Source organism: Pleurodeles waltl, chromosome 11 (genome assembly GCF_031143425.1).
Source record: "Pleurodeles waltl isolate 20211129_DDA chromosome 11, aPleWal1.hap1.20221129, whole genome shotgun sequence".
In the NCBI taxonomy this organism is placed as follows: domain Eukaryota; kingdom Metazoa; phylum Chordata; class Amphibia; order Caudata; family Salamandridae; genus Pleurodeles; species Pleurodeles waltl.
Window position 1 is genome coordinate 803,132,965 of NC_090450.1, and position 965,764 is coordinate 804,098,728.

The 965,764-nt window shown below is 44.7% G+C and overlaps 2 protein-coding genes across 3 annotated transcripts; one reads left to right on the forward strand and one right to left on the reverse strand.

Moving 5' to 3' along the window:
• Positions 1–18,562: 18,562 nt before the first annotated feature.
• On the reverse strand, positions 18,563–158,265 carry CFAP73 (cilia and flagella associated protein 73). The gene is made up of 8 exons (XM_069214556.1): positions 158,085–158,265; positions 106,034–106,139; positions 69,612–69,716; positions 67,490–67,690; positions 50,877–51,098; positions 23,982–24,140; positions 23,111–23,224; positions 18,563–20,892 (listed from the first exon to the last, which is right to left on the reverse strand). Exons 1-7 carry the CDS (start codon positions 158,141–158,143, stop codon positions 23,132–23,134), a joined length of 945 nt encoding a protein of 314 aa, XP_069070657.1. The 5' UTR covers positions 158,144–158,265; the 3' UTR covers positions 18,563–20,892; positions 23,111–23,131.
• Positions 158,266–206,082: 47,817 nt separating this feature from the next.
• Positions 206,083–864,745, forward strand: RASAL1 (RAS protein activator like 1). 2 transcript variants are annotated; one of them, XM_069214557.1, is made up of 21 exons: positions 206,083–206,634; positions 244,487–244,543; positions 412,191–412,304; positions 425,428–425,489; positions 437,714–437,843; positions 474,787–474,868; positions 607,586–607,741; positions 623,469–623,560; positions 703,914–704,031; positions 704,894–705,047; positions 735,729–735,793; positions 739,608–739,720; positions 741,452–741,644; positions 750,007–750,144; positions 751,409–751,553; positions 780,261–780,433; positions 786,849–786,986; positions 810,975–811,110; positions 814,603–814,723; positions 838,432–838,511; positions 863,712–864,745. In XM_069214557.1, exons 1-21 carry the CDS (start codon positions 206,570–206,572, stop codon positions 863,849–863,851), a joined length of 2,472 nt encoding a protein of 823 aa, XP_069070658.1. In that variant the 5' UTR covers positions 206,083–206,569; the 3' UTR covers positions 863,852–864,745. The 2 variants fall into 2 exon arrangements, with proteins under 2 accessions (XP_069070658.1, XP_069070659.1); XM_069214558.1 differs by lacking the exon at positions 814,603–814,723 and having other exon boundaries at positions 206,436–206,634; positions 863,712–863,892.
• The last annotated feature ends 101,019 nt before the right edge of the window (positions 864,746–965,764 follow it).

Sequence of the window (965,764 nt, forward strand, 5' to 3'; positions counted from 1 at the left end):
TCAGGAAGGCTGATTGCAGCCAGGTGCAGAGAAATTAGACAGAGAAAGGGGCTGCAACTGCCATGAAACGTCCTCGTCTTGAACAGAAACTACAGTCCAATCCCTCACACCTGCCATCTACCAAACACCAGTGGTCAGGAAGAGCTAATCAGCAATCCTTTGCTAGCAAGGTCCTGGTTGAATTTCTGTAGGTAGCCATGTCTCTTCACTTCAGTGTCTGGGTCCATACAGTCCAGCCACAGGAATACAGGTAATACACTCCCACTGGCTGGGGAACCTGTCCTCATCGTCCATTTTGTGCCAGGCTAATCCACGGGCATCCAAAATAGATCCCACTGGCTTCAGTACTCAGGCTCATACGATAGGATCCTACTACCAGATACCATACATGTGGTACATACTCACTGCATATACAGGCTCGTAATATGCACACAGGATGTCTGCCCCAGATTCTGAGTTTCAGACAGCAGTGGAACTTTAAGCAAAAGAAGTCAGTAGCTTGTGCTCTCGTTGACTCCAAGAGAAAACGTCTCCCGACACTAAAGACTCACAACACACAATTCGCTACCACCTCCGCATTATGTAATACACCCAGGGTATGGAGAGTAGAATACTGCCCCTTATGAGAGCACCCATAGTGCTCCCCTCAAGATCACAGAACAAGTTGTGGACTTTGCATTACCAGGGACAGACCTAGGCCTCTGTGTGTATGCTAGATTAGCATGATTCCAAGGCCAAAAAAGAGTCAGGATACCAGTTTCCCAGGCAGTTGGGCATTCTGGGCAGGGGTGCATTATCATTTACCTTGGAGGGGGCATTCCCTTCCCAACAAATACCCAGGCTTAGGAAGGGAAATGTTACCAGGTCTCCCGTTTTTGTATTACAGAACGATAAGAAGAAAGTTTACAGCACAACAATGTATGACAACCTGTTTCTTTTTTTAATAGTTTTATTGCTGTTAAGCATACGGGCAAAACATTGAATATGTACTCAATTAGAGTGCACCTGTCAAGGAGCCTGATAAATGCATGATAAGGGGATGGCTTTCTAAATGGACTATATTCAGTTAGAAATTACATAAACCAGTCATTTTTCATTGGACAGTATCACGAGTTAAATTCTTGCCTATTAATCTGTCTTTAAATTGCGTTAAATATTGTTAATACTGTAAGTTAATTGCTAATATTGACTTTACCTTGTTATGTGAAGTAAGGTTTTGCTGGGATGTCAGTTTGGGAGTAATATGGCATCCTCCTGAGGACTGATGGCACACTTAAGGCATGTTGGAAAGCAAAAGACAACTATGAAAAAAACAATTACCTGGATTGTGACTGTGCATCTTGAGAATACTCAAGATTCACAGGTTTTGCATTATTCCTCCATCTAATGATTGGGTTCAGAAAAGCATCTTGTGGACATGAATAAAGAATAGTCTTCAGCTACAAGTAGGTAACCATTCCCCTTTAAGATGTGACTCTGTTGTACACCAATGGCAAAACGTACCCTGCTTATTGTAGAGGGTGTGAGAAGTGTGGAGTAGTAAATCTGTTTTTCAGTATTATTTGCCCCTCTGTGACATTTTGCTTTGCTTCAACATCTACACATTACTGTGTGTGTGTGTGTGACCGAGTCATCATTTTCAGTGAAGGCTAATAATCGACTTTATTTCCTTGTAAAACATGCTCTAGGCCTAGAGGGTTGGGTTTTATCAGTCAAAGAGTAAAACAACGAAATACACTACAAAAACAAATATCAGTTTTTCTTTTGAAACAAGCTTCTCAAGTACTCACTGAGCATAGGAAACATAGAGCTGATGTGCATTTTGTATTTTCCTACTCAAAAAGATTTTGCAGTGATTTACTCTTGTAGTACTTCTGGCTTACTTTTGGAATTCAGGCGTATGTCGGGATACTTCATCAGTAAATCCTACCTCCCTTTTGCAAGGTTTTCTGAAGAGGGTCCAGCGTGTTTACTTTTGTCTGTGAATTGCATGAGAGCTAATTTAACACTCACTTCCCCTTCTACCACAGGCTGTGGCCTAAGAAAGTAGGATAGTAAGTGAATTGATTAAATAATGTGGAAAAGAGAGGCTGATTTTGGAATATACTTTGGATGCCTGTGAAGAACCACCTTTTCTTTATGCACTCATAACTAGTTTCATTTTGCTCCCCTTCTTAGTTATGGTATAGCCACTAACATGCCCACCTTTATTGTCACATAATTAAGGGAGGAGGTGTGCACAAGCTAAACAGGAAGTTTAATCAAACAGGTTAAGGTTGCATAAAGGAGGTGGGAAGACTCATTTTACTCCTGCTACAAAAGTCTGAATGCCTGATATGTAGTTTAGAAAAGGGATGTCCTGTCTTCAGATCTGCTGAAAGTTTTGAACAGAGCTCAGATGTGTGTGTAGATGAAATATCAAAGTTTGTTTGGTATAAATGGCTGAAACGTCAGTGGTATTTTACTTGACTTCATGACAGAAAGTGGTTCCATTTTGGCAGCATAGCAGGTCTGTGTTGGTGTCTGGCATACGTCTCCCATGTCCATGTATGTTTCTGCGTGATTCAGATACCTGAACTTTTACTGCTTCAGGAGCCAAACTGCCATACGTAGTGACTTGGGGTGGTAGTCCCGACTTCTCTTTGGTGCATTGTGAGAGAATGCTGCACAGGCCTCGTATTCGTGAGTGCCCTCGACATGGCTGCCACACACATGCAGGTGCAATGAACATCAGAAGCATATCAGTTTACCTGCACTTGGCGACCAAGTTATCGGTGAAATCTTGGGAGCAGGCTAAGATATGTAAAGATACTACCAAATTATTCTACATTTACAGGTATCTGGTGGGGCACTTTTTTGTTTTTTTGTTTCTTGAGAATGTTCAGTGTGTGAAAATATTGTCAACCCCTGTTTGTTCTAATGGGCTATCACAGTACCGTGTTCTTGATTGGAAACTGCCAAATTGGTTGGACCTGCTGGGGGACCCTGCCCACAGTAAGAATTTTCACAAACTGTCACCAACGATGTGTTTGGACCACCATTGGTTCTAGGTCAGTAGTTTGTACTACAATTGTTTGTAATACAATTGTATTTTGTAAGTTTGCGCTGCTTTTGCGTCAATAAATGGCACAAATGCGGCACTAAAAAAAGTATAAATATAGGCCTTAGTGTCTTATTGCACTTGAATTGCAGCAAAAAGATGCCTTTAGCGCAATTCTGACTATGGTGCCTCGTAATACTTTAAGCAAATGATACTGCAAAAGTTGTATTTTTTGTTACAGCTAAGAAAATGTCACAATCAACACATGGACATTTTCAGACGCTGACATTTTTAATTCCTAGTCTGGCTCGAAGGCATTTTGGCATGGAAGATAATGTCTTTTTATGATCCGCTGTGATCTTTCCGCACCGTTTTTTGGTACCACCATACGAGGATCTCTTTTGTGTTTCAGTGCCAAGGATTACCCATGGCCTTGTAACCCATTCCTAGCTTGTCCTTTAACTATTTCAATATTATTGTCTGAGTGGACTGTCCTTTTAAAACATTGGAGGACTGGGGTGCACTGGTAAAATTCAATTCACTTTTGGATCCTGAACTCTGTGTCCAGTTCCTCATCGGTATCTAAAATCTGTTGTGGTTCTGCCAAATCAGCCTGCCCAGTGTCTGAGGCTTCCTCATCAGTCCTGACACCTATGTCCTGTGATGCTGGACACAGAAACCTGTGCTCCACTTAAATCCAATCCTGCCAACTTGGCATATAAAACATAATTTCTCTTTCACACGTTTCAGTCACAAAGCTTCTCAAGCATGACTGTGGTCAAAAGGAAGATATAAATTACACATAAAAGCAACAGATACCGATGGTGACTGCATGTAGAAAATATAGGCCATCCTGTCCATAACAACTTTGAAAATCCCAGTAGAAATCACAGAAAATATAAAAAAGGAATTGCAATCGTTCTGTACAACCTGTACCGCTCTGATTCCGTAAGTCTACAGCACCTAAGGAGACAAGGCTTTAGTTCTTAAGTACAGCTTACTCTAAGGATGCCACTATCATCTTCTGTTTGTCTGAAAAATAAGCTTTTCTAAGCTCAATAGGTTTATGTTGCAAAGCAAGATGGGACCCTCGGATCACTCGTTGTCCGTTTCCTGCCAGCAAGAAGTTTGTTCTTGATTATTTTATAAGTTTGATAGATAGTTTTCTGAATCTGTGGGAGGGATGATTGGTGTTTTTAAAGGAAAATAAAACAGTGGGTAAGCAACAGTCTGTTCTCATGCACAAAAAGGACACTGGGTCAGCACTGTATTCTAAGTTACCACAAAGGGATGATAGATTAGTCTCATGGAAGACACTCAATGGTGCTATTCTGTTGTTTTGGAACACTGAACTGCCCCGTCTGTAGAACTAATAGAAGGTTGATGGGCTTTATTAGAGAATATGAAGGAATTGACAACTGTGTCCTAAATTGTCGGGAAAGTGTTGAGACCTAGCTGGGACTTTGACTCAGTGAATCATGAGTTTTCACATTCACAGCATCACGTTTACAGTGTATATAGTGCCCATGCGCAGAACTATCCCTGAAGTAGATATCTGAGATCTTTTTGGTCTCCGAAGTTGGAAAATTATATGTTATGCAGTTAGGGATCATATAGGTAACCCAAAACTAACATCCATGGTATTTTCTCCTGGCAGTAGAATTACTTTGCCAATCGAAGTTCTTGGTGATTGTGCGTAGTAGCGACAGAACTGGTTTCGCTTCAAGAGTACTTGTGAAGAAATTATTTTTGGCTTACGCGAACTGTGGGATGAGGTATACAAGGATCTGTTGAGGAAAAAAAAAGACAAGAAATTAAATAACTTGCCTATTATTTCTGCAGTTCAGACCATGCCTGAAACTGCTAATAGATCTTTGTGTGAGTCATTACTTTTTCACACCCTCCCCTAATGCACCACACCGTTCACTGTAAGAATGTGTTAAAAAGTTGGGAATGGGGCCATGAACCTTTAAATTTGAAGAGCACTCACCTTAGCGGGTATGCATCCATTGGCTTCTGAAGAGTTCTCTACATGATGTGATTCAGTGTGGACTTATGAAACTGAAATACTGGTGAAAATGGAGCTTCGAGGTGGAGACATGAAAGTGTAGTGTTACCCAAAGTGCAGCTTTGTTTCATTCTGCTACAACCCAAAAACAAGTTCTCTAGCAACAGATCTTAAATAACATCACTTATCACACTACATGAGGTATTCAAGATGTGGATCCAAAGTTGATTTAAAATAGCTGCATGAAAGTAACACATTTAGGCCTATATTTATACTTTTTGACGCAAAACTGCACTAACGCAGTTTTGCGCCAAAAAAATTAGCGCCGGCTAACGCCATTCTGAAGCACCATGCGGGCGCCGTATTTATTGAATGGCGTTAGCCGGCGTTAGCCGACCGGCGCTGCCTGGTGTGCGTGAAAAAAAAACACGTACACCAGGCAGCGCCGGCGTAGGGAAAAATGGCGTTTGGGCGTCAAAAATGGGGCAAGTCAGGCTGAGGCAAAAAAATCGTCTTAACCCGATTTGCGCCATTTTTTTTGGGCGCCCAGACGCCATTAACATGACTCCTGTCTTAGCAAAGACAGGATTCATGCCCCCTTGCCCAATGGCCATGCCCAGGGGACTTCTGTCCCCTGGGCATGGTCATTGGGCTTAGTGGCATGTAGGGGGGCACAAATCAGGCCCCCCTATGCCAAAAAAATAATAAAAAAAAATACTTACCACAACTTACCTTTTCTTCCCTGGGATGGGTCCCTCCATCCTTGGGTGTCCTCCTGGGGTGGGCAAGGGTGGCAGGGGGTGTCCCTGGGGGCTTGGGAGGGCACCTCTGGGCTCATTCTGAGCCCACAGGTCCCTTAACGCCTGCCCTGACCCAGGCGCTAAAATCCGGTGCAAATGCGGGTTTTTTAGTCCCGCCCACTCCCGGGCGTCATTTTTGCCCGGGAGTATAAATACGACGCATATGCATCGCAGTAATTTTTTAAGACGGGAACGCCTACCTTGCATATCATTAACGCAAGGAAGGTGTTCACGAAAAAAAATTACGCTAACTCCATGAACTTTGGCGCTAGACGCGTCTAACGCCAAAGTATAAATATGGAGTTAGTTTTGCGTCGAATTTGCGTCGAAAAAAACGACGCAAATTCGGCGCAAACGGAGTATAAATATGCCCCTTAATGCAATAAGCGGTTCACTGCATTATATATGGCCTTTTGGTTGTTCGGGGTCTAACCTATGGCCTCCAGGAGCCATCTTCAGATGCTTTCCACAGGTAGTGTGTTAAGTGTTAGAAAGACATTGCCGATCTGATTAGCTGGCAAGATTCTACAAATTTGCCCGCTGAAATTATTATAGGGGGTAATTTCCTGGGACTCACTGGGAGTGTTTTCCTTAAGGGGTCTTTCCTTTCGATTTTACTTCCTTATAAGGATGCCGGGGAAGCCTGGGTATGACACCAGCTTAACTGCAACATTTATTTTGGATTATTTTGTCCATTTCATGTCAGGGAAGCTAGACTTTCAACCTTAAAAGGGTTCAGTGGGACCTGGAAAGTGTGATATATTGTGTTGTTTCTGCCACACAAATCTGTAAGGTCACGTCAGAGCACTGAAGAAGGTGTGGCAGGATAAAGGTGAGTTTTGCAGTCCTCTTGTCAGAAATGCCACCATCACACCAGACAGAGCAATAGTGATTTGTGATGAGCTGTTCGTAAGCTCTTAACAAGTAGGGAGGGAGGATGAAGATGTATTTGGGAGAGGAAGGAGATGACAAGGCTAGAACAGGAAAGCCTGTTGGGGTGGCAAGAGATGACAGTGAGTGGGATCACTGGACGACAGAGTTAGAAATCATTCTACAGAAGATACTAGGGCAGGGCAAGCAAATGTGAGAATGCTGCTTCCTCTATCTCCACAATGTCTACAGCCAGAAGTTTTTGTAGGCTTTGTTTAATTAGCAGATGCCTTTACTTGAGTTCCCCCAGCCAGAGGGTAAGGGGTCATCACTTCCCCGATGTCAGGGCTATGGGTGACCAAGGTGTCTGGTTTAGAGGGGAACCCTCCAAAGGTCGTCTTAGCACCACCAGTTGCTTACGGCATTGTGGTCTGAAGAGCTCAATGTAAGTTGCCTAGCTGTGTGCTCTAGCGAGGCCATGAGCTGAGAGCTTCCTCAGGGGTTTAGCTTGCATTTGAGAAACGTTGAAGGCTCAAAACCGTGCCTGTTTCACTTTAGGAACTCTGGGGTACATGTAGATTTGCAACTCCCATGCCTGTCAGATTGCTGGTGCAATGAAAAGCGAGCCCAGTTTTGCAGTGCAACCTAAATAACATAACTGGCTACAAGTTGGCTGTCGCTATCGGGAACTTATTATCAGTTGGCCTGAGATGTTCTAAAGACCCTCTGCAATTCTGAAAAGTACTAAAAACGTACTTGTTAAACACCACCTCGGGTAATATCCTTCAGTGACCCCTGCTGCTTCTCCTTTTACCGTGGCTTCCTTTTAGCACTTCCTTAGCCTCCCCCATGGCTCCGTGGTTTCACTCCATACTTCATTTTATTCCTGTCCTAGTCTCCTCCAGTACACTAGCCCTCTCTCTCTGTAGAAAGTTAGTTCCCCACTCCCCTCATCAAAGTCTCAAACTACATATTTCCCTTTTTAAATCTCGCTCATGCACCCCTTTTCATGTTATGCCATTGCAAAAATACCTGTGTCAACCTTGCTTATACAAACCTAATGGCTTTAGTTATTGTCAACTCCAATCATTGCCCTTCTACCCCTATCTCAAATGTACTACTTGCCCCCACAGCTTATAGCCTGCTCTGTTCATATTATTCACTAAGTTCATCCCTCAATACTCTCTCCCAAGACTGTTTCTGGATTGGTTTTTTTACGATCTGTTGTCTTTCTTGTTCAATCAATCAATCAGTTTTTGTAAAGTGGGGCTACTCACCTGTGAGGGTCTCAAGGCGCTGGGAGGGAGGGACGGGACCTCATCTTAAGAGCCACGTCTTGAGGTTTTTCCTGAAGATGGTGAGCGACAGGCTTTGTCTGAGGTGCAGGGGGAGGTTGTTCCAGCTCTTTGCTGCAATGTAGTTGAAGGATCATCCTGTGACTGTAGTTTTGCAGATGTGAGGGATGGTGGCCAGGGCCATCTGGGCAGAGCGGAGAGATCTGGCGGGGTGTGGAAGGAGACACAGTGGTTCAGGTAGGCTGGTCCTGCGCGGTGTATGGCCTTGTACGTGTGGGTGAGTAGATTGAAGGTGATTTGTTTCTCGACTGGTAGGCAGTGGTGGGTCCTTAGGTGTTGAGAGATGTGTTTTTGGCGAGGGAGGTCCAGAATGAGTCTGGCGGCAGCATTCTGGATGAGTTGTAGTTTTCTGATGTTTCTAGTTGAGGCGCCGGCGTAGAAGGCATTGCCGTAGTCGAGCTTGCTAGTGAAGGCATGGATGACTGTCCTGCGACAGTCTGCTGGGATCCATCTGAAGGTCTTCTGAAGTTTGCGGAGTGTGTGCCAGCAGGAGGAGGCGACTGAGTTTACCTGGCATGCCATGAATAGGGAGGAGTTGAGGATGATTCCTAGGTTACGTGCATGCTCAGTCGGTGTGGGGTGCGCTGAGGGATGCTGGCCACCAGGAGTCGTCCCAAGCTGAGGTGGTGTTTCCGAAGACGATGAGCTCAGTCTTGTCGGAGTTGAGCTTGAGGCTGCTTTCTCTCATCCAGGTGGTGATGACTTCCATTCCTGAGTGGAAGTTCCTTTTGGCAGTGTCAAGGTGTTTAATGAGGGAAATGATGAGTTGTGTGTCATCGGCATTTGACACAATATTCAAATTGTGGCTTCTGACGATAGCAGCGAGAGGGGCCATGTATATGTTGAGCAGTGTGGGACTCAGTGAGGATCCTTGGGGGACTCCGCAGTTGAGTTCTGTGGATCTGGAAGTGTAGGGCAGCAGTCTGACCCTCTGCGTCCTCCCAGAAAGGAAGGAGTAGATCCATTCCAGGGCTCTTCCTTATATTCCTATGTCGCGGAGTGCTGTGCGGGACTGTTTCGAATGCTGTTGAGAGGTCAAGGAGTATGAGCGCTGCGGTGTGGCCGCGGTCTAGAACTAATCGGATGTCGTTGGTGGCTGCCAGGAGGGCTGTCTCCGTGCTGTGGTTTCTGTGGAAGCCAGACTGGGAGCTGTCGAAGGAGTTGTTGGCCTCGATGAAATTCCGTAGTTGTACGTCGATTGCTTTCACCAGTACTTTGGCGGGGTAGGGTAACAGCGAGCTGGGCCGGAAATTCTTTAGTTCTGATGGGTCGGCCAAAGGTTTCTTCAGGAGAGGGCGTATTTCATCATTTTTCCAGTCCTCAGGGAAGGTGCCAGTGTTGATGGAGCAGTTGATTGTGTTCCGGAGCTTGGGGGATGCGCTGGCTCTGATGTATTTGTGGTGCGGGCAGGGGCCCGTGGGGGCTCCGGAGTGGGTGCTGTTTATGATGCTGACTGTTTCCTCTGTGGTGAGCGTGGACCAGCTGTGGATGGTCTGGGTGGATTCTGGGGGTGGGGGTGGGTTAGTCACAGGTTCTGGTGCCAGAAGTTTCTGGGAGGAAGCTGTTGTAGATGTTCTGGATCTTGTGGTGGAAAAAGGTGGCGAGTTTGTCACAGAGGTCCTGTGATGGGGGTTGCTGGTGGCTTCGGAAGGGGGGTTCTGCGAACTTGATGACTGAGAAGAGTTCCTTAGAGTTGTGTGCAGAGGAGTTGTTGCGCTACCGGAGTACGCTTGATCAATTTATGTAAGGAGATGACATAAGCCTCCTTGTTATTCTGATACACTGCACGAGCACACCTCTTCGACCGAGTTGTGTTTTATAAAAAATAAAAAATAAAGTAAATCAATCAGACAAGCCTTCCTGTAGGTGGTACTTGAAGCTGTTTGTACTTAACACCTTTATATGTTGGGTTTCCTGGCTGTCTTCTATGCAATGCATGTCTCTTCTGATGTAATGTGCCCATGCACAACAATACCCCACTACCACCCAGAAAGAAACATGTCACCTTTTTTAACACCATTGCCTTTTGAGGAATACAGTGCCTGTATTTCTTCTATCCTAACCACATTTCTACGGAATGTAAAATCTACCTGTCTTTTTCTACAAGACGGGCAGAAGAGATTCACATAGTTGGATATGGGTGGAGTCTTTGATGAGGAATCTTCCATGGCTGTGGTGGTAGCTTCCTCGTGTATCACCCCGCGAAGTACACAACCACTAGAATGGAGCACGTCTTAATGACTTTGAAGAGCTGTATGAAAGTTAGGTTCTTGAGAGCTGATGACAGCTCTTCTACGCCTTCACTGTCAATCAGATATGTTTCCGTTCTTGCATTGTTCAAAGTGTTCATGTCAATGGATAAAAAAAAAAGCTGCATAACTTTTATCCTTGACCAGAGCTCATTACTCTTACTAAATGTCTCATCAGGAAGGGGTACATTTACCAACCATTCATGGCCTTGATCTCTAGTCCAGTTCGCAAACCCCATCATTAGTTATAGGAAAATCCAGGCTTGGAGAAAAGAGAAACCACAACCTTGAAGTGAGTTGCACTGCTGCCGGAACAATTTTCAAAGTGGGGGAATAATAGGTGTGTAAAGACCTAAGTCAATTTTACTTGTTTAATCAAACTTTGAATGAGTTAAAGGATGAGTGATTGCAATGGGTATGAATCCTGGTACTATCAGAGTGCACACATTTCTACAGTGGGTACATTAGTTCAATGACATGTCTAGCTGAGATTAAGGAATACTAGATGCAGGCACTGTTGTCCACATTTCCTGCAATGTGGAGGAGATTGTGACCAATAAGCCATGCCCTGATTAACTTTTTTTAATACAGTTTATTGGTTTTACATTGTAAGATCCACATCACAGTCAAGTGACATACGTGTTACATTTATATCTACTAAGAATTGCATTCTACTTTCTCGTATTTCCTCATTTTGTACCATGTTTAATTGTCCATGCCAGTTCTTTATAACAAACAGTTATATTGGTGAATAAAGAAACAGAAAGAGAAAACCTGCGAAATTTAAGGGTCTGGTGCTTGTGTGGTTACTATAATCTGGTATTTACATGTTTGACAATCATCATATTTTCCGTTTAGAGGGTGACTAAACATCACCGGCAACTATGCCTGGCACCAGTGTTCGATTTCACTACAATGAGGGCAATTGGTCTTTTTTTGCAAATATCTTCTTTCCTCCTCGTGTCATAGCAGGGCAATGCTTTCGCTCCTACACTTGTCTCCACCACCCTCCTCCATTTAATGTATGGGAAGGGTTAATAATTTTCCAGTGCAAGACTGTGGTCCTTATCGCCAACATTAGGACCAAGCAGAGAACAATGTTACCAGCCTTTTACAGACCTAATAAACATTATAGCAACATTCTGATGTTGATTATCTGTGGGTGACTATAGGACCTGTTTCGTTCAACAGGGAAAAAATTTTTCTTTGCTAAAAGAGTGTCTCTGAATACAAAAGCCTGCCCACCTCTGATGATAGCATTTGACTTATTTTTTAAAACATTCCTATAGTAAAAACACAAGGGCCCCTGCCATTAAGTTCCTGTTAGTATAATGAACGTTCTTCAGAGTCTCTTTGCCGTTTAGGCTGCTTTGGAAGTCCAGAGGAAATATACAGATCCCCAGCCTTGAATTCTCCCTTCATCGAAAAGCATTGCCCTTGTTGGGATTCCTCTGTGTTCCTGGTAAAGTACTAAACCTGCCAATCACCTTTGTGCCATTGCTTAGGGTAGGTGAGGGGCTTTGATGACTTTACATCTGTGCCATTCACCAGTAAGTTCTGAAAACAGCTACTTTTCACTCTTCTCCCAAACTTTGCTTGCTTCCAGAAAAAAAAAACTAAAGTTCACCTGTTCTAACTATATATATTTACATATAAATAAATAATTCAAAAGCTCCAAAATAAGATTCAATAAATTACACAAGACTGTGTTAAGGTAGAACAAATATTGACTCCCAAATGGGTGAAAAGCTGAAAGCATTTTATCGCTGGCATCGGACCAGTACATCTCAGTGTCCCTGGATCCGTCAGCCAAAGAACATCAAATATTGTTTAAAGAAGACTTCACAGCAACCAACAATGTGTAGATTACACTATGAGAACTCCCTGTTCTGAGGAGTCCCTGAATGTCTTATTTGAAGGGTGTAGAATAACGTTGTGTAGGCAATTCATAAACTGCATAACCGAGACAAGAGGGTCACCTTGCACAACCAGCCAGCACTGTCTGCCATTCACTGCCAGAGTACTGTGCTGAATTCTGCTGCTGGTGCACAAAGCAATTCGGGAAAAAACACAACTTCACTGATATATCTCAGAAGACGACCAGGGTCCCATCTTATTAAAATCTGTTTTTTTCTTTTTTGCACTTTAACAGTCACAGAAGCCAAGGCAGTGAGCACAGCAAGAAGCATATGGATTACAAACTCAGAAAAGCTGTTGCATTGCTCATTTAACTAGACTTGTAGGACCAGCCCATCTAATTAAGAAAAACTATTGAAGTAATCAAAGTCATAACATCTTAGGATGGCACATGGGCGGGTCATGTGACTCCCCCCCCCCCCCCCCCCCCAATGCTGTGGTTCAGCCATTTAAATGAGGGTAGCACAGCATTTTACAAAACATCAGCTCACTTTTCAAAGGTAGACAGAGATACTCTCCATTGGTGTGTAGATCTCCCTATGGTACAGCATAGGAAAGAGGTTACACGTTTGTTAAAGTATAAAAAATAGTAAAAATATATTTAAGGTAAATATTAACTTAATATTGTAATGAATATTTGTTTTGAATATACTAAAATAGAAAAAGGTCCTAAATTTTAAATAAAAAAAAATCCCATCTAAAGTATAACATGTATATTTATTATGTACCAAAATATTGAACGTTATCTGCAGAATTTATTCAAGTTAAACTATTTTTAAATTTAAAAAAACAAATGAATGATTATGTTTTATTTATATATCATTTTTAACATTGGATTAAATGTATGATATGTTTAAATGTTAAACACCTTTTATTTAATTTAGCATTAGTTCCTATTAGATTTTTTAAGTTCCTGCCACCATAATTTTCCATAATTTTCTATGCAAGGGTGTTGCAGTACCAGTGGTGGGCCATGTGTGGCTGGACTTACTACAGAGGATTTTTATAACAGTTTTGGTTCCGTTGTGGCTGTAGCAACTACAGAAATGCAGTTTGTGAATAACGCCGGGATACTCTTTTCTGTATGGGTGAATCTCCCATTCTAAGCCCCTCTCTAGCCCCTTCCCTAACACATCCCTTTTAGTAGTAAGTATTTCCCATTTTTAGCAACATGTTTTGTTTTTGAGGAAGACCTTCAAAATTCTGCTGGCCTGATGTAGCCATTTTCCAGCCACTCCACCCTGGCCTTCCTCCATACTTACTACTAAAAATTATACCTACATGTATGGTGATCTCTGCACATAAAACAAAGGAGATGCAGAGGCCTTTTACCTCTCCATGCAGGTGTTTGTAGTACATTAGTAATACTATTGAGGTACTACTAAAAGTACCACAAAATTGAGTTTGTGACCTTAAAGAAGATCACCACAAAGACTAGCAGTGACACCTCCATGGGAGCCCTTCTGTAATAACGGAAGTCTCAAGCCGTAATAGGCGAATAGAAGATCGTTTATTTCAGTATGTAGGGAGAAACAGCTCAGCCATCCATCTCCTGGTTCTTTCCAGTTCTTCTCCGCCACCCAAGGAATCTCGCAACCAATATTCTACGCTGGATGACATCAGTATAGAATACTACATACCCCCTCCTTTCAACACACATTGTTAAGTGAGCTGTCACTGTAAGAACTAAAGGAAAAACTCCTTTTTACAATAGATATATGCACTAGACATAAGAGAGAGAATGAACCTGAAAACTGGGATTAGAAATACCAAAAGAAAACACATAAAATAGAAAAATTAAACATAGTCCTTTAAGTAAGCTGGACTTTGCACCTTTCTGTCAGACCTTCTTGGCGATACACTGTCTCTCTTTTTGTTGGAGACACTGTCTTTCACTTTCCGTGAGTTAACCTTGTCCTTCATTTCAGTATCTTGTAAGATTTCGCCTTTATACAAGACCACTCTGTTGAGGTTCCACACACGATGATCCGGTTAATACTGAGAGAAATTCTACTCCAGAAAAATGGTTCCTAACATGAGGAATCCTATTGATACACAAAAATAAAGATGCAAAAAAGAAATACAGAGCAGAAAAGAAAAAAAGGAAACCAATAAAGTATCAACAAAGATGGGTACAAAGGCGGAAAACAACAAACATGAAATAGAAAAAGCAAGAAACGGTCAGCCAACAAACACCAATTTCAAAGGCACCACCCAATGATATATACATTTACATATTTTTATTTCAAAAATGTAATTATATAAATATACAATATAATCTATAGAAATGATGTGAAAATTATAAATATAAATCCTGGGACACAAAACATAAAAAATAGTATAGACCACTAACACTCCACAGGCACACCTAAAACAACAATTATATAGCCCAGACAACTTAATATACAGCAAAGACAGGGAACATAGTTGGGGCTGGACAACTTAAATAGCAAGCCACTCCCTATATAAACAAGCTATGACGGTACAAAATAACAGTAAGGATCCGCCAAATAATGTCCATATAATGTCTTGTTTGATGTCACTGTGCACCTAATTTATTTAATGGTGCCTAGTGAAAAAAAATCATTTTCTATCGATAGGTTATAACAATCTGAACCTCATTATGAAACGGGGACTGGCAGATAGAGCCATTATGTCTTAATTTTCAACTTGTCCAAATATAACAGGGACTTGGTCCGGGTCAACACATGCCGCCGCGTGTTTCAGTGAAGCGTGACCCACTCAAGGGTCACCCACCTTCCTCAGGGCACATATATTTCACATTAATAAGATTTTTCCCAGGAGGATAATAATCAGCTTTCACACTTATACCGACAAGCACTTCCTGCTTTCCACCGAGGCTATTGAGCCTTTGCTCCTGATTGTATGGAGTGGGGTTCCTGGTAAATAATCCAACCCAAATGCCTCCTTATGCACACTCATCCAAAATATAGCGCTGAAGGGACAAAGTCCCCATTCGGTCACCTTCCTGGTTTTGTTCTGCGGTTTGTAGCCGGATCCATAACTACTGCGGGGGTGTTTTATGAAGCCAATCCTATAAGTGCCGTGCATCTAAACTGGCACGCACGGAAAAATGGGTCTTAAGTACAAAATAATCTCCGGCACCTGCTATTCAGCATCCACACACGATGATCATCAGTTCTAATGGCATTGGTGAAAACCTTGATAACTTTCATTGATTTCGACAGTTTGTTTCCACACACCTGTAAACCACGACGTTTTATCCTAACCAAATCACCTACATTTACCTTAGTCACCTTAACAAAAGGTTTCACCCAAGAAGGTTCTAGAACAGTGTTGGGCTGTCTTCCACGAAACAACACAAAAGGGGACATACCCGTGGTTGTATGAGGTGTGAACCTGTATACCCCAATTTTTTTGATGACTTCTTCCTGCCAATTTCGGTTGTTATTTTTAGCTAAAGCAATGGTCTCTTTCAGCAGCCGATTAAACCTTTCTACCACTCCATTGGATTCAGGATGATATAGAGCACACTTTTTGTGTATAATTCCACAATCATGAAGAAACTTCTCCATTTCCTTAGAAATTAGTTATACTCCATTGTCCGTAAGTAATGTTTCAGGGATACCTTCTCTTATAAAAGGATCCCTTAGAAAATTAATAACATGATGTGTTTAAATGCCTCTGGAGAAGCATATTTCAGGCCAATGGGAGAACATATCTATTGCTACAATGACATAACTTTCCTGACCATCTCCATGTATGGGTCCTAAAATGTCTAAAGCAATATCTTTCCACGGTTTATTAGGTTGATTCCTAGTTATCATAGGTTGTGTTCTTGGTTTCAAGCTTTTCTCACTTATAGCACATTGCATACATTCCCTCACCAGACGTTCAATTTGTGTGTCCATCCCTGGTCACCAATAACTGGATCGTAACCTCTCCTTAGTTTTGATATGCCCAATTACATCTATGATCTAGATTCATTAATTCCTCTCTTAATCCGACCGGAGGAATTAGTCTACTGCCACGTAACAGCAAACCATTATTGGTTGCTAACTGATCCTTGGCCAACCAAAAATCTTTACACATTTCTCCACCCTGTTGTTTGTATTTACAGTCATGACTAATGACATCTATCACTTTTTGTAAGGTTGGATCTTCCTTTACTTCCTCACGCCACCTGTTTTCTGATATTATTTCATAATCAAGTTCACAAACAAAATCTGTGTAGTCGTCGATAGAATCACTATCTTCATTAGTCTTGTTCTCATGCACTAACCTAGATAAAGTATCCGCAATCACATTTTCAACCCCAGGGATGTACTTTATATTGAAATTATACTCCTGTAAGCTAACCACCCATTTAGAAATTCAAGATGAAATTGAGTCAATACCCTTCTTATTGAATATTTCACAGAAAGGTTTGTGATCTGTCTTTACAGTAAATGCAGTCCCCCACAAAATGTCTTTAACTTTTTAATAGCCCAATGTACAGCGAGGGTTTTTCTTTCAATCACAGAGTACTTGCATTCTGAACCTTTGAGACTCCTAGACAAAAACATTATGGTATTTTCAGGACAACACCCTCCCTGCTGTAAGACTGCCCCAAGACCTTTGAAACTGGCATCAGTGGTAATGATAGAACTATTTTGGGGTCACAATTCTTAAGTTTGGGTGCCAGAGCTAACTTGCATTTGATTGCATCAAATTATTCTCCACACTTATTATTCCATACAAAATTGCTACCTTTCTTCAGGAGACTCCTCTTGTTGTGTGTAACCTCTGCAAGGTTTTTAACAAATTTGTGATAATACTCTACCATTCACAGGGAGGGCATAGGTCTTCTTTAGTAGTGGGAGGAACCATTTCTTGAATAGTATTTACAAGATCAGCCTTCAGAATAACACCCTCACCTGTTATAGTGTGGCCCAAATAATCAATGGTGTTTGTGCCAAACTTGCATTTTTCCAATTTCACAGTAAGATCATGATCACACAACCTACTCAAAACTTGTCTGACTCTTGAATCATGTTCAGTTTTATAAACTCCATACATCAAAATGTAATCTTGATATACACAGTATCCCGAAGTTCCCAATACTTTCTCCATAACCCTTTGAAAAACAGATGCAGCTGATATCAACCCAAAAGGAAGTCTGGTATATCTGAATGTTCCAAATGGTGTTATGAATGAAGTAACATCCATTGACATTTCATCTAGCTGTATCTGATGATAGACTGAGGCAAGGTCAAAGGTACTGAATAGCTTTGCATCTCCTTTCATCATCAACAATTCAGAAATATTGGGTAATGGATATCTAAATACTAAAACACATTTATTCAATTGCCTGAGGTCAATGCATAATCTTAGAGATCCATTGGATTTCCTGGCAGCAACAACAGGAGCTAACCAAGCAGTACTTTCAACCTCCTCAATTATCCCTTGATCTTTGAGTTTGTCCCATTCATTTTGCATTTCTTCTTTTATGTTCATAGGAACTGCTCTTACTTTACTACAAAAGGGAACTGTATTGGGAATAAGTTTGATTTTGTGCTGATAACCCTTTAAACAACCCAACCCATTCCTTAAAACACTTGGAAACTCACAATATAACATCTGTTGCAGATCTGTATCTGTCTCGGTATTACCGTATTGATAGAACTAATGCTTTTCAACATAAAGGGATTTTCACTATTTGGATCCAACATGACACCTAAATCATTTTGATGCCACCAGCTTATAATGCTATCACCCTTCTTGGATACAAATATCTTGCCAGAAATATAGCAATCTTTATATTCAATTAATCCTACAAAATATCCATGTAGATCTATCAACTCACCACCATAAGCACATGGTCTGATGTCAGGTTTAAGTATTGTTACAGTACCCTTCAGCTGATCCCTAAAGACGTTGTTAGATATGATTGTAATCTTAGATCTGTAATCAAACAGAACCTTGGTTCTTTTCCCTTCAACATGAATGAAGTCTAAAGGACCAACATTGTTCCCATTCCCTACTTGTAGAACAATTTGCCCACAATCAAAATCGGTAGTGCATGGATCTTCATTATCACTTACATGAATCTCTTAAATCTTCTGTTTTGTTTTCCTCAATCTAGATACTGAGAAGAATATGTCCCTGTTTCTTACAGTACGTACACACAGCTTTTAAAGCAGGACAAGGACTACAAAGAATAAAACCTTTAAACTGAAGTAGGTAAAATAGCACTATATACTGTGCACATTAAGGTGCTGTCATATATTGACTAGAGTCAAAATAATTAAGTATTAGAGGCTGTGCACATCAGCGATGTGCTAATGCAGATAACCAACAACTGGAAGCTGCGCACATCAGCGATGTGCCTTTAATATGGGAGCTTATTTATGATGAAGCTACGCACATAAGCGATTTGTTATTTCTGAAAATCAATTTTGAAAAGCTTGCTGAAGAAAGCACAAACAAGCGTTGAATAAAGAAAGGAAACGCTTGCTTTCCTTAATCTTGCGGAAAGAAACAGATTCGGCAACTCTGAAATCAGCGTCTAAAGACATCTTGAGGCAACAGTGATTCAATTGAGGGAGACGCTGACGCTGAGATGACTCCACGGAAATGAAGAGTGTATCTAGAAACAAAGATGTATCCAAACAAAATGTTTGGGACGTGCTGACGTAATGACATCCACAAGTAAACAACTCCAGGCAACAGTGATGGTGAACGAAGGAGACACTGATGCTGAGATGACTCCACAGCAACCAGAGAGTGTCCCAAGCAACAAAGACGTATCCAATCAAAACCTGTGGGCGTAACAACATCCTAAAAATATACAAAGAAGTATGCGCAAGGAAAAATCCTCGTGACACCCCAACTGACAAAAATACACAACACGGGACCAAAACAGTAAGAAGTGGTAAATAGTTAACGTCCCACCAATCGTACAATAAAAAAAATAATTATCCAGAGAGTCTCTATGCAATGAAGACTCAAGGAATTAAGTCTTTTTTTCGGATGAAAGAGACTCACCAAGATGACCTTCTATCTATAAGTGTCCGGTAGCAGTTGAAGGGTGTTGAGCTGTGAAACTTTTGATAAAGATCCCAGTTGTCGCCATTGTAATAATGGAAGTCTCAAGCCGTAATAGTCGAATAGAAGATAGTTTATTCCAGTATGTAGTGAGAAACAGCTCAACCATTCATTTCCTATTTCTTTCCAGTTCTTCTCCGCCACCCCAGGAATCTCACAACCCATACCATTCTACGCTGATGTCAAGGATGACATCAGTATAGAATACTATACCTTCCACAAGCAGTAACAAAGCAGGTGATGTGTTCCCTGTTTACACACCCTCCAATGGCTTGGATGTCAGTATTGTTACAGTAACTGAAGAAAAATGGAGTGATGCAAAGTAAACCTCACAATAATCTTTTGAAAAGTCTCCACTGAACACACAAATCAGGTAAAGTTTGCAGGATTTGTTTAAGTACTAATCTTCACAACCAGCTGGGCTGACAACAGTGAGCAACTGCCTCTCATTTTTCCAAACATAACGCCCATGCATTCCATGACATTGTTATGGTTGTCTCTGTGGCCATCGCCAGAATTCTACTTCAGAACCCAATACCTTTACTTTACATAGGGTGATCTTCAGCATTCAAAATGTCTGTCTGTTAAAAATGGAAGATCACATTTTAATGTATGAGCCTGGTTCATACATTCTAGCCACATATTCTGCTCTAGAGGAAAACCTTAAAATTCTCGAAGCCTGATGTCCACAGGCCTCTTTGTTGTATGAAATTCCCACCTCCAAACTAAATTCCATAAACACCCTGACAGCTGGGGGGTCCAGACTCTGGGGGAGGGACATCTATGTAGGTTGTCCTTGAACCGGTCCTTTCTATCAGAATTAAACCAGTACAAACACCCATTCTAGGGATTGCATATTAGATGAAATCAGCAAGGGCATGGTTGCAAATTATATTTTAATGATATCCACACTGTTGTATAATGACTGCTACCATATTATTTCCATTTTCGTATTACTGTAAATAATGGGCTGCTCTCACCTCGTTGTATGGTATTTAACTAATTGACCTTTGGTAGACACCTGGCTCAGTTGGTCCTGCCAAGACTCAAACCTGTGACCTGTAGGACACATGCACCGATGTCAGTAGCTACTGCTTCAATCATGCCTTCTGGGTTTGAGTTTTCGTACTGGGTGACTTCCTGATCCACACAGACAGCAACAAAGACGTGTCCAATCAAAATGTGTGGGCGTACTGGGTGACTCCCTGATCCACACAGACAGCACAACCATTTACTGCAAATAGAGACTAAAAGGCATAAAGGCCATTTCCCTCTCCAAAAACAGAGAAACTCTGGTTTTAGAAGCTAATCACACAAATGTCTCTTATAGGATACCGTAGCCCATTTTTGCCTCTGGTAGCCTGTAAGGCAGTGGGTATTTTAGTTTCCTAGAAAATCTTCCCTAGCAACAAGGATTTTTCCAGTGAAGAATGTGGGCCGCAGCAGGAGGTTAAGCATTTGACGTGCTTGATTCCTTGCTTGCACTGTTATCTGCTAGACCCTAAGTTGTACATGTTTAGGTATGAGGTTTCCAATTGTCAGCCGTTTCAAGGATGCTGATCACACATGGCTAATATTGATGGAACTGCAAGAAGAAGAAGAAGAAAAAAGATGGAGTCAAAAAATGTGGTTAACATACTTCAACGGTATTTACCACTAAGTTTATGAATTGTACACAGACGTACATTAAGCTTTACTCTAATCGCTAACTGTTACTCTATCCTTTCCTCTAACCCTAATCTTTTTTCCCCCCTCACACCATGTTGCCATTTTACCGGTGATACCTTCTGCCCATCTATTTGTGCGGTCTTCTTTCACAGTCACTTACAACTTTAATTACTCTAATCTTGTTCCTAACCCAACACCTTTAATTAACCCAAGCTAAACTAACCAGCACCAAGGGTGTGGCCAAACAAACATTGTGTAAAATGCTCAATCTCAGAACTCCCCACCGGCTGCTCTATCTCATAACCATCCGTCCACTGGCATGGCCAGAAACCACACGGCCCAAAGCGCCTGCCTGTATCTGAAGGATTCAGATATTTTAACTGGAATATGGAAGGGGATGAGAACCCGGAGACTGCTGAAATTGGAATGCTGAACCGCTGTGTGGGCACTGACAAGATGGAGGTGAGGGCAGTGGTGTGCCAGAACTCCTGAAACGACCCCCAAGGTCTCACTGGCTGGGCAGCACCTTGATGCTGAAAGCGGGGTGTTTCTGTAAGAAGGCGGATTGCTAGGGTAACCTGGGGCATTGGGGTGGTGATGCTGAACTGGCATCAAGTGTATGATTCACGCAGCATGACAGTGTTTGACTCTTTGCAGAGGAGTGCTGGAAGGTGGGAGCAGCAACCCTTTTGGGCACGCTCGCCTGGGGCCTGACCAACCTACAGTGGTAAAATGGAGATGAGCAAGGACTGTGCAGAGGAATCTGCTTTGGAAGTTGGGTGGGGAACTGTGCCACCCTCTGCGTGAGGAAGGAACCCCCCATTTGCTCAGTGGTGGGGTGGCAAGCTTGGGCAGCGGGACTGAAAGACGCATAGTGGCATTTTCACAAAAGTTACTTTACACAGGAGTAAATCTACACATGCATATTTACTCTTAGTCTTTGTAGTAAATTTACTACTTTTTGCAAGTTTCCATTTCCAAATTTACTTTTACTATGAAGTGTAGGGTTACATGTCTCTGCCCTCTGCAACACGGAGTTGAGCCACATTTATGAGTGTAAAATTACCAGAGCCAAAAAAAGGCCCAGAGTCGGTACAGCACAACACATGGCCAACCGCTGGTACTGCAACAACCCCCCATGGAGAAAAAAAAAAGAGGCATGACTTAGGGCTTGATTATGACCTTGACGGATTGGATACTCTGTCACAAACGTGACGATATTCCAATGCTGTTTTACAAGTTCCATAGGATATAATAGAAATTGCAACACGGCAGGCGGGATATCTGTCACGTTTGTGACGGAGTATCTCATCCAGCAAGGTCGCAATCAGGCCCTTAAACTAGAACCCCACTTCAATTAATGGCAACATAAAATAATTTATCTAGATTTTTAAAAAATATATATAAATAGAATGTAATGATAAAAATATGTATAAATAAAAAAAAATATTATTTTATGATAAAACATCTTAACTTTTTAAATTTAAAAATAGGTGTAAGTATTTTTTTTTAAATGTAATTACATTAATTTAAATTAATTCTATACATAACTTTTTGGAATTTTTAATAGATAATAATTAAATTCAAACATTTTACTTTAGGTGGGATTTTTTAAAATAAATCTTTAATCCGTAGCTGTGCAAATAAAACAGCTTCAAAAACAACATGAAAACAATGTATTTTAGTAACCCAGCCACCTCAATAGAAAAAAACTCAAACTTCAACCAATGTGGTGAGAGTGAACTGATCTCCACTTCCCAAGAGAGCTCAGAGTTCTATGACACTAATGTCAAAAGATATAAACAGTAAAAGCCTCTGATAAGGTAGGATGCGGGGTCAAATGAGACTTTATGAAAACTACCAAACCTGGAGAACTGTAGTTATTTCTTACAAGAATGGAGACTGTAGGCTTAGCCAGAGATAATCTTTTTTTTACCACAACCTGCCAATTGGCTTCAGAATTCCTGCAGCACAAAAATGTGCCCTAAACGCTAATCATATTGATTGTGTGCCACATATCTCACTAATTGTTCTGCTCCCACATATATCACTCATCCCCCTAAGCAGTGGTTTAGCGTGTGGGTAGTGACAGACCTGTATGACAGGGAACACTGACCCACCAATGAGTTTCTCACCTTAACTGAGGAAGGTTGGAGTCAGTTGGCAGTGGAAAGGGCTTGTCTGGATGCAGTTTCTGCTTTTCGTAGGTCTGCAAAGATATCTATCAAATCTCCTAAACATATCCGAATCTGTGAAAGACAGGAAATCACAAAATATGAGATCTGACTGACTGTAAACAGATATGTCCTCTTAAGGCATATACTGAGCAAAGAGGACAGGAGGTTGAAAGGGAAAATAAGCTACTTTAAAGTAGAAGCACCAAAAAGGGGATGGTTGGCTGCTGGAGTGCTATAGGAAATGGTGATGAATGTGAATTATGGAAAATGCATACGCTGATTGCGAGAGAGCTTTCAGTAATGGTGCAGGGGTGCTGCAGTGGGAGACGTATGGAATGCAGAAGGAGCGCTGGCTATGAGGAGGAGATGGAGAATGGTGCAGAAATGCTGACTTTGAATAAGGAATGGTGCAGTGGCATAAGGTATATGGGATCTGTGTGGAATAGTACAGGAACACGGATTACGGGGGATTGGAGGGTGTTGCAGGAATTCTGACTGTATGAAGTTGACAGGAATACAGTAGAATTTTAGGCTGTGTGGGGCTTTAGGGAAGGGTGTAGATTCTTTGACTGTGAAAAGCTGTGGAAGATTTTGCAGGAGTACTGACTATAATAAAACAACACGGAACAGCAAATGTGCACTGGCTGCAGGGGACCATAGGAAATAAAGCAGGTACACAGAGTGTGGCAGAACTGTAAAAGCTGTACAGGAGCACAGGTTGTCGTGGGAATATAGAGGTTTGTACTGAAATGCTGGTTGTGATGAGCTGTGTGCTGCATCTTTATGCAGTCTGGCTATGCTGAGCTAAAAAGTATAATTGTGCTTTAACCTTGTCCAGTTGACCCTCTGTGTCTTCCATTGGGATGATTGCGTGTAGATGCATCTGCTTGGTGAGGATCTGGAATAGATTGTAGGTAGCCATCTTGACCAGTCCAATTGTGAGCGTCTTTTGGGCTGCAGTGTTCTGGATATGGGTCCAGTTTGATTCCTAAAGCAAATAATGGAAGAAAGATGTCCACCCTCCATGTAAGATTATTTACAATCACTGAACCATTAACAACTTTTCACTGATCTCTCTTGTCTTGCCAAAGTGGAACCTTTTGTCTTCAACAGTCAGTAAGTATTTGTTTATCATGAATTATCACTGCATTTGCTCAGGCTAGGATTTTAGCACATGTGGCAGCCATGCTAAAATTTCAACTTACCTCAGGCCAATGGCCATAGAATGTTTCATGACAAACACTATTTCTATCATAGATAAATGTACTAGCTCGTCAGTTGTGCAACAATCCTGTACTACAATCAGTGCCCTGGAATAATACATGGCAGGGCTATCAGTGAGATTGTATCTGCGTGCCTAGTATCATCTGGGCAGCATTAGGGAGTTGTGGCATATGCATGAATCTGTACTAGTAGAGTTGACTGCATTGAACGGGGAAACTTCCACTGCTATATGGACTTTTTAGCATTTCAGTTCCAGCTCAATATGAGCAAGAGAACTGCTTTATCTGGATGGTGTGCTGTGGTATATTGGCATTTCTGCCTCTAGATGCAAAAAAGACATAGGTAACCATCTCTTGCTCACTGGGTTGAGGAACAAAGATAACTACTTAGTGTAGAAAGTTGCAGCACACCATCAATAGCAGCTTCACCTTTTCCATGTGTCTTCTTGTGCTTCGCATTCATAGCTAGGAATAGTGCTTTGGTTTGAGACCATTAGCCAAGCTGATAAAGATAGGGAATAAACTCCATAGGGTGTGTGCATGGTCACGACTTTGTGTTTGCAAGATAATTCAGTTAGTTCTTGTGAGGGCCGTAGTGCATTGGAGTTTAATTAACAATCCTACTTAATGGTGCAATGACACAATATTGAAGGACACAATATCGATATCAAAAATACTGGAAATTAAATATTGTTAAAAATATCACCTTCCTGTACTTAACTAATAAAACCACAAATTAAGAACACAATATCGCTGTTAAAAATATCGCTTTATAAACATTTAAATTTAATAAAAATATCGCTTTATACATGTAACGAAAACAAAAATATAGGAACTTTTAAATAAGCATATGACTACTCAAGAAAATTCCCTCACACAATATAGACCTCAAGAATATCACCAAAAGAATTACATTATCATTAATAAACATAAAAATAACTTTTTACGTCAAACAAAACATTAAAATAAACATTAACTCCTGACGCCAGGAGCCGCCTGATGCAATAGTGCTCATGTAAGTCGAACGGCTTCCGGTTGTCCATGCACATGGCACACCAGAGGGATTTCCTTTCTAAAACAGCCTCGGGAGCTGTGGAATAGCTCCCCCAGCTCCACAGGCTATTCTGGGTTTTCAGTGAAATGATGAACAGTGTGCGTGACACACTGCATCATTTCACTGAAAATAAATGTGAAATGAACAGATCGTCTTATTTCACTTTAAATGCCTCAGTGCTCAGGGGGCTATGTCAGTTCCCGATCACCGAGGCAGACGGGAGAGGTATCATTGGAAAGTGGAGAATCTCCCCTTTCCAATGGTACAATCCTTAGTGGATCTCTGCTGGGAATCGCTTCAGGAGGGCGATCACCAAGCAGGGATCCACCCACTAGACACTAGGGAGGGGGAAGCGGCCCCTTGGGCAAGGGCTTTTGCTCCCTCCTTTATATTTTGGGCATATTCAGTCTTTCTGCCCCGATAGGCCCTGACCTGCCCTGGGGGAGGGAGTTAGGGGCTAGAAAGCCCACTAGGAACCAGGGATTAATGTTTTATATATATCTAGGGGGGGGGGGGCTGCTCTGGATGGGCATTGTAATGCCCCCACCAGTCTCAAACATTTGCACAGTCTTTCTGCCCCCCCCCCCTGGGGGGGGGTAGATGGGGGCAATAACCCCTGATCTGCCTCCCTTCCCCAGGGGCTGAAAGCCCACTAGGCACCAGGGATTTCGTTTTAATTCATTTAGTGGTGGGGGCTGCCCAGAATGACCATTTTGATGCTCCCCACCCCTCTCTCCCAAACAATTAGCACAGTCTGATGGGGCAACAGTCCACAATCAGCTCCTCCCCCCTCTAGAGGGGAAAGGGGGGCAGAAAGCCCACTAGGCACCAGAGATTATTTTTTTCATCTAGGGGCAGGGGCTGCCCAGAATGGGCAATGCAATGCCCTCCCCTCCCCCTCAAAAAAATCAGCACAGTCGTTCTGCCCCCTCTGGGAGGGCAGATTATGGCAATAGCCCCGCCCCCCCCGTGCCTCTGGGAGGGGAGAGGGGAGAACAGAAAGCCCACTGGGCACCAGGGAATTTGTTTTCGTAGTGTAGGCGTAGATGTTGCCCAGAATGGGCATGGCAATGCCCCTCCCCCCAAAATAAATGGGCACAGTCTTTCTGCCCCCAGGATGGGCAGAAAGCCTATTAGACATCAGAGAAGCATTTTTCTAAAATTAGAGGTGTGGGGGCTGCCCACCACCATGGACATGGTTATGCCCCCCCTCCCCAACTGAAGGGGGCAACAGTCTTTCTGCCACCCGCGGACTAAAGCATCTCATCCCAACGGCAAGCAAAAGGACATTTAACTTTTTGGGGGTATGAATTTACATATGGAACAAGAAAGCTTGGCTAACTCCCAATATCCTCCCACTTGCACTGGTGTGCGGCTGCACTTTCTGGACTTGGGTAGGCTGCCACCTGGAAAAACCTACTAAACCCATACACTTCTGAAAACTAAACATCTGGGGAGTCCCGGGTGGCATGCTTCACATACACCATTTTCTTACCCACAATATCCTGCAAAACTCCATCTTTGCCAGAAAATCTGTCATTTTCTCTACATTTCTATGATGAAAACTTCTGGAATCCCCAGGAATCCACAAAATTCCGACCTTCCAGCTTTGCCCCAGCTGTACTGATAAAAACTTGCTCCATTAGTGAGAGTGCCCAAAGCAGAGTCAGCCTAAAACATATGAAAACATCTTGCCCTTTTGGACCTGCTTTGGTTCCCCCTCAATTTATAAACATATTTGGCCCTTCCCTGTCCCAGGCACTTGGCCTACCTACATAAGAGACATATCATTTTTCTTAGGAGACTGAGTGGATCGCTGTGTGATAGGAAATTTGTGCAGGGGCAGTGATCCCACAGAGAAATATGAGGAAAATATGATTTTGTACCTAAATGTGAGGTTTTCAGGGGATTCTGGGTAAGAAAACATTGGGGGATCCATACAAGCCACACCTCCCTGGACTCCCCCGCGTGTCTAGTTTTAAGAAATGTCTGGGTTTGGTAGGTTTCCCTCGATGGCCTCCTAGCCTAGGACCAAAACCCAGGTGCCCCTCTTACAAAAATGGGTAGTTTTGTGATAGATAATTTTGATGTGTCCACAATAAGTTTGGCCTTCATTATGGCGGGCACTTGGCCCACCCATACATGTGAGGTAGCATTTGTATCAGGAGACTTGGGAGAATTCTGGGTGGTAGGAAATGTGTGGCTTCCCTCAGATTCTAAAACGTTCCATCACAGAAATGTGAGGTAAATGTGTTTCTTAGACACATTTTGAAGTCTGCACAGGATTCTGGACAACAGAACCTGGTGAGAGCCAGACAAGTCTCCCCATCCTGGATTTACCTAGGTGTCTAGTTTTAAAAAATGTACAGGTTTGCTAGGTTTCCCTAGGTGCCAGCTGAGGTAGGGCCAAAAAACCACAGCTACCCACTTTGAAAAAACCAGGCCAGTTTTTCCAGGAAAAATGTGATGTATCCATGTTGGGTTTTGGTCCGTTTCCTGCCGCAGGCACTAGGCCTACCCACACAAGTGAGGTACCATTTTTATCTGGAGACTTAGTGGAACACAGAATAGTAGAACAAGTTCTATTACCAATCGTCTTTCTCTGCATTTTCGCCTTCCAAATGTAAGACAATGTGTTAGAAAGAAGTCATTTTGAGAAATGCCCTCTAATTCAAATACTAGTAAGGGTAACCCCAAATTCAGAGATGTTCAAATAACAACTGCTTCTAAACTCCATATCTTGTGCCCATTTCGGAAATATATAGGTTTCCAATATACCCATGTTTCAATCTTTATATTTTACTAAATGAATTACTGGTTACCTGGGACACAATGAAAAACCATTGCAAGGTGCAGCTCGCTTACTGGCTCTGGGTACCTAGGGTTCTTGGTGCCCTACAAGCCCTACATATCCCCACAACAGAAGGGTCCAGCGGATGTAACAGATTATTGCTTTAAAAAATCTTCCACAGTTGGAAGAACATATAAATGAAAATGTAGACACAAATAGCTGATTTTTTCAACTCAATTTCAATTTATTTTTCTTCAAAACTTGGTTTCTCCTGAATTCTGAATTTTATCTACTTTTTAGAAATGTATAGCTGTCCAGGACCCACCATTGGTTTCACACCTATTTCTACCACTAACTGGAAGGAGGTTGAAAGCACAAAAAACAGAAAAAAATGGGGTATGTCCCAGTAAAATGCCGAAACTGTGTTGAAAAATTTGGTTTTCTGATTCAAGTCTGCCCGTCCCTGAAAGCTGGGAAGATGGTGATTTTAGCACTGCAAAGTCTTTGTTAATGCCATTTGCAGGGAAAAAAACAGATGTTTTCTTCTGCAGCACTTTTTCCCCATTTTTCCCCCAAAAAAACAAAATTAGCTGTACTTTAGCTAATTTCTCGGTCCCCCTCCAGGAGAACCCACAAACACTGGGTACTTTTAAAATCCCCAGGATATTGAAAGAAAGGACGCAAATTTGTCCTGGATGACTTATGAGGACAAATGGTATGGGGGCCTAAGTGCAAGCTACCCCAAACAACCGCAAAAAGGCTTAGCCCGGGGGAGGCCTAGCAGCAAAAGCGTTGAACACCATATACTCGTTTTAACAATAAAGAAAATTACATCAGCAAATTAATTGTAAAATCACCCCAAATCAAAATATAATTTAATAAATAACAACATGAGTTAAAATATTTGTATGAACTACAAACATTTATACAACCATCTAAATACTAATACATACACATGTAAATATATATATGTGTGTGTGTGTGTAGTCACAACTAGGTAACTATAGTTAGGACCTAGTTTCTATAGAAAATTCGTTTTTTGACTTGCCTACATCTTTGGGGCCACTTGACAAATCTTCACAAATTTTCCAAAAACATTAGACAGCCACATCAGCTGCTGATCAAAAAAGATACATTTCCAATGTTAATTCCCATAGGGATTTTGAGCAGGTCTTCAGCCCAAACCACTGGACGGAATTACACCAAATGTGGCAGAAAGGTAGCTCTTGGCCCAGAAAGCCTTTGTGCTATTTGGTGTAAATCCATTCAGTAGTTTTCGATAAATTAAATAAAATCAAAATTTGTATATATAGGGATGCCGAGGCCCTGCAAACCCTCCTGATCTTGTGATCTGATTGGATGCCAACACTTCAGCAGGGAAGTGTTAGCAGCCATGTTGGGACTTAGCCAAGTCCCTGAAAAAAATTATGACAAAAAACAAAATGGGCCAGAGTAAAGTCACCCAGACCCCTTTAATCTGGTGCTGGATCCCATAGAGACCCCCCAGGGCTTAAAAAGCATTTATTTTTTTATTTTTTGGTGCAGACCTGCGGGAAAAAAAAAAAAAAAACAAACAAAAAAAAAAAAAAACCCAAGCACTTGTTTTGTAAAAGGCCCCCGGGTGTGCCAGGTACCAGGGGCAATTACATTTTGAATGGGGCAGAAGTACAAATCAAATGCGGGGGTGCTCCTTGCCCCCTCACCCCCCCAAGCCCCAGGGACCGCCACCTCCCTGGAGCACAAATTAAGAATGAATGGGGGGGGGGGCAGCTCAGCCCCCCGCACACACGGGGACCACTACCTCCACAGGGCAGAACTTTAAATGGAATGCGGGGGTGGCTTACCCCCCCAGCCCCGAGGACCACCACCTCCCTGGGGTACAACTATAAATAGATTGCAGGGGGCGGTGATCAGTGCCCCTGCAGCCACGGGGACTGCCACTTCTGCAAGGCTACTTTTAAAAAAAGCTATGGGGTTAGTTTCAGAGCCCCGGGCCATGGGGCCCACCACATCCCCAGGGCTATTCATTGGAGGACGGCCATGCAGCCCCCCTCGAGGAGAGCCACAGATTGAACTAGAGACCCCCCCTCTGGGCTGGCTCCTGCTATGTTCAGGGGTGCCCACCCCTGGGACATAGCTGTTTGCTCTGACTTGGCGGGAACTTTGAAAGCTCCCACCAAGTCAGGGCAAACACTCCACTCGCAGCAAGTGAGAGCTGTCAAGTGAGAGCTGTCAAACAGCTCTCACTTGCTGCGAGCCTAGTTTTTTTCTGGAAACACAGGAAACACTGATCTCAAAGAGCAGCGCCCTCTCCATGACAGCAATGCCGGCTCCCACAGGAGGTGGACAGCCGGCTGGGACCGGGGCGTCATTCATTTTTAGGGCCGCATCAACACAGGGACCCATTTTAAGGAGCCACTTCTTTTGAGTGTCGAGGGACTAAAACTAAGATGATGGGCCCTGGAGTTGGGGATGATATTGAACAGTATGGGTGGGATCACCAATGAGGAAATAGATGCACTACAATAACCACAATGCCTTTCAAGAAGCAGAGAGTATAAATAGTAAGGGCAGAGAAGGGACTCATCCAATTTCAAATCTATCCACTTTGAAAAAGACGGCTGTCAAAACGCGTCAGTGGCAGCATAATAAACAATATGGATATTTTGTGATTTTTGGTAATAAATTGTGGAATGTGAACCTCTGGGAGTGGGGCGTTTTTGTTGGTTGTTGCATATATATATATATATATATATATATATATATATAAACAATGAAAAGAACTTCCACAGAAGGACGCACACTCGGGAAATCCCAGAAATTAATTAGAGTATTTAATTCACACACTACGCGTTTCGGCTGTCAAGCAGCCTTGATCACGTGTATATACATACATGTGTGTGTGTGCGTGTATGGATAAATCTAAAAAATATATATATATATATTTTATATTTTTATAGGGAACCCGGCATACCAATTCTTCGTAATGTGCTGCTTTAATGGCACAAACCACATGACACATTTTGGATAACAGTAGACTTTGTCAAGTATATATATATATGTCAAAATACAATTTTAAAGTATTGAGCTACATGTTAAACATTATAAATAAAACATAGATGAATGTTTACCATATCAGGCCATAACTGAAATAAAACCAAACCAAAACAGACCTTACCAATAGAATTATACTATAAACAAAATTAACTAATAAAATCACTCAAACAATTCAACAATTCCATCAAAAATAAAAAAGCACACAAATTTCATCAACTTAATACTCCCAAAACGACAAAAGCTGCAAGAAAGCAAACCTGAAAACAGAAATAAATATATATCAACAACTACCTTGCAAACTAAGTACAACTCCTCTTTAAATCAAAAGTCACTTCTAATTCAAATTAAAATTTTAAAATAACAAATAATTAACAAGACCCTTTGCAATTTCGTTCTCTTTACATCTACTTACTAAAAGAAAATACTGCAACAAAGAGTTAGGCTACTGAAAACAACACCGATAACAAAAAAGAAAAAAGACATACAAAGTGAGTATATGTAAATTGTTATAAAACAGAAACTCTCCCTAAAAACGAACAAAATAAAACCTAAATACTTCAACCTCCACAAACCACCAAATAAACTTTTAAAATTAAACTGATGGGCTGTTGGTTCTGGTTTCGATCACACCTTCTCCTCTTTAGTTATTTTGGTTACCCGCTCCACATTACAACACCCCAAATGGAAAAGCTGCAAAAAAGTGTGAAACACCTAAGAAGGACATACATGTAGGTATAAATATGAAACCTAGTAGCATAATTTTAAATGTGAATAACAAATGTATAAATAATTTTACATTTTAATTCTTTATACAACTGCACCATTTCAGAGAATATAACAGAAAGAGCAAGATATATAACATCACAAAAAGGAAAGGAATTACTAAATCACATGTGCTACACCTACAACCAAGAAAGTACATTGACAGAAACTGTGAATAAGAAATATTACTCTAACACATACTATGGAAGGGCCACAACAAAAGATGATATTGTGATTAATGTAAGGGATGACAACCACCCCCCAAATGTGATACAAATAGAAGCAAGGGTGATACGGCAGGATATAAGAGAGGCAAGCACTAGCTCCCAGAAGTCCACAACAAACATCCTAAAAGATATACTCCTTGGAGTCCCTAAACACATCACAAGCCAACTACCTCCTATACCCACTGTAAAGTGTTTAATTGCACAAACTAAAAAAGCAACTAGTGATACACCTCCTGGCCCTAAAAGATACCAAGAAATTGAAATACTTGAACACTTAAAAATCACTCATAATGAGGAACCCTTCTAGTTATGTGACAACCTAATAAATGATAGACGAATCCTAACATTTTCTACTGAAGATCACCTACTAAAGCTAAGCCACTGTCAAACATGAATGATAAATGGAACCTTCAAAAGGAGCCCAAACCATTCACTCGGATATATACCATAGATGGTGAATATCACAACTCAAATATCCTTTTTATGTATACTCAACTACCAAATAAACAAAGTGTCACTTACTACAAACTCTTACCACTGCAATCTTGGCAGTCCGACTGCCAGATTATGATGGTGGCAGTCGGACCGCCAGAAGATCGTCGCCATTGCCAGGATCATGGATCCCGACGGTTTGGCAGTGGTACAAGTCGTGATCAAGCACAGCGGACAGTGCAGAGGACCCCTGTCAACAAACCCAGAATAAGCACTGTCTGCCATGGCAGACAGAGTGAGCATTCTGAGTGTGCTGGCAGCACCAACAGTGCAGTGGGATTGGCCTCGACTCTCCCTGAGAGCCAAAGCCAATACCCCTGCACTGTTTCTGCTGGTCAGCCCGGTGGGAAGTCATAATATGGCAGTAGGAAGGCCGCAGGCCTGGCAGCCACCTCCCCACCACCATACTGAGGGTCTGGCGGTCAGACCTCCAAAGTTGTAATGAGGCCTTATGTCTTCCAATCCACACTATGCAGAACCCAACCTATACTTTATAAATGTACTGAAGCCCTACAACAAACGCAAAGCTACCAGCAACACGATTGGAGCAATCCGTAGCCCAAATTGCACCTAAACTTAACAAACAAACTAAAATAATGTATGACATGATACAATTTAAAGTAAAACTCTTTGTAAACAACAAAGGAATTGATTACTTAGAAATAACAGCCAGAAGTATATTATAAAATAAATAATAACCTACAAATCTTTCCAAAAATGAATAACATACATAATCTTAACCAACCTTACAAATCATATTTATGAAAATAATAATGTTTTATTAGAACTATCAAAACATTAAATAAAACTCAAATTTTAAATAAGACTGATATAATAAAATTATATATATATATATATATATATATATATATATATATATATATATATATATATATATATATATTATTTATGTAAAAAATCTAATTGTCACCAACCAAAAACCTCAAAAAGCCAACTCAATTCACTTTGAATAATAATTACAACTCATACAAAACACAGCCCAAATAACAATCGCCCAAATAACAATCACATAAAACATAAGTGATAAAATATATAATTTCCCACCCAAAACAAAAAAAAATAAAAAAAATATGACTTCCTGTCCTACACCTGCAGATCATCCTTTGTATCCACATAGTCAAAGTATGATCCACCTAAAACTGGAAAAATATTTTCCAAAAATCCCCCAAAAGTGCATAAATAAAACCAATCCAATAGCGATCCATTGAACCAATGCACGTTATCCAGGAAACATAAAAAACCTGAAAAAAGTGTTTAAAAAAAGAAACGCTCCTGGAAATCCCAAAAACAGAAATCAAAGTTAAAAATATTGGTTTATTAGAAACCCAATCAAAAAAACACTATGGGCCTGATTATGACTTTGGCGGTTGGACAGCCAGACCACCATGTTGGCGGTCCTGAACAGAATGCCATGCCGGCAGTCCCGCAGACCACTGTATTACGAGTTACACAGGCAGCACTGCCTGCAAAAAACGCAGACCGCCAGCGGTCCAGCAGCCTGGATATAGGCGACCGGACCTCCAGCGCTGTCAGCGCTACAGCCAACCACTGAGCATATTACCATCACACAGTCACAGTTGCGGTCCCCTCATCAGCCAGTGGTGGTCACCCACAGCGGTCCGCGGTCATCAACGTAACGGACAACTGCACATTGGATCAATTAAAAAACAACACAGCTGACACACAGCGGCCAAGGGGACACATCTGCAAAAGACACTATAAAACACCACAGACCACAATCCTTTGCATTTCCACTGCAAGACATAGAAGCCAAAGCACCTTTTTTGTAGAGTACATAGATTAGGCACCCCTTTTTTCCAGGATCTCATAGAACACCCTGCACACACTTTTGTCCATTCACCCCCATTTGACCTCCTCTGTTAAGTAAGTCCATGTCACCCTTTTTTTTTCCAACCATGTCATGTTCTAAAATACCAATTTTTCTGAAGATGAGTTAAGAGTCATGGTGGATGAAATCATAAGAGAAGAGCCACAATGGGTTGGAGCAAAAGTCCAGCACACTTCTCTTAGTAGGAAAATTGCATTGTGGGTCAGGATTGTCGATAGAGTGAATGCTGTAGGCATCACCCTGTGCACCAAGGAAGACATCAGGAAGAGGTGGAACGACCTAATGGGCAATGTCCGTTCCCTGGTCTTCAGGTAGCAGCTGCAGGCCAAGAAGACTGACGGTGGTCTTCCCAGTGCCTCATTAATACTCTTTTCCTGGAAGGAGAAGGTCTTGGCCATCCTGCATCCCCAGGGCTTGACAGGAATACCTGGGGGAGTGGATTCTGGCAAGTTACAACAAAACAATTTCACAAAAATGCAACATCATGCATGCTCACAGCTCCTCTTTACCCACTGTCTTGATCATGTACCTCACCAACATTCAATATCCAGAGTATCTAAGTTTAAACACTGTCACTGTTTATCATTGGACCCAACATCACACTCACCAAGGCCCATCATATGACATATGTCCAGCTGGGGCCTAGAATTCTCACAATAACAAAAACACATTCCAGGAATCCTGGTATGTCCCAAAATGTAAACGTATGCTCAAACCTAAATGCAGCCTGCATACAGATACTAATACACAACAGTTGTCAAGTGTTAGGGAGTAGAAAGACTGACGTGACAGCAACTCCCTGCAGGCCCTGTTTCTGGACTCCAACCATCAGCCTAGTGGTCACATGCCACAATACATCTGTAAGTAAACTCACAAATGTAGTTTATTCACCTGGGGGGAGAACATTTGTCAAGTGTGTGAGTAGAGAGAGTGACCTCACTGCAACTCCCAGCAGGCCCTGTTTCTGTAACCCCAACCTCCAACCCAGTCGTCACTTGTCCAAGAACCCCTGTTTGTCAACTAAAAAATGAGGTTTACTCACCTGGGAGTGATCAAGTACAGATCATGCTCAGTTCAGAAATGTGTCGGTCTACCTAAATTCAGCTTGACTTGCCATGCTAAGAGGATGCTAGTGAGGACAGGAATTACACCTTACCAAGTGTGTACAACAGTATTCATAAGGCCGCAAGAAGAATCACCAGATTAGCAACAGCAGCACACACACATTGACACAGCACTGTGCACATGATGACTCCAGTCACATATACAACAAAATCCTGGGTCTGCCTGCATCCCACTCAACTGGGCCTCTGAATGGTCAAAGCCAATATCATGACTCTCCACTGTGTTGGCTGCACTGGTGATAAGATGTCATTCTCAGGCCACCCTCAAAAGTGCAACTGTTCTGCACATCTCAGCAGTTGCTTGAGTCAAATTGGGCTGGCATGCTTCACACGTCATGTCAAATCATCCAATAACATGGTTACTGGCCACAACTGGATTAACTACAACTTAACTCTGTCCAAGATCTCTGCTTACTGTAACATGAAACCGCTGGAGGTAGATGTCACAATACAACCAGTAACAATGTACATTTTACATCAACAGGTGGATGTGCCGCGATGCACAGAGAGGCCATGGAACAGACTGCCACTAACCCCATGGATGAAGCCCTAAGTGACGTTGACAGTCTTCGACATCTGGATGTGGAGGACAGTTCTGGTCAAATGGCAACAGTGAATCTCACTGTGCCCACAACTTCACCTCCCAGCCCTGTTGCCTTAACATCCCAAGCAACCATTCGCCCCCCCCCCCATACCTGTGTCCCTAGCACAATGTCCACAATCTTTTGCCCCCCAGTCCTGTATCCCGAGGTGCAGCACAACACATCGGACAATGAGGGCCTAAGAACTAGTCAGAGAGGGCACCCAGTTGCAAGGCACAGGCCCGTGGGGGGAGGATGTGGGGGGAGGATGTGTGGGATGGATGCTGTGGGCCAGCAGGGTGAGGCCACTGGGGCAGCAATGCTGTTGGCAAGGACACCATCAGCCACGTCTTTGGGGTCTATCAGGATTCCCAAGGTATGAAGGACCAGGTGTTGACCGAACTCCAGGAAATCAAGCATCTATAGAGGGAAATGCATAGGGACATACGGGAACAGATGGAGGCCCACAATACCAACATGGCCTTTCTAACAGGGGTGTTGAGGGACATACAGACACCTCTAAGCAGGGTTTTTCAAAATCAGTCTACCCCTTCCTTTGGCTCATCAACAGCAGGCCCATCAACATTGGTGCCACCCAATGGAAGGGAGGCCTTGCAAGAGGAAAAACAAGCCACAGACACCCCTGCCTCTATTGCAACAGATCACCCCCCATGCAAGCAGGGATGTCCAGCAAGGAAATCAGGAGGTGCGAATGGCAAGACATCCACCACTGCCAGTAATAACACTCTTCCTTAAGGACCTCCTTTGTGTGTTACACATTCACTCTGGACTGATCCTGAACCACCTACCATTTCCATTAGGAGGAGTACTCTGGACTTTTGACTCCCAGTGGTGTGGCACATACTCCAATGATTTTATTCACCATGACTGACCACTTCACATTTGAAGTTTTTGCTTAGTTATGTCACGTATATTTTCTGTAAGTCATAGCTGCACAATAAAATCACCCTTCACTGACTCATTGTCTGCTGATTTTCATTTCAAGTTTAGCCATGTAGATATGTCAGACCATGTGAACCATGTAATGATGATCCAAGATACTTGTTCAAGATGGGATATGTTGCATGCCCAGCTCAGGATTACAATCGTCCCACACAAACACATACATACAAGTGTCTGCTCAAGCTAAACAAAATGTATTACAGTATTCAGCACATAGGCTTTCAGTATGTCTGAACTACTGGAAATCATGAATAATTGGCTCATACTGAGTAAATGAACATATTGACAGGTACAGACCCCCAGACCACGGAAGGAATGGATTTGTCAGACATTGTCCTGTAGAATAGGCAAACATTGATGTTGTTGACATCATCGGCTTGAGCCTTATTACATACCACACCAAAGTAACTCAATATCACATTTTCCAAGATACAGACAGATGGCAGTACAAAAGTCCCTGATCACAGGGCCATCATGATCCAATGCCCATGCATCTGGTGTTATGACACAAACATATGTCAGTGTTGTGGCACAGGCACTGTGGCCTACAATGATGAAACACATTTACAGCTACATACAGGTCATACAAAAAGAGTGTTTAGTCAATGTGAAGGATAAATGACTTGGCCGAAAGCTAAGACTACATATTTTCTGACCACATGATGGCACACATTATGCATCAGGCCCACCACAGCACATAGAGAAGGTCCAATGGGAATTTGTGACCTTCCACCCCAACACTGTGCAAGCTGTCTTGGCACAGGTCTCAAAAACCCAAAGTCTGTGACCTACATTACCTGGAACAATCCTTGTCCACTTTGTATGTCGGAACAGCATCACAAACTTGCCAATCTCACAACTTTGAAATGCCCACATGAAGATGTCATGGTGCAAGTACCTCTACAACGAACAAATCAAGGAGTATTTGCTTGAAACCATACATATGACATAAGTCACATAGCAAGCATCTGGAAAACAAAGTACATTGCAAGGAAACGGACACAAAGAAAGCAACATCATCAAGGTGGGGATGTGTCACACCCTATTTTGGCAAGCAGCCTTTGACTGATTATTGCAGAGTATCAGCTCCCTAGCTGTATCCAAACTACTCAACTCCATATATTCTCACACTTACAGTTCATTGCACAGTCACAGCCATGACATCACATGACATACTTGCACTCACGAGAAGTGAGATCTTCTCACAAGTCAGCCACTTCCTCTTCACCACTATCATCCTCACTTGGCATTTCAGATTTCCCACCCAGGGGCAATGCATGCTCCCCCTCCTCTGAGATGTACGTGACATTCCTCTGCAGGGCGAGGTTATGGAGCATGCAGCATGCCACAGTGATCTGACACACTTTCCCGCATGAGTAGAAGAGGCACCACTAGTCTTTCCGGACAGCGGAATATGGCCTTCAGGAGCCCAAAAGCCCGCTCCACTGGCCGTCATGTTCTTTCATGGGCCTCATTGAAGTGGACATCCCCTGGCATAGTTGTATTCCTCAGTGGCATCAACAACCAAGGAAGGTTTGGATATGCTGAGTCTCTTGTTAAGGAATGGGTCACGAGTGCAACAATGAGTCAGTGACTTCATGATTTTAGCACCTGACATTAATCACACACAATAAGGACAGATTTGACTTACCAACCAGCCAGGCCCTCTCTTGGTACAGTTGTGACATCAGCTGGGATATGGTGCAATTCCGCATTATGAAGGAATCATGGGCTGAACCAGGATAACAGGCACACACATTTGAGATGTAGAGATCCGCCAAACAGACTACTTGCATGTTGATTGAATGGAAGTTTTTCCTGTTGTGCCAGACCTGTTCAGTGGCCTGCGATTGCACCAAGCCAACATGCGTGCCCTCAATTTCCCCCACACACATGTGGAAGGCGGGCAAAACCATAAAAGTTAGCCTTCGCATTGGCCAAATCATCATGTCTGGGGAACCTGATATAGCTGTTAATGTGTTCCAACATTGCTGAGAGGAAATCCTTCAACACCAGACTGAACACAGGTTGGGACATACCAGCAGATAGGGCCACTGTACGATGGAGGGACCCTGTGGCCAGGAAGTGCCATACTGACATGACTTGTACAATGGGTGATATGCAGGTTGGATTGCTGTTACCTGGCATCAGATATGGGTCCAACAGACGGCATGAGTCCACTATTACTTGCCTATTAAGGTAATCTAACCAGATTACATGGCCTTCCTCCATGGTCTGAAGTTCTAGCAGTGGGTGGTAGACAGGAGGTTGCATCATCCTCCCTCTCCCAGGGTACCTATGTGCGACAAGACATGACTTATAACATTAGTCAGTGTGTCCATAGCAAGATACATGATGCATGCCAACAATATCATGTGACAATGCATTTCTGACTGGATAGACATGACTCACAGTTCACATCCCAGCTGGCAAGTACACAAGAGTCACATGTGACCCCCATGGTTGTCAACACGTGTCCACAACACGGATTCGGGTGAAACCCAACTATCTGCTACACAACTGTCCCTCGGAATGTGATTGTATTTTCTGACTGCCAAAAATACCGTCAGCGGTGGTGGACCATGCACTACTGTCATATGTCATCTCTACCCTGAAACACGTTACACTGGTGGTTGTGTAGAAGGACCTACATAATGAGACAGAATAAGGATGTTTGTGATGATCCAACACATATATTTTAGGTGTAACTTAGTTTACGAAGCCACATACGGTATTTCAGACTGCCAAGTTGTCGGATGCCTGACCTACTCCACTGGACATTAGGAACCGCACGCGACCGCCAGCCGAAGTTGTCTGCGTGGTAGGTGGTTTCAACTGCTGGGGGACACAGCCATAGGCCAAATTTGTCTGTGACAGTCGCGGCCCAATGGCTGTGTCTGTCGGCGGGGATGACCGCGTATGTGGCGGACATAACCACCATGTTGTGCAAAATCAGTCACTTGACTCCCGACACTGCTGCCAGCAACACCTCCACTACTTGAGATACTGTATGCCACCTCTGGGAGCAACTATGCCACGTCCAGCAGGTGAAAGGGCCCTTGCCTCCCCTCCAGAGGAGCTGGAGAGGCTTGTGAATCAGATCCTTCCCCTGTATGGACACCTTTATGGCTCACCAGAGGAGCAGTTAAGTACCTCATGTGCATAATTGACTGTTCAAAACCATCCTTTACCTCCTCACAGGCTACAATCCGCCCCTGTGTGTCAGTTAGACTTCTTGTGTGCCTATTGGTGCAGCCTGTGTGGCATCAATGTGATGTACATAATGCAGATATTGGTGACCAGTACTATATGTTGTGTTCATTCACATTGGGTTGTGTGATGTTATTTGGGAGCCTAGATCCTCCTTGTGTTGGATGCACATATTTAGGTAAGGAGACTTTACTGCCATCCAGTGACATTTCTTTGGTTATGATGGTTGTAAATGTTAGACAACATGTATGTGCATGACAGCGTGACCAGTGTATGCATCTTGTCTAAGTCAATTGAGGATCTTGTAAGCAATGTGTATAATGCCACAGATCTTTCAACCCACATTTGGCATTGCCAAACTGTTGTCTGGAAGGCATATCATGATTCACTCTGCCCTTCAGGTGGCCACATTGGCGATGACCACATGATGTACGGTCATGCATGGAAGTGATGGAAATATGAGTGGCATGTAGGTTCTCTATACTCAGCCTGCAAAGATCAGGGCCTGTCAAATGTATCTCCCAGTATGGGACATAGTCCAGGCTGTGGGAGAGTCACTGTGGCTATGCAACTGTGGCACAGTGCCCACTCCCTGTACACTAGCAGATCCTGTCTTGTGGCCAATACGAGGCTCTAGTTGCAACTCTTGCCCTGAATGCCTCAGTCCATTGACTAGATTAGGAACGGGTACAGAGGTAAATTCCAGAACTAGTCCATATGTGCATTTTGCATTATTCTCAATGTGTGTCTTTGACTCATGACAGGGCTCTTACTCCCACAGCTCTTTTATCACATTCACAGAAGTCATATGTGTCCGGTACAGGCTTATTGTACAAATGACCCTGGGGGTCCACAGCCGGCAGAACACCCCCTGCCGCAAGAGGTAGGAGGACCTGAGACACTGGACTTGGAAGGTCACGGAGGTCCAGCTGGGGCTGTCCTCCCAACATGGACAGGGCACACATTGGACTATCACCCCTCTATTTTGCATTTTAGTGGTAGAAAACAACTTTGCACTTGTATAGTGCACTACTCACCCGTCAGGGTCTCAAGGCGTTGTACCCATACCACTGTGGAACCCCTCCCGGCTTTTACCTGTGAGGCACCCACTCCTGGACAGCTCCAGGGTGAAGCCAGGCATCCAAGCACTGTGAGGGCCGTTGTGGAGATTAAACAAGCTATTGCCCAGAGTTACAGAGTGGGACCCATTAAATAGATTAGGCACTGAGGCGAGAATTATCTGGTCCAAGGGAATTGAGCCCAAGACCCACCGAGGTGGGAATTGAACCCTGGTCCCCAGCCAGATCTCTGCATCTCTGCCGCTCTAACCGTTGTGCCACACTTCTCCAGGGGTGGCGTATCCGGACCTTGATGGGCGTATGACGGAAACACAGCAGCCACAAGGGGTGAGTATAGGGCATATTCTTGCCTGTCACATTGCAAGGTTGATGTGTCCTGAGATCTCTCCCTGACGATAAGGGATGAGCCATGTGTGACACAGTCGATGAAGAACTGTTTGTGTAGATAGGTAATGTGGTGCATACTAATGTGCCTTGCCTATTGGACCAGGGACCTAGAACACAACTGTGTACAATCCACAAACAGTTTGCTTTCCAAGGCCAACACATGGCTGTGTACATTGATCAATCAAGTAATGTTTGTTGTTATAGTGGAAGTAAATTATACGCTACAGAACACTACCCCTTAATGTTACAGGTCAAAGAAAAAGAAGTGATGAATCACTGTCCTCAACAATGTGTCTGGTCAAATGAAGAAATTGGCACACCTGCCACCCAGAGGCCACTTGTCTTCAGTGTGTGACAAGTGCTGGTGCCTCACTGCTGTCTGTAATGTGAAAATGGCCATCATACATGTGACAGAGCATACATTGTTCTTTGGGTCAGAAACAGATCAATACTTTCCCTTGGTAAGTGGGGAATGTCCATTGACATGATTTATCTGCCATCACTGTTACCAACATTCCTTGTGCCAACATGTTAGCATGTGTCCCTTTCTCTTTTGACAAAATGTGTAAATTGCGGTTTCATGCATGGTCTACTTATGTTTATGGGATTATTTCTGTATTCCTTCACATATATGTGCATGACTACTTGTGTTTGGAATAGGACATTTGCAATGAGGCTATATTTCATGTGGTGCTACAGACAGGAGAGTGTCACCATGCTCACACATGCGCTCACCCGTCAGCATGTTATTTGGCAGGTACAACTGCAATTACAATGAGGGACATGACAGATGGGACTAGAGATATTACACACAATGATGTGGCATCATGTGGAAAAGTGCACCTCATATGTAATGAGGAAGGTTTGTTAGCTGACTGCATACATCATGGAGTGACTTTCAGTTATTTTGGAATCATTTGTGGTTGGGTACAACCATTCATCCACAGACATCTGGGTTTGCAGGACCAAAATGGAGGCAGCGATGTAGCTTCTCACTGGGCAACATATTGAGGGTCTGCTACAAGTACTTGTAAATCTCTGGGCATCTCCAACATACAAATGACAAATGGTGTCTACTGATACAATCAGAGTATGTCATTTTACCGGGCGTCGGACATTAGTGGTGATTTTCCTGGAGCTTCCTGATTCATTGTGTTGTGGATTTTGTGGTAGTGAATGTGTCAATGTTTGAGAATGATTCTGACTGTGGACATGACATGTACTTGGTACCCGGAGCGTGACCCCCATCTTATGTGGATGACCGCGCAATGATGTGTTGTTGAGCTTCATGGCACAGGTAGGCATGTGTACTTATCATTGGTTGCGTTCACGGGGCGTGGCAGGTAGCAGCAGGACGTGTGTGATTGGCTCCATGGCGGCAGAAGACTGTAACGCTGCCTGCGGGTGGGTTGCTCCCTTTATACTCTCCGTTTTCACCTGCTGAAACGTGGTGGTTGGGCCACCATGGTCACGTTGGCGGTGTCCAACACCATAATGTGTCTGGCAGAAACACTGGCTCCTTTGGCCTGTTTGTTCTGCCTCATCACTGAAGCAGTCTGCACTGCCTGGCAGTGGCAGCGGGAACCACGGCAGTCTTTACTCCCTGGGACTGCCAATATCGTATTACAGTACTCGGACCACCAAGCCGGTGAGGGTCAGACAACCAAGCTGATGACAGTGAGACTGCTGCCAATGGCGGTGCATGGACTGCCAAAATCGTAATCAGGCCCTAAATCCAAATGCCGTAGGACATGTTCGTAAAGTAAACCGAACACAGACCGGCAAAAAAAGTACAATCAAGAACTACATATACATTACACTTAATTGTCAAAAAGCAAGTAACATAAAGCAATACAACATAATTTATTCATACATTATGAAAACATTGTACGAAACCTAAACCAGCACTGTAGTGAAAAACACTACAATCACTACAACTAAACTTACTAAAACCCACACATACGACTATAACTAACCTCTAAACCTCCCTCCTATGCCCCCTGCCTTAAAAACTCTATATCTGACGAACAGCAGCATCTTTCTGACACGTGTATCCTGGAAAATAGACTAAAAATGAGACAAGCAGATCACAAAATATAAGATAGCAGTAAAAAAACAGGCTGCTAAATGAAACTAACAAAAAGACTATCTCCTCATAGGAATAAATGGTAATAAAAGTTTACAATGTTTAAAAAATATATTCAAAGTTCTAAAAATGTATTATATATGTAAGGTATGTTAAAATGTTCTTAAAATATAATAAAATTGTAAAGTATAAATTAAAAAAAATAGAGAAAAACTATTATGTAATATATACAGAAAAAACTATGTAAAATTATGTTAATGAATGTATAAAAAAAAGTTAAACTACAGAAAAATACCTGAAAAATGTACAGCATACAATACTATTTAAATATGATTTACATTGTTTATTTAGTAACAAAAACATATTAGAATTGTTTTAATTATCAATATATTAAAACAATTATAACTAGAACTATATACATAAAAAATGTAAGCACTTACTTTAAATTATCTTTACAAAATAAAGAAAAATTAAAAAAGTATTACATATCTTTATTCTATGAAAACATGTGAATAACAATGTTATTTGTTACAACTATACAGCCAGGTGCTATCTTAATTATCATGCTAAACATTAACAATAATAACTAAACAACATAACCTACTCCTACTACATACAACTAAATTTTAACAAAGGAATTTGACATTAAAATGGTTAAATTAAATATTCCCACTCCAAAGTAAACTATTTTGGGGAAGGTACTGGACACTAAATGGGTGACATTTACTTTTCACACTCCAATTTAAACATTTTAGGGAAGGTAATGGACACTAGAGGTGCAACATTTACTATTCTCAATCTAATCTAAATCATTTTGGGGAAGGTGTTGGACACTATAAAGGAGGCATTTACTATTCCAACTTCAATCTAAACCATTTTGGTGAAGGAGATGGACACTAAATGGGAGACATTTCCTTTTGCCACTCCAATCTAAACCATTGTGGAAAAGGTGTTGGACATTAGAAGGACAACATTTACTATTCCCACACCAATCTAAATCATTTTTGGGAATATGTTGGCCACTGTGGGGTGACACTTACTTTTCCCATTCCAATCTAAACAGTTTTGGGGAAGGTGTTGGACACTAAAAGGTTTATACACACAAGCAATGCTCTATACTCACACATCATTTTTTTGTGTACAAATAAAATAAAAAGTACTAAGAAAACATAATAACTGAAATTAAGAACCTATATTTTAAAAATTAAACATTAACATACAAAGTAATATGTCAATCACTATATAAACATAATATATTATTATTTATTTACAACATAACATAAAAAATAAAAACATAATCCAAATTTAAACATTTTTGAGTATATACAAAATAAAACATATTTCTAACAATATAATACATATAAATTATATTACATTTTAAATAATAAATATTTGAATACACACACCCAACAACAGAACCTATTATATTACTGAAATAATACAAATGTCATTATTAAATGTTTTATATTAAAATGTAAATAACTAAACCTATTACATATAAAAACACAAATACATTTTACATAATAAATCATACCTATTTCTATTCTCATAATTTAACTATACTGAATTTCAAATATTTCATAAAATTTAAATAATTTAAAACAATTTATTAACAATTACATAATTTTCAACATTTAAAAAGACAAAAGCATGTTGTAAAATGTCCAATAAAAAGTTAATAGGACATTTAATAAATTCAAAATATGTAATAAAACTAAATTTTTCAAAATGTTTAAATGTAAATGTAATACATTTTTACCTGTTCCACATTTCCTGTAATTAAAATAACTTTTATTATATGCAATAAAATATATTTTTTAATTTAATATAATTTATCAGAACATTAAAATAATTATGAAATGTATTAATTTGCATATCACTGAAGAATAACACTGCATTTAAATTTAAATTTTTACTTTCAACTATCAACTGACCCTAAGGGCCTAAAAACGCAACATCCCACTACTAAAAAAAAAAAAGATATATACATTAGCTGGCACATTAATATGCCAAAAATAAACATTTCAAAAGTTTATAAATTAATAAATTTGTGGGTTTTACTAAACCCACAAATGAAAAAATAAACACACAAAATGAAACACACTACAATAAATACATATAAAATCACACTTACAAACAATATTATATACAACAATATTTTCTAACAACAATATTAAAAACAGCAATTAAACCAGTATTCTTACTTTCGATATTCGTGCTCATGTTAATTTTGCCTTCTTGATATTCTTGACGCAATATATTTGTATCACAATATATTTTATTCAATATTTTGTCCAAACATCTGATTAATATGAGCTAAAGTAAGTCTTCAAGCTGTAGCTATCTATGTATGTGGACACCCTGAATCATATGTTAAAAAGAAAGTGTTCTTTATATTTCTGGTGTGTTAAGCAAAACCTTCAATGTTTGGCTGAGTGACCCAGTGCCTGAGGGTTGGTTACCTGTATAGTTATTGTTTTAGAAAAATTAGCACATTAATCAGTCTTACAAGAACCTCTTGGTAAAAAAAAAAGTCAGGCTTTGCTACATTTTACACTAGCATTTTAATGAAAACTATTTGGTTTAACAGTCACTGAAAAGGTAATTCAAACGAGTATTTGTACAGTGAAGTTCCCCCTTTGTTTCCAATAATTTGTTAAGTATTTTCACTATCAAATATTGTTTTGTACATACTTTGAAACCTACCCCTCAACTCAATCCCTGCTGTAACCTTTGACTCTCACGCAAACCCTAACCCTAGCCTAACTTAATCCTTGTTCTAAACCTAATCTTGACCATAAACCTTCTCATACTTTCTTTTTATTCAACATTAACCTGTACAATGAAACTAACCTAAATTTGGTACAAGTGCTAACCTTGACACCTAACTTATACTAACACTAATCTTTACCCTGCCTCTTTGACATTGTTTCTAATTCTAACCTTACTCTAAAACTGGACCTACTGCGCTCAGGATCCTGACATTCTCCTCAATCCTAATGTTAACCTCATATTTCACTGTTTTCACTCAAATTTCAGTTTCATTTATGTCTCTGATTTGTATATCTCTGAATTTATCAATTATATTGTTTATCGATTAAGTACTTTTATTGAACTGAAGGTATCACTTGAAATGTTCTTGGATAATATGAAGGGATCACATCCATGGTTAACTCAGATTTGGCTGGGTCAGAGTGATTCAGAAGAGAGATGATGGGGTTGCATCCACAAATTTGGATGCCTGCTGAACGCACCTCTGATTCCAGATAATCATGTTAAGGAGCCGTCCTAAAGTAATAAGTGGTGAGATGCTTTCCAATGTCCCTGTGAAAAATACTACTTAAATTAAGCTTCTAGAAGATTCTTAGTGCCACAGTTTTGTGACTATGGAAATTAAGGGTTCAGTGGTCCAGTTATGTTTTTCTCTAGGAGATAGAGAAATATAGAGAAACTGGCATCATTTCCCACATTTCAAAGGAGCCCGAAGAGGCAATTTAAAGCAAATGGAAGAGAAAGAGGCCATGGTCCTGGCTAGATAAGCACCCTCGCCCATGCCTCATCTTACAAGGAGTGTCCCTCATTTGTCAAATTAGGAGATATTGCTCCAACAAGAGTACATTTCCTGTGAGTTCTAGCTTGTGAGCAGAGACTTTGCTTCCTGAAGTGCACTGTCAACGTACAATGGGTTTTCCACCTAAATGACTCTTAACATAACTTTGAAAAGTGCAACCCTCTTAACTACTACTAGAGGCCCTCCCACATTATGCAGTATAATGCAAACTTTCAAATGTGCATGCTGAGGTAGGAATACTTAGGCCGAGTGGAGACTGCCACAGTTATTTGAAGATACCCACAAATATGTCTCTGCAAGCAGCATTGACATGATATTTAACTATTATAAATGAAGGAGTTGGTTTGTCGCTACCAGATGTAGATGGCATGTGCCTATGTGACATCTGGAATCATGATATTAGTGGCTGGGTTTAAAAATAGTAACTTGTGGTAGTACCCAGGAATTATTCAGATGCCACCACCTCATTTAAGGTATTTATTCCAGACTACATGAAAAAGGGAGCAAATAGATTACAATATGCTAAATATTAAAGCCAAGCATGCATGACTAAAGACAAAGAAAATGGTGCTGTGTGCAGTTCCAGGTAGCATCCACACATGTATGTCTGTGCAGGACAGTTCCCGCAGGTTCCAAATTACTGGATGGGAATTCACCAAGAGTAAAAGTGGGCTTTTCTGGATTAGAGGCAATTGGAGCAGTAATCAGGCCTATCCTGAAAAATGAGATCTTAACATCTTTAATAAACACAGACTATGAAAGCTCAGTACGTAAGGAAAGTTTAAGAGAATTTCAAGATTTAAAACTCCCCATAAAATAAACTCCTAGTGTTGAACATTTAAAATGCAAAATACCCCAGACACTGTTGAGTTCATCGTTTTAACTGGTTAGAGAAATGTACATTTGTTTCAGAGATTTGTATATAAATACATTTATTTGAAATCAGCACCTTGAAGTTTATGGATACATACCCCAAGTGCATGTTCTTTAAATAATCTAGCTTTGAGTTAACAGTATATTCAACTTATATTTGGCTTAAAGCAGAGCAAAAAATGTGGATGATTTTCCTTAAAGTAAATATGTAGTAGAAAATATTATTATAGACATAGTGATATAACAGACAGATAGGCTCTAAAATACTTATATTTTTTTTTTTTTTTACTTTATAGATTGTTTAACTTGTATCTGATGACCTCATTATGAGTGTGGCAGTCCGAGGACCGCCACACTCATGTTGACAGTCAGACCACTACACTATGGGTGGTTCCTGCTGCCCAATTAGAACCCTGGCAGGCGGACCTGCCAGGGGACAGCCATCCCCGCCGGGAACAAGGTTCCCAACAGCATAAAGGCAGTCAGAGTTATACTCAGCCAGGGTAGTGCTGAACTCAGTGCTGCCTGGCTGATTACAACTCCCCTCACCATCAGCTTTTCCATGGTGGTTTGGCTAATATGGAAAGACTGGCGGTGAGGGTATGCTGGGCACCCCCCACCCAGCACCACTGCTTGTCAGCACCCTCTATGCTACGAGATAGCAAGCGGTCCCTTTAAGGGAGCCGAGTGCTCTCTTGTAGCACTGTTCCTCCCAGTTTGACCATCGGGAACGCTCTACTGCAGTGTTCTGGCCGGTCAGACTGGTGGGAACATTGTAATAGTGCAAAGGGAGACGGACGTTTAGCAGTCCTCTGGTGGGACTGCTAAACTCGTCGTGAGGCAGTAAATCTTATGGCAAAACAATCCACTTAGGTGGGCTATTATTCAGGGAAAGTTTTGTTGGTGAATATGAGCACCTAGAATGAGTTCTGGTCCACCCGGCTTTAGGTATTAGTCATGTTTCTGCACACATTATGCTATTAGTTTGGTGTCCAAATTAATTCAGTTCACATTGATCAGGCCAAATCTCTATTTCAGAGATAGATGATAACGTAAATATTTCCCTATTAGCAGCTTTTTGCAGTTTATGAGAGCACGAGGGCCCAAAACAAAGAAATCTAAGTTTCACAATCATATGTTCTTATGATTTAACTAGGTGGGGACCAATATGGTTCCTAAAATAGAGGCTGTATGAAATACACTCTTGATAGGGGCACTTTAAAACTCCAGATTAAAGAACGTTCAGCATATCGAGTCTACAGTCTTCATCCGTACGAAATACTGTGCTTATAAAATATTGTGTGCCTACATTAGAGCAAGGAGGGTGTGCTGTATATGAGCCGTTTCTCAGCCCAGAGCTCTGCTTGGAGAAATTGTAAGTCTTATTGTGATGCTATACTCCAGAGATAAACTACAAGGAATACTGGTAAAGCGGCTTTTAAGTATGCACAGTTACATCTCTCTGTTTGTTATCCCGAACGCGTTAGGTCCTTAAAGTCAGGAATGCTGGGGCACATTGCGAGTTTGGCGGTCCCAACACGAGACTGCCAAACTTGCGGGGAGGATGCCACTGCCACTGCGGTGGCGGCCCCACCCTATTACAAGATTTCCGCCAGTCTGGCCTGGCTGACAAGTGGAAACCTTGAAATAGAGCGTTCCCGCCGGTCTCACCGACAGGAACAGTGCTATGAGGTAGCACTCAGCTCCCTTAAAGGAGCCGAGTTCTATCTTGCAGCACAGAGGGGGCCGGCCAGCACCCTCTGAATGCACACTGTCTGCTTGCAGACAGTGCACATTCTGAAGGCGCTGGGCAGGGGGGCCCCTGTGGCCTTCTGCACTTGTTCTCCGCCAGCCTTTTCATGGTGGGGAAACAACCATGGAAAGGCTGGTGGAGAACAAGGTTGTAATCAGCTAGGCGGCGCTGGGGTAAGCGCCGCCCTGGTTGATTTCAACCAGGACCACTGTCACCCTGTCGGTATCATTGATCCTGGTGGAGACGGAGGCCTGTTGGAGGGTCTGCCTGCCAAACTCGTTATGTGGTGATCAGACTGCCACAGCCACATCAGTCCGACTGCCACTGCAAAGCTGGCAGTCTTGTGGCCATAAGCCTCGTAATGAGGCCCGCTGATTCAAAAACTGGCAAAATGTTGAGTTGAGAAAGCCAAGAGATACCTCTATATACGTGTATTATTACTGGTAGGTATTTGTATTGAAGGAGCTATGTTTGGTAGGTATTTTTAGTGTAAACAGTTAACTCTGACTGGGGCCCAGAGTGCCTGGACTATTCCTTCAGAAATGCCTTCTCCCTTACACAGAATACCATTCAAAAAATAAAACCACATTGACTCAACTGACTAATATTGCCTTGACATACCAGTTGAATAAGCTTGCCACGTGCGGTCTCCAGCCCAGTCTGCAGCGCTGCCAGTTCATTGTTATCCTGCAAGATCTCGCTGTGTTTCTCCTCCACATACTTAAACAGCATGGCGCGCTCATTCTCCATGGCTTCCTGGTTTACTATCTCGCGCCGCAGCAGGTTGGCTTGAGTGGCAACTAGGGTGTTAAACCGGTCAATCATTTCCCGCACCTCCTGGAACTGAAAGAGTTACAATATTATAGACTTCTGTGCCTGCTCATGCTGTCGGCAATGAATAGGTATTTCTCTAACACGTAGAAATACCTCAAAATACCTCAAACAGCCAACAAGTGAAGATAAAGGAGTGTACAGCAAAGAAGACAAAGGTTTTGGTGGTGGTGGGAGTGGACAGAAGGACCAAATGCATGTGAGCAACCAGGGAGACAGAAGGTACTGAGGAGGCCTGGCCTAGAACAGGCAGAATTTGGAAAACAAAGAGCCCTAGATGAAATGGGGTGACTGGAATTGGGAGACATAGACCTTAGCGTGGAAGAGGGATCAGGACAGCAGCTGCATGGATGTAAATGGTAGGTTATATTACGAAGGAGGGTGGTGGGAGGTATGCCAAACACTCAGAGTGTGACAGAAAGCACACTGGCAGGGGCTGTCTGGTAGCAGAGGGTGCCAAGGACAAGCGGGGTGGAGATGCCTAAGCAAAGGGCAAATGAGAAGGGGAGCTTATGCAAGGTGCATGAGGGACGTTATATGTCAAAATATCGAATTTTCTAAATCCACCAACAAAACTATTGAACAAGAATATTGACTTCCACTAGATCATCAAAGTATGCATACATAGGTATATACTGATTTACTATTCTTAACTCTACATCTGCCTAGCATGGTCATATATGTCTTACTTTGACACGATAATGGTAGTCGATAATTCAGTACTGTTGTTGGTCGATACAGAAAACTGGATAACATGGTAGAACTTCAAGGGCATATTGTTTAGGTAAGGATGAGAAAGTAGGAGCAGAAAGCAGCAGCAACGAAGAATTGCATTTGAACACTCATACAGCATTGCTTGAAGGGATATCAGTTGTAGGGCTGTATAACCTCCTCCTAGGGCAACCCTTCAGTCTGGAGAAGTTTCACTGGGAAGCTGCTTACTTGCAAAATGCCTAAAAGGAGCATATACTCAGGGGCAGATTTAAGAGCCCCTAACGCCACCTTAGCACCTCCATAGCATCCTTTTTTTTTTTTACACTAAGGCAGTGCCAAACTGGCATTTTCCCTGCACCATATTTACAAAGTGGCGCAATGCATGCGTTACCGCGTTAGAGAGGCCTAAAAAATTGCACCATTTTTTTTTGGTACTTTTAACGCCTGTTCAGAGCGTTAAATGGGGCCCTATGTACTCTGCAGGAGTACTGCCAACATTTTGGAGCTACTCCTGCAGAGTACATCAATAGCATAAAAAACATGACGCTATTGCCCCCTACCCTGCTACGTGCAGCGCCACTTTCCTTAAATCTGCCCCTTAGTTTGTTTTGCCTTTTTCTCAGGGTGATCACAACTAGCATTCATTCCATACAGAATGTAGAATGAGTGTGTATGCGTCAATATAACTAACCTGTTTTTCATTTATATTCATGACAGTTTCCATGGATCCTGTATTTGAAGATGAAAATATTGAGTATTCTTTGCTTAATGCAATATCTGTATCTATTTATACGCCTGTGAGAGGTCAAGTCCCATCTACTACCAAAAAAGCTCAAGGAGCTCTAAAGAGAAGGGCTATAAAAAAACACCAGTGCTTACTTTGTAACTACATAAATAAGTGCAGGGTTCATAGTTTCCCTCCAGATCCTGCTGCCAGAGCTTCGGAATGCTGGGGGTTGCTGAATCCCAAGGTTGGTTAGTTTCTACTTCATGCCTCTATCTTCCACCATTCTGCACATCCTGTCTCTTTAGCTCACTCTTGAATGCTCTAATTCATTCCTGCTTTCTTTCTGTGCCACCGTTTTCCTCTCTATCTCCTCCTCCTTCTTTCACCCGTTTCTGCTTTTCGCTCTTGTTGTGGGTCAAATTCTAATAAAAATAAGCTTGGGTCACATAAGAGTGTGGGCGCCCACCAGCTGCACAAATTACGCACAGGAAGCAAAAACGAGTAAGGGCATGACACAATTCAGAGAGAGTAGCACTAAGCAACTAGTACATTTGCGACAATGTCAAACATGCTCTTGTTACTAAGAAAGATAAAGGAGGAGCTGTAGAGGGGGAGAAGTAAACTAACTTAGCTTTAGAGACTAGAGCCATAACTGAGAAAATGCGAGAGAGCTTAAATCATAGAGAGGCAGGGAAACCACACAGTCAACATCCCAGAGAAAATATTGTAAACAAATTTGGTTATTAAGGAGAATACTTAGCTTGTGACATATTTTTCTGAGCAGACACTAGTTGTTGCACGTATCTGCCAGGAGACCTAGACAAGCGATCGGCCATTTTGGAAAACTTTGAAACTAACAAGAACCACATATTCATGTGTCCCTCGCCTGTCTGCGCTATTTGAGACCTGCAGAGTTCAGGCCTCTGGAAGAACGGGGGTGACTTACAATTGACAGAAATACCACCAGCCGGCATGAACAACAGACATTTAGGTGTTGTGTAAATTCCACTGCACTATCAATAGCAAAATACACTCATCAAGAGCTACCGCACATCATCCTACAATGCCCATAGATCTGCTCTGGAACTGCCAAACAATAAACATTGACTAGCCATGCTTGTCACACATCGCATCATGTCTGTTCTTGGCCTGAAGACCTGTTGTAAGCCTATAATACAATAGCCAGAAAGTAGTGTGCTTACCTGCCATATCTAGTGCAAAGTCTCAGTCCCACAATGGCAAGTACCTTCCACTGAACCGGCAAGCAGCTTTGCCAAGTATTAGGACAATGAAAAGATGTATGCTCCGGTCCACTGCCAGGGGAACCAATAGGAGTCAGGCAGAGACACAACGTAAATAAAGGGTCGAGATGAAAGAGAAAGGGCGAGAGAACGAGGCAGAGATGAAAGAGTGAATGAGGCAAACGGGAGAGAAGGACAAGGGTCAGAGATAGATATGGGGTACAGTTTAGAGTCGGGGCCAAGAGACAATGAGGGGATAACAGGAAGTGAAGTAAGGATGGGAGAAATGGTAATACTGGCATAAAAGAGGAGAGAGCAAGGCTGAGGTAGATAAGTAAGCATTAAACGAGGATGGGCAGTGCTGAGAAAGATAGCATGAAACATTATGCATCAGTCAGAGGAGGAGTCGGTAACAGAGGCAGTGACGTATATTCAGTGAGGAAAGTGGGCACATTTGGTAGAGATAAGAGTGATAGAATAAGAAACTGAACCAAACTTAAGTTGGCTGTTCATGAGACTAATACATTTATATATGGATGTGTTCTTTAGAAAACATGCTGCAACCTGGGCTTCCCGTCCTGGTAATTCAACTAGAATCAGAATATTCCTGGGGAGAAATTGCCTCCAGACGTGAACCTCATAATTCCTAAATCTGACTTTGTTCAGTTGCTCTTGAGGAGTGCACTAATTCAAGAATATACAGGGGCATCTCCTATGATTACATGGCCTTTCAAGATTGCTTTTAATTCACTATACATCATTCATTGAGTGCTCCTGATGTAACACCTTATTTTTTCAACAATGCAATCCTATACTAAAACTCGGTGTGAACTCTCTATTTAGCAGACCAGAAACAGGTAACTTTACCTCAATTCAACAAGCATTAGAAGTGGCCTCTTTTACATACTGTCTAATCACCTGCTATATATATGAAACAACTTAATGTTCTCTTTCTTTTTACACAATTTTCTGGTAAATGCTGGTATGCTTCGGCAAGAGTTGTGTCCTGTGGGGGTATACATGTGCTTTATAAGTCACACCTAACCTAATCCCTCCAAAGACTGCAAAAGGGAACACTTTGAAGAAACCAGGATCGATTGATGCGGTGAAGCAGGGCACCTCTACAGGGCTTGTTGAGGTGGTGTTTAAGGGGATAAATATTGTTATATTGATCATATGACAGAGGTGACTTTAACTGTTTACACTTACATCGGTGGCACAAGAAAAAATTCTGGTCCTCCCATTCAGCAAAAAATATTATCCTTATGTACCACCAATCCGATTTTAAATCTGCCATAACGGTGCAGTAACCAATAAATAAGTTTCATTCATCACGACTAGGTCTTAGACAAAAGGACACAAAGCCTTGCTCTCCTAGTTCAGCCTGATTTATCAAGACAAACCCACAGCTGTTGAATAATCTCAAATAAGGTGCAGTGCATAAAATGATGCATGAATTAATGCAGGTGGAAAAATCAAAAGAATTAGAACTGGAGATATTTAGGAGCATATTTATATGCCCCTTGCACCGCCTTAGCGCCGCCATAGCATCCTTTTTTTTTATGCTAAGGCGGCGCTAAGGTGTACTCTTCCCCCCACGCAAGATTTACAAAGTGGTGCAATTCATGCACTGCGCCACTTTTGCACCACATTATCCCTGCTTCAGGCATAATGTATGCAAGGGGGGTGTTCCCACGCAGGGAGGCCAAAACAAAAGGGCAAAGTGAAATTGACTAGATTTCACTGCGCTATATTTTCAGTCATTTTTAAGGCCTGCTCAAGGCAGGCATTAAAATGATGCACCCATTACAATCAATGGGTCTCCCTGTGCTTTGCTGCACTAGCGTCAACATTTTTGATGCTAGTGCAGCAAAGCACAACAGCAGCATTACAAATTCTGATGCTGTTGTGGTAACGACCGCCATGGTGCGCTGTATTGTAAACCATGGTGTCGTTAGTTGGGGCAAGGGTGACGCAAGAAAATAATTTCTGTGAATCTTAAGGCTCGGGTTGAGATTTCCAACTTCTGGTCTGGTCTGTAGTTTTTCATGGATTCAAAAGCCCCTTAAAGTCCCACAAACGGAGCCGCTTCTGACATGGCGTTTTGGGGGGCAGGGAACCGGTTCCTCTGTTAGAACTAAACCTAAGATCCTATTATATACACAAATTGGACAAATGGTGGGTGCGTTGTTCTATTCTGAAGCTGATCCTATTTAATTTCTGACTATGTGAAAAAAAACGTTCAAAATGGTAACTGTGGCATAAATCCTGTTATCCTCATGAATAGGGATTCAGCTCTGTTTTGGCTCTTTTGGCACAAGTCGGCCCTCACACATAGCTCTCACGTGGTGCCTTTTTACAGTATTATTCATTAGTTTTTGTCTGGAAACCTGCATGTCGCACATCAAAGTAGAAAACAACTATAAAGAAAAATTCACTAAGCCCAGAGGCAAACACCCTGCAACCGGCATGCTGGGAAATTCACAAAGCCCTTGCATTTGCCATCTTTGCACAGCAGTGTTCAAGATGGTTAACTCTGAGGCAAATTCCGCTACTATAGCTTTGAATAGGGGAACAGCTGTGGGTTGCAAGCTAACAAGCTGGCCATTTAACATCTGTATCTGAGAGTAACATACAATGTTCCTTCCGTTTGTGTCAGGATTTGTTTTTGGACCGTTTTTATTGAAGATACAATATCGTAATAAATTACTGAAATCTAAGCAGAATTGTTATTTATAATAATGACATACGTCAATCCCATCATACATTAATCAGGATGTGCAGAAGTGAACTGTTCATACCTTCATCAACAAAAACAACAACATAATAGATAGACCATCATGTGGTGAGCTTTCGCCCACCATGTTCAGATATAACTTCTCCTCATTCTAGTCTGGGTCACAAGCATGTTCTAATATCACATTATTACCTCAACTTGCGGTGGTAAATAGGGCGGGGGGGGGGCACTCACTTGAGATGTTCTAGAGTGTGTTGTGTTCTGGTCCAACAATAAATGGTCCTTAGTGATCACCCAGAGGGTCGGCAGGTGCCGGTGGGTGAAGGTTTAAAGCCGATAACAGTGTTTCCCAGTCAGTGGCTATAGGGTATTTTCTAAGGCTCCTAATCTTTTCACGTCTCAAGGATATAGTTTCCAGTCTGCCCCACTTAAGTGTTGCTGCCTGCCAGTTGGCTATGCTGGGTAACACCTGAGATTTAAAATTCATAGATATAAGTCTGCGGGCCACTAGTAGCGCCAGGTAGATGAACTTGTTGCTGGCCTTGGCAACCGATGATCTATGAAAGAGGCCAAGCAGCGACGCCTCCATCAGGGGCAAGTCCAAACGCCCTGTCACCCATTCTATTTCGCTGTGTATCTGGGCCCAATAATCTTTTACTATCGGACAGTCCCAGAACATATGATTCATGTCAGCCCCTGGCTGTGAACACCATGGGCGTGTTGACGGGGAACCAAACGTGATATAGGGAAGCACACCGTGGGCATGTTGACGGGGAACCAAACATGTGATATAGGGAAGCGGGCGTGAGGTACGGTCTGTGCAGAATGTTATGTTGAATGTGCATTACGTGACGCCTGTCTGGGGTATGCAAGGACTTTCTCCCACTCGTTAGCGGTGAGCTCTTTGCCTAGGTCTCTTTCCCATCCTCTCCAGGCTGCATTAGCCACATTATAAACTTGCGCACTTCACCCATCATATATAGCACCTGTATTAGTGGATGGGGTCTGGTTCTATATCAGTGATGCCCCATAGTTGGGGTGCCTCTGCTAGCAGACGCACATGTGCTAGAAAGTGACCCTCAGCTAATCCATATTCATTCTGCATCTGTTCATACGTCATGAGCATGCCCTCCCGGAACAGTGCACCTAGGTTGTCCACACCAGCCTCGGAACATTTATTCAGCCCCATCTCACCTAGTATCCAATGAAAGGTAGGTATCGATCACAGCAGTATGTCTGGCGAGTAAAATGGCATTTTTGGTGTAAGTTGCAGGCTTCTGAGAAAACTCTCATATGCAACCTGCAGCAAGTTATTTGTCGTTGGAGGGTGTGTGTTTGTGGCAAGAAAACACGTTGAAGCTCTCCTTGTGCCTGCACCAGGGTAAGAGGGCCTCATTCTTTAGTGCATCGTCCCGCCAACCAATATGTGGGCCACTGTAGCTGCGCTGCCAAATAGTAATATTCGAAGTTGGGGGCACCTAGACCACCCTGTGTGACAGCGAGTTGTAATTTAGGGAGCGCTATCCGGCATCTACCCCTATTGCATATAAAGGAGCCTAAGGTGGAATGTAAGGCATGGAAGGTAGATCAGGGTATGCTCAGTAGTAGATTTTGGAAGAAATATAACAGGCGGGGAACATAACAGTTTTTGCCAGGGTCACTCTACCTTGGACCGAAAGAGGAAAAGTGCTCCAGAAGGCCATCTAGGGCTTTAGAGAAGATACTGCTTTCATGAAATTACCATCTAATAAATCCTTCTTGTCAAGATAGATGTTGATACCCAAGTATCGGAACTTATGTGTTTCCCATTTCAGTGGGTGTCCTTCTATAAAAAAAAGTCAAGTGGAGGCAATGGGGGAGTAGGGGGAATAAGCAAGACTTTGCCCAGTGCACACGTAGGCCAGACGACTTGTGGAACTCTTGCATAAGTGTTTGTACTGAGGCGAATCCCTGGCAGATGTCCCGTAGATAAATCAGGACATCGTCCGCACACAATGAAAGTGTGTGAATTTCACCTGATACCAGGATGCCTTACTCTCCTTCCAACAACTGGCATAGGTTTTGGGCCATTGGTTCTATGGCTGGGGGAGAGGGGGGGGACAGTGGGAAGCCCCGTCATGTTCCTTTCTTTATTTGAAATGAGGGAGAGATATAGCGTCCAATCTGAACCCTCACCAATGGTTCTACATATAGCAATCTTACCAAAGCCTGTAGCCTCCCTGTGATCCCAAATGCAGTCACTGTGGAGAAGAGCTATCCCAGTGCACGGTGTCGATCATTTTTATTGAGATCAATTACCAAACATGCAGAGAACAGCCAGTGGGGTGGGGCCTGCTATAGCACTCTGTACAGTTTGCGGATGTTCAGAGTAGTCGCTCTCCCAGGGATAAACCTGTTTTGGTCCACATGTACCAGTCTTCCCATGAGCCCCTGTAGTCAGCCCACTAAAATCTTACTCAGTATCTTGTATTCAGAGGATAACATGGATAGCAGGCAGTAGGAAGCCAGATCTTCCGGATCCTTGCCTGGTTTAGGAAGGGAGACTAATAAGGACTCCCACATGCTCTGTGGTAGATGACCCTCTTCAGCCGTCAGTTGGTAGAGTTTGAGCAGTTTGGAGGCAAGCTGGGAGCCCATCTAGTCCCGGTGTTTTATTGGTTGCCGCTCCCCTAATCAAGCCCCCGATTTCCTGTAGTTTGAGAGGGGCCTTTGAGGTCCTCCCTTCCTGATGGGGTTACAATAGGGAGATTGACATCCTGCAAGAAACTGCGTATGCTGTCCCGTCTGTCAATCTGTGGAGGATCTTATAACATTTGATAGTGTGCTGTGAATGCCTCATGTATGTGTACCTGCTGGAGGGTTTGCTCTGTTGAGGAGATGCAGATCCATACGATGGGTGAGGGGGGGTTGGCACTCCGTTTGTGTCAGGATGACTGCAAAAAAAGGTACATGGTACTCTCCCCCTTGGCCTTAATGTGGCTTCAAGTAAACATCATTTCAAATGTAAATCCTTAACAGACAAAGCCTGCTATTAAATGCACTATTACCCAATTCAAGGAGAAAAAAGACAGGGTCCTTGATCTGAGAGTGCATAACATAAAAAATTGCCCCATCCTGATGGACTGAACAAACTTGTATATTTCAAAGAACAGTGTCTAGATCTCATGTGCATCAATTGCTAGACCATGCATGGCCTCAGTGTCACGTCTGCTACAAGTATAAATTGAAAGCCCAGGAACAAAGAGCCTGAAACCCATAAACAACCACATTAGCCTCTGCTTAGGCCCAAGTATTCTAGTTGGGATCATAAAACAATACTGGAGCACATTAATAATTTGTTTAAATAACACTGTTTGAGGCCAATTAACCAGAAACATCAGTCCATAAGTCCAAGGTCATGTGATATACTTTCATCATCTTTATTGTGTTTACACGCTTCCAACCAAGAACATGATCATCACATGACACATGTTTCGTCCCCAGTGGGACTTTTTCAAGGCGTGTGACTACAAACTATTTGAGTGCCAGAGTACAAGTTTCTTCTTGTCGCTCATGGGCCCACATTTCATTTTTCGAAGGATAGGGCAGAGCTTATCTGGGCTCTCTACACCGGTGTTGCCCATGACTGAATAGCAACACCTCTCCATTGTGAGCTTCAAAATATTGCTGATAATATTAATGATAAACAGATGAGGACGACTACATTTGTTATTAGGAAGAATGCAACAGTCCAATATGCCACAGGATGGATCACCTGGAAGAAACTTGTACTCTGGCACCTATATCATCTTACTTCATCTATTATTTTTAGAGTTTGTTGATGTTTGATCAACAAATTGTTGGAGTGTTCCAGTATTGTTTTATGAGTTAGTGAGTAATACCACTGACCTGGTCAGTGCACTGCTCTGCCTCCAGTGGCTCTACCTGGTAAGTAGAGCCCTCATCCCTCGCTCCTCTGAACTCCTGACCCCTGCCAGGAGTTCGAGGCCCTCCTCCAGTCGCATGCTTCTGCCTGCATCTCAACCCTGGTGTCTAGTGGGAGAGCTCTGCTTTCCTACTAGGCTGCCCTCTGCCTCTCTCCTCCTTTTTTCTGCTTTGCTCTCCGTTCTGCTTTCACTTCTGTGTCTGTCCCTTTCTGTGCTCCTTTTGCCCTCTGCCTCTCTCCTCCTATTTTCTGCCTTGCTCTCCATTCTGCTTTCACTTCTGTGTCTGACCTTTTTTGTGCTCCTTTTGCCCTCTGCCTCTCTCCTCCTATTTTCTGTCTTGCTCTCCGTTCTGGTTTGCTCTCCGTTCTGCTTTTACTTCTGTGTCTGTCCCTTTTTGTGCTCCTTTTGGTTCGCATTCACTCTTCCCCGTTTTCCTCTCACTCCGCTCTCCCCCGCTGCTGCTGCCCCGCCCCCCCCTCTCTTGCTGCACTCTCGCTGCTGCTGCCCCTGTGGCTCTGCCCCCTTTTTCACCCCCCCGCTCAAGCCTCCCAGTTGTCCTCTCCTCCCCCTCACCTCCCTACTTAATGGCAGCCGCTGTGCGGCCGTGCCGCTGATGCGCCAAAGGCAAGCCCGTCTGCCCCCGTCCACACCTGGACCAGACCCAGCACCAGAACCCCTGGCTCTTGTCCCCCCCACTGCTGCTACGCACATCTTCACTACGACGCCACCACCCGCCGACCCTTCTCCTGCCAGAACTGCACCTTCACCAGCGTCCACGCCAACGACCCTCCCACCAAGGCAGGACGCAACCATCTCAGATGTATCCTCCTCAACACCTGCTTCGTCCACAAGCATGCAGTAGAGCTATGGAATCTACTCGACTCAGCCTCCCCAGATGTCGCCTTCCTGACCGAGACCTGGATGAACCCCTCCTCAGCGCCTGACATCGCCATAGCCATCCCAGACGGCTACAAGACCACCCGCAGGGACCGCTCCACCAAACCAGGAGGAGGCATCGCTATCATCCACAAGAACACCCTCTGGATCATGACCAGCACCGAAGACAACCTCAGCACCGCCAAACACCTGCACTTCCAGATCCACACTGACCGAAACACCACCCTCTGAGGAACACTCGTCTACAGGCCCCTGGCCCCCGACAGCAGTTCAGTGACTCCATCGCCGACATCATCAGCACGCACACTCTCGCATCCACTGACTACATACTCCTCGGGGACTTAAACTTTCACCTCAAGAACACCAACGACAACACCGCCACCCTGCTCGACAACCTCTCCCACCTCGGCCTCAAACAGCTCGTCACAACACCAACCCACTCAGCAGGACACACACTCGACCCTATTTTCTCCACCAGCAATCACGTCTCCTTCAGCCACACCACTGAACTCCACTGGACAGATCACCGCTACATCCACTTCTCCTTCAAGAAACCCACAACACACCACCACCCACAACGGATCCCCCACTGCAGTTGGAACAAGATCACCGAAGACCAACTTATTGCAACCCTCTCCCGGAACCGACACTGACGCTGCTGCCGGCAACTTCAGGCAATGTATCAACACCTGTGCCAATACTCTCGCCCCGATCAAGAGTCCCTCCAACATACACACCGACAGAAGGCCCTTCTGGTTTATCGCTGACCTCCACAAATCTAAGCAAACCTGCCGCAGACTCGAAAGAAAGTGGCGCCAAGATCAGACTCTGGACAACCACACAGCCTTCAAAAACGCCGTCCGCAGACACCACCAACTCATCCGAACCGCCAAGAGAACCACCTAAAAAGACTGAATCAAACAACAACGCACAAAGCCACAGGGAGCTCTTCAACATCGTGAAGGAACTCTCCAACCCCAGCTCCAACACCAATGACATCCTGCCATCTCAAGACCTCTGCGACTCCCTAGCCTCCTACTTCCATCGCAAGATTGCAGACATCCACAACAGCTTCAGCAACCAGACCCCTCCGGCAACCACCAACACCACAGATTCACCTCCGACCAACCTCCGTTGATACCCCCGTCAACGACACCATTGAAATCATGAACACTATCCACTCTGGCTCACCATCTGACCCCTGCTCTCACCCCATCCTCAACAAAGCAAGCTCCGTCATCCCCCCGTAACTATGGAAGATCATCAAGAGCTCCTTCGAGTCCACCACCTTCCCGAAGAGCTGGAAACATGCCGAGATCAACACCCTCCTGAAAAAACCCTAAGCGGACCCAAAGGACCTTAAGAACTTCTGGCCTATCTCCCTGCTCCACTTCCCGGCAAAAGTCACTGAGAAGGCTGTCAACAGACAACTAACCTGCTTCCTCGAGGAGAACTGCGCCCTTGAACCTTCCCAATCCGAATTCCACAGCAACCACAGTACCGAAACTGCCCTCATCGCCGCCACCAACGACATCAGAACCATACTGGACAACAGCGAAACCGCGACCCTCATCCTCCTGGACCTCTCAGTCGCATTCGACACCGTCTGCCAACACTCCCTACGCTCACGCCTCAGCAGTGCAGGAATCTGCGACAGAGCCCTGGACTGGGTCACCTCCTTTCTCACCGGCAGAACTCAGCGAGTCCGCCTCCCCACATTCCGCTCGGAGGCACCAAAATCATCTGCAGCGTTACCCCTTGGTTCGTCCCTCAGCTCGACCCGCTTCAACGTCTACATGGCCCCGCTCCCTAACACCACCCGATCCCACAACCTCAACATCATCTCATACGCTGACGACACACAGCTGACCCTCTCCCTCACCAAGGACTCTGCCAAGACCAACCTCCTCAAAGGAATGAAAGCCATCGCCGAATGGATGAAGAACAGCTGCCTCAAACTCAATTCCGACAAGACAGAAGTCCTCAACTTCGGCTCCACTCCCTCCGCATGAGATGACTCCTGGTGGCCTGCCACTCTCAGAGTCGATCCGACTCCCACTGATCACGCATGCAACCTAGGATTCATCTTCTACTCCTGCTTAAACACCCTCTGCATGCTCCGAAAGATCTACAAATGGATCCCCACCAAAACCAGAAGAACAGTCACCCAAGCCCTCGTAAGCAGCAAACTGGACTACGGCAATGCCTTCTATGCAGGAATCATGGCCAAACTCCAGAAGAGGCTGCAACGCATCCAGAACGCCTCTGCATGCCTCATCCTGGACATCCCCCACCACTGCCACATCACAACCATCTGAGAGACCTGCACTGGCTCCCAGTCAACAAGAGATTCACCTTCAAACTACTCACCCACGCTTACAAAGCACTGCACAACACTGGACCAGAATACCTCAACAGACGGCTCTCCTTCTACACCCTGACCCGGCATCTCCGCTCTGCCGACCTCGCGCTTGCAACCGTCCCACGCGTCTGCAGAACTACAACCAGCGGCAGATCATTCTTGCACCTCGCAGCCAAGACGTGGAACACTCTTCCCACCCACCTGCTTCAGACCAAACACCTCCATACCTTCAGGTAACTTCTCAAGACCTGGCTGTTCGAGCAATGGCAGCACCTCCCCCCAGCCCATCCCCCCAACCTCAGTGTCTTGAGACCCTCACAGGTGAGTAGTGCGCTTTACAAATTCCTGATTGATTGATTGATTTGTTATACTTTGGAGTAACACCATCATTGCCCTTACAGATGGTGAGGGGATACTGTGGTAGCACCAGTCTTTGAACAAGTATTCTTTCTGTAGACGTTCTACCCTGACTATTTGAGTACTGTGTGACATCCTTCAGTTAACAAAGCTACCTATCTGTATTTAACATAATCTAGTAGGGATGTCCCAGTAAAACTCCTGGTATTTCAGGATATCTTTATAGTAAATTGAATTTTGTTAATTGTGGACTTGTAGAAACAAACTTTACTCACTTATATAAGACCAAAGTCCTCATAAATCGGCCTTAAGTTCCCAGGACCCCTCCAATTGAAACTGATTTTTATGATAGGCCCACCACACCATCCTGAAGCAACAGGTATGTAACCCATGGCTTCCTTCAGCCTGTTTTTCATCCTACAAGTCTACGCTGTCATAAGGTCAAGTTATACCAAATTAGGCAGCTCCCTCCTTCTGTCTCACAGGGTAGCACTTTTCTCTGCAGTATCTATATTATGACTTAACTAACTAGATAGGTTCTTTGCCAGACTTCCTGCAACCATGTAGAAGTAACTTCAGCAGGCTCCAAAACATGCAGCCACCCTCATCTCTGGCCTAGTGCGCTCCACCTCTTTCTTTCCCGCAATTAAGAACTTGCACTGGCTGCCAACGAAAGAACGTAAAATGAAATTCATAAACCTTAGCTTAGTTCTTATATCTGTATATGTCAATGTACTTTGATGCCTAATGAATGCTTAACCTTTGCAACAATAAATCAGATGACCAAGGTCGGCCTCCTAAACATCTTACTGGCCTTGGATCAACATCCTCTTGGGACTCACTTTGGCATTTTGAGTCCTCATGCCCAGTCCGTGGAAGTCTCCCCATGTCAATGTAAGCAATGATAAACAACGGACATGCACCAGAAAATATAAAGTAATATATTCTATTTGCCTTACACTGTCCATGAGATATGCACCTATTTTCTGGATTGGCTAACAGAGGAAAATGTTTTGTGCTGTATGCTTTCCCTATCAGACTCTTCATCCACACCTCCTTTCTTTTAGTATCCCACCCACTATCCACTGTCTCTAAACTCCTTGTGCTACAGAATTAAGCAAGAAAACAAGGAACTAAAAATGTAAGGCTACTGGGGCCAATGTGCAGGTAGGCCACACAGTATCTTTTAAAGTGTGTAGATGCTGCAGAGGGTGGTGGGACTAGGGATTTGCGAGAAAGAAGAGCTCTCCTCCTGGGTTCTTTTCACCAAACCCTGATATGCTTTGTACCTGGCTCATCTTTTCAGCCCATTTACCCACCTAAAGATGAAATATTCCTATTTTTTCATTGAGGGAGTCTGCTCCTCTCAAAACCATTTGGTCCCTTTGGTTTGATGTACGAGTTGATCCTGGCTGGCTAATGTGCAAACAGCCGAACCCTCATCAGAAGGAAAATACTTATACACTCATTTATTCCAAACACCCCACTTGGTCTTTGGTGGAGCAATGCTTTTAATAAGTGATTCAGATGACAGTTCCAAGAGGTCCATTCGATATAATTTTAAAACAGCTGCTGAATAGATGTAAATACTGTGACACAGCTGCACAAAAAAGGGAGAGGGTGTATTTCTTATAACATTCCATCTGTAATGGTATGCTATCACACCAATGGGGGAGAGGGTTCGTGTGGGATTTTTGGTGTGTGTGCGTGTGTGTGTGTGGGTGGGTGAGGGGGGTGGCGTAGATATGAAGGATGTGAAGGTGACTAACACCAAGGACACTAAAATTTTGTGAATTGCAAAAATATAGCTTGCACAGAGTCAAAAACACCTACCAAATATCTATTACACACACACAACCATTTCTTCCTGTGGCTAAGAACACTATCAAGCATTTGCCCACAAGTATTATAGGACGGAGGTACAATAGTATTTAACCTTGTCCTCCAACAGGGAGTTTTAGCTTGGCTGGATTTAGGAATTTGAAATAGGTTGAAATATATGAAACATAGATATTTTGAAAGTAGATGTTTTAGGTCTATGTTCACGCAGCCTGTATTTTCAACTTGAACCATGAATGGGTGGAGGAGACGAAAGCTACAGTAAAGGTGGATGACTAGGAAGGCCAAAGGACGGTATAGTGTTGAGGTCAAAACACCACTGCAGAAGGAGAAATTGGACCAATGACACTGTGGGAGGAGAACAAACACAGAGCTAAAAGAGTGAAAGAAAAGGCATTGTTAAGGACCAAGAGCCAGATGTATCATTTATTCAAATAGCGATTACCTAATTGCGATTATCTGTGAATCGCAATTACTTAATCGCTATCTGAATGTATGAAACTACTCCAGGAGTTTCGTTTTGTGATTCCCAATGGCTCGAAAATCGACCTACCTCATTAATATTCACGAGGTAGGTTGCAATATGCAACCCATTGTGAATGGCTATAATCACAGGAATGTCTGTAATTGCTTTTAAATAAAGCAATCTTTTTTTTTTTTAAATGCAGCCCGTTTTCCTTAAAGGAAAATTGGATGCGTTTAAAAAAGAAAAATGAAAACTTTTCTTTCCATTTTTTAGAGAGTAGGCAGTGGTCCGTGGGACCATTGGCTGCTCTTAAAAAATGTTTTTGCATGCATTCACAAAGGGGAAGGGGTCGCTTAGGGACCCCTTCCCGTTCGCGAATGGGTTACCACCTACTTGAAGTAGGTGGTAAAAAGCGAATGTTTTGCAACCGCATTTCGGTCACTAAACATTGCTACACACTGCTGCGATTCGGTATTAGGAAGGGATGCTCTTGACACGACCCTTCCTAATACCGAGTCTGTAAGCAGTCGGAATTCCAATTTGCGATTCGGTAACAAGTTACCGAATTGCAAATCAGACTTCATACCTAGCAAAATGCATTTTTGCAATCACAAATGGCGATCTGGCCCCAAAAGACTTGATGGGAGACCATGGCCACCCGCAAGACTATTGGCACAAGAGAGTGGATGAGAGGAAAGTAACAGTTAAAGGGCAGAAGGGCAGGCAAAAGCTGCCGCTGTGGGTACAGAGGATAAGAGCACAGTAAGAGAGAGACATGGCACAGGAAAGGGAAAAAGGAGAGAAGAAGGACAGTCCAATTGAGGATGACCAATGAGAGGGAACAAACAAGTGGCAATGAGACAAGTGATTCAGTGAAGAGGAGACAAAAGGCATGGTGGAGGTGTGGACTAAAGGCACGGTGGAGGAGAGACCAGAGGTGCTGTGGAAGAGGATTTTTAACCTGAAGAATGGGAAATAATTATCAAATCATGAGGAGACTTTCAATGTTGAAAGTACTGCAAGACTAAGGTCACAGTGTGGGTGGAGGGTGGAAGGACTGCCCAGAGCTAGTGGTCTTCTTTGGGACACTGAGTAATGAGTAGGGTGAGAACAGATGGCATGAAGAAGGCACCTCACCTCATCTGATTTTTCGAGCACGCGCTCCAGATACTTCTGGAACACAGCGTGCCTGGACATGCGCTGCTGAAGTCGCTCCTTCTGCTCGGCTAGATGTGTGATCTCCTGTTGTATCCGTATGGCCTCTTTCTCTTTTTGTCCAGTCAGCTGGCGCTCCTCATTGGCTTTCCGCACAGCACGGTTTCGCTTTGAGTCATTTTCCTGCACAATTCAAAGAAACCATGCATGAGGCCAACACAACCCAATGCTCCTCACATTCAAATCAGCTTTCTGCCGCAAGATGGGCCATGTTGTTGAAAGAGATGCCATTGGGGGATCTGGCTTCAGCTTGTAAGTCCTGCTGTTGATCATGTACTTTCACCCGTGATAATACCTTGAAGACCTTGTTGGTCGCAAGGCCATCTCTAAAATGCCTGTAGCCTTTCCATTTGTTCTTCCTGTTTTGGGATTCTTAGGAAACCTAATATGGATTATAATGTTTTGAGACTTTTGTAATTAGAGAATAACGTCCATTATAACAGATTAACAGCATCTGATACGCCATCAACTTTTACCTCAATGCAGGCCTAATTACAAGCTGCGCACAGTACATTTTTTAAAACTGTATGATAAAATCTGTATATAACTAAGTTAATCTAATGACATAAAATAAAAGCAAGCAAACAACTCTTGTAGGGTATTTAAGTAGATAATAATTAGAGATGAAGCTCAACCCTGAACAAAGGTAGAGCGATACATAAGTCAGCTGTAGCTGTACATACTTCTCATGCCAGCTATTTGAATACGATGAGAAACACAAGCTGAACACAGCACTCAGCAAGAGATCAGAAACAACATAAATGGGTCACGTGGCAAGCCTCAGAGGAGAAAGGAAGCCCAGGACAGATTAGCAGCAGACATTGAGCAACTGACAGATCACAAAGGCAACACAAGAACCTAGGGACAGATCCCAGACAGGAAACGGAAAACAGTGGCAGATAAGAAACACAGCTCAGGAGCCAAGAAGCAGCCCAATAGCTTGACACAGAACCTAGTGGCAGATTACAAGTAAGAAACAGGACCTAGCCATGGATCATGGAGAGGGTTGCCATTTTCCACAGAATAATATACCAGCCATTTGTGCATGTTTTAGAGTTCTGGAAAAGCTGGGATATAGTACTGGAACAACAGTTTGTGCAAATGCATCTGTATTCTATTTAACACTGCATTCTGCCTCTATTTTCTTCAAAACAAATGAGGAACAACCTAGACATTATTAAACTTCTTTTCATGTGCTTCCAACCTATATTTATTTCTTTCAGCTTATATTACAGTGGGGAAATTCTGGAATGTAATGTGTTTTCTGATATTTTGCTGTTGTTGGTATGGCAATACGGGCCTGGCCAATAAAATACTGGTTGGGTGGCAACCCCCCAGTCACAGACCAGGCATGGCTGCTCAGTAAAGGGTAAACAGGAGTTCAGTGATTGATATGTAGTAGAAAACAGGGGTCAGCGACAGAGCAGAAGCAGCAGAACAGGACTTAGTGACAAACTGTATGCAGGACACAGAAATCTACGGAGAAATCCCAAAAGGCAGGAGATAAGCAGTATGCAGAAACAAGGACGCAGAAGTCAGGGGACAAGCAACAATAACCAGAAAACTGGTTCAGTGGCAGATCATAAGCAGCGCAGATAAGCAGTGATGAATAACATGCAGGACAGAGGAGCCGCAGCACATAACACCACAAGCAGAACACCAGACCAAGTGACAGATCATAAGCAGGAAAGTCAAGCTGTGGAAGAGGTCACAAGCAGGACACTGGAATCCATGCATATATCACAAGCTCCAGGGCACAAAAGCACAGTTATTGATGCTGATCGCAAGCACAATACAGGATCTCAACAACATACCACAAGCATGACACAGGAGCCCAATGACTAATCACAGGTGGTACACAGAAGCCCATGAACAAATCACAAGAGCCAAGTGAAAGCTCACGGGTGGGACACAGGAGTCCTGCCACACATCATAAGCAGAACAAGGGTACTTGGAGATAGATCAGAAGCAGGACACGTGGACAAGAGAAGATCCCTTTAATTTGTTAGACGTACCCACCCACTTTGATGCTTAGAATACATACTTTGAGGAATCGGTCGAATTTGAAGATGGAGTCCTTAAGCTGTTCTTCCTTGTGTTCCAGCTCCTCCCGGCGCTGCTGAATACTTTCCATTTTCATCTGGAATTCCTAGAGGGGACAAAAACACCCTAGAAAAACGTTCTAGTATCCCTTCATGTCTTCACTTCATATTTCTATAAACATCAGGCTTTGAATTTGCCCTCTACATATCAGACCAACCAAAACACTCTTCGACATCTGCTAAGATTTCCATAAAAAGGTTCTGCATCTTCTTCATATTTCCTTACAAACATCACAGATTTTCTGATTATTTCAGTTAAAAATGATATGTGGTATAATCATGGTAGTCATTTCTGTGCCTCCACAAAACAAATGATTTCTTGTATATATGCCTGCTAGGTTGGTACTCCCTAGCACAGTAGCACTGGTCCAAAGTGCTCCTGACCTCATAATTTTTAGATGACCCGGCATGCTCCCTACCCAGGAGATTGATTCTGAGTCTTACCAGGTACCCTAGATAATTTTGATGGTGAACTGATGACCAGCAGAGTATTCAACTTTATTGGGAGATGGGGATCGCTCCGAAGAGGTACTCCATTCCCATTCCTCGACCATGACATGACTAACAGTGGTGGCAGCTTATAGCTGTGGAATACAGGACTTTTTCCTGCATCCCTAGTTGAGTAGGATGATGCCTGCTGGCACTCCCAAGTAAAGCCAGGTAGTTTACCATCACTGCAAATTTGCACTTTCAAGTGCAAGTATTCCAGGCTTACTCCTGGATGTAGGCAGTAAACGAGGAGTACTACAAGAGTAAGACACAGCAAAATCTTTGTAAATCAGGTCCTATGTCTACTAAGCTCCAATGCAGTGTTAACTATCTTCTCCAAAACATCCTTCAGTACTTGACTTTTTGCTATCTCTATCATCTCAGTCAAAGCCTAAAAATGAGGTTACTGGCATTGACTAAGCTCACAGTAGTATCTGATTTCTAATTTTCTAGGGATAAAAGGCAATATTCAATACATGGATGCCTCAATATTGCTAGGCCCCTGGAGTATTGGCCCGACAGTCACCATAAATTTCTACTTTATATGTATTCCTGTAACAAACACAACATTTTATGCATTATCCACAACAAATCACTGAGTCCCCTACACATGACAAAATCAATCAGATTTGCGTACATAACCAAGAACCAATCAAAATCTTATGGCATAGTTCCAACACAAACCAAACTTTCGACTATATTTCTTCAAATATGTACCCCAGGGGGCAAAGCCAGGGCTGAGAAAAATGGTGGTATCCAGACAGAGCTCCTTGACAATCACAAGCTGCAGGCTAGATACACAGGAATCAAATTCATGGAATAACTCCACAACAACTGTTTCAGAGACATGAACTACACTATGTGGATGTGGCGGGGAAAGAGGAGTCCACAGGCAAGCTGAAATGATAACGGACTGGAGATGGTGCAGAAAGCAACTAGTGACCAAACAGACGAGGGGAAAGTATCTAACGCTGGGGAGATAGCACTACTGGACCCAAAATTCCCAAGCAACATTACTAAGTGATGAAAACGAGTTTCAAATAAAAGGAAACTTGAGAAAAGGTAAATGCTTCCAAAAAGGAGCAAAAAGGCTCTTCAAACTGTGATCATATTGGAAGAGGGGAATTAGAATGTCTCTACATTTCTGATAACAATATACATTAATGCGAACATTACTAGTGGAGATCATAGGCAGGGGGTGGCCATTATATAATGGTGAATTGTATTATATTTTTACCTAGTAAAGAACGGCGCAAAACTAAGTGAATAAGAATTAATAACCAAGCACCGGATTTATACACGTGTTGTCTCTGAACAATGACTTGTGTGAACAATAACCAGACTTGGAACCGAGGAACTATTTGCACATAACAGTCAAAGCATCAGCTGCGGCCCATCCTTTAGGGCGGAGGGGCCACGCCCCCCCACCTTTTGCCCCCCATGAAGAGCGTCTGTCTGTCAGTCTGACCTTTGTTCAGCCTGACAGACACTCTTCATGTTCAGGCCAGGCAGCCAGGAGCAGACATGTGCAATTTGCGCACACTCCTGGCTGCCTGAGCTGAACTTTGCTGGACTGAGGAGATCACAGCTCCTATGGGCGTGACCTCCTCAGCCCAGCAAAGGTGCCTCGAGGCCCTCCCCTGGGTGACGAGGAAAGCGTCACCAATTGACACTCTCCCTGGGCGCTTCAGTTTAAGCCCTGAAGTGCCCAGGGCGAGTGTCAATCAGTGACACTTCGTCACAGAGTAGGGTGGGGTCAGCAGTCTCACTGACCCCATCCCACTCTGTGACGAGGCTGGGACTGCTCCCTTCCCTCATTGGCTGACCTAAGGTCAGCCAATGAGGGAAGGGAGCAGTCCCAACCCTCCTGGGACCTGGAAGCCGAAGATAAGTGTGTGTGTGTATGTGTGTGATGTTTCAAATTGAATGTTTGGTGCGTGCATGTTTGAATGGTATGAATGTTGTTAATGGATGTGCGTGCGTGCGTGTGTGAAAGAATGAGTGTGTGTGATGTTTTAAAATGAATGTTTGGTGCGCACGTGCATGTTTGAATGGTATGAGTGTTGTTAATGGATGTGCGGGCGTGCGTGTCTGTGTGTGAAAGAATGTGTGTGTGTGTGTGTGTGTGTGTGTGTGTGTGTGTGTGCGCGCGTGTGTGCCCCACCCGCCCCCCTGGCTCCTAAAGCTACAGGCCGCCACTGCAAAGCATACATATTTCCATAGTGCTGGGAAACAGTTTGATAATCACTGAACCTGCATTATTAATCAAAGTAATTTGCTGAATTAAAGCTCTCAATGTCTAGAGCAAAATATGTGAGACAGCTACTCTTCTTGGAAGCTGTAGAAATAAACCCAAACAAGACAATAAAAAAGGCAGAACCAGCATCAATTTCTGCTTCATCATTGGATGAAAAATAGAGCGGCTACAAGATCCGTATAGACAGTGGTAACTCAAACAGGCTTGGAAGTACAATCATTACTAATAGAAATCACTTCTTTTAAAAAAAAAAAAAAAAAACACAGTTTCAAGGATGGCTAAATATCTCAGGGTCTAGCTGGCTAATCCTTTGGATATCGGACTCATTGATCTCACCAAACATCCAAGGTATATATACCCTGTGATATTTTTATTGTAGATCTGGATCCTTTCTTTAATCCAGTAATACCTTATCTAAGAACTCCAACTAATGGTGAAGTATGCCAGGGTGGCATCTAGGTTACCCATGTATCAATGTAGGCACTGTTTGTGTGAGTATAATGACAGACCAAGCATTGATAGAACCCTGGAAACTAATGAACCCTTTAGAAAGAGAATACACTACCACCTCATGCGCACACAAACATGTTTGAGGATTGACTTGTTCTAATGTGCACAGATCTAAACAGGGGGCTTTTATCAGTTTTGATTGTTTCCACTCAGTAGTGTATCAGATGACAACCTGATAAACATCCACCTAGAACTACAGTACATTTATTAGCACCATCATTGGGCCAGTGGTGCATGTGGATAGCCAGGTAAGGGGATCCACAAGATCTATGTCTTTTTTAAAAACATATGTATAGAATACCGAGGGATCGGTGACATCAATACAGACCCTGACGACAGGAGGAAAAACATATGGCAAAATGCTAAGAGTGAGAAAACCAAGCTGGAAACACTAGAACAAAACTCCACCCCACTTACAACACTTCATCTATTCAAGACACACTGAGAGCATTGCCTAAAGCAAAATACAAATTAAACCCATTGTACACTGAATGCAGAAAGAGCAAAAGTACGAAACATATTAGCCACACATTTTAAAGATGCAGAATCAATCGCTTTGAACAATCTTCTCACTGAGAGATGACCAAGATAAGGTATTATTTGACCTGACATTGTGAATGAATTCACCTGCTATTATAATTACTATACACTTCAGAAAATCCAGACTCATTCAATGAAGAAATTCAATTTATGCAAGACCCTAACTCAGCATGCTTTGAGAATGAACAAAGAGAAATTCCAGAGTGGTAAATATCGGATGACAAAATTAATGGCATGGCCTCGGGAAAGGTGAAAGGTGACAATAGCCTCCATGTGGAATTGTATCAAATTAACAAACCTGTGATGGTACCACTGTTAGCCAAATGTTTTAGAAAGGACTCTGGATTTCTGAAAGCTACACAACTACTAGACATTGCCATACTTCAAAATTGCAACATACAGGGCATTTGAACAGCAGGGTAGGAAAACATGGTCAGAGAAACTAAAATTCCTTTGGTAGACAAAATGACAACCAAATTCTCAAAATGATCCAAACTGCAGTTATCCCTATAGGCAGAACAAGGGTAACATAAATTAACTTATCCCCAGACAGTGGGAACGGTACCCTCGACAATACCAATAGACCTGGTGAGTCTGTAGAGAGTAGTAGCAAGACCATTATAATGTAAGAGCTGAACCATACTGAAAAGCCTAATACTGCATGCAGATACCACGGCAGGGAGCTGAAACCCCCTACACAAGGCTATATTGAGTAACCCATCAGCTGGCACCGGCAACGGACATCTTAAAGACATATAGTGAAACTCTCAAGTGGGAACACATAGGGAGACATGTTAGACAAAACTGGGTGTTCTACACAAAACACTCACCAATGAAGAATAGAAACAACTCTGTATTACCCTCTTCACAACACACATGGACAACGGTCAATAAATTGATAACATCCAGAGCAGAGCTACCCTCCAAAGCCCCAATGTAGAACAACAGAGCATTTGGAATTCAGGAGAGGGATAATGATTGGTCCTTATAGAAGGGGAAAGGCTTGAAAACCCTAGATGATCTCATATCAGAGGACAGGGTTAGTACGTACCAAGCATTAAGACAAGTGTTTGTTTTACCACAATTCCAACACTGGAGATATCTCAAATCATCTCATTGTCGTAAAGAGATATTGGTAACAAAATATTCCAAGATTTCCTATTCTGTTCCTATTTCTATTCTATTTACAAACTTGGAAGGAATATAGGAGGACATAAGTGTGTCATTATTCAATACTGTAGACAAAATCTTTTGTAAATATTTAACTAGTTTATGCCATTGGTGGGAAATGCAACCCGCCTCTCAGCGGCAGATTTATCAATATTTGAATGTGTAATGCAACATGACAACTTGCTCTGCTGTGCTGTGTTAAATGAACAGGGCAGGAATTAACCATATTTACCAAGATATGGCATATTTCTGCTCTCTCACTGATCTGGTGCACTATGTGCTGTCTAACGCCAATGCAGGCACCCTTGTGCCATGTTGATAGAGTGCCTGCTTTGCAGGTAGGATTGTTTTTGTGCAGGAAGGGTCACCATCCTGCACAAAAACAACCCTTAGAGACGTTTACCTCTAAACAGGAAACAACGAGGAGAAATTAAGATATCTCTCCATGCTGTGAGGTGTATATTTTTGATGCATTCCCAGGTTTACTACTTTTGGTAAATCTGGGAATGCACCAAAAAGCATGGGTAGGTGTGTGGGAATACCCACTCTCCACCCATATAATGACTTCCTGGCACAGAGTAACACAATGCTGCGACTTGTGCCACCTTGTATTACTCCTGATTTTTACAAGGAAAAAACTGATGGAGGAGCATGAGAAAATCCTGGGAGAAGCACATCTCTAATATAGCTGTTTTAAATTCTTCCACTGGTGGTACTGGTTGCCAGCAGGACTGCAAAAACATGAATTAACCTAGACTCAAAGTGCAGAATATGTGGAGAGTTGGGACGTGACGGTCTGTGGGAATGCATTTTAGCAAATTAATGGGTAACAATATGAAACGTGAAGAAAACAGAAATAGACACTAAATAGACACTAACATCCCTCTGAATGCCAGAGTAGCATTGCTACTCACCATATCGGATGTTCTGTTATTACCCTTCCATAGTAGAAGATGGTTACCCACAGCACTAGCAGTGGCAGAAGCAGAGTTTCTGCATCACTGGGAAACAGCAATAGCACCGCCATTTAAGAAATGGTTAGAAGGCATTGATGACGTGGCCTTGTACGAGAAAGCAATCTGTAAGTTAAATGACCAAATGTCACAACGTGAAGACGTGTGTGGTAGATTCCTCAAGGAATAATTACACATGGAAAACTTAAGCCATAAACTTAAATCTATACAATTCAACAAATCTATAATTGTGCAAAAATCGCCGCTGCCACACAACCCCATACATCCACTGGCCCTGACTATAGTAGCACATCACCAGGAAAAAGGGCAATGCAGGTCTCTTCTCTGCCTGTAGTACTCAACCAGGAACCCATCAAGGCCTGGTGCTTTCCTGGCATTTAGCTTTGCAAGAGCATCTCCCACCTCCTGTAGGAGGCTGGACTGGCTTGTAGTGAGTACCAAGGGGTACTTACACCTTGCACCAGGCCCAGTTATCCCTTATTAGTGTATAGGGTGTCTAGCAGCATAGGCTGATAGATAATGGTAGCTTAGCAGAGCAGCTTAGGCTGAACTAGGAGACGAGTGAAGCTCCTACAGTACCACTAGTGTCATATGCACAATATCATAAGAAAACACAATACACAGATATACTAAAAATAAAGGTACTTTATTTTTATGACAATATGCCAAAAGTATCTCAGTGAGTACCCTCAGTATGAGGATAGCAAATATACACAAGATATATGTACACAATACCAAAATATGCAGTAATAGCAATAGAAAACAGTGCAAACAATGTATAGTTACAATAGGATGCAATGGGGGCACATAGGGATAGGGGCAACACAAACCATATACTCCAAAAGTGGAATGCGAACCACGAATGGACCCCAAACCTATGTGACCTTGTAGAGGGTTGCTGGGACTATTAGAAAATAGTAAGGGTTAGAAAAATAGCCCACCCCAAGACCCTGAAAAGTGAGTGCAAAGTGCACTAAAGTTCCCCAAAGGACATAGAAGTCGTGATAGGGGAATTCTGCAGGAAAGACACAAACCAGCAATGCAACAACAATGGATTTCCAGTCGAGAGTACCTGTGGAATAAGGGGACCAAGTCCAAAAGTCACAAGCAAGTCGGAGATAGGCAGATGCCCAGGAAATGCCAGCTGTGGATGCAAAGAAGCTGCTACTGGACAGTAGAAGCTGAAGGTTCTGCAGGAACGACACGGGCTAGAGACTTCCCCTTTGGAGGATGGATCCCCCACGCCGTGGAGAGTCGTGCAGAAGTGTTTTCCTGAAGGAAAACCGCCAACAAGCCTTGCTAGCTGCAAATCGTGCGGTTAGGGTTTTTGGATGCTGCTGTGGCCCAGGAGGGACCAGGATGTCGCCAATTGCATCTGGGGACAGAGGGGGCGTCGAGCAAGACAAGGAGCCCTCTCAGAAGCAGGCAGCACCCGCAGAAGTGCCGGAACAGGCACTACGAAGTGGAGTGAAACGGTGCTCACCCGAAGTCGCACAAAGGAGTCCCACGTCGCCGGAGGACAACTTAGGAGGTTGTGCAATGCAGGTTAGAGTGCCGTGGACCCAGGCTGCACTGTGCACAAAGGATTTCCGCCGGAAGTGCACGGAGGCCGGAGTAGCTGCAAAAGTCGCGGTTCCCAGCAATGCAGTCTGGCGTGGGGAGGCAAGGACTTACCTCCACCAAACTTGGACTGAAGAGTCACTGGACTGTGGGAGTCACTTGGACAGAGTTGCTGGATTCAAGGGACCTCGCTCGTCATGCTGAGAAGAGACCCAGGGTACCGGTGATGCAGTTCTTTGGTGCCTGCGGTTGCAGGGGGACGATTCCGTCGACCCACAGGAGATTTCTTCGGAGCTTCTAGTGCAGAGAGGAGGCAGACTACCCCCACAGCATGCACCACCAGGAAAGCAGTCGAGAAGGCAGCTGGATCAGCGTTACAGAGTTGCAGTAGTCGTCTTTGCTACTTTGTTGCAGTTTTGCAGGCTTCCAGCGCGGTCAGCAGTCGATTCCTTGGCAGAAGGTGAAGAGAGAGATGCAGAGGAACTCGGATGAGCTCTTGCATTCGTTATCTAAAGAATCCCCAAAGACAGAGACCCTAAATAGCCAGAAAAGAGGGTTTGGCTACTTAGGAGAGAGGATAGGCTAGCAACACCTGAAGGAGCCTATCAGAAGGAGTCTCTGACGTCACATGCTGGCACTGGCCACTCAGAGCAGTCCAGTGTGCCAGCAGCACCTCTGTTTCCAAGATGGCAGAGGTCTGGAGCACACTGGAGGAGCTCTGGGCACCTCCCAGGGGAGGTGCAGGTCAGGGGAGTGGTCACTCCCCTTTCCTTTGTCCAGTTTCGCGCCAGAGCAGGGCTGAGGGGTCCCTGAACCGGTGTAGACTGGCTTATGCAGAAATGGGCACCATGTGTGCCCATGAAAGCATTTCCAGAGGCTGGGGGAGGCTACTCCTCCCCTGCCTTCACACCATTTTCCAAAGGGAGAGGGTGTAACACCCTCTCTCAGAGGAAGTCCTTTGTTCTGCCATTCTGGGCCAAGCCTGGCTGGACCCCAGGAGGGCAGAAACCTGTCTGAGGGGTTGGCAGGAGCAGCAGCTGCAGTGAAACCCCGGGAAAGGCAGTTTGGCAGTACCCAGGTCTGAGCTACAGACCTGTGGGATCAGGGGATTGTGAAACAAAGAGGAGAGGGACCGGGAGATTATCTGGTCCAGTGTACAGTCTCCCAATAATCATATAACAAACAAAGGTACACTGTTCCACACGTGTTCAAATGACCAAGGGCACCTGGGGTGTCAGGAGCAAGAGCCCTCAAGCATCACAATGGATGACTGGCATCATCATTGGGAATTGCTCCTCGCCAGGCCGGCGCTGCAACGCCTGACGGGCTCCCCTAAAAAGGGAGGCACTCAGCCGTACTGTTCTGATGGTAGCTCGTAAATTTGACCTAATCAGACAGATATGCCTATATTCAGGCACCAGCATACGCTCGGAGAGAATGGAATGTAAGAATAAAATTGGTTATTCATCCCAAAAATATTTCATAACTTTAATCAATATACTAGGATGAAGACCAAGATTAAAATCAAGAAGGAAGTAATAAACTGAGTGTTGATGCTCAATTACTCTCAAAGAGCAACAAACTGACGGGGACTATAATTATAATAGTGCCCTCAAGTTAGGGTCGATATGTTTCGCGTCAGGCGGTCCCAAAGGATCCAGTGACGCTTCATCAGGACCAATAGAAAAAAAATTTTTTAACAATTCTTCTCCAATTCAAAAAAGTGGAAGGTGACGAAAATTATATATATACCGGTCACTTACATTTCAAGTAAACTGGCTACGTCACTGTCAGGTCGCCCTAGGGGACAGAAAAGGGTTTTTTCAAAAAACAAAAGTATATACATACACCTAGTAATACCTCTTATTGTGAATATCAAGGTGTAGTTGTACTATCCTCATAAGGTGGATCAAACAGTCATTAATGTAAAAAAACAGGCTTACCATCCCCCAATCAGGAAAGGGTTCCTTGAGAGGCACGTTTCGGGGACTTGGAAACACACTGCCTATTGGTAAATATAAGTCAACAACAAAGACCGAATTTATCATATGAATAATTTACATGGATCGTGTGGGTGGTACCATGTGCTCTATTGATAATGCACCAAATTAGTGAGACCTGATAAGTGCCACACACAACAGCATGAGTAACAAAACTAATTGGTGCGTCAAATTGTATTAATAGGTAACATTAAATCAGGTACTCCGTTCGAGATTAGCAAAAGCCAGTGAAACACCATAAGTGCCACAAAAGGAAAAGTAGGTGTCAAGAAATGTGACTACACTAGTGTACTCAAAAATTTGTTAACTGGCGTCTCTGCATAGTAATGGCAGTTATGTCAGGTTACTTGCAAAATACAGGAGCACTAAAATAAACGATGTGCCAGACAGTAAATCAGAGCAAGGCGATATTGTTTATCGGCGTATCTGTGCTCGAAAAACGGGCTATCGAATCACACAACGTAACTCACGTATATATCCAGGTCCGTCGCTGGGGACCTACCCTCCGACACGGCGTCTCGCACAAGTGAGAGGCGGGCGCCGTCGGAGCTCTTCAAAAAGACGCTACGGACCCGGAAACGACTCTGTTTCCATAGGTCACGTGCGTCTAAAGTCGTGGAAAGGAAAGAAGGACTCCGGAATCCACAATCAACACTAAAAATGGACTAACAATGTCGTACTTTAGAAAGATCACTGACTACTCTGTCTTAAACCTAATTAAGTTAGCAGACGCGTATCTCCTTTTCCAATTACAGGTGCAGGTCCTCAAATTTTACAAAAAAAAAAAGTCGGGGAGGAGTAAAATTCGTAAGAACTAAGATTTGAAGTTCTAAAAAGGGAAGTGTTGTCAGGTCTGTAGTAACAGAGATGTAATGTAAGCTAAATATAAATTGTCAGTAAAAGAGTCTGATTAGATGATGTGAGTCTGTTGTGGTTAGCTTAAAAGCCAAATCATGCCTGTGAAGTCCAAGGTATATCGTCGTTCAGACCATGTGAGTTAGTGCCTAATTTAAAAACCCATCTTTGTTCAGTTCTGAAAAGATGACCAGTGTCGCACGGGCGGACTTTAGGTGCCTCTATTACCACCCACCACATGTCATCAGGCGTGTGTTTAGCCTCCAAAAAGTGCTCACTAAGTTTAGTAGTGATTCTGTTACAACAAATGTTACTCCTGTGTTCGTTGATACGGGTTTTGACTGGTCTTGATGTCATACCAATGTAACGTAAATCACAGGGGCATGTGATCATATAGACACAGTTCCTGGTGTTACAATTGGTATGTTTCTTGAGGTGCCAGGTCCCAATAGGATTTAAATCTAATGATGTGAGATGTTTGGTAAGGGCACAGACGTTACAATTACCACAAGGGTGGTGGCCTTTAACAGGAGGAAGGTCCCATAATGTTTTCTGCGTCGGGACATCAAGCGCAGGTTGTGGACGGGTATGTATTACCATGTCCTTAATATTTGACGTGCGTTTGAATGCAAAAAGCGGTCTGGAGATATTACAACCACTGCTGGTCAAAATAGGCCATCGTTTGTTAATCAATCTCTTAATAGAGTTGGATAGGGGTGTGAAAGTGGATACACACGTTATCCTGGTTTGGGGGTTCTTGTCACTGTTCATTAGTAAGGCTTCCCTATTATTATTCCTAGCCCTTTTGCGTGCTTGGTTAATTAATCTTGAAGGGTAATGTCGTTCCAAGAGTTTCTCCTGAAGAGAATCAGCCTGATGGTTGAATTCATGGGATGAACTACAGTTCCGTCTGAGTCGTAGGAATTGTCCTACTGGTAGATTATCTCGTAGAGCTTGTGGATGATGACTTTCATATAACAAAAGCGAATTACGGTCAGTGGGTTTATGATAAACTGTGGTGGTCAATTTACCATTGTCAATTGTAATCATTAAGTCTAAAAAGGGTAACTGAGTGGCGGATACAGTAAATTTCAAGAAAGGGTCAAGTGTGTTAATCCATGACGTGAAATGTTCAGTCGTGGACAACGGCCCTTGCCAGACAATTAAAATATCGTCGATGTAACGACGCCACAACTTTATGTGATCCTGGTAAATGTTCTGAGGAGAAAGAATAAACTTCTTTTCAAAATCATACATGTACAAACAAGCTAGGCTAGGGGCAAAAGTACTACCCATTGATGTCCCTCGGATTTGATGATAGCACTGGTCCTCAAATTGAAAGTAATTTTCTGTCAAGGCCAGTCTAGCGCAGTGCATAATAAAAGAGACCGGGGTGCCTCCCTTTTTAGGGGAGCCCGTCAGGCATTGCAGCGCCGGCCTGGCGAGGAGCAATTCCCAATGATGATGCCAGTCATCCATTGTGATGCTTGAGGGCTCTTGCTCCTGACACCCCAGGTGCCCTAGGTCATTTGAACACGTGTGGAACAGTGTACCTTTGTTTGTTATAGGATCATGGGATTGTGCCAACTATGCCAGGATGGCATAGAGGGGGCAATTCCATGATCATAGACATATTACATGGCCATATTCGGAGTTACCATTGTGAAGCTACATATAGGTAGTGACCTATATGTAGTGCACGCGTGTAATGGTGTCCCCGCACTCACAAAGTCCGGGGAATTGGCCCTGAACAATGTGGGGGCACATTGGCTAGTGCCAGGATGCCCACAAACTAAGGGGCATATTTATACTCCGTTTGCGCCAAATTTGCGTCGTTTTTTTCGACGCAAATTCGGCGCAAAACTAACGCCATATTTATACTTTGGCGTTAGACGCGTCTAGCGCCAAACTATGAGTAAAGAGCGTCATTTTTTTGCGTGAACGCCTTCCTTGCGTTAATGATATGCAAGGTAGGCGTTCCCGTCCAAAAAACTGACTGCGACGCAAATGCGTCGTATTTATACTCCCGGGCAAAAATCACGCCCGGGAGTGGGCGGGCCAAAAAACCCTGCATTTGCGCCGGATTTTAGCGCCTGGGTCAGGGCAGGCGTTAAGGGACCTGTGGGCTCAAAATGAGCCCACAGCTGCCCTCCCATGCCCCCAGGGACCCCCCCTGCCACCCTTGCCCACCCCAGGAGGACACCCAAGGATGGAGGGACCCATCCCAGGGACATTCAGGTAAGTTCAGGTAAGTATATATATTTTTTTTTTATATTTTTTTTTTGGGGCATAGGGGGGCCTGATTTGTGCCCCCCTACATGCCTCAATGCCCAATGACCATGCCCAGGGGACATAAGTCCCCTGGGCATGGCCATTGGGCAAGGGGGCATGACTCCTGTCTTTACTAAGACAGGAGTCATGTAAATGGCGTCTGGGCGTCGTTAAAAATGGCGCAAATCGGGTGGAGGCGATTTTTTAGCGTCAACCTGACTTGCACCATTTTTAAGACGCCCTAACGCCATTTTTCCCTACGCCGGCGCTGCCTGGTGTACGTGGTTTTTTTCCACGCACACCAGGCAGCGCCGGTCTGCTTGCGCCGGCTAACGCCATTCAATAAATACGGCGCCCGCATGGTGCTTCAGAATGGCGTTAGCCGGCGCAAAAATTGTTGACGCTAAACTGCGTTAGCGCAGTTTAGCGTCAAAAAGTATAAATACGGGCCTAAGTAACTTAGCACCCAACCTTTACCAGGTAAAGGTTAGACATATAGGTGACTTATAAGTTACTTAAGGGCAGTGTAAAATGGCTGTGAAATAACGTGGACGTTATTTCACTCAGGCTGTAGTGGCAGACCTGTGTAAGAATTGTCAGAGCTCCCTATGGGTGGCAAAAGAAATGCTGCAGCCCATAGGGATCTCCTGGAACCCCAATACCCTGGGTACCTCAGTACCATATACTAGGGAATTATAAGGGTGTTCCAGTATGCCAATGTAAATTGGTAAAATTGGTCACTAGCCTGTTAGTGACAATTTGTAAAGAGAGAGCATAACCACTGAGGTTCTGGTTAGCAGAGCCTCAGTGAGACAGTTAGGCATCACACAGGGAACACATACCTATAGGTCACAAACTTATGAGCACTGGGGTCCTGACTAGCAGGGTCCCAGTGACACATAACAAACATACTGAAAACATAGGGTTTTCACTATGAGCACTGGGCCCTGGCTAACAGGATCCCAGTGAGACAGTGAAAACACCCTGACATACACTCACAAACAGGCCAAAAGTGGGGGTAACAAGGCTAGAAAGAGGCTACTTTCTCACACCTCCTCGAGAATCAGGGGTGCCTCAAGGGCCTCTATCTGGACCACTGAGAGCGCGGATAGAGGGATGGCTCGAAGGAGGGGGTCCTCCAACTCCGCAGGGAGCAGTGGGGCCTGTACGTACAGTGTTTGGTAATAGTCTGCAAAGACTTGTGCAGTATGCCCCATGGAGGTCTGCAACTGCCCTCTGCCTTCCAGTATCTCCGACACAATCCTGGTTGCCTGGTAACCCATAACCAACCAGTGGAGGAGCTTGCCCGACTTTTCTCTGTGCTCATAGGGCAGATGGGTCATGGCTCTCCAACACTATCTACCCAGAGCATCAGTGTGTTCTTCAGTAACCATGAGAGAGCTGGACCTACGGAGGCTTGGCAAACCCAGTGTGATATACTCTACTGAACCCATAATGGCCTAGGAAGGGGCAGTGGGTACAATTAGGTGGATTTCCTGGAGCATTAGCATGTCTGGGCCGGCCCATTCGGCACATTGCAGGACTGCCGTCCAGTTGATACGTTCTAAAAGACCATTCACATTCCATGAGAGAAGCGTGATAATGGATGTAGCAGTCTTCAGGAGAACAAGCATGTGGCTAGAGCACAGTGAAATAGAGTAATCTTGGATAGGCAGGTGCATGTGCAACATTTGCTATGTGGCGAGCAGTTGTAATCTGGTTGTCCATATTGCGAAGGTCTTGATGAAGCAAAGTGACATCTATGCGGATTTCACCAATCTGGGTTAAGACTGCATCTTGGGAGGCCTCAATAGCCTGGAGAATCGCAGCTGAGTCCTTGAGGTCCACCGGTCTCATAGGCGCCACCGCCGGGGTGGGCATCCCCACAGGGGCTTGAGTTGTTATTGTATATTTGTCCATCTTGACCTGGTCAGCGGAGCCCTTATCTTTCCCCAGAGGATGTGGATTGCCAGGAGCATCTTCAGTGAGCAACAGCCATCTTAGTAGCTATGCAAAGCACCCCCATGCACAGTCTTGTCATCAATGATGCAATTTCAGATGTTGCACTGATGTTCACAATGATGTGATAGAACATGTCAATACTGATGTAATATGTAGGGTAACTGGCAACTCACATATTCCATGTTTAATCATATTACAAAAGACAAAATACTCTTATAAATCACTCATGCCCACCAACCCTCCAAAATATATCAGTCTTGCCAACCCAATTGCATAGCACACTTTACAGCTTCGTCCACCTTCTTTCCATAAATTACATCCTTGGGAGCCGCGCTGACATGAATCACCGACCCACCAGCCTTGTTGTCATAGATCACAACTGTGACATCGTTTCCGTAAATGATAGCCCGCCAGTTTTGTTCCCATAAACTGGAGCCTACCTTCACTGTATGACATAATTTACATGCTTGTGCGCATCAACCACACTCACCAGCTCAGATCAAGGCTTCAGCCACTTCGTACCATCTTAGAAAACCTTGTTCTTACAAATCACAACCTTACCAACAAAGTACATGGAAGCCCCTCTACTTGCATAAATTACTGCCTCGCCTGTCTTTCTACTACGAAATCACAGCTTTTCCCGCCTTGTTCTCATAACAAATCACAGCCTATGTCTTATTCTGATAGCAAATCACCTCTCCTGCTTCATTCCCATAACAAACTACAAATATTTTGCCTTATTCTGAAAGCAAATCACATCCTTTTCTGTCCTATCCCAATAACAAAGCACTACTCGTTATGTCTTATTCTCTCACCAAACTAAAGCCTTTTGTGTCTTATTCTCATTATAAAATGTGCCCTATTGCAGTTTATGTTCATGTGGTTCTTTTGTATTTTGTTGTCGAAAAATAGTCTCCAGGTTGTCATAGAAACAACACCACATTCCTACCCTGATTACCTTCAGCCCCGACTTCCTGCCCTCACCACCTTCCATCCGTCAGCTCATCCTCCTCAGCACACCACCCTCCACCCATCAGCCATGCGGTCCCACTCACCATCCTCTCCCATCAGCCCCGTGTACCTCCCCTTGCCACCTGCCCACGTCAGCGCCGTTTTCTTACCTTCACAACGTTACGCATGTTTATCGACAACAAAAATACAGATCTGTCAAATATCGTGGCAAAAGTATCGACTTTCATCACATCATGAAAGTAAGTATATATAAGTTTCGATCTGCTATTCTTGATTCCAAGTCACTTAAGCATATATTCCTCCTAAAGGTAAATATTTGTTTAATTAAATACAGTGAGCTCATACTTATCTATATATACTTCCCTTCACAATATTGTGTTTTTTCGCTTATTACCATCTATCCATCAGTCCTGTCCTCCTACCCCACGACCTGCCACCCCGTTACCCGTATCTGCTTCCCTTCACATCAACGCACCCTACTGCCTGTCTTCCTAGACCTCACTTGAGGCCTTCTAAACCCTCCTTCCCTGCCACTAAACAGCCCTATTCCTAACCGTGACCCACACGCCCTGACATCCTACTCAGTGCCTGTCACCCATCAGTCTTTCCTCCCTATACGTACAAGCTGCCACCCATGAGGACTGCAAGCCTGCCCTCACCGCCCATCGCTCAGCAGGACTGCCATCGTGTCCTCGGTCCTGGTCACCTGTCCCTGCTTTAACTACCGCCCGCCTATCGTCCCTGCTGTCCCACGATGGCTACAATTCAATGAACAATTACGATTACTCCTAATTCCCCCAAAGCAACAGTTGACTTTGCATGGTGTGCGATAGAAGTGTATGCAAAATAAATATTTCGCGTTAATGTGTTTGCACTCAACAAATGTTTTATATGGATAAACCAAAATAAAAGCAGGAGTCCAGATGCGATGTGGTGGAGGTATTAATTCCCAGACAGCATCTGCGCCTCAGTCCCTCAGAGAGCAGCAGCTCAACTGTCATAACTGTCAAAAAGAACAATGGTTTTAACAATCCAAGGGAAGGTAGCAACAGGCAAGGAAAAGAAATGAGGTTGGAAGAGATCAAGAGGGAGGGAATACAATTTACGAGAGGAGCGAGAAGGAGTGCACTGGTGTGTGTGTGTGTGTGTGTGTGTGTGTGTGTGTATATATATATATATATATATATATAAACTACTACTGAAAAAGGAAAGGTAAAAGGGGGGTTAAGTGAAAATGTCAGTTACAAATGTACTATTTTAAACGAACTAAACCACTGAAATTCTCCAGTTATCTAAAGTAACTATAACTCCTGCCCTTAAGTAACTATAACTTGCGCCCCTGCCATGCAGCCTTTTTTTATAACCAATTTTATTGCATTTCATTATAAAGAACAACCACTGACCAGCCCTTGTCACAGACCCTACTCAAGCCACCACCCTCACCCTCTCACCAGGATTCCGCTCATCGCCCGTCCCAATCCAGCTCATTACACAGCCCCAATCGCTGTAACCAAACCTGAATGCTCCCTCCACACCTCCCAAATCTTCCGATGTTTCCTGGGGGGAGTCCCTGTACAAATACCTTACTTCTTCCAGCTTGGCACACCAATCCATTTCTCATCACCAGGCCTGTATCAATGGGGATCGGGGATGATTCCAATGGTATACAATGTCCCTCTTGGCAAAATGTCAAGTGAATGTCTGTTCCGTCCTGGAACAGCCCACCTCATCTAGTATATCCAACAAGGCCATCCTAGGAAACAGGCACAGGTTAGTTCAAAGTACCTCGGACAGTTCCTGCTCTCTCTTGCCAGTAAGTAGCGATACATGGTCTGGACCACACCATATGATAGCAATCTGCACCTAGCTCCCCACATCGGAAACAACTAGAGTCCGGACGCACCTCGAATCTACACAGCCAAAGTGGCGTGTAGCGTGCGGTGCATAGGTAGTTGAACTGTATCAATCACAGTCTTGCCAAAATGGTCAGGGTCCTCTGCACCATTTGGGCATCCCTTGAGTCAGCTTCATCCGGGATACCCACACAGGTTTCTCATGCGGTCTTAACAGTGGAGAATCTATCAGAGACGTTCTGTATCAGTGTCTTATGTAGCTGTGAAAGCCCACCCTTCACCAGATGACCCATAAGAAGCTTGGCCCCCAAAGGACTGAACTCAGAGATGTCTTGCAGCTCTGGGGTTATGTGCTGCCAGCTCGTGGCACAGGTGAAGGTATTTGTGAAATTACGCATCGGCCCGAGAAAACTGAACCTGTAGCCCTTGAAACAAGCTTATGGACGAGCCCGCCTAGACATCTCCCAAGTGGAAGATGCCAATCCTACTCCATTTGGCGAACCCTCCAATTGAGCTGTGTGGTGTAGCAAGTGCCCTTCCAGGGCGGGGTAAGCTCAGTGACCCTCCCTCCCCAACCCAATAACCAATTCGCCCGTTTCTATATCGTGAGGACTACTCTGGTAGGGGCCGGTAAGGTATGTGGTATCATGCCTCCATAAAGTATGTGCATGATGTTATCCAGACCCAGTAGTGCAAGCTCAGAGATACACGCAGGTCTCCTTATCCTCCACTGACGCAATCATTATTAACAATCAGCTGGGACGTCCAATAGTACATCCTGACACCTTCCACGCCAAGTCCCCCATCATATGTTGGTTGACAACATTTATCAATGGCAATGCAGGGGCGGCCCCCTTTCCACAGAAAAGAGAAAATCATGGTTGTAATGTTTCGGAACCAGGCATCTGGAATCTGAAGATGAAAATTTTATAGGGTATGTATGAGATGAGGGAGGGTCTTCATCTTAAAAACGGCCAGCTTGCCAGCACTGAGATTGGGAGATCAGTCCACCGCCGGAGATCCTGTTCAGCCCTTGTCACCAGAGGTCACAGATTAAGGCTCCAGGTCTGGTTTGGCTCCAAGCAAATACAGAACCCCCCACCAGATATTAGAAGATGTGCTGTGACATTTGGATATTTCTCCTTCTTTGTCCCAAGTCCGCACCCGGGCTGACCAGCACAAAAAAGCAACTTGGACCAGCTGGGGTGCAGGCTGGAGGTCTGCCCGAAGAGTTTGGGAATGCACAATGCTCCAGAGCCCGACTCCTGTGGATGTGCTATGTATAGTCAGGGCCACTGGAATTATGCGGCAGGAGAAGGCCAAATTATGCTGCATGGTTGAGTAAATTATGCAGCAAGAAAAGGCAATTTATGCTGCATAATACAGCACATTTGGTAATAGTATTACTTCAATATTTGGTTGATTTTAAACTTGGTAACACTTCCTGGGTGTTGTTTGCACCTCATTGGTACCAGTTTAATACCCAAATATAGTAATAAGCAACTAAAAGGTGAAAGGTCCAGTTTTGCAAAGGGCCTTCCACCGTGCGTAGAGATGCTTTGTCACATCTTTTGTAACTTTTGAACCGATTGAGCTACCAGCAAACATTTTTTTTGTTAAAATATGCGGATTATGTGGCAGATGATAGATAATATGGCAAATTCAACAAATCTATAATTGTGCAAAAATTGCCGCTGCCACACAACCCCATACATCCACTGGCCCTGACTATAGTAGCACATCACCAGGAAAAAGGGCAATGCAGGTCTCTTCTCTGCTGGTAGTACTCAACCAGGAACCCATCAAGGCCTGGTGCTTTCCTGGCATTTAGCTTTGCAAGAGCATCTCCCACCTCCTCGAGAATCAGGGGTGCCTCAAGGGCCTCTATCTGGACCACTGAGAGCGCGGATAGAGGGATGGCTCGAAGGAGGGGGTCCTCCAACTCCGCAGGGAGCTGTGGGGCCTGTACGTTCAGTGTTTGGTAATAGTCTGCAAAGACTTGTGCAGTATGCCCCATGGAGGTCTGCAACTGCCCTTTGCCTTCCAGTATCTCCGACACAATCCTGGTTGCCTGGTAACCCATAACCAACCAGTGGAGGAGCTTGCCCGACTTTTCTCTGTGCTCATACGGCAGATGGGTCATGGCTCTCCAACACTAGGGGGCTTCCTCAAGAGACAGCTGATGGAGAGAGGCTCTATCCGGCTAAAGCTGCCAGAGTGGTCAAATTCATGTCCAGAACATATTGGCGTTCCAGTGTCAGAATCTGGGACCCAATCCTCGGAATGTGAGCTTGCTTCGCCCTCTCCTGGGCCCATATATTGGCCTCTGCTCTCCACCTGATTGGGGCCTTACCTGCCTCCCAGGGCGTAGCTACAGAGAACACCGTACCGTGGTTCATATGGAAATAAGCCACAATCTCAGTGTCCCGCAAGACAGTGTACTCAGAGTCATTCAAATACCAAACATAAAGCTCCATATAGGCCTTCTTTTTGATTCTGTGGATGCAAACCTAAGCTTAACAGGAGAGTGATTGGAAATACCCCAGGGACGAATTTCGACCTGGGTCACATGGGAGAACCCCGTGGACGGTAGGAGGATGAGATCAATCCAGACAAGAGTTTTGTAGGCTGCAGAGGTAATGGGTATATTCTTGGGCACAGAAATACCTTGCCCTCTAGACGTCGCATAGTCCTAGAGTCTTCACCCAATCCTGGAGTGCTTTGGTCATGCCAAGCCTGTGGAGTGTTGGCCCTGCAGTTGAGTTGATGGTAGGATCTGGGACTGCGTTGAAATCTCCTGCTATCATCATAGTCTCATGAGAGAATGCAGTGTGGCAGGAAAAAAGTGCCTCGCTGGAGCTTGTGAGGTAACACAGACACTAAGCGGCTTCCCTTCCATCAAGCCCTCCAGCCCGACATATCTACCCAGAGCATCAGTGTGTTCTTCAGTAACCATGAGAGAGCTGGACCTACGGAGGCTTGGCAAACCCAGTGTGATATACTCTACTGAACCCATAATGGCCTAGGAAGGGGCAGTGGGTACAATTAGGTGGATTTCCTGGAGCATTAGCATGTCTGGGCTGGCCCATTTGGCACATTGCAGGACTGCCGTCCAGTTGATACGTTCTAAAAGACCATTCACATTCCATGAGAGAAGCGTGATAATGGATGTAGCAGTCTTCAGGGGAACAAGCATGTGACTAGAGCACAGTGAAATAGAGTAATCTTGGATAGGCAGGTGCATGTGCAACATTTGCTATATGGCGAGCAGGTGTAATCTGGTTGTCCATATTGCGAAGGTCTTGATGAAGCAAAGTGACATCTATGCGGATCTCACCAATCTGGGTTAAGACTGCATCTTGGGAGGCCTCAATAGCCTGGAGAATCGCAGCTGAGTCCTTGAGGTCCACCGGTCTCATAGGCGCCACCGCCGGGGTGGGCATCCCCACAGGGGCTTGAGTTGTTATTGTATATTTGTCCATCTTGACCTGGTCAGCGGAGCCCTTATCTTTCCCCAGAGGATGTGGATTGCCAGGAGCATCTTCAGTGAGCAACAGCCATCTTAGTAGCTATGCAAAGCACCCCCATGCACAGTCTTGTCATCAATGATGCAATTTCAGATGTTGCACTGATGTTCACAATGATGTGATAGAACATGTCAATACTGATGTAATATGTAGGGTAACTGGCAACTCACATATTCCATGTTTAATCATATTACAAAAGACAAAATGCTCTTATAAATCACTCATGCCCACCAACCCTCCAAAATATATCAGTCTTGCCAACCCAATTGCATAGCACACTTTACAGCTTCGTCCACCTTCTTTCCATAAATTACATCCTTGGGAGCCGCGCTGACATGAATCACCGACCCACCAGCCTTGTTGTCATAGATCACAACTGTGATATCGTTTCCGTAAATGATAGCCCGCCAGTTTTGTTCCCATAAACTGGAGCCTAGCTTCACTGTATGACATAATTTACATGCTTGTGCGCATCAACCACACTCACCATCTCAGATCAAGGCTTCAGCCACTTCTACCAACTTAGAAAACCTTGTTCTTACAAATCACAACCTTACCAACAAAGTACAGGGAAGCCCCTCTACTTGCATAAATTACTGCCTCGCCTGTCTTTTTACTACGAAATCACAGCTTTTCCCGCCTTATTCTCATAACAAATCACAGCCTATGTCTTATTCTGATAGCAAATCACCTCTCCTGCTTCATTCCCATAACAAACTACAAATATTTTGCCTTATTCTGAAAGCAAATCACATCCTTTTCTGTCCTATCCCAATAACAAAGCACTACTCGTTATGTCTTATTCTCTCACCAAACTAAAGCCTTTTGTGTCTTATTCTCATTATAAAATGTGCTCTATTGCAGTTTATGTTCATGTGGTTCTTTTGTATTTTGTTGTCGAAAAATAGTCTCCAGGTTGTCATAGAAACAACACCACATTCCTACCCTGATTACTTTCAGCCCCGCCTTCCTGCCCTCACCACCTTCCATCCGTCAGCTCATCCTCCTCAGCACACCACCTTCCACCCATCAGCCATGCGGTCCCACTCACCATCCTCTCCCATCAGCCCCGTGTACCTCCCCTTGCCACCTGCCCACGTCAGCGCCGTTTTCTTACCTTCACAACGTTACGCATGTTTATCGACAACAAAAATACAGATCTGTCAAATATCGTGGCAAAAGTATCGACTTTCATCACATCATGAAAGTAAGTATATATAAGTTTCGATCTGCTATTCTTGATTCCAAGTCACTTAAGCATATATTCCTCCTAAAGGTAAATATTTGTTTAATTAAATACAGTGAGCTCATACTTATCTATATATACTTCCCTTCACAATATTGTGTTTTTTCGCTTATTACCATCTATCCATCAGTCCTGTCCTCCTACCCCACGACCTGCCACCCCGTTACCCGTATCTGCTTCCCTTCACATCAACGCACCCTACTGCCTGTCTTCCTAGACCTCACTTGAGGCCTTCTAAACCCTCCTTCCCTGCCACTAAACAGCCCTATTCCTAACCGTGACCCACACGCCCTGACATCCTACTCAGTGCCTGTCACCCATCAGTCTTTCCTCCCTATACTTACAAGCTGCCACCCATGAGGACTGCAAGCCTGCCCTCACCGCCCATCGCTCAGCAGGACTGCCATCGTGTCCTCGGTCCTGGTCACCTGTCCCTGCTTTAACTACCGCCCGCCTATCGCCCTGCTGTCCCACGATGGCTACAATTCAATGAACAATTACGATTACTCCTAATTCCCCCAAAGCAACAGTTGACTTTGCATGGTGTGCGATAGAAGTGTATGCAAAATAAATATTTCGCGTTAATGTGTTTGCACTCAACAAATGTTTTATATGGATAAACCAAAATAAAAGCAGGAGTCCGGATGCGATGTGGTGGAGGTATTAATTCCCAGACAGCATCTGCGCCTCAGTCCCTCAGAGAGCAGCAGCTCAACTGTCATAACTGTCAAACAGAACAATGGTTTTAACAGTCCAAGGGAAGGTAGCAACAGGCAAGGAAAAGAAATGAGGTTGGAAGAGATCAAGAGGGATGGAATACAATTTACGAGAGGAGCGAGAAGGAGTGCACTGGTGTGTGTGTGTGTGTGTATATATATATATATATATATATATATATATATATTACTGAAAAAGGAAAGTTAAAAGGGGGGTTAAGTGAAAATGCCAGTTACAAATATACTATTTTAAACGAAATAAACCACTGAAATTCTCCAGTTATCTCAAGTAACTATAACTCCTGCCCTTAAGTAACTATAACTTGCGCCCCTGCCATGCAGCCTTTTTTACAACCAATTTTATTGCATTTCATTGTAAACCCTACTCAAGCCACCACCCTCACCCTATCACCAGGATTCCACTCATCGCCCATCCCAATACAGCTCATTACACAGCCCCAATCGCTGTAACCAAACATGAATGCTTCCTCCACACCCCCCAAATCTTCCGATGTTTCCTGGGGGGGAGTCCCTGTACAAATACCTTACTTCTTCCAGCTTGGCACACCAATCCATTGCTCATCACCACGCCTGTATCAATGGGGATCGGGGATGATTCCAATGGTATACAATGTCCCTCTTGGCAAAAGCGTGGTCAATCCCATAAATGTCTGTTCCGTCCTGGAACTGCCCACCTCATCTAGTATATCCAACAAGCCCATCCTAGGAGTCAGGCACAGGTTAGTTCAAAGTACCTTGGACAGTTCCTGCTTATTAACAATCAGCTGGGACGTCCAATAGTACATCCTGACATCTTCCATGCCAAGACCCCCGTCATATGTTGGTTGACAACATTTATCAATGGCAATGCAGGGGCGGCCCCCTTTCCACAGAAAAGAGAAAATCATGGTTGTAATGTTTCGGAACCAGGCATCTGGAACCTGAAGATTAAAATTTGATAGGGTATGTATGAGATGAGGGAGGTGTGACCAGGTGATTCAATGAGGACACAAAGTCAGCGGATTGCTGGTTCAGGTGAGTTTTATTTTATTGTTATCCGTGGTGTTGAAGATAAGTATTCGATAGTATCCAGTCCTGTTCTGGTAACCGCTACGCTTCAGTTCTCCTTTCCATTTCGCTCTTCTTCCAGGGCTCCCGGGAGGCACATGGGAGGAAACACAAGATAAAGCACCAGTAAGTTGCTTATCCTATTTATCTCGTTCCACCCTCTTTCTGTCTTCCCTTTTCCCTTTTGGTCTATCTTCCTCTTTTCCCTTACTTTTCCTGTCCTTGCTTTCTTGTGGGTTTATATTTGTCTCCCCCCCCCCTTCTCCTGTTTCCTTCATTCTTTTCTTGTTGCCTGTTTCCGGGTTACTCCTCTGTAACCTCTCTCTCTCTTTTCCAGTCTTCCTGTGCTCCTGTTTTGTGCCTCTTCTTTACCGCTTTTGGTACTCTTCGTAGCTACCTTTATCTGGTCCCTCTCTTTCTCTCTGTCAGCCTCCTTTTTAGTGTTCTCTGCCTGTCGTTTTATTTTCTTTATTTTTCCTGTTTTGGTTTTCCTTTTCTCTATTGTAATACCCCTTCTGTTTGGGCGTACCGTGTTTCTCCCTTCCTTCTTCCCTCCTTCTCCTCCCTCTATTCCTCCCTCTAGTTCTGTCCAAAACCCTCCTCCCAGCCACCCTTGCCTTTCCCCACCCAGCAAAGAGGACGCATCTAGAATGGCCACGCTTCTCCTGAAGTGTGGCTGGAAAGTTTGCAGGGCGCCTCCTGCGCCGCTGGCACCACCTTGGATTCTTCCGGGCCACTATCCGATTGCTCCTCAAGTCTGCTTGGCTCCTGATCACTCTCTTGTTGTTGCTCGAATCCTCTGTCGTCACCACTCGTTTCTCCTGCTCCTCTTTCTCCTCCCTCCTCGGACGCCCGCGCTCTCATTTCTTTTATTGTCCGGAAAGCGCGCCGTCTCTGCCGCTGCTCATCTGGCCCCGGAAGTCGAAGGGGATTGGTTACCGATCCGTCCCCTTCCGGGTTAGAGGTGGCAGTGTCAGCCCGTGCGGCCTCCTCGGACGGGCCTGTTGTCAACAGCCCGTCACAGGAGGATCTTCATCTTAAAAACAGCGATCTTGCCATCACTGAGATTGGGAGATCAGTCCACCGCCGGAGATCCTGTTCAGCCCTTGTCACCAGATGTCACAGATTGAGGCTCCAGGTCTGGTTTGGCTCCAAGCAAATACAGAACCCCCCACCCCCAGATATTAGAAGATGTGCTGTGACATTTGGATATTTCTCCTTCGTTGTCCCAAGTCCGCACCCGGGCTGACCAGCACAAAAAAGCAACTTGAACCAGCTGGGGTGTAGGCTGGAGATTTCCCCGAAGAGTTTGGGAATGCACAATGCTCCAGAGCCAGACTCCTGTGGATGTGCTATGTATAGTCAGGGCCACTGGAATTATGCGGCAGGAGAAGGCCAAATTATGCTGCATGGTTGAGTAAATTATGCAGCAAGAAAAGGCAATTATGCTGCATAATACAGCACATTTGGTAATAGCATTACTTCATTATTTGGTTGATTTTAAACTTGGTAACACTTCCTGGGTGTTGTTTGCACCTCTTTGGTACCAGTTTAATACCCAAATATAGTAATAAGCAACTGAAAGGTGAAAGGTCCAGCTTTGCAAAGGGCCTTCCACCGTGCGTAGAGATGCTTTGTCACATTTTTAGCAACTTTTGAACCGATTGAGCTAGCAGCAAACCTTTTTTTTGTTAAACTATGCGGATTATGTGGCAGATGATGGATAATATGGCAAATTCAACAAATCTATAATTGTGCAAAAATCGCCGCTGCCACACAACTCCATACATCCACTGGCCCTGACTATAGTAGCACATCACCAACAAAAAGGGCAATGCAGGTCTCTTCTCTGCTGCCGGTAGTACTCAACCAGGAACCCATCAAGGCCTGGTGCTTTCCTGGCATTTAGCTTTGCAAGAGCATCTCCCACCTCCTCGAGAATCAGGGGTGCCTCAAGGGCCTCTATCTGGACCACTGAGAGCGCGAATAGAGGGATGGCTCGAAGGAGAGGGTCCTCCAACTCTGCAGGGAGCTGTGGGGCCTTTATGTAGAGTGTTTGGTAATAGTCTGCAAAGACTTGTGCAGTATGCCCCATGGAGGTCTGCAACTGTCCTCTGTCTTCCAGTATCTCTGACACAACCCTGGTTGCCTGGTAACCCATAACCAACCAGTGGAGGAGCTTGCCTGACTTCTCTCTGTGCTCATAGGGCAGATGGGTCATGGCTCTCCAACACTAGGGGGCTTCCTCAAGAGACAGCTGATGGAGGGAGGCTCTATGCAGCTAAAGCTGCCAGAGAGTGGTCAAATTCATGTCCAGAACATATTGGCGTTCCAGTGTCAGAATCTGGGACTCAATCCTCAGAATGTGAGCTTGGCCTCTACTCTCCACTTGATTGGGGCCTTAACTGCCTCCCAGGACGTAGCTACAGAGAACACCGTCCCTTGGTTCATCTGGAAATAAGCCACAATCTCAGTGTCCTGCAAGACAGTGTACTTTGAGTCATTCAAATACCAAACATAAAGCTCCATATATGCCTTCTGTTGGATTCTGTGGATGCAAACCTAAGCTGAACAGGAGAGTGATTGGAAATACCCCAGGGAATAATTTTGACCTGGGTCACCTGGGAGAACCCCGTGGACGGTAGGAGGATGAGATCAATCCAGACAAGAGTTTTGTAGGCTGCAGAGGTAATGGGTGTATTCTTGGGCACAGAAATTCCTTGCCCTCTAGATGTTGCATAGTCCTAGAGCCTTCACCCAATCCTGGAGCTCTTTGGTAATGCCAAGCCTGTGGAGTGTTGGCCCTGCAGTTGAGTTGATGGTAGGATCTAGGACTGCGTTGAAATCTCCTGCTATGACCATAGTCTCATGAGAGAATGCAGTCAATATAGTGTGGCAGGAAATAAGTGCCTTGCTGGAGCTTGTGGGGTAACATAGACACTAAGGCCCATATTTATACTTTTTTAGCGCCGCATTTACGTCGCTTTTTGACGCAAAATCGGCGCAAACTTACAAAATACAATTGTATTTTGTAAGTTTGCGCAGATTTTACGTAAAAAAACTGCGCAAATGCGGTGCTAAAAAAGTATAAATATGGGCCTAAGCGGCTTCCCTTCCATCAAGCCCTCCAGCCCGACATATCTACCCAGAGCATCAGTGTGTTCTTCAGTAACCATGAGAGAGCTGGACCACCGTAGGCTTGGCAAACCCAGTGTTGTATACTCTATTGAACCCATAATGGCCTAGGAAGGGGCAGTGGGTACAATTAGGTGGATTTCCTGGAGCATAAGCATGTCTGGGCTGGCCCATTTGGCACATTGCAGGACTGCCGTCCAGTTGATACAGTCTAAAAGACCATTCACATTACATGAGAGAAGCGTGATAATGGATGTAGCAGTCTTCAGGGGAACAAGCATGTGACTAGAGCACAGTGAAATAGAGTAATCTTGAATAGGCAGGTGCATGTGCAACATTTGCTATATGGCGAGCAGGTGTAATCTGGTTGTCCATACTGCGAAGTTCTTGATGAAGCAAAGTGACATCTATGCGGATCTCACCAATCTGGGTTAAGACTGCTTCTTGGGAGGCCTCAATAGCCAGGAGAATCGCAGCTGAGTCCTTGAGGTCCACCGATCTCATAGGCGTCCCCGACGGGGTGGGCATCCCCACAGGGGCTTGAGTTGTTATTGTATATTTGTCCATCTTGACCTGGGCAGCGGAGCCCTTATCATTCCCCACAGGATGTGGATTGCCGGGAGCATCTTCAGTGACCAACAGCCATCTTAGCAGCCATGCAAAGCACCCCCATGCACAGTCTTGTCATCAATGATGCAATTTCAGATGTTGCACTGATGTTCACAATGATGTGATAGAACATGTCAATACTGATGTAATATGTAGGGTAACTGGCATTGCATTCCAAGGCCGCGAGTTATAGTTACTTTAGGGAATGAGCTATAGTTATTTGAGGTAACTATCACCGGTGAATTTCATTGTTTTTTTTTTTCTTCTAAAATATTAACATCCATTTATCCTTTATTTTTTTCTATGTAAGTAAGATGCGCATTGCTGTGTGCTGCATGGCTTGGGTGCAGGGCCTTCAGCTGTGGGGAGCATATGGCCAGGTCCTTTGTCCAACCAATTGCTGGCACCCAACTTCTCCCTTCACACTGCCTTTGGCCTGCGGCCAGGCCCTGCAGCCAGCCCCCTACACGCTCCCTAGCTCCTGCTGCTCTCAGCCAAAGGTGCAGATGGTTGCAGGGCCGTGCACTGTGTGGGTTGAGTGCAGGGCCTTCGGCTGTGGGCAGCCTATGACAAGGCCCTTTGTCCAACCCCTCGCTCACACCCAACTTCTCCCTGCAGACTGCCTTTGGCCTGCTGCCAGGCCTTGCACCCAACCCCCTGCAAGCTCCCTAACTCCAGCTGCTCTCAGCCAAAGGTGCAGATAGATGCAGAGCCTGGCTGCACTCAGTTAGACTTGCTGACACCGTCAAAGGATCACAACACCAAAATATAAAACGCAAGACTAGTGGCCTTATCAAAGGGTGAGCATATCAACATATATAAAGTAGATGTATCATCTTTGTTCAGAAGTCACCAATAACTTAAAAAAACAACCACAAGAGGGACTTGCACTCCAGCTGAATAGCGTAGAGCTCCAGCTTAGGTTTCTTTCGAAAAATATGGTAAATTATCCCAGGGTCACAGATTTAATGACCCAGGAGACTTACTGCTTTTTATCATTGATTGGGGGGGGGGGGACTGCTGCACTTCCTGCAACCCCCCACAACATAAAAATATATGGTGGTGCCCTTTCTCTTCTAGGGGCACTACCAGCAAGAAAATATTTATTTAAAAATGCCCTATTCCTGTATTCAGCATAAAAGGTCAGATCCTCTTTTTGCTGCATATTGTTTCCTAAGGTACTTCTATCTTTGAAGGAACTTTTCACAGACAGAATTTCCTTCAAAGATATGGGGTCTTAATTATAGCCCACAGGATTTATATCTGGTTGCTGAAGTGAATATTTTACCTCATCAAAATGTGCATGGAAACTGTCATTGTCAATGAAAGTGGATGGTGAACATGAGTCAGCAAAAACATAGATTTTTTGGGGGGCAGTATCTAACTTAATTTCACAACTTGGTAGCATTACCTTCTCATCTTTGATATTCACTTGGAAAACAAATGTATCTTGATCTTCTTGATTGTTCTCTATAGTATTTGTAGTTTTGTGGCCCCAATGTCCCTGCACGCATGCAAAAGGACTTCTCCTGCTGCACTTCCTTGCATTGTTTGCAGGACAATTTGGGTTGTTGGCTAAGTAACCAACACTACTACATCTGAAATACTTATACTTGTTCTCTTGATCCGTTCCTTCCATACTACTGATATGTATATATTTTTTTCCCTTGAAGTCAATATATTTAATGTGTTGTTTGCCTTCATTCACTTGGTGTTAAATAGTTAGTTTCCTTTCTTTTACACATTCAGCTGTATGCTTCACACTCTTAGCTATATCAACAGAATCTTTTACGTTAGGATTCTTAGCTAAAAGTTTTTTTTCTGAATTCTAGGGTTGTTAGTACAAAACACTAGTTGATTTCTTATGAGAGAACCAGACAAGTCCCCAAATTCACAAGTGTTGGCTAATTATTTTAACACAGTAATATAATTCACTTATTTGTGAAGTTTGCCTTGGGTTCCATTAAAATGTGTATGCTTTTCCAATGCAACGTTAATTTTTTCTACATATTCCTCTTCTAATTGTTTGAGCGGATTCAAATACACATCAATGTCACATGAAGCTCTTCATCTTCTGAATCAGGAAGCTTGTCAAACACGTTTGTACCTTCAATTTGCAAAATATGTAATAATATGTGTTGTTTTCTAGTAGGCGAAAATGAATCACATCCAATAACAACGATTAGATATGAATCATACAATTTCATCCATTATTTCCACAATAATGTTGGTTCACCTCAGAGAGAAATGGAGGAGGTTGACTCATACTTGCTGCAGCCATTATAACAATACAATGTAATGCACCAATAAATGTTAAAAATGTAAAAAGTAAATACTAATAATGTATAGATATATATTATAGTACACAAGATATTAAACAAAGATACAGCATGCCACAGCATAAAATATGTCAGCAGTACAAATTGCATGGCAAGATTGTGAAAAACATATTGATTAAAATAAAGCAGATAATCAGATACCCAAAGTCTTACTGTTCGTCCTGAAAGATGTACTAGCATTGCAGATGTAAAAATGTTGTATTCTTCCAGTTCCAGTGTGCGGTAACAGGGAAGATACGGTGAAAGAAGTAAAAGCAGGTGCGGCCCGTCCTTTATGGAGGAGGGGCCACGCCCCCCCACCTTTTGCCCCTCATGAAGAGTGTCTGTCAGGTTGAACAAAGGCCAGCCTCACAGACACTCTTCATTTTCAGGTCATGCAGCCAGGAGTGAGACATTCGCGATTTGCGCAGACTCCTGGCTGCCTGAGCTGAACTTTGCTGGGCTGAGGAGGTCACAGCTCCTATGGGCGTGACCTCCTCGGCTCAGCAAAGGTGCCTCGAGGCCCTCCCCTGGGTGACGAGGAAAGCGTCACCCATTGACTTCGACCTGGGCTCTTCAGGTTTAAGCCCTGAAGCGCCCAGGGCGAGTGTCAATCAGTGACACTTCGTCACAGAGTGGGGTGGGGTCAGCAGTCTCACTGACCCCATCCCACTCTGTGATGAGGCTGGGACTGCTGCCTTCCCTCATTGGCTGACCTAAGGTCAGCCAATGAGGAAAGGCAGCAGTCCCAACCCTCCTGGGACCTCGAGGCTGAAGGTAAGTGTGTGTGTGTGATGTCTTAAAATGAATGTTTGGTGCGTGTGTGCATGTTTGAATGTTATGATTGTTGTTAATGGATGTGCGTGCGTGTGTGTGTGAAAGAATGAGTGTGTGTGATCTTTTAAAATGAATGTTTGGTGCGTGCCTGCATGTTTGAATGTTATGAGTGTTGTTAATGGATGTATGTGCGTGCGTGTGTGAAAGAATGAGTGTGTGTGTGATGTTTTAAAATGAATGGTGTGTGCGTGCATGTTTGAATGGTAGGAGTGTCGTTAATGGATGTGCGTGCGTGTGTGTGAAAGAATGAGTGTGTGTGTGAACTTTTAAAATGAATGTTTGGTGTGTGCGTGCATGTTTGAATGTTATGAGTGTTGTTAATGGATTTGCGTGTGCGTGTGTGTGTGTGAAAGAATGAGTGTGTGTCTGTGCTTCCCGCCCGCCCCCCTCCCACTTAAAGCTGCCGGCCGCCACTGAGTAAAAGGCACTGTAAAGAAAACTGAAAGTAATTATTCCCCTATCGGTGAAAGGAGAGCGGTAGTCTGCTGTGGTTTCACTGATTGTAAATTGCTGATTGACAAAAGTGTGGAAAAAAGGAACGAAACAGTAATCGCCTTCCCGAAGGCGCGAAACAGCGTTAAACATTATTAATACAACTGAAGGTCGCAGCGTGCTCTAACTGAACCGCAAAGTAACACCCAATGTTGAAGGATGCACGTGACAGCAATCCTACAAAAGCATAACTTATGTTGAGTAAATAGTAAGGAAACTGCCACAATAAGTGCGGAGAGCGCACACACAAAATACACTCATAAGATGTGAGCAGAAGCAGAAGAGTCCAAATCTCTTCACTGTGTCACTGAGCACACGACAAGCCGGGCACTGAGAAGGCACCACACCAAAGAACATACAAAATCATGAATGCTACTAAACCAGCAGCAGTTGCGGACTCGGCTTCAAACAGCACACGCAGAGCCAGTTTTACTAATGCACTCAGATATTCACATAAAATACAGATCTGCTCTTTGTAGCAGGCATATTAACCCTCAGTGCAACTTTATTGCAAGTCAAAACTGCAACAAACAAAACTCTGATCTAACAAAACTCTGATCTCTCTCTCTCTAGCAGGAGCATTAATCACATGAGATATCATGGCATTTTTATTGCTACCTTAAAGCGGGATGCGCAAGGGACTCTTGATTGGGTGCTTTTAAATCGTGTATTATTGCTCAATATAGCGCTTCCCCCCTGATGTCAGTGCCCCACTCCAGGATGGCACCGAGTGCTGGTAGACCAGTCGCTCTGCCCTAAAGCCGGCCCTGACTGCACACGCAATGGACCGCGCCCTTAAATGTCACAGAAGAGTTTCAGCAGAGCAACGGCACAAAGGACACGAGAGCCAAAATAGGTCCCAAAGCTGCGAAAAGGAACTCGTCTTCGTTTGTCATCAGACTGGGTACTAGTCAGTAAGAAATCCACAAAGGAATAACCTTGTAAATCGGAAGTGGGCTTAATAGGCTTCACAGTACTGTCAGCGTAAGCCTCAGGAGTAATGTTACCGCAGCTGAAATCTCGTTACCATTGTTATATTGATAAAACCAAAATGAAAGCAGGAGTCCAGATGCGATGCGGTGAAGGGATTTATTCCCAGACAACATCAACGCCCGCCTCAATCGCTCAGAAAACAGCAGCTCGACTGTCAACTGTCAAACAGAACAACAGTCCTAACATTCCATAGGAAGGGGACAATTGGTAAGAGGAGGAGGTTGGAAGAGACCAAGAGGGATGGAATAAAATTTACCAGAGGGGCAAGAAGGAATCTATCTATCTATCTATCTATCTATCTATCTATCTATCTATCTATCTATCTATCTATCTATCTTATTTTTGTACTGATGCAACTATAAGTCGCATCCTCAAGTAACTATAACTTGTGCCCTCCCCATTCACAATGTTGTCATAAATGATGTCCTTTCATATAACATCAGTGATGTTATTAATGCTGTCACTGAACATGTCATGAGAGATATATTACGTGAGGGTATAAGCAGTACATGACCAGGGCACGAGTTATAGGTACTGTAATATCACTTTAATCTTTCCTTTTTCAGTTAATTTTCTAAGGATTATTTAACTACCTAACTATAACCTTTGGTTTTTTGAGTGAATTTCTGTTTTTAATTGCCTTCAGTGAATTTCTATTTTTTTTTCATGTAAGTCACTGTCAAAATACAAAAGACTGGGTGAGACGGGTCAGCCCACAACAATGACAACATTTTTAGGTTTCACCTGCACAGCACGTGAAAAATCTTATGTTACTAAAAAAAATCTTTAAAAGGACTTGGAAACCACTCCTTACTTACCTGAACCTCCCTTTTGTTGATTCAAGCTCCAATGTCACTTGAATTTACTTGCTTTTTATTGGATAGCAGGTCACTTCCTTCTCTTCTGTTCTGCTTTCTGTGCTGCTTCTGCCGTCATGTGGAGCATGGCCGAAGTACACCTTCTGGTGTTTGGTGATTGGTTACTTGTTAGTGTTTGTATACGAAAAGATGAACTGAACGCAAGTCAATTCACATTGAAATGTGTGTAAACATGTCGGCCATCTTGCAGTGGAGTATTGAGTGCAGATGTAAAGCAAGCAACGAGTAGGCTCATTATGTTGCGTTTTTCATTAATTAATAATTACATATCTGATGAATAACAGTCGTAAATATTAAACATATTTGTGTGCTCATTTCTTAAATTACCACTCACTCATTTTTTAAAGGACGTTTTATTTTGAATTGTTATTCTCTCAGTAACGTAACAGGCAGTCACAAGTGCAGTTATCTTGCAGGCACTAGGGTCATGATTTGAATGGTGCAGCAGGTGCAGTGGCACCAGGCCCAAAAGTGGCGAGAACTCCTCTAAACACCAATTATTGATAAATGTTACCACTAAACAGGCAGTCAAAAGTGCATTTATCTTGCAGGCACCAGGGTCATGGTTTTAATGGTGCAGTGGCACTGGTGCCACAAGATGTCATAACCCCTCTAAACACAGATTATTGCTAAATTTTACTTCTAAGCAGGCAGTCACAAGTGCAATTATCTTACAGGCATTAAGGTCATGATTTGAATGGTGCAGCAGGTGCAGTGGAACCAGGGCCAAAAGTTGTCATAGCTCCTCTAAACACCAAATATTGCTATATTTTATTACTAAATAGGCAGTCACAATAGGGGTTACCTTGCAGTTAAAAAGGGCATGATTTGAATGGTGAAGCAGGTGCAGTGGCAATTTAATTACTGCACATTAAAATACTCTAATACAATGCCATATTACATTAGGTACAAATTACGAGCCCGGAACCCTGGGATATTAATACAACATACATCACAACATAAACAACTAGTACAGTTCATCAAATTTGAAACAAACATTATTATAACCTTTTTCTGCTATTTATAATCCAGTTAGTAAGATAGAAATCAAAAGAAAAAATAAAGGTGAAACCTCCTGGCTTTGCCAATGCTTCTTACTGTTGGGGACCATCTGGGAGCAGTTTTTCTCTCTGCTTCTGCCAGATGGGAGCAATCCTATGTTCTCTACCTGGAAGAGCGCAGGCTGGAAGAGTCTTTCTGCTCCTGCTGGGTAAGAGATCCGAATTCTTCCTTGCCCGTGCTGTTGTGGGCAGCGAACAGTGTTCTGGCTACCCTCAGACACCAACAGTGAGCCAGCCCCAGGGGACTGAGTCCCCAGGGCCATACCATGGCTCATGGAGAGGGGTCCACGACCCCTCCACAAAATATAATACGGCGGACACCATGGGGTTGGGGTACCTGGGGCTGCATGTTCTCTTCCAATTAAAATGTAATCAGCCCCAGGGGATGGGGCCCCGGGGCCTTCAAATGACTTGGGGAAGAGGGCTGCGCATGCCCCTCACCATAAAAAATATCACCTCAGGGGATGGGATTCCCTGGACTGTAAATGGCTCAGGGAGGGATGGGCCGCACATCCCTCTCTCCCATTTAAATAAGTTCCGCTGACGCCCCCCCCCAATACTCACCCCAGCGGGCATCTACTTCAAAAGGCTGCCTTTTTTATTTTACTGGGGATCAGTACACTATCCATGGTACAGTTAAAAAAGAGGTTTGCAAAGGACTATATGGCATTGACAGCTGAAAGATGTATCTTTATTGAGAAAAACTGCTACTCAAGTTTGGAAGAAGAAAACAGGCAAAGCAGTGCTGCTTCCTGTCATTTCTTTTGGTTGACATTTTTCTGAGGCAGTAAGGGCCTGATTTAGAATTCGGTGGATGAATTACTCCAGCACAACCCTGACAGATATCCTGTTCGCCATTTTACAAGTGCTTTTATCGAATTGCACTTGCAAAACAGTGGATGGGATATCTGTCACATGTCTGATGAAGTAATACATCTGAGGAACTCTAAATCAGGCATTTAATGCAGAACCTTTTCCATCTAAATGAATGAGGCGCCCTGGTGGAACAGCATGTGGCCTCTCTTAAAATGTCCATGCAGTCTTGTGGGAGGAAGAAATGACCACACTGGATAGGTTCAGGAGTTTGCTACCCAGCTGAATGATAGAAGGTTCAAGTGTAGGATCCAATCCTTGAACTGACCGTTGAAGAAAATCCTGTCAGCAAGGTAGCCTTTTGTGAGGATGTTCTGACAGGTGAAAAGTATCTGTGAACCACCATTTTCTTAGCCATTCTTGCCAATGAGGATCATTCTGGTCTTGTAATAAGTCAATTTCACAATGACTGCTGGAATCAAGAAAACTAAAGGAAATTTCCCTGACCAGTCCATCAAAACAGCTTTCCCCTTTAACTCTTGATGGCATTTTCGTGAACCGGCAATTGGAAAGAAAGTCTGTGCATTTCTTGTTCGCCGCATTTCTAAAGATGTCTGAAGAAAACCCTATTCGAAGATGACACTTTTTAAGATCTCGTTGTTTAGAGCCCACTTGTGATAGTCCTGAAACTGCTGCTCAGAGCATCAGCTTCTGCATCAAACTCTCCTAGGAGGCTGACTATGGCTATTCGTGGTCAGCAGTCACATTCAACTTGCTTGGGCCTGCAGAGATAAAACCTTGAAAGAAATAGTGGATAAAATCCCTATATTTCACAAACATGCTGCCACTACTGCCATGCCCTCTGAGAAACTTCTCGGGTGCACGCAAGGTGGCCATATTTGAATGGGCTTCCAACCTATTCTAAGATGACCACTGGAGCCTGAGCATATGTACGTATGAACACACAAGGGTGGTGTAAATCTTTGTTACAAAAAAATTCAAAGACTTCTGCCTGTACATACATGCACACACCTGTGCTTGCACGGGTGGCCACTTAATTATTTTTTTTAATAAAGATTAACAAAAGGATTAAAAAACATTGGCAAAGCCAAGAGGCTGGTAGCCAATGGCAGATCTGTTTGCTTTACCCGCCTGTTTCAAAACCTATATCCACATTTTTCGCTACTTCAAATAATCTCTTTCTACGCAGATCTAATTCATATCAAAGTATTTGAATTAATAAACCATTACCACTTACCTCTTTCTGAGCGAGCAGGGCCTGCTCCACTTCGGCCATTTCTCGCCTCTTTTCCAGCATACGGGTGGCAGGAGTTAGGAAGTCATCTTCTCTCTCTGGCATTTTTCTAGAAGATAGGAGGAAATATAATGTTAAGTTTTATTCTGGTCCTCAACTTGTTTGTTCTGATTAGTGGTAGAATTGAAGCTTGTGTTCATTATTGACTTAGTGAAGGTGTGGCGTTGCAGTATTCCATTTCAGAGGCACACCATATGGAATACCACAGGGTGGTGCAACACACACTTTTATTTAGTCAGATGGCTTATTATTGGAATATCTAGGGTACATCTGGCGAACACATCGGTTATGTGCTTTGTAAAATGAAACATAGGCCAATGCCTCTTGGCATGAAGGGCTGTGTGGTTTGTGTTGGTCTGTTGAGTAGTGTGTCCCTGTATATGTGTCCACACCTATATGCCTCCCTGACTCTTTGTTAATATTTTTATGTCCTACTGGCTCCCTGTTCCTTTTGCCGGACTCCTTGTCTCAATGTATTATTGTTCAAAAACCTTTGTCCATGTCTCCATGGCCCAATCATGTCAACTTGCCCCCATGTGCCCCTGTTCCGTATCCCAAAGTCCATTTCTTCCTCTTTTAGTGTTTTTTTGTTAAATGTTCTTATTTGGTTTTCTTCTTGCACAACATAGGAAGATACAAGTATATATCATACTATGTGAAGTTTCAATACTGATGTTGTGAGAAGGGTGGAGCTTTCTGGTTGTAGAAGTCAGGGGGAATAACAAGGGCTCAGGAGGAGAGAACAGGGGAGAAAGAGGGGGCAAGGACGCAGGCTATTGAGCCTAGTTAAGGAGTTCAGACTTCGGAGCAATTTTCGGCCCATGCTCGGTGCACCTGCGCCCAGGAAGGTGGACTGAGGAGCATATGCATGTTGAAGGAAGCACAGGTGATCCACTGTGAGGGTGTTGCACCTGTGGCAACTATAGGTGTTCAATATGGTTAGTAAGAAAACATGCGCTGGCGGGCATCGCTGGAAGCATCAGGAGGCAGAACAAGCATTTGCAATGCAAAAAGTCTCGCATTTGCTTGAGTTAGAGCTACTGGCATTGTAAATTCATAACTGGACTTTTGTTGCCACATAAATTGGTCAACCCTGCCTCATCATTTAATCTTTTCCTGCCATATAATTCCAGTGGCCCTCCATATAACTAAAGCACTTCCATTTACCTTCTTCCTCTAGCTGCAATAAAAAATAAAAATGTTGCCATTTAGCATCCTAAATTTAAATTTGCCATGCTAATTCCACTAGAATTCCACTTTCACCACTCCATCATCAGGCATCAGAGTTGCTGGCTGGCTAACACAATTCCCCCAAAAAAGACACAAGACAGCCACGGAGGAGTAACAAGAGAAATAAACTAGACGGGTCACCCAAACATATCAAGAGTGTTCAAACATTCATAAGGTGATAAGGATGTTAAATTGGCCTGAATTATAGTCATAATCGTATTAAAGAGAGATTATTAAAACATTTACAAGTATCATATAAACCTTTACCAGAAACAAACTTTTGGCATTAGGCTGTAATGCTCAAAACAGCCCCTCGAGGGCATCATAATAAAAATATCATTTGTAAGAAACAAGGTCAAGTAGCCATATTGTGAGCCCTAAGAGGGGATAACCCCATGAAAAAAATAAAGGATAAAGTAATGCAGTGTAACTATATGCTTAGTCCCATTTTTAGGGCTAGAAGGCCTACTCCAATGTTATTAAAAACAAGGCATTTAAAAGAAAACTTCTCGCAGCTGTAAAATAAAGTTTGCAGCCATGAGAAAGTTTAAAAGACACTGAATGATGGGAGGGATTATTATTTGGGGGTAAAACGTCTCCCATCTGTAAAACAAAATTTGTAGCCACGAGAAAGCTTAAAAGACACTGAATGGTGGGAGGGGTTATTATTTTGGTGTCCCCAATAACCTAGTGTGGGGACCCAGAGATGATGTAGACAGGAAGAGCGTTTTGAAGGTAGTCCCATTGTCCTAGGACAACCACACACTGAGTTAGGAGGAAAAATGTTTTGTAAAAGTAATGCCCTGCAAAGCATTATGAAGCGAGTTATTGTGCCACAAATATTATAGTATGTTGGCTGCAATGCTCAGAACAACTCCTACAGGACACCACAATAACCATGTCATGTAGTCAGACCTTAGAGAACATAACCACATGAAAAATGAATGGGAGAAAGTAATGCAGTATAACTATATATTTAGCCCATAAAGGGCCTAGTGCGTTACATATTTTCAAGGCTAGCAGAACTATCACAATGATATTACAAACAATGCCCATAAAGCATTACTTTTCCCAGCTGAAAAACAAAAGTGCCAGCCACAAGAAAGCTTAACAAGATAATGAATAGTGGTAGGGTTTATTATTTTATAGTCCCCACTAACATAGTGTGGGGACCCAAAGATGATGTAGACAGAAAGAGTATGTTGTTGTCAATGCTTTGAAAGTGGTCCCATTGTTCTAGGACCACCACAGGCTGAATTATGAGCAAAGATGTTTTGTAAAAGTATAGCCCTGCAAAGCACTATGGGACATGTTTCCGTGCCACACATATTGTAATATGTTAATTTGACTGTAATGCTTACAATGAAAAACAGCATTTGTAAGAAACATGGCCATGTAACTGTATAGTTAGCCACTAGAGGGCATAACCACACAAAACAAATGGCAGAAAATAATGCAGTACAACATTATATTTAGCTCCTAGAGGGCATAGTACATTACACATATTGACGGCTAACAGGCCTATAGCAATGATATTATGAAGAAGGCCTTTAAAACACAACCTACTCTCAGCTGTAAAACAAATGTACCAGCCATGAAAAGGGTTAAACAGACACTTAATGGTGGGAGGGGTTATTATTTTGTGGTCCCCACTAGCATAGCGTGGGAACCCAAAGATGGTGTAGACAGAAAGAGTATGTTGTTGTCAATGTTTTGAAGATGGCCCCATTGTCCTAAGACCACCACAGGCTGAGTTATGAGCAAAAATGTTTAGTAAAAATAATGCTCTTCAAAGCATTATGGGACAAGTTTCCATGCCACAAACATTTTTATATGTTGATATGACTGTATTGCTTAGGACAGCCCCTAGAGGACCCCACTATAAAAATAGCATTTGTAAGAAATAGGGTCATGTAACTGTATAGTTATCCCCTTGAGGGCATAACCACACAAAACAAATGGCAGAAAGTAATGCAGTGCAACCATATATTTATCCCCTAGATGGCATAGTACCTTACACACATTCAAGGCTAACACACCTATAGCAATGATATTACAAAGAAGGGCCTTAAAGCACAACCTACTCTTAGCTGTAAAACAAAAGTCCCAGCCATGAGAAAAGTTAAACAGACATTGAGTGGTGGGAGGGGTTATTATTTTGGGGTCCCCACTAACCCAGTGTGGGGACACAAAGATGATGTAGACAGAAAGAGTATGTTGTTGTGTTGTTTTGGTGGTGGTCCCATAGTCCTAGGACTGCCACTGGCTGAGTTATGAGCAAAAATGTTCTGAAAAAGAATGCTTGCAAAGCACTATGTGACGAGTTTCCCCAAGTGCAGTGAACATTGTAGTATCAATCAATCACTTGTAAATCGTGCTACTCACCCGTTAGGGTCTCAAGGCACTGGGGGAGGGGCAGGGGTTGCTACTGCTCGAATAACCAGGTCTTGAGGCATTTCCTGAAGGTCAGGAGGTCCTGGGTCAGTCGTAGGTTGACGGGGAGGGAGTTCCAGGTTTTGACGGCGAGGTGTGAAAAGGATCTGCCGCCGGCTGTGGTACGATGGATGCGGGGAATGGTGGCGAGGGCGAGGTTGGCGGAGCGGAGTTGGCGGATGGGCGCGTGGAAGCTGAGTAGCTCGTTGAGGTAGGCAGGGCCTGCGTTATGGAGAGCTTTGTGGGAGTGGATGAGGAGTTTGAAGGTGATCCTCTTGTTGACGGGGAGCTAGTGTAGGTCTCTGAGGTGGGCTGAGATGTTTCGTGGCGTGGGATGTTGAGGATGAGGCGTGCAGAGGCGTTCTGAATACTTTGCAGTTTCTTCTGGAGCTTGGCCGTTGTTCCAGCGTAGAGCGCGTTGCCGTAGTCCAGTCTGCTGCTGACGAGGGAGTGGGTGACCGTTCTTCTGGTTTCGATGGGGATCCATCTGAAGGTCTTGCGAAGCATGCAGAGGGTGTTGAAACAGGAAGATGAGACGGCGTTTACTTTCTTGGTCATGGTGAGTGCAGCAAGTGCCAGGAGAGCCGCTTTCGCTTTGGGGATTTCAGTTTTGGTAAAGCATTCACCAATTTCAAGTTTTTAAGGGGAGAGCCACAAGAAATGACTCCAATTAAGTAAATGTGACGAATATGACCAGCGCTGCAATTTCACTGATCAAGTACACACTGTTGTACCTGTTAGTGCTGTGAGCGCCATGGCTCCCATGCAGCACGAAGGGAAGAGACAAAATAAATAGTTCTCCCACGCTGAAGTATATCGGTAATGGTGCAATAATACATGTAAGAGGGGCAGTCTGCAAAGCGTGACAAAAACAGCCTCAAGGTGGGACAAACGTATATCAATTACCAATGACATCAAGTGATTTTTTTAAAGGCAAGTCCATGAACGAGGTAAAGTGATGGGTGTGAGGTGGGCGTGATTAAAAGCCCACAATATTCATAACAGGTCAAAGCTCTTGCGCGCTCGACCTAAAAAAAGGGTTCCCTGCACGATTTAAACAGGGTAGTGGTGGCGCGCAGTTCAGGGACAACTTAAGGATTCTGAATGCCCTGTGCCAAACGTATTTTGGAGGCTCCTGCTCGTAACAGCTTTGAATTTACAATCCAATTTCAACTCTTTCATGCCCTCTTTGGCCAGGTCACCAACAGTACACAAGCACACTCCTCCAAATTCTAAATGTGTTTACATCTAATATTCAGGGACACTGATGTGTGTTTTCAATATTGTAACAAAGCAGCAGCTCACTAATGTACTGTAAATAATCTCTTGTACAACCTTCCCATTTCTGTATGTGAGGCCCTATTTTGATATAAAATAAACTTTTTTTTATGGATATTTCATGAAACACAAACACATTTCTCTGCAAAATGTCTGCAATACACTCTTGCACACCACCCACAATAAACATAAATTAAAGGAAAACAGTATTTAAAACTGTTCAAGATTTATTCAAGGTAATAATGACAAGACTCTGTAGAACAGAGCTGGCTCTAACAAGGAGTCACCTGAAAGGCTGGGGCCATGGGCCAGAGCCCACTTTGCCATTACCTTAAAACGTCTCTAAATGCGGGTTTACCTAGGGGTGCAGTGAGGAATGGGTAGAATTATCATTCACCACCCTTTGGGGCAATATGGCGTCAATTCCATGGCGTATTCCCGGAGCCTCCGGGATTCTTCTCTACGCAGCGTAGTACTCCTGCCCTCTGTTTCACAGAGAGCGGGAAGCAGCCTAGGGCACAAACGTCCAGGAGTATACCGGTGCTAAACCAATCACCTGTGCGAATTGAGTAGTCACCGCGGCCCAATACTGCGATAACGAGCCACACGCCCACAAGATGTTGAAAAGGTCTGTGTCTATAGCATGGGATTGAGGAAAGGATGCATCCGTCCATGGGAAGTACCCTTTGATGTTTCCCGGAGTGAGGTAAGCTCTATGTAGAATAAAACGCTACAGACGTTTAAACCTAGTGTTGCGGGAAACCGTGGCCGGGTATGCCAGCTCCCTGTCCCATGGTTAATCCAGGAGAGGTCGTGCCAGCTCTTCCTTCCATTTCTCGCGAAGGGCTGTTAGTGGCATTTAGCTGTGCTCCTGAGGGGTCTCCGACAGCCAGCTGAGAAGGCGGCGGGAGTTCTCCAAAGTGTGCAGGTATTGAAGGAGCTTGTGCAAGGGGGGTTCCGCATCTGTGGTGCCTCAGGTGGTGCACAGTGCATAGGAGAGGGAGTGATGTTTTAGAAATTACCCCTCACTGAATTTTGCAGGGCTCTACAAGTTCAGTGTTCTATGGCCTCAAGGTACCACCATGAAATAGGTCACTCAGGGTGGAGACCCCTCCCCCGCCCACCTGCCATTTCGCTAAGGTTGGCGAACCACCAGCTCACCCACTGCAGCTGGGATGCTAAGTAGAAGTGGCCATAGTATGGAGCACTATAACCTCCTCACACCTCCCTAAATAGAGCGCAGCGTCCTGCCCCTCTGCACTTTCTGCCTGGCTCACAAAATGGATGTTGTTCCAGTGAGAGCATCCTTCAGCGTACTTCGCCTGTCCCGCAAAGTGCCGGGCCCAGTTCTGCAAGTCTGTGAGCAGCTGTTGCATTTCTATTGATTTCGGCCTGAACTCCGCAATGTATATCTCTGTACTTAATGCTCTGTCAGCTAGCTGACTGTGATCATCCCAGAGCAGACCCGGGTTCACAAGCACAGCATCTATACTCCGCTCTATTGTTGTTTTGGAGTGCTCAATAGCAGCCAAGATGGAGTCTGATGAAGCAAAATGTATTTGCTGACAAAATGCTTACATTAACAAAGTGCAAAGCTTATGTTTAGGAAGAAAAATATTAATAAGTGCAAAAATGTGTAGTATGTAATTATACTTAAATGCTATAGGCCTGAAAAACGAATAAAAGTGTTGACTTAAGTTAGCCTGTCAATGCCATGTTAACTGAAGCATAATGCATTAACACTGAAAGGACTGTATTTCATATTGAATCGTTTTTGCAAGATGTTTTTCTTGTCTTTACTGCATATGTTGATACTTCAGAAGTATCTTTTAGCTAGTGAACAGACATTTGTTTTGTATTAGACCATGGGTACTCGCAAACGTTTTCCCAGATGCCACAAAGTTTGGTTTGTAATATGACCGAGGGCCGCATTGATGCTAGAAGGGTGGTGGGCGGCGTGGACGGTGGGGGGGGAGGGAGGGCTTGTGGCAGTGGGGGGTGTGCAGTATGGTGGTGTAGGAGAAGCGAAGCATATACATCTAGTGTCTAAAATGCATAATGTGAAACCAGAAAACCTGCTGTAAATCCTGGCTTCCCCCTTTTACCAAAATGTGTGATCCTAGACAATTCTTTTATTTCACTTTCCCTCCTTTTTCTTCATTAGTGCATATAAAGGAATCTCAAAATACATGACTTCAGGATGTGCGCTGTGCAAAACCTTCTCCTGTGTTTGCTTTAATAAACTATAATAATGTTCATGTGTTATAGAAATCCATGCCACCCAAAGAGTGAATATGAAAACCAATTTGCCTCTTAGTTCAGTGTTGGCATTGTTTTCAGGGCGGGGGGGGAATGAATGTTTCTGGATTTATGTTTGAAAATCATCACTTAAAAAGAAAATGCTTCTCCATGCACTGATATAATCTGATGTACTATGTTGAAACGACTCTGCATGTTAATGATAAACAGGTTTAGATTTTTGAAGAGCCCTTATTATATTTTTACAATTTTGGTGTAGCATGTCTTTAAAAATGAAGGTGTTCCAACAGGTGCTGGACATCGTAGTTACTTACTTTCTTTGCCTCCGATTAACATTTAAATAAAGGCTTGCCTTTTATTTAACATATTTTTATTCATTATGCTGAGCTGAGTAAACAGCAGCCCAGTCCTGCTGTTGAGCAGTGGGCCGCATGTAAAGGTCAGGAGGGCCGCATGCGGCCCCCGGGCCGTACTTTGAGTATCACTGTATTAGACAAATTATAGTAAGGGTCTCATAAGGAGGAGAGGCAGTGGGAGGAAGAACGAGTCATGAGAAGCACATTCTAGACCACAAGAAATCAACAAAGCAACTTTTCAAGGTCTAATGTCTAAAGACTATTATACCAGCCTGTGAAAGAAGGAAGTTTGCCTTTTCCCAGGAGTTTACTGAAATTCTATTGAAGGATTCAAGCGACAAAAGAAAATAATGTTGCAACATAGAATAATGTGTGTTACTGTGTGTTCTTAGAGTAGCGAGGAGACTAGGAGATTCCTTCCCAGACATTCTGACAGAAGACTCATCTTTGAGATACTTTTTTAATTTACCTCACTTTTATTGATTGCCGATTTAAGAGCTAAGAATACTTTCAAGCTTGACATGCAGAGACTTTATGCTTATGCAATTGATTGCTCTCATTGGTACTCTTTATGTATGGGTATTTAACTGACAACTTTTCTCTCTCCTATACAATTCTAATTTACATTAGAGAATTTTCTTTCATGGAACACGCTTGCTGTGTTATTACAATATTAACTGTAATTTTAACTAATATTGTATTCTATTTTATAATCAAATATCGATTGATGGATTATATTAACTTTCAATGCTGAGATCTAAAGATTAATACTTAGTTAATGAATAAATGATGAAAACTAAAAGAACTGAAAATAAAACATTTTAACTCACACTAATTATCTTTATTGACTGAGCTAAATGTCTAGTAAATGTTGCTATGAATTTATGCACGTGATCGTTCCTTATTTCTTTTCATTGACATTCAAAAGGTCCATAGACCATTGGCGGGGATTACTAAATGATTACACCAAAATATTGAGGTATAGAAAACCCTGCTACCTCAAGCCTAGCCTGTCTGAGGCATTCATGAGGGTGGGTGGAGGCGCAGGAGGTCTCAGATGTTTCAGATGCAGTCACAGAGCGAAGCTTCCCCATGGCAGCAGGCTCGCCAAGGTAAATGAGTCCACCAGCCAAGCAGAAAAAGATGGACTGGACAGTCTAGCCAGGGCCTGTTTACCAGTGCTACCTCGCAAGCAGTCACGCCTGTAGCACAAGCAGCCTGAGTCCCTAGGAGTATCCCTACTCCAATAAGCACAGCAGGAAACTCAGGTGATCAAGGGCAGCATACAGAGGTTCAGTGGAGTGCATTCCAATTACGAAAGGCCAAGGGCTGTCGTCTCAAAGGATTCCACCCAAGGGTGTTCAGGTTCTGCTCCAGGGGAAACAGATAAGTCTGTGGTGAGAGGAGCAAGGAGGCAAAACCACCCAGTCAGGGGTCATGCTGCTCAAACAGGGAGCTCCAGAATGACGAGGGTCCACAGCACCAATGGCTGGCAGCTGCGGTGGGGTCCAGCAATTAGCAGTCCACAGGCCTGTTATTCCAAAGGTTGTGCATGGGTGCCCAAATCAGTGCATTCCCTCCCCAGGACCTCCTGCCTGGCGCCCTAGAGCGAGGAGCCACTCACCTTTCATATGCAGGGTCTTGGTATGGTGTGATGAGGTCAGCCACACCTGTCACCCCAGGTTTCCACCCGGAGTGGTGGCGATGTCCCAGCATGGCAGTGTCCCCAGCCTGCCACTGTGGGTCAACCCCAGCACCCTGTACGTCAGTAGGGGCCGCAGATCCTCTCCCTGAGGGGTGTGGCAAATCAGGACGAGTCTGGGTCTCTGCCTGGCCACAACCCAGTGCGAGGTTTCTCAGGCTTATGAGCCCCCCCAGATCATGCGGCTCAGACCGGCCCTGGACGAGGAGAAAGTCAAGGTTAAGGGTGTCTCGAGTGAACACCCACATCTGGAGTGTACAGCTGCAGGTAGGATGGCGCTCCAAATGCCAGGATAACACTGGATAATATGGCGTTTGAGCGGAGCTGAGAGAGTACGTGTTTGCCATATTTGCTCTTGTATCCACGTCCCCTGGTCTTCCTCTTCTAGTATTTGTGTCTACCAGTCACCCAATTCCTTGTTGTCTTGTCCAAGTTTGTCTTTACTGTCCCTGTGTTGCAAAGATTTTGTCCAGATGTCTGGATCTACCTATAATAATGTTTGCAGGTTGTTTCTCCTGTGTTTCACAGCTTCTCATCTGAAGTACATGGTGATGTCAACCTGCCACCATGTCTCTCAGTTCTTCATTCGAAAGTCCTTAAATTGGGATAGAAGACTTCTGTGTGGATATGAAAAGCCGTGCCGCCCTACTCTGTTCATTTTGTGATCAGCTTTATGTCCTCCTAAGTCGACTGAGTTTACATGCTAACCTGATTTTCCATTAAGAATATTTTTGGGAAATACTAGCACGCATCAACACATTTTACTTAAAGAGGCTTCAAAGAAATAGTACCTACAATTTCACAGTAGCGAAACTTTTATTTCCTAGTTGCATTTTTTTCTGAACATTTTATTTTAAAAGCAAAAAATCTTGCTTACAAGCTTCTGCAAACATTTGCATCTAATCAGAGAGCATTCTGGGAGCATTATACTTAGCCTCACATTGTTTAGCATTTCAAACATCTATGTACACTTTTTTTTTTTACTGGAACCACTGTCAGTAGTGCAGTGTGACCTTAAAACATTTATTTAATAATGAAGGCTTTCAATTAATGAACCATAAGTACAAGTTCGAACAGCATTACCATATGGACATGAATTAACTCAACTGCAGACTGTTCCCCTCTCTGTAAGCTGACAGCTAAAGGGTTTGTTCTGCAGAGGGTTGGGCCTACTTGTCCAAAGGACAAAATAAACATGAAAACCTGTTGCCCTTGAACCCAAACAAGAGGTCCCAAGCATCAGGCGATAGGAATTCCACATCCCTGTGTGAGTGAGTCTGTGAACCTGAGTGGGCCTGTGAATGGGTGCACGAATGTCTGAGTGAATTAGTGAGTAGGTGCATGAGTGTCTAAGTGGGCCTGTGAATGTCTGAGTGGGTCTGTGAGTGGGTGCATGAGTGTCTGAATACAGCTATGGGTGTGTGAGTGTCTGCGTGGGTGTGTCAGTAGCTGCATGAGTGATTCGACCACAAAGGAATCTCACCGGCCCTTTTGTCCAACAACAGTCCGCAGTTTTACACAAGTGGAGTTCTTTCTGCCTCTTTGAGTAAATGTTCAGTATGTATTCTACACTACAGCTGTGTAATGGAGAACAAGGAAATGCCACCAGTGAGTGACCTTGTGTGCATTTTGGCAATATGATTGTTCTTGGAACGTCTTTATCTTGAAATATGTTATATCATGAATCCTCCTATGGAGAGGCCAACAAGACTACAAAGACGTAAATCTCCACCAGACGAGGGTCCATCCTGTTGTCTCTATGACATAAGTGTTTCTTTGTTTTGTGGAGAAGTCCTCATATCCCTCAGCATCAAGAACATGCCACCAAAATTGTTAATAAACGCACAGGGGGACCTCTTGGTAAGCTATACATCATCTTGGCAGGAGGCAGGAAGACCTTTGCATACTACTAGGGTGGACAGTGCGGGTCCAAGCGAGCATAGCTTTCAGGTGATTTGCACATTTGTATACTTAAGCAATTTAAAAGGATAAGCATGGACTCTAGGAGAGGAGGGACATGTGCTCGGCCACGGGGACCCCATTCCCCAGGGCCCAGCCTTCATTCTATAGGGGAGGGAGCCACACAGCTCCCATCCCAGGGGCGATTTTGACCCCGAAAACACCATTCCCAGGGCCCGGCCATGTCTCCTGGGTGCCCCCCAGGCAGCCAGTGTGCAATGGGACCGCAGGGGAAGCCTCAAGGCCCTGCAGTCCCAGCTGGCTTCCCACCTCCTGTGGGAGCCAGCACTGCTCTTGAACACAGGAAGTAGCTAAACATGCAGCTCCCTGTGTGTAAGAGCAACCGTTTCATCTCGTTCCCTGCCCGTATCTCTGTGGACAGGGAAAGAGATGAAGCCTCTGCTTCCAGCGGGTGACAGTACTTTGACAGTTCTTGCCTGCTGGAAGCAGAGTATCTGCTGTGAAAGCTCCTTCCAACCCAGAGCAAACAGCTATGTCCCGGGGGTGGGCACCTCAGGACATAGTAGGAGTAGGCAATGGGGATGGCGGTCCCCATGGGCCATTACTGGCTCCACGAGGGGGCTGCGCAGCCCCCATCCTTCCTTTAATTGAGCCCCGGGGAGGTGGTGGTCCCCAGGGATGAGTGCCCCTCCCCCCGTGTACCGCCAAGAGATATCGGTCTTCAGATCTGTGGGAGAGGCCATACGGGCCTCCCCCATTACAAATAAACATTTTGCCTCGGGGAGGTGGTGGTCCCTGGGGCTAATTTAAGCCCTAGGAGGGAGGTCCCATAAGCCCTCAATTCCCCTGGGACCTGGCCTTCCCAGGGGCAAAATAAGAAAAAGGAACCGGAGACTGCTCTTTTTTGTAAAAAAAATCTCAGAAAAATGAGATTTTTGTGAGTTTTTAAAAAAAAGAAATAGTTTTTAGCCCTGGCGCGGTCTGTGAGGGACCCCCCTAGAACAAGGGTAAGGGCTCAGGGTGACTCTACCCTGAGGCCGAGTCCCAAGATGGCAGCCAACACTTCCTTGTTGAATTGTTTGCAGGGTAGGGGGGCAGCATCCACCCCTGCATATAATAGAAACTTAGACCCTGGGAGGTGGCGGTTCGCAGAGCTAATCTAAGCCCAAGGAGGGGGACCCTGTGCACCCCCCTCCTCTTTAAAGCCCCCAATAACCCCGGGACCGGCCCACCCTGAGGCTAAATAAAAGGACGAGAGACCACCTTTAAAAAAATATATATATCTCAAAGGCATCCACTGATCCATCTGGGGATTTTACTGAGATTGTTTAAAAAAAACAAATGCTTTTTAGCCCAGGTGGGGCCCCTTTGGGACCCCTGAACCAAGGCTAGGGGCTCAGGGTGTCCCTACCCTGGTTCCTTTTCTTTTTTTCAAAATCTTTTTTGTGGGACTCGGCTGAAGCTCTCGGCCGTGGGGACCCCATCCCCCAACGCCCACGCATCAATCTAAAGGGAGGAAGCCACGCAGCCACCCTCCCAGGGCTGATTTTGGCCCCAAAGACCCCATCCCCCGGGTCCCGACCATGTCTCCTGGGTGCCCCTAGGGCACCCAGTGTGGAATGGGACTGCAGGGGAAGCGTCGAGGCCCCCGAAGTCCCAGCTGGCTCCCCGCCTCCTGCGGGAGCCAGCACTGCTCTTGCACACAGGGAGTAGCTAAAGATGCAGCTCCCTGTGTGCAAGGGCAACCGCATCATATCATTCTCTGCCCGTATCTCTGCGGGCAGGGAAAGAGATTAAACCTCTGCTTTCAGCAAGTGGAAGAAGAGTATTTGCTGTGAAAGCTCCTGCCAACTCAGGTGGGCACCACAGGACATAGCAGGAGCAGGCCCTGTGGGTGGCAGTCTCCATGGGCCATGACTGGCTCCATGAGGGGGGCTGCGCAGCCCCCATCCTTCCTTTAATTTAGCCCCTAGGAGGTGGTGGTCCCCAGCGCTTTACGCCCCCCCTTAATTGCAATCAATTGCCCCTGGGAGGTAGCGGTGCTCAGGTCTGTGAGAGAGGCCGTATGGGCCTCCCCCATTACAAATAAACATGTTGCCTCAGGGAGGTGGTGGCCCCAGAGCTAATTTAAGCCCTAGGAGGGAGGTCCCATAAGCCCCTAATGCCCCTAGGACCTGGCCTTCCCTGGGCAAAAATAAAAAAAAGGACGGGAGACTGCCCTTTTTTTTTTAAATCTCGGGAAAACGGGCAGATTTTTCGGATTTTTTTTAAAAAAAGGAATGCTTTTTAGCCCTGGCGGGGTCCTTGAGGGACCCCTAGAACAAGGGTAAGGGCTCAGGGTGACCCTATCCTGAAGCCGAGTCCCAAGATGGCTGCCAACACTTCCTTGCTGATTGCTTGCAGCCAATCAGATGTAAGCATGGGGACAGCTGGATCTGTGGAGGATCTGCGTCCCTAGATATTTATATTTTCTGCCCTTTGATATCTCCAAAACTACTGAACGGATTTACACCAAATCACAAAAGCACAATCTGTGCAACAAGATCTTGCCTCCTGTCAAATTTGGTGTCATTCCATTCAGCTCTTTGGGGTGAACCCGTGTCTAAACACTCAATGGAAAAATGAATGGGGAAAACGTGTTTTGTACCCCTCCTTTTGTCTCGGCCCCCGCTAGATGGATCACCTCAAAACTGTTGAGACAGCAACTGAACCGACAAGATTTGAAAATGTCTTGAAGATTTGTCAAGCGGCACCAAAGTAATTAACTAAACAAGCAATGCTCTTCCTATGAAAACTTGGTCCTAACTATAACTACCTACTGATTGTCATTGAACAAGCATTTTTTGAGTTGCCTATATCTTTGGCACCGCTTGATGAATCGTCACAAATATTTTCAAAAAAAGTGCTCCCTAGAATCGTGTTGTGCATGGAAAGTCTTGGGGTGATCCGTCAAGCAAGAAAAAGGAGGGGGGTCACAAAACATACATTTCCCATGTTAATTCCCAAAGACTATTTAGACAGGAACTCCAAACTGCTGGATGGAATTACACCAAATTTGGCAAAAAGGTAGCTCTTGGTCCGCAGATGAGCCTTTTTGGTGTAAATCCATTCAGTAGTTTAGGAGAAATTAAAAGAAAATCAAATTTGGATATCTAGAGTCGCTACAACCTCGTGAATACTGACGATCTTGTGCAGGGTTCTGATTGCCTGCCACCACTTCCTGACAGCTCCCACCAAGCAAAACATAACTCCACTTTCTGCAAACAGGAGGTGTCAAACAGCTCCCGCCTGCAGAAAGTGGAGGTTTCATCGGTGTCTGCGTGCAGGGAAACAGATGAAAAAAATGCTTCCACAAGCAGGGAGCTGCTATTTCAAGCAGCATCTTGCTTGCAGGAGCAATGACAGCCCCCGCAGGAGTCGGTAGCAGGCTGGGACCGTGGGGTATTAAGGCTCACTCCTGCATTTGCCCCAAATAAAAAAATAAAAAATCATGGTGGAACTGCAGATTTGCGGTTCCACCTTGAACATTATCTAATGAAGATGCTTGAAGAACAATCACATTGACAAAGTTACGCATACACAAGGTCAATGGAGTCATTTGCTCGCCGTCCTTTAAGCAGTAGTGTAGGAGATTCACTATACATTTACCCAAGGAGGTAGCACTCACTAAAAAGCCAGTAGAAAGTATTCCAGTTGGGTAGACATTTTGCAGAAAACAGTGGCCTCTGCTTGGATAAATACATAGGGCAGGATTCATTCTGGCATGATGCTCATTTTACAGAATTTAAACCTCACCGGCAAGCACTTACACTTACAAACAAAGCAGATGCCCATTTCTGTAAAGTATTAATCACTTTAACTTTGTGTGCATGGCCAAGGCAAAGCAATGTGTGTTTACTCTGCATTACAACCGTGAAAATGTATCTGTAATTCTTCATGGAGGTATTTGCATCGTTGCCTTTTTTGAAAGCAATATCACATGTAGTGTATGTGACGAGTGGGTTCTTTTTTGTCAACTGCTGCTGAGACCCAACTCCGCCGACGCATGGTTGGGTGGTTATAGGCGGTTGGCCCTAGGACCTTGCTGCAGGCCAGGTCCTGCGGCCAACCACTGCTGCACACGGCCAAAGGCCATGCGCGGCAGTGGTTGAATTAACATATAGTAATTACAATTACTTTACACAAAAAACATTTAAATTCACTAAAAAAACAAAGGTTACAGGGACGTTACAATTAGGAGAGAGAATTGAAAAAAACATTGAAATTCACTTAAAAAAACAAAGGTTTTAGGGGCGTTATAGTTAGGCTCACATTTTAAACGTACAAAACCATGAAAATTCACCTGTTATAGTTAGTCATCTCAAGTAACTATAACTCATGCCCTAAGTTAACTAAAACTTGTGCCCTCGCCATGCACTGCTTATTACCCCACAAATTACATCTCTCACAACATCTTGATGACATCATTAATACTATCAATGTAATATTTGAAGTAAAAAAAATTACAAAAAAACTGTGCATGGCGGGCGCAAGTTTTACCCACACAAAACCATAGAAATTCAGAAGTTATAGTTATCCTTATAGTTATACTGACGTTAAGAAACTATAACTCGTAGCCTAAATTTACCTTCCAGCATGAGTTATAGATACTTTAGAGGTAAATATAACTATAACTGCAGAAATTCTATGGTTCTGTGTGGGTAAAATGTGAACCTAACTATAACATCCTTGTAACCTTTGTTTTTTTTAATGTAAAGTAATGTATAAATACAGTACATTAATTCAACCACCACCGTGCCAGGTGGAGGTTGGCCATAGTGCCTGGCTTGCGGCAAAGCCCCGCTGCCAACCCAACTCATGCACACAACCCCTCTGGCCGTGTGCGGCAGGGGTATGGTGTGTTAGTTTTTTTGCCCACTGGCCATTGGATCCGCCGGTACTCGGATCCACAAAGGATCTGCATCCCTAGATATCTATATTTCTTTTCCTTTAATCACTCCAAAACTACTGAACAGATTTGCACCACATAACAATAAGAGATCCTTCTGGACCAAGATCTAGCTTTCTGACAAATTTGTTGTAAATCCGTTCACCGGTTCAGGCTGTAGTTGTGTTAAAAAATGGCAAAATCCCCATAGACACTGCATGGAGAAAAAGGTGTTTTGGGCCACCTCATTTTCTGAGCCTCCACTTGACAAATTATGCCGAAGCTTTCCAAACAGCAGCTGACTTAATTAGCACCGAGTTTTGAAAGTTTCGGCAAGCAGCACCTAAGTTATTAGCAAAACAAAAAACTCTTCGTCCATGGGAAAAGTTGGTCCTAACTATAACTACCTACTGGCTATCGGCAGTAGGATATATATATATATATATATATATATATATATATATATATATATATATATATATTTATTAATTCAAAATAACGTTGCCTTCACACCAGCCACATACTACTGACGGTGAGCCACAGGCAGGGCGGCGACCCCTCGTAAATCCTTCAAACGTTGTCCAAACATTACAAGACCAGAATCCCGCGACGAAAAACAACGAGCCGTGACTCCATGCAAAATCGTGTTTTTACTTAAACAAAAGAAATCCTCTAACGCGTTTTGGAGCGCTAGCTCCTTGTTAACAGGTCAAAGCAAATGTGCTGACAACGTTTGAAAGATATATATATATATTTACTAAAAAAACAAAGTTCACAGGGACGTTACAGCTAGGTTCTGAATTTACTCGTACAAAACCATAGACACTCAGCAGTTATAGTTCCTTCAAGTAACTATAACGTTATAGAAGTTGTCATGACTGCTGTAATATCTGGGGTAATTAGCAGTGCATGGCGAGGGCAGCCAACTCCCTATACCACTATAAGAACCCGACCCTGCGCTGCGCAAGGCCTGCGGCCAACCTCTAGAACCACCCAACCCTGCGCTGCGCATGGCATTCGGCTGTGCGCAGCGGGATATGGCCGCAGGGCCTGGCCTGTGGCCAGTCCCTGCGGCTGCCCCATTAACAATCCAACCCTGCACAGCCCCCCTGCCTGGCTGATCTCGGAAAGGGGGGGCTGCATGGCCCCCTTTCCCAGAGCCAATATTGGCACTGTGAGCCGCATCCCCCTGGGCCGGCGATGTGACCTGGGTGCCCCCAAAGGCACCCAGTCACAATGTTAGGGACCGTGGGGGGAGCCTGAAGGCTCCCACAGTCCCAGCTGGCTCCCTGCCACCTTAATGTTTGCCCAGGGCAGGGCCATGCAGCCCCCGCATACAATTAAATATTTGCCCTGGAAAGGTGTGGTCCCCGGGGCTGGGAGGTGTGTGGACCCCTCATACAATTACAGAAATGGCCCCGGGTAGGTGGGGGTCCCAGGGGCTGCCGGGGGAGGGGGTGGGGGGGTGCTGCACTGCCCCTGCATAAAATTACAGAAAAGATCTGTACAAAGCCCAGGAGGGGGACCACGTGCGTCCTCCTTATTTATCACAAGTCCCCGGGAAGTGGCCCACCCGGGGGCTTTAGAAAAAAAAAGCCCAGGAGCGCGCACTTCTTTTTTTTCCCTTTTTTGCAACAAATTAAAAAAAATAGCTTTTTTGCCCTGGTGGGGTTCCTCTGGGACCCCAACACTAGAGCTAAGGGGTCAGGGTGTCTCTACCCTTGTCAGTTTTCCTTTTTTTTTTTTTTCTTCACACTTTTTTGAGGGACTCGGCTCCCAACACTTCCTGGTTGAAGTGCTGGCAGCCAATCAGAGCTGTGCATTTCCCTGCACAAGCTCTTCATTATTCGCAAAGTCATCGGGGAGGATCCATGGCCCTAGATATACAAATGTATTTTCCCTTTAATATTTCCAAAACTACAGGACGGATTTACATCCCCCGTTTCTCGGCCTCTGCTTGACAAATCACCCTGAAACTTTCGGTGTGCAAACTGGGACACTTTTTTGGGAACATTTTGTGAAGATTTGCCAAACGGTGCCAAAGATATAGGCAAGTCAAAAGCGCTTTTTCTATGGAAACATGATCCTAACTATAACTACCTAGTGGTGACTGCTGCTAGGTAATACATTCATATATATATATATATATATATATATATATATATATATATATATATATATATATATATACACACACACACACACACACACTGAAAAAAACAAGGTAAGATGGACGGTATAGTTAGGCTCACTTTTCAAACTTACAAAACCATAGAAATTCACCTGTTATAGTTAGAGTTACTTCAAATAACTATAACTAGTGCCCTGAGGCAACTATAAGTCGCACACCCGCCATGCACAGTTTTCAGATCAATAACTTTACTGCAAATTTTGTGATATTATCAATGATTGCATAGAAGATGCAATTAATGATGTAATATGTGGGGTAATTAGCAATGCATGGCAAGGGCGCGAGTTATAGTTACCTTAAGGCACAAGTTACTTGAAATTACTCTAACTATAACTGCTGAATTCCTATGGTTTTGTATGTATGAAATGTGCACCTAACTATAACGTCCCTGTAATCTTTGTTTATTTCAGTGAATTTCTATGTTTTTTTTTAACATTAATGAATGTAATTACTTTACATTAATCCAACCACCTTCAGGCTCTGCGGGCAACCCCCCGTAATCACCAAATCGCGCGCTATGCACGGCCTTTGGCCGTGCATGACATAAAATGTCCGCAGGGCCAGGCCCTTCGGACTCACCCCTATAACCACCCAACCCCATGCCACTCATGAAGTGCTTCTTTGTTTGGTGGATATGTGATCATATTCCTCTTCATCAAGAATGCCTCTTCAAAATTGGCAGGAAACACCCTCAGGGAGCCTTTTTAGTAAGCTGTCCATCATCCTTGGAAAATGGCAGGAAGACGTTCCATACCACTAATGTATATCGGGTGGGGCCAAAAGGGAGAGGATTCTATGCCATTTTACATACTTGTAGTTTTTAAAAGAGAGAACATGATCTCTGGTCTCAGAAGCATATGTCAAGAAAGAACCCAAGCCTCACAGTCACTACATAAGATATTGTGCTTGAAAAAAGCAAGGATGCAAACACCTCAATCAAGGAATAAAGATAATTTTTCTAGATCGAAATGCAGAGGAAAAACATTTGCTTTGCCTTGACCACATACAAGAAATTAGGATGACTACTACTTTACAGAAGTGGAGCTTAAACTTGGGCATCTCTGCAGTTTAATTTCTATGAAATGCTTCCTGCCAGAATAAATCCTGCCCTGAAGGTCACCTTTATTTTTTAAACATCTGGGGGACCATGGGGGGAGCCTCAAGGCCCCCACCATCCCAGCCAGCTCCCGCCTCCTGCAGGAGCTAGAACTGCTCTTGCACGCAGGGAGCTACTGCAAATGCAGCTCCCTGCATGAAGGAGCAATACTTTTGTCTCTTTCCCTGCCCACAGGCCTGCGGTCAGGAAAAGAGATTAAATCTCCACTACCAGCAAGTGGGAGCATTTTGATAGCTGGAAGCAGAGTATTTGCTTTTGCTTGGCTGGAGCTGTCACAGCTCCTGTCAAGCAAAAGCAAACAGCTATCGCCCATGGGTGGGGACCTCAAGAGATAGCAGGAACCAGCAGACCTGAGGTTGGTGGACCTCAGGGCCATAAATGGCTCCAAGAGGTGGGCTGCATGGTCCTGGTCTTTGTTTTGCATGGGCCAGCACAAGGGAGGTGGTGGCCGTATACGGCCTGAGAAGGGGGGTTGCGCGCCCCTCCCCTTCATGTTTTAAAATTAGGATTTGGCCCTGGGGAAGTGGTGGTCCCTGGGGCCAAGGGTCCGAGTGACCCCCCTAACCCCCCACCTTATCCTTAACTTCACTTCAGGGAGGTGGTGGTCCCTGCGACATTTGAAAGCCATGCAGCCCGCCTTCCTTTTTGACAAAAAGTCCCAGGAGGGTGGTAGTCCTCAGGACCTGCGGGGTCTGTGCACCCCCCCATATATTTTTTACATGTAGACCCAGGGAGGTGGTGGTCCCTGGGGCATTTAAAAGCCCACAGAGGGGGGCCTTGTGCACCTCATCCAATTGTTAATAAACTGTGCATTCTCCCAGGACCTGGCTCACCCAGGGGCGAAATTAAAAACAACCGCAAGAGACTGTGCTTGTTTTTTTAATTTTTTTTGTTAATTCACAGCAAAACTTGTGGATATCTGTGAATTTCACTGTGAATTTTAAAAAATGCTTCTTTGCCCTGGCAGGGTCCCATGGGAACCACAGGGCCAAGGCTAGGGGGGGTAGGGTATTCCTACCCTGCCCCCTTTTCCTTTGTTTACATTTATTTTTGGGAATCAGTTGAAACTTCCTTGTTAGAGTGCTGGCAGCCATTCAGATCTCCACACGAGACAGAGTATTTGAGAATTCATCGAAGCCCTAGATATACAAATGTGGATTTCCTTTAATTTCTCAAAAACTACTGAACGGATTTAAACCAAGTTACAAAAAGGGTGCTTTCTGGACCAAGAGCGACCGCCCTGACAAATTTGGTGCAATTCCGACCAGAGGTTTATGCTCTAGTGGTGTCTAAAAGCTCTATGGGAGGAGATGCCTATAGGGAACTGTGGAGACCGCACCTTGCTCTCCTGTCTAGAGACTTCAGAGATTTGACTTGTCCTAAATACCTGTGACTACTCCATCTTCTAGAGGAGTATCACCGGCCCTCACTGAAGCAGTTATCCTTACAACTACAATAGATTCAGCTTGAGTCCAAAGTTAATGACCTCACGTGGCATAAGTACCCTGGGAGAGAGAGATGGGTGGCAGGGAGGGAGGGAGGTAGGTGAATATATGGGGAGGGGGTGGGTTGCTTCAACTCCTGTTTTATGTTCCTCGTGCTTTTGCTACCGCTTGCCTCACTGCACTCCACCGGCCACTGGTTGTAGGTGGGTATATGTGTATCTGACAAAACCACTTAATAAAACAGAGTTAAACCATAAAATCGCTAAGGGAATCAACAAGGGAAATACACTTTTTTTAAACCCACTCGCCCCCTTTTTCTCAGCCCTGCATGCGAGATCGCGCCAAAACGTTTCATGCACAACAAGACCCAACCTGACACTTTCTTTGGAACATTTCATGAAGATTCATCAAACGGCACCAAAGATAAAACCAAATCAAAAAACACTTTTCCTAAGGAAACTAGGTCCCAACTACACTACCTACTAGGTAACATATATATTTAAACGTATATATATGATATATTGGTAGTAGATCTAAAATATTTTGGTAACCCATTATTGAAAACTCAATATTAAGGTAGTGTACCACAGATTTTTATTTACAGTGTCATGCTGAAACTGCGTTTCTAAACCTACTCCCTCAGACAGCCTTGTCTGCCTTATTTCGCTATCCCCGGAGAGTAAAGGGCCGAAAGAAAGTGACTTGGATATCCAATTAGAGGGCAATAGATGCATTCTCAATTGGCAGATTTCCTAACAGGTTCGTGGTGCTTCTAAAAGGCTGGCAGGGCAGGAGGAGTGTCAGTCACACAGTATGCGAATTTTTAGTGTGAGGCAGAAGATAAGAACAGAGCTCCAAGGTGACGTTCGTGTCTTCTTAAAAGCATAATCACTTCTACTGCTAGCTTCCTTAAGGTTTTAACACTCAGCTCTACATGACCGGATCATGGCAGCAACTACAGGCCCATTCATAGCACTTACATCCCAGCCTAACTCGTTTCCTGCATTCGTGTCCCCTCAGGCTACACCAGGCTAAAGTATGATCCTGGGACACCCGATGTACAAACTGAATGGGAACAAGTCATCCACAGCAATGCAGGAAGAATGAGTACTAGATGCTCGCAGAGGCCATCCCTTGTTGTGTGGATTCTGTCAGATCCTATGACTGATTTAAGCTCCAGAACTGGTCGTGAGCTTCATCACTCTTTGTGCACAAGGCTCCTCTGTCATACATTCAAGACAAGGCTGTAGATCTTGGTGGGCGGAGTAAAGGCAGTCGGGGTGGCGGAGGATTACGTCCACAATCCTGCCTTTACTTCGCCCACCAAATGTGAAGTTCATAGACAGACCTGCGGTGAACTCCGTATGAAACACTGTCATGGCGCCTTCACACAGAGCCTTTTAAAAAGTTTGATGTGTGTCCGTCATTGGTGACAGTGTTTACACCAAATGTTTAAAAGATTTTTATTTTCCAAAAACAAACTCCAAAGATTGTTTTAGGAAAAGAAAAAATGAATGGCCGCATCACCATGGGAGTTTTCTCCTATAGTGCAGGGGTTGGGGGCGGGAGTGTAATTGTTTTATTGATACTGTCCCTTGCCACCAGGATATTGCTAGCAGTGATGGACAGAAAAAAAGTAATCCAACTGCCCGCTCTAAATAGCGCGGATAGTCAGATGGCTTACCTGTCAGAGAATCCTCCCTTGGGAGTTGGAGGACGGTTTATGCTGACGGAGTAAATTTTAATTTGTTGGAAACCTGGTGGTCTATCCAACTCAAAATACTGTGGGTGGATCTAGAGTTTGATGGATAGCATGCTCCATTGCTCTTGCAATAGAGTACCCTGTCTGGCAAACTCTAGATCGGCCCAAAAATCACCACTCACTGAACTGCACAAACATCCAGCCACATCTATGGTAAAAGAACAGTCATATGTGCTCTCTGTGCATTCTCCATAGCAAGACAACACCGATTCTTCCTCCCCAACGTTCCTCCACCTGCAGGTTTCCATCTACCTTCATAAGGACATGCAGCTGATTTAATTTCTCTCAAACTGAAAACTACTTGCTGCAGCCCCACCGCTACAACCCTGCTGCAGCCCCACCAATGGAACCCTGACGCAGGCCTGCTGCTAAAACCCTACTGCAGGGCCAAAACTAGGGCATTTATGTAACTCTCACTGCAGCTCCACCAGTAGGCCTATGCGGCAGCCACACAGCTATAACGCTGCTGAGCTCCACCGCTAGAAAACTGCTGCAGCCCGATCGCTAGAATCCTGCTGCAGCCCCACTGCTAGAACCCTGCTGCAGCCCCACTGCTAGAACCCTGCTGCAGCCCAATCGCTAGAACCCTGCTGCAGCCCCACTGCTAGAACCCTGCTGCAGACCCACCGCTAGAACCCTGCTGCAGACCCACTGCTAGAACCCTGCTGCAGCCCAATCGCTAGAACCCTGCTGCAGACCCACTGCTAGAACACTGCTGCAGACCCACCGCTAGAACCCTGTGGCACCCCGATCACTAGAATGCTGCTGCAGCTCCACTGCTAGAACACTGCTGCAGACCCACCGCTAGAACCCTGTGGCACCCCGATCACTAGAATGCTGCTGCAGCCCCACTGCTAGAACCCTGCTGCAGACCCACCGCTAGAACCTTGTGGCACCCAGATCGCTAGAATGCTGCTGCAGCTCCACTGCTAGAACACTGCTGCAGCCCGATTGCTAGAACCCTGCTGCAGCCCAATTGCTAGACCCCAGCTGCAGACCCACTGCTAGAACCCTGCTGCAGCCCAATCGCTAGAACCCTGCTGCAGCCCAATCGCTAGAACCCTGATGCAGCTCAATCGCTAGAACCCTGCTGCAGACCCACTGCTAGAACCCTGCTGCAGACCCAGCCCTAAAACCCTACTCCAGCCCTAGGACATTTCCATAACCGTTACTGCTAGAATCCTGCTGCAGCCCCTCCCCTAGAACCCTGCTGCAGCCCCAGTGCTAAAACCTAGGGCATATCCATAACCCTCACTGCTAGAACCCTGCTGCAGCTCCACCGCTAGAACCCTGCAGCAGCCCGATCGCTAGAACCCTGCTGCAGACCCACTGCTGGAACCCTGCTGTGGACCCTCTGCTAGAACCCTGCAGCAGCCCGATCGCTAGAACCCTGCTGCAGACCCACTGCTAGAACCCTGCTGCAGCCCAATCGCTAGAACCCTGCAGTAGACCCTCTGCTAGAACTTTGCTGCAGCCCCAGTGATAAAATCCTACTGCAGCTTCGCCACTAAGACATTTCCATAGCCCTCACTGCTATAACCCTGCTCCAGTCCCACTGCTAGAACCCTGCTGCAGCCCCAGTGCTAGGGCATTTCCATAGCCCTCACTGCTAGAAGCCTGCCGCAGCCCCTCCTCTAGAACCATGCAGCAGCCCCTCCAGTAGGACAGTTGTGTGACGCTCACTGCTGGAACCCCGCTGCAGACCTACCACTAGGTACGTTTTGTCACCAACATTGCTAGAAAGCTGCTGCAGCACCAATGCTAGAGCCCTGCTTCAGTCCCATTGCTAGGGTACTGCTCCAACCTCCACTGCTAGTACCCTTCTGCGGCCCCTGCTTCTACATCTATATACAAGGCCCCATTCTGCCCTCTCATAATAGCCTTCATCCTACTTCAGGTTTCCACCGCTTCCACCATCATAAGGTCACACAGCCAATATAATTTCTCTCAAACTGAAAACTACCTGTCACCTGCTGCAGCCCGGCTGCTTGAGCCCTGCAGGAGTTCCACTGCTAGGTCTCTATTGTAGCCACACAGCTGGATCATATCCCTAGTCCTCACTGCTAGAACCCTGTTGAAGCCGCACCACTAGGACCCTGCTAAAGCCCAACCACGCTATGGCATCACCGCTAGCACATTTCCATATCCCTTACTGTTAGAACCCTGCTGCACCACCCGTGCTAATCCCCTGATGCATCCCCACTGTAAAACCCTGATGCAGCCACACCACTAGCACACTTCTGTCTGTCACTGGCAGCGCCCTGGTGCAGCACCAGTGCTACAATCCTGCTAGAGCCCTATGTCTAAGGCGCTGCCCCGGCCGTCAGTGCCACTGCCTGCTACATGCACCTTCTTCCAAACCAGTACATAAGCCTTGTTCTGTGTCCAGGGAAGAGGGTGCACTTGGTAAAACATGACCATGCATTGTCTTGGGGATATACACAAGTATTTTCAATTGGGGATCAGTCACCTCTACCTGTGAAAGTAGGATGATCCATAAATCGCCAGACATGGAGGCTAAAAGGTGTTGGCTACTTTTGAGAAATGGAATACAACTGGCTAGAGAAATTAGGTGGATTTTGGAGTCATCCGTATCAGGAAAAAAAATGTGGTATTTCTCCCATTCAAAAAACCCCACCAATTAAGATACAGTTTAAGGAATACACATATGTATTGCTCTTTTATAACAAGGATATTTTGAATAAATGCCAATGAAGCTATCCGAAACCAGTCTGGGTTGCTTGTGTTACGGTTCAGGGGTGACCTGTCCTAGAAGTTTGGGACGTACTGTTCTCATTGGAGAAGGACCAAGACTGATTTGCATATGGCTAGTGTCTGTCTGAGGTGGGTTAGTGTGCAAAAAAACTAAATGGACTGGGATGTGGCCTGAGTAATTAACTGTGGCTGAGAAAAATGCACACACCTGCCCATCATTTTTTGTATGTCTGAGAGCTTTAGAAGCAAAACATCAATTTGTCTTTCCCTGATTAAGAAAAATTAAGAACAGAAATCTCAGCTTTTCAGGCACTGCAGCATGAAATTACTTAAATAATTGGTTGATGTGAGAGCTTTAGCAATCTGTCTGCAGCTTTCGAGCTGAAAATTGAACTACCAGCAGGGCAATTCCATCCTTTCATTTGAGATCAATAAAGCGAGCATCAACTAATTGGGATCCTTGTAACACCTGTTTCTATCACTGTAAAAGTGCAAACAAACCTTTCTTACTAGGTATGGAAAACAAATGTATTTAGAAATATTTGTAAGCCGTGTGCCCGGTGGCTGGGCTTGTTGACCCACTGAATAGTAAAACCCTGTCAACTTTGTCAGATATCTTTAATATTTATTACGGCCATGCACATCAGGGGTTGTCTGCAGCCCAATCTAACGTGGGCAGCTAACTACTGCTGAACATGACTTTCAGCTTTGCAAACTAGGGTTGGTAGCAGGTTCTAGCTTTCAGAGCCTGCTCCCAGCACCAAAAGGTGGTGCACCTGGGTGGCTGACCACTGCTGCAAATGCCCTTTGGCCCTGTGCTGAACCCCTAGGGTCAGCCAACCTGTACCAAGCACAGATTCAGGCTGTGTGCATTTTAGGTTGACCATACACAGTATAAGGCAAACCACTTCTCTCCATGTGGACAACCTTTGACCGACCTCAGGTAGCTTTGAAGGTCCTAGGAGTTAGTACATACAAGCTCTTAATTATTAAGTTTTGCTTGTGCTTCTTTAAAGCACAGCTTTCTTAAAATTAATTTAGTCGTTTTTTTAAGGAGATTTTAAGGCCTTATGTCAAATCATAACCATAACGTTACTTTAACTATGTTTTGCCAGTGAATTTCTTGATATTCCTTACCAAATTTTGAAACAAGACAGAAAGCAAATCCTCTTGGGCACAACACCTTAGTCCATAAGCTAAGGAGGTTGGCTGCAGGGCTTAGCTTTCAGCCAAGCCCTTTGAATAACTTACAATGGATGGCCAACCTAGGTCCTGCACCCGCAGGTAGCCCACTGATGGTTACCAGCCCCTGGGGTGCACAGCCTTTGGCCAGGCAGGTCCTGCATCCAATTCCCAGGGTCAGCCAATCTCTGCTGTGCATGGCTTTCAGCTGTGCGCAGTTTTTTTGGGGGGAGGGGGGTTTGGTGAATTTTAGGTTTTTGGGTGATTTTACTATATTTCGGTGCAACCAAGGGGGCAAACAGCCACTTATTAAATTTTGACAATTTTTTTCTTACTCGTTGATTTTTATTTGTAGTGGGCCTCTGCATTCTCATTCCCATTGCTAGGATCATTCTCTGTGCACCAGATATTCATTTTGCACTCGATAAGTAGATTTCAAAGATGCTCGGATGAGAGTTGTTCCCTCCTATTTCCTGCAGTACCTCTACTGGAACATTTTGGGGTCTTTCTGCATCTTGGCTTACACCATTTTACGGTCGAAGTGCCAAAGAAGTACAGACCTCTCAACCTTGTGATTACCTGTTCGCAAAGCTTGCAGGGGACCCTCCTGGATTCAGTGTTTCTTTCCCAGAGATTAATAGAAAACCCCCAATTGAGAAAAAATCCCTGGCAAGCTTTTCTGGTTTCCCAATGCAAACAACGTCTTCCTCTGGAGAAACATATTATGGGTCTAAAATCGTCCATTGAGCTTTGGCAGCCATGGGGGAGACATGCATTATATAGGTTACTTCAACTATGAACTGCACGTCTTGCTCTTCACAAAATGGTGAGCGGGCCTCCTTTTCCTAAGGAACAGGTATTTTTTAAAATAGTTGAGTGATCTATGACGTTTCAGGCAATGAAAACACCATAACGCTCCTAAAATGTAATTCTCTTAAACTTGCCAAAAAGTCTGTGAGCTTTAGAAGACGTCCTGCACTCGATGAAGGACGTGCTGGGTCTGTAGACTAGAACTTCAGGTCGTGGACTGTGAGCATTTTTACAAGGTTTCAGTTGACCCACAATGCTCCCACACAAAAACAGTACACCCCAACCCACTCCTAAGCCACAACATTAATGAAAATCTAAAGTATTGTTATGTTTGAAATAGCATTCAAACATGCATATAGTCTGCAGGCTTGATATCACGTCAGAGGACTCCACACACCTAAAGAACGAGTGTAGTCTTCAAACCCTACAAACTGTGGCCCGGACCCAACGTAAGTCCAGAAGTCTCATAGCTCACTAACATTGTACAGAATCCGTTAACTGTCACTCAAGGACGATTTTCAAACTAATACTTCATATAGCTCTATTTTTTAAACATTCCACACCCATTCAACCAGTTTTGTAGAAACAATTCCTCTAAAGCTACAGAACGGATTTCAACCAAACCAAGCAAAGGCACTCCTCTGAGTAAAGTTGTAGTTTTATTCCAAGTTTACTGTCATTCCATTCATTGTATTTACTGTAGTGAAGAGCAAAGTTTCCTATGTGAGTAAAAATGGGAAACACTGCTTTTTTGGACAACACACCTAAAACATTCTCCAGCCTCCATATGGACGGATCTGCACAAAATGTGCCATATTGAGGAAAACTGAATCAGTGGTTTTACATTTGTTGGAGAACATTTAGTACATATTTGTCAAATAGTGGCAGAATTCTTAGCAAATTATCAAAACAAACAGGGTTTCAACGGAGATTGGCCTTACCATAATTACAGAGTCGCTATCGCTGATTCTATTATATGTAGCCCAATTGAGATCTCTCGTTCTGTCTGATTTAGCAGACACCCATTTTTCCCTCTATTAGAGCATATTAGATATACTTTTTGTTATCGGGTCTAAATATTGAAATTACTTTTGTACTTTTATACTTCTGTTGCACACTGTCATTTGCCTCATGCACACTGCACTTTATGATTTTATCCGTAATTCCTTAGAAAACAAACTGCTACACTGCCTTTAAAGATTGATGTAAGAAGTGGCCACCTGATTGGTTAGTTTGCTTCTGATCTTTAGTCCTTTTATTTTTGGTCATTGGCAGGTACCATCTTAGTAGGGGCCTTTGATGGGCTAGTTGTGCAATGTGCCGATTTTCAAAGCAATATTTAAGCCAGCAGCTGCCCTTTTTTTTCTTAACCAAAGCCCTGGGACACCCTTTTTGAGGGTAAGCGGTTTGCGCTATATAAATATTCTTCATTATCATCATCTCTGTCTCTAATTTTATATATATATATTAGGTGCAGAGAGAGAAACGCCAAACAAAGTGTTTTATATATATATATATATATATATATATACATACACACACACACACATACACACACACACACACGTATATAATGAAAAAAGAAAAGTTAAGGGTAAGTTATAGTTAGGAAAACGTATTTTCCCTATACAAACTAAGTTTAAACTACACAAACTTTAAGAATTCTGAAGTTATACTTATAACTTTCATTTACAATTATCCACTACTTTCAAATTATTATAAATAGCGGACTTCATCATTACACACTCTTTTCAGCTTGTTAACAAGGCAACACTAATTATAACCCACCAGTCTACCATGCACTGTGTTGTGAGAAAGTGGTAAATTTTGTTATGTATGCTATGATTTCACATGCTATAGTTGATGTAGTCAGCAAGGGTATAAACAGTGCATGGAAGGCATGAGATGGTTAATGTAGTGTGGCGAGTGAGGTGACAAGACTGTGTTCGAAGGTGCCCAACTTCTAGTAATTTGAAGGTGGTGAGTAAATTATTAATTGAAATTATAATTACAGCTTTACAAGTTTTAAGTTGAGTTTGTATCGATAGAAAACATAAGGTATTTCTAAATATAAATTATCCTTAAACTTTGTTATTCAATTGTAAGTCAATGGGTTTTATTTTTTACTAAGAATGTGTTTCAAATCGTAGCGTGGAGTGTTATTGATTGGAGTGTCGTAAAATGGAGAGTAATACAGTAAAGTGAAGGACAGTGTCGTAGAGTCTAGTGTAGTAGAGTGGAGTATTATAGAGTAGAAAAGAGTGGGACACCCCTTCCTATTTGCGAGTCGCAGCCTCAAATTGCGAGTCGGTACCGACTCGCAATTTAAGGTTGTGCATTGCGTTAAGCCTTTTGCGCCTCGCAAACTGCGTTATTCGCAGTTTGCGAGGCGCAAAAGGCTTCCTACATCTGGCCTATAGAGTTTAGCAGAGTGTTGTAGAGCAGTGATTCCCAACCTGTGGTCCGGGGACCCCTGGGGGTCCGCAAACCCACCTCAGGGGGTCCGCAACTCTTTAGAAAGTAAAATAATATTAACAGATTAGGTCCACAGCTTTTAGTAATGACTCAGTGGGGGGGGTCCCTGGATTCCAATAATGATTCAGTAGGGTTCCCCGGGTTCCGGTGATGATAAAGTGGGGGTCCACGGAAGTGAAAAGGTTGGGAACCACTGTTGTAGAGTGTAGTGGCACAGAGTGGAGTTCAGTGGAGTAAAATGTCGTATAGTTGAGTGCTGTTGAGTGTAGTGTTGTGTAAGAGTGGGTGATAAATTGTGCTCCGCCGGGCGAGTTGGTGGAATTTTGCGCACTCCACATTCTGGCCACATTCCACCAACCGCCGCATGGCTGAGTTATTTCTCGCACGCAGTTCGCCAATCGTAACTTGGCGAGAATAAGTGTCCTCAAGCGTGATTTTCGGGTTGCAGAGATGGCATCTGGTGAGATTTTCCCATCTGAAGCGGTGGCGTACAGTGCTGGAAACTGTTGTAGAGTGGAATAAAGTGTTGGACAATGGAGTGTATGGGCATAGAGTTGAGTTCAGTGTATGGGGACAGAATGGAGCAGAGTCTAGTAGAGTGGCAAAGAGTGCAGTAGAATTTTGTAGAATGGAGATATATAGAGTGGAGGAGAGTACACTGAAGTGGCTTAGAGTGGAGTAGCATTGAGTGGAGTAGCATTAAGTGGAAATGCATAAAGTGGATTAGCATAGACTGGAGTGGCATACGGTCGAGTGACATAGTATGTAATAACATATAGTGTTGTGACATACAGTGGAGAGGTGTAAAGTGTAATGGTGTACAGTGTAGTAGCCTTCAATGGAGTGGTATACAGTGAAGTGTGGACTGGAGTGATGCACTGTGGAGTGGCGTAGAGTGTAATAGCATACAGTAGAGTGGCGTGCATTGGAGTGGGGTAGAGTGGAATACCATATAGTAGGGGGGGCAAAGACTGAAATTGCATACAGTGCAATTGTATAGAGTGGAGTTGCATATGGTAGAACAGCGTACAGTAGAGTACAGTGGAGTGGTGTAGAGTAGAAAAGCATAGATTGGAATAGCGTAGAGTGGAGTGGCGCAGAGTGGAAGGGGGTAGAGTGAAATAGTGAAATAGTATTTAGCAGAGTGGAGTCCAATGGACTAGTGTAGAATGCAGTGGTGTAGAGTGGAATGCTGTACACTGGAGTAGCGTAGAGTGGAGTAGCGTAGAGTGGAATAGCGCAGAGTGGACTGGTGTACTGTAGAGTGGCATAGGCTAGAACAGCATATAATGGAGTAGAGTACAGTGCAGTGACGTACAGAAAAGTGGTGTAGACTGTAACGGCATGCACTGAAATGGAGTAGAGTGTAATAGCATACAATGGAGTGGCATACAGTGGAGTAACATCCATTGGAATAGAGTAGAATGAAGGGGTTGCGAGGAATGGCATACTCTGGAGTGGCATAGAGTGTAGTAGCGTATAGCAGAGTAGCATATAGTGGAGTGACATACACTGAAGAGGCATAAAGTGGAGTTGCATACAGTGAAATAGTGTACAGTGGGCTGGCATATAGTGGAGCTGTGTACAGTGTAATAGCATGGAGTGTAGTGGCGTAGAGCGGAGTGTTGTACAGTACAGTGGTGCAGAGTGTAATAGTGTATAGTGGAGTAGCGTGCAGTGGAGTAACATGTAATAGAGGGGTGTAGACTGGAGTGGCGTATAGTGGCGTGGGGTCGAGTTTAATAGCACACAACAGAGTGGCTTACATTGGAGTAGTGTCCAATTATTAGCGTAGAATGAAGTGGCACAGAGTGGAGAGCCATACACCGGAGTGGGGTAGAGTGGACTATTGAACAGTGGAGTGGCATCCAGTGGAATAGTGTACAGTGGAGTCTTGTAGAGTGGAGTGACATACAGTTGATAGAGCAGAGTGGAGTGGCATACAGTAGAATGGTGTACAGAGGAATAGTGTATCAAGGAGTAGCATTCAGTGAAGTGGCATACAGTGGAATGATGTGGACTGGAGTGGCGAAGAGTATAGGTGCGTACAGTGTAAGAGCATAGAGTGTAGTGATGTACAGTGATGTTACGTAAAGTGTAATAGCTGAGAGTAGAGTGGGGCAGAGTGGAGTCTTGTATTCTGGAGAGGCGTAGAGTGGAGTGGCATAGAGTGGAATAGCATATAGTGGACTGGTTACAGTGGTGTGGCATACGGATGTATGGGAAATTTAGCAGGAGTGTATATTATGGTGTGCAGAGTAATGCAAACCAGTGAATTGTTCGGACTTGTTTTTTCTCCAGATTTACCAATCAACACAAGGGCCACGCATGGTGCCTTCCTTTACTTTGTAAATCAGACTTAAGTATTGTAGTGCCCATGTGACACCATGCATGATGCAAGGTTGTCGCAATCCAATAATACAGCTAGGCCTTAGCTATATTTTGGGCTATGGTATACCGTGATAACTGTGCAGTATACCGTGGTGGTACATGGCAAAGACAAGCAACACAAAAGGATGATGGACTTTTCAACACTCACCAAACACTCACCCCTTTCACAGATCTGGATTTAATCCATTGTTCTTTTGCTCACTATGCCACCCCAGTTTGGATAAAGCCATACGCAAATCAGTCTTGACCATGCTCCCCATGAGACAGTTCACCCTGAACTGCCAGGCCAGGTCCTCCCTGGACCGGAAACAAGCATCATGGCACTGGTTTTGGGGTATCACCTCTCATCAGCCAGACTAGCTTGAATCCAGTGGCACAGTGATCAAGGGACCCACATCTGGGCATACCCTGGCCACCTAGGGCAACCTTTTTAAATCAAAAGGATGATGGATGGGTGCTGAAACTTTTCAAACACTCACCCTCAGTCACAGATCTGGGTTTAATCCATCGTTCTTTTGAGCACCATGTCACCCAAGTTTGGACCAAGTCATATGCAAATCAGACTTGACCCTGCTCCCCATGGGAGCAGTCCAGCCTGAACTGTCAGATCCTCCTTGGACTGGAAACAAGTATCCTGGGACCGGTTTCGGGGTATCACCCATCAGCCAGGCTAGCCATCATTTTGTTGTGTTGACATGGCAATGACAAGCAATTATATAATTGGGTAATTGCTGTTTTTAGAGAAAGAAAAGCAACCCTTATTGTTTGTGCTACACTTTGGCTGGGTTCATTGTTAGGGCCTTAGCTATTGGTAAATAGTAGGTCCCCAACTATTCCCACTTTATTAACGTTTATTAAAGTTTGTGACACCCATATGTTGTTAGCTTCTTAGCTGTTTATATGTGTCTGTTCCATTTACAAATTGGGATTGTTAGAAATGGGGTTTCTGGTTGGCTAGGGTATGTACCTAAGCCAGGCAGAACCCACCCACTTTAGTCAGGGTGAGGGAGTTACACACCCCCTTGGTAGCTTGGTACAAGCAGTCAGGCTTATCCCAGCAAATATATGGCACATCATAAAAAGTAGCAGGTTAATATGACATTCCAGCATGTCCATAAAAGGAACATCAGGACAAAACAGGCAAAGCATGAGCAGCAAAAAATATCAGTTTAAATGCCACCAAAAGTACCTGTCTTTTTATGACAAAGGCACCTACAGTGCCATGAAGAAAAATGGGGGCCCGGTGGGGCGGGGAGCCTCCGATGAGGCCTCCTCCCCACCCATCCTGCAAATTGGTACCTGGGGCTACGATGGAGCGGGGAGACCTTCGATGAGACCTCCACTCTGCCTGGCCGGTTCTGGGCCTTGGACTCGCCCGCACCCGACCTGGTGCAGCCCGCCCCGGACGCAGCGGTGATTGGTCCTAAATGAGGACCTTCTTGTGCCCCAGGGGCACTCCTCTGAGCGTGCTATGCCCCGGGGGCACCGATAGGAGCGCGCTCAACGCAATCTCACTTTGTTCGTGCCCCAGGGGCACAAAACATCACGGTTCGCTTACGCTTTGACAAAACAGCCCACCTGGGCTGTAGTGGAGAAATTCCTTTGCCTGCAAGTGCTCCGGCGAGCGCTCACAAGGTGCTTTAAATAAAACAAGGGAAGCACTTCTCAAGATGCTTTGGCCACTAAAGTTGAGTGCTCACAAGGTGCTTTCTAGGGCAACATGACAAGCGCTCACCAGGTGCTATACTCCACAAGAGAAAAAGCAAGCTGGCAGTCGCAGGGGTCAGGGGCCACAGCACCCAGCCCCTGGAGGACACAAAAGATGGAGAACAGGGAGGCAGTGCCCAGCAGCAGGCCAGCACAAAGGGGATGCAGACAGTGGCACCTCCTTTAAGTGACCCAGCAGGTCATAGGTTAGCACAGCAGCAGCAGTCTAGGGCGGTTCCAGGTGAGCCCTCCAGCAACATTCTGTGTCCAGTAACAAGCTTATTAAAGCCCAGAGTGTCTCCAAACTGTACTTATACTCAGTTTTACAAGGGTTTAACAAAGAGGGGGAGAGGAGGTTCCAACCAGTTACAACTGGTTCTGGGAGTGCCCCCATTCTCCTCCAGCAAAGACTCCAAACATCAGTTGGGGGTAAACAAGCCCTTTGTATGAGGCCAGGGCACAGCCTTTACAGATGCAAGTGAGCCCCGCCTCCTCTTCTCTCAGCCCAGGAAGACCATTCAAAATGCAGATGCACCTCTGTGACACCTCCACCCTCCCTGTGCACAGGCTGTCTGAAAAGTATGCACAAAGCCCAACTGTCACTCTGCCCAGACGTGGATTGGAGTCAAGCTGCAAAACACCAGAGTCATAAGCACAGAGAAATGCTCTCTTTCTGGAAGTGGCATTTCTTTAATGATAATAAAAAAAATCCACGTACACCAGTAAGGAGCATTTCTCACTACCATTACAACCATACCAAACATGCCTATGCTACCCCTCATAAATCAGACAATACCCCCTAGACATAAGGCAAGGCATTTCCAATGCAATCCTATGAGAAGGCAGCACTCACAGCAGTGAGAAACCAAATAGGCCGTTTGTCACTACCAGGACAGGCCATGCAACCAGGCACCTGTCCTGCCTTCAACATACATAACACCCTGCCCATAGGGCTAGCTAGGGCCTACCTTAGGGGTGACTTACATGTAGTAAAAGGGGAGTTCTGGGCCTGGCAAGTAAATTTAGATGCCAGGTCCCTGTGGCAGAAAACTGCACATGCAGGCCCTGCACTAGCAGGCCTGAGACAGGTTTGAAATGTTACTTCTGTGGGTGGTGCAAGCAGCACTGCAGGCCCACTAGTAGCATTTAATTTACAGGCCCTGGCTATAGGGATACCACTGTACAAGGGACTTACAGGTAAATTAAATGTGCCAATTAAGTATAAGCCAATCATACCAACTTTAGAAGGGAGAGCACCTGCACTTTAGCAGTGATCAGCAGTGATAAAGTGCTCAGAGTCCTAGAGCCATCAGCAAGAGATCAGAAAAAATAGGAGGAAGGAGGCAAAAAGTCTGGGGATGAAGCTGCAAAAAGGGCCAGGTCCAACAAGGATCATGGGCATACCAGAAGTGGTGCGAGTTATGCATGTGTGTTGTGTACATTAATGACCATAACATGAATTTCAGTGGTTTTACGTGTTTTAACCAGAATCATAACTCAATTTTAAACTTTAGTTTTTTTCAATGAATTCTACTTTTTTTATTGGTGTACTTCATTTCCAAAAACAACTGCCCGAGGCCAAGTCCTACAACCAAACCTTTGTGGATGTTCACAGGGAGGAAGTTGGTGGATTGGGTGGAAGCAGTATTAGCAACCCCCCGCTGGCACTCAAACCCTGCTGTACAAGGCCTTCAGCTGTGGGATTGGTGTTGGTCCTGTCTGGTGACCCAGCTCTCTGCCAACCAGCTGCAGGCACTCAGCCCAAGCAGCTCATGGCCTTTGGCCATGCCTAGCAGTGATGAGGCTCCCAGTCCACTGAGCGTGCCCAAACCGAGCTGTGTACGGCTTCTGACAGCACCCAGCATGGGTGGCCATCCCAGTTTTGTGCCCATGCGCAGAAGAAATTGGCTAGAGGGTATAGCCTCTGCCCAAAACCGGCCGCAGCTGACCTACCCCTTCACCCATTCACTAATGTCCAGTTAGCAGCCACTGTGTACCACTGCTAGCTTGTGCAGTGAGGGATGGCCCTGCACCCAAGCTATCACTGGAGGCCAACCCCTCCTGTTTTCATGGACTTCGGCCGTGCGCAGGATGTCTTTTAATTTTTGTTTATGGGAAAATAATGTATTTTTGTTTTAACAGGAAAATAATTATCTAATATTTTCATTTGTCATATTTAGGCTGAAACAGTCTATCAACATAAAATGGGTGCTTTGTCTTGCACTTAAAATGCCTGGTGCTGGATCGCATTTTCATGAAAATCACGTTCTTGTGCTATGAGCCTATTCTTGGAGGAGTTTTTGGTGTTTTTTCCATGCCCCTGTGTGCCTCCGAGCACCACTCTTGGGGTCCGGCACCTCACCTAGTGTCTTCCCTTGGTTGTGAAAGCTTTTTTCCACTACATGAAAACACTTTTTCCCTGCCCTCCCCAGCCAATCCAGAAAAAAAATCTAAATATGAATCATAGAATTCATAAGCCATCACTCGCAATATTTCAAGCTGCTTGGAAACATTTTTAAAGGTTATTTTCTCAAAAACAATTGAATGCATTTCAACAAACCAATTAAAGCAAGCTTTATGATACAGTTCTACTTTTCTATGTGTGAGCAAAATGTCCTTCTCTTTTAAAACCTCCCACACAATTAAAGCTTTTCCCATGAACTGATCTGCACAAAATGTAGCATTTTGGACCTTAGCTGACCGTCTTAGTGACTTGCAAATGTTGTGCAAATCCGTGCACTGGGTAAAAATTTACAAGTAAGTCAAAAAATACCTTTTCAAAGGAAAGAGCATCTAAATCATACTAAGTTGCAACCACCACTGTGTCTTATATGTGTATTACACTGTGGCAGTTGAGACTGCTCGGTTATAGTTAGGTCAGAGTTTCCATAGGAAAAGTGTTTTTTATTTCACTAAATACTCTGGTGCTGTTTGATGAATGTGCATATAACTGTCCCAAAACAAACCTCGGCCACTTTAGCTCCTCCATGGAAAGGTATCAAGCTAATCCATCAAGTCGAGCCCAAGAAAAAGTTGAGAGGGGTCCCAACAGAGTGATGTATCATTTTAATTCCCATAGAAAATTGATACTGTGGGACCAAAATAAAAAATAGTCTGACCAGACTGAATGAGTTTTGTCTCCTGTCGGCCATTTGTGTACACTGGTATTGAAATGATCTCATCGGCTGGTCGCAGGATCAGAGACAATGTTGTAGCTGCCATTACAGAATTTGAGGACTCGACCAAAGGTCTTGCAAAGCAGGGGTTACCCTGCTCCAAGGGGCAGGGTGCAGATCTGGTGGCCACCACTTCTGTGTATGGCTTTTGACTGCACACCATTCGCAGCAGGTTAGGTCTACAGCCTGGCCTCAGGCCAGTTTCTACCGTAAACCCCTGCTGTACAGGGTTGGCCATACACACTGGATGTTGGCCCCTCAGTGGGGGGTTGGGAGTAGGCCCTAGCCACAGCAAATACCTGTAGCCAAACGTTGTTGTGCAGAGTCTTCTGCAATGTACAGCAGGAGTTACCTGCTTTCTCGTTGTATTGTTTGCAGGTTGATCAAGAAGATTGGGCATGTGTTCAACTTACAATATGATCAAAAACACAGAAAATCAATGAAAAAATCAAAGTTAATATGATGTTATAGTGAGGAATAGTAATAAGATCCTAGCCTGTGTTAATAAAACCAGAAATTCACTGAAAAAATATTAAAGGTTAAAGTCAGGTGTTGAAATGAGATAAGAACTAACATTTAAAAAATGAAAAATCAATGACCTGGCAGCATTGGGCAAAAGCAATCAGGGTTTTTGAGGACCCTCTTTCGGGAGACAGGAGAAGTGCAAATGGATCTAAGTGGCTCCACTTCTGTGTATCTCAGAGCTTCCGGTTCCAGATCAGAGTGAACGCACTTGTGTGCGAGCGTGTCGCGGACCCCCTTGCCCGTAGTAACTGTTGTGTCAGCTGGCCTGGGCCGCACACCCCTTGAGGTTCCTGAGCAGCCCGAGCTGCATACCTCCAGCTTGCTTACCATTGCATGCATGGAGGAGGAGCTGAGAACAGGCATGATTCAGCAGTCACCAGCAGCTCGTGCTCCAACCTCCAAGGATAATTGAGGCTCGTCGAGGCAAGGATAGGCAGTGTGCTCACCAAATGACTTAATAAGGAGATCCGGTAAGAGCCGCTAGGGGGCTTGTGGGGAGGCTAGCAGTGGTTTAGGTCCCACTGCACGTTGGCTGAGTCCCAAGACTTCAGAAGCCGCCTGATCAGGTCTAGGTGCGGCTTGCAGGCTGGGAGAGCTCCCTTCCCTGCCCACCTACCCCTATGCTGTCAGAGAGGAACTGGTTTCAGCTCGCCTTACTTTTTGGTCCAGTGCACTGTCCAGCACGCTTGCATGCCTGTAGTCAGCTTCAGGGTCCCCAGCGTGTGCCAACTGCCTTAAAACCAATCAATATCTACTGATACAATTACCTTCAGGAGCGGTCATCAGAGCACAGCAGGCAGCCAAGCAAGGAGGGTGAGGGGTGATACAGCACGATGAGAGGCCCCCAAGTGCAAAAGGCTGGTAATCTCTTCTCAGCTAACTACTACTATTATTACACAAACAATCCAATCAGAAGAAGGGTACAAGAAAGGTGCCATTCTCTCCCAGGCAGTAGGCCCTAATTATAGAATACTTAAAAGGAAGCATGCTACCTGGTCTAAATCCACCACTCGGGGGGAAGGGTCTCCGACCCCTGCAGCCAACCATAGCATCCGAAACACACTGAACTATCAGACTGCCGCTCAGACACGCCCACCCCTGAAGACACCCCCCAAAGCAGCAACTGCAGGCCTCATCATGCAGTTTTGCACACCTTACGTCTGGGATTGCCTCACCTCTCACTGCCTGCTCCCGTCATTAGCTACTCCACTGGGAAAGGGTCAGCTTTAATTTCAGTAAGTCGCCCGCCCAGCACGGCCAGTGAGCCTCCAATGATAAACACAGGTCCCACTCCTGCCCAGGGCTGAGCAGCACCTCAACAAGTTACTCTACGGACCCCTGGCAACCTCATAACATAACTACCAATACCTTGGCCAAGGAGCCCCAGAGGGAGACACAACCAGTCTCAGAATTGGTGCAGGGCATTGCAAGTACCCCACAACATGCCCAGGTTATCACTGCACAAATCCACCAACAGCTTATCCCCCAGGCCTTCACTCAGGTAAGTTCCCCAGAGTTACTTACAACCAGTCCCCTCAAGCCCGGGGCTCTCACCCGGTCTCTAGATCCAGGGGCCCTCCAGCATCCTTTATTCACAAACTGTAGTCTAAAGTTGAAAGAACTCTGGAACTCACTCTGAAGTTGTTTAGAACTCCTGAAGGAACTAGTCAAATTTCCCCTGGAAATCAAGACATCAACAGGATGGAAGACCTCCAACTAATCTCCATCAGTGAGGCATTAAACTCCATGGCCAGAGCATTGTTATGGCAATCCACCAAATGGAGTTGCAGCTAAATCTCCCACAATCAATCGCACTGCGCTTAGTGGATGTGAACTACAAAGTGAATCACATTGAGAATAAAACTCGCTCTAGTCAAGAAGAATGGTCGTGTACTTGCTCATGCACAGCCATCATTGATAAATGGGCAACATTTCCAACGGTAGTAGCTGAACAAGCTAGCCTCAATCAGGGGCAAAGGAAGTTCTTCCACAGTTAGCAGACAACAGCTAAAAGAGTGGCATCTCTGCTAATTACTCAATCCAAGCACCCCTCAGCATCAAATGGTCCTTTGATGGACCAGCTGTTTCCGATCTTTTATTGCCAGGCCAGGCCATAACATTAAAATAGCCTCAGTGGCAGGGGACCTAATGCCAAAAACTCCATTAACACTAATGTCAAAAGAAGGGCAAAGAGCTGGCACAACAAGCTTGGCCACTGTTAACACACCACTTTCACGGACAAGAAGAAAGAGGGACGACACTGGCAACCAGGCCGCAATGCCTTGACACCAAATACCATTCCCATCCACAGCTAACAGGAGAACACAAGGCAACCAAATCAGGGAGGCCAGCTTCAGTACACACCTAACAATAATTGCCTGGAATGTGGCTAGCCTCAAGAAACTCAGATATGTTGATACAGCCCTCAACTACCTCCACAACGGTGACAAACCATGTCTTCAGGAGACCTGGTCCACAGAACCTACGCCGCTTCCAGGATACTATGAGATGTTCGTTCCTACAACAAAGCATAATATATTTGGCCGTCCATCTGGCAGTCTCTCCATTTTCATCTAACACGCCCAGAAAACAGACGCCATTGAAATCCATATCAATCTGCCTGCACTCCAAGCGCTGCTCATTAAAGCGATAAGGAGCAAACGTAAGCCTGTCTGACTTCTGTTGATCAACTGCTATGTTAACGCAGCCCAGCATGTAAATTAAAGGCCTTAACCTCTCTTGCATCCAAAATCAGAGAACTTCTGAACAAAAAAGTCTCCTATTTCCCCATAATCAATAGAGACTTTAAAATCAGGACTCTGGGCAAGTCTTACAGAAACTACAGGCTCCCCACAGAAATTGCATCCCTATAGAGCCCTTTGGATACTCACAGACTATCCTCCACGCAATCTCTAAAAGAAGAACACAATCCACTTTGGCAACCCTTACCAACTTACAAGAATATTCTCACCATCGATTACATCTTCATTAGAGAATTGCTGTCTACCAATCTATGCAACTTTTAGGTGGATGACATGGGCGAGAGTGATCATAGGGCCCTGGCTGGCCCATACGATAGGGGTACTAGATACCTGGCGGTGGGGGAGGAAGGAAGGCCCTTGTTGCCACAGGGAATTCTGGAGTATGTGATGCCGCAGTCGGCAACCCCGTGTGTCACATCTGAGGCCTGATTGAGTAGGCACCTACTCTATGGATACGGATCCCTTGATGGGGACTAGACCTGAGTGGACTCTACACCACACCAAAGGGCCTCAGTCAAGGGATCGGCGTGGAGCTGGGCAGGTACCTCCCTAAGTATGTCCTCAAGTAGGGGTGGACCACTACAGGGGGAGCCCCTACTGACAAGTGGGGAACTGTTTTATTGATACGTGGCCGTGGGCCATCAGTATCAGCCCCCTGTGTGGGCACGGTGGAGATGCAGGTGCGGGTGCTCCCCATGTGGGGACTCTCCACGCTGACCAGCGTGTGGGACACCAGCCATGGTTGGATCCTGAGTGTGCGTTAGGCCTGGAGGGCCAGGTAAAATAGGGGCTCAGTACATCCAAGCCCGTACTGGCATACCCACACACTTGAGACCGTACCCCCCGTGTGGTGCATTGCCGCAGTGTCCCAGAAGGTGCCTAATGACACTGGGGCACCATACGACCCAAGAGCTTAGGAGCTCAGAGCACTTACCCTCTGTCAATGCAGAATAAAAGTGCCCACTTCATCCATATGAATTAGAGACTGGCACCGGTACCCGTATGTGGGTTTCAATACCCATGCTGGGCCAGGTATGGATGGGGGTTGGCCCTTCCGACCCGGGTGTCCATGTTTAAGACCAGGTGGGGTGGGTCCTATGTGAATACGCACATGGCCAAAGTGACCTCGGTGTGCGTATTTATGCACGAGTATTTCATGATAGAAACAGAGCCTGAGGGCTTAGGCCAACCGAGGTGCACAAGCACTGTGATGGTGGCTGTATCAGAACTGCCACCTGTTTTGGCAGGGTGGTGCGTGCGCCAGGGCAAGAGTGCCCAGGAAGTGACAAACACCCATGTGTGTTCACACTGCCCATGATACCTGCTCTACCCATACAGTGATATGGGACAACGAGGCTTATTGCAATAATGGATTGCAGGGGGAGCAGAACTCAGGATGACAAACCTGAGATGTTGGTAACAGTAGTTTTATCATCACTGTCCAAGAAGTGTCACTTTTATGAAGTGGCATTTCTAGGCCATGGGACGGTCCTGGTGCCCTGTAATTTAAGCTTCCTTCCATAGATCCTGGGGGAAGAGCACATCTGCACATTCCCCAGGTGACCGCTAATAAACCCAGGCATCCAGAACGATAGATCCCCGCCATTTGGGGCCTGGTGGGATAGATGGGGGGAGAGGTTGCAACATTTGACCTCCTGGAGCCAGAGCTGGCACCCATAAAGATAAAGATCTGCATTCCAGGACCCCAGGGTAGACAAGGGAGATATATAGGGGAAACATCTGTGTTTCAAAGCAATACCCTTTGAACCACCCCCCACTTCAAAGATTTTATCTAGTATAAGTAGGGATACTCAAAGTTTGCAACTTGGTGTGCCATCGACAGATACGTGGGACCAGTATACCTGGACCGCATTGGCGCCCTGTCAGAGGAATCTGGGTGCCCAGGAGAATAATTGTCCAAGGAGAGGGGATCTGCACGCCCTTCCCGATTAGAGACTGGCCTGAGGATGACTGCCTGCTGCTGTGTGGCATCCTGGAGTGGCTCTCCAAGGGGAGGTTGGCTTGCCCCCTGGTCTCTGGGGAGGTCTCAGGGACATCAAAGATGTCAGAGAGGGATCTACATCATGATCGGTAATATCTGGAGAGCAGTGCCCTCTGTTGGCGCATATGTCATGCCAGACTACACCTGGCAGGAGCCATGTGCGTGTGGACCAAGAACTAAGTCTGGAGACCGGGCGCACCAGGTGCGGGGTAGCAATGTACTGCTCACGTTACTGGTGCGTGGCCCTTTAATGTGGGGACCACTTTGCTCCGAGACGGCTTGTGAAATGAATGGATTACTGTTGCAGAACACTTCTGGGGGCTCATTGAGGTCAAGTGGGAAGCATTTCTCTCGTGTGACCCTTGGCTGCATGCTCATTGTGTGCTGTGCTCGTTCATTGGTTGGAACCTTTGGAGGTGTGGGTACAACCCAAGGAGTACTTTACTTGGCCTAGTATTGCACAATGGAACTTGCATCTAGTGTGTTCACCTGTACAGTCCAGTACGGCTAAGGGCATAGCGTACTGGGCAGAGTACCTCAATCCAGAGGGGTATGGAAACCAAGTCCCGCGTGGACCCAGAAGGTCTGGTGCAGTTCAAGTCATCACGCACCAGACTAGTGCCTCCTGTCAAGGAGGTACGATGCTGGTAGTTGGTTGAAGAAACCTGGTGATGTCCAGGAACCCCAAGTTATCGGATCCATGACATTACCTTCTTTTTGCGAGGGTACAGCACTAAGAACTTTCTACATTGGAGCAAACCTGTCTGGGCCACTGGAAGTTCAGGGGCACCAGACAGAGGGGGTTATTCTAACTTTGGAGGAGTGTTAATCCGTCCCAAAAGTGACGGTAAAGTGACGGATATACCACCAGCCGTATTACGAGTTCCATAGGATATAATGGACTCGTAATACGGCTGGTGGTAAATCCGTCACTTTTCCGTCATTTTTGGGACGGATTAACACCTCCTCCAAAGTTAGAATAACCCCCAGAGTGTCTCCAGTCCAGAGACACAGACCTGGTAACTTGTAGTGCACAACCTGAAATGTCGAGGGCAGGTCGAGTCAATGCACCCTGACGGCATCTCTCCATTCCAGAGGTGATGAATGTGGCTATTATTTGGTAACACTGGATTGTCTGGCGGGGCTGGGCACCTCAGAGTCTATCGGTTAGCCCCAGTGACCATCCCCCTTTGTTATGCAGACCTTTAAGTGAACTTCCTTTTTAAGTGTTTGAATGTCTCCTTTCTAATTGACTGGCTGTTGTCCTTCTGGTGCCCCACCTTGATCCCCACATCTGGGGAGTTGTGACATAGCTGTGAGCGGCTGGGTACCCAGGGGAACGTCACTATAATTTTAGGGGTTGTGTTGGGGCGAGGTTAACTGGAGGCTAGTTGGCAGGTGGAGAGCAGGCTGGGACCCAGAAGGTTTGCAAGCATCTGGGCATCCACTTGCCAGTTATCAGGGCATCGCATTCGGGTGCTGCAAGCGAGTGCATACAAGTATGTACCTGCGCCAACTGATACCAAGGCTGCGGGACTAGGCATAGGGCGGATGTGAGGGAGTGAGTCTGAGAGAGAATGGGTGAGTGCTGGGGCAGCACTGTGGTGTTGCTGGGTACTCTGTTTCTGCCAGGGAGTTCATAAGTTTAGCATCACAATTTACTAGCACAGCTGAGGCCGTGGGTCTAGGTGGAAGTGTGGTTATACTGTGAGATACATCTTGCTGCTACTATCAGCCCTGGGGCGCACCATATATTGAACGTGTTACACTCACCGTGGGTAACCTGAGGGCAGGCTTAGTGCTGACAGCTGGTGGGCACCATATATGGGTGTGGGGAGGGAATGTGTGGTTTCCTCAAATATATATACAGTGATCAATATTTAATGCGGTTGGACCTATTATCATGTGTTGCGTTGTTCTTTGAGATTCACGCCCAGGTTTACATGTAATAGCATTGTGATTAATGTGCTCATTGACATTTACGCGGAGATCACATTGTAATCAACTTGTGTTAATCATGTTTTTGTATTGAATGCAATTTTTCTATACATACAATCAGTGTGAAGTCTGTTTTTGGGGTCGTTCAGCTGGGGTGTTGTGGGAACGTGCTGTGATGTTGCTTTACACATTGACTCCGAGATAAGCCTGACTGCTCCATGCCAAGCTACCCAAGGGTGAGTGCAGATTATCTAGCAGGTGTACTTGACCACCCGGGACAAAAGAGGCACAGTCCACCTGGCTGAGCATAGGCTTTAGCCAACCGAACCGAGTTGACCCCAACAGCATGGATCGCAACTAAAGAGTTAGCCCCTAAAACATTCAGCATAACTAGCCCACAGGAGCACTGGGAGGAACTTGTCACCAAACTCCAACAGGCACTGGGGAGAAGACCTGGGATCCCCTTGAGAAGGAACCTCCTCCGTCAATTATCTCCCCAACTCATTCCAAAAAAGAAGATTCTTGCAAGCAAGTGCAGTCTCGGAATGGCCCTGAGGGCCCGAGGTAGAGGCGGCAAAATCAACCAAGGTCAATCTATCTTATCCCTTAGAGCAGCCCACAGACAGACTGTCTGGCAGCAAAGAATCAAGAGTACTGAAGCAGAATGGTTCAAGATCTTTACTCTCCTAAAAGAAAAGAGCCACGCCAGACTCTAAAGGTACATAAATAACCTCAGCAATTCTGCCCAGGCCAAGGAGAATGGCATGGCGGAATGGGTGTGAGTGAACTATGTTAAACAGTTATACACCAAGGCCTCGGTGCAGCAACCACTTTCCTCAACCTATCTGCCACCCGAGACTGCCCTGTTCATCAAGCCATTTTTTTCCAGAGGCCTCAGTAATGGGCACCATCAACAAAATGAAGAACGACAGGGCCACTGGGCTAAACATGATCTCTGCTGCAGTCTTCAAAACTGCACCCGCCTTTTGGGTGGGGCTATTCACACCACAGTTCAACCAAGTTTTTGCTACCACAATTATTCCAAACTCATGGAGAGGGTCAATCCTTCTCCCAATCCATAAAAAAGGGAGACTGCACCAACCCGGCAAATTACCAGCTCATCGCTTAACTGGATTTAGAGGCAAAAGCTTACACCTGACTACTGGAAGAGTTAGAAGTTTGGGTACAAGAGAACAGTATCCTCCCTTTTTTACAATCCAGCTTCCAGCCTGAAAGTTCCACAACGGACAACATCATAGCCTTGACTCATCTGTCACCTTGAGCCACATGGCACAAGCAACTCCCATTATTCTGCTGCTTCATGGATTATAGTGCAGCTTTTGACTCGGTGGACCGGGGAAAGATGTAGGAGAAGCAAACTGCATTGGGGATTTCCGCCCAGCTCCTCAAAGTCATTAAATCTCTATACCAGGTGACCGGGGGTCAGATAAAAACGCCCCAACACAGCCACTTTAAGAGTGCCCACTGATAATGGCCTCAAGCAAGGTTGCGTGTTGGTCCCTCTACTTTTTAATCTTCACACAGCCGACCTGGGCAAAGCACTGGAAGGTGCCAGTTTATTACCTCCAAAGCTGGACAAGGTGCGTCTCCCAATCCTGCAGTATGCTGATGACATTGCTATGATGGATCACTCCAGAGTCGGCTTGGAGAGAGCTCTTAGGGCCCTCCATAGCTACAACCAAGGGAAAAAACGTGTGGTGAACCAGGGAAAGACCAAAGTTGTCATTTTTGTTAATTACCCACACAAGAGATGGGCCCAATGGCAGCTAGAACTAAAAATAACCACAACTGCACGCTACAATTGCTTAGGCGTCTGGCTCTCTGATGGGGCTAAACCGGGGGTTCATCTAAAACAACTCAGAAGCAAGGGGACTGGGGTCATTTTATAGCCTGAAAGCTCTCAATCATCTCCTGCACAGTCCAACTGCGCAACCAATGTCAAAAGTCCTGAGAGGAATGTTGATTCCAGCTTTAAACAACAGTGATTTAGCCTTCCCCAGTACATTGGACACTCTCCTTATGCCCTTTCAAATCTCAGCATACAAAAACTTTTTTCACACTCCTCTGCAGGCCATAGGAGCAAGCATGAGATTGGAACTAGGCCTCAGGAATGTGGACCTTATATGCCTCGGGAAACTAGTCAAGTACCACATCAGGATTCTGCGGGCCCCAGATACCACCCTCAAAAGAGAAATTAAAACAATCTTCGAGGAGGAGGGCACCCCATGGCACCTGCAGATCGCAGTGACTACCAGCTGCTTGGAAGTTGAGACCGTGAGTTTGCATTATCAGGATATTCCTCTTGAAGCCCGGATGAAAGCAGTGAATAGGCAGGTCATGAAAATCTCATTCAAACGTGTTATTGTAAGAATCCACCATGGAACCCCTCTTGCAGCACTGGATGCATCTCACACTCTGGGGAAGGCCATGATGTATTTTCAGCAAACCCTTTCTGCCCAAGCATGAAGGAAATTCATTTACATGAAGCTTGCTGCTCTGCCAATCAGGCCTGGGCATAGCACACTGAAGCAACATCTTGCTGAATATGCAATTATCTCAGAGAATCCTGGCTAACCCTGCTGTGTGGCTGCCCCAAATTCACCAGTGATCAACACCATCTCTTAGTCCCTTTATGCTGGGCCAATGGCATCAGAATCTGTAGAGAGGTTTCGGGCCTGTGTTTTACCACCCACTCACCACAGACCGTTGCCAGGCTGGGGAAACGAACAGACAGGATAGGAACTGCACTTCTTAGCCCACAAACAGGGTGAGACCTGCCTAGACACCGCAGTATAGGCTGGGCACAATGTCTAACCGTCAACTTACCTTGAATCACTGCCAGGCCAGGGAAACCCCTCAACTGTTTCCAATCTGTTTTTACCCAACACATCAACTGGGAGCAAACTGCTGCACTGTGAGATAACAGACCCTCCCTCCTTTGTTTCTTGGGGCCAAAAATTCAGCTTGCCAAACATTAAATTGATACAAGTTAAGTTAGCCCAGCATAGCAGACCTGGCGCATTCGAACACTAGAACTTTGCCCCCACACCTCTAAGGACTTTTATCACAGTTCTCTAATGCTATCACTTTTCTTTTAAGCAATGTTTTTACAGGATATATCTTTTTGTCTAATTTTAAACCTTTTCTATTATGGTATACATAAATTGTTGAGCTCTGAAGTTTGTATGTAATGATTTTAAGTAACTAATCATGAATAAACAAATTAATCACTGACACTTGCAAGTTATAATTTAGCAAACTAATTTTACCTTGCTTCCCTGTCATTCACCGCTCATGACCTCACAAATATCTCATGGCAATGTTAAAAAACATTATTGATTTCATCAGTGATGACATCATACAATCATTGCAAAAGTGTTCTAAAGGATTTGTGGACTCCAAGTAGTTCAACAAGCTACACCTGTGCCCAATTGTATATCACCAATCAAGTGATAGTGAACATAATCGTTGTCCACATATGAGACATTTAACATATGTGCCAACCCTCCCACATTTGGCAGATGTTACCCTCTTTTTAACGGTTATTCACCCACTTAATAAACAAAATGCTTCCATAGACCTTAATGGGGTAACCAAAACTTGAACACCCTCCAAAAAAGTTAGTTTTCTATTCACCTTAATGGAATCGCCCTCTTAAAGACTTCACATGATTCACAAGTGAAGAGGCTGACATGTATAAACCATCCACTGATAAGACACCTTCAGCAGGACACTCTAGAGAGCCATTTGTAGTTTGGTGAAACACATCACTTATTACACCATTGATGACATTTGAAATCTATGGCAATACAAGTTATACTTAGGTCATTTAAGTAAGACTGGTGAATTTCAGTGTTTTTTTCTGTTTTAAACATTTTTTGTTAATAAGAAGAACTTTGTATAGCTCTACTTTAACCTTTGTTTCTTTCAGTTAATTTCAAAGGGTTTATCATGTTATAATCCTACTACCTTACTTTGTATAGCTACAATTTAGACTGTTTCTTTTTTTCAGGGAATTTCTATTTTTTTAACATAAAGTAATGTCTTAAGATGATACATCTGTGCACAACCCAAAGCAGGCAGCCGATTGCGCCTTGCGCGGTTTAGGGTTTCCTGCAGGATCTGGCCTGCGGCCAAGCCCTACATCCAGCACTCACTACCAACCAATATAGGAGGGAGTTAGCTGCAGGGCCTGGTTTGTGACCAGGCCCTGTGCACAACCCCCGCTAGCGGACAAACCTGCCTCCATGCACAGCCTCTGGCCCTGCCATGCCATGCATGGTAAGAGGATGGCTGCAGGGCCTGGCTTGTGGCCAAATCCTGCGCTCAACCCCTCATGTGCAGTTGACATCCCCTCAAGCAGCTAACCAGCCACAGACCCTTTCCTCTCCCTACTCCACATATTTTTCTGTTCCAGGGTGACCTTTATAGGAGGACCATACAGGGCTCCCACACTGGCTCCCATGGGGAGAGTCAAGCACACGGGCAAGAGAGAGCAAAATGTTGGAGGGAGCACATGAGGAAGACGGCTAGAAAACATATTCACTCTCATGAAGAGCTTAAACAAAAACAAAAAAGTAGTTCCCTACAAAAAGAGAGCTGTGGAAGCACAGAAGCCAGTTAATCAAAAAGATAGTAAAGAGGCAATGTTCCATGAGAGAGACAAACGCAAGATTGACAAGCTGGGACATTAAAAACTATTGAATAAGAAGTAGACAAATGAGAGTGACAGTGAAGCCAGTACATATGAAAATGTACTATCTATTAGGCTCAACCTAAAGAGAGCAAAGCTCCACCCATTCGGTGTATTCATTTACATATTGAGGCTGTTTCTTTTCAAAGTGTGTTTTTTGCGTTATCTGTTTCTTTCAGGTTCCATTGTTCAAAGTGACTGCTTCTGCAAATCCTCAAGAGTGAGGAAGCAAAGAGCGCTTGTGGAAGAAAGATATTTGTTTTGCAGTGCTTGGTAAACAACAGGCTCTACGCTGCTGGAAACCTAGCTCTCAGCAAGTAGGGCCAAAGGTTAAATCCAATGTGCATCATATGGGATCTGTACTAGCAGGACAGAAGAAGGCTTACAACTATGCAGTGAAAACAGGAAGGAGTATCAGAAGTTTAGGTGAAGCTGCGAGGCATGGCATAAAAGGAAGAGGATAGCTGAAGGCCTCACATGAGCCTTCCTATAGTATGCATCTACCATCTTTCTCCTTGTTGTAGATTTACCAACATCCCCACTATTTGTTCCACTATGGAGCCTTTATTGCCTCCTAGTTTTTTTAAGCCCTTTACCCTTTCCTGCTAGTAGTGCAACCTTGCTCATCCACCACTTGCAGTGGGGTGCACTACTGCCTGCATAGTATTGCACAGTGTACATCATACTCACTGCTAATAATAACATACAGCCACATACATTCTTTTTTGAAGTAGTGTAAACCTTCCCATTCCCCGTAAAAGTCAGTACTCTTTCCCCCCTCCTTCACAGCAGTGAACACCCTTCAAAAAAGTAGGGGGGTCGGAGGCTTAATGGTCCAGTGTATACCCTCCAGTGAATATAGTTATATAATACAATACACTGTTCCAAGAAAGAGAAAGAGAAAGAGAATACTAGGGAGTCCTAATTAATAGGAGCAAGAGTCCTCACACACCCTATTGGGTGTCATGCTTCATCATCGGACGGCTCCTCGTCAGACCGGCTCTGCAATGTCTGACGGGCTCCCCCCGAAGGGGGGCTCTTTGCCGGAGATCTTTTCTCCATGATGCCACAGAACCCAATTATGGGTCCGAAGGGAGAGAGTATCAGAGTGCAGGAGTCTATTTTTTGTTTTTTCTATTGGAGAAGTGTAATGATATACTAGGTCCTGAAGAAGCGTCATAGGATCCTTGTGGACCGAAAGAGACGCGAAACATGTCGACCTCATCTCGAGGAATGTCTGGTAACTACTGACTTCCTCCACGCCTTATCAAGTTTCTAGTGAGTGTTTGGGCATTATCTCTATCTCACTCAATTGTTATTTTTTAATCTTGGCCATTACCCAACATCAATTAATAAATGAACATTTAGTGAGGGTTCTGAGCCAATTTTATTTTTATTGGATCTCTCCTCTCTCCCTTCAGACCCATAATTGGGTTCTGTGGCATCATCGAGAAAAGATCTCCGGCAAAGAGCCCCCCTTCGGGGGGAGCCCGTCAGACATTGCAGCGCCGGTCTGACGAGGAGCCGTCCGATGATGAAGCATGACACCCAATAGGGTGTGTGAGGACTCTTGCTCCTATTAATTAGGACTCCCTAGTATTCTCTTTCTCTTTATCTTTCTTGGAACAGTGTATTGTATTATATAGCAGTGAACATCCTTCAGTCCCCCCCCACCCCTTGCAGTAAAGCACACCCACCGAAACCAGAAGAACAGTCACCAAAGCCCTCATAGGCAGCAAACTGGACTACGGCAATGCCCTCTACGCAGGAACCACGGCCAAACTCCAGAAGAGGCTCCAACGCATCCAGAATGCCTCTGCACGCCTCATCCTGGACATCCCCTGCCACATCACAGACAACCTGAGAAACCTACACTGGCTCCCAGTCAACAAGAGAATCACCATCAAACTCCTCACCCACGCTCACAAAGCACTGCACAACACCGGACCAGAATACCTCAACAGACAGCTCTCCTTCTACACCTCGACCCCGCATCTCCGCTCCGCCGCCCTCGCAACCGTCCCACGCGTCTGGAGAACTACAACTGGCGGTAGATCATTCTCGTACCTCGCCGCCAAAATGTGGAACACTCTTCCCACCCACCTGTGCCAGACCAAAGACCACCTTACCTTCAGGAACGTTCTCAAGACCTGGCTGTTCGAGCAGTAGCAGCACCTTCTCCCCTCCTTCTCCATACACCCCCTCCCACCCTCCTCAGCGCCTTGAGACCCTCATGGGTGAGTAGTGAGCTTTACAAATTCCTGATTGATTGATTGACACCACCTTTGTCGCTTCTTGCTGTGGGGTACCCTTGTGGTGGGGTACACTCCATTATTGTAGGGCGTACATATTATCTGTTTCTTGAAATAGTGTACACCTGATGCTTGTAGCAATGTTTACAGTAGTGTGACCACCCTTATATGTCTCCTTTTGGTAGTGTACACAGCGGTCATTCCAAGGGCCCTCGTGTAAGGAGGTCACTTCATGGGGGAGAGAGCCTGTGCCTCCGACACGCTCCAAAAATACACAGACCTCGCCCCATGGAGAGCCCCTGTTTCAGGATAAAGTACATTCCTGCAGAGATCACCTCTGTAGCTAGCATCCCCTATAGTTTCGCAGAGAGAGGCACCTATTTAGAAGGCCGTTTCCCTCAGTAGTGCGCGCGCAACCTTTCTCCTGTACTTAGTAGCACACTCTCCTGCATCACAATGGAGCGCTTATGTGCTGTGCCCATCGTCTTCAGGGGCGTAGTTACCATAGGCGTAGCGGACTCAGAGGCACCGGGGCCTAGATCCCAATGGGACCCATAGAACCCTGACAAAACGCAGTGAATTGGGGCCATTTCCCTCAAAGTAGCGAGCAAGCAAGCACTGTCCTGCAGAAACGACCAGAACTGTGAGCTCTACTTTTGTAGTAGATCTGTCCCCGCGCCTCCTTCCCACGCCTCCCAGAAGAACACCCCACTCTCTCCTCTTACACTAGCAGCTTGTCCTCCAGGGCGGTGCGGAAGTACTCTTCCATGTTGAGACGTGCCATGGTGCTGGTTGAGGGTCCAGGCTTAGGGTGCACAGGGGCGGCGCGTGGGACTCGAGCCGAGCAAGGCAGTAAGTAGCGAGCTCTGCTTTAGTCACCATGGAGGCGCCGGGCCGCATTCTGTTGCCAGGGAGATGCGTCCGGGATGCGGAGGCGGGGCTAACGGGGAGAAGGGAGGGATGGCAGAAAGGATCAAGCAAAATGAGAAAAGAGCCGACAGGGGAGTAAAGGAGGAGTGGGGGAAAAGGGAGGGATAACGAAAGGAAGGGAACGTTGGAATTAAGAAGATGAAGGAAGGAAAGGGGGAGCAGTGAGCAATTAAACAAAGAAAGGCAGACGCCAGTGAAATGACTTAAAAGGATAAAAGAGGTGGAGCTCATGGAAGGTAAACATTAAGAAAGGGACAATGAAATAGAGGCGGCAAAAATAAAACGGTGAAGGAGAAACAGAAGAACGGTGAGACAATTAAAAGGAAGAGCGTAGGTATGAAGCATAGAAAGACTGAGAGAAAAGCAGCAAATATAGGACAACAAATGGGGAGAGAGTACATGGTCACATATGATAGAAGAAGACATGAAGGGAAGACAAACGGAAAAAAACTGTTTGGGAAAAAACAGGTATGAAGGAGGCATGGAAGGATTAAATGGTGAAATAAGCAGAGTGGATTAAAGATAGCTGGGAGACTGCTAGAGAGAAAGGAAAGAGAAGAGTCGGAAAAGTAGAAAGAAACATTCAAACATAGAAAGAAGAGAAGAAAAATAGCTGAGAGAAAAGGAGCCGAAAAAAGAAAATAAGAAAGGCTCAAGAGTAGAAGCAAACGAGCGAGGCAAAGCTAAAAAAGAAGCACTAGAACATAAAGAGCAAGAATGAGAGAAGAAAAGTGTACGATCGATGAGGAAAGGCAGAAGGAGGAATAGACGGCCGAAAGGAGAAAGGGGCAGGAGATTAGAAAAAGAAGGGCAAACGATGAAGAAATGAAGAGAGAAATAGAGAGAGGATGACTCCGTTGGGGAAGAGGCGCCAGAAAGAAAAAAGAAGGTAAGTTCCAACAGGTGGGGAATAGTGAAGAGGACTTGAAAAAACAAGAGAGCGATGAAAGGAATAGGAAGGTGAAAGGGAAGGGAAGAAAAGTGTCTTTCAAGGGCTTTAAAGTATGCCGGGTCCCTCCAGGTCCCAGACTCAGTAGTAATTATGAATGGACATTGAAACTGGTCCCTATCGAGCCCTGTATTCATGTCCATAATGTCAAACCAAGCGATCACAATGCAATCGGTCTCACATTTGTGAAAGTTAGAGCTCTTGGAGTTGAAAATGCCATTTTTTAAACTTTTGTTTTTTTGTATGCAGTGGTGTGAGAATATTTGCATAGCTCAATTGCCATTCATATGGCATTGCGGTGTAGGAGAGCCAGAAAATGGGAAATAAGTTATGAAAGAGAGGAGACAAGAGTAATATGCTGGTTGAGAAAAAAAAAACAAGTAACATCCTGGAAAAAGCAAACACTCATAGAGAATGCAAGATTAAGTAAAGCATGTGAAATGTAAGCAGAAACAACATGGTTATGTTAACGCTTTTACACTTATAATATGCTGGCTGAAAAAAACATGCAACATTTATGTTCTAATGTGCATGAAGCAGGGACAGGGTGCAGTACCACATGCTGTCCCTAGGTGTCCCTTGGTAACTCTTTTGACCACACAAGGTACTGCACCCTGCAATGGTGAATTGAATACATCCCCAATAACTTTCAGGCGCTGTGCTGAAAAATTAAGCACACCCGTTTTGTGAAAAGTTTTACACTGTGCCTTCAAGTTATGAGGGAGTGGAGACAAGAGTAATATGCTTGCTGAAAAAAGCAAACACTCATAGAGAATGCTAGATTAGGTAAAGCATGTCAAATGTACGCAGGAACAACATGGTTATATTAGCTGAGAACAAGAATGCTGTGGAAATAAAAAAGGAAGCTTCGCCGAACACGAGCATGATACCAAGAAAAAAAAAGTCCCCCAAAGAACAGATAAACATGACAACGCGTAATTATACAGCAGTTAGTCCCTGCTACCAAAGAGAACACACATTTGCAATGCAACAGGTCTTGCATTTGCTTTAGTTGGAGCTATTGGCATTGTAAATTTATAACTGGACTTTTCATGTCACATAAATTGATTAACCCTCCCTTATAATCTTTGTCTTTTCCTGCCACATAATTTCAGTGGTGCTGCATAGAACTCCATTTATTACTAAATCAATACATTCACCAACCTGCAATCCAAGAACACACCCTTAATAATCCAGCCTCAAATTAATGATCAGTGGAAGGATTAACATTCAAAATAAACGGTCTGGGGAAAATCTAATACAATGGTACGAGGCCTGACTAGCAAAGTAACATTTTCACAGACACCTGTTTTTTTTTTTTAAATAAAAACCTCCCGCTCAATTCACCAGTACCTGCCCCTTGAAACACTGCAGAATCCCTGTGAACAAAACGGTGTAGAAAACAGATATCAGCCACAAAGTATAGATTCCAGCGAACAGCTGAACCATTAAGCTACAAAGTTCTGTGTACTGAACACCCTGGGCATGTGGGCAGAAGTACTTCATTAAAGAAAAGCCTAGCTTGGCACTTGGCGGATAGCAATAGGTGCTAGTAGTAATTTAAGTAACTGTAAATACAAAACAAAAAGATAGCCCAAAAAATGCACTTTATCACATTGTCACTCAAGTTAACCATTCTCATAAACAGGAACAAATCCTGAACTCACAAACAAGAATACAAGAACGATGCACCAAGACAGGGTAGACTGGAGACCAAAAGGCACCAATCGAGTGGATGAAGTAGCAACTAACAGCACACTTAGTAATTCCTCAAATAGGAGGCTGAAACAATACAAAAGAAATTCAATTAACTAGGAAGGGAGGGAGAATACAGGAGACATCGTTTACCAGATGCAACCCACGTATATGAATCATTGAGCGTTCACTCTTCAACAAGCATGTTCAAGGTTAACAAACACTGTAATCAATTTGACATTTCCCCCATATTTCAATAAAACTAAAGGCTCCATAAAAAGGCAAATACGGCTTTTGTACAAAATGCCTTTTACATGGTGTGGTTAAGCATACCATGGATAACCCACCAGAGGGCAATATTGAACAAGATACATGAGCAAAGACGCTACTCGGAAACAGCAGTCAGTGGGCATTGCCCACGGTTAACGCTCTCTGTGTGAAGAATGGGTATACTAATAACTCACACATCAGTACAGCCACGCATGAGAATACCAACAGCGCCTGAAAAAAACTTTTCAGGCCTGCCAATTATCTTTAAAAATTGTCTACATAAATATGCCAACGCAGACCAGATTTCTCTTTAGATCCAAAATAAAGCGTGTCATTTCTGTATATGGAAAGAGTAGAACAATCACCTTTTCCTTGTTTTCTTCGTCCCTCTCTTAGTGGCGTTGCCCCCCTTTTTCTTGATGTCTAATCCCATTCCATCTCTTTCAGGGATCGCAATTGGAGATTGAATTGGCAGTTTAAAACTGCACACACAGACACTGCAGTGGAAGGTCTGAGCCATGTTTACAGGGCTACTAATGTGGGTGGCACAACCAGTGCTGCAGGCCCACTAGTAGCATTTGATTTACAGGCCCTGGGCACCTCTATTGCACTTTACTAGGGACTTACTAGTAAATCAAATATGCCAATCATGGATAAACCAATCAACAATACAATTTACACAGAGAGCATATGCACTTTAGCACTGGTTAGCAGAGGTAAAGTGCTCAGAGTTCAAAAGCCAACAAAAACAGGACAGAAAAAATAGGAGGCAGGAGACAAAAAGATTGGAGATGAGCCTGTAAAAGGAAAAAAAGTCCAACACAACCCCTACCAGCCTAGAGCCAGGGGAGACCAATCAATACCTTGATGGACTTTCCTGATTGGGGCGATAGAACAGGGACGAGGCCCACAACAGCAGGGGAATGTTCCAGTTCTACACCTTCCTGACTCCAGTTGGATCCCTCTGTCCATACTCTCAGGGCTCACTAAGCTTACCTGTGGGGAACCCTTCTCCTCACCTGCAGACACTATCTGTGCAGCACCTAACCGTACTTTGCTCACAGAGGTATCCCAGGGGGCAGATAGTACCACCAGGGCCAACACAGTGGTGTGGCCCACTCCACCTCCAGGGTGTGACTCTTGTCTTCCCCCCCAGGGGCAATTCTGTCCACCAGGACAGCAAGCCACAGTTGCCACTGACAGCTGTCAGGGATGAGAGCCAGGCCTCAGGCCTCTCAAGGCTCCCCAACCACTGTGACTGTGGAGAGTGGGGGCGGTAGCCCCAGGTGTCTGGCACCCTTTGACCACTCTCCCTTCCACCAGGTCGGGGATGACAGTCTGATCCTGGTCATCCCCTCTGGGGCTCTGAACCCTCCCTCTAAGAGGGGCACCCCCAGCATCCAGAATTGTCAGAATGCTTGTAGAAGCAGACCTGTGCAATTCTCCCGCCAGTGCAGGGATATCAACCTGCAACCGATCTTCCAACCTTGGGTCTGTACCTTCAGGTTGGACCAGGGCCAGACGCGAGGCTTCCCTCCCCCTGCCCTTCCTCCTGGGGTCCTGCCCCCCCCCCCCAACTGGGAGTGGCCCCCCCAGAATACAACACGGTAGGCTACTAGTAAATCAAATATGCCAATCATGGATAAAACAATACAATTTACAAAGAGAGCATATGCACTTTAGCACTGGTTAGCAGTGGTAAAGTGCTCAGAGTTAAAAAAGCCAACAAAAACAGAACAGAAAAAAATAGGAGGGAGGAGGCAAAAAGATTGGAGATGACCCTGTAAAAGTCCAACAGAGATGAAAAGCACAAGCCTGCTGATCATAATGGTTCCTCTTTTGGAGGCGTATGCAGCGCTTACACTGAAGATGCCATTTAGCTGGTGCAAATCCATCGTTTATGGTTAACAGCTCCACAACAATGTATTATCAAGCTTGGTAACGGGGGGAGTGGCTATGGAGGTGGAGCCGTGATAAACTACAACACCAATGTCTGCAATAGTAAAATCTTGTACAACTAAGCCTTTGCAAAGCAATCAGCATGTTTTTTTAAGGTCCGGATTCTGTGGTTTGGGCATAGTGTAAGGGCGCGGCTGCCATATGTAAACATAAAGCGCAGCGTGCTACGCTGCAACAATTAAAGGAGCTGGAATGCCTCATGTGCTCCATGGAAAGCTGTTCAAAGAGGGAGAAGGTGTGGCGCAAGGACTAGAGGTGCCGACTTTGGAACTGAGAACCTGGGTTTGAGTCACGGTGTCTGCTCTAAGTTTATTATCCTTTCCTTGTTAAAGGGGCAGGGCATGTGGGATGACGAGCACTGAAGTGAGTACACTGTGCACTCCCCTCAGAGCGCATGTGTGTTTGGCCGGCCATCTCGAGCCAACCAAACACACATGTGCATTGTGCTCTCTTCAGCCCAGCACTGTGTTGCCGGGCTGGAGATAGCAGGCACAGGCTCTCAGTCTGCCTGGGAGTGCCCTGGCTGGCGCGCTCAGCCAATCCTAATGTTGCTGGGAGCTTGTGCCTGCCTGGCCTAGTACGGAGGCGACGGAGGATCAGTGGTCCAGGTGTAATTTTTTTAATAAAAAAAAAATGTTATTAATGTCCCACTGGGCCCCTCCGCACACCTGTAATCAACGTGAGCCACAACTAAGAAATTCAAGAGCGATAGGAAGGGGGTCAAAGTGAACTGAAGGGAAACGATAGGAGGAGGGAAGCTTGGTTGGAAAATAAGGAAGATAAGGGCAGGGAAGTCAAAAATAAGAAAAAAAGAGAGGAGAGAACTAAAGGAAGGACAAAATAGAGGAAGAAAGACACGTAGAAAATAGATAGGGAGAAGAAGAAGAAAGAAGACTGCACTTTCAGTCTTTCCTCCCTTGTTCTTGTTTGTTCCCACTTCCCCTGGAGTTGTATCAGACGCTTTGGCTCCTTCCATTTCTTCTCATTAGGCTGTTCGCTGGCAGAGCTCTCGCTAATAAATGCCTCTCTAAATTGCCTGTGTAAGGTGCCAGTGCTGCTTCTGTCTGACTAACCAGAAACTCGTCGTCAAGGCCTCATACTGTTTGTATCAGCAGCTTTCTCACAATCTGCCACGCACAGAGATTACTCAGACAGTTTCTGAGGGAGGGATGCGTGTCTGTACAAAGAAGGGGGCCTCGACGTGTGCTGAGAAGTACCCATCCATTGAAAACACAGGTGCACGCATCCGGTCCAGCAGTCCTGCACTCTGCTTCAGCACTGCTAACATACATAGCTCCTTCCAAATGACATGCAGAGCTTAATTTATACAAGAATAAATTACGGCGACCACTGTTGTGCTCAGAACCTTGTGGCCTCCGCCAACGAATATCAGGGCTGCTGAATACCATGACTTTGTAGTCTTGATTCCACCCCGTGCCTCTTTCATCCACCACTATCCACTCCCACCCTTTTATCCCACTCTTACAAGTTCTTTTTCTTCCTTGATTTTTCCCTTAGAAGCTGGTTTTCCATCTTTTTCTTCCATCTTCTTTCCCCCTTTCATGTCTTTCTTCCTCCTTTTTTCAAGTTTAAAGAAAATTTGTATTTGGTAGCTGATGCAATTATACTACAATAACACACAATGATGTGCAACAATTTAATTATCAGAGTAATATAATAAGAAATGAAAAAAAGAAAGAATGACACAGCAAAGCAAAAAGGGATTTAAATACAACTGTAACGTATTAAAATTACATAATTACTATATCATTGCTAACAGCAACGAAAAATATATATTAATAATAACGTGGTAAGAAAAAACTGTACAAATATCAACTGCACATAACATTAGTAAAAAGTCATGGAGGCTTGTTTATCTCTTCAATCCAAGGATTATGCAAATTTGCGAGTTTTGCAGAAGAGTCTGGAAAAGTTGTCACAGAATGTCTCTTTTAGTAGCAAGAGATATCGGGTTGGAATACGCTCTATCAAGTCTGTGATTATAGCAAATACCATATCACCAGGATTGGAAAGATTTAGTAGAAAAATCTTTACAGGCTTTAGTAATTTGCTTATAGGCAACTGAAAGAAGTAAATCTAGAACGTTAACCTTAGCCGAAAGAGAATACAGTCGCCTGTGACACTTCCTAGTAATATATTTTTAAAAATAAAGGGGATTTCGGTGTGAAACATTGATAAGTAGAAGGACAATCAAATATCATATGTTTTAGATCAGAGAAAGTCGCATTGCATGACCAATAAGATGAGGGATTGTTTAGATTGATCCTATGTAGAGTGGCTGGGTTATTCAAAAGTCTACTGTAAATAAAAAATAAAGTTTGTGTGGTTAAGCCAAATCTTGTTCCACAAACCAATTGAAAAAGAGATGTTTAAATCACGTTCCCATTGTGCATTGTAATTCAACATATGTCTTTACTTGGTCATCTGAGGAAGTGATTATTTTATTGTAAATTAGGGATGCCCGTGGAAAGGATAACAATGACATAGCTAATTGAGGGATAGAAGCAGAGGAGATGGTATTGTGGGGAAGTTGTTGATCGGATGTATGGATCACAGAAATTAATGACGTACATTTAGTGTAATATGAAGAAGGAAAAAAGAACGTAATTGAGCTTGCGGGAAGGGAAGACAAGAACTGTTATCAAGGAATTGGTGTATTGCAATTCCTTCAAATGCCAATGCTTAAAAAAACAAAACAGTTTGTTTATTTTAAATTGTTTGTTATGTCATATTGAGGAGCGAAGAAATTCTTCTCCGCCAGCATAGTAGGACATGAAAATAGGGTGTAGAAATTTACGTGCATTATTTTAGAATAGGGAGGGACATAGAGAAAGATTTCTGGGTAAAAGATAAGAATTCTCAAAAAGAAAAAGGATGAAGAAAGAAGTTCTCAAGATCTACTCATAGAAGAGGCGAGGTAGAATCAACTTAAGATAGAGAAAAAATTTGAGAAAAAATGCTGTATGATAAGAACGAAAATTGGGAAAATGAATTCCTCCCATATATTTTAGGACGTTTTAGTTTTGAAGGGACATTGTGAGAAGCAGACTCTTTATATAGTATGCAAAAATGAGGTATAGTGTGCAAAGAGTCCAGGGGTTCCTTTACTAGGGAACAGGGGCTTGCTTTAGCAATCCCAAGGTGCTCTTTTAGGGTGTAGTGTGGTCGAGGAGCCTTAAGCTTACCAGTTAGACATTAGGCACACAGTCAATAAAAGAGACAAGTATCTTTATATATATTTAGGCACCAGAATCAATACGATAAGGTAAGTGCATTTTGCAAGAGAAATACTTTCAGGTTTCAAAACTTGACAGTGCCTTTTTTAGAGGCGGCAATGTTATACTATGGCGGAAAAACAAAAGCTACATACAGGTATAGTACATCGACTTATGGGACCAATCATGTGGACTTAAGGTAAGTGTGGGGTGAGGTCCAAGTTAGCACCAACAACTCACCTTGAATGACACTGGGGTGGCTGGGTGCAGAGGGGCTTTTCAGTGCCGGGTGCCCAATGTTATCCAATCGGGGAAAAACATGTCCTGCAGCCGGGCACTTCACATCGACTTATGGGACCAATCTCCTGGACTTAAGGTAACTATGGGTAAGGCCCAAGGCAGCACCAACAGGCCACCTTGGGTGGCACTGGTGCAGCCGGGTGCAGATGTGTATTTAGCGTTGGTTGCCCAATGTTGGTCAATGGGGATCCGTCCTGTTAAAAAGAGGCTGCAGGCTTGGACTGGGAGGCCTATCGGGCTGAATAAGCAAGGGGGCTCAGATCTCAAAATGCTCCGGGATGTGGGGACACCTTAGATCCTCTTCTTCATGGGGCAGGGGCAACACTGTGCAGAGGTGTCTTAAGGTGTGGGATTGTTGTCACTGGGAGCACTCACAGTCGAGGGGGTCTGCATACAGAGGCTGCAGGTGGCGTCAGTGAGTCTCATGCGGGCCGGAGGACCACGCTGGCACCATTAGCTCACTTGAGCTCGGGCTAGGCGGCACAGGTGCAGTGTTACTTTCTGGTGTCAGGTTTTGGCAGTCCGGAGTCCTCTCAGGTCCTTTGGGGTGCCTGCAGGATGTAGGAAAGAGCTCTGCTGCTCCACAGGAGTTCCTGGGTCTTTGTTGAAGGCAAGCAGTCGTCCCAGGCTTTTGCAGGCATGACAGCTTGTAGGAGGAGACGACTTGCACAATTTGATGGGGAACAGCAGACAGGTTGGCAAGCCTAGTGCCAAGTTAGTTGCTTCTTCCTCAGTCTTTGCTTTTGCGGTTCTTGAGTGTCCTTCTTCTAAATCAGGTCAGCAGGAATCTGATTTCCTGGTTCCAGGGGCTCCCCTAAACACTGAATTTAGGAGGATTTAGGGGACAGTAGGGTAGTAGTCAATGGGCTACTCACCCTTGGGGTCACTATACTCCCTATGTGACCACTTCCCGTGGGAAGTGGGCATAATCCGGTCTCAGAGATCCTAATTTTGCCAACACCAAGATGGCAGATATCTAACTGCTGTGTCCACATCAGACAGCTCACTTTAGGGGTGGGACTGACCTGAGGGATCGGAACACTTGTCTGAATACTACATTTTCCACCTGTGTGCCAAATGGGCCCTGGGGCAGGAGAGTCAGCATCTCCCACCTGAGAGAAGCCAGATCTGCATACCAAGGGCGGTGGGCTTCTTTGAAGCCCCCTGCCTTGGAATGCAGATTTGGAGGTCATCTTGTTGGGAGGGGTGTGTTAACATCCTTATCAGAGAAGGCTTTGTTCCTGTCCTCCCTAGAGCAAAGGCTCTCACCCTTGAGGGTCAGAAACCTGTCTGTTGGTGGCAGGCTAGTTAAAACTAGTCGGCCAGCACATGGGTAGAGGGTAGGTTTTCAGGAGGCACCTCCTAGGTGCCCTCTAGGTGCATGTATTAATAAATCTATCACTGGCATCAGTGATGGTTTGTTAATACGAGATGTTTGATACCAAATATCCATATTTTCAGTGAAGCCATCATGTAGCTGGGAAACTTGTACTAACCAGTGTTCAGCACGTGTACTTAAAATGGCTTCCCTGTTCACACACTCTGTCTGAGAATCGACAAAGACATAGCAGGGGCATATCTGATCTTGCAGATATGTCCTCACATGTATGAGTTTGATGCTGGATCTCTTAGAGTGGCACAATTTATGCTGCAGCTCTTAGCTTAGGGACCGTCCATGGTGGGCATGTGTCAGATAGCTCCTAGCTATTCTAGCACCCATCCAGGGGGGAAGCACTGGCACTCGCTGAGTGGGCCACCACCCTACACCCCCCCACCAGGGATGGCAGCAGAAGTGCTTCCGCAGCCACCCCCTCCCCCCGGTGATCTGATGACATCAGCATGCATGCCTCCCGCTGGCGTCATCAATGCAGACCAGAGGAGCTGGAAGCCATTTGCTTCCAGTGTCGGGAGGAGAAGGAGGTACATTTTTCCTCCTGGGACGGGTGGAGGGTTTCAAAGAGGCACCAACGGAAAAGAAAAAAGTTTATGTTTCCACCAGTGTCTCTTTGAAATGTATTCCTGCTGCACGATTGTGCATGGGGTCATGATCATGCAGCAGTAATGCCCATGGGCCACAAATGATTTATATGTGCCTGATTTACTTTATGTTTTGGTGAGTGGGGAGCGGCCCCTTGGGTAACGATTGCTCCCTTTTGCGGGGCAAGCATTTTGGCTGTTGCTGCCCCCTTTGGGGCACATCGGCCATTGTTTTAGGCCAACCTGCCCTCAAATAGGTCAGAAACCACTAGTCCACCAGGGAAAATAATTTTGGAGATTTTGGGGAGCGGTCGATTGGGCAAAGGTCACTCCGCTTTAGGGGCCAATTTATTTTGGGCGTTTCTGCTCCCCATGGGAGCAGATCGGCCATTTTTTAGGCCCATCTGCCCCCTGGGGTGGGGGGGGGAGGGGGGTGGCAGAGATCCATTAGACCACCAGGGAATTTACTTTTTGACATTTTGGGGAGTGGCCCCTTAGTAAGGGTTGTTCCCCAGCAATTTATTTTGGCTATTTTTGCCCCATTTGGGGGCAGATAGACAATTTTTTAGCCCCATCTCGGGGTAGAAAACCACTAGACACCAGGGAAAGTTTCTGAATGTTTGGCTGCCGGTGTGTGTGGAATGGTGCTTGCCTGGAGGGGTGTGTTTGTTTCGGAGCATCATTGGAATTTGTAATCATAATGTCTTGGTTTTCCTTTTTATTCCAGTGCAAAGCTTTTGACTCCTTTGATGTGACTCCTGCTTGCTGTTCAGACAGTAGTAGGTCTGCAGTTTGCATAGTTCCATGTGTTTGGTAAGAAAAACATTTTAGTACTGTTTACTCCAAATTAATATATTGCCATGCATGAATGAGTTTTTTGTAAATAGTGTAATCATAGCAGTATATTTAGCTTATGTTTCATTGTGTTTGAAATTCTCCTTGGATTTGTACACGTTGTGTATTGTGTTGTCTTATGTGTAATTTTATTTTGTTTTTCCCTTTTACTGGGATCGGTGCTTGCTGTGTCTGTGCAGAGTAGGCACTGGTGAGTCTAGCTGTCTCTGGCAAGTGAGTGGTATCGTTTTTGAGTATATAGGTCTTTGCCATAAAGCTGCACTGTTTATTACTTATTTTACACAGTGTTGGTTGTTGTTAACTTAATTTTGAAGTTACTTTTATTAGTAAGGATTATTGCTAGCCGCAGGATTACCGCTCAGCAAGTTGGTGGTATGCTTTTTGAATCTTCCTCTGATAATGATTATGAGACTGAATCTGCATCTGAAACAGAGGAGGAAGTGCAGTGAATTTTCTGTCCGAGAGGAATCATCCGATGATGAAGTCACTCTCAGTGCAGAGGAAGTGCCTGTTTTCGAAAAGGGCACTGATGTGCCGAAAGTGTAGCAAAAGGCATCTGGATTGCAGCCTGGGGCTGAAAGGTTTACCATTGGAAGAGCTGAACTCTGGGTTGCCCCAAATATGGTGCAGCCAGTGTTGCCTGTCTTTACTGGTGTCACAGGGTGTAGAGTGAATACTGAAAAAAATTGCCTATACATTTCTTTATGGATGAAGTATTTTTGGATGAGATTGCTGAACAGACTAATTCGTATGCCGAACAATATTTGAGGGACAACAATGCCAGATTTTAGCTCCGCTTTGTAGCTACCTGGTGGACTCCCACAAATCTGGATGAGCTGAAGAAGTTCTTGGGTTTAACTATTTGATGGGCTTGATTAGGAAGCCGTCCCTGTCTTCATACTGATGTACAAGTCCTTTGATGGCAACGCCATATTTCCTGCAATCATGAGTCATGATAGGTATTTGCTTCTGCTTTGGATGCTACATTTTGTTGATAATGCTTCAGTGTTAACACAAGATCACCCTGGTTGTGAATGTCTTTTTAAGATTTGGCCCGTCCTTGATCACTTTGTAGATCAATTTTCAGAGATCTACACTCTGGGAAAAGATATAGCTGTGGATGAGTCTTTGGTTCTTTTCAAGGGCTGTTTGTTTTTTGGGCAGTACAAGAGGGCACGTTATGGAATTAAGGTGTGTCTGAGAGTAGTACAGGATATGTCTATATTTTCACTCGCAGGGATTCCACAAAGATCCACCTGGTTGTCTGTCCACTTGTGAAGTTAGTGAGAAAATTGTGTGGGAACTTGTTAGAGGACTTTTTCACAAAGGTCACCATTTGTACATAGATTGCTTCTACACTTGTGTGCAATTGTTCAGGGAATTGTTCAAAGTGGACACTGTAGCACAGTCCACTCTAACTGTAAAGGTTATCCAAAGGAGCTTGTTTGTAAAAAAACTTGAGAGGAGACAGTGCAGTGCCTTGTGTGATTATGAACGTCTAGCTGAGAAATTTGCAGACAGGAGAGATGTCTCCATGTTCACTACCATCCATAATGAAAGTACTTCACCTGGGACTATTTGGGGTCAGGTTGCTGAAGTGTGCAAGCCTGTGTACATTTTAGACTACAATAAGCACATGAGTGGTGTTGATAGAGTAAATCAGAGATTGGTAACTCACACTGCTGTTCGTAAGGTTTACATTTGGTATAAGAGGTTGGCTATCTATCTTTTCTATTTAGCAACCTTTAATGCTTTTGTTGTGTTCAAGGATTGTTTTCCAGAGTCAAACATGACATTTGTTCAGTTTCAAGCGTCTGCGATAGGCAACCTTGTTGTAGTGGAACAGGCACGTGTTCCTAGAGTTCGAGTGGTGGAGGATGTGGATAGACTGAAAGATTGCCACTTTGCTGATTATATTACTCCCATGCCCCAAAAAAACCCAATCCCTGTAAGGGATGTAGAGTTTTTATGCGAAGAGGCATGCCAAAGAAGAGTCGTATGCACTACCCTGAGTGTCCTTCTAAACCTGGCCTGTGTGTGCCTGCCTGTTTTAGATTGTACCACACGCAAAAGAGTTTTTGGGAGCACCCATGAGATTTGTCTGGTCTGCATCGTTTTATATTTTTTGTTCAGTTTCATGGTCGGCATTAGTGTGATGTATTTAGTTTGAGCGGTTGTGTTTGTAGTTTTGTATTTACTTACAATTTGTTTGTGTTTTTTATGGCGGTGTGCATGGACTAGTGCTTGCCTGGCAGTGTGCATGGACTGGTGTTTGGCTGGCTGTTTGCATGGACTGGTGCTTGGCTGGCGGTGTGTGTAAGTTGGCGCTTGGCTGGTGGTGTGCGGGTAGTGATGTGCCGCTGGTCACTACACTCTGCTAGCTAAACGCCAGTCCATACACTCCATCAGTCGGTGTGATTGTTGTGTCAGGCTTGTGGGCGTATGAAAGTGATAGGCCCTTGAATGGTGCTGTCTGTTGATGTGAGTGCTGTAATGTGCTGGGCCTGTGGCTGGCGGCATCAATGGTCTTGTGTGTGTCACTTTTGAAAGGTGTGTGAATGGACTGTAAAGCAGTTGGTGCCTTGACGCAGCTTTACAGATCACAGAAATGTGAGGGAAATGTGTGTTTTATACAGATTTTGAGGTTTGCAAGGGGATTCTGGGTAACAGAACCAGGTAGGAGCCACAAAAGTCATCCCACTCTGGATTCCATTAGGTATCTAGTTTTCAAAAATGTACAGGTTTGCTAGGTTTCCCTAGGTGCTGGCTGAGCTAAGACCCAAAATCCACAGCTAGGCACATTGCAAAAACTAGTATGTTTTCAGTGGAAAAATGTGACGTGTCCATGTTGTGTTTTGGGCCATTTTCTGTTGCATGCACTAGACCTCTCTACACAAGTGAGGTACCATTTTTATTGGGAGACTTGGGGCAATGCTGGGTCTACACGAAGGACCTCTTGCTGAATTCAAAAGTTTGCCTATTTTTCAAGAATGTATAGTTTTCCGGGATCCACTATTGGTTTCACACCCATTTCTACCACTAACTGAAAGGAGGCTGAAAGCACAAAAATAGGAAAAATGGGATAGTTCCCAGTGAAATGCTAAAACTATGTTGAAAATTTGGGTTTTCTGATTCATGTCTGCCTGTCCCTGAAAGCTGGGAAGGTGGTGATTTTAGTACTGCAAACCCTTTGCTGATGCAGTTTGCAGGGAAAAAACAGATGCTTTCTTCTGCAGCGCTTTTTTTCACATTCTTCCTAAAAACCCCAATATGTAGCTGTATTTTGGCTAATTTCTTGTTCCCCCCAGGGGAATCCAGTAATCCCAAGTACCTTTAGAATCCCCAGGATGTTGGAAAAAAGGACGCAAATTTGGTGTGGATAGCTTATAGGGACAAAAAGTTATGGGGGCCAAAGTGCAAACTACCACAAATAGCCAAAAAATATGGCTTAGCACGGCGAGGGGGAAGGCTTAGCAGCAAAGGGGTTAAAAAGGATGGTAAAGAGGTTTGTGGATATGACATTAAAAGGAGAATGTAATTGGCATAAACCAAGAGTTTTAGCTGCATGTCTCCAGAATGGAATCCATGAATATCCAAATTCATGTCTTTCTCTCACCTGCTCTGGGTGAAAGTCTGATTTTGAAAAATAAGTGCTCAGCCCCAAAAATGATTGCTGGTCAGCCCCAGTGCCATCTACCGGCTCCAATGAAGCAGTGCTAGCAAATGGTCTTTATACTATCCAGTATTGGCAGCTTCAATGCTCCTCAATCCTGTTCTATTACCTTCTTGCCATTCCAGTACTACTGCCTCACAGTTCTCTGCCAGGGTACCACAGTTCTAAGAATTAACCTACCTGATGAATGCATTTGCCCATCAGTGCGCTGCTTTCTCATATCGCAATACAAGTTATGCAGGGATCATGTACAGCTACACCTGACAAATGTCCTTGGCTGCCATTGTCAATGGCAAAGCTTTGTCTTATCTTTCCTTTGCTCAAGCCTACTAATTAAATGTATTCAATTTTTTATCATAGCTATCTGATTACTATCTGATCTATGTATCTAGGTAATGTCACTCTAATGACCAACCAATAGTGAATCTTGTGAGATGTACAATGTGTTGATGATTTAATTAGATTGTAATTAGTTTCCAAGAAGAGCAGTATTTGTGAAACAGTCGCTGGGAATTGAAAGGGAAAGTCATGTTCTCTTCACACAATACATTTCATGGTGCTTTAATCATGAATTTAATGATGAATTGTTTTTTTTATTGTGCCTGATAAATTTGAACAAAGCTAAATACTTCTAGATTGCCATGAAGCTGTTTTTGTGTCCATCTCTTGCATTGATCGCACCAAAGCCGTAGGTTGTTAGAGCAGTTCCGCTTCAGTAGCACATCCCTGTCCTTACACCATACACAATAGGTTTCTTTAAAGATATCACACCTACACGTGCACAACATTGTATGAAAGCCATGCAAGTGGTGAACAAGGCATCTCAACTGGGTATCCTACTCCGGTCAAGCAGTGGATGACAGTGCACCATAGCTGAATAAAATAAGCGTCCGCGCCCTTCGGGATACAAATCCATAAACAAAGTACATTAAAAATCTCTGTAAGAACCAATACTGAAGCCATATGCAGCACTGCCATTGCATCTCATTCCTGTCTTCCTACTGCTCGAAATCTTGTATCATATAGAACTCCACCAGTGCACTTTAGTCCTGAGATGCAGTTTCCTTGGTGTTTTAATATCAGAATCTTTATTATGACATTGGGCTTCCTGCCACACCAGTATTGACATCATACACTTCAGCCATGCCATTTTGTCTACATGATATTGCGATACCTTTGTGAGTGCTGAAATTAACGTTAATGATTTTTACGTGTATTCCTATATTTGACATAACATATAAGATGTAATTAGAATAGAAATTAACTTGTGATTCATAATGTGCCCACTTGATTGGCCACCATCACGTATGGGATTGCTAATTAATAATGTATTCATATAAATTAAGAGTAATATATACTTGAAAATGCATTACTTTGTCATACGTGCAGCTAAATATTATGAACTTTGCTTAAGCTAACTGAAAGGGCATCAAGTAAGCAAGGCCACAGCTAAAGTTGAATGTCTGCCAAAGCACTATAAGTTGTTACTTTAGTAGAACGATCTCATGTCCACTCTATAACAAGTTCTATGTCTGAATCTCAAACTTGTCTAGAGTTTTTATTAATATTAATAAAATGTATTTCTTTCGAGGAAATGTTTTATAACCCTAGAATGTTTCTACATCACTGTAACTGTTGATTCGTAGCATGTTTGGGAATGGAGAAGAACAATGAACTCTCTGCTGATGAACGGACGGATCCATAAGTTGATTCTTATTGTATCGACTGGATGTACGCAAACAGAGAAGAACCAATCATCGGCGTGCGGATGTCTGTCTAACATATTTTTCTGATATGTAGTAGATCTGCAATTGGACAATCTTCATCGCCAGATGCCAATGACCAATGACAACGTGAAACAGATTTAATTTAACAGCTCTACATTAGAGTTCAAGGTCTGTCAGTCAGTCAGTTCAGCTACTATTCTGATGTCACTCTATGACAGCCAGCAACTTTGACTCTCTGTCACTTTGACACCTGCCAGCCTGTCTACTGACGTTCTGGTATTTTATTATTTTAAAGTTATTTCCTATGCGCCATGCAATGATGCTGGTGCTTACTTTAGCGCTCTGAACCGTTCTCCTTTTCGTAAATCCTCTGTCCTGATGCTGATGTCCTCCTGAAGAAGCTTAAGCTGTTTGCTGTTCCTTAAGGAATTACTGTGCATTATTGTTTGTCTTTTGTTTCTCAGGTAGCAACTGCTGTTTTGATAGCTCCATATCTAGATATTTTCTAAATTTGTGTTACTAAAACTTTTGCATGAAGCCCAACATGCCCATGCTAATCTGTGGTTAGTGAGGTGTTACCTTTCTCATCTATAACTCAATGCTATACAGTTGCTGAACAAATCTATGCTATTTCTCTTGCTCAGATATTGTTGTTGTTACTTTGCGTGATCTCTATTGAAATCATTGTGATTATAGCTCTGTTTAAATAGAGATTCTTTAGGAGATTTGGCCAGCCTGTGTTGTTCCTTTACATGTACCATTTGGTTTTGAGACTAACTTTCGTTACCTTAGCATTGTTAATATAGGAAAAGAAACAGTTTAATTGATAATCAAAGGTGTGGTTATTTGTGGCCAAATAGGTCATAGTGCATTCTTTACTGACTTTCTAACGATTTGTATTGTTTAATATTGATGACTTTTATGTGCTACTTAGTCTATGATCATCTTGAACGAGTCAAAAGGTTCATCGGCCTTGAGGACGCGCTTGCTTATAAGTTAGTATAACTAAACAGATAAGCCTGGCTACTCCGGCCAAGCCGTGGATAACAGTGCACCATAGCTGAATAAAATAAGCATCCGTGCCCTTAGGAATACAAATACATAAACAAAGTATATTAAAAAACTCTGTATGAACCAATACTGAAGCCATATGCAGCACACCCCTTGCATCTCATTCCTGACTCTGCCTTCCTACTGCTCGAAATCTTGTAACATATAGAAGTCCACCAGTGCACTTTAGTCCTGAGATGCAGTTTCCTTGGTGTTTTAATATCAGAATCTTTATACTGACTTGGGCTTCCTGCCGCACCAGTATTGACACCATACACCTCAGCCCTGCCATTCTATCTACATGATATTGCGATACCCGTACCATACCCCAGTACTGCAAGTAGACATTGTGTAGCCTTCCAACTATTCCATTATTGATTACATGCACAGCTGTCTGTATGCACCAGTCCTGATCCACAGACTTCGGGTTGTCACAAAAAAATTTGCTTTAGGCAATCTGCCAGCGCACCTCAATCCTTCATCCGTAGCCCTCTGTTTTTCCATTAGTGATCCACACTAAGCAAACATAACCAACCAATTACTCATTATTGATTGATGGAAATCTCAGAATTATATGAAAAGGACACCCACATCAAGAAAGTGTAGTTGTGCCACACTAATGGTAGACAGTGCTTTACCGTTGACAATAACATAAAATACACAGCACTTCTACTACATCTCTATTACGACATGCAGCCATCTGTAGAACTGAAGTTCTAAGTCCCGGCCAAAAACCGTAGGCTTACCAAACCATCGCATTCCTAACCTGACCCAACTTCCAGTGCTCTTGGTTTGACAAGGGGCATTACTATGGACTCAAGACATGCAAGTGGGCCCTTCTGGCTGCATTAGGTATTCATCTGTAAGAAACACACACAGTCCCTGAAACAAGGCAACATGTTAATGGTAACTTCAAAGAATATAAAAGAATGTGAATAATTCCAAACAGGCCCGTGGATGAAAGGGCATTTATCATACAAAAGAATGAAAGCTTTGAATAGTTTCATTTGTGAGGATGAAGGTACAAGCTGCTGTTTCCTGTAAATTTATCTTTTTGATCACTGATATAAGACTGAGTATTGTATTGTTCAATGGAGACCCTCTCCTTTCTAAGATGGAATGAATGAACAAGGGGGGCTCTCTGTCTTGCATCTACAAGGGTATGAGAAATAAATTATACTTCATCTGTCCCAGCAGCATCTTTCTTGAATTGGATATAGTTTGCTATGACTGATGGCCGGTCGTCTACAGATTACCACCTATGGGATGGCAAATATAGAAAACCTATTTATCCCACCAAAATTGAACTTGTTATGAACAGACTAGTTAATGGATCCGTTTTCTGCTAAAGAATACCTTTCAGTAAACCTGAAACATACTATCACGCCTTTCTAATTTTTATTTGCTACACTATTTCTATCTTCTATGTTCTCTCTGTATCTTGAACGTTAATTGACAGTTTTGCTAAAAAGCAGAGCCATAAAGCTTTCTGTATAAGGGTTTAAGAAATTAAAACAACACAACAGTACATGATGAAGAAAACTAAAGATGGGCCATTCAACTTTGGGAGCTATTGTCCCATATTTGAAGTTCTATAACCTGTAAAATGGCCGAAGGGTGCAGTGAAGGAACAACTTCAGGCATTTATCTAAATGTCGAGGTATAGAAATAGGGTCAGTTCTGATGCTTTTCAAGTTTATCAGTTTGTCCCTGACCTTTAACATGATCGGGCATATGGTACCCCATCAAAAATTAAATCAAAGAGATGAAGGCTTGACTTATTTTGTGAAAGCTGTAGGTTTGGATCATTGCATAAAAGATGTAGACCTGGTTTATTTGCAAAATATGTAGGCATCAAATTACATTTAAAGGATGTAAGCTTAGCTTAAAGTGTAGAGAATGTGGGCTAGGATAAGGTCCAAAAGATGTAGGACTGGCTAATGGTTTAAAAGATGTAGGCTGGACTAATTTGTAGAAGGTTTAGAGTTTGTTTACAATGTAAAGGATGTAGACTTGGCTTAGATAGGATACTCCCTTACTCCTAGGTCCTAAGCTAAATAAGGCCTACCTTAGTTTCAGCTCCAACCAAAATGTCACTTGAGGTGTCATAGTAATCAGTGCTAAGTCATATTCCGTGTAATGTCTGCCTGCTTCCTTCTTTCATCACAAACTATTACAGGGTAACCCTATAACCCTGGGAACCTAAGTGCAAAAACAAGACGATGGATCACTTTGGGATAGGTTTACAGCCTAAACCTCCTAAGCTAAGTGTAATGATATGTTGTATATATTTCTACAGCACCAAAGCACACCTTTTCACAAATGTCACTAATGACCTTCACTGCGTCCTTTTTGGAGCACCTGTAATGTGATATATTACATTGAATTAAACTGATTGTGTGCTTCCTTCTTTCAAGCCATTGTGTTCACAGTATTTAACAATACACATGATAAAGAATGGATACGTTTTGACCGAACATTATGTGCAAGCTCCTCATAGCACATATTACCCCATTGATCCCTAGTTTACTTTCATATTATATACAGTGGAAACTCCACAAAGAAGATGAGTAGTGTAAAACCCAATAAAAGAAGGACCATTATAAAGGGAAAAAACTTCAGTCACAAATTATCCCAAAATATACAATTTTCCACCAGCCAGCACCCAACAGTAAAAGGACCTATGGTAAATATACAGCTATTGGTGTGAGATTATCAAAGCCTTAAATAAAAATACTATTTTGCCAATTATGTAGTACTTTTCCTCTCTTAATAATGCCATCTATGGGGCAATTTACTGTAATCTGGGGCCTTCTTGAGGAAGTGGCACTAGACAGCGCCCAACAGTTGCCTTACCGCTCCAGCTATCCTGAGAATACCATCTCAAGAGCAAATGATAGATTGATTGTTTTGGGGACTACATTGTCCCACATGACACCAACTAGGTCATTTAGAGTTTGGTGGAGCAGCAGCACCGCTGTAAATTGGCACTTTCCCAAGTCTGGAAAACTCGTAGACTTCCAATTCTATTTACAGTTAGGGGAAGCACTGGGTTTCCTAATGGGGGCTCTCGGCCAGCTCCATGTTGGACACCTCTGAAGTGACAGCGATACAGGGTCCGTACCACGTTTCGACCCCAAGAAAAAGGGAGCCAATTAAAATCCGAAAGGTGGGTCTTCATCAGGACAATAAAGTATGATAAAGGGGCATCCTGGAGCGTGTGCACGGAAACCTCCTTAATCCTGGAAAGAAGAACAACATGGCCAGTGAAGGAAGAGCGGATCCTTGCCTGCAGAAAATACATTTATCCAAATCTGAAAATGGACTCCGACATCGAGGCTTCCCTTTGCTTGGGGTTGAAAAGTTGACAACATCTTTTCTTTAGCTTACACTTGATTTCGAAATGCTCAGAAGGGGAAATAACGACATGAGTGGTCACCCTCACTTGAAGGGTGAACTGTTGATTACTCTATGTGATTATGGACAGGCTTCGTGTAGGTTGTTTAGAACCCTACTCATTGGATTGAAATTGCTTACTTATCAATGTTTTTGTTATATTTTCTTATCTATCTTCTCACTAGCACTCTTTCCAAGCACTCTGTTTGTATACCCAGGAGCAACCATTGTATCCTGGAATGTCGTGTATATTACCGATTTCTAATATAATTTAAAAGTGTCTTTGCACTAAGTTGTCTTTTTTCTTTTTTCTTGATGTTTTCTCTCCTGTTGCGATTTGACTAGCAAGTTGATCACTTTTTAGGATCAAGGAGTGCAAATCGATTTGTGCACCCTCTATGTTACGTTTGTGGGACCATTTTGTTGTATGTACCACAATACACCCAGGTCCCTCAAATTATTGGGCTACTCCACTGTTTTGTAACAGAGCCATACAGGTTTGTCAGGTCATACTGACCCGCCCTATTTATGGCACACCAACTATCACTTGTTTTCCCAATTCAGGGATACAGTGTGAGGCACTGTGGCTCCTGGAAGGAAAAACACACAATGACCCCTATTGCTTCAAATGATAGAATTCGCTATACAAATGTTAACATAAAATACGTGGCTTGCCAGTATGTCTGAAATATGTTGTGTAGACAACTTCTGAACTGAAGTTCTAAGTCCCGTAGGTTAACAACCGTAGGTTTACCAAAACATCCCATTCCTGACAACTCTCGCTACTCCTCTTGATTTAACACAGGAGACTCTTCCATTGATCTGCCAGGGGCATGCATTTGTAAGGACCAAAGACCTGATACAAGGCAATCTTGTAAAATTTGCAGAATATAAGTCACTGTCCAAGATACAAGTGAATAAGGCCACCAAGGCCTGCTGGTCATAGGACATTTAAAATGAAAGAATGAAAGGTTTCATCGGTTTTGTGTATAAGAATGAAGATGTGGGCTGTTTAACTGAAACAGGGCACAATGTCACTTGTTTTCACAGCCCAGGACCACCGTGTGAGGCATGGTGGTTCCTGGTAGGGAAAACACCCAATGGCGCCTGCATACAGAGAAAATAATCCATGCAGGACAGAGCTATTGTTTTTTGTTTTCAACGTCTTTGGGATTTTGTTTCAGAATTCACAAATCTTTGCTGAGCAGGCTCGGCAAACATTGTGCCCACTAGGCAAAGCTCCAGCATCCTCAGATGAGCCATCACACTGAGATCCACACCTTCCTGGCAAGGATTTTCAATTGTGGTGGAAAGTCCTTTATCAGGGATGCAGCGGCCATAGCTTCCTCTGGCCTAGCAGACCGCTTGTCATATTTTAAATGGATCCCCAAGCATGTCCATGAGAGCCCTGGAATATGGTGCATGGATAGTTAATTAGATCCAGGCCACCTAAATGCAGTAAAAAATACAGACATTTCTGCTTACAATGCAAAACATATGAGGATGGATCAGGTGGTACGAACAGCTTTTCACTTTCATCCTTAGAGGGATAATAAAGGCATACTAGATTATGGCTGCCAAATGTTCACTTTTGTAATCCTGAGCCATCAATTTTAAAATACAAACATATTACACACATAGAAGGCCCTCCACCCTTTAGATGCCCTTTTGTATAGTATTGTGATCTTTAAATACACAAGAGGTAGGTCATTCTCTTTAAAGTCATCCATCAGGTGGAAAAGTATCCACTGGAAGTCCAAAGAACTGAAAATCATTTCCACCTTTGCAGAACAGAAAAGATCTGGTTCTTCTAATTGCCAGGTCAGACAGTGCCCAGAAGAGACTCCTGTTGTGCACATGTGCTATAAATACCATATTGCTCAGCAACATAAAATAGGTTGACTTGATATCTTAAATAGCATCTCACTTGCATGAGGCTCATAGTCTTTCCAAATCACACAGTGCTACCATGTGATACATGACATTGGTTCCTTATACACAGTCTCCTGGTGGGGAGCTGATATCAGACCGCCTGTAAACAACTAGGTAATTCTGCAGACAGCCGGCTTCCAGCTAATTTTTGGAGGCTCTTTGTAGTCAGTAACCATTACAAGGTGTGAAACATCCCAAGGACACCTGTGGCAATCTCAAAACCGTTGGGGTTTTTTGTGTGGGAGGGAAGAGGCCTTAGGTGGTACTCGACACAAAGATCTGCACCCTTCAAAGCTCTCAAAACTCCTCAAACAAACATTTTCAGAAGTTGACAGATTTGGATGCTCGAGGTACAACAGGTAAAAAACTCCTTCTACCCAAACACCCTGAAAGTGAGAAAGTAAAACCTTTAAAGCATCCGATCAGTTGTGAAGAAAAAAATATTGGATGCTGCCTTTGACAATATAGAAGCAAAATCATAAGAAAAGGGCAGAATAGATAAGTTAGCTCGTCGTAAATCATACATAACAAATGACTCAGCTTATTAGCTTTGAAGAAGCAATGGTATTGTGAAACGTTTTGGTTGCCTCGAACATGATATGAAAAGTTGTTTTATTAAAAAAAAGAAAAAATTAAATTCAGTCAATTGAGGACACTTTCGGGTATTTGGTGAGAATAATTCCAGAAGCCCTCAGTCTACACGCCAAGATTCCTATGCAGCATGACAAGTGGTTTACCAGTAAAAGATGTGTGTATTAAGCACAGAACTTTTAAAGCAGTTCTCTAATCAGAAGTCAATTACATTTTCTCTACATAATAGGCACTCAAAAGGAGTTTGGTGCCCCTCCCATTAAACTGGTGGCTTGATTTTGAATTTACTGTAATATGAACAAACCTTTCACTAGGCCTAAAAACATACATTTACAGTAGGCCAAAAGTGAATAATCTACGCTTGACACTACTGTACACTGACCTTCCTCAGGCAGGATTGGATGAACGACTTCACTGAAAGCAACAGTTCTTAACCTCTCTGTACCCTGACTTCAGTGGACCCACACTGAGGGCCTCATTTCGAGTTTGGTGGGCAGCGGGGGCAGCCGCCAAACTCTTTCGGACAGAAAACCGCCACTCCGGTTTCCCACCCGCTGGCCCAATTATGAGTTTTCTGCTGGGCCAGCAGAATACTCGCCACAACATTGATGCCACCTCATAATCGAACCGGTGGCAATGATGCGGTGCGTCGGGTGCAGCAGCTTCCATTGCGCTTTTCACTGCCCGTAATTCGGGCAGGGGAAAGTGTGTCAGGCTGTCCATGGGGGCCCCTAGCACCCCATTGCCCCCAGTCTTTGAAAGGCGGTGAGACCACCCTGCAAAGGCTGGTGGAATTGTGGGTCGTAATCCTGAGGCCAGCACTGCCCTGGCGTATTGTGACCACCAGCACCGCCAGGCTGTCAGCTGGACGAACCTGGCAGTGCCGGCGGTCAGACCATGGCGGCTCTGTCACGGTCATAATATGGCAGTCAGCCCCTGTCCATGGACCGCCATGCTCGTAATGAGGCCCTGAGTCATTACTGGAAACCAAGAACCCCCGCCTAAGCAATTTTTATGATACTACAGAAACAAATACACATCAAACAAATACATACAAATTATGACATATTATATTTCACACACAAAAATATGCAAAATTGAAATTTTAAGTTTAATCTGAAGGTTGTAGCTTTTCAAAATTAAGTTTTACATCTAAAGATGATGTGATGTGCTAGACTGTCTTGTTTGCTCCTAATGCATGCTCTTTTTTTGACTGTGCATAATCAGCTCAGGATGTGCACTGCAGTAAAACAAAATCCTGCAATGTTACTCCATCTATAGTACCACCCTAGGCCACATGTAGAGGGCAAAAGACAACAGCCTTCCCTCTTGGTTCACTAATATGGCTATCAGGGGTTGCAGCGACCACTCCTGGCGATTTTTAATTGGCATCATACATAATGGCACTCATTACAAGTCTGGTGGTCTTCTGACCATCAGACTCGCACTGGCGGACCCACTGCTGTCAGGCCCGCTGTCTGGACCGCCATATTAAGAGTGTGGCGGTATGGCCTTTCCCAAACCGCCACTTTCCCATTCCTACCACCAGTGCGATCCAACCGGCTGGCCGGAGATAAGCATCTCTGACCCTGCGGTCCACCGAAGACCTCTAGCGGTATTACGAGTCCCCTTTCCGCCAGGGATTTCGTGGTGGTAGCACCGCCACAAAATCCCTGGCGGAAAGTCTAACGGCATCAGGAATGTGCATTCCTGTCGCCGGTAGACGACCCCCCCATCCACCCAAGAGCCCCGCACACCCATTCCCCTTACAATATTACGACCCCCTGAACCTCCCCAGTAACCCCCCAGCTCCCGCTCCACGTAGTAACCCCCCGCATACACATACTTACCCCCGATCCCCATACTAACCCCCGCATACATGCAAGCACCCACAAGCACCCATAGACATGCACACCCTGACACTCACCCACTCACACTCACAATACCTTTACACTCATGCACACACACAAACGCAACACCCCCACCCAAATCCATACAAATACATGCTCACATGCACAACACCCCCACTCACACACGCACTCACTACATTCACCCCATTGACATGAATACACACTCCATCCCCCACCCTCTCCTTTCCTCAACACACACACAACACCCACCCCTGTCTACATGCATGCACACACGCACCCCGACCCAGCATTCACATTCACCCACACATGCATCGCCATCATCCAATTTTTACACAGCACACACGTACGCACAAACACTCCCCCTCCATGTCCCCCATTCATGACACACCCCACCCCCCTTGCGGAGGACACTTACCTTGTCCAACGAGGTGCTCCCCCCTGAGGGGATGGGACCAGGCGCTCCCACTGCCGGCAGCGCCCCGCCATCAGGACACCGCCAGGGCATATTATAGATCGTAATACGGCTGGCGGAGTCCTTTTGGCGGGGCCGGCGGTGGAACCACCTGTACACCGCCGAAGAGTGTTAAAAGCAAAGCCACAGGGAGGGGCCGTATGTGTAGCTGGTGAAACAGTTGCACATGCAGCGTGTGGACTCATTCTGTTGGGAGGGTTCAGGGCAAAACATCGGCACGGGCACTAGTCTGTCTAACAGACAATGCACAATGACCAAAAACAGAAAACTTGAAATGGTTCAATGCAAACGTGTGTCAGTGATGATCAAGCAGGGGAGCCTTGGGTGGGTGCACGTCCGATGCGCCCAGGCCTTATTCTTGAAGGTATGTCATACTTTTGGAATCCAAGCCACGTGCAGACGTTCAGTGTATTACTACTGTAATCCTACATGCCTGCAGACGTGTAATGGTTTACTATTAATCCGAAATGCCTGCGGACGGTCAGTGTCATTGTGCTGGTGTCCAAAACACCTGCTAACCTTCAGTATCTAACTAGTGTCCTCCCAAACGTCAATGGATGTTCACTGCTTTACCACTGTAATTTAAAACCCTCCAGACCATTGTGGCATTCTGTATATAGAATCTTTAGGCAGAATGTATGACACCGGAACCTGGTGACAGTAACTAAGGGTGATCCGGCAGTTGGAAACGGGGAGAGAGAAGACATCTGTTGGCTGGGGTGTTTCATGGATTCCTTATCTTGAATAAACTAAACCAGATTATATCTCAAAGAAGTGTCTCTCACCATCTTGTCATTGGCGATGAGGGTGAAGAATTCACCGGGATTTACTTCAAGTGGAGCGTGAACATCCCAACACTACTACTGGATATGTGAAACTATTTAATGTCTCACCTAATTTCTGAGCTTTCATCGATCTGCTGAAGGAACCTCTGGCAGCAAGCCCTGAAATCGACTTTGTGGAAAAACACTTCGGTCGGGGTGTGGCGTAGGCGCTTTGGTATCCAGGCAAGGAGCGCCGTCTTGTTCCAGAGCGGATTCAACTGGCGACAAGAAGCGCCGTCTTGTTACAGAGCTGAGCGGTTTCAGTTTGTCTTCCGTTTCAGTCGTCTTGAAACAGAGCCGCAGTGTGCATTTTGCGGCGCGGGACGGCAGAGCCGCAGTGCATAGCGGCGATCAAATTTCACAGCTGCTCTGCCCTTCTGCAGTACAACCGAGTTGCGGAGCTGCAGGGAGTGTCTCTCTTAACATCTTGATTTAATCTCGCCCGTTTGAGCCACAGTTTATAGCGGCGGGCGGTGATTTAATTCTTCAGCTGTTACGCTCCTCTGTAAATACAATGGAGTCACGGAATCACAGTGTGTGACGGTGTCTTCTTTGAAGTCTCGAGGAAATTGCTCCTGGTACCAGATGGTGGCGCTGAGGTGCGCAGGAAGCTCTGGGGTCGTTACAAAATGCTTCCTGGAGCTGGAGCTATAGTTTTAGAGCTGGAGTTGTTTTGAACCTTTTATGGCTGAAACTGTCTAAAGCAAAGGAAGGCTTTTGAACTTTCAAAGTTTTAAGTTCTTCAATCACATGCTTTCCTGTAATATTTATATAGATGTTTTTGTGTTGAAGAAAGAAACTTGTTAGTTTAAAATACTGTATTGTTTTGAGTAGATCTATGTCTCACAAAGGGTAAAACATTATCTACTGTTTCAGTATATAACGGTATTTTGCATGATATTTAGGAAGTTTTTAGAGTTTTACAAATTTTAATAATTTAAAAGGAGACATTAGTATTTTATTTATCATTGACATTCACCATGCAGAACGTAACATGTCCCCCGTTTTTCTTACCTTCTCCTGGTGAACCACAGATTCCGTGGAGAAAATGGAAATGTGTATTTTCACATTATGCAAGGGTCTGTGGCACTTCGTTGAGTGCTGAGCGCAAAATGTCACTTTTGTTACACTGTCTAGGGGCTGAAGGTCAGGAGGTTTTCGAGAATCTTCCTGAACTTTCTGTTGAAGATGCGAGTGAGCTCAATGATTTTGAGATTTGTATCAAGAAACTTGATTTTCATTATTTACCTAAAGTTTCCACAGTTTTAGAAAGGTATCACTTTGGGAAAAGGGTTCAACACCCAGGTGAATCTGTAGAGGAGTACATCACAGTCCTAAGGAAATTAGCATCTTCATGTAGTTTTGGGAGTAATAAAGAAGAAAGGTTAAGAGACCAGTTCATGTTGGGTTGTAGCATTGAGAAAGCGAAGGAATCCTTTTGGAATAAAGATAACCCTTCTCTTAGTGAAGTAATCGTGATTGCTAAAATGCATGAACATAGTTCAGCTTGTGTTGAAGAAATTAAGAGGACAAATTTTACTGAAAGAGAATGTGATGTACATTTTGTCAGTCAAAGGAAGAACCCACAAGAGAGGGTGATTTCTCAGAAAATGGTGAAGGAGAATTAGAAAGTTTGGTCATTATGCTAACTTCAAAGGCTGTGTTGGTTGGAAAGCATCTTGTAAGAAGTGTGGCAAGAAAGGACATGTTACTTCTTGCTGCAGGAGTGCAGACATAAGGAAAAAAAAGGTTCAGGAAGTAAGTTTGGTAGATGAAGATTTTCCGGAAGAATTTGTTTTACAAGTTAAAAATGGTATCAGTGGTCCAATAGAGACTGTACTGGTTGAGGGAGTACATATTCCCATGATGTTTGACTCTGGGGCAAAGATTACACTTATTCCTAGGATTTTATTTGAAAAACACCTCAGAACTTCTGTGAAACTTTTTAAACCAGATATTTCACCCAAAGGGTATGGCGGAAAACCGATTAAGTTATTAGGTTACTTTGTTGGCTCAATCCAGTTCAAAAATAGGTTTACAGCTGGCAAAGTCTATGTTTCTATGAAAGGAGATTCCCTCATTAGCTGGTTCCACCAAAAAGATTTAAGGGTGTATCTTGATCCCAATGAATATCCATCTGTAAGATTGAAAAATGATGTGCGTGTTGATACTGTGGAAAATGATGAGTCTGTCAAGATTAACAGTCCGAGACCATCATATGAGCAAGAATTTTCAAATCTTTTTCAAAACAAACTCGGGTGTATGAAAGGTTATGTGCATAAAATTAAGATGAAGAAAGATGTCACACCTGTGGTCAGTAAAGTAAGAGGTGTACCTTTAATGGTCAAGGAAAAAATGAGAGCAGAATTAGATAAGCTAAAACAGAATGGCATTATTCAAGAAGTGGAAGCCACTGAATGGTTGGCCCCAGTGGTTATGGCTGTAAAGGCCAATGGCGAACCACGGCTTTGCATTGACTTGAGAGAACTAAATAAATGTATATTGGTGGATCATTATCCTTTGCCCAACATTAATAAAATGCTATCTTTATTAGGAAATGCAAATTGCTTCTCTTCTATAGATTTAACGTCTGCCTACCACCAAATTACTTTACATAAAGACTCTCAAAATTTAACAGCGTTCATCACTCCTTTTGGTATCTACAAGTTTATCCGTATGCCCTTTGGCCTGGCTTCAGCTGCAGCTGTATTTCAATGTGCCATGGAGAGGCTACTAGAAGGACTGCAAGGAATCAAGATATATCAAGATGATATTCTTGTATATGGTAGAGATGGAAAAGAACACAATGAAAGAGTACGCCGAGTACTTCAGAAACTGGAAGAGAGTGGCTTAACCTTAAAAGCAGAAAAATGCAACTTTAATCTTCATGAAATTGACTATCTTGGTCATAAAATTTCTTCCAAGGGTATTGAACCTAAGAAAGAGTTGGTAGATACTATAGTTAATTTTTCCAGTCCTTCTTCAAAAGACGAGGTTGTAAAATTTCTTGGCATGGCAGAGTTTTACAGTAAATTTGTGGATCATTTTGCTGACAAAACTTTATGCATGAGGGAATTAGTGAGGAAGGGTGTTGCTTTTAACTGGAGTGATGAGTGTGAAAAGGAGTTCAATTTAATGAAACAAAGTTTGAAGTTTGCTTCTAGTTTAAACAGTTTTGAACCTGGGCATGATACAGTAATAATGTCTGACGCTAGCGCCAAGGGCCTTGGGGCTGTCTTGTTACAAACTTATAATGGAGTTGAAAGAACAATACTCTTTTTATCCAGGTCCTTGAAGGGGGCAGAATTAAACTATTCTGTTATTGAAAAGGAAGCGTTAGCCGTGTTCTGGGCGGTGAATAAACTAAGAATGTTTGTGTGGGGTAGCAAATTTTTTATAAGAACGGACCATAAACCGTTAAAAGAGATCTTTGAAAAAAAGGGTTTGGATGCTATATCTGGTAGAATCAGAAAGTGGGTAGTAGCTTTGCAGGAATTCTCATTTGGGGTCCAGTACATACCCGGAGTTGAAAACAACCTGGCAGATTGTTGCTCAAGATTGGTAAGTGACAGTTTGGAGAATGAGGATGTTTCCATGTATGGTAGTGATGATTTTGAGGTATGTATGATCAAGGATGGTATAATCAAGGAGAGTGAATGGATGTTGGAGTTACTCGGTGATGAAGTTTTACAGAAAGTTCTTAAAAAAATCAGAAGTGGATGGGATGGTACTGAAAAGAATGATCAACAATTATGCGGATTCTGGAGAGTTAGAGATGAATTGTCAACTCATGGTGATTTCATATTGAGAGGAACTAGGCTTGTTCCTCCGGAGAAGTTGAGAGATGAGCTAATCTCTATAGCTCATGAGAGCCATCCTGGCATTTCTAAAACAAAAGAAAGGTTGAGACTCATGTATTGGTGGCCAGGTATGGATGTGTTAATTGAAAGATGTGTTAGGGAGTGTGCAGAATGTTCGAAAGCTGACAAGACTTTAACTTGTAGAGTCCAGCCCATGAAAGTGAGGGAGCTTCCGAAAGAACCTTGGCAAGAGATTTCTTTGGATATTTTGGGTCCGATTAGACACTCCGGCTCTGATAAATATATAATTGTGTTATTGGATATGTATTCAAGGTGGCCTGAATTTAAAATCACTACCTCCGTGGAAACACAGGATGTAATAGGCTTTCTCAATGATATTTTTGACAGAGAAGGGTTTCCTTCCTCTATTCTCACATATAATGGTGTACAATTGGTCTCACAGGACATGGAACGCTTCTTGAGTGAAAGAGGCATTATACATGAGAAAACTTCTCTTTACCATCCTGAGACCAATGGTATGGTGGAGAGGCTAAATAGAGTATTAAAGGAAACTATTCAAATGTCTCTAGCGTGTAACAAATGTTGGAAGGAGGAAGTGTCACGTAAGATCAAGATTTATCGGTTGACTCCTCATTCTGTTACGGGCTTTTCACCTTTTGAGTTATTCAGGAGGAGAAAACCTAACACGTTGGTGTGTCCCTCATGGGTTAATGATAAGTTTGGTTCAAAATCTGAAACTTTATGTAATGATAAGCAGAGGTGGTTGAAAGAATTTAAGAAGGTTACAGAAAGGAAGATCAGATTTGATAAGCGGAAAGCAGTGAAGAAAGTAGTGATTCGAGTAGGTGATTTTGTCAGAGTGAGGAATCCTCACTTTGGTCTTTCAAAAGAACATTCAAAATTTTCTATGCCTCTCAAAGTTAAGAAAGTTCTGGGAAATGCGGTAAGAACTGAAGATCACAAAGTGTGGAATATTAGGAGAGTGGTCAAAGTGAAAACTGCTTGTGGGGAAAATAATTCTGAGGGAGATGGTGTAGAAGTAATACATGATAATGTTGACAATCATTTTTTACCTAGGAAGTCTTCAAGAGTTATCAAACGCCCTAAAATTTTAGATGACTTTGTTTAGTATTTATGTCTCTTTATTTTATGTGTTCCCATGTTATATGTTGTCATTTTTAATTGGATGCCCTTGACTGTTGTTTGGTTAAATTTCTTCTTTTGTTAATGAAGGGGGGGAGATGTGTGGCATTCTGTATATAGAATCTTTAGGCAGAATGTATGACACCGGAACCTGGTGACAGTAACTAAGGGTGATCCGGCAGTTGGAAACGGGGAGAGAGAAGACATCTGTTGGCTGGGGTTTTCATGGATTCCTTATCTTGAATAAACTAAACCAGATTATATCTCAAATAAGTGTCTCTCACCATCTTTTCAACCATCTATGTCTTACTACTGTTGGATAAACAGCCAGCTAATGTTCATTGTCGTACTACTGGAAGCCAAAGTAACTACTTGCCGACATGCGGTGTTACTACTGTAGTGTAAAATGCCTACATATGTTCTGAGTCTGAGTCCTGTTCTGAATACCTGCTAACTTTCAGTGTTTTACTGCTGCAGTCCAAAATGTCTGTGAACATAGTGTCGTACTACTGTAGTGCACAGCGCCTGCGGGCGTTCAGTGTCTTACTAGTGTAATATAAAATGTCTGCGGACGTTCAATGTCTTTCCACTGATGTCCCAAAGACCCAGTGCTTCATTTGTGCTTGTTGTTTCCGGCGCTGAGCACCGGCACTTATTTTGGCGGGCCGGGGCTTATTCTTCTGCCTCAAGCATTTGCTGCGAGCAAAAGAGACATATAGGAAAGATGGAAAAACGAAAAAGCGTCACAAAGAGAGAAAGTAGAAAGCTGCAAGAGTGAGCTGAAGGGTCAGGGAGTGGTTATATATGGTTTGAAGATGCCCGATATGGCTTCAGGATTACGCCGCCTGACTATTACATGTTCACACATTTAACTGCAGCAGCCGCGTGTTTGAGGAGGGCTTTGGGCACTGGCACCTTTTTATTTACAAATTAAGCACTGCAAAGACCAGCAGACTTTCAGTGTCTCACTACTGTTGTCTAACAGGAGGGTGGCTTCAGGGACTATCTGTCCAGGACCTGGCGCCAGGGTGTGGCCTGCAGTACCACATGACTGCTGAGATGGGCGAATGGTTGGGCAGGCCTAAGGCCTTCCTGAAGTGCAGACGTTTCTAGGGGGCAGGCACTGCACCCTTCCAGTCCTTTTAGGAAGGATACCCCTGACTAGGGCAGGAGGCCCGGGAGGAGCCCTAGATAAAATGTCCAAAGCAGCCCCACACTGCAGGAGACCCTACTAAAATGGGACTGTCGGGCTTTCATTTTGGGATAAAGGCAACAAACTCATCATGCTCTGAAACCACCCCCCTACCTTTCAGCCAACTGGAAAATGCCATAGTGGCAGAATGGGCAGTGTGTCTCTGAAGGACAGAACTCAGTGGGGTGCCCAGGAGGAGCCAGGCAGACTGGGAGTAAGTGCATCCTGATCCAGCGGTGCGTGCTCCCTGGGGGCAGCCTGGTTCCCCCAGATTCCAAAGGATCGAGTGCCTGAAGTCCATTAGCAACAATGCACATGGCAGTAACGGGCACAAGTACTGGGATACCTCTATGGGACCACCAACCGTGTGCACGGGCCTGGCTTGTGGGAAGCCCCCTTCCTCTTAGGCGTAGCTGCAAGCCTCTGCGAGCATTCTGGTTAATGTAGTCCTTATTGTTGTCAGCACAATAGTGCTAAAGCAAAGGGAGGGCACATTGTGTCACACGGTCACTGTGAATTCCTTGAATTATTTTCAATATATTTTACGGCCGCAATACTACTTAGTGGGTGCTGGAAATGTCGTTGTGCACATAAGAAACCCTCAGAGAAAAAATATATATAAAATCCTCTTCAAGGTGAAGGTGCTGATGTGCTTTACCTCCAGCCAATATTAGTCCAATACCATCCAGGCAAAGAGATGCCCTCCCCATCACAATGGGACACTGAGGATTCCGGCCGCACGTTGTTCAGCAAAGCTGCAAGCCAGAGAGGCTGCTTTGTATATTAACCGGAAGATCAAGGGATTTGCTCCCAGTTGTTTCTTCCAGTGCATCTTGGTCGCACCTACATCTAGTGAGGAAAGGGGGGGGGGCTTACAGTGTCCATACTACACTTCCCTAGGGATCAACCCTGGTGAAATGCACCACTGGGAGTCAATCCATCATTCTTTGCTGTGAAAATACTGCAGTTATTAATATCACCCCATGGCCCAAATCCCAGCTGCGAAGAGTAGTCTTGAGTTCTAGGCTATTCTTTTGTTCAAATCCTTTTCTTTTGATAGTGTGAGTTCAACCCCTTCAGAAATGTGAATGTCTCTATCAGATGCTACTTAGCAATTATTGAAGCCTGAAGCGATGTTAATGGCCCATTCAGAAGGACAAAAGGCTGAAGGAAAGATGCTGGGAAGTAACTCTCTCTGATTCACAAGTGCTGCAGTAAGCATTAACCGAGGCACAGAGATAAACTGTTGTTTGTTCTGTTTTAATGAGCGGAAAGAAAGATTTGGTGGCATTGGACGGACAGTGAAACTACTGTACAGGACAGTATAAAACAATGTTGTTTCAAGTCGGAATTTATGTGCATACGTTTTGAAAATTTTAATGAATTATCATTTAAAATATGTTAGGTCTAACATTAGCCAACACCAATAATAATAATAATAATAATAATAATAGTTATGTACAAACACACATATATGCATATATATGCACATATGTATGTATATGTGTATGCATATATATTTGTATGGGGCTATACAAACGATAGATAGATAGATAGATAGATAGATAGATAGATAGATAGATAGATAGATAGATAGATAGATAGATAGATAGATTGATTTGATAAAATACCATCCAAGCCAACCTGGAATGATCAAAAGCAACCCCTGACACATATTTTGTTATCATTTTAGCTCTTCAGAGAGGTTTAGCTTTGCCCAGACAGAAGGGAGCACCCCATATAAGTCAAACAATACCCTTTAAGGCATAGAGTGATGCCTTGTGAACAAGGCTACGGCTGAAACGAGTTATGAGGAGGTATCTGTTATTAAACAATATATGTGACTACATTTTTGCTGTCCGAGCATGTCCTTTGTATTTTGGAGGAACTGACATACAATATAAGTGGATAGCTGGATCCACACTCGGACCGCCATCATTTGTGTAGCTTCGGGTTTCCGGCGTTTGGTATTGGAATATATATATATATATATATATATATATATATATATATTTATATATATGAGGAGAAAGTGGAGATATATATATCGGGTTATATAGGTTTTTTTTGTCAGTTGGAGTGCTGTCCTCTTTTGATACTATGCGAGAAGATATATATCTCCACTTTCTCCGAGCATAGTATCAAAAGAGGACAGCACTCCAAAGACAAAAAGAAAACCTATATAACCCGATATATATATCTCCACTTTCTCCTTGTATATATATATATATATATATATATATATATATATATATATATATATATATATACAGTATATATATCTCCACTTTTTCCTCGCATAGTATCAAAAGAGGACAGTACTCCGAATGACAAAAAATCCCTTTTCTTTATCAAGCGTAATCCATGGAACACGTTTTGGCATTCAGCGCCTTTCTCAACTTTAGAGACGCCATGTTGCCTCTCCCCTTTACACTCACTTGTGATTGCAGCAACCCACCAATCCTCACAGTTTTAACAAAATTCATAGGTAACAAAAATATAACATGAAGTGTCAAACCAACATAAGCAATACAAACTAAAAAATACTTCAGTAACATTACATATTATATGAGAAGCGCATTTCAAATTATAAATGAACACCAATCCTCCAATACGGATGGCACTTTTTTATGGCGAAGGAGCATCTCCATTTCTCAAAATGTACAAGTCTGTCACAAGTAAATTTTCGATAATTCTTTTCACACTTCCAATGCAAAACTCTATTACTGCGTACAATGCAGCATATTCAAGAATAAGAGCCGTTCTCAACAACTACTCATGCCCTAAGGTAACTATAACTCGCACCCTCGCCATGCACTGCTAATTGCCCCACAAATTACAGCACTCATGACATCTTTGATAACATCAATGATATTATCAATGTAATATTTGCAGTAACATTTTTGATGAAAAAACTGTGCATGGCGGGGGCAGGAGTTATAGTTACACTAGGGCACGAGTTATAATTATTTGAGATAACTCTAACTATAACAGGTGAATTCCTAGGGTTTTGTTTGTTTGAAATGAGAGCCTATATATATATATGGTCCATGAGTAAGGCTGTTGCCGAAACGCGTTGGATTTTGTGCTGAAATAAACTGAATTTTCATATTGGAGGTGTCCTGGTTCTCCTGATATTGGAAGGAGTGTTTAAGGTTATATATATATATATATATATATATATATATATATATATATATACTGACTTACCTGACTCAGAGTCACAGCATTCTGTTCTTGCTCAATGTACATATCACCAATTAAGTAACCAATTTCAATGCCAGGACTACTGCTGCAATGGGTGATTTTAAATAAAAAGAAAATCGATTTTGCATTTTACACAATGCTTGTTTAAATACATTGGGTGAGTGCATATAAAACATTCACTTACAAGGCATCAGTAATACCAAAAGGTCAGCAGCCAATTGCCAATGCTTGTAATTTATGGAAGAACATTGAGGCCCAGATTTAAGAAGCACTAGTGCCAAATTGGTGTCATTTTTTATGCTAATGTTAGGCTTATTGTATGCAAAGAGGTTCCACTGTGTCATTTTTTGCAGCTACTTTTAACGCCTGCTGAGAGCAGGCGTTAAAAGGGGCACACCTTTGGTTACAATGGGCCCCTATGTACTGATCATGGTTAGCAGCAAAATCTTGGCACTAACCCTGAACAGTACATCAATAGCGTCAAAAATGTTGATGCTATTGCCCCCTACCGTGCGACATGGTGCACCCTATTTTAAAGACGGCGCACACATGGTGGCAGTAGGAGGGCGCAAGTGGGCGCAAGAAAAGTGGCGCTGCCCTTGGTACAGCGCCACCTTTCTTAACTCTGCCCCTAAGTGTTTTAAATTGCAACAAACTATTTTTGAAATCTGAATTTCAAGATCATATCTAGGTACACTGGACTGAACTGAAAATTAGGAAATGTCCCTGACACACACATTTTCAGACCTTCACCCCTGTGGACAATGTTGCTAACTAAGTAGAATGCACAATCAGTTCATCTAATGTGATTTGCTAAGGTAAAGGGAAAAGCCGAGGGCAGAGTTATGAATATGGTTCTCCTTTGTACTGGAACTAAATTAGCGTTTACTTTTGGAAAATAAACTTTAGTGGCATCTGAAGGTTTTAGCGGCATGATGGTAAACCATAAACTCAAAGGGGAAATTGGGATGCTGTGTTACATCATCTCCTGAAGTGAACGAAAAAGGAGGCCTCATTTCATTGAGGTTGAACATAGTAAACGTCTGTGGTCTCCTTTGTTTATTTTTAAGTTTTATAAAGCTCTTCAATTCAGGGTAAAAAGTCAATTTTACAGACACTTCAGAGTAGGCCAGGCAATAATGTAAGTAAATAGACGGCTGACTCATGCACAAATCAAAGTTGTTTTATTTTCTTAGGTATGAATAATGCAGAGCCCTATTGAGCACAATATTCATATTTAACAGGGCGTTTTAAAAAACTGATAAACAAGCAGACGTCTGTCACACATCTCTGCTACCTTATGACCGATAGCACCAGAAGCAGCGCATTGTGAATGAACACTGACTCCCAGCTCATAAGCAGTAGTACTATTTCTATTAAATACAGAGAGGGCGAGAAGTGTAAGGTAATGAGAGAGAGTTCTCACTATGATTGTTTCTGACGAAACTAGTGAGTGCTTCAGCCGAACACCTCTCAGTGATATTTGCTCTACCCCTGCCTCCAGCCTAGAAATAACTCACTCTCTTGGTATACCTTCAAGATCTTGTACTAGATGTAATGGCAGGCTGCAGCATTACAAGACACAAACAGCACTGGCAAAGCCAATAGGTTTGACGTCTACAACTGAGTGCTGCCAAGATCAATACATGTCTGTTGCAGGGTAAAATAATTAAAATAGGATTACATTGTGTTTACAATGTATGGATGAGGTAAAGAATTTAGGGCCAGATGTAGGAAAAAAGCAATTTGCGACTTGCAAATTGCGAGTCCCTGCGACTCGCAATTTGCAAGTCGCAAATTGCTATGCAGTACGGTGTCTCAGACACCGACTGCAACTCGCAATGGGGTCGCAATGACCCACCTCATGAATATTCATGAGGTGGGTCGCAAATTGCGGCACCATTGCGAGTATAGGCACTCGCTAACATGGAGGCCTGCTGACGTCAGCAGACCTCCATGTTAGCGACCTGCTTTTAAATAAAGCAGTTTTATTTTTTTTTAAGTGTAGTCCGTTTTCCCTAAGGGAAAACGAGCTGCACTTCATAAAAAACCTAAACCTTTAGTTTCGGGTTTTTTTCAGGGCAGGGAGTGGTCCCTTGGACCACTCCCTGCCCTGAAAAAATATTTTGGGCTCCAGTCACAAACTGGAAGGGGTCCCATGTGGACCCCTTCCAATTTGCGATTGGGTTACCATCCACTTGAAGTGGATGGTAACTGCGATGCCATTTGCGACCGCATATGCGGTCGCAAATGGTATTGCATCCCAATGCGACTCGCAAATAGGAAGGGAACACCCCTTCCTATTTGCGAGTCTGAAATGCATTTTGCGAGTCGGTAATGACTCGCAAAATGCATTTCTGCATTGGGATACGCGTTTTGCGATTCGCAAACGGCAAAGTTTGCCGTTTGCGAGTCGCCAAACGTTTGCCACATCTGGCCCTTAATGTGTAATGACAGTGTTTATTTTTCAGATGTAAAGTAGTGTCTAAAGCATTGAAGTGGTGGCCTTAGCGTACACCCAAACAACAAAAAGAAATAAATACTTCTGTAGATAGATCAAAGACGTGATTGACAATGTCTCAAGCCAATGGCTGAAGATTCCAGACACAAAGAAGCCAATGGCTGAAAAATGCTGAGCCAAAGCCCCTTACAGAAAGTGTAAATTACAATATTTCCACCAGAAGTGGTGGTATTATCATTACAGGTCAAATTTGAAAACACGAATGAGAAACCAAAAAGGAGGCCAAAAACATTTATTAGCAGATCCTTCTTCTGCTGCTGGAAACTGTTATTAAAGGATACATACATTTTACTTTCAAACCACCCTGCTCAGGGGTCAACCTTCACTCACCTAAGGCCAGAAGAAACAATGGTGGCTGCAGAGACAAACACTCTGGCTCTACTGTACACTCTCTGACTGTCTCTCTTTTCTTGATCTTTGGTCTGCATATTTCCAGTTAATGCAGCGATTTATTGATATAACACACATCTACACCCACTTCATTCATCACCCACTCTGCATCAATCCATCCACCCCTCCATGAGTCCGCCCAGCCACCGGCCAATCACTGCACTCAAAACAATAACAACAAAACATCAAAATTATTTGACAGCATGCCCTAGATAATGAAAAGTGTTACATGCTTCAACATCTTTGTGCATATTGTATGAGAAGAAAACAGCAAAAAATACAAATAAATCCGAAAACCATCAAAAACAGTAGCACGATGGCCAACAGACTGGTGCTTTTCAAAGGTCCTAGGAAGGTATCTGTTCTTTAGGAAATACCTTTCTTTTTCATTTAGTAATAAATAGCACATTATCCTTTCCGTTCTGGCAAATGGCAGGCATGCACCACTGCAGCTGTTAGCTTGCCCCTATGACCCAAAACTGCAAAAGTGAAGTTGGTGAAATTATGGCCAAATGCTGTCCTTTATGAAGTCAGTAAGAGACGCTATGTTGAATGTATGCGCAGTGCTTGTATTTAATGGACAGGTGGTCACCCTGCCTCCATACTCTTGAAAGAGCATTGATGGACCAGTAGGACTGATGTGGAGTCAGGATTTCTGGCTTGGGGGCTTGGGTGATGACGGTTACTGAAAGCACTCTGTGCCGCTGATCCAGCAGGCTTTATGGACAAAGCGGAGAACTTTCAATGTGATCCTGGCTGCTGCTAGAAGCCAGTGGAGAGCTTTCAGAGAGGGCTTAGTGAAGTCATGTTTGTAGAGGTTTAGTCACATCCTGGTTGTCTGGTCCTGTAGTTTGGCAATGAGTTTCTTAAAGAGACAAAAGTAGATGATGTTGCAATAATCCAAGTGTGCCATGACAAGGACATCTGTAAACTCCACATCGCGGTTATTTGGGAGCAGTGGGGGGTGGGGGGGGGGGGGTTATGAAGCCTCCGAGACTAGTATGTAGAGATGAATGTGGAAAAGAGCAGATCTGCCTATTTACAAGGATGATTCCATGTATTTTTCAGTGAGCAAATGTGTTGTCTTTAATGGTTCGGGATGTGGGGATCCTATTGACATTACAAGTAAGCTGGGTGAGACGGGGTAACAACTCTCCCCAGTATTGCCTAGCATGGCACCAAGGGATTTTCCCAGGGTGGGATAGGGATGAACTCTCTCCATTATTGCCTGCGGTGGCATCAAGAAATTTCCACAGAGTGGAACTGGGGAAGAATTCTCGCAATCCTTCTTATGGGGGCAATATGAATTTTTCTCCCATAGAGAGCTACAGCATTCTGGAAAAAGGAGGGACTTCTGGGCATGGATCATGGCTGCACTGAGGTAATATTAACAGGTAGTTTTGGTGGTCAGTCTGCCCTCCCATCCTCCTCGAAAACAGCAAACAGTTATTGGAAAGGTATCATGAGCTAGATTGAGGGCTTATAGTTTATTAATAGGAGTTATGCTTCAAAATAAGCTGATGGTATCGGCTGATCAATATGTCAATGATGTTTACAACAGCCAATGGCGGGAGACTTACATTGGGTTCCTCTTTGTGCTTGGAATGTATAGGCTGTTGTATTGCAGCTAACGTTGCCTGCAGCCACATCTAAAGAAAGGTAACAGATATGTTGAACTGGCTGATGACTTGGTTTTGCTGGAGGGGTAGAAAGAGTGACTTACAAAAACATATTTGACCTTGCAGGTCTGGTGAATGCTCACTGGCCTCCCACTGGGAACCCTTTATTCTTTCACTGCACTGGCAGCAGAACAGTGTCTTTTCTACAAAGTTTCTCACTCCAATGCCCAGTCTAATGGAGCGTGAGTGGGAGCCTGGGCACTAACTTGGATAACTTTTTTAACAGAGAGAGCGCAAGTATGTGCCTTCCCGCATGTCCATTCCTCTTTTAGGGCCTTTTCATGTGAAATCCCACAGAGCTCCTCTTTAATCCAAACCCTTTTCAACATCTATGTTGTCCCAGTGGCCACACATATTGGTGCACGTGGCTTCTGACTGCTTTTTTTGTTTTGCTACTCACCTAAATCTTAGAGTTGTGGACCACTCGTTCTCGTCTCAGCAAAGGCTCAAGATTGACTTCTTGCCATTGCCTAATGGGTGTAGACCAGTTTCATAAAACTCAACACTGAGAAAAATGAGAATTTTCCCTTCTTGAGCTGGCATCTTTTGGCCTAGCTCCATGTGATCATCCTGATTCATGTTTTTCAAGTAAGAAATCCTGACACCAGGGACGGCTCCTTCATTAGGGCAGAGGATTGTTGCCCTCTTGCCAGCAGTGGCAGCTGCAAAACCTCTAAAAGAAATCGATAATAAACTTAGGGCCATATGTATGAAAACATGAGCTTGCGAATCGCAATTAGCGATTTTTAAGAAATTGCTATTTCCGAGTCGCAATTGGCCATGTAACAAAATTGCGATTTGGAATTAGCGATTTCTTAAAAATCGCTCTTTGTGGTTTGTGAGGCCCATTTACCGAATCGCAATTTGCATTCTCGCAATTTGCGATTTTTTTTGCGATTCGGTAAAAAATCGCAAATTGCGAGAAAGTTCGAGAATGCACACCTGGAGGAGCCTGATGACATCACCAGCAGGAAATGAGTAATCCCAGGCATTTTCAGGTGCCACACCCAAACCAGCATCCTGAGAGAGAGCAGCCCAGCCACACAGAGCAGCACTCAGCAGGAGCAGAAACACCTGAGCCAGGATGGAGACCCCAGGACCATCACAGGAGAAGGCAGAAAGGAAGCGCAAGCTTAAATTTAGTGAACAGGAGCTTGAGGTCCAGACTGAAGAGGTGGTGAGGAGCCATGACCGCCTGTTCAGGAAATCTTCACTCCAGGTTCCTGACAGCAAAAAAAGAAGATTATGGCTGGACATTCAAGCAAAAATCTGCGCCATTGGAGTGGCACAGCGCTCCATAGAGGAATTTAAAAAAAGGTGGTACGACCTGCGCTCCTGTGCAAAGGAGAGGGTGGCAAGGAAACTTGCGGAGGCCAGGGGTACAGGTGGCGGACCACTAACCGAAGCACCATCCACACCATTGGAGGACCTGGTGGAATCCACACTCCTCCCTGAAGCTGTGACTGGGGACACAGACATCGACACCTCCGGTACACTGAGTACCAGCCAAGGTAAGTGCAATGTTGTTTGTGAACCCGATATGTGTATGCACAAAAGCCCCTTAGGAATTAGCATGTAATGTGAAGCAGTGTGTGAAGTAGTCCAGTCCACATCTTAGAAGCAGCACAACAATGCATTATGGGAGTGGCAGTCCACAAACTAGTACAGACAGTAGCATAACAATGTAATGAAGTATAGTGACACCCAAGGTAACACAACACACACAACACCGTGTAGAGCAGTACCTATACCTTTATTGCCATTTTCTGACAGATAATGTAACATACAGAACTGTCATGCTGCATATTGTTGTTGCAGGTGGGCCAGGCCCAGCAGCCACACACAGTCCATGTGTAGGAGAGACGGACACCCACCAGCCCTCGGACACCAACACCAGTGGGTCCCTCCACATATCCACTGTCCGCCACAGGCCCAGGGCACTACCACTGCCAGAGTTCAGCGGCGACACAGATGAGCACTTGGAAGGGCCAAGCACACCGTCTGCACCAGACAGGCGCAGCCAGATTCTGGAGGGCAGGGGTCAGCCAGCACCACGCAGGATTGCAACAGAGTCCCAGCAGCAACATCATGAGGCAGGTGAGGGTCCGTCCTTATTCGGGAGCCTTGAGGCTGCTATGTTGCAGCAGCAGCGCCTGAAAAACAAGCGCATACTTAGTTTGGACCGGAACCTGCAAGTGCACAACCGACACATGATGCCTGCATCGGCAACTGGACGCACTAAATAGCAATATTTCACAGCTGCGTGAGGGACAGGTGCAGGCTTCAGAGGACACCAGGGACCTAACTAGTGCTGTCCGTGACCTCTGCCAGGAGCTGCGCCATGAAAGGGTTAGCCGGCGCAGACAGGAACACAGATTCCGGACAATGTTTGGCAGCTACTGCAGGTCCTCGAACAGGATGGCGAATTCCACTGCACTAATCGCCCGATGCGCAGTGGCGGAACAAGTGGAGGCTGCACATAGCAGCAGGGATGTTGTCCAGGGTGTCATCATGTAGGTGCGCACTGCGTAGGCACTGTCTCCTGGAAGGGACAGAAGGTGTGATGAGTAACTGAGCCATCTGACATGGGTTCGCCATCTATGCACCAGTGTACAGAGTGACATTACCTATTAGATATCCTTCACCAAACTCCCCAGCTAGCAGTCTTGTGTGAATGCCACTGTGGCGAAAGATGTACGAATCATGTGTGCTCCCTGGGTACCTGGCCACGAGATCAGTTATGATATAGGAGGCATTGCATATCACCTGAATATTCATGGAATGTTGGTATTTACGGTTTCGGTACACATACTCTCTGGCTGATGGTGGACAGATTGCCACATGTGTGCCATCTATGGCACCTAGGACGTGGGGGAACTGTGCTATCTGGTAAAACTATTTTTGTCTGCTGTATTTCCTGTGGGGTGTGGGGGAATCTGATGTACTGTTGGAGTTTGCTTAGCATGGCGTTGATAAATGCATTGAAAAATCTGGAGAGGGTACTCTGTGAAACCCCTCCAGCTGCTGCTATGACCCCTTGATAGCTCCCTGAGGTAAGTAGTTGTAGGGAGCATAATACCTGCACATGGGTGGGTATGCTGTGAGTCCTTAGTGTTCTGCGCTGCAGTATGGGTTGTAGCTCAGCTATCAGATCAAGTATCATGGCTGAGTTCAACCTATACCTCTCAAATATTTCCTCCTCTGTCAGGTCAAACAGTGTAATGCGCACTCTGAAAATGCGCTCCTGTCTCCTCCTCCCTCTCCTCAAACCTGCCAAGATCCTCATCCTCCTCGCCATGACGTAGAGTGCGGCCATTGTGGAAAAGAGTCTGAGGCATTCTGGGCCTCTTTATATAGGTTGCACCTGGTTACCACCTGCTTTCACTTAGTGGTATTTTGCATGTGCAAAATGCCATTCTGCGAGAATTCGCAAATTGCGATTTTTTTATGCATCTATTTGCGACTTGGAATTTGCGAATCGCATTTTGCGCCTTGCAATTTTCTACTGGAAATACCGAATTGCAAAATGCGACTCGCAAAACCAGGTCGCAACGCAAAAAATCGAAATTTTTGCAATTTCTTATTTTTGGTCTGCGAATGCCTTTCATGCATCGCAGACCATGTTTTTGCACTCGCAAACAGCCGATTTGTGCGATTCGCACTGTTTGCGAGTGCAAAAACGTTTCATACATCTGGCCCTAAGTTTATTAGCGTTTTCTTCTAGAGGGGTGGGGCCACAGGGGTGACAAGTGTGAAGGGGAGTGCTCAGCACTACCCCTCAAAGCGCATGTGTGTTTGGTCGGCTGTCTTGGGCTGGCCAAAAACACATGCGCACAGGGCTCTCTTGTGTTGCCGGGCTGGAGAGAGCCAGCTCAGGCTCCCAGTCTGCCTGGGAGTGCCCTGGCTGGATGCTCCCAGCCAATCTTGAGACTGCTCTGAGCAGCGTCAGGTATGGCTGCAGGGCAAGCTGGGAGCCTGTGCCTGCAGCTGGCTGCAGCAGAGATGAAGGAGCGGTGCGGCCTGCGTTCAATAAGTTTTTTTTTTTAATTGTATTAATATCCCCCAGAACCCCTCTGCTGCCCCCCGCACGCTGCCCCTTCCCATGTAAGACCTGCGAGCCGCGACTGCCTGACACCATTTCTTATAATGATCTTTAACTTAAGCCATAAAATGGCAAATTGTCTGCTTCTTGTTTCCATTTTCTTAGGACACTTGGAAACATAGAGGCCATTCTACTGCTCTGGCATTTTCCGAGTGGGATAAGTTGTGGTTTGAGAGCAAGATAAGCTGCTAAGGCCCAACCATGAAAGTCACAACCCCTTTTTAGCCAATGTCTTCTGCAGTGGGAAGCTGTTTTAAATTGTTTTGCCAGACCTGGTTTTGGTTTCCAGCCCAGCCCTTGGAAACTTCCCTCTACTTCCACCTGAACTCAGAAAGAATGTTATGCGGCTTGACTATGGGAAATCTATCTACCTCGGTCTTCCAATATACTTGCTCAACGAGCTGCAAGTTGGCCAGAATACAGCACTGACAGAATTGAATCATTTCTGGGTGTCTGTTGAACGCCCACTGTACTCCTGTTCATAAATAGATTCTATTAAAAAGTAGTTGTATATTTTACAGGCTATTCTCAACTCGTCCCATGTTTCTTTGCACATGTTCTACCAGATAAGTGCCAGCCAGAAAAATTAGATTTATGACCACCCACTTTCTGACCATCACTTGTGCCTGCAACGCAAAGACAAGAGCATTGTCCCAAGTTTCTGGAAAGATTTGGAATTCCTGCCTGCCCATCTCCAGACCATTTCTGTTCAATGTGCCTTTTATACGACCTTGAAGATATGTCTCACCATCCCTATGTTAACTATTATTTTGTCTTCAATCTGTCATTCAACCAAAGTTCTGGGGTACCTTTTGACAAAGCTTAATTTGTGCCATTGGCCATAGGCACTCATTTTTGGTGTCTATTACTTACCGTAAGTGACAAGAAGCAGAAAAGGAAGAAACAATGAAGGAAGAGAAATATAGGGAAACGAGGACAATAGGGCTAGCTGAGTTGATAAAAGAAACTGCAAGAGTGGGATAAAGAGACACGAAGTTAGAGTGGTGGGAGAAATGGGCACGGCATGGAATCAAGACTTTTATTTCTTTTCACTAATTAAGCCGCTTTTCGAGGGCGCTATTGTACTATACAATTTAGCTGTATTCCTTCATTGCTCTGACCAAGGCACTGACAACAAACGGCCATTAACACCCATTGTTGTTGAAAGATGGCAGGCAGCCGGGGCGACATCTACAGAACTGTAGCCATACTCCACACAACCGACTGACTGCAAACTTTTGTTTGTGTTATACTTTTTTAAGGCCGGCTTTTGCCAGCACATTTTGATTTTACTAAAATTATGTATGTAATATACTTACTTACAGGGGCTTTCAGCCACCCATCTTCAGCTACTGGTCTCTTATTGTCACTCACATTTGTCTTTCGCCCACTACTGCAAAGGGCGTGGGGTAGTGGTCAGCCTTCTCCACCCATCATCCCACTTCAGGCTGAGTGATGGCATACCACCCTTTCACAAGGAGCACATCCGCTCACAAAATAGTTCTCTAGTTCCCTTGGAATAGTACGAGAATGTCTGTGTGCTTTTCAAGGCCCAAAGAATATTATTGTTTTACATATGTCTATGTTCTAGGTTTGTCAAAAACCGTGGCAAAACAAAGAAAGAACCGACAATGCCAAGGATTTTTTTCATTATGCGGTTAGTGAAGAAGTGTTATCTTTTTGCTCGTGATCGAAGCTTCACAATTTCTCAGTTGAGAACTGCATGGAAACTCAGTCGCAGAAACACCCCTCTCCCTTCCCCCCCCCCCCCCCCCCCCCCTCCCCAGCTCCTGAATCGAACCTCTTTGCTCGAGGCACATACACAAGCGGACGTTATCTTAAACTGTTTTCGAAGGAATCTGGACTTCCCATCAGGCCTGCCATCCTAATCTCTATTAAATCCCCTCTGGGAGGGCTGAGTCGGAAGGGAAGGGGGTGAATGGCACCCGCTGCGAGGTGGGTTCACAGAGGAGGTGGGAAAGCCCGGGCTGATGTCAGAAGTGACGGAGCCTGTGTGTCTGAATTTCCCCAGCAACAGGCCGCAATGGATGGAGGCTGGCAGTAGCTGGCATGCCCGCTGTCAGGAGCTGAGGCACGGCCACCCTCTGACCACTTGCCCGCGGGCTGCCCCAGGTGCGAATGGGCAATAGCGCGCACACATTACTAACACTGGCATCAGGGCAGACAATGACACTCCCATATTCCCATCCTATTACACCTCAATCGCACCGATGTTGCTCTCTGGATAATCCGTTGTGAATCTAACACCTTAATTTCCCGCCTGGCCCTCACACCCTCCAGACTGCCACCAGCCAAGGTGGCACGGGAATGACTTGTAGCCATGAGGAGAATGCAGCATTTTTACCGAGATTCTCCGGGGATTTCGGTTTAACATGAGACACCTCGAGGTAGCGGTGAGGGGGAAAGGAACTGGGAGTGATTTCTTTAACTTCCCCTCGATATGACTTGAGAAAAAGCGGGAATAAATACTGTTGAGTAGAAGGGAGAAGCACGCGACACCAAAGAAAAGTGAAAAGTGCATTGATATTGGTGATATAAACCCGATGTTTTTATTCAAAGGAGTGGCAAGGTGGAATCGAAGGGCTTGGAGATACGCGATTGTGCACAAACAAATAAAAAAGCAATTAAACTAATTATTACTTGAAACAAACCCTTGCACAAACATCGAATAAAAACAAAATAAAAATACATATAATACATCAACAAATTAGTGTATGGCTAAATAAGAAACCTATAGAAATTAAAGAATAAGTAACCAGGTCCATAAATTAGTTGAATACACAGATAAGTACATTTTCCGGTCGGTCAGTCCTTCCCGCTTCTCTCTCTGTCAGCAGTGCCCCACTACCACCAGCAGAGGGCGGGAGAGGTCCGTCTGCTTCTCGCTCTCCTCCGTGCGTCTCCTGCAGTTCCTCTCCTCGGCGACAACCTGTAGCTGTCAGAGACCAAAGTGGCCTCTTCTCCGTCAGAGCTTGCAGCGGCACGACAGCCCCCTGCGCCCACCTATCCACCCCTCCAGAGAAAAAAACACACACCCCAGAGGGCGACCGTGAGGCAGGCAACGGGCTCCCGCCTGCCAGCCTCGTACCTGCCTGTCTGCCTGGGCAAAGGTGGAGCGGTAGATACCAAGGGTGCCTCTGAAAGCGGGGCCGGGGGCGGTGTCATCACCAAGCAACACCCCTCTTTCTGGTGCCGCCTTCTGCTCCCTAACACACCTAGCGCTCCCCACCACGCTGTCTCTACAAGCGCTTTACCTCCCGGGCACGGGACGCGCAGCCGGACCTGACGCCAGGATGGGCAGCGGACTGCTGGACACCCGGCTCTGACGGGCAGGACCCAGGGCCCTCCTCCCCCCGGACTCGATGCCAATCATTAGACCATTTCACCAGAACAAGAACAACTTTGTTGATTACCTTCATTGAACAGCATGGCCAAGAATACATCCCTGTACTTCAGGGTGGTGGAAGGACGGAGCCTGCCCGCCAAGGATGTGTAAGTGCGCTTTAACGTGTCTAAGTGATCGATTATTCAAATACAAATGGCAGATTTTTACATGGCGCTTAATTCCGGGGCTTAGACTGTTGCAAGGCGCTCCCTTTTCAGCTGAGACGGGAATACAAAATGTGTGTGTGAGGGACAGAGAAAGGGAGAGAGTGTGTTAAATTATGTTTATGTGTGCGAGAGAGGGAAGTTTAAAGTGTTTTGCTCAGGATCACGCATCGTAGTTCACAACGTGGTAGTGAAAAGCTAAGATTTGAAGCCAGGTCTTCTGGCTGTTTGCGGAGCAGAACCACCTCCCCTGTCATTTTAACAAATCTCTGCCCAGGAACAGGTGGCACAAGTAGCGATATTTTTTTTATTCGTGATGTTATAAGAGCGCTACGTGCAGTCCCGACGGCGCGTTCACGTAGTGACACGCTTAATGATTTGAGCACAGGCTACACGATAAGTTAATTACTAGATACGGATAAAATAATTAACTAAAACAGAAATCTGCGCCCGGGGACTGGCTTCTGTAGAACCGTCAATCAAATGACGAAGGGCACACTCGAGATATGACCATTCAGCACTGGGTAAGAACTAGTCTTTAAAAGAGCACAGGTGTACCACAGAACTACCATACCGCTGGCATGCCATCCTTTGCACGGCCTCTGACGTCAGTTGCCCTCTGTGGCTCCTGGTATGACTGCCCTGTGCCTTTCGGCATTGGTTGCCCTGCATGGCTCCAGGGTCTACTTGCCCAGCGCGGCTCCTCCTGGCATGTCTTGTCCCGATTGTATCCTTGCATCTCTTGCAATGCCTGGCATCTCGTGTCCTCTGTAGTTTCTGGCATTGGTCGCACTTGGTAGCAGAGCATAGCTCCAGGGGGTGCCCGCCTTCCCGGGCTCATCCTGGCATGTCTCGTCCTGATTAGCTCCTCGCATCACTTGCAATGCCAGTGGCGTCTTGCCCCCTATGGATCTTGGCGGTGACTGAATTGCATGGCTCAAGGGAGTGCTCGCCTTGCGTGACTCCTCCTGGCAGGTCTTTGACTAGGTCCTGGCATCACTTGCAATGCCTGGCGCCTCGTGCCCTCTATGTCCCTAGCACTGATTGCTCATGGTTGACCTGCATGGCTCCTGGAGATGCTTGCCTTGTGTGCCACCTTCTGGCTTGTCTTGCTCTGCCTAGCACCTGACATTACTTCCTATACCTGCTCTCACTTCTGTGGCTACTGTATTGCACCCTAGTGTGGATCTCGGCATTAACTGCCCTTCACTACTACCACCATCGTGTGCCATGTACAAAGCACGACGAGGCGGCATGGCTCCTGGAATTTGTTGCCTTCTTCGGATCATGGATACAAGTGTCCCGCCTGGCACCTGGCACAGACTGACGTGTGCCCTTCAGCTTAGCTTGCTCTGCACCGCTCCCGGGATGCTTGCCTTACTTCGCCCCTGGCTTATCTTGAACTGACCATCTCTTGTGTCACTAGCTATTGCTGGAGCCACTTGCCCTCACTGGCAACACTTGCTGTGTATGTCACATGGCATTGCGTGCCCTACATTGCTCACGGGATCGCATCCCTGCGTGGCTCCTAGCATTGCTTGCTCTTCACTGGTGTTGTACCACTTGCTGTGTGTACCATGTGGCATTGCCTGCCCTGCATAGATCTGGGTACCACCTCTGCATGGCTCTTACTAGTGTCTGCCCTGTGCAGATCCAGTCAACACCTGCTCTGACATATGGCATTGCCTACATGACATGGGAACTGACATCAGTCACCCCATGCCCTCAGTACTGCAAACCCTCCAAGCGCCCTGGCATCATTTGCCCTACACTGCTCTGGATAACCTGTTCTGCATTGCTTCTGACTGCATGCCCTGCACAGCTCCTTGCATGGTATGCTCTGCTTGCCCTGCGTGGCTCCTGGGGTTTGCCTTGCATGGCTCCAGGCCTCGCTTGGCCTTCTTAAACCTGGCATCGCATGCCTTTTTGGCACAGCTTGCCCTGCAGTGCTGCTGAATTCACTGGCCTTGCATGGCTCTAGTGATCACTGGCGCAGGGATTCTCCCGGAACGGCAGCTGCTTGCATTTATTACGCAACATGGGTTCTGGCACTGCGTGGTCACATTGCAAAGAAATTCTCCTGGTATCACGTGTCTTGTGTGGCCTGACTGTGCAGTTCAGGATGGTCTGTTCCTAGCGCAGCAGGCCCGAAGCTGATTTGCATAGAGCTGGGCCTAATCTGAGGTGACATGGTGAGCAAAATAATGATGGACTGGGATGCATCCTGCCTAATTACCAGTGGCTGAAACTAATTTAAGAATTTCAGTCTCTGCTGTTTTGTTTACTTCAGTGTAACACCCTAAGACCGATGGGTATGCCCAGACATGGGTCCTGTGCTCACTGGAATCAAGATGCACAGACTAATGAGCTCCAATCAGGGCCAAACCTGCCTTCGGTTTCTGGCCGGCCTTGCTTGGTGGTTCAGCCTGGACTGCTCGCACTGGAGATGAAGCATATCTTATTTGCATATATCAGGGCCTAATCTAGGTGACACGGTGTGCAAAATAATGATGGAGTGGGATGCAGCCCGAGTAATTACAGTGACTGAGATTAATTCAACCATTCCAAGCACTGCTGTTTTGTTTGCTTCAGTGCAACTCCATAAGAACGACAAGTATGCCCAGATGTGACTCCCATTGCGTGCAGTGTGCAGCTCTCGGCATTGCTTGTCTGGTGCATTTCCTTGCAATGCTTGCCTTGTGCCATCCCTGCAGTGCTTGCACTGTGCAAATCCCTGCAATGCTTGCGTTACACATTACTTTCCCACTGCTTGTCTTCATGGTATATTACATAGCTGCACTTGTTCCTCCATTGTTTACACTGTGTTGATCTGTTGCTTGTCCTGTGCATGGCTTCTGCCTTCTTGCATTGGCAGTATTACTTGCACTGTGCAGATCCTGGCATTGCCTGTCCTGCACAGCTCCTTGCATTGCTCGCCTTACGTTGCCCCTGCAATGCTTGCACCGTGCAGAAAAAGGCCTTGCTTATCCTATGCATGGATCCTGGCACTGCTTGCACAGTACTTGCACTGCATGCTTTATTCCTACTTTGTTGTCCCTCTGCTGAGCCTTCCTGGCACTGCTTGTCCCGCGCAGCTCGTTGCATTGCTTGCCTTTTGTGGCCTCGGCATTGCTTGCACAGTGCAGGCTCCTGGCATTGTTTGGCATGCACGGCTCTTGCATTGCGTACCATATTCCTTTGTTGCTTTCCAAGAGCATGTGCTGGCATGGCTTGTTCTGTGCACAGCCCCTTACATTACTTGTCATTGCAAGGCCAGGACAATACGTGCTCTTCAGTGCTCCTGTTGTAGTTCATCATAGGCTGCTCTTACGTTGCTTGCCATGTGCAAATCCTGACATTGCTTCTCTCGTGCAGGGCTCGTGGCACTGTCTGTCATGAATGGCTCCCTGCACTGCTTGCCTTTCTTCCAAATTGCTTGTAATGATAGGATCTTGACGCTGCTCATCTCCTGCATGACTCCTGTCACTGCTTTCAGCAGGTTGCTCCTGCATTCCTTGCCTGGTGTAGACACCGTGTTGTCCTCTCCTATGTACAGCTACTAACATAGCTTGTCCTGCGCCTGGCTCATGGCACTGATTGTCACGAGTGGTTCCCTGCACTGCTTGCCTTGCTTCCACATTGCTTGCCCTGCGCCTGGCTCATGGCACTGATTGTCACGAGTGGCTCCTTGCACATTGCTTGTCCTGCGCCTGGCTCATGGCACTGACTGTCACGAGTGGTTCCCTGCAATGCTTGCCTTGCTTCCACATTGCTTGCCCTGCGCCAGGCTCATGGCACTGATTGTCACGAGTGGCTCCCTACACTGCTTGCCTTGCTTCCACATTGCTTGCCCTGCGCCTGGCTCATGGCACTGATTGTCACGAGTGGCTCCTTGCACATTGCTTGTCCTGCGCCTGGCTCATGGCACTGATTGTCACCAGTGGTTCCCTGCACTGCTTGCCTTGCTTCCACATAGCTTGTCCTGCGCATGGCTCATGGCACTGATTGTCACGAGTGGCTCCCTGCGCTGCTTGCCTTGCTTCCACATTGCTTGTCCTGCGCCTGGCTCATGGCACTGATTGTCACGAGTGTCTCCTTGCACATTGCTTGCCCTGCGCATGGCTCATGGCACTGATTGTCACGAGTGGTTCCCTGCACTGCTTGCCTTGCTTCCACATAGCTTGTCCTGCGCATGGCTCATGGCACTGATTGTCACGAGTGGTTCCCTGCACTGCTTGCCTTGCTTCCACATTGCTTGTCCTGCGCCTGGGTCATGGCACTGATTGTCACGAGTGGCTCCTTGCACATTGCTTACCCTGCGCATGGCACTGATTGTCACGAGTGGTTCCCTGCACTGCTTGCCTTGCTTCCACATAGCTTGTCCTGCGCATGGCTCTTGGCACTGATTGTCACGAGTGGCTCCCTGCACTGCTTGCCTTGCTTCCACATTGCTTGTCCTGTGCAAATCTTGCTCATCTCCTGCATGACTCCTGTCACTGCTTTCAGTAGGTTGGTCCTGCATTGCTTGCCTGGTTCAGTGTTACCTTGTCCTGTGCACAGCTTCTAGCCTTGCTTGTCATGTATAGCTCCTTTCATTGTCTGCCGTATGCAGTGCCTGCATTGCTTACCATGTGAAGATCATGGCATTGCTTGTCATGAACAGCGCCTGTCATTGCCATATGCAGTGCCTGCATGACCTAACGTGTGAGTCTGGCATTGCTTGTCATGAGCAGCGCCTGTCATTGCCATATGTAGTGCCTGCATGGCCTAACCTGTGGGTCTGTCATTGCTTGCCCAGGGCACGGCACTTGGCACTGCAAATTCTGTGCAGCTCCTGTTATTGTGTCCCATAGTCTCCCCCTGAATTGGCAGCCATGTGCTGATCCTGGCACTGCTTGGCATGCACGGCTCTTTGCACTGCTTGATTGTCCTGCGCCTGGCTCATGGCACTGATTGTCACGAGTGGCTCCCTGCGCTGCTTGCCTTGCTTCCACATTGCTTGTCCTGCGCCTGGCTCATGGCACTGATTGTCACGAGTGGTTCCCTGCGCTGCTTGCCTTGCTTCCACATTGCTTGTCCTGCGCCTGGCTCATGGCACTGATTGTCACGAGTGGTTCCCTGCACTGCTTGCCTTGCTTCAACATAGCTTGTCCTGCGCATGGCTCATGCCACTGATTGTCACGAGTGGCTCCCTGCGCTGCTTGCCTTGCTTCCACATTGCTTGTCCTGCGCCTGGCTCATGGCACTGATTGTCTTGAGTGGCTCCTTGCACATTGCTTGTCCTGCGCCTGGCTCATGGCACTGATTGTCACGAGTGGTTCCCTGCACTGCTTGCCTTGCTTCCACATTGCTTGTCCTGCGCCTGGCTCATGGCACTGATGGTCACGAGTGGCTCCTTGCACATTGCTTGCCCTGCGCATGGCTCATGGCACTGATTGTCACGAGTGGTTCCCTGCGCTGCTTGCCTTGCTTCCACATTGCTTGTCCTGCGCCTGGCTCATGGCACTGATTGTCACGAGTGGCTCCCTGCGCTGCTTGCCTTGCTTCCACATTGCTTGTCCTGCGCATGGCTCATGGCACTGATTGTCACGAGTGGCTCCCTGCGCTGCTTGCCTTGCTTCCACATTGCTTGTCCTGCGCCTGGCTCATGGCACTGATTGTCACGAGTGGCTCCCTGCGCTGCTTGCCTTGCTTCCACATTGCTTGTCCTGCGCCTGGCTCATGGCACTGATTGTCACGAGTGGCTCCCTGCGCTGCTTGCCTTGCTTCCACATTGCTTGTCCTGCGCCTGGCTCACGGCACTGATTGTCACGAGTGGCTCCCTGCACTGCTTGCCTTGCTTCCACATTGCTTGTCCTGCGCCTGGCTCACGGCACTGATTGTCACGAGTGGCTCCCTGCGCTGCTTGCCTTGCTTCCACATAGCTTGTCCTGCGCATGGCTCACGGCACTGATTGTCACGAGTGGCTCCCTGCGCTGCTTGCCTTGCTTCCACATTGCTTGTCCTGCGCCTGACTCATGGCACTGATTGTCACGAGTGTCTCCTTGCACATTGCTTGCCCTGCGCATGGCTCATGGCACTGATTGTCACGAGTGGTTCCCTGCACTGCTTGCCTTGCTTCCACATAGCTTGTCCTGCGCATGGCTCATGGCACTGATTGTCACGAGTGGTTCCCTGCACTGCTTGCCTTGCTTCCACATTGCTTGTCCTGCGCCTGGCTCATGGCACTGATTGTCACGAGTGGCTCCCTACACTGCTTGTCTTGGTTCCACATTGCTTGTCCTGCGCCTGGCTCATGGCACTGATTGTCACGAGTGGCTCCTTGCACATTGCTTACCCTGCGCATGGCACTGATTGTCACGAGTGGTTCCCTGCACTGCTTGCCTTGCTTCCACATAGCTTGTCCTGCGCATGGCTCTTGGCACTGATTGTCACGAGTGGCTCCCTGCACTGCTTGCCTTGCTTCCACATTGCTTGTCCTGTGCAAATCTTGCTCATCTCCTGCATGACTCCTGTCACTGCTTTCAGTAGGTTGGTCCTGCATTGCTTGCCTGGTTCAGTGTTACCTTGTCCTGTGCACAGCTTCTAGCCTTGCTTGTCATGTATAGCTCCTTTCATTGTCTGCCGTATGCAGTGCCTGCATTGCTTACCATGTGAAGATCATGGCATTGCTTGTCATGAGCAGCGCCTGTCATTGCCATATGCAGTGCCTGCATGACCTAACATGTGAGTCTGGCATTGCTTGTCATGAGCAGCGCCTGTCATTGCCATATGTAGTGCCTGCATGGCCTAACCTGTGGGTCTGTCATTGCTTGCCCAGGGCACGGCACTTGGCACTGCAAATTCTGTGCAGCTCCTGTTATTGTGTCCCATAGTCTCCCCCTGAATTGGCAGCCATGTGCTGATCCTGGCACTGCTTGGCATGCACGGCTCTTTGCACTGCTTGCCTTCTGTTGCCCCTGGGTTGCTTGGACTGTGCAGATCCTACCATCGCTTGCCCTGCACATGCCTCCGGACATTACTTGTCCTGCACAGCTCCTTGCCTTGAGCTGCTCCTGCATTGCTTGGACTGTGCAGATCCTACCATCGCTTGCCCTGCACATGCCTCCGGACATTACTTGTCCTGCACAGCTCCTTGCCTTCAGCTGCTCCTGCATTGCTTGCACTGTGCAGATCCTACCATCGCTTGCCCTGCACATGCCTCCGGACATTACTTGTCCTGCACAGCTCCTTGCCTTGAGCTGCTCCTGCAATGCTTGCACTGTGCAGATCCTACCATCGCTTGCCCTGCACATGCCTCCGGACATTACTCGTCCTTCACAGCTCCTTGCCTTGAGCTGCTTCTGCATTGCTTGGACTGTGCAGATCCTACCATCGCTTGCCCTGCACATGCCTCCGGACATTACTTGTCCTGCACAGCTCCTTGCCTTGAGCTGCTCCTGCGTTGCATGCACTGTGCAGATCGCATCATTGCGTGTCCTGCACAAAACCTGGGGTTGCCGATCTTGCAAATCTTGTTACCTGCTGCTACTTCTGTGGCTTGTACTGCCACTGCTTGCTTTGCTCTTGCATTACTGGCACTATGTAGAGCTTGCATTGCCTGTCACGTGCACAGTGTCTGGAATTCCTTGTCCTTAGTAGGCCATGACAGTGCTTGTTCTGCAGGTCCCTTGTCCTGTCGTGCCGCACCCAGCTTTTGGTCTTCCTAGCGCTACATGGCGTTAAAAACAAAACACAAATCTTCAGAAAGTCCTCCATTCTAACGTGTTTATGCAAGCATAACAAGCACGCAACAACTAATCAAAAGGCACTTATCATTTCAACTGGCCAGTGCTGTTGCGACGAAAGAGTCAGTCGGAGTCTAGTGCTACTGTACACTAGGTATAGTACGATTTATGTATGCGTTCTGTCAGTACAAGTCTTTGGAACTAATCAGGCAGCAGGAAGGTGTTACTTTCAGCAAAAACTTATCCAATGAGCAGGTGGCAGGATCTTGTGAAAGCTACTGTTTTAGTCCTTGTTTGTGCACCAGAGGAGTAGAGGACTTACTTGGGTCTTCCTGGGAGGTCCTCCTCTCCAGCGGCTGCCTCCTCCTCTGCTCCAGTGCGCGCTGCAGTGCAGTTATGGCTGCACAGCGCAACAGCAGCCTGTCTGCGCTAGCGCTGTGCAGCCCAACTGGGCTACAGCGCACACCGGGTGAGCTCCACTCCGCTGGTGGGGCTAACAGAGTTTTTCGGACAACTCCAAGCTCCACGTTGAGTGCAGAGTTCCAAAAACTCTGTTAGCTCCGCCAGCGGAGTGGAGCATGCCGCACACTCCTACAGAAATTTTCAAACGTACTACTCTAAATAATATGTCTTCTTGGCCTACTAGAACCATGAAACTTATCAACCTAATTGAGGCTAAAGTACACCTCAGATAAATAAGAAACAACATCCATATTTGATTAAATAATATAATGGTACAATCAGTGATACACAGATTTACATATATAAAAAACAATAAAGAAGAAGAACATAATAAATTATTATGTTTTCATGATGTTTTATGCATTGTTTACCATGCGGGCGCTGGCATCTTTAGTCCAGAGAGACACCTCATGCTGCAAGCCCCACAGGACTTGGGAGTGGCTCGCACAATGTGGTCGCCGAAACGAGCCACTCCTCGAAGGATCGGAGTTAAGCTGTCTACGGGCTGCCGTATGAATAGCAATACATCATCTGCATATAAGGAAACTAGTAAGGGACCAGATTTAGACTGTAAGCCACAATTCAGATGATTCTCCTGTAAGTGCCAGACCAATGGGCCCATGGCGATTATAAAAAGCAGCAGGGAGAGGGGACATCCCTGTCTTGTTCCTCGTGTAATAGAGAAGGAGGGTGGTTAGTGATCTGTTGGCTCTGATGTGAGCCATGGGGTCAATGTACAAAAGTTTGACCAGCGAGGAGAAGCCATGGGGGATGCCCAACAGTGCACACCCTGCATGGCTTCAGGTAGATCACCTCCCTAGCACAGCTCTTGCTATGCTATGCTCAGCATTGTTCCGGTTCATTCCTAGGGAATAGATTTACCAGACATTCCTTTGTGGTACATACCAGTGATAACAATCATTTAGCAGGGCATTATTGAATGCATATTGTAATTCAGGCCTGTCGAGGTCACTCAGTGATCAGATTTTGCATCATGTTTTCGAGTGCCCTTTCAGAGTGCATGGTTGATGGGCTGTTGATTACAATTTGCCCTATATGAGGAGCCGGGTAAGCTGTGTGAACTTCAAAGAAGTGCTCTAAACAAGGTATGGCGGACTTGTACCTGTGCTGTTGCAGAAAGTGTGAGAACAGGTCTCAGTGCCAAACATCCCTTTTTTAGGAGTGGTCTGTATCACAATTTAAACTATCTTTGAATGTGGATTAGTGAAGTCCATGCAGAAAGAACGAAGAATCAACCAATAGGAAGGCACAGCTAACAGACCATCATGGTGTAGTCTCTATAAAGTCCACCAAGTAATGACAGAGATCCAACCTCACCAGAGGTGCAGTTAAACAGTGACTACCCTGAGGGCCTGGATACCCCCCAGGGTGGTAAGCGGCGCTTTACAAATACTATGATTGATTGATTGTTAAACAGCCAAGATATACAGGGAGTGCAGAATTATTAGGCAAATGAGTATTTTGACCACATCATCCTCTTTATGCATGTTGTCTTACTCCAAGCTGTATAGGCTCGAAAGCCTACTACCAATTAAGCATATTAGGTGATGTGCATCTCTGTAATGAGAAGGGGTGTGGTCTAATGACATCAACACCCTATATCAGGTGTGCATAATTATTAGGCAACTTCCTTTCCTTTGGCAAAATGGGTCAAAAGAAGGACTTGACAGGCTCAGAAAAGTCAAAAATAGTGAGATATCTTGCAGAGGGATGCAGCACTCTTAAAATTGCAAAGCTTCTGAAGCGTGATCATCGAACAATCAAGCGTTTCATTCAAAATAGTCAACAGGGTCGCAAGAAGCGTGTGGAAAAACCAAGGCGCAAAATAACTGCCCATGAACTGAGAAAAGTCAAGCGTGCAGCTGCCACGATGCCACTTGCCACCAGTTTGGCCATATTTCAGAGCTGCAACATCACTGGAGTGCCCAAAAGCACAAGGTGTGCAATACTCAGAGACATGGCCAAGGTAAGAAAGGCTGAAAGACGACCACCACTGAACAAGACACACAAGCTGAAACGTCAAGACTGGGCCAAGAAATATCTCAAGACTGATTTTCTAAGGTTTTATGGACTGATGAAATGAGAGTGAGTCTTGATGGGCCAGATGGATGGGCCCGTGGCTGGATTGGTAAAGGGCAGAGAGCTCCAGTCCGACTCAGACGCCAGCAAGGTGGAGGTGGAGTACTGGTTTGGGCTGGTATCATCAAAGATGAGCTTGTGGGGCCTTTTCGGGTTGAGGATGGAGTCAAGCTCAACTCCCAGTCCTACTGCCAGTTCCTGGTAGACACCTTCTTCAAGCAGTGGTACAGGAAGAAGTCTGCATCCTTCAAGAAAAACATGATTTTCATGCAGGACAATGCTCCATCACACGCGTCCAAGTACTCCACAGCGTGGCTGGCAAGAAAGGGTATAAAAGAAGGAAATCTAATGACATGGCCTCCTTGTTCACCTGATCTGAACCCCATTGAGAACCTGTGGTCCATCATCAAATGTGAGATTTACAAGGAGGGAAAACAGTACACCTCTCTGAACAGTGTCTGGGAGGCTGTGGTTGCTGCTGCACGCAATGTTGATGGTGAACAGATGAAAACACTGACAGAATCCATGGATGGCAGGCTTTTGAGTGTCCTTGCAAAGAAAGGTGGCTATATTGGTCACTGATTTGTTTTTGTTTTGTTTTTGAATGTCAGAAATGTATATTTGTGAATGTTGAGATGTTATATTGGTTTCACTGGTAATAATAAATAATTGAAATGGGTATATATTTGTTTTTTGTTAAGTTGCCTAATAATTATGCACAGTAATAGTCACCTGCACACACAGATATCCCCCTAACATAGCTAAAACTAAAAACAAACTAAAAACTACTTCCAAAAATATTCAGCTTTGATATTAATGAGTTTTTTGGGTTCATTGAGAACATGGTTGTTGTTCAATAATAAAATTAATCCTCAAAAATACAACTTGCCTAATAATTCTGCACTCCCTGTATGCTCTCAGGAGTCTAACTAGGAGCAACAAAGCAGTAACCACATGAAGGTGAAGCCTTAAACTCACCAAAATAAGTGACTTATGGAGTCCTTCTGGGTCCAGAATGTTTTCACAACAAGCGTTTGTTGCTGTGTGCTCCTGACAGTATGCAGGCACAGATACTCCGGTTGACCAATTAAAACAAAATATTATTTTGGCATGATTAATGATGGCCTATTAGAAAATGTTTTCTCCTCTTCTACCCAACCCATAGTTTTCCTAAAGCTCATCTCTGTGGCATGGGAGCTTGCCTAGTGTTCCTCCTAGTTCTTTCAATGACAGCTGTGCCTTCAAACAATATGTCTTCATCAAGTTGTTGCGTGGGAGGTCAGTGTGCCTTCTAACGTGTTGTTGAATCCTCTTCGAGTTCCCCATGCGTGCAGACTAGTAGGTGGCGTTGTGTGTGTCTCTATGTCGGCTCCATGTGTGTGGAGAGCATTGTGCCCCTTTGACCAAGGACGTCAATTAGCAGTAGCCAAGGGTTAGAGCTGATACTTCTGGCTTGCCACTTGTTACCTCTGACACTTCCCTTCCTGCTACTGGTCTCGTGACCCTTCCTACTCATGGTCATGAAGGAAGTGGGGGAGAGGATGTGGTGACTATGGAGCTGGGGAACCAGGTTTGAGACTCGGTGTCAGCTCAACATCCTGTGATTCTGGGCAAACCACTTAATCTCCCCGTGCCTACCAAACAATCAACCTGTCCTTGTGTAATGTAACTGGTGCTCATTTAAAGTGCTCCAATACCTTTGGGTCATGTTTAAAGTTAACAGGACCTTTAGGGGCTTCTGAGTTTGGTTGTTTGTCTGTTCACAAGGCCCTTGTTGAAGCATGAGTAGTGGGCCTTGTATCAGGCTCTCATGGCGCTGTAGTACAGTTGCCTATTCTAAGAGCCACTTTGGGCGATATGGACGTCTTCATCGGACTCGTTTGAACCTCAAAGGCTGTTAATCTCTCTGCCAGGTGTCAAACGAGTTATCGGACAAATTGCTTCTCTGCCAGGTTCCTTCCTTGTAGTATCCCTCTTTCCCAGGTGCGATGCAGTTATGGGGGCTTGTACCTCTCTGCCAGAACGTGTCCACCTCTGACAAGCTGCCATGGTTCACACATTCCACCACTGGGTGTGGTCTCACTCTGACGACCAGGTCTGTTATTATTGCAGGACAATATCTGTTTCATCAAGGACATTTGGAACACTCTGTGCTTATTTGTGTTTCTTCACTGAACCAGTCTTGTCATTGGCAGTCAGACCCGTGTTTCTAGTACTTACACGCATGCTCCTGCTAGTATAAACCACGCAGTGGCACGGTGCGCCCTCTGGCTCTCCTACCTCTGTCCATACTTGCCACACAGTGTTCTCAGTGCTGGCCCCTCCTCCTCAAGGTGGGTGTGTACTGCTACAAGGTCATGTATCAGCCCTACAAGATTTTTTTAAACCAAATTTTATTAATTTTATACATAATTCAAAACAGTTTACATTGTATTTTCTTCTTCTCCATCTTTTTGTATATCACATTAGTTTCATTTATTCGTTCACTTAAACTGGTATAGATTCAATTTTGATAAACATTATTTGGTATTATCGAAATCCAACTCCCTTCCTCCCTCCCTCTTCCCACCCTAACCCCTCGGTCCGAATGCTTATTCAATGCTGGTACTTCTGCAATAGGAAATTTGGAGACTTTCAATTACTTTAATTGTGTCTCTGGGGGTAGTTTGCATGCGTAGGGGTCTGCTGAATTTGTCTGTATGATAGCTATGTTTTGTTTTTGATGGCTGACTGCTCTGGTGTATTTGTATAGGCAACTTGGGTGTTATTGTGGAGTGTTGGGGGGATGTTGTATGGTTAGTTCGGTTTTTAGTGAATCCATTATTAGTTCCCAGTTAGCTGATACTTCAGGAGGTCTGATCCCGGTTCTGGCTTCTTTTTGTAGCAGAGTGCCTTCCGCAGCAGCCCACCTGAGTAGTTCATTTTTCCAGCTTGTCAGTTTAGGGCCCCCCGGGTTTTTCCATTTGCTGGCTATTTCTCTTTTCGCCAGGGTTAGAGCTAGGTCTAGGAATCTGTCCGAGGCTTTATGTTTAGTAGAATGTGTAAATATGTGCAAGAGGCAGGTGTCAATTGAGCATGACACAGTTCTACCTAGTATCTGGGATAATTTTTGGCAAATCTCAGACCAATAAGATGTCAGTATCTGGCATTCCCAAAACATGTGGTTGAATTCTGCATCTATTGTCTTACATCTTGGACAGCACTCTGTGGTTTTGTTGAAGTATTTGTTAATACGGGCGGGTGTAAGGTAGGCTTGATGCAAGACATAGAAATTAATCAGTTTAAATCTGGCATTCCGCAATGCTTTAGGTAAGTTCTGTAGTGCACGCTCCCATTCTGTTTCAGAGATATCTCTGTTAACGATTTTTTCCCATTGTTGTTTCAGGTATGGAAGGGGGGCTGTATTATCTGCTCTAATCAGTGTATATAAATTAGAAATAACCCTAGTCTTGGGAGTTGGGGATGCCAGATACGTGCACATATCCTGCGCTGATGGTTCAGAATTTTTTGTTCGCCAGTGGTTGCCTATGCTAGCCCTTATAGTCCCGTAAGTTAAAAAGTGTTTCGCCGGTATGTCATATTGTGCTCTAAGGGTCTCAAACGATTTCAACTTATTGTTCTCGAATAATGTGCCTAACGTATTAACCCGGCTTCCAGCCAGTCTCTAAGTTCAAGTTCAGCCCTTTTCTGAGTTATTGCTTGCAGTGCGCTGAGAGGAAGTTCTGCTGAGTAGGGAGTTTTAGTTTTAGTTTTGTGCAAGTATGATTTCCAGCATTTAGCTATTATTTTCACTTCTGAGCTGTCTTGCTTTTCTTCTTTTGTGGGGTTCAGCAGTATTTCAAACAGTCTCGTTTTCTGTGGCACGGAGGACTCTGCATTAGGTTGTAGCACCAGACTGTTAGAAATCCAAAGTGCCAGCCACTGTAGTTGAGCCGCAATGTAATATGACTCAAAGTCAGGAGTTGCTAGACCCCCATTAGACAGCTGTCTCTGGAGCTTTATTAAAGCCACCCTTTTCCTGCCGCTACCCCATATAAATGAGCTTGCTATTGAGTTCATATCCCTGAAGAAGGACTTAGGAATCCATATCGGAAGGGCCGCGAAATGGTATAACAGTCTAGGTAGTACTATCATCTTAAGAATCGCGATGCGACCCATCACCGAAAGAGGGAGTGTTTGCCAGAATGTAATGCAGGATTGTATGGAGCGGAATACTCCGCCCAGATTTCCCTCAAAAATGTCTCTAGTTTCATGGTATATTTTTACTCCTAGATATGGAAGCCCTTCAGGTATCCATCTAACCGTTCCCAAGGTCAGTGGGGGTTGATGATGTTTCACTAGGGGGAATAGACCTGTTTTGTCCCAATTTACTTTTAGGCCTGAATGTTTTTCAAGTTGGACAGCATTAGTTGAGCTACTGGGAGATCCCTCTGCATGTCACCCAGAAATATCAGGAGGTCGTCTGCATTGTATCAGCCCTACAAGATGGCGCCTACCATCCTCTTTGATTCTTCCTTGCTGGATTCCCTGCTGGTATACTGTTTGAACATGGGAGTGTGCCGTATGTGTATCATCAAGGTACACAGAAATTAAGTTAGGCACAGTAAATCTACACATACTTCCTACTACCTTCACAATATTTTGTTAGTCGAATTTCTGTCTTCGGTATTTTTGTGCTTGATGTTCTGACATACACCTGTCCTATGTGATTCATCCCACTCCCACATTTAATACTGATCTTAAAACCTATACATGATATGATAGTGATTTGAATAGCGGATTTCATAATTATGCACAGAATACCCGAGTGTTTTTCAAATTAAGATGGAATTACATAGAAGAAGCAACAATTGTAAATGAACAATTTGCTGTAAGGATTGCAAGAACACGCAGTCGTTGCTAAATGGTCAAAATGCAGCATTCATGTTTGTTACACAAATGAGATGATAGAGAAACAAAGATGGCTGCTTCGTTCAGAGGCTCGGTTGACTAATGCATCCACTCCAGGGATTTGTGTTTGACCCCATCGTCGCAGGTTTGAATCTGGGTAGGTCCACTGAGCCGTTCACTCTTCTGTGCTAGATAAAATGAATACCGTAGGGACTACTGTAATGTTTCTTACCTGCAATGTGGTATTAAACTACAGGGTAAACTCAGAATGAGGCAGGGATTTCCAGGTCCACTAGTGTATTTGCTAATTTTACATGATCACTGGCCCGGAGAAGTCCCTCTTGTGTTCTTCAACTTTTGGTGTCCTGGAACCTTATCCTTAAGGGAATATGTATTATGATGAAAATAAATAGATACATGTCAATTATTCTTACAATATATCCACCCTTATTATTACTGTTTAATCTGGGCAACAGAAAACTCTCAAGGGCACTACCTCTTGTGTGCAGTCACACAACCACCTTTCATACACGTTAGGAACAAACAGAAACACATGACCCCACTTGGTGACCAAAGGTTCAAAATTTTATTTCAGTGTAAAATCTTCTTAAATATACATTTCATCAACAAAATCACTGTTATGTGACTTTGTATTTCTCCCCTTGGCATACCAATTTTGTATGGCATGCCTCACACCCATTTTAAGATGGTGGCCACAGCTTTAGTGTGGTATCTCTCCTAAGTACTTTTAAGCCTAACCCTAAGATGCTGCACATATCTTTTGCTCCCACATTGTTGTATGACAGAATATTATCTACAAAATATTGTCTCACATAAATATTGCACTCTTAATATTGCTTACAAAAATTACAGACATATTGTGTCATCAATATTATCTAACATAAATATTGAATTATAAATGTCATTTAAACATGTGACATAAATACTACGTTCTAAATATTGTTTACAAAAATATAGCCATTATGTGATGATTTTTGTATTATTAACTAATTAGATGAAGATGTTCTATTATTTACTCCAATGGGACAATATTTTTGTAAACAGTATGTACGACTAGATATTTATGTTGGAAGATACGCTGATTACAATCTTGTTCTATCATGCCTCTCAGAAGTCATCAAACTGCTGACTGTTAACTGCAGAGAGGTAGCAGTGGTGTACATCAGCTGCACAGATCACTTTGGTATGGCTAAATCTAAGACCACTCTATAGATGTGAAGGAAGACAATCAAGGAAGAAGCCAGAAAAATAAATTGCTCCCACTTTGAACCACATGACACTAAAAATGTGAATAAAGTGAGAAATCCCAACCATTTCTATGCAGGCCGGTGAGAGTTCTTCCACTCTCTCCCATGGAGAAAATTGTTAAAAATTATGCTTGTAGGGCACATTTTTAGATCAATTTGGCCAAACAGCTGCATGTGCAGCAGTCTTTCCTTCTTTCTTCCCTGCCGTTTTACAATTATGCCATCTTTTTTCCTGTAGTCTCTTTTTTCTTTTATTCTTCATTTTTCCCTTATTTCTCTCTTACTTTCATTCACGCCTTCTGTCTTTTTACCTTTCTTTCCTTCTTTAGGCCATTCTTTCTTTTCTACTTTATAGTATTCTTTCTTTCCACTCTTCTAATTCCTTCTTCCCATCTTGTTATCATTCAGTCCATTATTCTTTCCTCCCATCTCTCATTCTTGCTACCCTTCTGCTCTTCTGTATTTAATTTCCTTTGTTTCTCTACCTCTTTCCTTCTTTCTTCTCTTTTCTTGTTCATTCCTTTTATTCCTTACTTGTCATCTTCCTGACCTTCCTTCTCCCCTTCTTTTCATCATACCTTTCCTTCTGTAATGCTTCTAATCTCTTGCTCTTTCCTTCCTTTCATTGCCCTTCTTTCCCTTTTCTCTGTTCCCCACTCCTCTTTTTCAAATATCTTTTTGAATATTCCATTTTGTTTTCCTGGTTTCCTTCTTTTTTACCAGGTGCCTCACCAAACTTCACTTTGCTATCAGAGTGCTTATAGAGGGATGGGAAAGGACCACCGCTCATAAAATAAACAGTTTGTTGTGACCACACCAAATAGTACATTTCAGTAGTATAATAATTTGTAGCAATAGGTTCAATAGATAGAGGATGATCCGAAAGAAAATATTTTTTTATTTATATATTTTTTTTTATGCATACAAATATTACCTTCACAGCTGAAACTTTCAGGACTGTTGGTGTTGATATGATGGTGAAATATAGACGATGACACATGTATGATACATATTTTAACATATGGAAACCAGTAGGCTGGGTGAAGCTTGTTGTGGCACTAATTCTTTTTGGGTTCGGGGTAATAAGCGCTATATAAATACTATTACAATACAATACAATTATTCAAACCAACAGTACAACAGCTACTAAAGCCCACACATTTAGTCACGTTTGTCATCCTACTAAAATTTGAAGATGATGGTCCAGGTCTTCGAAACTAGCTATCCCAGATGAGTACTGAGTAGACATACACTGATGAACTGAGTGACACAATAGGTAACGTTCAACCAAATTGATATTGTCAATTAAAGAAGGGACTTTGAAAAGGGGATTTGATGTAGATCAAAAGGCCAGCTCAGTCATCGGATACGAGTACTCTCTCCTCAATGCTGGAGACTTCTCAGAGTCACACCCTTTAAGGGTGGGGCTCTCCCTCTGAGCCAGGGGCTCTCTTCTCAGATCCACAAACTAATCCTAGTAGGACTAGTCTCCCCTCAGTGCTGAAAACTAACTGGATGCACCCATCTTGTGTGAGTGCTCTCCATAGACGTCATTTAAGGGTCACCAAGGGTTGCATGTGCGACCCCTGTCTTGGCCCTTGCGACCACTGGTAGTGTCTTGCGACCCCTGGCCTCAGAGGTGGCAAAAGCAGTGCCAGAAACACAGTGGCAGCACGTCGTTATTGACGTTGGTTGGGGCTCCTTTCTCTTTGTGTACTCTATTTTTTTTAATACACTGATAGTGAATAATGTTTAATTTTTCTCTATTAGTGTAATAAAAAATGGAGTACAATTAGCTGGATTAGACCCTCCCTCATAGCTGAGGTAAGCCAAAAAAAATGCTTTTAAATGTATGTTGTGTGCTTGCTTGAGGGTAAATGTGTTTAGATAAGCGAGTGTGTGTGTAAGTTTGAATGTGTGCATGTGTGCGTCAGTGGAATCAGGGCCAGTTCTAGGGCGGTGTGACCCATGCCACTGCACCGGGCATTGACTTCGGGTTGGGGCGCCGTGTTATGGTTTTAAAAGTACATGCTTCCACCTTCCTTACCTCTGGCTATTTTCGACAGTTAAAATGCCATTATAACTGCAGTGATTAATGGACCTTCTGGAGGGAGCTAGAGTTTTGTTTTGTGGAAGTTTTAACTCACAGAAGGTAGCTCAGGGGTTTAATATGCCTGCTGCAAAGAATGTGTACCATGCAGATCAGAAAGTGCATATAAATTAAATAGGTCAGTTGGTTACTGCTTTTGTTGGGGCGATACTTTAGTTACCTGCAGTTTATAAATTAAAATCCTAACATAGAAAGCAATTCTTATTAATAAAGACAACCCCCACCTATGTTGATACTTTTTAAATTCTCAGTTTGTGCTTCTCCAGATCAAGCACTATTAAACTATACTGCCTACCAGTATGGACCACGTGCCTCCTACACCTTGTAGTCCTCTGCCTGATATCACATTTCCTATACACTGATTTACACACATATAAATAATCAAATCTGTGTAATGTGTGTGTGATGACACCCTACACTGGTATAAGTGGTATACACTGGTAAATATAATTAAATGCCTCTGAGAGAGAGTGGTTATGGAGTCTCGAGGGGCACCGCTGAACGGTGGTAGTGATAGAATCCGTGGCAGAGGTAGTCACTGGGGGGCGCCAACAAACATTGTCGCACAGGGTGCCACCAGTGCTAAAGCCGGCTCTGAGTGGAATTGAAGGTCAAAATGAATGTGTGACGTCACTTCCGCTACCCCTGGCATTTTTGTGAATTGACGTTCATGGTGCTCTCGCCTGAGTACTGGAGACTTCTCAGACTCACACCCTCAAGGGGTAGGACTCTCTCCTCTGAGTTGGAGGCTCTCTAGATGCAGGCCTCTCCCCAGTGCCACGAACTATTCAGACACACCTATCCGGTATGAGTACTCTCTCCTCTGTCCCAGAGACCCCAGACACTCCTGCCCTGGTACATCCGCCCCCAGTGCTGTAAATTAATCAGACACACTGCTCCAGTGCGAATACTCTTTAGTCAGTGCTGGAGACACCAGACCCCTCTGCTGCTGTACTCCTCCCAAGCCAGTGCCACAGAATAATCAAAACAGACTTATCTAGTGTGAGTACTCGTGTGAGTACTTGCTCATCAGTACTAGAGACTCCAGACACCTATTCCTAGTAATACTTTCTCCTTAGTGCAACAGCCTAATGCGCAACACCCATCCAGTGTGAGTACGCTCTTCTCTGCGCTAGAGGCCCCGTAGAAACCTGCCCCCGGAATAGACTCTTCCCCAGGCAGCAAAGTAATTGGACGCACCCATCTTGTACAAGTAGTGTCTCCTCAGTGCTGGAGACTTCTCAGACTCGCACCTTCTATGGGTTGGTCTTTTGACTGTGAGCTAGAGGATCTCTAGATACACACAGCTAGAAGCACAACTCTCTACTGAGTGCTGCAAACTAATGTGTGTGAGTACTCTCTCTTCAATGCTGCAGCCTCTGTAAACACATATGCATACAAATACCTCTCTCTCCTCGTTGCTGGAGGCCATGGGTACTTCTACCCTGGTACTACTCTATCCCCAGAAATGTAAACTAGTCCAAAACACTCATCAAGCGCACTTACTCCCTCCTTGGGCCTAGGAGCTCTCACCTGCACATACACATCTACTACTACCAACCAATCCGCAGAGCTGGAGACGCCACGAGCGCGCACCGTCACCGCACTACTCTCTCCCCAGTGCTGGAGAGCATACAGGTGCTGGTATTTATAATGCTCTCGTATGGGTATTGGAGACTCCAGGCACACCCGGGGCACACCCCTACTCTAGAATCTATAATACTCTCTCCACAGAGCCAGAGACTTCACAGGCGCACACCGTCCACCAGCACGACTCTCGCCTCGGTGCTGGGGGCCTTAGTGTGTGAGGAGACAGAGGCCCTGACATCACACTACAGAGAGCCTGATGGGAAGTCTGTGAAAAGGGAATCAAGATATTGTCTTTGGGGTGCACCAAGAGTGCCTGGGCAGGGGTCGCTGTGACAGAGACCGCTGCATGGGTATTCCTATTTTTTTGCCCTGAGCTGCACCCACGGGGCTGGACTTTCTGCCGTCCAAAACTACTTTGCAACCCTTTCTCAAAATACTTGAGGAGTTTATAACTTTCCTCAAAATATTCCAGGACTGGATTTGGAGTACTAAATAAGCCTCCTGGAATATTTGGGGAAAATGTGCTCTTTCCCCAAATATTCTAGGACAGGAGTTAGAACAGTACATTTGACCTTCCAGTGTCTGCCAAGCAGACTGCTGCCCTCGGGGCGTAGTTTAGGGAAAGACACACAAACATCTCTTGCATATGTCAATAGCTTGCTTGAAAACATTCAGAAATGTTGAAAATAAATACCGCAAAGGACATCTGATTTATTTGTTTCAACTTTCAGTCAGAAACATTTCACATTGTCTCTGTTGTTTCTGAACGTTTCATAGATTTTCACAAAGATTTTACGCGCCCCCCCCCCCCCCGACTTTTTAAAACACGTCGACAGATTTTTCACGAGTTTCTCCGACCATTTGAACTGTCTCTTCATCTGAACGCGTGTTCACCGCTGCGCCTCTTATCTTCACAATATACTCCACAACACAAAGTGCTTTCTTGGCATGGCAAGCCAGAAAAGTATTTACAAAGTAAACACGCTGTGTATACAAAGAAGCATCGAAATTGCAGCTGCGGACGTTCCAGTTTCCAGGCTGTTTCATGGGCAGAGTCGCTGTCACGTGCTATATGTGGCCTGGCGATATGCACAGACATCTGTTAAACCTCACCTGTGTAGGGGAGTTTCCTCGAGGGCGGGCGTCACTTCCCTTGTTTTTACACAACAAACGTTTACTTCCACTGAACGCGGGAAGGCAAGCTTCTCAGATGCCTTTGTTAGTAATTTCCTTTGCAGAAAACCACATCTCCCTTCTGTTCTTCTTACCAGTCGGACTCCCACTCCGGACCACTAAGTTTAACCCCTTAGTTGCTGGGCTAACCCCGCCCACCCGCAACCGATCCAGTACTAACTATTTGCGGTAGTTCGCGCTTAGGACTCTACAACTTTTTTTCCACATGAAGTAACCATGCCACATTTGCGTCCTGTTTTTTCCAACATTCAGGGGATTGTAAAGGTACACAGGATTTGTAGATGCCCTTGGAGGTGACTGAGAAAATAGGCAAAATATAGCAGCATTTCGAGTTTTTTGAGAAAAATCGGGGAAAAGTGCTCCAGATAAAAGTGTCTGTTTTTCCCCCCTAAAAATAGCATCCCCAAACAGTTTGCTGTACTAAACTCACCATCTTCTGCGCTTTCAGGAACATGCAGAGCGGAATCCAAAAACGTAATTTTGTACCTCTGTTTTGGCATTTTTCTAAGAGGTAGCGTATTTTCCCTATTTTTTGTGCTCTCAACCTACTTTCAGCGTGTGGTGAAAACCAATGTGAAACCCCTGGGTATTCCAGAAAACCTATGGATTTCTGAAAAGTTGACAAAATTCCAATTTCAGCAAGGGGTCATATATGTAGATCCCTCAAGGTTGAACTAAGAAAAAAAACTGTTGACTAAAGAAATATTGAAAATTAGTTGTAAAAAACAGGTGTTTGTGACAACATTTTCATCTGTAACTTTTTGTCACAAAAGCAGATTGACCAAAGCAATATACCATTACGTCCGTGGTTGCGGAGATATATAGGGTTTGTAGGTTCTCCAAGAGCCCAAGGTACCAAGAACCAACACCTGAGCTGCACTGTAAAAAGTTTTTTCTTTGAGCATGGAATATAAATGTATTCGTACAGCAAAATAGGCAGAGTGAAAAATGGATATCATGGAAACTTATGTATTTCTGAAATAGGCACAAGACACAGAGTTTAGGAGCAGTGGTTGTTTCTACATATCAGAATTTGTCACTGCCGGAACTAGCGTATGATTTGGAGGGTGTTTTTCAAAATAGCATTTTTCTTATACACTGGTGTACATTTGAAAGGCACAAATGCAGTGAAATCCAATAGGTAATAACAAATGTTCTACCATTCTATGCTCCCACAAATCTAATGATAAAAATGGTACCTCACTTGTGTGGGTAGGCCTAGTGTTCATCACAGGAGACGGCTCAAAGCACAACATGGACACAGCACATTTTTCCACCGAAAACTGGCCAGTTTTTCCCAATTTGAGTAGCTCAAGATTATGGACCCTAGCTCAGCCGGCACCTAGGGAAACATAGCCAACCTGTACAATTTTGAAAACTAGACACCTGGGGGTATCTAAAGTGGCCTGTGCATCACCTCACATTTGTTTACCCAGAATCTCTTACAAACCTCAAACCTTGACTAAAAAACATTCATTTTGCTTACATTTCTGTGATGGAAAGTCCTGGAATCTGTGGGCAGCCACAAACTCCCTTTGACCTGTTATTCCCCCAGGTCTCCAGATAAAAATGGTACCTCACTTGTGTTTGTAGACTGTTGGACCTAGCCCTTCTTGCAGGGTCATCCCCAAACCTTTTGCTTTCCTCTTCCTGTTTTTCTGATCTTCTATTTTTTAGCTTTCGGATTCTGGGCACGTTATCACTGCTGATTGGTGCTAAAGTGCACGTGTTCTTTCCTTTAAAATTGGTATGATTGTCTTACACATGTTTGGCACATTTAAGTCCCTTTTTCAGTGGTATCCTATATACCCAGGGCCTGTAATTTAAATACTACTAGTGGGCCTGCAGCGCAGCTTGCGCCACTCACAGAAGTAGCTTTCAGTCGATTGCCACATTGGCTTGGCACCTAAAATTACTTGCCAAACCCAAAACGTCCCTTTTACCTGATATAGGTCACCCCTTAGGTATGCCTATGTAGCACTATGGGCAGGGTGCTGTGTAGCTAAAAGGGAGGACTGTGCCTTCATTGTGTGGTATGTCCTGGTAGTGATAAATAGCCTATTTGGTTTTTCACTGCCATGAGTGCTGCCCCTTTCATAGGTTTGTATTAAGAATTCCCTTATATACGTCTAAGTGGTAATTTGTGATCTATGAGGAGTAGCGTAGGCATGTTTGGAATGGCAGTGAGAAATTCTGCTGATAGGTGTAGTTGGATTTTTTTATTACTATTGTGGAAGTGCCACTTTTAGAAAAAGGGCATTTCACTGTGCTTATGACTCTTTTGCTTGGCAAAATGCCTCCAATCCACCTCTGGGGTACAGTGACAGCTGGACTTTGTGCATACTTTCCAGACAGCCATCACACACGGAGGCTGGAGGTGTAACAGGATTACATCTGCATACTGAGTGGTCTCCAGGGAGAAGCTAGTGTGTCCCCCTCCCTGTTTGCATACAAAGTGACCTTTCCAGTATGTGTTTTTTCTCTCGTGGCCCAGCGCATTGGGGAGCGCTTTACTGAGCCGGGCTGCAGCGTGGTGGAACACAGGTAGTGCATGCTGGTCGCTACCCTCTTATACCCTCAAAGCAGGGTGGGTGCTGTGACCTTGTGTTGCCCCCAACTGATGAGGAGGACCAGGGAGAAGGAGGAGTGTGGCGGGACCGCAGGCAGATTTTGGCAGAGCGTGGACAAGGCACATACTTTCAGGTGCCCCTGAGGTACAAGCAGGCACTCACTGCTGTTACTGGAGCCCAGAGTGAAGCTGCGCTCCGCTCATCGGTATGGAGCTTTCACTGCTGTGGCCCAAGTGGATTGGTCAGGGCCCAAGAGCCTGTCACTGCCCGTGAAGGGCAAAGAAGTACTGTGTCCTCGCAGTGGGTACTGGGAGGCCGGCACCGGTGTCCTGAGCGAAGGAAGCCGAACCATCCCTTGAAGTCAGCTGTACCGTGTGTTCGCAAGCAACTGCACAAGACTACTTCCTACTCGGGGAGATCAGGAGAGGCCTCCCCATCCAAGTAGGAGGTGTGGGGGCTCTTCCCCCCCTTTTTATTCACAAAGGTATACTGCCCTTCAGCACAGGCAGCCACATTGTTAGCGCTGCACATGGGGAGATCGGGAAAGGTCTCCCAGCCGACATAGGAGGTGTGAGTGTCTTCCCCCTACTTTCGAAGCATACCTTTTTTGTGGGGGTGGGGGGCTTCATTCACGATGTGTCATCAGGGCAGGAGGGAGTCCTTGACAGAGGTCCCATCTCTGCGGAGCCCCTGCAGTACCATATTTACGGTATTAGGAGCACAGGAGGTCCTGTGCTGGATGTGGTGGGTCTTCACTTACTATATAACCCGTAAAAGAAGTGCAGATGAGCTGTGGCCTTCATCTAGAAAGTGAACTTTCTGTTCTACATTTTACTACTGTTTTCTTTTACTCTCAGTGTTTACACTGAAAAAAAAAAAGCAGCGCTGGGGTTTACATAGTGCAATCGTGCTGCGTTTTTTTTTCATTTGTGTGGCAAGAAAAGTCCGGTTACAAGTTTACAAAGCTAACAGCTCTAACTCAAGCAAATGCGAGACCAGTTGCATTGAAAATGCTTGTTTCCAATGTGGGTAGCTCGAGATTTTGGACCCTAGCTCATCCGGCAGCTAGGGAAACCTAGCCAACCTGTACATTTGTAAAAGCTAGACATGTAGGGGTTTCCAGGGTGGGCCCACTTGCATGGCCCTCGCCATGTTTTTGTACCCATAATCCATTCCAAACCTCAAACTTTCACTGAAAAAAACACATTTTCCTCACATTTCTGTGATGGAAAATTCTAGAATCTGCAGGGAGTCACAAACTTCTTTCCACCCGGCATTCACCCAGGTCTCCCGTTCAAAATGGTACCTCACTTGTGTGGGTAAGCCACCTCCCCAGGGCTAAAAACATTATGTGTGCGGGGACCGCCTGCATCCCAGGGGACCGCCACACCCTGGGGCTTAAATGCAATTGCGGCCATGCGCGGCAGTGGTTGGATAAACATACAGTAATGAAAACTGCTTTACATTAGAAAAACCATAGAAATTCACTGAAAAAAAACAAAGGTTACAGGGACATTATAGTTAAGAAACAGAATTTAAAAACACATAGAAATTCATTTAAAAAACATGGCTAGAGCACAAGTTATAGTTACCTTAGGGCATGAGTCATAGTTACTTAAGATAACTAACTATAACAGGTTAATTTCTATGGGTTGGTACGTTTAAAATGTGAGCCTAACTATAATGTCCCTGTAATCTTTGTCTTTTATAAGTACATTTATATAGATAGATAGATAGATAGATATCTCTCTTCATATATATAGCATCTCTCTCACTCTCTCTCTCTCTATATATATATACATATGTATATGTGTATATATATATATATATATATATATCAATTGCAGTCCCCAGGGAAATCACACGTATAAAACAAAATAATCTATCTATCTATCTACCTATCTATCTATCTGTCTGTCTATTGTTATACACAGAGATAGATTTCTCTCTTTCTAAAGAGTCTCGCTCTCATTACATATATGTATATATATATATACATATATATATACATATAGAGAGAGAGAGAGAGAGAGAGCATTTTTTTTAATACATGTGTGGTTTTCCTGGGGGCTGATCGCGCCCCCCAGAGAATCCACACATGTATAAAAAAAAATATGCCCCCACAAGGGGTCAGCCTGTGTTCAGGAGGGCCGACTCTGTCAGTTGCATCATCATTTTTTTGTTTTCAACCCCTGACCCCCACTTACGTGACGTGCAACACCACCAAACAACTCCCCTGGTATCTAGGATTGTTTTCTGGCCATAGATCATGGCTGAGCTGCGATCCACAGCCAGGAAATGGTGCCGGGAAGGCATCGATTAAAAGTGGAGACTCCCTTTTCCATTGATACCTCCCTGGCATCTGGGGAGGCCGTTTTGGCCTTTTGTTCCCCACAGGAGTGGGGAAGATGACACTTGCCTTCTCCTCCATGCTCCGGTGGGAAATGTGTGGTGTCAGCATGACATGTGACACACTGACATCACAGATGGGTGTGAGGGGAACTCACGGAGAGATGCAGAAGTGTTTCCACGTCTTCCCCATGGGATGGAGAAAACAGAACCAGAGAATTCTTTTAAGCCCTCCCTGGTGAAGGCCAATAGCTGTCACATGCACCAGGGAGGGTGTGCACGTGAGGGCCATTGGAACCTGCACTAAAGGGGTTAACGCACAGTTAGTTGGAACTTACGATCATAACAAGAAACTTGATATGCGACATGGACGTCGCTGTCCCAAAATACAGGAGTGACATCACACATCCCATGGTGACGTCATAAGACTGACACCTTATTTTTTATTAATTAACTCTTTACCTGCTATTTGATCTTGGTTGGGGTAGGTGAAAGGTCATGATTGGAGAGTTCAGACAGTTGGTAGGGCGCTTGGAGTACCTGTACGAGGCAGGCAAGGGCTAAGTGGTGTCCATGATCTGCTGGCATAAATTACAGACTTACAGACTCTGCATCAGTAGACAATTGACTGGATTAGATAATTGCACATTTTAATAACTCCGCTTCTGGGGGCAGGGCAAGGGCAGGGCTGTGACGCAGAATGACAGGGTCCACCTGTGGATTTGGAAGAGGGTCCCCTGAGTCTCCTATATCTTAACAGATATTCATTGATCCTTGGCTATAAGGTGGCTCCCTTGATGGTGGGAGACCCCTTTGCATTATGTCCATGGACTGTGGACATTTGTTTGGGGAAGGGTTGATGCCCCAAAGTTAGCAAACACACACATATGTTTGTAGGTATTCACAGTGTCATAGTCAAAAGTATTTATTTTGGGCAGTCTGGCCCTCAGTAATAACAAATGCAGGTTTCTGCAAGCCAAACCGCAATATTTTGCTGCACCTCAATAATTTGATCACTCCCAAATTTACCTCCAGTGGCTCAGGTCCCGGCACCCTAGATTGTGTAATAAGAGCCACCACCCTCCTTGACATCAGGTCCAAGAAATTAGCAGAGTAATTACAAATTGTAACTGGGACCACTCAGTAACTGAGTTCTAGATCAATGGAAAGTTAAAGGATTTCATTACAAAATCTCATAGTAGGCAATACAGAGAAATGCAAAAATATATGCCGCGAAGGCTCATGCACATAGTACATAGTCCAAAATCAGAATTATTTTAAGAAATAAAAAAAAATCATAAATTGAACTAACAGCATCCCAAGAGGAAAAGGAAAGTCTTTCTGTAAATGGACAGAGTGCCGTGAGGACAATGAAAAGTTTCTTGAGCTGTAACTGTTAGAATCTCAAAGAACACCAACAGCATCTCTAGGGAAAAAGGAAAAATCTCTGACTGATTCCCAAAACGAAGTGTTTTTATACACATTTTATGAATAGGAAATAAGCAAAAACTACAATTTCAGCATGGCTTGACTAGTGATAACATGTATTAAATCAGAATAATTATCGTCTTAAGAGTAATTATAATACTAACCCATTTCGAAGGTAAAGGAAATCTTACACCAGCTTTCTTAGAACACCGAAGTCTGGAGATGTACAACACAAAAAACACATTTTCAGACAAAGACTCATAGACCAGTTTTCTAGCAAGGCTACCTCCGAACTCCTAGGAGAAGTGTCCGTCAGAATGTTACAGTAGGTACAAGAAGAAAGTTTCCTTCACAATACATGCTCTCTCCAATTGTGTTGCAATGTCCTGTGCTCTACAAAAACTGTGAGGAGAGAAGACATGCAGAGGAGCATTGATTGTGAGGGGTAATGTGCAGTTACAAGATGAACAGAACATCAAAGCAGCATCCATTTTAATAAAATGGTGTCTGTACAGGAATGTGACATAACTGCATTAATAAATGCACTTCTAAACTCCTAAATAAAATTGTTTTCAAGTGCAACATTAATAATTCATTGGTTACAACTATATCCTTCATTAAAATCATTAGTATTGAATAACAATTTGCCACCCAAAGTTGCACATTTAGAAAAAGCTTTGACAACCATTATGGGTCGTGTTCCGATCTCCTAAGCCGAGCTTTTGACTAATCTGCACCAGAATTCATTGCTGAGTTGTAACCATCAGTGTCTGCTCTCATTCCTTCTCGTCCTTGCTGCTCAGATACTCTTTGCTGCACCATTATTTCCTCATTAAACATTGACTCAAAAGTGTATGTCCAGTGCTTCGAAGTGACTAGTAGGTGATGTTTAGACACTTTGGATCACCTTCATAAATCAATGCCATAACATTCTGAAAAGTTCCTTGACTTAAGTCTGCAAACTCAGTAGAGCCGATTTGCTGCTGTGATTCAGGGAGCAAGGGAGGGCCCTCTTGCCTGCCCTGCTAAGGAGTTGACCTAATCTCTGGAAATCCTGCAAAAGACCCAGCTGACTGGAAGACCTTTATGAGAACAGTTTGATGAATAGAGCCTGTCCGAGAACCACATGTTCACTGCATGCTGCTAGGAGGAAAGGAGAAGAGCATCCGGGTCATGGAGCTGTTGCCTTGCTCACATTGATGTCCGGTTGAGCCAAAACCTTCCCCAGCCCATCATTGCATTGGAGACTGTCTGTATTGTCCTTTTGTAGCCCTCGTGCTAACCAGAAGTAGTTAGACTCATCCCTTCACTATAGGTCCTGGTTTTGTTACCTAGTGGTGTAGGCCCTAAAACCATCTTTCTAGCCCTTAGGGTGCTGGAAATATTGAGGGATGAATTCACTGTCAAATCTAACCATAAAACTGACCAGTTAATGGTCGGGTCTGGTGCCAGCAGGAACTGGTGTGGGTGTTCTCAGTCACACAGGGGCACCCCACCACCCAACAAATTTTGATAGTGACTGACATCTTAGGACTAAGACCTGTAAAGAAAAGTCATTTTTTGACTTCAACAGAGTGAGCTGACCCACTATTTTTATCTTTTCCACTAAAAAACATATGGAACAACTGGGTCCATAACAGTCTCTGGACTCCAGTTCACTGTGGAGTGTGTCTGTAGCAAGATACTGGTGACTGAATGATGGGTCAACAGATTAGCACTGAGAGCTGGTGGAGCACGAGATAGGTGGGGTTCTCGTTGTGTGAGTGACAGATCTTTGGGTTCTAAATTTTTTAGGGTGACGCCTTTTATTTTTGCCTTCTTCTTTTGGCCTTGACACTTTTTATTTCACCCCGTGGTAGTGCTCAAAAGTATAACAAATGTTGGGGTCATAACTCGTTTAAGATGTGCTAGCTTCGTTACGATTTGTTTTTTTGCCTTATTTTAATTAAACTATTTGTATGTTTGCCTTCTTTTAATTAAACTATGTGCTTGCTTATTAAACATAATTTTCTCTTCTCTCAAATCTCTGACTGGGCATTGATTTTATAAGTGTTATTTACTGAGGCATACTGAGTCTGAGTTTCTAACACCCTCCACCTACTGGAGTAAGTCATCACTGTTCATCCTCTCTACCGCAAGAGAGTCAAGTACCTAAAGTGAGTAACTTGGATATCCATTTGGAGTGCACCAGTACTATACGTAAATAGCTCCCTCAAGCACCATGCCCAGTAACCACTGACGTACACAAAAGCACGTGTGCCTGTGCATTGTCTTTCCCCGGTTACCACGTGAGACGTAAAACAAGACACCTGTGTCACCCATTTATCTAGCAGTGTCTATTGGTGCCTATTGGGACATGTGCAGGTGTTGCAGCTGCCTGATATGGACCAGGATTGCTTTGCCTTAAGTGTGCAATCCTCATTCTTAAAATCTGCTACTTCATGATTTTGCCGCACACGTCCTGGCTCCTTCTGTGCACTCCCTCACCTTCCTTTTCAGCAGCAGGGTAGCTGAGTGAGTTGGAAGCTTGCTGATGGAAGATGAGGCCCAATGATGGGACCATCTGTCACCAGTGTGAATATTGGCAACGCTGACTTCCATCCTTCTAAGTTTGGCAAACCGTGTACAAAGAATTGAGGTAACAAAAACACCAGCGATTTCCAATGGCTGGAAAGGGCAGCAATGCAGAATGAAGCATTAAATGAAGATTTTACCATTAGCCCCTCTGCCATAATTTCTCTTGCTCTTTCTTCTTTGTCTGCCGCTGTAGGATGAATTCCCATAGGCAGGGACACAGCAGTTTCTCATGTGCTCGAGCAAAGAGCCTTTTCCATATGTAATGGAACAGGTTACATTCTATGTGTGCCTTATTTTTTTAATTTTTTTATTTGTATTTATTTATGTATGTGTGCCTCGTTCCAATGTTGGGGCAGCCACTTCATGTATTTCAATGTAATCAGTTGAGATGGACATTTGCATCAGAACCACTGACTGTTGCCAGTCCCCAACACATTTTAAATCAAGTTAGAGAAACACCATCTCTATATTCACTGTATATTATACTTTTTACTTTGGCATAGGGACCTCATACACCAGCAACATATGTATAGCTGCAGCATTATACCTTGTGTATAAAATGGCAACACTTTTTTTGTCTACAGATGCAGAGGTCCATCTGTATGCTTATCCCAAACTTTATGCACAAACAGCAGCACCACATGTACACAAGTATCAACACGGGTAAAATCTTATTTTTGTGTGTATCACTTTGAACCACACTTCTAGTAATCATTACCCAAAGTAATGGTATTCTGCTTCCTGATGACAGAAGGATGGAAGGATGAGGTGGCCTTATTACGATTTGCACTGTAATTTGCAAATCATGGAAATTATCATTGCAAGCATTTAACTCACTGATGGACAAGGATGGCTCACTGAGTTAAATTCTGTCTGCTAATACATGCTGTAATCTGCAGGCCATGAGTCTGACCTGCCTCACCCAACTCAGCCTTCCATCCAAAGCTGACAACATTATAACACCTGTTATTTACCGTGCTTAGAAAGGGCAGTGGTGCTGCACAAGGTGCTATATATAAAACAACAGAAACACTAATTCCTGCCTATTATGTGCTAAAAACAACCAAAGTGATTAACACTTTGACGCAAGCGTGGTGGCAAGTATTGTGCTGGGACTTACATTAACCGCAAATCATGGTTTGTTTTGGAAAGTAAATCATAGTAGTGCTAAACTCTACTTTGCACCAGTGCTGTGCCCATGGGTGGAACTTGGGAATCCCCATATAACCACCCACGGGTTTTGACGCAAATCCCTATCTACTAACATTTGTAGACACAGGTTTATGACAGAAGATTTTGCCTCCCTGAGGCAGGCATAACAATGGAGACATTTTTTCCAAAATTCTCAATACTTTCCCAACTTTGCTTTTCAGCTGCACTACACAGCACACATACAAACTGGGAAAAGTATTAAAATATGCCATAGCGTAGGTTTTATATAGGAAGGATACCATTCCAATACAAAACCTGTTCATGACAGAATACAGTCACTCTTGCACTATAGTGCAGGCAGTGCTTAATTTGTGCTTGTTGCTTCCGGTGCTGAGCACCGGCACTTCTTTTTGAGGGCCGGGGCTTATTCTTCTGCCTCAAGCATTTGCTGCAAGCAAAAGACACATATGGGAAAGACGGATGAAGGGAAAAACGAAAAAGAGTCACAAAGAGAGAAAGTAGAAAGCTGCAAGAGTGAGCTGAAGGTGCAGGGAGTGGCTTTATATGGATCAAAGAGGCCCGAGGATGGCTTCAGGATTACGCTGCCTGAGTATTCCGCGTTCACACATTTAATTCCAGCAGCCGCGTGTCTGAGGTGGGCTTTGGGCACCGGCACCTCTTTATTTACAAATTAAGCACTGAGCGCAGGGGAGTGTGTAGTACTGCATGGCAGCCTATAGTGCGGTTGCGCTGGGGAAGAGGAAAACAGCGCCTTATCTTAGCAGATGTGGTGCTGTTTTTCTCTCTCCCTTAGATGTAGCAATTTTTGTTGCTGCACTGTGTTGCATCTCCTAAGAGTTAGAAATGAACTCGGAAAACCTTAAACTATGAGCAGGTCACTGAAGTGAGAGAGCTAGTTTGTACAAAACAGATACTGAGAGAGGGAAGAACGGAAGCAGATTGAGAGTGAGACGAAAAAGAACAACGAGTAAAGAAGGCTCCAGTGAGAGGGAGAAAAGAAGACGAGAGAAACCAAGAGAAGTTGGGTAGAGAACAGAGTAAAGTAGGAGATGATAAGGGAGGAAAATGTAGAAAAAGAGTAAGCGGTGTACTAATATGCAGGCGCTGCAACACCAGTTTGTATTTGTTGCTTCACAGGTACACCAGCGCGCGCTCAATGCATGGGCTAGGCACAAGGATGACTTTTGGGGCAGATTTACACACATGTTGCGCTGGGTTTGTGACTCAGACCGGTGAAAGTGCCGTTTTGGGATTTACTTTCCAGTGCAAATCTTGATTTGCTTTGCAAAGTAGCCTCAACCCATTGTAAAGCAGAGCTTTATGCTACCTTGGTCAAGGCTATGTTCCAAGGGGGGTGGGGTGGGGCGAGCATTCTCCTGCAACCAACCATGGATTTTGATGCACAGCCATAGGCTAATAAAAATGGTAGGCAGGACTTTGTGGCAAAAACTGAGCAGGCACAAAGTTTGGAAACATTTTCTCTTCTAATAACTTTTGCAACTTTGCATACATTCTGCACTGTACAGCACATGCACAAAGTGGGAAATGTTTTAAACTATGTCTAAGAATAGTACTTTGTACTGGAAATGTAACCACCTATTACAAAATCTGTGCTTGACATCATGCACACACTCTTGCACTATGGCGTAGATACGGAACACTGAGGCAGCATAATCCTGAAGCCATCTCAGGCCTCTTCAATCCATTTACAGCTGCTCCCTACCCCTTCAGCTCACTCTTATATCTTTCTGCTTTTCCCATTGTGAAACGTTTTCGTTTTTCTCTTCGTCAGTCTTTCCCATACGCGTCTTTTGCTCGTGGTAAATGCTCGAGGCGGAAAAATAAATGCTGGCCCTAAAAAATAAGTGCCGGTGCCCGCACTGGAAACAACAAGCACAAACTAAGCACTGGTGTAGAGGTGTATGCGTAGGAGCTTGGCAGCCTAAACACCAGTACACTGAGAGAAGAAAACTTCGCCATATCTGTGCTCTCTCCCTCTCATGCAACACAGTGCAGCAACTCTAGTTGGTTCACTGTGTTACGTGAAAAATCAGTTATTATGTTTTTGCATATCTGTTTAGGCCCAGACAATTTTAAGAGTGATTCAGTGGGGCAGACTAAAATATGGAGGGGTTTTGCCCCTTCAGGTCCCTCATAGCTACGGATCTGGGTATTCACAAAGTTTTTAGGCGATCTAAAAAAAAATTTAAAAAATCCCATACAAATTGAATGAAGAGGGCAAATCCATGATGCAGAAGGAATGGCAGATAAATGGTAATATAGTGATGTTGCATGCTGCCTGGTGAAATCTAAAATACAAAAAATGCCTGGAGGTGGGTGGAGGTTGCCATTTTCAGGGTATACAAATTCAAGAGTGAATGTCAAGAAAAAGCCAAACTACAGAAAACAGCAAAAATTCACACGGAAGTTCTGCAATACGATCATGTATATTATTCCCCATGCATAATTGTAAGTCTGCGATACCTAAATTACAAATTTTCTGTGACTTGGGCCATGCTCCTCATTTGCTTTGACCCCGGTGGTCTCTTTCAAGTAAGTGTCTGCAGAGCCTTTGCCCTGGGTTTGCATTTTTACCACTGTGAAGTACTCAATAAGTCTTTAGGCTTGTGCAGATTATCTTTGGCATTATAGTTTGTCTTATTGGCCTGGGTATGGCCTAAAATGTTTATAATAATTTTTTTTTTTAAATATTGATCAGACTCTCCTCCTGCATGTCTGTTACCGGGCTGGGTCGCAGCTATGAGATGGAAACCCTGTCATAGGTGTCCTTTGAGCCTCTTTGGGGAAGTTGGCTCTGTTTAGATCTTTATTGTCTGGAAGCGAAAGATGTTTGTGCCATTTTTCCCTTCTTATTTCTATTGCCTGCTTTATTGAAGTATAGATCAAAATATAATATTTGATTCTTTTTTCTGTTAATACACTGTGACATCTCAAACTATCTAATGTCAAGCCCTATACACCAAATAGCCCTAAAGTGATTGAGCGAATCGTACCAAGGGCCAGATCTACAAGAAAGTGGTGCATCAGTCCCGATGCACCAGTTTTCTTGCGCCACCCCTGCCCCACCTAACGACACCATGGTTGCAATTTACAATGGCACCATGGCGCTCGTTTCCACAATAGCATCATAATGTATGACACTATGACACAATGGCATCATAATTTCAGTCAGCAAAGCATTAGGGAGGGCCATAGGCTAATATGGGCCCGTCACTTTAACGCCTGCCCAGAGCAGGCGTTAAAAATGATGGAAAAAATGTTGCAGTGAAATCTTGTAGATTTCACTGTGCCGTTTTTTGCGGCCTCCCTGTGTCGTAACACCCCCCTTGCATACATTATACTTGCGCAGGTATATTGTGGCGCAAGAGGTTACAAAGTGGCGCAATGCTAGCATTACGCCACTCTGTAAATATGGCAAAGAAGAATGGCCTCCATAACCCCACATTAGTGTAACAAAAAATTATGCTAGTGGGGTGCTAAGAGGCGCTAGGGCCCCAAATGTTTTATGATTATAATATCCCTCCACACCCACCTCTTTCGGGCGATCAAGCTTCCCTTTCATACATGTGTTTTATATATATTATGGCCCTCACCGAAACAGTCTTGGTATTGTCTATCGTTTATCACACATATTCTCATATGTGACTCAATAAAGATTTCCACCTCTTATGTTTTGTTAGATTGATATAACAAGAAGTTCTCAAGTTTCCGTGGAAGGATTATTTTGTTATTCTGTTCTTTCTAATTTATTAAGAAAGGGCATATATTAATATGCTAAGTAAATTCCAGCAGCGGGGATTGCATGATGCTTTAAACTGTTATCAGATCGTAGAGTCTCTTCCGGAACTATGTTATTCTACATTCCATGTTGGCACACCTTCTTTACATCGAAGTGTGAGAGTACTTACTCAAGTCCATCTCGCAGTATTACATCTTCATTTCTGCAGCCCCTAAAACTCTTGAGGTTCTCCCAGCAGTTAAATGTCTCCTCACCCAGGCTACGTTTTAAGGTTGAGTATAGCAGCACGCAAGCGCTGCTTTTTCTGACGTGTTGGTATCTATGTGGACTTTTAACCACCCACACCTCATGCCCATCACTTTCACTCGCTCGTGGGCTTGCCTTTCAAAAATCCTTTGATGACATTTGTAAATGCTTTACGGTTGTCCCGCCGTGGGGTGGTTTTGTTACCGCCTTGGGGACCAACCCTGTTAGATAGATAATTGCACGTTCGGTGATGGGTTTGACTGCGAGCTAACTTCTTTTTCCTTTTGTCTCTCTCCTTCGCACTCTCACTCATGGCAGCTCTGGCGCTTTGAATTGGCTTACTTATGTTGACTGTTTTACTTTTCATTTTCAATTTATGTGGCAAGAAAAGTCCAGTAAGGATTTTACAACGCTAATAGCTCTAACTCGAGCAAACGGTGCATTGCATTGCATTGCAATGCAATGCATTGCAAATGCTTGTTTAAAATAGATCGCCTGCCTGCAAAATTTAATTCCCCCCTCTCCTGACCTCTTATTGTTTATTCTCCCTCTTTAATTTGAATTGCTGAAAGTCTGTAAGCAACAGGCATACTTACCTCACAGACTTACTTTGTCCCAGGTAGAAACAGCGAATAAGAAAGAAAACAAAAATAAACAAACAGAGCAAAACAAAACAAGCCCACAGTGTGAAAATAGTACACACACCACTACAGAGTCTGTAAAATAAACCAAATAAACCATATATGGGTTAGAGGCGGACTCAGTTACCTGAGCCAATGCAACTTTAAACTGCGTCATCTTTGCAACGCATTTATTTTGCAACAACCTACTTTTACAATGAAACCTTTATGAGACACAGGCCTTAACTCTGCATGCCTTAACAATGCATGTACTGTATCAAAAGACTTCGGTTTACTCGGGAGAATCAACATCAGAGAAACAACCAAGGTAAGCCAAATAGTGTCCATGTACAAAAATTGTATTCCCTGTCGAATAACTGAAAGCAGACTATAGCAAATCGCAAAGAGATTGTTTTAAAATATAGAAAATCCTCATCTCATGAGAAATTGAAGCACCTTTTACCATAATATGGACTATATGAATCTGTTTTACAATTGAATATTCTCAATAGACTATTAGACATATTTAATTGATTATTGGATATTATAATGTATTATTCTTTAATTGCAGCCTATTATTTTGAATTTTATATCTGCCTTTTCGATTGCACCAGAATTCCTTGACTTTGGGTACTATAGTTTTCTTCCTTTGTTTCTAAATTTGCAATTTTTCATGAGGTGAGTATTTTGAGATGAGTATTTTGTGTATCCTTGTGTATTTGGAGGAGACAATGGAAGAAGAAAAATAATCTGCCTGGAAGTCCACAGAAAAGAGCATATTCTGTGCTGCTGCCATTCTCTTCTCTACAGGTCCATACACTTTCCCTCACTATTACGTGCAATGCCTCTCTCCTGTTGACTCCCAGGATCATTAATTTGCTACCAGCTCTCTCAACCCCTATTACTTCCACAAATCAGTCACTAATGGCAATCCCCTCCACTATTACTGCTTTCAGCCAACCTGCATAGCTGTTGCCTGCGACATTCCACCAGTGCTTAATTTGAACCAGTGGCTTCTGGTGCTGGGCACCATCACTTAATTGTCAACTCCAGCACTTATAACTGTCTGCCACATGGTGGGGCTGTTTGTTTAGTTTTGAAATGAACACAACAATAGTTGTTTATTAATTAAATACGCATTAAAATGATTCATATCTGAAAGCTACTCCTATAGCTAAAGGACCCTGAGTAGCCTGAATTGTAACACATGTAGGTGTGTGATGGTTAGAAGTTGTGTTGGTAGTGTGATTGACAGCACTGGCAAGGGCAGATGGTGGTGCAAGATTCAGTGCTTCTGACAAAGGCCCTGGCACTTATTTATTTATTTATTTTTACAAATTAATCAGTGCCTGGCACCAGTGTTCGCGCTGTTTCTGGTGTTCTCCTCTCAGTTGGGCTCTGCTTTTCTTCTCTCACAGTAAGTGTAGCCACGCACAAACAGACCTTTAGCCCATTTTATGTCCTGGTAGCCGGTGGGTCTGCGGGTGAACAAACTCTAACTACATGGCTGTCCCGAGGAGGAGAAAGGACCCGGTGATTTAAAACAGTGCATTCATTCATTCTCCTGTCAGACCCCTTCCCTGCACCGATACTCCGGAGGAACAAGGGGGCCCTGGCACACCCCCAGGCCGTGGCACAGGAATCATGTCATGAATTAGTGGATTGTTTGCTTTAGAACTCTCGCTTTCTGTTAATGTTCAACTAATCTTCGATTTTTGTCTTGCTCCCAAGGTCTGGCACCAGTGACCCCTACTGCCTAGTGAAGGTGGACAACGAGGTGGTGGCGAGGTGAGTGACTGCGCATCCCACATTCCTGTACAGTGACGCAAACATTACACTGTGGCCGCGGCTTCTGGGTTTCACTACCATTTATATGGTGTAGCAGCGACCTCACACTTTCACTGCCATTTATATGGTGTAGCAGCGCCCTCTGGGTTTCACCGAGCAGAGAGGACATGACTCCGTTGGTAGTAAAGTGCTGCTGGGACCCTCATTCTGCACCAAGCGAAAAACAAATGATCCGTTGTTGCGAATCACGCTCTTCTGATTAACACTGAATTCAAAGTAATCTGTTTCTTGTTGCGCACCCTGATAAATGATCACAATCATGTGTACAGTCATTTCAGTGTTTTCAATATTTATTTCCATTGAAAAGATTTTACTTGTACTGATATACAACGTGGCACCTGAACTTATAACACAAAAAAATAATAAATTGAAGAACAATGTAGAACATATTATTACCTATATACATAATCCCAATGCATTTGAAAATAACATATAAATGCCTTTGTAAAAATGTTTTTCATACTAAAATGTACAAGTGGGTGGCAAGAGAAGGAGGTATGTTGTACTACATGCACTATAACAGTGAAGAGGATAATGGATCAAGAAATCCCGTTGCATTATGGGGGCAATGGAAAGATGAGAAAGGGAAAGAAGGCAGTAGCCAAAAAGTTCACCTAAGCCAAGTTAGAATGTTTTTTAAAGGGGTTATCCTCATCTATCATTATGAGGATAATCCCCTTATGAACAATCCTAACTGATGTCTACATGCCCACATTTTGAAAGAGAGAAAGACATTTGTTGGCTCCAATACTGCTAAAAGCATGAACGAGAGCTGGACCTTGACTAGGGAGATGCCTGGAACATTGTAAGAGGAGACCAGAAATGGCCCATGGGATGAAAGTTCGGCACAATATAGATAACAGTCAATGAAGAGATGTCCAGATCAATCAATCTGTTGATGGTTTGAGTCAGAGTTTTCCACTTTCCCCTTTCTGTTTGCCATATCTAGACCGAAGAAGAGGTCACCCATGATATCAAGAGCATGAAGTGGGAGGGATTGTGGTAATATTTAGCAGAATTTCGTTGTTTGTACTTGCCATTGTTTTGCACCAGATGTCTCTGTGCATAATGTTTACATTTTTTAAGTGGCTTTGTGACAATCTGTGGGAGTGTTTAATGTACTACATGACATGGCTGTGAGGGCCTTATTGTGCAGTACACTCACAAATACCATCTTGGGTCCAGTCAGGCTTGTTTACTAAACCTTAAGCTCAACCCTGGGGAGCTGTGGCTGTGAACAGTAGGGCTTAGCAAAGGAACTTAGTGTAAAGCTCCCTTAAATGAGCCAAATGCTATCTTGTAGCACAGAGGACCCCTGCACTTGTTATCTGACAGCCTTTTCATGATGGGGAAACTGCCATGAAGAGGCTGGTGGAGAACAAGGTTGTAATCAGCCAGGCGGCACTGAGTTTAGCGCTACCCTGGCTGACTACAATCAAGACTGCCGTCAGCCCTTTGAGAACCATGTTCCCAGTAGGGACGGTGGTCTCCTGGCGGGTCCACCCACCAGGGTCGTAATTGGGGGGTCAGACTGCCCAGAGTGAGGCATTCCAACCAGGAACGAGAGTGTGGCGGTCCTCAGACCGCCACACTCGTAATGAGGCCCTAAATAACTTTTTCAACCTCAAACAAACATTGGTCAACAAAAAGTGTGTAAATGTCTGAAAAGTTTAAAAGAGTTTGTTCGGCAACTCTGACCCGAGTTGGGAAACCAGTTCCAACAGGACAGAGGTGTAGGAGGCCTAGAAGTTCTATGAGGTCTAGGAGTATGGGTACCTTTGACAGTACCTGGCCACCAGCCTTTAGAAAACGACTGCTATAAACAACAATGGAGTGGTCCTGTTGCTGAAGATGCAGGAGGAAAAGATGCTTAAAGAAGCTCCTGATGCTGTGAGGTCAATGTGGGTAAGTTCTGGGTGATCCTTCTGTTCCTTGGGTGAGGTGGGGAGACACTGAACTTTGGGTCCAACAAAGTCCTCTTTGAGATGGTAGAAGGGCAGTTGCAGCAAACCTTTGGTTCTTGCGATACAGCATACATGCTGCAAATCTTTGGTATAGGATAGTGTCCTTCTTGGGCAACAAATCTGAGAACAGACAACACCTACGGGTCCAGAAGACATGGATACAACTCTTTCAGCTTTAATGTTCCTGGTACTGTTTCAGGGGGCATCTGCAGCAGGTGCAGTCCTTCCGATAGTGCAGTCTCTCCTTCAGGCCTTTGTCCAAATCCATGGTGTATTGCGGGGCAGAGGCAACATATTTATCTCAGGAAAGAGCCCTAAGAGGACAATTCAGTTACTAGCCGATTAGCTAGTAAGTCCCCTCCTTTTTGGTGACAAAGTTCTTGTAAAGTGTGGCATCTGCCTATCCCAGAGTGCACCATTCTTGCCCTTTCAAGATGGCACAACCTTTCTTCGGTTGCCAGGAGCTTGGTAACCCACCCCAGAGGTGTGCCTTCCTAAGGGCTACACGTCCACGGGAAAATCAGTTCTGGAACTAGGTTTCCCTCTCTGTCCCTGTCTCCAACTTGTCTACAGGAACAAAAGACAGACATCTCGGGAGTGTTATCACCATTTGCCCTTCAAAGGCGGGTTCCCCTCTGAAGTTTGCCTTTTGGGCTAATGTCCTGAGTAGCCATCCTGGGGGAAGTCAGACATCACTCTGCAGCACTTGCCTTTGTTCCTAAGACTGGGAGCTGTTGACACATCTCCCCAGGTGGGCAGAAATGTGCCTGTGTGCCAGGGCCTCTGTGAAGCTACTGGACTAGCTGGGGCACAGAGTGGGAACATTATAAAAGTTACTTAACTTTAAAAGTGACGTAAATATTAACTTGATCATCAAGTCGCATTCAATGCACGATTAGTTTGATACCTTACAGTACCCAGTTAGGAAGTCCCATTCTGAAGTTAGCAAGGCTGGGGTGCCAGCGGATAACTCTTTGTTATCCCATGGGGCTGCTAACTTTCCTCAGCAAAACAACAATTTTTAGGGTTTGTTGTTCTAAGACATATATTAATAATAGAGAGCTCCTTGCCATATGGCTTGATAGGCCTTCCTCACAGGATACTTCCAGATATTGTTAAGGGACTTTGGGCCTGATTTAGATGTTGGGGGATGGGTTACTTCATTAGAGCTGTGACGGATATCACGTCCACCGAAATCTAAATCCCAATGGGATTTAAATTTTGGTGGATGGGATATCTGTCACTGTTGTGACTGAGTAATCCGTCGGCCAGAATCTGAAATCAGGCCCTTTGTCTTTAATGGCAATGGCAAAGTCATATTTGCAGTGTGACACTCCCTTTCTAGTCTGCAGTGGCAGGCTGGGAGCCGTATTTTCACTTTGTCCCACACAGGGTGGCACAACCAGTGCTGCAGCCTTATCTGGACACTTTGCCTTTTATGCCCTGAGTACCTCGGTACCATATACTAGGAACTTATAAGTAAGTCAGTATACATAACGTTTGTAAAAGGATTGAACACTGTCACTGAGGTCTGGGCAGCAGGCCTCAGTGCACTCTCAGAGTCAAAAAGCCAGCAGCTAATAGTCCACATGGGGTACAAAAGTGGGGGGAAATCTGCAAACAGCCTGTTTCCTTACAAAGTCTTGGCTATAAAATTGGTGCAGACAAGATACAATTGTAGAGGCTGGGTAACACGAAAGAACCAGCCAAGTAGAGAGAGGAGAGACAGGTTTCATGAAAGCATCACTCACTACAATTTGAAATCTAAGGGCCATATTTATACTTTTTGACGCAAAACTGCGATAACGCAGTTTTGCGTCAAAAAAATTAGCGCCGGCTAACGCCATTGTGAAGCGCCATGCGGGTGCCGTATTTATTCAGTGACGTTAGCCGGCGTTAGCCGCCGGCGCTGCCTGGTGTGCATGAAAAAAAATGACATACACCAGGCAGCGCCGGCGTAGGGGAATATGGAGCTTGGGCGCCAAAAAATGGGGCAAGTCAGGCTGAGGCAAATTTTTCGCCTCAACCCGATTTGCGCCATTTCTTTCCACTCCCAACCCCCATTGAAATGACTCCTGTCTTAGCAAAGACAGGAGTCATGCCCCCTTGCCCAATGGCCATGCCCAGGGGACTTCTGTCCCCTGGGCATGGTCATTGGGCATAGTGGCATGTAGGGGGGCACAAATCAGGCCCCCTTATGCCACAAAAAAAAATTTAAAAAACATACTTACCTGAACTTACCTTAAGTTCCCTGGGATGGGTCCCTCCATCCTTGGGTGTCCTCCTGGGGTGGGCAAGGGTGGCAGGGGGTGTCCCTGGGGGCATGGGAGGGCGCCTCTGGGCTCCTTCTGAGCCCACAGGTCCCTTAACGCCTGCCTTGTCCAGGTGCTAAAAAACAGCGCAAAAGCGGCTGGACGTCATTTTTTTTGACCCGCCCACTCCCGGGCGTGAATTTTGCCCGGGAGTGTAAATACGGCGCACATGCCTCGGAGTCACTTTTTTAGACGGGAACGCCTACCTTGCATATCATTAACGCAAAGTAGGTGTCCACGCTAAAAAATGACGCAAACTCCATGGACTTTGGCGCTAGACGCGTCTAACGCCAAAGTATAAATATGGAGTTAGTTTTGCGTCGGAATTGCGTAAAAAAAAACGACGCAATTCCGGCGCAAACAGAGCATAAATATGCCCCTAAATATCTAGGAATTAATATCACAACAAACTCAGATGACTTGAATGAAACAAAGGGACGTAGCTTCAGGGGGAGTATTTAGGGTGTTACACCCACCAAATAATTGTATTCTGTAGTAAAAAGTTGATAACAGGTGCTTTCAGTAGGGTATGGTGAGGTGTCTGTTGGATGTCACCCATGAGTTTTACCTGCACACATAGAATACAGAACAAGTGGCCCTAACAGTCAGCACTGCTCTCTCTTTCCACTGCCCTTTAAGCCCCCCTTATGTCCTGCTTCTCGGATAATGTATGTGAACAAGATATACCAGAGTGATTGTTGGGAAATTTGAAGTTCACTCCCCCCTAATCTTACTGACAAAGCTACTCCCCTGATGCAAGAAATTACAAATCCCAGTTGTAGACTCGCTCTGAGGACCCGAAAAAGTGGACGCTCCTCCCTCCTTCTGCATTCCTCAATACTTTACCCCAGAATTGTTATTTTGCAGATAAAATGTTAATTGCTGAAAAACTCAATATCATCACAAGCGTTTGTGTGCATTAGATGCCCTTCTGAAGTTGCATGGGAACCTTCCCTTTTTGTAAACACCTCCAACACGTCAATGTCCCACGCATCTTAAGGAGCCACGAAGGGCAAGAATCCAAGTCACATATCCAATATATCCCAGGAGCAAGCATTAGAAGTACTGGGACTTGGACAAGACTAAATCCCACGATGACAAGACACATCACAGTCCCGACTATTGACAAATAGCAGTAAGGATCAGTCAGTCATTTATGCATAGAACTTAATCAGATAAAATGATATCCGTGCAGTTGGATGAACCAGGATGTTCACATTCTTTAAGACATTGGCACGTTTGTTATTAACTGTGCCAGTCCTTATTGCAAAATAAGCCTTCTTGCCCTGAAAGACTACAAGTGCATGCATTTGTATCATATATCTGTAAATGGCCTTTGTAGCTACAAGAGGTGGTTAATACGCATAAAAAGATGTGGTAATCTGGTCACTGGGGTGGAAGTGAATGTTTCAGAGCTGTATTCCCTAAACATTTGTGGAGACCCATGCCTATACCCATCTGTTGGTTTTCCCAAACGGTCTTCTGAATCATTCACTTTCTTGCAATGGTTTGTATTAAGCCCTGTCCAAGGAGGGTATGAGAATGGGGCACCCTCAATATTGGTGGGACGTAGCACTAGGGGCTTTCCCAATGGAAATATTAATTTGCCTATGAAGAAAAAAACCATTTTGAAAAAATACTAATTGTACACTGAGAAGTCACTTCCCTTCTGCGGTTTTACACTTTATACAATTGTGCTCTCCTGTGGGACTTCAAAAAGTTCAGAAATCTGTGCATATGCGAGATTGCAGACCTGCAAAAGCAGATTTCTGAATAATTTTGTTAATTGTACACTCTAAGTGTATTGTATTGTTGGCAGGTCTTCTGGACACCAGGGTCTTCTGACTAGAAGTGATGCCGGCAGGGCTGTGACCTACTTCGAGGCTGCTCAGAGCATAGGATTTTATTTGTTAGGCATTATTTGATGTTTTCATGGAATGAGGTGAGGCACACATTTCCTTAAAAGCTACTTGAAACCCAATGGGGTTGAGAAGCCTCTTGGTCTGGCCCCAGATTGCTTTGAGGACGCTAGACTTTGTATGAGCGATAGGGTGCAATCAGTTTCAGGTCGGATAACGATCCTTACGATAAGAATGCCCACTGCTTACTTTGTTAAATAAAAAATAAAAAAAGTGCTGGTGCCCAAAACTCTGCTCATAAGCTTGCAGCTGGTGCATATAAACATTGGCACGCCGTATACCAACGCTGGTAATCTGAAATCCACCACATGTCTCTTTAATTCACTAGGAGACACTCCCCGCCCCTTTATTTCACCCCCAAGCGCTCCTGAGTGCTTCCTTTGTGACGTTTCTTCTGCCTTTCTCTTCGTCTGTCTTTCCGATTTGAGTGTCTTTCTCTCTCTTGCTGTTAGAAAACGTTTTATGCAGAAAAACATGTGTGCCAGTCCCCAAAAACAAGTGCTGGCTGCCTCACTAGCAAACATCGGCTCGAAGTTAATACCTCTACTAACCAACAAGCTGATGTTAGACTCATCTCAAGAAGCCACGAAAGCAAAAATCCAAGTCATTCATCTAATTTATCCCAGGAGTGCCATACCTTCAATAGACAAGAGCGGATTCAGGTGTGTATTGGTGATGTTTAGTTGGACTCATAGAAGTTAATTGATGGCCATGGACTCCCGGGTCTTTTACCTGAAGGTTGATCTAGCCCTTAAGCCCAAAGTGTTAAAATTGCCAAAAAGCAGAAGCATTGAGAAGATCCTGCAATAAGTAAATACTTCATCCATTAACTCAGACATGAAATCACACCTACCTCCAAATATTTGTGATATTCTCACTCATGGCACAATGCATGCAAACAAGCACAGTCAATCTGACTTAAGGGCCCAAGCACGTAATGCTGGTGATGTTAGCCTGAAACATCACCGGTGGTCATTCTTCCCTTTCCTGCTCTTTGCCCACAAAGTTCAGAGTACCAATCAGGAGCCCCAAATAACAAGGTTTAGATTGCATCAGCAGCTAGTAAAGCCTCAGTGTAAATGACTAACTGGAAAACTCTCACATACCCATGTGAGACAATGGACAACTGATATGATGTTCATACGCATGATGTGCAGAATGGTCCCCTTTGAAATGCAAAATTGAAATTTCTAGTGATCAACACTTACTACATGCCACAGTCACAGTCCTGAGCCTTTGAAACTTGAGTTTTGAATTGGTAAGATGCTACTCCTGAGTGGACTGTCAATAGGCTACCTAGTCATTCAACCAGATTTCAGGCACCAATCCTCTGCCTCTTTCTTGTCGTTACATAGACCACTACAGAAATGGAAGTATCTCAGGGCCAGAACATCGCCCCAGAACCTATTAAAGACCCTCACGCACTCACACTATAGGATAAGACACTTGCACGTACGCTACAGCATGCAGAAAACTTAAAAGTGGATAACAGGTCACATTACAGTATTCAAGCTCACAAAAATTAGGCACTGTAACTTCATTTGTTAAGTCTATGATTACAGGTTCCAGTGAGTCAGCAGCAGCCTGGATGCTGAAGTGCATTTTCTGTCTAGAATGGCAAAGAGGTGAAAAAACGATGCACCAGGATGTGACCTGAGCAATTATCAGCAGCTGAGATTGATTCAAGCGTAACACCATCACTTTTCTGTTTTTCGCATTGCATAGGAGGCACAGCATCACTGCTGTATGAATAGCCTTGGGATATATGGGTTACAAACTTGAGCGTAGTCGTCTGTTCCCCACTAGATTAATGAGGCCGGAAAAAAACTCAGATTTTAGATATATAAGGGCTCATCGCTCCTGGCCTGAAGAATATGGATTATTCACCTCTTGTGATGTGATGATGCAGATTGTTCATCTCACATAAAAAGGTACTGGTGACCATTTATCGCACATGACCACAGAAAGGGGATTTTTCGCCTCATGTGACAGGGGTGTGGTGATTGCTCCCTGTATTGACCTTAGAGTGGCGATCATTCACCCCTAGTAACCTGGGGATGGGGGCTGTTCATTTAATATGACGAAATAAAGGTGAATATTCACCTCACATGATCCGAAAATGTTGATCATTATAACAGGAGCACATGGAGACCACTTAGCCTTCTGACCTGAGGGTGGGGATTATTCACCTCTTGTGACGGAAGATGGGGATTACCCGTCTCACATGGTGCTCAGGTAAACCGAGAGTGCTTGCTGTTTGTCTCAGTGTCCTGAAGGATGCCTAGCACATGGTTATCACAGTTCTGAATACTGGGGAAGGTCTCTTAAAGATGCCAGCACAGCCATTCATGTCCATAATGAAGGCCAAAGTTTATCATACACCGTAGTCATAATAACCTTTATTCAGAGTATGATTGACAATACCAATAACTGATCTCATGAGTAGTCCTGCATCTTCAGAAGTTATCAATCCACATCAAGGCAACCTCCTCTGTGTCTCCTTTCTGTCTCTACTGCGTCCTCTCAAGAGACAATAGAATCAATCTAGGACACCGGATCTTCTCCTGTTTTCCCTCAAATCTCGTAAACAAACAATGCCCAGGTACTCCTAGGCAATTTTCTCGACTTCACCCCAATCTCCTAAACTAATGTTGATAAAGTCTTATATGGTTTCATGTCTTTGTAGACTAGCTATGATATGTGCTACACAAGAGTGTTTAAGATCTGCCTTCTGGTTATTGTCTCCATCATGATCCAACTCGGCATGACTCAGTCATACATGCGTTATCGACAAGCTTAAGTACAACATTATCACCTTTGCACCTTAAAAAAAACAACCGCTGACCGCAGTATCCTGGCAAAACTCTGGCCTCATCCCCCGTCACAGGTCTGGGTTAAATCCATTTTTCTTTTGCTCACCATGCTACTCTGGTCCTCCCTGGACCGAAAACAACATGGCCTGGCAGTTCAGGCTGGACTGTTCCTGGGGGAGCGCGGTTAAGACTGATTTGCATATGGCTGGGTCGAACCTGGGGTGGCATGGTAAGCAAAAGAACAAAGGATTTAACCCAGATCTGTAATTGGGGGTGAGTGTTTGAAAAGTTTCAGCACTCCATCCATCATCTTTTTGTATTGCTAAATTCACCGTAAGTGGCCAGGGTTTGCCCAGAAGTGGGTCCCTTGCTCACTGTGTCACTGGATTCAAGCTAGCCTAGCTGATGACGGCTGACACCCCGAAACCAGTCCCAGGATGCTTGTTCCTGGTCCAGGGAGGACCTGGCCTATCAATTCGGGCTGGAATGTTCCCATGGGGAGCAGAGTCAAGACTGATTTGCATATGGCCGAGTCCAAACTGGGGGTGCCAATGAGCAAAAGAACGATTAATTTAACCCAGATCTGTGACTGTAGGTGAGTGTTTGAAAAGTTTCAGCACTCCGTCCATCATCCTTTTGTGTCATTAGTAAACAGGGCAGACTTGTCTTAAAATCTATAAGTGAATTTCACAGCAGGGGTTTGTGGTCCTGAAAAAGTACAGGCCTGGGGAATAATGCCCCTTCTACTATCTGTGGTGGCGCTCCTAGCACTAGGTGTGTAGTCCAGCAACTGGCACGTGTGGACTTGTGACTCTGTGGTAAACAGTGGTCCTGACACTGATGCAGCTATAATAAGGGTCATTGCGTATTTTACAGTTGTTTTCAGCCACGTTTGTGCCATGTTCCTATTTCACAGAGTTCGCTTATTTTATAATTACTGTGTTTCCCTTGGTGAAAACTATTTAATGGCCCTTTGTATTTCATGTGTCGCTTACTATGAGGTGTATATACTTCAAGTAGTTATGCATGTAATTTTTTGGGAAAACTTGAAATGCGTACTTCTGCAGTAGTTTGAGCTTTGGACGTCATTTCTATGCTGAAGTATGACCAAACTTTAGACTTCTTGAAGGCACAGAAGTATACTACTTTTTGGGAGATGGTAAGTCACCCACTTCAGCCATTGCCTCTTTTGTGGAGTGAGTGACAGTATTTTGCCTAATCGCACATGCGCTTCCACCAATGATTAATTGAACTTCAGTGACAAAGCTGTTGGCCAAATACTTTACTCTGCCAGTGTTTTTTTTTTTTTTTACAGATTTTTGATGTATTTCAGTTGTAATTATTTTTGACTGCCATTCTTCTCACTAGCTATGGCACTTCGGCTGTTCAAAGTAACACAAGGATTATGCATGGAATGACTGCAAACATAGCCGCCTCTGGAAGTAACTCAGTTTGCATTCCAGTCTATTGTTTCTGTCCATTATGCCACTTCAGAGAACAGCCCAGTGCAAACGAGTTGTGGTCCTGCTCCAATGGGAACAGTCCAGCTTGAACTATCAGACCAAGTCCATACTAGAAGAGACCACAAGTAACCTTAGACTAGCCTTGTTGGGCCTCTTCAGCGAGGTGCAATGGGAATTCTGTGGCACAGCGAACATGGGACCCACATGTTTTCTCAAACTTAGGTCACACACTGTAGCAGAAAGCTGACGGACAGAATCCTTGCAAAAGTCTCTGCCCTCGCTAGTCGCTTAGGCCACCTTCAAGTACATCATTTATGCCCATGATGCTACTCCAGCCAGGGATCAGGCATATGCAAATCACACTCCTCCCAGCACCAAAGGAACAGTCCAGCTCGAACTGCCAGCCTAGGTCCACTCTAAAGGGGAACTCAGAGCACTTTTTTTTTTTTTTTAAATCTGTTTATTAGTTTAACAACATTTACATTTTGCTGGTTATGTTTCCGCTGTTTTTGACATTTTGGGGGTCATTCTGAGTCTGGCGGGCGGCGGAGGCCGCCCGCCAGACTTCCCCCCTCCAAAATACCGCTCCGCGGTCGAAAGACCGCTGAGGGTATTTTGGCTTTTGCACTGGGCTGGCGGGCGACCGCCAAAAGGCCGCCCGCCAGCCCAGTGCAAAAAACCCTTCCCACGAGGACGCCGGCTCAGAATTGAGCCGGCGGAGTGGGAAGGTGCGACGGGTGCAGTTGCACCCGTCGCGAATTTCAGTGTCTGCAAAGCAGACACTGAAATTCTTTTTGGGGCCCTCTTATGGGGGCCCCTGCAGTGCCCATGCCATTGGCATGGGCACTGCAGGGGCCCCCAGGGGCCCCGCGACACCCCATACCGCCATCCTGTTCCTGGCGGGAGAACCGCCAGGAACAGGATGGCGGTATGGGGTGTCAGAATCCCCATGGCGGCGCAGCAAGCTGCGCCGCCATGGAGGATTCAATAGGGCAGCGGAAAACCGGCGGGAGACCGCCGGTTTTCCCTTTCTGACCGCGGCCAAACCGCCGCGGTTAGAATGCCCTGTGGGGCACCGCCAGCCTATTGGCGGTGCTCCCGCCGACCCTGGCCCCGGCGGTCCGTGACCGCCGAGGTCAGAATCACCCCCTTTATCTTTACATTTGACGTTTCGTTGCCATTTACATGTTATGTCTATATAGCGTTCAGTATACAAGTCGCTACCGGATGTGGCAGCAGCATTTATAGTAAATGAATACAAAGAAAACAACAAGAGAACAAATCTACAAAAGAAACCCGCTTCAAAGCTTAGTAGCAGGAGATGCCGTAAATTGATTGATATGTTTGTGCATGTTGCCTGTTTGTGTTTAATGTTATATGAGGAAACAATCCTTTTGGGGAGAGGGGTAGCGGGGGAGGAGGAGTGTTCAGGGAGTGGGGGTACAGATGCATAATCCAAAGTGGCTGTACTTTTTTGGGCTATTATTTGTGTGTTAGTTAACCTTCACTGGTAGGTGATGTGTGAACATCCTTATTGCTATGTTGGTCTTTTGTCTTGTTCAGGGGGGTCTGTTATCGTTCTTTTGTTCCAACTGTTCTATGATAGAGTCCCATATATCTGTGCCTTTGATTTCCACCCCATTATCGCGCATTGTTTGTAGCACTTGTTTTTCAGCCTTGGACTAGTGTAGCATCTCTTGTGCCCAGCGGTGTATGCTGGGCGTACTGGGAGATTTCCATTGTATTGCAATTAGGCGCTTAAACAGAATAAACGCCAGGTCTGCGCTTCGGTGTTTTTGTTTATCTGCACCAGCTCGTGTACGTATTCCCAACAGTCAGGACTCCGGAGTGGGGGTAAGGGGTAATCTCGACCATGAAGCTGTTTGTGTTGTTACTTCTTGCCATGTATTATGTAATGGTGGACAGCTCCACGTCATGTGTAGGAAATCTACTTCCGGTGTCCCACATCTTGGGCATTCCGGGTTGGATTGTAAGAACATGCATTTAATTCTTGCTGGGGTAAGGTAGGTCTGGTGCAGATAATTGAGTTGTGTTTATCGGAAACGGGCATTGTGTGATATGTGTTTTGTTGTTAGTAGTGCCATGTTACATTGTTTTGTATGTATGGATATATTTAGCGCTGTCTCCCATTTATTTTTTGCTTGTGTTTGGGGCTCTTCTGGTTGTCCCTGTAGGATGTTATATATCCAGGTTATATCCGCTTGTGTACCTAGCCCTGTTAATAGCTCATGTAGGATTGGAGCTGTAACGGGTTCATTGTTGCCATTTCCCCAGGTGCTGCGCACCACCTGCTGTAGTGCCTTATATGTGAGAAATTTGCCTTTCCTCAGGTTATATTTGCTCGTTAATTCTTCATATGTCAAGAAATGTCCTACTTTGAATATGTCGCCAATTGTATTAATCCCTTTGTCAACCCATCTGGTTAATTTAAAACATCGTGTTGTGTTATTCAGTCCCGGGGTTGCAAGTAACATGATTTTGGGTGAGTATGGTGGCCTTCGTCCTGTTGTCAGTACATATCGATGCCATACCCAGTCCGCTACTTCCAGTAATATATTACCAGTCTTAGCCAATGTATTGTATCTTTGTGTCCTGTTAGTGTATTTACCATTTGGCTTTCTGGGCCATTTGGATTGCACATCCAATCCATGATCCAATGCATTTGTGCTGCTACATAATAGAGTTCGAATTGGGGAGCGCCCATCCCTCCTTTTTCTAGTGGTAAGTATGCCTTAGCTAGGGCTAAACGGTGTCGACCTGTAGCCCATATCAAGTCTGTTAATAGGCTGGTTAGTGGCGCGAAATAGCTTTTGGGGAGCTTAAGTGGTAGTGCTGAAAAATAATATAATATACGTGGGAGTATAATCATTTTGGCTATAGCTACTCTCCCCATGGGCGATAGTGGGAGTGAGCACCAGAAGGGCTTTGAGTTTCTTGTCGCCCTGATCATCCGATTTCGAATTTTTCCGATATAATTTTACCTGTTTTAACTCTTGCTTTCGGGTCTGCATACAGTATTGTTATCCATTTTATGAATGTATTGCCGAAGCCCATATTTTTAAGGGAACTCATCAAATGTGGCCAACTCAGTGTGTCAAATGCCTTTTCTATATCCAGTGATACTGCCGTCCTTGCGTAATCTAGCTCTGGTGTCTCAGCTATTAGTCGCAGCAGGCACCTGATGTTCATATGTGTGCTACGTCCAGGTATAAAGCCGGATTGGTCTGGGTGGATCAGTGTAGACATTAATGGGAGTAATCGGTTTGCCAGCACTTTCCCTAGCAGTTTACAGTCAGAGTTTAACAATGACAGTGGCCTATATGACCGGACATCAAGTGGATCACGCCCCTTCTTGAGAAGGACCACTATTATTGCTTTGCGCTGTGATTCTGGGAGGTACCCCCTATCAAATGCTTCTTGCAGCATTTCTAGATATGGTGCCATTGTATGTTTTTCGAAGGTCTGATAATATTCCGCTGGGAGCCCATCCCCTCCTGGTGTTTTATTATGCGCCATTTGCTTTAGCGCCAGTTGAATCTCATTTAAATCAATAGGTTTTTCCAACTCTGTCCATTGTTCTGCCGTCAGTTTAGTTAATTGGAGCGCCCAATAGTATTCACGTGTTTGGTGTTCGGTCGGGGGAGGGTTTGCTGTATATAATGTTGCATAGTATTGTTTGAAGGTCTCATTTATTTCTAATGATTATATTGCCTTTCTCTGTTCGGATGGCATTTATAGTAGAATGTTGTTGTTCGCCTTTTAGTAACCAAGACAACAATCTGCTAGATCGATCGCCCTCGGCGTGTATGCGTGCTGTGTAGTGTCGGTAGTTGTACTTCCGTAGTCGCGCATCCGTGTCTGCCCATTGCTTTTTCAACTCAGTCATGTTATCTGTTCCCCCCCTATTTTGCTCCATTGTATTGTCCGCCACCCTCATTACCCTTTCTATTTCACTTAATTCTTTATGTAGTGTCTTGCGAACTCTGCCTGATGTGGACATGCATATACCTCTTATCATCACCTTGTGGCTGTCCCATTCTATAGCTCCCGACAATGTGGTTTTTGCGTTCATTTTAAAGTATACATTTATACTCTCTGCTAGTTCCTCTCTAAAGGGGGGATCGCGTAGTAGAGGTGGCTGTAGGCGCCAAGTAGGCGCATTTGTGTGTGTCCTACCCCATCGTATCGTTGACACTAAGGGGCAGTGGTCTGATATAGTTTTAGCCAGGTAGGTTGCATTGACTAGTAATACTGTAAGCTCATATGTGTATAATTGCAAGTCAATGCGAGTGTGTAGTTGGTGTACAGGGGAGAAATATGAGTACTCTTTATCCAGAGGATGTAGATTTCGCCATATGTCATGTATTCTTCTATCTGACATCCAGTTTTGTAATGCTTGTGAAAGTCTTCTACTTGGGGCGTTCACTAGTGGAGGGTGTGATCTATCCATGTTGATATCTGGTGCACAGTTAAAGTCTCCTCCCCATATGTTAGGAGTCAGTGGGTCTCTTATCAGTGTTGTATAAGTGGACTGTAAAAAGTCGATCTGTTTAGTGTTGGGCGCATATACGCCTGTAATGTTTAGTGGTTTGCCGTCTAGTACGCCTCTCAGATGGACATATCTTCCTTCTTTATCTATCTGTGTGTGGTCCACTGCGTAAGGGACGTCGGGGGCTATCATACATGCTGGCATATTATCCGTAACAAAAACCAAAACTTTAACTCTACCAAACTGTGCGGCACAACCGGTGCCGCGTTTAGCATTTCAAATTTTCAAGTCCATTCGGTAACCCCGGTGGGTGTGGGAGCGTGGTCAACGAGAGAGTCCCGGGCCAGCAGTCGACGATGGCCCATATAAGTGGATTTGTGTCCCTGCTTGCCATAGACATTCAGGTATCTAACTTTACTTTGTGCTTGGGGTTAGTTCGTGCTTGTCAGCTTTTCTCGATATTCAGGTGTTGCACGCATTTATTGATGGATATGCTCTGTCCTGTATGTATTAGTTTATATATATATTTTTTTGGGTTAATTCCAGAACGATTGTGTTTGCCATTATTTGGTATGTTGCTTGCCCAGTCGATGCCCTGGTTTGGCTTACTTGTGTTGCATCATATATCATCTGCTGTGCGTGGCGTTAGTTCAGGTCCTGGCATGAGCGGTGAAGGAGGAGGGCTCGGGTGATCTCGTGAGGAGTTTGAGTCTGAGTCTCTGTTTCCAGATCTGGGTGTTGATTGTGCGGATGTAAGTGTTGTCGCCACCTTAAGGACCTGTGCTTGTGCATTTGCTGCTTGCAATCTTGTCGGTCTGGCTTGACTCCTATTTATATATGGCCCCACCACCCAGCTTTTGCCCACCAGTGTAGTAGTGATGTTGTTACAAAATATTTCGACCAAGTTATGCAATATATATGAATACATTGCATTTGCTGTTTCTTTCATTTTGTAGGGGTCCTTAGATTTCTTTCTGAAGGTCGACACCTCTTGTAGGAAAGTGCCCCTTTTGGCATGGTTACACCCCCACTTTTTGCCTGGTATTGTTGCTAACTTGACTGATTTGTGCTGGGATCCCGCTAACCAGACTCCAGCACCAGTGTTCTTTCCCTAAACTGTGCCATTGTCCCCACAATTGGCACACCCCTGGCACACAGCTAAGTTCCTTGTAAAAGGTACCAGTGGTACCAAGGGAGGGCCCCTAAGGGCTGCAGCATGTATTGTGCTACCCTAAGGGACCCCTCGCCAAGCACATGCACACTGCCATTACAGATTGTGTGTACTGGTGGGGAGAAAAAGGTAAAATCGACATGGCACCCCTTCCAGGGTGCCATGCCCACAAACCACTGCCTGTGGCATAGATAAGTCACCCCTCTAGCAGGCCTTACAGCCCTAAGGCAGGGTGCACTATACCACAGGTGAGGGCCATAGCTGCATGAGCAATATGCCCCTACAGTGTCTAAGTACATTCTCATGTGGCCAAATTAAGTACATGGGCTGGGAGTTTGTCATTATGAACTCCACAACTCCATGATGGCTTCACTGAAGGATGGGCACAATAAACCCACACTGATGCCAGTGTTGGATTTATTGTACACTGCACCCAGAAGGCATCTCAGAGATTCCCCCTGTATTTTAACCAACCCCTTAGTGTAGGGCTGACCAGTCTGTGCCAGCCTGCCACTAAAAGACAAGTTTCTGACCCCAAGGGCGAGAGCCTTTGTGCTCTCTGGAGTTAGAAACAAAGCCTGCTCTGGGTGGCGGTGCTTCACACCTCCCCCTTGCAGGAACTGCAACACTTGGCGGTGAGCCTCAAAGATTCAGGCCTTGTGTTACAGTGCCCTAGCTAGTGGAGATGCCTGCCCCCCAGACGCAGCCCCACTTTTGGTGGCAAGTCCGGCATGAAAATTAGGTAAAACACAGAGGAGTGACCACTCCAGCTAGGACCACCCCTAAGGTATCCAGTGATGAAGAGACCCCCCTCCCTTCAAAATCTTCCATTGTGTTTGGAGGACAGAGACCAATAGGGCTTGGCATGTGCCCCCCTCCCCAAAGGGAGTGGGCACAAAAAGGGTATAGCCACCTTCAGGGACACTGGCCATTGGCTATTGCCCTCTAACCCCTGTAGCACCCCTAAATCTAGGATTTAAGGGCACCTCTGAACCTAGCTCACCAGATTCTTGATGACCTCCAGACAAGAAGAAAGAAGAAGGACTGCTAAGCCGTCCCTCCAGCAGTGAAGACTCCAGACGACAACTGACTTGGCCCCAGCCCTACCGGCCTGTCTGCAGCTTCAAGGACTCTGCTTCAAAAAGGTGACGCATCCCGCAGGACCAGTGACCTCTACAAACCCCCAGAGGACTGCCTGCCCACCAGAGGTCCAAGAATTCTAGAGAACAGCGGCCCTGTCCACAAGAAACTCCAGAAAGGACTCCGGGACCAACCCGGATCTGTGAGTCCTTCCCACTCTGCACCCGATGCCTATGCCCCATGTCCAGGTGGCGCACCAGCCCAGAGCAGGTCTCCAGGTGAATCTGACGTTGTCTCCACCCTGGGTTGACCCCTCCTGGCCAAAAGAATGACGCCTGCAGCTGAAATCTGGAGGACCCCCCTTACAGCTAGAGAACCGGATGAAGATACCTGACACTCAAAAGTACCCCTGCACCTGCAGCCCACTGGCCTTGGGGAATCTGACCGACAGTCCACCAATGTTCAGCAAGCGGCTTTCTCCTTGTTCAACCTTTGGTTTTCCGGAACCGACCCCTGGACCCAACTTGCAGCATCTTTGTGACCCTTGGGGTTCCCCTGTTGAAAAGCATTGGGAGCCCAATACTGTGTTTGCACCCGGACGTCACTATGCCACTGAGGGTGTGTGTTTGGTACTAACATGTGGTCCCCCTGGTGCTCACCAAAACCCCTGAGGTCTACCCTCCAAAGTCGCGGGTACTTACCTGCCAGCAGAACTGTTTCTTAGTGCCGTCAGTCCCGAAAGGATCCCATTCTAAATCCAACACCAACTTTGACCTCTGCACCCAACCAGCCCTGTGTTGCTGGTGGTGTATGTTTGGGGTCATCTTGAACCAGTGGACATCCTTACCCACGAAGGCTGGAACTATAAGTTGAGTACATATCCCAAAACTGCAGTAAAACTTTTCCTCCCCTAGGACTGTACTGAAAATTGCAGTGTCAACTTTTGGAAGTGAAAAGTGTTACTTGCCTCTAAACTGTTTTATTTACCAAACCTAAACAAAGTACATTTGATACATAGGCTTGATACATGCTAACAACTGTACTTACCTGAATCGAGAATCTTTCGGTTCTAGAAATAAAGTAACAAATATATTTTTGCTATATGCAAACCATTGGACTGGGGTTAGTCATCGAGTGTGTGCCTTATTTATTGAATGTTTGAGTACAACAAATGCTTTGCACTACCCTCTGATAAGCTGATCACACTACCATAAAAGAGAGCATTAGTATTATCTACCTTAGCCTCTGTTAAGCCTCTGGGAAAGCCCTGGACTCTGTGCACACTATATATTGTTTTGATATAGTATATATAGAGCCAGCTTCCTACACCTCTCACGCTATTCTATGCTCCTAATTCTCTTTTCAGGAAAACAGTTTCCTGCTGCTTTTCCAGATCCTTCCCAGCCCTGGATGACAGTGTTCAGTAAAGTGGCCGTCTGCATGGCTTTGACCTGAGGAATGTTTTACAACCTTTAATCTGTTTATTTAAGCAGTTGACTCCCATGTGTTTCCCAACCATACTATGTACACTGTGGTTAGAACAGTCAACATTTTAAAACGTAGGCCCTCCGAGTGCTGAGTGAAATACTTATAATACCTCCGATGCAGTAATTGCGTTATCCTTCCCATGATGTGTGCACTGCAGCGGGATTAGCATATGGCTTTTAGAGCCCCATTACGAGGTCCCGGATTTATTGTCAAGGGGGGGGTGGGAGTTTACACCCACCCCAATAAATATATATATTTTTTATCAATAGTTGGGCACAGGTGCTTTTAGTCGGGTATTGTGAGATGTCAGTCAGATTATATACACAGAGACTAAAACGCACACACACACTCCCTCTCTGTTTTGAAAGCCCTTAAAAATATTGGTTACTTTACAAAATATTGTGTTTTCTTTCTTAGCTCTCCTACCAGTCCGCATTCCCCTCCCTTTCCACTGCCCCTTAGGTCCCTCTTGTCGGAAAATCTGACACTCACACCCTTCCCTGTCTTACTGACCCAGCTGTTTCCAGCGGATTCTGGATATTTGTCAGACTAGCACTGAAGGCCTAAACTATATAGCCTGAGATGGTTTCAAGACTCGCTGCTGCACCTGAGAGGACACCCATAGAGACTGTTTCGGACACATTTACAAGGCCCTAGCGCCTCTTTGTGCCACATTAGTGCCATTTTTTAATGCTAATGTGGCTTAACAAGGCAAAAATCGCCACGCCATATTTATGAAGTGGCGCAATGCATGCATTGCGCAACTTTGCCACCACTTGCACAACATTTTGCCTGTGCCAGGCATAATGTATGCAAGGGGGGCATTCCGGCATTAAGAGACCTGCAAAAATGGTCAATTTTTGGCATAGTTTTTAACATCTGCTCAAAGCAGGTGTTAAAAGGATGCATCCATTGAAATCAATGGGTCCCCTTGCACTTTGCTCACTAGAGTCAAAAATGTTGACGCTAGTGGAACAAAGCGCCATAATGATGTCAAAACTTTTTATGCTATTGGACTAACGTGCGCCATGGTGCGCCGTATTGCGAATATGATGCACCCATGGTGTTGTGAGGTGGCGGTGAGGGCACAAGAAATCTGGTGCATCAGTACTGATGTGCCAGATTCTTGTAAATCTGGGCCCTAGAGCGATGGCCAGAGTTTTAAATAACAGTTGAATGCAACTCAAGAGCACCTTAGAAGGGCACCCTTAGAAGTAAGAATGTCTGACCTGGCACGTGAACTGATATCACCAGGCAGCTCTTCATTCACGAAGCTGATCTACCAGCTGATTGCTGCTAACTGGAGAAGAAAAGGGGCAAAACCTAATGTGGGCATGATAGCATAGAAACAAGCTAGACAAATAGCTCAGTGAGCTAATGGACCTGTTACACAGTTCTAAAGGTAACTTTCAGACGAGAGGTTGGCATCATGGTAGGGCAGGCTGCGCCTTTCATCCTGCCCCCGTAGTACTCTGAAAGCGTGCAATATATTGCACTTACTTTTTCATACTGATGGCAAAGCATTCACAGGACTTGTAACAATTCATAAGAAACACAATCAAAAAGTTAAGACAGTGACTAAGAAACGTGCAACGATTATTTCAGGTTTTCCACCATAGCCTTACGTTTATTAAAACAATGTCTAACAGAATTTCAAGTTTTGAAAATATAACTTTCCAACAATCAACGCAGCAGTATATCACCCACACACTTGGATAGGACCCTGCTCAAGAAGCCCATAAATAGATCACAAAGAAGAAAAGCAAACACATTGCAGTGGATTAGCAAACGAGCAAACACTCACTGTCCACAAAAACACCATCACAGTTGGCTGCAGTGCTCATATTCAATTTAAAGGTCTTATCCAATATAAAGTTTTCTTTCTAGTCTGATGCACATCAGCAGTCTCGCCTTTCTAGGGCTAAAAATTCTATCATCTCCATTTTGTGTAATCAGGTTAATGCATATGGTGAGTGAAGGTTTTAATTTCACATTGCTAATGTCAGCATGGAGAATGATTTTCAATGAATGGGTTAGCAAAACTCTGAACTCTCACTCCGTAATTATTCGGTTATTAAACTCTCTCAAGTGCAATGTCTCCGACCACGAGAAAGGAAAATTAACAAAATATGTTAATTTGCCACTTTGGCATGTAAGCAGCTCAATGTATATCCAAGGCAACATTATTTTCGGCATATCATGATGGATATTAAATATCCATCTAATGGTCGTCTGGCGTGTCAACGCCTTTGTAGCATTCAGAGTTTATTCTATTCTTATGGCTTTCAAATGGGTAGATCCATCCATCCATTCACTCATCAGTGTGATATGCTGTTTATTAACTTTCCTGGTTGTGGGTAGGCACCATAGCTCTTGAGAGGTGATGCCTCAAGACTATCATGCTGCCCACCCATCATGAATGGTACTAAATAGCAAGTTATTCTCTGTGCATCTGCATATCTGGGCAATGCCATGCTGTTCTTTTTAAGAATTAGGTACAAACACAGTTATGTAAAGAAAACCAGAACTCTACCACGTTGCAAGTGTGAAGTGATGACCCATTGCCATGATGATCCAGTACAGCCAGAATATGCATCTCTCCTATGGTCATAAAATGGGATTTGACTGTTGCACTTGTGTAATAAACGTCTGAATCTGTTTTTATTACTACAGTTGCTTCGAGTAAGACGATTTATTGGGCAACGTTTATTACATATAGGTGAGAGTTTGAGTGACAACGTAACTTTTTAAATGTACAAAATCACTAATATTCACCATTTATTGTTATCTCGAGCAACAATAACTCGTGCCCTAGGTTAACTATAACTCATGCCCCCACTATGCACAGTTTTCTCATCAATAATTTAAATGCAAATGTTGCAGTAATATTATCAATGATGTCAAAGAAGATGTCATGACTGATATAATATGGGGGTAATTTGCAGTGCATGGCAAGGGGCAAGGGTGCAAGTTATAGTTACCTTAGAGCTAAAGTCACTTGATATAACTATAACTGGTGAATTTTAGTGGTTTTGTATTTTTAAAATGTTACATTTTCACTGAAATTCTCATCTAACTATAATGTCACTTTAACCTTTGTTTTTTTTTGTGAATTTCTAGATTTGTTTTTACGTATCGTAATATTACTTTACCATACATAACTCCAATGCCCCCGCAGGCAGCCAACCCCGGACCGTGCACGGCCTTTGACCTTGTGTGGTGTGAGGTTGGCCGCAGAACCTGTCCTGCGATCACATCCTGCATCTAACTACCCACTGGCAGCCAACTGCACAGCAGATGCATCCGACCCATTAGCGCAGCTCCCTTCCCCAAGCCACTTTGTGCCCTGGTGACCCCATCCCAAGGCTTATTTTATTTGAAGAGACGGGCCATGTAGCCCCCTCCTCCTAGAGCCACTTTGAGCCCAGAGGACCTCTTCTCCAGGGCCCAGCAGCCACCTCCCTAAAATAAATATTTTGCACCACCCCCAGGCTTTGGCCCACCCCAGGGATTTTTTTTAAGAGTAGCGTGAGTCCTGCGGCATAATCTGTGTGGAGTGTTGAACATATAGTGATTATGGATTTTCACAACAAAAGTGATGCTCTCTTTCCTTGGGGTACATAAATTTGGATTATTTATTCAAAAACTTTATAATTACATTGCTGTCATCAGGATTAATACATTTAACCTGCTGTAATCATATCGCTGGGTGCCCCTCCCACATTAAAATAGGAATGACCCCAGGACTTGGCCCACCCAGGGGCTTCAGAATTAACAAGCGCAGGACCCCAGCACCAGAGCTAAGGGGTCAGGGTGTCCCTACCCTACCCCCCCCCCCCCCCCTTTTTTTTAAAAACTTTTTTTTTGGGACTCGGCTGAAGCTGAGTTCCAAGATGGCTGCCCACACCTCCTCGTTGAAGTGCTGGCAGCACGAAATATGGAGGGTTCACAAAGCCTTTGCATCCCTATATATACAAATTTGGATTTTCTTTTATTTTTCTAAAGCTCCTGAATGGATTTACACCAAATAACAAAAAGGTCACTTTTTGGACCAAGAGCTAAATTTCTGCCAAATTTGTTCTAATTTCATCCAGTAGTTTGGGCGCTATCACTGTTCAAAATCCCTATGAAAAAATGAATGGGGAAAATGCATTTTGGGACCCCCCCTTTTTCTTGGCCCCCTCTTGACGGATCACCCCAAAACTTTTCAGGCAGCAGCTCATGTAAGCGGCAACCTTTTTTTTAGATCATTTTGTGAATATTCGTCAACCGGCGCCAAAGATATAGGCAAATTAAAAAAAAACATTTTTCTGTAGAAACTAGGTCCTAAAAATAACTACCTAGTGGCGACTACCACTAGGTGATATATATATATGTGTGTGTGTGTGTGTGTGTGTTAAACTTACTTCAAACCCGTTTTGGTATTTTGAGTGAGCACAGGAAGCAGACTAGAAAGCATTTCCCCAATTCATTTGTCCAAATCTGTAATCACTTGCCAGTTATTTTAAGTAAAAGCATAGCAACACTTTGCAAATAAACTATGGCACATTTTTAATTTGTTGACTCAGCAAGTTGAAATAGGGACTGATTGTGGAAAACACTGAGCTGTAAACAGAAGGAAAAGCCAGCTGCACCAAATTCCGGTGCCTAATTTGTGCCGGTGTTTGGTGATCTTCGGAACCGGCATTTAATCGTTAACTCAGCATTGAGGTATGGCACTCCACACATTTAAATGCACATTTAAAAAATAATTCTAGTGCATACAGGCCGTTCTTACTGTTTTGTGTGGCCTGGAATTGTCTAAACTGTCTAAAAGTGTGATGTTTAGTAGGGAGCATTCATACTGGCATGTGGCAGTGATTGCGGCTCCTGTAGGTAGTGCAATCTACAGTGACCTCCTGAGCAACACATTGGCCAAGGGCACTTGTTTGTTAATGCATGAAGTGCTGTGGCCAATTACTGTCAGGGCATCGTGAATAGACATCATGGATGCTTTAAAGAGACCGCCTGCCTTGGCCAGAAACCTCAACTGGCCAATAGAACATTATCTTCCTACCTCCGTGACATAGATGGAAATAACTTGATGGCAGAAAGCAACCACCCGCTGCAGCCCCTGCAGACACACACAAACAAGCCTCTTGGCTTTTTCCCAGTGCTGAGCTCTTATGAGACAGAGGAATTTTATTATTTCATTACTTTGTTCCTCACTTCACAGAATTTAAGGTTTTGGGTGTGAACAGCCCTAGAAGAAGCTGGTACAACTAGAAAGGCAAATGTTTTATCTCTGCGGCCATATGAAAGAAACTTTGCCATACTGCAAAATCAGGATACTTCATTGGTACAATTTTTGGTTCCTGTGTATGGAGGAATTTGCATCCTGGAGCAAATTTAAGTCATATCATTTTTACTGCTTACATGTTTAGAAGTGGAAGCAATACACCTACGGGTGGGCGGTATATTTTGCTCTGCTGGTGGAGTTTGCAGAGTTTTGGCCACTCCGCGTTAAGCTTGTAATGTGGAATTCCAGCCAAACTCTGCCACTGCCATGTGGTGGAGCATTTTCTCCATGCGGTACATTTGGCGAGCAAGATTTGGTGTCCCCTTGCATGATTTTTGGTAGCTAGGAGGGCACCGGTGAGATTCCTCCAACACGGATGGTTGTGGGCCGGTGGTCGCGACTGTTCGCAGTTAGAAAGCTGCCGCTCAAGTCGAAAATGTACTTGAGCTGCAGCACAATCAACTTGACACGCTGTGCCCTCTGGCACACTGCATAGTGCCATTTGTGCTGATTTTTCAGCACGGAATGACCTCCCGGCGCTAAATCACAGCACAAGCAGTGCAACGTGCCTATTTCTGCCCGTTGGCAGCATTCCATGGAATCTCGCGGAGTTTTTTGTAACTCCGCATGATTCTGTGCAGTTAAACTTTGAGAGTCCTGCCCAGACCAAAATATATCTTCTTCCCTATTCAACTACAAAAAATAGTCATTTGAAGCGAAACCAGTTTTTAATTACATAAATAGGAAACAGTGCAAAATAAGTATGCTCTTTTTTGAAGTTATTTGCGGAATATGATTTCACTGTTGAAATCTCTTTCACAAACCTTCTTGTACATTTTTGGCCTGGTGCAAAAATCTTTCTGTAATATGGACTGGATACAAATTGCTTGTTCCATTCTGCATCGCCAAGACAGCCAAAGATTACACAAAGATACCTGCGCTCCTTTTTCATTAGGGCAACGTTTCTGTGGTGTGGCCCCTGGTTCCAAGTGAGACAGCTCGGTGGGTTGAGCACTGCTAAGCTGCTTCTATAGCTGCAGCTCTCACATAGATATCCACGTGTGCTGGTCACTGACTGGAATCACGCCAGAATAGGAACGCCTTTTATAATTATGAGAAAAAGCAGGAGTATACCACTGACTTTTAGACTGTTACTTAAGGGTGTGTGTAATATAAATATTGCTAAAGTCATTTGTACGCTTAACCTCTTGGTTTTTTTCTTCTTAGCTTGTCCAAAGGGTTTAATTTTACGGAGGGATCCTTCTATTTCGAGTGGAAACTATTTTTTAACAGCAGCACAGCGGAACCGTCTCTTTCTTTACTGCTACACGAGGGTTTTTATGTTTGGGTTCCATCTCTGTTACACCAGCATGAAGCGTGACAACCAGTTAACATAATTGCTCGACTATTATCACATCACATTGACAAAACATCAGCCTCCTGTTAGACGTGAAGGATTGAGACTTCCCTCCCCCAGCCCTTTAACAGCAACACTGCAGCGCACGAGCAAAGCAGGGTATCTGCCACTTCAATATATGCAATAAAATACCCTTATTCACCAGAGTTGGAAAGTTTGTAAAAAAAAAGTCGTAAGACTAAAACTTATTAAATTAAAAATATTTATAACTAGAGTTGAATTCCAGGATCTTCAGCTAACATTATTCTTCATGGCTTAATGTTGCTAAATACATTGTTTGTGGCATAATAGAAAAGCATTAAGGAGTATGGAAAGTAGTACCACAGGAGTACTCTTTTATGTGCTTTTGCAAGGTTTTGTGAATGGGAACGGAAACGTCCAACTCCCTATCTTAAAAGTGCAGAGGGCACCGTTTTACTATTTGTTCCCATTTTACTCCCTCTTTAGGTTGAGAATAACATCCGACTGTTGGTGTGTATCTGGGCTTTTAACCACGCCCACCGCACGCCCATCACTATCACTCGTTTATGGGCTTGCCCTTCAAAAATCCTTTCTTTTCGTTGGTAAACACTTTACGTTTGTCCCTCCTTGGGGCGGTTTAGTTAACGCCTTGGACACCGCCCCGTTATGGCTAATTGCACTTTTGCCAATACGTTTGACTGCGATCAAACTTCTTTTTCCTTTTGTGTGCTGCTTCACGCTGATGCCGTGGCGCTTTGAATCGGCTCTCTTATGTGAAACTGTTTTACTGTTCATTTTCAATTTATGTGGCAAGAAAAGTCCGGTTAGGAGTTGACAACGCTAATAGCTCTAACTCGAGCAAATGCAAGACCCACTGCATTGCAAATGTTTGTTATTATATGTCCTGGGGCCAATTGACAAAGGGATGTACAAACATGTAAGACAGTACTACACAGTAATACTTTATGTATTCCAAAACGCCTTTGAGAATAGGCCCCATAAACTCTTTTAACCATCCCCACAGCTACCTGTGGGGTACCAGTGCTGTGCTCACACCACTACACTCATACTCCTCCTTCATCACTCCCTCCCCATGGTCACTGGCTCATCCAATCACTCCAGAGCTAACCTCATCACGCCACCCAGACTGAACATGAATGTTATACAGTAACACCGGGGTCCTTCTCGGAGGAATGTGTAGAATTAATTTTGGAGCAGCATTTATCAGATAGTTAAAGTTAGAAGGACACACTTTTTTGTTGGAATATTATTCTGTCGTTTGCATTTAGCAAACAATAAAGAACTGGGATAGCTCACGTATTGCTTATGTTATTTACTTGTGCCATTTCAGGTATGAATACCATTTTCAAATTAATAACAATTTTATACGAAATATACCTAAAGTCTGGACATATGTTTTGCTATTCGGTAGTCAGTGGTGAGTGTGTGTGTGTTACAAACCTGCCAAATCACATGATGCCACTGTGTTTCACACGATATTCGCTTCCCCCTTATGGTCACCGAGCTCTGCATAAAGTGGATTTCGAGCTCCCATTAAGGTGTGTGACCCCGCTCCCCCCCCCCACCCCCCCCCCACTTCCCCCGACATATGTGTCAGCCTCAGAAAGCGTTTATTTACTTTGGGGTAGGGTGACCAGGCATCCCGCATTTGCTGGGACAGTCCGAGTTTTTCACCAGCTATCCTGGTAGATTTCCTCAAATGTGGCTTATGTGCCGGCTTTTAAATGTGGGGGTGGGGGGGGGGAGAAGGGGTTGGGGGGTGAAATGAAAATAGAATTAGTTTTTTAGGTGTAGTTAGTAGTTGTTATAAGTAAGCAATTTAATTAACAGATGTGATGCTGTTTAAAAAAAATAAAAAAATAAAAATCTTAGCGCCTCTTTTGTTGTCCTATGTTGATGAGAGCCGCCATTCTGCGATGCTACGTTGATGTAAAAATGTAGTCCTTCTTCTAATTTTGCAAAATGGTGTGCAAGACCTGGTCGTCCTAGGGTGTGGGGAGAATCTGGCGAGCGAGGGTGCAGATGTGCCTCTGACTGCATTCTGCACGAAGCCCTTCCTCCTCTGGGGTCCCTCCCAACCAATAAACAATGACATTCCTTTTTAAATTGGCAGGGCGGGTGTCACCTCTGGGTGCCCTGAGTGAGGATGTTGGTCTTCAGCAGGGGTAGGTCAAGTCAGCGAGGGCAGTGGAGAGGGGAGAGTGGACGGAGGATGCAGTAGGAGAAGTAGGGGAACTCAAGGGAGGAGGAGAAGTTCAACCTCAGATTATAACAGTTTATTTAGAGGAAATAGTATCAATCACGTTATCAGTACGCGGCAACACGAGAAGAGGATAAATCAAGGGGGTTGAAGAAATCAGTGCCAAGGTAAGGGACCAGTGTTCACAAACCCTCAGCATCTCTAGCTCCTTGCATGAGGTGCCACTGTTTTCATCAAAGGGCATATTTCACTCATTCCACCGCTGAATGCTAAATCTGTGAATCTCTTAGTGCGTGGGAACAGACACAGGAGACTGGTCTTGAATCCCTTGAGATCGCCCTTCCCATCACCCTCTCTGTCTCTTGGATGACCTCCTCTCAATATCGTGCAATATGTGTGCATCCCCAGATCATGTGTTACAATTTGGCATCATTTGCTTTACATCTTGGACATCTGCCCAGTCCTGTGGGCACACCATATGTAACCTAAGCTGTGTTAAGTAAGAGTGATTCAGAATATTTAGTTGTAGCACTGAAACCTAGGGTTCCAGGATACAATTTTAGGACATGCCACCACTCTACTCCATTCCATCTTCCATATAAACCTCCCAAAGCTTGCTTCCCGTTTGCATTGACTGCAGTCTCTTCAGCACTTGCAATATTGCATTAAGCATGAGGGATTGCCTGTTGCTATTGGGTATGTGTTTTTTAATGTATCAAATGTCTGAAGCATATCACCATCGCGTAGGTTACTCCGTGTTCCTATGCCTGCCTCCTTGCCAGTGGTTGTCGCTTTTTGAGATCATGTACTCTCCCGATTGTCCGACTCAGTGCATATGCATGTTTTTTGTAATATTCTGTTCCAACAACACCTAGCAACTCTCTTTTATTTGAGGTCCATATGGGAGCCTGCTGCTATGGATCTACTTATCTTTTCGACAGTCATCCTTGATTTATTGTACATGTACCTAGTTTATTAATTGTCAGTTTGAGCCAACGCCTAGCTATCCCCTGTAACTGCCTTACTAATAGTATAACCTAAAGTTTGAGGTACTCCTGTTCCACTCCAGGGCTGTGAGTTGATGCTTTATTAGCTCAGTTTTTATGCCTATTTTGCCCCCACACCACATGAGGAACAAGAAGTAAAAGTGGATAAAAGGTGTGTGGCTATGGTTTTGTTTAAGGAGAGAAAGACAATAAGGCCACTGTCAATCATGACTGTATGTGCACTGGCAAATGCAAATGGCACAACAGTTAATAGGATCGCTCGCAAAATAAAAATGTTAATTATGAAGTAATCAAAAGTATCGTTGTGAAATAAGACTTTTAGAAAACTATTCTTACATATTCAAGCAAATGCAATAGAAATAGACTAGGAGTCAGAGTACTGAAATCAGTAAAATGTGAATATCAGTGTAATGTAAATAAATATTTACAACAATGTAAAACGGAGTATGCGTAAACCAAAAGGAAGGGTCGCAACACAGACCTTATAAAAATCATATGTCTAATTAGAGAAAAGCAATACTAAAAAACACATGAAGATCAAACTATTGTATTCTTCCATACTATTGAGTCCTTGTGACCTTAAGCCCAGCTTGACCATCCAGAGGCATTCCTTCCTGCAAAGTATGGAGGCCACATTTCTGCCCCTTGATGGTTTTTTAACATCATCAAGGTGCCACGTCATTTTCTTTGTGTTCAGCTTGGAAGTAGTGTGTCACGAATGGAGCTTTTTTTCCACCCTGCATTGAATCTGCCAGGATGCAGACTGAGCAGAGAAAGCAAATTAGGCATAGACATAGTCATAGTCAGGGCTGGAGATGTGGAGAATGGGAGTGTGGAAATAAAGAGACTAAACGCTAAACCACCAACTGGTTGACTCTCACTTCTTGGTTACTGGTTCAGTTTGGGCACTGAGGCAACCTTTGCTGCATTCTATCAAGATCTTCCAGAAGATGTAAAGGACACATTAGCATTGGTTGTTAATCAGTCTACTACCTCCACAGCTATACTAGGCTCCACTAGACTTAAAGCTTAAGATAAACGCACAACAACAGTCTCACAAAGCAGGGAAGTGAGGTCGTTCTCAGCAATGCCGGGCTCCGAATGCTTTGGCATTGACTGAAATCCCAAGCAACCAAGATGAACCACTGCAAATTGGTGGAGTCCGTAAAATATCTTAATACAGAAGAGAAGGATGGGTGGAGGCATGTAGGACTTTGTTTTTATTGAAGAAAGATGGGTCTTTTGTGCTGATGTCCCCACAGCTGTCAGGAATGGATTGAGTTGTCTCTGAGTAACAGAGAGGGGGTGCGCAATAGGTTAACTGGCACGTACAATACTTTTTGCAAGTATTCTTTACTACATCAGGAGGCTCAATAACATTGTTTTACTTTTGTACACAGCAGGTCTTTTGGTACTTCTTAGATTACAAATTCCAAATGAAAGCCCAGATGCTTATTACAGAAAAGTCTACATTATAGGACATTCAGGACATCAACAAAGCAGCATTAACTTTGAGTGCAGTCTAAAGAATCACAACCACTACAGGGCAACTCAGACTGGTCATGAGGAATGGCTTCTATTTGATCTTTTTGACGCACCTTCATTTCCTATTATATTGTAACCAACTCGGCTGAGACAGCACATTCCCCATATTGACTGTGAAACTCAGTCTATTACATTTTCGTATCTTCATCGAACACTGATTCCAGATCCAGATTCTAGAAAAGACTCAGTTGTTATCCTGCTTTGTTCTTCAGAAATCATGTCCTGAATCAAAGAAGGAAGCTGCGACCAAGACAATGCGATCCTGCAACCCCATAGCGACTTTCTGGATGTCTTCAGCAAGAGAGGAGCAGATAAGCTGCCTTCCCATAGGGAGTATGACTTATTACAGACCTGCATTAGGTAGTATGTTAGGAGAGGGATACTTTCTAATAGGCCTAAAGAATAAATAGTAGCACCTCATGCTGTAGTACAGAGTAATTGTGATCATTACATTTTGAGCACAGCACTAGGCTTTTGCTTTTAACCCAGATGTCCCTCTGATTTTTAATATTTTTAGCTGATGGCCTCTGTATCTTAGCAATACCCCAGTACATTACAACTTAACTCTCATGTGCCACCACATACAGTAAAGTTCTACTTGGTCAAAAAGTATCCAAGCTGCTCCTCCTATCATAATGCTGTGAGACAGGGTCTATCCAGGCCGCATCGGATAAATTCCCATAATAAATAAATCAATAACTAAACTTACAGTCACTTGTGTTATGGTCCATAGACTGTCAATGCGTTGTGGTAGGTGGCTTTATCTCACTAGCCTGTTTATTTTATGTCATGGCACGTGCACTTGTGTAATGCATTTCTACCACTTTCCTGCTCCCCTATGAGTTTTGAATCTTGGCCCTCCTTATGGTTCTGCTATACCGCTGACCCTCATGGAAGTAGCAGTTCGAGTTTTCCTTATTAAACACTGTTGTTCTGTTATTTTATTGGAGTATTTAATGCCTAATTATTTTCAAAGAAATGCCTCTCACTGGACTCTGAGCTTTACAGATTATGGCACGTTTTGCAGTAAAGTGGTCAATAAACCAAGGGAGTCTTGGTTGAGCTTTGCAAACAAGAGTATCCAGGACGTTCAGACAATAAAGAGATGTGACAACACCAAACTCTGATACTACCCAATCCCCCCAATCTCCCCCAGGTCCTGGAAAAAAGCTCGACTTCCACCATCCTCCTGACCCTCACTTGCTCTTTGCTAAGGACCTCTTTCCTCCTTGACTTTGCTCACTCTTTACTCTTTACAATGAACCGTGCAGCTCTCTTCCCTACCAACATCGAGCAAGGGGACCTCTTGGGCAGAGGAGGAAGGGTGCAGCACCTGCAATTTTTGCACCAGGCTCGTAAACTCCAGAGGCGTAAGAGAGCTTTTCTATCTCTCTGATTCTAAGGACGCCACAGGCTGCTGCCAACTGTACAGCTGGGTGTAGGCATAACAGAATGAGTTGATTTGTAGCACTTGAGTTATTAAAATTATTCAACTGGATGATACTCATTTTATTGAGCTCATTATGATGAAAGGTTGAGCTTCCCTCATCCAGATTAGAGTCAAACTTGCAGGTTTCATACAGATCTATACAGCAGACATATTGGTAGATTATAAGTCTAATTGATTGGGAGGTTATATCACTCGGGTTTCCATGTTTCAAGGGGATTTTTGCACCTGTCTTTGACTTCTCCATGAGCACAAATGATGGATATGTACGACCATATACATTCTGGGGCATTTCAAGAATAGATCCTGGGACAATTCATGTGTGGGTTCTTGAGTTATTTCATGAGCAGATCCTGGGTACTTCATAAATATTGTTGGGACTTCCTGAAAAACAGATTACAAAGGACATCAGGAGCTGGTCTAGGACCACTCAAGCAGAGATCCTGTGGATTTTAAGGGCCGATCTCAGGGAATATCAGGACCGGATCCTGGTCACTACAGGTGCAGATCCTGGTGCTCTTCATGAGAATATCTTGCAGATATGATTTTATGGGTAGATTCCCAGGGGCGTCATGTGCAAATGTCTGTCACTGTGAGATCAGATCCTGATACACTTCAGCAGATAAATGCAATTCTGTGAGCAGGTCTCTGGGGGTTTTCATGATCACATTAACAGACACTTTCTGGGCAGTTCCCGGAATGGTGCTCCATGAGTAGAGTGAGGGCTCAATGAGGGCACCACACACACTATCAGATTTAAAAGGCTGATGACAGAAAAGGGCCTATGTTTTCAGCCCATCTGGACCAACTCTTAATGCACAGATCCTGAACCATCTCATCTTTTCCTATAAGGATTTTAGCAAGACATCTAGGGCCTGATGTACAAAGCCCCAGGCCCAGGCTCGCCATATGGGCATTACAGCATTACCACGCTGAGGTACAAACTAAGGGGCAGCTTTTATGGTTCGATGATTGCTGTGACCCATTCTTGAGAATACATAAACAAAATATTTGAAAACATGTACTGTGATGTACACCAATAGATAATTCTTTAGGTCTGGCTCGGAGACTGTCTCATCACATCATGTTTTCCAAATGATTAGTAATCAAAATACACACATAGATAGAAACATGCTGGGGTTTTCAGGCAACCTCTTCATTCACTGAACTGTTCAGGTGTAATTCACATTTTGCTTCCACCAACCATAGCGTACATCATAGATAAGTGGGTCAGTCAACTTTGTCCATTGGCTGTTTTACATCGTGAACGAAAACATTTTTCCTTTCCAAGTGTGCATCCCTGCCTTAAATTAGTGCACTTTAGTGTTATGGCTGGTGTGCGTGAACTGCAGGACTACTTCTATATGTTTTAATTGTTTGTCTATTTTTTCCGTACTACATATGTTTGCAAAAAGTAACATACGAAAAATAAATACTTGAAAAGCTATGCACTCTTGCCAAGAACAGATCTGTTGGCTTTGACAATGCTTTAAAAACATCTTTGTTGGGCGCATACCCCTACCTACTTCGAAGCACCAGGCTTGTTCAGGGCTGTGTTTGTTAGGGTCGAGCCTGCGTTGCATGCGCTCGCGCATGCGTATTGCAGCGAGACGCTTTAGTATTTAGAAAAGGGCTCGGAGCCCTGTCAACTTCACGTCAGTGTTTTTTATTGGTTCGTTGGCTTGCCTAATAAAATCTGCTTGCTTTCATTAGTCGAAGGCACGCATACGTCATGCCTTTTCCGGTGGCTAGCCCTCCTCGAGCGCAGCAACCAAGTACAGAAAACATGCGAGGCTCGCTGTTTTCCATCGGGCTCGTGGACTTCTTTTTTCTCTAATGTACGAGCGCGATCTCGCTTGGCAGAAGTCGAGCGTTTTACATAGTTCATTTCACTTTTTCGGGTTATGTACATAAATGCACTTTTGCCCGATAGGTGAAAAGTAGGGTTAGGAGTTTACAACGCGATCAGCTCTAACATGAGCAAACGCGACACCCGTTGCATTGTAAATGCTTGTTTTTATTTTGGGGCTGTGAAGGATTTACTTCGCCAAGGAAAATCGACTTTTTGTGGGATTTGCCACTGCAACTTTGAATTTTGGGTCTGTAGCTCTGTGTTTTTACTAATTTCATAGGTTTTATGACCACAAAATCCATTATTACATTAGGCCAATATGATTCAGAAAATACCTCTGTGCTGCAGCACAGCCATGTCTTGAAAACTAGGACACACACCTCCCTTGTAGCTCTGTTTTTCCGCTGTATTGTCTGCAGCAGCTCATGCTCAAACTACAGAAATATTTCTTGAAACAGCAGGTGCAAAGCTAGCCTGCATGCCTCACTTTCAGAATTCCTGAATGCGTGCTATCAGACTGTGCTCCAGGTAGGAGTTTTGTGCTGTAGAGCAGTGATTCCCAACCTGTGGTCCAGAGACCCCTCGGGGTCCGTGAAGCCTCTTCAGGGGGTCTGCGACTGCTCAGAAAAGTAAATAATATTAACAGATTAGGTTCCCAGCTTTCAGTAATGACTCAGAAGGGGGGTCCCTGGATTCAAATAATGATTCAGTGGGGGTCCCTGGGTTCCAGTAATGATAAAGTGGGGGTCCACAGAAGTCAAAAGGTTGGGAACCACTGATCTAGAGTGAGCCTTACCATCTTAAGCTTCTGCTGTGCATGCCCACCTTACCTGTGACAAAGGGGACCATAACTGGCTTGACCTTCAGTCTACCTCGACCTTAAAAGGAGCTTGCAACAATTGCCCCTGATATCGGTGCTGTTAATAGAGTGCCTAAATAGTAAAGTGTGGGCCTGATTCACAAGAGTAAATACACATTTGCATATTTACTTATGTGTTGATCTACTTCTATAGGTGTAACTCTCCACTGTTTTGCTATTTACAATTCCCAGTGGAGATATACACCTAGGAGTAGACTTATATGTTGACATGCCGTCAAATAAGGGGGTGGAGCCTCTGCATCCGAATTTATAAGTATAAAGTACATTTTCAACTGTTGGTGGAGATCTCTATGGGAACATTGTGGGAAGTTTAATAAATGTTATTATAGAAAACAATAATAATAGAGTATTTGCTCTATCCTATAAATATAAAACAGTGTAAAATAATAAATCTGGAATTAACAAAATAAGATTTCACAGCACATTAGCTCCTCAAATTAAATGCGTATCAAATTTAATTTCAAGTGCATTATTATTTTCTAAAGTAATAAATGTAACCAATACTTACATATAGTGTTAAATCATGAATATATAATTATAACATAAATGTATATATATCATTAAAACATCAAACTTATTAAAATAATTTAACTTTAATTTGAGTGAGGTGTTATTTTAAATCTCTGTTGCCATTGTTTTCCATGAGAGTGTGCTAAAGTACTAGTGGATGGCCGTGTGTGATGCTTCATTTGCTAATGGCCTAGGATGGAGTACATACCTGTTTTGACACTAGAGCTGTAGTAACTTGAGAAGTGTATTTTGTGAATTGCAATGATCTTAATCTTCTGTCTGTATGTATATTATATTAGCATGCCCCCTCTTTAATCTTTCAATTTCCCTCAACCTCACCCATTTCTGAGTTTTTATTTCCCAATTCCCTGTTCCTACCACATTTACTACAAAGTATTATACTTAAGTGTAAGGTCATTTCACTCACCATAGCAGAGATCTTGGTGCAGAAAATATAGGAGGCGTGGACATTTGTGCACGAGTGGTACTACTTTACACACTACAAAATGCAGTTTGTGAATTGGGTCCTGTGTTTTCCTGGGTCTCCAAAAATCTTTGCTCCGCAGCTATAGCACCCCGTGAAGCATTTTCTTTGCAATTTCGAAGGTGAGAGCTGCCAGAAAAAACTAGCTACCAGGGAAATGACCAGGGAGATAGCTACCCTTTGAGCCCTCCTTGCCTTCAATCCCATCTTGCCAGTGCATGTCTGCACAGGGCACAGGGTTTCATTTAGGGAGAAAAAGGCTGAGAGCAGATAGCAGTTTGTAGATATCCATGGGAGTGTGGGGGTGAGAACATACATACTTCCTTCTCTGTTGTCCTGCAACACTCTGAAATGGTCCATTGGTGGCTTAAGTACTATATAATCAACCAAAATGACACCACGGCTGACACTGGTGACCTGAACAACTTCCACCCGATACCAACACATCCCTTCTGAGGGAAGGTTTTAGAAAGCCAAGTAGCCTCACAGCTGTCCCTTTACATCAATCCAGACAAACTCCTTGATCTCTTCAAATCTGGTTTCAGGAAAGGCCTCAGCGCTGAAGTGGCTCTTCTGCAAATTGTGGATGACCCCCTGAACTTACTTGATTCAGGTAACTTCTGGACCTCTCGGATGCCCTTGATACAGTCAATCATCATGCACTGATTAACACCCTAAGGGAACGAATGAGCATTGACGGTGCAGTCTTAAACTGGTTTGATTACTATTTGTCTAACTGACCTTACTACTTAAAATAGGAAGCTCTGTTTTTACCAAATCTGACCTAAAACAACTTTATTTAATCTATTTCTCGAAACATTTGCAGAGATTCTGAGTAACTCTAGAGATCTTATTCACAAATATGGGGTTGATACCAGACCTATCTTAAGAGTTCTTGTCTGAATTACATCCTTCTACTCTCCAACACCCTCAACAGGATTCAAAAGTGCATGAACAACCATCACCTAAAACTATACCCAAGAAAAATCCAATGTATTCATATGTCACCAAAAAACACCCAACCTACCTGTTAGAGAGCGGCTAAATACCTTCTCTCCACTAAACGGAAACCAGTCATCGTGAAGAATGCTTTTTCCAGCAGTGCAACAAGGATCTGGAACTCTCTCCCACCAGCTTTTCACAGGAACTCTTGTTTTTCCATGTCTCAAAACACTCCTGTTTGGCTGAAGCTATGATCACTTCCCCTCATCCCCTTTTGATGTACCTGATCTATCCAGATGCAGTCTGACTGCCCTCTCTCCCTTGATTCGAACTACTGAGTCTGTTGTTTTTCTTTGCTGCTTATTTGGTGTTTTTATGTTGGTTATTATCCCTATTCCTTTCTCGAAAGGCGCTCTGATTCCCTCGGGCCACGTTCGCGCTATATAAAACGGCAAAAATAAAATATATAAAAAACACGACAGTGGAGCCTTAGTCAGACCTACGCTGGGGTCGTCCAGAGATGGGGGGCCCCCTCCTCTTCAGAGCCAGTGATGCATTGACGAACCTGAGACTGAAAGAGTGGTTACTATGGAGAGTCCATAAATTATTTCACCTTTGAAGAAGCAGATGTCGGAGAAGCTCTCATTTCCCAAGGCTGCGCGCGTGGTTATTGCATCTCTCATTTGGTGATAAACAGCTTGCTTCATTGCCTCTCTTCCGCCTTCTTTACTTCACCGTTTCAGTTTGTGCCCATTTCTCCCTCCTAATGCTAGTAAGTGTACCTACTTATTCCCAAGTCAATCTGTTCAGCGCCTCTGTGTGCAGTAACGGGTCCCAGTGAGAGAAACACCTGCTGCTCTTTAATCACAGTGCAGAAGGCTTCAGTGTGCAGAATCCAGGACTCAGTGAGACAAGCTCCCTGTCCCGGGACATACTGCCCCGTCACTCTTTTGTGTTAGTGACGATAAATCCCTGTTTCTAAGTCTGAATGCACAGGTCCTCTGTGGTGGTAGTGACAGAAACTCCCTTCTGCACAGGCCCCCTGTTCTCTTATTGACAGAAATTCACTGCTCCCAGGTCACGCTGCACAATCCCTCTGTGGTGTTAGTGACAGAAACTCCCTGCTTCGAAGTCACGCTGCATAGTCCCTCTGTAGTGTTAGTGAGAAAAAATCCCTGCTCTCAAGTCACACTGCACAGGCGCCCTGAGCTGTTATTGACAGTAATTCACTGCTCCCAGGTCACGCTGCACAATCCCTCTGTGGTGTTAGTGACAGAAACTCCCTGCTTCGAAGTCACGCTGCATAGTCCCTCTGTAGTGTTAGTGAGAAAAAATCCCTGCTCCCAAGTCACACTGCACAGGCGCCCTGAGCTGTTATTGACAGTAATTCACTGCTCCCAGGTCACGCTGCACAATCCCTCTGTGGTGTTAGTGACAGAAACTGACTGCTCCTAGGTCACATTGCACAGGCCCCCGGTGGTGTAAGTGACAGAAACTCCCTGTTCCTAGGTCACGAGGCACAATCTCCCTGTGGTGTTAGTGACAGAAACTCTCTGCTGCTAGGTCACACTGCACAATCCCTCTGTGGTGTTAGTGACAAAAACTCCCTGCTCCCAAGTCACACTGCACAGGCCCCCTGAGCTTTTATTGACAGAAACTCACTGCTCCCAGGTCACGCTGCACAATCCCTCTGTGGAGATTGTGACTGAAACTCTCTGCTCCTAAGTCACAATGCACAAGTCCTCTGTAGCGTTAGTGATGGAAACTCAGCGCTCCTGGCTTACATTGCACAGTGCCTTTCTGTGTTGAATTGGGTTTTTGTGAGAGAAATGATTATTCTCGGAGAACTTATTTTACTTACCAGTGACAGCATCGCTGCCACGTTTCCCAGATACATGCTTGATATGCTGATGAGCCACAGTTGTTTTCCTTTGAATTATGGGACTTGTAGTCCTTTTTTATATAATGGAATAAACAAGACTACAAATCCCAGAATACAAAGAAAAAAAAACGTACAAAAGCATATAACGCATTGACGCAGGAACCTTGGCAGGCCTGGGACTGTCCCCGGGGCACCAGTGTGCTGGGTGTAAAGTGGGAGAGGCGATAAGCACCACCACTCCTTTCTCTTTTCAAATAGGATTAATGCCGGATCACTTCATGTTGCCCTGATTTCTTGTGCCCAGTCCTCGGGTGCCAAGCAAATCGGTGCACTCGGGGAGCTTTATTCTTGGTTCATTGTTTCATTGGACTAAGAATTCTGAAACCAATAGTTTACAAAGAGAAAGTTCAGGAATGGAAGAATTGTGGCCCAGTATCATGGAGACATAACCATTCCATGCAGCACGAGGATACATTTCAGGTTTTTCTCTTTTCTCGAGCATTTTTTTCCTGATTTGGGTTTTGTTGTTAAAGTGCTAGCTTTGATTGTGAAGTCTCACAAATCTCACTTTTTTATTGTTTGCGAATGGGATGCGACACATGTTGTGGACTTTCACTTGCAAAATAGTGCTGCCGTTGCAGACTGACATAAATAAATGGAAATTGCATTTATATAGCGTTTCCTACCGCTGTCGAGGCATTGAAGCGCTTTACGGTGAGTAGCACATAGTATTGTTAAAAGGGTAGCAAAGTATATAGCTATATAAATTGCCACCGATTCACACCAAATTAAACTTAGACTTGTGTAAAAATGGTAGTTAAAGTGTAAACGCAGAGAAAATTTCAAAGGATAATAGCAGGAGGGAACAAGAGGTGGCTGAAATGAAACCTCGATCTAGTCTTCCTGAAACGGAAGTTATTGCCCCCCCCCCCCCCCCCGCTGCACATTATTTTATCTGGAGAAGCTTTGTAGTGGGATGCAGTTTCTCTACATATGTGATGTGCTGATCCAGTCCAGGTTTTTTTTCCTATGAATTCTGGCCCTTGTAGTCCGTCCTGTTTTATAATGGAATAAACAAGTCGGTGAGTCCCAAGGTTCAGAGAAAAAACCTAGACTGTAACGGCACTCGTGGACCTGGGAAACTTGGCAGAGCTGACCATTTAATTTTTGAAGCCTTCTATTGTAATCTGGTCTCCACCACCTCAGCTCACCTTAATTTAGCACTGACCATCCACTGGCTCCACGAGCCAGATCACTAGCTTCTCTCACTCAGTGTCCCAGTGTAAACCCTCTGCTGTAGAAAAGAATATGATCTGATGAATGGGCGCATAAAAACGTATGTACAATGAAGAGACCATTGGACAGAGTTGGTTGTTTTAGACAGGTATTACCCTACACTGCACTTTTTAGATGTTCTCAGATTATCAGGTGCTACCCTAAATTATTTCATTAATAGAAGATCAAAGTAGCTGGTGATGTAAATTTCCTTAAGGTCACCAGAACACCAAGATTTATAACGTTACCCAGTGCTTGCTTCCATGGTGGGAGGCATCCGCGTGTTGTAAATTACAGCTAATATTTTAACCCAAGTAAATTTGCTTGTTATTGTTAATTGCACTTGTACAACACATATTCTGGTGTAAATAGGGCATTGCAGTGCTTTTTTGTAGCGCAAGTATGACTTTCCATTGTAGATCTAAGTCTAATATTTTTCAATTTTTCTGGAAAAGTGTGGTGAGTACGGTGCGTATGTAAGTTTGAATGAGATGTGAGGTTTTTTTGTTGGGTGAGGCCAGTGGGCTGTTCCAAATTGTATACATAGATCCTCCGTTGCGATGGGTGCACATTGTCTGTCACTGGCATATGAGTGTGAAGTGGTTAATGCAAGCTAGTGCAGTTGGATGCCTTAATAGCCAGTTAATTGCATATTCAGCATGTGTTTGTTGTATGTTCAGTGTTCTCTTTTAATTTGTACTGCTGTAAGGTTATATGTTTTATGTCTTGGTGGGTAGTACAGGTGCTTTGTTTCCCAGTGGAAGGCTGTGTGCACAGTGATATTTAAATCGCCTTTGCATCTCTCTCGCACAGCACTCATGTGAGCAGCCTCACCAAGTGTGTTTTGTTGTGTGTGATGTTTATTATAATATGTGCTATTGTGAGTTCCTTGATACCTAGCTACATGGAATATCTGAGCTATGTTAACTAAGTGTGTAGAATACAATCTAATGTGTCGTGTTGAATGTTTGTGACACTTTTTCGTAGCAGAGGATTATTGTGAACTTGCTGTCATTCAGCTATGTGGTGTACCTGTCCTATGATGGGTGCTTGAACAGAGTTGTGTATAACAGTGTTTCCAAACACTGCAAACCACTAGTGGGTCGTAAGATGATTTTTGGTGGGTTGCGAAAGTCCAACCAATAAATAAAGATGCCTTTAAATTCTGTATTTATCTTGTCACATTTGCTGTGCTTCAAAGACAGAGGTCCGATGTCAGTCTAAGTCTTCTAACAAATAGCTGCTTATTTTTGTAACATGGTGATTGGTGTTTACCAATTATTTTCACTGTGCAGTCAGAGAAAGAGAATTATGTGACAATCTTGCTATGGTACAGGGAGTATGAATGGCTGTAGGTTGCCATTTTTTTGTACCTCGCAACAACAGGTAAATATCTGTAAAGGAACTGCACACATTCAGCAGTTAGGAAAGCAAAAATTAAGCAATTGTTTGTTATGCTTAAGTGTGATGGGAACAAAGGTTTCAATAGGATTAAAACAAATCAAGACACTTTACTAGGTGGTGCACAAAAGATAAATATTCATTAAAACCTAAATTCCATACATTATCATTTGTGTGCAAAGTAGTTTTATCACTTCAGCTGCATGACTCTGCAAATGTAGTGGCCATTTCAGTGGAAAATGTGCTGTCTGTAAATGACAGTTCGCTATCAAACGCTGCTGTAGTTACATTAAAAAGAGCCCTCCTCGATAGGGCTGTTCTATGAGGGAGGAAGGGACAAGCAAGCATCTACATAACACCAACCTAGCCAGGGGGTCCTTGGAGCATTGTGTGGGTTGAGACGAAAACAGCGTAATCACAGCAGACAAAGTTATACAGATGGTAACATGCACAGGTCAAGGTACTGCCAAGTGAGTAAAATGATAGCAAATTGGCAAAAATAATGTTTGGTGTAGCTATCTGTTTTGATGGCATGAGCCATGCAGCTTTTTAAAGGTAGGGATAGTGCCACCCCTTGAGTCTTTTTTTTTTTTTTTAAACCAGATTTTATTGGTTTTAAATCAGTTCAATAATACTTATACATTTTTATTCTCTTAGTGTTTCTATGTTTACCACATTGTATCTTAGTTACCTATGTACATAGCCTGGTTAATGGTTCTTATTTAGTATATATCATAAACTCATGTAGTAACAAAATCCAACTCCCTCCTCCCCCCCCAGTCCCTCCCAAACCCTTCCATCCGAGAACCTTGATTCAGCAATGACATTTCTGCAGCAGAGTAGTTAGTCACTTTTGGTTAGCACTTATGGGTCCTTGGCCTCAGTCTGTAATGGTGTGGGTTTCTGCTCAGGGTCAAGAGTGAGTCTCGCCCTATGACTTAGTATTGTATATTCTTGTATTTTGTTGTTTATATCCTGGACCTAGTTATAGTATGTTAGGAGGGTTCTGTTGTATTAGCTCTGCCCTGAGTGTGTCCATAATTAATTCCCAGCCTTCTGATACTTCCGGGGGTCTGATCCCGTTTTTGGCCTCTCTTTGCAGTAGCGTACCTTCTGCAGTTGCCCACCTAATTAGTTCGTTTTTCCAGGTTATTACTCTAGGGCCCATAGGGTTTTTCCAATTGCTTGCTATTTCCCTTTTCGCTAGTGATAAGGCCAGGTCTAGGAATCTATCTGAAGCTTTGTGCTTGGTGCCACCCCTTGAGTCTTATAAGAATTGGAAGAGAAAGGTGACAACGTGAGCAGTAGCTACACCATTTATTATAGGGCCAGATTTCCCCTACTTTTGTCATAGACTGATCACGTTTGCACTTCAAACAATGGCTAAAGGCCAATGATCTCCATTTGGGTCATGATTAAAACCCCACTTAAAGTGGTACTCTGCACATGTGAGCATGGGACATGAAATCCATGACACTTTGCTGCCCCAACAGAACAAAATTGAGCCTGCCACCTCCATGTTAACCTCCTGTTCTAACACCTCCATGAGAACTCGGCCCTTGCTCTTATGTCCCATGCTGTTTCTACTTTACATCAGGTGACATTCCCCTGACCTTTTACAATTTCTCAGACATGGTAACTCGCACACTTTCACTTGGTGTCACATGATATCGCCTTGCTACGTGTGCTTACCCAGTGAGGAGTCAGTATTACACAGAGAAGATGAGCTAGAAACATTGCAAAGAGTAGATTTCCTGCTCGTCCTTGGAGGCTGTACTAGCCAATGTCCATAAAGGCATGTGAAAACACCCCAGGACATCAGGAACGTTTTTCTGGGGGGGAGGGGGGAAGGAGCTCCATGGGGTAGGGGCATAAGCGGCTTTCAGGCATTTCCTGGCATAAAACTCATCCCCACCAAGGTCAGGACCCGCCTCACACTGTGAATTTTGTTTTCAGGTTGGCAGGTCTGCTTTCCTGTCCAGGTTTTTCTTTCATTTTTACTTTATAATGAGATTTCAGGATAAAAATAAAGACAAATAGGTAGGTGAAGAATAGCAGTTTTGTTTCAAAGGAAGACTTACGCTTCATTCTTGGATTCCCCTATGGCACAAGCACTGCACAGATTTACAAGGATAAAGATACAGAATATGAATATACAGTCACTGAAGAGTTCCGTGACCAGACAGAGAAACAAGGCCAAAGGCTGGGTTCCTTTATAAGGTTATGCAACTCAAAGGAGACTTAAATATCTTTATTGTATGTATGACAAAGGGTAATTTGCATACAATCACGTCACCCATCCCACAAACTACTTAAACCCTTTGTGTGCTGCTCTTGTATATGAAAGAGATAAGATGTTTGCAGACATGAATAATAAAACTCAAAAAATTAAATATACCAAAAGCAGCTAACAATTTGTTGGAAAAAATTACTAGAAACATGCAGTCAGAGACTATCTTTTCAGTAATGACAAACAGCTTGCAAAAATAAATACGTTGCCAAAAAAATATTTGCTTTCTGCTGATTATGGTTCATTTATAAAACAGAGCAGAAAAAGTAAAAGCCAGTTTTCATTTTCGGTGTTTAAACTGCAGCTGCAATTATGCTCTGTGATCTGCCTTCCACCTTGGCTGTTGGCAGCAGGTATTATGAGGGCATCATTCAGCAGCTACGTCATTTCGATATTACAGGTGACTAAAGATGTCTCAACTCAACTTTAGAAAGAACATTGGAGAAGAATTGTTATAGAGGGATTTCAGGCTCCCATGAATTATAAATGAGGAAAAAGTAGCCCAACCATATAAGGATTTTTGCAAGTCACAGAGGAATTCCTTAATAAGGTCATGGAAACTCGAGGTGCCCTGCAAAATCCTTTTAAAATGTCAGGGTTCTTTTTCTTTTTTTAACACCATCATATTCCCACTAACTGCTTATATCTATATCTAAGTTATTAAAGATAAGAGCCATGTTATTTTGTTTATAATACATGTCATTCTGCAATCCCTACACAAAAACCTGTCTCTAATCTCTTTATAATTGGCGACTTGTGACACATCAAGTGCCTGATTATAAAGAAATGCCATCAGAACTCAACTGTAATTACTCATTACACTTGAGTTCTGACATCACAGTGCCCGCTGCCAGAGCCAGCAGCGAACAAATGTCAGATCATAAAGCATAATAAAAGCAGCTGTTCAAAGAACAAAATGAAACTCTGCTCTTCTTTTTCTGCTGTGTTTTTCTATATTTACATAGCCAAGCAGAAAGTAGATAAGTATGGCAGTATGTTTATTTTTTTGCACTCCTTGGGTATTTATAGAAAAGTTTGAATATTCTGCAGCACCTTTTTCTAAAACACTGACTGGAATCAAACTGCTTATAACTATGTTTTGCAATAACTATCTAACAACATTTTCGATGTGTTTAACTGTGCACTAGAGATTCTATTTTTCTTCATGTTTGCAAACATGCTCTCTCTTTCATATCAAAGCACCTCATACTAAGGACTTAAGTGGTTTGTGGGAAAGGTGATGGTGTGACCACGACTATATAAAAAAAAAAGTACCCCTGCCTGACATGATAAGGATATTGCAAGTCACCTAAGAGTTATATGACCTTAAAAAGGAACTCACCGGTCGGTGATGTTTCTCTAGGGACTTGTGATATCTTTATAATGTAAAGCAGGGATGTGTCATTCCACATATCACAACCTGGCTGTAAAAAGGAAATTCGAGACCGGGTCTTATGCTGAGATTGTAGGCTTTGATGCATTATGTTATTAGGATTATATTCTTATTATATTATGATGTTATATTAACAAGGAAGGTATCTTCCCAGTTATATCTGTACCACTTAACTGTTAATCCACTCCTCTTCTCCTGAAAACCCCCCACACGCAATTAGGTTTTTGCTGAAACCTAACAAAAGGCTGTTGATGACAGTAGTAGCCACTGCGGTAGGAGAGTGTACTTTTCTGTTTCAATCATGTCCTGAACCCGTATTTCTGGAAGCAGGCTCCAGCAAGTGAAGTGCATTCATTCAGTCTGCTTGGCATTGCTCATCATCTGTCTCCTTAGAGATAGGCGCCTTTTACTAATTTTATCTTTCCAGAAACTCTGAACATCAGGCCCACTAGGACATTTTTGGCAAAAATTAAGCTACCCAAGCCTACTTTGATTTTGGTTCTGTTGTTTTGACCAACCTCTAATATGCATAAATTATTAATACCATGCTGCTAACTCTTACCATTGTATAGATATCGTCCACTATCATATGTTTCTAAAATCAGTATTTTACAGTTGGTGGCCTGAACCACCCCTGCCAGCTCAGTACTTTAAAGAACTATATTTTGGATAAGAATGTGCTACCTTTATGGTTTCTCACATTGTTAATGTCCATTTTAATTGGTACTCGTGTACAAGACAATCTGACAACATCATAGCATCACAGCACCTTTTGATGGCATACTGTTTGTTGGTCTGGAAAGATGAAAAACCCTATGAGTATATAAGTATTAGACTTGTGGCACGTATTCAACGGGCCTAGAAAGTGAATGCTGTGGTGGATCATCATGCTTTTAAAAATCCTTGCATTCATTAAACAAACGCTTCTCATAATATTGGAGGAGATGTGGTCTAATGGTGAGAGCTGCTGAGCTTGGGACTGGGGAACCAGGTTTGAGGCCCAGCCTCAGCTCAATATCCTGTGGTTTCAAGCAAATCTCTCAATCTGTCCTACCTAAAAGCAAATACGAATTGTAATGTAATCTAATGCTCCTGTAAAGTGGTTTAATGCCCTTGGTTTCATGCTGTGTACTGCAAAATAAATAAAATAAATAAATAACGAGCAGTTAAGGAATCCTTTGTGTATCGCATGGTCCTCTATGTGTGTATAAATGCATTATTTGAATAGCTAGCGTAGCCAAACGCATCAGAGTGCTGTAAATGAGCAAAGTCCAGCATAAAGTCAACATGTGATAGGAGAGTTAGCTGATTTGTGGACTATGATGTAGTGTTCTTTAAAGAGATGTGTCTTTAATACTTTTCTAAATTGGAGCAGCATTGAGGCGGTCCATGGATATGGGGATGTTGTTCCAGGACGTGGGTGTATAGGTGAAAAAGGTCTGACACCTTGTTTTCTTTTTTTTACATTTCTATGTCTGCAGTCTGATTGTGTTCTGGGTTCAGGTGTGCTGAGGACCACCAGAGAGTGTGAGATTGTCTGCAAGAGCAGTGGGGGTGCTGGTCGTGATGGTGTAAATAAAGCAGCTGGTTTTGAAGAAAGTGTGGGCTGAAAATGGGAGCCAATGGAGTTCCATCAGGATGGGGTAATGTAACCATGTTTCCTCCAGCCCTGGATGAGGTCTGCTGCTTCGTGTAGTTTGGATTCTGGGACACCTGGACGTGGGCATTACCACTGTTCAGTCTTAAAACTTTACCCATTTTAAACATTTGTGCAGATTAGTAACTCCGTTTTCTCTTGAGTGCATACACACAAACATACTTTATTAAAAGTATGTTAGACATGAGTGTCCCTCACTAGTGAGGCGGTTCATTGTTCACAGCAATTTCATTTAGTGCCAGGCTCTTTCAGCATGATGGAGCTAAGCACCAAATAGTTTTATTTTTTATTTTCAAAAAGAAAATTCCAAAGTGTGATTTTTATTCTGTAAATTAAAAAATCAATGCTCCAGCTGCAATAGGGGTCCTTTCCAATGGCGAGGGGAGCATTCAACAGTTTTCATTGCCCTTACCAGTGTGATTTTCCTGGTGGTGACGGGCAGTGAACACTGACCTCTCATTTCGTCCATCTAAATCAGGCAGGCAGAATTAGAGATCTACCTCTGAAGACCCTTACTTCACAGGGCCGTCGGAGGGGTTGTTAGATCCGCCGGCATCTAAATCGGGTGTGTTGACCATTATCTTGGCGGTAGAGATACTCCGTTGCTGCTGCAACAGAGTATCTATATCGCCAAGATGTAAATCTGCTCCATAATTTGAAGGAACACAGATGGGATTTGCCGCTCATATGAGGACAGTTGACACCGTATTCTGGATTTGTGTTATGAAAACTCACTAATGAAGGACAACCTTCCGAAATACATTGGGATAAACTACAATCATGATTGTGATGCTTCAAATCTTATTATGCAGGTCATAAATGGAAAGCACACCACGTTGTAATGTTCAACAAACTAGTGAAGAAATAAAAGAATTCTAATTAAAAGTAAAATATTGAACTACAAGTCTTAATAGGATGCATGATTATGCAAGTAAAACAGTGTGTTTGTGGAACTACTGGTCTGCTGAGAATTAGCATATGTTAGTGTTTTAAAACCATCATATTGATGTGAAATGGGCCCCCGAGACTCTTGGACCCTGGTGTTTTTGCACCTGCTTCACTGTTGCACTATTGATGGCTACGCCTCTGCCTTACTGGTACACATAATAATGGCCAGGGATGATGTCTGAGTTGATAGACATATGATTTCTGGTTTTAAAGTAACCTGTTGTTAAAAGTAACACCTGTTTTCAAATACAAAAGATGTCTGTGTTGCTAGACACATGTAGAAGTCGATGCTTGGGTTGGAGGACACCAACCATGAAATGTAGATTACATTTGGGTTGAATGACAGCTGTAGTCGAAGGCTGAAGATGTTTGACTTTGTATTTGTAGATTTGTAGTAGAAGCTGAAATCCTTGCTGTGACACTCCATCAATGTGCTATGCAGTGGTGAACGCTAATGCATTTTTTTTAAAGTGAGAGAGATGTGCTTGTTGTTTACTCATTCTTGTTTTTTGGGTCATGTTGTATGGCCACCCTGTGTGATCCATTGTCATTAGTGTTGTTGCCTGGTCCTATGGTTCTGGCCTACTGATGTGGGTGTTTATGGCAAATGTATGCTTATTGCAGGGTTGGTTTGTTTATATATGTTGTTTGAAGTAAGAAGAACCGTATTATGCCACAGTTGGAAGCAGTTCTCGTTTTTTTGTTGGTGTTGTTGTAGAGTCCCATAGAGTGTTGCAGAAGATAAGTGTTGGGTTGTTTTGGCATGATATGTGGTTTATGTTCTCTGTTTCAACAGCTTGTTTTCCGCAGGGTTGTTTTGTACTTATGTCTTGTATGGAATTTGGTGATCTAATAATCTTGGTTACTGTTTTGTAGATTGGTTCATGTTGGTTCTTAAGTACATTTCCTTATTAAGAGAGGTGCATGATATCCTCCATACACTACATATGGGATGCCATAGACCACTGGTACTGAGGGTTCTGTGAGGAATCATTAGCCAGTGTGATGAGTGCTGAGCAACATATAACGTTTGCACCTGGTGGGATCCACCATGATACTGAGTAAAGATCTTTTCTCAACGATCCTGGGGCCCTAATACACACGAAGCGCACATTTCCTGTTGGCACAATGGTGCATCTTTAAATAGGTGTGCTGTGTGCAAACAGGTAAAGTGTGCCCTACAACAGTCGTGAACTCATGCTGCCCTGGGTGCTGTGCATTCAAGTGAAATACGGAGTGAGTGCTTCAAAGCTGTTCCTTTGTCTCACTGTGCAAGAGGTAACCTGCCTGAACTTTAAAGAGGGATTAGAGATCCCTCTGCGGTGAGTGTCTGCATCTGCCTGCAAGGGGATGTCTGGGAGAGGAGGTCCATAAGACCCCTTATTTTCCATCCAGGGGGCTGCCCTGGGGTAAGGAGGTGGCAGGACTGCACAAAGTGACAAAGTGGGCACACATCCCCCAAGGCACTTTCTGTAATGCGGCCGCTGCTATCCATGTGTTTTTCTGCCACCACCTACCTTACAACAATCTCCCTTCCACTTTTGCAGAGACTAACATGGCCGTTAAAACCTGAAAACAGGGGAGGAACATTTCTTATATCGTGATCACGCCTCTGCCACCAGAAGGTACCAGAAGCTGAAAGGTCATTGCCCTCCCTCCGCTCAGGGTCCACCCCAGGGTCTTCTTGTTACTGGCAAGGAAGCTTTCTGACTCTGAGGTATAAGGACACAGTGTGCTCTGCCCTGGCTTGCAGGACTGTTTGCTACTGACAGGAGTGCAACGACACTGTATTAGAACTGTCTCTTGGGGTCTTGGAGGCTTTTTGTTCCGTGCTCCTCAGATGTGAAGATGTACTGTGAGATGCTGCGGCGTTGATATTTGGGACTGTTTGTTATTGATAGGGAGGATCCCTTCCTCAGAGGTGTGCAGGCACACTGTGTAATGCTTTGCCGTTGTCCGGTAGACTGTTTGTTACTTACAGAGAGGATCCCTGATGTGTGCATGTGCACTCGGGGCATCTTAAGGATTTTGGGGGCCAGGGCCAAACATACTTTGGGGGCCCTGTTGGCAACATCTTTGAACTTAAGATTCAAGTTCAGCTTTTCAAGCCTTCTTCGGTCTGGCCACCGACACCGCATAGGTAGACAGGTCCAAATTCTAAATGTGTTTCCATCTAATATTCAGGGCTGGGGATGCGTGTTTTCAATATTGTAATATAGCAGCAGCTCAATAATATTATTTGAAATAATCTCTGCAACCGACTACTATTTCTCATATATGAGGTACTGTGTTGATCCAAAGGGATTTTTTTATGGCTGCTGCATGGTATTCAAAAACATAAGCACAACATAGCTGTGCAAAATGTATGTAATAGACCCCAACACATTACTGATATTAAAAATAAATGTAAAAAAATAGTATTTAAACAATTTATGTTTTAAAAAAAATTGAAGGTCGTCAGGACAGGACTGTGAGGAGAGCACAGTCAGATTTATCACACGGGGGCCCTGAGAGGCTGGAGGCCCCGGGCCAGAGCCCACTTAGCCCATGCCTTAAAACGTCTCTGTGCACACTGTTAGGTACTGCGCGGGTCTTTGAGGAAGCGCCCTGCCTCTGAGGTGCGCAGACTCGCTGCTGCATGCTCTGTCCCTGGAGACACGTTTCTTACTGACAGAGAAGCGCCCTCCCTCTGAGGTGCACAGACTCACTGCTGCATGCTCTGCCCCTGGAGACAAGTTTCTTACTGACAGAGATCCTGCCTCTGAGGTGCGCAGACTCGCTGCTGCATGCTCTGTCCCTGGAGACACGTTTCTTACTGACAGAGAAGCGCCGTCCCTCTGAGGTGCACAGACTCACTGCTGCATGCTCTGTCCCTGGAGACACGTTTCTTACTGACAGAGAAGCGCCCTCCCTCTGAGGTGCGTAGACTCACTGCTGCATGCTCTGTCCCTGGAGACAAGCTTCTTACTGACAGAGAAGCGCCCTGCCTCTGAGGTGCGTAGACTCACTGCTGCATGCTCTGTCCCTGGAGACACGTTTCTTACTGACAGAGAAGCGCCCTGCCTCTGAGGTGCGTAGACTCACTGCTGCATGCTCTGTCTCTGGAGACAAGTTTCTTACTGACAGAGAAGCGCCCTGCCTCTGAGGTGCGCAGACTCACTGCTGCATGCTCTGCCCCTGGAGACAAGTTTCTTACTGACAGAGATCCTGCCTCTGAGGTGTGCAGACTCACTGCTGCATGCTCTGTCCCTGGAGACACGTTTCTTACTGACAGAGAAGTGCCCTCCCTCTGAGGTGCGTAGACTCACTGCTGCATGCTCTGTCCCTGGAGACAAGCTTCTTACTGACAGAGAAGCGCCCTCCCTCTGAGTTGCGCAGACTCACTGCTGCATGCTCTGTCCCTGTGCCCCTGGAGACAAGTTTCTTACTGACAGAGATCCTGCCTCTGAGGTGCGCAGACTCACTGCTGCATCCTCTGTCTCTGGAGACAAGTTTCTTACTGACAGAGTTCCTGCCTCTGAGGTGCGCATACAGTGCAGTAAGCTCTGGCGTCAGCCTGTGGGATAGTTTGTCATTAACAGAGAACACATTGCATTAGGCTCCGGTGCAGGATTTGGAAGCTTCAGTGCTAACAGGACAGCTTGTTGGCATAAGCCGCTCACCCAGATGTTTCATCCCTTCTCAAATATTTACTCTTGAAAATGTAAAGTACCTTAAAAAAGATTCAAATGAAATTGAGCGGATAGATTTATCTGTGAACGGTAAACTATTAACAGCAATGACGACTTAGAGAGGGGTAAGAGGAGGGCATCAGGATGCAAGAGGGAGGGGTTCAGGACGGCCTCAGTCAAGAGGAGGGAGGATGCAAGAAGAACTGGGTCAGGGTGGCCTAGGCCAAGGGGAAGAGACATCGTGCAGGCAGGAGGGGTCAGGGTGGACGGGTCAATAGAAGGGGCAGGATGCTGAGAAGGGCTGGTGATGAAGTAAGTTATGAGGAGGGGTAGGATGCAAGTATGAGGGATGGGATGGGCTACAAGGAGGGGCACGCAAGAAAAAGGGGTTCATGGTGGACTGGGTCAAGACGAGTGGGCAACATGCAAGAAGGAGGGTGTTCGGTTGGGCTGGGTGAAAAGCAGGGGCTGGATACAAGAAGAAGATCTGAGGGTGAACTAAGTTAAGTTACAGGAACAGGATGCAAGAGGGGGAGTGGATCAAGAAGAGGAGACAGGATACAAGAAGAGGAGGTAAGAGCAGCCTGGGTCAAGAACAGGGGACTGGATGCAAACATGAAGAGGTCAGGGTGGATCGGGATAAGAAGAGGTGGTAAGTGTCCAAGAATGAGGGTTGTGGGCGAACTAGTTTAGGAAATGGGAGTAGGAGGGGTTCAGGATGTACTGGGCCAAATACAGGGAGCACATGCAAGAGGAAGGGTTGTGGGTGAACTGGTTCAAGAGGAGGGACAGAGGATCCAAGGAGGAGGAGGGTTTGGGTAAATTGAGGGGGGATGCAGGAAGGAAGATTTGAGAAGTAATAGGTTTGAACTAAAGAGGACCAGGGTCCAGGAATTAGTTGCTCAGGTGAGAAGGTCGGCAGAATGGTGAGGGATGCAAGAAGGAGGGGTTCAGGATGAAGAATAACTGTAGGGTGGGGGAGGAGGCACGAAAGATGGGCTGAGGATGAAGGAGAGAGGGGCTCAGGTGATGGGAGAGCATAGAGTGGAGGGGTGTCACGAGGAAAATGTCACTATGAGAAAGGTGTAGCTCATGGTTCGGGGTTTAGGGGGAAAGGTGAACTATGCAAGAAGGAAGGTTGAGGTGTGGTAAGGAACTGAAGGATGCAAGAAAAAGGAGTTCAGAATGGAGAAAAGTGGGGGTCATGGTGAGGGGTTCTGGAAGAAGGAGGGACGATATAAGCAAATGAGAGGGCGCTTGGTGTTGTGGTGGCTGAAGACAAGAAGGACCGACTCAGTTGAGAGAGTCGAGGGACAACAAGAGCAGGAACGAGGGGCTCTAATGTGGAGGTGAGTTTGAAATGGGAGTATGTTTCCTTGGAGGGCTCAGGGCAGAAAGGATGTAGCAGATGCAGGGGTCAGCATTTAGAGAGCAGGAAATAATGTAGAATCAATAATGGGGCCATGAGAAGTTCGGGACTGAGGCATTAGGTCTTAGGGGCTCAGCAGGATGAAAGAACTAAGGACCAGATGTATTTAGGAAATGGTTTGTGATTACCAAATAGCACATTTTTGCGATTCACTATTTGGTAATCGCATACACGCATGTGCAAATTGTGCGAGTCCCAGATGGTCGCAGACCTAACTCATGAATATTAATGAAGTCGGTCTCGCTTTGCGACCCATTGGGAATCACTAACAGCACAGGGATGGTGGCCTCCTGGGGTCAGCAGACCACCATGTCTGTGACTGTTTTTAAATAAAGCAATCTTTTTTTTTTTTTTAAATGCGGCCTGTTTTTCTTAAAGGAAAACTGGATGTATTTCAAAAAGAAATATGAAAAGTTTTCTTTTTATTTGTTAAGCGTTGGCCTTAAAAAATGTTTCTACAAACATTCACAAAGGGGAAGGACTCCCTGGGGACCCCTCCCATTCGCGAATGGGTTACCACCAACTTGGAGGTAAAATGCAAATGTTTTGCAACCGCATTTTGGTTGCAAAACATTCACACATATTACTGCTATTTAGTTTTAGAACGGGATGCCCTAAGCATGCCCCTTCCTAATACAGAATCGCAAATCCAATTGGCGTTTCTGTAATAGGTTACCGAATCGCAGATAGGGCTTTGCACATGCCAAGAAGCATTTTTCTGGTCACAAACGGCCCGATTCTGTGAAAAGCCTTTGTACATCTGGCCCGAAGAAAAGAACTAGGGAGCAGGCTTCCAGGAGAGGGGGGAGGATGCATGATCTGTGGAGTAGTGGAAAGGAGGAGCAGGAACAGGCATTCAAGTGGGATATGATAAGGGGACAGAATCTAGAGGGAATCAGGAATATAGCTCCAAAAGATGGCCAGCAGAAGGAGGCTAAGATGAGCCCCTCACCTGACACTTTCAAGAGTGAGTGCCAAAAGGAAGGGGCCATGAGATTTTATTGGAGTCCAAATGAGCCCCAATGGCTGATCCCCTTTCATTGGTTTAACCCCACAGTTTCAAAAGCAGGAGGCATTACTCATGGGACATGAAATAAGTTCTCAGGACTCTTGGTAGAGCTTGCGAAATCTGATCTGGAGGAAGTGTGGCACAATGATTGGGATTTCAGAAAGTGAAATCCATGGAGAATTCCAAATGTCTTGCTGATGAAAAGGAGTGATGGATTCTGGCTTGGCAAACTCTTGATTGGCTACTTTACAGACTTGAAACTATCATAAATCCAGGTACAGGTTTTCTGTGTAGAGCATGAAACTGTGACCGGATGTCTTTAAACATCTTCTGAATACCTTTGTATTACATACTATTGTAGCCTATCCTTTCATTCTTGGGTCTCATTGAGCTTGTCTGATGCTCTCCGTGGAGTATGCTAGGTTATGATGGGGAATACTTACTCTATTTTAGAGTGTTTGTGTAATGGGATGCTGGGTCAGTTGGGAGAAAGCAGCTTGTGCAGGTTGCAGGTTGTGCTTTCGCCTCGTCTGGTCTCTGTTGGTAAGAAACTTCATAGTTCATCTTGTCTTGTCAAACTGAACATTTATCTTGCTTGCCGATGCCCCTTTCAGGGGTGAAGATTTCTCTCAGAACTGTGTGAGCCAGTGTCCTAATCCAGCTTTCAGGCACAGTGAGATTTTGTGCTTTGTTTTTGGCCCTTGGGGTTGCCTTACTGTTTTCTGCCAGAGCACGTGGATGCTAAATGACCAGAGCCCGGTAGCTGTAGAACCCGGTCCTTTCAGATGAGACGGGCAAGCAGGGTTTATTAGATCACCTTGGAGTGTATCTTTGTATGGTTCTTGAGTCGTAGACAGGCTTAAATTAAACTTTGTCACTAAATACCTATGCTGGTACACAGGAAGGAACACTCTACTAGTCGTAGGGATCTGAAAAAAGCAAGGAAAGGGGAGTGAGAGAGAAAAAGATCAAACTATAGCTTATTCTCCATCACCTAACAGTCTAACTCAAGGGACAGCACCGCTCAGTCTCGGTGTTGCAAGGACAGGTAGTTTTAACTGGCTTTAAGACAGAACGTGTTAAGTAAGTAAATAATAGTAAAAAAGTTGGACCAATAGTGTACAAATAATGCTACTGAGCTGACCAGTTTCAGCAGTGGGTGGTGATATGATGAGTCTTGATCCCCTTAGGAATCCAGCAGATAACCCAAGATGTTACCCCAAACACACAGGTCAGCAACTACAGGAGGACCAACGAGAGACTGAACAAATAAAGGACAATACAAGGAATGACTAGCTAGGGAACTGAGGAAGAAGGGAGAAAACAACACGAGGGACCCAATATGGGCATAAACTGATATGGAAAGCGAAGTGCCAATACAACATATGACTCGTTGCCAGACAGGAACTAAATTCCAGCTGAGGTCTTCTATATGGCTCTTCCATTTTCATCCAGAAATGACCCCAAACCCAGGAAGTGAGTGACTACCCTGCAATTAGTGGTCTAGTGTTCCTGCTCTTGCTAGTTTACACTGGCTCGTTTTTCAGTGTTCCCATATCCCGTGTATCTGAAGATCCTTTGCTTGAGCCCGAAACTCTTGGAGTGAGCTGCGGGAATGCTCATTTGAACCTAGAGCTGTGGCAGGGCACCTACCAGAGCAAGATCCCTGCACTGGCATCACTTGTGATGGAGCTAGACAAGTGTTCTGCTGGGACTCTATCATTTGGATAACAGAGTCTGAGAACAAACCTATGTGCTTAGAGCACTGAAACATTATTAGAACAGAGGAACAGTTGTATGTTACCCTACAAGGACTTTTGGGTATGTCTGCTTATAGAACTGTACAAGGTTCTTGAAGCCCACCTGCTGTTTGGCCAAGACTACTACTCTTGCGATCAGATGGACCTAAGGCTCTAGCCCTTCTATATTAGAAGAAAGATGCATTACCACCTCAGAGTAGAGTGTAACCTGCAAGAGATCCTTTATAAAGCCTTCAGACACCTGCAGTATTAGGGAAGTTCAACCTGAGCACTACCTCCCTTTGCCTACTTCAGAAGTACATAGAGTTCTTAACACCACACCCAGGATCCGACTGGGACAGAAAATAGGTCCAGACAGCAAAATAAAAATGGCCTCCATTGATGAATTAGATAGCTAAAAAAGTGGGCAATGTTTGAAAACTCAAGCAGTTTTAACTTGTAAATACATGTTGCATACGTTTTTTACAAGGCATGAAAGACCATGGATATGAGCTTTCTGCATTGTTTCGTTTAATATTAGAGAAATCAACACTAACACCCGGGCCAGCAGACCATAAAACAGGCCCACAAAAAGCCAGAGAAACGGCCCGTGCACTGATCTGAAAAACCAGCCCATCATGCACTACCTGCTTGCCCTTTAGGACAGTCCGACCCTGACCACCGTCACTCTGTTTGATCCAAGATGCCCAAAAGTTTGGAAAATCTCTGAACTGTGACTGATTTTTTTTCATCAAGCGTATTTGTGTTTTTAGTTATGCACAATCCGGAAGCAATTAAGATATTCACAATATTGTATCTGAGTGCAAGCCCCAGTGCAACTTTCTTTAGCAGTCTTAAACTATGCTTATCTGACTTCTGGCAAGCCCTAATTAAGAATTCCAACATAAAGGGGTGTTAGAGAGCAGCCGCGCAAAATGGCCGCACTTCGGTGAGGCTCCCGCGGCCCGGACCATTCATCCGTCATTATCCTGCAGTAAATGCTGTGCTGAGCCTGGCAGCCTAGCGGGGGTTGCGTGCTGGTGACCGGGGTCCCCTACCTGACATTGGATTAAAGCGGGGCACCACTGGATATCTGCGCGCTTGTAACTCGCGCGGGCTCGGCCTACTGGTGCAGCCGCTACCCCTAGGCCTCTGAGGACGGGGGCTGCGGCCTGAGGTGACCGGCGGACGGCTTTGCCGTGGGGCGGCCCGTCTGATAGGAGACGGGTGCCCCGACCGGGGCGCGGGCTGGATCCCGGCAGATTGGCCTCCTGCGAGAGAGCACTGGCAGTGCTTGGGCAAGATCTGCAGAGGTGGCGTGGATGGCCTGGGTTGCGGAGGACCGGCGTCCGGGAGAGATGCCGGGGCCAACTGGATCTTGCTCGGCGGGCCGCTGAGGGGGCGCCCACAACACACCCCCTCGCGAAAGCAGTGATGATACAAGTGGAGGTGAGGAGTGCGAGGGCCCCTGGGGGCCCGGGGAGGTGCTGCTGGAGATGAGATTACACTGCAGCCGCAACAACACAGAGCATCGGGGGGCTGCTCCTGAAAGTTGGCTGAGCTGCTGCCCCCCAGGCAACCTACTTTGCTGCTGTAAACTGCTTGCCCCTTCACTGTCGTGGGGGGCGGACTGACTTGTGGCGTGCTTTGGCGACGAGCACTGGGGAGTAGCCCTGCTGAAAGCTCTGGTTCTGTGCCTGGTTGAAATGGAAAGATCCGACGCCAGGCAGCAAAAACTGCAATTTGGAGCTAAAAAATCGACCAGGGTGCCACCAGAGAGCATGGAAAACGCCGTGCCCCCAGGGCGAGCAGTCAGAAATTGGCGAAATGAAAGCACTCTTATGCACCATGCAGTCTAGCCTATACTCGATAGAAAGCAAAATGGACACTATGACTACAAGGTTGGACCTGCTTACTATTAGGCTGGAAAAACAAACAGGGCGAATAACAGAAGCTGAACAACGAATTTCGCACGCTGAAGACACCATGCAGAAAAGAAGTGAGCAGCTGTTACAGATGGATAAACTCCTCAAAGTCATAGTGCTCAAGAATGAAGATTTGGAAGCCAGATCCAGACAAAATAACGCATAATGGGCATTCCAGAATCTGCAAACACTGGCCGAATGGAGCAATATGTGGAGTAATTGCTCCTCGCCCTTTTTGGAGAGGATGCTTTTTCACGGATTCTAGTGGTGGAGAGGGCGCATAGGACTTTGACAGCCAGACCGCCACCTGGTGCCCCACCCAGACCGATTGTCATTCGCCTCCTGAACTACAGGGACAAGGATGCTGCATTAAGACTGAGTAGAGAAAAACATACCCTGCAGTTTGAGGGTAACGCACTGTCGATTTATCCAGATTTCACCATGGCTGTTCAGGAGGCTAGGAAAAAATTCACAGCCGTAAAGCAGAAACTACGGCAAGCGAACATAACTTATGCTATGTTATACCTGGCGCGACTGAGAATTACCCACAAAGATAGAAATGTGATATTTGCCACCCCACAGCAGGCAAATGAATATCTAAAACGAGCCAGTTGAGGAGAGACTCCGGAAAATCCTGCTGAGATGGCCCTGGATAACTCTATCCGACCAGGACTGAGGCTACTCTTCTCTTCGGGGTGGACTCCCCCCATGGAGGAGGATCCTGCAAATTATTAACAGCGCCCCTGCGAGGGTGACTCTGTACCTGGCTCCGGTGTGCGCCCCTCAGCGGTCCGGCCGCTGCGGGCACTCTTGGGCACCTTATACCTGTCCAGGCAACCCCCTGACACCTGGGGGTTCTATGGTGGCTCTCTGGATGGACTTCCACCGGGAAATCCCCATCTACTCTTTGAGATGCAGAATTGTCAGTCTGTGGGTATGTTCGTGGGTTTCAAAGGGAGGGTTCTTCCGGGTGGGATTGGGCCGCCGAGGTGGGTGGGAGGAAGGGAAGGGGAGTTTACTTTTTGTTCTGAGCCACACTGATACACATTCCTTGGGCACCTGACACCCTATTGGCCCTCCTTCTGGGCTACGCTCTCCCCAGGCCATGGCCACCTACCCTAGCTATTACCCATGGCTGCATTTAAGGTTACAGCCCAGGGCTTTGGCAATGGTCACGTCTTACAATGTCTGACATGGAACGTCATGGGGCTGGGAGATCCTCGCAAGCGACGCCACATTATGGGATACCTGGAACGACACAGAATACATATTACACTCCTACAGGAGACACATTTCACACCTGGGAAATAAGTTACATTTGCGGATCGCTGGTGCTCTTACAGCCAGCACTTCACCTACTCTTCGTACTCCAGGGGCACCTCCATCCTCATACCAAGAGGATCCCCCTATGTCCCGCTGGGATCTAAGAACGACACGCACGGCAGTTACACCATTATATGGGGCCGGGTGCTGCAACATTCCATTACCATAGTCAACTGCTACGCGCCTAATGCCGATGACCCTTCTTTCTTTGACTCCACATGGAGCTGTGTTGTGGAGATAGGCTTGAAATATCTAACATGGGGCGGGGACTTCAATTTGACACTAGACCTTCAGAAGGACAAAGGGACGGAGGCGATGCCCCTTCGCCACAGGGCAGTGGAGAGACTTAGGGCAGATATTATAGCGTAGTACATGGTGGACGGGTGGCGCTGGCTACACCCTTGTGACAGAGAGGGCACATTTTACTCTGCGGTGCACTCAGGCTGGTCGAGGCTAGACTATTGGCTTATTTCCCGATCCAGTGTACCCTGGCTTGTGGGGGTCACACACATGGCCCGCATGTATTCTGACCACTCCCCGGTCGTGCTTGAGCTGGGGTTCCCCTCCGCATTGGCCCCTCTTGCATTGTGGCACCTGTTCCCTACTAAATTGGTAGACAACGCTTTTCGTAGCGAACTGAGGAACAAGATAACGGATTTCTTTGACAGAAACAAGGGTACCCGAGGATAGCGTTGTGGTAATTTGGGAGGCCTTTAAGGTCACCCTGAGGGGATTCTGTTTAGCCAAGGGCGTAGGCATCTTACGAGACCTTCGATCCACACTCAGTAGGCTGGAACTCCAACTTAAAAGACTTGAGTTGGAGCGGGCAGAGGCACCCTCGGCCGATGTTGCGCAGCACTTGCGCAAAACCTTAACTGAGTTTCAGGAAACTGCAGAACTTGAAGTACTATTCAGAGGCAAATATGCCCGGGCCCGTTCCTATGGGGAGGGTGAGAAACCGGGCAAGTCCCTTGCCCACACCCTCCGTGCAGCCCGACCTGAGAATACTATACTCAAAATATCCGATACCTCCGGCCGCCTGCTTAGGGATACCCCTGAAATGCTTAAAACCTTTGCCGACTATTACCAGCACTTATACTCCTCTACCAGAACCAGTGCTTTAAATGGAAAAATAGAAGTGCAGGTACTCTGTACCAGAGTACCTGCTTGTTTCTGAGAAGTGCCGGTACTCTCCAATTAAACGTATTACGTTTTTCTTGAGATATGCCGGTACTCACCCTCTCAAAATAAAAAAGTGCCGGTACTCAGTACCGGAGAGTACCGGCCCATTTAAAGCACTGACCAGAACAGACCCTCCAGATGTCAATGGTTATTTGATGGAGGTGGCACTGGCCTGGCTCAGTGATGCGCAGTGAGATTTTTTGGCGGCTGAGCTTGAACACAATGAAATTCGTGAGGCCATGATTTTTTGTAAACAAATTTTATTGCATTTCTTAACGGCAATAAGTAGGAAATTCAACACTTGTGAGTACATAGCAATAAAAAATTAAAAAACAACTTTTACATACTCATAAGACCAGTGATCTCCAACCCACTCATTCCCACTTATCTAGCATTCTATTGTCATGTTATCTACCCTACTCCCCATCCCTCTACCTCCCCAACTGTACCCTCCCCCCAGTGATGATACTAGTAGTATGCCTAGATTGTCGTTTTGTGTGTAGATGTGATATGAAGGAGTCAGCCCTCTGCTCTTAACGTGTACGTGGTTCTCCGAATAGCCTACGCCTAGAATCTCACCTCTGGGTCATCTTGCACTGCAACTATTTGATGGGACTATTGACAGTTTCAAAATGGCATCTTATCACCCTTCGCTTAGAGGGACTGGTTCAACCCGGCTTTCTTCTTTAAAGGAATCAAGTATTGCATCCCAGCATTGTGCCGCCCCCAGGGGCCGTCTACCCCTTCTCTCCTCACTATGAAGGACAGAGCTCTCACATCCAGCCCATCTAATTAGCTCTCTGGACCATTGGGACAAACTTGGTCCAATCGGCTTTTTCCAGGATATCGCTATTTCCCTCTTGGCCAACACAAAGGCCAGATCCCTGAATCTGTTGGTTATTTTGTACTTAGCCGTGCGTGGAAACCACCCTAGCAAACATTGCCCTATCGTGCAAGGGGCTTCTCTTCCCATTGCTCCAGACACCAGTCTACACACCCCTGCCCAAAATCCCTCCGCAACAGGGCAGTTCCAGAACATATGTCCAAATTCAGCCCTGTCCAACCCGCACCTCTGGCATCCCAATCCCTCCACCCCAAAGTATCTGCTGATCCGTTCAGGAGTGAGATAAGCCCTATGTAGGACATAAAAATTAATCAGCTTAAATCTGGCATTGCGAGTCATCTTAGGGAAACCACCAAGCATACGCTCCCAATCCTCGTCGGATATAGCTGTGCCCAGGTCTACCTCCCAGGACGATTTGAGCTGAGACAAAGGTGTGGCCATATCCTCCCGAATTCTGTTGTAAAGGTTAGAAACTGCTCTGAAGGCCCCCGAAGAGGTCACCAAATATGTACAGGTTGTTTGTGTTGCGGGCCCCCCAGTTCCTGTTAACCAATGTTTTCTGATACTAGCCGCCACAGAGCCAAATAATAAAAAGTGTCCCCTCTGTAGATTAAATTGTGACCGCAGTGCTTCAAATGACATCAGTGTTCCCTCCCTAAACAGTGCTCCCACCGACTGTATCCCAGCTTCCACCCAGGACCGGAGGCCGCCCCAGTCTCCACGATGAGGTAAAGCCCTTAAGGACATGAGGGGCAGGTCCGGGGAGTAAGGAGTCCTTACTTTGATTTTACGCAAAAATCTCCTCCAACATCGCGCAAGGACTTCAAACTCAGGGGAGTCATTCTTCCCCATACTCGGGTACCCTAGTAACAGTTCGTATAATCTAGCTTCTGGGGGAGTAAACGCCTTAACCCTCAACCCTGTTGCAGCCCTGCTGGATATCCATTGTGCCAACCATTGAAGTTGCGCTGCCAAGTAATAAGCCTCAAAATCCGGGACTGCTAGGCCACCAACTATTGAACGCCTCTGTAGTTTGGACAGAGCAACTCGCTTTCGACTGTCTCCCCAGATAAATGCTATGACCATGGTCTCCAGTTCTCTAAATATGGCCTTAGGAACCCATACCGGCAGGACTGTGAAATAGTACAGGAGACGAGGCAGTACCACCATCTTAAGGATGGCTACCCTCCCCGCCACAGATAAAGGCAAGGTTTGCCAAAAAGCCATGTTGGATCGGGTAGAACTCAGTGCGCCTCCAATATTGCTGTCGATTATATCCTGTGGGTCGTGAAAAACCTTGACCCCCAAGTATGAGAGGCATCTTGGAACCCACTGGACATTTCCCAATTCTAATGGAGGCGTTACTGTAGCATTCAAAGGAAACAAGCCGGTCTTACCCCAATTCACCCGTAGACCATAAAGCTCACCAAACTGCGAAAGCAACTGTTGGGCCCGGGGTAGGTCTCTGTGTATATCGTCTAGGAAAATCAATAGATCGTCTGCATACAACGCTATTTGATGTCTCTTGTCCCCTGCCACTATACCAGGGCCCCCTCTCCCCCCCCGCGCCGCCGCCGCCAGCGGCTCCATAGCCAGTGCAAACAACAGCGGCGAAAGGGGGCATCCCTGTCTGGTACCCCGTTCAATGACATAGGGGTTGGATATGATCCGTCCCGTACGTACTCTAGCAATGGGTTTAGTATACAGCAGTCTGACCCAGGCAATGTATTCCGGTCCAAATCGAAGATGGGACAACACTGTATAAAGGAATGACCACTCCAAGCTGTCAAAGGCCTTTTCTATATCGACTGCGAGGACTCCGGGGGCTGAGCTGGACGATTTTCGATCATTCATGACTGCTATAAATCTGCGTATGTTATCCGCTGTGTTGCGCCCCGGGATGAACCCCGCCTGATCAGTATGAATTAGTGTTGTCATGTGGGGGAGCAGTCTGGTGGCCAGAACCTTACTGAGGATCTTGTAGTCCAGGTTCAGCATGGATAGAGGTCTGTATGCCCCAGCTTCCGTTGGATTTTTCCCTGTTTTAAGCAAGGGTATTATTACTGCCTCCCTCGCTGTTGCCGGTAAGATTCCCCTATCTCTGGCAGATTGATATAGAATCTCGAGTCTAGGAGCTAACTGATCTATATATGCGGCATAGAATTCGATGGGAAGACCATCTGTACCCGGAGTCTTTCCCCTCGATAGCTCACTAATGGCCTTCCGAATCTCTGGTTGTGTAATGGGGCCCTCAAGTTGTGGTGTAGCATCTGGCGGCAGTGTCTGCAACTGCAGTCCAGATACATAATTATCGATAGAGCTACCGTCTGTACAGAGAGTGCTTTTATATAATCGTTCATAAAAGGCCATCAGGTGAGAGTTAATTTGCTCCTGCCCGTAAAGGGAATTCCTATCCTCCGAGATCATTTCCAGGATGGGCGATGTCTTATGTGTTTGCGATACCACCCAAGCTAACATCCGACCTGCTTTGTCTCTCTCCTCATGTGCCTGTGTAATATAGTTTTGGTAGTTAAAACATCTAAGGCGCTCCTCACAGTCAGCCACCGTTGCTCTAAGCTCTAAGATAGAAGGCTGAAGGAGCGGATTTTCAGGCCTTTTTTTCTCCATCTCCCGCAGTTCACTCTCTGCTTTTTCAGTATCCCTAAGTAAAGACCTTCGGACCCCCACAGCACCCGCAATACAGCGCCCTCGCACTACCACCTTAAAAGCGTCCCATTCAATCAATGGGTTATTTGTCGAAGCCTCATTATCTATAAAGTAATGGACAATATGCTGTCTTCGCTCTTCCTGAAAGGGTTTGTCTTCTAGGGATTCAATCTTCAGCCGCCAGGTGGGGATGCGGGAAGGGGGTGAACCCCAGCCTATCTCCAATAAAAGAGGATTATGATCGGAGATAGTGCGGGACAGGTATTCAACATTATGCACTCGAGGGGAAATGTCTGGCGAGCAGAAAAACACATCTAAACGGACATGGAGCTCGTGCCAAGGGGAGAAGAAGGAATAGTCTCTGGCCCCCGGGTGCAGCTTTCTCCAGACATCCACAAGTCCCCAACTCGCCTGCCAGGAAGAAAATAATCTTGCTACTCTCATCAACGGAGAATCGTGTAACGGGGGGTGGGAGCGATCTCTAGAAGGATCGGCCACACAATTAAAATCGCCCCCCATCACGAGGGGGAACTGCATATAGGCGGCCAAGTGGCCCGATAAGCGAGTGAAGAACTCCCCCTGATCCCCGTTCGGGGCATAGACATTAATCAACGCCAGATCCCTTCCCTCCAATCGCCCTCGGATTGCTACAAAACGACCCTCCGGGTCTATGAGCTTGTCCAAAAGTTGGAATGGGACCCCAGCTCCGATCCATATCAAAGTACCCCTGGCAAATGCAGAATAAGAGGTATAGTATGTCTGGCCTCTCCACCTTTTCTGCAGAGCAAGCCCTTCAGACTGGGTTAAGTGTGTTTCTTGAAGCAGCGCAATCTGAATCCCCCTCCGCTTCAAATGAGAAAATACCTTATATCTTTTAGCCATTGTGTGCATACCCCGTACATTCCATGATAAAAATTTATAATTGCCTAATGACGCCATAGCTGTGTTTCAAGCCCCATCTGTGTCCAATCCCGTGTAGGGCTAGCATTTACCACTAGGAACCCTGTTCTCACTTCACACACCATCAGTAGATCAGTGATAGCTACCCACCATTCATCACTCCCCCTAAACATACCCCAACAATTAACACCCCAACTCCCTCTCCCCAGGACAAAAGTTAAAACAGCTCTCATCCAAACGACTCAAAATCTTAACTAGCTTATTGTAATTGGGGTTACTCCAAGTTCTTCGAAGGAGTGGGCCATCCCTCTGATCCCCACTACCGGATTACAGGGTGTCGTAGTACTTTTGGACCCATTTTCTCACCCATCTGGTGAGGATAACCTCCACAGCAACAGCCAGTGCTCCCTCCTCACTAAGCACCACGATGTCCGCCACTGGAAACCTTCATTACTAGGACAACTGCCACAAGAGCAGTTTGGTATGAGGGCTTTCATATGATACAGTCAGAGGTGCCCGGAGTTATGACTGGTCCCGATCCGTCGGATACCCGAGAGGACTCTGACTCATGCTCTGAATCAGATGGTTCACAGTTCGCTGCAGACTGCACTTGTGACCCGCGATCCGAGCCGTTCAATGAAGCTGCTGCCTCCATGGCTTTTCGCCTCTCCGTTTGCATCTCCCCATGCGAAGGACTGTTTACAGTACGGCCGTTTTGCGTTTAGCCTCTCTCTTCCGCCCATGACCGGGGACTTGTCCCGGAGGACCATTCCCCTCTTGTGGAAGCTGGTCAAGCCATTGCCATACCTCTTCCGCCGTAGTGAAAAACTGTGTCCCTTCTTTGGTTACTACTCTAAGTTTTGCCGGGAACATCATGCCATATTGCAGACCTAATTGGCGCAGTTTCTGTTTTGCAGCACTGAAGGTGGCCCTTTGTTTCTGAACTTCCCGGGAAAAGTCTGGGAAAATACGAACCTTGTGGTTGTCCATTGTACGATCCCCTTTGGTTCTGCTTTGATGCAATAGGTAGTCTCTGTCTCGGTAATGGAGCAGCTTGGCTATTATAGGCCTCGGGGGGGTTCCCGGTGGGGGAGGGCGTGCCGGTACTCTATGAGCCCTTTCAATGGCAAAAAAGGGAGAAAGTCCATCGCCCGCTAAGCCCTCTCGAAGCCATTGCTCGAGGAACTCCGCCAGGCCTGTTTGAGGGACACTTTCAGGCATTCCAATCACCCGAATGTTATTGCGCCGTGACCTATTCTCGGCATCTTCTGCTCTTAGTTCTAAGGTCCTAATTCTGGACTCCAGCAGTTTTGTGGCCTTAGTAGAATCCTTGACCTCCGGGAAGAGCTCTTTAAGTTGTCTGTCTGTGGTGGACACCTTTTCAGCCAGGCGGCGGTGATCGTCCCGTAGTACTGTAAAATCCGTGGCTAATGCATCAATTTTCCCCTCCAGTGCTACCCGGGAAGCCGTTATAGCTTGCAGGACATCTTGAAGTGTGGGATCGGTATGTTCACCCCCCGAGGCGTCATTTCTGTGTTCGGGCGTATCTGCCTGTGTCTCAACTGTGGTCCCCTCTTTTTGTTCTGTGTCTCTTCGGCGACCGGTTTTACCCATTTTCTGAGGTGTAGCTTCAACAACGACTGTTCAATGGTCATTAAACATTTATTCTTTCATCCCAACTCGGTGCCCTGCTCCGCCAGGGGGATCTCCAGTCCTTCATTAATAAATTGCTGTTTCCAGCACACTATGCCCGCGTGTGAGATATATCGCCTCTTGTTACCAGCCATCCTCCTCACTCTAGACTACTGACCATTCCCGAGGGGTATTTCACTCCAGAAGGATGGGCCCCTCACTCCCTCCTCCTAGTCAGGGTGCGATCACATCAAGCCTAATTTCTTCACCGGTCATGGGGGGTACCTTCAAGTCTGACTGGCTCTCATCCTGGATTTTGGGGTCGCCTGCGCTCTTATGCTCTCAGCACCGCGCAGTTGGGGGAATCTCCGCAGCACGGGGTCCTTTGTGCCGCTTCACCGTCTCGTCCGTGAGTCAGGGTGCGATCTCATCCAGACCGATTACTTCGCTGTTCATGGGGAGAACCTTCAAGACGGAGTGGCTCTCAACTTGAATTTGGGGATCTCCTGCGCTCTTGTGCACACAGCGCCGCGTCATCAGGGGGAATCTCCGCAGTACTGGGACTTTTGCGCCGCTTCTCTGTCTCGTTTGAGTTCGCCCCTTCTAACCATTAGCTTCGCCTTTCTCGCTCCAGCCCCCTTCCGGCGGACCAAGGAGTCGGGCCGCACCGGAAAAGGCCCCTCGGATCCACCGCGTCTCTCTCAAGCAGTCGTCGCCAAAGGTAGGTTGTCTCTGGAGCCCCAGGAGAGATTCCGGCGCTATCGCCCCTTATCGAGTCCCATCCGATTCAGCCCTAGGGCGCGGGACGCCGCGCCGCGAATGCCCCGCGGTCCCTATTTGGTCTCCGCCGCAGTACTGGACCTCTCTGTTCGTCGCTATGAGTCCCCAAAAGTATCCCCTAGTGCACCCTTTGTTCTCTGACTCCCGGGGGGATACCCTGGAAGGGAGCAAGAACCTGCCTTTACTGGGTCCTCCGCCTCCAAAAACGCCGTTCAAGTCGCGGCCGCCATCTTCTTTTTTTTCTCTCCCTTCCTCGCGGCACTCCGTCGGGCGCTAATTCGGCCCCGAAATTCTCCTTTTTCCGGGGTCGGACCCCGCCAAATGAGTCTCCGGACCCCCCCGACCCTACTGATAGTCCGTGGGGCGTGCAGGGGGTCCACCTCCTTTCAGACTGGACCGGAGTGGGGATCACTGGTAGGAGCCTCACGGAGAGGCTTCCACTGCCATCGGCGTCAGGCCACGCCCCCCATTCGTGAGGCCATGATGCAGCTCCGGTCTGGTAAGGCCCCAGGGCCTGATGGCATACCAGTCGAGCTTTATAAAACTTACGTGGACATACTTGTTCCGTGGCTGGGAGAGGTCTACCGCGAAGCACGACAGGAGGGAGGCTCTCTTAACTACCATATTAAAACCCAATAAACCTGCTACCAGCTGCGATTCATATCATCCACTGTCCCTTATAAACTGCAACATTAAGATTCTGGCAAAGGGGCTTTCTAATCTCCTGAGTCTCCTGATGACTTTCTTGATTAGACCGGATAAGTCCGGATTCATACCGGGTAGGTCTACCGCACATAATTTGCGCACCTTCTTCACTGTCCAGCAAAGTATGGATCCCAAAATCCCGGCGGTAGCTGTTTTTCTGGATGTCACCAAGGCCTTCGACACCCTTGAATGGGATTACTTAATGGCAATATTAAAGCGCATGGGCTTCCCCCACATGTACCTTTCTTGGATTGCCCTACTGTACTCTGGCCCATTGGCCACTATGCAGGTTAACGACCATCGATCCACGCCAGTTCGTATCGAGAGGGGCACGAGGCAGGGATGTCCGCTGTCGCCATTGCTTTTCGCTTTGGCGATGGAGCCCTTGGCGGCAATGTTCCGCCAGCATTATAACCACTATGCAGTCCGCACCTCTTCCAGGCATATCCTAATCTTGCCATATGCGGATGACGTTCCATTATATTTGAGAAACCCAGAGGAGAGCCTAAAGCCTGTATTACGGAAATTCACTAAATTTGGCTACATGTCAGGAGTCCGGGTTAACTGGGGGAAGTCGCAGGTATACCCCCTGACTACTTGCACAGCACGATATTGCTCAGACTTCCCCCTCCAGTGGTCCGATACCTCCTGCCGCTATCTAGCCATAGAGATTACCCGATATAGATACGAATTGATGCACCTGTATTATGGGGTGCTGCTAGATAACATACAGGCGATGGTCACATGTTGGTTTGCTCTGCCCCTCTCTATCGCGGGGTGCATATCATTAATGAAAATTATGATACTCTTCTACTTATGTCTAAATATACCACCCCCCCGCCCAGCCCAGAACTGAGAACACAGATGATTAGATTGGCTTAGGCTGGCAAACAGCCGCGTCTCAAATGGGAGATCATGACGCAGCCCTTTGCGTATGGGGGCTTTGAAGCCCCAGATTTTGAACTGTATTATCACTGCCCACAGGCACAATTTGCGCACTACTGGTAACGCCCGCCCACGTACATGGCACACTTGACAGTGGAGCGGGGATATATGGCATCAGTCCCCAGCTCTGCTTATCTGAGGCTGGACCTCGCTGTCACTGGCCCTCGAGACTCGACGGTAAGATGTACGCAGCTAGCCTGGAAAAAAATAGCCACCCGAGCTGGAAGCAGTCTGCTATACTCGCCGGATATGCCACTCCTGGGGCATGAAATTAACTGGTTGACGTGTAAGACTGCGGGCGCGAGGCTGCTCACTAGGCTTCATATTCTCACATGGGGAGCTCTCTATACGGCCTCCGGCTTTCGTGAACGAGATGCTTTCTCTCCGGATGGTCCGCTCTCCCCGCTGGAGACCTTCTTGTATCTGCACCTTCGGCACTCCGTCAGGGCTCTTTCGCCTTCTTTCCCCATGGAGCCGGCCAGTCTGCACGCGTTCCATGCACTCTTACAATCAAGCTCGCTGTGGCATTTAGGTGGTCATAATGAACACAGCGGAAACAACCGCTGTGTTCATGCTGGCGGTCAAAACACTGATCGCCAGTGACCCGGAATCCCGCCGGCCAAATAATGAACATTTCTGTGGGCCGGCGGGCAGAAACATTGTTTCTGCCCGCCGGCTCACAGAAAGGCCCCCGGAACATTGACAGCAGCTCCATGTGGAGCCGCCGTCAATGCCTCTGTGCAGCAGGTGCAGTTCCACCCGTCGCACAGATCACTGCCCAAAAATCGGGCAGTGACCTGCGCAACGGGGCTCTGCACCAGGGGTTCCTGCCAGGAAAAGGCTGGCGAGAAATTAAACCTTTTCCGCAGGATAGCGCCGCTACTCTGGCGGATGGTGTTTCAACTCACCGCCAGGCTGCCTGACGGTGGGAGCCTGGCATTGGGTGAGGGCTGCCGATGGCGGCCCTCACCATGTTCAGAATATGGCGGTTTGGCCCACCATGCCGGCTGGCGGTTTCAGCCGCCACTGCCGTAATGGCGGGCCAAACCGCCATGTTCATAATGAGGGCCTTAGTCTCGATACTTTACCACTCGAATAAGCGGGAGCAACCGATCCTTGAGGGAGGGGTGCGAAGGAGGTGGGAGGAAGAGCTGCAGCTGCAGATCAGAGACTCAGTGGTCATACTGCTGTCAGCACACGGGGAAACTCACCGCCAGTAGTAGATTGTGGATCATACACTATAAATACTTGCACCATCTTTACCGCACACCGCGAGGCTTTGCCGATATAATTTCCAATCTAATGATAACTGTGACAGGTGTGAAGCGTGTGGCGCTGACTTCCTCCACCTGGCCTGGTCCTGCCCCCTGGTGCTGGGCTACTGGAGGGAGGTTGGTGAGGCGCTGTCTGTTATGGTCTCCGCTCCATTGACAATCACACCGCTGGTTGCACTACTGGGACACACCGAGGTGATTGACCTTGGCTACCGCAGGTATGTCAGCTTTACCCTATCAGTGGCTAACAAAGGGTGGCCTGCAGGTGGGGTAGGGGGAGAGCACCCAAATTCAAAGTCTGTCTCTCAGATTTACTATAAAGTAAGATGCAGCTGGAGACATACGCTGAGCTGCAGCCACCCTCATCCTGCCCTAGAGACATTTGGGCCCCGTTGGATGCATACCTGCTTCAGCATCAAGCTCATGCCAGTGCTGCATCTCCACGAGGATCCCTCTGGCGGTGTGAGGCTTATGGGACCTGAGAACTATGCGCCCCCAATCCTGGGAGGGCCCACGCCCGCCCTGCGGGGAGCGCGAAACTTGAGATGAACTGATGGCAGCTGTGTCCTCTTTATTCGAGAAAGCATAGTCTGTGTCTGAGATGCGGTGAGATGACGCTGAAATTGTTGCTGGGTGGCCTACCTGTTTTAGAAGGAACTGATGACTACTAAACACTTTCATTTGTTATACAGTGCTCTTGTACAGTCATCTAATAGGGATGGGATGTGGCTCGGGAGGGTTGTTACATGTTGACTGTTATATTGTGGATTGAGATGTACTTACTGCAACCTTAATAAACAAAAAAATTACAAGAAAAAAAAGAATTCCAGCATAACTGAGACAGTACGTGTGCATTTGGCCCCCATTACGATTTGTCTCGTAATGCCGACCTAGGCAGAAACACAGAATAACGAGACATGCAGTAATTTTGAATGGATTATTGTTGCATGTAAAATTATAGTGTGCCAGTGGGGATAAATTCCCCCGTTCAAATCAGGAGGAATGTACAGCCAATTGAAGGCCAGGGATATCATGTAGAAATTGGTGCAGGCACACCGTTTTTCGTGTCTCATTTTGTGTTATATAGAAAGTCCTAATGAGATTGAATGTTCTTGGGAGAACGTCACATCTGGTGAAAAAGGTGATGGGACCGATTTGACATTCCATAGTGTCTGCATAATTTGCACAAACCGGGGGGATTTTCTAGAGGAAATTCCTTCAGTCAACACAGCCATGACAAAATTGCGGAGGAGAAATGGGAGGAATTATCATGCAATAAAAATAATTTGCAAGTTTTCCCCATTCTGACCAATGAAACTCAGTTGCTTGAGGTAAAATCACCCCCAGAATTCCAGATAACCCCGACGGGACCGAATGAGGCGATAAGTCATTTCTGTCTTCTCGCTGCATTCATAGAAGTCTTAAGGCATGGGCTAGGTAGGTTCTGGCCCAGTGTCCCCAGCCTTTCAGACCCCCCACCCCCATAGAGCCAGCTCTGTTCTGCAGAATCTTGCCTTGATGACCTTGAATTATTCTTAAACAGGTTGTTTTAAATTCCTTTTTCCTTTAATTTATTTTTAATGTGAGTGATGTGTCAGTCTATTACAGACATTTTGCAGAGAAATATAGTGTTCATGTTCCATGCAACATCCACAAAAAGCTACTTTTAGACGAGAGTAGGACCTTACATATGAGAAGTGGGAGGGTGCCACAGATACTATATGCAGTAATATTAGTAAGCTGCTGCTGTGTTACAGTATTGAAAAAACAGGTCACTATGCCTGAATATTAGATGGAAACACATTTAGAATGTGGAGGAGTGTGCCTGTGCACCATCAGTGACCTGCCCAAAGACAGCATGAAAGGGTTAAAACTAAATCATAAATGCTAAGCTGTTCCAAACAGATGCCCACAAAATACTTATGGCTTAGGGCCCAAAAATCCTTAAGATGTCCCTGGATGCATTGCACAGTGAATGTTAATTCCTGTTTCCCCGGCACCTCTTGCAGTGTTAAACCTTTGAGTCCGGCTTGTGCTGCCTAACAATGAGCCCAGATAACACTAGGAGGCTTTTGCTTTACCTCTGTTTGTGAACAGCTGGGTTAGGGTCTTGTTCTGCTCTGCTACAGCACGTTAAGCCACTAGAATCTCTTTCTTACTCATTATCTTCTGCCATATGTTATTTACTAGAATGAACTGAAGCTCTTGCATTCCTGTCCAGCTTATTCTCTATCCAAAGCACAGACGCCCGTGGGCATGTTGGCAAGACTGATCTTCCTAGACATTGTCATTGAATTTACTGTCTGTCCATCAACCCCTCACCCAGTGAATTACTCTCTCTTTTGCCTTCCTTCAGTGGGTAAGACTCTCCTTCTACTATACTCTCTCTGTCCCTGTCTCCCTCCTCATCTTCTCCTGTTTATGGGGCTCCCCCTGTCTTCTATAGTTCTATTGAGTATGTTTCTCCTCCTCTTTTCCTGAGGATGTCTCTCATCCTTATCGCCTCCCATTTATGTCTTTCTCTACTCCTGTGTATTGTTGATTTCCCTCTGACCACCGCTCTTTATGTGAATGTACCTACCCTGTTAGTGTTGCATTGCCATTCTCCACCTCTTCTGTGGTGAAGGTGTCTTGCCTTCTCTTGTTTTCTCCTCCTGTTTGTTTGCCTTATTTCTCATAACTTCTCCATTTCACCTTCCCTTGTCCTATGGAGGTGTCCATCCTTCTTTTTATCACCTGTTTCCATGCCCCTTCTACTCACTTCCTCTTCTCCTCTGGATTTTCTTGTCCCTCTCTCCTCCTGTCATTCTGTTCACGTCTGACCGTCTCTATCTCTCTTCTGAACTTGTGTTTCCATTTTGTTCCCATTTTCTGTCCTTCTCTTGCTCTTTTCTCATCCAGTCTCCTCCTTTCTCTCTCTTCTCATTTTGCCTTTTCCTTTCAGGTCGAGCGTACGGCCTTTTGTATACTTTTAAGTATACTTTCTCTGAGGGCTTCCAGCTATTTCATTTGTTAGTTTTATTATTTAAAAATCCTCGCTTGCTAGTGGTCAGTCATGCCTATTTGTCCTTCCTTCTTCTGTGTGGGAGCGGGGACCAACTACTGTATAATTATGCTTTAACTTGTTTATCTGTTCTCTAGTGGATTATTTTTAACATTGTTTCCTGCTCCTGTCCAGGGACGCTTCCCTTTTCATTTGCAGAGCATTCTTGATTTGAGCTTAGGTGTAAACAAGGCTATAATCAGGACATCTTGGTCACGTTTGGTCTATATGTGCTCTCTGCTCCCTCTCTCAGCTGTCTGGCTCCTGCCCTGCTGTCTGCCAGAGTACATCAGTTCTTGCAGTCAGTACACTCTGCTGCTCCAGTACTGGGATTTCAGGCGCAGCACCATCAGTGCACCTCAGTTCACACACTCCAGCCCCTCAGCCGTACCAATGCCAGGAAGCCCACACATGCTGTCTGCCAGAGCACCTCAGCTTCCAGTAAGTACACTCTGCTGCTCCAGTACTGTGACCTCAGGCACAGCTTCGTCAGTGCACCTTATGTTCACACACTCCAAGCCCTCAGCCATGCCAGTGCCAGGAACCCCACACACGCCGTCTGCCAGAGAACCTCAGTTCTTGCAGTCACTACACTCTGCTGCTCCCATACTGGGACTTCGGGCGCAGCTACATCAGGGCACCTCAGTTCTTGCACTCCAAGCCCTCAGCCGTGCCAGTGCCAGGAACCCCACACACGCTGTCTGTAAGAGCACCTCAGTTCTTCCAGTCAGTACACTCTGCTGCTCCAGTACTGGGACCTCAGGCGCAGCTCCATCAGTGCACCTCAGTTCACACACTCCAAGCCCTCAGCCATGCCAGTGCCAGGAACCCCACACACGCTGTCTGCCAGACCACATCCGATCTTCCAGTCAGTATACTCTGCTGCTCCAGTACTGGGACCTAGGGTGCAGATCCATCAGTGCACCTGAATTCACACACTCAAAGCCCTCAGCCGAGCCAGGGTCAGGAACTCCACACACGCTGTCTGCCACAGCACATCAGTTCTTCCAGTGAGTACACTCTGCTGCTCCGATACTGTGACATCGGGCGCAGCTCCATCAGTGCACCTCAGTTCACATATCCAAGCCCTCATCAGTGCCATGAACCCTACACACATTGTCTGCCAGAGCAGCTCAGTTCTTCCAGTCAGTACATTCTTCTGCTCCAATACTGGGACCTCAAGCGCAGCTGCATCAAAGCACCTCAGTTCACACACTCCAAGCTCTCAGCAGTGCCAGTGCCAGGAACCCCATAAACGCTGTCTGTCAGAGCACTTCCGTTCTTCCAGTCAGTACACTCTGTTGCTCCAGCCCTGGGACCTCTGGCGCAGCTCCATCAGTGCACCTTAGTTCACATACTCCAAGGCCTCAGCCTCCGCCATGCCAGTGCCAGGAACACCATGCATGCTGTCTGCCAGAGCACCTCAGTTCTTCCAGTAAGTACACTCTCCTTCTCCAGTACTGGGCCCTCTGGCAAAGCTCCATCAGAGCACCTCAGTTCACACATTCCAAGCCCTCAGCCGTGCCAGTGCCAGGTACCCGACACACGCTGTCTGCCAGAGCACCACAGTTTCTGACCTTAGTTGTAAACAAGACAATAAATCAGGCTGATATCTTGGTCACATTTGGTCTGCCTACCTGTGGCAGACCAAATGTGCCATGGTGCTGGGAGAAAGGAAGGATTGCTTTTAATTGCTTATAGCCTATCGCCCAGGGCTTCTTATGTCAGGGTCTGCAACAAAATTAGCAGTGCCATCTGCACACCACAAAATTGTTTTCATGAACTTTAGAATAAACTGTGACCGCTTGACATTTCCTGCTTTCTTAGTCAGATGTGCCTGACCTTTCCCAATTAAGCAATTCAGTGGCATTGTAAATTAAGCTGCTACTCCACTTTTGTCCCAACAAGCATACAGGAACGTTTCCACATCCAGAGGCCTCGCCCCAAGATGTAACCTGATGTCACCTAGGAAACCTTTGTATGGCGTCCCTGCTCTTTCAGCTCTGCTACCCACATGGAGCTCAGCCAGAGCACCTCCTTCCAAGCACTCAGTGCCCACTGCTGTTCCAGTGCCCGGACCCCTCACCAAGCTCTAACAGGGCTCTGCAATCCTTAGAGACCGTGCCCCCTTCTGCTCCATACTGGGATCCCACTCGCAACTCCCTTCAGTGCACCTCAGTTCACACACTCCAAGCCCTCAGCTGTGCCAGTCCCAGAACCCCACACACTGTCTGCCTGACCTCACGCGCAGCTCCATCAGTGCACTTCAGTTCTACCACCGGCGATGTCACTTCCTTTGCTATATTGGGACCCGGCTCACATACAGTTTCATTACAGCAGCTCAATTTTAATAATCAGTCCCGCTGCCAAGCCAGTTCTGGACCCACAACAGCAAAACACAGCTCAGCCAGTGCACCTCAAGTCTAACATCCAACGCCAGTGTTGATGGGAACCACCACAGCTCTGCCAGAATCCATCAATTCAAACAGTCAGTGCACATTTCTTCTCAGTACTATGGCTCACAAAGATGCCCTTCGGGACTCGACACTTCTGTGGTTCAGAGGCAATGCCACTCTCATGCTGGACCCCACTCGCAGCTTCACCAGGGCACATCCAGGCTAACACTCGGTAACACTGACACACCAAAACTAGGTTCCATACATAGCTCCATTAACATACCTCACTTCTGACCTTGTGTGCCCATTACTATCCCAGTACTGCAGCCCATATACAACTCTGTCAGTGCACCTCAACCCTAACCTGCAGCACCCCATTATTCCAAAACCAGGAATTACACAGCACTGCCTTTCTGTTATTCCAGCATTGGGCCAGGACACAGCTCTGTCTATACCCCCAATCCTGATCTGAAGCACCCCAATATTGCTGTATTGGGGTTCACATACAACTCTGCTAATGCACCTCCTGCTGTTCTGCAGTGCCCCCTGCTTTTCCACACTCTGACTTCTGTTTGAGGACATGGGGAGCCAATTAAATTTATTCTTAGCTGCCATCTTTATTTGGGAGGGTCTGTTTCACCTATCTCACTCCGGTCTTTTGTTTACTCTCAATGTTTTTTTTCTCTCCCACTTTTTTCTTTCCAGCTCTTAAAATCCACATGTTAACAGTTTTGCTCTTTCTTTCAACTGTATGTTTCTAATCCTCTGCCTTTTTTTTATTCCCCTCTTCCTCTTGCTACCCCCTCTTTCAAACTTGCAAAACTTGGTTATTTCTTTCCTGTTTCGTTCCTCTCTTTTTTCTTCATCAGTTGTTCATTCTTTCACTATCTTTTCTACTCCCTTCATTCTTTCTTTGTCTTTTTTTTATTTGCTCTCTCCTTTGACTTGGCTTTTATTTTTAGATCTTTCTTATTTCCTTTCTCTGGTGCTTTTCTTATATTTATCTGTCAATTCAGGTTTACTATAAATCTTTCTTTTTCCCATCTGTATGTGGAAGCCATAAGTTACTTGTCGGGACCCGAAGTGTCAAAGTGGTTTTCCCATTCTGTGTCTGTGGGAAATGTATGAGTAAACACATGCCCTGGTTCTTTCGCCTCTTCTTTCTCTCACCATCTCTCTTTTTTTCTCGAATGTTTATTTTTCTCTTTCTTTTCACACTTCTTTAATTATTTTTTCTTCTTTGTCTTTCGTTCGCTAGCTTCCATCCCTTTTTTCTTATGTCTCACACATTTGCTCTATTTCTTTTATTTTCTCATTCTTTCTTTCCCATCTTTCTTTTATTTCTTTGCAACTCCTTCTTTTTCTTTCTTTTTCTGTTGTATTTGTTTTGTTTCTCTTTTTCTGCCCCATGTGCTTTCTCTCCTGAGGCCTAGTTATCGATAGAGCAACAGGTGCAGTGGCTACGGGGCCCATAGACCTATGGACCTCACTCCACTCTAATTACTGCTGTATTTTCCTACTGAAATTCTAGTCAGCTATTTTCCTTTCTTACTTCAGGGCCCATGACACTGTTACTACACCTCTTTTCCTCTCCATCTTTACTCCCGACTCCCTCTTTCCTTTCACCCTCCAATCCGTCCCAAATTATATTTTTGTTATAGTGTTTTGAGCATTACATTCTAATGTCAAAAGTTTATTTGTGATAAAGGTTTATATGATAATTGTATTTGTTTTAATATAGAGGAAGAAGGTAAATGGAAGTGCTTTAGTTAAATGCTAAAAAAAAAAAAAAGGATACAAGTTTGCGTCCATCCCTAAGGATGAAATGTTTTGCATGATAGAAAGACAATTGATTTTGGATGTGAAGAGGAACATCAGCAACTGGGTGAATTGCCTATTGATATTTCGCAATATAAGTGGACACGCAATAGAATTCGGGGCTACATACCCACGGCAATAGTGATGCAATGAAAAGAAAGCAATATTTAAGCTGAAACATCTTGTGTTTTTAGGGTGCTAACTGAAAATATAATTTTTGTCCTGATGATGCTCCCTTTATGATTGGTTCTGTTTTTGGGGTCGAAACGTCGACACAACTTACTGTGGGTTAAGGTATGATGAAATAGGTGGCTTCTGGACACCTGGATTGAAGGGGTCAGTTTTGAAGCTCGACTTAATTTTTAACCACATTGTGCATATTGTATATAGCACTTGGCACAAATTTGTCACATTATTCATGTTCATTGTGCCGTCACTATAGGAGCACCTGAATAGACTGACCAATGATTGTATTGTGTGAAATATTATCTAAGTAAAAGGGACATGTTTTAGATCAACTTTGTTGATAAAAGAAATAATTCTTACTGTGGAGGTTAAAGGTTATACTTCCCCCTTGGGGCCTCAACATTTCTTGTTATGTTTTAGTTAAATGCTGGGCCACTGGAATTCTATGGCAGGAAAAGATGAAATTATGATGCAGGGCTAACCAATATATGTGACAAGAAAAGTCCAGTTATTAAATTACAATGCCAATAGCTCTAACTTAAGAAAATGCAAGACCTATTGCATTGCAAATGCTTGTTTTCCTTCTCGCCGTCTCCATTTGCTGCATAGTTAGCATCCCTATTCTTCTGGGTATCTCTCTCCCATCCCCCGTCCTGTTGGTAGCTATACACTGTATTGCTGCACTTTGTTATTATATTGTGCTCTTTCGAATGTACCACATAAATTCAGATATTTTACTTCTCAAATACATTACATCAAATTGTTTGCTTTCTTTTTCTTCATTTCTTTCTTTTTTTCTATCAGTCTTTACTTATTTTTTTATACACTGAATTTTCCCATTACTGGCTTTCTATTTAATTCATTTAGTTTTTTTTTTGCCTTTTTTTTACATCCTTTTTAGCTTACGAGAATAACCATTGTGCTTCTTTCTTCCTTTTGCATTCCCTTAGTTTTTTCTTTTTGACCCTGCTCCCCTTCTCCTTTGTGTTTGCATTGCTTCTTTTTTTTCTACTGTTTTTACCTCTGGTGTTTGTCAAGACATTTTTATTTTCCTAACATTATGTATATATTATACTTATATCTAGGGACTTTGAGCCAGCACTCATCATTCTTTGATCTGTTATTGTGCCATTCATATTTTTCTTCCGCCTATAGGAGCATATAGCATGGGGCACTGGATCCACCCACTTCTGGGCATTCTGTTCTTTCACAAGGAGCACATCCATACACAAGTAGTTTCGTCAGGGTCAGATATTACTACGTGTGCTTTTTGGGACCAAAAAGTATTTTAGCTTTTAGACAATTATTATTTTTGTGTTTTTCGATCGCTGACAGCATGGCAGCTTTCCCCAGCAATAAAGTGTTGCAAAAACCATGACACTACAGAACAAAGATTTATGAAGCCAAAAGTTGGCAGTCAATACCAACCCTACTGGCTTTGTTAATTCCTTGTTTCTTATGGGTTTAGGCCCATGGTCCCTATTTTAACTCACCTTTTTTCCATTTCGTTTCTGTTTTCCTGCTCACTTCCTACTCCGTGTTTCCTTTTTTTTTTTTTCTGATTATGGATTTTTTTCTCAAATATTGACTATTTCAAAATGTTTTGTGAAGCAAAAGTTTGTAAGTAACATTTTGAGAAATTTGAATTCTGGAAGTTTGGGTTATACGATTTACTGTATATCCCGAATTCTAGATGTTTTATAGGGATTATTTTGTAACCTGCACGTGACATCTTACTATCCTGGCAATTAGTTCAGTGACTTATACCCCTACTGCTAAAATCTTCATTTTACCAGTAAAACATAATATCATGGCTACCTCAAACTTTCAATATACTGACAGTGATAAAGTGAGAGCCGCAAAGTTGTTTCATAATTGTAATCTACTGATAAATACAGAACTAAGGGCCAGCTGTATCAAAGATCCGTTTTGCATTTCTTAAATAGTGAATTTTAAGAAATCGCTATTTAAGAAGTGAAAAATGGTATGTATGAAATTTGCAAATCCGTAATAGTGATTTCTTAAAATTCGCAATCGCTATTACCGAATCGCAATTAGAGACCCATAGGTGCGAATGGTTTTGCATTTCCCAATTTTTTCCCAATTTGCAAATTCCGGTTAGGAATTTGCAAATTAGTTAATGCAAACCCCAGGGTCCTGGGGGCCAAAGGCCCCCTCTGATGCACCACCAAAAAATATTTGCAGACATGTGAAGCACACACATGCCATAGGGGCATGTGGGAGCTTCATGTCATTTTTAAAAAGGCATTTATAATGCATTTTTAAAAATTGCACATGCTTACAACCAAACTTGAGTTTGTGGTATTTGCATTTCCTAAATGCCCAATTCGCATTTAGGAAATGCTTTATACATGTGCTTTGGAAATCGCAAATAGGAATTCCCTATTTGCGATTCCCTAAATGGGGTCACAATTTTAAGGAATCGCTATTTTTGCCATTCCTTAAAATTGGACTGCAAATACCTTTCATACACGGTGAAAGACATTTTTGCATTTGCAAACAGCTGAATTTTGGATTCACACTGTTTGCAAATGCAAACAAAAGTTTGATACATCAGGCCCATACTTCAATATGTTTTCTGTGCTAGCTAAATGTTAATTATTCGACTATATCTGCACACATTTATATAAGAGAAACATAATACATGTACATTGTGTTGGCAAGGCAAGCCACTATTTTTTCCTATCACCCTCTTCGACATTTGGATGAGTAGCAAGTCAGGGCAGGGCTATGCCCCATACATTTAAAATGTATTTTTTCATTTGAACATGTGCAGAAACAAAACAGTACAAAAAAACAAAAAAATAAATTATTTTACCCTGTTTTAACCCATGTGTTACTGCAGAACCCTAGGAGCGCCTATACGTTTACTTTTAAATTGCACACGGTTTTGCAAAGAAAACATGATGAGAATACACAACAGTGCCAAAAAGCCCTGAATGGGATGCTCCGTTATACCCATTTAAGCCATAAATAGTTAGTTTGGAAAATATGTGTGCGTTGGAAAATACAGATAAAACTCATTGACACAAGTCAAAAAAAGGTGTAGAGTAAAAAATGCACCTGGTAATGCTGCACAATATCAGCACAGGTTATGTAGCAGTTGTCTGAATGTGCTGGCTACCTGGATGCTAGAGGCCTGATTCTCAAACAAGGCTGGTCGCTGCCCAATTTTTGCATTGTAGTGCAATTAGCATCTTCCTTTGAGTGAGATGGTTGCTCACAGTCCTTAGTCCACAAAGGGACTTTTTTTTGAGAAAGCTAAATCGCATGCTTCATGTACAGTAATGAGGCACGAATTGGCTTGTTACTCTTCGTGAAAAGTTGTGAATGCTGGGGTGGAGGTCTGCAGGGGACAGAACACCTCCCATCTAGCATTCAGGAGCGATCTGGATGTGTCAGCATTGTGACCAGTGTCTTAAAGAGAAAGGGGCCACAATGCCACGAGAAGTAGCACCATGATTCAGCCATTGGGGTGAACTTGCAACTCTCTGTGGCATCGCTGTCTTTTCATGCCGCCCCTGCCTCCAGGAGCAGTCTAACCTTACCACATTTAGATAGATTGCACTTTGCTAACGCAACCATGTACTACTGGCTGCCGCTAACCATTGCATGCTTTGCAACTACAAAACCCTAACCCAGCCTTTGTACATGCTTCTGCGAATCCCAAATGGGTGCAGGAACCTCTTTTTCTTCCCCTTTCACTTGCGATTAGCAAGGGTTGCAAAATGTGTACATTGCGATTCTTTATTGTAATTATAAATTAAAAAGCATTTTGTGCATTGCAAATTCTGGCTTTCCATTGGGGAAGGCAGCTGCACCAGCTTTGCACATGCAAAGTCTTTTGAAAATCGGACCCCAGGTGAATGTGAAAATGGGAACTCAAGAACAGATAGAACTATAATGATTCTGGTTGTTTCAAGCATCAGACTCTCCTGCTGGAGGAGACCAATTTCTCCTTGGAGATCGTGTAGGTTACTCATGCTTTAGTGTGAGAAGGTAAGTTCTAAGCCAAGGTATGAAGGGCAGGTTACGTTTTGCCATCTCACTGAGAAATGACAGATCGCAGTGTTGACTGGAGGTGTTGACGTCAACATTAAACAGATTAGAGTAGTCTGTGTGACAAAAGAGCAGGGTAGAGAGAGGCCTCGAGAGTTTGAGAGGAGACGCTTCAGTAGGTTTAGGACCACACATTCAAACCACCCCCTTTTCACGGAAGCAAGTGTGGTTAAAAGTCTCCTTATGAATCGCTGATTTGTAAATCTTAAGCTTTCCTCTATTTCTATTTTAGAGGAAAGTTGGGGGTCAACCCTGGGGAGCATAAGATATTGAGATAATGGAACCCAAACACAAACACTGACAAAAGGTTCAGTGTCAGCAGAGCCCCATCGCCTGCAGCCAGCTCCAAGACACTTATGGGCCTTCTGATGCAGATTATATTATAAGTTTCCATGCAGAGCTTATGACACCGTAGAAAGGAACAAAGAGGCAATGTGTGCAGAGGCCATGGTGTCGTAGACGAGAATGAGCCCGTGAAGAGTGGAACGCATGAATGGTACAAGACTTCAGAGATGGGAGTCAGATGGAATGTATTATGCACAGCACATCAAAGAGGGGAAAGCAGAGATACTGCGTGTAGAGCACATGACTTCACATGAGGGGGAATGCATGAAGAACACACAACATTACAGAGTGGAATGTAGATGCAATGTATGCAGGGCCCATGACTCCATAGAGGGGAATCCGAAGGAATGCATGCAGAGCACATACCATCATAGACTGGAATGCATGCACAACACATGACATCAGAGATGGAAGTCAGATGGAATGCACACAGAGAAAATCACATCATAGAGTAGAATGACCACAAAGCACATACGATCTTTGAGAGGAATAGAGAAGGAATGCAGAGGCTCATGTTTCATAGAGGAGAATCAGAGGGAATGCATGCACACCACATAACATCAAAAAGGGAAAAACAGAAATAATGCACGTAGAGCACGTGACTTCACGTGAGAGGGAATATATGGAGAGCACACAACATCACAGACTGGAATGCATGCATAGCACAAGAGGAATGGAGAAGGAATGCACAGAGACGCCAATGACTTTATAAAGGGAAATCGGAGGGAATGCACGCACAGCACAAAACATCAAGGGGGGAAAGCAGAGATAATGCATGTAGAGCACATGAGTTCATATGAGAGGGAATACATGAAGAGCACACAACATCATAGAGTGGAATGCAGAGGCAATGTATGCAGGGCCCATGACTTCATGGAGGGGAATCGGAGGGAATGCATGCAGAGCACAAAACAGCAAAGAGGGGAAAGCATAGGTAATGCACGCAGAATGCATGACTTCATGTGAGAGGGAAAACTTGAGCAGCATCCAGCATCATAGAGAGGAATACATGCACAGTACATGACATCGGAGGGGGGAATGAGAGGGAATGTGCGCAGAGCACATGACTCAATAAGAGAGGGAATACATAGGCTGAAGATCACCTTAAAGCATGACGCGGACAGACTGAACATGGCATCTGAGTGGAATGCTGGGGGAATACAGGAGGAACACAATATCACAACAGGGAATGCAGAGGGAATGCATGCAGAGCATGAGATCAAAGAGAGGGATACAGAGAGATTGTCTGCATTGCACATGACTTCATTTGATAGGGAACACATGAAGCGTGCACAACATCACAGTGTGGAATACCTGCATGGTACATGACTTCAGAGAGGGGAATAACAGAACAAAATGCAGAGAAAATCACCTTAAAGAGTGATCTATATGGAGCACACTACATTATAGAAAGGAATGCAGAGGGAATGCATGCAGAGCACGTGACTTCACAGGGTAAATCGGTGGGAATGCACTCAAAGTACACAACTTCATGGAAAGGAATGCATAAGAATTTCTGAAAGAAGGTGCATAGAGTAGATGCCCTTTTTGAAGGGTTTTAGAATTAGAGGGAGTGCATGCACAGTAGAGGCTATCATAAAATGAAACGTACTGAGTGCTCATGGCATCACTGAGTGGAAGGCAAGGAGAACGTACATATTACACATGGCACCATAGTGTGGAATGCAGAGAAAGTTGATACAGAATACAAGCTATCATAGCAGGGAATGCATGAACAGCAAATTACCAAAGATAGGAATGGTTGTTGTTGAAGGCAGCACGTTCTGGTTGGCTGAGGCAAGGTCCTAGCCAGGCAGAACTTACCACTCCATCCAGGGGTGGGTAATTACACTTACTGTATAACCTGATCTCACCCTTGGGTAGCTAGACACTGAGCAGTCAGGCTTATCACAGGGGCAAATTGTACAGTAATGGCACAGCACTCTTACACAATAACTACTCTGAGCTCCGCATATAAGACTTCACACATTGTGTTTGTAAAGAAGATTTGTATTCCACACACACAAATGAACTAACACAACATGTAAATCATGTACTTCTGGGCATAAATCACATTAGGAAATAACACTAGCAGTACTAGGCCCAACCGTGTTAAAATGACATCAGCAATATGTACACTTGGGTAAAATCAGCACGAGACTCCCCCTAGCAATTATTCAAATGAAATACCACACAGTTATAGGATGCACCCCAGTTAACAACGATAGCAGCAATGTGTACACACAGATAATTACAGCACTTTTAAATACCCTGGTGGGCCTAGACCACACAGGTAAAAAACAATGTCAACCGTGATAATCTTTTGGCAAGGAATGTGTAGGACAACACCGCTGTGAGGTGCAATTGATCACCAGCAGTCACTCCTACACACTCACTCCACACGGCTATGCGGTGCCACGAAAATCAGGCAGGCTCATATAGCACTTGCTCCCAACACCCTAATGCGGTGCACTGATATCCGGCAGGTCAGTTGTTACTGTACTAGCTGACCCCATGGGCCCAAATCCACTTCCACCTTTAAACCAACCCCTACTACCCCACCCCCATCGGCTGGAGATGAAAGAAACCTTTCCCCAGGTACTAGGCTGATCGCAGCCGGAGTCTCACATATTCAGGGTCCCGAGAGAAAGAAAAATAAATATAGGCTGATCAAGCAGCATTCAACAAATGGAGGTTTGGCCCTCACTCGGGAAGTTCAATCAAAGGTCTCCACACCTGCACGGGCCCTGTTCTGCTAAGCACGGTGGGAAGGTTACCTTAGGACACACGCCATTCTCAAAACTGCCAAGCCAAACCGGGAACTCTCATTCATAAGTCTGTTCCTCCGCATCCCCTGGAAATGGGGCACAACCGGGGCATGGGGCACGCATGTGTACCTGCCCAGCCTTACATCTACCACCAGCTTTGCCCTTCATGGGGTGCTCTAGGGGTAGCGGAAGGCCCACTCAGGACTGGCTATGGAGTTAGAGGTGTCAACCTGAGCACCGGCGCAACTGCATCTGCACAGGCAATGCTGTCCTGCCTCTGCATTGTCAGGCCAGATACCTGCCTGACAGGCTAATCTGGTGGGTGGCACACTCATTGCCATGCCTCACTAGTAGCCAGGGCTGCACCCACCACTATGTGGTATACCTTTTTATAGGGCACTCCTGGGTACAGCACCTGAACCAATCACGTAAGTGCCCCTTCCTGGCATGTGTAGGAAGGACACACCCACTTTGCCACTGCAGTACAGTGGGAAAGTGCCCAGTGTGCTAAGGCCATGCAAAGAGAGTAAGCAAAAAACTGGGAGGAAAAAACAAAAAGTTTTAGGGAAATCCCCTAACATGGGTCATCTCCAACACTTGTAAAACACATGGCATCAAAGAGAGGCAAGCAGAGAGAATGCACCCAGAGGAATTGACTTCATAGAGGACATACACATGGAGCACATGGCATCAAAGACTGGATTGCTCTCATGGATGGAAATGCATTGAGAATGCACACAGAGTACATGCCATTATGGAGAGAAATAAATAGAGAATGGAAACAGAAGGCAATACATCCTTGAGAATAATTCTGAGTGAATACCCAAGGAACACATGACTTCATAAAGGGGAGGTAGAGGGAATGCATGTAAATTATATGACAACATAGATGCATGCAGTGCACATGACAACATGAAATGGAATTCACAGGGAATGCATGACTTAATAGAGAGGAATGATTTCTTGGAGGTAAATAAATGAAAAGCATGTAACATCATGGAGATGAATGCATACGGAATGCACACTGAAAGCATGATATAATTGAGAGAAATTTAGAGAGAAGGCATGCCAAACATATGACATCATAGCAGGTGATCTGAGGGAATGTACACATGACTTAACAGAGGAGAGTCAGCAGGAATCCAAACAGAGGGCATGACATCAAACAATGAAATGTTCTGTTATCTGTATTTTTATAGCATGCTTATCTTATCGCCTGCAGGGATATTAAAGATTTTGTGGTAGGTGTGTGAGGCCAATCCTGGACTGCTTACTTGAAGAACCAGGTCTTTAGCTTCTTGCAGAACTCAAGAAAGGAGGAGGCTCTAATGTTTTAAGTGAAGTTGTTCTAGGCTTTAGGAGCCATGTATAAAAAGGCGCAACCTCTGATTTACTTTTGTATATGCGTAGGAAGCATGCTAATAAGAGTTTGGAGGAAATAAATGTGGCTGTTCAAGTAGGCACGGTCTTTTAGTTCGGCTAGGGCCTTTCTTGGTTACTTGGATTAGCTGGTGGCACAAAAAGTACATGACATCATAGAGGGAAATGCATGCTGAGCACCAGGCATCATTGAGGGCAATGCACAGCAATTACATGCAGAGTGCATGTCGTCATCAACATGATCCATTAGAGTCATCACATGCTCAGCAAATGTGCATCCTTCATACCTCCACCTGGTTTCTTGATTCTGACAAAGTGGAAGATAATGTTTTTCTCACTCAAGTTTTAGCTTTCTAGTAAACCTTGATCCTAAGTTACCTTTTACTTTATTAAATCAACCTCTTTCTCTTCTTTGTCCATTTCAGACATTTTTTCAAACCGAACCTCCTTTCTTGCACACGGTTACACCCCTCTAGAGCTAAGTGGCCCAATACAATATCTTAGGACATAGGTTTTATTTTCCCTGTCCCACTATGATGGCCGCGCTGTAAATGTTCTTATCTAAGTCTTATAAGTCTCTAAACATGCTGGTTAGTCTTTGGGCGATATCCAAAAGCCAATCTGTGGCAAAGGCAATATTCTTCAAAGTAATGCAAAAGGCTCTTGAAAACACCTCAACACCATCGACTTTAATAATCTCATAGGAAAATTTGACTCTGGAAAAGATTTGATTAAAAAAACAAATACCTTTCTTTATGGTTGAGGAATCTACAGAATTGACTGCACGTTGTTGTCGGGATGCGGCCAAAGGGACAAACTTGCGTCAGGTTCTGACAACATTCCACAAATCTCCTCCCTGTAAGGGCACATAGGTGAACACTTAGACACACTACCAGGACCCCATCAGGAGCAAAAGGAGTAAGGAATTTAAGAGAAGAAAAAGCAAAACACGGCAGTGGCATCTCTTCTACTAGACTTAGAATGTGTGGTAGCTTGTAACAGGTTATTGGTAGGCCAGTTCACAGTAAAAAGGTGAAACTGTGAGCCCTCCCTGGGCTTATCTATTTTGCCGTAATAATAGTAAGCTTTAAGGTCAATGAACCTTTTGACTTGTTTAAATTATTATGATTAGGTGTCATATAACACAGCAGTATTAAGCAATAACAATCACCATTGAATTAGTAAAGAACGCAGCATGACCCATTTGGCCACGAATAACCACACCATTAGTGTCAATTAAAATGTTTATTTCCCTAAATTAACAACGTGAAGGTCACAAAAATTAGTCTCAACTCCAAATGGTACAATTAAAGAAACATCACAGGCTGTCCAATTCACCTAATTTTTTTTAGCTGAAACAAAGCAATAAGAATGACAATTTCAAAAGCAAAAACACTAATTCATAACAGTGAAATTTGAGCAAGAGATATGACATACATTTGTTCAGCAAACCAAGAACATCAGGTAATAGGTATAGAGAAAACACCTTACTAACCTCAGATTAGCATTAGCATGTTGGGCTTCCTGCAAAGGTTTTAGCAACATTAATTTAGAAAACATCTAGCTATGGTGCTGTCAAACTAGCAGCAGTATTAAAACAGTAGCAGCTGGTACCTGGAAAATAAAAGACAAACAGCAATACACAGATTATACATTTACCTCTCCTTAAGGTGATCAGCAACAAGGTCATAAGTTCATTAGGGAGACAACAGCATCAGGACAAAAACAGGGTAAGGGGTATGGTTTAGAATTTGGACTATAAGATCACTAAACCATCAGAGCATTAGTTCAGCATTGAACAGGCATAGTAAACTCAGAAAATAATAAAGCACCAGAATGTCAGCAGAATGACTAGCAAGGGATGAAGTGGCAAAGTGACAGGTCACACCAAGAATGTGAAGTGAAGTCTCTGGAAACCAGAAAACAATGAATGAATGCCAAATTATGACTGACCCTCTCTTCCCAGTACCCAATTATTAAATTAAACTTGCTAAACATTTGCTATTGGTTGAAAACATCAGGTGAAGAAAGAACATCCTATTACAAAAACATTAGATATCAGCAATACATAAAAAGTTAACTGGCAAAGCGTTGATTGGGTTCTTATAGCTTTTACAGTAGTCCAAACTATACTAACGGTATCTTGTGCACTTCTTCCTCCGACTATGATCAGTAGGTTCTTTTGTTTGGCACATTCCAAATACGCTGTTGCTGGACAGTAGTTACAAAGATATGGAAACAGTCTTGTCGCACCATTTTCCTTGCGAGAAATATATTTTCATTAATACATGCACAGAACAAGTTTGTGACTTGAACAAAAGAAGTTTGTTATACAACAGACATGAGAACATACAAATGTAACAACAGTTAAGAACACCAGGAGTTAGATAACTTCCCACTGTGGTCTTGTCTGCTTGAGGCCCAGCAGAAAACAAGAAATACTCATATTATTTCAGCATTTATTGTAGCAGAGAACATGCTCTGAAAGAGACATGCTTTCTCATTACAGCGGTAGTACATTTTAACAAAAGCATGTGCAGGCCTTGGACTTGATAGTGGCTGATATTAAAGGCACATTTTTGTGTCAACATTAATTTTGTCATTAAAACATTTAACACATTAGTACATAAGTATGATTACGTAAAAGATAATTATTCACGCTAAATTTCGACTCTCACAAAATCTTTGAGGAAAGTGAAACTAGTTCAGTGTTGGGTAATTAAGGCAACCACAGATCAATTAACTCACAGTAGACAGGTGTATGCCATGCTCCAGATGGCAGGCTGTTGACAAAACCCAGACAGTACTAGTCTGGAACCTCTCTAGAGGTCAGGAACACAGGAGGCAGCAGCATTTACTGCAATGTGGAATCACTAGTCTTAATGGAGTTGTCAAAGTCACAGCCCTGAAGAGAGTGGAAAAACTAAAAGGTGGAGGAATGCTAGTGGTGAACAAACTGCAGAGCAGTAACCCTACAACACTGAGAATCAGAGACTGTTTCCTGCTGCTGCTACTTAAGTCGCCCGGAAGTACCTGACCGATCCTGTTGACTAGGAGGCCGCTTCTGATTAGTTCTTTGACTCTGGTTATACTTCCACTCCCTCCTTCTCAGCTTAAGCCTTGGTAGGCCCATTTTCCAACCCAGCCCAGGTCTTGCTCTGTGCCTTCTAGTCAGCGATGCTTTTCTGTGTGACAGTCTATGAGCAGGTTGTTCACTTTTCTTGCTCATCTGCTCCTAATAGTTGTTTATGGAATTAGTTTATCTAAATGTAAACCTCTTAGTAAAGCATTCAGTCGACACATAATATCTACGTGTCAGACACCACAAGAATATCACAATTTCTTCTTTTTTTTCTGTTTGAATTATTTTATTAAAGAATATAGGGTGATACAGAATATATAGAAATATACCTTCAAACCTTTTTTTTTTTTACAAGTGATTTCACAATAGATCTATAAACTTATGCAGTCTGACAAATAATCTGGATAATTGGTTGAAAAATTGTGAATAAACATTTAAGGGGAAGGAATATAAGGAAAAAAAAAAGAAGAACAAAGAGAGAGGTTAATCATGGGGTGGGAGAAAGATAAAGATATCGTATAAGGGGGGGGGAGGAAGGTCGAAGGGAGGATTGATAAATGAATAAATGAATAAAGGGACCAGAGGCCTTGGAGCCATAATAACAAGGCTAATGCGTAAGTAGTTTGATTATTCCCTGTCTGATGTGAATTGTCGCAAGGGGTTGGGCAGTATGGCCTATGTGCCTAGATTGTTATGATATGAGGTAAAGGTTCCAGCTCATGAGGAAGGATAGCACCAGGAGAGGAACTATCAAGGAGTTGTCCACAGTGGCGAATATCACAATTTCTAAGGGTTCCGTCACACCTCTTGAATGCTATACCTACTCTGCCACCAAAGGTATTCATGTGTAGCTCTGTGTGCTACTTATACACAGCTCACAATACATTTTCATGGATACTTATAATAATACTGACAACATTCCTTATAATACTGACAGCATTCCTTCTTCATCAGTAACTTGAACATCGGGGCCCAAGTCTTTAGTGGGAGGCATTCTTTTTTCATGAGAAAATTCAGAAAATATACACAGCTTTCCCAATGTGAACTGTAACTGTGGTGCCGGCAGATTATGCACCATCTCAAAATACTCTTCTCACAACTTTCTCACGATTCCAGAGAAAGTTTCCCTGAGGGAACTGGAAAAATGTAAATCAGGTTCTCCTGTGGATCCTTGCCCGCCCCAAATTCTTAGGCTGCCTTCCCCTACCATCAACCCTATGCTCAATAGAATATGGAACACCTCTTTGGAACTAGGTCTGTTTCCCTCAGATCGAAAACACACTTTCCTTTTATCCTTTCTTAAGAAACCTAATGCAGGCCCTGCCATTCTGAACAATTTTAGACCCATCTCCTTTCTGTCGGCAGCTGCCGAAATCCTGGAGAAAACAGATAAATCACAAATTGCCATATTTTGTGGAACTAATGGCCTATTTCATGACTCGCAATCTGGCTTTCGGTCCGGTTTTAGGACCGAACCTCCTTTACTGGAGGTTACAGAGTATATTAAAGACAACCTGGACTGTAAATGATAAGCGATAGTAGTTTTGCTGGACCTGTCTACAGCGTTTGGCACCGTCTTGCATGCCACCTTTTTAGACAGACTTAGGTTGCCAGGCATTCAAGGCAGGGCCCTCTCTTGGCCGAAATCTTCCTTGGAGGGTAGATCTCAATGGGTGATCACCATCCTTTCTCGTCCTTCCCTAAGTCCCTCTTATATGGAGTTCATCAGGGTTCAGCTTTCAGTCTTTCCCTCTTTAAATTGTATCTAACCCCTCTAGGTTTTGTTTGATTGAATCTTGGGGTGTTCCGGTGGTATGATATGCTGATGACATCCAGCTTTTATTGTCTTTTCAGCAGAATTTTTAGATTCCGCCCTCATCAAGCAAAAGCAGGGCTTTTTTGGGTCAGGTGGCCTTCCTCAGGACATTAGGTCCCATTCTTAAAACACCTTCTCTCTCTCTCTCTCTCTCTCTCTCTCTCTCTCTCTCTCTCTCTCTCTCTCTCTGTCTTTCCCTCTATCTCTTCCTCTTCATATTCCTCTCCCTCTCCCTGTCCCCTCACTCTCACTCTCCCTCTTCTTCTCCCTCTCCCTCTCTCTCTCTTTCTCTCTCTCCTTCTCTCTCTCTCTCTTCCTCGCTCTCTTTCTCTTTCTCGCTCTCTTTCTCTTTCTCTCTCCTTATGATGTATCTCAAAGGGCAGGGTTGTTTGGACATAACAGTCCCTTACCAGTACACAATATCTGCTTATCAGTACACAATATCTGAAACTAAGACAAAAAAAAAAACATAAATATGATACAAATAACCAACCCAGCTCACACATCAGTATGTAGCTAATATGCCCATACTCCATTCCCAACAAATAAGGAGTCAGGTCCGTCAAGTAATGAAACCCGCTCTCACATCTATGTATAATAAATGTAATCATAAACAGTAGTTTATGACTTTGGCGCCGCTTCATAGGAAATATCCTGTTGATTTGGAGGGGGGGATCGACAAACCTTGGACCGATTCATGAAGTAACTAAATAACAGGAATCCACTTCTGTTCTTCACCTCACCTTGTCCCATTTAGTGGTATGTCAGTCTCTCTAAGCCATGAGAGCTGGGACGCTTCTGATGAAGCAGCTGTGTGCCATAAAAATGCCTTTGATTGATTGACTGAATATACTTAACAAGGCCCAAATATTCTGGTAAGCTGAACCATCTACATACTCTTAACTGATGTAATGTTTCTGCCCCTACAAAATCTTGAAAAACGATCAGCTATAGCATTATTTTTCCCTGGTACATATTCCACTATATACTTCTGTTATTCTGACACTGGAGGCCCTAAAACATAAACTGATTTAGTATCAGGATGTAAGTGGAAGTTAGACCCTCATTGCACTGTCTAAATGTTTTCACCGCCCAAGCACAGGCGGGTGCCTTACACTTAATTATGGAAATATTTTTCTGCAAATCTAAGAAATTGTGAAGCAAAGGCCACACTGTTAATAACAATTCCATGTATCTGAGAAAGTCTACCTCCCAACATGTTGAACTGATAGCAGTTCACAATTATTAAAATTATTACAGAAGTAATACAGTTCCTGCCAGCAGTGAAAGGATGAAAACATGATGCTTCCACAATGCATTTCTTTATCACCTTGAAAATGTTTGTTTTTCACAGGCCGAGGTGAATTGTGTGCCTTTCTTGCTCAAAATTCATAGCAGTCCATGGGTGGAAAGAAACCTGCAACAAACATTATGCAGTACTAGGATGGGCCCAGGAAGGATAATAACTGTTCACTATACGCTGGTTGTACTTCTCCTCCTTTACACCATCATCAGAATACTTCTTCAGCATGTGCCATCTCCTCTCTGAGAATTACTAACATTTCTCTTTTTCCTTGACTATACCAACTCTGTTTTTCTACATAATTCTCTGGGAAACTCTACTCATCATTCCCAATCTATTTCTGAAAAATTTGGAAAGCATATTGACCTATTTAGCCACAACAGTTATTCCCACTAGAAAATGTTCTTAATTTGACCACTAATGTAAAACTGTTTCAAATTTCCAGCCCCAGCAGATTTGCTCCCTTGCGAAAAAATGTTTTTTCCTCTGTGCTAAGGTATTTGTACATAAATAATATATCTATATTAGTTCATTAGATTCTTTCTTTTAACCCATCCATTTAAACAACTGGCTGGTTAACTTCTCCCAAATTATTTCTTAATGCTTTCTAATAAGGTAACAATAGTATATGGAAACCTTGGATCTTTCTAGCATTTTACTTTTTGCATCATTTAAGCCTGCATTGCATAACAGCAGATCTGATTTTTCTCAGGACATTTCACTTTCTTTTACCCAGAACAAAACTTTGCAAAATTGACACACACTCTTCCATAATCCTTCCACGTAATCAGCCTGTACCTTTCCATGGTCTCTTCTTTACCTGTGTTTCCTGTTGATTCACGTTGGTCAAATGACTTTTGGACAATTTCTATATCATTCTAAGAGCCTCATGCAAAAAGCAGGTATAAAAATGATGAAGGCTAAACTGCCGGACCCAGATTCCTCTGTCTAGAATAAATATGAATCAAAGAGCACCATGGAAGCAGCCTTAAAAACTAGAAGAACTAGAGGACCCGGCTCATCCTACCAAGAATAACACAGACACTTTGCAAGCTGAAATATTACAATAAGAAAAGAAGTAAAAGAGATCAACAGTAGAATATCTGAGGCTGAAAATTTAAAAAAAAAGAATCTGGAAGATACAGAAACAAACCATGTGAGAGAACTCAATAACCTTGTGGACAAATCACTATCTCTACAAAACTAGATTTACCATTTAGAGGATTGAACCAGGAGGGATAACTTGTAAATCTTTGGGCTCCCAGAGGGCACAGAAGGTCAAAACACACATGTGTATACCACATTCTTGGAATCTTGGCTCCCCCACCGTATTAGTCTGCTCTTTAAAAAACTCTTTGAACTAGAAAGGGCCTGTAGAGTCCCATTGAGATCTATTCTTCATAAAAAAAAACAAGATCAATGGTCTGCAAACCCCTCAGATTGCAAAATGCTGAACTGAGCCTAAACTATATAAGGAAAAATAGCCATATATTATGGAATAGTAACAAAATCTATATCTCTCAAGACTATTTGACACCAGACAATGCTAAAAAAAGCCTAAGGCCTACACTTAGAGCTAGGACTTTAGAGTTCTTTTCCGCAGGCACTCCGAGATTCCAGGTTTCACTAAACAGCTCATTGCGTGCATTTCTAACTGATAAAGAATTGAAAAAGTTATTGGAAATTTCTAAGCTTCAGTCCTCCGCTATTTCCTATACAAGTACCAAAGTGTCCCGAACATTTTCAACAGAGTCAACTTGTACTACGAATATATGTTTCATTTAATACTCTAGTGCCTGCTCTTCATATACTTATAACTTCATTCAATGAATGACTTTGAATCCCATTAGGTACTTACATATTCTAATGATTTACTGACAGAGGATCTGAAATGTTTAATGTAATTTTACAAGAAAGATATATTGATCCACACTTTAGTTGGTCTTGATTAGATTTTAGACTTTTACGGGGTTCCCCCTATCTACATATAGTACATTTGAGAGGTGTCTTTCCTACCGTCATTGTAGACATCCTTAATGATACGATTTGTTCAGTTAGTATAAAGTAGTCATGTGATTCCTATAAACCTTATCTTATAAGTAATTGTTCACATGTAGTACCTGGAAATGTTTACTATCCTCTTTAATGCCTTTACTCATAATTTTAAAGGACATTTAGCTTATAGGATGTCAGACTTTATAAATGTTGTTTTGTTCATTTCTTCCACTGAAGGACCACCCTATGTTTCTGGTCAAACTAGTGGGAGGTGGGTGGCTGGAGGGCTTTGGGTCAGAGGTTCTGAGGGATTGTTTTTTCCTTTCTGTTTGTTTTTACTAGCATACAGTGTATTGCTATTCTGAGACCTACCCACTTTGAGAATACTGATCTACTCCATTCACTTTACCCTTTTTCTTCCTCTCTCTCTATTCTTTACTTCTTTTCTTTTACTATTATACGTGGTCTTTGACATAAACACCACTATCCTTACCTACCAGGTCTAATGCTATGACATGGAAACACTAAGGGATATCATTTACTCATGATCATTCATTCACTTTAACTCTCCTTTAGATAAACGTAGATTGTTTTCATTAAAATTGGGTTATAGCGCAAACAGAAATAGTTTAAACATTATTTCACTTAATATGAAATGGTTAAATCACCATGTCAAAAGACGCAAAATCAATGACTATCTTTATAAATAAAAAGAGGACAACATCTTATTCCAACAAAGTCTGAGATGTAATAAAAACAAAAATCTATTGAAGCTCTAGGAGCAGAACAGCATTATTCTAAAAATGTTTTTGTCCCAAACTGGTATCCCCATTAATACAATTTTTCAAAGCTTTCTCCACTAATAGTGAAATTACTGATACTCTTGCAGAAGCAGTGATAGAAGTTATTAAAAAGAGTGAGAAGATCCATCCCTACCCATAAGTATAGACCAATCTCGTTTATCAGCACCATTGATTCTTATTCCCAAACATCAGGCTATACATTAATTAGAAATAACTATTCAATACAGCATCAGGGTTGAGGTGATTGTTGCTGCACCTTCGTTAGTAGTCACAAATGAAGAAGACACTGTGGGTGCTCAGGTCCAGAGGGCCCACCCCATAGGCCTAAAAAAAACATAGGTTTTAAACATTGAAAAAAGGAGACCTGGCATATCTAAGCGTTTGTCAATATGTAAAAACTTTTTGACTCATATCTTCAGAATTCATTTAAAATGAAACGTTCCATAATCCAATATGGTGAAATCACTGTATTTTATTGATCCATTTAAAAGTTACAAGATCCATAGCCAACGCGTTTCCTCCAAATGGACTTCTTCAGGGCTATAAATATAAAATACAAAATATCAATATGAAAAATATAAAGATACCTAAATCCTAAAGTGCTATACAATTAAAATGCTGTGAGAATTCTGGGGATACAAAAATTATCATCATCAAAATTAATATGAACCGAATTCGATGTATATATTGCAATTATTTTGAAATGACATGTCTTTATCTACATTAATATATTCATATATGGCTATTTTTATCTGAAGGATTATATACATTTTAAAAATTATCAGTCCATCTCAAAACTTCACCTATTGTCACAAAACAATCATACATACCATTCAGATTCGGTATTAGGAAGGGACACCTTGAACATGCCCCGTCCTAATACCAAATCACAAAACCCAAATTGCGATTTTGGAACAAGTTACCGATTTGGGCTTTGTACATCACAAAAAGCATTTTTCTAGTTGCAAATGGAATGATCCTGCGACTCGGCCCATTTGCGACTAGAAAAATGCTTTGTACATGTGGCCCCTTGTCATTATGTTTAATGATGGAAATAGTGAATCTGCCAAACATAATGAAATTATCACTCTTCAAAAAGTATCTGATCTTTTAGAAGGGTGGTCCCCAAAATTCTTATCACGGTGGGGCAGACTTGAAATGATTAAGATAATAATAAATAGTTCATCATTGATGTAATTATCTGTGGTCCCAACAGTACTGTCAGGTGACTTTTTCCAAGCTAGATAACATCTTAAACAAATGTATCTAGGTAGGCAAAAGACCAAAGAAGTAACTTAAAAAATTAAGACTGCCCATAAACCAAGGTGAAGTTCAATTGGCTGATTTTGCCTTGTACTAATCAATGTTTGTTTTCAAACAAAGCTCCAGATGTTTGACACAAATTAACCTTTACCAACCTATTTGGCTTGAGATAGAGAAGTAGATGCCACAACATTCCAGTTTAACCTTGTTCTTGACATCTAATATGACTCTTCCTCATTCTGAAACCATGTTACTCAACTCCAAAAAAGATTCTGTTGATTGACTCTAAATCTACCACTAGTCTCAAAATTCTTACATAGCTTTCACATGAAACAATAAAAACATTAAAACAAATGGTGCTCCCATAAATTTGACTAACTAGACATCAAAGTATAACTACAACTTGAAACAACGAGGCTCAAAACAATCACCACGGTTTATCTCAAATTTGCAGTTTACATATCAGTTACATACCACAGAATTCTATAACTTTCTCAAATTAAAAGAGGCCCTGCCTAAGAGTAAAATAATAGACTGTCATCCATCAATCACAGATCTTATAACCTTGTTCTCCAGAAGTGGTCACTTTATTTCCAAAGTATACTCCCTATTACTGCTGAGATCTTCTAGACTAATGACACGTACACAGGCTAAATGGGAACTAGAGATTACCATGAACCCACCAACTTCAGTTGACAAAATATCTGGATGCCACTGTTTAAACACACAATTACACCCTCCTTATCCCAAACCAAGAATCACCTCTTATATGGAACATCCTGGATCGTGCAACATCTACCTGGAATGAAGTTGAGAAATGACCCCTTGTGTTGGAATTGGTGACCTTGCACATATGCTGTTTTACTGTCACTTAAAGGATTTGGGCAACACACGTTTTATTAATCAAGAGTCTCTTCAGATTAAAACTAACTTTTTTCTCACTTACTTATTAAGGGGTCCACAGGATCCACTCATTACAATCTTAAATCACAGAAATCTGTTTAACATAATTCTTACCTTTGGATGCAAGATCATTTCAAGTAACTGGAAAACTGTAAGTAAAGCTTCTTTCCAAGCCTGGAAGGATTTGTTGATGTATGCCAGAAGGGGGGACAGCATCTCATTCCAACATCCCGAAACGCTTGCTGTTTGGGAACAAATGGACTACTATCTGGAAAAAAGTAAAACTCTGTGAACAAACACATCTGTGTTTTCACAATTGTAATGAGCTATTGCCATGTAATATACATTAACTTTCTGTAGTAGAATGCAATGAACCTTTCTCTTCTCCTCTCTACTGTTTCCTTTTTTACACATTTAATTTTCCTTCTCCTCCCATAGAATGAGGTAATTCCCAACCAAAACTTGGTTGTTTGTAAACATATTTGCCAAATATAATCTTTCAACAGAAGGTCCTAACATTAAATATATGACACTGTTAATATTGCTTATTATAAAAACCAATACATAATTATGAAATAGAAAACAAGGGGGTTGCAAAAATTGAGATAATGTTTTGTTAACATAGTTTCACCCCTTGTCTCCTTCGTGAACAACATTCTTCAGCAAAGCCACTTTCCCAATAATTAAATGCCAAAGATGTTATCATCTTGTTTCCTGTGAAAATATCATCATCATAAATCTTTATTAGGTATGTCTGCCATAAACGTACATAAAAAGACATAAAATACAATAAAACCAGTTAAAAACGATAAACATATAAGATACATTAAAATAATTGTATAGCAGCATTGTAAACAAACAAGGTTGAAACATGTACCATAATCAAAGGGGGACAATTGCAGTAATGGAACCTCACATCGTGTTAATGGCTCATAGTTCAAATAGTAAAACTGACTCAGGGCAATACCCTTCCGAGGGCTAGTTTTCTTTGTCTGAACCGCCACATGTTCAGCAAATTTCGAGAAATGGCAAATACAATAGGTTGGTTGGTATTTCAGGGTTCTATTCACCGATTTATATTCCCTAATCCCCATGTTGTGGCATAATGGCGACTGCCACTTCCTTCTGGACCCATGTTAATGTGGACAAAAAAATAACAACGTGGTCAATGGATTCAAACACCTGGGAACGGAAGGGATAATATGCAAAACCTGAATTTCATGTACAATGATGAGAGGGGGTTCGATCTTGTCCAGGTAGTCTTCCACGATGTAATCATGCTTAATTTAAGGAAAGGCAACAGTAAGGAAATCCACCCTTCCATTCCCAGGGTTCAGAGCATCTGTATAAAGCTGATGAAGACCCTTGAGAGTAGATTTTGAAATTCCACTGACAGTTTCGGGGTTAGACTGAAGGTTCCCACAACCCAATCCAGTTAGTTGGTGTTTAATAAACCTGGACAACAGGAATCTAGAAGTCCCAGGTATCTTCAAGAAACCTTCCAATCCCAGCAAGTATGGCATAAGTTCCAAGGTCACCTAGACTCTGTGTCAGTACTATAATGGGGTGATTCTCAAATACCTGGGGATGCTGAGAGTGACGGTGGTGTCGTGAGGCAGCTGCGGGCAGCGATCGGCTGCGTGAAGCCCCAAGATGGAGGAGCAGACACGTGCAGAGGCACGGTGAGGTGGGAGGGCATGGCCTTGCTGCCCCAGCTCTGAATATTTAAAAGGAGGAGCCATGAGGGCTGCTGCGGCACTGCCAACCCTCCCCTGTCCCTTCACTGCCTTTGGGGCGGCAGCGGCAAGGGCTGAATCTGCCTTTAGGAACCGCGACACAGAGAATGCTGTTACTGGATGGAGTGGCTGGCCTACAGGGACACTGGAGTCTGGGAGAGTGCCATGTGGCGGCCATTGAGAGGTGATTGGCATCAAGGTGATTGACTCCCTGTGCCTGAGGGGACGGAAATAGGGATCTGTGGAATCCCCTGCTCCTTCCTTGCTGAATGACTTTTGCTGGATGCGGAGAGGGAAGAGAGAACCATTACATGGTGACATCTGCTGCTCCTGGAGCTTTCCCCTGGCTACTGCTACATTGGTACTGGGAGGGGTTCACCTGGGGCGATTTAATGATAAAGGGGTGTGTGGCCACCCCTCTCCCGGTCTGCTGAATACTGCCATTGGTGAATTAGCTGGAATCATTGCTGAGGCTACTTTGCCACCCACCCGGGGCGACCGAGGCTCTGCTAGAAGAACCGCGACTGCGAGCCTCTCCTCAGTGGAAGCGGGGGGCGGTATACAAAACACACCATCAGTTGCTGGGGACCCCTGGGACTGCACCACCCATTGCACAGCAAAGCAAAAAACAGTGGGTAAAACCTCCAGAAAAAAAGATCTTGATTGTATGAGGACTTCCCTGTAGGGAGGTCCTCCATGCCTATTGGCTACCGGTCTGATGTTCGAAGGCCACACACATGATGGACACACTGGTGTAACTCTGGATACCATACTCCAAGCTATAGCTGCATCCAGAGAAGCATTGAAGTCCAAGATAGATGCTATGTTCATGGACATAGGCATACAGTATTAAGAGATGACCATAGACATCTTTCGGAGAGAGTGGGCACCACTGAGAGGACTCTAGAAGACCTAAACCTTGCAGTAATGACAATGCAAGGCTATTTATCTGCTATGAAGAACAGGGTAAAGACGCTGGAGGTACACGCTGAAGACACGGAGAACAGAGCGCAAAGAAACAACCTTCGAATTGTGGGACTCCCAGAGCGCATTGAGGGACTGGGAACTGATATGACTGCCTTTCTTGAAACATGGCTCCACAGGGAGGTGACCCCTGAAGGCCTCTCCCCCTTCTATGCACTTGAGTGCGCACATTGTGTGTCTTCTCAACCCCCACCGCCTGGGAACGGCCCTCGTCCAGTGGTGGCCAGAGTCCTCCACTTCAAAGATCATATTCTCTCCCAAACTCAACTCATAGGCAATATCATAGTGGACAACAGAAAGGCGACGATATTCCAGGATTTTGCAAAAGAAGTACAGAGCCAGAAAGCATACTTTAAATAGGGCAAACAATAGCTCAGAGACCTAGGTGTTGCATATGCCATGTTATTCCCGGCCCAACTCCGAGTGACTCACGCTGACACTCTGCTGTTTTTTACATCACTGCCCCAGCTTTGGGTATGGGTCAAGCTACTCCCACAACATGTAGTCAGCTTTGGGGCTGAGACAAAAGGCAACGCAAAAGGAAGACTACGAAGAACACCTAACACTGGCATGAAAATGGCACCATCTCAATCGCAAGTACTGCAGGAATGCCAGAGGGCAGTGGAGGTAGTAGCTGTTATAAGCAGAGCGGGCTCTGAGCAGGCCTCGGAGCTGGGAGACGAAGTAAGGAGAATTCTGACTCAGAGCATACCTCCTTGTCCTCCCAAGGCTCTGATGTTTCCCTTCCACAAGTTATCCTGGGAACAGCTGATGAGATAATGTAAACACACCAGCATGTGTGGTGGGGTGTTGACACTGCAGGAGATAGGAGAATATGAGTAGAAATAGTATCAGAACGTTGCATCAGGAAGTGGTCTGATGGTGTGAAACAGGCTCTTCATACTCACTTTACAGCTATTCCTTGTTGGCAGGGAGCTAACCAGGTGGCATCCTCTAGGGTACCACAAGCCCCCTAGTAGAGTTAATGCATGCGTATGAAAGGTGTGCAACAGTTGGTAATTGGTTTGCCACTTTGGATGGGGTGACTTCACTACTTGTCCTGGGGCTGGGGAGTTATGGGATGTTACTTGTTTGTTAACTGGGTGTGCACTGGGGTTTTTCCCTGCCTCTGCCCCTTGGGCACAATGGTCCTACACATGCCACATTACACTAACTTGTCTTGAGGATGAGTACTGTTGAGCTCCCGTTCAAGACCTTGCTGTGGTGACCCCTCAAACTTATAATATCAGTTGGAACATCAGGGGACTGAATAGTATGGCACAATGGTACAAGGTACACACTTACTTAAAGAGGAGGGGTGCACATATCGCAATGTTACAAGAAACAAACCTAACTGCACCAGAGAGGTACGCCTTACGAAAGAGATGGCGGAGAAATATATATGCAACCTCATATTCAGCATCCTCGAAAGGGATGTTAATCTGGGTCTGACCTGGGGACTGATTTCAGAAGACAGAGGAACTAATTTACACTGTTGGGGGTATGTTGTACTCTCTGGCAGACTCGCAGGCCTGACGATTGTCAGGATAAATGCCCCAATACAGATCAGAGCAGCTTCTACGATCGCCTCTATAATGCACTGGCAACACATCTGACACACGCTATACTGTTGGGTGGCGACTATCCCAACGTAACAGACCCTGTCCTTGATAGGTCCTACCCACCCCTGAGAGACTCCCCGGTTGTGCGACCTTCATGTGAGGCTGGATGCGTTCCTTTGTTCCCCTAATATTATTAATAGATTAGTGCGCCACACAGAATACCTCTGTCGCACAGTTTCTGGTCACAACCTGATACTACTTGCGCTGGACTGGTGTAGAGAGTGGCCGCACATTCCAGGTTGTTGCCTACGTGTAGAGGCCCTAGAAGATCTGGTGTTCAAGCAATCCATTCGTGACCCCGTTAGGAACTACTTTGCAGATAATACTCACCCCTCCATCTCCATTCTCAATGAGTGGGATGTCTTTAAGGCGGTCATCTGGGATAAATGCATAGCAGAGGTGGTGGGTGTCAGGCGCACCCTGCTGTGTGGTCTAGAAACACAGGAAAAAACCCTTAGGGACATTGAGAGGGACTGCCCTGGATATAAGGAGCTCCATCAGCAGCTTCTGGAGGCAAAAGAATGCCTTGCAGTTGATACAGAAAAACGTAAATGCTTTGACTATCGGAGTATCGTATAAGGGCACCCGCAGAACGTGATAAGGCAGGTACGCTATTGGCGTGGGCACCTAACTCAAGGCCCAGAGGCTCCCTTACACTAGACATAGATAAAGCCGCAGGTGAAACCATCTATGGACAAAATTAAATTAACCAGTGATTTGAAGACTATTACACTATCCTGTAGGCCCCCCAAAGAGCCCCATCAGGAAAACCTAGGTGAGTTTTTAGGACCAGTGGTACTACCCAGACTCAGCACTGAAGTCGTGGAGGAGCTAGGAAGCCTCATAACTTTGCAGGAAGTTAGAGCTGTCATCAGGGCCATGGCACGGGGTAAAGTGCCTGGGACTGATGGGCTCCCCATAGTATAATATGCAACGTATGCCGAGGACCTAACTCGTAAGCCGGTAGACCTGTATGTGTCTGCCAAAGAAGATGGTTGCCTGCCCACTACCATGGGGGAGGCCCTCATGATTCCCCTTCTGAAACCGGGCTGACCTTCCTGAGATGTACGAACGTATCGACCACTATCCATGTTGAACATGGATTATGAGCTCCTGAGCAGGATTTCGGCCTCACATCTCCTCCCCCACATGTCTACAATTATACACTTAGACCAAAATGATTTTATTCCAGGCATGAATACAGCCCTGAACACCTGTAGACTTATTTTCCTAATGGATGCAGCGGGCCCAGAAGAAGATGAGGCCATAGTAGTCTCCACTGATATCGAGAAAGCATTTGATAGTCTCAGATGGGACTACTTCAGGTGCTAGACTACATGGGGCTGGGAATGGGTTTCCTCCAGTGAACTAGGCTTTTATATACAAACCCAATAGCGCAGATCCGCACTGGCAAAGTAATATCCAATCCTTACATGGTGGGACAAGGCACCAGACAAGGCTTCCCGTTTCTATTTGCCATAGCGGTCAAACTGCTGGCCTGCAGAGCACGAATTGGAATAGCATATTGAGTGACTCAAGGGGCACGTCTCATAACATCGCATTATATGCCGATGATATGCTGATGTTCCTTGCCAAGGCTGAAGAAGGCCTGCCAGGAGCAAAATCACTCCTAGAAGAGTTTGGTGCACTTTGAGGCCTGTAGATCAGTTGAAGTCCCTCCTATTCCCCCTGAACAGTCAGATGCAGCATCCAGGGGATTTACACAGCTTAAGCTGGGAAGGATCCTGCATGAAAAACCTCAGAGTTAAAATGTACCACAATCATAGGGACATCCTAGATGGTAATATTGGGGCAGTGATTAGGGTGTTTCCTACTCGGGTGTCCTTCTGGACCACTCTGCCCTTGTCTGTAGCTGATAGAATTGCTATTGCAAAAATGATAACACTTTCGCGCCTTCCCTATTTCTTCACTACAATACCATTGTTGATCCCCCGGAGTACCTTCAAGGAACTCAACTCACTATTAGTAGCATTAGTCTGGGGAAAAGGTAGGCGGTGGGTAGCCGTGTCCAAACTACAGAGGCCTACATCAGATGGGGGTCTAGCAGCCTCTGAATTCGAAACATACCACTTAGCTGCTCAGCTCGAATGGCTTAATAAGTGGATGCACTTGAGTGACTATTTGCCATTTGGGGAACTCCCAGACTCTTGAATTACTCCAGGGTCAATTCCTACTACATTATGCAGTTGTGCTGAAGATGCGGAACCACTGGGACAATGGGCTAGCAGAAACCGCAGTGCACTACAGCAGTCGGGTGCTCAGTGCTACCTCGGGAAAAACCAGAACAGTTACACTCCTATATCAATCGTTGAGAGAGAACATTAATGTACCTCTGGAGGAGCTAAGACTCAGGTGGGAGGAGGACGTGGCGGCCCTGATCACGGCACTGGTCCTAAACGTATCAATTATTATTTCCTACATAGGGCATACCTCACACGGGGGGAAAATCATGCAAATGTTTGGCTCAAGTGATGTGGGGTGCCCCAGATGTGGGAAGGGAAATGTAGATATGTTCCACATGGTCTGGAGCTGCCCTGAAGTGAGGGGATACTGGACAGGTGTAATTGACTGCGTGAACGATGTTACTGACAGAACGATCCTCTGCACCTCACTAGGCTGCCTGCTGGGGGATTTCCACGTCCGGCCAAGTACAAGCTTACCTCCAAATTTGTGGACTTGGCTTTAATACTAGCAAAAAGGGGGAGATCATGATGCATTGGAAAGCCAGTGTTGTTCCCTGGTTACACAAATGGAAAGACGATCTTATTATGTGGGCAGGCTATTAAAGTGCAGTGTTTTTTCAAGAGTTGAAGCGGGGCGCAGCATGGTTGAGAAGGCCAGGGCATGAGAGACCCTCTTCGAATGGTTGAAAGAGCCTGAAGATGACTCCCCTGAGAGTTCCTTGTTATCAACCACTGAAATAGAGGAGACTTATCACTGAGACCCACATGGAGGGGGTGGCATGCCACATAGACACAAGTGACATAAAATGCATAGCAGTCCAATAGTGTAGTGGAAAATCACACAAAACTAGAGTTTGACAATAATATGAGGCAGGGAGTGAGGGGCTGAGAAGGGTGGAGGTGTGAGGGGTTGTACCAGTTCTGTTTTATGCCTGAGGGTGTTGAAAGTCATACAGTGTATTTCACCATTTCAACCTCTGTCTGTAATGTATGGCTCCCTGTTTGCTACATGGATAATGGTATGGGGCAAAGCTTGCTGTAAGAATTGACTGGTAGCCCACCGGGCATTTATTGTTTATCTGTGTATGAGTAAAAGCATTAAAACTTTTTTTAAATAAACATTAGCATGTGTGAGTGTGTCTCACAGTTCTACACGATTTGGTATACAAAGATGCCACTCTAACCCTCTTTAGAAGGGACCTGGACCCAACTCGGAACAGATTCCTCAGGGAGGAGAACAAGGAATTATGGATAACATTGATTCTTCTAGAATCTAGATGTTGGGGTTTACTCCTACAGCCTGCTGTGCTTGCAAACCCGACGAAATAACCTCGTAGACTTACTTCAAAGTTGCCGTGGAGTTAACCACAGAACTCCAGTTTAGCCTACCATAAATGTGAGATCCAAGGCATTATGATCACTGTCCTGTTGGGGGATCACCTGCATGTCAATCATAACAGCCCATAGTCTAATGTCCAACATGTTATAATCTATGAGACTAGTTCTGTCCTGGCCATTAAAAGTGTGCCTCCCCTCTTTGTCCGATGTGGCTCTCCAGTGCTTAATTTATAAATTAAGAGGTGCCGGTGCTCAAAGCCCTTCTCTTAAACAGGAGGCTGCTGTAAGTAAATCTGCCGGCACTGAATACTGTGGCAGCAAATCCTGAAGACATATCGGGCCTCTATAATCCATTTATGGCCACCCCTGCCCCTTCAGCTCATCCTGCAACTTTCTACTTTCTCCCTTTATGACGCTTTTTAGTTTTTCCTTCTTCCGTCTTTCCCATATGTTTCTTTTGCTCGCAGCAAATGCTTGAGGCAGAAGAATAAGCCCCGGCCCTCACAAATAAGTGCCGGTGCTCAGCACCGGAAACAACAAGCACAAATTAAGCACTGTGGCTCTCCCACTGCAATCTTGAAGGCCATTATTCAAGATAAAGGCGTTTAACTGTAAGGCAGCAGCAATCCACTCCTTTATAGGCGGGAGGGTGAGCGCAGGAACTCCAATCCTCTTCTCCATTCATGAAGTCCGAGTCAATACTGAGGGGCTCAGAGTTAAGTTAAAATCAGCCGCCACCATTTTAAAATAAGCAAGCAGGACCCATCACATTATTAATAATTCAGCGTTGCTACCCCCGTGCCCTGCAGTACACATTATATATGCAATAAGAGTCACCGGAAGGGAACAGCAAAGTAACACTCAAACGTCAGGGGAGGCTGCATCAATAACTTTGGCAGTGGACAGCAGAGTCGTTTTGATCCAAATCGCAAGCCCCCCTGAAGGGCAGCCTGTCAGAGGAAAGGCTGCAACCCGGTCAAAGTTGTTTCCTGTGAAAATGTCAGATACTTTGGATTATGCCATTTCTTTTGGGGCAAGGGAAGAATCAGTGCTTCCAAGGGCCGAACAATTCTATATCATCATCACCGCTCTCTTATGCACCATTCCGACTGTAACTAATATCCAGGCATATAGGCTTTAACCACATACTGTCTAGCTTATGTAGTTCTGCATTTATCTACTGAGGACAACAGGTGCATAGAGCCACCTCTATGCACCTGTTGTCCTCAGTAGATGAATAATCTGCACCCTCCTAAATATGCTTATCCTCTATATATTGAACTCTAAGTGGACGTGATAGTCATGAAGAATGGAGTAAGACGGTGCGGGAGGAGTGAAAGGTGCTCACAATACGGAAATAATATTCAGCTCCATCTAAAGGGTTGGGACGTGCTACCCACGGTACTGACTAAAGGTGCTAGGGATAACAGAAAGGCAAAACATGATGGGTGCAGGTGTCTGTATAGTGGGAAAGGACCCATGGTAGGAAGGAGTCCCAAAGAGGTATGGTCTCAGCTTCTTCAGGGACCAAACCACAGCAAAGGCCTCCCTCTCAATGGCACTCCAACGCTGCTCCCTGGGGAGTAACCTCCTGCTAATGAAAGCAACAGGCTGGTCAAGGCCATCATCATTTGTTTGGGACAAAACTGCCCCTATCCCATGTTCAGAGGCATCTGTCTGCACAATGAACTGCTTAGAATAATCTGGAGCTTTTAGAACTGGTGCTGAGCACATTGCTTGTTTCAGGGTGTCAAAGGCCTGTTGGCATTCTACAGTCCAGTTCACTTTCTTGGGCATTTTCTTGGAGGTGAGTTCAGTGAGGGCTGTCACAATGGATCCATATCCCTTCACAAACCTCCTGTAATACCCAGTCAAGCCAAGGAATGCCCTGACTTGAGTCTGGGTTTTTGGAGCTACCCAGTCCAGAATAGTCTGGATCTTGGGTTGGAGTGGCTGAACTTGGCCTCCACCTACAAGGTGGCCCAAGTAAACCACAGTTCCCTGCCCTATCTGGCATTTGGATGCCTTGATAGAGAGGCCTGCAGATTGCAGAGCCTTCAAAACCTTCTTCAGGTGGACCAGGTGATCCTGCCAGGTGGAGCTAAAGACAGCAATATCATCAAGATAAGCTGTGCTAAAGGACTCCAAACCAGCAAGGACTTGATTCACCAACCTTTGGAAGGTGGCAGGGGCATTCTTTAAACCAAAGGGCATAACAGTAAACTGATAATGCCCATCAGGTGTGGAGAATGCTGTTTTCTCTTTTGCTCCAGGTGCCATTTTTATTTGCCAGTACCCTGCTGTCAAGTCAAAGGTACTTAAGAATTTGGCAGCACCTAATTTGTCTATGAGCTCATCAGCCCTAGGAATTGGATGGGCGTCTGTCTTGGTGACAGAGTTGAGCCCTCTGTAGTCCACACAAAACCTCATCTCTTTCTTTCCATCTTTGGTGTGAGGTTTGGGGACTAAGACCACTGGGCTAGCCCAGGGGCTGTCAGAGCGCTCAATTACTCCCAATTCCAGCATCTTGTGGACTTCCACTTTGATGCTTTCCTTAACATGGTCAGACTGTCTAAACATTTTGTTTTTGACAGGCATGCTGTCTCCTGTGTCCACATCATGGGTACACAGGTGTGTCTGACCAGGGGTTAGGGAGAAGAGTTCAGGAAACTGTTGTAGGACTCTCCTACAATCAGCTTGCTGTTGGCCAGAGAGGGTGTCTGAGTAGATCACTCCATCTACTGAGCCATCTTTTGGGTCTGATGACAGAAGATCAGGGAGAGGTTCACTCTCTGCCTCCTGATCCTCATCTGTTACCATCAACAGATTTACATCAGCCCTGTCATGGAAGAGCTTAAGGCGGTTCACATGGATCACCCTCTTGGGGCTCCTGCTTGTGCCCAGGTCCACCAGGTAGGTGACCTGACTCTTCCTTTCTAGCACTGGGTAAGGGCCACTCCATTTGTCCTGAAGTGCCCTGGGAGCCACAGGCTCCAGAACCCAGACTTTCTGCCCTGGTTGGAACTCAACCATTGCAGCCTTTTGGTCATACCAAAACTTCTGGAGCTGTTGGCTGGCCTCAAGGTTTTTGCTTGCCTTTTCCATGTACTCTGCCATTCTAGAGCGAAGGCCAAGTACATAGTCCACTATGTCCTGTTTAGGCTCATGAAGAGGTCTCTCCCAGCCTTCTTTAACAAGAGCAAGTGGTCCCCTTACAGGGTGACCAAACAGAAGTTCAAAGGGTGAGAATCCTACTCCCTTCTGTGGCACCTCTCTGTAAGCGAAAAGCAGACTCTCCGATGGGAGAGATGTGGCGAAGTTCACGATCCGATGTGGGCTGGACACGACCGACTCTCTGGGCAGATCAGTTGCTACAACGGTGACCTTGAGGCGCCATGCCTGGTTGCGTACTTATGTTTTTTTTGGGAATGTCCAACAGTCTATTATGGACATGCCCTTTGATGGCTCCCGTCTCTTTGAAGACAAGGGGGACCCGGCCTTAGAGAGATTCAAGGACTCCCGGGCTACGGCTCAGTCCCTTGGCGTTTCCACTGCCCCTCGCCTCCAACACTCCACCTTTTGCCCCTTGCCTCCCTGTTGTGTCCTCAACCCAGCCACCGTGTCACCCATGCTGTTCAGCTGCTGCATGGCCAGGGATGCGGAATCTCACGTGGGCATGGGACAGGGAACCAGAGGTCTGCCCAGTCCCCCCCTGCCCCGCTGTATCCTCCAAACCCTCCAAACTGTCTTTCTGGGTGCCATCACTCCAGCTCGCAGAGTAAGTGAGCTTCAAGCTCTTTCTTCAAAGCCTCCATTCTTGTCTGTGCACCCTGACTAAGTGGTGTTACACACTTTAACTTCAGGAACTTTTCCTGCAGACCTGAAAAAGGCATACATATGACCATTATTAAAGAAAACAAACCTAGACCCGCAAGACCCCAACAACTACAGACCAATCACAAATGGACCTTTCCTGGGCAAATTGATAGAAAGAGCAGCATTCGCTCAGATGTCACAATTCATTGAAGACAATTCTATACTTTCAGACTTCCAAACTGGATTCCGCCCAGGAAGAAGCACTGAATCGGCACTCATGGCAATCTGGGACGATCTTAAAAACACAGTCGACCGAAATGGAGTTGCTGCACTACTTCTCTTGGACCTCTCAGCTGCCTTTGATACGGTTGACCATGACACCCTAACTCAAAGACTCCACGAAGCAGGCATACAAGGGATTGCTCACGACTGGATTACTTCCTATCTTCAAAAAAGAGGAAATATCATCCACTCACCCCCCTTCTCGTCCGAACCCTACTTCACAAAAGCAGGGGTCCCTCAAGGGTCAATCATCTCACCTTTGCTTTTCAACATCTACATGATATCTTTACCAGAACTGATCAATGATTTCCATCTCACATGCTACAACTATGCAGATGACACACAAATACTACTTAAATTAGAAGACCCCAATTATGACCCTCTGTGCGTCTGGCCTGACGATCTTGGACCACCTCCTCAATTATCCAAGGAAGTTAAAAACCTAGGAATCACCATGGATTCCAAGTTAACTATGAATGCCCAAGTAGACAAATTAGCACGCACAAGCTTCATCACCTTAAAGACTTTACGACGCATCTTCCCCCACCTCGGATTTCCACACAAGGTGCAAGCTACTATCTCGCTAGTACTATCCAAACTGGATTATGCCAATAGCCTCTAACATGGATCATCTCTATCTGTTATGAAAAAAACTACAACGTATCCAGAATTCCGCATCCAGGCTACTACTACATATAAAGCAGCAAGCCCACATCTCCCCTGCCGTTGCCAGAAGATGCACTTTCAAGCTGCTTTGTATCACCCACAAAGCTATACATGGAACAGGACTGCTTTTTATCAGAAAGAAAATTACCAAATACATCCAACAAAGAACCCTCCGCTCAAGATTGGCACCCCGCCTTAGAACACCACCATACAAGAAAAAGACTATAGGTGGTACATCCATCTCCGTCCAAGCAGCCAAACTATGGAATTCATTACCCCCAACTATAAGAGCCACAGATAACTTTCTTGTCTTCAGAAAACTACTCAAGAGTTGGCTCTTTCCTTCATAACCACCTTTTTCAAACAACTATGAACTGCATATGCCTATGTGGATAAATATTTTTTTCACATTATATGTATATTTCTATTTATTTATAGATTCTTTGGAAAATATGTATTGCTACTATGTCCTAACAATAAAATACACACACACTCTTTAAACCTGTCTGACTAAGTATTTTTTACCCATGATTCTAATTATGTATTGTATGTGCATATGTGTGTGTATGTATATATATATATATGTATGTGTATATGTTGTTTCTGTGCTTGGCATGTTCGTGGATCATTGCATGGCTCCTGGTTCTTTGGGTTGTTATACTAGATATCTATGAATTCCTGCTCTCATCTTATCACACTTTTCTACTCATCACTCTTATGTCATGTCTCTATCAAACTATCCTCCATTCTCACTCTGACTCATCCCAAATCCCTTCTACCACTTTCATCTCCTAAATATCTCTGCCTAAGCTCTTCCCTCCACCTCCACATCTAACTCACCAAACCTCACTCTACCTCTGTGACCTCCCACACAACCCTACTAAATTCTCCTGCATTCATCTCACCCTGCTACTATGCTCTCCCTAACCCCTCCACATACTCTTCCCTCTCCGCCCCCCTTTACTCATCCCAAGCCTTTGGGTTGAGTAAATGAAGGATATACTCCTAATTAACACTTCTGGATTTCTTTCCTCCTCCACCCCTCCATTACTCCAGTCAATCTAACTAACAAACTCTCATATCCGCGGCTCAAATTAACTCATAATAATACTAAAACTGTACTCATTATTTAATGATACTAATCCATCACTAATTCTTGTTGGGTTCCAGAGTAGCGTGCTACTCATCGAAAAGCGCTTCGACGCCTCGTCAGGGGTAGTAAGCGCTATATAAATACGATTACAATACAATACAATACTTGTGTGCGGACCGCCCTTTGAAGACTGGTGATCTTCTCAACACTGCGCATTTCCATCATCTCCGCTATCTTCGCCAAAGGGCCCTGAGGAAACATCTAACTCAGCTGAAATGTGCAGTTAACTGGCTATTAAGGCACCGAACAACACTTGTCTCCAAAGTCCGACAACAGCGCATTAAGGGCCATATGTACAAACACATTTTCCCATTAACACAGAATGGGAAAAACCCTTTGCTACATCTGGCCCTTAGACCTGAAAGGCAATCGGCATGCAGAAGAATTTGGTACTGTCCTTTGGCCTCACCCATCAAACTTACAATTCACCTATACACACGCATAACATTGTTAAAACCTCAAACAATCCCTTGATCATATAGCCCCACTACTTAAATCAGAGTGCGGTCTCTGGCGGATACGACACAACCATTTGGGTTTTTCTTTAAAAATGCGCAATCGCAACTGTGTGGTGCACAAATGACAATAACATTAAGAAAGGGTCTGTTCTTCCAATACCGCTGGCAGACCCTCTCAGTAAGTGCTTAGTGTGCGCGTAGCATAGCAACCAAATGTCGAGCTGCCGTCCCCTGTCTCCAGGGTGTGATGAAAAGGACACTTCACAGTAAAGCTTTTCAAGGAAATTTTAAATAATGAAAAAATTGTTCATAGCTCAGATGACTCAGTTGAATGTAATTGTTCTATCGATATTTCGCTGTATAAATTGTCTCTTGTGGTTTTGTATTGTAAGTGGCAGAAGCAAAATGTTAAGGTGACAAAGAGATTAATTTAGCAAGCAGCCAGTAACTGCCTCCTTTGTGCCATGCTGCGGGAACCTTTGTTTCGGGGGCTGAGGTGGGAAGCCCGTTCAGCCCAGGAGAGCAATGGAACTTGGCTTGGTTCTGAAACTGGCTCCATCTTCTGTGACATTTTTTATTAATTCCGGTCCAGGCACTTCATTCAAGGATTCAGCGGCACATCCCCAATTTTTCCCTTCTGTTAATGTTGTAGTGCCAGTTTGAAATTGCCTGTGAGCCACATGGCATGGAGAATCAGCAGAGAGTGTCTCCAATGGATGGGGCTGTGAGGGGTGAGTAAGCTGAGCTTAGGGTCATTCCATTGGTTGACAGACTCTGATTGATCCAGGTGCCTCTATTCCCCTCCTCTCCAGTATTATCCCACCTGTTGCAGGTGACTTACACCTACCTGTATCTAGGCTGGCCTCCATTTGCCCTATCCCTCAGCCTCCTGACACCTTCATAGAGGGCAAGGGCCTGAGGCAATTGGGTTTCATCATGTATTGTCTTAAAGGGCAGGTTAGTTCATTAATGCATGTCAAGCACCTTTTGTATATGTAGGGGTTTGCTACCTTACATTGCCACTATGGCACAGACACAAGAGGGACTACCTACTCAGCTACAACACTAAACCTACCCGTCTGTGGACCGCCCGGGTTCTGTTTGCCATCCTTCTTCCTGCCAGGATTGTATTTCCATATAGGAATTCTTCAACTCTAAGACTGCTATGGTATCTGCACCAAATAGGTAAACAACCATATATAATTTCTGGCAAACACAGCAGCCTCTGAAACAGATTTGCACTTGGTCCGGGAACACCACAAGCAGTTGCTCATATGCAGGCTGCATCTTTGACATTCCTCCATTTCCCCTTATTCCAGGTTTTCAGAGGCAATCAATCATACAGCCTCCTTCTCAAAAAGACAGTGACATCAAACACTACCCAAACCTGTCAAACATAAACACCATACAGAGTACTAGTAATAAAGAGAGCTCAATAGGTAGGACCTTCTTGCTAGGAAGACTGGGCAACCGAAAATACCATAGGAATTGTCAGCTTAATATAACTCTGGAAAATGTATGTTAATGGGTTGCCACTCCCCATCGGTCTGGGAGGGGCTCCTCCTGTGGCCAGACAAAATGTGTCCCACTTACTTGCTACCTCTTATCAACTGCAGATGTTGATTCCCCAGCCCCTACGGAACCAGTAAGGCCACTTCGTCAGTGACAATAACTTGGATGGCAGATATGCACCAACATTTTAATAGAAAGTCAATGATGGAGAATAATTCATAAATAAAGAGACTATTTTCCTTACCAAAATGAAAGGGGCAAAGAGTCAATCTTTCTATCAGGATCCTCATTTTACAGCAGAAAAGGACACCACAACAAAGGCGTTATGGCATTAAGGGGGTCATTCTGACCCTGGCGGTCATGGACCGCCAGGGCCAACGACCGGGGAAGCACCGCCAACAGGCTGGCGGTGCTTCTGGGGCCATTCTGACCGCGGCGGTAAAGCCGCGGTCAGAAAAGGGAAACCGGCGGTTTCCCGCCGGTTTTCCACTGCCCCAAAGAATCCTCCATGGCGGCGCTGCTCGCAGCACCGCCATGGGGATTCCGACCCCCTTCCCGCCATCCTGGTCCTGGCGGTAAAAACCACCAGGAACAGGATGGCGGGAACTGGTGTCGTGGGGCCCCCTAACAGGGCCCCATAATGATTTTCAGTGTCTGCTTTGCAGACACTAAAAATCGCGACGGGTGCCACTGCACCCGTCGCACCCCTTCGACTCCGCCGGCTCAATTCGGAGCCGGCTTCATCGTAGAAGGGGGTTTCCCGCTGGGCGGCCTTCTGGTGGTCGCCCGCTGGCCCAGCGGGAAAGCCAGAATGGCCGCCGCGGTCTTTTGACCGCGGTGCGGTCATTCGGCGGTTCCCGCTTGGCGGGCGGCGACCGCCGCCCGCCGAAGTAGGAATGACCCCCTAAATGATTAACAAGACTCAAAACTCGGCGATCATACAACAGTCTTTTATTCATTGGTAGTATGAACAAATTGAAGTATAAAATGCATGATTTGAAATGTTTTATATGCAATATACTTTAAACTGTTTTTCTTTGTGGGAACTACGACATTCTTAATACCAGAATAAGTCAAAAGGCTACAAGATATTGATTTTTAGTTACTGCATTAGTTGGTGGCTGTAAAAAAGATTTTGTAGGCTCTTTGTCCTGAATGCAACCATCAAAAGACCCTTTGCAATCATGTCGTCCTGTAGGTAATATGCAAATGATGATCCTATGTTGTAGACAGTACATTAGAGTTGCATAAAAAACGTGTTGTCATCAAACCCATGAGGACCCCCATTTAATTTGTGGAGACTGTAGCCGGTGGTTTGTGAACCACCGTTATACTATGATCAATGTGGCCTTATACTTGGATTGATGTAATGCAAGTCAAGATATTATAATCATAGTTTAATTTGTCAGACGGCAGACCAAAAGAAAGTCCAAGCAGATGCAGTTGGGCAGTGCTGTCACATCATTCACTCCCACAGGTTTAAGTAACCCTAATCTGTGAACCAAAAAGATTTGAGGTCGTTGAACTTGTCCGTTCCTAGAAGGCCCATCTTAATGTGCTTAATTTTCAGAAAACTCATGCTGTCACTAATGGGAGCCTTTGGTTATCTGGTGTAATCTGTACCTAGGACTGTGTGTCAGTCAGCGTGTTAAGCGTTTTATATATGGCCTCAGCATTGCCCGTGGGATGGGATCACTGAAAAAAAATGTTTTTTTTTCTCTAAATTCATATGCACACCGTGTGGGATCAAATTTTATCTGACTTAATCTAAATGTTTGGGAACCTGGATATTGTCATGTTTAGCAAAACCAAGATAAAATGATGAACGGAGAGTTGAAACTTTTCACTCACTTCCTGTCACAGATCTGGGTAAAGTTTCAGCACTCCATCCATCATCCTTTTGTGTTGCTAAAGTTGCCCTAAGTGGCCACGGTATGCCCAGACGTGGGTCCCTTGCCCACTGTGCCACTGGATTCAAGCTAGCCTGGCTGATGAGGGGTGATGCCGCGAAACTGGTCCCAGGATGCTTGTTTCCAGTCCAGGTAGGGCCTGGCAGTTCATGCTGGACTGTTCCCATGGGGAGCAGGGTCAAGACTGATTTGCATATGGCTCAGTCCAAACTGGGGTGACCTGGTGAGCAAAAGAATTATGGATTTAACCCAGATCTGTGACTGGGGGTGAGTGTTGGAAAAGTTTCAGCACTCCGTCCATTATCCTTTTCAGTTGCTATTGTCATGTTTATGCTGGTGGGTGAAACCTACTGGCCAGCATGGGATTGTTGAGGTCAGTGGGTTTATTATAGATTGTGGTCTCTAATGTATTCTCATGTTTAGAGGTAGTAACGTCAAAAACTTTATAAAGGGTCAATGAATGTCAGAGAGAGCCTAACATGTGGTAAAACAGTATTTAAAGAGGAAAGCTGCACAGAGTATCCTTGTCACAATTATAGAGCATACGTGCATCACTGGTGTGATACACTCATACAGTATAATATTACAATTAATGGTTAGACTAAAATGTATTATGCTTATTTTCCACTAACATAATTGCGTATGTAGGGTACACATTAGAGCCTATTGCCCAAAAGACATTGCAAACGCACAAATCTTCAGTTGCCTCAGAGCCGTTGATCAGTGGATGACATGGAGCAATCTCAAACTGAATGCTTCCAAAACAGAAATACTCACATGTGGCGATTGGAAAAATTATGACCCACTCTGCTCCTGGCCTGACGATCTGGGGCAACCTCCTAAACTACCTAAGGAAGTAAGAAACCTTGAAATTATCTTGGACTCCAAGTTAACAATGGACACTCAAGTGGACAAGTTAGCAAGATCAAGCTTCATTACCATGAAATCTCTATGACGCATCTTCCTCCACCTTGGATTTCCCCACAAGGTGCAGGCTACTATCTCTCTTGTACTATCTAAACTGGATTATGCCAATTGCCTCTACCATAGAGCATCTCTATCTACTATGAAAAAACTACAACACATTCAGAACTCTGCTGCCAGACTACTCCTGCATGTAAAGCCACTATCCCACAACTTCCTTGCCTTGAGGGCCCTACATTGGTTACCGGTTGCCAGAAGATCCACCTTCAAGCTGCTTTGTATCATCCAGAAAGCAATACATGAAACAGGAGCGCTTTTCATCAGGAATAAAATCACCAGATACATTCAACAAAGAAACCTCCGCTCAAGATTGGCACCCGCCTCAATACACCCCCATACAAGACAAAGAAAATAAGTGGTACATCTTTCTCTGTTCAAGTAGCCAAACTATGGAATTCATTACCCCCAAATTGAAGATCCACAGATAACTATCTTATCTTCAGAAGACTACTCAAGAGTTGGCTCTTCCCTACATAACCACTGTACTCAAACAGCAATGGACTGCATATTCCCACGTATGTAAGCATGTTACAATGTGATTATGTGTATCAAGATTTGTGTATTTTCTTTGTATGACTACGTATAACTATTTTATCTTAAAAGATGTACATATTAAATAGGCCTGTTTAAGAAATGTATATTTTACTTCAATTAAATGTATATATGTATTAGTTGTATGTGTAAATGTATGTGTATATTTATATGTTATGTATATGTGTATGTTTATTTATATATATATTTGTGTGTGTGTGTATTCTACAATTGACATGTTCATAGGCCATTGCTTAGTTTCTAAATACGTTGCTTGATTAGATGCGTATGAGTCTGTTTTTATTTTATCTATCACAACAGGTAAATATTATCCTAACTATTTCTGTACAAGCATTTCACTATTGAAATATTGAGGAAAGACAAAATACTGTTATGAAAGTACACAAATAAATTAACTTCAAATACTGTAACTCTTGAAAGCCTGTGTTTCAATGATACACCTATAAATTGCAATATATTATATTCCTTACACATTTATTCCCTTGATAATGTAATCATGTATCTATTATCATTGGTTCCCAACCTGTGGTCCGGGGACCCCTGGGTGTCCACGAAGCCTCCTCAGGGGGTACGCGACTGCTTAGAAAATTAAATAATATTAACAGATTAGGTCCCCAGCATTCGGTAATGTGTCAGTGGGGAGGTCCCCAGATTCCATTAATGATTCATTGGGGGTCTCTTGGTTCCAATAATGATGTGGGGGTCCACAGAAGTCAAAAGGTTGGGAACCACTGCTCTATATATTTACTACTGTAATCCTACTGTACCAGAGAAACAAAGAAAAAAATACTCTCTCAAAAGCTTTACTCTTTGTGACCATCACCTTATACCGCTATCAATATATCCTGTATCTCCACTCTCTGACTCATCCCAAACTCATTCTACTACTATGATCTCCAAAATAACTCTTCCCAGGCTCTTCCCTCCTCTACCCCTCCTGGCTCAACCCAAACCTCAGTTTACGACTATGATCTCCCAAACAACCCTACTAAATTCTCCCTCATTTATCTCTCCTTTGGCTAACCCCATGCCCTAATACCTTTCCACAGACTCTCCCATCCTCCACCTCTCCATTCCTTATTCTAAACCTCATCTTGCTGAGGTCAGTGAAACCTCATCTTTCTATTTTGATCTCTCAGTTAACACTTCCTGATTCTTCTCTCCTCTATCCCTCCGTTGTTCTATTCAAATCAACTAACAGACTCACTTGTCCTCCACTCAAATTAACTCATACCTCCATATACTAATACTGTACTCATATTTCCCTATACTAATTCACTGCAAATACTCTTGGGTTCCAGAGCAGGTTGCTACTTGCCGAAAAGTGATTCAACACCTCGTCAGGAGTAGTAAGCGCTATATAAATACAGTAACAATATTGCAGTCCTTGCAATTGCAAATTATAATCATATTCAAATGTGAAGTAGTCTGTATATAAGACTAATTAAGTAAAATGTTGAATCTAATCATGAATAATTGATAATGTGCATGTGCTTAAAATATTTGTTTGCCTTTTTAGAGTAGTACATGTGTATATAGATTACAAACATCACATGTGACTAACTTGCCATGATATTTAATGCTACTCTTTGAATTTTTATGTAGAAATTAATTTGTCTCCTTTGTGTATTAATGTGACTTCTGAACCAGAACGCTCAGAAAAAAGTGTCAAAATTATGAAAGTGGTTTGCTAAGTGAGTTTATTTCTGAAATAATTGGCCTCCTAGATGGATTGTTCAGCATTTCATTCCCTTTTAGTAAAGTATCCATGACAGGGATTCTTGGGGTGGACTGGGATGAGGCCTGTCACAGTGAAGATGGAATCCATTTGTTTCTTGAAGCACATTGTGAGATAAATTCTAACATGTTTAATTCAACAAAAGGTTGAGAATCTCTATGTGGTACTTGCCTTAATCCTGTCAGGCATCGTGAGTTGGTTCAGTCATCAGACTTGTGGTTGACTGTAATGTTTTAATGCTTTGTGTTCTGAGTGCTATGTTATATGTTCTGTCTCTCCTTTTCTAATTATAATTCACTGTCTCAGTGGGATTTTATTTGTCTTCAGAAACCTCCTCTTCTACTATATTTTTATTCCTCCCCTTTTTATGTCTGCTTCACCAGTATATCCTCCTTACATTCCACTTTCCTTCTAATATGCACTTTTGTCTACATCATCTAGTTCATTTTATCTTTAATAATACACCCTTTTCCTCCCTTTCTAGTTCCCTTTGTCCACAGAGTTCTCTTCTTAGTTCTCTATATTCCTGTTTTCTCTTCCCTCTCTATATCCCTCTTTCCACAGGATCACCTTTTTTTCTCCCCTAAATGTTCTCTTATCTCCATCTCTATCTATATAGGAAAAACATGGACCACATTGGGGACCTCACCCAACTGCCTCTAAAGGGAGGAGAGCTGGGCGAGCCACAGAGAGCGAGGATAGGTGGAATAGGGTCAAGGTTGCTAGCAGTGTCACCCTGCCTTCGTCCACATACACTTCAATTGCCACTTGTTCTTGAAGGAAGAGACATGACAAGTAAAGTCAGAGTCTCAACGTAGGAGCCAGCATGTCATTTCTCCAGGACAGATAGTGTGCGAAAGTGCATAATTTGATGATAGAATTTTTGCAAAATTGTGCTTTTAGTAAGCTATGTGGCTTGCTGTTACTTCGCATGACTTTTTACAAGCAAAGAGATACAATGCTAAAAAAAAATCAAATGCGGTCCTGACGGGAGACTGGTTCTACCAGAAAATATCTCCTAGTGAGACATTTTGTGCAAGAACTAATCTACCAGACCGATATTTACGCAAAATTGAATAATGCAAAATTTGGAATAATAAAACTTTAGTGGCATTGTTTACATTTCAGCCAGGGCTACTAGGCAGGCAGCACTGATCACATTATCTTTAGCACATTCTTCAGTTCCACCTTCTATTTCCCATGATCACCATTACTTTGTTTATTAGCCCTTCGATTTCCCTTTATTACCACTACCTCCTTCTTCTTGCCCTTCTATTTTCCTTTATCTCTAGTGCCTCATCATTTTTGCCTCCATCACATTCCACTGTCGTTCCTTCTCTGATGTTCTGTCTCCCTCCATCTCTATTCCTATCACCCTCTTAGTCTCTTTTCTCTGTCTCTGTGGCCCTTTCTCACTTTAACAATGTTCCTGACTTTCCTTCTCTCTTCTTGCACACTCACTCTCCGCATCCATTATCATTTCCTCTCTTCTTTCACACTTGCTCTCCGTGTCCATCATAATTTCCCTACCTATTTCTCTGTAGTTCTCTGACCATCTCTCTTGCTCGATCTCCTTTTACTCTCCACTAACTTTCCTATCTATTAGACTCTGTTAGACTCACAATGTCACCCTGTTTTCACAGTCTATCTACAGTTCTAGCGCCTAGTGCTCACTTCTGTTCTCATTCTATTTCCCTACTTTTTCCTCCCTCCCTTTTGTCTTCTTTTGCTTATTTCTTGCACCGTGACCCCACGCCCGCCCTCTATCACCCATGCCTTCAGGGGTGGACTGGGAAAACAAAGCAGCTCTGGCAAATTTTGTTAGACCAGTCCCCACAGGAGGCATAGCAAGTGAGCCTGACCACTACAATGGAGCTTGGTCCACTCCAAGAAAACTTGGGAAATAACATATTCAAATGTATTGTATTAATTTTTAAAGCTTAGTAAATGAAGACCTTACAGTGCACTAGTATACGGCAGTCTTTATTGGGGCTCTTCAATGATTCCCTCACCATTGCCCTCTAAAAGTGCCCCGCATCTCTCCATAGCCCCGCTGTCATATGTTTGTTTTATAGCGCCTCTCTTACCACATAGGGTATTGGAGCACTTTACAACACATACAGAGACAACGAATCATACATAAATCAGTGCATACAAAATGTTACATAAGACAAACAGGACTACAAGATCTGGAATTCACGTCATCCGTACTAGTAGACATCTTTTAAGAGTGCTTGGTCTGGGGAAGCATAAACTCAGGATTCAGAACGTAACACAGTGGTTAGGGTTGACTTTACCAATAACAATGAACTTGTAACCAAACAAACCAATTTCTAGCAAAATTAGGATAATCAAAGGCTGGGTCAAAACATAGCTTGCTTACCTGTACCATGCAGTTTGCATGCAGCTCTTTGATGGCAGTTCATGGCTCACTCTGCTAGATCATGATTGTAACTTATGAACTGCACAGTAACAAAATGATCTATGTGACAAAAGCAGCATCCCATTGAGAATTGCACATAAAATACTGTCTTTGATCTACATAGTACACGTTCTTTGCAGCAGGCATATTAACCCTCTGCCCTGTCTTAGATGTGTCAAAACTGCCACTAGACAAAACTCCTATCTCCCTCCAGCAGGTACATTAATCACCAAAGTTATATTGGTATTTGTATTGTTGCCTGGAAACTATTGGCTATACAAGGAACTCTGTAGTGCTTTTAAAACTGCTGCACTGCTACAAAAGCAGCCCTCCAGTAACATTGCTCCCCCCTTCCCCCCCCCCCTCCCCCCCCTAACCCCCGCTGGGTCAATCCGCCCTTGCATGTCTTTCACCCCGAATGGTTTCTCTCTCTCCTCATCCGTCTGCCTTCTCCAGCATTTTATGTTCACGGATTCCTGTTTGTGTCCCCGTCACAGCCCCGCTACTATCTCCCCCATGTCCTCTCTTAATTTTTTCATCCTTCTGCTTGCTTTCCTTCTTCTGATCAATAATTTAGGTCTAATCTTTCGGTGCCCTCTTGACGACCCGGTTGACATCTCCTGACAGCCTTCCTTCGCTGCTGCTGACAGGCGACACTCTAATCATCACAGGACTCCTTTCCAGCCTAGCAGGCCGCCTTCCCAAGGGGGCCGCGGGCCGTGTTCCGCCTTTGAGCCTCTCCTCCCGGCGGAGGTTCGTCTTGCCTTCTCCTGGCAGGGCCTGTCAGCCACCCGGCGCTTGACTCGCAGGCGGGAAAAGTCTTCCCATGTTCCTTCCGTCATGCACGTCACGCGCGCAGGATGGCAAGAGTGCTTCAGGGGCTGAGGGACCGTCAGGAAAAGTAATTTATTAAGTGAGGGCTGACCTCTGCCAGAGAGACGGCCTGCATCACCCTCACAGCCATTAGGAGAGCGGATATGGAGACCTTCTAAGCTTTCGGGTCTGAACTCGTGCCTTTCACGTAATTGGTAGTCCCATAAGAGCCTAGTTTTTGCCTAAATTGACATTAGAACCTGCAATGGACAAAGATGTGCTCGAAGACACCTTGTGGCACTTCTTTTTCCATCTGTACATTGCTTGCACCACATGTGCAAGTCATGGGGCACCTCCAAAACTTCCACACGGACCAAAGTTACAGCTCACCCTACACGTACTTATGGTGATACATCAAAATATCGAGCATAGAAATATCAACCTGGACATCCAAAATACCGACTTGCACTATATCGTCAAGATAAGAATACAAAAGGAAATATAGTTTTTCTGTTCTAAATCTACATCAACTTTTTTGATGTTATAGTGGACTAGAAATATGTGCAGGTTGATATTTAACCCCTTCACTGCCAGGCGTTTTCCCCCTCGGGTGCCAGGCCTTTTTTTGGCTATTTGGGGCAGGCCCGCTTAGGCCCTCATAACTTTTTGTCCACATAAGCTACCCACTCCAAATTTGCGTCCTTTTTTTCAAACATCCTAGGGATTCTAGAGTTACTCAGAGTTTGTGGGTTCCCCTGAAGGAAACCAAGAAATTAGCTAAAATAAAGCAAAGATTTCGTTTAAAAAAAAAAAAAAAAATGGGAAAAAAGGGCTGCAGAAAAAGGCTTTTGGTTTTCCCCCTGAAAATGGCATAATCAATGCGTTTGTGGTGATAAAATTACCATCTTCCCAGCTTTCGGGAACAGGCAGACTTGAATCAGAAAACCACATTTTTCAACATTTTGGCATTTTACTGGGACATACCCCATTTTTCCTATTTTGTGCTTTTAGCCTTCTTCCAGTTAGTGACAGAAATGGGTGCGAAACCAATGCTGGTTCCCGGAAAGCTAAACATTTCTGAAAAGTAGACAAAATTCTGAATTCAGCAAGGGATCATTTGTGTAGATCCTACAACGTTTTCCTACAGAAAATAGCTGAAATACAAAAATATTGAATTGGAGACAAAAAAAAAACAGGCATTTCTCTCCACGTTTTACTATGTTACTTTTTCCTGCCATGTCAGATTTTCAAAATCAATATACCTTTACGTCTGCTGGACTCTTCTGGTTGAAGGGATGTATAGGGCTTGTAGGTTCATCAAGAACCCTAGGTACCTAGAGCCAATAAATGTGGTGCACCTTACAATGGGCTTTCATTGTATACCGAGTAAACAGCAATATACTTGGTAAAATATAACGAGTCAGAAATAGGTATCAAGGAAACCTTTTGTATTTCCAAAATGGGCACTAGTCTCACGATAAAAATGGTACCTCACTTGTGTGGGTAGGCCTAATGCCTGCAACAGGAAAAGCAACATGGACACATCACATTTTCCCAAAGAAAACTGACCAATTTTTTAGCAAAGTGCCTAGCTGTGGATTTTGGCCTTTAGCTCAGCCAGCATGTAGGAAAACATAGCAAACCTGGACATTTCTAAAAACTAGACACCTAGGGGAATTCAGAATGGGGTGACTTAGGGGGCTCTCACCAGGTGCTGCTACCCAGAATCCTTTGCAAACCTCAAAATTTGGCAAAAAACACTTTGTCCTCATATTTCAGTGATAGAAAGTTCTGGAATCTGAGAGGAGCCACAAATTTCCTTCCACCCAGCATCCCCCCAAGTCTCCTGATAAAAAATGGTACCTCTCTTGTGTGGGTAGGCCTAGAGCTCGCAACAGGAAATGCCCCAAAACACAACATGGACACATCACATTTTCCTAAAGAAAACTGACCTGTTTTTTGCAAAGTGCCTAGCTGTGGATTTTGGCCTCTAGCTCAGCCGGCACCTAGGAAAACCTACCAACTCTGGACATTTCTAAAAACTAGACATGTAGGGGAATTCAGAATGGTGGGACTTGTGGGGCTCTCACCAGGTCCTGTTACCCAGAATCCTTTGCAAACTTCAAAATGTGGCCAGAAAACCCACTTTTTCCTCATATTTCAATGATGGAAAGTTCTGGAATCTAAAAGGAGCCACAAATGTCCTTCCACCCAGCATCCCCCCAAGTCTCTCGATAAAAATGGTACTTCACTTGTGTGGATAGGCCTAGTGCCTGCGTCAGGAAATGCCCCAAAACACAATGTGGACACATCAAAATGATCTCTTACAATACTACTTGTTTTTGCAAAGTGAAGTGGGGCACCTGCGTTTTTGGTCTCAGGTGCGGCGGTCATCTAGGGAAACCTACCAAACCCAGACATTTTTGAAAACTAGACACCCAGAGGAGTCCAGGAAGGTGTGGCTTGCGTGGATCTTCCAACATTTAGCAGGAATGCTAAAAGAGACATAACTCTTTCTCCGCAATCCTCCCTCGGCCGGAGGAGAAACTCACCTCCTCTTCTGAAGATGCGCTGGAAGCAAATGGCTTCCAGCGCGTCTGGCACCTTCTTATGATGTCAGCACGTGATCGTGCGCTGTCGTCATTAGGGGGGCTGGGGGTGGATGGGGAAACGATTCCCTTTCCATCCCTTCCCCGGGGAGGGGAGGACCTCGGGGGGAGCGCTAGCGCTTCCCCCGACGGCTGGTCACAGGACAGAATGGTTACGTCTGTGGAGCCTCAGCGCCGCGCCATCGAACCTAACCATTATGTCCATGGCAACCAAGGGGTAAAAACGCAATATTTTGTTTGGTACTACACCAAAAATAGAGTAAATACTTAATCCAACCATTAACAAAATACATGGAAGCATTGTTTGAATAGTTTTTGAGTTTGTTCCCTATCTCCTGGTATCTCAACTACAGAACCTAGGTGTTCTCAGTCTTTAAAGGATATCACCTCCCAGCACACAACCTTGGGCACATTAATCACTCTGCTTACTTAGATGGTTGAATTTTGCTTTGTAACAGGGCTTCTCAAAGCGCCAGGAAGCAGCATATTAGCTTTATGGAAACAACTAAAATGTCAATGATCACTAAATTCATATTGGACCAATATCAGATCCTGGCCTGGTGGTGATACACCACCACCAGGCAAGCAGACAGTAGCAGAGGCAGTAGGCTTGAATTTATCAGCATTGAAGTTAAGTGTTCCAGATAATAAGAGAGAGCTCTGCACTATTTGTATCTCATGCTTAGTGCGAACAGGCAGACAGGAAAGAGTACTACAGTCAAAGATTTCCTGCTCTGGGAAATGATCACTTCGAGAATTTCCTGTAAGTCCATTTCCTATAAATTAACCATTAGACTGTCTAAAGAGTCTAATGCTCCTTTTTGCTGCACCATAATTGGTTCACACTACCAACGTAGGGTGTGGGGTTGTATTCTGTTGTACCATTTATACAGCATTGCGTTTGTTGTAGGTGGCTCAAAGAGGGATGAGCTATCAAAAATTAATAACATCCCTGCAGTGATGTTAAAATATTCTTAACCCTGCTATTGAACCAGGCATTGACGGCAGCCAGAGTTAAAGTCCAAATTCACAACAAATAACACAATCAAAGGAATGGAATTTGTGACCTGAAAAGCTGTGAATGAAAATAACTGGTGTTGTGCTCCTTCTATAGACAAGCCCTTATCTAAATTTCCCTTTTGCCCCATCCCATTTTTGTAAAACCATGACTAAACACGGAACCACTTATCCCAAAGGAACTTTGCTCAGAGAGCAGTGGGGCCAGGCTCGCATAATATCAGGATATTTAAGGTCATCTCCCGTGGAAACTGGCAAGGTTAAGGCAAAGTCAGTCAAAACCGGACAACAGTAACTCTTCCATAGTCCTAATGGCCATCTGAGAAGTCTCTTCGTTTCCTGCGAGGCCAGTTCAAAACTGTGATTTACCATGCAGATTGTGTATGTGAAAGTTTTACATGTAGTACTTGTAGAAGAGGAGAACTGTGCGGATTCTAGTTCCAGCAGTAAGTTTTTTGCCTAAACTAATTTTTTGCCCCAGTGAATTGCCTGGGGGTATAATGCTGACACTAGGACACCTAGTGGTAAGCACTGCATATTCGGTGGACTGTACTGTGGTTGTCAGCAACCTGCAGCTGCATGTATTCTAGAGTATTTGTTGGTCTTGTCTAATACCAACTCGCCCTGCTCCTACTACTTAAGTGCAAGAACTCCCTTTGTCCTCATTATGCATCGGCTGAGAACAGGCCTAAGAAGGAAAGCCCAGATGGAGGACAGGGATGATCTAGGTGACTTTCCAAGGGCAAGGAGCACACCATGTATTTATCCATGAATTCGCTGGAAGGGAGTCTGTATTCAGATCTTATGCTAAAATAACTGTCACATTATACACAATCTTGTCTATACAACATATTGACGTAATCCTGGTACACCTGAACGGTGAGAAGAGACTGGCTCATGTGTAGAGTAGTGTTATATTCATCTGTAAGTGTAATTTACTGGGGTGAATTCTATATGGGTACTCTTTTCCAGTAATGGAGTATTGCTGAATACATTCCCCCGTTGCTCTGTTACTGTTTTAACATGACAACTCATTTGTGTTCTTAAACTTGTTAAGCATTCTGAGTTACATTATACTTGCAGATTGGGTTTGTTGTTCTGTTGGGTGAATGTGCCCACTTAAATGAATTGTGGGGAATGTTCTAGAGCACTGCTCGTCACCTGGGCGGGTATTAACGCGCTGTACTGCTGCGTTGGCTGAAAAGCCAGGCTTTGAGCCCCGTACTGAAGTGGGTTAGGGATGGAGAGGTACAGGTGTGAAGGAAGAAGGCATTCCAGGACTTGGCAGCTAAGTAGGAGAAGGAGCAATCTCCGGTGCGGCAGCATCTGGTTCGTGGTAACTGCACGAGGACTAGGTGAGCAGAGCAGAGGTTTCTGGGAGGTCAGTGGAAGCTCAGGCTGTGGTTCAGGTCGGCGGGTCCTAGGTCATGGAGGGATTTGTAGACGTGGGTTAGGAGCTTCAATTGACATCTTTGCTGGATGGGAAGCCAGTGGAGGTCTTTCAGGAGCTTGGAGATGTGGGTCCTTTTGGGCGGGTTGAGGATCAGTCTGGCTGCTTAGTTCTAGATCATCTGGAGTCTTCTCCAGTACGGTGTTGGTACCAGCATAGAGTGTGTTGCCGTAGTCCAGTCTGCTTGTGATGAGAGCTTGCATCACCATTTTCCTGGTGCTGACTGAGAGCCACTTGAAGACATGGTGGAGCTGGCAGCGGGTGTGGAAGCAGGATGCAGCAACTGCTATGACCTGGCGTTTCATGGAGAGTTCGCTGTCCAGAATGATACCAAGGTTGCGGGCGTGGTCTTTTGGTTTAGGGATGGGGCTGAGTTCTGCAGGCTACCAGGAGTCGTCCCAGAAGGAGGTGTGTCTTCCGAAGATCAGTTCTTTGGTTTTGTCCATTTTGAGCTTCCAGTCAGAGAAGCTTTTTGATGTTTGTTCGATGGGACCAGTACGCTACACCAGTTGTATGGCACATCTGTGCTGTGTTGGATGTGTGCTAAATGTTCTGCCTAAAGTACTGTTTAGTGTTGTGTCTGTGGTCTTTGATTAAAGAAGAATTTACACAGAGTTGGACTGAGACCCTATATACTGAGAAAATAGTCCAAGGCACCAAAATAAAAGTGGTCCCATCAATGAATTAGATAGCTAAACAAAAAGTGTCCCATGTTTGCAAATTATGGCAGTTTGAACCTGTAAACACACACCGTATTAGCGTTTTGCAAGGTATGGAAGACTGCATGGATTTGAGTTGGCTGCAGGTAATGTTGGGTCTTTAATATCAGGGAAATCATCAGCAAAAACGTCAGAGCAGACCATAGAACACGCCCACAAACAGCCCCAAACCGGCCCCCACACTGCCCCTTTGGGCCAACTCATCAGCCACTGACTGATTGCACTGTAGGCCAGTCCATTCCTGATGTAGAGTGCCCCAGTGCCTTTTGCTTAGGCTCGTGCTATACCACACTTTACAACATACATACACACATCAGTGCTTGGCGATACCAGATTATATGGCATATGTGTGATGGATACTGTGATTTGTGATCAGATAAGTGTGCTGTTGTGAGTGCAATGAAACACAACGTTATGGCATATGTTTGCAGCGTTGAGTATGTGTTGGGTGCTGCAGTCCATTTTTTCATATCCAACTATGTTAACATAAGCAATAATAGACAACCATGCATGCAGTTACAGCAAAGGGTTTTAATAGTCTGCCTTGCTCTTTAGTTAATTTTTAGCACCTCAGAAGTGTATTTAAATTATCTAAAACTATAGGAACTTACAATAGTATTTTGATGGTTTAGTAACTACATGCATTTTTTAAGTAGAATGGATTTTTTTTTACCTTCAACGATAAAGTACATGACATGGACTCCACGGAAAGTCCCTGCCTGGCTCTGGAGGGCTCTGCCTGGCTCCAGGGAGCCCTGGTGCCCTGCCCTGTGTTGTCTTTGTGTTGACCCTGATATTTTTCCCTCACTGCGATCAATAATCATGCAAGCCCTCTGAGGATACTTGTGTTTTACAGGGTTGTAACCTCAGAATCGGGCTGAATGGTAGAAGGAGAGCCCAAAACGCACACCCTTTTATGAGCATTTCTACTGCTTTCCAGTGCTTACTTTGTGTAGGATGTTACAGGTGGCGGCCACCGGCACTCATTTCTGCGAACCAGCCCTTGTTTAACAGACCAAGGGCTAGATGTACGAAAAAAATGGGTTTGCTACTCGCAAATAGCGAGTCTGGACGACTTGCAATTTGCAAGTCGCAAACCCGGATGCTGAATGGTGTCCCTGACACCATCTGCGAATCTGCAATTTGCGACCCCCTTCCGATTCGCAGCCCTCACAGGGATGCTGGAGACAGCAGACCACCATGTCTGTGACTGCTTGTTAATAATGCCGTTTTTTTTTTTTTTGTATTGCAGCCCGTTTTCCTTAACGAAAAACGAGTTGCAATACACACGGAAAAATGAAATGTTTTTGTTTCATTTTTTCAGAGGTTTGAAATGGGCGCTAACTGCGAATTGCTTTGCGAACGCGTTCGCGGTCACAAAGTAATTCTACATTGCGATGCGAATCGCAACTAGGAAGGGGAATACCCCTTCCTATTTGCGAGTCGCATTCCCATTTTATGAGTCGGTAACTAGGTTACCAACTCGCAAAATGGGAATGAGCATCACGATGTGCGTTTTGCATGGTGCAAACAGCGAAAAACTTTCTACATCTGGCCCCAAATGTGAAACAGGACTAGGGACAAAGGCAGAAAAGGGAGAGAGAAAAGCGGAGGAAAAGAACAATTGCAAAACAGTGACAAAGGGAGAAATGGTATGTAGAGTCTGTGCTCTGTAGGTCTTGCTGTTAATCACTTCCTTTTCCACTCGTTTTGATTTTTCACGTGTTATTGTTGTTACTGAATAACAACGATAATTGGTGAATTCTTGTTTTGGGCAGATCAGTTTCATGTTATTCACTCTACAATACCAATCTTAATTGAACGCCTCTTTAAGCATGCCCTGATTTTAAACACCAATACATTTTGGACATATTTGAGGTCTTTCATCGAGGGAAAATCAACTGTTCTATCCTGTGAAACAAATATTTTTTGCAATTATTTAATCGATAAAGTAGGATCACAAAAGCGGGTGCAATCAAAATGCTTTACCTAATGAATTCATATTTTTATACCATGCGTGCATACTTGTTGGTGAACAATTGTGCCACCATTAAATACTGCTGTGCAGAGTCGGCAGTATCACCACTACTAAAAGAACGGCGGACTCAGTAGGTGCGAGGCTTGATGTCATGCGATAAGATGTAAGAACCAAAAGGTGAGAGTCAGGTTTACAGAAACACAAAGTGTAGTTCATTGATGATATTCTGAATCACAACAGTATAACGAAAAAAAACACAATGTGAGTGTTAGTGGAAGGTATTCTCCGTTTAGGTCTGTGACAAATGAAAAAATGAAAAAAATGAAAAATTATCTGGATTTCAATTGGCTTGTCCTCTGGAATTGTTTTTTTATTGCTGGAACTTTAATAGGCAAACAATGGTTTTCTTGAAAATTGTACTTTAAACTCACTTTCTGCCTGAATGATTTCCCATCTCTTGTTCATGTTTTTTTTGATGATTTGTTCCAGTGGTGGGAACTTTACAGACAAATGCTATTTGTCCCATGTCTTTATTTTCTGCCTTTTTAAACAACGATTATTTACATCTTTTACTCATTCTTTCTTGGGCATCAGAAGCTAGTTTGTATTTTGCTGTCCATTATTTCCAGCAAGTCACCCAGAAATGGTGCACTAGTTTGACTGATGTGGTGGCTGACTGTAATGTGTACATTGTTTTTGGCCGAGTTCCATGATTTTCCGAATTATTGTTTCTTTTGCACTCTTCTTAATGATGAATACACTTTTGTATCAAAGGCCCCCGCCCCCGCTGGGGAAGTGGGGTAAAAGGTGGCGGGGGAGGCAAGGAGACGGCAAACTCCAGGGGGCCTCCTCTGCACAGTACCCTGGCCTGAGAGGTCCTGAGTGCTTCCGGAGGGGGCCCTCGATGTACTATGCAGGGGGTCCCCCTTAAGTTTTGTTAAGCCACTGAATGAATATATCATTGTCGCTATGAAGATAAGTGACAAGACACTGCTGTCACCCTTGGTCATTGTAGATGGCTAGTCTTTGCATTTAGCCATGAAGAGGTTTGCATAGCTTTATGCTCCAGACAAACCCATTAGGTCCAGTTTCTTTGTTGATACAATAGGTTATTCTATTGAGAATAACTGTGGCACAAGGAGAAATGTAATTGTTTGGCATGAAAAAACTGTTAGCTGCTGTATTTTCAGTGTTAACAGTGTTTGTTCTACTGCCTTTATTTCCTCCTCATGTGAAATGGATAAGTAAAGAGAATTTACACCAAATGTGCAAAAGGCAGAACACTTTGTCCCGACTCATTGATATCCTTGGTGTATGATTTCACCTTTTGTACCAAAAAATATAACCTCCAAGAATGGGATAATGATGCAGGAAATCTTGAGTGGTGGAAGAAAGAGGCAGGAGGTGGAATCAATGCTAGGTACCTTGTTATTCAGCAGCCATGTCATTATATAGTGCCAGCGGTAAGCTCTTAAGAAAACGTTGGGGCCCCTGCACTTATTATTTGAAAATTAAGCACATTTGCCCTTTTACCTGTAATAAAAGAGAATGACATTGGTGGCAGCAACGTTTATAGTTAAAGGACAGACTTTTTACCTGTATCTTTCTAGGGAGATGCCTACTGTCCTCCCTATAAAAAAGGTCCACCCAACACTTGCACAGCTTACCGCCATCATGTGTGGGAAATGTAAGAAGGGTGAGTATACATGTGTGTGTGTGTTTGTGGATTGCATGTGACATCTGTAGAAATGTCTGATTGAGTGCATGGTGGAGTTTATTGGGCTCCACATGTGTGTGGCATTCAAGATGGTGTGTGACTTTTTGTAATAGCTGCCTAGGCTCATGTCAGACCTGGGAGCATGCATCTTTTGCACTCACTTTTCTGCCGCTCCCCAGTAGTTATGCCTTTAGATGGGGAAAGTATCCATCAAGGTCTAAAATAACTGCATTGCATCAGCCACTCTTACCTTCTGGTATCTGCATCTCTGAAAATTAAGAACCTATGTCTGAGGCAAATAAACCTTTCCTCACGCGCATCAAACATCCCCTGGAGGCAGGACAAAATACTGTGACTCAAGTATGCTCTAATCACGTGGTGCCCACATTACAGAATTGGTGGTAATCCCAAATTTGGACCTGCACCATTATCATTGGTCTGCCGCCGCTCTCCAGTAGTTGTTTCTTCATGTGGGGTAGGCATCCCTTGAAGTCTTTGAAGTAGTCTTAGTGCCTCTGCCAGAGTGTTACCAGCCCCTCCATCTTTTCCTGCTGTGGTCTGCATTCATAAAGATTTGGGCCCTCTGTCTGGGGCCAATACGTTTTTCTCTTTGATCAGCTGAGAATGGCCCAGGAGGCAGGGCCATGCCACAGCACCAGCAAGCACTGACCTATGAAAACAGGAGGTGACCCCCCAATTCGAAAGTGCAGACACTGATTGGTTAGGTTTGACCAAAAGAACACAGTCTCGAGACCAGTACTCGGTTCTATGATCTCTCAGCATCCAAGGACGGAGCTACACACTTATGGAGCTGAGAATGAACACGTTCTAGAGCGGGAGTCTTGCCAACTGCTACCTCCGTTCCATACAAGGACAAAGCTAGTGTCAAGATGTTGATGGAAGCACTGCTATTGTGGACATGCAAGGAGATAGCCCTACCTATCTATGGAGAAGACATTGGATTGCATCTTTCATGAATATGGCCTCTTAGAGAAGCTCAGAGCTCAGCTGACTCTGAGGCCTGTGAAAGGTGTTGGACTATATCACACCAGGACCGGATGTCAGACCCAGACATCTGTTCCAGAAGTCATAACCATCTGCTGCTATACCCCACCATCAGCAACCAGCAGAGGAGTCTTCAACTGTTTCCTCCCTGGCCATTTGTAAAGAAGCAATGTGGCTACTTTGGTTGCCTAGAGGTCTTCAGGACTGCACTGACTCCACCATCTACTCTGGGAATTCAGAGAAGCAGCTAGAGATGATTGCACCAGGTCTGAATATTTGAATGTGTCTTCCTATGACAAGCAGTTCCAGAGACAATTCTTGGACCCCTAGCAGGTACATTGTCTCTAGCTTTATCTTCCCTGACTTTAATTTCCCCATTCCTCTGAGCACTGGTTCATGAGATACATGCCCGTGGACATTTGTAAAATTGGAAAATGTGAATTCTGGTGGACTGGCACCAGACCCAGGCATTATCCTTAGTGAACTGGTTTGACCAGTTGACTGTGCCCAATCTCCAAGCACAGGACACTGTGCATTGCTTACCAGGCTTGGGTGGACACTTTGAGAATCAAGTTTTAAAACAGAGTATTGGGTTATCCAGTTTGGGGTCCTGTAGTCCTAAAGCATCAGTGGTAAACAACTTAATTTGTCACAACAGTAGCTCTCTTACATTTGACTGTACCTGAACAGCAGGTTTTCACTAACTGCTTGCTTAATTCATTGATGCTCTTAAGTAAAACACTATTCAAAAAGTACAAACGCCCACTCTGGCCATTTCTATGCAAAAATTACAACTATTCTTTTCACCTCTGAATGCAGAACGTAATTGTGAAATGTGTGTGTTTGAGGAGGTTGATGGGGTGAGCCTTGCTATTAGCTTAGTAGTTTTGTATTGCAGATGGATGCATAAATTACTATTTATTTTGCCACTGGCAATCCTTTTTTTCACTAGTTTCTAAAGAAGGCAGGGTTGCAGGAGCACATTACTCATTGGATTTTTTTTTTTTCTAAATGTTTATTCTAGTGTTGCATACTGCATGAGAAGTTATTAAGCGCCTACATTTGCTATATTCTGTAACCGTAGGCGACGATGAACGCAGGCTTGAGGTGTGTATTCATGTACAGAACATGAGTAATAGCCCCACAGTGAGTGAGTGGATCACGACTACAAGCAAAAACAGCAGGACAACACATGGGCAGTGCTTAATTTGTAAAAAAAAATATAAGTGTCAAGGCCGCCATCAAGAGGCCACCGTAGCTTGCACCACTCATAGGCCCCTGCTCTGCCAATGACAGTACTGCACAACTTCTAACCATCGCACTCCTATAAGTGTGAAAATTCAGACTATGTACGGAAAAGACGGAGGAAGGGAAAAACAGAAAAGAGTCACAAAGGGAGAAAGTAGAAAGCTGCAAGAGTGAGCTGAAGGCCCAGAGAGTGGGTGTAAATAGATTGAAGAGGCCCGAGATGGCTTCAGGATTACGCTGCCTCAGTATTCCGTGCTTGCACATTTAATTGCAGCAGCTGCGTGTTTAAGAGTAGGGCTTTGGGCACCGGCGCGTTTTTATTTACAAATTAAGCACTGGTCATAAGTACCATTTTTCAGCACCTGCGGCTCCCACATTCAGCACCACGGACAGCCAGGACACCTCTGCACCTGGGCCGTACAAGCCAGGTAAAATTGCTCTGACTGTCGTAGCTTGGTCCTGGAGCCCGCACAACCTTAACCAAGAGTGAGTTCCTCTGAGCTCACCCTGTAAGTGACCGAGTGTCACTAGTGACTTTTCCCATTGACCGCAATGGTGAGATTTAACAACTTATAAATGCACTGATTTTATTTCTGCTTTAAAATCCATAACTCCGGTTAAACTATGTAAAAATCTGCTTTATTTTCATAAATTGGTGTTGGATTTCTTTTGTGGTGTCAATTACTTATCCCGATATTGGTACTCTGAAATGCTTAACATGGTTCTAATAAATCCTAAATGCTCTTTGCAAAACTACCAGAACTGAGCTAAGGATTCATTATTGTGTATCCGAAGGACCATCTTTGGGGTACTGAAGATCCCCACCCTGCATGTTTACCCCTTCTGAGGTAAAGGCGCTAAAATCTTTCCTTATTTACTAACTGCTCTGACCAAGTAGTAAATATGAATGAGGGCTATTTTTTCTTGTCCATAGTACAGGGGCGGGAGAGGCGAGTGGTCAGAGTGTATTTAATTTAGGCCCATATTTATACTTTTTTAGCGCCGCATTTGTGTCATTTTTTTACACAAACGCAGTGCAAACTTACAAAATGCAATTATATTTTGTAAGTTTGTGCCGCTTTTGCGTCAAGAAATGACGCAAATACGGCGCTAAAAAAGTGTAAATATGGGCCTTAATTCCTCTCTTAGGATACCACTCCCGGGAACTTGTAATTGGGGCTCGAGTATCTCTTTCCGGTTACGTCTGAGTCCTTTGTGGTTACAGTGTGTGTGAAGGTGAAAAAATGGAGGCGTTGTCATGGCTGGCGCAGCAAGTAGCGCTTTCTCTTCACGCGCTGCCACAGATTTTCAAGGCCTATTATCCGGGAACATTTCCGCCTTTATCTGCGGCTTTTATTTCAGTGTGGCAATTTTCCCGTGTTCTTTTTAAAACTATTATTTGGTCTTTGTGACACGGTTAGTGCTCCGCCAGGTCACGTTTCCTCTGAATGTTCTCATTGTTCGGCACCGATCTCCCTGTGCGGGTAATCTCTGCCTCTGGTGCCACCTTGGGTGCCAAGTGTTGGGGATCAGGGAACAGCCAGCACCGTGGTGGTTGATAAACTAGAGAGACAAGTGCTGATTCCTCCATCCGCTGGCGTCACTTCGGCAGACGGAGGTATTTTAGTTATCAGGTCACACAGACATTTCATTACTTGTGCCATGCCAGTCAAAGATCTTAGAATGCCAAACAGCAAGCCAGTAAGTGGCACACCTAGGTCATTGCCTCTGAAATAGCAAGCAGGGCAGACTGAGGGAAAAAGGCTAAGGACAAGGCTGCTAAAGGACAGAGTAGGCTGCAGGGAATATTAACGAATACTTTACAATCCCTGACAAAGCAAATACGTTTGCCTTTTGTGCAGTGGATGGATCCATAGAGTGTGGACAGCAGTTGCACTTGCAAATGCAAAGCATGTATATACCACTTAAAACTCAAGGTATCAAGGCACCTGTGTCAAAAGGGGCAACTGACAGTTACAGGACAGGGAAAGTATGAGTGTTTAGTTCTTCTCCCCAAAAATTTCATGTCCAAAGGCTGCGTTAAAGAAGCAATCATTATTTTTTCCATTATGCAGGTCCCAGAGTTAGTAAGTTTATTCCCATCCAGTGCTTAATTTGTAAATAAAAAGGAGCCGGTGCCCAAAGCCCTCATCTTAAACACGCGTCTGCTGCAATTAAATGTGCAAACACGGAATACTGAGGCAGCGTAATCCCGAAGCCACCTTGGGCCTCCTCAATCCATTTAAAGCCACTCTCTGCTCCTTCAGCTCACTCTTGCAGCTTTCTACTTTCTCTCTTTGTAATGATTTTTCGGTTTTCCCTACCTCCATCTTTCCCAAATGTGTATTTTACTCGCAGCAAATGCTTGAGGCAGAAGACTAAGCGCCGGCCCTCAAAAATAAGTGCCGGTGATCAGCACTGGAAACAACAAGCACAAATTAAGCACTGTTCCCATCCCTTGTTGGCTTTGCATAAAACGTTTAATTAAAGGAAGACTGTCTTTCTCCTGCCTCGAGTCTTTACTATTCTAAGGGAGTAGTGCCACCTTCAATAGTTAGTCTACTACTTCCAAAATGCTCAATGTAGTTTCTTAGGGAGCCAGTGCAAAGATCGCACAATGCCAGAGATGTTGCAGTTTCTGGGTACCTCAATCATGCTGCTCTTGCCACAGGGTTTTGGATATTTTGATTTCCTGACCGGTCACTTTTCAAAGGATCCCCTTAAACAACCTGCAGCAATAGTGAATTCGATTTCCAGTCTTATGTTGCATTTCGTACAAACTTTATTTTTGGGGGAGAAAGAACTCACAGGAAAATGTATCTGCACAGGCTGTCATAGTCGATTGTGAACCAGTGATGGCATAGGCAAGGATGCCTCCAGTTCTGATAGAAACCTTTGCAAAGGGTTCATGGAGATAGTATAGTAAATAAAATCATGGTTAAATGTAATCCTTGTTAAAAAGAAGAGACCAGATGTTTACCACACTGCATCTGCACCTGAGAAATGCCTTGACCAGTCAAACTGATGGGCAAAAAATCGATGGATTTAGGTTCAGATTGCTGAATGACGGTGAACGTTTGACATTGTTCAGCATTCCGTCCATCATCTGTTGTTTTTGCATTTGCCGCCCTAAGTGCGCCCGGTATGCCCATACGTGGGTCCCAGGCTCACTATGCCACGGGATTCAAGCTAACCTTGCAGATGAGGGGTGATACCCTGAAACCCGTTACAGGAAGCTTGTTTCTGGTCTAGGGTGGACCTGGCCTGGCAGGTCAGGCTGGACTGTTCCCATGGGGAGCAGGGTCAAGACTGATTTGCATATGGTTTGGTCCAAACTAGGGTGGCATGGTGGGAAAGAAAACAATGGATTTAGACCCAGATCTCTGACTGGGGGTGAATGTTAGACATTGTTCAGTATTCTACCCATCATCTGTTCTTTTTGCATTGAACCAGCCAATGGCACTGCCAGCAATCATTGCCACTTTAGACAACATGTCCAGAAGAAGGCTGTGGGCAAATTTATCCAGTGTGTCAAAGTAGTACAAAAGGACCAACTGGACCAGATTATCTATTTGCCAATCACATTTACTGCCCCTGTCTGTCAGGAAACCAGGCTCCTTAGCCCCTATCAAAGAACGTTCTTCAAGGTGTTGAGACAGCTGTGACGTCATGCCGATAACTTGCTGAGTCTCAAGGTTCTAAGAATAAACCTTTAGTAGTGGGGAGATTTAAACTTTTTTTTTTTTTTTTTTTTTTTTTTAGATATTCTGGGATAAAAATGCTCTCATAAGTAATGCTGAATGGGTTAGTTAATAATCGTCGAAGGGGGCATGTTGTTTGATGAGAAATGAAGAAAAGGGGTTCCCAATGCAGTTGGTGCTATTCATAATCCCTGTGATGGCATACATCAGAGACAGATGTGGGTTTTGAGATGTCTTGGCAGTGGGTGGGATATGGCACTGCAGCAAGATGAGGAACAGGTTCAAGACTAAGACGTGCCCAGCTCCTCAAGGTCAAAGTACAGGTTATAAGCATGGGTTATGTCCGATAGAACTTTACATAGAGAGATTTTCACTCGAGTTTATTTACTAGGAGGGTCAAGCTTGGCAACGGAAGTAGATGGCATTTCAACAATAAGGGATAGCAGCAATTCTAATCAACACCAAGCAGTCTGTATGCACATTTCTTTTAGGGACAAGTGAAGGAGGACACAGTGGTTCTATTGTCTTCCCAAGTGCCTAACAAGAAAGAGATATCTCTTTCTAGTCCATTGCCCAGGATGCAAACTGATGATTGAACACTCTGAGATGCACGTTCTATATTGTATTGTGAAATATTCGGTGTGCAAGCGTCTCTTGCATGCACAGCCCGGGAACCATCAGCAGGTAACAGTGAACACTCAATTTACAGAATGTGTCTCCTGTCACACATCTTTTCAAGCTTGGGAAATGAGTCCACTATATTCGCAATTTTGTTTCATTCACAAACTCAGCATGGGTGAGTGATGTATACCATGAAAACAACCTTTTAATTATTTTAGTGGTTCATCACTTGTAATATATACAAATATGCTGTTTTACGCCCCACGCACATTGGTAATACGCTTCATCGGGGGAGAGATCGCAGAAAAAAACACGAAGGTCATGCATGGAAGACAAAAATATACAGTTGGAAAAATGCAAGACTTCATAATCATTGCTAAGTGATAAACAGGAACTGCTAAGAATCAATTTGTTAATCAAAATACAAGTTAAATGTACTTTAGAAGAAATAAGAGGCCTAAAGGGCACTTGATACCTCGTATGCACAGAATGATGAACTGGGCTGTAGGGAAAACAGCAGAGGAAAACTCCAGTCAAGATAGTGTATGAAAACGCCAATTGGAATGTGAAGAAAACCACTTGCGATGAACAGCTGAACAAAGTAGCGTGCGGAGTGCAGACCTAAAAGAAATATACCAAGTGTCCCAAGGGCGTCAAATAAATAGGATGAAAAAACATATGGGCAAGTAATAAGACCAAACTAGAGAAAAATAGCAAGTGAAGAAATTGGCGAGTGCACACCTGGGATCGTTATCCAAGGGTGAATACATTAGCATCTTAAGGATTTTAGGTGTCCCAGGCAAAAAAAAATATTTCGGTGCCCCTGTTCAGAACAACTTTAAATTTTGTTAACCATTTTCTACTCATTTAAGCCAGATGAAGCCAAACAATATTGATCTATATGCTATAGATTGAGATAGAGAAATAGGCAGAGGCAGTTTAGGGAAAAGGTTAACTTCCCAGGGGCCTCCTGGAAGGATGGGGCCTGGGGCCCACTTTGCTCTTGCCTTAAAACTTCTGTGGTGAAACATATCCAGAGGAAGTCTAGTACAGGTGCGATGAGAGTCTCACCCAGCCCAAGACAGACTGTCATTTAAAGAGCAGTAGTGATCTACATTACATATGTTGGAGGATATCCCCAGCCCAGCTTTAGGGTGTTGCGGGGGGTGGGGGTTTATCGCAATAACTACGATTTAAAAGCACCTGCTGCAGGGTTTCTTGTGGGTCCAGCTTTCAGGCAGCAATAAAAATGTCAAGATAACTCTTGTGATTAATGTTCTTACTAGAGAGGGAGATCAGAGTTTTGTCTAAAGTAGCGGGAGGGTTAATATGCCTGCTGCAAAGAACAGCTCTTCATTTTATGTGGAAAGCTGGGTAGATTATTAAAGCCAGCCCTTATCAGCACTTTAAAACAAATGAAATGTATGTGAGAGAGGGACTATGGATAGATGAGGGGCACTTTTGCCGGGTGGTAGTGGGGGAATCTGAGGAGGAGGTCATGGTGGGGGCACCAAAAAAGATTGTTGCACTGGGTGCCACGAGCACTAACGATGGCCCTGGATAGACCTAATCTTAAAGGGGATGAGAAAAAATAGGCTCCATATTGAAAGGTATGTACAGGACGTGGGAACACAGAGGCAAAAGAAAAGCAATAATATGTCAGACAAAATGGAAAGAAACCATGAAGAAAACCACCCCATGTGGAAAAAACAGAAAAACCAAATGGTGGAGTGTGGGAACCCCAAGTGCCACAAGTGGAAATAGCTCAAGGACCGAGAAAACTGAAAAGAGACACTGTGCCCGGATCGTGCAAATGAGGGGCCCATGAAGGGCATAGTGATCATGGACCACAGGCGGTCAAGGAGGACATCGTACTGAAAGGGGAAACAAGATAAGCAATTAAAATACCCAAGGGAGGGTCAGGATTCAAAGTAAATCTCATAATCAAATTAAAAACCGTACAGGAAGAGATTGGACCGGGAGGGTAAATCATGAAATAGGCTAAACACTACTCAAAAGGTACATTAATATAGATGTCACAGATTACACTTAGTTATGCATAAATCATCTAAGAAACATAAAAAATAAAGCAGGGAGCAGAAGTAGGTGAACGATATAAATATAAAATAGATGACAGAAAACATGGCATTTGCATTCTGTGATTCAGCCCCTAGGTTCCAGCCTCAGCAGTCTGTTGATCCACAATATCTCTATATTAAAAGCATTCTGTCATTTCCATCTTCTCTTTTCTCAGTTGCTTCTGCCACCCGGAATCTCAGTTGGAACACACTTTGACCAAGATCATTCAAGTGGGTAGCAACTTTGTGTCAGGGAAACCAGATCCTCGGGGTCTGCGCACGTTCCCAACATGTCCACCACAAGACAGCTCCAAAACTCTGATAGAAATATCACAGGGCCTAAGAGAGTCCAAGTTGGGAAACGGCGATTAGGTAGGGAACAGCTGGGAAGGAGACCTGTAGGAAGCAAAATTGTTAAACAACACAATATCAAGAAATAATCACATTGATTTTCCTAAAAACTCTCTGGTGAAACTAGGGTCCAATGATACTCGGAACATGAAATAACACTCTTGTTGAAGCTAGGGTTCAATGATACTGGGAACATGAAATACCACTCTGTTGAATCTAGGGTTCAATGATACTGGGAACATGAAATAACACTCTGTTGAATCTAGGTTCCAATGATACTAGGAACATGAAATAACACTCTGTTGAATCTAGGGTTCAATGATATTCGGAACATGAAATAACACTGACTGGAGGAACATGAATGGCCTAGCACTAGACTCTAACTAGGCCTCAAGAACTCTGGGTAGCAGGAACAAATCAAGAACGATTAATGCATTGTTTCATATGAGCTTTTCATAACATGTCACATAATGTCTAGAAATACAAGAACCTTCTAGAATAGTGTTTCAGAACAAACACTGCATTTTCAACATGAGGACGAAACAATCTGAAACATTCCCTGGAAAACAATTGGAATCGTACTAGGGACTTAATATGCACAAAGAATGTAACATCTCGAATTTAGCATCTTTGCAAATCCCAAGGCCCTGGATAAATGAGTGCACTTCAGGAAACACTACACATCAAAGTTTTTACTTGCCATTAAATGATCGCGCACACTGTTAGCGATCTGAACACCAAGTTTTACATGCGGGAAATGAATCAAGCACACTGACGATTCTAACAAGAATATGTAAATGCCATGAAATGATCGCGCAAGCCTTTGCCGATCTGAACACTAAGTTTTACATGCGGGAAATGATTCGCACACACTGCCGATTCTAACAAGAATATGTAAATGCCATGAAATGATCGCGCAAGCCTTTGCTGATCTGAACACCAAGTTTTACATGCGGGAAATGAATCGCACACACTGCCGATTCTAACAAGAATATGTAAATGCCATGAAATTATCGCACACACTGCTGCCGATCTGAACGCCAAGTTTTACATGCAGGAAATGAATCGTGCACACTGCCTATTCTAACAAGAATATGCAAATGCCATGAAATGATCGCGCAAGCCTTTGCCGATCTGAACACAAAGATTTACATGCAGGAAATGAATCGCCCACACTGCCGATTGTAACAAGAATATGTAAATGCCATGAAATGATCGTGCACACCGTTGCCGATCTGAACGCCAAGTTTTACATGCAGGAAATGAATCGCGCACACTGCCGATTCTAACAAGAATATGCAAATGCCATGAAATGATCACGCAAGCCTTTGCCGATCTGAACACCAAGATTTACATCAGAGCAATGATTCGCGTACTCTGACAGTTTCACGAGTAGGCCCAAAAACTCAAGAGACTTTTATAACGGGGTTGGGGGCCCAGCCCGACCTCCGTCTTACCACCCTGCTCAAGGATCACCAAGATAATGCTGGGCAGGCCTGGAACGTCAAAGTAGGCCTCCAGAACAGGAGCTCAGGAAATTGCTGCTGCTCTGCACCGGGACCTCTGAATAGTGAGCAAGTGGAGCTGGGCTGGTTCCCTTTTATAGAGTCTGGCCGAGCACACAAACCACACCCAGTCATGCTACAGGGAAAACTTCTAGAAGGTCCTAGAAAGGGACCACACCCTGATACACTCTGTAAGCCTGCAGGAATATCTTGGAAATGAACATTATTTGCAATCATCATTAATAGTGGTTTCAAGGTAAAACTCTGCAATGCAAAAGGTTAACAAACTGCATATAAACACAATGCATGAATTATGCTCTTGCATAAAGACTGGGTTTTGCATTTTAGTTGCCCGTAGAGCGCGCACTGTCCTGATGTTGACACTTTGGACTTTTTGACGTTGTTCCTGATAGTATTTTTGTATTCATACAGTCTAGTCATAATTTTTTTCTGTTTTGCCGATATAGGTTTTTCCACAATGTATCTCTCAAGATAGATACAACTTCTGGTGTGACATGTGTAACCATTGTTAAATTTAATTTTTGGACCTCTAAAGGGATGTTGTATCACATGACCTTTTATCTCAGCGCTACAGTGTGCACAATTTTAGCATGGTCTAGGTACTTTGCTTTGGATTCTTTTTGGGTTGTACATTTCCTGGTTGGTGCTTGCTTTATATTCATGTGTCATGTATATGCAAACAATGGTAGCACACTGAATACATTTTAACGTCTATGTCAATCCGTAGAATATGCCAATATTTTAAAATTGAATTCTTGATTTTAGGATTTTTTTGTAGAATATTTTGATACAAAAAGAATCTGTTTTGTTTCTCATAATCCATAATACGGATTATCTAGTCATCCTATCCACTCTTGCTTTGGTTATCCTCTATACTCTTGCTTTGGCTTTGAGTTTGATGTGTCTCTGAATTTGGTAATCATGGTTTTGCTGTGTGCGATGTGCATCAAGGGAGAAGCTGCCTCGCCCCAGGGCAACTGCAAGACGAGGGGACCACGATCCAATGCCTCACCACACACTGTGGCAGTGTGGATCCTTCCCTGGGGTAGGGTGGGTCAATTCTCACTGCTTCCTGGACAGCTTCTCGAGGCCCTCCTCTTATGGATAGCCTTTCCTTCGTGCATGGATATCTCCAGTACCCTTTTCCAGTCAGCTGCTTCCTCCTGTCAGTGCAGATTTTTGCATAGTACAGAACTTCCTGTAACAGAAGGTTACTGTTCCCGACTTTGTTTAAGGACAGTTGACAGGTAAAAGACCCCAGTTTTGGTGTTCAGATGGTTTTCTCGTCCTGCAATGCTGTGGGACCTCTAGCAAAGTCAATGAGAAATTCTGGGGCAATGAGTTAGGACTTCTCTGCAGTAGGTATCCGGATTTTCCAGATGCTGAGGTGTGTGCCAGTGTCCGGTTCCGTTTCTGGTCAAGTATCAGGGAAGTGAATCAACTAACTGTTAGGTCACATTTCTGTAATCTGCAGATTTGTGCACGAAAGAGGGAGGGGATGAGTTGATTTTTTCCTTTCAAAGTCTGTACAACATTGTTCAAATGGAAAGAGTCTTTCCTGCCTTTCAACTGCTGAAGATGGTCTATTCCACACGGTGGGGAATTAAAAAAACAGAAAAAAGGAGGAACCCTAGACTTCAAAAGGGCAATCTTGCCTTCATTTACCAGTCATGTGAGTCTGGCTCACCTCTGAGATATTCGGAATTCATTTTCTACCAATTCACATTCCTGCATGGTAGACTCAGCCTCCACCCCATCATGTCAACACCCACATACAAGAGTCCCGATAATGGTTCCTACCGTCACAGTAAAGCACCACATACATATTCCAAGCCCAGCCAGATCTCCTATGAAGGGCTAAAAGGCCTGCTTGGAAACACCTGGAAGAACTTGTTTAACCGGATAGGTGGGTAGACTACTCTCGCACTGAAGGCAACAGGGTAAAATGCATGTTTCTCGAACTGCAGTCGGTTGCTGCCACCAGTGTCGGTACTCCCCGGCTTGGTGAAATGACTATAGACACTCTCACAGTAGAGTGGTACACTCTGTGTGTCCTGCTAGACCACAGTGCCCCACCTTGTCTCTTGTACAATGTTCACAGAGATCCTTGGCGCACAGGCATGGCTATTACATATGCTGAGATGAAAACCAAAACCCAGCAGAGATGTGCCGGAGGGGGGACTCAGGGCAGCTGCTCACCCTGCTAGGGGACATTTCTGTCCCAACAGTGATGCACTAGAGTAATATGTTTTAGCGTGTTTAAATGCAGCTCTGTTTGTCAGCAGAGTAAGATGGTAACACTGTCCTGTTCTTTGCCATGTGCGAATAGCGGAGTGTAATTTGGCGTTTAGCCCTGCTCGAACCCTGGAGAAGCCCTGCTAGAACCCTGGAGAAGCCCTGCTCGAACCCTGGAGAAGCCCTGCTAGAACCCTGGAGAAGCCCTGCTCGAACCCTGGAGAAGCGTTTCTGTGAAGAGCTGACTTTATGACTTCAGAACAGACTCACCCAAAGTGTCTGGACCTTCCTGCTTGTAGTTTGACATTCTAGCGCCTATTTCCCATTGCTTGACATTTTAACAGTGGATGGTCCAGCCAGCAGGCGATCAAATAGTGGTCCATAAAGGGAAGTGGCAGTTTCTCACGTTGTTTCACGGAGGAAGTGTTTGTAGCAAGAACTCAGTCCAAGGTACACAAGAGGCAGGTTGGTGGGTCACATAAACAAGTTGTAGGTTTGGTGTAGAGGGAAGATTACAGGTTACCTATTAATACGCTCCACCACGCACTCAGTCACCCTAACACACATCCCAGCCGCACACTGACACAGCCACTTTAATTACCTTGTCAACTTAGCCGAGCATAGCAGGTAAGGCATGGCAGAGATAACATTATAAGGCATCATTTTTACTCAGATTAGAAAATAATAAAACCCAAAACTGGACTATAAAAAGAAGCTGGATTGGACAAAGCAAGTGAAATGTAAAGCACCACCTCAGTGATTTTTTTTTGTGTGGCCTGGGCACGATTTATTGCGGTGCCTCATTTTCCGAACAACTTGAATTTATTGCCCTAATTCAAGCCCTTATGATGCCAAACAAAACTGAATTATACATTAAAAATCTTACAGAAAAGGGGCATGCAAAAAGAGCGAGAAGCTCAAGCTATCCCGTGTTTCCCAGGCAAATTGTGCCAAAAGAAAGCTTGAGCAGGCATTGATAAAACCATTTCTTATTGTGCATGGATAAAGATTTTCTTTGTTTTACAAAATCAATATTTTCAGCGGCGGCCGCAAATCTCAAGGGGAGGGGCAAGCCCCCGGGGTAAAATACAAAAATAAAGTAAAATAAAAAAGATCCCACCTTTCCTATGCCGGCCGCCTCGCTCCTGTTCCCTCTAGATGGTGTTGGTGTCCCAGCAGCCCCTGGGACACACGAACAGGTTCCCCATGCAATCCTGGTGCTGCTCTCATGCTAAACCTAGCATGAGTGCAGCACCAGGATTGGTGTGAGCGGCTTGGTCTGCCACTCAGACACTGCATGGGAGCTTGTGCAGTTTATCAAACCCTGCTGTGTATGACATCCAGGTTGGAGGAACCTAAGTGTGCTTGTGTGTTTAGCCGGACTAAGACGGCTGGGCAAACACACATGCACACTGGAGTACACTCCACTCCCCCCTCTCATGGGCCAGCCCTTCCCTCCCTGCACATGCTGCTGGCTGAGCCAGCAGCTGAAAAATAAAACAATAGTAAGCTTTTGTTTTATTTTTTAGCTGCTGGCTTAGCCAGGGGAGCGAATCTCTTTCGACATTGCGAAGGAGCCACCCCTGAATATTTAACATAGAATTCCTAACCTAACCAGCCTTTTTTCTCTTATGTTAGGGAGGATACAGTAATAGATGTTTAGGGAACTTGTGCATAATATAAAAAAAGGTTGATGTATCTAGCACTTGAAATTGAAGCCTTTTATTGCTGAATTTTCATTACAACAAATAACGCCCCCTTCACAAATGGCATTTTGAGTGTTTTCACCATTCAATTCAATGAAATCTGATTATTTCCTCTGCACCTCTCTATCACTCCCTTGTCCTCCTGTCTTTTCCTGTGCGTATACTTCTCTGGATAGAAAATGACCTGAGTAAGGAAATATTGCTGGAACAGTGGCCGGACACGAGAGAGAAGTGTAGTGAGAGAGTTGAAGTAGGTGTGTCAGGAGCTTAAAGATAGACATGAAGTAGTGAGATAGGGGTGGTAGGGAGGGACATAAGCAGAAAGAGAGAAAAAAGGAGGAGTCCAGAGATTAAATGCAAACAGGAAGAAAGAGGAAGAATTTAGGGACTGATTTAGATCTTGGTGGACAAGTTACTCTGTCACAACTGGGACAGAAATCCCGTCCTCAAGAATATATATCCCATAGGCTATTGACTGGATTTATATTCTGGCAGACTGGATACCCATCACTGTTGTGATGCAGTAAGTTATCCGCCAAGATCTAAATCAGGGCCTTAATTATTTTTTTTAATCACAAGATCCGGCCAGACAGTTTAGATGAGAATCAAGCCAGAATGATTGCAGTGCAGATCTTCTCCCTCTAGGGTTTGTCAGGGGCAGTAACCAACTCCAAAATACTTCCCTACGAAGTTAATCTGTGACAATTCACCAAAACCCATGACTATTATGGTAATCTGTGAGGTTCCAAATTACAAAATACCTATGGACTTTAACATATGCTTTTCACAATCAGTATGTCAGGCCTACTGCTATTATCGTAAGTGTTTATTATAAACAGGCTATAACCTTTAACATTGGCTGTTCATCATAACCAACTCAGACCTACTGTGCTGGACATAAACCTTCCCTGAAGTCAACAACCAGGTATACTGTAATAAAGTATCAAACATTTATAAAATAAAGTTTACAAAACAATTTAAGATCTTTACTAGCATAGCCTAATAAGGATTACAATAGAGGAAATCTTCTAGTCCCACGGTTTGTTGGGTAAGTCACTAACACCAAAATTCTTGCCTGCTACAATAATATGTTAGATTGCATGTAAGAAAATACCTTCCACAGGCATTAGCAGAATGTCTAACAATTCACCTTTGAAAGCCTATTGCCTTTAAACCTTTTCATAATAAGCAAGTAAGGTCTACTTGTTTTGCCATAACTTTTCATTATAAAAAAATCACACCTTAGGACACTCACATACGTTTTCCCAGCGGAACAATGAGGCCTTTAGCTTTTACCAGTGGCTTGACGGGACATGCAACTCAGGGCTACTGTAGCGCATAAACTGGCAACCATCAGCCATACCTTTATAAAATGACAAACTTATGCAAAAGTAAAATTTACAAAAACCATTTACAACCCCTCTCAAAAGGGTCTAACAAGAATCATCACGGCACAATTCTACTCTTAAGGTTTTTCAGAGTGGGTGACCAACACTAAACCCCTTGCCTAATATACTAATCTGTGAGATTACATGTAACCAAATACCTTTCTACGGCATTTAACATGATTTGATAACAATCAACATAATTGAATAACAATCCACTGTTAGAGGTCTATTTACTGTATGCTTTTCACAATAAATCAGTCGGGACTATGGCCTTTGTAATAACTTTTCATAACAAACAGGTCAGACCTATGGTATCAGGCATATCATTTCCTTGCACACCAACACCAATTAAGTCTATTGCTATAATCCTTTAGTCGTCACCATAACCAACTCAGGCCTGCTGTCCTGAGCATAAACTTTCTCACAGGGCAACCAGCGGGACCATAGTCATAAAATTGTGCATGTATACAAACTTATAGTTATCAAGGCAAAATACAACTAACCGGGCTTAACAAGGATTCCCATGAGGCAAGACTGATTTGCATATGGCTGGGTTCACATTGAGGTGGCATGGTGGGCAAAAGAATGATGGGTTGGAATGCTACCCCAAGCGGTTGCCAGTGGGCAGACTTATTGCAAGCATTCCCCCCTTAACTTTTTGTGTGTTTGATGTAATGCCCTAAGTGGCCAAGGGTATGACCAGACGTTGGTCCTAAACTGACTTTGCCAATGGGAAAAATCCACACCCAAATGAGGAGCCCAAATCAGGGTAAAATCTTTTTTAGGTTGCTTGTTTTCTGGTTCAATGAGCACCCAGTCTGGCAGTACAGCCTGCACTGTTGCTGTCCTGTTCAGAGTCAACTCTGATTTGCATACGACTGGGCCCAAATTGAGGTGGCATGTGGGTAAAATAATGATGGGTTGGAATGCCACCTTGAGTGATTGCCAGTGGATAGCCGTATTGCAAGCATTCCTCCCGGAACCTTTTATGTGTATGAAGTAATGCACTAAGTGGCCTAGGGCACATCCAGACATTGGTACTGTGCTCACTTTGCCACTGGAGCCTAGCTACATGCGACTGAAGAGCCCCAATTAGGACAAAACCAGTCTTGGCTTTTTGGTGCTCTGGTTCAGGGAGCACCTGGCCTGGCACTTCGGGCTTAGGAGCAGGAATATGCCTGGTTTGCATATGACTGGGTCCAAACTGAGGTGGCATGGAGGGCAAAAGAATGATGGGTTGGAATGCTAGCCCACCGATTGTCGGTGATTAGACGTATTACAAGCATTCCTTCTATCAACTTTTGTTTGTTTGTCCATAACCAACTCCAGCCTACTGTAATGAGCATGAGCTTTCCAAAAGGCACCTGAGATGCAGTCAAAAAAGTACAAATGAATATAAAGTTACAGTTGGCAAAGCAAAATACAATGGACCTGATTTGGACTTTGGCAGGGAGGGTAGTCCATTGCAATGGCAATATCCTCTCCACCAAAGTGAAGTTCCACACTCCTTAGTCGGACAGGACTTCAGTATTTAGACACCAGAGACTACACTGTCTCCGCAGCTTACATATACCGCCAATGGCCTAACAGAGAAAGTGCCATCAGAGGTTTGGCCATGTGTCCTTGCACCCTGTTAAAAGTGGGTGATCATATGGCCAGTTTTCACTGGCAGTCACCTGCAGGTAAAGCCTGGCAGTAAGGGGCAGTGAAAACTACAAAATGACCCCTGAACCTGGGGAGAAAACTCCCACAGCAAGAAAATCTTTTTTTTGTTTTCAAAAATAAAATTTTGCTTTGGGAATTTGTTTTTGAAAATAAATAAAAGTGAAAGTTTAGCATACGGCACTGTCATGTTGACAGAGCCATCAGTCAAACTTTAAATGAATTTACAGGAATCGCCGTGATGGAAGTTCCTGGAAACGCAAGAGGTATCTCCTAGTTTAGTGTACATCTCTAAATTTGGTAGGTGGTGTACCCTCGCCATGGCGGATGTAAAGTTCTCTGCCATATTGATGGTACTTGATCCACCCACCAATCTCAAAATCATCCTCTGTCATTCCTAAAAGAGTTTAGCAAGTATTATTGTTGTGCCTAACTTCTATCCCCGTGGTTTGTTTGGGTGGATCCCCCACATTAAAACCTTTAAAGTAATCTGTGACATTCCATGTAACAAAATACCTGCCTATAGGCTTTAACGTAGTGTAACAACAATTCATTTTGAAAAGCCTATTATCTTTAACACATGCTTTTCATAATAAGTAAATAAACTCTACTTGCTTTGTCTTAACTTTTCAATATACAAATATCACACCTTAGGAGTCAGACATACATGTTCCCAATAAACAGATGAAGCCTTTACCCTTAACTATTGGCTTTATGCATTAGCTACCACCGGCCTAATCAACTGCACATAAGCTTGCACCATAATGCATACAGTTATACAGTTATAAATATGTAGACAAATACAGCTTGCAAAACAATAATCAACTCCTTTACACAGGGTCTAATATGAAGCATCACAGTGAAAACCCCCAGGTTTGGTAGAGTGGGTGGCCAACGCCAAAACCCTTGCCTTTTACGGTAATCTGTGAGATGACATGTAACAAAATATATAGCCTGTAACACAGTGTGATAGCAACCACCTGTTAAAGGTTTCCTGGCTTTAACAAACGCTTTTCACAATTTGCAATCTAGACCAACTGCCTTTGTCGAATATCTCATAATAAACAGACCATACCTATGTTATCAGACATAATGTTTACCAATCAGGCCTATAGCTTGTCACCAGGCCTAAAGTTTTTTGCGTAAGCTTTTCCACAGGGCATCCATCAGACAGACAGTCATAACATTAGAAAGGTCAACAAAATTACAATTGGCTAATCAACATGCTCTCTGCCCTAAGAGGGCCACACAAGGATTCTCACAATATAAGCATCCTATAATAAAAAAACGAGGTGTCTGGCAAAGCAGGAACGGTCTATTTAATTAAACGCAATGGCCGGGAGATCGCAGTACAGAATCGGGGTCTGATGACTGTCTCTCGAAGTTACAGAGTTTTCAGCATCTTTTTATACATTGTCTTGAGGTGCATTAAAATTAATTAATACATTATTTGAAAAAGAAATCCGGGTCTAGTCAGAAGGCCATAAATCCGACCATCTGATAAAGTGTGCCAGTGGGTCCTGACCTTGCCTGGACATAGTGTCCACCAGTAGGTAACATGTCCAGATGTCTGGTATTGGGAGGGCATGATCACTGCATGTAGTTTGTGTGTGTGTGTGCTGTGCTCTAATTGTCTGTTTGTTCCTAACCTCATGTGGCATCTAGCTTTATGGTGTTTTGGGAACACTAATACCTCTGGCCAAATGTGTTTTATTGGGGGCCAATTTCCTAAGACCTTTGTGGTGTTGCTGCCTATCTGGAGATTCAATCTGTGTCTTTCCTGTTTTGCGCATTTGTCTATGGGCTATGTGTCACCTCATCTGTGATCTGTCAATCTGTTGCTTCAGGCCTGGTTCTCAGGGCCTGCCTGACCACATACTTCTGGCTCAGGGTTGATGCAGAGGTCATGTAAGGTGGAATCGACTATAGCAAAGAGCGTTCGTTGTTATGCTGGCGCATATCATGGCTTACATTGACATTGTATTTATGCATATCAACACCATCACCAAAACCATTGCCTACTACAGTAATCTGTGAGATCTATGTAAGAAAGTTCCTATCTGTAAACTTTATTTTACAGTAATAACTATGCACATTTAGATGCCTATTGACATTAGCATATCCTTTCCACAAAAATATATCTGATAGCAATTGCCTTTATCATAACATTTCACAATAAACAGATAAGACCTTAAGTCATGCTTGCCACCAAAACCAATTCAGTCCTGATGTGTCAAATATAAGCTTTGCCCCAAACCAAAAAATGCAATGGAATTAGTCTTTTCAGTGGAAGCACACAAGTACTTCCCAATCAGATCCTGTACTCAGGAGAACCAACATGTGGCTGGGGTCTAGGGCCTTGCAAGTACACAAAGGTCAGGAAACAGTTGCTTTGTCAAGTAGACCTAAAAATCCATGTAAATTGTTGTAGTCCTGGGTGTCTCATACTGCTCTCTAACGGAAATTGCACTCTGAAGTCACGGTGGAAGGTGTGTGTGCCCAACACTATAATACATTCCTCATGACTGCCCTCTTCCCATCTGTGCTGCTGTTAGGGAAAAAGAAACACTTAAATTATCTAGTTCTCCAAGACATTTTAACAGTGTTGCAATTTCATGTATGTGCTACTGAAAGTTCAAGCTTAGGCAGCCATATTGGTGCTGGATAAATAAAGAAAATAATCACACCTCTGTGGAGGGGAATAACATTTGTTCTGTGAAGGCATACAACTCGTGCCCAACTTGAAATCCTGGCTTCCAACATATAGGTGGAGCCAACACCCCTCTTTGTGATAATCTTGAAAGCTCTTTTTCTCAAATTATGCTTCGTGACAGCAGTAGAGTAAAGGCAGACATAACCATAGAATAGACATGATCACTATCTCTCTACCAGGTTAAGGTCAAAAAGGCTAAGGGAGGTAAGACCTAAAGGAACTATGAGGATCAGTGTTGGATGGATTCAATCAAGCAAACCTTGCTCCACTCCTAACCACTTAGATTTTTTCAGGTTTTTGCAAATTAGGTTGTCACACTTTATGCACATGCTCAAATGAGAACACAGCTTTGAGAGGATAGACCTCTCAGGTGGAGAGCACTGATTGACACACAGGAGCTCCCGGAACTCTTTCCCTAAACTAAAGCATTCTTTCCAAAAGTCAATGGACTGCTAAGGTGGTAATTCCTCACATGTAAATCCTGAAATTCTACACTATTCCAAGATTTCCCTTATGAAATTTGGAATAGCAACAGGAATCAGTGTTTCTGCACTGATTCCTATAGTTTTTTTCTACATTCTGGTCCATCTTTCCAAGAGAACATGTTAACAGTTTTCCCTGATTATGTCTGTGCATAATAGTGCAGGTTTCCCTGATTACGCCTGTGCATAATATTAATGATAAAAAAACATAAACAAAAGAAATCAGGAGTGCAGTGTTCCCGTATTAGTTCTAATCATAATTTGTAGGAAAGTGCCATCTTGCCTGGCATGTTACCCCCATATTTCACTGTATATATGTTGTTTTAGTTGTATGTGTCACTGGGACCCTGCCAGCCAGGGCCCCAGTGCTCATAAGTGTGCCCTGTATGTGTTACCTGTGTTATGACTAACTGTCTCACTGAGGCTCTGCTAATCAGAACCTCAGTGGTTATGCTCTCTCATTTCTTTCCAAATTGTCACTAACAGGCTAGTGACCAATTTCACCAATTTACATTGGCATACTGGAACACCCTTATAATTCCCTAGTATATGGTACTGAGGTACCCAGGGTATTGGGGTTCCAGGAGATCCCTATGGGATGCAGCATTTCTTTTGCCACCCATAGGGAGCTCTGACAATTCTTACACAGGCCTGCCACTGGAGCCTGAGTGAAATAACGTCCACGTTATTTCACAGCCATTTACCACTGCACTTAAGTAACTTATAAGTCACCTATATGCCTAACCTTTACCTGGTAAAGGTTAGGTGCAAAGTTACTTAGTGTGTGGGCACCCTGGCACTAGCCAAGGTGCCCCCACATTGTTCAGGGCAAATTCCCCGGACTTTGTGAGTGCGGGGACACCATCACACGCGTGCACTACACATAGGTCACTACCTATGTGTAGCTTCACAATGGTAACTCCGAATATGGCCATGTAACATGTCTATGATCATGGAATTGCCCCCTCTATGCCATCCTGGCATTGTTGGCACAATCCCATGATCCCACAGGTCTCTAGCACAGACCCGGGTACTGCCAAACTGCCTTTCCCGGGGTTTCACTGCAGCTGCTGCCAACCCCTCAGACAGGTTTCTGCCCTCCTGGGGTCCAGCCAGGCTTGGCCCAGGATAGCAGAACAAAGGACTTCTTCAGAGAGAGGGTGTTACACCCTCTCCCTTTGGAAAAAGGTGTTAAGGCAGGGGAGGAGTAGCCTCCCCCAGCCTCTGGAAATGCTTTCATGGGCACAGATGGTGCCCATTTCTGCATAAGCCAGTCTACACCGGTTCAGGGACCCCTCAGCCCTGCTCTGGCGCGAAACTGGACAAAGGAAAGGGGAGTGACCACTCCCCTGACCTGCACCTCCCCTCGGAGGTGCCCAAAAACCCTAACCGCGAGCTTTGCAGCTAGCAAGGCTTGTTTACAGTCCTTCCGTAGGAAAACACTTCTGCACGACTCTCCACGGCGTGGGACATCTATCCTCCAAAGGGGAAGTTTCTAGCCCTTGTCGTTCTTGCAGAATCCTCAGCTTCTACTGTCCAGTAGCAGCTTCTTTGCACCCACAGCTGGCATTTCCTGGGCATCTACCCACTCTCGACTTGATCGTGACTTTTGGACTTGGTCCCCTTGTTCCACAGGTACCCTCGTCTGGAAATCCATCGTTGTTGCATTGCTGGTTTTGGTCTTTCCTGAAGAATTCCCCTATCACGACTTCTGTGCTCTTTGGGGAACTTTAGTGCACTTTGCACTCACTTTTCAGGGTTTTGGGGAGGGCTATTTTTCTAACCCTCACTGTTTTCTTACAGTCCCAGCGACCCTCTACAAGGTCACATAGGTTTGGGGTCCATTCGTGGTTCGCATTCCACTTTTGGAGTATATGGTTTGTGTTGCCCCTATCCCTATGTGCCCCCATTGCATCCTATTGTAACTATACATTGTTTGCACTGTTTTCTAAAACTATACTGCATATTTTTGGTATTGTGCACATATATCTTGTGTATATTTGCTATCCTCATACTGAGAGTACTCACTGAGATACTTTGGCATATTGTCATAAAAATAAAGTACCTTTATTTTTAGTATATCTGTGTATTGTGTTTTCTTATGATATTGTGCATATGACACTAGTGGTACTGTAGGAGCTTCACTCGTCTCCTAGTTCAGCCGAAGCTGCTCTGCTAAGCTACCATTATCTATCAGCCTAAGCTGCTAGACACCCTATACACTAATAAGGGGTACCTGGGCCTGGTGCAAGGTGTAAGTACCCCTTGGTACTCACTACAAGCCAGTCCAGCCTCCTACATAATTTAGCTAGTAATTCTCTTTACCGGGCAAATTAGTATTGCCTTCCGAATCTTCTCATGGTATTTAGGCACCATAACAGGGGTTCAGTTTTTGCACCCTTCTTCTTTTTTAGGTTGCAGCCTACCAGACAGCTCAGCTTTTGGGCCATTTTGGGAACATTCAGAAAGTTGACCCAGGAATGCATTACACCTGTTGCTTACCATTGGCTCCGTGGTTTGTAATTCTCATTTCCTTGCCTTCTATTTGCTGGCTCTATTTGCTTTAGGCTGTACATCTTGAGTTTGCCCCCCCCCCCCCCCACCCCCTGGTTGCCTAAACCTTGTTTTCTGTATTCTTTCATGAACTTGTTTTCTGTAAATAGGCCTTTAAATCTTGTTCCTATCATGCCATGCGTGCTGGGCATTCAAAGTCAGAGGTCAAATGTCATGTTGTGTTTTCCAAGGAGCTTAGTGTTTAGTTTGCTTTCACATACTTCAAAATGAGAGGGTTTATAGAAAAGAGGAAGGCAGATTACTCTCCATATGGAGCCCGCTCATGCCCCTTATATGCTCCATTTACTAGACTGTAGCATAACCCTTAAATAGAACATCATATAACATGCATATGACAGATTTTTATTTTAGCTAGATAGGTAAGCGGGTTACTGATTTTAATAGAGAGATCCCTTTGTTACTTGCAGTTAATAAATTGTAATCCTTTTAATATAGCACAGTGAGGTATGAAGGATATGTATCTCCTACACCTTGTAACACTCACTGTTTTATGCAACAAACATCTTGTATATTGATTTACAGACTTACATGATTTATTGACAATGTATAATTTGTATGTTATATAAAGCGCTATGACACCCTGCACTGGATGAGTAGCGCTATACAAGAAATAAAATAGTGGTATATACATTATTTGTGTAACTACTAGAGCAGACCAACACATCTGACATTCTTACAGTGCATGCATTTTTCTTAAAAACAGGGACTGAACAAAGTCAAAAGCATGCCTCTCTAAGCACATACGAAGTGATAAGCCGTGGGCCTTTCTTTCCCCTCCAATCCACATCCATCCAGTGAGCCTCCAGGCCACACCTAGCCAGGATCAAATTGTAACAAAAGGAGGCCTAATGTCGCTTAACTTCGGCCTTTATCTTTGGCCCAGGTGGAGGTGGAAATTAATTTTTTTAAAAAGCCCTTTCTCTGCCTGCATGTTGCTGCTTAGAATCAAAGCAGACAGTAGTGCAATGTTAAATGTGTCCCGGTGTCTGAAAATTACACCAGGATAAGCTCAGCATAAGTAAATAGGCAAAGTCGTTCTTCACAAGCAACAACACAACATCATTGCTATATAGAAAGCCTTAACAAAATAAAAGGGCAAATAATAGAGAGATTTTTTTTTTTTTTAAACTTTCAACCATACTGCATAGCAGCCACACAGCTGTACAAAATGGCTTAAAACATTGTAAATCCAAATACTAGAGAGATTTGGAATGTTTTCTTTGCCATGTTGTACACCTGCATGGCTACTGTGTTGCACGGTTAAAATGAAAAAAAAGGAGGGAGAGCAAATTATATCACAATAAAGTATGAGTTGAATGCCCACACACCCGAATGCGAAAATCATGCAAAACTGACCATGCAAGGATCTCCCAAAAACGATGGCGCCCACTCCAAATGATGAGCGTGGGTGGGGGTACGCCAAATATGCGAACATTACTCTGATAATTAACAACATTACAAAGTTGAACTCATATAGCATGAATCATGCTCTCATAACATCCAGGTTGATGTCATTAACCCACACTTTTCACTATAGATAGAAGTGCACATGTAAGCAGGGAAGGGATAGAATGTGTGGCAAAATGCATATTAACTGTGTGGTGATTCAACTCATATTTTATTGTGATGTAATGTGCTGTGTCTGCTTTTCATGTATCGTTTATTTCGCATTGTATTGCATTAAGTACGGGCATAATGTGGGGTAGCAATTACATTATCAACTTGTTAGATATGAGTACATTCCATGTTATGTGCCATTGGTAGTTATATCTTGTTTTGTTCCTGTGCACCTTTCCAAGATGGCACTCATGCTTACACTGGTATTTGTATTGAATCCATAAAGTGACCCTTTGTTTCTATTTTGTATATTTCACTGTGGTGGGTGACCTGAAACATGTTGGGGAAAGCCTGACTTTTGAATAAACACTTTTTTTGCAAGAACACAGGACTGGTCTGAGCGTACCTTTTTTGAGGATAGTGTTTTTGATATTGGGGCTTGCCGAATCTTTTGGCTGTCGTTTTACAGCACACATTGTGGATTAGGAGTGGCATTGTCTGCAGTTAAGGTAACATTTGTGTCCATTAATGCTGTTCAAATTTGTATTTATGGTTCAATAATTCAAAGCCTTTATTATTAGGATCAGTGCTGTAAGGAAATTTTGTAAACTAGGACACCACTACTGACAGTGGCTTTAGTATAAAAATGTGTATACACTCTTGCAAAGTGTAACAATATGAGACTACATACAATGCTCCCAGAATACTCTCTCGTTAGATGCAAATGTGTCCAGAAGCTTGAAAGCAAGACTGATCATTCTTTGTTTTCAAAGTAAAATGTTTACTCTAACTAGGAAAACATGTTTTGGAAAAGTACAGTAACATTTTGGGTACTGTTTCTTTGAAGCATTATTTAATAAAATATGTTGATCCATGTTAGTATTTCCAAAATATGTTCACAATGGAAAATCAGCATAACCGGTTTCAACAAGATTATGGGAAACACGAAAACAAACAAGCACTGGCAAAGCCAATAGGTCTGACATTGGTGGTCAGCTGTCTAGTTTGGTCAATGTGGGTCTTGTTTTTACATTATTTTTGTAAAACGTTATTGTTGTGGGAGCTGCTGGGCCCCTATACTTATAACAAACATTGGCAAAGAGCTGAAATATTTTTTGGTCTCAAAAAAGCACACATTGCTTTAGTAGTTCCTGGTACTGAACAAAACTGCTTGGTATGCCAATATGCTCCGTGTGAAAGAGCAGAATGCTGCCACTCACATTGATCCATCACTTTGTTGTTTTGCATTTGACTCCCTGAGTGCACCAGGCATGCCCAGACGTGACTCCTGAGCTATACCACGATGACATAGTATAGATGGATAACATGGGTGAAACTGGTCCTGGGCTGCTTGTGTTCTGGTTCAGGGGGGACCTGGCCTGGCAGTTCGGGCTAGACTGTTCCAATAAGGAACAAGGTCAAGACTGATTTGAATGTGGCTGGATCCAAACTGAGGTGGCGCTGTGGGCAAAAAACAATTGATTAGGATGCGGCCAGAACGATTGCTAGTGGCTGAGATTAATTAAAGCACTCCATCCATCACCTTGTTGTTTTTGTATTTGCCAGTTTCAGTGAAGCAACCCGATAGATAGGTAGATAGAGACAGACATTTTAATAAAAACTAGCAGTCTTTGTTTCTGCCAGCCCTAATAAGGGTTCCAATCCGTAAAGAAAGCCACAAAACTGCACATGTGGTATATTTCCTTGCATTAGTGCAGATTTACAGTTTTCATGAATTCTCAACAATTTACAGAATTAGGTCAGAAAATCATACTCCTAGAAAATATTTGTGAACAGCATAGTCCCATAATATGTTGCCGCACTATGTGGCACCAAAGGGATAAGTGGATTTTTTTCAGGACAAGCAGATTTATGAAGCAATCAGTCCCATGGACAAGTAGATATTTTATAAAATGCCACACCTGTGTGTGTGTATATATTATATATATATATAATATCTTCATTATGCTTCACTGCTGTGCAACATGAAACATGGCTAAAAAAATTAACAAACCAAATAAATCTTGCATAGGCAGGACCTATTGGCTTTGCCAATGCTTGTCTCAGACTCCAAATACAGTGTGTCCCTGCTGCCATATCTACCTTATTAAGCCCACGTCAGATGCTAAGCTCGCATGGAGACGGCTAGTCAGTCATGATGAGGCTTCCGTAATATAAATGCAGTTTACAACCATCCTAAATATTTAAAAAATGCACTTTCAAAGACGCTGGAGGTCCATTTGATTTAGGAGATTATTTCTGGGCAGTCTACAATGGCTTGTTTAACCTAAATGTCCACTGCTGTCCAGCATGCTAAACGGTGGGTTCAGCTAATTTTTGGCACCTAAATGATAAAAAGACTGGTCAGTACACATGGTCACAGTTTGGTCAGACGGGAAAGCGGGATTGGGGAAAAGGGGAGCATAACTGAGATTGACACCGGGCTGTGTGAAAAAGGCTGCTTTATTGAAAACAGGTGCGCCTAACAATCAAAAGCCCTAGGCCTTTGCCTCACAAAACAAACAACCACACTATACGTATGATTCACCTGTAACATATCCTCCACCCCTCCCTGCCTCTCCTCTCCCCTCACCTCTCCCCCTCCCTACTTTCAGTATAGCAATCCTGTCCTCTACCTTTTGTAGTTGAGAGATTGCTGTTTTAAAACTCCTTTCCAGATGATAGTACTCTGCAACTGTAACTACCATAACTTCCTGCTGAACATTTAACACCCTGGCTTTTCCTGGCGTAGTCCAGTCTACCCTCTCATTTCCCACCTGGGCTGCCGCTTTCAAGCCTAAAACTCTGCACACTATGCCAACGTGACCTGCCCCCGCCACCCAGAAATAGCTCTAATGCCCCTCCAGTAGGAACCCATTAATTGATCCAAAACATGCTGCGTTGAGTGTCTTTGGTATGTAGCAAATTAAGTTCAATGCCCATAAAGGACAAGTGGACCCCAATCCCCCTAAAAAATACAGCATCAACCTGCTGAGGATCATAGTGCTCCAAATATGCAACACCCCTCGCTCCACAAAGTCTCTGCATCTCTTTGTTTATTTTCCTCCTTGCCCGCTCAATCGCCCCTGGCCGTCTTGCACCCCGCTAGACCCTATGCAGAATGAATGCTGTCCAGACTAGAAGACAACCTGACCATTGCTGTTGTATTTCCCTAAGGTCTCTTCATGTTTTTTAGAATCTGCAGCCCCTTCTCGCAAACTAAGTCATTTTCACCTAAGTAAACGAACACATCCGGGTACTGGTCCCTCACCATCAATTTATTTAATTAGGGTATTAGCGCTTTCCACTGCATCGCCCGCTTTCTGTGCCACTATAAGCTGAATGCTGAGGGGTCTAGGCCCAAGTTGACACTTTGGCTGCCCCTCTCTGCTTGTATTTTCACCCATTTTGTACAAAGGAATGGCCCACCAGTCATATCAATAAAACCTTGTTCACTGGACCTGCTACCGAACCTGAAAGAAACAAACACAACAACAATCACCAACTACAGAATCAACATGTTTCTCCCTCCATGCCCACATACCTCTGAAAAGCAACAGAGACCTATCTCCCCCACCCCTCATGATGCTGCCCCTACCCCAGCCCCAACCCCTTCTACCTGCTTCCGTAGCCAGGCCTATTCTGAATGAGTGGGCTCCAAAATCTGCCAGAGCAAAGACCAATGACTGGGCCACTTTTCGCAGAAAAGACAGCAGCTGGAATGCTGTCACAGGCTTTTTGTCCCTGTGTATAAACACAAGCTCACAAGGAGCTTCCCGCCTTGCCCATAATACACAACCCTATGCTACTGGGCATATGGTCTTGTCAAGGAAGGACCTCAAATGAACACTGTTGCCTCACCTGCTTTGGTCCATTTTAGACCTGCTGTGCTAAATCCACACGGATTCCCCCCCAAACTGAATATCCCGCCATTTCTTTCCCCAAAGGGTCACCGCTATGACCAAAGGGAAGAGCTCGAGTAAAGCAATGCTCCTCCCACCCAATCTCCACACATCACCTGCCATCCCAGTATATGTGAAAGCCTGCCCCCCACTGCATCAGAAAACATTTGCGCATCCTATTCCATCTCCCGACATTGCATCAAGGGGACCCCATTAAAGGCCTCTAGGAAGAGGCGCCACATCCGTAAGTACTCCTTTATTCCTGCCATCAAACGTACATGATGGTCAGGCAAACATCTGCCTACCAAGGACAACCCCCATCACCTGCAGAATGGGGGCGGTAAAGTATGGGGAGGCCATTTGCTGTAAAGACTGTCTTCCTGAACGCCGGTCCCATGGTGTGCTGCCATAAATCAGAATCAATTTTGACCCACTGCACTTCTGGATCTACCTCCTTTACGGGCCCAAAAATCCTTTTCATACTGGACCTAGGCATACCCTCTGCAATTTTACTGGCCCTTCCTAATCACATCCATGTATTTCAGGAGAGCCACTGACTTCTCTGGATATTAACGCTTGCACAAATCAAGAATGTTGCCGTCCAGTTTTCAAGCGTGATTGGAACCCGAGGTTGTTCAGCCAGCTCAACGTCCTCTTTGGAACCCTCCGCTCGGGGTCCTGCCTTCTCTCCTTCTTGGAGGTAGCGAGATGCACTGAGCTCCCCTGAGCTCCTCTTGCCGCAAAACAGAAAAGAGGCCCAGTGTACTGGATAGTTCCCTTTCACTACTCTCCCAGCCATGACCTGTCATCTCTCCTGCCACTACCTGGCCACCCTTGCTGAACCTCAAACCCTCTCCACTCATTCGGTCGCCTCTCTCCCCAACCTCATGCTCCGCCCAAGGAACCATCTCTCCACTTACCCCACTGTCACTCTGTTTGCCATGTACTCTGGTAGGGGGCCTGCCATGCCAGACCCCCTTACCTTCCACTTCCTCACTCAAAATCGCCCCTTATTCAACCCATGGAGCCCCTTCTTCCTCCTCATCGCTCCTCTCTAACATTGCAGCCAATATCAAGGAATAGGTCCCCTCCCTCCCCCCAACTCTTTGGCCCCTTGCTCCTGTGCATCCTCACAGCTTAAACAAGCGAGCACCTGGCCCACCACTATGGGTGCAGTGCCCACTCAGGTATGCATGTACTGGCTTGGGCCCCCCACACCCTCTCATCACCAGGCACAGTACCCTCATAGGCCCCCTCCGCCATAGGCAGATCTAAATACTGTACCTCTGTGCCAGATGTGACCAATAGCCTTCGCCAAGGGCTAGAACCTGCCCTACCATGACCACTTGCATCCATTAGCCTTATTTTGTCTGGCACCACCCCTGTGGCCTTTGTAACCCCCTCCTGCCCCTCCCTCCACCTCTCCCCCTGCCCTTCAGCACTGCATCCTGAGCGTTCAGGCCCTGCCCCTTCCCTCCCAGCCTGCAATTCTACACTCGCCGCTGGGTCACAGTGCCCTCCCAGGCAGCCCAACGATGCCTACTGAGCTTGGAGGTCTCGTTGCTGTCCACTAATGAAGCCCAAGGGACCTCTAGCCTACCCCGCCCACCTGAGGCTGCTCTCCAAAGCCGGGAGCGGCCTCGCACACTCACCTGGCCTTGTAATCTGGGCACAGAAGCGAAAATGCGAATACCACCGCCGCCACCCCTGCCGCAGCACAACTCAAGGGCCGCACTTCAGAGAGCACACCCACCGCAAGGAGGTCCAGCCTACCCGCCTCCAAACCTGCATGGCCTGCCGCACGTTGTCCTTTGCCATCAATACAGTAAGCCACTCCACCAGCTTGACAATTGTACAATTACCTAAAAGGGGAAAACACTTATACAACTGTACAAAGTGCAAATGCACTTCAGGTATCTGACCTGGAAAAACCTTACAACCCCACCTAGTGACCAGCTACCATGTCGCCTCACCAAAATGGTGGCAGGAGGTGCAAAATGGCCAGCTATAAACCTGGCTCCCATTTAGGTAGCCCAAGGACCCCAAAGGAGCCCAAGCAATCCTGGACTGCTCCAATTCCCCAATAATTCCGGGGGGAGACCTCTCTGGGGTCGTCTACTCCTCAAAACCCCATTTATAGTAATCAAAAGGACCCTTTGTATTCTCATAGCACTCTGTGGCAGGAAGCTCCCCAACACATACTCACAGGAATTGGATGTTTCTATAGAGAACACGTTCCTTGCATCAGATCTTCTAATATAAAATTAATAATTTATTTTTAAACCTGAGTACTATTTTCAAACTCGTACTCATGTTCTCGCTGAAAGCCTTTATTCCTTCAGCTGTATATCTCTAACGTTATCTTTATTCTGGTGAATTCAATGCTATATTCCCTACATTATTGTGTGTTCTAGGTTGTGTCCTGGCTGGCGGTTAAACAAGTATTCCATTCTGTCCCTGAAGCAATTATTGTAAAGAACTCGTTCACCCTTCAGGGTATAGGTGTCATGTTTTCTTCACAAGTGATTTTAAGCCACAGACTGTTCAGCCAGGTACAAACAAGCATTGACAAAGTCAATAGGTCTTGTTTTTGCCGTCCACTTTGTCAATGCTTTTTGACATTTGTATGCAACTGGATGTTTCAGCATGCATCTGCACACGTGCAGGCACAATGCCGGCAATTCTGCAATGGATTTTCTAGTGATGTTATTTCCCATACATATGTAAGTGTTGCTGCCGGCACCATCTGAAACACAATGTACACAGATTATCCTGGACTCAATTATTTTCTCCTGGAGATTTCACGTATTCCAAATACAGTTCCCAGGAGCAAACGGAGGAAAATACGGAATTACTTGGAGAATTAGATGCTGGGTTATTTGGATTCCCCTGGTAATTTCAAAGGGGTCTCACTTATAATCGACCAGTAACTCTGCCATCCGGAGTTACTGATACCCCAGGGATTGGTAGCTGAAGGAGTGGAGTAACCGAAGATTTTTAGGCTGATTTGTAGCAAGGCTCTGTAGTAATCACAAAGCGTTGGAAGCCAGGTAAGGAGCAACTTTTATTACAAGTGGAAATGTAGAAACAGGTCCGTTCAGGGAATACACCAGGCTCAACTGACTCCGGGAGACTGCACGTCATGGAACGTGGAATCTCCCTAGGTCAGCAAAGCGAGCATTCTAATACAGTAATATGACACACTACACATCCCCCTTCTTTTCCAACAACAAGAAAATAAATGCGAAAGAGCAAACAAGAAAAATAAAAAATAAAAAAAATGAAAATAATTAAACATGAAACCCAGAGACGTCAGCTAAGTATCCTAACACATAATCCTTCAACCAACCAGGAGGCATCACTTTCCTTTTCCTTTCTACAGGGTCACACTGAAGTGCACACTCAGACACATTCCCATTCTCAGGCTCAGCCATCAAGTCACTCACACCCACCTCCTCACTCAAGACACTATCACGAATTTGTGGAGACGGGGCGGCATCGTGACACGTAACTTCATCTTCCAACCATTCAGGCCTTCCTTTCTCACCTCTCTTACTGTTAATGTGGACTTCATTCCACCCCGGTCCCTGCATATTCCTAAGTAAAACAATGCGCTTAAGATTCCACACCTTACCATCACTCAGTTTTACGGCATTGTGCAAAACTTCCATAACACGCTCAGGCTCAAAGTACTTGCTTTCACCCTTCTTGACTTTATAAGGTTTCTTTACTCTAACCCAATCACCAACATTGATTTCAACAGGCTTGACATGATGGAGCTTGTCATAATAGGACTTTGATTTCTCAAGAGATCTATCCAAACAATCCCTTACACTCTCCACTGACCAATGTTGGATGCCTGTCTCAACCAACCAAGCAGGGTTATGTTTGCCTCTGGGACTTCTTCCCCTCATAATAACAAATGGACTGAGTCCAGTAGTCGCGTTTTCAGTAATCCTATACGCCCACACCGCTTTAAAAATGGCAACATGCCAATCCTCTCCCAGATTCATAGCACTCTGATTTATACCCTTAATGACTCTATTGAACCATTCCACGGTGCCATTTCCACTGGGATTATACAGAGATGTGGTTTTATGTTCATTACCCACCCCCCACATTCATAGCACTCTGAATTATACCCTTAATGACTCTATTGAACCTTTCCACGGTGCCATTTCCACTGGGATTATACAGAGATGTGGTTTTATGTTCATTACCCACCCTCCAAAAATACTTCTTAGCAGCATCTGGCATAAACTGCACCCCATTATCACTTAGCAACTTAGAAGGAATGCCTTCTGAGAGGAAAACCTTATCCAAAAACTCCAACACGCTTACCGTATCTGCTTTTTCTAAGATACCAATTTCTGGCCACTTGGAGAACAAATCAATGAGGACTATTACAAACTCTTGAGAGCTACCAACCGGACCTAAGAGATCGATGGCGACATATTCCCATGGTTGCTTGGGAACGAACGCTTGCTTCATAGGTGGTCTAAGGTTACACAAACTCTTGTCAGCAGAGGAACATACATGACAAGTTCTGACAAATCTTTCCACCGACTTGTCAACTCCTGGCCACCAAAACAACTCCCTAACTACTGACTTAGTTCTAACGATGCCAAAATGTCCCTCATGACATAAATCCAAGACTACTTCTCTTAGACATGATGGAGGAATCATTCTATCACCTCTCCAAATAACATTGTTTACAACAGTGAGTTTGTTCCTGACCTCCCAAAAACTTCTGCATTGTTCAGGTAACGCATCCTTCTTAGGCCATCCCTCTAATACATATTTAAAAATCAACTGTAAATTGGTGTCCACCTCCATTTCCTTCCTCCAACTATCTTCGTTAAGTGCAGGACTACCCGAATCATGTATAAGAGCCACATTCCATTCATACCACGGGTCATCAACGCACCTCTCCAACAAATTAGGTAATCTCGAAAGGCAATCAGCCATTACATTACTCTTCCCAGGTACATACACAATGCGATAAATGTAATCCTTTAAGCGCATAGACAACCTAGAAATTCTAGCTGAAGCCAGTACACTTATTGGTTATGTCTTTTCCCCACACAAATGCTCGGAAGTGCTCTAAAGCCCAAGCACAAGCTAAAGCCTCCTTCTCTATAACTGAGTATTTCTCTTCTGGAGGAGACAACGATCTGGAAGCAAAAAGTATAATCTTTTCTTTACCATTACAGTCCTTTTGAGATAACACAGCACCTAAGCCTTTATTACTTGCATCCGTGGTAACAAAAGTATCCAACTTAGGGTCAAAACTACCCAAACATGTAGCCTTGCTTAATTCCCTTTTCACACACTCATGGTTACATGCTTCATTCCACATGAATGAAGAGTTCTTTTTAAGCAAAGATCTTAAATTGTAGACCTTACTGGCAAAGTTCGGAATAAATTTGGCACAAAACTCCGCCATGCCCAAAAAAGATCTTACTTCGTCCTTAGACACAGGAGGAGACACCCCAATTATAGCATTCACCAAAGAAGCTTTAGGTTTAACACCTTCACCACTTATCTCATGTCCCAAATATTCCACACTCCTCTTTGCAAATTTGCACTTACTCAGTTCAACAGTCAACCCCTTATTACCCAACACATCCAACACATGTTCCAACCGCTCATCATGCATGCCCTTATCCTTTCCAAAAATTAAAATGTCATTTTGGAAACACATAACTCCTTTGATTTCCCCCAAAAGTTTGTGCATAAGACGTTGAAAAACAGCTGCCGCAGACGCAAGACCGAAGGGCATCCTCTTGTATTGGAAGCATCCAAAGGGTGTGATGAAGGCTGTTAGACTTTTGGAGTCCTCCGATAAAGAAATCTGATGATATGCAGAAGACAAGTCGATAGTGGAAAACCAACAAGCTCCCTCCAGACTAGAAACCATTTCCGTGATTTTGGGTAGAGGAAAACGATCAATCAGAATATTATTATTTAAATATCTTAAGTCCACACATAAACGGATTTTTCCATTACTACGCCGAGCTATAACTACAGGCGAAATCCATTCCGAACTCTCAATTGGTTCAATCACATCCATTGAAATTAATTTCTCCAGCTCCCTGGAAACTTCCTCTCTGATCATAATTGGCACAGTTCTGACTTTATGAATCTTTGGTACCGCTTCCCTCTTTAATATAATTCTATGTTCGAAACCAGTAAGTTTTCCCAAGCATTTATTAAATACATTTGGAAATTTGGTTTCCATCAAGGAGGTCAAGGAGTAGTCTTCGTCGTTCACCATTAAAACCTTGTCTTTACTATTTGGATCCAGAATCATCTGTAATTGTCCTTGATCTTTCCAACCTAGAACAGACGGTCCTTTTCTCAACTGACTCCGGGAGACTGCACGTCATGGAACGTGGAATGTGGAATCTCCCTAGGTCAGCAAAGCGAGCATTCTAATACAGTAATATGACACACTACAGGCTCTCAAAGGGGACGGGGAGAGAGACATCTTAACTTTGCCTGAGGAACCTTAAGTTTATGACACCTATAGCTTGAAAAATCCTGCGTAAAAAGTAATAGTCTGGTAATAATATTCCGGCCTCCTGGTTGAGACCATACAATATCTATATATGTGTTTTGGGTATTCATATAGTGCAAAGTTAGCCAAAAAGGTCCAAGACAAAGACACACTCAGTGTATGTTAGGAGGCGTATATTTTTCAAAGTGTGAAAGTGTACTGGGCCTTCAGCTGTTACTTTAACTGGAGCATGGTGTGGTTTGTCCTGATGGATATGTCACTACTGTTCCATGTCCTGGATGCATAGATGGAGATGACCTATTGCCTTGCTTTATGTCTTTTCTGCATTTCTTTGTCTCCAGACTGGTGTGCTGTGGGTGAGACACATAGTTTGAATTTTTTGTACAGAAGGAGTTTTACTGTAGCGCCTCAAGGGGTAGAGTGCATTGGGAACTGAAGCTGCAGGATAGGTGCATAAACTTTCATACAGTTTTCACACCCACAAACTTACCGAGGCCACACCAGCACCTTCACAAGATGCCCAGCTCTCCTCTCCTCAGGTACCAGACAAACTCTGTTATTTCTGTCCATGGTAGTGCAAAGACTTTTTACCTTGTCAATGCTTTTAATGGCACTTTGATTCTTGCTCAGTGTGGTGGTGACCAACTGGTCTTGTCATTCCTATGGGACTGACTCTATCCAAGCCGAAATCTTGCTATGGCTTTCCTATGTAAAAGTAAAATCATTTAGCATGCTTATTTCCTGTAGGAAACTCTCATTCTAGCATAGGGACATCCCAGTAGTTGCAAATCAGGTCTAACTTGCCTAATAAATCACACTACTTTTGAATACTATTTCTTGCAAACATGCTATATAACTTCTCTAAAATGATCTGTGTATAGACGTTCACTACTGTTCACTTAAAAGTTTTGTAGTTTCATTTAAGAAACACTCAGTGTCCCCCTAGGAATCATATTCAAAATACTGTGGAACGTATACTCTGGTAAGCTGGTGTCTCCTGTACTACGTTCCTGATCAGTGGAGAAATATAGAGGTAGACATTGAAGATGAGGACCAAAGGACACCGATTCAGCTTCTGCATGGTTTGCAGAGTCTAAAGTCTTGATTGCATCATAGGGAGACGAGTCAGGGCATACAGCATTAAATATCAATGCATGTGCTGTCACTGCTCCAATTTTTAGGTCGAGCGTGCAAGCGCTGTGACATGTTGTATTCTATCTGTGGGCTTTTAACCACGCCCACCGCACGCCCAATGCTATCACTAATTCATGGGCTTGCCTTTCAAAAATACTTTGTTATCATTGGTAAATGCTTTACGTTTTCCCTCCCTGGGACAGTTTTGTTACCTCCCTGGCCATGGACCCTGTTACATCGATAATTGCACGTTTGCCGATATGGTTGACTGCGAGCAAACTTCTTTTTCCTTCTGTATCTCTCCTTCGCACTCATGCTCATGGCGGCCCTGGTTCTTTGAATCTGCTTGCTTATGTCAACTCTTTTACTTTTCATTTTCAATTTATGAGGCAAGAAAAGTCAGTTAGGAATTTACAACGCTAGTAGCTCTAACTCGAGCAAACCTGGAACCCATAGCATTGTAAATGCTTTTTCCTCGCTCGTTCTGTGCTTCCACCACCTATGCTGACACACTTTCAAATCGTTGACGCTGCATGCACACCCTTGTTCTTTAAGAGATCATGCAGACTCCGATTAGGTAGGCATAGTCACTTACTTACAGGTTATGCTCAACCCCCAGACTTTGAAGTCGTTTCTAAGGTGATTTATGCCCTCATGATTGACAGAGTAACATAATAGACATTTCTTATATATGACAATTATTTTGTGATTACTGTCCTTGCTTTGTGAAGAAGGCATTTTCTGTGGACTTTCTGAAGAGCCCCAGTCCCTTGTGTGATCCATAGAAATTGGCGTTTTTCAGGATCTCTAAGTTGGAACAGCTGAGATGTGTTGGCAGCTAGAAGGTGACTTCTGGTTTGCTCTGCAATACAATTACCCTGACTGCTTAATTGCAAAAAAAAGTTGAGAAGATGCCATCTCTTATTAGTAGCCATGACTTGCTAATGAGGCACACTTTTGCTTATTTTTCTAGCACAGATTTTCTCGTACATTTGTTGCTCTGAGACCATGTATATCTGAGAAAGGCGTGTAAAGGAATCTGAATAGAGATACTTGATGTTGGTAAGGATGGTCCTGATCTGTCCTTTAGCTACAGGCTTATGAGGACATGATGTAATAAACTTTACAGTGCTTTAACGAGAAAGCTGTAGTCCCGGGATCTAAATCACTATTTCTCTTTCTTTGCAGGACGGCAACAATATGGCGGGATCTGAATCCATTTTGGGGCGAAGAGTACACTCTACACCTTCCGATGGGCTTCCACAACCTGGCATTCTATGTCATGGATGAAGACACAATAGGGTAAGGTGATACTACGAGTTTGGCTGGGTCTGGCATCTCTTTATTGTCGGTATTCAGTATATCACAAATACTTTGTTTTGTATGTCAGACAGTTCCTTACAGAGTTCCGTACAGAGTTCTGAGTCCCAGAAGGTTCGTACAGCAGCAGTCAATGCAAAGTCCACAGAAAATGATGAGCCTAGGTTTATTCAGTGAGTCCAATATTGGCCAGTGGTCTCCTATGGCCCCTTCAGTGGTGTGGATAGCCAGTTATCTGTTCTTGATCTTAATGACCAGTCTCAATTATAACGTGTAGAAGGTCTAGCACCATCAATGGCTAACTACTTACCACTGGTATTAAAGTTTCAACTCAATGTTATCCTAACGCCGGTTTTTCTTTATGGATAGCTAATTATCCGTTCTTGTTCTTAAATTCTGCTCTCAAGATTACTTTATAGAGGGTTCATCTTCATGGATAGTTAATGACCTGTTACTGGTATTATGGTTTCCTATTAGGTTTCTGTCTTTAGACACAAAGACTCCTCTCAACATTACTATGTGGGAAGTTCAGCATCATGGATAGTTAATTACTTGTGATTAGCCCCAAAGTCCTCTTTTCAGTGTGGTCCTATCATAGGTTTAGCTCAGTAGATAGCTATTTGTTATGTTATGGATATTTTTAAAGGGCAGAAATCACCTGGGAGGGTATCCTGTTGCTGAAAAGCAGGAGCAGCATGGGATGAGTTGAGGTGAGAGTAGGGTAAGAGCCATTTCTCGTTTCTTACAGAATTCAAGAACTGAGGAGTGGCTACCAGATGACACCAGTAACATGATCATTTAAACCCTCATCACTAGGAGACTAGACTATAGAAACAACAGAGTGTAAGGAGGAGTTACCAACCAGCTCACAATAAGACTGCAGATCATCCAAAACACAGCAACCAGACTAGTCCTCATTCTCCCACTCTGAGCTGACATCACGCCATAACCTTACACACTTCCTATATAGCACTTGACTACCTTAATTAGTGATTAAAATGCTAAAAAAACACACATACCATCTTCATATGGGTTGTTGGTTTGAGTGTGGGTTTAAGAGCACCAGGCCAGTAGGAGGAGTCAGATAACGAGGTGTCTTTACCGAAGATGAATACTTCTGTATTGTCTGTTTCGAGTTTGAGGCAGTTGCTTTACATCAATCTGACAACTGTGGACATGCAGACTGAGAAGTTCCTTTGGGTGTTCAATGTTTTGTCAGAATAGGAGTAAATAGCTGGGTGCCATCTGCGTTGATTCCGTCAGTGTGAATGATGCTGGCGAGTGATGCCATATAGGTGTTGGACAGTGTGGGACTGTGTGAAACTCTGTAGATGGGTTGTCATCGGCCAAGGTGAAAGGAATCAGTCTGACAGGCTGAGTGCAATTTGTAAGGAAAGAGCAGATCCAGCTGAGCACTGTTCTCAAATGTTGGCATCATGTAGGCTTTGAATCAGAATGGGGTGGGAGATGGTATAGGAGATGGCAGTTAGATCCAGAAAGCTGAGGGCAGTGGAGTCTCCTTTGTTCATGATTCGTCAGATGTAATCCATGGTGGCAATGAGGTTGGTTTCATTGCTGTGGTTGGGTCTGAGTCCAGATTGGGTGGTGTTGAGGAGGTGGTTGTTGGTGAGGTGGGCAGCTAGGTTTTGCTCAGGGTTTTCTCCATGACTTTTACCCAAAAGGGTAGCAGGGAAATGGGCCGGTAGCTTGCTATTATTTTAGGGTTTGCTGAAGGTTTCTTTATGAGAGGGGGAACTATGGCATGCTTCCAGGTGTCCAGGATTCTGGCTGTGTGGTGCTCCGGAGTGCATAGTGTGGATGGTCGCTGCCATTTCTTGAATGGTGATGGTGGGCCAGGTAATCAGGGTGGTCCACTGGACATTGGTAGTGACAACTAGGTCAGCTGTGAGGGAGGAGGGGTCCGTTTGGGCTCAAAGTTGTTGTAGATGTTGGAGATCTTGTTGCTGAATAAAAGGGACATCTGGGGTAAGAGGTCTTGTGAGGGAGTGTTGCTGGTGGAGCTTGCTGCAGAAGCGGTCAAATCTTTCACAAGGCCGAAGATTTCTTTGGCACTGTTGGTGCTGCTTTTGGAGCACTGGGGGAGGGCAGAGCATTTGGTAGCACTGACTTGTGATTGGTATCACCGGATGGCTGATCTGTGATTGCTTTTGTTGGGGTCATCTTGGCTTTGTCCCTATTTGCGTACTATCTGCTTGCAGTGGTGCTTGGTGAGTTTGAGCTAGCTAGTAGTCTGGTTGCCATGTTGGTCTTAAGTGGGTCCATGGTGTTTGAGCAGGAAGTGATTAAGGTATTGAAGTTGGAGATGGATCTGAGGAGGTCATTGTTGAGGTATTGTGGTCAGTGGTGTAAGAGCTCTGAGACCCAGAATTGTTCAGAGACATTGATCCAATCCCTTTGTGAAGGTTTGGCAATGGCAAATCCGCAGTGGTGAGGGATGGGTGTGTTGAAATGGACGAGGGCGTGGTCGGACCAGGTGATGGGTGTTGTCTTGTCCATTGTAATTTCCTTGAAACTGGTGAAGAAGGGGTTCAGTATGTGTGTGGTGGCATGAGTGAGGCCTTCTACTCACTGGGACAAGATTTGTAAAATTCTCCGAGAGGTGGGAGTGTTGGGGTCAGTGGAGTCATCCAGGTGGTAGTTGAGATTACTAAAGAGAGTGAAGAGGTTGGATTGTTTATCAGGGTAGCGACAAGGTCTGCAAATGTGCATCCAGGTGGTCCTAAATTCTCCTTTCAATATTATCACATTACCTGTCCTTGAACCTAAAGTTTCCTTTCAATGTTAGGATATGGAAGATTTAGAGTGATGGATAGCTAATTTTCTTGTCTTGGTCATAAAGGTTGATCTTGATGTTATTGGAAGGTTGGACTCCTGGTTAGGTGAAAGACATTTATAGAATGTTTTTTTAACTTTCACTTTATTCTCTTTTTGACACTGGGGATCTAACATCAAAAGATAGCTCCTGGGCGGCTGCCGTATATCTTTGGGTTGCAAAGATGGCAGTTTCAGGAGTGCGTATATTTCGTTGGTGACATCGCAGTACGACATATTCCGCAGCCAGACTGCCTTGTGGGGAGCGTGCAGCTGCCCCAGTAGAGGGCTAGCTGATGTTTAGCCAAAAGCAACGCCAGTGCGGTGAAGCGCCTTATGCCTAAAGGGAGAGGTTTAACATACCCTAGTACCTGGATACACAAAGTACGGCCCGCGGGCCTCATGCGGCCCCTCTGACCTTTACATGCGGCCCCTTGGGCAACCGGAGCACTGGGCAGCTGTTTTACTCCACCACACTAACAATAAAAATATTAAATAGACACACAATCATTTATTTCAAACTTAATTGGTGTTAAAGAAAGGAAATAACTAGGGACTCCTGCACTTAACTTTAGAAACGCCTTCATTTTTAAAGACATCTTACAGCATAAGTGTAAAACTAAGACAGTCTCTTCAAAATTAAAAAAAGTGTATTTAGTTAACATGCAGAACATTTTCGCCTTAGTACAATTTAATTTATCAGTGCATTGAGATGTATTCATTTAAAAGTGATAGCTTTCAAACATAAATTTGGAAACATTCATTCTTCCCCTTACACCACCAATAGTAAATTAAAGAGGTAAGTCACTTGGTATGTGCACTTTATGGATGGCCTGGGTTCCTATCATACATGAACAAAATTATAGTTGAATAAATCAAACATAGAAGCAGGTTTTGTGCAGCGCACACCATGAATCATGTATTTCGAGGTCCTCTTAAATGTGATAATGCAGAAAAAGGAGGGAAAGTGAGATTAAACAATTGTCTAGGATCACACAATTTGGAAAAGTAGGTAAGCCGGGATTAATTCCAGGTTTTCTGGTTTCCTATTGTTTATTTCAGCCACTAAATGTATATCCTTTGCTTCCCCTACACCTCCCTTGCCACCAATCCCCCTAAACACTCCACCCAACCGCCACTGCCCTGGCATCAATGCGGCCCCCAGACACATCACAGACCAAACTTTTTGGCCCCTGAGAAAATTTTTGCGAGTACCCATGCCCTAGTAGGACCAGTAGTGGGTCAAGGGTAAGTGTTTTGCCCACCATATGTGACAACTCAGTGTGAATCTCTTCCCAGTATGCACGGATTGGGACTTCAGGATAAATGAGCGTGCATTTATCGCAGTTGAACGGTGGGGTGCAACCATGGGGGAGAAATCCCGATTGCATGGCGGAGATGAGTCTATTCATTAGGAGAGCAAAGCGCATTGCGACAACCTTAACCAAGATTTTGTTGTCATGATTTAACAATGACAAGGGCCTATACGATGCACAGAGATGTGGGGATGTGCCCGGCCACAGTAATAAAGTGATGACAGCTTCCCGAAGATTGGAGGAATAACACCCCATTCCAGTGATTCTGCAAACACCTCTAACAGTCCGAATTTCTCTGTAAGTCTTATAAAAGGCCCATGTGAAGCCATCTAAGCCAGGGGACTTTGAGACGCTTTGAGCATTAATAGCTTGGGATATCTCCTCGCAAGTTATGGGCAAGGCTAAAAATTGCTGTTGGTTCCTTTCAAGCCAAACCATCGCGACATCAGAGAGATAATCCACCAGTGCTGTCTCTGGCATGATAGTGCATGACGTGTAAAGATTATAACACTATGCAGTAAACGCAGAGACAATGGCGGTATTATCTGTGAGCAATGTGCCCTCATCATGGTGCAGGTTAGTTATATAGGTTGCCTGATATTGTGGGCGAAGGAGACGGGCAAGGGTTCGCCCTGGTCGTTCTTCCTCTCCGCATCTGCGTGCCCTGGCATATTTTCCTTGGCACGCTACTTCACGGGTGGCTAAATCCCAAAACTCCTGAAGTAGCGCTGAATGGGAATGTAAAGACACCCAACCCAAAGGGAGCACGTTCTGGGTGTCCAGATCTTTAAGTCACCCCTCAACCTTGGCCAAATCATTCCGGATCATGGGAGGAACTCCCGCATCTTTGGCATTGCAGACCCTCCTTATGTACGCTTTAAGTGTCAAATAGGTTTTAACAGATCCAGTGTTCAGTGTAAAATATTCAGTAATAGAGTCACAAACTTCAGTGCGTAATACTTTGTCATGTAAGGCACTCACCGGAAAACGCCAAGACCGAAACAGTGGGGTTTGGCAGTGTATACACGGCTTGGCTACCACTGGGGAATGATCAGATAAAGTGCGTGGGTAATGAGTAATGTCGGTGAGACAGAGAAGTACTGGCAGGGTTAGGCACCAATGGTCTATGCGGGCCCAGACATCATGTGGAGCTCAATAGAAAGTGTGGTCTGTTATGTGTGAACATCAGCCAGGTGACGAGTTTCTAGGAGTTCTGTGAGATCTTGTAAAGAGTGGCTTGGTAATGCAAGCGGAGGCAGTGTAATCAAAAGCAGAGTCACGTGTAATGTTGAAATCTCCACCAAGGAGAATATGTTCAGCTGTAGAGTGGTCAACCTAAGCAAAGAGATTGCTAAAAAAAAAAAAAGTCTGTTGCATCAACATTGGGTGCATATATGTAAACTAGTAGTATGGTTGTACCAGCCAGCTCTCCATATACTATCCAGATCAGAGATAGTGTCACAACAGACGAAGGGGACACTTTTACAGAGTAGTGTGCACACTCCGCTCAAATATGTACTGTAATATGCAAAGTATCAATTGCTGCCCCAATGCAAAGCGTAAGAACAATCAGTACAAGGCAATAGGCATGTCTCTTTAAAAAAAACAGCTTTATATCATGTATGTGGAGACAGGGGAAGACTTGCTTCCATTTCCTGGTGTTGTTAAGGCCCCTAATGTTCCATGTCATGCACAAATAGAAGAAAGGATTGGGTTCCATGAGTTTGTGGCATAGTCAGTGTGTGTAGGTTACATATGCGATTAAGCCGAGTAAATGGTAGCTTCTGTTATCAAACAAACGCCAAATAACTCGTACGCCACCCCATCCACACCGGTTAGCATAGTTCCCAGTGAATCCCCAAAACCAAACATTCAACTAAACTACTGAGCAGAATGGTATACACCTTAGGGTGTAGCAACGCTGCAAAGGGGGATCACTCCCAGCTTGTAGTATGTTAGTATGTATCCATAGGGGCGTAGTGAAAATCTGTTTTTTTAATGTATGTTGTTGGATGAACGTATAGTAATTCGGCCGTGCGTTGCAGTAGTTGGCCACAGGGTCTGGCCTCAGGCCAGGCCCTGAGGCTAACCCCCAATAAGCACCTAACCTTATATAATGCACAGTCTTCACCCGTGTACAGGAGAGGCTGCTCGCAAGGACTACCCTGCGGCCAACACCCCCAATCCACCCAAAGCCATGCTGTGCACAGCCCTTTGGCTTTGCACGGCAGGAGTTGGCCGCGGCTTGTATGGGTATGAGAATAGGAGTGAGAGGGTGTATCTAGGGGTGAGAGTGGTTGTCAGATTGTCTCTCTGTGTGTGAGAGTACGTACATCAGTGTTTTAGTGGGTGCATCAGTGTGTGCGTGGGTCTGTGAGTGGGTGCATGAGGGTGTCTGAATGGGTTTGTGAGTGGGTGCATGAGTGTCTTAAGTGGGTGCGTAAGTGTCTGAGTGGGCCTGTGACTGTGAGTGGGATAAATTGAATGAAAGAGAGGCAGAAAGAGGGGGAGAAGTGAGAGGGAAATCTTTTTTTTAGGCTTCAATATCTCATATATACTTAGAATGAGATATTTGTGTTCGATTTAAAATTAAAAAAATATATTTGTTATTTTAAAAAAAAACTATAATAATTTATTTTTATTAGGAAAAAAAGGAAATGAATCAAGGTAGACTCGAACCCTCCCAAAGCTCAGTGTAAAGGTCTGCGACTTTCTCACTGAGCTATGTTTATCTCTTTGTTTTTGCCCTTTATGGGCTATCTGGGACTGTGAGTGAGTCCTCAAGGGCTTCCCCCTGGTCCCTATATACTTATTTCTTTATTTAATTATTTAAAAAAAAAAAAAACTTACAGGCTTCAAGGCACTCTGGAGGAAGCCTTAAAGCATCCCTCGCAGTGCCATTGCTTCTGTAAGCACAGAGCTGCTTTAACAGCAGCTCCCTGCTTGCTGAAGCATTTCATCTCTGTTCCCAGTACAAGTGCAGGGAACAGAGATGAATGCTTCGGATTTTTACAGCGGGACCTGCTTTACAGGGCCTGCTGTCAAAACCTCTGTAGCTGCAGCCAAGCCACAACAAACAGCTATGTCCCAGGGGTGGGCACCCGAGACACAGCAGGAGCTGGCCCTGAGGGAGTGGCGGTCTCCAGCGCCATGAGTGGTTCCAAGAAGAGGGCTGCATGCCCCGCTCCAGCTGTGCACACAACATCAGGGAGGTGGTAATCCCTGGGGCTTGGGGTTCCAAAGGGACCCCCTTTCTTTTTTAAAATATTTGTCCCAGAGGGTGGTGGCCCCCTCGCATTAAATGCATTTATCACCTGGGAGGTGGTGGTCTCCAGGGCAGGAGGGACGGGGCACGGGGAGGTGGCAATCCTCAGGGCAGCAGGGGCACATGCCCCCCTGCTCAAAATACAGTGCAGCCCCAGAGGGTGGTGATCTACAGGGTGCGGGGGCACGTGGCCTCCCCGCGCAAACTTCAGTGTAGCTCCTGGGAGGTGGCCCTGGGGCACGGGGGCCACACGCCTCCGAATTAAGTATTTATTGCCCGGGGAGGCGGTCTCCGGGGCAGTGAGGGTGGCACGAGCACCCCGCATTTTTAAGATTTGCCCTAGGGAGGTGGTGATCCTAGGGCTGCGAGGGGCATGCGGCCCCCTGCATATGAATCATGAGCCGCGGGGAGGTGGTGGCGCCCAGGGCAGAGGGAGGGGGCCAGAAGCTCCCCCCTTTTTTATACAAGAGCGGCCAGGACTTGGCTCACCCAGGAGCATTATAGTAACAAGCGCCAGAACCTGCGCTTCTATTTTTAAACAAATTCCACAGAGCCACTGCAACTCTGTAAAATAAATAAAAAAATGCTTTTTAGCCCTGACGAAGTCCCTTTGAAACCCCACCACCAGAGCTAAGGGGTCAGGTTGGTCATTCCCTGGCCCCTTTTTTAAATTTTTTTACTTTTGTTTTTGGACTCGGCTTCAGCCAAGTCCCAAGATGGCTAACAACACTTCAACGACTTCTGTTGTTGAAGTGTTATCAGTAAATCAGGTCTCTGCATGAGATCAGGAGGGGTCGCAAATCCTTCTCTTCCCTAGATATACAAATTTAGATTTTCTTTAGTTTCTCTAAAACTACTGAATAGAATTACACCTAACAAAAATCACTTTTTCTGGACCAGGACATGCCTTCATGCCAAATTTGGTGTAATTCCGTCCAGTAGTTTTTGCACTATCACTGTTCAAAATCCCTATGGAATAATGAATGTGGAAAATGTGTTTGTGGAACCCCCCCTTTTTCTTGACCCACCCCCTCTCCCTGACAGATCACCCTGAAACTTTCCAGGTAGCAGCTGACAGGAGTGGCAAATTATTTTGGAAAGGTTAGTAAAGAATTGTCAAGCGGGGCACCAAAGATATTGGCAAGTAAAAAAAATGCTTTTTATATAGAAGCTAGGTCCTAACGATACCTAGCTAGTGGGGACTGCCAGTAGGTAATATATTACTAGCTAGTTATAGTTAGGACCTAGGGCCTCATTCTGACCCTGGCGGTCTATGACCGCCAGGGTGGAGGCCGGCTGAAGCACTGCCAACAGGCTGGCGGTGCTTCATTTTGTATTCCGACCGCGGCTGTGAAGCCGCGGTCGCCCAGCCGGATCCGTCGGTTTGCTGCCGGATTTCCCCCGGCTGGGGGAATCCTCCATGGCAGCGCTGCTTGCAGCGCCGCCATGGGGATTCCGACCCCCTTCCCGCCAGCCTGTTTCTGGCGGTTTTCACCGCCAGAAACAGGATGGTGGAAACGGGTGTCGTGGGGCCCCTGGGGGCCCCTGCACTGCCCATGCCAGTGGCATGGGCAGTGCAGGGGCCCCCTAACAGGGCCCCATAAAGATTTTCACTGTCTGCTTTGCAGACAGTGAAAATCGCGACGGGTGCAACTGCACCCGTCGCACCCCTGCAACTCCGCCGGCTCCATTCGGAGCCGGCTTCCTTGTTGCAGGGCCTTTCCCGCTGGGCTGGCGGGCGCTCTTTTGGCGGTCGCCCGCCGGCCCAGCGGGAAAGCCAGAATGGCATCCGCGGTCTTCTGACCGCGGAGCGGCCATTTGGCGGTTCCCGCCAGGCGGGCGGCTCCCGCCGCCCGCCAGGGTCAGAATGACCCTCCTAGTTTCCATAGGAAGAGCATTTTTTTTTTGCCAACAACTTTGCGGCCGCTTCATAAACGTTTCAAAACTTATAGTCAGTTCAGCTGCTGTCTTGAAAGTTTTGGGGTGATCCATCAAGCAGGAGCTAAGAAAAAAGGGGGGTCTCAAAGTGTGTTTTCCCCATCGGGTCTTTAGACACACCTTCGGCCCAAATCGCTCAACGGAATTACACCAAATTTGGCAGCAAACTAGATCCTGTTGTGCATATTGTTTTTATTGTGATTTGAGGTAAATCCATTCAGTTGTTTTGGAGATATCACAGTTTAAAAAATATAGATATCTAGGGACATGGATCCTCTGTGGATCCAACTGTCCCCTCCCTGATATCTGATTGGCTGCCAACACTTCAACAAGGAAGTGTTGGCAGCAATGTTGGGACTCTGCATCAGCTGAGTCCCCCCAATAAAGATTTTTTTAAAAGAGGCCAGGGTAGGGACAACCTGAATGGCTAGCCTTGGTGCAGGGGTCCTGAAGGGACCCCGCCAGGGCTAAAAAGCATTTTTTTTAAAAGGCTGGTCTTCTACCATTTTCTTTTATTTTGTCTGGGTGGGCAAGGTTCTAGGGCATTGGGGTGTTAAAAAAGGAGGGTGCGCACAGGCCCCACCTTCTAGGACTTACATTAGCCTTTGGAACCACCACGTCCCCGGGGTGATGCTAAAAAAAAAATATGCGGGTGGGCCTTGCGGCTCCCCGCGCCCCAGGAACTACCATCTCCCCAGGGCAAAACCTTTACGTTTAATGGTAGAGGCTAGTACAGCCTCCCCCACAACCCGGGGGACCGCGACCTCCCTAGGGCAATTAATTAAAAATAAGGGGGGGGGCGCATGCCCCCCCACAGCCCTGGGGACTGCCACCTCCCTGGGGCTGAAATAAAATAAGATGGAGTTCCATTGCAGGCCCCTGGCCCTGGGGGACCTCCACCTTCTTGGTGCTAAGTTAAATGTTGGAGGGGGGGCAGGTGGCCCCCCTAAGGGAGCCAATAATGGCCCTGCGGACCGCCACTCCCCAGGGCTGACTCCTGCTGTGTCCTGGGTTGTCCATCCCTGGGACATGTTTTTTCTGGCTTGGCAGAGCTTTGGCAGCTCCTGCCAAGTCAGAGTAAACACTACGCTTCCAGGGGGTGAGAGCTGTCACACGCTGGAAGCTGCAGACTTGCAGGCAGGGAAAGAGATGAAACTATTGCTCTTGCTCACAGGGAGGTGCATGTTTAGCAACTTCCTGTGTGCAAGTGCAATGCACTGTCCTGCAGAAAGCGAGGAGCTAGATAGAACCGCAGGGGTCTTAAGGCTCCTCCACCGGTCCATTGCACACTGGATGCCCTGTGTTGCAAGCAGGAGACATGGCCGGGCCCTGGGGAAATCGGCCCAGGAAGTGGGGCTGTGTGGCCCTCCTCCCATATGAATGAAGGCAGAGCACTGGGGGATGGGGTCCCCCAGGCCAAAAATGGGCTGGGGAGGGGGACCACATGGCCCCCCCTCCTCCTTTGTTTATGACTAGGCACCGGATGGATGCGGGCCCTGGGGCCAAAATCAACCTGCGGAGGGGGGCCATGCAGCCCCCCTCCCCTAGAGTCCATGGTTCTCCCTTTAAATTGCTACAAGTATGCAAATGTGCAAATCACCTGGAAGCTGCACCTGCTTGGCCTCGCACAGCCTACCTTAGTAGTATGCATATGTCTTCCCATCCTTTTGCCAGGATGATGGACAGCTTTCCTGCTGATTTTGGTGGCGCATTCTGGATGCCGAGGCCTATGAGGACATCTCCACAAAACGAAGAAGCACTTACATCATATAGATAAGAGGAAGGACCCTGATTTGGTGGAGACTTACTTCTTTGTAGTCTTGTTTGCCTCTGAATAGGAGGATTCATGTAATCACATACTTCTAGAGAAAGACACAACAGGAACAATCATGTTGCCAAAATGCTCACAAGTTCACTGGTGACATTTCCTTGTCCTCAATTACACAACTGTAGTGTACAATACATACTGGACATTTACCCGGGTAGGCATAAAGAACTCCACTTGGGTAGATATTTTGTGCAAATCTGTGGACTCTTTTTGGATAAAAGGGCAGGTGAGGTTCCTTTGTGGCAGAGTCACTCAGATAGCTACTGACACACCCACACAGACAGACACACTGCAACTCACAGATGCACTCAGACAGTCATGCACCAACTCACAGACCCACTCAGAGACTCACGCACCCACTCACAGACCTCCTTAGATACTCATGCACCCACTCACAGATCCACTGAGACATTCACGCACCAACTCACAGACCCTCTAAGACATTCATTCACCCACTCACAGACGCACTTAGGCTCACGCACCCACTCACAGATGCATGCACTCACTCAAAAACACACTCAGAAACCAGAAACGTATGTACTCACTCACATATGCACTCATACACTCATGCACCAAATCACAGACCCGCTGAGAGACTCACGCACCCACTCACAGACCTACTCAGACATTCATGCACCCACTCACAGACACTCTTAGACACTCATGCACCCACCCCCTCACCCACTCAGAGACTCACGCACCCACTTAGAGACCCACTCACAGACCCACTCAGAGAATCAGGCACTCACTCACGGACCCACTCAGAAACTCATGCACCCACTCACAGACTCACACCCCTCCTCACAGACCCACTCACTCACGCACCCACATTGAGACCCACTCACACTCTCACACACCCGCTCACAGGCCCACAGAAACACTTACACACCCACACACAGAAACACTCTCACACACACACACACTCACACATAGACCCTCTCACACCTACTCTCACACCCAGGAAGACACTGTCAAACTCACTCTCACACCCAGAGACACCCTCTCACACCTTTTCTCACTCCCAGAGAGACAGGTCCTGTGGTCAACCCCTTTGGCCGTGCGTGGAGTTGGGTGTATATAGCGATTGACTGCAGGCCCTGTGGCCAACTCCTGCTGCTCCGTGAAAGCTGTGCATGGCGGTGGTTGGATTAACATATAGTAGTTAAAATTACTTTACGTAAAAAAAAACCATAGACATTCACTGACAAAAACCAAAGGTTTCAAGAACTTTATAATTAGGAAACAGAATAAAAAAACAAAGAAATTCTATTAAAAAACCAAAGGTTAAAGGACATTATAGTAAGGCTCACATATTTAATGTACAAAACCGTAGAAATTTACCTTTTAAAGTTAGTTATTTCCAGTAACTGTAGCTTGCGCCCTAAGGTAACTATAACTCGCGATCTCACCATGCACTTCTAATTACCGCACAAATTACAGCACTCATGACATCTTTAATAACATCATTGATAATGTCACTTTAACATCTGAAGTAATATTATTGATCAGATAACTGTGCATGACTTGATCGCGAGTTATAGTTACCTTGCGGATTACATTACACATTTTTTGGTACATGAAGGTCAAGAAATTTTCTGAGAATCAGAGGACCTTGGGCTGAGGCTGAGACAGGAACCTGGTTCGCATTTAAAAGTCGGCGGTTTTATATGCTAGGCCACTTACAATAACATTTTATGGCAGATTGGGTGATGTTGCGAGAAAGATGACTGTCATGTTGTGAAGATAGGTGTTTAACTTTCGTTTTTAGGTCAATGCTGCTTAAGTTGGTTACAGTCTGGGATATTGTGCTTTCCGGTGGTTTGCAACACCATCAGCATTACATGATGGTTGCTCACACTCCATTATTCAGTGGTTGTGTGTGCTTCTTCCTCAGTGCTAATGTCTTCCACTTCTTTCTCTCTCCAGGCATGATGACGTTATTGGGAAGATATCACTCAGCAAAGAATACATTGCATCTCACCCCCGAGGTAAGTACATGAAAAGACAATAATAAAAAAATATAAACACGGAGCTTTACCAGGTGAAAGATAATGTAGCTATCTAGTACCCCTAATTATATTCTCAGTGTTGGGAGACAGTCTATGTTAAGGGTGTCGTAACCCTGCTTTGAGGAACAGAGTCTTGGAATAGCTTGAAAGGCAATAAGACATTGCATACGACCAGTGTATAAAGGATCCAGCAATTCCAGCTTCAACAAACTAACAAACACCATAGTGGTCTGAAGAAAGAGCATGTCTGAGGTATGGAGACAGCACCCAAAGCAGCTCGGTAGTAACACCACAATAGCTAATTGACTTAACACTAGCGAACACAAAGAAACACTGTTCTGTTGGCTACTGGGCCATAGCAACTAGACTGACCATTCATTCACTGCCTTCTCCACATCCTCCCCCGCCAACCCTGCTCCCGCCCCCAACCCACACTTTGCTTGCAATTAACACCAAGGCCAAGCCCACCCAGCATCCGTGGTCCTCTGGAAAAAGCACACTCTTGTGCTTTCAAAAGCAATAACCAGAGACTCACTTGCGGTCTGTTCACCACCTCATGGTACTATAGAATGCACTATTGTCCCCCTACAACCTTTCATGACCCAAACAGCTGATCCCTCCACATTCAAATAGGTCACCAGTGATAACAAATGCTTTCTTGAGCTAGCAAGAAGCAGCCGCTCCATGGCATTCGGCCGATCACGGGCAACCTCCCTGCGTTTAGAACCTTACAATAACCTTTTCCTTCTACAAACTCTTAAATCTTGGCATTCGATGTCTACATACTGAAAGCAACTTTCTATCCGTAAATTATTTATATGTCCCTGGGGGTGTATGACACTATATATTGACCTACATAAATACCACTGCCACTACATTGCCTATACATTTACTATCTTAAGTTCACATTTAGCCACACTAAACCAACCTTGTGAGGTAGTGGTTAGATCGATGTAGTAAGTGCAGTATTTTTGTCATGCAGTATAAAGCATGCAATATAGTGTGTGTGGGGGGGGGGTACTGTGAAAGGCAATAAAAATACATGTCCGCAAGCCTCTGACCCACAGCTTTTTCCCATCTGTCCCCCAACAAATGCTGAGCCTGAGATCATGCATCTCCTAATGCTAAGAGTACTCAAGTTGAGAACTTCAAATTGATTTATTGCACAAATACCCCAACACTGAAAGGATTGGATATGGTCCTAATAGCATCATCACATCCTGCAGTTAGCTTATCTAGCATCAACTGCCCCGCTATTCAAAGTATACATTCCAATGAGATAAAGCGCTTCCTTCATAAACACAAAGTAGCGCATTCCAGTGCACAGGATACAGTGAGGACATTACACACCTGCAGTTCCAGGATAAGTGCACAGTAGAATATACCAGGATACAGGGAGGACATTCTACACCCTCCCTTTTTCAAAAGTAACACACAACTAGAAACCTGAACAAACTCAACACAAGAATTAATTAACTAATACAAAACTACATACAAATATCATCCTGTAACCTTACTGGTGGTTTGATGTTCCTCTCGGGACATTCAGAGACTACATCACTATGCACTTGACATTCTATTTCTTCACCTTGATTATACCACCCAAAGCTTTCTTCAAATGCTCCTCTTTTACCACCCTTCTTTTCTGCTCCATCTTCACATCCTGCAAAGTTAACATCCTCTAGCCAATCAAACTTTAGCTCACTGCGAGCTGCTCTATACATTTGAGCATGCAAGCGCCTTGCCACCACCACTCTGCCCAAATGCTACACTTTGCCATTATTTAGCCTTAACAAATTCTTCAAAACTTGAATTACTCTTAGGTTAAGAAAACGTACTGGTGTTCTTGGCTAGTTTTCTCCCTAACTTAACTCCCACCCATTGCCCCACGATCACATCACCCTCACTGTGTGTGCTTTCATAATAATCCCTAACACATAACTGCACACTGCACGTTGTTCTTCATTTCTTCAGCATTCCAGCAATACTCCTTGGACTTGCCTAACAATTCAAGATAACCCTTGGAATTGAGAGTGCGGCCCTCCATCCCACCTAAGGGTGTGTGTGTTGTGCCGTCCACCAATGTGATGCGTAAAGCCCACAACATTTTGTCCAGCTCATTCTGATGAACATTTCTAACTGCAGATTTCTCGCCTACTCCTCAGGTGCCAGACAGGATCTAGAAAGCTGTTGGCAGCAATCCTCCCATGTGCCTCTGGGTGGTACAGTGCAGCTCTGTGTTGACTCCACACTGCCCTGGAAGTGATGGAGGAAGCTGCATATCAGCACCACCTCTACGTACTGACGTCAGTTTTCTTCCTCTCAGTGCTTTCTGACACCGATACAGAGCCCAGCTCTCAATTTCATTAGGCTTCCAAATCTCCAAAAACAGAAATTCAGTATGCTAGGAAACAATGTCCCCACAGCAAAATGCAGGTTTCACCCATGCTGCGATTGTAGAAAACAGAAGCCAGTCATGGACTTACAAGAGGCCAGTGGGCTTGTTACTTTCCCTGATACATGGCTGAACTCACTATTTGGACTGCAAATGTAAGAGAGAGGGCATCATTTGCAGTGTTAATTTTCTGAGCATCTGAGGTCCTGGATATACAGTTGCCCTGTTTTGAGATTAAGACCGACATCCTTACAGAAATTTTAAAACATGGGCCAGTCACATCAGTGTCGTTGCTCCATTTCAGTGAGGCCCTCGTTGACACATTTATGGCCAACTGGTCAAAGTCCTGTTCTTTCCCACTGGTATATAGGAAGCTGTCCAGATGTCACAGACCAGCACCAGGAGACCCTAATTTTCTCACTAAACATACTACTCCAGAGAGTCTGGTTGCTTTGCCTTCAACCAGCAAGGTGAACCCCAAACTACTCTGCACACATTCTCCAGATAGGTAGTCTAAGAGGATTGAGACATTTAGAAAGCAAATGTTCTCACCGGCTACATTACAGCTGAGATCGATCAGTGCAGTCTGCTTATTGGACCGATATATGCGTACCCCCTGGACAAGGCCATCTAGATCTTGCCAACTTTTCCATTAGATATTAGAGCCTCATTAGCTCAATCCCTTCAGGATAGTCAAGAAGTGACCAAATGCATGATATGTGCTGACCTTACTAATTGTCTGGAATTTGCGATTGGCAACAGTTTGGTGCTTCATCACCATGAGTGGATGTGCTTCTCAGGATTTTCTGAAAATGTATAGGCCTCATTCATGGATATGCCTTTCGATGTCTCACACCTGTTCCGTGTAAAAGCAAATTCTGCCTTAAAAGGTTTCAAAGAAAGTAGAGCCATGGCACAATCCCTTGATTGTTTGACCCCCCCACCAAATAGATTCCTCACCAGTTTAGGAAATTCCAGGGCAACTCTAGGGGGCTGGCATATGTGCAATATCAGTCTCTCCAGCCACTGCTGCAATCACACCATTCCTTTCAAGGTGAGGGACGTGGATATGGCAAGTAATGTGCAGGCCTGCAAGGACATCAACCTTGAGAGTCCCATTCCCCAGAGGCAACAGACACCTGGCTGCTTTATCTTGCAATTTGTTGTACACAATCACCCTGTGGGAGGCAGGATCTAGTATTTTCTCCCAGGATGGTAATCAATCACGTCCGACATATAGGTCCCTCAAATTGTTCGCCTTGGCTATGCTATACCCTTTCTTTCTGCTCTGCCAACTCTATCCTGACATCAGAGCGAATCTCAGGGGAACACCTACTGGTCCATTTTGTTGCGAGAGGGGAATGTTTTATTTTCCAAAGGGGCCATTGAGAGGGCTCAGGACTTGGAAATGGGAAGCGAGGTTGCTACTCTCACAGTTTACTTGTGTCACAGAAGGATGGGGTTGTTTGGCCCATCTTAGACCCTTGACCTCTAAATGGCTTCCTGCAGGAGGGCAAATTGAAAATGCTCACACTGGCCCAGATCCTATCTGCCCTGGACCAGAGTGACTGCATGGTGTCCATGGACCTGCAGGACTCACGTTTTCATAAACACGTCCTGCAGTCCAACATACATTACCTGCCATTCAAGGTAGGTCAGGAGCATTTTAGTTTATTGTGCTCCCCTTCAGCACCTCACCAGTACTCCTCAGGTGTTCATGAAAGTGATGGTGGTTTTCGTTGCCCATCTTTGGAGGGCAGGGTACCAGTTTTTACCTACCTCGATGACTGGCTATTGAAGGTATAATCACCACTGTCAGCATAAAGCATGTCCATACGATGGTGGACCTCTTGACATCGTTGGGGTTCATGATCAACCAGCTGAAGTTGCATCAGAGTCTTTTGCAGAGGCTTTCTTTCATTGGAGCTGTCCTGGATATGATACAGCTCAGGGCTTTTGCCTTTTTGAACGGAGTCTACTATATTTGGTCTTTGATCCTGATATTTCAGGCTCATTCCTGGGTCTCATGAGAGTGCTTTTATGGCTTCTTGGCTTTTTAGCTTCCGGCTTCCTCCTTGTGGACTATAAAAGGTGGCGAATGCAGGCTCTACAATGGAACCTAAAGCTATATTTTGATCAGGCTACCACTTTGGAAGGATGGTGTGCCTCAGCAAGAGGAAAGGGTTCGTCACCTGAACCTACTCAAACTAATCCTCTATGCATGGAGATTGAGCTGCAACAGTTGACTGCATTTGACGTGCACCCAGAAATGTTGCATGCCATCCTCACAGCTAGACGCCCTTCCACCAAGTCATTTATGTCGGAGGCTAGGACAGATTTGTGAGCTCAGGTGCTCTCAGCAAGACTGACCCTTTCTAAGCCAAGCTATCAAATTTTCTTTTGTTTGTTTTCATGTTTTTTTTCATCAAGACCATGCAATGGCCAATATTAAAGGTTATTTGTCTGCTCTTTTGGCCTTTCTACATTTGCCAGACTTTCCGTCCTTGTTAAATGACCTTTTGTGCAACTTTGTGATGCCACAGATGGACCTTACCTTGGTGTAAATGTTTCTCATGTGCATTCGCTGTGAGCTGCTTGGTGTGTCTCCTGACTTTAAAGACCATCTTCCACATTACGATCACAGCAGTTCATCATGTGAGTGAACTCCAGACACTTTCAGTGCAAACGCCATGCACCTTGTTTTTCCTAGGCAAGTTGGTTTTGAGGATTCTGGGGCCATTCATGCCAAAAGTCATGTCTCCCTTTCATGTTGGGCAGATGCTTCTGTCCTTTCCTCTTATGACCCAACATTTATGATCTTTCTCAGGTTGTTCAAAAATTCTATCCACACTATTCTTGTTCCCTTCATTCATATGTCACTCCTTTAAGGCCTATGGCTTCCAACCCAGACAGTCAATCACAGTATTGTTGAGGCCTACTGCATGCACAGACCTTTAGTTAAAATCTTGCAAGTGCATTGACATCCTAGTTATTCTGGTAGATGCTTTGATCTTCCAGTTGTTAGGAGTTTAGTTAGTGTATTGTGATCGCTTGTAATATGAAAACAGCCCACATGAGCTTCTTAATGACAGAGTACTTTTCTTCGGAGGGAGTAAGTGATCATGAAGCGTATGCAAAAATTATTTTTGTACTTCTGTGACAAAACTGCCCTGAATCCCTTCCACTCATCTCTGTGTTGATTATACTAGATGCATTGGTATCAAATCCTTGAGGAGGTTTAGAATTCTAGATAGATGTTTTCAAGCCCTCAAATGCCTCCTGAGACTCTGGTGACCACACATACTTGGAATGATTCTTAAGTAGATTTCAAAGAGCTTAGATTATATTTGAAAAGTTCTGTACAAATTATGAATAAAGCTCTGTGTGCCCCAGAAACACATTTCTGGAGTGGAGACAACTTAATGGCTTCAGCTACCTTCTGCTCTGCTTTGATGCTCTCCCCACACAGCAAATGTCCAGGATAAAACCTTCTCACAGCAAACCTGCACTTGTCAAGTTTCATAGACAATTTTCTCATCTCCAGAATGTCCAGCACTTCATGCAGAATGCTTTGTCATTCCTATTACCAGTACATCAAGTTTGCCAGTACATGACCTCAGACAGTTCTCCAAACAATCTTGACATCAGTCTCTGAAAAACTGTTGCTGTAGAGGCTAACTCAAAAGGCAGGCCGCAGAAACATAAATATCTAAAAGGCATCACAAATATGCTTAAACTTTTGCTCTCAAAATGTAACATGACCTGTTGGTATGCTGCTGATAAGTCTAGTATGGGGAACCAATTAATAACCATAATTCTGGCCAACATGTTATACATTTTTGGCAAATTAAATTGATCAACCAAGATATTACTGTTGAGGTCCCTTAGATCCACACATAACCTGCAATATCCTTGGGCAATCGAGCGATGAGCAAAGGGGCCACCCACTCTAAGGATTCCACACTTTCAATGATTCTTACTTAAAAGAAATTTCACAGTTCTTTTTTTACTTCCTCCTTTCGTTCAAGGGTATGTCACCGACATGTATTTTGTAATGTAGGTACTGCATCTTTAAAAAAAAAAATCTTATGCATAAAGCCCTTGAGCCTTCCTATACCTTTTGTGAACTTCACTTTGGTGAAATAGTAAACAGATGTTTTATGAGATCACAAGGTGTCCCTTTCCCAACCCGGTATTTGTGTTTTAAGTGGACACTAAGTTGTTGGACTATTTTCTAATTCTTGTGTTTAGTTGAGTGAGTATTACTTATATTCATTCATTGGTTTGAAAATGGTGATTATGGTGCACTTGGTGTTTTGGAGAATGGTTCTAATAAATCCTCATCACTGGTGGTACTAAGCTTTTAGTTAAAAAAAACAATTAAAAAAGTGTATTTTTAGTAACAATTTGTGAATAAGTGGACACATGGAACTTGTTGTCTAATATTTTCTTTTTATGTTATTATTTAATCAGCCTTGAGGCAGTCCTGTAATGGGACAAAACACGTGTCAGCTGAAATCTTCGATCATTGGCTGAAAACATTAAAGTCTGAATAGCCTGAAATATTCAATCATTGTTTATAAAAATATGAACATTTGTAAAGAGTATTTTTTTAACAAATGTATTAAGCAAAAGGAACAACATGATTCACACCCTGATGTTTAATAACTGACATTGCTTATGTTATTTCTCCATTTATATCTGTGTACTTAATTAGATTATCTCTATGGCTATACCAAAATTCTAGTCTAACAACTTGACCCATAGTAATTGATTTTTAGTGTGCTCCACTATTATTTTCGTTTTGACATTCTGCGAGCACTCCTAGAAACCTACCCTGAACAACTTTCTCCAGTGCTTTGTCTTTGTAGATAACAAGTACTGCTCTGAACTATTTGGATCCAGCAATATATTCAAAAACCTCTGGTGATGGCAACCCAAAACTGATGGTCCCGCCTTAGCTATGTAAAGTTTGGAGTTCACCTGCTTGTTTTTAAACCTAAACTTCGATACGCTGAAGCCACTTATTGTATTATCATCTATATAACTATACAGATCAACATCAGTAGGTTCTAAGAAATTCCAAAGCTCATCAGCAACTTTCTTCTCCTAGACATCCTTAGCTTCTGTAGAATATGGTGAACTGGAATTAGCAACAAATTGGATCATGACATCCCACTTGTCATATCAGAAGATGGTCTGCTCCTGAAGTTGACATAATCATTAATATTTAAAACCTCCTTTCTTGTATCCTTAGCAACACAAAAATGTACGCTTTCCTCATATTCACTCTCTGATGCACTTTTTTCTGCTCTTTCACATTCAACACATACCTGGATTTACTTCTGCACTCTAAGCACGCTTAGTAAAATGTCCCTCCAGGCTGCAGTTTATACCCTTCTGATATTCGCCAGGCATTTGTTGCTGTGGGCTAGGTGACTCTCCCTCCCACAGCGATTGCATTTTGACAGTGTATTCGAAGTCTTATTGTTGCAGTTAGATTATGACGAAATCAATCTGTTCCTCTCCTATCAAGCATTTATCTTTCCTACAAAATCAGAAAATTGGTGTTAGCCCTTTAACAGAGACATAGGGGCTGATCTAATTTCTGCCGGACTCCCAGTATTCCGCTTGGGCGAGACAGTAAATTCCTCCGTCGCTCTGGTGCAGGACCATCCACCAGATTTATAAACCGGTGGACATTTTAAAAGTATTTCTTGGAACTGCAATCACAGTGCTTCCTGACAATGCATTTTGCTGTTTGGTGCAGGGCTCCATCAACATGACTCAGCTCTGCACAAAACAGTTTCTTTTTTTACGGGAATTCCTTTTTGAAAATAAAAAAGACAATGCTCGCCTCACCATGGGAGTGCTCTCCCATGGTGAGAGGAGCATTTAGTATTTTCATTGCCTTTTACCGTCAGGGTTTTCCTGGTGATGACAGGCAGTGAAAACTGACCTCTGATTCCACCCATGTAAATCAAGTGGGCTTAATTAAAGGTCTTCCTTTGATGTTCCTTACTCCACAGGGCTGTTGAAAGTGTTTAATCACAGCAGAGAAGGAGTTGTCTCCTCTGTGATTAAACCCATTGTCCACTTGCATCTAAACCAGTTGGGTGGACCATTATCTTGGTGGTAAGCATAATTCACCACCATTGGGATGGAGTATGCCTCCCACCATGATATACATCAGGCCCGTAGTCATCAACAGTTTCCATTCTGCCCTGTGCTCAATGGGCAGTTTTTTAACAATGTATAGTCATACAAACTGGTGTTGTACAATAGTTATCAAGAGCAGCCATGGCATTCATGAAATAATTTCTCCAACTGGCCCCACATAAATTCTGGGTACTTGGTCAAACGCACAATCCTTAAAGTCCAAGTGAATTAAGTACGTTTTCTTTATCCTACCAGGAGATACATCTATCTTTGTGTCTTCAAAGTCTTCAAATGTGAAGAGATAATTTTGAAACTAATTTTTTACATTCTTGCCACTGTAGCACCGGATCATCGGGTGATGGCAAAAATGGTCGATGTGGTCTCAGGTAAAATGGTTGAACCATAATAATGTCACACGTTAGGTTAAATGAAGTAATTGTAAACACACCTGTTAAAGTAGGTAAGAAAAATGTCTGTGTTCTCTTCGTGGAAAAATTAGTCAATGAAGAACTGTGAAATAAAGTCTTAATAAAGTGAAATGCCAGGGTTCATTTACTTTCCGAAATACATCTGATGCCTCATGATTCGGTATGAAATACAGTCATTGGGCGAAAAGTGTATTCCTGACAACAAAGAAAATGAAACTGCCCGCTGAAATCATGACTCCCTGGGCCCGGGGCACGTACACCGACGTGTAGGCGATACGCGGTTGATGCGTGACATCAGTCCTTAGGTGAGCTAGCACCTTTGTGTTTCGCTATGGCGCCGCGCGCATGGAAAGTGCGAGGTCGGGTAGATGGTAACGTTGTTGAGTGTGCACGCGCATGCCGAGACTCGGAAAAACTCAGGCCGCAGGCATGAAACGTCACAATACCTGTAGTGTAAAGTTGCAGATAATAAGCAGTGCACACATTTTACTTATTTGCTAATATAGTACTCAGCAGGCCCATAACGACAAGTGCACTAGGCTAGCATTTCTCCTTAAATGTTTGTCTCCAAATTTCTGTTATATAAAGAGGTGTGCAGCTCTAGATTTATTGTGGTAATACCCCAACGCTGCAAAGATCACAGGTGCAATCCATCCAGCACCAGAACGTCCTCCAGTTAGCTTGCCTACCATTTTTTTGCCCCACGATTCAAAGAATATATTTCAGTGACACAAAGCAGTTCCACAATAAACATACACGGTGAACAAACCATTCCACTGGTTACAGGATGGACACTGCAGTATCACATATGAATACATGAACTCACTGATGGGCAAAATATGTCTAAGGTGTAAAGAACAACACCTCCATTAGTACAGTGCTGTCACCGTGGTGAACTGCAGGCGGTGCACGTCGAGGGTGTGAAGTAAAACACAGACAGCAGCACAACACTACTGTGGTGATCGTGATGTACTGAGAGCATGGAATATCTGAGGGCACAGAGCCGGTTTCGGTGCTGCAAGAATTTTAATTTTATTTTTGTCAGGAACGTTTCCTGGCACGAGCATACGTGCTCGCGCCACGGCACCAGCACACGCGGCCTCACACTGCTCACTCGCGTGCACCTTCATTTGACACTCGCACGTCTGCACGAGCGCGCGTAGCTTTTCTTTGTACACGCGTCTCGGAACGAGAGCGCGTGTTTTCATCAAACCCCCTGTTACTTAAGAAAGAAAAAGTAAAAGAAGGGAAAGAAGAAGAAAAACCTACCGGACCTGATTTTGGTGTCACCACCGACGAGCTTTTGTTGTTCATCGAATGCTCTTCTTAAAATTTTGGCTGTAAACATCGAAGAGGTATCCAGCCCTGAACTTTACCGTGGACATAGAAGATGGACTCATATATGAAGCTCATCTTTTTGGTTTCTTTTTCAAGCATCTTTTAATTGGTGTTTTGCTTGAACATTTAAAAAAAAAATAATAAGAAGTAATACAGAGTACAATTTTTTTTTTTTTTTCTCTCTCTTTCTCTATTTATTTATTTATTTAAAAAAAAAAAAATAATAATATGCAAAACGTAGTACCTCCAGCACATTTTCTACAAGATCCTGGTGATCCACCTCTTGAATGGAAGTTGTGGCTACGCTCGTTCAAGGCATATTTTGGGGCCATAGATGGCCACAAATTTAGACCAGAAATAAAAAAAAGTTTATTGTATTATCATCTAGGTGTTGAAGGCCAGAACATTTTTGATCATCTTCCGGCTTATGAATTGGCTGAAGAAGAGGAGCTGGATGAATTTGAAATGGCCATTGCCCAATTAGATAAATATTTTATCAAAACAAAGAACATTGTGGTACATCGATACAAATTTTTCACAAGATCACAAAACTCCAGTGAGATATTTTGTGGTCATAGTTGACCATCTATCCAGATGGGTAGAAGTTAAACCAGTAAGGTTTCCCACAACTCGCCTTGTAATTAACTGTTTAAAGAAAATCTTTAGTCGTGAAGGTTTCCCGAAGCAAATTCTAACTGACAATGGGGTTCAATTTGTGTCGTCAGATATGCTTCAATTCTTGAGTAGGTGTGGAGTCAAGCACATAAGAACACCTCTTTATCATCCACAAAGCAATGGCATGGTAGAGAGATTCAATCGTGTTTCAGTAGACTGCATTCAGGCTTCTTACAGAAATCATTCATCAGTAGACCAAGCTATAAAGGAACTAGTGTGGTCTTATCGCACTACACCTCACGTAGCCACGGAAAAACTCCTTTCGAACTAATGAGAGGGAGATTGGCTTCTACGGAAATATTTCCTTTTTGGATGGTCAAGTTATTCCATGAGGGTAGTAATTTGAAAGAGGTCTGGCAAGTAGCAAAACATAATGCTAATTTGTGTGGTCTACGGAGATCAGACAAAAATAACAGGATTAGGGAGTTGCAAGTGGGTGATTGGGTAAGAGTGAAAAACCCAGTATTAGTTAAAAAAGGGCTATCTAAATTCAAAGAGTCTCAACAGATACGTGAGGTACGTAAAAATGCGGTGATGTTATCTGATGGGAGTTGGTGGAGCACTTCACGCATAGCTTTGGATCCTGCTGTAAAAAAAAAGGTTAAGGATATTCAATTCAGTAGAATAAGTAAACCGGTTAGTGGTTATCACAGAAGTAGAACGAGTACTAGAATTTGTCACAAACCAAAGAAATTACAATATTTTATCACGTATTAGTGATATTCATATAACACACATTACGATGTGCATTTTGTGTCACTGTAAGTTAGCGGTATTAAAGTTATGTAGTAGTAGTGTATTGTTTTAATTCTGTTTTTTTTCAAAAAGGGGAAAAGGGGGAAATAATGTTTTGATTGTGATGTACTGAGAACATGGAATATCGTGACATCATGAGAGTGATGTCACAGTGTTCCATGTTCCAAGGTGACAGTTGGAAAGCCTCAGAGCTCTGTGCCCCTTTTACTATCTGTATGCTTTGCCATGAACTCTTCATTTATAAATTCAATTTATTAAGGAACGCCCGCTGTTGTGGAGAAATCATTTCAACTACACTAGGGATGGGCTGTAGAGGGAGCATGTTATATGTGTGTGCTGGTCTAGAGTTGTATTAGATCAGACTTCCATGGGTCCTACTTGGCACTGGCCACCAAGTCCTGGGCCTAGTCAATTTCTTCTGTGATGTGCACTGATGGTCTCTTTCTTCTCAGGTATTGACAGCTGGATTAACTTGACCCACGTGGACCCAGATGAGGAGGTGCAAGGGGAGATTCATCTTGAGATACACGTGGTGGAGAACCAGAACAGGCGAACCCTGCACTGCCATGTGCTGGAAGCCAGGTAGGGTTGTAAGCACTTTCTTCTCAAGCTTATTTACAATTCATGCCTCTTCGCCCTCTTCTTTCCAGTTATCTCTCCTTCTCTCAGCAAAGTTGACATCAGCAAATCTAAATGGCACATACAGATGGACAGGTGCTGTACAAAGAGCACTAAAGATCGCATGGTTTAAAAAAAAAAACAATAATCAACAGACCGTTTCAAGGAAAACAACAATAAAATAAAAATACAAATTTAGTGCAGCCGCAAATGAAACATTGTTCAAAAATGTCATCCTGCTAAATTTTTGTTGGCACAAAATGTTCTAAGGTATCTTCTTTGTAAATAAATCTGCAAGCAGTGCAGAGTTAGGAGATAATGGTGCATCCTCGTGAAGGTTGCAGTTGCTCTGTTCACTCAACTATACCCCTCGCAGCATTTGAGTTGTGGGAACCCCTGAATTTCATACGGTGTAAACGATGCCAGCTCCGTAGTTGAAAACACTACAACTGGTGCTGGTCCACTTGCTGACAAGGTGCTGGAAAGTCTGCCCCTTCTAGGATGGATCTGCCCATGCTATGTATGTAGTGATTTTTGTACAGAGACTGCCATGCACAACAGGTCCTTCCCTGGCAGGAAAAAAGGATCAGTGTCTCATATGAAGTATAGAAAAATCTCAGCTATTCAGTGAAACTGACTCTAAATTTTCTTAGAAAAATGCAAATCTGCCATATCGCTGGGGCATGGCAGGTTAGCTGACTTTGTCAAATGTAACCACAAGTGCTTCCATCATAATGGTGCAACCGCAAGCTCTTTAAGGGAAAATCCAAACTGTATGGGTGGTGATCTTAAAATATGGCGAGTTGTCTGCTGGTAGGTCGGCAGAGGCATTGCATCTGCTAAACCAGCCACTTGGCAACCTGCCCCATAAGCCCCTATTTGAGATTCTTAGATTTTCCAGGGAAACAGGAGATAGGTGCATTGAAAGTGCTACATTAAAGTTTATTATGAGTAATAAACTAATTCAAGAAAACTAAATCAAGAAAAATTGTAGAACTCTATCAGGGGTAATTTTTTGAGGTTTATGAGAACAAGACGTATTCCCTTTTTTTGTTGCTCGATATCTTTTTCCGTCTCTTTCTCTCTTGCTGTCCAATAATATTTCACAGGCACGACCTACAGGTTGGAAAGCATTGTCACAATCTGTCACATGTCTTTCACACAATGCTCCGCAGATTGTCTGCCATAGGCGCTGGAAGTAGGGGTGCTGAGAGTGCAGCAGCACCTCCAAAATATTCATACTTATGTTCAGAAGGCAAATCACCAATCAGGGGGAGCTTCTATCTTGTCTCATTTGCTGTGCTTTCAAAGACAGAGGTCAAATGTCATGGTACTATTCTGTCAAATTGCTCCTCATTTTAGAACAAGAAGATTGGTGTATACATTTGTTTCTTTGACTGCAAATTGATAGCCATTTGTAAAGTGAACTATATGACAATCTTGCTGGGGTACAGGAATTGGTAAAGGATGGGGCTGAAGAACGCCATTTTTTTAACATACAACAAAATTTAAATAGAAACAGGGTGCTTCAGAATGCAGTCCTGCCTACATACTACACCCATAACACTCTACTGTTCAATAGGCTTGGTTCATCTGCTGCACATTATGTTTGTGGTTTTTGGATTTTTCACAATCCCTATGACTTCAGTGAAGTAACATTGATGGCATCGCCCTCACTCTGAAAATTGTTCCAGCACCACTGTCATCTGCTATCTTTGCAGTCAGACCTGGGTGTAATCCTGGTTGAATTAGGATCCTTGGCCTGATGTATCAAAGGGATTTACTCCAATAGCTTGCCTGTCTGTGGTTCTCTCTTGCTGTTCAATAATATTTCACAGGCATACAGGTTGGCAAGCACTGTCACAGTTATACAAGTCTTTCGATCACTGCCTGATAGATCTTCTGCTGTTGTTGCATTCTGTCCTTGGTCTAATCACAGTAGAATTAGGATCCTTGGCCTGATGTATCCAATGATTTTACTCAATCTGTCTCAGAGGAAATGTGTTGGAGCTAAAGGGCTTTGGTTCTGTGATTTATCATGGTGAAGGGGTTGATCTTCTTGCTTAATTTCCTATAATAGCAGTTCTGCTTTCTTTTATATCTGAGCAGCATATGTTTTTTTTAGTAGACTGCACAGCTTTAGTAAGCTTTTTACAGCATCAAACTGCTGTTAGTCTCTCTGTTCAGTGTCTGTCTCTGGTATGTGGCATTCCTTTTCAAGGACCAGGATCTTTCTTGCCCAGTTTTGCCTACTTTGCATAGATTAAACCTGAAGAGTCTTGTTTTTGCTTTCATCCAGATGCGTCTATAACAATGTAGCTTGTCTTCCTATTCCATGTAGTAGTTGGTGTTACCATTGCATCTGGGATACCACCGTTCACCTTTAAAACTTGTTTACAGAGCATCAGGTGCATATCTTCTGGTTAGGCATTAATTGGTATCACCGTAGCATCTGGGACATCTTTGAGGACCTTCAATACCTTTTTTCAGAGCAGGAAGCGCATGCCTCCTGGTACATCCTACTTGATATATTTTCAGCTGTGGCCAGTCCTCAGACATAATTGCTATATAACAAAGGACTACTGGTTTAAATGACCAAACCATACTATTGTATCCAAAGCATCACCATCAATGACCTTGTCTTTATAGTACGGGGCATTCCAATGGTCTTTTCTTGGAAGCATTAAATAGATTGTTCGAAGAAAGATGATGATATTATTATTTATAAATTGCAACACTTAGCTCGATACTCTGCCCATTCATCTTAAACTTTTGTTATTTGATAGTTTTTGTCTAAGAGACATTACACTAGCCTTTGCATTGTTTTTTTTGTTGTTTTATGTATCATGAGTTCAAAAACTCATTTTAGGATCCCAGGGAGCGCTGTAGAGACACTATATGTGTTCAGTATTTACCCTGAGCCTCCGGCCCGGCGAGTCTACTCCCATAAATTTCACTTTCTTGCACCGGACAACACCCAGTTGGCGTCTCTTTCCCAGTATGCCTGAAGAATGTTTGAGAGTCGATAGGCTCAGACTGGCTTAAATTAAATGCCTCAAAGACTAAAATTATGATAGGGTGCTATAACTAAGATTTTTAGACATTGACATTCCGGTCTTCTGAAATGGGTACTTGTACTTTGCTAGTTAAAACTATCAAGACCTCATGTTTGAAGTTTGATTCCAATCTACGGTTCTGTGCCAAAATTATTCTGGGCGTATTTGTATATTTCTTCACGTATTGCAACTTAAGAAAATATGTTCAAACTTCTAATAAAAACAGAAGGCAGTGGGACATAGACATCTTTGGAGCTATTAACAACTCTGTACTTGAGATCCATGAAAGGACTACTCAAGCATTATAAAGTTTCCAGAACACGCAACAAGAATTGTGCCTGGGTTTTGTCTAGAGTTGCAGCAAGATTTGTGTCCTAGACTTTGCCAAGATACTACTCTACTGAGGCACTTGCTTGACTATCTTTTGCAGCCAGGATTTGCAATGCCTGGTCCACAGGTAAAGGCTCAACTCAGCTCCTCTTTTTGGAAGAAGTGCCTTATTCCTTAGCCTTTGGGTCATCCTGCCATGTCGCTGCCAAAAACAGGTGGTTGCTCCTTTTCTGTTAGGTTTACTACTCTCTGGCACCCCTTTCTGATTACAACGCAGCCATACGTTTCTGAAAACCTGATAACTTTGAGTGTCTATACCAATAAGTAATTTCAATGAATTTTGCTACATTTTTGGATCCTTCTTTCCAAATTATTTCTTTTCCACTGCAAATTACTCATTAAATGTATATTTTTAATTATTTTGGTTTTAAGCCCCTAATTCTTAATTTCTTAACTTCTTTGCTGTTTTGGTTAACTGTTGTACATGTAACCCATCCATTTTCTCTGAGGAAGATCTTGCTGCTTGTACCGAGCCAGCAAGGGTTACCCATGGATTCCTCACAGTAACCAGTCTGCTTTTGGGGATTTGGTTGTTTTGGCCTGGTCGGAGCTCAGCCATAGCCTACATTAAGATCGTGACTTTTCTACACCATAGTTTAACAATATAATACTCTGCACTTCTCATGACCAGGTGGAGGCCACATGGCTGTGCAGTGAGGTTCTTCCTCCCACCAGGTGCAAGATGGAGGTCAAATAGGTGGGGTCAAATAGGTGGAGAAGAACTTGGAGAAGGTCAGATATCAGAAAAGTGACCTTTGTTACTCCACACATCACAGGACAATGCCAAACTTAACCATCTGTAGACAAATCTGCAAATCCAATTGCACTATTAGCAAGTCACCAACAACACTGACCAGATTTCTTGAGCAACAGAAAATTACATTATTGCAAATGTTTGATTCTGTGTCAGGAACACCACTGTACCCTCTATTGTAACGGGTACAAACATATACCATTCTTCGTAAATGCCCCCCTCCAATAGGCTGTCGACCTGTGCGACTACAGCCACTGTCCTTGGTACTTATAAAATTCTAGTTCAAATGCTGTACATATTGTGCGGCTAGAGGGTTCATATAGAGCATGTTTGAGCGAGCAAATATGCTTCTGGGTAGTGCGTTTTGGGTGTGATGAGGTTATGATTGTGCAGTTGGGGAGTGCTGTTAAGGTGTGTTTGTGTTAGAGGAAAGGCAGGATTGTGTCCTTGCCTAGTGTATGTAGGGTGGGATCGGTTTATCGAGGGGGAAGTTGATTCTCCTGTCAAGTATGTCTTGTGTACTGTGCTGGAGTTAACAATGGTGTGGGAAGCTTTTTTTAATTAAACATATGTATTTTGAAAAAAAAAACATCTGTTTTATTACCGTCGCATCAATTTGTTGTTGCCTCCTGTCACGCTTTTCCTATGATGCATCCTTAATACCAAAAGGGCCGGCCCACCCTAGTGTAATGGATGACACTTACAGTTGTGGGAGGAATACTGAGATCACCGCTAGTGTGTAAAGCAGATACTACGACTCACAGTGGCGTTATTTCTGCTCTCTGACCAACCATATACTTCTGCTGAACGGTCATCGTGGCTTTCCTTGCTTCAATTTTTTTGCTTCTGCAAATCAACCTCCCAATTTGGGTAAAGAACTGGCTCCTTTTTCCGAGTGTGAACTTTCTGGGTTTGTCCTCATATCTTCCCTGATTATTGATGTTTACTTTACTGCCATTTCGCAGTGTTGACTAGGTCTAAACTATGTTTAGCTTTTGTCGGTTTCCCCCATTTGACAGTCTTTCATCTTGTACAACACCTTGCGCCCTGGAGGCCTGGGTCGTGGTTTACAAAAACCTCCAAATAAACAAATGCATCTAACCAGCTTTGGTTTGGAATTTAACCGTATCACCCTGATGCTGTAATCTACTGTAGATACTAATGTGCTTCTCCAGTCTTAATCAGTGGCTTGGTGACATTTTATATATGTTAAACTACTGCGAAAAAAACCTTCCACCGGTCGGATACCTAATTATTGGCTTACACCCAAGCTTCCGTAAGAGAAATACCTTCTTCGTAAATATGAGTGAATATGGCCATCTCAGTACACAGAGAAGGATAATTTAGCTATTCAACTGCAACAGAAGAAATGTTTACCAGACACACAAAATACCCCTTTCCCTTGCAGGATAGACAATTTCATCAACCTTACTAGAGAGATCTTCAGAGTATGTAAAACTCCAAGTTACTAACGCTCATGTTGTGCCTTCCCAGGAGCTGTGTAATAGCCTTAAACACTTCTCCTTCTTCAGATTCGGCAATGGTTCACTAGCCATGGACTCTGCAGAGAAGCTAAGCTGCCACCTCTAGCGAATAATCAAGGTAAAAAACCTTCAAGTGGGCAATCCTGGCAGAATTCTATTGTCTATCGGTATCAATTAATGATGCAAGAGCCTGAGTAAAGCAGAAACGTAACTCAGGATTGAATGTTTGCCCCGGTGCCCTATTAAACAGATGCGCAATACGATTGGTACTTCAGTAGCAGCTCTTGCTAATAGTTCAGGCATAACGCTATCCCTGGTAAAGAAAGCCATTAATTCACTTTCTCACCAACTGTACAGTCACTTGTAGCATGCCAGGGATACTACTTTTTGTGAATGAAACGAGGCACATTTGGATCCTCCCCAACCAGGCATGCTCTAAGCCTACCAGGTGCACATTAGACCTAGAGCCCTAGTAGTTCCTATTGTAAAAAGGAGCTTTACAGTGAGGAAAAAGCAGAACGATGTGAGAGGAGGCTCAGGACTTTCACCCGTAAAGTTTGGCACATCAGCAATTATAGCGGACCATGGAAACTTGATCACAGTCACATCTTCTTCCTCTGACTGTGGTGCATGGTCCATGCCTGCTTCATCACTATCTCTAAGTGTATCATAGTCCTCTTCATTGTACATGGGTGTCATGCCAGCATCTTATTTAATGTGCAACACTTGACAACACTGTGCCCATGCCTTAGTGGGTTTCTGCCTTAGAGAGCTCTGCATCCAGCCAGATTGTAGAAATAGCCCTTCAGCAGTCTAAAACATTGAATCATCGGTTCTTAATCTTCTGACCAGTGGCCCCCACTTATATTCTTTATGAATCTGCTAATATTATTTAATTTTCTTAACAGTTGTATACCCAGTGAGTAGGTGCCGCAGACCAATAGGGGGCTGTGGACCTTAGGCTAAGAACCACTACATTTTATAATTGCTCCAGAGGAAAGCTTTGTTCCATCTGTGAGGCAGTGCATTGATAGACCCGTATAAGGGGATAAATAACCACAAAAACAGAGGATCTCTGAACTCACCAATAGGGTTTGATCAAATGTGTTTTATGTTCATTTATTGATACCTTAATTTCGCTTCGCTACAGTTTGTGTAGTCGTTAATTTTTGTTTTGTTTATTCCCTCGGATTACTGGTGTCTCTCCAATACGTAAAGATGGACCCATGCTCGTCATATCTCTCATATCATGGGCACGTTCTACCAACGCTTGGTTTTTATTGGAACATCGTAACTTCTCACAATCATTTAGGCTATGTATGTATTAAACATCTACTTGTCTTCTTTTTCTTTGTTTACTTTATTCCAATATATGCTAATTAAAATTAGGCCTGGGGGAAATTTTAATTACGCAGGCAAAATTTGGGAAATTTCCTGAAATTGCACATTGTGTGATTTCATATATATATTTTTTTTACCTGATCTCGCATCTTGTGTTAAAAAGTCTAGCCAGCGTGAGGCTGATTTACACAAAAACCGACAGACATTTTCTGTTAAAATCAGTCTCTTGCTGGTATGTCGTAAGAATTTTTAAGTGCTCTGCTCGGTCAGTTTAAAAAAACAAGCATTTGCAATGCAACGGGTCTCGCATTACATTGAGTTAGAGCTATTAGCGTTGCAATCTCCTAACCCGACTTTTCTTACCACATTAAATGGAAAAAAAAAAAAAAGTGTGATCGCGCTGCGAAATAAAGAGGAAAAAGTAGTCCAGAAACCATAAGGATAACTTGAAGCCTTGTATGTTTCCAGTAGTTTACCGGGGCTCTCGAGGAGGGCTAAACACCAGAAAAGGCATGACGTATGCATGCCTTTCACCAATGAAAACAAGCGGATTTTAAAAGGCAAGCCCACAAACCAATGAAAGTGACTGACATAACATGGGCTTTGCGGTTGCCCCTAAAAAAAGTGATGCAAGACACTGGTACATCTCGTTTTGCTACAAAAGCATAATCTTATGAAATGTTGGTATGATTTCACAAAGAAAAATGCATACAATTTCACTTCTTCGTTTTGTAGGCGTGCATATGCTTTATTATGCATTCACGCCTACAAAATAACACAGGCAAGTTTTTTTTTTTTATTTCTGATCTGACATGGATTACTACATTTAATAAAATAAAAAGAAGTAGCGTTAAGGTACTTTTGGAGCCAGTAGCAATTTACTTCATAGTCCTCTGCAAAAAAGTAAAATGGTGGGTGCTGAAGGCATTGGAGTAATGGGTGGGGGAAGCAATGAGGAGGGAAAAGCAGCACATGAAAGAGAGCAACACAGGAGCTAGAGAGGAGATGCCGGAGCGAAGTGCAGGGAGACTGATAGGTGGAAAACCACATAAGCGAAAGCTTGCAACTCGAAGGAGACAGCAGTTTGGAGGGCAGTAGGCAAGCGTTTGGCAAGGGAAAAGTACATCAATGAGAGCACTGGAAAACACGTGCTCTCATGGAGTGTTTGAATAAAAAGAAAACGGTAGTTCCCTAAAAGTGGCCAAAGATAGGAGAGAAGCCAACCAATTAGAGAGATGGTAAAGAGGCTATCCTCTAGGGAGGGCAAAAGCAAGATGGAAAAGCTGGGACAAGGAACACCACTCACTAATAAGAAGACAAATTAGAGTGGATATAAAGCTGCCCAATGGTAAACAATGGGCAGGATGTTTGCCCCTCTAAATTCTTGGTAAGCACACAATTCGTTGTTTGTAACCAGACAGCTTTTGCTATCTGGTAGTCTTGACTTAGAAAGCTCTGACAGGCACCAACAATAGGCATTTCAAAATGTTCCTTTGTTCAATAATATTTGCTTGGGTTTGAGACCAAATGTGACATCATTCACCGGATGCTCCGTTAACTTTTCCAAACGTGTACTATTCAAAGCATGTACCTCCTGTAAATTAGAACAAGCTTGTCACTTAGTTTCGCAGGGTTTTGCTAAATGCATGATTTGTTTAGAAATTTCATATTTGTGTATTTACTGCATTCAAAGGATGGCAACCACTATACACGTATGAGCTAAACACCATGTTTCCAGCCTTGGGTGTCATTTAATAAGTCTGTGCATTGTTGTTTGCTTTATTTGGACTAGGTATCTGGGAAACAATGATTTGAAAAGGGAATGCCCATGCCGGATACCTATTATTTGGTGCATATGGAGCTGTATGGCAACCCTAAATGTGATATACATTTTTATGCGACATATGCAGAGTAATGATTTGCAATGCTTAATACATAGGCTAATACCAAAGAAGCCAATCATGGAATGAGCATGCAAACTGCACTGCTAATTACAGGCAGGGCTATTGTAATAATGCAGCAGTGGAAGATCAAATTATTAGGAAGAGTTGACTTAATTATGTAGCAAAGAAAATGTTAATGATGCAACATTTTGTGAGACAAGACAGATTCTGTGGCATCATATTAAAGCTATTTTGACATTATAACATTCTGGGATGCAAGCCCCAGACGAGCTCCAGAATTACCGCCTGATCTCTCTGCTCCCATTACCAGCCAAAGTCCTGGAGAAGACCATCAACCTCCAACTCACCGAGCAACTGGAGAGAAAGAACTTGCTAGACCCCAGCCCAATCAGGCTTCAGAGCCAATCACTGCAGGAAGACAGCTCTGATCGCCACAACAGATGATATCCGTGCCCTGCTCGACAGAGGAGAAGCAACCGCTGTGGTTCTGCTCAACTTCTCCACCACCTTTGACACCGTTTTCCACCACACACTTATCAACTGACTATGCCAGATTGGGATCACAGATGATGCGCTCAAATTAATGTCATCCTTCCTCACAGGACGCACCCAGAGAGTCTGCCTCCCCCCTTCACCTCACAGGTCAAGCACACCATCTGCAGCATCCCCCAATGCTCCTCCCTAATATCAACACTTTTCAACATCAACATGACTCCCCTCGCAGACATTGTGAGATCGCACAACATCAACATCATCTCCTACGCTGACGACACGCAGCTCATCCTCTCGCTCTCAACAGAACCCGCCAAGGCAAAGGCCATCTTCCATAACTGTTTGAAGAATATACCTACCTGGATGAAGGACAACTGCCTGAAGTTCAACACGGATAAAGCAGAGGTTCTGATCTTTAGCAGGCACTCAGCCCTCCTCCACAATGAAAGATCATGCCTGCAACCTCGGCATCATTCTCAACAATGAACTCTTCATGAAAAGCCAGGTCAATGCTGTTTCCTCAGCCTGCTTCCACACACTCTGCAGATCTATAAGTGGCTCCCCATTAGCACGAGAAGGCAGTGATCCAGGCCCTCATCACCGGCCGACTGAACTAAGGCAACACACTATACGCAGGCACCACCACTGAATTCCTGCAAAGACTCCAGACAATCCAGAATGCAGCTGTCATACTGATTCTCAACCTACCCAGGAGAACCCACATCACCCAGCACCTGAAGGACCTCAATTGGCTCCTGATCCAGAAGAGATGCCACCTCAAGCTCCTGATCATGCCTACAAAGCCCTCCATAACCAAGGCCCCACCTACCTGAACCATCACCTTCAGCTCCACCAACCAACCAGGAACTTCTGCTCAGCACACAGTGCCCTCGCAAAGATACCATGCATATGATGCTGCTGCTCCGGAGGATACCCTTCTCCCATCTTGCCGCCAAAGCTAGGTATGCCCTCCTACTCCCCTTTGCAATAGATCCTATTCATTAGTTCTTCATAGACAATTCATGTTTCTATCTTTTGCAAAAGTACAGGAATACAGTTTTTTAAAGTTACTTTTGTTCCTCGCACAGTAATTTAGTTTGTCTAAAATGTATACGACATTACACTCAGTAGAAAATATTCCTACATTTACAAACTCTTGCAAATAGAGTGTGCTTCTTTTATTCTCTTAATCTCATTTGTTTGAAAACATGCCAATTTAAGGTATGGTCAGTGTTCAAAATGTATGGTCTTTGGAAATGCCTATTTGCATTTAGAAATTGTCTTGCACAGCTGTACTGTATGTTATTTTTTATGTTATTTCAATAGAAAGCACTTTTTAATGATTTACAATCCAAACTGCAAAAACATTTGTAAAATGCTTGTGATTGTGTGACGCAATATTGCACAGTGAAATATTATGTGACATAAATATAGCTCCATTGGGAGTGGAATTCCTATTATTAACTCTAATAAGGAAGTGTTTTTGTCTAAAATATTGAGGACAAGATATTATATATCAGACGATATTCACACAGCAATGTTCTGGTACCAAACCGCACTATATTAATTAACAACTGAAAGTTGATCAGTTAATTTTTACAAAGTTTCTTGTGCTGCTATATGCCTCTGTTTTGTTGCAACCAGCAAATTAAATAGCAGATTGTGCATTGCTTGGCAAGTATTGCAAAATCATTATTACGTAGTATATGCAATAACCGTCGTTCTGCCTATAGGTAATTTCTCCGAAGAGGACAAGGATTGAATAGGCATGGGGACTTAAGTCCTCCATCATGAAGTAGAAGTGATTTCTGCAAGGAAAGGCTAGACAATTAATGAACTTTGAGATTCGCCACTCCTTGCCCCTGTGTGCCCTTATTACGCAGGCAGAGCCACAGCTAGAAATACCTTTCGAGCCAGCAGAGAAAATGTCTTTGGAGTGGCTGTCGTTTTAAGGGCATACATTTCAATGTCATTTCCGTCTGCTTTTTTCATGCTGGGGACTGCCATGCAGACCGTGTCTACAGAGAAATTGAAAATGCTGAAATGTCCCCATTGTACTGGGACAAACCCCAAGCTAATCAGGAGCTCTTATTTTTTGTTTGTGGGTGTGTCTTTCAAAACAAATTGCCAATCCATCTGCTAAACCACCATGGTATGGTAAGCCAGCCATCGGCTCTTGTTTTGCTGAAAGTGCTTAGCCGGGTGGCGCACATGGAGTTGTACTCCATGGAATATCGTGTGCGGTGTAGTGCCATCTACCTGGCCAATAACGCGCCCTATCTTGGAAGCGCTAAGCAGGGTCGGGCGGTCCAACCCCGCTTTGCGCTTTTGAGATCGGGTGTTGCAGACTTCCCTTCACCAACTCCCCTCCTTCACAAACTTGCTACGGAGGACCGAGCACACACCCAGGCTTGCAGTGCACCAGCCTTGCACTTGTACTTCCACACAGCCACACACCACCCTTTCTTTAAGGCCCAGCAGTAGCAGCAAACCAGCTCAGCACCAGCAGTCTACTATTTTCACAAAGTGCCTAGTCTTGCTTCCCACTAGGTTAGGCACTCCCTCAGGCCACACACATCTCTGGTGGGGACTACTCCCTAGGACTCTGCTCTCCCTGCTGGCCTCCGCACTGTACTCCCGGGCCAGGACTCTGGGGAGACAGGTTCTTTTCCGTGGAGCTCTGGCTGCAAGTTTTCTTTTTTGTGCTGTGCGCCACTGACCTCCGCCCCGTCAAATATGAAAATAATGTCCAAATAATGGGGCCACTGGGCCTGTGACCCTATTCTTCATTTTATACCAGTGGGTTTCTAAAATTACAGAAATGTTCTTCTTTCCTACAGGTTCTTTTTAGTTTCATGGTTTTCATGAGTGTGCATAATGTTTTTACGCTGCATCTGCAATTATCATCTGTGTCCTGGTTTAGTAGTGTGAAAAAATTGTAAATTCACATCCTATGCGTTGTTCCGCCATTTAGGTGTTAGGTGCTGAACATTCTTGTAATAAATATAATCATTAATTGCTTGGACATCGACCATAGTCAGGGCAGTGTGACTTATGATGAGGGTGTATGTCCCAGCACATGACCACCATCTTCAGATTAGTTTTTAAGTCAGAGGAGTTCTTTGGTACAATTGGAAGGTCTTTACATAACAGAGTCAAAAGCCATCTGTTGTATCTTGTGCTTTCCCCTACATATCTGTTGCACCCCTTTTGCTTGAATTGTACTACACATGCAGGAAGAGTGTCCGGTGATGATTTGTGCTGTCCACTGTCAGGCTTGAGCTCTGCAGAAATGTGTCTCTTTGCACTTGCCTGGCATACATGGCATGCTCATTGTGGCTCTTGACCGTGTGCTTCTTTGCCCTTTTATTGAAGCACAGGTGAGTTTGGCTAAAGCCATAGGGGTGTGTCTAGACATGAACGGCTATGAGCAGTGCAGTATAGACTAAAATAAAGGAGCCCGAGCCTAGCGCAAAAGTTCATCTGTGCAAATAGCCTATAAGTGGTGCTGCTGGCACTTGTTACTTTTTTTTTCCGCGCCCTTGTCAGGAATTCGTGTTTGGTTCAGATACATACAATTGTCACCGTTCACACTTCCTTTTAAACCATAAGTCGTAGGTAACAAACTTGACAACATGTGTACAAGCTATCCCTTTGACCTTTTACCTGTTAAGGAAAAAGGTCACGTTAGTCAAAACAATACATTACATCATTTCACATTTACTACACCTGTCTTCATCTGTGTCCTCCCCTCCCCATTCGCCTTTCCGGTCCTGAAGTGAAGAGAAAAAAGAGACAACTGGTTAGTGGTCCCACCAGTGCCCCCTATGGGGGGGCCCATTCAGGTTTCATTGTCGCTGTTGTCATCTGATCTGTCCAGTGCTGCATAGTCATGCAGGAGGCTGTGGAGCATCTTTCGGCAGCCCAGGGTCAATGTCTCCTTCTTCCTTACTACCAGGCGGTTTCTTTAAAACAGCACAGGAGCCTCCAGCAACCCTGGAGGTCTCAGAGTGCGTGGGAACCGGGAAACAAACCATACATTACCGAGTCTGCAGTGATGCATGATGTTGGTATCCAGGCTCCTAGCTCCGTGCTTTCAGCAGGTATTGGGTGTAGGTGCATTACCAAAAGAGATGGTAGGACGTCTCATCTGCGGTGCATCTTCTCGGGCAGGAGTTGTATCTGTTGAGACCTCTTGCGTGCATGAAGGCTCTCACAGGCAGGCCTCCCTGGATGGCCATCCACGCAATGTCTTTGTTGTGGTTGGTCAAGCGCTTGGATGGGATGGTTTCCCAGATATGGGCCGCAGGGGGCAGAGGGGAGGGCGCAGATAGGTTCGCTGATGTCTCTCGCACGGATCTGGCATTGGACAATCTTCAGAATCAACTGTGTCAGGGCGGTAGCCAGCAGACCAAACTCCTTTATGAACCTTTCCACTTCCTTGTAAAGCCATGGAGTTTCCCAGTTGTAGGGGATGGCTCTCTCCCACTCTGCCCATCCGAGGCTCCTCCATGTTAACAACAGAAAGAATCACGCCTTCAGGAAGCCGACATGGCTTACATTGTCTGTCCTCAGGGTGTTCCTCACCCAGTGGCTTACGAAAGTTCCCCTCAGGAGGGTGGTGATGTCTGGCACTCCTTTGCTTCCCTTGTCATGGGTCTTGAACATCACCTCTCTCTTCACTCTATCCATCCTGGAGTTCCAGATGAAGTAGAAGATCATCCTCGTGGTGGCCTTGGCTGTTTGAGGCTGCACTGGCCACACTTGTGCGACGTACTGGAGCACTGGCAGGGTCTTGTTCCATAGGACCAAAGACTTCCCTTCGATCCTCAGCTTACCGAGACTCCAGAGTCCCAGCTTCTGCTTCGTCTTCGCCAGTCTTTCTTCCTATGACTTCTCTGCCGCGCCTTCTCCGCCGAACCACACTCCAAGGATCTTCAGGAAGTCATGCTTGATGGGGAATGGCAGTGGGTCTCTGGTGGGGGTCCAGTGTCCGAAGAGTAGGGTTTCTGACTTGGCGCTGTTGATCTTTGCTCCTGATGCCTTCCCAAACTCGATACAAGTCTTATCTAGTTCTTTTATGGAGCGCCCGTCCTCTCAGAATACTGAGTTCATGTAGAAGGAGTACTTCACTTCGGTCCTTCCCTTTGCTTCCTGGCACTGTCACTCCTCTTATGTCCCTGTTCTGTCTGATGGGTTCGGCGAGGAGCTCTATAACACAAATGAACAGAAGAGGTGAGAGTTGGGAGCCCCGCCTAACACCTGACAGTACAGGGAAGGGGTCGGTTTTCCATCCATTGACCATGGCTGTGCTAGAGGTGTCTCTATACATTGTGGTCACTACGTCACAGAAGAAGTCGCCCAGTCCCAGCGCTCTGAGTGTCCGGTCCATGAACTCATGATAGACGAGGTCAAATGCCTTTTCCTGGTCTAGACTGACCAAGGCTGTATGAACCTTTCGGCTTTTGATGTACTCGATCGTGGCCAGGGCCAGGCTGTCCGCTATCTGTCGACCCGGTATCCCACAGGTCTGGTCAGGGTGGACTATCTTCGCTATTACTTTCTTTAGGCGGTTGGCCATAGCCTTCGCTAGGATTTTGTAGTCCACATTGAGGAGATAGATGGGCCTCCAGTTCTTGAGGTCCCCCTTCTCTCCCTTCTGTTTGTACAAAAGCGTTATCATGCCTTCACTCAGGGATTGTGGCATACTGTCCTTGCCCACCATTTCCTCGTAGAGGTCCAGCAAGTCTGGCCCGGTCAGGTCCCACAGTTTGACATATAGATCCACTGGGAGACCATCACTTCCGGGGGTCTTGCCTCTCTAGGAGGTCATGGTGGCCAAGTACAACTCTTCCAGGGTGAAGGGCGTGTTCAGACCCTCTCTCTCTTCCGGACTCAGTGTCTTCGAGATGCCCTTTTGGAAACTGTCCGCCTGGGATCTCTCTGACGACTTCGGTGAGTAAAGCTCACCATAAAAGTTGGTAATGACTCTCATGACGTGCTCCTTCCCTCTCTGGAGGTTGCCCTCTGAGCCCCAAGCTCTAGCAGCGAGGTGTGGGCCAAGTGAAGTTTCTTGAAGAAGAACAAGTTGCATTTCTTGTCCTTCTCGAGGTTCTCGGTTCTGGTCTGGAAGATGATTTTTCTGGTTTCCTCCCTGAAGTGCTTTGCAAACCCTATTCGGGTTTCCTCCAGTTCGTCATCCACGTCCCATCCCCTGATCTAGAGTTTGAACAGGCGCTGCAGTTTGCTTTGCAGTCGCCTGAACTCACTCACTCTTTTCCCATGAAGCAGCTCTGCTTACATCCTGGAAGAAGCTCCGAAACTTGTCCTTGACCCATTCCCACCACTTGCCGGCGGAGTGAAAGAGGTCCCTCATGTCCCTCCACTCTACATACACTACTCTAAGGTTCGCCACTAACTCCTCGTTTTCCAGCAATGAGCAGTTCATTTTCCACGATGCGGGGCCAGCGGGGAACTTCCCTATAAGTTCCCCCTTGAAATTGACTGCTCTGTGGTCCGACATGTGGATGGCAACCTTGGAGCTCTGCACAGGCTTTACCATTCGGGAGGTGAAAAGGAAGTCGATCCGTGAACGCCCGGATCCGTCCGGCTTACGCCAGAAGTAATTGCTGGTGTTTAGCCCCATACTCCCGATGACATACTGCATGGATGCCTCACCTGGCATCTCCGCAAACAGCCTGGATGTCACTTCCATCCCTGCAGATTCTGACCCAGTGCGTCCATCCAACTCTACTGTGCAGTCACCACCTGTCAGGATGGTCCTGGAGGTCATGAGCTGCATCCTGAGCACCCTGAACATCTCGAGCTGTTCATTCTTCTCTGGGGGGGCAGTGGGGGGCATAGACATTGATGAGCCTAACGGTCTCACGGGAACATGAGCCGTCCACAACCAGCAGTCTGACGTTGACCTGCTCAGTAACCCTGTCAGTGGTGAAATGCCTCCTGTTGATCAGAATGGCAACTCCAGATGATTTGCCGTCATTTCCTCCAGACCAAAACGGTGGCTTGTGCGTGCACTGCCATTCAAGCTGGCTGTACGTCTGGGCGTACGGAATCCCACATTCCTGCAGAAAGAAGACATGGTTCTGGGTGGCCAGGAAGGACAATGTGCCAACACACCTAACCTGGTGCTTCATGCTCCTGATGTTTAGGGTGAACAATTATATACCCATTGTCTCAGCGCTAGCTGTCAGTGTCTGGGTAAGGTAGAACCTCTACTTGGGTTGGGGGCCCTGAGCTGTTCTATTGGAGGTGCTGAGCTGTCTGTTGGTCCTCCTTTTCCTTACTCTCCTTGGCTTCTATGATGAGTACTTCGGCCGCTGTCTCTGGGATTCCTGCCCACTGGCCTCCTCCACTTGTGGCCCCTGCGATGTTGATTAAGGCCAACTGCTGGAGTAGCTCTTGGAGTACTGTCTGTATGGCTAGGATCTGTTCCCCCAGGGTGCTTCCAGTATCTTCTATAATATCCTCATCCTCTTCGTCTAAGTTGATGGTGACATACCCGTCGTTCTGGTGCTTGGCTTGGGAAATTATGTTCTTCTTCTTCTAGGTGGGGTAGGAGTCCTCCTTCCTTTGCCTTTGCCTTTGCCTCTTCCTGCCTGGTCGTGAAGGTTTTTGATCTTCTCCTTCTTCGTTCTCTATCTCTTCATCCTGCTGGGGTCTGGTCTGTGGTGCTTCCTTGGGGGGTGCTTGTTTCCCCCTGGTTGTGGCCCGCCGCCTTTCCTCTTTCTCTTCTTTTTCCTTCCTGCATTTATCCCGCAGCCTCTGGTACTTCACCTGCTTCCACAACTTCTCCCTGTCCTCCTTGTCCCTGCTGCTGTCTTCAGTCTTCTTGAGTTGTTTTCCCCTTCTTTTTCCCTTTTGCCTTGACTGGTGCCTTAGCGGGAGTCTGGGCCTCAGTTGCTGGCGTTGATTCTGGCTCCCTTGTGGTTCCCGGTGGTGGTGTGTTTTTATCTGGCACTCCTTCCTCTGGGATTCCCTCCGGGCAGGTGGGCCCCACTGTGGCGGCAGCCTCAGGTGGAGTTGCCGGCTCTTCCACTGTGGTTTGTACCGCTGTGCGATTTGTTTCTTTTTCCTCTGGGCATGGTCCTGGGGATTTTTGGTCCTGCGGGGCTGGTCCTTTCGGTGTGATGCTTCTGGGTAGCTTTGGCTTCTGCTGAGCTTCTACCCTAGAAGCTTTCAGGAGGGCATTCACCTTAGCATTGGCAGTTGGGTCCAGCTTTGGTCTGGTGGTCTTTGGGGCTGGGGTTGTGTTCCAAATGCCTTGTCTGTCTCTGACCTTGGTGGGTCCATTCACGATGGTGCTGTATCACTGGAGAAGCGATGCAATGTCCTGGTCTGGGTTGTGGGGGGATTGTCTTCTTCACTGTGATCCTCTTCTCTGTTGATGCTGGCTCCAATCCTGTTGATATGTTAAAGGAGTTAAATGGCTTCTCCTCCTTCTTCCCTTGGAAAAACTCCCAATACTTCCTGTATAGGGTGTGAGTGTGGTACAAGCTACTATGTATTAAAGAAGAGACCATAGATCCCTCTATATACATTGCACGGGCCACTTTATTGAACTCATGCATTGTGTAGTAGACATCACTCACTTACACTGGGTGTTGTCTGATGCAATTGAGAGAAGAACTTTGCCTGTTTGCCTGCACCATATTACCAACACAAGTGCTTAAGCTAAAAAGCTCTCCGGGACACCACATTAGAGGTAGTGGACAGTTATGGTGTCCTGGTCCCACAGACTGTATTTCTCTGCTGGCATGTCTGGGGCAGACTGGGGTAGTGCAGTGGTTAGCACACCCCATTAGTGTCCAGGAAGGTGCACCTGCCACCCCAGCCACTGAATGGGATCTTAAAGGCTTGCAGAAGGCAGTGCTTAATTTTAGCCAGTGTTTTCCGGTGCTTAACACTGGCACTTAGTTGTCAGCACTAGCACTTTTGACAGTCTGCCGCATGTTGGTGTTTGATTTAGAGATGAGCACAAAAACAGTTGTTTACCAATTCAATATACATTAAAATGACTAATACCTGCTGCTGAAGCAATTTTTATAGCTTTTAGGGGCCTAGAATATTCTGAATCTTCACACTTGTAGGAGTGTGAAGATGTATTGGTACTGTCATTGATAGTGCTGGTAGGGGCAATGGGTGAAGCCAGCTGCAGTGGCCTTCTGACGGGAGTCCTAACAGTTATTATTATTTGTTTTCACAAATGACGCATTGCCAGATGGGTAGCTGCAGTCAGTAAAATAACTCACCCTTGGAGCCTCTGGGCCATACTCAAGGACCTGGCAGGCTTCCTTCTAAAAAACACAGCTCCACTTTGAACTATTTTCCTCTCTCTCTCTCTCTATCCCTCTCTCTCTCTCTCTCTCTCTGTCTCTCTCTCTGTCTCTCTCTCTTTCGTACAAGGGAATTGTGTAGTGGTTCACTTAGAGAGTTAAGCCCTCCTTGCGAGTGAGCCGGGTAACTCTGATATGTGTAGTAAGTTCTGTCACCACACATACAAGAATTATAAGTTTTGCGACCAACACCACGCTCGGGCCAGAAACTCACAAAATGTATCCGGTGGAAAATATTCTATAATTAATAGAACATGTGGAGTTGCTTTGCAAAGCACTAAAATGCGCATGTGGTAACTCAGAAAGATAAAATAGGTGCTATTTAACACACTTGATAAATTCAGACCCCAGAGGAGTTGGATTTTATAAGATGTGATAAATATTTCATCAAACATTGGGCCACTCTTGATGGGGGTCTTAGTGCAAATGTTGCAAGGGCATCTGTTTTTTTGTTTAAAGCCTGGCACAAAGCTGTGGTGTATATTGGGTGCACCCAATGAGAGGTTGCACAGGTTTTGGTTAATTCGACTCATGGTGTATCTCTGTACATGTTTTTTGCGGTTCTTCTCCACGCATTAAAATATTTCCTCTGTAACCGAAGTGGACACTTTTGAATGTCTCTCACATATTCCGGCTTCTTGGTGGCCTCATGGACAAACATAACATCTCCTGAATTTTGGGTGTCTGAGGCATACACACAGAGATACACATAAGCAAATGCAGATTCACTGACTCACATATATAAACTTACAACCTCTCTTCTGAATAACACACCTACACACTTATGGTCAGATGTACAAAGGATTTTAGTGTTCACAATCCCTCTGAATCTGTAAATCTGAGGGTTTGCGAAATCTAAAACTTTTTATCTTATGTGCTAAATACATTAGTGATTTTGAATAGTCTTTTCAAATCCCTATTTGTGTTTAGAAATAGATACCAACTCTGTATTTAGAAAGGGCTTGCTGTAGACATACCTTCCAAATACCAAATTGATATGCTATGTATCAATGTTTCGGGAAGGAAATCCGATCGCAAAAACATTGTTTGTAACTTAGGGCCAGATGTAGGAAAATGCCAATTTGCGACTTGCAAATTGCGAGTCCCTGCGACTCGCAATTTGCAACTCGCAAATTGGTATGCAGGACGGTGTCTCAGACACCGTCTGCGAGTCGCTATGGGGTCGCAATGACCCACCTCATTAATATTAATGAGGTGGGTCGCAAATTGCGGCCCCATAGCGAGTCTAAGCACTCGCAAACATGGAAGCCTGCTGTCGTCAGCAGACCTCCATGTTCGTGACTGCTTTATCAATAAAGCAGTTTTTTTTTTTTTTAAGTGTAGCCCGTTTTCCTTAAAGGAAAACGAGCTGCACTTAAAAAAAAAAAAACGAAACCTTTAGTTTCGGTATTTTTTCAAGGCAGGTAGTGGTCCTTTGGACCACTACCTGCCTGAAAAAATTGTTTTGGGTCCATTCGCAAAGGGGAAGGGGTCTCATGGGGACCCCTTCCAATTTGCGAGTGGGTTACTATCCACTTGAAGTGGATGGTAACTGCGATACCATTTGCGACCGCATATGTGGTCGCAAATGGTATTGCATGCCACTCCGAATCGCAAATAGGAAGGGAACACCCCTTCCTATTTGCGATTCTGAAATACATATTGCGAGTCGGTCCCGACTGCAATAGGGAAATGCGATTAGCGAGTCGCAAACGGCAATTTTTGCCGTTTGCGACTCGCTAATCGTTTCCTGCATCTGGCCCTTATTCACAAGAGGTACCGGTTCCCTTTTTCTTCACGAATGTACAAAAAAAGGTTTTTACATTCCACGGAACACTGCCTCCGGGTAAACCGGGAACTTTTCTTTTTAAACCGTGTTTGCGGAAAATGAGCTGCATTAAATAAATGATTTCTTTATTTAAAAGCAATCGGAGACATTGTAGTCTCCTGACCTCAGCAGGCCACCATTCCTGTGATGGAAGCAAATCATAGTGGGTTGCAAAATGAAGTAGGTTCAATTGTGACTCACTATGATTCAGTATATAGCAAACAGTTAGTACATAGCTCGGTTTGCAAAACACAACACTGCTTGCAAAAATACTGGTCGCAAATCGAAACTAGTATTTTGGACCAGTGTTTAGTATGTCTGGACCCTACTGTCTGCCATGTGTGCCTCCACACACTGTCATCTCTCTTGCACACTGCTACACATCCTGTGTTTTCAACACATATTGTGTGGGCTTTACACAGGCAATCCCTCTGCATTTTCGTCTTCATACTAAGTGACTCAACTTCCACTGTTAATGTCACAACACGGACACCCTCTGCACCATGGCTTACCATTTACTGCCCACCCTCCTCTTGTGATTTCACATATAATGACACACCTTGAACACGCATAGCCCTTGCATTGAGGCTTTCATTACACTGAAACCTCCACTGACAGCTCATCTACTCCGGGTGTGACACTGACATCACCTGTTCTGTGTTTATCACTTTCACTTTAGCACGGCTTGCGCTGTTACACACTCCTCCTCTGCGGGTGTTATAATCATACACACACCTTGGTGTCTCTTCAGCATACCGATTCTACAGTAAAACACTGGGGTCGTTTTACTCTCGATTAGTGAACACAAAAGAGAAAAGAGAAAATGTGTTGAGTACCAGCTTAAAACGGCATGGTGGTAGCCTAGCAACGAGGCCGAGCGCTTAGCAACATAGTGGTCCACTGACAAGTGGGTGGAAAATGAAAGAGGAGGAGGGGCGAGGGATTGAACAGAGCTGCCTCCACAAGGTCTTGCCTTGCGTCTCATTCCTACATGACAATTCTTATTGGGTGGGATGGAGGTGGAGAAAGGGCAGTGTGATTAAATTCCCAGCAGGTATCAAGTGAAGAGTGGGTGCAAAAATTCTAGCTCTGTGATGTTCTTTGCAGGTGGAAGTGCGGGCGCTGTGGTAAGATTGGATCTGGGCAGTGTGGTAAAATTGGGCATGACGTGTGGACAGTGTGGAAGGTTGTGAGTGAAAGTGTGGGCAGTGGGAAATGAGAGGGTGTGGAAGTGCCAGAAATGTGATAGGCCTAGATCTCAAAGTGCTGGTTGTTAAAGAGTTGACAGTGTGGCAGGGTTGGGTGTGAATGTGTGGGAACTGTGGAAGGAATCGGTGAGAAAGTGTGAGCAGTAAGCTACAACACAATTTAATTATGTAAGCATTGCGGTAGTATTTGTTGCCGAAAGGAATGGGCTGCACAATAGGACAGAGTGAAGCTGTGGGCAGTGAGATACAATTATCAGTGTGCAGTGTGCTAGTTTGGATGTGTGGCCATTGTGTTACAACAGACTTAGCCGAATGATAGGAGAGGGTGTCAAAGTGTGGCTGTAGATATAACAAGTCATGGAAATGTTAACACTGTGATATTGATAGATGTGGAGGTGTGGGCAGTATATTCAGATTGGGTAGACCGTGTGGAAGGCTAGGGCTCAGAAGTGAGCATGCTGTGGAGGTGCAGTCAGTTTAATAGGATGTTGTGTGAAAATGTGGGTAGTGTTGTCACCTTCTGTGTGGAGGTGTGGGTAGAGCCAAAACTCAGTTTTTGCCTCTACCCAGATGGAGCAATGGGGAAGGTAGAAATGTAACGTGATAACGGAGACATAGCGCTAAAACAGTACTGTTATGATTCACCATGACGTCAGAGGAGAGCAGCACCAGGGATTTTATGCCAATGATATCCTTGTGGAAACCATGGTAACATGATGGTTGAAGTGAACAAGAGCGCAGATATCCCGTTTCTCCAAAAGGTGTTGTTTGACATCTGATTCAATTTCAGTATTAATCATAACAATATTTCAGTGTAGTGCTCAGGTTGCTGGACTTCACTATGAAAATTCACGACCGTGTTTAATAAGTATTTGCATTTTCTTTATTTACATCTTTCAGGCTAGCAGATACACGTAAGACATATTTTTTAAGCCTAAATATTCTGCCAGCTTTGTACCTTTTTCACTTACGGGCAACTCCTCATACACAGCACAGCTCATCCTTCCATCATAACGATCTCTGACCTCCCATGCACTTAGACATAGAATAAACTGCAATGCACACTGTTGGACCTGGCCCTATTTATAGGGTCATCCCCAAACTGTTTGCCTTCCTATTTTTCCTGACCCTTTTTGCTGACGTTAGGACTCTAGGCACTTTACAACTGATGATCAGTGCTAAAGTGCATGTGCTTTCCCTTCTAAACTTGTTGACTGGCTTACACCTGATTGGCACATTTAGTTTACCTGTAAGTCCCCTGTACAGTGGTATCCCTATACCCAGAGTCTGTAAATTAAATACTACTAGTGGGCTTGCAGTGCAGTTTGCGCCACCCGCAGAAGTAGCCTTTCAAACATGTCTCAGGCCTGCTAGCACAGGGCCTGCATGCACAGTTTAATGCCACAGGGACCTGGCATCTACATTTACTTGCCATGCCTGGAACTCCCCTTTACTACAGGTAAATCAACCCTAAGGTAGGCCCTAGCAGGCCCAATGGGCAGGGTACTATGTATGTAAAAGGCAGGACATGTGCCTGGTTGTGTGGCCTGCCCTGGTAGTGAAAAACAGCCTATTTTGGTTTCTCACTGGTGTGAGTGCTGCCTTGCTCATTGGATTGCCATGGAAATGCCCTGCCTTATGTCTAGGTAGTATTGTCTGATCTATGAGTGGTAGCTTAGGCATGTTTGATATGGTTGTAATGATAGTGAGAAATGCTGCTTACTGGTGTAGGTGGATTTTTTTTATTACCATTATAGAAATACCACTTCTAGAAAGTGGGCATTTCTCTGTGCTTAGGACTCTGGTGTTTTGCAGCTTGACTCCAATCCACGTCTGGGCAGAGTGACAGCTGGCCTTTGTGCATAACTTTCAGACAGCCTGTACACAGGGAGGGCAGAGGTGTCACAGAAGTGCATCTGCATATTGAATGGTCTTCCTAGGCTGAGAGAGGGAGAGGCGGGGCACACCTGCATTTGTAAAGGCTGTGCCCTGCCTCACACAGTGGGCTCATTTACCCCCACTGATGTCTGGACCCTGTGCTGCAGGAGAGAGGGAACATTCCTAGAACCAGTTAGGACTGGTTGAAACCCCTTCTCCCCTTTTGTGAAGGCTGTGCAAAATGAGTATAAGTATAGGGGGTTTTCCCCTACAATTTTAGAGCAATTTTGTGACTGACCTGGACACAGGATGCTGCTGGCAGGACTCGCCAGAAACCGCATTGGGACTGCTGCTGTTGTGCTGACCTATGACCTGCTAGGTCATTGAGAGGGACTGCCACTGCTTCTTGAACCTTGTGCTGGCCTGAATGCAGGGGCCCTGCTGCCCAGAGCCCCCATTCTGCTGTCTCCAGGGGTGGGGTGGTGTGCCCCCGGTCCTGTGTAGGTGGTAGTGACTCACACGCAAAGGATCGCTTTCCCAGTTATTTTTCTTAAGAGATTGGAGGAGAGCTTTATTTCATGAGGAAACACCTGGAGAGTGCTCTGTGGTGGCCATGCTGAGTGCATGAGAAGCACTCCTTGTTACTTGTTGTCCCGGGCGCTGTTCTGTCTGCAGCCCCATCATGAGAGAAGCGCTGCATGAGTCCCTGTCCCCGAATGCCAGAAGTGCGACAGTGTGTGCCCATCCAAAGCTGTGGGGATAGCACTGCCGAGACGCGCTCATGAAGTTGTCCCCAGGGCACATGAGTACAGGAGGAGTGCCCCCGTGGCACAGGAAGGCCCCGGCTGGGGTGAACGCAGCTGCGGCTCTAACGAGAGCCGCACCATAGGTTCACGGGCGGCTGGCGTGTTGTTCCTTTCTTCCCCTCCTCAGTGGGTAGACACCGGGGTTGACCGGCCCTCAAGAATGGAGCGCGGGGACCAAGACAGGTCTCCTGCTGGCAACGCAAGTAGAACCTATCTCCTGTGGTAACATCCTCCTTTTTGGCATCATAGATATCGGGCCCGGGTGCCGACCCGCAGAAGAGATTCCTGCCGCCCTTATTTCTGCACGTTCTCCACTTGGACTGGAGGAGCTCCTAGGGTATGACACGTGTGTCCTGGACCACCATACCTCTGATAATAGCAGCATAGGAGTTCCTATGTTCCACATATGAGTCCAGGATTACCACCCCTTGTATAACGTAAGCGCAGGTACCTTTATGATCATGTCTTAGCATTTATGATAATATGTTCATTCTGACATATGTTTATTGGGGAATGTTTCACCTCATGTGCATTCATAATTATGCCCATACCTTCATGATGGTATGTTTAGTGTGACCTGTGCATTTATGACAATGACAACCTGACTACTACTTCTGTTGCAAGATAACCAGTAATGTATGTGTTTTTTGTGACTACTGCTGGTTTTTGCACAGTACTAGTAATTGAGTAATATTTTGACATTTGCTTGTGTAACAGGGTAGTATTGACTTGTTGTGTTTGGTCTAATGATGTGGTGTACAATACAGTTTATTTTTATATAACTTGGCGTTGTGTTTCCCTTGTGGTGGGGATAGTGCGCCACGTGTGTTGTGTGTGTTGTGCAATCGCTTTACACATTGCCTTTGGGTTAGGCCTGACTGCTCGTGCCAAGCTACCAAGGGGATGAGCAGGGGTTATCCTGAGTAGAGTGGGTGGGTTCTGCCTGGCTTAGGTGTATGTCCTAGCCAGCCAGAAACCCCATTTCTAACACACACACTCAAGACAAGACCTCATTCATTACAATAAACAGACATATGTCATTAGAGCCCAGTTCTGCAACATCGGGAGTCGTATTATATAGAGTGCCCTTGGGGTGCAACAGGCATGTGTATCTTTGTTTTTTGGCTTTTATAGAAAGGGTTGCAGGCACTTGTGCGGCCCCCCTTCTATAATGCGGATGGTGCTATCTTAATGTGCCAGTCCCTCATTTGCATAAGGGTGTGTCCTCATACAAATGAGAGGAACAATATTCCACTGCGCTCACATTGTACCATGGATGCGGGCACAAAGGCAAAGAGGCCATCAGGAGGCATACTGACAGGACTCCACAAAGAGGTGGCACCCAATCAGTGAGCACCCATTGAAAGGTGGGCATCGATGTCTCATGGACCCTCAGCCATCTCCTTGCAAGCAGGTGTAGTCACTCACTGAACCCACTTCCTAGGGGATCTCTGACCCTACTCCTCCTTTTGAAGTGCAGGCCAGTACAGCCTGCACTGTAAAAGACAGAGGGCCTAATTCACAAAGGGCCTACATATTCGTAGTGGAGGCCCCGAAACGTGAAACACTTAAAAGAAATATACAGTTTGACAATTGTCACAGCGGGTATTTTCAAGTTACTAATGAGTTTAGCTTGATGAAGGTCGGGACAGAACATAGACTATTTTGATCCTTTATGTCATCTTATTGGATCTCAGTATAATGTAAATTCTAGAAGAACTATCAAGTGTTCATGTATAATTTGGCTATTAAGATAATATAGCCTCATTTAAGATTTGGCAGGCAGGTGAATGGCAACAAAGTAATGGCTCACACTCCCTTGCAAGCGTCCGGGTTCCCCCACTTCATTAAGTGATGAGGGGACTATAGATTCCCTACTAGTGGAACTTAAGCTGGGTTCTGGCAACCCATCCGCTTCAGGGACATAACATCATAGTGATGGTCAGCCCTCGTTGGACTATTGATTGTTGACGGAGCTGATGAGCAGAACAACCAATCCACTCCACGGTCATCAGAAAGTGATTTGTCTGGCCCATTTTGCACATCTTTCAGACTTTCTGTGCAGTGCTTGGCCAGGAAGCCATTTTGAAAATTGAGAGTGAATGAAAAGGTGGAGGGTCAACTGATTTTAATCTTCAAGCTCATGTCCTCCAAACTGAGATGAACTCACTCGGTTCACCACATCTCAGGCACCTTATTTCAAATGGCATCCACTCAAAATTGGACTTGAAAAGGCTTATCCCACGGCCAAACACACAGGCCTGATTGAGGATGAGGAGTGTTCTATACTCAGGGCCACAGAAAGTTGGTTTGTATGCAATGTTTAGGACCTCCTACTTATTCGCCTTTCTTGCACTTATAGAACATATTAATGAGGAACACAAACACTGGCAGAAGTTTGGCTATCATGAATGAATCGTTGACTTGTTGGGAAGAATAAAAATCCAACTACTCTCTGTTGCACACTTATGACCAGGCTCCAATATATCCTTTATCCTGATCCTAATATATCAAAAACTAAGATACCAGCATTCCTTATGGAGATCAAAGATGTGACCCAGTCCACTTAAGCCCTGTCATAAACATTTCTTTTGTTAGGTTATGTTAACCTTTGGGTGGGCATTTTGAGTAACAATCAATTCATCAAAGTTACAGGAAATCTAGATTTACCAGAGCTTGCCCAAGAATTCTTAGACTCAGCCTATATTGCTGGACATCACCCTTATTCTGTCTTTGGCATGTGTCCTGAGTTCCCTGGAGATAGCAGTCACAATGATGTCAACCCACTGCCTGAATGCCTGTATGATGGAGCCTGCTTGCAAATACCAGAACTCCAAAATGGTTATACCTTAAGGACCCTACTACAGTATTCCTTGAAATGTTTAATATGCTCTACCCAACTTACTTTCCTGATACTGCCCCTACCCAACATTTTCAAAATTAATACCACCAGACACGACATCTTAGTCCTATGCAGCCTATCAATCCTAAGCCAGTCAACAAGGATACTTGCAAGTTATTCTAGTCAACATGAAATCACACTGCCATAAACTGTAGTGCCTCTGGCATAAAACTTAAGATGCTTCTGACCAAGGAACGTGCAAAGCTCTTTTGAGAATTTACCAAAAGGCTGTCCATATAGTGAAAAGGTGCACTACTTAGATCAAATCATATAAACTGCAACTCAAACCAATGATCTTTTAAAACATTTGATATGTTTCTGGCAAAGACTCAAGCTACAAGAGTAAATTGCAGCTAACAACCTATTACACCACAGAAAATGTGGTGTCAGACTTAGCTGAGGCATGAAAAACGCAATTGGTGACATCAAAAGTCTGCTCTTCTCCCTAAATGACGGCAAAAGCCAAGCATATGGTATGTGTGTGCTTGGAATAGTAGCCTGTCTAATTCAGTTACAACTTTACCAATCAATGAGTGTTATTTCCACTAGCTACTTCAACACATTATCGATCATTCAAAGCTTGGCTACTTGGATTAGTTCTTGATATAGCATTTATAATCTCTGAAAAAGTTCCAAGGAGAATTAAACATATGTCAGCTAAACATTTGTGATCTTCCAACTCTTCATCTGGATCTACCTTGTACCAGGTAAAGAAGAACAGGGTTAATATGGACTCATGAATGAAAGATTATGGACAATTGACACTACCAACTCTAACATAGATATTACCATGTTACTCTTGAGATGATTTTCTTGTCTCTGTAACAGTACCTTTTCAAATAATTATGTAAATTTGGAACAAATACTGGGCTTTATGCTGTGTCTCTAGCTCAAAATATAAACTAAGCTTGAGAATTGAATGTATGGTTATGGTTTTATTTGATTTACTAATATAACATTTAATATTTGAGATGTGTTACCTTATTTCATATTACAAGTTCACCTCCAACTGGGTGAAGCCAAGACCAAGAAACCCAAGTAAAATATCTTCCTTGAACACATCCACAAATGGTTGACTGAGAACCTTCTTCACTTGAATTGGACCAAACTAAAATCCTGACTACTGAAACATGTTAAAAATAGCCGGTTGTTCAAAGAACGTTCCCCTTCCCCAGCCCAGACACTAAAAAAACAAAAATGTTTCATTTGCACATCAGGTCACAATTGTCAAACCATCAGCCCTCAACGGATTGAACACATCAGTGCTCTTGTATTTTACTACTACAATGGAATTAATGCAGAAGCACACATGAAGACATCCTCAAAGTACAATAGATGCAAAGCCAAATGACTAGACTTTGCTTTACCTGAAGTAGTTTGATCACATATATCCACTTCCCAAGGCATTTCATTGCCTCCCAAAGTCCAGGAGAATTACTTTCAAACTTCTCTGTACAATCTACTGATCCTACATAGCAAAAGGCTGGGGCTGAGTACCTGCAAAACGTTAATACTGTAATTATTTCAATGATTGGTCAATCCAAGTTTTCTTGTAAGACACATTAATGGTGAACTATCAGGATCATACATAGTCAACTTTGGAACTGTCTTTGACCAGACCTGAGAAGCCAGCCACATTTGCTGACATTTAAATCAATCCTGAAAGCAAGCATTTTCCGGTGGGGGGAGAAGGGGATGGGCTATGCTTTCCGTTTCCCAAAAGTCAGTCCCTGTCTTCTTAAAAAAGACAGGACCCCATGAAGAACAATACTTTGTTCCCTGCCCCTCTGTAACAGATGCACATCAGAGAAAGTGCTCAAAGCTGCAGATGTTTGGCTGTTGCTGCTTAATGCAAATGCAAACCCTGACTTGTCTAATACCGGGTATGAAAAATGACCTGTTTTTGTCATAAGCCATCACTATCCAAAACAATAAAGTAAGTAAATAGAACATCATGCAGGTTGACACTCTGCCTTACAACTAACAATAATGTTGAGTTTTGTGGCCATCTGTTATGTAGTCTGCTGACACAGGTTAGTGGTACCACTTCAACATTGCTATTCAGCTCTTTCAAAGGACGTAATGTATCTCTGCATAGGATAACAAATCTACTTCATTAACTTGGAAGGCTGATACATCATATGCACAATGGATATACAACTACAATATGACCACTGTTGCCTTTCTTTATTGACTTCCTGAAATTCTGTGTAGTTTTTGATGCGTTTTGTGTTTGCTAAGAGGATGTTTCATAGTTTTAAGGCCTCAGCTCCTTCATCTGCCTCACTAGTGCAGCCTCTGATGCCATTGGCATTCGTGCATGTGTATTTGTTTTATATTTAATTAATAAAATCATTATTTTAAATGTTTCATTTTTTGGCCTGTATTTAAATGTTTTATTTAAAAAAATGTTGGATTGGGAATAGTGGATCTAACCCCTTTAAATTCCAACACTTACCCTACTATTGCTTAGATTGGAGCGAGTATAGTGAATTTGACCTAGCCAGAGTCCAACAGTTTCCCCACTTTTGCTTACATTGGAGTGGGAATAATAAAACTGACCACTCCCCCCCCCCCCAGAGTCCAGCACTTCCCTAATATTTCTTATATTAGAGTGGAAATAGTACATTTGCCTCCTCCAGAGTCCCCTACTGCCACTCACATTGCAGTGCTAATAGTAAATCTGCCCACTCCAACGTCTAGCACTTTCTCTGCTGTTGCTTACATTGGAGTAGAAATAGTAAATTTGATCCTCCAAATCTCAAAATTTCCCTAGTGTTGCTCAGGTTGGAGTGGGAATAGTAAATCTGATCCCTCCAAGGTCAAACACGTTTCCAGCATTAGCTTATGTTGGTGTGAGAATAGTTAATTTGACTTCTACTCATTACAACATTTTCCCTGATGTTGCTCAGATTGGTTTGGGAATAAGATTTATGACCCCTCCAAAGTCCACTTTTATTTATTATGGAGTAGGGATAGTAAATATGATCCCTCCAAAGCCCTGCACTGTTGCTAGTGGTAGTTAGATTTGGAGTCAGTGAGAATAGTAAATCTGAGACCTTCGAAGTCTAGCACTTTCTCTACCATTTTTACTCTGAAGTGGGAATAATAAATCTGATCCCCTCCAAAGTGTAATACTTTATCTACTATTGCTTACATTGGAGTGGGAATAGTAAATTTGACATTCTAAAATCCAACATTTTCCTAACTGTTGCTAGAGTTGTAGGGGTAATAGTTAATCTGGCACCTCCAATTTCTAACACTTTCTCTACTAATGCATACGTTGGAGTGGGAATAGTTAATTTGACCATCCAAAGTCCAACATTTCCTCTACTGTTGCTCAGGTTGGAGAGGCAATGATACATCTGATCCCTCCAATGTCTAACACTTTCCCTACTTTTGCTTATGTTGGGTTGAGAATAGTATATTTGACTCCTCCAAAGTGCATAACTTTGCCTGCTGTTGCTCAGATTTGAATTGGAATAGTAAAAATGACCTGTTTTTGACACATTGGAGAAGAAATGGTAAATTTGACCCACTAAATTGTAACAGTTTCCTACCGTTGCTCCGGCTGAAGGGGGGGGAAGAGTAAATTTGTCTCCTCTAAAGTTCAAAATGTTCTTTATTCTTGCTCAGATTGGAATGGGAATAGTACATCTGACTCCTTCAAAGTCTAAAACTTTCCCTATAGTTACTTACATTGGAGTAGAAATAGTAAGTCTGACCCTTTGCATTTTAGCATTTCCCTCCTGTGGCTCAGGCTGGAGTGGGAAAAGTAAAGTTGACTAGTTCAAATCTTTCCCAGTTGTTGAGCCGATTGGAATGTGAATAGTAAATCCAACTCTTTCTAAGTCCAACACTTTACTTTCGGTTGCTACCATTAAAGTGGAAATGGTAAATCTGATCCTCCAAATTCAAAACATTCCCTATTGTTGTTCAGGTGGGAGTGGGATTTTAAAATTTGATTCTTCCAAAGTCAGCACTTCCCCTACTGTTGCTTAGATTGGTGTGGAATAGTCAATCAATCAATCAGTCGACTTGTGGAACGCAACTATTCATCCATGAGGGTGCCCAGGCACTGGCAGGGTCTCAGATGAAGAACCGGGTTTTCAGCATTCCATGGAACTCCTGTAGAGTAGAGGAGGACGTGAATTGCAGCGGGGTGTCATTCAAGGCTTTGGCTACGAGTTAGGAGAATGAGGGTCTTCCTGTTCTGCTGTGTTATATGTGTGGATATGGGCCAGTGCAATGGAGGTGGAGCAGAGGTGTCTGGAGAGTATGTGAAATCTTGGGTGGTGGTTAATGTAGGCGGGTCCGAAGCCGTGCAGGGTCTTGAATGTGTGGGTGAGGAGCTAGAACTGGTATTCCGAACCAGGAGCCAGTCAAGTTTTTTGAGGTGGAGGGGTGATGTGAGTGCGACAAGGAAATCTAGAATGAGTCTTGCTGTGGTGTTCTGGATGGTCTGTAGTCTTTGATCTAGGTGGGCCTTGATTCCCACATAGAGGTTGTTTCTGTAGACCAGTTGACGGGTGAAGAGGGCTTTGGTGATAGTGTGTCTCACGTTTTGGGGAAGCCACTCGAAGACCTTATGTAACATGCACAGGATGAAGAAGTAAGAGGATGACACTGCATTGATTTGGGATTTCATGGCAAGTTTGCTGTACAGAATGTTACAGAGGTTCCTGGTGTGCTCAGCTGCAGTTGGAGAGGGCACCAAGTTCTGTGGGCCTCCAGGAGGCGTCCCAAGGGGAGTTGTCATTGCTGAAGATCAAGACTTCTGTGTTGAACTTGAGGAACTTATCCCTCATCCAATTGGCGACGTTGGTCATGCATTGATGGAAGTTGCTTCTGGCGATGGAGGAGTTTACAGAGAGGGAGAGGATAAGTTGCGTGTCATTGGCGTAGGATACAGTGTTGAGTCCATGGGATCTGACTATGTTGGTAAGAGGTGGACATGTAGATGTTGAAGAGGGCGGAGCTGAGTGATGAGCCTGGAGGGGCTCCACAAATGATTGATTTAGGTTTGGAGGTGAAGGGTGGAATGTTGACTCACTTTGTTCTGTTCATGAGTAAGGAGGTGATCCATCTGAGGTCGGCTCCTTGGATGCCTATGTTGTGAAGTCTGGTGATGAGCATGTGGAGGGAGACAATGTCGTAAGCCGCTGAGCGATCAAGGAGGATAAGGGTGGCTGTCTCTCCTTTGTCGAGGATGGCCCAGATGTCATCTGTGGCCACGATTAGGGCTGTCTCGGTGCTGTGGTTGTGCAGAATCCAGATTGGGAGTCATCCAGAAGGTGATAATGTTCCCGGTAGATGGTGAGTTGTTGGTTGATGGCTTTTTCAATGACTTTGGCTGGAAAAAGGAGAAGTGAGATGGATCTGTAGTTGCTGAGTTTGTTGTGATCCATTGAAGCTTTCTTCAGCAGCGGTTATATTTCTGCGTGCTTACAGTCTTCTGGGAAGGTGGCAGAATCCAATAAGGAGTTGAGTAGGGTGGAAAGTTCAAGTCTGCTTCTGAATGCTCATAGGTTGAAGATGTAGTCGGGGTATGGGTCGGATGGGGCCCCGCGTGGATGGATTTCATGACCATGATGGTGTCCTGAGTGGTGAAGTTGTTTCAGGTGATTAGCCTTGGGATGGTCATGTGTGTATGAGGTATGGCCATTGAAAAAATCTTCGTGCTTGAGTTAAAGCCTGACGTTTCTGTAGATTTTGTAAATTTTGTCATGGAAGAAATCTGCAAGGCTGTCGTATAGGTCCTGAGAGGTAGAGATGTTGCTTGTCACCGTTGTGGGGTTGGTGAATTCCTTGACTATGCAGAAGAGATCCTTGCTGTCATTGGCTTTGATGTGTGATGCCAGGGATTTTTTATTTGTCTCATGTAGTTGCTGGTGGTATAGTTTGAGTGCTGATTTGTAAGCGGTTCTGTCGGCTGGGTCTTTGTTGGTGCATGACCTTCACTCGAGGTGCTTGCAGTGACACTTGGCTGTCTTGAGGTCCTTGGTGTACCAGGGGGCTTGCTTGGTGGATATTTTGTGCTCCTTATTCTTATCCTTATTCTGTCAGCGCAGTCAGTGAGCCAGGTAAATCTCACACCTTCAAAGTCCAACACTTTCCCTGCCTTTGCTTATGTTGGAGTGGAAATAATAAATCTGTCCCTTCCAAAGTATAGCACTTATCCTACTTTTGCTTAGGTTGGAGGGAGAGTAGTAAATCAGATGCCGTTCATAAATCTGACACTTTCTCTACTAGTGCTTACTTGGATGATAGAATAGTAATCTGACACTTACAAGGTCTAACACATTCTCTAGTATTGCTTATATTGGAGTAGGAATAGTAAATCTGACATTTTTCTTATTGTTAATATTTGTAATGTAATTTATTTTAAATGTTTTAAATACTTTTTAAATTATGTTTAATTCTAATTTATAAGTTTTCAATATTTTTATTTCTTTGTAATTATATTATTATTTTAAACTTTAATTTCTAATTAAATTAATTGTATCGCTATATATAGTGAATTTTGTGTACTCAGGTGTTTTTTGATGATATTCTGGTCCACATTATTTTTGTTTTTATATTTTTGTAGGTTAAATGCTAAGTATGCATGCCTGATATTTTGGGTCCCGTTTATTTCCCGATGTTTGTGTATCGCAATATTTTTTTTTTCAATATTTTGTTATACAACCCAGTATTCTTTAATCTGAACAAATTCTCTACACAATTCATAGAGAATGAACACATAGGGAGTTGGTGTTCTCACCCTCATTCACTTCCCACCTCTCACCATTATTGCGCACCTATAGGACTTGTAATAATGGGGTGTTACCCATTGTACCCTCGGCCAAAGTTTTTCACTTTGAGAACTGTCTCACCCAAATGAGTTATCCAAAATGATTTGTATATGACTATATAAGACATGACACGTCCCCGTTTTTGACCACCAAGAAGCAATCATTAGCTCTCCCTTTGTTACCAAATTACATTCTTATTTTATATTTGGCTATTTGATTAACTCAATAATACATCTGGAGAGAAACAAATGATTTTAGTAGACCTGCTTTAGTGTGAGAAATCATCACGTTTCCCACAAAGCCCCACCATTAGCACATTTTCTTTATCCTTAAATCATGGTTGACAAATTTGGAACATAAAATGTAGAGGTTGTGAACCATAGACTGTAGAAGACTATGGCCCTCATTGTGAACACGGCGGTGTTTACCGCCGTGTTCAGGCTGGCAGTCATTTAACTGACCGCCAGCCCCCCTGGGACTCTGCTGGACGCATATAGAACATTTTGCTGGGCCGGGACATTGCTGGTGGCTCCACATGGAGCCGCCGTCAATGCCTCTGTGCGGCGGGTGCAGCTGCACCCGTCTCACAGATCACTGCCCGGGGCACTGCACAGGAGCCCCTGCACTGCTCATGCCAAGTGCATGGGCAGTGCAGCCCCCGGGGGGCCCGGAGCACCCCTTCCGCCAGCCTTTCCCTGGCGGGGGAACCCACCAGGGAAAGGCTGGTGGCTCTAGGGATCATTATCCGAGGGGCAGCAGCGCTGCCCTGTCGGATGATGATTCCTTCCACCGTCAGGCTGCCTGTCGGAGGCAGCCTGGCAGTGGAGGAGGGACTCCTATGGCGGCCCTCCATGTGTACGTTATATGGCGGTTCAGCCCGCCATGCTGGTGGCGGTCTTTTTACCTGCCGCCGGCATGGCGGGCTGAACCACCGGGGATCATAATGACCCCCTATGTCTGCCCTGGCACATAAAATGTTCCTGCACGCGACTAGTATGGATCACTCGAGGGCCTCTTAGCAATCTATGAATGCACAATTCATAAGTACTGAAAAATTCAGTATGGCAAGTTTTGCCACAGTTGGGTAATATGGATTAATTCTTATGGTAGCCTGTCTGAAGTTAAGCAATAACATGCTCTTATCTGCCCTTAGGCAAGAATCACGCATATTAGAATAATCCCTTCTTATAAGAGTCGGCATTGCGAGTGGACTCGTTTTTCCCTTTTTTGAAGATGGGATCCAGGGCACTATTTTTATACCATGCTATGACCAGTTGTCTTGAAATGTGAGTTAATCTGCAAACTGTTTAATTAAATATGAAGAAAACACGGGGGCACATAGCATGGGAACATTTAAGTTTTACGATCACCCTTTGACCAGTCACTTGGATGACATTGTTTTATTTACCCATAAGACTACTTATGTAGTTTGCCCTCCTTTCTTTCTGAATATCATCTATGGATTGCACTGGTAAATCAAACACAATGGCAGAAGTCACCAGCTCCCAAAATGAGTGGCTATTGTGGTACTTTGTTTCGTATTTAATAACGTTCTTGAAATATTGGAACGCTTGTGTAATCTGTCATAGCATATCTCACCAGAGGTTCTTGGTAGCATTCTTTACCTTATATGGGAATAACTGTGTAGCTCTGTCACTTGGCATGGCCTGTAGAGATGGGCCTGGGGGGATCACCAGGGAGGATGGAGTGGTGAAATGGAGCTGTGCATGTTTCACTGTGATGGCATGATGGGATAGAGCTGCAGATGGGTACTGTGATGTCAGATTGGAGTGAAGGTGTGCAGTGGATTTGTGATGGTAGGGGTGAATAGAGCAACTGTTTACTGATTTAAGATAAAGCTGTGCACTTGGTGACAAGATGGAGTAAAGTTATGAGGTTGTCACTGCGATGACAGGGTGCGTTAGAACTGTGATGGCGTAGGGCTGTGAATGGAGCTGTGGATGGTAATCTGTGATGGCAGATGAATTTGTCACTCAAGCCATGGGAGTAAGGAATACATCACTTCTGATAGGATGGGGGTGGATCTATACATTGATCAATCAATGCAGTATGTATCTGTGGATGGTTAATTGAAGGTACAGTGGGATGGATCTACAGTTCACTGCCTGCATTGTAGAATTTAACCGGTGATGGTGAAGATAGAATGAGATGGAATGGAGATGTGGCTGTTTGGTTCACTGTTATGATAGTGGACCTACCTAATAACAGTTACCAGGCCACAGGAGGCATAGATAACACCAAAATCAAATTCCACTGGCTTGGAAATTCTTAAACAAAAAAAGCAAAAAAGTATTTCTCCATCCAAGAGACCCTAGATTGTAGACTCTGATCTCAGAATACATAATACTAAAGCTAGATCTTTTAATGATCAGAAAAGGCATGACGATCCACGCCCATAGACTACACCTTCTAGACTAATCAAGGCCTGTTTTGTTATGTCCTATACTGCGCCGGTTGTTGTGCTGTGGATCATATTTATTTGTAAAGTGCTCTGTTGCTTCACACTCATACATAAATATTGCATGTTGGGATGGGAGTATTGGGATGAGCTCTGGTCTTAGTTTTCTGGAGGGGAAAGTGCATTACGTTCATGTGGCTGTGACAATGTTATGAGAAGTTGGACTGGGCCTCTCTGGGCTATCCTACCATTGTAATTGATGCCTGCATGTCCTTTTGTATCCCTTTCTTACTAGAGACCTTGCCCCACGAGATATTTCCGGAACATCAGATCCTTTCACTCGTGTCTTCTGCAATGGTCAAACACTGGAAACAGCAGTGAGTATGGAGTATCTAACCATGCATCGAATAGTCTTCTCTTTTACCAAAGGCAGAGATAATCTCACTGGAACACTTGCTCCTTTCCACATAGGGATTCTAGATAGGCAAAGCCTGCCTTCTGAATGAAGCCACATTATCTATAACTGCTGGAAAAGAATTGGCACTGTTGATCATTCAAAATGACTAAGTTTCTGCTTTTTGATGGTAATGTCACCCTGTCTCGTTAGACTGACTTGCTTGGGTGTATCTGTACAGGTGCTGAAATTTAACACTCAGAGGAAGGAGATTTGTGGGAGTATACTCATATTTTGCGTGGATGGTCACATGATGCATACTAGTGCACAGCGTTGTGTCAATTTGCCTTTAGAAAGGTCCATGGACACAGCACCAAATTTGACAGTGTCAATCTATACTTGGCAGTAAATCTAGGTCATGAGGTCTTTTGGAAACCAGATGAATTGAGAAAGTATATTTACTGACGAGCAACACCTTGGGTGAACTACATAAGACTGAAGATTTTGAGTGTTTTTTGTATTTCATGCATGCAGATGTGTCCAGCTTATTCGACTTTAGGACTGATTCCATGGGATAACTCATGTGACATGGTTTGTGCGTTTTTTTTGCTGTCTGTGACTCATCAAACTACCAAAATACATTCTTTTTTGCCTACAAATATAAAATAATGTCCTTCGTTAAGAATTATCAAAATGTAAAAATGTTTCAAATAACCCACCATAGATCAAATATTCATTATACACAAATGCTCTTCATCGTGAGTAAAAGGTTAGGTATCACAGTTCCAAATTTTTTATTGAGGTGGCAACTTCCACAGGTATGATCATTCGTTGTACAGTGTACAAATCCGGAAGCTGCTTGTTCGGTGGTCGTTTACTGCATCTCTGCCCCAGAACCACAAAAATGTAAACTTTGCAGAAAAAGCACTTACAATCATCCGTAATTTTTACAATTTTCAAATTCACCAAACTACTCAGAACAGCAAAGTGAAACTTGAATTATAAATGAGTAGTAAAACCTTTGAGAACCATAAAACTGTGGTATTTCGGTAAGTACTCAAGAACAAGTCTAAAAAGTATATAATAAATCCCAAATTACCGAAAATAACACAATTTTTGCCTTTGTTATTAAATACTTTTATTATTTATTCTTTATTGAATGCTTTTGTAAACAGATAATGACACTGTTACAATAGGTTTGAACAAAACCTAAAAAACCCTAAAACATCAAGTATATAATCTTGGTGCAGTGTCACACTGACCGCAATGCTGGAGGGTGACGGAAGTCCACGTTGGTAAAATAAGAGAAAAACACAAGTATTTTCCAAACTGAAAGAAAGGCATTGAGAGACCACTGGTAGAAGAGAAATTCATAAAGCAATAGAAGAGACCCAAGGTGTACAGCCTCATTTTAGATGATTTTACCTGCACTAGACTCATGCTTGATATTGTACAGGTTACTCCACAGGGTACCAGTACTTTTGACCACAGGTCACATGATTTTCACGTGTTGGAAAAGCCCTGATTTGATGCTCTGTGCCCATATTTTAATATTTGGTCTAGTTCAGGGATCCTCTCTCCCTTCAGTATCTGGTGCTGTGTTTTGGAACATCAGACTATTGTGGCTTTTGTACTGAATGGCTCTCTTAGTTTTCACCACTTTTAGAATTGTCTCGAATACTTCTGGCATTTCAAGGAATATATGTATCTTGGTCCTATGACACTTGTCAAGGTAGATCCTAACTTTTCTTGGTCCAGATCCATTACCTCCACCAACCAGCTGGCCACGGAAAGGCATGGACTGTTTCCCTGTTCTCTCTCCGGAAACCCCAGCATCCTCAACTAGTTTTTTAGTATGGCGTTTTTCGAAACCTCTTTCTTTTCAATTGTGTCCTCACATAGACACCACTTAGAGTTTATGGATCACTAGAATATATTGTAGAACTTTTGAGGTGTTTTCCATATTGGCTTTATCATGTACACGGGACACGGATGTCGCGTGAGATGTAACTGGGTATGCCTTAGTGTAACTACAATATTAGAAAGCACAGTTAATTTAAACCCTATCTTTAATCACCAGTGACCACGTAGTAACCTTTATGTCCTGTGCCACTTTCACATTTCACTGAACATTGATTGTAACGTATGGAGTTTCAAAACTCAGAATATAAAAATACCTCTATTGCGTATAACAAAAATATATGAACATATATGACGGCGATAACAAATCTGCAGTTTGTTATGGTCACAATACTGTAAGTTACACTGGAGCTAGTGTTGACTGACAAACCCATTCCATTTCACTCAGTGCATCTTACTCCCTTGGTCCCAGTTAGGCATTTGCTTTTAGTTATTTTATTTAAGAGTTCCTGTAGTGTGAGCTATTTCAGAACACTGTGCAGCGGTTATAAAGCAATTTTTTTAACAGCGAGGCATAGCATAATCGTTTTCCTGCTCAGGGAATATGACTATCATTTTGAACAGGCAGGATGAGGGAGAGAAGCAACTTAATTGTTAGGTTTATGATGTGCAGGAATCATAATGTGTCTGCACGGCAACGAGGCACATGTATGACCATGGGGAGCATCCCACTGGAGGGGCGCAGAGAGAGTAGCAGATAGGAGGTAATGCGGAAGGCAGGTGCAGACATCATTTAATTACTTATTTGTTTACACAATGGGAAATGATATTGATTTGTCACAGAAAAAGTTGTACCAGTCCTTCACTTTAATGGGACTGGATCTGTTTCCAGACAATATTGGCATGCAAACTTTGCTGCTAGGTAGGTATAGGTATATTGCTACATTATTGACTCCTAATTATTGTGCTAAAAAGTAAGATATATATATATATAATAATGTATATATATATATATATATATATGTTCATTGACAAAACAAAGGTTACAGGGACGTTATAGTTAGGTTCTGAATTTAGTCCTACAAAACCATAGAAATTCAGCAGTTATAGTTAGAGTTCTTATAAGTAACTATAACTCGCGCCCTAAGGTAACTATGACTTGCTCCATTGCCATGCAGATTTCTTAGCAATAATTGATTGCAAATGTTGCAGTGATAGTATCAAAGATGCCATCCAAGACCTCATCAATGATATAATATGTGGAGTAATTAGTTGTGCATGGCGAAAGTGCAAGGTATAATTACCCAAGGGCGCGAGTTATTGTTACTTAAAATAACTCTAACTATAACTGCTGGATATCTATGGTTTTGTACAAATAAATTCAGAACCTAACTATAACGTCCCTGTAACCTTCATTTTCTTTCAGTGAATTTCAATGTTTTTTTTAACGTAAAGCAATTTTAATTATTATATGTTATTCAACCCCCCCGCAGCGCATGCACTTTGGCGGTGCGCAGCGGGGGTTGGTCGCAAGGCCTGGCCTGCAGCCAGGCCTTGCAGCCAAGACCTTATAACCACCCAACCACAAGCCACGCATGTCCTTTCACTGTGGGCAGTGCAGGTTGGCCACAGGGCCTGTCTCTGTCAGTGGATCTGTGAGTGGGTGCGTGAGTGTTTGAGTGGGTCTGAAAGTAGGTATGTAAGTCTTAATAGGTGCAAGGGGGTGCATAAGTGTCTGAGTGGGTGTGTGAGTTGACGAATGAGTCTCTGGGTGCATGTATGAGTGAATGAATTAGTGTATGAATGAGACTGTGGTATTTATTTCCAATTTTTCCATATTTGCAAAAATTTGCAGATTTTCACAAATATGGCGCATGGTGACGCAAAATTATTTTAAACCCATAATTTGCACCTAAAACACACCTATGTCACACCCATGTGGTCAGGGTACCTTCACCCTGATGCCTTACGCCACTTTCAATTTTGATTATCACCCCCGGGACCGTGTCCCATGAAATAAAATGGCAGTCGCAACTTTGTAGTCAGGCTGTGGTCAGCCAATTGCAACACTTCTTTTTACATGCATATTCATGAAAAATTCACGAATTTCGCAAATTATTTGTGGCCAGAGACATACAAATGTATTTTCCCTTTAGTATCTCAAAAACTACTGAACAGATTCACACCAAATAAGCAAAAGCGTAATCTGCATACTGACAGCTAGCTTTCTACTAAATTTGGTGTAATTCCGTCCAGTGGTTCGGCCTGTAGTCGTGTCTAAAGATTCCCATAGGAATTAACATGGGAAATGCAACGTTTTTTTAAGCCATCTTTATCTCAGCCCCCACTTAACGGATCACCAAAAACTTTCCATGCACAACAAGAGTCACTGCAACACTTTTTTTGGAAAATTTTGTGAAGATTCGTCAAACAGTGCCAAAGATATAGGCAAGTCAAAAAACACTTTTTCTATGGAAACATGCAGCATGCAGGAACAATTTTAAAGCTCCTGCTTGCTGGAAGTGGAGTGTTTGCTTTTGGTTAGTGGGAGCTATCACAGCTCCCGCCAAGCAAAAGCAAAAAGCTACCTCCGGCGGATGGGCACCTCAGGAGGTCGCATAAGCCAGCCCTGGGGTTGGCGGTCCCCAGGGACACATAATGCTCCAGCACAGGGGCTGCGTGGCCCCGCTCTTCTTTAAAAAAAAATATATTTGGCCTCAAGGAGGGGGTGGCTTGGGCCCCCTTCAGTACATTTTATTGTAGTCCCCAGAGTCTGAAAGGGGTCTGCGGTGCCCTCGGTATAATCTTAAAATTTAGCCCAGAGGAGGTGGTGGTCCCCAGGGGTTCCATGTGCCCCCGTATTCTTTTAAATTATGTTGGCTCAGGAAGGTGGTGTTCCCTGGGTCCAGGGGGGATCCACGTGGCCCACATATTTTTTAAATATAGCCTGGGGACGTGGTGGTCCCCAGGGCCTGGGGGGTCTGCAGGACCCCATCCTATTGATTTTAATATGTTACCCCAGAGAGGTGGTGGTCTCCGGAGCTTTTCACAGCCCTAGAAGGGGGTGGACAGGTGGGCCCTCTACTTATTATTTTAAAAAAGTATGCCCCCGGGACCTGGCCCACGCAAGGGAAAAAATTAAAAGCAAGCGGAGGAGACCACGCTTGCTTTTTAAAAATAATTCACAGCTAAATTTGTATATATTCACAAATTTTACTGTGAATTTCATAAAAAATGCTTTTTTGCAATGATGGGATCCAAGGGGGACCCCCGAACCAATGCCAGGGAGTTAGGGTAAAAGTGCCCTGCCCCCTTTTCTTTTTTATTCTGTTTGTTTTTAAATGGCTGCCATCACTTCCTGGTTGAAGTTTTGGCAGCCAAACCTATCTCTGCACAAGATCGGGAGGATTCGCAGTGTGTTTGCGCCTCTTTATGTACAAATTAGTTTTTCATTTAATATCTCAAACACCATTGAATGGATTTACACCAAATTTGTTAAAAAGGCGCTTTCTGGACCTAGAGCTACCTTTCTCCCAGATTTGGTGTAATTCCATCCAGCGGTTCGGGCTGCTGTCATGTCTAAAATCCCTGTGGGTATTAACATGGGAAATGCACTTTTTTTTACCCCCACCCTTTTCTCTCCTCTGCTTTACAGAACATTGCGAAACTTTCCATGCACAACAAGACCCAACTCAACACATTTTATGGAACATTTAATGTAGATTTGTCAAATGGCGCCAAAGATATAGCTAAGTCAAAAAATGCTTTTTCTATAGAAACTATAACTACCAGTAGACATTATATGTTTATATACACATGTATTTTTATTTATGTACATATCGGATTAGCCATGATCAAGGCCTGTGTCACGCCGAAATGATTAGGAAGTAAACTGCCCGGAATTGGCATTAAAAAATAGTTTGGGTGACAACCTTGGGAGTGCTGTTCAATTTTCTTCCTGATTGGATGCACAAATTTATGTTGGAAGTGGGATAGAACATTAGCCCACTTTCGACCTGTACCCCCTTGTTCGGGTGCTCACTTAACTTGCGTATATATATATATATGTATATATATATATCCCCGCACTTTCTTCCTACCATAAGGAAGGACGGCGCTCCAGGGGCATAATAGTTTAGCAAGATTTATTTGCACAAGGACACGTTTTGGCGTTACCGCATTTGTCAGCTTGTTGCTCGCCATTTTGGTTTCGTTTTTAACTCATGTGATCCCATTACAAATTACCCAAGCACCAATACAATAAAATTAATTCTTAAATTGCTTACAGAGTCATCCTTCGGCTATATTACTTTGAAAAATTCATGTAATTGAAAAAATATTTTGTAAATCTTACATTTATATTCATCCTTCGTTTATACTTGAGAAAACAGCCTAAACTTCATACAACAATGACAATAGAGATAAAATTCAGAGTTCAACATGATGGTATTTTCAATTGTCCTACGAACATAAGCCAATATTTTAACTATTGTTACTCCTGCTGTTGTTACCGTGAATTATAACTCACTACATTTAATTTTTGCTCAATAGGGATAAATGGAACTGCAATATTTGCCTACTTCTGAGCATCATTGGGACTTGGATGGAAACTGTCAAGTATAGCACTATATATTCACTGTAAGTGACAATACAGTAGTTACAATCAAATCATCCCGTTCGACATGGCTAATCAGAATTATATACTGGTTGGTGACAACACATTTTTTGTATGAAACCTTATCCCATCCATAATGTCTATTATTAACTCTTGATCGTCAGGGTTACTGACATTTCCACTTATTTCATACATTAGTGGAGATGAATGTGTAACTCTTCACTACTATTTAATCCTTTAGGTTCCTTGGTATCTAAGGATAGTATGTACCTTGACTCTAGCTTCCCTAAACTCTTCTCCCGGTCTCCACCCCTACTCTCTTTGGAAATTCCATCAATTACACTATAACTTAACTCATTTAATCTCCCTCCGTGAGAATCGTGCACATGTCTAGACACCGGATATGTGTCATCCCTGTTAGAGATAGCTCTTAAATGTTGTAGGATTCTTTTATGTACCTGGAGCTTCGTACTCCCTACGTATAATTTGGGACAGCTACATTTGAGAATGTAAATTACGTAATCACTTTTACACGTGTACCTCCCTTTGATGGTATGTACCGTCCTATTACCGATGGATAAAATCTTAACATTTTCACAATTTCTACAGGCATTACATCTCAAACATTTGTAGAAGCCATCCTGTATGTTAAGCCATGTTGTCTGACTGCTTTGCTGTCTTATATCGCTCTTGACTAAAAAGTATTTCATAGATTTCCCTCTTCTAAAAGTTACCTGAGGTCTCTTTGCTAGATCTTTTCCTATCACTGGGTCACTCCTTAACATATGCCAGTGTTTTTGCAGTAAATTTCGCACTTGCATATGTGCAACATTGAATGTGGTGATAAACCTCACTATGTTGTCACCTCTCCCCCCTTTGTTCTTCTTGCTTGTATTGTCAAATGTAGAGAATAACAAAGCCTCTCTGGTCGGGGGTTCCACTTTTCTGCTTGCTTTTTCTAGTGTTGTGTCTGAGTAACCCCTGTCCTGCAACCTCTTCATCATTTCTCCCTACACTCCTTTAAACTTGTTCTTAGTGCTACATATTCTTTTAGCTCTCAGTATTTCACCAAAGGGAATACTATCTTTCAGTGGTTGCGGATGAGAACTGGTAGCATGTAAAATGCTATTCCCAGCAGTTGGCTTTCTAAACACCGTTGTATCTACTTTGTTGTTCTCTATCACCACTTTCACATCCAGGAATTCAATTTCAGTGGAATGCACTTTGCCTGTAAATTTCAAATTACAATCATTGATATTAACATCATGTAGAAATTGTACTGCAGTCGTGATATTGCCTTTCCAAATAACAAAAATATCGTCTATGTATCTAAGCCACATCATAATGTGTTAATTCCACTGATCTAAAGGAGGGTTGTTTAATACCGGTCCTCCCACCACCCCATATACAACTTGGCATAGCTTGGTGCGAAACAGGTTCCCATCGCTGTTCCGCACTTTTGTTCAAATATTTCGTTGTTGAAAAAAAACATATTGTGTCGGAGGCACCAGTGAATCATATTCATTAACATTTTACTGTGTTGAAAAAACCTAATCGGTCTGGCTCTCATGAAATGTTCGATGGCATTAATGCCCAAGTCATGGGGTATGCTAGTATACAAAGCTGTCACGTCTAGCGTCATCAGAAGAAAGTCTGCCTCCCAACTGACATCAAAAATCCTTTTCAGGAAATCCGTACTGTCCTTCAAATAAGATGACAAGGTACAAACTAGTGGGAATAGAAACCTGTCCATGTATTGAGATAAGGGTTCAAAGAGACTTCCTCTACTTGAAACTATAGGTCTCCCGGGGGGTTTGACTGCATCCTTGTGTATTTTGGGTATCCGATAAAATACAGGTAATTTAGGATGATCAACCTGTAAAAATCTGTATTCGTCATCAGTAATTAAACATTTATCTTTCCATTGCTGTAATTCCATATCAAATTTGTATTTTTATGCTTTCCACATATTTCATGTCTATTCTCTCATAACAGATTGTATCATTTAACTGTCTATAAGCTTTCTCCATATATTCCTCCATCGGCCAAATCACAATATTGCCCCCTTTGTCAGATCCTCTGACTACTACTTGTGAATTCTTAGATAACTTCTTGAGGGTCTTAAAATAACTACTCTTGATCTTCGTTATTTACTTTGACTCTTTGAATCTCAAAGCCTTAAGACCTTTAGTTATTGTACCCGGAAAAATTATCAATTAAATCACCACTGGGTGCAGGAACAGTTTTAGATTTGGGTTTTAGCCCTGAAACTTCTGCCTTTTTTTACTACACCTTCCAACTCCAATCTAGTGATAACTTGCTCATCATCAATTGTGCCGGTATTCTCCTCCAGTTCCCATAGCTCTCTCATTAATGTAATATCTTTAATAACTAGATTGTCTTTCAGCAATTCAGTTTGAGTGTCACCATCAACTGCCACTGACTTCTCCACTTGTGGTGTTCTGTTGTTTTTAAGTTTGTTAATTTTTAACAACTTCAGTTTCCGTATAAATAAAAAAAGGGCTATCCGACTCTGTTCATACTCGAAACAATTCGGTTGACAATACGAAAGGCGAGAGAAAGATTTTTTAAATCTTCTTCTTCTAGTACCAACTTAGATAAGTTCACAACAGTTTTGTCATCGACTAGTATCGTTTGTTGCTTCGGGTCATCTTCTCGTGTCCTTCTGCATGTGCTTCTTTTCCCCCCTCGTCTCTTCTGCCTCTGCCTCTTCCTCTTGATTTGTTTCCTCCCCGCCAAGGTCTGTGGTTGGATCTGCGGTCTTTCCTTAAAAAATCAAATACATCCTGTAGAGTTGTGTGGATTTTCACTCGCATTGATTCGTCGGCATCCGTATCCGAGCTTTCACTAATATCCACGTTGGATTTTCTTCTTTCCATATTTGTAATTTTGGTTTGTGACTCACTGACTTTTTGATTCCTCCAGAAATCAAAATTTTGTTCATATGTGTCTACCTGCCCAGTTTCATAATCTATTTTGTCCCTATTAAATTTGCGGGCTTTTTTTTGTACGATTTCTTCCTCTATTTTGGCTAACCATTCTTCTATTGCTTTATTCAAGGATTCAACTAAATTTGTCTGTGAAGGATTCAGTCTCTTTGATCCGACTATCAATTTGTTCGATCACTTTTTCTCTGTCTATCTGGGCATATTTGATCAAAATTTTCATCATTCCTACTGAACTGTGCGCGTTGTGTTCAGCCCATTCTTTCAACATGTCAGGATTGGGGTCATCATAGGCAGGCATAATAGAAATCCGAGGTCCTCTCGGGACTCTACCTACTTCCAGGTATCTGCTCAAAGACTCACATTCCCACCATTTGTTAAGCTCTCTTTTCTTTAGTCTTTCCAGCTCTTTAAAAGTTCCATAAATATCTGTCCTGCCATTCAGACGCTCTGCATTTTGTGGAATGGCATCTGCTGTAGGTGTAGTGGAAAAACCTATTATCATATGTGCTTTGGGAATTGCTGGCCATTACGATTTCGCAATCGTGTTTCTTCAATGCAAACAAATCAATCCATCAACTCTATGCCACGTGCGCCGCTAAAGCAATCTCCATATATAATTTGATATTTAAAGTGGCTTCTGACTCTGCTGGTTCCCAATATGCAAAAAAAGCGCTCACCTAAACCCAGCGGTTTGTCGGCTCCGGCGTCCTCCGACTCCGCAGTAGGCTTACCCCTGAGCTGGCCGCATTGCTCTTTGTTCCCGGACTCACAGCAGGGGCAGGAAGGCAAATCGTTGAACACTCCGTGTCGGCGTGCCGGTCCTGCTCCTGACTGTCAGCGGTGCTCGTTGAATGGCGCGCGCCACCTCGCCTTAATCTCTGCACTTTCTTCCTACCATAAGGAAGGACGGCACTCCACGGGCATAATAGTTTAGCAAGATTTATTTGCACAAGGACGCGTTTCGGCGTTACCGCCTTCGTCAGCTTGTAGCTCACCATTTTGGTTTCGTTTTTAACTCATGTGATCCCGTTACAAATTACCCAAGCACCAATACAATAAAATTAATTCTTAAATTGCTTACAGAGTCATCCTTTGGCTATATATACTTTGAAAAATTCATGTAATTGAAAAAATATTTTGTAAATCTTACATTTATATTTATCCTTCGTTTATACTTGAGAAAACGGCCTAAACTTCATACAACAATGACAATAGAGATAAAATTTAGAGTTCAACATGATGGTATTTTCAATTGTCCTACGAACATAAGCCAATATTTTAACTATTGTTACTCCTGCTGTTGTTACGATGAATTATAACTCACTAAATTTCATTTTTGCTCAATAGGGATAAATGGAACTGCAATATTTGCCTACTTCTGAGCATCATTGGGACTTGGATGGAAACTGTCAAGTATAGTACTGTATATTCACTGTAAGTGACAATACAGTAGTTACAATCAAATCATCCCGTTTGACATGGCTAATCAGAATTATATACTGGTTGGTGACAACACATTTTTTGTATGAAACTTTATCCCATCCATAATGTCTATTATTAACTCTTGATCGTCAGGGTCACTGACGTTTCCACTTATTTCATACATTAGTGGAGAAGAATGTGTAACTCTTCACTAATATTCAATCCATTAGGTTCCTTGGTATCTAAGGATAGTATGTACCTTGACTCTACGTACGTAGGGAGTACGAAGCTCCAGGTACATAAAAGAATCCTACAACATTTAAGAGCTATCTCTAAGAGGGATGTCACATATCCGGTGGCTAGACATATGCATGATTCTCACGGAGGGAGATTAGATGAGTTAAGTTATAGTGTAATTGATGGAATTTCCATAGAGAGTAGGGGTGGAGACCAGGAGAAGAATCTACGGAAGCTAGAGTTGAGGTACATATGTTTTTCTATAGTCTGTAGCTCTGGCAGAGGACGGTAGACAGGTGGTTGACGCATCCTCCCTCTCCCTAGGCACCTATATGTGACAAGAAATGTGTTCTGACATTAGTAAATGTATCCCCAGATACATACATGATCCATGTCATTGATAACATGTGATAACATGTGACAGGACAATTTAGAAGTGATAGACATGGCAAACAGTATACTTCACAGCTGCTAATGACGCAAGGGTCACTTGTAACCCCCATGGTTTGCCACACACGTGTATACATAATGTATCTGGACCTAACTAAAAGATGTGCATCACAAATGCCCCTCAAAATGTCACTGGATATCCTGACCGCAAAAATGACCTTTGATGGAGGTGGACTGTGCCCACTGTAAAATGCTATCTGTGCTCTGCACCATACTACATGTGTGTTTGAGTAGTACGACCTACATGACAAGTCAGGATTAACATGTTTGTGAGCTCAAAACAACATTTAAGGAGGTGTGATGAAACTTACTCCACTGAAAATTAGGAACTGCCTGCGACCGCCGCAGGAAGTCGTCATGGCAATAGGCGGTTGCAACTGTGGCAGACACAGCCATAGGCTGACAGTGTTGCCAGTGGCGGTTGCAGGACAATGGCTGTGTCTGCCAGTGGTGACGACTGTGTACATGACAGATGTGACTGCCATGTTCTGCAAATTCCCTCACTTGACTCCTGATACTGCTGCCAGCAAGACCTCCACTACCAAGCTGCTGTGTACCACCTCTGGTAGCAATCATGCCACATCCTGCAGGCGATAGGGCTCTGGCCTTCTCAACAGAGGCGCTGGAGAGGCTGGTGACTGAGGTCCTACCACTGTATGGACAGCTCTATGGCGCACCAGAGGAGCAGGTAAGTGCCTCATGTGCACATGTTTCTCTGTACTTCACCATCCTTTCCCTCCTCACAGGCTAGACTATGGCCATGTATGCCAGATTGACTAATCATGTGCCTGTAGTTGCAGTCTGTGTGGCATCAATGGGATGTACAACATGCAGGTATTGGTGGCCAGTGCAATATGTTGAGTTCATTCACATTGTGGTGTGTGTGTCTGATGTGTTCCTAGATCCACCTTGTGTTGGATGCACATAACTAGGTGAGGTGGCATTATAGTCATCCACTGACATCTCTTTCCTTATCATTGTTGTATATGTGGGACAACATGCATGTGCATGACAGCATGAACAGAGTATGCATGTTGTAGTTGAGAGTAATGTGAGCAATGTGTATGGTGCCACAGAGATTTCTATACACATCCGCCCTTGCTAAACTGTTGTTTGGAAGGTATATAATGACTCACTGTGCCCTTCAGGTTGCCAAACACACCACATGCCAAAAGGCTGTTGGCTACATGATGTAAGATCATGCATGGAAGTGATGGGAATGGAGTGTCATGTAGGTTCAGTCAGCTCAGCCTGCAGAGACCAGAGCCTGACAAATGTTTCTCCCAGTATGGGTCTGAGTCTAGGCTGGGGTGGAGTCACTGTGGCTATGCAACTGTGGTACTGTGCCTACTCCCTGTACCCCAACAGACCCTATCATGTGGGTAATAGGATGCGTTTGTGTAAAATCCTGCCCAGAATATCTCATTCCGTTGAGTAGATTGGAAATGGGTACAGAGGTAAGTCATTAAGCTAGTCCATATGTGCATTTTGCCTCATTGTCAATGTGTGTTTTTGACTCATGACAAGCCCCTTTCACTGACAGCCCTGTTGTCACCTTCCCACAGGTCATATTTCTTGTGTATAGGCATATTGTGTAAATGACAGTTGCACAGAGCAGACAGTGTGCTAATTCCTGGGAGGCCATGATATGGGACTCAGTAGTCTGGTCACATTAAAGAATCTGTACAATGCATGCCTTTGTTTTTTGGATGTCATCTCTGTAGGATGGACACATATGTTGTCCAAAGAGGTGTCCTGTGGTACTGGTACAAAGCACATAACCCCACTCCCTGAAGTGGCACAAGTCTGCATTTGTTAGTCCACATGTCCACACATGGACAGGGAAGACACTTTCTGTACTCACAATGCAAGTCCCTTCATTGTTACCCATGTGTGATGTTTGAATTTATTCACTGGCAATAGCCTGTAGGGACTGTCTACAGAGAGTCATCCTGACCGAGTGTGAATGTGTTGGTCCATTAATGCCTAAGTAGTTTACCCATCAGAAGCCACAGAGGTGTGATGTGTCTCGTAGTGGGTCACATCTCAGCCAGGTTTATAGAGCATGTCCCACATGATGTCAGTAAGGTTGCTTGGTCATTGTAGGGCCTGAGCAGGGTGGTGGGTTGGTCTGCAGATTGGGAAATGTATGTCTGTAGTCAAGGTCCTGTCAGTCTTAGCTTGTATGTGTCACACTTGTGGATTATTGACAAAAAGGAAAGTCCTAGTTTGATGTTACTGACATGTATGTGACTCAACCATTTATGATGAAATTTGTGAATATAATCTCTTGATTTGACTTTTGTATCCATGCAGGTCAACACCCATAAAAAAAAGGGAATTTGGAGAGCCATTGCCAAGAAGGTGCCGACCCTGGGGGTTCACTGCCGGCGGAGCGCCCACTGCAGAAAAAGGTGGGAGGACTTGAGGCGCTGGGCAGGGAAGATCGCGGAGGCCCAGCTAGGGTTGTCCTCCCAATGTGGCCGGGTGCCCATTGGACCATGACCCCCCTAATGGCCCACAACCTGGCCATTGCCTATCCGGAGCTTGATGGGCGTTTGAGGGCAGCACAATAGCCACAAGGAGGTAACTACACAACATATTCCTGCCTGTCCCATTGATTGAGTGAGGCTCTGAAAGCTCCCCCTGACAATTATGGATGAGCCATGTGTCACACAATAGTTGAGAGATAGTTTGTGTTGGCATGTCATGTGTTTTATATTGAAGTGCCCTTCATATTGTAACAGGGACTTAGGACACAACTGGTGGGATCTATGAACCACTTGCTCTGCTGGGACCAGATATGGCTGTGTACATTGAACAATCATGTACTGTTTGTTGTTGTAGAGGGTGTAATATCTGTGCAACAGACCACTAGTCCTCAGTGTTCCAGACCAAAGGTAGGTAGGTGATGGATCACTGGCCACTGACATGTGTCTGGGTAAATGTGTATGTTGGCATCTGCCACCCAGAAGCTAGTTTTCCTCAGCATAGGCTTGGTGCTGGTGCCTCACTGCAGTCTATAATGTTAAGATGTCCAACATACATGTGGCATGGCTTACATTGTTCTTTGGCTGCAGTTATAGGTCACTACTTTCCCTTGGTAAGTGGGAAATGTCCATTGGCATGATTTATGTGCCATCGCTGTTGCCTTAATTCCTTGTGCCTACATGTCAGCATGGGTCCCTTTCTCTTTGGAAAACTTTTGTAAGCTGCACTTTCATGCATGGTCTACTTACGTTGATGGGATGATGTCTGTATTCCCACACATATATGTGCATGGTAACCTGTTTGTGAAAAATGCATTTACAATGGGGGTACATTTCATGTTGTACCCCAGACAGGAATGTGTCACCATTGTTTATTGGCTGACACATACCCTCAGCTGTTATAGCATGTCATTTGGCAAGTACAACTGCAGTAGCAATAAGGGACATGGCAGGTAGGCCTTATGCTTAAAGCCCAAATGTGAATATCTATGCCCTTGATATGGCATCAGGTCGATAAGAGCACTGCACATGTGTAATGGGTAAGGTATGTGCCCTGACTGTTGGTATGCATCATGGAGTGACTTGCAGTTATGTTTAAATCACATGTTTGGGTACAGGCATTCATCCACAGACAGACATCTGGGTTTGCATGAGCAAATTGAGTCCTTGCAAGTTTCTGTGTCTCTCCAAAATGCAATTGACTAATGGCTTCTACTGAAGCACTCAGAGTATGTCATTGTAAGGGGTGCCAGACATTAGTGGTGATTACCCTGGGGCTTGCTGACTCATTGTGTTGTGTATTTTAGGGACGTCTCCCCCGGACATCTTGCACATGATGTCTACAGTGTCCATTTCCATGCCACACGTGTGGTCTGTCTGAGCAACATTGATACTACCTCCTTGACTCTCTTGGGACAAATATCACTTGGTGAAGTGTACATTGTTGATATGTGTCCAGTGTGACATGGATATTTCCATGTCACCTTCTCCAGGATATTGTACTGTTGTCATCAACATGGCATGATTTTGTATCATCAGTCCTCATTGTCAGGTCATCAGGTATGTGACAAAGAGATGTGTGCATGACCTTGTGTGGGATTTGTGGAAATGCAGTTTGTATTGGCCTACTATTGTATGCCAACAGGTGACTGTTGTCTGATCCATGGGGCAAAGCTTTGAGGGTGATGGTGTCTCCAAATGGTTGAATAGTCTTGTGATTGCCCAACTTCAGCCATGCAATTGTAGTTGTGTGAGATTCTGATTTTCCTGTGGGCAACTGTTGACAGTTCAGTTGGCATGCATGGATATGGTATGGTACATGTATGGACCACTTAGGTGAAATTTGTTGCTGGGGCCTACTTGACATCATGGTAATCTGAGCTGTTGTTCAGTTGTGATCATGGACATGTAATGACCTTATTTCTTTTTGTATTTGCAGCATCAGCACCGGCAAGCGAAGGAGATAGGGCAGAGCTAAGTGGGGAAGTATCTGGCCACGGGACCTCGGGTCAAGACACCACTGACACAGAGGGACCCAGTGGCCCGGAGGGGAGACCGGAACATCATCCTCATCATCAGATTCCTCCTCAAGTGGGCACTCCCTAGTGGTGGGGGGCCCATTGAGGCATCCCTCAGTACCATCCTTGTCTGCCACCTCCAGTTCTATCACCCCTCTCCCTGTTGCTCCCCACCCAGTTGGCTGTGCCCACTCACCCAAGAGTGTGGGCATCTCCTTTGCTGCAGGCACCTCCGCTCCAGCTTCTATTACCCGTGCTGCCCTCAGTGAGGAGGCTATTGACCTCCTGAGAACGATCTCTGTGGGTCAGTCAGCCATTATGAATGCCATCCAGGGATTTGCCACCCAACAATAGAAAACCAACGCATTCCTGGAAGGCCTTCATGGTGCAATGGCTGGCCTAAAGAGATTTTCCATCTCCCTTCTTCCTCCCTCTTCTAAATCCAAATCCCCCTTCCCCTACCTACCCAAAGCACACAGTCAGATCTGCACGCATCCGCATCAACACACAAGAGGAGCACACACAAACACAAGCACCACTAAACACACTGGCACGCAAGCCGTCAATATCCACCCACAGACACAACAACTGTCCCGACTTCCACAGACACTCCCACCACCGCCAGCATAACACACAACATCAAGCAACCCCACAGGTACAACACCAACAGTCACTGACACTTCCACCACACTGATCACACCAGTAGGCACCACCCCAGCAGACCCCAGACATCCACCACCAGCACCACACCCGCAGACACCAAAACAGAGACACACAGATATCCACCATATCCAGCCAACCCACAGTCACCACCACAACAGCCACATACACATCCACCACTCCATCCCCCAGCACCTCCATCTCCTAGTTCCCCAAGGCACACAAATGCACTCACTCACCCACCCAACATACACCCACCACACACAAGCATACCTCCCATAAGCACGCACCCACACTATCCACAGCAACACAGTAGACAACCACTCTATCGACCTACAAATCCTGACCCCCTTCTGCTGACCATCCCCGTGGCCCTAAAAAGTTTTTTTTGTTTGACCTGAGCCTTACCCCTGTTCCCTCCACCAGCTGTTCCAAACCCAAGAGGCCTCCACCCAGCTCCCAGCTCCTCCCTTCCACCTCCCAGGCCTCCACTGCCTCTCCCCTGCAGCTCCCATATCTCTCCCCCTCCAAGAAGAAGCCCACCCCTCCCAAAAAGAAGACCACCCTTTCCAAGCCCAAGCCCAAACTCGCCTCCCAAATCCACCCCCTCAGATAATCCCTGAGGTGCCTGCTTGCTCCTATTGATGCCCCTTCCTGTGGAGGTTACATGGCAGTTGTGAGTCGAGTTGAGGAACAATACTGTGCCATTATTGGACTTGAAAATGGACTGGCCAAAGGCCTTTAGACTATTACATTTTAAATGTAATAAATCCCAAACAGTTGTTGTGTTTTTGGGTATACATTTGTCCTGCAATTCCTTATCTACCTTATTGTTGTACCTTATTGACTTGTGTTGTGTGCCTACAGTTGTGTGTGTTTCAGCCTGCTTGCTGTTGGATTTGGTGTTGTTTGCAGTATCTGACTTTGTGGGTAGTGCTGTTGTACCCCAAGACATGGGTTTAAGTTGAGTGTATGGATATGTGGGTGTGTCATAGCATTGTGTTCTGTTAGTTATGATAAGTATTTAATCTTTTGTTGTCCAATGTGAGCATGTATGGTGTTAGATTTGTCCCCTGATATGTCTTATATATTGATCTGATGTGTGGGAGCTCAAGTGTTGTTTGTGCAGACATGAAGTGTGTTGAATTGTGCTAGCTTCATTTGGATTTGACTGTGCATGTGTCCATTTAGCTGTGTGCACCGTGCAAGTAGTTCCTGTAGATGCATGTCCCAAGCAGTTGGAGTTGTACGGTGCTTTGTTGACTTGCACTTCTACATTGTGCAGATAGGCATGTCATTTGGGTCCAATATTGTTTGTCCCTGAGACGCATGTAGGGCAATTTCCTGTGCACATGTTGTTTTAGGGTCCTCTGCTAAGTGATAATTGTTCCAGTGCAGCCTCCTTCCCTGGGTGTTCCTGCTAGCCCCATCCCTATTGTGCAGGTATTGTTTGCATGGTGCTCTTTGTCTATTTGTCTCTCTGTCTATTGTGCATGCCATTGTCCTTCCATTGTGCTGTAATGTGTGTGATGTGTGTGTCTATTGCAGGGTTATTTACTGGGAATGTTGTTTGTGTTATATGTCACATCGATACATATGTGTGTTGTATGTGACAACAGTCCCTGGCCTGTGTGGAATGTGTGTGTGTGAGTTGTATCTGTAGGTGTGATGTGTGTGAGAATGTTGTGCAGCCTTCACTGTCCCTATGCCTGAGATGTGTGGGTGGGTGTTTTTGTGTAGTGTTGCTATGCGGTGTGAGTGTGCTGCCCAAAGGGGGGTGTATTGTGACTGAGAATGTGTCCATCTTCATGTATGATTTGGACTGTGTAGATGATGAGATATGTATTTGGTGCCTATAGCGTGACCCCCTTATGATGTGGACAATAACGCAACGATATGTTGTTGAGCGTAATGACAAAGGTAGGTGTGTGTACTTACAGTCAGTTGCGCCCACGGTGGCATGGATTTTGTGCTCCATTGATGAGCAACAACAGCGGCAGGACGTGAGTGATGGGCTCCATGGTGGCTCCAGTCTCCCTTTATACTGTCCCTTTCCGTCTGCTGAGATGTGGTGGTTGGGCCACCACGGTCACGCTGGCGGTGTGCAACCTCGTAATGTGTCCAGCAGAAACACTGTTTCCACTGGCCTGTCTGTGCTGCCTCGTGGCAATCTGTGCTGCCTGGTGGTGCTGTCGGAACCGCAGCAGTCTCTGCTCCATAGACCCGCATGAGTCGTAATATGGAAGTCCAACCTCCATCCCGACGGCGGTTGGACCTCCGCCATAACGGTGGACGGACCGCCAAACTCGTTATGAGGCTCTATGTGCCCTCCCAAACTCTTCGGTCCACCTACGGTAGTTGAACAGAACTCCCAAGATCCACCCAAAGAGAATTGGTGGCAGGTCCTTTTCCAACCTAGGGCGAATTGCCTGGAGTTACGCACCACAACTGAACTATTGACTGTTAAGAAAAAATTCAAAGCATGGCTTTTCAAACAAGATTCATCTGATGGTCTGTGATACGCAGGTAGTCTTGAAGCCAGCGCAGCAACACTGTTTGGAGTTTCTGTATGCTCTATAAATCCTATATCTTCATCATCATTATCTGGGCCGGTTTTGTTCTTCTCTTGTCCTGGCTCCACCCTGGGCCCAGCATACTCCCTTAAACAATCCTATTACTCCTGTCAAACTTTTAACCAGCATGACAGAAGCGCCTGCATTGATGGGAGCGGCCTCGTTGTAGGTGCTCCCAAGAGCACTGGAGGCCTGGGCTTGCTCTCAACCCAACTGTTTAAGACAGCTGGGTTGAGAGGTTTAAACTGCGCATGTCTGGTTGGCTGGCGCAAGACAGCCAGCGAAAGAAACATGCACACATTAAACTTAATTTCACAGGCAGCCCGCCACTCCTCCGTGCTGCTGCCACTCAACAGGCTCTGTCCTGACACTGTTGAGAATGTGTTGATGAAAAATAAAATGATAATGAATTAAATCTATTACCATTTTATTTTTCATTTCTGGGCAGTGTTGGGGCCATTTTAGTTAGTGGGGTGACGCTTCACCACTCTAATGGAGGAGACGACCCTGGACGAATCTCCATGACACATTCCAAAAAAGTGCTACTTTTTGACAAGTTTGCACTCAAAAATTGCAGCGGGATCTGTCAATAGGTGGTAGAGAAAAAATGGGGTTCTAACACGCCTTTTCCTCATTCATTTTTCAATAGGAACTTTAGACACAGCTACAGCCTAAACCACTGATAAGATTTGCACAAATTTGACAGAAAGCTAGAATGTGGTCCAGAAAGAATTATTTTTGTGTAAATCCGTTCAGTAGTTTTTAAGCAATTAATGCTCAAAAACTTTGTAAATCTATGGACTCGGATCCTCCGCGGATCCGACATGTCTCCTGCTTAGATCTGATTGACTGCCACCACATCAACAAGGAACTGGTGGCAGCCATCGTAGGACTTAGAACTCAGTCCTGAGTCCTAAAAAAAATATATAAAAAAATTAAGGGGCAAGGTAGCGACCCCGCCTAGGGTCAAAATCTGTGGTAAAATAAAAAACGGCAGGCTCCCGAACTTGTTTTTCTAAACCACATGGGTTCGACCAGTGCGGGGAGGGTAGGTGTTTTTTTGGGGGAAGGGGCACATGTGGCCCATCTCCCCAGAATGATTTCTGCCCCAGGGAACCCATCTGTCACTGCCCCATATCTTTTTTAGTGGAAGGAGACACACTGTCCCACTCCTTGGGCTACTTTCCCCCCAGGAACACCATTCCTCAAGGCCCAACATATTTTTCAGGGGGAGAGGGCACGGGTACGCTTTCCTATCCCTCAGGGCTCAATGTGTTATTTAAGGGGAGGGAGGCACTCAGAGCTTCTAAAGACCCCGGAGACCCCATCCCCCCAAGGCAGCTAAACTTTTTAAAATGGAGTGGGCTGTGTAGCCCCCTGTCTGAGGCATTAAGTATAACCATGAATTGGTGGAATTTCTAGATATATATGTGAAACATCCTGATGGGCATCTGGCGATGACTCTTTTCACGAAACCTACGGCAAGAATTACCCTTCTGCACTTTGATAGCTTTCATTCCAGCAGCCCAAAAAAGGCTATTCCGTTTTCACAATTTTTGAGATTGAGAAGAAACTGTACGGAAACGAGAGAGTTTCTGAAACATGCGGATGTGCTCTTTGAGAAATTGATTCAAAGAGGTATCTGAAAAAAGTTATTAAGGATGCACTGAAAAGAGCAAGATATTACTATCGTGATTCTCTCTTTCAAGCCAAAGAGTGCAGGAGTATGGGTAGGCTTGCATTTGTAGTCCACCATTCATCTCTTAATGATAGAGTGAGAAGAATTATCAACAGTGAGTGGCATATTCTCAACGTTGGCACTGATGTTATATGTTTAGAAAGACCGCTATTTGCCTTTAAAAGAAACAGAAACCTACGAAATATGTTGGTGAAAGCATCAGTTGGCTCTCCTTCCTCCCAGTCTCAAGGTTCTATTCTTGGAGCAGACAAGATAAAAGGCAACTTTAAATGTGGCAGTTGCCATGCGTGTAAAACTGCCTTGGTTACCAAAGAGATTGCTCATAATGGAAAAAATATTCTACTTACTGAAATGACCAATTGTAGATCAAAAAATGTGATTTATTTGATTTTATGCCCTTGTGATTTGGGCTATGTGGGTGAGACCTCCAGAGAATTTAGAATTCGTCTTTCAGAACATAAATCAGCGATTAGAACCCGTAAACCGAATGCTCCACTTGTGGTGCATTGGGCTATTGAGAACCATCAGGAGGATGAAATGAGATGGGTGAGTCTAGAAAAGATCACCACAAAGAATGTGTATGATTCTGAAAAGTTAAGAAAGAAAAAATACGTCTTTTGGATTTTTCTGCTTGATACACACAAGAGAGGACTCAATGAGGAGATGCCATGACGTAATGCTATATAAGCTAGAACATGGACACGATCCTAGGCATGTATTTTCAGTATTTTCACTAGTTGCTTTTTGTATATTTTATTTCATAAAAGTTTTATGTATAGGTTACTCCTTTGGATTTTTGATTGTCTTTGATAGATTATTTAGTGTTGTTGTTGGCTTTATAGGGTATATTTAAGTATTTGTATTAAGCTTCAGAGGATTTGCATGATGTATATATTAATAGCAGTGTGTTTGTGTGTGATAGGTATGTGTATTGTCTTCGTAAAAAGTCTTAATTGTCAAGTATTTGTATTAAACTTCAGAGAATTTGCAAGATGTATATATCATTAGTAGTGTGCTTGCGTATGATAGGGTTGTGAATTGTTTTTGTAAAAATTTTTGATTGTAATGCACTGCAACTGTTGCCTATGAGAACTCCTTGACCATTCTATGATGGCCGCCGCGTTGCGTTTAGAAGGTCCTGGATTATTTCTGGTCCTTCTTCTCTTTTTATATACATTTGAGCTGACCGCTGTTTCACAGCAGTGTTTAACATTCGAGCAATGCGAAAGGCGCGTCTATTTTGAGTTGTCCGAAAATGCATTTCCCGGACTACCCCCGTATTTGATTGAGCACCAGTAAGTATGACATGGAGATGCCGATGGCAATTGGTTTTGATTCGTGTGTGGTGCATTAAGTTTTGAAATGCTGAAGTAGTTTGTTGATTAGGTGTTTGGTTTCTTTATTGTAGTTTTCATGCAAAGCGATGACGGAGGATCGAGTAACCATTTGAGTTACTGGGCTATAGTTGGCCATAAAATGAAGCTGCTTTTGACATTTACGCTAGTGTAGGTTATTTTTTACTATATCCTCTTTGTCTCACAGGGTGATGGTTTTGTTGTTATTTTGGTGATTTCTTTTGACACTTTTTTCCTGACATGGGCTGTGAGTGTGAATAGTACTTTAGTTTACAAACATTTTTTATTTTATTATTTTGATGGTGGAATTCATACACCTATATTTATTTGTATTAGATATCATATGATGAAGGAGAACCCATGATTCAAAAACTTTTGGATGCCCTGAGGAAGGTGGAGTTAATCGATTTGAATACATTGCTGTTGTATGTCCACCGAAACGCGCGTCAGCGATTTTTGATGTGCCTAATTGGACGAGTCAATTTTGAATCAGAAGAGACACTGTATCACGATAATTGAGATAGAGAGCGGACTGTTCTCTCATATATAAGTTATCAAAATCGTTGTAACATCTCTATGAATTTATATATCATTTTGAGTGTCAATTTCATTATAATTTGTGAAATGTTTATTATTTGATAAATGTTGAAATTGTTTGGTGGGATTAACTGTTATTTGGAATTTCCTTTTTTGTCTTGAGATTTGTTTTTTGACATTGTCTTTGTCTATTTGTGTGGTATATGTTGTCTTTGTTCATGGTATGTTCTCCTTTGTGTCTTGGTCCTTTATTGGCTTGTTTTCCTGTACAGAGGGGGGTTTGTATATAGTCATGATTTCTATTTTTGATATAAAGTATATTATTGTGTTTCCTATAAATACATTTATTGATGTTTGAAGTATTATTTTTCATTTTTTTTCTTTCTTCTTTTTTTGTATATGATATTATGTAAGAGAGGGATGTTGTTATACCTGAGGCATTAATGGCTCTAGGGCCCCTGGGTCCCCGTACCCCAGAGCTGGATCACAAGCTATGTCCCAGGGAACCCACTCCTTGGACATAGAGGTTTCCCTGCCCACACCGGCATAGGCAGGGAAACCTGTGTTTGCTTCCACTTGGTGGGAGCATTTTCAAAACTCCCACCATGCAGTAGCAAATACAAAATCTGCTCCCAGCCAGCGGGTGCTTTGAAAATGCTGCTGCTGGCTAGGAGTAGACTGTTGATCTGTTTCCGGGCTGGGAAACAGATCAAAATATTGCTCCCGTCCGGAGGGGGCAGCAGTAGTAGCTGCTCCCTCTGGACAGGAGCAATGCCGGCTCCTTCTGCATGCGGTGAGCCGTCTCTGGCCTTTGCGGACTTGGGGCTCCCCGTGGCCCAGAACGAGTATATGGTGAGTTCCGTGGGTGGGCACCAGGTCACTCAACTTTAAGAAATGAGGAGCCTGGGGTCCCCACGGCCCATAACGGCTTGGGGAGTGGGACCACTCAGCCCCCTCCCCTTTATTTTTAGAAAATGATCCTGGCTTATTCTAAGCAATGGCCCTGGGGAATGGGGTGCCCGGGGCCTAATAAGGCTTGGGGAGGGAGTTGCGCACCCTTCCCTCCCCTTTATTGTAAGTATTGTCCCTATGGGATGGGGTCCCCAGGGCATAATAAGGCTTGGGGAGGGGGGCCAAATGGCCCTGGGCAATGGGGTCCCCATGGCCTAATAAGGCTGGGGGAGGCAGTATTTGACGGCTTAAATTTTTTGACTACCTAGATACAGAGGATGATCTCCAGCTACAGATCAGTACGTCATATTTCATTTATTTAGGGTGGGAAATGATATATTTTATTATTTATATAACTGTTATGTGATTGTTATTTGGTATTGTGTATTTTAAGTGTTGTCATTATTTTACATAATGGATTGAGTTTGTTCTTTGATGTTTTCGGTTGGTGAGGTTTTGGTTTTTTTATACAAATAATATATATATTTGATTATATCTTTCTTTAAAATTTAATTTTTAACGTTTTGACTTATGTAATAAAATGTTATTTTTATTCTATATAAACTGATTTGTAATGTTGGTGAAGGTTATGCTACACTTTTTGGGAGTTTTGTAGGTTAGTATTTGTTTCATACTATGCTCTTGGATATTAATGCTAATTAATATACTTTGTTGCGTATGAAGATTTTTACTTCACATTGCAGCATGTCCATTCTTTTGGTTTGTTTGCTTGGTTTACGTACAATTTGGATTACAGATTGCTCCATTCGCAGTGGTAGGTAGCTTTGCTATTTTTGTAATGATTCAATAAATTTATAGAGTTTACGTTGGTTTCTGTCTAGTGTGGATTGTGCTATTGTTCCACTGCGTTGGTGTTTTGGCTTCCTGTGCCAAGGTGCTGTCATAGACATTCCACCATGGTATTTGGAATTTGAATTGGTGTCTGTGTCTAGAGTGATGTAGTCTGCCAACCCAAGTATCTTCGAAATAATGCTTTAGAGTGCTTAGTTTGTGTTTGTTTTGTTGATAGAAAGGACTTTCTATTAGTACGTTGTAGTGGTTAGCTACCTCTGTAAAAGGGACATAAGCTAGTACTATCATTATATTTTTATTTCAAAAGAAAATTAACTGTTTGTAGCATATTCCACACGTAAGGCCTGATTACGAGTCTGGTGGTCACTTGACTGACAGACTCGCAGTGGCGGTTAGGACCACTGCTGCTGTGACGGTCTGACAGCCACATTACGACCCTGGCTGTCAGACCGCCAGGGTACCGCCGTCTCAGCTGGGATCAGAGATCCCGATGGGTAGACAGCAGGTCACAATCAGACAGGGTGGCACTGCGCACAGAGCTGCATGCTGTGCAGACAGTGAACATTGTGAGGGTGCTGGTGCCCCCTGAGGGCGGCATCATTACCGCCAGCTCAATTACGAGCTGGCAACAATGCTACTGCCAAGGTTTCTGCCCGTCAGCCCAGCAGGAAAGTCGGAATGGGCCCAGCGGGGAGGTAGCCAATAAGGCGGCAACCTCCCCGCCTGCCAAACTCATAATCAGGCTCTAAGTGCAGACTGGTGGAAGTGTCTCCAAGTGCTTTAATTGAAATGGTAGCAACAGCCTTGAATGGATCACTGTGTGAGGGTAAGCTTTTAAAATGGTTTGAATCATGGCTTGTTTAAAGTCTATGATTATTTTCTGAGGGTAGTAGTTATCTGTTTTTTGTTTAATGTGTTTTAAAAGTTTGTAATAAATGCTGCTGTGTTTATTTGGTAGCAGGTCTTAAATAAAAGGGATATTTGTGTTTGAATATTCATCATGTGTAATGTTTTTCCAAGTGAATGGTATGGAGCAGATTTTGAAGTTGCCATCCATCATCCAGGTCTGACAATGGCTTAGTCTGTGGTATGTTATCTGCTGTGTTACATATTAGGATTCACCCTTCATTGTTTAGGCTGTCATGTAAAAGGAAGGGTTCCTCATTATGTGTGATTTTTAAGTGCTCAGGTATTCCTATACCTTGGTATTATTTGGGGGGTTGGAGGGTACTGGTGATGGGTTTTTAGTTGCTCCAATGAAATGTTTTAAAGTGTCTATAGGCAGTAGTTGGCCTGTGATGAGTACAGGGACTTTAAGGAGCTTATCTTTTAGGATTTATGTTGTTTGCTCCTGGGAGCTACTGCTTGGCTCTGTTATATTCCACAATACCACCCTTACTTCTATTTCTGTCACATTTTGGGGTGGTTATGTTCCCTTACATTAATTACAACATCATCTTTTGTAGTGACCCCCCCCCCATAGAATGTACTAGAGTAATCATTGGTATATTTCCAAATTACAGTTTCTATCGATGTTTTGCATCAATGTATTTTCTTGGTTGTAGGTGTAATCCATGGGCTTTAATAATTGATTTCCTATCTGTGATGTTATGCATCTTGCTTTTTCTGCCATTATGTCAGAAAATAGTGTAATTTTATCGAGAATTACACATTCTAAAATGCTTATATGTTTGTTATTTACATATGAAATGATGTAACTGCTTTTCTTATTTATGCTTACATATATGTTCTTCTTAGATGTTTCATGCTTATTTTGGAACTTTTCTGTGTTGTTATGTGGAGAAGGTTCTTTCTTTTCTATTGGAAGAAATAAAAGCATCAGTTTCATTTTAAATGTTTATTTGCTGGTAGTTTGTAGAGGTTGAGGCCATTAGTTTTTTTCAGTTTTAGAATGAGTTTTTATTTTATAATAATTTACATATACTTTTTTCTGGTTTGTGATTGGTGTTGTTTTTAGGTAGATTAACACTTTCTCAATGTTGCAGTATTTTCTTATTGTACATACATGTTAAGAGGTAAACGTTGGAGAGCGTTTTGTTAATTATTTGTTACAAATATAATGTTTACATAACTTGCACAGTAGTTGCTGAGATGTATACATTTCTGTTTTCAGGATCTGGTCAGAGAATACAGGAGAGTGTCCTCTTCTTGCAGCTTTTGACATTTTTTGAGTATTCAGTAGATCAAAATTGTGTGCCTTTTATACTGTTGCTTTAAATGTTTTGTATAGTTTAATTGGTTAAGCTTATTTATAGTTTGATTTTATTTTTTTAATTTTCTTTTAACAGTTATGTCCTATGGTAAATGCTAATTAATGTTTTATTATTGATGTTTAATATGTAGGTCAATACCTTTAAATATTATCTTATTGATATATTACCTAGTGGCAGTCGCCACTAGGTAGCTATACTGTAGATAGGACTCCTGTGCTTCATTAGTCTAATGCCCCTGGGATGGCCAAGTCCTGGGGGCTTTTTTTTTTAGAAAAAAGAAGCAGGGGGCCTCCTAGCCCCCTCCCGCAGCCCCAGGGACCACCACCTCCCTGGGCTCTTTTTTTTTAAATTTGGGGGGCCTGTGGCTCCCAGCTGCCCTAGGACCGCCACCTCCAGAGGGCATTATTGTAATATGGGAGGAGGCCTCCTGGCCTCCTCCCGCTGCCCCGGGGACCACCATCTCCCTGGGGTGATCTTGTAATTCAAATGGGGGGTCCTGAGCCCCCGCTGCCCCAGGGACCACTACCTCCCCGGGGCTAAGATCTAGTTGGAGAAGGCCGCGTGCACCCCCTTGAGGAGCCTCTGATGGTCCTGGTGACCGCCACCCCCAAGGGCTTGCTTCTGCTATGTCCTGGGGTGCCCACCCCTGGAGTCTAGCTGTTTGCTGTGGCTTGGCTGCAGCTAAGCCACAGCAAACACTTTGGGTTTTTACAGTGGGACCTTTAAAGCAGGACCCGCTGTCAAAATCCGAAGCTTTCATCTCTGTCCCCCGCACGCGTGCAGAGGACAGAGATGAAATGCTTCAGCAAGCAGGGAGCTGCTATCAAAGCAGCTCCATGCTTGCAGAATTATTGGCACTGCGGGGAAAGCCTCAAGTCTATCCCCGCAGTGCCAGGTAGAGCCCGTAAGGGCATTGTTCTAACAAAAAAAAAAAAAAAAAGTAGGGCCCACGGGGGAAGCCGTTGAGGGCTCCCTAGCCGTCCCACATAGCCCGTAAAGGTCTTTATAATAAAAATTTAATACATTTAGCGGTCCCATATAGCCCGTAAAGGGCTTTATAATAAAAATATAATATATTAAAAAAAATTAAAAATAGTAGGGGCTGCGGGATAGCCTTTAAGGGCTCCCCCCCCTACTTTTTAATTATTTTTTTATTACAAAACCCACAAAGGGCTTAAAAAAAAAGAAATAAACCACCCATACCTCAGTGTGAAGGTCACAGACCTTCACACTGAGCTATGGGGTTTCGAGTCTAGCTGGACTCATTTTCCTTTTTTTTTTTTATTAATTGTTTTTTTACTTTTTAAAATATATTGAATACATTTGTTAAATCTAACCAAAATCTCAATCTAAGTATATGATATATTAAAGCCTAAAAAAGCTCTTTCTCTCTCACTTTCTTTCTCTCTTTTTGTCTCTCTTTCAATCAATTTCTGACACACCCACTCAGACACTCACACACCCACTCACAGACCAACTGACACCCTCATGCAGCCCCTCAGAGAGTTGTACACAGACTGACGCACCCACTAAAACACTGACATATGCACTCTCACACCCAGACAGACAATCTGACGGCCACTCTCACCACCAGGTACACCCTCTCACATCCATTCTCAAACCCAGAGAAGCTGCGGGTAACTCCTGCCGCGCAGGCTGAAAGTGCTGTGCCCAGCGTGAGTTTGGTTGTTTGGGGTGTGTTGGCCGCAGGGTCTGGCTGCAGGCCAGGTCTTGTGGATAACCTCCTCTGCGCATGGATGAAGGATGTGCATGGTTGGGTTTGCTTTTAGGCTGTTGGCCGAAAATTAATATACGTTGAAAAAAGAACACAGGAATTTGTGGAAAAAACAAAGGTCACAGGGACGTTATAGTTAGGAAACAGAATAAAACAAATCTTAGAAATTCACTGAAAAAAACAAAGGTTACAGGGATGTTATAGTTAGGAAATAGAATTAAAAATAAAACCTTAGAAATTCACTGAAAAAAACAAAGGTTACATGGACGTTATAGTTAGTTTCTGAATTTACTTGTACAAAACAGTAGAAATTCAGCAGTTATAGGTACCTCAGCTAACTATAACTGGTGCTCCCGTAATGCACTGCTTATGACCTCACATATTACATCACTCATGACATGGTCAGTGACATCACTGATGACATCTCATATGACATCAGTATGTCAGTATATATATAAAAATTTAAATTGTAAACATTTTCATAATTTATCTAAATATTTTAATATCTTTTAACTCCTATTGTTATGTATTTAGTTATATTTTTTGGGGTTGAATTATAATTATTTATGGTTATGTAATATATATTTTTATTGTTAGAACGTGTATATATTGTTGAATGTTTATTTTCATGTTTTGTTTGATGTAAAAAGTAGCTATTATATGTTTATTAATGATAGTGTAATTATTTTGGCACTAATATTGTAGTAAAAACTGTGTAAGGTGATGTTTTTTGACAAATCACATGTTCATTTAAAGATAACAATATTTTTTCTTCCAATATTTTTGTTTTCGATACAAGTAACAAAATCGGTATTTTTAACAACTATATGTGTGTTCTCTATCTGTGGTTTTATTAGTTAAGTAGAGGAAGATGATATTTTATGGAACAATAGTTAATTTCTGATAGTTTTGTATATCAATGTTGTGTTCATAAATATTCTGTCAGTGTTTCCTGGATATTTGCTCTCTCTTTCCATTCTAAACAACAGGAATGAAAGCATTGGGCCCTGGAGGAGGTCATATCTTCTATTCCCACTCCAACCTAGGCACCAATACGGAAAGCCAGGACATTGGAGGGTGCACATTTACTACTTCCATTCCAACATATGCAACAGCAGCGAAAGCAGTGGAATGTGGAGTGGTAAAGATTTGCTGTTCCCACTCCATTCTAAGCAACAATAGCAAAAGTGTTAGACTTTTGAGGACTCAGATTTACTATTCCCACTTCAATCTGAGAAACAACTAACAAAATGTTGGAGTTTGAGGGGGTCAGATATACTATCCCCACTCCAATCTAAGCAACAGTAGGGAAAATGTTAAATATGATAATTATTATAAAATATATTTTTAAAAAATCACAACTTTAAAACTGTATTTCTTATGGATACTTCTATTCACAGACTCCTCACCTTTAGAATTGCCCATGGCAGCAGGCTGAATCTGTAAGAATTTTCAGCATAGCCCATGTGCACTGGTAGGTGGTGTTGTGCAGCTCCGCATCAACCCCACACAGCACCAGACGTGATGGCTGGAGTCACGCATAAGTGGCACTCAAGATCGCTGCCATCAATTTCTTCCTTTTGTTCCTTTGTACATGGATACAGAGCTAACTCCTAATTTGTACCTTCCCATCCTTAACTAGACTGCACAAAGCCACAGACCCTCTCCAGGTGACTATGCTTTTTTGACTTAACACCCTAGTTCTGAAAGCCTGGTATTTCGCATCAGTTGACAAATTGTTTAGAATAAAAATGTATTTCCAGTAGGTAAGGTAACACCTACTCTTCTAAATGTACAGCCTTGTAGGGACTGTTGGAAGCAGATGTCCATGACAGATCCCTAGTAGGTGTGTCTCCTGTGTTTGTGCTCTGGTCAGGACTCCAAGACATGCAAAGAGTGTGCCCTCATGCACCCAAAGGTAATTGGGAGTGGCGGAGCTAAGCTGTATGTGGCTCAACACTGCAGGATGTTTTGTAATCCCTATGCCTGCTCAAAGTCAAGAGTGCAGACTCCCTCCCGGCATCAGGTCTTCATCGAGGTCCAAGTCTTTGGATAAATCGAAGTCCAAAAAGAAATGTAAGAAGCCCAAGTGGGACTCGTCCCAGTCTCGCCCCAGTCTCACCACTCTCTGAGAAATCACAAGGATGCCAAGGTGCCCCCCAAACCTGCTCCAGGTACCTCACCAAGAAGCCAGCCCCACAGCTGATCCAGATGCACCCTGAAGTTGCTGGTGATGTTTCAACAGGTTGGGGTTTTCTGGGAAGTCATTTTGCATATCTTTGGCACCCTGCAGACTTCCTCTGGGGATTATGTTCAGCTGCATCTCCGAAATTGACTGCATGACTGGCACCATGTTCCTTCCTAGATTATGATGAGTGCCACACTGTCCTGATGCCTCAGATGCCGGAGCTGGAGGCTGATCAAGTTGTCCTGTCCGACCCCTAACCAAATTCATCTCAATTGCGGTTGCACCCTGGAGCAGTACTGATGTGACCAGCCCCTTTTCAGTCGGACTCAAAACAGCACCTTTGTCTAAGAGGCACCCTCCCGTGCTCCAACAATGTTTGGGTAGTAGTCTGACAGTCTTTGGCAATGATGGAGATGATTGGGATGAATTTCCCCCACAATAAGATAACAACCATTTTTATTTTGACCTACAAGAGGCCAGTGGACTGCATAATTCTCCTGGCATGGGGCAAGGTTGCTGTATGTTGAGGTGAAAACTAATGTCCTTACTGAAGTTATGCATCCTGGTAAAACCTAGTCCAAGACCTTCCTGCCATTCGGTGAAGCCTTGACTGACATCTTCATGGTCACCTGTGTCAAAACTTGTACCTTCCTATCCTTAACTAGACAGCACAAAGCCACAGACCGTCTCCAGGTGACTATGCTTTTTTTGACTTAATTTCAGGCTTCCACTAATAATATCAATTCAAGCATATTCCAGTGTGAGCACCCCTTCCCCCAACAGCACATAGAGAGTCAGAGAGCACTGAATTATGTGGGACACAAGTGTTCTCTTCAGCTAGTCTTACTGTTCAGTTTCTCAACACTAGCTGCTTGTTGGGTAGGTACCCTGTGACATGGTCCCAGAGTAATTCCATGCCAACATGCCAGAGACCATTCAGGATGACCGGAACATGGCTGAATATGTCATATTGTCAGGCCTGGACGGGACCAACTATTTAGACAGAGCAGTCTAGAATAACATGGCGCTCTGGTGCCATGCATGGATAAGATCCACAGGCTTCTCGGGTGTCTTCAACTTCTCAATTGCTTCCTGCGGAAGATAACATTCAAGATACTCATGGTTATCCATATCAGCAGTTCTTAACTGGTGGCCCATAAACCCCTGGGCGTCCATGTCATTTACTTAGGCACTCCTTAGAAAATACAATAATATTCATAATAACAGATAAATAAAGTTTAGAGACAAAATTGAAAATGCACATTTTAGAATATTCTGTAAATCTGAATGAATTTGAATTTGGAGACTAAAATTAAGTTGGTATCTCCAGACTGATTAATGGGAGCAGTGCATGTGCATCAAAAAGAATATACATGGACAATGGCTAGCCTCAAATGAATTTAGAAAAGCTCCAACCTTCCCATGCAAATTAAAATGTAGAATCTTTAAATGTGTTTGTGAATTAAATAAAGTATTTCTCACCGTTTGTACATTTGTTTGATGAATGCTTCTTTCCCTAACTGTGTGTTGTTTTGTGGTTAAATTCATCAAAATTGCTTATGCTGGGGTCCCTGAATTGCAGGAAAGATTCACTGGAGGTTCCCCGATTAGTAATGATCACACAGAGGTTCCACAGAGGTGAAAATGTTAAGAACCACTGGTCTAGATGGTAGTGATGGATCTGCAGGACACCTATTTCCATGTCCCTGTCTTGCTAGCCCACAGGTGCTACTTGCTGTTCAGAGTGAGCCACAGGCATTTTCTGTTTGCCGTGCTCCCTTTCAGCCTCAACAGTGCCTCTTGAGTGTTCATGAAGGCAAAGGTGGTGGTCGCAGCATACCTTTGGAGTACAGGTGTACCAGTCTTCCCCTACTTTGAAGACTGGCTACTGAAGATAGGCTCACCACAGTCAGTTGTGGACCACCTCCAGATGATGGTGAAACTCCGGACATTGCTGGAGTTCACTATCAATGTGCCAAAGTCACATCTGACTCTTTTGCTGATGCTCCCTTTCATCAGAGCAATCCTAGATCTGATTTGTTGCAAGGTCTTCCCTCCATATCAGAGAGTGAAATACATTTTGGCTATGATCCCACTGTTATGGCCTTGGGCTCTGATTTTCGTTGAGGGGGCTCTGAGGCTTTTTGGACCATTCGCCTCCTGCATGCTGTTTGTTGACCGTGCTTGGTTGCATATGCAGGCTCTTCAGTGAGATTTGCACCAAGGGAAACTATCAGATTCTATCAAGGTTTCAGAGGAGACTGCAAAAAGATCTCCTGTGATGGCATCTCAACTGCAATGTAACTAGTGTCAGACACCTCTAACATCACTGCTGTGCTGGGAAGGTCATCTGACAAACGTTTGGCCTCTGGTGGATCTAGTCTGTGCATCAACATGTTGTAGTTGTAGACCAATTACTTGGCATTGAAAGTCTTTCTGCCATCCATCAAGGAGAGGCTGGTTCAGGTTCCCACAGAAAACACCACACCATTTGGTATTGCATCAAGCCGTACGAGGTGGGCTCCAGGGCCCAATGACAGGAGGCCCTGCAGCTCTGGAACTGACTGAATCATCTTGGCATTTCCTTGAACATACACCCCCCGGCAGGATCTGTTAAAGCAGGATGAAGGAACTCAGCTGGCAATGCCTAGCGGATCTTCAATGGCACTTATACGCAGAGGTGGTGCAGGGTCTTCCAGCTATAGGAGGACCACTGTCTAGATCCCTGTCAAAGCATATGCACTTTAGAGATCCCAAAAAGCCTCTCTCTGAGATGCATTCCATTTGGAGTAGAGCTCAGGACTCTTGTATGCCTTCCTAACCCTACCTCTCCTACCCGGCTTCTAAAGAAGATCAAGAATGGCTGGGTCCTTGTCATCCTAGTGGTTCTTGATTGTGGGGTATGAGCATCTGTCTTCTTATCAGGCTTCTGCTTTGGGAGGACATTCTGTCACAGCAGCATGGCAGGGTCTTGAACCCGGTCCTGCACAAACCACATCACCATGCGTGGAGATTGAGCGGCAGCTATTGACTGCATTTGTTTTTTTTTCCAAAGTAGTGGGTAGCATCCTTGAAAATATCGTCCTTGCAGTAAGGCGTACGTCTGCAAAGTCTATTTGATGTAAATCTTGGTACACGTTTGCGGCCTGGTGGTGTGGCACCTGTTAGAAGCACCCATTACGGGCCAACTGTTGGATGTCTTGTTGTTTGTTTTTACATTGGTCCAGCAAGGACATGTAGAGGGTACAGTTAAAGATAATCTGTCGGGCCCATTTACGGAACCAACCGCTCTCGTTCATCATTGTGATGCAATTTCTCTAAGCATTAATTTAAGTTTTTTCCTAAACCCTTTCTGGCGCTACAATGGGACCTTAATTTGGTCCTCACTTTTCTTATGTTCATCCATTTTGAACTGTTACACAGCTGTCCTCTATGTCTACTGAACCTGAAGACAGTCTTTCTCATTGCAATAAACTCAGCTCACTGTGTTAGCAAGCTTCAAGCTCTGTCAGTCCAGTTGCTCTACACCACCGTCTTTCCAGACAAGTTGGTGTTGATGAATGGCGTGGCCTTTCTACCACCCTTTCATGTTTGAAAGTCCATCAAAATGTTGATGTGCTTTGCTCCACATTATCCCTCAAAAGAGGTGACTCCTCCTTTTGTATATCAAAAGACAGCTGAGCTTTTGTATTGATCACACTAAAAATTATCTGAAGCAATGAAAGGTAAGGCAGTGCAGAAGAATTTATCTTGATGGATAGCCATCTGCTTTACGGTCTGCTACACGTTGGCCAAGTAGCAGCCTTCAGAAAGATTGAAGACCTATTCCACCAGGGCCAGAGCTGCTGCCACTGCAGTCGTTGTCCTGGATATTTGTCAGGCCTCAACACGGACATTAGTGCACATGTTCATGAACCATTATTGCCTTGACAACCGGGTCCAAGGAACAGGCATTTTGGCTGTTTGGCCCTGTAGGACTTTTTGGTTTGTATAATTCCTCAGATCCACCCCTGGTGAGGTATTGCTGTGGTATCCATTTTAACTGTGAGGAATTGGCGGTTAGAAGTATCCATGAGAAGAACAAGTTACTTACCTTCGGTAACTCTCTAACCTCATATTCCCCTTCACCCTCCTGTCCCCTGGTTCTGTGGAATGGACCCTTTTCCACCTAAAAAGGTCCCAAATTAGAGACCACTGCCACAAATAACAGTTTTTGAGCTCTGTGTCCCCCTGTTTTTTGAGCTCTGTGTCCAAGGGCACGGACGGTGTCAAGACAGAAACTGATGTCAGCACACTTGGCTGGCGCTTATATGCGGCTCCATCCATCATTTAAGTGTTGGAGCAGTGTTGCCGTGGAGCCGCACAACATGACCTACCCACATGTAGGGGCTATGCTGAAAAATCTTCCACAATCGGTCTGGCCTGAGGATTTTATAAAGGTGAGGAATCTGAAATTAGATAAAATAATAACCAGAAAGAACATTACCAAAGGTAAGTAATTTGCTCGTTAAAATATATTTAATAAAATAGTTAAAATTCAAAATAATTAAAACGTAAAAATAAACATTTTTTTTATAAACATCCTAAACCTCTACTAAATTACTTACAAAAACACCCTTTAAATTACCAATGTAAATATATTTCTGACTTAAAAAGCTTTAACAATTTGCAATAAAACACTTCTCACCTTACTCCACTACAATCTAAAGAGCCCACAAAAATGTGAAATAATGCTCAAAAAAGAATCAACAAAAAATTAACGCAAATAGTAAATGTATAGAAAAACAAAAAATTACACTTTAAAAAAATAATTTAATTAACTAAATAATTTACAGAATTAATAGCATAATTAGACAATTAAAAATAAAAAAACATGAAATTATTTAAAGTTAATTAGGTAACAACAAAAATATAAAATTTTATTAATATTAATTAAATAAGGTAACAAAAAATGTACGTACTTATTCATTTAATTGACAATTACGTTTGATAAACTACATAAATTTGTGAACAATTCAAATATATATTTAAATATCTTCCCACCATTCTCCCCTACATACTCAACAGCTCACCAATAATGTAAAAAAGCTAAACTCAAAAACAATACTTTCAAATATTATCAAATCAAATGAACTACTAAACAATTGCAAATTAAAATTATCATATTAACAGCTTAAAACACACACAGTTGTAATTCATTACAAGATCATATAAAATCGATATTCTGTACAACTATATTTTAAAAACTTTACTAAAGGGTTAAGATTTTAAAAAAATATATTCTTACCTGCGATATTCTATCCCACAATATTCATGCAAGCACAATATTTATTGACAGTATTTTTGAGACAATATTAATGTTGCACACTGGTAATTGACTTAACAACTTTCAAATTTCTTAGGTATTGAATCTTCTTCTAAGCTTGTCTCCGATCATAATGTTCATGTCAGATAGCGATTGACAAATTGGCCTCAGTCACAATTTTTAAAAGATGTAATAAACCTTTAGCTTTGTGGTGCTCATCAGAATTAAAAGCCAGGAAATTGTCTCTGAGAACCCTAGAATGCAGAAACAACATTACACCCTTGGTAGTAAAAGGGAATGGTCCAAGGCCAACAAAATATATAAATGAGAAATCAAAGCTGCTAAATCCAAATTATTTTCTGATAACATTTTGAAAGTACCAAACCTCTCTCAGGCACTATTGGATGTGTTCAAGAGCTCCAGTAAAAGAGCTAAACAGTTGATCAAATGAACATGTAAACAGGCCGCCAGCTTTTTTGTCAAACACTTGAAGACATCCAAACCTGTTTTTCGCCCACCATAACTTAAGATATAGAACCATGACCGCCAGGGCCGGGGACCGCGGAAGCACCGCCAACAGGCTGGCGGTGCTTCCTGGGCCATTCTAACCGCGCCGGTAAAGCCGCGGTCAGAAAAGGGCAACCGGCGGTTTCCCGCCGGTTTACCCCTGGCCCAGGGAATCCTCCACGGCGGCCCTGCTAGCAGCACCGCCATGGGGATTCCGAGCCCCTTCCCGCCATCCTGTTCCTGGTGGTTTTTACTGCCAGGAACAGGATGGCGGGAACGGGTGTCGTGGGGCCCCCTAACAGGGCCCCATAAAGATTTTCAGTGTCTGCTGTGCAGACACTGAAAATCGCAACGGGTGCCACTGCACCCGTCGCACCCCTTCAACTCCGCCGGCTCTATTCCGAGCCGGCTTCATTGTTGAAGGGGCTTTCCCACTGGGCCGGCGGGCGGCCTTCTGGCGGTCGCCCGCCAGCCCAGCGGGAAAGTTGGAATGGCCGCCGCGGTCTTTTGACCGCGGTGCAGTCATTCGGCGGTGACCGCCGCCCGCCGCTGTCAGAATGACCGCCATAGTCTCTTGTACCAGTAGTCTAGAACATCTTAGACTGTCCTGGTAATGATGATATTTTATCTCTGCTATCACAATGCAGAGCCTCAGGCTCAGGCTCTTGAACAGAGTTACTGCTGGCTAACCTGTATAACAATTATCTACTCTTTATTTTAAGTTGTGCTAGAGCTCTTTATAATGCTTCACTGAGAGAGGGCTTGGTGCCTCAACCATTTAAAATAGTATCTGTTTTCCCCCACTGAAAAAACAGGATTCAATCCTGATGCTTTTTCCAACTATAGACCAGTCGCCCAACTGCCTTTTAAAAAAGTGCTGGAAAGGGTGGTGGTTTATCAACTGCCCAGTTTTGTGACTGCCCACAAAATATTGCATGGGATTCAGATGGGCTTTCAAGGGGGCCATAATACTGAACTCACATGTGTCTCAGTCCTGGATGATGTGGGACTATTGGCAGATTTAGAGACAATCAAGGCTTTCTTTTTGCTGGACTTAATGATCGCATTTGACATTATGAACCATTCCATTCTCCTTTCCAAACCTAATGATATTGGTATCAGAGATGTAGTCCTTGGCTAGATTAATGACGTCCAATTTCATAACAGTAACTATCTTGCACAACTGTCTTGTTAGAGTACAACACTGGATGATTTTTAACTTTCTTAGGTAAATGGATCCAAAACTGAGATCCTGGGTTCATCAAAACTAGAAGCGCCAGTCCAACCATTTTTTGGCTCTCCAGGCAAGGTCCTTTTTATGACTGGTCCCAGTGGTAAAAAAACTGGACATTAAGATCAATGCTGCGCTAACTTTACCTGAACAAATGATGGCTGTAGTTAAGTCTTGCTTATTGAAAATGCTCCGCAAGTGCTGTGGTATCTGGCGAGAAATGCATGCTGTGCATCATTTGAGAGTTAGAATGTAAGAGGATTCTACATTCCTCAGGGAGACTGGAGGATACTGGTGGAGGAAGCAGTTGGATACATCAGAGCTGGTCTGGCCATCTATGTGGATGGGATATTCCTATTTTAATAAAGAATCCACTGGAATTCGTAATACTATTGAATCGTCTTTATTACACTGGCGATGAGGATCTAGACCTTTTGGAATATCTCAACACATCAACATTACCTGCGTTCGGTGATTGGAAGGAGATGGTAACTGAACTGCATTTGCATTTACAAGTCGATCTTTCTAAAAGAGACTGTTTTCCCTGGTGAGCCTGTCGTGTGTCTTATTAATACTACAACCTGAGGGACATTTTCAAAGGAACTGCCTTCCCGGTGAGTCTATCATATATCTTAATTGAACTTCCAAGAGGAGGAACCCTTCATTATTTGTATTTGCCTTAAGCGCTGTGTGACATTTCCTCGGTTTTCACATTTATTATGTGTTATTCTCATAAAGAAAAAAAAAAGCAAGATTACTGTCCAGCGCTCACTTAAGTTCTTGCATTTTTCAAATTTGACAAGCGGACTATGGCAGCCAAAGTGCGCGTAAATGACTCTGCTGACATAGAAATGAAACTTGCTTTTCTCTGTCGCGCGGCCTGACTGGTCTCTGGGACTCTCTCTGAGTAGAGAGACAAAAAAAAAAAAACAAGAGGAACTTCCTGAAGAAAACACCTGTTTGGCGTCTTATATCAAAAAAGGATGTTAATAGACATTAAAATGGTTAAAAAGTAATAGGATAATTCTTTAATGAAAAGTACTTGACAAAATTTGAGCAATGCAGAATATACCACCTCCTCCTTTCTTCTTAACGATCCCAGATGAAGCACCTATAATCTGGTCCAAACGGAAAAAATCTTTTTTACATTACACAAGAGTGTGTGGCACAAACCTATCCAATGAAAGGAAAACTTCACTTCTTATGCATTGTTTGGGAAGCGAGAGACAAGAAGTTTTTGAAACTTTGCCAGAGCCAGATGATGATGGCACTGATTTAAACAAATTTGAACTCTGCTTGAAAAAGCTGGATTTGCACTACTTACTGAAAATCAGCACAATCCTTGAACGTTATCACTTTGGTATGAGAGAACAGAGACCGGGTGAATCGATTTAGGATTATGTTACGGCATTAAGGAAGCTGGCTGCTACATGCAAGTTCGGAGTGACACTTGAGGAACGTATAAGGGATCAGTTTATGTTGAAATGCTCCAGTGACAAGTGTGGAAAACACCTTAGCTTGTGTGGAAGAATTGGAAAGGAACAGGTGTCCGGCAGTCAATAAAATAATTCAGAAAAATGAGCAACAAGGTGATTACAAAGACAGTGAAGGTGGAAAAGATGATAACAAGCTTAATCTTATCCAGAAGTCTAAATTCAAAGATACCAAGTGTTTCCGGTGCGGAAACTTAGGACATTATGCCTCCTATAAAAAGTGTCCAGCGGCCAATGCAATTTGTAAGTTGTGCAACAAACGCGGACATTTTGCGAAGTGTTGTAGGTCAAGCAAAGACTCTCCTTCAGTGAAACTAGTGGAAGCGCGCTGTGGGAGCGGCAGGAGGCGGCAACCAATCGCGGTAGGGCAGGAGCCCTTTAAACTTTCTACGGCGCTCCCGCTGCTCGGGACGCGCATTGTGGGAGCGGCAGGAGGCGGCAACCAATCGCGGTAGGGCAGGAGCCCTTTAAACTTTCTACGCCGCTCCCGCTGCTCGGGACGCGCATTGTGGGAGCGGCAGGAGGCGGCAACCAATCGCGGTAGGGCAGGAGCCCTTTAAACTTTCTACGGCGCTTCCGCTGCTCGGGACGCGCATTGTGGGAGCGGCAGGAGGCGGCAACCAATCGCGGTAGGGCAGGAGCCCTTTAAACTTTCTACGGCGCTCCCGCTGCGCGTCGCGCGCGGGCAGCGCCCGGGCCAAGGGCGGGCCCGTCCTGCGCCCGTCCTGCGCCCGTCATCGCCCGAAAGAGGCTGGGCTGGGCCACCCCTCTTTCGCTCATAGTAAGGAGTGTCTGCCCAAACCCTTTTCATTAACCTGGAACATTTTCTGGTGCCTCTATTGTGTTGCTAGTGGACTTTTAAATTTCTATCTTCTGATAACGCTTTAGTAAGCTGTACGCTTGGACTCCATTTAATTTAGCTGAGTTATTGTGCCTTCTGGGAAATATATATTTGTTGTTCTGTGTTACTGCTGATATTTGTAGGTGCCCTATACTTTGTTACGATATAAAAGCTCTGTGTAGGGGAGAGCTATAAATATTAAATACTAGACAGTCCATCAAGTATTTTAGCAATACTAGTAGTGGTTGTTATATACGTGAGGGTGGTGTAGAATGGCTAAAAATATTTCCACCCTGGATAATTATTTGGTTAAAATGGTGAGCAAGATAAACATTGATAGAAGGAAATCCTTAGGGAAGGAGCCCACCTTAGAAATGTTTTCTTCTGCAGACGATGGTAGCGGTTCTAATATGGTGGATCCCCCTAATATTGAAGCTTTGCCTCTGGAAAACTCAGCCATTTTACCCCTAGTTTTAGAACCACCGACTCAAGACCCATTGGAGCCCCCGAGTGAGCCTGCATTGTCTCACTCTCCTCCTAAGAGAGCTGTTAGAAAATGCAGAAAAACGCAAATTAAGCGGGGGAACATACATCCTAAACCAACGATAGAATATGGTCATAGAAGTAATGTAGCTAACAACGAGATTATAATTAATAAGGACGATGAGAATTGTGATCTCTTGAGTCACTTCGCTAAGCTATTCGAGGAAAAACTAGACCATATGATTAAACCTCTTATGGAAAAAATATAATTGTTATCTACGGAGGTATCTAGGTTGGGTGGTCTTTTAGATAAGATGTGTAAGGAACAGACTATGAAACAGTCTGAGCTACCCGTCCAATCCGGTAACTCTGCACAATTGGTTGTAGCACAGAGGTCATGTTTACCAGAATCTAGGGAGCCACCATGTATGGCGGATAGTACCTCTTATAAGAAAGCAGCTGCATCTAATACCGTGAGGTACACTACTCCCGTGAACAGACCAAATCATATTGATCTCCCACCTGATTGTGAACCATATGTCATAGTCCTCTCGAATGTCCCTCCTTTAGACCCAACAGCAATGAGTTTCCGTGAGGAATCACACGATTCTCTCAAATGGAAATCAGTTGCTTGGTTAAACAAAAATTGTGGTTTCCCCCCACATCTATCTGATCATATACTGACTACCAGACGGGTACCATGGATCGGAAACGCGAGGAAAAAATGTAAGGGGGATTGTGTAAGTTAATTTTAGGCACCCTCAACATGTTGCGACTGTCCTTCTTAGAGCAGCTTCTTTGGATGTAGAGGAGTCTGACGTGGGTGTGCACCCTCTGGGTTATTTTTATAGACATTTAGCCAGTACATCAGAACTCTCTAAAAAACACAGACTCTTGACTAATAGAAGAAACACAAATTTGTATATTCCAATTGAAAATAGATTTTCGGTACTGAGTACTCTGGATGAAAACGATTGACTCCCACGAGCAGGGGATTCTATCACAGAAATGTTAGCATATACCCAGACGTGGGAACAAAAACGGAGTATAGAATATTTAGAACCGAAATTTATAGTACCTCCGAGCCCCAGAAATTCATGGACAGTTAAATTGGCAAATAGCGTTAAATCCCCTTATTCTATTTTGAGTAAGGTAATCGGTTTGGGCGTACCTGATAAGTGTCTCACAGTGACTATGGAGGTTAATGACGGTAGTAAAGACTATAATCAAGACAAAGAGTTAAATCCTTTAGTTGAACTAGAGGTTGCTACAGAAAAAGACAACTTATCTATAGTATTAGATTCACCCTGTGTAAAAGGGAAAACAAATATTAGACTGATATCTTGGAATATAGCTGGCTTAGCCAGGAACCTTGAGGATGTGGTATGGTGTTCCTATATTGAGAATTACGATATCATATTCCTGCAGGAAACCTGGATGGTAGAAACCCCCCATAGGTTGGGGTATAAAACATACTGCTCTCATGCTATTCCATCAACTAGAGGTAGAGCCTCAGGGGGGCTGGTTATGTGGGTTAAAGTGACGCTAGAAATAGATGTCACCCAGTTATCCATCCCCTCTCCGGACCTACTAGGCCTTAAAATTGATACAAGAGGGGAAGAAACTATACATTTAATAAATATATATAATAGACCGTCCCCATCTAACAAGGAATCAGAGGTGGTAGAACTCTTGGATTCCTTTTTAGATTCATTAGGAGATAATGTAAAGGTGTTAGTGGGTGGGGATTTTAACTGTAAATATGAGCCTGTCTTGGGGTTGGAAAAATTATTTGATGAACAAGATGCTGCTAATGATATTTTGCCCTTAGAATCTGAAAGTTCAGCTAAAAGCACAAAAGCCGCCTTACAGATTTTACAGCTGACTGTGGTACATGATCTAAGGGCTTGTAATGGTCGATTCCGATCAGACAGACCAGCAGCTCCAACCTATTTTAAGGGAAATTCCAGGTCACATATAGATTTTGTAATGGCTACCCGGAATATATGGGACCAAATAACTGATTTCAAGATATACCATAGGACGGAGAGTGATCATTTCCCCCTCCAACTATGGCTAGACTCTCAATCATTTATTACTAGATCCGTAGAAGAGACCCTATTAAATACCACGGCCGCGGAACTAGAGGTAACCAATAACAGGCGTGCTCTAAGATGGCCATATGTCTTGGGATCAGAAAAGACGCTGGAAAATATTTACAATGTATTTACTGAAACGGTAGGAGACCTACAGCCAGCATTAGTGGGAACACAAGATGTTCTTGATTTACATCTTAAGCTGGTAGATGCATTAACTCCACTACTGAGTAAAATTTATAAAAAAGATGGTAATAGGATAAGGAACCATCTTGAGATAGCGAACCCATGGTATAATAAAGATTGTCGAATAGCAAAATCAAGACTGATCCAGGCAGTAAAATCCAGGAACTGTTTGGATATAAAAAGCGGTAGACTAGCCTACAAAAATACTATGGCCCAAGCTAAAAAAGTATGGGATGAAAGTTTTTGGGAGGATCTCTTGAATGCAGCTAAGTTACGGGATCAGAGCATGTTCTGGAACTTAATCACTAAGGGAAATAAGCAGGGTAGATAAACAAAGGATATTTTCCTAGATGAAAATACTTGGTGTGATCACTTCACTAAGCTCTATGCTAACAAAAAGGAGAGTTTGCCCTTTGGGGACTATGAGCCAATCTTAGAAATGAGTATTGCTCCATTAACTTTTAGTTTAGAAGAAACTAATAAGGCTTTATTAGCTGTGAAAATGGGCAAAGCCCCAGGCCCTGATAAAATTCCCGGCGATCTACTAAAACATGATGTGGATGTGTGGGGGCCTTATATAAACTACCTGAGTAATTCCATTGTGGCAGGCACACCAATCCCCGATTCATGGAAAGGGGCAGAAATCATAACAATTTTTAAAAAAGGTGATCGCTATGATCCAAGTAATTACCGCCCAATAAGTTTAATAGACACTTTTCAAAAGATATATGCCAGACATATTTTAAATAGGCTTTTAGATTGGATTGAAGAGACTAAATTACTAACCAAATATCAGGCTGGTTTTAGAATAAAAATCAGTACGGTTGACCAGGTGTTTAGGTTTATGTGCATCTGTTGGAAGTATATAAACATAAGGAAGGGTAGTCTCTATGTGGCATTCGTGGATCTAAGGGCTGCCTTTGATCTTGTTCCGCGCAATTTGTTGTGGATTACATTAAGGAACATGGCGGTCCCTGGGAACTACTTAAAGAACTTATTAAGCTTCACACAGGGAACTATGCAAAAATAAGATGGGGAAAAGAAGGTGAAACCTCAAGGGCCATACCTGTAGACCGTGGTGTGCGCCAAGGTTGCGTGTTAGCACCTACACTCTTCTCATTATATGTTAATGATATTCTGAGCTATTTAAGGAATTGTGTACATGACTCCCCGAAGCTAGGTGGTGAGCCGGTTACGGCATTACTATTTGCCGATGATACCATCCTTATTTCTCAAACTCCGAGAGGTTTGCAAAACTTAGTGAATTCTTTCCAGAAGTATTGAGTGGGGAAGGGGCTAGAAATAAATCCTACCAAAACTAAGTATATGTCCATAAACCCCAAGAAATCCCTCAGGAATAATCTGTCCTTGGAGAATCAAAAACTGGAACAGGTAGGGAGTTTTAATTATTTGGGGTTAATGCTGGATAGTAATCTGTCCTGGAAAGGACAGATGGATAAAAGCATCTTATCCCTTAAACAAAACTCAATGCCTATTTTAAAAGTACACGGAGCTAGTTATTCTAAAGCAATCTCACCGGCACTTGAAGTATATAAAGCGAAGGCCCAATCGACCGCCCTTTATGGTGCTGAACTCTGGGGCTACTATTGTAACAATCATCTTGGAAAAACGGAAAATCACTTTGTACGAAGGCTACTTAAAATACCGACAAGAACTCCTCTAGTCCCTGTTTTCCTTGATATTAACCTTAAAAGAGCAGACTATCAAGCATTATTAAGACCACTGCTGTATTGGGTTAGGTTATGGGTAACCCCGGAGTTGAGTGATTACAAGAGTGGATTGACTGAATTAACTCAGATAGTTGGTCATATGAATACCCCTTGGTTAAAACATGTATCTAAGTGGTATGAGAGATTAGGTTTATCACACCTATGGGAAGTTCCTCAGAATATGACAACATGTACCAGGAAATATGTAAAGGACACCTTCTGGTCTTATGTCAACGGAGAGCTATTGCACAGTTCATCGATTGGTATTCTGACTTTGAACTTTTTGAACATAAAAGATACACCTAATTTCGAACAATTTTTGGATGAGATCGGTCCTCCACTGGCAAAAGCACTATATCTACAGTTTAGGTATGGGGTCTTACAGATTAATGCATACACATGCAACTGGGGAGGGGTAAAAAGTTGTGAATTGTGCACTCTCTGTACTTTAGGGGCTAAAGAAGATGTTGCTCATCTACTCTTCTTTTGCCCAATATACAAGAAACCAAGAGATTGTTGGATCAAACCCGTCTGTAAATATGTGGGGGCTAGATCCTACAAAGAAGCAGAGCGCATATTTCAGTCTAATACTTCACAATTAGTGGTGTTTGGCACGAGTAGATTTTTATTTAATGTATACCTTATCAGAAAACGACTTGGTCACAAACTGTAATATTTTGTTAGGTGGCCCGCTCTTTCCCTTCCTTATATAGGTATATGATGCACTGTTTCTCCGATCCAAGATAATTAATTTTTTAGTTCTGGCTTTTAATTAATTTATAAGTTGTTATTTATATTTTTATATGCAGTACTGCTTAATCATGGAGACATCTATATATTTCTTGCCAACTGTATGTATTGTATCTTATATTTAATTGTGAAATGTATATATGTATGTTGTATTTATCTCTTGTCTTGACTTTTATGGCAATATTTGCCGAAATAAAGTTTAACGTAAAAACGTAGTGGAAGATTGCATATTGTCGGTCGACACGCAAGAAAAGAAAAAGAAGCATCCGAAAGACATTGAAACCATTGGTGGGATTGATAGTGAAGTTTTGTTTGATTTTGGGGGCATAGTTGACTTTATTGTCCAATGATGCATTCGATAAGTATTTAGGTCAAAGTGTGAAACTGCAAGATCCTGATGTGATTCCTGGGAGTTATGAAGGACACACCATAGACCTGAGGGGCTACTTTGAATTGGAAATTACCTTCAAATCTAACACCATAGTTGGGAAGATTTATGTACTGGTGAAAGGTGACAGTGTTTTAAGCTGGCCACATCAGAAGGAACTGAAGGTCATTTTAGATCCTAAGAGCCCGACGCCAGTTATGCTTAAGAATGATTTTGTGCAAAAGTTGAGGGGCGTATGTGATATTTCTGCTAACCAAAAAAATAAATGAAGTTGATTTTGTGCCAGATTTTGTCCATGAGTTCAAAGAGGTATTTAGTAACAGGTTGGGATGCATAGCAAAATATGAGCATCGCATCAAAATTAAGGATGGGGAAGTACCAGTAGTTTCCAAAGTGCGACCCATTCCTATATCGATGAAAGATGATCTAGAAAAGGAGATACGGAGGTTGTGATAGTCGTCGCACGTAAATCCTCCGGTGAGATCAGATTATGTGTGGACTTAAGAAATCTCAACAAGTCATTAGTGATCAGTTTCCCTTACCAAATATAATGTAGATGGTATCTTTATTACATGGTGCAAAGTACTTTAGTACATTAGATTTAGCTTCAGCATACCATCAGGCTGTGTTGCATGCTGATTCAAGAGACTACACTACTTTTATCACACCTTTTTCTACCTTTAGATTTGTAAGGATGCCTTTCGGGTTAGTGTCAGCTGCCTCAGTGTTTCAGCATTTAATGCACAATTTATTTGGCTTTGAACCAGGAGTTAAGTATTTCCAGGACGATATTTTGGTTCATGCCCAGACAGAGGAGAAAGAACATGTAGAGAGAGTAAAGAATGTTTTGAGCATCTTAAGGGATCACAGTCTCACACTTAAGTTAAAGAAGTGTTCCTTTGGAAAAGAGGAAATTGAATATCTGGGTCATAAAAGCACTTCAACAGGGTTGTATCCAAAACAAGAGTTAGTTGAGAATATTTTGAACCTGCATTCCCCAGAAAAAAAGAAGAATTATTGTCATTTTTAGGGATGGTAGAATTCCATGCCAAAGTCCTGCCCAACTTAGCTTCCAAAACTGAGAATATGTGTAAATTGCTGAGGAAAGGGGCTGAGTTCTCGTGGGATGATGTGTGCGAAAGAGAATTTGGAAGTATTAAATATGAATTATCTAAGGTGGGAAGGCTGAAATCATTTGATCCAAAAAGATTGTGTGTAATCATGACAGATGCCAGCACCAAAGGCTTATGAGCAGTTCTGTTACAAAAGGGGAATGATCAGGAGTTGAAACCGGTGGTGTACAATTCACGGACATAAAAAGGGAGCAGAGGTAAACTATTCTACTATCGAGAGAGACGCCTTAGCAGTATCTTGGGCTATCAATAAATTTAGGAACTTTGTGTGGGAAAGAGAGTTCCATGTTTACACTGACCACAAACCACTAGTGGAAGTCTTCATGAAAAAAGGTCTTGACCAAATCTCGAGTAGGATCAGCAGGTGGGTTGTTAATCTTCAGATTTTGATTTCAAAATGTTTCATGTGCCAGGAGCTTGTAACAAAACAGCAGATTGTTTATCTAGACTTGCTTCTGAATCCGAGGAAAATTTGAACAATTGTCAGGAAGACGAATTTAGTGTGTGTAGTGTCACGGAAGGGATAATCGAACAGGATGAGTGGGTGAAGGCAGTTGCTGGTGATCCGGTGTTACAACATGTATGTCATTTTCTCAGAAATTCTTTGGATGCTGAGTTGAAGAATTCTGAAACATTTAGAGGATTCTGGAAAGTAAGGGATGAATTATCTGTGTCTGATGAGTTGTTGTTTCGGGGAGCAAGATTGGTAGTTCCAAGTGTTTTGACTGACAAAATTATTCAGTTGGGACATACAGGACACCAAGGTATGAGTAAAACTGAATCTAGAATTTGCCTCAACTATTGGTGGACAGGAATGGATTTGAGTATCAAGAGAGTAATTAGAGAGTGCCCAGATTGCTGTAACAGTGCTAAGATTTATAAAACGAGAGTACCTTCAATGTGTGTCAGGAGTTTATCAAGCAGACCGTGGGATGTAGTTGCAATGGATATTATAGTGCCAGTTCATGGAAGAGCGGGAAGTAATTACATTTTGGTCTTGGTAGATCAATTCTCCAGGTGGGTTGAGATGGGTGTGGTCAGCAGTGTGGAAACTACGAGGATAATTGGTCTGCTTGAAGAAATTTTCACTCAAGAGGGATTCCCCAACTCTATCTTGACAGATAGTGGTCCGCAATTTGTCTCTAAGGAAATGGAGAAATATTTTAGGAGATTGGGGATCAAGCATAAGTTATGTTCTTTGTACCATCCTGAAGGGAATGGAACTGTAGAAAGATTTAACAAGTGTGTGAAGGAGTGTGTGCAACGAGAGATGGCTGCGGGAAAAAATTGGAAAGGTTTAAAAAACGTTCTGGTGGCATACCGATTTACTCCGCATTCCACCACTGGAGCAGTTCCGTTTGAGATGTTCAGGGGTAGAAAGGGTAATACTATGTTGGCTCCAGGATGGGTGTCTGGGGACAAAAACAAAGCAGTTTCCTGGTCTCACGAGGAGTATGACAGAAGCAGTGAAAAGGTGTGCATGGAAAAAAGGAAAGAGTATTTTGATAAAAGAAAAAGCACATGTACTGTCAGAGTAAAGGTAGGAGATTAGGTTTTGATTAAGAAACCAACACTAATTAAGAGTGGGAGTAAATGTTGGGGTCCTTTTGCGGTTACTAAGCTGTTAAAAAATGCAGTCAAAGTTAGTGATGGGAGAATATGGAATTTCAATCGTGTTGTGATTTCCAGGAAGAAAGATTTCTAATTTTACTCTTGTTCATTTCCTAATGTAGTAGTGTTCTGTTAGGATATTTTAGCATCGTTTATTTCTATTGTAAGATTTATAGTTTTTTTTTGTTCTATGTTACTTTTTACATTCATTGGAGGAAAGGTGTGTGCTATCTGGAGAGAAATGCATGCTGTGCATCATTTGAGAGTTAGAATGTAAGAGGATTCTACATTCCTCAGGGAGACTGGAGGATACTGGTGGAGGAAGCAGTTGGTGACATCAGAGCTGGTCTGGCCATCTATGTGGATGGGATATTCCTATTTTAATAAAGAATCCACTGGAATTCGCAATACTATTGAATCGTCTTTATTACAAGTGCCTTGACTATTTACACCGCTCCAGAAAATTACAATCCTAAATGCTTTAATATCCTCATGGATGGACTATTCTAACTTCACTTATTTAGGGTTACTTCCATTTCTTATCAGAAAATTACATATGGTGCAAATCTTTGCAGCAAGGATAGCTAGTGATGTCCAACGCAGCTTAAGCATCTCTAATGTAGCTCGTAAAAGAGCGAATTATGTTCAAATCACATTGACTGGGTCACAAGGTGATTTATTTGCCAAATAGTTCACCCCTTAGATCTTGTTTCAAATGGTTCTCTCCTAACTGGACTCTGAGGTCATCAGAATACAAAGATTCCCATGTTTCGACAGAAGACAATAGGGGGCCGGGACTTTTTGGCCATAGCTGCACAAAACTAGAACCTTCTTCCAGATGTACTCAAGGATAGATCATACCACCTTAGATTTAGGAAGAGGGCAAACCTTGCTTTTTCCTTGTACATAAGGTTGAGAGGTGACAGGGACAATATGAATTGTGTTATGGCTTATTTGTACTGCATTGATACCCCATGAGGTTGGAAAATGCACTTTATAAACTAACCAAACATAGGGCCTGATTTAGAGTTTGGCAGTAGGGTTACTCCGTCACAAATGTGATGGATATCCCCACTGTATTACAATTCCATTATAGCCTATGGAACTTGTTATATGGCGGACGGGACATCAGTCACATTTGTGATGGAATAACCACTCTGCCAAACTATAAATCAGGCCCATAAAAAGTAGTGAGCAGAACCAGAAGATTATGGGTTCCCTTTGTCTTCCTGAGGTGCCATCTCAAGTTTCCTTTGTTTTCAGTTCTTAATACAGAGGGGAACCTTAACACAAGATTAGACTTAGCCTATGTCTATTTTACCCCAGAATGTCCATCCTACATGTTAGAGGGAGAGTGAATTGCCTTCCATGTACAGAGACTCTCTTCCTCTTTGGGGTCAGTTTCTCAACATGACTCTAAAACCAAGGCACTGTTATAACAGATCCTATTGGTTGTCTGTTAGAATATTAATGACAAAAATATTGTGTGAACAGAGTATTGTGTCAAAAATATTGAGGACCAAATATCAAGACGGTAAGTGCAAATGAATAAGTATAGACTTACTATTCTTAACTCTACATCTATGTACCTTGAAGATATATATCTTGTCAAGTTACATATACATGGAGTTAAGTATAGTAAAACTTTGCTTATCCATAGAAACATACCTTCACAATATTTTTTCCTTGATAATCTTAACACAATATTTTGTCCACACAATAGTTTTGACTTAGTATTATGTTTAACCACCACCCCAATAAAAAAGGTGCATAGAAGTTCAGGTGTACACAAACTGGATGGATAACAGGTCCAACGAGTAACGCAGCGTTATGTCGTACAAACATTTCGACCTCTGTCTCTACAATGCATTGCATCACAGCTGAAATGCAGCAAAGGCCAGAGCACACACACATTAATCCCAACACATTCACAGAGAAACACATGATATTCAAGACCACAAAACTCTCCAATCACATCAGACTGAACACACATCCCACCATCTCAGGTATTGGCAGACAACGCTCTTCCATTCAACAAACAGGAGAGAGTATACCTGAAAACAAAACTTACACACACAAACACACACACAAACTCATAACAGTTATAAGACTCACTTCTGCCTCTGTTATACTACAAACTTATTGTCTACTTAGTACACATCTAATTAATGACTGATCAACAATTAGCATGCAAGAAGGACCTCACACTCACCCAGTGCTTAATTTGTAAATAAAAACGTATCGGTGCTTAGAGCGGTCCTCTGAAACACGAGGCTGCAGCAATTAAATGTGCCACCACAGACTACAGAGGCAATGTAATCCTGGAGCCAACGCTCCTTTAAAGGCCCCTTTAATCCATTTACAGCCACTCCTGCCCCTTCAGCTCACTCCTGCAGTTGTCTGCTTTCTCCCTTTCTGACGCTTTTTTGTTTTTCTCTTCCTCTGTCTTTCCCATATATGTCTTTTGCTGTCATTAAGTGCTTGAGGCAAAAACATAAGTGCCAGCCCTTAAAACTAAGAGCTGGTGTTGCGCACTAGAAACCACAGCCTCAAATGAAGCACTACACTCACCCAAAAAAAACACACATACTGCTAAATCAAGCACCCTGAGTGAACAAACAGAAATACACACAGCTCTCCAACCACACCAGTGGGCATATGAGGGATTTATGTGGAAAAGAAGTCCATGACGCGAAACGTACAAATGTCACATTGTAGAAGAGACATCATATCTCTGTGAAAAGCAATTACAACAAGCATCAGATCAAAGTAACGGCGCACATGCCAAACACTGCATTTTTGACGTGCAAATGGCATCATCTAACGCATACTCCATCTCATAATCTGAGCAGCAGTGGTGCAGATTTAAAACCACAGAGACAGTGTTAGAAATGGCCCTTTTTGCAGGGTTATCCCCAAACATTTTGCCTTCTTCCTCCTATTTTTTCAGGTCTGTTTTTGCTGGTTTGTTGTTTCTGCGCACTTTACCACTGCTAATCAGTGCTTAAGTGCAATTGCTTTCTTGGTAAATTGTAATGTTGATTGGTTTATCCATGATTGGCATATTTGATTTACTGGTAAGTCCCTAGTAAAGTGCACCAGAGGTGCCCAGAGCCTGTAAATCAAATAAATGCTACTAGCTGTCCCGCAGCACTGATTGTGCCACCCACATAAGTAGCCCTGTAAACATGGCTCAGACCTGCCACTGCAGTGTCTGTGTGTGCAGTTTTAAACTGCCAATTTGACCTGGCAAGTGTACCCACTTGCCAGGCCCAAACCTTCCCTTTTGGTACATGTAAGGCACCCCTAAGATATGCCCTAGGTAGCCCGAGGGGCAGGATGCAGTGTATATAAAAGGTAGAACATGTACTGGTGTGTTTTACATGTCCTAACAGTGAAATACTGCCAATATTGTGTTTCACTGTTGCAAGGCCTATCTCCCTCATAGGCTAACATGGGGGCTGCCTTTAAATAACTTTAAAGTGCAGATTCTCTTTGAAAGCAGATAGAAATATAGAGTTGTGGTCTCTGTACTCACAATTTAAAGATACATCTTTTAGTGAAGTTGGTTTTTAGATTGTGAGTTTGAGAATGCCACTTTTAGATAGTAGGCATTTTCTTGCTTAAACCATTTTTTGAATCTGCCTGTTTGTGGATTCCCCTTCTGGGTCATTTTGACAGTTGGGCTTTTCACACCTCTCCTCTAGACAGTAACACAAAGGTGGCAGGGGTGTTGCCTACATATCCTGATGAGCCATCTGAGCTAGAGGGGAGGGAGGAGTTGTCGTTCACACCTGAAAGGAAGGTGCCTGTCCTCACACAATGCAGTCTCCAAACCCCTGGTATGTGTTTGGGGCCTGGCCTGGACAAGGAAGGATCTCACAAACACTTGAGACTTTGCTTTGAAGTTTGCCAACTTCAACAGCAGAAAGGGGTATAAGAAGAAGACCCAAAACCCCAGACTTTTAGAATCTTTCTGGAATCTAGAGGAACCTCTGCCCAGGAGAAGAGCTGAAGAGCTGAAGGAGGAGTACTGTCCCTTTGCGGTGTTGCTTTGCTGGACAGGCCTGCATTTGCTGCTTCTGCCTGAAAAGAGTACAAAGGGTGAACTTTGCTGTGTGTCCTGCTTGAAAAAGTTCTCCAAGGGCTTGGTGTAGAGCTTGCAGTCTGTTGGAAGTCTCAGGGACACCAAAGACTTCAGGTTCCTCGACCTGCAGCACTGGGAACTGTGTGTTTTGTGCTGCTCAAGAGGAGAAACCACTGCGGCACAGCCAATGACGCCGCTGGCCTGCACCCTGACCTGCTGATACCATACGGAGTCGCATTGCCCCACTTCAAACCATCACCCTGGTTTCATCGACGGCATCATCGGACGACTTCACAAAGCCGCTGCTCGCACCATGACCTGTGGGCCCGCACTCCAGCATCGCCTCTCACACCGCAGCCTGGGCACCCCCGGCACCGCTGCCTGCACCGTGGGCTGTGGACACCGCTCGTGAGGGACACTAAGTACCATCCCGTCCCGCACCACAGCCCTGGCCCACTGACGCCGCCATCATTGACTCCAGTGTCGTCACCAGGCATCCTGCCGCACCGTGGCCTGTGGACACCGCTTGTGAGGGTCACGAAGCACCGTCCCGTCCCACACTGCTGGCTTGGGTCTTCCAACGACAACGATTCAGCAACGATGACACCGCTGCCTGCACCGTGACCTGGTGACACCTCACGTTGCACCGGCCCACTTCACACTGCAGCCCTGGTTGCACTGATGCCACTGGATGGTGTCCTTGAGCCACTGCTTGCACCGAGACCTGTGGGCACCGCACGTCGCATCGTCCCGTTTCTCACTGCAGCCCCGACAGCATCCACGCCAGCGCTTCTGACTTCATCAGCCCGGGGTTTGATCCGTAAGGCGTGTGACTTCAAGGGCCCGATGACTCCTGCACCGACTCCCGAACCGACACTGCGATGCCACTCTCAGCAGCTCACCATGAGGATCACGATGCCCTGACATTCCAAAGGTACTGTTCTCCGGGTCTTCCCAACGTCATAGCTGGCCTGCGATGCTGCGGCCTGAACTGTTGGTTTTGCTCATCACAACACAGTGATAGCCCCAGGTGGAGCTATCGACTTCAAGGAACTGTATTTTTTAGTAAATATTGCAAAATTCATATCTTTAACACTGTATGTTGGATTTTTATTGTTTTGGTCTTTTTTAACACAGATACCTATTGGCTATTTTTCTAAAACTGATGTGGAGTCCTTTTGTAGTGTTTTCACGTATTACTGTGTGTTATGTGCAAATGCTTTACACATTGCTTCTGAGATAACCCTGACTGCTTGTGCCAAGCTACCAAGGGGATGAGCAGGGGTTATCTGAGCGGGTATCTCCCTTATCCTGACTAGAGTGAGGGTCCCTACTTGGACAGGGTGCAAACAGACTGCCAACTAGAGACCCCAGTTCTAACATTGGTGGCAGTGGTGGGATAAGACTTACATTTGCACTTGACCTACATTTGACCTATTTTTGATCTTGAGTTCAAGTGAACACCAATGACATAATGTCTCAATCAAGAGCATCTTCAGTTGCATCCCAGGATTTGGTTATTGAGGGGGATAGGTTGGAAACCTATTCCATGAAGGAACTGAAGGCAGTTCCAACAGACAACCTCTAACTCCTCACTCGTACTTCTAATTCAATTGAAGACGTTTTTTTTTTCCTCAGGAGATTTGCTTCTTCTCTCTAAAGTTGTCCTTGAGGGGAGTTCATTCTTGATTGAGAGAGAGCATTTCCAATCAGTGTCGTTCCCCTCCATTGCACTCTCCAGGCTTCATTTGGGAGGGCTATGCACGTACTGTACAGGCTTCCATCTTGAGGCTCTCTTTTATGGTCACCTTTGCTGTGCATACTCCCGTTCCCCACTGATTGAGACCTAGTATAGTAACTCAGAGCAAGCACCAACCTCCAAGGTTGTAAAGCAGAAGAGGGAAGTTGAACTGAAATGTAACTTTTGAGCCTGGATTAGATCTGTGTTTTTTACTCAACTGACTATTACCTCAGTACATCCTTCACCTCTTCAGCATCATTGGCCGGCCATACCTGTGAGGTCTTCTGTACTCCAACTACATCAGCTCCTCCTGTTTCAGACAGTGCACATCTATTGCTTTAAAATGCATATAGCCAAACTGGCTGTTCTGTCTCCCTTGAATTACCTTCTCTGATCCCCTCATTTGCCCACACAGACTTCCACAAGACAGCCCCAAAATTGTTGAGCATAACATAAAGCACTGTGCTGCATCCAAATGTAGCCTATTGTCCTTTTCTCAATGCTGCATCTCAAAGTAGTCCTTGTTATGGTAGGTACCTCTGGTGATCATCTGTAGAAAGATGAACCTCCACTCCTTCGAAACAATACTCAACCCATCTGTTCTGAATTATTCTTGCACCCACCATTTGTTCTCTTGCTCATTTGGCATCAAGGTACAGCTGTAAGCACCATCTCTGCCTTAGTCAATGCTGTTGTCACCAACTTGGTTGCTGCTCCAACTGTTATTTTGCTCCCCTGGCAAAATTTCAGTTATTTGTCAGTAAGAAGGATGAATAGTCTGTGCACCTCTCATTTGGATTACTGTGATAGATGACTATAGGCACATGAGAAACCCAAAAGCCTGCCATCAGGCAGTAGTGATTGCTACGGCTCAAGTGGCAACAAACACACAAACCTTCAATAGAAGATATGAGGCAAGCCACCTTGGGTTGTATTATGTCAAGTGCCCTGGGGTGCAACAGGCAGGTTCACCTACATTGTGCACCCTCGGGCACTTTGGTATACAGAAAGTGCTGCAGACACTTATGCAGCCCTTTCTGTAATACAGATGGCGCACATATAGTGCCAGTGCTATCACCAGAGGGTGTACCCTCATTTGAATGGAGGGAATCCCTTTGCCTCTGCACCCGTACCGTATTATAGAACCCTGGGGGTAGCGCATTCAATGTAATAAGATGCACTTTCTCTGTTTGCTCCATGGCGCACCTCTAAACAAGTGCGCCGTGGCACAAACAGAGAAAATGTGCCCTTTGTATAATTCAGCCCCTGACGTTCATCCAACCCAACATAGATATGACATATAGTTGACCACCAACATCACAGCACTTGCTGCCTTGACATGCCACAATCTACATTGAATGAAAAATGGCAAGGGCAAATCTTTAGTGACCCAAGGACGAACCCTGGTAATCTAACCATAGAGAAACTGTGGTTCCCATGGTTTATTAGCTTTAACACTTAATGATGTTTACATTAAGTTTTTAAGTTTATTTTTCAAGGCAGCTACTGTATCTATCTATACACAGTAATATTAGACAGAACTCCTAATTCACGCAAAATAGCCTACATAACCTTATAGTGGCTATCTCGATACCAAACAGCAATCACTACTTCCGCCGAACAATACGCACTACACAACACCTTTCCAATCACATTCATATATCATCTTGGTGAAACGGAGCATACTAGACTGACTGATACCCTCTTGCACACAAGGCACCAAAAGCAAGTAGTTGGCAAAGCGCTGCCACCAGAAACAGCACTCAGCCCGCACCACGCTAGCATACATGTTTGAACCACACAGAGAAAGTTAGCTTCAAAAGATCACACTATCACATGCACGTCACCACACTGCAGCTTTTTAACTGGTAAGCGATGAATACACAGGGCGACAGACAACCAACGACGCGGCTCAACAAAAATACACGAGTCCTTTGGCAACCCATCTGTACACACATCACACTACAAAGGTCTTTGGAAGGTTCAGACCATTTTACGTTTACAATTAGCATTACAAGCCACTACCAAACTAGACTACTAACACATCTCTGGTATCCATACGCTATCTAACACTACTAGATTGATGTGTTTCCTGAACTTATTGGGGGTTACACCTGGCAGACTTCCTAGGCCTCAGAAGGAAATTGTGACTTTCCGAGGTAAGGAAAAGTGGGAGCTGTCTCTCGCCCCTCCCACCGAGTTATGCTCATATGGATAGGAGCGGTAGGTATCAGACTGACCTGTCAAAGATCTCACATCTGCAAGTGATTTTTCAGAGCCCTTCCAAAAACCACAAGATTATTACACACACAAGGATTGATATTTTACAATAACCTTATTATTTATTATGAACTACCATATTTATTATCAATAGTTCAATGAATACATTGATTTAGAGTTAGATTGAAAGTGAAGAACACTCCAATGAGATTTCATCAAAATCCTTATACAACCAATCTAAAAATACATCAGTTGCTAATAGAAATGTACAGCTATTATATTTCTATATTTATATGCTAAGCAATACATGGCCCCTGCACACATTATGCCATCAGACCTGAAGTCAGAGAATCACCTTTCAGCATCCCTCTAGCGCTGGTCCATTTGCCTTGGCCTAGGCCACACCTTAGCATCTTCCATACCTTTTTATAATATATAGTGGTCTATGAAGCAGGGTTGGGGGGAGCGGGAGGGGGAGGGTTTGCTTCTCAACTACAGTACTTTTTTACTTGTGCTAGTTAAATAATGCCTCTGATGGTTTTAGGGAGCACATGGAAGCTGCTGCATGCTGTATCTTCTTTAGTTTCTTATCGGAGGGACTATACAATGTTGTTTACTGTTGCTGCAGAGCAATGCTGAATGCTATAGAGAGGCTTCTCTAGCCTTCTATGAGCGGCATAATATGGGGAAAATAAAGCATATTTAGGGCCTCATCACGACCCTGGCGGCCGGCGTTAAGCTGGCGGTAACACCACCAACAGGCTAGCGGTGTTCCGCCAGCTATTATGACCATGGCGCAATAGCCACGGCCATACCGCCGGCCCCTCCACTATACCGCCAGGCTTCTGCCTGGTGGTCATAATCCTCAGGGCAGCGGTGCATGCACCACTGCCCTGTGGATTATGGGTCCCCGACCGCCAGCCTGGCCACGACGGTAAACACCGCCATGGAAAGGCTGGCAGTAAGGGGGACTTGGGGTGCCCCTGTGGGCCCCTGCACTGCCCATGCACTTGGCATGGGTCATGCAGGGGCCCCCAGGCATAGCCCCATCGCTCATTTCACTGCCCGAATTTTGGGCAGTGAAATGCGTGATGGGTGCTAGAGCCGGCAGCAATGTTGATGTGACTTTTCTGCTGGGCCAGCGGACGGGAACAGTGTTACCATCCGCTGGCCCAGTGGAAAAGTCCAAATAGGGAGCCAGAAATACCGCCAGCACTTGCGGTATACTGGCACCCGCAGCTTCGACGATCTTCTGTGAAGACCGCCGAAGTTGTAATAAGGGCCTTAATCTTGTAAGTCTGCAATATTTAAGAAACCTCATGTAAGTTAATGCCCTTTTTCCTGGCCTTCTCAGTTATACAAAATGTGTGCCCAGATTAGTAAAGTGCTTCTGTGTTATACTAATGGTAGAAGGCACCATACGGATGCTGATACATAGCATAACCAAACATAACATAGCATGACATGACATGACATCCATCCATATCTTGTGTTTATAGAGGGCAGCTTTTATCAGACATTACAATCTTCAAAGGAACCCAGTCAACTCCAAAGGTGTTGGTCAGATAAGACGTAGAAATAGAGGATTTTCTACTATTACCATTATACAGCACCCTAACACTTGATCTTTTCGCTGCCCATGGGACATATTCAACAAGTGCAGGTATATACATGTTTATAGAAATATACACAGAACATCTCCTCGCTGCCCATGCGACACAAGCAGAAATATACTCCAAGCATCTTCTTGCTGCCCGTCTGTCATATCCTGTAACGCATTCATATCAAGCACATGCACAAATATACACAGAACATCACCTGTTTGCCCAAGTTTCATATCCAGTAATACGTTAAAGAGATACAGTGGATTTCCTGGCTGCTCATGTGTTGTATCCAGCACATGCAGAAATATACACAGGTCATCATCACTGACTTTTTGTCACATCCCTACATAAAGGAAGTATTCATATATCTTCTTGATACCCCTGTGTGTTACATCAAGAACTGGATATACCTTTGCTGGGCATTCCCTTGCTACCCAAGTTCATGTCTTTTCTTTCAGATACAAACTTCAGCTTTCTGATCGGTACTTCTAATCATAGATTCCTCACCTTGAGGGTGTTGCCCCAGGCATTCAGACTGGATCCTAAAACTCAAAAGCAGTTCTCCTTGAGCCGGAAGATGGTGTCCTGAGGCTCTGCATCTATGGTGGTCTTCTCCAGAAGTGACTAGGGGAGCAGTACATACCACCACCTAAGTGTGCTGATGTTAGTTCCTTTCTTTTTGCCTTCAGGCATGGATCCAGAGTATTATTCCTTTCGTCTTTGACAAGATGTTTACAAAATGTTTTCTTTTACAAGTGTGCAAAGAAAATTACAAATTACAAAATTATAGAGTTTAACTCTTGTAGGGACTTTCACAAAAAAATGTCTGCGACAGCCTCCACAGATATGCCTGTGGTCCTTGGAACTGGAACACAACCCCAGGGCCTGTGATGATTGTGCCAAGGTGAATCTGAAAGCCATACAGCTCCACAAGGCAAATCCTTAGTGAACCAAAGACTCAACATCACCAAACATAGGAAGGCTCTGTGCCGTGATCGGTCGAAGTCGAAAGGAAGGTCACGTCCCCACTCTCCAAGTAATTTCCAAGGCAGATCTTCGTCGCAGTCAAAGTGTTTAGGCAAGTCGAAGGAATGGCATAAGAAGTCCAAATGGGAACTGGCCCCTTCCCCTCAATCTCAAACTCCACAGAGGATGCAAAGATATCAATGTGCCACTCAGTCTCACTCTCAAAGTGCTGTAGAGCCAATTCCAAATGTGGTCCCAATGCAACCTGAATTTTCAGGCCCGTTGGTCAAGTCATAGCAGATTGAGGCTTTTAAGGAGGCCTTCGTGCACATAAGTGGCACACTTCAAGTTCCCTCTGGCGTTCCTTTGGGCCCCAAAGTACCTCCGAGACCTATAGCCCGAGTTCCACTGACGAGTTTGCCCTCTGCACCATCTGTGCCTCTTGAGCCTGCTTCAGATTTCACACCAGCGTCAGTGCCAACTTCATTTCTAGTGACATCAACACTGGTTCTAATGCAGCAGACACCAGAGGAGGATTCACACCCCATAGTGCTTTCCTATTCTGAGACAAACTCGCCTTGAGCTTGGCTGAGGCGCACTGTGAACCCACCAGAGTGCAGCTAATCAGCATCCATTCTGACTCTGATGTATTGCCTTTAGCAAACGCAGAGCTCATACATTACATTACCTCTTTACTTATGATTCAGATAACAATGACAAGTATGATGAAGGGGACAAATTTGTCCCACACTATGCTGAGGGTAATTGAAATGAAAAACTACAGGATGCCAGTGGTCTTGAAACCTCTCCAGACACCGAACCTGTCTCTTCCCCTTAGTCCTCCCATAGAGGACTGTGCTTCCTTTGCCCTTGTCATGTGAAATGCTGCAGAGGTCCTTTAACTGCAGCTCCCAACAACTGAAGTAAAGACCAACTTCTCACGGACATTCTCCAGCCTGACCAGGCACCTCCCGAACCTCTCCTGCCATTTAACAAAATCTTTGCACCTATCTTCTTGGGCATTTGCAGAAAATGATCTTCTGGGCCCTCGTCAATAGGCAAGTTGCTTGTCCCCATAGATTAATGCTGGGCCACCCTTACTTCCTGAGTCAACACCCAGCGCTGATGAATTTGATGGTACAGGTGTTCACCAGCATGTAAAACCCTAATACCTTTTCTGCAACCCCTCTTGACCTCAAATGCAAACACATGGAGGCCTTTGGCAAGTACATGTTCTCTTCTGCTTGCCTTACTGTACGTTCCATCAACACCAGCTGCCGACGAGGTCGCTACACCCATGCATTGTGAGAGAAAGTTAGCCAAGTCCTACTGGCAGTTCCAAATGATTTACAACCATCATTTGCCCAAATCATCCAGGGTGGCCTGGATGCAACAAAAATTATTATTCTGTCCGGACTGGGTATGACTGATTGGTTGAGTCAGGCAATCAATACAAGTGTGGTTCTTCAGCACCACGCTTGGATGAGTTCTACAGGCTCCTCAGGGGATGTCCAGGCATCCCTGGTGGATATGCCATTCAATGGCTTTCACCTTTTCAGTGAGAAAGCAGACTCGGCCCTGTAACATTTTAAAGAACATCAGGCCACAGCTTGTTCCTTTTTGTCTGCCCTTACCATGAACCTTCACCAACAGTTCTGCTCCTTTTAGGGGCACACCAGGGCTTCCATATTTCCAGCGCCAGACCCCACAGCCTGCAAAACAAACTTTTCAGCCTTTTTATGGCCAAGTGTTTCCTTTTTGACACACCAACTATGCAGGAGGCAAGAGCCACCTTTCTTTCAAGGGTAGCAAGCAACATTTCGGTCACATGGGTCCTTCAAATTGTCCAAAGGGGCTACACTCTCCCATTTCTTTCTACCTTGTTGCACCTTCCAAACCCTTCAGGGTGGCTAATGAAGGTGCACATTTCTATTTTGCAGCAGAAAGTGCATGCCCCCAAAGAGGGTTCTGGCCTAGTAAAAAGGAACTGGGTGTTACTCCTGCTATTACTGTGTGCTGAAGAAAGACAGAGGCCTTCCTCTATTTTAGACCTCCACCTTCTAAATGCCTTCCTGACAAAGGACAGATTCAAGGTTTCATGCTAGCCCAGATTTTGTCTCATTTGGATCCTGGAGACTGGATGGTAGCTTTGGACCTGCGGGATGCATATTTCCACATTCTAGTCCCGCAGCCTCCCAGGTGACATCTATGATTCACAGTAGCCAGGAGCATCTTCAGTTTGTGGTGCTCTACTTGAGCTTTACCAGTGCCCTTGGGTGTTCCCAAAAGTGATAGTGCGGGTCGCAGCACACCTTCAGTGGTCATGTGTGCCAGTCTTTCACTACCTCAGTGACTGGCCTGTTGAAGATGGGCTCGACGGGGCATTCATGGAATACTTCCAAACAACAGCAAATCGAACATCACTGGAGTCACTATCAACCTGCCCAAGTCACACCTGACTGCCACACAGAATCTCATGTTTATTGGAGCCATCCTTGATATGGTGTGGTTTTGTGCCTTCTCCCTGGAGAGTCTATTGCATTTGGGCTATGAGCTCCTTGTTTCAGCCCCTGTCCTGGATCTCATTGAGGATGATGTTGAAGCTACTGGGACTATTGGCCTCCTTCATCCTGCTCGTCAAACTCCCCAGATGGCACATACAGGCTCTGATGTGGATCTAATGTCCCTGTGGACACAGATCAGGTGAATCTATTGGAACCTATAGAGGTTTCAGAGGAGACTTCAAAAGATCTGCAGTAGTGGCTGCAAGACAGTGATTGGGTCAGTGGCAGACTCCTCTCCTTCTGCCATCCAGTGCCGATGATGGTGGCGGATACATCACTACTGCTTTGGAGTGGCCATCTGGGAAAGTGGAGACCAGAGGACTCTGGTGCCTGGGAGAAGCTTGACTCCACATCAAGTTGTTTGAATTAGATGGCCAGTTAAAGAAGCACATCATACACCCAGCAATAGGCCTTAGAAACATTGTCAAGGAGTTCATCCTCATATCACCTACCCCAATAGACTTCCATCGGCCTTCAGTCCAAGTACACATCTTCTTCAGGACTTGCTGCATCACATGTAAAGCTTTAATGAACTGCACACCCTCTCACTTGACCAAAAAGAGATAAATCACTGGAGGTCAGCATTTTACTAGGAGCTACAACATCACAAAATTGGAAATTAATAAATAGAGGGGTGAAAGACTGTGCCACTCTATGAACATAGTTTATGACTTATAAATACACTACACATCAAGATTGTCCCATGACACCTGCAGTTTAGGAAGAATCTGAAGACACTTATCAAGCCATACTTAACCCTTCTCTAATGTCTTTTAAGGACCTTGCTTTCTGGGCGATCTCCTCATCCCCATCCCTAGGTACTCTATATTGAGGAGTCACCCCTCCATGAACCGTCACTCAGTGTAGTATGTACGGTGCTCCTTCGATTTATACCTAATTTGTAAATATCTATTTATAGACTTGCACACAATAATAACTTCAGAATGTAAACTAAAGCAGAACAATCTCTATGAATTTAGGATTCTTCATTTTAGGTTAAACTTTGAAAATTTCCACTAACAGAAACATGTTCAGAAAAGCTGGATACATGTTTGAAGACAGCAGGGAGAGAAAAGATGGGACTGGTCATTGGAAATTAGATGAACTTCCAGCACACCAGTACCTCTGAAAGGCAAGCCGAAGTTTGCATAGTTATTCAGATACTAAGTGCTCTGATAATCCCTACTGAGAAAATGGCCTTGTGGGAGATCTATCTTTTTTTAATATTTAAGGACACATACCATTTGGTTGGGTTTAGTGCTGGAATTGGAGTCTGACTATCAATTTATACATTTCTTTTTTTTAAACTCTGCAGCAAAAGAAATTGGCCACAAAGGCAAATGTAAACATAATTCTGATCATACTTTTATTGGTCAAAAAGGCTGCATTATAAAATATCTTTTGGAGTTAAGGAGATAGTTATGTGCCCTGAAATGTTAATTAATGGTAAGATAACTCTGTAGTTACTGCACTTGCTAGGGAGATCTGTGTTTTGTCTAGTCAAAGTTTGATAAAGTGCCTGCTGCAAAGCATGCAGATCTGAGATTTGTCTTTTATATAGGTAAGTGGTTTCAGGAGCATAGCATATCTACCATTGGTCCAACTGGTGCAATGCACCGGGGCCAAGTCTGCCCTGCACCCGCTGATTTTAATTCAGAGGATGCCTGCTGTGATTTGTTTTAGACACAGTGCATGCCAGGGGCTTCACTCTGTTTACTTCTCAGGGGAGGAATACAGAGGGAGTAGAGGATGCGGTGACAATGAAAAAGAGAGAGGATGGGGTTGAAAGAAAAGGAAATGGTGAGACAAGGGATGGAGGGCAGGAAAAGGTGACATAATGGGAGAAGGGAATAAGGTTGAGCATTAAGGAGAAAGGAGACAGGGATGAGCAAAATGGGAAAGAGAAAAAGAAAAGAAACAGGAGGAAGGCGGAAGGAGATGAGGATGGTGAGAATCAGAAGAGGGTTAAGAGGGAGACTGTGGAAGGGAAATAGAGAAGAGCACATTAAATGGATGAAGGAGGTAAGAGGAGAGCAGGCTGGAGATAGGACAACAAGAAAGAAAGACGATTATAATGAGGAACCGGGAGACCCATAAATTACATTAGTGTAGCAGGTGCAATGACACCGGGGTACAGGAGTGTTGTAGGGTGCACTGCCCATCATTTATATTAGCATTTTCATACCTGGCGGGGGCCCTAGTTTTATTGCTTGCACTAGGGCCATTGACCCCCAAGGCTACGCCACTAGGGGGTTACTGCTTGTGACACAGATGCTTTTGTTACTTGCAGTTCATAAGCTGTAATACTTCTAATATAGCTCAGTGACATATGAATCAATACCAAGGAGCTGCAAACAAGGTGCAAGGCATGGGTCTGGAACCTTGTGTTTTTTCAATCTGTCTTTAATCTAAGGCTGCTAAAAAGGGATCCTTTGGGTAGTAATGAATCCTTATTAATGTAGAATGTAATGCAGAGAACTCTGAAACATTATATTACGATGAGTATGGCTATAAAAAATCTAATTTAAAATTAATTAGTAAGTACTATTCAAATTAGTTGTGTAATTAACTAATACAGACAGTTAAATCTGATATTCCTATAGTGCATCCATGTCTCTAATATAGAGGTCTTGAACAAAGTAAAAAACCTGCCTCCAAATCATAGGTGGTCATTACGAGTCTGGCAGTCCTTGGACTGCCAGACTCGTGATGGAGGTCGGACCGCCGCGAAGAGCCGTCCAACCTCTATGTAATGACTGTGGCAGAGCTGCCATGGTCCAACCACTGGCACCGCCAAATTGCCACCAGTTGACAGCCTGGCAGTCTCTGCGGTCGCAATCCACCAGGGCAGCACTGCAAGCAGCGCTGCCCTGGGGATTACGAGTCCCTTTTCCGCCATGCAAAGGCTGGCGGAAAGGGGGTGCTGGATGCCCCATGGGTGCCCTTGCACTGCCAATGCACTTGGCATGGGCAATGCAGGGGCCCTCATTGACAGCCCCTGCTGTCGCACCTGACGCACCTCCACATTCCCATCATCAATGTTAAGGCCCTGTTCCTCGCTAGGCTGGTGGGCTGAAACGGCCCAGAGGAAAACTCTTAATAGGGCGTGGCGGTCTTCCACGCGAATGAGTTTGGTGGGCGGCCTCCGCCACCCGCCAAACTCATAATGAGGGCCATAATGTCTTTTAAGTACGTATGAAGTGATTAATAGCATTGTTATGTAAAGTTAGGGTCTAGGAAGCTCCCAGCCAGGAGGGTGCTGAATAAAAAGAGGGCCGATGGCCCTTTAAATCAGGCCCTTTAAATCTGGGCTTTTTCTTGTCCCAACTGAAAGAGAAAATAAGAAAGCCCTACCTGCAGGTTGTTGCTCCAAAAGGAAAGCAGACGACATGTGGGCACTGCTGAATTTTTCATTGTGTGGGCAGATTAAACTGGTACATACTATTGGTGTGTGAATATCAGTCTGGGGCATATTGATACTGTTCAGGATATTTCAGTGGTGGCGGCCCTGGCACAGATACCGGATCTGGCTCAGTAATAGCTGCTGGGTGCAGGATCCGATCCCCCTCATTCCCTGCACTGGTTGGGTGAATATTCATTCCTTATCAGCGAATGTGGCTGATTTATCCCCTCCAGAGACATGTTATGGCCGTTTACACTTTTTTTCAATTCCCAATAAATGTCCTACATTTCCCCTTTTTCCCTTTAGCTCACAACTTTCTGATTCTGTGAAAACATTTGTTGATAGCATGGCCTTTTGTGCGTGTATTTTTTTATTTATTTAAACTAGCGTGGAAGGAGGGCCGGTGCTGTTTTCTCATGGATGACAGTTCATATTTTTCGATACCGCATGTTGGTGCACCCTTCGGCTAGGTGGATCTGTAGGGTCACCTGGCGGAACGCAGAGCTGGTAGACAGCAGGTGTAGTCCCCCTGCGCAGCCGGGGACCTAGGCAATCCACAGAATCCTCTTGCATATTTCACTGTGCATGTGCGCAAAACAGTGGTAAATCCCAGGTATTTCCCGGGGTAAGGAGCTACCTTTCCAGGGTACCTACACCCTGCCAAAAGAGAATGTATCAGGCATTTCCTCACTGATTCAGCACATGACCAGGAATTCGGTTTCACTGGGATCTGCTTGAACTCCATGCAGAAGGCAAACCCACGGATTACCGGGGTACTGGTGCTGATACTGTCAGGTACTCGGGCCCTGATTTATACTTTTTTCGCGTCATTTTTTTATGCAAAAGCGGCGTAAACGTATATCTTTGAATTGAAAGGAAGATTAACTGTCTGAACTTCTCAGAATAGTTTCAGTACTTCTAATGGCAGAGTACATACACTTCCCTGTAGCAGACGTATTGTGGTTTAACGAAGACCTGCACTTCTAGATTTCTATTTCAAACACGACGTGATGCCCTGGGGTGCGGAATAAAAGCAACTTTGCTTCCCTACTGGGTGTGCCAATAGCTTTGCCCACCTCTGCCAGCATGCTAACATTTTTGTCATTTCAAATATTCTTACAAAGATTTGTCTACCTGCGCTTCTTGACGTTTTAATAGCTTTCCACTTTCTACCCACTTCTGCTATCTGCCAAGGGCATGCGTTGTTTATGGTGCAAACACCAGATATTTGTTGTCAAACTTAAATGAAGTTACTGCTAAATAGCTGTATATTTTGGGTCATTACAGGAAGCACTTTGTTCTGTGACTGAGAAAGACTGGCTGGGTTGAGGATGATTGAAGAGCTGGGGGGCCTGTGAACACACCCAAGCTCCCCTCTCAACCCCTCGTGCCCTAGCTACTCCTCAGTCAGGACTCTCCCAAGGACAGGGCCGGCAATAGCCCTGGCGGCGCCCAGTGTGACAGTCTTTTTTGGAGCACCTCCTCTGATTTCCTCACTACCACCCGGTAAATGTGCCCCTCATATCTTCATAGCCCCCCCCTTTCACATACATTTGTTTTAAAGTCCCTGTAAAACTGTCTTTACTAATCCGCTCTGCTATCCACACAAAATATAGTCCTGTTCTTTGCAGCGTGCGTATTAACCCTCTGTGCTACTTTATGGCAAGTCAAAACTGCCACTAGGCAAAACTCCCATCTCCCTTTCTAGCAGGAACATAAATCACAAGATGTATCTTGACATTTTAATTGCTTCCTGAAGGCTGGACACTCAGGAAACTTTTCAGGAGGTGCTTTTAAATCGCAAGTTTCTAAGTTATTGCTAAACACAGCGCCCCCTAAACCAGGTCAGCACCCGGTGCGGCCGCACCTCTTGCACCGCCCTAAAGCCAGCCCTGCTCAAGGGCACCCTGTCCCTTTGACCTGCCCTCCCTTCTTAATCTTCTTGTGTCACCCTCAAGAGCCCTTCTCACCCTTCTTGTTCTTGTGACATCCCCGAGGTAGCCATATACCTGCCCTCTCTTCCTGATCTTCTGACATTCCTTTAGGGAACCCTATTCCTGTCCCTTCTCCTAATTTTGTAACACCTCCCTTGATGGTTCTATTTATGCCCCCTTTTCTGATTTTCTGCCATCCTGCTAGGGAGCCCTATTCCTGACCCCCCTTTCTGCCCCCCCACCCTAGGAGGGAGCCCTCTCCTAACCTCTTTTCCTAATCTTCTTACATCTTGTAGGGAGCCCCATTCCTGTTCTCCCTCCCTAATCGTTTGAACCCCCCCCAGGGAACCCTAATCACTTACCCTTTTTCCTAATCTTCTGATGTACCTTGAGAATTGTGCCCTATGTCCTAAACTTTTTCTGGCATTCCCCTAGGAGTGACCTCTTCTTTTTTTGTTCCTTCGTAACCTTCTGACATCTCTCTAAGGAACCCTATTCCTGTGTTCCATTCTTAATTTTTTGGCTCCCCCCCCCCCCTTGGGAGCTCAACTTACTGATCCTCATTCCTAATCTTCTGACATCCTCTTGGGAGTCAAACCCTAGATCCTAAATCTTCTGACATCCTCTATCATCAGCACTATTCCTGTCTGCCTTCCTAATCCTCTGACCCTCCGCTAGGCAGCCCTTTCCATGCCCTCCCTTCCTAATCTACTAGACCTTATATGGATTGCCCTATAATGAGCCTGTTCCTCTCCCCCTTCTTAAGGTCCTAGGCCTAATATCCAGGAGAACTGAGTGGGTGATGTTATGCTGCTCCCTTGCCTGTCCCGGAAGCCTCTTATCCAGGCCCCCCAGGGGAGCTCTATGCCGGAAATTCCTTCCTTATCTTCTAGGCCCCTTCTGCATGACTCCCTATAGTCCCTGCTACTGTCCCCTCTTCCAAGCCTTTTAGGACTCTTACACAGGACACACCAGAGAGAGCAGTCTTTTCTTAATATATAGGTTCCACCCAAGCACCTTGCTCCTTCCTGTTCTTCCATGCAACCTTTATCCAATACGACCCTCTAAAGTGACCCCACCTCCATCTACTAACATGTAGCTCCTCAGTGCCAGTAGCATGTTCCTACTCACCTCCAAGTGATTCTGTGCTTGGCAATGCTTTCCTGTATAATGTGTTTAGAATGTAAGGGCAGATTCTGACACTTGACTCTTGAAGGTTTGTTTTCTTTTTAGATTAACCTTTACTAGATTTTGCGAAAATAGGACGCGAGGCCAAGGAAAGCATTGGTCCAAGCCACATTGTTTTTTAAGTTCACTTCCCCTCACCTCGCCATTGTCCTGCCACAGTATGCACTTTCTGCCAATATGAGGATTAGGATGTAAAACATAAAGTGATATTGACATTTTTTTAAGACTGTCAAGGTCTTCATGAAGGTGATGGAACGCCCATGGCCCTTTCGGTGACTGTGAATGAAAGATGATGTATTTATATTAGAGGGTAAAGGGGGTAATTATGTAAGGCTAGCGCCATAAAAAGATGGTTTCTGCAAAGATTTGTCATTAATAAAGGGTAAGAAGAATTAGCATTGAGGCAATCCTTGCTCTGAGGGCCAAAGATTAACTAATTCATATCAGTGCTCCTCAGTCCGCATGCTGCCAATACAGGCTCCTTTGTAAATTTTCACATTTTGCACATAGAGGGATTAAGAATATACTGAGGAAGAAACCCTCATGAAGCCTGCAATCAGCATGTTCATGCCAGTCAATATATGGAAGAAGATCTCATCAATCCTGCAATCAGCATGTTCATTGGAGACTATCCACACCGAGTCTCAGGGTCTCTTAATTCCTGCAGTCAACATATTCATTGGAGATGATCCATACTGAGTCTCAGGGGCTCTTGGATCCTGCAGCCAACATGATTCTTGGTCACAATTCATGCCGGGGCACAGGGTCTCTTGGGGCCACATGTATGAAATTGAGATTCCTAATTGCGATTTCATGCAAATTGCAATTAGGAAATCAGAATTGCAGTTCCCAGTGGGTTGCAAATAGACCTACCTCACTAATATTCAATGTGCAACCCATTGGAAATTGCAAATATTGCAGGGATTTTGGCCTGCTGGGGTCACCAGACCACCATGTCTCTAATTGCTTTTAAATAAAGCAATCTTTTTTTTAATGCAGCCCATAAAGAAAAACAAGATTCATTTAAAGCTGGGGTGTAGCTTCAGGAGTGTTGTTTGGGGTGTTACAACCCCCCCAAAAAAATACATTTTCTGGTGAATGGTCAGGTACAAGTGGTTTCAGCTGGGTATATCGAGGTGTCTCTCTGATTTCCCCAGCAATATTTACACACACACAGAGAAGCACACACATGCTGTACTTCTCTATTCTGAAAGTCTTCAAAACTGATGGTTATTTTACAAAATACTATGTTTTTTCTCACTTAGTACCCCTACCAATCTGTATTCCTTTCCCTTTTCACTGCACCTTAAGTCCCTCTCATGTGCCGCGCTTGTTGTGTAATATATGTTAGCATTATATGCCAGCATGGTTGTTGGAAAATCTGAAGCTCACCCCAATACTACTGACCAAGCTATGCCCCTGGTTTAAAAAAAGAAAATGAAAAGTTTTCATTTTTTACGAGTAGGCAGTGGTCTACTAAATACTCTTCAAAAATACTTCTACAAGCATTCACAAACGGGAAAGAGTTATCCCCAATTTGAAATTGGTGGTAAACTGTGAATGTTTCGCACACATCAGTCTCAAAACATTCATACATACCTCTGCGATTTGGTATTAGGAAGGGATGCCCTAAGCACACCCCTTTCTGATACTGAACCACAAAGCCAAATTGGGATTCCTTAACAAGTTACTGATTCGCAATTTGGCCTTGGTACTTACCAAAAAGCTTTTTAGCAGTCGCAAACGATTCACTGTTTGCAACCTCTAAAAATCTTTGTATGGGTGGCCTTAGGATCCTGCAGTCAACATGTTCCATGGAGATGATTTGCACCGAAGCACAGGGTCTCCTGAATCCTGCAGTCAACATGTTCCTTAGAGATGATCTGCACAGATTCACAGGTTCTCTTGGATCCTGCAGTTAGTATGTTCCTTGGAGACAATATGCACAGATGCACAGGGTCTGTGGGTGTTTGATTGGATCCTGCAGTCGGGACGTTCTTTAAAGATCTGCACCGAAGCATAGGGTCTTTTGGATGATGCAGTCAACAGGTTGAGACCATCTCAACTGTTCCCGGGGTCATAGCTATTAATGGATCAATGATGCAGTGGCACCAGGGTCCAAGGGTATGAGGGGGTCTACTGCTCCCTGATTATTACTGCCTCTTGGTTTTTGACCAGTGGATTGGGGACAGTTCATATTGCCTATGGCCCCCTTGATATGCCACTGGTTATCCCTTGTTACCAGGTCAGGTAAGTGAAGGCACTTTAGCGCCCCCTAACACCACCATGTGTGTGCCGTATTTAATATATGTGCACCATGGTGGTAGTTAGAGAACTAGCATCAGAATTGTTTACACTAGTTCGGAGCTCTGCATGATTAGCATAAAAAATGTTGACACTAATCCTGCAAAGCCCATTGAGGACCATTGTAAACAATGGTGTGCCTCCTTTTAACATCTGCTATCAGCAGGCATTAAAAGTGCCCAAAAAAATGAGGCAACGAAATCTTTCAGATTTGTTTGGGACATTATTTTTGCCCCTCTAACGGGGGAATGCTCCCTTAGCATACATTATGCCTGACACAGGCATAATGTAGGGCAAAGTGTTACAAAGTGGCACAATACATGCATTGCTCCACCTTGTAAATTTGGCACGGCGATTTTGGCCTCGTTGGGCCACATTCACGTATAAAAAAATGCTGCTAATGTGGCGCAAGGAGGTGCTAGGGGCTCTTAAATCTGCCCCTAATTGTTTAACGCTGGGAAGAGAATAATGTCAATCGTCACCCACCTCCTAGTCGGTGACCTTCAGTGCACAGCAATTCTGTGGTCATGAAGATCACATCTCAAAAATAAACTCCACCAAACTTATTTGAGATCTCGTTCCCTGTGGCACTGTAAGGATGGTTAATTGTACACAAAGGGCCATATGTATGAAAAAATGGCCTTGCGAATCGCAAATAGCGAATTTTAAGAAATAGCTATTTCCGAGTCACAATTGGCCATGTAACAAAATTGCGATTCGGAATTAGCGATTTCTTAAAAATCGCTATTTGTGGTTTGCGAGGCCCATTTACCGAATCGCAATTTGCATTTTCGCACATTGAGATTTTTTACCGATTCGCTAAAAAATTGCAATTTGCGAGAAATTTTGAGAAAGCACACCTGGAGGAGCCTGATGACATCACAAGCAGGAAGTGAGTCATCCCGGGCAGTTTCAGGTGCCACACCCAAACCAGCATCCAGAGAGAGAGCAGCCCAGCCACACAGAGCAGCACTCTGAAGGAGGCAGCACACCTGAGCAAAGATGGACACCTCAGCCCAAGGAAAGGAGAAGGGAGCAAGAAAGAGGAAGCTCAAATTCAGCGAGCAAGAGCTTGAGGTGCTGACAGAGGAGGTGGTCAGGAGCCATGACCGCCTTTTTGGCAAAAGCTCACTCCAGGTGCCAGAGAGTGAGAAAAGAAGTCTCTGAGCAGATACCCAAAGCAAAATCTGCGCAATTGGAGTGGCACGGCGCTCGGTCGACGAGATAAAAAAGAGGTGGTATGACCTGCGGTCCCGTGCGAAGGAGAAGGTGTCAAGAAGACTGCAGGAGGCCAGGGGCACAGGAGGCGGTCCACCCACAGAGGCACCATCCACCCCATTAGAGGACCTAGTGGAGTCGACACTCCTCCCTGAAGCTGTGACAGGGGTCACAGAGATAGACACCTCCAGCACACCAAGTACCAGCCAAGGTAAGTGCAATATTGAATTGTAACCCCATATGTGTATGCACAAAAGCCCCTTAGGAATAAGCAAGTAATGTTAAACATTGTGAGAAGTAGTCCAGTCCACATCTTAGAAGCAGCACAACAATGCATTATGGGAGTGGCAGTCCACAACCCATAGCTGAAAGTAGCACATACAATGTATTTAAGTAGAGCGACACCCAGAGGAACACAACACCCACAACACAGTGAAGAGAAGTACCTGTACCTTTATTACCATTGTGTGACCGTAATTGTAACAAACATAACTGACATTCTGCATATTGTCGTTGCAGGTGAGCCAGGCCCAGCAGCCACAGCATCAGCACGCGTAGGCGAGACTGACACTCATCCAGCCTCTGATTCCAACACAAGTGGGTCTCTCACCATTGCGCCTGTCTGACGCAGGCCCAGGGCACTGCCACTGCCAGAGCTCAGCCAAGACTCAGATGAGCAGCAGGAAGGACCAATTTCCCCATCACCAACAGGCAGGCGCAGCCAGATGCAGGAGGCCAGTTGTCAGCAGACCGCAGCACCCCGCAGGATGGTGACAAATTCCAGTGCACAGCAGCATGAGGCAGGTGAGGGTCCCTCCTTCTTTGGTGGGCTGGAAGCTGCTATGTTGCAGCAGCAGTACCTACAATATACTGTAAAAGGATCCTTGGATTATAAAAGAATTTGCAGCAACATAACACCAACATGGGGGGCCTGCATCGCCAGCTTGAGTCCCTCAATTCTAACATAGAACTGCTGCATGATGGACAGGTGCAGGCATCACAGGACACCAGAGAGCTCACATGTGCTGTGCGTGAACTATGCCAGGAGCTGCGCCATGAGAGGGTGAGCCACCGCAGACAGGAGCGCAGATTTATGAACATGTTTGGCGGCTTCTGTCGTTCTGTGAACAGGGTGGCAAATGCAACGTCACTGATTGCACGTTGTACAGTGGCTGCACAAGTGGAGGCAGCACACAGCAGCAGGGATGTTGTGAACAGACTGGTACAGATCACTAATGTGATCGATAACATAATGGGACAGAGGTCAGCCACACCTAGTGAGCTTGCACTGAGGGACACAGAGGACAGTTCCAGCCTCAGCAGTGTAGCTGTACCAGCATTGGACACCAGACGGCGCAGTGCCAGGCACAGCACTGCCATTGAGGCGGACAATAGAGGTGCCAGCGAGGTAACTGGGCCCCCAAGTGGTGTGCGTGGCTGCAAAAAATAACTGTAGCTGCCAGAGGGGTAATGTGTTCACTATGACGTAATAGTGCATTACTCAGGACATTCAGTGTCTCTAGTTTTTCACCTAATTTTATTTGCAATTCGTCGAACGAACATTACCTGACATTAAGGTAATACATTTATTTCACTACAGGTACAGTTGTCAGTGGATTTGTGTCATTCATACTTACATCTGAAATGGTTGTGTGTGATGTCAGCACACCTTTGCCTTCCCTCTGCTGCACTGCTCCTGTCTGCTGGCTGTAGGGGTGGTATGGGGTCATCATCCTCATCAGATTCACATATTTCTACAGGTATGCCCCTGGTGGTAGCTATATTGTGCAAGATTGCACAAGTAGCCACTATTCTACATGTGGTCTCTGGACTGTACTGTAGTTCTCCTCCACTTTTGTGGAGGCACCGGAAGCGACTCTTCAGCAGTCCAAATGTGCGCTCCACCACATTGCGGGTCGCCCTGTGTGCTGCATTGTATCTCCGTTCAGCAGGTGTTGCAGGATTGAGGTAGGGCGTCATCATGTAGGTGCCCACTGCGTAGGCACTGTTTCCTGGAAGGGACAGAGCGTATGATGAGTAACTGAGCCATCTGACATTAGCACGCCATCAATTCGCCATTGTATAGAGCAGTGGTTCCCAACCTTTTGACTCCTGGGGACCCCCAATGAATCATTACTGGAAACCGGGGACCCCCAGCAATTTGCACGATATAACTTTCAAACATTAAAACAGTAATTTGCAAAAAATATAACAAGTACACACCAAACAAATACTCAAATTACTAAAGATAAAATTCTTTTATATTAAAAAAATGCAAAAATCGAAACATTTTATTGGGAAGGTCGGCGCTGCATCTCAGCAACTACCTTTTCAATGTTTGGTTTTATTTAGGAAAGGTGAATCCTCAGGTCAGATTCTACATTTCCGGTGCAATTTCTGTTTTTATTTTTTAGGTATGCAAGATCTGAGAAACTTTTTCACATAAATAAGTGAAGGGGAAAGGAAGTAAACCATAAGGGCCTCTCATCTCTCCCTAGCCTCTCTGTCACATGTACTTCATTTGTTTTATAGCACCTCTCATACCACTGTAGGGTGTCAGGACACTTTACAGGGGACTACAAGGTGTAGGATTCAAATGTCATCCACACTGGTAGGCATTTTCTAAGAGTGCTTGGTCCAGAGAAGCACAAATTTAGGATTCAGAACACAGCACAGTGATTAGCGATGATGTTAGCACAGTGCTTAATTTGTAAATAAAAACGTACTGGTGCCCAAAGCCCTCTTCTTAAACATGCAGCTGCTGTAGTTAAATGTGGGAACACGGAATACTGAGGCAGTGTAATCCTGAAGCCATCTCGGGCCTCTTCAATCTATATAAAGCCACTCCCTGCCACTTCAGCTCACTCTAGCAGCTTTCTACTTTCTCCCTTTGTGACGCTTTTTCGTTTTTCCTTTCCTCCATCTTTCCCATATGTCTTTTGCTCGCAGCAAATGCTTGAGGCAGAAGAATAAGCCCCGGCCCTCAAAAATAAGTGCCGGTGCTCAGCACCGGAAACAACAAGCACAAATTAAGCACTGCGTTAGCAATAAGAATGTATTTCTACACAAGCAAACCTTTTTTAGCAGCATAAGGAAAATGAAAGACTAGGAAAAAAACAACTTTCTAATTTGTGCCATGCAGTTTGCTTGCAGCTCTTTAATGGCAGTTCACAGCTAACTGTGCTAGATTACGATTATGAACTGCACAGTAACAAAAGAATCTCTGTGACAAAATCAGTAACCCATTGTGCCATGCACATAAAATACTATTCTTTGCATGATACACGTTCTTTGCATCAGGAATATTAACCATCTGCGCTACCTTTGAGTCAAAACTGCCACTGCACAAAACTCCCATCTCTTTCCAGCAGATACATTAATCACTTGAGTTAGCTTGACACTTTTATTTTTGCAGTAGAAGCTTTGCAGTGCGTTTAAAACTGCTCAACAAAAGAAGTAATAAATATGAAAACACGCATGCACGTGTTTGTCAGAGGCCCCAGCTGGAGAAGTGCCTTCCTCCCAGCCCAGGCATGCGGACCCCCTGGGAATGTGTCACGGACCCCTGGGGGTCCACGGACCATAGTTTGGGAACCACTGGTATAGCGGGACAATACCTAGTAGAAATCCTTCTCCAAACTCCCCAGCTAGCAGTCTTGTGTGTATGCCGCTATGGCGAAAGATGTACGAATCATGTATGCTCCCTGGGTACCTAGCCACGAGATCAGTAATGATGTAGGAAGCATTGCATATCACCTGTATAATCATTGATTGTTGGTATTTCCGGTTGCGGTACACATACTCTGTGGCTGATGGTGGACAGATTGCAACATGTGTCCCATCTATGGCACCTAGGACGTGGGGGAACTGTGCTATCTGGTAAAACTCAATTTTTGTCTGCTGTATTTCCTGTGGGGTGTCGGTGAATCTGATGTACTGGTGTAGTTTGCTCAGCATGGCATTGATAAATGCTTTGAAAAATCTGGAGAGGGTACTCTGTGAGACCCCTCCAGCTGCTGCTATGACCCCTTGATAGCTCCCTGAGGCAAGTAGGTGGAGGGAGCATAATACCTGCACATGGATGGGTATGCTGCGAGTCCTTAGTGTTCTGCGCTGCAGTATGGGTTGTAGCTCAGCTATCAGATCAAGTATCATGGCTGAGTTTAACCTATACCTCTCATATATTTCCTCCTCTATCAGGTTAAAAAGTGTAATGTGCACTCTGAAAATGCGCTCCTGTCTCCTCCTCCCTCTCCTCAAACCTGCCAAGATCCTCATCCTCCTCGCCATGAGGTAGAGTGCAGCCATTGTGGAAAAGAGTCTGAAGCATTCTGGGTCTCTTTATATAGGTTGCTCCTGGTTACCACCTGGTTTCACTTAGTGGTATTTTGCATGTGCAAAATGCCATTCTGCGAAAAACCGCAATTTGCGATTTTATGATGCATCTATTTGCGACTTGGATTTTGTGTCTCGCAATTTGCGCCTCGCAATTTCCTACTGGAAATACTGAATCGCAAAATGCGACTCGCAAAACCAGGTCCAAACGCTAAAAATCTCAATTTTTGCAATTTCTTATTTTTGGTCTGCGAATGCCTTTCATGCATCGCAGACCACGTTTTTGCACTCGCAAACTGCCGATTTTTGCGATTCGCACTGTTTGCGAGTAGTTTCAGACATCTGGCCCAAAATGTGTAGAAGTCTTCCATGCTTTATCATCTTCTTTTGGAATGCCCTTTTTTTTGTTTTGGTGTAGTAGTGCATTATGGGACTCCAGGAAGAATCCTAGTGAGATGAACTGCAGAGTAGAAAGGAGGTGAGTGCATCACATATTATTTTGACGCATGAGTGCTTTCATTGCTCTGCGTGTGGGATATAGCATTTATTCAGCATTACAGTGGCCTACTGATTGTCTTTTTACAAAGGCTGTTTTGCCATCTTGGAAAGAGAGGCACCCCTCATCAGCCATGATTCTTGGCAAAAACGACTGAACAATTGTGGTAGTGTAGTCCTTTTTCTCTGTCACTCATATATGATGGAATGGTGCCCAATTGCCAGAAAAGCTATTGACGAGCCAGAGCGCTGCAATCTCTTCTCTACCTTACGCAGTGCTGCAGAATAAAACAAAACGAAGGCGAACGAGCTACTTCAATTAAGTATGAAAATAAATAAAATATAAATATTCCTTTTTCTCCTTCCAGGCAACAATCAACTTTAATTACTTTCAAAACAAGAAAATGAGAATAGGTCAACATGTCAACAGACTGCAGCCAAACGTGGCGTTGTTTTACTGTAACACAAAAGCAAGCTCAAAGTCACCTTATCTGACTTTATAAAGTATTTTTAGTGTAGAGGACTACCACTATAAAGGTGAGAAGCTTCTTCAGAAATATTACATGCTAAGTATGGAAAGGCCTTTAATATTAACCTTTTTATATACACAAACACACACTCTCACGCATAGACACATACACACACACTTTCAGACTGTGTGACCAGAAACCTGGGCTGAAATCCTGACATCTTCCCTGAGTGAAATTATGTGATCTTCGGCAAACATCTTTCCAACAGACAATTAAATCCTCACAGTTAGTCGTGCAAAAAAATTTTTTTTTAAATTGTATTCATCGTTCTCAGCATGTGATCTGTTGTATGACGACTGACATGACACAGGTTTGCCCTGCTCGTGCTTTGTCGCCTAGAACCAACTCGGACCCATTGCTCGAGTTGGCTTGGCTCTTCCTTTGAATTCGGTGGCTTGCTCACCTCTACACGGTGATGAGAAGGCATCAGTGTTCCAGCCATCGACCCTTACGAGGTCACATGTTTTGTGCGTCCTCCTACCCTATCCTGCTGGCCACACAGTAGAGCTGATGTCAGAGAAAGTCTTTGCAAGGCGTATCCCTTCACTAACCATTCGCTAGGTGACAATCAGCATGCAAGGGCAGCCTCAGTGGTTGTCAGTTGGTGCGACACGAAGTACTTGGCAATCTGAGAGGCAGTTCCTTTCTGTCTAGGGCAGTGATGCATTGCTTTCGCTCCGTGTCCTTCGTGCTTCAGCCAGGGCTGCAGTAAGAAGCCTGGAGCAGCCTTGGGCTGGGTTGCAATTGAGGGACCTTGGGCAGTTGTTCCTCAAATGGTCCTGTCTGGATGTCCTTTGAGCGCTCTTAGGCAGTTGTCCCTCAAGCAACCCTTTCTGGTTTTTCCTCACGTGACCTCTGATGTGTGTCTCTCGAGTATCCCTGTCTGGGTGTCCATTGAGCGGCCTTGGGTGGTTGTCTCTTGAGAAGCCCTGTCTGGTTTTCCCTCACGTGGCCTTGGATGGTTGTCCCTTCGAGTATCCCCATCTGGGTGTCCGTTGAGTGGCCTTGGGCAGTTGTCCCTCGAGCGGCTCTGTCTGGGTATCCCTGGGCAGCCTTGGGCAGTTGTCCCTTGAGCAGCCCTGTCTGGGAGTCCCTTGAGTGGGCTTGGGTGGTTGTTCCTCGAGCGACCCTTTCTGGGTGTCCCTTGAGCGGCCTTGGGCAGTTGTCCCTTGAGCCGCCCTGTCTCGATGTCCCTTGAGTGGCCTTGGATGGTTGTCCCTAGAGCTGGCCTGTCTGGATGTCCCTTGGGCGGCCTTAGGCAGTTGTCCCTTTAGAGGCCCTGTCTGGATGTCCCTGGGTGGCCTTGGGCAGTTGTCCCTTGAGTGGCCCTGTCTGGGTGTCCCTTGAGCGGCCTTGGGTGGTTATGACTCGAGCAGCTCTGTCTGGATGTCCCTTGAGCGGCCTTGGGTGGTTGTCCCTTGAGTGGCCCTGTCTGGGTGTCCCTTGAGCGGCCTTGGGTGGGTATGACTCGAGCAGCTCTGTCTGGGTGTCCCTTGAGCGGCCTTGGGTGGGTATGACTCAAGCAGCTCTGTCTGGGTGTCCCTTGAGCGGCCTTGGGTGGTTGTCCCTCGAGCGGCTCTGTCTGGATGTCCCTTGAGCGGCCTTCGGTGGTTGTCCCTTGAGTGGCCCTGTCTGGGTGTCCCTTGAGCGGCCTTGGGTGGGTATGACTCGAGCAGCTCTGTCTGGGTGTCCCTTGAGCGGCCTTGGGTGGTTATGACTCGAGCAGCTCTGTCTGGGTGTCCCTTGAGCGGCCTTGGGTGGTTGTCCCTCGAGCGGCTCTGTCTGGATGTCCCTTGAGCAGCCTTGGGTGGTTGTCCCTTGAGTGGCTCTGTCTGGGTGTCCCTTGAGCGGCCTTGGGTGGGTATGACTCGAGCAGCTCTGTCTGGGTGTCCCTTGAGCGGCATTGGGTGGTTGTCCCTCGAGCGGCCCTTGGTGGTTGTCCCTCGAGTGGTCTGGATAGATGTCTCTAAAGTTACCTTGCTACAAACCGTGAAAATGAGGTATGATGATCGGGTCCCCTGTGTTTCTTTCCAAAGTGGTTGGGGAGAAGGAAGGAGGCGTTGCAGCAAAAGAAGTATCCTGCTCAACTAGTTTATCTTAAGAGATACTAGTAAAGGGGAATGTGAACTCTTGCAGTGAACTGGAAATGAGCCATCTGAGGAGTGGTCTCAAAGCCTTTAATACAACCTGGCCTGACAGGCATTCACCAAACTGACAAATGTGTTCAACTTTTGTGACAATGGTACCGATTGAAAATTTGAAAAACACATTCCAGTTGTGCTGTCTGCCCTTACACCCACCGCTTGTAGCTCCCCGCCTTTTTGTATGTGCAGTTGTGCACATCGTCATGAGTGCTAGGCGCAATGACGTGACGTGCAAAACTGTACTTTGAACTTTCCCATGTAATGTTTTCTTTTCCTGTGCCCCATTTATTGAGCAGAGGACATTGGCTGATTGGTCGGTACATTGTTTGATTACACGCATTGCCTGTTTGGGATGCTGATGTCTTGTTCTATTTTGAACTAGGGGTGTGTGAAGGTGTTACGTTTTCCCTCTGAACAACTCCCTGAAATGTGTTTTCCAGATTTGCAATCGTTACCATCTTCATAAAAGTTGTACACATTAGATTGCAAAAGGAAGTATTGCAAAAGTAGATTGTGTCAGGAAAACTCAACTTCTCCTAGCTTTTCTAGCGAGAATTGTCTGACACTGTTTGAGAGATAATTCATAATGTATTTTGTCTTATTTTGTCTACTGCATGCAACAGTTTTCTGAAGTTTCCAAAACTCGGCAACTTTCACAAAGTCTATAATATGGATACTTTGCAAAACCAAAAAATTTAGATAGTTGTAAGGCACACACTAGCACATTTTTTTTTACAGAAAAAGAAGGGTAAGTATGGGTCATCAGTGTCCATGTGGCTCGCTTTGAAGGTCTCTCCTACAGGACAGCCCAGGCTGTTTGTAGATGAAAAGGCTTATTGTCGGCCTACAGTAGAGTTACCATTGGTTGGATGGCTTTGTTGTCACCCTCATTTACTCATTTGCTTAGTTGATGTCTTGTCTTTTTGTGTTTTTGTTTCTCCTCTGGAGCATAGTCTGTTTAGCATCATTTTGACTGACTGAATTCTATCGTTTCGCTGCTCACTTTTAGGGACCCACTTTATTGTTTTGGCTAACCACTCAATGAACGTACCTGTGTTTTCCTGCTTCATCCCACGCCTGCCTCTCTCCCTGCAAAATACCCCTCTCACCGTGCTCCATATTGGTCTCTCCCTAGTATGCTGTTTTCTGTCTTTCTCTCCTTGCTTCTACACCCTACTCTCTCTGAGGTCCATGTTGCTATGTCCCTCATGTAAGCACATGAGACCCTGTCCCTTTAGTTCCCTGTTGCTCTATCCCTCGTGTGCTGCTTTTTCCCTCATCCTCACTTTATTTTACACCCACTCCCCATTTCTAGGCCCCAAACCCCCTAGGCCGTGATCCTTTTTTTTAAAAACATTTTCTTTGGGTGGAGGTGTCTGGTAGCAATTGCTGCCAGTCCCTGCACCTTGTTACATTATGTGGCCCCTATTCAACCTCCATTCAGCATTAATTCACCATTTGTTGACTGTCCATACATCAGCAATCCTTCTATGGTCTATTCATAAAGCAGCACCCATTCACCAACTTTCCATCTGCAATCCATTTTTTCAACTTTTATCCACTCACAATCTATCCATCCACATCTAACCACTTGCCAAATACCATCCATCTACCGTCCATCTTTCATCCATTCACACCCTTTCACCATCATCCATTTTCCTTAGATTTACCACTTTGGACATCGGTTTAGGCATATGACACATAACACATTACTACAGATGACCCTCTGTGGACCCCTTGAACTGGACACAGTACACAGAGGTAGCTTCGAGAACAGGACACAAAATTCCAGATGTGATCCCCAGAGCTGGACACAGTATGCCAAAGGAAACCTTAAGCTTAAGAGCAAGACACAGCACACAGCACTCAAGTGCCAGGCACAATACAAAAAGGCAGGTTCTAGGTTGGGACATCACGTGATAGAGGGGACTATAAAAGTAGCACCATTAAGCCAGATGAGAATGCAAGATCTTGACATAATATCCTGTATGATTTCTTCAGAACCAGGAGCGCAACATAGGCCCCTCAGCACAGCTCCTGGCCTGACTGAGTCCGGAGGGGGACCCCCTCCATGCTGTTTGCAGGGGACCCCCTCCAGTTTCGTTAGCCACTGTTCAGAACTATGCACAGAATTCTAGATGAGGCTTTACGAGTAATGCGCACACTGTACGCATCAATCCCTTGTCATCATGTGTTCCCTTTGAGGTTATCTATTATGGCAACTCATAAGTGCCCAAGAACAAGGGAACCTCGCAGTCCTCCTGTCTTTGCTGTTATTGTTCTTTGTACATGAGTAACCAAGCACTGCTTATCACTGTGCTCTAGCTGTGTTGCCTGTGTGAAGGAATCTTTCTCTGCTGCATAAGGTGGACCTGCTGTGCTTGTGTGGAACACATGCATTGATGTTAATATTGCTGCCAGCTCTCCTGCATTCGACTCTTTGTGTTTGGGAAGCGTAGACTGCTGTTGCTCACACTGCACTTGTTCCGGGGATTTTTTTTACCTGTATAAAAGCCGCAGCGATTGACTTTATCAATGCTGTTTGATTTCTCAGGTATTGAATAGAACTGAAGAATAAAATAGAAGAAGAATGCTATCCAGTTCAGTTGCTTTACTATTTCTTTCCAAAGGTAGATGAACAAGCTTGGGTACAATGTTCTGTATAAAAGCCATGCAGTTATTTGTATACTTCCCCTGAACGAGCCTAGATTTACATGGACACGAGATATAGACCAGGAAGCAACTCCTCGGGTCAAGTGACAAGTTGCCAAACTAGATACCTGCCCGATCCTTGACTGACCTTTCCATTGGTCCCCATTGCTCCTGGGACGTTTCCAGGTAACCTCCCTGGCCTTTGTATTTTCAGTGGCACAAAAGGGCGTCTAACATGGCATGGACATTTTGGGCATCGTGAAGGACAGTTGAGGTCTACACACTTTCCAAACATGGTCAATACCTTAAACCACTTGTAATAGCAAAAAAGGGGCCTCAACCCTTCGGCCCACTCGGTGACTGCTTCACTAACAGAGGCTACGTAGGGTTGGTGATGCTATATTGATAAGCAGGTACAGTACATCGCATTTCTCTAGCACATGGTGAGGGTTTGCGGCATTTGGGAGGTTGCATCTGTTGGATCAAAAGTCCTCTTCATGGTTTTTGAAAACTGTGTCACTCTGGCCTTGTACCTTATTCTAGTGGGCCCTGTCTTTCGCCACACTGTGCTCCACAATCATGAAAGCCCACTGGAGGAGTTCCCTGTGTTGTAAGTTTTTGTCAAAATCTGAGCTGAGCTTTGTCAAGAGGCACACAAAGGATACACACTGTCTAAGACTGACCTCCTCGCATGAATTGTGGTGACTGCGTGTGGTGGCAGCAAACTATATAAAGGAGGCCTTCCAAGTATCCTGGTAGGGAGACTGCCTACTAGCTCTTACCAATAAAATGTCCATTAAATCTTGTTAGCTATAGTCATTTGCCTTTTTCATGTCTGGTTCTGAAGGATGCCCATTGTGTATGTGGAGTATCTGGTTCAAGAGTTAACTGGTTAATGTGGGGTCAAGTGGCCCCCAAGTATAAGTGCAACTTGAAAAGGTCATTCACTTAAGGCTGAGCCGCTAATATCCATCTTGGACATCCCAACTTGGGTGCTAAAACTCTCTCAATCACCTCCCTAAAACCTACTTAAATTGTGCATGATGGAGGAGGATTGTAGACCATTTAATTTTTCCTCATTGAGGGTTTCCTCTGCCTGGGTAAATCACATCCAGCGCCTATTTGTTGTGTTGTGTCTTGATAGGCAACAAGAGCATGTGTCAGCATCCAGACAGAGAAAAAGCTATCGCACCTTGGAACACTCTGACTGTGGAAACTGGGCACAGTGCCCCCAGAACCCTGTAAACCCTGTCCAACATCTACAGGAGGCTCCTTCAGGTTTGGATAAGTCCACCAGTTTCGAAATGTGGCAGACCCTTTGATGGCTTCTGTTATTCCATGCTTATCTTCAGAGTATAAGTGCGGGACCCTTTTGACAGTACATGGTTCATCTTTGTCTCATTGACACTGAGAAAGTCAGCACACCAGTGTCAGACAACAGTACAAGGAGTTGCCTTCACATTTGGTCTTAAATGAGGAGAGCCCGAGGAGGAGACTTGGTTCTGTGATCTGACTTAAGATGGAAGAACTTAAAAGAGTTTGGCTGTAGTCTGTCAGTAGAGATAAAGGGATTTCCAGGAAGACATACGCAAGACATAGTTGACTGGAAGGACTTGTGTAATGGCAGCTTGATTGAAGGAGATTGCACAGAAGCCACAAACCGCCTCCAGCTCAGCTGCCTGTGAGAGATGTAAGAGGGAGATACAGGAGACACTTGGAAGTAGATTTACTAAGGACTTGTGTTGTCCTGGCATGATGCAAGTTGTAACAGGGCAACACAAGCCCTTAACTGGGATTTGCTCAGCCATGAAAAGCCACTTTGCGTGGTTCTGTAAATACAAAGTACCGCAGTGCATAGCACTGCATGTGTTTCTTTGGGTCGGGTAGGAGTTCCGTGAGTAAAGGGTGGACATTCCCATGTATCTGTCTATATATTTTGATCTTTTACAAAGACATGTAAACCTGGGTTAGTTCCAGAATTGTGCATCTACCTTACAGAAGAGTAACAGGAAAAACTATTTTTCTTTCTCCTCTTTAACTCCCACATGGGCTGCATGCTGCAGCCCACACAGAAAGAGTAAAATGCCTCTAAGGATTGTTTTCGCGCAGGAAGGTGTCTTTTCATGGACATTAATTATCCTGTCCATAACGCAGACACCCTTCACTACGGTGCAAGGGTGTCTACATTGGTGCATTTCTGCCCTCTTCCTTTCATGCAACGCAGCACAGCAGGTTGCTTTGATTGAAAGAAAGATAAATCTGCCCCTTCCCTTCACATTCCCTGTGCTGATCCTGGTTCGTCGGGCTGGAAGAGGTCCCGATTTCAGAACCCTTTGAGCTACTATTATAGGTCTTGTGGTTCTGGAGATATCACTGTTTGAACCCTCTTCTTCTTTTTTATTGTCCTGTGGCTACTGATGTCACCACTGCATCTGTGTGTGCCCCTGGTCACTTGGTCACTACTGGTGCCCGCTACTGGAAACATTACTTTATAGGCACCTGAACGTAAGATGTCATTAGGACTCAACAGTAGGAGCTGGTCAACTGTTTTCCGTCTTTCCCAACCAAAGTAAAGGGGCCAGTAGGACCCTGAACTGGTTCATGAACACCAAAAAACTCGACCAATACTCCAGTTGGATACTATGACCAGTCTCCAGGTCAACTGAACATCACCAGAAGGACATAATGCTTGTGAGCGGGAATCTTATTGTTCGTGTTTTGGTGTTTTTGAAATAGCTGCACATCTTTACTGTCCATAGACTATTTTTCTTTCCTGTCTCCTTTGGGTACAAGGATGTCACATCAAAACCTACTTGGGAGCTCGTATCCTTCACCGTATCCATGTCAGTCACTTGAAAACACAAAAAACATAAGAGAACACTACTGAAGATCCCAGAACCTCATAGGATAATAGTGGCCCAAACCCCAGTGTTAAAGAAATATGAACACCTACCGTAGGTTAAGTTTAAACACATTTGGGGTTGTTTCTGTGCCCCAGAAGATCTAGCACATCTTGTTTTCTTTGTTTACTTTAATTTAAACTATACTGTGTATTTAACTGTTCTGTCTAGCTTAATGTTAACTACACAGTTTATTAATATACTCAATACTTTTACCTACTCACTCCTTTTCTTTTTAAGAACGAAGGTACTGATTGGTCTTTCATGTTTTTGCCTGCTGTTGTCTGTCCCACAGACAGAGTCTGAGCTTGTAAACCCCCCTCCTCCTGAAACAAGACTTGCTTGCTCGACTTCACTATCCTGCCTAAAGGGAGTGACCTGGGTGTCACATTGGAGCGCTCCAGTATTGTGGCCATGCGACATCAGTGGAAAATGGAAGTACCACACAGGATACTGCCTAGCAACCTCATACTGACCCAGGACCCAGAGACGAGACATCGCAGCTCACAGATGAAAGAATCACGAGGAACAGCTAGCCTAGAAGTGGGGACTTTACAGCTGTGTCCCTAACCCACCCCAAGGCTCCATCTGGCACCTTCAAAGCTTCAAATGTTCTGCTTCGATCACCTCGAGTCTAGGTCCTTCATCGCTGTTGGCAGAGGTTGTCTTTTTAGCTTGTCTTTTTAGGGTGTGTGCACCTGTAAGTATTTTCCAAAGCCTGTATATCTGCCTTGTCAGAGCATGTGCGCTGCCATGTCCTGCCGTAGCCTGTAAAACCGAACGGCTTGCCAGACCCTGTACTTCTGTCATACCTTACTAGAGACTGTGCATGTACCTTTTAGATACCTGTATTTCTGCACAGTTTTGCCGGACTGAGACTCCACGTCAGCCTTGTCAGAGCCTGTTCATCAGCCACACATTGTCAAAACCTATACAATGCATTGCCTTGCCAGGTCATCTATTGATCCCTTCCTAGAGCTTGTATCTCTGGCTTACTTTCGTAAAGCCTATACCCTACCTTGTTGCAATCTATCTTTCTGGGTTCTATGTCAGAATATTGTTCCCAATTTTGTCGTATGGCTTAAATTAGGTGACATCAATATCTTGTACAAAAAATATCATCCCATTCGGTCTAGATTTCTATTAGTGGCTCCATTGAGGTGTTCTTTTGGATACATAATCATGCCAGACTGTATTCTGACAATATTCTGGTACCACACCTTACTTCTGTATGGGTTTGCTGGATCCGACACGCCTTCCTTGCACATCTACTTTGCCCTCCCATGACTGGTACATCTGCCTCACTGGAGCCTGTATTATCTGTCCTACAATGCAGGAGCCTGTACAGCTCACTTGGTGTATCCCATCCACCTGCCTTAGGCTGTCGTAGCTGGTGTGTCTGCATCCTCTGACCAGAACCTGTACTGCTATCTTGTTCTGCCACGTAATGAACCTGCCTAGCTGACTTCAGCATGTAATCCTGTCAGGTTTAGAATATACAGGCTAAATCTTACAGGCATCTTACTTCTACAAAAGAAGTTTGTTGTAATTGATATCTCTGCTATGATAAAATGTTCATCTTTGTTCTCTTTAGTTTTTTAATGTTTTTGTTGTTAATTTATTTATATATCTGAGCTTTTCCAAAGTCATTGTTGACTGGTCATGTCTTGGTGCACCCAGATTCATCCTGTTATTGGTTGGAGCAGCATTCTGAGTCTACATATTTAAGTCGATGACTTTCGCCCGCTGTACCATAGTAGGCTACCCGGTGGAATCTGCATGATTCCTGCCATGTGACAGTGGCAGATATCTTTATATTAGCCAGTGATGTTACATTTTTTAAGGGACTCTCAGAATACTAGGACTTTGCGGTCATCTCTCAGGGTACTGGGCTAAATTTATGGGCCCCTATCTCAGAACTATCTGGTTAATGTTTGTCACTGCCCTGAGTGTTCTGGGGTCCAATGACACTGGTAGTTTAGAAAGTGGTATCAGGAACTTCTGATCACGTTTAATATATTCCATTACTGGTGGACCATTAAAACATTAGAACCTTCTGAAAAGGTTAGAAATGTCTGGGGGAAAAGGGAACGTCAGTTCTTCTAGGGATCAGTCTGGACTTTGTACATATGGAGACTACTGGAGAGTAACACTGTGCGTAGTTGTGGTTTCTCCTCACTGCCCAAGGGCACTGGATGGTGGTGTTTTTAGAAGTTAGCTAAGGCCCTTTGACTTTTTTTGACTCTCCGGTTGCAGCAGTCGCCCAGGAGTTAATGCTTACTATAGGCCTAGGAGGTGGGCTCAGATAAAATTTAACACACAATTTATCACACTTAAAATGAATGTCCAGTTAGGGATATTTCTTTGTTAAGAAACATTTGTTGAATTCACATGCAGAAAAAATAGTGCAGGTTACGTAGAACACAAGGTGAACAACCTGAGGTGTCTGACATCTGCAGTTGTGAAGCTATGGACCCAAACACTTTCCTGTGTCAGGATCTAGGGCCTAACCACAAAGCAATGTAAGCTATGGGACAACCTAACTAGAGCAAGATATGCTGGCTCACCCTTCTTCAACGAGAGTACTTTAATTCAAGGTAACGTAGCCGGTGAACCCCTTGTGCTAAGCGAGCACCAAGATTTCCTATGGCCAGCTAGTGTACTAGCCTCTATCATTGCATGGGCATGGAATGGGGCTACTGAGTGAACTTGGGGGGGAAGTGGCTATTCAGGGGTTACGGTTTTTTGGTGCTCCTCGGTACTGATTCTTCGTGACTTATTTCTTGTAACAGCACAGTCACAATCAAAATATTTCAGACTCTAAGTGCTTGAAGATTTTATAATAACTGCTAATGGTTGCCAGGTTTTCTTGTAAATATCAATGTTTGATATCTTGGGAACCATTGGTCGGAGTCAAATGCCACAGGTGGGCCCCTTTGAAACTCAAGGCCCATGGAACTAAGGGGGGGCAACATGAGCAAAATGTTTCTGATTCTGTGACCTGTAATGGAAGCAGCGAGTCCCATCTGTCTCCAGACTCCATCACAGGACACTAAGAGGAAAAGGTCACAATACCGTACTGTCAAAGACAGTGCAAAGAATGGAGGGAACTTTACTGAGAAGTTAGGCAACGTTGCCTCGTTGATGCTGGGCAAGCAGGCTACCCGGGCATGGTCACTCCCAGTAGCCGCTTATGTGCACTTTAATTATGAAATATTGTTCAGCATTTTCCTTGTACCTCAGGATCGACTTCTCCTGCCTTTACCTGCCCCTAGTTTAGCCACTATCCATGGTCTGTGAAGGACCGTCGGCAGTCTCCCCACGGTCTATGATTCTTCACTGTGCTTCGTGCAGGGAATGCTTCAGTTACTCCTGCCACATGTGGAGCAGACATGCCGGCAGACACCTACAACCTTGTCCTAGCTGGAATTATTTTTCATAGCACAGTTCCTGAAACCCTTACTCGTGCTTTGGATCAAGGGGAATTAAGTAATGTTTAGTTTTGAGATGGAAAGAAGACCAACTCCAATCAGGAACCATGTTTGGTTAAACATTTGTGTTGCTAACCGCCGAAGCACACAGTTCGATTGGCGGGTTTCACCTTATTTGGCACACCTTTTTTTAAACTGCTTTTTAAGTTTTGCAGAAATAGGAAAAAATGTGTCCTAAAACACATGAACACGACATTGATCCTATTTACCAGATAAGACCATATTAGACGAAGCACAGCATTAGGATTCGTACCATAAATAGTGACATTGATTATTTTTAACACTGTAAGATAATTCAGGAATCTGATAAAATCATGCAATTAGTGTTTAATTGCATTTTTTTCTGTTAGTGAAAGACAAATGCAACAGAGAAGAGAGAAAAATAACAGCTATTTAACTTATTTCTGAAATGAACAAGGCTACTTTAGGCTGGCTAAGAATGGTCTCCTAGAGAGAGGGTTCTAAATCATGTGATGTGCTGCTTTTTAGTGGCACGAAAGGTGTGCTTGTGCTGGGTGAGTGGAGGGGTTTGTAAGTCAATGGCTCACCAGTTGAGGGTGAAAAATCCATCTGAGGGCAAACAGGGGAGAATTATATCTGGAGATAAACATAAATCAGGTCCTCGGGACAATGGGCTGGGCAGAAGGAGAATGATGATTTGTCAGAGGGAGGACTATAGGTAAGTGCTCGGTTCAGCTGTGGTGGAAAAAGTACCTGTTGAAGTCGCCAGTGCCTCTGCTCATGAGGGTACATTGTCATCCCTGGGTATCTCTACAAAGGTTGACCTGTATCCTCCCCAATCTCTAGCTATTGGATGTTTACGAAGGTCTTCCTGTGAAGGGCTTTGCTTTCTGCCTGGGTCCATCACAGACGCACTTGGCACCAGGATGTGACTAAGGGCAGCGTTGTGGCCTTAAATCACGGGAATTACTCGTGCATTTCTCCAAGAGTAGGTCTAAATCACCTAAATAAACCCAGAGCACATATTTTTCAGAAGGTACGTGTATGTAAGCCAGTAGGTTACTAAAGCTTGTGTAGCATTCTCCCAAAAAATGATCAGAGATTGGAAACTCCACAGCATGTGGTGAAAATCCGCAGTTTCCTTAGCTGCAACTCCATAATCCATTTCAGGCAGAGGTGGATGTACATTACAGCTCAGTGGCAGACAGCAAAAGAAAGGAGGTGGAAAACTCAGGCTGCGTTTGACACCTGTATAAAAGGGAAAGACAGCACTGCGTCTCCCACAGTAGAACCACCAGAATACCTACAAGTGTAGTTTGTGTAACACAGTACTGCATAAGGAGTAAAGCTCAAACACAGAGTTAGATTTTGCACTTGTAAGAATCATAGATTAAGCATAAACAATTCAACCATATACAACAAATCATTTGACTGTGATTTACCGAAAAGCCAAGGGAGTGTGACTTTTACCCAGTCCTACTCTCAGAGGCCGGGGTGGTAGCCATGCTTGATGTTACCTTTGTCTTGTGATGTCTCATGATGGAAGATCTTAACTGTTATTGAAGAAACCGCGAGAGAGTGTGGCACTGCATGGAGGCACTGGAAAGACGAGGTGATGAGCACAGTACTGCAAGAAACCTGATCCCACAGTGCCTGATGCAACATCGGAGAGTGTAATGTGGGTGCTTAGGCAAATGACGACAGATGAAGACAATGCCCAACCGCAGATGGACTTGACGCAGAGTGTTTTTATGCCAAGGACGGAGTCTTTAGGTAACTGGCATGCAGACTGCAATGTTAGTCATAGGGTTGCTTACAAAGTGCTCGCAGTGGATGGGATGCTGAGGCACAGATCACAGATGGTAACTGGGCATGAACAATGACGAGTGGATCTCCTCCTGGGAATTACACAACTCAACGGGTCAGCCATCCTGGACTTCTAGTGGAAACGAAGGACTCAAAGCAATGGTCAACCCAATAACCAGTTGAATATGGGGGCTCAAGTCTATCCCATTGGCAGCTAATCCCCCTCCCTTGCAGCTTCTAGTTTGGTCAGTGAGCTTGGTCCTTACAGAGGTGGATGCCTTGTCCGCTCTGGTGGATATTGTTTTTCTCCAGTTTTCACTAACACAAATGGAAAGTAGAGGGTACAGTTGTTGCAGTCTCACGTAGACTCAATTAAGCAGCTCTGAGTAGGCTAGATCAGGCTGGGCCTGCAGGAACAGAATATATCTCCGTGTGAAGGCACATTGTATCCAGGCTGAATAGGAGTATTGAGACAGGCCACTTATGCCAAGCCAAGGAGGCCCTGGCTCTCCGGCTTCCTGTGAGTGCTACTCTTCATCCATACACCCTTCCGACCCTGCACATCAAGGCTCCAGCTTGTAACTGATGGGGCAGTGCATGCAGGCTGTGGCCTGCATCCTTTTGGATGAAGCAGATAGGCTCCTGTCTCGAACACACCAGGCCAGGAAAGAGAAGGACTGAAGAGTGGTGGGTCATGCTATTCAAATGACATGTAACTTGCATTCCAGGACGTAATGTAACGTAACCTTAAGGGATCATGCAGAGCAGACCAACGACTTTAGAAGAATAGAGCAGCAGCATTTCTTCAATGCAGGTATTCTTAGAATAAACCAAGCTCCAGCTTGCCCTGACAGAGAGCTCTCTGAAGGCCTTCCTCTTAAGAATAACTGCTGCCAATACACAGCCAATTCTGTGAACAAAAGCACCTTTTCATCAATGGATATCGAGTTGACTTCCACGAGTGCAGCTCTGGGACAGGTGAGTCAGTGTGATGTCACTATTCCACCTGACATGGAATTATTTGTAAAAATGTTGAAGGAGAAGGCTTAATTATAGAGACAAAGTACAAGCCAAAACCATCAAGCATTGGCAAACCCAATAGGTGCTGCCTTGGCAAGCTAGTAAGATGACTAATTTTCAAAAAATGTATGGAATTTTAAGAGAACTATATGGTTGCTTCCTGATAGGTAGGCATACTTAGAACAAGTTTAGAAACCCTTTTTTAGTTTTAATAATCATCACAGAAATCTATGGGCCTGATTGGCGGAGGGGGTTACTTCGGCACAAACATGACAGATAACAGGTCTGCCATATTACGTTCCCGTTATAGCCTATGATGATCGTAACACAGTAGACCGGATATCTGTCTCATTTGTGACAGAGTAAACCGTCCGCCAATCAGGCTGTCTGTTACTTATATGTGCAAAGCAAAGGTACTGTTGTCTTTGAATTACAGTAACCTGGGATATAGTTTAAACACACAAAGATAAATTAAAAATACGAGGATAAAAAATGGACAGAAAAACATTGGCAAAGTAAAGCATTGGCCCACAAGCCCTGCCACTGAAATGTACTTTTGTTAGGTGAATGTGCCTCGAGATCAAGTAAAATGTTGCCACTCGCAGTGCAAGTTGGTTCGTGGCTGGAGTGGACTGACCTATTGCCATATGTTGCATTCCGTTGTGGACAGAAGTGGAGACATCTGTACAGATCAATGAAGGAAGAGGGCTGATGCAAAACCACTATGTGTATGTATTTATGGAATGTTATTTATTATTTTTTTCATTAGAGAAGTTGAAGAAACAGCTGAAGCGGTTTGCAAGCCAAACCTAAAAAGGGTAAAACAACAACAAATTATGTGATCAGGCTGATGCTTAACTAATTTACCTGGTTTTCTTGGGCCGAGCCCGGTACAGGTACCTTGAGGGAAGGTATCTAGAGTTTTAGCAGGAGGCTCTGACTGTTTCATGTGTTTGCCAGTTCTTGATGCAGGAAAGAACTGGACTATTTTGGCTCTCAGGCTATGCACGTCATTTATGAGTTGCCAGAGGTCGCAGCTAAAAACCCTGGCCTGCTCCTTAAAACCTCTGGCACTGCCTTTGCGACCCCTGACCTCAGAGGTAGCATAATCAGTACCAGGAACACAGTGGCAATTTGTCCTTATCGACCGTTGGTTGGGGCTCCACTCTCCTTGTACTCTATAAAGTTTTTTATCACACAAATAATGAAAAATATAGTATTCAGTAATAATGTAATAAAAATAGAGTTCATTTATCTGGAATCAGCATGGCAGCTGAGGTAAGTAAAACCTGCTTCTTGTTATGTGCATGCTTGTGGGTAAGAGTGCGTTTATGTGACAGAGGTAGTCAGTACAACCCTGGCGGACGGTGTTAACGGTGTTATAGAGGCCGGCGGAAATTATTTTGGAATTATGACCGTGGTGGAAACCGCCAACAAAGACAGCCACTTTAACACTCCGCCCGCCACGGCGGTACAAACAAACAGCTCGGCGGTCACCGCCAACAGACAGGCGGAGGACAATGTACCGGCCACACTATTATGACAGGCCAATCCCCCACCTTTTCCGGGGCGGATTCACCGCGGATAAAAACACGGCGGAAACAGGAATTTCGAAGGTAAAACGCTCACCTCTACACACTCCACGAGGAAGAAGGACACCATGGACCCGAAACTCCAAATCCTACCTGCGATAGTCTTCCTGCTCCTGTACCAGGAGCACCAACGCCGGCGGCGAAGACCACGGTGAGTACTGCACCTACGACACAGGGGAGGGGGGAGGCAAAAAACAGGGACACACACACGCAACACCCCCACCCTCACCCACTACAACAAACACACTAATACAGCATGATACATCACAGTTACACCCCCAACCCCCCCCGGAAGAATGCAAAGACAAAAGGAAATGAGTGTAACCATTGTAATATATCAAAATGCAGTACGCAAAAATATACATATATACACTATTAACAAAATATACACCAAGAATAGCAGTCCAGGTATTGCACCATTCATAGTCCGTGGACCACTGGGCCCAAAATGCATGGGCGAGGCCCACACACAATACCAGATCAAAACAGAGAGAACACTGCAGGGGCATCAGATAGAAATACAACAGGCACCTCAGGGGGAAGGGAAGGTGGGGCACCTCAGCCGGAGGAGTGCACGACGCCAGATCAACGAGGGGGCTCCATGCCCATTGATGTATCCTGGGGAGTGCAAAGCCACAGTCTCTCAAGTCTCTACAGTGAGTGGGTTGCCCACTATTCCATCCTGGGGAGTGCAAAGCCACAGTCTATCAAGTCTCTACAGTGGTTGGTTTGCCCACTGTTCCATCCTGGGGAGTGCAAAGCCACAGTCTCTCAAGTGGATAACAGTCTTCACTGGTTCTGGAGGGGGACTGGTGCCCAGAGTGCTTCATCTTGTTAAGGACAGATGGAGTGGATGCATGTCTCCACTGGTTCTGGAGGGGGACTGGTGCCCAGAGTGCTTCATCCTGTTAAGGACAGTCGGAGTGGATGCATGTCTCCACTGGTTCTGGAGGGGGACTGGTGCCCAGAGTGCTTCATCCTGTTAAGGACAGACGGAGTGGATGCATGTCTCCACTGGTTCTGGAGGGGGACTGGTGCCCAGAGTGCATCACTCACCCCGTGACGGTCCCTGTTGCGTCAGTGCCCCTGACGCTCATGGGCTAGCGTGCTTGAGTTGGCGGTGCTTGCCCTGTTCAGCGGTGCTTGAGTTTGCGGTGCTTGCCCTGTTCAGCGGTGCTTGAGTTGGCGGTGCTTGCCCTGTTCAGCGGTGCTTGCCCCTGTTCAGCAGTACTTGTGTTGGCGGTGCTTGCCCTGTTCAGCAGTGCTTGAGTTGGCGGTGCATGCCCTGTTCAGCGGTGCTTGCCCTGTTCAGCGCTGCTTGCCCTGTTCAGCAGTGCTTGCCCTGTTCAGCGGTGCTTGAGTTGGCGGTGCTTGCCCTGTTCAGCGGTGCTTGAGTTGGCGGTGCTTGCCCTGTTCAGCGGTGCTTGAGTTGGCGGTGCATGCCCTGTTCAACGGTGCTTGAGTTGGCGGTGCATGCCCTGTTCAGCGGTGCTTGAGTTGGCGGTGCATGCCCTGTTCAGCGGTGCTTGCCCTGTTCAGCGGTGCTTGAGTTGGCGGTGCTTGCCCTGTTCAGTGGTGCTTGAGTTGGCGGTGCATGCCCTGTTCAGCGGTGCTTGAGTTGGCGGTGCATGCACTGTTCAGCGGTGCTTGCCCTGTTCAGCGGTGCTTGAGTTGGCGGTGCATGCTCTGTTCAGCGGTGCTTGAGTTGGCGGTGCTTGCCCTGTTCAGCGGTGCTTGAGTTTGCGGTGCTTGCCCTGTTCAGCGGTGCTTGAGTTGGCGGTGCTTGCCCAGTTCAGCGGTGCTTGCCCTGTTCAGCGGTGCTTGTGTTGGTGGTGCTTGCCCTGTTCAGCAGTGCTTGAGTTGGCGGTGCATGCCCTGTTCAGCGGTGCTTGCCCTGTTCAGCAGTGCTTGCCCTGTTCAGCGGTGCTTGAGTTGGCGGTGCTTGCCCTGTTCAGCGGTGCTTGAGTTGGCGGTGCATGCCCTGTTCAGCGGTGCTTGCCCTGTTCAGCGGTGCTTGAGTTGGCGGTGCATGCCCTGTTCAGCGATGCTTGAGTTGGCGGTGCATGCCCTGTACAGCGGTGCATGCCCTGTTCAGCGGTGCTTGCCCTGTTCAGCGGTGCTTGAGTTGGCGGTGCTTGCCCTGTTCAGCGGTGCTTGAGTTGACGGTGCTTGCCCTGTTCAGCGGTGCTTGAGTTGGCGGTGCATGCCCTGTTCAGCGGTGCTTGAGTTGGCGGTGCATGCCCTGTTCAGCGGTGCTTGCCCTGTTCAGCGGTGCTTGAGTTGGCGGTGCATGCTCTGTTCAGCGGTGCTTGAGTTGGCGGTGCTTGCCCTGTTCAGCGGTGCTTGCCCTGTTCATCGGTGCTTGAGTTGGCGGTGCTTGCCCTGTTCAGCGGTGCTTGAGTTGGCAGTCCTTCATTGCCCAGCTGGGCTGGGGCTGGTGGTCCTTCATTGGTCAGCTGGGCTGTGGCTGTCAGGGCCCTTCTGGGCAGCTGGGCTGTGGCTGGCGGGGCCCTCCTGGGCAGCTGGGCTGTGGCTGGCCGGGCCCTCCTGGGTAGCTGGGCTGTGGCTGGCGGGGCCCTCCTGGGTAGCTGGGCTGTGGCTGGCGGGGCCCTCCTGGGCTGCTGGGCTGTGGCTGGCAGGGCCCTCATGGGCAGCGAGGAAGGGGCTGGCAGGGCCCTCCTGGGCAGCGAGGATGGGGCTGGCGGTGGCCTCCTGGGCAGCGAGGATGGGGCTGGCGGGGCCCTCCTGGGCAGCGGGGATGATGGCGGTCTTCTCTGCCGTGCTGCTCCTCCCAGACTTGCCGGCTTCCTTGTGGGCCTTCCCCACCTTGGGAGGACTCACAGCTGAGTCCACACTCCTACCGGGACCCCTGGGAGCGGCTTGGGTGGCTGGAGTCTTCCCCCTCTCCCGCCGGGCACTGGCCAACTTCTGGTGCTTCACAGGGGGGGGAATGGCTGTGCTGTGGCTCCTTGACACACTGGCTGTCCTGGTGGCCGGTGCACTCCACATACCTGTGACAACAGGCACCACTGGTCCCGGGGATGTTGTGGCTGAGGTGCTACTTCGGGACCTATGAGTTGGACGGGGGGGGGGAAAGAAGTCAAGGCTGGCCAGGAAAAGTTTTTGGGACACACTGGGACGGGTAGCTGGAGGGGATTTGGGAGTGGAGGAAGAGGTGGTGGTTGTAGGAGGTGTAAGTTTTGTGGCTTTGGGTGCAGGTGCATGCGCTGGAGGCTGTCATGAGGTGGATGGCTGTTGATTGGGTGTGTGCCTGCGTTTGTGTATCTTGGGAGGGGGCATCACAGACACACTGGGAGAGGACACAGGGGACGTGTGTATGGTAGTGGGGGTGGTGACTGCACGTGAGCGGGGTGTGCTGGTGGGTGTGCTGGTGAGGGACGTAGTGGCTGTAGAGGTAGTGCATGCAGGTGTGAGTGTAGACGAGACTGGGAGGGAAGAGGGAGACGACGAGGAGAGGGATACAGTGGAGGCAGTGGATGTTGGTGTGTCTGTATGTGCGTGATGCTTGCGTGAGTGCCTGTAGGATGTGTGGTGCTTATGTTTGCCTGAGCTTCCCTTGTGTGGTGAGGTATGTGCATGCTGGTCTGGTGGTGTGCTTGGGATAGGCAGAGGTAGAGGGGATTGGGTCTGGGTGGAGGAAGTTGGAAGGGGGAGGCTAGAAACAGGGACAATGGCTGCCATCAGTGCTGAGGCCAGAGTTGTAAAGGCTCTGTGAAGGGCCCCCTGACCAGAATGAATGACCTCCATGAATGCATTAGTTTGTTGCAACTGCCTTTCTACACCCTGGATGGCATTCAAAATGGTAGACGGCCCAACAGTGAGTGACCTGAGGAGGTCAATGGCCTCCTCACTGAGGGCAGCAGGGGTGACTGGGGCAGGGCCTGAGGTGCCTGGGGCGAAGGTGATGCCCACCCTCCTGGGTGAGCGGGCACGGGGCGAAGGCTGAGGGGCTGCTGAGAGGGCGGTGCTGGTAGGGGGGGTGGCGGCTGTACCTGTAGTTCCGGGGGGCACAGATGTTGCCGCCACCATTAGGGAGCTCCCACCAGAGGACATGTCCGTGTCGCTGGTTTCAGCTCCTGTCCCCGCCGTGGTGCTCCCCTCGCCCTCCGTCCCACTGGTGTATTCTGAGTCCTTAGTGTGGCCCTCCATGGCCATGTGGGATGCAGCTCCCTCGTGCTCCGGTGCCACTGCTCCTCCGCCTGATGATGCTAATGCACACAAGAGCAGGGAGACCACAAAAAAGGGTGGGGGAAACAGAAGAAAGACATGTTGAGTGCATGGATTACTGCTACCGTTGGCGGACAAGACAGACACAGAAGCCCCCTGCACTACGTCGCGCTCTTGGGCTCTACAGTGCAATTCCTGGGAAATGGCCTACAAGGCTATGGACGACATCTGCACACATAGATGACACAGGTGCATGAATAGCTGTACTTGGCACTCTGCAGAAGTGGGGTGGGGGGCCACAGGGCCATGCCTTACTGAGGGGCCTAGCCTACGGAACTCGCCCTGGCCTAGGGAAACCCACAGCCCTCCTCCCCCACCCAGACACCTCCACTGCGCGCAAAGCCAGCTGAATGAGAGTGTACTCACCCCCTTGTGTCTGCTGTGATGCCTTCAAGCACCCATCCAACTCCGGGTAGGCCACCGCCAGGATCCGTAACATCAGGGAGGGTCATGGTTCGACGGGCACCCCTCCCACGTTGGGAGGCCATCCCCAGCTGAGCCTCCGCCGTCTTCTTGCTCCAGCAGCGAATGTCCTCCCATCTTTTCCGGCAGTGGGTGCTCCGTCTGTGGTGGACCCCCAGGGTCCGGACGAGGATAATGGCACGCCAAATATCCTTCTGGTGGGCACTGACCTACATGAAATGTGCAGGGGAAGAAGAGAAGTCATTACCAACTGCGCTGTCAAAGTGAGTGGCCCCCATCCCTACCCTTGCCATGTGGCACATGCACCCACCCTCTTTCATGCATGCAGAACTCTGCCCCCTTCCTTCTTACAACCAGCCCTCTCCACACAGGCATAGCCCATACAACATGCTCCCTGTTTACTTACCTGTTGGTCTGGAGGACCGTAGAGTAGCATGTACTGGGGGAGGACCCCATCGACGAGCTTCTCCAACTCCTCCGATGTGAAGGCAAGGGCCCTTTCCCCAGACGAACGAGCCATTGTCTCTTCCAGATCGAGGTCACAGCAGCACTTGCAGTGTAGGTCCACTCCTGTCGAAGATCAGGTATCGTGTGATTATACAGATAGAAAATGGCGGTCACGTCCGCGGCGGTCACGTCCACGGCTGTGCATACCATCACCGCCGGCGTACTTCGTCATTGGCTCCTGGGACCCATAGGGTCCAATGTTAACCAATGCAGCATTGCGCCGCAGTCTTCGGCCGCCTACCGCGACGGTGTACAACGCCAGCACAGTTACCTCACATCCCATTGTCCCACTTTAGAGGTCAGGCAGCCGCCATTTCAGGGGCCCACATGGCCTAATTTCCAACTGCGTCACACATACCTAGGCCTAGTCTCAACACACATACAGGCCACATTTTTTTATGATTGGTGTTCTGTGTAGACTGTGGGTACATACCTCTGATTTGTTTGACTCTGTGCTCGCTGTTGTCCTTCATAGGCACCGTCTGCTGGGACATGTGAGGAGATGGCGGAATCCTCCGGTGTACCGACCGCTGGTGGACCTGTTGACAATGGAGGAGCGACCTTTGATCATCACCTACAGGTTTGACCATGCCACAATCCAGGAACTGTGTACCCAGTTAGAGCCAGACCTGATGTCAGCAATCTGCCATCCCACAGGAATCCCCCCTCAAGCGCAGGTGCTATCAGTGCTCCATTTCCTTGCAAGTGGGTCTTTTCAAACAACTGTGGCCATGGCATCAGGGATGTCCCAGCCTATGTTTTCAAACGTATTGTCCAGAGTGTTGTCTTCCCTTCTGAAACACATGCAGAGCTACATCGTATTCCCTCAGGTGGAGGATTTGCCAACAGTGAAAGGTGATTTCTATGCCCTTGGACATATCCCCAACATCATAGGTGCCATTGATGGGACCCATGTGGCTTTGGTACCCCCCCCCACAGGAGTGAACAGGTGTACAGAAACCGGAAGAGTTATCATTCGATGAATGTACAGATGGTATGTTTGGCAGACCAGTACATCTCCCATGTGAATGCCATGTTCCCTGGCTCAGTGCATGACGCCTACATCCTGCGGAATAGCAGCATCCCTTATGTGATGGGTCACCTACAGAGGCACAGTGTGTGGCTATTAGGTGACTCTGGTTACCCCAACCTGTCATGGCTACTGACCCCAGTGAGGAATCCCAGGACAAGGGCAGAGGAACGCTACAATGAGGCCCATGGGCAGACTAGGAGGGTGATCGAGCGGACCTTCGGCCTCCTGAAGGCCAGGTTCAGGTGTCTGCATATGACAGGTGGATCCCTATTCTACTCACCAAAGAAGGTTTGCCAGATCATCGTGGCCTGCTGTATGCTTCACAACTTGGCTTTGCGACAACAGGTGCCTTTTCTGCAGGAGGATGGCCCAGATGGTGGTGTTGTGGCAGCTGTGGAGCCTGTGGACAGTGATGAGGAGGAAGCAGAGGAAGAAGACATGCAGAACAGGGACTCAGTTATCCAGCGATATTTCCAGTGAAACACAGGTGAGAATACATTCCTGCCTACTACGTGTACTTTTACACTTCTACCTCTATCCTGTCTGTCGTTTTCACCCAGTGTATGGTGAATGAGTTGTCACTTTCCCTTACGGTTTCACAGGTTTGGGTCCCACTGTGTCTCATCTGCTTAGATTCCTCATGTACTAGACCTGTGTGACATAGGTATGTTGAAATTACTATTTAAAGAACAATTTGTCACTGTAATTGCAAATACACTATTTCGGAATCACAGATAGACTCCAGATCTTTTGATGCTTTAGGTGTGTTTATTTAAATAAAAATTATTGGAGGGGGAAGTTAAATGGTGAGGGGTGATGGCGGAGGAGTGTCCATGGCAGAGTCCAGTCTACTAGTCTCACAGGTGCATTGCCAATATGGGCATAGGAAGTGGAGCTGGGGCAGTTTCAATATGGACAGGGTGACAAAGTGAGACAGTGGGATGACAATCAGGGTGGTCTCATTTCTTGGCGGGGTCTTGGCATCGTTCTCTGTCTTGTTCCTGGATCTCAGGGACCGTTTGTGGGGTGGCTCTCCCTCTGCAGGGGGTGGGGTGCTGGTGTGGTGGTCCTGTGGCAGTGACTCCTGTCCACTAGCGCCGCCAGAGGTGGTGGGCAGTTCATCGTCCATGCTAGTGTCAGGGGCCCCTTGTAGTGCCACAGTTTCCCTCCTGGTGTTGAGTAGTTCCTTCAGCACCCCTACGATGGTGCCCAGGGCGGAGCTGATGGTTCTGAGTTCCTCCCCGAAGCCCAAATACTGTTCCTCCTGCAGGCGCTGGGTCTCCTGAAACTTGGCCAGTACCGTTGCCATCGTCTCCTGGGAGTGGTGGTAGGCTCCCATGATGGAGGAGAGGGCCTCGTGGAGAGTGGGTTCCCTTGGCCTGTACGCCCCCTGTTGCACAGCAGCCCTCCCAGTTCCCCTGTGTTCCTGGGCCTCCGTCCCCTGGACCGTGTCCCCACTGCTACTGCCCCCAGGTCCCTGTTGTTGTTGGGGTGGTGGGTTATCCTGGGTTCCCTGTAGTGGTGGACACACAGCTGATTGACGTGTCCTGGGGACGGATGTATGGGCCTGCTGGGTGGGTGCTGTGCTGGTGTTTCCAGAGGGGGGAAGGTCTGTGGTGGCCTGTGCCTGTGTGAGGGGAACCGACTGTCCTGAGTCCCACGATGGTCTGGGCTGGTCATCTAGATCCAGTTGGACAGAGGTGCTGTCATCACTGTGGGCCTCTTCTGTGGGTGGAGTGGACATGTCTGGACCCTCCTTTCTGGTGACGTTGGGTAGTGGTCCTACAGGGGTGTAAAAGTATGATTATTGCATCTGTGTGTGTAATGGTGTGCAATGGGTGGGTGACCGTGTACCCCAGTGCTGGCATTCCTGTGTGTGAGCTTGTGTGATGATGGTTTGGGGAGGTGTATGGGTATGTGCAGTGGGCATGCTTCACTGATGGGTGTCCATGCTTTAGTGTTGCATGCAGGGCTTGGTGTTGGGATGTGTGGTTTGTGATGTTGGGACATTTGTGAGGATTTGGAGTGATAGGGGTGAGGGCGAGGGTGGGGTTATGTGATGGCATGCAGGTAGGGTGGGGGATGTAATAGTTGAGATTTGACTTACCAGAGTCCATTCCTCCACCGACTCCTGCGAGGCCCTCAGGATGCAGAATCAGCAAGACCTGCTCCTCCCATGTTGTTACTTGTGGGTGAGGAGGTGGGGGTCCGCCGCCAGTCCGCTGAACCGCCTGGTGGTGTCTTGAGACCACGGAACGCACTTTCTCCCGTAGGTCGTTCCACCTTTTCCTGATGTCCTCCCGATTTCTTGGGTGTTGTCCCACTACGTTGACCCTGTCGACTATTCTTCGCCATAGCTCCATCTTCCTTGCAATTTAGGTGTGCTGCACCTGTGATCCAAATAGCTGTGGCTCTACCCGGACGATTTCCTCCACCATGACCCTGAGCTCCTCCTCCGAGAACCTGGGGCGTCTTTGCTGTGCCATGGGGTGGTGTAGGTGATGTGTGGGGTGGTGTGTGTGGTGATATGTAGTGGTGTGTTGTGTGAGGTGCGTGGAAGTTGTGTGGGTGATGGATGTTGTGTGCCTGTGGATGCTAGTTTGTTGATGGTGGTGTCTCTCTCTGGCCTTCGGTCGTGAATTGTGGTCGTAGGGGTTTGTGGGTGATGTGGGTGTGTGTTTTATATTGTATTGGGTGTGTGGGAGTGGTGTGTGTATGTGTATCAGGTGTGTGTGTTTCGAATTGTCCAATGTGGCTGTGTTTTGTAAGTGTGTTTGTATTTTGAGTGCGGCGGTGTGTACCGCCAATGGAATACCGCGGTTGAAAGACCGCCACGTGGATTCGTGTGTCGTGAGAGTGTGGGCGTATTTCTGTTTGCGTGACGGTGGAGGTTTTGTTTTCGCCAGTTTATCACTGACCTTTGGTGTGGCGGACTTGTGTGGGTGTCTGAATTTTGTCGGATTCCGGCCTTTGGGTCATAATGACCGTGGTGGAATTCCGCGGCCGCAGCGGTGTGTTGGCGGTCTTCTGCACGGCGGTAAGCGGCTTTTACCGCCAATGTTGTAATGACCCCCAGAGTGTGTGTCTAAGTGTGAATGTCTGTGAATGTGTAAGTATGCGTGTGTGAGTGAAAGTCAAGGTCAAAGGGTGTATGATGTCATATCCACCACCCCTGTCATTTTGGTGAATTATCATGCATGTTTCAGGCTTAATTGATGTTTAGCAATTGGACTCTGCTGACTTGGGAGGCTATGTGATGTAGCCTGGGGTAAGGTATGTAGGCAAATGGGCCAGCATTCTGGATTATTTGTGTAGCCTTTCATCTGGGTTTGTGAGATAAGGAGTCTGTGTACCCTGCCCTAGCAACAACAAAGCAAAAATTACTGTCGCACCCATAGAGCCCTCTCTGCTCCTTTTTTAGGTGACAGCCTACCACCCAGCGCAGCTGTCTGGTTTACCAAAGACGTCTTAGGGACATTCAGAAAGTTGGCCTAGCAATGCATTCCGCTCATTGATTACCATTGGCTTTGTGGTTTGTAACTCACACTTTCTGGCTTTCCATTTGGTGGGTTCATTTGTTTTAGACTCTCCAGGTTCAGTTAGTCCCTCCCGAGGCTTAAACCATGTTTTTTGTATTCTTCCATGAACTCGCTTTCTGTTAATAGGCCTTTGAACCTTGTTCTTATCTTGTCTCATTTACTGTACATTCAAAGACAGGTTGAATTTCAGGCGTGGTCTTTCATGGGGTCTTGTTTGCTTTTCTTTCTCTGACTTCAAAGTGAGAATATTTGTGTGACAGCCTTGTTGGATACTGGGGTAGCAAAGAGTTTTTTCCTAGCGCATGTCAATGTTTAAATGTCAATGTTTAAATGTACTGCGTAAGTATTTCAGAATACATCAGAATTGCAAATGCACGTTTTTAGGTTGCAGCCTACCAGAGAGCACAGCTGTCTGGTTTGCTAAAGACATCTTGGAGACATTCAGAAAGCTGACCTAGGAATACATTTTGTCTGTTGCTTCCCATTGACTTTGTGGTTTGTAACTCACATTTTCTTGCTTTCCATTTGCTAGCTTTGTTTGCTTTAGGCTGTTGTTGTACCTTCCCTTGCCAAAACCTTATTCACAGCAGAGTAGCCTCTGGCCCCATTCTCAGGGTTCTCCCCCGCTGCCTCTGCCTTGCTCCTTGTGTCTGTTGCCCAACTGCAGCACATGAGCCTGCCGGTTTGATACTGCGGTCCACCTGGACTGACTCACCGCCTTGTGCAATTGCTGTAATTGCTATCACTGTACTTGTTTTTTTGTAAAGTGTAATTATAGTCTCATTTTTCTGGACCATTAGTTGCCATGTTCTGTTTTGCTGCACCCTGTTGCTACCTGTACTTTGTTTTTTTCCTGATGCTTTTTTCGCTCTCTTACCCGCCACACTCCCACCTCCCTTCCAGCCCCTCCCACCTCCCAGGACTACTTATGGAAGCCAATGCATGACTTGCAGTGAGTAGCCAGTGACACCGGTCTCAGTGCTCGCCCCTGCTGCCCCTTCCTTGAGCCTAATGTCTGCTGCTCAGCTGCATCACAATAGGCCACCAGTTCGATCCAGCGGTTCAACTGGACAAACTCAATGCCTTGTGTAATTGCTGTCACAGTAATTGTTTTTTGTAAAGTGTAACTATAATCTTGTTTTTCTGGACCCGTATTTGCCCCATTCTGTTTTGCCTCCTTGATGTGTCCTGTTGCCTGTACTTTGTCCATTGTTTCCTTCTATTCTTTTCTGATGTTTTTTCCCTCCCTTTTCCGCCACCCTCCCTCCTTCTTGGCAGCCCCTTGCACCTACCAGGACTATGTATAGAGGCTAATGCATGACCTCCAGTGACTAGCCTCTGTCCCCTGTCTCAGGGCTCTCCCCTTCTGCCTCTGCCTTGCTCCTCATGTTTGCTGCCCAGCTGCAGCACACGAGGCTGCCAGTTTGATCACGCAGTCCACCTGGACTGACTCACCACCTTGTGTAATTGCTGTCACGGTAATTGTTTTTTTTAAAGTGTTGTTTTTTGTAAAGTCTAATGATAGTCTTGTTGTTCTGGACCCTTAGTTGCCCTGTTCTGTTTTGCCTCCTTGCTGTGCCCTGTTGTTGCCTGTAAATTGTCTGTTTTTTCCTGCCGTTTTATCCCTCCACCACCCGCCACCATCTCACCTCCCTGCCAGCCCCTCCCACCTCCCAGGTCTACTTACGGAGGCTGCTGCGTGACCTCAGCACTCCCCCCACCCGCTACTGCCTTTGCCTTGCTCCTCGTGTCTGCTGCTCAGCTGCATCACACAAGGCTGCCGGTTCGATCCCAGAATCCGACTGGCCTGACTCACCACCTTGTGTAATTGCTGTCACAGTAATTGTTTTTTGTAAAGTGTAATTATAGTCTTGTTTATCTAGACCCTTATTTGCCCCTTTCTATTTTGCCTGCTTGCTGTGACCTGTTGTTTCCTGTACTGTGCCCATATTTCGCCATTGTTTTTTCACTCCCTCCCAATCCGCCACTGTCCCGCCTCCCTGCCGCCCCCACCTCCTAGGACTACTTGTGGAGAGCCGCTGCATGTCCGGTCAGTGGCCGCGTGCAGCAGACGCGCTGAAGGCGCACCAAAGGCACGCCTATCTGCGGCTGTCCATGCCTGGATCACTCCCAGGGCCAGGAGCCCCGGCCCTTCTCACCCCCACAGATACTTCTCCACAGATCTCCATGCTCTTGACCCCAGATGGAACAACAACTTCTGCCTTGCATCACCCCGCCACACAGAGGAACCATTCACCTTCACCCAGTGCTGATACTCTTCCACCCCAGGACTGACTGCCATCACTGCCAACATCGCCTCACCATCCCCATTGACTTAGACCGCCTCGGAGCAACTCCGGTGCATCCTGTTCAATGCCAGATCACTCTGCGAACATGCAACCGAAGTCTGGGATACCACCTCCACCCTCGCCCCTGATGTAACTTTCATCACAGAGACCTGGCTCATCCTAGTCTCGGCCCTGGACATCGCCACAGCAACACCCCTCAGCCACAAAATAAAACACCGCAACCACACCAACAAACACGGAGGCGACATCTCCATCATACACCAGGAATCAATCACCAGCACCATCACCAGTGTTGAAACCACACCCATCATGGAACACATGCACTTCCAGCTCCACGCTGACAACACCACCATTATAGGCACCCTCGAATATAGACCACCAAGACAAAGAACCGGTCTCAGCGACACCATCACTGAATTCATCACCCCGCTTGCCATTGAATCCAAATACTACGTCTTCCTGGAAGACCTCAACTATCACCTGGACGACCCCACCAACACCAACTCCACTGACCTATTGGACAGACTGGACAACACTGGCCTCAACCAGCTGGTCACTTGCCCCACACACAAAGCAGGACACCCGCTGGACCTCCATCTTCACGTCCAGCAACAGAATCAGCTATAGCTACACCATGGAACTCACCTGGTCGGACCACTGCATCGTATACTTCACCCTCGCTGGATCCTCCTGCACCATCCCCATCTGCAATGGCTGGACCAAGGTCCCTCAGCAGCAATGGACAGACGTCCTCAGCACCTCATAGCCCAACGTCACCACCAATTTTGATGAGACAGTACAGAACTTTAACAATTGGATCATCAGTGCTGCTGAACTGGTCACCCAGACCAAACCATCCAAGACCCACAGAACCACCAAAAAGCCAGCGGCTTACACCCCAGAACTCAGCAAATCAAAACGCAGGTGCAAACAACTGGAGAAAATATGGCACACCAGCAAGAACCATGCTGACGGAGCCACCTTCAGAATGGGCCGCAACGACTACCACTGCCAGATCAAAGCTGCAAAAAGAGGCTCTAGCCCACCGGACTGAGAACAGCTCCAGCCAAACCAAGGAACTCTTCACCATCGTCAGAGAGTATGCCTGACCATCAGCCATCGAAAACTCCATTCCTCCCTCACAAGACATCTGCGATGCTCTCACAGACCACTTCCACAAGAAAATAGATACTATCTACAGTAACTTTGATCCCCAACCCTCTGACCTCTCCAGCGTCTCATCAACCTCCACCACTGGCCACCCGCTCACCACATGGGGACAACTCAGCACACCAAAGACCATCACACACATGAGCTCCATCTACTTGGGAGAACCCACTGACCCCTGCCCCCACAGAATATTCAACCTCAGAAGAAACAAGATCAGTCACCAGCTCACCACCATCCTCAATGCCTCATTAACCATGGCCACTTTCCAGAAGCCTGGAAACACACAGAGATCAGACCCCTTCCTCAAGAAGTCCTCTGCAGACCCTATCGAGCTCCGGAATTACCACCCGATCTCTCTGCTCCTGTTCCCCATCAAAGTCCTGGAGAAGGCCATCAATCTCCAACTCACTGAACACCTGGAGAGAAACAACCTACTAGACTCCTCCCAATCAGGCTTAAGAGCCAATCACAGCACTGAGACAGCTCTGATCGCTGCAACAGACTGCATCTGAGCCCTGCTTAACAGTGGAGAACGAGCCACCCAGATCCTGCTTGACCTCTCCACTGCCTTCAACATCATCTCCCACCATATATATTGCTCAATCCACTATGCCAGGTTGGGATCACAAACGATGCGCTCGGGTGGATGACATCTTTCCTCACAGGACACACCCAGAGAGTCCATCTCACCCCTTCACCTCACAGGTCAAGCACACCATCTCGGCATCCACCAAGGCTCTTCCCTAAGCCCAACAGTCTTCAACTTCTACATGACAGAACTCCAGATATTGTGCAATCCACGACATCAACATCATCTCCTACGCTGATGACATGCAGCTCGTCCTCTCACTCTCAACAGACTCTACCAAGACAAAGACCAACTACCACAGTTGTATGACGAACGTATCCGTCTGGATGAAGGACAGCTGCCAGAAGCTCAACACAGACAAAATGAAGATACTGATCTTCGGCAGACACTCAACCCTCTGGAATGACTCCTGGTGACCAGCAGAGCTTGGACCCACCCCCCACACTGAAAGATCACGCCCACGACCTTGGCATCATTTTCAACAGTGAACTCTCCATGAAACGTTAGGTCAATGTCGTTTCCTCAGCCTGCTTCCAAATGCTCTGCAAGATCTTTAAGTGGCTCCCCATCTGTATGAGGAAAGCAGTGGCCCTCATCACCAACCAACTGGACTATGACAACGCACTCTATTCAGGCACCACAACCGAAGTCATGCAAAGACTCTAGACAATCCAGAATGCAGCTGTCAGGCTTATCCTCAACCTGCCCAAGAGAACCAACATCACCCATCACCTGAAGGACCTCCATTGGCTCCCGATCCACAAAAGATGCCACTTCAAGCTCCTGACCCAAGTCTACAAAGACGTCCATAACCCAGGACCCGCCTACCTGAACCACCGCCTTCACTACCACCAACCGACCAGGAACCTCCACTCGGCCCACATCGCCCTCACAAAGGTGCCATGCATATGTCGCTGCCGTGCCACAGGATGGTCCTTCTCCCACCTCCCCACCAAAGCATAAAACGCCCTCCACCTCCATGAGGCACCCTCTCTGACCCACTTCAGAAAGAAACAGAAAACCTGGCTTTCCGAATAAACACCTGCAACAAGCACTTGGATATCCACTCGGGTAACAACCTGAGCTATAGAAATAATGCCTGATTGATTCATTCATTGACAATATCCTTCTGAGTGCTCCCTTTTTGTAAACAGGACAGTTAATCTTTTTTTTTATCTCATCACATTTTCTGTGCATTCAAAGACCGAGGTCAAACGTCAGGCGCTATCTTTCCGAGGGTGCTTTTTTACTTTTCTTTCTCTGGCTCTATGCCACTCTACGCAACTGCACTTTACCTTGCACCAATCCACTCTATGCCACTTCACTCTACTCTGAAACAATCTACTATACACCATGGCACTCTACTCCACGCTAATCCACTCTGTGCCACTGTACTCTACGCCACTAAACATTTAACCACTGAACTCTATGCCGGTGCACTCCACACAACTTCACTCTGTCACTGCACTCTATGCAACTGCACTCTACTCTGCATTATTGTACTCTACGCCACAGCTCCCTACACCACTCTACTCCACTTCACTCTGATACATTACTCTGCAACACTGCATTGTCAGCTACTGAACTCTACGCTACTCTTATCTGCACTACTTCACTCTAGGCCACTGCACTCTGTCACTGCACTCTATGGCACTGTACTCTACTCTAGACCACTGTATGCTACTATGCGCTACTCTGCTCTACTCTATTGCACTCTATGCCACTCGACTCTACTCTTCACTCTGTGCCACTCAACTCTACTCTGCATCACTGCCCTCTGTATCACTCTACACCACTGTACTCTATCCCAGTGCACTTTACACCACTACAATCTATGCCACTCTACTTTACTCTGTGCCACTCTACTCTGCACCACTCTACTCTGTGCCACTCTACTCCGTGCCACTCCGCTCTGCACCACAGTACTGTAATATGCACTAGTCTAATCCACACCAATGCATACTACGACACTGCATTGCATGCCCCTGAATTTAATGCTACTGTATTCAATGCTGCTGCACTATACCCCACTGTACTCTGTAACACTCTACACCAATGCACCCTAAGCTGTGCTGAACAGCAGCTACACTGGTGAGCAACATGGCTAAAACACATTGGCAAAGCCAATGGCTCTTTCATAGGCAAGACCAATTGGCTTTACCAGTGCTTGTCCATAACAAAGCAGTGGCCAGTCTCCTGCTCCGGCTCTGCTAGAGCTTCTCTACCTCATTGTTTGTCCCATCAAGAAGAGATGGGAGGCACTAGAGTGTCTCTAGAGCTGGGCCATAAGTTGTGGATAAGAGGTCAGAGATATGTATCAGCCTCCCGGCCTCAGCAGAGCTGTGACATCGGTGCTAGTTTACAGAGTGTTAGCGATAACACTCTTGAAGGCCCTACTCCAAGGTCTGACCAATGGTAGCTGCTCTGAAAATTTCTGTATATGCAGTGTCGGCTGGAGTCAGGGCTAAGTGGCGGGGACAAAACAAAAAAGACACACAAAAAAACAAAAACAAAAACTTGCCTGCTGCATCACTGCCAGTTCGCCGCTTTCTGGGTCCCTCACTGAAGGCACAGGCTCCAAGCTAGCACCGCGGCTAATCCTAACGCTGCTCTCATTCTTCTGGCAACATGAGAACAGAATCAGGATTGTCCTGAGCTCTCTCGATTTGTGCTCCTAGGCAGACTGGGAGCCTGTGCCTGCTTTCTCCACCCCGGCAACACAGTGCCGGGTTGGAGACAGCTCAGTGCACATGTGTGTTTGGCCGTCCTGACACGGTCGGCCAAACCGACATGCGCACTGAGGGGAGTATACCTACCACTCGCCCGGTCCGTGTCATCCCCATGGCCCGCCCCCGAAAAATAAAACGGTAAAAAACCTAGATTATTATCGTTTTATTTTTCAAGTTTGCAACTCCTCAGCCATAGTGGAGGAGCCGCTGCTGTCTATATGTATCTGAAGTGAAGGAGCTGTCCGCCCAGTGCAGGATAGGAAGCAGTATGAGAATAGCAGAGGACTTTAGTGGAAGGTTGGCATCAGGGTTCTGGAGTGCATGGAGAGGTTCCTGGGAGAAAGTGTGTTCACTGGCTTGTTTGTACCACTGATGGTATGAACTGGAATGCTAGGGTGTACACTATCACAATGTGCAGCGGAAAACACCGTGCAAAGCGCACATCACCCTACATTCATTCGCAAGAACCCAAAAAGGCACGCACAACCATTTTAGTGTTGGACTGCCACCACAGCATTATTCAAAGCTGGGACGTGATGCGTGAAATCACACTAATGCATGCAAATGAGCATTAGTCATGGATACACAGTGTAAAGTTATTCGAAAGTTATTCCTCTAAGGCTGCGCTACCTTACACATGAGCAGACAGCATGAAATATTCATCAGAGCTCAAACGGATGCAAAAAATGGGCATTCAAAAGTTCCTTGTAGAAACAGACACTAAAAATCCTCCGTCCCAGCACAGTAACACAGGGACTGAAACTTTTCCTCATGACAATAGAGGAACCCGGGGCAAAGCAGCATAGCAAGAAGAGAGTAAGTGCATCAATGTTGTGAAAGATAAGAATTCCATAAAGCAAAGAAGTGTGATTAGAGGTGGCATTATCTGAGATTTCCTGGGCAAAATTGAATCTTCAGTGGAGCAGACTCCAAGATTCCATGCCTGCGGAATCCCTACTTTTTCGGGGTGGTGTTGGGGGGGGGGGTACATTTCCACACTTCTCTGTAACTCCAGTCAATCATAGACAATAGTGCTATGTTCTTAAAGCGTGAACCTAAAGAAAGAGGAATGAGAGAAGAGAGCCAAACAAAGATGCTAGAATAATCACTCTTTACTGAGCACTAAGGTCAGTGTTTGCTGGTTCACGGGGGTGCCTAAAGACCAGATGAATGTCTTTATTAGATGTTTCTGTATAGGGTCCATGCCATGTGTGACCCTTTCTGCCAGCCCTGGCTTTTGGCCACATACAACTCGCAGTTTAACTTTTAACATTGCAATTGTGGGTGGAAACATGCCAGAATGCAAGGTGCTTTTGGCTAAGGACCAGCTTCCCTGCCCAAAACTTTGTGACATATTTTGCTAGACACAAATACATTTTTTAGATCCTTATTTTACTTCAAATTAATTGGCTTAGCGTCATTTTCAGTCTTACGAATTTGCTTTTTCAGCACTTTCAAATAACTGTGTAAATTAAAGCCGGAAAACATTTTTTTTATACATCCCTTTGTGGTAAAGTTTTTAAGCCTATGCAGTGCTTTAAATGGAAATATAGAAGTGCAGGTACTCACTTTTTAGAGTACCTGCTTGGTCCTGAAAAGTACCCATACCCTCCTATTAAATTTATTGCAGCTGTGCAGATAAGTGCATGTACTCTCCCTTTCAAATTAAAGAAGTCTAGGTACTCAGTACCGGATAGTACCTGCCCATTTAAAGCACCAAGCCTATGCCAAGAACAGTACAGATCTACCTTCAAGCTGCTTTGTATCACCCACTAAGCTATACATTGAACAGGACCACTTTTTATCAGAGACAAAGTAACCAAATACATTCAACAAAGAAACCTCTGCTCAAGATTGGCACCCCGCCTTAGAACACCACCATGCAAGAAAAAGACTATAGGTGGTACATCCTTCTCTGTTCAAGCAGCCAAACTATGGAATTCATTACCCCCAAATATAAGATCCACTGAAAACTATCTTGTCTTCAGAAGACTACTCAAGAGTTGGCTCTTTCCTTCATAACCACCATATTCAAACAGCAATAGACTGCATATGCCTGTGTTGATAAATATCTTTAATCGAAATGTGTATTTTCTAGATATGGATAGTTCTTTAGGAAATATGTATCGCTACTATGTCATAACGATAAATTACACACATACTATTTAAACCTGTTTAACAAATGTATATTTACTCACGATTAAATATGTATATGTATGTGAAAATATATATGTGTGTGTGTGTATGTGTGTGTATAAATGAAAATAGATTTCAAATTATAAATAAGTAAATTAAAGTAAAAATAAATAAATAAACTAATTAAATAAAAATAATGAGTAAAACGTATGTGTGTGTGTGTGTGTGTATATATATAAAAATATAAATAAATACAAATAATATAAATTTACTCTCTTGTAAGCTTTACTTTGTCTCCCCATCACCATGTCTTGTATCTATCAATCTATCCTCCATCCCCACTCTGACTCATCCCAAACCCATTTTACTACTTTCATCTCCAAAATAACCCTGCCTAAGCTCTTCCCTCCTCTTCCACATCTAGCTCACACAAACCTCGCTTTACTACCCTAATCTCCCAAACAACCCTACTAATTTCTCCCTCATTTATCTCACCTTTGACTCATCCAAAACCCCACCATCTACTATGATTTCCCAAACCCTTTCCACAGACTCTTCCCTCCTCCATCTCTTCTTTACTCATCCCCAGTCTCATCCTATTACTATAAACTCCCAATTAACACTTCTGGATTCTTCCCTCATCTATCTCTCCATTACTCTAGTCAATCCAACTAATAAACTCGCATATCCTCTGCTCAAATTAACTTCTAAAACTGAACTCTTATTTCCTTATACTAATCCACCACTAATTCCTCTTGGGTTCCAGAGTAGCGTGCTACTCCCCGAAAAGCGCTGCGACGCCTCGTCATGGGTAGTAAGCGCTATATAAATACTATTACACTACAATACAATACAACAGCACCAGACTTCCTTCCGCACCACTGGCAGCGCTGCTTCTTTCCACCCGGAGCACAACATCCGGGCAGTGCACACCCCAGGATCAGCCGAGCAGCCATACCTGGTTGCCAAGCCACACCCAAAGCCCCTAAATACGGCCCATACCAAGTCGCCCTGCCACCCACTACAAACATTGCCCTATACCTAATGACCTGCAGTTCCCCACCCACAAAAAGATCCTCACTCACTACACACCCGTGCAGTCTGATGGAGTACAGAGGCGTGGGGCAGCAGCAGCCACGCAAGGGCAGCATCTCATCACTTTGACGGGAGCACCTGCATCAACCTGTGACTTGCTCAGGAGGGAGGCAGGAAGGAGGGCACCCAGTGCAAGGTTATTATATTTTTAGAAGGCAAATCTGGGACACCTCAAGTCTCTGGGCATCAAGTAACGTTTCGCTATAACTTGGGCAGTAAAAACCCCGAGGCACTTTTTCTGACTGTGCAAGGCTTTACAGCCTCATTAGGTAAACCCGTTTTACCATCTCTTTTACCTACCTCCAGCTCGAAACTGGGGTTAATTGCAGAGCAAAAGCGAAGTCAGAGCAATTTTCATGTAACTCTCAGTAAAGGAGGCCTTATATGTCTCTGAGTGCAGCGAGCAGCCTTATCTTCATTAAAGCAGCGTTAAAGGAAAATGAGTCAAATGAGGCATTTTAAAACACATTTAAGGCTATCTTGGTCTATACAATTATAGAGTTGTAAAGGAGAAGGCTCCTTGCGTTCTTTAAATATTTTAATACTCCTAACATTACCCTAGAATTCGTACTCATATTTAGAAGCAAGGGCAGTCCATGCTCAAGGAACAGTTAAGTACCAAGTCTGAGATACTAGTCTTGTAAAAAATACAAAGTTCTCTTTTAATAAAGGTAAACATGAACACTGTGGCTGGAGAGGCAGTGCGCCCATCTCAATACCTGGCTACTTCCACTCTGTCGTACACACGGGACAATGTGTTCATGTTTTGCCTTCACCAGTGAAGGGAAGGTCAGCTGAGTGGGGCAAAGGTATGATATGGTCAAGTCTCGTAACTGAGTTAACTGTGTCACCAATAAGTGTATTGAGTTTGAATTACAGCTCCCTCAGTTTGCCAGACTTGTGAACAAAGGCAAATTGCCATGTCTCCCTTACTTGGACTTCCTGCATAGGAATAAGTTGTCAGTGTGTGTCATATAAGAATATTCATTAAGAGTGATCTATCTGTTAATAAAGCAGCAGACACATGCCACAGTTGTGTGCAAGCATGGTGTATAACACATTTTTGGTTAGTTTGCATTTGCCTTGCTACATTGATTGTCTTGGTTTGTAAATTCTAATGGTGTATTGGATTTTTCATTTTAAGAGAGAGCCGAGAAGAGAAATGTTTTTTATCATTTTCCCACAGTGACACTGCATCACGGTTATTGTAGATTTATTTATCCATGTGCAACCTTACTTTCTTTTTTATTTTTGTGACCAGGTACTAGAGTTGTAAATTTGTTCCCATAAGATAAAAAGTGGAGTTTCAGGATTCAGCCCAGTTTCAGGCAGCATTCGTTTTTACGAGTCCCACTCGTTAGAATATGAGACATCCCCTAGGCGGTGCTGGTACTTCTACGACGCACTTCAATACCCTTTGCCACCCTTCCAAGAAGCAGCACCTGGTACCTAGGAAACCAGTGCCTCTTGTTTCTGAGCTAGTGCTGCAGACATTTTGCAATCTGCCACATCAGATGATACTCATCCAGTAGGACTACAAACCTGCTAAAAATGATTTGTACACTGAAATGCCTGAACTAACCATATACTGCACAGTGTACATAGCACTCTGTGGCAGTCCACCTATGACCATCATGGAAGAGGAACTGCAGGATCACTCAGTGGAAAGGATCACAGCTAGGGGTGGGTGGAACTTGCAGAATTTCACTCTGTGAAATTCTTCAGAATTGCATGAAAACTGTGAGATTCTGCAGACTTCTGCAAATGGGCGGAAATCAGCACGTTGCAATCAAGTGATTTCTCTCGCCAGGAACATGCACTGTGCTGAACAATGAGCGGAAATGGCACTACGTAGCATGTCAGGGGCACTGCTGCTCAAGTTGATTTTTCTACCGCTCAAGTAGATTTTCTTCTTGAACTGCAGCTTTCTCACCTCAAACAATTGCAACCGCCTGCATTAAAAAAAATCTCACTGGGTGCTCCCTTACCTCCTGAAAATTACTCTAGGAGATGCCAATCGTTGCTCACGCTTGCCAACTTACCATTGCCGATCAGTGTGCAAAAAAAACCTCTGCCTTGTGGCGGTTGGTGAGATTTGACCAAAATTCCGCCAACTCTGCTGGCAGAGTAGACTCTATCGCCCACTGCTGACCACGTTAAAATCACATTCAACTTTACAGATGAAATAATGCTTCTGGTGTAGAGATTGAGATAGGTAAACATACTGTGGGACTAGCCCTTTAAGAACCAGCAGTATCCCTTATGCATGCATTGTATGTTTTGGAAGATATTCATTAATGTCAGACCATATTACTGAGTATTTTTTGTTTTCGGGGTGTGCCCTCAAAAATGCTATGTACAGAAAAGTCAGTTTAAGATCAATTTTGTTCAGGATATCTATTCTGAATGTGATGTCACTAAAGATAAAATAAATGGTAAAGTTATTATTGAAACATGTCTTTATAAGTATACTTCATCCACCTTTTCTGCCTTTTGATACTGAGGCATCTCAAGAAACATCTCCCACCTCTCCATCCATTAACAAAATGAAGCAATTTTCACATAACTGTATTGACCGTTGTAGCACATGCAGCGGAGTTCTGCATGGGGTCAAGCACAAGTCCAAAGTCAACAAGTGATAAGAGAAGTAGCTGGTTTGTGGACAATGAATAAAGGTTGATGTAGTGACTATGAAGAGAAGTGCCTTCAACACTTTTTTAAATTGGAGCAACGATGAGGTGGCCCTAAGGGGTACAGAGATGTTTTTTCTGATCCTTGGTGCATAGATGAAAAAGCTTCCTTGTTTTTGCCTTGTTTATTTTTTCAATTCTAAGTCTGTAGTCTGATGTTCTGCGGTGAGTTTGTCTGCAAAATTAGCAGTCATGATTGCTATGTAAATGATGCAACTGGATTTAAATGTGGTGCAGGGTGTCAAGAGATGCCGATTGAGTTCTATCCGGGTGGAGGTGATGTCATCATATTTATTCAGAGCCTGGATGAGACATGCGGCCGCATGCAGAATGCCCTTAAGGTGCCAGTGTGGGTTCAGCAAGGTCATGGAGCAGCATACGACGACCATCCAGAGATGAGAGTATTAGGGCTTGAACAGAAATTCTAAAGTTGGTTTCTGGAGAAAACTGTTTCAACTTCTTTAGAATAGAGAGCTGGTACTATGCTGGCTTTGTTTTTCTTGCAATATGTTCCTTGAGGGTGGTGTCCACGGGGTATCCAAGTGACTTTGCATTCAGTGAAAGTTGGGGTTGAAAGCTGTAAAGGTTCTTGACATTGTGCCAAGTTTGTACTATTTCTTGTTTGTTGTTCTTGGAAAATAACAGGAATTCAGTTTTGATTAGGCTGAACTTCAGGTAAGCATTGAACAACCAATTCTAGATGATGTGCTGGTGTTTGAGATGTTGGACATCTGAAGGAGAGGATACTTTCACATAGAGTTGTGTGTCATCGCCATATTGCTGAATCATGATGTGATTATGTATGAGTAGAGCACCAAGAGACTCCACATAGAGGTTGTAGATGAAAAGGAACACTATGGACCTCTGGGTCTCTTAAGGGGTGATAGGGATATTTTGGGATCTGAAGGTGCCTTGTGAATAAATTGGTGTTTGTGGGAAAGGTAGAAAGAGAACCAGTGAAGGGCAATGCTGGTGAATTCTATTCATAACTCCATGGTGCGTATGAGAGTGGAAGCCAACTGTACTGAAATGGTGTATCTTCTACTCTTTCTTAAATTGAACCGTAGGGATGGTCCGGATGGATAGAGGGATATTGTTCCAGATCTTTGAAGTGAAATAGGAAAAGGCCTGTTGGCTTGCTTTTTTTCTTTTTTGCACTTCTTTGTCTCCAGTCTGATGGTGTCCTGATGTATATGTGTCAAGAGCCGCTGAAGGCTGTGAGCTTGTCACCCAGGCAGGCATGGGTGTTTTAGATGTTTGACTATGTGAGTCCAACAGCAGGAACAAGAAAAGATAAAATCCCAGATCAAGCCAAGAGGTACCAATTGACACCTTGAAGATGCAACTAGAATCAGCTATCTTTCCTTCCTAGAAGCTGAATGCTTTCAGGATGTCAAACATACACTGTCATGGTTTTAGTTTCACAGTTTGATGATGCTTCAATATGTAGATGTAAGGCGGAGACCTTAGGGTGCAACCACAAGATAATTTTGTAAGTGAATGGTAAACATTCCACTGGCAAATGACATCTTTCCTTTAGTGCTGAACACCCTTGCACTGCTCCTGTATGCGGTGGGCCACGATGTGCACAAGACACTATCAAAGGCCATACAAGTGGAAGGGCTGAAACCTATATATTCAGGTAGTCGCCACTAGGCAGTTTATAGTCAGGCCCATGTTGCCATAGAAAAAGCATGTTTTGACTTGCCTATATCTTTGGCACTCACTGTTTGACGAAACTTGATGAAATTCCCCCCCCAAAAAGTGCCCCAGTGATTCTTGTTGCACATGGAAAGTGATCTGTCAATCGGGGGCCCAGAAAAAAGGGGAGGTCATAACAGTTGTGCTTCCCATGTTAATTCCCATAGGAACTTTAGACATGATTACAGCCCAAACCACTGGATGGAATTACACCAAATGTGAGAGGAAGCTAGCTTCCGGTACCCACATTACGCTTTCACTTATTTGGTGTAAATCCGTTTGGCAGTTTTTGAGAAATTAAAGGGAATATAAATTTGTAAATCTAGGGCTGCGTATCCTTCACAATGATTCATGAAAAAGGCAAGCTGGTGCAGGAAAATGCACAGCTCTGATTGGCTGCCAACACTTCAAATCAGGACGTGTTGGCAACCATCTTGGGACTTGGCTTGAGTGAGTCCCATAACTTTTTTTTTTTTTAAACAAAAGGGACCAGGGTAGAGACACCCTGACCCCTTAGGTCTGGTGCTGGGGCCCCAGGGTATCCCACCAGAGCACAAAAGCATTTAAAAAAATTATGAAACAACATTGCAATGTTGTTGTAAATTTGTGGGAAAGTTTAAAAAAAACAACAACAAAAAACAATCACAGGTTCCTGTGCTTGTTTTTTTTCATAAGCTCCCGGTGGGCTGGGTCCTGGGGGCACTGTTTTTTTTTGTTTTTTGTTTGTTTTTTTAATATCGGGGCCTCCTGGCCCCTCTCAGCCCCAGGGGCCACCACCTCCCTGGGGCCATTGTTAGATTAAATGCTGGGGTAATTGCGTGACCCCCTGCAGCCCCCTGCAGCCCTGGTGCCACCAACTCTCTGGGGGGCATGAATGAAAACTCATGCGGGGGTGCCGCCCTGCCCCGCCGCAGCCCTGGTAACCACCACCTCCCCAGGGCCCTTTTCATGGGAAAGCCCGCACGGCCGCCTTGAGGATCCAAAGATGGCCCTGGGGACTGCCACCCCCCAGGGCCATCTCGGGATGGCCCCAGCTTTACAGCTGCAGCCAAGCCACAGAAAACACTCTGCTTGCAGAGAGCTGTCAAACAGTTCTCCCTCCCCGCAAGCAGAGGCTTCCTCTACCTCCCTATCCGCAGAGATGCAGGCAGGGAGACAGCGGAAACAGCTGTCCTCACAGAGAGGGAGCTGCTTTATCAGCTCCATCTCTTTGGTGACAGCAATGTTGGCTCCCACAGGAGGTGGGGGGCCAGCTGGCACCGTGGGGGCCTTCAAGCTCCCACCACGGTCCTCAACATTGTGACTGGGTGCCCTGTGGGGTACCCAAGTCACATGACTGGGCTACAGGAGATGGGGTCCCTGGGGCCGGGCCCGTGTGGTTCCACTCCCCCCCCAAAAATAAATAAATAATTAGGCCATGCCCCAGAGGATGGGGTCCCCTGGGCCAAGATAGGCCTGGGGAGTGAGGCCACGGGCCACATGGCCCCACTCCCCCCTAAAAAAAATTAAATGTTTATGCTGGGCGCTGGGGGATGGGATCCCTGAGGCTGATATTGGCCTGGGGGTGGATTGCCCGGCTATCCCACTCCCCCACAAAAATAAATATTTAGGCGGTGCCCTGTGGGGGGATCCCTGGGCCAAGATCGGCCAAGAAAGGAGGGGCGTGGCCCCTCTCCCCACAATAACATTTCATATTTAGGCTGGGCATTAAGGGATGGTATCCCTGTGGCTGAGATCGACCTGGGGAGAGGAGCTGTGTGGGGTTGGGTTTTTATAGGGTTGGCCACAGGGACTGGCTGCATGCCAGCCCCTACAGCCAACTCCCACTGTGCATGGCTGCAGGGGCAGTGTGCAGGGCAGGGCTGGGTGATTATCAGGGTTGGCTGCAGGCTCTGTGGCCAACTGCCGCCACGAACAGCCTTTGGTGGTTGAATTAACGTATAGTAATGAAAATTACTTTACGTAAAAAAAAACTTAGAAATTCACTGAAAAAACAAAGGTTATATGGACATTATAGTTAGGTTCTGAGTTTACTCGTACAAAACCATAGAAATTCAGCAGCTATAGTTAGAGTTATTTTAAGTAACTACAACTTTTGACCTAAGGTAACTATAACTCGCAACCTCACCATGCACTGCTAATTACCCCAGATATTACAGCACCCATGACAATGTCTATAACGTCATTAAAATTATAAATGAAACAGTAGCAGTCAAATTATTGAAGAAAAGACTGTGCATGGCGGGGGCGTAAGTGACACAAATTATGCAAAAAAAGAAGAGAGAACACTGGGAAGTTCCCAAGTTTAGGTGGAGAGCAGCTCCAGGAAGGAGCACCCTGCAACACCTTGCAACACCAGTGGCACTCTAGATTTGCTCACCTCAAATGTTTGTTTTTCTAGCAAAGTTTTTTAGCATAGGATTAGCACAGTGCCGTCCACACCGAGCTTGAAAGGGAGAAAGTCTTTTACCATTTCTACAGCAAAACATTTATGTATTATGCTTGGCAGAAGTCGAGCGCTTTACACAATTAATTTCACTTTTCTGGGTTAAAAGTCGGGTTAGGAGTTTACAACGCGATCAGCTCTAACATGAGCAAACGCGAGACCCGTTGCATTGCAAATGCTTGTTAATTTTACCTCTAGAGATACCAGAATTTCGGATGTAAAACCTTTCTCCCAAGTATTTTATGTGGGCGAGACATATTGTCTGTAACCATCTCCTTTTTGAAAATCTGATTATTACCCAAAGTTCAAATGGTGGCCTTTTGAAGGCTTTGAAAAAGTGCCTCCACCCATTAGCATTTAGAACAAGATGCACTGAGCTTGGCTCTGATTTGTGTCTTGCCTTTCTGATTCCCCTTTTGATATGTTTTGAAGGTCACTCGAAAGGTTTTCTCGTCATTTGAAATAAATCGTGTTTCATTGTTATTGTTGAGTGTACTTTTACATTTTATTGATCTGTGTACAGTGCTTCATAATCCTTTTGAGGTTAGGTCTGTCATAAATTGTATTTTGCTTTGCGTACCGCATCCATGACCTTTTCCGGCTGTTTCATAGCGCTTGATTGCAATGAACATATCAGGATAGGTAACACTGTGAGCATATGCATAGCAAAGACGATGATCTTCTTAGGGGAGAAGTGCTCTTGCTAAGGAGGTGCTAATGCTAAAAATAAGAAACAACAAAGGCTTACCTCACCCAAGTCACATAAACATGAGGCCTACACAGACACAGACCTGGTGGACTCAACAGAGATCAGTGTGTATGGTTAGCCAGTATGTTCCAAATATTCATGACTTCATAAAGCAACTATTGTATGTGCCAAACAATCAGACAGCACAAAAGTCATTAAGAAAATAATAAATGCCTTTATTAACACAGAGAAATATTGAATACAGATACACCTGTTTGCAGGTGTAGCCTGAATGTATCACTTGTATCAAACAGCACAGTCAGCTGTGTACGATAACTGCCCATGTCAGTGGAAAAGGATGGCTAAAATGACCAACAAAGCATAGATACAGTAGTGCAAACATGCACATTACATGGTTAATTGCCATACAATTGAGATAAACAGCATCGAAAATGTTGACATGTTTCAGCCCGTGGTAAGATTCAAACAGACTTTTTATCATTTATATATGCGTAAAATAAATATTGTGTAGTGCGAACAACTTCTAGATTCTAGTGCTTCTCATTATTCTGGCATTCGGTTGTTGAGTCTGGGATTGTATTTTGTATTTTATAAGGTTTTGCTTTCAGCGTTGACCATAATGGTGACCGTAAGATGTCTGATGACTACTTCGTGTTCCAAGTTGGAGTGCACTACCTTTCTACAGAATGTAATGTTCTTGAACGTCCAAACACCAAGTCTGGTTAGCGAGTATGTCCGCAATGACTTGTTATCATCATACATGACATACATGCAGAGGCAGGGCCTTATTTTTGTGACTAAGGTACCAATGCTCTAGCCTTAAAAGGTCTCTTCTTTCAAAGTTACTTTTTTGGGAATCCATGTAAGCTGAGAGTGATATTCCTGGGCCCTACTCTTTAGAAGTGTCTACATAATGCTTAATGTGCGCTACAGCAGAGTGGCCAACATGGTCTGTAGAGTTACCGAAGCTGATGTCTGAGTCACAGAGAACCCATAACCACAAAATGCATTGATATGTACTGCTTCAATGTGGGCCTGGTTTAAGCTCTGGTATCAATTTAGTGATGAGGTACAACTAAACTTCTTGGATCTCTGACTCCACCTGCTTTAGTTTCTATTTCTGCTGGTGTCTGTCCTCTTCCAGTGCGGCCGTGTTCTAGTACTCCATATTCTCTCAGTCGTGTACAAGGCCGCCTCCCTAACAACGTACTGGGTCTTTTTCCAGCTATCATTTTAGTCCATTCTTTACCCATTTTCAACTCTTCCTACCACGAGGAAGGGCGATGAACTAGTTGTGAAGGTGTGCATGCACTCCTCTTCAGTGTGTGAAATAGAAAAATAAAAGTGCAGGTATTCAATATCCTAGTGTGCCTGTTTGCTACTTGGAAGTTCTGGTACTTTCCTGTTACAAGTATTGCACAGTTGCTGGGAAGGGCAGGTATCCTTCCTTTCAAATTAGATAAGTTCAGGTCCTCAGTACCTGACAGTAAATGTAAATTTAAAGCATTTAAAGCATTGCTTCTTGTGCAAAGGTCGTAAGAAGTTGATACGTATGTTTTTGTGAATTATTGAACTGAAAACAAAGCAACTTCTTAATTTATGCCTGCAACAAGAGTGCTGTATTTCATTCTGAACACTGGCGGCCTTCAATATTTTGGACAGGTGCAGCACCGAGGCTGGGACTGCACACAGCCGGACTCACGCACAGTCAAAACCTTTTCCAAGAGTTTGGCACGTTTCTGCCTGTCTAGAGCATAGTTATGTAGGCTATGGTGAGGCTGTTTTAAATAAGAATGACATGGAAAAACAAAGAAACAATAAATACAGGTCACAGCAGCAGGGTTTCCAGATTGATGACATGGAATATCACCTTAGTGAGAACAGTGTCAGAAATGACGTATCGACTCACTAATCTATCTATACACTTCTCAGTGTGCTGAGCACATGTTCCGACATTCGTATGTAGCCTACTACTCATGCCTTAACCGCTCCCTGTCTATGAGCGAAGAAAGCGTGTACAACTCTGCTATGCTGGATCTCTTCTGAAGAAATAGAAGATTGCACTTACTACTTTATATGAGAGAGGGACCTTTGCTTTGCTATTTCCATGCTCTCTAGTCCATGAGGAACTGAAGCTTGTAATGTTGTTGCCTGATTTGTACCTGCTTGTGCTAATGCTACGCAAGCTGTACATGTCTTCTGAAGGAGGGATGCTTGCGTTGTTTCTGCCAAAGGTGTAGCTGCTCTCTAGCTGTTGCTGTTCTATGAAGAGGGGTGGTACCACTGCTGTTGCCCGATCTTATGCAAAAAAACAAAGGATACTTTGAATGCCCTTGCATAACATGCCCAGGCCAGTGTGAAGGTTTTTTGGACGTATAGATCAGTAGGTTTGAGGCCCTGACCCAGAGACCCTGGTTTCAATCACAGCTTCCCAGCTTGCCGAAACTGTATGACCCAGATCCAGTGCAATTACTCTACCTCCCTCTGCTTCCTTTTAGTGATCAACACATTTGTGGAGAAGTGTGGCACAATGGTCAGAGAGGCAGACCCTATGCAGAGATCTGGCCCGGGACCAGGGTTCAATTCCTGCCTCGGCAGTTCGTGGGCTCAAATTCCCTGGACAGGATATTTCTTGCCTCTGTGCCTAATCTAATTCATGGGTCTCACTCTGCAACTCTGGGCAATAGCTTGCTTAATCTCCACAACGGCCCCAACAGTGCTGGGATGCCTGGCTTCACCTTGGGGGTTGCCCAGGAGTGGGCACCTCACAGGGAAAAACCAGGAGGGGTTCCACAGCGGTATGTGTTCAGCGCCTCGATACCTTAGGGTCGGAGTATGCTTTACAAGTATGAATTTACATTACATTACATTTGTGAGCAACTTGAAATATTTTAGTTCAGAATGTGCACTGTGCAAAAAACTCTCTTACATATCTTTTAATAGACCATAATGTTGCTTTTTCTAGGACAAACATGAAAGTCCTTGTAAAGAAGTCATAAGACAATTGACTTGCCTCCTGGGTCACTACTAACATTTTCATCAGAGCGGAAGGGGGAAAGGATGTGAAATCCAAGATCTGAATTGTCTAATCACAAAACCTGCTTTCAATCCCAGCTTGCAAGCTTGGCCACACAGCGTGACTCTAGCCAATTACGTTTTACCACTGTGCTTCATTTTTCGTAATTACCACATTTGAAAGCACTTTGAAATAGTTCAGGATGCACATTGTATGACAAACTCTCTTGTGTATAGTTTAATCAACCATAACGTTGCTCCATCTATAAAAATGAAAGACTTATTTAGGAGGAAGCAAGACAACTGTCCTGCCTTTTGATTCATTAATAACATTGTCACAGCAGGAAGGGTATGGTTCACTAATTTCAGTAAATGTCTTTCAAAACAGTGATGTAATTTAAGGTGTTAAATTGAAACAATCCAAAATGCACTTGTTATGTAAAAGTTTGTACCATGCTCATTAACATCTGCAGAAGAGCAGGAGGTCCATGGTGAGCCAAGAACTGTTCCCATAAGCATCCACAGCTCTTCTTTTCCAGACAGGATGCAACCAAGATGGTGCTGCAGAAACGTATGCAACCTGGTGTCACTGCCTCACTACCACTTCCTTATTGGTGTTTGCAGTTGGGCAGGATATTCTTTGTCGTGGGGAGTATAGTTTGCAGCCTCGAGGCCTATGTACTCCTGCTGCATTCAACCAGTCAGCATTGAGTGTAGCTTCACAACCAGTGCATTATGCAAGCTGCGATTATAAGGAGTCACCCTGGGAAACATGCTCCATACCGACAACCTGGCCATTAGTCTATTGTGAGGTCTACACATTTGACCCTCATCGTTCTGACAATAGGGAACATGCCCTGTGAAGTAGAGATTGCTTCACGGTATTTGAAGTAAGATACCTATTGTCTTGGGGAAGATGCCTGAGCCCAAAGGGGCAATATTCATGGACCAAAAGATATTGATGCAAATGAGAAAGTGTCCATTGCTCAGCCCTTCTGTTTTTAACCATGGTAAGGAGAGCCCAGTAAAAAACATTTTTAGATTAATATAGGTCTGACAGTATTACAGGGGGAGTATATAAATGTCAACATAAGTGACAGAACCTCACTGTTAGAAATAAGGTGTCTAGTTGGCAGTGGTTTGCACCCTGTCCAAGGAGGGACCCTCACTCTTGTCAGAGTAAGGGAGCCACACAGCTAAGATAACCCCTGCTCACTCCCTTAGTAGCTTGGCTCAAGCAGTCAGGCTTATCCCAAAGGCAATGTGTAAATTATTTGTACGCACACACAGTTACACAGTGAAAACACCACAGAAGTACTCTACACCAGTTTAGAAAAATAAAATAAGACCAAAACAACAAAAATCAAAGATACACAAGCAAAGATATCACTTTTAAAAGACTAAATGGAATTGTAGTTCCTTGAAATCAATGAAGCGCTTGACTGAGGTAAAGTACCTGAGATGCGTTGAAATCAAAGGCGTTGGGGGCTGCAGGGGAGGTGATGTGTTGAAAGAGCTTGAGATGCATTAGTTCCTTACTGTCGAAGGGGAGGTAATGCATCAGTTTCTTACTGCTAGGCAGAGGAGGTGATGCATCGGTTCCTTACTGCCACATGGGAGGTGATGTATTGTTTGCAGCTTGAAGCGTTGGTTCCTTACTGAGGTACTGTGTCGGTGAAGAAAACGGCACCCAGGGATGATGCGTTGGTGATGCACCAAAAGTCAAACCGCGAAGCGTCGATCTCACAGAGATGAAGCATGTGCTGCGTCAGAGTCAGGGCAGTGCGTCACAGACCACAGTGATGCAGTGCTTGAAACTCACATAGCGGTGGTTCTTCTGATGTTCTGTGATGGAAAGTTCCAGTGCAGGCAGCAGCGAGGCATCGAATCTTTCCAGTGTTGCGTCAGTTCGAAATGATGCAGTGAGTCGATATGTGAATTTACTTTTTGTAGCACTAAAACCCTCCTTTAAGGGCCCAGACTGGATTTGGCACTACTTAGCAGAACAGGGCTCTCAGCAGAGGAGCCCAGGTGTTGGCAGATGAAGGCTTTAATGTCCCTGAGACTTCTTAACAGGAGGAAAGCTCAACTCAAGCCCTTGGAAAACCTTGGAAAGCAGGATGTAAAAAGCAAGGTCCAGTCCTTTCAATCCCAGGACAGAAACAGCAAGCAGCAGACCAACACAGCAAAGCCAGAGACAGAGTGTCAGTCCCTCCAACAGCATCCAGCTGTTCTTCCTGGCAGAATTTCCTCAGCCCGGAAGTGTTCTAACTTTGTGGGGTCAGAGGTACAGTACTTATATACATTCCTGTCTATGAAGTAGGGAAACCTCAAAGGAAAAGTATTTGTAGTGCACAGGACCTAGCCTTTCCTGCCCTGGCCCCAGACACACTCCCGGGGTTAAATACTGCTTTGTGTAAGGACAGGCACGGCCCTATTCAGGTACAATTGTCAGCTCCTCCCACCATTCTAGCTCAGGAAGACCCATCAGGATATGCAAGGCACACCTCAGCTCCCTTTTTTGTGACTGTCTAGAGTGAATTCACAAACAGCCCAACTGTCATTCTGATCTAGATGTGTATTCCACAGGCAGGCGGAGGCCCAGAAGGGCTAAGGAAGAAAATGCCCACTTTTAAAAAGTGGCATTTTCAAACTTAAAATTGAAAAACCGACTTAATTAAGAGATGTATTCTTAAATTGTGAGTTCAGAGACCCCAAACTCCACATCTCTATCTGCTCTCAATGGGAAATTACACTTTAAGTTCAGCGAAGGATCAAAAACAGGAGGCCTGAAGCCAAAAGACATGGGAAACCAATGCAAGAGCTGACAGATCTAACACTCACCCAAACTAGAAAACCAAAAATTAGGATATGGTGGAACTAGGGGATACTAGTAGACTTGAATGCTTCCCAATACAAGGTATGGAACCCACTGATAAGGCATACCACTTTAGGTAGGTGAGTGTTCATCATCTTATTTGAGTACATGAATATATGTAAATTCTATCATAGCTTTGGCTACTTTTTGAGGCTGTTTTGTTCTTCCTGTATGTTAATGTCTGTTTGCCAAAATTATACAACAGTCCTATAACGCCTCTCACTCACTCTTTAGTGCTTTAGCTATTGGTGTTGTACTAGTCCTGTATGTGTGAGAGAATCTTATGATGTTCTTTGTGCTGCTGCCATCTGCCCTCAACGTATTATTTTTATTAGGGAAGTTGAAGCTCGGATAAAACTTTCCACTATACATAAGAAAAAATTCTACATTGCCAGTGTTTGCCCTAATACATGATATGAGTGAAAGAGTGAACCCTCACAAAATATTTGAGCAGAGTTACATTCTATTTTATGAAATAAATGAACAGTTTTTTTAAATTGAGTAGGCAATTGTGTAAAATTTTAAAAGCTCACATCGGACCCCATTTCACGTAGAACACCTCCAGCTGGGGTTTTGAGTCCATAAGAAAACTTTTGAAACAAAATTACAAGCCCCAGAAAACATGCTGTTGGCTGGAAAAAAGCAGATGATGGTATGCTGTGTCGTAGTGCCAAAGTGCAGAGCTGTGAAATGCAAAACAAAATGTAGATCCTGGCTTTAAGACTTTTGACGCCCCAAATGGACCACCACGGTCAGCTCCTCTCTCAAAGAGAACCTATCTTCAGAATGATTGAAACTGAGTCAAACCTCTCCTTTCTTGAAAAAACAATCTCTCGATCCAGACAGCATGAACAACTACCACCCAGTCTCCAAACCCACTTCTAGGCAAAGTCTTGGAAAGTTGTATAACGTCCAACTCGCTTCTCACATTTGAACAAACAACCTCCTAGACACTCTCCAATCTGGTTTCTGCCAGAGCCACAGTACAGAAACAGCTATCCTCCAAATTGTCGATGACTTCCTTAAAATCCTCAACTCCAGTAACTCCTGCCTCCTGGTTCTCCTGGATGTATTCAACACTGGACCTCCTCTACACTCAAGAGCAACACGTGGGATGTGGAGGCACAGTCCTCAACTAGTTCTAGTCATACCAAACAAACCGTTCTCAAATTGTGAAAATGGGTAACCCATTCTCAAGGCCATTCAGCATCTATGAAGGGGTCCCTCAAGGCTTAATCCTCTCACCAACCCTCTTTAACCTCTACCTGGAACCACTTATGTGATTCTCAGAAAATCTCATCCCCAGAAGACATTGCACTGCTTTCAAGTACACACTTAAAGATTTAAAACTGGATGTCTAACCACCATTTAAAATTCAACCCAACTAAAACAGAATTTCTTTCATCTTGCCTCTGAAAGCAACAGCTCCAGTTCAAGAAAGGATGGATAACCTTACCGCCCTGGACGGCTGCCCCACCATTGCCCAGAGTGCCAGATCACTTGGTTTCACCCCTAATAATCATCTTAGTTTTCACTGCCACATCGCAGCCATGGCCAAAAGTGTACAACACCAACTTAGGCAGATTGGGGCATCCGATAATTGATCTTGAATAAGACCTCAAAACAGTGGTGCAGTCTCTTGTTCTCTCCAGACTAGATTATTGAATTGCCTTTATCTCAGGCATTCCCCAGGTGCACCAAGGTCCACTGAGAGCAACACTACATGGAGCAGCATGCTTCACTTTAGGTCTCAACAAATGTGATCACATTGCCTCTGCCCTGCTACCCCTCCAATGGCTTCCCATCAAAGTGTGGGCCCAAATCAAAACCACCCGCATTACCCACAGGGAGCTGCACTCCTCTTCACCCTCATATCTAAACGAGAAACTGAAAATTTCTGGAGTAGATGAGGGTTTCAGAAATGCCCAATCCCTGCTCCTGGAACCCCCACCTTCAGTCGAGAACGTTACATGAGCCAGTCATTCTCTGGTAGTGCCACAATAATCTGGAACTCTTGTCTCCCTCTACTTAATCACCAGCCTAGTCACCATCAAAAAGTACCTCAAGATTGTCCTATTTGACACACACCTTGGTTGATCACCCTGGACCATACTTAAGTACTCCACCAGGATCTGAACTTCCTTTGTTATGTAACCCAATCATCTAAATCAATACTTAATGTTTTTTTACGACCTTTGACCAACTGCTGCAATTGTCTCATGTGGTAACTCCTGCACCCATCTATCAATGTAAACGTCTGAGTTTGATTACTGTAACTGGAAATTGTCTGTAACCCAGGTATCATGTTACTGTTGTAAAGCACTCTGAAGCCTTTGGGCAATGTCCGCGCTACACAAAATTGCAAAAATAAAAATGACTAAATAAAAAGAGGGCAGATGTAGCCGTTCAGATGCAAATGAACTGGCAGAAGATGTTGTTAATGAGACAAATGTGTCTAGAGATAGAGAAGGGGAAAATAATTACCTCTTACCCCCTCTTCTCCAGCCGATCATGAGGGGTTTGTGTAATATTGGTGGCACAGATGTAGTACAGCTGTGATGCACCCTGCCTCAAACAGATGAAGCAAAGGCTTCTAACTATCACTGGAGCCACAAGCTAAGACGCTGCATGTTTTCAGTGTCATGATTCGCAAAGGTGAGACATAATTGCTGAGAACACTGCAGTTTAGGTGGAACATGAAGGTATGAATTTATAAATGATCACAAAAATTAGGTTCCTTTGTCAGTTGCCAGAAAGTAGAGCTCCTCGAGTCCTGGACTGTCACAGCCTTCAACAATGTATGTTGGGGGTACCTAGGGGATAAAAACTTCATTTGGAGAAAGACGTTATAGAACTCCTGTTCAACAATGGTATTATTAAAGGCCTTCAAATCCTTTTATATTGGTTTTTCGTAGCCTTCTTCTTGCCATCTCTGCTCTTTCCCTGGGTACTTACTTATGCTAGTTTCAGTCCTGTATCTCTTTTGCCCATAGACATTTAGTAGCAGCCTTGATGGGTCTAGTTCTTTTCTCCACCAACACACACACACACACACTTTGATGGATAGATAGATAGATAGATAGATAGATAGATAGATAGATAGATAGATAGATAGATAGATAGATAGATAGATAGATTTATTTTTCTAAGTGCACAAGTATGTAGTTAAGGTCTTGGTACATTTCTGAGGCTGTTTGCTGCTCATTTAGAGGCAGACACAGAGCTACAAATTGGCCAAATTATATATGTTCTACTTTGAAGTGCTGCACCAGTTTGTGCTTAATAATACCCTTATATTGGATCACATGCAAAACTAGAGAAACACAATAAAAATACATAGAAAATATGAAAAAAAGAAAGAATTGAGAATAAAAATCTTGCCTGTACTGCTGTAAAATCAAATCTGAACTTGGAGCACAGCCCTGCAAATGTTTTTGCACAGTGTTTGTGCACCAGCCATTGATGAGCACTCCAGGGCCTGTATTGTACATAGGGCACACTGTTGTTTACCCCCTCCAGATGGCTGTCACAAGTGAGTGTACTAACAGTGTGCTAGTGCGCCTTCTATGGACATGTTTGCCTTTGCGTTCGTGTCCATATGTGATATGACGCAGGCGTAGAAGTGAAGTAATTCTATCATTTGCATGTGCCACACCCCCACGCAAATAAGGGAATGCCCTCTCACAATAGCACTGGTGCTACATGTGTACCAGTGCTATCAGTATTACAGAAGGGGTCGCACAGGCCTGTAGGGCCCTTTCTCTTATACCAAAGTACCCTCCGGACACACAAAGTAGGTGCACACATTCATTGCTGACCCAGAGCACTTTGCATATTATGGCCCCTTGTGTTTTCCAAGGAGTTACTTCTCGATCTAAGTGAATCATGTGATAACCCGTGGGGCTAGGCCATGCCTGTGAGCAATAGCACGGTATAAATGCCAAAATGATCGCCCAATTTTCATGCATTAACAAGCAGATCCTCATTAGGCTATGTTGGCCATTTTGTGGTAACTGTGTTACCTCAACCGTTAATCGCGACATCCGCATAAATTAGATGTAAATGTTATTTTGGTATGTTTTTCTGCAGTTTTTGTTGGTACTAAAGAGCAGGAATTTCCAAAGCAGAGAAATAGTATAGCTGCATTTTTGAAGCAGCAATACCACTTTTTGCTAAAAGCAAAATAACATGGAAGGGAAATCTATTTTTGAACATTTAGTACAATTTTTACACCGTTTTCCAAGTTCGAAATAAGTGACTTGGTGTATTCTAAGCTGTTCTACCATTTGTTTAAGCAGTGCCATAAGGTATCCCCCAAGGGGTCCTCAACGAAGTCTTAACAGGGACACTTATGTTAATTTTTACTTTTTGTTAAGCAAATCATACAATTAGCAGCTGTCTTAAAGTGATTATATCAATAAATATATAACAAGGGTTCTTTGCTGCCTGTAATCAGTGACACGTGGTACATCCCATGAGTTAACCACCCAATAGCATTGACAGTTAGCATCAGTCCAAAGAGTTCTGCTCTTATGATAGGTGAAGTAGTGGCATTTTGTATATACCAAGCACCCACTCCTTTAAGGCAAATACAACTAGTATTTCAGAGGCTAGGGACTTGTCAATGAAATGTAATACCACGTCACAGGGGAGCAGCTATACAAATGATCTTAAGCACATTATTGTCTAATCATTTTAATTACATATAAGAGTTACTGGGCCTTGCATTTCTAAATCTTCCTAAAATCTGTAAGGTCATGAAAACCAGGTACAAGCTCTTGGACGTAATTGCTTTATCGCAGAATTGTAGTATGAATTTCAGTCACAACGAGGCTCAGATATGGTTATTTTGGATGTCAGATGGAAAATGCTGGATTTGAGGGGCAGGGCTAGTGGTCCAGTTGCCCTCGTCTGACTGCAGCTTTTGTCACCACCGATGCTTATGACATGCAGTATTCCATGAGGCTTAACATTATCCCCCATGTTTTTGAACATCCTTTCATCTTGCCAATGGACAACCAGGATCCATAGGGTGAACTGGATGTTGAAGACTCATGTATCCTATTGGAATTCCGGGGAGACTGTGAGGATGCATAAACAGTGGAAGGAGAGGGTGTTTGGGTGAGTTGAACCGAAAGATGCTGGTCAAATTGTTGTGCATGAATGGAGAGGCAGGTTGAAGTTCTGCTTCTCAGCTGAGTCAACCCACTCTTTCCTCCACTCCATTGTACAAGTTTGGTGCTGCCTTAATCCCCAGGCAGACAGGGGAAAGTCTTAAATGGCCTTCAGGAACACTTCATTTCAATCAGCCATTAAGGCCTCTCGTTATTTTCACTCATATATATCCTGTCCAAACACACCCTCACCGTAGACAGCTTATGGTACAGGCATGGATCATCCAAGACATTCAGGATTGCATGGCTGTTCATCTAAATGTTGCTACCAAAGTGTTTAATAAATCCCAATCAGCACATAACAGGGCAACAAGGGCTGATTCCATGGTGCCAAAATCTACACTGCTTAAGTGTGGTCTACCAAATTCAGTCTAGGCTGTGCAGTCTGGGCTCCAGACACAGATTTGGAGTTGGGTTTAAGTCCCCTCTCTGACCACCCTACCAATGCCATTTTTTTCTATCTTCCTAATAGAAAGTTGTGACTCAAGACTATAAACGACAGAACACCACAAAGTCCATTTGGGGGCAAGAACAATTACGTGCTTGGCTGAGAATCTGCACTCCCTTCACAAAATGTGTATGAGGTCGGCTCTCCTTCATGTTTGAAAAGCAAAAGGAAAGCACATGTGTTTCAAGTACATACCTATGTGTTGGGACCGTCATAGACCAAAAGACTGCTATACTTGTTTTTTATTAGATTTTTTTCTTTTATTATAGGGCGAGTACTTGTTTAGTGCAACTATGTTACGATTGCATCTGTCGTTTTTATGTTACATGTTTTACTTATCTATTTATTTATGGTGCCTTGAAGCTGTATTTTTTACGTTTGTGCTTCTTGTGGCAAAAAAAATCAAAGAACCATTATCTGAATGTTTTTTCCTCGAAAGGAGTCATACAGTGCCTTTGAAGAAGTTTCATTTTGTTACGTGCAGTCGCTTGATGTATGCCAAGGAGTTCTCTGCTGCCTATAAACATTGACATTTGGCATATCCAAAGAGGTCCTTCCCTTTCTATACTACTGGAACATTTATAGTTTAAGCCAGGTGTTTTGTGTCTCCTTTTAGACATGACTGTTGACACTAGGCATATTCAGAGTGGTTTCTTACTTGCTGTTACCAGTGGCATGTGGTAAACTTCTAAGGGATTTCTCCACTCACTCTAAAATAGTTGCACTACATTCATCCCAAAGTGTCCTCCCCTCCTGATCACCAGTGGAGCGGATGTTGGTCCACGTTGCACACCTCTCTAGAGTCTGTGAAACTTGGTATATACTGAAAGGGCTTGTCCCTTACCTTTAAGGCGACACTTGATATGTATCAGTGGATTCTGTCATCCTTGCAAGCAATGGAAGGGGGGAAAGCCACAAGGCGTTCTTGAGTAGATGTAAGTAGCCTGTTGTCTTCCCGTTTTATTCCTGCTTTCATGGCATCTCTTTGGAAATACACCAGTGTTACCTTGCCACCTCGGTTAATAATATTATCAATATTATTATTTGATGAGATCCGGAGTTCCAATCCTGGCTGATAGTTTAGAATGTCCCCTCCTCCCTGTTTTTCGACTGATTGATTATTCCTTGTCCTTTTCTGATATTGCAGATCATTAAGAAGACCCGCTTCCCACACTGGGATGAAGTTCTGGAGTTTGACATGGACAGACACGTCGAGGAGTCCAGCGAGTTGACCGAGGATGCTGTTATCAGTGTGGAAGTCTGGGACTGGGACATGGTGGGCAAGAATGATTTTCTTGGCAGGGTAAGACAATTGTTTTTTATTCAACCATTTGCCTGACCAGCATCCACCCGCCCCGCTTCTGTCCATCTGCCTGCCCATGTGCCTGTTTTCCCAGCCCATTCTGCCATGTCTTTGCCTGTTTCACCGTCTGTTTATCTATCTACCTTTCTAGCTATAAGCGTCTAACCACTTGTTTACCAGTCCCTCGGTCCATTGTGTGATGGGTCGTTTGCACAATGTTCCTTCTCTATGCTACAAGCTCAAGAAAGCTCTTCAACGTGTTCCTCTTTCAACTACGAAAAGATCACATTTTCTTAGGATTTGCCAGATGTCAAGGAATCTCCTTGCTTCAATTATACAATAACTTTGGAGAAAGAGTATTAGTTTGCAGACTAGCAATGGCTGCCACCCTTTATAGCTAATCAGATGAAACACGCAAAAGGTTACCTGGGTGAAGAGTCCATTAATTAATTGTTGTTTCCTCTAAGAATAGTTAATGGGCAGGCCTTTGGGAAGGTATGCTGGCACATCTTTTTGGAATAAAGGTGCAGAAAAGGTGATCTGCAGAGCTCTGTACTGATGGCTCCAGTCACCTCTCATCTAGGTAGTATCTTTATTATCCGAGGCACTTCTGCCTCCTGGAAACTTGGTCTCACAACTCACCTCCTAGCGTAACAATAGACACAGGAGCATCTCTCTAGCTGGCCATGCCCTGTTGAATTCATGGATTCTCGATATTCTTCCTTCCTGCCTCATCACTTGACTGCTGAACAATCCACATTCGCTAACGTCATCAGAACTGCTGTCCCTTGGCCATCACACATGAAACTGCCCCAGCAAGAGGGTGGCCGGCAGGGGGTAAGTGAGCAAGAAAGCTGGCACTGACTGAACTACATATGTTTCAAGACACTGCCTGCATGTGTAAACCGGCGCAGAGTAATACTACCCCTGTCAAAACAGCCCGGTCTGAAGACAAACATTTCAAGATAGGGTACATTTAAATAAGTCATGGTCTTACTCTTAAGGAGAGTGTTAATCCAGACTCAGTTCATCTGTAGGCCAGACTCACCTTTGCATTCCATTTAACCCTGGATTGTCCAGGTGCTCTGAAAGCCTTGTGGGGGCTATTTTGGCACTGTGCAAATCCTTTGTTAATGGATGTTTCCACTGATCCTTTTATCCACTTCTGTTACTCTTCCTGTTCATGTGTTTATCCATTCTTCAAGTTAGACCTATGAATGTCAACCCCCCCTCCCACCACCTACGCAGATTCCCATTCATCAGTACATTGGTATGTGGGCACATATTTTATCCATAAATCGTGCTTCCATTGCTACCGCTTTTCATCCCTCTTTCTTAACATGCTCTTTTCAGGAAGTCACCGTGTCTGTCTGTGCACGAATCCAATCACCTGCCTAGCCCTCGTTCTGTTCATCTCAGAACCCATCTTTCAGGTTTTATGAGCCCACCAAGCCATACACCAGCCGGTCCGTTCAGCTGTCCAGCTGCTGGAGACACGTCCGTTTGTCCACTAGTATGTCAGGCCGCTTGTCTGTAGACCTGTTGCTCCAATCTTTGTCTCAATCATCCTGTGTATTCATCCACCCACCTGTCCATCCTTCTGTCTTTTTTCATCAATATGTCAGTCCATCTGGGTGCCTATCCCTACATCTACCCTTCACCTGTCCCGTCAGTCCATCCGTGTGTCTATCCCCACACCTGTCCCGTCAGTCCATCCGTGTGCCTATCCCTCCATCTATGCCCTCAACTGTCCCGTCAGTCCACCCATGTGCCTATCCCCACACCTGTCCGGTCAGTCCATCCATGTGTCTATCCCCACACCTGTCCGGTCCATCCATGTGCCTATCCCTACATCTGCCCCCTTACCTGTCCCATCAGTCCATCCATGCACCTACCCCTATATCTACCCCCTCACCTGTCCCGTCAGTCCATCCATGTGCCTATCCCCACACCTGTCCCGTCAGTCCATCCATGTGCCTATCCCTACATCTACCCCTTTGCCTGTCCCATCAGTCCATCCATGCACCTATCCCTATATCTACCCCCTCACCTGTCCCGTCAGTCCATCCATGTGCCTATCCCCACACCTGTCCCGTCAGTCCATCCGTGTGCCTATCCCTCCATCTATGCCCTCAACTGTCCCGTCAGTCCACCCATGTGCCTATCCCCACACCTGTCCAGTCAGTCCATCCATGTGTCTATCCCCACACCTGTCCGGTCCATCCATGTGCCTATCCCTACATCTACCCCCTCACCTGTCCCATCAGTCCATCCATGCACCTACCCCTATATCTACCCCCTCACCTGTCCCGTCAGTCCATCCATGTGCCTATCCCCACACCTGTCCCGTCAGTCCATCCATGTGTCTATCCCCACACCTGTCCCGTCAGTCCATCCATGTGCCTATCCCTCCATCTACCCCTTTGCCTGTCCCATCAGTCCATCCATGCACCTATCCCTATATCTACCCCCTTACCTGTCCCGTCAGTCTATCCATGTGCCTATCCCCACACTGTCCCGTCAGTTCATCCACACACCTATCCCTACATCTACCCCTTCACCTGTCCCATCAGTCCATCCATGTGCCTACCCCTACCAGAGCCGGCTTTAGCACTGGTGGCACCCTGTGCGACAATGTTTGTTGGCGCCCCCCAGTGACTACCTCTGCCATGGATTCTATCACTACCACCCTTCAGCAGTGCCCCTCGAGACTCCATAACCACTCTCTCTCAGAGGCATTTAATTATATTTATAGCACCACTTATACCAGTGTAGGGTGTCATAGCATTTTACATCACACACACATTACACAGATTCAATTATTTATATGTGTATAAATTAGTGTATACGAAATGTTATATCAGGCAGAGGACTACAAGGTGTAGGAGTCACATGTGTTCCATACTGGTAGGCAGTATAGTTTAATAGTGCTTGATATGGAGAAGCACAAACTGAGAATGTAAAAAATATCAACAGAGGTGGGGGTTGTCTTTACTACTAAGAATTGATTTCTACCCAAATGTACCCTTTTTGCAACATTAGGGTAGTGAAAGACACAGAAAAAAACACAAACATGCTCTATATTCCTCGCAGTTTACACAAAGCTCTCTGATGACAGTTTCTAGCTCACTGTTCTATGTTAGGATTTTAATTTATAAACTGCAGGTAACTAAAGTATTGCCCCAACAAAAGCAGTAACCAACTGACCTATTTAATTTATATGCAATTTGTGATCTGCATGGTACACATTCTTTGCAGCAGGCATATTAACCCTCTTCTCTACCTTCTGATGAGTTAAAACGTCCACTAGACAAAACTCCAGCTCTCTGCAGAAGGTCCATTAATCACTGCAGTTATACTGACATTTTAACTGTCCAAAATAGCCAGAGGTAAGAAAGGTGGAAGCAGGTGCTTTGAAAACCATAACCTGTCGCCCCCACCCGAAGTCAACGCCCGGTGCAGTGGCACTGGTCGAACCGCCCTAGAGCCGTCCCTGACCCCTATCTACCCCCTCACATGTCCCGTCTCCATGTGCCTAGCCCTACAACTACCCCCTCACCTGTCCGGTCAGTCCATCCATGTCCCTGTCCCTACATCTACCCCTCACCTGTCCTGCCAGCCTATCCATGTCTGTGATCAATCTTAGTCTCTCCCTACGTGTTGTCTCCTACATTTACTCCCATCTGGCAATCCATCTGCGAAGCATCCCCACACTCATCCATGCATGCACTGACCTGTCTGCTCGGACACTTTGCTGTCACTGTCCATTAACCTACCCACCCATGTTTTTATACAAGCATCTACCCACTAACACAACTGTGCACCCATGCACTCATCCATTTACCTGTGCATCCACCCATCTGCCCATATATCGACCGTCAAAGTAATTGTTCCACCAATTGTTTCTCCATACAATATACATGTCCACCCTTCAACCTATGTGTCTAAACAGTGTAAACATCGATCCATTCATCCGTGAAAACATTGATATCGAACCATCAGGACTCCCATCTGCTTCGCTTGTCGTTTTCTCTCTGTCTCTCTCTCTTTCTCACACACACACACATATCAGTATCACTGTATCCCTCCATTCATGCACCTATTCATCCGTGTACCTGCCCTTCCACCTATCCTGTGTTGTTTCAATCGTTACATGTATATTCATTTCTAGCTACTAATCTCTATATACGTCGTTTGTATTTTTTCATTCACCCAGCTATTAATCCATTCATCTAGCCATGAATGTATCTACCCACTTTTATATCTGTCCGTCCATAAATGTTTGTGTCTGCCCATTCAACCATCCATTCAGACGTGCACCTGTGCACCCACCGGTGCATTTTTCCTGCTCTTGCCCATCCATAAACACATTTGATAATGCATGTGATTGCACATCCATACGCTCGCCTGGATATCTGTCCGTCCACCTATACTCACATCTATGTATCTCCTCATCCATGTATCTATATTTGCATTCATCAATGTATCTTTCTTTTCTCACACTCAGGTATTCGACCTTCATTTATCAAGATGTCTGTCAAGCCGTACATCTCTTTCTATAACTGTCGTATGAAACAATCAACCACCAAACAATCGACCCGCCTGTTCACCCACTCATACATTCATCCATGCAACTTATGTGGACCAAACTCTTGTTAAGTGCACCTCTTTATCCACCACCACCTTTAATGTCTTCGAACCAATCCGTTTCCTAATCTCCCAGCGGGTGAAAGGATGTGCTTTTGTGCGTCACCTCCTTATATTACGTGTCTCAGTTGGATGCAAGGCTGTGCTTTTTTGTGTGTCTGCTCCCTGTATTTTGTACCTCGGCGGGGAGAAAGGATGCGTTTTTTTGTGTGTTTCTGCTCCTTGTGTTACGTATCTCAGTTGGATGAAAGGTTGTGCTATTTTGTGTCTACTCCTTGTATTTCGTACTTCAGTGGGATAAAAAATGTGTTTTTGCTCCTTGTATTTACGTGTCTAAGTTGCATACAAGGCTGTGTTTTTTTGTGTGTCTGCTCTTGTATTTCCTACCCCGGTGTGATGAAAGAATGTATTTTTGCGTGTTTCTGCTTCTTATACTACGTTTCTCAGTTGGATATAAGGATGTGTTTTGTGTGTCTGCTCCCTGTATTTCGTACCTCGGTGGGGAGAAAGGATGTGGTTTTTGTGTGTTTCTACTCCTACTACGTGTCTCAGTTGGATGAAAGGTTGTGCTATTTTGTGTCTGCTCCCTGTATTTCGTATCTCAGTGGGATGTATGTGTTTTTGTGTATCTGTTCCTTGTATTGCGCACCTCGGTGGGATGGAAGGTTGTGCTCCTTTGTGTGTCTGCTCCCTGTATTTCTTATCTCAGTGGGATGAAAGTGTTTTTTGTGCATCTGTTCCTTGTATTGCGCACCTCGGTGTGATGGAAGGTTGTGTTTCTTTGTGTGTCTGCTCCCTGTATTTCGTACCTCGGTGGGGAGAAAGGATGTGGTTATTGTGTGTTTCTACTCCTTCTACTACGTGCCTCAGTTGGATGAAAGGTTGTGCTATTTTGTGTCTGCTCCCTGTATTTCGTATCTCAGTGGGATTAATGTGTTTTTGTGTATCTGTTCCTTATATTGCGCACCTCGGTAGGATGGAAGGTTGTGCTTCTTTGTGTGTCTGCTCCCTGTATTTCGTATCTCAGTGTGATGAAAGTGTTTTTTGTGCATCTGTTCCTTGTATTGCTCACCTCGGTGTGATGGAAGGTTGTGCTTGTTTGTGTGTCTGCTGCCTGTATTTCGAACCTCGGTGGGGAGAAAGGATGTGGTTTTTGTGTGTTTCTGCTCCTTCTACTACGTATTTCAGTTGGATGAAAGGGTGTGTTTTGTGTGTGTCTGCTCCCTGTATTTCGTATCTCAGTGGGATGAAAGTGTTTTTTGTGCATCTGTTCCTTGTATTGCGCACCTCGGTGTGATGGAAGGTTGTGCTTCTTTGTGTGTCTGCTCCCTGTATTTCAAACCTCGGTTGGGAGAAAGGATGTGGTTTTTGTGTGTTTCTGCTCCTTTTACTACGTGTCTCAGTTGGATGAAAGGATGTGTTTTTTTGTGTGCCTGCTCCCTGTATTTCGTCTTTCAGTGGGATGAATGTGGTTTTTGTGCATCTGTTCCTTGTATTGCGCACCTCAGTGGGGTGGAAGGTTGTGCTTCTCTGTGTGTCTGCTCGTGGTATGACGTGCTTCAGTGGGATGGAAGTCAGTGCTTTTTGTGTCTGCTCCATGTATCACTTGTCTCAGTGGGACGAAAGGATGTACTTCTAGCGTCTGCTGTTCCTGATATTACGTGTCTGGGTAGGATTAAATGCTATTCTTTTGTCCCTGCTCCTTTTCTAGGTTTCGCCTGCACAGCGCTTGTGCTTGTGAAATATATTGTTCATATATAAAAGGGGGAACATCCCGCCCTTCCTTTTCATTGGTTGGTGTTCTTGCCACATACTTTCCCTCTGTTTCTATTGGTTGTAGGATGCATTTCCTGTGGCTCTTCGTGTGTTCTTTTAATGAGTATCCCTGGGCCCAAGCACTCATTTTCATCCCCGTCAAACATCTTTTTGAGCAAGCGTGTCAGCCCCCCTGCTTGTCCCCAGCTCCCCCGGCAGCACCTTGACCTCCCGTGCTGCTTCCCACATATCCCAAGCACCTCTGCACAGGTAATGTTATTTGCGTAGCACGATCCCTTTCAGAGCGCGTTACACGAGCACCACAGACGAACAGCAACACGTTTGAGCACCGATCTGTTACCCCAGAACAGTTTGCACAAATATAATGGGCAGTTCGAGACAAGCGGCCGGCAGGCGCTCTCATCGATCTATTCAACCCTTCGCAATTCCTAGAGAGGCATGAGCAGTGTGCTAAATGCACGAGCGTCCCAAAAGCCTTTTGTCGTTCCCGCTGCTCTATCACAAACAAAATTCCCGTGCTCCGGGGCTCCGCGCTCCCTCGCTTCCTTCCTTCAGTCTGTTATCCATCACAGCTCTCCCGAGGTGTCAGACGTGCGACTCCTCCCACCTTCGCCTAGGAAGCAGGGCAAGGCCCGCTGGTATCTGAAACCGACTTCTGCCTCTGCTTACAGTTAGTATCAGCCTTGGGCTTTAACTTCTGTCATGGTGTTTACCTGACAGTATCACCTCTCCAGCTGTAGCCCATTTACAGCTCAGGCTCTGCCTTTCTACCTGTTGCAATGAAAAAACAGAAAGTAATTGCTCCAACAGGAGTCAAGCGAAGTGAGTGACCGTTCGCACGGAATCTGTCTTTTGTCATGCAGTCGCAATAAACGTTGTCTCATGCACAACACGTAAAGTGGTTTGCCCACAGCTATGATAACACTTTGTCACCACTCTTCGCACTGAAAGGTGCTGTATGGCACCATGTCACGAAGTAGGGGATGTTTAACTTCTTAATTTCATTTTAACAGCAGTGCACTCTGGAAGTTGTAGTTCAAGGTGGCATCATAAATTAAAACGGATGAAAACAATGGTTTATTAACGCCCTGTAGTGGAACGCTGCTAATTGGTGACCTGGAGAAATCTGGAAACCTCATCCAGACTAGATTTTTTTTGTTGCTCGTTCCGTGTGCTGTAAATAGTATGTGTTCCTCTTCTTCGGTTTAATGGTACCAGTTTGGAAGGATTGTTGGTTGATTTGCACTTGCCGGCTTTCAGTCGTGTGACTTGCAATCCACAATAGATGTTGGTAGGAACTCTTTCAGGTGTTTTGTGTAAGTCGTTAACCATTCGTAGGTAGGTAACCATGATTGACACCTCTTGTTCTAGCGATGTTACTTAGATCTTAGTTTTGCTTCAGAAAGTCTCTCAAGCAGGTACAAACAATGCATGTGTGTTGGTCTGAGTAAATCCTCGTTTTACACAGAGAAGATAAGCCAGTTGGAGCTCAAGTTTTCAGAAAAAAAGCATTGGCAAAGCCAATAGGTTTTGCTTATGCACATTCAATTGACTTTGGCAATGATTTTTCATGTGCTAACAAGCAGGCCATCTCCTCTCCTCCGTCGCACTCTTCCCACATGTTCCTGCTATAAGCACCTGTTTACTCTAACAACTTCTTCGCCCGCACCCTCACCTCGCGCCTTTGGTGGTCTTCCTACCCTCCTCCCATGTCTGTTTTTTTCCTGCCCCCCTCTCGTGGACTCTTCTGTCCATATTCTGGTATAGAGAATCAGTCACTGCAAATCTTACTCTGTTCCCTGAACAGCAGCACTTTGTTAAGAAAGTGAAATACATCCTCAGTAAAGAAACATGGGTCTCTGGATTTTGGGTAGGGAATGGCATTAATTCTTTTTATATAGATCAGAATGGTTTCAAAATGCGTGATGTCATGGACTTTTTTCATTTTCATGAGACAGTGAAAAATAAACACTAGTTCTTAAACCTACAGAGCTGCCAGCTTTCCTGATTTTGTGAATGAGTAGCTCATCTTTTGACTCATTAGCTTTGCATTCTGGAACCTGTATTCCTTATTCTATAATGGCACTAATAAACTACAGGGACCAGAATGCAATAAAAACAAGCATTTGCAACGCAATGGGTCTCGCATTTGCTTGAGTTAGAGCTATTAGCGTTATAAACCTCTAACCAGACTTTTCATGCCACATAAATTGAAAATTAAAAGTAATACAGTTTCACATAAGCGAGCCGAATCAAAGTGCCACGGCATCAGCGTGAAGCAGCACACAAAAGGAAAAAGAAGCTAGCTCGCAGTCAAACATATCGGCAAAAGTGCCATTCGCCATGTAATAGGGGGGATGTCCAAGGCGGTAACTAAACCGCCCCAAGGAGGGACAACCGTAAAGCATTTACTAACGAGAATAATGTATTTTTGAAGGGCAAGCCCATGAACGAGTGAGGGTGATGGGCGTGCGGTGGGCATGGTTAAAGGCCCAGACACAAACCAACACATCGATAAAGCAGCGCTTGCACGGTGCTATGCTCAACCTAAAAAGGATTGGATGAACTGTTCTTTCATGGAGACAGAAAAGTGAAGAACTCTTCCATCAGGGCACACGTTTAGGATTTGGTTTACATATTTAAGCCATGCCCTTAATTACACAGGCTCTTTCTTGAGTGTCTCCACCCCTCCACACACACTTTTTGCATCCCACTTAATACCCTGCCCGTGTCCTTCCCAACTCCGGTACCTCATGCTTCTGGTGACTGTGGCACCTTTCCCAGTACCATTGTTATGATGTTATGTTATGAGAATTTATAGAGCGCATTCACCTTCTGAGGGGTATACAGGCACCATTGAGCTTCTTTGTCATCCTCAAATTCAGCATCTTTTCAACCTCATTGCTGCTATTCTACTTTGGCAACTTGTGCTTGTTGTCAGATGGATGGTCACTTGTGACCACTTTAAAAGTACACAGAGATGTTCTGTCAGGCCTCGGAAACTAGACTTGTAGGGTAGCAGCATGTGCTACTGCTGTGCAACTATAAATTGCATTGCATGTTTCCATTGTGCTGAATCATCAATGCCATGATCTCTTATTGGTATGTTCCGTGATCTCTTACTCCTTAAAAATAATAACCACCAACAGAGATACGGGAGGGTTTAAAGCAAGATACCTGAAACACTGTGTGGGGCTGCTGGACAGACCTAATGGCTGCGGCCTCGTTCACACCCACTTTCTTGAAGCTCTTGTATGGATGTGTCCCTTGCATCGATCACCTAGCTATTCCAAAGTAATTATTTGTAATGCCTCACAGAGCATCTACTTTTGCTGGATCCCTTCTGTTTAAGATGGTGCTTTGTGATATCTTCATGCATTCAAAAATCATTTGACTTGCTTCTCGTACAGGTTATAAGTAGGGTTTTGGGATTGCCCCAGTACTTCACTTTGAACTAGAATTCTCCCATGTTACCTACAAAAATGAAGCAGAAAGGGTGTAAAGGGGCTTCCCATGTTGGTTCAAAGGGAAAATAGAAGTATAACAACCCATTTTTAGATTCTGCTTGCACTTCGCCTACCTATCGAGACAGTGTTAGCTTGTAGGTCTCAGGCTGCTTCCTACACATCTGGCTTGGCCCGCTCCCCTTCCAGGTGAATCATCTCTCCTGGGGAGGAGGGCAGCTCCATGGCATCTGCAGAGTGGCAGGAAGTGTCTTAATCCATCTGAGAGTGATTTTTATCTCCACATGCTTTTCTAGTTTCATCAAACCCCATTTGTGCTGCATTCCAAGTGACATAATCGCTTTTGCCTGATGTGCACAGAAATAACAGTCAGCTTTCAGAACCTTTGTCATGTTCTCATGAGGGTTTTTGATTTAAAACACCATGAACAAGGGCCTGGGCTTTATTTTGCCTGCACAGCGCTTAGACTGTGCTTCTTTGTTTTTTCCTCCGTCATTTACCTATCTCCCCATAGCTGCGCCCATTTCAAGCATACTTGTCAGGTGCATGTTTTTATTTTGTCCTCCTCCCTTTACCTTGCTGCCCACTGTTTAGCTCAATAGCATTTTAACAACCAGTTCCCGTATTGCCCGCACAGAGATGTGCATGTTCACCATATTTCTGCACCAGTACCATACCGGCTTCTGGGTAATCGCTGCTTTTCTTGGCATTGATATTGAGTGGTAGTTGTTCTGCTTAGTGGACCCTGCAGTACTTATTTCTGCACTGCGAGGAAGTTTCCTCATCTTTCAGTCCTTGTAACTTTGCCCTGGCATGCTCTACCGGGCCCTCGCGAAGTTGCTGCAGTGCATAGGTTCAGCTAAGTTCTCTCAAAGTATGGCATTTTTTTTCATGTTTGTTCCCATGTTTTACAGTTAGCCGCCATTCCTGTCCCAGCGTGTGCCATTCTGCCAACCCAGTATGCTCAGTTCTATCAGAGGTGCATGCTATCTATCCTCACTCCTCATTGCCTCCTCTTCCCCGCGCGGTTTAGATGTTTCCATTAATGTTATCCTCACTTTCATGGAGTTTCTTTAACTTATATTGCACAACTGTTTACCTACTTAAAACATACAAAAATATATATCAATAATCACATAGGTGAAACCTAATGCATTTCCCAATGCTTGTTTTACGTGAGTCAGTGGTTTGAAATGCAGTGTTTTCTGTGCTTTTCGTTCTTTTACGTGTCTCAGTGGGATGAAAGGATTTGCCTTTTGTGTGTCTGCTTCTTGTGTTATCCGCCGCTGTGGGATGAAACGCTGCGCTTTTCTGTGCCTGCTCCTCACAGCCTCAGTAGGATGTAAAGCAGCGCTTTTTGCGCCTGCTTCTTTTGATACCAGCCTCAGTGGGATGAAAGGCTGTGCCTGCGAGGTTTGATTGGAGCCCACATGTTTTCATTTGTATGTACATGGCGAGGTCTTAAACTCCAGATTCCCTTTATTGTAATGCGGCTGGCAAGAGTTTGCGCCTGTAATAAATGATATCTCTGTGGTTATAATATTTGTATAGATACAAGATTCAGCCAGCTTCGCTACCTATCATCAAAAAGAAAGCAGTTTCCTGAGGGCCTTAGACAGCAGATCTATCTCTGATGTTATTTCTGATGTTGGACCTGTGAAAGGCCGGGGCCTTAAAATCTCCATCTCTCGTATTAATGCGATTTTCTGTGCACATGCCTTAGAAAGTAACGCTGCTGTTCATGGAAAGGAAATATGATGAATAGGATTTTCAAACAGCAGAACTATCTTTCATGTTAGAGTTATGTGATAGGCAGATGGCTTAGCAGTGCAGTCTGACATCTTAAAGTGATGTACTTGACAAAAGCCTTAGAAAGCAAGGTCTACCCTCATACCAAAGAAATAGGAGACGCAGGCGGTGTAGACAGCAGACCCATCACTCACGTACGAACTATGTGACAGAAAAGCAGCTTAGCAAAACGGAGCTTCTGGTTAAAGAAAAGTGGCAGGCAGAACTGAAACAGCAGAGCTATCTCTCATGCTAACTAGATATCATGCAACAGACAGAGGCCTAAGACAGCAGGACTACTATCATGTTAAGAGAGATGTGATAGACTATAGGCATCAGGTGCCTGCCGAGGATTACACATCTTTGACACTCAGACTGAACAACAGCTTTTTCTCTGTGGAAAGGAGCCATACATTCAGGATTCACGTATGTCTCTGAGCTAATACGTAGCTCTCACACCCTGACACCTGAAACAGCAGAGCTATACTTCACAATACACAGAACTCATAGGCTGACACCTGGGAGATCAGAGCTCTACCACATACGTATCCCACAGGTTGACACCTGGAAAATAGAGCTAACTCCCATGATACTTGGTTCTCGCAGGCTGGCACCTGGAACAAGACAAAGAGCTCTATGGCTGATAACAGGGACAGCAGAGCTATCCATCACAATATACAGAACTCACAGGCTGACACCTGGCACAATACACAGAGCTACCAGGCTGACATCGGGACAGTAGAGCTATCCCTCACAATATACAGAACTGATAGGCTGACACCTGGGACAATACATAGAGCTCACAGGCTGACACCAGGAGCATCCGAGCTATCCATCACCATGTACAGAACTCACAGACAGATACCTGGCACAATACACAGAGGTCACAGGCTGAAACCAGGGACAGCAGAGCTACCCATAACAATATACAAAACTCACAGGGTGACACCTGGGACAGCAGAGCTATCCATCACAATATGCAGAACTCACAGGCGACACCTGGGACAATAAATAAAGCTTGCAGGCTGACACCAGGAACTGCAGAGCCATCCTTCGCAATATACAGAAGTCGCAAGCAGACACCTGGCACAACACACAGAGCTCACAGGCTGGCACAATACACAGAGCTCACAGGCTGACACCAGGGACAGTAGAGCTATCCATCACAATATACAGAACTGACAGTTTGAAACCTGGGACAGTACATGGAGCTCGCAGGCTTACCCCAGGAACAGCGAAGCTATCCATCACAATATACAGAAATCACAGGCAGACACCTAGCACAAATCACAGAGCTCACAGGCTGACACCAGGAACAGCAGAGCTACCCAGGATCTAATTTGCAGTTTTGAACTACATGCATCTCATTGCCTACTCAACAGTGCCGGCACAAGCTCCTCTAGATCCCTGCTGTTCCACCAGTGTGGACACGTGTTGCAGGAGAACAATGGTTACTCCAGTACTAGTTGATTCCTTGCATCCCAGAAGACCCTCATGATGGAAACCTTCTCTGTGCTCATCCCTACAGACAGACACCAAAGGAATTTGAGGAACATCAAGCCAAGCTTCTCGTCCTGTGCTCATTAGATGTGACTACAGCCCCACTAGGGCTTCTCCCCTCGCGTTTGAAGAGCGTCCATCTACTGGCTTGTTGTAATGCTATTTGCATTTGACCGCTCTCTCTATCTTGACCACTGACTCCATTTTGTGCTCAGCTTTAGTTGCCGTCACAGTGGTGGTGCAGGTATTTTGTCCACAAAGCTCGATTTCTACACTGAACGTGTTTTCGCTCTTCTCACGAGAGCAGGGAACATATTGTGGGGGATTTGGGGGTGATAAGAGTGTACCAGGGTGAGAATGTTTTCAGCAGAGAAAGGTACAGCTCTGTCTCAGGAATGCTCATTTGGGCCTGGCCAGTTCTTTTGCATGTTTTTGACACAGACCAAGTGCAGCCAACATTTGAAGTCAGTAACCGAAGGGAGGGGTCGATTACTAGAATCTTCCTCTTGAGTTAATTTAAGTTATATAAAACGTGGAAAACTTTACACTGACACAGGGGAACTCGTTTTGTGAGTGGAGGTACTGCCCAAACAGATCCCATTGGTGAAGTTCTCCTGTGCCAGCCATTCAGGGTTCCCCGGCTTATTGTTGGCAAGGATGATGATGGATTCGACCCCCATCGTGATGCATTCTAACTTTTAATTATTTAGCTTGTATACATGTTTATGCTTTATTTATGCACTGCACAGTTCTTTCTCTGCAATTATTCTTGTATATGCATGTGTTCTATTCTGTTTGAGTTAAATGCTTATTTTCATCTGTTTGTGTGCTTATAATTGATTTCTCGTAAGTGCCTTAATAAATTCATCACTCCAACTAAGACTGCTCCATTCCTGGGCATTGTTTTCCTCTTAGTTTGAAGCAAAGCAGAACACTTATTAAATCTAGATACCTTTCTTGCTGCAAGGATCCATCACTCCTTTCTTGTTTCTCTTTAAGTCTCATGCCTTTGGTTCAAATCTCTCTAACATATCTGATGCAGTTTACAACACATACATATTATTAACACCTGGCCTCTTGTCCTGGCCAGTGAAAATGGAACAGAAAGTCTACAAAAATCTGTAAATGATTGTGTGAAAATGACAATTGAGAACTGTTCAATCAATCAATCAATCAACCAATCATAACATTTGTAAAGTGTAGCACTATCACCCCTAAAGGGTATCTGGGCACTGAGGGTGCCATGTCTCCATTGAAAATTCACGTCTTGAGTCTCCTTCTGAAGTAGGAGAAGGAGCAGCCTCTGCTGCGATGGATGCGGGGGGGGGGTGCATGAGGTTTAGAGAGGTGGAGCATAGTTGTCTTGCTGGGATGTAGAAGCTCAGACAATATTTGATGTAGGACGGCCCTAGGTTGTGGAGAGCCTTGTATGCGAGTATGAGGATTTTGAATTGGCACCTTTTCTGGATGGTGGAGCCTGTGGAGGTTCCTGTGGTGTGGGGTGATGCTTGAGCACTTGGGGATGATGAGGATGAGGATGAGTCTGGTTGTGGTGTTCTGTAGAGTTTGGAGGATTTTAAGTAGCTGGGAGGGCACTCTGGTATAGAGAAAGTTGCCATAATCGAGGCAGCTTGTGACCAGGGCATGTGTGACTCTTTCTGGTGTCCGTAGGGTCCCATTTGAAGATTTGGTGGAGCATACGGCAGATGTAGAAGTAGGAGGAGGAAACTGAGTTTACTTGTCGATTCATGGATAGTTGGCAGGTGAGGATGATGCCGAGGTTTCATTCGTGGTCTGATGGAGAGGGCAATGGTCTGAGTTCTACTGGCCACAAGCAGTGATCCCATATGGAGGTGTTCTTCCTGAAGATGAGGACTTCAGTTTTGTCTGTGTTTAGTTTGAGGCAGCTGTTTTTCATCCATGTTGCCACGTTGGTCATGGTGTTGCAGATGCTTGCTTTGGCGTTTTAGGTGCCTTTGTCAGTGAGAGTAATAGTTGAATTTCGTCAGCTTAGGAGACTATATTGCGTCCCTAGGATCTGACTATGTCTGCGAGGGGGTCATGTAGACGCATATGTTACGCTTAGTTTGCTTACAGTTCTGCACATTAATGCTGCTTACATTTATGTTCAGAAAAATTAAAGTTTGCACATTTTTCTGAATAAATATTATGCATCTTGGATTTCTTTGTAGTCCATTTACACAACACAATTTCCCAATAATTCTTCCCCCAAACCACCACCACCTAGAAATGCAGCACTTTCACATAATATTCTGGAAAAATTACTTTTAGGAAATATATTTGCGACTTACTAAATTGAGGGTAAGACTTTGGAAAGTTTGAAGTATTATGAAAGGGTGAATTACATCAGAGGAATAGAATTTCTGCACATCTTTAGTGAGAGATGCAAACCATGAATATGGTGTTGATGTGAATGGAGGAGGGGGAATTATAACTATAGATGGAGGTGGCATTTGCGTACTTGTGCCCTCACCGAAAATGTTACCCCCTAAAACAAGAGACGACATACACATCTCTGTTTATTTGCACAGGTGGAATTTCCTTTGGATGCCCTCCAGAAATTACCTGCCATCAAGGGATGGTTCCGGCTCCTTCCCTTTGGAAACGTAGAGGAGGATGACGGGTAAGTGACAAGACCTGAGAGATTGGTCCATTATAATGTCATCAAAGAGGAGGCAGAAAAGCGCCCAATCACAGTGAGTCGTTTTTATGGTTTAAAATTCCCTCATAAGATCCCCTAACCTTGGACCCTCTGCCAGGAAGGGAATCTCCCTCAATAGTTTGTCCCAGACGCCACTGTCAGTCTCTATCTGCATTCCTTCCACATGGTCTAAAGCTCTGGGCTCTCTGGTTCCTGCAACAAACCCTTTACCTACGAAAGACGGCTGCTGTTTGATTGCCTTTAATTTCCTTTTGGTTTGTGTGTTCATGTGTACATGTCCATACATGCACTTGCTTTGTGCATAAGTATTTACTTGCGGAGATGTTTTTTGTTTTTGTGTGTCCGTCTACCTGTGTGCCTGTATTTCCTGAATGGCAGTGTGTGTGCATATGTGTGTGCATAAATGTCGTGTTTCTCCATTTTCATGTTATTTCTTTAAAGAATTCCTTGTATTATAGCACTCCCTGTGTCTGACAGATATTATTTATATTGTCGAAATTGCCCTTGCATGTGTATTTCTTTGCATTTTGCATGCATTTGTCTGTCTTTGCATCTGTCTGTGTGAGGGAGTGTCAGTGAATGCTGTCCATGAGGCCATTTCTCCCTCTTCACCTTCTCCATAATCCTCTCTTAGCCCCTAAAGTGTCTTGCAGGCCATTATAATTTTCCTATTTATGTCTCACCTACCAGACAGTGCAAGCTCTCTGGCTGCAACAAAAAAAAGTATTGTGGGCTTACCATGAATTTAAAAGGGCTTGCAGCCCTCCTATTGCCTACGATTGGCCGGTTTTATTGTCGCTCTCATTTGCTTGCTTCTTTTTGAGGTCACTACTCACTTTCAGGGAGGTACTTTTTTCTTTTTGCTTAAGCACTCCATAAAAATACGTGTTTTCCAGCTCTCTCCCTAGCAGTGCTTAATTTGTAAATAAAGAGGTGCCGGTGCCCAAAGCCCTCCTCTTAAACAGGCGGCTGCGGCAGTTAAATGTGTGAACATGGAATACTGAGGCAGCGTAATCCTTAAGCCATCTCGGGCCTCTTCAATCCATATAAAGCCACTCCCTGCCCCTTCAGCTCACTCTTACAGCTGTTTTCTCCCTTTGTGACGCTTTTTCGTTTTTCCCTTCGTCCGTCTTTCCCATATGCGTCTTTTGCTCGCAGCAAATGCTTGAGGCAGAAGAGCAAGCCTCAGCCCTCAAAAATAAGTGCCGGTGCTCAGCACCGGAAACAACAAGCACAAATTAAGCACTGCTCCCTAGCGTGTTACACTCCCCTGCTAAATGCCCGACTGCAATCAGTGTAACTGTCTCTCTCGGTTTGCAAGTGATCCCATGCTTTACCCGTGCCAAACTCTCATCCTTCTCAGCACTCCATGTTGCTTTCTTGCTCTTTTGCTTCTCTCCCTCCTCACGTGTTGCTCTCCCTTGTCTGCTGCTTCCTCTTCTCCTCTCAGGAACTCAATCAGACCTAAACTACATGACATAGGGGAGACTTGGGAGGGAGGGGGAGGGAGGGTAGTTAGCAGGTCAACCAATGGCGGCACGGTTAGCACTTCAAACAAGGGGGCGTAGCAATCCTGAGAACCATTACAAGAAAATAAGAGTTATAAATTATGTACTTTAAACATAATGGTTAAACCTGCTATGATTACAGCAAACCTAGTGAGTTTAGGCAATATGTGTGGACTACTGAAAACAGGGAGAATGAGCGATTTAACAACTAAAAAATAGCTTCTAAAGATTTCAGCGCAAAACACTTTATCATCTTTTTATCACAAAGTCAGTTCAAGACGACAAATCCTTTGTGGCAAATGTCTGAAAATCCCTTCTATAAAATGACAGTGAGCTGATGAAATATTTTTACTTCCACCTTCACAGAGGCTCTTTTTTCCAACTGTTGACGGTTCTTTCTGACTGTTGCGTTTTGAGGTCTGCTCATCAGGACATTGCAGCATGTGCTTGTTTAATGCCACACACATGTACTTGTCGCAGAATACTGAGATGACTGGGTTAACACACCTGCCTTTGGGATATGGGGCTGCCAGATCTTGGCTTTGCTTCCTAATTCATCTTTAATCCCTTCTGAGATTGAATCAGTGAGTGTCAATCAGTTAGAAATATTACTTCTTTCTAATTACTTTGGCAGGAATATGTGCTGTTCTAATACAAAATAAAATAGTTGTTGTTAGCACCCCACATGTAGCAGTTCTCATACGAGATGACTGAGCTAATTCCATGCAGGAACCCACCAGGCTTAAAGAACTGGCAAACAAGGGTAGCTGCCTTGAAATAACTTGGCAACAAATACTGTTCTAGCTTGCAAAGTATACAGCTATTCCTTCAAGCTCCAGAACACATAGATTGTGTGGCTGATGAGCAGTGTCCCGCAAAAAGATCATCCCAAAAGAAACAGAAATATTGCCTGTTAGTAGCATGTGTTGTAATACCAACAGCCATGCTTTAAATTCTGTTCTGAAGACCCCAGCACATAAAAGGTGAAATTCACTTAAGTATCAATGTTGTTTTTAAATCCCGAAAGGCGATTCTGCACTATAAAATGCAACATTTGCAACAAGGTTTTTCCAAATTTCCTTTAAGAAGAATGACCATGTTCTCCATAATGGTTGTTCTTAAATGTCTGCACTAATTATAGCAATTAGCCAGGCCAGGATGTGAATGGGGTAGGATATAGACCCCAATCAGACAACATGGTTACCAAGTTTGTCATTGTAAAGCTGGAACAAGTGGAGCACAAAGTAGTGATCATTGTGTGAAATGTTTTTGCATTTCTAAGCTATGATATTCAGTATAAGAGTTATGCTGCTGTTGAAAGACCCAGGCTTAGTTTGACAGTAGAATTAGGCTTCACAAGCGTTTTGCCGCCACAATGTACTAGATTGAAGAGGTAGGAGACAGCAATGCAATGCCTACACAAGGGGAAAGTGGAAGTACTGCCTCTGCATAGATACCATCCCAGAGAAAAAACACACAATGTACACATTAAAACAAATTCTACAAATGTCTTACAATGCACTCTGGGAGACTGATCTTAGAGGCATCTGCTTTAGCGCAGAGGTACACCTCTGGTTAGACAGAAGTTATATGATCAGGGTTCACACAGCTGATCTGTCTACCAATAAGTCAGGTGTCTGATACCTTCGCTATCCCTTAACTGAAAATGCTCCTTCATCAAAGGACAAGAGCCACAAATGAAACCAGACCTGTGTTTAGTGCCTGAGGGCTCCCTCTAAATATGTTGAAAACCTGTACATTACATATATGAGTTGAGTTGTTACTTATTAAGTGCAATGAATGGCCTGAGGCATCTTGGTGCAGAACTGAATAATAGCATTAGAAAAAATATTAAGCTAATAATTAAAATAGATGAATTTTAAGAGCCTTCCCAAACATAGAATGGCCCTCTATTTTGGGCAGGCTAAGAGGACGTGCAAAACAGACAGAAGATGCAACAAAATGACAAACACGTCCATCAAATCTCACTCCCCAACCCTTCACACCCCCCACTGAGCCTTTCCAAATTGTGGAATTGATTGGAAGGCGAAAGCGCTAAAATGAAGGGATTGCTCTGACCTGTAAGCAAACACATTAGCAGCATGGGGCTTGTTTCATAATAGACTTAGGGGGCTAACCGGAGCGCCTTTTAATGGATTATTCTGGAAAGTATCAACTAGTGTAACTTAATGGTAAACCTCAGAGACCCTAACACATTTCCTGAAGTTCATGACAAGTCATGCTGCCATATTCTGAACGCCTTAAAGCTGGAAACAGGGTCCGAATGTTCCTTCACTCAGATATCCTGTGGGTGTTCGTAACTTGGGAGCTACCATTCAGCAGGAGGGGTGCAACAATGGTTCTAATAATGGTGCTTGATACGAGTGTTATGCTGTGCCTAACCCTATGCAGAATGTTTCTGTGTGTGTGTCTGGATTTTCCCGTGTGAATGGGAATATTTCATCAGAGGTTATTGATAGTGGTGAGTACATGGAACTTACAGCTATCAGGAGGTGTCATTTGCACTTCGAATATTTACCAAGTTTACTAAGGGACCAGATTTTCTATCTGCCTTTGTGTTAAATCGAAGTTTTGCTCCGTTTTCAAGTTTCTACTGTATTTGCTCATTTAGATTTTGTTTTTATTTCGATTTGGTTTACAATTATAATTTCACTTTTAGGAGGATGCTGTCTGGCCTGGCATCACTCCGCGTCATATGTTTTTTGTGATGTTTCTGATGCCTCCTTAGAATGTTAAGCGCGTGGAGTGCTGCACGGCTGACGTGACTGGGGCATGATTGGTTGTTAGGGAAGCCATTGTACACCCGATCCCGGCACGGCCTGTGTCACATATGCTGCTCTGTACTACAAACACTATGCCTTTACACTTCACAGGATCTTCGTTCTCGTCATTGTAACAAACACAACTCCACATTCTCGGACACTCAGTCATACTTGCATGAGCACAAGTTAAACTCACATTCACACAGATGCACAACCACAACACCATCCAAACACAAACACAGTCCTCTCCTAAGCCCACGCAAAACATGCATGCTCTTACACAAATACACACACAAAGACACAAATAAGGGCACACATTTAAATGCACATGCATCAACGAACACACGGGCATAAAGTCAATTTCCTTTTCACCCTCTCTCACAAACAATCATGCAAACAACAAACACACAGAGACCAGTGCAAGATCATACACATATTTTGTGCTCGGATGTGGCCGAGCACATTCCTTCCAGAATGTGTGCTGTTTTGCAGCATAAAATATAAACAAGTATTGACAAAGCCAGTAGGCAGGGCCCAAGTCCTAGAAAAAGAACTGGGGGAACTACCAAGTTAGGCAGTATGCAAGTTACATCGTGGTACGTGACATTGCGTGTGGCACTACAGGAAGTGATATCACAATCCATGACTTTATAGAAAGTGACCTCATAAGAAGTGACATTAGATCTAAAGACCTCACACATATATCGTAGATCTAACATAAGTACATTTGAGCGGAGTATGCATACAAAAACTCCTCGCATGTAATGCCTACCTGACACAAGGTAATGCAATGCTGCTGTGCGTTTTTTTGTTGTTGTTTTTTTAAAGAAAAACTCAACCAGAATTTGTGTGGCACTATGACTCCCAAAACAGATTTTGCATCAGGGTTGCACCAGAAAATTGACACAACCGTAATGCAACATCTGCAGCTCCAGTTATGCATTTGTTTTTAAAAACCACAAAGATATTGGCAACAAGCAGAAACAGGACTGTAAATATGTTCTGCTTAATTGGTTGCAAAGTCTGATGTTTAAAGTATCTTATGGGGTTAAGGCACCTCCTGCAGAGATTCTTGGGTTCCCAATAAGTCAGAGGGAATAATACTAATGGTAAGATAACTTTGGTGGTTAACGCATTTCTTTGAAAAATGTGTGTTTTGTATAGTGCCCCTTTTAACTCATAGTAACATACAGGGTTAATGTGCAAAGCACATCATATAACATGCAGGGCACAGATTATTGTTTTATGTAGATAGATAAGTGGGTTTTCTGTTTTTAACAAAGATTATTTCCTTACTTGCTATTCATAAATTGTAATCCTTCTAATATATCACTGCGAGCTAAGAAGCTATGAAGGGTATTTGACTCCTAAACTTTGTAACACTCACTGTATTATGTGACATATCCTTACACTGATTTACAATCGTGTGATTGATTTAAAGCGCTCTGACATCCTGCATTTTGATGAGTGGCGCTATATATCGGAAATAAAAAAATAGCAGTATTTAAATTGTTATTTTGTGTAAATACCGAGACAGACCAAAGCATCTGACATTCTTACAGTGCATGTTATCACTCATATACACTGACTGCACAAAGTCTAAGTGTGCCTCTCTTAGTTAGCAAGCTGTGAGCCTTTAGTTCCCCTTCATTTACATGTAGAGGTTAGGCTCCAAACAGGCGTGAGGCAGGATACTCCAACAAAAGAAGTCCCGATGAGCCCTTAAATTTGGCCTGTTATGGGCCTAGCTGGAGTTTGAATTTTGAAAGCCTCCTCACTACCTGCATGTCATTGCTCCGATCGAAAGCTGACAACGTGCAGGCGCTGCTCAATGTGTCTCAGTGTCTGAAAATTACACCAAGACACGTTCAGCATTTTACTGTAACGCCCAGCTTCTTCTTGGTAGGGTGGCTGGGGTCCACCCTGTTAAAATAGTTGCTGGACGCCTCCACCCTCGTTTACCCCCGACTTGTGCCCAGCCAATAGGTCTACCCTATGTGAGACCTACGGGGTTTTGCCAGTGTCGTTTAGCAAGGGCACAAGTCCCAAAAAATAAAGAGGGGTAGGGGAACTAACCAAGTTAGGCAGAATGCAAGTAGCATCATGGTGTGTGGCATCCTGGTGCGTGACATCACAATGCGTGACATCACAGGTAGTATCACAGGAAGTGGCTTCACAACCCAAGAACTCATAGGAAGTGACATCAGATCTTAGGACCTCACACATGTTTAGCAGGTCTATCATGAGTACATTTGACTGCATTACAATATTTACCAAATGAGATTTTTCATCTAGGTTGTGCCAAAAAAGTGACGCATTCTTGATGCAAAAGCTTGGCCTCAAATTATACATTTATTTTTTAAAAACCCTGCTACACAAATTGGCAATAAGGAGAAACGTGACAGTAAATCTGTGTTGGTTGCAAAATCTGCATTTTAAAATATCTTATGGGGTTAAAGCACCTGCTGCAGAGGTCTTTGTGGGCCAACTAATTCTCAAGGAATAATAACGGTAAGATAACTCTTGAGGTTAACAAATTTGCTGGATTGATCTGTATTTGGTCTAGTACCAGTTTTGAATCAAAGTAGTATAGAAGTTTAATATGTCTCCTGCAAAGCACATTATGTAACACACAGATGACAGATTTTTATGTTCTGTAAAAGAGTAAGTGGGTTACTCCTTTTATCACACAGATCCTTTTGTTACTTGCAGTTTACAAACCATAATCCATCTCATATAGCACATCTATTAACGTCTGGCCTGTGGCTTCTACACTTTGTAACTCTCACTGTTTTATGTAACACATACTCTACACAGATTTAGACACAGATCATGTATTGTCAATGTCCAATGTGTACGGGTGATGTAAAGTGCTCTGACACCGTGTATTGGGATGTGTAGTACTATAAAAGAAATAAAAACAAAATACTGGGACAGACCAACACAGCTGACATTCTTTTAGGGCATGCATATGAAGGGACTGAAAAAAATCAAAAGCGTGCAGCTCTTAAGTATCTGTGAAGTAATCTGTGTGCCATTGTTTCCCCTCCATTACATTTAGGTGTGAGGCTGCAGATAGCTCCCAGCCAGGATACCCGAAGGAAAGGAGGCCTGATGGCCTCTTCACATTTGCCATTGTTATGGGCCCAGCTGAAATCTGATAAGCCCCCTCCCCACCTGCTTTTGGCCATGCTGTAGAACAGTATGGTTGGTGTGCAGCATAGCTAAATGTTATTAAAAAAGCACTATAATGTTTTTAAAAAAGCACTATGATGCAAGAAGGTAAAAAATTGTATAATTATGCAACCAGCATTGGCCGTGTCATATCTTGTTGTTTTTTTCCCCTTTGGCGATGAGGGAGGGGCAGCACAGACAACGGGAGGGTGGGGCAAGGTAGGGAAGAGGCATCATGGACAACTTGGAAGGGAAGAGGCAACATGGACAACCAGAGGGTAGGAGTGAGAGTGAGGAAGCAACACAGACAACGGAAGGGTGAGGGGGTGGCAGGGAAGAAGCCACGTGGGGAAGGGGAATTGAAAAGCACCAGTGTACAAGATAGAAACTATGGGCCAGATTTATGAAAAGTGGAGCATCATGCCATGATGCGCCACTTTGTTTGTGCCGCATTGCGCCACCCTAATGCCACCATGTGTGTGCTGTATTTATGATACGGCGCACCATGACATACGTTAGGGAACTAGAGTCAACATTTTTGACACTAGTTTTGCGCTTTGCAGGATTAGCCCCCCAAAATTTGACGCTAATCCTGCAAAGTGAAAGGGGCCCCAAAATGACCTTAAAATGGCATTGTGGAATCTCTTAGATTCCACTGTGGCATTTTTCTGGGCCTCCTAACGCCAGAACGCCCCCCTTGCATACATTATGCCTGGTGCAGGCATAATGTGGCGCAAGGTTTTACAAAGTGGCGCAATGCATGCATTGCGCCTCTTTGTAAATAGGGCACGGTGTTTTTGCCAACCTAACACCACATCAGCATAAAAAATTATGCTAATGTGGGGCAAGGTGGCACCAGGGGCTTCTTAAATCTGGCCCTATATTCTCCTGCTTTTGGATTCAAGACAATTGGTCTTTGCTGTCTCGATAATTTGTCTTGTTATCTCATAGAAAGGGTATAGAAGGAATAATAAGCCACTTTATTTTTGACGTTTACAAAATATACAGGAGTCTGGTATTTATGTCATTCAGTTATTGTGAAACACTAGGCCAGATTTACAAGGCCCTAGCACCACCGAGCATCACTTTCTGTGACGCTCCGGTGGCGCTGTGCACTGTGCACTGTGCCACATTTACAAGGGGGTGCTAAGCCACTTTTTATGGCTTAACACCATCTCGTAAATATGGCCCCTCTGATGCAGTTTTCTGTGTCAGAGTGCATGCAATGGGTGTTTCTGTGGGCATTCAACCGCAACACGCATTGCTTTTGACGCTGCCTCAGATTCACGAGAAGGTGTAAATCTGTGGCAGCGCCAAAAACTAACACCACTCCAGGGTTGGCCTTAGCATGGTGCAACGAGGAGGAATACTTTTATTCCTCTTTGTTTTTGCTTTTTCCATGTGTGCTGCATTCTGCAAGCACACATGGAAAAGGCCATGAATTACTGTTTATGTGCAGGAAGTTGTCCCTTCCTACGTATAAACAATCATACAAAAAAGATGATTTGGTTGTTCTTTGTGTGCTGCAGGATGCTAGGAAACAGGAAGCTAGATGGATTACTAAATTATGGGCTGTGGATCATGGGTTAAATGTGGACGGGGAACTATGGGCCAGATGTAGGAAACAGTTTGCGACTCGCAAACGGCAAAATTTGCCGTTTGCGAGTCGCAAACCGGAGTTTCCTATGCAGAAATGCATTTTGCGAGTCGGAACCGACTCGCAAAATGCATTTCCGACTCGCAAATAGGAAGGGGTTTTCCCTTCCTATTTGCGAGTCTGAGTGGTATGCAATACCATTTGCGTACGCGGTCGCAAATCGTATCGCAGTTACCATCCACTTCAAGTGGATGGTAACCCACTCGCAAATTGGAAGGGGTCCCCATGGGACCCCTTCCACTTTGTGAATGGACCCAAAAATATTTTTTCAGGGCAGGGAGTGGTCCTAGGGACCACTCCCTGCCCTGAAAAAAATACCGAAACTAAAGGTTTCGTTTTTTTTTTTTAAGTGCAGCTCGTTTTCCTTTAAGGAAAACGGGCTACACTTAAAAAAAAAAAAACTGCTTTATTGAAAGCAGTCACGAACATGGAGGTCTGCTGACTACAGCAGGCCTCCATGTTTGCGAGTGCCTATACTCGCTATGGGGCCGCAATTTGCGACCCACCTCATGAATATTCATGAGGTGGGTCATTGCGACCCCATAGCGAGTCGCAGTCGGTGTCTGAGACACCGTTCTGCATTGCAAATTGCGACTTGCAATTTGCGAGTCGGATGGACTCGCAAATTGCAAGTCGCAATTTGCAATATTGTTACATCTGGCCCTATATGTATTCTTGGACTAATGGATTGTTTTTTTTTTTAGATATACAAGTTCTACATATTTGTTTTGGTGATTTTTGCAATCTGATAGTTTGCGTATATGAATTTGTGTTAAAGTGGATCATGTTCACGCTGATATGTTTATTTAACAAAAGAGAATATCCAACATGTTCCATTATATTTCTTTCCTGAATTATGTCTGTATTTTGAGCCAATGTAAGCCCCTCCCCTTTTTTTGATGTACTCTAACCAGAATATACTTTTATATATACATTTTTCAAGATTGATATGTACAGACTATATAATATCCTTGGGATTTCACTGGCGTTTTTCACTTTGCGGTTGACTAACATCATAGTATGTATGTACTGCTTGCTTTACACATCTTTTGGCACCCTTCGTGATTCCAGTACACTCTCGTTTCAGTCTTTATATAGTAAGACGGGGGCAGTCTATGATTTTGTCTCGTAGGTAGTTGCGTGCAAGTCCCCCATTTTAAGATTTCCGCCATTGTAGACATTGTTGCTTGGTCTATTTCTACTATGATGCTAGTTTCTATTAAAACACGCGCCGGGAACTGGGTTACAATGGTTTCCGAAAAGATGCGGTAGAACTCTAGATGGATACTCATACACCGTGTATTTTATGTGTATACTTTATGTAGGATTATGTTACAGTAGTCTAGTAACATTGCGTACTACTAGTTACGTGCACTTTGTGAAGCACGGCGCACTAACAGTCCGGTAACTTTGTGTTTTCTCTGCATATTGGTACTGACATGAACCACGTGGAGGGCGGGCGCATATGGACTTACTTAGCAACTCATGTGTGGTTTGCACACTAAGAATTCTCTAGGCATTTGTTGTGGCCACAAATTTGGACCTATTGCGGCTTATTCGATACGGTCCCTTTGCGCATTACCATTGGCTTAGACTATTGCTAAGGGCAGTATACCTCTAGTTCAGATACATTGGTGTCTTTATGCATTACGGTGGGCATTTATTATGAGAGGGATTGCATATTATGAATTTAGACATGTGCAGATTCATAATGAATACATATTATGGTACTGACTGGAACTACGTGGAGGGCGGGCGTATACGGATGTACCTTATGACTCGTGTGTGTAGTGCATGTTACGAGTTCTTTGTGCATTACTTGTGGTCATTATTTGGACCTGTTGCGGCATATTGGACACTGGTTCTCTCCACCTCACTATCGGCTCAGACCACTGCTAAGGACATTATACTTCCAGTTTTGGATATATGTGGTTTCTTTGCGCATTACTGTGGGCGCTTATTACAAGATGAAAATGCATCATGACTGACTCGTGTGCATACTAAATGATACAGGTTCTTTGAACATTATTATCGGCTGTCACTAGGTATTGGTGGTCAATAAAACACATATATCTTATATTTTTTCACTAACAGATTATTGGGCGTATCATGGCCCTTACAATATAACTCTGGAGACACTCATTTTCGTTGATGACAAATACCAAGTATCTGTTGGACTCACCTTTGGAAAATACTGATCCCACGCATAAATTGACGCGTAACGGAGATAGATTATGGCTATGACCACATGATTAATTGGTCTTTTAAAGATTTGCTGGTCAGTAATATAAATCTAATTAATACTTTTTTTCTGCTTTATATCACGGGGACCTGGTGCATTTAAGTACGCTTACCACATTGCTGGATTTCATAATTCGTTCGTTTAAGTTCAAACTATGGGTACTTCTTATTTATTTTTTTCTTGTTTCTATGCAAGTTACATTCCACGTGAGGATGCTTATATATGCATTTGGTATAGACATTGCACTATCTGTTTGCAATAAGTTTTATGTCACACTTGGTGCAGGCATTTAAACATTCTGTTTGGTAGTAATATGACATATGGCCAGTGCATATCATGTACACTAACAACTGAAATGAAGAACTGTATTGAAATATGATTTGGACTGACATTTCGCAAAAAAAGAAGATTTTGAAATACATGACAGATGGGTCTGAGACTCACATGACCTCATGATTCTCTATTGTTCCGTTAAACTGAGTGCTGTGGTTGTAGTCTCTTTTACAAGGTGTTTGGCTGCTTTTCTCTCTGAATAACTGGGCCTTCACTGAAACATGCAGTAACTGTAATCTTTCAAAGGTATCTGTATCACTGATGCATGCTCTGTTCTTGTGCACAAGGTGTTTGTCTCACTGATGCATGCTCTAACTCTTCTCTTGCACAAGGCGCATGTCTCCCTAATGCATAGTCTAACTGTTATCATGCAAAAGGTGTCTGTCTCACCGATGCATGCTCTAAGTCTTCTCTTGCACAAGGCGCCTGTCTCCCTAATGCATAGTTTAACTGTTATCATGCAAAAGGTGTCTGTCTCACTGATGCATGCTCTAATCGTAATCTTGCATAAGGTGTCTGCCTCACTGATGCATGCCATAACTGTATGTAATCTTGCATGAGTTGTCTGCCTAACTGATGCATGAAATAATTCAGGTGTCTCCAATGAGTAGCTCTTGAGCTACCAGTAACTCTCCAGCTAGCTGTGAGTAGCTCTCCTGTGCGCAGCCAAACATACTAATATAAAAGCTTTTGGTTGGTTGAATTATTATATATACGCTAAAATTTGGAAGCATGTATTTGAGAGGGAAATGTGTGTATTTTCAGAACTCAAGCTGATGTTTAGAGAAAAATGGTTGAATTTTCAAAATGTATTTAAAGCTATTATTGAGTTGGAGAGGTTTATTGCTCATATTATTACCTTAGTGCCAGGGGGGAATTACAGCTATGGCTTTTATGTATTACCTATTATTGGAAATGGCCCTTGTTGCAGGGTTATCCCCAAACTTTTTGCCTTCTTCCTACTATTTTTTCAGGTCTGTTTTTGCTGGTTTGTTGTCTCTGCTCACTTTACGACTAATCAGTGCTAAAGTGCAAGATCTCCCTTGGTAAATTGCACTGTTGATTGGTTTATCCATGATTGGCATATTTGATTTACTGGTAAGTCCCTAGTAAAGGGCACCAGGGGTGCCCAGGGCCTGTAAATCAAATGCTCCTAGTGGGCCGACAGCACTGATTGTGCCACCCACATAAGTAGCCCTGGAAATGTGGCTCAGACCTGCCATGGCAGTGTCTGTGTGTGCAGTTGTAAACTGCCAATTCAACCTGGCAAGTGCACCCACTTGCCAGGCCCAAACCTTCCCTTTTGGTACATGTAAGGCTCCCCTAAGATACTAGGCCCTAGGTAGCCCCATGGACATTGTGCAGTGTATTTAAAAGGTAGAACCTGTACTGGTGTGTCCTAACAGTGAAATGATGACAAAATCGGGTTTCACTGTAGCAAGGCCTATCTCCCTCATATGTTAACATGGGGGCTGCCTTTAAATAACTTAAAGCGCAGATTCCCTTTGAGGGCAGATAAAAATGTGGAGTTTAGTGTCTCTGAACTCACAATTTAAAAATACATCTTTTAGTGAAGTTGGTTTTTAAATTGTCTGCTTGAAAATGCCACTTTTAGAAAGTAGGAATTTTCTTGCTCAAACCATTCTGTGACTGCCTGTTTGTGGATTGTCTGTCTGGGTCAGTTTGACAGTTGGGCTGTTTTGCACTTCTCTAGAGAATGACACAGTTAGAGGGGAGGGGGGGAGTGGTCGTTCACACCTAAAGGAAGGTGCCTGCCCTCGCACAATGCAGTCTCCAACCCCCTGGTGTGTATCTGGGGCCTGGCCTGGCCAAGGAAGGATCTCACAAACACCTGAGACTTTGCTTTGAAGTTTGCCAACTTCAAAGGCAGAAAGGAGTATAAGAAGAAGACCCAAAACCCCAGACTTTTAGAATCTTTATGGAATCAAGAGGAACCTCTGCCAAGGAGAAGAGCTGGAGAGCTAGAAGAGGAGTACTGTACTTTGCTGTGTTGCTTTGCTGGACTGGCCTGCAGTTGCTGCTTTTGCCTGAAAAGAGTGCAAAGGGTGAACTTTGCTGTGTGTCCTCCTTGAGAAAGTTCTCCAAGGGCTTGGAGTAGAGCTTGCCTCCTGTTGGAAGTCTCAGGGACACCAAAGACTTCAGTTTCTTCGACCTGCAGCACTGGGAACTGTGTGTTTTGTGCTGTTCAAGAGGAGAAACCACCACGATGCTGCCAACGAAGCCACTGGCCTGCACCGTGACCTGCCGACGCCGCACAGAGTCGCATTGCCCCGCTTCACACCGCAACCTTGGTCTCACTGATGCCGTCATCGGACGACTTCACTGAGCCGCTGCTCGCACTGTGACCTGTGGGCCCCGCACTCCGGCATGGCCTGCTCATACCACAGCCTGGGCATCCCCGTCGACGACGCTCCTGCTGACACTGGTGCCGCTGCCTGCACTGTGGCCTGTAGACACCGCTAACCGCAGCCCCGACGCCATCAACGCCGGCGCACCTGACTTCATCAGCCCGGAGTTCAGTCCGCAAGGCGTGTGACTTCAAGGGCCCGACGACTCATGCACAGACTCTGGAACTGACACCACAACGTCAGCGACACCACTCTCCGGAGCTCACCACAAGGATCACGACGCCCTACAAATCCAAGGTGCTGATTGCAGGCCTTGCCGACATCGTATCTGGCCTGCGACACTGCGGCCGGCCTGAACTCTTGGTTTTGTTGCTCACGACGCCATGATAGTCCCAGGTGGAGCTATCGACTTCAAGGAACTGTATTTTTAAGATAAATCTTACAAAATTCATATCTTTAGCACTGTATGTTGGGTTTCTATCGTTTTGGTCTTCTTTCAAATAGATAAATATTGCCTTTTTTTCTAAAATTGGTGTGGTGTCCGTTTGTAGTGTTTTCGCTTATTACTGTGTGTTACGTGCAAATGCTTTACGCATTGCTTCTGAGATAAGCTTGACTGCTTGTGCCAGGCTACCAAGGGGTTGAGCAGGGGTTATCTGAGCGGGTATCTCCCTTATCCTGACTAGAGTGATGGTCCCTCCTTGGACAGGGTGCAAAACGACTGCCACCTAGAGACCCCATTTCTAACACCTATGGACAGTCATTTCAAATTGTCAAAGCATTTTTTACATTAGAGTGGGAAACCCTGCCTCATGCACTGATGTGATCAGTGCTGGAAATCTTGGAAGGGGTGGTCACTATTACAACAGAAATATTAGTAGCTAGGGGTGATTTTCATTGAGCATAAGTAGCTCTTATCACAGAAAAGGTTGGAGACCCTTACTCTAACTGTTGTCTTGCACGAAATGTCTGTCTGTTTCATGGATGCATGCTCTAACTGTTGTCTTGCACAAGGTGTCTGCCTCACTGATGCATGCTCTAACTGTAACCTTGCTTGGGGGGGCTGCCTCTCTGATGCATGCACTAACCATAATCTTTCATAAGGTGTCTGTTTCACTCATGCATGCTCTAACTGTTGTTGTGCACAAGGTGTTTGTTTTATAGGTACATGCTGTATCTGTAATATTGCACAAGATTCCCGTTTCACTGATGCATGCTGTAACAGTAATATTCTAGAAAGTTTATCTCTCACTGATGCATGCTCTAACTGTAATATTTCAGAAAGTATCTATCCCACCGTAACTGTAATCTTGCACAAGGTGTTCTGTCTCACTAATGCATGCTTTAACTGGTCTCTTGCACAGGGTGTCTGTTTAACTGATGGATGACGTAGCTGTTATCTTGCTCAAGTATGTTGGTCTGACTGATGCCTGCTGTAACTGTTCTCTTACGCACAGTGTCTTTTTTCTCTGGATAACTAGGCCGTGCAGGCTCTAACTCTTCTTTTGCACAAGGTGCCTGTCTCACTAATGCATGGTCTAACTGTAACCTTGCAAAAAGTGTCTGTCTCGCTGATTCATGCTCTAACCGTAATCTTGCATAAGGTGTCTGCCTCACTGATGCGTCCTCTAATCGTAATCTTGCACAAGGTGTCAATCTCACTAATACATGCTCTAACTGTAATCTTGCACACGGTGTCTGTTTCACTAATGCAGGCTGTAACTGCTCTCTTGCACAGGGTGTCTGTTTCACGGATGCATGCTCTAACTGTAATCTTGCACGAGGTGTCTGCCTCACTGATGCATGGTCTTACTGTAACCTTGCAAAAAGTGTCTGCCTCACTGAAGCACACTCTAACTGTTCTCTTCTATGGAGACTCTCCAGGTCCTGTAGCTGGCCCCTTTATTTTATACCATCCCCCTGCAGCCTAAGGCCTACATTAGGAAAATGTTCGTATTCCTCGATTGATTACCCGCAAAGATTTATCTTCTTTGTCTCCTTATCTGAAACCTGCCATGACAGTGTCTCCAATACTGATGTATTACTTTTTCAATAACGTGTGATTACCTACGCCTGACTCCTAAAGCTATACTTCTTGGCCATTACATCCACATCTCTCTTTGAACTACCTTTATTTTCAATAGACAGCTCCGGTGTCAGGTTCTCTAATATGGTACTTGGCCCTGTGGGTTTCGCCTAGACGCTCCAGGTGTTGAGGGTTCTGAAATGAATAGACGATGGCTTGAGTTACTAACTAGAAAGAATTTTTAGAGATAAATCGAAGTTGGTAGATAGGTAAAACAGTGTGAATGTTTGCTTGTTGGTCTCTGGTGTGATAGTAGTATAAGATTAGCACATCTTTGTCAGTTGGTCAGTGCTTAATTTGTAAATAAAAACGTGCCGCTGCCCAAAGCCCTCCTCCTAAACACGCGGCTGCTGCAATTAAATGTGCGAGCACAGGAGTCTGAGGTAGCGTAATCCTGAAGCCATTTCGGACCTCTTTAATCCATTTAAAGCCACTCCCTGCCCCCTCAGCTCACTCTTGCAGCTTTCTGCTTTCTTCCATTGTGAGGCTTTTTCGTTTTGCTCTTCCTCTGTCTTTCCCACATGTGTCTTTTGCTCGCAGTAAATGCTTGAGGCAGAAGAATAAGTGCTGGCCCTGAAAAATAAGTGCCGGTGCTCAGCACCGGAAACAACAAGCACAAATTAAGCACTGCAGTTGGTTAGTGTTTAGCAACGGTAGGCAGTAAGTGGGCCAGTGTTGCATTGCTCACTTCTCTTCTAGCCAGTAACCGGTGTGCACTACCACAATACCGACTTTTTATGTCATCCTGTAACAATATTGATTTGAGTGCAGCATATCGACTACACTACATCGTCAGCGTAAAGATTGTATAGCTAACTATATAACTAATTATAGACTTACTATCCTTAACTCCACATCTGTGTGCCTTGACGGCACATATATATCTTTAAATTATGTTGATATGGAGTTCAGATTAGCAAACGTACCATTAATTATACATACTTACCTTGATGCTGTATCAGAAGTTGGTACTGTGCACTCCATAGTCCTACAGGATGATATTTTGCCAGTCGCTGTTGTGATAAACCTCTACCCCCAGGGCCTCCCCTTTACCCTCAGATGGTAAAATGGGCCTTTGCTGAAGTCTGGGGAGCAGAGCAAGAGGTGGACTCAGTTCCCAGCAATCTCTTGAGATGCTACTACCCACCCGGCTGCCAATCTTCTGACCTTGGCTCGTCCTCTTTATGTATCAGCAGATGCACACTGCTGAATATAATCAGTATTAATTCTTTGACATGCCCAGGTCGTGTCTCCACTCATTATTCCATGTGTTCACCATTCCCCTCCTAATCATGGTCATCATTACATGCAGTTAACTGCTGGCGACTGGTCACCCCTTTTTATTTCTTCCAAACTGCTTTCCAATTATTGAGGCCATCTCTTGCTGTCCCTGTTTTTTTAGCCCATCTCTTGCTGTCCCTTTTTTTATCCATTGGTGTGACTTTCTTTTCACAACATCATTTACTCTTGCCTTATCAGTGAATCCAGCCCTCTCTATTCCGGCTGCCATACAGTACACTTTAGCCATTGGCTAACTTCACTGTAAGTGAAATTAACATTCAAGGGGCGCATCCATATGCAAAGTAGTTACCTCAAGAGCTATGGGATACTATGGCAGCGTCATCTTTTTGAGACCAAAAAATTTGTTTGCTTTTAGGCAATATTTTTTTAGGTCAGGTTTTAGCGAAGACATTTTGATTTTAGCAAAATGTCATATATAATCCATAGTTTGAGGAGTTTTAAACCTCTTCATTCATTGGTCTGCTGTTGCTTCATTCAAATTTTCCCTCTGCCCACTAGAGCGTGCAGCATAGGACAATTGGGCAGCACACTTCAGCAAAACAGGCATTGAAAAGCCAAAAGTCTGGCTGCCATCACTAGACCTATTGGCTTTGCCAATGTTTCTTACCGTTGCAACTGTCTCCAGTTACCCGATCCATACAGTATGGAATGCGGATCTGGCACCAGCCTTCTGCCAGGTGCCTACTTTATTCCAGTCCTATCACAACACTTATCTTGGCTCATAAAAAAAACACCTGACCTAGGACTGACACACATGGCAGACTTTTTTTTAACGTCTATCTGTGCATTCCTCCTGGACAAAGGGACCTCGTTTGTTCAGCAAATTTAGACACGTCCACAAAAAGATCCAGCTGCACAGGGCAGAATGCCAAGCACAGTAAAACAGTGGAGGAAATGAGCAACAGGGCTGACCGCTAAATTATACGTGGGGATAAGACTAGCATTGCTTGCGTATTCTGATAAAATAGTGTTTGGGTCTGCCTGGGTGGTACTTCCTCGGTGTGCTAAAAGGGTAGTGTGTAGGTGTGGTGGGAGTATAGTGATTGGGTGTGCTGAGAGGGTGATCGATAGGCCTGTGAGGTGGGTAGAGTTTTGATGTGCTGGTGCGGTCATGATTGGGTTTGCTTGGAGGGAACCTCTTTTGTGATCTTGGAGGCTAGTGTTTATGGAATGGTGCTGAGGGCATGAAGAGTGTGCTAAGAAGATAGCTTTGTGGTCTGTGGAAGCTTTTAGGGTGCAGAGTGTGTTTGTACGAGGGGATGTGCAGGCCTGTAGTCTAGGGTAGCCTTTGGTGTGCATGTGTGGTTGTTCTTGGAGTTATGACCAGGACGAAACTATCTGCAACGTGGTTTTCAGCTGAACGTAAGGAGCAACGCTTGAAATGTTGCCGTCAAGAGCACAGATGGTTGTTCACTGCCAATGCTGAAGCAAAACTCACTGAAAAAGCAAGCATGAGATTATGCTGTCACAATATAAAATGGCAATCAAGTCCACCAAAACAACCTTTTTCACAGACAAAAAAATCAGGAGGCAAGCAACTCTTCCAAACTTCTGTTTTAAGGTAATGAAAGACCTGGCCTCTCCCCCTTCTCGGAACCAGGCTTCTACCTCTCACGTTTTTTGTGATGGCATGGCACTCTTCTTTAAAAATAAGATTCAGGACCTATTTTCCACCTTTGATCTATCAGTAGATGGAGGCATCCCGTCTGCTCTTGTGGGCTCCTCTGGACAAAAACTGTTGGAGTTTCACATAATCTCTCTTCAGCAAACTAAGGAGCTGCTCTTGAGTATTAAATCTGGGTCTCCGTTAAATCCGTGCTCTGCCCAAATACTTCATCTGGCTCCTGAAACTATTTCTGATTTTCTGCAAAATACATTTAGGTGTATTCTTTAATCTGGAATTTTTCCCATCTCTTGGAAAAGAGCCATGGCTACTCCCTTATTGAAAAAATCCAATGCAGATCCAGACAAGTTTAAAAACTATTGTCTGATTACTTTGCTTCCATTGCTAGCTAAAGTTTTTGAAAAAGTCTTAAATTATGAACTTGTAAATTTCATTGAATTTCCCTGGACCCTTCACAAAATGGCTTTTGGTCAGGTCATAACACAGAGACAGCACTTGTGGCAGTAACTGACATCCGTCACCACGTTGATCAGGGGGGTGCGGCCATACTTCTAATGATCGATTTGTTCACAGCATTTGACACGTATGGCCTGCATGTATGATTCAACGGCTAGAGGAGATTGGGGTCGGAGGCTCTGCCCTCCGTCTACTATCTTCCTTCCTCACAGAGTCCCGGTAGTTAGCTGTGTGGGTTTTAAAGCAAAGGCCTTCAGTCTTCCTTGCGGCATTCTCTAGGGCTCCACGTTGAGTCCCACTTTCTTCAATATTTACGTGGCGCCTTTGGCGGCTCTGGTGAGCTCTTATGGCTTTGAGGTTCAGTCATATGCTGACGACACTCAAATCATTGTCTCAATCTCCAAAGATGTGGCCTCCGTCGCCAAGTCCATTAGGCTCTATATATCCAGCATTGAGAAATGGATGAACAACAAGAGCTTAAACTTAATGCTGGAAAGACAACTCAATCTGGTCTAAAATCTGGTGGCCTGAGGAATGTGGGGCTCTTCCCACCCCTGTGAAATCTGCCAAAAACCTGGGTATTTTATTTGACAACTCCTTGTGCTTTGGCAACAAGATTAGCCGTACAACTAGTACTTCTTTTCATATCCTTAGAGTTCTGAGGAAGATCTTTCCTTTTTCTCCCTACGGGGTTACATCAGGTGACAGTCATCGCACTTCTCAGTTAGATTATTGCAACTCCCTATATTTGAACACAAATATGATAGACCTCAACACGTTTGCAGGTTGTTCAGAATGAGAATGCACAGCTCATTCTGAACATTCCTAGACAGGTAGCGGTAAGGAAAGTCTACATGGCCTTCACTAGCTTCCTATCAGAAAGAGAATTGTTATCGAAGTCTGGTGTATGGTTCACAGGGCCCTTCCGCTCCAGAACACTGAACAGCTCAATGCTATGTTCTGTTGGTATGTTCCAGCAAGACCTCTGAGATCTTCCTCTCGTTAACCAGTAGTTTGTTCTAAGATTTTGTAAAGCCAGATGGGGAGGAAGGGCCTTTTCTTTGGTAGAAGCCAAGCTGTGGAACACCCAGCCATCCCACATTGCGGATACAGAAACCTTCTCAATTTTTAAAAAACAGTTGAAAACCTGGCTCTTCACTCAGTATTGCTCTGAATGAATGTTTCTTGGCTTGCTTGTCTCTGCTAGCACTTTGATGCCTTCGGGTTTAGTGTGCTGTACAAACGCTTCTAACATTATAACTTACATGGGAAAGTGATACTTGGGTGTATCGATCGGATGCTGCTGGAGTCTGTTGGGAGGGTACAGTTGGGAATTCAGTATTTGAGAGTGTTGTGACTGGGTGAAGTGTGAATAGAGTAAGTAGTATTTGGGTATGCTGTGTACGTAACTGCCACGTTTTGCAGATGCATGGATAATGAGCTGCTCCCGTCTAGGTATTTTAGAATTCTGGGATACATGGACCTGGTATTATCCTGAAATAAACAAACACCATAATTCAGTGAAAAATGCTTGGGCTTGAGTAGCTGGTCACACATGGACAGCAACATGTCAGGGCAGTGGGTGCACCAGAAGGGGTTGTGCTTTAGTGTGTCTGTAAGCTACTGATTGCTATAGGGTGGCGCTTGGGTGTACTCCTGTGGCTGAGGTTATGAACAAAGTAATGCTCGATATGTGAAGGGTGGTTCTTTGTTGTGCTGGGAGGGTTTTACTGGGAGCTAGTACACAGGTATGCTATGAGGGTTCAGAGAGACCTGGGAGTGCAATGTTTGGGTTTTCTAGAAGAGCAGTGATAGGAGAGTGGTACCTAGATGGGTAGAGAGGATAATTAGTGGGTGGGTGATTTTGCGCTTTGTATGTTGTGATGGTGGTGCTTGGGAGTGTTGGATGGGTAGGTCCCAGGCTTCCTTGTGGTACGTGGGTGTGAACTAGAGGAGTGCATGGGTGTGTTGAGGGGGTGCAGATGGTAGGATAGTTTAGTGGTAATTTTGTGTTCTGGTTCTGCAGTATTTGGGTGTGCCTATAGGAGGTAGTGCAATATTGTGCTGGGTAGCAGTGCACACAAATCCTACAGACAGGCTGGTGCTTGGGTTTACTGGGTGGGTACTGCTTGAGCGTCGTACACAGTCCTGCATGGATGTGCTGAGGGATTATGATAGAAGCCCTGCTGATAGGGTGGTGCATGGGTATACTGGGTGAGTACTGCTTGGGCATCCTTATGGGGTCGTGCATGGGAATGCTGGGAGGGATTAGCATAGGAGCCCCGCTGATGGGGTGGTGCTTGGGTGTCCTTCCTGGAGGTCCTTGCAGGGTCGTGTATGGGTGTCCTGGGAAAGATTAGCATGTGAGCCCTGCTGATAGGGGGTGCATGACTGTACCTGTTCTTTATTGTTTGTGCTGCTCATAGTAATAGTGCAAGAGTTCTTTTGCTATGAGATGCTTGGGTGTAGTAGGTGGGTACTGCTTGGCTGTGCTGATAGGGCAGCACTTGGGTGTAGGGATGCGGCTGAGAGGAGTGCTTGTATCTCCTCATTGGGTGCTGCTTGGATATACTGATTCTGGTAATGCATGGATGTGCTGGAAAAACATCTCTTAGAAGTCACGCGTGTTTCATGGGTATGTCCTTGGGCGTCCATCACGGGGACATCCTGGATGTGCGTGCTGTGGGCAGGGTAGTACTTAGGGATGCTGAGCGGAGAGTCGGTGCATAGTACACGGAGAGCAGTGTTTCAGGTGCTGCTGACAAAGCTTGGATAATACAAAAATATCAAACAGTTCAGCTTTTAGGGCATTTGTTTCAGAGTGCAGTTATCTGCTATTCTTTTATGTGCAGTGCAGACATTTGATTTATTTGCGCTCTACATATTCTGGACAGGCCTGTCTCTGGCCCTGCTCCAAACAAAGGGCCTGCCACTTGCCGATGATGTCCTTTCTCGTAATCCAGTTGTTTACTCCTTGTTCACATCTGACCAGGAACGAACCTGTCCCGCGGCCAGGGCCGCACATTTACCCACGAGACCCAAAATGCAGAGTGCGGTAGAAAGCCACTGTATGGACGAAAACTCGGAGCCGAGTGCCACAGCTGTCCCGCCATGCATTTCTCTACTTTCCTATGAAAGATCCACCTTGTAGGTTGTAACCTTTGACCCAGGCGGCTACCCCGATGTAGGAAGCCACCTCTAAATTCTGGCTGGTTAGGTGAGACACCCTCATTACAAACCAGTTTAATCCCAAAAGATTAATCTCCATTGTCTGGTTCTGAAAATACTTCGAGATTGATGGCAGAATATCAGAAGTGGAGTAGAACGACTTTACTGTACCCCTAAAGGGGCTGTCTACAGACTGCTCGGGGCACAATCCAGGGTACCCTAATAATTTCCTCTACACTCAAGGGAGTGGTGGACTAATGCATCCAAACCAGAAATTCAACCTCAGAGTCACATTTTTCGATCACAGTGGGTCCACTCCGCCTTTCATCATTATGAGGTTGATACTATGAGTACCATTGAGTTGGTTCACAGTCAGTGTTTATTATTCAGTGCTAAGAGGCCCGCGAGGAGTGAACGCACGTTTTACAGAATAGTGATTAGACCTTAAGAGGTACTTACCGCTATAAGAGTATGCTTCATGGATATGATTATTTAGACAGTAAACAACAGGACTGAAATCACTTTATACCGAAAAGAGTCGGTAGTCTCCCCCCCCCCCCATGCTAAACGTTTCCATCAAAGTAATTAAAGGGTAGCAGAAGGAGTTACTGAACAGAAGACTATTTAAAACACACCATGGAAACAGAACAGACATTTGAAGGAAGGTCTTAATAAATAAAAAGGAAAAAGAAGAGTTACATTTATTGGACAGTAAAGAGGAAAAAGTAAGACTAATGATAACATGCTCAAAAGAAAGCAATGATATTAACACATCTTTTTTCAAACGTTGGAATATTGCTTAAAAGGGCCTTATTTAGAACTTGGAAAACAGTGCTCTGGTTCACTAGTGGGGTGAAGGTCGTAACTTCTGCCACCCAGGCAAAGCACAGTTCGTTGTATTTCAGAATTCCTGCCTGCCTGGTCGTGATGGCTCCTTTGACAACACTAAAAGTTTGTCAATCTGGTGCCATGTTTAAAGCCCAAGATCTGCAAACTTTTTTTGTTGAGGAAAAAGGAATGTGTTCTCTCTAAGCTAAAAGCCATTGGCTGTGACACACAGGGAACTTTCTTTCCTGCATGTAAGGGCCATTTAGCATTTTCCCTGCCTGGTTCTGCCATGCCTCGCTGAGAAAATGAGTGACAGCAGCACCACGCTCAATTGGGTGGGACAACCATCACTGTGACCCAGGTCCTGTGGCGGACAGAGCCAGCAGAAGCTCTTCAATGGTAAGCAAACATGTAAACAAAGTAAGGGGTCAAGCAGGTTTTCCTGGGCAGGAGAACCACAAGTTTAAGACATCCCTCTTGATCTGCCAAAACATTAATAAACCCAAGTCGTCAAAAGCCACTTTGTCATTGAAAAACAAATAGTTTTTTGGGGGGATACAAGAAATGCAAAGCCTGTAAAATGGGGTTGAACATGAAAGGTTGCCTAGATTAAAATGGAAAAACATTGCATATTCTGAGAAGGAGAACTTGTGAAAACAAATATTTGGTTTATGTACTAGAGTTTTCTTGCCAGTTCACAATTCCCAGTAGGTTGTACGACGGAACACCGACTTCCAAAACAACTAGTGCCTTAACAACGAGGTCGGAACACCGACCTCGTTGTTACTACTAATGATTTTACCACGAATGCCTTAACAACGATTTTCGTTGTAAAGGCATTCCTGATAAAAGCATTACTAATAGGCACCATTGACCCTACATCCCTCACCCCACCCCCCCAACCCCACCCCAAAACCTAAAACCCCCTGACCCCCCACCCCCTCCCCAAAACCAAAAACGCCCCAACCCCACCCCAAAACCTAAAACCCCCTGACCCCCACCCCCTCCCCAAAACCAAAAACTCCCCAACCCCGCCCCAAAACCTAACACCCCCTGACCCCCCACCCCCTCCCCAAAACCAAAAACGCCCCACCCCCCAACCCCGCCCCAAAACCTAAAACCCCTGACCCCCTCCCCAAAACCAAAAACGCCCCACCCCGCCCCAAAACCTAAAACCCCCTGATCCCCCACCCCCTCCCCAAAACCAAAAATGCCCCACCCCCCAACCCCGCCCCCAAATCTAAAACCCCCTGACCCCCCACCCCCTCCCCAAAACCAAAAACGCCCCACCCCCCCAACCCCAACCCCAAAACCTAAAACCCCCTGACCCCCACCCCCTCCCCCAAACCAAAAACACCCCAACCCCACCGCAAAACCTAAAACCCCCCACTTACCTTAGTCGACCCCTTGTCACCTGCGTCGTCCTCCTTTGCCAACTCCCTTCTTTGTACCTTAACCACGCATGTTCGTAGTTCAGAACATACGTAGTTAAGGCACAAAATAACGGAGTCGTGGTTAAAAAAAGCATTGTTGCGCTTTCATTAACCACGACTTTGTTAATAAAACGTCGTAATAAAGGATGTTTCCTTTCCCAGTATGATGTAAGCCTTTGAAAGTTACTTGAATTAGTTGTTTATTCTCCATAAAAAAAATGTGTCCGCTTACATTTTCTCCTGATGCATTTTGAGCAGTCAGGGTTCTTAATCATGTGTATTTTTAGCTCTTTACTTTTCCTGTATTACATGCCACTCAGGTAGTCGATGGCCCCTATGTTACACACTCTCACCCAGTGCCATCTGGCATTCGGAGTTTGATTCATTTGAACCTAGATTGTACATTCTGACATGGCAATTTAATGTTCTTTTCTAGTTTTGCTCCACAATGGGCTTTCACTTTATTTTCTTGACTTTCTAAATTGGTTCTATACCATTGTGATAAGTGGGGGAGCGAATTTGTTTCACCTTTCTTTTTGCTTAAAATTTCAGTTGAGCCTTCCTTGCCTCGCTATTTATGGCTTTTAATTTCCACAGTTCCATTTGATGTCATGGATTCAAGCATTGAATAAATCAATCTAAGTGGACATGCAATCTCTCTTCCACGTTCAAACCTGCTGGTTATACTGTTTCAAACCAGATAACATATTTAGCCACACATTTTCATAGTGTTCTGCCGTACTCTTCTCTTCTTTCACAAACAACTTGTGGACAGCTGTGGTTAATTTTGAGTACTTTCTGTAGTCGAATTGGTTACTTGGAGTTGCCTACCACATGATCTGCTGCCTATAACCCAGTTGGTGTGCATGATACCATGTGCCCCTTCAAGCCTTTAAAATTAGAGGGGCACTTTACCTACATGTATATTAGTAAATAGGGATATTCAATCCTTTCAAATGTCGCATGAAGATCTTTTAATTGGCCTTGTCATCATCCAAATGTTAAAACGTCCACAAACAATTCTTTATTTAACTTTACATTTTTTTTAAGTAGAATCCAGCAGCCAATGTGTAGCATTCCTGTCACGGAAATTCTTTATGGCAGTAACAAGTTAATAAAAATATTCTGTTTCTCCAATACAATTGAAATCAATATATGCCAACGATATGGAATCCGACGTAGTCCCAGGAAGAATATTTGTACATGTGTAAAAACACTTTCATGCAAATTTTCTACAACACAATACAACTTTGATCAATTACCAAACTCCTTTTGCTTAGGATTAAGACTTGAATTGATACAGTGGCTCAAGGATACATAACAATATATTCTATAATGCTACTTTAGATGTTATCCTCTTAGCACAGAGCTGCTCTTTCATTGTTTCTGTTATAACCATTCCGATTCTTGCATAGTCCATTATCCTATTTTCTTTATATTTCTACAGTACACATATTGTTATTTGCCCTTTTTGAAATAGTATAATGCCCAACCGTAATCACTATCCACAATTTCCCCATTCAATGTTATATACATTACACATCAGCCTGATGTCATACAATGCATTTAAAATATGTACCCAGACTACTCAGGTCCCATCCAAGAGTTCTCATTGCAAATGTGCATGGTTGTTCCACCATTCCTATGCTTGAGTTTGACTCCCTATATCTGACAACATCAGCCACAATGATTCTGAATCATGACTTCAGATTGGAATGTTATTCATTGGACATTCTCTCAGGAGAGGAAGGGGAAGAAACTTGAAGCACTAGTACAGTAACATGACCCCTCCCCTTTAAGAATTATTGGGTAAGTTCCTGTAACTCTCAGGTAGGCTAGTGTATCAAGAAGATGTCTAGTGAATTATTGTTCAAATCTTAGTTTGTGAAGCAGTTCATTTTTATTGTGTAATAAAAAAAAACTATTGAAGGGATTTACACCTAACCAAGCAATGCGGGTTACTTATACTACCTTCCTAAGATATTTAGGGCCTGATTTAGAACTCTGGGGACAGGTTACTCTGCCACAATAGTGACCGATAACCCATCCGATAACCCATCCTCCGAAATCTAAATCCCATTATGTCCTATGGGTTTTACATTTTGCTGGGAGGGATATTCATCACCGTTGTGATGGAGTAAGTCATCTGCTGAGTTCTAACTCAGACCCTTAGTGTTATTCTCTCCAGACATTTTTACTGTAGCAGAGTGCAAAAATTGCTATGGAAAATGTTTACAAGTTCCCCCTGTGAACATTCTTCTTGAGATTTTAAAGCTCAATCTGATATGCATGAATCATTTGCAAAACGTTTTCTGAATAAAAGAATTACACAGGACGTGACAAGAAGATAATGCTTAGTCCAGATTAACCCCTTTGCTTGGTTTGGTTAGCTCCATAGGTTTTGAGAACATCAATGAAGAAAAAATGCAAAAAGCATATACTGTGACCTTTTTCTTCATCAACAGGTTAACAAATTCAAATTTTGATTGTAAAGTTATTTTTGCTTTATTGAGGTCCTTTTCCTTTCAGCTACGAGTTTGAAAATTGCCAGTCCTGCTCCGTGAACAAGTAGTCATGGTTCACAAGTCCAACTATCAAACTAAGTATAAACAAACTTTGCATGACTAATAAGTCGGGTTAACCAATCAGCATGTCAAACGTTTATTCTAACAAGCATTAGCTTTGCCAAGCTACTTGCTTTGCCAATGTGTTTTGCTGTCTAGCTGGATGGGGGCAAAGCAGGGAGCATTTGGGAGTGGGAGAGGATTGAAGGAGAGCACAGGGAGAGAATAGAAATGGAGAGAGCAAGGAAAACACATGCCTTCCGATGAAGTGCTAAAGTAAAATAGAATATAGTTCCCTGAAATAAGCAGTGGAAGAATGCAACCCCTTCAGTCAAGAACACCATAAGACTGAAACACTCGTTGGTGGGACAAAGACAAAAATAGGGAGGAAAGCCATCAAATCAAAAGGATACAACCGATATAGACAACAAAGCCATCCAGTTATGAGAAAGGGGCTGACCCAAAGCCCACTCTAATTATATGTTATGTATTAGAAACAGTAGGACTGCCTTTACTCAAGACCTAAAAAGTGCTACAGGTAGGGGAAGGGCATGAGGGATGGTAAAAGTGATAGGATTTGTTGCTGAAAGGCTTCGGCCAGGTCCTTGCGCCTCCTCCATACCTTTCCACCCATACAATGGCAGCTGGGGCATTGCAAACAAATTAGCCCTCTAGGGCTGCAAATGACTTTGGGGTCTTTGGCCTGCTTGCTGGCCTCACCCAGGAGTGGAACTCCAGTTGTGACAGCCATTTCACCAGAGCTCCCCATCATTGTCCAAGAGCTGGGAGCAACGTATGCTTCACTCCTATTTGGATACGGTAGGATTGCTATAAATGACTGCTGTCCCCGCCTCCAGCCTCTGTGGCAATAACAATGCTGTAAGTGGTCTCTCCTCCATCGCAGAAGAAGACAACAAAAGAAGAAAATAAGCTGCCATGGAGGCATGCACTCTAAATGGGAGAAAATTAAAATGAAAATCTTTTCACAAACTTGTGCTCTCTGTGCAGCCTCAGATGATTAATACAACAAAACCAGCACACGTTCTGCTTTTATGGTCTTGCTTGACAGCGCAACTGTCTCCAGACAATTGTAAGAACCACCAGGAGAGGGGTTTTGACTCCACCCACATGTTGGGAGCTAGAAGTACATGTTTTGATTCGACAGAAGTTATGTGCTTCCATAAAAAAGGGCTTCCTCTCTACATAGCTGTGAGCATTTTGTGTATTTAGCCACCCGCCTGAGCTTGAACTTTAAGGGAGGCCCACATGCAGCTGAAATGCTATTAGTCTCTTAGATAACTAAGTAATTTACGTTTTTTCTCTCTAGTAGCAGCACAGATATGAGAGGGCGGCTGTCATTACCCTACCTGGATTTTTAGGTCTGGTTTAACATGCGTTCACAGCCATATTGGGATTGCCAATGCTTGTTTTCGTATGTGTATATGCAGACAGTAGAAATACAGCCTTCATTTTATGGGTATCCAGTGAAAGCTCATTTGTTATTGGGCAGTGGTCTTACGGCCATCCAAGTACAAATAGTGTCTGCGGGGATATGGAGTGCTCAGTAACCTTTATTACTTATAAAAACATATTGCATCAAAAGTGACAATCGATCATATCACTGTTTTTTTTTTTTTTTTTTTTTTTTTTTTTTTTAAATGTGTTTTTATTATTTATTATCACACAACAAAATTACACAAATGAAAGCTGTCAATAAGAATAACATTTGCAACAGGTTCGTTCATCACATCACCCTAGACGGCTTATGTACCATGACTGGGCTATGTTGTACTTCGCCCACTTCCGCGCCACTGCCAGAGAGAACGTGTTGCCACGGGCTGGAGCAGGGGGGGGAATAGTCCTGACTGGGCATCATATTAAAGCATCCTGTTGCATTGGAAAGAAAGAAAAAAAAAAAAAAAACAGAAAAGAGAAAAGAAAGAAAGAGAAAGAGGGGAAATACTGTGGGGGGGGATAAAGGCCGGGGGGGGCCCCCAAGACGGAGGAAGCGGGGGCAGAGGAGGAAAGGAAGGCACGCGCGCGAGCATTGGGTCATGCGTCCCTTTGTGTGCTGGTGTTATTGCTAGTTGGTTACCGCCTGTTAGGTTATACAATTTCATGTTGTCTCTCCCAGCTCCTGTCCGCCTTCCTCTATTTGACATTCTGATTCGAGCCTGATGAAGGGTGGTTGCGCGCTATCACTGGGGGGTTACAGCTATTTAGGACTATAAAATGCAGATTTTAATGTTCGTTGGGGGGATCGTTCAGGGCGGGCGTTCGTCATCTTTTCTTTCTATTATTGCTACGAAAGAGTTCCAGGTGTCAAGACCTTTGACCAGAACACCCTTTGTTGATAGGAGCTGAAGCGTGTCGGCTTCGGCCCTGGCCCAACGCCGCAGCTCCGATCGCCATTGTTCAATGCTCGGCGCGGCTGGTGCCTTCCAGTGCATGGCTATGAGGCGTCTGTACAACACCAGTGCCAGCGCTATGCATCTTAGGGTTTGTTTCCGTCTTTTAAGGCTTGGACCTACACCCAGCAAACACAGCTCCGGGGTGGGGGACATTTCAACAGCTGTCCAATCAACAAGCAGTACTATTATGTCTTCCCATACTTTCCGGATTGGGGGGCATTCCCAGGTCATGTGGTAAAAGGTGGCTTCGGGAGTGGCGCATCTAGGGCATGTTTGCTTTGAGTGGGGGAAAATACGGGTTATTCGATGAGGTGATAAATATGTTTGATGTAAATAATTAAACTGGGTATAACGAAAACGCGGGTTGCGTGATACTTCTTTTGTCATTGTCAACGCCTGATTCCAAGCGGGTTGTGGTAGAGGCTCTGCTAGCACTGCATCCCACTTGTTCTTTGATTGTACTTGTTTATCTTCAGCGCAAGAAGTTAAGATTATGTATGCTCTTGACACATTTATTGAATCTTCTATGCTACCTAGCAACTCATGCAATCTAGGGGAGATATTTGGTTCTGAGTTTTCATTGCCCCAGCAAAACCTTAGTGTCTGGCGTACAGCTCCATATGCTATAAAGCTTCCGCGCCCCAGTTCATATTTATCAATTAGTGTATTGAAAGTTAGGAGGCGTCCTTCACTATAGATGTCGCCGATGGTGCGTATTCCCTTTTCTGACCAACTGTTCAGGCCAACTCTAGCTGCTATGTTGGCTATTTTCGAGATGGCCAAAAATGGAAGCCTGGGGGAATATTGTGGTGTTTTATTGTTCATGATCACATGGTGGCCCCATATCCAGTGCGCAATTTTCAGTAGTATGTTGCGTGGGTGTTTGGGGGATTCGCGATTCATCAAGTATTGTATTAAGCCCCTGTTCCCCAAAGACGAGTGGATCATCTGTGATTCAGCTCCGTCTGGACGGCTTAGCCAGGATGAGATCCATTGTAACTGGGAAGCTGCGTAGTACATTTCGAATCTAGGCGCTCCCATTCCACCCATTGTTAGTGGGTGGTATAATTTTGTTAGTGCCACTCGGCGTCTGCCGTTGCCCCATATGAGATTTATTAATAGGCTATTCAGAGGTTTAAAGAAAGAGGCTGGGAGAGTCAGTGGGAGGGCCATGAAGAAGTACAACAATCGGGGCAGGATCACCATCTTCGCTATGGCTACTCTGCCCAATGGTGATAGAGGGAGTGAGCACCAGAAGGGCAGGGAGCCTCTAATGGATCGAATCGCCTGCCCCAAGTTGCCGTCCCTGAGATCTCGTGCGTCGTGATATATGTTTACACCCAAGTATTTGAAAGTGGTGTAACACCATTTCAGTTCGCCAGGGTTGGAGGATAATCTGTGTGCTTCAGGGACAGGACACATAGGGAATATGCACGACTTAGACCAATTTACCTTGAGTCCGGCCAACGTGCCAAACCTGTGCAGTAACTTCAGCACTTCAGGTAGGGATTTTTGGTGATCTCGTAAGAAAATAAGTGCATCGTCTGCATATAGCGACACTATACGGTGTGTGTGGTCGTCTCGGATGCCCCATGCAGGGGCTACCGCTCGTAGGTGAGCTGCTAAGGGTTCGATTGCGAGGGCGAATAAAAGCGGGGATAATGGGCAGCCCTGCCTGGTTCCTCTCTCTATTTTAAACGGTTGCGAAATCGTGTCGCCCGTTTTGACTCTTGCAGAAGGGTTAGTGTAGAGTACCTCTATCCATCTGATGAATGTTCGACCGAAGCCCATACGGCGCAACGTCTCCATCAAGAAGGGCCAACCCAGCGTGTCAAATGCTTTTTCTATGTCCAGTGATACTGCCACTTGAGCATAGTCATCCGTTCGTGAGTTCGCCATAAGGCGCAATAAGTTTCGGATATTGCTAAATGTGCTCCGGCCAGGTATAAATCCAGCCTGGTCGTGATGTATCAGGTCCGGCATACATGGGAGCAAACGGTTGGCTAGCAGTTTACCGAGTAGCTTACAGTCTGTGTTCAGTAGTGATAGTGGTCTATATGAACGTACATCCAATGGGTCTCTCCCCGGCTTAGGTAGCACTGCTATCAGCGCTTCACGGCATGTGTCTGGTAATTGTCCACGCTCTAGCGCCTCCGTCAGCATCTCTAGATATGGGGTTTGTGTTTGAGTCGGGAACATGCTATAGTATTCAATAGGCAGTCCATCGTTGCCTGGTGCTTTGCCATGCGGCAATTGTTTTAGGGCCTGCTGTATCTCATTGATATCAATTGGTCTTTCCAGGTCTGCAACCTGAGCGGTCGTTAGTTGTTTCAGCTCGATAACAGTAAAAAACTCGCTCAGTGATGTTTCGGGTGGGGGGACGGGAGCTTTGTATAGTGTGCTGTAATACTCCTTAAAGGCTAGGTTAATATCGGCCTGTGCATTTACTATTAGTCCTGTTTCTAATCGGATGGCTCCTATGGGGGATTTCCGGCCACCATTGTGTATGAGCCATGACAGTAATTTACCCGATCTGTCACCCTCTGCGTGGTTACGAGCTATGTAGTGTCGATGGTCAAACAGACCTAGTCGTCTATCAGCTTCGTACCATTGTGCGCGCTTTCCAGCTAGTTCTGTGTGTGTAATCTCGCCCCTGGCGAAGTCTTTCTCAAAAGAATGTACTTCCTTTTCTAAGTTACTAAGCTCACGTGCTAGTGTTTGACGCGCGCCGACTGTTGCTGAGATGCATGTTCCTCGTATGACTGCCTTATGTGCGTCCCATTCTGTTGATCTAGAGCCCGTTGTCCCCTTGTTTTGGATGAAGTAAGAGGATATGTGTATGGCTAATTCATCTCGGAAAGGGGGGTCTTGTAACAATCGGGTCTGGAGGCGCCAAGTTGGGATGCATGCGCGCGGGCTGCCCCATCTGAAATGAGCGATGAGAGGGGAGTGATCTGAGATTACCCTAGCGGTGTAATCAGCGCTAGTGATCTTGTGGGTGATGTCTTGGGAGATGAGGATAAGGTCTATGCGAGTGTGGAGGAGGTGTACTGGGGAGTAGTATGAGTATTCGCGATCATGGGGGTGTATATGCCTCCAGGTATCTATGAGACGGTGGTCTACCATCCATTGACGCAGCATCTGCGAATTTTTGATTGCTTGGGAGGCTGTTATGGGGGGGTGTGATCTATCCGTATCTATATGTGGAACGCAGTTCATATCCCCGCCCCAGATACATGTAGAGGATAGGTCGTTTGAGAAGTGTGAGATTGTTTTGTGTAGGAATTCACTTTGTCCGACGTTCGGGACGTACAGTCCGTTCAGTGTTACTGGTTCCCCATCTAAGTGGCCTGTTAAATGTATGTATCTGCCCTCTATGTCAAAAACGCCGCGCCGCACAGTGTACGGGACCCCCGGGGCTATCCATATCAAAACCCCTCTTGCGTATGATGAATTTCCCGACCCGTGGACCTGCCCGCCCCACTTTCTTTCCAACCAGGGAATATCTACAGGGGTAATGTGCGTTTCTTGGAGAATGGCTATATGAATATTGTGACGCTTTAGGTGCGCGTGTATCCTATTGCGCTTTCTTATGCCCGCCATACCCTTAACATTCCACGTCATTATATTATATGTTGGTTCCTTTTTTGTCATGTTAAGTTAGGTTGTTGCACACCTATTTTTTTGTACAGTTGGGTCGATCCCGTGACGCGTCCAGAGACTGCTGTTAGTCTAGTGCGCGCCGCCCACCCACGTCTCCCCTCCGCCACCAGCGCCCGCCCGCCAGCCCCCCCAGTCCTACAAAACAACATTATCAAAAGAGAATAATAAAAATGAGAGCAAAAGAAATAATAGGCAAAAGGATATTTCGGGTAAAGCCCGGAGATAAACATAATGGCACAACTGGTGCCTAAACTGCAAACTGCGAAGTTAAGTTCCATTCGGGAGTGACTTGGTTGTCGGAGAGCGTGGTTTTGGTATAGCCGGGCGGGAACCGACCCGTCTCCAGGATAATTTTGTCCCTGCTCGGTCCAAATTGTAAGTACAACCGCTTTGGTTACCCTGTTAGTCCCAGTCAAGGAAGCTAGCGGCCAGATCCCATCCCAAAGAAACCACCAAGCACCGCTCTAGGCCGCTTAAGGGCGGGAGGTCGCGTGTCCCAACGCCGGACTCATGTCTGTGGCGCAGTTCATATTCCCTCACGAGGTCTAGAGATCGTCCGCAACGCGCGGTGTAAGGTCAGGGCCGGCCAGTAGGAAGGAGGAGGATGCACTTGATTCCCCTCCTGGGGATCCGCTGTCTGTAGCATCTGTGTCACTTCGGGTTTTGGATTGTGGTCGAGTGAAGGAGCTAGTTTCCCTTAATATTTGAGCTTGCTCTGATTCCATTTGCGATTTCGTTGGGCGCAATGTGGTCTTGCTTTGTTTTTTTTTCCTCCTGGAGCTGGGTGTTATCCAGTCCTCAGTTGTTGTCTTTTCCGTTGGCGGGCTGATCAAACCTTTGGCGTGAATCCAAGTCCATGCATCCTCTGGGGTAGGGAATATGAGCGTTTTCTCATCTATGGTGATACGCAGGCGGGCTGGGAACATGAGAGAATAAGTTATATTATTTTGTCGCAAGATTTGTTTGATCTTTACAAAGGTTGCTCTTCTACGTTGTACTTCCAGCGTATAGTCCGGGTATGCAGATATGTTATTATTTTCCAAGCTGATTTGACTGGAAGATCTAAAGTGTTGAAGAACAGAATCTCTGTCTCTGTGGTTAAGAAATCTAGCTATCATGGGTCGGGGTGGCGCTCCAGGCCGAGGGGGTCTGCCCGGTATTCTGTGGGCTCTTTCTATCATTGGTGATTTTGTGGCATCCTGAGTTTTCATTATTTCTTTCAGCCAGTTTTCTAAGAAATCCTCGGCTTTGGGTAGTTCCAATCGTTCTGGGATGCCAATGAATCTGATATTGTTACGTCTTGAGCGCCCCTCTGCTTCTTCAGCTCGGCGTTGTAGCTGTGCCAACTCAGTTTCCATCTGTTTGAATTTGCTTTTCATGTCTTTCATTTCCGGGTGAACCGTTTCTAGCGACAGTTCAGCATTATGCACTCTGTCAGACAGTTTGCGGTGGTCAGCTCGGAGTAGGGAGACCTCCAGCACTGCGGCATCAATTTTCCCTTCTAGCGAAGTTTTGGTTTCCATAATTGCCTGCATAATTTTATCAAATTGCTGGGAGTGTGCGCGTAGCGTCTCGCTCAGTTGAAGTTGCGTTGCCTTTTGCATGTCCAGTTGGCCCATGGAGGGGGGGGTTTCTCCCTCCGCAGAAGTCCCTGTTTTGGAATGCTTAGGCTTGACCATTGTGACCACTATGCGACCGGGGAGAATTATGCCGTATGAAATCAGCTATGTGTACTGGTGGGGCGAAGCAGAGCCATGCACGTCAAAGTGGGTGATTTTAGCGTTATCAGTGGTCCAGGCGTGGTTGCTTATTTTCAGGGATATTAGGAGTTAGTATGTTAATTTGTTGACTGAGGCCCTCCTCGTTGCAAGGCAGAGAGCTGAATGCCACTGGCCTGGTACAGGTGCGTTGGGTTTTTCACTTATTTGCTTGTGGCTTGATACTTTGGTGACCCAACGTGGTTGTTTTATGTGCGTTTAATTTATTCTGTGCCAGCGCTTTTTCATTCTTTTTTTTTTTTTTTTTTTCTCTTTTTTATTTCTTTTTTTCCTTTATTCTGATTTTATTGGCTCCTCCTCTCTTTTTTATTTATGTATTTTTATTTTATTTTTTGTAAATTTTTTCCTTCTTCCTTTCTTTCCCACTCCTCCGCCTCTGCTTCCCACTGTTTTATCTTCTGTGCTGGGTGCTGGTGCTTGAGGGTCGTTGTCGCTGGCCCAGTGCCCTGCACGGGAGGAGAGGCCGAAGGTCCCCTCAGCCGGTCCGGTACACTCCACCAAAGGCACGCCGGGGCCCCCACTCCACCCGAGCACGCGTCCGCCGGCCGCCTCCACAGATCAAGGGCGGAGTGCCAGGGTGAGCCAGACGCCCGTTCCTGGCGCCGACACGTCCAAGGCCCGACCCCGCAAGGAAACACCGCCCAGTGCTCTCGCCGCAGCGTCACCGCACGACGCTGCTACCAGTTCTTGGTAGGGGGGCCACGTGGAGCTGTAGGGATGCTAAGCCATATCAGGGGGGGCTCGCTCACTGCCGCGCGCCCCCGTGTTTCTTGTTGCTCCGATGGAGCGCGGCCGAACCGGAAGCCGCGGCGTCCCCCAGGCCGCGCCCCAGCCAGCAGGCCCGCTCCCAGGGCCCACCGCAGTCCAGGCCCAACAGCCCTCGACCCCCCCGGCGATCCCACGGGGAAGCCGAACGGGGCGACCCGACCGCCGTGCCCACGTCTCGCCGGCCGCGGGAGGGCCGCCTCACCTCCCGATCCACAGCACCAGGCGCGTCTTGCTTCCTCGAATCCAGCAGTTGATCACGGGGCCATCCGCAGCTACTTCTGTGTCCTTGAGGGCTGCCCCCGGCACTGGGGGGGTAGCCTCAGCATTTTATGGCCGACCGGGAACCAGGGACCAGGATATTCGGCAAGAAGGAGGGCCGCGAGCGGAGCTCTTTTCTCAAGCGTCCGCTCCGGCCGCCATCTTGGCCACGCCCTATCGATCATATCACTGTTGACATTACTTATCACAATACCATTGAAATCCTGGTGACATCAGCGAAATGACAAGCGATTGCTCTTTTCCACGTCTGTTTGCTAACACCGTGATAGCGCCTGCGGGCGGTCCTTATCAAGAAGAGTAAAATAATCAAAACTCACAAAGTGCTTCGCATTCAAGGAAGCTTGGGCTCTGTTTGCCAGCCCCTCGGGGTTTATTTTGGCTTCTTTCCCAATCAAGTGTCAACTATCTTTAATGCACTTCCCCTACTAAATATAGAAAGACGTAAAAATTCACAGCGGCAAAAGAATAAAATGTAATTACATGCGAGATATTTGCTGGGAAACATCTCATGGTGGGGGTGCAACGAGGAGAGATGATGCGTCTTTAGACGTTATCAGCGCGCAACAAAAGAAATAGACAGGTCTGGAAGCGGCTGGGAAGCTCGCAGCCACTCTTCATGCATTAATTAGCTTTACCATCACTGCAGATGTCATGGTGGTGGCCAGCTTAATCGCCCTATCTGATTCCAAATGAGCAGACCCAGACAAGCGGAGACATCTGTGAAATTATCCCACACCGTAGTATTATTAAAAGCAAGAAAGGGAAGGCTGAGGCATGCTAAAATATCACCACTCGAGTCCCAAGTTGGCTCTTTAATGTGTTAAATAGAGATTCTAACCATAGGAAGGCATTTTATAAATTAAGGACCAGTGAAGTTAGGGAATGTAGGGACAAAATATGTGCAGAAAAACTGAGGATTTTAACTGAGGTGAAAGGCTGAAGGGAATCAGTAAACCTTCCATTGCTACATAAATGAGATGATAAAATTGACATCAGTTCACCACTCATCAGTAAAGATGGGCAGTGATGTAACATTGACGACTATTTGCATCGAGCCATCTCTATGAATGCTTTGTATTTGCTTTAGTCCACATGCCAAGGCACTGTGTCTCAAACAAGTAGGCAAGCATGAAATGCAAATTACAAGGGTAAGGAGATTTGAGAGGAAACAACGGAGAACGTGTCCAGAGGCTGAATGCATAAACCAACTGGAGGAAGGAAGCTTCAGCTTTGTGTAGGGCACTGAGTGATGTGTTAGCAAAACCACTGGTAGATACGCAAAGAATATCAGTTATTGCAATGCATGCTATTTACAACACAACCACTTGCCATAGATGTTTGCAACGTGTAGCGTTTACAATACATTCTGCTGTGAGAACTGACATATATATATATATATATATATATATATATATATATATATATACATGTTATAACATAAAGCTGGGCAAGTAATAGGGAGGATCTGTCCACCGTAAAGGTGCACCCCAAGATAATAGCTGCCCAGTATTATCAGAAGTATAAACAACAATTTCTAACAGGAGGAGAACCCCACAATAATTCTTCAAATTCAGTTTTTTTGAATACCAAATCTCAGATGTGTTATTCATATACAAAAATAGTATGGACAATATACATCCATCATCATGTTTTTGCCAGAACAAAGTATATTCAATTTGTTCAGAGCATAACTCATTCACAACCTAATCCAATATACAGACATCAATTAAAAATAAACATTGCAGCAGAATTATTCCATCACCATATAAAAACAGCAACCCCTTTCCTCTTAAGGTACAATTCACAGGTGAAAATAACCAGTAGTAGAGACTTCAACTCTGTTGAGTGGGCACAAACATAAAACACAAATAATGCCAGCCGTCACACGTTTCACGAATCCTGTCACTTCATTGGAGCTGAAATAAAAATAAAGCTAACAAAAAACGTTTTATAAGCAGAAGGATACCATATGAGACATGGTGGTATTACATTTGAGTCATGCACTATCCATTCGAAACTAGATATGCAGGTCAAGAAACTACAATTGAATTTAGACAATACATAAGAAAGTTCAACACATGTATCACACAAATCATAATCACATATCACAGAAAAATACATCCAATCCATAGTAGTAAAAATTCAACACATACATTTCCAATAGAGTCTATACTCTATAAACAGTTTTAATTGTTGCTCCCCCAAATTGAAATATAAAGGGGATCACTAAAAACATTCAGATTCATCCTACCTGTTTTACTAAATTGAAAGATGAACTCACCTAGCTACCACAATTCTGTATAGTTTCTCAATATATTGATTATACATTCTATCCATAATAGTGAGGTTGTGACACCCACTACGCATTGCTACAAGAAACAACCTAAAGAAAACCAGGTGAAAAAATAAATAAAGCCACACATGTTATTCTGCTATCCATGTCTTTCCACGTAGCAAACTGTCGCCTGGGTTAAATTTGCCAGTTAACCAATCAGAATTGACAAAACCTTCCTCCCATTCAGGGCTTCTAGACCGTCAACCTACTTCAGAACCAAATAGCAAACATAACTGAAACAAATATTTACAATTGCCAACGATAGGCCCACATCACTCCTTATGTTCCAAAATAAATATCTGATCACAATTTATTGGCTAAAGCTACAAACGTAAAGCCAACCAGCCAAAACTAAAATGGCAAAAAGGAAATAAAGAAAATTATCATACTGTTTGGTTCAGTCCTAAAAATACCTGCAAAGTGGAGGCTTGAACAGATAACCGTGAAAACAATAATTTTTTATCCAGAAGGAGGGTGGGAGCACAGTGCCTCACATCCCAGCATTCAATTAATTCAATTTGCCCCAATGCATTATGGTAAATGCAGTACAAGTTCACTCTTACTTCAGTGGTAGTCTGTGGTTTTTCACCCTTGTGGGTGCAGCTAGTGCTTTGTATCTTTAGACACGTGTTTCTGGATTTAACCTTTGATCAGTGAAGAGCAGCAGGCCTTTGCTGATGAACAGAATTCAATCTTTTGATCCACCTACTCTTGCATCTCCCGGGTCAAAACTGTCACCTCATCTTCTATCACTATACACCTGTTGAATTCCTACAAATCTAATGTTCGGAATTTCACGACTCTCATGATTTTTCCAAAAGTGATTCATAAACTGGTGTGCCCTGTCCCTGCTAAAAAGTGCTCCTAAACATTTTTTCCAATGTGATTTTAGTGTTCTTTTTGTAGAACCAACATAAATTTAATGGCATAAACAAACATTTTTTTATACACAATGAGTTGAAGTGCAATTCATAAGAGATAATATTCCATGTGCTTTATTAGTAGTCATGTCAGCAAATTCAACACATTTGTCCATTGCATGCATGCAGCAAGTACAAGACGGCATTTATAAAAGGCCTTTGAAAGACTGGGCAGCCAGGCTTTATCTGGTGGTTGTTTGTTGTAGCTGATAGCGTCTTTTGTAGTGGGTTTGTTCTCCTCAATGTAATCTGTGGTCTGTCTGTTAACAGTTTTATTGAACCAATATCAAGTTTCAAAAGATTCTTGTGTTTCATCAGGATATGCATTACTAATCTACTCTCCATTGAAAAAGTTGTTATAAATCCTATGCATTGGTTGGTCCTGATTAGTATTGTTGCAGGTCTAGCAGGGAACTAGAGGGGTGATCAGTCACAGGTCTGGCTGCGTGAGACTGGGACAAGACTGTATACCTGGTTTGTGTGTGGTCTCTGAAGGGAATACAAACAAGAGAGTACCAGAAGACTGGAAGGGAAGCAGAAAAGAAGCAGAGGACTGAAGCAGTTCAGAACTGGCTGTGAATAGGGCACTGGAAGTCTGCAGGAAAAACACAAGTACACAAACAGGAATATAAATCAGGGAAACAATAGACAAACTATCATAAATAATAAATAAATGATAGTTTGTTTGCTCCTCGGAAATGATCTCCCTGTGAAGTGAAACGATTTATTCCAAAGCAAGGAGTAATTTAATCACAGAGAGTTTTGGGAGATACCCTGCAGATCCTGTGGATAAGGTGTACAGAGTGGTTCTCTGTGCCAAAGGCACAAGCATTGGAATCTAACTGACACCATTGGAAGCAATGAACATCAAGATAACAATGCAAGACAGAACAACGGGGAACAGAACAAGGAACACCAAAGCAGAAACTGGGCTCAGGCAAAGCAGGACTAGATTCAGAGCTGGGAGCAGGCCTGAAATTCTGAGGACAATGCTAGGAAAGCTCTGCAGTCAAAGTAGGTAAGAAGGAAATATGCAGACAAACAGGAACACAGAATACAATACAGGGAGTCTGCATATAAAAGGGCATATCAAGAGGAGTGCATACATGAGACTATGAATTATGGCTAACACTGTAACAGAGATGTAGGAAAATGAGGAACAGAAACAGGACACTATGAACTATGGCTAGCATAGGAACAAAGAAGCAGGAAAACAATCGACAGAAACAGACACTACAAATAGCCAAAAACAAAACAATGGGTTCAGAGAAAAAGTGAAACATAATCAAATAACAAGCCTGTAGTAACAGCAGCAGGAAAACGGAGCAGAAGGAGACACAACAGGAGTCAATTGCAATCCTGTACACTCTGTGCTCGCAAGGCTGAAATAGCTGGAGGCTCAGGGGAGGTGCACAGGTAAAGAGAGAGAGACAGATGCAAGGCATTAATGAGATATAGGAATTCAGGGAACCACCAATTAAGGGAAGGCTGAACTGAGGCTTGTAGGAAGGAAGACCAAGGAAACCAGGAGACACTAGATAGGGAATAGGAAAACCTGTAATGGAGTGTCGATCCGAGCAAATGAGGAATGGGGTCCAGAATACAAACATTAAGTGTTCAAAATGATGGTAGGACCCATGAACAAATGTAGCAAACAAGAATCCACAACTAGGATGTGATCTAGGAAAGGTCTGAAGACAGGAAACTACAAGTACCACGGTGCGCCCGGACGATAGACTGGAAGCCGGGACTGGAGTACAAAGTGTAACTGGCAAGGCCAGGTGTAGAAGTGCATAACCTCATATTTGTAAAGGCAGGGGACAAGTGGACCATAGTGAGGGCCACTTAGTGGCAGGATGGCAGAATCCTGACAAGTATCTGATTTATTTTTTGCACCTTAAAGGTTTGAGCGGTCAAACCTATCTGCCTTAGTTTTAGCCTTCAATAGAATAGCCTCTGTCTTGAATTTCTGCAATGCATCCATGTTTTCCACAACAGAGACTTCATTTTGACTATAGTTTCTCTTGATTCTTAATACTTACCTATAATGAATGTTCATAACCTGATGGCATGAGTGGCATGACTTAGCAAGAAGAATGGTATTGTATGCTGCAGTTTTCCCCATATACTCTACTTTGTAATCAGCAGCACAATATTAGTTGTACTGAACTCCAGTGTCAGCTTGATATTAAATTCATTTCTATTAAAAATTGTCACACTCAGCCTCTTCATTAGAAATTCAGTTCCACATCAGAAAAATACCATTGATATATCATCCCCACTGGACAATCTTATCAATCGTACAATACAGGTCATCGTTCCAAACATATGTTTTTTCAAACAAACCTATAAAGGGATTAGCATACAATGGGGCAAAATCCGACCTCATCGCCAAACCCCTCTTCTGGTGATACATAAAGTCCAAAAAAAGGAAAGGAAAAAAGTGTTCTTCAGCCACACTCTGTCAGCTCCAAAAGCATTTGAGTATGTTTTCAAATACTCGCCGATCTAGTCAATAAAAAGCCCTCCAAAGCCTTCAGCCCTTGTTCATGATTATTAGTGTAAAAAGTCAGGGCATCCATAGTAAGTATTAGATAATTTGGATTCCATGGGATATCATACACCTCATTCAACAACTCATTTGTATCTTCAATAAAGAATGGTAGGGACTTGACACATTGTGATAAATGCATTCTATATATTGCGTCGCCCTTTCAGTACATGATCCTATTCCGGAAATTATGGGTCTACATGGAGGAAAATTACCACCCTTGTGTATTTTGGAAGAAAATAAATAGGAATCTTCAAGGTCTCAACACATAAATATTATTGTCCTTTTCATCTAGTAACTCCATGTCAAAATATCCTTTCAGTTTATCCAATAATGTATTAACACATTCCTGACTTTTCTTTATGTCCACTGTCTCATAGTCCAAATCCCTATTCATTTGTCTCAATGCCTCTTGTTCATACTTGACAAAGTTCATTAGAACCACATTGCGCCCCTTATCCGCCTTTCTGACAATAACACTCTTATCAGCCTTCAGATCTAAAAATGCTTTTAATTCAAGTCTATTAAATTTTTTATGAAACTTAGACTGTTTCACCTTGTCAGCATCACGTGATACAACTTCTGGATTCATAAATTATATCCTCTATTTCCAAAGTCGCGACCTCCTTATAGATGTCCACCATTGTATGTCCGACAAATCCTTAATTGTTACATAGATATACTTGGTTTACTTTCAACATATGGGTCCTAGGAACAAAATTGGAAAAAAAATTAAGCTTTAGTTTACGAACAAACCCTGCACAGTGCTCTCATAAATTATGTCATTTGAAATCTAACAAGTGTTGCTTTAAATGCTATGATTTAATGTGGTATAGCTGATGTAATATGAAAGGGTATAAACTGTGCATGGGGATCTTGTGAGTTATAGGTCATGTATTCTGGCTAGCGAGTTCACAACACTGTACAGAGGTGCATGAGTCATAGTAAATTTTGAGTGAGGTACAAATTATAACTATAACTTTAGCATTTGGAATGTTTATGTGGTTTAAATTGGTTTTGTATACAAATTATTAATAACGTTTTCCTAACTATAACTTATCCTCAAACTTTGTTTTTTAAATTGAATTTCAATTATTTTTTTCAACAAAATGTGTTTCAAATCGTAGAGTGGAGTGTTGAGTGAAGTGTCATAGTGTACACAGATGGAGAGTGTTGTAGACTATATAGTGTTATAGAGTGGAGTGTTGTAGTGTGTTGTGTTGTATTGTGATCTATGTTCATGACGTACAGTGTCATGACATAGAGGGCCTCATTCTGACCCTGGCGGACGGCGGAGGCCGTCCGCCAGGGTACCGCCGCTGAATGACCGCACCGCGGTCAAAAGACCGCGGCGGCCATTCAGACATTTCCTCTGGGCCGGCGGGCGCTCTCCAAAAGAGCGCCCGCCGGCCCAGAGGAAATGCCCCTGCAACGAGGACCCCGGCTCAGAATTGAGCCGGCGTAGTCGCAGGGGTGCGACGGGTGCAGTTGCACCCGTCGCGTATTTCAGTGTCAGCTTAGCAGACACTGAAATACTTTTCGGGGCCCTCTTACGGGGGCCCCTGCCGTGCCCATGCCATTGGCATGGGCACGGCAGGGGCCCCAAGGGGCCCCGTGGCACCCCCTACCGCCATCCTGTTCCTGGCGGGCGAACCGCCAGGAACAGGATGGCAGTAGGGGGTGTCAGAATCCCCCATGGCAGCGCAGCAAGCTGCGCCGCCATGGGGGATTCTAAGGGCAGCGGTAAACCGGCGGGAGACCGCCGGTTTGCCTCTTCTGACCGCAGCCGAACCGCCGCGGTCAGAATGCCCTGCGGGGCACCGCCGGCCTGTCGGCGGTGCTCCCGCCGACCCTGGCCCCGGCGGTCTTAGACCGCCGGGGTCAGAATGACCCCCCGAGTGTTGTGGCATAGAGTGTCGTGGCGTAGAGTGTCGTGGCGTAGAGTGCGGAGGTGTAGACTGGAGTAGAGCGTGGTGTCATGTCGTGGAGTAGAGTTGAGTGGTGTAGTGTGGCATGGGGTGTCATAGAGTGTCATGTCATAGAGTGTTTTAGAGTGGAGGAGTGTCAAGTGGAGTGCCGCAGAGAGGAGTGGCATGTCACAGAGTGGAGTGGCGTGTCATAGAGTAGCGTGGTGGCATGGAGAGTCATATAGTAGACTGGCATGGAGTGTCATAGAGTGGAGTAGACTGTCATACAGTGGAGTGGTGATTCATAGAGTGGATTGGCGTGTTTTACCATGAAGTATAGTGGAGGGATCTAGAGTGGAGTGGCGTACAGTGTAGTGTCATACAATGTAGTGTCATACAGTGTTGTGGCATTGAGGGTGGTGGCCTAGACGGTTGTGGTGTAGAGTGCCATGTCGTAGAAGGTCATAGCATACAGTGAAGAGGTGTAGAGTGGATTAGTGTAGAGTGGGGGGCATGTCATAGAGTGAAGAGGTTTTGTTTGTAGTGGTGTGTCATAGAGTATACTGGAGTGGATTGTCATTTCATAGAGTGGCCTATCATATGCAATTTTAGAGTGGTGAGGCGTCAAGTGCTGTGTCGTGGAGTGTTGTACAGTCGCGTGTCATACAGTGAAGTGTCATATCATAGAGTGGAGTGTTACACAGTGGAGTGGAGGAGCATAGAGTGGAGTGATGTACAGTATAGTGTCATAGTGTATCGTGGCATACAGTAGTGAAACATAGAGTGGAGTGGCGTGTCGTACAGTGTCTTAGAGTGGAGTCTCAGACAGTGCAATGTCATACAGTGTTGTGGCATACAGTGTTGTGTCATAGTGTCTCCTGGTGTGAGTGGAGTGGCGTAGAGTGGTGTACAGTGGAATTGCATAGTTTGGACTGGTGTAGAGTGGAGGGGTGTACAGTGGAGTGGTGTGTGATAGAGTAGAGTGGCTTGTACATTGGAGTGGCATGAGTGTCGTACAGTGGAGCACAGTGTCTTAGAGTGGAGTCGCATGTAGTACAATGGAGTATAGAGGAGTGGCATAGAGTGGAGTGGTGTATAGTCGAGTCTCATACAGCGCCATGTCATAGAGTGTCATGGGATAGTGTGTAGCAGCGTAGAGTAGATAGGCATAGACTGGAGTAGTGTAGAGTGGAGTGGTGTATAGTCGAGTCTCATACAGTGCCATGTCATAGAGTGTCATGGGATAGTGTGTAGCAGCGTAGAGTAGATAGGCATACACTGGAGTGGTGTAGAGTGGAATGATGTGGCGTGTCAGAGTGCAGTGGCATGTCATGAAGTAGAGTTGCATGTTGTACATTGGAGTGGCATGGAGTGTCATACAGTGGAGTGGAGCGTTGAAGAGTGAAGTGTAGTGTCATACAATGCAGTACAGTGAAGTTACATGGAGTAGCATAGAGTGGAGTCTCATACAGTGTTGTGTTGTAGAGAGTTAGAGGGTTGTGGCGGAGAGTGTTGTGGAGTGGTGTAGATCAGAGTGACATAGACTGGAGTGGTGCAGAGTGGAGTTTTGTAGAGTGTAGCAGTGTGTCACAGAGTAGAGTGGCATGTTGTACAATGCAGAGGAGTGGAGTGTCGTAGAGTGACATAGAGTGGAGGGGCTTAGACTGGAGTAGAGTGTTGTAGAGTTGAGAGGCATACAGTGGAATTGTGTGCCATTGAGTAAAGTGCAGTGGCATGTCGTAGAGTGTGTTCAAGTGTAGGAGTGTAGAGTGGAGTGGTGTGGGGTGATTGGTGTAGAGTGGAGTGGTTTAAAATTGAGTGGTGTCTGGTAAAGTGCAGTGGCATGTCGTAGAGTGAAGTGGCATCTCATACAGCGGAGTGGCATAGAGTGGAATGGCATGTCCTAAAGTATAGCTGTGTGTTGTGCATCGGAGTGGTGTGTCATAGAGTGGCCTAGAGAGAAGTGTCATAGAGTGGAGTGGCATGTCCTAGGGTACGGTGGAGTAGAGTGGCATAGAGTCACATGTCTCAGAGTGTTTTAGAGTGGAAGGATGTGGAGTGGTGTATAGCGAAACGGCATGTGGTACAGTGGAGTGACCTGTCTCCAGTGGAATGGTATATTGTACTGTCGGGTGGTGTTGAGTGGAGTGTCATAGAATGTACTGCCATGTGGTATAGTGGCGTGGCATATTGTAGAGTGAAGTGGCATGTTGTAGAGTGGAGTGACATATTGTAGAGTAGAGTGGAGTGGCATAGAGTGTTATAGAGTTAAGCTGAGTGACGTGTAGCAGAGTGGAGTAGAGAGGTATACTTTGGAGGGGCATGGAGTGGAGTATAGTGTTGTAGAGTGGAATGGTGTAGAGTGAAGCGGCATGTTGTACAGTGGAGTGGTGTGTTGTCCAGTGAATTGGCATGTCATACAGTGGAGTGGCATAGAGTGTTATAAAGTGGAGTTGAGTGACACATTGCAGAGTGGAGTAGAGAAGTGTACAGTGGAGGGGCATGGAGTGGAGTAGAGTAGAATGGCCTAGAATGGTGTGGCATCTTGTAGAGTGGAATGGCATATCATAGAGTGGCATGTAGAGAGTTTTAGAGTGGTAGGGCGTAGAGTGGAGTGTTGTACAGTGGATGGCATGTCGTACAATGAGGTGTCATGGAACAGAATGCAGTGGAGTGCCATACAGTGTCTTAGAGCGAAGCGGCGTAGAGTGGCATGGCATAGAGTGAAGTAAAATGGAGTAGTGTGTCATAGGCAACGTGGGGTAAAGTGGCATGGAGTGGGGTACAGTGAGTTGCTTAGAGTGTTGTAGAGTAGAGTGTCATAGAGTGGAGTAGAGAGTTGTAGAGTAGTGTGGCATATAGTGGCATGGAGTGGAGTAGGATCTTGTAGAATATAGTGTAGTAGAGTGGGGAAGAATAGAGTTTAGTGTCACAGAATGGTGTACAGTGGAGTAAAGTGTTGTACTGTGTAGTAGAATGGAGTGGCCTAGCGTAGAGTGGAGTAAAGTGTCATAGTGTGAAGTAGAATGTTGTAGAGTGCAGTGGCATATAGTAGAATGGAGTGGAGTGTCAGAGTTGCATGTAGTACAGTGTCTTACAGAGAAGTGGTGTAGAATGGAGAGGTGTAGAATGGAGTGGTGTGTCATAGACTGGAGTAGATTGGAGGGGAATAGAGTGGAGTAGAATGTTGTAGCATGAAGTGACGTAGAGTATAGAGGCATGTCTTTGAGTGTAGTGGCATGTCAGTCACTGGGCTGGCATGTTGTGAAGTGGATCGTCTTAGAGTGGAGTGGCATGTAGTGGAGTGGCATGACGTAGAGTGGTGTGGCTGATAGTGGACTTGCATGTTGTAGAGTAGAGTGGGGGATCATAGAGGGGCGTGTCGTACAGTGTGATAGAGTGGAGTGGCATACAGTTGAGTGGCATGTCAGAGAGTGGAGTGTCGCAGAGTGGTGTGTCATAGAGTGGAGTGAAGGATTGTAGAGTGCAATAGAGTGGACTAGAGTATTATAGAGTAGCATAGAGTGGAGTAGCATGGATTGGAGTACCTTAGAGTCGAGGAACGTGTCATACAGTGGAGTGGCGTGTCATAGAATTGAGTGGAGTGGTGTGTCATAGAGTAGAGGCGTAGAGTAGATTGGTGTACAGTGGAGTAGCATGTCATAGTGTACAGCGGAATGGCGTGTCATGCAGTGTTTTAGAGTGGAGTAGCGTACATTTTTAGAGGCTATTCTTACTGCCTGCACACAGCAGGTTTTTAAAGGGGGCATACCATTATTCTTAATGGGCCCCTATGTACCTTGCAGGGTTTGCGCCAATTTTTTTGGCACTAATTCTGCAATGTACTTCAAAAGAGCCAAAAATTATGACGCTGTTGTCCCTAACCTGTGCCGTGGTGCACCATAAGTTTAAAGTGGCACACATATGGTGGCGCTGATGGGTGCAACACAAGTAGCACTGCATATGATGCAGTGCCACTTTTCCTAAATTTGGGCGTAAGTTTGTATTTCCCGCCCACACATTCTCATGAGGGGAAAAGCAGTGTCCTGGGGGACTGGGACCCAGGGGCACTGCCCTCTTTGTTGCATTGGCTGTTGTACCATGTGCGGAGTGTACCTGATATCCCTCTCCCCATAAAAACACTGGCCCCTGGGGATGGGGTCATCGATGCTTTCTTAAGTCTTTGGGAGGAAGTCCCATACCTAGCTTTCCAAAAACAATAACTTGGCTCTGGGACAAGGGGTCTCCAGTGCCTTACAGAGGCTCACGGAGTGGTTCTGCATGTCAGCCTCCCCAAAAAATAGTTATTCAGCCCTGTGAGTGGAGTGCCCATAGCGTAGAAAAGGCTTGGGCAGGGGGTCCATATGCCCCTCCCCAAAAAAAACTAATCAGCCCAGGGTAATGGGTCCTTGGACCTTGAAAAGGCTAAACAACTCTGGCCCTGGTCCACCTGAGTGGTACCGCAGATCCACTGTACATTAAAAATATATGTAGTATTTATATCCCTACCCTGCCCCGCTTATATGTCTTATATATTATTTTTCCAGCATAGTGGACTCAGTATGCTCTTGGCACATCTTTGTTAATGTGGTAGTGGCCAATCAGACCCTATTTTTTGATTGTTAGGATCTTCAGTTCCCTCACCCCCCACATATACATAAATAGTGTACCTTAATTTCTCAAAAACTACCAAAGGGGTTTACACCACATCACAAAAAGCACACATTCTGGACCAAGATTTAGCCTTCTATCCACCCATAAACCATAAAAACCCTTACTTCTATCCACCCCTGAACCCTAAAAAATCTTTTCATAAACAATAAATATGCCGTTTTTTTAAATGACATTTCAGATGTGTCATTTCTACCACATTGCAGACATGTTCAAAATGGCTTGCGTCGTACTTATTTACATTGTAGTAACCTGCATTGTGACGTCTCTCGCACTAAAAGCTTGATGGTAAATGTTGCATACCCTTATGATAAAGAAGAGACAAGAGGAATGCAAGAGAAAGGACAAAGGGCTGATATGTCGCCTATATTCCCATATTTATGTAAAGCGAGCAAAACTGAACTACTGAAACATGCTAATAACAGGCTTTCTAAAGAAACTGAACATTTGACTTCCAAAAAGAAGTAATCCCACACCACGCCCACCAGGATCCAATGGCTTCTGAAGGGTTTGAGAGTGAAAGCATCAGTTGTGTTCACACTCCTGTCCTTCACAAACAAAATACATCTTTTGAGAAAACCAACAATACCTCAAGTACAGATTTTTCTGCCACAGCTCAAAAACAACTTGTGCCCCTTACACTCAGGCACCCTTGCAAATGCCGAACAAAGCATCCTACACTTGCTTCCAGCTACCTGTAGGAGACTTTAGGAAAAGCTGACTATGTAGCCTTCCCCGCCAGCATTCAGAAAATATTTCAAGAGTCACCTGTTTGCACAACATCTAAACAGAGTCTAAACACCACCAGTATTAAATTGCCTACTTGTTTCTCTGGAATGCTAGTGATAACAACACGCATATGGCATTCAATAAATATAAAAGACAAGACACTGAGTCTAAACATCAAATTTGTGTGACTTCAGTGTAGGAATAATGACTAGACTATGTACCTCGAAAACCATGTGAAAGAGCTATATAACACAACCTGCTAGTCATCATGTAACAATGGTTTAAATGTAATGTGCACTATATAAAACTCAAACTGGGAAAAGCTGATGAATGTACTGCCACAGAGTGTTGCTGGGAGTTGTGGTCCTGGCCCCCCTGGTCCCAAAAGTAGCGTCCCACATAGCGGCTCCTGTGTGACCAAGATAAGCGCCTCCTGGCGCAAAATGCTGGCAGGTGGCCTCCCTGTGCCGCACGTGTTTTGCGAGGAGTTGTGGTCTGGGCCCCCCAGTCCCAAAAGCAGCGTCCCACGCAGCGGGTCCTATGTCATCAACATAAGCGCCTCTTGCCGCAAAAAGCTAGCGGGCGGCCTCCCTCTGCTGCGAGTGTTGCCGAGTGTTGTGGTTCGGGCTCCTGGTCCCAAAAGCAGCTTTAAGTAACTTTTGTTTAAGTAAAGTTTGTGGTGGATCGGGTTATGTTAAAATTGTGATAGGCATATTCACTTCATTACAGTCATCAAAAGTATTGTATCCAAAATTTTACGTCGGTTTGTTTGACTTTGGGCATTACAAGCGGGATAAACAAGGAAGGTGTTTCCAGTATTATCGATTTGGAGAACTTCTGTCAGTACTGTTGATGAGTACTTTGGCATTTTTCGTGGGTAGAGGATTCTAAGTTGATATATTCTGCTGAAGGTCTGTTTAGTCATCATTCATAGAAAATATGAGGTACCTGGAAGCTGAGGGATGGTGCATGTATCATCACCGATTGTCTGAAAAATGGAAATACTAATACTATTTGTGTGAAAAATGCAGTGCACTTTCATATTTATACTATTTCTTTGGCATGCTCATTTTAACCTACTATGAAAATATACACTAAAAGTAATACAAAGAATAGACACCCTATTGCTTAGAGCAATAGTGCAATCGAAATATTGCCTCATTACAAGTTTTAAACTTTGTGCAAAAAGACCATCTATTTCAAATTCAATTTTTCATATTGCCTTTAGATATAAAACATTTGCAAAAAGTAAAAACGATTATGCGAATTTGATGAACGAGTATAAAATGCACTTACTGTTTACTTGGTGAAATAGTAAAAATTACAATCTCTAACCATTCACAGTGTAACTTAACAATTGCTACAGGTGGTAAAAAAACAATGCCACAGGACATTGTCAATGACCACTTCCCTAACATCAAGTCGTTCTAAGATTGCACTTGATTTCGGTAAACATAGTGATGCCCTGTTGAATTTATGTTCTTGATGTAATGACTTTTGCCTGTAAATCTGCACTTGTTTTGATTCTCAATAGTTGTTTAAATTGCATCATGTTTATTTCCTTTGGAGACAGGGTATTGCCATGTGTGGATGTCAGCCCATTCCTTTTTCTGTCTATATCAATTCCTACTTGTCTTTTTGAGATCATAAATGTTTGTAATATTAAAACAACAGGTATCATCTGTAAATTAAATATTTGTCATACATTTTAAACCCCAGTGTGCTGATGTTTTCGAATTTGATGATATAAGCCGAAGAAGTCGTGATTCTAACCCCATTCTTTGCCGCCATCTTGAACTGTGGATCATTCTAACCTTAATGGACTTGGTGATCTGATTTTGGGTTTATTACTCTCACCCTCTCACCTCAGTCTAAATTGCTCACCAACCTTTTCTGCCCTGAACCTTTCCTTTCACCTTTCGAATTGCTTTTCATATATTTCTAAGAAAACATCAATAATCAGGATTGTGTAATCTAGCACATTAAATAATCAGGTGAATTGAAAAAGCATACTTGATGCTTAATGGTGTAGCTTTTACATGAGTATTTCATTTTGTGGAATATTTGATCAAGGTCATTTCTAAGTTTAAAATTTCCGTTGTAGGCTTGTCATGCAATTACAGAACATACTGGACTCAAATTTTACTTGTAGAACTCTTTATTTTGGATTGATATCAGCATTCACAAACCTGGATTTGAAATTTCTGTGGGGGAAGAGCATCAGCCTCCTTAACCTCTAGTCCTTTTAAGAACCTCTGGAGGTACTTTCTTTCATAATCCAAAGACTATATCCTTAGAGAGAAGAAAAAGAGAAGCAACCCTATCAAGATGATTTCCTCTATAGATACCCAGAACCAGGCAGTTAGTACCATGGATGGTAATTACACTGCCAGTGTCACCCCATCAGCGTGAATTTTATGGTATGGTACTCTTTGCTTCAGCTGTAATGAGCTCACTTACTCCCTTGCAGACATTATCCATTACTTCCAGTAATATTTCTATCACCCAATTTATAACATTCCTGGCTCACCGTGCAGACTGGTAGTTGCCCTGTGGGCCTTCCTCCTCTCAGCGTATTCTTTGCGTGGAAGACATCAGTACATGGAGGACGCCATTCTGTTTCACTCATGGTCTCTTTCCCATTGGATGCCGCTGCAATGGCTGTCCCTCTTGCCCACCTGAGGCAGATCAGAAAGCACCATGGTACACCAGGGCGCATTGTCTGTCACAAGTAACGTGTTTGGCTCCCGTGAGCACAGAGGCAACAGTTAGGATGTTCTTGGTGGTACAGGATGCTAGGAGGCCAATAGCGAATAAGCTACAACAAAGAGCTGCTGAGCACCAGCAACAAGATTTGTAGAAATGGCTGGAGGTTGAGGCTATCTGTGTGTTAATGCAAAAGCATCAACATCTTCTCTTACTGAATACTGTTTAGTGAGTGCCTCTGCTAGTTCAAATCCATGCGACTCACAGTTAACACCTCTTACTTTGCAGGAGTGAGGAAGATCATCTGCTAATTGGAAAGAGCATTAGTGTTTATGCACCTATGGATTCTACAATACTAACTCAATGTCATAATGTACACATTTTAACTTTAATTTGAACAAAGTAACACACTATTTTAACCCCAAGCAGCATATTCAGCATTTATGAACCAATATCAATATGAAAAAATACATACTTTGATTCAGAGCATTTTGGTAAACTGTATGATAGCATACATTATTCCGGAAATGTAAATTTATTTAAGAATATTCTAGACTAAATGAGACATATAGCATACATTTAATCACAAAAATGAATATTAGCAATATGATGAAAAACATAGGCCAAGGACGGTAGGATGTCCTTTACTAAACTATCTTCATCTACTAGTTATTTTACGGTGCCTACAAGAGAAACATTGATGTTAACAGTGTTTGAATTAGAAAATCTTGACAATCAGTCTTTAACACAGGATGAAAACAGTGAATTAAAGTAAAAAGAGAAAATACATGTATGCAAATACTGCATGAAATCCTTCAGTGTTTCATTCAGTAGTGTTATCAGACATTACCTGATAGCAAAAAGAAATTGTCACACACACAAACACACCCACACACACACACACACATGATGGACACACAGCATCCCGCTGCCACTGTGGCTAAACTGACTAATCCTTATATTTATAATTTGTGCATCTATCTCTCACATACTCTCAGCCATCACAATGAGAAGCACTGCATCCCATAACGCGATAACCTCACCTCTGTGATCTTCACGCACAGAATGGAAACACTCACCAAATAGGCTCAAACCAGTTTATATCCTCACAACGCAAAGGGTCAGCACGATGGGACAAAGCGCCCAGGAATCACCATGGCTAGCCCAAGACATTTAGACCTACCTTAATGTGGTAGGTGGTAGTTTGTTTTTTTCCTGGCTGGCGGCCTCCGCATACTTGCAAGTTCTAATGCTGTTAATGGCAGAATGCAGGTCATATCTATGCAATGTGAAGGGCCAGCAGGATGTTTTCAAGTTCCTGTGAATCAGTGAGGCTAGCCTGAGGCAAAGCATTCAGCCTTAAAATACCAAGGAGCAGTCTAACTTTCCACTTAATGTGTCTGTATGGCCCAAGCCAGTTCTGACCGAACTAGGCAGGCAATGGATGTGCTGTTCCAAAGCAGATCAAAGCTGCAGTGGGCTCAATCAGCACATTTTGCTGGCCATAGCCAGCAATGAGAGGAGTTCAATACAGCATTGTGAAGGACAAGAAATGACAGCTATAATCTACTATTGTTTTAGTTCAAAGGCCTCTGGCTAGAGGAGAGTGCAGAGGCATATATAAATAGTGTTTTTCAAAAGGTGCACGGGTAGGAGAAGAGCTGAGCTAAGATGGAATAAATTGAGAACTGCCAAATTGGTGCCATACTACTGTCTTAGCCAATGGGTAAGTCTTCTTTCACCTCCCTTTTACTCTGAAATGTCATTCATTACTAAAAATAAAAGTAGGAGTTTTGGAAGGGAGCTCTAGAAGGTCAGGGAGATGCCTCGTTGTGTAAACTAGACATGACAAGGGTCTCTGGGATCCAAGAAAAGTACTGGGCATGCATGGCGGGGTGAGGACACCAGGGTAACACACGACAAGCCAGTTCGCTCTTGCCTTGTCAAGGTATCAAGTGCTTTGCTCTCACCCTCGCATGTGGAGGGTGCCATTCTAGCTGGGATCTGGTTAGTGCCCGACTGGGACTCACCTGACTGGGCACATCTGGCTTTGAGCGATCTGGGGCTTGTACCCCTGCCCCGGCCTGGCTTCCTTCCACCTAGCCGGAGTATGTGGAATCTAGGCCTTTTCAGATTTGTGTAGTTTCTGCTCAGGTGGCCACCCTTGATTACTTTTTCACATCCTTCCTTCTTCATGGGGTTCATCTTTTAAACAGTTGACCATGTCCCTGCCTTTTAAATAAAATGGTGCATAGCTACTGCTTATTTCGCCCTTTGCCATGTTTGCCCTTTTGGTATTCTTTTACTCATTAAACAGCATCTCTGCTTATCGCATGTTGTTTTTATTACTCGGACTTCACTGATTACCTCACGCCCCCTTTTAGTGTACAAACATACAGCATCCTACAGCCCCAGTGACTAAGCTGGTTAGGCCTTATTATAATTATAGTTTGCATGTCTATTTTTTACATACGCGGACATGCCACACAGCCAGATGCCGCGTCCTATAAAAAGATAACCACACCTTCATGGTTATCATGCACAACATAAAAACACTTCCCACAAGGGCTCAGAACATAAACAACGCTCTCCAGTCCTCACACTCCACATGGCTTAGCATGCCATCCTGGTGCGTAAGTGCTATACAAATTCTGCAATACAATACATTCATGCACCTAATGCGCTTATTATAGCTCAGAACTTCTTAAAATCATTCACTAGCCACTAAGGTATGAATGGAGTCATATATCACTTGAGGCCAAGTATGTTCTTCCATGTATGTGCAGTCGCTAATTGGTACACTGCCAAATGCATAGAAGAATGTGTTTTTTTTATTAAAGCCACTGACGCTGAAATATATTGAATGTATACATTCAAATTTCAGTTGATCTTATGTTGAAACAATAAAAAGAAACTAGCTGTGTCCTAATTTCTTTTGAGATAGACAAAAGGTTTTTTTCCCAAAGGCAATTCCTTGCTGCTGAACTCACGAGCCTTCTCTGCTTGGGTAACACATGTTGGTTCCCCACAAAAGCCTTGTCTGTAGTGAGAGGTAACAGACTGTGAATGTGCAAAAGTGACCGCTATTTTGCTGAAACTCATTCGATGTTGTGAATGAGTTACGTACTGCCCTCGTGCCTTAATCTCACACAGGGATGAGTGAGATACCAACCACCCACAGGCTTGTGCGGGATGCCCCCCTCCACACCACACGTGCCACCGTGATCACTCATGTGCCCAGATAGTCTGGCACAGAAAAAAGAGAGACACGTTATTCACAATGAATGACAGCTGCTGTATCAAAGTGGTTGCCCACCAAAAGGATTAAAGGGCTGGAGGACCCTCGACTCAGTTGTGCTGATAAAGCCTCTGTGTGGTCTCTTTGGAGGGAGCATGACAGCGACGCTCATCACGTGCGGTGCTGCAGTCCCAAATCAGCAGGAAACCAGTCATATGTGATGCAGTGGAGCACCAGGTATTTGACCCATGAGATCAGCCTCTGGTTTGATCGGGTCACCGGAAAGTGAGGCTGAGGACACTTTCATGTGGTAAATAAAGGTGTTACTGTGTCACTGCACTGTTTTCTTCTAGTCCCACTCCTAGGCTTTAAAGTGAATTTCAATTTCTCTGGAGTATCCGTGAGTTCTGCCTTAGTTTATATATTTCAGGTAGCCAGGAGTAGGTCGACACCATTCTGACCTACCAACATATGTGTCTGTATGACTAGGCTTAAAGATGGAGCCGAATATAAAGCATGAAATAATGACATTTTGATATATATGCATAGAAGTAGCTTGAAGCAAGTAGCTGCAGGGAGGCTCTAGGGCACGACAGAGCGTATTTCATATAAAAGCAGATGCCTCAGGCTCTTTTGCAAAGTGTAAACATGTGACTTGAGTTAGCCACTGAGTTGCAAAAAATATGAATACGATTTTTTTATTTAGTAATAGTGGGATGGGGTACAGAGACATGTACATTTCAGAATATTGCGTCTTCGTCAGAAACACACTACAGGGGCCCTGGTCCAATATATGACAAATGAATCAGGGGCCATTTCATCAACAGTCTTGCAAGAACCATCAGGCTGGCTCCTGCATGACAAACCACAAGGCTAAAGGCTGATTGGTAGGTAAATGTCATCACTCACCAGAAACATCAGTCTGCATCACTGCACCAGGCTTCAGTTGTTACCCTTTGCAATGCTTGTATTGCTTTTTATGGTTCCAACCCGTAATTCAGGAGAATGGCAGTATTTTAATAACAATGGGAAAATACGGGTTGACATTATCTTAATCAGTTATTGGGTTTGAAACCACGACATTTTGTTCAGTAGCAACAGCCAAACGCATCATAAGATGGAATAAACACTGCACCAACGCCCAACACAATAACCTGTTCCTTTTAATCACTTAGGTCCAGTTATTTTGTCATCACTTCCCACCATCCACACAAATTGTCAAATTACTTTGTCATCATTCATCTTCGAAAAAATGTGACTATTTGAAAATTGACGTATTTTTAATGTAGCAACGTTTCTTGTGTGTACATTAAAAAAACATGTAAAATGAATGTCAGGGCGATTCTTCATTTTGATGGTTGTTTTTAGCAAAACAAGTTCTGCATGGTTTTAACAAACCTGATGACTTACAGCTAAAGAAGACACTGCTGGGGGAGGATTTACAATTCTGTGTCGTGGAACAGTGTCGAAAAGCAGCGTACTAACCTGTTATCACCTATACTGTTTAAGTTATTTTCAACACTTTTTCTTTGTCTGCTTATGAATGAAACTTTCAGCCAACACATTTCTCACATTACACATCTTCGACATTCCAATTAAATTTTCTCAATGTCTTTATGTCCGAAATGGGTCTGAGTTGATCCCATAAGGTTAAACAACACAGAATGTCAATTATAGAGTTCAATAAAGCTGGACATTTGCAGAACATTCTCAATTGTCAACTGAGTTGCTCATTCCCTGAGTTGTGGAATCCCAGATGTAATTGTGCTCCCGGTTTATACCAGTACTGCTGCTGGGAAGTGGTATTTAATGGATACATCTCCTGTCCAGGAGTTACTATCACCCCTACTCATTGCTTGCCTTTATTAAATACAGTGAGTGGGATACATACATTCCAGAGTCGTGATTTGTATTCTTTTCAGGTTCTGTCCTGTTTGACAATGTTGGAAAGTGGGTTATTGCTAAGGGCAGGTAAGTACCTATACTTAACAATAGGCCACAAACCCCCACTAGGTCCAGTAAAGGTCTCAGTAAATTAATCCTTGGTCAACCCTTGGCAGCTTGGCTTACAAGCAGTTAGGCTTAAATTAGGAACCAGGTATAAAGCATTTAATATCAACAAAATAGTAAATAATTACAACACAACACACAATAAAAATCCAACACTACTTTATAACAATAGGACATAGTTTTATCTGTAAGATGACACCGAAACAACAAACATCTAATGCAGGGAACCGGAGATATGAATTTTTAAAGATTACATGAAAAAAATGCTTTTTAGAACCTAAAAACCAAAAGGCCAACCGGGGACATCTAGGTTCACTTGACCGGGGCAAGGTCAAAAGTTGAGGCCCGACTGCAATAGTTGTCGAGGTTTGACTATTGCAGTACCCTATGGTTAGGCCTACAGCAGACTTCTCACTACAGGGAGTCTAAAATGCAGCAGCCCGGCTAATCACCCAGACAAAGAAGTTTGACCTGGTCTCACAGGCCCTAGAGGATCTTCATTAGCTTCCTATAAAAAAGAGAATGACCTTCAAGGCCTTATGCTTGACACATAAAGCACTCCATGGAATAGGTCCAGAATATCTCAGGAAGAATCTTGCCTGTTATGTCCAGGTAGGGGTCTTCGATGAGCTATCCTAAAACTAGTTAAGACACCCAACATTCAAATGACTTCCTAGGGCAAGAGAAGTTTCATCTATTCTGCAAGCAAACTATGGAACCAACTGCTGTTCCAGCTATGAAATGAATCAGATCTCCTGATTTTCAGAAAAATCACTTAAGACTTGGTAGTTTTGGTGCAATATGTAGCCTTTTTCTAGGTTTTTATTTCTGCTAGCTTTTTTCACCTACAGTCGTTAGTGCCAAGATGCCCTCGGACATTCGATGCGCTATAGAAGTTTCTTAACAAAGCATAAAAATTAGGTCTAATTTGCATACACCATTTTACACAGAGCACTGGCACTGTGACTGGTTAGCAGTGCCCAGCGCACAGACAGTCAGTAACCACCCATATCAGTCACACAGTTCTGGGGTGACTAGGGCAAAAAGGATGACTTTCCCACAGATGACAGCTATTTTCGTGTCATCCAGGTCACGTTCTGACCAAATCTGTTAAATCCTGTTTTGCAGGGATGGTTACACTTAGACAAAAGAGCCACATTTCCTTTCCACAGGATATTTCTGTTGGGTGGTAAGCTTTCCCATCAATCATCAGTTCTTGTACTGTCTGTATCTCCTTACCCATGCGCTCTCAAGATTCAGGCATACCAAGCACAATTCTTACAGCAGGTGCCAATGGAAGCGAAGGCAGTGATATATTGTCATCAAGTAATGCACAGAATAAGGTAGCCTGCAGTTATGCATCGCTAGGGATGGGCGTCAGCACAGCTTTAACTAGCTTGAAAGTACTCATGGTCGTACATTATCAAGTGGACACTACCAGTGAGACCATATTAACATTACATGCAATTCAACTTAACTGGTCTGGTCGTCTAGTGGAATGTGCAAAATTAGCGGTGGATCTGGAAAACAGGAATGGAAGAATTTACAAAGAAATATGGTTAACAGAAAGATAAGAAACAAAAAGCTTTCTTCTGTTTTATATCCAGATTGCAGTTTACGCAGAATCTGAAAAGTTGCAGTAGTCTCAAAAACAATGTAGCAGAGGAGGCAAAGAGGCAAACTGCTCTAGACAGACCAGACCAGTTACTGGTTAGTTGCCGGGAGCACTGAAGCTTTTAGGTCGTTTGTGCAGTGAAACTGGTGACAGTAGCTTTTCTTCTCCCAAGTGTGTGCCTTCAGACCCAACACTAGACAAAGAAGAATGCCTGTCATGGGGCATTTAAACCAAACAGTGCAGAAGCTGCTGGGGTTCATTTGAAGGATGTGATCTAGATGCCACGTCACTTGAGTGTTGAATGCAGAGATGTGCTTTAATAATGTTTTAGTAGTTGCCTCCTGCATATTGTCTGGATGTTTTAAGCCAGCATATGTGGAATGGTAGTTAAAAAAAAAAAAAGAAGAAGCGAGGAACAATACCCTATAGTTACATCATTGTAGAACTCTTTGGGGCTAAATTAAACCAGTTCAGATTTCAACCCATCTGCTTCATTGCTGAAAAAGCATAAACCAGTATTGACGTACAGGTGGAATACTGTAAGGTCAGGGGATGATCAGGAAAGACTTGGTTTTGTAAATTTAACATGATCGAGTAGTCCAGTGCACATGGTGTACTTCAGTGATGCTTGGTTAACGAGGGCTCCAGCAGAGAATACCATTGCGGAGAGACCTGACAGCACATGGTCTGTTGTGGGCCACTTCTTGTGCTGTTTTGTGGTGAGAGAACTTTGGAAAACTCATCATCTCCAGGAGTTGTGATGATATCTGTGTCCTTAAGACTAAGCTTTGCTTCATCTTGCAGTTGATGGGCTGGAAGATCCTGGCGTGGAGGTAGCCTATGGCACACATGGTCCTGTAATCATGCCAAATCTTGTTTTTCATTTGGTGGGAGTAAGAAGTTTAGAGCAGTACATTGTGTGTACTCATCTTGAAGTGTGGCGTCATCCGGCCAACGAGATACAGCCGGAATACAGTGACCCAAGGCATCTAGACTGTCAATCAAAAATACCTAATGCATGTGGCAAGCGCTAGAAGATCAATCCACTGCATCACTATGGTATTTGCTTGGCAACATTGATGATTTTTGGGGGGATACCAGTGCTCTTAAATTCTAAAAAGCACATAGGTCAAAAATGATGCCATGGGATCTTAAAGGCATCATGCTGTGGGCGCAGCAATTTGCTAACTGCACTTTTCTAGCAGTTTGTACTGAGCTACACATTATCATGGTATAAACACCCAACCACAAGGCTGTGTGCAGGCCAGGGAGGAGAGATACAGGTCCAGGAGAAACAATGAACTTTTATTACACGTGGTTTCCCTGTACTGTGCACATGCTCTGTATCATCAAAAATGTACCATGATGGACCACAAGGGGTTCATAGAGGAGTTTACTGCACGCAGTTCTTAAAGACTGGGGACATGTGGTCACATTAGTACATTGAACAGCGGCCACTAGATCTCCGTTTTTAGAAACAAAATCCTGTTGAACCACCTTTCCAGGGAGATCAGTGGAACTAGCGTTTTTATTTATATTCCGAAACATTTCGCAGAGATGCATATGTTGAAAATGTGTAGTTTGCTCTTTTTAAGCAGTTTCGTGGTGCTGAAGGAACATTATGCAGTATGAGGGAGAAGAGAAAGTGGATGAGTTTCGAGCTTTGCGTTAGATCAGCGTGACAACAAAAAGAACAAAGGGGCCATTGTCCTAAACACTTCTATATACCCTGTGCTAAAATAAATAAAAAAATGGCATTTGTAGTGCGTCCATTTTCAAGTCGGAACAGTCTTTACAACTTTCAAAATGCATTTAGCGGCCCACTGCACATCTCAATAAGAGCAGGACTGAAAGGGATGTCCCCTTCTAACTGCAAGTCGCAATGCTGTGTATTAATGGTGGGGATGGCATCTGCGGTCGCAAAGCATTGATCAGCTATTGAAACCTCAAAGGATCATGGGGTTGCTGAGTCACAAAAAACAGGAAGATGCCCTCAGGAGACAGCTTCCACCTTTGTGAAAGGTGCCAGGCGGCCTTGAGTGGAGCAGACACCGATCCAGGGGACGCTTTGTGCTCCTCTCCACGTCTTCCCAAACAGAAAGCACGGGTTTAAAAGCAGCACCTATTTCTTTATGGGCCACAAGCTGATTTTTTGTTTGTTTTGATGTTTTCTGTTTGAGAATGTGAACGCAGGGATGGAGCTCTGCTGTCACTCTGACCAATTACAGGTAGTTTCTTATTATGACTTGCTTTGTTTATAGAAATTAAGAAATTATTTATGTGGTAGGAAATTTGCAATACAATCTATTAGCACATAGGCTACATTACTAGTTGCATCCCTATCCGCAAAGCTTTCATTGTACAATTTGCACATCCCCGGTTTGTGACTGGGATAATATCTCAAGCCAATTGTGCCATTGTGACACTGATTTTCTGTATGCACTCGGTTGCCAGGGGAGGTTTACGATACAGCAGTCCTGTTTCAAATGTAGTTTCTGTGAGTTTTATGATGAAATGATCCGGGACAAACTGGATAAAAATGACACGATAGTTACACATGCATCATATGGTGAGACATAGCATGAAGTGGTGAAAGAATTGTCAGTTCAAAGAGCAGTGCATAGAAAAGAATAGTTGGAGACTGTCCGCATAGCTGCCAAATGCAGATGCATCTTTGGTTAGAAAAAGAATGACAGCAAAATTGTTAGACATAAGGATATACAGGCTTCCACTATGGTTGATACAGGGTGAAAAAGCATTCACCAAGGCATAATGTCCTGTTGTTACATCACTTTTCAGAGAGAGTCGTAGAAATGCTTAATCTGCTCCAGTCTGCAACACATGAAACTAAAACAAGCATTTGCAATGCAATAGGTCTGGCATTTTCTTGTGCTAGAGCTATTGGCATTGTAAATTCATAACTGGACTTTTCTTGCCACATAAATTGGTCAACCCTTCCTCATAATTTCGTCTTTATTTGCCCTATAATTCCAGAGGCCCAGCATTTAACTTAAGCACTTCCATCTACCTTCTTCCTCTATCTTAAAACATATACAATTATCATATAACCCTTTATCAGAAATACACTTTTGAAACTAGAGTGTAATGCTCAAAACACACTAACAAAAATATAATTTTGGATGGATTGGTGGGTAGAAGGAAAGAGGGAGTCCGAAGTAAAGATGGAGAGGACAAGTGGCATAGTAATGGTGTCATGGGCCCTGAAGCACGAAATAAATATGGTTAACTGGAATTTTGGTAGGAAAATACAGCAGTAATTAGAGTTGAGTGAGGTCTCTATGCCCCTTTGCCACTGCAGTTGTTGCTCCATTGATAGCTAGGCTCATGAGAGAAAGAGGACAGGGCAGAAAAAGCAAGAAAAAAAGACAGCAGAAAAAAAGCAAGAAAGAGAAGGGGTCGCACAGAAATAAAAGAAAGAAGGGAAAGAAAGAATGAGAAAATGAAAACACAACCAAGAAGAAATAGAGCAAATGTGTGAGGCAAAAGAAAAAAGGGAAGGAAGCTAGTGAACGAAAAATAAAGAGGAAAACATTATGAAAGGAGTGTGAAAAGAAAGAGAATCATCAACATTAGAGAAAAAAAGAGAGAAGGTGGAAGAAACAAGCAGCTAAAGAACTAGGGCATGTATGTACTGACACATTTCCCACAGACACAGAAGGGAACATCACTTTGACACTTCGGGTCCTGACAAGTAACTTGTAGCTTTCACATACAGATGGGAAAAGAGATGAGAAAAACACCAGAGAAAGGAAGGAAGAAACATCTAAGCAAAAGTGAAAGGACGCATACTAAGTCAAAGGAAAGAGCAAATAAAAAAGATAGAGACAGAATGAAGGGAAAAGAAAAAAAAATAGTGAAAGAATGAATGCCTGAGGAAGAAAAAAGAGAGGAGCGAAACAAGGAAAGAAATAACCAGGTTTTAGTGAGTTTGAAAGAGGAAGTAGGAAGAGGAAGAGGGAAATAAAAAAAGGGAGAGGAGTTGAAAAAAAACAGTGAATGTGGATTTTAATACCTGGAAAGTTAAAAAAAACATTGAGAGTAAACAGAGTAAAGGAAAGAACAGAGTGAGATAAATATAGATGGCAGCTAAGAATAGATTTAATTGGCTCCCCTATGTCCTCAAACAAAAGTAAGAGTGTGGAACAGCAGGGGGCACTGAGAACAGCAGGTGGCGCATTAGCAGAGTTGTATGTGAACCCCAATATAGAATATTGGGGCTCTTCACATCAGGATTGGGGATATAGACAGAGCTGTGTCCCAGCCCAGTGCTGGAATAATAGAAAGGCAGCGGGTGAGGAATGAGAAACTGAGGGCCATGTAGTTCCTGGTATTGGGAAAACGAGGCGCTTCAGGTTAGGGTCGAGGTGCACTGAAAGAGTTGCATGTGGGCTGCAGTACTGGAATAGTAACCGACAAACAAGGTCAGAAGTGAGGTATGTTAATGGAGCTACGTGCGGAACATAGTATTGGCGTGCCAGTGTTGCCAAGTGTTAGCCTGGAGGTGCCCTGTTAAAGCTGCGAGTGGGGCCCAGCATGGGAGTGGCATTGCCTCTGAAGCACAGAAGCGAGGAGTCCTGAGAAGAAATGTGCACTGAATGTTAGAATTGATGGATTCTGGCAGAGATGTGGCAGCTCCCATCAAGAGTGGCGTTGGATGTTAGATTTGAGGTGCACTGGCTAAGCTGTGTTTTGCACTTTTGGGTCCAGTATTGGCTTGACAGTGGGACTGAATATTAGAATTGAGCTGCTGTAATGGAACTGTATGTGATCCGGGTACCAGTGTAGGAAAGGAAGTGACCTTGCCGCGGTAGAACTTAGGTGCACTGATGGAGCTGCGCCTCACCTGAGGTCCCAGTACTGGAACAGCAGAGTGTACTGATTGTAAGAACTGAGATGCTCTGGCAGACAGCACGTGTGGGGTTCCTGGCACGACTGAGGGCTTGGAGTGTGCGAACTGAGGTGCACTGATGGAACTGCGACCGAGGTCCCAGTACTGGAGCAGCAGCGAGTACTGACTGCAAGAACTGAGGTGCAGTGTCAGACAGCGTGAGTGGGGTTCTTGACACTGTTATGGCTGAGGGTTTGGAGTATGTGAACTGAGGTGCACTGATGGAGCTGCACCTGAGGTCCTAGTACTGTAGCAGCAGAGTGTGCTGACTGCAAGAACTGAGGTGTTCTGGCATACAGCATGTGTGGGGTTCCTGGCACTGGCACGGCTGAGGGCTTGGAGTGTGTGAACTGAGGTGCACTGATGGGGCTGCGCCTGAGGTCCCAGTACTGGAGCAGCAGAGTGTACTGACTGCAAGAATTGGGGTACTCTGCCAGACGGCACGTGTGGGTTCCTGGCACGGCTGAGGGCTTATATTTCATAAACTGAGATGCACTGATGGAGCTGAGCTGAGGCCCCAGTACTGGAGCAGCACAGTGTACTGACTGCAAGATCTGAGGAGCTCTGGCAGACAGCAGGTGTGAGGTTCCTGGCACTGGCACGGCTGAGGGCTTAGATTTCGTGAACTGAGGCGCACTGATGTAGCTGCGCCTGAGATCACAGCCCTAGAGCAGCAGAGTGTACTGACTGCAAGAACTGAGGTGCTCTGGCAGACAGTACGTGTGGGGTTCCTGGCACAGGCACAGCTGAGGGCTTGGATTTCATGAACTGAGGCACACTGATGGAGCTGCGCCCGAGGTTCCCAGTACTGGAGCAGCAGAGTGTACTGACTGGAAGAACAGAGGTGCTCTTGAAGACAGCTCGCATGGGGTTCCAGGCACTGGCAAGGCTGAGGGCTTGGATTTCCTGAAATGAGGTGCACTGATGGAGCTGTGCCTGAAGTCCCAGTACTGGAGCAGCAGAGTGTACTGACTGGAAGAACTGAGGCGCTCTGGCAGACAATGCATGTGGGGGTCCTGGCAATGGCACAGCTAAGGGCTTGGAGTGTGTGAACTGAGGTGCTCTGATGAAGTTGTGAGTGGGATCCAAGTAGGGAGCAGAAGTGGGCACTGTCTCTAAGGATTGCAGAGCCCTGATAGAGCTGGGTGCCTAGGCTATAAGCAATAGCAAGTGATCCTCAGCCCTCACTCTCAGCACCCCACAGACAGGCACACTTGGTAAAGAAAATCCAAGCCAAGGAAAGGTGGGGGCCAGGCAGCTTAGAGAGGGAGCAGAGAGCCTACAAAGACCAAATGTGACCAAGATGCCAGCCTTATTAATAGCCTTGTTTACAGGTAAGCTCGGAGCAAGAATGCTCTGCAAATAAAAAGGGAAGCTTCCCTGGAGAGGAGCAGGAAATACAATAAAATAATAAAAGTCCCCTATAGACCAGATAAATAGGACAAAGAGTAATTATACAGTAGTTGGTCCTTGCTCTCACACAGAAGAAGGAGGGACAAAGAGGCATGACTGACCACTAGCAAGCAAGGATTTTTAAATGACACTGAAATTAACAAATAAAATAGCTGGAAGCCCACAGGAGAAGTATACTTAAAAGTATACAAGAGGCTGTACGCTTACGCTCGACCTAAAAAGGTTGGGCATAAGATCTGTAGTAGAGAGAAATGAAGTGGATTTTGTTTTGGAAATGAAGAAGAAATTGAGCATGGTTCCATTTTGTAATGTGTCTCTTTGTGAAGTTAAACATGTCAGCCAACTGGGTGTCGCCATACAACCTTATTGGATAATAGAGTCTGTCCAAAAGTTTGTGATGTTATAAATTTGAGTGATAATATACTTCCTATTGTCTTTAGGAGTACTTGGGATACAGCACTCACAGTTTCATGGTCGGGAATTATAGTGCCTTTGAACATAGGTCAGCAATGTAATTACAATACAAAACGTTTTTTATATTTCTTTTATTGAGTTTGCAATTAAACAATACAAATCGGAAGCACTCCCACATCCCCCAAGTCTCCTCAGATCCAGAGAGAGAGAGGTGCATCCCTGCATACTTATTTCCCTATTAATCTGCAGATGGCATCCAGGCAATGTAGATAAGCTTTAAGTAATACACAGGGAGGTGTCCATTCCAGACTATCATTTACCCCCCCATCATCCCCAAGCACATTCAGATATCAGTCACCTCCAGGATCCGCTTTTGGTTCTGCGGTAGGCCCCTCAAGTTCCTGCTGTAATTGAACCTTTACCAAGTCACACTCCATCCTACTCCCCGGGTCAGTCCCACTATACACCAATTTGCATCACACTCCACATTCCACCTGTACTCATCTCATTAGTTCTCACGCCATTGTTTCATATTTCGTGCTTGACTGGCCAGCCACCTCAGCGCTATACACCTCTTTGCCACAGCCAAGCCCAGTTCCAATAGTTTCTCTGCATATTTAATGTGTTTAGCCCCAGTTACGAGGCCCAAAAGACATAGTTGAATCATTAGGGTCAGTGGCATCTCAATCAGAACCCTCAATACTTGAAGCACCTCACCCCAAAAGGCTCTCATGCACGGGCATATCCACCACATATGTATATTGGCCTCAGCAGTAGATCTACATTTTGGGCAGCTCTCCCACTTGGAGGAATCTAGTTTGTGTAGTCACTGTGATATGAGATGTGGACACACTTATAATGTATCAATTTCAGTTGTTCATTACTGATCACTCTTCTGCAAATACCCAAAATGGAGACCATTCATGGTCACTTAGCTTCTCACCTATATCTCCCTCCCTTTGAGTTTTCAGTGTCGCCGTGCATCATGTGAGCAGGGCATACAGACGCATAATAAGGTGGCGCTCTCCTCCCATATCCAGTAATGTCTGGTTTAACACGTGTGTCTCCGGTTCCTGTGGGAGCCCCACCCATGCCTTTCAAATAGCTACAGTTAAGCCAGCGACACAAGAAAGCAGCTGCCTGTGATGCCCCGTCTAGTACAGAAGACCACCTAACCCGCCATCCAGCCATACTCGTACAGGTCCCCCAAGCAGTGCAGGACATCCCTCTCCCCCATGTGCCCAAGGAAAGCGGGCACCGGGGGACTAACTGCAATGTACAAAGGAACCAGTTGTACATAGCTATACTCCTCATTTTCTCACCTTGTTAAATGTTCCCATATATTGAAGAGGGTCCTGATTTATTCCTACAGAGCCACGCAACGACAAGAGTATCTGAGGCTGGATCGGGTTGGCCAGAATCACAGCGACAGGGTCAGTGTCCCTCTCTTGAAACCACAGTATCATATGTTGGACATGAGCTGCCCAGTAGTAAGGCCTAACGTTCTGTGCCTGTAGCCCTGCAGTGTCGTATGTGAGTATCAGGACCTCTAAGCTAATGTGTGTGCCGTTCCATGCCTCCAGTACAACAATCTAAGTAACTCATCCAATCAGTGGAAGCAAGATTCCGCGTTATGCATTGGCTTGTGTTGCAGCACAGGCAGTATTCGGGGTAGCATGATCATCTTGCTTAAGGCTATATGTCCTATTAGGGAATCACAACCATTTGCGCACACTCTGGTATGTTTCATCTAGGGGGACACCAACATTCGAGCCATATGTCTTGGTCATGCTGGAGCTTAAATACATCCCCAGGTATTCGACTGGTGTTGTCTGTACCTTTATATTGGGTAAATCCTCAGCCCCCTCCGCTCTTATAGTTTATTTTACAGATTTTTCCGCATTCAGGTGAAATTCCAAGTGCACCCCACCTTATGACTACAATACAAAACTTAAACTAAATCACTTGATTGGATGCTTTTGTGTACAGGAGCTACTCCTGTCACTGTGCCAAGGTGTGCAAGAGACTATCCAGAAGTGTACAGTGATACATTTTTTTTAAATTGTTGATTTTCAAGCACAAATCATTCTCATCAAAGGGCTTGTGCATATGGTGCCTATCTGCGTTTCAGTCAGAGTTAAACAAAGAATGCAAATGGATAGTCTAGATGGCATCCAGGCATCCTAATCTTTGGAACCGCTTGTTCTAGTGAGCAAATCTAATGAAACCTGAAGCATGTGTGGTAATCTCAGGTATTTTAATGCTAATATTTAGGCAAACTGCCAAACATAGCCCGAAGAGAAGTTTCACTGGTGAGAGGCAAATATTTTCTCAAGTCAAGCTTTATTTCCTATATATATATATATATATATAAATAGCTCTTCATGTAACATTATTTAGTGATATATATATATATATATATATATATCACTAAATAATGTTACATGAAGAGCTTCTGAGTTTATTGAGTGCTTATGTGACAATTCTCTGTTTGCGATGTACCACTACGTGATGTTTTCATGCCTGATGTGTCAAACTTAGAGTGAAATGTAATCACATGGGGTGCATTGCCGAGGGTCACAGTGCTCTGGGGAATATTTTGCGTCTACAGTAAATATAGCAGAACTACAAGTCACTGTAGGCAATTAAAGAAAATAAATGAGTGGACGAACTCCCACCTGACATGAAACTGGGAATTTCAGACTGTCCAAACAGTAGTGTGTGTCACCAAGGAAGGCCCTGGTGCCTTCGCTTTTGAAACTATAAGAGTGGCCGATATCAGTGCCTGCAGCCTGGAGCTGTTCCGATACAAGTGTATGTTAACGTTAAGCATATGGCTATTTAGGATGCAAGGACGAGTTGAGGGGATGAACTTAATTTTTCTGTGTTAGTGTATGTGTCTAGGGGGAGGAACATTACAACACATTTTGCATGGTGTGTCTTTTTGAGTTGTAAAGTTGATGAAGAAAAACTGTAAATGTGTGGGGCAGGATCATGTAGATTGTGAATGGCATCATTTCTCACGTGGAAGGGCAGGAGCGCATGAGCTGTGATGAAATCATGAATAAGGATCGTAAGTAGCCAGCTGTGGCTTTGACCTTAAAGAGACAAAGTATGGGAGGATATGCTGCCTTGCTTCAAAGTGGCTGGCGAATTCAGTTTAGTTCATACTTTATTCGTCAGTTTGCCATAAAAGTAGATATAAAACCACAGCCACGCATAAAAATAAAATTAGAACAATAAATAGAATAGATATAGAATAATTATATGAAAATAAAACCATAAAGTGCAACCGTAGGCAATTCCAATTCGTTAAAACAACTATAAAGTCTGTGCAAAATTCATAACAGGCCTAAAGGGTCTTAAAATATATCCTCACTCAATTAAGTGCTGTGTTCAATGGCAACAATAAAGCATACAGCACAATATTAGTACAGCATAAATGCCCTATCGTACTAGCGGGGAACTTCGTTTTTGTCTCACTCTTCATTTTCACATCAGCAACAGAGAAACTGCAAGGATTATACATTGCCTTGTATCTGATTTCAGAATCCTTATTTCTTCTTTGTGTTCCCTGAAACCCAGATTACAGCACAGCTGTAATGCCCATTTCTTCCTGCTTCTCTGATAGGCTGGGCAGAAGAATAAGGCGTGCTCAACTGTTTCTTTAGTTTCTCTGAAGGTGGGCACTGCCAATCTACTTGATTGGGATCGCGCGCCCACTTAGCAGTGAAAGAACAGAGTGGCAGAGTCCCATACCGGAAATTGCAGGAACAATTTCCTGGCAACTACAGGTGCAATCTCATCCATGGACTGGTCTTCCGCAAAATTGTCTTTCAACAGAAGGAAGGCGCCTGCCAGGAGATCCAAATTAGTCTGCCTCTGCACGATTCCCGTTTTATATTGCTAATAGTTGGACTTAATGGATCCCCAGGGGCAGCCTATAGTCTCTTGTTCCCGACCATTAGGAGGGTCTTTTTATATACCTGATCCATAGAAATCGTACCCGACCCTTGAATACGTAGCACTTCTTCTAGACCCTGTTGATAGGAACATAGCTCGGGTGTGGCCCAGATCTCCGATACAGGATAGGTCTCACTCCTCTCATATCAGAGATTGATCTGAGCCCCAGATCTAATCTACAGGGGATTAGGGGGGATTATAGGGAGTCCTGTCAGTTGAAGCATGTATCGTTTTTTGACTGCGTCAGGGCAGACACATCCCTATGGCCTCGCAGCTCCGCAACATAAAAGGCTGCTCCTAGGGCCTGATGATTGTAAATTGGCTGGTGAATTACTTTGTGACGGTCATAGAGTATGCAAATTAGATTTTGGGCTGTGATTCTACAACATGAGGCCAGGTAGTTGATGTTACATTTGGTCCAGGATGCACATGTAGCATTGTGGAACCAGGTACTAGGGACAATAGCCATTTTAGAATATATAGTCAAAGATTCTATATGTAATTACGTTTCTGGTGTGGGGAGAGACAAGTCACAGAGATCAGTCAATGACCCTTTGAAACCAGTTGAAGTTCGAAATATAAGGTGATATGAAATAACTCATAAGAAGTATAGTAAGTCATCATTTGATTGATCATTAGTTGTGTTGGTCTGAGGAAGATGCGTTGACCAGGTCATGACCCGTGTTTCGGTAGAGTTTTTGAAAGACTTATTATCCCGAATAAGCTAGTTAAAATGGTTTGTGACTGACCATGACATTCAGTTAGTCTCAGAGATGAAGAAATTGTTCTCGAAGCAAAAATGAGATAAACCACACAAAAAAGGTATACTGTGCACAGAGTAATGGTTTGTTTGAGCACTAAAATGGAATGGTGCAGGAAGAAGGTCAATTAGCTCTGGCGAGTGGTGTGAACTGTGGTTCTGTCCTGCAGGATTTGCCGGGGGCTTTCATACAAATTAGTCCATCCTGTGGGTTGCTCCTTTTATACCTTTCTTGTCCTGAGAGGATAGTTCATGTGTAGGCAATTATAAAGAAGAGTGCCTTCAGTGTGTGGACAAGTCTGAACAGGTCACAATACCTGACTGTTCGATGAGGCCAATGAGACGGACAAGAGTGTGAAGTGCTGGTTTGAGAGAAACGAAGGGGAAGGTGTAATAGACAAGGTGACTCACACAGGTCATGAATCCGGTGCATCTGTTGAGGGTGTTGATCATGTGAGGCTAATGGTGGCAACAGGATAGCCTTCGGAATTGGCCTGCAAGGTCCCCGCATCACAAGCCTGTATAGTTCAGTGAATATGAACAACTGTGACAGGTTTAACTTTTATTTGTGGGGAATGCAGGAAGATAAGTATTTGTAAACTGTTGTGCATCATTGGCTGCCTATTTTCAGCATGAGATTTGGTAAACCACAATAAAAATACTTATATAACACTTCGCAGAAAGTAACTCATCTGTCCTTCCTCCACAAATGTGTTCTGCCAATGGAAGGTCATATTCCAGTGCAAAACAAATTTACCAAACACCCATTTTACAGTTCATAATTTCCTTGCTCACCACTGATTAAAGTAATTATTTACATGACTGTATGGCAGAAATTACTACAACTTCCAGCTAAGTGGAGGTGGAACACCACCCCCCTCTTTGAGAGGTACTTGGAAGGGAGTCCTGAGACCTGATTAGTATTAATAAGCATGATTAGCATGGACTTTTGTGTGACACGAAGTGGTGCATAACAATGCAATAGAGCGCAAAAGGTAACTCTGATCAGCTGTGTCGAAAAATAATTTCTGTGCCGAAACTTGATGCAAGTGCATCACCAAATGCATCGGGTAGCAACAGACACTTGGTAATTTGTGGAAAGGTGGCCCAATGGGGCAGAAACAATGCAAACACTCTTAGGATTTCAGTCAAACCCATATCTATGGAAAGCAGCGTGACATGGCTTGTCTGGCATCGTAGCACCGAATGAAACTAGATTCGACTGCTGAATGATGGGCAGTCAAAATATCATGTGAAATTTCCACATGTAATATATATTTCTTATAAAACAATGGCCCGGATGTACAATTCTGACACTAGTGCAGCAAAGTGCAAGGAGGCTCATTGACTTCAACAGGTGCATCCTTTTAACGCCTGCTTTGAGTAGGTGTTAAAAATGACACCAAAAATGGCACAATGAAATCTTGTAGATTTCATTGCGCCATTTTTGCGGGCCTTCTAACACCGAAATGATCCGCTTTAATACATTATGCCTGGCGCAAGGGGGCGCAAAGTGGCGCAATGCATGCATTGTGCCATTTTGTAAATATGGCGCAGTGATTTTTGCCTCGTTGAGCCACATTAGAGTAAAAGAAAATGACGCTAATGAGGCACAAGGTGGCTCTAGGGCCGTGTAAATCTAGCCTTATACATTTTAGCAGCTTATGCTTGAATAAGATACCATTTGCTCACATTCGCGCACTGCTTTAACACAAATAGTTTGGCAACAGGAGAATGTGGCCTTTCAACGCACCTCTCTTATTGGTGTTTTTTGTACTGCAGTGATCAATAGGGTAAGCCAGTGGATAACACCTGCTCGAAGGCCAGGTAACAGGCAATGTGATCAAAAACCCAAGACCGCCCCGTAGCCAAAGCCGCCACCTCTAAACTTCAGGCTAGTTGTGAACCTGAACTTTGACACGTCTAAAACATAGGTAACTCTTGGTGACACTTCCCTGTATAATTTTTGTGTTGACAAATACATGAAAGTTTTTATATGACTAAACATACTGTGGTGATATGGCTGTTTATAAATATGTATGTACATTATTACACATGTATTTGTGACCTATAGGGCTATATACAGACGCAAGATATGTATTTGTTCAACTATCTCTAGAGGGCATACCTGACACTGAAAAAAATAAAATAATGCGTGGCTGTAACACAGTGGTCTCCCCCAGATGAAAACACATGGACACATATTTCTTCCATATGGTATGGGAATATCCAACAATAAACTGCTTCTGGAGAGGCATCACTGAACACCTAGCGAGTACCTTGCATAGAGAGGGATTACTGAAAGTTATTTATTTCGACCTTTTCGCCACCTGAGGTGGAAAATGCTGTTTATGCTTAACTTAGTGCTCCTGTTAGCAAATTGGCCATACCAATGGTGTGGAGATCAGTACAGCCACCTCCCAGTAGCAAATGGAGGACGAATTTGAAGAGGTGGATCTTGCTCTTTATGAGGAACAGAAAAGTGGACAGTGAAGGTGCACCATAGCACATCACTGGGGCGAAGTATTGGTGTCATTATGGACGGACCGTGAAAGGAGAAAAGACAGAAAAGGGCAGCAAAACTTAACTGATGGTGGTAACGAAGTGCACTGATCCCAAATGTAGTCCCTCTATGCTAGAGACCATCTGAGGATTGTGCATTTGTACAAATGTTATCTTCCTCAATACCTGTTAGCAGGTAAGTCACACTTAACCTACAATCCAGGCTGACTGAGGTATTAGATGGAACACAGAACCCACACAAGACGTATGATTTATGTTTCAGTTAACATGTTTGATGCAGGCGAATCTGGACATGGAAAAGTACAACTTGTGATAATACTGACACTTTGTTAGATCTGGGTTGACAGCGAAGCTGTCGCCCACCTGAAAGGATCAACAGAAATAAAGCTTTCAGAATTACTTCTGAGAGATGAGATTAGGCACCACCCATATCTCGATGTCCTTGAGTACAGCATTTGATTGAACAGAAGATGCGTGCCACTAAAAAGGAGTGTTTGTATTGCATTTTTCGTCTTGTGTGAGAGCCTGTGCTCAAGCCAACAGGAAAGAGTTTGTTATGGTAGAAAGCTTAAGATCACAGTTTTTAGCCTGGTCTGTTTATTATGATAAAGGCAGCAGGACTGACATGTTTATTGTGAAAAGTATGAATTAAAGTTATAGGCTGTTTAGAATGAATTTTTATCATTCTGTATTAAAGCCTGCAGAGAGATACTTTGTTACATGGAATTTCACAGATTACCATAGTAGGCAGGGCCTTTGGATTTCGTTACACCCTCTGACAAATCTTGTGGGTAGAAGAAATGCACCATGTTAATACCAGTTAGGCTGTCAGGCCGTCTTAGGAGAGAAAGTACTTTGCCAACTGTAGTTTTGTATATATTTGTAATTTTATGACTGAATGCATGGTAGTTGCTTGTAGGAAAGCTTACTCCCACTACTGTAGGCCACTCTCAGGACAGAAGCAACAAGCAGCAGGCCAGCGCAACAAAGCAACAGGCAGCGTTGCAGTCCTTCCTAAAGAATCCAGCTCTTCTTCCTTCCAGAATGTACTGAGTACAGAAGTGTTCTAACTTTGTGGGGTCAGAGGTCCAGTACTTATACCCATTTCAGTCTTTGAAATAGGCAAACTTTAAAGAGAAGTCTTTGTAGTACACAAGATCCTGCCTTTCCTTCTCTGGCCTCACTTGCTAGGCACACACCTTCCCTTTTATTGCCTGTAAGTCACCCCTAAGGTGGGCCCAAGGTAGCCCTATGGGCAGGGTGCAGTGTATTTAAAAGGTAGGATATGTACTGGTATGTTTTACATGCCCTAATAGTGAAATACTGCTACTATTGAGATATGGAGTTTGGGGTCTCTGAACTCACAATTTAAAAATGCTTCTTTTGGTGAAATTGGTTTCTGAATTGTAAGTTTGAAAATGCCACTTTTAGAAAGTGGGCGTTTGCTTGCTTAACCATTCTGTGCCTCTGCCTGGCTGTGGAACACACATTGGTCCGGATGACAGTTGGGCTGTTTGTGAATTCACTCTAGACAGACACACAAAGGGAGCTGAAGTGTGCTCTGCATATCCTGATGGGTCTTCATGAGCTAGAGTAGTGGGAGGCGCTGGCACTTGCACCTGAATAGGGCTGTGTCTGTCCTTACACAAAGCCGTCTCCAACCCCCTGGAGTGTGTCTGAGGCCAGAGAAGGAAAGGCAGGATCTTGTGTACTACAAAGACTTCTCTTTGAAGTTTGCCTATTTCAAAGACTGAAATGGGTATAAGTACTGGACCTCTGAGCCCACAAAGTTAGAACACTTCTGGACTGAGTACATTGTGCCAGGAAGAAGAGCTGGATGCTATAGGAGGGACTGCCACTTCGCCTGTTGCTTTGTTGTGCTGGCCTGCTGCTTGTTGCTTCTGTCCTGAGAGTGAAAGAACTGGACTTTGCTTTCTATATCTTGTTTTCCAAGGTTCTCCAAGGTCTTGAGTTGAGGTTGCCTCCTGTTAAGAAGTCTCCGGGGCATCAAATACTTCATCTGTGAGCACCTGGGCTCCTCTGCTGAGATCCCTGTCCTGCCAAGTGGTGCCAAATCCAGTCTTTGCCCTTGAAGGAGGTTTTAGGTGCTACATGGAGAAAATACAGGCATCAACTCACTGCACGATTCCGAACTGATGCATCGCTGGAAGAATTCAATGCAGTGCTGCTGCCTGAACCGGAGTGTGATCCCCGCTTGATGCAACAACCACAGTTTTCCACACAGGCCCCAGCTTTCTGTCGCAGTGCGTCAGAAGAACCGCTGCTGTGTGAGTTTTGAGCTCCACATCACTGGAGTCCTTGCTGCATCACCCTGATTCTGATGCAGTGCCTGCTTCATCGCTGTGAGATTGACACACATTGCGGCTTGACTTCTGATGCATCACTAATGCATCATCCCTGGGCACCATTTCCTTCATCAACACCGCACCACAGAAAGGAGCAGATGCTTCACGCTGCAAATGACGCATCACCGCCCCGGTGGCAGTAAGAAACCGACACATCACCTCCCCTGCAACAGTAAGGATCTGACGCATCTCTGGCTCTTTCGATGCATCACCTCCCCTGTGGCCCGCATCGTCTTTGTTTTTGACCCATCTCCAATACTTTGCCTCAATCACGCACTTCATTGATTTCAAGGAACTACAATTGCATTTAATCTTTCAGAAGTGATATCTTTGTTTGTGTTTGTCAGATTTTTTTCGTTACAGTCTTGTTTTACTCAGATAAATATTTGCTATTTTCCTAAACTGGCGTGAAGTATTTTTGTGGTATTTTCATTGTGTTTCTTTGTGTCTGTACAAATACTTTACACATTGCCTCTGAGATAACCCTGACTGCTCGTGCCAAGCTACCAAGGAGGTGAGCAAGGTTATCTTAGCTGTGTGACTCCCTTACCTTGACTAGAGTGAGGGTCCCTACTTGGACAAGGTGCAAACCACTGCCAACTAGGGACCCCATTTCTAACAGGCTCTCTAAAAAAAATTTGATAAGCAAATTTTTTGTTTGTTTTATAAAGCATAGGAAGAACTTTAAGTAAAGCAGGTAAGCACAGCAGTGGACAATTATAGGGCAATACATTTTAGCGACAGAACACCCCAATAGACAGTTTGAATTCAAGTGTGGATTAACCATAGCATTCAGTATAAATTTCAGTACCACTTTCCTGTTGTCTTTTCCCCATTTCATGATGATACATCCATCCATCCCCCCCAAATTTTCTCAAATTTCTGGGGGCAGCCTCTAGATTCATACACCACTTTCTCTTGGTTGGCGCACCAGTCTACGCCCCTTCGCCACTTTCGGATTGATGGGCCCTCGGGAAAGATCCAGGTGGCGGCAATGTCTCTTTTGGCTACCAAAATGGCCGTGGCAGCCATGGCTCGCTTCACCCATGGACCTCCCATCTCCTCCATTACCTCCAGTAGGGCCAGTTTAGCAGATTTCTGAATCTCCCGCCCCAGGGCGGCCCCGATCTCCTGGAATACCCGGCCCCAATATATCTGTATCACGTTACAGGACCATACCATATGAAAGAAGTCCGCAGGGCCTCCCCCACACCGTGGACATTGGGCTGAGGGGCGTAAGCCCGCCCGGTACAGTCTAGATGGTGATAAATAGGCTTTGTGTAAGTAGTAAAATTGGATGGTGCGGAGTCTGGCCGACACTGCAAGTTCCCTGGGCACCATCAAGGCCTCCTTCCACTCCGACTCCTCTAAGGCACCCACCCATGACTCCCATTTTATTCTGGTGGAGTTCAGGTTTTGGGGGGAGTTATTGATTAACATTTTGTATATTTGGGAGACACCTTTCCCCATCAGATTGCCCATGAGTAGTTTTGCCTCAAGGGGGTTAAATTCCGGTAAAGGGCTGGTGGATGGTAGGTGAACCCTCAGGGCATGTCTGAGCTGGAGGTATTTGAAGAACTGTGTCTGGGTTAATTGAAAGTATGTTTACACTCTACATTTTTATGATGCCTGCCTATGTGTCTATGTCTATCAACGCACACGTGATGCAATGACCTAGGTATACCTGCATGGTGTTTGTATTTAGGACCTGGATCTCTGAATGTACTGCGTAAAGTGTGTATGTGTTTGTATGCAATGATAACATGTTTTACAAGTACATTTTTTGAGGTAATCATTAATTTAGGTGATGAAGGACATCTATATGTGCCCTCCCTTTTTTTACCTCCAGTTCTTTTTCTGTGAGATAGCTCTGTTTTTCACCCTAGAATTCCTTGCCTGAACTGCCATGCAGTTTACGAACAGAATCCAGTACATAATATGGTCGTTAGAAAACGCCTGAAGACCTGTTTTTTTCATATATAAAGTGCATCTCTTACAAACCAGCTTCGTCTTGGTTTTGTTTATTATATGTCATTCTCGTCTCTCTTGTTGGTTGTTAGAACTTGGTGTTATTTTTGTGTCACCCAGCAACATCACGAATTTCAACTTGTGTGGTCTTAGAAATAACAAAACATCACTTAACGTATATACTGTCCGATTTAAATCTGCATTTTCAAAAGTCATTGGAACTTTTTAGTGAAGAAAACAAAGGTTTTTTCCTGTACGAATCCCATATACATATACAATGATCTGATAGGACTCTCTGGTTAGGGTGCACTAATGTGACACTAACTAGGGGAGGAAAAACACAGCATAGAAACTACTTAGATGTTTGTATTGTGACCAAAGCCACTTAAATTTCAACACCTACAGTACACCTTCAACACCTACAGTACAGGCGTTTCCATGTATAATGCAATATGTTATATGTATTATATTTTTGTCCCTAGCTGTCTTGTATTTACATCTGATAGATTTCTATAAAATATTTCGCTTGTGTCGATGCTTAGCTGTTTGTGTCATGCTTGTATTAGCCTGTCTGTTGCTGTATGTTGTATACATACCGTTACATTACACATATTGTTTGTGACTCCTTGCATACATGTGAAGCTTCAGGCATGTGTGTTGCATAGGTCTAAATATAACTTGGTGATACGTGTATCTAGGCATACATATATGAGTCCTAGCTCATAGAGGATATCTCTGTTTCTACATACCTACATGATTAATTTGTATGTATGGTAATGTTTAAAACACATTCAAGGAATATGAAAATGCCTTAGCTTAGTTTGAGTAAGTTACCTGCTTGGTGTGTGCCCGTGCATGATTGTGACATGCACATGTATATGTATCTATATATACTTATTCATACCTGCATGCTGTCAATGTATATCAAATAGATAAATGTGTGTTGGCATATTGTCACACTTGCCCTGGATTACGTGTTTGTCCATGCATGTCTTCATGTTGTCCCTTTACATGTACTTGCAAGATATCCTAATCTGGGCGTGGTGTGTGTGTGTTAGGCCTTAATTGGATGGTAATTACCTGTGCATACTTAACTGTATGGCTTGTGGGTCTACTCACATATGGAAAATGTGTTTTCATATGTTTTTATTATGTTTCTACATAAACGAAACATGGCTATATTAACTAGGGTGACCACCTCCTTCAGGTTGTTGGAGACACTGTTTCCAGTCCTGGAATTTTGTGTGATGGCTCATCTCATTACTGGTGTTATATAATGATGACGATGATGATGAAGAATACTCTATTGAGCACGAACTGTCACCCAACAAGGTACCATGGTGCTGAGACCATTAGCAGGACGGATTAAACAGATCTAGAAAAACGCAGTCATACTTTTCCAAAATGAAAGATGGCTGTTGATGAGTTGGAGCGAGTGAGAGAGAGAGTGAAAGAGAGAGAAGAGTGCCATGCTTTTACTAACTAGAATTTAAAAGAAAGAGCCTCCGGAGCAGACTAGTACGAGGGGCTGTGAGAAGCCTCAGTGAAGCTGAGCTAAGGGTTCAAGATGGTGAAAAGTATGAAAATTTGACTTGAAGGAAATAGGGCACAGGTTTGTGTCGTTCTCAGAGAAGCAGACAAAGAGAACAGTGCACCCAAGAACGGGGAGCCAGAGAAGAGAGGACAGAAAAGAAGAGATGTAAGGACCATTGGGAAGGTTAAATATCTAGCAAATAGAAGCATGTTGAATCAAAGTAGATAGTTGACGGCATAAGAAGGAAAACTAAGGTATAGAAAATTGCAGTAGTCAGATCTCATAGTATGACAGCTTGAACAATTGTCTTCGTTGAAGATAAATTGAGAAAAGGAATCATCTTGCACAAAAGATGCAAATAGAGAAAATGGAATGAAGAGATGTTATTGGTCTGAGAGATTAAAGAGAGTTTGTGACTGAACCAGAAGCCATGGTTTCTGACATCTTGTACAGGAGTTGATGGTCGACCCACATCAACGGTCGCCAGTTAAAGCAACAGACAGAAGAATGCTGACCAATGATCAAGATTTCAGTTTTGTAGGTACTGATTTTTAATGAATTATGATTCATCCATGAGCCAGCGTATCTGAGGCACTTTTGATAGTTGATATGACTGGAAGGGGAAGATGCTTGGTGATGAAGCAGAATGTGCATGTCATGCACATATGTCATGAAAGAGCACCTGAACGAGCAGCTGAGAAGAGCAGGTGGAGAAACATAAATATTGAAAAGTATGGGGCTGAGCGAAGAGCCCTGTTGGTCTCTGGATTAGACATCAGTGAGTGCACCCAGAGAAGGGTAGTTGGTGTTTGGGAGTCGTCATGAGGGTAATCAGTAAACCAAGCAAGGGCCTGATTGGAAAAGGTGGGACAGCAGAATGTGGTTGTCTGTTTAACTCTGCTGACAGGTTGAGTAGGACAAAGGCAGCTCAGTTACCTTGAGCTGTCAGCAAGAGAATATGATCCAGAATAGGTAAAGGACACATTCAATGCTGTTTAGAACTGGATAGCTGTAGTCTTGTTTTGCTTCCATTCAACTTATTAGATACACATGACATCAATGATTTGAAGGTGAAAAGTTCAGGGCTGTAGAGGTGGTCACCCTAAGACAAACCATTACGACCAACCAAATATACATACCAGTTTGGTCTGTGTCCATTAAAACCTGTTTGATGACAACCTATACATAAGTCAGTGACTGTCTATATAGACATTTTGGATAACCAACTATATGCATACACCTGAGTGATCTGTGCCTATAGAAACCACCATGATGATCATGTGTATTTACCTGAAAGTCTGTCTGTGAAAACCTACATTATGATGCTTATACAGATCTATCGTCTTTTGGTTCCAGTGGAAAGCTGGGAGCACTGAGACTGAAGGTTCGTCTAGCAGAGGACCGGATCCTGCCATCCATGTATTATCAGCCTCTTATCGAACTGTTGGTGGAGTCTATTCTGTACCCAGCAGAGGTGAGTCGTGATGTAACAGCATTTATGGTATTTGCTGTCTTTGTTTGGTTCGAATCCTACCACCATGCTGCTGATCCTCTGTCACTCTGTAGGCAGGAGACAGAAAGACTGATCTCTACCACCCTGGAACAGAATGATCCATAGACTTCTGCTTACCATATATTTTCCTTTTAGCTCCCCACATACCACCATGGTATGCATTTGCTCAGCTGCCTTGGTCATATAAATTGTTACTAATTTGCAATAGATTATGCATTTATTTTCTTATTGCACCACAATGTGCATTTATTGTGTGTTTTGATGGTATGATTCTAGTTTATATATTCATATAGTCATATGAATCGATGGTGCTTCTGAGAAAGCAGAATAGCTTTAGGTTTTCACATGAGATTGTAATGGAATGCTCACATTATTTCCTTCCGTAACATCATGATCAGGAAGTTTTTTTTACTCAAAATAAAGACTTTAGATGGTATACAATAGCTGGTCGTATCCCTCTCCGAGAGAGAGCTTGAGACTTTGACATTCCTGGCAGCAGATCTTGAGTAGGACTGAACAGGTCTCAGTGTATGAAGAATGGAAACTGACCCACTTAAAGGTGACTCCGAATCCATGAGAGAAAGATATTGTCCACTGCTATAGTGAAATAGAGGGAGCTTAGCAATGTAGAGGCATGCCAATAGCTCAGCGCTGGACAGATCAGGATTAAAGTGATAGGATTGTTTCCTGTCTCAATGTGTCAGGCATTCCGTTTTGGGAGGAGGGGTAAAGTTGCACCAACTCCCAGTATTGGATGACACAGCCTTTGAGTCCTCTGTAGGGTGGTATCTTATTCTATACTGTACTCTCATGCTATGTCCAGGATGAAGACATCACACCTCTGACCATGCTGGAGGAGATCAGCTCTGTGGAAAGCCGTCAAGAGATTGCCATGAAGCTGGTGAAAATCTTCCTGGGCCAGGGTTTAGCTGTTCCATTTCTGGACTATCTCAACATGAGCGAAGTGACCAAAACAGGTAGGCACAATTTCCCTCTCACCCACAAACTTTCGTTCTACAGTAACAACGGTTGGTAAACCACACTGTAATACCCACTCTAAAACATTTGCAGATCTGTGAGGACATACATGTGAGTGTCACTGTGATAAGCACATTGTTGATTTTTGCTGTGGTGTAAGTTACAAAGGAAAATTAGGAAGAATGATGTTTAGGACCAGGTGCACAGGGGGCAGACATCTGAAAGGCCAAGGTACAAAATTACACAATTCAGCATAGATAGAAAAACAATGGGATTTTGTGAGTCCCAAAATGTTTAGTAATCACCAACATGCCATTACCTAGATTAGCAGTTTGTAATGTCTTCATTCTTTTCAAGCACAAGGGTTTCCATTGAAGAGCTAAATCCTCTCTTGGTGTAGGAATGTTGTCGAAATAGAGAAGATGGCCTTGTTCTGTTCTACATAACGCCTTCGTTTTTGAAGTGTTGACAACCCCAGATTTGGAAAGAACAGTAAATCTGGGTCTACAGATAACATTGGGTATGATAATTCCGTCACTACCCAGTGACCCAGTAATATTCCTGCTTCTCAAGGAACCAAAGAGGAGGAACAACATTCTGTTGAAGAGGAATGCAGCTTCCCAGCTACAAGAGATCGATTTCCTACTTGCTCATCATCGACCACTTGTGCCAAACATATAGCCATGGTCATAGCTGCTCTACACTGAAACATTTCACTTATTACCTCCGACTTTTTAACTAAACTAAGACAGTCTGCCCTTAGGCCCCTCTTCCACCGCCTCAAATTCCAGGTAAGAGGCAAGGCTTCTTCAGTAGGAAGTTTAGTCAGAGAATGTATGTCGCAACAACGCATGCTGGAACCACGCATGCCTAAACAATGCAGTTGGAACAACGACCGCGCTGTTATCACTAATGCCTTTACCACGAATGCCTTAACAATGATTTTTCATTGTAAGGGCATTTCTGGTAAAGGCATTAGTGAATGGCATGCGTGGTTCCAGCATGTGGCCCCCCAACCCTAAAAATTGCCGCAACCCCCCACAGCCTGCCCCTAAAACCACCCCAACCTCCCACCCGCCCCTAAAATTACCCTGACCCCCCCATCCTTCCCCTGAAACCTAAAACCACCCCAACCCCCTGCCCCTAAAATTACCACAACCCCACCCCTAAAACCTAAAACCACCCCAACCCCCACCCCGCCCCTTAAACCTAAAACCACCCCCACCCCCTCACCCGCCCCTAAAACCACCCCAACCTCCACCCCCTAAAATTACAGCGACCACCCCACCCCTAAAACCACCCTAAACCCCCACCCCGCTCCTAAAACCTAAACTACCCCAACCCCCACCCCCAAAAAGTAAAATACCCCAGACCCCCCACCCCTCACCTAAATCTAAAAATACCCCGACCCCCCCACCCCTGTCCCTAAAACAAAAAATGCTGCAACACCTCTCCCCGCCCCTAAACCACCCTGACCCCCACCCACAAAAACAAAAAATACCCGACCCCCCACCCGACCATAAAACAAAAAATGCCCTGGCCCCCCTCCCCGCCCCTAAACCACTCCAACCCCCACCCCCAAAAACTAAAAATACCCTGACCTCCCCACCCGCCCGCCCCTAAAACCTAAACTACCCCAATCCCCACCCCCAAAAAGTAAAAATACCCCAGACCCCCACCCCGCTCCTAAAACTAAAAATACCCCGAAACCCACCCCCGCCCCTAAAACTAAAAATACCCGCCCCTAAAACAGCCCCAGTTCCAGCCCCACTTACCTCCTCCTTGATCGTGTCCTCCTCCTCAGCCGACTCCCTTCTTCTGTGCCTTAACCCCGCATGTGTGTGGTTAAGCACATGCGTGGTTAAGGCCCCGAACAAGGAAGTCGTACTTCAAGCTGCTTCCCTTAGTCAGAGTTTCCCTGATCACCTTTGTAGAAGTAACCCCATCTACTCAAAGATTAAACTGCAGCTTATTTGAGTGATGATGGTGGCAGGCCAATGGTATCAGTGGAAGAATTGTCTGATGATTACTTTACCACAGCGAGAGTAGGGAAAGTTGAAATACACTGGCAAGGGGTTACTTTTCTTTATTCGCATGGATGTTACAGATTCAGAAGGGGTCCACAGTGACCATGTTGGATGGATAAATGGGGACCACTGCCACCATCACAGTAAAATAATAATGGACCTTTCTAAGGTGAACCTTGCAGAGACTACCAGCAGCCTTCTTGTCTCATCTTTCTAACAGCATTTCTTAGGAGTCGCACAGTATTCACTTTGACATATATGTTATGTGTGGAAATAGATAAGATGCATTAGTCTTTACTAACAACAACTCTGCAATTTTGAATCCGAACTTAACCCAGGGCCACTGCAGCCTGGATTCTCAACTATTCCACTTTAGAGCTTTGTTTCCTATAGCAGCAATCCTGGAATTGGCAGAAGGACCAATTACCACTACTTCCTGTAATTCTGAAGCAGATCCGTTAGAGACCCACCTACGAGCCATACATACCTGGGGGCGCGCGAAAACTGCAAACAGGCAGATTCGGACAGCAGAACAGGGGTATTTAAATTGCCATTCCACGTGCATTGATGAAAGGTTATTTTAAGAGGAGGGAGAATCAAAATGGACAAGAACACATCAACATGTTTGTCTACATGAAAGTGCAATCTCCCTCCGAAGCAACTAGATTAATGTTTTATAACATACCAGAAGGACTCGTGCATAGACCTTTCCATCCTAGTTATGCTACTTCAGAAACACTGCTTACCCCTAAGAGAAAAGAGAGGTAAAAAAAGGGGGATTCGAGGGAGGGATCCTACCCCCAACAAGCGGAAAATATACATTTATATATATAGAAATGTGGTTTGGGGTTGTTTATCTCACCCTCCCATAAAAAGTACACACACAAACAAAATCACACACACGCCCACCCTTCCCTCCGAGCCCTCCCCCCACACATAAAGCCATTTAAAATAAATTAATCGTACCTGCAGTGTTCTGAAGTAGGTACGTTCCTGATGTTGTAGTTGCAATGTAGCGAATCCCAATGTCTTTGTATGCATTATAATGACACATAACCGACTGCAGACTTCAATGAGAGTTTGTGAATGAGTTCAAACTCAACGATGAAGCACTTGAAGTGACTAGTGCGGGTCAGAGTCAGAACGCACTCAGTGTCTGGTTATGAAAGATAAGGTGAAGAGTCCTCTAGGATTGCGGCATTAAGGAGTTTACAAGACAGTATAATGACGATTATGACCTATGTAGAAGCTGATTGATATATGACTAAAGGGAAAATAAGTGAAATCTTTAAGGACACAAGGTAGCTAATGTAAGTGAAAATGAAGGGAGGAAGTAGATTTGGAATCATGTATCTTTACCCACTTTTTCAACATAAAACACTTTGGGGGGTTCTTTAGAGTTTTATGGATGCAGGACATCTGGCAAAAAATGGCAGATGTCCAGTCCATCCTTTTTAGAGCGTAGTTGCCGGCATACACTCCAAATTGGGCCAGCAGTCTACCCAACAATCTCTAAATAACCTCTTTTTGTGAGCACCTCACACTCTCTCAAAACACCATTATAAACAAGGCAGTATCAAAACCTCCCCAAGGAGGGACAAATGTAAAGCATTTACCAATGAAAACAAAGACTTTTTGGAAGGCAAGTTCATGAAAGAGTGAAAGTGTTGGGCGTGGTTAAAAGCCCACAATACTTACAAGAGGTCAAAGCGCTTGCACGCTCGACCTAAAAATGGATATAGCCGAATTTTAAAGAATTGTCATCTCAGGTCAGCTCCTCTGAGTTCTACTACTTTTATCTACCATAGGGCAAAAAATGGTCTTTGTTGGTGAGCTGCCACCACCTACCTTAACATGTACTGGCAAAGCCAAATCCAAGCTGGATTGTAACTAAGAAGAAAATAAAACATGCAAAGTGTTTTTTTTTTTTTAAGCGTGGTGGGGTGGAAACTTGAGCAATGGGGAGAGGGAAGCCAAAGCAACAGAGTGGGGTCAGGTATTGGGGGAGCCGAAGCAACACAGATGTGCAGGAGAAAGGGTGCACGGGTGTGCAGGAGAAAGAGAGGAAGCCCAAAAAAAAAACACAGGGGAGAACGGGAGGGACTGGAAAGCACATGGAGGGTGTGGGGAAGGAATGGGAAAAAGCATATAGGTGAACGCAACCACGAGTGGTTAGGGAGAAGTACTTCGGTGACAGAGAGAAACTGGGATTGCAGGGGAAAAGATGTACATAAGGGCGACAGTTCAAGAATACATGCACTTTCATGGAGTGCTCAACTGAAAAAGAGCAGTGCTTGCAAAGCAAGCAGTAGAAGCAGAGATGGTAACCAATCAGGTGATGGTAAACAGGCTTTGATTCATGGGAGGAGCATGTACAAGACTGACAAGCTGAGGCATGCATAAGAAGCAGGCAAAAGAGAGTGACAGGAAAGTCAACCAGTGGTAAGCAATGGTTGGGCTTCAAGTCTCCCTGTATTCTTTTTAAGCCACAATATGCCTCACAACAGACAGTGAATGGACTGTCTAATATGTTAGACCTAAAAATGCAAAGCAAACTGCACAGCTGTGTTCAACTGAGTTAATATATAAGGGAAAACCTGCTCCACCTACTGAAAGCTAATGTTCGCTAAGTCCTTTGCAAGGCCTATGTCAAATAAGGAGACACTAGAAAGTGTACAAAAGTAACACCAGCAAGAACCAAACCTAGTACCTCGAGGCCACACTGTCACAAAAATAAATCACCCCAAGAAACATTTTAAACTGATGAAACACATTTTGAACTCACACTCTCTCACAGTTAACCCACACAGTGTGGCAAAAGCTTATAATTTGTGGAATTCTTTGTGAACAGTGTTCACAGAACACAAATGTCACTGTCATCTCTGGAGACGTGAGGAGCACTGCAACATACAGACCTACCGCAGGGATGTAACAATTCAATATTTCTACCTTGAATGTCTCCAAAGAACCACTGCATCACCTAGGGCTTTCACATACCAAACAGACCATACACCAGATACCATGGGTCAGCCTTTCAAAACCTTGTCCTGCACTGCCCTAAGTTCACTAGCAGTAGCTCTTCTTCTAAAACTGATCTTATAATTACCCCACTAGTAAAAGCCCATCACTCCTGGGCGGGACTATTAAAAGCTGCGTTGCTGGTCTGTTGACAGGTTTGTTACAACAGGCTTCAGACTAGGCTGAAGCACTGAACAGTGGCATAATGAAACTTAAGCTCCCCCTGCAAAGTACATGGAGCCCCCCTCTCTGGACTAATTCAGGAGCTCTCAAGCCCAGGTACTGTGCTGAGGAGGCCCCCTGGAGTTCTATGGGCCCCAGCTCTGCAAGGGCTGTGGGGGCCTTTGTTACGCCATTGGCACTGAACTCACCACTCTCCAAGCTGCTGACACCACTCAGTGCATCCTAAGGTAAAGTAAGCCTTGACTTTTGGACTGTTTCTTCTCGACCTATCTTCTTGGGCGTCAGTTGGGGTAGATGGGTATAGCAAAGGGTGCCTGTGGCTATCCCTGGCACAGCTCTTGCAAACCCTGTCCCTAGAGGATATGAAGGGAGTGGCAGGGATAGAAGTGAAACGGACCTGTAAAGAGCCTATGACGAATAGACGCTACACATTCATTCAGCATCATGTCAAGGAATCACAAAAAAAAAGAAAAAAGAAATTGAATCCCAATTTTCGTTTTTATAAATTTATAATTTTCGTAATTTTTTAAAACACTAATCAAAAAACAAAAAGCTTACCTATCACTATGCAGTAAGTGAACTCAGTGCATCATTTAAAGCTGGGCTTAAAGGCACTGCCTCCAAACAAAATTGGCAACTGTCCTACCTACCCACCTCTCGCATTTTGTACCTCTTTTGATTGTCAAGAATGCTGGTTTTACCAATGGTGAGCCTGTGTGGGCTTGGGTGGACCCAGCATCTGCAAGAGTGCTGTTGACAGAGATGCTCAATTTATAGTCGCCTCCAGCTGCAATGTCTGCAGGCTTTCCTCCTATTGGCGTCTGCCATGTACCCTATGCTGGTCCCGGCTTGAAGTGCACAAATGTCTCAGTGAAGCTAGAGATTAGACATCACATCTTTAAAGCAATAGGATGCCAGATAATTCCTCAGTTATGTGTACTAAGAAGAAATAGGTATTTCTTGTAAAACCTAGAGCTTCTCAAAATCACGGGGGAGGTGGGGGTCCAATAAAGGATAGTTAGGGCACATGAGTCTACTATGGGGGTCATTCTGACCCTGGCGGTCATGGACCGCCAGGGCCAACGACCGCGGAAGCACCGCCAACAGGCTGGCGGTGCTTCCATGGGCATTCTGACCGCGGCGGTACAGCCGCGGTCAGAAACCGGCGGTGTCCCGCCGGTTTCCCGCTGCCCCAGGGAATCCTCCACGGCGGCGCTGCAAGCAGCGCCGCCATGGGGATTCCGACCCCTTACCGCCATCCTGTTCCTGGCGGTTTTCACCGCCAGGAACAGGATGGCAGTAACGGGTGTCGTGGGGCCCCTGGGGGCCCCTGCAGTGCCCATGCCATAGGCATGGGCACTGCAGGGGCCCCCTAACAGGGCCCCACATAGATTTTCAGTGTCTGCCTGGCAGACACTGAAAATCGCGACGGGTGCAACTGCACCCGTCGCACGCCTTCCACTCCGCCGGCTCCATTCGGAGCCGGCATCCTTGTGGAAGGGGGTTTCCCGCTGGGCTGGCGGGCGGCCTTCTGGCGGTCGTCCGCCAGCCCAGCGGGAAACTCAGAATGACCGCTGCGGTCATTTGACCGCGGTGCGGTCATTCGGCGGCTCCCGCCGGGCGTGCGGTTACCGCCGCCGGCGGTAGTCAGAATGACCCCCTATATGTCTTAAAATAAACTATCAAAATATCCAATTGGACAGAGGAGGGTCTTCAATAATCACCCAAGGGATATAAGTGTATAGTCTTTCACCCAGGCGTATGACGTGTTCCCGAAATAGCATTAATTAATGTGTATACATTCCAGCGACCGGTTAAGAAAATAAAACCAGCATTCATTTTATATCTCCGCCATATTGTAATGTAGAAATATACTAAAATTACACCATTCAAAACCCACAGTGCATTAATCATTTATAAAAATGTACAATTTTTAATCTAAGAAATCCTAAATGATTAATGAACTTATGTTTACATTTTCCTCTGGCTCACAAACATCTACCTGCTGCCACTATACCTCACAATATAGAACTTCAGGAATGGAGTTAGGAACCACTGTCAGAGCTTACACAATGGAAATCCCATAGTTTGAATGGTTTTCATAACCAGGGGCCCTGACATCCATAAGGGGAGTGCTTCCTTGAAGAACACGAGAACAAGGACTCCTTTCTTCACTAAAGAAAGTGATTCCTTGAAAAATGAAAGAAGAGTGTTCACCGACACCCTTAAAGACATGGCTTCCTTGAAGAATAAGAGAACAAGGAGGCCTGATGTCCTTAACGACAGTGCTTACTTAATGAAAAAGAGACCCATGAGCCTTAACATCCTCAAAAAGAGTGCTTCCGACTACAAGGAGCACTTATTTGAAAAATGAAAGAACAAGAAGTCTGTAAAATGTTAAAGAGAGTGCTCCCTTGAAAAACACGAGAATCAGGAGCCCTGACATCCTTAGAAAGAGTGCTCCATTCAAGAATGAGAGAACGATGGGCTCTGACATACTAAAAGATATTGTTCCCTTGAAGAATGAGAGAACAAGGAGCCCTAGTGTCATTTAAGAGAGTGTTTCCTTGAAGAATGGGAGAACAAGGTGCTCTGGCATAATTAAAGTGAGTGCTTCCTTGAAGAATGAAAGAACAAGGAGCCCTGACATCCTTAAAGAGAGTGCTCTGTTCAAGAATGAGAGAACCATACACTCTGACTTCGTAAAAGACAGCGCTCCCTTGAAGAATGAGAGAACAAGGAGCTCTAGCATCATTAAAGAAGAGGGCTTCTTTGAAGAATGAGAGAACTTAAAAGAGCACTTTCTTGGAGAATTAGAGATGAAGATCCCTGACATCCTAAATGAGAGTGTTCACTTGAAGAATGAGGAACAAGAGCCTGACATGGTAAAAGAAAGTACTCTCTTGAAGGCGAGAACCAGAGGCCTCACACATCATCAGAGAGTGCACTACATTGAATAATGGCACAACCAGGATTCTATTCATTCTTAAACAGAGCGTTCTGTTGAAGAATAATAGAACCAGGGTTTCATGTTTCATTAAACAGAGTACTCCATTAAAGGATGAGAGAACCACTGTCCAGGTATCCTAAAAAGACTTCTCCGTTGAAGAATGATAGAACCAGGGTTGCATGCATCCTTAAACAAAGCGCTCCATTGAAGAATGAGAGAATCAGAGTTCCATGCATCCTTAAACAGAGTGCTGCATTGATGAAGAAGGGAACCAGGGTTGCATGCATCCTTAAACAGAGCGCTTCTTTGATGAATGAGAGAACCAGGGTTCCACACATCCTTAAACAGAGCGGTCCATTGATAAATGAGAGAACCAGGATTGCATACATCCTTAAACAGAGTGCTCCATTGGTGAATAAGAGAAACAAGGTTGCATGCATCCTTAAACAGAGCCCTCCATTGATAAATGAGAGAACCAGGGTTGCAAGCATCCTTAAACAGAGCGCTCCATTGATGAATGAGAGAACCAGGGTTCCATGCATCCTTAAACAGAGTGGTCCATTGATAAATGAGAGAACCAGGGTTGCATGCCGCCCTAAACATAACGCTCCATTGATGAATTTGAGAACCAAGGTTGCATGCATCCTTAAACAGAGCGCTCCATTGATGAATGAGAGAACCAGGGTTGCATCCATCATTAAACAGAGCGCTCCATTGATGAATGAGAGAACCAGGGTGGCATCCATCGTTAAACAGAGCTCTCCATTGATGAATGGGAGAACCAGGGTTGCATCCATCCTTAAACAGAGCGCTCCATTGAAGAATGAGAGAATCAAGGTTGCACTCATCCTTAAACAGAGCAGTCCATTGATAAATCAGAGAACCAGGGTTGCATGCATCCTTAAACAGAGCGCTCCATTGATGAATGAGAGAACCAAGGTTGCACCCATCCTTAAACAGAGCAGTCCATTGATAAATGAGAGAACCAGGGTTGCATGCATCCTTAAACAGAGTGCTCCATTGATGAATGAGAGAACCAAGGTTCCATGCATCCTTAAACAGAGTGGTCCATTGATGAATGAGAGAACCAGGGTTCCATGCATCCTTAAACAGAGCGCTCCAATGATGAATGAGAGAACCAGGGTTGCATCTATCGTTAAACAGAGGGCTCCATTGATGAGAGAGAGAACCAGGGTTGCATCCATCGTTAAACAGAGCGCTCCATTGATGAATGGGAGAACCAGGGTTGCATCCATCCTTAAACAGAGTGCTCCATTGAAGAATGAGAGAACCAAGGTTGCACCCATCCTTAAACAGAGCAGTCCATTGATAAATGAGAGAACCACAGTTGCATGCATCCTTAAACAGAGCGCTCCATTGATGAATGAGAGAACCAAGGTTGCACCCATCCTTAAACAGAGCAGTCCATTGATAAATGGGAGAACCAGGGTTGCATGCATCCTTAAACAGAGTGCTCCATTGATGAATGAGAGAACCAAGGTTCCATGCATCCTTAAACAGAGTGGTCCATTGATAAATGAGAAAAACAGGGTTGCATGCATCCTTAAACAGAGTGGTCCATTGGTGAATGAGAGAACCAAGGTTGCATGCATCCTTAAACAGAGCACTCCATTGATGAATGAGAGAACGAGGGTTGCATTCATCCTTAAACAGAGCACTCCATTGATGAATGAGAGAACCAGGGTTGCATGCTGCCCTAAACAGAGCGCTCCATTGATGAATTTGAGAACCAAGGTTGCATGCATCCTTAAACAGAGCGCTCCATTGATGAATGAGAGAACCAAGGTTGCATCCATCCTTAAACAGAGCGCTCCATTGATGAATGAGGGAACCAGGGTTGCATCCATCGCTAAACAGAGGGTCCATGTATCCTAAAAAGAGCGCTCCATTGAAGGATGAGAGACCCAGGGTCCATGTGTCCTAAAAAGAGTGCTCCATTGAAGGATGAGAGACACAGGGTCCCTGTATCCTAAAAAGAGTGCCTCATTCTCTCTCCACATACGCCTGCACCCGGGGGGAGTCTCCGCCTACAGCCACCGCCCTGAATACCTGCAGTCAGGCATCTGGTCTGATTGCCGAAGCCCATTCTCTAGCGCTCACACAATCACTGCTCTGAGAAGTGCTGCAGCAAAGCGCGCTTTGCAGTCTCGGCCGCTCGTGACTGCTTAACCAATACCGGGACCAGAGTTACATTTAAAAAGAAAATAAACCTTCCTCCTCTGCCCTTCAAATCCCTCACATTCTCTTAATCCCTGTGTGTGCCTCCCTCTTCCTTCCTACCGCACCTACCTCCGGTCTCATCCTTTCTCTCTTGATCTTTCTCTCTTTTTCTATTTCCCTTCCCTCGCTTCGAATGCTGATACGTCCCTTTATTTCTAAATATCATTCCTTCGTTTCCTCTTCTATCCCCCATCGGTACCTCTTGTTATCAGATCCTCCCTTCCCATTTCAATCTTTTACTCCTATTCTCACCCTCGCTCTCCCCTTTCATTTTCCCAATCTTCTCCCTTCTCCCGTCGCTTCTCTCTCTCCCTTCCTGTCTCTCCAGGAGTCGCGGTCCGGGTGGACGCAGCAGTCTCTCGGGCCCGCACACCCAACAGCCTGTGGGTCCCCGCTCTGGACTCCACAACCTGTACCTCCCGGTGCGGCATCGCGTCCTCGGTATTCCTACGCCGGCTGCAGCGCCCTACTTTTCAACTGGCATTTTAGTCTTTGTTCTTGCTCGTTCCTGCAGGGTCTCTCTCTGTGCATCCGCTATTCACCTCCCTCTGTCACACTCTTTCGTCTCATATGCGTCCCCCGTCCCATATCTGTCCCCGCCCTCTGTCTCTCTATCCTGCAGTATTATCGCCCACTCTTCTCTTTTTCTTTCCTCCACTCGTATTCTTTGGATACCCGTTTTTGCCGCCCCAGTCACTATCTTTTTTGTGTCTTGTTCCTTCTCTCTCGCCGTCTCTCACCTTCCCCACCTCTGCTCTCTTAATACTCACTCTCTTTTCAGCCCACCTGGTTCCCTTAGACCCCGTACCCTTTGATATGTCTCACCCTTTTCTCCTTCATCACTCTCTTCCCCCGTCCACTCTCTGCCTCTCTAATTCTCACTCTCCTTTGTCCTGATTATTTACCCCTCACAATTCCTCTCTCCACATTTCCTCTTTTTCCCCGCTCTTCCTTCATTCCCATATTTTCCATGCCAATCCCTCACTTTCCCTAATCTACGCTCTGGCCCATCTCTGCCCCTATCTTTGTCTCCATCTTTTCTATTCGCGCATTTCATCGCTGTCCTATCTCTCACTTCCATCTCTTGCTCTCCCCATCCTCTCTCCCGCTCCCACTCCTGGATCCCTCAATCCTCTCTTCCCTGCGTTCCTCCTTTACCCCATTCTCCCTACCCCCACTTCTGTTTCTTCACACTTAATGGGCTGTGAATAGGTCTACATTTTAAATCTTGACCTGAGAACCTGGCTCTCCATTTTAATCACGTTAGCAGTGATCTTTCTATCTCCCCTTCCATCATGGCTATGTATTTATCTTACCCTAAAAATGGCTTTGTTTCCATGGAAACTGCCGGAACCCACTCTCCTGGGGCGAGAGGGACAGCGCTGAAGCCTGCCCTCTAATGCACAGCTCCACTACTGTCGTCATCCCTTTGTCGCCTATTCTTGGGTTCTAGAGCAGTGTGTTCTATCTTTGACCTAGAACAACTGTCCTAAAACTCAATGACTGGTACAGAGCACACAACCTTCTACGTCTGCGCTCGTGACAGCCTTTGATACAAGTGCAATTCTTTAATTTCCTGTTTTGCTCTTGCTGACCAGTCAAAGATATATTCAGGGCCACTAGAATTATGGGGCATGGGAGGATCAAATTATGAGGCAGGGCTGACTAAACAAGATATCAAAAAAAGGCAAATAATAGGTGTAATGTAGCACATTTTGAAGCAGTAGTACTTCAATATTTTGTGAGCTTTGCACGAGTTCACACTGTATGGGCAAATATTTCTCCTCATAAATATCAGTTTAGCTCTGAAATAAAACAACCACTAACTGAAAAGTGATTAGTCTCTGTGACGCAATGCAAGTCAAAGGGCAGCAACACGTTTGGTAGTGTTTTACCACATTTTTATAGTTATGAGCTAGAGGCAGTTTTTTGTGTTAAAATCTGCACATTCTGCAGATGATGATGGATTATGTGGCAAATCCATAATTATGTGGAAAACACTGCATGTAGCATTGCGTAATTCCAGTGGCCCTAGGTATATTTAACAACGCTGTGTGCACTAAAACTAGCTCTAAATGATAACTCTAGCATGGTTCCAGGCTGACCCGACATATAAACGCTGCACTCAGCCAGTTTGCCACTTGTTTACCAGTGCAGTTAGGACATTCTAGGAGGCAAGTGCACTGATTAAAACATTAAAAAGCCTGCTGCAGTCAAATAACCAATAAACAAATAATTGTTTCCTGTGGCGGCTCCTCCATTTGGGTGGAGGAGCATTAGCCCCTCCCCTCCCCCCACCAGCAGCAGAAGCTGCAAACCTTTCATAAGGAAGGGACAATAAACTATGGCCTGATTTATACTTTTTGGTGCAAAACTGCATTAACGAAGTTGTGCACCAAAAAGTTTAGCACTGGCTTGCACCATTTCTGAGCACCATCCGGGCACCATATTTATGGAACGGTGCAAGCCGGTGCAAAGGGTAGGCTAGCGTAAAAAAAAAAAACGTTAGCCGGGTGGAGCTGGCGGTATGAAAGAAGGGGGTTTTGCACCAAAAAAATGACAGAAGGCAGGTTAGGAAAAAAAAAAAAGACTAACCAGCCTAGCGTCATTTTCTAATGCAAAACCATCCATACCGCATGACTCCTGTCTTAGAAAAGTCAGGAGTCATGCTCACCACCCCAATGGCCGGCACAGGGGACCAGGGTCCCCTGGGCATGGCCACTGCACCCAGTGCCATGTAGGGGGGCCTATTTCAGGGTCCCCAATGGCACTTAAAAAAAAAAAAAAAATGTACCTGTTCTTACCTATACTTACCTGGGATGGGGTCCCCCATCCTCCGCTGTCCCTCTGGTGTGGGTGGGGGTGTCCCTGGGTGTCCACCATGACAATAGGCCCAATGGTCCCCTAACGCCTGCACCTGACCCAGGCGTTAAATAATGGTGCAAAGCAAGCTTTGTATAATTATTTGACCCCTCCCCCCCCATGCGTGATTTTAGCACGGGGGATAAATATGGCGGTAAGGGTAGATAGTCATTTTTTGCACGGGAACATCTACTTTGCATCTCATTGACGCAAAGTAGGTTTCCAGATCCAAAAAATGACTTTAACTCCATAGATTTGATTCTAGACGGGTCTAGCGCCAAAGTATAAATATGGAGTTAGTTTTCCACCGAATTTGCGTAAAAAAAATAAAATGACACACATTCGGTGCAAAACAAGTATAAATATGCCCCTAGGTTTATTGTCCCTTCCTTGTGAAAGGTGCGGGGCCATGGGGTGGCAAGCAGTGAGGGGAGTGCACTATGCACTCCCCTCACTGCACATGTATGTTTGACCAGTAAAAGAACTGGTAACAGTAAGTCTGCAGCCAGCTGTGCTGTCAAGTCAGACCAAACAGAAATAACAACTTGTGCTTGGCTAGGAATCCTGGGCCCTGTTTTTGGCTGCATCCCTGCTTGGTAAAGAAAGATCTAGCGCAAGTAATGAATCAACAAGCGTTTGCATCAAAGAAGAGGCATATGCAACATATGCCATCTAGCAACACCATTAGACGTCCAAAAATTGAGAAGCAATAAGAAAAACACAGAATTCCATTTTACATCATTAGATGAGACGTCAATCACATTTATATACATTTCTGTATCGAAAAAAGCAATCAGACTTATGTGCAGAAGGGGTCTAACCTGGATTTGCCTTCCAACAAAAAAGGTTTTCACTTTCATCACATCCAATTTTCTAGGTTGTTATTACTTGTACTCAAGAAAATAATCATGGCTTTTTATCAAAACATGGAATCAACCATTCCCTTCTCCTAGATGGTTGCCTTCAAGATCAGATACAGCTGCCAGAGGTTCACAGTAGATCATTGACAACTAGAACATGAAGGCCCTATGTATCAACAAAACTGGAAAATGTGCTGCCTTGTGGTTACTTCTAAGTTTGGGACAAATTAATGACTTCTCTCAATTCTCCAAAATGCTAGCAATACTGTTTGAAAGCTTTATCAGTCAAATTTAATAATGTATGAAGGGTACTTTTATTTTATGAATGGTATCAAGAAATGCATAGGTTCATTTGCACTTGCTTACTTATTGTCTTTTTCCTTCTACAAGGAAATCCTACTTGATGCTTTGTATCAAAGCATTGATTTCCTCCCTTCTTTAATGATAGAGATAGACTTTCTCCTCACTCTCTGTCTTTGTCTACTGTTCATCCGCTTACCTACTCCATAGTGCCTTCAGCATAGAAACACCTCCCCCTCATAGTCTCTAACCCTCCTTTACTAGAGCACTTCATTTTACTTCTTTTCTCCCTCACGTTCTCTGTTTCATTTCTCTCGATTTTTTATCATGCTTTCTTTCTCAGCCTTTCTCATGTCACCACATCCACTGCCAGTCCTCGCTCAATCAGCTCCATGGCCTCGTCACTGTATGTGAACAGTTGACCCCCTCTATTCTTGTTCCGACTCACCTCTTTGGAATAATGTGTATTTGGTTTCTGTACCTGATTAGTTATACTTACCCAGTGGATTAAAAGGATGTGAATGGCTTGTGACAGTCTGTCCCTCTATTAAAATGGGTCAGGTGTCAACACTCTCATCCTCTTCCAGCCATAATTAAGAAGGGCTGCCAAAGGGTCTATAGGTGCCCTTAAGCAAGCTCACTCTAAAACAGTGATTTTCCTTTGTTGCCCTCCTTCTGGCTTCATGTATACAGACAGAAGTGCTTGAGGAACACTAAGAGGATTCCATGACCGATCTGAGGGGTGGTGGATGAAGAATGAAACAAAGAAAGAAAGAAATAGCTAGACGGAAGACAGAAATAAAGAAATAGAAGTGAGAAAGAGTTAATGAAAAAACAAGGAAAGAAAAAGTTAGGAGAAAGGAAGTAACTAATAATGTTAGGAGAAGGAAAGAAAGACTGAATTAGGATGAACAAAAGAGTTGGGAGGAGGAAAGGAAGAAGAAGAAAGAGGAGGAAGAAAGGGAAATAAAAAAGACAGGAAGAAAGAAATAATGGAACAAACAAATAACGGAAGAAAAAGTTATTCGGAAAGAAAAACAAAGGAAGGAGAAATGAAAGAGAAGCAAAGAAAGGGCGAGGCAAGACGAAGGAGAAAGAAATGGAGAAATAAAGTGAGAGAGAATGATTGAGTAAGAGGAAGGAGAATAAAGAGACAGAAAGTAGGAAACAATGAGCTTAGAGGAAGATGGAAGAGAGAAGTAAAATGAGAAAGAAAGTGAGGGAGAACAAAAGAAAGTATGAAAGGAAGCGAAAAGAAATTAGTAGACCAAAGTTTAAGAATTAGAGAAATAAGAAAGAAAGGGTGCGAGAGGGAAAGAAAGTAAGGGGTAAATTGGGAAAACTGCACAACGAGGAAAGAACAAAAATAAACATATAAAGGAAATAAGCCCAAAATGATAACAGAAGCGGGGAAGAGTGGCAGAAGGAAGGAGGAAAAGAAAGAAAGGGAGAAAGAATGAGACAAGAAATGAAAGAGAGGATGAAAGAATGGGAAAATAAAAGAGAAAAAGGGCAAAAGTGAAACAGAAGAAAGATAGAGAAGAGGTAAGAAGATGCGAGAAAGAGTAAGAAATAAGGACAAAGGTCGATAACAGGGAGAATTAGAGACGGGGAGGAAATGGGGAGAAAGGGAGAGAAAGACAGAAAACTACGAGAAAGAAATACAGCAAGCTAGAACAAAAATAAAGAAAGGGGTAAGAAAGTTAAACAAGAGGAGAGAGAAAGAGTGAAAGGAGAGAAGAAGAGGAAGCAATATGAGCGAATAAGAAAAGATAGAATGGCAAGAATGGAAGAAAAAGAAAAGGAGAAAATTAAAGAAGTAGAAATTAAGATAAAGAAAGAGAAAGGGATAAGATTGAAAGAAATGGAAAGGGGGTGCGATAGAGACAGAAAGAGAAAATGAAGAAAGGGTGAGAAAAAGAAAAAGGTGGGAAGGTGGGCAAAATAAAGAACAGAAATAAAGAAAATAAAGGGTATAGAAAGAGAATGGTAGCAGAAGAAGGCAGGGTGGAGAACGGGTTTTGGGAGAGAAAAAAGTACATTATAATAAAATGGGAGTAGAACAAATGAAAGAATAGAAAGTAAATGGGAAAGTAGTGAACTAAAATGATGAGAACATGGGACACAGAAAAGAGCAATGGAGGGAAAGAAACGGGAATAAAAAATAAATGGAAAGAGAAAGATGATGAAATGAAATAAAGGATGACAGAAGATAAGAAAAAAGACAACAAAAGAAAGAGGAAAGAAAAAAGGAAAGAAAGAATACAATAAGGAAGGAGCGAAAAAGAAAGGAAATAGAAAAAAGAAAGCAAGCACAAGAAAAGTGGGAAAACAAAGAAAGAAATGGTAGGTAAAATATAAGAGAAGCAGAAAAGGAGGATAACATATAGTGGGAAGAAAAGTAGAGAGAACGAAGAAAAAAGGAAAAAACAAGAAGATGGTGAAAGAAATAACTGAGAAATAAGAACGAAAGAGAGGAATGGGAAGAGACGGAGAAAAAAGACACATCCATGAAGGAGAGGAGAAATAAAGAAAAGGCAAAAGGGTCAGTAAAGAGTTATGAAAAAGGAAAGAGAAAAAATCGAGTAAAAGGAAAGAATAACGAACAAAGGAGAAATTAAAAAAAAGGATAAGCTGGAAAGAAAGAAAGAGAGGAGGTGGAAAAGAAAGAAAATATGACAGTATTGAAATAGAAATCAAGGTAAAAGCAAGCCAGACAAGGAGGTGAAAACCCGAATTCAGACATAATGAGTGGAGAGGTGAAGTTAGAAAGGAAGGAAACAAATGAGGAGACAATGGTTGGAAAACAGAAATGGATGGTAGAAAGGATTACATAGGAAAGTGATGATAAGCTTTCAGAGAAGAATGATGAAAAGTAGGGCACAAACGGTCCTTCAGGTGATAGGATTGAACTAGAGAACTAAAAAGAAGCGAGACAGAAGATGGGAGAACTGGAGGGAGATGACCACGTAAAACACAGGTGGATATGAGAGAGAAATTGGGAGATTGAATTGGCTGCAACACTGATAAAGAGATGCGAATTTTCTATTCATTATTACGGCCCTTCACAAGTGCTCCTTTTTACCTTATTGTGGGTATTCTAGGCGTGGCAGTGGTCCTGGCATAAGACTGCAATCTTTGAGATAATGTGTGCCTTATAAGCGTAACAGAGGTCTTGACAAAAGCCAACACATCTTGTTCGGGTAGCCCTCATTTGCACACTGTAGGCATTCCATCAAGACAATTACTGTTAGATGATTGCCATGGCATAACTTATCCCCTTAGCATACTGTCAGCATCCTTGTCTTTTCTGTGGCGATCTGGGGCACAGTGTTGCACACACAGGGTGGCCACTTATGTCTTTCGATGGGTGGTCATCTTGCCATAATATGGCTACTGCAGGCATATGATGAGCATCCCTTGCGTGTGCTTCGGATACATCGGTGCATAAGCCAGATTCTGTTCTTGTGGAGTTGTAGAAGATGTAAGTATTTGATGAAAATGACAAACTGACATTTGGGGACCAAACTCGTGGATTTACTACAGATGAAAACTGCTATATGGGTGAGCACAAGGTTTATTGAAAAATTGCAAGCTGTTGTCTCTGGGATTCGATTTACTTCCGTAAAATGAAAGCTTGGAACAATATTTCTGTTTTTCAAGAAATGTCAAGCCGATGCTTGGGACAAAATAATTACATCATATATCAAAATGTGCTATTTGAATGATAATTCATGGGGGCACGCATTGCTGGTGCCATTTCCTTGGCGCTCTTCTGCTGTGCCTCGTTTGATGATTCATAAGAAGGCATTTCATCATGTAGCTTAATAAAGATCTTTAATACATTATCATAAATACGGACTGGCTGTACCTGGCATTGGGCGTTCCCTCGGGAGGCTGTAAGGGTGGAAGGTGCTTTTGTTACTGTGTGTGGAGGGTGGAGGGAGGTGAGAGGGGGTTGGGAGCTTTGTACCAGTGCAGCAGTTTTAAACAAGCATTTGCAATACAATGGGTTTTGCATTTGCTTGAGTTAGAGCTGCTGGCATTGTAAATTCATAACTGGACTTTTCTTGCTACATAAATTGGTCAACCTTGCCTCATAATCTGGTCTTTTCCTGCCACATAATTTCAGTGGCCCTGCATATAACTAAAGCACTTCCATTTACCTTCTTCCTCTATCTGCAGCTAAAAATGAAAATGTTGCCATTTAGCATCCTAATTTAGATCTACCATGCTAATTCCAATAGAATACCACTTTCACCACCCCAAAATCAGGGTTGCTGGCTGGCTAACACAATTCCCAAAACAAGGTAGCCACGGAGGAGTAACAAGAGAAATAAACTAGAAGAGTCACCCAAACATATCAAGAGTGTTCAACCAGTCATAGTGTAATAAGAATGTTAAGTTGACCTGAGTCATGGTCATAATTGCAATAAGGTGAGAGATTAATAAAACATATAAAATTATCATATAAACTCAATAAAAGCATTTATCAGAAATAAACGTTTGGCATTAGACTGTAATGCGCAGAACAGCCCTTATAGAACACCACTATGAAAAAAGCATTTGTAAGAAACATGGTCATGCTTCCATATAGCCGTATAGTTAGCCCCAGAGGGCATAACCACACAAAATGAAAATGACTGAAAGTATTGCAATGTAACCATATATTTAGCCTGTAATGCATTACACATTTTCAGGGATAGCAAGCTTGCTACAATAATATTACAAACAAGACCCTTAAAACATAAACTACTCTCACCTGTAAAACAAAAGTTCCAGCCATGAAACGGCTTAAAAAGACACTGAATGGAGGGAAAGGGTTATTATTTTGGGGTCCCCACTAACCTAGTGTGGGGACCCAGAGACAACCTAAACAGAAAATGTGTGTCTTGCTGAACGTTCTGGTGGTGGTCGTATTGTCCTAGGACCACCACAGGCTGAGTTATGGGCAAGAATGTTGTGAAAACGAATGCTGGTAAGGCATTATGAGGTGACGTTTCCTGAGTGCAGTTAATATTGTAGTATCAGCTCTCCCACTGTGCCGGGAGAGCCACATTGCAGACTTGTGTTTTTTTAGTAAAGTATGTATCAATTATAAGTGTTTTTGGGAAAGCTATGGAGCGTGAAATGACTCTGATTAAGTAACAGTGTGAACCATGTGATCCGCGCTCCAATACCGCTGATGGAGTGTGCGTTGGTGCTGTTCGCGCTGTGAGGGCCATTGCTGCCTTGGAGCATGAAGGGGAGAGACAAAAGAAAATAAATAGTTCACACACGCTGCAGTATATCGGCAATCATGCAATTATTCATGTAACAGGGTCAGTCTGCAAGGAGGTAACATGACCCCCCCAAGGTGGGACAAATGTCAAGCCATTACCAATAACATCAAGGGATTTTTGAAAGGCAAACCCACGAACGAGTGAAACTGGTGGGCATGAGGTGGACATGGTTAAAAACCCACAATACTTACAACAGGTCAAAGCACTTGAACGCACAACCTAAAAAGCACTGCAGAGCTCCTTGTATATCCAACAGTTTTCAGGCAACAATAAAAGTGCCAACATAACTCTAGTGATTAATGTATCGTCTGGAGAGAGATCTGAGTTTTGTCTAGTCACAGTTTTGACTCATCCAAGGGTGGTGTCAACAGTTAATATTTCTACTGCAAAGAGAGGGTAGCATGCAGATTTCAGAACAGTATTTTTTTTTTTGCATAGCTCAGCGGGATACTGCTTTTGTCATATATATTCTTTTGGTATTGTGCAGTTCATAAGTTACAATTATAATCTAGCACAATGAGCTATGGACTGCCATCAAAGAGCTGCATGCATGCTGCATGGTGCAGGTTAGAAAAATATGTTTTTTTCCCAGTCTTGGATTATGTTAATTTTGCTAAAAAGGATTTGTTTGGGTAGAAATAGATTGTTAAAAGTAAAGTCAACCTTAACCACTGTGTTACTTCTGAATCCTGAGTTTATGCTTCCCCAGACCAAGCACTCTTAAAAAATGCCTACAAGTATGGATGACCTGTGAATCCTACACTTTGTAGTCCCCTTTGTATTATATAACATTTTCTATACACTGATGTATACATATATAATTAATTGTCTCTGTATGTGTATGTGATGTAAAGTGCTCCGACACCCTATGCTGGTAAGAGAGGCGCTATAAAACAAATGAAATACATGTGAGAAATGGGCTACGGAGAGATGAGAGGCACTGGGTGATGGTGAGGGAATCATTGAAGAGCCCCAATATAGATTGGCATATCATGTGCACTGTAAGGTCATCATCTACTATGCTTTAAAAACGAAGACAATTGAATATATAATGAAAAATGGGTTGTACAAGGAACTGTTTTTGCCATTTCTTTCCAAATTGTCTTGGGGGGAGGCGCCCTTCCCCCTACCACCAGATGTAGTAGTCAGGCTCGCTCACTATGCACCCAATGGGGCTGGTCTGACAAAGTTTGCCAGGGCTGCTTTGGGTTCCCAGTCCAGCCCTACTGCTGCGTGCTGCCAGTGTCCGTAAGACTGGTGCAGCCTTACAGCTATGTCTGCTGCCTGACCTTGCAACTATTGTTTGCAATATTTAGGCGTAAGAAATCGGTTTGACGTGAGGGCAAACCCACCCCACGTCTGACTGAAATTGAGATGCGTGTAACTTTTACATTCTAATCCTGCCTCATCGAATTAGACTCTGACGTAATATATGTAAGAAATAATGCACAGAGGGGGATGGTAGAAGAAAGAAAAGATACTATACATATATTTTAAATATGATAGAAGGCCATGTTAAATAGCATGTCACAATGATTTGAACTGCTGGTACAACCGATGGATTTCTAATCACTTTTTAAACCAAATTGAACCAAAAAATGCCCGTTGCTGATGTTAGAGGTCATGTCAATGGCCTCTGAGCATCCAGCTGGAACTGCTGAAGGAACAGCTGGGGGTGTGTTTTCATAGGGCGAATCAGTGGCGTAGCGTGGGTTGTCAGCGCCCGGGGCAAGGCAAGTAATTTGCGCCCCCTAACCCGTGGATTTTAGCACTCGCGGGTGCGAGCGCGCCCCCCCCAGATGTTGCGCCCGGTGCGGCCGGCCCCCCTGCACCCCCCACGCTACGCCACTGGGGCGAATGGTAGTTTATAGGGCTGTTTGGGGATTACTGGGTGCCATTATGGGTTTCTGAACGTCTCACTATGGAAAGATGGGGTTTAAGGGCAAAATGGAGGTAGCTGGTGGACTCTGACGACTAACAGGGTTTGTCTGAAAGCGAGGCTGAGCCACCTGTTAATCAGTCTTTTAATACTCCCAAGTTTTGACCACTGTGAGGTGCTGACTAATAGACCATCTGTCAAATCACGCCTGCCAAACATGGGACCATCTCTATGATGAACAGCAGCAGGACATTGGATATAACTGGCTCGTCTGCCTCAGTCCCAAAATGCTGGATGCATGTCTACCACAGACATATTACTGCGATTTTGAATGCACTGAAAACAAGCATTGGCAATGCCAGTAGGTTTCACCTCTGTGAAATCTTTTGGTTTTGTAAAATTTTTAGATGTTGTACAGCAGCACGAGCTGCTGTGCCACATTGCTTAAACTAAAAAAAATATGCAAAATGATGCAGCCACAGTCTTTTCTTTAGGTTAAAACATGTTCCGCAGCAGCTCATGCTGCTCTGCAATATGCATGAAAAAAAGTATGGGAGAGAGGGATGGTTAGGCAACACGAAGGCAACATAGCTTAAAGTTAAAAAAGGTGCTTTAAGTCTGAGTTGTAGTACAACAGGGCTCTTCTTTAGGCTTCGTGCTGTGTACAATTTGGAGGAAAGTTAGTGATTCTCCCACAGCAATTTTAAAGCGAATGCTAATCGTATCCCACATGTTGGTATACAGTGTTTGGAGCTTTGCAATCAGGTTTGGGCCCTTACCTCCAATTTATTTAGAAGTAATTGTGCTTAATATATGGCTTTAATCTTTGTGAGGAAAATTAAGCTCTAATTTGAGGAGACAGAAGACTTCCTTTTCTTCTATGCTAGTTGTAAAATAGATCTCTACACAGTGCTGGGGACAGCACAGGGAGAAAGACATACCAAATATAAAGCCTGAAGTACATGAGCCAATCGTTTCACATCCTGCTTAAACAGTGCTGAAGTGCTAAATGGCGTCCCTAGGACCTGAAGCCACATCAGTCCTGTTTGTGATAATATGGTTTTCAATTTTATAAACCAACTTAGTAATTTTTGGAGAGTCATCGGGTGGTTGTCAAATTGTGTGGTACCAGAATATCATTGTCATAATATTGCCTGACATAAATATTGAGTGTTACATATTGTTTTAAAAGTATTGCACCATTGGAGTTGACAATACATAATATACACACAATGGGACTATACTTTTGTAAACAAAATTTAGGACGAAATATTAGATGTCAGGTGATATTTCTGACAATGATATTTTAACATACAACCACTAAAATTGTTGGATCTACGAGAACAATGTGCAAAAATGCCATATACTGCACCAAGACTGTTACCAAAATATCAGATTAGGAATTATGGTCAATGCCTTTATATCGGTTGATGACATTTTCCTAGAGTCCTTTTGCATTACTCTTCTTACAAATGGGAAAAAGATGGAGCATTTTTTTGTTAGTGCAGGCTCGCTTTGCCTCCCATAATGCTACTTTGTAAGTTTTAAAATAATATAGTCTGTCTGATAACGGAGTATTAGCTTGTTTCTTCTTTAGTAAATTTAGTCCTCTGTTAAACTTCTTATTTAGGCAAATGACAGATCTAATCCATAAAGTATATTAAACAACTTTGGACATGGCAAACGGTTCCTTTAGTCAAAGTATAGCCTTAAGATGACAATTTCGCCTTTAGTGTCAAGTATCTTCTGCAAGAATCTGGAAACAGTTTCATATGTTGCTGACATATGCATGACTAGCCATTAACGTGACAAGCATTTTACTTGGGTAGACCGAAGAAGGATCTAAAATACATTTCAGAAAATCCAAAATACCTTCTGAACCTTCATTCTTTGGGCTATGAGCTATCCAGTAATGGGCAAAGAGCAGGTGCTCAACTTCCTGGAAACATGTAATTAAAACACACTTGTCAGACTCCAAGCCCTAATGATATTTAAGAACATTGATCCTTAGCTAACAGTGACCTCATGCACAGAAGGTCAGACCCTTGCACCAGCAAAAATGTCCCACCTTTTCAAAGGATGAGTGGGCAGATGATAACACTGAAGTCTAAAAATACTGAGGGTAGACATGCTCAAATCTAAATATGTTCAATCCAGAAATAATGGAATCTAACTTAATGGGTCGTTCCAAGGACAGGTTACACATATGTTCTTTACAGAGAAGGACTGGAAACACCTATTGCAACCGAATTACATTTCGTCTCTGCTTCCGAAGAGAAATTAGCACCCCCTAGGTAAAACGGACAGTAGTTCAAGTAGCCCAACACAGAGAAAGAAAATAATTACGTCTCCAGTACACAATATGGAAGCAGCCACAAAGACACATATTCCTAAACTGGAAGCTTGAGATGGGTGCAACTGGCCTCCACTCAATTTGCAGTAGACATACAGTTCCAGTATGGCGTAACACTAATTAACTAGGAACTCTTACTATACCTACAGTTGATAGAAAAAAAAAAGAAAGCCTCTTGAATATAAATACCCATGGACTCATACCTATATAGATGGGTTGGCTCAAACCGCCATGGGGACAATACACCAATACTCCGCTGCCTGTCTGGGGGAAATTTGAGGGTTTAGAATTTAAGCTATAAAGACTTACATTAGGCAATTCCACCACCCAAATGGCATAAATACAGGCACTATCAAAGGCCCTACAAATAGCAGACCTACGAGTTCTCCGTATGATTGTTTTAGAATCAGCTTTCCTTGTTCGAAGATTTAATTAAATGCAGCAAAAGTGAAACAGTTAGGGAAAAGGGTAACCCTGATAAAGGGCAGCCTGCTTCTAACACACGTGCAACATACTGTGGTATACCAGAGCGAAGGAACGCACCGTGAAGGGAACACTGCTGATGGTACACCGTTGAGGACTGCAGTAATCGCCCGTAAGATTTCAGCAGTGACTAGGTCGCAATCAAAAATTGACCCAGGCATCGCATTAAGCGCAAAGAACAGAATTCACTAAACCTTTTCCAGTTAAGTTTGTTTTTGAGAGAAAACCAATAGTTTATGTCCCCAGGAAAATGAACAAACATATTCTTAAAGAAAATGAGAAAGTGGAACCTTATTAAAGCAGTCCTTAAGGACTCACCCGGCACTGCTGCTACCTTGTTACCATCACAGTGCTCCATCAAAAGTACTGTTAGTTGTTAATGCCACTAAAAATACTGTTAGCTGTTTATGCCAAAGCAGACTAGCAAATATTTTTTACAATTATAGTTTGCCAATTAATCAAACCATCTTCCATTTTGAGATGAAAGCCCACTCCTCTTATCAGGCTTCCCAGCCTTCGGAGATAGTTTATTTAGATCATATTGTCCACTCCCTCTGGTTAACCAAAGAAAGTATGTTTTAACTGTTGCAGACGTTATTATTGGCTTGACCAAAACACAATGCCACCACCAGCTGTCTTTGATAGTAACAGGTGCTGTTTTCATGTTTCACTGAGATAATGGGCGGAAATTTGCTGCAAAAGACTTAACTTAGGCTCTTTTTATTGCGGGGTGCAATTGGATTTCTCACATTCCGTCCATCTGGAGATGAACAGAAACATTGAGAGAGCAGGGTAGCAGGGCAAGGAAGAGGAAAGAACCAAGCAGGAATATCCAGAAATAGCTCTAGTGGAAGTTCCAACTACAAGAATAAAAAATCATGGCCAAAAATAGTAACAAGGTGGTGAAAGACATGATGAAAATTCAGTGAACTAATGTGTTGCGACTGATCCATCACTTGTAAATGCCTCCTAACATATGATTCAAACAAGAACTGACATCAAAGAAATAGACTCGACTTCATTTTGGATTGGGTACCTGGGCTGGGATTTTCTGAACACCATCTTAAATTATGTGCTGATTTTAAGGTGTCTGCACACCCCTTTCTTGAAACTTATGGCATTAATCTGGTACATGACAAAGGGGCCCAAGTACGACATCCTTTTCTCATCTTCCAAACTCGTAATGAGGCCCTTAGTCTTCAGCTCAATCCTGCTGAACCTTTTAAGGACATTCCTCTTGTTGAGCTGTCAAGACCCTAAGCATCTCGAGAACCATCAATTCTCCGACCCTGAGTCAGCCATGAAGAATAAAAAGATTGAGTGGAATCTGCCATCTTCAGTGTGTCCATGCACTTCTGAAATTCAGCACTGCAGAATAATAATCCTCAGAAAGTGACACAACTGATTTTTGCATCTGCCTTGGGCATAAGCATCAGGATCAACGTTCATATTTTGTGGAATATTACAGTGGTCATTGTTAGTAAAAATGACCCGCCAACATTACTTGCCAAACCATCAAATTCCGCCTCACTTCACTGTTTTTATAAAAGCCCATCATCAAAGAATCTCACTACAAATCTTCTTACTGATGGCATTTATAGGACTGAAGTTAACTACCAAATCCTGGGACCGACCAATCCTGTAACCCATGTTTTTTGTGTCAGGTTAGATGATCTTTTCTCCCAAGGACCATTTAAATGATCTACGAGTATTGATGGTGATAGCATAAAACAAAAGCTGAATCCACAAAAAAAGAGGAAGAGAAGGTAAGACATAATAAGTTTGTCAAGATATATCTTCCCACAACTACATATAACAAAAAGTGTCTGGCAAAGGAAGATAAAGATATCAAGGACCCTGTAGTGAGAAATTGATGCCCTGAAGAGGGAAACCCAATGCTAAGGATCTTCCTAAAAAGGACAAAGGCCCTCACTTATGAGGTGGCATGCTTCATCATCAGTCCCCTCTTCACCGTGGTGACTAATAGATTACCCACAATGGGCTCCCAATGGAGCTCTTTAAAAGGAGTAGGGATAATTACCTAATTAGTCGCAAAGGCATGTGGGACCTAATAAAAGGAATAAACGTGTAGGGGAGGGAGTTTTTATAAAGTTGTATTAGGCCCTACCTACCACATGATCAAAAACAGTAGACTCTGGGAAATTTACAGGATCCCAGCTATGATTTGCAGGATCCCAGCTAGTGTCTACTTTTTGTGACCCTATATGATTCGGGCATTTAGGAGGACAGAGATGGTCTCCTAACTCCATAAAACTATCTCTATTGTAGGGTAATCTGTTAATTCATCTTTCTTCTCACATTGAAGTAGCAGTGGTTCTTCTGCCAAGATTATTAATCCTGACCTCCTGTCCTATATGGATAGTGATAAAAATTACTCACCCCTTATTCTGACATGCCCATCTGACAAGGGACACTATGTGGTGATTGTGTTTAATGTGGCTGTCCTCTTGTGATGGTGTGCATTCTTCAATCTTTTACGTTATTACCCTATGTGTGTGGGCGCACGGCATGACACGTAATGTTATTATAGGGTGTGTGCATACCTCAACAGACGCCTTGTGCATCTGCCATCCTACTTTGGAAGAGTACCCTTATGCTGATATGGGGGATGTATGGAGTATTTATGTCACAGCAATATAAATTGGTTGTTAATCCATCAATTATGGAGTACATTTTTGATCCATCAGGTTCCTTCTCTGTCATAGCAAATGTGAAGCATAGTGCCCTCTCTGTCATAGCAAATGTGAAGCATAAATATATTGCTGAGGGTATTATCTCTTAGGGATACTGTACAGTCAATATAGTAGAATTACACTTTTTTAACAGTGGGTAATATGGGGGTCATTCTAACTCTGGCGGGCGGCGGAGGCCGCCCGCCAGAGTTCCCCCGACAGAACACCGCTCCGCGGTCTAAAGACCGCTGCGGTGATTCTGTGTTTCCCGCTGGGCTGGCGGGCGACCGCCAGAAGGCCGCCCGCCAGCCCAGCGGGAAACCCCTTCCCACGAGGAAGCCGGCTCCGAATGGAGCCGGCGGAGTGGGAAGGTGCGACGGGTGCAGTTGCACCCGTCGCGAATTTCAGTGTCTGCTAGGCAGACACTGAAATTCTTTGTGGGGCCCTCTTACGGGGGCCCCAGCAGTGCCCATACCATTGGCATGGGCACTGCAGGGGCCCCACGACACCCCATACCGCCATCCTGTTCCTGGCGGGCGAACCGCCAGGAACAGGATGGCGGTATGGGGTGTCAGAATCCCCATGGCGGCGCAGCAAGCTGCGCCGCCATGGAGGATTCCATAGGGCAGCGGAAAACCGGCGGGAGACCGCCGGTTTTCCTGTTCTGACCGCGGCCAAACAATTCAATTAACTCCAGTAGAACCTTTTTGTAACTAGTCAACTGGAACTTCCTTTAGAGTTAGCACAATCGTCAGATGAGCTTCCACATAGTGTGATACCTGTAGATGTGTTTTTCTATTGGGTTCATGGGCTTTTGAAGCAAAAACATCCTTATAGTTTTCTACGCTCTTCAAATCATTAAGAGATCCACCTGATGTTCAGGTCCTTGTTGGTACATCAATGTAATTGACATTCATAAAAAAGGGAGGTAGTCAGATAAAACTGCTGACATAGTGGATTAACGTAGGAAGATGGCTCTTTGTATAGTGGACCAAAATGACGTGCACTGTGCAAAGAGTCCAAGCATTCCCCGGATGTATCACTGAGGCACAAATGACATCCCAAATGCTCTCTTTTTGGGTAGTGTGGACATATCAGAGGTTAGTGCTAAGCATGTAAGGCACACACTCATACAGTAAGTGAGACACACACTCAATAAAGAAATCCAACACTAATTTATTAAAAAAATAACGCAATCCTATGGAGGAAAACAAAGACGGCAATCCAGGATAGAGAACAATGACTTACTGGACCAAACTCCTGGACATATGGGGGTTATGGGGCAAGGTCCAAGGCCACACCAACAGGTCACCTTGGGGAACTCTGGTGCACTCTTTGTGCAGAGGTGTGTTACAGCATTGGGTGTCTCATTTAAGTCTATTGAGAACAGTTGGGTTACAAAGTCGCTGCAGGGATGGACTTGAGCTCACGGGTGCTCAACCCTTGATGTCCTTGAGCACATGGGGACACCACAGGTCCACTCCTCCTCAGGCTGTAGGGCATGGGTGCAGGAGTGTCTTCTGGCATCAGGTCCAGCACTGGAGATGCTTACATTTACGGGGGGCAGAAGAAACACTCTGCAGTCGTGGACTGGGATCCAGTCCGACCCAGCAAACAAGTGGGTTCAGGTCTCACGAGGTGGGGAGATGTGGGAGCACCCTTGGTTTTCTTCTTCTGGGTCTAGTGCGGACAGGTGCAGATGCCATGGTGAAGTCTACAGCAGGAGAGCACAGCTTGGGCTTCTCTTCTGGAGGGCCTGGGGACCATGCTGATACCATTGGCCCACTTCAACATGGACGAGGTGGCCCGGGTGCAGTGGTGATGTCCAGCATCAGGATTTTGTCAGTCCCAGACCCCTCAGGGCTTTCTTGGTTGCCTGCTGATGCAGGGGAGCAGCTCCTTTATTCGAAGGGGGTTCCTCCTGGTGATTGGAGAAGAACTGGCAGCTCATCCTGTTTCTTGGAGGCTGCAGCAGCAGGACAGGTAAGTTGCTTTTCAAGGGCGGGGTGCAGCAGGCAGGCCAGCAGGGTTGGCACCAAGTCAGTTGTGCTCCTCGGTTCTTGGCTCCAGCAGTCTTCTTGTCCACTCCTTCTTTGGTATCCAGCAAAGATCTGGTTATCTGGTATCAGGGGTCCCCTAAATACTCAATTTAGGGGGCAATAAGGGTAGTGCAGGGTAGTAGCCAATGGACTACTTACCCTTGGGGTCACTAAGCCCCCTAGTTGACCACTTCCTGTGGGGAGTGGGCATCACCCTAACCAAAGTTTTAAATTCCACCACACTCAAGATGGTGGAAAGTCTAAAGTGTGGCCCACTATAGGCTGACCACCCTAGGGGTGTTCCCATTCTGGAAGTGTGACAAGCCTCCTGCATAGCTAATTTTCCCTCCTGTCCAGATGCCAGATGAAGCCTGTGGAAGGGAGGTTTGCATCTTGCTCCGAGGAAGGCCAGTTCTGCCTATCAAAGGTGGTGGGCTTCTTTAAAGCTCCTGCCTTGGAATGCAGGCCATCCTGTGGGGAGGGGTGGGTAACACCCCAGCTCGAACAGGCTTTTGTTTCTGACCTCTCGAGAGCCGAGGCTCTCCCCCTGGGAAGTCAGATTCTTGTCTTTTGGTGGCAGACTGGCCAGAACTGGTCATTAAGCTCACCAGTAGTTGGTAGGTTTTTCAGGGGCACCTCTAAGGTGCCCTCTGGGTGCATCTATTAATAAATCCATCACCGTAATCAGTGAGGGTTTATTAATACAAGATGTTTGATACCAAACATCCCTGGGTTCAGAGAAGGCATCATGTAGCTGGGGAACTCGTAGTGACCAGTGTCCAGCATATGTATTTAAAATGGCTTCCCAGTACACTTACTATGACTAAGAATTGGCAAAGACCTAGAAGGGGCATATTTGCTCATGCATATATGCCCTCACTTTTAATATAATGCATCCGGCCTTAGGGCTGAAGGCCTGCTGTTGGGGTGAATTACAGATTTTACAACCAGTGTTTTAGGGGACATGGCATAAAGGTGTGTGTCATGTTGTGTTTTCAGTTTTTGGAGCACCTTATCATGCAGCCTGCAATGGCAGTCTGCATAATGTTGTTGTTGTTGGGTCTCTTAGAGTGGCGCAAGTTGTGGTGTAATTATGAGGTGCCCTCTTCAGTACCCATTCCTTAGGTACCAGGGGTACCATTTACTGGGGATTTACAGGGGGCTGAAGTGCCTAGTCACTTTGGGATCAAGTGACCAGGTGTCTTGTTTTAGGGAAGGAACACTGGTACTAGGGCCCTGGTTAGCAGGAATCCAGAGCACTTCAGTCGAAGTTGCATCGAAAAAACAGGTAAAAAGTGTGGGGAGTTTCTGCAACCATAACCCAGCTCACTACAATTAAAATATAAAGGTTTTGGAAAAATGATTAACTTGCAGCTGACTCAAGGATCATACCACAGCAGAGATATATTGTGCTTCACCTGGCCAATGATGATGTGGTGAAAATTAATCAAATGGTCGAGTTATGTTTTGTATCAAACCATCTGTAAATGTCTTTCTTTTTCTTTTGTAGCTGATCCGAACACTCTTTTTCGATCAAATTCTCTGGCCTCAAAATCCATGGAGCAGTTCATGAAGGTAGGTTTGGGGACCTCGCTCAGGCAAGGAGGTGCATGCTTGGTATAATAGGAAGGATTACAATGATGATGTACATTCTGAGCTTTAGAGGAAGGGCTGTATTATATACAGCATTTGCCTGTGGTAGGATATCTGTATCTTTTGATTTGTGTAATATCTATTTGAAGGTATATAACAGAGTGCAAAAACAGCAGAATAACTAAAGTTGTGGTAAATATGTATGTGTATGTAAAATTAAAAAGGCAGAAGTATAAACAGTCAATCTTTTATCACATTTGTAAATAAGGCATACATTGACCTATTACTCTTGCCTTAACCCTAACTGTTTTTCCATACACATTGCTGTCTGTGCCATTTTACAGGGGGAGTACTAAAGCGAACTCCAGTCATAATCACAACACATTCACTCAGACCACAGGTTACTCAAATTCTAACCCCTAAGTCAACCGAACTCAAACCCTACCCTCAACACTATGTTTTTTAATGACTTTTTTCAATGTTTTTCTGTACTCTTCTTTTTGTAGTCTAGTTTTTTACTTTTATAGTTTTTTTTGTCTCTACGTTGTTGTCTTTCTATTGTTTTTCAACTTTTTTACTGCAAGCTCTCTACTCATGAGAGAAGTCTATTTCTGGTCACTCGTAAATGCACAGGACCTGATTTAGACGTAGGTGGTAACCAAAAAAAAACATATTTCTGTTTGTGCTAATCAACTAGTGGAATTTACCCCACCACAGAGATAGAATGGTGAAGGAAATTTTGTTGTGGAGTTATCCTCTGGTTTTAACACTTCCTCTAGAAACTGGAGGATTTTCAATTACCATCAAAATCTGAATCACGTTAGCCATGTACCACATGTCTTTTGAATCTACCAATGATTGCAGGTTTTGATATGTGAGGAGCATCTGTCAGCTGAGGGTTGTAGGCTTAGCATAGGAAGTGGGATCTGCGAGAAATTAGATTAGTAATTGCATGAGTTACCTCCCACTTGAAGGAATAATCACAGCCCTTGTTAGGGTGAACCCCTAAAGGCACAAAATTAATCTGAGCTCAACATCCTGGTAGTTATGGCACAGAGCAGACTGTTTTAATTTAGGGCAATCTACGAAGTATTTATGTAGTACCAAAACAGTAATAAAGTCAAAATGCAACAGAATAAAAATCACAAATGGAATTTAAAAAATAGAGTACATTATAATAACAGAATTTGTAACATTTTAAGTAGGAATAGCACATAGAAGCACACAGTGCCAATGATAGTCAACAGTCGCTGTAGACTAGGACCCAGGTGTCATTTGAGTCTCGCTGCAGTTGAACACGGGTCAGATGCATCAACCAGGTACGTCTTAGTGAAATATTTTACCTTCTGAATTAGTCCTGTATGTCCCAATCCACTCCAGCAGTTCACTTCTAAAGACTCTCAGAGAGGAACAGAGAGACTCACAGGGTGTCATGCAGGGGCTGACAGCAAGGTCCAGTCCAGGTCCAGTTGCCACTGGTCAGCTGGGTACTTGTAGGAATGTCCTCTTGTAGCTTGTTGCATCCCTCTAGCTTGAACACAAAGTCAGCCTTATGGCCATTGAAGTCCACTTCTTTGTCCTGGGTACAAGAGGGAACAGGTTCTGTTCTTCAGGGCGTCTCTCAGGTCACAGACAGTAGGTCCAGTGCTTTTCTATTTGTCTTGAGGTTCAACAGTGTTCTGAAGTGGGTGCATGGAGATTTAGGCCTGGCAAGACCTAGTGGGTGGGAATGACACCCGGCGCGCCATAACCAATGATGCAAAGGTTCCTGGGGCGAACCCTCCCAACTTTGGGCTTTTTCAAGATGGCAAAAGTCTTCAGCCAACCTAAACTTGGACTCTGAGGGCTGGGAATGGGAATGGGTGTGGGTGTGGGAAGTGTTCTGTTGTAATCCTAGTGTCCTCTCAGATCTAATACCAAAATCCAATTTGAAGCAGCCACTGTAGCCCCAATAAACCCAGAGACAGAATTCTGGTAGGGCAAAAGCAGAGTTCAGGAGCAACCAGGCAGTGAATATAAAAACACTGTCTTGGCCTCCTGTTCCATTCCTTTCAAGTGCAACCTAAATGTTATATGTAAAACCCAGACACAGAAATCTGGTAGGACGATGACAGGATTCTCCAGCAACTAGACAGTTGATACAAAAGAATTGTCTTAGCATCCAGTTCTCCACATCTCAAGTGCACCTCAAGTCTTATGTATACACCCAGCAGACTTGTCAAGAGTGATTTAACACCCCAGCAGGATTTGAAATTGTAGTGCCAAAAATGATGCCCAAAGCCCCAATGGGCCCTGCATATTGGGTGTTCTGAGCAGTCGAGCAGTCATCTCTGCCCATTCAGATCAGTCGATTGTTTGCTCCTGAGAAGCATTTTTCAAATGTTTCACACCTATTCACTTTCTAGTCACTGGCTGGGAGAAGCTGGCAAGCAATTGTAACTAAGCTCCAAGACCTTCAGGCAGGAAAAAGATAACTTTCTAAAAGTTACTTTTCCGTAGTAGTTTGTTTTAAATTTGACTTCATTAATGAATTGAATTTTTAATAACTATCAAAAATAGTGAAAATATTTTTCTAGCTTATCCTATTCCCAAGATTCAGTATTATGATTTGAATCTGTACTTTCGTTTTCTAGACAAAACAACTAAGCCTGCCAGTGAAAAATAGCTTTTGAGTGCTAGTTACTGTAAGGACATGCTAACATTAAATTCCTACCTGTCCCAAATTACATGCCATGTGCCCTGTCTTGTGGGCTAAAATACCTACATAGGTGGTGACTTAATAATATTTAAAAGGGAGGCTTAGACCTGTCAAAGTGGTTTAGTTTGTCATTACTAATTGCAGTGTTTACACTGCTACAATGGATAGGCCTGAAGCTATGTTTGCACTGTCACCGTAGTGGATGGCACAATAGGTGGTGCAGTCCACTATTGGCACTCTAAGGTCCAGGCCCTGGGTACATCTTGTACCATATACTAATGACTTATAAGTAAGTTCAATATACCAATTAGCAATATGCCAGTTAAATCATGTTTAAAGGTGGGAGTACGAACACTTAACTATTAGTCAACAGGAATAAAGTGCACAGAATTCTAAAACCAGAAAAAATATAGGGCATAATAAGTGGCAACAAATCCAGGGTGACCATGTAGAAAAGGTGGGTTTCCTACTGGCTCTATCTGATGATGAATATATGATTGGTGAGTGAGGAGGATCTCCATATGATAATGGGTGTAAACGTGGCATTTGATGAGCTTCTGTATCCTCTGCTGGCCAAAGACTCAGTATTAGAAAATGTGCAGAATCTCCTGATGGATGCAAAACTGTTGTGTAGGATCTTTAACTGCTGATGGGCACAGGAACGGTGTCGAAGGATGTTCTGTGTTGGCTGATGGGCTCAGTCATGTGATGTGGGTGATCTCCATCAGCTGGCGTGCCAGCTTGGTCCATGAGGAAGACTTCAATTGTGAATATGTGTAGGTTTAATGCCTAAAGAAGTTATGTAACTGCTAATGCTTACAGGCTTGGTGTGTGCATAGTCTCTACTTGCATACAAGTGAAGGCTGTGTGTGTGAGAAGTGTCTATCTGATTATGTATGTAGTCTTTTCTCTAGGGGGCAGTACCATCTGATGTGTGTGAGCTCAGTGTGGCAGAAAGGTCTTTTTCAGCTATTGTTCACAGGCTTGAAGTGCACAAAAATATGTATCCACTAACTGGTTAAGTCTTGGTGTGCGAGGAGGGTCTGTATCACACACTTTCTTCCTCCCTCAGCTCCCTCTCTCTCCCTCTCCCTTTAGGTTGTTGCTATGCCCTACCTGCATGAAGTCTTAAAGCCAATAGTGAATAGAATCTTTGATGAGAAGAAGTACATTGAACTGGATCCATGCAAAATCGACCAGACCCGCACCAGGTGAGGTTAAAGCAGTAGTCCATGAGCTTGGGAGATCAGAGGTCAGTTGCTGTCTCTTCCAAACCTGTCCCTTCAGGCGGTCAATGTCTTAACCGTTAGGGTCTGAGAAATCTAGAAAATCCACCTGAAATCATAAAGCGAGTACCTGATTTGGTATGGTCAATGGGTAAGTACACAGTCCTTTGATGTCAGACGCTTAGTTAGGAAACCGGTGAGGTAAGAAAGACTGTATATGTCACTTTGATGTCTGAGGATAAGCCTGTAAAATGATTAGAGCAGACAGTCAGTGCCTGACTGGTTGGGTTGGAGGGGATTGTCTGAACTACTGAGGTAGGGGTTATTACCTCAACTGGCAAGGTGAGATGGTCATGACCTAAGCTGTTCAGTTCAGGGTGCCACTTCATGAATGGTGTTCCAGCCCAGTCCGTGGCATTTATGAAATTCCTTCACGAAAGGGATTGCCACGCTCTTTGTGATGATTACCCTTAAATATTATGTCCCTGTGGAATAGCGACCTTTTCAGTTTTTTTTTTAATAACATCAGGTCTTGTGTCGTTGTGTAATATCAATCATAAGTTGATTCCAGAGGTGAACGCCTAACAGGTGAGGGAGTCAGTCTCCCACGTTACTTCTTGTATAGTGAGGAACTACCAGAAACCAACGGTTATTAGATCTAGCGTCTCACCCCACAGGCCTTCAAGAGGTTTTTATGGAGCCTGGATCAGACTTCTTTAACAGTGATCAGACCTTGATTCCAGATACAAACTCCTACCTACCTGAGTGAGTAAGCTTCCCATGGTGCTCTTCTTACATTGGGAAAATACCAAAAGCTTCAGGTTGTTAGACCTAAGGTCTCACCTAACAGGCCTGCCGGAAGGTTTTTGTGGAGCTTGAATCACAAACTTCATGTAGGCCTGTCCCTGATTTCCTTTAGCACGGTCACCTTTTTAAAAAAAGAAACAATGTCCAGGAAACTTTTGGATGCACCTCCACCTTGTGGCACCAGCTAGAGGTGGCTGCCATTATTTGCATCTTCATGAATATATCGAAAAAGTAACCAACATCTGCTTTTATAATCCATTTTAAGTAGCTTTTGTTGAGTTATCCTACATAACAAACATACAAGCAGAGAAAATAAAGACATGCACATTCGGGGAAAATGAAACAGAACATTTGTACATAATGTCACTTATTACAGTGCAATACAATAGGCCCTAAGTGCATTGCATGCAGATGGTGTGCATCAACGTTTGCCTAAGAATAAAAAACAATGGTGTCAGGAAATGAGGAGCTCAGGTTCAACAAATCACATCTTTAGTTAACCTCACTGCTGCATTTATGGTTTTTAGGAATATGTGATTGTAGATATAAAGCTAGGTTAAGTCCTGGCATTTGCTTGCATAGTGAGAAATAAGTGAATTTAAAAGTGCTCTTGTGCTTCTATTGGATATCTGCTTAGAAGAGATTAATCTTCCTGACTTTTCTGAATGTCCTTGAATTTTGGGAACACTTTGCTGTATTACAGTCAGGAGGATCACGTCGTGGAAAGGTCAGGGTATACACATTGTCTAATATTGGTTACTTGTTCATGTCCATGGGAGGACCCACTCTTCAGCTTTGGAATGTTGGTTGCATTATTGAAGCAGGGGAGCAGCATTCACGTCGGAGGTCAGAATATTCAAGTGTGAAACAGCTTGTTGGTAAAACTCTTTCTTTCATCTCATTTCCCAGGAAGATTTCATTCAAGAGTTCTCTGTCAGAGAATCACATAAGAGAAAGCAGCCTGGAGCTCCTGAAAGGGTATCTGAGTGACATCATGGACGCCATCATAAACTCCGTGGAGCAGTGTCCCCCGGTCATGAGGGTGGCCTTCAAGCAGCTGCACAAGCGCGTTGAAGACCAGTTTCCAGACCCTGCCAATGAGGTAGGATTGAGAGAACGGTGCGACAAGAAGGTGTTGGAACCAAGAAGTGTAAAGGATACCGTGCGGGAAGAATCTAGAGGTCAAAAGAAGGAGCGGGAGGAGGACAGGCCGAAAGATTTATTAAAAAGAGGAGAGTTGAGAATATGAGGGGAAGGAAGCCAGTAACCGGCTGGGATACCATCGAGGGATTCCACAGACTCTTTCGGGAGTCTTTCTTTTCCTAACTCCCAGGAGTGGGCCGATCAGGGGACGGGCTTAGATCATCTACCCTCAGTCTCTTCTCTCATTGGCTCAAGCTGCGTTGGGAGGCAAGCCTGAGATATTCAGTATAAGGTTTCCCTGCCAAAGGTATTAGCTGCGCCTGTGGGAGACCCAAGAACCCTAAAGGGCAGCTGCTTCTGCAATCAGCGGCAGCGGTGCCAAGATCCCCAATTTGCTGTATGTGGATTTTGGCACCGCTGCATAGATGGTAGACGCAGCAGGGTCAGTGTGTCGGATGTGCCAGGGACACAACGAAGTCACTTAACACTCCCTCCCTCTTGCAATGAGTATTGGTGTGTTAGGAACACTTCTGCTATTTCTAACCGGCGGTTTCCTTTGCCAGAGCGAGCTATCTCTGCAAAACGGCAGGACTCAAAAATGCAACCACCTGGGTACTTTTTCGGTGATATCTTTGCCAGGGGCATGCCCTTGACTTTTACCTTAAAGCTGCCTCGGCTAGTGGTATGAGCAATGTCAAAAGACAAGTTTGAAAACTCCATCTTGCTTCTTCTTTTGTGAAATGTGGTAGTTTTGCCTAGGACGGGGCCATCAGCTTCAGGTGCCTCAGGAGTATAAGCACTGGCAGGTGTGGCTGCAGGAGAAGACCTCTCTCTCTCGCTCTCTCTCACTCTCAGTCTCTCGCTATCTCTCTCTCTCTCACTCTCTGTCTCTCTCTCTCTCTCACTCACTCTCTCTCACTCTCTCTCTCTCTCTCTCGCTATCTCTCTCGCTATCTCTCTCTCTATCTCTCTGTCTCTCTTTCGCTATTTCTCTCGCTCTCTCGCTATCTCTCTCTCTCTCCCTCCCTCTCTCTCTCTCCCCCTCTCTCTGCCTCTCTCTCCCTCCCTCTCTCTCCCTCTCTCTCTCTCCCTCTCTCTGCCTCTCTCTCCCTCCCTCTCTCTGCCTCTCTCCCCCTCCCTCTCTCTGCCTCTCTCCCCCTCCCTCTCTCTGCCTCTCTCCCTCTCTCTGCCTCTCTCTCTTTGCCTGTCTCACTCTCTCTCGCTATCTATCTCTCTTTCGCTATTTCTCTCTCTCTCTCGCTATCTCTCTCTCTCGCTATCTCTCTCTCTGTCTCTCTCTCTCTCCCTCTCTCTCTCTCTCCCCCTCTCTCTGCCTCTCTCTCCCTCCCTCTCTCTGCCTCTCTCCCTCTCTCTGCCTCTCTCTCTTTGCCTGCCTCACTCTCTCTCACAAGAGCACACACACACAAAAACAACAACAATATCTGTCAGATGCACAAGAATTACCACAGGGAACAAGTGAACCTTTAATATTTGCCGTCATGGAGCGGAAATCGACCCACTATCAGAGCTTAAGCGTTATAAATGCTCATTGTAAGAGCCACCTAGTATTGTACAAGCCTGTAAATCAGTGCTATTTACACCTACCTTGAGGAGGCTTTTGTGCACTGCCCGTGTCCTCTACTGAGAGTTATTAATATTTACGGTGAGAGCACTCCACTGGCACTTCCCTCCCTGTGTGCTCCGGTATTATGTATTCCAAGAGCCACTGGAATTATGTCATTAGTTGTCTATTTTCCACATAATAACGGAGTTGCCACAATTGTCCCTTAATCCATCATCCACTACATAATGTACAGGACCACCAAAAAATGTTACTACCTCAAATTGATCAAAGGTGTCTAAAATGCTTCCTATTTGGTACCACACAGCTCCTGACACTATAAAAGTAAACGTGTTTATTGCTTCATGGAAGTGGGCATCTTGTCCTTCGAATGTTAATTTTACCAAATGGTGATCGTGGTAAACAGGTTTTGTTTGTAACATGAAAGGAAAAATATACATATTTAAACACTGTTCTCAAACAAACGTGAGGCACTGTGAATTTAGAAGAATGCCTTATATTTTGTACCTCTTTTTAATGTATAATATTTTTGCTCTAATACCACCTCCTATTACGACATTTAATTTAATATATATATATATATATGGTAAAATGGTAAAATAGCATTTCGCAAGGCCAATTTTTCTGGAAAATGATGATACCAGAGAATATGCCACATATGTTTTCTTTAATCTCCTAATAGGTTGAAGAAATCACCCTTCTTTGCCACTTATTTTTCACCTTTTCCACATCATTAGTCCCTCATTACTGCATAATTCCAGTGGCCCAGTATTATAGACGTATATAGTTGTAGAATGTTAACTGCATAACGTTTTTTTGTTTTTTTCCTGACTATCCCTGGATGAGAGTTCTCTAGGCCTTAGTCAGTTGCTCCTTGGAGCCTGGGCGATCGCTCAGAGTCGTTGTGTACTGTCTACTCTACCATGGGATACATTTACACTTATGTTTCATACAAGGGCCTCCTTTATTTCACCTTCTCATCACCCTTCATCGGCTCCCAATGCTGGAGCCATTCTTAGAGCCAGGGAAGGCCTTTCCATTAGGTCCGTGAGCTTTTCCCCACCCTTAGAAAGCCAGGGCAATGTACAGGAGGGCTGATGAGACTTACGGCAATTCAGTCCAAGTTTACCAAGAGGTTGTGGTGAAATTTGATGGGTTTGTGTCATAGCTGACCTTCTGGCAGAGTTGATGCCAGAGATATTATTGCGAAAATTGTGTTAGGAAATTGTTTTGGACCAGGGGAAAGGGGTGATAGGTGTAAATACTAAAAACTGGCCAACATACACTGACGTTTACTATCACTGTACTTGACTTATGCATACCTGCTGGGATCCCTTGCCTTTTTAAGCCTTGTATTTTTACAGCACTTACCACCCTGATGAGGCATTAAAATACTTAATTACCACTCTTCTGTCTGGGGTGTTCTCTAACACCCTTTTAGACGTGTGTCTAATGTACACAATCTCCTTAGATATATTATAAAGTTCCGATTGTAGTTTAAATTTGTGCAAAGGTTGGTACCTTCTTGCCACAACGTCAAAATCATGAGGGTGCATTAAGACTCTACATGTCTATAGAGTTGACTTGTTGTTGACTTCTTCTGCCATAAGAGGGCAGTGGTATGCTGCAGGAGTACAGTCCTAACCATGCTAGAGTACTCTACATTACCCTTGTTTCGAGTGGTCTAAGGTTTGTGTACAATAAGAAAGAATTGATACATCTGTCTTCATTGATTTACACAGTTTCCCAAGAGAGTCAACAGACTGCTTGGGAAGAAGGTGGCCTTTTATACTAAAATATGACAGCTGTCCCGTGACTACCTAAGAATTCTCAGGGATGATGACTGGCTCTGGAGATCATGCATGGGAGCATACACAGAGGCCCTTTGTCGCTAATGATTTTCAGAGACCAGGGGCCACATGTATGAACACATTTTCCCATAGACACAAAATGGGTAAAACCCTTTGCTACATCTGGCCCTTAATTATGAAGTGTGCTGTATTGCTTGGTTAGCACCTTCTATATTGCTCCTACCCTTCTCACCCACACCAAGTGTCTCAGCACAACATACAGTGTTCTCTTGTTTCAACTATAAACCTCTTGGTTTAATTTTCAGGCATGATGTCCAACTTTATTATCAATGGCTACTTTTATTGTGTCTTGGTCTGACAAAATATTGACTATTCCCTAAACAGCTATCTCCATCATGGGAAGGGCGGTGGGACCTGACACTAGATGCTTTCTTTAAATGCAGTCAGATAATGAATCTCTAGTAACAGGATTATAGAGCTAGTTATTTATAGTTCTCACCCCCCACAAGTCTCCCTGCTTACCTCCTGTCTTTACCACTTCTTATGGTGGTCAGGAGTATGCATTTGCTCCTTTCCTGGAAGTGGTAATACGTCCTGTATGCATTGTTGCTAGTGCATTGTGACATTATATTGCGTATAATCTTCAAGCATGCATCAGAATGTGTTCTGCATGAGTTCCACAGCTAGTCTACATTTGGTCTGTCAGTCAGATTACCGGGCAACATAAAATTATGGCATAGTGTCAGAGAGATAATGTCCTAGCATGCATCAAGCTTGTATGTGTCTGGTCGCACAAACCTGAGATGTTGACTGCTGGGTCCAGAAGAATCCTACTTGCACCATCTTGACTCCATCTTAGTGCATCCCACTCATTCTTCCACATTCATTCTTCTTGGTGACTGTACCCAGAATTATAACAGCCAAACAAAAATGTATCCCTGACTAATACTCACTCCTCCCCTGTCCACTCATCTTGTCGATATCTCTTTCTCCATCCCAGTATTCAATCCCTCGCTGCCTGATCATGCATTATCCATCTTATCCTTCAAGCCCCTCACAAACCAATGGCTGGCACTCCTATATTAAGGTGAAAAATTCAGTTCGAATGGCCTTCTAGCATGTCTCATTCGAGCCATTCCTGGTCTCTGACACTTGTCCAATTCACTTTCCACCAGCGATTTTGACGGAACTATATGCCCCATTTTGCAGACACACTGTCTGATCTGCACCTTCACCCATTCTACCTTGAATGCCTGATCAACCTCTCAAATCCACTCCCAAGCATTTATGTAAAGACAAATCTGTCAATCACAGAAACCATGCTTGCCCAGTGATCTATAGGAATATAAAATACCCGTGAACATCCTAATGAGTGTCCTCGGTAAGACCAAAGAAATACTAAAGCAAAAACCTCACCCTAAAAATCTTAAACCATCCAACCATTTCGCTCTCTCTCCCTTGTACTGGCTTTACATCCTTCAAGGTCTTGGGCAATACATTTGCTAAATAATTTCACTCTAACGTTCTCAGAATTCAGACTATTAGAATCCTACTCACTGTGCGTCCTACTTCTCGGAAATATACAGTCAATATGCCTCACCACTTTCTCCAACACATACCCTTTTAAGTTTATTCCTGTCCTTGATATCGTATTCTCTTCTGTACCCCGTCTGATTCTTTCTCTCGTTGCATCACCACACCTCTAGGACTCTCAGACTGTGATCTTTCCCTTCCCTCTGTGTAATCCATACTTCTCTTTCGACAGGTGATTACCTTCACTGATTTTAGTCTGTTATCTGTTGCACTGCTACTACGAAGAACATAATGACTGATCCCTAATCACAGCTTGAATCTTGGTCTGTCTTGCAGCTAGATTTTTCCCCTAAGGTTCCTGATCACTTGGTGTTTAAAAGGCTCTGCAGTTATTTCCCCAGCTCATCTGGTTCCCTACAGTCTTATTTACAGGGTCGTCAGTCAACGAGACTGCTATGTTACATGCCTCTAACTGCATCACCTCTTCTCAAACACTAATCTGGATCTATCAGGAAGTTGAGATCACTAGCATGGCTGATGAGTGGCACTCATGCCACCTAAGAAACCACTCATTTTTTGCTGCTCTGTAGTATAGTGTGTCAACACCCATCCCCTCCATGTAGGTATTCAGGGCCAACACAAGAAGGGCGTGTGGGCACGTTTGCAGGGCCGCGTGCTCCTGCTTCAGAATCTACACGTAGTTTTGTCAAGAAAACCTGTCATTTATTATTAACGCTGAGCCAGATAACACAGATATGCCACTAGATGGCGCCAGATTCTGTATTAAAAAAACTAGGGAGTTGGGGCCATATGTACGAAAGCTTTTTCCCATAGAAACAGAATGGGTAAAATCCTTTGGTACATCTGGCCCTTGATGTACTATTCCCTTTCAGTAAACCCGGCTTGCTAGTTTGCACACTGGCTGGGTTGGGTTGTGAATGCAATTTGCGCTGCGAACACCAGATTGATAGGTAGCTTGGCAAATTCGAAACATGCAGGGTGTAGCAAACTGACCTGACAAATGAATAATAATTAGTTAGGTAACATTAGTGCCCCCTTGTGATTGGCTCCGAATTCAGAGAGGAAGGCCTGAAAAGGACAGCAGACCACCTTCCCCGCATGCGTATTCCAAAAACAGGAAACACTTTTTTTCTTTTTTTTTTGCAGCCAGTGTCCATTTACAGGACTTGTTACTTTAAACAAGCATTTGCAATTCAATGGGTCTCGTGCTTGCTCGATATAGAGCTATTAGCATTATAAATTCCTAACTAGACTTTCCTTGCCACATACATTGAAAATGAAAAGTAAAACAGTTGACATAAGGAAATCAATTCAAAGTGCCACGGCCGCCATGAGCGTGAGTGCGAAAATTATTGGCTCTCTGAGTGAATGTCTAGAAAGGATCGCACTGGGATGAAAGGCAAACCAAAAACAGACGAGGGGCCATCTCACGCTTTAACAGGAGGAAGCGTGATCTAGTGTGATAGCCAACAAGAATGTTCACGTAGTGAAATCACCTGGGAGGGAACTCAGCACACAAAGGAGGGACATTTCACAAAATGCACCAATAAAAATGAAGCATTTAAAACAAGTAGAGCAAAGAACGAATAGCAACAGTGGGCGTGGTTAAAAGCCCACAGAGAAATTACAACAAGCCAAAGTGCTTGCGCGCTCAACCCTAAAAAAGATGATTTCTGTTTGGGAAAACACTGCAGAAGGTAGGCAAGGGGCCCATGACCACTGCCTTCTCTTGTCGAAGCTTCGAACACTATTCCCAAAGGAGATGTTCTACAGGGGCAGCTTTCTCTCTGCAGATCACATATGACTCCCTTTAAGGTGTCAATATCTGACCAATGATTTGTTTCCACAACTGCGGTCACAACCCTTTGACAGGTCTTTTTCCAAATCTCCTAAAAGTAATTTTTGAAGATTGTAAAAACGTATTTTGCTGTTACAAACAATGTACATCGTTGATCAGGTGCTCCTGCCACAGAAAATGTGTTTCTGCATATTGTTTTTTTGCCCTTGCCAGGCCCGGCAAAAACTTTTCACAAGCCTTTGGACATTGCCAAAAGTTCTGTCCTGAGCTTGCCACCTGTATCACTTACACCTCCCGAGGGGATGGTTATAATTCCTTCTTTAGCTTTTTCTACCATCTATATCTAGCATCCGTCCTTTTTTTGCCAGGTTTAGTTCCTTTGTGCTATATGCATATTGATTTCTAGACACCATATGACTGTAAATGGTGTTGCACATGCATGTGTGAAATTCAAGATCCTGCTTAATAATATTTAGTACCTCTCTATACCTTGCCTTTATTTTCTCTAAATCTGGGTTAGACTAAATTAGCATCATAAAATGATGTAACTGCACAACACAGAAATAACGAGAAAGACCACTCAAATGTTGGGGTACACAACATATTGCTGATTTTTTACCAACGTTACTCTTTAGAAACAATTAAACACAGTCCAATAGTCTGAAAGACTGGTTCACTCTAAATAATATATGTCATGATATCCATTTTCTTATGCAAAATCTAAGTAACCTCACAACCTGAATTTAAATCACTTCTTTTGAGCTAAACTGGCCTTCTTAAAGACACGAGCAGAGCAGTCCTGAAGCTGTTTCAGGAATGGGTTTCCCTTCCATTTCCACAGCGTCCCCTAAGCCTGTTTTGCCTTTTGTACAAGATGCATCCAAAAATCATTTCGTTAGTGTGCATCAGTGGTACCAGAGCCAATAAGAGAACAATTAATTCACAAAGGTGATATTTCCAGGGTGCTGAGTCTTTATTGTGTCCTTGTTTTGTGCCTACCAGGTTGGAGTTTTTACTGGGGTGGGCAATAAGTTCGGCTCTGCTGGTGGAGTTGGCCGAGTTTTGGCCACAACGCGGATTTCCAGGCAAATTCCACTGACAGACGAATGCAGTTTTTTTCTCAGGTGTGGCTTGCCAATGGTAAGTTAGGGAGCGCAAGCAAGTAATGGCATTCCCTAGCACAATTTTCGGGCACTAGGAGGGCACCTGGCAAGATTTTCCCAATGTGGGCAGTCGTGGGCAGCCACGGCCGTTTGGGTTGAGAAAGCTGCCGCTCAAGTAGAAAATCTACTTGAGCAGCAGCGAAACCAGCCTGAGCTGCTGTACCCCCTGGCACGACGTGTGGTGCCAGTCACGCTGAGTTGTTTATCTGTTGGGTAGTTACGTTTAGTTGCAGTTCCTTCAGTCATCAACTCCTCTGGGGAAGTATGTGCTGATTCTGGGTGTTTACCTATTGTGGTGGTTTGATTTTCTCACAATGCATTATTTGTCTAATCCAGTTTGTCAGTGTGTTGTTTTTTTACCGTATGCATGGCATTAGAGTTTTTTCTGAATATACTGTGTTCTTTATCTGCAGGATGTGAAGTACCTCGCTATCAGTGGATTCTTGTTCCTGCGTTTCTTTGCTCCTGCCATTTTGACGCCAAAATTGTTCAACCTTCGCGACCAGCATGCTGACACTAGGACCAGCCGCACCCTCTTGCTTCTCGCCAAGGTGTGCCATAGAGGGAAAAGTGGGAGAATTTTCAGTCATAGGATGAGAGAAAAGCTGATTGTGAAGCTCTGTTAAACGTTTAGGTATCCATTGCGTCAAGAGAGCTAGTGTGGAATACACACCTCTGCTGGTGCTCCTCGAGCCTCAGCCTGATCAGCATCAGACAGTGCACAATCACTCTTGGAGCCAATACCCTCGGCTGAGCGGACCCACTCAACTCCTAGTCTAATCTATGACAGGAGACCATCACTCACAGCTCCACTGCACCTCACCCCTGATCTGTGATAAGTCCTTTGCAATCTCTGGGGACCATTACTTGCACTCTACTGCTAGACATCAATCCTAACCTGCAGGAAACCGTGCATGATCCCTGGAGAATGACAGTCATAGCCCGGTTTATACACTCTGAACCTGGTCCAGGTGTACATTAAAGCTTGCATGGCTACTGGAGAACAACTGTTGCAGCCTTGTTGATCCACCCTATGTCTGAGGCTGGCCTGAAGTATGCCACTGCATAACCATTACTGGTACTGTCATGGGCCATTTTGTTGATGCACCTGAGCCTGCAGCAAGCCGAATGTAGTTATTTCCAAGACCACCACTTTCTGATCTGCTGATGCACCCCTTTCCTCAGTGGTGACCTACAGAAAGCTCTCCCTAATCATCACTGAGACCATCTCTTCAAGCACAACAGAGGTCTGGCCTTCAGCAAGCACAGTAGAATCATTACTGGGGTTACCGCTCACATATTTACTATATTCCTGCTAAACTCACTCTACTGCACCCGTTGCAATCTAGCACCCCACTGGCCCAGTAATAGAACCACCACAACAGCTGTGCAATACAGCGTCCCTTAACATCGTCTATCGGCATTGCTTTACCCCTGGAGATCCAGCCCCCGAATCACCACAGAATGTGCCGTTTGCGTCCTATAAATCAGCCCTGCATGCATTCCATGCCGAGCCCTCCTAATGCAGACACTGTCGAGATGCCCCTCGGACGCTTGGATTATAAAGATGGGGGCTATTCAGGGCTTCTTTCTGGTTGCTTCAGTTGTTTATAGGGTGTGCGGGTTGGGCAGATTAAGTGTGTATGTGGAGCAGAACCTAGTATACCTGCTGCACAAATGATAGCTACTCACCTTATGTGAGGCACACAGAAAATTCGCTTAACTTTAAGACAAACTCCATTTTGTAATTCGACCAAGAAGCAGCACTACACTGCTTCTGTGCACAGCTAAAATAACTTCCATCTCCTCTTGCAGGCTGTCCAGAGCATCGGGAACCTGGGCCAGCAGCTTGGGCACGGAAAAGAGCAGTGGATGGCCCCTCTGCATCCCTTTATTCTTCAGACCATAAGCCGGGTCAAGGACTTTCTGGACAAGCTGATTGACGTGGACAGTGAGAATGGTGAGTTTCACCCTCCAACCCTCACTCTGCTGCTTGGTCTCCCATCATGGCCTCCCATTTGCTGGTGGGTACAGAGAATCGATGGTTCCCACTGTGAGGAGGGTCCTGGTGGTCACATAAAACCTCCAATTTCATTCCTGTTGATATATGAGGGAACAATAACATAAAGGCGTGTAAGGAAAATGAGTTTGAGCTCCTGTAGGCAGATTTTCATTCCTTAATTATTTGATCAATAGTGCCATTACAGATGAAGACCAAGCATATGCAAATCAGTCTTCCTCTAGCTTCAAAAAGTGTATGGGTACACAGGTAACCCCACAGGCAGTATGGCCTAATGGGCCTCTAAGGTGTGGTTCAGCCTGGGTCCCTTACCATAGTGAGCCATGAGACCTGCATATTATACCTGTCTCAAACTTTTGCCTTTGCCATTCCAGAAGGGGCTCAAGATTATTTTGCATATGGTTTGTCTTCTATAATGACGTAGCGAGCAAAACATAGCGGTGACAATGATGCCCATGGTAAGAGCCTGGGTAACATTGATTTAAGCATTCCCCTCTACCACTGCTTGAGTCCAGTTGCTCACTGTTTATAGGGTTGCACTTCACCAACAAGGCCAAAATGTGTATGGGGTTTGCACGGTTGATATGTGTAGAGAATAAGGGAGTGCTGCAGGACATCCCCTGGCTGATTTGAATGCAATGGTTCTCTTCTGTAGTGGTACCTTCAAGTAAACAAATAACTGAATAGAATGTTAAGCAGAGTAATTGCAGTGTTGGAGATTAATGCAAGCATTTCCATCAACATGTTAGTTGTTTTCTCCATGAGTCCACCCAGGAAGCACAGGTTAGTGCAGATGCTAGTCCCTCTACTGTTGAGGCCCAGTGTAGCTTACCACAGGTCGAATTGTTTGTGGTCTGTTAGTTCTACCTACATTACTTCAGTTGGAGTAGGATAGGTGGAGTCTGCGTTGCATTGCCTTACCCACCTTATTGTAAACAACCCCGAATCATATCTTAGCACTCTAACCCCCTGTACATTGCTGTTACCACCTCAGTAGTTTTGCCCTATACCAATACCACAACATGAATAGATAGATACATTGGTCCTCTTCTGAGATGCCCTAAGTGTACCAAGAAACAATAAAAATACACTAGTCACACACCAAATTAACAATTTTTGAAGTAATTCAAGTATTGGCATTCAGCACTTTTTGATTTTTCTCAGTGTTTTACTACATTTCTTGGTGGACTTCATGGACCACCACCCAACCCACATGAGTTATGACAGTGTTTTGAGCTAGGTTTGTCCAGCTACTACAGCAGTACCCTACTTAGTTTTCAGATTGGTGCCTTAAGCAACGAGATGAATTCTTCAAGGCAGGCATGTCTAAGGTTTTGTAAGGGCCCTGGTCAACATACTGAAGTGGGTCTCTCTATAAGACGAGGACCTTTTTCAAAGTTTAAAAAAAACATGCCCTGCAGGAAAAGAGAAAGCACAGCAGATCTAGCATATGGTGCCATTCAGTGCCAGAACACCCATCGTGGTGATAGGGCACTCTCCAAATCTGCAAATATATCATCGAGTGGGATTAACTGTTTTAGCTGTATCGTCATTAATAATTTCCCCTACCACTAAAGGGACGGCGGAATGGGTCCATAGCAACCATGCATAAATTCATAGGATTACCTCCATTTGGTCATCTCAGAATCTCAGAAATCCAAGCATTGCTGGAAAGGATCACGCTCTTTCTTATGATCAAGTCAGGGAAGGGGCAGATCTGTCTGGAAACAATCTTCACCGTTCAAGGACTCAGGCCAGTCAGAGTCTCTTAACAATGTGAAAGGCCTGGAGCCCTAAAATCGTTCGAGATTGTCTTCTGCATATTATTTTAGGAAGAAATCCTAAACTTTGATTCATAGGACCCTAAAAGGAAGCCCCTAAAAGGGACCAAACTCAGCTGCTAAAAGGGACCAATAGGAGACTTTCCTAACCATGGTACCCATCCTCCTGCTGAGTATAGCAAAGTACTTTATGCCTAGTGTCAGAATACAGGGAAACATCCCTTCTATTGTGGAACCTCCACTGGCTACGTCTGCAAAATGGGGATGAGTTTTACTAGCCTGAGAGTAATTGACTTCCAACACTGATACCAACAAGCTGTCCTCTGGTGCGGAGTGCGAGAGAGCCGTCTGATTACTTCTTCCAGACAGCCCGTTCATATAACTTTAATCGCGTGGCAGGAAAACGTAGTGTTCTTACTTGATGTGCATTGGAAAATAGTTTATAAAATCCCAGTTCAACTTTACGAGTTCTAGTACTAGTTAAAGTTATGTTCTCAAATTCACAAGTGTACAGTCCACCACAAGGGAAATATAGCACTGCAAGTTAATATCTTTGGATAAAGAGTTTTAACATGGCCTGTGGGCGTCATGCTGAATCACTGCTGTGAGGCGAATTGCCGCGCTGTGGAAATGTCCCTGTGCTAATGTGCACCTTTCAAAGTTACACTGTGGCCTGGCAGAACCTGGGTACAGCTTGTGCATCGTTTTAGAAATATAAAACATGTCCACAGCTTTGTCTGGAACCAGAACCTGTTTGCGGAAGGTGGCAGTAAGGCCTTACTGATCTTTAAGGCCAGACTGGCTGTCCCGGGCATCAGGCGTTTCCCAGGGAGACTTGTGGGGAGGGGGCGCTTTTGTTACTGTGGCCCGGTTTTGTAGCAGTGCAGCTGTTTTAAAAGCTTTGCAGAGTTCCTTGTAGATCCAACAGTTTTCAGGCAACAATAAAAGTACCAAGATAACTCTGGTGGTTAATGTAACTGCTGGAGATTGGAGGTTTGCCCAGTGGCAGTTTTGACTCATCTGAGGTAGTGCAGAGGGCTAATATTCCTGCTGCAAAGAGCATGTACAATGCAGATCACAGAACAGTATTTTATGTGCAATGCTCAGTGGGATATTGCTTTCGTCACAGAGATTATTTTGTTACAGTTCAGTTCATAAATTACAATCGTAATCTAGCACAATGAGCTATAAAGTGCCAAAAAAGAGCTGCATGCAAACGGCATGGTATAGGTTAGAAAGTTATGTTTTTCCCTGTCTTTGATTATCCTGATTTTGCTAAAAAAAAAAAGGGTTTGCCTGGGTAGCAATAAAGTATTATTAATAAAGGCAAACCTAACTGCTGTGTTACGTTCTGAATCCCGAGTTTATGCTTCTCCAGACCAAGTACTCTTAAAAAAATGCCTACCAGTATTGATGGAATGTGAATCCTAAACTTTGTAGTGCCTTTTGTCTTATGTAATATTTTCTATACGCTGATTTACACATGTGCGATTCAGTGTGGGTGTGTTTGAGTGAGAGATGCAGGGGAGGAGTGCCCTCCCTCCCTCAACAGCAGTGACAGCTGCAAAACCTTTACAAGAAAACGATAATAAAGAGTGTTTATTATCATCTTCTTGTGAAGCGGCGGGGCCACGGGGGTGACGAGCAGTGAGAGAGAGTGCACAGCACTCCCCTTCAGTGTACATGTATGTTTGGCCGGCAGTCTTGGGTCGGCCAAACACACATGCGCAGTAAGCTTTCTCCAGCCCAGCAACATAGTTGCCGGGCTGGAGAGAGCATGCACAGGCTCCCAGTCTGCCTGGGAGCGCCCTGGCTGGGTGCTCACAACCAATCCTAATGCTGCTCTGAGCAGCGTCAGGATTGCCAGGAGGGCAGGCTGGTAGCCTGTGCGTGCAGCAGAGAAGCAGATGGAGCAGTGCGGCGGTGATCGAGCGAGGTAAGTGTTTTTTTTTTATTAATTTTATTTTTATTCCACCCCGCGCCATCCCGTCCCTTCCGCATGCTACGAGTCACGACTGGTGTGATGTGAAGTGCTCCAACACCCTACTCTGGTAAGAGAGGCGCTCTAAAACAAATGAAATACATGTGCAAAAGGGGATATGGAGAAATGAGAGGCGCTGTTAGAGGGTGATGGTGAGGGAGTCATTAAAGAGACCCAATAAAGATTGTCGTGCACCATAAGGTCATTATTTACTATGCTCTAGAAACCAATACAATTGAATGTATAATGAAAAATGTTTTGTAGAATGCACTGTTTTTACCATTTTCCCCAAATTTACTGGAGGGGAAAGAACCCCTCAAGTCCCGTTGTAGTGGTCAGGCTTGCTCGCTGGTCTGACAACATTTACCAGGGCTGCTTTGGGTTCCCAGTCCAGCCCAGCTGATGGTATTGAAAGGACTGCCTTCTAACAGGGTTCTGCACTCAGAAAATAAAACACAAGAGGATTTCGAGAAATCAGAAAACTACAAGCTCTCAGCTGTAGTACAAATGTAGGTGAACATATGAGAAGGAAACCTGAAGAACAATTAATGGTCACCAGAGAACCCAGTTCCTGTGTCTGACAAACTCCTTCCCAGCTCTGTGATTCCTGCTATCTCTAGCAGGAGGCATCAGAGTTTTGAAAGCGCGTTGTATGGTGCATAGAACACAAGGCAACTGAGAAAACAACATACAAAGAAGGTAAACAATAGGGAGCTTGCTTGAGATGGAACCACCACACGCACAGCACACGTGCAGGGCCGGACAGGCCATTCTTGTACTCTTGCATTTCCTGCAGGCTTGTTGGCCGGTTTCAGAGCAAGATGAGCTGCTTTGACCCATTCATGCCACCATCATCCCATTGTAGTCACAACCTCGGGCAGTGTGATACTGGATTGGGTATTTTTGCCCGACTGAGTTTGGTTTCTAGAACGGCCCTGCACAGATGGAGTGAGTACTCTGTGTCATGCACTAATCTTCAGCTCTTCAGAGACCTTCCCTGGCTCCTGGTCACAGTCGCCATGACGACGAGCTAGGTCACTGCAAAGCCTGAGGTGGAACTCGCCCATAGGGCAATCGGACAGTGCCCAAAAGGCTGGAATGACAGGTGCAGTGCATTGGCCTGTTTTATGTCTGTGGGACAGTTTTACTGTTTGATTCACCCGTTTCCACTCTTGATGTCTCTGATATTAACGGGCTTACCTTGGTCAGTAAGACTGGGGAGTGTGATCTTCAGATTTTCCGACAATCAGGGTGACATGTAGGCCCTCATTTCAACTTTGGCGGACGGCAAGCGCCGACTGCCAAGTTGAAACCGCTGCGCGGCCGCCAATGTGGCCGCACTTCCGCGGTGTCTATTTGGAGATCCCCGCTGGCCCAGCGGGGATCTCGCCCGCAACACGGGAGCTGGCTCCAAATGGAGCCGGCAGTGTTGCGGCGGTGCGACGGGTGCAGTTGCACCCGTCGTGCTTTTCACTGTCTGCTATGCAGACAGTGAAAATCTCCATGGGACCATGGCAGGGGGCATGGCCCCGCGACTCCCCTTTCCGCCAGCCTTTTCATTGCGGTTCATACCACCATGAAAAGGCTGGCGGGAGGGGGACTCGCAATCCCCTGGGCAACTGGAAGATTACAACCGCCGGGACCAATGTGGCGGGAAACCACCAGTCCCGGTGGTGCGACTGCGGCGCTTCCGCCGCGGTCGTAATCCCATGTGAAGCACCGCCAGCCTGTTGGCGGTGCTTCTGTCAAAACAGCCTGGCGGTCTTTGACCGCCAGGGTTGTAATGAGGGCCATAATGTTTAAATACATTATACGATAAGCAGGAGCATTAGAGGGGCCCGAGGGGCAGTGGAAAGGGGGAGGAATGTGAATTGGTAGGACAGCTCAGAGAGAAAACTAAATTTGTAAAATAATAAATATTTTTTGAGGACGTTCAAAATAGAGCGGGAGACTGTGTGTACGTTTTTGTCTCCATGTAAATATTGTTGCTGAAATCTGAAAGACATCTCACCATACCTGACTGAAAGCACCAGTACCCAACTATTTATCAGAAAATACCTTTATTACGGGGAGTAACACCCCAAACACCACCTCTCGAAGCTGCATCCTTGATTATTAACACTAAAACTGCTTGCAGCAAATAACTGCACAGTGTCCCATGTTTTGCAAAACATCTATACTGCTTGTCTGCACCTTAAAGAGACCACTTTTAATTTGGTGCCCAGGCCTATTTTCTGTCCTACTCCGACCCGGCCAAGCATGCTGGACTTAATTGCTTGTCAAGACCCTGAACGTCAATTCACCAAACTGCCAGGTGTGGCGGAGGTGACATCACACGCCATTTCACCTTTACTTTCTCTCACACACGCATGCTTACACTTGCACACACATTTACACATACACACACTCTCTCTCACTTAAACATAATCTCCCCTACATGCACTCACACAACATGGATTTAAATCTTTTTTTACTTACCTCAGCTGCCAGGGATGGGCATATTCCAGCATATTCTAATTATTTTTTGCACTAATTATGAGTAATAAAATATTATTCACTGTAAGTGTAACATAAAATTGACAGAAAACGAAGAAACTAGAGCTGCCGTTTTTTTTCCTGGCACTGACTTTGCAGCGCTTTATTTCTCACCAAACCACAGCACATAGAAGCGCAATGCTGAAACCGTCTGTGTGATGGGGGAGAAAAGAGGGCATGAACAGAGTGAGGCTGCAAGAAGCGGACAATGTATAAAAAGATGCAGCAGGAAGAGGCGTTCCAAAAATTCAAGCCTGTTGAGGGGACAGGCAACAAAGCCCTTTCCACCATAAATGTTTCCACTTTAGCAGAATGCACATCACTAGAGGAGGAAACATAACACTCATTCTTCTAATAACTGTATTTCAAACTGTAAATCAAGAAAGTCCAAAAGGACCCATTTCCTGCAGCAGAATGAGTGTTTTCTGTCCATATCCTGCATATGATATCTGACAATTTCCCTCCCACCATTATACAACGTTTCTCAGAAAATGAACCTGCATGAGCAAGGGATGTGATGAAAAGTGCTTTCTAATTGCCCAATTTGTTCCTGTTAGGCAGTGTCCCTGGGGAAAACACGACTACACTCAAGAAAATATTTTTCCTTTTTATGGAATGTTTTATGTTTCTCCGGGGACACTTTTTTTAGTCAAATAATTACCAGTTTCCTTCTCCAATAGAACATGGTGTTTATTCACTCCAGAGCGAAACATTGACAAGTGTAGAGATGTACAAGCATTTCCATTTCATGCCAGAAGACGCTGTCAAAGATATGATGTTGTCCCTAACAGTACCCAAGAAGTGCTTTCAGCCATCCCCTGTAAAAAAAAGAGGTAGATGATGAGTCGTTCTGTTGTGCAGTGTAACTCCAGGTTCTATCAAATATTATCAGAAAAGAGGCGTGGGAATGAACTAATTAGACCTGAAACACGCAGTTAAATCACGTTGGAAAGCAACGATTCCACCTCAAGCAGTGCTTAATTGATCTAGGTGGTTGCAGATGAAGAGCAACTGTACTCACTTTCTTGAAACTTATTTTTCATCTTCAGATGTTGACCCAGAATAAGAGCAAGAAAGGCAGACGAGAGAGAAAGGAGGCGGAGGAGAGAAAGATAGGAAAAGAATGACAGAGATAAAGCGGTGATGAAAACGAACCTGCAAGAGAAAGATGAAGGCATTGGAAGTGTAGGATGGTTGAAGGAAGAGTTTGAATCAAAACTATGAATCTTTTGGATTATGTAGCGCCGGTGACTGACTCCTAATAGAAACTTTTGGCAGCTGGGGTTGTATTACAGAAAGTGCCCTGATGGCGCAACGGCAAGTGCACCTGCTTTGTGCATCCTGAGGGACGTTGGTATTTTAAAAGGGGCTGCAGATGATTCTATAGTCGTTCTATAATATGGATTGTGCTGGCACACATTTGTGCCAGTGTGATCAAGGACCCCCAAATGAGGGTACCACCCGTACCCTCATTTGCATGGGCTGGTATCTTTCCAAACATTTATATGTGTAAAAGGATGGATAGACGGATGAGATGTGAATGGATGGACCGATGAATGGATTAGTAGATAAAAGGGTGAAATCATGTATGGAAGGAGGGTGAAAATGGAAAGGAATTTTCCTAAGAAGATCCTGGCTTGCTCACTCGCCTTGATCGGTGTGATTAGAAGTACGGTTCAGTTTGGTGGTAATTTTCTGGCTACTTCCTTGAATGTAGGTAATAACAGATGTCAGTTGCTTCAGATCTAATGACAGAAGTGATCGGTGTGAGGTCCATTACAAATTCTAGAATGACGGAGAAATTGGAGGCAGGCAATGGGAGAAGGCAGGGTAAAGCCATTCAGACAGAGAAATATGCTAATTGAGAGATTCAGATGTGGAATAATAGGAGGTATATGAATGTGTCAGATGGAAATTGAAATTGAGTGAACTATAAAATGTACGTCAGGTAAGACGAAACAATGATATTTGAGGGACGGCTCCTCTGCTATCGCGGAGGAGCATTACCCCATTGCTGAAAGGCAGAAAAATAAAATGACAATAAGAGGTTTTTTTTTATAATTGTATTTTTCCGCAGACTGTAGGGCGGGGCCAGCATCCTCCACATCACCAGGGTGGAGGAGTGCTAGGTGCGCTCTAAGTGTGCATGTCAGTTTGGCCGTCTTTCTGAGACCGGCCAAACTGACATGCGCACTTAGAACTCTCGACCCGAGTGTATTTCACAGGCGATTTGAGACCAAGCGTAGCCCGCTCATGCCAATACCAGCGCTTCCCATGAGACAAGCGTCTGGATTGGGTAGAGAGGGGAGCAGAGTAGCACTGAGGCAGCGGAAGCACCGGAGCACCGAGGTGGTGTCCAGCAGATGCAGGTAAATGTTTTTTTTTTCTTTATCCTCCCGCCACATCCTGCCACCCCTCTCAACCTTCCTCCTCCGCCCCTCCAGCCATTCCTGCAGCAGCCACCACTGGACATGTGTCAAACTGCATCGAAGCAGTTCACAGGAGGATATTTCTCCGTCCATTCATTTTTCCCTCTGCCGTCAGGTGGCGCACATTATTCAGCGCCACTTGCAAAGATCTACTTTAAGCTGTGATGTGACGTTCCCTCCAATGATCCACTGCAAATTTGCAGCTCTGGCCCAGGATATAACATATCCCCCTAAACCTCTATGGGACCCCAACGTCCCCCATTCAGTCATTCAGGTCAATTAATATCTGTGACATGTAGGACTCTCAGGGTACATTCTGCGTGGAAAGCGTCATTTTGCATAGAGCGGCTGCTCCTACTGCAGTCCGACATCCTTTGCTGCCCCCTGCTGGTGACGCCAGAACAGAGCTGCTTCCCTACACCTTACGGCGTTCAGGCCCGGCTTGCTCCTGTTCTCCAGCATGTTTCCTCATGTTTGGCTTTAAACCTCACCTGTCATTCTGACTGCGCCCCCTGCGTAACCTTTCACGGCCTCCTCTAGCCTCCTGAGCTCTGACATTTTATATTTATCTTCTTTCCCGATCAGCGGTTGTTGCCAAGGGATCCGGAAGCTGATAGGCCTAAATCACTTCCGCTCCTTGGCTTGCCCGTATATGTATTTATTTAACCCGAGAAAGTGAAATCTCGATGCCTGACGGCACCTGTTGATGACCTGAATGTGTGGCAAACACCTGGCTATGCTCCCAAGAGCAATGGAAAGGAACAGTGTTGTTATAAGCCCTGAGACACGTGCGCCTGAAGTGTTAATACGAACACAGCGCGGACGAGAGGCGCTCAGCAAGGGAAGCCCTTGGAACAGTAGTGACGAAAATCATGACATGGTAACCAGTGTGACTGGCTGCCCTTGAGCCTGTAACTGGTCTACGCCTGGAACCCGGAAACGGGCTACCTCCCTAGAGAGACTTTTGTCATTGAACAGACGCTGCAAGTCGATTTTTCTCGTCAAGGCCAGGGATAGAACTCGGCTTCTGATAAACGACCTGCTTTTGCCTTTAAACAGGATTGACTCAACCTTGACTTGAAGGACAAAGAGCATGGCTCAGCAGTGTCATCTTACGGCCAGTGGTCATTCTGTAAACCTGGTATAGATCTCTAAGATGTATGTTGGGCCTCTCAGTAATAGAAGAACCTTGTGGCGGAAAACACAAACACACACACACACACACGTGCCTTTGCACCAAAAGAGGTCACAAATGCAAAAACATTTCAAACTGCTTGTTCAACCTGAGAGAAACTCCTCCTTGAAACAGGTATTAAACCTTCAAACACTGAATGTTTGTATGTCACTATTTTGACCACCACAATATCGGATTACCGTTATTCTGGATTTTCTTTATATATATCTCACACAGTGGCAGTCGCCACTGCTGACTTATAGTTAAGGCAGAGTTTCCATCGGAAGAGCATTTTTATTTTTTAACAATTTTGGCACTGTTAGAAATGGGGTTTCTGGTTGGCTAGAGTATGCACTTAAGCCAGGCAGAACCCACCCACTCTAGTCAGTGCGAGGGAGTTACACACCCACAATAACATCTGCTCACCCCTTTGGTAGCTTGGCACGAGCAGTTAGGCTTATCCCAGAGGCAATGTGTAAAGCGATTGTACAACACATACAACACATGTGACACAATAACTATACCACAAAGGAAACACAACACCAAGTTATATAAAAATAAACTGTATTGCGCAAAACATCATTAGACCAAACACGTCAGTAATACCCTGCTACACAAGCAGTTGTCAGAACATCACACATTTACTAGTACCATGCAACAATAAGCAATAGTCAGGAAAACATAATGGTTAATGATTATTCTGCAACACAAGCAGTAGTCAGATCATCATTGTTACAAAAAATGCACGTCATAGTAAACACATAAACATAACTGCAAAAACAACATCATGAATGCACATAAAGTGAAACATTCCCCAAATGGCAGTGTTGCTTAGGCTCTCATTATCCTAATGAGACTACTGGATTTTTGGGCGGCAAGATCGTTCACAGTGTGGGGGACTAAGTCTGCCCCACGGTGAAGGACCCTTGTCACCCCAAATCCGGGTTTTGCTCCGGCTAACTAGCAGTACCTCATCTCTCCCTAAGGGAAGAGACAATTGGGCAGCCGAGCGCATGACATCTTAGTACTTCCCAGGGAAGTCGTGGTCACTCAGGTCACAACCGGTTCTCTCATACTCAACGCGGTCTCATGACAAAGGCAGCTTATGTTTTAAAGATTGATTTAAATAAAACAACTGCATTTTAACACAACACAGTAGGATTAAAATAGTAACGATGAGAGTGAAGCACAAGAATAAGGCTATCATAGTGCAACAAGATTAGGTTGTCTCTAAGTTATATTCTGAGCACAGCATGTGAAGCTCTAAGCCTGACTTTCAGGTTCCCCCGGGAGGACATCATCCCTCATACCTGAGCAAAGGCCTGTAATCTGCATCAGCATCTGCAACGGGGCAGTCAGCATCTAGTTGTAGGTTCCTGGTCGGAATCTCTCTCTAACGTGTACTAGGACTAGAAAGTGTTTTTATAACTAACAGGCAGATGTTCTAAGAAATGTCCCTACGTAAGGATGTGTACTTTCTATGAACACTAGAGACTAAACTTTTACCACGTTTACCGGCAATGTACCAGACTGTAGCCTTGACTGAAGCACAGAGCGAGAAAGAATGTATTGTTTGAGAACACAGTGCTGAAGTAAGCTAAACAGTGTGATAGAATGAAATAAAAACAAGACCGTGAAACTGGTTATTGTAAAATAACAGTGCAAGGTTGAATAAAATGCCTCTTGGGCAAAGTGCACAGAGGCCTAATACGTTAAGCTAACGCGCACAAAGCTGCATTAAAAATGGCTACACTACAGCAGGTCATCATTATTACCCAGTATGTCCATGTCAGGATAAACATATCACCAAAAATGCCAGGACATTATCAAAAATGCACCATCATGACTGCATCTAAGATGAAATGTCACCCAAAAATACAGATGGTGCAGTAAACACATTATCAGAGGCCAGGACCCTATTCTGAAAGAACCTACAATGAACCATTCCCCTCTGGCTCATGTCAGGCACTAAGAAAATGCACATATCACTTTACGATAATCTCTCAACATAACTGGCGATTAGATCTGTCACCTAAAATAGGAGCCACAACAAGGAACGATGTGGACAAAACGGGGATGTCCATGTCCCAATCTCTGAGCTCCTGCACTCCGATTACTGCACCTGCAGCGATGCAGGGTTAATGATGGCAGGGCCGGGGACCTCCGTCAAGGGTTGCCACCTCGACCTGCTACATGTGCCACCAAATATGAGGGTCCCACCTCAGACGAGTGAAGGTCAGCCTCAGACCAAGCGTCTCCCTCTACAGGATTCTTCCACCTTCATGGGGCCCCTAGCTGGCCCGGCTCTTGTCTCCCTCCACTGGCCTGGGCCACCCACACTAGTTGCACTGACTTCACTCCGTCTCCTGGGGCTGCGGCGGTGAACACACCCGAAGTGGGTGCCTGCCTGTGGTCTGGGGGCACTACTCAAAAGCGTTGTTGTCAGTGCTTAATTTGTAAACACAAAGGTGCCAGTGCCCAAAACCCTCCTCTTAAACATGTGGCTGCTGTAATTAAATGTGTGAACATGGAATACTGAGGCGGCGTAATCCTGAAGCCATCTCGGGCCTCTTCGATCCATAAAAGCCAGTCGTTGCCCCTTCAGTTCACTCTTGAAGCTTTTTACTTTCTCCCTTTGTGACTCTTTTTCGTTTTTCCCTTCATCCGTCTTTCCTATATGTCTTTCGCTCACAGCAAATGCTTGAGGCATAAGAATAAGCCCCGGCCCTCAGAAACAAGTGCCGGTACTCAGCACCGGAAACAACAAGCACAAATTAAGCACTGGCTGTTGTGCCCCGGGGACACTCCTAGAATCGCCCTTTTGCCCATGTGACCTTTTCCTGGGATACCACAATCCCGCTGCAATGAGCCTCTGGGCACGCAGCTCCTTCCTTCTGCCCGACCAGCAGAAACCTCCTTCTGGCTCCAGCTGTGATCTCACAGGTCCGGGGCATGGCAATGTTTACACCAGAATAGGTGCCAGCCCGGGCCCCTGGCACTACATTAAGTGCTCGTTCGTACGCTTGAGAGAATAAATGACAAAGAACTCTCCATGCGCTAAGGACATCAAGTAAATGCAGTGCTCCCAGGTGCTGTGAGCAAAAGGAAAAACTGTAGGGGAACAGGGGGCACTCCACCCAGCCCTTGGAGAAAACACATAGGGCACAGGGTGGCAGGGCCCAAGCAAGCAGGCCAGCACAAAGGTTTGCAAGCAGTGGCAGTTTCTCTTAGTGACCCAGCAAGTCACAGGTCAGCCCAACAGCAGCAGTCCAAAGACGGTTCTTGGCGAGCCCTTCCAGCAGCATCCTATGCCCATTTCTGTAATCCATTAGTGTTTCTAAATATAGGGAAAATCCACTGTACTTGCGGAGTCGCCACAAAAGGGGGAGAAGGGTTTCGAACCAGTACTAACTGGTTCCAGGCATGTCCCCCTCTCTCCTCCTGCACAGGCTCCAGACATCAGTGGGGGGTAAACAAGCCTTTTGTGTGAGGCCAGGGCAGAGGTTTTAGAAAAGCAGGTGTGCCCCTCTCTCAGCCCAGGAAGGCCATTCAATATGCTGATACACTCTTGTGACACCTTCACCCTCCCTGTCTACAGGCTGTCTGAAATGTATGCACAAAGTCTAGCTGTCACTCTGCCCATACCTGGATTGGAGATAAGCTGCAAAACACCAGAGTCATAAGCATAGATAAATGCCCACTTTCTAAAAGTGGTATTTCTAGAATGGTAATAAAAAATCCACCTACACCAGTAAGCAGCATTTCTCACTACCATTACAACTTTAAAAAACATGCCTAAGCTACCCCTCGTAGATCAGACAAAACGACCTACACATAAGGTAGGGCATTTCCAATGCAATCCTATGAGCAAGGCAGCACTCACAGCAGTGAGAAACCAAATAGGCTGTTTGTCACTACCAGGACAGGCCACACAACCAGGCACATGTCCTGCCTTTGACATACATGGCACCCTGCCCAAAGGGCTAGCTAGGGCCTACCTAAGGGGTGACTAATATGTAGTAAAAGGTAAGTTCTAAGCCAGGCAAGTAAATTTAGATGACAGGTCCCTGAGGCAGTAAAGTGCGCATGCAGGCAGCAGGCCTGAGACAGGTTTAAAAGGCTACTTCTGTGTGTGGCGCAAGCTGTGCTGCAGGCCCACTAGTAGCATTTAATTTACAGGCCCTTGATATAGGAATACCACAGTACAAGTACAATCCAATCATATTAAATTTAGAAGGGAGAGCACCTGCACTTTAGCACTGATCAGCAGTGATAAAGTGCTCAGAGTTCTAGAGCCAACAACCAGGGGTCAGAAAAGATAGGAGGAGGAAGGCAAAAATTTTGGAGATGGCCCTGTGAAAAGGGCCAGGTCCAACAGGCATCAATTAACAAAACTGCACAAAACTTTCCCAAAAAATGTCTTCCACCTTGGCTCCTTCATGCAAATTTCTGCAACGATTCATCAAGCGATGTCCAAGAAAAAGGGTGGTCCCCTAAAAGAGTAGTACGACAAGAATACTGTTGTACTGAAAATAATTAAAAAAAATGCAGTGCTGTTAGCAGAGGAGGTTGGGCGTCCCATGACAGGTATGCCTTGCCACAATGCAACAACTTTTGCATTTGGTGACAGAGTACTGGCACCATGTATATAGGTATAGCAGGATAGGTTTACGGAGAGTAGTGTATCTGAAAAATGAAGGTCAAGTAGCCATGTAGCTAGGGACTGTCGCCATTTACCAAAAGGATGGCTCCCACTTGTAAAGAGGTCTAGAGGCTTCACTTACTGTGGTCTGCATGATGATTGTAGTAGGTGACCAAGAAAAAGCCACTGATATCAGGAAATACTACAGAATATGAAAACCCATGCACTTTTGTGGTCTGATGAATGTTTTATTTAATGCAGTGAGGTGGCATAGCAAAACTGATGGGTTTTGGCTCCTGAGTGGAACGGTGGTCACGCTATCCACCATAAAATCACAATCTGTTTAAAGCACCTGTGAAAAAATAGGAAAAAGATAATCCTTTGAAGAAAGATAGTCTTTCTTCAAAGTCCCTTATAGCACTATTCATTAAGTTATTGTGTGAATGGAGTAGGTACAATGCAATATTGTTGTGCCAGGAGTGGGATACTCACCATCAAAAGTGTTCACATTGATCTGCTAATCATTCTGCTATACCGAAAATGAAAACTGGACAATATAAAATCTCACTAGTCACAATATATTTCATGTTAGGTCCTTGGTGAGCAAATTACTATCATAATGTCAGTTTATTGGGTCTGGTATCCTATTAGTTTTAGTCGCTCGGAGATTTCCCAACAAAGTCCTTATGGGCAACTTTGTTACAGTCCACTGCAATACAGTCTGATTATCTAAAATCAAACAGAAATAAGCAGTATCAAAATCAAAAGGTCTTGCATTGGCTGCCAAGCTTTTGGCTTTGTCAGTGCCTAGTTCACTTCTCGCTGGATTTTGTAAAACTTTATGGTTGTGGGAGCTCAGTGGTGTAACGAAACTGGAGGGGCCCCCCTGCAAAACACGTGGAGGGACCACGTCCAGACTCACTCAGGCCAGGTGCTGTGCTGAGGGGGTCTCCCTGGGGCGTGGGGGCTCCCCGGCACCGCAGGGGTTGCGGGGGCCTTTGTTATACCACTGGGGGAGCTGCTGGGACCTTCCCAACATGAAAAATATTAGCAATTTTTTTTAATATATTTTGGTCTAAAAAAGCACACATTGTAAAGTAGTCTCTGGCACTGACAGGAAATACTCACATGAAGTTGAAGTTAATTGATAGCTGAAATGGTAAGACCATTGAACCATGCTGTATTTGATATATATATATATATATATATATATATTCATGTTAGTGAACCAAGGACAGCTGCACCGCAGTGACAGCTCACAGCACCACTCTTTTTGAGAGAAACAGCCAGACAGCACAGGAAATATTTTATTTATTTATTCACCATAGGGCTTCACCCGAACATCCCAATTTAAGCATGTTGTCCATCATTTCTTTTTACAACCCCTCGTAGCCTCATTTTGTGTTTACTTCCCAGGGACATCGTACACGCCATCTTAGTAGGTCACAATGCTTCAAAACTGCCCATCTATTCAAAGCACATTGCATTAAATTGATCTTCACTTCTCGAAATTCGATTTTGTCTCTCACTTAATCGTACACAATATATAAATAAGGCAATCCTCTAATGTGGGCATCATTATTCAACACTAAGGCCCTCATTCTGACCTTGGCGGGCGGCGGAGGCCGCCCGCCAAAGTCCCGCCGTCAGGTTACCGTTCCGCGGTCGAAAGACCGCGGCAGTAATTCTGACTTTCCCGCTGGGCTGGCGGGCGGTCGCCTTCAGACCGCCAGCCAGCCCAGCGGGAAAGAGGCTTCCACGATGAAGCCGGCTCGGAATCGAGCCGGCGGAGTGGAAGCTGTGCGACGGGTGCAGTTGCACCCGTCGCGTATTTCACTGTCTGCGCAGCAGACAGTGAAATACATGTAGGGGCCCTCTTACGGGGGCCCCTGCAATGCCCATGCCAGTGGCATGGGCACTGCAGGGGCCCCCAGGGGCCCCGCGACCCCCCCTACCGCCATCCGGATCTCGGCGGTCCGACCGCCGGGATCTGGATGGCGGTAGGGGGGGTCGGAATCCCCGCGGCGGTGCAGCAAGCTGCGCCGCCGCGGAGGATTCAATGGGGCCGCGGTACACTGGCGGGACCCCGCCAGTGGTGCCGGTCCGACCGCGGCTTTACCGCCGCGGTCGGAATCCCCATTGGAGCACCGCCGGCCTGTCGGCGGTGCTCCCGCGGTCCTCCGCCCTGGCGGTCAAAGACCGCCAGGGTCAGAATGACCACCTAAGTGGTTTACAATGTGTACAGTTAATCACTAAAATATATAAGCTAATGAAAGAACATTGTTATCCTGCTGGTGAGACATTTGTTCTCACAATCTGTGATTATAATATAGGCACCATCTTTAAAATTAACAGTTTCCCATAATTGCACATAATATTGCCAGCCAGCTTCCATCTCACTTGTCCACTTTTATGATATGGCTTTGTATTTCAATGATTATCTTATATGCAACTTAATAGTCTCAGTGGACGTAGTGCATAAAGAAAGGCACCCTAACGGTGCTTTTTTAGAAAAGTGACCTGTGTTGCACAATGTATATAATTTCCCTATTGGCAGATATTAAAGTGATGTGCTGTGCAAAATTGTATTGCTGTGAAAATTATCAACATCTCGCAGCTGGCACGTATACAGTACTGGATATTGAGGGATGTGCCATCTGGCCTGTATTCTCCAATCAGCACGAATACTCTACTAGTAAATTTTAAATATTAAAGTGACGTGCTGTGCAAAATTCTATTGCTGTACAGTTCAGTATCTTTTAGCTGATCTATGTCCTATATTAGATATTAAAAAGACACATGCTATGCAAAATAATGTACTGTACAACTAATCAATATCTCTAGATCACACCCGTCCAGGACCAGATAGTAAAGTGACGCATGCTGTACAAACTACAGTACATGATATTAAGGTGCACACCATCTGGCATATGGTATACAATAAAAACGAATACCTTATTGGTAAATTTTAAAGTGGCATGTGCTGTGCAAAATTCCATTGTTTTACAGTTTGTTATTATCTTTCAGCTGGCACATGTCCTATATTAGATGTTGGGAGAACACATGACATGCCAAGTAAAATACCATGCATCTAATTGATGCCTCTAGATGGCAGCTCTGCAATACCAAATATTAAAGTGACGCATGCTGTGCAAACAGCCATACTATGCACATTGTCAATGTCTCTAAATGGCACATAACTGCAGCACTGGATATTAAGGTGTTCACCATCTGGCATGTCTTATACAGTAAATATGAATACCATATTGGTAAATTTCAAATTGATGTGCAAAATTCAATTGCTGTACAGCTTTTCAATATCTTTCAGAATATATCCTGTATTAGATGTTGAGAGAACACATGCTGTGCAAAGTAAAATACTATGCACCTAATTGACTGTTCTTTGCATGAGAAGAAGTAGGCATGCAATTGTGACCTGGACCAATTTAATAAAGCACTGTCTGTTCACTCTCCTTCACCTGCCTCACTTGCTTCACACTTCCAGTGTTTTTGAACCACAAGGTCCTATGAGTCCTCGTGCTGTCAAGCACACTGTCAGACTTGCTGATCCAGAGCCTGACAGCATAAGAGACCAAGGGGCCTATATGAAGTGGAAATGTGACCCATACAGTCAGGCACTGTTGGAAAACACGTTTAACTTCTGTTCCCAGCTTTGCATGCAAGCATGCCCAAATGTGCTTGGGTGTAGCTGCGTGTGTGTGTGCATGTGTGCTTCTGTGTGTGTGATAGTGAGAGCGAGTGAGTGTTGACTTATGGGTAGATGTGGGTGTGCTGTGTGAGGCATGCTAGTGGTGATTCTTGGCATATAGGAGGTGTCAGAAATGGGGTCTCTAGTTGGCAGAGGTATAAACCCTTGTCCAAATAGGAACCACTATCCTAGGCATGGTAAGTGACACATAATCCAAATTATCCTGTGCCCACCGCCTCGTAGCTTGGCACTGAGCAGTCAGGCTTAACTTAGAAGGCAATGTGTAAAGTATTTGTGCAATAAATCATGTAATAGCACAGTGAAAACACCACAAAAATACACCACACAGGTTTAGAAAAATATAAGATATTTATCTGAGTAAAGTAAGGTCAAAATGGTCAAGATTTGATAAGCACAAGTTGAAATATCACTTTTGCAATGTTAAGAAGAGCCTTAAGTCTTTAAGAATCAACAATTGTTTCTTGTGTGCACAGAGTACCTGGTATGCGTCAAAATTACACACACGAAGACTGCAGAGGAGGAGATGTGTGGAAAAAGGATAGTGTGCGTCAGATTTCTGGATGCGCACAAATGTTGCTTCAATTCTTCGCACGCTGCAAGGGTTTTGTGTCGATTTCTGGCACAAAGGGGGTGATTCTAAGTCTGGTGGGCGGCGGAGGCCGCCCGCCAGACTTCCCCCTCCAAAATACCGCTCCGCGGTCGAAAGACCGCTGAGGGTATTTTGGGTTTTGCACTGGGCTGGCGGGCGACCGCCAAAAGGCCGCCCGCCAGCCCAGTGCAAAACACCCTTCCCACGAGGACGCCGGCTCAGAATTGAGCCGGCGGAGTGGGAAGGTGCGACGGGTGCAGTTGCACCCGTCGCGAATTTCAGTGTCTGCAAAGCAGACACTGAAATTCTTTTTGGGGCCCTCTTACGGGGGCCCCGCGACACCCCATACTGCCATCCTGTTCCTGGCGGGAGAACCGCCAGGAACAGGATAGCGGTATAGGGTGTCAGAATCCTCCATGGCGGCGCAGCTTGCTGCGCCGCCATGGAGGATTCATTTGGGCAGCGGAAAACCGGCGGGAGACCGCCGGTTTTCCACTTCTGACCGCGGCTGAACCGCCGCGGTCAGAATGCCCAGCGGGGCACCGCCAGCCTGTTGGCGGTGCCCCCGTCATTTCCGCCAGGGTTAGAATGACCCCCAAAGTCTTAGATCCTCCCTGCGATGCGGGCTCTTTTGATGCCCAGGGACGAGGCGCGGAAATCCTGGGTGTGCAGGGCAAAGTTACAGGTGCTGCGTCGATCCAGTGTGGCGATGTGTTGGAGTTTCTGCGCACCACAGGCGCTGCTTCGATTCCTCATTCAGGAAGTCTGGCTGCGCCGTTCCGGCTTGGCGATGCGTCGATCCAATAGGGTTCTGCGGCGAAGTTCCGGTCGCAACACAGGCACTGCATCGATCTTAACTCGGGAAGCCGGGCTGCGTCATTCTGGTTTGGCGATGCAGTGATTCCTTCACTGCTGGGCAGGCTGTGCGTCAATTCTGGCAGGCTGTGCGTCAATTTTCACAACACAAGGAGTTTTCTTGAAGAGAAGTCTTTTTGGTCCTGTTGCAAAACATGTCAATTGAGGGTAAAAATCATCCTGAGTTCTTTATGTTCCGTATCTTTCTTTTTACCCTTTCATATGCGTTCATTAAGACCGTCTGTGGATATTCTCTTTCAAAAAATCTCTGTCATTACGCATGCTTCCTTTTCAAATGGCACATCACTTGCGCAGATATACACACACACATACATCTATATTATCTAGTGATGGTCGCCACTATGTAATTATAGTTAGGACTTTAGCCCAGATTCTGGTAGGTGGTAGGCAACGCAGCGCTGCACCCAAATGTTCTGCGCTGCATTGCGTGACAAGGAGAGAGCAGGAGAGCGCCATATTCTGATAAAAATGACACTCTCCTCCCCTTTTCCTAGTGCTGGTGCTGTTTTCAACTACCGTGCGCCACGCACCCACCTTAGTGCCATAGTGCTAGGGTGTGTGAGTGAGTCTAGCATAGGTTTTGGACAGGAAGGGTATACTTTCCCCACTTTGTATGTTTGCTGTACAGTGCACCACACATGCAAAGTTTGAAAACCAGGGAGGGAAAAGCAGGGAGAAATAAAAACATTTCTCCCTTTTGCGGTTGCTTTTGAAAGGCGTTAATTTTTGGAGCTAAACCCTTTCTTCGGATGTTTCAGAATAGGGTTTAGTGTCAAAAAGCAAGGGTGTTAGCACGGGTATGCCCATGTACCACCCATGTAATGCCCCCTTGACGCAAAGTAACGCAAGCAGCATTTCGCACTACTTTGAATTACTTTGCCACACAAACCAACGTAAATACCTATTTGCATTGATTTGTGAATGCCAAAAAAGTTTAGCATTGGTTTATAGTTTAAAAAAAAGTAACGCTAAACTGATGCTAAAGCTTTGAGAATCTGGGCCCTAGTTTTTATTTAAAAAAGTGCTTATTTACTTGCTTGTATCTTTGGTGTCGGTTGATGAATCTTCACAAAACTTTCTAAAAAAACATAACACTCAATTTAGCTGCTGCTTGGAAAGATTCGGGGAGATCCGTCAAGCGGGGTCAGAGAAAAAAGTGGGGTATGCCAAAACACGTTTTCTCCATGTTAAATACCATAGGAATTTTGTACAGGAATAGAGGCTGAACCATTGGCCGGAATTACACCAAATTTGACAGAATGCTAGCTTTTGGTCCAGAAATAGCCCTTTTTGTTATTTGGTGTAAATCCATCAAGTAGTTTTTGAAATATTAAAGAAAAGACAAATTTGTATTTATAAGTACGCGAAGACTCCGCAAACCCTCCCGATCTCGTGCTGAGATCTGATTGGCTGTCAGCACTTCTATAAGGAAGTGTTGACAGCCATCCTGGCACTCCGCTGATGCCAAGTCACAGAAAAAAAGATTAAAAAAATAAGAAAAGAGGCCAGGGTAGGGACAACCTGACCCCTTAGCACTGGTACAGGGGGTCAGGGACCACAGGGCAAAAAAGTACTTTTTAAAAAAAACATTTGCCATAAATTCATGACGAGGTCAAGAATCCACAGTAAAATGTTTGTAAAAAGCTTGGTTTCCACGCTTGTTTTAAGAAAGCCCCCAAGTGGACCAGGTCCCTTTGGATGTAGAAAAGAAAGGAGGAGGGCACAGAGGGTCCTCTTCTTGGCCTTATTTATGACCTTGGGATTGTCCCCTCCCCAGGGCTTTATTTCAATAGTATGGGAGGTGCAAGCCCCCCCCTTACCAAGGGGATCACCACCTCCCCAGGGCAAAATCAGTAAATTATATAAGGGGGTCCTGTGCCCTCCCTGGGCCCCGGGGACTGCCACCTCCCCGGTGCAAAAGAAAGAACAAATGCGGGGGGTACAGCCCCGTGCCACCACCATCATAGGGCAAATATTCAATAACATGGGGGAGACCGCATGGCCCCACCCCAGCCCCAGGGACAGGCACCTCCCAGGGAAAACAGTGATTTACATGGGTGGGCTGTGTGGCCTCCCCACATCCCCATGGACTGCCACCTCCCCGGGGCAAACATTGATTTACATACGGATGCAGCAGGGCCCCCTGCAGCACATGGGACCGCCACCTCCATGAGGCGAACATTGATTTACATGGGTGGGGTGCGACACCCCTACAGCCCCGTGGACCTCCACCTACCTCCACCTACCCGGGGCAAACATTGATTTAGATGGGGAGGGCGCGGCCTCTTGCAGCCCTGGAGACTGCCACCTCTCCAGGGCTTAAATAAAAGAATGAAGGAGTCCATTGCAGACCCCTGGGGGCCACAACCTCCCTGGGGCAAATACAATGTTGGAGGGGGGCAACGCAGCCCCCCTCGTGGAATCATACATGGCCCTTGGGACCGCCACCCACCCAGGGCTGGCTCCTGCTGTATCCCGGGGTGCCCACCCCAGGGACACAGCTGTTTGCTCTGACTTGGCTGGAGCTTTGACAGCTCCACCAAGTCAGAGCAAACACTCCGGTCAAACAGCTCTAGCTTGCTAGAAGTGGAGGTTTTCTCTGTTACCCTGTCTTCAGAGATGTGGGCATGGAAGCAGAGGAAACAATTGCTCTCACAGATAGGGAGCTGTATGTTTAACAGCTCCCTGTCAGCAACAGCAATTCCTGGTCCTGCAGGAGGCGGGGAACCGGCTGGGACCACAGGGGCCTTCAGGCTCCCCTCATGGTCCCCTATGGTGCTGACTGGGTACCCAGGAGGGCAGGCAGGTGACATTACTGGGCCCCACCGGGGCTGAGATTGGCCCGGGGAGGGCCATGGCCCCCTCCCCAGAAAAAAATCTTACGCCGTGGAAGATGGGGTCTCCAGGGCTGAAATTAGCTCAGGGAGAGGGGTGCGTGGACCCCGCTCCATATAATGAAGGCCGGGCCCTGGCCAAGATCAGCCCATGGACGGGGGGGCCATGCATCCCCCTCCATTGAATCCATCCCCGGGGCCAAAATCAGCCAGGGGAGGAGGGCCACATTGGCCTCTTCCTCCACACTGGCCGTTCACCCAACGAGGTACCACTTACTAACTAACCAGTGGAAAGTGCTCTCTTACCCCTATTCTCACACCCGGAGAGACATGTCCTGTGGCCATCTTCCACCGCACAAAGCCAAAGGCCATGCGCGCGCAGGGTTGGGTGGTTACTGGGGTTGGCAGCAGGGACTGACCATGTACAGCATGGGGTTGGATGGTTATAGGGGGTTGACTGCAGGGCCTGGCCAACTCCCACCACACATGGTCAAAGGCTATGCACGGCAGTGGTTGGATTAAGGTAGAGTAATAAAAAATTACTTTACGTTAAATACATCATAGAAATTAACTGAAAAAAACAAAAGTTGCAGGGACGTTATAGTTAGTAAATAGAATTAAAAAATACTTCGAAATTCACTTAAAAAAACAAAGGTTTCAGGGACGATATGGTTAGGCTCTGAATTTACTCACACAAAACCATAGAAATTCAGCAGTTCGAGTTACTTCAAGTAGCTATAACTTGCACACTAAGGTAACTATAACTCGCTCCCTCATCATGCACTGCTAATTACCCCAGATATTACAGCACTCATGACAACTTCTGTAACCTTATTAAAAATATAAATGAAGCATTAGCAGTCATCTTAAAAAAGAAAAAACTGTGTATGGCTGGGGCGCGAGTTATACCTTCGGGTGCAAGTTAAAGCTACTTGAAATAACTATAACTGCTGAATTTCTATGGCTCTCTCTGAGTAAATTTAGAACCTAACTATAACGTCACTGTAACCTTTTTTTTAAAAGTGAATACGTATATATAATTATATGTGTGTGTATATACGTGTGTGTATATATATATATATATATATATATACGAATATTGGAAAAACTAAAATTTAAGTTGACAGTATACTAAGGTGAATATATCAGCGACAGAATTAACATTTTGAACTCAAAAGACCACAGAAATTCACCAGTTATAGTTAGTTAACTATAAAGTGCGCCAACTGCCATGCACTGCTTATGACTTCACGTATTGCATCACTCATGACATGTTCTATGACATCAATATGACATCCCCGCAGCCCCAAATAGACTCGGAGAAAGTGACCTGACTCATGGCCCCCATATATTTAATATAGAGAATGGCGGACACCATTTTTTTTTGCCACAATCATGCAGGAAACCCACAGGAATAAAATGCCAATTTTTTATTATATTCTGACTCTCAGGAGGACCCTCAGGGTCCCCCAATAGGGTGTAGGTGGGCAGGGTATCCCTACCGTGCCCCCATATATTATTATGTTTTTTAAACTTTAGTATAGGGGACTCAGTTCCCAAGTTCTGTAATGGCTGCCAGCAACATTTTCTCATGTTGCTAGCAGCCAGTCAGTGTGTTCGCCTACCGTACATTTAAAAAAAATGGGTTTGAGGGACTACCATGAGAGTTCCTCAGAACCAACCATCCAGATATACAATTATTTTTTAACCTTAATTTCTCAAAAACTACTGAACAAACATACCCTAAATCACAAAAAATAATCTGCAGACAAAGATCTAGCTTTCTTCTTTGCAGGGGCGGCTGGTGTTCAAGGGCTAAGGGGCTGCGCCCCTAGCCTTTTCTGGCCTCTCTAGTGAAGCATATATTTGATTACATGATGAAAGTAAAACATTTTCTGCACAGCATTTTCCGAGTGAAAGTTGTGCACTTTCAAAAGCCCCACTGCACCTGCGTGAGTATGTGGCTGAAAGCTGCACAGTAGGGCTGACAGGGCTTGCCCACGCAAAGCCCTTACATTTTCTCAGAACGCAGTGACGTCCCTGGCTTATCTCCTCCTCCACCAGAAGCCCTGATAGTAAACAGCCTGGAGCGTTTTTTGTTCAGCCCGGGTTTCTGAAAACTTCATGCCACTCCGATATTATTATCCACCCTTTCCTATATACTCAAATGGTGGGGTGTGATCAGAAGGCCTTACTGACCACACCCCACTCTAGCATGTTACGTACCAGAGGTCATATTTTATTAAAAGAATGTGGCATTGTGCAAACAAAATCCCCTTTTCCTCCATTACAAGCAGTCTGTGGCAGAGAAATTGAATAAATACAATAAATAACTCCCTCCAGGGCTCTCTGGGAGACAGGAGTGTGACCTGAAGACCTCAAGTCATAAATATGCCAAAGACAACCCTGCACACAAGTAAGTTGGAACTCTATCTTTTTTACAGACAATAAGAAACAAATCTGTTCTCTCAGCTCTCCTCTCCCTTCCCTTCACTGCCTCTGTAGGTGATTTTGTCTCTCAAAGGCAGTAATGGTTCCAGTAATTTATCATGGCTAGTTATGCTTGTATTATTTCTTCTGCAGACTAATGACGTGATATGTCATATTAAACTTGTAATCTGCAGCTCAAATAAATCGTGTAGCTTTTATCACTGAAACTGCTGGATACTGGATGGGTGAGGCAATGTGTGTTTGTGTGAATAAGTATTTGCAGGGCTTGACTGAGTGGCTGAGAACATGTGGGTGTCTGTGTATAAGAGTTGTGTGAATGGCAGTGGATGACAATGTGGATGAGTGAATGGGTAGGCGACCAAAGGCAGTGGGTAAGTAGGTGAATGGAAATAAGTGGGTAGTGAGGCTCACTCACAAGGTGCAATTCCGTCTTGTATTTGTGCCCCATCACTGCTTTCAGTCACCAGCCACCACTGCTTCTTTGCATACATCGAGGATGCTTTAATACTGGCTGAGCTACTTTGCAGGACCTCAAGGCTAAACTGGTTTGAAATGAGTCATGGCTAAAATTTTAAGCCTCAAATAATTGCTTTCTGAAACTCGCACCAGTACAAATGGTATGAAGTGTTTATACTAAACCATCATATTGGCTACTTGTGGCATATCCTTGTCGACTATGTCCTGAAGAAGTCCCAATGTTTGGCGACGAAATGTGTTGACTGTTCTTGTACCTCTTTCAAACTTTCAAGCAAGAAATAAAGGATGAACGTTTTTTCCACATTTGTTCCATGACATTTTTGCTTAGTAATCATGAATTTGTGTAACTCTGATTTTGGACTCTTTGTGTGACATTAAGCCCCCTTTTTTATGATGATATATGTACAAGGAAGCGTTTTACAAAAGACGGATGCCAGAGGTGTTATGTAGATCTTTATGCACTTTGAGTGATAAATATAGCACGGGAATTTTAGAAGTGCCTATGTTAAGGATATTGTATTCATCAGGCTCAATATCAGCATTCTTTCAAAATTGTAAGTAAGTGATGGTATTCAACCATTAGTTTTTATTGTTTTTTTTCTCTACCCTAAAAAAATCACACAGTCATTCAGTTGTTTAATTGCTTCAGTGTTATACGTATCCTTAGGATATAGCACTGAGTTTCCTATATTTTCAGATGTCTTTATAACTAATGATTTGCAATTATATGCTATGTGATAATGCTAATTTGTGACCATAAAAAGTTATTTTTATTAAGTTTAAAAACCTCACAACTCTAGTATGTTAACTCTGTTATTTATGTCATGAAATATGTCAATAGAGACATAATCACAAGATGCTTGAAAACAGTGTAGGATTTATTTTTTAAATCTTTCTTGCTATGCACTTTGATCACAATACCCATATGAGTGAGTATGTGTATGCTATCATCATCATAATTTTTAGTCCTTAGATCAAACATTTCGAGGTACAAGTCATAAGTAGCACAATGCATGTCGTCATCAATGTGAAAATTAATGTCACTATAAGTTTGTACGGATTTATTGCTAGATGTGGTATTCCTATTTCTAAGTTCATGTGCCTTCATGAGTTTGAGTTTATGTATGAATAAGAATAGGTCAATACGTCTCTTTGCATAGTTCAGGGGGTTGTTCTGGGCAGACCGATAGGCCTAACCATAATATTATCTCTTCTTCCATATTTTAAGTTCAGTCTTTTAGATTAATATTGGTAACGTCATGACTCATCTTTTTTAAGTTACCTTGTTGCACTTCATTGGTTTATTTACTGGGTATCTCATTTTATAACCTGAGTTTGAGATCCATCTTCTTTGTTTTTCACTTTCATCTATGGTGCAACCGCCTCTTGTTCTTCTTTATGGTTGTTGATCTCTAAATGACATAAAAAATCTGTCTACAAAAGTGGGACGAGAATGTTGAGCTGGGAAGGATCCTGTAGGTTCCTCCAAAGCAGTCTTACCTCAACTGAGACCATGCCCTGTGTTTGTCTGTTTCGGTCCAATGGTTTTGCATATTTAAGTACTCAGCCATGGGTGTGATCTTGCTTGGCATATAATAATTTCATTTATTTATACAACTTGATATCCTCCTCAAAACCACTCTCGAGTTATATCCAGGGCACATATGAATACAGTCACCATTTCCTGATGGAGTAAATTGGCAAGCTATTTTTCCAGGTTTCTTGGACCACGTTGTTCTTGGACCACATTGTCTTCACATCCATATTTTACCAGTAGTGTTAGCGTTCACATAGGACAGCTGTCTATTCCTTTAACAGTTTTGGATTTGGGTTCTCATAGGAGAGGATTGTGTAGATCTGAAGGCCTCACTGAACCTCATCCTACATGAATGTAATAATGCAGGAAGGAAGGATGTACACAGTTCCCTCATATGAAGCTTCTCTATTTGTTCAATCTTTTCCCATAATGATAGCGGCACCACAGAATTAACTCCTTTACTGCTTGGCTACTAGATTCCTTTAGCCTGTTCATGAAACAAAGCTGTTGCTGTCAAACATAACTTGTGTTGCTTCAGATTCCTAGCTTCTGCCTCTCCTCAGTATACAAGCAATATCCGCATAATGCATTAACCACCGACTCAAAGTCAGATCCTCGAGGTCAGGCACACGCCTGCTACTATTACGTCCTAGTCGTTGCAGGAGTGTGTCCCCATTCTGTAGTACGGTCCAGAACAACCCTCAACCACCGCTCTGATGCAGCAAATTGTGTTTCATTCAATAGGTTTTTGAAAGGGTGGAGAAAAGTTTTGCGGCATAATATGAGTCCCACTGCTGCGTTGCTCGTATTGCCGCTTTCCCCTGCCTGGGTGGGATATGGGCGGGGCAGCGAAAGTTGGGCTTCCTGATGAAATTAGGAAATTATCCAAAAAAAGAAAACCTCACCCAGTTCTGCAATCTGGTCATTAATTTATTTTTTCTAGTTAGGTGGCACAGCAGAACCGATGCATTTTGGTTCCTGACTGGAGGTTTGTTCTCATTATCCTACATTCAATCACAATCATGTTTAAAGTGCAAGACAAACATTAGAAATAGTAAAAAGATCATCTCACAGTGATGCCCCTTCAAAGTCCTTGTTAGCGCTATTCATTAAGTCAAAATGAAATACATCATAATTGATGAGGTTTTATTTATTGAATTTCATTTTTGGTATCATTAGATATTTAATGGATCCATGTGATGCCTTAGAATGTGAGTAGCCCCCTATGAGCACTGCTACACTCTAAATGATATGCTCCATCCACACATTGGTTATATGAATTGTGCTGTATACTCAACTATCTGTTTTTTGCATCTAGGATCAAAAATAAGTGTAGATCAAAAGTGTGGATCCTAAATGGTTGTGCTAATCTCACTTAACAGTGCTTCAATATATTTTGCTTTCCTGAGTGATTGACTCATATTATCTCACCTGGCCGCGCTCGAGAAAGAAAAGCACCCCAGCCTTGCATACTCTGCAAGGGGTACTATTTTGTGAGTTGTGTTAGCAAGAGGAGGTCCTCTGCTCAATATTGCATTAGTTGGTAGCCTTTTCTGAAGCATCTAGGGAGGTACTTATGTGTTTAACACTTGTCTCCCTTCTATGTTACAGTGAGTGAGCTGCAGCAACGGGCACTGTTTCACCCCTCAGTGACAATCAAGGAAGGATATCTTCATAAGCGCAAGGCTGAAGGTGTGAATCTGGTTACTCGCTTCACCTTTAAGAAGCGCTATTTCTGGCTGAGCAGCGAAACACTGTCATACTCAAAGTCACCTGACTGGCAGGTGAGCTGGACTGCAAACGTTAACAAGCATTTGCAATGCAATAGGTCTCGCAGTTGTGAGAGTTAGAGCTATTGGCATTGTAAATTACAATGTCTTTTACCCATGTGTTTTGGTTTGGTTTGGTTACAGATCTTTTATAGGGGCCAGTACAGATCCAGAAGGTTAAACTAAATGCAGAAATGTATCAGGTGAGGCAGGGACAATGCCTTAGCTATTAGCCTCCTGAAAAAAGATCACAACATTATAAAGAGACAAACAAACTGGTCTTGATCCAACAGCACTAAAACAATAAAATGAATCTGAAATCCATAACATTTGACTTGGTTTTGTTCAAGGGACAAAAAGAATGGCATTGTATTAGGCAACAACCCAGTTATTTGACAATTGTTACAATTAAGGGATTATTTGGCTTCCCGGAGAAGGGCTGCTGGTGGAAGGTGAGGTTGAACCAGAACCGGGATGCAATGCACGTCCAGAGTTTTCAAAAGGATGTATAGGCCTGAAGAGGTGGGCCGATCATACACACCAAGCCTCTATTTATTCAGAGAGTCAGACTTAATGTTAATCATATGCTCTGAATACGAGCAAGATATGCATGTAGGTGGTCATGCAGCTTTCTCCTAATGCTTCTAAAAGTAGGGCTCCCAAGCACCAAGTGCGGGAGGGCTTAGGCAACAGACAGGGCTTGCATCACTGCAATGGTGCCACTGATTCTAGGCTATGCAAAAATCTGTTGGTTTACTGTGTATCAAGAGTGTTCAATTTGTACAATTTGACATAAGTGTGTTTTTTAATTGTACAAAGAGTACTCACTTTGAAAACTGCATAAACAGCCCGTTGTTGATTAAAAAACACTAACTATTACTTCAGACATTCAGGTTTTGGTTTCAGTGGTATGCCGTGTGGAGGAGGGGTACTTGTTAGGTAACTATTAGGTTTTTCAGTTGTTGTTACACTGGAAATGATCAAATGAGTCTGATTGTCACAATGGCCGATATCTGGTCAAACAAATTAGTTCTTTGTTTAGGCTTTCCAACCTATTTTTTTTTTAATTATTCAAAAAGAAAAGGTTCATTACAGACATTTATCAGGATTTATATGTGCATACTTTTTGAAAATTGATGTAGCAGAGGTAGAATCACGTTAGTTCCAGTCAGCAGGAAAAGCAAGAACAAAAAGGAGGTGCTCCAAAATCCATATAATGACAGAACTCGTACAACATCTGAAACTAAATTCATTACACACTTTAAAAAAAAGACTAGTTCAGGCAAAACATACCAAATTTTCCGGATTTTTTTCCTAGCTTCGATTGTTGCCACATAGAGATCTTCAAGCTGCTTCACTCATTTCATCTTGCTTAACCATTAGCTAAAAGTAGGGACATCAGTGGATTTCCATTTTTGTAAGATTAAAGATCTGGCAATTAGTGAAGCAATGAAAACAGACTGATGTTGCCGTACAGTGATTTGCCTAGATGGGGAGGTCATGCCAAATAATGCCCCTTAAGAGTCTGGACGTAGGTAGACCTGAAGCTTACGAATGATAAATTGGAAAATATGGTCTCAGAAATGGTATAGGAATGGACATGTGAAACAAATGTATAACCAATCACTCTTAATATTGCCACATCTAAAGCCTGTGGCTGAGCCAGTAGAATGCATCTTATGGGTTCGAGACAGAGCATAATACAGCATCTGTTTCGAATAAAAAGACATCCTTTTATAGTTCGCTCCACTGGCATTTGATTGTACCATGCCCACAAGCAACAGTTGATCTTACAATCTGTGGAGGCTATAGCTTTGACAAAAAGTAGAGGAACTAATTCTTCCCTCAATTTCTGACCACAGCTGACAGTTGCCAATTCCTTTGAGACAGGTCACAAAATGGACTTTACCGATATTCTCAGCTAGCTCACTAAATGCTTGCCCACTTTCGCATTAAAAGTGACTAATTTGTAAAAAAGCAAATGCTAATTTCGAGGCAATCACATCATTGTTGGAAACGAACTGTTGCCTGGACTTTACTTCACCAGCCAACATAAAATCGTCAAGTTTGTGATACCCCACACTTTCCCAGGCCTCAATGGCTGAGATCTGTAGCTGTATCCCTAGCTGAGAGCAGCTCTTAGCCATAGAGATGGATGATATTGAGGAATCTCTAACTTGTGTTTTATCTCCTCAAATCTAATGACCAGAATGTGAGGTAGCTTGTATCTAGTATGCTTCGGTAATTTTGGTACCTTTAAAAAGAAGGTAAGCTTCACATCAGCCTCACTTACCATCAACTGAAGATAAAAGCGGTTGGAGTGAGTCTTAGTGGTTGCAGCTTGAATGAGCCAGTCGAGAAAGGTGGCCTGGTAATACATTTTAATGTGCAGAGGTGCCAGCCCTCCGTCTTCCAGATTCCACACATATCTTCAGGCTGGTACAAACCTTCTTCCCTTGCCATAAAAAATAACATGCTTGTATCTCTCAACGGTGCTGTGGCTGATGCTGTCATTGAATTGGTAGAACTGGAACTGGTGATTCTTTGATTCTTTGGACCTTTTATGGTGTGGCTGGTGCACCCTTTAATAGTACTGTATCTGATGGTTGTTTGACCAGTGCTAATGTGCTTTCTCCTCCCGATCAGGATTCGTTAGCACGTTCCTCAAAGTCGATGGAATATTTGGACCCAGTGAGGAGCATGGTTAACTACACAAATCATTCCAAACTCAATCAACACAACAATAAATGTAAACACCATGATCAATGTGGCCACAGAAGCAGAACTCCAATCTATGAAAAGTTTCAAAGCTTTATCATAACCACAGAACTAATGTAATGTAAATTGTGCGTAAAATCAGATTATACAAATAGAGAAAAACCATAGCCTGGCCAAATCTACTAAACAAATTTAATCCGCTCAATATCAGCATTATAAAGCATTCCAAAACAATTACACATAACGGCAAAGAAAAAAATTGTGCAACCGAAACAGACTTCAAATCATATGTTGATGAGATTAGCCAAGCCAATTTCACAAATGAATACATCAAATTAGATAGACAAGGTGTAGGGCAGCCTACTACTTTCGCAAATTAGGACAAGCATGTGCGAGAACGGACTAACACATGCGGGGAAAAAGCAAAAAGAAAATCAAGACAAAAATATTTTAGAAAAATCATCTATCTTGGGCGAAATTAGTCTAACTAAGAAAAATTTAAATAGGCAGGTGTCAACATGCTAACTCAATTAAACATATCATGACCAGGAGCAAAATTAGCATTTCAATTGAATATATCTTTCCTGCGGTCAACATACTATTCAGGTTTGTTGAGAAAGCAGTGAATCTTCATCAAAATCTATTAAAAGGCCCATCTGGGGGAAAGTGCAGAACACGGGCTGCACATAGGAAACAGGAAAAGTCCAATGGGACAAGTTAGCAGTTCAAGATGCAAAGGGGCTCTGCTACTGAACAAGAATCAAGAGAGGACTGACTAAAACTTAGAATATCTGTCCTTATTCTAAAATATGCAAAACAATTCAATTGGTCAGTTCAGTGAGTCCACATTATGCAAAAAGGACAATATCCAATGAAAGTTAAAACAAGAGATGGATTTGCAACAACAATGAAAATTCCCAGGTCTGGGTGAAGTCATCTCTCCTTCTGTGTGACACTGGCCACAACTAGCAACTATGTACATTACTTGATACATTCCAACATCTTACCATGGCTCACGACAGCTCCAATGGTTCTCATAAGACCAGATAGTTTAAACGATAGGATCTGTCTTGATTCCAACTCTCCAGCTTTCGATGTACCATAGTCAAGGTCAGTGGGGAAAAAACTTACACATAATGCAATAGGACTCTTTACTCTTCAAATGAAATAAACTAATGAAAAACTTAATGCTAGAGAAAAAGAAGATGACTCGACATTTCATGTTACTGCAATGTGAAAACTTCAGGCCTAGTTATGCTAACACAAGAAATTAAATGCATTCATATTGTCATTACTAAAACATACATAATAATCAAACTTATGAATTCATCATTAATAATATATCATAAAATAGGCAAAGACATTGCAATATTAATTACAATCTTTACTATAGCATTACACTAGATATGACAATCATGTGCATTTATTTTTCTGCACATATGTAACTTTAAACTAATTAATCATACATCAACATAAATCATATTAATTTCTACTCATAATAATTCTTTTTTATGATTATTATATTTCAGCATTGTTAAATCATGTTAGCATTTCGTCAGTTCTGGTAGGAACAACATCTGCCATGGTAGGCACAACGTTCACCACAAATTAAAACGTGTACACTTTTAAAATACATGTTAGTGCAATTGTCTACGTTGAGCTTTTAAATGCGAATATAAATGTCGCCTAGTGCTGACGTCTGTGCCACTAAAGCATTACTAAAATTTATGCTCCAACATGAGTGCCTCCTTAGATCTAGAATTGCGGTTGTGGAGGCTTCCTTCAGCTGCTAGTGTTGCAGCGCTGTTTCCTTTTAGAGAACTGGGCTGTGGTTGGTGCTCACATTAAGCTGATAACACTGTGGTTATTGTTTCTTTTCAACAAATTGTTTTGTGGTAGTGCTTTCTTTTATTACTGTGGTTGCTGGCTGCTGCCTGTGAGTAGATGGAGCTATAGTAGGTGCTTCCTCTAAGCTAACAGTGCAGTTAACTTTGATTTTGTTTAGTGGATGGTTTTGCAGTTAGTGATTCCTTTAAGCTCATGTTTCCTTTGATAGTACTGTGGTGAATACTTTCTTTGTGATTATAGTGCTGAAATGGATGCTTCGTTTGTGATGATAGTGCTGTTGGTAAATGCTTCCGATAGTACTGTTATGAACGGCGCTTCCCTCAATAGCGTTGTGGCTGGCTTCCCCTGTAATAGTGCATTCTTTCACACTGCTATGACTGAAGGTTACTTTGCACTCATAGTACTCTGAAGGGCACTTTCTTTGAGCTGCCTGTACCACAGCGGGTATTTTCATTTTAGGTGCTAGTGTTGTGCTAGTGTGTGCTTTCTGTGAGATGATGACGCTGTCAGTACTGCTTACTTTGAGCTGACAGTGCTTTGACTGATGTTCCTTTGGATATGATAGGTTCCTGGTAGTACTTCCTTTTCTAGCGTTGTGGCTGGATACTTCCTTTGAACTGATAATGTTGTGACTAGTGCTGCCGTTGAATTAGTTGTGTTGCTATTTCAACCTGGTAGTGCCCTGATTGGTTCTCCCTTTGAGTGCATAGCAGAGAGGCAGTGCTTCCTTTGAGCTGATAGCGATGTGACTAATCTTCAGTTTAACTGGCACTGGTGTTTGGTTGATGTTTCCTTTGATAGTACTGTGGCCTGTGCTTCCTTGGAACTGAAAGTGCTGTGGCTGATGCTTCCTTTGAGCTGGGTTTGGTGTGGCTGGTGCGTCCCTTCTTGGTACTGTTTGTTCTTAATTTGGTCATCATGGTATTGTTTGTTCTTCATTTGTATTGTTAGTGCTGTGACTGCTTCCTCCTCCCACTCATATAGTGCAGTAGCTTTTGTTTCCTTGAAGATGTTGTTGCTTGTGCATCATTTGAATTGTTAGAGCTGTGGCTGACACTTCCTTTCAGCTGGCATTGCTGAGACTTGTGCTACCTTGACAGTGCTGTGGTTTACGCTTAATTTGAACTGATGATGCTGTTGCTTCTGTTGTCTGTGACCCGAGCGAGCTGTGCTTGTGTTTTATGTAGTTGGTATTGCTGAGGCTAGTTCTTCCTGTGATGACACTGAGGGTGATGTTTCAGCTGTATCGAAGGTACTGTGGCTAGTGTCTCCTTTGAAAGTGCTGTGGTTGATTCTTCTTCAGGTAGTTCCATGGCTGCCCTAGTTTTGCTTTAAGCTGATAGTGCTGTAGGTATGTGGCCCATTTTTAGCCCTGTAAATGTTACATCCTTTCAGCTGCTTTAATTATACTTCATTTGAGAGTTATGTGGTTTGGCTTCACCTTCCATTTGAGGTTCCTGTTGCTTGCTTTTCGCAGATAGTGAGCGTTCCAGTTTTTTATCTGAGCTCCTAGTGCTGTTCGTTCCTTTAAGTTAACCTTTCTGTGGCTGATGCTTCCCAGGCTGTTGTTGGTGCATTCTTTGAGTTGGTAGTTCCGCAGCTGGTGTTTCTTAGTGATGCTGTTGGTAGTTTCTTTGTGTTGCTCTTTCTGTGGCTCGAATGCTGCTGTTGATGAATTCTTTGAGATGATAGTTCTGTGGTTGATGCTTTCCAGTATTAATATTGCTGTGTTCTTGCCTTGATAGTTCTGTAGCTGGTGCTTTCCAGTGCTGTTGTGTTGTACGTTGTTTGAGTTGATAGTTCTGTGGTAGGTGTTTCCCTGTGCCGTGGCTGGACCGTCCTCTCATCCTTTTTCTTGTTGCAGGTGCGCTCCTCCATCCCCGTGAACCGGATCTGTGCAGTTGAGCGAGTGGATGAGAACGCCTTCCAGCAGCAGAACATGATGCAGATCATAACCCAGGACAACGAGGGTCTCCCCCACACCATGTACATCCAGTGTAAGGTGAGTGGCTTGTGGTAACAAGATCCACCGTGGACGTCCATTCACCAAAATGGTAGCTGTAGCAAAAGTGATATCATGACCTCCCCATGACTTCAGAGACCCATATCACATGACATTTACCCCAGTGCCAAGACAGGAAATCGCATCAATTGAAATTTGACCATGATGAAATTACAGAAACTGCTATCACTGAGGTAGGAAGTGATATTCTACATAACGAATATAATAAAAGAGCTAATATATGAATGAGGTAGTAAAACCTATTAAAGGTCAATTACTGTTCTCATCTGCATATTAACCAGGCTGCAGATCTGATGCTTCATGAGCTTTGTTATGTTATACCAGAAGGAAGCTATGAAGTACCCAAATTCATGTTTAGGACTCGAATTCCAATGTGACTCCCTAAAAATCTATGCACAATCCTAAATTCTCAGACACAGCTTCAAATGTCCAGGCAGACATAACCTCAAAAGACCAGGACAAACCTTCATATGAATATAAATAGAAGGGAGAAATAATATATATTTGTTTTTGCTGTTTTGTTAGTAACACCTGGGAGTTATTCTCTAAGAAATGAATGATACAGTTCACTGACCCTACACAAATAATATATTTTACCTAATAGTTGGATGATCGTTCAGCTCGCAACTAGCCTCAAATGGCGACTGGCTGTTAACCCAATCGTCATCTTACATCTTAGTTTTGACACAACTTAATATGAGAGGCTTCCTTGAGCCTCCAGGTCAGGGCATCAATAACCCTCCAATCCTTTGGATAAAACATGTTGAAAAGAACCAATAAATCAAGGAAGGAAATATGTTTGTGGAAGCGGGGTGTGCTGATAGGCAGAGGATAAATTGGAGCATTAATGAACTAGAACAAAGGGATTTTGGACAGCGTCATGTTTGTGTTTAGACATTGGGGCCGTTAGCCCTTTTCGTACCAGTGACCGATATGATACAAAAAGGTGTAATGAATAAGAACATTAATGTTGCTCACTTTGACATCTGAAGATATTGTATTGTCTGCAGTACTAATGTGCATGAGAAGTGTTGTCTTTTTGTAGCAACCAAACATTAAGTAAAAGGGTCGGAGAGATTGTTTATAACCCAACCCCAAATAACCCAACTGTTGACTTTCCGTGGTGGTAAGGAGAAAGGGATTTGGAATATGCCAGTTGACACAAAATGATTGCAAATGATGGCTGCAATCTTCTTATGCTGTTTTTTGGGAATGTTGTAATAAATGCATCCAAGACATTTATAGCAAATTCTAGCCTGCAGTGAACACTGTGCTCAATTACGTCTTCTTCCCACCTCGGGTTCAGAAACCGCACGTGCTCTGGTGAGACACCATAACTTATCCCACCTACTAGAAGTCGACCTGATCTTTGGACTCAGTGAAAAGTGTGGTAATTAGATTCTTTTACACAGATCAATAACATGAGAAGTATAAACAATTTTGAACACCATGACCAATTCTACCACAATATAAACTCCAAACTAAATAAAGTTTCAAAGCTTTCTTACAACCTCAAAGTTAATGTAATGTAAATGGTGCACAAAACTATGTTAAAGGCATACATGAAAATCACAGGTTGACCAAAACGTCAAAAGAGATTTAGCCTACTAAACATCAGTATTATTACACACTCCAAAATGATAACACAAATTAACAAAACTATAATATGCACATTATAATCAGATTTCAAAGCAGATGATGGTGACATCAGTAGATCATCAAATTCAGTTAATAACAATCAGTTGTCAGAGCTGGTCATCCTTATCTCTAATTCGAATTTGGACTTGCATGTGAGGGGACGGGCTAGCACATGTATGCAAAACAAAACAAAAGACACAAATACCTTGGGAAATCATCTAAATAGGGCAACTCACAATGAAAATGCACTGGTGTAATCATCTAAGCTAAAAAGGGAACGAGAAACCACATTATAGATTATAACTCTCCTCAACGGACAGCAGACAGGAACGATTCATCGATAAGAGCATTCACTGTTTCTTAGCACCAGTAGACAGCAGCATTAAGGGCAGTGCAGAACACGAGCTGCACATGGGGCAGGTCTGCTGGTCAGAATTTATTGGGCATATTAATACTGAAAAGCATCAGTAAGTGGGACAATTAGAAGGGATAATTTTAATGCTTCAGAAGACACCTAACAGCCATAGGGGGGGGGGGGGGGGGGGGAAGAGGGAGAGGGAGAGGGAGAGGGAGAGGGAGAGGGAGAGAGAGAGAGAGGGAGAGAGAGAGAGAGAGAGAGAGAGAGAGAGAGAGGGAGGGAGAGGGAGAGGGAGAGGGAGAGGGAGAGAGAAAAAAAAAAAAAAAAAAAAAAAAAAAAAAAACACCACATCAATGGTCATCAGCAAGTTTCGACTCTACTCAACTGACTAAAAAAGTTTCAAAAGTCTCTCCCTAACTAGAAATGTCCATGCGTTTCTGATTGGTCTTCCAGATGGGCCCATCTTGCGCATATTAGCCAACACCCAATTAGAATTTTAAACCTACAACAGATTTGCAACTATTCTGGATACTCTCAGGGAAGATGCATAGTCATCTTGATGAATTCACACACTTCCCCCAAATTATAACATTTATTGGTCAATTGCAACTTGCTCGCTGGATGATTCTAACAGTTCTCATACAAATTTAATAAGGCTTCCTGTCTTGTTCGACAGTTAGAACAAATACTGTTACATCTGTTATTTATCAAGCCATGTTCTCTGTCTTTAATACAATAAGACATTCACCAACACTTCAGCAACCTAGAAATGAATTCAGGTCAAAGGAGACAGAATGAATCGGTACTTTCCTCTACTGCTGCAAAAAAATGAATCTTCAGGCCTAGTCTAGCTAAGAAAGCTTAAATACATATTAAGACTATTAACACATATATCATATTGTGCACCTTACAATTTGAATTAAATATGCAAAGCAAATTAATAATTACAAACAATATTCACAACATATTAGGACATAGTTTAAAGGTGCATAAATTTCTCTGTAAACATGTAACTCATATTAATAAATTAATTTCAATCAGTATAAGTATGATTAATTCATGTTTGTTTCATTCTATTCATATATTTTAATTTCTACTATTTTCTTCTAAGATTAATACTTTGATAGTATTTCATGTCAGTAATTCACTCGAATAGAAATGCACAACATCTTTCATGATAAAATTCGATGCCAAATACAAATGTAAGTCATATTGTCCACCATAATTCAAACGTGCATGTTTTTACATTTTGTGTTAATTTCTCTATTAGGCTATTGAATGAAGGTTTATAAGTCACCATATGCTAACTTCTGCGTCACTAATGTATTAGTAAAATTTGATCTCTATCAGTCCCTCCTCTGAAGGCAATTTGTGCCATCACAAAAGGACATTCTCATTTCCAATGAGACAATTCAAAATTGTGTAGTATGACAACACAGAGGTCTAGGTCTGCGGTAATTTTCAATTCTGTTCATGGTCTTGTAATATCTGTTTCTCATATTTTCCATTTCAGTCTCTTCCCTTCTAAGGATATTCTTTGCTGTTTGTCTCTTCTAGAAATTATAAGACTTGTAAAGTGCAAGTGCACAAATTATGTACACCATCACAATCAATAAAGGTTTCGGGATCATTCTCACAAATCCATTTCCTAACTCTCCAACCCAAGATTCTGCTTTAGAGAATCCTTCACCCACTGTTTCCCGAATATTCGTTTGTTTCAGATCATTCAAGTCATTTTTCAGACTCAGCAGATTAGAAAGGCATCGTCTTATCTCTTTACTGTTGTCAAGTATGCATGTACAGCCTCTGCCTTCCTTTGCTAAAAGGATGTCTAACGCAAGGTGATTCAGCAAAACCATTGATCTTACTGCTACCACTCCTGTATCCATCAAGAGTATTGCACCTGAAAAATCAGTTGACATCTTATCTACAATGGTTTATAACTTCCTTATTTTAATGTCATTTAAGATCACTCCTACTGATGGAATAAAAGCTCCAAACATATTTCCAGTAATCTCTGAATTACTTGCTCCTCTTTTAATCCTCATCTTAGAACTCTCATTCCCTGCTGGATTGTCAATGTTGTCTACTTGGTATATTTTTGGAAAAAAACACTCCTTAATAGTATGTGCCATACCAACCTTTTGGTAACCTGTAATAAACATTCTTGACCCAGTTCTGGGTGTCCGGCGAGCCGTGCTGAGGTGTTCGACAGTCGCTGCTAAAGTGGAGGCAGGGGAAGGCCGCGCCTCGGCCAGTCCCAGATCACACTCAGTTCCATACGCTCCACTACTGCAGACAGGTCCCCCAGGTCTCTTGCGGCAACTAGAGCCCACGCCAGCTGCATCCCCTCTCACTGATCCACTCCAGGCAGCCACAGCAACACGAGGCAGCACAGTCCAGCCCCTGGGAAGGTAGTCCTGCAGCTCTATACTTGCCACGGCCTGGGCAGCCACAAAGCCAACGGTTTCAGAAGGTTCTTCTCGGAACTCCGGACACTGCCCGCTGTCGCAATCAGTTCGACAGAGCAGCTAGCAATTATGATGCCATTGGTATTCTAATCAGGGGCTCCCCATAAGTCAGATTAGCTATGATTATTGGGTCTGGGAGCCAACCCTCTACGCATCCACCATCTTGGATGGCTAGCCACTCTCCCCCCCAGCAGCAGTAGATACATTTGGAGCTATTGGAACCTGGCTTTGTACAACAGGGGCTGTGGCATTACACAGAACTACATTCTGAATTACTGATTCAACTGCATTATATGGTGGAGGACGATTCTGCAAAAGTTGAGTTATAAATTCATCATCTAAATCACTTTCAGTGGCTGTTACCCTTTTGTACCCATCTAATTTCTGTTCTAGGTCTTCTGCAGATTTCTTTTTGGCTTTAGATCTGACACCTCCATCACCTTCCTATGTTATTGCTGGAAATAATTTCACTGTATTTAATGTATCTGCTCTCCACATTCTCTGCTCCCCATCCCGTCTAGCTTCTGCCAACGTCTTTCCTGCTTTCCTCATGCTCCTCTCAAATTCCTGAGCTTTTTTCTGCCTTGCAACTAATTCCCAAATGGCAAGTGCTTCAAATTGTGCAGGTCTAGGAATGGATTTCAATTCATATAACACCCTCCTCAGATTCTCTGATACTCTTAAATTAAAAGTTCCCTAACAGGAGACAGCTAAGATACCTTCCTTCTTAGTTATTTTGCACCACTAGTTTACCCAAAGACATGCTGAACCTCCCTTTTCCTCCATTTCTACAAATGCTGGTGTACCCTCAGGTGGAGTAGGCTCACCCTCTCTAACTGGAATAAAAACATCTCCTCTCAACACACTTCTTAAAGCTTTTAAAAACTTCATTTTTACACAAATTTAATTCACAAAAACCATGTGACAACTGTCGCCCTAATCCGGGTTTTAATACTAACTAACGAGCAGAGCCTCATCTCTGCCCAAGAGCAGGGAGGATTGTGGCAACCCGGCGCATGACAGAATTGACTCCTCAAGGGAATCGTGGTCAATCAGATCTCATCCTTACCTCTCAGCTACAATCATCTCATATATGCAAAGACAAACAGAGGGCAGGGAATGGTTCAATAAGGTTTATTGAATTAACTGCATCTTAGATAAAATGATATGACTTGCAATAACTAGGATGACAAAACACGCTAGAAGCAAAATGGTGACAAGAAGAGTGAAGCACAAAAACAGTCCCACCGTTCTGTCACTAGGAGTAATATATGTGGTTTCTACCTAAGCTATGTTAGAGCAGAGCATGGTAAGCCCTAATCCGCCATTCAGGTTTCCCCCTGGGAAGACATCATCCCCTATACCTGAGCAAGGAAGCCTTTTGTCTAGAAAGACACCATCCCCGTGTAGGCCAGGGAATCCGGTAGTCTAAGCAAGCAGCTGTAGCGAAGGCAATTGGCAATCAGCAATCAGCATGCAGTTATGGTAATCTGGCTGGAATCTCCCTCTAACGTGTATGGGGGCAGAGAAGTATTTTTATAATAAAACAGCTGATGTTCTGAGAAAATGTCCCCACGTAAGGATGTGTGTGTTTCTGTGAATGTTGGAGACTCAGCCTACCACTCTGCCGGCAACTCTATCTGGCTGCAGCCTTGAGCAAAGCACAAAGAGAAAAGAATGTCCTGCTAGAAATGCAATGCTTTCCTAGGTGAAAGAAGAACTAGATAAAGAAAATTAAACATCCCTGCAAACGTGTCCTATGCTAGAAAAATAAACTGAAACTGAATATGATGTAACTGGGCTAAAGAGCACAGCGGCAGGCCTAGTTGCTAAAATAGCGTGTATAAAATCATGGCTAAAATAGCTATACAACAATTGGGATTAAGGTGGGAGAAAGTGGGAGAGAGCAGCACCACATTAAAGGTCATCAGCAAGCTTCTACCTTAGCTCCTTCCTGGAAAGGACTGAGTGATCCCAAAACATAGATTTCCAATGTTAATTCTTATAGGACAAAGCGTTCATAGCTGAAGAAATAATGGTTTAACGGAATTACACCAAATTTGGTAAAATGTTTGAACTGTACTCCGAAAGTGTGCTGTTTGTGATTTGGTGTAAATCCTTTCATCCGTTTTTTTGAGAAATGTGAATTTTAAGAGGTGCTCAGGGTGGTCATGAAGTGGATAAACAATATGTATTTCTGGATGGCTAGATCTGCAGGAGTCCTGCCATATAGTACATTTGAAAATTAGGGGCCACTGATTGTCCATTGAGCTTTTTTTCCTGTCAGTTATTTTGGGACTGTGGTACTAAATGTTCTGATTAGCTGGCCACAACCCAGAGAAAATGTTGTGTCCACCATTACAGGACTCGCGGGCTTGGTCCCCATGTCCAAGAAGTGTTTTTTAAAAAAGGTTCTGTGGGACAGAGTAGGGACGCCCTGACCCCTTAGCACTTATGGGGGAAGGTGATCTGAGGGATCCGCCCTCTGGTGAAAAAATTACAAAGTAGTTTTTTTTACTATGCCGCCAGTACTGTGCTGCTCCCACGTGACCCAGCATGGCCTTCGTATCCCACAAATATCACCTCTATGGGACCCCGGTACTGTGCAAGCTTCAGCTAGCGAGCTTCCATGGCACCGTGGTGATATAGAGGTGACGCATGGCCGCCAGTACCACAGAAGTACCGCGTTGCCAAGATTTTTTTTTTTTTAAAGGAAATAAAAATAAAATGTGAGTTGGGTGTCTGTGAAGGGATGAGCATCTGTGGGGGTTGGCTGCCTTCATTTGGGGTTTGGTGCAGGCCAGACCCTGCAGACATCCTAGCGATGTGCATGGCCTTCAGCCATGTGCAACATGGGTGGACTTCCTGTGGGACTTTGGGTGCAGGGGCTGGCCAGAGGCTAGACTGTGTGGCCACCCTCAAAGACTATAATCAGCGGGGGTTGGCCTCCAGCACGGGTTGGGTGTAGGTACTGGCAAGATGCCAGGTCCTGAGCCAACCTCTCGCTGTGCACAGACCGTGTACAGTGGGGGAAATAGCTGAATATGATAACAAAAAACAGAATTTAATGAAACAAGCCAAAGGTTTAAGTGATGTTATAGTTGGGTATTGTAATAAGGTCTTCCCTTATGTTAAAAAAAAAACTTAAGAAATTCACTGAAAAAGGTTAAAATTATGTTACTCAACATTGAAAAACCCTAAAAAAAAAAAACACTGAAGTTCACCACTTATAGCTTGAGATAACTATAATTTTCATCCCACCATGCTCTGCTTATGTGATAAACTCACTCATGACATCTCCGATGACATCATTCAGAACACTACTGATGACATCATACAGTCATTGTGACAACATCCTATAGTGTTTGTGGACTTGTAGTAATTCAATGCGCTACACCTGTAGACAATATTCTATCAACCTTAATGGAATTAACCTTCACAGACTTCACATGACCTGCAATTTTAAGTGAAGAGGTTTATATGTATAAATTTACCACTGAAAAGATACTTTCTGTGAGGCCCTATGGACAACCCTCCATAGTTTATGTAAATACAGTACTCACACAGTCCTGAGATGGGCACAATTGGCATAGAACCTTATGGCCAGCTTATAACACTAGTGTGAGATAAACCACTTCTAAGTGGGCCACCTTGCATTCTATATCATTCTAAAATCTGCAATGCCTAAAAATCTTCATCAAACCTCTGGAAATAAACATGCACCCGTTATAAATGGACGTGCTAAACAGAATTCCTATTACAACTATATTTATTGGTGGATAATCTATTGTCAACAGCAGCTATGGCCTTTCTCACTGATTTTTTGGAACTTGGATTTTTTGCTTTAAGCTACAACCTCCTTTCAACCATACCTCTGTAACCCACATCAGATGCGCTCAGCCTCTGCCTTGTGTAACACTGAGCACTACTTCCATACCAAACTTTAGTAATTTGAAAACTAGCAAGGAGCCAGGCCATGAGGCCAACTCCAGCACTGCATTTTCTTCAGCCTTGGGGAGCAAGGGTTTGCCCGTCTGCTGGGACAATGATCACAGAACCAAGCTGGTGGTCAGACTCTCAGATGGCCAGATCCTGTGGTCAGCCCTCTGCTCTATACAACCTTCAGCAATGTGCAAAGGGGGTTGGCCCCTTTTGATGTTCTTGGATACATAGCATGGCCAGAGGCCAGGTCCTTTGGCTGACCTCCCTCTGTGCAAGGTATCTGGCCGTACACAGCAAATGAGTTGGCTGAATATGATCAAAAACCCCGGAAATTTACTGAAAACAATCAAAGTTTTTAAGTGACTTTATTGTTAGATATGGTAATAAGATCTTTCCATAAGTTAAAAACAAAACCAGACGTTCACTGAAAAAAACACAATGTTTAAAATTCCGTTATGGTTAGATATGGTGATAAGACCTTAGCTCACTTAAAAAAAAAATCCTAGTAATTGTTACATCAATTATGACATTTAACATGTTACAAGTTGTGTAATATATGTGGTAATAAGCAGTGCATTGCAGAGTGTATAAGTTATAGTTAACTTAGTATACTGTAACTAGTGAATTTCATTTGTATTTTAGTTTGTAACACTAAACCCTTTCTCTGGAGCTGTATCTCATAGCAAAGGGAAATTATTCTCCAGGGTACTTCTTTACAAACAATTATCCATCATCATCAGTTTGATGGGCCAGAGGCCAAGCCCTGTGGCCAACCCGGGCATGAACTGCACGGGGTTGGTCACATGTGAGGTGTTGGCTGCAGGCTTTGTAGTTTAACCCCTGTTGTGCACATCTAAAGGCCATACACAGCAGGGGACTGGCTGCCATCAATGGTGTTGGTGGCAGGGTGTGGCCAGAGGCCAGGCCCTGTGGACAACCTTCCTCTGTGCATCTCTTTTGGCTGTGCACAGTGGAGGGATTGACTGTCTGTGGGAGGCCTGCATGGGACATGGCTAGGCGAAATGACCATCCCCACACTGGCTGTGCACAGCAGGGATGTTGGCTGAATATGATAAAAAAACAGATAAATTCACTGAAAAACTAAAGTTTACAATAATGTTATAGTTAGATGTAGTAATAAGATCTTCCCTTGCGTTAAAAAAAAATAAGAAATTCACTGAAAAAAACAAAGATAAGAGTGAAGTTAAACTTCTTTATCAATGATGGTATTTAACGTGTCATGAGTGATATAAAATGTCTGACCATAAGCAGTGCATGGTTTAGGTGTAGTTATAGTTAAAGAAAGCAGCACAAATACTATATTTAGCCTGTCCTCTGTACATGCAGAAGAGGCAAGACAGACTCAGAGTGTTGGTCTCTAACTATTCAGATCTCCAATTATGGTATTACAACTCACAGGTGCAATAGGAAAAGCCCCACAAATAAGACAGACTGCCAGGATACGTCAACATATGTGAGGGTTCCAACAAATACGGTGTGTCTTCGAATGTGTTCCACTCCTGAGAGTGTTGTATCTTCTGATGACTTTTAAATTTTCACAGGGACTGATGTCCCCACCAAATATGACAAGATTCAAGCTGTGCCAGGACTGCAGGAAGCAGATATCACTCATGGATCTACACAAAGTGTGTCTTTGGCACCTGGGCTTGGGACAGGACAGTACGTTGTGTGATAAGAGTGCCCTCATGCATCCAAAAGGAGTTTGAAACAGGGAGGTGAAGCATGTTGTCACCAAACACAAAAACTTGTGGCCCTTGGGTCGGCCCCATTCCCCTTCCAAGTCACTGCCCGGACTTGGTCCCAATCACAGACCATTCTAGCCAGTGCTTCTCCTCTGGCTCAAACTTTGCCCATAAGTTCAAGTCCATGTGCAAGTATAAGAAAGCAAAGCAGGACTCAACCCTATCCCGCTACCCTGACTCTGAAGAAAAGGCAGAAGTTGAACTCTGTTGAGGTCGCCAATCACTGAGCCGAATCCTCTGCTGGCCCATACGTTCCTGAGTTTTCTGGGCTATTTTCAACCCCACAACAGATCAAGGCCTTCAAAGAGGCCATTTTTGAAATTTTCAGTGCACTTCTGGCTCTGCCTGGTGCACCTCAGGGCCCCAAGGAACCTGGGTGGCCTCCTGTTGGGTTACTGCTAGCAGGTCCCTCCTTGGTACCATATGTCCTCTTGGATACCATTACTGTGGCTGTAGTGGCTCCAGTACAGACTTAATCCACGGCCCCAAGATCTACTCCAGTTCCTGCTACGCTGACACTACAGCGCTGGATGGTGATCCAAAGCCAAGGCCTGTGTCAGACCCTGAGCCAATATCAGCCATTGCTTGATAGATGTTGTGCTACGAAATTGCAGAAGCGCAACCGATTGTCATGCAGCTTGAATCGAACCCTGTGCCTATACTGCATCACAACTATTAGCAGAGGCTACATTATCCTTTTGGTTCCAACTGTGGTCCAGTACTAGAGAAAGGTATATCCTGTATGATGATGATGGTGATTGCATAGCTTGCTCCCATCATTAACTTGATGATGCCTTATACCTTGATTTACAAAATGCCAGTGGGCTTGACACTTATCCTGAGACAAAGCTTGATTATCCATACGGACCATCAGTGGAGCAGTTTGCCTTATTGGCAGTGATAGTTTAAAGGGCACCTGAAAAAGTAGAGCTGAACTCCATTGAACAAATGTTTTAACAGAAATTATGCAAACGGGACCAGCAAGTTCTTGAACCCTCACATATACTCTCATGGCTACTTGTGAAAAACCATGTTCTTGCCCACCTGCGAACAGGCAGGTGGCTGGACATCATAGACTAGTGCCTATGACCTAGATTTTCTTCCAAACACCCTGCTCCAGAGAGCCTTATTGGATAAGCCTCAACCAGTAAGGAGAATCTTAATTAATTTCCCACCATCCCTCTGGGTAGGGAATTGAAAAGGAGTGATGGCTGTGGCATGTGCGTGTGTTTTCTTCAGCCACTGCATGTCCAGGAAGCAAAAATGGCCCCAAATTCGAGGAAGTGAGCATGATTGAGGATGAGTGACACTTGTATTATCATGCTTGCTTTGCCTAGTAGTTATGCTGTGTACACACTTCACCACTGAGTACCACACAAATGTGTAGCTTGCAGTGTAGATGAAAGGGTGTTGATACCGTTATGTGGCAAAAAAATACATTTTATTGTTTTTAACAAGAAATGTTTTTACCTTACATTTTATATCACATTTAATCAAATCTACCAAAAACAAGTATGATAGTTTAACAACTCTACATTTTATCTCAAATGGTATTAAATGCAATCTAGGTAGGAATGACCCTAGCCCTGAAGAAGGCCAGTGACCGAACGGGGCAGAAGAGATAGCTGAATCATTTTGGGCAAATTAAGTGGATGTGGGAAACATTGTTTTCAACAAACACCCCTGGTCAATTTTTCAAGTATGCCTAGGGTAGCCTCTGAATAAAAGAGAAATGTTTTGGGTATATGGTAAGAATTTTTAGATATCTGGATCCCTGCTTATATCCATAAGAATTTATTAGAACTCCACTCCTATCACTGGTTGATTCCATTAAGGTGGTATTTACCTACCTGGGTGGGGGAAGGACACCTTTGGTGAAGCATGCCACAAAGAATTGTGGGTGAGGTGTCCTCCTTCAATATCTTTGGATGTGTGTGATGTGCCAGGAGACCACATAAGAGTGCTTGAAGAGAACCTACATACTTTGGGTGTCTGGCCAGATGTCATAGAGTAGTGTCTGGTGACCTAGATTTTCTCCCTGGCATCCTATTCTAAACAGCCTTAACTTATAGGCCTTGACCAATCCGTGCCCCACCTCCATGAACAGGTGGTGTTCTCGCATAAAGTAGCAGAATATGTAAGGTAGGGTCACCACTTATATTCAATTAACCTTCCTGAAATGTTCTTTTAGGTTAAAGTCTTAGAGTTAAGCCCTGAGGAATTCCCGAGACCTCTTTAGGTTTAGAACATATGGGAAGAAACATGTCAGCAGGCAATAGATATATAGGGGTACAACATGGGCATAATACCCATCAGAAATCTGTGGTTTACTCCTTGATGGAGTTATTTTAACCATATCAAGGATACCACCTTAATAAAATGGACACTTTTTGTGGTTTATCCTTAGTTATTTTTAAAATTGTATGTGGACCTGAATTCCTTGTCCAGTTAGATAATATCCAAGAAATCCCTCAAGATATCCCCACTTGAGGTTGAGTCTGCCCTGGTAGTATCATCTAACCAGGGTGGGACGAGGTAGCAGATGATGAAGCATGTCACATTACCTAAGTGAGCCCACCTCGTCCAAATCTTTAGGATTTTTGGAAACTCTGGAGTAGGAAGGGTTACAACACAGACTCTTAGATTAAGGCTAAGGGTATAGGAGTGCCTTGCACTATGTGTGTGTATGATATGAACTGAGGCTAGCTTGGCATGAGGTTAAGCCTCAACTTTCCTGTGTTGTGTATAAGGTCTATCAAATGTGACAGATTGGTCATGCAAATTATTGAAAATGGTTATGCCCTACAATTTCTCTCCTTCCCGCCCAACTAGCTCTCCCATACCAGAACAGATTTCAGATGAGCTTCAGTCTATCATAATACAAAAAGTATGTCTCCTGCTCTCCGAAGGTGCCATAGAGAGGGCACCGGACCTGACAAAAGATGCAGCTTGTTACTCACCATTTCCTCGTCTTGAAAAATGATGGGGGGGGCTCATGCCCATCTTGGACATCCATCACCTCAACACCTTCATACAGAAGGACAGATTCAAAAGGTTCACTTCCGCCCAGATGATATCTACTCCGAACCCGGGCAATTAATGATGTCCTTGGACTTGTAGGATGCGTATTTTCATATACTGTTCCTGCAGTATGCAAGCGTTACCTGTTGTTTAAGCTGGTGCAGGAGCATTTTCAGTTCAGTTTGTTGTACACTTATTTGGCCTCACTAGCTCCCCTCTGGTATTTACAAAAGTGACTGCAGTGGTCGTCGCTTCTTTGTGGAGGTTGAGAATTGTTCTATTCCCATGCTTCTACGACTAGGTGCTGAAGGCAGGCTTTCCTCAGACAGTCGTGAAAAACCTCCACACAACACCAGAACTTCTAACAATGTTGGGTTTCACCATTAAGAAGCCGAAGTCTCACCTGTTTCCCTCTCAGAGTTCTCCAGTCACTGAGACAGTCTTTGATATGGTGAAGGTCGAAGATTTTCCTTCGTAGCAATGAGTCCAGGATATAAGCTATGATCCCAGTGTTTCTAACTTGCTCCTGGATCCAAGTCAGGGTGGTTCTGAAGCTCTTGGCCTCCTAGCCGCATGCGTACTCTTTGTCAACCACGCCAAGTGGCACGTGGAAGCTCCACATTGAAACTTGAAGTCCTAGTAGACTCAACACCAGTGCCACCTTACTGACACTATCCAGATCTCAGAGGTAGCAGCTCAGGATCTGCAGTAGTGGCTGATGGACTGCAGTTTGTCCTTTGGCAAGCCAATCTCCCATCTCGAACTGAAGTTATCAGTGATGACAGATGCATCACTGATGGGTGGACGGCTCACCTGGGGAGGTGGAAATCAGAGAATTCTGCTCTCCAGTGGAGGCCTGGCACCACAGCAAACTTCTTGAGTTGCTGGCATTTGTCTGGCTGTGAAGGCCTTCCTGCCATTCATCAAAGGGAGGCTGGAGCAGGTTCTCACAGACATCACCACTGCTATGGAGTACTACAACAAACAAGGTTGTTAGGGGTTTTGGACACTGTGCCAGGAAGCATTGCACCTCTGGAGATGTCTGGATGTCAGTGCATCTCAGCAGCCAATTAGTAGAGTCCCTGAGTGCTAGAGTAAATGAACTGACCTAACATCATCTGGCAGATCATGAGCGCCACTTATATCCCGATGTGGCACAGGGCATGTTCCATTAGAGGGGGGATCCCTGGCTAGATCTTTCCTCACTGCAGATAATGCACAGCACAACAAATTTGCGTACTGGAGTTTCTTGAAGAACACTTGTTAGAAGTTGCATTCCGGCAGGGATGGAATAAGTGACTCCTGTATTCCTTCCTGCCACTACCTCTCCTGTCCCAGTTCTGAAGATCAAGAATGACTGGGCCAAAGTCATCCTGGTGGCCCCAGATTGGGCCAGGAGAGTGTGGTACCCATAAATGCTGAGCATGAACATTTATCCTCGGATCAGGCTGCCACTTCAAGCGGATCCCCTGTCTCAGCAGCCGGTCATGGTTCTCTATCCAAATCTACACAACCTATGTCTTCATGCATGGAGATTGAGCATTGGCAACTTACTTAGTTTGATTTTCCTATTAAGGTGGTGGATGTCATCCTTACAGCTAGGCACTCTTCAAAGAAATCCATTTATGCCAGGTGCTTGGACAGATTTGTGATCTCCTACGATGCCCGAGATACACACCCTTTACAGGATGTACTTGATTTGTCTTGTCTTTACCCCAGCTAGGCCTTGCAGTGGTCACTGCAATTGTTATTCATTAGCCCTTTCAATATTTCTATGTTTTCCAAATGAACCGCCTTGTTCAAATCCCTACTTGTGCTGAGATTAAAGTTTTGATTTTTTTGACACACGTGTTCTCTACTAATCTGTAAGTGGTGTGTCAGTGGGACCTTGACTCAGTCTTCACATTTCTTGAGTGTACACCTTTTGAGCTGATGCATAACTGCTCGTTCTGTCCCCTGACCTTGAAGACTGACTTTCTCACATTATACTCTGGAATATTGAGTATAAGAATTTTGTGGCACACTGATATCATAACAAAAATATTGGGGGCAAAATATTGAAAGGTAAGTGTACTCAGGGATGGAATTGATCTACTATTTCTAACTCCACATCTACGTACCTTGATGATATTGTCAAGGTACGCAGATGTAGAATTAGCTATAGAAAATCTATACATACTTACCTTTTGATATTTTGTCCCTCAATAATTTGGCCCCAAATGTTAGTGGCCCACAATATTCTATGTTCAGTATTTAGGAACCTCTCCTCTCACTGTAATTACATTAGCGTTTTGCATGAGTGAACTGCCGGCATGCTTAGTGTAACTTCCCTACACCACCTTTTTCCTAGACAGATTAGCGCTGAAGACTCGGGTGATCTTCTTACCAAAAGTGATGACTCCCTTCCATGTTAAAGAATCCATCACTTTACCAGTGTTCTTTGTCCCCCATCACTCTCGAAAATGGAAGAGAGGCTCCATCAGTTTGACTGCAAAAGAGCTTTAAGTTTTTACATAGAACATACCAAGGATCATCAAGTTTATGATCAGCTGTTTGTTAGGGAATATTCTAAGATGAGTAGTCGGAGGTTAGATGGAGTATCTAACAGAAGGAGAATTACAGAAGTAAGTCAGTCATTCCGATTTCTGAGTTGCAACAAAGCACTTCGTCTAGAGTGAGGAACTATGGCAAAATAGTGGTGAGACTTCCTAAGACACTGATATCATAAGTGGTTAGAATCATAGTTCCCATTTGGACAGTTTGACCATCAGATGCCAGAGAGTTCCACCCATGTATTTTTTGTCCTTGAATTGACCATTACAAAATATGCTTTGAAGTTACCTTGGGATGGTGTGCAGTGCTATACATATAACCAGAATAGCAAGATACAGGAAATACACTATCTTTGTATTGCAACATCCTCACTAACCCCCTTCCTCATTACCTATGTTGCCACTTGCCATTTGTGTTTATGCCATGATAATGATGCTTTATTCTTAAATAAAAACAAATGCACTATACCAAGAAACGTAGTTCAGCATTTCCTCTTTGACACCACAAATTGGCTTTGAGGCACATCCCACTCAACTAGGGTGTAGCAGCCTCTTGCCTTCAGGTTTGGAGGAGACGCACCTTGGATAACTGCATTCCTTTGGTGGTCGGGCAGGAATTCAGGCATCCGCTCTCAAACTCCAGGGTAATGTGGAGATGCATATGGCACAGACATAGAAGGGCAGCCTGGTCATGTATTACAGAAGGTTCTTTCCTTAGAACAAGTAGACTGACTGCCTGAGCACAGTCCCATTTCTACATCTGCTCAATTGCTAACCAACGTGGATGATGATTCACCAAAGGTCAAGGGGTGATATCACACAGGATTTGGCACCCAATACGATCCCTTGTCCCACCCTTAGCCACTCAATGACTTTCTGTTGATTGCTGAGGTTTTGTATGAGGTGGAAATTTAACTAAGTAAACAGGGCTCCTAAAATCATGTAAACTTTCCACCCTTGCCACTGACTTTATGACTTCTGAGGCAAGGGGGAGCAAAGGCAATGCCAGTGCCATAGCAGCTGCTACACCTCCATACCCATAAATGATGTCCATGTCCTTCACCAAGCAAGAGTCTAGATGGTAACATTGACTTTGATATTTTCCTCTCCCCTGGTGAAGTCTGACACTAACACAAACACACAGAACATACAGTCCTACATCCACAATCCCATACGGTAACCCTGTGAGCTACATCTACAGTTCACACCCAAAGGCAGTGCACAACCAGTAAGTATTGTCTCATTAAAGTTTCACTTGTGCTGCATGACCTTTGAATTTGGTTCTTGTAGTGTAGAGTTCAATCTGTGATAGATTGTGGTGACTCCCTATGCTTTCAGTAAACACACCAAAGTTGCTAGGAGGAATGCTTACAATAAGTCCAGCAACTGGCATTCGCTTGGTAGTATTCCAACCCATTGTTCTTTTACCCACCATGTCTCTGCAATTTGAACCCAGCCATAGGCAAATCAGCCTTGACCCTCCTCCACTAGCAACAGTACAACCCGAACTGCAAGGCCATGTCTTCCCTGAATGGGAACACATGCAACCCAAGATTGTTTTCATCCTGATTGGGGCATGTTAGTAGGCTGTAGCTTGTTCCAGTGGCACAGTAGGCACTGGACCCTTTTCTGGGCATACTCTTGCCATTGAGGGTCTTACATAAAAGAGACAGAAGGAGTTGGGAGGAACACTGTAATTGTTCCGGGTAACATTCCAATCCATCCTTCTTTTCCTCATCTTGTCACCTCACGTTGGTCCCAGCCATATGAAAATCAGTATTGACCCTGCTCCACTAAGAACAGTCCAGCCCGAGCTGCTAGATCAGGACCTCCTTGAACTGGAACACAAGCAACCCAAGACTAGTTTTGCCCTGATAGGGGCTTGTCAGTGTGGTGTATCTTAGTTCCAGTGGCAGAGTAAGCACAGGACCCACATCTGGCAATACCTTTGCCACTTAGGCCATTGCATCAAACACACAAAAGGCGATGGGAGGAACCTTTGTGGTAAGTCTAACTACAAGTAGGCCTGGGCGAAGTTTGCAGACTTCTGCTATGCCGAACTCCGCGAAGTGCCGAAAAAACTCTGCAGCGCCACATGGAGTTCCGCGAGTGGTGGAGTTTGGGTAAGTTGTGCTGTTCGTGCTGATTTTCAGCACTAGGAGTTTCTCCTGTGCTGTAAAATCAGTGTGAACAGCATCACATGGAGCACCAGAAGGCACTAACTTCTTTCTGCCACTTGAGTAGATTTTCAATGCGAGCGGAGCTTTCTCAGCGCAGGCGGGCATGACCTGCTGTGACTGCCTGCAGTTCAGAAATCTCACTCGCGCTCACCAACATAGCAATTTCTTGCGCTCGCCAACTTAATGTTGGCAAGCCGCGCGAGAGAAAAAACTCTGCTCTGCGTCACTTTGCAGATTTTTTCGGAACTCCCAGCCCGAACTGCCAGGTCAGGACCTCCCTGAACCAAAACCAGGCCCTGAAAGCCTAGAGAGTCACACTGAAAGTGGCATCGTGGTCCAAAGAACAATGGACTGGGATGAGACCATGAGCAATTGGCAGCGGCTCAGATTAATTATAGCATCCCACCCATTGCTTTTTTGTATACCTCAGGGTGACGCTTTAAATGCAACGGCTATGCCCAAATGTGGGTCCCAGGCTCACTTTGCCTGTGGAACTAAGCTGCATGTGAACTGATGAACCCCAACTAGTGCGAAACTGTTCTTGGGTTCCTTGTGTTTTATAAAGAGGACCTTGCTCAACAGTACTTCATTGTGACTCTCCAGGTTTTCAGAGTTTGCCTGAAAAGAAGCTTGGGGTTGTCTCAGCTTTCTAGAGGCGGGGCCCTCTAAAACGCTGGCTACGACAGGAAAGGATCTGTCTTATGGTGGGGGTCTTTTTTTATCGGAAACAGAAAGTATTTGGCGAGTTTTCAATGTTTTTCTGTGATGCTTATGCTTTTGTGAAGATTTGAGAAGCTGTCAAATGTTGCACAAATAGATATTTTGGGTGATGGTCGTGGTTTCTGACAGTTATAAGGAGTTTAAATGTGTGGATGGGCCATAAGATGATGAATCCTGAGGCAAAGACTGCCTCTATACTGTTTGTCTTCTGCCTAGGTTCCATCAGCTCAACGGGCAACAAGGAGTCATGCGGCACCTTAAAAGGCCAGCATGCACCTCGACGTTGTGTTCCTTTACAAGGTGGGGGTGGCATGGTAGTTTCTGCCGGACTTCCACCCTGGGTTGCAGCAACCATGTTATGTTATGGAGAATTTCAATTATCGAAGGCACAGAGTTCCCGCAAAATCCTTTTTAGATCACAGGTGTCTCTGACCTAGTATCCCTTTATTTCCCGTAAAGAATATATAACGCTTCACCTGTGAGGAAAAGGTTCTGTACCATCACCTATAGAGATATAGGATACTCTGACATCTCCAGAAGTAAAATAGACTACCTCGCAATCGCTGCCTGGAAATTAGGATACACTGCTGTCTCCTAAGAGGAAATGGGAAATCCCACCATCTCCTACAGGAAGCAGAATATCCTGTCATCTCTAGCAGGGAGATGATAATTACTGCACCTTGTGCAACAATTTGGGATATCCCCCCAGGAAGTGAGAATTACTGTCATCTTGTACAACAATGTGGGATATCAGACCGTTTCCTACATGGTAGTGAGAATTACTGTCATCTTTGTACAACAATATGGGATATCAGACCCTTTCCTGCAGCGAGGTGAGAATTACCGTCATCTTGTGCACCAATAGGCCACCATGGCCTAGAGGGAAGTGAGAATTACCATCATGCGGTACAACACTATGGGATATCACGCTATCTCCTGCAGGAGAATGACAATTACAATCATCTCATGCAGCAGTACGGGATACGATTTCCCTTTATGTCTCCAGCAAAACAAGATATCCCACCATCTCCCCAGGACAAATGTCGCATCCCGCCATCTCTTGTAGGGAGATGCAATATCCCGTCACTTGTTTCAGGGAAATCCGATGTTACGTCATCTCGCGCAGCAAAACGGGACATCCCACACACTTCTGCGCAGAAAAGTAATTTGCCGACGTCTGCTCAGCAGCGGGAATTCCTGTCGAATGACCGGGGAACTCTCTTCTCCGCAGTTCCAAAGCTTTCTGTGAACACAGCGCTTATTACACGTCGGGCCCTATATGACCACCTATATTATTAGTAAATAATGTATTGAAAGATTCACAGAGTTGCCTCGGGACGATCTTAATAGACCCGTTTTCCAGAGGGCTGTCGACGTAGAAATCCCCCCTCCATTCCTCTCTCCAAATGGTCCTCCACTCCAGCCACTAGCAGAGATGGGGTTGCCTTGGCAACCTTGCTCTGGAAAACTATGATTGCCTCAGACTAGAGAGCGTACCAATTAGCGAGAAACCAAGACGAGAGGGGCTTGGTAGTGTGATCAGACAGCTGCGGGTGGGAGGAGGGGGCTCATTAAAAATCGGTTTAATTATCTAATTAGCAGCTCCCTATGATGTTTTCTCAGTGGGAGGAAGCCACGGCCAATACACACAGAACAGGAGGCAGAGGAGGTAGATAAGTGTAAAGCAGGGCTGAAAAGAGAAGTGGGGATGTGGTGAGAGACGAGGGGCGAGAGGCGATTCGCCAGATCCTTTATGTAACCTTGAAAGGGGAGAGCTTCAATATAGACCTGGGCCAGTGTACCCTCCGACTCTGCCGCCAAGTTACATTGCTCAGTGAAGATGTCCAGGGTGCACAATCTCCATAACCGTATGTCAGTGGCCTTAGTGTGGAGGGATCCCCTACTGAGGGAAAATTAACCTTAGTCTCCATTATCACTAAGTCAATTTCCTCTCAATTAAGACATCGGTTCCAGGGGTGAGAACCCTCAGTCCTCCTGATCATTCAGTCATTGGCCTCTTTGGGTGGGCGTCTTTCAGGGAGGAGAGCCATTGGTATCCATAGTCATTCAGTCATTGACCTCCATATCATGAATCACTTCCAGGGATCAGAGTGACCTCAGCCTTCATGGTCATTCAGTCATCGGCCTCTATAGGATAGATCACCTCCGTGGATGGGAGATACCACAGTTCCCATGTTGATTTAGTCACTAGTCTATCTGTGGATGGATCTCTTCCAGAGATGAGAGACCCCAGTATCCATGGCTATTCAGTCATTGGCCTCTGAATGGATGGTTCACTTCTAGGGATGTGAGACATCAGGGTCCATGATCATTCAGTCACATGACTCTCTATGCATTTATTACTTCTAAGGATGAGAGACCTCCGTCTCCATGGTCATTCAATCGTTAACCTTTCTGTGGATAGATCTCATCCAGGGATGAAAGGCATCAGTCTTCATGGCCAATCACTCACTGCCTTCTATATGGATAAGGAAGGACACTCAGTCTACAGCATAATTTTTTTCACACATCCTCTCTCAGAATGATCACTTCACTTTCATGGATGAGAGATACCTCAGTATCCATGACCATTCAGTTATTGCCATCCCTTTGGAGAAATCTCTTCCTAAAAAAAGAGGGGCCTTGGCATACATTGGACGTGCTAGGAGAAAAGTTCCAGAGGCGAGAGAGATCCAATTTCCACAACCATTCAGACATTTGGCTTTATGTAATGGTGCCCTCCAGAGGGAGGAGACCTCAGTCCCATAGACTCTCTGGTGAGGTATCAGCCAGGCAGTGCTGCGTAGCTCTCCTCCACAAGAGAGTCACCTCCATATCTTTGCTCACTCTCCATGGAGTGATCATTTTTAAAGTTAAGAAGGACCTGATTGGACACCATACTTCTGTCTAACATTAACCCCTCATTGCTGTCATCGTCTCTAGAGAGTCCTTACTTATTAAGTTCATCTCAACACTGGTCTCTCTGAAGTGAAGTTACCTGCTTTTCTGAAAGGGACCACAGATTGAGTGCAAATGTATTCATCGGCCTCTCCCTGAAAGTAACATTTCCCGAAGTACCTAAATCTCTTGGTTCATTCTGTCATTATTAATAATAATACTACAGCTTGTTTTATATAGAGATCATCAGGTGCTCTTTATCCGTTTCTTGACCCTGCAAATACCAGGTTCTACTATTATCCAGTTTAATGGTACTCAGTTTGCCAAGGATGTAGCATTGAGTTAGTCTTGGGAGTACTCACGTCATCTTGGTCTTCCTTCCCATGCAGAGCCCCTCACGGTCCTCCGTTCTGCATATGTATGTTTAATGTCTATTTGCAACCTCTCGTGAATGGTATTTCAGGGTTCTAGTTCCTTTATCACACTTATAAAGAGGACATATAGATTTTGATGGAGATTTATGGGGGGAGAAGTGATCATCAGAAACATCTCAGCTGCTCTCAGTCTACTGAACCCTTGATATCAAAGTGGGTTAAAAGGGACGGTCTTAAAAACAGAGCTTATTACCTCTGGGTGTGCACCTAGGGTGGTCAATACCTCCATTCCATGAGCCTCCCTGCATTGTTTAACGACATTCCCAACCTGCATCTAAATTTAATAATTTGGGCGTCTAGCTCAGCACCTCTCACTATGGAGTCAGAGGTATCAGAGGTAACTTAAACATCTTTTATCAAACTTTCCCATCTGAGACTTCGTATCAGTCTCATCCCTCCCAAGTAGAGAGCACTAATTGTTGGAGCTTCAGTTGACTTTCAGTAAGATTGTTGAAGTTCGTTATATCTAGGCATTATAAAAGGACAGATGACCTAACTTCAATGAGCCGAAAAATCTGCTGTTCGAGTAGTGTGTGGGATTAGGAAACGTGACCATATCTTAGCAGTAAGAGGGAAGTTATATTGGCTTCCCTTGACATCCATTGCTCAATTCAAATGCCAATGTCTCATACACAATTGACTCACAGTAGCAACTACAACATTTTTTCATGTTGCTGCTCAGCTAGAATCCTTGGTTCCACTCCCCAGGATCTCATTACTCTCTCACCCTTTAAACTTGCAACTTTTAAGGGGAAGATTGTTTCCCCTTTAAAAATGCAAAAATTAAGAAAGAACTAAAAGTACTATAATTTAGTAATCTGAGACCACCGATATTTCAGACCATCACCTTTAAACAGCCTTAGCTGTATGGCATGCTATACAAATCTTCTAATAAACTATTCAGACTCATGGCCTGTCGTTCACAGCAGGTGCCATTGGCAAGCATTTAATTCACTGAGCCATCCCAATGATGTTTATTGCCTTCTTTATGGTGAGATCATCTCCAACAGGAACCCACTCTCTATGGTCCTCCAGTCACTGCCCCCTCTGTGGAAAGGTCATCTCCAAAGATATCTCAGTCTCCATGGTCATTCCATCACTGACCCTTCTATTTAGATATCATCACCAATGATACCTCACTATCCATCATCATTCAGTCATTGACCTCTCTATGCACATGTCATTTCCATAGACACCTCATGTTTGGACTCTCGATGTAGAGGTATTTTGAGAGACATCTCAGTCTTCATGATCATTCAGTCATTGACTCTTTGGCGCAGGTATCATTTCCAGAGAGCTCTGTCTCCGTTGTGATTTCAGTTGTGGATCCTTCTATAAAGATGTTGTCTGCACAGATAACTCATTTCTTCACAGTCATTCGTTATTGGTTTAGTAATTGGCCCTTCTATGTTGATATCACCTCTAGAGATACCTCAGTCTCCATGGTCATTCAGTCATTGAGACTTCTATGTACATATAATTTCCAGAGAGATAGCAGTAACTATGGTACTTTATTGATTAGCCTCTATATGGAGAGATGCAATAGGAAAGGCCTCAGTCTTTATGCATTCTGTACTTGTGGATGATGCAAACAGCAGTGGGCTCTTCTGTAGTCTTCGTGCTTGTACAATGCTGTCAAGGGATGGTGTCCAGGACATGAGGTGTAGTTTGTTCTCTGTGCCTATCCAGTTTACTAACGCCCAGTTGCAGGCTCTAGGAATCAGGTGATCGTGTGTCTCACTTCACATTGAGCCCTTTTCATTATGGGACTGCAGTAGGCATTGAGATTTATTCATTCTACAGGCCTGCCATCACCACTAATGATCAATATTATTCAGTGCGTGTGGCTTTTTGAGAAAGAGGTGGTGTTTTTGTTGTGTGTATTGTTCTTGTAGGGTTGAAGACTCCTGGTTCTTGGTCTGCACCTTGGCGTGATTCTGACTACACAAGCTCTTCAGCCCTTAGTAACATATCCTTCTCATTCCTGCAGAATGTAAACGAGTTGAACCAGTGGCTCTCAGCGCTACGCAAGGCCAGTATCTACAACGAGCGGATGCAGCCATGCTACCACCCTGGGGCCTTTCGCAGCAGCCGCTGGACATGCTGCCTGCAGTCTGACCGAACAGGTGAGTCCGTATTCATTGCTTGGTCATCGGGGCTGCTGCCTGACCGGGGCAGGCTTTAGCGCTGGTGGCGCCCAGTGCAACAACCATTTTTGGCGCCCAACCCCTCCATGACCACCTCCTCGGATTCCCTCACTACCACTATGCAAAAATGCCCCTCAGCTTTCCATCACCCCTCTCTCACATACGATGTATTTATTTCAAAGAGTATGTAAAGGCCAGCCTTACAAATCCACTCAGCTATCCACATAAAATACAGATCTGTTCTTTGCAGCGCGCACATTAGCCCTCTGGACAAAACTTCATCTCTCTCTAGCAGGAACATTAATCACAAGAGTCATCTTGGCATATTTATTGCTTCCTGAAAGCAGGACACGTAAGGAACCCTGCAGCAGGTGCTTTTAAATTGAAAGTTATTGCTCAACACGACGCCCTTCTAGCTCAGCGCTCAGTGCGGCCGCACCAGTCGCACTCCCATAAAGCCGGCCCTGTGCCTGACTGCAGAGATGAATTCACATTCACACGTCTTTTCTGGTCCTGCTGCCTGACAGCCTGGGCGAGTCTCCTCTCGCTCTCACCAATCGACCTGTTGACTGCTCCCTGGCTGCACAGGTAAACTGCACTTACTCTTTCGGTGGTGCGAGGCCTGTTGACTGAAGTCTGGTTATACAGGCGAGTCCACCCTCACTCTGCAGCCACTGGGACTGCTGGCTCGCTGCATACATGAGTCCACCCTCACATGAGTCCACCCTCACATGAGTCCACCCTCACTCTGCAGCCACTGGGACTGCTGGCTCGCTGCATACATGAGTCCACCCTCACATGAGTCCACCCTCACTCTGCAGCCACTGGGACTGCTGGCTCGCTGCATACATGAGTCCACCCTCACATGAGTCCACCCTCACTCTGCAGCCACTGGGACTGATGGCTCACGGCATAGGCGAGTCCACACTCACTCTGCAGCCACTGGAACTGCTGGCTCACGGCATAGGTGAGTCCACCCTCACTCTGCAGCCACTGAGACAGCTGGCTCACGGCATACATGAGTCCACCCTCACATGAGTCCACCCTCACATGAGTCCACCCTCACTCTGCAGCCACTGGGACTGATGGCTCGCTGCATAGGTGAGTCCACACTCACTCTGCAGCCACTGGGACTGCTGGCTCGCGGCAGAGGTGAGTCCACCCTCACTCTGTAGCCACTGGGACTGCTGGCTCGCGGCATAGGTGAGTCCACACTCACTCTGTAGCAACTGGGACTGCTGTCTCGCGGCGTAGGTGAGTCCACACTCTCTCACTGCTGGTCCTGCTGACAGTAATCTGTAAAAGTGAGTCCACACTCACACTCCGGCCAACGGTCGACCTTTCCGCAGTCGGACTGCACCGGTGAGTCCACAGTCTCTCTACCTCTCTACCGCCCTCTCTCGACCTCTCTCGCTCTCGTTTTTCCTCTTTCTTTTCCTGGCCCTACTCTCCTCAGTCTAACTGCAAGGTGAGCCCTTACTTTCAGCCACTCTATGCCCACTCAAATGGCTGCCTGCAGCTTGCCCGCGTACTGTTAGCACTTAAAGGAAAGCCGCACTCCTCCGTTAAGAATTAAAAGATCAGTATCTCATTTGTGCAGGTCATTGTTTAACATTAGAGTTTAAGGGCTGGATTTGCATAAGCAATTCTCAGATTTGATGCCCATGCTGTGTACAGTGTGCGAAGGCTGACACAGTAGAGTGGCTGGAACCTTACAGCACTTTAGCTGAGCTTCTATCCGAAGTCTAGATTTTCACAAGCTGAGGTTTTGCCAAACGCTCCTAGTAATATCCCTTTTGTAGCACGAGTTGCTCTCAAGGTGTAACATGAATAATCATTAATAAATTCAGCTTTAACACTAGCACAATGCAATGCATTTAGGAAATAAAAATGGTATGGTCCTATCAAATCGAAGTGTCAAATGTGTCAACTAGATACGACTAAGAAGTTAAGTAGCAAAGGGGGCGAGAAATCTGAATAAAACCAGATTTGACTGTTGAGTAAAAATCTGAAAAAATTCTGAAATATGAAAACAGCCCATCTAGAATACTACTGTACCCCGAAACTCATTGTTTAAAGCTTAGGCGGTGCATTAAGCGGACATTGGAGTCGTTTTCAGAGAAAATGCTCACACACTGTCTGAAAAAAAACCTCACGAATAGAGTGTTTTGGAATTAATAAATGTATCTCGCGTTTTACCTGCGCTCCGATAGTGCCATAGTTGGAGACATTGAGGAAGCGCCGGGTGAGGGGGAGGGATTTAGTGAACTCCAGGCCTATACTTCTGTGGTTGCTTGTGCTGGAGGCATTAGTTGGCTGGTATATGCACAAGAGCTTTCCTTGCACTACACCGATGAGTTACCCCGGAAGAAGGGGGCGGCGGTGGGGTTCATATCCCCTGAAGCCAGTAATTTGCCTCAAACTGCGGTTTAGCCGTCGGAGGTGTTCGTGGGCAGTGTAGGGGAACCCTCACCTCAAAGACCGTAGACTGGCTGGCCTCCAGGGCTATGGGTACACTTTGTAACATACCACTGCCTCTCATAGGAATTCAACGCGTGGTATTTCTGAGGAGAAGGGACAGAAACGTCGAGGCTTGTCACACTGAAAAGAAGAGATTCCAGGGCACAACATCCTTTTCTGAGGGTCTGTCTAGGTCTGAAAGCACAATCGACTGCCCATTCAGTGCTTGACCTGGCTCTGCACAGGTTCCTCAGGCATTTGAGTTTAGTCTACAGCCCACTCTTTGACCTCTATCTGACATTCATCTCCAGATTTGACACTCTTGCTACCTGATTATTAAATGCTCTGCCTCTCTCAGAGGTCATTAGTATACCTGTGCACCACCTCTCCTACCCATTCAATGTGTAAGCTCTAAGTGGCCCTTTCTGTGGACCGTTTCTAATGATGTTAACCTTGTCTCCTCCTTGTTCCTTAATTTGTCTGTGGATACAGTCCCCAGGTGTGAGAGCTAATAATTGTGCCTACTCAATGCTTTTTCACTCTCTCAGTATATCACCAGTGTGAGAAGTCCATCTCGTGCCCACTGGCCCCTGGTATTCTCTGCATGCAGAGAGGACCTCTCTCCTGCTCATTTGATGCTTACCTTCTGGATATGTTCTTCAAGTATTAGAGCCCCATTTCTTGACCATAAATGCTCAAAACGCATGGCCTCCCCGTGTGGGTCATTTCTAAATACGATAACCTTGGCCCTTGTTGTCCAGTTAAGGTTTACAGTCTCCAGTGGATATTATGATAGACTGAGTATTTTCGCGTCCTCATCAATGTTTGGCCTTTTTATGGGAGGCACGTCTCCGACGTAGAGTTCAGTCTCTGCCTCCCGCTGCAATGATTGCCAATAAGGAAAGCGAGCAAAGTGCCTCCATGTACGGGAGTACGGCCAAGGCATGCAGTTGTGCGCTGCCTTTCACTAGTGATATTACTGACATTATGTTTTTTTTAATTTTTTTATAGTTCGAGGCTGCAGTCGGACACACTCCGCGGTTACCCTTGGGGACTGGAGTGACCCACTGGATCCAGATGCAGAGACACAGATGATCTACCGGCAGCTGCTACTGGGGAGAGACAAGCTGAGGTCAGTGCTGCAAAGCCGACATGGCGGTGAACTTTCTCCAAACCATAAGGATACATTAGAGACAGCCCTAATGTTGCACTCAGCAGCACTAAGCATGCTGGTACTTGTAGTTTCTCTTTTCACTGAAAAACTGTGTGTGGTCTCAGGAACTTGAGAACTCTCAGGATAAGCCCGACAAATATCAAGTTTTAAATTATGAGCTACCCAAGGGATATTTGTAGGAAGGCATCTTCAAGGTCACTAACATCAGTGTGCAGCCCCTGGCCTCCACCCTTTTCCCTCAGCCCCCAATTTGCCCTGTCTCTCTTACTTTATGTGCTTTACACTCTCCTGCTCTACAGCTACAGCAACAATACTCCTATAACATCACCGGTTCAGCTCTGGCTGGCGCCGACACATTCTGCACAACCGCATACATCCATACATCTTTCATACAGACATCCACAGAAGAAATGCGACTCCCAATCAGTAAACAAGACAAACGCCGCTTCGAATCGTGTTCAGTCTAAATGACTCAGAGAACACTGCAGTACATCAGCATCGCCAGCTACAGACATTACTTTACAAGCACTTGAATTATCCACCTATGACAACCTGCGTTATTTCGGGTAGAACTAAGCTAGTCAATCTGGCCTGTTTTTTCAATCTTCTTTCTGGGAGTCCTGCATTAATCATAGAAAAAACAAAGCTAGAAATGCCAAAAAGTAAATCCAAAGCACACCGTTGCCCTCTTTTATCTCCTCAATTAGACTCTTTTCATACCCTAATGTCCTTAACCCATCATGTTCTCTTCTCGAATGGTGTTAGCAGCTAACTCACTATTAGAAGTGCCACAGCACTGGCACCCATTTGCTACGCATATGCATTGTGTCCTCAGGCGGCTTAAGAGCTCTGTTTTCATCAAAGCCATTTGTGACATTTTATGAAGAATTGGGTGAAGTTGTATTTCTCTATTTCGCCACAAGAGGTCACTGAGTCACTGCATGGCCTACTGAAGGTCAGATATTTGCAACAAGAGAGTAGGACTCATTTTGAATTAAATTAGATTGGGAGCCCTGTGACATATGGGAGTCAGAAAAAAAAATCTCAATTGACAAATCACCCTTAAGGGATCTTTTTTGAGATGGGGAGATGAGGAAAGCATGAGGGCTCATGGCGATGCCCTATATTCGGAAATGACCTTAGGGAAACTGAATTTCAGAAAGCATGCAGCTCGCGACAACCATCGTGAGACAATCACACTCCGGACGCCAATGTTTTGTGAAATTTATTAGGACAGGATTGTATAAACACTGTAAAATGCAACCAAGACAACATTTTCTCAAATCATTAAACATATTAAACTTGTTCCCCCTTTGTTCCAACCCATCTTTCTCTCGCCACAATGCTTCACGCATACTTTGCACCTTACACCCAATCACTTCCTCCCATCCCTGATGTCTTCATCACTTCCTTTCCCAAACATCCCTAAGACACCACCTCATTCTCCTGCTCCAAGCATCCTACCCAAAGATCTTTCTTTACCTGTACTCCTTTATTCCTCTCCCCAAGGGGTGGATCTGCCTGCATATGACTCTCCACTCCCACAACCACCGCACACCACCATGCAACCTGTCCTATTGTGGCACCCCCAATATTAGAACCACCAGTTATTTGATGCAGGCTGGGTAGGTGGCAAAAGAAAAACCTTCCGGCTGGTGGCCTGCGTTGGAGACGGAAGAGGTTGTAACTTTCTCTTCTGACACCTTATTAATGCTTTGATCCCTTCCACACCCCCACCCACTACCCCACCGATCCTGTCCCTTGTTATACCCCCCTCACGAAGATTCCCAGTAGAAGACTAATCTGTAACTAGCTTCCCCTTGGTCCCTCCATTGTGAGGCATTCACACACCGTACTCCAATGTTTTATGCAAAAGGCCATTTATTAGGACAGGATTGCATAAACACTAATGTAACTAAGACAATATTTTCTGAAATCATTAAACATATTAAACTTGTTCCCTCTTTGTCCAACCCCACTGTTCTCTCACCATAATGCTTCACGCGTTCTTTGTACCTTACACCTAATCACTTCCTCCTATCACTAACGTCTTTATCACTTCCCTTCCCAAACATCCTCCAAACACCACCTCATTCTCCTGCTTCAGGCATCCTGCCCAAAGTTCTTCCTTCACCTGTACTCCTTTATTCCTTCCCCCAAGGGGGGGATCTGCTCACATCTGGCTGTTCACCCCTCTCCTTCCGCCACCCAGGAAACCCCGGAGGGTGTTTTACTGTCCTACCCCCCCCTTTACCCCTGACTACTGCAACACATGCTTTCACAAACACTCCTACCACACCATACCCATTCATTCCACAAAACACCCAGTGAATCTCTGAGTTACAACATATAATAAGCGTAACCCAGATTGGAAAGATACACCCCATCAAAAGAGAAAAGCCCCACCCTTCTTTCCCCTTTATGCCCCCAATGCCACCACTTTTATGTCTTTTTCCGCACAAAAAACTTTCATCACTCTTTTGAGCTGTCTTCGGGCCTTGTCAATGGCTGCATGCTTGACTGCTCCCCTTTATGTCCTACGAGGCACACATTCCATCTATACCAAACATGTCCCAGACAATCTTTGCTTGAATACTTCCAAGTCCCTCTGCATGTGTTGCAGTAGTGTCAGACCTAACAGTGCACCAAATTGTTTCCCAGATGTAACACCGACATGTCTGGACAACCCCATTTGGGAACCATGGTAGCTAGGAATGGCATCTCATCCCACTCCTTCCCCATCATAGCACCTCATGCATGCTGTTCGGCAATCCAAGGTTCCTTCCGTAAATCTGCCGCTCAACATATTTGGAAGCTCGTGGATGAACAAATGCCCCACTATCCACATCACCGCCTTATGACTCCCTGCACCGTTCACACACCCTACAGGAAAAGAAATAGATTAGCTGCCAACATCACCACAATGCATCTCCTACCCCTCTCAAACCTTCCAACCACACATACCATCAATTAATTTGCGCACGTACCATTCACAGCACTTTGACCTCCAGCTCCCGATCCTGCAAATTTGGGTCGCACCCCACCCCAAATGCGCAGTCGACATCGCTGCCCCAATTCAGAGTGAGTCCCAAAATTGGCTGGATTGTGCCCTAAGTTCACCAAAGACCTACACAGGACTGTCAAGACATGAGAACCCATGACCTTGTTACCATCCTGATGACAAAACACCGCCTCCCGCCGGCAGCCTGACCAAACTTGAAACTTTCACCACTCACTCATTGGACATGCTGTTATACACTCACCTTCATTCAGCCATAGCCACCTTCATTTTACTGCTTGGTCCATTTTGGATTTCCGCAATCAGATACCCACACGCCCTGGTTCCAATCATACTTCATCATGCCATACCCTGTCCTCAAGACCTAATCTCAATACCTCTGACACCCTGAACACCCGGAAGAACATCCATATCATGCACAAACAGAACAATGCCTCTTCAAACTCATCATAACAGCAATCACTCGAGCATCCCAAAATCATACACAGCAAATCAAAAGTAATGGCTTCTCTCAGGAACCTTCCATCTCAGACATCTCTCCTTGCCCCAACCCTTTAGTATCTTACCCAACATTTCATCTCCCGCAGGGTTAAAACCTCAATTGAGCTTGCCATAAAAGACAACCCAGCCAGCATGCCTGCAATTGTCATAGGTGACAGACAATTATCCATCAAAGCCAAAACAAAAAGCATCACCCTTCCTTCCCTGTCACTGCATTCCTGACTTAAAGACCTCCCTGATCTCTCGTCAAATGCTTGGAAGTCTCTCCACATGAGCTGATAACTCCTCCTGGTGGATTCTGCTAAAGACATCTCCACCAGCCTATGTACTCTCATGTCCCCCATTCCCAGACTTCTGTAGGGACTGGAGTCTTGTCTTCCTCTGCTCCAGGTGCCAGACTTCAAAAGCGGTGCCACTGTGAATGAGAAGAGTTAGCTATACATTGTTTGCTCCTGGCACGTAATTAGCCTTGAAGACAATGGGGGTCATTATGACCCCAGAGGTCGGTGGAAATATGGCGATACCTACCGCCATATTATGACATTGGCGGGTTGGCTCAAGCCAACCCGCCAATGTGCCACTCCGACCATTATCTATCTCCAGCCCGGCGGCGGCCACTGTTCCACCTGCGGGATTATGACCCCGCCTACCGCCATGGTTTTCGTGACTTCCTTACCGCCACGAAAACCATGGCGGTAGGCACTATCAGTGACAGGGAACTCCTTCCCTGTCACTGATAGAGGTCTCCCCCCTCCCTCTCCAGTTACCCCCCACCCCCTGCCTCTCCAATGCCCCCCCACATTCACGTCCCCTCATACACACATACACACACACATTCCCACAAACATCCATGCATGCATACATCCACTCACACACACATCCGCACACACTTACAAACATGCACGCACACACCCATTCACAAAACATAACATACACGCACTCACACCTTCAACCATGCACACTCGCATCCAACACGCAACACACACATGCATAAAACGCACATACAAACATACACCCCCCCCCACATACAACACACCCCTCACCCGTCGGAGCACCCACTTACCTGTGTGCAGGGGGTCCTCCGGCAGGAGACAGGACGGGCGCTGCTGCCAGCAGCAGCGTCCGCCAGCAGAACACAGCCAGGTCGTATTATTTGTCACAATACGGCTGGCGGCGGTCTACTGGCATGGCGCTGCTGCTGACAGCAGTGCCACCTTACTGCCATCCGCCGGCATGGCCACAGCCAGATTTCCACCATCCTTCTGGCAGAAATCCAGCTGTGGTCATAATCCGGTGGACGGCTGGTAGCCCCGGCGACGGTCTTTTGGCGGCTGTCGGCACGGCGGTAGGCGGTTTTTACCGCCAAGGTCCAAATGAGGGCCAATATTCTTTTACAGGCACAACAACATGAATAAACGAAGCAGCATTAGTTTTCTCAAGTCCCGAGCCCTCTGGCTGTTCATTAGCTCCACCACCATCATCATGTCATCCACATGAAACATCACTGTCCTTTTTGTCAGCTTATCTTCCCACACTGCCAATGCTACCAGCAAAAGAAAAATCTTCAAGAATGCTATGCTCCACCCTTGCTGTTACCAAAGCGGTGGTCAAGTCTCCACACTCCATCTTCCATTCCAAAATAATTAAAAGCCATGAGTGCCTACAGCATCAAGGATGTGCACCTGCCACACCATTCTGTCCTCCTGAAACCACATTGACACACTATTGAAGTCATCAAGGAATTAGTGTCAGTCTCCCAAATCTGCCCTCACAACCATGAAGATCCATATCCTGTGATGAGGTAAAGTAGCACCATTCATAGCCATGCCCAGTCATCTGCAAGAGTTCAAGAAACCCAACAATTTTTGAACCTTGCGAAGCTCCAAGTGTCTATCACCCATCACTTCTTCAAAAAACTACATTTCTTGCACAGTCTTTCATGGCAAAGTTGCAATCATGTTAACTGTGTCGAGTTCAATACCCAAAAAAGTCAACTCCTCACTGGGGTCTTCCATCTTCTCTCATGCCACCAGCACTACAGAATTATCTACCATGTCCTCAAAGTGTTGCAAAGCTGTCAGGCAGTCACCAGACCCTGTCCTCCCCACAAACAAAACAATCGTCCAAGTAGTGTGTTATCTCCCTGTGTCCGCTCAACTTCATGAAAACATATTGCAAAAAGGAGCTGAAACCTTCAAAACTGACATAAGAAATAGCACATCCCTTCGGCAAAACTATGTCTACATATATGGCACAATAAAATTGCATGTCCAGTAAGGGAAAATCTTCTGGGCTTATCTCCATCAAACAAAATGCTGACTTGATGTTGCACTTTGATGGATTAAATCCAGATCTGTGATGGGGGGTGAATGTTTGATTGATTCTGCATTCCGTCCATCATTTGTGTTTGTTTGCTTTTGTCGCCCTAAGTGCGCCGGGTATTGCCAGACATGGGTCCTGTGCTCACTATGCCACTGGATTCAGGCTAGCCTGGCTGATGAAGGGTGATATCCTAAAACCGGTCCCAGGATGCTTGTTTCCAGTCCAGAGAGGACCTGGCCTGGCAGCTCGGCTGGACTGTTCCCATGGGGAACAGGGTCAAGACTGATTTGCATATGGCTGGGTCCAAACTGGGGTGGCATGGTGAGCAAAATAATTGATTGATTAAACCCACATCTGTGTCTGGGGGTGAATATTTGTGTTTGTTTGCTTTTGTTGATGTTTCACTTCACCAGCTGTGCCCCCGACCACACTCCCTCACCAACATGATGGCATCATTTACTGAGGCATAGACCACCCTGGTATCCCCCGTAGCTATGAAGTCATTTACCGATGCACCTTTATGACAGGACAAATGATGTATCAAACTGTAGTCCCCTTCCTGTTTCTTAGGTACCAAGCCCAAAGAAGATATGATTGAGTCAGATAAAGGCCAGTCGTAAAAGAGGCCCACAATCCTGCCTTCCTTGAACTCCTTCTGCAATTTAGCTGCCACAACATACAGTATTTATTCGGCTGATGGCAAGTTGTCAGTCCTCCTACGACCTCTTGGCCCTTGATAACCTACACGAAAATCCTCCTGAAAACCCCATCCCAACCTCAATGCCACCTCTGTATCCAGGTATAGTACCAGCCACAGAAGTAAAGCCTCCAAATTAATTGGCGTAGGACCCCTTTGGACCAATAGGGTCCTGTTGTCCCCTACCCCTACCCGCTTTTCACTGTTCAGATGGACTGGCCAATGTGAAACATTGTGTTATGGAATGTTGACCCCTGCATTTGGAGCACTCATGTTTAAGTTTGCAAGGCTTTCTGGTGCAAAATCCCCTGGTAAAGTTCCAGCATGTCACACACAAAATAGGACAAGGAGGAAATGGCTGATGCTCTCAGACAAAATCAGAGCTCCGTCTTGGTGGGATCCAACGCTGGGTTCTTTAAGAATGTCCTCACCCACTCATCGTGGCATGCTCCATCATCTGGCTTTGCTTCAAGATCCCTGCAAAAGACAACAACAGCGATAAAGCAGGGTAGATCCCGAGGAGTATGTTTTGTTTAACTCCTTTCCTTATTGCTCCATTCCTGACGTTGACTTTCACAGGGATGTTGAAGCAAAGCCCAATAATGAATCATGCCACAATGAGTGGGTGAGGGCATTCTTAAAGAACCCAGCATTGTTTCCCACTAAGGTGGAGCTCCACTTTTGTCTGTGAGCATCAGACATTTCCTCCTTGTCCTATTTTGTGTCTAATGGTCAAAGTATTTAGGGAGGATGGACAAGGAGTTGCACCTCTCTCTCCCCTCTTTAATGAGTTTGTAAAGTTCCAACATGCCCCTGAAGTACCCCTGTGGCAACATTCCTTGACACGTTACCCGCTCCCTGTTGAGTGGGACACAGCTGAAAAAACGTATATATAATGGGCAGGCCACTCCCTATATGTGTGGAAGTCGTAGATTGGGACATCCACTGCATCCATAACTCAGAGTCCACATCACCCAAAGGCTTGTAAGGTTTCACGCTGACCCTGGCTTGGAATTCCTCATCATAACTAAGCCAAGTAAAACCCCCAAAGTGCATTTGTGCTTTCCTAATAATGTCCATGTACTTGAATAAAGCTATCGCTGTGTCTGGGTACTTCTCACAGTAAACGTTGGCATATATAAAAAATGCCGACATGCAGTTCTTCATATTAATGGGTCTCCATGCTAGCACCCACTCTTCTTCCTTTGACCCTTCCTTAGGCTGAATGTCCCTGTGTAAAAGATTGGACACACCCACATACATGTATTTTCATATCTTGTTCTTCGTTTGTTCCAATAGGTGAGACCCTAGCGGCATGGCCAGCCCCATATAGGGTAATTGCTTCCTATGCCCACCCCACTTCTTGGTCTTCTCACTTTCCTCATCCCCTGCCTTTATGGAATCCATCTGGACCCCTGCACTTTCTTCCACTTTTTTGTTGCCAGTCTCTTTCCATGCCTCTCCCGCTCCTTTAATCACCCCATCCCAACGTCATTGGATTTGCATGACTTCATAACAGTATCACCGGTCTATGTATTCCACATAGACCACCAGTTCTTCTTACGTAACAGTAGGCAGACGGCATTCTTCCTCCATCGAGTGGTTCCTGTGCACATCTGCTTCTGCTACCCAGGGGTGTCTCCATCGTCGCACTTGATTTCTGTAAGAGACCAACTCCCACGGCCATTGTCACACCACTCCCAGAGCCTACCGTTATCATTATGACCTTTCTCATTGTCATCACTCAATTCACCATCCCCACTCATCACCCCCTTCCTCATAATTCAACTCCAAATCATACACACATGCTCTCACGTCAGGCATAGCTCGTTCCACCACTCTGCCCTCTTGAGAATTGAGCTGTCGATAACCCCCTTATTTCTACAGGCCAATGTCCAGGGGGCCGTCATGCTCTCTCACAGATGTCGTCATCCGTCTGCCAACCTCGCATGCTGGCTTTGGCTCTCTGCCCACCAGGCAGCTCCAGCTAGGCAGTTCTCCACTGCCACCAAGCCCACAAACCTCATCAGCTCCTTCTGCCTGTCCACCCTCTACATCCTCTTCCAGGGCCCACAGCCAATGTCCTCCTGAGCCCTGCCAACCTGCCACAACCCTAGTCCCATTGCTAGCTGGTGCCCCTTTTGCCTTCTTCACCTGATCTGCCTGGTCCGGCCCCAGGACCCTGGCTCTGCATAGGCACTCCCAAAGGGCTTTGGTATCTACAACCACCCTACGCTGTTCCCTAATCCTGGCCTCCAAATCCAAGACCTGCCACCTGCTGAACTTCCCGCTCCCTAGTCTTACCTGTCTGTCACCCCCATCAACTCATCATTAGTGTGCACTGAGTCCCAACTCAGTGCACCCAGACCAACATCAGCACTGACTTCCCTTTGACCCCCCGTACCAAGGCCTACCTCTGAAACCAGCCTTGGCTCACTTTTGTTGTCCCCAGTCTGCTTCCCTTTGCCCCCTAAGCTGGAAGCCTGTGCCCCAGCCCGTGTCTGCCCCCCCAGCTGCTTTCACTGAAAGATCCAAAGGTACCCTCCACAGGTACCCCAGGTGTCCCCATGGCCAAAGCTCCAGTGGCAGTACTATCACTAGCATGCCCCTTACTAGGTCCCACCTGCCTCAGACTCAGTGTGCACGCTTCTGCCTGGGGCCTCATGTAATATGTGGCTAGGGAGGATCTTATGCCTTCCTTCCACGGACTTGTTAAAATCCCCAGGGGAAATGCTCCTGCCCTTGCCCTTCCCTTTGCCTTTGGTGTAGTGCAGGCCGTGACCGCGGCCGCCACACTGCTCGACGTGGTCTGCATCGGACCCAGCATCCATAAGCAGGCCTGATTCAAAACTCCAGTCCTGAGCAGGTCGGCACGCCCAGCCTCACCCAGCTTGCGCAAAGCCGCCCGCACGGCTTCCGTGTCTTGCTGGCCTGACATGCCAAATCAAGGAGTGAAAACGCCATGAACCAAAGAAAAACATCCCTGCTGGTGGCCCTTGTAAGAGAAGGAAGAGGTCGTAACTTCCTCTCCTGACTCCTTATTAATGCCTTGATTCCCACCATGCCCCACCCCATCCATCCTGTCCCTCATTGTACCCCACTCACGAAGATTCCAAGGCTAAGACTAGTCTGCGACTAGCTTCTCCCAAGACCTTCCATTAAAGGTTATGGAAGACGAGGTGCAGCAACATGCAAGTAATGGTTCCAGAAACTGAAACAGTTAGGGATATGGGCAGTTGCAGATTTGATTAGCCTATTTGTCCAAATTTCTATTTTTTTCATAAATTATGACCTTAGCAGAGGCCTACAATGTCATCAACAATTATAAGTAAGAACAGCACAAAAAACTTTAATAAAAAATATATAATACAAAAAAAAACTATATTTCATCTAGGCTCATTTCCTATTAAAATATTGGTCAAAAAGACTTTAAAAAACCCATAAAACATAGAAACAGATCTCCTTGTTAGACGGGTTCCTGAATAAGTGCATCAAAGCCTGATGTGTGTCTGTATTGTCTATTCATAATAGGATATAAGGCCCGTATTTATACTTTTTTTGCGCTGCATTTGCGTCATTTTTTGACACAAAAGTGGCACAAACTTGGAAAATTCAGTTATGTTTTGTAAGTTTGCACCACTTTTGCATCAAAAAATGACGCAAATGCGGCGCAAAAAAATTATAAATATGGGCCTAAGTATCTTAATTGAAATTCTCTTTAAGCAGGACATATATGCAGCACGTGAAACGTTGTTTTCTTGCTTATTTGACAAATGTACAAAGAATGGACTTTTAAGGGTTATTAAACTGTCTTACCCTTATTTATTTTTAGAGGAACATACCCTAAACGAAGTGACATAATAAATCATCTTACATTGTGCGAGATTCTATAGGAAAGGTAAAGTTGTAATGGACCAAAGGAGATTTTAGAGCATACTGAGTTGTACAGTTTAAAATATACAGAGTGGCCACCGTCCAGCAAATGGCACAGACATTCTGAATAGGTTCTGAGAAATAATCGGATGTGCTGAGCATAACCATACTAACATCAAAATACTCCACAGCTCTGTTGAAATTGCTCTTAAACTTTGTGTAGTTACACAATTTGTGAGACAGCTCTTCCATAAAAAGTGATCTTAGAGACGATCTGGGTGCATGCAACAGTTTATACCCCCATCTAAATATATTAACGAAGGCCTGAATTTAAAGTTCCAATCAAAATCTTTCCTTCATAAATGTTTAATCATTAGCATTACTCAATAGGGTTATATTCTTAAACATAAAGTAATACGGGAGGGATCTTAATTTTGTTAAATTTGGATTACTTGTTCAAAATGCCTTCTCCCAGTGGAATCGTAAATATGATGCAATGGATTTGCTTGGCCTAACTCTTTATTGTTCAAGTTAGCAAAGTGCAGGTTATAATTTGATTTGCTGGAAAAAAAATCTACTGAAGTAGGGATATTAGTTTACTATTTCCAATGTTTCAACTCTCTTTTTCCCCACTAAAAACTACGATTTTTTTCTTATTTATGTTGTTCTTTAAAAATGTTTTCTAACATAATTATGCAATTTATCCTTGTTTTTTTTGCAGACCTATTGAGGTCTGGTCGAACAAAAATATATTGGCCCCATTCATGAAGGCATACAAATATTTTGATCCTAGTTTTGAGGGACAGTTCTTGTTAACTATGACAGACCGTTTTGCTCTAAATCCAGATAGTATGTGCTTCCTGGCACATGCGGTCCCCCTCCCCTTCTTTAGAAATTGGGCCCCAGAGGGAAGGTCCTTGGGGCCTTAAATGGCTTGGGCATGGAGGTGCGGAGCTTCGGCTTCCAGGGGTGGGGTACCTGGGGCGAAATAGAGGCACAGGGAGAGGGGTTGCATGCCCCTGTCCCTTTGATGTGAATTCAGCCCCTGGTAATGGGGTCCCCAGGCCCAAAGGAGGCTCAGGGATGGGGGACCCACTCACACCCCCTCCTCAATTTTTAAAAAATGAAGCTCCTCGGACCCTGGCCCACCCCGTCCACAAGGGCTAGGGTGCAGGTTATTCCCTGCCCTGCTTCCTATGTGTTTTTTGTTTTTCAAAACAAACTCTGCACGTGGGACTAAGTCCCCAAGTTCTGTAATGGCTGCCTGCAACATTTTTTCTTATGTTGTGGGTAGCCAATCACAGCACTGGCTCCCACTGGAGCCTTACTCCCAGTGTACTGATTTGGACCAAGGAAAAAAAAAACCTTCGACCAATCAGAACGCTCAATTTTCATAAATTGGGTTTGAAAAACTCTCAGAGTCCTTCAAACTCAAATGTCTAGATATACAAATATTTTGGATCCTTAAATTCACAAAAACTAGTGAACGAATTCACACTAATCACAGAAAGCACACTTTCTGGATCAAGATGTAGCTTTCTGACAAATTTGGTGGTGTTCTGTTAAGCAGTTTTTGAAATATTGTGTTGCAAAAAGGTTTATGGAAATGCATGGAGATTTTGTGTTTTGGCACCCCACCCCCTTTTTCTCGACCTCCGCTTGGCAGATCACCCCGAAACTTTCCATGAAGAAACTAATCGAAAAAAAGCACTTTTTAAAAAAGATTTGTGAAGGTTCATCCAACAGCGACAAAGTTACTAGCAAACATTAAAAGGTAGTTAATATGGAAACACAGACCTAACCAGAACTATCCAGTGGCAATCAACACTTATATATGCTATGCACATGTCAGACTGCCATCTTTTGGTTCACTCTTGGCAGTGTTGTCAGGGGGTTGTAGGTGCAGAAAAGTACATGTTTAAAATCAATTACTTTTCACAGAGGCCAAAGTAATGAAATCATGTAATGTACTTAAGTGAAACAAATTGTAATTGTAAATTGTATTTATATAATGCTTACTACCCCAGATGAAGCATCAAATTGCTTTTTGACAAGAAGCACACTATGCCGGAACCCAAAAGGGTTAGTGGTGGATTAGTATAGGGAAATATGAGTTAATTTAAGTGGTGAAATTGTCAGTCTGTTAGTTGGAATAAATAGGATAATAGAGGGATGAAAGAGGGAAGAGTTTTTGAAAGTGTTATTTGGGACATCATAGTAGTAAGATGAGGTTTGGGATGAGTACAAAGGAGAGATTGAGGAGGGAAGAGTTTATAGAAAGGGATTAGGGAGGTAATAGTAGTAAAGTGAGGTTTGGGATGAGTCAAAGGATGGATACATGAGGGAAGAATTTAGAAAGGGATGTTTGGGAGATCGCAGTAGTGAACTGAGGTTTGGGGTGAGACAGGAGGGAAGAGTCTAGAAAGGGTTATTTTGGTGATCATAGTGGTAGAATGAGGTTTGGGATGAGTCAGAGTGGAGTTAGAGGATATATTAATATAGGCATACGGTGAGACAGGGTAGTTAGTGCATTGGAGAGAGTGAACGTTTTTTTTCTCTATTCCACTGTATGAGTAAAGTAATACATATACAGATACATGACAACATAGAAAGGGTTTTTATATATATATATATAAGGAAAATAATATATTGATATTTAAAGTTATATTGTATAAACTCAGTCTTTCAAGTGTTGTTCTACTTTAAGCTAATTTATTTGTGTATTTTTAGAACGCAATTCTTTTAATAACACTTTTTCAAATATTTTCCTAACTATTTCAGTAATGAAGCACTTGTACATAAGTTATGATAATATTTACACACTGTGATAAATACAACAGAGACCCATAAGCAACTAGCCAGACATGCAGACAACTCACATAACAACTATGCAATGACCTATAAACATGTTAAGCTTAGAATTTTATATATATATATATATATATATATATATATATATATATATATGCACCATAACAAAAATATATATTTTTGTTAAGCAGACCTAAAGAATATCTATATATTTCAAAAAACATAATTATTAGACATACTTGTACAAATAAACACATACATTTATATGTATACATATAATCAAATTATACTTATTTACATACACAGGGATTATGCTGTACATTAGTGTTTGGGTATGGTGGTTATGTACAAAACAGCTAACTCTTGAGTAGTCTTCTGAAGATAAGATAGTTATTTGTGGATCTTTTATTGTAGTTAATGAGTGTTGTACGTGGCTGAGTTTTGAGTGATGGCAGGTTGGGATTTGAGATGTGAAACAATGTTTCTATGAAGGTGGGTCATTGTGTGAGGCAGAACAGGGCCACGCATATCTTTGGATGAGACATGTCTGAATGGCTCATCCGACTGATTGCACGGGTGAGTGATGTTTAAAATGGCTGAGATGAGTGAATGGTGTGAGAAAGTTGGACAGTGAGTGGCTGCAGCTCATTGCTGGTGTGAGTAAAAGAAAGTGATTGTGACTATTGTTGCTGGTGGGTGGCGTGGATGACTGGTGTTGCGAATTTCTGGGAATGAATGACGCACGTAGCTGAAGGAGAGTGATTTGATTAAAAGGAGTTGAACGTTTTGCGGTAACAAGCAAGTGCTAAATAGAGTACTTCAGAGGAGTGGTGTAATGACTTAGTAGGAAAGTGACAGAGACAAATAGCTACTGGACATGAGTGCAGTGAAAGTGGTTTTGTGAATGGTCAAGGGATACTTATGTCAGAGTAATGTGGTTAGTGGTAAAGTTAGTGGTTGAGATGAGAGGTAGTGTGTAAAATAGAAAAAGGTTAGTTAGACAAATTATCGTGTGTTTGTGTGATGGTGTCAGTGGTTTGTGCCGAAAGTAAGTACTGTTGCAAGTGCAGAAGGCAGGTGAGTGACAGGTGCTGTGAGTGGTGCTGCCAGTGAGTGTCTGTCATGTTCCTAAGGGAGTACTGGCATTCGATACGACTGAATGTGTGTTTGAGGTGTCAGTGAACGAGTGATGGAGGCAACTGAATTAATGTATGTGACAAATCAGCGCAGCTTGTACTTTGGCTCTCGGGGCCAAGCAGAGCCCCTTACTTGCGTCGACTAGGTTTCTCAGCTTTAGTTACTATTACTAAACTTGATACGACCAAATGATCTTTTACCGTTTTCACAGTGACTGGATCCAAAACCTTTAGTGTAAAAATCCTCATGCCAGAACTTGCTAAATTGCAGGTCAATATGTGTGACTTGGTTGTAGCCTTGAATTGGTATACATTAGTGTTGTAGCCAAAATATTGCGGACAGAACTATTGAAAAGTAAGATCATAGAGGAAAGTATAGATTTATTAATCTGAACTCCACATTTACACATTTTGAGGATATATATATATATATATATATATATATATGGTACATATACTGTATGTGGAGTCATGCATAGAAAAGCTACTTACCTGTTAATATTTTTGTACTCAATATATTGGTTCCAATATTGAGGTGTAACTCATTCAGTACTTATGCCGTGTCTCATTTCTGTCTCAGTGCAGGAATGTTGTAACAAAGCTCAATATTTTTCTTAGTGAAACACCTTGCACTGCTCATGTTGTAACACATGGGCTTTCCTTGTGCTGTAGAACTGCAACTGCCAGCCTTTGAAGACTTGCATGTAGCTGGACCCCCAACTGATAGGAACATAAAGTTGTGTTCCGTGCGTATGGATTCAGATTTCAGCCACTTTGCCAAATTTAAGGAAGCATTCCTACTCTAATTAAGTGCTACACAGTTGAACTGCTGGAAGTAGCACAAGTTCTTCCAGAATCCCATGCATAATGGGTAAAGGAGTGGCAGAGGAAATTGGGCCGGGGCAAAGAATGTGAAGTCTGGAATTTAACTTATACATTAAAAAAACACGGCTGCTCTCAAAAACAAAAAAACTGATCGGGTTTACTTAATTGGTCATAGACAGAGCGCACTGCAAATAATCTTACAATGTTAAAGTACCTACTGTAGACTTCTTTGTACACCCTGCACAATCCAGGGTATTGTGCTTAATTTGAGCCGGTGGTTACAGAAGGGGCCCAACAGCCCCCAGTTTTGGGGACCAGCACTTATTTTTCCTCACCAGACTTTCACCCAGTGTAAGACACGGAAAACACACAACGGGTAAATAACGAGCAAGAGAAAGACAGAAAAATGTTGACAAGGGGAGGAAGCAGAGCCTGCAAGAGTGGAGTAAAGGGGAAGGGTGTGTCTCATGGTGGAGTTAAGAGCCATGAGGTGGAATCAAGAATAGGCAGCACTGGTTTGTGGCAGGCCAAAGTTCAGTAGCACCAGCGGCTGACTTCTAAGGAAAACTTTGTGCCCGGCACTTATCATTTTACAAATTAATCTCTGTAGGGGTGTAACAGTGGTGAGATACACTTGCAGGAAAGATCTATTATCCAGTTGCTGGAGAGAGCGGAATACTAACAGGTTCGACTCATAATAAAATAACATTGAGGGTTAGTGCACCTGCTGCAAAGAACGTCATGTAACTTGGAGATCACAGATTTGAATTTATGTTACAGAGATCATTCTGTTACCTACAAGTTACACTTCTTGTAGTACGGCTTTGTGTGTTACAAACCCGGACCAAGAAGCTGCAGGCACTCTGCAAGGCATAGCTTTAGAACCTCACTGTTGTTATTCTGATTCTAAAAAGGATAATTTTGGATAGCAATAAACACTTATTAGAAAGTGTGTTAAATGGTCATTAATTTAGTTATTCCTACAGACAAATACCCCTAATGTTACAGTGCATGCATACCTATAACAAAAGAGCTTTGCAAAGTCAGAAACCTACCTTCAAATAATAGTTTATTTCATAAGCACTTTGGAAGTGACAAGGCGAGTGTCTATTTCCTCAATGGCATTGACATTAAGGAATTAAGCTTCAGCTGGCTCCCAGGCATGACGTATCTCAAACAAAGGCCTGCCAATGGCCTTTAAGTGAGACTTTTATGTTTGGCCAGCTGGGCCTGCAAATACGAGACTTCCCGTACCCAACTGCAGGTTGTTGCTGCATTATGCAAAGTAGGCAGCGCGTGGGCGCGTAGGGCTCAGCAAATTACACTGGGAGGCACTGGGCACATTTCACTGTGCTGGCCCATATTCACATCTGTCCCAATAATAGTTGCCAGGTCTAGGATCCTACTGGATCCCTTCTCCCTCTGCTTAGTTTATTATCACAGGAAGAGCAATGTTTCTATTAAAGAAACAAAAGCAATTTTCAATACTCACCCCAGTTCCAAGTCATAGTATCAAGGTAAAAAATATTGACCTGCAGATTTATTAACAGCCACCATATCATCAAGGTAAGCATACATTTAGGGGCATATTTATGAAAAGCGGCGCTGCAGCTAGTGAAGCGCCACATTTCTTGCGCCCCCTTAGCACCACCCTAACACCACCATTTGTGCACTGTAGTTAATATGCGGCACACCATGGCGGTAGTTAGGGAACTAGCATCAGAATTGTTTATGCTAGTTCAGCACTTTTCAGGATTGGCATAAAAAATTGTGACGCTAATCCTGCAAAGCACCCAGAGGCCCATAGAAACCAACGGGAGCCTCCTTTTAACGCCTGCTCTGAGCAGGTGTTAAAAATCCTGGAAAAAATTACACAAAGAAATCTTTTAGATTTCTTTGCGTCATGTTTTTCACACACACCCCCGCCACCCCTCAATTGGGAGAAAGCCCCCTTTGCATACATTATGTCTGGCGCAGGCATAATGTGACACAACGGGTTAATATGGCGCAGTGATTTTGGCCTCATTGGGCCACATTAGCGTGAAAAAGAAATGAGGCAACAGGGGCTCCTAAATATGCCCCCTAGTATTCTAACTCTGTCTCTGATATACATACAAGTCGCCACCCTCACACCATATACTCTGGCTCTCATTCCATGCTTAAGTCCATTTTTCTAATTCAGGGTTAGATAGCTTTTGTGTTACAGGGGTCCACAGAAAAACCTCATCCATGTGGTCCAGAAAGAAGGTCTTTTATCTTCTTAGAAATAAATACAGAAGTGCATTTTGAGCTTTTGATGGACCTCCATAACTGTGTTCAGTTAGTCCACCTGCTCTTGGATGTTGTCTCTTATATTGTCACAACTAATGGCTTTTATTTATCCAGTCCAGTGAAATCGCTGTGCCAAATGTCCACTTAGAATCCAGCTTCTGAGGCAGTGTTCATGTCTTTCTTTCCAGCACTTCTTCATTAAAAGTTTTAACCACTGTACTCGCAGTACCTCCCATGAACAGGATTACTTACTTTAATTTTTTTGAGATTATGAGCGCCAAATTGATTTGGAATTTATTGCTGAGCCTTCCTAGTATGACCTTGGCTTGCTGTCAGCCCCAGGCGCTCTTTAAGCAGTGGACTTCAAACACATTCTCAACAAAGAACTTACCGGCTTCTTTACTGAATGGAATATAGAATTTTGATATTGCCACTGTTGCATTGGTATTTCCTGAGGTTTGACAGTGGGCATCTTTGCTTGACACTTAAAAAGGGATTTAGCGGGAAATCCAGGTCACAAGAGTCTATCACGGACTCCGTTGCATCACTCATCCTCGACGCAAGCAACTATTTCTGAGAGACTTAAACTTCCACTTGGAAGACCCGCCAACCCTAATGAAAAACCACGTGAAGGCCTCAGAAACCTGGGCGTTACCTCCAAAGTTAAAGGACCTACCCACGCCACTGTAACCCTCCTGGATCCCGTTTTCACCTCATTGACAACATCCTTGTAGAAGAACTCATACCAGTCACCTGGATCGACCATGCCCTTGTCCTATTCTGCATTCCTGACCCACCACAATGTACAGAAACCACAGCCAGAACAGCTTGCTGAAACTGGAACAACATCCTAGACAAGGACTGGAACAAATCTCTCAACTCCCTCTGACCCAAACACAGCAACAGGCCATCAAGAATTTCAACAAATGGATAACTTCCTTTCCCAGCTCCCTCATCGCCCTCAAAAACAGCAAGTCAGCAAGATCCAGATCCTGAACCTCCTGCTACAATGAAGGACTTAGGTTGACTAAACATCACTGCAAACAACTGGAGCACAGATGGAGATCTAGCCACAACAACACAGAAAGAAACACTTTCAAATCTGCCCTGAGATGCTACCACCAACTAATCCAGTCCACCAAACATACCACGCCGACGGACCATATCAATGCCAGCACCAACAAAAGCAAAGAAATCTTCACCATTGTAAAAGATTTCACCTCTTCTGGTGTCGCCTCCAACTCAAACACCTCTTCAGAGGACCTATGCAACAATCTCTCAATTCTTCAGCAGCATATGCACCACCATATACAGCAGCTTCAACAAACAACCGGATCCAACAGACCACGCTAAATGGCTGCTGATGTCATTCAAACAACGTACACTTACCAAATGGTCCACCATCATTCAAGATGAAACTGCCACCACTATCATGTTCATCCACTCTGGGGCTATATTTGACCCGTACCCCCACCAGGCTTGTGCCATGGGTCTCTAACCCATCAGTGAAGTACCCATGCTGATCCCGAACACCTTTATCTCCTGAGTGACCTTCCCAGATGCCTGGAGACATGCAGCAGTCCTTCCCTTGCTGAAGGAGCCCTCCCCAGGCCCCTCCATCCTCTCCAACTACATGCCAATCTCCCTGCTAAACTACCTGACTAAGGTTTTAGAGAAAATGATCAACAGAGGACAAACCGATCATCTCAACAAGCACCAACTCCTATACACCACTCATTCTGGGTTTAGACCCGACCACAGCACGGAAACCACCCTCAGTACTGCCACAGATGACATTTGCATGATCCTGTACAGAAGAGAACAGTAGCTCTCATCCTCCTGGATCTTTCTGCTGTGTTGGACCCGGACTTCCACTGCATCTTCATCCAACCGCTACATAAAATCAGAATTCAAGAACCTGCTTTCTGCTAGATCTGCTCCTTCTTCACTTGTAGGACCTAGACAGTCATCCTGGCACCCTTCAGTTTGAGCGCCTGCAAACTCATCTGTGAAATCCTGCAAGGATCCTCCCTCTTCAATACTTACATAATCCCTTGAGTCAATGGTTCACTCCTTTCCAAAAAGAACAATCTCACGGTCAGTGGAGGCCCAAAATGGACAAAAAAATAAAAATGTTGGTGCCTGTTTGTTTCATCCTTCTGTTCACCACAGTCAAATAATATTGCAGGAATATGGGCATGAGAGGCCGGACCAGTTTTGGTGGTGACTACACCTTCAGTATCAGCATTAAAGCGTTCACCCTACACTGGAAGTTAGACACTCCTTCCCAAGAACAGGCACAGACCACCCTTCCAAGTATCAGTTACCAGGCTTGGCAAAAGTTGAGCTTCATTAGCTTTCAAACAACATGTGTACCCAAAACAACTTTAGAGGCCTTATCATGCCCAACAATTACTCAATTAAGAGCCAACAACACCCAGAAGGGTACTGTTTCAGAAAACGACATTTAAGTAAACATGCAATCATGCATGTCATGCAATCAATATGTCAAAATGTAATACATGTCTATGCCCTTTAATGAGGCTTATGGTGACAATGGATAATCTAATGCCTCTGTCCCTTATTGAGTGAGGGAAGCCCTGGTTTCTGTTTTACATAGCATTTTACGATCAGAACTATAGCTGGAGAGCCACACGTGGTGAAATTCTCTCATGCCCCAGGAACATCTGAGGTGTTTTTAAGCATTTATAATAAAAAAACCTAGGAGTTGTACATATAGTGCACAAGATGGCCTTTGGCTTTGGCCAGGGTCTGCCATGCCATTATTATGTTCTGTGATAGTACTATGGAGGGAATGATTGTACCGCTTGTTCTTTCTCCTATTCTTCTTTAAAGTGAAAGTACAAAATATGCATTTTCAAGAGCTCTAGGAACATGGCAAATTAAAGGATTGGTTCACATGGTAATTGGTGGTAATCAGGAAGTTCACGCCTAGGCAGATTTCATGTTGTAGCTGAAAAAGCAGTTTTTGTCCCTTTATCTTTGTGAACTTCAACCCTATACTTCTCCAACTGGAATTGTGAAAAAAGTATTGGGCTTCACAAATTATTTGGGCCAAAGAGTTGTCATTGACCCCTTCAAACATATCATTTCTATCTCCAAGTGCATTTAGAAGGACCTGTAGGGAAACCACATACTCCTCTACAGTGATCCTAGGTTAATAATTGGTGTAGCTTAAAGAAGATACAAGGTCCACCAGCATTAACACTCACTAGCTCTAACTGTCTCTTGAGCTCTGTAGATCTGGTTTTAAACATTCTGACGAAAGATGAAGACTGTCCTTGGAGATAGGCTAAAACATAGTAAGCAAGTTCTGACTGTGAAGAACTGTGTTCTATTTGAGAGTGAGTAAACCTCCATCCTTCCTGCCTTAGTTGGTGATAGCATATTCTCTATAATGTTCTATGTTTCTAAAGTGGCTGCTTTCCAAATCTTGAGAGTGATCTACTTACCACTTGACCATGTATATAGTGTGACTAGCTATCTGTGGCAACATCCCCACAGGCTACCTGTCAGCAAAAAGCCCATCCTCTACTGTGATGTGGAGACCACAGCACCATGAGCACAATGTGATATGGTGGCCACTGCACCATGCCTACATTTTGGCCTGCCACAGCAGCATCAACCCCAGGGTCTACACAGCTTTTCATATCACTTGTTACACAATTCGACACATCAGTCATTTATCAATTTGCATATACTGATGAGCTGACCACAGCAATATTATTGTGATGTCACCTACTGCCCACAGCACCGTGCTCACAGTCCAATCTGCTTCCCAGGGCCATCTTCACAGTCTCACATTCCAACTACTGATCCACCCCAAGAGTCTCAGCATCCTACCATGACACCACACCCATACTATCCCTTCTTTTTGGCCACCATCCACTCAAAATGTATTAAGTAGATTCATAAAATGCTGCGTATTAAATAATAGTCACTTGAGGGTGTACACTAAAAACAAAAAGTCTAGATGAGGCACAAGTGGTCAGTTAAAGTGCAGCTTGGTGAGCTGGATTCTGTGACTGGCAGTTTTCAATCATGACCTTTACTCTGCATGACAATCAGTCAAAGGTGCCTTTTTTGCTCCGTTTTTAGGCCCTTTCTGAACTGCATGTCTTGCTGTGGTACAGGGTTATGTCTGTTTCACATCGATGGATTTCCATGGATCTGCGTCTTGGTTTAAGGCTCCTATGGTTTCATGTTTTTCTCAAGTGAGCTGTCAATGGTCAAAAGTATCAGGTTGTCCCATTGTGGGGTGTTGCTTCCTGTATGTAAACTGCACCCTTGCTCCAACAGACTGTGTGCTCAGTTCAGGGAACTATACGTTTTATCCTTGCATATGCTGGAAACCATTAGATAGACTTGCCTATCATAAGTCTATCTCCAGTCTTTCGCCGGTCACAAACTACCCAAAAGCCACCCTTCATGCTAATGCACTGTACCACATGATGATTGGCATGGCACAACACCATCTTTACACTGATCTGTTGACTACAACACAATCCGTATACTCTGATCAGTTTCCAGTGCACTGTTATACTGGAATTTACTTGCACAGTAATTTACTTGCTCAGCATCTTTCTCACAGTACTATCAGTCAGTCCTTGCACCATCACCACGGGCACCTGTATCCCCATTGTGTGACCTGTCTGCCATTAAACAATCAGTATTCTCTTGATGCTAACCATAATGTAATTTCACTGCCACTCTATCGTGAAAGCCACAAACTATGCCCACCAAGACACAGGGTCATATGGATTAAAAGAGTGGCTGCAGAAAGTGGTCCAAATTGCACGCAGACATTTTGCGACTAGTCTTACATTTTCCAATGTGATGTATGTACTAATAGGTCTCATTGCAAAATCTCAAATGACCAAGAGTCGCAGAACGACCTACCTAATGAATATGAAGTACCCAGGTGCTTTTTGCGAGCCACTCTGTAATTGGCCTGCAAGGAACAACAGACTACTAACGCTGTGTTTGAATTCACAAACGGGAAACTTTTCAAACTTTTCCTTAAAGAAACTAGTGATGCTTTAAAAAAAAAGTTTCCAATGTGGGAAAACATTAGAGGGAGTAGGCAGTAGTCCCAAGGACCATTGCCTGCAACGTCACAGACTACTTACACCATCTAGCAAATAAAAACATATATTTCGCAGTCACAAATCCTGTTAGTTTGCAAATAATGGGGTTTGTGATGGCAAAATGGCTTTGTACATCTGACCCTAAATTATTACTATCAGATATACAATAATCAGCTAACCCAGAATGGTCACAATTTATGAAAACTCGAGGGGACCAGTGCGCATGACAACACAAATCAATTAGATGCATTGTTGCAGTGATTGGCAAACGTCAGACTGAATACCCATTTTTGTGGTCAGGACTCAAGCTGTCAAATAAGGTCAAGTTTGTTGATCCTACCCACTAGCCGACCAAGGCAAACCCCATCGTATTTTCCTTAACCTGCTGCATCAAGTGGATTTTTGCTTACAAATGAGAGGTCTACAGCAGGACGCACGAAGTATGACCCCAAAAACAAATGTACTAACATCATGGGAACTGATAAATCTTTAACAAGTGCTATGAGGTAACCAGGAGGTGGCATACCAGCCCCTTACAAAACTCATGTAATAACTAAATAAAGCAGACCATGCCTGAAACAAGATAATGGTAATAGTCTCACCTGCTTGCCACAATAGCACCCACCACACCTGGAGTCCAATCTGATTGTTGTAGGATTTTGCTCATGGTCACCCTCACATGCTTGCTATAGGATTTCCTCAACTCGTGGATTTCTGAAATTGTTACTAACTTGTTAATCCTCAGTACTGCAAGATCGAGCTGATGGCCTGGCCTGTCCATCTTCAAAGTACATTATCTGGTCTCACGTTCTCCCTATCTCTCTCTCTTTCGTTATCTCTTTCTCTCTCACACATTCTCACTTTCTCTCACCCTATCTCTTTCTCTCTCTTTCAGTGCTAGGCTGGTGTCTCTCTAGATAGGAGACTGGATTTGGGGGAAGAGGGGTTGGTTTTCACCTCTGTGCTTGTTTATATGGGGGGGTGCTAGGAACTGCAGAATCACTTTGTATGAATGTTTTCCTCCACCAAGATAATCTTCACCTTACACACAAGATCTCTTCTACTCATTGAAGCTTCACCACATTTTATCTTTTTCTCTCTAGGAAAAAGTACATTGAGTTTTCCGACCCTGGGACGCCGACCGAAGAGGAGGCTTCTGGGCAGAGCAATAGCCATTGGCAGGGTATGACCCCTTTACTCTTAGTTACATGTTCGTTAATTTCTGCCAACATGGACATGCCTATATTAAAATCGTCTGTGCCAGCAGGCTAGGAGTTCAAGGTCTACTTGGCGGCTCTAGCTTTGTGGGAATTAGTAGACTCATCTAAAGGCTATTCATCCTCGGCTATCAAGTGCTTGTTTGGGGTTTGGAGGAGGACAGAATACATTTAATAGCACAACATCAGTGTAGACATCACTTTGGATAGAGGACATTACGGGCCAGATGTATCAAAGATTTTTACATTCGCAAACGGTGCGAATTGCAAAGTTCCACTGTTTGCGAATGCAAAAATGCAATTAGAATGTATGAAAGGAATTCGCAGTGCAATTTCAAGGAATTGCTAAAATAACGATTCCCTGAAATTGCAAATTGAGATTCCCTAAATAGATGATCGCAAATAGGGAATACCTATTTGCGATTACAACTGCACATGTAACATGCATTTCCTAAATGCGAATTTGGCATTTAAAAAATGCAATTACCACAAATTGAAGTTTGGTGGTAAGCATGTGCAATTTTTAAAAATGCCTTAAAAATGCATTTTTAAAACTGACATGTAGCGCACACATGCCCCTAGGGCATGTGTGCCCTTTACATGTCCACAAATATTTTTTTGGGGTTCATCAAAGGGGGCCTTAGGCCCCCAGCACCCCGTAATTTGCATTACCTAATTTGCGAACTCCTAACAGGAATTTGCAAATTAGGAAATGCAAAACCATTTGCACCAATGGGCCTAGGGATGAATGGAGTCCCATTCTCTAATTGCGATACGGGATTTTAAAGAAATCGCAATTACCGAATCGCAATTTTCATACATCCCATTTTGCATTTCTTAAATAGCGATTTCTTAAAAATCGCTATTTAAGGAATGCAAACTGGGAGCTTGATACATCTGGCCCTACATCTTTTGATTCCCTGTGTATTCACATCACTACTTTACAACATCACTGCAAGACTCAAACATTCCTACCAACGCTGTATCACATCCCCCCCAGACCTATCCAGTCTTGTTTATGAGTGACTCTTACATCCAATGGTAATCCCCAAATACATCCCGGCCCAAAAGGGCACATTGCATGCCTTTGACACTTAAACAGGCTGGGTGGAAATTAACAGGACAAGATCACAGTATTGAGATAACCCCCAACAACCAGCAGGCAACACCTTGCATTTCTGAGACATTCAACAGCAAAAAGCAGCCTTGAAAAAAGTGCATACTGTGCTATTCAAAAACAGCGCAACTTAACTTAAGAGTTCTAGAACTGAAAGGACATGTGTCTTTGAACCAGTCCCCAGCACAAATATTCTACACAGCAAATCCTGTTGTGGAGATAAAAGGTCATGTGCATTTGAACATTCGCACACCATATATAACCTACATAGTAAATTCCCGAACATCAACTCCCCCAGTGCACATAGCCCTTGTGTGTCAATCTGCTTCTCAGCGAGTTACGTAGCCCTAGGGGTGATAGACTCTGTATTGCTGTCACAGCCCCTGGAGACATTCGTTCATAAATATGGAAAGCTGTGCGGCTGTGCCATTTCCATGATCAATCTGTTTTTGCCCGTGTACCAGTTTCCAAAATAGGCGAAAGACTCTGTGTCCATGTGACAATCCTCAGACCTATCAAACCCAAGAAAGGCTTTGTATCATTGTACCACCAACTTCTGTAATCGAGAGCCAATCCCATAAATGGTCATAAACTGTGTATTTCCCCGAGTTATCAGGCCCTTGAGTTGAAAGCGTTGCAACTATATGCTAGAATACTCAATGGGTTGAAATAATCTTCATCTCTGTGCAGATCTTATCACTCATCAGCTTTAGAGGTGGAAGGCTCCGGGTGCTTGGGTGAAATCTCTAAATCACAAGCTCCAGAGATGCTTGATATCCTTGTACCAGTCTGCAGAACTATCACCCCCACATGTGAATGCTCTCTGTTCCTATGCCAAGCTCCTAAAACATCTGCTCATGAAATGAAAGGGCTGCTATGATTGTGCTATTTCCCTACACCAGGAACTCTAGAGATGAGTGGATTTGTACCTCGGTGCGCACCCTTGTAGAGGGAAAAACCCCTGCGTATCTGTGCAAAGTTCCTCTGTGAGAACATTCTAATCAATTCATTCATACATGCCCTGCATCTCCCTCCCAACACCCGGGAATACCCAGCGACAAAAGGCTCAGTATCCTTTTCCAATTCCCTGAATAATCGAAGCGTAGATGCGAGAGGTTCCTCAGGTTCTCACTAGAATGTGGAGATGAAAGTTTCTACATCCTTATGCCAGTTGTCTGAACAAAGAAGCTCCTGAGCTGATAGGTTTTCTTTCCCTGTGACAATCATCTGCACAATCAAACAAGAGAGGGGAAAGGCTCTGCCTCCCTGTACCAAACTCCTGAATCTTCAGTCTGCAGACCGGAAGTGCACATCTTTGTATCCCTGTGTTCTTACAATGGATCTTCAACCCTTTAAGTAAAAGGCTCCCTGACACTGTGCTAAACACATAAATGTTCCAAATGATTATATTTTTCACTGTTTAATACAGTACCTTTTAGCTACAGTAAAATCAAATGTTTTAAATCTAGCTTTAGGTATTGTGGATGGCCATGGTCGTGTTCCTAAGTACGGATTTCAGTGATAATTAACGTTGGGGAAAGTGTAAAATTTATTTTGCACACATTAAGACAAGGCACAATGTGTCTCGAACAAGTGAGGAGCAAGGAGATAAGGGTAATCAAAGTGTCCAGGCAGTAGCTAGCGAACACTCAAACTCCCTGAGGATTCAGAAAAAAATACTCTGTGATCTGTATAGGGTTTCACAGCAGCATTTTCTCTATGCATTCACATTTTAAAATGTATGATCTTTCTCCGCTGTGATAGTTTAATTGAGTCTCGTCATAGAAAAAGGCACAGTTTATTTTAAAAGGAAGCACATTGATTAGTACCCCGAGGCTAATCAAATGAACTCAGTTGAAGAAATTGAGTTACCATCTACTCTGAAAGGGAAGAAACACAAATGAATTAAATGCGTTACATTGCTGTTTATACTAGAAATGAGCTACTGACATAATGACTGAAAACTAGAGAGACGAGTTACTTAGTTACTAGTTTGACTGTTAATGTGTTCCTCCTCTGTGATTCTTTTTCTGGATTACCAGGTTTTTTTCTTTATTTCCATGGAATCATTTTCTAACCGATTGTCACATGCGTACGACTGACAAATACTCTCTTAATGGAACAAGAGGGTTTCAATTTTGTTTTGCTGGTGTTTAACACTAGTAAGTTCTTGTCTATCCATACTTTCACAGTCTGAAAATGTCCACTGAAGAGATGTGAATTCTTTCCTAAGTCCCCGGTAATTGAAAAAGAAACTGTGCAGTAGGAGTATGGAGTCCAAATACCTTGTTATTTTTCCAAAATAGATGAACAAGCATTGGAATAGCTGATTAGTCTCACCTTTCCCAAGCTTTTGGCTTTCCCAGTGTTAGTTACCAATGTTCAACAACATCAGCAAAAAAGGGCAAAAAGGTAAAGAAAAATAGCATTCCCAGTTTCCTGACATATACATATCCATTTGTCAAGATGCATGCACACATATGCGGCATGATGCTGCAGCAGCCATTTTTGTTTTACTAATAATTCACCATTGCAAGACAGTGAAAGCCCGTCCTAGAGTGGTAAACTAAAAACAAAATGTCCAACAATGCATAAAAAGGGGCATCTCAGCAGCAATTTGCAGCTACTGGGCCACCCCAAAAAAATTAAACAGGACAAGAGGGACGTGATGGGTGATCAGCGGAGGATGAGGGAGCAACAGAACGTTGTCACATAGCACGGTAGTGTGCAAGGATAGACAGGAGAGAAAAGGAAGAGCGGCAGGAATACAAAGAAAAAGAAGGCAGAGTGGGACTGAGAGCTCTTCCACAGACACTTTTACCTCAAAAATATATATGCGCTGCGTTAGGGATGTCCACTCCCCAAACTACTGGGTTCAAACCTTGGAGGGATTGTTGCAAGCAAATGTCTGTGACAGATCCCCATCAGGTTTGTCTGTAGTGTTTGGGGTCGAGCCATGATTCTAAGGCCTACAGTGACTGCATGTCAATGAACCTGCAGGCCATATGGGACAGCAAATCAAGGGCAATGTCATTCCTCTCGATCTCACGCCTGGAGGCCTCGACTTAAGAGCTGATCCCGCATCTCATCACAGCACAACCCAAGTTTCTGAGGCTGTCTGCAGTTCTGCAGCAGATGCAGGAGTTATGCAAGGCCACTGTCTGACTCTTCGTATACATTTCGACTCCTTCTGGTGCACCTGCAGGGCCCAAGGAGCCAGGAGGCCTTTAATCTCGAATACTGCTGGTGAGTTTACTCTCTGCTGCAATTGAATCCTTCGAAAACACAGATGGCCCTCCGCCAGCTCCTCCATGGACTCTGCCTCTGGCTTCACGATCCACGCTGGGTCCTAGAGCTTCGGTGCTGATGCCAACTCATCAAAGCTGGAGGGTAAAGTGCCCATTGTGGTCTACAGCTCAGCCAGTACTGCTACAACCTCGACCGAGGCTGCAGCATACATTCCATAAACTACATTCCCTCTTTGGAACCGATTCTGACAATGATTATGACTTAGGTGATGAATTTGGTTAACCCTGCCATGAGGAGAATTGGTGTGATAACTTTAAAAAAGCCAGTACTTCCTTCGCAGTGGACATGTGGAAGGCAGAAAAAGTTCTCAACCTCCAACTAACTCCCTTTCTTGGTCAAAACCAATGTTGTGACAAATGTCCTCTAGCGAGAACAAACCACCACTGAGCTCCTGCTCCCTTTTAATGAGGTACTCACAGATACTCTCTTAGAGGCCTAACATTGCACTGGCCCTCAGTAAATTGCCAAATCATGAGATGCCATTGCCCTACTCCAGGCAACCCCTCATATTTGTTCCAGCACCATTCACCGCAGAGCACAGTGGTGCAGGCAGTCAGACAAACCCACACATTTTCCAACCACTCCACCTAAAGAGTGTAGACTTTTGGGAAGAGTGTGTTTTCTTCCACTGGTTTGGCCCTCAGGTCCTTTAATGCCAGTTGCCTCCTGGGCTACTATTTCCATGCTCTTAGGGATTCAGTGGGCCAAGTCCTCCTGGGCGTCCCAGAAGAGCGGCAGGGCAACCTAAATGTTAGGAGCAAGAGCCCTCACACATCCAATCGGATGTCATGCTTCAGCATCGGGGATGCTCCTCGTCAGACTGGCGCTGCAATGTCTGACAGGCTCCCCACAAACGGGGGCTCTTTGCCAGAGATCTTTTATAGTGACTGCCATAATGAGGTATGTGGCAGACACTGCCGACCTACAGACACACACAAAAAATGAGCAGGAGAGGGAAAGTATAAAATTGGCTCAAAACCTAGAACATCATCATGCATTTATTCTATCAACACAAGGTCTTGGCCAAGGTTAAAACAAGAGGAAAGTGACAATTGAGAAATCATGCTCAATCACTCTCTAAATCAAGATGCAGACGAAGGGCAGGAAATTATCATACACCCTCTAATCATGAGTCAACATGTTTTGAGTCTCAAGGGTCCATAAGGATCCATTGATGCTTCATCAGGACCAAAACTCAAAACTTCTCCTATGTTAAACACACAGATAACAATATATCTCCATAGTCAGTCAACTAAGGATCAGACACTTACTTAAGCAAACTGTACATCAGGTTAATCTAACAATAAAGGTCGCCCGTCCCAAATTTGGAAAACGGCTCCTTAGGTATACACATGCCTAGGACTGGTGCAAATGAGTTTAGCAGCCAGTCCTGAACTCAGGACCTACCCGCTGGCAGTGTTCCTGCTGCTTATGTTTGGAACAGTGTACTCTGTTTTATAGACTAATTATACTCGGGAGACTGTACACTGGACCATTAATCTCCCTGTCCCTCCTCTTGTAGTATATGTCCCAGAAGAGCTTCAGACTGTCTTAACACAAGTTATACGGGACAGTTGTGATGCAGCCAACTTCACAATTTCCATCAGGAATCACCATTCCCCATCACGCCTGGCTGTGGTCACCATGTTTTTCTGGCGATGTCCAGTCATCCCTTATGGACATGCCCTTTGTCAGGACTCGCCAGTTTGGGGACAATACAGATGCCACAATAAAGCGGTTTAAAGAGAGTTGGGCCACAGCACGCCCTCTAGGCTTATCTGTCTCACCTCACCCACTGCTTCAGCCCTACTCTTTGTTTCATAGTTTTGGCAGAGGTACCCCATAACAACAGATTATTTAGACCCAGCCAGGAGGCCCCCAGTTTCACGGCTGGGTCTGTGGCACCCTCCGACAGTCAAAGATCAGCATGCCACTATGCTCACTCCACTCCCCTTCTCCTCCTTCTTGCCCAGCAGTCCTAAGCTCTACCTCCAAACCCCTTTAGCATGCCCTTAGTGGAGCATACCCACCTGGTTGGAGGCAAGATCCAACGATTCTTGCCAGGATTGGAGACCATAACATCAGACAAGTGGGTCCTGCAGATAGTCGGGAGGGGAACTCCTTACCCTTCATTTCCACTCTTTTACACATTAAACCATCCGCAGAACAACTGACCGAGAACCATCTGTCCATCTTAGTGCCCCTCAAAGGAGAGACCAGGACATTCAGGCTATGATTCTGATATTCAGCCTCTGTCCTGGATTTCAGTGACTTCGACTCTGAGGCTGCTGAGACTGATGACCTTCTGCATCCTGCTGGTCAAGCATGCCAGGTGGTATATGCAGGCTTTGCTGTGCGTTCTGAGATCTAAGTGGGCCCAACATAAAGGAGACAATTCCAACCTTATCGAGATTTCGGAAGTGACATTGAAAGGTCTGCAGTGGTGGTGAGTGGACTGCGATTGGGTCAGCAGCAGATCCCTCTCCCTACTTCACCCACAGTTGACAGAGGATATCATAGCCTTACTTATGGTTTGTGGCAAGTACAAGGGAGCAGTGAAGATCAGAGGTCTGTGGTCTCTGGCTGAGGGCCAGAGCCATATCAGTCTCCTGGAGCTGTGGGCCATCCGCTTGGCATTGAAAGCCTTTCTTCCATCAAGGGGAGGCTTTTACAGGTGCTTATGGATAAAAACACCATCATGTGTTATTGCAACAAGGAGGGTGGATTGGGGCCCATGAGCCAGGAGCTTCTATGCCTCTGGACATGGCTGAACCATCAAGGGATTTTCCTGGTGGTGAACCACCTGGCACGCTGTATGAATAACAGGGCGGAGGATCTCAGCCGGCCATGCCTAGCAGATTATGAGTGGCATCCAGAGAGGGCACACAGTCCGTGCTTGCCACTGCTGAGAATGCACAATGTCTATTGTTCTGTGCATTGCAGTTTCAAAGGTGTCTCATGCTGGGGGACATGTTCCAGCTAAAGTGGAACCCTGGACTCCTGCATGTCTTCCCACTGGTAACCCTTCTGCTATGAGTTCGACGGGCCCACATCAGCCTGGTAATTCTGGATTGGGCATGGATAGTATACTATTCAGAGCTCTTGGGCTTAACCATCTGTCCTCTGATCAAGCTGCCCCTACAGGAGGACCTGCTGCTGCAGCAAAAGTGCAGAGTTCTCCACCCCGGCCTTCACAATCTGCACCTTCATGAACGGAGACTGAGTTGCAACAGCTGAACACATTTACAATCTCCTCTGGAGATTGTTGATGTCATCTTGGCAGCTAGGTTTCCTGTTTCAAAAAATGTATATGTCTGTCATTAGAATACATTTGTGGTTTGGTGTGGCACACGCCATATTGACCCCCTCCAAGCCAAGTTATCTGATGATCGGTTTGTTTTGTCTGTTGCCCGGCAATGCTTTGCTTTGCACATAGTTAAAAGGTACCTTTTGGCTACTTTGGTCTTTTTAGAGTTGCCAGACCAGGCCTCATTATTTATATTACTGTTTGTGATGTGTTTTTTTTTAAAAGCCTACAACATTTGTTCACTTTGTCTCCTAATGTCATGCCACAGTGGGACCTTAACTTGGTCCTCACATTTCTGATGTGCCTACCCTTTAAACCACTTCCCAGCTGCTCTTTGTGGCTTCTTACCATCAAGACAGTGTTCCTCATTGCCATGAAATTGGTGCTGCCAGCGAGTGATCTGTAGGCTCTTTACACTGAGGTGTAGCTTAAGGGGGGATGTTCAAGGTTTTAAACCCCCTAATAAGTGTATTTTCTGTTAAATAGTTGTGTACAGGTGTTTTCAGTCAGGCACAGTGAGATGTCTGTCGGATTTCACCAGTTAAATTGTTACATACACACAGAAAAAAACACACTCTCTCCCTTTCTGTCTTTAAAGTTGTCAAAAATGTTGGTTATTTTACAAAATATTGTTTTTTTCTCTCCTAGCACTCTACCAATCCACATTCCTCTCCCTTTCCTCGGCTCCTCAAGCAACTCTCATGCACCCTGCTTGTTGTACTATGTATTTTAACAATATATGCAAGCCTGATTGTTGGAAAATCTGAAGCTCACACCCTCCAATCTTACTGACCAACCTATGCCCCTATCTCTATCTCAATCTGCCCTACATCACCTTCTTTCCAGTCAAATTGGATCTGCAGATGTGCATATCCTCCTTGCCAAAACGTTTTGATGCATTTCGACATCTGCCAAACCATCACCCTGCCGGACTCGCACTTCTAAGAAGAAACTCCATTATTTGAACTCTAAAAGAGGACTGAGCTTTTACATCGATTGTACCAGAGAACACCGAGAGGGAGTGAACCTCTTTGTGAGGTTCAGGGGAGCGAAAAAAGGCAAGGCCATGCAGAAAAGACCATCTCCCACTGGATCACAGTCTGCATTAAGATCAGATATGCATTGGCTAGGAAGCAGCCTCCAGAAGGACTGCAAGATCAGTCCACCAGGGCCAAAGATACTACCACTGTTTTGACACGCGGAGTTCCTGTCCTGGACATCTGCCAGGCAGCTGCATGGGCATTGCTCCATATTTTAACAAAGCACTACTGTCTGGACTCACCCAGACTCACTGAGAGGGGCATTTAACCAACACAGCCATACAGGACTTTCTAGTTTTAGCCCATTCACACACCGCCTCCAAATAGGTACTGCTTTGATATTTATTCAAAAGATGTGGAATCTGCAGTTAGAAGTCTCTACCAGAAGAACAAATTGCATACTTTTGTTAACTCTCTTTCTGGTAGAGTGTCTGTCTCACATCAGATTCCTTACCCACCCTCCCATCTTCCACATTCTGTGTAATGAACTGTATCCATTAATAAAATCCTAAATCTAATAATCTGCACATTGGTAACAGATTGCTATTGGTGCTCTGCGTCTGCCTACGCGGACAACCTCAAATGCAACTGATGTCAGCACATGGGAGTTGCGCCTATATAGGCCCCAAATATCATTTTTTGGGGTAAATTAGCATCTGTGCAGAGCCTGACAGTGCCACCTACTGGCACACAGTAGTACTGCTGAAAAAAGTCCAGATCTAGCCTGGCACCTGAGTAATATTCAAAAGGTGAGGAATCTGCAGTTAGAGGCTTTACCAGAAAGAGTATTACTGAAGGTAAGTCTCTTAATACCATTCATCCGATTTTGACCCAGATCAAGAGAGAGAAGCAGGAAAGAAAGAATGAAGGGGGAAGAGAAAGTTATGAAAACAGAAAAGAGATTTGAAGTATAATGTGTTGGAAGAACGAGGCATGCAGTAGAATCAAGTCTAGGGGCCAGATGTACAACCGTGAGTTTGTGACTCGCAGTTTGCAATTCATTTGCGAGTCGAAAAACCAAATGTACAACAGAGTAACTCACACTGCTTATGATTCCCAATTTGGTTGCAAATGACCTACCTCATCAATATTCATGAGCTAGCTCGCAATTTGCAACCCAATTGGGAATGGCTGCACTCACAGGAATGGTGGCCTGCTGGGGACAGGAGACCACCATGTCTGTGATTACTTTCTAAATAAAGCAGTTTAAAACAAAACTGCATTAAAAAAAAAAAAAATGAAAAGCCTGCTCTGAAAAAATATTTTGGCATCCATTCACAAGGAGGAAGGGGTCCCTTAGGGACCCCTTCCCGTTTGTGAATGGGTTACCGCCAGTTTGAAATTGGTGGTAACTGTGATTGTTTTTCGACCCCAATTGCAGTCACAAAACACTCATACATCCCCCTGCAACTTGCAATTAGTACAGATCGCCTTTGAGGCGCCCCTTCCTAATTGTGAGTCGCTGTCCCTATTTTGTCGGTCGGTAATTGCATACCAACTCACAAAATACGGATGGTACATCGTACATGCCCATTTTGTGGTCGCAAATGTCGATTTCGGTGGTTTAGAAATGCGAAAAGGCTTAGTACATCGGGCCCTTGATGTCCTCAGTATCACCAGAAAACCAAACATTGATATTCCAAAAACAAGCCCTTTTTTCCTAGCAAACTAAGCATTTGATAACTGCACAAAACCAGAAGTACAAGCTAGAGATCTTTATGATTGTTTTTCTATTGCTCAATTTTATCTTGCTAGGATAAACGAAATGTGTAGGTAATGAACCTCCAGTTTTGTCTGTTCAAAGACATTATTCTACTGATCTGAAACATTTATATTTTGCAATCATGAAACTGTGTTCCAAACTGTGAAGAAAATTTCCCAGGCAGTTTGTCACCTGTCACTATTTCACAGCACCACACCCTTTACCTTTTCACTCCTCATGACTTGTGTTAACTCTTATGTCATTAATGTTTCATCCTCTTCTTTGTAACAAATATTCTTTTATTGTACTGTACAAAATACAAATGAATATTAATCATAAAATTCAATAATTATACAAGTTGTAGAAAGATATAAAAACTTGAACTAATGATGTGTGAGACGATTGAAGATTGGGGAAATTGTTCACTTCTTTAGCCTGTGCTAAGCACAGAATTAAACTATCAAAAAGACTACAGTGTAGGAACTCTTTTATATTTGGCTATTTACCCAATTTGCTTGAGGCTTACCTCGGATTATTGAGTAACAACATAGAGGCAAATTCACAATATATGTATTAGTATGAGAAATAGTACTACAGGAGTGCTCTTTTAGGTACTCCTACATGCCTTTGTGAATATGCGTGAAACATCCAATTCACTATTAGTAAGTGTGCAAAGAGGGCACATTCCTTTCTATTTGTACTAATTGTATATGTACATTCCCTAAAGATTCCCATAATAATCCTATCTTAGATGCTTGGCGCCAATTAACAAAGGCATGTAAGAGTGTGTAAAAGAGTGCTACAAGAGGACTACTTTGTCTACTCCCAAATGACTGTGAATAGGCCCCATACCTTTTAAATATAGCTGTTAACCAGCACGGTGGATCATCCCTCCCCCGACATTCTAAAATGCCTATACCTCTACCAATCCCATACACAAGTGGAACGTTCTATATGTCTCCACCATTGTTGTTTGTTTATCCACCTTAGCCGTGAAAGGTTCTATATACTTTTGCTGGTGCCCTCTTTCCATCCAGGCTTGCACATGCTTAATCGTTTTATATATCAAGTTATGTTAATTTGTTATTTCCTCAGGAGAAGCAAAAGTGTAGCTGGTGAGTGTCCTTTTTGACTCCCCTCAGTACACCATTATATTGTGCTCCTACACTGTCTACTAATATTGTAGTTATGCTGTAAGTTGCATCTCCAATGTACCCCAGTGCTTGTATCCCAAATGTAAGATCTGACCACAGTCCATCTTTGTTATTGTAGTCCTGCTGTAAACCCCACCCCAGTGCATTATAGTACTTGTATCCTTAAGATGATTCCTGCCTTGCTGTCCCTGGTAAATGTAGTCCCTTCAAGCTACAAACTTCCCCAATGCATCCCTGTGAATATGGTCCTTCCATAAGTGCATCCTGCTATTTACTGTCTTGCTGTAGGCTTCAATACCTAGCCACCCTGGTGCTTGTATTCCTGGCCTCACACAGCCCCCTTGCAGTCCAGTGTTTAGAGTACCGAACCAGTCTACACCTAGCCCTAATTGGTTCACTTTGTTCTATCTTGACACCCTCCCCAATGCAGCTTGCCTTCTCGCATCCCAGTACCAAGACGTCTCATTTGTCTGGTGTGAGTTCAAGGGGGAGAATTCGTTAAAGGAGTCATGGTGCATTCAGAAACACTGTCTTCCAAAATCAAAACATCCTTATGTCCAAGTTAGGGGTCCCACAGTTAAGGCTGTAGAGTACAAGGAGTCCAATGTTTGTAATAAATAAAAACATGCACAGTTACCACGCACACACCACATACTTATCACATATACACAAAAGTACATGTGTAATAGCAGTGCAAGATTGTGTAGTATGTTGGAAATGCACACCCACTATGGCTACCCATTTATTCTCTTCTGTCAATTGCTCGATTGGCAAACAGTTTTTATTATTCAAATTATTCCCATTTCCAAGGCTTATTTTTCTTGAATTGTACTTTATTTCTTGCCTCTGCCTTCCCACACATCAGTTATTTGATGTACCGTATTTTCCGGCGTATAAGACGACTGGGCGTATAAGACGACCCCCTACTTTTCCTGTTAAAATATAGGGTTTGGGCTATACTCGCTGTATAAGACTACCCCTCTTCCAACGCACACCAAATACAAATTTAAAAACATCAGATTTGATTTTAACATGGTAATTTTAATTCAAATGCTTATGACATGCAGGTACTTAGTAGGAAAACTGTCACTTATAAACAGAAGGCTGTTTGTCATCAAACATGTAAACATAAAACAGTGCAAGTGGAATAGCCTGGAGCACATGCAGAAATACATGCCTGTCCAGACAACTGCCAGCGAGGATTGCGGCACACGGTAAGGACAGCTCAACTCACGCGTGACCGATCAGCTCCGTGTCCACAAGTAGCTGAATCTTGTGGGATGCGGAACCCATCATACGCTTGGAATCGATTTCCAAATGCAACGCACGGTGGCTCAGCTACAGGGCGCCTGTCCCTGAAGTTTCAGCACACCGTATACCGGCGTATAAGACGACCCCCGACTTTTGAGGAGATTTTCAGGGGTTAAAAAGTCGTCTTATACGCCGGAAAATACGGTACTCTTCGCCCCCTAACCTCTGATCTGTTGCTCATAATCGTTGCATCAACCTTGAACTAGGCTCAAACTTGACTTTGCTAATCGAATTGTATTATGTTTTTAAACTTACTTCATATAATTCAATTTCTTAGTATTTAGATATGTGTTCTTTTTAAATTATTCTTTCCTCTAAAACAATAATTATAAATGGTTATACTTTGCTCTTACTTACACATATGCTTTTTCGACTTCTCTTTCAAATATGCAAAATATTTATCTCTTATGTCTTAGCACCAAATATTTGTACTACACATCACATTGCATTTGTGTTGTCCAATTATTTTTAACAATTCTAGTGATGTTTACATCATCTACATAGCTTATGATTAACCATTATTTTACACTTATTTTAACATAACATCAAAATATGTGGATGAAAATGAAGATGCACACATTGTGCTTCTCGCATATTTGCAGCAGTATTTATGCAACAAATTAAAAGTGGTAGTTACCCATAAAAAAACTTTGAAAGTTTCAACATTTAAAAAAATCTATTCGAATAACAAAGGCGTACAGAGAAAGGGGAAAACAAGAAAAACAAGAAAAAAGAGTAAGTGAGAAATGAGAAAGAGACAGACACAATGGTTACCCTACTCAATGAAAAACTCAGGAACATGGAAAAGGACGATAGAGGACAAAGAAACAGAAGGCAACAGTGTCAATAAAAGAAGAAGGAAGCAAAAGGAAGAGAAAACTAGATGCTTTAAAGTGTTACCACCAGTGAGAAAGAAAGACAGGAAAATAAGAGACCATAAAGAGAGAAGGGAAGAAAGGCATGGGTGATAAACAATGTAAAGGAAGACACCACATTAAAAATTAAAGTATGCATTTAGAAAAGAGAAAAAAGCCTCAGAGGAAATCAAATGAATAATTGGGAAGTAAAAAAAAAAAAATTAACATGTATTAGGCGCAGTAAGAAATGTATATTGTCGAAGTGAAGTGCCAATCGCTAGTCTGAATATTTTGCATGCACACAAGTATAATTCACTTTGAAAGGAAGGGGTAAAGCCAGGGCTTCCAACTATGTTATTTGAAAACATTCATTTTTCAATTTCATTGAGCATTTTCATCCTGTCATATCTATACAAAATGTATTTTAATTACATTAAAACATGAATGTTAAAGGATAAAAGAAAACATTAACTGCTAATAAAGGTTTTCTGGGAAAAGAGGGCAACCAAAAAAAAACAAAGAAGAGGAGTGAGATAAATTGCATTAAAGAGAAAACTATGCTGGAAAATGTTGTTTTCATATAAGGATATGATTTTATGGTCTTAAGTCAATATGTAGTTCTTTCACTCATTTAACAAGACGTTCCATGTGGAATTCAGGCATACTCTTCTTTATTTTGTAGCAGTGGTTTACTACCCAGTCTAATAAGTCATCTAATAGGTCCCTCCGTTGCCAAGGCCCCTTACTCATTTTACAATTCTATGGTCTACTGGTTGCAGAAGATATGAGTGACTGTACTATTATTTTCATAAACGTTTTGAGATGGCTTTGTTACAATATGAATTTGGTTTGCAAAGTGGAAGACCATGGGATAAAGCTTTTTGTTTAAATTTCACATAGATCTATTCATGGGGAAATATACATAAACAAGAGAAGAATATTGTAGTTTGTAACAATGACTTTTTATCACTGCCCATTCAACTGAGATCCAAAAATGAAAGTAATTTAAACATAGTTTAAGTTTGTTTTGGATGCTATTATCTGGTATCTGGTTTATTCGAAGATACAACTTGAATGCCTAGTAGAGCCTAGGAGAGAAAACAAAAGAAAAAGGACATCAGCAAGAGGAGAAACTTCGAAAACAGTAAAAAGAGAAAAGAATGAAATGAGAATCAGTCCAGCAGTTGCCTGTCCACCTTATAGATTCCAACAGAGTTGGTCAGTTACCTCATAGATCATTAGTTTGTTCACTGGGCTTAACCAACAGGAGATAATAGTCTAGTGTATTTCACAACTTTCCACTATGTATTTTTTTTTAATGTGACTTAGTCAGCCAAATTGACTCGCAATTTCTAGCGAAGCAAATACAAGACCACCAGGAGTGATAAAACAGGTAACCCGTGTTTTTCAGGTGCGGAGAATCAGAATGGTTTTACTCTTAGTATGTTCATTTCAAGATGCATACTTTGAACATCTTGTGGGCTGTCCATGTGGTATATTTTATCAGCATAAATTGTGATTGTCATACAGTAGTTGATATTTTAGTTGTGAAAGGAGATTCCAATATAAGCTATTATCTATAAATAAATTTATCTCTACATCTTTAGTCTAGTCTGTCTTATTAAGGTCGAGGCGGGAATCTATAATTTATTTATAAATGAGGGAGGCAGCATGACCCTTCCTATCAGCCTTAGATAATAAGTAAAGAAAGCAACTAATTATAAACTCAGAAGTGGCATCTTTTATTTTAATAAATCATAAAAGTTTATATTTGTTAAAAAGCGAATTTGTGGGAACAGCCAAAGTGATGCAGTGTTATATAAATCACTTGAGTATTGTATTCCCGTTTTGATCAAGTGTACCCAAATTATTGTAATGCTGTTGATCTTAATCATTTTTGTACCTAACTACAGAAAGCATTGGCAAAGCAAATAGGTCTCATCTATGCAAGAAATATTGGCTTTGCCAATATGTTTTAGCCATTTTGTACACAAACATGGCTGCTGTTCAGTTGGGGTAAAAGTTAGTGGGGTAAAGGAGAGTGATCTGGAGTATTGTAAAGTGAAGGAGAGTGGAGTGTTATATAGTGGTATAGAGTTGAGTGAAGTGGAGTGAGGTATCATAGAGGGGTGTAGAATGTTGTGGATTGTCATGGAGTGAGTAAAGAGTGGTAGAGTGGAAGGGAATAGTGGAATAGAATGGAGCTGAGTGTGGTGGAGTGGCATAGGGCATCATGGAGTGGCATAGAGGGTGTTGCATAGTTAAAGTGGCAAAGAGTGGAGTAGATTGTCATGGAGTGGCATAGGATGGAGTAGTAATGAAGAGTGGAATGTCATTGAGTGGAGCAGAGTGTTGTGGAGTGGCGGAGAGTGAAGTGGCATATTTCAGAGTAGAGTGAAGTGGCGTGCAGTGGTGCAGGGTAGAGTGCAGAGGTATGGAGTGTAGTTGTGAAGAATGGTGTAGAGTGCAGTGGTGCAGAATATAGATGAGTGACAGATTGTAGTGGCATAGAGTTGTGTTGTGCAGTGATGCAGAGTAGAGTGCAGTGGTACAGAGTGCAGTGGCACAGAGTGCAGTGGCACAGAGTGCAGTGGTACAGAGTGCAGTGGTACAGAGTGCAGTGGCACAGAGTGCAATGGCATAGAGCAGAGTGGTGCAGATAGCAGTGGTGTAGAGTACAGTGGTGTAGAGTACAGTGGTGCAGAGTAGAAGTCAGTGGCATACAGTGCAGTGACATAGAGCACAATAGTGTAGCGTGGCATAGCACAGTGGTGCAGAGTAGAGTGGCATTGAGTTGAGTAGCAGAGAGCACAGTCTTGTAGAGTTCAGTAGTGTAGAGTACAGTGGTGCAGAGTAGAATGGAGTGCAGTGATATAGAGCGCTATTGTGTAGAGTGGTATCTCATGCAGTGGTGCAGTATGTTGTAGAGTATAGTGGCACAGAGTGCACTGGTGCAGGGTATTTGGCTTAGAGTACAGTGGCATACAGTGCATTGGTTTTGAGTAAAGTGGTGTTGACTGCTTTGGCGTACAATGCAGTGGTTTAGAGTAAAGTGGCAGAGATGACAGTGGTGTAGAGTAGAGTGATGCAGGCTAGAACGGTGTAAAGTGCAGAAGACAATGGCGAAGAGTGGAGCAGCACAGGGTGTAGTAGAGTGGCACCGAGTGCAATGACAGAGTACATTGTTTCAGAGTAGAGTGACGTTGCGTAGAGTGGGGTGATGCAGGATAGAGTGGAGTGATGCAGGGTAGTGGTGTAGAATACAGTGGCTTAGATTAGAGTGGTGCAGAGTGAATTAGTGCAGTGACCTAGAGTAGATTGTTTCAAAGTAGAGTGAAGAGGGATGCAAGGTAGAGTGCAGTGGCATAGGGTAGTGCCATAGAGTGCGTTGTCATAGAGCACAGTGTTGCAGAGTAGAGTGGTGTAGATTGCATTGGTGTAAAGTGCAATGGTGTTGAGTGGTGCAAAGTAGAGAGTTGTACAGTGCAGTGGGGCAGATAGATTGGCGTAGACTACAGTAGTGTGGAGTGGATTGGTTTTGACTGAAATGGTGTAGAGTGCATTGCTGTTGAGCGCAGAGGCATAGAGTGCAGCAGCATAGAACCAAGTGACGTGGAGTTCAGTAGTGCAAGTTAGACTGCAGCGGGGTAGAGTTGAGTGGCAGAATGGAATGGCACAGAGTGGAATAGAGTGGCCTAGAGAGCAGTGACATAGAGTAGACTGGTGTAGAGCGCAGTGGCGTAGAGTATTACAGAGTAGAGTATAGTGAAATACAGTGCAGTGGTGCATAGGAGTAAATTGGAGTAGAGTACAGTGGCATAGAGTGTATTGGTTTTGAGTAAAGTAGTGTAGAGTGGATTGGCATTGAATGAGTGGAATGGTGCAGGGTAGACTGCAGTGTCATAGAATGGAATGGTGCAGAGTAGAATAGAGTGCAGTGGCAACAGTAGACTGTTTCAAAGTAGAGCACAGTGCAGTGTTGCAGAGTTGACTGTCACAGAGTAGTGCATTGGCATGGATTGCAGGGGCATACCGTGGTGCAAAGTAGAGTGGCATAGAGAGCAATGGCGTAGAGTACAGTGGTGCAGAGAAGAATAGAGTGGCATGGAGTGCGGTGACAGAGTACAATGGTGTGGAGTGTCATAGAGTGCTACAGCTTACAGTGCAGTTGCATAGAATGCAATGGTGTAGAGTTGATTGGCATAGGGTGTACTGCTGTAGAGTGCATTGGTGTTGGTCAAAGTGGTGTAAAGTTCAGTGATGCAAAGTAGACTGCAGTGTTTCAGAGTGGGGTGGTGCAGAGTAGAGTAGAGGAGAGTGGCACCGAGTGGTGTGGTGCCAAGTAGATGGTTTCAGAGTAGAGTGAAGTGGTGCATGCTAGATTACAGTGGTTTAGAGTAGAGTAGCATAGAGGTCATAGTAGATTAGAGTGGCATAGAGTGGATTGGCATAGAGTGCACTGACGTAGAGTGGAGTGGAACAGAGTAGAGAGCATTGGCATAGAGTGTAGTGACACAGAATACAGTGTTTCGGAGTCAAGTTGCACAGAGTGGAGTGGTACGGAGTGGAGTGGTGTAGAGTACAGTTGTGCATAGTAGAGTAGTGTGGGGTAGACTGCATTGGCACAAAGTAGAGTAGTGTAGAGTAGACAGGCATGGAAAGAAGTGAGGTAGAGTGGAGTCATGCAGAGTAGACTGCAGTGATGTAGTGTGGAGTGGCATAGAGTGGAGTGGTGTTGAGTGGTGCAGAATAGAGTGAATAGGGATAAAGTGAAGTATGCACAGTGTGGTAGCATACTGCCATTACAGACAACATACCTTCAATTTAAATGCCCATTACATTTGCATAGATATGCAGTTTTTCAGTTTACACAGTGCACAAATGATAATGTGTAGGAAAGTCATCATCTAGTATATTGATTTGTTTTGACCGTATTAACATATTTGCTTCCACCACACTTCAGAATTATCACAAATATGCTTCATATTTGCTTTTGTATTTGTGACATATTCTGAAATATCTGCACAGATTATTTAGAAACATTTAAATGTTGTTGTGTGCCAGAAAAAAACATCGTACAGCCTCCTCCACCTCTAGTAGCCAGCATGATTGTCACATAAATCCTCTCACTTTGAAGTCAGAGAAAAAAAGTAAACACCACTCTCCCTAGAAAACAGAGCCTGGCATTTGACCTCGGTCTTTAAATGCACAGCAAATGTGTAAAGTTAAGAACAAGATTTAAAGGCCTGTTTACAGAAACAGGGCACTAGTGGAAGAAAACAGTTAGTAAGGTTGGATCAACGGAAGGGACAAACTCAAGCTGGACTACCTGAAACAAATAGAGCCAGCAAATAAAAAGCAAGCAAATGTGAGTTACAAACCACAATGTCAGTGGTAAGCAAGGGGTGGAATACATTCCAAGGGAAGCTTTCTGAATGTCCCCAAGACGTTGTTAGTAAACCACACATCTGCGCTGTCTGATAGTCTTCGGCCTGAAAAGTATGTAGTGTTAGTAATGCGTAGCCTCCATCTTTTTTTCTAAAATTAAAAGAGCACCACAAGCCTCCTAGATGATAGTTGAGTAAGAGGTAGGATTTGGACAAAACTGATAATAAGGGCATCAATTGTAGAGGCCAGGTCACCTCTTTCTCAATATTTAACCATATCGGTAGGGTTCCATTATATATGTACATCAAGAAACTATCACATCCCCATATGGATCAAAAAGGCAATCTGACAGTCGTGGTAGTCTGCTTGCCTTTGGTCACTTCTAAACTTAGCAAGGACAACGTGTGTTTTTTTCTGATAAAAGAATTAATGATACAATCAATAACTTTGAGGAAGATTGATAGTAGTCTCATTGGCATCATTCAGTGAGGATAATCTCAGTGGCTTTGGCTCAACCTCACCAGGTCAGGAATTTTGGAGACTATGATTCAACAATTGTTATTTTCCCTTTATGTTTATTGCATTTATGTTGATATTTTCTGGAATGTCATCAATGTATCTCAGGCCAAAGTAAGTATTTTTGACAATTTAACCCTGTGTTCTCCTTCATTGCTTTAGTGCAGTGTATATTTTGTTGCATTATCTATGATTCATACCTATTTAAGCAATTGCTGATAATAAGAAATATCCTTGAATAACCCATAGCACAGAAGACTGGACAGATCTTGTATCTGTGCTACAAACAGAATGACATTATTGGCTTAAGCAGTCAGGGTTTTCCTGGTTCTCTGAAACCTTTCCTCTCTTAGTTGTGCCTGCAGTAGTGATTATAAGGTGGTGAAGAATAGTAAGGGGGAATTAGGGCATGATAGCTTAGTGCCTCGCATAAGTACCAATAAATATGAGGAAGAGCTACTGACTTTATTATTGGTTTATCGTGTCGCTAGAAGGCTATGACACCTTTTATGAATAGACATCTCATATTGGCTTTGAAAGCAGCAACCCATGAGGAATATGACACTCTCTAGGCACCCTTGTTGACATAAACCTGATAGCTGTTGTTGAAACTGAGCTTTAGTTCACCTGCTCAGTAAAAAGGTGAAAGGTGTTTCTTGTTGCTCCATAATCTCCCTTATTTGACTCCAGCTTGGGTCACAACAATAAGGTAAGGAAGGACCATAATCAGTCTGTTTGCATAAAATGATGTGTGTCAAATTAAGAAGAGAGATCAGCCAATAGAAGGCTGATTCCAAGGGATCTGCCCCTTCCTTGGGAATTAGAACAAAAGAATAATCAGTGCAAGAGCCTGGCACCATTCCCGCTTGACTGAAATGTGTCAAAAGGCTTAATTAATGGCATATCAGTGATGCTTTGAAGACTTTATAAAGTAGATATAGGAGACCATCCAGTTACAGTGATTTTCCTGTTGGAAGGAACTCAGTAGTAGTCCTTATTCCCACTTCTTTTATAGTAGCGGTGCATTTCAGTTTTTCTTTTTTTGGATAGCCCTGTACGATCAAGTTAAATACAACTAGCATTTGATGTTCACCTTAGCAGTAATTTGTTTAGGAGTCTATAGATTTTCAAAGAATTCTTTACTATTTTTTAGGATGATTTTCTTATCGATGGAAATAATTATTTTCCCTGTTCTAAATTAATTGATAGTGGACGCTTTAATTCTTTGCTCTAGTGGATTTGTTACTTCAACTGACCTAATTTGCATTTTGCAAATTGACCCAGTCTGGCCGTTTTGCTCATTGTAAGAAATTGTGTTACTGGTTGAGAGGGTGACACCCTACTCAAGCAGCAACCACAATCCTAGTCTGGGTCAAGTCACAAGCAAACTCTGAATAAATCTATGCTCAACCCTCGGGTACCTTGGCACAGAGCAGTCAGGCTTGATTGTGAAAAGTATGTATGCAGCACTTCAAACAGTAATAAAGTGAAAACACAACACAAGAAAAATCACACACCCATTTATTGATTTAGGGTAAAATGTAATAAATATTTTAAGACCAAAACAACAAAGATCCAATCAGTAGAACCAGTGATATGCAATTTTAAAGATTTAAGTGAAAATAGTGCCAAAGAGCACAGAGTGCCAACTGTGGGTATCTAGCCAAAGTCACAGTTTGAGGCTAACCACGATAGAGGATGGGGCAGCTTCAAGAATCAAGGGACCCAGTTAGGCCAGTTGAACAAGAGTACTTTAAATCCTAGTTGCGTAGTGATATGGAGTCTTGTATCGAGGATGTGTCATGCAGTGGCAATTCCCAGGAGCTGCAATGCAAGGGCCTGCATCATCATCAAGGATGCTGTCGAGGAGGGCTTGTAATGCAAAGGCCTGTGTTGAGATGAGTCATGCACCGGCTGGCTCTGAAGGAGGTGTGGGGATTGTAATGCAGAGTCCTGCTTCGTCATCTTTGAGGATGTCATTGACTAGGAGCTTGCGATGTGAAGGCCTGCACTGAGGATGCGTCTTGAGTGGGAGTTCTTTGAAGGCTGCGGGTGGTGATGTGAAGTCCTGTGCTGGAGATGAACCACTAGCGGTTTGGCCATCAAATATTGACATCACAGGATTTGCCCATAATGTTTCGTCTCCTTTATACTATCCTCCTGTACTTCACCACTTATTTCTAAAGATGGGCTATCCAGACTTGGCAGGGAGCATCAATGAGAGCTCTAACCTTAATAATCTGGTGAGGCTCTTGCTCCACCCATTCGTAGTTTACCCTTCCCATCTATAAGTGGGGGAATGCCCTGAGTTTCTGACAGTGGAGTTTCAGATGGCATGATCCATTGGTCTTGGTGAGACACCATTTCCTTTCATGTAAAATGGACTAAGTGGTGTCCATTTTAAATGAAAGAAAATGGTGTCTCAGTTATAATTCTCTAGTGTTTTTGTTTCTAAAAATTACTTTTTGTCACCCAATAGTATCAATATGATACCCACTTTTCTTCAGACTGTCTTGACCAAGAGCATGACTGTATCAGGTGGGCAACTGTGTCGGGTACGAAACCAATTCATATTCTATGGACAATATTGAATTGGAACTGAATTTTATTATCAGGAGAAAATGTTACTTTCTCCAGCATTAGATCTTTCATAAAACCACGTGCTCGAATTCCTCTCTATTGTGACACTGGGAATCTATTGGATATTTCATTAATTTACATAGTTAAGGTATTCTTCGTCATCATGGGAATGTTGCATACCCATCCTGACGATGGTAAACTTTGCAAAGATATGCAATAATTAAAGATCCAACAGTAGGGAACTGTAGTTAAGTTACAGGTGAGTAGCTGTTTCTTTTCCAGCATCAGATCTTTCATAGATTCACACATTTGAATTATTCACCATCGACAGGCTAGAAATGCATGGTTCCACGTTTGATGATTAGCAATAATTCAAGTATGTGAGTCTATGAAAATTATCAATGCAGGAGCACTGCAGTTATGAGTAAGTGCCCTTTTCATCTAATTATGCAAGTTGTGTTTTTCCTAATTTGTTGCTAATACTCACTTAATACGTTCAGATGAAACCCTGTTCTCATGAATTTGACTCTTCCTTCTTTAGCCATAAGAGTCTTCATTGAGTCTTCTTTTAAAAATAGTATTGTATTAGCTCGCCCAGTAAAGGAGAAGGGCATGTTCAGAGAACTAATTTCATTCCTAAGGGCCAAGAAACCTTTTCTGTGCATCAGCGTGGGTTTTGAATAGTCCTTTGTGATAACATTTTTTTTTTGCTTGTCGAATCCAGAGTTATTTTTTCCTCATGTGTCCTAGAATTTTTCTAGAATGTTGGTAGTGTAGGAGCACGACGTTCATTGGTATCAAGTTTTTATAAAATCCTGAGATGCGAGATGAAATTCTGTGAATCCTTTAAATTTCAAATTCTTTGTCGAAAGTGAGTCCTAGAGTGCTTGTATTAACCATTTTTCCAGAAATTATTTTGCTTCATTCTCAATGCTTTCTGGAAAGCCAAAGATTCGTAAGTTGCCTCTTCTGTTTCTGTCATCAATCTCAGCGACTTCCTATTCAAGAACCATTATTTTTTTAGACATGGAGTCTGTGTTTTTTTCTTTAGGATGGTTTGCTTGTCTTCAGTTTTTCCAATTCTCATTTTCGCTTCTTCAAATCTGCTCGACAAGGTTTTTGAAGTCAGATCTCGGACTCACTATTTCTGATTGTATGAGTTTAGTAGTAGATTTAGTGCCGTGGGTTATATCATTTAGAGACCTGAGGCAGTATAAGATGAGGTCCATTTTGCTAGATGAGTCCGATTTTCCCTTCATAGGTCAGGAACAGGAGATTCCTGTGAAGATATTTAATGACCCATTTTTGTTATTTTTGGTCCTTAATTTCCTTGTAATCGTTTCTATTTGGATCAGCCATGTTCAGACCCTCAGAAGAGGTTCTCTGTAGTCAACTGACACAAAGGTTGTTGCGAGGTTATGTGTTTACTGCTGTTAAATGTGCATTAGAAGTGCGAAAAAGGGGAGATACAGTAGAGGAGATGGTGAGTGATTTATAGACTCCCAGCCAGATTAATTGTATCCTCCACTTGAAATGTAAGATGGTTGCTGCCCTGGAAATTTCTTTCTGCTCAGAAAGAGGTTGTCTCGCCTCAACACTTTTCAGACCTAAGGATATTTCAGGCGCTGTAGGAGACACTGGAGGGGTGAGAAAATGACACCACATCAGCAGTATTTGAGTATTGCTTCAGGAAAGTAATGTCACAATACCAACATCCAGAAGGCAACGTAAAGAGGCTACCTTGAGGTTAATTACTCGTGTGAGCTCGTTGTTGGATGTTCATTCAACATGTGAAACATCATGTTTAAGGTAAGCAGGATGTAGGCTGATGTGCTGTTATTTTGAGGTTGAAATAAATCAGATGATGTGAGGTGCAAATCATTTTGGAGCTGACTGTCAGCCTCGGTGTCGATTGCGCCTACCTGGTAAACCCAGGTGTGAATAATTCCAGACAGAAGGGTAGAGTGAAGATGAAGTGTGCCCTCCTAGGCCTGTACCGGTGTACCAGGACCCAGACTGAGCTTAGGAGCTGGTCATGCCGGGCCTAGTTTACGGAGTCTGGGTCACGGAGCCCATTAGAGGACTGTGCAGGGCTGAACCATGATTGGAGCGGAGGCCCTGGTGCAGAGCAAAGCTTGACGCAGCTCTTTACCTTTGATGACTCAGCAGTCGTAGATCCTTCTGTTACTGGTGGAGGGTGAGTAGTACACTTTGCAGAGTAGTTGCTTCACCTTCAGGAGGACCATTTTGAGCGCAGCCTCGTGGGGCATGTTGTCCGGTCATTTGTTTTGCCCATTGGGCAGAATCTGGATATTTAATTTTTCTTGGGGAAATTGTAGCAAGAGTAGTTATATAAATCATTCAAAAAATAATGCGAGTGCACATTGGGGCTAACCTCTGCAGACACCATGAAACAAACTCCCCAGTGGAGGGCAGCAGCTAGGCAGCCATCTTGATGCAGTGCTACCCATGTCCCTCCATTTATAAATAGTTTGACTTCTTCAGCTATTAAGTATTTCTTTACGATTTTGTTTACGTATTACAGCAATGTAATGGACAGATATTTTTATATTTCATGAAATCTAATACAGCGTAAGGTCAGTTTATACAAACAAAAATTGGTTATTTATAACAAACAATTATTTATTGTCTGTCACTTTTGGCACTTGACTCCTGTTCCATTGTAAATTGGAATTTTGTCATTTTTCTTCCTGAAACTTATATTTCCTAGTAAAAGTTCTTCAGTTCTTGGTAATAGAGAAGGTTCCGCTGAACTCCATAATTTAATTCTGCATACAAGACAATTTCCTGATACTTACATAACATGTTGGTGAATAGTTAAATTGTATTTAAAATTGACATGCAAACCTTTTCTTCTCCTTCAGAGAGGAGTCAGTCCTTTCACGATCGCCGCATGGCCGCCACTGCCCGTCTCCTAGATGTCATCCAGGACCTGGAGCGCGCTCACCAGGCCTTTGAGCGGCGGGAGCGGGAAGAGGCCACCAACCATTCACATCACCTCTGAATGCGCATCTCACTGCTGGCTGTGCCATGAAGTTGCTGCACCAACCACGGAGGCGAACCTTGAGCCACTCCTGTCCGGCTCCAATCGGGCCGCCATGCTTGAAGGTGTGAGGAAGACTTTCAGGGCCTGTGTTGTCTGTGGCGTACAAGGTTTTTGTCATCACCGGACTCCAGTTCTTGTTAGAACCATAGCTCATGTGTGTCTCATGCCAACGGGTTTGGTTCTGTGTCGTTGCTATGTGGAGTGGCAGTGAAGGAGTCCCAGAGACTCGGAATCGGGTCTCTTTGGGTTGCGGAGTAGTATGGCAGGACAAATGTTCTCAGAGTCCGCATGTGTCCTATTCGCTTTTTTAATGGTTGTGCTGACACCAAAGGTGAAAGCTAAAAGCAGCAAGAAGTTTGTGTTCCTGAAAGGATGCTGTTCCACAGGGATCAACAGCTCAGAGGAATGCATCAGAAAGAAACAAGAATCAAGTCTGGCCTGTGGAAGAGGGACATCTCCAGGGAGCGCTGCCCTTGGGAAAGTGCTAAAGCACCACTGTGAATGTATGAAAGAACTTATACACACAGGTACACACGTAGTGATGCAAAGACTGTCTGTACAGCTCTGGGAAAGGAAAACTTTGGCTCATCACTCACGCGATGGCCTGTTCTGCGTCCTGCAACCACCTGTCCAGAAGGGCAGAACCTGGGATTAATGGAATTGTGAGATTACTGCTTGTCTGTGTATGCCTGTTTATGATGTGGAGAGCAGAGACCAATGTGTGCCAAATACTAGTCAACTGGCAGCCAATGCCATGTGCCAATCACTTCTATGTACAGCAGATGTTCAAAGACATGCCAGGTGCAACCTTTGGTTTAAAGTAAAGACTTGTAACTGTGTGTTTCTGTTCTGAATATTATCTTTGAGTTTCTTACATTTATGCACATGTATGAAGAAGGCTGTACATGAAATTGGTTATTTTGTAAGACTGGCAGGCCCAAACCTGTAGTGGAAACTCATGGCCTGGTGCTCGAAGTCCAGATCTGCACTCTCAGTGGCGTAACAAAGGCCCCTAGTGCCACCAGAACATCACGTTTTTGTGACATTCTGGTGGCACCATGCCCTGCGCTTTATTTACAAGGTGGCATTTAGCACTATTGTGCGATGGTGGCTGCGTAAGCACATAGTAGCTAATTTTGCACAGGGGGAAACACAGGGGTGTGCCGTATTCTAGTTAATACTGCACATCTCTCCTTTTTGAAAATTACGGTGCACTATGCTGCTAAATTTGGCACAGCCATTAGTAACGACAAATGAGTTTCATACATCAGGCCCTCAGTGACTTCCAGAGGGTGCTTCTGCCTGTGGATCTGCCAAGTTCTTTTGTCTTTTTGGAGGAAAGAGTGTTAAATGGGTACCTGTGAGAACAGTGATTCTCCTTGTGTTTCTCAACGATAGACTATGAGCAGCAGCAGGGCCAACATCCAACCCTGTGTAATCCCTCCATGCGTGAATACCACACATAAGGCAAGAGGAATCTATCCTTACTTCCTATTATAAGGTACAGATCAGTCGGAGAAAAGCATCTACAACTTTAGATAAACAATGATGCTTTCAGCTTCCTTCTGAATCTGAGCAAGTTAACGTCAATCATCAGGTGCAATGACGGTTAATTCTAAAACCTATAATCAACCATACATAGCAGCCTACTACCCAGGATGGAGTGAGGATTTTCAAGGCTTCAAGTGTCTATCCCCAAACACTGAAAATAGGTCTTTTATTGGGACATTTGATGCACTTCGTCTTATTGAGGTGTCAGCCACACTACAATCTCGCGAGGTTCCTTTGAATATTTCAAAGCAAGTTGTAGCTCTCTTGTAAGTTCTTATGGAAAGAGATTCTCTTTTACAAAATTAGTGCTGGAAGCCTATATGGCTTTGTGCGCTAAGGTGACAGCTTTTTTTTTATAAATACATTATTTCAGACAGTACTGTAGCGCATTGAGTGTAAAACAATAGGACTGTACCATTCCTAAATTTGACATTCAGTAGTCCATCAAGTTGGTGGAGGTAATATTCTCTGCCACACTGATTATTGGAGCGTCATCTGTCAAACTCACAATCAGGTTCAAAGTTTCTGGATCTGTATGACAAGCACATCAGAGACCATATTCAATAAGTGATCTGGTAGACACTGGAAGAGGAGTTCAATAAAGCCTGAGTAGGACTTTCTGTTGTGCCTTTTCCAAGTAGAAGTCCAATTTGCACAAACAAATTCTATTCCATAGGGCTATATGCACATGTATTCCTAAGGCCTCTACACTTTGCTTCCTGCATTTATGAGAGCTGCTATTTTCTCCCATATCTGTAACCAGAATAAGTTTATAAATCCCTGCAATTGCAAATGATAGTAAAGTACTTTGGTTAAACTTACACAAACCTGGGATCCTAGCAATTCTCCAGTCACCACATTAAGAAAAAACTGGAAAAGTATAGACGGCTGCTAGTGCCTAGGCGGCAGATTTAGAGTTGGAGAGCAGAGGCAAGTCCACAGGATTTTTGTCCAGTGATGTGGGGATCACTTAAATGCTTTTACTGCCCCTTATGGCCTGTTTTTTCATGTCAGTAAGGGATGATAAAAATTGCCATTCGACCACCCTCACTCAATCGAGAGGGCAGTTAAATGACAAAACTCCTGACGGCCCATACTCCATTGGGCTGTCGGAGTATGCCAGCAACAGAGACCGAGAGGTATGCAGACATTGTGCCCTGTCTTATTTTTAGACAAATATTTTGCTGGCTGCAATGCAGCACCTAAGTAAACAGCACTGCAGTTGGGGGTGGCGAAATGGCAAACAGCATGGTGGGTGGACAACCAATTAAAAAATAAACCAAAAACAGCAATCACCGTGGGGCAAACACCAGTGTCAAGAATGTGTGGGTGTTTGTGTTTGCTTGGTGGTAAAATGTCCGCAAATCAGACAGAGTAGTTTTCTTCACTGACATACTTATTGGCCACCTGTCTGTAAAGAAGGCAGGGGGCACTTTGTTTCTGAAGGCACCGATCTCGGATTTCCTCTGGGAAAGAGGGAGAGGAAAGGTGATGGCACAAAACGGTGTTTCAGAGGATATGTCTGCTAATACCATCCTCCATGAACTTGAAGCCTACCCACAGCACTACTTACAATTACCCACAACTATCAACCTCCAACAACCCCAGGATGTCTAACCACTGACAGCATCTATTAATATTCCACCACATCCACAATACCACTCCTCCCTTACTACCATTCATTCTTCCTCACCTCACTCTGTACCAGTCCCACTTCTCAGCCGCAGCAAATCATTTTCTGAGGCTCGCAAATCAATCAATCAGGATTTATAAAGCATGGCAAATCAACCATTAGGGTCTCCAGGCACTGGAGATGCTCATTACTTCTCAAACAGCCATGTCTTGAGTACTTTCCTCAATTCCGGAGTGATGAGGCATTCTTGAGGTGCAGGGGAAGGTCGTTCCAAGCATTGGCCACCATATGAAAGAAGGAGTGTCCTCTGCTGCCGGATCGGCAGATCCAGGAGGTGCCTGCAAGGAAGAGGGAGGTGGATCGCAGGTGTCTGGTTAGTTGGTGAAAGGTCGTTCATTGTGCAGGGCTTTGTATGTGTGGGCCAGTATCTTGAACTGGCATCTCTTGGATCAGATGGAGCCAGTGTAGCTTCTTGCGGTGTGGGATGATGTGAGTGTGTCTGGGGGCGTCATGGTTGTGTTTTGCAGCTGAGTTTTGTATTGTCTGTGGTCTCTTCAGGAGGTGTGCAGTGATTCCTACACAACAAGTGTTATCGTAGTCCAGTCTGCTGGTGATGAGGGCTTGAGTGACGGTCTTTCTAGTGTTGATTGGGAGTCACCTGAAAATCCTACGGAGCATGCACAGGGTGTGGAAGCAGGCAGACAAGACTGCATTTACTTGTTTCTGCATAAATAACTAGCTGTCCAAGATGACATTGCGAGGTGTTGCTCCTAAAGATGAGGACTTCTGTCTTGCCCGTGTTGAGCTTGAGACAGTTGTCCTTCATCCAGTCAGTGACGTTCATCATACATCTGTGTAAGTTGGCTCTGGTGGTGGAGGGGTCTTCTGACAGCGAGAAGATGAGCTGGGTGTCATTGGCATACGAGATAATGTTGAGTCCATGCGATCTGACGGTGTTGGCCAGGGGGATCATTTACATGTTGAAGAGGAGGGACTGAGGGATTATCCTTGTGGGATGCTGTAGATGATCATCTTGGGTTCTGAAGTGAATGGTAGGAGATGGATTCTCTGGGTTCTTTTGGTGAGATATGAGGCGATCCATTTGAGGACGTCTCCCTGGATTCCAATTTGGTGTAGTCTGTTGATCAAAATGTGGTGAGAGGTGGTGTTGAAGGCGGCTGACAGGTCGAGGAGGATGGCGGCTGCTGTTTCGTCACAGTCTAAGAAGGCCCTGATGTCAGTGGCTGTGATCAGGGCTGTCTCAGTGATGTGATTAGCTCGGAATCCAGATTGAGGGGAGTCCAGGAGGTTGTAGTGTCCCAAGTGTTCCGTAAGTTGCTGGTTGATTGCCTTTTCGAGAACCATCGCCGGAAAGGGGAGCAAGGAGATGTGCTGGTAGTTCTTCAGATCCGATGTTGAAGGCTCATGCTTTCCAGTAGGTCAGTTGTGTTGGTGTTGTCAGGGTCGTCGAACTGGAAGTTAAGATCTCCTCGGAAGATTAATGCTTGGAGTCCATGGCGATTGGGGCAATGAGGTCGGGGATGGTGTTGCGAAAGCTAGGGCATGGTCCCGGTGGTCTGTATGCGAGAGTGCCTCTGATGGTGCTTTTTCCATCCGTGTGAAGTAAGAAATTGAGGTGCTCCATTATCGGGGTTGGGTTGTCTGAGGAGGTTGTGCAGCAGATGATGTCCTTGTAGATGATGGCAATACCACCCACGTGTTTGTTGATTCATCACAGTGTGTTATCTTTTAGCCTTCGGGTGCAGCATTGGTGATGTCTAGTGTGGAGGCGGGGTTCAGCTAGTTCTCTGTGAGGAAGATGATGTCTGGGTTGAGAGATGAGATCATGTTCCAGATCTCTGTGGCATGTTTGCAGAGCAATCTTGCGTGGAGTAGAATGCACTGGAGTTGTGACATGGCAGTCTCGGTCAGTGTGGTGGGCGCAGTCATGTTTGCAATGTCTCCGGCGTTGGTTGCTTCAGTTTTGGAGGTGAAGTAGCAGTGCTGACAGGAGAAGGGTCCTCTGGTGGTGCATTGAGATGTGTGGCAGCAGATGTTGCTGTCGATGCACCGGGGTCCTTGGCTTGGAGGTGTGTGGTGGTGTAGCTGCGAGGGTGGAAGATCCAGGATTCCTGGTGCTGGCCGTGGTCCAGGCATTGACGTGTGCAAACGGACTTGCCTGTGGTGCACTGATGTGCCCGTGCTGCGGCCTCCATTAAGTAGGTCCTGGTAGGAGGAGGGAGAGCGCTGGGAGGTGGTTAGCGGGTCTAGGCAGGAGGCGGAAAAACGTGCAGCAGGCGGGAGTGCTAATGAGGGGAAAAAAAGAGGAGAAGCAGTGAAAGCATGAAGTAAAGAAGGAGAAAGCACTCAGAAAACGGGAAAAGGAAGGATAAAGCAGTGAAAAATTAGCGAAAAGCAAGGAAAAAGCACTTGGAAAATGGGGGAAAGGAAGGAGAAAGCATTGAAAAATGAGGGAAAAGCAAGGAGGAAGTAATCAGGAAACAGGGGAAAGGAAGGAGAGAGCAAGAAAAATTTAGGGAAAAGCAAGGAGGAAGCACACAGAAAACAGGAAGAAGCAAAAGAGATGCAGCAGCACGGGGAGAGCTGGCCTAGGACCTGCAGGAGCATGCCACAAAAGAACCCTTACTAACATTGAGGAGTATTTCTTGGCTTTAATTAACCTTTCTGTCTTTATGGTCTCTTATTGTATTGTAGCCCTTGAAATTATGTGTTTGCAGTTCATTTCTGCATCAAGTAGATGGCTGTCTTCGACTTAACACATAATACCCTGCACATCCTAAGCATCGTAATCACTGAAGTTGGGCAAAGACAACACTTGGCATGCATTTCACTCTGTTTGTACCTATTCAGAGGAGTGTAGCAGTGACTATTACACAACAGTTATAATTTCAGAGCACAATGCCTCAGAACCATCACAAAAAAACAATCTTTCCTACAATGGCATTTACTTCCCATTGCTCGTCACGAGCCCACGTAAGCCACAAATTAAGGCCCTCATTATGAACTTGTCTGTCTCAACCGCCACATAATGAAGACAGTGGGGACCGCCACAGGTGGCCTTTCACCACCGCCAGGCTACTGCCGACAGGCAGCCTGACAATGGCAGAATTCTTCATCCGACAGGGCAGTGCTGCAAGCAGTGCTGCCCTGCGAATAAAGAACCCTTGTTCCGCCAGCCATTCCCTGGTGGGTTCACCTGCCAGGGAAAGGCTGGCGGAAGGGGTGCTCCGGGACCGCCCTGCAGTGCCCCGTCGCGCCGGTCTGATCTGTGCAACGGGTGCTGCTGCCCCCACCTCACAGTCGCATTGACGACAGCTCCATGTGGAGCCATCGGCAATGTCCCAGCCCAGCATTCTGGTGGGCCGGCTGGCAGAAACACTGTTTCTGCCCACCGGCCCAGCAGAATGTTCACAAGTTGGCCGGTGGGGTCTCAAGGGGGCTGGCGGGGTGTGATAAGACCGCCAGCATGAACACGGCTGGGATTCCTGCCATGTTCATAATGACCCCCTAAATCTGGACGCAGGCACACTGCACCGAACCGACTCTAATAAGTTGTATGTGTATGCTTTTGCCATTGTATTTACTCATGTGGTAAAATATTTCCTTACATTTTGCTTCAGTGTAACTTACAGATATTTCGCCCTATTTGCATCCCTCTGACTATTGTCAGTGCTAGTTTGAAAGTGGTTACATTTTCACAATATGTCACACTGCCTATTCAGTGACTTCACTCTCGGAAATCTGTGGATTAGCACCTTTAATTCCCAAAGGGATCCAGATAAATATTTATTTTGTCACTAACATAGCGCCACTGTTCTTCTACTGTCATCAGCACAGTACAACACTAGCCAAGGACACATGTCCAACCATTCCAAATGTAATGTAAAGTAAGTCCTTCTATCTCCTGCACTATTCCTTACAGACCTGTGTTGCCAGGATGCTTACGCAGTTCCCTATAGCTTACCACAGCCAACACGGCTGAACCATTCTCTACAGGTAGCCCTCTGACCAGATCTATAACTTTACATGTCTATACCTTTACACAACTATAACGTTATTGCCTACATCTCATTAGAACAAACACTTGTATTATTCCATAGAATGCCTCTTTGAGATCAGGACTCACGCCAACAGAGGCCAGCAGCAAGGCTCAGGCAGGTCAGGTTGGTGCTGGTCAGCTAGGCAGTTGCAGGGAGGCCTCTGGGAGCTAGTTGTGTCCCTGTAGCTCAAACAAGACGTCAGACTCCTTACCATTGGAGTCATTCTGGAGAACCTTGTTTCGAGGCAAGCAGGTCCAGTCTTCTTTCTTCAGTCAGCAGACCATGCTTTTTCTGAATCTTCCACAGGTCCAGAAGTGTTCTGAAGGTGTCACTTTTTTACCAGGTACCAGCTGTTGTGTGGTGGAATTCCCAAACGTAACCATAAAATGGATTCTAGTCAGTTCTTTCACTTCTCCTGGTTTCAAACTGTCTATGGTGACAAAGGCAAGGGCAGCACTGCTCTCTGGTTTCTTTGCATGGGCTGTAGGCACAAGCCTTTGAAGAGCAATCAGGGCAGGGTACAGCTCCTCCCCAGCCATCCAGCAGGAAGACCCTCTCCCTTCACACTCCTAACACCTCAGCTTCCTTTGCCTTTCTATCTGGAAGCAATGCAGAACCCACAAGAGCAAAGCCATTCAAAATAACGTGGCCCAGGACACTGGCAGAACAGCACAGTTGGTTTGAGCAGAAAAATGCCAATTTTCTTAGTGTCATTTCCAAAATTGTATTAAAATCTGTTTTTACCATCAAAATGATTTTAAATTGCAATTTGTTTGATTGTAGACATAATTACTCTATCTGTTCCCAATCTGAAGCCAACACTTATTAAGTGCAATAAGGTAACCCTTGTGGGAGAGATAGTCTTACAACAGTGAAAAATGGTTTTAGAAACTTTTCACTGCTAGGACAGGTAAGACTTTAAACACATGTGCTACTCTTTAGCTACCATGCACCCCTGCCCTCTGAGCCTTTAGGGCCTACTTTAGGGGTGACTATAAAGTATTAACAAGCATTGGCATAGCCAGTAGGTCTTGCATTTTGGATGTGAATGCAGTATTTTTGCGTTTTTCTTGTGTAATTGTTTAGCATTTCGCATTGCGGCTAAAAGTGAAAAAAGTGAGAGAGAGAGAAAGAGGCAGGCATTGGGAAGTTTTTTCATCTGTGCTGCATTGATGACAGGTGTTTGTCTTGGGGATGGAGAGGGGGGAGAGAGAGAAGGGTGTAGGGATGAAGAGCTCACAGGGTGAGTTTTTGGGGTGAAAATGAGAAGGAGCTCGTGGCCGAGGGAGAGCTCTGTGCAGACCCTCTCCCAGGCTTCAGGAAGTTTTTCCATCCGTGCCCCATTGTGGGGGGTGGGGTGTTTGTCTCGGGGCTGGGGTTCTGATTATGTGTCTGCAGTGGGGCTTTTCTATAAATATTGTTTCAGGTGGTAATGGTTGTGAGGAGCCCCCTCCTCAGCTCTGTTTGGCCACTTTCATCTCAGGAATTTCCATGTTTTCATTAAAAGAATGTGCAGAGAGAGCTAGAGAGAGAAACGCTCAAACTACAAAACAAGAGGCAATACCGGGCCATAAAAAGAGATCAGAGATGGAATCAAAGCAGCTGGCTCCAATACATTGTGACCAATCACAGTAATTGTAGGCTTGTTGCACACAAACCCTAGGGAAGAGGATGTGGCCTGATGGCCTGAGCTGCCGACTTTGGAGCTGGGTAACCAGGTTTGAGTCCCTGCATCGGCTCAACATCCTGTGGTTCTGAGCAAGTCCCTTAATCTCCCTGTGCCCACCAAACATGAATGTCTTCTTCTCTAATGTAACTGGTGCTCATGTAAAGCACTCCGATACCTTCGGTCGACGAGACAAGAAATGCAACATGCCCAAACAACATACTGCCATGGAGTGTGAAGCAAAAGAAAAAAGTATTGCGCAACAGTAAGGTATATGGCCAATCGTGCAATAATCCATGTAACAGGGTCAGGCTCCAAGGCGGTAACAAAACAGCCTCCAGGCGGGACAAACACAATCATTCACCTAACAAACCAAAGGAATTTCAAAAGGCAAGCCAAGGAACTAATGAAAGTGATGGGTGTGGAGAAAGCCCACAGAAATAGATTACAGCAGGTTGAGAGACCGCATGCGCACTGCCTAGGCTTGACCTAAAAAGGAAGGTTTTGGCCTGAGAAAAGCTTTATTTTACCAGGTCGACATGGCAGTTTAAAACTGCACTACAGAGATGTGCTTTACAGGGATACTTTGGGAGTGTCACAATGAGGTCTCCTTACGTACAGGTAGTAACTCCCAATAGAGACTTACAAGTAAGTTAAATGTGCTTGTTAAGCAAGGCCAATTTTACCATGTTTTAAGGGGACAGCACTGGTTAGCAGAACATAGTCCTAATGCCAACAAAAACAAGTTCAGCATAGTAACAAAGCAAAAATTTGGGGGAATACCACGCCAAGGATGTCAGGTCTAACAACAGTGTAGCCAACACTCCTCTACTAATTCCTACGACTCCCCCAAAGCCACCACTGCTCCATTCCATACCTGACTCCAAAATAAGCATGCCTGCCCCATTCACTACACAGGTTTACCCTTACTTTATTGCCTGTGTTATATCACACACATGATGAAAATATTGCATTCACCACATACACCTAACCATTATATTGTAAGGAGAGTCTAGAGAGGTAGATCTAGGGGTAAGAATGATAATTATATATTTACATTGACAATGTCTTTGGAGTTAATGGAATGGATGGAATATTATTTTAAGTTTATAATATTGATCTCAATATAGTGCCATGCAAACACTATGGGGATGATTTAAGAAAAGTGCTGCTGAGTGCAGTTCCCCTTTCTTGCGCCCCTTAGCGACCCCCAAATGCCACCATGCATGCGCTGTATCTAAAGTACGGCGCACCATGCTGGAAGATAGGGAAACTAGTGTAAAAAATAAAAAAAATATTCGCCGCTAGTTCGAAGCTTTGCAGGAAGGCGTCAAAAATGTTGACGCTAATCCTGCAAAGCCCATTGAGACCCATTGAAAACAATGGTGTGCCTCCTTTTAACGCCTGCTCTGGGCAGGCGTTAAAAGTGTCAAAAGAAATTATGCAAAGAAATCTCTTAGATTTCTTTGCGCCATTTTTTTAGTCCCCGCAGGCATAATGTAGCGCAAAGTGTTACAAAGTGGCAAAATGCATGCTTTGCACCACTTTGTAAATTAGGCGCAGTAATTTTGGCCTCTCTGGGACACATTAGCGTAAAAAACATTACGCTAATGTGGCACTAGGGGCTCTTAAATCAGCTCCTACATGTATTCCAAAACTGGCATTCCTATACCATTCCTCAAGCTCTTCCAAAAATTGTACTTTTGTGAAACGTTTTAAAGAATGGGCAAGGTGGGCCATTGCTAATGGCCCCCACCTTTCACAGGGGGCCCTGGTAAAGTGTTTTGTCTGTCTTACCTCTGACAGTTTACTTCAACATTTTTACCTCTTTCTGGCTATCTCTGTTACTGTCTCTCACTTCACCCTGGTCAACCTGATCTCACCCCTCTTTACCACTCTCTCTCTATTCCTCTATCTATGAAAGTCTAACTCACATTTCAATCCACTTCCATGGCTACCTTGGCTCATTCTCTGCCTCACTCACTACCTTTCCTTTTTCTCTCTAGTCCACTTTTCTTTACTTCACTTCTCTCTACCGTGTAGGTTATCTTGCTATTCCTCACTAATCTCTAAATTCCATCCCTTTTCTCTACTGAACTTCTCTATCAAACCCCTCTTCCTCACTGTCGCCATGTCACCTATCTCATAGCTTTCGCAATACTTCTCCTTACTTCCTCTACCCCTCCCTCTCTCCCTTCTTTCTCTATCTTTATACCTCCATGTATCTATGCCTTCTCTCTATATGCAAAGAGTGCCCCAATTATTTTGTTGCCCAGGGCCCCAAATGTTTTTAATATGGCCCTGCTTCTGTAATAATCTCTAGAGAATAGTGCACCTTGGCACCATTCACCAGAGTTCACTACAGCTTGCCCCATTCTCTACAGGTGTCCCTCCTGTTGCATTCCCTAGAGCTCCTTCTCAACCTGTCCTCCTGCATCACCGCCTAGAACCAACAATCCTACACTATTACCTGCAATTCCACCGCAACCAGCCCTCCCACACCATTCTCTGCTGCTCCTCCACAATCAGTTGTCCTTCGCCATTATTTACAGCCCCTCCACCACCACTGCCCCTGCACCGTTTTCTGTAGCCAGCACTCCTGCACCACTGCCTGCACTCCTGAACAATTGCCTGCAGATTGCACTCCAGCGCCATTAACTGCAGCCAGCACTTCTACACTGTTGATTGCAGCCAGTGCACCTGCACCATTGCCTACAGCCAGCACTCCTGCACCAAGCACCCCTGCACCATTGCCTGCAGCCAGCAAAACTGAACCATTGCCTGCAGCCAGCACTCCTGTACCATTGCCTACAACCAGCACTTCTGCACCATTGCCTGCAGTCACCATTCCTGCACTTGCCTGCAGCCAGTACTCCTATCCATTGCCTACAACCAGCACACTTGCACCATTGCCTGCAGCTTGCACTCATGCACCATTACCTGCAGTCAGCACTCCTGCACTATTGCCTGCAACGAGCACCATTGAACCATTGCCTGTAGCCAGCACACCTGCACAATTGCCTGCACTCATGCATCATTGCACGCCGTCAGCACTCGTGCACTATTCCCTGCAGCGAGCACCCCTGCACTATTGCCTGCAACCAGCACCACTGAACCATTGCCTACATTCATCCCACCTGCAGCATTGTCTGCAGTCAGCACTTCTGCACCGTTGCATGCTGCAAATGCTCCTGCACCATTGCCTGTGCCCAGCGCTCACCACTGCCTGCAGCCATCACTCCTGCACTGATTGCAGCCAGTGCACCTGCACCATTGACTGCAGCCAGCAACACTGAACTATTGCCTGCAGCCAGTACTCTTGCACCATTACCTACAACCAGCACTCCTACACCATTGCAGTCAGTCAGCACTCCTGCACTATTGCCTGCAGCCAACACTCTTATCCATTGCCTACATCCAGAACACTTGCACCGTTGCCTGCAGTCTGCACTCATGCACCATTGCCTGCAGTCATCACTCCTGCACTATTGCCTGCAACGAGCACCATTGAACCATTGCCTGCAGCCAGCGTTCCTGCACCATTGCCCTTGCACACAGGTTATACAGCGAGCCATTTCCCGCCATATTCTCTGCATAAGAAATATAGAAATATTGTGTTTGCGGCTTCTCAACCCAATTAGGAGTCCTTCTGCGAGTCATTCATCTCAGAAATAACACCGGCACCATGAACAGTGAGGCGTGAGCCCACAAGCCTAAATGTACACGGAGGACTGGGCTAGTGGATGGAAAGGGTTCCTGCCTAGCTCAGCACGTTCTGTGTCCTGCAGCTGCAAGCTTTTTCTTCGAGGTTTCCTGGGGGAATGAAGGTAATATAAATACCCCATCCATCATCCTTTGTGGACCAGGATTCCCCTGCAGAGGCACCTGTAGTCCGGAATCTTCAAGGTCCTCATTTGTTTCATTCATTTCTCTCAGACGATGTTCTTGCAAAATGGAAATTATGTTTGTTTTATTCATTCGTAAAGTCAGACATGTGGGGTCCTCTTTCGTCAATGAGGTAGAATGGCAGATCAGTCCAAGTTACAAGGGACACAGATTCCTTTCAGTCACTGATTCCTTTAAAGGTGTCATGAATCATGGAACTAAATACCACAGGTTTACAGAGCTCATGGATTCAGGGATAGGCAGAAGGTGCAGCCTAGTCTGCCCCCGTGAAACTCTGTTTGGGTGGATGACAAGGCAGGACAGGATAGGTGGGTTATGGGCAGCGGTGGGGCTTAGGGGATTTCAATATAAGGAGTCTGGAGAGGGCATTCAGCCTCTTCCTGACTCCTTTTCAGACTACCAGGGGGCAAAAAGTTTGGGGCAGAGAGTTTGGAAGTTTGGAGGCCTTTTTTGAGGCAAGTGTTGGGCAAGGTACCTGGGGGCCTATTTACAATGCTGATGCACCAGTTTTCTGGCATCGGCCCTGCCCCACCCAACGACCCCATGGGTGCACCATATGTATAATACGGCGCACCATGGCTCAGGCTAGGCCAATAGCGTCAACATTTGTGACACAATAGTGGTGTTTTGCTGCACTAGCATAAAAAATGTTGATGCTAGTGCAGCAAAGTGTAAGGAGGCCCATTGATTCAAATGGGCGAGTCACTTTAATGTCTGCTTTGAGAAGGTGTTTTCAAACTCTTGCATAGGGACATTCAGGCTAAAGAAGAGTCAAAGAAAGAAGAGTGGGATTTGGCCCGGCAGCCCAAGGTTCCCATTACTATGGACAACTGGATGGCACCTTTCTTGATTTATGCCAGCATCTATTGTGAAAAGTACGTGGACAGAGCCATTGCATAATTTAAATATGTGGTTATTGTATGGAAAGCACAAATGCATTTCGATGGCTACACTTTGTTTAATTATGGCAAGGTATTTAGAGCCAGGGTAAGTGTGAACCCAGACAAATCTAGGGGAGACATTGGTTCAGAATTGTGGATGCAGCAGATGTCCTCTACACAATCTATGGCCTCGACCCATATGGCGAGCGGCCTTCCTATTACAAATAAGCCCTTTCAACCCTGTCCTGCTCAACAAAGGGCAGGTAGTCTGCCAAAGCCCACATGTACCAATGCTGGGGCCTGTTGGAACTTTACCAAAGGTTTCAGTTCCAGACAGCCTTCAAAATGTAAACATGAGTGTTCAGCATGTTGAGGCAGATATCCCGTAAATCGGTGTTTCAAGCTGGTCAGCCCCTCTGAGCAGTGAAAGGTGACTACAGGGAGAGGACCTCAGGGCCCTGCTGGGCCAAAAGGCTCCTATGCCAATTAGGTTGGGAGGTCTACTGCCATGGCTAGCACATTACCCTGGCAAAGAAATGGCTTTTAGGTTAGAGTGGGGATTTAGGGGGGCTTCCGGGTTGGTTATCAGGGCCTCGGGAGAAGGAGGTGGGCTGACAACTTGTGGGCATCAAAGGCAGCGCAGGAGGAGGTGTCTGCCATATTGCAGAAGGAAGTTGATGAAGGGAGGATTGTGGGCTCATTCTATGACTGGTCTTTGACTGACTTGATCATATCTCATTTGGGGGTGGTACCTAAGAAATGGGTAGTGGAATTTAGGTTGCTCCAACATTTGTCTTGGCAAGAGGTGGCATCTGTAAATTACTTTATCGCTGCAGATGTTACAAGAGTAGTGTATGCTTTAGTAGATTATGCCATCTTGCTGGTCAGACTGTGTGGACAAGGGGGAGCGGAACTGGCAAAGTGTGATATTAAGTCAGCATTTCGGCTGTTTCCAATACACCCTGATGATTTTCCATTGCTGGGCATGCAATTGGATGGTGCAATGTACATTGACAAAGTGTTACCCATGGAATGCACCATTTCTTGTGCTTTGGTTCAAGCTTTCAGGTACCCTTTTGCAGTGGGTCTTTACTAGGCAGAGTGGGCACCAGGAAGTGTTGCACTACTTGGATGATTTTCTCTTTGTCGGGAGGGCCGGGCTAGGTGAGTGCCACAGGGCACTGAGGCATTTTTAATCTTTAGCGGCAGATCTGGGAATTCCATCTGCTTCTGGGAAAACAGAAGGCGCTAGCACAGTGTTAATCTTTTTGGGCATAGAACTGGACCCAGACAACATGGTTAGCATGATTGCCCAGAGAGAAAGTTCAGAAGAGTCAAAGTTTCTTGGAGGAGGCGATTGGGGAACGGAGATTGGAACTCAGGAAAGTTCAGAAGTTGTTGGGGTTTTTGAATTTTGCATGCAGAATGGTGCGGGGCGAACAGACTTTATGCTGTAAATTGCACATTGGTATGTTCGTTGCTCTTTTAGGATATGCATTTCCATGGCAGTGATGGTGGATCTTATGGTGTGGAGGACTTTCTTGGATGACTTCAATGGTGTGCTGATGATGTTTCAGGAGGAGAACACAGTGTGGCAGGGGGAGATATTTTCTGATGCAGCAGCTACTCATAGCTTTGGCCTTTTCTGGGATGGGCGATGCTGTGCAGAAGTGTGGCCACAGTAATAGTTGCAGCAAGGATGGAGCATAGCATTTTTGGAATTCTTCCTGCTGTTGGGTTGCTTTGAGTGTTTGGGGCAGCAAGTTCGCAAACAGGACAGTGATGTTTAATGTGGATTACATGACAGTGGTGGAGTTAGTGAACAGGCAGAAGGCACATGATTCAAGGGTTTTGTGACTGCAGTGACACTTCATGCTGTTAAGCTTACAACTAAATATTGTGTTCAAGGCTAAACATGTGCCTGGTGTTAACAACACTATAGCATATTCATTGTCTCATTCATAGTGGCATCAATTTCACTGTCTGGCACCAGAAGCAGAGAAAACCAAGCTGACCATTCCTGTAGAGATTTGGGAGTGGGGGGCTTAAGAGTGATTAAGCTGGTGGAAATTTCTTGAGCAGAATCTACCAGGAGGAGCTATCTGCTTGCTTGGAGTGAATTTGAGACCTTGGAGCGGCTCACAGGGAGGCCATTGAGTTAGGACCACAGTGACAGGGATGGACGGGTTATACGGTTTGTTATGTTTTTAATTGATAAATGTTTATAGCCTGCAACAATACTGGGTAAGTTGGCAGGTTCGTCCTTTCATGGTGAGTTGTGCTGGGGATTTGGCCCAGCACAGCATGACATTTTGGGAAAGATTTTGAAAGGATGGGGTAAAGAGAGAAATGCAGGGGGAAGGAGTTGTGGGAATCCAGCATGCTTGAATTGCTGCTTCGAAATTTTAAGATGTTTCGCTGTGTAAGAATATCGTGAAAGAGACATGAATAATGGAACTATACTAACTTTGTTTCTGTGAGACTCGTGGCGCCTGCACTATAATTAATTATGCTCCTAGCAGTGATTTCAACTACATATCCCATAATGCTGTGTGTATATTGTTTCCGGGAGCGCTGTGTCTTTTTGGCTTTTGTGAAACATTGAATGAGGGTTGTGGTCCTAACCCTGACACCTGCACCGATAAACCAATAATTGTGTGCTCCGATATATTTATATATATATATATATATATATATATATATACATTCGAAGGCATGTGTAGCTGCAGATACACATGCTGTGCACTGTTCCTGCCATCTAGTGTTGGGCTCGGAGTGTTACAAGTTGTTTTTCTTCGAAGAAGTCTTTTCGAGTCACGGGACCGAGTGACTCCTCCCTTTCGGCTCCATTGCGCATGGGCGTCGACTCCATCTTAGGTTGTTTTCTTTCCGCCATCTGGTCCAGACGTGTTCTTCTTCGCTCCGTAATTCGAAATGGGGAAAACTTAGAGAATCATCGAAATTCGTCAGTATTGTTTGCGTTTGGGACCGGTTTAGTATCATCACATTGGCACTGACAACAAGACGGCTTCGGCGGCCCTTCGGGGCTTCCGCAATTAACCAAGGCCTGGTCAGCCCGACCACACCAGTCGTCGAAGCTCATGGACTGGACCCCCTTCCGTTTCTGTCCGAAGTGTCACGCAAAGTATCCTTGCATAGACCAGCATCGGGTCTGTAACTTGTGTTTATCACCCGAACACAGAGAGGATACTTGTGAAGCCTGCAGAGCGTTTCGATTCAAGAAGACCTTAAGAGATCGACGCGCAAAACGATTACAAATGGCGTTGAAGCAAACACCACATCTCGACGTCAAAGAAGATGAAATGCGAATTTCGATCCAGGGTTCGGACTCGGATGAATCCGAAGAGGATCGACCACCGACGGCAGCGCAAAAAGTGAGTACACCTGCCCCGTCCCACAGCCAAGGTCAGGTAAAAAAACAAAAGGCCTCGGGGAAGCCACTGCCAGAAGGCCATGGCTCGACCTACAGAAAAGACGGTGACCAAGGAACATAGGCACTGAAAAAGGCCAAAATGTTGCCGAAGACTTCCGACTCGGGCCGAGAAACCGGCACCGAAAAGAGTCGGCATCGAGTAATCGAGTCGAGCAAGCCTCGAAAAAGCTTATCAGAACCGAGACCGACCATTTCCATCGGGGTTTCGGTACTGAAAAAATCGGCTTCGGAGCCGAAAAAGAGTTCCTACACAGAAGAGCAGGGGCTTTCTCTACAGCTCAAAGAAAGGCACAGATTTGAGCAGGAACTGGATTTAGAAGAACATGACCAGACTCAGCAAAGGTTAGAAATCCAGAAAGACACAGGGAAGATACAAACCATCCCCCGCTCAAGTCCAAAAGAAAACTGGCTTTTCATGAGACTGAGATGCAACCCAAAGCCAAAGTGGTTAGAGAAAGGTCACCACTCCCACATTTCTCACCACAAACGTCCCCACTTCAATCACCACAGTTGTCACCAGTGGGTACACCAATGGCACAGTCACCCACACATACTGGGATATCTCAAGACGATGCGGACCCCTGGGATCTATACGACCCACCAGTTTCGGACAACAGCTCAGTGTTATCCAACAAAACCTTCACCGCCAGAAGACAGTACGTCCTATACGCAGGTACTGGCCAGAGCAGCAACATTTCACAATGTACAATGCACTCAGAACCAGTGGAGGATGACTTCCTGTTCAACACTCTGGCATCCACGCCTGCATCGTACCAAAGTCTGCCGATGTTGCCGGGCATGCTTAAACACGCACAGCAGATTTTCCAAGAACCAGTAAAAGGGAGAGCCATCACGCCAGGGGTTGAAAAGAAATATAAACGTCCCCCGTCAGACCCTGTGTTTATTACACAACAGCTCCCCCCGGACTCAGTAGTTGTGGGGGCTGCAAGGAAAAGGGCAAATTCACAGTCATCGGGGGATGCGCCACCCCCTGATAAGGAAAGTCGTAAATTAGACGCGGAAGGGAAAAGAGTGGCATCGCAAACAGCCAATCAGTGGCGAATTGCCAACTCACAAGCCCTCCTTGCCTGCGCGACTGAGCACACTGGGACGAGATGCAAGACATCATCCAGCAACTACCCAAAGAGCATCAAAAACGTGCCCAGCAAGTGGTTGAAGAAGGACAGGCCATATCAAACAACCAGATCCGCTCTGCACTAGACTCTGCTGATACAGCGACACGGACTGTGAATACAGCAGTAACAATTAGAAGGCATGCATGGCTGCGAAGTTCTGGGTTTAAACCAGAGATACAGTAGGCGGTATTGAATATGCCGTTTAATCAACATCAGCTATTCGGACCGGAAGTGGATACCGCAATAGAAAAAATGAAAAAAGACACGGACACGGCCAAAGCTATGGGAGCGCTCTACTCCTCTCAATACAGGGGAACATTTAAGAAACCACAATTTAGGGGATGATTTAGACAGCAACCCTCAGAACCATCCACTTCCCAAACAAAACCCACTTACCAGTCTCAATACCATAGAGGGTGGTTTCGTGGTTCCTACAGAGGACAGTTCCCAAGAGGAAAAGTGAAAATTCCAGCCTACCAAACAAACCCCTGGTAGCAAGCAGTGACTTCAGTGTCACACTTCCCCAACACATATCACCAGTGGGGGGGAGATTAACAAAATACCACCACAATTGGACAGACATTACCACGGACACGTGGGTTCTATCAATTATCCAGCATGGTTACTGCATAGAGTTCACAAAATTCCCTTCAAATGTTCCCCCAAGAACGCACAGAATGTCAATACAACACTTAGACCTATTACAAATAGAGGTCCAAGCACTACTAGCAAAAGAAGCCATAGAACTAGTACCGTATCACCAAAAAAGAACAGGGGTTTACTCCCTGTTTTTCCTTATTCCAAAGAAAGACAAAACATTAAGGCCTATTTTAGATCTCAGAACACTGAATCTCTTCATCAAATCAGAAAATTTCCACATGGTAACATTACAGGACATAGGGGGTGATTCTAACCCTGGCGGTCGGTGTTAAAGCGGCGGCCAACCCGCCAACAGGCTGGCGGTCAAAACAATGGAATTCTGACCCTGGCGGGAACCGCCAACACAGACAGCCACTTTAACACTCCAACCGCCACGGCGGTACAAACAAACAGCGCAGCGGTCACCGCCAACAGCCAGGCGGCAGACAATGTACCGCCCACACTATCACAACTCACCAATCCGCCACCTTTTCCGGGGCGGGAGCACCGCCGATAAAAACACGGCGGAAACAGACTACGAACGGGAAAACGCACACCACTACGCACTCCAGGAGGAAGGAGGACAGCATGGAACCCGAATTAAACATCCTACCTGCTCTCGTCTACCTTCTCATCTACCACGAGTACGAAGTCCGGCGCAGACGACAACGGTGAGTACTGCACCTACGACACACGGGAGGGGGGAGGACGAAAGGTTACGGGCACACACATATGCGACCCCCCCCCCCAACTATGTACACACCAATGCAGAGCAACAAGTCACAGTGACACCACCCAAACACCCCTGAAAAATGCTATGACATAATCAAATTTGGAATAAATATTTATGTACCAAAAAGCTCCTGAAAATTATCGTACAACCATGAAAGATATTTACAAGAAAACAAATGATATACACATCAGTGTATAACTGAAGTAACAAGTCCTGCACATCCTACGAATTCATCATGTCCGTGGGGCAAAGTTTTGAGAAACAAGGGCAAAGCCCACACAGGAGACCTGAGTCCTTTGGAGAGAACACTGCAGGGGCATCAGATGTAAAAACTACAGGCACCTCAGGGGGAAGGGAATGGGGGGGCACCACAGCCACATCCACGAGGAGCCACCATGCCCACAGTACCATCCTGGGGAGTGCAAAGCCACAGTCTCTCAATGTCTCTACAGTGGGTGGGCTGCCCACTGTACCATCATGGGGAGTGCAAAGCCACAGTCTCTCAATGTCTCTATAGTGGGTGGGCTGCCCACTGTACCATCCTGGGGAGTGCAAAGCCAAAGTCTCTCAATGTCTCTACAGTGGCTGGTCTGCCCACTGTACCATCCTGGGGAGTGCAAAGCCACAGTCTCTCAATGTCTCTACAGTGGCTGGGCTGCCCACTGTACCATCCTGGGGAGTGCAAAGCCACAGTCCATCAGGTGGATGACAGTCTCCACTGGTCAAGGAGGAGGCATGGTGGGCACAGTGAACCATAAACAGTGCCTGAGACGGCGGTGCCCAGCGGAGCGGTGCTTGACACGGCAGTGCCCAGCGGAGCGGTGCTTGAGACGGCGGTGCCCAGCGGAGCGGTGCTTGAGAAGAAGGGCCCAGCGGAGCGGTGCTTGAGATGAAGGGCCCAGCGGAGCGGTGCTTGAGAAGAAGGGCCCAGCGGAGCGGTGCTTGAGATGAAGGGCCCAGCGGAGCGGTGCTTGAGATGAAGGGCCCAGCGGAGCGGTGCTTGAGAAGAAGGGCCCAGCGGAGCGGTGCTTGAGATGAAGGGCCCAGCGGAGCGGTGCTTGAGACGGCGGGGCCCAGCGGAGCGGTGCTTGAGATGAAGGGCCCAGCGGAGCGGTGCTTGAGACGGCGGGGCCCAGCGGAGCAGTGCTTGAGACGGCGGTGCCCAGCGGAGCGGTGCTTGAGACGGCGGGGCCCAGCGGAGCTGTGCTTGAGAAGAAGGGCCCAGCGGAGCGGTGCTTGAGACGGCGGGGCCCAGCGGAGCGGTGCTTGAGACGGCGGGGCCCAGCGGAGCGGTGCTTGAGACGAAGGGCCCAGCGGAGCGGTGCTTGAGACGGCGGGGCCCAGCGGAGCGGTGCTTGAGATGAAGGGCCCAGCGGAGCGGTGCTTGAGACGGCGGGGCCCAGCGGAGCGGGGCTTGAGACGGCGGTGCCCAGCGGAGCGGGGCTTGAGACGGCGGGGCCCAGCGGAGCGGTGCTTGAGAAGAAGGGCCCAGCGGAGCGGTGCTTGAGAAGAAGGGCCCAGCGGAGCGGTGCTTGAGATGAAGGGCCCAGCGGAGCGGTGCTTGAGAAGAAGGGCCCAGCGGAGCGGTGCTTGAGATGAAGGGCCCAGCGGAGCGGTGCTTGAGATGAAGGGCCCAGCGGAGCGGTGCTTGAGATGAAGGGCCCAGAGGAGCGGTGCTTGAGAAGAAGGGCCCAGCGGAGCGGTGCTTGAAATGAAGGGCCCAGCGGAGCGGTGCTTGAGAAGAAGGGCCCAGCGGAGCGGTGCTTGAGATGAAGGGCCCAGCGGAGCGGTGCTTGAGATGAAGGGCCCAGCGGAGCGGTGCTTGAGATGAAGGGCCCAGCGGAGCGGTGCTTGAGACGGCGGGGCCCAGCGGAGCGGTGCTTGAGATGAAGGGCCCAGCGGAGCGGTGCTTGAGACGGCGGGGCCCAGCGGAGCGGTGCTTGAGACGGCGGTGCCCAGCGGAGCGGTGCTTGAGACGGCGGGGCCCAGCGGAGCGGTGCTTGAGAAGAAGGGCCCAGCGGAGTGGTGCTTGAGACGGCGGGGCCCAGCGGAGCGGTGCTTGAGACGGCGGGGCCCAGCAGAGCGGTGCTTGAGAAGAAGGGCCCAGCGGAGCGGTGCATGAGACGGCGGGGCCCAGCGGAGCGGTGCTTGAGAAGAAGGGCCCAGCGGAGCGGTGCTTGAGATGAAGGGCCCAGCGGAGCGGTGCTTGAGAAGAAGGGCCCAGCGGAGCGGTGCTTGAGATGAAGGGCCCAGCGGAGCGGTGCTTGAGATGAAGGGCCCAGCGGAGCGGTGCTTGAGAAGAAGGGCCCAGCGGAGCGGTGCTTGAGAAGAAGGGCCCAGCGGAGCGGTGCTTGAGATGAAGGGCCCAGCGGAGCGGTGCTTGAGACGGCGGGGCCCAGCGGAGCGGTGCTTGAGATGAAGGGCCCAGCGGAGCGGTGCTTGAGATGAAGGGCCCAGCGGAGCGGTGCTTGAGAAGAAGGGCCCAGCGGAGCGGTGCTTGAGATGAAGGGCCCAGCGGAGCGGTGCTTGAGATGAAGGGCCCAGAGGAGCGGTGCTTGAGAAGAAGGGCCCAGCGGAGCGGTGCTTGAGATGAAGGGCCCAGCGGAGCGGTGCTTGAGAAGAAGGGCCCAGCGGAGCGGTGCTTGAGATGAAGGGCCCAGCGGAGCGGTGCTTGAGAAGAAGGGCCCAGCGGAGCGGTGCTTGAGATGAAGGGCCCAGCGGAGCGCTGCTTGAGACGGCAGTGCCCAGCGGAGCGGTGCTTGAGATGGCGGGGCCCTCTTCAGCGGTGCCAATCTTCACAGCGGGGCCCTGTTCAGCGGTGCTCTTCTGCACCGCGGGCCCTGTTCAGCGGTGCCTATCTTGACGGCGGGGCCCTGTTCAGCGGTGCTCTTCTCCACGGCGGGGCCCTGTTCAGCGGTGCTCTTCTCCACGGCGGGCCCTGTTCAGCGGTGCTCTTCTGCACCACGGGCCCTGTTCAGCGGTGCTCTTCTCCACGGCGGGCCCTGTTCAACGGTGCTCTTCTGCACGGCGGGGCCCTGTTCAGCGGTGCCTATCTTCACGGCGGGGCCCTCTTCAGCGGTACCAATCTTCACGGCGGGGCCCTGTTCAGCGGTGCTCTTCTCCACGGCGGGCCCTGTTCAGCGGTGCTCTTCTGCACGGCGGGGCCCTGTTCAGCGGTGCCTATCTTCACGGCGGGGCCCTCTTCAGCGGTGCCAATCTTCACGGCGGGGCCCTGTTCAGCGGTGCTCTTCTGCACGCGGGCCCTGTTCAGCGGTGCTCTTCTGCACGGCAGGGCCCTGTTCAGCGGTGCTCTTCTCCACGGCGGGGCCCTGTTCAGCGGTGCTCTTCTCCACGGCGGGCCCTGTTCAGCGGTGCTCTTCTGCACCGCGGGCCCTGTTCAGCGGTGCTCTTCTCCACGGCGGGCCCTGTTCAGCGGTGCTCTTCTCCACGGCGGGCCCTGTTCAGCGGTGCCTATCTTCACGGCGGGCCCTGTTCAGCGGTGCTCTTCTGCACGGCGGGGCCCTGTTCAGTGGTGCTCTTCTCCACGGCGGGGCCCTGTTCAGTGGTGCTCTTCTCCACGGCGGGGCCCTGTTCAGCGGTGCTCTTCTCCACGGCGGGGCCCTGTTCAGCGGTGCTCTTCTCCACGGCGGGCCCTGTTCAGCGGTGCTCTTCTGCACCGCGGGCCCTGTTCAGCGGTGCCTATCTTCACGGCGGGGCCCTGTTCAGCGGTGCTCTTCTCCACGGCGGGGCCCTGTTCAGCGGTGCCTATCTTCACGGCGGGGCCCTGTTCAGCGGTGCTCTTCTCCACGGCGGGGCCCTGTTCAGCGGTGCTCTTCTCCACGGCGGGCCCTGTTCAGCGGTGCTCTTCTGCACGGCCGGGGCCCTGTTCAGTGGTGCCTATCTTCACGGCGGGGCCCTGTTCAGCGGTGCTCTTCTGCACCGCGGGCCCTGTTCAGCGGTGCTCTTCTCCACGGCGGGCCCTGTTCAGCGGTGCTCTTCTGCACCGCGGGCCCTGTTCAGCGGTGCTCTTCTCCACGGCGGGCCCTGTTCAGCGGTGCTCATCCAGCAGGTCAAGGGAGCCAGACCTGGCCTGGACTCCCTGCTCAGTCGCCCTCGGACTGTGACGTTTCTGGACCCTTCGGGGACGGACTCCTGGCCTCCTTAGTGTCCTCCTTCCCAGCTGGGATGTGGCATGTGGGGTCCACCTTCTCCGCGCTCCTGCTGCCCTTCCGCTCCTTTGATGGGGCTCTCGGGCCCTTGCCTCCCCTAGATGGTGTGGCTGGTGAAGTGGCCGCACATTGCTCCTTGGGGGCAGCCCTGTCAGTCCTCGCACGGTGGCCCTTGTTTTTGCGGGTCCTCTTGCCGGGGGGGGGGCTGGACGTGTCCTTGCTGCTGATCGATGTGTCACTGCTGGCAAAGGGTGGACTCCAGAACCCATGCACAACAGTGACACTCGAAGCTGGGCTGGTGGTGGCTGCGGTGCTCTTGGGACTCTTTGCAGATGGAGGGGGGAGCTCATCGGAGGGAAAGAGGTCAAGATTAGCCAGGAAAAGCTTTTTAGGTCCAAGGTAAAGGGTAGGAGAAGTGGTGATGGGAGTGGAGGAAGAGGATGTGGTTGTAGGAGAGTCAGGTGTGCTGTCATTGGGTGAAGGTGCTGGTGCTGTAGGCTGTCGTGAGGTGGATGTCTGTTGGGTGGGTGGCTGCCTGCGTTTGTGTGTCTTGGAAGAGGGGGTGACAGACACAGTGGGAGAGGACACAGGGGACGTGTACATGGCAGTGGGGGTGGTGACTGCACGAGTGTGGACTGTACTGGAGGGTGAGGTGGTGATGGAAGCACTGGCTGATGTTGGGTTGCATGCAGGTGTGAGTGTAGACGTCACAGGGAGGGAGGAGGGAGACGAGGAGGAGGGGGACACAGGGGTGGCAGTGACTGTTGGAATGTCTGCATCTGGGTGTTGCTTGGGTGAGTGTTTGTGGGATCTGTGGTGCTTGTGTCTGGATGAGCTGCTCTTGGGTGTTGAGGTGTGTGCAGGCTGGTCTGATGGTGTGGATGGGATAGGCTGAGGAACAGGAGACAGAGACAGGCTGGAGGCAGTAAGAAGAGGGAGGCTGGAGACAGGGACAATGGCTGCCGTCATTGCTGAGGCCAGAGCAGTGAACGCTCGTTGATGGGCAGCCTGACCCGAATGAATGCCCTCCAGGTACGCATTGCTCTGTTGCACCTCCCTTTGCACACCCTGGATGGCATTCAAAAGGGTCGTCTGCCCAACAATGAGCGTCCTCACCAGGTCAATGAGCTCCGCACTGAGGGCAGCAGGGGCAACAGGGGCAGGGGCTGAGGTGCCTGGGGTGAAGGAGACGCGCGCCTTCCTGGGCGAGCGGGACACGGAGCGTAGGCTGAGGGGCTGCTGGGAGGGCGGTGCTGGTGCGCTGGGTGGCGGCTGTACCTGTAGAGGCGGAGGGCCCGGATGTTGCCGCCACCGCTAGGGAGCTCCCATCCGAGGACGTGTCGCTGTCGCTGCTCTCACCAGCGGTCCCCGTCGTGGTGCTCCCCTCGCCCTCCGGATCACTGGTGCCCTCGGTGTCTGTTCCTGGGCCCACCGGGGCCTGGTGTCCTGCAGCTCCCTCGTGCTCCGATGCCAAATCTCCTCCGCCTGATGATGCTAATGCACACATGCACAAGAAGATGAAGAGAAAGGGTGGGGGGAGAAAAAAGAAGACCAGGTTGAGTGCATGCAATGTCACCACCGTTGGCGGAGAGGACAGACACAGGAGCCTCATGCACTAAGCCGCGCATTCGGGGTACACTACTCAGTACTACTGACTAGGACAACAGGCCAAGAGACGTCAAACGCGCACATGGGTGATGCTGGACCTTCAATGGCTGTACTTGTCACCCTACAGAGGTGGGGGCCGGGGGCACAGGGCCATGCCTAAGGGAGAGGACTACACTACAGAAAGCGCCCTGGCCTAATGTCACCCACAGCCCTCCTCCCCCACCCAGACGCCTCCACTGCACAGAAAGATAGGAGAATGTGCTGATACTCACCCCCTTGTGTCTGCTGTGATGTCTTAAAGCGCCCATCCAATTCAGGGTAGGCCACCGCCAGGATCCGGGACATCAGGGGGGTCATGGTGCGACTGGCACCCCTCCTAGGTTGGGAGGCCATCCCCAGCAGTGTTTCTGCGGTCTTCCTTGTTCCGCGGCGGATGTCCTCCCACCTCTTGCGGCAGTGGGTGCCCCGTCTGTTGTGGACCCCCAAGTTCCGGACTTCCTTGGCGATGGCACGCCAAATCTCGATCTTCTGATGGGCGCTGACCTATTTGACATGTACAGAGTGGAAAGGAGGAAATCATCAATGACCTGCATGTTAGATGTGATTGCCCCCCCCCCACCAACTTTGCCATATGGCACATGCTCTCATCTGTCGTGCGTTGCACTCCTCATTCAACCCCCACCCCACCAACTTACATCCACCCCAATCCACACAGGCATAGCCCATTCCATGTGCACCCGGTGTACTCACTTGTTGGTCTGGAGGACCGTAGAGTAGCGCATACTGGGGGAGGACCCCATCCACGAGCTTCTCCAACTCTTCAGACGTGAAGGCAGGTGCCCTTTCCCCAGTCGCAGCAGCCATTGTCACTTCCAGACCGAGGTCACAGCAGCACTTGCAGTATAGGTCCTCTCCTGTGGATGATCAGGTCTCGAGTGATCAATCAGCTAGTAAATGGCGGTCACGCCCGCTGCGGTGCGTACCGCGGCGGTGCGTACCGCGACCGCCGGCGCACATCGTCATTGGCTCCTGAAACCCATAGGGTTCAATGTTAACCAATGCGGCTTTGCGCCGCGGTCTTCGACCGCCTACCGCCACGATGTGCCCCGCCAGCGCATTGACCTCACATCCCATTGTCCCACTTCACAGGTCAGGCAGCCGCCATTTCAAGGGCCTACATGGCTTAATTTTGACTGCGACACACAGGCCTAGGCCTTGCATTGCCACACATACACGCCTTTCAACCCATTGCCATTCTTTAACTGTGCAAGCTGTCTGTACGTACCTGTGGTTTGCCTGACTCTGTGCTCCATGTTGTCCTTCCTAGGCACCGTCCGCTGGGACTTGCGAGGAGAAGGACGAATCCTCGCGTGTACCGACCGCTGGTGGACCTGTCGACAATGGAAGAACGCCATATAATACTTCGATACAGACTTGACCGTGCCACTATCCATGAACTGTGTGCCCAGCTGGAGCCAGCCCTGATGTCCCCCATCCGCCAACCCACAGGGATTCCCCCTCTGGTGCAGGTTTTGTCAGTCCTCCATTTTTTGGCAACTGGGTCATTCCAGACAACAGTGGCCATGTCATCTGGAATGTCTCAGCCTATGTTTTCAAAGATTTTGAGCAGAGTGTTGTCTGCCCTGATGAAACTCATGCGGAGCTACATCATTTTCCCAGAGGAGGGTGACTTGCCTACAGTGAAGGGTGATTTCTATGCCCTTGGACATATCCCCAACATCATTGGTGCCATTGATGGGACCCATGTGGCTTTGGTACCCCCAAAAGACGATGAGCAGGTGTACAGAAACAGAAAAAGTTATCATTCGATGAATGTCCAGGTGGTCTGTTTGGCTGACCAGTACATCTCCCATGTAAATGCCAAGTTCCCAGGGTCAGTGCATGACGCGTATGTGATGCGAAATAGCAGCATCCCCTATGTGATGGAGCAGCTACAGAGACAACGTGTGTGGCTAATAGGTGACTCTGGTTACCCGAACCTGCCTTGGCTACTGACCCCAGTGAGGAATCCCCGGACCAGGGTAGAGGAACGGTACAATGAGGCCCATGGGCAAACTAGGAGGATCATCGAAAGGACCTTTGGCCTCCTGAAGGGCAGGTTTAGGTGCCTGCATATGACAGGGGGATCCCTGATGTACTCACTAAAGAAGGTGTGCCACGTCATCGTGGCCTGCTGTATGCTTCACAATCTGGCATTGCGACGTCAGGTTCCTTTCCTGCAGGAGGATGGTGCAGATGGTGGTGTTGAAGCAGCTGTGGAGCCTGCGGAGAGTGAAGAGGAGGAAGACTCAGAGGACGACACAGACAACAGGGACAGAGTAATAGAACAGTATTTCCAGTAGCACACAGGTAATAATCACCCATGCCATTTTACATTTCCTGAAAGCCTCCTGCATCTCAACTTTGTCGATTTCCCCCCAGAACTATAAACATGATGTTTGATTTTCCCTTCCCTTTTCTGTGCTGTATGAGCCACTGCGTGACCTCGGCTTGGTTGGCCCATGGACTAATGCAAAGTTACCTCGGTATGTGTAATTCACAATGTTAATTATACGTAATTGATATGTAATGTGTCATACATTTGTAAATAAGACAGGCTGCGTCCTGATTGATTTCAGTGCAATGTGTGATTTATTATTAGTGCATAGATATTGGTACATGATAGTGAAACAGTGATGGGTGGGGGTGGAGTAATGTCCATGGCGGAGTCCAGTTCTCAGTCTCACAGGTGCATTGTCCATATGCCTGTGGCAGGATGGAGCAGGGGCAGTTCAAGGTTTGACAGGGTGGCAATGTGGAACAGTGGGAGGACTTCAGGGGGTATGTGATGCTGGCGGGGTCTTGACATCCTACTCTGTCGTTTTTTTTTATCTCAGGCTCCTTTTGCGGGGCGGTTGTTGTTCAGCAGGAGGTGGGGTTCTGGTGGGCTGTCGTTGTGGTGGGGCCTCCTGTCCACTAGCGCCGGCGGAGGTGGTAGGCTGTTCCTGTTCCTGGCTAGTGACAGGGGGCCTGTGTGAAGCCACATGGTCCCGAAACGTGTCCTCTATACGGTTCAGGGCCTGGACTATGCTCCCCATAGCGGTTGAGATGTTGGTGAGTTGGTCGCTGAACCCCATGTAGCGTTGCTCCTGCTGTGCCTGGATCTCCTGGAACCTGGCCAGTACCGTCGCCATCGTCTCTTGTGAGTGGTGGTAGGCTGCCATGATGGTGGTGAGGGCCTCTTGGAGAGTGGGTTCCCTGGGCCTCTCCTCCCCCCCCTGTCGCACAGCAGCCCTCCGAGTTGCCCTGTTTCCCTGGGCCTCTGTCCCCTGGACGGTGTGCCCACTCCCACTGCCCCCAGGTCCCTGTTGTTGTTGGGTTGGTGGGTTACCCTGGGGGCCCTGTAGTGGTAGACACACCGCTGCTTGACCTGTCCTAGAGACAGAGGCATGGGCCCGCTGGGTGGGAGCTGTGCTGTTGCTCCCAGAGGGGGTTGGGTCTGCAGTGGCCTGTGTCTGGGTGAGGGGAACCGACTGCCCAGAGGTCCCCGATGGTCCGGGCTGGTCGTCAGGTTCCAGGTCGACAGAGCTGCTGTCATCACTAGGGGCCTGTTCCGGGGGTGAGATGGACATTTCTGGTCCCTCCTGACCGGTGTGTTGTCGTTCGGGTCCTGCATGGGGTAAGAGGGTATGGTTATTGTTTCTGTGTGTGCATTAGCTTGCGTTTTATGGGTGCCCTTGTCCCCCAGTGCTGGCATTCCCTTGGGGGAGGTGTTGTGAGGGTGTTTTGTGGGGGGGGGTGATGGGTATGTGCAATGGTCATGCTTAGGTGATGGGTGTCCATAGTTTGGGGATGGCATGCAGGGGTTGGTGTTGGGTGGGTTGTGCTGGAGAGACATTCTCAGGGAGGATGTGTGCTGGGGGGTTGGGGGTGAGGGGGGGGGTTAGCATGCTGGGGGGGGGTGAAGTGGTTGGCCTTGTACTTACCAGAGTCCATTCCTCCGTGTACTCCAGCGAGGCCATCAGGATGCAGGATGTTTAGTACCTCTTGCTCCCATGTTGTGAATTCGGGTGGAGTGGGTGGGGGTCCCCCGCCAGTCTTCTGCACTGCGATGTTGTGTCGCGAGACCATCGAGTGCACCTTCCCCCGTAGGTCGTTCCATCGTTTGCGGATGTCCTCTCGATTTCTGGGATGCTGTCCCACCGCGTTGACCCTGTCCACGATCCGCTGCCAGAGCTCCGCCTTCCTTGCTATGGTGGTGTGCTGAACCTGTGAGCCGAAGAGCTGGGGTTCCACTCTTATGATCTCCTCCACCATGACCCGGAGTTCTTGGTCCGAAAAGCGTGGGTGCCTTTGTGGTGCCATGGGGTGGTGTGTATGAGGTGTGGGGTGGTGTATGTGATGATGTGTGTGTTGGTGTGTGGTGCTTTGTGCTTCTATGTGGTGTGTGTGATGTTGTGGTGTGCCTCTGTGTGTCTGGCTATCTATTCTCTGATGTGTCTCTCTCTCCTTCGTCTCTGGTTTTTGTTGGTAGGGGTTTGTGGGTGATGTGGGTGTGTGTTTTATATGGTATTGGATGTGTGGGAGTGGTGTGTGTATGTGTTTCAGGTGTGTGCCTTTCAAATTGTCCAATGTGGTAGGGGTTTGTAAAGGTGTGTGTATTTTGACCGCGGCGGTGTGTACCGCCAATCGAATACCGCGGTTGAATGACCGCCGCGTGGATTTGCTGGTCATAATGGGATGGGCGTATTTCTGTTGGCGTGGCGGTGGAGGTTTGGTCTTCTCCAGTTTACCGCTGGCCGCTGATGTGGCGGACTGCAGTGGAGGGCGGATTTTTGGAGGTTTTGCAGTTGTGGGTCAGAATGTCCGTGGCGGCTGACCGCGGCCGCGGCGGTATTGTGGCGGCCTTCTGACCGGCGGTAAGCGGCTTTTACCGCCGAGGTCAGAATGACCCCCATAGTCCCCTTACTAAAACAAGGGGAATACATGGCAACACTGGATCTAAAAGATACGTATTTTCACATACCCATCCATCCATCTCACAGGAAATACCTCAGGTTTGTAATACAAGGCAAACATTACCAATTCAAAGTGTTGCCATTCGGAATAACAACGGCCCCCAGGGTATTTACAAAATGCCTAGCTGTAGTAGCAGCTCATATAAGGAGACGTCACATGCACGTATTCCTGTATCTAGACGATTGGCTGAAAAAAGCCAACACTCAACAGCAATGTCAACTTCACACGCAATATGTAATAGATACTCTGCACAAACTAGGGTTTTCTATAAATTACCAAAAATCACATTTACAACCATCCCAAATACAGCAATACTTGGGAGCAACACTCAACACACAAAGAGCAATTGCCACTCCAAGTCCACATAGAGTTCAGTCGTTTCAAAATATAAGATCAATCATGCAACCAAACCAACAATACACGGTCAGGTTTGTGATAAACTGCTGGGCATGATGTCCTCATGCATAGCTATTGTCCCAAACGCAAGACTACACATGCGGCCCTTGCAACAGTGCCTAGCAAAACAATGGACGCAGGCACAGGGTCAACTCCAAGATCTAGTGTTGATAGACCGCCAAGCACACTCTTCGCTTCAATGGTTGAACCCTGTAAATTTAAACAAGGGGCGGCCTTTTCAAGACCCAGTGCCTCATGCCATTATCACAACAGACGCCTCCATGATTGGGTGGGGAGCGCACTTCAACAGTCACAGCATACAAGGTCAATGGGACAGTCAACAAAAACAACTTCACATAAATCACTTAGAACTGCTGGCAGTCATTCTAGCATTAAAAGCCTTTCAGCCCCTTCTAGCCCACAAACACATTATTGTCAAGACAGACAATATGACAACAATGTATTATTTAAACAAACAGGGGGGACGCACTCGTCACAGCTGTGTATCCTAGCACATAAAATGTAGCATTGGGCAATTCACAACAACATTCGCCTGATAGCACAATATATACCAGGCATTCACAATCAGTTAGCCGACAATCTCAGTTGAAATCACCAGCAGACTCACAAGTGGGAAATACATCCCCAGATTCTACAAGATCACTTCTATCGATGGGGGACACCAAACATAGATCTGTTTGCAACAAAAGAAAATGCAAAATGCCAAAACTTCGCGTCCAGATACCCACACCCTCAGTCCAAGGGCAATGCTCTATGGATCAAATCAAATCAAATCATTAACATTTATAAAGCGCGCTACTCACCCGTGCGGGTCTCAAGGCGCTAGGGGAAAAGGGGGGGTTAACGCTGCTCGAACAGCCAGGTCTTTAGGAGTCTCCGGAAAGCGGAGTGGTCCTGGGTGGTCCTGAGGCTGGTGGGGAGGAAGTTCCAGGTCTTGGCCGCCAGGAAGGAGAAAGATTTCCCACCCGGCGTGGAGCGGCAGATGCGAGGGACAGCAGCGAGTGCGAGGCCAGAGGAGCGGAGGAGGCGGGTGGGGACGTAGAAGCTGAGGCATCTGTTGAGGTATTCCGGTCCTTTGTCGTGGAGGGCTTTGTGTGCGTGGGTGAGAAGTCGGAAGGTGATCCTTTTGCTGACTGGGAGCCAATGCAGGTGTCTCAGGTGTGCGGAGATGTGGCTGCTGCGGGGTACGTCGAGGATGAGGCGGGCCGAGGCGTTTTGAATGCGTTGCAGGCGATTTTGGAGTTTGGCTGTGGTCCCGGCGTAGAGGGTGTTGCCGTAGTCCAGGCGGCTCGTGACGAGGGCGTGGGTCACGGTTTTTCTGGTGTCGGCGGGGATCCAGCGGAAGATCTTGCGGAGCATGCGGAGGGTGAGGAAGCAGGCAGAGGACACAGCGTTGACTTGCTTGGTCATGGTGAGAAGGGGGTCCAATATGAAGCCGAGGTTGCGGGTGTGGTCTGTGGGGGTCGGTGCGGTGCCGAGGGCCGTGGGCCACCAGGAGTCGTCCCAGGCGGACGGGGTGTTGCCGAGGATGAGGACTTCCGTTTTTTCAGAGTTCAGCTTTAGGCGGCTGAGCCTCATCCAATCTGCGACGTCCTTCATACCCTTTTGTAGGTTGGTCTTGGCGCTGGCGGGGTCCTTGGTGAGGGAGAGTATAAGTTGGGTGTCGTCGGCGTAGGAGGTGATGATGATGTTGTGCTTGCGTACGATGTTGGCGAGGGGGCTCATTTAGACATTGAAGAGTGTCGGGCTGAGTGATGAGCCTTGAGGTACGCCGCAGATGATCTCAGTGGGTTTTGAGCGAAACGGACGGAGGTAAACTCTTTGGGAACGGTTTGCGAGGAAGGAGGCGATCCAGTCCAGGGCCTGGCCTTGTATCCCGGTGGAGCGGAGGCGGGTGATTAGGGTGCGGTGACAGACGGTGTCAAAGGCAGCCGATAGGTCGAGAAGAATGAGGGCGACTGTTGCACCGTTGTCCATCAGGGTTCTGATGTCGTCTGTGACAGAGATGAGGGCGGTTTCGGTGCTGTGGTTGGTTCGGAATCCGGTTTGTGAGGGGTCGAGCAGGTTGTTGTCATCCAGGAAGGTGGTCAGCTGTTTGTTGACGGTCTTCTCTATTACTTTGGCTGGGAAAGGCAGAAGAGAGATGGGGCGGAAGTTTTTCAGGTCTCTCGGGTCAGCCGTAGGCTTCTTTAGTAGGGCGTTGACTTCGGCGTGTTTCCAGCATTCGGGGAAGGTAGCAGAAGAAAAAGAAGAGTTGATGACGGTCTGGAGGTGCGGGGCGATGATGTCGTCGGCTTTGTTAAAGATGAAGTGCGGGCAGGGGTCCGAAGGGGCGCCGGAGTGGATAGAGTTCATGATGGATTTGGTTTCTTCCGTGTTGATGTGGGTCCAGTTGTTGAGGGTGATGGCCGGGGATGCGGGTTCGGTGGTGTTTGGTTGGGTCTGGTGTCTGAAGCTGTCGTGGAGGTCGCTGATCTTGCGATGGAAAAAAGTGGCGAGGGATTCGCACAAATCCTGTGAGGGCGTGACGGCGTTGGCGCTGGGGTTGGAGAACTCCTTGACGATGCTGAAGAGTTCTCTGCTGTTGTGGCTGTTTTTGTCCAGTCTGTCGGTGAAAAAGTTCCTTTTGGCAGCGCGGATCAGGTGGTGGTGTTCGCGGGTAGCGTTCTTGAGGGCGGTCAGCTGGTCAGGGATATTTGCTTACGCTTTTCCCCCTCTCCCGCTCATTCCTTTTCTGGTCAACAAACTGAGTCAAAACAAACTCAAACTAATACTCATTGCACCAACGTGGGCTCGCCAACTGTGGTACACCACACTGTTGGACTTCTCGGTAGTACCGCACATCAAACTACCAAACAGACCAGATCTGTTAACACAACACAAACAACAGATCAGACACCCGAATCCAGCATCGCTCAACCTAACATGCAAGAAAACCCACAACAAGGCATTGTTATGCTAATAAATGGAAAAGGTTTGTTTTCCACTGCCAGGCTAATCAAATTACGCCGCTAAACACCTCCATACAAAACATTGTAAGTTATTAACTACACTTACAAAAATCAAATCTAGCTTTTTTGTCCATTAAAATCCATCTCACTGCAATATCTGCGTAATTGCAGATTAAACATACAAAATCGCTTTTTAGAATCCCAGTTATTAAAGCCTTTATGGAAGGACTAAAAAGAATCATACCCCCAGGGTCCTTAGTGGAATCTTAATAATGTACTAACACGACTCATGGGGCCACCATTTGAACCCATGCATTCTTGTCAAATCCAATTCTTGACTTGGAAAGTAGCCTTTCTAATAGCCATCAATTCACTATGAAGAGTTAGCGAAATACAAGCATTTACTATCCAAGAACCCTTTATACAAATACATAAACATAAAGTGGTTCTCCGTACAAATCCACAATTTTTACCAAAAGTCATATCACTGTTTCATCTAAACCAAACTGTTGAACTCCCAGTCTTCTTTCCACAACCAGACTCCGTAGCAGAAAGAGCTTTGCATACATTAGACATAAAAAGAGCGCTAATGTATTACATTGATAGAACAAAAAAATGTTGTTAAACAAAACAATTGTTCGTAGCTTTCCACAAACCACATGCAGGTAACCCTATATCCAAACAGAGCATTGCCAGATGGATAGTCAAATGCATTCAGACCTGTTACCTTAAAGCTAAAAGAGAATTACCCATTACACCAAGGACACACTCCACCAGAAAGAAAGGCACCACAATGGCTTTTCTTGGTAATATACCAATGACAGAGATTTGTAAAGCAGCCACCTGGTCTACACCCCATACATTTACTAAGCATTACTGTGTGGATGTGTTAGCAACACAACAAGCCACAGTAGGACAGGCTGTATTAAGAACATTATTTTAGACAACTTCACCTCCTACAGGCTGACCACCGCTTTTGGGAGGATTACTGCTTTGTAGTCTATGCACAGCATGTGTATCTGCAGCTACACATGCCATCGAACGGAAAATGTCACTTACCCAGTGTACATCTGTTCGTGGCATGTTGCGCTGCAGATTCACATGCGCCCTCCCACCTCCCCGAGAGCCTGTAGCCGTTGTAGTTGCATGTAAATTGTAAATATGTAAATAAACATTTCTTTACTACACACTATGAACATACATATCCACTCCATTGCATGGGCACCTCTAGTATCCTTACTTTAACAACTTCTACCTCACCCTATGCGGGGAAAACAATCTAAGATGGAGTCGACGCCCATGCGCAATGGAGCTGAAAGGGAGGAGTCACTCGGTCCCATGACTTGAAAAGACTTCTTCGAAGAAAAACAACTTGTAACACTCCGAGCCCAACACTAGATGGCAGAAACAGTGCACAGCATGTGAATCTTCAGCGCAACATGCCACGAACAGATGTACACTGGGTAAGTGACATTTTCCATACATATATATATAATGAGAGGGAGAGAGAGAGAGATACATTAATCGAGGAGTGAGAGAGATTTGAATGTGGCCTGTGTGGGAAGTGTTTTAGTGGCTTACGTGACAGACAGTGAATTATCTTATTGTGTTGGTGTGAATGTGTACCTGCACGTATGTGTGGAGTGGAATAAAGTTAAGTCGGAGATAGCTGTGTATATTGCATGCCTACAATTCTGTTAGGAATTACAAAGTCACATAGGCCCTCATTATAACATTGGCGGTAAAAACTGCCTACCGCCCCAGCGACTGCCACCAAAAGACCGTCGCCGCGGCTACCAGCCATCCGCCATATTATGACCAAAGCCGGATTTCCGCCACAAGAAGGGCGGAAATCCGGCTGTAGCCATACTGGCGGATGGCGGTAAGGTGGCGCCATGCCAGTAGACCACCGTCAGACGTATTATACAAATAATACGGCATGGCAGTGTCCTGCTGGCGGGCGCTGCTGGCGGTAGCAGCGCCCCGTCCCATCTCCTGCAGTAAGACCCCCTGGATCCAGGTAAGTCGGGCCTCCGACACGGGAAGTAGGTGGGGGGTGTTGTGTGTGTGTGTGTGTGCATGTATGCAGGTGTGTGTTGAGAGTTGATTGCATGCGTGAATGTATGGATGTGTGAGTGCGTGTATGTATAGAAATTGTAATGCTTGTCTGCGTGTATATTTTGAAGTGTGTCCGGGTGTGTGCATGTGTGTGTGTGAATGGTGGGGCATGGATGTAGAACTCGGGTGAGTGGGTGTTTGGAGAGGTGGGGGGGGGGGGGTGGGGACCCCCCTATCAGTGACAGGGAAGGAATTCCCTGTCACTGATAGGGCCTACCACCATGGTTTTCATGGCGTTACGAACATCACGAAAACCATGGTGGTAAGCGGGGTCATAATCCCGCAGGCGCCACTATGGCAGCATGCAGGGCTGGAGATGGTTCTCTCCAGCCAGGCGGCTGCTACCGGCATGGCGGTCAGAGTGATGCATTGGCAGGTTGGCTTCAGCCAATGTCATAATGTGGTGGTAAGTACCACCAGCCTGTTGGCGGTACTACTGCCACATTATCGCTGACTGCCGGGATCATAATGGCCCCCATAATTTGCAGATTTCACAAAAATGGTTTCTTACTAAATTAGATGAAAATAATAATGCCAGAGAATTGCTGCAGAACTAGAACGTTTCATAGAAACGCAAATGTAGGAATGCAAGGTTTGTGTTCCTATGCACTCTGGCATTTCACATTCATAATTAATTTTTACAAATGTTATTAGGCAGATTACACAATTTATTTATTTTCCTTGTTGGAGACCCCAGAAGTCCCTGCAAAGAGATCTTAAAATACTATCGAATTTTGACCAAATATTCTAATACTGTGTGCTTTAAACCTTCTGTGCCGGAGACATAATGGTTACGTCCATCGGCACAGTGCTTCTGTGCCAAGGACTTCACCATTACGTCCTCAACCTGGAGCTTGGAAGGAGCGCTAGTGCTCCTTCCGTGGGCTTCCCTCCCACCCCCTTGGAGGCAGATCGGGCGATTTTTTTTATGCAGATCTGCCCCCAAGGGGGGCAGAAACCTCTAGGCGCCAGGGATCATTAGTTTTTTTTTGTAGTTTTTTGTTTTTTTTTTAGAGGTGGGGAGCGACCCCTTAGGCAAGGGTCGCTCCCCTGGGGGGACAAATTGTATTTATACCATTTCTGCCCCCCTTGGGGGCAGATCGGCTGATTTTTGTTAGGCCAATCTGCCCCCAAGGGGGGCAGAAACCACTAGGCACCGGAGATTTTTGTTTTGCACCAATTTCACGCAAGGGGAGTGACCCTTTAGGCAAGGGTCGCTCACCTGGGTGGTGGAATTTATTTTAGCCCATTTCTGTCCCCCCTGATGGCAGATCGGCCTATTGTTATTAGGCCAATCTGCCACCAAGGGGGGCAGAAGCCTCTAGGCGCCAGGGATCATTTTGTTTTTTTTGTTTGTTTTTGTTTTTTAGAGGTGGGGAGCGACCCCTTAGGCAAGGGTTGCTCCCCTGGGGGCCAAATTGTATTTAGACCATTTCTGCCCCCTTTGGGGGCAGATCAGGCAATTTTTGTTAGGCCAATCTGCCCCCAAGGGGGGCAGAAACCACTAGGCACCGGCGATTTTTGTTTTGCGCCAATTTCACGCAAGGGGAGTGACCCCTTAGGCAAGGGTCGCTCCACTTGGGGGGACAAATTTATTTTAGGCCATTTCTGCTCCCCTTGGGGGCAGATCGGCGTATTTCTATCAGGCTGATCTGCCCCCAAGGGGGGCAGAAACCACTAGGCACCGGGGATTTTTTTTTTGTGCCAATTTCACGCAAGGGGAGTGACCCCTTAGGCAAGGGTCACTCCCCTGGGGCGGCAAATCTGTTTTTGGCCATTTCTGCTCCCCTTGGGGGCAGATCGGCGTATTTCTATTAGGCCGATTTGCCCCCAGGAGGGCAGAAACCACTTAGGCACTACGGATTGGTGTGTGTGTATGTGTGTGTTTTCTTTAGGGGGGCAGCCCCTTGGCTAAGTGTCGCTCCCCATGGGGGCACATGTTAGAAATTGGGTCTTTGGTTGGCAGTCAGGTTAGCCCCTGTCCAAGCAAGGACCCTCACTCTAGTCAGGGTAAGTCACACACAATCCAAATTATCCTGTGCCCACCCTCTGGTAGCTTGCCACTGTATCAGTCAGGCTTAACTTAGAAGGCAATGTGTAAAGTAGTTGTGCAATAAATCATACAATAACACAATATAGCACCACAAAAATACACCACCCAGTGTTTAGAAAAATAGATAATATTTATCTGGATATTTGCAGGTCAAAACGATAACAGATGCAATAAGAGATTGTAAAGATATCACTGGAAAGTGATATAAATGTCTTAAGTCTTTAAAAAGCAAACAAAGTTTCTTTCAAGCACAAAGTACCTGGTTTGGAGTGAAAAATCTCCGCAAAGTGCCGCAGAGGAGGAGATGCGTGTAAAATGGTGTGTGCGTCGGTTTCGCCCCTTCGCACAAGGACTTGTGTCATTATTTTTCACGCGGGGAAGACGTTGCATCGATTTCCGGTGCGCGGACAGGTCTCCTCTGTGGGTCGCGGGGTTTTCAGACGCCCCGGGGTCTGTGCCTGGAATCCTGGGCTTGTTGTCCGGCTGCGCGTCGTTCCGGTGGGCTGTGTGTGGAATTTTCTCCCTCACGGCAGGCGCTGCGTCGATTTCCCCTCTGGAAGTCGGGCGGCGTTGTCCAGGCGGGCCGTGCGTCGAAGTTCCGGTCGCACCGCAGGCGCTGCGTCGATCTCTTCCTCGCAAAGTCGAGCGGCGTCTTTCCGGTCCGGTGTGCAGTGAATTTTTCACCGCGGAACAAGCTGTGTGTTGAATTTTTCGCCGCACAAGTAGTCTAGTTGCAAGAGAGCAGTCTTTTTGGTCCTGAGACTTCAGGGAACAGGAGGCAAGCTCTATCCAAGCCCTTTGAGAGAACTTCTGCAGTAAAGCAAGGGAGCAGCAAGACAGCAGGGCAACATCAAGGCAGCAGTCCTTTGTAGAAAGCAGTCAGGTGAGTCCTTTAGGCAGCCAGGCAGTTCTTCTTGTCAGGGTGCAGATTCTGGCTTAGGTTTCTTCTCCAGGAAGTGTCTGAGGTGGTAGAGCAGAGGCCCTGTTTTATACCCAAATGTGGCTTTGAAGTGGGGGGGGGAGACCTCAAAGAGTGGCTTAGTAGTGCACCAGGTCCCCTTTCAGTTCAATCCTGCCTGCCACAGTCCCAGTAGGGGGTGTGGCAGTCCTTTGTGTGAGGGCAGGCCCTCCACCCTCCCAGCTCAGGAAGACCCATTCAAAATGCAGATATATCCAAGTGAGGATGAGTACCCTGTGTTTGGGGTGTGTTTGAGTGAATGCACAAGGAGCTGTCAACTAAACCCAGCCAGACGTGGATTGTACGGCACAGAAAGATTTAAGTGCAGAGAAATGCTCACTTTCTAAAAGTGGCATTTCTAAAATAGTAATATTAAATCCAACTTCACCAGTCAGCAGGATTTTGTATTACCATTCTAGCCATACTAAATATGACCTTCCTACTCCTTTCAGATCAGCAGCTACCACTTCAACAATGTATGAGGGCAGCCCCAATGTTAGCCTATGAAGGGAACAGGCCTCACAGTAGTGTAAAAACAAATTTGGGAGTTTTACACTACCAGGACATGTAAACTACACAGGTACATGTCCTGCCTTTTACCCACACAGCACCCTGCTCTAGGGGTTACCTAGGGCACACATTAGGGGTGACTTGTATGTAGAAAAAGGGGAGTTTTAGGCTTGGCAAGTACTTTTAAATGCCAAGTCGAAGTGACAGTGAAACTGCACACACAGGCCTTGCAATGGCAGGCATTAGACAAGGTAAAGGGGCTACTAAAGTGGGTGGCACAACCAGTGCTGCATACCCACTAGTAGCATTTAATCTACAGGCCCTGGGCACATATAGTGCACTCTACAAGGGACTTATAAGTAAATTAAATATGCCAATCATGGATAAACCAATCAACAGTACAATTTACACAGAGAGCATATGCACTTTAGCACTGGTTAGCAGTGGTAAAGTGCTCAGAGTTCAAAAGCCAATAACAACAGGTCAGAAAAATAGGAGGAAGGAGGCAAAAAGTTTGGGGATGACCCTGTAAAAAGGGCCAGGTCCAACATAACCCACCACCAGCCTAAAGCCAGGGGAGAACAATCACTATCCTGATGTACTTCCCTGTTCGAGGCGATAGAACAAGGACCCAGGCCCACAACAGCAGGGGCATGTTCCAGTTCTTCGCCTTCCTGACTCCAATTGGATCCCTCTGTCCATACTCTCAGAGTCCACTAAGCCAACCCATGGGGAACCTTTCTCCTCACCTGCGGATACCATCTGTGCAGCACCTAACCTTAGTTTGCTCACAGATGTATCCCAGGGGCCGGATAGTACCACCAGGGCCAACACAATGGTGTTGTCCACTCTACCCTCAGGGTGTGACTCTTGTCCCCTCCCCAGGGGTAACTCTGTCCATCTGGACAGCAAGCCACAGTGGCCACTGACAGCTGTCAGGGATGAGGCTCAGGCCCCAGGCCTCTCAAAGCTCCCTAACCAGTGTGACTGTGGAGAGTGGGGGTGGTAGCCCCAGGTGCTGGGCACCCTTTGACCACTCTCCCTTCCACCAGGTCAAGGATGACAGCCTGAACCTGGTCCTCCCCTTTGGGGCTCTATACCCTCCCTCCTGGAGCATCACCCCCAGAGTCCAACATGGGCAGGGTGCTTAGAGAAGCAGCCCTGCACCATTCTTTCACCAGTGCAGGGCTGTTAACCTGCAACAGGTCTTCCAACCTGGGGTCTGTACCTTCAGGTTGGACTAGGGCCTGGTGTGAGGCTTCCCTCCCCCTGCCCTCCCTTCTGGGGTCCAGCACCCGCCAACTAGGAGTGCCCCCCCCAGAAGACAACATGGTAGGGGCACTGTTATCAGTAGCCCCTTCCTCCAGGTCAGGGGGGACACCCTGAACCTGGACTTCCAATCCAGCGTCTGTACCCTCAGACTGGATCACTGCCTGGCAAACCAGGACTTTCTGGGGGGCACACCTACCCCCCCACCAGGTCAGAGTTTACCCTCTGAACCTGGTCCCTCAACCCAGAGTCACCACCCTGAGGTTGAACCATTGCCTGGCACACCAGGAATTCTTGGGGGGCACACTGACCCCCCACCAGGCCAGAGTTTAACCCCTGAACCTGGCCATCGAACCCAGAGTCACCACCCTGAGGTTGAACAATTGCCTGGCACGCTAGGACTTCCTGGGGGGCACACTCACCCCCCACAAGGGACACACCATCCCCAAGGGCCACACAAGAGTGTGGCTGGCGCAGGTCTCCTGACCTCTGCCCATCTGGCAGAGTCTGGATCTCCCCCAAACCAGAAATGGTTTTACCTGGGTCATTCCTGGGGGGCTCTGCTCTCAGAGCTGACCCCTGACTCTCCAGGACCTTCACTGGGGTCCGCAGCCCCCTCCTAACCCTCTGTCTGGACTTCTGCACCCCCTCACTAGGAGTGATACTGCTAGACACCAGAACTGGTGGGATGCTGGCTACAGTCACCCCCCCCAAGTTCTTCAGACACTGCGGGATCTCCCTCAACAGGTGGCCCTACGGTACAGGCTAGGCTCCCCTCCTGGCGTTCCCTCATAGAACCCTCCAGGACCTGGGACCGGATCTTGGGCACCCTGGGCCTCAGCCCATCCCCATTTCCTCTCCTCTGAGACTGGACATGGGGTCCCTCACCCAATATTCCCTGTAAGGCGCGCGCGCAAGCACCTTTCCTTCCCCCAGAGCGCAGGCCCCTTCGGCAAGCGCGCACATTAATAAATAAGCCTTTTAGAGCGATATACGTGCTCCCCTAAGGCAGATAATGCTCATATTTGAATCTGGATTGAAGTCAATGAAAACAGCGTTTTAAGGCAGCGGGGAGTGTTTTAAACATCGTTTGGCGTACTTTAGGATACAAGCGAGCAAGTGATATTTATGTTGAAAATTAATGGTTAATGAGCTAGGAAATGCTTCAGAACAGTAGGAAATGTGCTGTTATCAACTTTTCCATCATTGTCATACTTCATAGTTGTTTATATGCATTATCACTTTCTCAGATCAAATAAGCCTTTTAGAGCGATAGTCGTGCTCTCCTATTGCAGAAAATGCTCATATTTGAATCTGGATTGAAGTCAATGAAAACAGCGTTTAAAGGCCGCGGGGAGTGTTTTAAACATCATTTGGCGTACTTTAGCATACAAGCGAGCAAGTGATATTTATGTTGAAAATTAATGGTTAATGAGCTAGGAAATGCTTCAAAACAGTAGGAAATGTGCTGCTATCAACTTTTCCATCATTGTCATACTTCATAGTTGTTTATATGCATTATCACTTTCTCAGCTCAAATAAGCCTTTTAGAACGATAGTCGTGCTCTCCTATTGCAGAAAATGCTCATATTTGAATCTGGATTGAAGTCAATGAAAACAGCTTTTAAAGGCCGCGGGCAATGTTCCTCTGTTTTCTCTAACTGGGGTGTAGGTGGCACTTAACAGGTCATGTCCTTGGGGTGTGCAACCAGGTCACAAAACTGCCTTGATGCCCTATTGCATGGAGCAATGATATCCCTTTTTTGCTTTAGTGGTATGGAGAGGCTAATGCCAAAGATCTTGGCTAGATATGAGCTACACGCGCATGAATGGTCAATTTCTTGGCGCACGTATCCTTGGCTGCAGCGCACAGAGACCGCACACTGCCGCACACAGTGGAAAAAAATTAGAGGGAACATTGCCCTCATCCATCCCACTACTCTGGGACCTCCCTGGGACACTGCAATCCTTTCCCACCTCACTTGGTTGGGAAACACCTAGACCACTCCCTTCAGGAGCACCCCCAAATGCCTCTTCAGTCTCTCTGGTGCTCACCAGCCAACAACAATAGGTCAGAAAAAATAGGAGGAAGGAGGCAAAAAGTTTGGGGATGACCCTGTAAAAAGGGCCAGGTCCAACAGCACATTACTGTTGGCCATATCTGCCCCCCTTGGGGGCACATTGGCCTATTTTTGGAAGGCCCATCTGCCCCCAAGGGGGAGGGGGGGCAGAGAGCCCACCAGAGACCAGGGAAGTTTTTTTTTCCAAAATAAGAGGGTGGGGGTATGGCCATACCCCCACCTCAAATAAATGGGGCCAAAGTTGTTCTGCCCACCAGTGGGCAGATGGGGCAAGGCAATTAACCCTGATTCACACCCGGGGGGGTGGGGGCAGAAAGTCTACTAGATGCCAGGGAATAAAAATTAAAAAAAAGTAGTGGGTGGTGGCTACCAACCAGTATGGGCCTGGTTATGACCCCACCCCAACTGAAGGGGGTAACAGTCTTTCAGCTCTCCCCGCACACTAAAACATCTTATCCCACAGCAAGCAAGAAGACATTTGATTATTTGGGGTTTTGGTTTTACATTTGGGGCATGAGAGCTCGGCTAACTCTCAAAATCGTCCCACTTGGAATGGTGAGGGCTGCACTTTATGGACTTTGGGATGCTGCCATGTAGAAAAATCCACAAGACCTAGACACATCTGAAAACTAAACATCTGGGTGATTCCAGGATGGTGTGTTTCCCATGCACCCCACACCATTTTCTTACCCACAATGCCCTGCAAACCTCCAACTTTGCTGGAAATCACACATTTTTCCCACATTTTTGTGATGGAACCTTCCAGAATCTGCAGGAATCCAGAAAAATTCCTACCACCTAGCATTGTCTCATCTATACCGATAAACTTTCTGCTGCGCTTGTCAGCCTAAAAATGTTTTTTTTCAAACTGCCCTTTTGGACCCACTTTGGTCCCCCCTCAATTTCAACATGTTTTTGGCTCTTCCCTGTCACAAGCACTTGGCCCACCTACACAAATGAGGTATCATTTTTATCAGGAGACTGAGGGGAACTTCGGGTGGTATGAAATTTTTCCCAGTGCGGTGATCCCACACAAATGTGGGAAAAATTTGATTTTTTTTTAAGCTAAATTTGAGGTTTGCTGAGGATTCTGGGTAAGAAAACATTGGGGATCCATGCAAGTCACACCTCCCTGGACTCCCTCGGGAGTCTAGTTTTCAGAAATGTCTGGGTTTGGTAGGTTTCCCTAGATGGCTGCTGAGCCCAGGACCAAACACGCAGGTGCCCCCTGCTAAAACAAGTAGTTTTGTATTTGATCACTTAGATGTGTCCAGATAGTGTTTTGGGGCATTTACTGTCGCGGGCGCTAGGCCTACCCCTACAAGTGAGGTACCATTTTTATCAGGAGACTTGGGGGAACGCTGGGTGGAAGAAAATTAGTGGCTCCTCTCAGATTTCAGAACTTTCTGTCTCCGAAATGAGAGGAAAAAGGGTTTTTTGGCCATATTTTGAGATTTGCAAAGGATTCTGGGGTATCAGAACCTGGTCAAAGCCCCACAAGTCACCCCATCCTAAATTCCCCTAGGTGTCTAGTTTTCAAAACTGTGCAGGTTTGCTAGGTTTCCCTAGGTGCCGGCTGAGCTAGAGGCCAGAATCCACAGCTAGGCACTTTGCAAACAACAGCTCTGTTTTCTTTGTGAAAATATGATGTGTCCACTTGGTGTTTTGGGGCATTTCCTGTCCCGGGAGCTAGGCCTACCCACGAAAGTGAGGTACCATTTTTATGGGGATACTTGGGGGAACACAGAATAGCAAAACAAGTGTTATTAACCCTTGTCTTTCTCTAGATTTTTCCTTCCAAATGCAAGACAGTGTGTAAAAAAGACGTCTATTTGAGAAATGCCCGGTGGTTGCCTATGGTCTGGAGTGGTGCAATAAGCCTAAAAATAGAGGCAAGAAATGTGGGCCAAACGACCATCAGTAGCTGGCATTCCACCCATCACGTTTTCCGTGGACACATTTTTTCCACACCCACCACTACACCCCCACAAATGTTGAGGGACGTGTCCACTTCCCGTTCTACTCTGGAAAATGTACGTCTTTCATTGTCTGGTGTTGCTTTCTAATATTTTCTTGTGGAAAAGTTTGTAAAGGAGTTTGTGAATACCCAGGCATGAGTAGGTTTGTGTGTCAACAAACGTATATGGCATTCAGTTCTCGGAATGCCAATTCCCCACCCGATTCTGACCCTGGTAGTAGGTTTACTACCACAAAAATCTTTGTCTGACATTTGTGAATTTCAAAAATGGTTTTGCACTCCTAAAGAAGGCATGTGTAAGCTAAACGTGTATGCGAAAATAACCGTGTGGTGCTTCTTGGCTGTTTTTCCCCTGCGTCCTTGGCTTCTGGCGCGTGGCGCACCATCTGTACCACCTGCTTGCCTGTCTCGCCCCAGGTCTCTCTGGACTTGCATGCTCAGATGATGATCAGATCTCTAACGAGCACCAGCAGGGTGGCAGCTCGCTAAGGAGCTTAAAGAGGCAGTGCGTGTTTTCGCTCGGGTGGTTCGTTGTTTTAGACTTTGCGATGTGGTTTAGGAAGGCGCCCAGTCACTCTCTAGGAGTGCGTTTCAAACGGTCCACAGCAGCAGGTTCGAGCTTCCGCCTCTGCCTTTTTTTTAATTTCCCTGATGCTTAGTAAATTATGTGTTTGCTTTTGCAGCTTCCTGACCTTCAGAATCGCCACTGACGTGGAATTAATCAACTGCTGCCTTTTAAAATCCCCATTATCCTGTGTAATAGGATTTGCAAGCCTCCCTAATGAGAAAACAAAGAAATTAAGTTTCAGAATACATTAGGATACGAATTTTAAAACCAAAAACGGATTTAAGCTCCTTCCTAGATACAGCCCATTGATGTATTTAGTTCCAAGCCTACCAGACAGCACAACTGTCTGGTCTGCTGAAGACATCTTGGGGACATTCATAAAGCTTCTCTGGGAATGCATTCCGCCAACTGGCTTTACTCTACACCACTGCACTCTACATCACTCAACTCTGTCATTGCACCCTGCTCTACTCTGCACCGCTCCACTTTATGCCACTGCACTCTACATAACTTCACTCTATTGCTGTTTACTCTACTTTGCAGTACTCTATTTTATGCAAATGCAATCTACGCCACTCTGCTCTGCACCACTGCACGCTTTGCCACTGCACTCTATGCCAGTCCAGGCTACTCTACTCTGTAGCACTCTAATCTGCAATACTGCACTCTCTGCCACCACACTCTATGTGAGTACTGTAGGAAAGTACCATCTTGCCTGGCATGTTACCCCCATATTTCACTGTATGTATGTTGTTTTAGTCTATGTGTCACTGGGACCCTGCCATGCAGGGCCCCAGTGCTCATAAGTATGTGCCCTGTATGTGTTCCCTGTGTGATGCCTAACTGTCTCACTGAGGCTCTGCTAACCAGAACCTCAGTGGTTATGCTCTCTCTGCTTTCCAAATTTGTCACTAATAGGCTACTGACTAAATTTACCAATTCACATTGGCATACTGGTACACCCATATAATTCCCTTGTTTATGGTAGTGAGGTACCCAGGATATTGGGGTTCCAGGAGATCCCTACGGGCTGCAGCATTTCTTTTGCCACCCATAGGGAGCTCTGACAATTCTTACACAGGCCTGCCACTGCAGCCTGCATGAAATAACGTCCACGTTATTTCACAGCCATTTACCACTGCACATAAGTAACTTATAAGTCACCTATATGTCTAACCTTCACCTGGTGAAGGTTGGGTGCAAAGTTACTTAGTGTATGGGCACCCTGGCACTAGCCAAGGTGCCCCCACATCGTTCAGGGCAAATTCCCCGGACCTTGTGAGTGCGGGGACACCATTACAAGCGTGCACTATACATAGGTCACTACCTATGTATAGCGTCACAATGGTAACTCCGAACATGGGCATGTAACATGTCTAAGATCATGGAATTGTCCCCCAATACCATTCTGGTTTTGGGGGGACAATTCCATGATCCCCCGGGTCTCTAGCACAGAACCCAGGTACTGCCAAACTGCCTTTCTGGGGTCTCCACTGCAGCTGCTGCTTCTGCCAACCCCTCAGACAGGTTTCTGCCCTCCTGGGGTCCAGGCAGCCCTGGCCCAGGATGGCAGAACAAAGGATTTCCTCTGAGAGAGGGTGTTACACCCTCTCCCTTTGGAAATAGGTGTGAAGGGCTGGGGAGGAGTAGCCTCCCCCAGCGTCTGGAAATGCTTTGATGGGCACAGATGGTGGCCATCTCTGCATTAGCCTGTCTACACTGGTTCAGGGATCCCCCAGCCCTGCCCTGGTGCGAAACTGGACAAAGGAAAGGGGAGTGACCACTCCCCTGACCAGTACCTCCCAGGGGAGGTGCCCAGAGCTCCTCCAGTGTGTCCCAGACCTCTGACATCTTGGAAACAGAGGTGTTGGGGGCACACTGGATTGCTCTGAGTGGCCAGTGCCAGCAGGTGACGTCAGAGGCTCCTTCTGATAGGCTCTTACCTCTCTTGGTAGCCAATCCTCCTAACTTGGTAGTCAAACCTCCTTTTCTGGCTATTTAGGGTCTCTGCTTTGGGGAATTCTTCAGATAACGAATGCAAGAGCTCACCAGAGTTCCTCTGCATCTCCCTCTTCACCGTCTACCAAAGGATCAACCGCTGACTGCTCGAGGACGCCTGCAAAACCGCAACAAAGTAGCAAGACGACTACCAGCAACATTGTAGCGCCTAATCCTGCCGGCTTTCTCGACTGTTTCCAGGTGGTGCATGCTTTGGGGGTAGCCTACCTTCACCCTGCACCAGAAGCTCCGAAGAAATCTACCGTGGGTCGACGGAATCTTCCCCCTGCTAATGTAGGCACCAAAAGACTGCATCACTGGTCCTCTGGGTCCCCTCTCATCCTGACGAGCATGGTCCCTGGAACACAGCAACTAAGTGACTCCCACAGTCCAGAGACTCTTCAGTCCAAGTTTGGTGGAGGTAAGTCCTTGCCTCCCCACGCTAGACTGCAAAGCTGTGTACCGCGTGATTTGCAGCTGCTCCGGCTCCTGTGCACTCTTCCAGGATTTCCTTCATGCACAGCTTAGCCTGGGTCCCCAGCACTCCGTCCTGCAGTGCACAACCTTCTGAGTTGTCCTCCGACGTCGTGGGACCCCCTTTTGTAACTTTGCATGGACTCTGGTTCACCCTTCTTCCAAGTGCCTGTTGGGGTACTTCTGTGGGTGCTGCCTGCTTCTGTGAGGGCTCTCTGAGTTGCTGAGCGCCCCCTCTGTCTCCTCCTCCAAAAAGCGACATCCTGGTCCTTCCTGGTCCTCAGCAGCACCCAAAAGCCTCTACCTCGACCCTTGCAGCTAGCAAGGCTTGTTTGCAGTCTTTCTGCGTGGGAAGCTTTATCGCGACGTGGGACATCTGTCTTCCAAAGGAGAAGTTCCTAGTCCTCTTCTTTCTTGCAGAACTCCAAGCTTCTTCCAACCGGTGGCAGCTTCCTTGCACCTTCATCTGGGGTTTCCTGGGCTCCTGCCCCCCCTGGACACCGTCGCGACTATTGGACTTGGTCTCCTTGTCTTACAGGTACTCAGGCCTGGAAATCCGTTGTCAGTGCACCGCTGGTGTTTGTGCTCCCTGCAGAATCCCCCTATCACAACTTCTGTGCTCTCTGGGGGTAGTAGGTGTACTTTACTCCTACTTTTCAGGGTCTTGGGGTGGGGTATTTTTCTAACCCTCACTGTTATCTTACAGTCCCAGCGACCCTCTACAAGCTCACATAGGTCTGGGGTCCATTCATGGTTCGCATTCCACTTTTGGAGTATATGGTTTGTGTTGCCCCTATACCTATGTTCTCCCATTGCAACCTAGTGTAGTTCTACACTGTTTGCATTACTTTTCTTGCTCTTACTTACCTAATTTTGGTTTGTGTACATATAACTTGTATATAGTACTTACCTTCTTACTGAGGGTACTCACTGAGATACTTTTGGCATATTGTCATAAAAATAAAGTACCTTTATTTTTAGTAACTGTGTGTATTGTGTTTTCTTATGATATTGTGCATATGATATAAGTGGTATAGTAGGAGCTTTGCATGTCTCCTAGTTCAGCCTAAGCTGCTTTGCCATAGCTACCTTCTATCAGTCTAAGCTGCTAGAAACACATCTTCTACACTAATAAGGGATAACTGGACCTGGCACAAGGAGTAAGTACCTCTGGTACCCACTACAAGCCAGGCCAGCCTCCTAAACGTACACTCTACACTGCACCACTCCACTCTACGCCAATCCACTCTACTCCGCTGCACTTTATGCCACTCTACTCTAGGCCACTGCACTCTGTCCCACACCACTGCATTCTACCCTGCACCGCTCCACTCTACAACACTTCACTCTGCTCTAAAACAATCTACTCTACACCACAGTACTCTATGGCACTACCTTCTATGCCACTCCAATCAACTCTGTGCCACTTCGCTCTGTGCCACTCCATTGCATGCAGCAAAACTCCACTCTGCACGTGCTCAACTCTCTCTACTTTGCACAACTCAACTCTATGCCACTCTATTCTATAACACTGCACTCAATGCATCTGCACTCTGCCAATACACTATACGCCAGTGCACTCCACTCTGTACCACTCTACTCTGCGTCACTTCACTCTATGCAAGTTGACTCTACCCCTCTCTAACCTACTCTGCACCACTGCAATCTACACCACAGCACATCAGTCTACAACTAGTCTACTCTATGCCACTATGCACTCTGTCACTCTACGCTACTGCACTCGAACCTGAACCACTCCACACCACTTCACTGTGATCCGAAATCATATAGTCTATGCCACTGCACTCTTTCCCACTCTACTCCACTCTCCACCACTCTCCACCACTCAAATCTACACCACAGCACTCTATGATACTGCATTGTATGCCCTTGCATTGGATACCACTGCACTATATGCCACTGAATTATACGCTGCAGTACTCTACGCCAATGTACTTAATGCCACTCCACTCTATGACACTCTACTCTGCACCACTATGCTCTACGGCAAAGCATTCTACGCAAGTCCACTCTACTCTATGCCAGTCCACTGTACTAATTGCGATTCCACTCTATGCCACGACACGCTACTACACATTACTCCACTCTATGCTACTCTATTCCACTCTATGCCATTCAACTGTAGAAAAGTCTACTTCACTTTACACAACTCCCTCTATGGCACTTCCACTTTATTCCATTCTATGCCACTCCACTCTACTCTTCAATACAGTACACCACTCTACTCCACTATACACCAGCTCACTGTACCCCACTCTATGCAACTCCACTCCATGGCACTCTATGACACTTCACTCTACGACACTACACTTTACTCAACAGCACTCCACTCTACTCCACAACACTGCACTCCATGAAGACTCCACTCCACAAACTCCACTCTACCACACTCACCTCCATTCTTCGCCACTCTACTCTATGACATTCCACTCAATGCCACTCTCCCCTATGCCAATGTCTTTTTGCCATGCAGAACAGAAGCCACGCTGATGTACATCATGTCTAGAACACATTGGCAAAGCAAACAGTTCTTGCATAAGTGAGACCTGTTAGCTTTGCCAATGCTTGTTTTGTCTTTGAACTGCTTTTTCAGCAAATCTTTAAGTGCCCTCTTTATGCCTATATTAATGTAGTTAGCCAACATCTCTTTGCAAAGTGGGAATTTTGAGCTCAGAGATAAAATGCTAAAAATACAACCACAAGTACCAGAGTGCAACCTCCTTTTGGCTGAAAAGTTAGAAAAGGCTGAAGACGTCACTTCTCTGTCACGGGTGCAGGGTTAAAGTTGACCTCATAGCTGCCAAGTGGCCATATGTAATTTCCGATACCTGCAGCCTTTTCCTATATTGTTGCCATCAGAGCTTTGTACGCTTTTGCTCGCAAGCTTACATAGTTAAAATTTAAACTATAAGTCCCACAGTGCATCTTGTCCTTTGTTAAAAAGCCAGGACAGGCTTCGGTGACTGACATGGGTCAGCAGCTGGGTGACTTACCTTTGTAGTTAACAGAGAGCTGGATGCGAAAGTCTCATGAATAGCACGGAATGGTCTGACAACTGAAAATCTCTGACTGTGGCATTCATAGAAGCTTGAACAAGTGTTTGTATCACTCACAGCCTATTGCAGGAAATTGTGGCTCAGATTTACTCAAAAAACCATGCAGAGTATCTCTGCATGAAAGTACACCAAACTACATTAAGAAAATTGCACAGCACCATATCTAATATAAATTTGCACCGCAATGGAAGAGTAAGTGGGTGGTGTCTTGTGTGAGGTTTGTATCAAGTACTCATCCAGAACTACAAATCTCTGTATGCAGACAAAATCACGCAGAAAAACCAAGTAAAATGTGTGATTTTGCATAGATATATTTACTGTGGAAATATCATGCAATATTCAGCCTGCCTATTTTAGCACCTAGAACTAGATGTACTAAAATGCGGAATACTGATTTTCTATGTGCGATTCTCTCTGAATCACAATTCGAAAATTGGTATTCTTAATGTATAAAGCTCCTTAGAGTTTCATTTGTGAACCCTAGTGCATCGCAAACAGACATACCACATACATATTAATGAGGTAGGTCGCAATTTGCAACTTATTGGGAATTTCAGCCATCACAGGGAAGGTGGCCTTCTAGCCTCATCAGCCCACCACATCTGTGATTGCTTTTTCATAAAGCAGTCTCTTTCAGTGCAGCCCGATTTCCTCAAAGGAAAATGGGATGAGCTTAAAAAGAAAAAATGAAACTTTGCAGTTTCATTTCTTAAGAGTAGGACACGGCCTGCTCTTAAAAATTTTAAGAATCTCATTCTCCAAAGGGATAGTGCCCCTTGGGGATCCCTTCCCCTTTGCGAATGAGTTACCACCAGTTTGAAACTCTTCCCCTTTGCGAATGGGTTACCACCAGTTTTTACTGGTGGTACAGTATTAGTGTTTTGCAACTGGAATTCAGTTGCAAAACAGTAATACATACGATACTGATTCAGTATTTGGAACAGGTGCCCTAAACACACCCATTCCAAATACCAATTCGCAAAAGCAAAATATGATTCGGTAACCAGTTACCAAATCGCATTTTGGCTTTTGTACATTGAAAAATGCTACTTACATCTGACCCCTAGTTTCTTTGGCACTAAAAATCTGCACAAAGCCAGGACATGCAACGTTTGATGATTTGCCTTTTCCTAGACTCCTGGGAGCATTTGTGCTGTTTCTGCTCTTTTACGCATTCTTTGCTAAGAATATTTTATGCTACTCCCTGCAATGCGTCTTTCAGTGCTGTGCTTGTATCAATTTTCACATCAAATATGTTTTTTAGTGCTGTACTCCAGTCAAAAGTCGGTGCAAAAAATGTTTGTGTGGTCGTAGAACCCCTTTGAGTTTAATCTGGGCCTTCATTTGGCAATTAAAGTTTGGTGAATAGACATTTACGACTTCATCAACTCATGGCTGATATGTATTGCCACAAGGGACAAAATATTGTGAGAAGATTACTCCATGTCACTAGGACTGCCTGTGTCCAGTAATGAGCCTTCTCACGAAACATCAGTGCATTCTGGTAGCCTCGATTGATTTTATTTAAGTACATTAAACTAACACACCTAGTTACAATGATTGTGAAAAGGATTTCTACAAATGGAAAAATTATGTTCTGTAAATATTATCACTATTGGCATCTGCTGTTTGTCTGGAAATATCAATGGCACAGACAACACCCTACTAAGGCAGACAACTGGACCTTCCCACTTCATGAGTGTGACATCTGATCAGGCTTGCCTATTAAGCTAACCTTCATAAGTATACTGGAGTGTGTCAGACCATATGTATGACAACGAAGGTGAAACTACAAGACTCATCCTGGCTGTTGCTGGAAAAGGCCTAACTAGGATTACCAGAAAACTCCTTGTTGACAAGGAAGCAGATGTCCACTTCTGTACATTAGTTGAACAATTGTAAGGATTCTGGGATTTGTAGTCCGTGTTCCCTAATATTGTTCTAAGTGGATTAATTCGCTGAAACCAAAGATTTGTTTAAGAAAAGCACTAGATCAGAGAATTACTTCTGTGGTAACATGGAGTCATGAAGTTAACTTATATGTGACTTGATGTCACCTTAATAACTTGGGCTCATTCAACAACATGCATTGGCAAAGCCAAAAGGTGTCGTCTTCTGGAACTATTGGCTTTACAAATGCTGTTTGGGGAAGCGGGGGATTGAGTGGGCAAAAGCAAACAAGGGAGCAAGCAACATGGAGTGCACCCGGGGTTGCACAAAAGGGAGAGAGAAATACAGAACATGAGGGAGGAAGTGTTGTCAGGGAGAAGCACATCGAGGAGAGAAGAGCACAGAGCATGGGGAGGAGTGTGGGAGTTTGCTAGTCGAAGCCACACAAGGGAGGAAGCAGTACGGGGACAGGAGGTGTTTTGTAGGATGGGAAAAGCACACAATGGAGAGAGAAACACAGAGCATGAGGAGAAGCCCTAAGGAAGAGAGCAACACAGAGTGCTGGTGTCTTTTTTCAGAAGGAGAAACCACACAAGGGAGGCTGCAACACAGAGCGAGGTGGGGAAGCGCTCGAAAGACTGACCAACAGGAAGCTCAAGGACAAGGTTGTTACAGGCAGAAAGCACATGAGGAAGATAGCAACAAGTGATGGGGTGGTTTATAGGGGAGAAGCACCCAAATGAGAGAGAGACAAGGAGAGTGGGAGTGGGGAATAACACAAAGGAGACAGCAACCTGGAGAACAGGGGCAGGGAGTGGAAGGGGGGAGCTCATGTGGGAGATAGCTGGACAACACATGCACTCTCATTGAGTATTAACCAAAAAGAAAAAAATAAGTTGCCTAAAAGTGAGAAGTGGTAGAATACAGGTCAGCCAAGTAAAAGTGTGGTAAGGAAGTTTCTGGGGGAGGGACAAACACAAGATGGGACAGGCAAATAAACCAAATAAGAAGCAAACACATTTTTGTAGCTACAACTCTTAAAAGACAGCAGTACTTCAAATATTAATCGAAACAGAGGAGTAAAGCAAGGGTGTTTGCCAACCTCTCTCCTGTTCATCTTTCAGAACAATGACTTATATACAACTCTAGTGAATGTGACAGTGGATGGTCCTCAGGTTGGCAGAGTAAAAATTCCAGTCCTCCTCTATGCTGATAATTCAGTCTTAAATGGCTGAACATTGGCAGTAAATTGAAACTTGTTTACAGCAACTGCACAATACTAAAGAGTAAATGTTTGACAATGAATGAAAACAAGTCAAAACTGATGTTCATTAATCCACCATCCGAAAGAAGATGGTGTTGCAATTTTCAGATCAATAATCATGAACTAAAAGAAGTGAAGACCTTTTCCTGTCTAGGAATAAAGGTAAGTGAAGTCAGTTAAATGTCCCAAAAGTTTGATGAGGCCATAAAGAAACCATAAGTTTCAGCATAGGGTGTGAAGAATATTTACAAAAAGTTTAGTGTATAACACTCAATCATTTCTTCATAAACCCAGCTTAAAAAAAAAATAGGAGAGATTTACTCATGCAGTCATTTCGCAAATAGAAGGCAGAGAGGAGGATAGAGCCAAATTTGCAAGTAAACGTTGGAGTGAACTCTATGCTGTAAAGGTTGTTTCAAATTTAATGAGAGCACATGTGTAAAGAAATGGCTCCCTGTTGCAGTTACCCCCCACTTTTTGCCTGATACTGATGCTGACTTGACTGAGAAGTGTGCTGGGATCCTGCTAACCAGGCCCCAGCACCAGTGTTCTTTCACCTAAAATGTACCGTTGTCTCCACAATTGGCACAACCCTGGCACCCCGGTAAGTCCCTTGTAACTGGTACCCCTGGTACCAAGGGCCCTGATGCCAGGGAAGGTCTCTAAGGGCTGCAGTATGTCTTATGCCACCCTAGGGACCCCTCACTAAGCACAGACACACTGCTTGCCAGCTTGTGTGTGCTGGTGGGTAGCAAATGACTAAGTCGACATGGCACTCCCCTCAGGGTGCCATGCCAATCTCACACTGCCTGTGGCATAGGTAAGTCACCCCTCTAGCAGGCCTCACAGCCCTAAGGCAGGGTGCACTATACCACAGGTGAGGGCATAGGTGCATGAGCACTATGCCCCTACAGTGTCTAAGCAAAACCTTAGACATTGTAAGTGCAGGGTGTGAGAAAGTAGCCTCTTTCTAGCCTTGTTACCCCCACTTTTGGCCTGTTTGTGAGTGTATGTCAGGGTGTTTTCACTGTCTCACTGGGATCCTGCTAGCCAGGGCCCAGTGCTCATAGTGAAAACCCTATGTTTTCAGTATGTTTGTTATGTGTCACTGGGACCCTGCTAGCCAGGACCCCAGTGCTCATAAGTTTGTGGCCTATATGTATGTGTTCCCTGTGTGGTGCCTAACTGTCTCACTGAGGTTCTGCTAACCAGAACCTCAGTGGTTATGCTCTCTCTTTACAAATTGTCACTAACAGGCTAGTGACCAATTTTACCAATTTACATTGGCATACTGGAACACCCTTATAATTCCCTAGTATATGGTACTGAGGTACCCAGGGTATTGGGGTTCCAGGAGATCCCTATGGGCTGCAGCATTTCTTTTGCCACCCATAGGGAGCTCTGACAATTCTTACACAGGCCTGCCACTGCAGCCTGAGTGAAATAACGTCCACGTTATTTCACAGCCATTTTACACTGCACTTAAGTAACTTATAAGTCACCTATATGTCTAACCTTTACCTGGTAAAGGTTGGGTGCTAAGTTACTTAGTGTGAGGGCACCCTGGCACTAGCCAAGGTGCCCCCACATTGTTCAGGGCCAATTCCCCGGACTTTGTGAGTGCGGGGACACCATTACACGCGTGCACTACATATAGGTCACTACCTATATGTAGCTTCACAATGGTAACTCCGAATATGGCCATGTAACATGTCTATGATCATGGAATTGCCCCCTCTATGCCATCCTGGCATAGTTGGCACAATCCCATGATCCCAGTGGTCTGTAGTACAGACCCTGGTACTGCCAAACTGCCTTTCCTGGGGTTTCACTGCAGCTGCAGCTGCTGCTGCTGCCAACCCCTCAGACAGGTTTCTGACCTCCTGGGGTCCAGCCAGGCTTGGCCCAGGATGGCAGAACAAAGGACTTCCTCTGAGAGAGGGTGTTACACCCTCTCCCTTTGGAAAATGGTGTCAAGGCAGGGGAGGAATAGCCTCCCCCAGCCTCTGGAAATGCTTTCATGGGCACACATGGTGCCCATTTCTGCATAAGCCAGTCTACACCGGTTCAGGGACCCCTTAGCCCTGCTCTGGTGCGAAACTGGACAAAGGAAAGGGGAGTGACCACTCCCCTGACCTGTACCTCCCCTGGGAGGTGCCCAGAGCTCCTCCAGTGTGCTCCAGACCTCTGCCATCTTGGAAACAGAGGTGCTGCTGGCACACTGGACTGCTCTGAGTGGCCAGTGCCATCAGGTGACGTCAGAGACTCCTTCTGATAGGCCCCTTCAGGTGTGGCTAGCCTATTCTCTCTCCTAGGTAGCCAAACCCTCTTTTCTGGCTATTTAGGGTCTCTGTCTCTTGGGATTCCTTAGATAACGAATGCAAGAGCTCATCCGAGTTCCTCTGCATCTCTCTCTTCACCTTCTGCCAAGGAATCGACTGCTGACCGCGCTGGAAGCCTGCAAAACTGCAACAAAGTAGCGAAGACGACTACTGCAACTCTGTAACGCTGATCCTGCCGCCTTCTCGACTGTTTTCCTGGTGGTGCATGCTGTGGGGGTAGTCTGCCTCCTCTCTGCACTAGAAGCTCCGAAGAAATCTCCCGTGGGTCGACGGAATCGTCCCCCTGCAACCGCAGGCACCAAAGAACTGCATCACCGGTACCTTGGGTCTCCTCTCAGCACGACGAGCGAGGTCCCTTGAATCCAGCAACTCTGTCCAAGTGACTCCCACAGTCCAGTGACTCTTCAGTCCAAGTTTGGTGGAGGTAAGTCCTTGCCTCCCCAAGCCAGACTGCATTGCTGGGAACCGCGACTTTTGCAGCTACTCCGGCCTCCGTGCACTTCCGGTGGAAATCCTTTGTGCACAGTCCAACCTGGGTCCACGGCACTCTAACCTGCATTGCACGACCTCCTAAGTTGTCCTCTGGCGACGTGGGACTCCTTTGTGCGACTTCGGGTGAGCACCGTTTCACGCATCCTCGTAGTGCCTGTTTCTGGCACTTCTGCGGGTGCTGCCTGCTGCTGAGAGGGCTCCTTGTCTTGCTCGACGCCCCCTCTGTCCCCAGACGCAATTGGCGACATCCTGGTCCCTCCTGGGCCACAGCAGCACCCAAAAATCCTAACCGCAAGATTTGCAGCTAGCAAGGCTTGTTGGCGGTCTTTCTTCAGGAAAACACTTCTGCACGACTCTCCACGGCGTGGGGGATCCGTCCTCCAAAGGGGAAGTTCCTAGCCCTTGTCGTTCCTGCAGAATCTCCAGCTTCCACTGTCCAGTAGCAGCTTCTTTGCACCCACAGCTGGCATTTCCTGGGCATCTGCCCATCTCCGACTTGCTTGTGACTTTTGGACTTGGTCCCCTTGTTCCACAGGTACCCTCGACTGGAAATCCATTGTTGTTGCATTGCTGATTTGTGTCTTTCCTGCAGAATTCCCCTATCACGACTTCTATGTCCGTTGGGGAACTTTAGTGCACTTTGCACCCACTTTTCAGGGTCTTGGGGTGGGCTATATTTCTAACCCTTACTATTTTCTAATAGTCCCAGCGACCCTCTACAAGGTCACATAGGTTTGGGGTCCATTCGTGGTTCCCATTCCACTTTTGGACTCTATGGTTTGTGTTGCCCCTATCCCTATGTGTCTCCATTGCATCCTATTGTAACTATACATTGTTTGCACTGTTTTCTAATACTATTACTGCATATTTTGGTATTGTGTACATATATCTTGTGTATATTTGCTATCCTCATACTGAGGGTACTCACTGAGATACTTTTGGCATATTGTCATAAAAATAAAGTACCTTTATTTGTAGTATATCTGTGTATTGTGTTTTCTTATGATATTGTGCATATGACACTAGTGGTACTGTAGGAGCTTCACTCGTCTCATAGTTCAGCCTAAGCTGCTCTGCTAAGCTACCATTATCTATCAGCCTATGCTGCTAGACACCCTATACACTAATAAGGGATAACTGGGCCTGGTGCAAGGTGTAAGTACCCCTAGGTACTCACTACAAGCCAGTCCAGCCTCCTACACAGGGTAGCCATAAGAGTATATGGTCTGGGAGTCTGTCAAAAACGAACTCCACAGCTCCATAATGGCTACACTGAATACTGGGAAGTTTGGTATCAAACTTCTCAGAATAATAAACCCACACTGATGCCAGTGTTGGATTTATTAAAAAATGCACACAGAGGGCATCTTAGAGATGCCCCCTGTATTTTACCCAATTGTTCAATGCAGGACTGACTGGTCTGTGCCAGCCTGCTGCTGAGAGATGAGGTTCTGACCCCATGTGGTGAGAGCCTTTGTGCTCTCTGGGGACAGAAACAAAGCCTTCTCTGGGTGGAGGTGCTTCACACCTCCCTCCTGCAGGAACTGTAACACCTAGCAGTGAGCCTCAAAGGCTCAGGCTTCGTTTTACAATGCCCCAAGGCACTCCAGCTAGTGGAGATGCCCGCCCCCTGGACACAGCCCCCACTTTTGGCGGCAAGTCCAGGAGAGATAATGATAAAAACAAGGAGGAGTCACTGGCCAGTCAGGACAGCCCCTAAGGTGTCCTGAGCTGAGGTGACTCTGACTTTTAGAAATCCTCCATCTTGCAAATGGAGGATTCTCCCAATAGGATTAGGGATGTGCCCCCCTCCCCTCAGGGAGGAGGCACAAAGAGGGTGTAGCTACCCTCAGGGCTAGTAGCCATTGGCTACTAACCCCCCAGACCTAAACACACCCCTAAATCGAGTATTTAGGGGCTCCCAGAACACAGCAAGAGAGATTCCTGCCACCTAAGAAGAAGAGGACTGCTGAACTGAAAAACCTGCAGAGAAGACGCAGACACCAACTGCTTTGGCCCCAGCTCTACCGGCCTGTCTCCCCACTTCTAAAGACACTGCTCCAGCGACGCGTTCCCAGGGTCCAGCAACCTCTGAAGCCTCAGAGGACTACCCTGCATCTAGAAGGACCAAGAACTCCAGAGGACAGCTGCTCTGTTTCCCAAAGACTGCAACTTTGCAACAAAGAAGCAACTTTGAAACAACACACGTTTCCCGCCGGAAGCGTGAGACTTTGCACTCTGCATCCGATGCAGCCGGCTCGATTTGTGGAGAACAAACACCACAGGGAGGACTCCCCGGCGACTACGAGACCGTGAGTAGCCAGAGTTGACCCCCCTGAGCCCCCACAGCGACGCCTGCAGAGGGAATCCTGAGGCTCCCCCTGACCGCGACTGCCTGCTTCAAAGACCTGACGCCAGGTAAAGACTCTGCATCGCAGCCCCCAGGACCTGAAGGATCCGACCTCCAGTGCAGGAGCGACCCCCAGGTGGCCCTCTCCCTTGCCCATGTGGTGGCTACCCCGAGGAGCCCCCCCCCCTTGCCTGCCTGCATCGCTGAAGAGACCCCTTGGTCTCCCATTGAATCCTATTGCGAACCCGACGCTTCTTTGCACACTGCACCCGACCGCCCCGTGCCGCTGAGGGTGTACTTTCTGTGTGGACTTGTGTCCCCCCCGGTGCCCTACAAAACCGCCCTGGTCTGCCCTCCGAAGACGCGGGTACTTACCTGCTGGCAGACCGGAACCGGGGCACCCCCTTCTCCATTGAAGTCTATGCGTTTTGGGCACCACTTTGACCTCTGCCCCTGACCGACCCTGAGCTGCTGGTGTGGTAACTTTGGCGTTGCCCAGAACCCCCAACGGTGGGCTACCTTGGACCCAAACTTGAACCCCTTAGGTGGCTTACTTACCTGCAAAAACTAACAAACACTTACCTCCCCCAGGAACTGTTGAAAATTGCAGTGTCTAGTTTTAAAATAGCTATATGTAATTTATGTGAAAACTGTGTATGCTATTTTGCTAATTCAAAGTTCCTAAAGTTACTACATGAAATACCTTTCATTTGAAGTATTACTTGTAAATCTTGAACCTGTGGTTCTTAAAATAAACTAAGAAAATATATTTTTCTATACAAAAACCTATTGGCCTGGAATTGTCTCTGAGTGTGTGTTCCTCATTTATTGCCTGTGTGTGTACAACAAATGCTTAACACTACCCTCTGATAAGCCTACTGCTCGACCACACTACCACAAAATAGAGCATTAGAATTATCTCTTTTTGCCACTATCTTACCTCTAAGGGGAACCCTTGGACTCTGTGCATACTATTCCTTACTTTGAAATAATGCATACAGAGCCAACTTCCTATAACATGTGCCTTATAGTTTGAGAAAAGGCTATGGAGAGCGCCGATACATTTTGCTATCAAAAGACATTTTTCTCAAAAACAAACTTCAAGAGATGGCAGTTAGCAAGAACGTGAATGCAATAACAACAATTCTCATTGTAAATTAGAGCTTCTGATGATGACAACGAAGTGCAAGGTCTTGTAGATGCCTAATCCACAGAAAGTCCTCAGGAGGCACTATAAAATCCACAATTTAAAAGAAATTACGGTCCCATAAGTGGAGCAGACTGCGAACTTGAGGAAGCTATTTATTGAATTGTGACTTTGGGCCTGATTACAACTTTGGCAGAGGGGGTTAATCCGTCCCAAATATGACGATATCCTGCTCGCTGTAATACGAGTTCCATAGGATATAATGGACCCGTAATACGGCGGGCGGGATATCCGTCACATTTGGGATGGATTAACTCCATCTGCCAAAATTGTAATCAGGCCCTTTATCTCTTAATTCTGGTATTGTCTCCTATGAACTTAAAAAGGGGTAGTTAACCCTTACTAAAGAAAGTTAATTTGGACCCTATTGATGTGGCTGATTATCGTCCCAACACCCTCCTGCCTGTTATAGCTCAAATCTTAGAAAGTGTATCTATTAGCCAACGTGGTCTTTTTCTGGAAGATTATGCTTTGATGGATGATGCCCAAGTCAGTTTTAGGCAAAATAGAGACACTGCACCAGCCCTTCTAGCAGTATATGACGACCTTGAAATAGCAGTGAACAGCAATTCCACCTATTCATTGGCTTGACTTGATTTGTCTGCTGCCTTCGATACAGTGGATCACATTATTTTACATACTAGTAAGGAGCAATGTGCTATCAAAGTAATTGTCCTTGAATGGCTATCTTCCTTTCTTATAGGGAGGTCTCAAAAAGTAATGGTTAACAACTTTTTTCATTCTAGGCCATTAACCAAGGTTCCATATTTTTGCCTTATTTGTTTACCATACATATACAGCCTCATGCTCAGTTAAACCTGCAGTGTGGATGTTTCTTTTACATATATGTTGGTGATATCTAACTCATTTTTTAGGTCGAGCCTAGACAATATGTGCGGTCTCTTTGAGACATGTTGTATACACTTTGTGAGTTTACAGCCAACCCATTGCTTTTCATTTGTTTATTTCAATGTCCCTTAACCGCTTCTGTGCCTTGGACGAGGTGATCTCGTCCAAGGCACCGGTTCCCGGGTGCCTTGGACGAGATCACCTCGTCCTGCCCCCGGGAACCAGGGGGAGCGCTAGCGCTCCCCCCATGGGCCCCCCACCCACACCCCCCGGTCGTGGATGGAAGGGGAAGCCCTTCCCCTCCACTCCCCGAACCCCCCTCTCGGCAATCAGATGACGTCAGCGCGCTCACAGCGCGCCGGCGTCATCAAATATTGCCGAGGAACGCGCTGGAAGCCATTTGCTTCCAGCACATTGAGGGAACAGGACCTTCAGGTAAGTCCTTCCCTCTTTGGGGGGGAAACAGACACGGGGGGAAAGGACAGGGTTTTTGCTTTCCCCCTGTGCCTGTTTTCAGTGGATTCCTGCGCCCGCGATCGTGGAGCAGGAATCACCACTAGGCACCAGGGATTTCCATTTGGTGTTAGCTTTGGGGGCGACCCCTTGGGCAAGGGTTGCTCCCATTGGGAGGTATTATTTTCCTTTTTCGGCCCCCCCGGGGGCAGATCGGCCGATTTTTCGGGGGGCGAAAAACCACTAGATACCAGGGAAATAATTTTTTGCATATATTTTGGGAGCGACCCTTTGGGCAAGGGTCGCTCCCATTGGGGGCTAATTTTTTCAGTATTTCAGCCCCCCCCTGGGGGCAGATCAGCCGATTTTTTAGCCAATCTGCCGCCAGGGGGGACTGAAATCCACTAGACACCAGGGAAATTATGTTGGGCATGCATTTTAGGGAGCGACCCCTTGGGCAAGAGTCGCTCCCATTGGGGGCTAATTTTTTTCTTATTTCGGCCCCCCCTGGAGGCAGATCGGCTGTTTTTTTGGCCGATCTGCCCCCAGGGGGGGGCGAAAATCACTAGACACCAGGGAAATAATTTTCTTTGTTTTAGGGCGACGACCCCTTAGGCAAGGGTTGCTGCCCCGGGGACAATAATTTTTTTATATGTTTCGCCCCCCCCCCCGGGGCTGGATAGGCCATGTTTTTGGCCGACCTGGCCCCCGGGGGGGGGGGCGAAACCCACTAGGCACCACGGATTGTGAGGTGTGTGTGTGTTTTGTGTGTTTGGGGGCACCCCTTGGGCAAGGGTCGCCCCCCCAAAGGGGGGAAATTTCATATTGGCCATCTCTGCCCCCCTTGGGTGCAGATGGGCCTATTTTTGTAGGCCCATCTGCCCCCAAGGAGGGCAGAAACCACCAATACGGCAGGGATTTTTTTTTTGGTGCCCCTTTTTTGTTTAGTGCTGGGGGTGCCCCCCGTTTGCCCCCTTTGGCAAGGGTCGCCCCCTAAAGTGGGCACAGAGCTGTTGGCCATTTCTGCCCTCCTTGGGGGCAGATCGGCCAATTTCTTTACGCCCATCTGCCCCCAAGGGGGGCAGAATCCACTTAGGCACCAGGGATCCTGTGTGTGTGTTTTGTGTGGGGGGACGGCGGCACCTTTGGCAAGGGTGGTGGGGTGTTTGTCAACTGGCGAAGTATTTGTATTTGTGATTATAACAGTTTATTTCTTCTTTTTGTTCTAGTTAAAAGCTTTTGCTTCCTTTGCTGTGGATCCTTGCGGTTTTGGCAGTAGTTTTCCTGCGGTTTGCATAGTTGCATGTTTTAGGTAAGTGAAAGCAATTTACTCCAAAGGAGTATTGTTGACATGCATGAATGACATGTTTGTAGGTGGTGTAGTAAATGCAGTATTGTGTGTGAAACTGTCCTTAGATTTGAGCACAATGATATTTGTGTTGTCATATGTCTAATTTGCTTTTTTCTTTTTAGTGGGATATCATTGGTGATTCCTGTGTCTGTGCAGAGTAGTTGCTGGTGAGTAGCTTTTTCAGGCAAGTGAGTGGTATAGTTTTTTAGTACATAACTCTTTGTGATAAAGCTACACTTTGTTTATTACTTATTTTAGTGCTAGTTGTTGTTGCCAATCCATTTGTTGTTAGTGAGGATCATGGCTAGCCGCAGAGTGACCACTCAGCAGGTTGTTGGCATGCTCTTTGAGTCGTCTTCAGACCATGATTACGAGACTGACTCTGCATCTGAGGCAGAGGAGGAAGTGAGAGATTCTGGCAGTGAGTTTTCTGTCTGAGAGTATTCTTCTGATGAGGAAGCTACTCTCAGTGCAGATGAAGGGCCTGTTGTAGAGGAGGACATTGATGTGCCAAGAGTGCAGCAGCCTGGGGCTGAAGGGTTTCCCATTAGAAGACCTGACACCTGGATTGCCCCAAACATGGAGCAGCCACAGTTACCTGCATTTACTGGTCTCCCAGGGTGTAGAGTCAATACGGAAAACTTTTTGCCTGTCCATTTCTTTCACTTGTTTATGGACGATGTATTTTTGGAAGAGATTGTGGAGCAGACTAATTTGTATGCAGAGCAATATTTGAGGGACAACGCTGCCAGACTTAAGCCTCAGTCTAGAGCTACTCAGTGGGTTCCCACATAGCTGGAAGAGATTAAAAAGTTTTTAGGTTTGACTTTTTTGATGGGGTTGATCAGGAAGCCATCACTGGCTTCTTATTGGTCTACTAGTCCCTTGATGGCAACGGCTATATTTCCTGCAACTATGACACAAAATCGCTATTTGCTTCTTCTTCGTATGCTGCATTTTGTGGACAATGCTTTAGCCTTGCCACGAGATCACCCTGATTATGACCGTCTTTTTAAGATTAGGCCTGTCCTTGATCATTTTGTAGATGGGTTTTCAGAGGTCTATGTTCCAGGCAAAGAGATAAGTGTGGACGAGTCTTTGGTCCTTTTCAAGGGGTGTTTAGTTTTTAAGCAGTACATTCCCAGTAAGAGGGCACGGTATGGGATTAAATTGTATTTGCTGTCAGAAAGCAGTACAGGACATGTGTATATTTTCCGGGTCTACACTGGTAGGGATTCCAGTATTGACCCTCCTGGTTGTCTGGCCACTTTTGGAGTTAGCGAAAAAATTGTGTGGGAACTTGGTAGACGACTGTTTAACAAAGGTCACCATTTGTACGTAGATAATTTCTACACTGGAGTGCAGTTGTTCAAGGAGTTGTTTAGAGTGGACACTGTTGCTTGTGGCACAATCCGTTCTAACCGGAAAGGCTATCCAAGGGAGTTTGTTTGTAAAAAAACATGAGAGGGGACAGTGCAGTGCCTTGCGGAATAATGAGCTGCTAGCTCTGAAAGTTTTAGACAGGAGGGATGTGTACATGCTATCTACCATCCATGATGAGAGTACTTCCCCTGTGAGTGTTTTGGGTCAGGTTGCAGAAGTGCGCAAACCTGCGTGCATTTTGGACTACAATAGGCACATGGGTGGTGTTGATAGAGTAGATCAGAGGTTGGAACCTTACACTGCTCTTCGTAAGTCTTACGTGTGGTATAAAAAGTTGGCCCTACATTTATTTCATTTGGCAACTTTTAATGCTTTTATTATGTTCAAGGATTGTTCACCTGAGTCAAGGATGACATTTGTTAAATTTCAGGAGTCAGTGATAGAGAGCCTTATTGTGGTGGAACGGGCAACAGTTCCTAGAGTAGAAGTGGTGGAGGAAGTGGTTAGATTGAAAGATCGCCACTTTCCAGCTCACATTCCTCCCACTCCCAAAAAAGACTTGCCTACAAAGAAATGTAGAGTATGTGCCCGGAGATCAATCCGGAGGGAGAGACGGATGTACTGCCCCGAATGCCCTTCAAAGCCTGGGCTGTGTGTGCCCGGCTGTTTTAGAAGTTACCACACAAGGAAAAACTTTTGGGAAATACAGTGAGCGTAAACTGCCTATTTTATATTTTCATATGTTCAGTTTCACGGTAGGCATTACTGTCATGTATTTAGTTAGAGCTTTTGTGTTTGTAGTTTTGTACCTATTTTATAATTAGTTAGTGTTTTTGTTGTTGTTTATAAACAAAAGAAAAGTGATGGCGGTGTGCGTGGGGTGGCGCTTGGCTGGCGGTGTGCGTGGGGTGGCGCTTGGCTGGCGGTATGGGTGGGGTGGCGCTTGGCTGGCGGTGTGCTTGGGGTGGCGCTTGGCTGGCGGTGTGCTTGGGGTGGCGCTTGGCTGGTGTGCGTGGGGTGGCGCTTGACTGGCGGTATGGGTGAGGTAGAGCTTGGCTGGCGGTGTGCTTGGGGTGGCGCTTGGCTGGCGGTGTGCTTCGGGTGGCGCTTGGCTGGCGGTATGGGTGGGGTGGCGCTTGGCTGGCGGTGTGCTTGAGGTGGCGCTTGGCTGACGGTATGGGTGGGGTGGCGCTTGGCTAGCGGTGCCAGCCAAACACCAGTACACACACACATCAGCTGGTGTGATTGCTGTATCAGGCATGTGGGCGTATGAAAGTGATGGGCCCTTGACTGGCGCTGTCTGTCGATGCGAGTGTTGTAATGTGCTGGGCCCGTGGCTGGCGGCGTGAATGGTCTTGTGCATGTCATGTATGAAAGGTGTGTAAATGGACTGTAAAGCGGTTGGTGCCTTGCCGTGGCTTTACAGCTCACGAGCTGGGAGTCATTGGTTCAGTTTTTTGGCCTTTCAGTTATGACCAGTGCATTTCACTTTTGTGAAATCTCTTGTTAATAAAATTTGATCTACTGAACCATCACTCACCCTTGTGCCAAATGAAACCAGTATGTGTGGTACAAATGACAAAACCTGCCCAGCTGTAATCAGGCGTCGCAGCACACTTGAGACACGCTAGGTGTCTCAGGTGGGACCCCGATGATGAAGCATGCCACCAACATGGTTGGTGGGTGAGGGGTCTTTTTCACATAACCTAAGTGCGTTTCTTTTCACAATTTTAGTGTTTGGCACATCACCTGTGTTTGGGGGGAGGGGGCACCTATGTTTTTGGTCCTGGGTGCAGCCTTCACCTAGGGAAACCTATCAAACCCAGACATTTTTTAAAACTAGACACCGCAAGGAGTCCAGGGAGGTGTGGCTTGCGTGGATCCCCCAACATTTTCTTACCCAGACTACTCTGCAAACCTCAAAATTTGCTTAAAAAAGCATATTTGCCTGACTTTCGTTTGTACGATCACCGCTCCAGCACACAATTCCTACTCCCCAGCATTCCCCTCAGTCTCCCAAGTAAAATGACACCTCACTTGTGTGGGTCCCCAAAGCAGAGTCAGCCTAAAGCTGTATAAAAGAAGAATATGTCCTTATCAACTCGCTGTGCTATCCCTTCTATCTCTACAAGTTTTTGGCCTTATTCTGTTGCAGGCACCTGGCCCACCCACACAAGTGAGGTATCATTTTTATCAGGAGTCTTGGGGGAACGCTGGGTGGGAGGAAATTTGTGGCTCCTCTCAGATTCCAGAACTTGCTGTCACCGAAATGTGTGGAAAATGTGGTTTTTTTAGCCACATTTTGAGGTTTGCAAAGGATTCTGGGTAACAGAACCTGGTCAGAGCCCCACAAGTCACCCCATCTTGCATTCCTCTAAGTCTCTATTTTTCAAAAATGCACAGGTTTGGTAGGTTTCCCTAGGTGCCGGCTGAGCTAGAGGCCAAAACCTACAGGTAGGCACTTTGCAAAAAAACACCTCTGTTTTCTGTCAAAAAATGGGATGTGTCCACGTTGTGTTTTGGGGCATTTCCTGTGCGTGGGCGCTAGGCCTACCCACACAAGTGAGGTATCATTTTTATCGGTAGACTTGGGGGAACGCTGGGTGGAAGGAAAGTTGTGGCTCCTCTCAGATTCCAGAACTTTCTGTCACCGAAATGTGAGGAAAACGTGTTTTTCTAGCCACATTTTGAGGTTCGCAAAGGATTCTGGGTAACAGAACCTGGTCAGAGCCCCACAAGTCACCCCATCTTGGATTCCCCTAGGTCTCTAGTTTTTAAAAATGCACAGGTTTGGTAGGTTTCCCTAGGTGCCGGCTGAGCTAGAGGCCAAAACCTACAGGTAGGCACTTTGCAAAAAACACCTCTGTTTTCTGTCAAAAAATGGGATTTGTCCACGTTCTGTTTTGGGGCATTTTCTGTAGCGGGCGCTAGGCCTACCCACACAAGTGAGGTATCATTTTTATCGGGAGACTTGGGGGAACGTAGAATAGCAAAACAAGTGTTATTGCCCCTTGTCTTTCTCTACATTTTTTCCTTCCAAATATAAGAGAGTGTGTAAAAAAGACGTCTATTTGAGAAATGCCCTGTAATTCACATGCTAGTATGGGCACCCCGGAATTCAGAGATGTGCAAATAACCACTGCTCCTCAACACCTTATCTTGTGCCCATTTTGGAAATACAAAGGTTTTCTTGATAGCTATTTTTCACTCTTTATATTTCAGCAAATTAATTGCTTACACCCGGTATAGAATTAAAACCCACTGCAGGGTGCAGCTCATTTATTGGCTCTGGGTACCTAGGGTTCTTGATGAATTTACAAGCCCTATATATGCCCGCAACCAGAAAAGTCCAGCAGACGTAACGGTATATTGCTTTAAAAAATCTGACATTGCAGGAAAAAGTTACAGAGTAAAACGTAGAGAAAAATTGCTGTTTTTTTTCACCTCAATTTAAAAAAAAAAAAAAACTTTCAGTTGTTATTTTCTGTAGGAAACCCTTGTATGATCTACACAAATTACCCCTTGCTGAATTCAGAATTTGGTCTACTTTTCGGAAATGTTTAGGTTTCTGGGATCCAGCATTGGTTTCATGCCCATTTCTGTCACTGACTGGAAGGAGGCTGAAAGCACCAAAAATCGTAAAAATGGGGTATGTCCCAGTAAAATGCCAAAATTGTGTTGAAAAATTGGGTTTTCTGATTCAGGTCTGCCTGTTCCCGAAAGCTGGGAAGCTGGTGAGTTTAGCACTGCAAACCCTTTGTTGATGCCATTTTCAGGAAAAAAAACACAAGCCTTCTTCTGCAGCCCCTTTTTCCCATTTGTTTGAAAAAAACGAAATTTTCACTGTATTTTGGCTAATTTCTTGGCCTCCTTCAGGGGAACCCACAAAGTTTGGGTACCTCTAGAATCCCTAGGATGTTGGAGAAAAAGGACGCAAATTTGGCGTGGGTAGCTTATGTGGACAAAATGTTATGAGGGCCTAAGCGAGAACTATTCCAAATAGGCAAAAAAAGGCCTGGCACAGGCGGCGGAAAAGGCCTGGCAGCGAAGGGGTTAAAAATCCTTGCTTCCAATTGGTTAATCTTTCCTATCTGTCCCTCCTTTTTGTTGGTTGTTCACTCCCATGGAGCAGCACCCCAATACTTGTAGCCTTCTGCTTGTGCCATGTTAGTAACTGACTCAGCAACTTTTTTTTTATTCAGAAAGAACACTTCAAGCAAGCATTCATGGTTTATTTCCCTTGATCAACAGGGAACCCGCTTCACGCCACCACACTTCATATTTCAGCATGGATGCCTCTTTGAGAGGCATCCACAAGCTGGGAGAGAATTGTGAACAAACAACGGCTAAGTGTGGCTATTTCCAAGGGGTGATTAATGGATAGATCTGTATAAAGAAAAGCCTTTATTGCCTAGTGATTATTTACTTTATTTTATTTCTGATATTTGATTATTTAATATCTTTACCCAAGAGTATTTATTCAACAAATGACACTCCCTGATGACAGGATAGATTAATCCTGAACCATGCTGGGAAAATAGAATGAAGTGGGTGATATATAAGATGAATTGCATACTTTCATTGCTGACATTGGGCCTTTTTTGCAGAGCAGGAGGGATTATTTTCTTGCCTTCACTATGTCTCTTCCTTCTTCCATGCTCCTTTCTTGCCACCCACTCTCATTATTAAAAATAATTACACCTCCCCAAGTGCCTGCTTCCCTTTCCGCTGCCCCCTCAAACTCCTAGCACTACCTGCCACTATACAGGTAGGCAACCATTTTACAGTTGCTATCATACCATTCCAAGGGGGCCAAACATATGTCAGCATGTGCACATGTATGGTGACATTCTGGGAATAGCTTTTATTATACTGTAAGAAAATCATAAACATGTGCACACTTGTGTGTGGCCATCTTTGTATATTTGTTTCTTTAAGAAAAAAATCATTCCAAGGTGCTGCATTTGCCATCTGGGAAAACATGCATCAACAAATCCAATAGTGCTGCACCTTCATGTAAAAGGCGGGAACTATTGGTTTTGCCAATGCTTGTCATTTAAATAAGCCAGGTACTCACTGGCATGCTCTGATAGGCTACATTTTCAAGATGAAGGAATGAATGGACCTCAGTTGGCTCAAAATCAATCTGAAAAAGACCGAGAATCTAATAATCTGCAACAATACTTTAGCAAGGTCTCCCTCCATTTGACTTTATGTACTCGGTCCTTTTCCTCTCACAAAACCCCATGCAAAATACTTGTCATCTAATATTATTCCAAGGTAAAACTGGAGGCGGAAATGTCAGCAGTATTATCGTCATGCATTCTACATCTTTCAAACTAATTCCTGTCTCTCTTTTCTCTTTAAAGAAGGTAGGAAGGCTGCAATTTCGGCCTTGATTAGAGCAAGGCTCAACTACTGCAATTTAGTATTACAGTGGTTCCCAACCTGTGGTCCGGTGACCCCTGGGGGTCTGCGAAGTCTCCTCAGGGGGTCCGTGGCTGCTTAGAAAATAAAAAAAATATTAACAGATTAGGTCCCCAGCTGTCAATAATGACTCAGTGGAGGGTCCATGGATTCCAATAATGATTCAGTATAGGGGTACCCAGGTTCCAGTAATGAGAAAGTGGGGGTTCATAGAAGTCAAAAGGTTGGGAACCACTGCAGTATTACATTGCCAATCATCACATCCAAAGGATCCAAATTAGCTGTTTCACTTGTTCTACAGTTTTCTTAAACTCATTCTATAGAGACTACACTTTAAATCCTTATAATGTGATTGCAGATGTTTGTTGGGAACAGCTCTTTCATTCCTGTGGTCTAAGATCACAATATATATATACCTGCTTGTACCATTTGCTTGTACCATTTGCTTGTCCACAGCAAATCTTTTGGATAGTCCCTAGTTCAAAATATCATCAGTGGTAGGTAATTCATTTTTTTATTCCTGCTTTTTTAACCTGTTGCAATCTTCCTTGCAACTTAAAAGTATCCCTATTGCTTTCAGAAAAAAGCATAAAATGTTTCTTTACATATATATAATCTCCATTGTCATGTTCCTCAATGTACTTAGCACCCAAACTCCTGTCAGTGTCTACTATGAGCTGTACTAGTATTCCTATAACATAAAACCCCATAACGCCCTAGAACATATACAATGTATTCCGTATAGAAGGATATCAATACAATTTAAGGTTATGGTTTATAGATTTGATGTGCTCAAGCAAAAGCAATTGTTTATGGAAACCAGAAGTACTATCTTACCTTCTCGCGAAAGGCTGCGTAAATGGGGGAACCAAGTGTACCTGATTTGGAAATGAAAGAGTAATTTTGCCACTTCTGTTGGTGTGCCCTCTTTACAGCAATATAAGGAGCGATCTACTCCTTGCATTCTAGGACATTTAAGCACACTCTTTATCTCATGACGTAAAAAAGCAAAAGTGGTCATCTATGTCTCTAGTGGCCTGGCACTGTGTCCCTTTCACTGTCCAGCATAAAGTCCAGATGGGCTGTGTAGATATGCCTCTGAGTGACCAGTATGTATTTACTTTGGAGATTGAGGCGATGGGCTGCAAAACAAGAAGTGTAATGCACAATGTGCCTATAACCCATTGGGGCACATTTATCAATGTTTTGCTCCAAACTTGTGCAACGTAAAGGGGCGCAAGGGCGAAGCAACAGCAAAGTCAGATTGATCAAGCAATGCAAGGACACCTGTGTGGCCCTGCATGGCTTGATAAATCTAGAGTAACGCATGGCAGGGCAAATTGCTGCCTTGCGTCACTCTGACCTAGGGATTTTGGTGCATTCCCATATTTACCAACACCAGTAAAATGCTACGCCTTCCTTGGGGAGGCACAAGGTGGACAAATATCTTTATTTCTTCTTCTTGTTGCCTTTTTCTAGATGTGCTGCATTGTGCAGCACACTTAGAAATAGAAACATGCCTCTGGTCATTGTTTTTGTGCAGGAACCCCTTCCTATACAAAAGCAATCCTGCCTGCATTTGTGCTAGACTGCACTGACTGTGCCAGTGCAAGGAGAGGACAGGAATGTACAATATCATGTTAAATAAGGCACATTCCTGCCCTTTCACTTTCATGCAGGTCAGTGCAGTAAGGTGGCTTGCTGCTCTGGGTGAAATGATAAATCTGAACCCCCCAACACACGTTTAACTTTAGGTATGAATATAAGGAGGAATGTGGTCACATGCTGTAAAGCAGTCACAAGTTATCAGGCTCCTTACCTTAACCCCTTCTGTGCCGCGGACGTAGTGGTTACGTCCCGCGGCACAGTGCTGCTGTGCCGAGGACGTAACCACTACGTCCTCGGCACACAGCCCAGAGGGAGCGCTCTCGCTCCCTCTGTGTGCTTCCCCCCACCCCCCCAAAGTCAGGGATGGAAGGGGAAGCCCTTCCCCTTCCACCCCCGACCCCCCCACCCCCCCATAATGACGTCAGCGCGCGATCGCGCGCTGACTTCATTATGGGGATTTCGCCGCACAGGAAGCCATTTGCTTCCTGTGCGGCGACGAGGAAAGAGGTGAGTTCCTCTTCCCGGTGGGTGGGGGGTTTGGGCTAAAGAGGCACCGGGGGAAAGGAAAGGCTTTTCCTTTCCCCCGGTGTCTCTTTGAGCATTCCTGCTGCCCGATCGCATTGCGATCGGGCAGCAGGAATGCCCACTAGACACCAGGGATTTGTTTTTTTTGTTGTTTGCTCGTGTTTCTTGCTGGCGGGGAGCGGCCCCTTGGGCAAGGGTCGCTCCCCTTGTGGGGGCAATTAGTTACGGCCATTTCTGCCCCCCTTGGGGGCAGATTGGCCTACTTTTTAGGCGGATCTGCCCCCAAGGGGGGCAGAAACCACTGGATCACCAGGGATTTATATTTTCTGTGCAGGTATGTTGGGAGGGGGTGCCCCCTTGGGCAAGGGGCGCCCCCCCCAAGGGGGCAGAGAACTGTTGGCCAGATCGGCCTATTTTTTTTAGGTCCATCTGCCCCCAAGGGGGGCAGAAGCCACTTAGGCACCAGGGATTGTGTGTGTAGTGGATGGGGGGGCGCCCCCTTGGGCAAGGGTCGCTCCCCTTTGGGGGGCATGTCTTTTAGGGCCATTTCTGCCCCCCTTGAGGGCAGATCAGCCTATTATTTTTAGGTTGATCTGCCCCAAGGGGGGCAGAAACCACTAGAACGCCAGGGATGTTTTTTTATGTGTTTATTTTTGTGGGGGGGCGTCCCCTTGGGCACGGGGCGCCCCCCCAAGGGGGGCATTGACCTGTTGGCCATTTCTGCCCCCCCTGGGGGCAGATGGGCCTATTTTTCTAGACCCACCTGCCCCCAAGGGGGGCAGAAGCCACGTAGACACCAGGGATAGTGTGTGTGTGTGTGTGTGTTAGTGGATGGGGGGGGGCTTGGGTAAGGGTCGCCCCCCACTTTGGGGGCACATGTACCCAGGCCATTTCTGCACCCCTTGGAGACAGATCAGCCTATTATTTTTAGGCTGATCTGCCCCCAAGGGGGGCAGAAACCACTAGAACGCCAGGGATTTTTTTTTATGTGTTTATTTTTGTGGGGGGGTGTCCCCTTGGGCACGGGGCGCCCCCCCAAGGGGGGCATTGACCTGTTGGCCATTTCTGCCCCCCCTGGGGGCAGATGGGCCTATTTTTCTAGACCCACCTGCCCCCAAGGGGGGCAGAAGCCACGTAGACACCAGGGATAGTGTGTGTGTGTGTGTGTTAGTGGATGGGGGGGGGGGGCTTGGGCAAGGGTCGCCCCCCACTTTGGGGGCACATGTACCCAGGCCATTTCTGCACCCCTTGGAGACAGATCAGCCTATTATTTTTAGGCTGATCTGCCCCCAAGGGGGGCAGAAACCACTAGAACGCCAGGGTTTTTTTTTTATGTGTTTATTTTTGTGAGGGGGCGTCCCCTTGGGCACGGGGCGCCCCCCCAAGGGGGGCATTGACCTGTTGGCCATTTCTGCCCCCCCTGGGGGCAAATGGGCCTATTTTTCTAGACCCACCTGCCCCCAAGGGGGGCAGAAGCCACGTAGACACCAGGGATAGTGTGTGTGTGTGTGTGTGTTAGTGGATGGGGGGGGCTTGGGCAAGGGTCGCCCCCCACTTTGGGGGCACATGTACCCAGGCCATTTCTGCACCCCTTGGAGACAGATCAGCCTATTATTTTTAGGCTGATCTGCCCCCAAGGGGGGCAGAAACCACTAGAACGCCAGGGATTTTTTTTTATGTGTTTATTTTTGTGGGGGGGGCGTCCCCTCGGGCACGGGGCGCCCCCCCAAGGGGGGCATTGACCTGTTGGCCATTTCTGCCCCCCCTGGGGCAGATGGGCCTATTTTTCTAGACCCACCTGCCCCCAATGGGGGCAGAAGCCACGTAGACACCAGGGATAGTGTGTGTGTGTGTTAGTGGATGGGGGGGGGCTTGGGCAAGGGTCGCCCCCCACTTTGGGGGCACATGTACCCAGGCCATTTCTGCACCCCTTGGAGACAGATCAGCCTATTATTTTTAGGCTGATCTGCCCCCAAGGGGGGCAGAAACCACTAGAACGCCAGGGATTTTTTTTTATTTGTTTATTTTTGTGGGGGGGCGTCCCCTTGGTCACGGGGCGCCCCCCCAAGGGGGGCATTGACCTGTTGGCCATTTCTACACCCCCTGGGGGCAGATGGGCCTATTTTCTTAGGCCCACCTGCCCCCAAGGGGGCAGAAGCCACTTAGGCACCAGGGATAGTGTTGTGTGTGTTTTTTTTGTTTTTTTTTGTTTGAGGGCTGTCCCCTTTGGCAAGGGTCGCTCTCCATGGGGACACAGTACTAAAGGTATTTTCTGGCTTCCTTGGGGCAGACAGGCCTATTTTTTTAGTAGGCCCATCTGCCCCTATGACAGAATCCACTTAGGCACCAATTTCTAAAATGTTTGATGGTGGGGTGTTTGTCAACTGAAGAAGTCTTTGCATTTGTGATAAAAAAAAAATTCCTCCTTTTTGTTCTAGTTCAAAGCTTTTGCTTTATTTGCTGTGGCTCCTTGCGGTTTTGGCGGTGGTTGACCTGCAGTTTGCACAGTTGCATGTTTTAGGTAAGTAAAAACAATTTACTCCAAAGGAGTATTGTTGCCATGCATGAATGACATGTTTGTAGGGGGTGTACTAAATGCAGGATTGTGTGTGAAATTGTCCTTAGGTTTGTGCACAATGATATTTGTTTTGTCTTATTTCTAATTTGCCTTTCTTTCTTTCTTTTTAGTGGGATATCATTGGTGATTGCTGTGTAGTTGCTGGTGAATCAAGCTTTTTCAGGCAAGTGAGCGGTATAGTTTTTGAGTTTGTAACTCTTACTAACAAAGCTACACTTTGTTACTTGTCTTACACAGTGCTGGTTGTTGGTGGTGAATTTGTCCAGTTAATTTTAGCAGGAGAGATCATGGCTAGCCGCAGGATGACCGCTCAGCAGGTGGTTGGTATGCTTTTTGAGTCACAGTCTGATCATGACTATGAGACGGACTCTGCATCTGAGGCAGAGGAGGAAGTCAGAGATTCTGGCAGTGATGTTTCTGTTGGAGGGGAATCTTCTGATGATGAAGCCACACTCAGTGCAGATGAAGGTTCTGTTTTAGAGGAGGACATTGATGTGCCAATAGTGCAGCAACCTGGGGCTGAAAGGTTTCCCGTTAGAAGACCTGATGTCTGGGTTGCCCCAAACATGGAGCAGCCAGAGTTGCCTGCCTTTACTGGTCTCCCGGGGTGTAACGCCAATACAGAGAACTTTATGCCTATCAATTTCTTTGAGTTATTCATGGATGATGTGTTTTTGGAAGAGATTGTTGAGCAGACTAATTTGTATGCGGAGCAGCATTTGAGGGACAACGCTGCTAGACTTAGGCCACACTCTAGAGCTGCCCAGTGGATTCCCACAAATTTGGAGGAGCTAAAAAAGTTTTTGGGTTTGACTTTTTTGATGGGGTTGATAAGGAAGCCGTCACTGGCTTCTTATTGGTCTACTAGTCCCTTGATGGCAACAGCTATATTTCCAGCTACCATGAGTCGTAATCGGTATTTACTTCTTCTTAGGATGCTGCATTTTGTTGACAATGCATTAGCCTTGCCACGAGATCACCCAGATTCTGACCGTCTTTTTAAGATTAGGCCTGTCCTTGATCATTTTGTAGATCGGTTTTCGGAGGTCTATGTTCCAGGCAAAGAGATAAGTGTGGACGAGTCTTTGGTCCTCTTCAAGGGTCGTTTGGTTTTTAGGCAGTACATTCCTAGCAAAAGGGCACGATATGGAATTAAATTGTATATGCTGTCTGAAAGTAGGACAGGATATGTGTATAGTTTCCGTGTGTACACTGGTAGGGATTCCAATATTGACCCCCCTGGTTGTCCTCCCACTTTTGGAGTTACTGAGAAAATAGTGTGGGATCTTGGTAGACGACTGTTCAACAAAGGTCACCATTTGTATGTAGATAACTTCTACACTGGTGTGCAGTTGTTCAAGGAATTGTTTAGAGTGGACACAGTTGCTTGTGGCACAATCCGTTCTAACCGGAAAGGCTATCCAAGGGAGCTTGTCTGTAAAAAACTTGAGAGGGGACAGTGCTGTGCCTTGCGGAACGAGGAGCTGCTAGCTTTGAAATTTTCAGACAAGAGGGATGTCTACATGCTAAGTACCATCCATGATGAGAGTACTTCCCCTGTGACTGTTTGGGGCCAGGTTGCTGAAGTGCGCAAACCTGTGTGCATTTTAGATTATAATAAGCACATGGGAGGTGTAGATAGAGTTGACCAGAGGTTGGAACCTTATACTGCTATTCATAAGTCTTATGTTTGGTATAAGAAGTTAGCACTTCACCTCTTCCACTTAGCAACCTTCAATGCTTTTATTGTGTTTAGGGATAGGTCTCCAGACTCAAAGATGACATTTGTGAAATTTCAGGAGTCAGTGATAGAGAGCCTTATTGTGGTGGAACAGGCCAGAGTTCCTAGAGAAGCAGTGGTGGAGGATGTGGCTAGATTGAAAGATCGCCACTTTGCTGAGCACATTCCTCCCACACCCAAAAAAGACTTTCCAGCTAAGAAATGTAGAGTGTGTTTTCGAAGAGGTATCCGGAGGGAGACTCGAATGTACTGCCCAGATTGTCCTTCAAAGCCTGGGCTGTGTGTCGGTGCTTGTTTTAAGAATTACCACACCCAGAAGAATTTCTGGGAACAACCATGAGTGTAAACTCATGTCTGTTTTGTATTTTCATGTGTTTAGTTTCATGGTTAGCATTTCTGTCATGTTGTTAGTTAGAGCTTTTGTGTTTGTTGTTTTGTAATTCTTTCTACTTAGTTAGGGGTTCCTCTGTTAAAAAAAAAAAAAATATGATGCCATTGTGTGTGGAGTGGGGCTTGGCTGAGACTGTACATATTGACTTGATGTTGGCTACTGCAACACACTGCAAGCCAAACACCAGTCCACACACTCCCATCAGCTGGTGTGATTGTTGTATCAGGCATGTGGGCGTATGTAAGTGATGGGCCCTTGAGTGGCGCTGTCTGTCGATGTGAGTGTTGTAATGTGCTGGGCCCGTGGCTGGCGGTGTGAATGGCCTTGTGTGTGTCATGTATGAAAGTTGTGTGAATGGACTGTAAAGCGGTTGGTGCCTTGTCGCGGCTTTACAGCTCACGAGCTGTGAGTCATTGGTTCAGTTTTTTGCCTTTCAGTTACTAACAGTGCTTTTCATTTTTGTGAAAGCTCTTGTTAGTAAAATTTGATCCACTGAACCATCACTCACCCTCGTGCCAAATCCAACCAGTATGTGTGGTAAAAATGACCAAACCTGCTCCGCTGTAATCAGGCGTCGCAGCACACCTATGACACGCTAGGTGCCTCAGGTGGGACCCCGATGATGAAGCATGCCACCAACTTGGTTGGTGGGTGAGGGGTCTTTTTCACATAACCTAAGTGTGTTTCTTTTCAAAATTTTAGTGTTTGGCACATCACGGACGTATGTGGGCACATCAAAACGATATATTACAAAACTACCTGTGTTTGGGGGGGGAGAGGGCACCTATGTTTTTGGTCCTGTGTGCGGCCTTCATCTAGGGAAACCTACCAAACCCAGACATTTTTTAAAACTAGACACCCCAAGGAGTCTAGGGAGGAGTGGCTTGCGTGGATCCCCCAACATTTTCTTACCCAGACTCCTCTGTAAACCTCAAAATGTGCTTAAAAAAAGCATATTTTCCTGACTTTTCTTCGTACGATCACCACTCCAGCACAAAATTCCTACTCCCCAGTGTTCCCCTCAGTCTCCCAAATAAAATGACACCTCACGTATGTGGGTCCCCAAAGCAGAGTCAGTCTAAAGATGTATAAAAGAATATGTCCTTATAAACTCGCAGTACTATCCCCTGTATCTCTACAAGTTTTGGGCCTTATTCTGTTGGAGGCACCTGGCCCACCCACACAACTGAGGTATAATTTTTATCGGGAGACTTGGGGGAACGCTGGGTGGAAGGAAATTTGTGGCTCCACTCAGATTCCAGAACTTTCTGTCACCGAAATGTGTGAAAAATGCGTTTTTTTAGCCAATATTTGAGGTTTGGAAAGGATTCTGGGTAACAGAACCTGGTCAGAGCCCCTCAAGTCACCCCATCTTGGATTCCCCTAGGTCTCTAGTTTTCAGAAATGCACAGGTTTGGTAGGTTTCCCTAGGTGCTGGCTGAGCTACAGGCCAAAAACTACAGGTAGGCACTGTTTTCAATGAAAAAATGTGATGTGTCCACGCTGCGCTTTGGGGCGTTTCCTGTCGCGGGCGCTAGGCCTACCCACACAAGTGAGGTATCATTTTTATCGGGAGACATGGGGGAACGCTGGGTGGAAGGAAATTTGTGGCCCCTCTCAGATTCCAGAACTTTCTGCCACAGAAATGTGAGGAACATGTGTTTTTTTAGCCAAATTTTGAGGTTTGCAAAGGATTCTGGGTAACAGAACCTGGTCCGAGCCACACAAATCACCCCATCTTGGATTCCCCTAGGTCTCTAGTTTTCAGAAATGCACAGGTTTGGTAGGTTTCCCTAGGTGGCGGCTGAGCTACAGGCCAAAATCTACAGGTAGGCACTTTGCTAAAAACAGGTCTGTTTTCTGTGATGTGTCCACGTTGCGCTTTGGGGCGTTTCCTGTCGCGGGCGCTAGGCCTACCCACACAAGTGAGGTATAATTTTTATCGGGAGACGTGGGGGAACGCTGGGTGGAAGGAAATTTGTGGCTCCTCTCAGATTCCAGAACTTTCTGCCACAGAAATGTGAGGAACATGTGTTTTTTTAGCCAATTTTTGAGCTTTGCAAAGGATTCTGGGTAACAGAACCTGGTCCGAGCCCCGCCAGTCACCCCTCCTTGGATTCCCCTAGGTCTCTAGTTTTCAGAAATGTACAGGTTTGGTAGGTTTCCCTAGGTGCCGGCTGAGCTAGAGGCCAAAATCTACAGGTAGTCACTTCGCAAAAAACACCTCTGTTTTCTTCCAAAATTTTGGTGGTGTCCACGTTGCGCTTTGGGGCGTTTCCTGTCGCGGGCGCTAGGCCTACCCACGCAAGTGAGGTATCATTTTTATCGGGAGACTTGGGGGAACGCTGGGTGGAAGGAAATTTGTGGCTCCTCCCAGATTCCAGAACTTTCTGCCACAGAAATGTGAGGAACATGTGTTTTTTTAGCCAATTTTTGAGCTTTGCAAAGGATTCTGGGTAACAGAACCTGGTCCGAGCCCCGCCAGTCACCCCTCCTTGGATTCCCCTAGGTCTCTAGTTTTCAGAAATGCACAGGTTTGGTAGGTTTCCCTAGGTGGCGGCTGAGCTACAGTCCAAAATCTACAGGTAGGCACTTTGCTAAAAACAGGTCTGTTTTCTGTGATGTGTCCACGTTGCGCTTTGGGGCGTTTCCTGTCGCGGGCGCTAGGCCTACCCACACAAGTGAGGTATCATTTTTATCGGGAGACGTGGGGGAACGCTGGGTGGAAGGAAATTTGTGGCTCCTCTCAGATTCCAGAACTTTCTGCCACAGAAATGTGAGGAACATGTGTTTTTTTAGCCAATTTTTGAGCTTTGCAAAGGATTCTGGGTAACAGAACCTGGTCCGAGCCCCGCCAGTCACCCCTCCTTGGATTCCCCTAGGTCTCTAGTTTTCAGAAATGCACAGGTTTGGTAGGTTTCCCTAGGTGGCGGCTGAGCTACAGGCCAAAATCTACAGGTAGGCACTTCGCTAAAAACAGGTCTGTTTTCTTCCAAAATTTTGGTGGTGTCCACGTTGCGCTTTGGGGCCTTTCCTGTCGCGGGCGCTAGGCCTACCCACGCAAGTGAGGTATCATTTTTATCGGGAGACTTGGGGGAACGCTGGGTGGAAGGAAATTTGTGGCTCCTCCCAGATTCCAGAACTTTCTGCCACAGAAATGTGAGGAACATGTGTTTTTTTAGCCAATTTTTGAGCTTTGCAAAGGATTCTGGGTAACAGAACCTGGTCCGAGCCCCGCCAGTCACCCCTCCTTGGATTCCCCTAGGTCTCTAGTTTTCAGAAATGCACAGGTTTGGTAGGTTTCCCTAGGTGGCGGCTGAGCTACAGGCCAAAATCTACAGGTAGGCACTTCGCTAAAAACAGGTCTGTTTTCTTCCAAAATTTTGGTGGTGTCCACGTTGCGCTTTGGGGCGTTTCCTGTGGCGGGCGCTAGGCCTACCCACGCAAGTGAGGTATCATTTTTATCGGGAGACTTGGGGGAACGCTGGGTGGAAGGAAATTTGTGGCTCCTCCCAGATTCCAGAACTTTCTGCCACAGAAATGTGAGGAACATGTGTTTTTTTAGCCAATTTTTGAGCTTTGCAAAGGATTCTGGGTAACAGAACCTGGTCCGAGCCCCGCCAGTCACCCCTCCTTGGATTCCCCTAGGTCTCTAGTTTTCAGAAATGCACAGGTTTGGTAGGTTTCCCTAGGTGGCGGCTGAGCTACAGGCCAAAATCTACATGTTGGCACTTCGCTAAAAACAGGTCTGTTTTCTTCCAAAATTTTGGTGGTGTCCACGTTGCGCTTTGGGGCGTTTCCTGTCGCGGGCGCTAGGCCTACCCACGCAAGTGAGGTATCATTTTTATCGGGAGACTTGGGGGAACGCTGGGTGGAAGGAAATTTGTGGCTCCTCCCAGATTCCAGAACTTTCTGCCACAGAAATGTGAGGAACATGTGTTTTTTTAGCCAATTTTTGAGCTTTGCAAAGGATTCTGGGTAACAGAACCTGGTCCGAGCCCCGCCAGTCACCCCTCCTTGGATTCCCCTAGGTCTCTAGTTTTCAGAAATGCACAGGTTTGGTAGGTTTCCCTAGGTGGCGGCTGAGCTAGAGGCCAAAATCTACAGGTAGGCACTTTGCTAAAAACAGGTCTGTTTTCTGTGATGTGTCCACGTTGCGCTTTGGGGCGTTTCCTGTCGCGGGCGCTAGGCCTACCCACACAAGTGAGGTATCATTTTTATCGGGAGACGTGGGGGAACGCTGGGTGGAAGGAAATTTGTGGCTCCTCTCGGATTCCAGAACTTTCTGCCACAGAAATGTGAGGAACATGTGTTTTTTTAGCCAATTTTTGAGCTTTGCAAAGGATTCTGGGTAACAGAACCTGGTCCTAGCCCCGCCAGTCACCCCTCCTTGGATTCCCCTAGGTCTCTAGTTTTCAGAAATGCACAGGTTTGGTAGGTTTCCCTAGGTGGCGGCTGAGCTAGAGGCCAAAATCTACAGGTAGGCACTTTGCTAAAAACAGGTCTGTTTTCTGTGATGTGTCCACGTTGCGCTTTGGGGCGTTTCCTGTCGCGGGCGCTAGGCCTACCCACACAAGTGAGGTATCATTTTTATCGGGAGACGTGGGGAACGCTGGGTGGAAGGAAATTTGTGGCTCCTCTCGGATTCCAGAACTTTCTGCCACAGAAATGTGAGGAACATGTGTTTTTTTAGCCAATTTTTGAGCTTTGCAAAGGATTCTGGGTAACAGAACCTGGTCCGAGCCCCGCCAGTCACCCCTCCTTGGATTCCCCTAGGTCTCTAGTTTTCAGAAATGTACAGGTTTGGTAGGTTTCCCTAGGTGCCGGCTGAGCTAGAGGCCAAAATCTACAGGTAGTCACTTCGCAAAAAACACCTCTGTTTTCTTCCAAAATTTTGGTGGTGTCCACGTTGCGCTTTGGGGCGTTTCCTGTCGCGGGCGCTAGGCCTACCCACGCAAGTGAGGTATCATTTTTATCGGGAGACTTGGGGGAACGCTGGGTGGAAGGAAATTTGTGGCTCCTCCCAGATTCCAGAACTTTCTGCCACAGAAATGAGAGGAACATGTGTTTTTTTAGCCAATTTTTGAGCTTTGCAAAGGATTCTGGGTAACAGAACCTGGTCCGAGCCCCGCCAGTCACCCCTCCTTGGATTCCCCTAGGTCTCTAGTTTTCAGAAATGTACAGGTTTGGTAGGTTTCCCTAGGTGGCGGCTGAGCTAGAGGCCAAAATCTACAGGTAGTCACTTCGCAAAAAACACCTCTGTTTTCTTCCAAAATTTTGGTGGTGTCCACGTTGCGCTTTGGGGCGTTTCCTGTCGCGGGTGCTAGGCCTACCCACGCAAGTGAGGTATCATTTTTATCGGGAGACTTGGGGGAACGCTGGGTGGAAGGAAATTTGTGGCTCCTCCCAGATTCCAGAACTTTCTGCCACAGAAATGTGAGGAACATGTGTTTTTTTAGCCAATTTTTGAGCTTTGCAAAGGATTCTGGGTAACAGAACCTGGTCCGAGCCCCGCCAGTCACCCCTCCTTGGATTCCCCTAGGTCTCTAGTTTTCAGAAATGTACAGGTTTGGTAGGTTTCCCTAGGTGCCGGCTGAGCTAGAGGCCAAAATCTACAGGTAGTCACTTCGCAAAAAACACCTCTGTTTTCTTCCAAAATTTTGGTGGTGTCCACGTTGCCCTTTGGGGCGTTTCCTGTCGCGGGCGCTAGGCCTACCCACACAAGTGAGGTATCATTTTTATCGGGAGACGTGGGGGAACGCTGGGTGGAAGGAAATTTGTGGCTCCTCTCAGATTCCAGAACTTTCTGCCACAGAAATGTGACGAACATGTGTTTTTTTAGCCAATTTTTGAGCTTTGCAAAGGATTCTGGGTAACAGAACCTGGTCCGAGCCACACAAATCACCCCATCTTGGATTCCCCTAGGTCTCTAGTTTTCAGAAATGCACAGGTTTGGTAGGTTTCCCTAGGTGGCGGCTGAGCTAGAGGCCAAAATCTACAGGTAGGCACTTTGCTAAAAACAGGTCTGTTTTCTGTGATGTGTCCACATTGCGCTTTGGGGTGTTTCCTGTCGCGGGCGCTAGGCCTACCCACACAAGTGAGGTATCATTTTTATCGGGAGACGTGGGGGAACACTGGGTGGAAGGAAATTTGTGGCTCCTCTCAGATTCCAGAACTTTCTGCCACAGAAATGTGAAGAACATGTGTTTTTTTAGCCAAATTTTGAGGTTTGCAAAGGATTCTGGGTAACAGAACCTGGTCCGAGCCACACAAATCACCCCATCTTGGATTCCCCTAGGTCTCTAGTTTTCAGAAATGTACAGGTTTGGTAGGTTTCCCTAGGTGGCGGCTGAGCTAGAGGCCAAAATCTACAGGTAGGAACTTTGCTAAAAACAGGTCTGTTTTCTGTGATGTGTCCACATTGCGCTTTGGGGTGTTTCCTGTCGCGGGCGCTAGGCCTACCCACACAAGTGAGGTATCATTTTTATCGGGAGACGTGGGGGAACGCTGGGTGGAAGGAAATTTGTGGCTCCTCTCAGATTCCAGAACTTTCTGCCACAGAAATGTGAGGAACATGTGTTTTTTTAGCCAAATTTTGAGGTTTGCAAAGGATTCTGGGTAACAGAACCTGGTCCGAGCCACACAAATCACCCCATCTTGGATTCCCCTAGGTCTCTAGTTTTCAGAAATGCACAGGTTTGGTAGGTTTCCCTAGGTGGCGGCTGAGCTAGAGGCCAAAATCTACAGGTAGGCACTTTGCTAAAAACAGGTCTGTTTTCTGTGATGTGTCCACGTTGCGCTTTGGGGCGTTTCCTGTCGCGGGCGCTAGGCCTACCCACACAAGTGAGGTATCATTTTTATCGGGAGACGTGGGGGAACGCTGGGTGGAAGGACATTTGTGGCTCCTCTCAGATTCCAGCACTTTCTGCCACAGAAATGTGAGGAACATGTGTTTTTTTAGCCAATTTTTGAGCTTTGCAAAGGATTCTGGGTAACAGAACCTGGTCCGAGCCACACAAATCACCCCATCTTGGATTCCCCTAGGTCTCTAGTTTTCAGAAATGCACAGGTTTGGTAGGTTTCCCTAGGTGGCGGCTGAGCTAGAGGCCAAAATCTACAGGTAGGCACTTTGCTAAAAACAGGTCTGTTTTCTGTGATGTGTCCACATTGCGCTTTGGGGTGTTTCCTGTCGCGGGCGCTAGGCCTACCCACACAAGTGAGGTATCATTTTTATCGGGAGACGTGGGGGAACGCTGGGTGGAAGGAAATGTGTGGCTCCTCTCAGATTCCAGAACTTTCTGCCACAGAAATGTGAGGAACATGTGTTTTTTTAGCCAAATTTTGAGGTTTGCAAAGGATTCTGGGTAACAGAACCTGGTCCGAGCCACACAAATCACCCCATCTTGGATTCCCCTAGGTCTCTAGTTTTCAGAAATGCACAGGTTTGGTAGGTTTCCCTAGGTGGCGGCTGAGCTAGAGGCCAAAACCTACAGGTAGGCACTTTGCTAAAAACAGGTCGGTTTTCTGTGATGTGTCCACGTTGCGCTTTGGTGCGTTTCCTGTCGCGGGCGCTAGGCCTACCCACACAAGTGAGGTATCATTTTTATCGGGAGACTTGGGGGAACATAGAATAGCAAAACAAGTGTTATTGCCCCTTGTCTTTCTCTACATTTTTCCCTTCCAAATGTAAGACAGTGTGTAAAAAAGACGTCTATTTGAGAAATGCCCTGTAATTCACATGCTAGTATGGGCACCCCGGAATTCAGAGATGTGCAAATAACCACTGCTTCTCAACACCTTATCTTGTGCCCATTTTGGAAATACAAAGGTTTTCTTGATAGCTATTTTTTACTCTTTATATTTCAGCAAATGAATTGCTGTATACCCGGCATAGAATGAAAACCCACTGCAGGGTGCAGGTCATTTATTGGCTCTGGGTACCTAGAGTTCTTGATGAACCTACAAGCCCTATATATCCCCGCAACCAGAAGAGTCCAGCAGACGTAACGGTATATTGCTTTCGAAAATCTGACATTGCAGGAAAAAGTTACAGAGTAAAACTTAGAGAAAAATTGATGTTTTTTTCACCTCAATTTCAATATTTTTCTTTTTCAGTTGCTATTTTCTGTAGGAAACCCTTGTAGGATCTACACAAATTACCCCTTGCTGAATTCAGAATTTTGTCTACTTTTCAGAAATGTTGCGGTTTATGGGATCCAGCATTGGTTTCATGCCCATTTCTGTCACTGACTGGAAGGAGGCTGAAAGCACAAAAAATCGTAAAAATGGGGTATGTCCCAGTAAAATGCCAAAATTGGGTTGAAAAATTGGGTTTTCTGATTCAAGTCTGCCTGTTCCTGAAAGCTGGGAAGCTGGTGATTTTATCACCGCAAACCCTTTGTTGATGCCCTTTTCAGGGAAAAAACCACAAGCCTTCTTCTGCAGCCCATTTTTCCAATTTTTTAAAAAAAAATGAAATTTTCACTCTTTTTTGGCTAATTTCTTGGCCTCCTTCTGGGGAACCCACAAAGTCTGGGTACCTCTAGAATCCCTAGGATGTTGGAAAAAAAGGACGCAAATTTGGCATGGGTAGCTTATGTGAACAAAAAGTTATGAGGGCCTAAGCGCGAACTGCTCCAAATAGCCAAAAAAAGGCTCGGCACAGGAGGGGGAAAAGGCCTGGCAGCGAAGGGGTTAAAGCCTTTACTGCTGCCGGCCGAATGAGCGTTAGCTTGGGAAGGATAATGGCCACTCCACTCCAGAACAGTAATGTACATGAAACAGAAGATTGCCTAAATGTCTTTTCGTAACAGGATGTTACAGAGCATCTTAAGATATGAACCTGCTAGTTAGTCCTTCAGTAGCCCCGGTGAAGAATGTACACAAATGAAAAAATACAAATGAAAATGTAGAGTGTTTCAAATTTTCAGTAATATGGCAGAGGAGATTCAAACTCACTGTCCCTGTGCCCCAAATCTTTGCCGATATTATTTGTAGGGGCCAGCCAATAAGGTACACACTTGTATTTCTTGTACATTATAATAAATATTTTAGTTCTGTTGAACTACTACATGTATTTTCTTAGGGGAAGGTCAAAAGCACCCAAAGGTTTACTAGGCAAGATCCGTCCCCTCATTAAGGTCCTATAGGGGCCAAAGACATCCGCCCGTACCTCAGGGATCTTTCTGTTTGGCCCTGGTCCTTTCCCCACTTGCTTCCATGTCGGCTGCTGGAGAGCCGCGTGTGCTTCTATGTGAATAGTTCCTCCACACTCTTCTATCCTCTGGCAGAAGGATGTCTGCCTCTCCTCTGAGCCTCAAAATTAAGGATCGCAAAGTTGCACATTTTTCTAGCGACCCTAACGTAGTTCTTATAAAAAGTACCAAAATAATCATTGGTCCTGAAGTTCTAAGCAGCTGGGCTTTTGCATTAAAGCTGGGTGCTTTCGCAGTGCGTTTAATATTCATAATGTTCACCATTTTGTGCGCAAGTGGAATCTGGCACGTATTTCTTCACAGTATGAAGCCACTCGCGAGGAAAATCCATGCAAGGAAGGTATGCACTCTTGTACGACATGGCAATCTTCAAACTACTGTTTACATCTTATGAGAACAGAAGATCGGGGACAGAGCAACAAGAAATGGGATCTTAGCCTATAAGTTCTAACACAGTTTCTACAGAATGTGTAAAAACCATTGAACGCATCAGGGCCTCGTTATTTGGGACAAGTTATAACGCTGTTTGAGTTCAAGTGGGGGATACTCTTGGGTGCAAAGGATGGGATGCAGGAAACTCAGTGTACCACATGCAGGGAAATACTCGAGAGCTATGCAAACCTACTTTAGCATAATAAAAATGTGTCCCTTCCTTGCTCGTGACACTGACATTTCCATGTGCCAAGTTCCCGTTGCCAGTTCCTGCTGCTGGGCAATTTGAGCTTGGCTGTCCATCATGTCCCACTTCCACAGATGCACTGCAGCAATAAATAAGGTGCAGTTTCAGGTGCAGGGATCCCAGAGTGGGGGAGTGAGAGAAAAGAAGAAATAGAGATATTCCAGAAGGATGTCTAAAAAGGTTTTTCTCTTAACTTCTTGAACCAATGAAATGACCACAGGTAAAGTTAGACACCTATGGAGGGAGAAGAATCAATTTCTAAAGGGAGACTTTCCTACCTGAATCTGGAGAACTGACACTATGGGGGTCATTCCGACCCCGGTGGGCGCCGCCCACCGGGCGGAGACCGCCAGAAGACCGCACCGCGGTCAAATGACCGCGGCGGTCATTCTGACTTTCCCGCTGGGCGGGCGACTGCCAAAAGGCCGCCCGCCCGCCCAGCGGGAAAGCCCCAGCAACGATGAAGCCGGCTCCGAATGGAGCCAGCGGAGTTGCTGGTGTGCGACGGGTGCAGTGGCACCCGTCGCGATTTTCAGTGTCTGCTAGGCAGACACTGAAAATCATTATGGGGCCCTGTTAGGTGGCCCCTGCACTGCCCATGCCTGTGGCATGGGCAGTGCAGGGGCCCCCAGGGGCCCCACGACACCCGTTTCAGCCATTCTGTCCAGGATGGCAGGAAGGGGGTCGGAATCCCCATGGCGGTGCTGCGAGCAGCCCGCCATCTAGGATTCTTTGGGGCAGGGGTAAACCGGCGGGAAACCGCCGGTTGCCCTTTTCTGACCGCGACTTTACCGCCGCGGTCAGAATTGCCCATGAAGCACCACCAGCCTGTTGGCGGTGCTTCCGCGGCACTCTGCCCTAGCGGTTTTCAACCGCCAGGGTCAGAATGACCGCCTATGTGTACCTGGGAGGCATATGATTGTGTGAATTCCATCTCAAGGGCACTAGAGGAAGTGACAAGAGGCTCCGGATGCGATTAACAATATGATGGCACAACAGTACTCTTGTAAGATTACACATTAAATGCACCCGGCACTGCTCATATGTTCTAAATGGTTAATTTGAACCAGTTACAAGTGCAATCTCCTACAGAACTGTTAAGCGAACTCTTTACAAACAACACATCGCAGCAATGTTGATGTGCTAACAACAGCACCTACCACTAAATACCAACACATACAAACGTTCAACTCAGCATTTAAGACAGGACTCCTCACAACCGTCCAACGTTGCACAGATATACCACAATTCTAATTACTGCCTACATCTCTGTAATTATCGGATGCAATACAGTTCTCGTGATCCCCTGTTACATTTTGGCAGGTCAAACCGGCTGAAATTTAACAGGGAAATGCCTCGTAATTATTAGGACATCCACACACCTTATTGTCCATTAGCGGGAAAAATCTCATAATAGGTGCTATGTGTTCCACCCAATGAATTCTTACTCTGGTGGAATCGGATTTCCTTAGGTGCACTAAATATTGTACCCCTCCCTGGGACACTCCCAATGAGGGCCTTAGACTCTTATCAGCATGCCAACAACACCATTCAATCACACCAACATACAACAGAACACTTTTAAACAGAGGTCATAATACTGACCAATCACAAGCACTTCCAGTTAATACATATATATATATATATATATATATATATATATATATATATATATATATACACACACACACACACACCACAAATAAATAAAACATGCTGGCCAATATGCAAGCCAGATATCCAAGGTACCACGTAATCAACTTTGACAGGCCTCAACCCCACCCAACAAACTTAGGCCCATATTTATACTTTTTTAGCGCCGCATTTGCGCCGATTTTTTACGCAAAAGCAGCACAGATTTACAAAATACAAATTGTATTTTGTAAGTTTGCGCTGCTTTTGCGTAAAAAAATGATGCAAATGCGGCGCTAAAGAAGTATAAATATGGGCCTTAGAGCGCAACTAATTACCAACAGCAAAAATGCAACTATTTTCACATTTCCTCCTACAAATAACAACTGGTAAACACCATCAGATTCTGGTCTGCGATGAAACGCAGGGCAGGTGAATAGGTACTGTTGGACCTGGCTTTTTGACAGGGTCATCCCCAAACATTTTGCCTCCTTCCTCCTATTTTTTCTGACCTGTTGTTGTTGGCTTTTGACCTCTGGGCACTTTACCACTGCTAACCAGTGCTAAAGTGCATATGCTCTCTGTGTAAATTGTACTATTGATTGGTTTATCCATGATTGGCTATTTAATTTACTTATAAGTCCCTAGTAGAGTGCACTATATGTGCTTAGGGCCTGTAGATTAAATGCTACTAGTGGGCCTGCAGCATTGGTTGTCCCACCCACTTCAGTAGCCCCTTAACCTTGTCTCAGGCCTGCCATTGCAAGGCCTGTGTGTGCAGTTTTCACTGCCACTTCGACTTGGCATTTAAAAGTACTTGCCAAGACTAGAACTCCCCTTTTTCTACATACAAGTCACCCCTAATGTGTGCCCTAGGTAACCCCTAGAGCAGGGTGCTGTGTGGGTACAAGGCAGGACATGTACCTGTGTAGTTATATGTCCTGGTAGTGTAAAACTCCTAAATTCGTTTTTACACTACTGTGAGGCCTGCTCCCTTCATAGGCTAACATTGTGGCTGCCTTCATACACTGTTGAAGTGGCAGCTGCTGACCTAAAAGGAGCAGGAAGGTCATATTTAGTATGGCCAGAATGGTAATACAAAATCCTGCTGACTGGTGGAGTTGGATTTAATATTACTATTCTAGAAAGGCCACTTTTAGAAAGTGAGCATTTCTTTGCACTTAAATCTTTCTGTGCCCTTCAATCCACGTCTGGTTAGGTTTAGTTGACAGCTCCTTGTGCATTCACTCAGACACACCCCAAACACAGGGTACTCAGCCTCACTTGCATACATCTGCATTTTGAATGGGTCTTCCTGGGTTGGGAGGGTGGAGGGCCTGCCCTCACACAAAGGACTGCCACACCCCCTACTGGGACCCTGGCAGACAGGATTGAACTGAAAGGGGAGCTGGGGCATTTCTTAGACTCTTTGAAGTCACCCCCACTTCAAAGGCACAATTTAGTATAAAACAGGGCCTCTGTCCTACCTCTTCAGACACTTGCTGGAGAAGAAACCTGAACCAGAAACTACATCCTGCCAAGAAGAACTGCCTGGCTGCTCAAAGGACTCACCTGTCTGCTTTTCTACAGAGGACTGCTGCCTTGCTGTTGGCCTGCTGCCTTGCTGAACTCTTGTCTGGCTGTAAAAGTGCTCTCCAAGGGTTTGGATAGAGCTTGCCTCCTGTTCCCTGAAGTCTCAGGACCAAAAAGACTTATCTTTTTCACTTGGACGCTTCGTGCGCCGAAATTATCGACGCACAGCTTGTTCTGCGGCGAGAAAAAGCCGCACACCGACGCTGATCGACGCGACGCCTTCAGGAAGACCGGAACTTCGACGCACGGCCACTCAAGGATAACGTCGCCCGACTTCCAGAGGAGAAATCGACGCGACGCCTGCCGTGAGAGCGAAACTTCGACACACAGCCCCGCGGAACGACGCGCACCTGGAAAACAAGCAGGAGAATCCACGCACAGACTCAGGACATCTGGTAACCCCCGCAACCCATAGAAAGAGACTGTCCGCGCGCCGGAAAAGGACGCACGACTTCCCCACGTGAAAAATAACGACGCAAGTCCGTGTGTGCTGGGGAGAAATCGACGCACAAACCATTTTTCCACGTATCTGTTCTTCTGCGGCCCTTTGCGGAGATTTTCCACAAGAAACCAGGTACTTTGTGCTTGAAAGAGACTTTGTTTGCTTTTTAAAGACTTAAGACACTTTATATCACTTTTCAGTGATATCTTTACAAATTCATATTGCATCTTTGATCGTTTTGACCTGCAAATACCCAGATAAATATTATATATTTTTCTAAACACTGTGTGGTGTATTTCTGTAGTGTCATATTATGGTATTGTATGATTTATTGCACAAATGCTTTACACAATGCCTTCTAAGTTAAGCCTGACTGCTCGTGCCAAGCTACCAAAGGTTGGGCACAGGCTGATTTTGGATTGTGTGTGACTTACCCTGACTAGAGTGAGGGTTCTTGCTTGGACAGAGGGCAACCTGACTGCCAACCAAAAACCCAATTTCTAACATTGGTGATCAGCGGTGAGAATAGGACTTGTGTTTGTGCAGTGACATACAGTATCTATGTATTTCACTACCTACCCACAGTTGAAGGTCAACTTGATTTTTCATCTTTTTGCTTTTGGTTCTCTGATGTCCTCCTGGATATACTATTGATATTTTGGACTTTGGATTTTGCCTGTGATACCTTATCAGATTGAGAATGGGTATCTACAGTGTGTCATACTTTGTGCCTACTGACCACCTCACTAAGGCTGACCTAAGGAGGCTTTGCAGAAAATGGGGCCTTCCTGTATCAAGGAGATCTACTAAGATGGAACTGCTAGATACCTACATAGTCTGGGGGGAAGAAAGATGGGCAGAGAGAGAGGCAGCAAGAAACCAAATGACTAAGTACCCCTCAGATGAGGAGGAGGACTGCTCACATGAAGAGGAAGACTACTCAGATGAGGAAGGAGAACCAGAGAGAGATGAATGGCTCCTAGCTCAAAAGCGGCAGGAGCAACAGTTAGAGGAGTATCTTGAAAGGGTTGAGGCAAAAAGACTCTTAGCCCTGGAAAAATAAAGGATTGCAGCTCAAGAGCTGAGCTGAGAAGAGCTGAAACTGGAGGCCGGAAGGGCTGAGTCGAGTTCAGATGGTGGCAGCAAAAATCTTGCATCCAGTACTGCTGAAGAAGGGCACAAGCCCAGAGATGTGGTGCCCAACTTGAAGAAGGGAGTTGACACACCCCAGGTGGTTCATGGGTATGAGGTAGTTCCCGTTATGCACAAGGTCCCTGAGAAGGATTGGGGAACTGGCACAGGGAGTCATATTCCTACTGGGGGGAGGGACACTTTACTGGCTCTAGCAGAGAGTGACAGAGAAAAGGGTTCCCCCCTGGTGGACGTCCTGGATATAGAGTGTAGAGACATCCCAGAAGAGTATGGGTTGAGTGTCAGGGACAGTCAGATACTGTCTCACCAGTCTCAGAAGGGTGATGTAGATTGCTTTTTCAAGGCTGAGTCACTGGATGGTTGGGTGAAGGGTACTGTGGTTAATACATGTGAAGGGCAGAGTGATGTAATTGCTGGAGATCATATGTCTGGTCCTTATTTTCCAGAGCTACGCCAACACCAGGTGGAGTGTGAGTTCTCTGACCCAAGGGAGCTTACAATGGAGGCAGACTTCTGGGTGAGTACCAGAGAGTCTGAAGAGGCATTTGGGGGTGCTCCTGAAGGGAGTGGTCTAGGTGTTTCCCAACCAAGTGAGGTGGGAGAGGATTGTAATGTCCCAGGTAGGTCTCAGGTCCTAGAGGGTTCCATGAGGGAACACCAGGAGGGAAGCCTAGCCTGTACCGTAGGGCCAGCTGTTGAGGGAAGCCCCGCAGTATCAGAAGAACTTGGGGGGGGGGGGGGGGGGGGTGACTGTAGCCAGCATCCCAACAGTTCTGGTGTCTGGCAGTACCACTCCTAGTGAGGGGGTGCAGAAGTCCAGACAAAGGGTTGAGAGGGGGTTCGGACCCCAGTGGAGGACCTGGAGAGTCAGGGGTCAGCTCTGAGAGCAGAGCCCCCCAGGAATGACCCAGGCGAAACCGTTTCTGGTTTGGGGGAGACCCAGACTCTGCTGGATGGACAGCAGTCAGGTGACCTGCGCCATCCAGACTCTTGTGTGGCCCTTGGGGACGGTGTGTCCCTTGTGGGGGGTGAGAGTGCCCCCCAGGAAGTCCTGGCATGCCAGGCAATGGTCCAACCTCAGGGTGGTGACTCTGGGTTGGATAGCCAGGTTAAGGGGTTAAACACTGACCTGGTGGGGGGTAGGTGTGCCCCCCAGAAAGTCCTGCCGTGCCAGGCAATTGTCCAACCTCAGGGTGGTGACTCTGGATTGGATACCCAGGTTCAGAGGTTAAACTCTGACCTGGTGGGAGGTAGGTGTGCCTCCCAGGAAGTCCTGGTGTGCCAGGCAATTGTCCAACCTCAGGGTGTTGACTCTGGGTTGGATGGCCAAGTTCAGAGGTTAAACTCTGACCTGGTGGGGGGTAGGTGTGCCTCTCAGAAAGTCCTGGTGTGCCAGGCAATTGCCCAACCTCAGGGTGGTGACCCTGGGTTGGAGAACCAGGTTCAGAGGTTAAACTCTGACCCGGTGGGGGGTAGGTGTGCCCCCCTGGAAGTCCTGGCATGCCAGGCAATGGTTCAACCTCAGGGTGGTGACTCTGGGTTGGATAACAGGGTTCAGAGGTTAAACTCTGACCCGGTTGGGGGTAGGTGTGCCCCCCAGAAAGTCCTGGTATGCCAGGCAATGGCTCAACCTCAGAGTGGTGACTCTGGGTTGGCTAACCAGGCTCAGAGGTTAAACTCTGACCCGGTGGAGGGTAGGTGTGCCCCGCAGGAAGTCCTGGCGTGCCAGGCAATTGTTCAACCTCAGGGTGGTGACTCTGGGTTGGATGACCAGGTTCAGAGGTTAAACTCTGACCTGATGGGGGTCAGTGTGCCCCCCAGGAAGTCCTGGCATACCAGGCAATTGTTCAACCTCAGGGTGGTGACTCTGGGTTGGATGGTGAGGTGCAGAGGTTAAACTCTGACCTGGTGGGGGGTAGGTGTGCCCCCCAGAAAGTCCTGGTTTGCCAGGCAGTGATCCAGTCTGAGGGTACAGACCCTGGGATGGAAGGCCAGGTTCAGGGTGTCCCCCCAGACCTGGAGGGAGGGGCTACTGATAACAGTGCCCCTCCCATGTTGTCTTCTGAGGATGCCACTCCTAGTTGGAGGGTGCTGGACCCCAGAAGAGAGGGCAGGGGGAGGGAAGCCTCACCCCGGGCCCTAGTCCAACCTGAAGGTACAGACCCCAGGTTGGAGAGCCAGTTGCAGGTTAACAGCCCTGCACTGGTGGAGGAATGGTACAGGGCGACTTCTATAAGCACCCTGACCATGTTGGACTCTGGGGGTACCGCTCCAGGAGGGAGGGTACAGAGCCCCAGAGGGGAGGACCAGGTTCAGGCTGTCATCCCTGACGTGGTGGAAGGGAGAGTGGTTAAAGGGGGCCCAGCACATGGGGCTACCGCCCCCTACTCTCCCCAGCCACAGTGGTGGGAGAGCTTTGAGAGGCCTGGGGCCGGGCTCTCATCCCTGGCAGCTATCGGTAACCACTGTGGCTTGCTGTCCGGGTGGACAGAGTTACCCCTGGGGAGGGGACAAGTGTCACACCCCGGGGGTAGAGTGGGCAACACCACTGTGTTGGTCCTGGTGGTACTATCCTGCTCCTGGGATACATCTGTGAGCAAAGTAAGGTTAGGTGCTGCACAGATGGGATCCACAGGTAAGGAGAAAGGTTACCCATGGGTTGGCTTAGTGGGCCCTGAGAGTATGGACAGAGGGATCCAATTGGAGTCAGGAAGGCAAAGAACTGGAGCATGCCCCTGCTGTTGTGGGCCTGGGTCCTTGTTCTGTTGCCTCAAACAGGGAAGTACATCAGGATAGTGATTGTTCTCCCCTGGCTTTAGGCTGGTAGGGGGTCATGTTGGACCTGGCTTTTAGACAGGGTCATCCCCAAATTTTTGCCTCCTTCCTCCTATTTTTTATGACCTGTTGGTGTTGGCTTTTGACATCTGGGCACTTTACCACTGCTAACCAGTGCTAAAGTGCATATGCTCTCTGTGTAAATTGTACTATTGATTGGTTTATCCATGATTGGCTATTTAATGTACTTATAAGTCCCTAGTAGAGTGCACTATATGTGCATAGGGCCTGTAGATTAAATGCTACTAGTGGGCCTGCAGCACTGGTTGTGCCACCGACTTCAGTAGCCCCTTAACCTTGTCTCAGGCCTGCCATTGCAAGGCCTGTGTGTGCAGTTTTCACTGCCACTTCGACTTGGCATTTAAAAGTACTTGCCAAGCCTAGAACTCCCCTTTTTCTACATATAAGTCACCCCCTAATGTGTGCCCTAGGTAACCCCTAGAGCAGGGTGCTGTGTGGGTAAAAGGCAGGACATGTACCTGTGTAGTTATATGTCCTGGTAGTGTAAAACTCCTAAATTTGTTTTTACACTATTGTGAGGCCTGCTCCCTTCATAGGCTAACATTGGGGCTGCCCTCATACACTGTTGAAGTGGCAGCTGCTGATCTGAAAGGAGCAGGAAGGTCATATTTAGTATGGCCAGAATGGGAATACAAAATCCTGCTGACTGGTGAAGTTGGATTCAATATTACTATTCTAGAAAGGCCACTTTTAGAAAGTGAGCATTTCTTTGCACTTAAATCTTTCTGTGCCCTTCAATCCATGTCTGGCTAGGTTTAGTTGACAGCTCCTTCTGCATTCACTCAGACACACCCCAAACACAGGGTACTCAGCCTCACTTGCATACATCTGCATTTTGAATGGGTCTTCCTGGGCTGGGAGGGTGGAGGGCCTGCCCTCACACAAAGGACTGCCACCCCCCCTACTGGGACCCTGGCAGACAGGATTGAACTGAAAGGGGAGCTGGGGCATTTCTTAGACTCTTTGAAGTCACCCCCACTTCAAAGGCACAATTTAGTATAAAACAGGGCCTCCGCCCTACCTCTTCAGACACTTGCTGGAGACGAAACCTGAACCAGAACCTACATCCTGCCAAGAAGAACTGCCTGGCTGCTCAAAGGACTCACCTGTCTGCTTTTCTACAAAGGACTGCTGCCTTGCTGTTGGCCTGCTGCCTTGCTGAACTCATGTCTGGCTGTAAAAGTGCTCTCCAAGGGCTTGGATAGAGCTTGCCTCCTGTTCCCTGAAGTCTCAGGACCAAAAAGACTTCTCTTTTTCACTTGGACGCTTCGTGTGCCGAAATTTTCGACGCACAGCTTGTTCTGCGGCGAGAAAAACGCCGCACACCGACGCTGATCAGCGCAACGCCTTCGGGACGACCGGAACTTCGACGCACGGCCTTGCAAGGACAACGCCGCCCGACTTCCAGAGGAGAAATCGATGCGACGCCTGCCGTGAGAGCGAAACTACGACGCACAGCCCCGCGGAACGCGACCCATAGAAAGAGACTGTCCGCGCGCCGGAAAATGACGCACGACTTCCCTGCGTGAAAAATAGCGACGTAAGTCCGTGTGTGCTGGGGAGAAATCGACGCACACACCATTTTTCCACCTCTCTCTTCTGCGGCCCTTTGCGGAGATTTTCCACCAGAAACCAGGTACTTTGTGCTTGAAAGAGACTTTGTTTGCTTTTTAAAGACTTAAGACACTTTATATCACCTTTCAGTGATATCTTTACAAATTCATATTGCATCTTTGATCGTTTTGACCTGCAAATACCCAGATAAATATTATGTATTTTTCTAAACACTGTGTGGTGTATTTTTGTGGTGTTATATTATGGTATTGTATGATTTATTGCACAAATGCTTTACACATTGCCTTCTAAGTTAAGCCTGACTGCTCGTGCCAAGCTTCCGGGGGGTGGGCAGAGGCTGATTTTGGATTGTGTGTGACTTACCCTGACTAGAGTGAGGGTTCTTGCTTGGACAGAGGGCAACCTGACTGCCAACCAAAAACCCCATTTCTAACAGGTACCAAACAAGATGGACAAATCACAGAACAATGACAGAATGTGCACCATATAAATTTGTGAAGCTAACATAAAATAACTTGGGTACCAGAACATGAAACATGTCAGATGTTTAAACAGGGAAATTGAGGGCATGTGTCTTTCTGCATTGATTGACATGATATCGAATTGCTTGGTGGCAAAAGGCAGGATTTCTTAGAAGGGAAAGTGTCCTTTGTTATACTTTCTCAGTTTCTCTCAGCGTTAACACCACGCATTGCTATCTTAAAATCTGAGAAAATCTAAATTCTGCCCCCATGTCTTGAGAGTGTGTACCGGGCAGAGTGAATGAACGGAAATTGTGGAAGACAAGCTCTGTCCTGACATATCTATCATAATATTGGCTCCAAGTAGACCAAAAAAGGCAAACAGGAAGAGACCAACAAACAGAATGATCAATCTCACATTTATTTACTGAAATAAATTGTAAACACACCAAGACATGCTGAGCGGGAAAAGAAGCTCCAATCCGGTCTTGAATACGAGATACAACCCATTGGAATCAGACGACCCATTGGTTCTTTGCCCTGCCAATCCTTAAGGCAGTCTGTTTGGGTTGGTTGCAAAATCCAGGCAGCAAAAGAGTTGAGAACTTTAACACAGGACACTGCCAACAGGGGCTGTGCTCTTTGCGTGTGGCCTCCACTCCATCTGGCCAGTCATCCCTGAATGCATAAATCTTCCATCCACAAGATGGGAGCGGAGGACTTGACGTAGGGAGAAAACATCCATGGGCATAGCAGCCATCACAATGTCCAGCAAGGTTAATGAAGTGTGACTCTCCATGCTAGGGGCTGGTCTGGGGTACATGGAAATCCAGTATCATCCCTTACTTGTTGAGAAAAGTGTCACCCAAGCTTAACTCTAAGTAGTCCCTTAATCAATAAGCATGAGCTCTGTTGTGCTGTGGATCATTAAGCCATTCACTGCAAAATCATTTTAGTGCAATGTTCCTACCTCAGCTGCAATGTAATGCTTCCCTGACATTACTTTGAAAGGTTGGGAGCTAAGCACAGATAAATGACCTATGTTCGACTCTACATATTTACTACCTTGGGAGGGCCAAACTCACATCCTATATCCTCAGCCTCACACAGTTCAAAGGAGCTTAGCACTTGTGCTCTTCAGTAGAGTTTCACCACGTATCATGTAAATAGCTTCACATGCATGAATAGATTCCCTCTTATTTACCATTATTGACTCACATTTCCAAATGCTAGCAAGCACCTACTGATATTGATAGCTACGCTCTGCCTGGTGCTTTTGTTTTGTCCAATTTCACGGTTTGCTATAATAAATGGAGATGGAGAACAGCCATGCTATCACTGTATGAACTCCAGCCAGGCCACGTTTGGAATATTGTGTTCAGTTCTTGGAACACTGTATAGAAAACTATATAAAATAGTTCGAAATAATTTGAAGATGAGACACCAAAATTATTAAATGAGCTGAATTAGAACAACCTACAAAATAATGGCTCATTTGTAACAAAGACATCTGACTAGAGCCCTCATTCAGAGTGGGCGATCAGTGTTGCCAAAGCCTGGAAGTATTGATGCTACAGGGATAGGAAATTCTGGGCACGGGAATCCCACGCGCTTACAGGGAGTCCACTGAGAAGCAGTTAATGGAAGCAGGAGTCTGTGTTTGCACACCCCAGTCCCGTAATAATTCGTTATTTTCAGCTCGTTCCCCACCCGCACATGTCACCAGGTTTTAGCTGATGAAATACAGAAGAATGGAGATGGGGAAATATCAGGAGCGTGGTTTTCCACAAAACGTTTATTCTCATTACCCCAGACCTCGGAATGGGGGCCTGAGTGTTTTTCCAGAATTAGGAACCAACTAACAAATCCTCAGAGCAAGGGGATAAATCCTCGCAGAGAGCTAAACTTTTACTTCACAAACATGTCTGTGGGTATCTTAAAATAGCTCCTGGTTTTATACCTTCTTGGAACTACAAATAAGTGCCTTGACACTTTCATGGACCATGACTCCTTTGCTGGACTTAGGTCCATCTAAATTGAATCTGGCTTGTTCTTCATCACTGGTTTCGGAGTCTTTAATTAAATTTACTTTTATCCAATTTCATTGGTTTAACCACTTCCACAAAGCTTCACTTCCAAGGGTTTCACTTATTTCTTTATCAGTCTCCCAGATGCTTCTGTCAATTCTCAATCCATCATAACTGATTTTCCATACATTCATCTCACTGGCCTCCTGCTCATCCACGCAGCATCAGTCACTCTCACTGTTGTTACCTCAGGCCTCCTGCATTTTAGGAATTTCCCCATCATTCTGGTTTTACTGACCTTATGCTCATACTCTTCTACAGAGACAGCGATGTATTATTTTAAATCCAGTCATATTTAGGGCAAGAGTTGGATGGTGAATTCAGGCTTGATTCAACATTTTTGTAGGAAGAAATGTATGTAAAGTCGAGATATTTTAGTACATGTTTTTGCAGGATATATTTTTGCAGCCTATGTTTTCACCTGCTACCAAGGCACTAGAAGGCAACGGATGACCCTCATTACTTAAACATAGAGTGTAAGGTGTACTGCGTGGATTCTCTAGATTTAAGGGCCACCTGGCAGGCCATTAAATGACCTCAGAAAGTAGTATGTTAAAGAAGCCATCTAAATTTAGAAGAAAACACTTTCTCATGCCTTTCTCTGACAGGAATCATTTGTTTTTAGGCCTTCATCAGTCTGGATTACTGATGGAGATTACAGTTTAGGGATCTGCCCTAATACTTTACTGCATGACTCAGATGTATGTTCTGCACAGAAAGAGGCTTGCACCAGGAGATGCACATTTCCGTGAAGCAAGTCTTGGGAAAGTGGTAACCCTGGATCTTGGTATAGTAATGAATGTCTACTGCTATCTACGGTTGGACTATTTTGCCTCACTTTGAACTTCACTCCTTGAGCCTCCTGAGAGCATCCAGTTTCAACTTTAAATTGAGGCATTATGGCCCACCAACATGAAGATGAGAAGGCTTACACCTGAGGGGGACTTCTCAATGCATCTCCGTCCACCGCTACAAGCCAGTGGAGTCCCTTTAGAGACTTCCTGGGTAACAAATGAGGCTTCTGGATTTAGCTTCTGCTCTGTCTTACCATCTAGTTGCGGTTTGTGGTGTTTGTGGAGACAGAAAGGGAAGAGGACATCCCATATGTCAGTTATTGTTTTGCATATATTTCTTTCTTTGTCTCTAGAGGAATTATTGGATTAATTAATTTCCTGATCGTTTTATCGGACAGTTCCTTACAGCGACTTGTTATACGCTAGTGACAAAACCTAATTCCATTAGTGAATATGAATCTCCCTTTATGAAAGCGAATGAAAGTCTTCTATGTTTGCAGCTTTCCCTGAATTGTGTTGATATGTTGCTCTATGCTAGTTTGAAGGGTTCGCCCTAAATGACTGACCCTGTTAGAGAGGTTCAGACTCTAATCATACTTAAGGATACCAGGGAATGAATGGAGGTGATTGTAAAGTGTAGTATTCGCTTCTCTTCTGATGAACACATGTATAAAGGGAAGCATCTCTAGTACCCCAGGATGTCTCAGATGGGGAGACTTTGTCCAGGTCCATAGTCCTCCCGTTCTAGGTAAAGTGATGTAATGAAGTCTTTTCCACAGTGCTATTGGCACCTGTAGGGGAGCACACAAACACAGGCTTGGGCCTCTGATCTGGGTATGGCACTGAAAGGGCCTTCAAGGTGGCCATTAGTCACCAGTAAAGTGGTGCATTGAGTTCAAGATCCTCTGCATACCACCTGAGGCAATTCAGTAGGCAGGGTCTGCTTATCAGGCTTGACTGCAACCCAATATCGCTCCAGGTGCACTCAGATTAAGGCAAACCCATGTGCATCAACCAGTGCTTTCAAAAACTCAGACATGAAGGCAGAACTACCTACGATCTTGGGCTGTGGCACAAAATGCATCCTAAAAAATCTCCGGAAAATTCCAGACTCTGAAAATTCCATAAAAACACCCAAACCACACCGGTCTCAAATGCCATCTCAAAAGTAGCCTTGTTCTGTTTTCCACAAGTAGAGTGTTTCCTCTTTATCATGGACAACTTATGGACTTGATTGTTCCGTTTGATGGGATGATCTTTTTGGGAAGATATTGCATAAAGGTTAATGCCAGAGATAAACATAGAACTCCTGCCAACATCTGTCTCTTCCAATACAGAAGCAGCAACTTTCTCACTACAATGATTTACAGAACCTCTTCTCCAGCAGTAGGATGATGCACACAACAGACCAATGGGGACAAATCTACTATTTGAGAAGGGTGTTTGGAACAATCTGACAAACAATGGATGGGCGCCAGAGATGCTTTGCCCTTTTTGGAGACTGTATAAGCTTGGAAGGTTCACATGGCCTAATGTTCAGTAAGGTCTTACAGCAATCCAATAAAACTTACAGAAATGTTTTCAAGTCATAAAACCTGATTGCTCCATCCAGCCTGGGTGAGAGAGAAAAGACTTCTAATCATTTAGGGAGGTCTTGCAAGTGACTCCTCAAAAAGCCCGTTTTCCACCAGGGCACATTTGTGTATCCTGTTCACTGTGACACAAGTGATAGCTTTCTTGTGAGAAAACATCAGCTTTAGACTGGACCTATCGAAACATGTCTGTATCATTGCCGGCAGGGCAATGAGTACAGGGGATAACCTTTCCATAAGAAGGTAATGTTCCTGTTATGTATTTTATATTTTCAAACCATGAGTCTTGTTTCACGATCTTTCTATCTGCCTGTGCTTTTCCATGCTCCACTGACATTTGGAAAGTAACCCATCCATTTCTCAGAGGTTCGAAGTAACACGCATTGTCCATATCCTAGATTCACACAGCCTTCTTTGCTTTACTTGTATAAATCACTGGGCCTGCAGTAAAATACAGAGCCTTTACATGGCGCAGCAAATCATTAATCAAGAGTTGGCCAAGCTAATCTGCATTCTTTCAGGTTTCTTATTGAATCAACGACTGCAAACAGTGTTCTGTATGCTGCCATAGACCTCTACTGTGACTTTTGCACACATCAGCATTTCCGTTTCCTTAAGCAGTGCACTTCTCAGTACATTTTGAGACCAATGTATCAATTACCATTCTATCTCTAGTTACTCGAAAAACAATTTAATTAAAATCACACTGTATTTGATGCCAGTGATGCTATAAAGTCAATCTCTTCACTAGGTGGAGGGATGTAAGTACCAGAACTGCCAATGCTAAGCTAGGGCACCATAATCGTAGATCATATGTCTGGATTACTTGGTGGATAAAAGATGCACCAAGGCACTTGTTCTTGTCTTGTTAGTTGAAAATCAAAGGCATCCAGAAGGAGTTGTTTGCAGCATGAGTTGACAACATCAACCAAAAGCCTTTCAAAGTTCCCCTTCGTGGCAGAGGATGCAGAAGAGGGTTTATTGTTATTCGAGTGATGCACCAACTGTCCACCTTTTGTAAATCAAAGTAATTT

Coding starts and splice junctions, on each gene's coding strand:
- CFAP73 (XM_069214556.1), bottom strand. CDS start 158,143: ATGGCACGTCTCAACATGGAAGAGTACTTCCGCACCGCCCTGGAGGAC. Junction 69,717..106,033: donor CCCTGCTCGCTCAGAAAGAG/GTAAGTGGTAAT, acceptor TGTCCCCTCTAG/GAATTCCAGATGAAAATGGA. Junction 51,099..67,489: donor TGCTCGAAAAATCAGATGAG/GTGAGGTGCCTT, acceptor TAACTCTTTCAG/TTCCAGGAGGTGCGGGAAAT.
- RASAL1 (XM_069214557.1), top strand. CDS start 206,570: ATGGCCAAGAATACATCCCTGTACTTCAGGGTGGTGGAAGGACGGAGC. Junction 412,305..425,427: donor ATGGATGAAGACACAATAGG/GTAAGGTGATAC, acceptor TTCTCTCTCCAG/GCATGATGACGTTATTGGGA. Junction 780,434..786,848: donor CAAAGTCACCTGACTGGCAG/GTGAGCTGGACT, acceptor TTCTTGTTGCAG/GTGCGCTCCTCCATCCCCGT.